The following is a 1,153,433-nucleotide window of genomic DNA, read 5'->3' on the forward strand; positions in this document are numbered from 1 at the left end:
ATATATCTAAACTTATAGTACAGTGTGGGAGTAGATTTCTCTTTGGGTGGGGATTTAAAGTAAATTTAATAAATCTTTTTTTAAGTACTGGATTTGTGAAAAAGTTGAGTCCCCATCCTACTCTCCATAGAGTACATAATCTTGTACTTCTTTTATTGTTATGTAGCAAATATTATCACAAGTAAACAAAGTTTTTGTTGGTTCGTAAGTGTCCAAAGAAATGCAAATGTACCTTGATCATTAGTCAGCATTGTCAGATGATCTCTATGCACGGTTAAAAGTAATTATCTATCTATCTATCAAATGAATTTATGGAGATTATAGATTAGATTAAAAATGCCATCCGTATAAAGTGAAGAGAAAGTATAAAGTGAAGGGAGAATATGAAATTAAGCTGTAACTGCATGGTAAACCATTGAACTGACAGCTCCCAGAGTGATTAGCATCCCATTGGTAAAATGCAGTGAAAGAAGTAATTAATAGAATGTAAAAAATAAAGAACAATATCATGTATAGATGAAGAAAGTGACTACTGTTCTGGGATATTTGTTGTCCCAAATTCAGGTGGCTCCAACAAAGATCAGTGTGTGTGTCAGGGGGAAAAGAAAGACAAGACATATGGCCATCTATCTCTTCTCAGAAAATTTACTCCTTAGAGACTGATGAAATTGTCATGCATAGTTGTTGAGATTCCAGCACTATATATATTTTATTTTTTTAAATAAAGTCATTTTAAAAAGAACATAATCTAAGAAATTGAAAACAATCTAAGAATAACATTTTAAGGTAAATTGGAGTGCATGGTAGACTTGATGTTCAAAAATGGAGCAAGATGTCATATGTTTGTGATATTTGTCACATAGAATGTCTTTTGGTACCAAGATTGCCCCAGGAAAAAAATGCATCAAGCTTAGGATGTTGTATCTTGATTTATCTGGCAACAAAATTGACCATAAAATACCTTTTACAATGCTCATGAGAGCAAGGCATATAGCTGTCATGCTGAATAGTAACATCAGAATAATATCAAGGTCTTCGGTCATCTCATAGATTTCACATGGGTGAAACCAGCTATAAAACACTTGATACCAGAGAAATAGGAGATTTTATGTGGATGGTTAATACTTAGAAAAATTAATGATGTCTCTGCCTGAAAAGATAAGACCTGAGTCACAAGAAATAGGGGGTCTGGAGAGAGAGCCAACTACATGCATTTAGTTGTTTTAGTGCTGCCCAAAGTACCATTCACATTAGGTAGAACTTGTATGTGATACAGCCCTTAAAAAAGTGACAGTGTTCCATCAAAAGGAACACTGCTGAATTTTCTGCTGCCTGAAGGATGCTGCTAAATGACAGTACTTCATGAGAAAAGCACACTAATTATGAAGTTTATTTTTTTGCAGTCCATTTTTTTTAAATTGTCCTGTGAGTTAAGAACAAGGTTCTAGCAGCCAGACACTATTAGTTGTTTATAAATGTCAGAAGTACATGTACTGATGTACATTAATGCCTTGCTTTCAGATAGAATCTGATTTGCGGGGCTTGGAAAGGATGGCAGTCAAATTGATATTTTATTGAATTAGGTTCTTATTATGGGACAAACAATATTGGCTCATACTTTTACCTGCTCATGCTTTGACCAGGATGCTGGATGTAAGCAGATAGCAAGATATGGAATGCAAGTAACCATGACAGCAAGTGGTTATATAAGTCTGAAGCACATGTACCAACAATGATAAATCTGGGCTCAATTTTTCAAAAATTCCTCCATTTTTCAAAAATGGTGCCTCCATTTTTTGAGTGCCCAACATGAGAATTTCAGAGGTGTTGAGTACCGACAACACCCATTAATAACATTTGGAGTAATGGGTGCTCAGTACTACTGAAAAACAAGTCCTGTGTATTTCAAAACGGACACTAAAACACTGAGGCAACCCAAAACACTGGCTGTATTTGGAAATTTGGGGATTCTAGTTAGGGAATTTGGAGGGAGCCCAGACACTGAGATAGAGGTGGGGGGCAAGCTCTGTCATTGATATGCAGCTAAATCAGAATAAAATGGCCAGAAGTTTTGTAGAAAGATATCTTAAAGGAAGACGGTAAATTTGCCAACTCTCAGATTTATGTGGGAATTGGGTTTCTCGATTTGTCCTTCCTCCTCTTCTCCCTCCTCTTCTCCTTCCTTCTACGTTTTCTCTCAACCACTTTACATGGAAAAAATTACAATACTTTCTCCTTGTCTTCAAAGCTCTGTGCTGCTCTGCCCCACCTAAGCTCCCCTAATGTTTTCACCTAAACTCCCCTCATGCCCTTGGTCCCCAATTCAGCAAAGCACTCAAACAGATGCTCACCTTTAAGCATATACTTGAATCCTGTAGAAGTCAAAGTTGAGCACATGCTTAAGTGCTTTGTAGAATGGGGATGGACCAAAGTACGTACTTACAGTTAAACACCTGTTTAAGTACTTTGCTGCATTGGGGGCCTACATTGTACAGCATAGCCTGACTTAGGCAAAGGCTAACTATGCAGTTAACTTCACTGCAAATGTAGGTGGCCTTCATTTGCCAGAAAATGCTCATGGAATTTAGCTGACATCCAAGTAATACATGGTACACTATAAGATGCTCTCTGTGTCTAAATCCTATGCTGGTGTAACTTTACTGAAGTCAGTCAATTTTGAATGTTAAATGCTATAATTTTTAAAATCTCTGGGTTAAATTCTGTGCCCCTCAGAGAGAGAGAGAGAGAGTGTACAGAAAGTGCAACACAAAAAGGCAAATGTTGCTTCAGACCATGTTCAGGCCTTCTTGATTTTGGGTGTCTGTGGTGGCTGAAACACTTCCCAATGTAAGTTAGAGCATCTCCATACCTTCCTTCTTCCCTACAGACAACACACTTTGCATGCCAATGGCTTGGAGGAGTGCCAGCACAGGGCTGCTTATAACAGCCCTATTTAGCTGCTAAATGGGGCATTTTCCATCCTACTCCCCTATGCAGCTCCGAGGAGAGCAGCATAAGGGGCCAGTATGAGGTCCAGAATCAGCCTCTCTTTGTTTTTTTTAAAAGACAATTTCAGTTTTCTTTTAAAAGTTAAAGGGTAGTAAAGGAATTGCATAATCTGGAATTACTTGGCTAGACACCAAAAGAAAACTCTCTCCTGTACACCTCACAGGTGTGCAGAAGGATAGATGTCTCCTGCGAACCATAGCAGTTGTGGATTCTGGATTCTGTCTGGATTCTGTCTTGTCTGGATTCTGAACCCTTAAAACCTACTAAAGAAGATCCTGCAGATGTTCTAAGGAGCATGGAATCAGAGCTTCACCTCTGTATACTGAGCAGATCTGTAATGTGGAGTCTCTTGGTCACCAGATGGAATTGATGAGAGGCCTCTGTGAGGCAAGAGGGATTTTGAGGGGAGAGAGGAAGTTGCCTGCCGCACATGTGTACACCCCCTCACCAAAATTCTAATGTAGAGTGCATTTTCCCTTAGCCTTTTTGTCATAAATGACTAAATCAGTTTTGATCAAATGAAAACAAACAAACAAACAAACAAAAGGCCTTGATGCAGACATGGTCAAGACATGGAAAATATTATCCCTATACTTGAAAGGTTCTGAAAATTAAAAGCAACAGACAACAGGGTTAGATTGGAAACACTTACGCATCCTTACATATAGCAGTCAGTACCACTTTCACTACAATAATAGTAGTAATAATAAATAATTAGCATTTTTACTATCACAGAAATTGTTACAAAGATTGAGCTTCCTTATTATGCTCTAGTTGCATTGACTCCTGCAGAAAGGGAATTGGTTAAATGCTCCAACATTTGGAGTCTTAATACCTCATTACTTTTTATGGGTTTATGGTTATGTTTTTACATTGTTTTATGGTATTTATGTTTTGTACATACTCATATTAGCAAATTTATAATACACAGTAGTACTCAACATTTAACAAAGAGGCTTCTTGAGAACAGTATGTAACCAGTAGCCCAAAGCCATTTTCATAAAAATTATAATAAATGGGTAAAGAAAAGTCATGCGTTGCACGGATGACAAATCGCACTGGAGTGTGAGAACAGGCAAATAATGCAAATTCAGAAGCACCCTTGTAGGCTTCAATTGATTTCTTTTTGTAAAGTAAACTTTTTTAAAAGCCACAAAACATTGCCACTGATGAATTTTGGATCCAGTTTAATTTCAAAAAATTATTTTAAAACAAATAATTTCTCACTACTGGTTGATTAAATTGCAGGACCACAAAATATGAAGAAAACATCTCCCTTGTGCCTTACATCATAAGGATGTATCAGATTGTTTTAATTATTTTTCTAAGGGATACAGGGGAGAACAATAATACTAAAATATATATGTACATATTAGGGCTATCAATTAATCGCAGTTAACTCATGTGATTAACTCAAAAAATGAATTGTGATTAATCGCAGTTTTAATCGCACTGTTAAACAATAGAATGCCAATTGAAATGTTTTAATATTTTTGGATGTTTTTCTACATTTTCAAATATATTGTTTCAATTCAACAGAATACAAAGTGTACAGTGCTCACTTTACATTACTTTTGATTACAAATATTTGCACTGTAAAAATGACTAGTTTTCAGTTCACCTTATAATAGTGCTGTAGTGCAATCTCTTTATTGTGAAAGGTTTCAGAGTAACAGCCGTGTTAGTCTGTATTCGCAAAAAGAAAAGGAGTACTTGTGGCACCTTAGAGACTAACCAATTTATTTGAGCATGAGCTTTCGTGATCTACAGCTCACTTCATCGGATGCATACTGTGGAAACTGCAGCAGACATTATATACACACAGAGATCATGAAACAATACCTCCTCCCACCCCACTGTCCTGCTGGTAATAGCTTATCTAAAGTGATCATCAAGTTGGGCCATTTCCAGCACAAATCCAGGTTTTCTCACCCTCCGCCCCCCCCCCCACAAACTCACTCTCCTGCTGGTAATAGCCCATCCAAAGTGACAACTCTCTTCACAATGTGTATGATAATCAAGGTGGGCCATTTCCTGCACAAATCCAGGTTCTCTCTCACCCCCTCAGCCCCCTCCAAAAACCACACACACAAACTCACTCTCCTGCTGGTAATAGCTTATCCAAAGTGACCATTCTCCCTACAATGTGCATGATAATCAAGGTGGGCCATTTCCAGCACAAATCCAGGTTTTCTCACCCCCCACCCCCATACACACACAAACTCACTCTCCTGCTGGTAATAGCTCATCCAAAGTGACCACTCTCCCTACAATGTGCATGGTAATCAAGGTGAGCCATTTCCAGCACAAATCTAGGCTTTCTCACCCCCCCCCCCTTTTTTCCCGGGGACACACACACACACACACACACAAACTCACTCTCCTGCTGGCAATAGCTCATCCAAACTGACCACTCTCCAAGTTTAAATCCAAGTTTAACCAGAACGTCTGTGGGGGGGGTAGGAAAAAACAAGGGGAAATAGGCTACCTTGCATAATGACTTAGCCACTCCCAGTCTCTATTTAAGCCTAAGTTAATTATATCCAATTTGCAAATGAATTCCAATTCAGCAGTTTCTCGCTGGAGTCTGGATTTGAAGTTTTTTTGTTTTAAGATAGCGACCATCATGTCTGTGATTGCGTGACCAGAGAGATTGAAGTGTTCTCCGACTGGTTTATGAATGTTATAATTCTTGACATCTGATTTGTGTCCATTTATTCTTTTACGTAGAGACTGTTCAGTTTGACCAATGTAAATGGCAGAGGGGCATTGCTGGCACATGATGTCATATATCACATTGGTGGATGTGCAGGTGAACGAGCCTCTGATAGTGTGGCTGATGTTATTAGGCCCTGTGATGGTGTCCCCTGAATAGATATGTGGGCACAATTGGCAACGGGCTTTGTTGCAAGGATAAGTTCCTGGGTTAGTGGTTCTGTTCTGTGGTATGTGGTTGTTGGTGAGTATTTGCTTCAGGTTGGGGGGCTGTCTGTAGGCAAGGACTGGCCTGTCTCCCAAGATTTGTGAGAGTGTTGGGTCATCTTTCAGGATAGGTTGTAGATCCTTAATAATGCGTTGGAGGGGTTTTACCACATACCACATACCAACTAACCCAGGAACTTATCCTTGCAACAAAGCCCGTTGCCAACTGTGCCCACATATCTATTCAGGGGAACCATCACAGGGCCTAATAACGTCAGCCACACTATCAGAGGCTCGTTCACCTGCACATCCACCAATGTGATATATGACATCATGTGCCAGCAATGCCCCTCTGCCATTTACATTGGTCAAACTGAACAGTCTCTACGTAAAAGAATAAATGGACACAAATCAGATGTCAAGAATTATAACATTCATAAACCAGTCGGAGAACACTTCAATCTCTCTGGTCACGCAATCACAGACATGGTGGTCGCTATCTTAAAACAAAAAAACTTCAAATCCAGACTCCAGCGAGAAACTGCTGAATTGGAATTCATTTGCAAATTGGATACTATTAATTTAGGCTTAAATAGAGACTGGGCGTGGCTAAGTCATTATGCAAGGTAGCCTATTTCCCCTTGTTTTTTCCTACCCCCCCCCACAGACGTTCTGGTTAAACTTGGATTTAAACTTGGAGAGTGGTCAGTTTGGATGAGCTATTGCCAGCAGGAGAGTGAGTTTGTGTGTGTGTGTGTGTGTCCCCGGGAAAAAAGGGCGGGGGTGAGAAAGCCTAGATTTGTGCTGGAAATGGCTCACCTTGATTACCATGCACATTGTAGGGAGAGTGGTTACTTTGGATGAGCTATTACCAGCAGGAGAATGAGTTTGTGTGTGTATGGGGGTGGGGGGATGAGAAAACCTGGATTTGTGCTGGAAATGGCCCACCTTGATTATCATGCACATTGTAGGGAGAATGGTCACTTTGGATAAGCTATTACCAGCAGGAGAGTGAGTTTGTGTGTGTGGTTTTTGGAGGGGGGTGAGGGGGTGAGAGAACCTGGATTTGTGCAGGAAATGGCCCACCTTGATTATCATACACATTGTGAAGAGAGTTGTCACTTTGGATGGGCTATTACCAGCAGGAGAGTGAGTTTGTGTTGGGGGGGTGGGGGGGGGCGGAGGATGAGAAAACCTGGATTTGTGCTGGAAATGGCCCAACTTGATGATCACTTTAGATAAGCTATTACCAGCAGGACAGTGGGGTGGGAGGAGGTATTGTTTCGTGATCTCTGTGTTTATATAATGTCTGCTGCAGTTTCCACGGTATGCATCCGATGAAGTGAGCTGTAGCTCACGAAAGCTCATGCTCAAATAAATTGGTTAGTCTCTAAGGTGCCACAAGTACTCCTTTTCTTTATTGTGGAAGTGCAACTTACAAATGTAGATTTTTTTCATTATGTAACTGCACTCAAAACCAAAACAATGTAAAACTTTAGAGCCTACAAGTCCACTCAGTCCTACTTCTTGTTCAGCCAATTGCTAAGAGAAACAAGTTTGTTTATATTTACGGGAGATAATGTTGCCCGCTTCTTATTTACAGTGTGACCTGAAAGTGAGAACAGGCGTTCACATGTCACTTTTGTAGCCGGTATTGCAAGGTATTTACATGTCAGATATGCTAAACATTCATATGCCTCTTCGTACTTCGACCACCATTCCAGAAGACATGCTTCCATGATGATGATTCTTGTTAAAAAAAATTAATTAAATTTGTGATTGAACTTCTTGGAGGAGAATTGTATGTCTTCTGCTCGATGATTTTACCCACATTCTGCCTTATATTTTGCGTAATGGTAGTCTTGGATGACAACCCAGCATATGTTGTTTGATTTAAGAACACTTTCACTGCAGATCTGACAAAACACAAAAAAGGTTCCAATATCAGATTTCTGAAGATAGCTACAACAATTGATCCAAGGTTCAAGAATCTGAAGTGCCTTCCAAAATCTGAGAGGGATGAGATGTAGAGCATGCTTTCAGTCTTAAAAGAGCAACACTCCAGTGAGGAAACTACAGGACCCAAACCACCAAAAAAGAAAATCAACCTTCTGTTGGTGACATTTGACTCAGATAATGAAAATAAACATGCATCAGTCCACACTGCTTTTTATCGTTATCAGCATGGATGCATGTCCTCTGGAATGGTGGTTGAAGCATGAAGGGACATATGAATCTTTAGCGCATTTGGCACGTAAATATCATGCGACACTGGCTACAACAATGCCATGCAAATGCCTGTTCTCACTTTCAGGTGACATTGTATACAAGAAACAGGCAGCATTTTCTCTTGCAAATGTAAACAAACTTGTTTGTCTGAGCAATTGGTTGAACAAGAAGTAGGACTTGCTGGCTCTAAAGTTTTACATTGTTTTATTTTTGAATGCAGGTTTTTTTGTACATAATTCTACATTTATAAGTTCAACTTTCATGATAAAGAGTTGCACTACAGTATTTGTATTAGGTGAATTTAAAAAATCCTATTTTTTTTGTTTTTTACAGTGCAAATATTAGTAATTAAAAATAAATATAAAGTGAACACTGTACACTTTGTATTCTGAGTTGTAAGTGAAATCAATATATTTGAAAATGTAGAAAACATCCAAAAATATTTAAATAGATGGTATTCTCTTATTGTTTAACAGCACAATTAATTATGCAATTAATTACGATTAACTCTTTTTTAATCGCTTGACAGCCCTGGTATATATCATTGCCTAAATTTAGACTGAATGGCTATACTAAATTAGACATTTTTTCCTGAATGAGTATACCTAAATAGCATATCTAGATTGGACCCTTTGCTTCACAATGACATGGTGTAACTGTATATTTGTAAGGTGGTTTCTCCATGTTTCTCATATAATAATACCAAATACTCCTGTAAAGGACAAAGTCATTTTTTTGCTAACTAAGGGTTGCAAGCCCAATTCCACCTTGGATTACCTGCAGCCTTCCCTTATACAATTATGTCCCAAGACTTCATTCGTCAGCTATTTTAATCGCCCTGCCCTATCTGGTTATAATGAAAATTCAATCTCCTGATCCCCTCTTGCCTATGCAACTGATATTTTTGCATAAGATATATTCATTACCAGAGGAATGTGGAAGAATTTTATGCCCCAATCCTGTAAAGACTTTAACATTACATATATCGCTGTGAGAGCGAGTTGGTGTTTTTACTGCAGTGACAATGATCAATTATTATTAAAAGGTGCTGTTTGTGTTAATCTAAATATTGTTATCATGTTACAATATGTTGTGGCTCAGATGCTTAAGAACCAAACCTGTGGTCTGTTTTAATTTCCTCAATTTAATTTTACTGTTCCAGAGGCATACTAAACACTATGTGCCCGAATTCAGTTTGTCTCCAGTTTTCCAATAAAAACCTAATGATTAAGGAAGAGGTGCTTGTAATTACACAGTGAGGTGAAATTTCCTAGAACCAGACCATAAAACTGTTAGGAACTGGGAAATAGGCAGTCTGTCCTATGGTCAGAATAGGAGTTAGGTCTTGTGGGCAGAACAGGCATCCAAGTTTGGGAATGGAGTTGAGGGTCAGCATCAGAGTCAACTCCTGATTTGACCCAGAAGTTAAGCCAGAGTCAGAGCCAACAGCCACTTGATGTCAGGAGACATCAAGTGGTGGCCAAGATGCAGTGACTGTCTGGGTTTGAGACCTGGGACATCACATCACCCCCTCCCTGGGGCAGCAATGGGCTGGACTTTTTAGGATGGTTCTCATGCAAGGTTTTTACGAGTTCAGGGACATGGACAATGTCAGCAGGCTCCCAGAAACTCTCCTCAGGACTGTAGACTTCCCAATCAATCAAGCGTCACAGCTTACCCCACTTCCTTTTAAAATCAAGGACTTTGTGGTCCCGAACTTGCACAAGAAGGTTGCAGAAGGGTGGATGTGTCATGTGGGGAAAAGGGTTAGACATATGGCTTCTAGAGGGACGCATGAAATACCAGGTTGATTCTGAGAGAATGAAGGAGGTGGAGTTTGAAAGCAATTGGGTTGATCGGTTGATGGATTTGATACAGGCTGAAGAACTGGTGATCAAGTTGACAGTATGGTCTGTCAGTATAGAGATGCCTCACTGGAAGCCATATTTTCTGCCCTACAGAGAAGTTGGGGCCTTTCTGTCATCCTTGGTCCTCCTACTGCATGTAATCCTGTTTTGCTTCTTCCAGGCAGGTATTTAGCGCCCTCTGGGTATGATGAATCAGTTTTACCCTTTCCAAAGCTGCCAGGTTGGGGCAGGTTGGAGATAATTCAGGGTCGAATCAGGGGTGGTACCCATAGTTGGAGGGGGAAAGGAAGATGAGGGGGCTCTGTTCCATTAAGGAGTGTTTGGCGTTATTATATGCCAACTCCACATAGGATAATCATGACAATCCATCATTCTGATGGTGGCTGATGTAACACTGGAGATAATGCTACAGGATTTGCTTCACCCTTTCCATTTGGCCATTCGTTTGGGGGTGATAAGACCAAGAAAGTTCTGACGTTGGTTATTGTGGCCCCTGTGAATTTAGAAAAACAAGCATTCACATGCAGAGTATTTCTTTAAGAAATTAAATGATTGAGAGAAACTGCTATTGAAAATAGTTCTTGTCAAATTTTTGATGAATATTCCATGTCCCAGGACTCTGGGATCCAGTTGTTTTACAGAGACTGGATATTTTAGTGAATTTTTGATTCAAAGGGCCACATTGTCTGGCTATACCGAAAGAAGGACAGGAGACACTTGATATGGTTTTAATCAGGCCAGAACTTTATTATTAGATGTCTGGGACTACCTGGTAGATAAAAGTATACAGTGCAAGTAACTCCATGATCATTCAATATCTATTTGGGCTTCCACCCCCTCCCTCTTTTTCCTTCCAAGTCCCCCAGCCAACCCATTGCTTCCCCTCCTCCCCGACCCCTGAACAACAGTTAAGGTTAGGGTTGCCAACTTACTACTCGCACAAAACCGAACACCGTAGCCCTGCCCCTTCCCTGAGGCCCCGCCCCCAATCATCACATTCCCCCTCCCTCGGTGGCTTGCTTTCCCACACCCTCACTCACTTACACTGGGCTGGGGCAGGGGGTTGGGGTGTGGGAGGGGATGAGGACTCTAACTGGGAGTGTGGGTGCTGGGGTGGGGCCAGAAATGAGGGATTCAGGGTGTGGGAGGGGGCTTTGGGCTGGGGCAGGGAGTTGGGGTGCGGGAGGGGATACAGGCTCTGGGCTGAGGGTGCTGGCTCTGGGATGGGGCCAGGGATGACGGGTTTGGGGTGCAGGAGGGGGCTCAGAGCTGGGGATTCGGGCTCGGGGTTGGGGTGCGGGCTTACCTCAGGCAACTCCTGGTCAGTGGGGCTAAGGCAGGCCCCCTGCCTCTCCTGGCTCTGCACTGCATCCCGGAAGCAGCCAGCAAGTCTGGCTGCTAGGCAGGGAGGCCAGGACGCTCAGCGCACTGTTCTCGCCTTCAGGCACCGCCCCTCCCAGCCCCCATTGGGCGCAGTTCCCAGCCAATGGGAGTGCAGCGCCAGTGCTCGGGACGGGGCAGTGTGTGGAGCACAGTGCCCCCCCTGCCTAGGAGTCAGACCTACTGGCTGCTTCCTGGGCTCAGTGCGGTGCCAGGACTGGTAAGGACTAGTCCGCCTTAGCCTACAGCACCGCCGACTGGACCTTTAGCAGCCCGGTCGGCCGTGCTGACCAGAGCTGCCAGGGTCCATTTTCGATCAGGCGTTCCAGTCACCTGGCAACCCTAGTTAAGGTGGGCTATATGGAAAGGGGTTGGCTCCCTGCTGTGCCAGTCATAGGAGTCCTGAATCCCCTCCCTCCCATTCTGCTTCTTTAACAAACACCTTCTTTTAAAAAAAGAAAAGGAGGACTTGTGGCACCTTAGAGACTAACAAATTTATTTGAGCATAAGCTTTCGTGAGCTACAGCTTACTTCATTGGATGCATTCAGTGGAAACCTTCTTTTAAGTCCTTTACCAAGCCATTTATCTGGTCACTGTATTATTTCCCAATGGAGTACCTACACTGGACATGTGCCCTATACTTACATGATGAGTTGAAACAGCATAGCCTAACTCCCTTTCCTACTCACTGTAACAGCACCCTCAAATTTGCTATGGGGAAGGGGGGGAAATAAAAAACACCCCATTTTGGCCAGTCTGGTGGTGAGGGAAAAATTCCTTCCCAGTCCTCCTAGAAAGTTGCAGCTAGTACAATATCCACAGCAGGTTCTGACCAAACCTGGTATTTTGCCACCATGTGGGGAGGGAGGATTGGTGCTGCTCCACCTGGTCTGGTGAAAAGGGGCTTCTCCTGATGGGCTTTAGGGGCTCCCTTTTCAACAACTCGGCCCTTCCAGTCCCTGGGGATGAGTCAGCATCACCATGCTGACTGACTCCCTACTTTTGCAGCAGCTTCTGAGCATCTCTCCCACCTCCTGCCCACAAAGCACTATTCACCTTTCTCTGGTGAGCCAGACAATGCCCCCGCAACCCCGCTTAAAGTGTGGTGTGGTCATTCTCAGGATTATTCTAATTGAACAAACTGGAATGGTTTTTGCGCCTTTGATCTAGGATTACCAGATTCCAGAGTACTCCAGCCAACCCCTAGAATATTTGCATAATTTCTACTGTGCCTGGGGGCCGTAGCTGGGTACATTGGCTTTTCACCATCTGGGGATTCCCTATGCAAGGAGAATCCCTAACTATCCTATTAGAGCAGCTCGCCGTCCTTCCCTTTTTGCTACTCCATGGTGCCTAAAGATATGGCTAGGGACTACATAACCAGTCCAACTGTTGCCCAACTTGGTGTAGTCAGAATTTGTTAGTATTTTACAGTTGTTCTGTAAAGTTTTTTTTTTTACAGAACAGTTGTTTTGAAATAAAGTTTTTATTAATTGAATTTCCAGCAGACAAGTGCCTTCGTTTAAAAAAACAAAACAATCTCCCATTCTCTCTCTCACGAGCGCACGCTCACCCAGAGTACTAATTGTCACTTCAAGGAAACTAGTACTGCCACTGTTCATGATTAACTTGGTTTTTGGTTAGAGCAAGATCTTCATTCTGTAGGTCTGTCTTTTATGAAGGCTGAGTTCATTAAAAATATTTAGCTTCTGATGTTTTATTATTAGGTCAATATTAATAGCTCATACACTATCATAAAGATCTTTAATTTTTATAATTTGACATATGGCACACACTTGTTAAGATGAGAGACAGAATAACTTCCTGCTACTCAGTTGTTATATTTCATTTTCAATTGCCAGTATTTTCCATGTTTATGACTCTGCAATAAATAAATCGTACCAGTATATTCAGTGGAACCTTGGTGCAAAGTCAATCTCACAAACAGAAGTAGGAAAATAAATGCACTATCCACAGAGACCACATTCAATGGAAGCTAGAACTGCATAGCTCTCCATAAACTTCAGGCCTAATTTTGAATGATGTGGTGAAATTGGAAATATGGAGCTCTAGGCTTCTGTTAGCATTATATAAAGTTTTTGTATTTTACATTTCTTATATGATTAAAAAGAGGCCCAGATTCAGATATAAAGTATTTTGTAAGAATCATGCAATTATTAAATTGAGCAAAGGTCTCACTGCTGTTTATTGTAAAAGAAACATTCAATTGGAGTCTGTCATACAGACATTTTTGGCATTCTTGATCAGTGTAAAAATTGTTAACCAATTCAAAAACAGGAGATTCCATTGTTAAAGGCAAGAGGTACTTTCTTATATTACTGCTCACCATCAGGGTAATGATGTTTGGTGGAGCAGCAAGAAAAATGTTCTTATCGGGTATAAATGAATGGACATGTAAGGCCTGATTCTGATCTCATTTACATTGGCTTTAATATAAACCTATTTGTCTCCAGAGTGGAAGGAAATGGATACAAGAAAAATGTGTATAGGTGTGTTTATTATTTTGTATTGATCTGCATATTGTGTGTACTACCCAGGTAAAATGTACTGGTGTTAAGGATCCTGTGCAAAGTTCATCTGTGTGTTTGTTGACTGTCACTATTGCATACCCCTGAAGAGGTAAACTGTAAACCAGAAGATTCACACCTGAAGAGGACTTTTGAGGCCTGAGCAAGGGTGCTGGAGAGGCATGGAGGGAAAAGTCCTCACTTACCAAAACAGGTGTCAGACATGAGGTTTTTGCACCTGGAGTGGATGCCTAGGAGATCAATCAAGAACAGTGCCTACGCTGTGCCCAGCCCAAGAATTCTAAGGGTATGTGGGATTCAGGATTTGGAACCCCTCACAGCAGTGTGGCAAGTGTCCAGCAGTGAGAGTTTGACCATCTATGACATCCCACATATCTCACAAATTTAATAGCATCATCTGTATTGCCACAGTATTTTATAGGTAGTGTGTGACAAATAAAGCACCAAGGCACGGGGCTCACATAGAAGATGCATTCCAGATTGAATCACAGTATGGGTTTTTGTTCTGTTTTAAACAGTCTTATTCTGGAGCTGTGGTGCAGGCTAGGAGGTCACTCCTTTTTTTGCAGTAGTGTCAGCAAAGGCTACATTCTGAGCAGCCCGGTTGACATTCTCCATACAGAATTAAGTACTTCTAACTTTGAAAAGTTTTCCTTCCACTGCACAGATCAAGGCAATTGCAATCAGGACATAATGTCTAGTCTGTGAATGAAATATTGGACCAGAAGTGAGATAAACATGGTATACTTTCTGGCTGTATTTCACGCAGTCTGACTGATACAGGGTTGACAATTCTTGTGAGTCTGTCACAAATGTTGCAATATATATTTTAAAGTCTCTGCTGCTGGAGACATGTGAGGACATGAAAATCTTAACTTTCATAATTAAAATAAAAGAGTTGTTCATGCTAGGTGTTTGGAAAAAAGCTCAAATCCATAAATGCTAAAGGCTGAAAAACCAAAACAGAAAAATAATACAAATATTTTAAAAATCACATTATTTTACAACCAAACACCAGATTTTTGAACACTTGGGAGTTAATAATACTGCTGGCAGAAGTTTTGGGTATGCTGGGTAAACTTTATCTTTACCACTTCTGTGATACACCCCTACCCCTCTTGGCTAGTGCAGGCTGGGGTAGAACTTGTCATTATCATTCTCATGGCTAATGAGACAAAAAGCCTCACATCTAATGAAAGTCATCTTAAGGATTTTCCTCAAGAAACCCTTTCTTGCCATTAGCAAGTTCACCAAGTTTATTTGTACAGCAGATTTATCACATTCCCTTCTGATGAGATAGGATCACTCAGCTGATTCATCATAGAACTTTAATGTTTGTCTGTGATTGATCAGATGACCAAAGCCATTATCTTGGCAGTATCTTTACTATACTTAGTCAGTAGTCCCGTCTTCCAGAGCATTTCATTTTAGTAACTTCAGAACATCTCGTTTTCTTAATAGTTAGCTCTCCATAAAACTATGCAGTAGAAAATATCAAAAGTACGTATTTTAATATCTAATTTGCTTTCACTAGGCTGAAAGGATTGTAACTGTTGGGGGTTTTTTCCCTCATTATTGTAGCTGAATGTTGGTGGCCTTGCTCAGATCTTTGAACAACAAGAAAGCTTTGAATTTTGCTTTAACCAGCAGGAATATTCATGCAGTCCCAAGGCAAATGGATAGCTGATTGCTTTTAATCTAAGAGTCATGCCAGGACTGAGTTGTGATTTTAAATCAGTTTAGTGAAGCCAGTGTAAAAGTTTTTGTGAACAATTTCCTACCCCCCAATCTAAAGTAGGTTTATTTCAATTTACTCTACATTGATTCTTATTCTATTAAGCAAAATGAAAATCAGTATTAGCACAGGGATTTGTATTCGTTTGACAAAATCAGTTTAATTCACACCTGGTGTAATTTTCCTATGCAGACAAAGCCTTACATTTAGAGCTGATCAACAGTTGCAGTTTTTGGTTCATCGGAGAATTTGACATTTTGAAATTTCTTTTCACTCTGAGCTGGACCAACCACAAATATTTGCAAAATTTCCCACAAAATGGAATTTCTGAAACAGTTTTCTAATTAGGAAAATGTTCATTCCAGAATGCTGAAATTTCTTTTCAAATTCCATTTAGTTGCATTATTTCTTTTTTAAAAAAATGTATTTTTTTCATGTGTCAGTAGTGCAGATTTTGCACTGATGTCATATGACATAATTGTTGGAATATTATATGTTTATTGTGTTTTGATATTAATCACTAAGGACAGCTGCTATTTAGTGTTGATTGAAAAATCGAAACAGTGCTAAACTGTTTCATTCTTGATCTAAAAAAGAAGATAAAATGTTTCAGTTGGTACTAAATAGTAGATGCCCTTAATGATTTTTAAAATAAAATAAAAATACATTTCAACAATTATATTCATTACATTATGACATGTCAGTAGTAGTACTACTGACTTGTTATGAAATAATGTAAAAATAATTTTAAAATGTAAAAGTACAGAAAAATAAGATTCAAAATGAAATTTCAGAATCCCAAAATGAAATTTTAGGATTCTGAAAGGAAAATTTACCTAAACAAAACAAAGAAAAGTTCAGAATATTTTATCTGTGAGAGTGTTTGTAGAAATTGACACTTTTTAGAAATGTTTCAATTTTACAAAAATGGTATTTTCTGTCAAACTTTTTAATGAAAAATATTTGACCAGCTCTAGTTACATTATCATTTTAATGTGGTAAGACTGCAGTTCTTTCACAGAGGCATGGAAAGGAGCATCTGTAGATGCTCTATCAGTAACATTCTCCCCATTTCAAATAGTTCTGCCTTATGTTCTGTAAGCTATCTCATGTCCCTATTCACAGTGTTCTCAAAGGATTGCAGAAAGAGAAGCAGTTGAAGAAAGAGCTAGGTTCTAGCCTATTGAGGCCTAGAAGATGAAGGCCAGGAGTTTGAAGCTGATCTGGAGCTGGATCACTACTGTTATATAGTCTTGTTAATTTGACTTACAAGATGCAACAACCCATCTCTTATCAGCTGAATTTTCTGTATGATCTTCATGATGAGTCTAACCTACAAGTGAGAACAAAGTGAATTAATGGCTAGGGCTGTCTTTCCACGGTGGTACTTAGATGTTTTGGATGAGCTCAGTAAGACTCCAAGACAAGGGACTATACTGACAACTGAAAAGTAGATAAGATAGGATAACACGTGTGGTCACAAATTTGCATCAATTGCACACAGTTCCTTTCTTACCAGCATTGCACTAGGGTTAACCATTTCACATCTAGGGACTCATTTCTTAAGGGATTGTGTCAATTGAATATTGGGAATTGATATAAGGATAACTTTCTAATAAATAATTTGGACAGACCAAGATGATATTTACACTGATTTGGCTGGGCTTTGGTCTAGTTTTGACATGTGTTCCCTTTGTGACCTTGTTATTAAATAAACACACTTATAGTTGCTGCTGTATAGGACAAAAGGGTTATTTTGACTACAGGGTGTGTTAAATTGTAGGACAACAGATACACTAAATGTGCTACCTAGAAACAATTAGAGAAAAACAGGAAAAAGTCCCCAATATTGGGCAAAGGATAAAGTGACTTGGTCAAGTATGCATGATTAGTATGTGATCAATGATAATAAATATGAATAATATGAAAATAGTGTAGACAGCAAAAGTTCTGCAAACTGAAACGTACGCATGCTTGATGTGTAAGTTGCATAAGACATGTAATGTTCATAATACTGAATGTTGATTGGAAGACAACTAATGAATATGTAATTTGGATGGGCTCAAAGACATCTCTCTTAAAATGTAAAAGATTAGTCTGAATGTGAAAGGAAAAATCCACCATGACCCCAGAAGAAAGTAACTGATCACTATCTGTTCCTGTATGTCTGTCGTTTCTTAATTTCATAGTAATTGTAATCATACAGTATGCTTCTAGTTCAAATAAAGGTTTGAATTAATAAACCTGAGTGTCTCAGATCAAGTGTGTGTCATTCTCACCCAGCATGAGTGATGTCTAACTCCTTCTGGAAGTTGAGGAAATTCAGAATCTTGCAAGAGGAGTTCAGTATCTTGGAGGACCAGGTAACTGATGAGAAAGAGTTATATAGCTGAGTATCATCTGAATAATGATAACACTTAAGCATAAGAGCCTTGTGATATCCCGTAGTGGCCTGACACAGATGATAAATAGGAGGGAACATAAGGGAATATTGTTAGATTACAAGAAAGATACAGCAGCTTGGCATTTCTATTCTTTGGGATCTAAGAGAAGAATGAGCAAAAGTATCCTATTGTGACTGTCAGTCATAATTAGAGAGACGAAGTGGGTGAGGTGATATCTTTTATTGGACCAATTTCTGTTGGTGAAAGAGAGAAGCTTTCACGCTACACAGAGCTCTTTCTCCAACAGTAATCTCATAAAATATATTATCTCACCCACTTCGTGTCTCTGATATCCTCAAACCAACACAGCGACAACACTGCAAACAGTCATGATTAACAAAAAGAAAAGGAGTACTTCTGGCACCTTAGACACGAAGGTGCCACAAGTACTCCTTTTCTTTTTGCGAATACAGACTAACACGGCTGCTACTCTGAAACCAGTCATGATTAGGTCTTTTTAGTTGGCCCAAATGCTGTATGACATATGTCTGATTGTAAAGGGGTTCACACACTGCAGGAACATCTCCTTGTGGCCAGGAATGCCATAGTAGCTGTCTTCCCATTTGGTGCCCCTTGCCGATGATCGCTTCATCACTGCAGTAGTCTCTCTTTCTGCAACTTGGCTCTCCAGGCAGGTTATGCTTTAGATCACCAGTTTCAGGGTAACAGAGAGACCAGACCAGCTTTAGGCCTCACAGCAAGTCTTCCATCTGTCTCTGAGCTCTGTGGTCCTTATAGCCCTTATCTCAGAGGGTTGCAACCCTTCTTCCTCAGTGGCTGGTAGGGGAACCCTCTACTCTGCGTTACAGCCCAGGGACCTTATGGCTGGCAGCCTAGTTCTACTTCCTCTGACTCCTTGCTGCTTCCCTGGACCACATCCTACCTCTTCGATTCCCCCAGAGGGTGACTGCAAACTATCTCCCTGCAGTCCCTTTTTACTGCACACTTCCTGACATTTTAATTGCCCTTCCGCAGCTGGGCTTCATTATCAATTATGGCTGTAGTCAGGTGCTGCCAGATATATTTATTGGCTGCTTAGGCCCACATTAACCCCTTCAGGGCCTGTGTGGGGGTACATACTCCATCACACTGACATATTTTCTAATATTTACTGTTGCATGAAGAGTTTCAAAATGCAGATTTGTTAATGGGAGACTTTCTTCCCTACTGTGAGTATAATCGCAAAATATTACCAATGCAATGAAAAAAGGATGAAAACATACCAGTTAGCAGATGAATAATCAAGTGAATAATTCATATTTGCTTTTATATTCCTAGCTAATTATTATCAAAAAGGTGTCACCAAAAATGCTTTATTTCAAGTCCTAAGTGAAATAAAAAAAGGAATTCCAATGCTTTTCTAAAAAGCTAACTCAGTACGTAAGTTTATAAAAAAGAGGGGAGAAATGCAGAATCCTGGTTTGTTTGGGTTTTTTTTTTTAATACTTAATTTGTTTTCATTCAGAGTAACAGCCGTGTTAGTCTGAATTCGCAAAAAGAAAAGGAGTACTTGTGGCACCTTAGAGACTAACCAATTTATTTGAGCATAAGCTTTCGTGAGCTACAGCTCACTTCATTGGAGCTGTAGCTCACGAAAGCTTATGCTCAAATAAATTGGTTAGTCTCTAAAGTGCCACAAGTACTCCTTTTCAATTTGTTTTCTGTGATTTATAGATAATTGTTTTGAATCTGATTTTACCAGGTGTATTTTTCAGGTGAAGAGTTTATCTTCTGATAGGGAAATTAAATTTGAAACACTGTCTGTTTACTAATGAAGCAGAATTGACTTTACCTTTTACCCCATGGTGAGTATATTTTGGCAGAGGCATGACTAAGTGCCAATAAACCCAGTTCTTGATTTCAGCAAATTAATTATTGAATTAAACATTAAACATTGCTGAGCTAAGAATCTTTATTAAAAAAAAAGGGTATTAAAATTTATTTCAAATTCTAATCACACTAAATATTCTGGAAAATTTGCCAGAAATAAGTATTGAAACACTGGTTTCATAACATATTTAATAGTTATCTAGTACAGTACTAACCAAAGATTTTTATTTTTGTGATATTTTTGTAATTGTCATAAATATAAAGGGAAGGGTAAACCCCTTTGAAATCCCTCCTGGCCAGGGGAAAGCTCCTCTCACCTGTAAAGGGTTAAGAAGCTAAAGGTAACCTCGCTGGCACCTGACCAAAATGACCAATGAGGGGACAAGATACTTTCAAAAGCTGGGAGGAGGGAGAGAAACAAAGGATCTGTGTCTGTCTAATTGCTGGTTTCTGCCGGGGATAGACCAGGAATGGAGTCTTAGAACTTTTAGTAAGTAATCTAGCTAGGTATGTGTTAGATTATGATTTCTTTAAATGGCTGAGAAAAGAATTGTGCTGAATAGAATAACTATTTCTGTCTGTGTATCTTTTTTGTAACTTAAGGTTTTGCCTAGAGGGGTTCTCTATGTTTTTGAATCTAATTACCCTTTAAGATATCTACCATCCTGATTTTACAGGGGGGATTTCTTTATTTCTATTTACTTCTATTTTTATTAAAAGTCTTCTTGTAAGAAACTGAATGCTTTTTCATTGTTCTCAGATCCAAGGGTTTGGGTCTGTGGTCACCTATGCAAATTGGTGAGGCTTTTTATCCAACATTTCCCAGGAAAGGGGGGGGGTGCAAGTGTTGGGAGGATTGTTCATTGTTCTTAAGATCCAAGGCTCTGGGTCTGTAGTCACCTAGGTAAATTGGTGAGGCTTTTTACCAAACCTTGTCCAGGAAGTGCAAGGTTTTGGGAAGTATTTTGGGGGGAAGGACGCGTCCAAACAGCTCTTCCCCAGTAACCAGTATTAGTTTGGTGGTGGTAGCGGCCAGTCCAAGGACAACGGGTGGAATATTTTGTACCTTGGGGAAGTTTTGACCTAAGCTGGTAAAAATAAGCTTAGGAGGTTTTTCATGCAGGTCCCCACATCTGTACCCTAGAGTTCAGAGTGGGGGAGGAACCTTGACAGTAATAAAACTGATTTATTATTCATAATTAATCATGTGATCTCCTTCTATTATTTCTGTTTCTCCTTTAATTCTTTAGCTTTATGATAGGCATCTCTGTGGGAGAACAAATTAATGGCATTATGGTCACTGGTATTAATTTTTATTTAAGTCTCTGCCACATTCTCATGTTAAAGAAGGAAGTGTAAACCTACAGGTGATAGCACTACCTTTCTTTCTCAAAAAGAACACAATGGCATTTGCTATCAGAAAGAAGCTAACTGTGCTCCCACTAGACTACTGAACCTTTGTTTCCTTTCCCATAGAGCAAGGTGATGGTTCAGCCAGCTGAGGGAGGTAGAACAATAACAGACAGCTAATAACCTGAGGAGTTTCTGTTCCTTAAGGAAAATGTGCAATTGTTACAAACAATGTATTTTTAATGTACAGATTTTATTTTCACACACTGTTATAAATTTTTAAAACATAAAGTGCTGGAGGGAACAAAGCCGCAAAAATGGCAAAATATATTAATATTAAAGCTCTGCTGTAAATACCAAGGAATTCCTCATATTATGCCCTTCAGGCTACTCTTAAACTCTTAGGGCTGTACTGCATAGTTACTCTGGTGGATAGAGTGGTCACAAGAGGCTCCTCTCGCATACCCATGCAAGAGGCAGCCAAGAATCTAGACCTCATGCTTCCTTGAGGCTCCCATATCTGGTAGCAGCTATTACCTTAAAAGGGATGACCAGTTCTCTTTCACCTGCTGGAGGTTGGTAACAGGCACTAGGGGTAGCACACTCTTATTTTCAAAGGACCAAAAGGGAGCAAGGGGATCATATTGCTACAATTTCTCCCTGAAGCATTCTGCTTCTATCTGACTTGCACAGGGAGAAAACATTAGGGTGCCACAGTTCCCATGAGGAGTCTTTCTCTTGAGATACCACAGGGTTCAACACTGTCACCCTTCTTATTGGGTGTGTATGTGAGGCCATTTAAAGTGTTACTGACAAGATGTCAGTATGGTAATGACACTCCTACTGAATATCCTGTCTTATCCAGCCTGAGACCTGTGGCTGAGTGTTTTTCTCAGTATCTGGATTAGACTGGGGAATGGATGAGAAGTATCTTGGTAAGACTTAAAGGGGATAATGCAATGTGGTTGGTTGAGGGAACAAGTGGAGGATTTGATGGAAAGTATATACGCTCCTATGACTGAGGAAATATGTCTATCATTTGTTTCCAAATTTTGCAGATAGTGTGTCCAGTTAGATTCCCAGCTTCTTCTTTTTTTTAATGGTCAAATAGCAGTTGTGACTAAGGCTACTCAACTTTTTTCTGAATTTGAAAGAGAGCTTACCTCAAATAAAATCCTCCTTATCAACTCTCAAACCACCCAACATCCTCAGGGACAGCTGAGACAATAGATAGGTCGGAATATCAATAGAATTAGTCTGTTAGTCAATTAATGTTAGTCATAATGACCTCTCAATAAAAATGGGCTATCAGCCTTTTTTTCTTTCTCCCCATCAGTCCCTGTTTAATGTCCGTTTCTATTCAATGTGTTGTTGTGTAGGGAATTCTTTCCCTTTGAATTGTCATCAAAAGCAATGTAGGGATTTTTCTTATTTGAGATAATTGACTATTAAATTTCACAGTAATGTGTGTTCTGTGTTGGCCTATTGGTATCCACCTTGACATTTTCCTGCACTGAGGAATCTGGAGGAGAAGGAGTTATGTCTGAAAGCAAACCGGGGTCCAGCCAGCTTGCAATGTATCTTGAGATTTGGGAAACATCATAATGAAGTGGGTTACACCCCACAAAAGCTTATGCCCAAATAAATTTGTTAGTCTCTAAGGTGCCACAAGGACTCCTCGTTGTTTTTGCTGATAGACTAACATGGCTACCCCTCTGAAACCTATCATAATGAATGACATTATGAAACTTTGGTTAAAATAAACCAATTTGTTTTTCAGAGTTTATTCCAAAGGAAAGAATAATTCAACTATAATAATTGTTGTTTAAGACCAGACTGATCATATGTAAGTCTATTAGAAACTTCGGTAGATTTCTATCTTATGACTAAGCTTTCTGTTCCTTGGGAATTCTAACTGCCTTTATGGTAGTATCAGCAACACCAGCCATGTTCACCATAACTTTTCTGAACATTTCAAAGCAGACACAGTAGATATGCTTCAGAATTAAAACAGACAATATTGGGTCCAGTCCCCACTTGTCTTGCCTCTAATGTGTGCATTACAAGCAAAAGTGCTTGGCTTGGTTTCTTGCAGGAGGACTTGCCAGCTGTAATTAGCATAATTTGCAGGATAACTAACTTGACTCTGAATTATGGAGTTGTATCATCAAATTTTAATCAAGCTTTTGCCTTTCTGCTATTAAAAGAAACAAAGTTAGTAACAACTGACCTTTCTTCTTAGTCCACTTTTTAAGCTTGTTTAAAGTCAAAATTAATGGGGGAAAAAGTTCTCTATTACTGACTTACTTTTATTTGAAATGTTTCAATGAGTCTTTTGAAAACACAGAACAGAGATGATGATGTTAATGGCACTGTTAAGAATGTGCTAATTGATTCTAATGTATGTGTTTCATCACTGTTGATGACATCATTTGGTACAGTGTTTTGGTTGACAATGATTTATTTAGGCCAGTATAACTCTCCCTATATAATATATAATTTTAATAGTTATACCCCTCTGGTGTTGGTTTTAGGTCCTTTGATATTTTTCTGTTTGCATCCTCCTTACTCTCATTATACAGAGAAATGAGTTTGCAGTACAGATGACACCCAGCTATTTATTACTTTAATATTAAAAATGAATAACATTTACCTGGAGCTTTACCAAATATAGGTAAGAGATGCTCTCTTTCCTGAAGAGTCAAATTGTTACTATTTGTGTATGATATTAAGGATGGATGTCACATAATCTCAAGAAACGAAACTGTAATAGAGCTGCAATTTTATTGAAAGGTATTATACTTGTGGGAGATGTAGTACTTTAACTACCTCATTTAATGATGTACATAAGTTGACTTTATTTAAAGACCTACCTATGAATTATACTTCTGGAATTGCATTTTAAAAGAAAAAGAGAAGGGAAAAAGCATGCTTAAAACAACCTTTATGTCTTTCCCACTGGGTAATGCAAACTTTGTTTAAAGACAAATAATAGCTTGTGTTATGCTCATGAGTATCACACGGCTGCGACACTTTTTCTGAATATGCACAAATATTTGTGTGCGTGTGTTAGAATGCTGCATTCATGCGACAAAGGGACGTCTGTCGCTAAAAAAATATTGGTGTTGCCCAGACAATGGACAGTGTTGAATACCACTTTGCAAATGTGTTATTTATTGAATTACTATTTAATGGAAAGAATTACCCCAGTAAAGCTCAGCAGCCAGCCTTCTAAATAAAGTGTGAAAATCACGCCCCCTCAAAAAGTTGCATTCACATGATTTTACCCTTGAGAAAATAGTTGAGCCAAAAATATGCTGCTTATTGAACTTTGTGTTAAAAGTTGTATCACTTTCAGCTGCAGATCATTTTAACAACATTCTAATAACTGAAATACTAATTTAATATTTTGAATATATAACTCCCAAGCAAAAAGGAAAAAACACAACTACAGATCAGTCTGCCAATACCATTAGTAGCATTTATTTTAATGGATACAGAGAGGTCACAAGGTTTTCATTTTGCAATTCTTATGTTTAGGACTGTTGGATGCTTTAACTTAAGATGCATGTGAGATATCGATGTAGGTCATGATTCCTCCCATGGCAGCTTCACCACTCTTTTGGTAGGCTGTATCATGCGCTCCCCTCTATAGCAGATCAACCATGCTCAGCTGGTGCATAGCTGGTGCATATGTGGAAGGATGCTGCCACGCTGATGTATCTCTCTTGGCTCCATTCAAGTAGCCAGCATTACTAGTTAGCAGCTGTACCTCTGCGCCCTCCTTTCTGTTTCCCCGCACCAGGCTGGATCCAGTAGTCCTTTTGATTTTAAAATTTTTGACTTTTCAGAACTTTAAAGGTGCAGCTGCAGCAGACATCTTGAAGTTACTCCGTGTTCCATACTAGCAAGTATTTAGGCTCTGATCCTGCAAAGATATATGCATATTAGAAATCCCACTGCACTCAGTGAGGACTACTCATGTGCATAAAGTTAATAATTACTTACTAATTATTTTGTGGCAGCACCTAGGAGCCCCAGTCATGGACCAGGAGTCCATTATGCTAGATGCTGTACAAAAACAGGAAAAAATGGTCACTGCCCCCAAAACCTTATAATCTAAATAACTGTGTGTATAAGTCTTCATAGCAGCATGACCTTGTTACCCGCAGTTCCTTAAACTCAAAGCTCTCAGTAACTTTACTCTCTGTAAGGCAGGATCAGGAAATAAACCAAGGGAGATACAGCACCTCTGTTTGCTATATGGCTGGCATAAATCACACAAAATCAAGTGCTTTTACTTAAAGCCTTCACTTTATGAGTCTCCAGCACTCGCACCAGAATGCCCTTAGTCAAAGTCTCTGCTTTATTTAGTCTCAAGCACATACAAATACAATAGGTTTTAGAGCACCCCCAAACAAGAGTTATCTATGGTCTGGAGGAGTCTTGAGTGGTCAAACGACAAAGTTCAAGTAGCCAGCTATCTGTCTGTCACCAGGGATTCCAAAAGATGTCCCGAAGGTCAAATCCAAATTCCTCAGACCTGTCTACTCCTTTTATGTAACTGCTACAATTACATCAACATGTCAATCAAAGAAAAATCATTAAGCAAGCACTTTTAAGCCATTAGTTATACAGATGTGTTTTTACAGTTTGCAGTCTCATGGGTCCCGACACACACACGCCAGAAGTCAAATATAGATAGACTTCCTGGTTTTCATAGACACTTACCTCAGCAGATCAGGGAGGATGCAGTCAGATTCACTCCTTGTGATTGCCCTTCCCTTCCAACTTTGCATTAGTTATGCTAAGGCTGGTACAAAGGCCTTACAGATTCTACTCTTGGCAATAAGCAAAATAATCGATATTCCATTCCAGTAGTGGGCAGTGATGTGGGTACTCAGCTGGTTGCTAAAAATGCCCCTCATTGACCTTCGTTTGTTCTGAGTTGTTGCTACTAATCGATATTTAAAAGTAGATTTATGAGCTAGAAATTTGCAAATACATTTGGTTGTTCTAAATTACATTTTCTCTTAGCTTATGCTCAGTGGTCTGTGTGTGTGTGTGTGGGTGTGTGTGCACACATTCTATATGTTCAATTTTGCTTTTATTGTTTTCAGTGGGTCTAGTGCTGCCTCCAGTCTTATAGTGTCCTCTCTGGCCAGGATCATACAGTGAGAGTATTTAAATAAAGCTAGTTGTTGAAGCCTTTGCTTAATTTGTTCCCTAGCAGCCTGTGCACTCAGATGAAAATAATGGAACGATGACTCAAGGCCCCACCATGGAAGGTTTTTTTGTGGGAATCTAGACTCATAAAATTCCAATGATTGCTCATAAACCTCACAGAATTATCTGCCAGACAGAAAACTATCTTCATTTTCCTAATTTTGATATGATTATGGTTTGGATCCAATATTCATTTCCCTGTAATTTAGGGAAAATATATTTTTGGGCTTATCCATATTAAAATACAAACACCAAGCAGATAGCTCCAGTATTTTCATCCTAAGGATGCTAATAACATCCTTTCCTATTATACTGATGTGAGGATGAAGGAGAGGAGAGGATGAAGTAAAAGCCAAATTCTATATGTCTCCCACCTTTTTTGAAGTTTTGGCATCATTAGGGGCCTAGAAACTTTAATGCTGGCCCTGGTGCTTATTTTTTATTATTGTGTACTACAAAGACAGCAAATATTTGCAATCATTTCTAAAATAATAATAGGTAGCATTTCAACTATGAGGCTGGTTTTGACTTTGACCTATTTATGGCAGATGCAGCTCATTAAAACACCCTACATAAACAAGAGGTAGGAGCAGCCACTCTCATTAGAGGAATCCGGGTTTGTAGCTGAGCAGTCATTAGAGAGGAAGAACAAAGCCTGGGGAGAATGTTTGAGCTGCAATTTATTGATCAACCGGTGTCAATTTTGTACAATCATCATAGGTAAAATACAGCCCCATATGTGATGTATAAATGGATCACATGATTTTGTGCTTTTAAAGTATGTTTTAACTTATTTTTATTATTGTTGTTAGTAGTTCATGTAGCTGCCAAAGGGGGTAAACATCTGAACAGTGTATCCATGGAGATTTTCAAATACTAGTTGTTAAATGAATCTTTGAGCTATATGCATTTGTTTCATAAGCCAAAATCATATTTTGTTGTGCTTTTTTGTTGTTTGCTTCTTACTTTTTTGAGGGGGGATGTTTTTGTTTTTAATGAAAGACTAGACAATATCATTATAAATATTTATTTATTTTAGAATCAAGGACAGCATACAGGAGAATAAATGTGATATGGGCATAAAACAGGATGGGGAATAATAAGAAAGTTCTTGTTCAAGGAAGACTAGATTTGAAGAGTGAAAGATGTAAAGTTAATAAAATATGATGCTCTATGATGTATTTCTAAGCTTTGATGCTGGGTATGTTTGGTTTAAATGAAAATTTATCCTAATGTTATTTTTAAGGGATGGTCACTTGTAATAATCTGATTCCCTCTGTTTCCCCAAACTTCTCAGATTGTGCCTTCATGCAAAATGTAAAATATTCAGACCACACTGTTCAAAAATGGATTGTAAAACAAAAGTGTAATGATAGAGATAGATCAAAACTGGAGCTAGTCATTTGAATTTTACAGTTATTTGCAGTCCAGATAAGATGGGATCCAGCCTAAAACTGCAAAATCAGAACCATTTCTGAATTTGCACATCTCTGTTTATAATAGATAGAACCATTTTCCAGTACACCACACATCCCTTCCACACACAAATTTTGGAGGATGAGGGTCAGAGATAATCCAATTTGACTCTTCAAAACCACACTAAAACCAGAAAGATTTAGCAAAATTACCTTAATTTTAATCCAGGTCTACTTAAAAGGAGGTTTAAATTTAGCCCTTATTCCATATTGTGTTGGGTTCCAGATCACCTTTACTAGAGAAATTGATGTTCCATGTGCTTTCTTCTCATCACCTGTGTTCTGCACAGAAAAGTAGCTAACTTTCCAATTCTTTCTAGACACAAGCATGGAATTAAGGCACTAGATAACTTGTCTATGGATTGGAAAAGAAGAAGGTGGAGCATTAATAATGTATTCAAATATATAGATGGACGGGGTAAGAGATTAATTTAGATTTAACATTATTCTGCGTATATTCTATCTTGGCCGTGGTTACTGTTTTGTGCAGAGATGTTATTTCTGAAACGAACAGTGGGAGTTAAACGTAGTGAATTAAAACCATTGTTATGTTTTTATAAACTAACCTTTTCCATATCTGTTTTACTTCTCCCAGTACATCCCCAGTGAATGTAAAAAAGTGAAAATTAGTTTGGAGTAGAGAGAGAAATAGTGTTGAAAGGATGAAATGTCCATGTCGCATAGACTAGTGAAGAGGAATATTCCTAATGTTTGTAGTAGAAATGTAGTGGCCATGACTTACTGCTCTTCATTTGTTTGTTGGTAGTTTTTGCCCCCTGAATTTAAATCATTGTTCTCTCCAAGTGGAAATTTGCATTCATATTTTTTCCCCTGATTGCTAAACATAGTAGTATCCCTCTTGACCTTAATTTGGAAGAGTTACTGATTATGACAGAAGTTTTAATACTTGGCTGTGCATTACATTGATGTATTTCGATGAGTTGTTGTAATGGTAAAGCATCAGTGAGCATTACCTTGATAGAATATTTATTTGTTACAGAAAAGTACTTTGGGACAGAATAGAAATTGTGGCTTTAAAATATTGTTATAGTTTACTGCATCATATATATCTTTGTTAACCAAGGTATTTGTTAACAAATAATGATATTTGGTTTTATGTACTGCTGAGCCAGAGACAAATTAGAATACTTTTTTACAAAAGTTCTTTCACATTTTCATTTTTGAGAAATCTGCATTTTCTAGTGAAAAATCATTTTGCTGAAAACATTCCTGACCAGCTGTAATCTGCTCATTGAATAGGGTAATATTTGGGTTCAGATAACACATATTCAGATTCTGAAAAACTAACGATGGAAATAGCAGGAGCAGAATGTGAACTATGACTGACAAGGGCACGAGAACTGTAACAGAACAGGCTTTGTGGAATGGCAATGATTTATAAGGTCTTTGTTCAGTAAGATACTATCATAATGGGAATCTCCTATGTGCACCATAGCAGTCAGTGCCATTAAAAGGACAGATGACCTGTACTTTAGTATTTTCTGGATGTCCTTGACTAGCTGTAGACACAGTCCTCCGATTAAACAAATTAAACATTCCCTCCTCTATTGAAGGTGTGCAGTTTGCCTTATGGGCATTAGGGAAGACAGTAGCACAGTACAGCAACAACCAGCAACAGCTAGGCCATTGTGTAGGGCACAGCTTGGCAATGGCAGCAAGAATTCTGTAAGTAACTGTACATGCTTTACACAGATGAATCAGAGTTGTTACAGACTGATGGCAGTACAGATTCAGTCTGAAAGATCAGTCAAAAGCAGCAGAAGCAGACTCTTGGAGCAGAGCACATGGTCAAGCACTGAACCCGCTAGGTGTAATCAGGTCACTTTGACAGTCATTGATACAGTGTGGCAGGCAGGCAGGCCAGGCTGACAGCATCACAGGCTCAGACCGAGAGAAGAACTGCTTTAAAAAATATAACAAAGGCATTTGTGGCAGCAGTAACAAGAGAGAGATATCTAAACTCAAAAGTGGGAAATTGATACCTGTTGCTGGATAGACTCTCTTCCTAGCCTAGAAGAGCAAAAGTAGAGCACAACACTGCACATCTCCTACTCTCTTCTTTACAGTTATAGTTGCATGGATAATTTTATTTTGGGTCAGAGTTATTTCCAAAGAAGCCAAAATAACTTTATGCTGCCTTTCAACATGCTTCACCCTCCAGCATCACCACAGCAGGTGCAGGACAACAGACAATTTTCTTGTCACCAGAAGAAAGTGCTATTTCCATATAAATGCCAATAAAAAAAAGCAAAAAGAAAAGGAGTACTTGTGGCACCTTAGAGACTAACCAATTTATTTGAGCATAAGCTTTCATGAGCTACAGCTCACTTCATCGGATGCATACTGTGGAAAGTATAGAAGATCTTTTTATACGCACAAAGCATGAAAAAATGGGTGTTTACCACTACAAAAGGTTTTCTCTCCCCCCACCCCACTCTCCTGCTGGTAATACAGTGATCACTTTAGATAAGCTATTACCAGCAGGAGAGTGGGGTGGGGGGAGAGAAAACCTTTTGTAGTGGTAAACACCCATTTTTTCATGCTTTGTGCGTATAAAAAGATCTTCTATACTTTCCACAGTATGCATCCAATGAAGTGAGCTGTAGCTCATGAAAGCTTATGTTCAAATAAATTGGTTAGTCTCTAAGGTGCCACAAGTACTCCTTTTCTTTTTGCGAATACAAACTAACACGGCTGTTGCTCTGAAAAAAAAAGCAAGTGCTTTTTAGCACAAATGCCACCAGAGTTGCCTTATAAATGGAGAAAAGTGATGTAATTACTGCTCCTTGTGCCCTGTGCCTGTTACTACAATTAGAGCCACTTCTTGCGGATGCTTTAACTATTGATTGCTCCCAATGCGTCTAGTGGTTGTATCATCATTTATGTATCTGATTCCATTGTCCTTGATATTCTAATTGCTTTGCCCAATGAAATGAGAGGTGTGGGGGGGGGTCGGACAAGTTATAACGGAAAATATAACTATTGTATTGTACAAAGTTGTAACCCTTCTCCAACATACAATGTAGAGTTTCAGACTATGATAGGAACTAATAGTGAGCTAGGAAGTGACAAGCACAGGTGCAGCAGTGTCTTTGTTTTTTTAACATTACTACAGAGGAGGTAGCTATGCCAGCAGCAAAACATAGGAAGAGGTGTAAGAGGCTTCTGAAGGATTAAAAGCAAATAGATTAGGTTGGAAAGGAAGGGTTCCTTATTAGACTTTGGATACTCTGAGGTACAGGCTTTCTTCCTATACACTTGGACAGCGCTTAACACATTGTGGGCCCTACTAGAATACAAATAATAATCAATAATGGATTGTTTCATTTAAAACACTAAGCAATCCACTCTTCAGCTTTGTTCTGCAAAAGATGAATAGAACTGTGGAACTTTATTTTACACAGAATATGAAAGCAGACACAAACAATAATATGATGCAAAAGGCTCAGTATATCAGTCAGATGCCACTATATGGTTGTGTATTGAAAATTAGTACCAAGATGTGGGAGCATTTGAGTTTCATACGTTCTGTGCCACACAGTCTGCATGAGCTACCTGAAACTTGTTGATAACCTGCATACCTATCTGTATCCCAGAACAAATGATCACTTGGAAAGCAAAATAAACAAAATCAGGCTGCAGAGTCTAGTAAAACTTCAGCCACTGTAACTCTAGGTCAGTACATAATCTGAAACAAGCTGAGAGAAGAGGGGGATGTTGTGACAGACCACCTTACTTTCTCAACCATCTCTTCCCCCTCATCTGTGTCTGTGCTTTGACACTGATAGTGTTGTCCCTTTGTCTTCAGTAGATATAGCAGTATCTTTCTATGAGCTCAAATCTCCTGTGTATTTTTGTCTCGCCACTCTGTCACATTTCTAAGGTGCCTATCATTATATTACTAGAAATATTGTTACTTATTACTGCACCTGTTTCTGTTTTATTTCTGAAATACAAAGTTTTATCATGATTTTTTTTTCTTCAATAAAGTTAAACTTTGGTGTTAAGAGGAAAATGTTCATATAGCGTTTCTGTGAATTTGTTCACTGTGAGTAGAATATCCTAAAAATGATTTTAATTTATGAATATCTTCAAACTTAAGTTTAGGTTGTGATTTGTTATATTGCAGTAACTTGACCTTAAAATGCAGCATAATTTTGGTGAGGGTTTAACAACTTGTCAAAATTTCTCTCTGATTAAATCTTTCTGGTTTGATTTATATCATATGATTAGACATGGATGTGGATTCTTGATACAGATAATACTAGTATTATACATTTTTAAATCGTATGTCATTGAGAGTTCTTTTAAAACAAAATCAGTAGTACTGCTCTGTGTTCAATTGTAGTAAATTATGACCCCAAAACGTTAGGTCAAATGGGAAAGTTATCCCCTAATTGCACATTTCTGCTAACATGTTCTAGTAAATCATTTTAATGTAGGTCATTAGCATTGTTAAATAACTACCAAATTAATGGTGTTAGATGTTAGGAAACTAATTACATCCATTTGGTGATAATGCCTTTTATGCTTAAGAATAAATACTTTTAGATATAGAACAGCCATTAGTATTGATTAAACAATGCATATGCAAATCATTGCTCATGTTGTTCAACCCCTGAAAGCATTATTTGGTGTTTTCAAATAATGTTCAACAGCAACTAAACTGAAAGATTAATGAAAATGGATTGAACTTTAAAAGCAGGCAAGAAAACTATGGGTGGATGTTGTTTCTTTATCTTCTCACAGTGGGCTGTAGTTGTAAGGTTGGCTTATTATTTATTTAAAGTTTGGTTTTAAAAACCCTCAGATTTGTTAATAGCTTATTGGTGCTGTAATTTCTGCTACTTTAGCCACGTTTTGTAGTCATTAAGCAGCAGTAGCTCACTAGGAGTATTCTGACTGTATTTAACAGTCAGTACTAGTTATTTCTCATTGGTGTAATTGGAGACCACTCACTCACAATGTGAAACAAAAGGGATGATAAGTCTGAGAACTGGTGTGAAAATCTGGATCCTATTTAAGTCAATGTGGTTTTGCCATTGGCAACAAGTGGAGCCTTTCGTCATCCCTGAAGTGCACCAAAACACAGTAAATTTGACTGAATAACTGAAGATATGAATATATACATTTATGGTCATACTCCCTTAATTCCTAATTAATAATGAAGAATTCAGTAAATATACATTTGATTTTGACTAACTTTCTTAAGCTTTTTTGAACAAAACAAACTCTATTTGTTCTGTAATATTTTTCACCTGGATCTGAATGTATAAATATACTGCAAAATATATAGGAACATTAGAATGGTCATACTGGGTCTGACCAATGGTCTATCTAGCTCCATATCCTGTCTTACAACATTGGGCAGTGCCAGATGCTTCAGAGGGAATGAACAGAACAGGGCAATTATCAAGTGATCCATCCCCTGTCATCCAGTCTCAGCTTCTGGCAGTCAGAGGCGTAGGGATGACCAGAGGATGGGGTTGCATCCCCGATCATCTTGGCTAATAGCCACTGAAAGACCTATCTTCCACGAACTTATCTAATTCTTTTTCAAAGCCAGTTGTACTTGTGGCCTTCAGAACATCACCTGGCAGTGAATTCCATGGGTTGACTGTGTGTTGTGTGAAGAAGTGCTTCCTTATATTTTTTTAAAACCTGCTGGCTATTAATTTCATTTGGTGACCCCTGGTTCTTGTGTTAAGTGAAGGGGTAAATAACCTTATTCACTTTCTCCACAGTATTTCATGGTTTTATAGACATCTATCATATCTCCCCTTAATCATCTCTTTTCTAAGATGAACAGTTCGTCTTTTTAATCTCTCCTCAGACAGAAGCTGTTGTCCTATATCCTTAATAATTTTTGTTAACCTTCTCTGTCCTTTTTCCAATTTTGATACCCATTTTGAGAGGGGGTGAACAGAACTACACACAGTATTCGAGATGTAGGCTTACAATGGATTTATATAGTGGCACTACAATATTTTCTGTCTTATTATCTCTTCCTTTCGTAATGGTTCCTAACATTGTGTTAGGTTTTTTTTTACTTCTGCTGCACAGTTAACAGATGTGTTCAGAGAACTATCCATGATGACTCCAGTATCTCTTTCTTGACAGGATGACAGATGATAGGATAGCCAATTTAGACCCCATCATTTTGTATGTATAGTTGATATGTTTTCCAATGTGCATTGCTTTGCATTTATGAACATTGAACTTCATCTGCCATTCTGTTGCCCAGTCACCCAGTTTTGTGAGAAGCCTTCGTAATTTTTCAGTCAGCTTTGGACTTAACTATCTTGAATAATTTTGCATCATTTGCAAACTTTGTCACCTCACGATTTACCCCCTTTTCCAGATCATTTATGAATATATTGAGCAGCACAGATCCCAGTACAGATCCTTGTGGGACCCCTCTTTTTACCTCTCTCCATTATGAAAACTGTCTCCTTTTTTTTAACCAGTTACTGATCCATTTGATGACCTTCCCTCTTAACCCATGAATGCTTACTTTGCTTAAGAGACTTTAGTGTGGGACCTTATGGAAGGCTTTCTGAAAGTCCAAGTATATTGTATTGACTGGATCACCCTTGTCCACATGCTTGTTGACACCGTTTAAGAATTTTAATTTGTAATTAAGACATGATTTCCCATTACAAAAGCTGTGTTGACTCTTCCTAATATATTGTGTTCATCTTTTGTGTCCAATAATTCTTTTAATTACCAATGTTTCAATCAGTTTGCCTGGTACTGAAGTTAGGTTTACCGGCCTGTAATTGCCAGGATCATCTCTAGAGTCTTCTTAAAAATTGGTGTTACGTTAAGCTATTTGCCAGTCATCTGGTATAGAGGGTGATTTAGGTGATAGGTTACATACCACAGTTAGTAGTTCTGCATTTTCATATTTGATTTCCTTCAGAATTCCTGGGTGAATACCATCTGGTCCTGGTGACTTATTACTTTTCAGTTTATCAGTTTGTTCCAAAACCTCCTCTATTGACACTTCAATAAGGGTCAGTTTCTCAGATTTGTCACCTACAAAGAATGGCTCAGGTGTGCGACTCTCCCTCACATCCTCTGCAGTGAAAACTGATGTAAAGAATTGATTTAGCTTCTCCGCAACAGCCTAATCTTCCTTGAGTGCTCCTGAATTGTGCAGTGGCTGCACTGATTGTTTAGCAGGCTGCCTACTTCTGTTGTACTTTTTTTTTTTTTGCGCTATTAGTTTTTGTCTTTTGCTAGTTGTTCTTCCAATTATTTTCTGGCCTGCCTAATTAAACTTGGCTTGCCAGAGTTTATGCTTTTTTCTGTTTTACTCAGGGGGATTTGACTTCCAATTTTTAAAGGACGCATGTTTGCCTCTACCTGCTTCTTTCACTCTGTTGTTTAGCCATGGTGGCATGTTTTTTGGTCCTCTTACTGTTGTTGTTGTTTGTTTGTTTTTTGGGCGGGGAAGGTAGGAGTATACATTTAGTTTGAGCCTCTATTATGGTGTTTTTGAATAGTTTCCATGCAGTCTGCAGGCTTTTCACCCTTGTGACTGTTCCATATAATTTCCATTTAACTAGTTTCTTCAGTTTTGTGTAGTTCCCATTTCTATTGTGGTGGGTTTCTTTGGTATTCCCCCACCCCCCACAAGGATTTTAAATTTAATTACTTTATGGTCACTATTACCTAGAGCAGGGGTAGGGAACCTTTTTTGTATCAGGGGCCATTGACCCACCGAAAAAAATCAATGGTGGGCCACGCACGTTCAATTCACTTGCTTAAGGGGGTGCTAAAGCCCCGAGCCTCTGCACCCTGCGCCCCCCAGCAGGTTGAGTTGAACATGTGTGGCCCATGGGATGGATGAAAATGAGCAAGGGGCCAGATCCAGCCCGAGGCCATAGGTTCTCCGCTCCCTCCCTAGCTACGCTACTGTAAAGAACAGATTCTGACACATAGATGAACACGATTTGTTGGGGAAGAGTCAATGTGGTTTTTGTAAAGGGAAATCATGCCTCACCAATGTATTAGAATTCTCTGAGGATGTCAATAAGCATGTGGACAAGGGGGATCCAGTGGATGTAGTGTACTTAGATTTTCAGAAAGGTTTTGACAAGGCCCCCCACCAAAGGCTCTTAAGCAAATTAAGCAATCACAGGATAAGAGGGAAGGTCCTCTCATGGATCAGTAGCTAGCTAAAAGATAGGAAACAAAGGGTAGGAATAAATGGTGAGTTTTCAGAATGGAGAGAGGTAAATAGCGGTGTTCCCCAGGGGTCTGTACGGGGACCAGTTCTGTTCAACATATACATTTAGTCAGGTGGCAAACTTTGCAGATGATTCAAAACTACTCAAGACAGTTAAGTCCAAAGCAGCCTGTGAAGAGTTACAAAGGGATCTCAGAAAACTGGGTGACTGGGCAACAAAATGGCAGATGAAATTCGGTGTTGTTAAATGTAAAGTAATGCACATTGGAAAATATCCAAACTATACATATAAAGAGATGGGGTCTAAATTAGCTGTTATGACTCAAGAAAGAGATCTTGGAGTCATTGTAGATAGTTCTCTGTAAATATCCACTCAATGTGCAGCAGCTGTCAAAAAAGCCAGCAGAATGTTGGGAATCCATTAAGAAAGGGATATATAATAAGACAGAAAATTTCATGTTGCCTCTATATATATAAATCCATGGTAAGCCCACATCTTGAATACTGCATGCAGATGTGGTTGCCCCATCTCAAAAAAGATATATTGGAAAAGGTACAGAAAGGGGCTACACAAATTTTTAGGTGTATAGAACAGGTTCCATAGGAGGAGAGATTAATAAGACTGGGACTTTTCAGCTTGGAAAATTGACAGCTAAGGGAAGATATAATTGAGGTCTATAAAGTCATGACTGGTGTGGAGAAAGTAAATAAAGAAGTGTTATTTACTCCTTCTCATAACACAATAACTAGGGGTCACCAAATGAAATGAATAGGCAGCAGATCTAAAACAAACAAAAGGAAGTATTTCTTCACACAACATGCAGTCAACTTTGATTTTTGGCTTATTGTGAAAGTTGGGGTGCTTATTTACCACGTGAAAGTTGGCAACTGTCCTTCTGTCCTCTCCTCTTTACTGGGATATATAGTATCCTGTTTAATAGATCCTCCCCTAAGGGATGTCTCTATGAGAACCACATGCTTCTCTGCACCTGTTACCGATATGAAAGCGTACACTGACAAACATATGCTGCCATAGATTGAAGGTACAGCAGGTATCTGACGTCATATTCATATACTGGATAATAAGGACTCTAATGGATTGCTTACTTACATAGACTGCAAAAAGGAAGAAAAGGCCATTTTAAAACATAGAAATGGACAGCCAATTGCAGCTGTTAGTTCTAATTATCTGAATTTTTGACATCTTTGAACTTGTGTAAAAGAGGATTGAGAATGGAATTCTAAACCCCCTTCTTGATTGTAAAAAAACAAACAAACAAAAAGTGATTAATTGGAGGCCAATAAGATGAAGATGAAGATATGATATGCATGAAGATATCTTTAATGATGTGAAAATAAAAAAGGAATCCTACAGAAAGTGGAAACATGGACAAATGGCTAAGGATGAGTACAAAAGAAAAGCACAGGTGTTTAGGGACAAAATCAGAAAGGCTAAGGTGCAAAAATGTGTTACACCTGACAAGGGACAAAAAGGCAATAAAAGAGAGTTCTGTAAATACATTAGGAGCAAGCGAAAGATGAAGAAATGTGTAGGTCCTCCACTTAGCAGGGAAGGAGAGCTTATAACAGATGACACCAAGAAGGCTGAGATATTGAATACCCATTTTGCTTCAGTAGTCACTACAAAAATTAATTTAACACAATTAATATTAACAATAAAGGGGAAGGAACACAATCCAAAATGAGAAAAGAACAGGTTAAAAAAGAGTTAGATGTAATCAAGTCAGCAGCGCCTGACAAAATTCACTCTAGTGTACTTAAGGATCTAACTGAAGCAGTCTCAGAACCATTAGCAATTATCTTTGTGAACTAATGAAGGACAGGTGAGGTCCCAGAAGACTGGAGACTTTGGTAGGCCAGAAGGGGAAAACACTGAGTGACCTGGCTGGAGAACCAAGCCACAAAGAGAGAGCACTCTAAGTTGCAGAGAGAGACAGAGAGAGAGGTGGCAGGGCCTGTGAATGGGCAGCAGAAGAAGGCATCAGACCTGGAAGGAGAAAATCCCCAGAGCAGCCCAGAGGAGGTGCCCTAACAATGAGTGTACCCTGTTGCAGGGTCCTGCAGGGGTCTATCTTGAGGCTGGCACTATTCAGTATTTTAATTCATGACTTGGATATTTGGGGTGAAGATTATGCTTATAAATTTGTGGATGACACAAAGTAGGGAGAGGTTACAAGTATTTTGGAGACCTGGAATAGAATTCAAAATGACCTTGAGAAATTGGATAACTTGTAAATAAATAAGATGAAATTCAATAAAGATAAGTGCAAAGTACTACACTTAAGAAGAACAAATCAAATGCACAAATACAAAATGAGTTCTAAATCCTCTTCACATCTCCACCAAACTATCCCATATCTCTTGAGATGTCTGGAATAACTTATGATCTATGAATGATGTAAGGATGGTTTGATTACCTTAACCCTGATTAGCCATTTTGTCTCTTAAATCATAGGAACAGATTCCTCCCATATTATGCAGAGAGCTCTAATTTCCTTTTCTGTGTCATCTGATCTATTTTCAGCCTAGTTGGATTCCACCCATATATGGTAGCTGATGTACCTGCTGCCACTCAACCATGGGCTTTCTGCCAGTAGAGTCCAGATTTAGAATGTAGAAGGAGACCCCAGAAGACTTGGGAAGTGTTTAAATAGAGTGGTTGGCTCATGCAATCCCCCAATCAGCCCACTCACTCTTTCCAGACCAGCCAATGGGAGCCAGAGGACCCAAAGAGGAGGAGGGGTCAAGCTAGTGCCTAGCCATGCAAGTGCTCTTACCTCACCCTTCTCTTATGGGCACTGAGTTTCATCTGTTCCAGCCTGACCCACAACCCATCCCATTGAAACAGTAGGCAAGGGCATTAATATAAAGAACAGGTCTGAATAAGGGTTAGCAAATATTATCTGAGACTTCATCTCTTGATAGTAATTACCTCTTTATTACAGTATTATGACTCAGTGGTGAAACACTAATTTTACTTTAAAGATGCTTGTGTGAAGAAGATATTTATCATGGGTGAAATAGTACTAATAGTACTTGAGAAAGGTAGTAGTTGAAAGCCCATTATGTCATAACTATTAAATTGTATTAGTTAAATGTGTTCAATGTTTTTGCTAGCTCTAAAACACTTGCTGTGTAAAGAGGCTTATCCTGCATATTTTTGCAAAGCTCAAAATGACCTGTGTCCATTGCAAGTCCAATGGATCAATAAATTGTTATGGTTAAATGAATTGTTATGGTTAAAACTGTCATAGTGCCTGGCAGCTAATTAAGTATAATCAATTGGGAGGTTGCTTAAGGTTCACATATCCCATAATTCTTCACTATCTTACCCATACAGACATTTGCTCTGGAGAATATCGAAAATTTTATGGTGTTTCCCCTCTAAAGAGTCAGCCGCTGCAAGTGAGTTATGTGCTTATTTCTTCAGAGGAGAATGAACAACATTAATGTGACTTTCAATGGCAGTTTCATTTTCAGAATGATGATGATGCATCCTTATCTTTTTGAAGTTCCTTCTGTGCAAATTTGAAGCAGATGAGAAATCATTCAAATTGCATTTTATAATTTAACTTTGTTGAAGCAAATTTTGTCTGTAACAGGTATCTGCATTTTAACATTATAATGGGCATCTGTTCTATTTATTCTGTATCCTGGTGCCATAACCTTTTTCTTCTGCACGGTTCTGCACAGGGTTCTTGTAACATCTTATTGTTGGATTGTATTGATAAGGTGCACTCCACTGTATGCATAGTAGGAAATAGGTTCATAAAAGGTGTAGGCAAAGGCACTGGGGAGGAAACTTTCTTTGACTCCTCAACCTAATGTGATGGTGATGCCTTTTACCTGTAGGTCATTGATTTGAATCTGATCCAGATCAGAACTGTCTATAAAAATATAATGGCTCTTGGGTGATATATATAAAATGAATGTATGATCTCAATCCATTTCCTAATTGTACAGTGGTCCAGTGACAAGGCCAATGCCATTAACATTTTGAGGGAGAGGGGTGGAAGGTTGTTTCGTGAGAACAGTCTTGAATTGTAAAGGTTACAACTGACTGTTCTTACGAAACAACCTTCCATCAGCTTACACACCCCCACACATTGTAAACATTTTGCAAGATTATAAAGGATTATTGGAAAATCATAGTTTTCTGACACAATAACTATGTATACAGGAAATGACTCTTCTGATGGAAAATATATAAACATTTTGTTTTGGGGAGTGTCTGGGAGAGAAAGTAAATTTTAAAATTCAGGTTAGATTTTTCTGTGGAAACATGCACAGTGTGATGACTCTGATTCAAATGAAAATTTAAATTCTGGTCTCTGTAAATTTAGTGATTCTTATAGAATCATAAAAAGAAAAGGAGGACTTGTGGCACCTTAGAGACTAACCAATTTATTTGAGCATAAGCTTTCGTGAGCTACAGCTCACTTCATCGGATGCATACTGTGGCTGTAGCTCACGAAAGCTCATGCTCAAATAAATTGGTTAGTCTCTAAGGTGCCACAAGTACTCCTTTTCTTTTTGCGAATACAGACTAACAAGGCTGTTACTCTGAAACCTGTCATTATACAATCATAGAATATCAGGGTTGGAAGGGACCTCAGGAGATTATCTAGTCCAACCCCCTCCTCAAAGCAGGACCAATCCCCAATTTTTGCCCCACATCCCTAAATGGCCCCCTCAAGGATTGAACTCACAACCCTGGGTTTAGCAGGCCAAAGCTCAAACCACTGAGCTATCCCTCCCTCCTCACTGAGCTATCCAATGAAGTGAGTTGTAGCTCACGAAAGCTTATGCTCAGATAAATTTGTTAGTCTCTAAGGTGCCACAAGTACTCCTTTTCTTTTTGTGGATACAGACTAACACGGCTGCTACTCTGAAACTAATCAACTTAGAGTGACCTCTGTTCAGTTAACAATGGAAAAGGGACCTGCTTATCCTAGGGCTAATATATCTGCCTTCCAGCACTCTCATGTAGCCCTCTGGCCTGACCCTGTCACATCTTGTATTCATCATGACCCTGGACACCTACTGAAGGGGGCAATGATTGTTATTGGTGAGCGAAAGATTTATTCATGTTTTCCTTCAACAGTGATACATAGAACACCAGCTATACCCTGATGGATCTGAGCAGCCAGACCCAGATGGTCAGTAAGTCAATCACTTGGCTGATCATATACAGTCAGAGGTATTGGCAGTCTAATTTGCAACAAAGCCAGTCTATGTGGATATGTTGTGCTGAGAGCTAGACTTTTTGTCCAGCTGCAAACATTGAGCATTCCTGGTGCTGATGGTCAGTGTATTGCCTGTAGTCCCTCTAGGCATTTTCAAGGTGCATCTCAAGCTCCTCCTCTTCTTTCTGGATCTGCTGTACCCAGTTGGTGGCTTCAGGGTTTATGGAGACAAGACATATGGCTGGATGGAGATAGTGATGGAACCCAAAGTTTGCGTAGAATGGACTCTGCCTGTGGAGACATGGGAGGTGGGGTGGGCAAATTGTGGTTGGAGCAGGAGATTCAACCAGTTATTCTGGTGAGAATTTGTAAAGCACCATATATACTGTTCTAAGACTTGATACACTCTCTCGCTCTGGCCATCAATTTGTGAGTAATAGGTGGAGAACACGCAGACTTGTGTCCCAAGCAGCTGTGAGGTTTTGCACCATAACCGTAACGTATATTGTGGACGTTGGTCAGATGTGACCAATTTGGTGAATCCATGGAGACAGACAATATGTGTGACCAGGATTTGAGCCATGGTGGGGGTAAATTTGGATATTTGTTAACTGGTAAGGATAATGGTATATCTGTCAGACACTGAAAGCTCCACTGTAAAATCTAGGGTGATGGCTGCCCCAGGTCTAGCTAGAGTATCTGCAGGTATCAGAGTGCCCAGGGATCTTGTGCGTGGACTCTTGTTCCAAGCACACTTCTTGCAAGAATCTGTATAGGAGTGCGTTGTTGCTTGCATCCAGGGATACCAGAGGTGCAATCAGGTGAAGGGTCTTGAGTCAAATGAAGAGCCCTGCTAGTTCGGAGTCATGGCTGAATCTCAGGACTTCCAGTTGGGGCTGTCTTGGTGGCATGTATAGGAGACCCTTACCATAGAGTAAGCTATCCTGTATCTGATGTATCCCCTTGCTTCCGACCACAAGTTCTTTGGGAGAGGGCTCCTTCTTTGCTGCTGAAGTCTTGGGAAATTGCAGGGTCAAGAAAATTGCAGGGCTTTCTGATGTGGGGTGGCTTCTTGCAAGAGGTGTCTTGGCTGGTGAGGTACTTCCCTTTTCAGAACAGGGTGTAGACGGCCTTCTTCTAGGTTGCAGGGAGGTAGGTGATCATGATGTTAAAATGTGTGAAGGACAGGGCCCAGCGGATCTGTCTTTGGTTTAACTCCTTAGCCTTGTGAAAATACTCTAGACTTCTATGATCGTATATACCTATATTGGGTGCTGGGTCCCTTCCAGGTAGTGGTGCCACTCTTTGAAGGTGACCCTGATCTCCAGAAGTTCTGTATCTAGTATTCCGTAATTCTGTTCTGTTGGAATAAGCTTCCATAAGTAGTAAGCACAAGGAAGGAGATGCTATTTGGGGCCATATCTTTGGGATAGTATGCCCTAAATGGCTGCTCTGGAGTCATTGGTCTTGACAACAAAGGGCTGTGTCACATCAGGTTGTGCTAGGAGTGATGCACTGATGGAGGCCATCTTGAGCTGGTGAGACACCTGTTGTGCCACTGGAGACTAGGTGAAGTTGTTCTTGCATAAAAGCACTAGCAATGGGGTTATCTGGCTTGAAAATCCAGGAATGAAGCATCTATAAAAGTTAGCAAACCCCAGGAAGTTTTGCAGTTTCTTGATGTTTCAAGGTGCTCCCCAGGTCTGAGCAGTGTCCATTTTGCTGAGGCACACTTTGGGGCACTCGGATGATAAGATGTAGCCCAGAAACTGTATGGAACATTGATTGAAGCTGCAATTTTCAAATTTTGCATATTGACCATGTTGGCAGAGCTGATCTATAACTGATTGGATATGCTGGATGTTCAGGACTCTCAGAGAAGTCAAGTATACCATTGAGATAAACACTCAACATGTGGTCTAAGGCGTCATGGGATACCTCGTTCATGAAATGTTGGAAAGTGGCGGGACCAGAGGTGAAAGTAAGCTGGTATGGTCCACTGCCAGAGCCGTGGGGTAGTGGCAGCAGGGCTCCGGTGGTGATTTTAAGGGCCAGCGGCTCCAGCCGCTGCAGGGAGCTCCAGGCTCTTTAAAGCACTACCTGCTGCCGGAGCCCTGGGGTAGCGGCGGCAGGGCTCCGGCGGTGATTTAAAGGGCCAGGGGCTCAGGCCACTGTGGGGAGCCCCAGGCCCTTTAAATCACCTCTGGAGCCCTGCCACCACTACCTGGGGGCTCCAGCAGCAGGGCTTGGCAGGTGATTTAAAGGGCCCGGGGCTCCGGCTGCTGCGGGAAGCTCTGGGCCCTTTGAAGTGCCGCCCGAGCCCTGCTGCGGAGCCCTGGGGTGGCAGCAGCAGGGCTCCAGTGGTAATTTAAAGGGCCTGGAGCTCAGCTGCAGTAGCAGCAGCCAGAGCCCCGAGCCCTTTAAATCGCCCCTGAGCCCTGGGGCTCCCAGCCGCCTGTGCGGCTGGTAGCTCCGGGGGTGATTTAAAGGCCTCGGGGCTTCCAGCTGCAGCTAGAGCCCCAGGACCTTTAAATTTTGATTTAAAAGGCCTGGGTATTTAAAGGCCCCACCTCTTCCGGTTAACCCTCCCGCCCCGCTCAGGACTCTGGAGTACTGGTAAGTCCTTTAAGTTACTTTCTCCCCTGGGCGGGACCATTTAGAGACTGAAGTACTTTACCAAGTCTTCATAATGGCTATACTGGGTTCAAAAAGCCATCATCTTTTCATCCCCTGCTCTGATCCTTATCAGCTGGTAGGCTGTTTGCAGGATGAGCGTAGTGAGTACATGGGCTGAACACACACAGTCCAGCAACTCTCAAGATGAGTGGAAAAGGATACCGGTTTTTGATGATTATTTGATTGAGTAATCCATATATAGGCACACAGACTCACCTTCCCTTTTGACAAAAAGAACAAGGGCCCCAGCACAGCAGTTTGATAGCTGGATAAACACCTTGCCCAGGTTCTCCAGGAGCTAGGAATGCAGAGCAGCCAGTTCTGATTCTGACATTGCATAAATGTGGCCAAAGGATACCTTCACCCCAGGCTGCAGCTCATTTGGACAGTTATGGTCCTGGAGTGGTTGTAAGACAACCATGTTTTTTTTTTTCTCAAAGATGTCCACGTATAGGTGGTACTTGGCAGGAAGAGAAGGAGTTGATTCTGATGCTGGTCTTACCTGACCTATGGCTAGGGTCTGGGGATTTCTTGGAACTGCGAACCTTGGCCACTGGGAGCTGCAGATGGCCGTGCCTGTGGACGGTAGATGTAAACAAACTCTCTCATGACCCACCAGTGCTCTACAATGTAGGGAGTCACCTTTGGCCGCACTGGGATACTCAAGCCTCATGTGGCATTGGCATCCATGGAGTTGTCACTGAGTGCCAATTGTGAGGGAACTCATTGAGACTCACCTGGGATGTGGAGGTGGACCTGAACTTGGAGGTGTAATGAGGGTTTCAGTAAAGGGAGAAATGGCTCAGGGCCCACCCAGATGGGTCCCGTTTATCAGGCCTGGACTCGGTCATTTCCCAAATTTTGCTGGACTGGGGCCCATGCTGAGCAGCTGGCAAGTGCATGGCCAGGTTCCCCACCATTGAAACTGTGGAGGCAATGACATTCTTTTTCCTTGGAAATCACATGGGGGCGGGCTGCATCAAACTGCATGGGGTCTGGGGCAGGGACAGGTACCATTACCAAGAAATATTGGCAGGGGGCCTCTTCCTTTCTTTGCATCACTTGCACGGTCTGCTGTCGATGGCAATAGCGAGGTCAACAAAGGCATCCAAATGTGTTGGGGTTGCCGTACAACGTAATTCATCTTTAACTTCCTTGCATAATCCCCATTAAAACTGATAATAGCTGGGCCACATTGTTTCACTCGGTTTCAGAGATGAGTCATGTGAAGTGGGCAGCAAAGGAGGCAATCAATCCCTGCGCTATTGGAGTTTTCTCAGGACTGTCTTGGCTGAGTGAATGTGACTGAAAATGTTTTATATATTCCCTTTTTATTTGAACATATCTAATTATGACCATTAATCCTTTCTAAACATAATGGTTGTATTTATCAGTTTCTCTCAAATGTGAGTATTTAACTCCTCACCAATCAGGTAGTGAGTTTTGAAAGGCTACTTACAAACTGAATATACCAGCTGACCAAGAGGAAACAACAGTTATATGCATCAACATCTCATTTTTATGATTCAGGTAATGAAGATTAAGTATTTTTCTGAGTCTTTAACTTCACATGCAGTGTTGTTGGAGCGGTGTCAGGGGTCCTAGGATATTAAAGAGACAAGGTGGGTGAGGTAATAGCTTTTATTGGACCAATATCTTTTGGTGAGAGACAAGCTTTTGAGCTTACACAGAGCAATTCTTCGTCCTTTTAATAAGAACTCTGTGTAAGCCTGAAAGCTTGTCTTGCTCCTCAACAGAGGTTGGTCTAATAAAAAATATTACCTCACCCACCTTGTCTCTTTCATTTCACAATCAGTTTTGTTGGTAAAGCATGAGGCAGAAGGTCTACAAGAGATATGGTATTACTTTTTCTTTCATTACTTTAAATAAAAATGGTTTCAGAGCATAAAATAGCACAATGTCTGCCTTTCAAGCATAAATATGTCAAGTAAAATATTCAAATTAGGAAATATTTGTCTTTCAAGTTCTGTGGGAATTATATTCACTTACGTTTTAATCAGCAATTCTCTGTTGTATGTTAACATTCTAGGTTCAAGAAAGTACTTGCCAAAAATTGGCATAGGAAAGAAGTCTTTATACATCTTATTTCTCACAGGTATCCAAAAGGTCACTTTGCATTAGAACTTAGAAGATTTGTGATCAGTTAGAAGAACAGTTCTTAAAGGAACAGAACTGTTACAAGAATATAGCACCAACTAGTTGTATCTAAAAATGCAACAAAATACGCTCCTTTATAGACTCAGTTGTGAGTCCAACCATAGACTGGGCACATAGTTGTTTGGCTTACTGGAAAGATCTGATTTGAAAGTGAGCAGAGAAGTTAGTTTCCATACTTCGTTCTCTCAGCCAAGTTCACCTACGTTTGTTACATATATTCATGTTGTTCCCTAGCATCATTATCTTTCAGAGATAATTCCTATACCCATGTTCAATTACATTTTCAAAATGGAAGTGTATGTAATATGATTGGAGAAGTGCCTGTGTTATTTTTGAAGGAGAGCAGATGATAATGTTGAGGCTGAAATTTAACTCATACAAAGTCTAATATTAATTGGTTGCACATTTAAAATAGTGTGATAATTACCATTGAAATGCACTAATGTTTTCTACATGATTGCTTTCTATTATTGTTTTTCCTCCCTACTCAAACAAGCATTCAGTTTCTATTATCTGCCACATTTATATTCGTTCTGATTTTTAAAATTCCAATTTTATCATATTCTGTTCTTCCTGAGATTCCTTCTTTATTCACCCTTGTATCTGTTGTCTCCCCCCCCCCCCCCCGACACACACACTTTCTTTTTGGTTGGTTCCCTGCCCATTGTTGGCTGAAGTTTAACACTTAGGCCAAGATACTCAGGTTTATTAATTCAAACCTGTATTTGAACCATACGCATGCCTTGTGGTTACAATTACTATAAAGGCAATGAATAGTGACAGATATACAGAAAAAGATAATGATCAGTTACCTTCTCCTGGGGCATAGACAGGTCATAATGGACTCTCCAACTCCTCTTACATTCTAGCATAGTTATACCTATCCAAATTATATAACCATGACTTTCCTCCAGTCAACATTAGCATTGTGTTTCATATAACTCATAGAATACTCATGCACAACCTTCAGTTTACATAACTGTTGCTGTCCATGCCATTTTTATATTTCTTTTCTAATTGATTTGTTTCTATTGATTATACACTGATCATGCATGCTGACCCGGCCATCTACCCTTAATCCGTGTTGAGACTTTCCTGTTCGTCCTTCATCACCTTCTGGCAGTACATTCTGTATATCCACTGTACTGATGACATTGTCTTATTTATATAATATCCTAGAACTTGGATGCATTTTGTGTCAAAACATCACCATCTATAAGCATCATGGGTAGGTTTGCATAAAGACAAATTAGCAAGGCAACACCCATGCCAAGCAAAGACTAGGTCAAATCCAGCTGGCTTTGCATAAGTATTATCCTGGCCTGTTTTTCAATATCCTTTTTAATGTGTGGACACCAGATTTGGATATATTATTCCAGTAATGGAATCAAAGTAATTAATGATAGAAACAGTGGTGATACCACCTCCTTTCTTCCTCTGAATGCTCCTCTGTTAATACATCAAGGATCACGTTAGCGCTCTTAAGGTGAAATACTCTTATAGGTCTATATAATTGTCAATGAACTGAAAAAGCTGGGTTTACTCAACCTGAATTTTAAAGTTTAAAAAAAAATAAGAGAAGAGCCTCATTTAAAAAAAAAATAACTGGGGCAGAAGTGTAGAAGATTTATATGTTTTGAAAGGAGAGAAAATAAATGATTGTATATGGGTTTTTAGATAAAATAAAATCAAGTACTTAGTAATGCATTTGTAGCCTGACATTTCAAATATTCAGAGCTTAACGTTTCACATTTAAAATGCATGATTACATGTAGTGTTTAATGAGTTTCCATGCTGTTCAATAAGAACAGTGATAATCATAATGTTAATGTGTCTGGACATGTGTGTGTTTGGGTAGTGAATTTAGGTTATTTGATGTGGATGTAGGTGAACTTGAATTAACATCAGAAGTGATGAAGAATCCAGTAAATTAAAACTGTCTTTTTTGTGGTATTTGGGGTGGCAGAACACCCTCCTCACTTAGCATATTTATCTCCATTTCAACTGAGAATTTCACAGCTGTTTGGTAAAAGAAATAATTTATGTAGGTAGACTTTATCTTCATTGGGAGAAAAAAACCACTAGTTCATACAGGAACCCACTCATTCATGGAATATATGTATGTATGTTTGACAATGTCAGGCATTCACTTTGCTTGTAATATGGACAGAATCAGATCCGGTGTTGTCTTTTTGCTGAAAAGTTTGTTTAGAATTTCTTAGAGGAAAGGGACTAGCCTTTCTTTTTCTAGATTCAATTAACAGTGCACACTTTGTTCTCTAACCATGTAACCAATGTTCTAGTTGGTGATCTGTTTCCTAGTGTGAGAATTTTCCTCTCCTGAACCAGTTTACACAGTGAGAATATCCATACAGAGTCTTTATTATGCTGGCTCTTTGCCACTAATGTTAATGTGTATGAGCAAGTCTTTGGACAGCTCCTCAGTTTGGCACTACTGCAAAGGACTGTCTACCATTACCATTTTCCTGCTTGTGGATACAAGCCACATACTGTTGCACTCATCTCCAAGACGATTTGGTCATGCTGCCAGTTATTCATTTTTTTTTCAATATTTTCCTCAACTTCCTTGCCTCCTGTTTTGCGATGTCTCTGTAATTCTCCGTGTTGTACAGAACCACTTTAGAAGATTTCTTGGTATTTTATGAGTTGAAGAATTTATTGTATTCCAGAGATTTCTCTTGAGCTGTTTAATCATGAATAGCAGGAATCTAGTCAATATGGCCTATGTAGAGAATCAAAAGTTACTAACCCGTTAAATCACATTCCCTGAATATATCATTTGGCCAGGGTCCTAATTGCCTGTCCACTTTCTCTTCAGAGTTGGGAGGTAAAATCCTTAATGACTTGCTTTCAGATCATCCAATTGTAAAAAGATATATTTCTGGCATAAATTTGTTCAGAGGTTGTAGGCTCTTTCTTTCTCACTCATCAAGGAACTGAAGTAGAATATTCCAGAAAATGTTGAGACTGTGGATGGGGTGGAGGGTGCGTGTATCTGACAATAATTTATATTTTATGGTAAGGAAAAATTGATATGAGGAAAATTTCATACGGTCTCTCTAGTCAGCTGTGATAGAATCCACGTGTACTCAGCAAGAGGGCATGATCCAACTCTTAGAGCAAATAACAATGGACATACAAGTCACAGGATGGTTAGTGAGGTATGGTTAAAGAAATGGAGTTCAAAGGGACTTTTGAAATTCTGGACTTGGAGACAAGAATTTGGGGAACTACCCAGAGAATGAGGGATCAATAGCTCTTGTATAGATAACAAAGGTTTGTGCATTTCTTTCAGATGGTATTGAGGCACAAACACCCCTTTGGGGAAAATGTTAATGTAACCTCACCCTAATATGACAAGAACCCAAACAACTGGGACTTGATAAGACAGTTGGGTAAGAGACAGAGACATCCATCTCTGAACAGCAGTGTCTAGTTATTACCCTGACCACAGGAGGTCAGGGAAGATACTTGCATTCTAGAGATGTGGAATTTCCATTCTGTTCTGTAATTAAGCTAAGGGAGACCTCTCTGGGCTTTGGCTAAGTATTCAGAGGAGGTATGTTAGGTACATATCTTTTATTTTTTTATCTGATTCTCTCCCTGTTTGTAATAAATCTTCTTCTTAAGAGGAATATTGTTGTGTGGAACTTTAATGCAGACTCCCTCAAAAGAGAATGAAGTCCTTCAACACTAAGGGGAAGCAGAGAGACAAAAGATGTGTTAGCAGCCTCCCCCCGCATCTCTCCAAAATATGGAATAATTGTTTTCCTTATGCTCCAGAGAAGTATCTGAATCTCCCAAAATAAATTGGAGATCAACAACTTAGCCATTTTCTCAACATTGCACTATTGTGATTTTGAACTTCTCTGCAAAACTGCTTCTAATGATAGCAGTGCAGTAGTAAATGATTAATTTGAAATAAAGGGGGAGGAAATGCTTCACAAGAACATGGGCTTATTAAAAAAAACACTGATGCAGCAGGCTTTTTCATTTTTCATTTTTAATTGTTGTGCTTTATTAAGTGCTGAAAATGAAAGGTTCTTTTTTTTCCTGTAAATAATGCAATCAGCTCCTACCCATACATATCCCAAGGACAGCCAATATTTTGCATTCTTCATAAAGGTAGTCTGTCCTTTGTGGTTTTTTGTTAGTTTATATTTTCATGATCATACAAACTATCATGTTCATAGATTATAAGGCCAGAAGAGACTATTGTAACCATGTAGTCTGATCTTCACTATAACACAGGTCATAGGACTTCCCTACATTAATTCCTGTTTGAAACAGGCATCTCCCTCTCTTTTTTTTGTATGTGTGGGGGGAAGGGGGAGGGGAGAATGGGAGGGAGTGGGGCAGAAGGGAAGGAAGGAAGCAACTCCAGTTCGATTTACAAATCTCCAGTTCTTGGTAAGTTTTTCCTGTGGTTCAGTACCCTCACTGTTAAAAATGCTTGCCTTATTTCTAGTCTGAATTTGTTTAGTTTCAACTTCCAGCCATTGGATCTTGTTATATACCTTTGTCTGCTTGATTGAAAAGCTCGTGATCAAATTTTTTGTTCCTTATGTAGGTATTTATGTATTCCTTAAATTTCTCTTTGTTAAACTAAACCGATTGAGCTCTTCAAGTCAATCACTGTAGAACATAGTGTTCTTTTGGTCAAAGAGTTGCATTGGGAGCTCATACATGACCCTCCAGTATTTTTCAGAGTCGCTGTGTCCCAGGATAGAGTCCCCCATACTATAAGTAGAGGCTAAATTCTTTGTTCCTAGACGTTTGACTTTAGATTTGGATGTATTAAAACACACATTGTTTACTTGCACACTGCTTACTAAAAAATCCAGATCTCCCTGTATCAGTGACTTTTTCTCTTCATTATTTATATGTGAAGCACCACAGTATATGGTGTGGGTATATATAAAATCACTTGTACCTGTGCTACCACTAATTATTAGAACTGTGATCAATACTGTCATCTGGCAAAACAAGGTTTAATATAGGATTTCCCTCTGTTGGGTGCAATACTTCTTGAGTTAGGAAATTGTCATCTATGATATTTAGAAATTATATACATATATATTATTCCTGAGGGAATTCTGTGCCAAAATATAAAAAAAAAATTGTGCACAATATTTAAAATTCTGCATATTTTATTTGTCAATAAATAAGTGTGGAGGCTCCAGCATGCCAGTGGCTGCACCAATGTGGGAGATCATCCGGCAGCCTCTCCAGGACATGGACTCAGTGGTGAGGCTGCACCTGATCCTGACATGGCTCAAGGGCCAGGCCTAGGGCTGTCCCTGAAACATCCCAGGGCCATGCCCCTCCATGCCAGGTGTACCAAGATAGTGAGCAAGAGGGACAGTCTAGCATGCACACCCAGCCCTGGCCCCTGATCCAGGTGTGGGGTAAGCAGGCCAGCCTGGCAGGATCCAAGTGTGGAAGGCCTTAGTGTGGGGGAATCCAAGTGTAGATGAGAGGGTTTTGTGGGGAGTAATCTGGGCGCAAGCGGCTTGGTGGGAAGTCCAGGTGTGGGGGGAATCTAGATGCACAGGGGCTCGTTGGAAGGTTCCAGCTGCAGGGGAAATGGGACTCTGCAAGGGGGCAGGTCTGGGAGGCAGGAGGTCTGGGTGTGGGGGGCTTAGTGAGAGAATCTGGATGCTGGCAGAGTGGGGCTTGGTGGGGTGGGGGCTTGTGTGTAGCTGGTTGGGGCTCAGTGGGATGGGGTCCAGGTACAGGGAGGGCTCATCAGGATGGGGGTTTGAGTGTGGGAGCCTCAGTGGGGTGGTCTGGGTGCAGGGGTGGGGGTCTGGATTCAAGAGGGAAGAGTTTGGTGGGGATCCAGACATGTTGGGCTTGGTGGGGAGCTCTGGATGCAGCGGGTGAGGCTCGGTGGGGTGGCAGGTGCAGGGGCATCAGTGGGGCGGGTCTGGTATGTGGGTGGTCTAGATGCATGGGGATTGGGCAGATGAGGGAGTAGCTCACTGTACAGTGACCCCTCTACCCACAGCTGAGGAGTGATGGGAGGAGGCAGTGCGGGGGGAGAGTGCGCAGCTGAGGGTGGTTTCTGGGGATGGGTCTGACCCAGCCCTGGTTCCAGCTGTGCAGGTGAAGAGAAAGTCCTGTCTCCCCCGTCCCCAGCCTAGCCAGGAATAGCAGCTAAGCCAGGTTCAAAGTAGGACTCACGTCCAGGGAGTCCCCAGCCCCACCCCCCACAGTGATTTACCTCTCCACTGGCTGCTCCAGGTTCCTGAAACAATGTGTCCATGTTGCTGGGAAGGGGTATGTGACCGCTCTTGCGGATTCCCTTTGCTTCCCCATCAGAAAGTTATTTATCTGCAGGGGACATGAATTCGGTGCAGAATTCCCCAGGAGTAATGTTATCTATCTATATCTATCTATCTAAACTGGTTTGGCCTTCCTTCTGTTTGCACATTACAAAAGTGATCAAAAAAATTGTCATCTATCATATTTAGAAATTTTGAGGATACTTTAGTGTGGGCAAGATTGCACCTCAAGCATATGTCAGTTTAAAGTCCCCCATGCTAACGCAGCTTTTTCTCCCTACACACTATGGATAGGTTCTTAAGGAACCAGTCCTCCTGTTCCCTAGTGTGGTTTGCTGGTCAATAGCAGGTACAAACTAGTACTCTATCTTGCATGTTATCTATTAGGACATTAATGTGTAAGCATTCAAGATCACTTTCTTCTGAGTTTTCCATTACTCAAAGAGCTAATGTCATTTTTTACATAGAGTGCCATTCCCCTTCCCTTATTGCCCACTCACCCTTTCCTTAAATTGATTTTAACATTCCAATCATTGAATCCTCCCAGTACTTTCACTAATACTAACTAGGTTGAATTTATGCTCATAAATGTGCAATTCCACTTTCTTTTATTTATTATCCAGGCTCCTAGAATTGATATATCAGAAATCTAAGGATTTCTTCTTTTTATGTCATGCAGTTTGTTGAGTCCTTTTGTAATCAACATCTTGATTTTGAGGTAAATGAATGCTCATCTGTTCCTTCTTTTTACCCTCCCCATTTCTTATTCGTTGAATGCTCTTGTGACTAGTCTAGCGAACCTGCCCCCTAGCAGACTGGTTCTCCTCCTACTGAGATCTGAACCACTTAGGTGGTTCAGTGTTCACAAAACCAATGCCACCTTATCATCTTGCCTCTGGTAGTTACAACCTACCAAGCCTTCTCTCTGATTCCTTAATGAACAGATCCTTTCTTGTTTGAATGTGAAATAGTGATGCTTCCCAAGTCTGGTTATCCAAAAACTCTTCAGCTTCTCTGAAACTACATAGTGTCTGTACTTGTCCTTCAGATTTAAGAATCTTTTATGCCACTACAGCCACTGACTTATACTTCATATACAGAAAGTCTCTTCTGGCTTTAGACAGGAAAGAAAACACAGCACATCCATTGTAGGTCACAACCATCGATCCATCACTGGCTATCACGGTATTCAAAACTGAACTGTATCTAGAAACATAGCTTTTCAGACTTCCTCTCTAAATTACCTCCCAAACTCTCCTGTTTGCTGCCCTTGTTCACTGCGTGCAAATTATTGTTTCCAACAGAGTTAACATAGCTGCCAATTAGTATGTCAAGAGGTCACCTTCCCTCCATGAATACAGACTTTTTGTAGGAGATGCAGAAGCAAATATTATGAGGGTTAAAATATATGTTGGATGCTTTTCAGGTTATGTAAGTTATGATGTTGCGCAGTGAGGGCATGATTGAATAAATCACATAAGCACCAGAGTTATTCATCTACTTGAACCAGAGGCCAAAATTGCTAGACAGTACTTGTGGCAGATTATTCCATTGTTATATATGTCTCAATTTATATATATTATCTACTTTATTTATGTTGGTCAAACAAAAATACTACCTTAAAAAAATAAAAATTAATTATCTAGTAGTCTGATTTTTCAGAGTTCTTCAGTACCCCAGTTGTTTTGAAGTAAATTGGAATTGTGGGTTTTCATTGTTGAAAATCAGGCTATAAATTAACATTATGTCAAAAACTGACATCTGCTCCATCATTCTGCTTAGAAAAAGCTTGAGGAAATATATGTAGTTGCTGTATGCCCAGAATGTCAGCGGAACTGGGCTCAGACATTTAATGGAGAGGTTGGCAAATCCAAAGCTAACACTGAGGAACAACCTGTTGCCAATTTAGATAACCCAAGGGAATGTTAACTGAAACATCACACTAGGGACCTCAATGATTTAGGTCCTGGTTTTCTTAGACCTTCTCAGTGGGACCACAGCCCCAGCCTTGCAGTTAATTATTGTATCTGTTTGGTCAGCTGACCTCATGTATTTTATCATTTAGGCTGCCCCCCTAGTCAATGATTTCCTAAAGTCTTTTTATCATGCTGTAACTCCAGCTGACATCCCTGGAAATTCAGGTTTCCAATGGGAGCTAAGTGAAAAATATGCTAAGTTGGGGACCTTTTAATAAAATACTTTCAGATGTGTCTCTCTTATTGCAAGGTATTATTCCTGATACCCAATTATATCACAATTTTTTGGTGAGAACAATTAGTCACTCCATAGTTTGTTTGTTTTTAATGCTATTTGAGTTCAGACAAACCAAATGTCACTTGACTATAAAGACTTCCATGTTGTTGAAGAATGGTTGGTTGAATCACAAGAGAATATAGTTTATCAAAATGAGAGATTAAGATCTTCAGTTTATACGTAAAATTAATCCGTACAGATATTGACGGAAAAAGGATAACAAAGTCAATTGATGCTGCAGCACCGAATTTTGACTGTCAGGTTTTCTCCCATACTTGCCACAATCTGCCTCTTCATGACTTTCTCCTTCCTGCTGAAACTAAAAGTATTTAACAAGAACAAAGCAGATAATGTAAGGTTGATCCTACACTAATCACAAAGAGTGTGAATTCCAGAAAGTCCCATCAAATTGTGCTACCTGTCAGTAAATTAAGGGTCATTTGTGTAATTTTTAAATACCATTCACAGATTGTCTGGCTCACAAGGGGTTGAAAACCCAAGAAAGAAATTTTACTACTGAATTTGCAACATCTTTGTTAGTTCTGTGGCATTTAAGAGGCTAAGCAGATAAAATGTTTCCTGTCAGTATGGGGTTCTCCCAAAGGGTTGGATAACAGATAATCCCTAAATACTAAAGCTATTTATTTCAGCAACAACAGCAATCTAAGTAAAGCTGTGAGCCTGTAAAAATCTGCCTGAAGGGCAAGCTTTCTATAGTTTCTATGGAAGAAATTTTCAAAGGTGCTATAAGGAGATCAATTCACTCTTTTTCTAAACACTGTATGCTGGATGTTGGACCTCTTCTGGTGCTATCAGTCACCGTGTCCTGAGTACAGTTGTCTGAGATGTTAACTTCCTCTTTTATTTATTAGCTGTGTTTTAAAAGAATCAGGCTGGTAGATCTGAGGAATATAAGATGTACTTTCTTACCTGGAAAAAGGGTTGGGCTAACTGGGTCATAGGTAAGGTTGCTAACACTCCCGTATTACAAAATTGCCTGCCCCTTACTAAATCAGTATGGGATGCTTTTTATCCTCTATTTCAACAGAAGGGGGCCAGTACTGATGGGGGCATCTTTCCACTCCTCTCCCAATATTGGCCCTTCAGTGCTGTGCAGAGAAAGCTGATAGGGCTGCGTTAAAGGGCCAGGGTCAGGAGGGGAGTGGAAAGATGCACCCGTCAGTACTGGCCTCTACTGAACAGAGCCCTATGCTGATTCCAACTCTTGACTGCAGCCCTGTCTCCTTTCCCTGTGCAGTCTCTGTCTGGCAGGACAAGTGGACAGGACTGTGTGCCTTGGGGCTACGCTGAGAGGCTGGGGTCGTAAAGGGGCTCTGTCTGGCGGGGGATCCGGTGTGGCCTCCCCGCTTTAGAGTGTCTGCCAATGTCTCCAGCAGAGTAGTATAACTGCTGGTTGGTAGCTGCTGCAACAATGGGGGAGCAAGGCAGTCTGGGAGCCTGGTCCTGGCAGCCGAGACCACCTTCAGCAAGAACAGCAAGAAATAACCCTGGCGAATGTAGGTGTATGCTGCTTATTATTAATAATGATAATACTTAAAGTGAGGATGGATGGGGCAGAGGTGCTAAGAAAACAGTCCCGTATTTTTGAAATACAATGTTGGCAACCTTAATCTTAATCACAGGCCAAGATGATACGCTACAAATGATAGCTGCCGACTCTGTGGGTGCTCTGGAGCACCCACGGAAAAAAAACAGTGTTTCCGCCACAGCTGTTTCCCTCCCCCAGAAAGAGGTGATCAGCTGTTTTGCCGGTGGGGAAGGGCCTAGGAGGGAGGGGGGAGAGCAGCGGGCAGGCGGGGTGGGAAAAGGCAGAGCAAGGAGGGAGGGGGGAGGGAGCGGAGTGGGAGCTGGGCCTCGGGGCAGAGTGGGTCTAGCTGCCCTGTATCTATAATCATCTTCACTGTCTGCTTTCCCCTCATTTAACGTTTATTTTTCCCTCTTTCCCCATCTTTAAAAATCTCTTTTTATTTAGTTGCTGTGAATCTATCTTTGGTTCCCTCCTGCTTCTGTCAGATTTATAGAACTGGGTAAATGCTACATTTTTTTCTGTGACTATTTATTGGTATTTTTAAACTGTTTTATTTCATGTATGTTCCTTTGCATAAATATTCATGTGACTGAATTTTACTAATGCAAGTGTTTACAGAAAGTGAATTTTAAGCTTAAATACTTGCAAAATTGATTTTAAATACGAGTTTAAAAGAGAATTTCTACAGAAAACCTGATGAGTTATGCTAACCCAGTTAAAGGACAGAAAAAATCCCAGGTAACTTATATAGGCAATAATAAGAAAACAATACAGCTCATTTTTTTGGATTTTGAATAGCAATAGAAAACCATAAAGTGATTTGTAATTTGTGGAAAAATTAGACAAATAATTTTGAATACTGAATACATATGAGAAATGTGATCTGTTCCTGGACATTGTGTGATCAGAAAATAAGGGGGGGAAATGTCTCTCCTTGACTCCTTTTCTCCACTAACCTATCATTTCACCCCTTCATAAGAACATAAGAATGGCCATACTGGGTCTGACCAAAGGTCCATCTGTCCTGTCTTCTGACAGTGGCCAATGCCAGGTACTCCAAAGGGAATGAACAGAACAGGTAATCATCAAGTGATCCATTCCCTGTCACCCATTCCCAGGTTCTGGCAAACAGAGGCTCGGGACACCATACCTGCCCATCCTGGCTAATAGCCATTGGTGGACCTATCCTCCATGAATTTATCTAGTTCTTTTTTGATCCTGTTATAGTCTTGGCCTTCACAACATCCTCTGGTAAAGAGTTCCACAGGTTGACTGTGCATTTCTCCTCCCCTCGCCTGCCCCCCCTTGGGGCCATTTGTGTGCCCTTTGCTATCTCTTTACCTTTAACTTCACTTTTGCTGCGGTCCACACTTCTTTGTGTTTCATCCCTCCTGTCTTTATTTGTTTTTATGTTCCTATACCCTCCTTCACTCATCTCTAGTTTCTTTTTGCACATTTATCATATTCTAGGCCATAATGAGCAAGAGATAAAGACATACACACTCTTCACCCCCACTCTCATGGCAGGACAGAAGGAAATGTATATAGGATTGAAGCAGAATGCTACACAAAATGTTCAATGGTTTCCTCCCCTACTTATCCGAGCCAATCAGAGTTGGGGAGAGGATGTGATTTTTTTTTTTTTTTGGTTCCCGCTCAGCAGCTGATTGATTGCAGAGTAATATATTCATTGAAAATTGGGAGGAGGAGGAGCCAACAAACTGGCCACATAACTTTCTCAGCAAAGCATTAAAACAAGTTTAATAACTGCAGATTTCAGGAATGAAATATAAACCAGATTTTGCACAAAATGTGTACATAGAAGGTTATTAATGCTAATTCTCTGGGCTGTGCTTATAAAAGATACACCACTGAAATAATTCACAAAAATTAAAAATATTGTTTTCTTGATGAGGGGCTCAACATGGGCTTGATATTCTGTCTGTAAAGTATAATCTCACCCACCAGGTGCTCTAACCAGGCTGCTGAAAACTATATTTGGACACTTAAGTCCTTTTAACAATAATGATCTATTTGCAGAGTATATGGGGATAATGACTGAGGCTGCAACTGGGCTCAAATTCCATGTGGGATGTGGGGTTTACAATTGTAAACTATTCATGTGTGCGTATTGTGACAAAGTCAGACCTGACAGCTGTAAGAGAGTGGAGGAAGGCTGGTATATCAGCCCTAGAATGGTGAAGGCCCTTTTCCCTATGAACTGAAAAGAGGTTACCTCAGGTTAACTAGAGACACTGGACTCCAATTAAGGGCTGCTGGTGACCTTTAAAAAACCTGCTTCTGGTAAGAGAGGGTGAGGAGAGACAAGTTGCAGCAGGGCTAGGGAAGTGACAAGGCTTTTCCTGGGTGGAAGATTGCTTTCCTCCCTGTAGGGGAAAAAGCCAAGTTAGCTGCTGTTTGGAGAAAGACTGGCCACCCAGAAGCTAGCATAATAAGGTAATAGCCTGGAGAGGAGCCAGGGGGCAGGTATTTTCTTTTTTTGTGTTTGTATTTTTTTTGTTTCAGAGAACTACTTAGGCCTACCTTGAGCCCCCTCTTATAAATACTGAAAACTAAACCAGTGTGAAAAACTAAAAACCTCAGGAGTAGGATTGATTTCCTTCAGACTCTCCCACTACTAGAGGGAGAAACACTGAGGCTGATCAGGTGAAGGAGGTGCCTTGCCATAGTATATAATTAATTTTAAAAAATTGGTGAAGAGATTAGATTTGAGTTATTTTTGTTGCTGCTGTTCTTTTTGTTTGTTTGTTTTGGGTATCCTGTTTGGTGAATGTAACATCAGCAAGGAGCATTTTTGCAGAACTAACTTCAAGACAGGTGAGAGTATTTTATTTCTTTCTTCCATCATTTTGAAAATTGGTAGTTAAGAAGCTGTTTGAGACTGGCCAGTTTGTTTAAAAAACAAACACCTGGAACAAAATATTATAGGCTGGGAGCAAACCTGACATTTTTGTATTTTAAATGAGCCCATAGGCAGGTAAAACATTTTTTTAATTACTTTGTCCTGTGCATTTGAAACTTGATGTGTTTCTATTCAAAGATAGTTTGAGGAAAATGAGAAAACTATTGCAAGAAATTCTGCCTGCACATAAGTTTTGATATGAACAAATGGATTTGTTTTATAAATTCTTTGGCCCTTTCTAGTCCATTTTGTATTTAATATTATAAGACACAATTCTGGAAAATATTCTTATTAGGAAAACATCTAAGCACATGCTTAAGCACTTTCCTAAATACCTTCAATACCATCATTGCTGATATGATGTTTGTACTGCAAACTTAGGTACCTAATCATGCAAGACCTCTGTGGGAGGAACTCACATTAAAGTTGCCGGGAATACTCAGAAAGTTTCCTTGTAGGACTAGAATATATTATCTTTAAATTTTCATGGAGCAGGGGTTCTCAATCGGAATAGAGAATATAGAGCTTATTGACCACCTCAATTCCCATTTACAATCATGCAGACCTCCTCCTTTTCCATTTGCTGTTACATTAATTGCTTACAGGGAACATAGTATTAAAAATATTTTTTTCTCTTTTAATGCCATCTGGCAGCTGGGAAAAAATGTGTGTGATCACCATGTGTGATCAGATACTTCTCCTTGGGATACTGGCAAGAGCTCTACAGGCCACCAGTGGATGCCTCTATGTACTTGCACAGGGGCCATGTCAGGGTGTGGAGGGCTGGGCAGGGGGCTGGCTGGAGCATGATGAGCTCTGGCAGTTCATAGTGCCTATTATTTCTAGGGAACCATTCCTAGCAGGCGTAGTTTGGAGTAGCCCCAAAGCTAACCTGAAATGCATGCCAGGCCAGAATGAGAATCAGGGAAGCATAACTAGCTCCCTGACAGCCTGCACACACCCTCTTCTTTACCCATTTGAAAGTAGCAGAGTCTGAGAATTGTAAGACTCACCTTAAATATAAAATTCACTGTCCCAGAAGAAGTCCAGGAACTGTGACCCAGATGGTCAGTTATTTTCCTGGTTTCCCCCCTTGCTCTCAGGGGCAGGTAGGTATAAGTAATCTGCTGTACCAGTAGAAGGTTTCTCCCCCCGCCCCCATCCATGTTCCAGTGTGTTGAGTGGGCAGAGCCAAAGCTCCACCCATTCCCCATCACACAAAACATATTTCTACCCCTTCAGACACACAAGACACAGACCAGTAATGCTGTGCAGAGGAATAAGAGCTGCTGTGTGAGGCAAGTCACACTCTTGCAAAAATTGTAAGTATAAATACTAATAAGGATCTCACTTTGATGAAAGTTTTTCTACTAATAGTAAAGTAAAACTTGTCTTAAGCAATCTCTGAAACCAGAAGTGATCTCCTAATAAAATTGGAGCATAATTGTACTCCATATTGGGAATTCTTTGGGGCCATTTCATTAGTCAAATGGTTGCCCTAAAAGAGTTTTACACAGTCTTTGCTGTATTTTATTTCATACTGCTATTTCCTCAAACAAACACCAGGAATGAGATCAGATATTTGACCGAATTGTACCTTGTTTAAACATAATCATTTAAACAGTTCACCCATTTCTGTTGGATACACTTTGGAATGTTTTCATATATGCATGGAAAATAATCTTAAAGACTTGCAAACATTACGTGACTGAAATAAATGCAAGGAACAATTGGCAATTAAATATAAAATGAATAGGTTTTTAAGGGATTTAAAAGTTGTAGCAGCTCAACAGTTCTTAAATCCTTTTTTCTAGATTTTATGGCATCACAGAATATCAAGGAGGCTTTAATAGACAACACATGACATACTATCCTTATTTCTGACTGGATACTGTTTTTCCAACATGCTTGTTGTTTTGCATCATAGATGTCCATCCATTGAAAACACCATAGTATGGTAAAAAGAAAAGGAGTACTTGTGGCACCTTAGAGACTAACCAATTTATTTGAGCATGAGCTTTCGTGAGCTACAGCTCACTTCATCAGATGCATACCGTGGAAACTGCAGCAGACTTTATATATACACAGAGAATATGAAACAATACCTCCTCCCACCCCACTGTCCTGCTGGTAATAGCTTATCTAAAAGCCATTTCCAGCACAAATCCAGGTTTTCTCACCCTCCACCCCCCCACACAAATTCACTCTCTTGCTGGTGATAGCCCATCCAAAGTGACAACTCTTTACACAATGTGCATGATAATGAAGTTAGGCCATTTCCTGCACAAATCCAGGTTCTCTCACTCCCTCACCCCCCTCCAAAAACCCACCCCCATACACACACAAACTCACTCTCCTGCTGGTAATAGCTCATCCAAACTGACCACTCTCCAAGTTTAAATCCAAGTTAAACCAGAACATCGGGGGGGGGGGGGGTAGGAAAAAACAAGAGGAAATAGGCTACCTTGCATAATGACTTAGCCACTCCCAGTCTCTATTTAAGCCTAAATTAATAGTATCCAATTTGCAAATGAATTCCAATTCAGCAGTTTCTCGCTGGAGTCTGGATTTGAAGTTTTTTTGTTTTAAGATAGCGACCTTCATGTCTGTGATTGCGTGACCAGAGAGATTGAAGTGTTCTCCGACTGGTTTATGAATGTTATAATTCTTGACATCTGATTTGTGTCCATTTATTCTTTTACGTAGAGACTGTCCAGTTTGACCAATGTACATGGCAGAGGGGCATTGCTGGCACATGATGGCATAAATCACATTGGTGGATGTGCAGGTGAACGAGCCTCTGATAGTGTGGCTGATGTTATTAGGCCCTGTGATGGTGTCCCCTGAATAGATATGTGGGCACAATTGGCAACGGGCTTTGTTGCAAGGATAAGTTCCTGGGTTAGTGGTTCTGTTGTGTGGTATGTGGTTGTTGGTGAGTATTTGCTTCAGGTTGCGGGGCTGTCTGTAGGCAAGGACTGGCCTGTCTCCCAAGATTTGTGAGTGTTGGGTCATCCTTTAGGATAGGTTGTAGATCCTTAATAATGCGTTGGAGGGGTTTTAGTTGGGGGCTGAAGTCCATCTAACATGAAAAGATTTGATAGCTTGGTCAACCTTGCTGATTTTTTGGAGTGTGAATATTTTCAGATTCCACTGGATAAAGCTGTTATCTGAAGATGTTTTCAAACTTGTGTTCTTGGATACAAATATGATTCATTACCATCTTATTTAGAGAATAAATTATTTAATACTACAGTTTGCATGCGTTTGAATGCATCCTGTGTTCAGGTCACAGAAGCTGTTCTGATGAGAAATGGAAAGAATCATGCAGAAATTAAGGTTCTCTGGACATTTTGAGTATATAATAACTGAGAATTTTCATTAAAAAATATGTACTCTTTTTTTATAGAAGATCATAATATTAAATAATACTTTTCTTGACACATACGGATTCATTACGTAACTTTCCATCAAAATAATTCCATGAGTTTTTCTTCATCTATGTAATAAATTGAACATCCATCAAACGGAACAGTAGATTAACTTAATTCCGGTGCTGTATTTTTATATGAAGCGGTCAGACTGGGTTAACAAAGAGCTATAATTTATTAATCATCTTTGACTTTGACCCAATGAAAACAGGATGGAAAAGATTTCCCCCTCCCCCGCAGAAGATGGAAAACATGATGGCTGGATGACATCAACATACACCTGTCATGCTCAGTCCTTCTATTCTGTAATGTGCCAGATTTGGCTCAGGACAGAACACTATGGGGGTACGTAAGGCATTTGGTTGTCTCTGTGCTGTCCAAACGACAGCATGAGAACTAACATAACATATTAAACATTTTATAACCAGGCAGCCACTAATTCATTCCAAATTACAATAGGATCCATAAAAATAACTATACAAAGTCTAGCTACATAAGTATTAAAACCAGTGTGCTTACAATGATTTATAAAATAATAAAGGGATTGTCCTTTGCATCTTGCCCTAACAAGAAACAACACTTGATTTGATTCAAGAATTGAACGATAAAATAGTAATTTCATGTTTTGTAATCCTAGACATAGGATGAGTACGCAATTTTGTTTTATAGCGTCCCTTTCAAAACCTCTTCTGACCAGAAAATTGAATATGTTTAATTCAGAGCCAGATATTCTGAGATTATGTGCCCAGTGAGCCCAAACACCAGTTATGAGGAAGAAGACTAAAAGTGTGCCCACTGCAACCTAAAAAGCCATGAGACTTTGTCAGATTGGAAGGGAGAAAAGAGTTGGTGGCTTCTTTAAGATTCCATTCCACCGCATTTGGGTTTAGAGAGAAGAGCAAAAGGTGGGGGCTGGTTACCTGAACCAAAGAGCAGCCGGAAGAGGCTGGCTCAGGTGGGGGCATAGACCACCATGTGCACCGTGGGATAGGAAGGATATTTAAGTCTTACTACTTCCCGCAATAGCACACTCTTACCATGGAAAAGCAACACTTACCCTTGGGATCAGAGTAGGACCAGGTTTCCTTATCTGCTGTGGGCACTGTGCTAGTCGTCTGTTTCTTTTGGGGTTGGGAATGAATTTTTTTGTCACTGCCAGCATGGGGTAGGTTTTTTGCCCTTCCCACAGCAGATCATGGACCCAGTGGGCTAAGTAAGGAGTTTATGTCAATTTGTCACAATTTAGCAGGTGGCAGATACGCAGTACAAGTATTCTGTAGAGGGGCCAGTTCCCTGATGAACCAAAGTTGAAAGTGGATTTAGGGAAAGCCTGAATAAACTGGGAAATGGGGGTTGGTGCTCCTAACATCTGGTACAATAGCGAGACAACCCTCCTTTTTACCAGTATTCCCTTAACCCTCTGACCTGAGGCTCCTTCTAGAGACTTCACATAACATAGTTCCGAAATTGTCGTCATGCCCTAAGAAAATAATTTTGTGTTGTAACTGAGCTAGAACATTATATTTCTTTTATTTAGGAGGTGATGTGTGGTACATGAGAATAAGAAAGTAAAATTGATTTTAAACACTTCAGAGGATATTGTGTGAAAAGTTTTGGCATCTTATGTCTCTCACTTAAAATAGTGGTGATTCAGAAAAGGGTGGAAAATGTGTAAGTGGAACTGAAGCTAACAGACCTTGGTTTGGTATTTTTTATTATTTATTTTTTCAGTGGCAGGGTGTGAATGGCAGACTAGAGTTTAGCATACTGTATAAGAGAAACAATTATTATTTGTAAAATATCAAACCTTGAGACAGTCTTCAATTTGCTTGGTGTTGCTGACTCAGAGAAATGTTTTTGACAATATTGACTCAATTTGGGAAAAGCAAATTCTTTCTGTTTCGAAGTTCAGAAAAAGTCATATTTTTCTGCTATTTTGTTAGTTTTGGTTGCTGCCATTAGTCTTCACAATAATTTATTAAATGTTATGTCAATCAATTCACACAGCTGCTGTGTAAAAGTCTTGATTCTGTCGTTGCCAAGAATTTTTCTGAAACTAATGATTATTGCACAATTTTTGGAAAAACACAGAAAGACAAACATGAATAATATTTGTGATTTGTAGCATTTAAAAGCATTTTGGCAAACAGAACACTGTACCATTGCATAAGCAAAACACACACACACAATGCTAAAATAATAAAAAAGAAAATTTATATTCTTGTTAATCTGAAATCCTAAAACCAATAAGGAAGAGTCATAGTTATAATTTTGTATTGAAGAAAAAAATTGATAAATCATTTGCTATTAAACTGACATTTGGCCCTGATAAATATTTGGCAATAAAACTAAAAGATTAGTGAACAAAAAATGCATTAGTAAAGCAATTATACATTCTACTATTGTGGTTACTATGATGAAGTCTTAACACTAAAGACTAAAATGTAATTCTTTGCAAGATCCTAGAAATCACCTGGATAGTTCCTTTTGAAGTGAATGGGACTATTCATATGCTTGAAGTAAAGCACATGTTTAAGTGCTTTGTTGTATTGGGGCCATAATGCAGTCTGATGGGTTGGAAATTCATACAGGTATGTGTTCATCATTTTACATAAAATAAACATGCATAAAATATAAGCATGCTATGAAAATGGATTGATCCAGAGCCAATGTCAACATGGGTTACAGAAACAGTTATTCACTTCTTCAGACCTGAGATTGTATGGTGTAGCAAAGACTGAATAATATTATTGCTATCTGAAATTAAGTTTTAGAAGTGTCAGAGACGTAGGATTGGAAAAGTAATGGTGTTCCAAATCAGTTTTGTGGTACTGAAATGTCTATTTGCAGAGTTGCTGTATATGAAACAATTCACATTCCCTCTATAAATGTTTGATTTTTAGTGTTGTCTAAAATTTTCAAAAACACCTGTCCCAGTAAAAGTCAAAGCTCCATTGTTTCCAGTATATCACTAACAAACGCTAAAATTTTACTAAAACCTAGCAAAAACAAACAAGCCTGATTCTCATTTACTGTAATCTCCCCTTATACCATTTTTGCAGCAAAGGGGCCCTAAAGTCAGTGCAACCACAATTATGTCCATTTTAAGGCCCTTTTCATTGTCAGAATAATGCAAAAGGTACATTTCAGGCCCAATTTTCACAGTAAGGCAAGTCACAAACAAGCAGGTATACAGCTTTAAATATCCAAACACTCTCCTAAACTGAGCATTGTAGGTTGCACGCAATATCCGGTCTTTTGTTTTTGCTGAGTTCAGGTAGAAAGGGCATGTACTGCCTATATGATCTGCACGGAGAATTAAGGTTGACATCACTTAATAATCTCTTTTAGGTTGCAGTAGTACATGGACCACAATGGGCATGAGAGAACTTGCTTCAAAATATGTCCTTCCTTCATTGTTCATAGTAAAAAAAAATTTGAGAATCTAGAATCATCTGTACGACCTCCAATAATATCAATGGGAGTTCCATTGAGAGTAGTATGTGTGGCCTTGAAGATGGTCCACCATTTTCTTTTAAATATACTTTCTTAAAATTGTACATTTTTTGCCTTTTGAAAATCAAAGAGAATACAGGGGGGTTTTTTTGTTTGTTTTTTAACTACAATATAAAACAGAAATGTGTCTTCTGATTTCAATACCTTTTTGATGATTGAAACACTAAACCGCTGGATGGGTTGGCTGTTTGAGCAGTCCAAAAATGATTGATTGGTTGGCCAGTCAAATATTGTCAAATATGGTCAAATTAGTACTTTAAAAAACAGTAGTAACCTGGGAGGAGGGAGAGTAAGACTTTATGGACTCCAACAGCTTAGCCTTCGATACTTATACCTAATACCAAAGAAATTAATAAGCAAAAAACAAACAAAAAACCTTCTGAGTTATTTGAACTCAAAAAATACAAAACACAATGAAATTAAGTTCTGAAAAGTGAAAGAATGGCACCATAATGCAATCCAGAAATTAGGCTACCACCTACATCAGGGCATTCTTGGTGTCGCATTTGACCATATTTAACCATGGTCAAATAATAGGTGGTCAGTTAACCAGCTTGCTAAACCTACTATGGACACACATTCCTGGAACCACAAGCTTATGAATCATTTGAAGTTTTTTGCTTCATGTTTCAACCAGAATGTTTCTATATAAATCTGAATGTACAGCACAGACACAGTGCATATCAGCAATGGGTAACCTCAAAAGCTATGGAGCTTTTGTTCAGTTAAAATGTTTCCAAAAGTGTGGATATCTATGTATTCAAATTTATCTGAAACTCTCCAAGATAGGGGTCAGGATGGAAATTTCATGATTGGAGAAATAAATGTAGATGACAGAAACTTGCCTGAAGCTCAATCCGTTTAAGTCAGAAATGATGATAGGTGTTCGGAGAAACAATCTCAAACTACAATGGAGATTGTGTGAAAATAACTGTGCCCGCTTGCTATTTGGTGCTGAAGTTCACAAGCTGGGCTGTCTTGTTCAAACAACAACTGTTGGTATGACCCAGAGGCAGCTGTAGCCCCGACTGTTTTGTTCCAGCTATCTTTGTCCAAGATCCCAAATCTTTTCCTGTCTGATGCAAATCTTGCAACTGGCATCCATTCCTTTATCTGATGAAGATTAGGTGCAATACACTATGTTGGGCTTTTTGAAAGCTGAAGCTGGTGCAGAATGCAAGTATCCCCTTGGGCTGGAATTTTCAAAATGTCTTGGTTCCCAACTCCCATTGAATTTGAATGAAAGTTGGGCCCCTGAGTCTCTTGCTTCTTTAAAGCTCCCAACCCTGGTGAGTAAGGGCATACTGAAAGCATATGGCAACCAATGCAGACCATGGAGGTATTAGTTGGCTTTCATGAACAATTTAGGATGTTGGTTGAGTTGAAGCTCTCTCAGTTAAAGAAAGAAGTGGCTGCCCATAGAGCATTATTGAGTGAGGGCTCCTTGACTTTGGAATTCACACAGTCCTTGCCAGGGGTGAAAGTAAATCGAGTGACTTACCGGTACTCTGGGGCCAGCTCTGGCCCCTGGAAGGGGCAGGGCCTAGGGCGGAAGGGGCAGGGTTGAGGGGGTCAGAGCCAGCCCCAACCTACCCTATAAGGTAAGTGCCCCCCGACCAGGGTAGCAGCAGCAGCCTGGGGCTCCGGGGGCTATTTAAAGGGCCCGGGGCTCCCCTCTTCTACCGCCCTGGACCTTTAAATAGCCGCAGGAGCCCTGGGGAAGCAGCGGGGCTCCAGGGGCTATTTAAAGGACCGGGGTGGCAGAGGCAGCTAGAGCCCCAGCCCTTTAAATAGCCCCTGGAGGCCCTGCTACCCCAGGGCTCTGGGGGCTATTTAAAGGGCCCGGGCAGTAGAAGCAGGGGAGCCCCAGGCCCTTTAAATAGCTGCTGGAGCCCTGCAGCCACTATCCCAGGGCTCCAGCAGCGGGGCTCTGGAGGCAATTTAAAGGGCCTGGGGCTCTGGCCACTGCAAGGCCCTTTAAATTGCCCCCTGGGGAAGCCAGGCTGCTCCAGTACGGTGCACCGGCTCTTGCCAGTACGCCGTACCGGGGCGTACCGGCTTACTTTCGCCTCTGGTCCTTGCACTGAAATAGCTGAACTATCTGAGGTTTAGGACGCTTTGCATGACTCATCCATTTCTCAGATACTTGGGTTATGGTCTGAGGTGGAATTGAATAATGGTTTGTTTCTGTCATCTGATCACCCTGAAATTTAGGGGGTGAGGCTGACTAGTGTGTCTTATGTTGCATTATTTGAATGGTTTTTTTTTTTTTTTTTTTTTTTTTTTTGCTAAGCATCTTTCTTTTTTTTAAAAAAGAGAGAGAATATGTATTCCATTATTTTGAAGTAGGAGGTAAGTATTTTGTAGCATTCTGTACCAGACCACAGGTCCTTGGGTACATGCTCACATATCAATGTGTCTGTTATGGCCCTGTAATTTTAAAGCTGGGAGCCGTAATTTCAGTGCACTTAACTGGGAGTAAGCACATTACCTCTAGGAAACCAGATCTCAGGCAAGGTCAGGAGAGGCCCAGGGTCAAGAAGGGGTAAATCCTAGTGTGGGTCTTCCAATAGTAGCCAGACAGAGGACTGATGGATTACAGAGCCCAGAGCAGACTCTTCTGCAGACAGTAGGCAAAGAGCTGCAGAGAACCATGAACCAGAGTATTTGAGGCTGAGTTAATAGAGTTCTGACAGATTATAGAGCCCACACCAAGTTGTGAGACCCTTGTCCCAGGGAGACGGACTAATCCCAAAGAAGCATAAGGGATGTAGTATTTGAACTCCATGCTGCCCAACAGTAAAATCTGCATATACTTATTTGCTTGTGTGTGTACAGTATAACAAACCACACCCCAAACACTGGATTTTATTTCAACCATATGAGTGAGTGTATATCAGAGAGTCAAGATGGGGAAACTGAAGCAACACACTCATGACCTGACAGGGTAAGATAACATTAGTTCACATGCCTGCCATTGAAACAGAACTATAAAATGTTTATTACACTTGAGTGACATACTACCTTATAGCTAACAAACACCTAAAAATTGTAGTGATCAATAACTTAAAACAAGAGAAATAGATTTGAGGGATAGGCACATTTATAGATAAGACACTGTATGACATGTCCTTTGCTTCACTAAGAAATATGCCATGAAATACTGCAACCTCTTTTCAACTTTTATGTGAACAACCTCTATTTCCCTTTTTTCATGTGATGTTCTAAAACAGTTAAGTTAAACTGAAGAATATTATCATTCCATATTATATCTGACACAGACTACAAAATTACATTTATGAAATGTATTTCATATTATTATCTATTCATTGGCTTATGGTCCCCAAGTTCTCCAGGGTATGTGACAAATCAAAAAGAAAATTGAGCATTATGGGGCATTATATTTTCCTGATTTAGCAGAAAGATATGTAAAAACTCCATGTAGCCTATTGGCAGAAGAGACTTGCAAGTTAAACCAGGTTCTGGATAAAATATCTTAATCATACTGTTTAAATTGCTTGCAGACTCCCCCTGTATAGATATTAGGTACTGTTTAGTGTAAAATAAATTCTTTTGCTGAAAACATGTCTTTCCTCATACATGAGGATGAACAGTTTTTAGAATGGGGAAGAATAAGCAAGGATTGAAATGTTAGCAACAAGGATTTTATCAGACCCTGGAATTACTATTTTCAGAGATGGCACCTCTGACAAAACAAGGTTTATAGTTTTTAGTGTAAAAGTAACCAGTTTCTTGCAGAAAAGTAGAAGACTTCTTTCTGTCTAGCTCTGTCTGTTTCTATACGATCCGGGTACGGGTGGCTCATCTGGGTGATCCAGGTATGGGGGGAGTGGAGCTCATGGGGGGGGGGAGAGGTCTGACTATGGGGGATGGTGCTTGGCGGGAGGGTCTGGGTATGAGGGGGTCTAGATGCACAGGGGTTGGGAGGATGGGGGAACAGCTCCCAGTATAGGAGTCCCTCCCCCTGCAGCTGAGAAGCGATGGAAGCGGGGGATGGAAGAAGTTTGCAGAGCTTCCTGCAGCTGGGGGAGAAATCTGGAGGTGAGTCTGACCCGGCCCTGGATAATGTGCAGGGGAAGAGGAAGTTCTGTTCTCCCCAGCCCAGCTGTGACTAACAGCTGAGCCCGGCGCAGGGTAGGAGTCACCTAGCTGGGTCTTTGCCAGTCCCGCCTCCTGCCCCACAATGATCTACCTCTCTGCCGGCTGCCCTGGGCACCCAAAACATACTGCCGAGGAGGTTTGCATGACCGCTTTTATGGCTTCCATTTGCTTTCCCATCAGAAAGTCATTTTTCTGTGAGCAAAGAAATCTGTGAGGGACATAAATTCTGCACATGCTCAGTAGCACAGAATTCCCCCAGGAGTATTTCCATTTTACGGATGGAGAAAGTATGGCAAATAGGTTAAGTAACTGGTCCAAGGTCACAGCAGAATAGTGCCAAAATGGGAATTAAAATTCCAGAGATCCTAGCTTGTAGTCCTCTGCTCAGTCAACTAGATTACACTTTTGGATGCCCAATTTTCATTAACTTTAATTGGACATCTGGATTCCTTAATGGCTTGGATAATTTTAATTTACTTTTTTTTTAACAAATAGCTTGAAAAATATTTGAGTCAGTTATTTTGGTTGAGAGAGGAACGATACTGGCTGGGGGGGCGGGAATGTGAAAATCTAAGATGAGACACTCTAGGAAGATATTTTTTTATACTCAGATCATTTTTAAAAATGTCTTTGCTTTAAATCCTGAAAATGAGATCAGATCACTAGTTGCCTTGGTCCGTTTGAAATATTGTTGAAGATACGTGGCCTTTTTATTTAAAAAAAAAAAAAAAAAAAAAAAGCACAGGGTCGCAATATTGACAATATGCTCCAAAATTTACTAGTAACTGGATAAGTCTCCTTCATTTATCAAAATCAAGATTGGAACCAAAGTTTCTAGAAGCGAAAGGTTAGTACATCAAGCCAGGGTGCTACTTAACAAAATGCTTATTCTTAAAAGAAACTCAGTCTGATATACACTTGAGTTTTGTATGTATGCAGTAAAAAAAGTTCCTTTTGAATTAGTTTCTTCATTTCCTGTTTGTTCAAGATATTCTCCACAAATGACCATATTTATGGTACAGTGTAATTTCTATTTCCTATATTTAGCATAGAATATAAAGTGGAGTTGGTTCTGTGTGATGCTTTCTCAAAGACTGAAATTATGACCCATCCGACAAGAATAGTTTTTAATATGTCGAAAAAATAAGGCTAGGTCATGAACTTCTGATAATAGCAAGCAGCTACTCCCACAAGCAGTCCTGTTTAAGTAAATAGGACTCCTTGTGTGAGTAGGTGCTCACCAACATGAGTAAGGGGTTCACAATCTGGCCCAAAGTTTACAGTACCAGCAGGGAATTTCTATGAGGGAATAACAAACAACAAGTCATCTCATTTTAATTATAATGGATTCAAAGACTGAACTTTGAATCTAAAAGTCTGATTCAGAGTTAACTGGAAAGATGCTACAAATGATTCATTAGCTGGAAATAACGCACTTTTGGTCACAGGATATCTTCTGAGCTGAATTTGTAAAACAACAAGCAGAAGTCTGAAGGGAACAGAAATCAGTCATAAAAAAATCCCACACCAAACCCACTGTTTCCATTTTTACACCATATTAGGCTTGTCCACAAAGACCCTCATTTGGAATACATTAAATTAAATATCTTTACTAAGCAGCAAACTATTATTTGAAAAGATGAGTCCTAAACTATAATTCAGTATAGATTGATCATTAAAAGACTTATTGAAATGTAATATTAAGATATTAATCTAGTTGCCTTTACTGTGTTTAATTTGAAATTTCTTCAGCAATAAATACATAATTATATTCTTAGTAAGGCCTCTCACTTGCTGAGGAATATTTAGTCAGTTAATATTTAACAATCATACAGCAAATCAATTAGATTACTTTTAAAATGTTGCTTATATTTTGTATTCTAATTAATCTACACAGAAAATTCTAATGTATGATGATGTATTCATTCACATTTTATCATGCTATTTAATTTTGATTTACTTAGAAGATATCTCTCTGAGGACACTTACCATCATGTTTCTTTAAAAAAACAATTGAAATATATCATTCTGCTATTTACATTTATTTTAATTTCATTTCTAGCTTAATTTTCCAAGACTAAATCAACCTATAGTGTTGATGTTCATTAAGTATCCAGAACTGTGTGGGCTTTTAGATAAATGAATGCAAGTTGAACTAAATTGAAGTTGTTCTGAAATCAGAATGTGTCACTTTTTTGTATTTGTTTGTTACTTACATTTTTTTGCTCCCCTTGTTTGCTTCTTTTCCTTAATGGTCCGTTTCCTTCCTTATGCTGTGTCAGGTACCTGAATGTATCAGTTCTTGCTTGCTTAGTTCTGAGTTTCTACCTTAATGTGAGTTCGACCTCTGCTGATTTCCTCACCATTCCAGTACTAATTTTCATCTCTCTTTAAAAGCTGTTAACATTCCTCTCAGCTGGAGGTGAGCTAGAAAGTAGACACTAAAGCAGCACCCTATGGAGCTGCAGTTACTTAAAGTCATTTATTAGTCAGCAGGAGTTGCTGTAGTATCATGTTGGCTGTTAGGTACATCACCACTGAGGGTCAAATCCTCAGTTGGTGTAAATTGGTGTGATTCCAGTAATTTTGGTGCAGCTCAGCTGTTTATACCAGCTCAAGTTCTGGCCCTGAATGACCACAGTTCTCTCCCAGGCTCTGGAGCTCTTACAGTTGCACAGTACTAGCCTAGAACTTTTCTAACTCCATGATTCATTCCAGTTGTGTAAAACAGTACATGAGATCAAATGTCATTACTTTGAAAGGCAGTATACATACAGGTTCCGAATGTTCAAATTTTGGAATATCACCTGTATACTGTGACCAGCTGCTTGGTGGGTAAATTTCTGGGTGCTTATGCTAGCTCTTTTGAGGCTTGCCTCTGCCAATATCTATTAGTGGGAATCCCCCATCTTTAAGCTTGAATCTCAGTTAACCCAAGTTCACTTCCAGTTACCAGAAACAGCATGATTTGAATCCATTCTCTGTTTATCAACTCTCATATATTCCTCTATCACTTTCATTAGTTGACGATAGTTTGTAATGTAATATAAAAATAACAATAACGTTGATGGTAGTTAGAAGTTCTGAGCCATTCCTTTGATTTGGACTGTTCAAATCGGCACCACTATGTTTCAGAGAGTCCTTTCAGAGCTAGTAAGTAATTTTTAGAACAGTTCCTTTAGATATAGTTCCAAGTTATCTGTACACTAGTTCTTATTCACTTCATCTTTGCATAGGTCCTGGAACTAGGGGTACAGTAGCACCCCCTTACTTGAAGTGGCTTCCATCATATACAGCATTTACAGTTGGGTTCAGTGACTCTCAGCACCCCCACTATGCAAATAGTTCCAGCACCTCTGCACCATTGTGTGGTTCAGTGGTGAACACCAGACACCCCCCCCCCCAAAAAAAAAAAAAAGAAATCCAGTGTCAAAAGGTGTAAATCCTGATACACCAACACACTGAAATTTTTGTGGCATTTGAGAGAAAGGAACTCTCCAATGGGGTGCTCAGTTTGCAGTGGCTTTACTCTGCAGGCCTGATTGGAATAGAAGAGGGATGGTTTTGAGATCAGCTGTCCAAAATTGTCAGGTTGTTAAATACCATGAAGGCAGCAATCCCCTTCTGGTTCAGGTCTATCCCATAGCTAAAGAATAGGAAAAGGTTAAAAACAAACCCCAGGGTGTTGGCTCCAAAATACCATCAAATCTGCAGCTGACTAGAAAGTCAAGGCACATGGATCTGTGTGTGGGGAATCCGTCTTTAGCAAATCCTCAGTTATGCTTTCTGCTAGCCTCAAAACAGAAAAACATGGCAGGTATTTCCGAACACACTCTGAATACGAGGGTCCAACTCTGACTCATAAAGACTGAGCTCCACACGTTCAGGTGTACCTTTTGGAATTAAGAATTGAAGGTGAAGCTGCCTCATTTATCTACCTTCAGTGTTGAAGGTCATGTGTTGCAATCAATATGACTGTAGACTCCTGACAGCAACCTCTTATCAGTCATCTTGGAGCAGTGGGAATATCTTCCGTTGATTCTACTGCTTCAGTCAGATTGGGATGATCCTGAACTCTGCCCACTCGCTTCCATAGACAGAAATGCAGTGGCACATGGGATCAGGCTTGAGACAAGCTGCATTGGAAAATCAGTCTGCATCCTTCAGTCTCCCCTCTGACTACATCACTGGTGGGGAAATGGAATTATTTTGCAGGCCACCTGAATCACAGATAATATAACTCATAGGAGTGTTCTCTGGACACTTCAGGAGAGAGAACATTTTCAGTAACATGTTCAGTGTTGATCTTTTCTATATAGTCGTTACAAAATGCCCTCTGTGCTCTATACAAGGGCCAGAAGAAACCCATGATACCTGACGATTCCTTTATAGATTGGGTTTATTTGTACTTTCCCACTAACTTCTGTGGTTTTCAGAAGGCTGAAATGAGATCAGGACCATGCCATCCTCATGGCCCTGACATGGGCCTATCACTTATAGCTCTTGGATCTCCAATTGTTTGTTCCTATTCCACTAACTCAATTCTAACCCTGACTCATCCTCTTTCTTCCTTAGGTGAAATATTCTATATTTACATTCTGGGTAGATAATTTTTGTGACAGTTATTGCAATTTTCTGGTTGTGGAATCAAGTACTCCAAAATTTGAGAAATTACTACAATGAAAATGTCTGCAGCATTAACTCTACCCCATACAATATATGTAGTGTATCTGTTCCTGTTTTACTGGTTAACTACATGCTTTAAAGTACCATTGTTTGTTCATAATACACTGGCTCTGTGATGCATACAAGGCAGAATGCAGTAGAAAACAACTTTTGGAATTTGACACTTTCTTTATTTCTGAGCTTTAATATTGCATTAATGCTAATGTCTGCATTCAAGATGCAATCCACCCTGAGTTAGCCCAGATTAATTTTATGTAAATCTGCAAAGTATATCTGCAATATACTTTATAAAAAGTAATGAAACAAGGTAGATGAGGTAATCTTTTATTGGACCAAATTCTGTTGGTGAGAGAGAAAAGCTCTTGAGCTTTCACAGACCTGAAGAAGAGCTGTTTGTAAGCTCAAAAGCTTGTCTCTATCACCAACAGAAATTGGTCCAATAAAAGATATTGCTTCACCTACCTTGTGTCTCTCATATCCTGGGATCAACATGGCTACAGCAACATATAAAAGTCAAACATGTTCCATCTGCCCTCTGTAGGTGAACAGTAGGTTAATGTCTGAAGCTTCCAGTTCTAAAGACCTGAGTTTAAATTTTGAAAAAGAAAACCCAATTAAAATTAGACTGTTTTTCCCCTGCCCCAAATAAATAGAAGGAAACATCCATGAAACAGTTATCGGTAACTTCACTATCTCATTAAAACTGTAAAAGTAAAACCTGTAGAGAGACCAGGTGGGTGAGGTAATATCTTTTATTGGACCAACGTCTGTTGGTGAGTGGGAGAGACCGACCAGAACAAATGCTCGATCTCTATTCACAGATGCAGAACTTGTACATGAAAACAGGTGTCTGTGCAGATTCTGCCCATTTACAATAGGCTAGCTGAACATTTGGCCATAGGTAATGTACCCTATATCCAGCATGTAAAAGATAATTCAAAGAGATAATAGCTTCATAACTATGACTCTTTAATGTTCTCATGTTGTGTATTCATACCTTTTATGAAAGGTTATAGCACATCTTGTTTTTTTTCCTCTACTACATTGTATGTTTATGCTTGTTCTTCACAAACAATAAAATATTTGTCTATTTTCTTTTGTGAATGGGATGTAGAAGTGTAAGACTCTCAAATGTAAGACTGAAAAAAGAGAAACGGAAATGAAGAAAAAATGTCCTTTGTAAAACAGACTAAACTTTACTCTGTATTACGGTTACAGTACTGTTGTCAGGAGGAACAGAGACTAATAGTCATTTAAGAATAACTAACTATAAGACACAATTGGTCATGAAGGAAGGGGATAAGAATAAAAACATATGGGAAATGTCACAACTACTAGCTAGTAACCATACCTCAAGCAAAAATGATTTTCAGATAATACCAGAAGAGCAGTATCAGGGATACCAACCTCTCCTCTCTACTTCCTACATCCCTTTGCCAGCACTGGGCCTGGATCATCCCCTCCCTCAGTAACCTTACAGGAGGATGCTCAAGGAGGAAATCTCTGTGAGGATATATCCTCATAGGATTCCTCACCTATTTCATTCTGCGGCTGGGCTAAAAGAAGGATGGGCCAACCCCAAACCTGATAAATTCCTAGCAGGTTAGTCTCTTCTACTTTCTGAGGCTGGGCACCTTGATTCTTCCTGGCTATGATCTCCCAGGATACTCTTTAGAAAATAGAAACTGTCCAACATATTCCATGAAATTTCCATGTGGGCAATCACTTCCTCCTTCTCTTTTTGGATCTCCAGCCTGGCAAAAATACTCTGCAGGGTAAGGGGGAATGATGATTCAGGCCTTGCATTCCCAACAGTATGGATTTAGGCGACTAGTGTAGGCCCCTGATAGGTAGGTGATCTGGGGTCCTAGGATCCAGTGGCTTCTTTCCCCATCAGCCACATGGAGGAGGTGCTCCACTAATTGTGTCTCAGGGAGGGTCTATAAAAGTTTCTTTCCCACAGGAGGATTGCAGCATGGGGTCGGCTTTTGCAATCCAAATAGCCTCTGACAGCTGACAAACTCAGATAACTGTTCAATAGCTGATGTGATTAGAAATTATTTCAACGGGGCTCACTTTTGTCTTGACCTGACCACTATTATTTCTGCAGACACAAGGCAGGGAGAGTAGGAAAAGGAGGAAGTAGCTGTCAGGAAGGAATGGGGAGAAGGATTAGGGGACTCACAATGATTACATTTGGAAAAAAAAAGTGCTCAAAACTGTTAAAAGGGTATTAATAAAAACAGAGTTACAATAGAAGTGTAGGGTTAAGCATAACCAAATGGTAATATTCCAAATTAAGTATTAATCAAAACAGGCTAGGCTTAAAATGAAACAATTCCACACAACTCCTTTGCAAAGTTGTAAACAACAAAATAAAGATGATACAAAAAGATTTAAGAAAAGAAATAGATGGGGGGGCACCAGACTGTAGGGGAACAACTAAGCGGGTGCGTGTCACACAAAGAGTAGATGACTATGGGCAACAAGCATATTGGGATTAGGGGCACAGGTACCAGTGATTAGCTCTCTGGATATAAGAACCCTGGGAGAAACAGGAACATGGGAAGCTATGAGGGAAATCTGGAGAAAGGTCAAAGGAGCTTGAAGGATTGGGGGCTGGGGGGAAATGACTGGGCAAGTGGCAGTCTGGGGAAGACCTAATGAGAGGTTTGGTTGTGAGGTGAGTTTGGGAAAAGGCAGAGGAAAGGTTTGAGGAGAGGATTCTTGAGGAGAGGAGAAGAGCTGAACATTTGGTAGAAGGTGAGTTTTGTGAGAGGGATGAGACATGGGAGGAGTTTGTGGGCAATAGGAAAGTAGTTTATTCTAGTCTTGTAGAAAGAATGACCATAATGAAGGTTGTGTCATAATTTTCTGTTTTACAGGCTCGGTACCTCAGTGCCTTACCTTTTTTATAAATGTACCACAGAATTTGAACCAAATTTCAGCTAATAACTAATGTGTGGAATGATCGCCAATATGTATTTTGTGTTTGCATATTGTTGGTCTTTTGGGGAAATTTTAAGAAACTGCAACACTGGAAATTGGAAAAGCCTGACTTTTTCCACACGGTTCACATTTGCTGCAATCCCTGCTGCTACCTGAGCGGTAACATTGTGACATCAGGGATAAGAAGCCAGTCATCACTCTGTCCCCCCAGTTCCATTTGCATAGTTAGGGTGAGTCACTAGTGCCCTGGTTGTCATGGTAATGTCTGCCTTTGATGATTGATTTCCATCAGAGTACTGAGACATCCTTCCAGAGAAGGGTCACAGGAGGAGCTGTAATGAAAGCAGATTGTGTTTTGGTAAGCTCCTGCTGTGCTTTTTTGGGTTTGTGTTGTGGTAAATTACACAATTTCTTATCAAAGGGAAATTATTTACTTTGCTCAAAAGGGTTACATTAAAATATAAAATTACAGCTCATTTTCATCTTCTTACAAATTGAGGGCTATGAGTTTCCGAATATTTATCTTCTATAAAAAGCAAGAAATTATAGTTGAGTCCTAGCTATGGGTTTTCTGTTACACAATTAAAAAAAAAATTAGAACTTGTAATAAAACTGAAATTGCATAAAAATGTTTTGTTTGAATACTGATTACTTTCGGTATATTGATCAGCATGGCACTGAGTGGTGAAATACAGAACTGTGCAAAGACCATGTGTATTTTATTGCCATTAATGATAAATATGTAAAGTTCTTTATTATTCTAAGAGTCCATACAACCTTAATTTGTTCCCCTTGTCATTCTGTATATGCACAGTTTTTAATTTCATGATTCCGTGTTATATTTTACACAGGATCCTTGGTTCATTCAGTGCACAGGACAGAACTGCTCTGAGATGAACCTGGGTTGTATAGTGAAAGGAGTCTGTCTGAAGGACCCCTGCCTCATTCGTTGCAATAATATTGACAGGAAAAAATCTCTCTCTCTCTCTCTCTCTCTCTCATATATTTGGGTTAGTGGGTGGGGGAATCCTCTGTTAGTAATAGTTCAGTGGTTCATTTGGTGTCAATAGTGGGAGTGCTAGTGTAAACAGGCTACCGCAGTTGTTGCATTTTTTACACCATGTTAGTTAGACCTCCTATGAGCAGGGTTAGCTGATGAGCATTCAGTATGCCAGTGATAGTGGAAATTTTGTCTGCTTTAGCACTCTCACCATTGGTACCACCAATGCGGCTGCACTAGCATTAAGTTTTACTCAGTTTGAGTGTCCATAAAATTATTCATGCATTGGAGCCTGGGGGCGGGGGGAGAGAACAGAGAAAGAAACACAGAAGACTTATTGAAACTAAAGGATTAAGTCTAAAGGAACTCTTGGGGGAATTAATTCTGTTGCCCACAAAGTTAGATGATTTCTGAGAACATCTAATATGTTGTAAGTGAAGGCCTTGTCAAATTAACCTGCTGAGTATTTGTTGGAGTAGAAATGCTTTTGCTGTCCTATCACTTATTTCACTGATGGATATTTGACTTTTATTAAAGATAGTTTATGGTTAACTGTTTTAATATCTGTACTTACAGAATAATAATTGGCTTGAAAAGTCATATTGAACATTTCCAAAACTTTGTAGTGTCTGCTTCACAAAGTTTTTTTTTTTATATATAGAAAAAGCAGAGGGGTATTTAGAAAAGGTGAAAGCTGTTTTTGATATAAGATTGCCAAATCTTAGAACCTGTGATTCAAGGAAAGTTGGGGAAGGGTAGCTTGTTTATCTTATCAGTCAAAGTTGTATTTGAAAAGGATTGATGAAATCATGAAAGTTTCCCAGGAGCTTAATAGACAGATGGAGTGAACTTTGCCTTTTATAAATATATGTTGATAATGAAGCTTTCCTAATCTTTTCTTTCTGTTGGCTCATTTCTGAAACTCCTTTATCTCATATGGGACTCAAACATCACCAAGTTGTCAACATTGGGTTAGGACATTAATTCTGGTGGGTCTTGTCCACATGCTCAGTGTCTAACTGATTGCCATATTTGGGATCAGAAAGGAATTTTCCCCCAAGTTAGACTGGCAGAGACCCTAGGGGTTTTCATCTTCCTTTGCAGCATGGGGCACTTGCAGGTTTAAACTAGTGTAAATGGTGAATTATCTGTAACTTGAAGTCTTCTTTTTAAAACTGTGGTTTGAGGACTTCAGTAACTCAGCCAGAGGTTAGGGATCTATTTCAGGGGTGGGTGCGTGAAGTTCTATGGCCTGCCATGTGCAGGAGCTCAGACTAGATGATCACAATGGTCCCTTCTGACCTTCAAGTCTGAGTCTCTTTCAATTACAACTAGCTTCACCTTCAATGGGATTTGAGTGCACTCAGCACCTGTGTGAATTTGGCCTTATGTGGGTCCCTCTTCCAATTCACAAGAAAATTTACTTTATTTGCAGTGAACTGGGAAATCAGAAGGTTTTCACACACATTTAAATTCTGTAACACTAATACTTTTGGCTATGAGTTTCACAGAGCAGGGAACTCACCCAGATGAAACATAGTCTGGGTGAACTCCTGTTGTGTACATCCTTTATGCTGATAATTAGTGACTTGGATTCCTAATTAGCAAAGTCTTTCCAAGAATATATAAACTCTGTTAATGAACATCCCAGGCTTCATTTCAGTGGGTTGTTTTTTTTTCTTATTGGAAGCTGCCTCTATGTGCAATAAAATAAACAGGTTTCAGAGTAACAGCCGTGTTAGTCTGTATTCGCAAAAAGAAAAGGAGTACTTGTGGCACCTTAGAGACTAACCAATCTCTAAGATGCCACAAGTACTCCTTTTCTTTTAATAAAATAAACAGAACACCAAGTGCTATGTTCTCCACAGTGTCTTTGAAAGGGCAAAACCCTAATTTAATGAAGTGTGAATGTCTGCTTATAATCCACACACACACTCTCTCTCTCTCACTAAATGGTGTATATAAAATGTAAGCAGCATGTCTAAACCATGTATTTCCTGTTGCCCAGGTCCTCCAAACTCTGAGGCAAATAATGATCAACAGCTTTTCTTTCAATATGAATATGCTTTAAGCAATGCTACATCACAAAGTATGCTATCAAAGAAAGCAGCTGAATAACTCTCCAGAAGAAAAGTGATTTTAAGGAAATGTGGTTAGTTTTCTTGTCATTGTCTGCTTTGTATACCTTAAATTCCCCCTTTTTTTTTCTGGTTGAACACGAAGGGTAACAGGATAAATTATTTTGTATATTTGTTTGTTTTTTTGCGATTTATACATTGCACATGGTTACATTGGGAGTAATGCTTTCATGATATACTGCTTTGACTGCTGAAGGCAATGCTCTTTAAAGATTAACTTTTTTTTTAAAAAAAAAGGCACAGGGAGTAATACACAGTCTATTCATAGGGACCTCTTTGCAGGGTGTACAGTGCATACCTCAGAGCATTAATGAGTGAATTGATGGTTCAGATCACAAGAAGGAAGTCAGCTCAGCAAGCTGAATTTCTCCTATTTGATAGATGGCTGCTTTTCGCTGGAAATAAATTTCACAGCCTGAGTTGTCCCTCTTTCCTCAAGTTGTCAACTTTTTAAAATAGAGGATTGGCTTGAGACAAACAGTTGCTGTGTGGGAGAACTTGGAATTATTTCAGGTTCTTCCTTCACAGCTGCCTGCATTGCAAGTTGGAAGTTGGGGGTGCTGAAAAATTGAGTGAATGAGTAGTTACTTTACATCTTCTTAAGGAAAATGCAGCTGAAGCATAAATGAAATCTAAGAAGAGTGCTAGCAATCTTTATTTAAAAAACAAAACAAAAAAACTTTTACTCATTGCAGCTGTCCTGGCAGCTGTCCTAGAATGACATGAATTAGACCTTGTTGTTTTTGTTTAGCTTGGCAGTACTTCCATAAAAGCTATTTAAAGTAAAACCCCTAATAAACACTTCAGTGCGGCTGTAATTCTGCCACTTATGCGTTAACTGGTCAAGAGAGGTAAAAAGCTACATGACCACTTCAGTTGTCAGTTTGAGCAAACACCTGAGTTAGTCTTATTTTTCTTGTTACTAGTTTTGCTTCTCATAGAACCTTAATGAATGATTTTCCCTGCTTCGTCTAAGTCTTCAAGGGCCTATGTTGTGCTGACTTTCCATAGTAAAAGAGTTGGTGGGGACGGGGAACTGCTTTCACAGACTGTCAGTTCACTTATTTCAATGAATTGAAGCTCTCTGTTTCATAACAGAATGAATGTGTTGCTTCCTCAGTGCTTCCATACTGTGTTAGGCCAGGAAATGGAAGTTTGGGCTGGGATATCAAATGTAGGTGCTATATGAGATAGTCTGAATTGTATGTGCTGCTATTTTGTTATGTTTATAGCTGCTCTCCTGCCTGATTTGCAGTTATCTTAACAAAAGAAATACTTCTCAATTTAATTCACAAGTTAACTATGTATAATTTATTCCATTAGGTCAAGTGGTATAGCCCTGGGCTTTTGGTACAGAAAGTGTCAGGTTGAATCCACACTGATGACCTATGGTAATGGTTGCTCCATGAATTTATAGGCAAGGGCTGTAAAGAATGAAGAGGCCATAGTATGCTCTTGATTGCTCAAACCAGTAAGCAAACATGCTTCTGCATTCTGACCAATGTGCAATTGACAGAGGCTTTGCTGTAAGCCATGCTAAAAGGGAATTAAAGTAATCCAGCTTCCTGGGCATTTTCAAAAGTAAAGTCATGACTCTAGTAAACACCTCCATTCAGAGCCTTCCTTTTTTAGCAATGCTTTATTGTTCATTGCTACTCTAGCAAGGCTTTGGATAGTTACAGTTGTGACGGGTTCGGTCACAGAGACCCCCTTGGGACCTGTCTCCTGACGTGCTGGAGTCACTTCTGAGCCTGTTTTCCCTGCCAGTCTGGGACTCCAGAATCGTGTCTTGTTGAGCCAGACACACTAGCCTGCTGCAACGCAGACCCAGATTTGGTCCATGCCCCCAAAGCTGCAGACTTTAACCAGGTTTCAGAGTAACAGCCGTGTTAGTCTGTATTCGCAAAAAGAAAAGGAGTACTTGTGGCACCTTAGAGACTAACCAATTTATTTGAGCATAAGCTTTCGTGAGCTACAGCTCACTTGATCGGATGCATACTGTGGAAAGTGTAGAAGATCTTTTATACACACAAAGCATGAAAAAATACCTCCCCCCACCCCACTCTCCTGCTGGCAATAGCTTATCTAAAGTGATCACTCTCTTTACAATGTGTATGATGATCAGGGTGGGCCATTTCCAGCACAAATCCAGGTTTTCTCATCCTCCGCCCCTCCCCCCCCCCCGACACAAACTCACTCTCCTGCTGGTAATAGCCCATCCAAAGTGACCACTCTCTTTACAATATGTATGATAATCAAGGTGGGCCATTTCCAGCACAAATCCAGGTTTTTCTCACCCCCCCTCTGCCCCCCCCACAAACCCACTCTCCTGCTGGTAATAGCTTTGTGTGTATAAAAGATATTCTACACTTTCCACAGTATGCATCTGATGAAGTGAGCTGTAGCTCACGAAAGCTTATGCTCAAATAAATTGGTTAGTCTCTAAGCTGCCACAAGTACTCCTTTTCTTTTTGCGAACGCAGACTAACACGGCTGTTACTCGAAAACCTGTCATTATGCAAGGCACTGCATTTAGCCGTATGGAGTGGAAATCTATCAACTGCGTGAAAAAACTTGTACAGATACAGACAGACATCATCTTCCTTTCCAAATGTAAACAGATGGACATCATACCAAAAGGACTGAAGGTAAAAAATCCATTACAATCTACATACCACACAGACTATGCTGACAGCTTGTGCCACACGCTCTCAAAGAAACTGCAGAATCACCTGATCAACATCCTCTACAGCAAACAGGGAAAGATAAAGAATGAGCTCTCAAAAATGGATACTCTCATAAAAAACCAACCTTCCACACAAACTTCCTCGTGGCTGGACTTTACTAAAACTAGACAAGCCATTTACAACACACACTTTGCTTCTCTACAAAAGAAAAAGGACACTAAACTTTCTAAACTACTGCATGCCACAAAGGGCCACAGCAATGGTTCCTTCAACCCACCCAGCAATATTGTTAACCTATCCAACTATACTCTCAGCCTAGCAGAAGAAGCTTTCCTATCTCGGGGCCTCTCCTTCTGCCCCTCCACCCCCACGAACATGATAAAGTTCTGTAGTGACCTAGAATCCTATTTTTGACGTCTCCGAGTCAAGGAATATTTCCAACATACCTCTGAACAACATACTAATCCACAGAGACCTCCCTACCAACACTACAGAAAGAAGGATTCTAGGTGGACTCCTCCTGAAGGTCGAAACAGCAGACTGGACTTCTACATAGAGTGCTTCCGCCGACGTGCACAGGCTGAAATTGTGGAAAAGCAGCATCACTTGCCCCATAACCTCAGCCATGCGGAACACAATGCCATCCACAGCCTCAGAAACAACTCTGACATCATAATCAAAAAGGCTGACAAAGGAGGTGCTGTTGTCATCATGAATAGGTCGAAATATGAACAAGAGGCTGCTCGGCAGCTCTCCAACACTACTTTCTACAAGCCATTACCCTCTGATCCCACTGAGGGTTACCAAAAGAAACTACAGCATTTGCTCAAGAAACTCCCTGAAAAAGCACAATATCAAATCCGCACAGACACACCCCTGGAACCCCGACCTGGGATATTCTGTCTACTACCCAAGATCCATAAACCTGGAAATCCTGGGCGCCCCATCATCTCAGGCATTGGCACCCTGACAGCAGGATTGTCTGGCTATGTAGACTCCCTCCTCAGGCCCAACGCTACCAGCACTCCCAGGTACCTTCGAGACACCACTGACTTCCTGAGGAAACTACAATCCATCGGTGATCTTCCTGATAACACCATCCTGGCCACTATGGATGTAGAAGCCCTCTACACCAACATTCCACACAAAGATGGACTACAAGCCGTCAAGAACACTATCCCTGATAATGTCACAGCTAACCTGATGGCTGAACTTTGTGACTTTGTCCTTACCCATAACTATTTTACATTTGGGGACAATGTATACCTTCAGATCAGTGGCACTGCTATGGGTACCCTCATGGCCCCACAGTATGCCAACATTTTTTATGGCTGACTTAGAACAACGCTTCCTCAGCTCTCGTCCCCTAACGCTCCTACTCTACTTGCGCTATATTGATGACATCTTCATCATCTGGGCCCATGGAAAAGAAGCCCTTGAGGAATTCCACCATGATTTCAACAATTTCCATCCCACCATCAACCTCATCCTGGTCCAGTCCACACAAGAGATCCACTTCTTGGACACTACAGTGCTAATAAACAATGGTCACATAAACACCACCCTATACCGGAAACCTACTGACCGCTATTCCTACCTACATGCCTCCAGCTTCCACCCTGACCACACCACACGATCCATCGTCTACAGCCAAGCTCTGCGATACAACCGCATTTACTCCAACCCCTCAGACGGAGACAAACACCTACAAGATCTCTATCAAGCATTCTTACAACTACAGTACCCACCTGCGGAAGTGAAGAAACAGATTGATAGAGCCAGAAGAGTTCCCAGAAGTCACCTACTGTAGGACAGGCCTAAACAAGGAAAATAACAGAACACCACTAGCCGTCACCTTCAGCCCCCAACTAAAACCCCTCCAACGCATTATTAAGGATCTACAACCTATCCTGAAGGATGACCCAACACTCTCACAAATCTTGGGAGACAGGCCAGTCCTTGCCTACAGACAGCCCCCCAACCTGAAGCAAATACTCACCAGCAACCACATACCACACAACAGAACCACTAACCCAGGAACCTATCCTTGCAACAAAGCCCGTTGCCAACTGTGCCCACATATCTATTCAGGGGACACCATCACAGGGCCTAATCACATCAGCCACACTATCAGAGGCTCATTCACCTGCACATCCACCAATGTGATATATGCCATCATGTGCCAGCAATGCCCCTCTGCTATGTACATTGGTCAAACTGGACAGTCTCTACGTAAAAGAATAAATGGACACAAATCAGATGTGAAGAATTATAACATTCATAAACGATTCGGAGAACACTTCAATCTCTCTGGTCACACGATTACAGACCTGAAAGTTGCAATTCTTCAACAAAAATCTTCAAATCCAGACTCCAGCGAGAAACTGTTGAATTGGAATTCATTTGCAAATTGGATACAATTAACTGAGGTTACATTGCATAATGACTTAGCCACTCCCAGTCTCTATTCAAGCCTATTTCCCCTTGTTTTTTCCTACCCGCCCCCGCTCCTCAGACATTCTTGTTAAACCCTAGATTTGTGCTGGAAATGGCCCACCTTGATTATCATACACATTGTAAGGAGAGTGATCACTTTAGATAAGCTATTGCCAGCAGGAGAGTGGGGTGGGGGGAGGTATTTTTTCATGCTTTGTGTGTATAAAAAGATCTTCTACACTTTCCACAGTATGCATCCGATGAAGTGAGCTGTAGCTCACGAAAGCCTATGCTCAAATAAATTGGTTAGTCTCTAAGGTGCCACAAGTACTCCTAGACTTTAACCAAAAACTGCTCAGCAGGTAACTTGTCTTCAGTACCCAGACACCCAGTTCCCAATGGGATCCAAACCCCAAATAAATTCATTTTACTCTGTATAAAGCTTATACAGGGTAAACTCATGAATTGTCCACCCTCTATACCACTGATAAGAGAGATATGGACAGCTGTTTGCTCCCCCAAGTATTAATCACTTACTCTGTGTTTGCTAATAAACAAAAGTGATTTTATTAAGTATAAAAAGTAGGATTTAAGTGGTTTCAAGTAGTAACAGACGGACCAAAGTAAGTTACCAAGCAAAATAAAAGAAAACACGCAAGTCTAAGCCTAACACATTAAGAAACTGAATACAGGTAAATCTCACCTTCAGAGGTGTTCCAATATGCTTTTTTCACAGATGACTCCATCCTAGTCTGTGCCCAATCCTTTCCCCTAGTACAGTCCTTGTTAGTCCCAGCTGCCATCTTAGGTGAAAAGCAGGGGCTTTCTCATGACTGGGACCCCCCCTTTGTTCTCTTCCACACCCTTGGCACAAGGTGGGAATCTTTGTCTCGCTGGATCCCCACCCTTCCTTCTAAATGGAAAAGCACCATGTTTAAGATGGATCCCAGTATCCTGTGACATGGTCTTCATTCTTCCAGGGCTGGCCGGCAGGTGGGCAGGGAGGTTTGCAGGTAAACCGATATTTACAACCAATTGTCCTAGTGAATGGGAGCCATCAAAATTCTAAACCATCATCAGTGGCCCACACTTTGCATAATTACAGTAGTACCTCAGAGTTATACTTTATATGTCTAGCTTCAGATACAAGAATGATACATACATACAAATAGGATGAACACGCTCAGTAAATTATAAGCTTTGTAATGATACCTTACAAGAGTTTTTGCATAAAACTTATTCCAATTACATGATATTCACACTCATTAGCATATTTCCATAAAACCTGTGGAATGCAACGTCACAACAGTCTTTCCAAATAAATTACTGTTTACAAACATGAAAAAGTAAGAATGATAGGATTTTTTCTGTACTTTAAATATTAATATAGGGTGTGAGTGTGCACTGTAAAAATAGATCCTGTGATATTTATAAATTGAGAAAAGTAGAAGAGGAAATCCAGAACCAGGTCCAGCTAAGAAGTAACACAGGTCATTGTCAGAATAGTTATCCTGAAGACACTTCTAAAAGATTTTTGCAAAGGTATTCATTGTACACACTTTTCTGTACTGGTTTAATGTCCAATTTGCTCCAATGGAAACAGGAAGAAATTATGGAGGGAGAGGAATTGGATAGTTTGGGTGATAGAATAATAAGCATCTTGGTCAATGTTTTGAATCTGAGTCCGCTTAACCAAAATTGCTATTAGATAGCTATTAGTTAGTCCCTCTGAAATGTGTGGGTGTTCAGTCTATTTTCTTGTGACGTTAGATTTTTAGTGCATTAAAGTGATGCAGTCAGGGGTCATATTAGCTGGGTAGCACAAAGAACCATGTATTGCTGCACCTTATGTAGTAGCATGAATTGCTTGTGGAAATAGCAAGTTTCCAACAAACATATTATCCTTCAAAACAGAAAAGGAGGAGGGGTGTTCATGAAAATTGAAATTTTTCTCAAGAAAATATATATATATATTTTAATTCTTGATGGGAAGTTTCAAAATGATTTTTTTTTTTTTGGGGAGGGTAGCTTTGAATTAAAATGTTCATTTAATTTGTTTTCAAAAGCAAAACATCAGATTTTTGTTTTCACACATCCTCCACTTCCTGTCTCATGCAATGATGGGTGATATTTAAGAGTAGTTTTTCTTCATTTTTCCTTATTATTCCTTTTGTTACTCTGTAACATTGCCAAAGTTGTAGAAGCTTTAAAATTACAGAATGGAAAGAGGGAAAAAATTAAACAGGAAGTGTGTGTGTGTGTGGATAAGGCAGGTATCATTCATTCTGTTACATTCAGGAGGAAAAGGTAGAGAAGCAGATAATTCAAAATTCCAATTTAATTTGAAAATGTTTTTGAAAATCAAAATGTAGCAAATTATATTGCCTAAAATGGAAATTTCACTTGAAATTCAAAATTGTACTTGGATTGAAATTAAATATTTTGTTTCATTTCAATATTTCTCTTTCTTCCCCTCCTAAAATGACAAATTTTAAATTTATTTTCACATGAAATTTTTCATGGAGGGAAAAATGTGGGTTTTTCAACTAGTTCAAATCACTTCAGCTTCTGGTGCTGTCCATCTTCTCCCTTTTTATGAACATTAAAATATCTGTTTTCATTGTCATTTACTTTTTAAATACATCATTTACACAGGGATTCCTATACAGGATAAGAACTGTGGTCCATCTAGTCAGGAATCATGTCTCTAACTGCGTCTGGTACAAGATTCTTCAGATAAAGGTACAAGAAACCCTCCTCCTCCCACCCCCCAGTAGGTAGGTAGATAGCTATGGGACCTAACCTGTCCCCATCTTTATCTCTAAAAATCACAGATTGGCTTAGATCTTGCTGTTTTGTATCAAGACTGGGAGCTTCTGTTCTCCTGATCTACGTTCTCTAGACTAATAATAATTTTATATTGTTTTCATGTCCTATTTATTCACCACCTTTCTGTGGTAAACAATTTCAGTCTTTTCAGTCTCTTCATATGAGAGCTTTTCCATGTCTTATTTTTCTAGTCATAGTGAACGCCCTCTAATTCTGCAATATGCTTTTTGAGATGAAGTGACCAGTATTGGAGAGGGACATACTATTGATTTATATAAAGGCATTATAATATTATCTGTATTATTCTCCATCCCATTCCTCATGCTCTCCAGTATCTTGTTTGCTTTTTTGACCCAGCTGTCTTTACTAAGCTTCATTGATTATACAAGGGGGGTGAAGTAATATCTTGTTGGACCAATTTCTGTTTGTGAAAGAGACAAGAATTTGTGCTTATACAGAGCTCTTCTTCTGGTCTTTGAAATTGATTGGTATTTGTGATCTTAGAGGAGTTTTGCTGGCTGCATATTCTCCTGAATATATGTCTTGTAATGGCATCATTTTAACACAGACTTAGCAGGCACAATCTCTATGTTCCTTACTTGCATACAGAGGTTGTTCAGAGGTACATGGAGCTGAGGTATATAATTCTAGAATGAAAGTGTACCCTGTGAAAATAAAATAACAAATTGGAAAGAAAAGATTATTTTTAAGCAACATTAAATTAATTTATGCAACTCACTGTCAGATTAATTTACATGAAGCAAAGACTGATTTTTTTTTAAAAAAAAGATTACATATTAATCTGAATAAAAATACCATGTGTAGTTCTATTGACTAACATTATAAAAAATTATCAGAACTTGTAATTTTTCTGCTTCTGATGATTGGGTCACAAGTCAATTTCCTTACATAATACTGTGCTATTAGGTGCATTTAAAGGTCTTAAATGCTCCCTTTTGAGGCGTGCAGTACTGACGACTGTAGGAGACCCGATACCAGATGAGGAGGACTATCTCACTGTCTAATTATTTAGCCAGATACTATGGTGATGAGTATTGTGTATCTCACTGTAGTAATTTTGTTTGTCCTCCTGCACTCAGAAGGGGAGGGTTAGTGTTTCTGGGAGGTATGTAATGTATTTTCACTTTTAATACCTCATTGTTTTAGTGAATGACAGCTGGGATATGTTTCCAGTTTTCCCTTACAGAGTCATCCCTTTATATCAATGGTGTCATGCCAAGGTGTTAAGGAAAGGTTCTCCAGGGTTTAATCATCCAGAGATGTAAAGGGTGTTCAAAGACTACTGAAGATGCTTTGCAATAGTGATCTACTTATCTGAAGTACTTACTACAGCAGTGAGAGCCATATATCTTAAATGTATTTGTCCTCACAGTACTCTGGGAGATGGGAAGTGCAATTATTCCCATTTTACAGATGGGGAAAACTGAAGCACAGAGAAACAAAATTACTCTGAACAGCACTGGGAGTTTAATCCGGGTCTTCAGAGTCTGAAACTACACCCTAACTACTGGCCATCCTTCTTCTTTTCTGACGTTATTACAATACTAAATCTTTTCTGTATGTTGATGTTTACAGTTTTAAAAAAATATTTTGTCTTTAACAAGTTTGCTATCATGTCTAGTTCAGACTGGAATTCTGTCACTGTTGTATTTCTGTAATTACTATTTTCTTGGACACCTTAAACAGCTTCCACATCTTAAAAGCAGAACAGTTCTGACAATAATAAATAACATAAGCACTGACCTTTTGGTCCTGAGGAGAGTGTCTACTTAAGAACATTCAGTTTTCTGCCTCAGTGCAGATTGACATTTGCAAGCTTGGTAAATTACTTATTTAGATGTAAATCAACATAGAGGAAAAATAGTGTCACCTTGACCAATCGTCAATGCAGTGTCCACATAATACCCCTTTTAAAATGATAGATGTATCTGGTGAATCAAGAATAAAAATTCCATCACTGTTGCATAATTAAAATGTGAGTTGCTTTTATGTATCGCCATGGTAGGAGAGCATGAAAAGAGACAGTAAAAATACTGAAGGATCTGCCAGATGTCAGTTAAAATTGTTCTGATGAGTTTGCTTACCACATTTTAAAATATAGTAGTGCAAAGAGTAAGAGAGTGCCTCTGTTTGTTTGTGCTAGGGTGCAGGATGGGGAATGATGGGGTTCTTTAAAAGTATGTGTATTTCTAAACAAGTCTGTGAGTGACTAGAGAGAAGTGAATACCAGGATCATATATCCTCTCCACCCACCAAACTTCGGGGTTTCAGATAAAGTGTGACCTGGATCTGAACCGCTAGGATTTAATTTTGGTTTTTCCATGTGGCCTAGATCAAAACCATTCCCACTATATTCTGTGCATAAAAATATGTTTTTCTCTACCAACACATTAAACTGTGAGAACTTTTCTTAATGTAGATAACTTAATGCCTCCTGGGGTTATCTTCCTTTAAAATCTACAGTGTACATTAAAGCTCTGATTCTGCAATTCATCATGTTTCCGTGTGAGCCTTATTAACAGAATACAGTACTTCAAACAGCATATTTCTGTGTTAGTACCAAAAATAAAAAGCGCAGTTAGTTGGTGGGCAATGTCAATCAAGCTGATAGTGACTGAGAAGCATTACATTGAGCCATTTCATAATCTCTTTGCTAGGGTGACCACCCATCCTGAATTGGGCAGGACAGCCCCAAAATGCAGAGTTTAAGTTCTGGTCCTGGGCTGAATGATGCCAAGACAGCATTTGTCCCTGTTTCCCTGCAGCACTGCGAGGCACAGGAGCAGTGCCAGCCTCTTCCCGGTGGTGGGAGATTGAGATGGATCTTAGTACCCTCTTTGCCACAAGGTCCTGCCCCTGCTTCTCTTCTCCCCCACAAGGCCATGACCCCTGGCCAGGCCATAAGCCAGAGCGGGGCAGTAGTAAGAGCCCCAGACCCTTCATCTGACTTGGGTGGAGCACCCCATTGGGTTGGGACACAGACTAGGTTTTGTTCTTGGGCACCCTGCCCAAGTCAGGTGGAGAGTCTGGGGCTCCCCACAGAGGCCTGGGTTCCTTGGGTGACTGGGGTGGGGCCTCGGGTGAAGGGGAGGAGCAAGGGCAGGGCAATGGATGAGGTAGGCAAGGCTCCTGCATGTGTCCTGCTTTTGCCTGCTTTTTGAAAAGGTGGTCAACCCTGTTGTTAGCTGGTAATTTCAACACATTTTTGTTTGTGTAGAATGTTCCAGAATAAGCCTCATGTCCTGATTGGGACTCCTTTACTACAAATTATTTTTAAGATTTTGGGTATTTTTTGAAGTGTGGCACTCCGGTTAAGAATGGGTAATACTGTCTTTTGGGTCTTACCTAGGTTTATTCATTTTTTAACAAAGCTTTCTGTTTGGGCACTACAATATCATATACAATTAGGGAGTTGGGATGAGGAGATGGAATTAAGTGATGTATTGATAGATGGGGCTATTCTAAGGGTGGAAGTGACAGTGCTGATCAAACAGTAGTTTTCTTTAAAATGTGGGCAGGGGAAAGCTTAATCTGAATCTTATTAAAATATACATAGTGCATGCTTTAAATATGCACTTTATTTCTATGGAGCAGCAATGATTGTAGATAGTTCATCACGAGTATGTCATCTGTTGGAAACTAGCAAGTAACATGCTAGTTTCCTTTTTCAAAATAAAGTAGCACTCTGAATTTAAAGATATCTTCAAATTGTAGTAACTTCACCCTTTACATGGAAAAGTCCGTATTCACAGATAAGCTATTAAATAATCTCAATGGTGAAAATGGAAGATAGCTATTAATAAAAAAATCGTAAGTTGATGGAGACAGCCTGCTATTCTTATTTCTTCTTGATTCTATCACCAATACTCCTATCAGCACTGGAATAGTTATTCTGAAACCTAGAATAAGTGCTCCACTGAAACAAACATCTGGTTATAATATACTTTTCAGATACCACTAGGAAGGTTACCTAGATACTTAGGCTCTGTTTGTCAGAGGGTGGAGATGGATGGCAGGAGAGAGATCACTAGATCATTACCTGTTAGGTTCACTCTCTCTGGGGCACCTGGCATTGGCCACTGTTGGCAGACAGGATACTGGGCTGGATGGACCTTTGGTTGACCCAGTATGGCCTTTCTTATATTCTTAAGGTTATAAAAACAAGGTATCACAAATTCTTTATTTTCCAAAATCGTGGTGGTTTGATATATTTGCATTGTTGAGTCATGGCTTAATAGTGCACAGCTGTACGCTGGTAATTTGATCTATGCTGATCTTTCATTAAATGTTTTACTTTGAATTTGGTATTTCATTCACAAAAGTGCTGTATACAATAATGCATGATATATGTGAAGGCACTGCAACATCATCAACTCTAGAGTTGGGATGTTGCCATTAACTGGGTCATATCCTGAAGAGACTGGAACAGGTTGTTAAATGCATTTCTACATCAGTCTCTAGGCATGATTTCTAGCCAGTACAATAAATTCCTGTCATCTCTAAATACAGAAAAAGCCACAGTCATTATGTACCATGGTAATCTCAGTAACCATCCAGACTTGTTGAAAGCACACAATTTTCTGCCTCCGCCATTTCCAGTAAACATAGAGTCAAGGCAGAGTTCTAGCACATGGGTCCACTGACCTCTTACTATGAGACACAGAAGATGATGGTCAAAGTTGTCAAATGGTGATCAGGTTCCTCCACTCCCCAGCCACATTGCGGGGTGGGACGCTCTTCCTGGGCAACATCCACAGCTCCCTCACCCGTGCCCCCAGCCAGAGTCCTCACCCCCTCCCACACCCCTGCCACAGCCCAGAGCCTCCTCTCATACCCTGAATCCCTCATTTCTGGCCCCACCCTGGAGCCATCACCCTCTCCTGCACCCCAATTCCCTGCCCCAGCCTGGCGAAAATGAGCAAGTAAGGGTGGGGGAGAGTGAGCAACGGAGGGAGGGAGGGAGGATGGAGTGGGTGGGCCTCCGAAGGGGCAGGGCCTTGGGGAAGGGACAGGGCAAGGGTGTTCGGGTTTTCTGCTATTAGACAATGGGCGACCCTACAGGCATCCAGCTGGTTGGAAGCTGTGAGTGAGCCAACATCCCACTCTGGGGAAGCTCTAGCTTCCCTGGATTTAGAATCAATAAACTGTGGTTTATTCAGTAAATTATTTCCCCCCTTTTTCAGTAGTGTCAGTGATTTAGAACCAAATACCACTTTCTGAAAGGCACAAAAGCCTGCTGGCAGTGAGTCAGAAAAAAGAGTATACAGGAAAATGTTTTAATTTTATACCTTCAGAGATATTGAAAAGTAAAAATATGGATAGAAGAATCTTTCAAGCACCCACTGATAAATATTCACTGTATTGTCATTCATTTGATAGAATATAGTTAACTATTTATTTATTTTCAAATGTATGCGCAAAATGAAGCATCCTTAATTCAGCGTTTAGTTATCATGACTGCAGTGGGCTTGATTTTCCTCTGCCTTGTACCTTTATGTAGTCATTTACACTGGTGTGTAAAATGCTTCCATATTGGAATACCATACTGCTGACTTTGCACAAATGTAAAGGTCTTCATGACGTACAAAACAGAAGAGAACCAGCACTAATGCCCTTCCAATAACATGAATTACCTCCTGTAATCTTCAGGTTTCTCCCACACTTCAGAATGAAGAAAGGTAGAACCAAAAAGGGAAAAAGACAATGTACTAGCACAAATTGTATTTACAATATGGGCTAATTTATTACTGAAAAAAATATTCTGTATTATCTCAGTGAGAAGGAATGAGAAAGCGGTATAAAACATTTGACTTGATGTCAGCCATTCTACACACACACACACACACACACACACACTTTTAGTTGAACATGAATTAACTTTTGTTTATCTGGACAATTGCAAACACTCAGAGGGCTCTTTAGGTGTGTTTCATGTTTGAATAATGTTCCATAGAGAAGATAATAGGAGACAAGTTGTCATAAATATAAAGGGAAGGGTAAACCCCTTTGAAATCCCTCCTGGCCAGGGGAAAGCTCCTCTCACCTGTAAAGGGTTAAGAAGCTAAAGGTAACCTCGCTGGCACCTGACCAAAATGACCAATGAGGAGACAAGATACTTTCAAAAGCTGGGAGGAGGGAGAGAAACAAAGGGTCTGGATCTGTCTGTAGTCGTCTTGGCCGGGGATAGACCAGGAATGGAGTCTTAGAACTTTTAGTAAGTAATCTAGCTAGGTATGTGTTAGATTATGATTTCTTTAAATGGCTGAGAAAAGAATTGTGCTGAATAGAATAACTATTTCTGTCTGTGTATCTTTTTTGTAACTTAAGGTTTTGCCTAGAGGGGTTCTCTATGTTTTTGAATCTAATTACCCTGTAAGATATCTACCATCGTGATTTTACAGGGGGGATTTCTTTATTTCTATTTACTTCTATTTTTTATGAAAAGTCTTCTTGTAAAAAACTGAATGCTTTTTCATTGTTCTCAGATCCAAGGGTTTGGGTCTGTGGTCACCTATGCAAATTGGTGAGGCTTTTTATCCAACATTTCCCAGGAAAGGGGGGGTGCAAGTGTTGGGAGGATTGTTCATTGTTCTTAAGATCCAAGGGTCTGGGTCTGTAGTCACCTAGGCAAATTGGTGAGGCTTTTTACCAAACCTTGTCCAGGAAGTGGGGTGCAAGGTTTTGGGAAGTATTTTGGGGGCAAGGACGCGTCCAAACAGCTCTTCCCCAGTAACCAGTATTAGTTTGGTGGTGGTAGCGGCCAGTCCAAGGACAACGGGGGGAATATCCTGTACCTTGGGGAAGTTTTGACCTAAGCTGGTAAAGATAAGCTTAGGAGGTTTTTCATGCAGGTCCCCACATCTGTACCCTAGAGTTCAGAGTGGGGGAGGAACCTTGACACAAGTCCATGGCACATCTTGTTATACGGAGGGTCAATAAAAGACACTTTCTTTTTAGAAGCTGTGTTTTAGCTGAGCTCTGTGAACTAGTTAGAAAAATAAAACAAAAGTGATGTCATTTTAGCCCATGGTATAATTAATCGCTCTCAAAAAGATCACTGTTTGCATAGTTTGGGAGGGAGTGGAAGAAGGCAGGAAAATTGTCACTTATTTGTTTAGATTCTGGCAAAAAAAATCCCCAAACATCTCGTTCTAAGGTGAAGTACTTAACTTCATTTTTGCCATAAAAATGGAGTAAGCCCTGCCCATGCAAAAATGATGCACTTGTATTAACTTTTATTATCACTAGAGCCCAGCCATGAAATACGTGTCACGGACCATAAATTTGGTAGGCCCTAATTATTACCATAGTCACACGTTTTGTTATATTCAGCTGTTCTGTGTATATGAAATAATGCTTCCAAGTTGAAAGCTAATGGCTGCTGTATATGTCTAGTAGTGACCTCAAAATTAAGATGAAAACAAGTTGTTGCTCATGTGAATATTTTACTAACAGTCCAACAACAATGAATTAAGCCCTCAATCAATCCTTACAACCTACAGTCATGTTTTAGCCTTCTCAGAATTACTTGACACACAACCAGCCATGATAAGACAAATGCCTTTTCTCACCTCCTCCAACAGAGTGGGGTGGGTAGGAATGGATGTTTCAAATAGTTTTCAGAGTAACAGCCGTGTTAGTCTGTATTCGCAAAAAGAAAAGGAGTACTTGTGGCACCTTAGAGACTAACCAATTTATTTGAGCATGAGCTTTCGTGAGCTACAGCTCACTTCATCAGATGCATACCGTGGAAACTGCAGCAGACTTTATATATACACAGAGAATATGAAACAATACCTCCTCCCACCCCACTGTCCTGCTGGTAATAGCTTATCTAAAGTAATCATCAGGTTAGGCCAATAGTTTTGAATGTGGAATGCGTGTTGCTTTGGAACAGATGGTCCAGGCTAGTGTGTACAATGAAGATGTTTAGTCAGTAACTACATTGAAGTGTAGCATGTTGGTTAATGGAGGGAAAAAATAACAATTAAAATTACTAATTTAGTCAAATTTCTTATTGTTTTTTTCTTTTTAAATGTAACCTTTAATGCACTAGTGTTCATGTTATTTAACAGATATGCTACAACATTTGAGATTTATTACTGCCTCAGCTAACCAATCTTCACATTACAGTTAGCTTTTCATGTAAGAAAACAAGCACTCAGAAGTCAGGAAATCCCCACAGTTGATGTTTCTACATCAGTATTAACTCAGACAGTTACACATCCAGTATACATTAGCACCACAATTATACAGCCCTGCAGCTCAAGCCCCGCTGGCATGAGTCAGCTGGCATAGACCAGTCACACATTTTTAATTGCAGTGCAGACATACCCTTACAGCCTCCAAGAAGAAAGGAAGCTTATGGATTTTGTTGTTGCTGCCGCTGCTGCTATTGCCATTCCTGGCAGAGTTTTCTATTTAACAAAGACTGCAGCTCTGTGTTACATAGAAAACACACTGTGGCTATTCAGGTCATTAACAAATAGGTGTTACTGGTGGTGTTTTGAGGGGGAGAGATGCAATAAGGATACTGAAACACATTTAAACCAGAATGCCTAGCCTCACCACTTACTTAAAACAATGTAAATGGAGAGAAAGCTCTGCCTGCTTCCTGCAGCAGCTCTGATTGGCTGCTCTTCCCCAGAAAGTGAGCAAGTGGGGAAAGCAGCTAAGAAGAGTGAGTTTTGCCGCAAGCGGTACTAAAACGTGTGCCCCTCAGCAACCTGGCTCACTTTCTAGAAATTTTATTTTCTGTGTCTTTGACTTGTCACACTCCAAGCACTGAGAAAAAGAGTTTTTTTTAAAGGCATAAAAAGGAGATACAGTGACTACTGTGCTAGGGTATGGTATAAGGGATACCACGTGGGGAGAACCCTTGTATCAATCCACATCTCAAATGTATTTCTAGCAAAGAATCAGATGGAACCACTGAATTAAGGTCGTCACCAAAATGACCACCTTAAAAAGACAGGCTTATAAATCAACAGTGTGTGTGCAGTGTAGCTGTAGCCAGGTTAGTCCCAGGATGTTAGGGAGACAAGGTGGGTGAGGTAACATCTTTTATTGGAACAACTTCTGTTGGAGAGAGAGACAAACTTTTGAAAGGTATTCCCAGTGTCAGAGCAAGGTGGAATAGATTGTTTGTTTAGCATAAATAGTTAGCACATAATGTAAGGGACCATTGAAGGTAGAGTGGCCTGTTAACACCTCTGCAGTCCTAGGACAAAAAGAGGGGCTTAGTGGTAGATGTTCCATCTCAGACTGCAGGCCGAGTTCAGGGACCCTCCCACCTCACAGGCTTCTACAGCCCGGGCTCCAGCTGAAGTGTACAACAAATTAAACAGCCCCTTAGCCTGTTCCTCATGATCCAGAGTCAGCTGGCGCAAGCCAACCACAGATTTTTTTAATTGCAGCATAGACCTAATCTAAGAGCATGTAACGGAGTTTGAAAAGTGGTGGTACTGACTGAGAGGAAGCATAGCTATACTAGTGAAGGGATTAATTCACTTGCTGTATCCCTTGCCTGTTGGGCTTATACCTGGGTGCAACTTTCCCAAGGAAAGATGGCAATGGAAAAAAACTTAAGATTTGTGGTAGCATTCACTGGTGCAAGGAAGTAGAAATCACACATTCCTGGCAAGAGCGGTGAGCTGTATGGGCCCATGGTGCCCGTGCTCTTATATTTTCATCAAAATGAAAATCTTTGTATTAATTCTGTAATGAATTTCATCACAGCATTTGGGTTACTCCAAAGGGAGCAAACTTTAAGCAGAACATTTCTTTAAGGCAGTGGTTCCCAAACTTGTTCTGCCGCTTGTGCAGGGAAAGCCCCTGGCGGGCCGGGCCGCTTTGTTTACCTGCTGCGTCCGGAGGTTCGGCTGATCGTATTGGCCTAGAGCAGCGAACTGCAGCCACTGGGAGCCATGATCAGCCGAACCTGTGGATGAGGCAGGTAAACAAACCGGCCCGGCCTGCCAAGGGCTTTTCCCGCACAAGCGGCGGAACAAGTTTGGGAACCACTGCTTTAAGGTGTTCAAGTTCCCTTAGTTAGTATTCAATTGCATGATTATTTTCCATGGGGAAGGGAGGGCAGGTTATGCAATTATCTCTACAGCCTTATGGCCACTGTTCTTTAATCTGCCAGTAGGGAGGCACTTTAACATTTGCTAACCAGTTCACTTATTTTACTGTATTCCCAAGGTAAGTAATAACCCATCTGTAAGTCTTTGGTAAGCAAGGATGTTGTAGAAGTTACACAATAGCACAGACATTCTCAATCAGTTCCATACAATGACTCCCTTTTCCATACAGGGACTACCCTGGGACCCCACACCTACTTAGCAGCGTGGGAAGGGCAGAATGGTTGTGACCCCATGTTCATGACCTACTGATACAGAACCTGGGAACTAGCAAGTTAATAGTGCTGTACTCCTTGTAGGAAGATAATGTATCTGTCACTTGGCTTTTGTTTGTGCATACACACACTTATTATGAATATGATGGTGGTGATTCAGTCAAGGTTGCATTGAGTTTTCCTACTGAAAGCAAAGGCTCAGCTTCTTTAGTTTGTATAAAGATACTGTATATTATCTTCCATACATTTAGAACACCCAATATGTGGGTTAAGATTGAATTGTCTGAGAATTTTCAAGTAAATGTTAATTACTTGGCATTAAATTAATTAAAATGGTCCTTTCTTGTGACACACACCCGCCTTTTATTCCCCAGATATCACTGGCTAACAAATAGCTAACCCTTTGAACTTTCCACGTAGTTAAAGCTCACTGGAAAACCTGTACATTTGAGGAACTTAGGTTGAAATTCATCAGATGTTGTAACAATTGTTGTACAGAAGTTTTGACTTTATTGCCTTTCTGCCCTTGTAAGTTACAATGGAATTGAAGCTTTGAGTTGGCATCAGCAATGCCTTACAGACCTGGCTCTCCTCTCTCATTGGTCCCCATGGGACTGAAACCTGATTGCTCTCAGGGAAGGTGTTCATCCCCTGTGCTCTATGGCTAGAAAACCACACAGGAAGTGTGGGGATATGGGGTGCAGGAAGTTGCACCTCTACAGGGTTTCCCCACTACCCTCAGTTTGGCTTGCTGGCAGAATTTCCAAACTTAACAAGTTTTGCCTGGTTCTACCAGCTTCTACAGCCCCCTTGAGTCCATGTCTCCTACACCACTTCCTTCAATGATCCAGTGCTAGTATGGTGGATACGGAGGAGTAAAAGAATATTTTACAGTAATTGCTTTCTCCTCTTTGAAGGAGAGAGAGAGGGGCATGTCTCAAAGTGTTTGGAAAAAGGGACTTAGGGTTAATCTGTCTGAAGAGCACTTGTGTGCAAGTGAGAAAAGAGTACAAAGACTGTGTGAGCCTGGTAAAATAAGATCAACTTAATGTAGAATGGAAATGCTGTTCAATTCTTGAGAAGAGTGGTACATAATTAGTGTGTTGTATCTTTAAAGAAAAAAAATACTGCTTCTGAAAGGTCTCATACTGATAGCACTGTTGAGCTAAGCCAGTTGTTGTGATGACACCTGTCCATCAGGAACTGAATTGAGCCCACCAATGTATTTTATATAGGTCACAGAATATCTGTACTATCTTGGGCTGATTTGACTCAGTGTGGTACAATTTAAAGGCATTGCATCAGTTTATTATAGTATTTATTTTACAATGTTATGAAAAATCCAGAATAAAAACATACGGGTTCCTGTAAAGACTTAATCCTTAGATAATTCTGGCCCAGTGCCTCCTTACCACATACCTGACTCTGACCATTCCCTCTCTTTTTAAAGCAGCTTTCTTGGCTTTTTTTCTCATCTTTCCCACTCCTCCTCTCCATTTACTCTCATCCTGAACCTCTCACCACTTTACATTCTGACCTCATCTGTCCCCCAAGAAGGAAGAGAGAAGGCCACAACTGGGAGCCTGTACCAGGTGTGACTCTCTCCTTTGTGGAGGATGAGATTCTTTGCTCTCAGGAGACAGAAGAGGAGATGAAGTCTTTATGTTTAGTGAGTAAAACAGGATGTTAGTGTCACAACTTCTCCATGTTGACCGGGGGGAGAGTAAAGTTTCCCTGGGGAGCAGCCTCAAGGGAGGAGGGAGCCACACCCACAGAGGCTTGCAGCTGTATCAGTTTCAGTTAGGCAGGCAGGCAGCTCTCAATGTGTGCATGAAACAATGGTGTAGGGAAGAGGGGTTTAGGTTTATTACAAACTAGGGAACCTTTTGGGATAGGAGGAGATTGTACAGAAAGGATGGGCTCCACCTAAACCAAAACAGAACCAGATTGCTGGCATGTACATTTGAAAAAAGTAATAAAGGGGTTTTTAAAATAAGGGTTTGGGGAAAGCTAAAAGTGTGGAGGAGCACATAGGTTCAGAGATTCTTTAGGAGAGGTTCTATTAATGGGGATTCTCTATATCCTAGTAAGCAGGAGAGCACAGAAGTTGATTAAACTACAAATAGAAATTGAAGTGAAACAGTGAAATGAAAAAGTCCCAGTCAATCCTATCACATAGGATCATAGAATATTAGGGTTGGAAGAGCCCTCAGGAGGTCATCTAGTCCAATCCCATGCTCAGAGCAGGACCAACACCAACTAAATCATCCGAGCTTTATGCTTTGTCAAGCCAGGCCTTAAAAACCTCTAAGGATGGAGATTCCACCACCTCCCTAGGTAACCCATTCCAGTGCTTCACCACCCTCCTAGTGAAATAGTGTTCCCGAATATCCAACATAGACCTCCCCCACTGCAACTTGAGACCGTTGTTCTGTCATCTGCCAACGTTGAGAATGGCTGAGCTCTATCCTCTTTGGAACCCCCCCTTCAGGTAATTGAAGGCTGCTATCAAATCCCCAAGCACTCTTTCTCTTCTGCAGACTAAATAACCCCAGTTCCCTCCGCCTCTCCTTGTAAGTCATGTGCCCCAGCCCCCTAATCATTTATTTGCCCTCCGTTGGACTCTCTCCACATCCCTTCTGTAGTGGGGGGACCAAAACTGGATGCAATACTCCAGGTGTGGCCTCACCAGTGCCAAATAGAGGGAAATAATCACTTCCCTCAATCTGCTGGCAATGCTTCTACTGATACAGCCAATATGCCATTGGCCTTCTTGGCAACAAGAGATACACTGCTGACTCATATCCAGATTCTCATCCACTATAATCCTCAGGTCTTTTTCTGCAGAACTGCTGCTTAGCCAGTCAGTCCCCAGCCTGTAGCATTGCATGGGATTCTTCCTTCCTAAGTGCAGAACTCTGCACTTGTCCTTGTTGAACCTCATCAGATTTATTTTGGCCCAATCCTCCAACTTGTCTAGGTCTCTCTGGACCCTATCCCTTCCCTCCAGCGTATCCACCATTCCCCCCCAGTTCAGTGTCCTCTGTGAACTTGCTGAGGGTGCAATTAATCCCATCATCCAGATCAATAAAGACCCCCGGGGCACTCCGCTTGATACTGGCTGCCAATTAGACATCGAGCCGTTGATCACTACCCGTTGAGCCTGATGATCTAGCCAGTTTCTATCCACTTTATGGTCCAGTCATCCAATCCATACTTTTTTAACTTGCTGGCAAAAATACTGTGGGAGATCGTATCAAACGCTTTGCTGAAGTCAAGATATATCACATCCACCACTTTCCCCATATTCACAGAGCCAATTCTCTCATCATAGAAGGCAATCAGGTTGGTCAGGTATGACTTGTCCTTGGTGAATCCATGTTGACTGTTCCTGATCACCTTCCTCTCCTCCAAGTGCTTCAAAATGGGCAGACAGCTAAAAAGACATAATGGGCAGACATAAGGGCAAACAGCTAAAAAGTGTCAAATTTTATAAGTGCCTGTATACAAATACTAGAAGTCTAAATACTAAGATGGGTGAATTTGAGTTGCCCAGTCTTAAATGAGGGTATTGATATAATAGGCATCCCAGAAATTTGATGGAATGCTGATACTCAATTGGACATAGTAATACCAGGGTTAAAAATATATAGGAATGATAGAGTAGGTTGTGCTGGTGTGGGAGTGGCACTGTATATGAAAGAAAGCATAGAGTCAAATATAGTAAAAATCTTAAGTAAATCAAACTGTATTATAGATGGAATCCCTTTGGATAGAAATGCCATGCTTGAATAATATGCATATATCAATAGAAATTTACTAGGATGCGGGTGATGGTTGTGAAATTCTCAGGGAAATTGGAGAGGCTAGAAAAATAGAAAATTCAGTAATAACAGGGGATTTCAGCTATCCTCATATTGACTAGACACTCAGGACGGGATGCAGAGCTAAAGTTTCCTGACATCCTAAATTATTGCTTCTTGGAGCAGCTGTTCCTGGAACCCACAACAGGAGAGGCAATTCTTGCTTTACTCTTAACTGGAGCACAGGATCTGGTCCAAGATCTGAATATAGTTGAACCACTCAGTAACAGACGATAATATAATTAAATTTAACATCCTTGGGGTGGGGGAAGGTTAAGTTAACTTCAGAAAGGGGAACTATATGAAAATAAGGATGCTAGTTAAACAGAAATTAAAAGGAAAAGTCACAAGTCACAGTAGATTTGATATATCTTGACTTTAATAAGGGTTTTCATACTGTCTCACATGATCTTCTCATAATCAAACTAGGGAAATACAACCTAGATGGAACTACTATAATGTGGATGCATAATTGGTTGAAAAACTGTTCCCAGAGAGTAGTTTCTCTGTGGTTTACAGTCAAGCTGGAAGGGCATATCACGTGGGGTCCTGTAGGGATCAATTCTGGGTCTGGTTCTGTTTAATATTTTCATCAATGATTTAGATCAGTGTTTCTCAAACTGGGGTCCATAGACCCCTGTGGGTCCACGAGAGTACTCCAGAGGGTCTGTGGGCCCTGCTGATCAACTCCTCATGCTCCCTTCCAGTGCCTCCTCCCTGCTGGGGAAGGCTCAAGGAGGAAGGGGGAGAAGCAGGGGCAGGGTGCGGGAGAGGGGGCAGAAAGAGGTGGGGCAGGAGTGGAGTGGGGTCAGGAAGGGGTGGAATGGGGGCAGGGACTGAGGCTGAGTGGGAGGTTTGGAGGTCAACGAAAATTTTTAAATCCAAATGGGGGTCCTCAGATTGCTAAAGTTTGAGAACCACTGATTTAGATAATGGCATAGGCGGTATGCTTATAAAGTTTGCAGATGAGACGAAGCTGGGAGGGTTTGCAAGTGCTTTGGAGGATAGGATTAAAACTCCAAATGATCTGGCAAAATGGTTTTAGGTAAATAAGATGAAATTCAATAAGGAAAAATGCAAAGTGTTGCTTCCTAAGTGGACTAATCAGTTGCGCACACACACAAAATGAGAAATGACTGTCTATGAAGGAATACTGCTGTCATAAATATAAAGGGAAGGGTAACCACCTTTCTGTATACAAAACTATAAAATCCCTCCTGGGCAGAGGCAAAACCCTTTCACCTGTAAAGGGTTAAGAAGCTAAGATAACCTCGCAGGCACCTGACCAAAATGACCAATGAGGAGACAAGTTACTTTCAAAGCTGGAGGGGGGGAACAAAGGGTCTGTCTGTCTGTGTGATGCTTTTGCTGGGACCAGGACAGGAATGCTCTTCAGAACTTCTGTTAAGTTAGTAAGTAATCTAGCTAGAAATGCGTTAGATTTCCTTTTGTTTAAATGGCTGGTAAATAAGCTGTGCGGAATGGAATGTATATTCCTGTTTTTGTGTCTTTTTGTAACTTAAGGTTTTGCCTAGAGGGATTCTCTGTTTTGAATCTGATTATCCTGTAAGGTATTTACCATCCTGATTTTACAGAGGTGATTCTTTTACTTTTTCTTTAATTAAAATTCTTCTTTTAAGATCCTGATGCTTTTTCATTGTTCTTAAGATCCAAGGGTTGGGGTCTGTGTTCACCTTTGCAAATTGGTGAGTATTTTTATCAAGCCTTCCCCAGGAAAGGGGGTGTAGGCTTGGGGAGATATTTTGAGGGGAAGACGTCTCCAAGTGGGCTCTTTCCCTGTTCTTTGTTTAACACACTTGGCAGTGGCAGCATAGGGTTCAAGGACAAGGCAAAGTTTGTACCTGGAGGAAGTTTTTAACTTAAGCTGGTAAGAATAAGCTTGGGGGGTCTTTCATGCAGGTCCCCACATCTGTACCCTAGAGTTCAGAGTTGGGAAGGAACCTTGACAACTGCGGACAGGGATCTGGTGGTCATAGTGGATCACAAGCTTAATGTGAGTCAACAGTGTAATACTGTTGCAAAAAAAGCAAATGTCATTCTGGGATGTATTAGCAGGACTGTTGTAAGCAAGACACAAAATAATTCTTCCTCTCTACTCTGTGCTAATTAGGCTTCAGCTGGAGTATTGTGTCCAGTGCTAGGCACCATATTTTAGGAAAGACATGGACAAATTGGAGAAAGTCAAGAAAAGAGCAACAAAAATTATTAAAGGTCTAGAAAACATGACCTATAAGGGAAGACTGAAAAAATTTGGTTTGTTTATTCTGGAGAAGAGAAGACTGAGGGAGGACATACCTTTTCATATACATAAAAGGTTCTTACAAAGAGGAGGGAGGTAAATTGTTCTCGTTAACCTCTGAGGATAGAACAAGAAGCAATGTGCTTAAATTACATCAAGAGTGTTTTAGATGGGACATTCAGAAAAACTTCCTGTCAGGTAGTTAAGCACTCTAATACATTTGCTTAGGGAGGTTTTGGAATCTCCATTACTGGAGATTTTAATGGGCAGGTTAGACAAACACCTACCAGGGATGGTCTAGATCAGGGATTCTCAAACTTCATTGCACCGCGTCCCCCTTCTGACAACCAAAATTACTACACGACCCCAGGAGGGGGACCAAAGCCTGAGCCCACCCAAGCTCAGCCACCCCGGACACGGGGGGTCCAAAGCCTGAGCCCCACTGCTCCTTGCAGGGGTGGGCCAAAGCCAAAAAGCTTCAGCCCCAGGCAGAGGGCCTGTACACTTGAGCCCCACTGCCCAGGGCTTCTGCTTTGGGCCCAGGCGGTAGGCCTCAGGCTTGGGCTTTGGCTTTAGCCCCGGGCCCCAGCAAGTCTAAGCCAACCCTGGTGACTCCATTAAAAAGGAGTTGTGAACCACTTTGGAGTCCCAACCCACAGTTTGAGAACCCCTGGTCTAGATAATAGTTCTGCCTTGAGTGCAGGACTGGACTAGAAGACTTCTTGTGGTCCCTTGCAGTCCTATGATTCTAAAACACCATAATAGAGACTCAAATTAAATGTACACCCCAAATTAAAAAACATAGTAAGAGGACTAAAAAAGGTGCCACTATGGCTAAACAACAAAATAAACGAACCTGGTTAGAGGCAAAAAGGCATTCTCTAAAAATTGGAAGTCAAATACTACTGAAGAAAATTGAAAACAGAATAAACTCTGGCAAGTCAAGTGTAAAAGTATAATTAGGCAGGCCAAAAAAGAATTTGAAGAGCAACTACCAAAAGACACACACCACTTTTAAGTACATCACAAACAAGAAGCCTGACAAAAAATCCGTGAGGCCACTGGATGATCAAACTGCTAAAGGAGCAGTCACAGAAGATAAGGCTGTTGTGGAGAAGCTAAATGATTTCTCTGCATCAGTCTTCACTGCAGAGGATGAGGGAGATTCTCACACCTGAGCTCTTCTCTTTAGCTGACAAATCTGAGGAACTGTTCCAGATTCCGGTGTCAGTAGAGGGAACAAATTGATAAATTAAACAGTAATAAGTCACCAGGAGCAGATGGTATTCACTCGAGTTCTGAAAGAATTCAAAGATGAAATTGCAGACTTCAAAGTGTGGTGCATAACCTATCATTTAAATCAGCTTCTGTACCAAGTGACTGGAGATCAGCTGATGTGATATCAGTTTTTTTAAAAGGCTTCAGAGGGGATCCTGGCAATTGCAGACTCTTAACCATAACTTCAGTACCAGGCAAATTGGTTGAAACTAAAGAACAGAATTGTTGTGTTCATTTATGTATCTGATTTGTTGGGGAAGAGTCAACACGGCTTTTGTAAAGAGAAATCCTGCCTCACCAATCTATTAGAATTCTTTGAGGGGATCAACAAATGTGTGGACAAGGGTAATCCCAGTGCCCATATAATGTACTGGATTTTCAGAAAGCCTTTGATTAGGTCCCTCACCAAAGGCTCTTAAGCAAAGTAAGTAGTCATGGAATAAGAGGGGAGGTCCTTTCATGGATCAGTAACTAGTTAAAAGACAGGAATCAAAGGATAGGAATAAATGTTCACTTTTCCTAAGGGGGAAGAAGTAAATAGTGGTACCAACCAGGGATGTGTACTTAGACCAGTTCTGTTCAACATCTTCATAAATAATCTGGAAAAAGGAGTAAAAACAGTAAGGTGGCAAAATTTGCAAATGATACAGAATTACTCAGGATAATTAAGTTCCTTCAGTGTGTCACGTGATCTATGACTTCTTTCTCCCAAATCAGAGAAATGAAGTGCTTGTGGTTGTTCATTTTTCATCATCTGTCCTGGAAGCCAATGTGAGGGGAAATGTCTTGCCAAACACTACATGTTTACTGGGCAATGGAGTCACAGCTAGGACTGCTTCCAGCAGCTTAGGTTAGGGGCATAGGGAATAATATGAATGTTAACAAAACATTTGACCATGTTTAGTTGGTTGAATAGGGACAATATTTGTAAGGTTCAGGGCATTAATAATATTTGCCAAACCCTACAGAATGCATCATTCTGTGACATCACAGCAAACTCAACTGGAGTATGAAGAGACCCTCAGCAGTTTGGTAAGTCTCAGTTTTTAACATAGGCAGAAAAAGAAGTTGAAAAATATGTCATTCACATAAAGGGCTGGTATAAAGAAGACATTGTAAGAATAAGGAAATTCGTACATCAGAAAACACCAAGTTAAGATAATGTAAGATGAGAATGGGGGAAGAGGGGAGAACAACTGAATTGACAATCAAGGTTTACCAAAAACAAGGGTCAGAGCCTCTGCTGCTGTAACTTTTCATTGTTCCTTCGACATTAGGGGAACACCAGCTGAAGATTTGCCCCAATATATCCTCCAGTATTTGGGAATAATGGCCATCTTTTATTAATTACAGTGCTTTAGGTGCTTTGTTTTGTTCTCCCTAATGCTGATCTCTAGGTACTAGTGTTTTTAATTCTAAAATTTATATTGAATTGTATTTTATTTTGTGGCAATATTAATCCTTAATATTTTCTTTTTTCATTTATGGACCTGTACTACATTCCAAAAGATGTACGATACTTTAGCTAAGGGGAGACAGATCTTCTGCCCACAGTTCTTGCACAGCTAAACCTATATTTTTGGGGTTGTACAACGTTTAGCCACAATACCCCCACAAAAATTATTTAGATATAGTGTGAAGTCATACAACAGTATAATTTTGTCCTGTTGGTTAATTTTGTCCCGTAGATTAACGTTATTATTGTGTGATATATTACAAGTTGCACTGTATATTTTTGTTTGCTTTTGTGCCAGCTTGTTGTGCAAACTACTCAGTAACTGTAATACACATTTATGCTTTAATAGCTGAAAACCCTTGCTGTCACACAGGTATGGCAGTTGGGCCAAGTAAACCTGCTGTGTGTGCAGGCTCCCTCATGTAACCAGTGACATTGTTGCATGCAAATTAGTTGTAGAATAAGGGTGGTAAATGGTTGAGTTACCTTTGAAATCATAATAGTCTTGGACTCTTGGCATGGCATAGTTATCTTACGGTATGAGATTATATAAGAAGAGAATGTACACTATGTTTTTTTTTTATATTACTTTATAACTTGTGTATAATGTTTGCATCTTTTTCTGGTATTCTATTTTCTTTTATTCACTGCCCTCTAGAGGTCTTACAAAAGAAATTAGATTAAGAGAAAATGAGTCTGCTACAATGACTGTCTGTCAATTGTTGCTGTGAATTGCCCAATCTGCTATATTTTAAAACAAATCCATAGATTCACCACCAACTGAATGGAACCTGCCACCTGTCTGAAAAAGAAACAAAGAGATTGAGTAAAAAGTCTATTTTTCAATGCATTGAAAGAAAAGGTACATGTCTCAGATCTTATATTAAGAGTACAAGATAAAAACTATGTGACATTATACTGTAAGAAAAGTATATGCAGTACTCTTATCAATAAGAGTTATAGCATAGTCTTACTCATGTATCAGATATTTGTCTATCTCGTTTTTTCCCCCCCCAGGTGTTTTCAGTTACAGGTATTGTATGGTAAATAGATCATCTTTATAGCTGAACAGCAAAGTTATACTAAATCTTTCAAACTGGCTGTTAAGAGTCCAAAAGAAAGCAAGGCGCATCCCTTTTGTTTAAAATATTAACACCTATTCTAACAAACATTTCCTCCAAGGACCTGAGAAATTTGAGCTGTGATCTTCGTGGTTTTGCTGCCGCAGAATTACAGCAATAGTAGGAAATAAAATTTTAGAAGAAATGGTTCTTTCAAACTTTTGCTTAGGGTCTGTCACTCTGACAGAGACAATAGCAAATCTCGTTTCTTAGGATGTTAAGGAGATGGTAATTTGTCTATCTTTAATGCTAATTGCACTTTTTAAATGGCTGTCTACTTCTGGGCTTCTACAAACAGTTTTGAACGGTTTTAAAAACATTTCATTTCACCTTTAAAGTAAAACAAACAAAGATGATTGAAGCATTTGCAACATTGTCTTATGCTTTGATTGTAAGCTCTTTGAGACTGGGATCATCTTTTTGTTGTGTTTGTACAGTGCCTAACACAAAGGGGTCCTAATCCATGACTGGATCTCCTAGGCATTACCACTATACTATGAAATAATAATAAGCATTTTTTGTAATTTGTTCTGATGATACAAACTGTGCGACAACCTTCAGAGCATTAGTATTTCATTCTTAAATAGGCAGGCAAAGATCACTTTTTGTCACTGATATTAAATTATCTAGTCTCTCTAGGTTTTCATATTATATACATCCCATGGAATGGCTGCAATGTACATACATTAGTTTATTTGTTCAAAGTAAAATTCAAACTAAAGATCCTTCAGTCTTAGGGCTTGTCTACACTGGTAAGTTTTGTCACCAAAAACTACCTTTGGTAACAAAACAGCAAGAGGGTACACACTACAATGGGACACTACAAAACGCCCAGTTTTGGTGACAAAAAACTTCCACCTCTACTTTTCCCCTCCCTTTACTGTCGACAAAGAGCCAATGTAGACACTGCTCATTGTGTTGCCCACAGAACTGACTTCCGCCAGTATCCCACAATGCCTGCCCTGGTTGCTCTGCTCAGTGTTTTGACCTCTGCTGCCCTGCAGGCATGCGCCCCTCCCCTTTCAAAGCTCCAGGAAGTATCTGTGGGCTGCTCCCTTTGGGGAACAAACAAAGAGCAAATCATTGGAATGCTCCTGTTCTTCCCTGCGCTAGGAACACAGCAGCAGGCAGACGGCTGCTGCAAGGGGAGGGGGACAGACTGCTGGGCTGCTTTGCCAGTCCTCAGCACAGAGAGCTCACAGAGCTCCTCATGATGCTGCTCTCGGCAGCTGAGGGGGCTGTGGAAGAACTCAGAGAGAACCCCAAGATACTCATCGATCATCTCTTCCTTCCCACAACACTGCACTGGGGGATATCACCCTGTCAGTGATGGTGTCCCCAATGTGGACATGATCTGTCGACAGAGGGAGCAAGTGTGAACACACTTTGGCGATTCCTGTTTTGTCGACTTTTGGGTGTCGATCTAAGTTTTGTCAAAAAAACTTGGTAGTGTAGACAAGACCTTATATTAATGAAATGTTTTGGGTTGTTGAAGTGTTAAAAAATGTAAACCTATATCTCAAACTTTAGCAAATTCTTCCCCAAAGCCAGTTTTAAAACTGAATTATATCTCCCCAAAGAGAGAGATTATTTAAAAATGCTGACAGATTATGTACTGCCTTGAGTGGGGTCACTATGATGATGAAATAGAACAACATTTTTATGCGTGTTCACTCTTGGGTGCCTACTTTCGCTGACTTTTCAGTTACTGAGGTTCCATAGCTCCCATCAATGGGCGCCCAATATTAATGACCCACCCCCTTCCCCCTGGAAAACTTGTCTGTAAATGATGAATACAGAAAACTGATTTATATATGCCATAACCTTTGGGCCAGAATGTTCTTAATGTCTAATTATTTGGGATTGCTGAATCACGGAGGAATTCAAATCTCCTTGTATCAAAGAGTTAAAGAGGAAATCATCCATTGCAAACTATAATTTACAGCAGAGCACTTTACTAACCATGAGATGTTCAAGAGTGAAGCAAGAAAGAGGTCTAAAGCACTTGCTTTCCTGAATCTGCTCATTATGTATTACGCTAGAGGAATGTAAAAGGTGGTAGAAAGTACCTAGAGAGCATTACTTAGAAAAAACACACTTAATAGAAATATATACAAAGACCATGTGAATTAATTCAGGAGATGGGTAAGTGCAAGAGGGAGGTAAGCCACTAAACTAGTTGTAGTCTCCTAGGGAGAAGTGGGAAGTGAGAACAGTGCAGTTTCCCCTCCTTTCTTTAATTTCTTCCAACACCTCAGTTCATTCCTCTAAACACCACTGCTGAAGGAAGCTGTACTGCTCTATTATCCTTTCCACTTCTCTGCTGCTCCTTTGTCCAACCTCACACACACACACACACAGAAAGTGGCAGTATCAAAGAGGATTTTTGAATTTTGAGTCTGCTTTGTAGCACCTACTGCAAGCCAGCACTGTACTCATAGGCTTTCCCTTCTCTGCTAGAAACTCACTGTAGTCTTCCAATAGTCTGTTTCAGAGAGAAGCATCCTGATTTTTATGGATGCAAAGCATGGCCAGCTCCTTCATGGGAAATTGCGTAAGATGATAGTTTTGCGCTATGACAGTGTAAGTCAAACAGAATCTATGCATATTGCAGCAATATTTTGAGATTTAGCAAGCTTAAAGCTGGTAATGTCTGTGACTTGTCCACTAGTTTTTCAAATCGGAACTAAAACCTGTAGTCAGTAGTTTTTTAAGCACCAATTTTATTTTATTTTTGCTAGATGTTACCTGATAACTCTCACACTATAGAGATAAGTGATCTCTCTCACACCCATGTATTCTTCTTAACATTAGTCACAAACACATTCTGCATACTGTTTTAACTGTCTGCGTATTCCTATACAAAAATAGGATAGTGTGATTTCTAACGTTTTCATGAAACGTATGCACAAAAACATGCTGAAAACATTCAATAAACAAAAAAAGTATGCTGAAAATGTTTATTATCTGGTGGATATTTGGCCTGCGAATTATGGCCTGTTATGGTCAAATAAATTGGAGTTTGTAGCCTATGTCCTAACAGCAAGGTATCTATATATATAAAATCACTGCTGCAGTTGGAACTAATTGATGCCTTTTCCGACATTCTCAGCACTGTTAATTTGTGCATAATTATATAGGTTTATGCAGTGGAGAGAAATAACACTAGTTTGTATACCTGTTGTAATATTTTTCAGACCTTAGCTGTCATCTCCTAGTTAGCTTAGAAATACTTAGATGGGATGATGTATCTTCTGTAGATATCTCCTGCTGGATTTCATACTTGCTAATCTAGAATTTTGCACTGAAGGAAAAGTCTTCAAACATTTTATTTATTCAAAGTATAATAATTTTATTTCAGAAAAGGTAAAGATTTTCTTTTGAATATTGAATAGAGCTGGTTGAAATTTTTCAACTGAAAAATATTCCTAGTGAAATATGGTTTTTTTTCAAAATCCTCGTGGGAAAATGTCAATTTCAACACAATTTTTTAACAGGAAAATTCAAAATGAAACGTTTAATTTAGGATGGACATTTCAGACTGAAATATTGTGTTTCAACTGAAAACGTTAGATTTTTTGTTTTGACATTATGTACTCAAAATGTTTGGTTTTCTGAAAATTTTTTATATTTTCCCTCTATACCCATTTTGTTATAGAAACATAGGCATTTCATGCAAGATGGAAATGTCATTTTCTGAACAGCTCTTATTTTTAACCAAATTGCATACCCTTGTTAAGTGAGAATTGTTTTTCCTCTCAATCCATGGTCAAAATGCCTCAGGAGCTGAGAAACAGCCACATGAAATGAAGTTCAAACCAGGTGCTGCAACAATATATTGTGCTCCTAACCTCTATGCCCTGGTACTTTTGACTTATGGAAATTTTGTTCATAATATAGGATAGCGTTTTTGCGGGGCAAGGAACGCCTTCTGCACTGACACTTCATTATTATAGTAATTTTTTACTTAATGTTCTGACTTATTAAACATCTAATTTCTCACACTATTGCACATTATTTAGAACTACTTTTCCTGACTACACAAATTAATCTGTAGACAAGAACAGCAATATTTTGTGTTAAATGATCTAACCCAAGTTTTGAGAACTGAAGATACCCTTATGCACTTAGATGACTTCATGGGAGGAACATCTGGTAGGAGTGGAAAGGATTCTAAAGCTTTTTAAGGAGTCAAGGTTTAAATGTGCAGGAAACAAATGTCAGTTTGAAATAAATTACATCATCTTCCTAGAACAGAGGTCTTCAATCTGTGGGGTGTGTCCCCTTAAGGAGGCATGGAGTAAGGTTTGGGGGGCATTGCTGGGACCCGCAGCAGCCCCAATAGGGGGTGGGAAGGGAGCACTGCTGAGCTCCGCTGCTGGTCCTGTGCCCAGGGATCCACTCCTGGCCCTGGCTGCCGGCCCTGCGCCCACCGGCTGAGGGTCTGCTCCCACCCCCAGCCTCGGCCGCCTTACCCCTGTCTGCATCCCTCCTCCTGGAGCTGCATCCCCACTCCGGAGCCGCATCCCTGCTCCCAGCTCCACGGAGGTGGGGCGTTGCAGACAGAGGTAAGGCCTAGGACCCCCAGAACCGCAGCCTCGGTTAGAAGACCCAGGTCCCTGACACCAAAGTCTCCACCTACAAGGCACGGGATAGCTCAGTCACGACGCCGATCCCCATACCCACGGTTCGATCAAGTCTCACAGCGCAGATCACCATCACTTAGGCGGTCTCCCAAGCATCAGTCCCCCCTGGTGTGGGATCATTCCCAGTTGCAGCACTGATCTCCATCTCCCCGGTACCACTCCTCGGCCAGGCACCAATCCTCGCCCTCTCCTTACGAGTTGCCAACAAGGGTCAGTCAGCAGACTGCAGCATCTACAGCTCCATCCTGGTCACTGGAAGGGCAATGGTCTGAGTCAGAAGGAGAGTTCAGCCCCTCCCCTATAAATGGCAGATCGCCACCAGCCCGTGAGACCGATGCAGCTCCTGCGGCAGTGGCGTGGAGGAAGGGACAGTGGCCCGCTCAGTGGCAGTACTCGAATCCATGGGGTGTACCTGTTATGCCTGCTATGCCTCATACTCCTGCCGTTCCTCCCAGGCCGCATCGGACAAACTGCCCCAGGCACAGCAGGCACCGGAGTCTGAGCACGGTGCTGGGGGTGACACAGCAGGCCTCAATGCCCAAGGACTCATCCCCAGATGAGCAAGGAGAAGCTGCCCCTCCCCCTGCGGTGCAGTTGTCTTCATCATCTCTGGACGAAGCAGTGGCAGTCCCCTCGCAAACAAGCAGACCCCCAATGACTTCAAGGAGAATCAGGCCCTTCTCAAAAGAGTGGTTGCCAACCTGAACTTGGAGGTAGAGGTACTAGCAGAGGAGTCCGACCTCTTTAATGTTATACCCTCCTCCACCCTGGACCAGGTTGCATTGCCTGTCCACCCAGGGGTCCTAAAAATTGCTAAGTCTGTGTGGCAGATCCCCTCTTCCATTCTGCCTAAAGTGGAAAAGAAGTAGTATGCCTGGCAAAGGGATTTGAGTACCTGTATACCCACCCTCCAGTGGGGTCCCTGGTCATCCACCATCAACGAAAGGGACAGGCAACCAGCACACCGAAAAATAAAGACACCAAGAGGCTGGACTTGTTTGGCAGGAAAATTTATTGGACAGCCAGCCTGCAATTTTGGGTGTCTAACCATCAGGCCCTGCTAGGCAGATATAGCTTGAACCTGTGGGACTCCATCAGTAAGCTCAAGGAGGGCCTTCCACAGGACCAAGCCCAGGAGTTTGCCACCTTGGTGGAAGAGGGCAAAGTGGTGGCAAGAGGCGCCCTCCAGTTGGCCTGGGACGCCACGGATTCAGTGGCCAGGGTAGTCGCCACTGTGTTGGTCATGAGGCACAGCTCCTGTTTAGTCCTCCAGGCTGTCCTAGGAGATGCAGGCTGCCCTTCAGGACTTCCCATTTGAGGGAGCAGGGCTCTTTTCGGAGCTGACAGATGCATGGCTCCTTAAAGACTCCTGTGCCATCCTCCATTCCTTGGGCCTGTGCATCCCTCAGCAGGCTAGAAAGCTGTTCCATCTCCCACCTCCTCCACCTCTGTCAAGGTCCTGCAGTGTCCCCCCTCGGTCTACCTCCTGCAGGAGGAAGGACAGAGACAAAGGATTTAAATGGCATCACCCTTTGTCTTCCCATTCTTCTGCCCAGCCTGGTTCTTCCAGAGGCTAAGGAAGCCAGAAGCAGGCATTTTGAGAATGTGCCCGAGGATGGCGTCCCAGTCACTTCCCAGGATCCACCCCCCTGCTCTTTCCTCAACTGCCTGTGCCCCTTCCGGTTTGCCTGGTCACGGCTGACCACAGACCATTGGGTGCTCGACACATCTTTGGGCTACACCCTGCAGTTCATGGCTGACCCGCCCTCCCACTCCCACCTTTCCCCAAGCGATTCCTCATTCAAGCGGTCGAGAGCCTCCTATGCCTGGGGGCAGTAGAGTAGCTGCCTCCAGACTTGAAGGGGAAAGAATTCTGCTGCCGCTATTTCTCAATCCCAGAAGCAAAAGGGGGCCTCAGACCCATAGTGGACCTGCACCACCTCCACAAGTCTCACAAGAAGTTGAACTTTCACATGGTCTCTCTGGCCTCCATTATTCCCTCCCTGGACCCAGGAGAGTGGTATGCCACTGAGGTAAAGGAAGGGTAGCTCCCTTTTATGGACACCCAACCAGCCAGTAGCTATAAAATCCCACTTAGTAGCTGTTCTCTAATTGCTCTACCTGTAAAGGGTTAAGAAGTCTCACTGCTATGCATCGGTAAAAGGAAGTGAGTGGGCACCTGGCCAAAAGAGCCAATGGGAATGCTAGAACTTCTAAAATTACGAAAAAACTCCCCTTTTGTCTGTCTGTCTGTCTGTTCTCCCAGGGAGAGGCGGACAGGGCAGCAGCTGTGCTATAAGAAGCGTGGGCCAGGTATGAAAAAATCATCAGTATCATACTTAGAAGCTACTAATTTAAAACTCCAGATATGTAAACAGATCAGGAAATGTCGAGGAAGACGCAATCAGGTTTATCCCTTTTTGTTGCTTTATGGCTTGTGGACTCCTCTGTGCTAACCCCAGGTGCTTTTGTTTTGCTGGTAACCTTTAAACTGGACCTCAAGAAAGCAATTCTTGGTGCTTAATCCTTGTAGCTGCTCTTTTAAAATCTAGCAATAGCCTGAGTTCCCAGCTGCAATTTCTTTAAATAAAATTTACCTTTTTTTTCTTTTTTTTAAGAACAGAATTGGATTTGTGTGTCTTAAGAGATTTGTGCATATGTTTAATTAGCTGGTAGCAACGGCAGATTTCTTTTTCTTTTCTTTTTTTTTTCTTAGCCCTTCCCTGGAGGGGCATGAAAGGGCTTGAGGGTATCCCACGGGAAGGAATTCCCAAGTGTGCCTTCCTGAGCTCTCAAAGGGATTTTGCACTTGGGTGGTAGCAGCGTCTACGCATCCAAGGTCAGAGAAATGCTGTAACCTTGGGACTTTAATACAAGCCTGGAGTGGCCAGTATTCATTTTTAGAATCCTTGTGGGCCCCCACCTTCTGCACTCGAGGTGCCAGAGTGGGGAATTAGCCTTGACAGCCACCCTCAATTTAAAGGACATATTTCCATTTTTCCAGGGCACAGGCGTTTCCTCTGCTTTGTATTGGGCCACCAACATTTTCAATTCACGGCACTGCCCTTCGGTCTCTTGTCAGCCCCGAGAGTATTTACAAAGTGCATAGCACCAGTGGCCGTTTACCTGAGGAGCATAGGAGTGCAAATATATCCATACCTTGATGACTGGTTAATAAAGGGCCGATCCTGGGATCAGGTGCGGCATAATCTCAGCCTGGTTTGCTCCACCTGTCGCAACCTGGGGCTATTAATATGCAAGAAAAAGTCTACCTTATTTTCAGTGCAACGCATAGAATTCATTGGAGGAGTTCTCGACTATACTCAGGCCAGGCCTTCCTCCCCAAGGCTCAGTTCAAAGCCATGGCGGACCTGATCTCGTGCATGCACACCCATCCTCTCACCACCACTCACAAGTGCCTGCAATTGTTGGGCCACATAGTGGCCTTCACTTATGTCATCCAGCACGCATGGCTCCACCTCAAGTCCCTGGAGGCTTGGCCGGTGTTAGTCTACATCCCCATCAGACACAGTGTGGACCGTGTGGTCGGAGTCTCAGACCACGTACTGTCATCACTCACATGGTGGCAGAATCCTGCATTGGTGTTGGAGGGAGTTCCCTTTGTGGCTCCATCCCTGTCGGTGTCCCTCATCTCCGATGCTTCGAGCTTGGGGTTGGGAGCCCACCTGGGCAATCTCAGCACGCAAGGTTGTTGCTCGAGTCATGATTGCTCCCTACACATCAAGATCATGGAGCTCAAAGTGGTTCTCCTGGCCTGCCAAGCCTTCCTACGTCACACAAAAAGCAGCATGGTCCAGGTCCTGACGGACAATACAGCGGCTGTGTTCTATATCAACAGCAAGGCAGAGCCAGATCATCTGCCCTTTGCCAGGAAGCCCTCAAGCTCTGGGGCTTTGGTGTACAACATGACATCCATCTTGTAGCTGCACACCTCCCTGGGGCCAGGAACAATTTGGCAGATTGCCTCAGGAGGACCTTCTCATCTCACCACAAGTGTTCCTTCCATATGGAAGTGGTCAGCTTCATCTTCCAGAGATGGGGAACTCCCCAGGTGGACCTGTTTGCATTCTGGCAGACCATGAAATGACACATTTTCAGCTTGATTTGGAGGATTGACAGAGGCTCCCTGTCGGACACTTTTCTGCTCCTGTGGTCGCGGGCTCTGTTTTACACCTTCCTCGCAGTGCTGCTAATTTAGAGTCCTCATGATGATCAAACAGGACAGGGTGAAGGTGATCCTCATAGTGCCGGTTTGGCCGCGCCAGTGCTGGTTCAGAACACTGCCGGACCTCTCGGTGGCTGCTCCATTACAGTTGTCATTCAGATTGGCCTGCTGTCCTAAAAGCACGGTGGTCTTCTGCATCCAAATCAGGCAGCCTTGCACCTGATGGCTTGGCTGCTGCATGGTTAAATGCAGTGGAGCAGGAGTGCTCGGCCGCTGTCCAGCAGGTCCTGTTGGACAGCAGAAAGCCCTCCACCAGAGCAACCTACCTGGCCAAATGGAAGCAGTTTGTTTGTTGGACCTCGGATAAAGGCATTCAGCCTGAGCGGGCCTTGCTGCAGTTAATCCTGGACTACCTTCTGCATCTCAAGCTCCAAGGCCTTTAATCTTTGCCGCTTGGGGGTAGCTCGGTTTTTGCCCAGGATATGACAGGTTTCCAAAGGGCCTTGAGCACCTCTACCTGCACCTCAGGGACCCTGTTCTGCCATGGGACCTGAATCTTGTGCTGTCACAGCTCAGAGGACCCCCTTCAAAACTCTGGCTTCCTGCTCTCTCTTTCTTTCCTGGAAGGTCGTGTACCTGGTTGCATTAACATCTTGCTGGATCTCTGAGATTAGGGTGCTTACCTCGGAACTGCCTTATATATTTTACACTGACAAGATCCAGCTGCAGTTGCATCCGGCTTTCCTGCCCAAGTTAGTCTGTTTCATACAGGCGAGGACATGTATTTACCTGTCTTTTTCCCCCCCCCCAAAGCCGCATACGTCAGAGGAGGAGCAAAGATTGCATTTCCTAGATGTCAAGAGGGCACTAGCCTTCTACATTGAAATGATCAAGCCATTCCGCAAGTCGACCCAATTGTTTGCCACAGTGGCCGACAGGATGAAAGTCCAGTGTCTGCTCAAAAATTTTCTGCTTTTGATCACTGCCTGCATTCACTGCTGTTACAATCAGGCAAAGGGGCCCCCTCCAGCGATTGTAACCACCCACTCAACTAGGGTGCAGGCCTCTTTGGCCTCTTTGACAGCTTTCCTAGTTCAGGTGCCTATCCAGGACATCTGTAGGGCAGCCACCTGGTCATCCATCCACAGGTTTGATTCTCATTACGCCCTTACCCAGCAGGCCTGGGACAATGCTGGCTTTGGTAGAGCAGTGCTGTAAGCTGCTTGACTGTGAAATCCAAGCCCACCTCCAAGAATACTGCTTGTGAGTCACCTAGAATTGAATCGACATGAGCAAGTACTCAAAGAAGCGGTTACCTACCTTCTCGTAACTGTTGTTCTTCGAGATGTGTTGCTTGTGTCCATTCCATTACCTGCCTTACTACCTCTCCATTGGAGTTGCCAGCAAGAAGGAACTGAGAGGGTGTAGGGTTTGTGTCCATCTCTCATTCCATTCTCTTATTTTATTATTTTTAATTTTTTTGTGTGCAAATTTAGCTTTCATCATGAAATATATTTGCCTGGCAGTTCTGTAGATTGAAGTACACTATCCATAGAACAGGTACTGCACAGATACAGGCATGTTAGGGTGTGATTTTTTTTTTTTCAAAGGCATTCAGAGTTGGCCTAACTGCTTAGATTGAAATCTATGGGAGTTTTACCATCGACTTTGATGGGAACAGTTAAGCCATTGAAAACCTTTTGCTTAAGCTTCCTTACTAAGCACATACCTTTGTACCTGACCTTAAGTAACTGTGCAAAGTTAGATGATTTCTCTGTCCATTTATTATTTCAATGCTTGGTTTCTCCGCTGAGACTGCCAATGAATTGGCAAAGATGAGTACAAAAGAATACCCCAAACACTGTAAGGGGGAAATCAGACAGGCTAACGCACAACGTGAGTTACACCTATAAAAAGACATAAAAGGCAATAAGAAGAGATTCTGTAAATATATTAGGAGGAAGAGAAAGATGAGGGCAAGTATATGTCCACTACTTTGCTGGGAAGGAGAGCTAATAATGGATGACACCAAAAAAACTGAGGTGTTGCATATTTATTTTTCTGCAGTATTCACTGAACAGTTAAATTGTGATGAGATGCTTAACACAATTAATATTAACAACAAGAGATAAGGAAAACAAGTCAGAAAAGGGAAAGAACAGGTTAAAGAATATTTAGATAAGTTAGATGTGTTCAAGTCAGCAGGACCTGATAAAGTTCATCCTAGGATACTTAATGAACTACCTGAAACCATCTCAGAACATTGAAAATGATCAGCAAATCACTTTTGCAAATAGGGCATTTTGTCCAAAAAAATTCTGATTTTAAAAACGCTGACCAACTCTACAGTGTAGTAGACTGTAGTAACACAGGGCAGCCTGCAGGTGGGAGCATAAATTTGGAAACAGTGCAGAAATGTCGAAATATAATACAATTTGCTAATAGGTATATTGCAAGAATATTTCATGACCCAGGGGGACCCAACAACTGGAAGACTCTATGTAGGTGGTCTACAGAAATGCCCATCAGTAAGAAGTGTATTATTGAGAGATGCATCAACAGCACTAAATATTTTGGTACACTGTGTTCCCAAGAGCACATAATTTCAATATTTAAATTCATTATCATAGTGTCAAAAGTGTTTGTAGTACTATACTGATGTATGAAAACAGGGACCTCTGTCTCCTCATCATTAATTTGTAACTAAATTATACTACCTTGTCTGCAGTTGAACTCTCTGAGAGGTATTTACTAGTATTGGAGGAGTTCATTAGGCTAGGTGCAGACCTACTTTAAGTCACAGTGACCAGTGGTAGATATGCATCCCATTCCATCTGTAGAGCCTCTTCTAATATAGTCCTTAGTATATTGCCTATTTGACACTGAAGAAGTAGACAACCAAAGGATGTAGAAGATATGAGGGCAGGTTGCAGATATTAAATGAATGATCAGGTGGCATTAAACCTAACTTGTTAGCTCTCTCCCTAGTGAGGGGGAAGTGGGAAGAAACATTTCTTTGGACAGATATTGTGGTGTGATCAGGCTGTGTAGCCTTATCTAAGCAGATGAGAAGGTATGTTGCATGAAGACTTGTGTGACATTGCCAACACAGACCTACTGGGATCTCTCCCTTGACAATAATGTATACAATACAGCTTTGAACCATAAAAAGACACAGAATCATGTCAGCAGTTTGGTACTAAGACAAATTAGAGAGCAGGCCTGAATGGTGATCTGGTTCTATTTGCTGAGGCAACAGCTCAGTAGTAGTTGCTGGTCAAAGTTAGCCAAAGGGTGATGCGAAGATCCTAGACAATCACCAGGAAAACTTTTTAATGTTGTTGTGTGGCAGAGGAAAAAGACCCCAAAAATACAGCACCAGAGAAAGCCTAGTGTATAATCAGAGGCAGATAAAGATTTACTGGGGCCCTGGGCACAAAAAAACATTTGGGCCCCGTACATGCCAGGGGCACTGGAACTGTATGGGCAGGACCCCCCCCCCACTATTAAAAGTAGGAAGGCCATGCCCACCCACAATTTATCATGAGAGTAGTAGCTTTGGGCAGGCATGGAGCAACAGTGGCAGGGGCTGCGCTTCATGGTGGGGGAGGTGATAAGCTCCTCTGCTGTGAACTGCAGCGCCTGCTATAGTGGCATCAGCCTCTTCCCGGTTGGGGACTGAGGTGGGCCTTAGCCCCCACCTTGCCACAGGGCTCTACCTCTGGGGAGTGGGGACACAGACTGGAGGCTGCTCTTGGGCACCGCGGCACCCTCCAGGGTAGGTTGAGGGTCTAGTGCTCTCCACCGCAGCCCAGACTCCCTGAGTGGCTCTAACCACAGTCCAGCTCTGGCTTCTGGCCTAGCCATTGGGCGGGGCCTCACGGAAGAGAGGAACAGGGGTGGGGCCACAATACTGGCACTGGTGGCCCCACAACAGGTTCTGGCACTCCTGTGGGGGCTCCCAAATTGACTATGGGGCCTGGGTACAGGCCTCACGGGCCAATGAATTAACCCACCATTGTGTATAATCACTCAGAGTCGAAACACATGTTGAGAAACTCTCTCAGCACACCCTGTTTCGCTTTGTGAAGGGAAGTCATGACTCCTAGGGTATATATGTTGCAAAAGAAGATGTGTTCTTAACTTGGTGTAGCTGAACTGTGGTAGCAAACTTGGGTTAAAATAGCAGCAAACGCTCAGCAGCTCAGCTTTTAACTTGGGTTAGGAGATCAATTTAGAGCCTGGGGTTGAATACAAACTGCTAACATGAGTTAAAAGTCAAATTGTATGTTGGCAGGAGAAGCTGTCCTGCTGAGATAGTACTGTGCACACTACCACCTACGCTGGCGAAACTTCCATTGCTATGGGGTGTGGTTTTTTCTTACCCCTAAGCGACATATGTTTTGCCCACATAAGTAGTAGTGTAGACATGGCCTTAGTCTTCTCTGCAACTTAAACCTGATTTAGCTAATGTGAGTTAGCTAACCCAAGTTAAGAATGTACCCTTTTTTTGCAATGTAGATATACTCTTAGAGTCTGTTCCCAGCTTTGGGGAAAGGAGCTGGATCTGCTTGTTAGAACAAGGAGAGTGGGTTAGCCCTCAGTTTACAGGAGGATTGCTAGTTCATATACTTGGAGAGTCGTCTTCTCAGCAGTAGACTGCACTCCCATTCCTTCCTGCAAGTCTGGAATAGTGTGTGTTGGGAAACCTGGGTAGCATGAAGTATTGAAGGAGAGAGTACCAAAAGGGCTTTATTGAATCTCTGTTGATAAACTTCCTTCAATATTCACCAGCTCCAAAGGAGAAGCACATTGTAGCTCCTTTTACTCCTGAAATGAACAAAGCATTCTGTCCTACAAGCTGTCTCAATTCCTGAGAATCAATCATTGAGGCACGATGAAGGTTGGTTTTTTTTGTCATCCTCCCCTCAGTTCCCCTGCTGTGCACTAAGGTAATTCAGACAAAAGGAGTCCTTTACTACCTTTTTTTATCTTAAGGGTATTGGATTCCTCAGCATAAGTGGGAGGTTGTGAAAATTGCTTTTACAGGAAAAGTAAAAATAAATAAATAAAAAAATAACTAGGGCCAAATGCAGAGCCAATGTATAAGTTACACTCCATTAAATTCAGGTTTCTTTAGGTCTACTTACACCTACTTGCAATGTGTAAATGAGAATAAAGGAATTAATGTTGGTGTAACTTATACACTGAGGAGTAGTAAGAGTGTCTAAATTAAATCAGAAGACCACTTAATTATTAATACCATCTTATATCCTTTTGTTAGTAACTTTTCTATACTCTTACTCTGGCCTCTTGGCATACATGTTACACCAATTTACTGTACTTTCCTAAACACTTAAATACAATAGAACTTCAGAGTTATGAACACCTTGAAAATGGAGGTTGCTCGTAACTCTGAAATGTTCGTAACTCTGAACAAAACGTTATGGTTCTTTCAAAAGTTTACAACTGAACATTGGCTTGATACAGCTTTGGAACTTTATTATGCAGAAGAGAGATGCTGCTTTTAACCATCTTTATTTAAATGAAACAACACAGTTTCCTTACCTTGTCAAATCTTTTTTTTAAACTTTCCCTTTATTTTTTTAGGTTTCAGAGTAGCAGCTGTGTTAGTCTGTATTCGCAAAAAGAAAAGGAGTACTTGTGGCACCTTAGAGACTATCCAATTTATTTGAGCATAAGCTTTCGTGAGCTACAGCTCCCTTCATCACTGAATGCATCCAATGAAGTGAGCTGTAGCTCACGAAAGCTTATGCTCAAATAAATTTGTTAGTCTCTAAGGTGCCACAAGTACTCCTTTTCTTTTCTTTTTTTAGTAGTTTACATTTAACACAGCACTGTGCAGTACAGTATTTGTTGGAGGGGGGGTTGTTTTTGCTTTTGTCTCTGCAGCCTGATTGTGTACATCTGGTTCCAAATGAGGTGTGTGGTTGACCGGTCAGTTCATAACTTTGGTGTTTGTAACTCTGAGGTTCTACTGTACTTTCAGCCAAATTAAGAGGCACTGTGTAAGATAAACATCAGTATTACTAAGTGGGTATACATCTGAGGGATCCAAAAATATTTTAAGTTGATGTAACCTGCACTTTTGGGGGGAAGGAGAGTCTGGAAGTCAGTGAAGGTTTCATCAGGTCAGATGACCTAAATCCAATTGGTCTGTCCTTTGAACTCAGTCAAATGCTCTGTCTTAAAAATCTTATTTACATTTCAAAAATCCAGTTGGTGGATGCAGGATGCTTATACATCTAATAAATAGATGCAGAGCAAAAGCAACCAAGTGCTTACATTTGGCAAGGTCATGCAGTTTTGAGGCTGCCTAATCCTATTTTCTTTAATAATTTCAATAGAGTTTATTTTTGCATATTTTAGTCATAAAAATTCCTTGAGTGCTTTATGATCAACTATTGTTTATACAAGAAAATATTTTTTCTCTCTATTTCATTTATCTCTAAGATCTGCCTGTTTTCACAAAATATGTTAAAGTTTAGTTCAAGACCTATAACTTTTAAAATGATATTTTCTAGAGGCTTAGTATTTGAGTGGATGGTTGATGAGGAAAGAGTATACCTGCTCACAAATTATTTCTTAAATTACATCGCTATTGTTTTTAACCAAAATAACTTTTAAGAAGTGTCAATTGGATTAAGTTTCACAGGTGATTATGAATGGGATGGGCTTTAGAGACAGTTGCATCACGTGTATGGAGCATTGTACTGAGACTCAGGAGACCTGGTTCAGTTCCTTGCTCTGCCACCACTGGCCTGTTAGATGATTTTGGACAAGTCACTTCACTTCTCTGTACCTCAGTTTCGCCATCTGTAAAATGGGGAAAAACACTTGACCTCCTTTGTAAATGGTTTGAGATCTACAGATGAAAAATGCTATATACGATCTAGGTATCGTTATTTTTATCTGCTGTAGGTTTCTAGTTAAAATACAGTCCAGTTAATGATTAGCCAAACATTTTCAATATTTGATGGGCTGTATGAAAAGAGTTGGTGATGCCAAGTCCACTTCCTAATAACTGTGACGTGGACTTATAGTAATCACCTTTGTTGACAGTTTCAGTAATTACTAAATGACCATGGAAACTAAATCACCTTTTTACTCTGGAGGTCAGAGCAGAGACGTGTTGGCATGACAATGTGAGGAAGTTTACTCTACTCTGCACATGTTGCATATGTTCTGTAGCTAAATATTTTAACTTCAGTCCCCAGGGTTATTAATGCAAGCAGAGTGTCAGGAACCAAGGCATGGGTGGTCATGTCCAGTGGTGAGAGCCACAGGCAGTCAGGCCCGAGTGCTCAAGACAGAGATGGTAACCAAGGTGCCGAGCCAAGGCTCACATCAAGGTCTGGAGCATAGGATGGGAGATAGAGTTAATAGCCACGAACCAGAGAGCAGGGTGAGGAGGCAGGAACCCGGAATAAGTGAGGATCTGTCTCAACTGCAGATCAGAAACCTACTTTGTTGTACAGACAACTTTCTAGTACTCCCACCAGGTCTGAAATAATAGGTCTGGGCCAATCAGAGGTCGTGGGATGGGCTGCCAGTCCTCTCTGCTGAGGCCAGCATGTCCTGCAGGGACTGGTCTCCTAGGTTTTATGCAGCCTTGGTGGTGGTGTGAAAATGCTGCTTCCCTGCAGCCCCGGGTTGAACTCCCCAAGTCCTCACACAGAGGAGGTGGATCCCCTATAGCAGTGTTTCCCAAACTTGGGACGCCCCTTGTTCAGGGAAAGCCCCTGGCGGGCCGGGCCGGTTTGTTTACATGCCGCATCCGCAGGTTCGGCCAATCGCGGCTCCCACTGGCTGCGGGTTCGCCGCTCCAGGCCAATGGGGGCTGCGGGAAGCAGCGGCCGGTTAGTCCCTTGGCAGGTAAACAAACCGGCCCGGCCCGCCAGGGGCTTTCCCTGAACAAGTGGCTTCCCAAGTTTGGGAAACGCTGCCCTATAGCCCTCTGCTCCCTACTCATGATTTAGTTTGTTTGCTCCTTCCCCCCAACAACTTTCACTAAATTCACTACATTACTCTATCTGAGAACTCCTTCCAAGACAAACCCAAAATTAAAGGCCTCCAACAGAAAACTGTTTTGGTTTGTATGATCATTTCATTCTCACTGTTTGTGTAATTAATAAGACTTTGCATATCATAGCTTCAATTACTTTACCATATAGTTTTTAAAATAACAAAAAAGCTCCTTGAACTTACGATAGCCAACTGTAATGTTTCAATAAATCAAGAAAATTGTTTCCTGATGTAATTCTTTACTAGAAATTATAATCAATTTTCTGTTTGCTAGTGCTAATTTGCCCAATTTATGATTTGAGAGTGTTTATTTTAACTTTTTGTCTTTCATACTGTATCCCTTGGACCTTCAAAAGCATAATATAAAGATTAAATGGTTCTAGTATTCAGTTTCAGATTTAAAGGTTCTCTTTCATTCAGTCTGGATCTTTAGAAGCTTCAATATTTGGTGAAATCATGAAGCAAATAAGGTGAAAATCAGTCCGCAGCACTAGAAACCCAGAATTTTGACAAGTCACTGTTTACATTGTTGTTGTTTATCACTTATGTTCAATTAGTACTGAAAAGGCTCAGTCAGGATTGGGGTGTAGGGTTGCCAATGGTCCTGGTATCATCGGGAGTCTCCTGGAATTGGGCTTTATCTCCCGGAGGCTACTGAAGCAGAACTGGGAGAGTTTAGGTCGCTAAAAGTCCAGTGGGGCTAAGGCAGGCTTCCTGCCTGTCCTGGCCCCACACTGCTCCCGGAAGTGGCTGCCACATCCCTGTGGCCCCTGGGCGGGGGCAGGGGTCTCTGCACGCTATCCTTGTCCCGAGCACCAACCCTGCAGCTCCCATTGTCTGGAAACTATGGCCAATGGGAGCTGCGGATGCGATGCCTGCAGGAAGAGGCAGCATGCGGAGCCCCCTACCCATCCTCCTAAGGGCTGCAGGGACATGCTGGCCGCTTCTGGGAGCGGCATGCGGAGCCCCTGGCACCACTTACCTTGGGCGTCTCCTGGTTGGTGGTGCAGCGGGGTAAGGTAGGCTCTGCCCCCCAGCTCCCATTGGCCGCAGTTCCCAGCCAATGGGAGCTGCAGAGTCTGCATTCGGGGTGAGGACAGCGCATGGAGACCCTGTTCCTCCCCCCTGCGGGGGCTGCAGGAATGTTCCAGCCACTTCCTGGAGTGGCACAAGGCCAGGGCAGGCAGGTAGCCTGCCTTAGCCCCACTTCACCGCCGACCAAGAGCCATCTGAAGTGTAAATGCTGCCCAGCCGGAGCCTGCACACCTCACCCGCTACTGCACTTCCAACCCCCTGATGCAGCCCTGAGCCGCCTCCTGCACCCAAACTCCCTCCCAGAGTCTGCACCCCTCCTTCACCCCAGTCACCTGCCTGAGCCCCCTCCCGGAGCCTGCGCACCCCACATACCGTCCCACATCTCCAACTCCCTGCCCAGCCCTGAGCCTCCTCCAGCACCCAAACCCTCACCCAGAGCTTGCACCCCTCCTGCACCCCAATCACCTACTCCAGCCCTGAGCCCCATCCCAGAGCCTGCACCCCACATCCCCTTCCCAGCCCTGAGCACCCCCCCACATCCAAACACCCCCCCACATCCACCCAGAGCCTGTGCCCTGCAATCCTTCCTGCACCCCAACCCTCTGCCCCAGCCCTGAGCCCCCTCCAGCATTCAAACTCCCTCCCAGAGCTTGCACTCTGCACCCCAATCTTCTGCCCCAGGCTCAGTCCAAAGCCCCTGCCCACACTCTGAGCGCCTCGGTCCCAGCCCAGAGCCTGCACCCCAACATCCTGCCCCGGTGAATGTGGGGGAGAGTGAGCAATGGAGATAGGGGGAATAGAGAGAACGGGTTGGGGCCTCAGCGAAGGGTGGGGAAGGGTGTTTGGGTTTGTGTGATTAGACAGTTGCCAACCCTATTGGGTGCCATTGTGTTATGTGCTGTATTAACACACAAGGTAATACAAACCTTGCTCCAAATCATTTACAGTGTAAACAGGCAAAAGGTGAGAGAAGGGAACAGCATACCAGCAATCAGATGAAGGGGGTAGCTAGACTTGACAGGGAGTCTGGCTGTGTGTGTGTGTGTGTGTGTTGTGTTGTGTTGTGTAGATGTGCTCTGAGAAGAGTTAAGCAACTTGGTGCTAAAAAGATACAGCAGCCTGGAGCCTTGTTTAGACTAGGTTTTCAGACATTGCTATCACCAGAAACAGTAAGGGCGGGAACCATAATGGAACCAGTGGTAGTAATGGTGGGAAATGTTAGGGAAAAAAAATCATACTGTAGACAAGGCCTTATACAGAAAAATGCAGAAGTATCACATACCTAAGTATTGCTGATCATGTCCCTGTACAGTAAGACTTTGTTGGGTGCTCTCCAGTACACCATAGTCTGTTACAGACATAGCTACTGCTGTGGGTTTGTATTGTTTTTCCAGCAGTGGAACAGCTTTTAGATGTATTTGCCTTACCTCTTTCTACTCTCTTGTTGTAGAGGTAGTTGAAATCCATTGTGGCTTGGGGCTAGACACAGTTGTGCCTATCCCCCATAGGTTGTTGAAGATCAGCCTGGTGTAGCACAAGTTAATAATTTAATAGCTCTCTAGTTACAGGCTATGGTCTAGTAAGCATAAAGTGTATGCCTTTAAAAACGTACCAGTTTTCCATTTAATAACTACTATGAGATTACCTCAGTATCTGAAGTGTTGTATAAACTTCCTTCTAGCTAAACCAGGGAACTGTAAGTAGAAATAGTTATGTATGGCAAATGGCAGGTTTAAAGAGATCAGTGTATCTGCTTCTTTTATTGGTTTGATCTCCATAACCAGATCCAGTGCTGACTTTGTAGTGCCTTCATTTGAAGATGTTAGGTAGACTGCAGTTAGAAATTTTGACTTTTACAGTGAATGCAAAGACCTTTTTAATGGGGTCTACAAACCCTGTACTGAGCATAGACAGAGTGGGTAGGAGACTCTCTCCTGATTACAAGCAAGTAGCTTGATTACAACCCCATGCAGCTGCCAGAGCTACCAATCATGGATGCAGACACCCACAGGTGCAGCTGTAACCCGGACAGACCCTGGTCATCAGCAGGTGGGATCGAACCTGGGACCGCTGGAGCTTATAGTGCATGAGCTTCTACTGCATGAGCTAAAAGCCAACTGGCCGTTAGCTAAGGCTTGGAGCAGACTCATAAATCTCTCTGTGTCTGTCTGTCTGTCTCTCTCTCTAAAGTCTGGTCTACACTACGAGGTAAGGTTGATTTTATAAGCAATGCTGCTACACAACCAACCCCGTTCTGATCTAAAGGGCTTTTAAAATCTACTTCTGTGCTCCTCCCCAGTGAGGGGAGTAGCGCTAAAAGCAACCTTCCTGGGACAAATTTGGGGTAGTGTAGACACAGTGCTGTCCAATTCAATGGTATTGGCCTCCAGGAGCAATCCCAGAGTGCTCCAATGTGACCGCTCTGGACAGCACTTTGAACTCCAATGCACTAGCCAGGTATACAGGAAAAGCCCTGGGAACTTTTGAATTTCATTTCCTGTTTGGTCAGCGTGGCAGGCGCAGCAGAACAGGTGACCATGTAGTCCCAGAATCGCAAACGAGCTCCAGCATGGAGTGAATGGGAGACACTGGATCTGATTGCTGTGGGGGGAGAAGAATCTGTGCAGGCAGAACTCTGAACCAGCAGCAGAAATGCTGATATATATGCTAAAATTGCACAGGGCATGGTGGAGAGAGGCTACACCAGGGACGCACAGCAGTGCCGCATGAAAGTTAAGGAGCTCAGGCAAGCCTACCAAAAGACAAAGGAGGCAAATGGTCGCTCCGGGTCAGAGCCCCATACACACCACTTCTATGATCAGCTGCATGCCATTCTAGGGGGGGACCGTACCACTACCCCACCACTGTCCGTGGACACCTGCAAGGGGGGAGTCTCACGCAGCACTGAGGAGGATTTTGTGGATGAGGAAGAGGAGGAGAATGCACAGCAGGCAAGTGGAGAATCCATTCTCCCCAGCAGCCAGGACCTTTTCATCACCCTGGAGCCAATTCCATCCCAAGGCAGGATCCCCGACCCTGAAGGTGGAGAAGACACCTCTGGTGAGTGCACATTTGTAACTATGCTACAGGGGTTAAAAGCAATTGTGTTTAGTGTTTGATTTGCTCTGAAGAATTGGGATGCATTCGCGGCCAGTACAGCTACCGGAAAACTTGGCTAACATGTCTGGGGATGGAACAGGAATCCTCCAGGGAGATCTCCATGAAGCTCTCCTTAAGGTACTCTGAAAGCCTTTGCAGAAGGTTTCTGGGGAGGGCTGCCTTATTTTGTCCTCCACAGCTGGACACTTTACCACGCCAAGCCAGTAGCAAGTAGTCTGGAATCATTGCAGCACAAAGCATGGCAGCGAATGGTCCTGGGGTTTGGTTGTATTCATGCAACATTCGGTCTTTATCTTTCTGTGTCAGCCTCAGGAGAGTGATATTATTCATGGTCACCTGGTTGAAATAGGGGAATTTTTGTAAGGGAACAGTAAAAGGACCCTGTTCATGCTGGGCTGTTTGCACTTGGCTAAAAGGGATCGTCCCAGAGAATAGCCATGTGGTAGGGGGAGGGGCATGCTGCACATCCACCACAAAACCACAGCCCCTCCTTTTAAACAGCAAACCCAACCGGCATTGCTTGCTATGGGAAAGGAGGGTGCTGCAGTTTGAAACCATTCCCACATGTTATGAAGGCGGCAGAAGCCAACCCTTTGGCTTACCATGGCTGCCTGGAAACTGAATTCTGTTGCTCAGCCATGTGCGATGTGTCACCATACCGCCAGGCGCTCAATATAAAAGGCAAAATGTGACCTTGTACCTAAAACACATGTGCTGTCTGTCTGCTGTCTGCTGTGAATTGCTTGATTCATTGTGAAAGAGTCTCCCTTTTGTTCTCAGAAAGGTATCTTCTTAAATTGTACTCTTCCTTTTTATCCCCCCTGCAGGTGCAAATGTTTCTATGCTTCCCATATCAACTCTGTCCCTGAGGTTATCGCAGATTAGAAGGTGAAAAAAATGCACTCGTGATGACATGTTTTCAGGGCTTATGCAGTCCTCCTGCTCTGATAGGGCACAGCTGAATGCATGGAGGCATTCAGTGGCAGAGGCCAGGAAAGCATACAGTGAGCATGATCAGAACACACAGGAGGCGATGCTGAGGCTAATGGGGGAGCAAACGGACATGATCAGGGGTCTGATGGAGCTGCATCCATTGTATAATAGCCTGCCCTCCTCACCCAGACACCCAAGAATGCGGGGAGGGAAAGGCTCCGGGCACGCATCCACTCAACTCCGGAGGGAGGCCCAAGCAACAGAAGATTGTCATTCAAACAGCTTTGATTTATAGTGTGGCTACAATAAGCAATGTGGCCTTGTCCTTCCCTTCTCCCCCACCCCACCCCACCCGGGCTACCTTGTCAGTGATCTCAATTTTTTTTTTTTTTTTAATAAATAAAGAATGGATGGATTCAAAACAATAGGAACTTGATTTCCTTTGCCAGCTGTGGTCGAAGGGAGGAGAGGGATTGGCTTACAGGGAAGTACATTCAACAAAGGAGGTGGTTTTGCATCAAGGACAAACACACACAACTGTCACACCATAGCCTGGTCAATCATGAAACTGTTTTTCAAAGCCCCTCTGATGTGTAGCGCGCCTAGCTGTGCTCTTCTGATTGCCCTCGTGTCTGGGTGTTCAAAATTGGTTGCCAGGCTATTTGCCTCGACCTCCCACCCTGCCATAAACATCTCCCACTTACACTCACAGATATTGTGGAGCACACAGCAAGCAGCTATAACAATGGTATTGGTTGTGCTGAGGTCTAACCTACTCAGCAAACAGCGCCAGTGCCCTTTTAAATGTCCAAAGGAACATTCTACCACCATTCTGCACTTGTTCAGCCTATAGTTGAACTGCTCCTTACTACTGTCCAGGCTGCCTGTGTATGGCTTCATGAGCCATAGCATAAAGAGGTAGGCTGCGTCCCCAAGGATAACTATTGGCATTTCAACCTCCTCAACGGTAATTTTCTGGTCTGGGAAGAAAGTCCCTTCTTGCAGCTTTTCAAACAGCCTGGTGTTCCTAAAGATGCAAGTGTCATGCACCTTTCCCGACCATCCAATGTTGATGTCAGTGAAATGGCCCTTGTGATCCACCAGTGCTTGCAACACCATTGAGAAGTACCCCTTGTGGTTTATGTACTGTTTGGCAAGGTGGTCCGGTGCCAAGATAGACATGTGTGTTCCATTTGTCGCCCCACCATAGTTAGGGAACCCCATTGCAGCAAAGCCATCCGCTATGACCTGCACATTTCCCAGAGTCGCTACCCTTGTTAGCAGAAAGTTATTGATTGCCTTGCCTATTTGGATTACAGCAGCCCCCACGGTAGATTTGCCCATTCCGAATTGATTCCTGACTGAGCGGTAGCAGTCAGACATTGCAAGCTTCCACAGGGCTATCACCACTCGCTTCTCAACTGGCAGGGCAGCTCTCATCTTGGTATTCCTGTGCTTCAGGGTGGGGGAGATTCACAAAGTTCCATGAAAGTGGCCTTCCACATGCGGTAGTTCCGTAGCTACTGGGAATCATCCCATAGCCGCAACACTATGCGGTCCCACCAGTCTGTGCTTGTTTGCTGGGCCCAGAATTGGCGTTCCACTGTATCAACCTGCCCCACTGCCACCATGATGTCCCAGCTGCCACATCCCATGCTTTCAGGAACGTCTGTGTTTCTGTCCTCCTATCATCCTCGTGCTGGTGGCTCCTAGTGAGGCTCTGCACGTACTGCGGGATAATGTGTGAGGTGTTTATAATGCTCACAACAGCAGTGCTCAGCTGAGCAGGCTCCATGCTTGCCTTGCTATGGTGTCTGCAGGGATAACCCAGGAAAAAAGGCACTAAACGATTGTTTGCTGTTGCTTTCAACGAGGGAGGGAAGGAGGGGAGACTTGACGACATGTACCCAAAAACCACCTGCGACAATGTTTTTGCCCCATCAGGCATTTGGAGCTTCACCCAGAATTCCAGTGGGCAGCGGGGACTGTGGGATAGCTACCCACAGTGCACCACTCCATGAATCAATGCTAGCCACGATATTGAGGCTGCACTCCACCAACCTACTGCGCTTAGTGGGGACATACACGAACTACTGAATAAAATTGCTTTCTAAAGATAGACTTCTACAAAATTGACCTAATTTCATAGTGTAGCCATGTCCTTAGAGGTCTGGTGCCACTAGATGGGACAACACCACACCTAGGAAGTGTGTGGGTTACATATCCAATAGAGGACACAAGGCCTGCTATAAAGGGAAGAGTACAGCAAAGGGAAGGGAGGCAGAAAGGCTGAGGATAGCAAGGTGGTGACAGCCCTCCTCCAGCCTCCCTCCAAGAAATCAACTAGGAAACTGAAAGATTGCAAACCAAAAAGTGAAAGGCTGATAGGCTTGAAGGTGAGGGTCCAGGAACTGACCTGACTGAGAGCAACTCAGTCAGGAGAAGCTGAGGCCCCTTAAGAGACCACCCCAAGAGGCAATGACACCTAATCTGAACCACAAGAATGATTAAAGTATTAGAAAACATGCCTTTTCATGATAGACTTCAAGAGCTTTGATTAAAAAAGAAAAGGTTAAGGGGTGACTTGATTATAGTCTATAAGTATCTCCAGGGGAAATAACACAACCACAATGGCTGGAAGTTGAAGCTAAATAAATTCAGATTGGAAATAAGGTGTACATTTTTAACAGTGAAAATAAATGATCACTGGAACAATTTATGAGGGTCATGGTAGATTTTTCATCCCTGACCATTTTTAAATCAAGATTGTATCTTTTTCTAAACATTTGCTCTAGTAATTATTTTGGGGAAGTTCAATGGCCTCTGTTATTCAGGTCAGATTGGATGATCACAATGGTCGCTTCTGGCCTTGGAGTCTACATGAATCCAGAAAGGACTGATAATAACCATAAGATATTGATCACATTACCGAACCTTACTGAACAAATAAAGACCACTGTATCCGTTGGTTTATGCCATAATTTTGTTTTGTAAATTTTCGTTTAAAAAAAAATTGTTTCAGTTGTTGACAGTTGTGTTTTGAGATTCTTTTGCTTACGTAACAGTCTTCTGTCTATCGTATGAGGACAGTTAGTCAATCAATAAGAAACCTGTGCTTAGGGTTCTTCTGATTCAGTGGATATTTTTTTTATATCGCATATGTAGTTCTCTTATATTTAGAGACTTGTCACAGATTCCCTTCCTGCTAATACTTTCCCATTTATGAATGCTGATGAGTGGATAAGCTTCAGCGTGTGAAATGGAATGTTGGCAAAGGGAATTTCCCATTTGATTTTTAGACATCGAAAATGGGAGAAAGTGATTGTCCCCTCTTTTTCTCACAGAAAACCCTTTAAATCTTTTTACCATTTTTATTTTGCATGCAAAATGTTTATTAGCTCTTATGTTCTTTCATGTGCAATTCAGCTTTTATACTGTTCAGTAGTGATGAGCTTCTCTCTTTAAGTAAAGGTTTGTCAGCAAGCAAGTATTTTCTACTGAGGCCAAGTTGTTAATTTCACTTGCATAGAGTTGTTATTTTTCTTATATAATCAAAGTCAAAGGGGACATGACAGAATTTTCTCTCCTATAGAGGCAAAGAGAATAAATAATTCATTTTTGAAGCGTTAGTCAAAGCAATTCACTTTGGAAATGGGTTGAAAGAACAGAAGAGGAATGGGATTCATCTTTAAATTAAAATCTATGTTCTTGATTTTTGGAATAACTAGAAAGGTATTTTTAAAACATTTGCAGTTTCATTTTCTTGTATTTTGCAACTGATTTACCTTAGTCAAATTTCTTCATCTTTTGAATTTGTTTTCCTGCAATGGAAAATTAAGTAGATTAACAAGCGATAAAACACCAAGACCTTTTCTCCAGTATACACATACACAAATACACATGAATAAAGGCAATTGTAAGAAGTTTGAGAATATATTGAAAAATCCTTAATCAACCTAGAGACCTTTACTATACACCAAAGAAAAGGAAGTACTGTATCAGGAAGAGCCTACTTACTTTACATTTTTGAAGGCTTGGCAGTTTTGTTCTAGTATTTATAGAAGTCTAAGGTAATTCCTAGTACAGGAATGATTGGTGAAACAAGCTTTCTACTTTCTGTATTGTCTCCTATATGTACTGAGAGAAGTAGCAATATCATTTCCTATTGATCTACATAGACCAATATGTAATGCAGTTCAAAAGTCTTCGCTTTTATTTGGAATTAAAATAAGTCATTTAACTGGTGAACTGTATTAAATATCAATTCCATACAAATACATGTAATATGCCTAGTTTTTTTTAATGAAATTGTACAAGAAAAGTAATACTTAGCATTTAAATAGCACTTTGTTTGACCGATCTTAACAACTACTCATAACCTAATAAGTTTGTAACTTTTTCAGATTTAAGATAAGAATTTTTAACAGCAAAAAGTGTAACCATTATGGCTGTGAATACAAGCTTCTCAAATATGAATTGATTTTTAATTACTGTCATCCTGAATTTTAATGTTTATATAGGCAGTGTTATCGTTATAGCTGTGTCAGTACCAGGATATTAGAGAGACGAGGTGAGTGAGGTAATATCTTTTATGAGACCAATTATTGGTGAGAGGAACAAGATTTTGAGCTACACAGAGCTCTTTTTCAGCTCTGAGAAAGGTACTCAAAGTGGCACAGCTAAATGCAAGATCAAACAGACAGTTTAGCATAAGTAGTTAGCACATATTCTAAGGGACCATTCTAGGTGTAGTGGCTCTTTAACAAACATCACAGCCACCACAATCTCTCCACAGCGGAGAGGACAGTAATAGGGTCTCTCAGATCTAACCACCAGATAGTGATCAAACTGGCAGACACTCTGGCCATGTCTATATTACCAAGCTTACAGCTTCACAGTTGTACACATGAAGCTCTGCCACTGTAAGATCGCTTGTGTAGCCTCTCTGTGGCATCGGGAGAGAGCTCTCCTGTCAACTTAATTAAACCACCTCCAACAAGTGGCATTAGCTATGTCCTCAGGAGAGAATCTCCCACCGACATAGTGCTGTCAACACCAGCACTTTGGTTGGTGTAATTTATGTCGTTCAGAGGGGTGTGTTTTCTTTTCACACCCCTGAGCGACATAATTTATATTGACAAAAGTGCTAGTCTAGACAGCCTAACAATCATGGTCTTAATAAAAAAAAAAAACCACTAGATTTATGGTTTATTACTGCAATCTGTAATCCACTAAATCCGTTTTTTGTCCTATGACTACAGGGGTGTTAACAGGCCACTTCTCCTTGAATGTTCCCTTAATTTAGCCTTAGTTAGCACATATTCTATCTGTTTGATCTTGTCTTTAGTTGTGATACTCTCTGTCAGAGTATCAGACCTGAAGAAGAGCTCTGTATGGCTTGAAATCTTTTGTCCAATAAAGGTATTACCTCACCCACTTTGACTATGTTTTTATATAGTAATTTTCATCTAAAGGTCTCTGAGTGCTAGAGCCTAAAATGATGAAAGTATGAATTCTGACCATTCACCTCAGTAGGATGTTAACTCTGAAAACACTTTCATTCTATTACGTGGATGTGTCTACGCTAGGGTTTCCTTCCCCCAGCTTCCTGCTCTTGCTAGGCCTAGTTCAACTCCTCTAGTGATATCAGTGATTGGAATACTAGTACAGACACAACTCCAGGCACCTGTCAGCATTTTAAGTACTTATTAGCTTATCCTGCCCTTAGCAGGACTATGCTAGCATTAACAAGCAGCTGTTTACACTCAGTGTCCTCTGTATATCAGCACTCCCACCATTGTTCCTGCTTCATTTCTGTTCAGGAATACAAACTCAACCAACTGAATTTTGGAGGAACTTTTGCTCCATCCACTCTGAAGACAAGTTGCATCTTCTGAAAGCAGCATTGTTGAGAGCAGGCATTTTCCCCATTTCTGCTGTATCACACCCATTTTGTTAGATTCACCCTCCGACACGAGACTCTTCAGCTCAATCACAAATTTTACCTGGGTGGCGGGAAAGGAGCAATCTGTGGGCTAGGGGAGTATTATGAATAATGGTTTCTGCATGCTGCTGGCATCTGTGCTGTTCCCCCGTGGAAGCATTCTGCAACTGGTACTTAAACAGGAATATGTACAAATATTTATAACAAGTTTGCCATAATGAAAGTTTGCTTTGTTTATGACTATATAAAAAACTGTGTAATTCAGGTAAAGCAATATTAATCACAAAGCTCTAAAACATGCCCTTGTCTTGCCTCCCTAAGTATCTTGTCTGCCTCCCTTTTGACTACTCTGTTTACCAGTAATTCTGACCCTGGTTCGTCATGCCTCATCAAAAATAATGAAGCCTGACAAATGCAGCTTTAAATCCTACAGCTTTCCTCCCACAGTATTTGTACACCAGCCTTTTCTCCGGGTCCATTTTTTGGACTTCTGGACATAAAAACAAATAATTTTGTCAGACTTCTTTTTTCAGAAGGGTAAATCATTTGGGAGTTGCTGTTTTAAGCAGTTTTATCTGATTTTTTTGAAAGTGCCGCTTCACCAGATCATGATTTTATAGCAATGCCACAATCCTTATCAGGCTAGGCAGGTTTTGGTTTTTGTTTTGACTGTATCTGATTTTTTTAATAGGAAAACAATAACATTTTATCAAACTGAATGCCATAAACAGGGCCAAACATTTACTACATAGAACAAATCAGATACAGTGTTTATATAGAACTAATCAAATATCTGACTGAGAAACCATAACAATTTTATTCTGTTAAGACTGTGGTATTAGAGCAGTGATAAATGCATTTGAAATGACACACATACATTTTGAAATCCATTCCATGGGATATCCATAAGGACATAGGTAAATATTATAAAGAATTTACACAGTTTGATTTGGATGGGTAGGGAGAAAACTTTGAGTAGGAACTTGAAGTATTTATTGCATTGGGTGGAAATTCCAGACATGTCTGGTCTTTGTACTCCCTTTTTTTTTTATTTTTTATTTTTTTTAATTTGCAGTTTCCATGAAGCTCTTGCCCAGGTTGCCTGGGAGAGGATATTTCTGGTCATGTTAAAGAGCTGACAGAAAATATGATTGACTGCTATGCAAGTGATTATTTACCAATGCCATAATCTATTTATCTAGTATGTTACATATACATGCAACTTGTGGCTCCCTTTCTGAATTTAAAATCAATTTCCAAAAACTTAATAATTTTAATGCAAAAATAGCAACTGGACTTATATACTAATTTCCTATTTAAGAGGGATCATTTCTATTTTAAGCAAAATATTGATAATTTTTCTACCAGTTTTGTGAATTCTTACTTACTATTTGTACAGTGCTAATAGTGTTCCAAGAGTTCGATAGATAACTACAGCGTTATGTCTGGTGTACTTCATAGTCTTTGAAATGGGTGATGTTTACTTCTTAATGAGACAATAGAATGCACTTTACATCTATTTTGAGGAGAGGACCAGAATGGTGCAGATAGTAGTAAGAAGCTGGGTATAAAAAGCAAACAGATATTCAGGGTTTGCTATGTTAGTCTATTTTTCAGCATTTGCGCAGCTGCCCCAGTGCTAGCAAAGGTGTATGCTCTAGTTTAAACTGTGAAAATGTGTTCTTACCGCCGTGTTATTTCAGAACAGAATTAGATGAGATGAAGACTTTGGCTCCATCCATTCCGGAGCTTGCTGAAAGATTGGTAGCATCAACACAGCTGTGCCATTTCTGATAAAGTGGGTAAGAAATTATGTAGTGTGGATGCATCCTAGGAAAGGCAGCCCCAGACGATGCATTATATTAAGGTTCGTTTTTATGGAAGAAATTGAGGATTATAATGGCACCATAAAGGAAAATAGGAAGTAACCTCTTCACGGCCTTACTTACAGAAAGGTAAGAGATCAGTGAGAGAGATGGGAACTCACTACTGAATAATGCAGAATGGTGATCTGCTTTAGCCTGTCTTGTATAGTTTATTTTTGCTTTCAAATTACTCAAATGCAGTGTATTATGGATACATTATTATGATAGAAGCACTTATAGGTGCCAGAAGCCACATTTAATGTGATAAGAAGGAGGCTTAGGAACTTGTCTTCTATCCAGGTTATCTGTGGGACATATTCAGGGCCAGATAATGCAAAACAGAGTACAAACCTACATGTGTGTTTAAGGAGTGGTGCGAAGCAGCAAAAAGGTGACTGATTGTAGGACAATGGGAACAATTTTCTCGACCGCTTTATACAAAAGTTGGATGGGTTACATCTGTAAAAACAAGACTGCAGAAAGAACAGTGTTCTGAGGAGGGGTTTAAAGTATGTTTCTAGGGACAGAGGCAAATATACAGAGAGAGTAGAAAGGAAGTAAGATATGTGTATGGATGAGAAGGACAAATATAAAAGGGTTGTATTCATTGTAATGGAAATGAGCTATTACAAACTTGATTTGGGTTTTATGAATGTTAATTTAGAAGGAAATATGAGATGTAAATAAATGTGAGATAAGTGTGTACAAATCTAAGAATTTTAGCAAAGAAAATAGGATACCTAGAGGCATATTGATATAAGAGAAATTTTGATAGTATGAATACACTGTAATTAAAACCTGGCTAGAATATAATAAGGCGGTGATAGCAATAGCTCTATATTCTTTACCCCATGGGCTGCAATCCTGCTCCTACTGAACTCAGTGGAGCTTTGCCCAGAACTACAGGGGGAGCAGTGGCAGGCCCTCTCTATTTGTATAAGATAAAGGGGTATGGGGGAAAATTTTTTCTAAAAACAGATGGAAATGTAATAGAAGAAAGAGAGAGAGTATCAGTGTAGTTCTGAAATGGGGCATATGAGAAACTTGGAACGCAGTTGTTAGGGGGCTTATTCCTTCACCCACTTACTTCCCTGGTCCTTCTCGCATGAACAGAGAGCAACAATACCCGAAGTCCAAAGGTGCAAACAATTCGATGTTTATTGGGGTGAACTTCCAGCAAGCATGATTCCAGTTTCCTTCCTTAGTATCCTCCTTCCCAGCTCTGACACCACAGAGCCTTACACCTGTGTCCCTGTTCCCATTCCTGCCCTTAGCCAAACATTATTCCAATTTCCTTGCCCCCATTCCCTGTTCCCATTTCCCCCTTTAGCAAAACATGATTCCAATTTCCTTACCCCCATTCCCTGTTCCCATCCCTCTCCCCAACCCACCCTTCCACCCACACCCAGTCACTTCCTCATTGACTACAGATTATATAGTAAAACTTGAGTTCTGCTTAGCTATACCTTAATCAATCATTTTCCTGAAATTTAACTAACCAATCCTAACATATTGTAACACGATTATGTAACCAATTATATCCCACCACCTTAATTAGTTTACACCCAGTAAAATTAATTATACAGCAGACAGGAACAATCACAGAACCAGACAGAGATTATACAGACAAACAATAGCAAAGTGGGAACTATAATGCCAAAACAATACAGAAGTGAGGATTTCACATCCCAGCTATTGATAAGTGAGTTCTTGCCAGACAGGATGCTATCAAACTAAGTTTCCTTTTACATTTTCTAGGCACTTCCCTTTCTCTGGAGGTGATAGGAACTATCAGGACAGGATTGTATTCCTAACAGCCGAATAGCACCTTATTTCAGTGTGACTAGTCTGGAATGTGAGGATGTGACCGTTCGCTTCCTAGCTTATGGCTGCCTCTGCTGCTTAGCCAAAGGCCTTAGGCTAAGAATAGGGCCTCAGACTGTCACAGTAAGAGAAGGCCCTTACACCAGCAGACAGTGATTTTGATTCTTTGTTTTATACCTCTATAATTAGCCAAGTGATAAGAATACACCTATATTCTTAGAGTATAGGCCTTTACAGACAGACCTGAATATCTTTATCCTAACAGCAGTTTCTGAAAAATATGTTGTAATAAGTTGTAAAAATACCATAAAAATGTTATGCTATACAAAGCACACGGGATCTTTTATAAGAGAGAAGGAAAATATGCCATATTTATTGAAAATACAACAGTTAGCATATGCTTTTCAGCCACACACACATACACATCATGCGCACAGTCCTGCCAGTTGATGTTTTTATAGTTACCAGTCTGGAGTCTGGATCAAGCTAGTGGCCAGCCAGATTGGTCACAGAGGGGAGCTGGGCTTCGTCGGTTGCGATCCGATGCTCCTGGAGTAGTGGCAAGATGAACCTTAAATCCCATGGCAAAGCACCCTATTCTTATAGTTCCTTTTCTCTGTTGAAGTCTGTGGATTTTGCTGTCTCAGTTTGTGACAGGTTACTTCTTAATTGGTGTCATCTTCTGATGTAAACATTCAAATACACCCCCGAGAGGGTTATCCTGTCCTGGTTCGGATTCAGTCAATTGTCCTGTCTTTAGGGGTGCCAGCCTTCACCTCAGGGTAGTTAATTTGTCCTTCCTTCATTATGGATGTGCGTTGATGATTTTCTGGTGTCTCTTTACTCCTTTTTCCTTGACCATCTGTCTATAACAATGGCCTTCACACCTTATCTTTTCCTGATGCATACATTCCTCATTCACACAGTCTTTTTACAGAGACCTTTGAGAATACAAACAATGTCAGTTTATTTTGAATCTCCTTAACATACACACAATACAAGATCCTGTCTTTTACTTACTAAACCTTAAAACAAAGAAATGTCTATTTAACTAGAGTGCCTAATTTGTAATACATATAGGAAACCATAGTAGACATTATAACTTATCCTAAAACAAAAGGGTGACCATAATCAGTCATAAGGATTGTTCTGGTCTGTTCCTGCCTTAACATCAGTACAGACACTGGCAGTCTGTTAGATGCATTCCTACCAATGTCCCAGAGGGTCATTCCTTTCTGCTATTCAAAAAGGGTGGCTGGTAAAATAAAATCAAGACATACATTGGTACTTCTATTCTTATAGTACAATTATAAAATCCTGCTCCTACAAAGTGTTTGGCCAAAGAGAACAACCAAATTATTAAATAATTGGAGCAAATAAATACCTTGGAAAAAAAGTGAACTGATTTAAAGGGGAAATTTTGACATAGACTAGAGCACACCTTGAGGAGGAAATGTAATAGTAGTACACTGTACTAGCATAGTTTATACTAGGGTTGTTTTTTTAAAATTGCATGAGTCAATCAGTTAATAAGTAAGAGAGCAACACTAGATATTAAGTATAATTGAAAAAATAATTTCAGATATAAAAAGGGGAAGTTTAGAAAGCAGAAGCAGGACAACTGAATTAGGAATGTAGTTGTCACAAATATAAAGGGAAGGGTAAACACCTTTAAATCCCTCCTGGCCAGAGGAAAAACCCTTTCACCTGTAAAGGGTTAAGAAGCTAGGATAACCTCGCTGGCACCTGACCAAAATGACCAATGAAGAGACAAGATACTTTCAAAGCTGGGGGGGGGGTGGGAAAACAAAGGGTCTGTCTGTCTGTGTGATGCTTTTGCCGGGACCAGAGCAGGAATGCAGGTCAGAACTCCTGTAAAGAGTTAGTAAGCAATCTAGTTAGATATGCGCTAGATTCTGTTTTGTTTAAATGGCTGATAAAATAAGTTGTGCTGAATGGAATGTATATTCCTGTTTTTGTAACTTAAGGTTTTGCCTAGAGGGATTCTCTATGTTTTGAATCTGATTACCCTGTAAGGTATTTACCATCCTGATTTTACAGAGGTGATTCTTTTACTTTTTCTTCAATTAAAATTCTTCTTTTAAGAACCTGATTGCTTTTTTCATTGTTCTTAAGATCCAAGGGTTTGGGTCTGTGTTCACCTATGCAAATTGGTGAGGATTTTTATCAAGCCTTCCCCAGGAAAGGGGGGATTTTGGGGAGGAGACGTTTCCACGTGGTCACTTCCCCTGTTTTTGTATAACACTTTGGTGATGGCAGCGTTTAACCTAAGCTGGTAAGAATAAGCTAAAGGAGTCTTTCATGCAGGTCCCCACGGTCCCCACATCTCTACCCTAGAGTTCAGAGTGGGGAAGGAACCTTGACAGTAGTGACAGCTGAAAAAGGGGAAATAATGGAGCATTACTCATAAGGCCAGAATTTGGGGGGTGCAATGTGTCTTAAAGCCATAGGCGTAATTTGACTGCTATATTTGGGAGGGCAATGCGTATACATGAATGTGTGCACACGCTGAAGCCAGCTGTTTTGGTTCACTGGATCTCACCATCCATTTGGAGTGGTACTTGCGTTGCGGGTGCTGGGAGGTGGAGTTGGGATGGCTAAATGGGGGAGCCCCAGCTGCTGCTGCTGTTGTGCTCTGTGGCAACCTGAACGTTGGCACTGAGGCCACTCTGGCACCAGCTACTGCAGCAATGCCGCCAGTCTGGTGCCTCCCAGTGCTGCTGCGGCTGCCTTCCTGCCCCATCCCCTCCATTTTCCTCTTCCCACGTCTCCTGCCCTTATCCCCTCCCCCAACCCCTCCATCCCCTTGCCCCATTCCTCTGTCTACTTCTCTTCCCCCGCCCTATCCTATCCCCTTTCTTTCCCTACTGCCTCTTTGCCCCTTCCCCCATTTCCACCGCCCCACTCCACCCCAGCCCCCTCAATAGGCACTCACGGTTGTACAGGAAACAGGACGGTGGCCATACAGGGCCCCCAGCACACACAGAAGACAATGATGGGTGCTAGGACTCAGGAGGTACTTTTACAGCGTGGCACTTGAAGAAATCTGGGGCAGTGGCATGTGACCTCATGTGCCCCCTCCCCCATGCCTTGTCTCTGTTTGGGGGGACAGTGCCATTCTAAACTGTGCCCATGCAAAACCACCCCTGCCCTCCCCTCTTTTTCTGAGCTAAGCACAGGAAAGTACAGAGAATGTGGCCTTTGAGGTTTTGCACTGTACTGCATGCAAATGTTTAAAGATTAGGTAGAGTTCTACTGTCCTGTGGCATCTGTCTAGACCAGTGGTGGGCAACCTGTGGCCCATCAGGGTAATCCGCTGGTGGACCACCAGAGAGTTTGTTTACATTTGCATGGCTGCCCATAGCTCCCAGTGGCTGCTGTTCACTGTTCCCAGCCAATGGGAGCTGCAGGAAGCATGGCCAGCATGTCCCTTTGGCCCACGCCACTTCCCCCAGCTCCCATTGGCCGGGAACGGTGAACGGCAGCCATTAGGAGCTACGGGCGGCCAAGCAAATGTAAACAAACTATCTGGCGACCTGCCAACAGATTACCGTGACATGCCTCAGGTTGCCCACCACTGGTCTAGACCAAAAACAAGGAAATGACAAACTCCCATAAGTCATTGAATCAGGCTTCAGGCTCAAGCTCTGACCTGTGAACAAATACATTTTAAAAGCCCAAATGGGAGGTCTTCATGAACATATTTGATACATATGTTTTTATTAAATCCAATAGATTGCTGGTATACACTCATAGTTAGGCTTTCCTTGAACTTGATCTGGAGGCTGTAATGGGCAAAATCACATAGCTTGCTTGCTTTTCCTGCGAGGATGTCTACAGTAGACTTTTTGCGCACGCGCGCGCACACACACACACACACACACAAATTCCCGTAGTTGAAACTGCTGTTTCAGCTTCTCTGGTGGTAGCACAAGTGGAGCCTGAGTGTAGACATGAGTTCAGGAAGCAACCAGCATTTTAAGCATCCTAGGTGAAGTCCTGCCTCCATTGATGTCCATGGCAAAATTCCAATTAACTGAATGGGGCTAGGCATTACCCCATGTCCCCTACATGTCAATACAGAGAAGATTATGGCACAAGGCCTAAGTCTTTGCCCAGAAGTTACCACTGGTCAGGGTGGGTTGGCTCTCACCCTTGTGGATTGTCATTACACTTAATATATTAGAGAGATGAGCACGTGGTCAGCACTAAAATTATTATAAAATTGTAATAATAAAGATAACAAATACTGGGAAATAGAGGATAGGAGGTGAAACATTGCAAGAGGAAAATATTTGACACTATACAACAAACTTCAGCATGAATAAAGCATAATATAGAGGAAAGCTATTCTAATGGATTAGAAATTCTTGGGCAAGGAAAATAGTATAAGAACTGATCACTCTGAAGTAGAGATACATAGCAAGCAAAGTGCTAAGATGATATAGGACTTCTTTTGATTAACTGGGAGAGATTTAACACTGGTACAACTCCCTTACTTTACTAGGAATGAGTCTGGCTCTGTGTATTGAAGGGACTTTGTGTCATGAACAATTTCAGAGTAACTACACTTTTTGCTGACATTCAATTGACTGGGGAACAAATAAAAAGTAAGAGAGCAAATACATTCAAAATGATTCCGATAATGTAGGCTTATGGCCAAAGTGATTTTGTTTTTCAGTGTAAGGGATTTAATCATCAGAAAGCTGATGATATAAGAGAATGCTATAGAATATAGATCAAAAGAAAAAAAACACATGGGATGATGTGGCGGGGCTGAACCAGGCCAGAGAGGCTGTGCAGACCTGCAGCAGCCAATCAGAGAAGGCCTGGGGAGAGCCAATCAGGGTGGGGGGAGAAGTAGCCAATCAGGGCTGGCCTAACCCCAAGAAAAGGCTGCCTAGCAGGGCTAGCAGAGCAGTTTCTCCCTGGTGGTCAAGGGAGGAGGACTGGTTCCTGAGATGAAAGGTAGCACCTTGGACAGAGCAGTGCTGGGGAAAGGCAGAAGGAGCTGGGGAGCTCCGCCCAAGGAAAACCCCAAGCTGCTGGCCTAGCTACTAAGGGCAGGGCAGGTGCATAGGGCTGAAGGGGAAGCGGCCCAGGGACAATAGCAGGGAAAAGGGAGAGAAAGGAGGGCAGAGAGGCTGTCGCTAGTGGGTCCCTGGGTCCGGACACAGAGTAGTTGGTGGGCCTGGGTCCCCCCCTTTCCCCTTATGCTACACCTGGCTGAAGAGGATGGCCTGATCCAGGCTGTGGCTGGCCCCTGCGACGAAGGGGCTAGACTCTGAGGCTGTAGCCGGCCACTTCAGGAGGTGCAGATGGTGGACTGCTGATAACACCAACCCCCCAGAAGGGGGCTAGACCAGGGCAGTGGGAACTGCTGGAGGGCAATGTCCTGAAGAGGACTCCGCCGAGCGAAGAGCATCATGGGTCCAGATGCCAGTAGGGCAAGAGACGGATGGGACACCACGGGCGGAGGAAGCTCCAAATGGACTGAGCTAATTCCCGGAGTCACCAGCGCGAGGCGCTGCAGTGGTGAGTCCCAACCCCGTCACAGATGATCACTGAGAAAGATACTAAAATCATCTGTGCAGTGTGCTTTATTGTAGCAGTGATAAAGCAAACAATATCTTAGGTGTGTACTTAGAAAATTAAGGGAAGAAATCAGGAGATATTCTGGTACTATATAACACACTTTGACCACACTTGAATGGCGTACAGATTTGGTCATTATGTTTTGGGAAGGGCACTGCAGAGGTTAAAAAAGGTACCACAAAGGTGAAACAAATTGAGTCAGGGTTTTTGTGTGTTTAATTATGAAGTAATTCCAGCAACATTTGACCTACATATTTTTTTTAAATAGTGCAACAGTATAGTAGAGATCTTCTTCATTGAAATGATACAGCAGCGCAGCATGCAGCTGTGCCGATGCAGTGTTTCTTCAATCGTGTGAGTTAACTGTAATTAATCAACAGTCTGAATTGATATTAATGAACCCTTGTTCCCACCCTTTTACTGTCTTGTCTATTTTGATTGCAAACTCTCTGAAACACGCATTGACTCTTACTAGTTATATGTACAGCATCTGGCACCATGGATCTCAGACTAGGCACTACCATAATACAAATAATAATTCATACTACTAATAATAATGAAACCAAGTAATCTATGTTAATTATAGAAGCAAAACATAACTAATCATTTACAAAAATGAAAATTTTGCAGAGGAACGATAGTCCAGTCAGTAGGCAGTAGCCTGGGACTTGAGACCTAGTTCAATTTTCTGACACACAACAGACTTCCAGTGTGACCTTGGGCAAGTTATTTAGGAACTCTGTGCCTCCGAATCCCATCTGTAAAATGGGGATAATAGTACTTCTGTACCTCACAGGCATGTTATAAGGATAAATACACTTAAGATTGTTAGGTGCTCAATACTATAGTAATGGAGGCTATAAAAGTACCAAAGATAGATGAACCCCATAAACCTGTCACATTAATAGCTTTCTTATCTGCAATTCACAAAAGTTTGACCTCTGGTTAAGCTCCAAGTATTATGGGTTATTCTTTTGGGATTGCTCTAACAAGACAAATGTAGGGGTGTATTTATGGGAAGAGTTCACTTCAGGGTTTAGGCTTCCCTATGTGGGGACAATTGGTCATATAATGTGGAAAAAAAATGAAATAATAGAAGGGGTAGGGCACATTGTGAGAAAAAAGATTTGTACAGGAAATAAACACTAACAGAGTAGCTGGCCATTCAGTCGTTTTACCAGTGAAGAACCTACAGGTTTCTCTCTGGGCCTTTGTACCTAAGAAGGCAACTGGTGAGTATCCATCACCTGTCATACTTCCACGGTAGTTCAGTTAATATGATAGGCCCTGAATTATGTTCAGTTTGCTGTTCTTCCTTCAGTAAGGCTGTGTGCCTGATTAGGTCCTGTGGCCCCAGGGAGCTGTTGGCAAAATGTGACATTGTCATCTTTTCGATTACTGCCAGTGCATCCTTCCAATTTTAACTTTTTGGGTTTCTGTTTTGAAGGGTTAGTTTTATCTCACTTCCAATGGAATTATCCATCTCCTGCTTAGTGTTTGAAAAAATTCATTACCATGCTGGAATAGGCAGTAGCAGGGGAGTCTGGTTTATGCTATTTAGATGACTTCTTGTTTGCGGGACAGGGCAGGTTCTGAGGAGTGTTCCAGCCTACTGCCCATATTCCAGGCCCTGGCTGATAGATGTGTGTGGGGGTTACTTTGATTGGGAACAAAAGAAGAGCTGTACATGAAACTGACTTATCTGAGGATTGAGTTTGTCATAAATATAAAGGGAAGGGTAAACCCCTTTGAAATCCCTCCTGGCCAGGGGAAAGCTCCTCTCACCTGTAAAGGGTTAAGAAGCTAAAGGTAACCTCGCTGGCACCTGACCAAAATGACCAATGAGGAGACAAGATACTTTCAAAAGCTGGGAGGAGGGAGAGAAACAAAGGGTCTGTGTCTGTCTGTATGCTGGTCTTGGCCGGGGATAGACCAGGAATGGAGTCTTAGAACTTTAGGCACCTGATCAAAATGACCAATGAGGAGACAAGATACTTTCAAAAGCTGGGAGGAGGGAGAGAAACAAAGGGTCTGTGTCTGTCTATATGCTGGTTTCTGCAGGGGATAGACCAGGAATGGAGTCTTAGAACTTTTAGTAAGTAATCTAGCTAGGTATGTGTTAGATTATGATTTCTTTAAATGGCTGAGAAGAATTGTGCTGAATAGAATAACTATTTCTGTCTGTGTATCTTTTTTGTAACTTAAGGTTTTGCCTAGAGGGGTTCTCTATGTTTTTGAATCTAATTACCCTGTAAGACATCTACCATCCTGATTTTGCAGGGGGGATTTCTTCATTTCTATTTACTTCTATTTTTATTAAAAGTCTTCTTGTAAGAAACTGAATGCTTTTTCATTGTTCTCAGATCCAAGGGTTTGGGTCTGTGCTCACCTATGCAAATTGGTGAGGCTTTTTATCCAACATTTCCCAGGAAAGGGGGGGTGCAAGTGTTGGGAGGATTGTGCATTGTTCTTAAGATCCAAGGGTCTGGGTCTGTAGTCACCTAGGTAAATTTGTGAGGCTTTTTACCAAACTTGTCCAGGAAGTGGGGTGCAGGGTTTTGGGAAGTATTTTGGGGGGAAGGACGCGTCCAAATAGCTCTTCCCCAGTAACCAGTATTAGTTTGGTGGTGGTAGTGGCCAGTCCAAGGACAACGGGTGGAATATTTTGTACCTTGGGGAAGTTTTGACCTAAGCTGGTAAAGATAAGCTTAGGAGGTTTTTCATGCAGGTCCCCACATCTGTACCCTAGAGTTCAGAGTGGGGGAGGAACCTTGACAGAGTTAGATGAGGGAGAAATAATAATATGGGACTTGAACAGGGGGTGGTAATAATCTAATATACATGGGCTGCTTCTGTGTATTGGAAGCATCCCCACTTTTTTTTTTAAGAAGCATTTTCAGATTAGTTTTTCTGGAAAAATGCCTTTTCAGCGTTTGACTTTGCTTGTGAAACACTCTGAATGTAAACACTTACATTTGAATGTGATTTAGCACTTGTCTTTTTAAAAGCTTAGGTAATACTTCAGTTTTGTCTTTGTTGGGTTTTTTTAGGATTCAGAGTTCACAGTAGTGTGTGTGGTGTGTATGGTTTTTTAAGAATTATTTAATGATACGTACACACTCTGCCAGTTTCTGATCACTTTTTTCCTAAATATTTATAAACCTGAATGTAGAGTTGACAGAGTTGATAAGTTAATGAACAGTTTGAGTAGGCAGCTTTTCCTACTTTAGAAGTAGGAAAATAGCTTTTTTTTCAATATCTTTTGAAGACTTATGTTTGCCCAAATGTTCCATATTAATTTAATGCACTCTACACATGAAGTTATACTTAAGACCAGGTTCTGATACCCTTACCGTGAGTTGGACCTTAATCCACAAGTGGCCCCACTGAGGTTAATTAGATACTTCAACATGAGTAAGAGTACCACAATTTTAGTTGTTTATGTTTCTCTTTTGACTAATACTTCCTTTGTTCTCAGATCTTTGTTAATTGAGAAATGGTATCAATAAAATTCTTTCCCTTAATGTCTGGACATTGTATTTATGGCTTTAAACCTCAGCATCTGCTAACTTTACAGCTTTTTTTGTTGACTGACTTTCAATTTCTTATGAAATACAGACTTTACACCTAGAAAGGTACAAACCTTAACTTTGCTTTTACAACAGGATATAAGAGGTGTTGGTAAATGGATATGGCATCTATTGTAATTTATGGCTTCAAATCAGTGTTAGTGATAATGACAAGAAGTTATCCTTCTACAGTTGTTCACTTGCCTAGGCAAAATGAGATGTGATTGTTCTTAATCCAGTGTCTAATGGATATTCTGTAACATCACAGTTAGCAATCATGCTAATAGTCACAGTTGAGAGTCCAAGGGCTGAATGGACATGGAAAATACTGCAGTCGAGTTGAGAGAACTCCTCCATAACACATTTTCAAGGACATTGTGAGCACTAAGGCCAGGTCTATAATAAAAATTTACATCAGTATAACGACGTCCCTCAGGAGTGAGGAAAAATCCACACCCTTGAGTGACACAGTTATGTCAACCTAAACCACAGTGTAAACAGTGCTGCGCTGACAGGAGAGGTTCTCCTGTTCACATAGCTACGATCACTCATGGAGGTGGATTAATTATGCCGATAGGGGGAGCTATCCTGTCACCATAGTAGCGTCTTCACTAAAACTGCAGCTTTTTAAGTGCAGACTTGCCCTATTTTTGCTACACATGTTGAGGTGAGAGGAGTTTACTTTCATTTGTACTTTTATGAACACTGGCTTACTGGAAAAAGAAGCGGGGAGTGTGTTTGCTTTCAAACAAATTTTGGAAAGTCTCTCCAAGAGAGAGAGCAGGATACAAAAGAGGAGCTCAGGGCTCACCTGCCCTTTGTAACCTCCTTTCTGCCTCTTTCCAGGCAGGTAGACCATGTCTCCTGTGTGTGTGCATGTTATGGGGCAGGCTTGCATCCTGTCACAATGGGTGAGTCTTTTTTTTTTTTTTTTAATTAAAGAGCTGCACAAAGGGAGATTATTTCCAGTACACAACAGCAAGTTTTATTGATTCTACAAAGGCCAGAAACTATATTCTGGCACTTTATCTATTACCTGTATATGTATACATTTACAGAGTACTCTCATATTAAGCTTTGGGTATCTCCTCCCCAACCTGCAAAGTATTTGACAGGTTCATGAGTTGCAGCATAATCTTACTGGCTCCCTCTACCACACAGCAGGGATATTTAGGGGTCTCCTAGGCAGAGAGATTAGTGTTTGACACCCTCTTGATGATCACCTTTTTCTCCCTTTACATAGGTACTTCCCTAGAATGCCAGGTGCTTTTTGGGTCTGGAAAATATTTTTTTTTTACATACAGTAAAACTGACAAACTGGATTTTTTTCACCTTTTCCAAGAGGATTGGTTTTGGGGGGGGGTGTCTCTGATTTAACTGACACAATTTGTGGTGGGTTCCCAGTATGGATTGCAAGTTAATAAAGACTTATTCTGGGACACTTAGCCCTCATTAGGCACTACTTAGACTTTGGACCTGACCATTTGCATGGCAGGGTGGGTCTGTAAGCCTCATTATCTTGTGCAGCTTTGAATTCTCTCATCTTAACACTCTCATCTCACATGAGGAAGGAGGCAGGGACTTCAGCTGATTTACCTGTGGTGAAAGAGGGTGGATAGGACCCCTTCCCCAGCTTATGAATGCTATCACATCTTAGGCCACTGTAATTAGCTTGAAACTTGTCTTTGAATTGTCCTGCCAGCTAGTTGTTGGGGTGCTGTTTAACTTAAGGTAAGTTGTTGGCTAATCTATTATAGAGAGAGAAAAGAAGGAAGTTTGAAATGAGATGTAGTCAGTGCTCATGACTAGCTAAGAGTTGTGTGCTGCTATTTTTGTTACCTCAATACCCCCACTTCCCTCCCCACATGCTCACCCTCTTGTTTGTCGCATCTACTTGTTATGTCTTTGTCTTTTAGTCTGTAAATTCTTTGAAGCAGGGACAGTTATTTGCTATATATTTGCATACAATGGAGCCAGCCACATTGGTGTCTAGCCAAAAATTTCATATGGTTTTTTGTCTGATCCTCTTTTCTAGAAGGCATAATTGAATAAAAGCAGGCATGAATTGTCAGTTGATGGGGTTGGAAAGAAATGACAGTGTAGTGATAAGAGAACAGACTTAACACTAAAAGAAGAGTAAAGTGTTTCCCAGTGCAAGCTTTACATTTACTCTAAGATTTGAACTGATTAGTGATTGGTGCCTTAAGCAGTGCAACTACCTTTAATTAAATTTATGGGTTATTTGGCTATATGGAAGGCTGTTTTAGTAATAGGTACCTTTAGTAAAGGTCATGGACAGGTCACAGGCAGTAAACAAAAATTCATGGCCCATGACCTGTCCATGACGTGTACTATATACCCCTAACTAAAACTTGAGCCATGGGGTGGGAATGGGAGGGGGGTTGCTCTGGGAGGGCTGGATGGGGGTGCACCATGGGTGCTCTGGGAGGAGTGGGCCAGGACTCTCGCTGGGCAGGTGGATGGCCGCGCACAGCCCAGGACTCCCGCTGGTGCTGGGCAGAGGAGGGTTGACTGGGCTGGCAGGCTCTCTACCTGGCTCTGCGTGCCTTCCTGGAAGCTGCCGGCATGTCCCTTCAGCTCCTAAGGGGAGGAGAGCCCAGGGGGGCGCTCTGTGTGTCGCCCCCGACATGAGTGCCAGCTCTGCAGTGGCCAATGGGAGCTGTGGGGGTGGTGCTTGCAGGTAGGGACAGCGCAAAGAGCCCCCTGGCCCCGCTGCTTAGGAGCTGCAGGGATATGCTGACCGCCTCCGAGGAGGCCCCCCAGAAGTAAGTGCTGCCCTGTACCCTAACTTCTGCTGCAGATCTGAGCCCCCTCCCACACCCAAACTACTGCTGGGGTGGGAGGGTGCGGTGGCCCAAAACTGCCCCAGCAGCAGTTGGAGCAGAAGTCATGGAGGTCTCAAAGTCACAGAATCCATGACCTCCGTGACAGACACACAGTCTTGGCTATATGTCACTGAATATCCCCTATTTCAAAGGACTAGACACATTAATTTATTTCATTTTTGTCTAATCAATATGCTATACTCATAAACAAGAAAACTGTAAAAGAACAAAAATTGTACTCTGAGCCTTGACTGAAGGTTCAGAAAGTAGAAACATCTTTTCACAATAACTTCCCGTATAGATGAGGTGTCAATGTTGGTTATTTAACCTGACTGTGGAAACTCGCAATAACTACTAAACCAGCCTGAAAATACAGGCATGACTACCATATCGTTAGCTTTTATTTGATCTAATACTTAACTTAAAGGGGAAAATGAAATTAAATCAGTCCACATAGCTTTCTCATAAAATCTAATTTACTAAGACATTGACCTAAATGGCGCACATTCAATTCCACGGTAATAGCTTATTTTTATGCAAAAACTATATTGGATTATGTGGAGTTGAAAAGAAAAATCTGTCAGTACTACCATTCTAATTACCTAAAAATACCTTATATAATCAAAACAATAGTTTTTTTTTTTCTTTCCTATGTTATGTTTGTGTACTTTTTTGCTAGAAGCTATATAATTCTTAGAGGACTGTCAGATTAACAGCAGGATGGCTACTCTTATATAAGAGTAGTGGTTGTAACTGTATGATGTGTATGACAGCTTTTCTCAGACTGATATTTTAGTAAGTAGAAAAGAAAACAACATTTTAAAACAAACAAGTCTACTTACTGTGTATAATAGCAAATATGTAGCATTATAAACCTGAATGAAAAGTGTTTGTTTTCAGCATAAACATATAAAAAACCAAAAGTGAGTCTGCCATAACTCCCTTACCTCAGTGCAAATGTGCCTAAATATTTCCTATTGCTTACGTTCTGCAAGAATGTCCCAAACGCTGGTTGATGCTCTACTATAAAATGGGTTGATTCTTTATTTTGCCAACCACCTGGAAGACCGACACTGAGTGTCTTGGGACCTGATTCTGCCACTTTTACTCATGTTAAATAGTACCTTTCTCCAAGAGTAATCCCATTAGCCTGCAGAATAAGCCACTACTCAGCATGACAGGATTCAGAGTAGCAGCTTTGTTAGTCTGTATTCGCAAAAAGAAAAGGAGGACTTGTGGCACCTTAGAGACTAACAAATTTATTGGAGCATAAGCTTTCGTAAGCTAAAGCTCATTTCATCAGATGCATTCAGTGGAAAATACAGTGGGGAGATTTATATACATAGAGAACATGAAACAATGGGTGTTACAGTGTGTATGGTAACGAGAGTGATCACTTAAGGTGAGCTATTATCAGCAGGAGACTGGGGAGGGGGGGAACTTTTGTAATGATGATCAAGGTGGGCCATTTCCAGCAGTTGACAAGAACGTCTGAGAAACGGGGGGAATAAACATGGGGGAATAGTTTACGTTGTGTAATGACCCATCCACTCCGAGTCTCTATTCAAGCCTAAGTTAATTGTATCCAGTTTGCAAATTAATTCCAATTCAGCAGTCTCTCGTTGGACTCTGTTTTTGAGGTTTTATTGTTGAATTGCAACTTTTAGGCCTGTAATCGAGTGACCAAAGAGATTGAAGTGTTCTCCGACTGGTTTTTGAATGTTATAATTCTTGACGTTTGATTTGTGTCCATTTATTCTTTTATGTAGAGACTGTCCAGTTTGACCAATGTGCATGGCAGAGGAGCATTGCTGGCACATGACCGCATATATCACATTGGTAGATGTGCAGGTGAACGAGCCTCTGATAGTGTGGCTGATGTGATGGTGTCCCCTGAATAGATATGTGGACACAGTTGGCAATGGGCTTTGTTGCAAGGATAGGTTCCCAGGTTAGTGGTTCTGTTGTGTGGTGTGTGGTTGCTGGTGAGTATTTGCTTCAGGTTGGGGGGCTGTCTGTAAGCAAGGACTGGCCTGGCTCCCAAGATCTGTGAGAGTGATGGGTCGTCCTTCAGGATAGGTTGTCGATCCTTGATGATGCGTTGGAGAGGTTTTAGTTGGGGGCTGAAGGTGATGGCTAGTGGTGTTCTGTTATTGTCTTTGTTGGGCCTGTCCTGTAGTAGGTGATTTCTGGGTACTCTTCTGGCTCTGTCAATCTGTTTCTTCACTTCAGCAGGTGGGTATTGTAGTTGTAAGAATGCTTGACAGAGATCTTGTAGGTGTTTGCCTCTGTCTGAGGGTTGGAGCAAATGTGGCTATATTGTAGAGCTTGGCTGTACACAATGGATTGTGTGGTGTGGTCTGGATGAAAGCTGGAAGCATGTAGGTAGGCATAGCGGTCAGTAGGTTTCCGGTATAGGATGGTGTTTATGTGACCATCGCTTATTAGTACTGTAGTGTCCAGGAAGTGGATCTATTGTGTGGACTGGTCCAGGCTGAGGTTGATGGTGGGATGGAAATTATTGAAATCATGGTGGAATTCCTCAAGGGCCTGATGATGACATCATCATCATCAATGTAGCACAAGTAGAGTAGGGGCATTAGGGGACGAGAGCTGAGACAGTGTTCTAAGTCAGCCATCAAAATGTTGGCATATTGTGGGGCCCCGCAGGTATCCATAGCAGTGCCGCTGATTTGAAGGTATACATTGTCCCCAAATCTAAAATAGTTATGGGTGAGGACAAAGTCAAAGTTCAGCCACTAGGTTTGCCGTGACATTATCGGGGATCCTGTTCCTGATGGCTTGTAGTCCATCTTTGTGTGGAACATTGGTGTAGAGGGCTTCTACATAGTGGCCAGGATGGTGTTTTCAGGAAGATCGCCAATGGACTGTAGCTTCCTCAGGAAGTCAGTGGTGTCTCGAAGATAGCTGAGAGTACTGGTAGCGCAGGGCCTGAGGAGGGAGTCTACATAGCCAGACAATCCTGCTGTCAGGGTGCCAATGCTTGAGATGATGGGGCGTCCAGGATTTCCAGGTTTATGGATCTTGGGTAGCAGATAGAATGCCCCAGGTCGGGGTTCCAGGGTTGTCTGTCTGTGCGGATTTGATCTTGTGCTTTTTCAGGGAGTTTCTTGAGCAAATGCTGTAGTTTCTTTTGGTAACCCTCAGTGGGATCAGAGGGTAATGGCTTGTAGAAAGTGGTGTTGGAGAGCTGCCGTGCAGTCTCTTGTTCATATTCCGACCTATTGATGATGACAACAGCACCTTTGTCAGCCTCTTCGATTATGATGTCAGAGTTGTTTCTGAGGCTGTGGATGGCATTGTGTTCTGCACGGCTGAGGTTATGGGGCAAGTGATACTGCTTTTCCACAATTTCAGCCCGTGCACGTCGGCGGAAGCACTCTATGTAGAAGTCCAGTCTGTTGTTTTGACCTTCAGGAGGAGTCCACCCAGAAGTGGATGGGTCATTACACAAAGTAAAACTATTTCCCCATGTTTATTCCCCCCTCCCTCACCCACCACTGTTCCTCAGATGTTCTTGTCAACTGCTGGAAATGGCCCACCTTGATTATCACTAGAAAGATTCCCTGCCCCCCCCCCCCGCTCTCCTGTTGGTAATAGCTCACCTTAAGTGATCACTCTCGTTACAGTGTGTATGGTAACACCCATTGTTTCATGTTCTCTATGTATATAAATCTCCCCACTGTATTTTCCACTGAATGCATCCGATGAAGTGAGCTGTAGCTCATGAAAACTTATGCTCCAATAAATTTGTTAATCTCTAAGGTGCCACAAGTACTCCTTCTCTTTTTACTCAGCATGAGTAAGCGTGGGTGGAACTCTCTTTAGCTAGATCTTGATTTAGGAAAACATCCTTCTTCAGGACAGCACTTAAGCACATACTTAACTTTAAGTGTTGAAGTGCTCAAAGTTAAGGATGTGCTTAAACAGGTATCATGAATGAAGATGATTTGAGCACATACTAAAGTGCCTTGCTGAACCAGTGCCCTAATCCACAGGGTCCCTTATCTAGTATCTGCTAGACTTGCTCTATGACTAATGCACCTACGTGTTATGCATACACTGTTTTCAAACCATTTCCGGAAAGACACACTCACAAAATGTATCCCAACTTTAGAGGGATATTGAAAAATATGCTTTTATATTTCCACTTCATAAATTTGAGATGGGTTCAGAACCCATGGTGATGGGCACCATCTAATAGCATACATACATAGAACTTACATGTTCAGTTTTTCATTTGCAAAATTTCCTGAGGCTGGTGAGTAGAGGGGTGTGTGTGTGTATATGTGTAATTAGCTTTTGTCTGGTTAATTTTATGTGTAGATTATTATACAGGAAAGTCCAGTTGTTCCCTAACTACTGCAGAACTACAGCACTTCTATTTTTCTTGAAAATACATGCCAACTTAAGCAAAGGAAAAGTAAGCAGACCTTGCAGGCTTACGCTTTTGTCTTATTACATCACTCAGGTCATAAGAAAAAAATAAGCCATTAAAACATGAAAGTTAGAATCATCTATTTTTTCCATAGATGCCACAAATCACCATAAACACATTTTATTATGCTAAATGTTTAGTTCCCAGTCAACTCCAGATACAGTGTTTCAGCTGAAATGTTAATATTATGACCTGGAGGTCTGTCAGCATTAGGCTGACTTAATTGTTAGGGTTACACATTAATATATGATGTGCTTCTGTTTGTCTCACAGTCCGTGTACCTTAAAGCATGATGTCAATTATTTTCATTTACAAGCTGTCAGCTGGCAGGGTAACTCTACTTGTGCAGTCTTCCCTGAGGTATATGAAACCAAATGATGCACAAATAAGGAAAGACATATTTTACTGAGAGTGATTATTTTTAGGTGTTTTCTATATGAAAATTATTCTCAAAGGAGGTATATGGTTGGAATTGCTTATTAAAATATGTGAAATGAAGCTTTCTTTTCTGATGGAATAATTAGTGTTCCAGTTAATTTTGGTATTTGTTTCATGAGGTTTTCATTGTGTTCCTTGGTTTCATAGCGTTTGTTTCCTGTGTGTGTTTGTGTTTTTAATGGTTTTTTTACTTCCTTCTCCTTGCTTCTGGCTGCTACACAGCACTGTTTCCCCAGCTGTGCTGCAAGAGGAAATACATGCTGATAAACACCTGGGACTCACTGGCAGTCATACTGTCTTCCCTTTTAGTAGTCTTTGTAGTAAGACAATATTACTTTATCTAAAAGTAATTTCATTCATTTTCACTCATTCTGGCTCCTTTTAAGACCAGCATATGCTGTACAAACTGTGGCTATTTGGGGAATCTATGTACAACTTATGAATTCCAGGCTGGTTTTATGAACTGCTTGTATCCTCATGTCCTATGACTGTCTTGTTCGATGTTCTGCCTCATATCCTTTTGTGCTAAGGAGACGGGAGTGCCGCTTGTATGTGTGTTTAAAGATAGTTTTAACCTATCAGCACAGCACCTGAATAAGTCTCTTGCCCAGGAGTGAACAAAGGAGTAATTGCATCTTAGAGATAAAACCAATTTTTTCCAACTTTTCTTCTGGGTAGGGTGACGAGATGAAACGGACACAATATCGGGACACATGAGCGGAGTTGCTGAAGCGCCCCCCTCCCCCCCCCCCCAAAAAAAAAAAAGGTGGCTGGAGCGGTTGCCGAAGCCGCAGTATAGGGACAAATGGCATCCTGATTGTGCATTGGTTGAGATGCGGGACAAAGAACTAAAAATCAGGACAGTCCTGATTTTATTGGGACATCTTGTCACCCTACTTCTGGAGAGGCTGGAGTTTCAGGGAATGGAATTTTGCCAGAGGCTGGACAAAGAAAAACTCAGAGGGACTCATAAAGACAAAGGAGCATGCTTCTGTAGCAAAGAGGACCTCTTTTGAATGAGGCTGTCTATACTGACATGCGTATTCAAGTACTGGACCATGTACATTCTCGCTCATGCTACCCATACCTGTGCTGAGTGCCCACGTTATGCTGTGCTGTGGGACACACATATAACACTGTGTACATGCATGTACCCATATCCACACTACTGCTGCTGTTACCCAATGTTAGCACTACCATTTGGTGTGGTGTCCCAGGATTCTGTGCAGACAGACACTCTAGGAACTGCTTTGGTGTGTGTAGTTTGTACTATCCCCGAGCATCACGAATGTGCCAATGGCAATTTTGTCTGCCCCTCTCCAGCTGGGGAAAGACATGGCACAATGGGATGATGGTCTGGTTCTGTTCCTGCTTCTTCGTGCAGGACAAATGGTTATTCAGTAGAGTAGTCAATTGGTGAGATGCTGGATGAAATTTGGGCAGAACTTTGATACATTGAAGACTACTGACCTTGAGGGTCAATGACCATTCATTCAGCTCAGATGGCACGGATAGAGTGAATGCCAGTATTGCCATGGGTATGCCCTTGGGTGGACCATCACTACTGGTGCAGGAGAACCAGCATGGTGCAGTGAGATCACATCATTTTGGAAATCTGGCTTGACTGGAATTGGCTTCAGAAGTTCTGAAAGAGGAAACAGACCTTCATGGAGCTGTGTGAGGAGCTTGCACCAGTTCAGTTCAGGGAAGTCCTAACAGTTCAAAAGCAGGTTGCTATTGCCCTGTGGAAGCTGGCTATGCTGAACAACTATAGGTTCATTGAAAACCCTTTTGAGTTTGGAAAGTCCACTGTTGTGGTCATGGTTGTGCAGGTTTTATTAGGTAAATGGATGGATGCCATAAGAAAAGTTCCAGAAATAATTGCTGGATTTCAGAAGATGAAGTTTCTGAACTGTGCAGGGGCCACTGATGGGACCTACATCCCCATATTTTGTCCACTACAAGGGGCAAGTGAGTATGTGAACTGAAAAGGTTACTATTCACTCATTCAGCAAGATTTAGTAGACCACAGAGACAGATTCATGAAGACAAATGTGGGAAACACTGGAAAGGATATCAATATCAGGGTGATAACATCAGGATTGTACTTGAAGGAGGAAGAAAAGACTTTATTCCCCAGAAGAGGTATTGTTCTATATAATGTCTGTGCCAACTGTTACTTTGGGGAACTCTGCATAATTGCTTTGGCTCATGAAACTGTATGCTGATATCAGTGCATAAAACGGAATTCCTTTACAAGCTCAGTAGCTGCAGAATGGTCCCAGAGTGCATGTTTGATAGAGTGAAATCTCTGTGGTGCTGCCTAAGCACCTGTCTGGATACCAATATGGCAAACACTGTTTCTGTAATTGTCACCTGCTGTGCACTCCATAGTGTTTCTGAGGGTAAAGGGGAGTGCTTCCACCCAAAGTGGGCTCAGGACCAGACTGGTTTACAAACTCTGTACAGGCAGCTGAATCCTACCCATGCGCACACTTGTGCTGGTTCCCAGCAGGCAAGAGAAATCAGGAATGCCATTTGTGTACACAATTTGGCACAGCAGGAAGGCAGAGAATGACATCTGTCTGGGCTGAGGGACGCCACCACACCTTGTACAGCTGCTGGAAATGCACATGAGGGAGCACTGGTATGAACTTATGTGGCTACATAGCTTTGTGAGGCTTTTGTTCCCCGGTAGCCAAATCATTAGTGATTCGTTTGTTACATTGCACACATTTAAATACAATTATAACAGGGCACCTCCACTGAGTTACCATCTTAGGGTTGGGTTTGCACTGTGGAGGGTGGTGGCTAAGTTGTAATGTGGTCACTGTGTAATGTTTGTCTTCGCTATTCACGCTTGTTTACAAACCTCCATTTTTGGGAACACTCAGTCTCTTAACAGCATTATGAAGATTTACTTGGAGTATGTAACTCTTTTTTTTGCTGCCCTTGGCAGCTGTTATAGAACAATAATCCCAACTACAACTGAAAGTGGGTAAGGTTTTGCAGAGGAAGGAGTGTCTGTTTACTCATAGGGTAGTGGTAGATCTCATTGCTACTGAATTTGTTATTGTTGGTGATGGTTTGAATTTGTCATTGTTACTGAAATTCTTTTTATTGCTTAGTTCACATGCAGAAAATAAAGATGTTCACATATTCCTTTTCTGTGTTTTAGACGTCTGCTCTGTTGAAAAGTAGTAGCGCTTTCTTTTGCGAGCACTTAAATACTAAGTTCACTTTTGCGAGCATTTAAATACTAAGTTCACTTTCCCCATCCCTCTCATGTATCCTTGGGGCTTCGGTTATTTCTGAACCTGGAAGTGGGAGAAGAGATCGACAGAAAGGTGCCTACAGCATCCTGAAACCAGACAGTTATACACCATTCAATTTCATGTGCTTGAATCCTGGCCCAATCCCAAACCTGAAAACATCTTCAGATTATCAGATTTTTGGAAAGAAGGGCCACACACAAGCCAAGGAAGTATAGTATTAAAAGTACTAGATGAAAAACACAATTGAAATATTTTTAAAAAGTAAGGTCAGCCACAACTGTAAAAAAAACTTAGGGAATGCAACTGCAAACACTGTCCAAATGTTATATCTCTGCACCTGTATCCTTGGTCTCCTCCTGACAAGACCCCAAGAATGACAGGAGAAAATGACTTGTAGAAAACCAGGGATGTCTCCTGTGAGGCGTTATGGAGGGTGGGCACTTGGTGGAGTTCTGGGGCATACACCAGCTTATCATTCCCCTCCTGGTCACTCAGGGAGCATCCCTCTGTGAGGGGTTTCATGTATCAATGGAGGCTGATGTCCTGAGAGTTCTTCAGGCTCCATGTTCTTCTTCAGGTCACTTACTGGGATACCTTGAAAGTGGATTTTCTGACTCATGAGCACCCGGAGAAGGAAGAGGTAGTGGTTCATGGACTGGTTCAGTGGTCTTGGCAGCAGGTGAACCTCAAACTCATTTGGCCACCAGTTCCATTGTCCTCTCCTTTAGAAAATGGTCACATTTCCTATGGTGTGTCTCCTGCTGAACAAAATGATTATTAGTGTCTTTTCCTAATATCGTGCCCGATCATCCCATTACTTCTATAGAATTCAAACTGCTCCTGGTTTCTCCTGTCCGTCCCTATGAACAGATCTTCCAGGGTCCTTCTTTATCTACCTCTGTCTTTGAGGTGCTACTCCATTCCTCCTAGCAGAATTGTTCCGCTCTGGGGAGCTGGAATTCAAAGAGAAGGTAGCACATAGATAGATCTTTTCCTTTGGAAAAAGCTGAGAAATCCCTCCAAATATTTTTGCTGTTGAAGGCCACAATTTTGATACTTTACAGCATTCCAGTAGTGTGACTATTAGACTAGCCTTTGGTTCTCAGGCAATTGTTGCATCCCATGAGGAAGAAGCACAGTCTAGTATGACCAAATACAGTATTCACACCATTGTAATAATCATTGTACAAAATATGCCTTGTAAGGTATCATTTGAAAACTAATAACTTGCTGGTCAATAATATCATGGTGAAATGTATGTTGCAACATTATATGTAATGTTATGAAATAAGCTGAAATAATGATTGAAGTGTGTTTACCAGGCAAGTGTGGGGAGTGGGTAAATTTGTTTTTCAAGGACAAGTTGATGCCTCTATCCAGGTATGGTCAATACTGATGAATAATCACCTGTCAAGGGGCCATTCTTTGGCAAGGAAGGGGTGTGGGACCAAACAGATCTGCATCTTAACAAACAGCATGGAACCTCATTCACCACCACTCTTTGTATCCGTGAAATACAAAAGTGAGGAGCAAAAACACCCCAAGTTAATTCTCCCTATTCATCACGATCTTTATTTTTCCTCCTAAGGAGGCAAAAGAAACAGTCTGTGGGCTTTGGGAACAGATCCTGACCTAAAACTTGGTCTGCCCTGCTACCGGGAGCATGTGATAAGAATTTCATCTTGAACCAAGAAAAGCGTAGCCATATAAAGTGTTTTTATCTTTTTCTCTTGTGACCATTTCTATATTTCATGCCTGATACTTTTATTCTAAGAACCTTGCAGATCCATGGATACCTGCGGATCATTTTTGCAGATCTCTGATGATGTGGATCCAAATTTTATATCTAAAGCCCTGCAAATCTGCGGATCAGATGTGGATACAAAATCCAGCTTACATTTCTCATGTCCATGGTGTATCTATTCTGTGGATGAACCAAAACCTTTAGTTTTAAATGGCCCTTAGGACAGCACCTTTTTTTTTTCTAAACCCTGGTCTACACCACAAACTTATGTCAGTATAAGTACATCGCTCGCCTCTGATGTAGTGATGTAGCTATAGCGACCTAAGTCCCGGTGTAGACAGTATTCTGTTGACAGGAGGGCTTGTCCCGTCAACATAGCTACCACCTCTTGGGGAGATGAGCACTTGCACGTCTTCATAAGTGATACACCAGTGGAGCTGTGCCGCTAAGTGTAGACAAGCCCTAAACTGACTAAAATTCCACTATAAAAAGAAGCATTGTGAACCTTGATTGCTAAGTTACTGGAGACTGTCTATAGGGTGCAATGGAAATTTAATTTTCTTTAAGTTAGGGTTTCCAATACTTACGTTAACAGAAGCTATGGGCTTAGGGGCTGGCTGAAGTTCAGGCTATACAACACTGAAGTAGCATTGGTAAGGTTGGGGAAAGCATGCAGAGATGTAGTTTAAAATTATGTCCATGCCTGTTTTTGAGGGGACGCAGTTGCTATTTGTAATGCGGGTTTTTAATTCATGGGGTTTGCTGTTAAATCCTTGTCTATGCCTTGTTTGTTCTTGGATAGTCAGTTAGTAATTGTGGCCAAAGATTTTTTTTTTTTAAAATCTGTGTGGGAAGGCAGGCACAACCATTTCTTTTAGATGTGGCCCTTGTTAGAGTTGTCCATGTGTCTGTCACCTCAAACCTAGTATGCTACAATACATTTAACATAGGCTAGTTATATTTAGAAGCTAATGCAGAATGCATTTGCCCAATTAAAAAGTGGAGTTTCATGCTGACAGCAGAAATACAAATGCTTCATGCTCTTCATTGTCTGCTTGTTAATTTCCAAGCAAAGCTCAAGGTGTTGAGTTTGGCCTCGGAAGACATAAATGGTTTAAGTGAATATAACAACATGAGAGACTGACCTTTCCTTGTTTAGTAGTGCTGTAGTTGAGATCTGTAGAAGCATTCAAGCTAGAGCGCCTTTGTTTTAAATAGGAGCACGGTTATGGTTAAGGCATTTTCTGTGGTTTCCTTGACTCTGGGAATCTTCCTCCAGTGCGCCACAAAACTTTGGATTTATTAATTTACCTGCCATACTGCAAAACTTATTTCCTCCTATATGTTGAAGGAATGAATGGTTTGAGAATTAAGAGTGGTTAGGCAGAGATTTGGTTTGTGGGTTTTTTGTTTGTGTGTATTTTGGAGGCAAATGTGCATATTTTCAATTTTATCTTGTATTTTTGCCTTTGTTTGTAAAGCATCTATAATTAAGGACATACTCTGAATACAAATCGAAATAAATATATGTATATATATTTTTTTAAAATCATTGCCTGAGATGCTAAATAATTACCTGTATGACTGCTGTACTCGTTATAAGAAAGAAAATGGACTAATGAAAACACAACTTTAGTTATTTAAGGCAGAATTGTAAAGATTTTCAGAACAATAGTAATTACATTAAATACTGCAGCACTTAAAATAGATATTTTGAAAAAGAAAACATATGTACACTAGAAGATAAACATAGATGTGTAGCAAAGGTGTATAGTGTATGTAGTAAAAGTAATGTACATACATAATTGACAGGTTTCAGAGTAGCAGCCGTGTTAGTCTGTATCCACAAAAAGAAAAAGAACACTTGTGGCACCTTAGAGACTAACATAATTGAGTGTTTTGTTCCCACCTTGTATTTGAAATTGACATGGAAATATTAAAATGTTTAGACTTCCAGGTTAAAATAAGGCTTTGGTATGTGTTTGAAACCAAATCCCTTGGTCTTTCATTGGGAATTATTTTAGAAAAATTTATTTTAGAAAGCTTCAATGGGCATTGATTCAGCAAAGTAGTGAGGTACCAAACAATCATGTCCCAAATTCCATGTGTAAGTGGCGATTTAACAGGTAAGAGATAAGGAGGGAATGTGCTGAAACCTATAATTAATTAGATTTTACTAAATTAAACAGCAAGTATTTGTGTATGGAGAGAGTCTATTTTTCTGCCAAGAATAAATTAGTTTTAAGTAAGGAGAATAATCCTCTGCTGAGGTGTAAGAATTGTTTATGGAAAAGTTTCTCATTTACATATAATTGATTTATTTAGTGGTTGTTCCAGTATGAGATTTTTAACCCTACTCAGAGTACTTCATCAGAAAAAAAAAAACCCAAACGGTGAAAAGTTGCTTATTTGTAACTCTGGTAATGGAGAAGTTTAAAAAAAAAAAGTGAATAATTTACCAAAAAAGCTAATCTCTTCTTCTGTCTGTGAATTGTGTATGTGAAGATCCCAGACTACTCATACTTATTGATTATTCAAAATAACTGTGAATTTTTGCCATAGATAGTTCTTTACTTTTATGTAATATGTTCAGATATTAATATGACAATTGAATCAACTATAATTCACAATTTGTGCTATAGCTTAAATTATATGTACCCAAACTAAGCAACACAATGTAAATTTCAAGTGCCTATTTGATTTTAATACTCACAATGTGCACTGTTAGTTGCATAAGCCATCCAGTCAGGGAAGGGAACAGTACCATATGAATTATGTAGCAAACAAACCCTAAATTACAATGTTTATGGTATATCATACCATTCAAAATATGCCTTCGGCAAATATTCAAGCTAAAAATTCACTTTTAACATGTAAAACGAAAAGCCCAAATTGTTAAATGTTAACAATCTCCCCCTCCCGTCGCACACCAAAAAAACCAGGAAATAGTCGTAAAAATGGATTTTGATTTGATTGTTTGTGAAAAGAAATATCCAGCAGAAACCAGTCATAGCAGGGTTTCAAAATAGCAAGATATATTGGAATTGGAAAGGTTCAGAAAACAGCAACAAAAATTATTAGGAGTACAGAACGGCTTCCATATGAGGACAGATGAATAAGACTGGGACTTTTCAGGTTGGAAAAGAGATGGTTAAGGGGAGTTATAATTGAGGTCTATAAAATGACTGGTGTAGAGAAGTAGTTAAGGAAGTGTTGTTTACGACTTCTCATAACACAAGAACTAGGGGTCACCAAATGAAATTAATAGGCAGCAAGTTTAAAACAAACAAAAGGAAGTATTTCTTCACACAACACACAGTCAACCTGTTGAACTTCTTGCCAGAGGATGTTGTGAAGGCCAAGACCGTAACAGGGTTAAAAAAAGAACAAGATAAGTTCATGTTAGCTCAGTCTATCAATGGCTATTAGCCAGGATGGGCAGGAATGGTGTCCCTAGCCTCTGTTTGCCAGAAGCTGGGAACGAGCGACAGGGGATGGATCACTTGATGATTACCTGTTCTGTTCATTCCCTCTGGGGCACCTGGTACTAGCCACTGTCGGAAGACAGGATACTGGGCTAGGTGGACCTTTCGTCTGACCCAGTAAGGCAGTTATGTTTCTTTCCTCAAGAATTCTAAAACTCGGGACTTCAGGATGTGCTGCGCAGCATGGAGGAACAAATTCCTTGACTTCCAAAGCCATCCACTAATATCCGTTGCTATCCAGAATCCAGGGCCTCCAGAAGACATCCGCCCCCACCAATAAAACAGGTGCCCCAAAATCTCTGAAATGTCAGCAGGCAAAGATTTGTCTGCTTTTGGGGGGTCTGCAAGTGGATAAAAGACAAAAAATAGAGATGTCCTAGTGGCTGAACAAGATTGTTGATGGGGCCACTGTGTTTGTGTTAGCTCTGCTGGAGAAAGTTTGCTGCAGACACGTTATATATGCACAGGACTGAACTAGATTTTTTTCAAGGTCCCTTCCGGACCTACGATTCTGTAATTCTAGATCAAGCCCACAATACAACTGACTGTTATCTTGATTGACTCCTCTCTGAAAGTACACTGACAGGATAGGTGAAGGGAGCATGAGGGAGAATATCCTCCTTGGAAGTTCAGGTACACAGGCTCTGCTTATCTTATATAAAAAAAATAGGAGACCTCAAGGGAAGGTCATGCTGCAATCATTTGAGAATTATAGTAGGACCTGAAGGAGCAGAGAAAGGCAGACCCCTAAAATGTGCTCCCTAAGCTCTTTATAGTGGTGCTCAGCCTGCCAGATTATTTTAAATTTCATTTAGAAAACACATAGGTTCTTACTCCTAAGCCAACCTCAAATGCCAAACCTAGTCCATATCTGAGAAATGTGACAGTGAAAGGGGAAAAAATGCAGCTAGCTTGTGAAACAAACACAAAGAACATACAGCCCCAACCACTCCAAACCCACTGTTTTTGAGGAGGCCACAAAATAAGATAATTTTTCAAGATTGCAAAAGATGTGTGAGGGAGTCTGAGTAGTTTAAGGCTTACTCATCACTATGCCCTTCCCAGATGTCCTCACTTGGGCCAGATGGAGGAGATAATTGGTTCAGGACGGGATGATGAATCACTTTGTTAATTATTTAAGCTCATCTTCTGGGAATCGTTAAAAGGGACAGGAAGAGCAAGGGGAAGGCTGGAATGAAGGGCTGGAAAAGGTCAGGATCTCAGGAAGATGAGATTCTCTCTCCCTCTAGTCTGTTCTTCCTCCTTTTTCCTCCTCCTCTTACCTGGTATCTGGGGAGAAGGTTTTTAAAAAAAAAAAAAAAAAAAAGCCATATGTTGTGAGGAACAAGCACCTATCTAGCACATTGTAAGTAAGGCACACAGTATTAAACCTATATAGGAGTGAATGAGGACTATTTGCAGCCAGGAATACAGCGTGAGGGAATCCTCTCCTGTGACAATATAGTTAACAGACAGCCTTTAGAAAAGCTAGAGACCTCAAGCAGCGAGAGCTCAGATGTTTTATCGAGTTTCCAGGTCAGTGTTATATCAAGGTTGGTGAAGTGCATCTGTTCCAAAAGTCACAAGAAGCAGTTGGGTTTTTATTATTTTTTAATAACTGCAGTGAACTGAGTACCTGTTTGTTTTACTGCAAGTTTATTTCCCAGTTGTTATGTCAGCCTTAAACTTGCACATATGAACATATCCAGTGACTGACTAACATACTTACTTGGGTTATCTCTTCAGTTCCAAGCGTATGCTTCATTATCTTTTGGGACATGTTAGCAATTCTCATCAAAAGGGTGAATGTGAAGTGCCTCAGCAGGGGCGTTAAGGGATCACCTCCCTCCAGATCTCATAAGAGTGGACTGACTGTGGAAAGGATTTATTTAAATTGAGTATTAACAATCTGTAATACCTTTTTGTGCCTGTATTTGTGTTGGGGGATTAGTGAAATATTTGATAACATCCCTGAGTGGACAAAGCAATATGAGCCATTTGTTTATGATTATACAAGGCTTGGATGTCAGCTTGGCACGACTTATGCCAAAGAGATCATTGGGGGAGGTGCAGCTCCCTGTTCCTCTGTGGGACTTAATTTAGGACTCAAATTCCATTTTTAAAAATAGTTGCCAGTGAGAGACCCTGCTGTGGCATAATGTCTCACCACTGGGATTCTTCAAAGCCCTGCAGCATGGCATATCATGTTGAAAGTGCAAGAGATGTCTCTCTCCTTCCTGCAGAGTCCCTGGAAAGGTACACAGGATCTGAGAGATGTGGCTTTACCCCGGTGGGTAAACAGAGGTGTGGAGAGGACCACGATAGGTTGCTGAGCTGTACGGAGCAGTGATTTCTGCCCACCCTATCACCTCCTCCTTCTTTGCCTTTCACCCTGCTCCTGCTTGGCCCTTTCTCATCTCCTCTGCAATCCTTTCACCCCATCCTCTCCCCTTACTCCTTCCTATGCTTCCCTACTCTCTTTCCCTCCTTCCTCTTCCCTTTGTATGCCACTCTCTCAACTTCTTCAGCCTGTTTGAACACCCTCTAGAAGCTCAGACCCTGAGTACATGAACATGGAGTATGAAATTTGTTTAGAGAAGTTACTTGCAGAATTGGATTGTTTGTGCTCTTTGGTGCAGAAATTTATCATTTGTGGGAGCAGTATGATTTCTCTCCTGTCAGTTATATGCCCGTGTAATATGGAGAAGAAAACTGTAAACCAAAAGGAGGCAGGCATTTGGCCCAGAGAAAATTAATCCTCAAACATACAATGTCTCACTTGGGGCATCACACTGCATTACCAGTACTTTAGTGTTCAGTTTGCCAAACTGAACACTATTACAATTAGGGGATAATATACAGGCATATCCTTAACATACTAGGTTAAGAAATATTAAATTTGCTGATTGTATGCTCCCTTTCTATCTCTTTGTGATGTACTTCTTTGTAATATGGGAAATATAAGGAATATTAAAATATAATTTAAATAGTGGGTATCAGCAGAACACTCAGCAAGGATGATGCATCTTTCTGGTCCAACCCCTCCAGAACTTATGATTGATTTTTTTTGTTTATAGTGTTAAGTGTCTGACACACGCTACTGTTTTTTTAAAAGAAAAGGAGTACTTGTGGCACCTTAGCGACTAACCAATTTATTTGAGCATAAGCTTTCGTGAGCTACAGCTCACTTCATTGTGATTCCCTTTTTGAATAGGGAGATACCTTGGGTTAGTCTGCTTGAAAGCAGCCAGTCAAGCTTGGCACTAAGTCAAGGGTTTATGTATTTTTGTTTTTCCTTTAACCTTCCTTTGTGCTCTCCTTGCCCTCTCCTACAATTCTTTATCACCCCCTACCGTTCCCTACTCTTCCCACCTGCCTCTAGACCAGCCACACTCACAAAAATTACACACACATGATTGTGATGTGCCTCAAGCAGGTGGCTGTAACTAATGCTGATGTAACACCAACAGAACCTGGTGGTCAGCGGACAGGATTGAACCGGGGACCTCTGGATCTTAGTGCATGAGCCAAAAGACAATTTCCTGTTAGGTATGACTAGATCACTCATTTTATCTCTCTTTAAGTGGCCTCAGTGCCAGGAGGTGCGACAGAACACCACATGCAGAAGGTGTGTAGGTTACACTGACCCCTGCCCCCAAGTCTCCTGCACCTATGCTATTCCCTGGAAGTCTAATGAATATCTGGCAAGGTAATCCAAAATCTGTGGAACCAAGTGTCTGAGGCATTTAATCCATACACTCCCCCCCTTCTCCTGTGATTCTGAGTGGGGAGTACAGTGAAATGCAAAATAATAAATGGCACAAAAATTCCATCACCTTTGTTTATAAGATCACATGACAAATCTTTAACATAGCCAAATGGCTATGAATTTGTTTTATTTCTTAGAATGTAAAGGGACTCAACACTTCACTAAGAAGAAAACAAAAAAAAAAATCCCACCACAACTCATTACTGAACAGAGGAAAGGCAGATGTAGTGCTTCTGCAGGAGACACACTTGACCACAGATGAGACTGCTAAATTTGAATGTGATTAGGCAGGAAAAGCGGTGCCCTGCTACCTCTTACCTAATCTAGAGTTAGCCATATTCTTCCATCAAGTACTGGAAGTAACTGAGTCAATTTCAGACTATCAGAGCAGATTTTTCACCCTTAAATTCACCACAAATGGATTTGAAGGAATCATTGCTAGCCTTAATTCTATCATGGGGGGGGTGGTGGTTTGGGGTGTGTTTTGTTTTTAAACTAAATTATATGGTGAACCCCATATTTCTATTCTTTAAAATCCACAGAAATTAGAAGTGTTTGATCCTTTTGTGGGCAAAGCTCACCCTGAGAGTCATAAACCAACCAAAACCAGAATGGCTCTGGAATTGCACATTAAAATCCTAGGACTATGGCATATCTGGTGGCTCATACATCCAACGAGTAAGGACTATGCATATTTTTCCGTGGTACTTTGGTCCTGTTCCAACATAGATTTCTTTTTGACCTACAAGCATTTGGTTAATTTTTTAATTCTTCCATTGATACAATTGTTTGTTCTATCTGATCATGCCATTATAACTCTTTGCATAGCAACAGATCTGGGTGTAAGCAGAGTCAGGATGAGCTCTACCCAGACATCTGGTGGTGAGTCGTGGTGAGCTGTGGAAAAGAACTTCAGGGGCTGATCTCATTTGCATAGGCACACCCACCCTGCCTAGATGGTCACTTTGGCTGCTGTAGGAGCCCCAGTTTCTCTGTTATTGGGGCAGGAATCAACTGTTATTATCCTGATTATGTGAATCAAGGACAGTGGAACTGTACTTTGCCTTTTGTTATGATGGAGGGACTCACCATCAATTAAGCAGCACTCGCTAGGCGAGGGTCATGGGTTCCAAAACCCAGTGAAGGGAGAGAGGCTGGGGACAGGTATTAATACTTGGTGGTATGGGCCCCCTGGTGAAGGCCTTACATGCTAATTGCACTTCCTTCTCTCTCCACTGTGGAATATCAGAGCTAATTTTGATTCTATTAGGAGTCTAGTTACAGGCTGCTGAGCTGAATTCACTTTGGGCTAATGGTGCACCAGCACTGAGGCTCCCCTACTACAAGCTGAAATCACAAAAGAGCTAAGTTTACTAAGAGCTGAAATCACTGAGTGTTGTGTTAAGTAGTGGGGGAGCTTGAAGATATATTGCGGAGCAGTTTGTGGGACGGCTGGTGGAGCGGAGCAGGTTGCAGGACAGCTGGAGCAGCTCATGGGGGGGGCAGCTGGCAGAGCGGAGCCCCATGGAGAGGTGGGGTAATCAGCTTTGGACCATGTAAGGTGCCCCTTAACCCCTCCCTCCCAATCTCCACCCAGGTTGGGAAGTAAAACTCTGCAGATAAACTTTTGAACTCTGGGGCTGCCCTGACCAGGGACAGAGACTTTTGTGTCACTGGACTTTTGGGACTTTGGGTGATTTAGGGTTGCTGGACTCAAGAACCAAAGGGAAAGGACACACCCCTATTTGCTTGGGGTGGGTTTTTTGCTCATGGGTTGTGTTATGAATCCTGTTGGTGGTGGTTCCCCAACATAATGCCACATTGTTTCTCTCTGTTAAAAGGCTTTTTGCTACACTCAGACTATGTGCTTGTGAGAGGTGAAGTATTGCCTCTTGGAGGAGCCCAGCGGGGGTGGTATATATTTATCCCAGGTCACTGGGTGGAGGCTCGAGCCGGTTTTGCATTGTGTTATTGGAATGGAACCTCTAGATATTGAACCCAGCCCTTGTTGCTGCCAACTCTGACGGGCAGAAGGGTTACACAGGTAAGAAGCAGCTATGTAGATGGAGATTTAATTCTTTCTTTTGTTTAAATCCCCACTTCAAAATTTTTGTTAAAACAGAAATTGTCTTGGTCTTGGAGATAAGCACACCCTCAGCATCTCCTAGAAGACTATTGTGGGAGATTTTGAAGGCCTGTTTGAGTAATAGAATTATTAGTTTGGCCTCTATCTAATAGGGAGGAACATGAAGAAAATATAATAGCCCTTGATATTATTTACCAGCTAACGTGGGTTTAACTCTTCCACAAAGACTTTCATTTGTGAGGCTGTAGTGATCATCAAGTATATGATTTTACAAAAATGGAAGTGTAGCCTTATGCACAGTATATAGCAGTGGTATTCTGATATGTCCAAGTTAGCAACCAAAGAACAAATAGGTTATCACCAGAGAATGCAATTAAACGAAACTGAATCAATTTTTATCCCATTTCTAGATAGATGTTGGTGAAAAATGTTGAAAAAATGCAAGACATCCATTCAATGTAACCATTCCTCTTTTTCCTTCCCTACCACATGTCCCCTTCTTCCCTCTTCTCCCTATTCTGGCACGTTTTCTCCTATATTACTGTTAACCCTCCCTAACATGTTAGACCTGTAGTATTGTCTGGCATTGTATTGTCTGATTTTGGAGCTCTGAGAAGTTGTAAAATTGAATAATTCTATTGAAGGTCCCCTGAAACATGCTCTATCTGGAAACATGTAAAAGGTCATATACCATTTTTTGTACTTTTCATTGTATGAAAATCAATCCAAAAAGTGTTCTAAAGCTCATAATTTTCTTTTTTGAATTTTAAGTTTTGGTGAATACTTGGGAATGTGGAATTTAGTCTATTGACCAATGACTTGATCTAGCTCTCGTTAAAATTGATGGTAACACTCCCATTGAATACAATTTCTCCTCTGAGGAAGTACTGAGTTACTCTGGTTGAAGTGAACAGCTGTATTCATCCAAGAGCAGAATGTAGCCCTGTATCCAGTAGGCACAGAAGCATAGCTCGTGTTAATAGCCTCCTTAAGGCCAGTTAAATTAATACAATGGTTATCAATGGTTTTCTGGTTTCTAGTGACCTGCTTGGAATCCAAAGCAAATGTAATGTATTCGAAATCACAATTTTTTTCCCCAACGTATTTTTATAGTTTGTTTTTTGTTTTGTTTGTTCTTAATTTGTTTTATTGGAATATTGGTTCCAAATTAAACCAGAAACAGACTTGAGAAAACATTTAAGGTATTAAATACATTTAAAATAAAAATAAAATATGCATGTCATTCAAACTAGTTCCTTCTTCCACCATCATAAGAACAGCCATACTGGGTCAGACCAGTGGTCCATCTAGCTCAGTACCCTGTCTGCGGACAGTGGCCAATCCCAGGAGATTCAGAGGGAATGAATAGAACAGGTAATCATCAAGTGATCCATCCCTTGTTGCCCATTCCCAGCTTCTTGTAAACAGAGGCCATGGACACTTCAGACCATGGTTTGTATCACACTAGTGTTTGTGTATAATTTAGGAATTATGCTTATCCAGCTGGCATCAGTCCTTAATCCTTTCTTACTAGGGGAGGATTTTCAAGCCATCAAATTGGATGGTCTAGGATACAAACACTGCTGTTGACTCATGATCATTCTAGTCTTGTCTTTGCCAAAGACTGCCCTAATTATAGGGTGAGTTCCAGAGCCAAAGTACATTGGTTACAAAGTTGGATCTGCCATCTTAACTGCTGTATGGTAATTGACTGCTGAGAAACTCCAACTCCCAGTAGAAAATCATCCAAGCTAATATTGGGATAACTTTATTTGAATCAGTTGGAGATTACAGACATATAATTACTCTAGCTCCTATGCATTCATTTGGTTGGGAATCTGGAAAATGGCAGTTATAAAGTAATCAGATACTTTAAGGCTGCATATAAAAAAACCTATGGAGGTATGATAAATAGATGGCAACCACTGAAATTAAAGTTTTTGGTTTAGGTTTGAAAAGTTACTATTCAAACATTTTATTTCTTTTAATGATTCACTTATAGCAACCCCGCACACCTACAACCATAATTGGAGAAATAGTGAAAAGCCGAATCATTCCTCCATTAGACAGTTTTGTGAACATTGTCAGGTGATACTTTCCACTTGTGATACATGTAGAAAAATCAGATTTAAAAAGCAAATGTCTAGTTGCACCTCTAGGAAATTTTTTTTAAAACGAAGGCTTCTCTTTATCCATTAACAGGTACTAAATGCTAATAATTGTTTAAAGTATGCTCCTTGCCCCACCCTTCTCTCCCTCTCTCATATTAAAAGAAGGTTGAGGCCAAGCTTAGATCAGTAACAGGAGACATTAGCAAATGAGTTGATACACTAGATCTGTGGAAAGGTTTTCTGTTACTGCAGTATTCTGCAGCAATGTAAGGCACTGTGAGGTGCAGTAAGGAAATGTATTATAAAATACAGATAAAAATTATGCACTGTAAAGAAACCTTTTAGTAATCCGTACCCTATATGTGGTTTGCAGTGTTTTAGGATCTGTATTGGGGCTTCTGAAACCATTTACAAGAGAGACAAGGATTTAATTGTGCATTTCAGGCATGGGCTGTATATCATAGGCTTGGGGAGGCTATGCCTCCCCAAACAGCCTGGCGCAGCTCCTTCCTACTTGCCCTTCTCTCTTCACCCTGCCCCCCCATGGCCCCAGCCCAGGCAGGCTGTTTGCTAGTTTTCAGGAAAACTGTTTGTTTGGCTGTGGCCAGCCTGCGGCCAAGACTTTGGATGGTTGGCGTTGCCTCGCTCTGGGGGCCCATGGGCGGTGGGAGAGGGGCTGGTGGCTGGGGCCGTGCACCCCCTGCCCGTTGCTCATGGGGCTGCGTGCCACCTGCCCGTGCATCACGCTGGGGGTCGGTGGCCACAGGAGGAGAGTGTTCTGGGCTCCGGTGGGCCACTGGGCAAGGGCTAGCCTCCCCAAGCCAGTGCCCATGATTTCAAGTGTAAAATGCAAGAGATAAAACAGGCCTGTCTGATTCCTGTAATCTGTAAATCTGTGTATGAAATGAATGCTTGTTGCTGTGTTTTATACCACAGTATTTTACTAAATCATCAGATTGTGAAATTACATCATGATCTCTGTATTGTACTTACAGGGTGTAATGTGAATCCTGCTAACAATATTGAGTGTTAGAATATGATAAAAATCTTTCAGATACTGCTGCCCGGTGAATAATGTAGTATAATATGTTACCTCTGGAATGTCTGTCTTGGACAGGCTTTGCTTGGACTCTAATTGATACCAATATAATATTGGACCTTGCATTAGATTTCTTCTTTAATGGTGATGTGCTCAGAAGAAGGCAGTATTCAAATGGCATTCTTATCATTCAAATTCAAGAAGTTTTTTATTAATGTTGTGACAAAGTTGTTAACTGCATGTTATGAATCACGTAACCCTTCTGACCATCAGAGTTGGCAACAACAAGAGTCAAGTTCAGTATCTAGGGGTTCCATTTCACTAACACATTGCAAAACCGGCTCAAGCCCCAACCCAGTGACCTGGGACAATTACATACCACTCCCACTGGGCGCCTCTAAGAGGCAATACTTCCCCTCTCGAAAGCACAGAGTCTGAGTGTAGCAAAAGCCTTTTAATAAAGGAGGGAAACAGTGCAGCATTATGTTGAGGAAACACCAAAAACAGGATTCGTAACACAAACCATGAGCAAAAGACCCACCCCTGGGTTTACCAGCCTGCAGAGTTTACCAGCCTGGGTGGAAGTGTGAGGATGTCTAAGGGGCGTCTTACGTGCTCAGCTGCTCAGGTTGATGGCCACTTGCCCCACCTCTCCAAGGGGTTCTGCTGCAGTCTTCACCGCCAGCTGCACCTCTCCACCAGCCGCCCTGCTGGCCGCTCCGCTCGCCATACCTCTCCGCTAGCTGCACACCAACTTGTCTTCAGCCCCCCCAGCACAGCTCTTAGTAACTCCAGCTTTTTAGTGACTTCAGCTCTCAGTGATTTTAGCTGGTAGTAGGGGAGCCTCAGTGCTGGTGCACCACTAGTTATCAGTGATTTCAGCTCTGCAGCATGTAACAAGACTCCGAATAGAGTCAAAATTAGCTCTGTTATTACACAGTGGAGAAAGGAGGGGTCAAAGCATTGTTCAGGGCCCACACTCCCAGGTACAAATTCCTGTCCCCAGTGCCTCTCAATCCACTGGGTTTTGGAACCCATGTCCCTTGCCTAATGAGTGCTACTTAGTTGAGGGCGAGTCCCTCCATCATAAAATGCCAAGTACAGTTCTACTGTCCTTGAGTCACATAACGAGGATAACAACCCTTTATTACTCCTGCCCCAATAGCAAAGAGACTGGGGATCCTGCAGCAGCCAAAGCGACTATTTGGGCAAGCAGTCCATCATGCAATCCAACTGTTAGGTCAGTCTAATGAGAGAAATCAATTAACAGCAATGTGGTATATGCTATCATGTGCCAGCAATGCCACTCTGTCATGTACATTGGCCAAACCGGACAGTCTCTATGCAAAAGAATAAATGGACACAAATCTGACATCAGAAATCATAACATTCAAAAACAAGTAGGAGAACACTTCAATCTATCTGGTCACTCAATAATAGACCTAAAAGTGGCAATTCTTCAACAACAAAAACTTCAAAAACAGACTCCAACATGATGCTGCAGAACTGGAATTAATTTGCAAACTAGATACCATCAGATTAGGCCTGAAAAAGACTGGGAGTGGTTGGGTCATTACAAAACCTAAACTTAATTTCCCCAATATTAATTTCTCCCTACTGTTACTCACACCTTCTTGTCAACTTTCTGTAATGGGCCAGTCTCTTACCACTTCAAAAGTTATTTCTCCTCCCTTGGTATCCTGCTGTTAATTGATTTATCTCATTAGCCTGACCTAACACTTGGTAAAGCAACCCACATCTTTCATGTATTTATACCTGCTCCTGTATCTTTTACTTCATACATCTGATGAAGTGGGTTCTAGGCACAAAAGCTTATGCCCAAATAAATGTTAGTCTCTAAGGTGCCACAAGGATTCCTCGGGTTTTTTTTTTCCTTTTTTAACGTTACTTAGGGCAAAGGGAAAGAATAACTTGGATCAGAGATGCTGTTTTAACATGTGATCATCTAACGTTTGTAAACAAATTTGATTTTTGTGTGTGTCTTTTAAATAGTGGCCTATTTGCATCAGAGCATTGCTTTCTAGCATAGGATCACAAAGCCTAGATCGGGGTTCTCAAACTTCATTGCACCCCTTTTGACAAGAAAAAATTACTACAGGACCCCAAGAGGGGGGAATGAATCCAGAGCCCACCCAAGCCCTACTACCGTGGGTGGGTGGGAGCAAAGCCAAAGCCCAAGGGCTTCACCCCCAGGCAGGGGACCTGTAACCTGAGCCTTGCAGCCCAGGGCTGAAACTTTCGGACTTTGGCCCCAGGCCCCAGCAAGTCTAAGCCAGCCCTGGCAACCCTATTAAGAGGGTCACAACCCACTTTGGAGTCCTGACCCACAGTCTGAGAACCGCTGGCCTAGATCAGTGAAGAACAGGAAAGGTCAGAGAAGGATAGGGCTGATAAGCTTAACCTCTGTGGAAAGGAGTTTAGCACGCACTCCATATTGGCACTTGCTTACTGACCCAGTTATCTTTGAAGAAAGTATCTGCCTTCCCGGCCTCACAATATCTGATCCACTGCATACAGTGGTTTTGCTATGTTGCACAAGCTCACTTGGGGAGACACAGGAATTTGGGAGCCCATTTTCTCAAATATTTGCAGCCAATGCTCCCCAAAGTTTGAGCTCTATTACTGAGGGACCTTAACCAGCCCCCTAACCAACTTACACACCTGCTGTGAGACACAGCACATGCTAACTAGATGAATACACTGTTCCTTTTTCAAGTGCATCTAGTCATGCAGACAAAGCCTTTTTGTGTCATGTTTGTGATCTCTTGTCTTGCTTCAGCTTTTATGCTTCAAATGTGATAAAGTTCTCTTTTGATCAGCATCATTTTATTTTGTGAAGAAAGGAAATATCAAATCCTTGAAGAAAAAAATTATCCTCCCTGAAAAATCAACTTTCATTCTTCACTATGACTATGGAATCTTTGATTTGTGAAATGCAGTGGTCCATAAAATAGCACAGTAGAAGAAAATGTGATGGGTTCCAGGAAGTGAACAGCAAAGCTATATGCAAGTTAACCTGTGGTAAGTAATATAAATCATGCGGTCAGAACAGCCAATCATGGAAGTTTCTGTTTATACCAGTGAGGGCTCATCTCATTGATAACAAGGCTGATTGCTCTTGCAAGGAAGGCAAAACACACCGTCGTTTTTGATGGGTTTTTTATCCTGCAGTAATTTTAGAGGTAGCAAATACTGCAAATGAGCACAATTACTTTTGTGAGCAAGTGATTCTCCCTCACTTGAAATATGTACTTTAGGATTCAGTGGTTATTAAAGCAAGAAGAAGAAGAATGCCATGCCATGTCACACTTCTGAATCAGAATGTAGGACTTCATGAAGGAAAATGGAACTTGATTGATGGTTAAAGTAATAGATTACACAACTGGAGTCAGTGTTATGTGGGAGCAGGAGTGTCAAGGTTGCATCAAGAATTTCAGTGCTTCTTTTCTTAAAATTAACCTTTTGGGTTGAATGTTTTTACACCTCATTTTAGCCCAGCGGTGAATTTTTCTAAACATTTTGAGCAAAATCTGTCAGCTGTTTTCAGTTATGGAAAACTGAAAATAATATACTTTTTCAGTTTAAATAAATGTCTCTCCCACACTACTCAAACAGCTGAACTTTCAAATTTTCAGGTTGGCTTGTTCTCACCAAGGATAGGCCCTTTCAACACTTCCCAAATTAAAAAAATAAAATAAAAATCTTATGTTATAAGCATTATAAATATGTGCTCTGATCCTTCAAGGACCTGCGATTATGCTGAACTTTATGCAGGATCATGTCCTAATTTCCTAACAGCAACGTTAAATTAATAATCTTGTGATTTGATTAAAGTAAGTTTATTGACAGCAAATGCACCATGTAAAATATGCCTAAAGTTTTAGTGTACTGTGCAAACTGGTATATTATCCAAATAGTAGTGACTGAGTATAGTCATAATGTGTATACTGGCACATAATAATTTCATGTGGGAAAACTTGTTTAGATACTGATCGTTGAATTTGAGTGGTAAATTTGTCTCTGTTCCAATAATATAGTTGTGAGATTTTAGTCAAAAGTAGTAGGAATAAGATTTTTTTTAATAAGTTTATTTGCCATCAATGTTATTGACTAAGAAAGCTTTCAGTGCATTCGTATCCACTTAATAGTACTATAAAACTGAAGAAAAATTGAGATTTTTTGTAAAGTAGCTGCTGTCTTATGTGAAGATTACCTATCTGATTTTCAAAGTTGGCTATAGTCATTAATGAGAGTGCTAACTAATTCAAGAGCTCTGGAATTGGTTTCAAGGGAGGTTGTATAATCCCTATCATTGAAGGCTTTTAAGAACAGACTGGACAAATACCTGTCCCAGGTGGTCTTGGTGTAAGTGGTCCTGCCTCAGTGCAGATGACCGCTCAAGATCCCTTCTCTCACTCTTTGCTGAGCCTGACAAAAGGTGAGCGTAGAAGAATTCTCCATACCTGTTAAGGCTGATTCCCCACTCTGGCACTTCGAGTGCAGAGGGTGGGGGCCCACAAGGATTCTAAAAATTAATAATGGCTACTCGACTTGTATTAAACGCCCAAGGTTACAGCTTTTCTCTGACCATGGATGGGTAGATGCTGCCACAACCCAAGTGCAAAAACCCCTTTGAAAACCCAGGAAGGCACACTTAGGAATTCCTTCCTGTGGGGTACCCTCAAGCCTTTTCATCCCCCCCCGTCCAGGGAAGAGCTGAGAAAGAAACCAGGAAATCAGCTGTTGCCACCAGCTAATTAAACAACATATGCACAAACCTCTTAAGGACACACACATTCAATCCTGTTTTTAAAAGGTAAATTTTATTAAAAACAAAAAGAAAGAAAATACATCTGGAACTTAGGCTTTTTGATAGGTTTAAAAAAAATTACAAGGATTAAGCATCAAGATAGCATCTTGAGGTCCAGCTTAAAGGTTACAAGCAAAACAAAATTACCTCGGGTTAGCACAGAGGAGTCCACAAACCATAATGAAATAAGAAAGAAACCTAATCGTGTCTTCCTAGACTTTTCCTGATTTACTTACATATCTGGGGTTTCAAATGAGTAATTTCTAGGTATGATCTGATGGATTTTCATACCTGGTCCCAAGCTTCTTACAGCATAGCTCCAGCCCTGTCTCTGCTCTCCTGGAGAACAGCACAGATAGTCAAAAGGGAAGTTTCCCCCCAATTTTAAAGTTCTGGCCTTTCATTGGCTCTTTTGGTCAGATGCCCACTCCTTTCCTTCCTTTTTACCTACAGACTTTTTAACCCTTTACAGTTAAAGCAAGTAGAGAACAGCTACTAACGGGGTTTATAGCTAACTGGCTGGCTGGGTGCCCATAAAAGGGAGCTATCCCTCCTTCAGTTATCACAATACCCTAGGAGTATGGCTGCTGCTAGTGGCTTTTTGTTCCAGCCCATTGCTACTATTGTGTTCCAAGTAAACAATAAGCACAGTTTGTTCTCGTGGAAGGAAGGGAATATTCTGGAATGGAGGCAAAACAACTCTGGGATGGTGTAGGGACACAGAAAGAGAAATGGACATTCTCTGGTGAAATCCCAGTTTATTCTAATGTGGCTATTATGTATACCTTATCTGATTAAAATGAAAGAAAAATTGGTTCCCAGGTTGCCTGTGTCCCTTCTTAATTAAACCTTTTTTTTTCTTAGTTCCTGTGAGAGCTGAATCAACATAAAAATGAACTTGGAGATAGGTAGAGGTATATTTGATCTTATCTATATTCTTCCTTATATACTTTAAAGATGTTTCCATTAACTTTCACACTACGGTATTACATCCCTTCTGAGGCTTGAGTGCTTCTTGACCTTTGGACAAATAGTCAATAACTGTAATAAGGCATAGTCATAGAAATTATTCCAATATTTTAAATAAGACCATTAAGTGATTAAAAGTTTCCTGCCACAAGAGGGCAAGACATTCTGAGAGAAATTTTATATAGTATTTAAAACTATATGTACAATCAAGTATTTTCATCGGAAGTTAAAACCAGCTATGCATAATAATTTAAGAAATAGAGATTGCTGATGACCTTAGAAAATGACAACATAAAGTGGAAATTCCGAGTTCTCTTGTTGGCTATAGTGTGAGTGAGTAGAACAACTTGTATCCTTTCTGCTTTTCTTAGCTCCTCTCAGGCTGCTTCAGCCACGTGCAGAATAAGCTCTTCTGGGCCAGGAAAATAAATTGGTTTCTGTACTCATTCAGTGTACAGATCTTTGTGTGGTAAGGAATGGTAGTGCTGCATGGTGTGCTGAACTGATGGTAATATTTCTGTAGTAGCCTCATCCCTTCTTTAGAACAACATTTTCAGAGCTGTAGAAATATCAACTCTTAGGTGAGTCTTTTTGGATTCCAGCATAAATGTTGCTGTTTGCGCATAGGAGAGAGAAAACTAAAGCAAAATAAACACATTGATCTAAAGATAGAATCAGAATTGCAGCCACAAGGCTATTTCATTCCCTTCATTTATTTTGGCAGGGGTGAAAAATCTAGAGTGAAACCTGCACAACTAGGCCAAAATCTGCTAGAGAAGGTTTGAGGCAATGCAGACCATTATCTTCCTTCTGAAACTGTGAAATAGTATGTTTAGTGGCACCTTAGAGACTAACCAATTTATCTGAGCATAAGCTTTCGTGAGCTACAGCTCACTTCATCGGATGCATACTGTGGCAAGTGTAGAAGATCTTTTTATACACATAAAGCATGAAAAAATACCTCCTCCCACCCCACTCTCCTGCTGGTAATAGCTTATCTAAAGTGACCACTCTCCTTACAATGTGTATGATGATCAAGTTGGGCCATTTCCAGCACAAATCCAGGTTTTAACGAGAACGTCTTGGGGGGAGGGGGTGGGGGTAGGAAAAAACAAGGGGAAATAGGTTACCTTGCATAATGACTTAGCCACTCCCAGTCTCTATTCAAGCCTAAGTTAATTGTATCCAATTTGCAGATGAATTCCAGTTCAACAGTTTCTCGCTGGAGTCTGGATTTGAAGTTTTTTTGTTGTAATATCACAACTTTCATGTCTGTAATCGCGTGACCAGAGAGATTGAAGTGTTCTCCGAATGGTTTATGAATGTTATAATTCTTGACATCTGATTTGTGTCCATTTATTCTTTTACGTAGACACTGTCCAGTTTGACCTATGTACATGCAGAGGGGCATTGCTGGCACATGATGCCATATATCACATTGGTGGATGTGCAGGTGAACGAGCCTCTGATAGTGTGGCTGATGTTATTAGGCCCTGTGATGGTGTCCCCTGAATAGATATGTGGGCACAGTTGGCAACAGCCTTTGTTGCAAGGATAGGTTCCTGGGTTAGTGGTTCTGTTGTGTGGTATGTGGTTGCTGGTGAGTATTTGCTTCAGGTTGGGGGGGCTGTCTGTAGGCAAGGACTGGCCTGTCTCCCAAGATCTGTGAGAGTGTTGGGTCATCCTTCAGGATAGGTTGTAGATCCTTAATAATGCGTTGGGGGGGGTGGGGGGGGGGTTAGTTGGGGGCTGAAGGTGACGGCTAGTGGTGTTCTGTTATTTTCTTTGTTAGGCCTGTCCTGTAGTAGGTGACTTCTGGGAACTCTTCTGGCTCTATCAATCTGTTTCTTCACTTTCGCAGGTGGGTATTGTAGTTGTAAGACTGCTTGATAGAGATCTTGTAGGTGTTTGTCTCTGTCTGAGGGGTTGGAGCAAATGTGATTGTATCGCAGAGCTTGGCTATAGACGATGGATCGTGTGGTGTGGTCAGGGTGAAAGCTGGAGTCATGTAAGTAGGCATAGCGGTCAGTAGGTTTCCGGTATAGGGTGGTGTTTATGTGACCATTGTTTATTAGCACTGTAGTGTCCAGGAAGTGGATCTCTTGTGTGGACTGGACCAGGCTGAGGTTGATGGTGGGATGGAAATTGTTGAAATCATGGTGGAATTCCTCAAGGGCTTCTTTTCCATGGGGCAAGATGATGAAGATGTCATCAATATAGCGCAAGTAAAGTAGGGGCGTTAGGGGACGAGAGCTAAGGAAGTGTTGTTCTAAGTCAGCCATAAAAATGTTGGCATACTGTGGGGCCATGCGGGTACCCATAGCAGTGCCGTTGATCTGAAGGTATACATTGTCCCCAAATGTAAAATAGTTATGGGTAAGGACAAAGTCACAAAGTTCAGCCACCAGGTTTTCTCACGACATTATCGGGGATACTGTTCCTGACGGCTTGTAGTCCATCTTTGTGTGGATTGTTGGTGTAGAGGGCTTCTACTTCCATAGTGGCCAGGATGGTGTTATCAGGAAGATCACCGATGGATTGTAGTTTCCTCAGGAAGTCAGTGGTGTCTCGAAGATAGCTAGGAGTGCTGGTAGCGTAGGGCCTAAGGAGGGAATCTACATAGCCAGACAATCCTGCTGTCAGGGTGCCAATGCCTGAGATGATGGGGCACCCAGGATTTCCAGGTTTATGGATCTTGGGTAGTAGATAGAATATCCCAGGTCAGGGTTCCAGGGGTGTGTCTGTGCGGATTTGATCTTGTGCTTTTTCAGGGAGTTTCTTGAGCAAAAGCTATTACCGGCAGGAGAGTGCGTTTATGCGGGGGGGGAACCTGGATTTGTGCTTGAAATGGCCCAACTTGATTATCATACACATTGTAAGGAGAGTGATCACTTTAGATAAGCTATTACCAGCAGGAGAGTGGGGTGGGAGGAGGTATTTTTTCATGCTTTGTGTATAAAAAGATCTTCTTCTACACTTTTCACAGTATGCATCCGATGAAGTGAGCTGTAGCTCACGAAAGCTTATGCTCAAATAAATTGGTTAGTCTCTAAGGTGCCACAAGTACTTCTTTTCTTTTTGCGAATACAGACTAACACGGCTGTTACTCTGAAACCTATGTTTAGTGGGTTTGGGGGCAGAGATGGAGTACACGAGTGGGCAGAGCTTGGGAAAGGTTGTTTCTGTGGCATCTCTCTACCAGAAATTGTCAAGATTAATTTACCTGCTCCATGCCTTCAAAACAGTTGGGTGGGGGTGGAGTGCATAATAGAATAGCTCTTAAGACAGCAGGACATGGAGGGGCAGAGAATAGTAGAGAGGACGTGGGCATCCATACAGATGCCCTTGCCTCCAGTTTACTCACAGTCCTTGGAAATGCAGCTTCATTCTGTCTAACCTATGAATCAGAAGGGTACCTTCCTTGCTGTTCCTTGAGTGACTAAATCCAGCCCTCTCGCCACACGATGAAGAGTTAATTTTTTTTAATCTGGATTTTTCAGTTTATCTTTGGCCATTGTACATTGAGAGTGATTAGAATCATATGTTCAGCTGTCAATGAGATTGTTGCAAAGTGGAAAAAATTGTTTTTAAATTGTAAATTTTTATTTAACAATGGTTGGGTAAGGACTGAATTAACTGAAGGAAGCACAAAGTCATATATTGATACTAGGCATCAGAAAAACGAGTTCACAATCCAAGATTGGCAACAAAGTATTGTCTTATTTTACTCTTCTATTTTAGATGCTGGTGGAAATGGTGTACGGGCTGAACTGTTGTCTAAAAAGATTAAATAAATTGTTAGTAGAGAAGACAGATGCTTTTGTTAGGAGACAGGCTTTAGGATCCAGGGGAATGTAAGGATTTCCTCCTTTAATCTTCTGTGGGATTTGGCTTTGACTAACAGGGGACGAGCATGCATTTGACTTTGAGCTTTCTGCTAATTTACTTATATATGGAAAATGGGGCTGCCAAATTAATGCCCTTCTTCTACATATTGGAATTTATACCAGGATCCACCCTGAAGTACCATGGCATGAGATTGCCATTCTTTCCTGTGGAAAATTTAATCCAGGTTGGACAAAACATTATATAGTTTTCTTTTAATCTTCAATATATAGGGATTATTAAGCAGGTGTTGTTTTTTATTTAACAATGCAAACAGAAATGATAACTCCACTTGTACAGCAGAGTTTGCTAAAAGTAATTTCATGGGATGTTTTGCTGTGCAACAAGCATTATGTAAGATTACATTATGGTATTCAAGTCAGGTGCTCAAACTACATCTCTGAAGTGAGCCTTTCATGGTTCAAAGCTTTCAATCAGTGTATTAATGAATGGTCCATAGATATATAAATATCCAGTAAAATATATTTGAAGAGTAAATCTTTAGGCTGTGAAGAGTAGATAATTAACTAAATACATAAAGAGTGCAACAGTTAGAAATGGTGGGTGAAAGTGAAGAAAGGAAGTGAGAAATTTAAAATAAAGTTTTCAGGAGTTAAAATACTTTGTTACATTATCAGTAGAGAAGTAAGTCAGTGGACATTTGCCTGATGTACAGGCTCACTTTATCAACAATAGTCAGCAGAGGAGACAAATCTGAGATGTGGGACTGTTCACATGGGTAAAATACTGTACATATAAAATACTCCCTCTTACTAAAGAATATTTGTGGGAGTATCAATGTCACCTTCACTTTTCTTTATCCTTTTGATGCTCAAGGATTAATAAATCATTTAGGCAGTGTGTGTGGCTGGCTGACTAATGTTACTAGGATAGCATATTCTTTCTTATGTACCTCATCACCAGTTCAAATTCTAACCATGGTAGCAGTGAGCAGAATCATTAGTTTTATAGTTTTGTGTTTGTGAAACGAGTTGATGGTTTCAGTGCTGTTTCTAAGTAAACAGTTGTTCACCTCGCAAAACTATCATTATAATTGATATGATTTCGCACGCTCTTTGCCAATGAGATAGATAGGGCCACAGACTAAACAAAGGATATGGAGTCTAAACTGTACTCCACTTCAGAAGTGTTCTCTAGGCCAAGGTAGAGGCATGTTGGCTTGGCAGTGCACTTTCAGTGTTCTGTGGCTAACTAGAGCACTAGATCCATCCCTTATTGGTGCTTCAAAAAATAAAGTCTACCCAACTCCCCCATTGTCACCTACCAGTTGAGGTCCTGGCCACATCCTAAACATCTGGCTAGCTGGGATTATGGAGATTCCTCACAGGCTTTAGCTTGATCAGTTAAACACCTGTTAAAGGCAGACAGCCTGGTCAATACTAGGCTTAACACATGTGTTAGCTAACACCTTTCAACTCCTACTTTAGAGAAGGCTGAGGGTCTAGGTCCATAAAGAAATGGAGTAGCAACACTGAGCATTGCTATGCCTAACATTTAAGTACCTTAAAAATCACTAGACTGCACAAACCCTGTGTTAGGTGTCTAGGTTACCTATACAATGCCTGGGAAAAGATAAGCTCCTGACAATGGGATCCACAAAAGCCAGCATTCAAGGTGGGGAGCCACCTAAGCTAGCCCATAGCAGATGCTGACAAGAGGGTTGTGCCCAATTGTCCCCCACCCCCACAGAGTTTTTAAATGGCATAGGCACCTGCCTAACTCCATGCAAAAGGGTTAGGAGTTGAGGGAGTAGACTGCCTCCCTTATAGCTTTTAGCGGAGTAGTTAGGGTGCTCATCTAGAATGTGGGAGATGGCCACTCAATTCCTTCCTCCACCTGATTAGAAGATACTTGAACAGGAGTTCCCACTGCTCTCATGAGTGCCGTAGCCACATGACTATAGAGGCATTAATACTCCCTCTGACTCAATGCTTATTTAAGTATTCATAAAAATTAAACCAGCTTCAATGGGGGTGAGGAAGAAACCTCTAGCAGAATACTGATAGCGCAATGGTTAGGCCACTTACCAGAGGAATGGGGAAGGCCTGTACATATTCCTCCTTCTCCTCAGGCTGGAGGGTGGGTGGCTATTGAAGCAGGGCCTCCCACATTCTGGCAGAGTACCTAACCACTAGGCTAAAGGTTATAAGGGAAGCAGCTTCCTCCACCCCAGACATTGTGTGGTATTTAGGAGTGCACAGAGCACTCATACTGTATGAGGCCATGCAAGGAGTAAAACTTAAGGTGCCTTGGGGACTTTTGCAGCCAAAATTTAGGTGCTGTGTGAGTTTAGGTGCCTCCAGGGTTAGACAGCAGCTGAGTGGGGTTTCTGTGAATTGCAGTAGCACCTAAATCTGTGATTTAGGTGCCTTTATGGATCTGGGCTGAAATGTTTTATCTGTGCCCCTTACCAGCTCCTATGAAGGTGCTCTAAGGCACTGTGATAGAGGCTTCTTGTACCCCAAACACAATACACTTGGCCAACCCAAGGCAGGATTGTTCTGAGAATGTTGCCGCTGCAGTAAAGTATTTCAAGTTATACGGTCAATGGAGGACCTATGTGTTAGATGAGCAGTTAAAGGACTGTTTCCACGTATTTAAACCTCGTAGTTCTTTGACTAGAGTCTAAAGGTTCCAAAATTAGAGTTTAAAAAAAAAAAACTGTCATGTCCTTGACCAGCTTTTCTCACTCAATTCATCCCAGCAAAGATGAACTGGCATGAATATAAACGTTTGTGGCAATCTTCACAGCTGTAATTGGAATGTAGCTCACTGTTTGTATACAGTTAGAGTACTACACATTTGTAATTCATTGCTCTATAAAGTGTATGAGATGCACTTTTCAGAAAAAATGTTACATAAATGCCAATAAAATTAGCTTTATGATTTTATTTTAGAGTAACAGATCTATTCTAAGAGATCTAATCTACTCTAATAAAAACTGGATGAAAAATCACAAGAAGCTGCTATTCTGCATTCCAAGCAATATTTATATAGATCCAAAGAATAAGTAAACTGTTGAAGGGGGGAAAAATCTGAAATATGCAGCACGAACTTGCCTTGATGCCAATTTGAGATAAAACTGTAAACACAACAAACTTCAATTTGTTTAATAACCAATTACTACTGTTCCTGGATTTGTGAATATGAAAGCTCAATGGGGTTTAATTTAATCCCTCACTGTGAACAGATGGACAGATTGCAGGCCTCTATGTAGCAGATCTCAGAGCTCACTACTTCTTCCAATCTGAATTACAATCAGGTTTCCTTACACCCTGCCTGTTGGCAGCAATAACAACGAAAAGTGCCAGCAGAATCAGATCAGATGTGGGTCATTGTGACATGTCTTTATGCAAATGTGGTTACTTTTTATCACATTATACTTAAAAATTCACTTCAACTGGAGTTGGTCACAAAGAGTTTTTTTTGTTGAAGTACACTTTAATGAGCCTACTAGTATTACTACAGTTAAGAGTCTGTCAGCATTTTATTATAAACTCCTATTTTCAGGGATTTATAACTCGGCCAAAACCTTTACTCCAGGAGCAAACCAACTACATTGAAAATACAAGATCAAAGCCAGGAGCAATTTTTAATCTGCCCCTCTCCCCCCCCCATCACTTTAGTTACAATGACTAAGTTGCTCTTCTCTAAAAGTGAGAAAATAAATTTCATTTCAGCAAGATAGTCAAAATGTTTAATCAGATTACGTGTAAAATGATCCAGCATTTTGTCCCAGTGCAATTAAACCAGCCAATTTAGGCTTTAGCCCTGGAAACACTTAGGCACATGCATAAAATGTACTGATGAAAGTGGTATCATTGACTTCAATGGGACTACTCACATAGTTAAAGTCAGGCATGTTTGTAAGGATTTGCAGGCTTAGGGCCTTAGCTATTAACAGGAAATAGGTCCCAGTGTCATTAAGACTCCATCCAACCTTCAGCACATCCAGTTTTTTTTCTCATTTTCTCTTCCCCAGACGTACTGTTTTAATATAGTAACTACTCAGTAATGAGACAACTTGTCCCTTAGTTATAATATATGAAATGGTTCTTCAAATTATATAAAATACTTAAATTGACTCAAAAGACAAAAATGAAAAATATCATTATACAAGTATATAAAAACACTAAACAAAGTAGACTGTAATATTGCACTATAGTAGATGGATTGTGGACATGCATTGTGTTCACCTAGGCACTTTGGCCCAAATCCACAAAGCCGACTGCAATGCAACTTTTAGGTACCTAGGCATCCAGTGGGATCAACAAAGCCTGAGTAGATGCATAAGAACACAAGAACAGCCATACTGGGTCAGACCTATAGTCCATCTATCCCAGTATCCTGTCTTCAGACAGTGGCCACTGCCAGGTGCTTCAGAGGGAATGAACAGGACAAGCAATCATCAAGTGATTAATCATATTATCCACTCCCAGCTTCTGGCAAACAGAGACTAGGGACACTCAGAGCATGGTGTTGCATCCCACAGTATCCCCTGGCAATGAGTTCCACAGGTTGACTGTGTGTTGTGTGAAGAAATACTTCCTTCTGTTTTTAAACCTGCTGCCTATTAATTTTATTGGATGACCCCTAGTTCTTGTGTTATGTGAAGGAGAAGATAAGATGTCCTTATTCACTTTCTCCACATCAGTCAAGATTTTATAGACTTCTATAATATCCCCTCTTAGTTGTCTCTTTTGCATGCTGAAAGGTCCCAGTCTGAGCTTCCTATACAGTGCCTGGCAAAAGATAGGCACCTAAGAATGGGATTCACAAAAGCCAGGATGCCAAGCAGTGAGCAACCTAAATCAGCCAATAGCAGATGCCATGGAGCGGAATGTGTCCTAAGCCCTGCCCGTTACCCATTTAGGTGCCTAAGCCTGAGCTGAAGGCAGGCACCTATCCACTTAGGATCCGTATCTGGGAACCCTTCCTAGAGTCAGGTGCCTCAGCTTTTTCTTGCCAGAAAGGCAGTGGCACACCTTACTGCTGGGGTAGTGGAGGCCTCCTTTATAAAGCCAGTAGCTAAATAGTTAAGGTACGCATGGGGTGTGGGCAGAGGCTGATTAGGGATTTGTGGGGCCACTCCTTCCATAGTTAATAAACACAGAGTTAGGACAGGGTATGAATTAAATATGAACGCTATGTATTAATGTACTTTTTTGAGTAATTTTAATTTAATTCAGATTTAATTTAATTCTGATTTTTTTTAAAAAAAGTAGATTATATTTGAGATGGATCTTTGACAGCCCTAGAAATTGCTATTGTCGCTTAAACAAAGAACAGGTAAAGCATAATCAGGAAATGAGCTGTTGTAGTGTACAAACACATTGTTTTCATAAAATCTGTGTAACTTTGAATAAACCATCCTAGAGTGCTGATCACTCGCTTCTCTCTGTATCTTGGTGGAGGCATGACACAACCCTGCTAATTTAGGGTAGATGGATTCACAAACATATAGGCTTTCCATGACACAGTTGTTTCATGAAGCAATTTTATAAAATCATTCATAGTTCAGAATTGGTACAAACAGAATCCTCAATTTCTCACAGCCCCATATTCCATTGCAGATGTCCAAGATACCCAGTCCCCATCACTGCAGTTTGTCTTTTTGCTGTCGATTGTGCAGTTACTTTTCATCAAGAAATGCTAAAAGCCTGACTTGTTTGCACTCGGGCGTCATTGTTTAAAGATGAGTACAAATTCTTGCAACATGCAGTTCCCATTTAGTCAGTTACGGACACAGCCTCTAGAAAGGGTAGTGCCCTTTGTAGAAACCCACCTGCTCTTACTGAACATTCACATCTTAATAAGATTGATTTGTTTCTGTGCAGTCTTACATTATTTCCACTTTAAAAGACTGTATTCTATACTTTTTGCAGAAAGAGAGAATTTTAACAAATGGCTTTTGTAATTTAATGAAGATGAATAAAAGAATAAGGGAACTGGAAAAAAAAATCTTTTACTTTTCTTTCTACCCAGTGATTTGGTTGACTTTATTTAGGGTAATGTAGATTTAACTAGCTGTAATGCCTGTGGTGAGAAGGGCTTTAAAGAGATTACGTCTTTCTTGTCAAATGATATTGTAAATGAATGTAAGCTGCTGGGCTCCTTTGCCACTGAGGTAGAAAAAGCAAACAGAGCCACTAGAAAAAGCTGATTGGACACAATGCATTAAAGAGGCTAGCACTGATTATTAGTGGGACATCAGTTTGTCTTTTGGGCTGGAGTAGCTGCTCCTAATTGGTGTGAAGAGCATAGTGGTCACTGTATGTTTTAGTCCTCTCCACTGTTTGCTGTGAGAGCAGGACAACTAATTGCTATTGCTTCAGTGCTAGTGAATCAATATGCCAAACTAATAGCTGCAGATAGAGGGCAGACAAAATCCTGCTAGGAACGTGTGGCTAGTTGCTTGTGATAACTATAGCAGTTGGAATGCATAGCAGAACATGGAGAATGATTGTGTGCTTTCTGGTCTAATACAAGGTATTTTTGTTGTTACTATTTTTTTATATTCTGCTGAATGTTTGTTTCAAAATTTACAGTAATTATGTTTTATGTTCATCTTGAAACTAGATAGTGAAAATTGGGTGTTCTGAAGATGCTCAGTAAACAGGCTTGGCAGAAAAAACTTGCAGTATAACCCTATGCTGTCTAAGCATGAAACTTTAAACTGCTAAGTAAGTTATTTTTTATTTAAATTGAAGTTTAAATTAAACTACCTGGAAAGGTAATCATTGTGGCATGTAATGATGGCCACATTAAATCATCTTTCAGATTTATAGCTGGAAAAAATGACAATGAGATGGTAAAAACAAAATATTTTGGTGAAGGTAAAATACTCTTCTTCCTAAAACTCAGTCTTCTGCCTTTCATGTGAATATCATTCCCTCCCCAAAGATGAATGTTTTTGCATTTTAACTCTTTTTTATGCTTTGCTCTTAATATTTCTTTCTCATCAATTCATAGTTGTACTGTGAACTAATGTTTATTTTCCTTATTGTATTACAAGGCTTTTACGTCAATATTGATTTTGATGTTTTATGTAAAGGAAATAGTTAATAAGGAGATTACCAAGAAACATGAGACTGCATTTTGTTTCTTCTTTCTGTTTTCAGAGGTACTATTTGATTAAGCTAATTGCATGGATCTACATAGACAGTTTGAAGTGATATCTTTAATCTCTGTACTATACAATAATTATTGTGTTGAATTTAATACAAAGTAGTTGAAGTAATTTTCTTAGAATATTTTACTTGTAGGACATTATTTTGAAAACAATACTGGTATGTTTATATGTAAAGTTTCACCTTTATGATATAAGAGGGTTGATATAGGGTGTTAACAAATACATCTACTAGAATAAGATCTGATTATGGAATTAAATCCAATTTGGTAAATTTGAATATAGTGATTTGCTGATAAAATGTCTTTACTCTTAATTTAATATACACTGCAAATCTAAATGCTGCTGTTACAAGAGGATAATATGTTCAGCTTGTGTAAGATTAACTCTAAATCCATATTTCATTGCTGCTTTTAAAGTCAGCTAATTTTCAAATATGGTAAGCTAATATGGAAGGGGGTGGAGTTGATACTTTCTATGACAAAAGAACAAATAACTTAGCAGCAGTGGTATATTGTAAGAATTAACTATGATGTGAAGTACTGCAAGCCTGACACTAGAGAGTTTCAGATATATATAATTTCAACTACTCTGAGCTGAATTAAACTTGTGTTTTTATATATATATATAAGGAGACTGGAGGACAGTTGGCAGTGTTATTTGATGCGTGCATCTATTGTGCTAGTCCTCAGGTTTCAGCAATATAATCCACCTGGCTTTGGAGTCACAGCCCTATCAAATAAGAATGCAATTAAATAAGAGCAGTGTTCTACTTAATGATGAAGTGCTCCTCTCTCAGCTGTTGTAATGATGTGCCAAGGCTAGAACATTAGCCCTAATCGGTGTTTCAAAAGTTTCCTTTGAATGTGAATGTGCAGGCTGTAGCAAACTTTGGAGCTTGATACCTGCTTTATAGCTATCTATTTGTGTTAAATCACTGGTTGGAATAATTGTATTGCCACCTCATATCATCTTTGCTCAGGTGTGATAGCTTTGCCAGAAAGGTAGACTCCTGTAAAACTGTGGTGTAAAAGATTTTTAATATTCTTTGGAAAGCTTTTTTAAGCTTTGTTTTTTGTATTCATGTATTGATTTACTGGTGTATGGCATTCTTTGACAATCCTCTCTGCTGGAAGCATTAGGAAGATGTGAAATGATTTAGTTGGAGTTGGTCCTGCTTTGAGGACGGGGGTGGATTGGATGACCTCCGAGGTCTCTTCCAGCCCCAATCTTCTTTGATTCTATGAAATCGTCATCACAAACAGAGAATATGTTTAAACAACATGAAGGCTCTGATCTTAAGCAAGGAAGTTTAAGTTAAGGATGGAGTCTAGTGTGGGAGTTTTTCCTTATCTTTGTTCTGTTGTGTCTAAGTGTCACAAGAGACTGAGTTCATTGTGAATAGGCACCATGTGTGCTGTCATACACACCTGGAAACTGGTGTCAGAGCCTCCCTATTCGGTTTCCCACAAGGATAAAGTTTACCTTCACCCTTACCCTAAGTTCTTGACAAAGGTGATCTCCAGTTTTCAAGTTAATCAGGCAATTTATTTACTGACTTGCTTTCAGAAACTTCATACTCAGAGATGGAGAAACCTCATTTGTCAGATGTGAAACCAGCTTTAGATTTCTACCTGGACTGTACTAACAACTAAACACAGTTGTTTGTTGTGACGGCTAAGAGAGTGATGGTCCAGTCAGTTTGTACTCGGATGATTTCATCCTGTATTTCTTTGTGCATATGTTTGTGCTACCAGTTGGCTAATACGACTTCACCAACTATGGTGTTGGCCCATTTGATTAGGGTGTATGCATCATCATCAGACTTTCTCGCTCAAGTACCTATTCTGGACACTTGCAAAGTGGCAACTTGGTTGTCAGTGTAGACATTTAGTTTTCATTATGTTATAGCCCATCAGTCCAGGAGTAATGCTGCTTTTGGATGTGCTTTTCTCCAATCTCTTAGTAGAGTCCAAGTCTACCTCTAGGCTATTCTGCTTGTGAGTCACCTACAGTGGAGTGGACATTTGCAATCACTCAAAGAAGAAACAGTTACCTCCATTTTCATACCATTATTCTTTAAGATGCGTTGCACATGTCCATTCTATAACCTGCTCTCCTTCCCCTCTCTGTAGGAATCGATCCGGTCAGAAGGAACTGCAGGGAGGCTGGGGTGACTCCAACTTCGTACATCTGCATGTAGTGGCATAGAATGGCAGAGGGCACTCAAGCTGCTTTGAGGGGTACTGCTCAGGGGAAAAAGTTCTCTGACAACTGGGCATACATGCACCTACGGTGGAATGAATGAACATGTGTAACATCCCTGAGAACAAGTTACAGAAAGATAGCTATCTGTTTCTTATAGTTAACCTAACAGGCAGCACTAGCATGTACCATGTGGTTAAACTCAATTACTAACTAAATAGCTAATGGTGTTTAATCCCTGTCAGTGGCTTCAGCTGGTATATTGTTGCTTTCATGAACTTCTTCTTTTTGCAGTGTGCATAAAGACTAACACAGCCCAGTTTGACTGGCTTAGCTTTGTCCTAACTATGAGTGATAGCACATCCCTTTATGCATTGCCTCACTTGCTGATACCACTCTATAGAAGATGGTCATAACAGGGTGCCAAGGCTCTTCTAATGATCTAACCTCTCAGTAAATTAAGAGTCCTGCATAAAGTTCCTTAATTTTTGTTGGCTCAGTGTAACAAGTTTAGTTCGCACCCACCTTTGAACATCCATGGTGGTATTAACAAACCAAAGAATACGGGATTTGTAACCTTTATGTTGAAATGTTACCAATTAATACTAGTTGCTTAAAATAAGGGTGCAATAAAACTCAGCTTAGTTTTCAGTTTGAACCTCTAGGTCAGTTACAGAAAATGTATTTAGTGGAGGACTCTGAATGGTAAAACCCCCTCTTCAGTCAAAAGAAAAATGACTAGTTAAGCAAACAAGCATGCAATTACTGTACAATATTAGTTATACTTTCAGTAAAAGATGAAATAGTGTATCAATGGGCGATCAGTCCACTGACAACACAGGCTAAGTACAGACTTATAATCCTGGAACCTAACAGTACCCTTTTGATATTAATCAGAGCTCATGCCAATATTAACAAAACTGCTCCTTTTATAACCCATTATAATACTAATTAACATTAAACCCACCTATTACCATAGTCATGTGTCTGCCACCTCCTCACTGGTTGTTGACATTACACATTATTTAAATTCACATCTGCACCAATGTCCTTTCCATACTATCTATGTAGATTGACTTTTATTAAAATGTTATGTCCTTGCAAACTTCAATTTTCCCATCTTACTATTGCCAACTTTTCTCACACTGACAGGTTTCAGAGGGATACCCATGTTAGTCTGTATCAGCAAAAACAATGTGGAATCCGTGTGGCACCTTAGAGCTTATGCCCAAATAAATTTGTTACTCTCTAAGGTGCCACAAGGACTCCTCATTGTTTTTTCTCACACTAGCAACCACTATTTCCCATACTCTTCTACAATAGCTCAAGTTTCACTGGGATAGCTCAGTGGTTTGAGCATTGGCCTGCTAAACCCGGGGTTGTGAGTTCAATCCTTGAGGGGGCCATTGAGGGATCTGGGGCAAAAATTGGGGATTGGTCCTGCTTTGAGCAGGGGGTTGGACTAGATGACCTCCTGAGGTCCCTTCCAACCCAAATATTCTATGATTCTATTCTATGTTAGTTATGGACTGTAACTTAGGATAAAGCCTAATTTCTGCTTAGCAGAAGCTAGAGTTATCTGGAGGGAGTCAAACTGAAGGAGTAAATTTAGGCTCAGGTTAATTTTTTGTATTGGTTTTTGATTAACACTAAAGCCAAATACCATGAATGTAGGTTTGGGCACTAGCTGAGAATCTGTGTACTCTGCTCAAGACTGTAGAGCATCTGCTTAAGCAGGGAATCAGTGATGGGTTGCAGAGCCAGTCTAATTATGTATAGGTGCACATGTGGTTGAAATTTGATGTGATTGGTTCTGGATGTCTTATGAGAAATTAATTTGGTTTCCCAGTCAATTTCCTAATAGGTGGATATATCTAACACAGTTAACACTCTTGCACTCTTTTTAAAATGAAACCTTAGCAGGGAGGGTTCTGACTAAATGATCATGATCAAGTAAACTGTTCTGCTTGCATTTGGATGGGATATGTCCAGATCAGAGTTGTAGCAGAGTTGTAACTGCAGTAGGCTAGAATAGGAAGTCTTTATTGTGGTTGTCTGTGCTGTATCTATTCTGTACGTTCAGTGCCTTTCACATAGTGCTACAAGCACTAAATCCACTAAACCAGAAATTAAAATAAATGTATACTAACTGATGCTTAAGGTCTGACTGAGTGTTCGCTGTTTTGCATCTGGTTTAGTATTTAAACCTCCGAAAGTTGGTGTGAAACATTTATTATTGTGACTTAGAATAATTTACACTTGCTTTGCACTCACTTGGCTCATGTGTAAATGACTAAATAAGATGTTAGGCAGTGGAAAATCAACTGCTTCATTTTTATGTAGGACAAAGTTTAATAATAATTGTCCCCTGAAAAATGCAACTTGAGGTAATTTAAATTAAATAAAGGCAGCGGTGACACTGCCTTAACGATAGCATCATCAATGTCTGGGTTATAAGTAAAAGGGAATGGCAGGAGTAGTTTCAAGATAAAGGAAAACAAGACAACCATTTACTTCTGGTATAAAAATTGAAGGATTGCATAATTCATCTATAGTGTTTGCTTCTTACTACACAACTTACAGAATCATAATGAAATGATAAACCGATTAGAGAGAGGATTTTTTTTCCTCTGCCATTAACATGCAAATGTTTTCTGGCTGTGCCAGATGTTTAGCTTCCATAATTTGGAAGTTTCCTTCATTTTGAATTTAGTGAAAGGGAAGCTTGAACATGTCCAGCAGAATTAAAAACAGTTTCCTGTATAAACTAAGACAGCCGCTTACTTAATGAAGTGCATCATTCTAACAGCAAGTCTAGCTAATAAATGCTTTCCCTGTTGTTTTAGACAGGTGTCCGAGTGACACTTTTCTGATTCTGGATCACTGAATCCGTAAGGAAATGCAAATTGTTTGTCTGAGAAAAAGCTTCCTTTAATTTTGTTTTAACATTCAGAAGGCAAGTTTATTCCATACTCTACATTTCGCAGTTGGGCTCCTGTGAAAGGTACTGAATTTGTAGGTATAATTATTTGATATTGCATTCAAAACTTGATAAGATTAGATCTACTGAGAGTTCAAATGGGGCAAGACATTTTTTACTAAAAGTTTCAAAGTAACAACTCTCAAATTCATTGTTATGCAATCGCTATGGAGTGTATACTGAATGTGCTTAATGTGACAAGTAGATACCAAAACAATTATTATAATGTCTGCAATATGCATATTATAACCTTGCTTTACAGTTTCAGTGGGTTATGAATTAGTGTTATCCCAATTATAACGCTTTATAACCCAACTGATTTTAAAATACATGCATGATACTGGCTAATGTCCACTGGTTTTCTTATCAGTGCTCTAATAACTTATAAAATTAGAATTAAAATACAATTAATTTAAACATTAATTATAAAAGCATAGCAAAGGCTGTAAACAGATCAGCTTTATAGTTATATTGATTTATAGGCTTATGTTGTAAACAGTATGCACAGTATCTTACCCCACACATGGAAGGTATGTTTTGTTTTGTTTTTTTTCCTGTGTGAAATTAGCAAAAGGTGCTAAAGCATTCATTCGTACCTTTCTGTTGCTGAAATGTGATAGTGCTTCACTTTTCCAGGCTATTATGGGCATTAAGTAAAGCCTTATTTAGTAGCATGTGATCATTCCTTTCCACAGAGCGATCATCTGCTTTACTGTATCTGACTGCGTATGCAACAACTTTCTCATTGTAATGTCTGATGTGGTGGAGTCTATTGGCCCTTCTCTGTTTTCTGCTGGAGTCATTGGTGCCTTGACACTCCCCTGCTCACGCCTGTCTATCAATCAGATTTAGTCCTGCAGAGGCTTAGAATGGCCAGGAGGAAACACTGACCAATCAGGAGCCAGCAGGCCAATTAAGAAGGCTTGCCTTGCCTGCACCTTTTTTTTCCGTGATAGAGCTGGTGAGACTACGACAGAGGGAGAGGAGCTCTTCATTGCTAGCTAGCACATTGCCTTAAAGGACTGCAGCTAAGCGCTTGCCTCTGCAGTTCTTTTATTTAAGGAGCATACAGCCAACATATGAGTTTATTTTCATTTAACTGTATAGAAACTGAGCCTGAGCTTATGGCACAGGCTACCCAGCTCCAAGTAGCCAGCCAAAACTTGTGGGCTAAGGCAGGGACCACCAGGAGTACCACGTGTTGCCTCAGGAGGTGCTTTAGGGCAATCCATCCTGAACGACATTCTGCTCTTGCACGACTGCAAAAAATATTTAGGAGTTTCTTTTCAATAGGATTACATCCAAGTGCATGCACACTTTCTCTTTCTGTTTTGGGAGAAAATATCTAATTTCATATAACATGGCTTACTTTAGATTGGAATACTATAGTATTTAAAAACAGTTCTGTGTCTTGTTTCTTGAGGGGTCACATCCCTTTTACATTCTAAATGGTTGAATGCCACCCCTGAGTGTATGTACAGTAATTCTGCTGATTAAAAATTGGAGCGCTATTCTTAACGAAGAAATACGTTGACTGCTCTTTTTGACTGAGCCCAGAGCCCGTGAAGACTTTTCACTCAACTCAGTGGCATTTCAGTGTCTGGCTCTGTGTAATGTATCCACATCCAAATGATTGATTCTAAAATTTCAGGGAATGCTCTAAGTTCAATGGCCAGAACCCTACTGATTTTGGGGAATAAGAATAGTACTATACTATAAGAATAGTAAGCGGGGGAAGGAAGGGAATGAGGGTGTGCAACCATCCTTACTATGTTGGGTGTGTGTAGAATCAGGAACCATGGTGGAAGGGAAAAGGGAATAAGAGGGCACACAGAACCCCTGCTGCAGGGCCAGGCGGGAAAAATAAGGGGACCTGATATACGGGGGGAAGACTGGGATGGAATGTGAACAGAACCCCTGCATCGGGGGAAATTGAGGGACCCCGGGTATGGGGGGAGGAGGAATGGGGTGGGGTCCTAGAGAGCCCCTGCTATGGGGAATAAGGGAAATGGAGGGCAGCGGGGTGGGGGGGGAAGGGAGTGGGAATATGGATGCACACAGAGCTGCTGCTATGCAGGTAGAGATTGAGTGGGGAAAAAAAGTGGCACATTGCAACCAGCAGTGCAGGAGGAGAACTGTTCAGGCTATTTAAATACTGGCCTGGTGGCAGCCCTAGGCACAAACCTGGTCAGGGTGCCCCTTTAATTGAGAGCCTTGTGCAACTGTACCGAGGGCACACTTGTTAATCTGGGACTGCATAATATACACACCTACTGGCTGTTGGTGGCAGTCGCTCCTGCCCCCATTAGGTCTGCTGTTGGCACAAACAACTTTTCCCCATCAAATACAGAGTGAACCATCTTGACAATGTATTTGCTTATGCCTTTTAAAAATGGTGCTTTCCAAACCTCTGAAGTCTGAGCCCTGCTTCAGGGAAGTGGCAATCCGTGGTCTCGCTGCCCCACTTCCTTGCAACCGTACCACATTCTAAAAGTCTCCACAGTTTACTGCATCTTTTTTTTTCCCTGTGCTCCCGCCTACTCACATAAACTTGAGGAAATACTGATGTGGATCTCCATAACATTCTTCCTCTCATTTCTTGGATGTTTGATACTATACGTTGTTTGTTTTTTGTTTTTAATCCTCTGAAGCTTTTGAAATGCAAGGAAATGGTCCACTTTGGAAAGGAGTCGGAACACCTCGATATTCATCTGTTCTTGAGCTTAGGAATTCCTTTTCTGGACATAGAGGCTAGATTTTTTTTTCAGTTGCTCTATGGGGTATTTTATACATCTCCAGTATTTGAGTGATCCTTTGTAAGGCAACTATAGCATCAGATGAATTTATGGAATCATTCCAAGTCTGATAAGTAAACAGCCTGAAGTTACAGGCATGCATGATGGAAAAACAAAGAAATCAGAGAAGAACATCCTTTTCTTTACCAGTTTCACAAGCAGTGCTAACAGCAGACTTCTGTAGAAATGTTTTATGATTTTGCCTGCTATCTTCTGTCTATGAAAATAAGATTATGAATATTCTCACCTTGGCTTTCGAGTGGAATATACAGTCTTCCTGGGCATTACAGTGCTAATAAGCGATGGTCACATAAACACCACCCTATACCGGAAACCTACTGACCGCTATTCCTACTTACATGCCTCCAGCTTTCATCCAGACCAATCCATTGTCTACAGCCAAGCTCTAAGATACAACCACATTTGCTGCAACCCCTCAGACAAACACAAACACCTACAAAATCTCTATCAAGTGTTCTTACAACTACAATACCCACTTGCTGAAGTGAAGAAACAGATTTGACAGAGCAAGAAGAGTACCCAGAAGTCACCTACTACAGGACAGGCCCAACAAAGAAAGTAACAGAACACCACTAGCCATCACCTTCAGCCCCCAACTAAAACCTCTCCAGTGAATCATCAGAGTTCTACAACCTATCCTGAAGGACAATCCCTCACTCTCACAGATCTTGGGAGACGGGCCAGTCCTTGCTTACGGACAGCTCCCCAACCTGAAGCAAATACTCACCAACAACCATGCAACAAAAACACTAACCCAGGAACCTATCCTTGCAACAAAGCCCGTTGCCAACTGTGTCCACATATCTATTCAGGGGACACCATCACAGGGCCTAGTCACATCAGCCACACTGTCAGAGGCTCATTCACCTGCACATCTATGTGATATATGCCATCATGTGCCAGCAATGCCCCTCTGCCATGTACATTGGCCAAACCGGACAGTCTCTACACAAAAGAATAAATGGACACAAATCAGATGTCAAGAATTATAACATTCATAAACCAGTCGGCAAACACTTCAACCACCCTGGACACTCAATTACAGACCTAAAAGTCACAATTATTCAACAAAAAAACCTCAAAAACAGACTCCAATGAGAAACAGCAGAACTGGAATTAATCTGCAAAGTAGACACCATTAAATTAGGTTTGAATAAAGACTGGGAGTGGATGAGTCATTACACTAACTAAAAACTATTTCTGCATGCTAATTTTCCCCCTATTGTTACTCACACTATCTTGTGAACTGTTTCAAAATGGGCCATCCTGATTATTGCTACAAACATGTTTGTTTTTCCTGCTGATAATAGCCCACCTTAATTGATTGGTCTTGTTAAGAGTTGGTATGGCAACCTGCACGTTTTCATTGTGTGTGTGTGTTTGTGTGTGTATGTGTATGTACGTGTGTATATATATAATATAAAAATTGTCTTCCTACTTCATTTTCCACTGCATGCATCTGATGAAGTGGGCTTTAGCCCATGAAAGCTTCTGATCAGATAAATTGGTTAGTCTCTCAGGTGACACAAGTACTCCTGTTCTTTCTGCTGATACAGACTAACACAGCTACCACTCTGAAAACAGTCTGTTGGCTGCTCTTGCTGTCCTTTCTTGAGGTCTCTGTTTCTGCTAAAGCTGCCAAGGTTTAGGAGTGTCTAAGAGGGTAACTGGGTAACTTGGGAAGGAGCTGAAGACAACTGTTCTGGGGGGTGAGAGTGTATGGAGGAAGATGGGGGCATCAGGGATGGTAACTGAGGGCTGGGTGGAAATTGGAACCAGTTGGGGGACAGGACTTGCTGGGGATCAGTACTACGCACCCGCCCAACCTTTTGCCCCGGCCTCCTCTTTGTCTCCTTTGCTGCTTGCCTGCTCTTTCCCCAGCTGAGAACTAGCAGGAGGAGCAGCAACACAGAAATCAGTCGGCTGCCAAACTCACCAGGATCTCTAATGGCCACGTGCCACAACTGCAGGCCATTCTTGCAATTCCAGTGAATGTCTGATGTGGACTGAGAAAAGGTAGAGCTGGTCAAAACCAGATTTTCCATTTCACAGGAAATTCTGCAATTTCAAAAACACTCTTCATACCAAATTGGAATAAAGCATGGAATTTTAAAAAATCCTGGAAAACAATTTTTTTCTAAAAATAAACAAATTTTCAGGTCAATTAAGTGTTTTGTTTCAATAAACCAAAATGTTGCACTTCAGGTTTGACTTCATATTTTCTAAATTAAATTGAACAAAAAGCTGTTTCAGAGCAAAAAATAAAAATGAAGCATTCATTTCTGATGTTCACTTCCATGTTTTTTAAATCAACATTTACACAGAATATTTCAATTGCAATGAATCGGCATTTTCCACAAGAAAAATGTTCAGTTAGAAAAATTTTGGCCCACAGGTCTGTGTCCCTCAAAATTGCACGACCATTTTGCAATGTCTTCTCTTCACCTTTATAAATAAGTGATTAGTCTTAACTCTCAACACACAGTTTCCTGCTGTGATCCCTCTTGAAAAGTATCTTATCTATCTTTCTTATACTTCCATTTTAAGCCCCCCATTTTAGGGAGAGATTTGCAATCCTATTCCAAACATGCATTGTTTTGAAAATTTAATAAGGGAATAAACAATGAGTATAAGATTTAACAAATACATATTAGAGAATATTTTGTCTGTGAAAATAAATGTATCCGTCCTTTTAAATTAGGAGATCAGAAATCAACTTATTTTCTAGTTCTATGCTTCTCCGTCTCATATGCAGCTTCCTCTCCCTCCTTCTGTGGAAGAGGAGAGGAGAAGAAAAAGGCAGTTTATTATTCCATAGTGTGAACCTCTGCTTTTGTGTAAATAGCTTAATTTTTTTGTTAGGAAAAACAGTTGGCATGCACTGTAAGTTTTAAAATCTCCGAAGGATGCTCAATATATTGAGCATCTGTGGTGCACACCACCAGAATTCAGTAATTAAATACCTTTCAATTGTCTTATTGGTAACAGGAAGATGTAAACTGCTATCAAGAGTTTTTCTGGGTCCTACTTCCACTACTGAAGACAAGATGGCTAGCTGTTCCTCAGATCCTAATTCTTTAGTATAGCAGCCAACGAGAAACTCATTCTGGAGTCTTTCAGCTAGCCTAGTGCTGCTGGCGTCACCGTACTCTTCCATTTTCTGGCTCACTAAAACTTGCTCTTTCTTTACAGTTTGTTGTTGGGGGTTTTTTGTCCTGCACTCTTCCCTGCTCCCCCACCCACCAGTTTTGCTCAGAGTAGAAGAGGAAGAGAGAGGCAAAAAGGGAACCATTTGTGTGACTCTGTTTATCTCAAGTTGATAAACTAGCTCCCTGTGCTCTCTGGTGGTGCAGCCCAAGGTCCACCATCAGAGTTTCTGGACAAAGCAACGCCTTCCACTTCCTAAATTTCCTTGCCTCAACACACCTTACTGTGCCTGGGGCGCTCCAACTAATGCAGTATAAAGTAGAAACATAGTCATAGCAAAGTGATTTTTGCACAGAGCTATTTCAGTATAATTGGAATTGGAATTTTCCCACTGAAACAATGCAGAACTTCCATTTTATTTAGTATATTGAGTTTGTTTCATTTGATTTAGTATATTGAGTTTGTTTCATTTGAACGTACTGTAAGCAGCCTCCACTGTGTATGGTCACTTCCTTTTACTGATTCCCTAAAACAGGACTTAGGTACAGCATGTTAAATTCAGAATAGCATTTAAACCACAACTCCTGAAATGCCTTCCTTTTGTTAGCCTAAACCAGATTTTAGGTTGTACACGTGTGTGTTTGTTTTTTTAAATTTCCCATAGTGAGACTCATAAGCAGAGTATATCAAAATTTCTAATCACATCCTATGGCTGCAATTATTGTGAATCCTGCCATTGGATTAAGTTACACTACTTTTTTCCCCTAATTGCTATTGGTATTCAAAAAATACCACAAGAAGCTATGATTCCCCAATGCCTTGTACTGCACATTAGGGTCACAAAAGCAAGTTTGCCTCCCTGTGTGCACCTAAAAGAAAATGGATTTTGCATTTTAAAAAACCTTCACTATACAATGATTTTTTTCTAATGTGAAGTAAAACTTAAATGACACATCTAGAATTTTGCCAGCTAATTGGGCAACAGTCTGAAAACACACAAATTCTAGAGATTAGGTTTGAAGTATTAGTACTACATTTTGACATTAAACTTTGCATATCAGAATGTTAAATGAAAATGACTCTCTCTACATTCTGAAAATTTTGTCTGGTAGCAATACCTTGTAGAATTGACAAAATTGATAAATAATTCCATAAAGCCTGTCAGTAATTTTTCAAGTTACAGGAATGGAGCCATGTATTTAAATGTGAAGCCTCTCTCAGATAACTGTTCCTGTTCATTTAAAAACTAGCACCTTTCAGGGGGATATTTTTCAAAAACACAAATGGAAGCTGAGAACCTAACTACCTTTTGAAAATCTCCCCTTTAATACTTAAAAAAAAAAAAAAACACCTGGCAGACAGGAACTCCTGAGTTATACTAGCCGCCTGCCTCAGTTTCCCCAGCTACAAAATTGGAATAAATTTTACCGACCTCACATGGGATTAGAAAGGAAGTTCTTCAGCTGGCCTTTCCATGTTCCCATGTATGATTTTAAGGTACTTGCCATTGGAACCACTTATTCCTGCCTATCTGCTTTCTCTGAAGATATGAAAAAGGGAGTGACCCCAATTTATGTTCAGTTCCTCTAACCGCTGAACATAACGCAAGCCTGGCTTGCCCTCAGTTTTACAGGTTACTGATTTTTTTCATTTGTTCTGCCCTACAGAGGCTATCTTTGTTTTGTAGTTATTTAAATTGTCAGTCAACTTTCTTAAAGAAAAAAAGGTTGTCCATATGGTGTAAGATATCATATAGGCCTGCAAAAACGTGAGGGCTCTTGAAAACAGGGGCGGCTCTTCAAATATAGTAAACTAAATCTCACGATGTTTAAGTCCAGCATCAGACTGTGGAATTCTACTCTGCACATTTGAAAACAACTACAGTTATTGGTTAAGTAACCTTAGTATATTGTCTGTAAAGCATATTGAAGATGAAAAGATATATATGTGATGAATGTTAGTGGTAGTGATAACAGTAGTAGCAGTGATATTGCCTTTGTAAAATAAATATTGGTTTTGGGCACCAGTTTCCCATCATTTATGATGGTGGTACAAATTACATCTCAGAATTTCCTAACTTAATCCAATGCTTGTCCAAACATTACTTTTGTGATAAACCCTACCATCTGACTTTTTTTTTTTTTTTTTTAAATAAGGATCCCTCAACAAACCTCAAGTGATCACTGACCAGTAGGTGGTGGTCTGCAGTCACAGTCAGATTCAGAAAGACTGATTCTCTGCTAGAATGCTTGTTTAATCGGATGCTTTTAAAGAAAAGGGAGAGTGGAGAAAATTTAACCACCATGGGAATGCAGTTGAGAAGCTGAACAAAAGAAAAATCTGAGCTATTATTTACTCAGTCTGTTTCATTGATACCGAGGAACATACACCTTAGTATCCTATACGATTAGCTACAGAACATACATGTTTGAGAGAAACCTCAAATTGCAGACTTTTCTTGGAAAATGTTTTATTTAAATGGTTAGTAACTCTACATATGTAATCACTTAATCAGTTCAGCTTCTTCCATAAATTAATGAGGACTTAGAATTCCACTTTCTAAATTACGTCTGAAATATTAAACATCTACAATTTAGTAGGTTTGCTTCTCATATTTATAGACTCGGCCAATTAACTTCTTCATATATAAGCCTGACAGGCTTTTTGGGAATTGGGAAAAACATCCCCCTCAAGGAATTGGCTACAAGTGTAACCAGAATTAGCCACAAATGTAACCTGAATTAGTAACCCAAGATTATTTTGATATCATTTTTATGTATTTGGTTGGTGTGTTTACAATCCGTTTTGGTTCTTGCTCACAATGCAAAGAGAAATATTGCAACATCTCTGAAGGGGACAGAGAGGTGTGTCTTGCCTCCCAGGTAAATGGCCTGTGGAGTGTAAGAACAGCCGGGAGTAGATAGAATCTTCTGCAGAAGATTCTGAGTCCGGAGGAAACAAACACGATTGATTTAATGAACTTGGGTTAAATAGTTCTACTAGCAGAAATAAAATGAGCCCCAGCAGAAAAGGGCCTGGAAACCAATGACTGGAAAGTGTTCTTTGGTGTACAGGCTGGTGAGATAATCCACTGGTTTACAAACATCCTATTACCTGGCTTCATTCAAGTGTGACATAGCAATGCTTCAGGAAATGCACCTTCTTCCGGATGGTGAAGAAAGAACACTTTGGTGGGTTCTGCTTATTATTCAGGTTATTAGTATTAAACATTCATAAAGAAGTTGGTAATAATAATTCTCCTATTTAGAAGGAATTTAAGAATAATGTCCTCATAGGTAACAGCAACGTGTCTGCTCAATCATGGCGAATGTTCAAAATTTGGAGGTGTAACACCAACAGACCCCAGTCGTCGGCAGGTGGGATCAAACGTGAGGTCTTTGTAGCTTAATACATGAGACTCTACTGCATGAGCTGAAAGCCACCTGGCTGTTAGCTAAGGCTGTAGAGCAGACTCATTTTATCTCTCTCTTTTAAGTGGTCTTGGTGCCACTAGAGGGGATAGAACACCAGACCCAGAAGGTGTGTGGATTACAGAAGCACTGACTTACATGTTCTCCAGTGAAAAATGGTGAGTTCGTCTATATATTACTTGAGCTTTTGGAAACATTATTGCCATGAAAAAGGGAGTGTTCATCTAGGTTCAGTACCATCAGACAGTTAATTAAATATTGTTTTAATTCCATACTTAAGGGAAAGGAGGCATTTTCAGCTCTAGTAAAATTTGGATTGGCTGATGTGGAGACTGATTCAGTCTAGCAATGAGGGACTACATGTTTTCTTCTCTAACAAACCAACTAATGCAGTGTAATTTTTTTGTTAGTTACAAGGTGTCATGCTAGCTGGAGTGGTATGCAAACCTCAGGGAAGGCTGTCAAAAAGCAGCGTAAACACCCCCGAACTGGTGGCACATTCCATAATTAGATTTCACCAACCCAGTAACAAATGTGAACTGCTGAAGCTCTATACCAGTGTTACCATGAAGTCACAGACAGTCCTGTTGGACGCCCCAGTCTATCTTGCCACCCAGGAGAGCTGGACTTAGAGATAAATGATTGCTGTACTCCAAAGTTCAGAAAATATTCAGGTCACTCCCAGTCCCAAGAAACCAGTCACTTACCCCAGGTCAATTTGTACCTTGGATCTCATATCGAAGACAACGTCTGTAGCCAATCTTGTAATAAACTAAAGGTTTATTAACTGGGGAAAAGAAATGAGACTTATTCATAGGGTAATGCAGGCAACATATATTCCAAATGAGTTACAGCCTATGGTCCCAAAAGGTAACAGAGATGGAGTAATCTGTCAGCACTTAATTTATTTTAAGGCTAACCCCGGTTGATCCTGGGGATTTCTACTTTTGTTTCCTAGCTCCAGTCCTGTGAGAGTTCAGACTGCAAAGAAATGAAAAATCTTCATGACATCTATCTTTTCCCCTCTTCTAGAATTTAAACTGATTGGACAAGACCTTCTGCACATTGCTAATTACCCCTGCACAGGCTAAGTTTTTTTTATTGTGATGTCTTACAATGGCCCACTTACTTTTGATAGTCCTTGATGATGATGTCTCAGTTTACAAGTTCAGAGCAGGCATTTTTGTAATGATAAAGCAAAACTTTCATTTTACCTTGTAGCATGGGTTACGGACATTACAAGTAAGATTAATTCATGCAACAACTTAAAAGCCTTTTATAGAGTCTAAACACATCCTTACAAGTCTAACACCTATCTTGAACAATAGCGACCTGTACTAACAATACAGGCGAGCTTGTCAGGTTTCCAGTTATGAATTTGTCAATGCTCAGCTGGCCCCTTGTCTACCAGTGTCTCACATGTGTTTTACATTTTAAGAACATAAATTACTGTTGTTGGTCTTCTAGAATGAAAATCCAAAAATCATGAGTCTCTTAAAATCCTACTTGTTTTTAAAACCCATTTTGTTTTTTTTATTTGCCTCTTGGTTTCTGAGCCACAGAGGTGCACTTGCTTCATGTTTCCAACCTGTTCTGCACACTCTTGAGTGATAGAAATCTTATAAAATAAATAAAAATAGATTCTGAATATTGATTCAGCTTGATAAGTTTTCCAGTCTCTGTTGTAATACAAGAAGAGTTCCTTTTGTAATTTTCCACTATGTGAAAATATGTGAAATGACTAAATCTTACTTTATTCTATGATGTTAAAGGAAATAATTGCATTTTTAAAGGCTTAGTGTACTTCCCTTTGTTGTAGAAAATGGACAGCTAACTAAAGAAGAGAGAGTGCAATTTGAATATGGGAAAATTTATCGACATTCTTGAGCAATGAAAATGCGATTTACAGTATCTCCCAGAGTAGCACTGAGGACCACAATCTGTTTAACTTTGCACCAGGCATAAAATTGCTATCATGACTTTATTAACTCCTAATTTAATAAATTTATTTACAACTTTGTCAGAATGGTCTTGATGAAATTTAGGTAAGTAATGATGCAGTCATAATTACACTGGCCTTAATGGCATGTGTGTGACTTTTTTTTTGTTTTCTTCTTGTCTGAATGTGCAATTTTAAATCTCAGACTACCATAGCTACTAACAAGGTGCCTGAAATCCTATTTTTAGAGGCAGTAGTTGCATGACTTACACTGAATATGTTCCTGATTATATTCAGATAAAAATTCAATGTTACCTTGCAAAATGTCTCTAGGAAATCTGAATTGTCTGTGGTGAGAGTTGCTATTGCAGACTAATCCACATTGTCTGCATTGAGTTCCGTAAGCACTTGTGTTAAGGAGCTGCTGTTAAACCTTACTCAAAGATGTAAGTGGGGAATTTATCTACTAGGGGGAGACATCTGTTCCTTCACACGTGTGTGTGTGTGTGTGTGTGTGTGTGCGCGCACACGCGTATATATAATATTTCAGTGTATTGTTGGCTACAGCAGAAATGGAATGAGATGTACATTTGAAAAACATTGTTCTCATTGGCAGTTTGATATTTTACCTATTCCTTTTACCCTACACAATTCTTCATATTTTTCTTTACTGAACTGATCTGTTCTTTAAGAAGTTCAAAGTCCTAGTTGAATCTCCCTTTTCCAATAAAAGAGAAAGGAAAACTTAGATTAAATCTGTTAGAATGGTTGAAAAAATTCTGCACAAAAAATATTTTTTTAAGTTTAGATTTGACTCTTCCTTTAGAAGCTTAGAATTCACAAACACCTTCAGACTTTCCTGAGAAAGTTTAACTTCTTTTCCAAGATCTCCATTTTTTTTAACTGAAGTTCTACAGAATGGTGAGTAAAGACTCTGATGTAAGAAAACTGGCCTTACTGTGTCCATCTACTTATCTTTACAGTTTGATTGCTAGAATTATGTTTTAGCCAAAATCACACTGTCCTCCTAATAATAAAAACTAGAACCATTTATCTGCAATTTAATTTGTGAGAGTGTAAAAAACATTTTTAAAAGTTACACATCCTGCTGGGATGGGGGGAGTCTTGTTCACTTATTTATTAGCTATATCATCCATTATAAAGTTTATAGGTGAGAGAGAGACTTGCTGTTTAAACGTATGGAAATAGCTAGAAGTTACTTTTCATTGGATCACACTGATGGCACCTTTGTCTTCAGTTCCCTTACATTATACAAGGTTGGTGTTGCTACGCATTTCAAGAGCATGTCTATCTAGCAAGGGAATGTGATATTCCCAAGCAGAATTGTCTGGATTAATTAATCATTCATAGCTGGAAAAGAGCATATGTATAGGAGCAAATTTTTATTAAACTAAGTATCTCAAAGAGCTTTTAATAAAATAATCTTGACAACTTCGATGTGAGGTAGATAACTATTAGTATGAAAATTTTACATGTTGGTAAACTGAAGCCCAAAGAGGCTAACTGATTTGCCTTCAGTTACACAGTAAATCAGTGGCAGAGCTGGGAACATGTTATCCTTTGTGACCAAAGATGACACTGACAACGATATTACCTCTTGTGATTATGGTTGTGGCTAAAAAGGCCAATGTGTGAGTGGCAGTCCTTTCTGCATTGAGTGCATATGTAGCATGTTACTGAGGGGAAGGGATCATAGTCTGAGCCTGCTGAATCTGCTGCTGTTTACAGCTCAACCTCTGTGCCTAAAGCTCCATATAGCGATTAATCTTGAACTGAGAAACCCCATCATTGACTGCTGCTTGCCAGCATGATATATCTGTTGCTGACGAATCGACTGCCAGCTGTTGACGTCTAGGAACATAACTTATTCCAGACTCCCACTACCTTGATGAATTTCGTGTTTGTGTGTATATATATACATATATCATGAACTTCTCTGACATTCCATGAGCAGAAAAAGTCCTATTAATCAAGTACATAATTTTGGCTCAAGTTTGATTAAAAAGTAATAGAGGCTTCAATCATGCAAACGCTTAGACATGTGTAACACTTTGCACATGAAGAGTCTGACTTCGTGGGACTACTAACGTGTTTGCAAAATAGGGAGCATGGGATGTTATCTGAGGAAGGCTGTTAATTTGTACTACAGTTGTCAATTGACAAGTACTTGGTTTTCAAACCAATACAAAATTAATAGACTAATAAGAGAGGATGGTGTAATGGGTAAAAAAACTGGACTGGAACTGAGGCCATCTAGACTTAGTTCCTTGTTCAGCCACAGATTTCCTGTGTGGTACTGGGCAATTCATCTAGACCCTGCAAGTGGCAATTTTTATGCATATATATATAATTTTCTGTGACCTCATAACCTAAAGTAATTAACAATTTTTAGTAATTTTCCCTAACATTTCTGGAAGTCGGTTGAAATATTTTAAATACATAGGAATGTATAACCATATGCTGTGTTCAAGATCTGCATGCAGAGGGAACCTTCGCATGTGGATCTCCTTATTAGCTGAGTGAGAACCAGCCATTTCTGAAGTAGTATCTTCTCTTACGTTTTTACAGTCTTGTGGAGGACACTTCACAAGTTGGGAGATCATACAGGGCAGGGGAGAGAAAACTATGGTGGCTGGGAGAACACAGGAGGTAGCCCTGCAATGAATAGGGCAAGGTGGGTGATTCGTATTGTCTAACCCACTAGTGCTGTGAAAATCGCTGAGGTGCGGGCTGTTTCTTTTATGGAGATCCCCTACCTGGGTTTCAGAGTAACAGCCATGTTAGTCTGTATTCGCAAAAAGAAAAGGAGTACTTGTGGCTTCTTAGAGACTAACCAATTTATTTGAGTGTAGCTCACGAAAGCTTATGCTCAAATAAATTTGGTTAGTCTCTAAGGTGCCACAAGTACTCCTACCTGGGTTGTATACCACTGTTTAAAGGGGATCTCTACGGGGAGTCACTCTGCCAGGGAGCCCGGTGGTGGTGGTGGTGTTGTGCCAGAGGCAGAGACGCTCCACTCAGATGGACCTGGTCTCCTGCAAATTATGGAAAACGTAATCTTAAAAACTCAAACACTTTTCAGATAATTATGAGAAATGGAGAAGGGTGGGGTTTATAATGAATTTCATAATGAAAAGTTGTAATGCCTGCTTTCCTAGTAAATGCTGTAATTAATTATACACACTAGATTGTAATGGACTGCTGTGTGTGCGCGCATTATATCAGTTCCTACAATGGAGAGTATTTAAAAAAGAAAAAAGCCTCCTTCCAATTGGCTAGTAAATATTTCCAAATGGGTAGAAGTGAGTGAACTTTGGCTAATATTTAACATAACTACACATTTGTAGGCCTTTTTTAGCTCTTTTGTCATGTCTTGAATTGAATGCCCATGAAAGTAGAAAACATGAAGAAAATATCAGACTTTTTTTACCTTCATTCCCCCCCCCCGCCCAAAGTTGAATCACAACAGACTTTGGGAGTGTGTGATGTCTGTGTCACCGTTTCAGGGCAACAGCAACTGTTTTCCCCCCACCACCCCCTTTGTGGCCTACCAAGGGCACCCACTTAAAAGTTTCCAGCTCCCAACCGTCTACTCTCCTGGGCAGAGACCCACATCTCACTCCTTTCTTATTAGGTTTTTAAGGCTGCACAGCTCCCTGATTTACAGTCTGATATCCCCAGAAAACCAGAATGCCTAAACAAGGTAGTGTACTTTGCTTTCTCTCTGAAGGTTATGACCAGTTATAAGTTACCACACAACTTCTTCTAAGCCATAATTTTTATTCTTCAGGTAAAAGCATTACAGAGAACACATATTAAAACAAAAGTTCCTACACATATGTTAAAAAGGTCATGCCCACTCTGGGAGGTTTTAGTTCTTCAAACCCAACTAACGGGTTTTCCCTGTTACAAGTTCATCTCTCTTAGGTTTAGAACCAGGTCTAGACAGATCAGTCATTTCTTTAAGCAGCTTGTGACTTTGATCTTGGCCTTCTGTAACGGATAATCAACAGACAATAACAGTCTTCCCAAAGCATAGCTTAAAAGTATGGTGTATTTTTGCACAACCAAAGTTGCAGAAATTGCATTAATCCATAAGGATTCCCCAGAAAATCCATTTTCAGGATAGTCTTTTTGAACTCCCAGTTTTTACATCGGTCACATCTCCTCTCTACACAAGTTACATGTGATCCTGGCCCATAATAATACATACACTTATTGTATTACGGCTTTTTAAAGGATATTGCAGGACATTGCTATATTTGTCACAGACTATAGATGCTGTTTGGAAAATGCAATAGTCCGCAAGAAGCTTCTGAAATTTACAGTAGTTCTAATAGCATTGCTGCTCCTGCTGTTCTATTTGATTTCTCTTCCCAAGGAAATGGATGTTTTATCTCCCATAACAAGTAAGGGACTTAAATAATTACCATTTTAAAATGCTGGCTGTCAGCTGATTGACTTAAGTGCTTTTCAGAAGGTGTTTATATACTTTGTTCCATTAGACTTTGAAAGTCTGCAGTGTTTTGAAGTATAAAAATAAAATAAAACAATATCAGAAGACTAGGAATATTCAACCGGCTAAGCACTAGAGCAGGTCAAGTTTCCAGTGGAACAGTTTTCTACTGGAAAATGCAGTTTTGTTGAAATCAAAATATTTTGAGGAAACACCTTTATTGTAATGGACATTTTTGATAGGGAAAAGCCAGCGTTCTTGTTTCAACAAAATAAAACTTCAGTTTCAACTTCAAAATTTTATTTTGATTTTTACAGTATATTAGAATATTAACTTTAATATCAAATATAATACTTACTATGTTTCACCATATCAGAGTGAAGTGTGTTGATTAAAAAATCATTCTTCAATTCATTGTTTGTGTATTTTACTCTAGGTGAATGTGCACCCTGCACTTGGAGATTTTTAGCTTGCAATGTCTGTTCAGTTCATGCATGCAGCCTGAACACGCCTGTACGCCATACGAGTGGATGAAGGGCAGAGCTTGTCCAGCCATCACTTCAGTTCCTTCTCAACACCGTTGGCTTGAGACTGAGTGCTTAGTGTGCATATCCCTTTTTAGCTAGGGTGATTTCTATAAACTTGTAAATTAGTTTCATAGTTTTTAATTGTTAAAGTAGTTACTAGTTGGCATCCTTTTATAAAATGCAATTTGTGGTAGCTCAAAACCATTACTAATAAGGGTCCTAAGTTTTGGCCTGTTTATGAAGGTATTATCTGTACTGGCAGCTCAGTTAAGAAGACTGTGATATATCTGTATCCCCATACTAAGATATCTGGCTATTCAAAGAGAGAAATTGGTTAGGAAGTGAACTATACCATCCAGACCACTTCTCATCTCTACAGTCCTGGTTTTAAGCTGAATATGTAAGGTCTATTTTGTACCAGATCAACAAGACAGAGTTGATAGGACCTCTTCTGGATTCAAAAACAGCAAGAGCCTGCCTACCTCCATCCAGATTCCAAACAGTTTCCAGCCTGACCATACAACTTCAGTCAGTACCTCAGATAACAGCAAGAACTTGTCTCACCTTGTTCGGCCATAAAGCCTCTGGTATCTTTGTAGTGTTGCATGTCAGACTCTACCGTGCTGCATGTAGTATTGAATTACATACCAAACAAAGACAAATTGATCTCACAAGAGGTTCTACTCTTGCTCCTTCAATAGATAGGCCCAGGCAGGGTTGCCAAAAACATACCCATTTCCCCACTTTTTCTAACAAAAACAATAGTTTCAGATGCTTCACTGCTGGGTTGGAGAGCCCACTTTGAAATGTCATTTAGTGCAAGGCAAAATGGATAACCGAAGAGTTGTGGTTCCATATTACTATTCTGGAACTCAGACTAGTCCAAAATGCTTGCAAAGAGTTCCTGTTGCACTCACAGGGTTGTTCCTTTCATATCATGATTGACAATACAACTGTGATAGTTTACAAAAGACAGGTGATGGAGGGGCTTGATTTTTTTTTCCTCCCTGTAGGCAAAGCAGCAGTATAGCTAAGAGAACTGGTGCATCCACCATTGCATTACGCTTTGGCAGTCAGTTTACCAGGGCAGCAGAACACATTGGCAGACAGATATGAGCAGTGACTTATAGACAGATCACAAATGGGAGATAAAGGATTATTGATTTATTCCATCTTCAGGAGGTGGGTTCTTCCCTCAATAGACTTGTTTGCAATTCACACAAATAAGAACTATTGGTTTTGCATCTGTAAACTTCAAATTTATGTGGTTTCCAACCTATAGCTTGTCCATAGTTAGGGCAACTGTACCTGTATTCCCTCTCTGTGCTCCACCAGGAGCTTCCAGCTGTCCTTTTGGGCGGAGACATGCATCTCAATCCCTCCTGTCTAGTTTCCAGGCTGCAGAGTTCCCTGCCTGCACTGTGAATTCCCAGCAAGGCAGACTGCCTCAGCAGGCCTGCATTTCTTTTTCTCGTCAGACTATAAACTGCTTAATTGCCCACAGTTATAAGGTAATGCACAGCTCTTCATAAGCAAGCCTATTTATTCTTAAGGTGAATACATTCTTGAGAAAACATGTTAAAACAATGAAAGAAGCTATATGTATGTTAATAAGTTTAGCAGTGATCACCCCAGTTCCAACAAGGTCTCTGGTATGAGTCAGTCCGTAAAAACCCCACAAGGGTTTTAATATGGTCACAAGTTCATAACAGCTCAGAACAAGCCCCCCCCCCCCCCGCCCCATGAATCAGTGAGTCACCCCTTTATACCGTCTGAACCTCTGATCTTGTCCTCATGTAACAGGTGATCAGCAGACAAAGGAACCAAGCTTCAAATGGCTACATTCTTGCATAACTAGAGGGAGTATGTTTGCAAACACCTTCACATAGAGATTTCCTGGGAAATGCACTTAACTTGAAAAAGTTCATTTTTGTCTTGCACGTTGTTTCAAATAGTTCTTTTGAAGTTCATAACGCTTCCCAGGGTTTACATGAGTCCTATGTCCTCCCTAGAGACATTACCTACAATCCCACAATAATACATAAGCATTTACATTTTAATACAATGAACTACGTACTTAAAATGTAATTCAAATAGGTTTGTCCAGGGTAGTACAGAAAACTTATGTATGTCACAGCGAACCATTGATTTTGAAATTCAGTTTCAAAATTCTCCATCCATTCTCTGCTTGTGACAAAAAGTGCTTTTAAAAAGACTGTCCTCTAATCAGATATATTGTTTTTTGTCTGAGTTTGTAAACATATGCTGTAAAGAAGCAACACTATGTGAACTGGATGTTAATTTTTCCTGGCGCTCTTACAAAAGCCTAATTAGTTTCTGTGAGGATTAAAATAATTGGCCTAAAACATCTTTAAATACTCTGTTGCTTCAATCAGTGTTTGCTGTTTGTCTTTGTGTTAGAGTAATATATTAAAATTAAAAACAATATGTCTATATGGTATGTTGCCTTTGAATTATACATTAAAAATAATTGAATCAGCTACTTTAACCTCACAAAGAGATATGATAAAATAATAATAGCAATACAGCACATTGTGTATCAGTGTCAGTTAGAATACATTTTCATATCTTCTTTCCTGGGAAAATTAATTTCCGTTCTAGCAGACACAGAATTAAGATAAAATTATTATTCTCGATTGAAATCCTGTGGTTTTTTGTTTTGTTTTTTAAAGCACATTTGTAACAACACAACATATTTCTTAATATTAAAGAAAATAAATTTGGTGTTTCACCTTATAGGTGCAGTACAAAGTATACTGGAATGTGAGAATTTGGAAAATTGCTAAATTCTTACTCATCTGTTTGCAAGTGTATATAAACTTTAGGGTAACTTACATTTAAGAGCTTGAGCTTTAGAGGAAGCTACAACTCCAAGTGGGTTGAGTACTTATCAAAGAAAACCATATAATACTGGGAATGGAAGTTGTCAAGGTTCCTTCCCCACTCTGAACTCTAGGGTACAGATGTGGGGACCTGCATGAAAGACCCCCTACGCTTATTCTTACCAGCTTAGGTTAAAACTTCCCCATGGTATAAACTTTTACCTTTTGTCCTTTGACCTTATGCTGCCACCACCAAAGTGTTACACACAGAACAGAGAAAGAACCCATTTGGAAACGCTTTCCCCCCTCGAAGCCCTACACCCCTTTTCCTGGGGAAGGCTTGATTAAAAATCCTCACCAATTTGCATAGGTGAACACAGACCCAAACCCTTGGATATTAAGAACAATGAAAAAGCAATCAGGTTCTTAAAAGAAGAATTTTAATTAAAGAAAAAGTAAAAGAATCACCTCTGTAAACTCAGGGTGGTAAATACCTTACAGGGTAATCAGATTCAAAACATAGAGAATCCCTCTAGGCTAAACCTTAAGTTCCTGTTTTTGTGTCTTTTTGTAATATACATTCCATTCAGCACAGCTATTTTACCAGCCATTTAAACAAAACAGAAACCTAATGCGTGTCTAGCTAGATTACTTACTAAGTTCTAAGACTCCCTTCCTTTTCTGTCCCCGGCAAAAGCATCACACAGACCGACCAACCCTTTGTTTCTTCCTCCGCCCCCGCCCCCAGCTTTGAAAGTAACTTGTCTTCTCATTCGTCATTTTGGTCAGGTGCCAGCGAGGTTATCCTAGCTTCTTAACCCTTTACAGGTGAAAGGGTTTTGCCTCTGGCCAGGAGGGATTTTATATTTCTGTATACAGAAAGGTGGTAACCCTTCCCTGTATATTTATGACGGAAGGCCTCTAACCATAGAAAGAGGCATAGCACTCCCCTTATAATGAATCCAAAATTTTGCTTTTCATGCTTGCTTAGAATTTATCAATACTACAGAAAAATCCACTATCTTTACAATATCTTGGTGACTGCAGTACTTTTCTATGCTGGATTGAATCTTACCTGGAGTTGCTCATTTTTAATTTCTATAATTTTTATATTCCTCTACAGTATTTTTTCATTTTTCTATAAAATACTTTCTTCCACCAAATTTTCATTGCTTTATGCCCAAAATGGAAACGTTTTCTCTGTGAATAACTCCCACGTGTTCATCTGTCTCAACACTTTCTGATTCCTTCATCTCCCATCCAGGTATTTGTGACACTTGTTACCGCTTTGTTATACAGTCACTTCCTATTTTTGTTTACTTTAAAGGCTGACCGCCTCTGTCACAGATTTGTAATTTCATTATCATTTATCCTTAATTTAGGCCTTTCTTGTCAAGGCCAAAAATCTTGAAATTATCTTTCACTTCCAAGATTCTTTTTCCTAACTGTATGTCAGTCTTGTCTGTACCTGCCAATCTCTGGAATATTGCAAGAAGTCATACTTCTCTTTCCAAGTCCATTGCTGAAGTCTTTATTCCTTACTCTTTTGGCTTTTCCCAAACACTACACTATAAATGACTAAACATAGTCAAAAATAAACTTATTTTTCATTAGAATTTTTTTAAATTTCCATTTGAAAAATAAATGGATCCTTTTTATTTTAATTTTGTGATTTTTTTTTTTTTGGTATAGCACTTTTTAAAAAAAATCTGTTTAAAACATTTTATTGAAACATTTTTTGAGCACTGTCACTTATTGGAAAATTCAGGTTTTTACCAGGAAAGCCACAACATTTAAAAAATTCTCTCAATGATTTTTCACATGAAAATTTAAGAAATGTCGTTTTGACACACACATTAGTTTTTAAAAGTGTCAACCAGCTGTAATATTGACCCTTCCCTATGCTCTCCTGTGTGTGTCGTAAATTATTGTATTTCAGGTACTTATGGTATTCTTGTGTCCAAAAATGTATTCATTGTAATTTTTGTATGCTTTTGAGGTGTGGCTATAATTAGAAAAATAACTCTGTAAAACAGAGCTTTTACTCCATATATCTGTTTTTTCTGTTGTCAGGTCTTATTTTCTCACTTTTCTAGCATCTATTTCTAGTCTTAGCCCTGCATGTATACTCTCTTATGAAAAGATGACTAACTGCCAAACAATTAATTGGAGAAGTTTAAAGCATATCCTGAGGCAGTCATTATCCTCTGCTATAGAGATTTCTTGGTTGTTTTTTTTTTCATATACATACAAAACAATCCCTTACACTTAAATCAACACTTGCCCACAATCACACTATGATATGCATTAGCCACAGGCATTCTAAGACAATATGTAAATGTGCAAGTATAAGCAAACAGAGGCCAAACAAATACTTCTGAATACTACTGTCTGACTTAATTTGCTGTGTGTGTATAGAGGAGTATTATTAATGAGTATGTACACATGCGTGCTCAGATGCAAACCTTTTTTTATAACTTCCATTTAAAAAAAAACTGTTTCAGGCTTTTTACGACTGCACAATTACTATCACATTATTTATTTCAGTGTTGTTAGTGTGGGTGTATATATGTATTAAAAATGACTGCTCAATAAGAGTATATAAGAGGCTCTTTCAGTATCTGTTAACCTATGAGTTTGGACAATCGAGGACTCGGAATGGGGACATTTGTATTATGGTGCAGTACTTGGATATTTTCTGAAAAATGAATATGATTTTTACATAATGTCCATATGTGTGAAGGATGCCAGTAGCACACAAAGTGGGACAGACTAGTTTTTTGTATAAAGGCTTGAGATCTCTGATCTCTGCTCGCCATGAGGAAATGAAGCAGATGGTAAGTTCATGTATACAAGGTTCACATGAATCCATTTCCAACATGTACAGTATCAGCAACTGCTTATTGTATTTTCCTTTTATATCAAGATACATTGCATCAATTATTGCTCATGTGAGTATGGAAAGATTTAGCCCTTTATCATATTCACTCAACAAATCCATTTCTCAAGTGTGTTTTGTTCTTGTTTTTGTTTTGTTTTTACAGGTCAGATTCAGTTTGAATAAGCACCCAAAATTCAGATATTTATCTGAACTCCTAAAGTTTGCAAAAACTGGTAGGAATCTCATGAGCATAGGTGCTGACTCTGTGGGTGCGCAGGGGCTGGAGCACCCACGGAAGAAAAATAGTGGATGCTTAGCATCCACTAGCTACCCACCCATTAGCTGTTTGATGGGCCCTTCCCATCAGCTGCTCAGTGGGAGGCACTTGTTGGGCTTGATGCAGGAATCACGGGGTGAAATTCCATAGCCTATATTATGCAGGAAGTGAGACAACCCTCGTGGTCCTGTTGGCCTTAATCTATGAAACTTAGAATTCTATCTGGTTAAATGTTCACTTTGGTAGACCAAGGAATCTTCCTGCCTGCACTGTCTACAAGGCAGCCATAATTTGGCTGCTGTGCTTGGAAGTAGGAGTTGGGTGGCTGATGCTGCCAGCATTAGTTAATGGCCCAATACTGGATAGCACTGTCAGGGGAGTACTAGAGGAAACCACCTGTGCACCTAATTTTGTATGCAGTTTAACTGACATTGTTGATTTTTAAATTTTATATACGCCATTTTATCTACTACCTTTTGTCATTTACTCATTTTTAAAGATACAACATACAGATGGGGGTAAAACCATATTGTTATGCCTTTCTAAATGTGCACAACATACAGATGGGGGTAAAACCATATTGTTATGCCTTTCTAAATGTGCACTAAGTGCCACTGTCTACCTTATTTCTCCCTAGTACAGCGAAGGACATTTGTGTATGACTTTTATAGTCTTAGTGCTCCCTACAATCAATCCTCCAGTGCTCGAAACGGTCATAATTTAACCAATTGCCCAGCATCTGTCAAATATATTTAATTCTTCTTAGAATAATTGCACATCCATCCCACTGTAGGTGTGTGCGCGCCTCATTCACAGTTATTTTTCCTCTGCAGTACCCGTCAGGGCAGCATGAGTGCCTTCTGGTGCCTTGCACCACTGCATGCGTGTATAAAGGGCCATTCTGCCCCGACACCCCTCAGATCTTCATAGAATGACAGAATATCAGGGTTGGAAGGGACCCCAGGAGGTCATCTAGTCCAACCCCCTGCTCAAAGCAGGACAAATCCCCAAGTAAATCATCCCAGCCAGGGCTTTGTCAAGCCTGACCTTAAAAACTCCAAAGGAAGGAGATTCCACCACCTCCCTTCATTCCAGTGCTTCACCACCCTCCTTGTAAAAAAGTTTTTTCCAATATCCAGCCTAAACCTCCCCCACTGCAACTTGAGACGATTACTCCTTGTTCTGTCATTTGCTACAACTGAGAACAGTCTAGATGCATCCTCTTTGGAACCCCCTTTCAGGTAGTTGAAAGCAGCTATCAAATCCCCCCTCATTCTTCTCTTCTGCAGACTAAACAATCCCAGTTCCCTTAGCCTCTTCTCATAAGTCATGTGTTCCAGTCCCCTAATCATTTTTGTTGCCCTCCGCTGGACTCTCTCCAATTTTTCCACATCCTTCTTGTAGTGTGGGGCCCAAAACTGGACACAGTACTCCAGATGAGGCCTCACCAATGTCGAATAGAGGGGAACGATCACGTTCCTCGATCTGTTGGCAATGCCCCTACTTAGACATCCCAAAATGTCATTGGCTTTCTTGGCAACAAGGGCACACTGACTCATATCCAGCTTCTCATCCTCTGTAACCCCTAGGTCCTTTTAGAACTGCTGCCTAGCCATTCAGTCCCTAGTCTGTCTCAGTGCATGGGATTCTTCCATCCTACGTGCAGGACTCTGCACTTATCTGATGAGGTTCAACAAGGACTTCTTTTGGCCCCATCCTCTAATTTGTCTAGGTCTCTCTGTATCCTATCCCTACCATCCAGCGTATCTACCTCTCCTCCCAGTTGTTGAAGTTCCAATCTTTATATCTACAAGTCTTTCCTCTTTTAGTGTACCTAGTACCTATAGACTTCGGTTTTGGTCTAATGTAGTGGTTTTGTACATACTTAGATATAAGAATAAGTTTAGGATAGTAATAGTTGGGTACCAGGCTCAGTATTGGACTAATACTGCTCCAGGCCAGTGGGGGCTCTGGGAAGCGGCATGGGCCGAGGGATGTGCTGGCCGCCCTTCCTGCAGCCCCCATTGGCCTACATCGCTGAACCGCGGCCAGTGGGAGATGCGATCGGCTGAACCCACACACGCGGCAGGTAAACAAACCAGCCTGGCCCACCAGGGGCTTTCCCTGAACAAACGGTGGCCCTAGTTTGAGAACCACTGCTCTAAACAATCATTGGGGGCTGTTTGGCTGAGAGCAGTCTACCACTTACTAGAGTGCCATCTTTTCCCAACCCAAGTTTTGCCAACTGCCTAGCCCCCTTCCTAAGTGCTCAGACCCGCATCACCACAGATCCGTAGGTCTTAAGCATGGTGGAACTAGGAATCCTTCAATTTTTCTATTTCCCCCCTTCAAACCACCTTTTCCCCATCCCTTTTCAGGGACCATTCTCACAATAGCATGCTAGTTCAGGAGGTCTTTTCTCTGAATGACTTGGGAATTTCATGTATGGTCCACGCAAGGAGAGATAAGGGATTTTATTCCCATTACTTCCTAAATCTGAGGGCAAAGGTGGGGGGCGGGGGAGGTGGGAAGATTGCAAGCCTCTTTTATATCTAAAGCAGCTAAACAAGCTCCTAAAGAAAACAAAATTCTAGATGGTTACTGTAGCATCTATTATCCTTTCCTTAGATCCCAGGGACTAGTATGCTGCTTTTGATTTAAAGGACATTTCTTCTCACAGGCAACTCACCATAGCCATAGAAAGTTTCTTAAATTGGTGGTCAGCAGACTTCTGCTACCAGTTCGTAGAACTTTTGGCCTGTCAGCAGCCTTTTGTGTATTTACAAAACGCATGGCTATAGTAGCCGCATTCCTCCAACAATGCATAAGGCATTCACACGCCTACAATGGAATAGATATATGCAACACATCTCAAAGAGCAACTGTTATTCCAGAGTAGGTAACTGTTTGTTTTTCCTACACTTCCTGTCTTTTACCTGTACTTCTGTCTCAAGCCATTTCCCTAGTCAGCAATTCCCTACTTCCAGGGGCCAGAGAACTCTGAGTTGCAATCCTGCCTCCTCAGAATGTCACCCTTCACTGAGCAGGGATCCTCCGTTTTTAAAGACCCAACCCATCTCTAGGCTTGACAGACCTCACAGGTGCACTGGGTTAAAGGTTGATTTTGCCCAAAGGAGCTCTTTAACCCTTTCATGACTGAGGTGGGGCTGTGCGCTTCCAGAAGATAATACTCTGTCACAAGAAACAAAGTATTTTACTTTAAACGTTGATGATTTAAATTAAATAGTGAATTTTTGAAACCCTGATACTGCAATCACATCAGCCAATTCCCTCAGCACCCTCGGATGCATTGCTTTTGGCCCCATGGACTTGTGCATGTCCAGCTTTTCTAAATAGTCCTTAACCTGTTATTTCACCACTGAGGACTGCTCACCTCCTCCCCATACTGTGCTGCCTGGTGCAGCAGTCTGGGAGCTGACCTTGTGTGTGAAGACCGAGGCAAAAAAAGCATTGAGTACTTCAGTTTTTTCCACATCATCTGTCACTAGGTTGCCTCTCCCATTCGGTAAGGGTCCCACACTTTCCCTGACCATCATCTTGTTGCTAACATACCTGTGGAAACCCTTCTGGTTACTCTTCACATCTCTTGCTAGCTGTAACTCTAGTTGTGATTTGGCCTTCCTGATTATACCCCTTCATGCTCGAGCAATATTTTTATACTTTTCCTTAGTCATCTGTCCAAGTTTCCACTTCTTGTAAGCTTCCTTTTTGTGTTTAAGCTTACTGAAGATTTCTCTGTTAAGCCAAGCTGGTCACCTGCCATAGTTGCTATTCTTTCTACACATCGGGATGGTTTGTTCCTGCACCCTCAATAAGGCTTCTTTTAAAATACAGCCAGCTCTCCTGGACTCCTTTCCCCCCTCATATTAGCCTCCCAGGGGATCCTGCCCATCAGTTCCCTGAGAGAGTCAAAGTCTGCTTTTCTGAAGTCAGGGTCCGTATTCTGTTGCTCTCCTTTCTTCCTTTTGTCAGGATCCTGAACTCAACCATCTCATGGTCACTGTTGCCCAGGTTGCCACCCACTTCTACTTCCCCTACGAATTCTTCCCTGTTCGTGAGCAGTAGGTCAAGAGGAGCACAGCCCCTAATTTGTTCCTCCAGCACTTGAACCAGGAAGTTGTCTCCCAACACTCTCCAAGAACTTCCTGGATTGTCTGTGCACTGTGTATTGCTCGCCCAGCAGATGTCAGAATAATTGAAGTCCCCCCATGAGAACCAGGGCCTGTGATCTGGAAACTTCTGTTCGTTGTCTGATGGAAGTCTCATCTACCTCATCCTCCTGGTCTGGTAACCTATAGCAGACTCCCACCCTTGTTCCTCTTGCCTCTAACCTTAAGCTTGTTGAGAGTCTTTGGGTTTTCTCCAGGTTCATATCGGAGCTCTGAGCAGTCAGACTGATCTCTTACATAAGTTAGGGTTGCCAGATGTCCCGATATGATGATGATTTTAACCCATTTGTCCCATGTCCTGACCACACATCGGTCGGGACGCCCTTTGTCCCGATATTGGGGACGGACCGCTCACCATCACCACCAAAGTTCCGGGGCTGGCATGGCGGCGCTTCCTGGGGCAGCTCCCGGTGGCGCGCCTGCCCATCAGCAGGAGCCTGCAGTGTGGGCGGCCCCTGGGCACAGAGGTGGAGGGGGTCTCTGTGTGCTGCACCAGCTCCCTCCTGACCAATTAGAGCTGTGGGGCGGGGCTTTCAGGTGCCAGCAGCTGGCAGAGAGCCCTCCACCCCATCCCACCTGACCGTAGGAGCCAGAGGGACCTCCGGATGCTTCCTGGCGGGCCGCCCCAGGTAAGCACTGCCAGGACTCCCCACCTTGCCCCCCAGGAGGTCCCTTTGGCTCTTAGGGTCGTGGGGAAGGCAGGGGGCTCTCTGCACGCTGCCGGCGCCTGCAAGCCCTGCACCACGGCTCCGGCAGCTCCGATAGGCACTTTTCCTGGCCAATGGGAGCCATGGAGCTTGTGGTGGGCACAGCACGTGGGGAGTCTGGAGACCCCCCTCGCTGCTCTGACCCTAGGAGCCAGAGACCTCCCAGCAGGGCTGATGAGTGCGGCCAGGGAAGGGGGTGATGGAGTGAGTATCTGGGAGGTGTGTGTGTGTGTGGGGGGTGGGGGGTGCTGGGCTGTGAGGGTGCTGGGCAGTGGGGGAGGTTTGTGTGTTTTGGGGTGCTAGGCAGTGGCGACCTGTTAGGGGGTGTTGGGGAGTGGGGGAGATTTGTGTGTTGGGGCAGTGGGGGTCTGTGGGGCATTGTTTAGTTGTGGTGGTGGGGCTGTGGGGAAGGGTACTGGAAGGGAGGAGAAACCCGTGCCCCTGGCCCCGTGGCTTCTGCTGGAGCTGGGGCCATGAGTCCTTGAGTCCTTGCCCTGTGGCTTGTTGTGCGGGCTGCAGCAGGGGCCGTATACCCCTCTTGCAGCTTCCTAGAGGTGTGCAGTCCCTCTCATGGCTCCAGTCGGGGCTGTGCACCTGTGGCTCTCTTTCTCCCTCTCCCAGCGCCCCCAGCCCCGCTCACCCAATGTGTCCTGGTATTTCACTCTTGCGATCTGGTCACCCTACATACAGTGCAACTCCTCCACCTTTTCTCCCCCACCTGTCCTTCCTGAACAGTTTATACCCATCCATGACGGTGCTCCAGTCATGTGAGTTACCCCACCATATCTCTGCATCTCCAAGATGTTTTGGCATGGAACATATCACAGTCCTGTTGGACTCTCAGCTTTGTTTGTTTTTAGGGAACAAGAGCCAGGCAATTTCAGTTTGCCCCACAGGCTGGATTAATATACGGATGAAATTCAGTTCAGGAAATTGTCACATCTCCCACTATTCAGTTTTATCACTTTTTGATAATTCTGTTCAGTGCATACACAAAATGTGAGCCACCATGTATTACATTGGCATCTTATCAGAACCTGCAAGGCTGCACCGAATCTACGTTCACTTTTAATAAAAAATATAAATGGACACAAAATGTGTTTGTACTTGTATCTTCCTTGTTAAATTATTAGAATTTTTTGTTTGAGTGCACGAGTAACAAATACTGCAGCTATGTCCTTACTTTGTCTTTTCAGGGCAAAGGGGCCAACGGATTTTAGGTGTCTGTTAGGGCACCACTAGCATAGCTTCTGATTATATTGTCTGATATACCAGTGAGTTGTGAAGCTTGGCAGAATAACTCTCTCAATAAAATACAACCCAGCTTTTATTAATCTGCCTGGTAATTAGCATTGTAAAGGGTTTTTTTGTTGCAAACAGTCACACTGTCTGTGGTTTTGTGGTATCAAAATAAAAGGGAAAATCTGCATGGCCATATATGAAATTCTGAAGGCCTGCTTTTTCTTTTCACTTATACTGGAATGAATCTTTGACGGCCGTGAGGTTACAACAGTGTAAAACTGGTTTATGGGAGAATCAGGGCCTCTAGATTTTTGCCCAACCAAAATCTCTCTGATATACAGGTATGCATATGTAAAATACATAATGTAGGATATTTATCAAACTATTGGGCACAATTGAATATCTAAGGTCAAAACATCTGGGAAAAAAATGAAGCTTGAGGGTTTGGGAATTTGTGTATATTTAAACCTGGCCTGCTAGCACTTACATATAAAGACATATCTCTCAGAATCTTTGACAGTAATCTTTTTTTAGAGTAACAGCCGTGTTAGTCTGTATTCGCAAAAAGAAAAGGAGTACTTGTGGCACCTTAGAGACTAACCAATTTATTTGAGCATGAGCTTTCGTGAGCTACAGCTCACTTCATCAGATGTATACCATACATCTGATGAAGTGAGCTGTAGCTCACGAAAGCTCATGCTCAAATAAATTGGTTAGTCTCTAAGGTGCCACAAGTACTCCTTTTCTTTTTAATCTTTTTTTCTGTGTGTTAAAGAGGACCAATCAGTGAGGGGAAAAATGTTAATATTTTTAATAAAAAGATGAGACAGAAGCCTTTTAACTAGACATTGGTAACACATACAGCCCAATAATGAGGCCACAGAATGATACCCTCCTGTGCTTATTACTTATACTTGTTACAACTGGCTACAAGATTTCATTTCTCTTTGTTTAGATCAGTGGTTCTCAACCAAAGGTAGGTGTACCCCTGGGGTTACGCAGAGGTCTTCCAGGGGGTACATGAACTCCTCTAGATATTTACCTAGTTTTACATCGGGCTACAGAAAAAGCACTAGTGAAGTCTGTACAAACTAAAATTTCATATGACTTGTTTATACTGTTTTATTAACTGTAATGTAAGTACAGTATTTATATTCTGATTTATAACTATATGGTAAAATAAGAAATTAAGCACTTTTTCAGTAATAGTGTGCACAGTCATGGATGGGTATAAACTGTTCAGGAAGGACAGGTTGGGGAGAAAAGGTGGAGGAGTTGCACTGTATGTAGGGTGACCAGATCACAAGAGAGAAATATCAGGACACATTGAGTGAGTGGGGCCGGGGGAGAGGGAGAAAAAGAGCCACAGGTGCACAGCCCCGACTGGAGCCATGAGAGGGACTGTACACCCCTAGGAAGCTGCAAAAATAAAACACTTGTATTTTTATGTTTGATTTTGTAAGTAAATAGTTTAAGTGAGGTAATACTTGGGGGTACGCAAGACAAATCAGACTCCTGAAAGGGGTAGAGTAGTCTGGAAAAGGCTGAGAGCCACTGGTTTAGATCCCATGTTGACCTATGGCAGCCAATTCAGAGTAAAATGAGAAGTGTTTGTCACTGACAGTGTCATTTGATATAGGAACTTTCTCACTGAAAGTAGTTTTCCTTGCATGTTGCCACTTCTCCTTTGATTTATTGTTGAGCGTTCTAAAGTGCTGTCTGTGACACGGTTTTTAATTTCTGTTATTGTGATTGATAATACTTTGTGAGCTATGTTGTTTGTGTACTACAGTGAGACACAAATTAAAGAGAGGTTTTCTTAGCTCAAAAGAGTGGAGAGTGTGGGGGGAGGGGAAGGGGGAGGTCGGTCCTTATTCCTGTATTAATTAAAAATCAAAGTGTACTGGCTATTTCAAAATGACATCTGTAGAGCTTACTGAGCCTTGTTCTGCACCCTTCCAAATCTGAATGCACTTCTGGCTGCAGTTTGAAATTCTGAGTCAGTAGACTAGTTCAAATATAAAATTAAATTGCATCTTTTTTTGCAAAATAGATAAATAGCCCAGAATACCCTCTCATTTTTGGTGCATCAAGGCACTAACATCACCTCAGCCAAAATTCTTCTTAGAGTTTACTACTTTTATTAAGATCACACAACTTTTTTAAATTATGTCAACTAAAGTAATGTTGTCATTAGTGAGGGGAAAATTACTATTCTAAGAAAGGACATTCCTTTAGGTCTTCTAGTTGTCTGATTTATGTTGTCTGTGTATGGGCTGTATTGTTCTCAGGCAGAAATTGTGTCCCCTTCTGTTTTGTATAGCCCTGAGCACATCATTGTAATTTAATGATAAATACTTTTTTTTCCCTCCTACCACTTTTCACTGATTGAGCTGGTTTGGTACATTGGATTATTAGGCATTCTATAGTTTTACTGCATGTCATTGTGACACCGACTTTGAAATAACTATGTACATATTGCAGCTGGAAGTATAATAAGATACCTTTAGAAATAACCTCTCATGCGAAGCAATTCTAAAAACTATAGGAATTCTTCTTCTACCATTGAAATCTACATAATGTTTAAAGAACACCAAAATACTATATAGTAAATTAGGGCAGGCTATCATGAATAAGGCTCTGTGTTTGTCATGGAGGTCATGGTAGTAACAGATTCTATGCCTTTCCGTGACTTCTGCAGTGGCCCGTGCAGCTGGCCCGGGAGCTGCCTGAAGCTCAGGCAGCCCCTGGGCCAGCTGCACTGGCTGCTGCTGGGGCATTCTCAACTCTCCCCTCCCCACCCCACCCCCCCAACAGCAGGAGTTTGGTGTGTGTGTCGGGGATGGGGGGTAGCTCCAGGCTGGGGATTGGGGTGCGGGGTGGTGCTTACCTAGGTGGGGCTCCCAGAAGGGTGACAGGAGCTCCCCTCCCTCAGCTCCTAGCTCCATGTGCTGACTCTGCCCGCGGGCACCGCCCCCGCAGCTCCCAGCCAATGGGAACCTTAGAACCGGGGCTTGGGGTGGAGCAGAGGCAGCATGTGGAGCTACGAGCTGGAGGTCGTCACTTCCCAGGAGCTGGGGAGGGAACCTGCCCCAACTCCCCCACCCCCGAACCTGGGCCCCTCATAAACACCTGTGCTACTGTGGCTAACTGCTGTTTATACTTGCACTATTTTCATTAGAACATGTATATGCAAGCAGAAGGATCACACCCCTAGCTCATACTGTAGACACAGCCAAAAAGATCAGGCCTAGTGCCTTACAGGCCAAATTTAAATGGCCCCTAACTACCTGTCTCTAAAATAGAGTAACTTTCCTCAAATTCATGATTATCTTATGAACTCTCTTAAATTGTTCAGTTTTTCCTTAGTCAGGTGTGGTACACCTATCATCACATCAATAATTGATTTCCAAGTGTCCCTCTTTTTTTGGGTAGTCAACAGGACTCCTAGGTGCTCTTGCCACCTGTTGACATGTTCCTAATGAGTGCAGCTTCCCAGAACATGCTATAAAAAATCCATGGGCATGGTTCTATCAAAATTGTCAGAGCCTTCAAACTGAAAAGCCAGCAAGTTACAATCTTTAGTATCAACAAGAATTAAATGAGTGCAGATATACTCTTGCACTTTTTTAACAATGCCCTTCAGTCTTTTACCTTAATTATGCCTACTGTGGCTTCAAATGAGGGATAACAAACCAAGCCTAAATGTGAATTAATACTTTCATTCACCAAGGAGTCTCTGTGGTAAAATTAATGAATTAGCCAATACTCTCTTTTAGCACTTCTAAGTTGTTGCCTGCAGGGTGAATAGGATAGTAAATCCATCATTGATAATTTCAAAAGAGACCTAATGATTTTAGGTGCTACTTTTGCTGAGTTTTGTTTGTTTGTTCATCTCTTGATGATTTACCTGTTCTGTTCATTCTCTCTGAAGCACCTGGCATTGGGCACTGTCAGAAGACAGATACTGGGCTAGATGGATGATTGGTCTGACGCAGTATGACCATTCTTATGATCTTACGTTCTAATCCTTTAATTGGCTTTGTTTTCTTCTATCAAAAACTGTCAGTTTCCCTCCCTCCCCCCATAAATAAGACCTATCAGTATTGTTGGGATTATCCCATTACAGGGTTATTGATTCGTACTAATAATTTAATTGGAGATTGGTCTTTTTTTCTGGAACCACAATTTGTCCCCTCTCCCACAGGGGGGGTGGGCTTCTGTTGACCATCTCATTTTGTGAGGTTTTTTCCTTTACCCCCATTACATATGTGGGCACCATGCTGGCCCCCACACTTCTTACAGGCTTGAATTCAGAAGAGGAATGAAAGCACTCGAGTTCCTTAGATGGTAAAGAAATCTTGAAACCTATGGCTTCCTAACAGGAAACTTGCTCTCTGTGAACATGTACATGGTGGTTTGGTGAGGTGTTATGCATTCCAGCCTGTCTTTCTGATTCCACAGTCAATTCAGATCATCCACTGTCCCAAAACTAGAAAAGTGACTTGCCATATATCACATAGTAGGTTAGTCAGTAGGTTAGTCAGCGGCAGAGTCAGGATGAGTATGCAGGCCTAAAAGTAGTTGGAAAGCAAATCTTATGATTATATGAATAAACAATTGGAAAGCAAGGCTACTACCTAAATGCTGAAAATTTCCCTAAGATTAGTCCTATGTTAATGAAATCTCTTAAACTGCTTTTCTTGGACCTTACACAGTAACACTATTGTGAAGCACTAACTATGACATAATTCCAATAAGAGAATACTGTTACTACCTCTTCCATTCATTAACAGCAATAATACAAATAAATTGCACAGAAAATTATAACCCTCAAAGTCTTTAAATATAGCTGATGCCTGGCTCTGACAGTCTGTCTGCCAAGCAGCGATTTAGTAATGAAACAGCTAATAATGCTGTAATGTATTGCTGTTGCAGAACTCCATTACTGAAAAGAGGAATTTTTCTTCCAGTACTTTACTCTTCTATAATGATGAAATCCTCATTCTGTTATTAAATTAAACCCGATGATTAATTTTGGAACGAACGTTATAAATCACACCATTTTCTTGTATAAAATTGATTTTTCAGAGATGTTTATAGTCAATAGCTATCCTTTTTATTATTAACTTATCAAATGTTTCATTTACCAGCATTATTAAAAAGTGCCTTCTGCTCTTGTGTTGTGAAGTGTGGTGGCCTGAGAGCTATTTACCAATAATTGGTGTACTAAGACAGTAAACATTACCAGCAACTAACTATTCTGTTTGAAATGCTATGATATTTCAACAGCACAGATGAATTTCCCCCCCTTTTTTTGGTGCAATATGTCTGTGATGCAGAACTTTGCATTTGATTTATGAAGTTTGGTTCTCTTGTATTAAAAGACAATGGAAAAAATCTCATGGGGTGTGTGTGTGTATGTTAGAAAAGTGAGTTAATGGGAGAAATCATAGTGTGGAAAATGGGTAATTTTCAAAAGGGTTGCTTAGAATGGAAGCAAAATGGGGTCAGAGGAAGAAAAATCAGTTGGTGGATCAAAGGCTAAGAAGGCAAGTCTGGAAATAATGCAGTGAATATTTTGATACAGGATAAGAATAAAAATAGATTAGTCATATGCAACTGAGAGAATGGAATGAGCAAAAAGGAAGATAAGGAAAGTATGAAAAAAGTAAACGTAGAGTTGAAACTTGACAGAAATGAAGTCTTTTGAAGATAAACTCTTATTAGTGAGAGAGACTCTCATTTTAGTTGTACTGTACTATGCCTATTCTAAAAAACACTGATGGAACAAGTCATAACCAAATTATGGATGTGCAAATAAATGTGAGAATTTCTGTTTATAAATATGTAAAGTGTGTAATAATTATCTTCTGAGAACTTCAAATCCCGTTTTCTGTAACTACAAAAAAGTTGCAATGGTTAGAAAAGCAACCAACCAATCAGTCTGTGTTCTTTATATATTTTACATAACTAGCTATAAAGTGTTCATGATGCACATTTAAATTTCCCTTTTTCTGAATACTAGTATCTTACTTTTATACATTTGAGATAGTGGAAAATTCTATTTAAAAAAAACCCACAAAAACTTAAATGCTTGCTTAAGGTTGGGAAAATGACCCATAGAAGTTATATGCCTTTTCTGAGGTTCACTATGTTCAAGAGTAGGTCAAGAAATCAAAATCATAATCCTGTTTCTGACATTGACCAGCTCTGTGATATTGTTTAATTAACTTAACTGCTCTGAGCCTGTATTTCCCCCACCTGTAAAATGGGGATAATTATATGTACACTCTTCATAACTAAGCAATGTTTATAAAATATCACAATAAGTGCCAAGTATTAAGGTAGATCAGTGGCAGAGGTGGATTAAATGCTTGTAGAATGCTGCATGTACTGATCTCACTTATAATGTCTGTATCCTGTGGTATAAAGTTTCATTGAGTGTTTGCAGTATAAACCTCTAACTGTGTAACTCACCAGATAGGAAAGAAACACTAATTAATGTAAAGTGCTGGTTCTGCACGCAAGAAGGCCCACTGAAACCAAATGAGCCATTGTGAAACATCAAAGGACACAGACTTTGTTGATTTGCCCCACACAGACCCAGGAAGAGAAAACAGGCACAAAAACTTGCCCTATCGGTTTGAACTCTAGGGGAAGGGACTAAAAATCCCTGACCAAAAGGAACTATGTCACTATGCTGCTTAAATTTTGAAGAGGGAAATATTTCTAAGCATAAGCAACAGATCCCCAAGCTGCTTGGCTTGCGTTAGCTCTAAAGAACAGAGACAGTTTGCATGTCTCGGCAATTTTTTAGTACTTTTTGCAACCTCAGACTGTAACTCACTTGAATGTGTACATTTACCTGTTTTAACCTTGTAAATAACTTTTACTTAAAAAAAAAAAAACAAAAAACTTCAGTTCATTATAAGATTGGCTACAAGTTTGTCTTTGGTGTGAGGTTGAAGGTGCAATTGTCCTGGGGTAAATGGTCTTGTGGGGCTGGGAGTAACTTGAATATTGTGATTTTTTTTTTTTTTGGAAGACGGGACCATCTGTCACAAAAGCAAATTTGCCTGGATGGCAAAGACTGGAATTCCAAGGGGACTGTTTGTGATTCATGGTTAATTTGCAATAGTGCTTGAGGAGTTCACACCTGTTACTTGGTGAAATCTAAATGTAGAACTCCTAGCCAATTGCATCCTGCTTCTTGGCAGGCTGCTCTGAGACTAGCACTCAGATCTAGATGTGATCTAGTCCAGACAGCTTAACTACCAATTTAAGAATGTGGATAATGCTGCCTATCCTACTGTCAACTTCATATTATGTTACAACCCATGGTCTTCATAGAAATGTGGTTATGATATGAATATGGCATAACTAAGATACACTTTATGCAAGATGGCCCATGTAAGATATCCTTGGAAATGTTATGATTTACTGAATGTGATTTATCAAATTTGTATGCATGTATCATTTTGGTATCTGAAGTTAGGAATATTGACTATGTAACCATTACAACTCTGTGTGTACTTGGGGAAACACCCACCAGACAGTAAGCAATCAGCCTTAATGGGCCACTAGAAAAAGACAGTGAGTCTTTGAAGATGTGGATCTCCCATCTGCCCGGAGTTCCTTCCTGTGGACATTGCAAATAAATCTGGTTTCATAGTTGCTTTGACACTGCAAGGTCAGGTGAGAAGATCACTTGATACAAAATACCACCTTGGACACTGCTAATACTTTTTCCTCTGTAGGGGGATGGGGATCAAACAAAGGTTTCCCTCCATAGGTAAATCTTTTTTAAGGCTGGGGAAGGAGTTAATCTTGACCCTCCTCCATTGCCTACCCAAGAAGAAAGACTGACGAAAGAATCTGAGAGGAAAGGCAGGGGTGAGTCCAGACTGAGACAGGGGTGCAATCTGTAAGAAGTAGTAACTGGAACTCTAAGCTACAGAAACTCTGCAACTTGCCTAAAATAACATTTAGGGTGAGATTACTACTTGAAACCAGTCTCTTTTAGATCTTAAGTTTAGTATGCATGTTTTGTTTTATTTACTCAGTAATCTGCTTTGTTCTGTTTGCTATCCCTTATCACTAAAAACCTGCCTTTTATAGTTAATACATTTGTTTTGTTATTATTGAACCCAGTTTGTGCAATTTCTAACTGGGGAAACAAGAAATTGTGCATGTCTTTCTTTACACTGAGGGACAGGACAAATTTTTATGAGCTTGCACTGTGCAGATCTTTCTATACAGTGCACGACAGTATTATTTTGGGATTATTCCCCAAAAGGGGTGTGCATGTGAGTGCTGGGTGAATCCTTTCACGGAGCTGACTTCAGTATGTGTCTGCAGCTGGGTGTGGCCCTACCTGTGTGTGTGTGTGTGTGTGTGTGTGTGTATTGTGACAAAGCTCTGTCCTTGCCCCCATGGGTCCCGCATTTCCTGGCAGATTTCGCTAGCCTCAGAGGTTCACTGTGACCCTCCACATAACCCTTCTTTCTCTAGAGACAAGGGTCACAGTCTACTGAGCCATTTTTCATCATAAGCCAGCGAGGGAGGTGAGGAGAAGTTATCCTTCCTTGCACAGTCTCTGTTGTCTCCCAGCCTCAGTGATTAATCAAGGGGCAAATGTGGGGGGGGGGGGAGCCCGGGCCCACCATTTACTCCGGGCTCCAGTCCAGGGTCCCTAATCCTATCGGCTATGGTAGCTGACTTTTTAGAAACATGACCTGTACAATTCCCTGGGCTACTTCCCCCACAGCAGCCCTGACTTCCCTAAGCTCCACTTCACCCTGACCTCAGGGCCTCCCTCTTTGTGCCTGATATGGTGTGTACTACTCAGCCTCTCCAACAGCGCAACTTCCTCCCACAGCTCCTGACATGCACACCCACCTGACTGACTGGGAGGCTTTTAACTAGTTTCAGCCAGCCCCTGATTGGCTTCAGGTGTCCCAATCAACATAGCATTCTCCCTGCCTTCTGGAAAGTTCTTAATTGGCCCCAGGTGTCTTAATTGACCTGGAGCAGCTTCCATTTCACTTAACCTGGTACCAGGGATTTGTTTAGCCTGGAGCTAATATATCTATCTCCCACTACTTTTCTATAGCCATCTGGCCTTGCCCCATCACTCTGTGTGTGTGTGTGTGTGTGTGTGTGTATATATATATATATATATACGCGCTGCCAGAGGCTGGAGAGCCTAATTCAGCGAAACAGGGAGAGGGAATCCAGGCTGGTGGAGCAGGAGGGGATCAGTGAAACTGCAATACATCAGGTGGCATCCCAGAATGGGGGTCTAATCCGTCACACACATTGTAACATTACATTTCAGTTTTTAGTGTAGGTGATTGACTTGTATTTCAGATACTTTATTGTTTCAGCTGTGTTGTTGTCCATTCAATATCCTTTGCTTTGAAGGTACTGTTGTTGTACTTTGTTTGTTTTAGTGTTTGTTTTAATGCTCTGACTAGCTCTATTTTAATGGTAATTCACAGATTTCCTTGAAGTCTCAAGCAGTTTTCAATCTCATACTTTCTTTAATGTACTTATTGCTGTTTTTCCCTCATCTGCTGCAGTGAAGATTATGAGTACAGAGCTCCTTTGATTTCTATTCCCAGTTCTTTTCTCCCCTTGGGCTACAGCATTTAGCAGCTTAGATATTGGTTTTGTGCCATCATGTTGACCATGTTGTGATTGAACTCATATCTACTAACACTGTTCAGTTATAAATTTCTGGATTTAACTAGTGGGATTCCTCTGTTAAACACACTACTTCAATGATTTGGGAAACTGCAGAACAATGCCTTGTATTTGCCCTCAATCTTGAAAATGCAATACTTTAAAATTTGCTATATTTTTAGAGCCACAAAAACTCTTTCCCAGAGACTTTGTACTCCATTGAAAATGTCTATATAGGCTTTTTTGATAAATACTCGGTGTGGTTTTCAACCTTTTTTCATTTACGGACCTCTGAAAAATGTTGAGTGCAGGTGCGGACTGCTTTAGAAATCTTAGACCTATTCTACAGACCCCCAGGAGTCCACGGACCACAGGTTAAAAACCACTGCTCTAAATCTCTGATTTATTCTTATTTTTATTTATCTGACTTATTTATGATGTAAGAGAGGGGCTTGATAGTTACACTCTACAAAAAAAAAAAAAAAAAAAATCCCTGAGTTTGATAAGAGAACAAGTTTGCATTGACCTTTTTAACTGAAAAAAAAAATTACAGAACAGCATTTGTTAAATACTATAGATACAGATTTTCTTTCTTTAATATTTATTACTATTAATATTTTACAGCACCTTTAAAGAAGGGTCTCAAACAGTTGTACAAAAAATGACTAATCCTTCCAACACCTCTGTGTTGGATGGTTTTGTTTTCTGTAACTAGCACACGGCAATACTAAACAAGAATACAGTACTGATATTAAAAGTATCATAGTACCTATAAAGGCCAAATATTTGATTTGTCTTATCTGAAAATGGCACTTCCAACTGCAAATACTACCCTGTATCATAATATGGCATTGATTCATAACTGATTTCAAAGATCATCACATCTACTGTCTCATCAACGCCACTCCTTGGCTCCTACTGTATGTGTCCTATAGGGCCCAAATCTAACCCCACTGACTTCAGTGGTAGTGGATTGGACCTTGGAGACTTCTCATCCAAAGAACAGTTTGTACCCAAATCTCTTGAGCATGTGAGATTGCAAAAGATCTCATTGAAATATAGTGTGGATACTTGCTCGTTTTAGTAGTGGAAGTACATGTTTAAATAAGGATATATTAAAAATGTCAAATTATTGTTACATTAAGATCATATTTGAAATCCAACACCTGATTGTAAAAGTTTGGAAAAACATTAATTTGTAGCATTATTGGAAAGAGTTCATATCTATCCATCCATCCATCCAAACTTCAGAATCCCCAAACCTTGTAATATGTTTATTGCATCTGCCTAAGAAAGTGAGCACACTCCAAGCAATTTTTATAAATGGATTGAATGATTTTCAGTTTTATTAATGCATATCTTCTGAACATTTTTATTTTGCTGAATGAAATGCTATTTTGTAACTTCCAACAGCAGCGTTGCTCAGTGAATCACAGCATATATTTTACTGTGTCTCCTACAACACTGTGTGGTGGGGTCAGGACTGACCACCGCTGGCGCCTCCCGCTGGTTGCTCCAAGAATTAGCTCTTATCAGCTGCGGAGTGCCCTGGGTGCATGGTGTTTTGTCTGTGGTCTGCTCTGCTGCCTTGGGACCTGTGTTGCTCCCCGCTCAGTGGTGTCCTCTTCAGGACACTGCCCTTCGGCAGTGCCCACTACTCCAGTCTCAGCCCCCTCTGGGGGTTGTAGGATGTTTAACAGAGGTCTTTCTGCTTGCACCTGCCTCAGTGAGCAACCCCAACCCGAAAGTCTAGCCCCTTACTTCAGGAGCAGGTTATACTCTGTCTTGGCCCCACTCTTCTGTGGCCAAGTGCAGTGTAAGGGAGGAAGGGGGGGGACTCAGGCCCACCCGCTACTCTGGGTCCCGACCCAGGGACCCTCTAGCGGCAGCCTCTCTCTGCCCTCCTTCTCTCCCCTCTTGTCTGACTGTTTCCTGGGCCACTTCCCCTTTGGCCCTGTGCACCTTCTTGACCCTTCTGAGCAGGGCCGCAGCCTGGCAGGTAACCAGGCTGGAGCTCTCCTCTGCTCCCTGGAGCCTGCCCAGCACTGCTCTGTCTAAGGTGCTAGCTCCTTCCCTCAGGAGCCAGTCGTTCTCCCTTACCACCCAAGGAGAGACTGCCTTCTCCCTTGCTAGGCAGCCCTTATATAGGGCCCGGCCCTCATTGGCTCTCCACAGGCCTTTGCTGATTGGCTGCTGGACTGCCCAGCGTCTCTGGCCTGTTCCAGCCCTTTCTCATGGAGTGGGGCAGCTGCCCCACTAAAAACACAAATAGATAAGGGAGAACTATCTGTCGTCGTCGTCTTCTCTAGTAGCTATTTTATTATTTAAAAAAAGTAAAATCTCTTCTGTCTTCTCTAAAAGTAAACAAAACTTACCAAAGGAGGATCCCTGGAACTCTTTGACTATGAGTGCTCCTGAGAAGAGAAAGAAGTAGAAAATAAGAATGTATGTTTTGGCATTACAATATTAAGAGAAAGTTGAACCAGATGAGTGTATGGTTGGAAGACTCAGAAAATTGATGATCGAACATAAAGCCTTTTTACCTCTAGATTATCCCTTACCATTCATTCAAGGCAATGACCGAAAATCTCTGCTTAGACTCGTACGATTTTTGGGATAGAAATTGTATTTTTAGGTGTACAGTGGTGAGCCTCAATCTTGGTTGAGGCCTTTCGGCACTTTTATAAGGCTACTTTTAATGAATAATAACAACAACATGGATGACTATGCTATCTCCAAAGCAGGGTGAGATACATTGCTAAGTGAGTGTGGAGTAGCTCCAACTGTGTGTGTGTTGTTTTTTGTTTTTGCAGATCTAAAGAGGTCTTGAGGCTTCAGGACTGTCAGTCTGGTATTCCTTGTGTATTATATTTTACTTACTTAAAAGTGGCTACTGGTTATTTGATGTTAGGTGTCTAGTTAGTATAGTTTAATGTAGTTAGTATTGTTTATATCTACTCACATTGGCAACTATTAAATAAAAGGCCCCAGTAGATTAGAGGATATCCCTGGTATCCAGACCCTAGCTGAAACTAAGTCCCCAGATTTACCCATCTTGTGAGGCTGCTCTCGTGTTCAGAAATGGATGTTGTAAGTGCCTTTGTCTGTTGACAAGGTGCACATCCCTGACTTATGCTTGATGTGGTGTTTCTTCTCCAAGAGGACACAGAAGGTGAGAGCGGCCCACATCAAGCTCTGTCTACTGGAGTGATTAGTGATTGCCTTTCTCAGAGCTTGAGGAAAAAAGATCCAACCAAACCTTCACAGTTGTTTCTGCTCATGTCATAATTCATAGAGAAGCCTGCACTAGATCAAAGAGATGAACTCAAGTCACTGTTGTCTGAAGGGTTGTTAGTGGCCCAAACATCTCTTCAGGCTGCTATAGACTCCTCTGATAAGGCAGTACCCTCAATAGCCAGTAGGGAAGAGTATGGTCATCTCTGTTCTGCCAAGAAGCCATTTGTCTTTTGGACTGGTGCTCTGTCATCAAATCACACTAATGGCTCTGCATCTTCCTAGTTTGAAAAATGCCCTGGCAGATCCAATCAGCAGGCAATTCGCAGACAACCAGGAGTGGATTGCAGAAGACTATTTTGCAGAGCATTTTTCATGAACGAGGTATTTTCTACACAGTGGGGCAAAGTATACTATAGGGGTGTGATTTCTAACACTCACACCTTGTGCATTGTGATCTGTGTAGACCTTGTTGGTGCACACTAAATGTTTGTGAACTTTAATGTGAAAAAATACGTTAATGTTTAGTGCACACAGTACTAGGAAACTTTAGTGTGTATCAGCTGGGTCCACATGGACCAATTAGTGTCAATGCAATAATGCGCTTTAGAAATCATACCCCTCTAATGTGTATTACCCCACTATGTGGACATGCCTTCCTGGTTTCCAACAATAGCCTTTTTTTGACATAGATCAGACCAAGAAATATCCTGTATTCTGACCAAAGGGGGTTTGAGCCCAGGCTCCCTGTTGGATGTCTTCCTCATCTCAGGGACTTCAGGACTCATGTAAACCTATCTTCCAATCCCGTTAATGTCTAGGATCATAAGGGAATTCAGACAAGATTCAGACTCAGTGATCATGATAGCCCAGAAAAGTTCTGATATTTGGGTCTGGTGAACCTGTCAACTCAGACTTTGATCATACTACGTATTCTACCCGAAGTGGTTTCACAAAACAGATCAGATTGTACACCAGGATCCAGTATCATTGCACCTGATCATCCTGGATGCTGGCTGGTTACTTGTTACTAAGAAACTGTTCTGTCAACATCCAGAACATATTAGTACATGCCAGCAAAAAACTTCTAAGTTAATTTATGAAGGAAAATGGGCAGCACATGAACTGTGTCCCTTGAAAACAGAAACCGGGGTTAATTACAGATTTTCTGCTAGCCCTAAAACATTTGTGACTGTCCATCCGCTCCATAAAAGTACACTTACCCCGTAATATCTACACATCATACTCCAGTTCAAGGCTATACCATATTTTCCCACCCTACGATTGCTGGATTCCTCAAAGGTCTCATTCATGTGTTTCCTCCAGTCTGGTAGACCCTCCTTCCTGGGACCATATCACAGTGGCTTAATGGGACCCCCTTTTGAGTCCCTAGTAACCAGCTCTTCTTAATATCTGTCCAGGAAGACATTCATTGACAGGAGAAAACCATTATGAAACTGAAACAGACCTATCCTATTTGTGGCTTTTACAGGGACAGAGAATGCAAGAACAGGCATTATCCTCACGGATTATCAAAGTGTGTCTCCCAGCATAAGAACATGCTACGAGTTAGCCAGGTTAGATACACCTAGCCTACATAAGAGCTCATTCAGCTAGAGCTCAAGTAGTCTTTGCTGCCTCTTTGAGGAACATTCCTATTTCTGAAATCTGTAGGGCTCATTCTACACATTCGCAAGATACTATTCTTTGGCAGATTTTTCTAGATTGGATGCCTGCTTTGGTAGGGCTGTCCTGCAGTTATAATTTAAGCCTGACTCTTATTATTCCCTCTCTTCCCAAGCAAACAGACAACTGCTTGTTAGCAAGAGTGGTATCCTTGTGGGTAATCAATCCAAAGGTTAAAGAACAGTTACATACCTTGCAGTAACTGTAGTTTTTTGAGAGGTGTTGACCATAGGGACTCCACGACCTATCCTTTTTCCTCACTAGTAAAGAATCCTACATGTATGGGATTCTGTATTGTTGAAGTAATTAATGGCTTGCTGGGCCCTCTCTGCCTTTAAGATCCAAGGTTTGGAGTGTGTGTGAAGACACCTAGGATGCAAGCATGGCCCAAAAGTCACTGCTGGCTGAAAGAAACCAATCTTGTGTGCATGGGATACACATCCCTAAGAATCACAGTTACTGCAAGGTAAATAGCTGTTCTTAAATATTTTTTTATGAATTGGGAAAACTGGTAATGGCATGTTGCTGGAATGTTGATCTTTGTGACAGTCATAAAATTAGTAAATTTGTCCAGTAATTACTGAGGCCCTCAAGTGAATCATAACACACTTTTTAATATCCATTCCATGCTAAAATACTGTGATGCAATTATGTAAGGTTTGCTCTGGTATTTTTCTGATTGTTAAAACATAATGACACACTCTGAATTGAGTTGGTAATGCTGATTTTTGTATATGAATGTTTGAAAGGTTTTTTTAGTGAATTTTAATTGGGGCCTGGGCTTGGTGTTTTGGATATTTAAATCTGAAGAGAATATTTGAAATTTCCTCATTTAATCAGAATCTGCCTCTCTTGGTTTATATTCTCTCTTAATAGAAGCACACAAAATGTTGCCTCCAAAATTAACAAGATGTTATGGGCTGCTCAAATTTGGATTAATGTAAATTGAATAGATTTTTTTTTCCACGTAGTATGAACAAGCGAGAGATGTATGTATACAGTGTAAGTGACAGCAGAAGACTTTCTAAAGCATTCTCTTTCAGATGCAATAACAATTGAAATGATTGATATGGGGTTTTTATCCAAAGTTTCATATATTGAACAGGGGAGGGTAACTGGGGAGATGATGGTAATGATCCAGCACAATAGAATTATTTACAGATCAGTCATTTTATTAAATATTCCAGAAGATCAGTAAATCCCTGAGTTGATATAACTAATCCAATGTATGCCTTTTCATTCTTGAGGGAGGAATTGAGCTCCTGCTCTCCCGTCTTTGACATTTTGTTAAAACAACTCATTACATCAAAATGTGCAGTAAAGCCTACAAATGATACCTTCTAAAGCATTAAAGAGCCTACACTTTTGGTTATAAGCTACAATATTTGAAAAAGGTATACTGTTGCATCCCAAATATACTGTCATGGTAACTGGGTGAGCTGAGCTTTAGACCCATTTTTGTCCCCATCAAGTGTGCTCCTCTGTTGACATGCCTGACTTCCTGCACACGGCTCTGGGTGGAATCACGTGCTCCAAACATTGTTAGACTGAATCTCGGGAAGGGAGTTTGGCATCTGTAAGCCCTTTAACTCTGGGCACCTGTGATGGCAGCTGGATAAAGTAACTCAAAAACTGCTTCTTCAAAGCAAAGCATTCTTTATCCTTTCATCCAAAGATGCATAGCTTGCACAGCAAATGGGTTAAAACAATAAAGTTCTATATCCTTATTTCCCTTTTCCTGCACATACGTTTTTCTTCACTATCATTTGTAAGTTTCCCCTCAGCCTAGATAATGTCCATCTCTGGCTGAACGGTCCTTCTCCCAGCATGCTCCTTTGTATCTTAGTGTCTCAGTCACTCTGGGTGTCAGCCTCAGTCTGTTGACAACCCACTCTCTCCACAATCATCTTTAAGGTTTAGGATCCCCTTTGAGCCTAGGCTTTCAGTCTTGGGAAAAGTAAACAATGTCAAACTGATGGGAGCCTATCAAGTCTATTCCCCAATGAGTATCTCTTTATCCTCTCCCCCAGTCCCACTGTTTCCTTAAATAGCTTTAGTTTTGCCATTGTTTCATTTCCTGTTTTTCTTTTCCTTTAACGTTTTTTGACTAAAACTGCCTGGCTGTCAAGAGTTAATATCAAACAGATAACCTGAGAGGCATATGCTATTTCAAAAAATATACAACACATAACTCTTTCTCCTCATACATATTAATAATAATAGTTCAAAACATTTTCTTTTTCTTGGCAACAGCTGTCCTGATGACATCACTGGGTTTGAATTAATCTGCTACTTCAATTAGTGCTCTCATTTTCTGTGAGGGTTCATCTCATTATCCCTCTCACACTCATGTCTTTCAGTTCCCAACAGGATGTTGTTTTTGTTTTATTTTTGCTATTTAAAGGAAATGCAAATCCCAGGAGAAGACCAAATGGCCCATCCAAATTGATTTATAAGGGCTCAACGGTCAGACTACATGCTTTGCTCACAGTGGACATTCGTTCCCTTCATTTTCAAATATTCCATAATCTTCACTTTTAAAACTGATGTCTACCACTCAATACTATGGTTGACTTTGCAGCTGATTCCTATTTGCTAAACACCCCAGCCATCTGCCCTGTGTTTCAACAAAACAAAACAAAAACACTTGAACTACGTAAACATTAGTCTCCTTTTCAACTTCAGTTCCTGACATTTTCTTTGAATTGATTATCTGAAATAATGTTCCTCCTTGAACCAGGAGAATTCCTTGTTGTCGGTCATTAACTCTTAATAAAGCCCAGGAGCACTGAAGAGTTACTTTTCAAAAGTAAACAGAAAAGTTTTATTAAATAAACTATAAAGATTTATAACGAACACACTACTGATAGCGTACTTTAGAGATGCATGCAGCAGAATAATATAGATGCATGTAGCAGAGCAATAGTACCATAGTACTATAGTACCATAGTAGCACCTTGGAAGTCAAGAAAACAGGGAAAAATTCTGGCAGCCTGTTTAGAAAGGAACATTTGGCTAGTCTCCCTGTTATTCACCGTTAGGTCACACTGCCCTGTGTCTGGAGGCTGTTATGTTGACTTTGGCTGTCAGGCCACACTGCTCTCAATGCAAAAGGCAACCCTACTGACTCTAACTGCTAGGCCATACAGCCCTACCACACTGGGAAATCATACTGACTCCAGCCAGTAGACCATGCAGCCCCCACAGAGGGGGCCACTATACTGACTCCAGCCAGTAGGCCACAAAGGCCTGAAAAAGGGCAGCCCTACTGACTCTGACCACTAGGCCCCGTGGCCCCGAGAGAAGGCGACCCTATTGACTCTACCCATTGGGCCACACAGCTCTGAGACCAGCTCTGAGAGAGGACAGCCCTAATGATTCGTGCCCCTAGGCCATACTGCCTAGGTGAACTAGGTGGCCACACTGATTCTGAATACTTGGCGATTGTACCCTGGCTGAACAGGAAAGCCATTTTGATTCAGGCCATTGGGCCCCACTGTCCTGTGGGAAGGGGCTGTCTCCCTGATTCTGGCCTCACCACCCCAAGACAGAGGGTGGTCATAAGAATGCTACCGCGGGGAAGTAATTACCCTGCTCCCACCACAAGAGGGAATGGGGCGCACTTGCCCCACGACAATTAACAATAAAAGAACACACACACATGCCAATAAGTTTACCAGAGAGCACCCTAACATGAATTCTGGCAGGAGCAGTCCTTTAACACCCCACCCAATGAGATTCCTTGTGGTTACCACAGCTTCAGCTCAGAACAAGCCCTCAGTCTTATGGGGCCTCAGTAGGCCTAGTCCTTCCAACCCTACCATAAGAAGCGGGACCCCCATGTGGACCTATTTGTTTGCTGAATCAGGAAGAAGACCACGAGCTAGTTTAAAACGGGTCTGTTCATCCAAAAAACATTTCTTTGTCTGTTGGTCCCTGGAGAATCCAGTCTGAACTAGTATATGTGGAGCTCTCCAGGAGGATGGCTTCAAAGGGCTGGTAATGGAGGAATTATATTAGCATCCCCCTCCCTACTAGAGAAGTTACACACAATTGATATAATCAGACAGATACAATTGCATTTTATTATAATGTACCCCAAAGGTATTAACCTTAAACTTTACTGGATTTAGTTAAGCCTTATTGAGTTATCTTAAATCTATAAGGTTTGTTCAGGATATCATTAGTCTGTCACACTATTTATATCTTGTTTGTCATTCTTTTACTGGTGCGTATAGAGCTGATGGTTTTAAGGCAATGGGTAATAACCATCCCAATTCACTTTGCTTGGTCTGTTTTTGTGTTTTGTTTTGTTTTTTTTTTACAGTTTAATGCATTATTACTTCATCATCTCTAAAACGTTCTGCATGAACCACTTTTCAGCTCATAATACTGAGACATTTATTCATACCAATTTGAAATTTTATAGTCTGTTCTATTATGTGCTGCAATCATTAGCAAATTTGGTAATTTCTAAAATTATATTGTTCCCCAGATGACTTATAGTACTTCCAAGGTATGTGTACAAAAATGTTAAATGATGTCTCAAAATCAGAAAGATTGAAAGCTTTTGTCAAACACTGTCTGGTAGTTGATGCAAAAATGTCTTATTGGAGATAATACATGCCTTCTGTCTACCACCTAACAGTTATTGAACTTCTCCTTTGGAGTAGAGTACAGGCTTTGGTCTTTGGAGCTTAAGAAGAGTGGGTTTTGTTCTCTCCAGCTTCCAGGAAGTGTTACAACAGGGCAGCCAATGAAAATATAATACTGTCCCTTTCTAACAGGACATATTGCAACTCTGTTAAGAGAATAAAAGTGCTGCCATTCTTCTGCAATCTTAACTTCTATTAAAAAAAACAAACCCGAATAATGAAGGCAGTTTTGGCACAGTGGGTCAGAATTACAAGACTTACATTTTAGTATTCTTTCTCAAATGTCTCGCAGATGCTATAGTGATTGGCCTGATATAGGAATTTATTTAAATAAATCTAGTTTATAGTATCAAGGTTTTCAGCTCTAGTAAATTTAAAAACCACTAGTTGTTCTGAAAATAAGATATCCTTAAATCATTGTCAACGTTTAAATCATTGTCAATGTTTAGATCTTTCAAAGCAGGTACTCTGTAAAGTTCATGACATTCTTATGATTTGGTACAGTATTTGTAAGATACATTTTTTTATTATACTGCATAGAGATTTATTCTCTAGTATGGTGCCAGTTCAGTTGGCCAGAGATAACACCAACACACAGTTGTATTTACGATCCCAACCACATGCCAGCTGGTACTGGTGCTATGATCTTTGACCTTCTTTAGCAAACTAATGAACTAATATTATTGAGCACTGGTGAGTAGCCTAAAGAGTTATCCTAATGTGGGACCTTTTCAGGCCAAATGTAAATAAAATAAGTAGCATGTTTCTTCTGAGGATTTCAGTGTACATTAAAAACATTTAAAGCCTCATATCATCCTTTTGCAATAAGTGTTGGTACTCCCATTTTATAGACATGCAAAGTGAGTCACAAAAATCTTTAAATGATTTATCCAATCTTTAGCATTAAGTGCTGCACCAAAGAGGAATACAGTTGATCTTGAGGGATTCCTATGTTTTCAGACAGAAAAAACCTAGCACAGAATTTGTTTAAATTGGGGCACTAAATGACTAAGGCCAGTATTCTGTAGCATCTAAATGAAGGGCTGAGGCAATTGAGAGTGGGATTTTTATTCTGAGTGATAAGAAGTTCAGATGTGTTAGGTTGTGGGGAATGTTACTTTTTGGGATTACTTATGTTTTATAGTGTTTATGGTATTTTGTTTTTAAATGTATGTCACGGTTGCCCAGAATTTTGGATTGACACTCTTTTTGGTACTGAGATATTTAAGATTGAAATACAAATAATGTGGACAAACTAGATTATTCTGCAGAGTAACCCAATTTAGAAAGTCACAAAATGAATGTTCTTGACAAGATTGTATGTTCTTATCAACAAAAGGCAATAATTTGTCTGTTCTCGTTTCTATTACACCCACTGGCTAAATACATTGTGTCTATATTTTATTTTCAGTTCTCTAAAATAGACTAAGCTTCTAGTGATGTTAGCACAATAGGAACCGGAAATGTTGTGCACCTTAAATATCCTTTTATCATTCATCGTAAATACATAGAGGTGTTCATTGTACTGTACTACAATCTGATTTCCCTCACAATATGTGTCACGGTGCACAGTAACAAATGACAGGTTTCAGAGTAACAGCCGTGTTAGTCTGTATTCGCAAAAAGAAAAGGAGTACTTGTGGCACCTTAGAGACTAACCAATTTATTTGAGCATAAGCTTTCGTGAAGTGAGCTGTAGCTCACGAAAGCTTATGCTCAAATAAATTGGTTAATCTCTAAGGTGCCACAAGTACTCCTTTTCTAGTAACAAATGAGAATTTTAGAATAAGTATTTTTGTTTCTCAGTAAGACCAGCATCTAAAAACCCTAACAAAATATACCTGTTACCAGCACAGACTTCATTAGCCTAGATTTGAATGTGCTTCTTGTTGCTGCAGATTTTTCTTCTCCATCAGAGTAAATCCGTTTAACTACTTGTAGGTAATAATAGCTTCATCAGTTTGCTCCAGAGGATTGAGTAGTAAATTCAGGCATTTGGGCAGGATAGTATGTTTATCTGCTTGAAGACAGGGAAGGCTAGAAACACTTAGAACAAGAAAAAGTATTTGCGAGAATAAATGTTGTTTTATTCACAAGAGGGGGTGCACCAATACACATTAGAGGAGGTGGTGGGGAAAGATATGACCTACTGGGTTTAAAACTTTTTTGCCAAGAGTTACAACTCAAGCACAGGATATTTTTAAAATAGACATGCTTCTACATGCTCAGTGTTTCTATGATTTTTGGTTAGCAGTGGGGGGAAAAACTGTCAGTTTACATCACTTTAATAAAAAATATCACAAAGTCTGGTATGAAATTAGTTTTCTCTTCTCACCAGTTTTTTCATTTCTAAGGCAGCACCTCACCCTAGGGAATAACCGAACCCATCTATTTTATGTGTATTGTTAATAAACAGAGATGTGGGAATCATAGAAGAATAGGGTTGGAAGAAACCTCAGGAGGTCATCTAGTCCAGCCCCCTGCTCAAAGCAGGACCAACACCAAATAAATCATCCCAGCCAGGGCTTTGTCAAGCTGGGCCTTAAAACCCTCTAAGGATGGAGATTCTACCACCTCGCTCGGTAACCCATTCCAGTGCTTCACCACCCTCCCAGTGAAATAGTGTTTCCTAATATCCAACCTAGACCTCCCCCACTGCAACTTGAGACCATTGCTTCTTGTTCTGTCATCTGCCACCATTGAGAACAGCTGAGCTCCATCCTCTTTGGAACCCCCTTTCAGGTAGTTGAAGGCTGCTCTCAAATCCCCCCTCACACTTCTCTTCTGCAGACTAAATAACCCCAGTTTCCTCAGCCTCTCCTCGTAAGTCACGTGCCCCAGCCCCTTGATCATTTTCATTGTCCTCCGCTGTACTCTCTCCAATTGTCCACATCCTTTTTGTAGTGGGGGGCCCAAAACTGGATGCAATATTCCAGGTGTGGCCTCACCGGTGCCAAATAGAGGGGACTAATCCCTTCTCTCAATCTGCTGGCAATGCTCCTACTAATGCAGCCCAATATGCTGTTAGACTTCTTGGCAACAAGGGCACACTGCTGACTCATATCCAGCTTCTCATCCACTGTAATCCCCAGGTCCTTTTCTGCAGAACTACTGTTTAGCCAGTCGGTCCCCAGCCTGTAGCAGTGCAAGGGATTCATCCATCCTAAGTTCAGGTCTCTGCACTTGTCCTTGTTGAACCTCATCAGATTCCTTTTGGCCTAATCCTCCAATTTGTCTAGGTCACTCTGGACCCTATCCCTACCCTCCAGCATATCTACCTTCCCCCCAGCTTAGTGTCATCTGCAAACTTGCTGAGGGTGCAATCCATTCCATTATCCAGACACACATTAGAGGAGGTGTTAACAAAGATGTTGAACAAAACTGGCCCCAGGACCGACCCCGGGGTACTCCGCTTGATACCGGCTGCCAGCTGGACATCGAGCTGTTAATCACTACCTATTGAGTCTGACAATTCATAATATACATGTCTTTTTCACCAGTTTTTGCACTTAAATGGGTAGCTAAAGTGGCTGGCCTAACCTTGAGTCTTTTATGACTAATGGGAATTAGCTGTTGGCAAATATGATTGAACACTCAGACCTTGGGGAGAGGGAGCCATGAACACTTGGGGGAACAGAAATAGCTTGGGCCCTGTATTCTACTAATGAACAGGAATAAGGACTTTACGATCAACATATCGCTAATATAATACCTGTGTATGCCTTAACACTGCACAATACCAGCATTGTGTAGTACTAGAAATAATGGACATGGAATTTGAAGGCTGTCAATAATTATTTCTATGAAGCTAGGACAATAAAAATGGTGTCTAGTATGGGTTAGCAAAGGGAAGGTGAAGACTTCAACTGATTTTAAATAAAGCCTGTGACCACGTCTGATATAGGAAACATATTTTAATCAAATTGTGTTCAAGGCCTTCTCATCCTCCTCAAAATATAACACGGACTTTTTTTTTTTTGAGAATGTACAGGTGCATCCAAAGTTTGAGTTAGAATGAATAAAAAGTATGTCTTTAGGAAATGTAGCATGCAGTGTCAGACCATTTAAGTCCCTAATTATCTCAGTGATGAAACAAGGCTTCAAACTTCCTGCATGGTTAAAACTCACTGCAATCTTGTGAGCAGGATATATTTGAAGATTTTTAAAGAACAATTATTGGCCATTACTTGCCATTTCTTCTGCAGCAGGATCTGACAAATAGTGACATCATGAGGAGGGAAAAACAAAAATCTAATGTGTCTTCAAAACTCAGTTCAGTCTATTGTGTGATCAAAAACACGAGTATGAACTAATCATAATTGTACAGTTATTACTTGGTCTTGTATAGGCTGCAGTTAAAGTTGTTTGTAGGCCTTAAATGTGAATTTTCATAGCTTAATATATATGGTTTTCTTTTAAAATTCACATTTGCTCTGAATATGCTGAGTTTATAATGCTTGGTTTTGAGATAATGAGAATGTCCCTGCACTGTATCAGACCCTAAATAACTAATATATATGTATACTTAACTTTTCTTCCATTTTAATATAGATTAGAATGTGGTAAAACTTGCCATATTGGGGTTATTGTCCAGTAAGGATGAGATTTACCTCACTAGAAGTGGTTCAGAGCCCACAACAGAGGATCTTTCCATATTATGAAACACAAATAAGGACTTAAGAACACACATGGTAAACAGAGAATAATGTTCATTCTAAGTATATGTCTACAGTGAAGCTGGGAGCGTGCCTCCCATGTTGGGGAGATAGGCTCACACTAACTTTGTTTGAACTATCAGACAAAAAAAAAACAGTAGCATGAATGTTGCAGCATGGGTGGTGGCATAGGCTAGCTGCTGAAGCTTGGACCCAGGGTGTTGTACAGGCTTGGACTTGGGTGGCTAGCCCACACTGCCATCCATGCTGCATCCACACTGCTTTTTTTGCCTGCTAGCTTGAAGTTAGTGTGAATCTGTCTACCAGAGCTGGGTAGCACGCTAATGAAGTTTCAATATAGACTTTTTTACATGTGGCTTTCCAGCCCCAGAAATAGTCAATTTGGCATGTGAGATGCTGTTGAATTTATAGGATTTTAAAGGTTTCAGAGTAGCAGCTGTGTAAGTCCTTGTGCATCACTCAGATATATTTACACACAAACACACACACCATTTGTGATTGTATAAGTGTCTAAGAAGATGGAGAAAATGAGAGAGAGGCAGAAACCTAGAGAACTCATGTATAAAAATTCATACAGAATGGCTTGTTCAATTTTGAGACCACTGGCATTATAAATGAGAAAGCAGGGAATAATTCTACAGTGTTGTGGGATGAGGATTTTGAAGCCCTTTTAGTACATGAAATTCAAAAGGATGTACTCGTAATTTCATTTTTTTCCCCCAAAGTTGAGTCTTATCTAAAGAATTACAATTGAGGTTACTGGGTCTGCATGATGGGATTCACAGATACATGAAATTTATACTTATAAGAAACACACAGGATCTTAATAGGGAAGAAGGCAGCACACCGCATTTATTGAGAATACCACAGTTAGCATATGCTTTTCACACACACACACAATCCTGCCAGCTGATGTTTATAGTTACCAGTCCAGAGTCTGGATCAATCTAGTGGCCAGCCAGATTGGTCGCAGAGGGGAGCAGGGCTCTGTCGGTCGCGATCCAATGCTCCTGGAGTGTGGCAAGACAAACCCAAAGTACCTGGAAAAGCACCCTGTTCTTATAGTCCTTTTTCTCTGTTGAAGTCTACAGATTTTGCTGTGTCAGTTTCTGACTGGTCCTTGATTGGTGTTAACATTTCAAAACACCTCTGAGAGGGTCATCCTGTCCTGGTTTCGATTTAATCAATTGTCTTTAGGGGTGCCAGCCTTCACCTCAGGGTTGTCAATTTGCCCTTCCTCAATCATGGATATGCGTTGATGGTTCTTTGGCGTCCACAAATCTTGATAAGTGTCTTCGCTCCTCTTTCTTGACCATCTGGTTAACAATGGCCTTCACACCTTATTTTTTCCTGATGCATACATTCCTCATTCACACAAGCAGTCTCTTACAGAGACCAAACAGTCTTTTACAGAGACTTTGAGAATACAAACAGTAGTATTTTATATCGATCAAAAAGGCATTGCAAATTAAACCTTCCTAAGTTTTACAATCAATAACCAAGACAATTTACATTGAGACCCAGGCCTTCAATGTTCCTCTAATCTACTTAACACAGACACAATACAGAATCCTGTCTCTTACTAACTAAACGTTGAAACAAAGAACTAAAGAGGGCCCAATCTGTAATGCATATGGGAAAACAGAATCTCATAGTCCCAGAAAGTCATTCCTCTCTGCTATTCAAATAGGGTGGCTATCAGGATGAAATCAAATTATACATTAATTCTTATAGTGCAATTCTAAAATCCTGCCCCTACAAGATGATGATTTAATCAAGACATAATGTGCCCGGCTCATCCTGGGATAAGACTATTAAAATCAATGAGTGCTATTTATGATTGTGTACGTCATGTATGAGGGTAGATTTCCTCATATTACAAGTGGCCTATATTTAGATCCTTATAGCTTTGTTTACAGTGTACAATTTATAGTGTTACAATATTTTTTTCTTTAAAGATGTAACCTCAAAAATAAGGTTCCTAGCATTTTAGGGGCCAAATGTCTTAGCATTGTGTTTGTTTATACTGGAAAATCTGCATCTTAAATAGGCTGTAATTTCTGCAAGTTTAAAGCAAGCTATGGCCTTCAAGTGGAATTCATAAGGGTAAGAGTGCATTGTAATAAATGACACAAATCCTGCTTTATAGTAATTTATCATTCTTGATGTTTTAAATATCAATGTCCTGTACTACAGCCCTGCAATCTAAGGTTGACTATATCCTCAGGATAATACCTGGTGCCTGTGGATCTCCGTATTGCTTTGAGGCAATATAAGTATATAGTGTTGCTTGTAGCTGATGGCTGCCTCAAAGACACGACTCCTTATCACTGAAAGGATATTATTCAATCTCCAAGGAGAAATTTCCAATTTTCTATCTTAAGGAAGAATCCCTTACAGTACAGTTGTGTGCAAATTAGGAGCTGTCTCTAGGGAAAAGTTCTTGTCATTACAATGATTTATCTGTAGCTTCTGAGCAAAATATGTAACTTCATAATCAAATAAGCACTACCAGCAAAGCAGAAATCCCACCCTTATTGGGTTGCATTTCTGCATGGAGGGCAGTCTTTGTCTTGGGTAGTGAATTTGTAATGTTGTATCTATGTGACTGCTACCACCCAAAGAAGGATTACCAATATTATCTCTAGAGCTATTTGTAAATCGTGCAGTGGGAGGACAAGTGCTAAACTGGGTGGGTATGAATAGAAGATAGGTCTCCTCTGATAAAAGCTTTCCTGAAATGTGTTGTTTTTTAAAATGTTACAAACATTGCTATTGAAATGTGAAGTCTCCTCCAGTACAGGTAGTGAGACTTAGCACTGGAGACTAGGGCAGAAATTGCAGTGGTGATTCTCATGCCCTCAAGGCATCCTTTTGCTTTAGACGCAGAGGGTAATGTTAGGAAGTCTACCACAAAGACAAGAGTTTCAAAATGGCACTGTGAGGAATCCCCTTTGGAAAGAGCTCTACAACAGCAAACAGAGAAAATCTACCCCAGAGAATGATGACAGGTAAAACCTTCATTTTGTTAATACCAGGACCTACCCCAAAGAGAAAACAACATTGTGTTGAGTGTGGAGACAGCACATCACCCCACGGGAACTCGGGTATGCTGCCCAGGAGGTGATCGCAAAAAGAAAAGGAGTACTTGTGGCACCTTAGAGACTAACCAATTTATTTGAGTATAAGCTTTCGTGAGCTACAGCTCACTTCATCGGATGCATACTGTGGAAAGTGTAGAAGATCTTTTTATATACACACAAAGCATGAAAAAATACCTCCTCCCACCCCACTCTCCTGCTGGTAATAGCTTATCTAAAGTGATCACTCTCCTTACAATGTGTATGATAATCAAGGTGGGCCATTTTCAGCGCACATCCAGGGTTTAACAAGAATGTCTGGGGGGGGGGTAGGAAAAAACAAGGGGAAATAGGTTACCTTGCATAATGACTTAGCCACTCCCAGTCTCTATTCAAGCCTAAGTTAATTGTATCAAATTTGCAAATGAATTCCAATTCAACAGTTTCTTGCTGGAGTCTGGATTTGAAGTTTTTTTGTTGTAATATCACAACTTTCATGTCTGTAATCGCGTGACCAGAGAGATTGAAGTGTTCTCCGACTGGTTTATGAATGTTATAATTCTTGACATCTGATTTGTGTCCATTTATTCTTTTACGTAGAGACTGTCCAGTTTGACCAATGTACATGGCAGAGGGGCATTGCTGGCAGATGATGGCATATATCACATTGGTGGATGTGCAGGTGAACGAGCCTCTGATAGTGTGGCTGATGTTATTAGACCTTGTGATGGTGTCCCCTGAATAGATATGTGGGCACAGTTGGCAACGGGCTTTGTTGCAAGGATAGGTTCCTGGGTTAGTGGTTCTGTTGTGTGGTATGTGGTTGCTGGTGAGTATTTGCTTCAGGTTGGGGGGCTGTCTGTAGGCAAGGACTGGCCTGTCTCCCAAGATTTGTGAGAGTGTTGGGTCATCTTTCAGGATAGGTTGTAGATCCTTAATAATGCGTTGGAGGGGTTTTAGTTGGGGGCTGAAGGTGATGGCTAGTGGCGTTCTGTTATTTTCTTTGTTAGGCCTGTCCTGTAGTAGGAGACTTCTGGGAGGTAGATGTACACCACTGCAATAGAATGGCTTGTGCCTGGAAGCAGCACCCCCTCTCCCCCACCGTGCTACTGCTGCAGACCTTTTATCTCTCTAATTTCTCATTATCCTTTGATAATAGAGTTGTGCAGGTTTAGAAATGTTTTCTTTCAGTAAGTTACTGTCATCTTTTGTAGGGATAAAACTTAATTAGAACATACAGTAGTACTGGAGTTCCATCTTAAATGTAGACCACAAACCTATATAATTCAATAACAGGAAAGAGTGAATTTAAAATAAGATTTGACTAGTTGATAACTGACTAGTCAGTTTGTTTCACTTTTGAGTCTTATGCAATAGCCCAGTACTGCAAAGTTTCTTCTTCAAACGTTGCATGGAAAAGTTTAAAACCATGAAGTGAACAAATGGACTAATCAAATTATGTGTGTGTGTGTGTGTGTATTTAAAATTTCTAATATGTTTGACAGTTCTAGTTTTACTTTAGAGAAATCAGGTTGGTTTGACCCAAGGAGATACCTTACCCAACTATTGTACTATTCTATCCTTAATTACCACTTAAACAGATTCTCTGGAACTAATGTAAGATGATCTAGCTTGCTAGTTTGCCTAGCGCAGCAATCTAGCTGTCATCCTCTAATAAAAAAAATTAAAATGAACTGCAATGTTGGATCATTTCTAATTCCTACTGACAATTTAATTTAAAATGTGAAGTTCCCTGATATCTAGTAAAAGATGGACTCTTTTTGTTAGTTTAGTTTTTTTTTTTTTTTAAGGGACAGTATGAGTGATTCTGGCAACCAGAACCCTTTAATTTGATCTCAGTGTTGAACATCATCTCAAATATGATACCCAGGTTCTTGCTGTCATCCCTCATGTGTCATTTTCCTTGCACACTTTATTGTGCTGGACACCATGGGAAGAAAGACAAGATACCAGGAATATGGTTTAATTAGGCCACAAAACTATTAAATAATAAATCTGAAAACTATCCAGCAATAACTCATCCAGTGCATGTCATCCTTCCTTTGTAATCCATACCACCTGGTAGAGGACTGCCTTCAGCCCCTTACCCCATTATTCTGGTCCCAGCACCATTTCTGGAACCCCACCACCCTCCCCTCCTATAAAGATTAAGGAGATCGGTAGTTGTTCCTCACTGTACAGGAAATTAGGCACCTGACCACATTCCTCATCTTTAGGAAATTTCTTCTTCTGTGGCAGGAGAGACTGAAGTACACTGGAGAATCTTTGGGAGGGTTACTATAATCACTGACTGACTGAAAACAAGAAAGATCAGGCTTATTTGGAGGGTAGAAGAAGCATTTGCGCTATAGGAAGCTCTTAGCAATTGAAATGATCAACTGTTTATCACGGTTGCACAGCACAGGTAGACTCTAATTTTCTTGAAGGGACAGCGGTACAGGCCCAGAGCTTTTTGGAGGTGTGAGAATGGAAGAGTAAAGAGAGACAAAAGTTAAGAGGAGTAGAAGGTAAAAGATTATGGTGGGGAGAGATTTTCAAAGGTGGTACAGGCAGGCAGAGGTTTGAGGACTGAGAGGCAAAGTGACTGCAAAGCTTGCATGAAGAGAGACTGGAAGATTATTATTAAAAACATTTACAAATAGCTGAAAACTTGCTAACATTTTATAAACATAGACCTATGACCTTTCACCCATAGCCTACAGCTAAGAGAGGCAAATCGAACAATAAACAACAAATAAATAATCTTGGCTGAGCATGCTGGGAGTGCTTAACAAACAGTAAGTAATAATCGGAGGAGGGACTGAGTGATTTGCAATAACATTTTAAGGAGAGAGACTGTGTTTGGAAGAGATGCAGGAAACTCTTGAAGGTGTACAAAGCCATATGAAAGAAGGTATGAAGCCATGATAAGGAAGAGTGTGCAGAGCAGGCAGACAGTAAAAGAAAATGGCAACAGAGGTGGGGTAAGGTTGTGTAGGTTCCTATGCGAAAGCAAAAAGCTGCATTTGATATACTAAAACAGGAAGCTAATGATCAAAGTGACTCGAGGAAGAAGATAGTATGGCTAAATTGGAGGAGGAGAGAGACCACTTTGGTAGCTGGATTTCAGTTAAATAGGAAGGGAGAGAGTTGAAAGGCAGGATAGCTAAACAAGATAAGGTAAGAGTAACCATGGTGACAGATAACAGCATATGGACAAGCATGATAGTACTGCGTTTGTGAGGAAAGACAGATTTGGTGATATTAAAGAGGATGAAGTGATAAAATTGACACAGGAGACTGAGTTTCGTAGAAGGAGAGGAAGAGAACAGAGGAAAAAAAGATCATTTGTTGCCTAGAAGGAGTTCTGGGAATTGATGGAAAAGAGGAATTGTGAAGAGGGAAAGGGGGATTTTTTAGACAAAAAGGATTGTTACAGGCCCTGTCAAGAAAGGGCTGGCTAATTGGATTCCTACATCCTCATATTGCTGTTATGGGATACAAGTCTTTATATGGCCCCTTTAGGAGATCCAGTCCTGTTGATACCAGAATTGGTTTAGAGTTGCTTCAGGAATGCAATCCCAGCTGGCAGCTTCTTAGGTACAGCTGGTTCTAGTTAAGCGTAGCACCTTAAAGTGGGATGAGGTTACTCCCTGAAGGGGAACAGAGATTTTACTATCCAGAAATCAGGTCATTTAGCTCTAAGGGAAGATAAGGTCTGGGCAGTATTTATATTTAATTATGCTTTTGGTCCTTGTCTACATTGGGCATACGAACAATTCAATTATTAAAATTACTTTAAAATCCGCCAGTTAAAAATATAAAAGCCACTTTAGACAAATACTTTTCAAAACCACCTGCCTGTATCGACACTTGCAGCACCATGTAGAGTACAAGCACTATAGATCTATAGCGTGTATATAGATGGTGATACTTGACTGTAGTCATTATTTATTTTTTGTTACAATGTGGTGTGGAAGAGCCAGGAAAAATGTGTTTTCCATTGGGTATTTTAGCACATCTTTGATAAGTGCTGACCGTGTTCTAACAAGCACTTGGGAACAATCATTTTCTATAAAGATAAATTCTGCTATGACAAGTTTGATTTTTACAAGTGTAACCAGATTTTGTCAGATTTAAGAAGCAACAGGGGTGGCATTTATCAGTTAGAGGAAGGTCATACTGCATACACATGAATCCTACTTTATTTGAGAGGCTGCAACTTGATTTCCGGTGTCGATGTTGTGGGAGCTTCCATCAAAGTAAAGGTACCAAGCTTCAATACCTTGATGTACTGAGAAAATTAGTGGTTTTGCATAAAAGCAATCAAAATGGTTCTGAAAGTTAGTTAAGTGTCAAAGGTGTGTTCTTGGGAAGTCTTCAGTGATGGTAGTGTTGCTTTTATCACTAAGACCTACCACTATTTAGGAAGTGGATATAAAAATGTAAAGGGCATAGCTTTGTGCATTTGAATTGTTTGAATTTATACTCAAAAGTGGTGAGAATGTGAAGGTTTTTATTTAGATTCTAGAAGATGGATATCTATCTAGACAAGGCAGTTTGATTCCATTGTTTCCTGTACAAATGGTTAGAGTAACCATTTAACTACAAGGTTTTCTTAGGTACCTTATGGTGCAAAAGTGACATTTAATGGACTTAAAACAATCACTATTTCTTTGATACTGTCCTAGCTAATGTATTTTAGAATAGTTAATAATGTTAGTCAAGGGTATTTGAAATAGATATTTAAACTCTCATTTTAGAAAACAAAAGCCCTTGTTTAGTGCTCATATTCAATTGCTATATTAAGGCTTTATTCAGAAAAGTAGCTGATGCTTTTATCAGTATTGGAATGGAGAGTATACGTTTTCAACAATTGCAACAAAACCAATTGTGATTCAGGAGCTAAACATTTCTCCATGCTGTTCCTGTAGATCTTGGACCCTGAGTTTAAACCAAGAAATCAAATATCGTGTCTGTCCTTCCATCCCCATGTATAGAAGGTGAGGTGGCAAACACTGACTTTTTCCCCCCTTCACTGGTGTTTCAGAATACTGAATACAGGCATCAGGATAACTGGTGACAAAATACTTATGCAAATATTTCAAGATATTGGGGATGATCCTGCAACTGGCTCTGTATGCGGGCAAACTCCTGGCATCCATGTAAAGTCCCATTGAAGTTGGTGGGGGGCAACCCTGTGGGTGCAGGGGTCTGTCTGTAAGGGACCATTTTCAGGATTGGGGCCTTAGGATTTTTTTGTCTTATTGTAGCCATAGTTTAACAAAATTAAACAGATTTAACTCTGCATGCTCAGAAAGAACAATGGCGGGCATACGACGGACATTAGCTGCCTGTAGTAGGACACTAAAAACCCTAAGATTTTTCCTTTTAGCTCAGATGTTACTCCCACTTTCCCACTCCCTATCCCCCAACAGCTGTCTCTGTGACATCTGGGATGGGTTTGAGGGAGGAGAGTAGACAGAAGCTGGACAACAGTTGTATGGAAAAACTCCAGAATTATCTTTTTGCCGCCTGCCTGGGTTTGTGACTGTGACAGCACCAAAAGTTGTGACCAATCGGAGACGACCCCCTGGAACAGTATTGGAGTCTATATTTTCAATATGCGTTAGTTTATCAAAGAACTTACCTTTTGTATTGCATACATTTTCACAACATAAGGCAGATTGATGGTTTTCTAGGTGTCCACTACTGTATACCTTGTGTCACAACAAAAGAAGACGAATAAAATCAGTGTTTACTTCATACTCCATTTTATTTCAGTATATCCCTTGTTAACCAATACAAATTGCCTTTTGTATTGTAATATTTTTTTAAAAAAATCTTCTTTTAGTGTTTACATGTATATATGTAATAAAAAATTGAAGAGTTATTTTAAACATTTTTAAATAAAATATTTGTATGTGGAAGCATTAAGGAAACGACATAAACAATAGCCCACCTGCTAATGTTTCTTTTTGTTTTTGTTTTGTTTTTTTGTTTTTAAATAATGAAGTTTTATGATGCTAGTGACTCAGTGACATAATTTTGGAAGATTTTTTTTCCTGCAAAAAAAAATGAAAAATGCTCATGTTTTCCAATGTTATGCAAACTAACCATAGGAACTCAACTTGGTTTTGGCCTAGTAATTAGTGGTAGATTTCGTTTACAAGTGGGAATTATGTCATTTTAAATGGACATGCGCATAGGCAGTTAAAAGACCATCTATGTGTTCAAGGTGTGTTAAAGAGCTGGATTTATAGATACGAATAAACTATATTGAGTTTACTCACCTACAGTTGAAGGGATATGCTATTGTAAATCTAGCTGTGAGCTGGTTTACCTTTTAAAATACATACATAAATAAATAACCCAAGTGATTTTTAGAAAGATGAAAAATGCACTGCGTGGAGTGTTTAGGGGAGGAGGCATCATAATACAGTCCATTCTATTTGTCTCTGACAAAATGACCTTAAAAAGCTTTTGTAGTGTGACTAATCTTTTTCTGAATATGATCAGTGTTTAGAAACCTTTCCCCTTTTTCTTTTGTAAGAAATGCACAACATCAGGTATTAATAGTCCATTTATAGTACACTTCACCAGGCAGAAGAGGTTTTTAAACTGCTCTTGAGATGCCACATATAGCACATTACACTATATACACTTCAACCAAGACACTTTTTGTTATAAAGAATAAATGAAAAAAGTTAAGCATGAATGAAACATAGTCATAAAAGAAAATCTTTGAATCAATTTTTATTTAAACAAAATGAAAGCTTACCAAACAAACTGGTCCCTACAAATACATCTTTAATTAAAGATAATTCAGTATGAAACTGTTTGGTTGTTCAGGGCACAATTTACCGTGGCCATGTACCTGTTATATCCACTTTACACAGGCATAAGTGGCTAGAAATGCTACCATTCTGATGGTAAAGTTTTACACCATCAGTGAGAATCATTGATGAGAATCCTTGTACTAAGTGCATGGCAACCACCGCCTGCGCTCTCAGTGTGTTCCTCCTCAACTAAGCGTGCCTCTTGAAATGCTTTGCAGTAAAAATGACCACACATCACATGTACCAGCCTTCTGTGCATATAAAAGTGATGATTTCTGAAAGGCACAGGAAAGAATGATAGATTTCAGGGTGGAGCTAGGAAATTCTGAGCTTTCACAATAATATGGAAAAGGATAAAATATATGAAGGTGCACAAGCAATTTCTTAGCATACTATAGTTACCTAACAACTTTTATTTGTGAATTACTTTTAGATGTTCAATTTTTTTAAATCATATGTACTTTCATGTTTTTAATTCTTCAAATTATGATGCAGCCACTTTTTCAGCTATTAAGTGTACTACACTCTCTAATAATGTCAATTGAAACAAGTACCTCTGAAGGCTGTGTCAAGGTAAATGCTACAAAACAAGTATTTGCAAATATTTCTGTGTTAAATAAAAATTCTACAAATTCACTGAGATATTAGCTACCCTTTTAAATAGTTGTGTGAATATTTTTTATGATTAGGGTTTTTTTCCTTTACAAATGTGTTCATGGAAAGTGAGAAACTTGTGAGAATTTGTTTGCACAAAGGTTTACCCTCTGTTTACATGACCTTCAAATCTTTTGATTTCTTTCTCCTCTGCTTACTAAAATATTCTCATCTGAGCCGGGGAAAGTAACGAGATATTAAGAGTAACAAGAAGGGTTTCTTCAACTATGTTAGCAACAAGAAGAAAGTCAAGGAAAGTGTGGGCCCCTTACTGAATGAGGGAGGCAACCTAGTGACAGAGGATGTGGTAAAAGCTAATGTACTCAATGCTTTTTTTGCCTCTGTCTTCACGAACAAGGTCAGCTCCCAGACTACTGCACTGGGCAGCACAGCATGGGGAGAAGGTGGCCAGCCCTCTGTGGAGAAGGAAGTGGTTCAGGACTATTTAGAAAAGCTGGACGAGCACAAGTCCATGGGGCCGGATGCGTTGCATCCGAGAGTGCTAAAGGAGTTGGCAGATGTGATTGCAGAGCCATTGGCCATTATCTTTGAAAACTCATGGCGATCGGGGGAGGTCCCAGATGACTGGAAAAAGGCTAATGTAGTGCCCATCTTTAAAAAAGGGAAGGAGGAGGATCCTGGGAACTACAGGCCAGTCAGCCTCACCTCAGTCCCTGGAAAAATCATGGAGCAGGTCCTCAAGGAATCAGTTCTGAAGCACTTAGAAGAGAGGAAAGTGATCAGGAACAGTCAGCATGGATTCACCAAGGGCAAGTCATGCCTGACTAATCGAATTGCCTTCAAAGACGAGATAACTGGCTCTGTGGATGAAGGGAAAGCAGTGGACATGTTGTTCCTTGACTTTATCAAAGCTTTTGACACGGTCTCCCACAGTATTCTTGCCAGCAAGTTAAAGAAGTATGGGCTGGATGAATGGACAATTAGGTGGATAGAAAGCTGGCTAGATTGTCGGGCTCAACGGGTAGTGATCAATGGCATAATGAATAATGCAACTGAAGTCGACGTAGTTAGACCCACTTATCACAGTGGCTACACTGCGGTGTGTTGACGGGAAAGCGTCTCCTTTCAACTTCCTTTATGCTTCTCGGGGAGGTGGAGTATACAAATCGATGGGATTGTTTATCCCATTGATTTAGCGTGTCTTCACCAGACCTACTAAATTGACACTCGCTGCATCGATTGCAGGAGTGTCGATCTACTGGTAAGTGTAGACATGCCCTAAGAATCCTCACCGATACAAGCAAGAGTACCTGCTGCTGCTCTTTGAGGCGTGTCCCTGTGGGTGCTCCACTTTAGGGATGCATGCACCCCTGCGCCTTTGATCTGAGATTTTTGTTAGCACTACCTGTTCAGCACATGCATGCACCCTACAAGGCTATACAGGACTGAGTGGGCACCTTCAGTTCCTTTTCAACTGTTTTTGGCCAAAAACAAAGTCTAGTATGTGCCTGTTTGTTATGCGCCTGTTACCTCTCTCTCTCTCCCCCTCTCTTTTTTTTTTTGGGAGGGGGTAGCATTTTAGCTTGATAATTAGTTCTCAGTAGTAGTAGGTTTCGTACTGTATAGTTGTTACAACTTTTGTTCCGTGGGTGGGTGGGTGGGAAGGGTTTTTTTTTGCTTTAAAACCCTGTCCCCCCATTTTTTTGGGGGGTGGGGTTCTTTTTCTTTGATTGCGTGGCTTGAACAAATTGTCTTCTGTAGTGGATGCTAGGCTGCCTGGGCTTTAAAAAGTGCTTTTCTTGCTGAGAGACACTTCCTGTTAGAGACAGGCACTTCTAGTATATTCATTGTTTGGGAACCTCTCACATTCCCAGCAATTGTAAGATCTGCTCTTCTTTTAAGGGAAGATCCCATAAAATAGGGAAATTAAGTATAGATATTAATGATGGAGTAAGTTTAAGACCGGCTTTGGACCCAGGTACAGAGAACCCCCTTGTATAGGGACCTTCCACTTCTATCAGTGCTCTGTCATCTTCAAGATCACAATCACCATGTGCTTCCAAAGGGAAGACAGCATGGAAACACCAATCTCCAACACTTTCTAGAAGTGAGGTATCGATAATTGTGCCACTGGTACTGCAGGCTCCCCTCTCAAAGGGATAAGAGAATCAGAACAGAGAGTTCCTCATTAAAGAAGATCCTGTCACAGGAGACCACAACCCTCAGAGGAGTGCTAGTGAGGCTCTGGGTACCATGAAGCACACTACTGAAAGATCAATGCTGCTGCAGTTGATGCAGCGGGTGTTAATTTAGCAGGTCTTCGCTAGACCCAATAAATCAATGGCAGAGCGCTCTCCGGTTGACTCTGGTACTCTAGCTCCCTGAGAAGAGTAAGGTAAGTTGACTAGAGAGCGTCTCTCATCGACGCAGTGCAATGAAGACACCGTGATAAGTCAACCTAAGCTACATCGACTTCAGCTATGCTATTCACGTAACTGGAGTAGCGTAACTCAAGTCAGCTTACCCTGGTATTGTAGACAAGGTCTAAGATGTCAACTAAAATGGTTGATATGCCTCAGTGGTAAAGGGCTAGGTACTAAAAACTAGAGCTACCAAGAAACAGGCTTCAATGGAATCCTTGACCCCCTCAAACCTATGTCAGTGCTGCGTACAACAGCACTTGCAACATCATCAGTGCCTGTACCAAGTTCTGTTGTGCTTCTGGTACCGTAGGAATTCTGGGACGCAAAAGAACTTATAGTATTCAATGAGCCTCAGCCTTGTGACCTCCAGATATTTCTCAGTATTGAGCCTGGCTGGGTCAGTCCTTATGAGCAGTCATTTTTCCTTTTCGAGGACTGTTTCCATGAGGACCTCAGCTCAGTTCCACAGGGAAGACAGAAGACCTTGTTCCCCAGTTCCATCCATTCCTCCTGCTCTGAGCCAGTGGAGACCTTGAGGAGCAAGATGCAAGGACAGACAAACATTTTGTCATCATCACCTGATGAGATAATCACGCCACCACTGTCATCATTAGTTAATAACTTTAGGCAATTCCAGGACCGGATAAAGCAGGTCACTGACACTGCAAATTCCCCAGGAAGAAGTCCAGGATTGCTGACACAAGTTCCTGGACATACTGTACAACTCAACCTCAGCACAGGTGCCACTGCCAATTAAAGAAGCTCTTTTTGAGCCAGCCAAGTCTATCTGGCAAAGGCTAGCAGCAGGCCCCTGCACCTGGAAGAGGGCTGTTTTTTTAAAAACAAAAACAAAACCAAAAAACCCTACATCCCAGGCAGGGATTCTGAGTTTTTATTTTCCCATCCAGCACCAAATTGTCTAGTCATGGACACAGTCAATGAAAGGTGCAAGCAACATACCCAAAAAGCCCCTCCAATAATAAGAATGAGAAATAGCTGTACCTTTTTGGTTGTAAGAACTATTTGTTAGCAACACTTCGATTCATGATAGCTAACTACCACGAACTAATGTCAAAATATGACTACCTGAACTACGAGAAGATTAATGTTTTATTGACCATTTCATTGAATATTAGGGTTGGAAGCAACCTCAGGAGGTCATCCAGTCCAATCCCCTGCTCAGTGCAGGACCAACTAAATCATCCCAGCCAAGGCTTTGTCAAGCTGGGCCTTAAAAACCTCTAAGAATTGAGATTCCACCACCTCCCTAGGTAACTCATTCCAGTGCTTCACCACCCTCCTATCATTTACCACACGAACATTGAGAACCATGTTCAGTGCCATAATTAAGGAGGTTGGCTCTTAGTAAAAACTTCACTGCAGGCTTTATTTGATGTGGTGGATACTGCAGTGATGTCTGTTTTCACTGCATTAGTTGATGAGGCAAGCTTCCTAGTGTCAGTTGTTTGGGTTTCTGTGGGAGGTACAATAAACTATGGAATATATACCATTCAATGGCCAAAAGCTTTTCACAGATTCCACAGACAACTTGCTTAATAATCTAAAGGACTCCAGAGCAACACTTAGGTTATTAGGGATATAAACACGTGCAAATAAAATAAAGTTTAGTGCAGGTCTCATCAATACAAACATCCTGCCCTGTTCAATTTTCTACCTTCTGTAGGCCACCAGAACCACCAGTTAAGAGACTGAGGTTTTCAAAGAAAAAGGTGCAACTATCTAGACTGCTTCATCCCAGCCTTCAACATTGTCCAAACGTCAGTTTTGATGGTTTGGTTGAGAAGTCAGAACACCCAGTGACAAGGTTTTATCATCTGCATGAGACAGCCCCTCTCTATCTCAACAAGTATGAGAGGCTATAACATCAGACATATGGCTATTGGAGACCATTACTTTGGGTTATATTATCCAATTTACCTCTACCCTGCCCTTCCAACCTCTTTCCTCATCCCTCTTCAGGGACCCTTCTCATGATCAACTGCTGCCACAGGAGATCTTATTGCTCCAAAGTCCAGAAACCATAGAACCAGTTCTCCTCCAACACAGGGGAAAAGGGTTCTGTTCAAGATATTTTCTGATACCCAAGAAAAACAGGGATTGGAGGCCTCAGAAAATTGAGCGAGCATGTCAGATCTATGACATTCAGGATGGTGTCCCTAGCAGCTATAATTCCCTTCCTGGAATTAGGGGACTGGTTTGTGACCCTTGACCTCAAAGATGCCTACTTCTACATTGTGATTTATCCTTCTTATAGATTTCTTCATTTCATATTCAATCATAATCATTACCAGTCCCAGTCCCTACACTTCAGCCTGTCATCCTCCTGAAGGATTTTCTCAGAAATCATGGCAGTCAGAGCTTCCTACCTTTGTCATGTAGGAATAAAGGGTGTGTCTCTACCTTAATAACTGGCTTCTCAACAGTCAGTCATAGCAGGAGGAATGGTTGGCAGTTCAAATAACTTAATTATTCTGAAGTCTAGGCCTTCAGATAAAGCTTGAGAAATTGACCTTGACCTCCTATGCAATAAATTCTTTCTAGGAGCATTCCTGGTTTCAGCAACAGGCAGAATTTTTTTCCCTATCAACAGGTTCTTTGCTTTGAAGGACCTTGTTCAAAGACTGCAACTCAGCCCTCAAGTTCCAGCAAGGATATGTCTGTAATTGCTGGGCACATGATGGCTTGCATTTTTGTCAACACGAGGTTGTATCTTCAATTTCACCAGGAATGGCTCAGGACAGATTATGTTCCAAACAAACATAATCTGAACAAGCAGGTCCTACACTCACTCAGCTAATGGATGAATCCTTCTAAGCTTTGTGCAGGAATCCTGCTCAATCAGAATCCTCCTACAGCCATGTTAATATCAGATGATACTCTGTTGGCATGAGGAGCACATTCGGGTCCTCACAGAATCCAAGGCAAATGGTCACAACAGGAAGAGTGCTTGTACATCAATTGGTTGGAAATGTTGCCTCCATTTTCTTCCCTTACTCAAAAAACAACTCCATCAAAATCATGATGGACCACACAGAGTACATGTATTCCATCAGTTGTTGGGACAGGGCACACTCTCCCTCACTCTACACCAAAGCAATAAAACTTTGAATCTGGTGCATAGCCCATCAGATAGTCATCATAACTTCTTCCCTGCTGGGTATATAAAACACTGTGACAGATAACATCGGCAGACATTTCTCCCTAAATTATGAATAGGAGTTGAACTCTCAAGTCCTCAACAAAATATTCCTAGCTTGGGTGTAACTGGTACCATCTTTCTCCTGTCCAGTCGTCTCTTTCCTCAATCTTGGATTATCTGTTGGAATTGAAAAAAATCAGTCTCTTTGTGCATTCCGTCAAGGTTCATTTAGCAGCAATAATGTCTTTCCATGTGCCACTAGAAGTTTTCCATTTGCATTCATCCAGCCACAGTGAGATTCCTAAAAAGACTTTTTCTGCAGATTAGAGCCACTACATCGCTTTGGGATCTCAGCCTTGTTCTTAACAGTCTAATGAAACAGCCCTTTGAGCCAGTAACTGTTCTCACTACTACATCTGTCTTTGAAGATGGTCTTTTTGGTGGTCATCACTGCTGCTCGAAGGATTGGGGATATGGGGGCTCTAACAACAGGCCCTCCTTTTAATTTGTTCTCTGAGGAGAAGGTATCTTTATGAACCCATCCAAAGTTTTTACATTAGATGTCTTCTGAATTTCACATTACACAAAGTATTCACCACCTTCATTTTTTTTCCCCTAATCCTCAGCAATCTACACAGGAGTTGTCATCTTGTACACTAGATGTTGAGATGGTGTTAACCTTTTTTGGGGATGGAAGTAAGCTATTCATGAACACCCCTTAGGCTCTTTTTTTTTTCTATTATAGACAGGTTTAAGGGAGCACCTATCTCCACTCAAAGGCTTTCTAAATATATTTTTGGATGCTTTATTGCCTGTTATGAATTCATTGAGGTTACACCTCCCTTAAGAGTGAGTGCATACTCTTCTAGATCAGTCTGTCTGTAGCCCTACTCGAAGATGTTTCAGTTGCTGAAATCTGCAAGGCTGCAACTTGGTCCTCAGTGCATATGTTTGCTGCCCATTATAGCTTGGTGCACGCTACAAGGTCAGATGCAACAGTAATCTGTGCAGTTTTCTTCAGTCATGGACACTGATCTGAACTCCCACCTTCTTAAAGGGATGCAGTTGGGGAGTCGCCTAAAGTGGAGCACCCACAGGGACACCAGTCAAAGAAGGAGAAGTTGCACATCTTATGCAGTAACTGGAGTTCTTCAAGATGTGTGTTCCTTGGGTACTCTGCTACCTCCCCTCCTCCCCTCTGCTTTGGAGCTGCCTCTATGAGCTCTGCAGTAGAGTAGAAACTGAGGGTGGTTCACTCATGAAGTCCTATATAGCCTCTGTATGGGAGATAAGGACGTGGTGGGGGCATGTGCATGCTGAACAGGCACTGCTACCAAAAGTGTCAAAGGTGCAGGAGCACAGGTGCACCCCACAGGGGGACACATCTTGAGGAACTCCAGTTACTGCAAAGTTAAGTAACCTGTCCTTTTGGAGACTCCAGTTAGAATTAGCATTGTGCAACAGCTGAAGGATGTCCATGATCCCAGGAGGCCCTGATTTGGGGCTCAGTGGAATCTGATGCATTGAGGTGGGATGAATGGGAAAGAGAAATGCAGGGAATCAGGGTATCATGGAATAAATACAAGGTCATGAGTGCCCTCAATTTTTCTTGGAGAAAACGGGTGGTGAAGATAATTAGCATCTTTCTAGAGCCAACCCTCACTGGATTATGGAACAGCACCCTAGAGTTAGACATGGTCCCTGTCAGGCTTAGTGACACCACTCTAAATTAGGGATGGGGTTTTAAACATCGAGTTTTTCCTAAATTTCGTGATTTTAAATCCTACTTCTGAGGTGTTTTCTTCTATTTATGAGCGAACATAGGTCTGATTTAACGTTTTGTTGTTGAATGTGCCCAAAATTTACATAAAGCACTACAATTATTTGAAATGTTGTCATTCCAATGTCAGGAATGGAAGTGCTTTGCTCCAGGTATCTAATGTTTGAACAGATTTTAATTTAAAAAAAAAACCTTCAACATTAAAAGAGTAAGAGTTTTGCATAGTAAAAAACTTTGATATGGTATCCTATGACAGAATATATCCATTAAATATTATTTAAAAGTAGATTTACTGTTCATTTTCAGTTTTTATTGCAACTCTAATAAACTCACAGAGAAAAAAGAACAAATTAAAGTATATAAGTTATGATCCTTGAAGATGTTCTGCTTGGTTGAATAAATAAATACTTTATATGAAAATGGGTATTTAGACAGTTTTAAAAACCTGTATTATTTATTCAACCATAGCAGTTCCAAAGGACCTATTATATTCTCTCATGTAAACAAATATTTTCTATTTAAAATATTTACATGTAAGCTATTGAATAAATCCATATTTACCTATTTTTAATGCATGCACATTTCGTTTACACATTCTAATGACTACTTTGAAGCATTTTCATAATCTTTGGTAAAGTATCTTCAAATTTGCTGCTACAGGGTAGCAATCGATTTTAGGAAGGTATTAATATATGGCTGTGTTTATAAAATAAGGCATTTTAAGTGTATAGTTAATATTAATATTAGAGATGTACCCAAGCCACACACTGCTGAATCTACCTCTCATGAGGTCAATGGCAAAACTCACACTGTTTTACCTGGTGCAAAATTGGATATAGATCCATATCTATATTTCTCCAAATATTTTGGATTGCTGAGATTCAGTGTTGTTGTTCAGTCTAGGCCCTAGCTGTAGATTAAATATTTACTGGGGGCCAGGACAAGATTTCTTGTGTTAGTTCCATGGTTTTCAACCAGGGGTCTGTGGTCCCCTCTGGGCCCATGGACTATATCTAAGGGGTCCAAAGAAGGTTGTCAATACAACAGAAGAGTGGTTAATAAGCTGTGGTTCTCGGATCATTGGGGGTCTTCAGGTTATGGTTAAGATTTCCAAAGGGCACCTCCATTTGAAATTTTTTAGGGGTCTGCAAATGAAAAAAAGATAAAAAAAAAACCCCACTGTTTTAGCTCATGCCCATCTCTATTTCCTGGGTTAATTTCACTATTCTGTTTAACCCTGGGTTGTATGGTGCCATTTATTTATTTATTTTTAGTATGTGAAGGACTTATGGGAGGGAGCTAGTATGAAAAACATCTAGTCCAAATAAGGCAATAACATTTCAATCCTAAAAACAAAACCATTTTTGTTTTTATTGAAGCAGAAAGGAATAGTTTCTTCCTGTTTAAGTCTGAGAAATACAATCACAAATACTTTGAAAATTTAGGAACAAATTTTAAAACTTGATGGAAGCACCTATCCCAAGTTCCACACAAATCAAAGTTTAAAGCTACTAGACCACTTCCCTCCCTGGTAAAAATCCGCTGAATTCAACAAAACTACACCAGGTATGAATCTGGCTGATGCTCTTTTTCACCTGTTTTAGGTCCTGATCCTACAAAGGGATTACTCACGTGTGTGATACTATGCCCCATATTCTTCATAGAAATATTGTTTTAATATGATTATAGCATATCTAAGATATTCTTTATGCAAGATGGATCTTATGAGATATTATTGAAAAGATTATCATTTACTAAATATGATTATCCTATTTGTATGCATGTATCATTTTTGTACCTGAAGTTAGGAATTGATTGTAAAAATTACAAGTGTGTTTACACCTGACCAACGTCTACCAGACAGAATGCAATCAGTCTGGATGGGCCTTTAGGGAGAACAATAAGACTTTGAAAATGCTGAACTCCCAGTTTCCTGGGATGCTACAAACAACCTTTGACTCATGGCAGCTTTGACACTGCAGGATCATGTGATTAAGTCATAGGGTACTGGATTCCGTGATAGAATACCAGTATTTTTCCACTGGAGGGAGGAGGAACTGCACTGGCAAACAAAGGGTTCCTGCCATATGTAAAACCTATTTAAGACAGGGAAGTGACTTAATCAGTATTAATTCCTTCACTGAATCCCCGCCCAGGATGGCTGCTGGAAACAGACAAAAGTGGGGCCAGGAGGGGGAGAAGAGCTGAGCCCAGACTGGAAAAGGTGTCTGGCCTGTGAAAGAAATGCCTAAAACAGCATTTAGGGTGAGAAATTACTACTTGTAACCAGTCTCTTTTCTGTCTTAAGCTTACATTGAGGTTTTTGTTTTATTTGCTAGGTAATCTGCTTTGATCTATTTGCTACCCTTATAATCACTTAAAATCTACCTTTTGTAGATAATAAACTAGTTTGTGTAATCCATAACTGGCAGGGTGGGGAAAACCTGTGTATATCTTCCTGCACATTGAGGGAGGGGACAAATTTCATTAGCTTACGCTGTGTAGTTCTCTGTACAATTTTGGGTTTGCACCCTAGAGGGGGTGCAATTCCCAAGCTGAGTCTTCCCATGCAGAACTGATTTCAGTGTCTGTCTTTCTGCGGCTGGGTGTGTCCCTACCTGTGTGTGTACTGAAGGAGGCTTCAGGGCCTGGCTCAGCAGGACAGTGTAAGGGAGCTCAGGCTGGTGGAATAGGCAGGCTCAGTGGAACGCCAATAGAGCAGGTGACATCCCGGAATAGGGGGTAACCCACCACAATGTGATTAAAGTTTAGGACATGTGAAAATATTTGCAGGATTGAGACTTTTTAGGATTTTACATTGACAGTATTGTTAGAATCATAGAATCATAGAATATCAGGGTTGGAAGGGACCCCAGAAGGTCATCTAGTCCAACCCCCTGCTCAAAGCAGGACCAATTCCCAGTTAAATCATCCCAGTCAGGCCTTTGTCAAGCCTGACCTTAAAAACCTCTAAGGAAGGAGATTCTACCACCTCCCTAGGTAACGCATTCCAGTGTTTCACCACCCTCATAGTGAAAAAGTTTTTCCTAATATCCAATCTAAACCTCCCCCACTGCAACTTGAGACCATTACTCCTCATTCTGTCATCTGCTACCATTGAGAACAGTCTAGAGCCATCCTCTTTGGAACCCCCTTTCAGGTAGTTGAAAGCAGCTATCAAATCCCCCCTCATTCTTCTCTTCTGCAGACTAAACAATCCCAGCTCCCTCAGCCTCTCCTCATAAGTCATGTGTTCCAGACCCCTAATCATTTTTGTTGCCCTTCGCTGGACTCTCTCCAATTTATCCACATCCTTCTTGTAGTGTGGGGCCCAAAACTGGACACAGTACTCCAGATGAGGCCTCACCAATGTCGAAGAGAGGGGAACGATCACGTCCCTCGATCTGCTCGCTATGCCCCTACTTATACATCCCAAAATGCCATTGGCCTTCTTGGCAACAAGGGCACACTGCTGACTCATATCCAGCTTCTCATCCACTGTCACCCCTAGGTCCTTTTCCGCAGAACTGTTGCCTAGCCATTCGGTCCCTAGTCTGTAGCGGTGCATTGGATTCTTCCATCCTAAGTGCAGGACCCTGCACTTATCCTTATTGAACCTCATCAGATTTCTTTTGGCCCAATCCTCCAATTTGTCTAGGTCCTTCTGTATCCTATCCCTCCCCTCCAGCATATCTACCACTCCTCCCAGTTTAGTATCATCCGCAGATTTGCTGAGAGTGCAATCTACACCATCCTCCAGATCATTTATGAAGATATTGAACAAAACCAGCCCCAGGACCGACCCCTGGGGCACTCCACTTGACACCGGCTGCCAACTAGACATGGAGCCATTGATCATTACCCGTTGAGCCCGACAATCTAGCCAGCTTTCTACCCACCTTATAGTGCATTCATCCAGCCCATACTTCCTTAACTTGCTGACAAGAATACTGTGGGAGACCGTGTCAAAAGCTTTGCTAAAGTCAAGAAACAATACATCCACTGCTTTCCCTTCATCCACAGAACCAGTAATCTCATCATAAAAGGCGATTAGATTAGTCAGGCATGACCTTCCCTTGGTGAATCCATGCTGGCTGTTCCTGATCACTTTCCTCTCATGCAAGTGCTTCTTGATTCTTTGAGGACCTGCTCCATGATTTTTCCAGGGACTGAGGTGAGGCTGACTGGCCTGTAGTTCACAGGATCCTCCTTCTTCCCTTTTTTAAAGATGGGCACTACATTAGCCTTTTTCCAGTCATCCGGGACTTCCCCCGTTCACCACGAGTTTTCAAAGATAATGGCCAATGGCTCTGCAATCACAGCCGCCAATTCCTTCAGCACTCTCGGATGCAACTCGTCCGGCCCCATGGACTTGTGCACGTCCAGCTTTTCTAAATAGTCCCTAACCACCTCCATCTCCACAGAGGGCTGGCCATCTCTTCCCCATTGTGTGATGCCCAGCGCAGCAGTCTGGGAGCTGACCTTGTTAGTGAAGTCAGAGGCAAAAAAAGCATTGAGTACATTAGCTTTTTCCACATCCTCTGTCACTAGGTTGCCTCCCTCATTCAGTAAGGGGCTCACACTTTCCTTGGCTTTCTTCTTGTTGCCAACATACCTGAAGAAACCCTTCTTGTTACTCTTGACATCTCTTGCTAGCTGCAGCTCCAGGTGCGATTTGGCCCTCCTGATATCATTCCTACATGCCCGAGCAATATTTTTATACTCTTCCCTGGTCATATGTCCAACCTTCCACTTCTTGTAAGCTTCTTTTTTATGTTTAAGATCCGCTAGGATTTCACCATTAAGCCAAGCTGGTCGCCTGCCATATTTACTATTCTTTCGACTCATCGGGATGGTTTGTCCCTGTAACCTCAACAGGGATTCCTTGAAATACAGCCAGCTCTCCTGGACTCCTTTCCCCTTCATGTTAGTCCCCCAGGGGATCCTGGCCATCCGTTCCCTGAGGGAGTCGAAGTCTGCTTTCCTGAAGTCGAGGGTCCGTATCCTGCTGCTTACCTTTCTTCCCTGCGTCAGGATCCTGAACTCAACCAACTCATGGTCACTGCCTCCCAGATTCCCATCCACTGATACATCTGCAAATTGACAATTTTTTCAAACCAGTGAAATTTACGAGAACAGATATTTAAATATGTCAGCAATGATTCTTAAGAGGTTTTTAGTTTTGTGTAATTAAAATGTTTGGAACTAGATAAACATGGTAAGATCCTAAGGGTGGCTGCATCTGAATCATCAGTCCAATTTCAACAGTCAGTAGCATTAATACGTTGTAGGGCTGTCAAATACTTTAAAAAAAGTTGTAATTAATCACAATTTTAATTGCACTGTTAATAATAGAATACTAATTTAAATTTATTATAACAAAATGTACAGTGCTCAATTTATATTTTATTACAAATATTTGCTTTGTAAAAAAAGAAAGTATTTTTCAATTCACCTCATACAAGTACTGTAGTGCAAACTCTTTATTGTAAAAGTACAACTTAAAAATGTAGAATTATTTTTCACATAACTGCACTCAAAACCAAAACAATATAAAACTTTAGAGCCTACAAGTTGAAGCATGAAGGGACATATGAATGTTTAGTATACCTAGCACATTAATACCTTGTAACGCCGGCTACAACAGTGCTATCTGAATGCCTGGTCTGACTTTCAGGTGACACTGTAAATAAAAAGCAGGCAGCATTATCTCCTTTAAATGTAAACAAACTTGTTTGTCTTAGTGATTGGCTGAACAAAAAGTAGGACTGAGTGGACTTTTATGAGGTAAATTGAAAAATACTATTTATTTTTTTACAGTTCCAAATACTTGTAATCACAAATAATAATATAAAGTGAACACTGTGCACTTTGTATTCTGTGTTGTAATTAAAATCAAAATATTTGAAAATGTAGAAAAACATCCAAAAATATTTATAAGGAATTTAAATTGGTATTCCATTATTGTTTAACCGAGAGATTAAAGCTGTGATTAATTGTGACTTTTTAAAATCTAGTTAATTTGTTTTGCGTTAATTGCATGCATTAACTGTGATAGCTAGCCCTAGTACATTGTACAATATATACTTGACTTGAAAGGATTCCGTCGATTCTAAGGCCAGAGGGGACCATTGTGATCATTTCCACAGTTTGAGTCCTATTACTATACAGAGAACAGTGCTACCACTGACTTTATTATTAAACTTATTTTTCTTTTTAACCAGATTGTAGTTTCACTGGAACAAATAGCAACATTGCTATTCGTTTGTCTGACTCCAGTTTTGGTCCTTCAGCTGTAAGTGAATTCAGTATTTCAATACTATGTAATGCTGTAGGATATAAAACTCAAATTGTATTGAAGTTGCTTAGATGGCATCATTTTATTTTCTATCATTTGCAATTTCTTGCTGTATTTTATTGTTGTCCTAAATTTTGCCAGATGCTTCAGATAAAAATGTCTGCTATATTTATACTTGGTGTTTAGTTGACTGGTAGCTATCCTAGAAAATAGAAACTGGACAGAGAGCCATGTTTGTTCGCAGTGTACAATTTATTGTTTGTTCCAGTCTACTTGTCAGTGTCTTAAATGATGGGCCTTCCATCACTCCCTTTGGGCCTGTTATATACCACTTTATTTTCCCCTTAAATGTTACACAGTCAAATATATCACACTCCTAGGAATACTGATTATCAGAAATTTCCTGATTCTGAACCTGCATTTTTCCTCTCTTAATTTCATCCTATTACTCCTAGTTAAAGTCTATCCTCTCAGCTATATAATTTCCCATCTTGTAAATTACTCTTTGAACTCTTTCTTTGTTTTACAGAAAGATCCAAAGTTCAGGTACCATATCATGTAGAAATTCTATACTTTTCTACTCCAGTAATCATATTAGATTTTTTTATTCTCTATTACGTTGCAAATTTAAAACTTGAGCCTGCATCTCTTTCTCACGTGAGTAATCAATCCTCAGCTGTCTCATTTGAGGTCTTCAAACTTTTTTGTGCTGTTCGTGACCTCTTTTGGCATCTGAAAATTCTGTTTACTTCCTATTTGGTAAGGATGCTTGTGTTTACTAAATTTCTCATTCCAGTTTCTGTTACAGTGGCCCACAGGATTACTGAGTGAAAGGCTCAATCTTTTATTCTGCTCTATTTACAGTTTCAGCTAGAGACACTTACTCTTAGAACAACTCCATTTCCATCCTTATGGTTTGCTTGACATTTCATCTCAATCAAAAATAAATCTGCCAAGATGTCTGAGTCCTAAAACCTCTCTGGAGTAGTCCCACCACACTGGATGTCAGTTGAAGACTCAATAACTATCTTTCTAAAATTAAACATTTTTGTTGGAGAACTGGTCATTTTTAGTATAAAAATCATTGGGGAAGTGTATATGCCCATTCCTCTTCAGGACTATCACAAATAGGTGCACTTGTCTTCTCTGTATGCATGTTCTCCCACTGATCTATGAATAATCTAATTAAATATTTTAAAATGAACTCATTCTGTTTACTGCAGATCTGTAGTCATAGATGGTTTGCCTAGCATTTCTGAATTATAAAAACTTGGAAGCATTTGACAACTGGTAATATCTAAAATAATTTTGTTAGTATTTAAACCTTTATTTTACTAGTGTGTTAGAAGACTGGAAAACTGTAAAGCATATAATGCATTTAGGAATCCTTGCTCACTCATTGGGAAGATCTATGAATAAATTTATTCTGAGATTCTCACATATCCTCAAAAGCCAATTAAGGATGCTCGTGATTATACCAAATTGATTTGATATCAATAAATCATACTGTGAAGTGGGTATGCTTTATATAGTGATAACATTTTAACAATAACAATATAACAATAACAATATTAACCAGTTAAGAAAAAAATAATCATCATACATTTATTTACTTACTTTAAAAGTTGTGTTTTAAACCACAAGTAACTTTAAAGTAACTTCATATTGTCTGAAGCTGGTAAACTAGCAATTTAAATGAAAGTAATCAGAAAGTAGCACTTGAATAAACTTTAGAAGGTAACAAGAACAAGCCATACCTGAATTACTGAAGGAAAAATAACATTGTAACACTGACAAATTTTGCGTGGTCTTGAGTAGAAGGTCTGTTGCTCCTTTTTATTTTATTTTATTTTTTTCCCTATGAAGGAGTCACAGGCTCCTGCCCTACATCAGAGAAACCTCCTTTTGGTCTAGGACCTTCCTCTTCATCACTCTGTTGAAGGCTAATTTTGGCCTACCCTGAAGAAATAGGAAGCAATTTAGGGATTTAAACACACACTTTGCCATGAATGTGAGGACTGTGCATACCTCCACAATCTCCAAAATGCTCCATCCTCTTCTGTTCTCTAAGGTGCTAGGGTGGGGGCTTCAACAAATCCAGCCATTTCTTTGGAGAGGAAATTATTGTTGGTTCATTCAACAATAATTTCTACACAGATTTCCAGTTAAGTCTGCTCGGTCTCCTCTGTACAACCTTATCAGTGGAGGTCTGAGGCAAGGCCCAGACAGCAGATGAGGAGTTTAGCTGGCCCTGTCATGTAATTTACTGGGGATGAGGGAAATGGCGGTGGAAGCAACCGAGAGAGATGAAGCTCAGAAGCTGGATCAGTCTCTGGAAGTTGTCGGACACTGTTCCCAGTGCTTTGTTTTTGTTTGGAATAGTTTGTTTATGAATCAGTAAAAGAAAGCCCCGAAGAAAAGGATTGAAACTGCTGCTCTTAAGAGCATTATTCATCTTCCTTCACTGGAGGTTCTGCTTACTATCCTATGTGCCCTTACCACACACAAGGGCTTCCCTGGTTTCTTGGAATTGATCTTCTTCCCCCGAAGCTGAAGATTATGATCTCAGTCTTATATTTCCACCAGCATACCCACAGGTAGGGACACATCCAACTGCAGTTACATGCAGGGACTCTGACTAGCCACTACATGAATCAACAGTAGAAAGGCTAAAGCTCCCCAGGCATGCACCCCCTCTGGAGCATAAATCCAAAATTATACTGGCTTGTGCTGCACAGGGAACTGTACAGCGTAAGCTCATAGGGTTCATCCCTCCCCCTCCCAATGTGGAGTGGAGAGAAATATGTAACAGCCTCTCTGAGCAAATTCCATGCACTTCACTCCACACTCATTGGTTAGATTAAAATAAATGTATTAACTACAAAAGATAGATTTTAAGTGATAGCAAACAGATCAAAGTGGAGCAAATAAACAAAAATGCAAACTAAGCTTAATATACTAGATACACTGGATCTGAACAGCAGATTCTCACCCTAACTGACGGTACAGGCAGACTTGTAGATTCTTAAGGCACAAGCTGCATTAGCTTTACAGCTTGGGTTTCTCAGGTCTTCATACAAAGGCTAGAAATTCCTCTAGACTATAACCAGCACTTCCACTAGTTCAGTTTTTTCCCCCTCAGGTGTTTCCAGGAGTCTTCTTGTGTGGGGAGTGAAGAACAGATGTTGTCACTCCCTGCCTTATATAGCTTTAGCATATGGCAGCAACCCTTTGTTTCAAAACTTGATTCCGAGAACGGTTTGTGGAAAAATACTGACTTCTCAAGATGGAGTCCAGAATTATGTGGCCTGGTCACACATCTTTGTACTGGGAAAACAAGAATAAAACAAAGTTTTGTAGATGTACGTGCCTCTTCCAGTACTTAAGAGCTGTCATTTATTTCTTTTAAAGGAAACCTTGCTTTCTCTTGGTTGCAATAAATATAACTTAGTGTGAGTTATTTAGAAGAAAGCTTTAATGTCCTAATATGATACTATTGTTTGTGATGTAAATAAATGCCTAAGATGAAACTATACAGATGCAGATATAGGAAAAGTTCAATCTCTTGAAGGAAAATGATAACAGTGACTTTAATAATTTCTTGTTGGTAGCAGATCAGATTGCTTTGATGCTGAAGGCCGTTAAATGGCGGGGAGTGGAGATGGCAATTGTTTGATTTAATGAAAATATAGCTTATATGACCATAATACAAAAATACTAGCAGAAAGTGGTAAGGAAAACCAGTGGGCTAAGTGCTTTACATGAGTAAAATGACAGTATTTATATACTTTTTAGACAACAGCTTTGTTTTACTATCCAGGTCTCTTTCATTTTCATGGTTCTTGTTGCTTCCATTTGATATTTCATTGTTGTTCTGATATTTTCATATAAAAATGTTCAGAATAATGTGATTTTTTTTTTCAACCCTGAATTTTGGGAGTTCCTTTTTTATCAGAATAAGAGAATAGAGCACTGTGTAACTTTAAAAATGCTACTCTTTTTTTATAAACTTTTGTTCACCTGATTGCCTTGTTCTATGGGTTGTGCTGCATTGGCAGTGGACCTATCCCAGATGTTATTAGAAGCCTGGGTGTGCTCAGTGGGTCTAAACACTGTGGGACATCTCCCAGCCAACCCCAGCAGTTGGGCATCAGCTTTAAGGACTGGCACATCTGTTTTATATAATCACTTTTCAGAAAAGCAGTGCACTTTTAATGGTGAAGCTGAAGGAAGGAGAATAACATATATTTCTTTGCTTGATACCTTTGTTGGGTGAGAAACAAGATCCACTCCAGTCTAGACTTAAACAGGTTTGGGTTTTGGGTTTTTTTTTTTAGCTTTTGTTTTATACATTTTAAGACAGGGTCATTATTACATATGAATTACATATACATGTAAAAACAGATGTCAAGAAAAGTAAATGATCAAGTTACTTTCCTTGGGGACAGGGTGACTCTTTTCAAATCTCTGGTTTCTGCTATGTATCTGATGAAGTGAGCTGTAGCTCACAAAAGCTTATGCTCAAATAAATTGGTTAGTCTCTAAGGTGCCACAAGTACTCCTTTTCTTTTTGCTATGCTTGACTAGTCTTCCCCTATATTTTCTCCAGTCCCTTATTGTTAAATTTTTAATTTTCTTTTTGTAACTTTGTGCAGACTCAGTTTATAGAGCTACTTCATTTGTCTTTATTTATATACATTACATTCTAACCCCGTAATTAAAACATTCTCATGCATACATTACAATAATTAACCTCAATTAATACATTTTTGAATATTCTGCTGATACTGACTTCTATTTGTTTGTTTTCCAACACATCTATTTTTTTTGGTCCCACTCCCACTGGCTTCATCCAGGTGGTTTTATTTTACAGTAGTTGTTGTTCATTTCACTGGTTGGTTTTTTGTGGTGTTAGGTTTTTACTTGTTAGCTTGTCTCGTTGAGGGGAGGAGGGGCGTACAACTGATTTTCTGAAAAGCTAATCGATTCCTCTTGACTTTTTTGCTTTACCTTGTTGTTTGCTTAGGCCAAATATTTTACAAATAACACAAACCAGTTTTCTGATTTGCAAACTCTTGCAGCAAAATATAAAGTGCTATCTCAGCAAAAATGTACAGAAAGCAAACATTGTTATATTTTTTATCATGATATATATATTAATTTCTCTAACATTTAATATATGTTTGACTAACACAAAACATTACACAGTGCTCTAACACCGTGATTGATGTAGAAAGAGCAATAACATAAAGCAAAACAAAACTGTCCTGTTATGGAGATTGGACATGCTTGCTGATAGATACAGATCATTTAGTAATATTGCTTAGGGACCCATACTACAAGGGATTAACCATGAAGTCATTATAACCTCTGTGCATTGACAGATGCATTTACCTTAACTGATTGATGAATATGTCAAATCTTTCTTTTTATTTCAGATCTGCCTTGAGTGAAGTTCAATAAAAAATGTTACAGCAGTTCTGTCTGTGGGAATGGATGGCTGTAGGAATTGCGATTGCTACTGTCTTCACCAATTGTTTGGCCCAGAATGATGATGGTAGTTTTTTTTATTATTATTATTTTACATGTTCCATAAAGATACTATAGTATATGGAAAAAATGTTTACCCAGATGATTTGGTATTTAATGGAATGAGCTATTAACATATGCTGCTTTAAGACAAGAAGTTACAAATGAAAGGATAACTCTATATAGCCCTGTATGCTTAGCTGTCACAATTGCAACCACTCGGAATCCATTAAAGAGAATGTATTCAAAAGCCTGTGGATTATAACCAAAGTCAAGAAACACACAAGTAAAATTAAAAACATAATTTAAATATACACTTATTTCTAGCATTGAGATCTGAACACATTTTAATTATTATATGCTTGCAAGTATGCTCCTCAGCACATTTTATTTGGAAATATACCATTTATAGCACCCAAATGGTAACTTTTAAAGAGAAGAAGAAATTTACTCAGCAGCTATATTTACATACACCTCAACCAGCCAAAACTTCAGTGCAGGGAAAAGATCCAAAATGAGGAACTCAAGAGAAAGAGTAGTGCAGGAATTGTAAAATGATGTGACAATAGACCATATTCATCCCTGGTGTAGCTTCATTTAATTTAATGGAGATATGCGAGGGATGCATTTGACTCAGTATTTGTAATCAAATTGCAAATGTATATACCATTTGTTTCTTAAACCAACATTTTAAACATAATAAATATAAAGAAGAGAGAAGGGTCTGTTTGTGTGGGATTGGTCAAGTGAAAGTAAAATGAACAACTATTAAGAGGCACATATGAAGATGCAGTATGTTTTTCTTTAATGAAATTATTAGTTTTGGTATAGGATGCTTATGTAATATTCATGTTAGTTATGATTTTTGTAGTTAGGTTTCCTTTTTTAAATTTAGAAAACTGTATGTTGGTAAAAAGTTGTACATCTTTATGAATTAGAGCACTATTTGTTTTATTATGGACATCTCTCCAGTGCACGTGTTTTGTTTGTCTTTCATTGTATGTTGAAATAGGATGCTTTCCAAAACGACTATTTTTTTTTTATTTCAACATTTCCTATTCTAACAGTAATTTCCGCTCTGAATGTTTTCTTTTTAGTTTCGTATGTTATCCATGGTATGTAAGCAAATTATTTTCCCCCCCTCATTACTTCCTTGTGTAACATCACTATGATTTTCACCATCAATACATGTTGTTATCTAGTTGCTCTCAGAGGCCGTGAAGAATATGAATTGCTCTTGTGCTTTTCTTGGCTTAGCTGACTTAGATACTTTTAACCTATTTTTGATGAGGATTATTTTATTATGGTAGCCTAAAGTCTTCAATCATGATTGAGGTATTGTACAAACACACAGTAAAAGACATTCCCTGCCTTAAAGATCTTGGAATATATTTAATATAAGATATAATCAGTGGGTTGTACAATCTGAAGAAACTTGGGAGGGAGGATGATGGAAATAGTAATAAAAATATGCATTTGCATAGGCCAGGTTTATACACAACTAGAGTTAAAAAATACAATATTGGACACTCCTAAAGGCCATCTGACGATCCATTATCAGTTGGCTTTTTCTGGTAGTCATTATTGTAGAAGTGAATCTTAAAGAGAGGTTTGAAAGACGGTATTGTTTTTCCAGACTAGTTTAAGGAGAGTGGTCCATGCATATGGTCAGAAGGATTATTTTAGTAGTAGCTTTTGATTGGACCTGGGAATCCGATTGGATATCAGAAAGGCCGGAGAGGAAAAGGCTGCAATTGTTACGATGAGAAATAATAAGGGCCTAGACAAGGCCTTTAGTAGTGGAACAGAGAGGAAAGGCCAGATGTCTGAAGGAAGTGATGGAGGAAGGAAGAAGGGGGAACACATGGACACTGCCTAGACATGTAGATCTAGATAGATGATACTCAAAGATGTTATCCGGGTAGAGGCTCTGAAATTTGACCATAAAAGTGTCATTAAAGACCATGGAGACAAAAGTTTCAGTGGCATGGAGACCAAATTGGAGGGTACAAAGACAGAGTTGGAGGAGAGAGCCTTAATAAAACAGTTGTGTGTGACACTTTCACTGAGTTTAGAGGTGAAGGGAGATGGGATAGCAGTTGGAGTAAGAATCAGGGTAAATGTTGGAGGGATATAAGGATAGAGAAATCATAGCATATTCATACTCTGAAGGAAAGGAACTACAAAGGGTGAGAAGCTAAGGGTTGAAGAAGGTGGTGAGAGTGTAAGGACAAGGTAGGTCATGAGGAAGAAGGAGAAGGCATTGCTTGGCCAAGTGGAAGAGTTAAGAGGAAAACAGATGAGGAACCTGGTTGTTTTTGAAAGTGAGGAAGGAGGCAAGAATGGGATGAGAGAAGATTGTGAAAGGAAGGAAGAAAGGATGCCATGCTGAATCTTCTCTTTGAAGAGATTACACCTTCCAAGAGTAGGTCTTCTCTTGGACAGGTTCCTAGTAATGATTCCTGTTTTAGTGTTTCAGAGATAACTGAAAAGGTTTATAGATAGACAAAATAATTTTGTGAAGGATAAGTGAGTCCTATTTCGTTTATCATGGATAACCTAAACAGTTTAAAAATGGGCAAATATGAGGTATCTGGGGGCCCTGGAACATTCCAGAGTGAAGTCTGGAGGGATTTGGAGGAAGCTATCAGCATCCACCCGCATCTGCCACCAGGCACCCACTTTTCCACTCCACGAGCCAAAAGTCACACACTGGAAAAGCAAAGTAGGATAGCCAGAAGAAATTACATCACAACAACATGGGCCCCTTAAAATATTATTGTGTGGCTTTGGGTTGGTGGGGATTTTTCTGGGAGAGGGGTGTTGTATTTGGTTGGTTTGTTTTTAGAATGAAGCTAGCTCTCCTACCTCTGACATATGTTAAATGTACACAATCTGATTTGGCTGTTAACCTGATTCTCCCCTTTCATGGAGGTAATGGAATTTGGCTTTTCCTCAAGCCATTTCCCTTACCTATAATACTTAAAACCAAAACAATACCCTATTTCAATACTTTTACTCACAAGCCCAATAACAATTATTTTTTAAAAATAATACAGGAGGAAACTGAATCTCCAGTAAATTGTATTGAAGAAGGAACAGCACAGTGTACCACTGACATTTGAATTAGTAGTAGTACATGTAAGGCATATTTGTCACTGACAGATCTTTAATTCAAAATCATCAGTCATGTCTTTTCTCCTCCAAATTCAAAACCTGCTACAAATAGCAACAGTACCAGTAAGAGTACTTTTAGAGGGCAAAGATTTTACATTTTATAATTCTGGATGGTAAAGAGCATTAGTTTTTTTGTTACTATCTAATTTACCATGTAGATGAGGAAAATCTAACTCGAGTGGAAATGTGGTCTAATAGAAATGTAGTGTAGAATATACCACATTTCATCCATAAGCTAATGAAGAACTCTAAAGAGCTTAACAGATTAATTTCATTTACAAAAATGCAGACTTGTCTGAGATGGAATATAGTAATTATTTAACAGTGCACAATAGTTTAGGACTGGAAGTGAAGAATGTGGTATCTAGTTGAAACTGTTGGAGAACATAGATTGTCATGTATTGGAATTGCCTTTGTTGTCATTTGGTGACAACAGTGGTAACATCCCTACTTTTGTGTAAAGTGCCATGGGATCCTGACTCAGTACAGATGGTGGGAACATTGATTTTTATCTTCTCAGCCAAAAGACAGTACCTTTAACAGCACAGTGTCTGATAGCACTAAGCTCACACACTTTTCATTACAGACTCAAATGGAGGAGTCTACCTTCAGAATTGCCAAAACTACTGCCTAGTTAACTTGTGAAGTTTGAAAAGGTTATACCTTTTTTGTGTTGTATAGAGAGAATTTTGTGCCATATGTAGGGGACTACATTGCTTTTAGTGGGACATCAGCATTTATGGTTGTTGCCACAATGCTGCATTGAATCTGCAGCAGAATCCTTCAGTGAAGGAGTTAGAAATAATCCCATATATACTATTGTCATAAATATAAAGGGAAGGGTAAACCCCTTTGAAATCCCTCCTGGCCAGGGGAAAGCTCCTCTCACCTGTAAAGGGTTAAGAAGCTAAAGGTAACCTCGCTGGCACCTGACCAAAATGACCAATGAGGAGACAAGATACTTTCAAAAGCTGGGAGGAGGGAGAGAAACAAAGGGTCTGTGGGTCTGTCTATAGTCTGTCTTTGTCGGGGATAGACCAGGAATGGAGTCTTAGAACTTTTAGTAAGTAATCTAGCTAGGTATGTGTTAGATTATGATTTCTTTAAATGGCTGAGAAAAGAATTGTGCTGAATAGAATAACTATTTCTGTCTGTGTATCTTTTTTGTAACTTAAGGTTTTGCCTAGAGGGGTTCTCTATGTTTTTGAATCTAATTACCCTGTAAGATATCTACCATCCTGATTTTACAGGGGGGATTTCTTTATTTCTATTTACTTCTATTTTTATTAAAAGTCTTCTTGTAAAAAACTGAATGCTTTTTCATTGTTCTGAGATCCAAGGGTTTGGGTCTGTGGTCACCTATGCAAATTGGTGAGGCTTTTTATCCAACATTTCCCAGGAAAGGGGGGGTGCAAGTGTTGGGAGGATTGTTCATTGTTCTTAAGATCCAAGGGTCTGGGTCTGTAGTCACCTAGGCAAATTGGTGAGGCTTTTTACCAAACCTTGTCCAGGAAGTGGGGTGCAAGGTTTTGGGAAGTATTTTAGGGGGAAGGACGCGTCCAAACAGCTCTTCCCCAGTAACCAGTATTAGTTTGGTGGTGGTAGCGGCCAATCCAAGGACGACGGGTGGAATATTTTGTACCTTGGGGAAGTTTTGACCTAAGCTGGTAAAGATAAGCTTAGGAGGTTTTTCATGCAGGTCCCCACATCTGTACCGTAGAGTTCAGAGTGGGGGAGGAACCTTGACAACTATACTACTGTAATTAAGTCAATCCACATCCTCAAGCCAAAAGAGGGCAATGATTGCCACAGACAGTGGTGCTAAAATATGTGATTTAGTAGATAGTGGCTTTACAAGTATCCCATTCATTATATATAGTCAGGGCCCCTTGAAGTCGATGCAATAACTGACTGACAAATCACTTCCTTGCTCTTTGGATCAGACTTCTAGTATTGTCATGAATATAAGTAGAATAGCGGGGAGGAAATGTCCAAAGTTATGTACATGAAGAGAAATATGTTATATTTGGGGGAATATATTTTTAGATTTTATAATGGCCAATAAACAGCCCTAATTTATTCAAAATGCAGTTACTGGATGAACATGTTCTCTTGGCTGAGCAAATGAAACAAGACATGACATTTGAACATATTAGAAGATCATTTTCATAGATGGACTTTATATGAGGAAGTTAAGTGACTTATTCAAGTAGTGAATTTCAATACACTCCCAAGAAACTGCAATGAATTGGATATCATGATTGAGCCATATCTCACTATACAATTATTGCTACATATAATGGAAGAAAACCTTGCCATGAAAATCTCTATAGTGACCATTGCTTAATAATCCAGCAGGTCACTAGTCAAATGATGTATTATACTTGCAACCAGTGATCAAAGGACATGCAGGGTTTGGAGGAGAGGCAATGGCTTACTCCTTCCCTACTCTCTTCCTGAGAAGCTGCTGATCTGCTCACAAGCACTGCAGAGATGAAGGCTGAGCTTGTGAGGTGAAAATAAACGTCTCTTGCACAGTTGCCCACAAAAAATGTTAGTTGTCATGCAAATTTTTCCAGGATTGGTTTGAAACATGTTAAAACATTAGCGATAAAGTTCACTGGTGTTATGAATTTTATTTGTTTCTTTTAAAAAAATCTGTATTAAGAGCTCTTTAGCAAAAAATGAATCTGAAATAAATGAATGATCTGTGCTAGCCCATTTTTTTCAGGAGTTGTTTCTCAATAACTGTAACTCAGTCCTCTGTATCCTTATCCCAAGACAAGGAATATATGGATGCAGCTTATAAAGGAACAAAGTGGAATTTTTCTGAGGAAAAACATGACCATAAAAAACATTATTATAATCTGTCGATCAGTAGATTCTATCATAAATGTATACTGTTCCATAAAAAACACCCCAAGGCTCTCTCATTTACTGCCCAATGCGTTGGATCCCCTTCCATTAGTTTGCTATCTTAAACAATACTGCGTTCAGCAGAAAATATAGGCTCACTCAGCAAAATGTAGATAAATATAGGCTCTAAAATCATTTTAAAAGGTCACTTCAAAAAGAATTAATTTTTCTAAAAGTTAATCTAAATTGCTCAATTAATGATAGCAAATTAATTCAAGAAAATTCCAAATTGAATACTCCGAGCAAGTTTATCATCATTGCTGGTGGAATGATACACTGTACATACACAGTGAGAGAGGAAACATAAACAGGTGCTTGCCTTCAGGCTGTTTAGAAAACATGTAGTGTTTGGATGAGAAATTTTGTTGTGTGTGTCGTCCCGCCCCCGGGTTTCTTTGTGAGTTGCGCTAGTCTGGAATCAGGAGGGATCCTTAAAATAAGCCACATCCATATGTGTTTTTTACTGTTAAGTTTGCTCTTGTACAGTGTGTTTTGTTTGTTGAGTTTAAATTGTAAGCACTGCTGCTGTTAGGGTGATATTCTGAGGTTCTTGTAAAATCTACTGGAGATGAGACCTCTAAAGCCAGCATGTGGGGTATCAAGGCTATTTACCTAGGTGGAGGCACCACATATTCTAAAATCTAGTGCTGGACCTCTCCACCCAAGGGGTCTATGTAAATCCATACCTCCTGCTGAAAGTCTGACAACTGCTGCTCAGAGGCAAGAGGGTGGCTCCCTATGAGGAGGGAATTAACATGAACATGTAATCAAATGAACTTTTCCTATAGTGATATTGCAGTTTTGTTGAACAAATCACACCTGTTGTCTTTGAATTCAATATTTATAACCAACAGAGTACTTCATGTATGTACAATAGTAATCTCTCTGTGTATCCATACGGCAGTGTCACTAGCTTCAGTGTGGAAAATTTTATTGTTGCTCTGTTGTATCTTTTTAAGTCTTATGTTTAGAAGTAACAGAGTCCTCTCTTCTAAGGCTGCATAGTAGTATCCCTGTTTAGGCTTGGCCTACACTAGGCATTTAGGTAGGTATAACTATGTCGCTCAGGAGTGTGAAAAATCCACACCTCTGAGAGATGCAGTTAAGCCAACCTAGGTTGATGGGAGAATTCTGCATTGACCTAGTTACTGCCTCTTGGGGAAATGGATTACCTATGCTTCCCATTACCATAGGTAGCATCTTCATTGAAGCGCTGCAGCAGTAGACAAGTCCTGAGTCATGGTTTCTAGGTCAACTAATATGTAAATGTTTTTTTATGATAACTAGGAAAATAAAATAAGAATGGGCCAGATTTTGCAGCACACAGAAATGTGGAATAGAAGTTCAACGAGAATGCTATTCACCATGTGTAAAGGGGAAGAAATCTACCCTTAAAAAAAGTAATAAACAAAATAGCTGTTGGGAGGCTTTTGTTCATTTTGTTTCTAATAATCTGTTGTTCAGTTTACTTTTAGATTAGTCACTCTATAACACCTTTAGGAAGCAAAGACTAAAACCAATAACATTTCAGGGAAAAGAGAATTAAGGAAAATCATGAATATGCCTAAAAGCCAGTATCTATAGATCCAATCGCCAAAGTATGAGATTTTCCATTTATTGGAGTTTAAAATTTGATTTAGAAGTATTTATTCAAAGAAGTGGTCAGTTTTGGTTAATATTCCATTACAATGCAAATCTTTCTAGATTTAAAATAAGTAAATACATTGGTATTATCTCATCATGGAAACTAATGAGTCTCCAAAATGACACCAGAGTTCTTTGTGAATGAAACTAGTAGCTGAACGCCCGTGCTGCTGCACAGGTGTAATTGATAAGGTTATGTGTTTAAAAAAAAAAAAAAGCCAAAAATGCTTCAGAACTTAAAAAAGAAAAAAAGGTAACAGACCACAAATCACAGTGATGATTGAACATAATGATATTCTAAACAAAAAAAGCTCTCAACGATATTTGTAGCCATTCCTCTCACTTTCCACTGACTCAACAGACATTCTAGGCTTCTGATTGATGTTTGGGGTTATTGTATATACTGGTTGGTTGTTGTGTGGGTGGTTGTGAAGAAACTGTTGGAGGTGGTGATATCATTAAAGCAGATGAAGCCTCTGGGTTTTTTGGGTCAAGGTGAAAATTGAAGAGTGGATGTCGAGAGAGAGAAATCTGAAAACTATGACAGGGCAGTCACAAGGAAAAGGGAGTCTGAAGGTCAGACAGAAGGTCTGGCCAGGCTTGCTTGGAGAGGAGGACTAACTTAAGAAGGGTTAGTAGATCTCTGAGAGGGGGAAAAAGAGCTCAACTTGGTGTCCCTAGTCACGGAAGATCCCCACATAGGTAGTTCCTGTTGGGTTCTGGAGGGGAGACAGTCCTCAGAAAAAGTGAGAGCCTCCCAAGGCCATCCCAGTAACCCAGCAGCAAGAGCTGGTGTTGAGAGGTGACATCAGACACGGACAGGTCACAACACAATATAAATGTATATTTATAAATAATTAAGATGCTCAAGAAAGATTTACATAGACAGGGTTAGATGAGCAGTTTCTATGTATAAAACTATTTTAATGCTTCCAGTTCCACGTTAGGTGTTATTTATTCTTAGCATAATAAATAAGATTGGTTATTTTCACTAACTGTAATACTAAGCTTGCTACGGGCTACTAATTTATTTAGACATGTAACTATAACTTTTTGGAGTAATGCGACATAATATTTACCACATGCACATCTGTATTTTGTGGGTTCCTTAATGGTAAAAGACTTGTATGAATTTGTGTGGTGATAAGTGGGGGTGTGTTTGGGGTAATTGTGTATACTGGCTGTGTTGATTTATCTGTATGGGAGGTTGTGCTGGGAGATTTGTGTTAAATTGTGTGGGTGGCAAATGCGGGATGTGTGCTGCGGTGAGAAGCTATGTGTGTTTGGAGTTATTAGATGTGCTGGGAATGGTATCGTGCATGGTTTATGTTGTTCAGGGGGAGTTGTGTGGGTGGCAAATGGGGGTGGGAGTTGTGGTGAGGAGTTGTGTGTTTGCATTTATGTAGGTGTGTGTTGATTGAGTCTAGGGGGTTGTGCTGGGAAATTTTGTGTTGATTTGTGCAGGTGGCAGTTGGGCACATGTGTGGCAGTGGGTCCAAGTAATCTACCATCTGTGCAGTCTCCCTCATACAACTGCTAAAGAGTTGCATGCAAATTAGCTGTAGTGCAAAGGTAGTGATTGGTTGTTACCTCTGATATCAAAATATTTTAGGGTTCTTGGCATCGCAAAGATACATGTGTTACTGTGTAGCTTGCACTTTTGTGTAGCTGTACACCTTACAGGCATAAGTCATAAAATCAAAATGACTGAGAACTTAGAAACTGGATAGTAAACAGACTGCAAATCCTATAGATGATTCAACCTGGTGATATTGTGAACAAAAAAAGCTTTTAACTATACTGGTAGCTGTTCCATCACTTCCTGATGACTCTAGAGATATTTTTAGGCTTCAGAATGAGACTGTGTGACATTCCTAGAATTGTATATTGATGATAGTGTTTGGGATTTGTTTGTGGTATTTTTAGTACAGTTTTAATAATCATGAATAATACTACAGAATATTTTGGTTTCTCACTGCAAGCCAATCTAAAGTTGAGAATTTAGTGAAAGCACATTATCAACACTTGTTTCAGTGCTAAAAATAACATTAAATAGTAAATGGTACCAGTTCTCTTTGTCAGTCATTCTCACTTCTATTGTTGCATCTGAAAAAGTGGGGTTTTTACCCATGAAAACCTATGCTCAAATAAATCGATTAGTCTTTAAGGTGCCACCGGACTCGTTGCTGTTTTTGTGGGTACAGACTAACATGGCTACCCCCTGATACTTCGTATCACTTCTGCTGACTCTTTCAGTGTAGGATTTACAAGTGCACTGGGGACTTCAATAACTACAAGTGGTCAGAACCTTACTTTACACCTCATCTGAAAAAATATGTCCCAGGACCAGAGTTCCCCTAACAGTACTTTAGAACGTTGGTTCAATGCTGACTTGGAAAGAAAACTGCCACTAACTGAATTAACACCATCACTTCTTGCTGTACTTGGATTTTCAAACTCACAATTGTGAGTTTTAATGAGAGTGCTTGAGGGGTTGTGGCTATTGAATAGGCTGTTATTTTTTATAGTTCCAATGGGAAGAATAAAGAGGCACCTTTATTAAGTACCTTGTCAAAATGCCCTACTTTCTAAATTCCTAAAATAGCTAACATTTATTTACTTTTACCTGAAAAGAAAATTTCATTTTTACAAAAAAGCTTATTTATTATCACAATAAAATGTTAATCTGCTGTATATGTTAACATATATCTCCTTTCTTTAATTGATGTAGTTAGATTGTACTTAACAGCTTTTTACATTTCAGAAACATACACTGAACTCTTTTTATGACTAAATACTGTATTTCCATTCTGTATATGCTATATTATGATACCAAAGCAATTAAAAAGTAAACATTTTAATTTATATTAAAAATCCATGCATCGGGAGGATTGGTTCTTTTTAGATTGCTGCATCAGATTGTTTCATGGTCACATACATACCAAGTCAATGTCCAGACTCCTCCACATCACAAAGCCACCATTTTAATTACAACTAATATCAACCAGTTCCCCTTTGACAGACTGAGTTGAGAGGTCAGATTGAAACAGCATAGAGAAATAGCATGGTTTTTATATGGGAGGGTCTTTTCTCTAACTCTGGGATGAAGTAAAGTTGAAATAGTAGAATCATAGAATATCAGGGTTGGAAGGGACCTCAGGAGGTCATTTAGTCCAACGCCCTGCTCAAAGCAGGACCAATCCCCGACTAAATCGTCCCTGCCAGGGCTTTGTCAAGCCTGACCTTAATATACTATTGGAGCACTGTAACGAAGATTCCACTGACACTGGTCTTACTGGGGACATTCTGTGGTTGAATGAATAAAGAACTTCAGTCCTCAGGATTCTCAATCTAACAGTTTTCTCACACACACACACAAATACACACAAATTCAACTTTTTTCTGTATTTTTGTAAACGTGACATTTCCACCCTAGTCTAAACATACACTTTGGGCTCGGCATAACTCCAGTGACTGACCCATTACGTTTATTCCATCCACTTCCTGGGCATTGGCTTTTAGTCACAAAGGTCTCAGTATTGTGACTATCTATGGACATGTTTAAATTTACTATTGCAAGAAGTCCCTACTTATAGTAGAAACGTTAAGCACATGCATAAGTGTTTGCAGCATTGGAGTCTGATCTAACAACTTCACAAAAAAATGTCAGTCTCAGCCTTTTATATTTTCCCTGTGATTTTTTAGGATCTGTGCCCACAGAGCTATTTCCTCCTCCCTTATAAATATGATGGAGTAAACAAACTGCATCTGTGTTAATGACTCAGCAAATCAGTTTTCTATATACCTGTAGAATTCTAACTACTACTAAAAAGCAGCGGCAACAGAAGATTTCTGAATTCCTGTTACATTGCTTTTTACTCAGTATAATTAAAAGGAAAATACAAACTTTTTCAATTTAGTATATACTTTAAAAATGGAAAGCTGACACTGACTCAACTCATTTCTTCCCTAGGAGCCCTTTTAAAAAGACTTAAAATAGCTCCCTTCTTCATTCGTAACTTGTGTGGTAGGTACTTCTGCTGCTACAAAGGAAATTTCTCAACATGTGTATATGATTTTGAAGAAACAATTCTAAATATTTTTATTAACTATTGACTTGCATAGACAGCTGACAAAATACATTTTTATCGTCTCAATTATAGGAAATTAAATTAGTCTATTATCAAAACAGACTACAGGGTTGGATGCTTTGTAGCTTCTATCAGCATAACTTATTGCGCACACCAGGGCTCCTTGCAGTCCTCTATTTTACCCCACAAGCTCCTTGTGTGTCACCCTCACATCTGTCTCTATTTTAGGGACTTCTTGGAACTCCTCCCAGGCTCCTTGGCAGGGTTTCTGTGTGTCCCCCATTCTCCCCTGATCCCATACCAAAGTTTCCTATTCCCCCCCATGCCCACAGTTCTCTGTGCACCCCATTGTCCCACTTCCCCCATTCCCTTCATTCCCCCTTTACTCCCATGATAGGAGCTCTGTGCCCCCATTTTTCCCTTCCCCGCTTTTCTCATCGTAGGATCGTCCTGTTAACCCTATCAGGGGTTCTGTATGTCCCCCTTCCTCTGATGCGAATTCCAGGGTTACCCAGTCTTCCCTCTATACCAGGGGCTCTATGTGTGGCTCCATTCCCCTCTCCCTCCCCATAGGAGGATTCCCCCAGTCTCCTCCCATTAGAGGTTCTCTGTGCCCCTTCCTTCCCCCCTCTCTTATTCTCCTTGGAGCAGTGGATCTGTGTTCATTCTCATTTTCTCTTCCCCATTTGAGGGAGTCCTCCATCTTTGCCCCATGCCAGGGTCTTTGTGTGTACTCCCATCTTCCTCTTCCCCCATGCTCCCATTCCATCCTTCCCCCCCCCCCCCGTACCAGGTTTCTCCATTCACCCCATCATGTGGCAGGGACTTTGTACAGACTCCTGTTTTCTTCTTCCCCTCCCCACCATTCTTATTTCTCTGAGGGATAAGTCTGTCAGTGTATCATCATACATTAAACTCTATTGAGAGGATGTGCAGAGATGATATAGGTGCTTCAGAGGTGCTTCAAGCTGTGACTGTGCTAAACTTCTGGCAGGGGCTCTGTGTAACCCCCCACCCCATTTTTCCTGTTTCAGTTTTCCCATTTTCCCCAAAATCAGTGGAGTTCTGGCAATTGATGCGGACAACATTGCCTGAAATTTTGAAATTGATCAGATGTAGTGTTCAAAAGTTCTTATGTTAAAGATAGACAAACATAGTGAAATGCCATCCAGTTGAGGGTAAGGCCTTCATAAGCATAGTGGGAGCTTGAGTAGGGGCTGGGAGTGCAGTGTGATGGCATCATAGTCACAGCTGGTTGTGTCTGGCTTCTTCCTCCGCAGCCCATTCCCCCTCTCTTCTCTCGGTCTCGCTCCTTCCCTCCCTCCTTCCCGGGCATCATTCCTGGCTCTGCTTGCAGGCACTAGGGAGAGACTGACTTGTCACTGCTGTTCCAGGGATGCGGCTGGCTCACTGGGCACTAGCCACACTTGGAATGGACTCTGCCTGCAGCACCAAGCCATGGATTCTTGGACTCCCCACTCTGCTTGTTGCTGGGCTCTAGGGACTCTTCCTGCTCATCTGCTGCTTGGCAGCCAGGTGGCTCAGTGCCAATCTGGCCCTGGAATGACCAGCAGCAGAGCTGGGCAGTACACACAGGTGGCTGGTCCGATTGCAGTGGAATTTATAATTAATTGATCACAGTCAGTTACAGATTTTTGTTCTTTCTCCACTCCCACTGCCTCACTTGACTAGTCTTTTAGGGGGGAGGGATAGGTCAGTGGTTTGAGCATTGGCCTGCTAAACCCAGGCTTGTGAGTTCAATCCTTGAGGGGGCCATTTAGGGATCTGGGGCAAAAATTGGGGAATGGTCCTGCTTTGAGCAGGAGGTTGGACTAGATGACCTCCTGAGGTCCCTTCCAACCCTGATATTCTATGATTCTATGGTGGCTCAGATTTGTGGGGCTAGTACTAGCCACCCAGCTCCCTATGCTGCCCCCAAGCCCCCAGTCAGTTAAAGGGGAAGACCACCCTGTTACACCAGTATTTCCAAAATCCCTATTAATGATCATCTAAATGAAATAATTAACTGAAAAAGATAGTTTTGGTGTTTGGTACAAAAAAACGTTCAAATATTGTTTACTTCAGACATGTGAACTCTGCCATTTAAAATGCCAGAAACCGATTTGTTCTGTTTTGCTTGTTAAAAGTGCAATGAGTGTTGGGGAATGTCCAAAGAAATTTGGTTCTATTCTTATTTAATTTAGGCCATTTTAGATATTTAATCATTACTATCGTGAAAGTATGAGCATGACCTTTTTTCTTGCTGTTCTAGTGCAAGAGGTGATATTTTCTACTGCGGGCCTAATCAATTAGTCTCTGTTCTCTGATAATGAGTAAAACGTGGACACAGACTCTAGGGATGAAATCTTGGCCCTATCGAAATCAGTAGTAGAACTCTCTTTGACAATGAGGTCAAGATTTCACTCAGACAGTACTTCACCAAGAAATATAGTTTGTTTTCTTAATAATAAGGTAGGCTTCTTTTTTGGGAGATGGCTACTTAGAGTTTCTCACTCACATCTTGTATTAAATATTATATATATAATTATAATACTTTACAAACTGTGTGGTTTTACATGAGTCTAATGACAAGTGAAACATTCCTTTCTTGGGGCAAAATTCAGTCTTTACTTCCGTGAAAGTGATTCTTAATGAGAGTTATGTGGAATTTGCCCTTATTGATTTTTTCAGTTACTAATTTTCAAACATCATAACTCAAATTATATGACAAATTTTGCAACACTTGTGATATAAACATGAACTTTTTTTGTAAAATCACTTTTTTCCCTTGTCAAATAATATCATATCCCCGAGCATCAGTGACTCATCAGTCAGTACCAGAGTTGGAATATTTTACTGCATCATATTTATTTGCATTTCTTTGCAAAGTCTATGTGCATGACTAGCTTGTCCACAGATTATACAGATTTCACAGTATGTAAAACCTAGAGTTTTAACCTTTTATATAATCTCTGTTTTACTCCATCAGTTGAGGTTTGGAAAGGTATCTAAGAAATATCTGATATACCAGGGATGAAAGATGAAGTGTATCCAAAATAAACCCCCCATTGTGCTCAGTAATGGGTAGGTATTTTATCTTAACCACGGATGAAAAGTTCGACTCTCTTATTTCAATATTTCTGCCTTTGTGCTGTCAGGTGGGATGGTAGACAACAGAACTCACCACTTGTTGCATCTGGCTCCCCCATCATTAAGGATCTTCTAAATGCAACAGAATCACTATAGCTATGGGCACTGGTGAGTCAGCCTTATAAGAACAGGCCATTGGTGGGATGCAGAGGAGTAGCTCTTTTTGGCAGTGTTCATCTCAACAGCAGCATGGAACCACTATGGAAAAATGCAAATTTCATTCCTATTACATTCTCTAGGTTTTCTCCCTTTAGATGTCGTGACAAGCTGGGCAGGAACATGGGATCAGCCACTATGCAGATCCACAAACCTATGTCTCAAGTACAGGTTTTTTGTAGGACTCTTAAATGCCACTGTGACTGCTGGCTGGACTGATACCTACAGAGAAGCTGCTTTCCCACTCTGTTCCAAGTCACTATGGTTCAGATCCTCCCTGTACAGTGCCCGAGTAAATGTGATTTGTGGGGGAAGAGAGAGTCTTAAGTCCACTTGTCAGTACACTATAAAGTGGAGGTTCCCAAACTTTTCTTGTTGCATACCCCTTTCCAGATCAACTAGTTGCCCATGTACCCCTAGACTTCTCATCACGGACACATTTTTTGTTCTTTTAATGCTACCTGTTTTAGCCATCTGGCCATACTTCACTGTTACATACAGATAGTTATAGTGTGACATATACAACCAAAAAAAAAAAAAAAAGTTCTGAGCTCAGTTAGTCTGGACAGTAACTGAACCCCTGCTATACAGTGATTGGAGGTGAGGGCTCTGTACGTCCGCATCTGTTTATCTGTTCTCATTGGTACATCCTGAAATAAATTAATTTACTGCATTTTATATAACAAATGCTCACAGTTTTAAAGCTTTGTCTGAATAGCCTATTATGAAAATACAATACATAAAATAATTTAATAAATATAATCCACCATTACACAATTTCTTCCATGTATCCCCTCACAGATGTTTTGCATACCCGAAGGTACAGTTTGAGAACCCCTGCTATAAAGGATATCAGTGAGCTTGACCATGGCTAAGAATCCAAAAACTTGTTGTCTTTCAAACTCTGCAACAGTCTCTCTGTGGTATTTACAAATCACTTAACCTTTTTGTGCCTCATTTAGTCCATCTGTAAAACTGGGATAGTAAACAAAATTACATTTTATTTGTATTGTGGTACTGCCTAAAATGTGCTAATCCTTGTGTAGATATACAATGGAGTTCCTGCCCCAAAAAATTTGAAAGAAGGCCCACAACTGTCAGGATTGTTATAAACCCATTGGACTCTGGCAGTTCTACAACAAAATCTGTGATAACCCCATCTAGGCCATGGGAAGCTTTCAGGGGTTGAGGGAGGCCAAAGGGTTTACTGTGTGATGTCTTGGCACAAGTGCACATTTTATGGGAAGCAACAAATGACTGTGTTGTAGAAGACATTTGGGGACCTTAGAAGAAACAGGATACCAAACACTGGGTTTTGAAGTGCCCCAGATATTCTGCTAACAGGAAGCCATGGCATTCTTGTTGTGTCCCCATGCTTTGGGGACAGGGTGACATAGATGCATCCCTTCACGAACATACCTCTTCACTGAGTGTTGTTGCTCTTTGTTTAGTGGGGCTAACTCATCGGAAGGTATTCTGAAGCAGAGACAGAACAGATTAAAGAAAATAAATTCTGTTACATGGCAGCTTTCAGGAAATTATGGGGTGTAAGTATATGAGATGGTTCTTGGCTTGGCTCTTTTGATCAGTGTAATATTCTCCTTTCCAGAGAATATTAAATGGCATCTTTGCCATTTCTAATTCTGGGATTGTAGGAGATAATGAAGTTGAACTGTGAAAAGAACAAGGCCCTGTGATAGGGTGGACTAGACCTGGAAGCCCCTGTTGGAGGCCTTAGGACACTGCTATACCCATCCCAGGAAAGGAGAATTTGGAGCTAAGTCCTCCGAGCAGCCCAGAGAGACTGATGAGGAAGCATCCAATCAGGGGGAGACTGCAAAGGGCTAACCAATCAGAGAGACTGCAGTGAGCAGCCAACCAGGGCCCAGGAAGGACACATAAAGGGAATGCAGAGCCAGAGACAATTCCTTGCTGGAGCCAGAGGAGTGCAGGTGGTGCTCCTGGCTGGGTAAAGAGAACTGTTGCACCATGAACAGTTCAGTGCTGGCCAGGACTGGAGGAGCAAGAAAGAGCACCTAGCTGGCTGTGGGGACTGAACTCAGAAGAGCCTTGAGGTAAAGGTGAAGCATTTGGTGAAGGCTGGGTCTACAGGTATGTGGTCCAGGGAACTTAAAACATTTTAGTTAAAGGGCTGGGACTAGTAGTAGTGGGTGGGCCTGGGTTACCACCATAGGCCACGGAGGGAGTGGCTTGCAACTGGATGGCAATAAACCCCCAGAAGGGAATCTGAACTGTTAAAGGGCCCAGCTGGAGAGCTGGGACCAGAAGGGCCCAGAAAGCGTGAAACCATTGCCTACAGGGAGGAAGCCCTAGGAGTACAGTCTGATACCATGGCCGGGACTATTAAAGACTTCAGACACACCCAACAAGAAGGGGCACTTATGAAACCCCTTACAGGCCCAGTGAAGTCACTGATTCAATGCTCTAACCTTGCACAGATATTTTAAATTTCTACGATCAATAAAAACCTGGACTGGATGCTGGGTTTCCTTGAGGTAATGATGCCATTCCTTGAAGGCTGTTTTGGTGGGGGTTCATAGTTCTACTATGCGGGGGTGAGTTTGTGGGAGTAATAGGCACAGGGATGTAAAATTTGGTTGGCCTCCCCATTGCTTTGCAAGAAAACCACTTTAATCGCCACACCAGAAGCACAGGCTTCTACAACAAAAGCTTGTATCGCATATGGATGAGTTGGGTACTAGCCAGTGGCACTGGAACAATTTTCATAGTGTGAGTGCTGAGAGCCATTGAACCAAATTGTAGTCTCTGTATTTAATGGAAACCACTTTGAGGCAGGAGGTGTGGCAGTTCCAGCACCTATGGTGGAAGCAGTGGTTAAGGCTAGCTTTAATTGCCCCAAAGCTATTTGGGCTTTAGGACACCAATGGAACTAAACATTCTTGCATAGTAGGTCCATGACAGGTGTGATCTGCTTTGAGAAATTTGACATGAACTAACATTAAAAGTTGAAAAGCCTAGAAACCATTGCAGGTCATGGACATTTCAAGGTGCAGCCCAGTCACAAATAGCCTGGACCTTGAGTGGATCCATTTTAATTCCTTTAGGAGACAGCTAAAACCCAGGACCTCTATAGTCATTAGATCAAAAGCACATTTTTCTAACCTAGCAAAAAGGCCATGTTGTGACATAGTATCTCTAGGACCATCTTTATGTGGAAATTATGCTGCTCTGAGTATATCATCAAGATAGACTAAAATTATTTGTGTAAAATCATATAACACATCATTGAGGAAATGTTGGAAAGTGACCAGGACATTCATTAGGCCAAATGTCATTACTAAATACATGAAGTGGCCATAACGAGTCCTAAACTCCATTTTCCATTCATCACCCACTCTGATAGGCACAGATAATGTGGGTCATGCCTGAGGTGTTGTGTTCTCAAGGTGCAGTTGTCTCTCCTGCTTCCGGAACAATTGGTTCTCAGTAGTCAATTGTGAAAGTTGAGTCCACAGAGCTTGGTTGTTCATCTGGAGGCAGGCAGCCCACTTGGGCAAATCTGATTCTTCTCAGAGCTCAGGTTAACAGATTGGCTTCATCCTTGTTCCTTTCCTGGGCCACATCTGTGGGTACTGGTCTTCACAAACAGTTGGGGCCAGGATATAGGTGGTCAGGTCTAGTGGTTGGATCAAGAGTTGGGATCTGTGCCAAGGATCAGAGCTGGAATCAGAGTCAGGAGTTGAGCCAAAGGTTGGAATCAGAGTTGGAGATCAGGGTTAAGAATCAGTAACAAGGTAGGAAGGCTGGAATCAGGAGCAGGTCAGGAAAGCAGGAACCAAGAGCAAGGCAGGGAACCAGAACTCAGGCATCAGGCAAGAAGGCAGGGTCCAATGTAGCAGCCAGGTACAGCCCAAGTGTGGCCTCTCTTGTGTTTAAATAGGAAGCCCTGACCAATCAGAGGTCCCAGTGTTCCTCCAATCAGGGTCCAGGAGGGGAGGTAGCTTCAGGTTTCATGGTTTCGTCACTTGGTCGGTTAGTAATGAGCTGCTGAGAGGGAACAGGGAGGTGACACTTAACTAGCAACTCCGCAGACTCAGGTTCAAGACTGTGGGGTCCTGATGCTCATGGTGTATAGCTACAATGGTAAAGCTATTACAAGAGGAATGGCTTTTACAAATAGGTCACATAAGACAGAAATTGATTCACTTACGTCAGACATCAGATGAAAATAGCAGGAAGTAATTGCATGTGGTGCATCCAGCTAAATCTGGGCACTTAAAATGATGATGCACTTAAGGAGGTGGAAAAAATGGGATTTCTCTCCACAAATAGAAGCTCAACAGGTACTTAACCGTGTATCTAACTTTAACATTGGCTCCAGCAGAACTACTTACATGCTTTCTAGTTTGGCATAGGGTAAAGCACCTTCCTGAATCAAGACCAATGTAGGTACCTTTCATATTAGAATAGGGCTGTCAAGCGATTAAAAAACTGAATTCTGATTAATCGCACTGTTAATAATATGGAATTTATTTAAATATTTTTGGATGTTTTCTATATTTTAAAATATATTGATTTCAATTACAACACAGAATACAAAGTGTACAATGCTCACTTTATATTTATTTTGATTACACCTATTTGCACTGTAAAAAAAATAGTATTTTTCAACTCACCTAATACAAGTACTGTACTGCAATATCTTTATCATGAAAATTGAACTTACAAATGTAGAATTATGTACAAAAAATAACTGCATTCAAAAACAAAACAATGTAAAACTTCAGAGCCTATAAGTCCACTCAGTTCTACATTTTGTTCTGCTAATCACTCAGGGAAACAAGTCTGTTTACATTTGCCCGCTTTTTGTTTACAATGTCACCTGAAAGTGAGAACAGGCATTCGCATGGCACTGTTGTAGCCGGCATCGCAAGATATATATGTGCCAGATGCGCTAAAGATTCATATGTCCCTTCATCGGGGTGAAAGTAAGTCTAGGGACTTACCGGTATGGGCCCCCGGAAGGGGTGGGGCCTCGGACAGAAGGGGCGGGGCTGGCGGAGGTCAGAGCCAGCCCCAGCCCACCCTGTACCGGCAAGTGCCTCCTTCCCCCTCCCCATGGTAACAGCGGCAGCCGGGGGCTCTGGCAGCAGTTTAAAGGGCCCTGGGCGGTAGCGGCGTCCAGAGCCCTGGGCCCTTTAAATCGTCCCCGGAGCCGCGCTGCCGCTTCCCCAGGGCTCCGGCAGCAGGACTCCAGGGACGGGGCTCCTGCCGCCACTACCACCCCAGGCCCTTTAAATCGTCCCTGGAGCCTGCCGGAGCCCTGGGGAAGCGGCGGCGGGGCTCTGGGAACAATTCAAAGGGCCCAGGGCTCGGCCGCTGCTACAGCCCCTGGCCCTTTAAATCGCCACCCCAGCCCCGCCACCACTACCCCAGGGCTCTGGCAACGGGGCTCTGGCAGCAATTTAAATGGCTGGGGGCTCCAGCTTCTGCTGGCAGCCGCAGGCCCTTTAAATTGCGCCTGGGGAAGCCGATCCACCCCAGTATGGCGCACCGGCTCGTACCGGCTCACTTTCACCTCTGCTCTTCATGCTTCAACAACCATTCCAGAGGACACTGGCTGTTTGGGCTTTGAGGGTCTCGAACATGGGTCTGTGGGGTTTCCAGTTGACTTTCACCTCCCTGCTAATAAAGGAATTAATCTTTATTTTTATGAAGACAGGCATATCGTTCTAGCATTAAGAATTTCAATGTACAAGAATTTTGATATCAAAAGTTAGAGCTATCCTAGCATATGCTTGGGCAGTTTTGGAGAAAAATATGAAGTACCTTCCAGATTGTTCCTGATATTTTTAACCCATTTTTCCATACATTCAATATTGTCACAAGCACACAGTACCTTCCCCCTCTTCTGCGACCCACAGCCCTCAAACATCTGTTACTATATAGCATTTATTTTATCAACTTCCCTGCATTTACATTCAATATCATTACCAACTGTAACATATAACCTTAAACCATATATTTCAAACATTCTATTTTTCATTTTACTTCATAATGTATTTTCTGATATACTTAATATCTGCAAAGTTTCCTAGCATTAACTCCTGTCCCGTTATTTGTTTAAAACTATTACTTAACAATATTCCTAATAAACTTAATATACAAATTGTTCTGATGATTTTGCCACTTAAGCTCTATTTTCCTTATCAAGTATAACAATTGTACTTTGTTACATTCAAAAGTCATTCTGATTTCCCTTTCTGATACTTACAGAGCCCTTGATTAAATTGTATGCAACTTGAATATTATTAGTCCCCATCTCAACTTGGTCTCCTGTGCTTGGTTCCAGGATTCAGTTCAGGAACCTTTACGCTTTCCTTGGTGTATAAAAAGTGTGAGTTTGACCCACCTGATATTCTTTCAGGATGCTGAGGTAAAATATGCAAACTAAAGCTCTTTCCTATGGAGCTGTTTGTGAAGGCCTGTAAATTCATCCCTTTTCCTCCATGCATCTGTATAATAGTTTTGATAGAAAGAGACTCAGTTGCCCTCCACTCCTAGCTCTTTCAACTTCCTGGCTGGGTCAAGAATCAAGACCTGGTCCCTGCCAAATTATGACAGGATGTGGTCTAGTCAAATTTCTGTTATGCGCTGGCATCCCCCATTCCACTGCACCCTTTCAAAGTTAATTTTATCTGATTTGATCGGCCGATTCAAAGCTTTTGAAATCCATGCTTCAAAGTATTTTATCGGGTATTTTCTGTTGGTCCCCTCTGGCAGCCCTAGAATCCTAATATTTTTCCTATGACCCCTGTTTTCCAAATCTTCCCCTTTTTCAGCCAGCATTTTGACCCTGCATGTCCTTCTTAGTACTGGCAATCCTAGAGTCCATGTCTGTAATGGCTACTACTAGTTTGTTTATTTGATTATTCATTGTGTTCATTTTGTCCTTTTATTTTTTCTTCAGACTTGATAAAATGGGTTTCCAGCACCACAGTTAAACCTGTGTCTTCTGACTCCAGCCCCTTGGTTTGCATATTATTTTATTTTCTTTCCCTCCTCTTTCCCTATGTGTGTTTTTCATCCAGAGTTGCCAAACACTGCCCACGTTTCTGGAATGGACATATTAACTGTGAGGCCACTTGCTGTTACCCCTCTGCCCTGTCCACTGTATTCTGGCACGGCTCTGTGACCATCCAAAGGGGTAGATGGTAATTCCAGTCACCCCACTTTTCATATTTCTGAGAGAAAGGTGTACCTCTTGCTGCTACAGTACCACTGAGTTTTGGGGTGGGGAGGGAGAGGGAAGACGATACAGCAACTCCTTGCAGTCCTCTGGGGGCAGGAAGTTTGGGCCACCTGTTCATTTATCTTTTTTGTCTTCCCAGAAAATAAAGAGAACTTATCTCCTGCTACCACTTTTTCAGGGAATTCAGGGAAGGAGGGAGGCAGATGGGCCTCTCACTCACCTCCAGCAATGCTGACAGTCTTCCTCCAATAGGTGGTGTGGAGGAGAGGCTGCCTGCTTTAATCTTCTCTGCTCTGCATCTTCTGCTCTATTCTCACCTTTCCCCTGCTCTCCTGGACTCCTCCAGGCCTAATGAAAGGTATAGGGCCTTACTGGAGGGCTCTGCTGAAAAAGTTCCTGAAAACTAAGAAAGGGGTGAGTGGGAGCTCCCAGAGTCTGCTTACTCACTGTGCCATGACAATGATGTGACTCCCCTGTCTCTAGACTGTTAGTGAAGTGTTGCAAGTTTTTCTTTCTGCCTTTGATATTCCGAATTTAATATTTGAGTTCTGGGATTGATGATATTATATTGTTCAGCATCCCTTCTTTTCTATCACTATCCTCATCTCTGCATATGAGAATTCTGTAAAGCAAAGTTCCTGACTGCATGTAGTCAAAGATCACGGGGCTGTTTCACAAAAAGAGACGTATTGCTGCTGGTCAAATTCAAATTTGGTATTCTTAAATTTCTTAAATTTCCTCTGTGATGTCAGTTTCTATTCCAAAATACTGTTAAACCATTGCTGTGTTTCATCTCAGGAATGGTTGCATATATGTTTTAACTGAAATGTCCTGAAGCTAACTTAATATTTATTAAATATGTTGACGTCCTCAGTGATGTATAAGTGCAAAATATATTTCTTTTAATTACACTATGATTTGCTTGTTACCAGAGCACTAATCATTAAGACCTTTATGATAGCCTGTCATTTATTTTTGCTCCCAGTAAGTTTTTCTATTGATTACTCTTTGTCTGCAATGTACATACAGTAATGGATATGTGATTTATTTGTTGCCTTTAAACTTAGGTCAACTACAGTGTTGTAATGCAATCTGATAAAAAAAAAAAAAAAAAAACAGGGCTCAAATCATTACTTTTTAAAGCCACAGTCTCTTTCCCATTAGAAGCAGCTGAGTGTGTATTTTTAAAGTAAAGCTTGATATAGTTTTGATTATTATATTGTGTTTTGGAAAAGTCATTGGCTTTATCAATTACACATTGTACTGTTACTGCCATGTATTTCTCTGACTGCCTAATGATGGTGAAATTAATCAATTGACCATACCTGCTTTTCAGCTCATGAATGATGCATAATTGCACAAGTTTTTATAAATGTTTTTAAGACAATAAAGGTAGGAACAAAATAGGGATTAGCTACAAGCATGAAGTAATGAAAAGTTTCATCTGAACAAAAGATGGTAGAAATTTAATGTATGAAATCTCCTATTGCCTTATGTCACCCCTGTGCTAAGGGAATTTAGGATTACATTCGTGCTTGATGGCCAATTTTTGAGGCTTTTTCAAAGTGGTAGTTGCCTTTGTAGAAAAACATTATAGTAGTGCTGTTTCTCTTTTTTATGTAAAATTTTGTATCCTTTAAAAGTCATTCATTTCTCTGTAGGTCAAGATCACTAGCAAGTTAAATAGAATATTAGAAAACTATATAAATATGAACAGATTACCAGAGTCTATGGCCATCCAAAATGTATGCTGATAAATTCTTTATACACCATGTCACCCTGTCTTATAATATTTTTATGTACCAAGAACAACTGTAGGCAATTTTAGTGGTATTTTCAATGCATTATTAGTTTTAATTTCTCTCTCCTTGATATTTGAACAGTTATAGTTCATATAACTTTAAAAAAGTAATCAAATATTTCTTAAATAGGTTTGCTGCGCAATATACAGAATGCATGGTGGTGTTTTATGATATACACATTTTATTGTAATGAGTTTATAATTATATTCACACTTTCTCCTGTAATAGTAGATAATATTGATTTTTTTTAAAAAGTGCATGCTTCTTTGTAAATAACTTCCTGTCCTCCAGTAATATTGCAAAAGAGATATGAGTGCTGTGCAAATAAGTGAAAAGCATCATATAATTTTCACTTTTTTAAAACAATTTTATTTGTATAGTATATAGCTAAAGTAGCTGAAAATAGCAGGTCTGTTGCCACCATTAAGATTACTGCCTCTACATTTGCCTCAGGTTGTTTGGGATTTACCAGGACTAGGCAATATGACATGTTAGTCTGAGCTTCCTTTTTACTAACATCAGTGAGACATAAATGTGATTCATTTTGGTTTGTCAGTGTTTTATGAAACTGTTGACATAAGCTGACAGTTCCTCATGAAGCCTAAGCAATTTAGCCGCAAAGATGGCTTGGTTTTGCACTCTGATGGTCAGGTATGATGTGTGATGTGGCATTTCTGAAAATCCAGTGAGGCTGAAGGCTTTGAGTTCCTATTATAGAAGACCAACACCCGGATTGACCACAGTAACTATTGTCATAGTTCAGGCCAACTGTACCTTTATTTCCCCTCAGTGGTCCAGCAATGGTGGCCACTCAGGTTTTCTGCTCCCCAGCTCTTGGGTGGAGACCTGCATCTCACTCTCTTCTGACCAAGATATGTCCTGCCTTCACTGTGTACTGAGCAGTAGGGTTGCCAACTTTCTAATTGCACAAAACCAAACACCTTTGCCTGGCCCCTTCTCCAAGGACCCATGCCCGCTCACTCCATCCCTCCCTCCGTTGCTTGCTCACCCCCACTCTCCCTCACTTTCACCTGGCTGGAGCAGATGATTGGTGTGCAGGAGGGGGTATGGGCTCTGGCTGAAGGTGTGGGCTCGGGCGTGGGGCTATAAATTAGGGGTTCAGGATTTGGGAGGGGCTCTGGGCTGGGGCAGGGGTGGGGCCAGGGATGAGGCGTTCAGGGTGTGGCAGGGGTGTGGGAGGGGGTGAGGGGTGAGGCTCTGGGAGGGAGTTATGATGCAGGAAGAGATTCTGACTTGGGGCAGGATTTTGGGGTGCGGCGGGGGGAGGGGTTCAGAGTGCAGGCTCCAGGCGGGTGGTGCTTACCTCAGGCAGCTCCTGGAAGTGTCTGGCATGTCCAGTCCTAGGCAGAGGGGCAAGGAGGCTCTGCACACACACACACTGCCCGCAGACGCTGCCCACCTGCAGGTGCTGCCCCTGCAGCTCCCAATGGCTGTGTTTCCTGGCCAATGGGAGCTGCGGAGCCACCACTCGGGGAGGGACAGCATGCGGAGCCCCCATGGCTACTCCTGCACATAGGAGCTTGTCATAAATATAAAGGGAAGGGTAAACCCCTTTAAAATCCCTCCTGGCCAGAGGAAAAATCCTCTCACCTGTAAAGGGTTAAGAAGCTAAAGGTAACCTCGCTGGCACCTGACCAAAATGACCAATGAGGAGACAAGATACTTTCAAAAGCTGGGAGGAGGGAGAGAAACAAAGGGTCTGTGTCTGTCTGTATGCTGGGTCTTGGCCAGGGATAGACCAGGAATGGAGTCTTAGAACTTTTAGTAAGTAATCTAGCTACGTATGTGTTAGATTATGATTTCTTTAAATGGCTGAGAAAAGAATTGTGCTGAATAGAATAACTATTTCTGTCTGTGTATCTTTTTTGTAACTTAAGGTTTTGCCTAGAGGGGTTCTCTATGTTTTTGAATCTAATTACCCTGTAAGATATCTACCATCCTGATTTTACAGGGGGGATTTCTTTATTTCTATTTACTTCTATTTTTTATTAAAAGTCTTCTTGTAAAAAACTGAATGCTTTTTCATTGTTCTCAGATCCAAGGGTTTGGGTCTGTGATCACCTATGCAAATTAGTGAGGCTTTTTATCCAACATTTCCCAGGAAAGGGGGGGTGCAAGTGTTGGGAGGATTGTTCATTGTTCTTAAGATCCAAGGGTCTGGGTCTGTAGTCACCTAGGCAAATTGGTGAGGCTGTTTACCAAACCTTGTCCAGGAAGTGGGGTGCAAGGTTTTGGGAAGTATTTTGGGGGGAAGGACGCGTCCAAACAGCTCTTCCCCAGTAACCAGTATTAGTTTGGTGGTGGTAGCGGCCAGTCCAAGGACAACGGGTGGAATATTTTGTACCTTGGGGAAGTTTTGACCTAAGCTGGTAAAGATAAGCTTAGAAGGTTTTCATGCAGGTCCCCACATCTGTACCCTAGAGTTCAGAGTGGGGGAGGAACCTTGACAGAGCTGGACATGCAGGCTGCTTCTGATAGCCATGCAGAGCTCAGGGTGACAGGAAGCCTGCCTTAGCCCTGCTGCACTGCCAATTGGACTTTTAGCGGCCTGGTCAGTACTGCTGACTGGAGTTGCCAGAGTCCCTTTTCAACCAGGTGTTCCAGTTGAACACTAAACACCTGGCAACCCTACTGCCCAGCTAAGACAGTCTGCCTAAAAAGACCTGCTTGCTTTCTCTTCAGAGAATGATTGCTAACAGAATGATTGCTATAGATATAAATTCCCCCGCAGTTCTTTTTAAGCAAGACTACTTTATTCTTAAAGTAAAGTACAAAGAACTTATGAAAAACAAATTATACACATGATGATAAGCTTACTGGATATCACCCCACCCTAGGAGTTTCTTTGCAGTTACAAGTTCATCAGCTTCCATCAGAACCAGCACACAGTCTTAGTAGGCCTCATAGCCCAAGTCCTTACAATCCTCCCCTAAGGATTGGAGCCCGCTGTGGACAACTGGTCCTGTCTGGATTAGGAAGGAAGGAGTAAATTTAAGATTCAGGCTTTTATTCAAAAATCTTTTTTTTTTTTTTTTTTGGTCTCTTGGTCTCTAGTTCAAACTAGATTCTCCAGTGTATACATATTTCCCCAAGGGGATGGCTGCAAAGGCTGATAATGGAAGAAGTTCATTAGCAGCCCACTCCCATTAAAACAGGTACATATAATACAATTGTGTATGTGTTGCTATGACATTTTAAAATCAATGTACCCCAAAGGTATTAACCCTAATTCAGTAAGTTTTATCTTAATTCTATAAAGTTTGTTCAGGATAATACAGAATGTTGGTCACAACAATTAGTAATAGTGGTAATAATCTTATAAGATCCACGGTGTAGTCAGTGCTTTATAGCTAGGCTTGGAAGGGTTAGATTTTGATCAGTAAATGTTAGTAAACATCAGTTTCAGCATACGCACAAACCAATGAAAAAAAATATTTCTATTGGTGATAATTGAAATTTACAGATAGGCAAAGTAAGAAAAATGATGCTTGAGAACTTACTCAAGTTTGATTTAAGGATATTTCAATTTTGATGTGATGACAGTTTGTATTTTAACACTTATAAGGCTTTAACTTTTTGAATCGGTCTCTACTATCATTAAATAATTGTTTGACACTTCCCCCATAATTTCCCACAACTGTGAACATTTAAATTGATAAAAAATAGACAAAAAGCTTTAAAAAAATCAATATCTGTCAAAATTTATATATATAAAATTGTGTTTTGCAAAGCCTGTTTATAGCATTGTAAAACCATAGACCAAAATCTTCAAATTTGGCTTCTAAATCCATACTTAGGATCCTAAGTACTTTCAGAGGTGTTAATCATCTGCTACTGCCAGAGAAAGCCAAGCCATTTTATTTAGGACCCTAACATTAGGCACCCATATTTGAAAATATTTTCTTTCTTGCTTTCTCTCTCTTGCTAGAGATGAATAGACAGAGATATAGATAGTACTTTTACTGTACTGCATTTTATTGGCTTTACTGCATAGTTATGGCATGTTGGTTCTGAAAGTCCTGGATACTATCATCTGATACGGGGCGGCCCTAGACTAGCTGCCAGCAACTGGTGCCCTAGGCGAACCATGCAATCGGCGCCCCCCATCCCCAAACCCCAAGGGCAGATCTAGGTTGAGGTTTTTGATAAACTGGGAAACATTTTGCCCCTTTTTTCCCCTTAATGTTTTTTAAGTTTTTTGGTTTTTTTTTTTTTAAACAGAGGCTTAATTATTCAGTTTGTCTGTCTGTCCAACCAATGTTTCTGAGATCAGATAAAATAGAGACATGAAATTTTCGGAATAGATTTCTGCACAACAGCTAAAAGATATTTCAGTCAGATTTCAAATAAAAATGCATTAAAAATGTTAATTAAAATTTTTATTATTACAAATCCAAAATCATCCATTATGCTATCCTGCTTTAACTGCCATTACCACCACATCCAATATAGAAAGAAATTAAGAAAACTCTTCAAAGAAATTTAACCTGTATTTACAAAACACTCCAAATAAAAAACACTCTGTGCTCTTAAAACATGATTTTTCTTGCTTTAAGTTTTGAAAATTCAGTCACTAGTTCTTTTAGATCCAGTTTTCCAGCTAGTTCATGCTCTATTGACATTGTGGCAAGTCCAACAAGTCTCTCTTGCACCATTGTTGAACGCAGATGTTTTTATCAATTTTAACTTTGAGAAGCTATGTTCCCCACTAGCTACAGAAACTGGCAAAGTTAAAAGAATGAGTAGAGCTATAAAAAACTGTCTGAGTTTATTTTCACAAACAAACTTCAGTACTACTTCAGGAGTGGAATGTTTCTTAAGTCGTCTTGAAAAAGCCTGAAGCTCACTACACAAATCTGTAGCATAAATGTCTTCTATTGTTCATGAGTCAACGCCGACTCCAGTTTTATACAAAATTCTCTTATCTGTTTTGCTGTTTTCTTTTGCAAGTTGTGGATATCATATAGAAAGCCAAATACTGACTCTCGCTGCTGCATCTGTTGAAATCTTTTGTCAACTGAGTGAATAGCAGTATCAAGGACTGCGAAGTAAAAATTCACTTTGAACCTTTGTTTTGGGTTCTGAATGGGTGTGTCATCCTTCATACGAAAACTGCTATTTCTTTTGCTGAATGCGAACTGGCTCTGGTTCAGATTCTGTCAGAAGCTCTATTTCTTCAGCAAGCTCAAGAGAATCTACCAGTGTTCTTTTGCCCCCTTCATCACTTCTGAATTCCTCCAGAATATTTTTAGTTTGCTGCAGTTTTTGTATAGCAGAATGTATGTTCAAATTCTTTTCCTGGAGCTGCTTACTAGTGAGATTAATCTCGAAAAGGGTATTATACCACAAAATGAGTGAAGTCACAAATTTGAACTTGGAAAGGGGATTTGCAAGAGCTTCTGCATCTGAATGTGTCATATTGTCCGATGACCCAGTAAAGGTAGTATCATCAGGAATTTCAATTAGAGCATCATAAATGTTTCCAAGTTCATAGTGAAGAGGTATCCAAGCATCAATGCAACTCTCCCATCTTGTCTAAGTGGTTTCACAGTTAGAGAATTCACATGGCGAGTCAGAATCTCCCAACAGCATGTTCAACCTGAGAAAAACACATAAACACGTTGCAGCAGGTCAAAGAAACTGCTTGCGTCCAAACAGCATCTAGCAGCATCATTGACAACCAAATGCAGTGAATGCGCAGTGCAAGGAACCAAAAAGGTCCTAGGATTGATTTCTATCATTCTCCTTTTCACACCATTGTCTTTACCCTTCATATTACTCCCATTACCATAGCCTTGGCCACGTAAGTTTTCAACAGATAATGACATTGTTTCAAGCTCTTGTAGAATACAAGTTTCAGTCATAAATGCTCCAGTTGTCTCTGTCAGTGGTACAAAACCCAAAAAAGTTCCTTTATGAGCACTTCAACCTTATCTTCATCTGCAGACTTTTCAATATCCACAAAATGAATGATCGTCGTCATCTTTTCAACATGACTCACATCTGGTGTACAGTCCAGTATTATTGAAAAGTATTTTGCAGAATGGGAAGTTTCTACAGTTTTCTTAATGGCATTTGCTAGAATTTGAATCAGTTCATTCTGAATATTTTTTCCTAAGTAATGAACCTATGTTTCATGATCAGTTGTTTTACATAGATGCTCCTTCATAACTGGATGAAACAAAGCTAGGTATTCAACAAATTTTAAAACTTTCCATTACTTGGAGTGTATAATTTTTCATTTCTACCGCAGCTGCGGAATGCTAAATTTTTCCCACCGAGAACTCTCGCTAAAGCAATCAGATGCTCTAATATTTGTTGCTAATATTCTTTTTCCTTGATCACACGTAAATTTTCTTCATCGATAGTTTTTGCTTTTTTCAATCATAATTCAAGTTTTCCAATTTTGAAAAAACATTCCAAATGTTCTGTACTACTTTCATGTGAAGAGAGAATTGAAGATATGTTTTTCCAGTCCTTCGAACCATTTTCAGTAACTGATGTACCAACTGTTTGATTTCTAAACAACTTGCAGCAAAAGCAAAACACAGAGTTCGACACTGAATATTGTAATCAGTTTTGACAAATTTCTTCCCCATTAATGAGTTTCCTCTTGTAATGATGAGCAGAGAATTTTCTTTTATTTCTATCCTTAGGGAAGGGACAGTCATGAACTTGTTCGTGTCCATGTTCCATGAGAATTTGCTGCACACTGTCATTACATCTGAGTCATGAAGCTGGGTCCCCTTTCTGTAACTTGTTTGTAACTTCCTCATTCTTTCTTCCTTCTACTTCGTTTACTTCAATTTCTGTGTCTCTGAAGGTGAGCAGATTTTTCTCCACTTCCATATCAGTGTGATGCTGTGAGCTGCCTTCATCTAGAAGTAAGTTTCCATCATCTTGAGTTTCCAACCTGCTTTTTTGTGGATGTGAGCTACCCTCATCGTGAAGGAATATACCTTCATCTTGATGTAAGTGGGGGAATAGTCCCGCTATTTTGGGGAACTTTCCTGGCTTCTGTACTACCCCGGTGAAGTGGGCTAGTGAAAGGATCTGAGTCCTCGCTCCCACTTCCTTTACTCAGTGGCCTCTCTGCCCTTGAGGACTCCCCTTCCACTCTCCTGTCTGGCAGGGTCCTTGTAACCCCAACAAGGCTGGGCCCAGGATTCCTGGGAGGCTCGACCCCCAACCCTGCTGTGGTCACCTAGGACCATGGGATGGTGTTCCATGAAGGAGGAGTGCTGGGCAGAGACGGGCTCCATCTTACGAAGAGAGGGAAGAGCATCTTTGCCAGCAGGCTGGCTAACCTAGTGAGGAGGGCTTTAAACTATGTTCACCGGGGGAAGGAGACCAAAGCCCTGAGGTAAGTGGGAAAGAGGGATACCGGGAGGAAGCACAGGCAGAAATGTCTGTGAGGGGAGGGCTCCTGCCTCATACTGGGAATGAGGGGCGATCAACAGGTTATCTCAAGTGCTTATATACGAATGCACAAAGCCTTGGAAACAAGCAGGGAGAACTGGAGGTCCTGGTAATGTCAAGGAACTATGATGTGATTGGAATCACAGAGACTTGGTGGGATAACTCACATGACTGGAGTACTGTCATGGATGGTTATAAACTGTTCAGGAAGGACAGGCAGGGCAGAAAAGGTGGGGGAGTAGCACTGTATGTAAGGGAGCAGTATGACTGCTCAGAGCTCCGGTACGAAACTGTAGAAAAACCTGAGTGTCTCTGGATTAAGTTTAGAAGTGTGTGCAACAAGAGTGATGTAGTGGTGGGAGTCTGCTATAGACCACCGGACCAGGGGGATGAGGTAGATGAGGCTTTCTTCTGGCAGCTCACGGAAGCTACTAGATCGCATGCCCTGATTCTCATGGGTGACTTTAATTTTCCTGATATCTGCTGGGAGAGCAATACTGCGGTGCATAGACAATCCAGGAAGTTTTTGGAAAGCGTAGGGGACAATTTCCTGGTGCAAGTGCTAGAGGAGCCAACTAGGGGGGGTGCTTTTCTTGACCTGCTGCTCACAAACCAGGTAGAATTAGTGGGGGAAGCAAAAGTGGATGGGAATCTGGGAGGCAGTGACCATGAGTTGGTTGAGTTCAGGATCCTGACGCAGGGAAGAAAGGTAAGCAGCAGGATACGGACCCTGGACTTCAGGAAAGCAGACTTCGACTCCCTCAGGGAACGGATGGCCAGGATCCCCTGGGGGACTAACTTGAAGGGGAAAGGAGTCCAGGAGAGCTGGCTGTATTTCAAGGAATCCCTGTTGAGGTTACAGGGACAAACCATCCCGATGAGTCGAAAGAATAGTAAATATGGCAGGCGACCGGCTTGGCTTAACGGTGAAATCCTAGCGGATCTTAAACATAAAAAAGAAGCTTACAAGAAGTGGAAGGTTGGACATATGACCAGGGAAGAGTATAAAAATATTGCTCGGGCATGTAGGAATGAAATCAGGAGGGCCAAATCGCACCTGGAGCTGCAGCTAGCGAGAGATGTCAAGAGTAACAAGAAGGGTTTCTTCAGGTATGTTGGCAACAAGAAGAAAGCCAAGGAAAGTGTGGGACCCTTACTGAATGAGGGAGGCAACCTAGTGACAGAGGATGTGGAAAAAGCTAATGTACTCAATGCTTTTTTTGCCTCTGTTTTCACTAACAAGGTCAGCTCCCAGACTGCTACGCTGGGCATCACAAAATGGGGAAGAGATGGCCAGCCCTCTGTGGAGATAGAGGTGGTTAGGGACTATTTAGAAAAGCTGGACGTGCACAAGTCCATGGGGCCGGACGAGTTGGATCCGAGAGTGCTGAAGGAATTGGCGGCTGTGATTGCAGAGCCATTGGCCATTATCTTTGAAAACTCGTGGCGAACCGGGGAAGTCCCGGATGACTGGAAAAAGGCTAATGTAGTGCCAATCTTTAAAAAAGGGAAGAAGGAGGATCCTGGGAACTACAGGCCAGTCAGCCTCACCTCAGTCCCTGGAAAAATCATGGAGCAGGTCCTCAAAGAATCAATCTTGAAGTACTTGCATGAAAGGAAAGTGATCAGGAACAGCCAGCATGGATTCACCAAGGGAAGGTCATGCCTGACTAATCTAATCGCCTTTTATCATGAGATTACTGGTTCTGTGGATGAAGGGAAAGCAGTGGATGTATTGTTTCTTGACTTTAGCAAAGCTTTTGACACGGTCTCCCACAGTATTCTTGTCAGCAAGTTAAGGAAGTATGGGCTGGATGAATGCACTATAGGGTGGGTAGAAAGCTGGCTAGATTGTCGGGCTCAACGGGTAGTGATCAATGGCTCCATGTCTAGTTGGCAGCCGGTGTCAAGTGGAGTGCCCCAGGGGTCGGTCCTGGGGCCGGTTTTGTTCAATATCTTCATAAATGATCTGGAGGATGGTGTGGATTGCACTCTCAGCAAATTTGCGGACGATACTAAACTGGGAGGAGTGGTAGATACGCTGGAGGGGAGGGATAGGATACAGAAGGACCTAGACAAATTGGAGGATTGGGCCAAAAGAAATCTGATGAGGTTCAATAAGGATAAGTGCAGGGTCCTGCACTTAGGACGGAAGAATCCAATGCACCGCTACAGACTAGGGACCGAATGGCTAGGCAGCAGTTCTGCGGAAAAGGACCTAGGGGTGACAGTGGACGAGAAGCTGGATATGAGTCAGCAGTGTGCCCTTGTTGCCAAGAAGGCCAATGGCATTTTGGGATGTATACGTAGGGGCATAGCGAGCAGATCGAGGGACGTGATCGTCCCCCTCTATTCGACATTGGTGAGGCCTCATCTGGAGTACTGTGTCCAGTTTTGGGCCCCACACTACAAGAAGGATGTGGATAAATTGGAGAGAGTCCAGCGAAGGGCAACAAAAATGATTAGGGGTCTAGAACACATGACTTATGAGGAGAGGCTGAGGGAGCTGGGATTGTTTAGCCTGCAGAAGAGAAGAATGAGGGGGGATTTGATAGCTGCTTTCAACTACCTGAAAGGGGGTTCCAAAGAGGATGGCTCTAGACTGTTCTCAATGGTAGCAGATGACAGAACGAGGAGTAATGGCCTCAAGTTGCAGTGGGGGAGGTTTAGATTGGATATTAGGAAAAACTTTTTCACTAAGAGGGTGGTGAAACACTGGAATGCGTTGCCTAGGGAGGTGGTGGAATCTCCTTCCTTGGAAGTTTTTAAGGTCAGGCTTGACAAAGCCCTGGCTGGGATGATTTAACTGGGAATTGGTCCTGCTTCGAGCAGGGGGTTGGACTAGATGACCTTCAGGGGTCCCTTCCAACCCTGATATTCTATGATTCTATGATTCTATGACAGGGGCTAGGGTGTCCCCATTCCAGGGTACTCCCTCTGCACCGGACACTTCTCTGACCCACTGACCATTACATACAAGTTAAAGCAAATGCAAGTTATTTAATCAACAATTAATTTTAAAAAGAATAAGGAAAAATGGGAAAGTTTAAAGGAAACACATCAACCTACTCTGTGGCAGGGAACATCACAGACAGTGTCTCTGGAATGTCAGGGCAGTTCACAGTCTGTTCCTTGTAAGTCCCAGGCCGCCTTCTCAGGCACTGGCTTTGCTGCAGGGATGCTGTGGGTTGGACACTTGCTCTGGTGGTGGCCACACACTCTAAGTGGTAGGACCCTTCTTCCCAGTGTCGCCCCCGCCCTGTCGGGGTTACGATACAAGCCTGGCCTGCAGAGCCTCTTTGCTGAGGCATCTCCCTGTGCTGGGCCTGCTGCCCAGGCTCCCCCTCGCTCTCCCCAGCTGCTCACCACACCCAGCTCCAGACTGTTCCAGCCCCAGCTCCACCACTCTGTCTCAGTGCTGCTGCTCTGCCTCCAGCTCCCTGGGCTGCTTCTTTGGCTCCTCTGGCTCTGGTTGCTACAGCTCTGCTCCCAGGACAGGTCTGCTCTGCAGGCTGCTTCTGTGACTCTGCTCCCAGCACTGACCTGCTTCCTGGGCTGCTTTTCTGGCCCCTCTGGCTCTGGTTGCTGCAGTTCTGCTCCCAGGGCAAGTCTGCTCTGTCTGGGCTGTGCCTCTGGCTTTGGGGCTGCAGCTGTCATCCCAGGGCAAGTCTGCTCTCTCTGGGCTGTGCATCTAGCTTTTGGGCTGCAGCTCTGCTCCCAGGACAGGGTCTGCTCTCTCTGGGCTGCTTTTCGGGTCCCTCTGGATCTGGCACAGCTCTGCTCCCCAGCTCAGCTCGGGCCCCTGCTTTCTCCCTAGCTTGGCCCCACTCTGTCTGACCCAGGCAAATCCCGCTCACATGGAAGACGGGACCTCCCTGGCCTCCTGACATTCAGGCTGACCTGGAGCATTGGCCTTTCCCCATTGTTCCTGGGGACTATCAGTCTCAGGGTCCTGGTTTCCTATAGACCCTTCCCCTTTTAGTACTAGGAGCTAGCCAACCAAAACACCCCCACTGAATGTTAGTAAGGGAGCAACAGTCCCCTTACATTGATGTTCCAAACTGCTTCTATACAGATGTGAGCTAACCTCCTCTCCAAGTAAAATTCCTTCATCTGGATGTTGTGAACTGTTTCCATCTTTATTTGGATTAAAGAGAAGATATTTCAGGAAGGATCCCTGGTGTTTTGCTTGGTCCTTTTCCATCCCAGCCTTCCGTTTACAATACTCAGCTCCTCAGGGTTTTCTTTCTTTCATGGGGCATTTGAATATTGTTATGTACTAACTGTGCTCCCGACTGCAAGCATGATAGCGTTAAGGATGACTGACACACCACATGGTTGGTGATTTAAATCACATTGCAGCCATCCCAACATGTCTTTTTACTGCTTAAAGGTTCAGTGGTTGGTAACATACACTCACTTACCTAATAAAACAGTTAATTACAGCCTTTATGTGGAAACAAAATGACCTTTTTAGAGTTATAACCTGATACTGGTTGTTTGGAAAGTAATCCCCTTCCTCACGGTTACCTGCTTAGAGTGTGATATCATCATTTTCGTAGTCTATTAGGCGCTAATGCTGTTACTTTTCTTTTATGGATGTTATTTATTACATGTGAGCCAGTTATAACAAGGAAAAGTTCATAATTATACAGCCCGATAATAATGCTACGGTTTAATAACCCTTAAAGATACTCACATTTTGGATTTATAATGCTGAAAGACGTTAATCTTTATTCTTTGGCATCAAGAAACACAATTTTCCATAGTATTCACTCGATTCTTAACCATCTACCTGCTATGTGTCTTAAAATGACCATTTGACATGTACAAACTTGCGATATCTCCGGTCTACATGAATTTCCAGTTATACGACCTTGATGTATATTTGAGTTAGGTGTCACTAGCATTGCAGCTCTTGCCACTGGCGGATGTGTTTCATTGTAGCTGAGTTATTGCTTATAAAAATTGCAGAGTGGGTCATCTTGACTCTACGTCGCAAACTGAAAAAAATTTGCTAAATATTATTTATTTTTGCAGTAAATAAAAGATCTGATATATTAATTCTCTGAGATGTAGAGAAATTATAATTCATATTCCCTCCGTACGCGCACAGGAATTGAAATAATGACATCTTCGTTATTTTATGTGTATTTTTTCATCTTTTTCACTTTCTTTTTTTAAAATTTGATTTTTTTACCCTCGAATTTGATGCCCCATTTAAGTTCGCACCCTAGGCGACTGCCTAGTTTGCCTATGTGGAGGGGCTGCCCCTGAACTGATGATCTGGTTTGCCAGGGATTTAACATTTTTGGAAGCTATTTCTAAACACTTTAAATGGAAGAATCTATCAGTATGTACAGAATATTCTGGTCAGAGACTTCATATTGAATCCTGTGGTGCTTCCCTTTTGTAATCCATTTTAAGGCTCATACTCAAGCTAGAAATTATTGGCTTTCAAGCTTGGCAACAATGCAAGGCTTACTAAGCATATATAATTGTAATTTAAGTGGGAAATATGAGAGAGGAGTTAGACAAAAGCCAGTGTTCAGAAATTAGTTTGTTTGCATGCAGTACACACAGACTGTTGTAAGTGCTGTCATTTGGTAAGAATTTCTGTTTGTGTGGGAGGGATGACCTTAAATTGTCTACATCTGTATATACAATTGCTGAGCTGTGTATTCCATTGCATATGGTTTTCCAAATAGTTGGCTCTTTTTCCTAAATATTAAATACATTTTTCGGGGAAGGAAAAAAACTAATTTGTTTGGGTTTTTTTTACACAATCTTTAGGCAGAAACATAATATAATCATATGATCTTACATAACAAATGCAACCATTGCAGCAGTGTATTCTCTAGATGTTAATAGCCTTAAATTTCTTCCAGTAGCAGACATTAATCAGTCAGGGATGGGTTATTTTATGTTCTTTAATGGCCTTTCTTGATAGATGGAAATTTTGTTTACAGATTATTCTTCATTGAACTGCCACACGCTGCTAGCTATGATTCTTAAGAGATGCTCTCAAAATACAAATTGTGCTGGTAAGAAATCTGTTCACTGTTAAATTAAATTAGAAGGCAACATTCATTGCTAAGCATAGGTAATGGAGCAGTATGCTAAGAATACCCTTTCATGTGTCATATATAGGGAAAGCAGTATTAACTCTACAAGTTGTTTGTACATTTTATAACAACTTAATGACCTTTTTTTCTTGTCATTTCTGAACAGCATCATAATCATTTCTGCACAGTTCACATGGTTTCTTTCTATTCATTTAATTTCTGATAGTCAATTACTACTTTTGTCTTCTTACAGGTAATATCAATCTTCAGTTAGAAAACTTATGAAACAAGCATAGCTTTTAAATGCTTTGAGTGAATTAATCATCCTGAATCGTTAGGGAGAGTTCAGCAGTGTGACTTTTTTTTTTTAAACTTGTCATGGGAAATGGTTCATTTCATAAAGACATTTTATTTATTGTACATTTCAGTACAGCATTAGTCAAAGGCTTATATAAAAGATTAATAATTCATCTAGGTTTTAATGATGTTTTGCATTCATAAATCTTACGGATGTATTATATATAGGCGGTGGTGTGTTTGTTTTAATTCTAAATTAATAGTCTTATCCAAAAAAAGTGGATGGATGAATGGTTAAAATGTTTGTTTAGGGTATCTCTGTTCTGTGATGTTTTATTTTTATTATCTTTGATTTTGTCTACAGCCAATGGAAACTGTTAATAGTTCAAAGGAAAATCAGAAGATAACTGTTGCTTGAATTATATGAAAGTGGAAATGTTTGCAGTAAATTCAATTCAGAGATAGAATAAGACTTCATTTACTAGATTTTTCAAGGGAAATGAACTGGAGAAATGGTCTGAATTAAAAAGGATGGAAATTCAATAAGAAAAAATGCAAAGAACTACAATTCAGAAGGAATAATCAGTTGCACTAATTCAAAATGGGAAGTGATTGCCTAGGAAGGAGTACTGCAAAAAAAGGTCGGAGGTATAGTGGATCACAAACTTAAGTATGAGTCAGTAATATAATAGCATTGCAAAAAAAAAATCCTCATTCTGGAATACATTAGCAGGAGTGTTGTAAGCAAGACACAAAGTAATTCTTCCATGCTACTCACCACTGATAAGGCTTCAACTGGAGTATTGTGTCCAACTGGACACCACACTTGTGGTCAAATTGTAAAAAGTCCAGAAGAGAACAACAAAAATGATTATAGGGCTAGAAAACATGACCTTTGAGGAAGGACTGAAAAAATTGGGTTTGTTTTGTTTGGAGAAGAAAAGATTGAGGGGGGAATATAACATTCTTCAAGTATTTGAAAGTTTGTTATAAAGAGGAGGGGGATACATTGTTATCCTTAACCACTGAGGACAGGACAAGAGGCAATGGGCTTAAATTGCAGCAAGGAAGATTTAGGTTAGACATTAGGAAAAACTTCTCAACTGTAAGGGTAGTTGAGCACTGGAACGAATTACCCAGGAATGTTGTAGAATCTCTGTCACTAGAGGTTTTTAACAGGTTAGACAAAACTGTCAGGATTGGTCTAAGTAATACTTAATTCTGCCCTAGGTCATCTAGTCAAGTCCTCTGCACTATTGGGGTCATTTCTATCATCAGAGTAACTACTGTTTAAGTTCAGATTGTGTGTGTGTAAAATCTAAACTTAAAAAGTAGTTGCTCTGATCAGTTCACTTCTATTGAAAACATGTTATGTTTGTTTTTTTCAATTTTTAAAAGAAAGTTAAATGTGGTATCTTAATATCTAATTAATCATTTATTGGCTGGTAAATACTCTTCCAGGATTTGATGATCTAATATCTATCTCTGTCTCTTACTATTATGAGTCAATAATCAAATTCATTTGCCCTTTCTCTAGCTGCTGCTTAACTATAAATAGAACTACAGGGAAACAAAAAGGATGAATTTTAAACAAAATAGCCACGTGCGTTTTGTGCAGCCTTAATCTACTACATTTTAAAATATTTTACTTAACAAGACAGAGGATCTGAAGACCATAATAACTTGTTTGACAGGATTTAAAATCAGCTTATTTTATGCTAGGCAAAATACAAGATGATTTGAAAATGATGTACTTTATGTATTCAACATATTTTCTAAGGGTATACAGCCGCTTTCCTCTCCTAATTTGACTTGACTTCTTCTTTGATGATATTCTGGTCAGACAGAAAATGGGCATAAAATAGTCCCCAGCCCTGATCAAATAGTTGTATTTGAATATGTGTGACTTGCATTATGCCTTTAAGCGTGTATAGAGTATTATATAAAGTGAGGTGACTTTCAGTCATACTGAATTAAAGTAGAGCATAAACTGATTATAATAATACAATGACAACTGGACACCAATTATTCCCAACACATTTTATTTCTTGTTTTAAAAAGTTATGATTGATCACTTATGCTAAAACACAGTGAACTATTTTAAGCTAATCTTAAAATAGTGTTTTTGTTTTTCTGTTCTGAGGCATGTGGTTAGATAATCTAGAAAACCTTGTGTGGCAGCAAAGTCTACTAGACGGACTATTTCTTTCACTGTATTTGTGCATATAAAATCCAAGAATTATGTTCAGAAAAAGACAGACTTGTCTGAGATATACTTTTTGATGAATTCAAGCATATTTTCTCTCTCTCTCAGGTATAATACTACATTTTTAATATATGTGCTAAGATAATGAATCCCTTCTCAGCCACAGAAATTAAAGCACTTTACATTTATTGATTAAGTTCCCAACAATCTGGGGGTGTTGATATTTTACTTATTTATAGGAGCGATAAACTGAGATACGGGCAAGTAAATGATAAAGAATAGTTCTCTTCAACCAGAAGCACAGATTTGTAACAGTGTGCTTTTCATTTAAATCAATTTGATCAACTCGTTTTTGCATTCATTGTGTAGTCACATAAGACAAGATGCTGCACATAGATAGTATGATATTGCCTTGCAATATTTGAGAAATGATATATGGTCAAGTACATATTCAAAGGGGAAAGGAGGGTTGCATATGCAATCTTACTACTGCTAAAACATTATAGAGAAATGTATATATTCAAATATTTTATAAATGTTACTAATTAACTAAATTATCATAGTATGATTGTGAGGTGGGTCAGTGGGCATGATAATTGCTATTTTTACAGATGGTGAAACAGAGGGATGAAGTTAAGTGACTAGCCCAAGGTGACACAGTGTGGCAATGGCACAAGTACATATCTCCCAATTCTTGGTTTTATACTTATTTGATAGACCACACTGACTTTATTAATGATACAATTTAACTTTGTAATTTCCTGACTTTTGAATGCTGAACTGTGTATCTTTAACATTTCCCTTAACATCGTGTTTTGTGTGACATTTCTCACATAAGTTGTTGAAAGGAAAATGATAGGAAAAAAAGCTTCAGTCTCTAGGATTTCTGGCTTGAAAATGTTGGTACTGATGTGAGTAAATTCCATAATCTGGAACCATTTGTTTAAACTCCCTCAAAAAGCCATGTTCTATACTCCTAAGAAAGTCCATGGGGAAAAATCATTCTTCCTATAATATTGAGTTTTGCGTCTTGCAAAACTGAAAAGGTATAGAGTGAAGCTCCCTCCTGCTCACATGGGTTGAGGGAGTGGTTTCTGCATACTTTCTAGGGTCTGTAGAGGATGAAGGAAAAGCATAAAAGATATCTCCTATTACAGTGGATCTCAACAAGGGGTATGTGAGGTTGAGGAGAAGAGCACATCTTACTGTGCATCTGTTAAGGAGAACTACAGAGAAGGTTGTTTTACCTTACAAGATGTGCAGTGCTTCCTTACAAGATGTGCAGAGATAATGCTCTACACGTCACCTGCAGGGAAATTGGGAGAATGAGCTATTTAATTTTGCTTTACTTGATTAAGAAGTCAGTTGTACAGAATATTTTCTTTTGTTTTTAGAGGGCTTATCATAGCTCCTATTAGCTGCAAATAGGAAAATAGCATACCCATTGCTCTCCATCCCCAGCAGCCTCAAGAAGGACTGTTCCTTCATTACAAATCTCCCTCTTCTAGAGTCTCTGCCACCACGAGGAGCAGTTCTGTCAAGTTGGAAAGGATTGAAAACAGGGACTGGCCATTTGTTAGTCTAGCCTAATCCATTCTCAACTCCTGATTTGCCCTCCTTCTCCCCTATTAAAAAAATCTGCACGGTGAGCAATCAGGAGCTGGATGACAGGATCCTTTCTCTTTCCTGCTGTCTTCTGCCTTCAAGTGAAATTGGAAAGAGAAAGGCAGAATGGAGGAAATGTTCGGTCAAGAAAAATCTGGCAGACATAAAGGCAGAAAATAAGAGTAAAATAAATGAAAAGGAAGAACGAAAACCACAGATAAAATAGATGCATGCTTTATAGGAAGTTTGATATCAAAATGTAACTATGGAATGAACATGAATGTTTGATTATATACATCAGGAGACATCCATGAGATGTTATTCTGCAGGAGTAGGGGACTTGAGAGGCCTGGTTGTGACTGGGAGATGGCTAAGGAACCCTTTTTTTCCTGAGGAATAAGGGGAGGAGTTTGGTTAATTGCATAGCATTACATTGCTGATATTGGCACTATGCGTTATTAGCATACGTTCTAATATGTATATCTGCTGGACATCTGAGTGCATTTGGAGACTATGGTTTTAGAACATATTTGTTGTTAAATGTACTAACTTGCCAGTGGAAAGTTAATCTAATACAGATAAATACAGAGGAGGATTTTAAAATAATTTTTGGCATACAATCTGGGCTTTCTGAAATGCAGCTAATTGTATTAGATATTTTAGAAGTTTGCATGGGAGGGACTACCAAGCTTCGGCTTTCAACTTATTTTGTATCAATTAACACTTTTTGGCGTTGAACTTGAAAAGTCTACATGACGGTATATGCATGTTGGATTGAAGAACGTTAAAAACAAACAAAAGGAAGTATTTCTTCACACAACACAATCAACCTGTGGAACTCTTTGCCAGAGGATGCTGTGAAGGCCAAGACTATAACAGAGTTCAAAAATGAACTAGATAAGTTTATGGAGGATAGGTCCATCAGTGGCTATTAGCCAGGATATGCAGGGATGGTGTTCCTAGCCTCTGTTTGCCAGAAGCTGGGAATGAGCAACAGGAAATGGATCAGTTGCTTACCTGTTCTATTCATTCTCTCTGGAGCACTTGGCATTGGCCACTGTTGGAGGACAGGATACTGGGCTAGATGGACCTTTGGTCTGACCCAGTATGGCCGTTCTGTGCAGATTATTTTGCTTGACTAGCTATGAGCCTGCTTGGGGGGAGAAACTGGTTTCAGATCATTTAATTTTCTGGTCTGGTTGTATCCCATCACTCCAAGATGATGCAACATATTTTGTGTGTGTGTGTGTAAATATAATGTGACATTGAAGTCTGATATGCCAAGTGCCAAAATTGCAGAGTGCCTCTCTTATTTTGATCTGCTGTAACTGCAGCATCAAGCTGATTTGGCAGTGCCTTCAAGGTATACAGGTAGTGCCCAGTTTTCAAATCTCAAGTGCACAACCTGAAGGAAAGCAATATTATTTTTCATGTAATGAGTTTTAATACATGAACAATGAAGAAAACATAACTGAATGAAGCTAATCAGCAAGATGCAGGAGCTTGCCTCCAGGACTCTGCTGAAGTCAACTGTGCCTTTTATCGACAGTTTTATCTGTTACGCTAATAGCACCCATGGGTATAGTGGCACAGAGTAGTAATTACACAACTCTGGGGCCCAATTTTTTTTGTAAATGTTTGAGGCTTAAAACAAAGGCAGTCTTTTAATTCTGTTAGAAGCAGTTATGATTGGCAGTTGGTGGGGATATTTGCTTGGCCTATAATTTTCAGGGCACTCAAAAAAAAAAAACAACTAGGAACTTGAGGCAGAATATAATATTGTAATGGTCTTCAATTCTGTTGTTATATATTACTTCCAACACAGACTGACATTAATGAGTTCAATCCTTAAAGAGCTCCATTCATGCCCTGCGTTCCGCCTTCAGAGAGCCTATTGTAGGATGGGAATCTTAGTCATGGAGATCACATTTTACCACGCAAGGTGAATTGAGAACCGGTTCAGATAAAATAATAACCACTCTGAAACTTCCTCAGAAACTTGATTCACATTGAGCCCAGATATTTTCTGATATTTAAAAGCAATTATTCTTGGGGAGAACGCAATATCCTTCTCACAGCCTAGTCTCGTGGGGTCGCCTTGCTCCCCTTTGCTTTCCTGGACATAAAAAGAGTAAGACAGGATTAGAAAAACTGGCTCAGGCAGTAAGCGGCCTCTCCTCTCCCACCTCCTATGAGGGTAGTGAAGCCAGGACAGCATTCTGGATGTAAGATCCTGCCTAAATCGCTAGAGCTTGCACCAGAAGACTTGCCTCTTACTGGAACTCAGCTGCTTCCTCTCCTGGAGCTATGAATAGGGGGTAACAGATACACCACTAAAAGAAAAGGAGTACTTGTGGCACCCTAGAGACTAACCAATTTATTTGAGCATAAGCTTTCGTGAGCTAAAGCTCACTTCATCAGATCCATCCGATGAAGTGAGCTGTAGCTCATGAAATTTTATCCTCAAATAAATTGGTTAGTCTCTAAGGTGTCACAAGTACTCCTTTTCTTTTTGAGAATACAGACTAACACGGCTGTTACTCTGAAACCTGTCAGATACGCCACTGACACCTGCCAAGACTAGAGTGCAGTAAGCCACCTTACGGTCCAGCTTCTTCCTTGAACTCCGGGACAGTACCTTTTCTTAGATATGTAGAGTGGGCCGATGTTGGGGAGAAAAAAGCTGGAACAAATTTAGAACTTTAGATGTTTCAGACAAATTCCCAAAGGAGATATGCCTTCACATTCCCATTTTACCAACCCACGGACAATTCTTCCATTTTGCATATGGATTACACCTTTTTTCTTTTGCTTTTTTCCAACTTTGATCACTACCATTTGATCTGACAAGTGCTCATGTCTTCCCAAACAATTTTTCTGATCATGGATCTGTAACTGAGAAAGCTAAAGCAAGAAACCAACACATAGCGTGATCTGGTTTCTGAAGGATCTTGGGTTTATATTAAACATTAACATGAGTGCAGGGGACTAGACTAGATGACCTCTTGAGGACCCTTCCAATCCTACGATTCTATGTGGTGCCCTGGAAATCCATCATGGACTGGGCTGAGGATGAATATTTCATCTCAGAAGGATGTTAGCAGCAGTTGAAGATGACTGTGAAAGAAAACAAATGGTGTCATAGAAACAGAAATCCAATTCTTATTGAAGTCTATTGGGAATGCTGATCTCCTACTCAGACATAGTTCAGTAAACCAGAGTTTATATTAAATCTGTCCAGTAATTCCTGTTCTCCCCTCCTCCTCTCGCCTACAGAGACCAAGATTTGATTGTATAGTCCCTTGTGTCTCAACTGGTCAGGGCAGAGAATCAAACCTTTTGACATGTCCTCCCATTAGTTATCCAGGCAGAAAGATCCTTCTGTCAGATGCCAACTGGGGATAATAGAAAGGTCCCAAATCAATGCAGGGAATAGTACCAGAAAAAGAGGGGAGAGGACAGCAGTTAATATTTGGAACACAATGATTAGCTGAGATCTCGGAGCACATTTTCTCGCATTGGTAACAGACCTGTTCTGGTTATGACAGTCAATATGCCTGACGGGGTTTTCATAAATAAACTAGGAGGAACACAATTACCCTGACCGCAGAACAAAAAAACAACTTCTGTCATTGGTGGAGCAAAGTTTCCTGTCTCTCTATGTGCACTGACCACCATGGGAAAGTGAACACCAAAACTTGCTTGGCATAATTTCTACAGCTAATCAATTCGAAAATATTTCAGGAAATATTCTAGGCATCAGTGGGAGGAACACGGCTGATTTGCTGAAAATCATAAAATGAGAAGGGAGAAGTGGGAGACAGACAGATCCACTGGCATCTAGTTAGCCGATTCCAGCAGCTTCATCCAGGTCTGTAATTGTCTGTAGTTAAATGTAGATAACTAGGTCCTAGTATTAACACCTTCAAGAATTACAATACTCTCCCCTGTCTCAGATTTGCTCATCATCCAAATAGAGTTTAAAAAGTTGACACTGTGATTGACTTTTCTTCCATCCAGAGAGTAAAGAAATAACAGTGGTGAGAGGAGTGGGAGGTCGGGGGGACATCGGACCTAGAGTGTGGTGAAAGTAGGAAGAGGGGGCACACAGAGCCCCCTGGTCTGAGGATGAGGATCATGGGATCTGTACTCCACATGCTGATTTGGCAACCAAAGTGGTAACTGCCTGCCTCTCTCATTAGCAGCCCCACAGCAGCTGTGAGGATAAAAGGGCTATAAGGTAGGATGGAATGTTTACCAGAGAGGTAGAGGGACTGTGGAGAGAAGTGCTTGCCAACAAATGCGTGAGAAGCTGCCAGAGAAGCCAACACACCAGAGAGAGAGAACAAGAGGCTGGGAAGCCTATAGAACTGGAAACAGCTCAGGGAACAGTAAGGGACTTGGGAAGGTTAGCTCTGGGGCTCTGAACAACTGAACCCAATGGAGCAGGTGGGCCTGGGTTCCCCTACCACCTCCTCAGACTAAGAAGGGAGCGGGAAAATTGTTAAGGATTACATGTGTGAGACAGTCTCTCCTCTGTGGGACTGCTAGACTCAGACATTAAGGTCAGAAGGGACCATTATGATCATCTACTTTGACCTCAATGCAGGCCACAGAATCTCACCCATCCACTCCTGCAATAAACCTCTCACGTATGTCTGAGCTATTGAAGTCCTCAAATCATGGTTTAAAGACTTCAAGGTGCAGAGAATCCTCCAGCAAGTGACCCATGCTCCATGCTACAGAGGAAGGCAAAAAAACCCCAGGGACTCTTCCAGTCTGCCCTGGAGGAAAATTCCTTCCCGACCCCAAATATGGCGATCAGCTGAACCCTGAGCACGTGGGCAAGATTCACCAGCCAGATACCCAGGAAAGAATTCTCTGTAGTAACTCAGATCCCACCCCATCTAACATCTACCATGAATAGTTAAAGATCAATTAATTGCCAAAGTCATGTTATCCCATCATACCATCTCCTTCATAAACTTATCTAGTTTAATCTTGAAGCCAGATAGGTCTTTTGCCCCCACTGTTTCCCTTGGAAGGCTATTCCAGAACTTCACTCCTCTGATGGTTAGAAACCTTCGTCTCATTTCAAGTCTAAACTTCCCAATGGCCAGTTTATATCCATTTGTTCTTGTGTCCACATTGGTACTGAGCTTAAATAATTCCTCTCCCTCCCTGGTATTTATCCCTCTGATATAGCAATCATATCTCACCTCAACCTTCTTTTGGTTAGGCTAAACAAGCCAAGCTCCTTGAGTCTCCTTTCATAAGACAAGTTTTTCATTCCTCGGATCATTCTAGTAGCCCTTCTCTTTACCTGTTCCAGTTTGAATTCATCCTTCTTAAAGATGGGAGACCAGAACTGCACACAGTATTCCAGATGAGGTCTCACCACTGCCTTGTATAACGGTACTAACACCTCCTTATCTCTACTGGAAATACCTTGCCTGATGCATCCCAAGACCGCATTAGCTTTTTTTCACGGCCATATCACACTGGTGGCTCATAGTCATCCTGTGGTCAACCAACACTCCAAGGTCCTTCTCCTCCTCCGTTACTTCTAATTGATGCATCCCCAGCTTATAACTAAAATTCTTATTAATCCCTAAATGCATGACCTTCCACTTCTCACTATTAAATTTCATCATATTACTATTACTCCAGTTTAGAAGGTCATCCAGATCCTCCTGTGATATCCCGCTCCTTCTCTAAATTGGCAATACCTCCCAGCTTTGTATCATCCGCAAACTTTATTAGCACACTCCCACTGTTTGTGCTGAGGTCAGTAATAAAAATATTAAATAAGATTGGTCCCAAACCGATCCCTGAAGAACTCCACTGGTAACCTCCCTCCAGTCTGACAGTTCATCTTTTAATATGACCCTCTGTAGTCTCCCTTTTAACCAATTCCTTATCCACCTTTCAATTTTCATATTGATCCCTATTTTTTCCAATTTAACTAATAATATCCCATGTGGCACCATATCACATGAATTACTGAAATCTAGGTAAATTAGATCCACTGCATTTCCTTTGTCTAAAAAATCTGTTACTTTCTCAAAGAAGGAGATCAGGTTGGTTTGGCATGATTTACCTTTTGTAAAACCATGTTGTATTTTCTCCCAGTTACCATTGACCTCAATGTCCTTAACTACTTTCTCCTTCAAAATTTTTTCCAAGACCTTGCATACTGCAGATGTCAAACTAACAGGCCTGTAGTTACCCAGATCACTTTCTTAAAAATAGGAACTATGTTAGCAATTCTCCAGTCATATGGTACAGCCCCTGAGTTTACAGATTCATTAAAAATTCTTGCTATTGGGCTTGCAATTTCATGTGCCAATTCCTTTAATATTCTTGGATAAGATTATCTGGGCTCCCCGATTTAGTCCTATTAAATTGTTCAAGTTTTGCTTCTACCTCAGATATGGTAATATCTACCTCCATATCCACATTCCCATTTGTCATGCTACCATTATCCCTAAGATCCTGATTAGCCTTATTAAAGACTGAGGCAAAGTATTTGTTTAGATATTGGGCCATGCCTAGATTATCCTTAACCTCCACTCCATCCTCAGTGTTTAGCTGTCCCACTTCTTCTTTCTTTGTTTTCTTCTTATTTATATGGCTATAGAACCTGTTACTATTGGTTTTAATTCCCTTTGCAAGGTCCAACTCTACTTGACTTTTAGCCTTTCTCACTTTATCCCTACATGTTCTGACCTCAATAAGGTAGCTTTCCTTGCTGATCCTTCCCATCTTCCACTTCTTGTATGCTTTCTGCTTTTTCTTAATCACCTCTCTGAGATGCTTGCTCATCCAGCTTGGTCTACAAGTCCTGCCTATGAATTTTTTTCCCCTTTCTTGGGATGCAGGCTTCCGATAGCTTCTGCAGCTTTGACTTGAAGTAATCCCAGGCCGCCTCTGCCCTTAGATCCATAAATTCTTCAGTTCAATCCACTTCCCTAACTAATTTCCTAAATTTTTGAGTCAGCCCTTTTGAAATCAAAAACCCTAGTTGCAGATTTATTTTTGTTTATCCTTCCATTCAGTTTGAACTGACTGAGCTCATGATCACTTGAACTAAGGTTGTCCCCTACAACCATTTCTTCTGTGACATCCTCGCTACCCATTAAACCAAATCTAAAATGGCATCCCGTCTAGTCGGTTCAGCAACTACTTGATGAAGGAATCCATCAGCTATCGCATCTAGGAAAATCTGAGCCCTATTATTATTACTAGCACTTGTCCTCCAGTCTATATCTGGGAAGTTAGACTTTGGGTTCCTTAGTTTTGGATTTTTCTGTTAACCATGAAAGGGAATAGACTGAACAGTGACTTAGTGGGAGAGCTAGGCTAAATAAGACAACAGACTGTGTTTTGCATCCTTCAACCCTTTTGTTTTTCTGTTCCAAGGCATACAGTTAGATAATCTAGAAAACCTTGTGTGGCAGCAAAGTCTACTAGACAGACTATTTCTTTCACTGCATGTGTGCATATAAAACCCAAGGATTATGTTCAGAAAAAGACTTATGAGGTATACTTTTTGATGAACTCAAGCATATTTTCTTCTCTCTCTCTCTCTAAGGTATAATACTACATTTTTAATATATATGCTAAGATAACGAATCCTTGTATAGATAAAACAATAACAATACTGATCTTTCTGCAAGTAAGCACATTTACTAAATTCTGGGAAGTAATGTCAATGGGAAACTAACATGTTTCTAATGCCATGTTTTTAACAGTATTTCTGATATTGGGTAGAACGTAACTTTGCAGTAAAAAAAATTTACTGCTTTGCTGCTATATCTCCACTCCACCTGATGTGCTGCAATATTTGATTGATGCTCCATTTACTATCAGGACAAACAGTTGTTTCTAAAAGTACTGCAAATGTGTTTTTGAAGACCTATTTGGTACATTAGGCATGTGCCAACCTGTTCATCAGAGTAAATAATAGTGTTTTTCATAATTAAGAGGTAGTTACACAGAGATCTGAAAATGCAAGATTAGTGGATAAAGATCATTCTGCAATAACCATCCCAGACCCAGAAGCTGAAACATATTACTGCAGTGTTGTGAGACATTAGTGGAGAATACTGTATTATATATTATAGGCCATTCAGAAAACTTGTTAAAATACCCATCTCTCTTGCACAATTGTGTTTGCCAGCTCCCCCTTCCCTGTCCTACGTAATCACATTTGTCCATGTCTCCTTATGCTGCATATAAAATCAAACTCTCTCTGCTGTGTATCTTTTGTGATGTTTTGGAACGTAACATTCTATAAAACAATAAGAAATAACGTATTGTCTGCCTTTTTTTTTGTTCTGTTCTTTTTCAACTTTCTTTTAACTCTGGTTGACTTTTTCCCCTTCATTTAATTTTTCTCTCATTTCTCAGTTCCAACCACCCCATCTCTCCTATCCTTCCTTTATTTCCATTCTTTGCTCCCTTTCCCTACAAGTCTTCCCCTTCTTTTCCCTTATCCACTGATCTTTTATTAACTTTGCGAGTACACCACTAACTACAACTCTGCAAGGCTTCTTGCTTAGGCCATCTTATTCACTCAGGGCATATTCAGAAGATTAGCACAGCTATTAGCACTGCCGTCTTTCTCACTGGTCTCCAAACTCCCTTACTTCTTCACCCCTTTCTTCTTCAGATGTCTGTCTGTCCACTCTATACTCCTAATACTGCCCAGTTATTCCACCCTGAACATATGTCTGGGGCTGAACTAACTTCCTGCATTGTCTTGCACAGACAGTAGTATTAAAAGTGGAGCCACACCAACAAAGTTGCACTGACGGTATTGTCAATCCTTACAGTATTCAATACTGATTTTAAAGCCTCAGCTCCCGGAGTCAAGTAATTGTGAAAATCTCAGTTGGGTGGATTGGTTTTTTAAAGCATATTTCTAGCCCCCATGGGTCTAAAGAAAAGTCTGAAAACATGACCAGAGCATAACTTAAAGAATCAAAAACCATAAGTCAAACAAAAAAGACCCTCTTCTGCTTTTGTACTTTAAATCTCATGATTTTTAATCCAGATGCATGTTTTGAGACGATTGATTTATGAGTTTTGAAAGCGTGAGCTTATTAATGATGCATTTGTAGTACAGAAGCACCTTTGTTTCCTACTCTCTTTCTTTATTTCTCTTCTGAACTAATGAAATTTAGAGCTTGACTGTATTTGTACAATGTGATTAAAGAAATGACTGTGTTCTCTGTAACGTCAGCATTTTTGTCTCAATGTTTTGCAATTAAGAATTTAAGTAGAAAAGCAGAGCAAAAGTTTTTGTTGATATAGTGTTATACACTTTAAGATACTGTGGGGATAACAAACATGAGTCTTTTCTTCAGTGAAGCAGAAATTTGGTGTCTGTCTTCTGTCTGTTTTCATTTATTTTAATTGTAGTATGATTTTATGGATTTGAGACAACAGATATACTGTGCCTTGACTATCCCTCCTTGGTTAAAGTGTAATTTAAAATATACATCCCTACCTAAAATGTGTAGATTTCTGAAGGATAGTTATAGTTTGAACTGAGAAAGTCAACCCCCCTGGTACAAGTGGCGTATTATAATCAGTTGCTTGATACTCAGTAAAACCATTTGCAATTTATTCATAGAAACATTATGTATGTTTAGTTTTGTCTTGGTTTTAACGGAGAAAGAACAACTTTTGGCTGGTTTGATGGATTGAAAAGCCACAACTTAGTTCATGCCAAATGCTTGAAGCAAACATCCCAGAGTACCTTAGAAGAGACTGCTAGCTTTGCATTTAAACTTAGTTGTTCCTTTTCCTTCCTTAGGCAAACTATGCATAGAATTGCCAAGAACTCTGTGAATTTACTTGTAAATGTATTAAGAACATCCAATGGGACCAGAAACAACAAGGCATCTTAAACCACAGTTGCCATTGTAGGTGCTGAGAAATTAAAATTAAAAGATGCAAATAGTGCTTTGCATTGTGGACATGATGATTTCTATTGCAGCCAAGTGTACACCATCTAACCTAGTGGAAAACAATATAAGTAAACTTTAAAACTATTCTGAATTTTTTAAAAAAAACTTTGCAGCTAGGGACAAATCTGCCCAGCATGTAGTCCAAGGAACTTGGCTGAGCTCCACTGATCTCTGCGGAGACCCAATCAGGAGCCATCCTTGTCTCACATTGTAGAGCACTAGCAGAGCTACTTCACAACTTCTCCAGCCTTAAGGTTGCAATAGACTCCATGACCCTTCCCTCCATTAAATATAAGGATTATATTCTTGACTTCCCCCCACTATTCTAAAAACTACAGATTCACAGTCCATACAGGCCTATTGTGTATACCTCTCCTTGTTAATTGACTGTGCAGAGATCTCTTTAAGAGACCCTTTGGGGGAAGGAGGAGTGAGTTGTGCCTGGGTCATTGTTGCTAGGCAGATTAAGCGCTACACCTCCAGAAGCTTCTGGAATTCAGTGTGATAGTTTTGGGTACGATCCAATAGGTTCCCTGTTTCCGGGATCAGACTCCATGAGGGCAAGCAGTCAGGATAGCTGCTTTACATAGGGCAATATGCCCTCTGCGAGTTGGGAGAAGCTGAACCAAGGAGCAGAAAGCCAGCTGTTGTCCCTAACTCTGAAGCATTTTGCAGCAGGGTTTTTTTTAAATCTATACACTTAACTGAGTGATTGGTTAAGCAGTTAGCTGACTGGCTACCAGTGATTACAGGAGAGGAAGAGCCTGCATGGATTCCAACTGAAGATCCCTACAAGCAAGTGGAGGGAAGATCTTTTAGACTCAGCAGACTCGATAGATTAGATCAAAGACTCTAACTGAGACGTAACTAAGCTTTTGGGAACGTTCAGTTTCTTCTCACTGTATTTCTGTGGGGACTGAACTGTTCAGTTTTTAATTTGGTTTCTTTGTTTATGTTTATAACTGTGCAGGTAATGTCTGTGGATTATAAAATAGCCATGTCATGCTGTAAAAAATAGATTATTTGTTTGTTTATCATAAGATTTTATAAAGTTATTTAATTAAATTCATTTATTTAGTTCCTTTTGGGACTTAAATTGTGGGAAGGTTGACCCAGTGCAATCCTTGTTGAAAATCCTTAGAGACTGAACTCTGGGTCTCCAGCTACTTTCTGTGGGAGTGTTTTTTTTTTTTGTTTGGTTTTTTTTAAAGGCACTGGAGATGGGAAATGACGTGAACTCTAGCCCACCCAATGGTTACACCTATACCTTTTCAGTATCCCAGGGATTATCTGTCCTTTAGCGTTCTGATTAACCACACATGTTGACATACCCCTGCTGGAGTTTGCGGGCATTTGTACTATTATGTTCAATGATGAGCTTTGAGAATTACACACGTTCTGCAAGCCAATTTATAATGTCAGCTGAGGGCTAAATTATCACTATGCAAGGAAAAACCCACAGAAGGGCCAGCAAACTCCACAAGTTTCAATTATTCAGTTATCAGGCCATAGTTTATTAAATAGATCTTTTTAATATTGATTGTGTGCCATGTTCTGTATTTTAGTGTCTTTTTTGCAGCTCTGCCTGATAGGTCACTGTATAAGAGCTCTTGTCCCACTGGGATTAATTCATTTTCTGTCTATCATGCTGCAAGCGAAGTCCACTGCTCAAAGCATGTGGTACTTTCCCAGTTTCAGAGCAGTATGTAAAACCAAAATAAATACTTCAATTCTAAATCTGGCTATTGTGCTGAGGGAAGTGGAGGTTTAATTTGACTAAGATACAACAACCAAATGTCTTCTAATATGAGTAGCTGCATATCTCCTTCACAAAGTTATTTCAGACCTAACAATTCAGCTTGTAGATAGTAGCTAAAATTCTTTAAACTCTAGCAATAAGGTGGTAAAAGGAGACTCTATATTGTCATCAAATGAAATTTTACTTAAGGAAACTTTTCATTCTTGTCAACATATTTTTTTACTTATAACTGTGTAAAAAGTTTCCCCGTATTGCTGGGAGTTATTTTCAAGAGGTCTGTAATTTGTTGTAAGATTAACATATTGTCATAATGCACACAACATAGTTCAGATAAGAATTGCCTTCACTACTTTTTTTACAAAATGGTTAACCCTCTTTCTTCATGAATCTTATTAGCACCTGATGATTTAAAAATGAGAGAGATGTTAAGAAATTCATGCATCCAATAAGAGTTAGTGTCGTAAATCCAATAAGACAGTGTCAATTTCACATATTAATGAAAGTATGAAATGAATCTTGATTTCTAAAAACTGGTAGTACATATGTGGCTTTGTGAAACTGATGATAAATCAATTTCACGAAACCTTTCATATAATACAGTAGAACTTCAGAGTTATGAACACCAGAGTTACAAACTGACCAGTCAACCACACACCTCATTTGGAACCACAAGTACACAGTCAGGCAGCAGCAGAGTCCCTTCCCACCCACCCCACTCCCCCATCCCCTCAAAAGATCAAATACAGAACAGTGCTGTGTTAATGTAAACTATTTCTAAAAAAAAAAAAGGAAAGCAGCATTTTTCTTCTTCATAGCAAAGTATCAAAGCTGTATTAAGTCAATGCTCTGTTGTAAACTTTTGAAAGAACATCCTTTCACCTTTTGTTCAGAGTTACAAACATTTCAGAGTTACGAACAGCTCCATTCCTGTTCTGTATTTGGCTTTTTTTTTTGTCTCTGTCACTGCCTGATTGTGTATTTCCAGTTCCAAATGAGGTGTGTAGTTGACTGGTCAGTTCATAATGCTGGTGTTCATAACTCTGAGGTTCTACTATATGTATCAATTATAGTCTGAAAACGATGGTGTTCAATTACACGTCAAACATGGTTGCATATCACCAGAAAACAAGATCCACGCATCACTGAATGAGAGAGATGTGGTCCCTTAGTACAGGAACTAGGAGTTTGGTGTTAGGACTCAGATTCCTGTTTTCACACTACCCTTTCACTGCCTTCATTGTGGGATAGATCTTAACTGGACAACAGGAAAGGAGAGAAGCCCAGAATGAATGTGTGGAAGGATGGTGACTGCCCCACCATCATTCCCATCTTCTTCAGTCATCTGCTTAGCTTATTGCCTGGTCAAGGGTGGATGGAGTCAGCTGATTGGCTGCTGGGTGCCCGCTCCCCCTAGCTATGTAAGCAATCCCTTCATAAACTTTTACTCGCCAGTTAACTGCACTGCCCTTCCCATCCTCTTGTTTGTAGTTTAGGTGCTGTGCCTCTTATAATACTGCAGATCTGATTGACGACCATTGTTTTAGGAATCAGGAAATAATTTTTCTAGTGGGACCAAATTGGCTTGAGATCTGGTGGGTTTTTTCATTTTCTTCACAGCCTCCTAGAGGCATAGTTGGGTTGAGAATAATAGAACTCAAAAATTGATATAAAGCTGATAAAATTACTGACTTGTCAAAACTGGACTGGCATCCAATGCAGATAAAGGCTAAAAGGGACAGCTCCCAGAATTAAATGAGATTTGGGATCTGAAGCCTTGGTGGACTAGGACCTGAAGTCTTGGTGGACTGATGTCCCACCTCAGCCTTGTGCCTCTATCACCCCACCCCTCTTTTGCAGGAGGAGAGGTTTCACTCCAGACCTGAGCTTGTGGGTTAGGTCGGGGAGGGTCTACCCAGAGTTATTTTGTTTGTGGTTACAGCCTTGTAACCCTCACAGGAGCTAATTAAATGTCTGGTATATGCTGGACCGGCTCTACAGTTTTTGCCACCCCAAGCAGTGAAAAAAAACTGCTGCCATGCATGGCAATAGGCAGCTGCCGAATTGCTGCCGTGGCTGGCAGAACAGAGGGGCTGCCACCGAATTGCTGCCGCGGCGGAAACGCTGCCGCCCCTTTCTAACTGCCGCCCCAAGCACCTGCTTGGAACGCTGGTGCCTGAAGCTGGCCCTGGGTATATGAGGGCAGACATGGTGGTGTCCCTCTTCAGTGTACAATTAATAAAGTAGCTGCCTGGTGATTAAACACATTCCACATCTGTCATTAATTTGCCTGCATTTCATGATCAGTGACTCTGTCCGTTTGTTGACTTGAGCAAGTGGCTTAATCTGTCATTCAAATTCCCCACCCTGTAATGGTCATACTAGCCTACATCACAGGGATTTAATAGGAATGAATTACTTAATGTTTGAAATATGTTTTGAAGATGAAAACTACTTTCCAAGTATGATGATAAATCACATTTTGGCAATGAGAAAATATGGGAAAGAATATAATAGTTTTCCTGTGAAAAATATATTTTCAGTTTTGCCTGAGGATGCTGATGAGAAGAAAAACATTAATAAAGTTGGAAATACAGGTAATAAAAGCTAATAAAAGTTAAGGCTTAAAAATCACCATGAGAGTTCTGATTATTGTAACAGCCTCACTTTAAAAGATCTGATCCCAAATATGCTGGGGACTTAGCCTGCAATGGAAACATGCAAATTAGTATACTTTTGTGATATTTGCTGAATAATGAATTTACGAATTCAGTTATTTTTACCCATATGTGCTATTCGGGCCATTTTTGTGGGTTTGGAAATGTGATAACGTTAAGTATCATGCTATTCACTGAATACAAAAAAGGCTATTACACATTATAATACAATGCTATTGTTAAGGCTCTGTCTGGTTTCTTCTGATATGACTTCTGGGTACTTAACTACAGTTCCTAATTTTACTTAATTTAATAATCACTCCTGCCCTTTACAATGTGCACCCTGCCTATAACATGCAGAATTACTAACTCTGAACAACAACTTTGTTCAGAAGCTGTCATTTATTGTGAAGATATTATAATTAAATATGCTTGTATTTTATAATGTGGTAGCAGTACTCCTAAATAAATTATTGGAAAAAAATCTTTTTTTTTCCAGTAGATTTAATATGTGTATCCTCTTCAGGTTTGTAGGTGTTTTCCATTTCATATTATATTCTTTAGTTTCTGTGTGTTGTATTTCATCTTTTTTGCTATTATTGTATATCGGGGATTTGTTAGAATGGTAGAATTTACTTGGAAAGTAGAAAGTAACTTCAGAAGGGGTCTGAGGCAAACCCACTGTCTGACCAGGGCTGCTCACTCAGCTGTCACGACTCTCCCTTCCAACCGCACCTGCAGTCACTCAGCCCTCAGGCTTGCTGTAGCAGCCTATTCCAGGGCTGGGATCAGATGACCGCCCTCCACCCACCACAGGTATTTCACTGTCCATCGCAGAGCTGCAAGTTAGTCTGTGCAATAGCACTACTTGGCCAAGAATCCTCCTGCTGCCTTATGGTGTTACAGACTCTTCAGGCTTCTAGCTTGCCTTTTCTCTGGTTCCTGCTCCTGCCCAGCCTTGCCTGAGCCTGTTCAAGCCCACTTCAGCCTTGTCCATGCCATACTCTGACCTTGCTCCATCAGGCCTGGCCGCCTAGAACCCAAATGTGATGTATGTGTGCAGGTGGTTGGGATTGGGCCATTAAGCATAATTAGCTTAACATCAAAATGACTCGAAGTAGGTCAGAATTAGATGGGTACTCACGCTGGTATGGTTTTCCACACAAGCCTCATTTTATTCTTTCTTACAGAGAGTACTCTGCAAACCCTTAGAGAATGTAAATCTGAATAGAATTGTACAATAATTATTATTATTATATTGCACTAGCACCTAGAAGCCATAAGCAAGAATAGGGCCTTGTTGCGAAGTCATAGTAAATGATGGTCTTTGCTAGCATGGCCAGGTGCCCGGTCTGGTTGAAAAGGGGACCTGACATTGTCTGGTCAGATCTACTGACTGGACACCCAAAGTCCAGTTACTGCAAGCGAGGGAGTTGGGGAGGCGTCATCCACTCTGGGACCACCTCCTACCTTTGTCAGGCAGCTGCCGCTCCTAGCTCCGGCTCTGCAGGCAAGTCCCTCCTAACCTGGACGGGGAAGGGAAGCAAAAAGCAGCGAGGGAGGAGGAGGAGGATTGTACGGGGTGAGACCTCAGGGCAGAGGTGGGGCAGGGAGCTCAGGGGAAGAGGTAGGACGGGGCAGGACTTTGGGGGGAATAGGTGGGGCAGGGGTGGGGCCTTGGGGTGAAGAGGCGGGGCAGGGAGGGGGTAGAAAGAGATGGGGCGGGGATGGAGCAGGGTGAGAAGAGGTGGGGCGGGGTGGGGCCTTGGGGGAAAGGATGGAGTGGGGGAGGGAAAAGGTGGGGTGGGACCTTGGGGGAAGAGGTGGAATGGAGGCATGGCTGGGGGCAAATGGGGAGGTCAGGCACCCCAGGTAGAGAGGAAGTTGGAACCTATGCCTGCTGGAGTGTCTGTTTTTTAAATATTACTAAGTTGGCAACCTTAGGGCAGGTTTACCCTAGAGCAGGGATCGATGCTCTGAGATCGATTCAGCAGTGATCTATTTAGCGGGTCTAGTAAAGACCAGCCAAATCGACTGCAGATCGCTTTCCAGTTGACACGTGTACTCTACTGCTGATGAGAAGAGTAAGGTAAGTAGATGGAAGATTTTCTCCTGTCGACCCCCTGCGGTGTAGACCCTGTGGTAACTTGATCTAAGGTATGTTGACTCCAGCTACGTTATTCACGTAGCTGCAGTTACATGGCGTAAGTCAGCTTACTGCGGTAGTGTAGACATAGCCTTAATCTTTGCCCCAAAGAGTTTTCAAGTCTAAGTTGAGACCAAACACAGCAAATGAGTGTGACAACCATTAGGAGGGAAGTGGGCAGGGAAGGGTAACCGAAGAAAAAAGACTGGTGACATTCTGGCAAGACTGGTGACTTTCTAGATACATTTGGCGAGAAATTTCTTTGTTTGAGGGATGTCATGGAAGAAGTTGAGAAGATTATAAGTTTATGGAGGAGAGGGCATGATGTTGCTTAAAATGGCATATGCCTGTTGGTGACTGCTTGTAGCAAATATCTCCAATAGCCAATGGGACTATAGATGGGGAGGGTTCTTAAGAGAATTCTTAATACAGAGAATTCTTTGGCAGGTGTCTGGCAGGTGGGTCTCCCCCACATGCTCAGGTTTTAACTGATCACCATATCTGGGGTCAGGAAGGAGCTTTCCTCCAGGTGAGATTGGCAGAGACTCTGGGTATTTTTTCACCTTCCTCTACAACATGGAGCATGTGTCACTTGCTAGGCTGAATTAAAGTAAGTGGTGTATTCTGTGTAATTATAAGTCTTTAAATCATATGTCAGACTAGATCACCATGATGGGCCCTTGTGGCCTTAAAGTCTATGAGATGGTTGTAGGGGAAGCTGGCATCTTTAGTGGATTGTATGCAGTAGGAAGGGTGACACAGAAAAAGATGAGTGGAGAAGTAGAGAGCTGAAAAGGGCCTTACAAGTAACGACAAAAATCTTGAACATGATGTGGTGAGGGCCAAGGAGAATCACGCTAGCATTTACATTTGGTGATGCGTGTACTGTGATTTGAGTGTTAGTTAAGAATGTGTTACAGGTTTGCTTGTGCTTTTTGTTGCATTATGTATGATGGTGAGGAAGGGAATGCAGTTTGTTTGAATGATGACATCTTGTTCTAAATTACTGAAAAGCTGAAACTATAATTTACAGTTTGCGCAAAATTGCTAGAAAAGGCAAATAACTTTATGCAGTTATAGGAAAAAGGTACTCATGTAGAGCTTAGGAGCTGAAGTCCAGGTATCTATGAAATCCATTCCTCCTTTCTTGTATTGACAATTTTGTCATAGAAATTTGTTTGGCCCGTTGTAAGGGGCCACCCTTCTGGACTAACCTTATCAGTCCTGTTCCACTAGAGGAAATGTCTCATTTTCCAGACACTCTTACAGCTTCACCCCAGCTCATCCTCTTCAAATGTCTATTCAACAATCTTGCTGGCAAAATCTCTGTATTGTGTAAGAAGAGAAGTAGTGTTAATAATTGCATCCATTTTGAGTAAAACAGAAGATACAGGGGAAAAAAACAAAGCTTGAAATATGAAAATCACATGACTTCAATAATTGTATCTTCACCCTAAAGGGAGAATATATATATATATATATATATATATATATAAAATATGCAGAGATCACATATCACTTCAAATAAAATAGATTCTGTACCATTTCAGACATATGTGAGTGGAGGAAGCTCTTTACTATTGCTGGGGAGAAAGAGGAAATTATTTCCGCAACTATTTTTTAAAGGTCTTCCTGGTATTGGCCAGACAAACTGACATAAACAAGTGACAGCATGTCCTCCTAAAAATGTTCACTTTGGTATACCTTTACTTCAAAGTAAGCCCAGGGTTAGTAGAACTCCAGTTAGCAGACTCTGGTTTGGTTAACCTAACGCTTATTTGTAACCTCAGGTTAAGAAATGTTGAACCCTGGGTCCCAACCTGGGGCTCCAGCATGTATTCTGCATTATGTGGGCCCAAGTCCAACCACCATATCCTAAACTTCCAAGCATCCTCCCAAAATGTGGCCACTCTAGCCCTTTGTTTGTGGTTCAGAGTGGGAAAACACTTGACTGTCCAGAAGTCAAAGAAAGTCAGCCCCTGGTATTGTGGGATACTTTTAGCAGACTCCCAGACCATGAGTCCAGTGGGGCTATGTCTACACTGCAGAGCAATAGAGCTTGAATCCCTGATCTTGGTTTGACTCAGGCTTGGACCCTTCACCCATATGGGGTCCTGGGACCCTGGGACCAAGCCCTGGATTTATGAGATTTGTGTGTAGATAGAAGGGGATTAGTTTTGAACCTGAGTTTGAACCCTGGGCTTACATTTCAGTGTAGACATAACCTTTAGGGTCTAATCCAGGGGTCGGCAACCTTTCAGAAGTGGTGTGCCAAGTCTTCATTTATTCACTCTAATTTAAGGTTTCACGTGCTAGTAATACATTTTAATGTTTTTAGAAGGTCTCTCTGTATAAGTCTATAATATATAACTAAACTATTGTATTGTATGTAAAGTAAATAAGGTTCTTAAAATGTGTAAGAAGCTTCATTTAAAATGCAGAGGACCCGGGCAGTGTGCGTGCCACTGAAAATCAGCTTGTGTGCCGCCTTTGGCACGCATGCCATAGGTTGCCTACCCCTGGTCTAATCTGTGGGGGCTGGGGAGGGATGGGATGGAACCTCTGTATTGTATTCTCAGCACCCCTTCTCTCAATTTTTAAGTTCTATGACCAGACTCTGGTTTGGTTAACCTAACGCTTATTTGTAACCTCAGGTTAAGAAATGTTGAATTTTAATGTGTTATAAGATGTTTCAAAGTGCATGCAGTGAATGGTTTAGAGGAGGAGGACTTCTATCTTTAAAAAAAAAAAAATCCATATCCTTTTGTTCATTTATGAGAAGCACACAACATAGCAGGATATTACTTTGCAACATAATACTGGAACTTCTCCCTTACCTTCTGTCAGTTGTTACTTGATGTCTTGATTAAATTACATGAAGATGTTGATCAGTGTTGAGTTCCTTATAGATGCCACAAGAAACATTTATATTTATAGGAACAATATGTAAATGTTCATGCAATTGTTAGTTAATTCTCTGAAGCATAAAGAATCCCACAACAGGCAAGCTAATTTGTGCAGCCTTTTTTCTGTGAAGATAAGCTTTGGATTAGTTACTTTAGTTACAGCACGTATGGTATAAATATTTTACAGACGCTATTGCTTCTGAATTGTTGGGGTTGCTTAATATTGCAAGGCAACAACTATTTGTTCTTAGAGATCTGACAGTTCAGCTTTTGTTTGGCTTAATAGGATCCATATATTGCAAATGTTTGGGATGGAGAGAAAAAAAGACTTTCTTTGCCACAAACTTGAAAGTTATGCTTAAGAACTTAATTCCCCTTGGATAGCTGTAAATTTCTGGTGTTGGTTCTAAAATCTTGTATTTTAAAGAAAAACAAGTATAAATTGAGTGGATAATATAGCACCCATTTTAAGAAAATAATTAAACACTATTTGCAAATTATATATTAACATAAAATTCTAAAATAGTTACTACCTCTCTGAATTAAAGTATGCATCTAACACTTACAACTAATGAAGAATCTAAATTGTATTCTGTCTTTCTGTATTTAGTCATAAACTCAGATACCTCCTTTTTCCCTACAAATACAACCACTTCTAATTTTGTTCCAACTAAACCAGACTAGTTCTGTAGAGGGCATAAACTTACTAGACATCTGAGATACGTAAGATGTTGCTCCGACTGATGAGGCAGCTGTTCTCTGTTCACCAGATCTTTGGATTTTCTAATGTGAAACCAATAAATAAATCTCATTTCTTTTTACTGAACCTAAAAATAATTTGGCCAAAAAGTGTTCTCTTATCTGAGGGAGGCAGGAGAGTGGATTGCAAATGTATACCTAGTTTATATACAAGCATTTACAAAAAATCAGCCAATATAGATATGATGATTGTGTTATGAAGATTAGTTGGTAGCATTGAAACATTGTTACAGGAATTATCCTTTAAATACATTTCCTGAAGTGCCTAGACACAACCAAAATTTTAACTCTGTGTGTTTATGTCTAGAGTCAGTACAATCCCAAATATTGGACATAATGTTTTTACAATTTGGAAAAATCTCTGTTAACGCACACCATGGGAATAATACTAGAATTACAGAAGCTGAAAAGAAAAGGAGTACTCCTTTTCTTTTTGCGAATACAGACTAACACGGCTGTTACTCTGAAACCTGTCATTCTAGAAGATGAAAAAACTCTACAAACTTTTAAGAGCGCCCACTGTATGATAAAGTAAATGTGAATCTCAAATATAGTCAGTTTAAAGAAAAAGTTGAAGTAGTTTAAGGTACTACACCTTTTCTTCAGTTATCTTGTACATTTTCCTGTTTGTTCTTGTAGTCTGTTCAGTCTCTTTCAGTCGCATCAATTTTAGGTGTTTCTTGAAACAGTATATCAAAAATTTTAGATACATGATTTTTTTAAGTTGTTAGTATCTCTTTAATAGCTTGCAAAATGCACAATTGCTTCAATCAAGAACAATGTTACCCTGTAGAGAAAAAGACAGATGGCATTGCATTATCCTCAAAAGAGTAAAAGGGCAAAATAGTAATGCTTAGCACTCATATAGCAATTTGCATATTCAAAGCACTTTACAAACATATATCATTAATTATCTTTAAAAAGTTTTATAGAAAGCTGAAGAATGGAGAAACATTGTTCAAAATAAACTAGTTTAGTTTGCCTCTCGGGCTATGCTTTCTGAATGAACTTAGGTTTGCTAATGAAATGTGAACAAGAGCTTTGAATTGTGCGCTTACTTGCTTTATGTGCCCTTAATATTTGTCAGACCACCAGACCTCACCTTTTCCTTATTTAAAAACAAAAAACAAAAAGCAAAGCCAATGTCCAGCATTTACATTTACCCAGCCTGTTGAAGGAATCTGTGACGTTTTGGCTTCTGGATCTCTGAACTACAAATTATGAAGAATTGCTTAGTTGACCAGTTAATTTACAATCTGAATCATAGCTCAGAAATCTAGTGTAGTTTACAAGTGTATTTGATGAACTCAAACTAATGTTCATTGTTGTTTTTTCTGGGCTTTTACAATTGGATATCTGTTGCAGGAAAAGCTAGAAATAGACTGTGAAAACTTTCTTTTATGTTATTTTCAATATAGAAGAATTGTAGTACAAGTCTGCTAATGTAAAGGTAACACCAAGGTTATCGTAATTTGCACAGCTGTAGTTCTGAATTCACTAACTCAAGAAACAACCCAGGGCATTCCCCCTTTAATTGGGTTGATTAGTTACTCAAACAATTTAAAAATATGGTTCTGTGTAGTTCTTTATTAGGAATTCCTTCTGTAACATGTTGCATTTAGTGGGAGTCTTTTACAGGATATTTTTAACGTTTGATTTCACTTCAAGTTTTTTCTGTTGAATAAACTTTGTGAAAGTACAAAATTCACTATTAAATATAAAATCCTTTCAAGGGGATGCCTGGTTTCGTGAGGATTTAACTTAAGTGCTTGTATGCTTTTTAAAAAATAATATTGACAGACCTGGCTGAATCATAGAATATTAGGGTTGGAAGAGACCTCAGGAGGTCGTCTAGTCCAGCCCCCTGCTCAAAGCAGGACCAACACCAAATAAATCATCCCAGCCAGGGCTTTGTCAAGCCGGGCCTTAAAATCTTCTAAGGATGGAGATTCCACCACCTCCCTAGGTAATCCATTCCAGTGCTTTGCCACCACCCTCCCAGTGAAATAGTGTTTCCTAATATCCAACCTAGACCTCCCTCACTGCATCTTGAGACCATTAGTCCTTGTTCTGTCATCTGCTACCACTGAGAACAGCCAAGCTCCATCCTCTTTGGAACCCCCCTTCAAGTAGTTGAAGGCTGCTATCAAATCCCCCCTCACTCTTCTCTTCCGCAGACTAAATAACCCCAGTTTCCTCAGCCTCTCCTCGTAAGTCGTGCTCCAACCCCCTAATCATTTTTGTTGCCCTCCGCTGGACTCTTTCCAATTTGTCCACATCCCTTCCATAGTGGGGGGACCAAAACTGGATGCAATATTCCAGGTGTGGCCTCGCCAGTGCCAAATAGAGGGGAATAATCACTTCCCTTGATCTGCTGGCAGTGCTCCTACTAATACAGCCCAATATGCTGTTGGCCTTCTTGGCAACGAGGACACACTGCTGACTCATATCCAGCTTCTCGTCCACTGTAATTCCGAGGTCCTTTTCTGCAGAGCTGCTGCTTAGCCAATTGGTCCCCAGCCTGTAGCGGTTCATGGAATTCTTCCTTCCTAAGTGCAGGACTCTGCACTTGTCCTTGTTGAACCTCATCAGATTTCTTTTGGCCCAATCCTCCAATTTGTCTAGGTCACTCTGGACCCTATCCCTACCCTCCAGCGAATCTACCTCTCCCCCCAGTTTAGTGTCATCTGAAAATTTGCTGAGGGTGCAATTAATCCGATCATCCAGATCCTTAATAAAGATGTTGAACAAAACCGGCCCCAGGACTGATCCCTGGGGCACTCCACTTTATACTGGCTGCCATCTAGACATCGAGTCATTGATCACTACCCATTGAGCCTGATAATCTAGCCAGCTTTGTATCCATCTTATAGTCCATTCATCCAATCCATACTTTTTTAACTTGCTGGCAAGAATACTGTGGGAGACCATATCAAAAGCTTTGCTAAAGTCAAGATATATTTTAACTTGCTGGCAAGTTAAATTCTCTATTTAATAAATTAGAGTTTGATGTCTCTATATAATAAATTTGGATGTAAGTGGAGATATTCAAAGCCACATAAATTTGGAGGTCCAGTTCCTGTTCATTTTGGGCATCAGAATCCCCTTGGTATTTTGGAAAATCTCAGCCATAATTTTTACCACCTTTAACGAAACCATTCCCCCAAATCATGGGAAGTTTACACATCAGTTGACCAAATTTAGAAAAGTGACTAGAGCACGTGTTTCATTCCTTTCATATCAGAAACTTCCAAGAGCTTCAGTAAGATGTTCTTGTGCAAAAAATCTATTGGATTTCTGGAATTGAAAGGCCGCATATTCCCTCTGTGCCCTTAGCCCTCCAGTCCCACTGACTAAGATTTCTTAGAATGAATCTCCATGCTATTTCTAACCATCCCAGTGACTCAAAATCTGTCTCTGCAGCTGTGCACACACTCTCTCTTGCAGTATTACGCTGTAAAGAAATGAATGCCATTTTACTCGCCTTGATCCATATTGCAGCTCCATATGCACATACCTCTTCAGTTTTTCTCCAGACAGGGCCACCAATCAGAAGTCACTTTTAAATATTTGTTTCCTCATTTCTCCCCCCAGCATTCGTTAAAACAGTGTTGTCACGCTCATGATTTCCCATCTCTATTAAGATTTGTGCCTCAAAGTTCTGACTGCTCCCCCATGGATACCATAATTTTTAGTTTAGTTTGATATAGCCTCAACAGTTGAACAATATGAAGCAGCAACAATACATCACTTTAGATACCATAAGCCAGGTAAAACAATTTGCTGACCAAAAAACTCCTTGGTTAGCAGATAGTTATTTTAATTACGTATTCCTATGTATAATTTTAATTACGTATTCCTATGTATAATGGCATACAACTTCAATGTATAAATAGAAAGGAAGTTGTGACTTGCTGTTTTTACTTTAAATTATCCATGATTTGAAAAGCTGCTTTCTGAAATGGTGTTCGTATGTCAGTGAAGTAGTGGCATGGCAGAAATAGGTTAATAGTGCTTTAGTCCTATTCCAAGGGTGGCCCATCTGATTAACTGAGTAATATATGGCATGGATTGATTTAGTGATATTGCACTTTTTTGTGTTGTGTTGCTCTTGGCTTTAGCTCAATATACATTTACAGCCATTAAATCACTAAACAACCTTTGTTATCTTAGATTTGATTAAATAATATTAGTGTATGTGCTGGACGGAGCAAGGGGTGGTTTTCTTGAAGCCTACATTAAAGGTGTCCGGAGGCATTTTGATACGGAAAGAAATAAGCCATTCTTTCCTTGCTCAGCTTTCCTTTATGATTTACGCTTTTTCTGCTTTTCATACCTTAGAACAGAGATTTCCAAACTTCTTTTGCCGTGTCCCCCTTTGGAGGTCCACATCCCATGTTCACCTGCCTCTTATTAAGAAATAATATTTCTCTGTCTGGGGTCTGGGACCCCATCCTGGCTGGTCACTCTGCTGCCCTCCTGCCAGGGACATGCTCCAGGTGCGCAACCCCAGCAGCACACAGCCAGCCAGCCAGCACCCCTCTCTTCATGCCAAGCCGCTAGAACTCCCCAGAATCACTCACAGGCTTCAGGTTCCTCTGGCCATGGCACAATCCCCAGCATGCTCAAACAAGAATCTGTAGAGGCAGGAAGGAACCACATCCCAGGAGGGTGCACGTGTATCAACCTCTTGGAAATTCCAGCTCACTTGCTTCTCACCTCCTGAACAGTGAGAGGCTACGTGCCTTCAGTCCTCCTCCCTCATCACCTTGTTCTTCCAACTCAATAGCAGTGCCATGAGCTGAAGCGAGAGATTCAGCTAGTGAGATGAATTCTTATTTTATTAACAATATTTTAAAGAAACAAGAAAAAATTCTTAATCAGTTATGTCTTTATACCTCCCTGAAACATCCTAATCATTCTCAGTCAGGATAGTGCGCCACATGGTTGGAAAACCAGTGACTTAGGATAAGTTAAATGATCTCTCTCTAACAATCCTCCATCTCCTAACAGCATTTCCTGTGTGTGACGAGAGGCACTCTGTCCTATCAAATAGATTTTCAGTCTCTTATCTCAATCTGTATCTTAGAAATTTCTTTCTGTTTTCTGTCATCATCTGCTCAATTTTCTTCTGTTTGCCCTATTTTTTCAGTCTTCCAGCTGACTCTGGCCTCTTCCTCCCCTTGTACTTTGTCATTCTTCTTTCCAACATCCCACTTGTTTCAGATGTATGTGTCTGTCTTGTCTCTTTCACAAGCCCTTTCTTCTGTGTTTTGGGGTCAATACAGCGATTCCTCTTGCTAATTGTCAGGCGAGAAGTTCAGTTGAGATGATTCAGTGGAACAGTCAGTCTGTTATAGCTGTAACAGCTGCTCAATTACATTTTTATAGGGGTGTGAGAGTCCTGTATCTTTCCCTGTCCCATGCTCCATTGCATGTCTAGTGGGTGGTTATACTAGAACAATGACCTTGGGGATGGACTGTTCCACAATATCAGGACACTTTTCTACCTACAGGGAAATGGACCCAATAGAAGCCCATTACTGGGCACAAATCTATTTTTTTTTTTTTGGTCACCTTCTGTCCATGAGTTGACGTGGTCCTACCTTTAATATTTAACTGATGCTGTTTGAGCACTTAGCATTGAATAAATGTATAACCCTTCTGCCAGGTGGAGCCAGCAGCAACTAGGACTCGGTTCAATATTGAGGGGTTCCTTTTCAACAATACAACATAGAATTGGCTTGAGCCCCCACCGTATAACCTGGGAAAATTAAACACTACCTCTGGGCACCTCTCAGAGGCAATACTTCCCCACTCGCAAGCATAGAGTGTGAGTGTAGAGAAGAAACTTTTAATGAAAGGAAAGAAGTCACCCAACATTAATTAGGGAAAATGCCACAAGCAGGATTCATAAATATAAAACTGTGAGCAGGATGCCCACCTCAGAGTGCTTGGTGCAGTGCCTTCTGCCTCATGTTTTTGAGTTCTACAACCAAAAGATCCTTTACTGTGACCCCCCCTCTGCTCTTTCACTGTACCCTACTCACAGTTGTTGTTCTTGCTCAGGGAGGATCCAGGGTTCAGAGTTGCATCTGTGTGAGTTCACCTCCCACCTGGGGAAGAAGGATCCTGGCTTGCTCTGCCATCTCAACACTTGCTCTGGCTGGCTGCCCCGCCAGCTGCTATTCCTTGCTGCCTCCTGCCAGCTGACTGCTCCCTGCCTTCTGCCGGTCCCTCCTACCGGCCACCTTTTGCTGCGACCTGCCTCTCTGCTGTGACCTCTGTAGGTCAGTCCCTTAGTGAGTGTCAGCTCTTAGTGATTTTTAGCTCTCAGCAGGCTGGGCAGAAAAACTGTCCCACCACAAATGATTTCAGCACTTAAAATAACAAAAGGCTCCTAATGAAGCCTGTTTAGCTCTATATTTGAACAGTGTGTAGGAACAGGTTAAACCACACTGGGGACCATTACAGAGAGTCCACACCTCCTGGCTGGGACACCTGTCCCCACCCCTCTCTGCTTTCACAGGGGTCTGGCATTTAAGCCTCTGGCTTATCGAGATCCTTTCAGCTGATCGTGACCTCCTCATTTGGGACACAGTTCTGCTCCCCTTCACTCAGACAATAAAGACAACGTTGATGATTTCATTTCACTACGCCTGCATTCAGTACTAAAGTGATTTGTAACCCAGCACCAGCCAAAGTTGATGACTTGGACCTACACAGCTCCTGTCTGCTAGATGCCTACATAGAGTAGGTGTGTGCATGTAAATACAGTTTGCTCCTGAAGTCTCTCTCCCACCCCAATTAGCTGTCAGGTGAGAGTTCATTCAGACCCTGTTTACAAATGTATAAGATGTGGTCCCTTTTTGAAGGAAACAATAGGCTAATACAAACTGTTTTGAGGATTGGATAGCTTTTTTTTAGGACGTTAAAGTAAGTTAAGCTATTTATTACTTCACTCATTGCTAGAACATTAACAATAATTTGGTGTTGGGTTTTGTTACCAGGGCCTCTGTTTTGCTTGTTCTTGTACAGCACCCAACAAGAAATTATTTTAAATGTTTATTAAACATACAAAAAAGGAATTAAAAAAAGTAATTTTAAACGTAAGGCTTCATTTTCACAAACTCTTATTCCCCTTTCCTCTCTCTTTTTTCAAATTGCACAAAATTGTATGGGAGGGGTTTACTTAGAAAAGTATTTTAAATTACACTGAATGTTTTACTGGGTGAGAAAAAATATTTGGGTGCTATAACTCTCAGGTTCTCATGCTAAAATCCAATCCTCTTTCTTCTTAAGATAAAACAATGCAGGGAAAAAGAATAGAAAGAATATAGGAAATGCAGTTTTTGGCTCTGATCCTTGCAGCTCAGTTCAGGTTGCTGGAAGACTACAACAAAGGGTCAACAACCTAATTACCCACTCCTGTACCCTGGTTTCATGACACTGGCTCTGGAAAATGTTTGGATAATTTTGCTGTTATATGCTGTTTGTGGAAGCAAATGATTTCTGTTTCTTTTGGACTGAGGTTGATCTTTTCAGGAATTGCTGTTTGTTTACTAATCTGGTCACAGCGGAGGGTTGCAATGTTGTTGTCCTGGCTGGCTGAGCCAAATTCTACAGAAACCAAAAAGAGAGATTGCAGAGGAAAAACAGATCTTATTGGGAGACAGCAAATTTTGTCCATGCCCCCTCCTTGTCTGGTCTGATAAGAGCATGTTTTGAGGATCAGAAAATGGAAACCCTTATTAGTGTGATGGTAAATCCCTGGGATCCAGAATGCAGTGGCCGTACAAATTGATGAATGTGGTGATGGTGGTGGTGCTCAGTCTACCCCCAAAGTTCAAGAGCTGCCAAGTGCTCTCCAGAACTATCCAAAAAAAGATAGCAACCTTGTCTCATCAAAAGTGTCCAATCAAAATAAATTTCTGATGGCCATAAATGCAAATTTTCCTCTTGTTTCCGCTTGCTGTAATAATTTATTAATCTCACCAGCAGCCTTGAAAAGTCCTAGTTAATTATTTCAGTTGAAACAAACTGAGTTCATGCCATTTATTGATCTCTATTTTTCTTTGTTCTTCAATAGTAAATTTTTCATATATAAGTTAAAATAACATCCTGCTTTGGACCAGGTAAAATTTCAAGCCTGTTAGGGTCTAACTCAATAAGAGATACCCACTTCAGTTAACATTATAATTTCCATCATAAACTCCTGCAATTTTTTAAACAATTCACTTTTGGAGGTGAAAAGTCCAAGTTTTGTACCCAAAGATGATTTTCCACCACTAATTCTGGAAAGTTTGAGCACAAACCCTTTTGCTAATTTTGAGCCATGGGAATGGGGAAAAACATACTTCTTTTTGTTAAAACCACGTAGGTAAGTAATCCCCCTTGGAAAGCAAAAGACAGACGAAGTCCAGGATTTGAAACATCACATGGACATATATCTTATTGAGATATAGTATTTTCACCTGTTTTGAGAGAATGGTAATAAAAACTAGTACCAATTGCAAGCATCTTGAGTTTCGTTAAATAACAAACCAGTGGATGAGAAAGGAATAAAACTTTAATAAAACAAACTGGAGAGCTTCTGTAGTAAGCTGCTGCACACAGTCATGTGATGTTCCCAACCCCTGCCTTCAGGTCTCCCAAATTCTATGTTCATAATACCTTATGAGAGAGTCTCTCTAAATTATAATCTTCTCCAAATTTATCTCTACATCTTCCCTTAAAAACACAAATTAACGCTTATATGCATATATATTAACAGCTGACAACTGTCTATTAACACATGCATTAAATTCTCAACCCATGCAGTACATTTCTATAAACTGCATGTGACAACTACCTAGAGAGGAGAAGTTTACCAGCACATCACTCTCGAGTGAGTCTTTACCACTCACTTTCCTCAAATCCCCTTTCTCCAGGCAGGTTAGCAAGTCTCTGAGTCTTTCCGGACATTTAATCTCCTTCTCTGATCTTCTCAGTATTAGCCTTTCATTAGAGTCTGAGTTGTTTGCTTGTTCCTTGACAGTTTCTCCTTGTGCGTTGACAGGGAAATGCCAGAGTCCATATCTACTGTCAGTGTTTTCAAACTTTCTGGGATTATTACTAGATCTTTTGATTATGTCTAATGTGTTCTCCTGATCTGTCTTGACTACATAAGACCTTGGATGCAGCTGTTCTTTAATTGTACCTCTTTGGCACCAACTATTAGAGGTATGATTCCTCAGGCACACTCTATCACCTGGTTTAAGAGATGGGAGATCACAGGCCTTTTTGTCAAAATAATACGTCTAATTCCACTTCTGGTTTTCTTTCATTTTCTGTGTGGTTTCATTGTTATGAGATTTCAGCAAGTTATCAGTAACTGGTAAATTTAGATCTGATACTTCTTGCCATTAACAGCTGAGATGGAGAAAAGCCATTCTCCACGGGTCTACTTCGGTAAACCAAACCAGTAATGCTTTATATAAATCACCCACAGTGTCAAAAGTCTTTTTTCATAAGGTTCTTTACTTGCCATGTAGACCTTTCCACAAGTCCATTTGATTGGTGGTAATTTGGACTTGATGTTTGGGGATGAAAATCCCAATGTACGGCAAATTGCCTAAAATCTGCACTGGAATATTGCAGCCCCTTATTGCTGAAGACTTCATCTGAATTCCACGTCTGGAGAAGATTCCTTTCATGCCGGCTATCACTGACTTGCTACTAGTACTGTGCAGTGTGCAAATTTCTGGATACAGAGAATAATAATCTGTGACTATTAAATAATCCTTTGATTGCCAGGAAAATAAATCAGTGCCAACCTTCTCATAAAGCCTTTGTGGAACTGGAGTTCTCAGTGGCTCTGCTTGTTGGCATGGTTTATATTTCAAGCAGGAAAAGCAGTTTCCTATCCTGTTGGTGTTGTGATTGATCTGCAGCCAATACAGCACCTCATGTGCTCATTGTTTCCATTTCTCAATTTCTAAATGACCCTCATGGATCTTCCATAGCATTTCTTTTCAGAGACTCATTAGAATTACAACCTAACTGCCTTGAAAATCACTCTATCACAGTAAATTCATGTCTGCGGTTCCAATAATCTCGTAAAGTTGAATAGCAATTGCTTATTTCTTCAGGCCACCCTTTAATTATCACTTCTTTAAGGATTCCCAATGATTCATCTTTCTCTATTTCTTTTATTTGTTGCAGTTTCCTGTTAGCTATGGGAATTGATGTTACAATCCGATCTACACAGGCTTGCATCTCTAAAATCTTCTCTTGTTTTGTTGCAGCCACTGCTGTGGAAAGTGCATAGGCAGTGAACATGAATTTACCGGGTATGCAGGTCACAACCAAATCATACTTTTGCAGCTTTATCATCATTTTTTGAATCCTTAAGGTACAGTCATCTAGCATTTTGCTAAATAATGTAATCAGGGGCTTGTGGTCCATTTCAACTTCCACTGTCTGTCCATAAATATACCGATTGAATCTCTCACATGCAAACAATATTTCTTAAAGCTCATTTTCAATCTGTGGGTATCTGCTTTCTGCCTCAGTGATTTGGATGCTTATGCCAGTGGTTGCCAACAAACCCTGTGTTTATGTAAAATCAGACTGTGAAGCATCTGCTGAAATTTTAATAGGCCTTCCTGGTGCATAGAACTTCAACACTAATTCTTTTTGTTTTAAACTTTCCCATGATTCCCCCTGTTCTGCACCCCAATACCATTCATTTTTATTCTTTGGGGACTTTCTCAAAGCCACTGCTTGGATAGATATATTAGGTATGCATTTTCCAAGATAATTAACCAGGAACCATTGGACATCTTTGACTGAGGATGTGGCATCATTTCAATGGCTGAAATCTTCCTCTTTATCAGGTTTTACACCTTTCTTGGAAATAATGCCCTCAACAAAAGTCAGTTCTTAACCCCTAAAACACATATCTCCCTATTTAGTTTGAGGTTTTCAGCTCCAGTTGCATCCACGACTTCCTGAAGTTTACAGTCATGCTCTTCTTTCATTCAGCCCCAGATGATGTAATCAACTGAGGTTTCAACACCATTAATATGTTCATAGATCATATGTATGGTTTTGTGGTACACTTCTAGTTCTGAAGCTATGCCAAAGGGTAAGCGTAAGAATCTGTATCTTCCAAATGGTGTATTAAATGTGCACATTTTGAGCTTTCCTCAATTAATTTTAGCTGCCAAAAACCATAGGCTGCATCCAATTTACTGAAATATTGAGCATTTGCAAATTGAGATATAATCTCTTCTCTGCCTGGTAGTTTGAAATGTTCTCTTTTTATAGCCCTGTTGAGGTCTCTGGTATCTAAACATTTGTATGGCTAGCCATTAGTTTTCTCCACAATGACAACGGAACTCACCCATTCTGTTGGCTCCTCAATTATTTGTGTTACTTGCATTGCTTCCATTCTTGCAAGCTCGGCCTTGAGTTTATCATGGAGTGCAAATGGCCTTTCTGTATGGATGGATAACTGGAGGGACCTGCTTGTTTATCTGGATTATATGTTAATCCTGTAAGCAACCCAACCCTTGAAATAGTCCCGAAAGAGTGCCTGATAGCCAGGTTCAGTATGATCTTGTAGTGAGAGCACCCATTTCACCAGATTGAGTTTCTCACATATAGCCTGGCCTATAGTTACTGTCACCTCCTTTGGCAACACAATGAATGGGAGCCTGTACGTGTTATTTTTTGGATTGATGCTAACAATGCATCTCCCTTTCACTGGTATATTGGTTCCAGAATAACTGTTATACTAATAAAATAATACCAATAGGATCTTATAAGAGGGATAAGGCAAAATGCCATGTGCATTGTAAATACAACAGTTAGCATATGCTTTTCAGTCTCACACATACACACACACATACCCCATGCACACAGTCCTGCCAGTTGGTGTTTATAGTTACCAGTCCAGAGTCTGGATCAATCTAGTGGCCAGCCAGATTGGTCGCAGAGGGGAGCAGGGCACTGTTGGTCGCGATCCGATGCTCTTGGAGTGTGGCAAGACGAACCCAAAGTCTGATGGCCAAGCACGCTGTTTTTATAGTCTTTTTTTCTCTGTTGAAGTCTATGGATTTTGCTGTGTCAGTTTCTGACTGGTTACTCCTTGATTGGTGTTAACATTTCAAAACACCTCAGAGGGTCATCCTGTCCTGGTTTCGATTTAATCAATTGTCTTTAGGGGGGCCAGCCTTCCCCTCAGGGTCATCAATCTGCCCTTCCTTCATTATAGATGCGCATTGATGATTTTCTGGTGTCCTTAAGTCTCTTCACTCCTCCTTCCTTGACCATCTGGCTATAACAATGGGCTTCACACCTTATCTTCTCCTGATGCATGCATTTCTCATTCACACAGTCTCTCACAGAGAAGACAGAAATTAAACTTCACTAAATCTTGTGGTCAAAAACAGTTTACATTGTGCTCAGGCCTTCAATATTCCTTTAATCTATTTAACATAGACACAATACAAAATCCTGTCTCTTATTAACTAAACTTTATAACAGATCCTAATTGTAATGCATATGGAAAAACAGAATCTCATAGTCCCAGAGGGTCATTCCTTTCTGCTATTCAAATGGGGAGGGCTAGCAGGATGAAATCAAGACATACATTAATTCTTATAGTACAAATATAAAATCCTGCTCCTACATAACCAGTTACTTTTATTTATGTTGGTCCCAGTTTTGGTCTTCTTTGCAGTCTTTCATAATCTTTTCTTCAGACAGAACAGTGAGCTCCTGTGTCGAAGTTTGGTGGAATAATGTTTTTATTCACTATTCAAGGCAGTATCCAGTCCCTCTCATCAGGCTTCCAAGATCCCAGTCTGTCTATGAAAAACTCCTCAACTAGATTGTCTTTAACTAAATAGACTTGACTTGTCTGCATTTTTGGATCTTGCAGTGTTTTGCAAAATGATTACTTTCCCCACATTAATGACACAGTTCTCCAAAGGCGGCACACTGTTTGGGGCGATGCTATGATCCACACCTTCCACATGACCATCTGTACCCAGTCTTTCCCCAGCAGTAGTTTTCATAGTGAGGGGTTCCACTCTTTGATTTGATCAATTCTGGCTATATTCTTTTGTACTTAGTAATTGGATAACCTCTTCTGATGAATTCAGCTTTTTGGCTTGTGCTTTCACAATTTCTGCTGCCCTGCATATTTGGAGACTTTTTTCTAAAGTTAAATCTCTTTCATAGAGCAGTCTCTTTCTTAACACGTTGTCTTTAATGCCACAAATGATTCTATCTCTGATCTAGAGACTGTCAGCTCACTCTGTGTATATATAAAGTCTGCTGCAGTTTCCACGGTATGCATCTGATGAAGTGAGCTGTAGCTCACGAAAGCTCATGCTCAAACAAATTGGTTAGTCTCTAAGGTGCCACAAGTACTCCTTTTCTTTTTGCGAATACAGACTAACACGGCTGTTACTCTGAAACCAGGTTTTACTGAGTTTCCTTAATTCTGTGCCATATTGCTCTATGGTGTCATCAATTTTTTTTTCCATGCATGTAAAAAAAAAAAATCTCTCTCACAAATGTTTCCTTCCTTTTTTGGCATGCAACGTTCCTCAAATTTAGTCAGTATTTTACTTAACTTCTTGCTTTCACCTTCTTCAAACTTAAAGTTGTTATAAATATCCAATGCCTCCTCCCCAACAACATGCAAAAGAATTGATAATTTCACCTTATCATTTTTCTCCTCTGACTCAGTCTGCTAAACACAATTCAAATCTCTGTCTGAATATTTTCCAGTTCTCTGCAACATTGCCTGACAATTGCTGACTGAGTGGAGGTTGTAACACATCCATTTTTGGCTTTTTCCCCTTTCTTAAGCTAGTCAGGCTATTATTGTGCTCACCAAATACACGCAAAAGCATGTGCCTGATTCTCCACATGCTTCTCTGGTGCCTCCCTTTGTCTTTGATTTCAGTTGCAAACACAGGAGTTAACTTCAAATGACTACAGTTTCTTTTTTTATTCAGCACTTCTGACACCATGTAATGATCTTGGGGTTCATGAAATAAAAAAAAGTGAATGAGAAAGGAATACAACATGTAATAAAACAAACTGGAGAACTTCTGTTGTGAGCTGCTGCACATAGTCATGAGGTGTTCTCAAACCCTGCCTTCAGGACACATCTCCCTATTCCTGTGTTCCTAATACTGTCCCTTATGAGGGAGCGTCTCTAAACTATAGTATTATACAAACAGATCTCTACACTAATGAAAAGTTACCCATTAAGAATGCTCAGAAGTTTGTATCTGCAAAGATTTTAGCATAGCCCTAACTGAAGCCCTATCTTGTGTATGATTTAACTTCACAGTGAGAGGGAAAGGAGTGAAGAGGGAACATTGGGAGAGGTAAAGATGGATGAATTGCCCAGGTCCTTGAATTGAGCATGAGAAGCTTGAACTTGATGTAGAAAGAAATGTGAAATCAACAATGACAGGATTAAGAACAGGAAGTGACATTGGCAGAATGACAAATGGAAGGTGATGTTACCAACAGCATTCTGAGTGAGCTGAAGAAAGTGTGCTGAAGGTTGCAGTATTTGACATCTGGAATTTGGTTTAACAGTAGAGCTGAAGAACACAGGATGGAATTTAGAGAAGCAGAGTAATAACTAACAAAATGTGTCAATATTTGACAAAAATTTTGGGGGAAAGAGGAATTGAAGACAACAAAACGACAATGGGTATGGGTGATGGGGAGAACTGTGGTGGTGTTTTTTGTGAGGGAGGTAGATGGAAAGATTCCCCTCTCTCAAGGTCCTGGACATTTCCAACCTGGCCTACATCTCAGATCTCATTTATCTCAGTATTGTGTATGATTCTGTATACAGAGTTTAAGGTTAAAAGTATTTATTTTAGATTCATATAGAGATGTATGAATTGTAGGATTGCAATGAGATACCATAACTCATTACTTGCAGTGACAGCTCCAGTAATGATTCATCATAAACAGTTGTAGTCTGGATATTTGAGTTTTTAATTAATTCATGTGATTATGGTTTCATTATAAAGATTAGCTTGCCAAATACTAAATGTTTTTTCTTGTGTATGGAGTCTTTTTCCCCCTTCTTGAAGTCTTTCCTTTTTACTCTCAGCTATATCTTCAGATTGAGTTAGAGTGCTTGTTAGAGCAGGATTCTTATCTGCAGTGGAAAAACAAGCACCTCTGCCTCTTGCTGGGGCATAAAATTTTTCAATCAAACAGGTGTTTTTAGAGCACATTAGATATGTAGAATTGTAATACCTTTATAAAGAGAGAAAATCTCATAAGTATGCTACCTCATTCTGCATTTCACAAAGCTGCTGTGTTCCATATGAATTGGACATTTCTAGAACTTCTACAGAGCAGCCTTGTTTATAATGACTTCTTTATTTAATTTTCTTAAGACATTATAGAGCATAAATTATATTATAATCTGAATCTTAAATTGTAGTATAGCCAGAATATCATGAAGACTTCATAAGACTCTTCAGCAAAGTGAAATGACCCATAATATTAAGGGAGATACCACAGTATGTGACCCAAAAGATTCAAGACGGCAACTTTAGCCTCCTTAAAATTACAATGTGAACTTGCACCTTACCTAACCTGCTCATCAGATGCAGTCCACAGACTCTGTAAATTCTAAACTCCTCCTTTTCCTGGGATTTGGTGCATACTCACACACAAAAATAGTAATGAGGTAACACAAAGATCATCTGAAATTTTCTCCCCAGTCTTGGCTGCTGCTTCCTTGGGATGGTTTAGCCCACAACTGGTGTTTGTATGCAATGTTTAAAATTTTCTATAATCAAGTGGCTTTTTAAGTGTTGGGTATATGTCTTCTGTGTACAGGGATTTTAGCAGAACTTTCAAATGTGTGTAAAACTTGTCTTTCTATCTCTGTTCTGAGAGCTGTGATAAATTACAGTAAATGTTTTATGAAATAATTAGGGTATATTTAAATGATCTTTGATTTCCTGACTACCCGGCTAAGTGATAGAGTATTTGTGCTGGTCATTTACTTGCCAGACAGAGTCAAAATGAATCATTGGGTTGCAGATGTTGCTTTACGTGTTTCAACCTTGGGCTATTCTGCTGCCTCTTTATCAGGAATAGCTTGTCATAGCAAGATATGCAGAAGGTTAAAATCAAATGAACAGTATATTTACTGTTGCATTCTTTTAAATGGAATATGTGGGCTAAAGGTGTTAACATAACCCAATCTCTGTTCAATAGTAAACAGTGTTAAACAATGTCTAGGGTTTGGCACACATAGACCTGAGCCTTCTTTGTACCAGGGCAAACACATAATTAAACATCTTTTTTGGCCTTCTATTAAAGATAGAGAAAAGAAGGAAAAATAATTAAACCATATGAAATGTAAAGTATTAAGTAAGGCTTGCAGTTTAACAACATCTTTTGTTCCTTTTCCTTTGGTGGAGAAGTTTTTAAAAGGAAACTCCTCTACACCTCTGATTTGACAATCTTTTAGATGGTATCAAAGATGCTGGTAATGATCCTTTTGGAGAAAAGAAAAGAAGTTAGTTGAGATGGGCTGGAGCTGCTGTTGCTGCTGTTAAAGTCCAATGCTGATTCATCTCAGGCGGTGGCTGGGATTCAGCTAGAGCTGGTAGAGGTGGAGGCAATGTCATCTGGGTCCCTCATTCTGGTCCAGTCTGGCCAGCAGCTACAGTCCCAGGGCAGCAGGAGGAGGATATTGGGGAGCACTGCAGCTGCCCACACCATGGCACCAGCCAGTGCAGCAGCCACCCCTCACTGCCCAGCTCCAGGTTCGGCCTGGCCACGGGGCAAGGCCTCGGGGAGGAAGAGAAGGAGGAGGCAGGGCAGGCAATTACCTGAGGAGGAGCAGGGGGTGTGGCAACAGAGAGGGATGGGGCCTCATGGAGCGGGGTGTGTGCAGCCCCTCCAATTTTCTATCTAGCCCACCTCAGCCTTCACAATGTGAAGAGGCTGGCGCTGCCCTTGACCAGGAGCAAGGCAGAGAAGCAGGACTTGGGAATCAGGCGAGAAGGCAGGATCCAATGTAGCAGCCAGGTAGAGCCCAACTATGCAGACAACTTCCTGTGCCTCTGAGTTTAAATAGGAAGCTCTGGTCAGGACCAGGGAATCCCTCCCTGATGTAACTTCAGGTTTCATAATCCCTCCTGTTTAGTTCATTAGTAGTGAGCCTTTGGATGGGAGCAGGGAACAGTTAACTGTAGATCCATGTTCAAGACCTGTGCAGATATGACAATCAATTAAACTGACTTTAGGGCCCCCACTGTGGTGCCAAAGTACAAATAGAGACTTGGACCTTATATTGTGTTTTGAGTATATTGAAAATTAGGGGTCTTTATGTTTTATGTTCATAAGACTATTTAATCTTTGTCCACCCTCCTCATTTACCAATCGTTTGTATAATACTGACACCTAATAAGGTACATTTGTTTGGTGGATTGATGCCTATTGTATATATTGTTTCTGTGCTAAGACTAGGTAACTCGTATTCTTTAATATAGATCCACTTTTGTTGCTGTGGATTGGATGCACTTCCTTGTGCCTGGCTTTCATTCTTAGGGTAATCTGTTTACTATTTTTATGTTTATTATGGCTTTAAAATTACCTGAATTATCTGAAAGCCTATGTTGCTGGTTCTGAGAGAAAATTCACTGGTATCAGACTGTTTTCTTAATCAGATTTACAGTTAAACTGTTTAATGATGGCCACTGGTTATGACAGTCCACAATTGTGGAATTCCTGCATGATTCTTTTTTGTTGGTGGTGTTTTTCCCTCCAAGATATTGTTCTTATACTCTCTTAGTGGAGTAAGTATGAGCATATTTGTTTATACAACTTGTATAGCGTTTTCTGACATTTCTTCTGAAGGATGAGTCAGTTCTCATATCTCCAGACTAGATGGTAGTAATTGTGTTCTTGGTTTAAAAATAAAATATGCAGTTGGTAATAAACTTATTCAAATACAGTATTTTCTCTTTTTATATAATTTACACATAAAAAGGCATAGTTAAAGAAGTATGGGCTGGATGAATGCACTATAAGGTGGGTAGAAAGTTGGCTAGATTGTCGGGCTCAACGGGTAGTGATCAATGGCTCCATGTCTAGTTAGCAGCCGGTGTCAAGTGGAGTGCCCCAGGGGTTGGTCCTGGGGCCGGTTTTGTTCAATATCTTCATATATGATCTGGAGGATGGTGTGGATTGCACTCTCAGCAAATTTGCGGATGATACTAAACTGGGAGGAGTGGTAGATACGCTGGAGGGCAGGGATAGGATACAGAGGGACCTAGACAAATTGGAGGATTGGGCCAAAAGAAATCTGATGAGGTTCAATAAGGATAAGTGCAGGGTCCTGCACTTAGGACGGAGGAACCCAATGCACAGCTACAGACTAGGGACTGAATGGCTAGGCAGCAGTTCTGCGGAAAAGGACCTAGGGGTGACAGTGGATGAGAAGCTGGATATGAGTCAGCAGTGTGCCCTTGTTGCCAAGAAGGCCAATGGCATTTTGGCATGTATAAGTAGGGGCATAGCAAGCAGATCGAGGGACGTGATCGTTCCCCTCTATTCGGCATTGGTGAGGCCTCATCTGGAGTACTGTGTCCAGTTTTGGGCCCCACACTACAAGAAGGATGTGGATAAATTGGAGAGAGTCCAGCGAAGGGCAACAAAAATGATTAGGGGTCTGGAACACATGACTTATGAGGAGAGGCTGAGGGAACTGGGATTGTTTAGTCTGCAGAAGAGAAGAATGAGGGGGGATTTGATAACTGCTTTCAACTACCTGAGAGGTGGTTCCAGAGAGGATGGTTCTAGACTATTCTCAGTGGTAGAAGAGGACAGGACAAGGAGTAATGGTCTCAAGTTGCAGTGGGGGAGGTTTAGGTTGGATATTAGGAAAAACGTTTTCACTAGGAGGGTGGTGAAACACTGGAATGTGTTACCTAGGGGGGTGGTAGAATCTCCTTCCTTAGAAGTTTTTAAGGTCAGGCTTGACAAAGCCCTGGCTGGGATGATTTAGTTGGGGATTGGTCCTGCTTTGAGCAGGGGGTTGGATTAGATGACCTCCTGAGGTCCCTTCCAACCCTGATATTCTATGATTCTATGATAAAGTCTATAAAAGTGTTTCCGTATAAACAGTCTCAGTTCAGATGAAGTATTGTGTTACTAAAACGTTTGGTTTGGTTTGGTTTTTAAGTGGAACAATGTATATTCTTAACAAGTCTCATTATACATATCTTAACACCAGTTAAATATACTATTAAGAAGAACAGGAGTACTTGAGGCACCTTAGAGACTAACAAGTTTATTTGATCATAAGCTTTCGTGGGCTACAGCCCACTTCATCAGATGCATGCAGTGGAAAATACAGTAGGACAATTTTGTATACACAGAGAACATGAAACAATGGGTGTTATAATACACACTATAACGAGAGTGATAAGTTAAGGCGAATTATTACCAGCAGGAGAGAGGAAAAAAAAACAAACCTTTTGTAGTGATAATCAAGATGGGCCATTTCCAGCAGTTGACAAGAACATGTGAGGAACAGTGTGTGTGGGGGGGAATAAAGATGAGGAAATGGTTTTACTTTGCGTAATGACATATCCACTCCCAGGCTTTATTCAAGCCTAAGTTAATGGTGTCTAGTTTGCAAATTAATTCCAATTCAGCAGTCTCTTGTTGGAGTCATTATTTGAAGTTTTTTGTTGTAATATTGCGACTTTTACAACAAAAAAACTTCAGAAACAGACTCCAACTAGACACCATTAAATTAGGCTTGAATAAATACAATTTCAGGTTTCAGATTATAAATTCCCCCTTGTGTCTCGAAGTCTGGGTATGACATCAGATATTAGGGGACTTATTTTCTGGTTCAGAGGTGCTGAAATTATGCAAGTACAACTGACCTTGCAAGAGTTTACTCATTCTGGCCCTCTGTATCAAACTGTCTTCTGAAGAGGACAAAGTCATTAGTCTAAATGATGAATCCTTATAAGGTGGTCTATCAAATACAGCTTTACCAGTGTCCACGAAATGTGGACTATGGAAGGTTTTCAACTGTGAAACATTTAGCATTATTTCTGTCATATGCAGTTTTCTAATTTTTTACTTTAAAAATGTTTTACTTTGCAGAATTTGAACCCCTGGTTGCCATTTTGAATTTAACCTAAATTGACTTAAAGGGTGTTTACTTTGTGAAATGCTCCATTGGGTTAGGTGAAACTGTGACAGCCAAGTATGCTTATGGCACTCAATTAATAATAATACATCTAGAGTGTTACTTGTAATTTGTCTCTTGAGTTACCGGGAATCTTTTCATGATGAAAAAACATGGCTAACTGTTTGATACCTTATTCTTTATTTTGCCAGGCAAAGATTTTGTCCTTTGAATGAAACCTTAGGAGAGAGCTACAATAATTCTCTTTGCGTATGATGCATATCACGGTTAAAAAATCATTTTTCCATCACTGATTTTCCTAGGTGCTAATCAACTAATATTGATTTTCCTAGGTGCTAATCAACTAATATTGATTAATACATAATGTAAGCTTTAGAACTTCATCATTAGAACCAAGATGTCTGTAGTTTAAATACATAGTAATCATCCACAACAATTTTCTGATTGGCACAGTCGCAGTCCTTATGTCACTGATAATGGAGTGGTTTTATAACCAAAGAAAATAAATGAGCCTTGTAAAACTATTATAGAAATTTAGCAGCTTAGGCACAAACATCTACTCATTCACCATTCTGCTACAATCAATATGAGGTTAAGTGACAGAGTAGCTACTTCCCCATGTCTAGGTAATTGTTTGATCAGAAACAGTTGGGATAAGAGGCTAAAGCCCAGCAAGAGAGGCTGAGCACTGCCTTGTATCAGCAGCCAACTAGCAGGAAGCTGCCCAAGGAGCAGGACCCAAAATTCCCTGAGTACTATTGTGGGGATTCCCACCAGCCTAAATAGATTTCCCTTCTCTTGCACTCCACAAGCTAGAGAGAGAGTGGACTCCCTAGATTACTGCTATGAATATGGAGCAATATGACATAAGGAGTTGTGGATGATGGTAGCTGAGCTGAATAGCTAAGAGAGAAAGCACATAAGGGTCAGTGTACATTCAAGGGACCCAAAGATGGGGAGAGGGCTGAGCCCCATCACAGATGGTGATAGTGATGAACAAAAAATTTCATATTTCACTGACCCATCAACAAAAAATTGCTCACTCTAGCATAGTGGATGAATAGAATTTTAAGAGCTGAATGAAATGCTTCAAAACAAAACAAAAATGTTTCAAATCCTTTGTTTTTTGGCTGGACTGCCATTAAGAATTGAGAGACTTCTGGCTCCTCTCCACTCTGATTGCTAGTGGCATTCCTCATATAATGTATTGTAGTCATGGGATATATTTGTAGAAGTCTCCTCTTAGGTAGAACAAGATTGCTAGTTAGCACTTTGTTTCATCCTTGGTTTTTAATTTCCTCAGTCCTTAAATGGCTGATTAATTATGATCTCCTCTGCAGTTCTTTACTTACCAGAATAATGTCCACAGTATGGTTCTGACAATTTTCTATGGTTCTGTCAATTTTGTTCTCTGCAGGGCAGCTCTAACTTTTTTTCAATTTAAGACTTTTTTTCAACCCTGACATTAGGAATAATAGGTCTGGATGATTGGAAAAAGTCTTTTGTCCCATTTATTTTTAATGGCTCCTAGATCTTTCTGTTGGTTAAAATGACTCGAGGCCTTGAGCATCTTGCTCTCTGTGGGGAAAGTCCACCTTTCATGAGAATCTCACACACGGGCACATATTCTCTAATTGTAGTCCTGTTGATTTTTTTATTGGCTTTCCATTTTAATTTCAGGACTCAGATTTATTTTTGTGGTGGCTTTGTTGATGACAGTTATAAAAACATGATTATCTAATTAAAAAATAGTTGGATAGCTAGTCTTTAAGGTTATTTTCTGTGACCATGCCCGGGTTTATATTTGAGTTTTCTGACATTTATCTCTTCACTTTGTAAATATTGTATTACATTTAACAGGTTTGACTGGATTGTTTACAGCTATAATTTAATGATTAATGCACAGCTTTGCACAGTTTTCCTGACTAATTCAAATGCTGTATTTTGCTTGATATTAGAAAATCCCCCCCCCTTTTTTATTAAGGAACATGGGAAGGAAAAGAAAAGCAGATCAGAAGATTTAGAAAGAATAGCTGGATTTTGAGTTTTGAAGATAATTATATTGTACTAGAAAGGCTTTTTTAGGCAACTGTGCATAGTTCTTGTAACAGCTGAAGACTTTAATTATTTTGTATAACTTTACATATAGTTCTTCCCCACAAATTCCCCATAAATCATGGGAAATTTTAGGAATTATATTAGGGCTGTCGATTAATCGCAGTTAACTCACACGATTAGTTCAAAAAATTAATCATGATTATTCGCAGTTTTAATTGTACTGTTAAACAGTAGAATACCAATTGAAATTTATTAACTATTTGGGATGTTTTTCTATATTTTCAAATATATTTATTTCAATTACAACACAGAATGCAAAGTGTACAGTCATCATGAGAAGATTATATATCACACAAGCAGACAAAAAAGCTAATATCCAGAGAGACACACACCATCAAATATGAAGAAGGCTATCTGCATAGAGGTTTCTGGTATAGTAGATGGTATCCAATATTTCAGCCACAATATTTATATTCATTGGATTAACCACTTGGGGACCACTCCTGCCACATCCTTGATGGCAGTGGACAGCCCTAGTTCTGATTCACATGAGAGCAGCATTCATGGAGCCTGCCACAGAGCTCAGTTCTTAAGAACTTCCTGTCTTAAGCCTTGTCTACACTGCCACTTTACAGCGCTGAAATGTTCTCGCTCAAGGGTATGGAAAAACACCCCCGCTGAGCGCTGCAAGTTTCAGTGCTGTAAAGTGGCAGTGTAGACAGTGCACCAGTGCTGGGAGCCGCGCTTCCAGCACTGGTAGCTACTCTCTTCATGGGGTGGTTTGGTTTTTTTTTACAGTGCTAGGAGAGCTCTCTCCCGGCACTGGTGCCGCAACTACACAGCCCCGTTAAGTGCTGCGGCGGAAGTGCTTTAACATTACTGGTGAAGACGTACTCTTAGATCTATTCCTTGCAGTAACTCATGTTGTGTTCTGGGCCTTTGGGTATTTTCCCATTATTTGGGATAAATGACCCCACAACTGAAGCTGCATTTTAACTAAACCGGAGAATATTTTTCCTCATCTTACTTGATGGTTTGTTTTTGTTTACTGTACCTTTGACGCGGTTAAAATTGAGAGCTCTCTTTTCTAAATGGCTTTTCTGAGCAACATGACTGTGGATGGGAAGCGAATTTGAATGGGCAATGGCAGAATGAAAACAGACTTATTAAGCAGCTGTTTGCAGTATACACTAACAGATAGTTGTGTGTATGTTTCAGCTTCTAATATTTGACCTTGTTGAATATCTTAGCTAGAGCAATAGTTGAGGATTTCCTGAGCTATCTCATTAAGAATAATTAGAAATTAAAATAATGAAAATTAGCAATCAGAAACTAAATGGATCTAAGCTATGTAATTCCTTTCATAAAGCCTCTGTTAAATAGCTTTTCACTGTCTCTCAAAGAAACAGACCCTTTATTTCATTGTTCTTTATTATCTATGCTTTACAATTATATGATCAATTAGATGAAATTCTGGAGTAAATAAGATCAAATAAGCCTTTCAGAAAGATTTTAGCACATAGCCACAAAGATCTTTTCGCCTGTTTTGTTTGCAAAAGATTTTTATATTATTTGCCTTATGATTAAACATCAAAAATGTTTCTTCTCTGAGTTGCAACAGTAAATAATTTCAACATCAGTTATACTGTGTGGAGACATTTACCAGAGCAGTCCTTTACATGATTGCATTGTGAAAAATATACCACAGATCTAATGAAACTGACCCAAATTTTAAATTGTTGGAATTTTTTGCAAATATCAAGAGATGGACCTCTGTGTTAAAGCTCTTGTACTTTGGGGACCAACTCTTGAATGGGACTTCTAATCTGGCATACCTTATTTTTATTGCTAGTTTTGTTTCATTCATTCTGAAAGTCTGCCGGTGGTACGATAAAAATAGCCCCTAGAAGTGGAAAAAAAGACAGCTTTGAAAGTTGTAGGGTTTCCTTAGCTACAGCCATAGGCCTCAAATAAATAACTAAGAATCTCAGTTTACTGTGCAGGGTGCAGACAGTCTTCTGGGGTACTTGTGAGATTTAGATCCCAGTAAGCCAAATGTAGCATTGGAGTTAGTGTTGCTGCTGCAGGATAGTGGAATGTTGAAACAGAAACTTTTTCCAAGCCTGTGTGCGTGTGTAGGGGTTGAGGGTGGGGTTATCTATTCTAGGCAGAAAACGGAAGTGATCATCTAGTGCCAGTGTCAGGACAGAAAGTAACTTTGCCTCCAAGAACATGCACCTGGGGAAGTGCACTTCAGAATAGCAGACTCCGAGCAACACAGAGACATCTGCTTATACAAGGGTATCTGAAGAGCAGCCCACCTCCTCCAAATCTGAAAATTAGCTGACTCCAAATTCAGAAACCTTTTTTGCTTTCCCCGAGGAGAAACATAAGTTCTTCTTTGAGCGATTGTCCGCATAGATTCCACTTCTGGTGGACATGCACCCCAGGCACATGAGATTGGATTCTTTAGAACAGCAGTATTGGCTGGGGATACATCTGTACTGTAGATGCCCTTGTGCCCCTGCACCCAAGAGTATGAAGCGTGAAATAGGCCTAACTGTTCCTCAGTTGCATGGGGCAGTGAGACAGAACCCCTGCAGTGTCCTCTCCTCTGGGCATTGTGCAATCTGTGATTCTATCTAGTTGTTTTAGTACCTGTTGTTAGTGCAGCTATTTGTATAATGTAATTTGGGGTAGTGTAGTTCTAACACCTGTCAGCCACAAGAACCCCAAACCATTAAACGTAAACTTTAGGGAAGTTGTTCCAGTACCAGAACTGCCATGCAATGGAGGAATCAAGGTTTCTGGGATCCTGTCCCTTTTTGCAAGGGCGCTTTTGCTATCAGTGATGGACCCTCTAAATGCATGAAACACGGATTCTGGATAAGTGATTGATATGTTGTTGTTTTTCTAAGAGGACACAATAAGTGAGGAAATCTTGCCTTAAAATTTCCTTTTTGGAATGCTCCATGAGGGTCTCTTATGAAGTTGAGGGAAAGAAGACTGCCAAACTAGATCAGATTTCTTTGTGAGTGCTCTGGAAAGCCACATTTCTGCCTCAAGCTCCAGGACTCACTCTTTCTTACCAAAGCCACATTCTTTAACTGTGGAGTCAAGAAGAGCATCCAAGCTGTCCTGTCCACTCTTTGGAAGAAAGGAGGGAAAAAGAGCACCTCTCTCAAGGTGTCCACAGACATATCTTAGCATGCTACCATGTATCTGTTCTAGCTCATGTTTCTGAGGCAGGTTGAGGCCCAGATCGGGCGTTGCTGATGCCTTCGCACTCGCTGGTCACCAAACAGCCCTGGTACACTCTGCCTGTCCATGCATCTACCAGTATTGAATCATCAGCACTAAACACTCTGCACTGTAGCACTTGGTACTGAAGCACTCCATACTGTCATCTGCAGTACCCATCTCTCTTACTACTGATGTGATGGAGATTCTTCCATCACCGACCTTTTCAGTATCGAAGAGATTCACAGTACTTAACAACAGCCACAGTTGTCATTGCTTCCTTTATGAAGTTCCAAGCCTTGATACCACCTGTGGTTGTAACCTTGGAAGATGTTTTAAAGATTGCCAGAGCAGCTGAAAGGGATAGTTTCACCCCTGGGGGACATATAGGCCTCCTCCACATTTGCCTTTGCACAAAACAGTGATATGTTGCCAATCTATTACCACATTTTCTTCCCTATAAGCCAAATTGGTCTGTCAGGAATCAAGGGGACATTTCTATAAATGAAGACAAAAGGAATATTGAAGCTAGCAGATTTCCTGGTTCTGTGCTCCATGGCCTGCAGTCCCATATCTATGTAATGTGCAGTCAGGCCATTCTGGTTTCCCTAGAACGTGGATCACAGTAGGAAGACTTCTTCCATTGCTCCTGCCTCTGTAGTGAGGTCTTGCTCTCTTCAAAGACCATCTTAAGAGGGTCAGCTGGTACAATACACAGCATCAGGAGTTACTGAGCAGGAATAACTACAAGAAACGGAGGATCAGTCCATCCCAATTATGATATTTTCCACTTTTCCCAGTGAAATGGTCACCCCAGCAGCTCCAGTCCAGTCTGGTGACTACCTCATATTCCAGGAGTTGTTATGGTGAATGGCCAATACACTGGAAATCTTGGTAGAGAGAGTGCAGGAGAAGTCATGCAAATTATTAGACCATTCTACATTCCTCTCATATATTGGCATTGCCAATCTGCCAGGAATAGTGTTTTTTAGAGCTAGCTGAAGATCTTTGGCAAACCATGGCTTCAGTGCACCCACATAAAACAAAGTGGGCAGATGCTACCAGGTTACCTCAAAGTGATTTTAATATTTCTACAATCACTTGATCCTAGGATCTTTGGTGATTGTGGTGGTGCATAGGAGGGTTAGGCAGGGATTATCCAAAATGACACTGCAGCACAAGAATCCAAAAAATGGTTGACCTCTTTGGCTGAAAGGTCTATTCCTCTGCAGTTTGCAGATGCACACATCAAATTAGTAGGCACACCTGACTAAATCTCTCTACATAGATTGTAGAATAACTCCTGCAAGGAAACAGAGGAGCTGAAGTATTCAGTGGTAGTGGGGCAGCTAGTGGTCTGTACCTCAATGCAGGCTGCATTGGATGCTTCAGACTCCACACTTCATTCCCTGGTGACTTCAGTCACAATTGACAGGGCTTCATGATTGCAGTGTTTGAGAATACGAAAATAAGTGTAAATGACCATCAAAGACCCCCTCTTTGAAGGTAGTGGTCTCTTTAACAATCACACAGAAGATGTCCTGCACACTTTAAATTACCTGAGCCATTCTGCACTCTTTGGGGGGGTTATATACTTTGACCCAAGGAGAAGGCAATATAGTCTTTAAAACTACCCTAGAGAAAGGCAGCCTTCCTCCTGTTGTTATAGCCAACAGATATAATCAGACCCTTCAAGGAAGACCCTCTGCCCCATACATCAGCAGGCTTGACACCATGGTGGAAAGTTGTATAGATCAACTTGAACTACCTTCCCATTCCCATCCTTTTGACAGCTGTCATCTTTTGGTGTTCGGAGGTTGGGACTAATAGCCTTGGACAAGAGGGTCCTGGAGATTGTAGACAAGACGTATTCTATCCAGTTCCATCTTTCTCTTCCCCGCCACCTTCTTGTCCCTCTTCAGGGACCCCTCTTATGAGACATTACTAAGAAAGGAGGTAGAGTTCCTCCTTCAACTTGGAGAGAGAGAGAGAGAGAGGTGGAAGGGTCTATTTCAGATGTGCATCAGAGTACACTTTTCACCATATCTACCTACCAAGATGGTGATGACAGACACCTCCGCTCCCAAATGTGGAGCTCATATGATCAACTTCTAGGGTTGCCTACTTTCTGATTATAGAAAATTGAACACACTTGCCCCACCCCTGCCCTGCCCCTTCCCTGGGCCCCACCCCTTCTCTGAGGCCCTGCCCTTCACTCACTCATACAATAAATATAGAATATCAGGGTTGGAAGGGACCTTAGGAGGTCATCTCGTCCAACCCCCTGCTCAAAGCAGGACCAATCCCCAACTAAATCATCCCAGCCAGGGCTTTGTCAAGCCTGATCTTAAAAACCTCAAAGGAAGAAGATTCCATTACCTCCCCCAGTAACACATTCCAGTGTTTCACCACCCTCCTAATTAAAATTTTTTTCCTAATATCCAACCTAAACCTCCCCCACTGCAACTTGAGACCGTTACTCCTCGTTCTGTCATCAGCTACCGCTGAGAACAGTCTAGATTCATCCTCTTTGGAACCCCCTTTCAGGTAGTTGAAAGCAGCTATCAAATCCCCCCTCATTCTTCTCTTCTGCAGACTAAATAATCCCAGTTCCCTCAGCCTCTCCTCATAAGTCATGTGTTCCAGTCCCCTAATCATTTTTGTTGCCCTCTGCTGGATGCTTTCCAATTTTTGCAGATCCTTCTTGTAATGTGGGGCCCGAAACTTGACACAGTACTCTAGATGAGGCCTCACCAATGTCAAATAGAAGGGAATGATCATGTCCCTCGATCTGCTGGCAATGCTCCTACTTATACAGTCCCAAATGCCGTTAGCCTTCTTGGTAACAAGGGCACACTGTTGACTCTTATCCAGCTTCTCGTTCACTGTAACCCTAGGTCCTTTTCTGCAGAACTGCTGCTTAGCCATTCGGTCCCTAGTCTGTAGCGGTGCACTTCTGTCCTAAGTGCAGGACTCTGCATTTGTCCTTGTTGAACCTCATCAGATTTCTTTTGGCCCAATCTTCTAATTTGTCTAGGTCCCTCTGTGTCCTATTCCTACCCTCCAGTGTATCTACCACTCCTCCCAGTTTAGTGTCATCTGCAGACTTGCTGAGGGTGCAGTCGACGCCATCCTCCAAATCATTAGTGAAGATATTGAACAAAACCAGCCCCAGGACCGACTGTACTATCCAATTAACTTATATAATCCAAATAACAGCAACACTAAACCTCTATAAAAATATGGCATAGCTTTTACAGTAAAATCTGATCATAAATCCTATTTTAGTCTGGTAATATAAACAGTAAATTGTATGAATGAAGAGAAAATACATATTTGCAAAGTTTTTTCATTTATGTAGTTAAGTTTCTGCCTTCCCTTAATGTGTTCTCATTAGGTTTACATTACTTGACTTTCATAACTGCTCCATTATGCCTGGGAGTTTCAAGGTCAACTTGTTTTTTGTTAGAGAGAAGACATCCAATATGATCACACTTCAGAATCTCATTCCTTTGTGAGCTTTCATCAAAGTGAATGTCTAAAATCAACAACAACAAAAAAACTTGAATAGACTCCAGATATGAAATGATCTAATGTAGTGTTTGTCCTTTCTGGTATTTAAAGAGACGAAGGGCTCTCTCTTTTTAAAAAAAAGTACATGATGAAAAGAAATTGTCCCATATTAGCAATTCTTCCATTTTTTATTAAAAACATCTTTGTTGGATAGGCAAATCTTACAGCTTTCTGCCAGTAATTTTCAGCAACAAAGCAGAATCTGTCAAAGTAACATTTAAAGAGGAACAATTTTATTAAGAACAGAAACTCTGACACAGGTTTCTTTTCTCTAATGTTGAAGCCAAATACTGAATTGCAGTGGCAACATTGTAAAGGTCATCAAAGAAGATAGAACTTGACAACCATATTTAAGATGGATTTCAGAGTAACAGCTGTGTTAGTCTGTATTCGCCAAAAGGAAAGGAGTACTTGTGGCACCTTAGAGACTAACCAATTTATTTGAGCATAAGCTTTCATGAGCTACAGCTCACTTCATCGGATGCTGTAGCTCACGAAAGCTTATGCTCAAATAAATTGGTTAGTCTCTAAGGTGCCACAAGTACTCCTTTTCTTTTTATATTTAAGATGCATATTTTGCACCTCCCGTGAAATATTCTTTAAAAAGATTCTTAATACAATTGAACATTACCACTGCAGCTAGACATGATTACCACTACATCATTTTCATTGTCTAGAAAATCTTTCACTGTTGAAGCTCTTTCTAATTGAAGCTCTTTCTTTTGTAATAAAAGAATAAAAAATAAAAGGGAAGGTTATATTACAACACATCCATTTTATTAAAGGTTTTGGTCACACAAAAAAGTGTCCTAGCTGCTTGATTGGCTATTTGAAGAATACTGGAACTGTATGGTAATTTGTGCAATGTGTGCTGATGAATGTTATGCTAAACAAAACCACATCATTACTCTTTTTTTTCATGGGGGAGAGACCTAGAGATGTCTCAGGATGCAATCTGAGCTTTAACTGGGACTGTCATGAGTGAAATTAAATATATTAAGGAAGTCCTTACCTGTCCAATAAAAGCGTGAGCCTCCTCAGAAAACATGTTTTCTGTGGAACACGAGGATCATCCATAGTCTAGACTTTCATTGGGCATCCTATTCACCCTAATTCTCCCCATCCTTAAAAGTGGATTCTGGCTACAACCCTAAAGTAACTTTTTTTTCTATTTGTAATAACTTTTTCTACAAATCTCTGACTAAGCATACCCTTGATATAACACTGTTTTCTTCTACCTTTTGTAATAGTCTTTATAAGCTCACTCTTAATAATTTTTTTCACTATAATTTACAAAATCCTTGGCTGTCTTTAAACAGAAAATGCACCACAATTATGTAAGATTGTTTGTTTGTATTCCTTACTTATACAGTATACTAAAGAAGACATGAGGAGAAAAAAACCAAAAAGCTATTTGAGTTCAATTGAAGATGAGGTACAACAAAGGGAAAGACATGATCATGAAATAATAGTTAATGAAACGGAAAAGAATAGGAAATCTGTTTAATTTTAAGAAAATGTGTGTGTTTAATAAGACGTGTAATTCCTGGAAGTGTAAATGGCCTCACTTTAAATTTAGTAGTCGATTAGTTGCTTATCATACAAACCTATTTTTGACAAATGGTTGCTGAACCACTGGTTCATCATTCAATGATTTGGTTGCCACTCAGCAATGAGAAGACACAAACTAGTAGTGAAAGTACCTTGGAGAGACCTTCATTGTACCAAACAGGTGCGGAGTTTTTGTTTTTATTTTTATGTTCGTTTAGTTAGCCTAGCTGTAAACCTCTTGACAAGAATTACAGTCAACTTCTAGCAATGATTAGAGTTGCATCAGTTACATTAATGGAATTTTTATAACATGCTGTGAGAAGAGAAAATCAGAACAAGAAGATTTCACATCTCTAGTGAACATGCAATCACTAATTGTTTCCCCACAGCTGTGCTCCTAATGGAGAAAAATGTGTTGGGAGGACAGCTGTGCTTTTCAGATGCATCTACTTTTCCCTCTTAGACCCTTTTTAATATGTGAGTTAGTTTTTCAGTGCTCACTGACATGTAAAATCTAATTCATGAAAGAACATTTTGGAATGTCCAATATAACTTGAAATCACTTTGGGAAAGAAAGCTATTAGAGGTTCTCCTGATATAATGCTTGGGGTGTGCTACAAACCACCAGATCCAATCTGGATATGGATAAAGACCTCTTTAATATTTTAATTAAATAAATATTATTGGGAATTGCGTGATTATGGGAGACTTTAACTTCCCAGATATAGATTGGAGGACAAGTACTACTAATAATAGTAGGGCCCAGATTTTCCTGGATGTGATAGCTGACAGATTTCTTCACTAAATAGTTGCTGAGCTATTAAGAGGTTTCCATTTTAGATTGGTATTGGTGAGGACCTCATAGAAGAACTGGTTGTAGAGAACAACCTTGGTTCTAGTGATCATCAGCTAATTCAATTTAAACTAAATGGAAGGATAAACAAAATAGATCTGCATCAAGGGTCCTTCTTTTCAAAAGAGTTAACTTTAAAAAAAATTAAGGGAATTGCTTAGGGAGTGGACTAGCCTGAAGAAATCAAGGATCTGAATGTGAAGGAGGCTTGGAATTACTTTAGATCAAAGTTGCAGAAGCTCTCTGAACCCTGCATCCCCAGGAAGGGGAAAAAAAATATAGGGAAGGGTTGCAGACCAAACTGGGTGAACAAGCATCTCAAACAGGTGATTAAGAGAAAGCAGAAAGCCTACAAGGAATGGAAGATGGGAGGTATCAGCAAGGAAAGGTACCTCTTGGAGGTCAAAAAGTGTAAGGATAAAGTTAAAACTGTCAAAACGCAAGCAGAGCTGGACCTTGCAAAGGGAATTAAAACCCAAAGTAAAAGGTTCTATAGCCATATCAATAAAAAGAAAACAAGGAGAGAAGTGGGACTGCTAAGAACTGAGGATGGGATGGAGATTAAAGATTATCTAGATATGGTCCAACAACAAAACAAATACTTTGCGTCAGTTTTTAATGAGGCTAATAAAGAGCTTGAGTGTAGTGGCCGGATGGCTAATGGCAACAAGAGGATATGAAGGTAGACATTACCACATCCAAGGTGGAAGTCAAACTTAAACAGATTAATGGGACTAAATCAGGGGAGCTGGATAATCTGCATCCAAGAATATTAAAGGAACTGGCAGATGAAATTGCAAGCCCAATAGCAAGGATTTTTGATGAATCTGTAAACTCGGGGGTCATACCCTATGACTGGAGAATTGCTAATATAGTTCCCATTTTTAAGTAAGGGAAAAAAGTGATCCAGGAAACTACAAGCCTGTTTGACTTCAGTTGTATGCATGGTCTTGTAACAAATTTTGAAAGAGAAAGTAGTTATGGACAGAGGTGCATGGTAATTGGGATAAAATACAACATGTTTTTCCAAAGGGTAAATTGTGCCAAACCAAGCTGATCTTTTAGAAGATAACTGATTTTTTAGCAAAGGAAATGCAGTAGATCTAATCTACCTGGATTTCAGTAAGGCATTTGATACAGTTCCACATGGGAAACTCTGAGTTAAATTGGAGAAGATGGGAATTGATATGAGAATTGAAAGGTGGCTAAAGAACTGGTTAAAGGGGAAAGTACAATGGGTCATACTGAAAAGTAAACTGTCCGGCTAGAGGGAGGTTACTAGTGGAGCTCCTCAGGGATCAGACTTGGGACAAATCTTATTTAACATTTTTATTACTGACCGTGGCACAAAAATTGAAAGTATGTTAACAAAATTTGCAGATGACACAAAGTTGAGAGGTATAGCCAATACGGAGGACAACTGCAATATCGTAAGAAGAAGATCTGGATGACGTTGTAAACTAAAGAAATAGAAATGGGATATAATTTAATAGTGCAAAGTGCAAGATCATGCATTTAGGAACTAACAACAAGAAGTTTTGCTATAAAATGAGGACTTTTCAGTTGGAAGCCACAGAGGAGAAGAAAGACCTGAGTGTATTGACGGTCCTAGGATGCATCAGACAAAGTATTTCCAGTAGAGACCGGGAAATGTTAGTACCAGTATACAAGGCACTTGTGAGACCTCACCTGGAATACTGTGTGCAATTATGGTCTCTGATTAAGAAAGATGAATTTGAACTGGAACAGGTGCAGAGAATTGCTACTAGGATGATCCTAGGAATGGAAAACATACCTTATGAGCGGACTTGGTTCCTTTAGGCTGACCAAAAGGAGACTGAGGGGAGATATGATTGCTCTCTATAAATACATCAGAGGGATAAATACCAGGCAGGGAGAGGAGTTATTTAAATTAAGCGCCAGTGTGGACATAAGAACAAATGGATATAAACTGGCCATCAATAAGTTTAGGTTTGAAATTAGGAAAAGGTTTCTAACCATCAGAGGAGTGGAGTGCTGAACCAGCAGCCTTCCAAGGGGAACAGAGGGGGCAAAAAACCTAACTATCTTCATGACTGAGCTTGATAAGTTTACGGAGAGGCTGGAATGATGAGACTGCCTACTATGGAACACAGCCCATCAGCGGCTGCCAGTAGCAAAAATCCCCAGTGGGTGGAGACGGGACACTAGATTGGGTGGGCTCTGAGTTACCTGGGAAAGAATTCTCTGTAGTATCTGCCTCGTGGGTCTAGCCCACATTCTGAGGGTCTAACTGATTGCCATATTTGGGGTCAGAAAGGAATTCCCCTGGGTCAGATTGGCAGAGACCCGGGGGAGTTTTTCGCCTTCCTTGGCAGTATGGGTCACGGGTCACTTGCAGATTTAAATTAATGTAAATGGTTAATTCTCTGTAACTTGACATCTATAAACAATGATTTGAGGACTTCAGTAACTTAGCCAGAGGTTAGGGGTCTATTTAAGGGGTGGGTGGGTGGGTGGGTGAAGTTCTGTGGCTTGCAATGTGCAAGCTGTCAGACTAGATGATTGTGGTGATCCCTTCTGACCTTAAAGTCTGAGTCTATGAGAACCTGTAATGAGTCACCATGTAGCTGCACTGAGGGTAGCAAAAGTAAAATCCCTACTGTAAATTGGAAAAAGGCATTTATATCACTGTTTTTTGTCACTGACTGTGACTCGGATTAGACCATTTGATGGTTAGAAACACTTGAGTTCTGTGTGCTCTCTGGAATCCACCTCTGCTGTACAGGTCCTGATTTTCCTATATGAAGACGCATCCTTAAAAAGTCCTCTCTCTGGCCTGGGACAAGTTGCTTAGGTCCAAATTTTTAAATGTGGTTGTGGTGCCGTGTTGGTCCCAGGATATATGAGAAACAAAGTGGGCGAGATTTTTTTATTTGACCAACTTCTGTTGGTGAAAGAGAGAAAATTTTGAGCTTTCCTGAAGAAGACCTCTGTGGAGCTCGAAAGTGTGTCTCTTTCAGCAACAGAAGTTGATCGAATACAAGATATTACCTCAGTCCCCCTTGTCTCTCAGATATTTAAAGGTATTGCTTTGCTCACTATTGCAAGGCCTTAGTGATTTAGACAGGTAAGTCCCATTTTCAAAAGTAACTTATGTATTTAGGCACCTAAGTTCCATTGACTTTCAATGAGTCTTAGGTTCCTAGGAGACTAAATTACTTTTGGAAGTGACATTAAAGGCAAGTCTATATGGAGAGTTAATGTGCAGCAAGCTGGTGTGTGAACCTACAGAGCACCAGCCTGCTGCACTGTACAGAACTTCTAGCGCACGGCAGCAGTGTCCACATGACCACTTAGCGTGTGGCAGGGTAGAGCAGATTTACAGATGTAGATTTACACACCAGCGTGCTGCCCACTGTCTCTCCATAAAGCCAAGCCCTTAGCCATTTAAGTCATTTAGACCTTGCAATGTTTAGCAGAGTTCTTCCTAAATATCTTTAAAAATCTGTGAAATGGGAATGGTAAGATTTACCAATTCACCTACCCATTTCAGTGGTATTGTGAGTGTCTTGGAAGATGAAAAGTGTTTAGTATTGTAAACTAACAGCATTTCTCCAATGTATGGTTTAAAGGAGTAAACAAGACTTTTGTCCTGTTCAGTTTATATAGCTGAGCAGCTTCTAACACACACATCAAATTTTGTATACAATGATTTCATCTATTAACTTAATAAACTACACATTTGTATTTAGTAGCTCTCAGTGTACTGCTTTGTATGTCTTAAAATCTATCTTTAAACAACTACAACAAAATCTCTTACTTATTTTCTTTCATTATTCTGCTCTGCTTCCATTGATGACTCTAAACTTTTGACTCCAGACTGGCAATATGAGGGTAAGATGGCAAAATGTAACTTCCTGAACATTGCTTGTCTGTTTTTTTTCATTCTCTTTAGAACATTGTTAAAATTCTGTTCACTCTATTTAATTAAATCTTTTTGTTGCAACTAAATTCCAATCATATTTGTTTCTGTTGTGAAACTTTAATTACAATTTATCCCTTTTAATCATTCCTTCATGTTCTTTGGGTTAAATTACCATTACATTATTTCTGTCCTGAAGGACTTCTGCTTCACAGCGGTCCCTACTGGTATATTTAGAGAAACATGAATGTGGGTTTATGGTGTAGCAACTGAATTGTAATGTGTTGTGATGTGGCAAAGACTTAGTGTGTGTATTCATGACATTGAAAGTAAGTGTCATAACAAATAGAAACTAGTACAACAATTCATAATGAGAGCAGGTTGTGAAATTTTCATTTTCATGGTGGGCCAGATCCTGAGGTTCTAATTCAGTACTTTCTCAGGAAAACTCAAATTTACTTCAATTAGAGTTTGAATAAAGATTAAATAAAAGCCTTGAGTTTGGGCCCTTTATACCAGTAACTAGCTAACAATTATCTTGGCCTTATCTTGCTTCAATGACCACTATCTCAATATGATTGTTTTATAGAATACAATATATAGAACCTACTGTGGAATTAGAAATAACTTCTGTTTTCATGTTTATAGACTGCAAGTTGGCCAGGGCAGGTCCTCCAGCCACAATAGTTCCCATTGATGAAGAAAGCCGAAATGGTGAGTGCGCTGCTTTTTTCTAAAAGATAATTACCTGGGCTATTATCTGCTTTACTCTCTGATCTATAGTGATCACTGTTAAGAAATCAACGCTGGTGGAATATACTCACTTTGCAATGATGACCACAGTAATAGGATTAAAATACTAGGCTCTGGGAATATCATGAATAATGTTTTCCATGTGTAGTTTTAAAACATCAGAATAAAAGTAATGGAATAAATAGGAATTTTTGATTATTTCCTTAAATTATGCATCTTGATAACTTGTTTCTTGGTACTAAATAGGCCATGTGATAATGTGTTTGGTATTAAAAAGAGTGTCTATACCATAACCGTTTAGGATTCATCACAGAGTAAGTACACCTGCTCGGTTGCTAATATCCAAATAATGTACCAAGTAGCTGAGTTTTATGTTATATGGTCAGTCCTTGCCACATATGCAATAGCAACATATATACATAAATTATGTTTTATATCAGTGTGTTTTCATTTTTGCCAATCTACAGATATTTGATAATCTGTTCCATGTTGGTTAATCAAATTTACAAATAAATAACCTGCCAGTTTGTTCTGCGAGATTAAAGGGTTAAATGTGGCAATCCTAAATGCCCAGTATCTTTGACTTGTTGTGTTAGTATTGATTTTTTTCATTATCAAAATAAATGAGAGAGAATGCTTGATATAATATATAGTACAATAGTTGAAAATTCTTTTCAGCGATCATAAACGTCTTTCCCTCAAGCAAAATTAAACCAGTCCTTTAATTGACAATACAAAAAGAGAAGTGGGTCTGCAACTGGATAGGTGTCATTGTGCTTGCTATTCCTTTTTATTCTCCAGTATGGTAATTATTTGGGTTACACTCTAATAACTTTGACATATAATATGATGGAACAATGAGTATTATATTTTAAAACTGCAGTAAGCAAAGAGGAAGTATAATGAGAGGTAAAATTTTCAAAATGCCTGAGTGACTTGGGAACCATGTTTCATTGACTTTGAAAATGGAACTTAGGTTCCTTGGGCACTTGAAAATTTTATCTGAGCTCAGAGTTGTATGCATTTTCTAAACATCTTGGCCAAGATTTTCAAAAGGGAATGGATATTTTGATTGCTTCAGCTTCTGACTGCTCAGCTTGAGACACCTTACCGTGGCTTGATTATTCTGTGTTGAGAACCCAAAATTACTAGTTAGTCTTAAAAATCTTGGCTCTAGAGCACATTGAGCTGTGTTTAAAACAGAACTGAATGACATTTGAAAACCATTGGAGCCCTTTTCTCCCTTTAACAATTTTAATGAATGTTCTGAATAATTCTGTGGTGGTTAGGGAAGGAATCCAGTTGTGCTTCCTGTGCAATTTGATAGGAGTAATAACATTGTTATCTTCTGAGATGTCCATTCAGGAATTCAGTGGAACAATGATAGTGATTTCTAAAAATTGCTTTGTTTTCCTTTTCCATGTTGTTTGTTGTATTACCTTATGCATCCGTCAGAGCCAGTGGTGCTGCTTGCTAATGCTCATGAAATTTTGTAAAAGAAAACAATAGTCTGTCTTCACTTTATTGTTCAAAATCCCTCCTGGAAGAGCCATAGGATTATTCTGTTGACTATTTAATGTCTGCATTAAATTTATGCAACAGAACATAACACTTAGAAATGCACACTTGAGCAGTAAGTAATAAGAGTTATACTAAGTATACACAGTGTGCATCACTAGTGGTTTCTAAGAAGTTGTTACTTTCAGCTTTTGGTTTGCAGATTTGTGGGCAAAGAGTTGAGGATAGCCGAGGACAGTGTGTGATTTATATTTTTTTGGTGTATATGAGAAGAATGTAGTGCAGTACAATGCAATACAAAACCAAGGGTTCTGTCTACAGGACCACCTTTGCTCCTCCTTGCTTGCCTGCCTGAAAACTGTTTCTGTGAACTCACAGAATCAGAGTGAAGTACTGTTTAGAATGGTAGAAGCTTATGTCCTTCCAGGACTATACAAATTCTTCTGCTGGTACAGCTGCCTATTTAATGTTCTTTTGCACTGAGAAAAAGAGCATCTGTTACTGCTAATATTCTATGGATTCATGTTGCTCCCATACTGCTAATATTTCTATTCTATATAATGTGAAATGTTGTTAAAGACTCTAAGAGAATGGATTTTAGCAGTTGGTTATTTTTCCCTCTCCATGTGTTAACTTCCTTGTGGTCGCGTCCATTGAAGCTCTGAAAGACTGGTCTGAGGAAAATTGCAGTAGTAATTGTATCTACCTATACAGTAGGGGCAACGGTTGCAATTTCTGTGAGTGGAGCCTGGAGACTCAAAGAAGGTATATTATGCCTTTTTTCCTTGCATTTTTGAACACCAGCAAAAATAACTAACCAATGCAATATTAGTATTGTTTCAGTAGATAGCATTATCATATTTCTATCATTCAAAACAAAACTATACATTGAATTATTTGCTTTTTATTTCATGATATTTATGCAAAATTAACTTAATGATATACCTTAACATTCTTATGTAGGCAGAAGATTGTATACATCTATATTTCAGTTTCAATTTTCTGTTACACCTAAGAATATTTAAATATTCCAAAGCACATGGTATCTCTTTTAGATTGTTTAGGTATACTAAAAAGCAATAATTTTGTACAATTGTTTTTTGCTTTTATATCAATCTGTTGAGAAAGAAAAAGTGTTTATTGTATTATTCTTTGGTTAATTCATGGGATGAAGAGCTCTATTAAGATTCGGCTGTTAACCAGAATACACATTTCACGTAGATAAGTTATCAAGCGCACTAGATTGCAAATAAGGAACAGTAAATGCTGTCATGATTTATCCCCCTTTTTTATCTGTGTGAAATCAAGGCTTAATTAAATACCTAAAGCGTGGTGATTTAAAATTAAAAGTGTAATAAGCAGAATAAGCAAAGTCAGTCAACAGATATATTCATTTAAAATACTGAAAGAGTAGCACAAAACTCCAAGGGTGTCCTAATTACATTTTACAGTAAGTTTATATCTGCACTTTTTCACTGCTTGATACAATATTTACCAATAACTTGGGTAGAATTTAAATATTTATATGTAACTGCCCCTGCAAGAAATGTGCATACACAGTGTATGGTGAGAAATTGTTTTCTCCATTGTTTCAACTGTGCATTTATACCCTATATCTGCAACGCTTAGCTTTGTTCTTCCTTGTGTCATTAAACGGAGTTATAAATCATCAGTTGTTCAGTAAATATAGCATATTACAAGCATAAATTACAATTCACATAGAAATTTATGAAAAGAAGACATCTAGTCCATAAATATAAGACATGCTGTTTCAATGCATCTCCTGGGTATTCTCCCATTGGTTTGAGTCTTTCCTCAGGCATCTTGCTGATCCAGGAGGTTGCAAACTGTACATCCCTGCATAATGGGTATGAATCATCAAATGCGGAGAGCTTAAATGACCTGCCCATTCCTTTACAGAGTGTCAGGACATGGGCAGTAGGGGCGTGGGTTGAGGCTAGGTCCAAGTTCAGCCTAGAGGGTCAAGGTCAAAAGCAGCAGTCCATTCCAGTATCACACCAAGTCAGAGTTTATGTTGATGAGCTGCACAGGGTCAGAATCAAGTGAACTGGGAGGAGAGGTAGATAAGCTGGAGGGTAGGGATAGGATACAGAGGGACCTAAACAAGTTAGAGGATTGGGCCAAAAGAAATCTGAGGTTCAACAAGGACAAGTGCAGAGTCCTGCACTTAGGACGGAAGAATCCCATGCACGCTACAGACTAGGTATTGAATGGCTAGGCAGTAGGTCTGCAGCAAAGGACCTAGGGGTTACAGTGAACGAGAAGCTGGGTATGAGTCAACAGTGTGCCCTTGTTGCCAAGAAGACCAATGGCATTCTGGGATGTATAAGTAGGGACATTGCCAGCAGATCGAGGGACGTGATCGTTCCCCTCTATTTGACATCAGTGAGGCCTCATCTGGAGTACTGTGTCCAGTTTTGGGCCCCACGCTACAAGAAGGATGTGGAAAAATTGGAAAGAGTCCAGCGGAGGGCAACGAAAATGATTAGGGGACTGGAACACATGACTTATGAGGAGAGGCTGAGGGAACTGGGATTGTTTAGTCTGCGGAAGAGAAGGACGAGGGGGGATTTGTTAGCTGCTTTCAACTACCTGAAAGGGGGTTCCAAAAAGGATGGATCTAGACTGTTCTCAGTGGTAGCAGATGACAGAACAAGGAGTAATTGTCTCAAGTTGCAGTGGGGAGGTTTCGGTTGGATATTAGGAAAAACTTTTTCAGTAGGAGCGTGATGAAACACTGGAATGTGTTATCTAGGGAGGTGGTGGAATCTCCTTCCTTAGAAGTTTTTAAGGTCAGGCTTGACAAAGCCCTGGCTGGGATGATTTAGTTGGGGATTGGTCCTGCTTTGAGCAGGGGTTTGGACTAGATGACCTCCTGGGGTCCCTTCCAACCCTGATATCTATGATTCTATGAATCAGCTGAAGTAGGGTTAGCAGAACAGACGCAAGGTGAGGTGTCATGAATGGAGCAGGGGACCAGGAACTGAAGCAGAGTGAGGAATTAGGAGCAAGATAAGGTATCAGGAGTGTGCAGCAGTGTCTGTTTTCGGCAGCAAGCCAGGGATCCCGAGCTAGTTACACAGACAGCGTTCAGCTATTTTCCCTAGGCATTAAATAGCATGCCTGGGCCAATCAGGATATGCAGTAGGTTCTTCCAATCAGGACCTCTGTGGGTGGGGCATCCACTAGTGCTTGAAACTGTAGGGCTCATAGGCTGTTGTTCCCCGCATCACCAAAGCTGTTGGTTGGCAGTGCGGACATGGCAGTCACCCAGCAGCTGGCAGACCTAGGTTCCAGATCCATGGATCCTCACACAGTGAGTCAGTGGTACAGAGAGTACTAATTCATGACTCTTACATTCATGTTAATCAATAATGTTGCTTCTCAACACAGTGATACCATCTTCTTGCACTTGGCTATGGTGAAGCTGAATGATGGACACAAATAGATCCAGTGCAATTCAATGAATTTTCACCCTATTCGCTCCCTGGGAGATATGGGAAGTAGCAACAATGAGACAGTGCACTTCTCATCTCTGTCTGGGACTCAAATAGATGTTATAACAGGGAGCAGTACTGCCCTCCTACATTACTTGAGATGTACAAAATCAGGCAGCAGAATGACCTTGCCTTGCTCTTTTCCTAGATCTTAGCGCATTTGAGCAGTAAATAAGAGCACCACTAGCATGCTGCTTCTCATGCACTTTTAGTGCTCCCTGGGTGTCAAAGACAGCAGCATAAAGTGGATACCCTTATTCCTCTTACACCTACAGGGGAATTAAAGACCAGAGCCACAAAAAAAACCTCTGGCTATAATGTTTGTGGCCATATATTCCGCACACCCCTCGTTCCCACCATACGCACACACAGGCACAGATGTCACTGGATTCAGTGGAATTGTTATCTTTGACAGGTAAGGTGTAGAAAAAATTGGAATCATGGCAAGTGATAGGCATCGCTGTGTGCTATGGGGCTCTGTTTTGTGAGGACTCCATGGGACCATGGGATCTCCCAAGAGGTTTACAGAAGGAATGGACAGATAAGAGCAGGGGTCAGAGCTGATGGATCCATTAGCTGGGCTGCAATAACATTAATGCAGTGGCTCCAGTACCACCATGCAGTCTTTGGGAAGCTGCCTACCCCTCCATCCCTGCTGTGGAGATGCCCAGGAGAAACAGCCTGGCAACCAGCCATGCCCCTGGGGAAGGATTTGCTTAGTAATATTTTATTTATGTTAGTGGAAAAAATAATTTCATTTTAAGCTGTATATAAAAATTAAATTAAAAATACATAGCGGCAAAATGTCATAAAAATAGTACAAACAACAACAAAACTATGGAAAGCCTTATGAAGGAAACAAGCATAAAGAAAATTAAAGGCTGAGGGTCAGTTGGAACTGTACTCTTGGGCAGTAGGAAAATCTTTTTTTTTTTTTTTTAAAGAATACAGTTGGTAGTGGCACACACAGGTTTTTTAGACGAATATTTTACTTTCCATTACAACGCATGTAGAATTGACAAAAAGAAATATGGCGAATTTTGATATATGAATCTGCAATACAATGTATCTGTAGCAAGAGTCATTTGTTCAGTCAGGAGGCCTAGTGGTCGGGGCCTGCGACTCCAGTCCTTTCAGTTCAGTGTGTTCTGAACCCCTGGGTGGGGTTCAGCTCCATCGACTTCCTTGCTGGTAACCCCTCATCCTGCCCATCTCAGGGCTAGGCAAAGGGGAATCTGGGATGGGTAAGGGGACCTGGGCCCTTCTGCTCTATCAGGCCCTGGCCCAGGTCCCCCTACCCAGAGAGTGTGATAGCATGTCCCGCCTCCTGATCACCTTCCCATGATCCACTTCTTACCATACCTGCTCCCTCAATTTGTGGCTTGGTTGTTGTTGGGTTACAGTCCTTTGTTTCAAAACGCAAAGTCTTGGGGCTGATGCAGGTGGCCCTCTAGTACTCTTGCACATGGTTCTCCCTACCTCTTGAGTAATGTCTAAAAGGTTTGTGTGTGTCTGGGGGTGGGGCGGGGCGGGGGGGAGAAGAGCCACAGCTGGACCTCTTCAATCAGAGTTTCTTCTATTGTTGCAGGGAAGCCCTCCTCCAGGAAATAGCCTCTTTCCTCCCTTTTCCCACCTTGCCTGGGTGGCTGAAACTCTCTCTATATTGGTCCTTTCCCAGGCATCTTCGACAGTGCCTGAGAGATGGAACTTTTCTGGCCCAGTATTGCTCCAGCCCTGCCTATGCCCTCTGTGTTAGTGTGGGGTGTGTAAACCACTTCACAGTATCCAATACCTTTCAGTGCCCATATGAATTTGCTAGGGTAACAATTCTTACAGTAATAGCAATATACTTGCCATTTGATTCCAAAATTGACATTGTTCAGTAGTTCAATATGCTATGGAAACTGCAAAAGTGATACTGAATCTTTGATAGTGGAAGGCATTTGGACTATATGCAATTTCTAAGATGCAGAGTTGTACAACATACATTTCCAATGGCAAATTATATTATTTCACCAAGGAAAATCAGTGCTCTTATAAGTGCATTGTATTTGTTACCATACAATCAAGTGTGGATGGATGAGTCTTAGAGGATGGTCAGTGGTAAAGGCCAGAAAAAGAAGTAAGCTTTTAGGAGGAACTTGGAAGACAGCCAGGAGGCATGGCACACTGAATCAGGGAGAGAATTCCAGGTAGAGGTTTGCAAGGAAAAAGGCACAAATGCAAGTGACAGGAGGCAAGAGCATGGTAAGGTGTGAAGCATTGAGAGAACATACAAAAGACCAATCCTGGAATGAATTAATCCTGGAATCCCACAGAGCAGAAATTCTCAGAGAATGAGGAGGTTCATCATGCTAAAAGCAGTGAAGAGGTGAAATAAAAAGGAAAGGGGAGGAGAGGAGGCTCTTGTACAGTGGTCCAAGTTCTCTTTTCTGCATGCTTTAGTTCCCCTTGGACTTGTATGTAAGGTCTGTCAGGAGAAGGCTCATCTACGACTACTACCTCTAGAATGGAAATATTTCATTGTGCAACTGCTGCTCCTCCTCCTCTTCATAAGTTAGAAAATCATCATTTCCCAGGCACTTATGTCTGTAGCGTCTAGCCATTATTTCATATATTAAAACATACACCAATTGTCCTAGGTGATTAGGTGTCAGGGTTTTTTACAATTGTTTACAACTTCCTGTGTGTGCCTTTTGGAGAAATTTGGTGGTTTTGGATGGGCGTCTCAATGAGCAGAAATCAAATTCACAGAACCGCCTTTTTAATGGCAAGTAGGCCATCCAGGTCATATTACCCTCCCACATTGGGAGTGCACATGTGAGTTATTACAATCTTACACAGGTATTTAGGAGAGGGATTGGTCCAGGATAAGGAACTGTGGAGAGTAGAAAATAAGACCCGCCATATACCTAATAAAGTCTCTTCTCTTCTCTTAAGCTGCTCTGCAATTCTGCATTATGGAAGACTGTAGTTTTGGGGGCATCCTATGTAGCACCCCTGCTGCCGGACCACTGTTCACAATGTTTTGCAATTAGTGTGACTTGAAGGGCTGTGGATACACTTTACTTATGTTTTATTTGAGGAACTAAAAGGAAAGGAAAGTAATTTTACAGATAGTTGAATGGAAGCCTCCTTCAAAATCCTGAGGTCATGGACAGTTGTTAATGAAGTTACTTGGGTTTATTTATTGTAATCCTCAATAGGTTTTGAGCAATAATGATATTTGGTATGGTAATATACGCAAACTACACAGGGTATTTTTAAATCTAATCTATATATATTTAACAAGTTGAAGTATAATGTACCTTTTCAGAGTCCTGCTAATGATGTTGGGAATGCAAACCTTTAAAACATACTAAAATGGAACTGAATTAAAAACTGGGGATTTGTGTGCCCTAATATGTAAAACATGCATATATACATTTAACTTTCACACAAGGCACATACTTATCAACTCATAGAAGTAGTTAACTAACTGGGAACATTTTCAAGTAGCAAAACATGTTTTATTTAATCATGCTGAATGTTGCTTCTTCAGTAGAGGAAATAACATACTGTACAGCGCTAGGTCATTTCCAGATCAGTTAATTTCTGGAAAACAGCAAAACTGTTCCAAATCACTGATGTCCAAAGAAAAATATGTATTCCTTGGTTTCACTTTAAGCCACATTACTACCTATTGGTCTATTAAATATCTGGTAAGTGATTATCCTATATATTATACATTTCATAATTGCTTACTACTAGGCAGTATCTTTATATATGTAATTGAATTGCAGCTCTAATAAATAACCCCATCAACCTGTAAGATTGGTTTTAAAATACAGTGCTATAAGAAAATGTAATCATTTTGTAACAGCTGACTGTTTTCTTTTCAAGAAAACTGAATGTTTGGTGCATAATGTATATTTAACTCTGACACTATAACTTCATGGTTAACATGATTTGCTTAGGTTGCTCAATATCTTTATCCACTGACAAGTTTAGTTATTCAGTCCTTTATTTTCTACTTTGAAGTAGCTTGTCAAACAAAACCTTAGAGACAATCCAAAAAAAGACACCTATGCAATATTTTTCAGGCATTTTTTCTTCAGTAAAGAATTGTTCATCTGAAAAATAAGACCTCAAAGTCTCGCTGGCAATAGACAGACAAATACAAATAAGTGAGATGATAAAGCATAACAAGAACTGTTCAGTTTTAATGCAACTCTGGGGAAGTCTGTCAACAATCCTGGGTACCGTCAGCATTAGATTTTAAATTAGTGAATAGGCTTCTTTAACAACAACAACAACAAAAGGTTTTGATACCTAATGCTGCTGTTAATATTACTGACCATACCACTAATGACAGGAAATTTAGCCTCCAGGAGACCTACTGTCTTCAGTGAATCTATTAATAACCATTTTCTTTAGTTCTATGTGTAAGATGTTACTGCTCAACTTGTGAGACTATTTATACCCTAACACGTAGCAGCGTGTATACTTAAAGTTGCCACAGAATTTCAGTTGGAGAATAAAACCCATTTAAAACATATTTTTCAACAAGTTTAAATTTCCTGGGAAAAATCTCTCTGAAGGTGTCCTGCAGAGGGTTGACTATATTATTAGCATATGTAAAAAAAGTAGCCTGCTTGGATTACTTTACTATAATTGAAGCACCCACAATTGGTTGTGGTTTGAAAGTACTTAGTGGGCACATCAAATATTCCCCTACATTTTAATCTTTCAGCAGTGAAATTCAAGTAAATATATATTAATATGAAGCAACTAAGAAGTAAGGCCTGTGGGGTCTTGATGCATTAGGATCCAATTTAATTACATTATCACAATATATACAAGAGAGAGGCATGGCCTAGTGGCCTCAATAGTGATCTGAGAATGCAAGCATGAAATCCCTGTGTTCTATGCCTGTTTCTTAAATGCACTCCTCTGTGGTTTTGATTCAGTAACTTATTCTCTCTGTTTATCCATCTGTAAAATAAAATACTGGTGGATTCAACTAGCATGGAACTACTGTGGGATTGGTTCTTTTTCCCCTAAGCATTGGACTTTCCATTTCCATCCGCTCTCTGCATCCCTCTTACCTTCCCGCTCTCTTACCCTGCTCAAGGAAATGTTCAGTAAAGTTTACTGACATGTGTGCAATAAAGTTAAATAAGTGTGGAAGTGTTTTCAGGGTCAAGGCCTTAATGTGGATCTACCAGGCATATACTCCCTAGTTTTTTTGGGGTGGGTTTTTTCCCCCAGACATTGAAGTAGCAAACAATATGACAAGGGAAGTGTTCTGCATTCTAGTACGTCTTCATCCATGTACAACAGAAATGTATTATTAATTTGTATTTATTTTTGACAAATATACCAGGAACCATGTGAAAGGGCCTGATCTGAGATGATATCAAGACAAAAAAAAAGATTCTGATAAATTTAATAAAAGCACTTTTTAGATATTCATCTGAATTGACTTGCCAGTACTCTTAAGCTTCTGCCATCAGTATTAAAAAATAAGGAGGGAAAATTTTGTGAGTAAGTTTAGCTTTTGAGCATTGAGAGGCAATAGATTTTTTTTCATATTTCTACACATTCTTTGGGTTTTACAAAACATTTTTTTCTTTAGCGGCTGTACGTTTAGTGCACTTTGTTTTCACAGCGTTAAAGTTTGAGGTTTCTAAATAAAATATATTGCGTTATAGTAAATTACAGTTCACATTACAAAATTTTATCTGAGCCCATTGCACTTTTATGATAAATAAAGCTAATGAATATTTAATTTGTGAGAATATTGTGTTCATGTCTCATGAATGTATTCATTTAAATCGAGGCAAACTTGTACTGTTTCTAATCAAAAGGATGTGTCTCAAAACTAACCTGATGCAAGTGTATCCCCTGTTGGTGTTGGGGAAGAGGGCATTTACAGGTTTCCCTGTAAGGATATGAAATGTTACAGCCCCCAGCTACGGAACTTTGTCCTATAGTTCTGTTGCCGCACAGGCTTTTCGCTCTGGAGGTCCCCTGTTCAGTCCCCTGTGTGTCAGCCAAGATGTCAGCCTTCACCCAAGCGCTGATAATAGTCATTAACTTCAGCACACTCCAAGTATGCGGAGCAGGTTTGAACTGATCTCCCTCTCATTTTATTTGTGTTTTTATTAACAAAGCCATACCCTAGTAAAGGGTTGAGGGTGTGGTCATTCAGTGTTTTTTGTTTTGTTTTTTCAATGTTTTACACTAAGTATAGTGTTCAAACTTTGTATTAGATCCAGTTGGGAAAGGCACCTGCTTTCAGCCCAATGTAATTGTTCTTGGGGTCTGTGATGCGGTATCTGCCCCATACTGGCAGAAAAGGGGTTAAAAGCAGCCCTAGGGAGGCTGCCAATCACAGAAGGGCTTATAGGAACAGCCAATCAGGGCCAAGCTGTCCCATATAAGAAGGGCTGCAGAAAAGAACAGGGGTAGTCACTCCCTGGATCTGAAGAAGGGAGGAGGATTGGCTGCCTTGCAGGCAGAGGGAGCTAATGCCCTGGACAGAGCAGTGCTGCAGGCAGAGACTCAGAGAGCTAAAGGCTGCCCCGATAGGCTGCGGGGATCTGCAGACTGAGGCTCTGATGCAAGGGCAAAGAGAGTGCTGGAGCCACATGGGAAGTGGTTAGGCTGTGGACTGCAGTTTGTCCCTGAAGGGAGTGGTGGACAGTAGACTGCAGGTCCCCCCGGAACTGGGGGAACAAAGAGTGTGGCACAGCTGGTGGGTAGTCTCATTGAAAAGGATGCCGTGGTCCTGGGAGTGACGTGGGTCCAGGAACAGAGGTGACAGCAGGCGAGACACCACCAGAAGAGGGCGCAGTGCTAATTCCTCAGACAGACAGCAGGCGGCACCACAGTGGTGAGTCACACCCCATCACGGGGTCCAAGATCTCTTCAGCTCAGAGCACCCCTGGGGATAAGATAAAACACTGATGGCCTTCTATAGTATTTTGGTCAAGCAGCCACATTTTACATGTACTGACTTTCATGCTACTTGAAACTTACTCACAAATGACTTACTCTGTCATAGCTAGAATACTGAAAATGTATTAGAGTATTCTTATAGTGGCACCAGATGCAAACATAGCTAATTTGTGTGTGTGTGTAGGCGGGGGGAGAGGGAGATTATGCACTTACTTATAACTGGTGTAATTTGCAAGTAACACCATATAGAGTATGGTGGAGTTATTCCAGATTTACACTGGCATAAATAAGAGCAGCATCTGGCTGTTGAATCATATCTTCATAAACAAAAAGCTGCAGGTCTTATGTACATAATGTAGTTGTTCCTCCCCCCTCCCCCACAAGCTCAGTAAATAAACATGTTTTCTTTTTCCTGCCTACCTTTCATCTTGTTACTTTTTCATGTTTCTCTTTTTCTTATTTTATGCTATCATAATGGTGTTGCATGCTAATTAAATAATAATTGGCCCTTCTTCATATATCAAATTTTTCCAGGCCCTTCTCACACAGATTTAACATTGCTATAGCTCCACTTATTTTATTGGAGTTATTCCAGATTTATATTGATATAGGCGAGAGCAGGGTCAGGCCTCTGATTTCCAAACTGCGCTTCTGGGCATATTTCAGTATCTGTGCATCTCTTGCTGTCCTTGCAGTGGTGTTACTTTGGTTATTTTAATCTTGAATGACTGTAGTGTTGGTGAAAGGTGCCAGATTACAAAATCTTGAGTTGTGGAGTGGCAGTGCAAATTTCTCCACCGCACTAATGTGTTTTAACTTTGTTATGCAGTGACAAAGCTACTGTGTTTGCCATAATAGATGTTCTGTTACTCTTGTACTGCATCTTCGTTGCTTTGTACAGATCTGATGAACATAATAGTAAAAAAAGTATTTGTCAAAATATTGTTTACAGATTTTTTTTAATTTACACATTTTTGTCAGCTCTAAACACTTCACATATGAGCTTTTGTGGTTTCAGTAACAAAGGCATGGAGTCAGGTCAGAGGTGTGGTGTTCTCTTTCCTGCCAAAGGAGTGCATACCCTCTGTCAGAGAATTGGGGACCAAGGGTTATGCAGTAGTGACAGCACAGGCTTCCTCGTAAGTGGCAATGGCTCAGTCAAAGATAGGACCCAGACCCATCTGGTTACCATGGGGTCTCCATCCTCCAGCTTAGAACTTTCCCCTCTTCCGCCTTATTTGGTTTCTTCAAGAGTGCGACAAGGGCATTGGCATCTCAGAGAACAATTTCTGGTATCTCTACCAAGCAGCCTTCTCTACCACAAAAAATATAGCAGCCACTACCTCACTATCCTGTTGCATCCTCTTCCTCATGACCAGACAAGGCTATGGAGGTGACAAGCAACTCACCATTGCCAGAGGACCACAGGGATCATCAAGATCTTGTGAGAAGGGTGGCCTCCTGTCATAAATATAAAGGGAAGGGTAAACCCCTTTGAAATCCCTCCTGGCCAGGGGAAAGCTCCTCTCACCTGTAAAGGGTTAAGAAGCTAAAGGTAACCTCGCTGGCACCTGACCAAAATGTCCAATGAGGAGACAAGATACTTTCAAAAGCTGGGAGGAGGGAGAGAAACAAAGGGTCTGTGTCTGTCTGTATGCTGCTTTTGCCAGGGACAGAACAGGAATGGAGTCTTAGAACTTTTAGTAAGTAATCTAGCTAGGTATGTGTTAGATTATGATTTCTTTAAATGGCTGAGAAAAGAATTGTGCTGAATAGAATAACTATTTCTGTCTGTGTATCTTTTTTGTAACTTAAGGTTTTGCCTAGAGGGGTTCTCTATGTTTTTTAATCTAATTACCCTGTAAGATATCTACCATCCTGATTTTACAGGGGGGATTTCTTTATTTCTATTTACTTCTATTTTCTATTAAAAGTTTTCTTGTAAAAAACTGAATGCTTTTTCATTGTTCTCAGATCCAAGGGTTTGGGTCTGTGGTCACCTATGCAAATTGGTGAGGCTTTTTATCCAACATTTCCCAGGAAAGGGGGGGTGCAAGTGTTGGGAGGATTGTTCATTGTTCTTAAGATCCAAGGGTCTGGGTCTGTAGTCACCTAGGTAAATTGGTGAGGCTTTTTACCAAACCTTGTCCAGGAAGTGGGGTGCAGGGTTTTGGGAAGTATTTTGGGGGGAAAGACGCGTCCAAACAGCTCTTCCCCAGTAACCAGTATTAGTTTGGTGGTGGTAGCGGCCATTCCAAGGACCACGGGTGGAATACTTTGTACCTTGGGGAAGTTTTGACTTAAGCTGGTAAAGATAAGCTTAGGAGGTTTTTCATGCAGGTCCCCACATCTGTACCCTAGAGTTCAGAGTGGGGGAGGAACCTTGACATGGTGGCATAGTGGTGGGATTAACCTGAAATCATTTTGAGATCCAGTTGAGATTTTTTGAACTAGAAATACAGATTTTAAAAAGGAATTTTTTTTTTTTCCTTTGGAAAGCAGTTGAAACTGAAAGCAGATTGTTTTTCTCTGCTTTGTGGCCAAGCAGAGACAAAAGGGGATTATCTTGTGAATTGCAGGTTTTCTTTGCCTGGAGGCAGGGTACTTAACTCCTGCAGGGAAATTCACAGTCTTCCAACCCAGAGGTTTTTTTTTTTTTTTTTCCTTCCTAAAAGTAAATAGGGGGTGTGTGCTCTACCCATTTGCCTGGAGACAAAAGTGGCAGGGTTTTTTTTTTTTTGGATTTTGATTTTTTTGTTTTACAAGGAGCACAGGTTTGAAAGGGAATTTTTTTTTTTCTTTGGGCTGGGTAAGCAGGTTTCCAAGTAGCTGGAGGTTTTTTGCTTTAAGTTGGGCCCAGAGCAGAGACAAGGGAATTGTCTTTTTCTGTAGGCTGACAATCACTATCAGAGAATAGGTATTCTATTCCAGCACAGCAAAATTTTACAGCCAAGTTTTGTTTGTTTATTTCTAAACCTCGGGTGTAAAGTTAGTTAAAAACAGAGAGGTTAGAATGACCAAATCCTCAGCTCGACTACAGCTGGAATTAGCCAAATTTCAGGCTGAGGAAAGACAAAGGGAACATGAAAGACAGATAGAACTCATGCGGCTGAAGAAGGAACAAGAAAGGGAGGCAGCGAGAGAAGCAGAACACCACCAAGCGGCTGCTCACAGGAGAGCTATGGAAGCGAGGGACAAAGAACTGGAGGAGAAGGAAAAAGAGAGGAAGTATGTGGAGGAGATGGAGAAGATAAAGGCTCAGCAGAATATCCCAACAAACCCTAGTAATCCTTCTCCAAGTACCACTTCCCATCCCAGAAAGTTCCCCACCTACAAGGCAGGCGATGATACTGAGGCCTTCCTAGAAAACTTCGAAAGGGCCTGCCTTGGGTACAACATCTCTACTGACCAATACATGGTAGAGCTGAGGCCGCAGCTCAGTGGACCCTTAGCTGAGGTGGCAGCTGAAATGCCTAAAGAACACATGAACAAGTATGAACTGTTTAAATCCAAGGCGAGAGTCAGAATGGGGATAACACCCGAGCAGTCTCGTCGGAGGTTCAGAGCCCTAAGGTGGAAACCAGACATGTCATTTACCCGACATGCCTACCACATTGTGAAACATTGGGATGCCTGGATATCAGGAGCAAGTGTTGAATCTCCAGTAAATTTGCCCTTCCTAATGCAAATGGAACAATTCTTAGAGGGTGTTCCTGAGGAAATAGAAAGATACATCCTAGATGGGAAACCCAAAACTGTAATCGAGGCAGGAGAGATTGGAGCCAGATGGGTGGAGGTGGCAGAGAAGAAGAAAACTGGTCGCAGTTGGAGCGGAGACCAGAAGGGACCACCCCAGACCACACCCTATTACCGGGGGCCGCCCAAGGCCCCACCTACCTCCCAAAGAACCCTCCAGACCCCTTATCGTCCTGCCACCCCGTTCTCCAGCAACCCTCCTCGCCCCAGTGACCCGTCAGCTGGACGATGTTTTAAATGTAACGAGCTGGGGCATGTAAAGGCCAACTGCCCCAAGAACCCCAACAGATTACAGTTCATTGCACCGGAATCACACCAGAGGTCCACAGGCCCAGATACCTCCCAGATACCCTTGGAGCGGAGGGAAACTGTGAGTGTGGGCGGGAAGAAGGTCACCGTGTGGAGGGACACCGGAGCACAAGTGTCAGCTATCCATGCTTCCTTAGTGGACCCCAATTTAATCAACCCAGAGATCCAAGTGACGATTCAACCCTTCAAGTCCAACTCTTTCAATTTGCCTACAGCCAAGTTGCCTGTCCAGTACAAGGGCTGGTCAGGAATGTGGACTTTTGCAGTCTATGATGATTATCCCATCCCCATGCTGTTGGGGGAAGACTTGGCCAATCATGTGAAGCAGGCCAAGAGGGTGGGAATGGTCACCCGCAGCCAGGCTAAACAAGCCGTGAGGCCTAGCTCTGTTCCGGAAACTTCTATCAGGACCCAGTCAGAGGTGATGGACCCGGACCCCAGGCCAATGTCTGCAACAGCAGTAGTGGATCCAGTCCCAGAGACCCAGACGGAACCAGTCCCAGAACCGGAACCAGCCGAACAACCAACACCAGACCCCGTGCCAGCACTGAATCCAGTACTTGCAACCTCAACACCAGAGGGCCCCACCGAACCTGAACTGGCAGCAGCCGATAACCCTACACAAGAGGCTCAGCCGGAGCCTGAATCCCAACCTAGTGCACCAGCGGAGAGCGGTTCACAGTCAACAGAAACAGCTCCATCCCCTATATCGCTTCCAGAGGGACCAAGCCTAGGTCCACAATCCAATGAGGAACTGATGTCCCCAGCATCAAGGGAACAGTTCCAGACCGAACAGGAAGCAGATGAAAGCCTCCAGAGAGCTTGGACGGCGGCACGGAGCAACCCACCGCCTCTCAACTCTTCTAATCGATCCAGGTTTGTTGTAGAAAGAGGACTTTTATACAAGGAAACTCTTTCTGGTGGACACCAGGAAGACTGGCATCCTCAGAGACAGTTGGTAGTTCCAACTAAATACCGGGCCAAGCTCTTGAGCTTAGCCCACGATCACCCTAGTGGCCATGCTGGGGTGAACAGGACCAAAGACCGTTTGGGGGGGTCATTCCACTGGGAGGGAATGGGCAAGGATGTTTCTACCTATGTCCAGTCTTGTGAGGTGTGCCAAAGAGTGGGAAAACCCCAAGACCAGGTCAAAGCCCCTCTACAACCACTCCCCATCATTGAAGTTCCATTTCAGCGAGTAGCTGTGGATATTCTGGGTCCTTTTCCGAAAAAGACAGCCAGAGGAAAGCAGTACATACTGACTTTCATGGATTTTGCCACCCGATGGCCGGAAGCAGTAGCTCTAAGCAACACCAGGGCTAAAAGTGTATGCCAGGCACTAGCAGACATTTTTGCCAGGGTAGGTTGGCCCTCCGACATCCTCACAGATGCAGGGACTAATTTCCTGGCAGGAACTATGAAAAACCTTTGGGAAGCTCATGGGGTAAATTACTTGGTTGCCACTCCTTACCACCATCAAACAAATGGCATGGTGGAGAAGTTTAATGGAACTTTGGGGGTCATGATACGTAAATTCGTAAATGAGCACTCCAATGATTGGGACCTAGTGTTGCAGCAGTTGCTCTTTGCCTACAGAGCTGTACCACATCCCAGTTTAGGGTTTTCCCCATTTGAACTTGTATATGGCCGTGAGGTTAAGGGGCCATTGCAGTTGGTGAAGCAGCAATGGGAGGGATTTACACCTTCTCCAGGAACTAACATTCTGGACTTTGTAACCAACCTACAAAACACCCTCCGAACCTCTTTAGCCCTTGCTAAAGAAAACTTACAGGATGCTCAAAAAGAGCAAAAAGCCTGGTATGATAAACATGCCAGAGAGCGTTCCTTCAAAGTAGGAGACCAGGTCATGGTCTTAAGGGCGCTCCAGGCCCATAAAATGGAAGCATCGTGGGAAGGGCCATTCATGGTCCAGGAGCGCCTGGGAGCTGTTAATTATCTCATAGCATTCCCCACCTCCAACCGAAAGCCTAAGGTGTACCATATTAATTCTCTAAAGCCCTTTTATTCCAGAGAATTAAAGGTTTGTCAGTTTACAGCCCAGGGAGAAGATGATGCTGAGTGGCCTGAAGGTGTCTACTACGAAGGGAAATGTGCTGGTGGTGTGGAAGAGGTGAACCTCTCCATGACCCTTGGGCGTATGCAGCGACAGCAGATCCAGGAGCTGTGCACTAGCTACGCGCCAACGTTCTCAGCCACCCCAGGACTGACTGAACGGGCATACCACTCCATTGACACAGGTAATGCTCACCCAATTAGGGTCCACCCTTACCGGGTGTCTCCTCAAGCCAAAACTGCTATAGAATGGGAGATCCAGGATATGTTACAGATGGGTGTAATCCGCCCCTCTGAAAGTGCATGGGCATCTCCAGTGGTTCTAGTTCCCAAACCAGATGGGGAGATACGTTTTTGCGTGGACTACCGTAAGCTAAATGCTGTAACTCGTCCAGACAACTATCCAATGCCACGCACAGATGAGCTATTAGAGAAACTGGGACGGGCCCAGTTCATCTCTACCTTGGACTTAACCAAGGGGTACTGGCAGGTACCGCTAGATGAATCTGCCAAGGAAAGGTCAGCCTTCATCACACATCTCGGGCTGTATGAATTTAATGTACTCCCTTTCGGGCTGCGAAATACACCCGCCACTTTCCAAAGACTTGTAGATGGTCTCCTAGCGGGATTAGGAGAATATGCAGTCGCCTACCTTGACGATGTGGCCATATTTTCGGATTCCTGGGCAGACCACCTGGAACATCTACACAAAGTCCTTGAGCGCATAAGGGAGGCAGGACTAACTGTTAAGGCTAAGAAGTGTCAAATAGGCCTAAACAGAGTGACTTACCTTGGACACCAGGTGGGTCAAGGAACTATCAGCCCCCTACAGGCCAAAGTGGATGCTATCCAAAAGTGGCCTGTCCCAAAGTCAAAGAAACAGGTTCAATCCTTCTTAGGCTTGGCTGGTTATTACAGACGATTTGTACCGCACTACAGCCAAATCGCTGCCCCACTGACGGACCTAACCAAAAAGAAACAGCCAAATGCTGTTCAGTGGACCGGAAAGTGTCAGAAGGCCTTTAACAAGCTTAAAGCGACACTCATGTCTGACCCTGTACTAAGGGCCCCAGACTTTGACAAACCGTTCCTAGTAACCACAGATGCATCCGAGCGTGGTGTGGGAGCAGTTTTAATGCAGAAAGGACCTGATCAAGAATTCCACCCTGTAGTGTTTCTCAGCAAAAAACTGTCTGAGAGGGAAAGCAACTGGTCAGTCACTGAAAAAGAATGTTATGCCATTGTCTACGCTCTGGAAAAGCTACGCCCATATGTTTGGGGACGGCGTTTCCACCTGCAAACCGACCATGCTGCACTGAAGTGGCTTCACACCGTCAAAGAAACTAACAAAAAACTTCTTCGGTGGAGTTTAGCTCTCCAAGATTTTGATTTCGACATCCAACACATCTCAGGAGCTTCTAACAAAGTGGCTGATGCACTCTCCCGTGAAAGTTTCCCAGAATCAACTGGTTAAAATCGTCCTTAAGATGTGGAAAATATTGTTAGTCTTTATGTACTTGGTAGTATATTTAGAGATGCATGTGTCTTATTAACTCTGTTTTTCCTAGAGCTCCAGGAAGAAATCCCAGCCAGTGTTTCACCCTAGCTGAGATTTGGGGGGCGTGTCATAAATATAAAGGGAAGGGTAAACCCCTTTGAAATCCCTCCTGGCCAGGGGAAAGCTCCTCTCACCTGTAAAGGGTTAAGAAGCTAAAGGTAACCTCGCTGGCACCTGACCAAAATGTCCAATGAGGAGACAAGATACTTTCAAAAGCTGGGAGGAGGGAGAGAAACAAAGGGTCTGTGTCTGTCTGTATGCTGCTTTTGCCAGGGACAGAACAGGAATGGAGTCTTAGAACTTTTAGTAAGTAATCTAGCTAGGTATGTGTTAGATTATGATTTCTTTAAATGGCTGAGAAAAGAATTGTGCTGAATAGAATAACTATTTCTGTCTGTGTATCTTTTTTGTAACTTAAGGTTTTGCCTAGAGGGGTTCTCTATGTTTTTTAATCTAATTACCCTGTAAGATATCTACCATCCTGATTTTACAGGGGGGATTTCTTTATTTCTATTTACTTCTATTTTCTATTAAAAGTTTTCTTGTAAAAAACTGAATGCTTTTTCATTGTTCTCAGATCCAAGGGTTTGGGTCTGTGGTCACCTATGCAAATTGGTGAGGCTTTTTATCCAACATTTCCCAGGAAAGGGGGGGTGCAAGTGTTGGGAGGATTGTTCATTGTTCTTAAGATCCAAGGGTCTGGGTCTGTAGTCACCTAGGTAAATTGGTGAGGCTTTTTACCAAACCTTGTCCAGGAAGTGGGGTGCAGGGTTTTGGGAAGTATTTTGGGGGGAAAGACGCGTCCAAACAGCTCTTCCCCAGTAACCAGTATTAGTTTGGTGGTGGTAGCGGCCATTCCAAGGACCACGGGTGGAATACTTTGTACCTTGGGGAAGTTTTGACTTAAGCTGGTAAAGATAAGCTTAGGAGGTTTTTCATGCAGGTCCCCACATCTGTACCCTAGAGTTCAGAGTGGGGGAGGAACCTTGACACCTCCATTCTTGACATTCAGGTGGAGTAGGTCCATGAGAGCTCTCACAAGTTGGTGGACTTTCTGGTATCAGTGGGTCCTTCTAAAATGGAGTGGGTCAGAATGACTCCTACCACCCCAGTGGTTTATGTAAGGAGAGTGAGCACAGAGAAAGCACAGAGAAAGGCAGTTGGTGTAATATAGATCAGCCTTTAGGCTGCTGTAATTCATTCTGGGGGACTGGACTGGTGCAAAGCAGCTTAAAGACACTTTTGCACAAACCCTGACACCCTGTGCTCTGTTTTTTGCTCATTGCCTGCAGCAGCGCGTTGGAATACTGATCATCTTCTTGTTCCAAGATATGGATAATGAAACTCAACGTTAAATTTCCATTACCCATCCTCCCAAATAAACATCATAAAACAAAACAAATGAAAATATTGTTGGAGTACAACAAACACATATTTTAAACAAGAAAAAATGGCCTAAAAGAAAATGGTATTGTTTTCAGTGTCAGTTAGTAACCTTTTGAGCTAAATATGTGTAAGGGATTGTTAATAATCAGTTTAGTTTGAGAGAAATTTAACCATGGTGCAGAGGACCACCTTAGACCAGCTAGACAAAGGGTAAAGAAAAAGTCCTATACATTCAAGCTATCTTCTGCCCCCAGCTTTTCAAAGACTTTTTAAAAGATGAGGTAAAGGAGACTTTGTATAGCTTGTTTTTCTTTTCAACAAATTATTCTCTTTTTCTACTGTTCACACAAACAGTTGTCCCTTACTTCCCCTCTTACCCCGTATATCATGCTTCTTGATATATATACCAAACTGGAAAAAGACTTATCACATATATAATATAAACTTCATCAATATTATATCACTTTTTAATTTACTGTGTATGAAAATCTATGGGATTAAGAGTATGAAATCAGAACAGAGCAACCAATATATAGTGACCAATATAGTGTTTGTTTTATTAATGCCCATTTATTCATTTTCATCCAGAAGTTTACTTTTGTAGGGATTGGCATCAATGATTTAATTGAAACTTCACCAATTTATCTGGTGTTGAATGCTCTTCTTCAATCATAGATTTAAATCACAATGTGTTTTTGGCTAAGGGCAAATGTATGAAGATTGAAGAATCCATAGAAGGAAAGAATTTTTTTTCTTTTCCATTTTTATTCATAAACCGACATTAAAATTAGTAATATTTGGTTATCTCAAGGTCAGGTTGAAAGAATCTGGGTAACAGAGAAGCTACATTGCTTGTGTTGACTAGCTGAACTACTTCTAACAATTCTTCCCCTCTGTTCCCTGTTCACGCCGTTTGGGGCAAATTCCCATTTCAGTTACGTTAGTGTAAATTCAGAATAAGTCCACTCAAGAAAATGGAACTACATCAGATTTATGCTATTGTATTTGTGAATCCGGCCCATTGTTTTCTTCTGTCTTTTTGCTCAAATACATGCCTTTTGTAGAAAGAGAGTGATTTCTCAACAAAATAATTCTGAAGACACTTGATTCCAGACAGGTCTACTATGATTGGACTAGATGATCTCCTGAGGTCTCGTCCAACCCTAATCTTCTATGATTCTGTGAATGGTCTCTTATAATATGTGTTTACTTATCCTAAATCATCCATACCAAATTATATTTAGTTTTTCAAGGCTAGAATAGGAGTTTTGTGTTTTGTGCCTTGACTCTTTCACTATCAGAAATTGGTCCAATAAAAGATATTACCTCACCAGCCTTATCTCTCTAATATCCTGGAACCAATATAGCTACAAAAACACTGCAAACTACTCTCCTACAATCAATTAATGTAAGGTGTTAAATTTCAACTGCTGTTGAATGTTAAAATGTTGGATGTTAAAAATGGTGAAGATTTTTTGGAATTAAAAACACCGTTATATAGAGCAATATGTTCACTATCAGGGATGACCTCCTTTGTGGGTGCAGAGTTCAGCCTTGCTATGTTAGGTTGTAAACTGTGCACCTTCCTGGTTATCAGTTATTATTGAAGTGCTGAGGTCACTGTAAAACTTGCCTGTCTATGATGTGGGAGCTGTATAATCATGATGAGTAAGGTTGAGTAGATATGTTATGTTCAGTCCATTTTCTAATGACCAAGAAACTATTATAATCGACTTTCTTCTGGAAGTTGAAAGAGTGCTGTTTTCGTTGATGTTATAATTTATTGCAGCAATGAATGGCCCAGCGATATAAATTGTAAACATTGTGTAAAATGATTAATTGCATTATTAGCATCCTTCCCTCAACAAGAACCTCATACACAAGAATCAAAATGGCACACATCTCAGTTTTAAAGTTTTTTTCCCCAAAAATTAAAGCATAAATACTGAAAAGGTGAGATTTTGTGGGTTTTTTTTTGTTTTGGACAGTAGGAAAGCTATTAAGGAAATGATAAGCTAAGCACCAACTAAAATTCACTCAGTTTAAAGTTTAATTGTAAAGTGAGGATTAAAGCTGTTTTAAAAGCAGTATTTATTTCACTTTATTCTTAGCTCATTAGGTAGTGAAGCCAGGTAATATTTTCAAAATCTCCTAAGTGATTTAGGACCTCAAATCCCATTTTCAGAAGTGACTAAGGCTCTTAGGGCGCGATTTCAATGGTATTGAGGAGCCTGAAATTGCAGATAGTAGGATTTTTAAGATGCCTAAATTGCTTACATGCCTAAGTCATGTTGAAATCAGTGTGGGCTGTTCATGCCCACCCAAAACTATGAATAAGTACTTGCATTCCCATCTTGTGCTGAAGCCTGCTGCACTCCATCTTCACTGTTATTTTTAATCATGCTAACTAGATTAAAGCTAGTGTGGGTATGCCTACACACGCTGCAATCACACCTCCAACTGCAGTTTAGATATACCCTGAGCCGCCTCTCTAAGTCAGTTTTCAAAATGGGAGTTAGGTGATTTGAAAAATTTATCCTCAATCCAGGGAAATCTCAACTGGATTTTAGTGCAAGATAAAATTCTTCTGTCTTCGCCATTATAATAGTGCAAGATGGGGGAAGGCTCTTCATCATTCATTCTGCAATAAGCAATTGGAAGGAATGCTGGAAGTTGACAGCCCAGAGATAAGAGTACATGAGAGTAAAGTGCCATATGTCATACTTTTGTAAACATTACCTTCATATTATTCAGTCTTTAGATACTAAAGGTAAGGTCCAGGTTTCCTTCAATTACAGTTATCCTGTTTGCACTATAAAAGTAACAGCTGACATTGGCCACAGTTGGAAGACCAGATACTGGGCTAGATGGGCCATTGGTCTGACCCCGCTGCGTCCATTCTTATGTTTTTATTTCTCTTTTGCTGTAGGAAAAGGCAAGGGACTGCAGGTTGGAGTTCAGAGGTTTTTTTTTCTCCTGTAAGTGATCCCTGTGCTCAGAATATCTGTGCTTCAAGAGTAGCTTACTAAACATACACCACTTGGTTCAGTTTTATTTCAGTTTTAGAACACTAATACACAAAACACTTAACACTTAAGGTATTGGTTTTAACAAAGGAGCACTTTTAGCCACTAAGACACCACATTAAATGAAGGACTGTGCTACTTAACTTTGCTCAACCATAAATTACATTTTTATTTGTCTTATGTACTCCATATGGAAGCTTGCTATATCCTTTTAGTGTTTCCAAGTCATGTTAATCAAGTCAAATGTTATCTTTCATAGCCCTGCTTTGTTTTCCTCTGCCAACATATATTTTTCATTATTAGCATGTGATGTCCTACATTTTATCCTACTGACAAAACCGTTTAGAAAAATAGTCTGATTAAAACATATCATCAGGCACTGACCGTCTGGATATCTGCTTGTAATTTAAATTATTAGCATGTTATTTCTGGGGGGTTTTCTTTTCCCCTTTTTATCTTTTCTTCCTTCTCCTCCCAAAAGCCTTGAAGTGCATAGCATGCCCTGAATAGGTGAGTCGATAATACAGGTTCACTGAGAGTGTGGTGAGGTCTATTTCAAGTCACATGACAGTAAATATATTACATTTGTGTTTTCAACTTGAGCCTTCATTGCCTTGTGACCTCCTAAGAGTGTTGCTGACTCAGATTTTCTCTATGACTATGCAGTGATCCACTGCTGTGTGTGTAAACCTGCCTTTTTGTTATTGCTTGTCATCCAGCAATGGAAGTGCTGTATCTGTGAAAGTGAATGCATGCTGAATAAAAATTACATTGAACTGCCTCCACAAAGTACTTGGGCTGTTAAGCATAAATTCCTTCCTAGCTTTAATTATTTTACACCTAGTCCTAAATCAACATAAATGTGTATTAGTACTTTTCAGAACAATAATTATACACTGCTGCTGCCAGGCATTAACTTTTATTTTTTCAGGATAGTTTATGAGACTGATGAAAAATCTGGCATATATTGCTTCTGAAATGCACTACTGAGCATTTGTGTTTGGTCCTATTATTTTGTCACTGTCATAACAGGGTGCAGTTGGAAGAGCAATTCTGTGATAAACCATCTCCTGCACAACAGATTAATAATTTTTTAAAGGGTGTCAGTGAGAAACCTGCCATCTGCAAGAACCAGCCAACTTGTCTAAGTGCACGCACATACATGTTTGTATATTTAATTCAATAGGTCTTTTTTTGTTTTTTGGGGTTTTTTTGGTTTTTTATCATACTCATTGTATTCAACTCTCTCGTTCCATTGACCATCCAACTTACTCACTGTTCCTCTTCAAGGGGTGTGCTATGGCTCTGGCTGCTTTGCTTTCCAGGAGTTTAAGGGAATCTAAATTCCCTACACATCTGCATGGTTATGTAAACCTTGCCCAGATTATAGCTGTGGCATGGAGAAAGCAATGCCTATGATCTGTGCAATTGTGAGTGATATATCCCAGTTCCTTGCTGGAGCCAGAGGAGTGCAAGTGGTGCTCCTGGCTGGCCAAAGGGAACTGCAGCACCATGGACAGCTCAGTGCTAGTAGGGAGCAGAGGAATGAGAAAGAGCTCCTGGCTGGCTGCTGGGCCTGAACTTGAAAGAGCTCTGAGTTAAGGGTGAAGCTTTTGTGAAGGCTAGGGCCATGGGGAAGTGGCCTAAGGAACGGAAAGTAGTTTAGTTAAAAGGCTCAGTGGCACATGGCTGCTATTCTTAGGGACCCTGGAATGGGACCCAGAGTAGTAGGGGCAGGACTGGTATCCCCTCATAGCTTACTGGAGCAGTGGCCTATAATCAGCCATGGATACACCTCCGGAAGAGGAAATGAACTGTTGAGGTCCAGCTGGAGGGCTGGGGCTGGAACAGACCAAGAGCCCCCAGGAGGAAGCCCTGGGGTTATGGCTTGATACCAGGGCTGGGACTGTTGAAAGACCACAGACACACCAAACCAGAAAGGGTGCTGATAAGAGGTGGGTGCCATGCCATTACACCACCAATACAATTGTCCCAATAGAGTAACTTCTCACTTAAAGTCGTCCCGGTTAACATTGTTTCGTTGTTACATTGCTGATCAGTTAGGGAACATGCTTGTTTAAAGTTGCACAATGCTCCCCTATAAAGTCATTTGGCAGCCACCTGCTTTGTCCACTGCTGGCAGGAAGAGCAGCCCATTGCAGCTAGCTGGTGGGGGCTTGGAACCAGGGCGGACCGGCAGCCTCCCATCAGCTCCCTGTTTCCTTAAGTTCCCTGTGCGGCAGCTGTTCAGCTGTCCCTCCCCCCACTGCCATGTGCTGCTCCTTCCCTCTGCCTTGGAGCTGTTCCTGGGAGCCTCCTGCTTGCTGTGGAGGGTTAAGGGGGGCTAATATCAGGGTACCTCTCTCCCCCCGCTCCTGCACCCCACTTACCCCATTTACATAGTGCGGGGGGTGGAATGTGACACAACAGGGCTCAGGACGGAGGGAGCTTGCAGGCAGAAGCTTCTGTCTCAACTTCCTGTACTTAAAGGGGCAATGTCTCTCTCTCTCTCTCTCTCTCTCTCTCTCACATGTGCACACACATGGGGTGTGTGTCTGTCTGCCATGCTGTCTTCCCTCCCTCCATTCATGCTGCCTTGTAGAGTGTGCAGCTACATTAACAACAATGTGTTAATCCTTGAGGGCTCAGCCGAATGCTAGTTCATCATTTAGCAGTAAGGCATTCCCTGGGAAATATCCCACCCTCTGACTCCACCACATCAACCAAGCTTCACAATCATCATTGCTGTGTACAGTATTAAATTGTTTGTTTAAAACTTATAGCGTGTGTGTGTGTGTATATATATGTATATATAATATAGTGTGTGTGTGTATATATATATATAGTATATACACACACACACATATATATATAGTCTTTCGTCTGGTGAAAAAAATTTCCCTGGAACCTAACCCCCACATTTACATTAATTCTTAAGTGGAAATTGAATTTGCTTAACATCATTTCACTTAATTTTTCAGGAACATAACTACAAAGTTAAGTGAGGAGTTACTGTACCATCATCCCAATACAAAGTCGGGAGTATCAGAATGTTATACAGAAAGAACTGGATGTCTTTGAGAACTATAATATAACTGGGATGAAATTTAATGTACAAAGACAAGATCATGCACTTAGGGACTAGTAAGAATTTCCCCTAAAAGATGGGGGCTCATTAGTTGGAAATGACACAGGAGGAGAAAAACATAGGTGTTTATATTAGTTGATCACAGGATGACTATGAGCCACCAATATGATGTTGCCGTCAAAAAGGCAAATGCAATCCTAAGATGTATGAGGTAAGGTGTTTCCAGTAGCAATAGGCAAGAATTGATGTCATGTATTAATGTACAAGGTACTGATAAGACCTCTTTTGAAACATTGTGTACAATTCTAGCTACGTGTTTAAGAAAGATAAATTCGAACTGGAACCAGTGCAGAGACGGGTCAGTAGGATGATCGGGGAATAGAGAGCCTGCCTTAGGAAAGTCGACTAAAAGAGCTTGTCATGTCTAGCATAGCAAAATGAAGGCTGAGAGGGTATGTTTTCTCTTAGTAAATATCTGAGGGGGTAAAGCACCAGAAAGGGAGAAGAAGAACTGGTTAAATCAATGGACTGTGGTGATGCCAGAACAAATGGGTATAAACTGGTCATGAATAAATTTAGGCTGGAAATTAGAAAGTTTCTGTCATAAACAGACAGCTAAGGGTAGCATAAAATCCCTCCTTTACCTGTAAGGGGTTAAGAAGCTCAAATAACCTGGTTGGCATCTGACCAAAAGGACCAATAAGGGAAAAAGATCCTTTCAAATTTGTGGGGGGAGGTTTTTGTTTGTGCTCTTTGTTGTTCTCTCTGACAGAGAGGGACCAGGGCAGGAAAATCCATCTGCTAAAACCCTACCTGAAATAAGCATCTAAGATTACAAAAATTGTAAGTAAAGGCAAGGAAACGCATTAGATTATCTTTTGTTTTAGCTTATGAATTTTCCCTATGCTAAGAGGGAGGTTTATTCCTGTTTTTGTAACTTTGAAGTTAAGCCTAAAGGGGAATCCTCTGTGTTTTAAATCCCTTTATTACCCTGTAAAATTACCTTCCGTCCTGATTTTACAGAGGTGCTTCTTTTACTTTTTTCTTTATAATAAAGTTCTTCTTTTAAGAACCTGATTGATTTTAGTGTCCTAAAGAAAGGGTCTGGTCTGTACTGTTATTAAAGGCAATTGGTTGGTATATTATTCTCAAGCCTCCCCAGGAAAGGGGGTGAAGGGGTTTGGGGGGATATTTTGGGGAAATAGGAACTCCAAATGGTCCTTTTCCTGAATCTGTCTAAATCACTTGGTGGTGGCAGCAGTATCCATCCAAGGACAAGGAAAGGATTTGTGCCTTGTGGAAGTTTTTAACCTAAGCTAGTAGAAATAAGCCTCGGGTGTTTTTCATGTGGGTCCCCACATCTGTACCCCAGAGTTCAAAGTGGGGAGGAAACCCTGACAGCTTCTAACCATCAGAGGAGTGAGGTTCTGGAAAAGACTTCCAAGAGGTGAATGTTGGGGGCAAACAACCAAACTAGATTTAAGATGCAGCATGATAAGTTTGTGAACAAGATTATATGACTTGGTGGCCTGTGATAGAGGAATGGGCTCTAGTGACTCAGTACGTCCCTTCCAGTCCTTTGTCCTGTGTTTCTTTGTGAATTGCAGTGAACTACTGAGCTGGAAGTAAAGGCAAGATGGAGTTGAGGATGAGGGCAGTGAATGGACAGGATTAAAAAGAAGAGTGGTTTTACTGAATTCATACTTCTCATTAAAGACCACTGAAGCTCTAGGGCTCATCTTACTTGTGGAAAGTGTTATGACATTGGATGTCCTTGCTTCTCAAACATTACCTTGCACTAAGTTTGGATTTCTTGAAATTGCCGCTTGCTTTGTTACTGTTTTTATTGGTAAGACTGTGCATTTGTCTGGGAACAGGGAAGGCTCTATGGTGGCCCATCATGTTGTCAGTTTGACACTTTGAGTTGAAATAAGTAATATGCAACAGACCTTTTTTAACTTTACACAGTACCTTGGACTAGATTAGCTACTGATGGTATGATTTGTATGACTTTCCGAACTTCTGATTTATATTTCATTATCCTTACCTAGACTTAAATTACATCTCTAGGAAATAAAATTGGAGAATATGTGAGCAAAAATTGCTAAAATGATTGCTAGCAAATCTTTAGAAACATAATGAAATTTCAACCATAGCTACCCATGGAAGGTCTGTCTCAAATGTCAACCAAAATAAAGTAAATCTAATATCTCTGGTGTTTTTATTTTTAATATGTTTTCTTTTTCATTTAAAAACTTAGTTATATTTTTGTTTATGGAAAGAAGATACCAACATAGTAATAATTTTGAAGCTTCAAGTTAGGAGCAATGCAAAAAGACAGCATTCTCCTTTTTGCCCAGTGTTTATTTTCACCTTTAACACCTGGACTTTCTGAAGGATGTAAAACTGAGTTCATTTTCTGTTCTGTGGGCCCAACTGTTGTGCAGGAAAACATTAGGGGGAATTATCAGGAATGTGCGTGTGTATGCACATTTTGCCATTATTTGTTTGAGATAATTGAGTGGTATATCTTAGCATAGTTACAACAGTACAGTAGACCTCTGGTTTGTGCCTAATGTCTCATCTGAATTTGTCTAGTTTCATCTTCCAGCTATTGGATCTTGCTATGTCTTTGTCAGCTAAATTAAAAGAGCCCTCAGCGATCAAATATCTTGCTCATGTTGGCACTTACATACTGTGATTGTCACCTTTAACCTTTTCTTGAATGAATTAAATACATTGAGCTTTTTTGATTTTTCACTTTAAGGCAGATTTTCCAGACTTTGAATATTTCTTATTGCTGTTTTCTGAACCTTTTCCAGTCTGTCGTCATCCTTTCTGAAGTGTGGACAACAGAACTAGATGTAGTATTCCAGTCATTGTCCCACTAACACCATATGAACTGATTATAACACACCTCCCTATTTTTACTTGATATTGCACTGATTCTACATCCAAGGATCACATTTGTTTTTTCAGTCACCACATCACATTGTGAGCTCATGTTCATATGATGTTCTATGGTTACATCTGCCGGTGGCCTGGATCACTGCCTTAGACTTTTGGCGCTCAGGCTGCGGGGTTAAAAATTTCTGTGCAAACAATCAGGCTCAGGTTGGAGCCTGAACTCTGGGACCCTCCACCCTCTCAGGGTCCCAGAGTTCAGGCTCCAGCCAGAGCCCAAACATCTACGTAGCAGTTTTTCAGCTCCATGAGCCTGAGTCAGCTGACCAGGGCGAGCTGCAGGTTTTTTATCCCTGTATAGATGTATCTTGTGACCCCCTTTTCAGAGCAGTTCCATTACAGGACATTGTCTCCTATCTTGTAAGTGTGATTTTAATCAGCAATTATTTTTCTCCATATCTTAGATAAAATATTGAATAACATTTGAGCCAAGGATTGATCCCTGTGTGACTCCACCAGAAACAATCCCATTGAATCTTGATTCCTCATTTACAGATATGTTTTGATATTGATCAGTTAGCCAGTTTTTAATCTATTTAATATGTTCTACATTGATTTTTGCATAGTGATAATTTTGAAATTAGAATGTCTCAGTTCCAAGTTTTAACTATACTATTTCAGCACAGCTACCTTTATCAGCAAAACTTGTATGAGAGAACATTTGTAACTTGATTTTAACCTTTTTCACGTAGAAGTTAATTTTGTAAACAAAAGTAAATACAAACAGTTTGGAACAGAATCTGCAAAACTTGAAACAGATTTTGTTCAGACTCATACCAGCCACTTCTTGTAAAGTATTAAGAAGCATTCCTGAGCTTTGTAAAGGTTCCTTCCCCACTCTGAATTCTAGGGTACAGATGAGGGGACCTGCACGAAAAATCCCCTAAGCTTATTTTTACCAGCTTAGGTTAAAACTTCCCCAAGGTACAAACTATTTTACCTTTTGTGCCTGGACTTTATTGCCGCCACCACCAAGCATCTAACAAATATAACCGGGAAAGAGCCCACTTGGAAACGTCTTTCCCCCCAAAATCCCCCCAAGTCCTACACCCCCTTTCCTGGGGAAGGCTTGATAAAAATCCTCACCAATTTGCATAGGTGAACACAGACCCAAACCCTTGGATCTTAAGAACAATGATAAAGCAATCAGGTTCTTAAAAGAAGAATTTTAATTAAAGAAAAGTAAAAGAATCATCTCTGTAAAATCAGGATGGTAAATACCTTACAGGGTAATCAGATTCAAAACATAGAGAATCCCTCTAGGCTAAACCTTAAGTTACAAAAAGACACAAAAACAGGAATACACATTCCATTCAGCACAACTTATTTTATCAGCCATTTAAAAAAAACAGAATCTAACACATATCTAACTAGATTGCTTATTAACCCTTTACAGGAGTTCTGACCTGCATTCTTGCTCTGGTCCTGGCAAAAGGCAACATACACAGAGAACCCTTTGTTCCCCCCCTCCAGCTTTGAAAGTATCTTGTCTCCTCATTGGTCATTTTGATCAGGTGCCAGCGAGGTTGTCTTAGCTTCTTAACCCCTTACAGGTGAAAGGGTTTTTTCTTTGGCCAGGAGGGATTTAAAGGTGTTTACTCTTCCCTTTATATTTATGACAAGCTTCAAATGATGTTCAATGGCAGCTGAAGCCTACAGAATTTCATGCATTATTTATAATAGTCAGTGAAGATTTTGACTATTTATATTATTGATAGCAGTAAAAGCATGAGAGGGTAAATACTTCCTGAGCAGCAACAACTGCCTATGCTTGAGGAGCAGTAGAAGAAGCTTTTTTATCATAATTCAAGACTGTGATGTTTCTACTGTATTGAGCAGCAGTCTATCAACATGAGGAGGCTGAGCTATAAATTAATAGTGTTGAATATTTTTCTGCTTAGTTTTTCCAATGCAGGTTTTAAAGACATATGCTTGTAAAATGTTTGATATGTGATTAAGGAATTAAGATTAACTTCTGTTGGCCTTACAGTTCATTCAATGTTAGACTGCTGTGTTTTCATGAAATTAAAGGCTTTACACAGCTTTTATTCTTCACAAGTTGTAGCTCTTCAATTTCAATATACTCAGTTAAATTATTTATAATATGGCATTAAGGTATGCATATCAGGATTTACTTTTAGATTGCCTATTATTGGATAGCATCATAAAACATGTTACATCTATTCAGAGTAAATTGTTCCAGAAAGGAAACTATTATTTATAAGTTTCAGCAACTTCAATAGAAGAATTAGCTTTTGGCAGAGAGGGTTGTTTGTAAATAGGGCTCCTTGCTTCAGCTGCAGGCTGCCCTGTTTTATACAGGAAGAGGAAGCTGAGTAGGCCTGGGGTGAAGACTAGAAACTGAACAACTAGCAAGGGATGATGATCTCTAGTTCAGCTCCCTGAGGATTGGTCTGATCAGTCCCCTGATGGTTTGTTTTAGGACTTTTAATTTTGTAAAATTCCAAACTTGGGCTCTGAGGTAACAGCCTTTAAATCGTTGTTCAAGAGATTATTTTGTTCATTAGAGTGTTTGCCTTCTCCTTGCCTGGGCTATTAAAGTGAAGCCACTACTGCCCCGTCAATGGGGAAATTGAGGCAGGCTTCAGTGAAGTCACACTTGACAGAAGGTGACACTATAAGGTAGGCACCCTTTTTACAGGCTGATAGAAGACAACACTGAAGTTGTAGGTGCTTAAAGGGAAAGATGTATGCTGATAGTGCTCACCAGGGCTTCCGTATATATGCATTTCTAGGCAATGGATCAGAATTATGCCCCATATATAGAAACTGTATCCTTTTACAGATTGTGACCAAGATCTTAGTGACTGATATTTTTGTGTTGGTACCCTCTTCTTTGGTATCTATAACAAGAGTAAATGTGAAATTAGAGATCTTATGAAGAAAAAATTGACAGATTATCAAATGTACATATACAGCATATGCATATTGGGGATTTATGTATAAGCATACCTATGTGCAAAACCACAGTCCTGACTTGCGCTCATCAATTGTGCATTGTTCTGGAGCATTATTGAAAATGTGGGCTAGCAAAGTCTGGTTTCTTGCCAATGCCCTTCATTAAAATGACTCAAACTGCAGATTAGGCAGTCAGAGTGATGATTGTTTGCTCATTTGTCCAGTAAGTAAAGATCCTGTGTTTTTACTTTCCTCATGGCTCCTTAGTGGCAAAGCTGGTATGGTTCCATGTTTTCCCATGAATTTTCCCTCACAGTTTTTTTGTGACCAGTAATCATATCATTAAACTTCACAGGTTTCTAAAATAATATTGTGGTGATTCTCCAGGTGCACAGGACTGGGAATCACAGTCCTTACCCTGTCTCAATGAGGGAGAGACTTGTTGGTGCTTAACGGGATATAAGCTTCCTGGCTCCACCAGTCTGTTAGACACCCCAACAATCTCCTCAGAGCTCTGCCAGTCCTTACTTTCTTTTACAGCACTCCTATCCCTGAGTCTCTCTGAAAGCATCCTCCTGTAATATTCAGTGAATATCACTGGATATTCAATTACAAGGTTTGCTGTTCCCAAGGGAATAAACTGAATCCTTGATTGGTAAGTCACAGGATCAGGTCCTTTGTAACACCAGAGCACAGAGATGTATTTATAATGAAACAGTTTATTATATAAGATTTAAGAGATACCAAGTAAGAATAAGGGGGAAAAAAGGATTATGTATAGAACAAAAAGTATAACACTCTTCTTAATGCCTTCACTTAACATTAATAGGCTAAAATCCTTGTTTAAAGACATCTCTCATATAAAACACTGTCCCAGCATCACCAGCCCACATGGGTGGAATCTGCTGTTCGTGGATGCAAAAAGTGCTGTTCTTTTTGCTCCCTCAGACATTGATAACAGGGTGCTGTCCCTGTTCCCCAGTAATAGTCCAATTAAACCTTTTGAAGTGTGCCTCTACACAAAGCTGTTTTCTCCCTATTCTACTCTTCCTGTTGACTTCCCATCCCTTTTTTGCTTCATATGTAAACAGGGCTTCCATTGTTTTGGCTTACTAGACTTACTCTACATTTGATATGATAGAGTTCAATATTCTAAGGAATGGTAGGAGGCAAAACAGCAAAATAAAGATAATGGACTTCAAGAAGGCAGGCTTTAGCAAACACGGAGGATTGTTAGGTAAGATCCCATGGGAAGTAAGTCTAAGGGGAAAAACGTAGTTCTGGAGAGTTGTCAGATTTAAAAAAAAATGATCATCAAGGGCAGAAATTAACCATCCCAAGGGATAAGAAATACAGTGAGAGGCCACTCTGACTTAACCAGGAGATCTTCAACAACCTCAAATTTAAGAGTCGTACAAAATATGGACACTAGCTCAAATTATGAAGGATGAATATATATTATACAGTATATATAAAACAACACCACAAGCATATAAGGACAAAATTAGAAAGGCCAAGGTACAAAAGGAGATTAAACTAGCTAGGAGCATAAAGGATAACAAGAAAATATTTTACAAATACAGTAATAGCCCAGGACAGAGGCCTATTACTCAATGAGAAGGGAAAGAAAATATAGCAATGGCCAAAGTATTAAATGTCTTTTTTGTTTCTTTCTTCACCAAAAAAGATTAGCGATGATGGGATGACTAACATAGTGAATGTTAGTGTAAATGGGGTAGGATTGGAGGCTAAAATAGGGGAAGAACAATTTAATAATTGCTTAGACAAGTTAAGAGGTTTTCATGTCAGCAGGGCCTAAGGATATACATCGTAGACGACTTAATGAACTGGCTGAAGAGATCTATAAGCCATTAGCAATTTTCTTTGAGAAATCATGGAGGATTGGAGAGATCCCAAAGGACAGGAAAAGGGCAAACATAGTATCTATCTATAAAAAGGAGAATAATGATATTCTATGGAATTATAGATCAAACAGTTTACCTTTGGTACCTAGAAAGGTAATGGAGCCAATCAATCAATCAGTTTGTAAGTACCTAGAAGATAATTAGGTGATAAGTAACCTCATGGATTTGGTCAAGAATAAATCATGTCAAACCAGCTTAATATCGTTTTTTGACAGGGTAACAAGCCTTACAGATGGCGGGGGCGGGAAGAACAGCAGACGCAATATCTCATCTTTTGTAAGGCCTTTGACACTGTCTCGCATAATCTTCTCATAAGCAAACTAGGGAAATGTAGTCTAAACAAACCTACAATAAGGTGGGTGCACAGCTGGTTGGAAAACCATACTCAGAGTAGTTATGAAAGGTTCACAGTCGAGCTGGAAGAGCTTAGTGAGGTGGGTCCCGCAGAGATCTGAGTCCAGTTTTAGTCAATATCTTCCTAAATGATTTGGATACCGGCAAAGAAAGTAAATTTATAAAATTTGAAGATGATTCCAAGATTGGAGGGGTTGGACGTGCTTTGGTGGACGGGTTTAGAATTCATAGTGGTCTTTCTTGACAAACTAGACAATTGATCTGAAATAAATAGGAGAAAATTCATGAAGACAAATGTGAAGTACTACACTTAGGAAGGCATAGTCAAATGCACAAATATAAAATGGGAAATGACTGCCTAGAAAAGAATCTGTAGGTTATAGGGGGTCACAAACTAAAAAGCAGACATTGTGAGATGAATTAGCAGGAGTGTTGGAATCAAGACATGAGAAATAATTCTTCTACTCTACTCTGAACTGAAATGGCTTCAACTGAAGTCTTGTGCCCATTCTGGGCACCACACTTCATGAAGGACATGGAGAAAGTCCAGAGGAAAGCAACAAAAATGATTACAGGTCTAGAAAACATTACCTCTGAATAATGACAGGTTTCAGAGTAGCAGCTGTGTTAGTCTGTATTCGCAAAAAGAAAAGGAGTACTTGTGGCACCTTAGAGACTAACAAATTTATTTGAGCATAAGCTTTCGTGAGCTACAGCTCACTTCATCACTGAATGCATCCGATGAAGTGAGCTGTAGCTCATGAAAGCTTATGCTCAAATAAATTGGTTAGTCTCTAAGGTGCCACAAGTCCTCCTTTTCTTATTACCTCTGAAAGATTTAAAAAATGGGTTTGTTTAGTCTGGAAAAGAGAAGACTGAGAGGGGACTTGATAACAGTCTTCAATACGTAAAAGTTTATTATAAACAGGAAGATGATAAATTGTTCTCCTTAACCACTGAGGACAGGACAAGAAGCAATGGCCTTAAACTGCAGCAAGGGAGAGTTAGGTTACACATTAGGAAAAAATTCCTAACTTTCAGGGTAGTTAAGCACTGGAACAAATTACCTAGGGAGTTTGTGGTGTCTCTGCCATTTGAAGTTTTTAAGAACATTTTAGACAAACATCTATCAGTCTTGGTCTGGATAATACTTAGTTCTGCCTCCATGCAGGAGATAGGACTAGATGACCTATTGAGGCCCCTTATAGTCCTACATTTCTGTGAATCTAGGAACCTAGACAGACTGATTAGTATGTATGTGTATGTATGTATGTATGTCCCTTTGTCTGGCAAAACCAGTTTTTCACCTCTGCTGAAGGTAATACCTTGCTGCAAACTATGAGGACATAGTTTCAGTATGTATGCATAACTTTTTCAATATTATCCATCCATACATTTCACAATTATATTAATGACCAGCACAATCCTGACTTTCATTTAAAATCTCACTCAACATTCTTTATAGATGATTACTGCATCAGCAATGCGTTGGATGTAGTGAGTTAGTCACGCCTTCAGGGGCTACTATTATAGAACAGTGAACCCTTTGGCAGTTGGCACTGAGGAGTTCTTAGAGGTATGGTCATCTGCAATAAAGACTGTTTTGACATCTTCAAATGTACATGGATGACAGTCGTGCCTACTTTCCCCTATGTAACCTCATTTATAGTTCTTTCTCCGGATCAAACATCTTGTTGTCACCTACACTGTTTTTCATAATTCTGCTTATCCTTGTAATAGTAATCACTGGACTCAGTGACAGTAGCATGAACTTGTACTCTGATGCATTTCAGAAGATAGGAGTCCAGGAAATAAAGATCCATATCAGCACTACTGTGTGTCACTCCATGGCACTCTCCACTTCTCTGACATGGAGGAAATTTTCAGACAGATGAAATGTTCAGACAGATGTGCAGCTAAGCATGTAACTGCAGATACAATGGGAGGTATTCATGCATCCGATGAAGTGAGCTGTAGCTCACGAAAGCTCATGCTCAAATAAATTGGTTAGTCTCTAAGGTGCCACAAGTACTCCTTTTCTTAATGGGAGGTAGTTGCCTAACTGTCTTTGAAAATCTATCCCTTTGTCATTACAGCAGCTTGTGATCATTACACTGCAACAGCACTCTGGGCACACCTCTAGTACAGACAGCCCTGCTACAGGGAGCTGTTTTTGCTTATTGATATTTCACTGATGTGAATACAGTTTGCTACAAACACAGATGCAGCGGGAACATATTATTGTCTCATTTGTAAAGCAGAATGAGAGCTTTCATAACTTATGGAACCTTTGTCCACATAGTGAGCTGGGAGCTGCTATTTGCTTTTTCAAGGGCAACCTAATGAAAATGTTGATAACTCTTAGAAAGTTATAGTTTCATAACCTTAGAAATATTGAGTTTATACTTAGGTGAAAAAGAGCAGTTCAATAATATTGAAATATTTTTAATTCAAGATGGAATTTTAACTTTTTAAAACTGAAATTCAGTACTAAGCAAGCAAACTTAGAACCCCTGTATAATTTGCTTACTAAATGTGTGTATGTGTGAGAGAGATAGAGAGGATGGAAATCCCACTGAAGTTCCAATAAAGCTGTTTGTGCGTGTACATAGCTCTCATGGGACTTCAGTGGGATTTCTATGCTGCATGCATATACATGTTTAGCAAGCAAACATTTAACTTCTGTATAACTTATTTATATATTTTTATAAGTCATACAGAGGTTCAAAGTTGGCTTGTTAAGTGTATATATGTATGTAACATGGGAATATCACAAACATATTAATTGGCCTAAGACTTAACAGTTAAATAAATGTAGGGTTTTTTTCCCCCATATGGTTACTACATTTTTATCACATTTGAAGAGCTGACAGTAATTTAGGTAAAGTGTATAATGGTATTTAGAATAATGTGATAAAGTATTTTGTAATAATTAAGACAAATGTAATGTAGGCAGGTTTGAGCTGAGTTACAATACATGTAAATATTCAGAACTCAGTACCCAGTACTATGAGATATCTTGTAATCATTAATTATTTTTTAATTATTTGTATTACTGTTTCCAGGGGCTTTTTGTAGTTCCTAGGGGCCCATTATAAAATAAATGGTACTTCAAACTAAGAAAGGCTGTATCCTATCAAATTGAAAATGAGGAAATAGCTGTTTAAAATTATGGCTTGACTGTCTAAATAGTTTGACAACTAGATGAAATGTCTCATTTAAACAACTGAAGTTGAGAAAAGATCAGTGCAAATTCTGTTTCATTTTCTCCAATCAGAAGAAAATACTTATTTTAACTAGATCAAATGTGAATCTAAGTGTGTGTGGAAAGAGTGAGAACATATTGCACATTTGATTTAAACATGATACATCGATAAAATCCGGAAGTACTTTATTTTAATATTTAGAAGACACAAAATAGGAGCCTTCAAAATAATCACGATCATGTTTGCTTCATCAAAGGGAACATCAATATATGTGTTTTCAAACTAATAGCCTTGACGATTTCATGTTCCATTGCTACACAATTCAAAATAGATCTGCATACTGTTCATTGCACTAGGCAGCCATTATTATACTTACAATTATTAATTGTATGAATGACTGTTGGCTTAAAACTGGCAAAAGTATGAAAATACGCTTGTACCATATAGACTTGTAATTCACTAAATTAAAAACAAATATCATTATTAAAAGTATTCTGAGTTACCCAATTTAGTTCAAGGGGGTAAGGGCAGCTCAGAGAAAATGCCAGGGTTTTATATATTATTATTATTTATTATTTATTTGCACATGAAAAAGTAAAAAACGCCACCCTACAATATGCTTGCTACCAGCGCTATTTGGAGCTATTGACCAGGCAGCAGATCCTGAGCTGGGAAACCTGGGTTCCATTACTAGCTCTGTCAGTGACTTGCTGTATGACTTAGGCAAGATATTGAACCTCTCTGTGCCTCAATTTGTCTCCTCTGAAAAATGGTTTAATGGTGCTCAGGTGAAGTTCTTAGAAATCTGCAGCTGGAAAGTGCTAAGCATTGGCACTCTCATATCACAGGCATGGGACAGTATAAGAACCTAAACGGAACAGAAAGTTACTGTGAATAGAACAACTGCGGAACTATCTTACTTCAAAGTTTAACTCAATATTTGAGTTCTAAGATTTACAATGTGAAATTTGAAGCCATTCTGAAAGCACACAACCTCCCTGCTCAAAAGACTCCAGACTCCTGCGGCCTGGTGGTCCCTCTGTATGGTTCACCAAATTATTTAGACGTTATAGGCCACTAAAGTAGCTCTTTGAAAACCAATGTTCTTATCAAGTTTATAGAATAGAAACAAGGACCTAACTATGCATCCCTTATTGTCCGACTATACCGAAAGAAGGACAGGAGACATCTGATATGGTTTTAAGCAGACTGCAACTTTATTATTAGATGTATGGGACTACCCAGCAGAGAAAAGTATACAGCACAAGTAACCCCATGTTCATTTGGTAATTACCATGGGGACTTCTGCCAGTTCCTCCTCCCCCCACACACACTTTTTCCATATAGGTCCAACAGCCAATCCATTGCTGGGACCTTAGCATCCACCCAGAGGAGGAGGGTTAAAGTGGGCTATAAGAAAAGCGGGTTGCCTCCCTGCTGTATCAGTCATAGGAGCCCCAACCCCCTCCACCCATCCCCCATTCCATTCCCTTAACAAACACCTGCTCTTGAAGTCCTTTTCCAAGCCATTTATCTGGCAGCTAGCACAATGCGCACAGCCTGTCTTGACCAAACTTGGTATTTCACCACCTAAAGGGGAGGAGTGTGGGTGCTGCCTCAGCCTGTTCCCATATAAAAGGGGGTTTCATGCACAGGGCTGCCCTTTTAAACTCTTCTGCCTATCCAGTTCCCAGGGGATGAGTCAGTGTCACCATGCGGGCCCCTTGTCTCCTTTTGCATCACCCCCCAGCCAGCCAAATTCCCCCCTCTTCTTAAAGGTGTGGTGCAGTCATTCACATGAGTAAGGGCTAAAGGGTTGTGCATTTTATTTCTATTTGATGTCAATAGTTACTTCTGTAAGTAGAGATGACTCATATGACTAATAGTGGTAGGGACACTTCAAAAGAGAAGAAAAAAATACTAACTAGGCAATGTTAGAATGAAGAGAATTGTCATAATTGGTGCATGCCCATGATCTATAAAAATATGTATTTGAAATTGTCATATAATGTGTATATAAGACCTAATACCCAGTGACCTCTTAGTTACTTTAATTAAAGCAATTACTCACTGAACTGCAGATGTTAAGGAAAGAACTGATTTTAAATGAAATGTTCAATATTTAAGGGATTTCGAAGTCATTTACCCTTACTTCAACTTCCCAATAATAGACTTTTTTGTTATTAATCTAATTCCATTCAAATTCCATTACCACAAAATTTTTTCTAACACTTTATAAAGTAGAAAGACATGGCTATTGTAGGACAGGAAGAAAATCCTAAGTTTGTAGTTTAGAATTAATGAGTTGGCTCCTTACTCACACTAAGGCACCGAATCTGGTGGCACAAAATGGCCATGGTGATGCCTTAATTAGGCAACTCAGGATGCCCCAAATGATAGCAGCATGTCAGGGTTGTGCCAGGAGAAGGGGCAAGATCAAAATACTGCTATACTGCAGTGATCTCTGACCTTTAGAGATGATTATTAGCTGGTGTAGTTTTGGAGCAGCCTTAAATCTGCTCTAACTTTTGTTAGGCACCAAACTAGCTCCTGACAGCAATGAGAATTCAGGAAGCCCCAAAAGTGACATGCAGCCATCATTTCAGTTCCCCTCTCAAGTCCCGTACAGATTGTAGGACAAATTTCTGTAGCCATAGACCGTTGCTTCCCTCCTATATTGGTATCAAATTGATTAGATCCTGTATTTCACCTCTTGAATTAAATAATGACATTAATGTATTGCTGAATTCAGTGGTGCAATAGAATAATAAAGGAATTTGCAATGGTCAGGTTATGGGTATTTCTGGCAGTGTAGTGACATTTTGATTCATAGAGTAAATTCCACCCTGGCCGTTAATAGCTGCAACTTCCATTGAAGGCAATAAGAGTTATGCATAATTTACATCACAACTGAATTTGGCTTCAGAAATTTTGGGGATTGTGCACATAAAGAGAAGTATGAGTAGGCAAGGATGTTTTGCGTCCTCCTGTTAGCTGCTTTTTCCTACTAGTCCACAACTTCGCTCTTTTCGGTTTCTAAAATTACTTTTCTTTTACATACCCACTGCATGACAAAATGGTAAAGTTACAATATACTGCAACTTCTGTCTACTTAATTATGTTTATGCCCCACTTTACACCCAGATTTTATGTCACCACTAAATATGACTTTGAAATTTCCCTCACAGTTGCACTGACTTAATTTAGGCTGAATTTCACCCACGGTGCAAGTGCTATATTGGGTTAAATTAACAGAACTGTTGGGAAACAATCAGGAAGGGGAAACAATAGGTCAAGATAACCCACTCTCCAGTAAAAACTTCAGGGTTGTTATGAGACAATGCCTGAGCTATTAATTGTGAAGATTCTACCCCCAGCCAAGGTATTACACTTACTTTGCCATTCAGGACAGAGACTGGGAACCAGAAGATCAAAATAATTATAGCTGGGTAAAAAAGGAGAGGCAGTTGTTGGGGAGCCACTTGGATTGACACAGGCGCCCACTGGTGTGTCTGAAGAAGCTAAACTTGCAGAGGCTATTATTGGGGGATGGTAAGCCTGTGTGTAAAATAGGCATACGTATAGATGGTTGGTTGTTTTAAAATCCTTCTTCTCTTAAAATCTTTGTTCTGACTGTTGAAATTAAACAATATTTTTTTAAGAAGGCTGTCTGGTTACTATATTCACAATTGGTTACAGATGCCTGAAGGGGTGAACCACAAGTGTTGAACTCAGTCATATCTTCTGGATCAGCATGGTTGATACATAGGGTTCTATAGCCCAGTGTCAAGTCTAAGAGTGGGAGAAATATGGAAATATATTCTAGAAGAGGTGGCAGCATGGGACATGACACCTGTGCCGCTGTACTTAGAGACCAGAGAGGGGACAGAGGTGCAGCAAGCCCTGCAATCATGACAGTCCTCACAAGTGAAGAGAATCCTGAATTAATGAGAATACACATCCAGCAAGCTACTCTCCCTTAGGAAGATCAGGGTCCTGCTTAAATCACCATCTGTTCAGACACACCTATTCTATAACACACTGCCAAAGTTTTACCCAGTACTCTCTCAAGTAAGGGACACTTCTGTTCAGTGTGGAACCATCAATGAAAACACTCAGTAACAAGACCCAGTTGTCATTGTGGACAACAGAATGAAAACAGGTGTTTAATGCACAGTGACTATCAAAAGAGCAAACAAAATAATAGCATATATAAAGAATGGGATAAATAATACTGAGAATATTATGTCATAGTATAAATTGAGTGTGCTTCCCACGTATGCAAAACATGGTTCACATCTGGTCAACCAATATAAGAAAAGGTGACAGAAATTATTAGAGGTATGAAATAATGTCCATCAGAAGAAAGATTTAAAAGCCTGGGACTGTTTAGAACAGAGAAGACATGCTAGAGACATACAAAATAATGTTGGCTGTAGAGAAGATAAATCAAGTACTTCAGTTTACCCTTTCTTTATACAGGAACAAAGTGTCATTCAATTGAATTGAAAGATTTATTTAAAAAAAACCCAGAAACCACAAGGTATGACTGAATCCAAGAGCTTAATAGGAATCAAAAACAGACATTTACAGTAAATGGATAGTGACACCATTAAATAGGGTTTAAAAATATAAGGGATATAAATGCTTATGCTTATGGACATAGAGTAATAAACCAGACTACTTTTTTGGGGTTAAGAAGAAATCTATAGCTGGGTTGTTCCACAATTGTTCATTTGCGTAATGTTGAACCTTCTTTTGAAGCAGGTGTTACTTGCAACTGTCAGAGACAACATACTGGACTAGTTGGACCACTGCCTGAGTCAGAATCTCAAGGCTTATATCTTTAATTTTGGGAAAATAATTTCAAGTAAAACTTAAGAAAACACCACATGAGAACTAATTTCCAGTTTGAGTGATTTGAATCTTCTCATTTTGGATTGTTTTGTTTTTGAAGGGTTTGCAGTTGCAAGTGTCCAGAACAGAAACAATATCATCAACACCAGAAAGGGAAAGTCAAAGGAAACAAAATGCAATGCACTCTATGTAAAGAAGAAGGTAATTCACAGGCAAACATAATGAGGGACTAAATTAAAACAAATAAAAGATTTATATGAATTGATTGAAAATGAAAGGGAAAAACCTGCACACAAATGCAGAATTGAATACAAAAATAATAGATTAAAATAAATGCATATACTGCAATATTGGTTTCAGTTGTTTAAACACATTTGAGGTTGAATAACTCAAGAGCTGTATTTTTAAACCCAAAGTTGGCAAGTAATTGACAAATTAATACACCAGTGTGATGGCGTATACCTGGCCTTTCATGTGCCCCTGGTGGATGGCCTGTGCTCCAACTACACCCCACCCCACAAAGAAGCAGCAAAGGTGGGTCCTCCAGACCTGACTAGAAAGGCCTCATTGAAGCAGCCCATCAGAGACAAGCAGGCTCATCTAAAAGAAGATGCAGGGTCTGAGCAGTTCATTTCCTCAGTGGGACCAGAGGGGTGCTCCACTCTGGCCACAGGAACTTGATGGGTTGCATTTACTGGATGTGGGAGCGAGAGGACCTGAGAACTTTAACCCTGAAGTAACAGGTGAAAGGAAAGGGACCAGGTTGGAACAGTCCCAGTGAATGCAGCAGCAACTACTTAAGGAGAGCAATACATGGTTGCTGTTATAGAATCTCTGTGTCATAAACAAGAATAGTGGGTGGGCCTGGGTTCCTCCACCAGCCACTGGGAAGGTGGCCTAAGCCCTAAGAAGGGGACAAGGCTTGTTTAGAGCCTGAGTGAAGAGTGAGATTTAAAGGGCCCAGAGATGGAGCTGAAGATGCAGTTGAGGGCTGACAGTTTGTTGAACACTTTGCTTCTTTGGAAGGGGCCATCCTTTTGATTGTGTGACTTGGCCAGAGAGCTGAGCCATTGAAGACCAAGGTCAACAAGCTACAGGGGGTGCCAGGAGCGGGAAAAGTTCAGCAGTGCTACACCCAGCCACTAAGATGCACTCAGGAGGTGAGTGTCCCTGTCACAACCAGTATTTAAATTACTGTTAGACTAAACAGAACCTTTTTCTAGTGAATCTTTTTCTTTTTTTTTTGTTCTTGGATACATACCAGAAGGCCAGCCATCCTCGAATACCCCCTTATGCTTGCTGGAATAAGATCAGGAGTTTCCAATCATTCATTAAATAATTTAGTAAATTTGATGGATTTGGGTTAATATAAATGAAAATAATTTCCTGTGAAGAAATCCAGAACTCATGAGAAATAGCCATGCAGAAATATGCCTGGTTGGCAGTTGGCCAACTGAAATAATTTGCATGTCTGATTTGAATCACGTATAAAGGATTGTTCCTGGTAGGAGTATGGAGAAGTTTGAGGGAAGACATCTTCCTTCTGTTGCAATACTTCTGTGTGATTTAAAAGTATGGTGGTGAAGATAATATCTTATAAGATGGCAGTTATAGTCCTTGAACAATGACCAAACTCCTTCCATAAGGGACTGTACTTAGCCAAAAACATTGCAAGGCTAGAGAGCAGCTACAGGCTTCATGAAGTGTGAAAGAATGCATGCCATTTAAAACCATTAGTGAAAGGTAGCTCCATTTCATGATTAGCTTTTGATTTACAGGCTTCTTTCCTAACCCATCAGTCCTTAATATTAAGGAAAACATTGTGGTCTAGGTTCATATTTCAGAGTCTCTATCTAGCTATGTGATCTACATATCATTATGACCTGAAACAGAAGTATAAAGTCTTTTATATGAAGTTGTGATGTGTTTAAGATTTCTTGGGTATTTCTTTTATTTACAAAAAAAAAAAAGATCCTTGGGTGCAGAGTCTGACGAGAATGAATTAGGTGTTTGTGTTCTTTAAAAGTAATGTATGACAATTAGTAGTCATAAATCTTGGGATATGTATGCATTTCATCACTACCAGATTGGGAAAACATGCTGGTTGAACATGTTATGTTATGGTCCCCGCAATAAGCACAATTAGCAGTCATTCTTCAGTGCAGTCAGTCACTCTCTAGCCTTGTTTCAAGTAACAAATTAACCCATTTCTGATAACAGTTGTCCGCAAAGAGTACAACTGGAGTACAGTGCTGAGACCTGAATGGTGACAGGTCTGAATCAGACAAAAATGTGTTTTGGCACAGGTTTTCAAACAGTGGTTAAGCATTGCAAAGAGGCAGCTGTGGGTCAGTTTACAAGACTACATAGAGGAGAAATTTAAATATATAGGGATGTTGCTGATATTTAAAACACAATAGGGTAGTTCTTCCGTGCAACTAAACAATAGTCTAGTATAAAGTACTACTACAAAAGCAAACAACAGTGACTGACTGCTCCAAAATGACAGATGGGTCGAAAACATCCCTGGAAATATTGAGGTAAAGTGGAGCTTGTGGTATAGCAGAATACCACAATGGTTGTCACTATGTGATATCAAACACTGTTCAGAATGAAAATAAATACATTTACTTTTTTATATATGAAACCAATTTTTATTGCTAAGTTAATACCTAGACAAATAGCTACATTTAAACTTCAGAAATAAAGAGCAAGGTTCTAAGTCCTCCTTTTTCTTGCCCACACTTTTATCCAGGGGTTTTCCTAAACTAATGGGAATGCTGAAGTACTGTAATCAGTTGTACGACAGCCCCTTTGCAGACCTTGGCATAGGGGCAGGGTCTGGATTGCAGGTAGGAAAAGTAGGCTTTGCTAAAATGCTGTTACACTTCAGCAGTCTCAAGCTGCCTACCTAATAGCCAGGGGGTGGTATCACTATCTTTCCACCACCCAAATCACTGAGCTACACAGAGCATGGTATTCATGTAACTGAGAATCTGACCGGTACAGTCAGTTTTCTTAAGAGCTTTATGGAGGAATAAGATTGGCAGATACATGTTCATTCACTTATCGCATACTTCTTGAGGTGGTGAGGGGCAGACACTAAACATGCTAACATTCTATTAACTCCTCTTCATGAAAGGAAGGGAGAATTGATGACGTTTCCTATTGCCTAAGGGCTGCTCTATATTCTATTGGCTTGTAAACCCCCTTTATGTAGCTGTTTAACCAGCTAGGAGTCACTGAAACACAGTGAGCTCCAGCCATAGCCTGCAGTTGCCAATGAGCCTGGCAGCTGGTGGTGCAGAGCTGTCTGCACTAATTCTATGCCAGCTAGGGATTCTTTTGCACAGGAGAAATTCTCAGCTGCATGTTTGGTGCAGCTTTAACTCCTCTTTGTGCCACCAGACAAATATATTAGGAATCTTCACATGAAACATGATGAGGCCTTTCATTTTTATAGGGTGTTCTTTATATGGCAGTGTCATAAAATGTTACAGCTAACAGCCTAAAAGAGAGAAACACAGCACTGGATAAAGTAACTTTTTTACAGGCAGAAAATGGAAATGATCAAAGATGGGGGTGGGGGAGAATAAAACAGTTAAAAGTAGTAAACTGTCAAATAATCTTAAACACTCACTGAAGTGAGGAAAGATTACAAGGATGCAGTAAATGGAGAATAGTGAGGGCGGATCAGTACTCTAACTGTACAGTTGGCCACACTGAAATGGAGATTTAAAACAAGGTATGAAGGGAGGGAGATTGTTGAGAAATGAAACACAAGCAAAAGCATGACCTCAGTGAGAAGAGTCAAGGCAAAGTGCTGCCTCTCCTCCACCAAGATTGGAATGACAGAGGAGTGGGTGGATATAAACTCAGAGAAATAGTGTGGTGTCATACTGATTCAATGTATGTACAGTATATATGTGTTCAAAATGAATTGAAAATTTTGGCACAGATTTTTTTATTTTAATAACAAGGATAACCTAAAGAACCATTCCTACCATTGTCAGGACACAATTAATCCAAGAACAGATGAATCTGACATTGTTGACTGATGTCCTCTCCTACTCCCTCTGCCCAAGAACCGCCTACTACTACTTATTTACACTACAGTAAGATTGATTGCTTCTGGCAAACTTCATTTTTCCATCATAAGTAGGACTAAAACAAAACACCCTTCCACTAACACAGCTGGACACTTGTGGTTAAACACTGAATTGATAACTGGCAAGTGGCTGCCTGGCTGTTAAATATATTACCCTTCATTTTTTTGGATTCTAGATTTCAAAATAAGCAAAAATGTGCATAGCTGTTAATAATAACCAAATCATTCATGTGAATTAATTAACTTTCCACATTCTTCATTGTCTAGGAGGTCCCCAACTATAAAAAATTACTAGTACTTTCTAGATATTGTTCCATTCTGTAATTAGGACAGAGAAACAGCACTATATAGCTAACTGTTTCTTAATTCTAGGAATTTACAAGCAACTAGGTCTGCTCTGCATGTTCTAGCACCATATGACTCCTAAAACTCACATCACCATATAATTTCCCTTCCGCAACATGAGTACAGTACATGTATATTTACATAATTCTATTTCTGTTCAAGTAACAACTCTTAAACTAAATTAAACTTTACAGGTTCAAAGTTGTACATGTAGTTATAAATTGTTAACTGTACATAAGATTTATTGTAAACTTGTTTCATATGAATTTGCTCTCCTTCCCTACACATGTATGTGTGTAAATTCAGGAGACCAGACACTATTTGCATTAGATGTAAAAATGCTAGATACCATGTTGATGAGTGCATTGAAGATGCCTATTACAGAAATTGTTAAATGGATTTCTGATTAAATTTTTAAAAAGCTGAATGTCGAGGTGTTGGCATGTGGGAATAATGGCCCTCAAAAGCCACATTATCAAGTGGATCAAGTACAAAACTAGGAGCTAGGAGATCTGTATTTCTGTTCCAATCTTGTGCTACTGAGTGGCCATAATTATACTTAGCAGTTCATTCCAAGTAATTGATTGCTTCCTTCAAGTAATTCATCAAATGGAATGTACAGGTTCTCTATGCTGTGCACTTGTATAGAACCTTCCCTCTAAAGATTAAAAACACACATTACAAACGTTAATTTTAACAACATTCCTTTGAAGTAGGTAAGTTTTACTATTATATTGTTAAAGAAACTGAAACTGCGAGGCATGATTTGTCCAAGAACACCCTGAGCAAGAAAGAAGAACCTAACCCTTTTGTTTCCTAGACTTATGGTTCAAATGCTAGACAATATTGCCATAGAAACAAAGCCATGTGATTTATGTGATCAATTTCAACCACATATAGCTCAGATGCTGAGTAGCAAGCTACATAGTAAAAATCACAGGAAAAAAATTGACTAACTTTTAATAGCTAACTCGTTCATAAAAATATGAATTTCCTCAGGGAAATTCAGTGACCAGAAAAGAAAGTGAAGACCACCCGATATTCTTTTTTAATTTTTCACCTCTAGCATTACCAAAACTTGGTTCTTAGTATCTGGGAGGTCATTCATATTAACAGTAAGAATTTGTTCATAAAAGTGTTAAAACCAGGTTGTAAAGAACAATATTGACTCAGCAGAGATGGACAGAAATGCAAAAAGAGGTATAAGTGGGAGAATAGCTATTCTTTCCAAAACATCACGCACTGTAACTGGGACGTAGCACTAGCTAAATAATACATTTACTGTTCCAGGAACTTTAATCTACCACAAGGACTGCATGTCATAATATTAGTGGTGTATATCTACACTAGAACTGGAGGTATAAGATCCCGCACTAATTGAGTGAAAGCATTAAAAATATAGCGTAACTGTGGCAGTGTGAGTGGCAGATGGTCCACCTGCCTGAGGACATACCTAGAGTTTCAGATGGAATCATACTCAGGGTGGCTAGCCCATCCCCCTGCTCACATTGCAACACATAATTTTTTAGCATGCCAGCTCTGTGGTCATTAGCAAATGGGGAAGTGGTGTCCAAAATAATCTGTCAATCAAGATGTAGTACAACTGAAAAAGCAGAGAATCCCACAACAGGTCATTTCTGTAACAGAATATTTGCTAGTGCAGGTATGTCTGCCCAAAGCTAAAAATTACACCTCCAGTTCCCGTGTAGACAGAGTGTTTCAGTGCCATCTAATTAACACCAAAGTAACTTGCTTCAGTGCAAGCATCAGAAACAAATATTCTGTTCCTTTCTTAGAAATTATGTTTAAACCCATGTAACACAGTAGTGTCCAGATAAGACCTGTTGAGGGGTTTTGGTTTTTGGTTGGTTGGTTTTTAGTTACTCTTTGTAACATACAAACAGCAGAAAAATAAATGAAATTGTAAAGTAGCCATACTTTTCTCTCTGATGTTTCCGAGCTAGTTCCCCTCCATATTTCGACCAACCATGATCCAGCGGCATTGCTTCTCTGGTCATTTTTTTAACTTCTCTTCTGAATAGGGGTCTCCCTTAGAATTCTGCTTTACGTTCTAGGGTGAGTTCCTCACACCCACTCCAGCTCCTTTATACCAAATAAAGAACTGGAACAGCATAAAGGGGCTATAAAAGACTCAGATCTGGCTAAGGGAGGATTCCCTCAGCTCAGGAACAGAGGAAAACATCCATAAGGCTGTCTTCCCAAGATCCTCTTACAACTTTTGGAATGGGGTGTGTTTTGGGCAGGGTAGGCATGTCCGGGATGGGGTAATAATATGCAGCACTGGAGATTCTGGGCAGTACTCAGGCCCATAGATGGCTGGTAAGACTGCTGTAATTCAGACCTTCAGAGTTTCCTAAATTACACCAAAGGATGGAGAGCAGTTCTGAATTGGGAGTGTACAGAGGTGGCTTAAAGGCATCTCAGTCCTTTCTCCCCCAAGCTGTGAATTCGGTGCTGCTCCTCTTAGAGGTTCAGCAAGACTCTTACCCCAGGAGGAGATATTTTGTACCATATGTGAACAGTTGTTTGATTTGTTCCTTAATTATTTATATTTGGGTTGGATAATGTGGAATGCATAGTAGAACTACGATTTATTTCAGTAAGATAAAATAAATGGCTGGAACCAGTTAGCTTGTCTGGACTTGTTTTTTATGGTTTAATTGTTAGGAAGCACCTTCATTGTGTGAAAACACTTGTTTCTAAAGGCTCTTGGTTCTTTCATCTATCAATGAAAAGCGTAACAAGAACCAATGACTGGAAGCTGAAGTCAGACAAACTCAAATTGGAAACAAGGCTCAATTTGTTTTGAACCGTCAGGGGGATTAACTGTGGAACAAATTACCAACAGAAGTGGTGGATTCTCCATCCTTTGAAGTCTTCAAATCAAGGCATCCAGTCCTTTCTGCAAGATGTACTTTAGTTAATACAAGTAACTGGGCTCAATACAAGGGTAACTGGGTGAAATGTAATGACCTGTGATATAAGAGGTCAGATTAGATGATCTAATGGACCCTTTTGGCCTTTAATCTGTAGGCATGTCAATAGGAGGAGCTGGGGGAGTGATTCCTTAGCTTGTGTAGACATACTCACGCTAGTTCTCATTGAGCTAGCATGCTAAAAATAGAAGTGTAATTGCGGCAGCACTGGCGGTGAAGTGACATGCAGGCTGGCTGTGCCAAGTACAAACATACCTTAACTCCCTGGGTGTGTACTTGGCACAGCTACACCATGCTGCTGCTTGCCACTCCCCGTGGTACACCAGCTACACTCCTATTTTGAATAGGCTAGCTTGATGAGAGCTAACACGAGTATGGCTACACAAGCTAGAGAATCACCTCCCTGCTCCACACTGAGTATAGACATAGCTTTAATAAATCTATGAATAAATATTGACAGTTCGTTATCTGAATTCAAGATAGCATCAGGGAAAGCAACATAAAGTCTCTCCTTTCCATCCCCATGTGCTCAGCAGAGTGAATGCTTGGTTCACAAAAGTTGAACTATAATATATTAGAAAACTTAATTTTGCCACTTGTCCAGTCCCTTCTGTTTCCATGATGCATTGCACTAATAACAAAATGTTACCTTTTATCTATATGGATTTAGAAATAATAGATCAGATTTAGATCTCACACTGATGTAAACTCAGAAAAATTCCATTGAGGTCAGTGTTGTTACTCAGGATTGTAAACTGTTGCAACCGGGATGAGAGTCTTTTCTAGAGTTTCTAGATGTCTTCTTTTTTAAACAGCTGAAAATAGTCTGATCTAGCTAACATACATGCCAACACAGGCTAGAATGGCAGGCTGACATCACTTATGCACATCATCTAACACTGTGGTCTCCAACCTCTTTACACTCAAGATCACTTTTTGAATTTAAGGGCAACCCAAGATCTATCCTACCCCTTCCCCGAGTCCCTGCCCCTTCCCCAAAGTCCTGTCCCACTCACTCCATCCCCCCCCCATCACTCGCTCTCCCCCACCCTCACTCACTTTCACTGTGCTGGGAGTTGGGGTTTGGGAGGGGATGCAGACTCTGGGCGGGAGCTCTAGGCTGAGCCTGGAGCAGGAGGTTGGGGTGCTGGAGGGGGTGAGGGATGCAAGCTCTGGGAGGGAGTTTGGGTGCAGGAGAGGGCTCCAGGCTGGGGCAGAGTGCAGGGGGGATATGGAGTGCTGGCTCCGGGAGGGGGCTGGGGGTTGGGGTGCGGCCTCCTGATGGGCAGTACTTACCTCAGGTGGCTCCTGGTTGGCAGCGCAGCATGCTGCTAAGGCAGGCTCTCTGCCTATCCTGTCCCCACGCTGCTCTCAGAAGGAGCCGACTTGCCCCTGCGGCCCCTGGGAGGGTGGCACGTGGCTCTGCGCGCTGCCCCTCTCTGCAGGCACCACAGCTCCCCATTTCCGGCCAATGGGATCTGGAGCAGTGCGTGAAGGGAGACCCGTTCCCCGGGGCCGCAGGGCGTACTGGCCACTTCTGGGAGCAGTGTGGGGCTGGGGCAGACAGGAAGCCTGTCTTAGTGGTAGCCCCGCTGTGCTGTCTAGGATCAACCAGTCGATCGCAATCAACCTGTTGGTGACCACTGATTTAACACAATCTTGTTCTATCATCCCATTCGAAAATCTGTGGAGCAAATCAATTCAAAATTTGAACAGTATAATCAGTTTCAAGAATGGCACTATTTCTGTATACAAGGGCTGGACTAGACAGCTAAGGGAGAATAGTGATAGCAGTCATGGAAATGAAAGTCTCGGACTGAGGCCAGAAATTGTGCAATTCTCATCATGGATGTTTTGGATGCACGCTGGAAGTTGATACAAATACTGCTTTCCTGTGGCCATCTTCATTGGTTGCTTGGCAAACATAATGGTTATAAATCTTGGCTTTCTGCAGAAGGCATTCTGGCTTTTTGTTCCTTTGCAATTACTAGTTGGACTTTGGGTGGAGCACGCGCGCGTGTGTGTATGTGTGTGTTTGTTTCTTGCTCTTCAGGGATACTCTTGATTTTTTTTGTCTCCCTTTTCTATAGAGGCTTAATAAACACAACACTTTTTCCAGTTTGGCAGAACCATTCTCTCACAAGCTGTCAAGGTTCCTCCCCCACTCTGAACTCTAGGGTACAGATGTGGGGACCTGCATGAAAAACCTCCTAAGCTTATTTTTACCAGCTTAGGTCAAAACTTCCCCAAGGTACAAAGTATTCCACCCGTGGTCCTTGGAATGGCCGCTACCACCACCAAACTAATACTGGTTACTGGGGAAGAGCTGTTTGGACGCGTCTTTCCCCCCAAAATACTTCCCAAAACCCTGCACCCCACTTCCTGGACAAGGTTTGGTAAAAAGCCTCACCAATTTGCCTAGGTGACTACAGACCCAGACCCTTGGATCTTAAGAACAATGAACAATCCTCCCAACACTTGCACCCCCCCTTTCCTGGGAAATGTTGGATAAAAAGCCTCACCAATTTGCATAGGTGACCACAGACCCAAACCCTTGGATCTGAGAACAATGAAAAAGCATTCAGTCTTTTACAAGAAGACTTTTAATAGAAAATAGAAGTAAATAGAAATGAAGAAATCCCCCCTGTAAAATCAGGATGGTAGATATCTTACAGGGTAATTAGATTAGAAAACATAGAGAACCCCTCTAGGCAAAACCTTAAGTTACAAAAAAGATACACAGACAGAAATAGTTATTCTATTCAGCACAATTCTTTTCTCAGCCATTTAAAGAAATCATAATCTAACACATACCTAGCTAGATTACTTACTAAAAGTTCTAAGACTCCATTCCTGTTCTGTCCCTGGCAAAAGCAGCATACAGACAGACACAGACCCTTTGTTTCTCTCCCTCCTCCCAGCTTTTGAAAGTATCTTGTCTCCTCATTGGTCATTTTGGTCAGGTGCCAGCGAGGTTACCTTTAGCTTCTTAACCCTTTACAGGTGAGAGGAGCTTTCCCCTGGCCAGGAGGAATTTCAAAGGGGTTTACCCTTCCCCTTATATTTATGACACGCCCCCCAAATCTCAGCTAGGGTGAAACACTGGCTGGGATTTCTTCCTGGAGCTCTAGGAAAAACAGAGTTAATAAGACACATGCATCTCTAAATATACTACCAAGTACATAAAGACTAACAATATTTTCCACATCTTAAGGACGATTTTAACCAGTTGATTCTGGGAAACTTTCACGGGAGAGTGCATCAGCCACTTTGTTAGGAGCTCCTGAGATGTGTTGGATGTCGAAATCAAAATCTTGGAGAGCTAAACTCCACCGAAGAAGTTTTTTGTTAGTTTCTTTGACGGTGTGAAGCCACTTCAGTGCAGCATGGTCGGTTTGCAGGTGGAAACGCCGTCCCCAAACATATGGGCGTAGCTTTTCCAGAGCGTAGACAATGGCATAACATTCTTTTTCAGTGACTGACCAGTTGCTTTCCCTCTCAGACAGTTTTTTGCTGAGAAACACTACAGGGTGGAATTCTTGATCAGGTCCTTTCTGCATTAAAACTGCTCCCACACCACGCTCGGATGCATCTGTGGTTACTAGGAACGGTTTGTCAAAGTCTGGGGCCCTTAGTACAGGGTCAGACATGAGTGTCGCTTTAAGCTTGTTAAAGGCCTTCTGACACTTTCCGGTCCACTGAACAGCATTTGGCTGTTTCTTTTTGGTTAGGTCTGTCAGTGGGGCAGCGATTTGGCTGTAGTGCGGTACAAATCGTCTGTAATAACCAGCCAAGCCTAAGAAGGATTGAACCTGTTTCTTTGACTTTGGGACAGGCCACTTTTGGATAGCATCCACTTTGGCCTGTAGGGGGCTGATAGTTCCTTGACCCACCTGGTGTCCAAGGTAAGTCACTCTGTTTAGGCCTATTTGACACTTCTTAGCCTTAACAGTTAGTCCTGCCTCCCTTATGCGCTCAAGGACTTTTTGTAGATGTTCCAGGTGGTCTGCCCAGGAATCCGAAAATATGGCCACATCATCAAGGTAGGCGACTGCATATTCTCCTAATCCCGCTAGGAGACCATCTACAAGTCTTTGGAAAGTGGCGGGTGCATTTCGCAGCCCGAAAGGGAGTACATTAAATTCATACAGCCCGAGATGTGTGATGAAGGCTGACCTTTCCTTGGCAGATTCATCTAGCGGTACCTGCCAGTACCCCTTTGTTAAGTCCAAGGTAGAGATGAACTGGGCCCGTCCCAGTTTCTCTAACAGTTCATCTGTGCGTGGCATTGGATAGTTGTCTGGGCGAGTTACAGCATTTAGCTTACGGTAGTCCACGCAAAAACGTATTTCCCCATCTGGTTTGGGAACTAGAACCACTGGAGATGCCCATGCACTTTCAGAGGGGCGGATTACACCCATCTGTAACATATCCTGGATCTCCCGTTCTATAGCAGTTTTAGCTTGAGGAGACACCCGGTAAGGTTGGACCCTAATTGGGTGAGCATTACCTGTGTCAATGGAGTGGTATGCCCGTTCAGTCAGTCCTGGGGTGGCTGAGAACGTTGGCGCGTAGCTAGTGCACAGCTCCTGGATCTGCTGTCGCTGCATACGCCCAAGGGTCATGGAGAGGTTCACCTCTTCCACACCACCAGCACATTTCCCTTCGTAGTAGACACCTTCAGGCCACTCAGCATCATCTTCTCCCTGGGCTGTAAACTGACAAACCTTTAATTCTCTGGAATAAAAGGGCTTTAGAGAATTAATATGGTACACCTTAGGCTTTCGGTTGGAGGTGGGGAATGCTATGAGATAATTAACAGCTCCCAGGCGCTCCTGGACCGTGAATGGCCCTTCCCACGATGCTTCCATTTTATGGGCCTGGAGCGCCCTTAAGACCATGACCTGGTCTCCTACTTTGAAGGAACGCTCTCTGGCATGTTTATCATACCAGGCTTTTTGCTCTTTTTGAGCATCCTGTAAGTTTTCTTTAGCAAGGGCTAAAGAGGTTCGGAGGGTGTTTTGTAGGTTGGTTACAAAGTCCAGAATGTTAGTTCCTGGAGAAGGTGTAAATCCCTCCCATTGCTGCTTCACCAACTGCAATGGCCCCTTAACCTCACGGCCATATACAAGTTCAAATGGGGAAAACCCTAAACTGGGATGTGGTACAGCTCTGTAGGCAAAGAGCAACTGCTGCAACACTAGGTCCCAATCATTGGAGTGCTCATTTACGAATTTACGTATCATGGCCCCCAAAGTTCCATTAAACTTCTCCACCATGCCATTTGTTTGATGGTGGTAAGGAGTGGCAACCAAGTGATTTACCCCATGAGCTTCCCAAAGGTTTTTCATAGTTCCTGCCAGGAAATTAGTCCCTGCATCTGTGAGGATGTCGGAGGGCCAACCTACCCTGGCAAAAATGTCTGCTAGTGCCTGGCATACACTTTTAGCCCTGGTGTTGCTTAGAGCTACTGCTTCCGGCCATCGGGTGGCAAAATCCATGAAAGTCAGTATGTACTGCTTTCCTCTGGCTGTCTTTTTCGGAAAAGGACCCAGAATATCCACAGCTACTCGCTGAAATGGAACTTCAATGATGGGGAGTGGTTGTAGAGGGGCTTTGACCTGGTCTTGGGGTTTCCCCACTCTTTGGCACACCTCACAAGACTGGACATAGGTAGAAACATCCTTGCCCATTCCCTCCCAGTGGAATGACCCCCCCAAACGGTCTTTGGTCCTGTTCACCCCAGCATGGCCACTAGGGTGATCGTGGGCTAAGCTCAAGAGCTTGGCCCGGTATTTAGTTGGAACTACCAACTGTCTCTGAGGATGCCAGTCTTCCTGGTGTCCACCAGAAAGAGTTTCCTTGTATAAAAGTCCTCTTTCTACAACAAACCTGGATCGATTAGAAGAGCTGAGAGGCGGTGGGTTGCTCCGTGCCGCTGTCCAAGCTCTCTGGAGGCTTTCATCTGCTTCCTGTTCGGTCTGGAACTGTTCCCTTGATGCTGGAGACATCAGTCCCTCATTGGATTGTGGACCTAGGCTTGGTCCCTCTGGAAGCAATATAGGGGATGGAGCTGTTTCTGTTGACTGTGAACCGCTCTCCGCTGGTGCACTATGTTGGGATTCAGGCTCCGGCTGAGCCTCTTGTGTAGGGTTATCGACTGCTGCCAGTTCAGGTTCAGTGGGGCCCTCTGGTGTTGAGGTTGCAAGTACTGGATTCAGTGCTGACACAGGGTCTGGTGTTGGTTGTTCGGCTGGTTCCGGTTCTGGGACTGGTTCCGTCTGGGTCTCTGGGACTGGATCCACTACTGCTGTTGCAGACATTGGCCTAAGGTCCAGGTCCATCACCTCTGACTGGGTCCTGATAGCAGTTTCCGGAACAGAGCTAGGCCTCACGGCTTGTTTAGCCTGGCTGCGGGTGACCGTTCCCACCCTCTTGGCCTGCTTCACATGATTGGCCAAGTCTTCCCCCAACAGCATGGGGATGGGATAATCATCATAGACTGCAAAAGTCCACATTCCTGACCAGCCCTTGTACTGGACAGGCAACTTGGCTGTAGGCAAATTGAAAGAGTTGGACTTGAAGGGTTGAATCGTCACTTGGATCTCTGGGTTGATTAAATTGGGGTCCACTAAGGAAGCATGGATAGCTGACACTTGTGCTCCGGTGTCCCTCCACGCGGTGACCTTCTTCCCGCCCACACTCACAGTTTCCCTCCGCTCCAAGGGTATCTGGGAGGTATCTGGGCCTGTGGACCTCTGGTGTGATTCCGGTGCAATGAACTGTAATCTGTTGGGGTTCTTGGGGCAGTTGGCCTTTACATGCCCCAGCTCGTTACATTTAAAACATCGTCCAGCTGACGGGTCACTGGGGCGAGGAGGGTTGCTGGAGAACGGGGTGGCAGGACGATAAGGGGTCTGGAGGGTTCTTTGGGAGGTAGGTGGGGCCTTGGGCGGCCCCCGGTAATAGGGTGTGGTCTGGGGTGGTCCCTTCTGGTCTCCGCTCCAACTGCGACCAGTTTTCTTCTTCTCTGCCACCTCCACCCATCTGGCTCCAATCTCTCCTGCCTCGATTACAGTTTTGGGTTTCCTATCTAGGATGTATCTTTCTATTTCCTCAGGAACACCCTCTAAGAACTGTTCCATTTGCATTAGGAAGGGCAAATTTACTGGAGATTCAACACTTGCTCCTGATATCCAGGCATCCCAATGTTTCACAATGTGGTAGGCATGTCGGGTAAATGACATGTCTGGTTTCCACCTTAGGGCTCTGAACCTCCGACGAGACTGCTCGGGTGTTATCCCCATTCTGACTCTCGCCTTGGATTTAAACAGTTCATACTTGTTCATGTGTTCTTTAGGCATTTCAGCTGCCACCTCAGCTAAGGGTCCACTGAGCTGCGGCCTCAGCTCTACCATGTACTGGTCAGTAGAGAGGTTGTATCCAAGGCAGGCCCTTTCGAAGTTTTCTAGGAAGGCCTCAGTATCATCGCCTGCCTTGTAGGTGGGGAACTTTCTGGGATGGGAAGTGGTACTTGGAGAAGGATTACTAGGGTTTGTTGGGATATTCTGCTGAGCCTTTATCTTCTCCATCTCCTCCACATACTTCCTCTCTTTTTCCTTCTCCTCCAGTTCTTTGTCCCTCGCTTCCATAGCTCTCCTGTGAGCAGCCGCTTGGTGTTGTTCTGCCTCCCTTTCTTGTTCCTTCTTCAGCCGCATGAGTTCTATCTGTCTTTCATGTTCCCTTTGTCTTTCCTCAGCCTGAAATTTGGCTAATTCCAGCTGTAGTCGAGCTGAGGATTTGGTCATTCTAACCTCTCTGTTTTTAACTAACTTTACACCCGAGGTTTAGAAATAAACAAACAAAACTTGGCTGTAAAATTTTGCTGTGCTGGAATAGAATACCTATTCTCTGATAGTGATTGTCAGCCTACAGAAAAAGACAATTCCCTTGTCTCTGTTCTGGGCCCAACTTAAAGCAAAAAACCTCCAAACTACTTGGAAACCTGCTTACCCAGCCCAAAGAAAAAGCAAATGGGTAGAACACACACCCCCTATTTACTTTTAGGAAGAAAAGAAAAAAAAAAACCTCTGGGTTGGAAGACTGTGAATTTCCCTGCAGGAGTTAAGTACCCTGCCTCCAGGCAAAGAAAACCTGCAATTCACAAGATAATCCCCTTTTGTCTCTGCTTGGCCACAAAGCAGGGAAAACCCAAGATGCTTTCAGTTTCAAAGCTGCTTCAAAGCCACAGGAAAAAAAAATTCCTTTTTAAAATCTGTATTTCTAGTTCAAAAAATCTCAACTGGATCTCAAAATGATTTCAGGTTAATCCCACCACTATGCCACCATGTCAAGGTTCCTCCCCCACTCTGAACTCTAGGGTACAGATGTGGGGACCTGCATGAAAAACCTCCTAAGCTTATTTTTACCAGCTTAGGTCAAAACTTCCCCAAGGTACAAAGTATTCCACCCGTGGTCCTTGGAATGGCCGCTACCACCACCAAACTAATACTGGTTACTGGGGAAGAGCTGTTTGGACGCGTCTTTCCCCCCAAAATACTTCCCAAAACCCTGCACCCCACTTCCTGGACAAGGTTTGGTAAAAAGCCTCACCAATTTGCCTAGGTGACTACAGACCCAGACCCTTGGATCTTAAGAACAATGAACAATCCTCCCAACACTTGCACCCCCCCTTTCCTGGGAAATGTTGGATAAAAAGCCTCACCAATTTGCATAGGTGACCACAGACCCAAACCCTTGGATCTGAGAACAATGAAAAAGCATTCAGTCTTTTACAAGAAGACTTTTAATAGAAAATAGAAGTAAATAGAAATGAAGAAATCCCCCCTGTAAAATCAGGATGGTAGATATCTTACAGGGTAATTAGATTAGAAAACATAGAGAACCCCTCTAGGCAAAACCTTAAGTTACAAAAAAGATACACAGACAGAAATAGTTATTCTATTCAGCACAATTCTTTTCTCAGCCATTTAAAGAAATCATAATCTAACACATACCTAGCTAGATTACTTACTAAAAGTTCTAAGACTCCATTCCTGTTCTGTCCCTGGCAAAAGCAGCATACAGACAGACACAGACCCTTTGTTTCTCTCCCTCCTCCCAGCTTTTGAAAGTATCTTGTCTCCTCATTGGTCATTTTGGTCAGGTGCCAGCGAGGTTACCTTTAGCTTCTTAACCCTTTACAGGTGAGAGGAGCTTTCCCCTGGCCAGGAGGAATTTCAAAGGGGTTTACCCTTCCCCTTATATTTATGACACAAGCAAATGTATGTAAATACAATCAAAATGCTGCATGCAGTAACTGCACAACATGTAGACAGGATACAGAGTATATAAGCAGTACACATCTAAGGTTTATTATTTTTCAAACCACTGAAATTGTAACCTCATTGGGTCAAAACTAACTTGTTTACAAACTTAGAGCCAGATTCTTAGCTGCATTGAATGTAAAATTAGTGCAGCTGAGGAGATGAGCGAAGCAAAGATATTTCTAAAGGTTATGTCCTGCAGTGAGTTATTTATACCCAAGTTGTTATTCTTGGGTTAGCCTAGCTTGAGTGAGAGCAGCCACACTACAAAGTAACACTCAAGCTGCTGTGTTCACACTAGTTGCTGTGCTCACTTATGTGTAGCACTAAGACTTTGGGGACATATCCCATAGTTCTTTGCGCTGCAATAAACTGAGCTGCCCTATTATTTGTTTCCCCGTAAATTGTAAGAGAACTTGTCTGTCCTTCTGGGCATGTGAGGGGAATTTTGGGAAGGCATCAGTGGCCCTCTGTTGTCTGGTGTCTGTGCCTTGTCATGGTGGGACAGCTTGCATGCTCTAACGATCTCCAGAGTCTGTGTCGGCGGTGGCTTTTTGCTCCTAGTATGTTCAACCATGCCAGAGGGAGTGGCCAGACAAAACAGACACCCTGGTCCTCCACGTTGGGGGTGAGGCACAGGGCTAACAACCCTGTCCCGTTTATAGTGCAGAATGCTGGGGAATGAGAAAGTATGACATGTCCAAACTGTCTTCATTCCATACAACCTGTCTCAGAAAAATCCTCCGTATCTTTTCATACTGAACAATCTCAAACCAAGATCTATTGACACAGTGCAGCCAAGATGATCTGAGCACCATCATTGCCAGGAGGCGTTGGAGAGGGATCGGTCATATGCTTTGGATGGAAACTGATTCCATCACCAAAGTAGCAATAAGATGGACACGCGAAGGCAAGCAAAAACGAGGCCACCCGAAAACAACATGGCAAAGAGCTGTGGAAGCCAAGCTGAAAAACTTGGGGCACAGCTGGGGAACCATTGGAAGACGTGACAGAAACAGACAGGAGTGGAGGAGCTTCATCACTGCCCTAAACGCCAGAGGCATAATAGGAACATGATGATAATGATGATCAGTGGCCCTCCAGTAGAGCTAGCCAGTGTCCATGCTGCAGATTGGTCATGTTAGCACTACTTGTCAGTGGCTAACTCAAGCTTCAGCCTATACTCCCTGACAGGCCAGGCAACTTGAGTTAAAAGCACCGCTATACTTGGGTTTTTGTGTGTGGACAGGACTTGAGTTAGGGACAGTACTTGAATTATAACTCAAAATAACTTTGCAGTGAAGACAAGCCCTCTGACAGTTTTCTGCTCTCCTGATCCTGGGAGAGTTGGGGGTCCATTTCAGCCCCCAGTACAGTATTTCCAGCCCCAAGTGTTCAAAAATCACGAGTCAGACTCCCCAGAATTCTGAGATTTTAAAAAACAATAAATTTGAGTCTCATTTTTTTTCCTCTGGTTTTTTATCCTGTAATGATAGTCATATTTTCAAGCTTTTTCCCCTCAATAATGAGGGCTGGATCCAACAGGGATCAAGATGGGAGTACTTTATGTTCCATGCTAAGTGCTACCTACATGAAGGTGGATGAAGAGAAAACCATGTAGAGCTGGCTATGACATCTTTTTTTGGGGAATCCTTGGCTACCCCCTTAAGGATTTTCCACCTGTTTTACCTCTGCTCAGCATCGCAAAAGCAGGTGGGGTTAAGGCTGAGAATCTGACCCTTAAGGTTTATAAAGTGGGCTGCTACAGCATGGTTCCCAAATTTAGAGCCTGATTCTGTGAGGTGCAGAGCTCCTTCTCTAATCCCATGTCATGGGAATAGATAGCCTCACTTTGAGGCACTGCATACCATTCAGAATTTGACTCATAAAGCCTGACCCTGAAGTCCTAATGCAAGTAAAAGTCCTATTGACTATAATGGGAATTTTATCTGCGTGAGAGTGAAAATTAGTCATGTGTTGTTCCTCCTTTCTCTCTCATATTATTTTTCGGTGTTTATCTCCTAACGAAAATGCTTTTTTAAAATGAGGTACTGAACTGAAGGACTTTTATTGGAAGAACAGAAACTGCATTTGTGCGGTAAATTTTAATATTATGGGAAAAGCAGCCTCTTCTAACCTTTCTTGCTGGGTCATTATTATATTAGACTAAACAAACTAGGAGCCATCAATTAAGCATTTAGTATTCATCACTGAATATTCAATATTGGGTTCTCATTTTGGCAAGTCCTTAGCACAAAAAAAGAAGAAAGCAGCACACATTTTTTAATCTCATTTTTCCTAAGCTTCCTTGTGCTTCCCCTTGAAGAGGTCAGGACTTCCCCAGGGAAGCCAGCCTTACAGTTTGAGAAACACTGAAATAGATCCGTGCATAGACATGTAGATGATTTTAGAGGCAATATTTCATGCACTCGTTTCTCAACCATGTTTTATTTTCTTAACAAACTCATTGTGGAGGAGCAGTGATTCCCGGTGCATTTTATACATCCACTCACACTCTCTCTCTCATATCATGGCTCCCTTTCTCCCATGTGGCATATTTACATATTGAAGCAGATAATCTGAATTCTTCAGTGTATTTTAATAAAAATGCTGGCTGTAATGATCATATTCTTCCCTGTTGGAAGTTGCATAACTGCTGTTAGCATTAAGAGAAGCTGTGCACATAAACGTTGGGTAGGAACAATACATCTACTAGTATTTTACTGCGCCTACCAGCTATGAAGTTACTCCAGAAAAAATAAATATAGATGCAAACAGAAAAAATTGGTAAATGAAGGAATTGAAACAAGCAACACTTCTTCATCCTGGTGAAAGAAAAGTAAAAGTGGTGTGGGCTTAGTTTAAAGTATTTATTTTTAATATAAATTTTATGAAGTCAGTAAATTTAAAATATACCAAATATGTAATATTGCTTAAGAAAATATCTATCCTTCAGCGCAGAGTGCTGTGAAAGGTGGAGAGGAAAACTAGTCAAGGACATCAAAATATGAGAATATTTTTTCGGACAAACATTGACCAGGAAAGTTTTTAAATGTTTTGCAGGTTGATATTACTGAATAACTAGATTGCCATTTTATTTCAAGTCATATAGAATCATAGGACTGTAAGGGATCTCGAGGGGTCATCTAGTACAGTTCCCTGCACTCATAGCAGGACTAAGTGTTATCTAGACCAGGGTGGGCAAACTTTTTGGCCTGAGGGCCACATCTGGGAATAGAAATTGTATGGTGGGCCATGAATGCTCACAAAATTGGGATTGGGGGCGGGGTGAGAGCTCTGGTTGGGGGTGCGGGCTCTGGGGTGGGGCTGGGGATGAGCAGTTTGGGGTGCAGGAGGGTGCTTCAGGCTGAGACTGAGGGGGTTGGAGGGCGGGAGGGGGATCAGGGCTGGAGCAGGGGGTTGGGGCATGGGGGGAGGCTCAGGGGTGCAGGCTCCGGGTGGTGCTTACCTCAAGTGGCTCCCAGAATCAGCTACATGTACCTTCTCCAACTCCTACATGGAGGCATAGCCAGGCAGCTCTGCATGTTGCCCTGGCACCGCCCCTGTAGCTGCCATTGGCTGCGGTTCCCAGCCAATGGGAGCTGCAGGGCATGCTTGGGGCGGGATCAGCATGCGAGAGAGGAGTCCCCTGGCTGCCCCTACATGCCCCTACATGTAGGAGCCAGATGGGGGTTATACTGCAGCTTCTGGGAGCTGCATGGAGCAGTCCCCAACCCTGCTCCCTGTCTGGAGTGCCAGAGCGGGGCAAGCTCTAGACACCATTCCCCAGCGGGAGCTCGAGGGCTGGATTAAAATGGCTGGTGGGCCGGATGCAGGCCACTGGCCATAGTTTGCCCACCACAATCTACACCATCCCTGACAAGTGTTTGTCTAACCTGCTCTTAAAAATTTCCAGTGGTGGAGATTCCACAACCTCCCTAGGCAATTTATTCCAGTGCTTAACCACCATGACAATTAGGAAGTTTTTCCTAATGTCCAACCTAAACCTCCCTTGGTGCAATTTAAGCCCATTGCTTCTTGTCCTATCCTCAGAAGTTAAGAAGAAAAAAAATTCTCCCTCCTTCTTTTAACAACCTTTTATGTACTTGAAAACGGTTATCATGTCCCTCTGTCTTCTCTTTTCCAGACTAAACAAACCCAGTTTTTTCAATCTTCTTTCATAGGTCATGTTTTCTAGACCTTTACTCATTTCTGTTGCTCTTCTCTGGACTTTCTCCAGTTTGTCCACATCTTTCCTGAAATGTGGTGTCCAAAACTGGATATAATACTCCAGCTGAGGCCTAATCAGCGTGGAGTCGAGCGGAAGAATTACTTCTTAAGTCTTGCTTACAACACTCCTGCTAATACATCCCAGAATTGTGTTTGCTTTTTTTGCAACAGTGTTACTCATATTTAGCTTGTGGTCCACTCGGACCCCCAGATCCCTTTCCTCAGTACTCCTTCTTAGGCACCCCGTTTAGTATGTGTGCAACTGATTGTTCCTAAGTGGAGTACTTTGCATTTGTCCTTATTGAATTTCATCCTGTTTACTTCAGACCATTTCTCCAGTTTGTCCAGATAATTTTGAATTTTAATGCTATCCTTTAAAGCACTTGCAAACCCTCCCAGGTTGGTATCATCCGCAAACTTTATAAGCATACTCTCTATGCCATTATCTAAATCATTGATGAAGGTATTGAACAGAACCAGACTAAGAACTGATCGGTGTGGGACCCCACTCATTATGCCCTTCCGGCATAACTGTGAATCACTGATGATTACTCTCTGGGAATGGTTTTCCAACCTGTTATGCACGCATCTTATAGTAGCTCCATCTAGATTGCATTTCCCTAGTTTGCATTTCCCTAGCACATCTACTGCTTCCCCCCTATCCACCAGGATTGTTACTCTGTCAAAGAAAGCTTATCAGGTTGATTTGACATGATTTGTTCTTGACAAATCCATGCTGACTGTTACTTATCACCTTATCATCTTCTAGATATTTGGAAATTGATTGCTTAATTATTTGCTCCATTATCTTTCTGGGTACAGAAGTTAAGCTGACTGCTCTGTAATTCCAAGGGTTGTCCTTATTTCCCTGTCTATAGTTTGGCCTTTTCCAGTCTTCTGGAATCTCTCCCATCTTCCATGACTTTTCAAAGATAATCACTAATGGCTCAGATACCTTCTCAGTCAGCTCCTTGAATATTCTAGGATGCATATCATAGAATATTAGGGTTGGAAGTGACCTCAGAAGGTCACCTAGTCCAATCCCCTGCTCCAAGTAGGACCAACACCAATTAAATCATCCCAGCCAGGGCTTTGTCAAGCCGGCCCTTAAAAACTTCTAAGGATGGAGATTCCACCACCTCCCTAGGTAACCCATTCCAGTGCTTCGCCACCCTTCTAGTGAAATATCGTTTTCTAATATCCAAGCTAGACCTCCCATAATGCAACTTGAGACCATTGCTGCTGCTTCTGTCATCTGCCACCACGGAGAACAGCCTAGCTCCATCCTCTATGGAACCCCCCTTCAAGTAGTTGAAGGCTGCTATCAAATCCCCCCTCACTCTTCTCTTCTGCAGACTAAATAACCCCAGTTTCCTCAGCCTCTCCTCGTAAGTCATGTGCTCCAACCCCCTAATCATTTTCATTGCCCTCTGCTGGACTCTTTCCAATTTGTCCACATCCCTTCTGTAGTGGGGGGACAAAAACTGGATGCAATATTCCAGATATGGCCTCACCAGTGCCAAATAGAGGGGAATAATCACTTCCCTGGATCTGCTGGCGGTGCTCCTACCAATACGGCCCAATATGCTGTTGGCCTTCTTGGCAACGAGGACACACTGCTGACTCATATCCAGCTTCTTGTCCACTGTAATCCCAAGGTCCTTTTCTGCAGAACTGCTGCTTAGCCAGTTGGTCCCCAGCCTGTAGCAGTGCATGGGATTCTTCCTTCCTAAGTGTAAGACTCTTCACTTGTCCTTGTTGAACCTCATCAAATTTCTTTTGGTTCAATCCTGCAATTTGTCTAGGTCACTCTGGACCCTATCCCTATCCTCCAGCATACCTACCTATCCCCCAGTTTAGTGTCATCTGCAAACTTGCTGAGGGTGCAATTAATCCCATCATCCAGATCATTAATAAAGATGTTGACTGACTCCTGGGGCACTCCGCTTGATACCAGCTGCCAACTAAACATCGAGCTGCATATGTTTCGGAAGGGCATGCCGTCTAAAAGTGGTCTTTATGTTTCAAAATTCAGTGATGCTGCAGAGTAGCAAACAGACCTGCTCAGGCTTCCCAGTCAAATTTAGAGAGAGTTTTCATCCTGCTGGGGGACTCGTTACTGGCATAGCATCAGTAACAGCAAATTGGTGACTCAACATTGATTTATTCTTTACAAAAATGAATTAAAACTTTCAGTTACTACATATCAGAATATAATGAACTGCTGAATTAATCAAATGGGTTGTGTTTTAACAGAGTGGGTTTTTGTTTTGTTTTGGGGTTTTTTTGGTAATCTGTAGATATGCAGAATGTATATCTTTTGTAGATGTGAAGAGCATATCTTTTTCTGTAGAATATATTTTGTTGTAAGTCTAGCAATTTTAAACACTGTCTGGTTTATTTTCTTATAGGGAACCTGTTAATTACTTCAATTTGGATATCTTTTATGATCTGTTTGTGGATTAAATTTACTATTGACCATCTCAGTCTTTGTATGTAGATAGGCAAGTGCACAGCTTCACATTTTATGCCATCACCTGAGTTAAGTCTGAACAATGAAGGGAAGGAATGTTATATTTATCTGGCATGAAATGTATGATACTTAGTGTCTTAAAAAAATTAGTCAGATCAAAGGGATTTCAATATCAGGCACAGAAAAGCAGCAGGGTGGTGTTAGTACAGTGACTGCTACCAATAATGAAAGGATAAGATGGCAATTTGCAGTTCAGAGCTGCCCAGTAAGTTAGACAAAGCTGCTAAAAGGATTGTTTAGTCTCTTCTTTTCTTTTCCCCTAACATTTTGAAAGTTGCTTCCGACTCAAGAAAGAGGAGAGGAAGAGACAGGCAGTTTATTTTAATTTTATTTTTTTATGCAACAGCAGTTGTCCATACAGTAATAACAGAAGATGACAAAGTCATGTAATGATACTGCATATTATGCTGGCCATTGTAGCTACAGTACATTTGGAGGGAAAAGGCATTAAAGAATGGAGTCCAAACCTCTGAGTTATATGCCGCCTCTAGTGGCCAACATAGGGGCTCTCTCTTTGCAAGGAAAGCTCTGACAGCTCCCGTTGCATTTAATGATTCAAGGGATTGGTCTGTCTGGTGCGAGAACCATTCATAAAGTGATTCACAGGGCAAAAGCTGGCACCTTTCCAGATCTTCCCTGTGCACCTGGACTGTCTTGGTTTGTGGTGTTGCAGGATCACATGCTTTTCACTGGATTACATAGGTGCATTTGGTCTCACCAGGATGTTGCCAATTAATGTATTGATGCAGTTATGCAACGGTTCGGTCTAGGATCCAAGCATAACATTAAGCTCAAGCACCATCCCTGTGAATTAGGCTTCAATTCCCCTTCAAGGATTTGCAAGGATTTCAGAGCACTTTTTCTAGGTTTGGTGGTTGTGAGGAAACCCGTTGCCAGACCAGGGCTGCTAACTCAATAGGTACCATGACTCACCCCTACAACAGAGCCTGCAGTGACTCATAGCTCTGGCATATTGCAGCAACTCAGCTGCACTGATGCATTCCATAAGCAGAGCTTGCAGTGACTCAGCCCTCAGGCATGCTGTAGCAGCCTCCCCTACCCCGTTCAGGTCTGCATCAGATGACCTCAGCCACAGGTATTTCACTGACCCTGCCAGAACTGCAACACTGTGCAACACTTATTACTCAGTCAGAGCCCTCCTCCTGCCTTGCTGTGTTCGAATCCCTACACTTCCAGCCCTAGCCTTGCCTGTTCCAGCCCACTTCAGCCATATCCATGTCCTGCTCGAGCACTGTTAGTGACCCACACCAACCCTGTACCCACCTCCTGACTCACAGCCCTCAGACTTACTCCAACCTGGCTTTGACCTTTGGCCTGCACCCAGACTCCAACTAAATTCCTAATTTGACTTGCCTACAAACTCGGGCCTTGGTTCTGACCCACAGCCTGTCTCCGGACCCCGGTGTCAATGCTGCCTTTGGCCCAGTCTAACTCTACAGCTGGCTTCAATCCTTGGCACCTGTTCACAACCACAGCTCCAACCACCAGGAGCCTAGAACCCAGAGCCTCATAGTGGTATTCTATGGGTATGTACCTAGGTTATAGGATCAGTATAGGGCTTGAAGTAAGCTGGACTCTCAGGGGCATTTCAGTGAATCAGTTAAACCCTGAAGAATTGGAGAGCTGTTGGATTTGAATCTATATGCAGGAGGGCTGGTGATGCTGTCAGGTGTTACCCACCATCCTCCCTGTTCGCTACTCTCCTTATAGGTTTCCCTTTAGAATCTATCCAATTTAGGTTACTCTGCCCAATAAATAAAATTTGTGGCTACTTGGCCAAAATTCCAGATGTCTGTCTCTTGACTGGATGACAGGGGATGGATCACTCGATAAAATGCCCAGCTCTGTTAATTTCTAATGAGGCAGCTGTTACTAGCCACTGTTGGAAGACAGGAAACTGGGCTCAACAGGCTATTGGTCTGACCCAGTATGACCATTCTTATGTTCTCCTTGGGCCCTTGCCATGTGCAAAGCAGTGGTTCATTTATACAGCACTTTTCCTATCTGGACAAAGAGCTAATATATAACAACAGTGTAACATATCAATGATTTGTGAGTAAATTTGGGAGTGTATTCTCAGTTTAATGTTGTCATGGTTTGTGCTGCCATTCACAATCAGCTTTGAAATCCACTTCCATGCACTGAAAGTCACATAATATTAAATACCACTGGAAGAAAGACTGGTACTAAGCCATTCAAACAGGCAATTCACTACCTCAAAGCTGTTCCATGTGTGAGCTGCTTGTTCCAGGGGCATGGCTACACTTGTGAGGTAGAGCATATTAAAGCACCCCAGTACACTCTAACTCACGATGCGTCCACACTGGCAAGGCATGTAGAGTGCTCTGACTCCATGGCTAGAGCGCTCCTGGTCCTCCACCTCGGCGAGTGGAATAACATTTGGTGCGCCCGTGCTGGATCGCCACGGCGCCAGTGTGGACACCCGGTCTGTTAATGCGCTCCAATCGGCCTCCAGAAGTGTCCCACAATGCCTGTTCTAGCCACTCTGGTCATCACTCTGAACACTACTGCCCTGCCTGCAGGTGACCAACTGTCAGACCCACCCTTTAAATTCTCTTGGAATTTTGAAAATCCCCTTCCTGTTTGCTCAGCCAGATGTGGAGTGCTCTCAGCGAATCTTTCCAGGTGACCATGCCTCCATGCGCCAGGCGATCCCCAGTATGGAGCAATGGCAAGGTGCTGGACCTCATCAATGTTTGGGGGGAGGACGTGTCCAGTCCCAGCTGCGCTCCAGCTGTAGGAATTACGATACCTTCGGGCAGATCTCAAGGGACGTGATGGAAAGGGGCCATGACTGGGACACACTGCAGTGCAGGATTAAAGTGAAGGAGCTGCGGAATGCCTACCACAAAGCCCGCGAGGCAAACAGTCGCTCCGGTGCTGCCCCTGCGACCTGCCGTTTTTACAAAAAGCTGGACGCGATACTTTGGGGTGACCCACCTCCACTCTGAGTACCACCATGGATACTTCAGAGCATAGTCCAACAAGGCAGGAGGAGGAGCAAAGCGGGAGTGAGGGTGCTGAGGAGGAGGAAGACACTGCAGCATCACTAGATGCATGCAGCCAGGAGCTGTTCTCAAGCCAGGAGAAGGTAGCCAGTCGCGGCAGTCGGTGCTTGGGGAAGGACAAATGCCAGAGGAGGTTCCCGGTAAGCAGCTTTTATTTTGGGAAGGAAGTTATTAGGTGCGGGCTCTTGGGGCAAGGAGGGTTAGGGCTGCATGCATGCCTAGATGTGGATTAGGGCGTTAATGTGCTCTCTCACACTGCAGTAATCAGGTCAGTGATCTCTTCAAAGGTAAAAAGAAAAGGAGTACTTGTGGCACCATAGAGACTAACCAATTTATTTGAGCATAAGCTTTCGTGAGCTACAGCTCACTTCATCGGATATATCCAATGTACCCGATGAAGTGAGCTGTAGCTCACGAAAGCTTATGCTCAAATAAAATGGTTAGTCTCTATGGTGCCACAAGTACTCCTTTTCTTTTTGCGAATACAGACTAACACAGCTGTTACTCTGAAACTCTTCAAAGGTCTCATCCAGAACTTGTGCAACGCACTTGTGCAGGTTTTGTGGGAGAACCACTGTGGTCCTTGTCCCAGTCAGGCTAGCATGTCCGCGCCACTGTGCCGTGAGGGGCGGGGGGACCATTGCTGCACACAGGCAACCTGCATATGGGCCAGGGCAGAAGCCACACTGTAGTAGATGACCCTCCCTTGCTTCCCAGGTCACCCTCAGCAGCGAGATACCTTCCAAGATGAACTCCTGTGGAAAATGTGGGGACAGTGTTCAGTATAGGGGGCCCCTGCAGCTGTTGGCTCTCCCCAAGGCACAGAAACCCAGAGGACAGTACAGCCATGAAAGAATCAGTCCCCCTTGACCCTATGCTTACTCACCATTTTGGGGCTCCTGGAGGCTATGTGCACTCGCTTTGGAATGGACAAATTCTGCTATTGTGTAGACTGTGCTTGCCCTCCTTAAGTACGGGGGAATCATTGCTCTGTCTGGTGTGAACAATGCTGCCTCTGTTAAGTATTGCATTTTGCCTTTACAGATACAACCTCGAGATCTCAACCGTCCGTTATCACCAGCCGAGAAACTGCAAAGAATCAGGAAGAGGCCACATAGAAGCAAAGAGGACATGCTGCATGAAGTCATGCAGCACTCCCTTAATGAAAATCAAAAAGTGCAGGAGTGGCAGGAGAGTGAAAGGAGGTTCCGCCAGCAGAATGCGGATCACCAGGACCAAAACACAGAGAGGCTGATAAGCATCATGGAGCGCCAAGCCGGCTCGATCCAGGCTCTCGTAGCCATGCAGGCAGAGCACTCCTGCGCCCGCCCCCCACTCCAGCCCTTGTCCCAAAACTCTTTCCCTTGTGCCCCCATGTCACCTCCAACCCACTTGCCCCAACATCCGGGTTCTTATTGCCACCAGCTGCCTCCAACACCTGTAACTTCACCACCCAGCCCTGAAAATTACGACCCTTACCCACTGCACTCAATCCCCATCACCATGCAGTATCGCCATCCTGAAGTGCAGCACTCATTGCACAGCACTCCAAACAGTAAGGCTGAGTATGATAACAGGACATATGCGAACCTGTGATTGTACCATTCCCCACCCCACCCCCTTGCCCGTTTGTTTCCCAAGCAGTTGTGTTTCTTTTCAATAAATGCATTTTCTTTTCATTAAATGGATATTTTTTCTTTCTTTATTATAGCATAACATAAAAGATACCTCAGCTCAGGAAAGCAATAGGCACTGTAAGTCAGTGTATCATACGTAGCAAACACAGATTCCTACTAACATTCGAACCACTGCACTTCACTCCCGTGCAGGGCACCAGACATTACTGGCGGCTTTCAGCCTCAAATTGCTCCCTCAAGGCATCCCTAATCCTTGCAGCTCCGCGCTGGGCCCCTCTAATAGCCCTGCTCTCTGACTGTTCAAATTCAGTCTCCAGGTGTTGAACCTCCGAGTTCCATGCCTGAGTGAATCTTTCACCCTTCCCTTCAGAAATGTTATGGAGGGTACAGCACGCGGATATAACCGGGGGGATGCTGTTATCGGCCAGGTCCAGCTTCCCATACAGAGAGTGCCAGCGGCCCTTTAAATGGCCAAAAGTGCACTCCACAGTCATTCTGCACCGGCTCAGCCTGTTGTTGAACCGCTCTTTGTTGCTGTCAAGGCTCCCTGTGTAGGGTTTCCATGAGCCATGGCATTAAAGGGTAAGTAGGGTCTCCAAGGATCACAAAGGGCATTTCAACTTCCCCTACGGTGATCTTTTGGTCTGGGAAAAAATTTCCAGCTTGCAGCTTCCTGAACAGGCCAGTGTTCCGAAAGATGCGTGCATCATGCACCTTTCCGGGCTAGCCTGCGTTAATGTCAGCGAAACGCCCACGGTGATCCGCAAGCGCCTGGAGAACCATGGAGAAATAGCCCTTCCTATTAACATACTCAGAGGCTAGCTGGTGCCAGAATTGGAATATGCGTCCCATCTGTCGCCGCTCTGCAGTTAAGGAAACCCATTTGTGCAAAGCCAGCCACAATGTCATGCACGTTACCCAGAGGCACGGTTCTTCTGAGCAGGATGCGATTAATGGCCCTGCAAACTTGCATCAACACGATTCAAACTGTCGACTTCCCCCTCCAAACTGGTTAGTGACCGATCGGTAGCTGTCTGGAGTTGCCAGCTTCTAGACTGCAATAGCCACCCGCTTCTCCACTGTCAGGGCAGCTTTCAATCTTGTATCCTTGCGCCACAGGGTGGGGACGAGCTCCTCTCACAGTCCCATGAAAGTGGCTTTTCTCATCCGAAAGTTCTGCAGCCACTACTCGTCATCCCAGACTTGCATGACAATGTGATCCCACCACTCAGTGCTTGTTTCCCGAGCCCAAAAGCACTGTTCCACGGTGGTGAGCATGTCCACGAATGCCACAAGCAATCTCCTGTCGTATGCTTTACTCGCGTTGATATAATCATCGGAGTCCTCACTCTCACTTTGGATCTTAAGGAATAACTCAACTGCCAAATGTGACATGCTGGCGAGACTCATCAGCATATTCCTCAGCAGTTTGGGCTTCATTCTTGCAGACCGAAAGGGAAGACAGAGCACGCAATGCAAAAAATGTTGAAAGATGACGCCAGTTGTGGACGGAAGCAGAGGGATTGCTGGGATGCAAACTGATGCGTCACGGGGCATTGGGACAGAACCCAGAATGCCCTGCCCCCTTCCCTCAAGCCACAGTGCCAGAATGAGAAGAGGTGATCCGTGGGATAGCTGCCCACAATGCACCACTCCCAAATCCGCTGCAAGTGCTGCAAATGTGGACACGCCAGTGTGCTTGCAGCTGTCAGTGTGGACAGACTGCAGTGCTTTCCCTACTGTGCTCTACAAAGGCTGGTTTAACTCAAAGTTCTCTACATTTGCAAATGTGTACTTTATTAGAGAGAAAGTGGGTAGTAAATGTATCATTTTAAGTAGATCACTGATGTCTTTCAGGAGGCATAGGAAACTCTTAAGTGTGTTAAGAAAACACAAACAAAAGCACAAATCTTCAGATAAATTAGAGGTGTAGGTTGGAAAACATTAAAAACTAAAAGAATTGAGGAAGTTCATGAATAAGTTTCAAATCAAAGGTCTTCTTTTGTAAGACTTTAAATATTAATGGATTTTTAAAGGACTTTCATAGCAGTCAAGCCAATAGGAGTGGAATAACTCACACCAGATGGTTGATATATATAATATGACTTGACTTATTCAATTTTCAAAGTTACCTGCTGTTAATCATTGCCTTACTATATTGTCCCTTATGGTTTACTTTTCGATTTTTGTTTCATGATGAACAAAATGCCTTGTTAGACTAACAAACTACATGTGATAGCAGCATGTGATAAAGGTTTTCTGATGTGCAGATCACTGATGAGTTCCTATCAGTGAGTATGGCATCTTATTTGTGCCTCAGAAGGGTGAGGACTATTGAGTGAAAAGAAGGAACAGGGACTGTTAGTTTTTTTTTGTAAAAGCTGTAAAATGGCAAAACTGAGAAATACAGATGATTTTCTTCTGTTTAATTCACTTGCATTTCTTGTGACAAAATAAAAGTATGTGGGACAGGAGTTCATTCATGAAAAGTCATTTTTAAGTATAAAAAGAATGAAAAGATGTATTTTAGAAAACTAAGTCTTCAATGGTATTGTAATTCAGGATGTACCAATCTTCACAATACTATTCTATAGGCCAAGTCCTATTTCCAATCAATATCCATGCTGCAAAGCTTCAGGCACTACCTTCCCCAATTTGTTGTATTCCAGTACATGTGCTTATCTGGATTCTGAGGTATATATCTGACAGCTAGTTATGTCTGCTCAACTCTCCCACTTTCCAGAGTCAGTCCCCCTTAAGAAAAATGAGTATTCATTGTTTGGCAGCTGAGCTAAACAAATTCAGATAGGGAAATAAGGCATAATTTTTTGACAGTGAGGGTAATTAACCATTGGAACACTTTACTAAGGGTCCATGGTGGATTCTTCATCAAGGACAAATGATGAAGATTGGGTGTTTTTCTAAAATATATATTCTTTGAATTATTTTAGGGAACTTCTATGGCCTGTGCTATGCAGGTCATTCAAGATTATCATGTTGGTCCCTTCTGGCTTTAGAATCTATGAATTACTAATAATTTACCCATAATAACCACACACGGAAGCATTTGCAATACCAGGATATTTTCCTATGGTTTTGGTACAGAATAACCTCGGTATATCAGACACCACTGTCTGGTAAATGTCAGACCCTTTAATGTCAGTCATTGCACATGGCAATTAGGACTTATCTGAAGCTTATCAAAATCAACTGGAGTCTCACTATTGACTTCCGTGAGCATTGGGTAGAGCCTCAGGCATGGGGGATGAAATCAAGGGAAGCACAGAGCCTATACAGTTGCTTACAGATATCCCAGCTGAGAACAGGGTGACCATAAAAAGGGCCCCAAGGCCCAAAATAGGATCTTTTAGCCAATAGCTCCAAAGCTGAGCTATGAGCCAAATTGAGAAGGTAAAGTCTATCAAGTCTGAAATGGTCTCTCCCCATCAAATGAGATAGGGACATGCCCGATGACTCCCCACTCCATTCACAGGTAGTCAGTATTTAGGAATTTCTGATTTTATGTTTTTAAACTTAGTTCTCAGTTCAGATTCAATGTCTCTCCCAAATCTTTGATGCACATTCCTTGGTGAACTTATTTGAGGGTTTACCTATAGCCCTAACAGGGTTCAGGATGAGGAATAAAATGGGGTCAGGATTCCCAGCTGTTCAAGTTGAGGAGGGTGGTTGGTTTCTGTATGCTTCCACTACCTAATGTGCCATCAAGGATATGGCTCATGGACTCTAAACGCTTATTTTTGTAATTTCAAGGCAGTCAAAACTAGTAACTATTTCTAATGCTCTTCATCATTACCAGATTCAACAGCTACTAAGTCCCAGTTTACTACTGAACATTTTCCAGTCTTGAGAAGTATTCATGTTTTGCTGAGCACTTACTCCTATGTCTCTCTCTAAACTTGGAGCAATTCTCAGTGCCAAATTTCATGTTGGGAATGAAAAAAATAGGCATTATAGATAGTGAAGTCTTCAATTAATTCCTAATGCGTGTGACCAAGTACAGAGCTAGACTGAAAGGGAGATAATTTCTTAGGTTTAAATTACAATTTATTAGTATCCTTGGTTGCATGTAAACAAAAATGTAATCCATGTAAGAATGGAGTCTGCAAAGGTAATATATCAATAATGCCCTAAATATTCTTTGTTGCACATAATGAAATACACACTATATTCATTTTCATGGTGTTGTATGTTAAAGCTTCCTGCATTTGATGCCCTGTGTCCTATGATCAGATTTAGCTTTGACATCCATTATATTTTCATTAAATTATAATTTCTATATCTAACTTTCATAAATTACTCTGTTTCTTCCGTTAATGGGGAGTCCAAATGCTGTTCCTACCTGCAGAGTCAATGCAGATAGTAAGCCCTACAGAGAGACTCCGAGAGAAACCCACCTACTATAACTTTTCCCATTTTCACCCCTGCACTTATAGGTATCTCCTATACATGGAAAGATTAGCAGAGCTATAGTGATATATATTTTTTTATCTGAGCATAACTACAAACATCATAGTAGGTCAGATATATTAATCCTTTCTTAGGTCCTTAGCAATTGACTATTATCCACCCATAAATCTACTAATTAGATGGGTATGAAATACCCTGCATAGTCTTTTCACACTTATGCCAATTACTTTATTTAAAGAAAAGTAATAACCAAGCTTTTGGATCTGTCTCCATAATATATGTAGGATTTCTATGCATATGTCCAAGCAGTCATAGATCAGAGTTACCCTTATATAGAATCCCTTGGGCATTAGTAGGTGAGTAGACCTTAATAGGTATCTTCATCTATGATTGGCTATAATCTGCAATAAAGATCTGCTGGATTGAAAGCTAACAAATAGAATAGTTTAGAGATTGTCAAAATAAAAGGAATTTTATTTTTCTACCCATCTTTCCATAGGGTGTGTATAACTAGAAAAAGTGAAGGAAGGAAGGGCCTAGAAAAATAAACAAATATCAGTTTAAGTAAATTGTTTACTTCTAGTCATGTAGATTAGTAACTTTGTATGGATATAGTGCCAGAAACTATATAGATCACCATTTGGGATATATCTTATGAATGTCTTAGGATTTTAAGCATAATTGTATATATTTAAAAAGTCAGATTGAGCCCACGGTGGTATTATCTGTAGGTGTCTCATAAACCTTATATCATTAGTTGATCACAATCAGTTGTACCATGGTCAAAAACTGAGACTAAAAGCATCCCTACAAAGATTCATATTCTTTTCCTTTGGAAAAAAAAATACTAACTGTAGAATTACCTCGTATGCCTCTCATCAGTCAGACTATTAATTTGTGATTTTTTATAATAAGGAAAAAATGCAAAAAAGGTATTGCATCTGTTTGTCACTTCAGTGAGATAACTTCAGTCACTTTGGCGAGTGCGTTTATTTATTTATTTATTTACTTATTTAAACAGCCTTTCAGCATTTGAACATTCATTGAATTTTTGCACCTTGATAGCTTGAACAGATTTAAAATTCAGGACATTATCTCAGTATGAAGTCCTTGTATGTGATAGCCTTCTCTCATTAAAGCTCTGAACTGTCAAAATAAGTAAAACTGATGTAGAACGATTCACTTTTTCTGTGTGTGTTTTTAACTCCAAAAATATAATTTCAGTAAGCATTCTCAAGATTAGCTTTAGACTTTTTTTTTATAATGCTCCCTTATAAAAAGCAAGAGCTAGTGTTACTGGCTCTATACTAAACCTCATTACAGATTTATCAGGCAATACCATTTGAAGATCTGCTGCTAGCAGTTAAAAGCAAACTGGAACTTCTTTGAGTAATTAATGTATTCAGGATAGAATAAATCTTAAATAAAATCATCTAGTGTCAGTTGTCTTTGTCTACTTAGCCACAAGCTTGTTAATTTCTCTTATAACTTTAAGGCCAAATATTGCTCCTCATCACAGACCTGAAACACAGCAGAATTACCACTCTTCCATTCTATAAGAAGAGCAGGTTGTGGAGAGGCTGCTGCGAGAAATTCTTGCATTCCCTGTGTACTGAGAGGAGGTGCTCCACAGTGGCTTTTTCAGGGGTATTCAAACCTTCTGAAAAAATTCCTTTTGGGGCTGTTTCCATGCTGTCTCGGAGACCACAAGAGACTTGATTTTGATGATTTGGGGAGGCGGGGAAATAACTATTTTAAAGTGAGAGTAGGAAGGGGATAGGTGGAAAAGAGAGTAGATATAGAGTTGTACAGTTATGTTAAGATCAGAGCTATGTGTTCTTGAGTGTGATGAGAAACACAGCTTTTGACCCACCTTACCCATTAATACCTCTTTTCTACCTATTACCCAGTTTCAGGAGTCTCCTTTATTTTATCCCCTCCTCCTTCTCCCCACCTTCTGGTCCTCAAACAGGAGACCTTAATCTAAATTCAGCCTTTCCATAACTGAGCACAGACTACTTGGGTGAAATCATGACTCCATTGTAGTCAATGACAAGGATCCCATCGATTTTAGTGCGGCCAGGATTTCACCCATAGTTTATTTGTTTGTGTAATGGGGTTGCAACTACTTACATCAGAGATTAAATTAGCCCCTGGGCTTGCTTATTATATTATGCAAAGAAGAATAAAAAGAAGTGGCTGATCGGAAAATAGCTTTCCAACATTTGTTCTATATTATGGGACTATCTTCCAAGATGTGGTGCTCTGACTTCTCCTCTGGTGACTCAAAGAATCCTCTCACTAATTCTTCTGAAGCTCTCAAACCAGCCTTCTCTTAGTAATGTAATCACTTTTTTAAAGAGGTGGCTGCAAAATATTTGTTCACATGCCTTCCCAAAAATATATAAACTGGCTCTGATTGCTACATGTATTTAGAGTAGGCCAGAAAGGGTTGATATTAATAAAAGCTTAAATGATAAACCAAAGACCCTTTTCTTATTATATTTATAGAAGCCATAAGCTTGTGCAAAATATGTAGTTGCATGTTGGTCCCCTTTTTCACTGACATTTGGAAATCCTCATTAATCTGTGTTCCAGCAGGATAATATATGGTGGATAGGATCCCATATGACAGACCACAACTACTTCAATTCCCTCCCCCCAGAGTTAGAGGGCACCTTCCTAGGCTGCTCCATTCCCTTGCTCAGCATATTTGTGTCATGTTGTGCATAGGCAGCATGGAAGGAAAAACTAGCTGGCATTCCTTTCCTCCATAGAACCATCCAGGAAGAGAGAGAGAAATGGAAAATTGGAAGGAAATAGAGCCAAAGGAAGGAAATTAGAAATAGGGCTAGAGAAAAGGAAATTGGGACCGGTATGGTGAGGAAAAGGGAGCTGAAGAAAAAATGAGCATGAAAGAGAGCTAGTGGGGAACGAGAGAGAGAATAAAACAAAAAGAACCGAAGGAAAAGGGATATATGGGAAAGCAGAAGAAACTGCAGCGTCACATGGGAGGGCAGGGAAATAGATCAATGGGAAAGAGACAAAATAAGTGAAGGATATATATAAAACCTGGTTTAGAGACTCACAAAACCAAGAATCCAAAGAGGAGTATTTCAAGAAGAAAGGGGGAAAACAGAGGAAGAATAAGTGCAACCCCCTGTGACATTGCACCCCATAATGCTTCATAGAAATATGCTTATGAATGTAAATATGACATAACTAGAATATGTTTTATGCTACATATGCCATGTAACATATCTCTGCAAAAGTTATGATCTACTGGATATATTCATCCTATTTGTATGCATGTATCATCTTTGTATTTGAAGTTATGAATATTGGCTATGTACTTGTTTGATTTTAAGTAGCCTCAGTGAAGCGTTTGGTCAGCTTCTTGACAAAAGACTATTCTCAGTAAATGCCCAAATAAAGAAACACTTAAACTGACAATGAACTTTGAGAGACGCCAGTCCACATCTGAGCTTTCCTGGGAATGTGGCATCAGCCTGTAAAGAACTGAGTCATGCATGGACATGTGACTTGCCCATGTGACTCCAAAACTCCATCTTGTAGCCTGATTCTGCGTAGGAGGGGAGAAGGGGTTTCCACCCACAAGAAAGATACTATATAAGCCCCTGGGGAAACCCCTCCAGTTGGTCTTCAGCTGGCACAAAAGATAGCCTCTTACCCCAAGGATATGCCTGAAAGATACTGGAACAAAGGACAGTAAATACAGAGGTGGGAGTGATTCCTGGACCCAGACTTGGAGGAAGTCTACTCTGTAAAAGAGGCTTATTGGAACATCTTTGAGGGTGAGATTTACCTGCATTTAGTTTTTTACTGTATTAGGTTTAGACTTGTGTGTTTTATTTTATTTTGCTTGGTAATTCACTTTGTTCTGTCTGTTATTAGTTGGAACCATTTAAATCTACTTTTTATATTTAATAAAATCACTTATTAATTAACCCAGAGTAAGTATTAATACCTGGGGGTGTGGGGGTGGGGAACAGCTGTGCATATCTCTCTATCGGTGTTATAGAGGGTGAACAATTTATGAGTTTACCCTGTATAGGCTTTATACAGGGTAAAACGGATTTATTTGGGGTTTGGACCCCATTGGGAGCTGTGTACGTGAGTGCTGGAGACAGGAGCACTTCTTAACCTGTTTTCGGTTAAGTCTGCAGCTTGTGGGGGACATGGTTCAGACTTGGATCTGTGTTTGCAGCAGGCAAGCATGTCTGGCTCGAACAAGGCAAGGTACTGAAGTCCCGAGCTGGCAGGGAAAACAGGCTCAGAAGTAGTCTAGGCACATCAGGTGGCAGTCCCAAAGGGGTTTCTGTGATCCAACCCGTCACCCCCCCTCCCCCCCCCCACAAACACACCATAACTTTTTTTAAGTTATTGGGTTATGTATTATTTATTTATCATTCTACATTCTACATTTTATTGTCTCACTTTGACAGATGTCCCACAGCTTTATAAATTTTGAGGAAAGTAGATGGCAGTGGATAGTTTTCCCTGCGGGATTCCACTCATTGTAAGAAATCTTCCTTGGCAGGTAACTACTTTCCTTGTTTTGGACAGGTGGGGAGATTTCAGCCTCCTGAAGATGATTAAGTGCTAGGAACAGATAGATGAGAATAATTGGTCCCAATTTGCCTGTAGTTGGGTTCAACAAAGGTTGACTGCTCTTTCGGTAATAGGAATGCTAGCAGTCCAGAAATCAGTCACTCAGCAAGACATCCACATTTTAGAAAGGTCAGGGCAAAGAAATAGTCTTTGATGGACTTTTTTGTCATTTTGGACATTAACTATATATCTCTGTTAATTTAATATTAATTATACTCTGGAAATTGGTTAAATATTTGGGGTTAACTTGATTGCTAGATAGTTATTGATTTCTGGCTTTTTATTCCTTTTCATCCTTTGGGGATTTTGATGTTCCCAGAGTGGATATTTTGTACCTTTAGCTGGTGTAAGAAAACCTTTCTTTTCAAAGAGCACAGTTTCATTTTCCTTGTTTTTCATCTATTTGTCAGGACACACATATACGACCTGTCTCCTTGTTTAGGAAACTTCCTTGTTGTGCTAAAATCTAGATCTACAATCAATATAGTCATACAATTTACTTTTTAAAAAAGTTTATGTAATATATGCATGGCAAGTGTTAATTTTTTTCTTTGTTCAACTCTACAAACTGTACTATTTTGCACTTTTAAAATAAATATTTTGCAGGCAATTCTCTGTCTCCCTTTTTAATAAGGGATTAACCTAGCATCTGAAAGCATTCCCTTAGGCCTGATCCATGGCCATTCTGTAGTTTCATAACAGTTCATTTCAAAGCAGATTACTTTTTTCTAGATGCTTTCCAGCTCTTACCATGTATATACACACATTATATATATATATTAGGAACTAGAAAGCAACTAGAAAAAAGTAATCTGCTTTGAAGGGCTGTCAAGCAATTAAAAAAACGTATTGTGCGATTAATCGCATTGTTAAACAACAATAGAATGCCATTTATTTTAAATATTTTTGGATGGTTTTTCTACATTTTCAAATATATTATTTCAGTTACAACACAGAATACAAAGTGTACAGTGCTTACTTTATTTATATTTTATTACAAATATTTGCACTTTAAAAACAAAAAAATGTATTTTTCAATTCATCTCATACAAGTACTGTAGTGCAATCTCTTTATCATGAAAGTTGAACTTACAAATGTAGAATTATGTACAAAAAAACTGCATTCAAAAATAAAACAACGTAAAACTTTAGAGTATACAAGTCCACTCACTCCTACTTCTTGTTCAGCCAATCACTCAGACAAACAAGGTTGGGTACAATTTGCAGGAGATAATGCTGCCTGCTTCTTGTTTACAGTGTCACCTGAGGTGAATTGAAAAATACGATTTCTTTTGTTTATCATTTTTACAGTACATATATTTGTAATAAAAAATAATAATATAAAGTGAGCACTTTGTATTCGGTGTTGTAATTGAAATCAATATTGAAAATGTAGAAAAAAATCCAAAATATTTGATAAATTTCAATGGATAGTCTGTTATAAGTGCGATTAATCGCAGTTAATTTTTTGAGTTAATTGCGTGAGTTAACTGTGATTAATTGGCAGCCCTAATATATTTAAATTGCTTAAACTTTTGCTATCATGTATGTTATTGAAGCTGACTGTTTTTTTTTTTTTAATGCCCTCGTACAAGATACTGGTTTATAAATTATAAAAAAAATTGGTTGTTCTGATAAAGGCTAATTTCACATTTATCAACAATGCATATGTTCCAATTGTGTTTAAAGATAAAAATCAAATGAGTTTATATAAATCACTTATTTATTTTATGTATAGGCTTTGTAGTCCGCATGACAGACTCTGATTGCCCCTTGAGTATTTGTTTTTTATCATAAAATAGAAATTGAAAATTTGTTTCCAGCCGCCAGTGTCTTCTAAAGCTCTTTCTGAAGTAGAAACATAGGATTTTCCTTTTTAGAATGGACTTTACAAAAAAATTTTTGTGTGACTATGATTTTATTGAAGTTTCTCATTATCTGTTATTTCTATTTCTATGAAGAATATGGTAAAAAGAAACAAGGAGTGTCTCATGACAAATCTTAGTTACACCAATTCAGTGCGTATAGCAATGTAGATATAAAATGGGCATCCATGTCTGCTGATGTGCATTCCACTTATTTGATCTTAAACATGAATTTTTCAAACTTCAAATATTTATTTAAATTTTAAATAGATGAAGTTCAATGATCATTCTTATCAAATGGGTCAGTGGATTTATCCTAACCATCTTCTGGATTCTTTGTATCGTAGTGATAAAATGTAGTGTTTTACAGATGCACTAATCCCTCTGTGATTTAAAAAACCAAACAAGATAGCCTCTTATATTTCTGCCTGACACACAATGTCCCTGAAAATATATTGTATTCTGGAAACAATATAGAAACTAGACTGTTGTATTTTAAACAAAGTCAATTTAGTGACAGATCTTTCATTTTGACAGATCTATCCATGTATCTTCATCCTTACCATTCTCATAATCATACAGTATCTAATTACTATAGATGTTTTCCTATATGTGCTCTTACCTTTGGTTTCCTTAGACAAAAAGGGTGAATCAGGAGAGTTTGGTGTTTTTTGGGTTTTTTTAATTCCTGATTCTTCTAAGTTTTTCAGACGTGACTGACGTGGAAAACAAGACATTTAGAGAACAGCTTGGCTGATTTTTAAGCTGCTTGCATGTGGAGTTATGAGTAGATGAACAGAAAATCCTTAATTTGGTCTTTTCCTATAACTTCAATCATCTTTGTCAGTTTTCTCCTTTCACTTTCTTTTGTTTGGTCTCATCTCCATGATACCCATAATAGCATTCAGAGGTATCTATGGGTAATACTATTATCAATGTCCCCACTCACAGTGATCAAGTGGTGCAAACTCCCTTTTTTTGTCTTTTTTCCACATTTTTTCCCTTTATCGCTGACGTCCCTTTTCTTATAAACTCAACCACTAGCACAATACAGAAACAACACTGCAGGGTTTTTGACAATGGAGCCCTGCAGAGTCAACTATTATACAGCAACTGGAGTCCGAGTTGAACTAAGTAAGTTGTCAGGCTTATTATCTTCTTTTCTGCGTCTCAGTGGATCAGTCACTTTCACAAGTGACTCCATTGTCTTTGTCCTAAATAGGCTGCTGGCCAAAACTGATTTCAGATCTGACAAACGGAAACAGTCTAACCTATACTGTTGAAAGCTTTTACTCCGTGTAGTAAATCATACCTATGTCAGCTGAAACACTGATCTGGAGGAAACAAAATACTTTACTTCCATAATTGTTTGGCATTGAATAGATATTACTTCAGTATTTATTTGTAGTACTGGATATTCTAAGCCTCATTCAGATAGTTCCATGTCTGGCTGTTTGTGTATCAATGTTTTTCAGCAGATGATTGCTTTTGAACATTCTCTTGTAGAGATTTGTATTGAGAACAGGCTGAATGAAGATAGAATGCTAAAAAGACTAAAAAGCTTTAGTGAGTTTTCAAGATTTGAAGTATAATTAATGATAACATTTTTCTTGGCACAATCAAAGGTGCATAAACATAGCAAATTTTAGTGTATAATGCATCCGTGTGATGGGGTGTATAAATCCCAGACTGGTTAATCATGGGTTAACAGGAGCCTGACACCAGTTAACACACTGGGGACACATGGGTGGGTCTTAGACATCATTGGAGGTCAAATCCAGCTGGAGAGGAGCTTGGCCTTCATAAAGGAAGGTGCACAAGGCAGTGAAGGAAGTCCAGGGAGGAAACCCTGGTGAGAGGTAGCTGAGAGTTTCCTAGGGCTTAAAGCTGAGAGAAGTTTGGGAAGTCTGAAATCAGAACTGGAGGGTCCTGAGCCAGGCAGAAGCTTGGGAGGCTGGAGGCAGTGAAGCCTGGGGTCATAGATGATTTGTCATGAAGCAGGAGGCAGTTAATCCCAAGAGGTAGTGACTGTGAAGTCTAATAGGCTTTTGGACTGCAGTTTGAGGGGCTGCAGAGAGACAGGCAAGAAATCAGCAGTCTTTCTCTGGGCACTAGAAAATGAAGATATCTGGAACACACAGGATTGGAACAAGTTCCTGTGGCTGACCCTGAAACAATGTTAGGAACCAGAGTTCAAGGGAGAAGCTCTGGGAGGTGTTGCTTATTACAAAGAGCCCAGGAAGGGGCTGGAGACCTGACACAAGTCTTTGAATTGTTTGTTGGACCCCTGGAAGGGGTGGGACTGAAGTATGACCTGGCTGGAGGGCTGAGTAATGAGAAGAGGCCACTACAGGGCCAGAGCACCTATTGGCAGTGGGTGTTACATGAGGAGAGAATGCTAGGCCACTCCCAGCCACGGGAGAGTGCTCGATCATTAAATTAAAACTCCTATAGTTTCTTTGTGTGAGTGGTCCAAAATACAAAGTAATTTAGATACTAGTGCCACAGTGGCTGAATAGGGAAATGTAGCACTATGCATTCAGTAGTATTTCTCACATAACCCTAGGTTGCATAGTCCAGAAAAGTGTTTGCCATGGCTTAGGAGTGAGGGTGCAAAAATGACCTTCAGCCATTATTACAGAGTTGGTCTCCCTCACCCGGCTGCAGTTTAAAACAGCATACTCTAAATTACACTGGTTACCCAGTGGCTGTTCCAGCAGCTGTATATTGCTATAGCATAAGGACATTCTGGACATGTTTCATCTTCACTAGCTGCTAGCATGGCTGGGGATGGGAGGAAGGAGTGTAGTAGATGCTGTGTCATTTCTGTTTGATCGAAGGATTCAAATTCATGCCTACAAATGGGCTAAGAAACATAAAAACCCTAATTTTGTCTGGTCTGGTTTTCCCAACCCTACTTGTAATCTAAGGCCAGATATGACCGCAAAACTTCTAGTGTGAAAAGCAGTGTTGCCGTTCACTGCCTACAGACATCTCAGAAGTCTATAAACTAATTCCAAAATAAATGAAATAAGTTATTTATTAAACATTTATTATAGTAGCTCCTAGGGACCAACCACGATCACTGTACAATACAGCAGTAGATAGCCCCTGCTGTGAAGAACTTGCAACTTAAATAGACAAGACAAAAGAAAGGTAGGGAACAGCAGAGCGATATTTGTGGTGACAGCAATTGTCATTTTAACACTATGATTTTTGTTTTGAGAGTTTGTGCTTTAGTTAGGATGAATAAGCTAAATGAAAAGACAAGTGAAGGGGGAGAGTGAGAGGACAGAGCCAGTGAGCTCTGAAGCCAAAAGGCGAGTACGAGATTTTGATGGAAGTAGTGCCTGAGTCTGTGTGGACGTTTATTTGTAAAACCACAATTTTCCAGATCATATCTTTCTGTCATATTAATACGTTTTACTCCCTTTAAAGTTACCCACCAAAAACTACATTAAAAGAGTACTGTTAAGGTTGCAAAGTCAAGTACTCAAAAATTTGGAAATGCCAGAATTAAGATTGCCTCTCCAACATTAATTCAGCCCCTTCACACACATGCTTTATGATAGATTCTTCTATTAAATGCTCAGATACTATTTTTTTTCCAGAGGACCCCTGCCTCATTCAAAGTACATAATGGCTGGTGATTACTCAATTATTTATTCAATATGTCGTTTGGCATGCGGCCATAGGCCTTATTTACTGCACACTGTGCAAACCTTGCTCTGAAGTTAGAATTAATACTTACCTCAAAGGTTTTTTCTGAGGTGCTTGTTTCTACAGTATCTCAGTGCTTCACAAACACTATTGGATTTATCTTCAATAAACCCCGTGAGGTGAGGAGGCTTTATTTCCCCCCATTTACGGATGGGGAACTGAGACACAGAATTTAGTCAAAATTATCCACTAATACTAGTGCCTAATTTGAGATGACTAGGATGTGCTTTTTCAGAGTACTTAGCATTGCATAGCACTTCATATATTTTAAGGAGAGCTTCCACTGACTTCACTTGCATTTGTGAGTGCTCAGCACTTCTGCAAAGCAGACCCCAGTGTCTCCAGCTGGGTTTCCAAGAAACATAGAATATACAATTAGTGACCACCTCAGGAAAAAAAATTATTTAAGTGACTTTGACTAGTGTCACAGAGGCTGGGCTACAATCCAGTTTTCCAGGGCACCATTTATCTGCCTTAACTGTGGTGACAGTTATCTTTGTCTTCCTGCCTCATTCACGACACACCTTTCAATTTTTTCAGCAAATGAATCAGGAACCTACAGACAACAGTCTCTGACACAAAACAGCCCTAATCAGAATGCAGAACAGGTCCATCCTGGGCGCTGCACAAGATGGGTACTGGAGAAAAATAGTATGCGATCATGTAATTAAAGACCGTATCACAATGAATATCCACAAAGGGGGCAAATTAAGATTGCACAGGAAACATTAATTCTGGCATTACTTAACTTTTTGGTGCTTGATTTTGCAATTTAATTATGTTCTTTTAAACTTATTTTTGTGTGTGTGTAATTTCCTAGGTTTAAAAAGCAAACAAATTAAAAAAAACAGATATTCCATCATATGGTATCATATTGACACCCACGTGGTTCATCGTTAGGGTTGAGATCTTTAGATCCACTACACAGGCCTCTGCCCACAGACTGATAAGAGTAGTAGTTTCTCATTTTCTGTGTGAATGAGCCCTAGAGAGGGATGAGATATACACTTTGCGAGTGGATTGCACAGGTATTTGTTGACAGCAGAGGCGGTGAGACTCAAGAATCTTGGGTTTCATTCCAGTATCTGGAAAGGAGTGCTCCAGACTCTTCTGCCTATTCCCTTCCTCCTGCCCAGCTTGGCCCCACTTGCCCTGTCCTCTCCAACATGTCCCTGTCCCAGTGCTGCTTGTTCTCCACCCCTGTATCTTGTTCCTGTCACGTTTTCTTTACCTCTTCTCTCCCAGTACGGTATTACAACTGTTAGAAAATAACATTGTCTTTTGATGGTATTGTTGGGCAGGAGTTTTGGTGCATTGTTGTTGTTGAATAAAGGACAGTTCTAAATCAATAGTTATTGCTGTTGTTTGGCAGTACCCTTTTTAGTTCTAAAGCTGAAAATCACTTCTGCTTTCCCTCTGCATGATGTTGTCTTGTCAGATGAAGAATAAATTCAGTAATCAGTAGAAACAAATGAAAACAATGCAATGGCAACTGAAATAAGAATGAAATTGTTGTGTTAGTATATTTAGATGCAAGTCCTCTGATATCATTGGGAACATGGTTCCTTTATGAAATGCAGGTCATTTTGCTTGCAGTTCCGAGACATAATGCACGTGGTCACAGAAATTGTGTTCTCAAATTGAGAGCTCAAATTGTGTATGTATTTAGCGCATGTGCAGTTATGAAAATCAGGCATTTTAAAAGAATGTGAAAAAAATTCATTTTAGCTAGAGAAGAACATGGCTTCCTCCTAGACTTTAACTCAACCAGTTTAGAACATTAAGGGCAGCGTGCCTTGTCTACGCTAGATTCTTAAAACATGTTAGCACACCTTTAAATACTCGTCTAGACTAGGCCTAGAGAGCAAGAATATTTAAGAAGCTGTCAGTTAAAGTAGAGAACAGGCTTCTTTAATTGGCATCAGTTTGTACACTCTTACTAATAGCTTTGTTTGTCCATGTTCCCCTTTCCTGACCTCCTTCTCTTGATCCTTTGATATATAAATTACACCATCTTTGATAGCCTTATACTCAGTTATACTCAGCAGACCAATTGCAAAAGTGATGTATAAGGAGTCAGGTATAAATGTACATTTGAACATTACACCACAGAAAGAAAGACAAAACACCAGGAATGTTGTGTAGGCCACCGCTTTATGAAGTAATACGTCTGGGAACCATTTGGTAATAACTTGTCCAGGTCAGGTCATCCTTCATTTGTCATCTGTACCACCTAGTGAAAAACTGCCACTAGCTCCCTCCCACTACTCACCAGATTAACCTCACCCCACCATTGCTGGGACCCCTACCACTCTCCCCTCATATGAGGTTTAGGGGTTGGGAAGAGGATGTTATCTCCTCACTGTACCAGACATTAGGAGTCCTTATCCATTTCCCATTTTCTTCAGGAGATCACCTTCTCTGAATCTGCTTATCAGGAAACCAGAACCCCCTATTGAATGAATACCTGCACTGGGCACCTGCCAAGTAGTGACAAAATTAATTTACAGCCCAGCCTAATCACTGGGCCTCTGGGTTATGACGGGGAGATGGGCAAAAAGAACCCCACCCTGGCAAAGTGAGGAAAAAAGCACCTAGCATAATTCCCATGGCAAGGTCCCAAAATTTGGTTCTACTTTAATCCCAAAGAGACTAGCTTTGCTTCCAGGCACAGAATGGTGCCCCAGGCAAGATGAAGGGCCTATGAACTTCCCCTTTTATGTGCCAAAGCCAATAGCCTTATGCTCGACCAATCAGGCATGGAGCTCCACTCCTCCATTTCTCAAGTCCCCAAGGAGGTTCAGTGCTGATGAAGAGATGGGGGGCTGGGTGGGGAGGAGGGTATAATCCATAAAGCCATAAAGGAGCCAAAGCTTTTCTTTCACCTGCTGGCCCAGACAAAGCCTCCCTGCCTCTTAGGGTATGGAGGAGTGGGGGTATTCATTAAGTGAATGATGACCTCAGGAAGTGTAGATGGAATCTAAAAATACATTTTAGAGATGTGGAAGAAAGTGTCAATTGCACCAAATTACACTTAAACTTCCTTACACTCAGACTTACTGCTGAAATGGCCCATAACATTTGTAAAACTCACTATTTCAATATCTGTCTTGCATTCCCCGACTTTTATCAACCACTCACACTAGTTTCCTCTCTTCAAGAAAATTTGAAGGGGAGCATTTCCAGTTTTTTTTGTGTATTTTAAATGAAAATTAAGAGTCTGACTAGATGCTGCTCCTCAAAGTGCAGCAGAATACACATGGAATGTGTCAGAATTTTGTTTTTAAGTAAGGAAATTTGGAAAGGCCCAATCACAATAAGTGTCCAATAATCTTGCTTTCTGAAATGAAGAAATCATAACATGGTGTCGGTTATCATTGCTAAAAAAAAAAAAAAAAAATCTGCGAAGGTGTTTATTTTCTGAGCTTCTTACAGATTCTAATGTGCTCCACTCACACCATTTTCATTTCTTAGATAAGGACACTTATTCTTTCACCTTTTTTGTAGTACACAAAATTTGGGTTTTCTCTATATTTATAACCCTTATTTTCTCTGCAACGAAACATTTTAAATGATATTTCCCCTTCATCTGCTGACCATCATAGTAAAAGCAGAGGTACAATCACCTTCATGCCTTTGTTTCTCACCCCACTGTCCACCCAACGGTCGCAGAAACTTCAAGGAAGCTTCTGGTGCTAAAAGTATTTCTCTTCTTATTTTTTCCATGTTTGAAATTGCCTGACTGATAAAAAGACTGTTAATCAGAGTGGGCTATGTTGTATCTCTTTCACCTAGTCTTGTTGTAGCTGTGTAATGTGATGTTTTCGAATTTAAATCACCTTCATGAATTGTTTATTGCAAAGATCTTACTGGAAATGAGTCAAGTAACAATATGTTAGAATAGCCTGAAGACTTTTATCTTACTGGTGATGCCAGATTGTGAATTTTATTGTCTCTGTAATGAAAATGAATATCTTCACTTTTAAAATTTCTAACCTTTTCTGACTGTATCTGTTTGATAGCCACCCTACTGTTTTTGTGATTTATTTAAAATAACAATTTTATTTTGGAACATTGTAGATAACTGAAATTGCCTGTAGTTTTTCTGTGTATTTCTGAGTCTTTGTACATGTGTACTAATATTAGAGCCCCAACTGAGTCCCAATTTTGGACTGTATTATGGAGAATTGACAGAGCCTCCATAGATGAGTCTGAGACCTTCTTTCTATTAGAAGCCTGCTTTTGGCCCCTTTGGTAAAATCCTCCTCAAAAAGCTATTTGAACTGTAGATTTTGCATTTCTTATCCATGGTCCTAGATAACTTTTACCCAAATTTGAGGTGATTTAGATAAACGATTTTGAGATATAGGACTCTGAAAAAGAGGTGGTTGATTATTTTCATGATTCTTCTGATTAGAGCTTGCTGGAAACTGGATTTCCAATTCCCTGGCTCCTAGAGGCTCCTAGAGCACAGGAAGACCACCAAGAAGCGTGGGAAGCTATGGCTCCCAGGGTTTCCAGACTACTGAGGATCCTTAGAAGCCTGAGAGCCCTGGCTGTAGGACAGTTTACTAGGTGAACTGCCCTGGGAACCCCAGCTCTGGGGCAGTCTGCCTGGGGGAGGTCGGGCTTCTCCTGGAGCTAAGGACTCATTGAGCCCGGGCTGCTGAGATAGAATGAGCATGGAAGTCTGGAAGTGTGGAAGGCAGGCTGCCAAGGAGCCAGGCAGAGACTTGGTAGGAAACCTAGAAGGCAGGGTTCTGTTGGAAGCCCACTTGGTTTCCATTGTAATTTGTCCAAAATGGACATGTTCCCATGTTTCAGTTTTGACAAATTGGCATTTCTGACTGAAAAACATTCATTTAAAGTGAGTCAGAAATTTTCCATCGCTGATTACTTTTTGCTATGAATGTCAAAAATGGATTGTTCTAAAGACTCATAATTGAGCACATTGAAAAGGTTTTGATGAAATCTAGTAAAAGGGATAGTTTTTAAATGGGATACCACACATATATTTTGGATGTTATTGACTTGGTGTCAGAGGAAGATCAACATGGTCTCTTGAGCTTGGTAGACTGTGCAACTATACACAATGACTCTTGAGGATGTAAACAAACAAAAAAAGGTAAGTAATTTTTTCTTGATAGGAAAGCCTTCAAAATATAAACTAATCACAAAGGGGTTTGTCACAGTGACTTACTGAGGAAGGAAAATCACAGGTTCCAAGCCTTCTTACATGCTACATTTTTGCCCCAAGCCTCCAGACAGCAGTCCTAACTCACTTACTTGCTCCTGATGTCTTGCCAAAGGTAACAGGAACCAATGGTATCTTCATGCCCCATTCACTAGTAGCTTCAGGGTCTGTCCTTCTCAACAGTGCCAAGAAGAAAAATTGTTAGTTCCACTCCCCTCATACCTGAGCCAACTCAGCTCCTTCCCTCCCTTTCCCACTCCCCCCCAGTTACCACTGGGGAACTGAAATGTCACTGAGAAGGATTTCTCCTAAAGGCATTCCTGGGTGTTAAAGACAACAGTAAATAAGACTCATGTTTTGTGAGGTGAGGGGCACCAGGCCTTATCTCTCCACAGCATGCTTGTCTTAAAGTTATTTTTCATTTCTGTATAGGAATAATTCTTACACTTTGATCCATCAGCAATTCCAGGCTGTCCACACCATTTCACAATGGTGAAGCAGCTCTTAGTTGTCAAGTAGTGATCATTGCAGACATCTTAGTGAAGACCTGTACTAAATGTGCAGCTGCAGTAAAAAGTAAAAAAAAGATGTTTCCTAAAGAATAGTATTGGGAATAATCCTTAAAATATTATCTCTTTATATAAATCAGTAGGCCAATCCTCATCTAGAATGCTGTATCCACAGTACTGGTCATTCCATCTTATTAAAAGATATTGCAGAATTAGAGGGGATTCTGAAAAAAAGTAACAAATGATTAGGAGCATGGGAAAAATCTCAGAGGTTGAAAAGATTGGGACTATTCTCCTTAGAAAGGACATGACTAAGGAGTATGAGATAAAAACTAACATAAAGAAGAGAGACTGAGAGCTTCTGTTTTCCCTGTCTCACGAAACGTGGGCATTTTATGAAACTGAAAGATCGCAAATTCAGAATGGATAAAAGGAAATGCTTTTTCACTGAACACATAATTAGACTGTGGTACACGTTGCCACACAATTCCATTGAAGCCAAGAATTTAGGAAGTGGCAAAGAATGATTGGATGTTTATATGGATAACAATATCCAGAGTTGTAATGATTAACACAAAATTATTTTTGGAATGGATAAAAACTTCGGACTTGGGACAATCACTGACTATTGGGGTTAGCATGAAATTTTTATGGGTTGGCAGATTATCCCGCATCTGCCTACTGTGAGTTTGTTACACCTGCCTTTTAAGCATCTGTTATAGGCTGTAGTTTTATTTTAAAATTGTGTTGGAATTGTAGACTGTCACTTTAGTTTATAAGGGATTTCCTGGCTCTCCTTGCAGGCTAGGAAAGTGTGTGATCCATGTCAGTCTGGAAGGAATCAGCTTCAAGCAAGTGGAGGGAGTTGTGCCTCTGTCTTAGGGAGCAAGCCCCTTTTCTCTCTCTCATGTGTTACAGTTCAGAATTTTAAGAAATAAAGTAATTTTACACTGCAGCCTTCCAGCAAGAATATCTATGCTTTTATCTAACTTCTCTGTGTGCATGCTGTGAACATAACACAGGCCACAGTCAGAGACAGAATGCTGGGCAAGGTGGACCATGGTCTGATCCAGTTTGGCAATTCCTGTCATCCTATTTTGCTAAAATATTTTTAAATGCTGGAGAAGTTTGTTTTTATTTTACAATCTATAAACCAACCTCAAGTATACAATGAGCCAGGCTTCCTGACTTCACTCCTGAGTGGGACAGTGGTCTCATTTAGGGGACAGAAGTTAAAAGAACAAAAGTTAGAGAGAATGTGAGGTTAGTGATGGAAAAGGGCTGTAACTGGGAAGTGAAGTAGAAGGCTAATGATAAAAAAGGGAGTGTCATGAACTAGCTACAAATAGAAGAGGAGATGAAATGATGGAGGGGCCTAAAATAAGGGGATCCTTCTTCTTAATTCCTTTCCTGCCCCAGACCTATGCTGGGTGACCACTAAACCTGGCCATGAGAGGGAAGTACAAGAAGCAGCAAGGTTGGCCATGGGACAGATACCGGGAGGAGAGAGCTGCACCTTCTCTCAATTTAGGAATACTAGTACATTCAGTTACTCTATTCCCACTATTTAAGTTATCTATCTTAATGATTGGGAAAAGGCAAATATAGTGCCCATCTTTAAAAAAGGGAAGAAGGAGAACCCTGGAAACTACAGACAGGTCAGCCTCACCTCAGTCCCTGGAAAAATGATGGAGGAGGTCCTCAAGGAAACCATTTTAAAGCACTTGGAGGAGAGGAAGGTGATCAGGAACAGTCAACATGGATTCTTGCTTGACCAACCTGATTGCCTTCTATGGTGAGATAACTGGCTATGGGGACATTATGTATCTTGACTTTAGCACAGCTTTTGGTACAACGTTCCACAGTATTCTTGTCAGCAAGTTAAAAAAGTATGGATTGGATGAATGGACTATAAGGTGGATAGAAAGCTGGCTAGATTGTTGGGCTCAACGGGTAGTGATCAATGGCTTGATGTCTGGTTGGCAGCAGGTATCAAGTGGAGTGCCCCAGAGGTTGGTCCTGGGGCCGGTTTTGTTCAACATCTTTATTAATTATCTGGATGATGAGATGGATTGCACCCTCAGCAAGTTCGCAGATGACACTAAACTGGGGGGAGAGGTAGATATACTGGAGGATAAGGATAGGGTGCAGAGTGACCTAGACAAATTGGAGGATTGGGCCAAAAGAAATCTAATGAGGTTCAACGACAACAAGTGCAGAGTCCTGCACTAAGGACGGAAGAATCTCATGCACCGCTACAGGCTGGGGACCGACTGGCTAAGCAGCAGCTCCGCAGAAAAGGACCTGGGAATTACAGTGGGCAAGAAGCTGGATATGAGTCAGCAGTGTGCCCTTGTTGCCAAGAAGGCTAATGGCATATTGGGCTGCATTAGTAGGAGCATTGCCAGCAGATCGAGGGAAGTGATTATTCCCCTCTATTCAGAAACTGGTGAGAGAGAGTCCAGCAGATGGCAACAAAAATGATCAGGGGGCTGGGCCACATGACTTACAAGGAGAGGCTGAGGGAACTGGACTTCTTTAGCCTGCAGAAGAGAAAGGTGAGGGGGGATTTCATAGCAGCCTTCAACTACCCGAAGCGGGGTTCCAAAGAGGATGGAGCTCGGCTTCTCTCAGTGGTGGCAGATGACAGAACAAGGAGTAATGGTCTCAAGTTGCAGTGGGGGAGGTCTAGGTTGGATATTAGGAAACACCATTTCACTAGAAGGGTGGTGAAGCACTGGAATGGGTTACCTAGGGAGTTGATGGAATCTCCGTCCTTAGAGGTTTTTAGGCCTGGCTGGGATGATTTAGTAGGTATTGGTCCTGCTTTGAGCAAGGGTTTGGACTAGATGACCTCCTGAGGTCTCTTCCTATCCTATTCTTCTATGATTCTATGATCCTTTTTTTTAAAAAAGGAACTCTTCATAACAGAGTGTAGTCTATTGCACTACTCTAGAGAACTACATGACAGTTATGAAATTTGAAGTTAATCTTTGGATATGACTGTGAGGGTTTTGTTGAGATTTGGAGAAATATAATAATTGTATGAAAGTTTGACAGCTCCTGTCACTTTCCACGGAGAGAGACATATTACTAGAGCCTTGAAAATCTGTGGATATCCACAGATGTGAATATCCATGGACCATGTTTGCAAATTTTGTATCTGTGTAGGGCTCTACATATTGCACCACTAAGCCCCCTCTGGCAGGGATTCTCCCAATTTATGGCTCCACCAGATACTGCTCCTCCCCCCTTGAAATGTGTGCTTCAATAGAGATAGGCCCTGCAGGAAAATTAATATTGCCCTGACTTTGGATGATCCATAAAGGTAGCGTAGCATCCCATGGGGGCTGTGTATTTCTGTGTTTTGCTTCTGGAGGTGCACCACAGAATCTCAGTGCTAGACTTCTGAACAGCCCAAGGTCAAAACAAGACCCCCTCAATTCTGAGTTGTAAATATGCATACACCTTTTTTTTTCATTTAACTTAGTCCTATCCCTTTCTGTAAAGGCTTGAGGTGCCCAATTTCTTCTGAAGCCTCCTTCCTTTTTGGTACAGTAAGAAGTCAAGGCTGCTGAACATATTTAACTTTAAAGAGGTGCAAAATATAATGAAAGGACAACATCTAGGTGGCTCAGCTTGGGGTAAGATATTGTTATATATTGCTTTTGTGTTGCCACCTCCACTTTTGGAGATGTGCATGGCAACTATCTAAGGTACTGTACTCTTAATTCTTGTGTGGAGAATATAGTAGTTCAATATCTGTCTTTATAGTGCTGTATTTTCTTTCTTATATGAATATCTGTTATCTTGTGCTTAAGTAAAGGCAGAACAGAGTTGACAATACACTTTCTGTAAATAGGTTTTTCATTTCCCATTGATTTTCAACTTATTTCTATTCAGTTCACCCTGCATTACTGAAATATATCTTCAGATGTGGAGATATAGAGTATATGATGCAGGGTTAGCTGTGAAAACTATACAGAATATCAAAGTAAGCAACTAACAGGTCAGTTAATCCGCTTACTACTATTTTTAAAAGAAAAATCCCTGTTTTCAAATCATTTTGTGATCAATGGAACTCAGAATAAATTTAAGGCAGTTCGTATGTGTATTTGCTCTTTTTTAGTGGAAAACAGGAGCATTGCTGCTTGTTGTGTAAACACTGCTCAGAGCTTATTGAAATGATGAAGTTTGCCACAGGAGGAGCTGGAATCATGCCAGGTGCAACTCATATTCTGTAGCTAATGCTAATATTCTGTACAAATGGAAACCGGAACTACTTCAATAGATGGCAGAATGCCATTCCAAGAGCTTCCTCTACATTTTTTTCCTCTTCTCTATCCTGGTCAGTAGTGGATACATTTAGGAAGAGCACTGGGAAGCAGGTCCTCCCTTCTGTGAACAGCAGACAGAGATGTCACAGCTTTGCGTGTTTCTGATCTACAAGAGCAATGCTCCATTAGAGCTGCACCATTTCACTGCCAGCAGATCATTTATCCCGTCCTCTGTCACCAAATAGGAGGTGAATTTTTATTTTAATGAACATGGCATCTGTATCATACCTAGGCTTCCTCATAGGTGGGAGGGTTTACTCTGCTAAAATCTGATTGGAGTAACATAAACAGAGATGAATCTGGGCTTTCCTGAATTATCTCTTCAGACTTCAGTTTGCCTAGTAAAATGAGTGGATATTGCTAGTTCCAGGTTTCAGAGTAGCAGCTGTGTTAGTCTGTATTCGCAAAAAGAAAAGGAGTACTTGTGGCACCTTAGAGACTAACCAATTTATTTGAGCATAAGCTTTCGTGAGCTACAGCTCACTTCATCAGATGCATAAAAGTGGAAAATGCAGTGGGGATATTTTTATACACACAGACCATGAAAAAATGAGAGTTTATCACTTCAAAAGGTTTTCTCTCCCCTACCCCGCTCTCCTGCTGGTAATAGCTTATCTAAAGTGATCACTCTCCTTACAATATGTATGATAATCAAGGTGGGCCCTTTCCAGCATAAATTCAGGGTTTAACAAGAACGTCTGAACATATTGCTAGTGTGCGGTCTTAGTTGATTGGGTTCATACTCGGTGGTGTTGCTACTTGTAAGCTCTTGGTTTGTTGAGACTGAGTAGCTTTCTGTCAGAGTCATGATGATGGAGAAGGGTGAATTATTGTAGTTGATTTAAAAAATGTACTCAATATAAAATAATATGCCTTCTTGTAAAATTAAGTTTTTGATGATGGGTGGTGGTTGTTTTTCAGTGAAATTCAGACTTGAGTTTAGGTAGAAGGGTATATATTTTAAACGTAGGACTTCCTCACTTTACATGACTTAAGAACATGATGCAGAAGATTTCTGCTGACTTCACTCACTGGGCTTTGACTCATTCTAACATAAATGCAAAAAAGAAAGTGAATGCTCTTCAATGCTCAGAACAAGAAATGTTGTATTAGAGGCTCATACATATAGCCCGGGGGTTGGCAACCTTTCAGAAGTGGTGTGCCGAGTCTTTATTTATTCATTCTAATTTAAGGTTTCGCGTGCTAGTCATACATTTTAACGTTTTTAGAAGTCTCTTTCTATAAGTCTATAATATATAACTAAACTGTTGTATGTAAAGTAAGTAAGATTTTTAAAATGTTTAAGAAGCTTCATTTAAAATTAAATTAAAATACAGAGCCCCTCGGAGCGGTGGCCAGGATCCAGGCATTGTGAGTGCCACTGAAAATCAGCTTGCATGCCACTTTTGGCATGTATGCCATAGATTGCCTACCCCTGATATAGCCCATACTGATTCATTGAAATTCGCTCTGCAGTTTCAATTATACATTCTTCCTCACTTTTTGCTACAAACTCCTTTATAGTGTTGCTATGAAGTGTTAAACATCTCAAAGGTGCCTATATTTTACTTACATGATCCTATCTAGTACTTAAGCCGTGATCTTGCCCCAAGAGCTATACAAGTGGCCTTCAGCTGTGTAGCTCTTAGCAGAGGATAGGTGCTATAGCTTGTGTGATATACCAGTTTCTATACCAAAGTGGGTTGCTTTGAGATGATACTGTATAAATAATACAGATAATGTATACCTAAATATTATCATCTGTTTATCAAGTGTATTTATCGAGAGCCGTGCAGTGTACCAGTCATGTCATAGTGGAGCAGATCCTCTGCTGGTATAATATGTCATAGCTCCATTGACTTCAGTTCATTCACACCAGCTAAGGATCTGCCCCATTGACTTCTAGAATTTTCATCACTAGCCCCCGGACTATCTTCATTTTTAATTATAAATTTTAAGATCTTGTGGTGGTTAATGTACAAAAGATGAATCAAGGCATTATCTTTAAATTACATAAAAATAACTATCAATGACCTCATAATGAATCTGAATGCAAAATGTCTATTTCCCCCCATTTTAAATGTCTTATGCATTAGCTTCCTAAGGTCAATAGGAGATTTGCTTCTGTGTTTATGGTAGATTCATGGAAAAAAGTTGGTTTCATGGAATCATATATAGCATTTGCATAAAATCATCACGCACTCTACCTTTCTCACTAATAGTCATTCCTTCTCTAGCTGATCCATTCTAGCGTCAAACTGCTGGCTGTCAGTGGCAGGGCTTCCTTACTCAGTATCCCATTATATTAATTTTGCAAGTTACAAAGCCAGTTTTTCTTTCTTAGCCCTCTTCTTAAACGATGGAAGTGCAGTGTTACATGTACAATGTTCTCAGCTTACTTCCAAAGTTGTTGCTTTGTCAAGGTGGGTGACGTAATATTTTTTTATTGGACCTACATCAGTTGGTGATAGAGACAAGCTTGCACAAAGCTTTTCCTCAGGCCTCTGTGTAAGCTCAAAAGCTTGTCTCTCCCTCCAGCAGAAGTTGGTCCAATAAAAGACATTAGAGACACTTCAATCTCCCTGGACACTCAATAACAGACCGAAAAGTGGCCATTCTTCAACAAAAAAAACTTCAAAAATAGACTTAAATGAGAAACTGCAGAACTGGAATTAATTTGCAAACTTAACACTATCAAATTAGGCCTGAATAAAGACTGGGAGTGGCTGGGTCACTACAACAGATAATTTTCCCTCTGTTGATACTCTCAACTTCTTGTCAACTGTTGGGAATGGGCCACATCCACCATGATTGAATTGGCCTCATTAGCACTGACCCCCCACTAGGTAAGGCAACTCCCATCTTTTCATGTGCTGTATATTTATACCTGCTTACTGTATTTTTCACTCCATGCATCTGATGAAGTGGGTTATAGCCCACAAAAGCTTATGCCCAAATAAATTTGTTAGCCTCTAAGGTGCCACAAGGACTCCTCCTTGTTTTTGCATATTTCCTGCTACCTTTTCCTTAAGCCATACCTAGGCTAAATGAAATAGGTTTTGGCTTTGAATGCATAAAAAATTGCTTAAATGCCGTAACTTTTGGCTGTGGCAATGACAGTAACTCAGTTGTGTCTACATATACTCTTTATAATAATAAAGAATGTTGAATTTTCATTTCCAAAAGATCATAATCTAACTGAAACTTTGATTGTGTTCTAGCCATTTACATCTACTCAGACTTCTTTGTGCATGTCACATTTTTAGTGTCTTGTTTCATATACAGATAACTCTAGTCATACCCTGGATGCCCAGTTTACTTTTGTAGACCAATGCAGTGTAGCAGGAAATATTAATCCACAATAAGGACTGACAGACTTCGGAGTCATCATTATAATATTAAGTGAAGGTTTGCTGGTTCATACAGTCACCAATGATAAGGACACAGAATTCAAGTTTCTAATTATACTTACCATAGTCAACTTCTTACATCATATCAACATTGTCATTTGCAACTCATTTTTCCAAAGACTTTTATTTTTTTCTGGCACTATATCATATACTCATTTCTGTGAATATGTATGTAAACTCAGTCATATGCCACTTAATTACTTCCCAATCTGTCATAATTCTCATCTATTGATGTCTAATTCAACAGATAATTATTTTACATTTCATTTGATAAGAATAAATGCCTATAACACAACTGGGCTTTAAATATTGTTAGATGTATACTTCATTGTAAGCTAGAAGTTGATTAGATTCAATAACATACATATCCCAATAAAAGAAACATGAATGCCATATAACCCCACAGCCATAACTATGTATGTGATTGCAAACCAACAGTAATGGTATGTTAGAACATATCAGTATATTAGAAATGAAAAGTACATCAGCAGGGCAATATAAATGCCCTGACACAATGTATATCCCAGACAAAGCTTCGCAAAACTTGGTGTAATTTGGTTTCTAGAAATTTGTGCCAAACCTTTTCCCCCTGGCTTTGCTTCATGTATAGCATTTCCCATTAAAGTTTATCTGATAGATTAGGGTTTAAGAGAATCCTCAAAAAGTGAAAAGGCAAGTCAGCTGAAACAACTGAGTTTCAGTTGACTTCTACTGAATCACTGGCACATTTGCTATCCTCAGCAAACCCCGCCAGAGATGCAGAAATGTCCTAAAGGTTTCAATATGACTGATTGTAAAATAATAGTTCACAGGCAGAGCTGCTTTGACTTCATTTGGCTTTGGTTTAGGTCCAACAAAACCTTTCTTATGCTTGAACTCATTCATAACAATTTTGCAGTTATGTCATATGGAAGTTTATTTTTGCTTCAATGTTTCCTTTGCATATTCCCACTAATAAAAACCTGCTAACCTAAAATTATGGTAGTTCAGGTGTATTGCTATACAGAAATACAAACATTAAAGAAATAATAAATTAAGTCAACATTCACGTCTGACACAATACCATTCTACAAGCAGTAGCCTACTACCATCACAACACTCAACCACATTAATACTGTTTCCCATACATTCCCTGTCATGGTAATTCGACTGATTGCACCTGTTTCCTTTGTGTGCCCCCCTCTGGTGTTAAGCCTTGTGCCCTCCGTCCCACTCTTGGAGTGGAACTACGCAATTCTCCTACTCTTAGACTGGGATCAGAGTTCAATATCCCATCTTTGCCAACCACTTATTATTGTGCAAGTCTGACTCCACACCTGTTTTCTTCATTTTGGAACATGTGACCAGTGAGATACATTAATGAACAGCCTTCTTAAAACAAGTAGATTTATCAGCAAATAGAACCACACGAGAGAAAAAAATTTTAAAACAACAAACATCACACATGCATATTAGACTCATCTAATCTTATGCTTTGATATAAGCTAAGTTATTTGTCTTCCCTGTTGAGTTACAGGAACAGAACATATCCAATTTACATAATTGTAGCAAGCTCAGGAGCTATTGAGATCCAGAGAATGTTTCCCCCTCTTAGAAGAAACTTCCTTTTCTCAAAGCCCCATCTCCCTCTGAATGCATGACCCCATTTACCTAATATGTTAATGGCTTTTGTTTCTAGGGTGTAGGTTAAAAGTCTTCCTTTTGTCTCAATCTTTTTCTTTTGCGGTCAGTCAGCCAAGCCATTCAAGTGAAAAGGTCCATCTGGTTGCGCCATTGTTTGGCAGCTAGCTCTATTGAGGCTTCATGACTTGTAATCACAGGTCTTGTGACTGTAGTAGAGTGTTTTGAAGTTGTCTGGTCCCACAGTGTTCCGACTTTGTCATAGAAATCCCGTACCTCAGACACCTTTGGGGTACAGAACAATAATAATTATGAAACTCCATGACATTTGTCACCTTCCCACTTTCATACCACCACTTTCAGGGCACATGCTAAAGCACTAAAATCACACACACAAATCTAATTACAGCCTTCTAGCACTATATTTTTAATTTAATGATTTTTAAATTCCAGTCTTACCCACTCTTGTGGATGGTATGTGGAGATGGTAAGTTCCATAGAAATCAGTGGACTATTCTGATTTATTGAAATACTAGTTGGTTTTAAATTTGAGCATTGCAGTGTTTTTTGGTTCTGTTTTTTTGATGTGCACAAAAAAAAACCCCACAACACCTTAGACTAATCATGTAAGCTACTTGCAAACTAGTGCATTCTGGGTATTTGGAAATATTTCTGCCTCTCTACTTCCACTTATAGAGACGAAGCATAGAAACTGTCATTTCATATTGTATCAAAATCTTTTCTGTGCCTTTAGATTATTGTCAGTAGGTTATCTACTTGGCATTTTAGTCTAAGGACAAAAGCAGGCTGTGTGCACCTAAAATGATCAAACATTTTAAGGAACAGAAATTAAATGTTAGAATCTTAATAAGATACAAAAATAATACTATAATGATAAATATTAAAAGGCTTGTTTTCAAATGTTTATAATTCAGCAAGAAATCTCAAATGCCTTTATTGTGGATTTATATAAAAATGCAAAATTAAAGTTTGTTTTAAGAATATAGGAATTGCCATAATAGAACATGCCAAAGACCAAACAGCTCCAATAGTGGGCAATGCCGGGTGCCTTAAAAAAAATTATGTGGTTTTAAAAGAACGTTTTATCTAGCAGACAAATGTATAACAAGATCCAGCAACGTCAAACTGGAAGTAAAATGCAAATATTTAACAGTTGTCATCATTATTATCTCCTTTATTAAAAGCCAAGGTTGGATAGGGCTGATGTCTATAGATTTCTTGGCGTAGGCAAATACATGGACTGCCAGCCACCTCAAGTGTAAAATTTTCATTAGTGAGGGCAGTTAATCTTTGTAACTGTTAATCAAATGGAGTAAATTCTCCATCACCTGGAGTCTTTTAATTAAGTAATGCACACTAGCTGCTAACTAGGTAGAACTATTAGGCAATAATTTAACCAAAAGAGAAGAGAAAGTGGGGGGAGAAGAGTGAAAACCTATAGTCTGTATTAGACTAATGTATGATACTAATTGAATGCCCCAGAAATGCCACATCATAGAGGGGGAAATTGCAGTGCTTTTATTTTGTAGAGTCTAGTTTTTTATTTCTTTATGCTACAATTTGTTTTTCTCTTATAGAGCTACACAAAAAATGAAATCTTTCCATAGATATTGTATATACGTTTACACTGCAGTGAAGTCCAGGGTTGGAACTCGTGGTCAAGCCTAACCTCTCATCCTTCTGTCTCTATTCACATTGTTCTAACCCAGGGCTCAGACCCAGAGCCCCAGCACCCTATGGGGATGGAGGGCCCAAGCCTAAGTCAAGCTGACACCCAGGTTTCAAATGCTTTTCCTTTGCAGTGTGGGTGCAGCCCCACTGGACTTATCCTCTGGGAGTCTGCCAAAAGTATCCCCCAATCCCGTGGGCCAACTTACTTTGTCTTCTGGACAGTCAAATTTGGTCGACAGTCAAGTTTTCCCACATTACGCTGTGAACAAAAGGTTAGAATGGTGACATTTTGGGAGGGCACTAGGAAGTCTGGAATATGGGTGGTTGGACTCAGGCTCTCTTAATGCAGTGTAGATGCTGGAGCCCCAGGAGTCTGTAAGAGTCCGTCCTACCTGGGGTTACAAATGAATGTAAACACTCAAACCGTAGGTTAGCAAACCCAGGGTCTGCTAACTCAAGCTCTACTAACCCTGGGCTTACATTGCAGTGTAGATATACCATCCATTACTACTGTTACATTTTATTTCCTTTTCTTTTTCTTCTTCTATTTTCTGATGCACTCTTTATATCAGAAGCCTTAGTCACTGAATTGAAATATTAGTCTCTGTTACAGTATTTTCCTTTGTTCGTGATAATGTTGGATGATAAGATGACTGGGGGATGGGGGAATCATGAGGTTAACAGAAAATAAAAATCTAGATAATGGGTCTAATAACCAAGGTAAAACTTGCAGTGTTTTGTATAAAGAGTTCATTCCAGAGGTCCCTGGAATAGTTTATACCATAGCTAGACAAAATAGGCCTTTTGAGGTGGAATATTCTTTTTTTAATACCATTAAAACCCACAAAAAAAAAAAGAATTAGAATGAAAGTGAATTATTCAAATGCACTGAAATTTGCTGTATAGTACACACATATGAACCTATTCTCTCTCTCTCTCTCTCTCTCTCTCTCTTTTTTTTTTTCTTGCAGGCACTATCCTAGTGGACAGTATGCTAATAAAAGGGACAGCAGGAGGGACTGACCCCACTATTGAACTATCACTGAAGGACAACATCGATTACTGGGTGATTCTGGATCCTATCAGCCAGAGGCTGTACCTAAACAGTACTGGACGACATCTGGACAGAGATGTTAGTTTGTTTATTTTCCAGACTCCCCCCACCCCCTAAATCTTCGACCAGGAAGCAAGCATTTAATAGTTAGAAATAGAAAGTTTTTTAAGAGTGACTAGAAAAAAAATAGGTAAAGTAGTAACTGGATCCAGGAAACATTCTGACTCGCTGTTTTATAGACACACCATGGGTATTCCTTCATGTTGTTGGACAGAAGACATCTCTGCATCTATTTTAAATTAATGGTATTTCATGACATAATCAATAGATTCAACAGCATGGGAAGTTCACATTTACAAGTTGTACCTACGTAGTTATATACATTCAGTAACAAGTTAATAGTGCCATGTATTGTTGCATACTCCCTTATTAATGTTTTTTTTGTTTTTAATGTTCAAGATTTATCATAAACATAATAATTTCAAGGAGATGAAAAATTCATCTAGTTCTCTTTCTAGAAGATATAGAAAGGATGCCTGGGCAAGTTAACTTGATTCCTGATGTTAACTTGTCAGCTGCTACAGATACCTGTCAAGGTACATGCCTAAAAGTTTGTACAACAAACAAGTTGAGACTGCAGTACAGTAGAGATGTGTGAGCTGGTGAAAATAAAGTAATAACTGACCTAAACTCAACTTTAAAAAAAAAAGTAGGTAGATTTTTTTTTACTCCCCTCTACATTTTTATTTTTGTTTTCACATAACTTTGCTTTCTGATTCTGGATGGAAGCAGAAGTGTTGAAATACCTCCTCATGAGAATCCTCTCCTGGAGCACTAGTCCAGCCAGAAGCAACGAGTAAAAAAAAAAAAATTGTGAGAATCTAGACTTGTGAGACTTAGAGCCCAATTATGTAGACATAAGAGGACCTCAGAGGATTCAAATAAGCATGTTGTGTTCTTACTCAGAACACCAGTTTATACCTTGTGTTGTTTCTTTTATTTAGTCCTCACAAATCTTAAAGGAGCATTATCATATCAAATCTGGGTTCTATAAAAACAAACCTTTGCAAAATCTAAGGGCAACAGGAATGTTTTCATTGATGTATATTTCATTCAGTAGAAATACTCCTAAAAACAAATCAGTATCCTTCCTACATGTTTGCTCACCAGTCATTGTAGCAGTGTGTTAATACAAGGAACCTGAATGTAAAATCGACTCAAAACTGACTATAGACAGAAGTGAAAGGGCCTGATCTGAAACCTGCTAAAGTCCATAGGAATCTTTCTGTTGTCTGCAGTGGGCATAGATTAGGTCCCAAATGACTAGTTTATTTTCATTGTGTATAGTGAAATAAATGCATTAAGTAAACAAAGAGTAATAATGAAATTAGTTTTATTTAAATTATCCCTGATTTAATTTACATATATATATTTGCCTAATTGAATGCAATTTTCCTTATTTCGTATTTTTTTTTCATTTGCAAAGTGTATCCATCACATTCTCTAAATATCTGTACATAATTAGCAAAGTCACATAGAGAAACGCACAGCAGAATGGGCACAGGAAACTCTACCAACTTCCCAACAAAGAAACTCAATCCCCTCTTAAATAATCTCTTTGGACAAAGACATGTGTAGCATCCCCTGTGCTTCATCTGAGCTCCGGTTTTGGACAGAATATAAGGAGAGAGACTGTAGTAGAACCTGACATCCTAGGACCCAGCATAGACATGCAGAACTATTCTTCCAAACTCACTGCACTAAGTGAGTTCTTTTAGCTCTAACTAGGGCCAGGGAGAAACCGTAGGAATAAGACAAACTCAGAAGCACACTTAAATTTTATTTTTTGTTTCTGTTTAAGTGAACAATAACTACCTATGCCGGAAAGTGGGTGAATTTGGACACTAAGAACAGCACACAAACATTAAATTAAAGGAGGGTGGAGTCTCTTAAATAGCCAAGATCTAAACCTCATAGGCTTTTATAGATCAAAACCAACCACTATAATTTTTCTTCACTGTGTCCCTTTTAAAACACATTGTTCAATGCAGACTTATATATTTGAACTTTGTCATCTGGTGCAATGACTTGATTTTATAAAGAAACAGATTTATTTTAAAAATCTAATTGTTTTTAGTCTCTTCTCTCTTCCTTCTGATTATTTTAAAATTTCACATTCTGCAAGAAAGTACTTTTTTTGAGCCAGGTCCTCTGCTTCGTTGAAATCAAAGTTGCTGTGCCAGTTTACACCATCTTAAGATCTCTGTTCATGTGGATATTGAAAACTGAGAAAGATGCCTTGATTCAACCTTTATACGTAGCATAGCTCTGTTGGCGCTATATTGAGATTTAGACTGTTTATTTATAACCGTTCTGCTTCCAGATTGTGCTAATGTAACTGTGTTTACAGAATTATAAAAGTTGTGTTCTGAAAAGGACTGCTTCACTGTCAGGGATACACAGTAGCTGAAAGAAAAGGAGTCCTTGTGGCACCTTAGAGACTAACCAATTTATTTGAGCATGAGCTTTCGTGAGCTACAGCTCTGAGCTGTAGCTCACGAAAGCTCATGCTCAAATAAATTGGTTAGTCTCTAAGGTGCCACAAGGACTCCTTTTCTTTTTGCGAATACAGACTAACACGGCTGTTACTCTGAAACCTGACAGTAGCTGAAGTGGAGGTGACTATATTTAGACTATTCTAGACCGATAACATGCCTTTCAAAATGTAATGTGAATACCTGTACCTTCCATATGCCATACACTATCTAGTCAGAGAACTTGCTGACCTGATTGCTGTTCTGTATTGGTTAACAGTGGCTTGATTGCAGCTGAAAGTGGTTTATAGTGCTATGAATTTATGTTAATGCTCCACCATGGCAGCATTCTCAAGAAAGAGAAACAAATAGGTCACTACATGGGAAATGGATGTACATTTATTTTAGGCTTTTTATGCATTATTGTATTGGTAATATTTCCAGCATATTCTACTGTTATGATTTTGGTGCCATCCATTGCTTGTTTTACAGTTAATTAATTATATAATATTAGTAATGGACAAATACAAAAGGGTGAGTGTGGAGTGAAATTCTGCATGTTTGCCTCACAAATTTCTTTGATTGTGAACAGAAATATTTTGAGAATACATGTGGCCTCAGTCAAAAAATAAAAAAAATGTAAAAATCCCAGTGGAAAAACGTAGGTAAGGGTCCCCTCATGTCTTCAAGATCCTTGCCTCCCTCAAATGCCCTGCTACACAGCTCCTCTTCAGAAACAGGAATACCTGTGGGATCTGTGGAATTCTGAAGAGACTCTGGCTGCATTTATTTAATGTAAAAATACTTATGTTTATTTCATGAGCTCATTAGATTTTCTTAAACATTCAAAACTGGAGTTATGCAAACCCTTCATATCAAAGCCTGAAACCATACAAAATCTAGAAAAACATTAGATCTTTGGCAATGTTCCATTTGAAAACTGTATGAAACTTGATAGTTTGATGGAGTTTTAACTTTCAATTTTTGGGGTTTATTTGAACTTGAAAATCAAATTAGTATAGGAGACTTGGGTATCCAGCAGAAATTGAAGTCCCACTGTACTCGAAAAGTACAGTTTTATTCTTGCAGTAAATTAATGTAATCCTCCTGAAGTCCCTTCCGATTTTTCCATCTCCCATCTGGCCCTTCCATGTCAATTTACTACTCTTTGTGATCCAGATGAAATCAGTTGTTAGATTTTCACCTGGCCTGAACCTGGAAACACCCATTCTCCTTTTCTCTCCTTTGTTTTACCTGTCTCTTTGACCAACACACAAATGAATATTCAGTGAAACTTACTCTGAGATCAAACATTATGGAAATTTATACTGTGTATCTTGCATATTACCACAACTGAGATACTAATTTTTCAGGTCCTTAGACAGCACATCTACTAAGTGAGCCAAAAGAGATCCTTCCCTCTTGCCAAACACACAGGAACTGTGCTAAACCTCCCTAAACTGACAACCACTCCATATCTTAAACTTTCTTTAAACCTCACAAGCTCTCAAGCACATAGTAAGTTTTGGGGTACCTCTCATCTGATGGAGCCCTCGCACATGTCGGTTTGTAACACGAGCAATAACTGGTGTGTTTAATTTATTTTTTTTAAACAAATGAAGCTTTAAAAAGTTTGGGTTTAGCTTGTTTCCAAGGTTGTTTGTTTGTTTTACTATTTTGAGGAAGGAGGAGCCGATCTTATTCGATTCAATTGATTGAATTTGTGAGTACGAACAGTGTACTTTTTCTGAACAGTCCAAGCCACTGGTTCTCAACCTATTTACCATCGTAGGCCGCGTGGGCAACTCTCTGTGTTATGTGGGCCTCATCCACACATATATACTGCCTGTATGGCTCTGAGGATATCACTGTGCGCTTATTGGGCCACTTATTTGTTTTTAAAGTTCAGTTTTTGTTTGCAGACGCACCAACAACAAACTGAGTGCTTGTGTAAAATGGGGGTGGGGGAAGAATGCACTAAATATCAATACCCACATAAACAGACTCACCCGGAGTCTATAGGTATAATCCTAAAATCATCTGCAACCTTAAGCAAAATATATGGGCCTTATCTAATATGCAAAAGATAAATATTTATCTGAGATAAATATTGGCTCAGTCAGAGCAATGGGGACAGCAAATTTCAGAGTCAAGAGTCATGCAAACACCTTGGGAATGGAGGTTGTTTGTAACTCTGAACAAAACTTTGTGGTTGTTCTTTCAAAAGTTTACAACTGAACATTGACTTAATACAGCTTTGAAACTTTATCATGCAGAAGAAAATGCTGCTTTTAACTGTCTTAATTTAAATGAAACAAGTCCAGGAACAGTTTCCTTACCTTGTCAAATATTTTTTTTAAATCCCTCTCTTTATTTTTTTAGTAGTTTACATTTAACACAGTGCTGTACTGTATTTGATGCGGGGGGTGGGGGGGGCTGTCTTTTTTATATATATATATGCTGCCTGATCGTTTACTTCCAGTTCCAACTGAGGTGTGTGGTTGACCAGTCAGTTCATAACTCTGAGGTTCTACTCTATCTAGAAACTGTCAATTAGAGGTCCTCACTTGGCCACAGCTGCTGTCACAGAAAATAATACAGAATGAAAAAAAAGCTGTCTCTTGAGTATCCTGAGAACTAGCCACATGGGAATGGTAGGAATACAGAGATGAGATTTAACAGAAAGACATCACCCCTTGTTTACTTAAGGCCCATTTTTTCATTATTTTTCATTTCACAAAGAGAAGAGTCATAGTTTCACGAATCATTTTTATGGAATTAGATTTTTTTGGATTTTTTCGAGTATATGAATAAATATGTTGACATTGTAACACAGCTTTAGTAACCATTTAATTTTATCAAGTAAATTATGCATTTCTTAAAGACCGTCCCTGAATATGCTTGCCATATAAGAAACAGCTGTACCTTGAGCTCTGAATGACTTGTAAAAATATAATGTAAAAATTGGTTATATTGCTGAATAGATCCAGTATGCCCATACTTTGTTGTTAAATTGTGGGTATTTAATATAGAAGAAAAACAAATGCTTGTGTTTTGTATATGTTAGCATTGGTAACTAATGAAACATTTGGTAAAATGGATCATTATTGTACTTACTTGAGTGAACCTATTTAAGAAAATATATTAAATTAAATTAGCCTGACTGACTTACAGATTTAGTTCTGACACACAATCCCTGTTTTTTTCAAGCACATTCATAAACATTTTTCAGTCCCTAAACTCTCACTAATCTACTAAGCATGCTTGCTGCTGACATATTTACGACCTTCCTATACAATAGAATGTAATCCATTTGAATGTAAGATTACAATGTATGTTATATTAGCCACAGGAAGTTCTTATCTAGAGCAGTTATCCATTACGTCTAGAATGTATTGCTGGCTAAATTCTGTCAGTGCTCCTTACAGCTGTAGAAGGAACTGGACTCTGGCATGCCTACCCTTACAGGTGACCTGGCTGTTTTTAAATTATGAATACTTGGCAACTGTAAGTGATGTGTTAGTGCACTTGATGCTGTTTCCAAGAACTCTGTGACCTTTCAATTCAAACACTACTACTCAAAATGGGATTAGAAATTGTAATGGAAAGACATATATTTCATCAGTCTCTTTTGCAATATTTTGAATATTCATACAAAGATATGTCATTTTATTGTCCTCTGAATGTGTCAATTGATAATAAATTTTTAAAAATCACTATCTTTACTTTGAAATATGCAGCAACATGCTAGTAGAACTGACAAGCTGCAAGAGAAGCTATATGAGAGGCATGTGTTAGTTCTACCTAACTTTTCTTTTAAACATGTTGCAAAAATAGGTCTAGGTTGTTTTGTTCAGGGCACTGTCCCTGAGAAACTTTCTAATCCAGAAATGTAAAATAACAGTAAATAGAATGATATAGAAAACATAGTTGTCTATAGTAAACATAGGCAATATTGACTGTAGTGAGGAAGTTCGGTCTATGCCTCACCTTTCTGTGTATTATAAATATGTGTTTTCTCATTTACAGCCACCAATGTCGATTCAATCCATTGTTGTTCAAGTCCAGTGCATTAACAAAAAAGTTGGCACCGTTATCTACCACGAAGTACGGATTGTGGTGAGGGACAGGAATGATAACTCACCTCGTTTTCAGAAGCAGCGGTACTATGTGGCAGTAAATGAGGTCAGCTTCACTTTATCTTTTTTTTCCTTTTCTCCATTTCCTTGGTGTAGATTACAGTTGGAAAATGCTTCTTCCCATCCTCTTTCTTGTTTTCATATTAAAAAAAACCCTTCAATTGTAAGAATCCTTTTTGTTTCTAGATAATATTCTTTCTAGAAGATGTGGCATGGTTATTATATTGGAGTTTTTAATATGTAAGCTGTTAATCTGCAAATACAGCAGAAAGTTTGGCACAGTTCTCAGCAGAGTGCTTGTATAGTTTTAGCTTGTAAGCATTAGAGAGCCATTTGCTGAAGAAACCAGATCCTTACACTGGATCACAATGAATAAAAGCATCAGTTTAAGTGCAATAAAAATAATTGAATATATAAATATATCAACAGAATTGAACGGTGTCATAAGATAATGCTTTCCTATTACTACATAAATGCAGGGGCACAACTAAGGAACTTGTGGAAAACAAATGCCAAGTCAGGAGTCATTTTTTTAAAGAAAGAAACAATAATCCTTTGACAAAGTTGTATTCCAGTGTAAATGTTTAATTTACTTCTATTCTGTACATTAAGTGGCCTCACAAATGGAATTATTTTGACTTATCTTGTTTATGTGTCAGGGAATGATTGGAACTGCAAACTAACTCAGTAAACAAGAGATCTGAGATTTTGGGAACTGAGGGATGGATTTTGCTATATTTGTGAAAACTAAGTTATTCTGTTTACTTTCTCTCCTCTGCCTGTCTCACTTTACTTGATTCCTTTTTATTTTTATATATTAACATTATATTGGATAACAATGGTAGCCAGCACAGAGAGTAAGAGTTCCTGGCAACTCAGCTTGGTGGGTGTGACAATCAAGGTCCAGACACCCCAATGGGAGAGCAGAAGGTTTCAACGCCAAAAACAAGCAGTTAAAACAACTGATTGCATACTATGTGATTGTGCTATAAAACCATATTGAGTATGGCTTTTTGTGAAAGCTTGTAATAGTCTGAACTCGATGGTCTTTATGAGATTTGTACAGACCATGGTTAAGAATATATATATATATATATATATATATATATATATGTAGATATATGTAGAAAATGGCAACTGTGGTGCAACTTTAGCATTACCTCACAGTAGGCTGGTGGAGTGATCAGGCAGAGAGGGGCTACCTCCCACCCCATTTGTTTACACAAAACTGACTTCAAGTACCCATCCATTGTACAACCCAGGGAAAAACTGGGGTGGGTGACATTAAAGTCAATGGGAAGACACTGAGACATCTTGACTACTGACCCCAGATAATTTCCCCCATTCTGAATAAACCATGAGTTGTCATGCCAGAAGTGGGTGAGGGGAAAAAAGCCATTTAATAAATAAACTTGAATCTGAGGTGTTCATCCAAAACTTCTGCCAAGCCCAATAAAAGTGTATATGCAGATAACAGGTGTGGTTTTGTGCTGGGCCTTTCAGTACACAGGAGGGAAGTAAAAGTAGCTTTATACCTCTCCTGTATTCTGGGCTGCTCCAGTGGTTAGGGTGGTTCAGCATTACAGCAATTGTGAGGCCCTGCTATTACAGCAAGAGCTATGGGGACTGGGAAGGTGGTATCATAAGGCCAGGCAGACCAGCCAGCCCTCCTCTACTCCTGCCCTAGAGGAATTTCCTTGTAGCCCTTTCCCACTGCTACAGTCCCTGTATGTCACTAATGTACCAGAAAGGGGTTGTGGTTGAAATGAGAATCTAGCCCAAAATGTATATTTTCCAGACACTTAGGTATTTTAATTAAAAGAAACTGAATATTTATAAGTCTAAACTCAAGTCTGAGAACCCACGTGCAAAAGAAAACATGCTGAGTGTGACAGTACAAGGCACAAGTGGTTTCTTAGACTTCTGACCAGAAAGTTCTTTGAGACTATCTTCTTCATGCAAGTGAGTAAAATGTAGGGGTAGAAGTTTACTACTACTTCGACTGCTTACACATGTCCATTCCAGTGTAGGTATGCTTGTGCCCCTTCTGTATCGTCTTGCTGCTCGCAGTTGGCAGGGCCCTTTATACCAGTGTTATGAGCATGCGACAACAGAGGGTGCCGGACCTGACTCAACGGATACTACTAAGAGAAAAAAAAATTTGGCAGCTGTGCTCAGGGTGCGTGCACATCTACATTGGAATGGACATGTGCAATACAGCTCGAAGATCATTACTACAGAAAGGTTAGTAGCAGTTTTTTGTTTTGTTTGTTTTTGCTTCAAGAAAAAAGGAGGATTAAGTATGTGTGATCAAGAGACAAATAAAATAAACGTAGTATGATAGGCAGCACTGGTAGCATTAAGATTACCTAAAACTTCTATTATAAGACTCTGTTTTCAGTTACAACTTTAATCATTTGGGCTGAAATTTCCCATGCCAGCTCTCTGCCTCAGGCTACCTTCTTTGATCATTGTTGCTGAAACATTCTTTCTCCTATGCTATCAATGCCCCCTTATAATAACCTTACATCCGCAAGCACGGAGGGAGCAGGAGGAAGCACCCTTACATGGATACAAAGGGATGGGTAAGAGAAAAATTGGTATACTGAGAGTGATGGGAGGGGGGCACTAAGAACCCGGGGGACAGATAGGTAAAAACTGAGGGGGAAGGGACATGGCCAGAAGCTGGTGGAAGGGGGGGAAATAGGAGCAACATGGGATGTGGCAGGAGCCAAAGGACGAGTACAGCAATAGGAGCATGTGGAGGACAGTGAAGGGTCTCTGACTGGAGAACATTCCCATGCAGAACCTGCAACTGAACCCTGGATTCTTGAGTGTCACCATTCTTCTGCTGTAAGCAAATATTTGTGAAACCTACTGGCAAAGTACATTTTTCCATATAGAAGATAGCAACCTACTACTACTACTTGTTACTGTAATAGCTCAAGTGAATACGTGAATTCTGTTTGCTCTGATTCTAGAGGTTCTAACCTACTAATGACCTTTGTGGAGGGCAATATAGTTCCACATTGTAGAACATTTGTGGGGTTTCAGTTTCCTTTTTGTAAAACTTAAGAAATTACATTAAAAGCCACCTCACTATTAAAAGAACATTAGGAATGCAAAGTAAAACACTCCAAAATTAGGAGGAGTCATACTTATGTTTGCTGTACAATCTTAGTTCAGTCGCTTTGTTTTCATGTATTGTTGCCATCTTTAATTACATAAATAAAACTAACCAGTGTGGATTAAATAACTAACAGGTGTAGATGATTTTGGAGAAAGCCAAGTTTTATGTCCTAAAACTAAGTATTTTTGAAATTCTAATTACACAAAAGGACTTAGCCACACTGTGAATAATCTAAACATATTACATATCAGTTGCTTTCAACTGTGAAACTGTTAGAGTAATTTCCTTCTACCTTTGCACAAGAAGTGGGGGGGGGCATGAAAACTGTTATGGCTGGACTATAACCTTGAAATGGTTCTGGGTGATGGGTATCTGGCTGGTGAATCTTGCCCATATGCTCAGGGTTTAGCTGATCGCCATATTTGGGGTCGGGAAGGAATTTTCCTCCAGGGCAGATTGGAAGAGGCCCTGGAGGTTTTTCGCCTTCCTCTGTAGCATGGGGCACAGGTCACTTTCTGGAGGATTCTCTGCTCCTTGAAGTCTTTAAACCACGATTTGAGGACTTCAATAGCTCAGACATAGGTGAGAGGTTTCTCGCAGGAATGGGTGGTTGAGATTCTGTGGCCTGTGTTGTGCAGGAGGTTGGACTAGATGATCATAATGGTCCCTTCTGACCTTAGTATCTATGAATCTATGGTGTTTTCCCTGGCAAAATTAAAGGGAATCAAAACAGGATTTAGAACAGGACCCTGGTAGCAAACATAAGAATAAACATTGTTAGCTTGTGCAAGTAAGGAGCAGACTCTAAGACTTACACTTTAATGCATTATTCTTAGAAATCAAAATTTTACATGAGTATTCATCTCTGCATCCCCGCTGGCAAATACAGGGGGTTTTGGATGCCTGGAATAGCATTTTTGCTGAGGCAGCTTCTCAAACCCTAAAAAGTGTGCCAGAAACTTGTGGGGAACAGCACATTTCATGTGCACAGTACATTTACTCTTTTAAGTATTTGTACAAAGTGGAAAGTTTGACTAGAATTATCTGTCCGCACACACCAAATAGCTTTCCTTTTTGTGAATCCATTTGGAGGTCACAAAATACTGTTTGTATGAGACTGATAAGGACCTTCTTAGGATGAAACATTGTTTTGAAATCTGTCTCTATATGGTAATGGTGGATTCTACCTTTACAGTGCTAGCTGACCAGAAAACCTGTTCTAGAAGCATTTTTTGCCCCACATCAAGGAAATACACACAACAATCTCAAGTGCCCATATGCACTATGATGTGAGCCACCAAAGGGTTTCTAATAATTTCTTACAGTAAAACAAGAGACAAGTGATGTTTCTGGCATTGTCATACTACAAACAACTGTAAAGCAGCAACAGTTTATTCTTATCAGCTGACCTAAAATCCAGAGAGAAAAACGTATCAAATAATAATACAGAGTTTTAGCAAGATGATACAACTATCTTATGGTCACTCATTTGTACCATCACTGGGCAAAGATGCAGTGTTCTTGTTACCAGTTGGAATCCTGGTTTAATAAGATACTTTATTTTTCTTAATCATTGTTATGCTTATATCTTCTGACATGGCATCCCCATGCCTTTCGGCAGTACTCTTTGAGTTAATGTTCTTATTAATTAAAAAAGTATGTTCCTGAAATTTGATAGGTTTTTTTTTTCTTGATGGTTTTAGAGAGTAATTTTAAAAAGTTATTGAGAGTCAATTACCAGCAGAATACAACATTTTTCCAGTTTAAACTACAAGAGTGTAGTAAACTGTTTCTGAATTATCTATGGCCTTTCTATTTCCCTTTTTGGTTTACATGTGAGGTATAATGAAAATATTTGTGTTGTGTAATTAATATTAAGACACTAAAAAATAATGTTGTGTGTATGACCTCTAAACTTTGACAGAAAGAAATCTATTTATAATGGAGATTATCCTAGATATTCACACATGCATTTTATAATTATAGACAGTATAATTACAAGAAAACTATTTGTGGTCAAAGTTTAATTTATTAGATATTGTCAGAAACATCAAGGGGGAAATCATTTTAATAAATTGAATTCCTCATATTTTAAGTCTTTTTTATGTTTAAATTGTCCTTAAATCATCATAAGGAATATTTAAAAAAAAAAGTAGAGAGCTCTATTTTAATTTTAATATAATTCCCAATCTTGCTAATCTGCTCTTCTGTCATGTTAAAATTATAAATTTCAAATCAACCCCATACTTTAGTAGAAAGCCCTGGACGAACTGGACCCAATAGATCTTGCATGTTTTTACTTGTTTTGTATCGTTGTGTGTAGGCTTTCATTTTCATTCACAACTAGAAGACCTCAAGTGTTACAGAAAGAGAAGATAAACATTTGCATGGTCAAATGTATCTGAATTTCAGAGTCTCCTTTAAATTCAGAAATGGGCAGCAGTCTCTTTCCATACATCCCTTCTAATATCTGGAAACTTATAATGTTTTTGTAAGAGCCTGTGGGAGTAGAATCTGGGAATATAGTGGTGCTAGGCTGCTGATGCTTCTGTATCACCACTGGAAGCTCTCAAGGTTCCTTCCCCACTCTGAACTCTACGGTACAGATGTGGGGACCTACATGAAAGACCCCCTAAACTTGTTCTTATTCTTAAAGATTTCCCCAAGGTAGAAACTTTGTCTTGTCCTTGAACAGAATGCTGCCACCACCAAGCGATTTAAACAAAGAACAGGGAAAGAGACCACTTGGAGCCGTCTTCCCCCAAAATATCCCCCAAGCTCTACACCCCATTTCCTGGGGAAGGCTTGATAATAATATCCTCACCAATTGGTACAGGTGAACAAAGACCCAAACCCTTGGATCTTAAGAACAATGAAAAATCAATCAGATTCTTCAAAGAAGAATTTTATTTAAAGAAAAAGTAAAAGAATCACCTCTGTAAAATCAGGATGGTAAATACCTTACAGGGTAATCAGATTCAAAACATAGAGAATCCCTCTAGGCAAAACATTGAGTTACAAAAAGACACAAAAACAGGAATACACATTCCCTCCAGCACAGCTAATTTTACAAGCCATTAAACAAAAGAAAATCGAACGCATTTTCTAGCTAGATTACTTACTAACTTTACAGGAGTTGAAAGGCTACATTCCTGATCTGTTCCCAGCAAAGGTATCACACAGACAGACAAAACCCTTCCCCCCCCCCCCAAGATTTGAAAGTATCTTGTTCCCTTATTGGTCCTTTGGGTCAGGTGCCAGCCAGGTTAGCTGAGCTTCTTAACCCTTTACAGGTAACAGGATGTTGCCTCTGGCCAGGAGGGATTTTATAGCACTGTATACAGAAAGGTGGTTACCCTTCCATTTAAATTTGTGACAAGAGCTTAGGTTGGGGTTCAGCTGAAGGCCCTGTGAAGCTAGGCTCTGCAGGAAGTACTGCCCAGCAGGTCCTGGGTGGCAGTCCCTCACCGCCTACTGATTGGCTCATGCTGGTTTATCAACCAGGAAGCCATCATAGGGAGCTGTCTGAGCAACAATGCGGACTGCCTGTTTGCTTCTGCTTCGGAGCTTGTTTTGCTGTGTACCCTAGATTCTGGCTTTCAACCCTGGTTTGTCCCAGACTCTATTTGCTTGCTGTCTGTAACCTGGTGCCTCTCCCTGACCTCCTGATATCCTGACCCAGCTTGACCTCAATTCTATTTGCCTGCCACCTGCAACTTGGTGCCTGACCATGACTTCCTGGTATCCTGACCTGGTTTGATCCTGTTTCTGCTACTCGTCTCCTGACTGCAACTTAGTAGACTAGTGCACACAGGCTGCCCTCAGCCCAGCCCTGACAGTTATGATATACAGAAGACACTTTTTCTGAGAGACCCTCTGAAAGACCTAATTTTTTCAATTTCCCACTCATTTCTCCCCTCACCAAGTTCCTCCCAAAATAACAGTACATAGGAAGAATAAAACTTCAAAATGGCCCACTTCAAAATGAGTGCATTTACTAACCAATGCAAACATACAGCTTTACTTGTGTAAGACTTGTCTTTTCTTCCCTCTACTCTTCAAGTGTTTCATAGCCCTTTTTGATCATATCTTCTCTAAGGCACTGATCCAGCAATCTGATCTGAGCAGTCAGATCTCTGAAACCAGTGGATTCCACATGTACACAGAGGTCTGCCTGTGTGGACCAGATACCCTATCAGGATCTTGGACAATTAACTTTTTATAGGTTGGATGTTGGCTTTTATTTGTCTGCAATCACCATACAAATTATGGCACTGAATAAATGAATATAAGAGAAAATTGAGAGATTTGCCATTAACTTTTCCAAAATGAAAATCTGGAAGAAGTAGGGTTAGAAGATTTAACATATTTTGTCAAGTTATTTTTTTATATTACAATAGCTCCCAGAGGTGTCGGCTGTGATTGTGGCATATTTGTGCTCGGCACTGCAAAACAAAAAGTTTCTGCCACAATATTGGATAGAAGCAGTAACCTTTTTTCCACGTCACAGTTCAGAATAGGTCATTAAAAGACTCTGAGCAAGTAGATATGATTTGGATCTGTCATGTGCACATAAGGAAATCATGGTTAGAGAAATTAAGTATTTCTCTCTCATACTCACACATATATCTAAGAAAGTATGACCCACAATGAAAGTGGTGTGTGGAGAAGATACATTGGATTATTCTTGGTTTGAAAAAAATGTCTTTAGATGAAGAAAACATCTAACTGCAGAAATGTACATTAAATGTTTGTCAAGGCAATAGTTTATAGTGGCTTACCTTAAATATTCCATTGAATTTTTTGTGGGGGTTATGTTGGTTGCAACAATATTAGTCTGATGTGGTATCTGTGAAGGTTGATGTAGCCATTAATGGAACATGGTCATAAGTGCAGACCAATATCTAGCCATGATTTATCATAGTGCAGACTCCAGTGAGGCATGTTTTATAAATTTCACTGCAACTTTAAAAAAGCCTACTGTAATGTCTTATGAAATATGTCACCAGATTTACTAATTTTCAGTTTTGAATGAACAATATTATTAATACATTGTTCTCTTTACAAGATTATTACCATGGCACCAGAATCATGTTCATGTTTTAGCAATGTTTATATACCAAGATGTAGGTTCCAGAGTAGACAGCTCTCACAATGGTATCATGTGTTTAATGATATTTGGTGTTTTTCTTAAAGCCTCAAACTGAAGTCAAATTAATATTTGAGAATCTCAGCTTTCTCTTTATAGAACAAAAAAGGCTATGGGGAGATTTCTAGCTCTTGGAGTTGCAGAGAAAAGTCTGAAAACATGCCCTGTACCCTGAAGGCTCAGAAGGCAAGAAAAAACTCCCAAATTATTATTATAATTTAATTTTATTTATTTTGTTTCATTATTATAATTAATAATGAGATCTGACTCATGATTTTTGAAAGCATGGGATTGGGAATACCTAGGTTCATAATTGATGGAGGCACTGGTCATGACTGCATAGTTAAAGTTGAGTTCAGTTTTTCACTTCAGTCAGGAATTCAGCCTCTTTGTTTTATGTGAATAACACAAAATTTCCTTTCCCAAACTTTACAGTACTTACTCTTTGAGTATAGAATACATTTTATGAGGATCTAAATCTTTTTGAGTTAAAATTAAAAATTGGGTTCATCAAAAATGTAGCTTCCATGTCAGTCTTTCTTGGCCTAGGTGACTGCAATAAGGAATAATGCAGACATTTCAAACTATCCATCTAGTCAAAATTCATTGGAATCTTCTTCTATGTTATATTTGAGGAAATTAGGTTGTAATTAAGCTATTAATGATTGTTGATCTCATGATTTGTATATGGTACAAACAGCCTTAATAAACAACTCAGGTAACTTTTAAGAGGAAGAATTGACAGCTAAGGTGACAAGTTTCAGAGTAACAGCCGTTTTAGTCTGTATTCGCAAAAAGAAAAGGAGTACTTGTGGCACCTTAGAGACTAACCAATTTATTTGAGCATGAGCTTTCGTGAGCTACAGCTCACTTCATTGGATGCATACTGTGGAAACTGCAGAAGACATTATATACACAGAGACCATGAAACAATACCTCCTCCCACCCCACTCTCCTGCTAAGATGAATAATCCAATTACCAACTTTCCTCTACAACTAATTTACATGCAACAATTCTGTTGATTGTAATGACTCTTTGATATGAGGGAGCTTAGACATGTGTCAGGAGTTCTCATATGTAGAATCCTTGGCCCCACTGTCGCTGCTCTTTAAAGATTTTGGGGCTGCATGATAGCTTCGACATCAGTGCTTGCAAGGCTCCCCATGGCACCACTGTACTGGCTCCACTGTGCATTGAGGAAGCACTGCCCGTGTAACCGAGCCAGAAGTGTAGGGGGACCTCTTAAAGAACTGAAACATTGGCTCTCGGGGAATTATGTTCTTCCTGCCCCCTATCCCTATATCACCATTCTTACTAACACTGACCTCTAAATCAGTAAGCCAATGGCAAATTAAGGGACTGAATTACCAGACTATTTTAGCTGTTCCCCTCCCCGCCTTTGGTGTACTAGTGAATCTCCCCTTCAAAGAAAAAAAATAAAATAAAAAATTTAAGGTTCATACTCATTTTCAGAATAATTGGAAATATCTTCAGTTTCTTCTTCAGTACGTGCAGAAACATTTTAATAGTAAGAAAAAGGAAAGCCCCAGACAAAAACTACATTAAATTACTAATATATATTATCAACCTTACCTCCATGTGAAAGGCTAAAAACATTACAGATGCTGTAATTATCCTAAAATCAAGTACTCTATACCCAGGAAGTTTGGATTTAAGATTGAATTTAAAAGCAATCCAAATGTGTTAGGTTAAGAAATGCATAGCTAACTCATACAGCATCCTAAACACTACCCTGTACTTGTGCCAGGAGGGGGAAAATATGAAAAAGTAATGTATCTTTAAAATCAGTTTAACCTTGGACCACAGACACTAAATTTCCTTAAAATCATATAGTTATTGCATGGCATCACTACAGGGCACAGTTAGTTAGTTTTATTCAGTTACAGGTTCTTATACCATGCTGATCACCATAGTATCTGAGCACATTCTCATAGTGCATTAAGCATCTGCCATGTGGTGTTTGTTCTCTCATCCTCTCCCTAGGAGAGAAGCATATGCAGTGGAGTTTCTTGATATTTTGGTTTTGTTCTATTTTATATTTTGGGGGAAATGTTTAGTTTTTAAATATACATGTTGCTATGTATCTGTTAGAGAAAGTACGGTCAAAGGAACGTGCCTTCCACTTTACGTGGAAGGTGGTGAGGTTTGTGATAATTCTTAGTTTCTGAGGGAGTTTGTTCCACATCTCATACTGGCCCCTGAGAAAGTTCGGTCTCCTGTACAGACAAGCTTTACCATTATTGTAGAGAATTCTGTTGTGCCAGAATGTAGTTTTCCACCAAGATGTTCATCCCCAAGTTTTAGATATCCTGGGCTCAGGTCATGCAGCCTTCTGAAAATAAGGACCAAGGCGTTGAACTTAATTTGAAATTCTATGGAAGCCAGCACTGAGAGTGGAGGACAGGTTTGATGTGCTTGCAGAAACCTATGTTGCTGAGGAAAGACACTGCAGCATTCTGGACTAGTTCGAATTTCCTAATTGCTGAAGGCTTTATGCTCCAGAGTATCTCATTGTTATAGACCAGCTGAGAAATGAACAACTGAAGTCACGTCATCATCCACCAGGATGAAATGTAGTTCCCTAGCTAATCGGAGATGATAGAAAGCATTACTCATGGATGCTGCTATGTGAGAGCTTACCATCAGCAAGGAATACAAGAATACTCCTAAACTACAGACTGAATTAACCAATTGTGGTTAACGTAAAAAGATTAGAATGACCATGCTGGGTCATCCATCCACCCCAGTATCCTGTCTACTGACAGTGGCCAATGCCAGGTACCCCAGAGGGAGTGAACCTAGCAGGTAATGATCAAGTGACAAACAGAGGCTAGGGACACCATTCCTTACCCATCCTGGCTAATAGCCATTAATGGACTTAACCTCCATGAATTTATCCAGTTCCCTTTTAAACCCTGTTATAGTCCTAGCCTTCACAACCTCCTCAGGCAAGGAGTTCCACAGGTTGACTGTGCGTGGTGTGAAGAAGAACTTCCTTTTATTTGTTTTAAACCTGCTGCCCATTAATTTCATGTGGTGACCCCGAGTTCTTATATTATGAGAACAAGTAAATAACTTTTCCTTATTCACTTTCTCCACACCACTCATGATTTTATATACCTCTATCATATCCCCCCTTAGTCTCCTCTTTTCCAAGCTGAAAAGTCCTAGCCTCTTTAATCTCTCCTCATATGGGACCCTTTCCAAACCCCTAATCATTTTAGTTGCCCTTCTTTGAACCTTTTCTAATGCCAGTATATCTTTTTTGAGATGAGGAGACCACATCTGTACGCAGTATTCAAGATGTGGGTGTACCATGGATTTATATAAGGGCAATAAGATATTCTCCATCTTATTCTCTATCCCTTTTTTAATGATCCCTAACATCCTCTTTGCTTTTTTCACTGCTGCTGCACACTGCATGGACATCTTCAGAGAACTATCCACGATGACTCCAAGATCTTTCTGCTGATTAGTTGTAGCTAAATTAGCCCCCATCATATTGTATGTATAGTTGGGGTTATTTTTTCCAATGTGCATTACTTTACATTTATCCACATAAAATTTCATTTGCCATTTTGTTGCCCAAGCACTTAGTTTTGTGAGATCTTCACAGTCTGCTTTGGTCTTAACTACCTTGAGCAGTTTAGTATCATCTGCAGACTTTGCCATCTCACTGTTTACCCCTTTCTCCAGATCATTTGTTGTGTACCTTCCATCAATGGTGACTGCACTATGGCTGCCAACTCTTCAGAATGTTTTCCTTTGCCTGCCAGCATCACTTCTGTCTTAACTCAAGTTCAGCTTCAACTTTGTGTTTTTCATCCATGACCTGATAGTGTCAAAGTACTTGGTCATATTGGTGGTAGTGGTGTTGTCTTATGTGATGCAATGTAGAGCTATGTCATCTGAATATTGCTGGCTTTTTGAGCCAGCTCACCTACAGGCTTTATGTAAATGTTGAAAAGGACCAGCGAGAGAATTGATCATTGTGGGACTCCACAAATGAGGGGTCTAGTGATAGGAAACTATCATTATCAGTGGGGGGAGGGATAGCTCAGTGGTTTGAGCATTGGTCTGCTAAACCCAGGGTTGTGAGTTCAATCCTTGAGGGGGCCATTTAGGGATCTGGGGCAAAAATTGGGGCTTGGTCCTGCTTTGAGCAGGGGGTTGGACTAGATGATCTCCTCTGATCCCTTCCAACCCTGATATTCTATGATTACTCATTAGCTATGTCCCTTGAGGACATTTTAGTGCATTACCTTGGACCCCTGCCCCATCTCTCCAGGTGGGATGGCAGGATATCATGATTAACCACGTCAAATGCTGCAGAGAGTTCTAGGAGTGTGAAAATGGATGTCTGTCCTCTGTCCATTGATGGGAGAACATCAAAGTCACCCAAGCAGTTGTTTGGGTGCCTTAATTGTTCATTTCTTACCTTAACATGTTTGTATTTCTTTTAAGTGTCACCTTAACTCTGGATATCTGGATTTATATTGCCTGGGTTTGAGAGAATCTCAGCAGCCCTGTAATGTGTTTCATCCTTACATTGCTGTTACAAATGCTCAACCTTTAATGTAGTTTTGGTTTAGAATATAAAAGGAGTGAATTCATTATTGGCTAATACAATTTAAAAACCAGGTTAACTGCTTTATAATAAGGATAGAATAGTGCCTTGTAATTAATGAAGATTTTTTTTCTTCTTGGAAACCAAAAATTTGTGGTTAGTGTTCAAGGCTATGTATGTCATTTGAATTCTTCTCTTGCAGAGAAAGCAGCATTTATGCAGTACTGTTTCTTGAACTCTGATTGAAAGTGAATTTTCTTCACTTTCCATATAATTACTCAAGTCTTTTTCCATATGGTATTGAAGTAATTAATCTCTGCTGGTATACATCATCAAAAGTGCATTAGCTCACAATGATTACTTGTAAATCTTATTTTGTTCTGCTATATGACACACTGTGCCAAATTCTTCTCTTTTTCTAACTTTGATAGTAAGCAATAACAAGAGAATTTATTCTCAGTGTTTCCTATGAAGGTGATGAATATATCCATCAGAATGTATCTTTCTAGTACAAATAAATAATTTCAGCAAGTTTATTTATGTTTAAAGTTTCCTGTGTAACTTTCACCTATGGAAATAGGAGGCTTACCGTAAGTATTTCCTCTTTGCTTAATCACATTCTTAATTCCAAGATATGTTTTCTTTCTATTTCTTACTTGATTTGTTTCCTATAATTGCTATTGTTTACAATACATTGCCTTTTCCACAAGGACAGATAATCTCAGCCTTGTTGCTAGTAGTGATAATAGACTTCCTTTACAAATGTTTATAGTTTACCCAATGTAAGATCAGGCATCCACAATGGCCATCAGTAATCCGTTTGGAATACTATTTTGATGTCTGACTTTTTTGGAAAATTTTAATGCCTTCCCAGCGGCTCAAATATCTAGAAACCAAATTTGCTTCTTTTTTTTTTTTTATAACTGCAAGATATTACAGGTAGAGAATAAGCATGTCTGATGGTTAGAACAGAGGTTTGTGAGTCAGGTCCAATGGTTTCTACTCCCAGTTCTGTGTCTGATTTGTATCACCATAGGGAAGTCAGTTAACTTTTCTGTTCTTCACTTTACCTTCCTGTACAGAGCTGTTGTGAGGTTTAGCTCATATTGTAAAATGTTTCAAGTGTAGAGCAGTGTGCTAGGATCCCCAAGATGCAACCTGGAAATGGGGTACTGCTGTGCCCCCTTAACTCTCCACCCGGGGCAGTCTCTCTCAATGCTTTGCTAGTGACAAGCAGCAAACCCAGCCAGATGCTGTTATCCCTCAGCCCAAGAGCAGGTAGAGCCCACACCGAGCTGTATTGCATGAAGGCACCCAAAGCCTCTCGTGAATCACATGGAGAAAGGCACCAGCCAATTCCCCCCCAGCTCCCCAGCCTTACACCCCAAAGTTGTACCATCTTACCCTGGTCAGAAGCCTGGCCAGTGTAAGTTTATTAACCAGTCCAGCCCTCCCTCAGTGTGGAGAGGACATGCACCTGCCTTGTAAACTGAGCTGAGTTTTCCCAAACACTTCAAGCAAAATACAATGTTTAGGTAAAATATAAAACAGATGTATTAACTATGGAAAGATAGATTGTAAGTAACTAAATGGTAGGCTTAAGAAGGTCAGAAATAGTCACCAAAGAAAATAAAATATAAATGCCAATCTAAATCTTAAACTTTATTACACTATGTGGTATTTAGATCAGCAATTTTTTCACCCCACTGGATGTTACAGTTCATAATACACAGGTTTCCCTCTTAAACCTAGACCAGTCTCCTCAGGTGAAGTTGTCATCTTCTCAGCATTCACCTGCCCTGTTGCTACCAGCATAAGTGGTGGAGGAGAAAGGCCAAGATAGAATGCCACAGTCCCTCATTTTATATTCTGTCCAAGTGCCAAGAAGACACTCGCCCAGACATGTCCTGGTGAGCTTTGCTGAGTCACAGTTATCAAGTAAACCCCCATTGTGTGGACTTGTGCAACTGAGCTATTGAGTTGATTAATGGTTGGTTAACAGCCATCTGGCAGCAGAGATTCTCAACTTACAACATATTTCAGTAATAACCATACAGAAAAATCTCATAACTTCAAACACACATTAATGATATACACATTTGGACAGAACAACTTGTTTCAGCAGATCATTACCTTTCATGTGATATCTTACATGGCATGCTTTGCATGAAACCTCACAACCATATATTAATGATGAATATGGGGGTTACAGGGTGCCATTTCGAGCGACAGTGTGTCACAAGCAGCATTATTTGTCTTTGCTGAAAAGATCTAAAGTCACTTTTTTCACTATAAGTCAATGGAAAAACTCCCATTGGCTTCATTGTGAGGTGAACAGGGTCTCTTCTTACACTGTTCTGGTGGAGATTTTTGTATTAACTATCGTATATATTTTAAAATGATTATACTTAAAAAAAAATCTATAGATAGGTTCATAAATCTGTTTGGGAGATGTTTTATTACACTCTTATCACTGGACTGGTCGGGGAATAGGCCACCCCTAGGATCCTTATTGGGCAGGTATGCGCACTATCTGTCCAAAGAGCCCTTTCCTTTCTCCCCACCAGGACATATTTGGAGATTGTGATATGGCTGGGGCTGGGCAGAGTGTAACAGTGTTTCAGTTATCCTAGCCACTCTAACCCCACATGGCCAAAGGGGGTGGGAATATGTTTGAGAGCGCTGATGGGCTCCAGTGAATAGCACTCCATTTGTTTAAGAATTTCTAATCTCAAAGCAACCATTCTTTGGGCTGAAAGCTACTCCACCTCATCTGACCTGTTAGCCTGTGGAGCAAGAAAACTGTAGCTTTTACCTCAATATAATTAGATGAGGTAAACCCCAACTGGAGAGTATTAGGATTGACCTTGACTAAGTACATTCAGATAAAAACTAGCTTTGCCTCGTGTCTACTAAAACTTCATCAGGAAATCAGGAAAGCTATCTTCAGTTAACAGTGTCATTCCAGAAACACACCTCTTTTTGCAGTGAAAACTTGAACTTTTCTCTCATCTGTACCCTCACTCCTCTTCCCAGGGAAGAGTGAAGGGATTCACAATTTGGCTGAATCTGAAATTGAATAGTGGAGGTTTGGCTAAGCTAGTGTCTCTAAGGGAGTGTCTCCCTCTCTGATTGTTTTAGAGAGTTTTTTAAAAGTCTAGTTTATTGCAATGCAGAATGAAAGCAAATGTTAAAACCTCATTTTTGGCAAAGGAAAACTTTTGTTTAATGGCCAGCTCTAATGGCCTCACTCTCTTGTGTGTCCTGATCAAGGGGGGTTAGCATGAGTTTGAGGTGATGTCGTCCTATTGCAGTGGTCACTTTAGAAAGGCTTCAGGGAAGAAATTTTTGGAGAGAGAGAGGTTTGCCCACCAGAAGTGAGGCCAAAAGGAAGAAGACATTCAAATAACAGTGAGAAAATGCAAGCAGAAAGAAGGAAAGTTTGAAATAAATGATGGATGAGGCATGGAGAAGGATGAACTGAGAGCAGAGATGTGAGCAGGCTGATTTTGCAGAGGCCTGTATCAAATGTCTTTGAGGCAAACTTAAATACACAGTGTTTTACATAAAAATGGTGTGGTTGATTTTGTGCTCAAAATAATAAAGGATCTGTTATTCTTTAGAGACTGAGCATCCATCTTCCAACACATTAATTCAGCTGTCAATCTGAAAAAAATTAACATATACAGTCACATTTTATGTACTACACTGAGCTTCCAGGGTTTTTTTTTTTTTCTGCCGAAGTAATAAGTAGAAGGAGTTGGTAGTTTTTAGAACCAGCTTTCCCTAATATTCTCTACCCTAGGGAAAGGCCAGTAGTTCACAAGCTATTTTACAGTATACTGTCTGAAGGAAATTGGTATGAAAGCAATTTTTTATGACAAAAGAGGTCATAAGAACATCCCATATATCATCTCTGGACTGATTACCAAAACACATATTGGTTGCCTATTATCATGATATAGCATTGCCATTTGCTATACAAAATCCATTACTGTTTGTTAAGCAGTAAGCATGTGGCTGTGAATTTCTGGAGGAAAGATTTTTTCCCTAGTTTCTGCAGTATATGTTTAGAATAGAATATATTTCCACATAACCACCTACTGTTATATCAAATTGCTATTTTGGCGCTCTTTACAGGAAAGTTGCTCTCTGGAATTGTTTCTGTATTTCAGGGTCTGATGTGACATATCCTCTTAATAAAACATTATCTATTTGGTTTCTTCTTTGGGTATTACTTTGTAACATATGGACACCAGAAAACCAAATTTAAAGATCTTTATCTTGAAGATAGAATTGTCTAATTAGGAATCAGATACTCTGTAATGTCTCCTTTAATGAGAGGTGCAGTAAGTATTCCTATGTAATTTTGCCTGTTTGTTAGGTCAAAAGTGAGATCTATTCAATAAATAAGAATACCTTAATATATGTACTCTTCCTACAAGGTTTTCCCTGAATGAAGTATCATTCATGCCCAGTTCCAGCTTCCCCGTGGGAGTTGGATCAGCCCTCAAAGCACCCTTTAAAAACTGAACTGTGGCTGAGGCAGCTCATCTTTATACTGAAGAGATCAAATGATTGTTGTGATCGCAGTCTAGTCCCTTCACCATAAAACTCAATAAAAATGGTAGTGCCTACTTATAATACCTTACTGCATTTCAGATCTGTCTGTAAAAAGCTGGTACAACTTTTGTCTATACTGTGCTAGTCTCTAATGGACTATATTAATTTCTCCTCTTCATCAAGTTCATTCGTGCAGTGCACATGAGACTTGTAGTTCAGATCTTAATGTAAATTGATCCAAAGTCTGAAGAAATTTTGACGAGGGGTTTGGGGCAGTCCTAAAGTTTGAATCCATATTGAAATTTTCCTAAAGTTCAGAGGGTGTTCAAATGCAGGATTTTGGTTCAATCTCCTTTCTAATTTATTCATATTGTATAGAACAAAATGCAGAGAAAAGGAAGAGAAAAAGAATAAATATACTCTAAGGCCAGAAGTGAGGAGATGTCCAATAGCACCTTTTGAATCAAAAATATCAAGCTGGCAGACTAATGGAATGCACATTGCTAAATTCATGAAGGTCAGCAAATCTGTACTGATTTAATGCGTTATATCTAGAATAAATCAGGGCTGCAGGCTTTGACCTTTGCAGTTATAACATGCAACTGTAATTCATTTTATAGTACCAAATCATTCCTTTTGGAAAGTGGGTTCCTTTTACATTTTCCATTTACACAACTATGTCAGTTTGAGTATAACTCAACAATGTGGTTTAAACTGATAGAATCCTTCATCTTATTCTGTGAATTTTTATTCTCTTCACCCTTCCACCTTAAGTCCAAAATGGATTTTTATTTAATACTATAAGAACAAGGAGAGAGAATTGAATTCGCTGTGATCACCATTAAAATCTTCAGAATTTTACCTTTTGCCTGATTAATGGTACTTCTTATAGGGAATCTGATGGGGATGTTAATGACCTGCAAATGACAAGTTTAAAAAGTGTGATGGTGACTGTATTGCCAATTTTTTTTTAATAACTTTTGTATGACTTTCTTGAAAGAAACACCCACAAGGAAAATGAAATGCACTACTTGTTTGAAAGTTAGCATTGTCAATGACGTTTGTTTTTCAGGGGCCAGAGAATTCAGAGATGTAACAAGCCTATCTAAATAATAGGCTTAAGAAATACAAAATGTCACATCATCTCCCCTTAATACACTGACAACTTGCACTCACAGAACTACAAACATAGTAAAATAAATGATGAGATAGGTACAGATTTTAAGACCATTTCCAATGTGTAAAGCAGTGACCACAAAGCTTTGTCTAAGTGAGGGCTTCATTAGCAACTAAACAAATAACAGCCACCACTACTGATTAATATTGGTATGTTCTATAGAGGCTACAGGATCCAGCATAAGATTCCGCTTTGTGACTTAAAAACATGGAGCGTTGCATGCTGGAATGGCAGTTTCTTTCGGTTGCATGTCTGTGGTTCAAGATAAATGATCTGGGATCACATTGTAGAAGTCTGTTATGTAATTGATAAATTACGCAGTAATAAGTCACCAGGACCAGATGGTATTCATTCAAGAGTTCTGAAGGAACTCAAATATGAAATTGCAGAATTACTGTGTTACGTAACCTATTGCTTAAATCAACCTCTGCACTAGGTGACTGAAGGATAACTAATGTAATACAATTTTTAAATGGCTCCAGAGGCGATCCTGGCAATTGTAGGCCATAAGCCTATTTTCAGTACCAAGCAAACTGGTGGACTACAGTAAAGAACAGAATTCTCAGACACATAAACAAAAATAATACGCTGGGGAAGAGTCAACATGGCTGTTGTAAAGGGAAGTCATGCCTCACCAATCTATTAGAATTCTTCGAGGGGTTCAACAAGCATGTGGACAAGGGTGATCCAGTGGATACAGTGTACTTGGAGTTTGAGAGTCTTTGACAAGGTCCCTCACCAAAGACTCTTAAGCAAAGTAAGCAGTCATGGGATAGGAGAGAAGGTCCTCTCAGGGATCAGTAACTGGTTAAAAGACAGAAAACAAAGGGTAGGAGTAAATGGTCAGTTTTCACAAGGGAGAGAGATAAATAGTGGAATCCCCCAAGGATCTGTACTGGGACCAGGACTGTTCAATATATTCATACATGATCTAGAAAAGGGGGATAAACAGTGAGGTGACAAAGTTTGCAAACAATACAATGACTTTGGAAAATATAGTCCCAACTAAACATGCAAAATACAAAATGTTTGGGTCTAAATTAGCTGTTACCACTTGAGAGAGAGTTTGGAAACATCATGCATAGTTCTCTGAAAACATCCACTGCATGTGCAGTAGCAGTCAAAAAGCTAACATATTAGGCATCATTAGGAAAAGGATAGAAAATAAGACAGAAGATATTGCAGTGCCACTGTATTAAATCAATGGTATTACCACACCGTGCATACAGTATGCAGTTCCGGTCTCCCCATCTCAAAAAAGATGAATTAGAACTGTAAAGAGAAAGGGGGGGAAATGTTTAGGAAGATGGAACAGCTTCCAAATGAGAAGTTAAACATGGAATGTTGTGAAGGCCAAAAGTATAACTGAGTTCAAAAAATAGTTGGAGCTATCCTCCATGAACTTATCTATCAATGGCTATTAGCTAGGATGGTCAGAGACACAACCTAATGATCTGAGTGTCCCTAAACCTCTGGGCAAGTCTACACTAGTGCGCTAGGCTCAGCTGCAGCACGTCTGATGAAGACACGCTATGCTGATGGGAGAGTGCTCTCTAGTCATCAAAATTACTCCACTTCCATGAGAGGTGGAAGCTATGTCAGCGGGAGAACATCTCCAAATATCATAGTGCTGGTGTGGACAGCGCTTAAGTCGATGTAACTTATGCCGTTCAGTGGGGTCTCCTTTTCACACCCCAAGCAATGTAAATTACATCAAGTTAAGTGGTAGTGTAGACCGGCCCTCTGTCAGAAACTGGGATGGATCACTTGATATTGCCTTGTTCAGTTCATTCCCTCTGAAATGTCTGGCAAGGCCATTGTGGGAAGACAGAATAGTGGGCTAGATGGACTGTTTGTCTGACCCAGTATGGGTATTTTTGTATTCTAACATGGGTAGAGGTCCAACCTAACTGCAAAAAAACCCTACAACTCTGAAGAAAAAATGTCACCCTTTCTGATGCCTCATTTTGGAATCAATGTTGTTAATAAAGTAACACTGTATGAACCATACCCTTGTCCTTAGGCTTAGCTGCTCGTAGCTCCTCATCTAGAGGACTATCCCAATCTCCCTTGTATTCAGAGTAGAGTTAAATGATCTATACTTTCTTAATTGACTGCCAGATTTTTAAAAGTATGTAGGCACCTAAAGATGCAGATAGCCTCCTAGATGCCTAGCTCCCACTATATGCATGTAGGACTTTTGAAAATCCAGTTTGGTGCCTATTTGCATCTTTAAGCACCTAAATACATTTAAAAATCTGGCCTTGAATCAGCTTTAAAAGGAAAGAAAGAAAAACTGAGATTCTTGTGTAAACTCTTGACTCCAGGAGCTAGAATCCTAGCCCCTCGGTTGATCTGAATCAGAATCTTTCCACTCTTTTACAATATGGTCTGCACTTATTTACAAGTTCTGCCTTAGTTACCTTTTGCTTGCTGACTCTTTTCTTTCCAATTTTATGTTCTTGTTCTCACACAATTGAAGGGGGTGGCTTTGGACAGCTATTGTTTGTTTTCCAACTAGTAATTGTTTCCCTCTGCTGAGTGTGTCTGGCTCTTGAAGTCAAGTCCAGATCTGAGAAAGTCGCTCTCTTATAGAGTACCATGAAATTATTTACCTCATCATAGCTGTCCCAGCTCAGTGCTATGCTGACAAATCCTGCATTTTATTCGAGTGCTTAACCCTCTCCTTGCTAGCCCTTTATGGGCATATACATCTCATCATCGGTGTCATTTCCTCCTCTTTTTTCCAGGGAGCTCTGCAGCTTTTTACCATTGTGACTGTGTGTAGATAAGTAAGAGAGCATTCTCCATCATACAGTGACTCTCAGACCAACACTAGAATGAACATCTCCTTGAAACAATACATCTAACTTATTGTGAAAATCAAATATCTTTTCAATGACTGATCTCAAATATTTTATTTTAATAAATAAAGTCACATTTCACCATAAAATATCTGAAGTCTTTTGATTATTTTTCTCTATTTCTTTATAGCCTGTTTAACAAAATAGGCAAGAATCCTGAAAAATACTGTTCTTAATAGTAAAACAGTAAAATATCCAACTTGGTTTAGGCATTTACCTCTAATTTTATACAACTTCATCCAAGTTTCTGGGACAATTGTTTCCCTAATTTTTTTTAAGTTTGCTCTTGTAACAGAGATTTAAGGCAATGAGTCTTGGGTGCAAAGCATAAGGTAATGAACTCCATGGAGAATGATGTAAGAAAGCAATTAATAGGAACTGAGGGGGAAGTCAGCTCTTTTATTCACAACTTCTGTAGCATGAGGTTGTATTGGCATTGTATACTAGCATGGGTAGTATTTTTACAGCCTAGGACACTGGCAGGCAAATCAAGTTGGTAGCAAAAAAATATATAGTTATGGTTTAAGTATATATAATGCAGATTGGCATTAAGAAAAATATACAGTACACACTGTTCTCCGAAACAAGACTTTACAAGGAAATGGGTTTTATTCCAGAGCTTAATTGTTAGCTCTGAAAACACTGATTACAGAAATCTAAACTTCCTAAACAACAAGTTTTAAAAATCAAACCAAGGATACAGGAGAAAACAATGCAAGTTGGAAGATATTAATTATTGTTGTGTGGTGTTAACTATGTAATGTGGCTATTATATTCTGCATTTATTACAGAAATGTTTATTTTTTAATAAACTCTGTGGGACAAATCCTTTCCTCTTTTTGCTTGCGCGCAAAGTCTTAAAAGCAATAAAACTGTCATTGTGTTGGGCCCTATGTTCCGAGGAGAATTACTTTCTGGCCCCTCAGCTTTGTCTTAACAGCAGCATGGCTGGGGAGTTTGGGGGGAAAGCAGTGACTAAAACTCCATCTAATGAGCGTGTTGGGGCAGTCGCTACTACTACAGCTAATGGTGAGCTAGAGTGCTGCTCTGATGCTCTCTTTCCTGAATGGGGGATTCTGTTCCCCTGACTCCAGGTGGTATGTACGGGACATATCCTGTTTTCTAGAGTTTTGCAAGAGAGCAGGAATTGGTCCAATAATGCAGTTAGTGGTGATTAATTTCTAATCAGAAATAATATTCTGTTTCTATTTACAGCCCAAATTAGGGGTTGGGTTTATTTATTTTGGTTTTGTTTCTAGTATGTCTAACTCCGAACATTAAGGATGACATTCTGACTCCACTGAACTCAACGGGAGTTCTGCAATTGACTTCAACAGGGCCAGGAATTCACCCTAACTGCTCAACTCCGCTAGGATAGTTTGGAAAACAGTATTTTCAAAACTAATGTATGGGGTATAAAATTGTTCCTAGCAAAACATGGTGAAACATTGTCATTGCTTTTGTACCACAGTAGCAAGAACTCTGTTGAGTTTCAGAATATCTGTTTAGAGTATTAAAATCTTTTTTCTTATATATGTTTATTAAAGCTATAAATATTCTGTTTTACGTGCATATATATCATTTATCTTGCATTGTACTTTCAACATTTTCATGAAATGCATTGTACAACAAATGGATATTTAATTTTTTTAATTGACATCTTTGTTTACACTTCCCCAATCTGAAGAGGGAGGCAATTGTTTATTTTCTCTTTTGCCCTCTCTTATCCTTTCTTCTTTTCTCTTTCTTTCCAAAGCTTGTTGGCCCTTAACTCAAAAGTATGTCAACAAAGAGATTACTGTCTTGATGCATGGAAGTTATCTAAGTCAACCCCATCTATGGTTTTAATCCTCTTTCAGGGAAATAACATGATCTAAACCAGAGACTGAAAGTATTGGGCCTATAACTTATCCCCATATTTTCTTTGAACTTTTAGGCACAAAATGTTGTGAGAGAGGGAATAGCAGCCTCTCTCTCATTTTTTTCTGTAGTTTCCAAGTGTTTTTGAAGTATGTATATTCTTTTTGTTTTTGTTGTAGTTAACACCAGTTGGAACCACAATCTTCACAGGATTCTCTGGGAACAGTGGTGCCATGGACATAGATGATGGTCCCAATGGCCAGATAGAGTATGTCATCCAGTACAATCCTAATGACCCGGTAAGTGAAGTTCTTCTTTTCAGCACACGCACACTGTACAAAACTAGCATGTATGTTTTTTTTTTAAAAAAAGAGAGCTTAGTTTACCTTTCCTGCTATCTGTCTCTTACAGTAGAGACCATTAATAATTTTTCTTATTTTGGGTCATTTAGTTAGTAACCCTCCCTGGCAGTTGCTTAACTCACAGTGATCACTCTTATTTGTCATGCATTTTCAATCCACAATGAGTAATTTAATTCATCTATCTATTGATAGATGAATATATAAATAATAAAATTGTGACAAAGCTCTGTCCTTGTCTCTGTGGGTCCCACATTTCCTGGTGGATTTCGCTAGCCTCAGAGGCTCGCTGTGACCCTCCACGTAGCCCTTCTCTCTCTAGAGTCAAGGGTCACAGCCTACTGAGCCATTTTCATCATAAGTCAGCGAGGGAGGCGAGGAGAAGCTATCCTCCCTTGCCGTCTCCGTTGTCTCCTAGTCTCAGTGATTCATCGGGGGTAAAGGGAGAAGCCCGGGCCCACCCTCTACTCCAGGCACCAGCCCAGGGACCCTAATAGTATCAGCTATGGTAGCTGAATTTTTAGGAACAGGACACATACAATTCCTTGGGCTACTTCCCTACAGCAGTCCCCACTTCCTCAGGCTCCACTTCACCCTTACCTCAGGGCCTCCTTCCTTGTGGCTGATATGGTGTATACTGCTCAGCCCCTCTAACAGCATAACTTCTTCCCACAGTTCCTGACATGCACACCCACCTGCCTAACTGGGAGGCTTTCAACTAATTTCAGCCAGCCCCTGCTTGGATTCAGGTGTCCCAATCAACCTAGCTCTCCTCCCTGCCTTCTGGAAAGATCTTAATTGGCCCCAGGTGTTTTAATTGACCTGGAGCAGCTGCCATTTGCTTATTCTGGTAACAGGGATTTGTTTAGCCTGTGGCTACTATTTCTGTCTCCCATTACTTTACTATAGTCCTCTCATTTGGAGGGAGGTGGGAGGCTGCTGTTGCTGGTGGTGCTGCTAGGCCCTAGGCTCTCAGCGCTGCTCCTGCTCCAGCTACTCCCCTGGCTGGGCCAGACAACCCCCCTGCTACCTGGATGCTGGAGCATCCCCCCTCCCAGTTGTTGCTGTTCCTGCTGCAGCCCCTTGAGGGGAGCAGCTGGCCCACTCCGCAGAGGAGGGGAGTGAGGGGCTGCTGCTGCTGTGGACTCCACCACCATCTGTGAGGAGTCCTTCCTGCCTGGCCACCAGACTGCCTGCTGGAGCTCCTGTTGCTGCCTGGGAGCTGCTGGAGCCTCGAGGAGGAGGAAGAAGGGGACCATTTTCTGCTGGGGGAGCATGCAGAGCCTCTGCAGACCACTGTGGCGGGGGCCTTCAAGGACTGAGTAACTTTCAAACTGTGCTCTTGTGGTGGTGGTCTTGACTATGTTTGTGGGAACACAGGGGGTGTGGTGTGGAGCCTGCCCCTGGTCCATCTGTGTCCCCCCATAGTCCCCACCACCACCATTGCTGCCCCCTCCGTCACCCCCACTGGCTGCTTACCATCTGCCTCAGCTCCTGCCTCAAGGAGTCAGCTGCTTGCTTGGCTTGCCACGCCCTGTTTCCACTATTTGGACCTGAAGCAGCAGCCAGCAACCATTGACTTGTTTTGCAAGCACACGTGGGCTCAAGTGCCTCCCCACTTGGACTGACACCCCCCTTTCCCTGCAGCAGTTTCTCCCTTTCCCTTTGCAGCCCTTTGCCCCCCTCTTTAGCCCCAGCCCCTCAGCAGCTTCAGTTTGTTTCCGTGCCCCGCACTTTTCCCTCTGCAGTGTTGTTTGTCCCACTCAGCCTCTGAAGCTAGCCCCTTGGTTTCCTTGTCCTACCTCCAGCCTGGTTGTCCCCCCCGCCCCCTGCTGGGGTCCCCTGCCCTGATGAGCCCCTTGTTTCATGCGCCCATGCCCCCTTCCCATGCGCTTGTGCCCCTCCCCTTTTTTGTTTGAACCCCTGTGTCACTGCACTCCTCCAATGCTATTATAACCTCCCCCTCCCCTAGTGTAGCTAGAGGAGCCAGAATCCCATCCTGTGTCGGTGACTGAACCCCCCCCCAAGTCCTTGATAGCCCCACCATCCAGCCCTCCCCTCCCGGTGCCCTCCTCCCCTGCCTGCAGCCTAGCGGGGAGGAGTGGTCACCCTGTTTTCCCCTTCGATACCCTCCCTCCGGTGTTTGTCCTCCATCTGCACTTGTTATGGTGGGGGATAAGGTGGGTGGGAACCCTCAAGCAGCCCCCACTGCCCCCCTCCACCTGCCCCCCGTCGTCCCCTGTGGCTCCCACATCGACCGCCGCTGCCAAACCACCTACTACCGCCCCCGCTGTGGCACCGGCAGTGGTGGGTACAGAGATAGACTCCGTTGCCCCATCCGACTCTGGGGGGGCCCCCCAGCCAGCGGGAAAGGCCAGGGAAAAAAGAATGGTAAGGACCCTTCCAAAAAGGCAAAGCCCTCCACAGTAGGTGCTGCCCCCTCTGCTGCAGCCCCACCAGCGGCTGTGGCATCCCTCCCCTTTGCTCCCTCCACCAGCTCTGCAGGTGCCCCTCTCTCGCCCCCCAGGTGGCAGTGATGCCCCCCCCACCCGCCGCTATGTCACCTCCCTTGGTGACCACCTCCGCTTCCATCTTTGGTGGCCGGGCCCCCTTCCCTACCTTGACCAGAAATCACGGTGTCCGTTGCCTCCTGGTGCCCGCCTCGTCCCACATAGAGACCTACGTGCGGGCGTTGGTGAGGGTGGTGGGGCCCATGGCCATCGTGGTGGCCTCCAAAATGTACAGGAAGGTAGTTGTCTTCCTGGCGCTGGAGGCCGTCGCCCAGAAGGCGGTAGTAAAGGGCTTGGTGGGGAGGGGGGGTGTTCATCCCCTTGGAGCTGCTGGAAGATCTGGGCATCTGACTGGTCCTGACCTCTGTCCCTCCCTTCCTTCCCAGTGCTGCCCTGGTACCCGCCCTCTCTACCCTGGGGAAACCCCTCTCTGTTGTTAGCCCTCTCCCGCTGGGCTACAAAGACCCCTTCTACCAGGACCTCCTCCGGACCTGGAAACTGGTTTCGGCTGCCGAGAAGGTGGATCTCCTCGTGGAGCCCCTGCTACACAACCTCCAGCTCCATGTGCAGGTGGCGGAGTCCCCCTCGGTGCGCCAGAGGTTGATCCTGGCAGAAGTCACCAGAGTCGGAGACCTCCTGGACTACGACTTGGGAGACTAGCTGGATCCCCTGAAGCACTCACTCAGCGCATGGGGCTCTCCAGGCCTCATACGCCCTAGTGCGTACTTCAGGAGGTCAGGGCCGCTTTACTGCCCACTACTCGCGTTTTCCTCGATTGGGTCCTACGAGAGGGCATGCCCCGTCCACCCACACCCCAGGCCCTCCAGACCTTTTCATCGGGCCCCTGTCCCGTGGACCTACCTGGCTATCCCACCTGTTAGGGGGCTTATTCCTTCACCCACTTACTTCCCTGGTCCTTCTCGCATGAACAGAGAGCAACAATACCCGAAGTCCAAAGGTGCAAACAATTCAATGTTTATTGGGGTGAACTTCCAGTTTCCTTCCTTAGTGTCCCCCTTCCCAGCTCTGACACCACAGAGCCTTACCTGTGTCCCTGTTCCCATTTCCTGCCCTTAGCCAAACATGGTTCCAATTTCCTTACCCTCATTCCTTGTTCCCATTTCCCCCTTTAGCAAAACATGATTCCAATTTCCTTACCCCCATTCCCTGTTCCCATTTCCCCACCCACACACCCACCCCCTTCCTGATTGACTGCAGACTATATAGTAAAACTTGAGTTCTGCTTAGCTATACCTTAGCCAATCATTTTCCTGAAATTTAACTAATCAATCCTAACGTATTGTAACATGATTATGTAACCAATTATATCCCACCACCTTAATTAGTTTACACCCAGCAAAATTAATTATACAGCAGACAGGAACAATCACAGAACCAGACAGAGATTATACAGACAAACAATAGCAAAGTGGGAACTATAATGACAAAACAATACAGAAGTGAGGATTTCACATCCCAGCTATTGATAAGTGAGTTCTTGCCAGACAGGATGCTATCAAACTAAGTTTCCTTTTACATTTTCTAGGCACTTCCCTTTCTCTGGAGGTGATAGGCACTATCAGGACAGGACTGTATTCCTAAGAGCCCAATAGCACCTTATTTCAATGTGACTAGTTTGGAATGTGAGGATGTGACCGGTCGCTTCCCAGCTTATGGCTGCCTCTGCTGCTTATCCAAAGGCCTTAGCCTAAGAACAGGGCCTTAGACAGTCACAGTAAGAGAAGAACCTTACACCAGCAGACAGTAATTTTGATTTTCTTTTATATCTCTATAACTAGCCAAGTGATAAGAATACACCTAAATTCTTCGAGTACGGGCCTTTACCGACAGGCCTGAATATCTATATCCCAACACCACCCCTTTACCGTGAACTGGCTGCACGACTTGCAGCTGGTTCAGTTCCAGACCGCACCAAGAAAACATCTGTGCACACTTGTGCTCCACACTCTTCATGCCCTCACCCTCGCGTCCACCCCGACACAAAGTGTCGGGACCTCTTGCCACCTCTGGAGGGTGAGGAGCCCCGTTGGGCCAGCCTATGTTCCATCCTGGTCCTGAGGCCCGCCAGGGACATCAGCTGGTGGCTCCTTCACGGAGCCGTGAGCATGGGCATGTATTTGGCATGGTTCACTCCCCTCTTGGACACCTACCCCTTTTGTGGCATGAGGTAGACCCTGGCTCACATGTACCTGGAGTGCGCCAGTTTGCAGCCCCTGTTCCGGCTCCTTTTAGATCTGTTCTTACTTTTTGGTTGCACTTTTCCCCTCACCTGTTCATATACGCACTCCATATCCATGGCCCCACAAAGTCACGGTACGTCCTTGTCAACCTCCTCCTAGCCCTGGCCAAAATGGTCATCTACAAAACCAGGGAGAGGAGGTTGGCCGATGGAGTTTCCTGCAACTCTGGGGCCTATTTCCACTCCTCAGTCCATTCATGCATCCGGGCAGAGTTCCTCTGGGCAACATCCGCTGGGTCCTTCGACACCTTGGAGGGCAGTGAGCGCTGTCCAGGGTTCTCTGCTCCGTGTCCCCGTCTGGTTCCCTTTGTTTAGTCCCGTGATCTCACTCCAGTTCCTGTTTTATCATTAGTTTCCCCCCTGTACTTATTTGGAATCCCGGACCTGTGGATCATCTCCTTAGGCTGTGGGGAGGTCCTTCAGTAGTGGGCAGGCAGAAGCCTGCTCACCTCCTGGATCCCAACAGGATTACTTCACTGTAGCCATCTGGCCTTGCCCCGTCACACATAAACCTAAATATAATTGTGTTGATAGAAAAAAATATTAGGGTGTACTGTAAGTAATTTTATCAATTTTCTTTTTAAAGACGCCTCCCCAGAATTAATTTATTCTGGTGGGGAATAAAAAAAGAACATTTAAAATTGTTTCTTAGTTGTGAATCAAAGTATTAGTCCTGATAATCCAATTTTAGTCTGCTACCCCACACTGTGAGATGATGGCAGATAATCTTAATGAATACAGCCTGCAGTCCATTTGAGAGCATGCGTTCATGATTTAATGCTCTACTTCGATGTTTCAAATTCTCAGAAGAAAATTATTTTTGTTTCCTTTTGCAACTTCATTTTAAACACCCTGATGCAGTTCTGCTCTGTTACACTAGTATCAAGGTAGAGCAAGTCCATTGATTTACAGCAAACTGGATCTTAAAAGTAGTTGTATTTGTGCTATTATCAAATACTACTAAGCTCTTTTTCCCTTTCCCCTGTTTACTTAAAGCATAGTGTCTCTTCCATTATCAGCCCCATGATTCCTATAACTATGTGCTTTAAGTGTAATTTTTGTTCTTCCTTACAAAGGGTTTGTAAAAGTGCATTAAACAGACATGAGGATTCGACTGGTGTGAGAGCTAGCTGGCATAGAGCCAGCCTAGACAGCTCTGAGCACGGCAAGTTCTGGGGGTTGGGGGTAGGACAATGTCCATTCATCATCTTTCAGGAAATGCTAAATTAATGTACCAGCATTTGTTTGCTTTGATGTGGAGGGTGGGGAAGGCCAGAAAGATTTTTCACTGTGGGTGGCAAAATGACTAGGACCATCTTCTGGCTCTTTGTTATAAAGAGATTGCCTCACTGCACTCCAATTTCCAACTGGCATAATATTTTTAGGGGGTGTTACATCACAGCTGTAATTTAGAGCACTCCTTACCCCTTTGCATCTATTGAAGCCATGCAAAGGGGCCATATCTAGGATCAGGATCTGGTCCTCTTCTTTCAGTAAAAGCTGATCTGGAGTATTCTGATATTTGCAAATCCCTTTCTCTAACTTCTTCATATTGTTTAAATTTGGGCTCTCAATTAATCACAGTTAATGCATGCGATTAATACAAAACAAATTAAATTTTTAAAAAGGCATGATTAATCACAGTTTTAATCACACTGTTAATAATAGAATACCAATTTAAATTTATTATAAATATTTTTGGACGTTTTTCTACATTTTCAAATATTGATTTCATTTACAACACAGAATACAAAGTATACAGTGCTCACTTTATATTATTATTTTTATTACAAATATTTGCACTATCAAAAAGATAAATAAAAGAAGTGGTGTTTTTCAATTCACCTCATAAAAGTCCACTCAGCCCCACTTCTTGTTCTGCCAATTACTAAGACAAACAAGTTTGTTTACATTTACAGGAGATAATGCTGCCTGTGTCTTATTTATAATGTCACCTGAAAGTGAGAACATGTGTTCACATGGCATGGTTGTAGCCAGCATTACACGGTATTTATGTGCAGGATATGCTAAACATTCGTGCCCCTTCATGCTTCGACTTGTAAGCTCTAACGTTTTACATTGTTTTGTTTCTGAGTGCAATTATGTAAAAAATAATTATTCTACATTTGTAAGTTGCACTTTCAAGATAACGATATTGCACTACAGTACTTCTATGGGAATATGTTTTTTTTTCCTTCAAGAAAATGGTGCAAAATTATCCCACTGAAAATATTAATAAATTAAGTGATTTTTACACATGGTAAACATTTTCATCTACTTCCCCCATGGTGATCATTATTTTACCTTGAAGGAAAAAATAATAAAAGGAGAAAGTTGCTGTTATAGCACATTAGTACATTGTACGAATTATTGCTGAAAGGTCTTTCTGTCACGTGAGGGCTTGTTTTTCCAATGCCTTGCACTTTTTGCATTGAGTCACTGTGTAAGAAGTTACTTTAAAAACAAAATTGTTGTTATACGTGTCTCCTGGAATATAATACACCACAGTAATATGGGGAAGGATGCTTTGTGTTTAAGATTTTAGAAGATCTTTCTCCATATGACTCCATTTTACCTGCAATGTATTTTAGTTTCTTTGATCGTATGTGTACTCTGTTTGGAAGGATCCCACAACAATGTGGCCAAAATCTAATAAGTATAACTCAGAGCTGTCAGCTGTCCATTGTATTGCAATTAATCAATCATCTTGAAAAAAAATCTGCCATTGGGTATAGTTCAGTGAAGATGTCTGCTCAACATACTGCTACTATTTGGTGACTGAAAGCTCGATGATTGTATTGTAAAAGAAACCTGCTCTGCCTGATTTGCAGCAAAGACTTGAACCTGGGTCTCCTACATCCCAGGCAAGTGCGCTAACCACCAGGACCCAGAATCTACCTCTGGCCCAGTGAATACTCATTGAATAAATATGTAATTATTTATACAAACTGGAACAGCTCCAACAGGAGAGAGTGAGAAAGAGACACACTGACTTTGTAGCCTAATTTTAGGGTACTTGTCTCGGTGTGGGAGACCCAGGTTCAAGTCCTTGCTTCAAATCAGGCAGAGCAGGTACATGATTGTGGATCTTCCATATTCCAGGCAAATACCTAAACAATTGGGGTAGACAGCAAGACCCACACCACATTCTTTCCTGACAAAATCTCCTGCAAAAAGTTTGTTTTGACAAATAGGCATTTTCTTGCCAAAGAACAATTAGAAAATTCCTGACTAGCAATGTTACTCAGTGTATTTAGTAAGGAGCCATCATCTTGCACAAACTTAGGTTGCATGGTAGATCTCTAAATATTATTTTAGTCTAAAAGTAGATCACCATGGAGGAAAAGGTTGGAGAATTCTGTTTCAGGGAAAAATCTGCTATCATAATCACAGTTACTGGACTAACTCCACGTTAGTTTCTTCCCTCTCTCAGGCCTCAAGCCAGTGTCTCCCTCAGAATGGAATCACATGATTCTACCACTCTCAAATTGGATCTTGGATTGTAGTCCTCAAGTGTTAACCATAATTACCTCAGCAGGCCTAACTTAGGTTCAATACCTGCAGTTTTGTTCCCTCCAAGAGCTATGATTAGAGATACTCTACTTGATGACTTTCTGATGGGTATTGTTTGGTTCTAAATAAAGAATTTCAAACAAAACAGATCTTAAGACAATAGAGTGTCTATATGCATGTTTATCTTTCCCTGGGACATACAGTCCCTGGAAACTAGGGAAAGCTGCAATTACTTTCAGGCACTCCCTCAGGATCTGTCTTTCTCTTCCTTGTCAGGATCTGTCCTTCTCTTTCCTTCCTGCATCAGACTGTTCTTTGTAGGAACAGTTCACTTGCGCCTCTCCTCTCTTGCTCTCCAGAGACTGTTTTTAACTGTTTAGTTTCTATTTGATCTTTGTGTTCCCAGATTTTGCAAAATCACTATTTAACTTTAGGCAGGAACCTGGAAGTCCTCTTCACTGCTGATAACTCAGCCATTGTCTTGGAATTGCCCCCCAAGTTTCCTGGGAGACTGCTTATCTAGAGCCTTTGTGTTGCTACAGTGACCCAGCTAGGCTAGGCACTGCTAACTGTGAGGAGAGGCAGAGGCAATACAAGAAAAATGGGATAATTTTAAATTTTTAGAACATTATGAGGAAAAATATCTAAAAATTATACCCTGGAGGATAAATAATGTAGAATCTACCAAGTACTTAATACCTATAGTAATAAACTATAAGTTACCAACGTATTAACTTTTGTTAGCTTGTACATGCTACTCTTCCTTGCTCTGTACAGATAATACCAAATGCATTGTTAAAAGAACAAGAGATTACTCAACAGTATACCATGTCACTTTAGGAAGAAAGAGTGTAAGGCCCGCTCCACTGTTGCTGTCCTGTTCTTTGCTTCTCTTTGGCTTGAATTACTCCTCGGATTTGATATTTCTCTGGCTGTACCTCTTTTTACAGAGTTTATCCATGTAACAATCTTGGGGTTCATTAAATAACAAACCAGTGAATGAGAAAGTAATAAAACAAACTGAAGAGCATTTCTGAACTGTTGCACACAGCCATGCAGTGTTCCCAACCACTCCAGGGCACATTTCCCAATTCCTATGTTCATAATATTGTCCCTTATGAGGGAGTGTCTCTAAATTATAATCTTCTACAAACATCTCTCTGCATCTTCCCTCTTAAAGCAAAACAAATTAACTCTTTTATAGATGTATATAAACAGCTAACAACTATCTAATAACACATGCATTAAATTTTCAACCCATGTAGTATATTTCCATAAACCCAATGTGTCAACTGCCTGGAGAGGAAAGGTTACCAGCACATCACTCTCGAGTGAGTCTTTACCACTCATTTTCCTCAAATCCCTCTTCTCCAGGCAGGTTAGCAAGTCTCTATGAGTCTTTCAGGATGTTTAATCTCCTGCTCTGATTTTCTCAGTATCAGCTTTTCATTAGAGTCTGAGTTGTTCTCTTGTTCCTTGGCACTTTCTCTTTTTTATGTTGATGAAAGATCAGTCCAAAATGCCAGAGTCCACATCTACTATCACTGTGTTCAAACTTTCTGGGATTATTCATAGATCCCTTTTATTACATCTAACTGTGTCCCCATGGTTTGTCTGGTCTATGTAAAACCTTGGATTCAGATGTTCTTTAATAGTAGCCCTTTGGCCCCAAGTCTTAGAGGTGTGATTCCTCGAGCACACTATCACCTGGATTAAGAGATGGGAGATCATGGTCCCTTTAGTCAAAATAATATTTCGGTGTCCACTTTTGATTGTATTTTATCTTCCATATGGTTTCATTGTTCAGCAAGTTATCAGTAACTGGAAAATTAGATGTGATCCTTCTTCCTATTAACAGCCATTCTTCAGGGGTGTACTTTGGTAAATCAGTAACACTTTATACAAATCACTCCCACTGTCAAAAGTTTTTTTCATAAGGTTCTTTACTGTCTGTATAGACCTTTCCACAAGTCCGTTTGATTGGCAGTAATTTGGACTTAATGTTTTGTGATGAAAATTGAAATCTATGGCATATTGACTAAAATCTTCACTAGAAAATTGCAGCCCATTATGGCTAAAACCTTCATCTGGAATTCCATGCCTGGAGAAGATTCCCTTCATGCCAGGTATCACTGACTTACTATTAGTACTGTGCAGTGTGCAGTTTTCTGGATACAGAGAATAATAGTCCTTTGATTACCAGGTAAATAAATCAATGCCTGCCTTCTCATAAGGCTTTTATAGAACTGGATGAGATCTTAGTGGTTCTGCCTGTTGTTATGGCTTGTATTTCAACCATGAAAAGCAGTTTTACCACATTAGTAATGTTGTAATGCAGGGGTGGGCAAACTTTTTGGCCCCGAGGGCCACATCAGGGGGCAAAACTGTATGGAGGGCCAGGTAGGGAAGGCTGAGCCTCCCCAAACAGCCTGGACCCCGCCCCCTATCTGCCCCCTCCCACTTCCCAGCCCCTGACTCCCCCCTCAGAACCTCTGACCCATCCAACCCCCCCCCCGCGTCTTGTCCCCTGACCACCCCCTCCTGGGACCCCCCACTACTAACTGCCACCCTGGGACCCCACCCCCTAACTAACCCTCCCGCTCACTGACTCCCCGCCCGACCCCTAGCCACACCTCAACCCCCTGATGGGCCCCCAGGACCCCAGTCAACCCTCCCCAACCCCTATCCACGTCCCTGCCCCCTGACAGGCCCCCCCCGGGACTCCCATGCCTATCCAACTGCTCCCTGTCCCCTAACTGCCCCCTCCCAGGACCCACTCCCCCTTATCCATCTCCCATCCTCACCCCCTTACCATGCAGCTCTGAGTAGAGGGAGCTCGCAGCCCCGCCGCAGCCAGCCACACTTCCCTCCCCGGCCGGGAGCTCAAGGACCAGGCAGGACAGTCCCGCGGGCCATAGTTTGCCCACTTCTGTTGTAATTGATCCATGGCCAATACAGCACCTCTCATGATCGTTGTTTGTACTTCACAATTCCTAAATGATCCTTGTGGCTCTTCTATTACTTTTTTTTTTTGAAGGCTCATTGGAATTACAGTCTTATCTCCTTTGAAAATCACCCCATCTATCACAGTAAATTCATGTCTCAAGTTCCAGTAGCCTCTTATAGTTGAACAATGACTGCTCATTTCTTTAGGAAACCCTTTAATTATCACTTCATTAAAGATTCCCAATGATTCATCTTTCTCCATTTCCTCTCTTATTTGTTGCAGTTTCCTGTTAGCGATGGGAATTGCCTTTACAATAATAGGCATAGGCTTGCATCTCTGTCTCTAAAGTCTTCTATGGTTTTGTGGCAGCCACTGCTCTAAAAAATGCATAGGCAGTGAACATGAATTTTATTGGTGTGTAGATCACAATCAAAACATACTTTTGCAGCTTTATCATTATTGTTTGAATCGTGAAGGCACAATCATTTAGCAATTTGCTAAAAAACGTCATCAGGGCCTGGTGGTCCGTTTCAGCTTCCACTGTCTGTCCATAAATATACTGATTGAATCTCTCACAGGCAAACAATATTCCTAAAATCTCCTTCTCAATCTGTGCGTACCTGCTTTCTGCCTCAGTCAATTATTTGGATGCATATGCCAGTAGTTGCCAATAGTCCTCATGCTTCTGTAAAATCACTGCACCTAACTCAGATGGTAAAGCATCTGCTGAAATTTTAATTGTTTTTCCTGGTGCATAGAACTTCAACACTAGTTCTTATATCTGTAATTTTAAACCTTCCCAGGATTCCTCCTGTTCTGCATCCCGATACCATTCATTTTTATTCTCTAGGTGTTTTCTCAAAGCCACTGCTTGGGTAGGTAGATTAGGTATGCATTTTTCAAGATAATTAACAATTCCCAGGAACCATTGGACATCTTTCTTTGACTGGGGATGTGGCATCATTTCAGTGGCTGAAATCTTCCTCTTATCAGGTTTTATGCCTTTGTTGGAAATAATGTCCCAATAAAAGTCAGTTCTGTAACCCCTAAAACCCATTTCTCCCTATTTAGCTGAGTTTTTCATCTCTAATTGTGTCCAGGACTTCCTGAATTCTACAATCATGCTTCCCTTTTGTTGAGCCCAAGATGATGAAGTCATCCATTGAGGTATCAACACTATTAATATGTTCATATGTATGGTTTTGTGGTACACTTCTAGTGTGAAGCTATGCTGAAGGGTAAGCATAAGAATCTGTATCTTCCAAATGGGGTATTAAAAGTACACATTTTTGAACTTTCTTCAATTAATTTAAGCTGCCAAAAACCATAAACTGTATCCAATTTACTGTAATATTGAGCCATTTTCAAGTTGAGACATCGCTTCTCTGGTTGGTAGTTTGAAATGTTCTCTTTTTATAGCCTTGTTGAGGTCTCTGGGATCTAAGCATATGTGTAGCTAGCCATTACTTTTCTCCACAATGACAAGGGAGCTCACTCAATTTTTTGCATTACTTGCATTGCTTCCATCCTTGCAAGCTCAGCCTTGAGTTTATCATGAAGTGCAAATGGCCTTTCTGTATGGACAGATAACTAGAGGGACTTGCTTGTTTATCCAGATTATATGTGCACCCTGCAAGCAACCCAACCCTTGAAACAGGTAATGATGTTCCCGAAAGAGTGCCTCATAGCCAGGTTCAATATGATCTTGTAGTGAGGGCACCCGTTTTATCAGATTGACTTTTTCACATGCAGCCAGGCCTCCAACTGGTGTCACCTCCTTTGGCACTACAGTGAAAGCGAGCTGTACACAGTGTTTTTATGGTTGTTGCTAGCAATGCACCTCCCCTTCACTGGTATATTTGTTCCAGAATATCCAGTTACTTTTATTGATGTTGGTCCCAGTTTGGGTCTTATTTTTAGTCTTTCATAATCTTTTTTTTTCTTCAGACAGAATAGTAACCTGAGCTCCTGTGTCCAGTTTCAGTGGAATAATTTTTCCATTCACTGTCATAGGCAGTATCCAGTCCCTCTTATCAAACTTGCTTGTTCCCAGTATGTCAATGAAAAACTCCTCAATCAGGTTGTGTTTAACTGAATACACTTGACTTTTCTGCATTTGGGATCTGCAGCATTTTGTAAAATGATTATTTTTCCCACATCTATGACAGAGTTTTCCAAAGGCAACACACTGTTTGGGGCCATGCTGTGATCCACAGCTTCCACATGACCGTACCCCGTCTTTACCCAGCCATGGTTTTAATAGTGAGTGGTTCCACTCTTTGATTTGATCAATTCTGGCTATATTCTTTTGTACTTAGTACTTACATAACCCATTCTGATTAATTCAGCTCTTTGCCTTATGCTTTCACAGTTTCTGCTGCCTTGCATATTTAGAGACCTTTTTTCTAAAGTTAAATCTCCTTCACAGAGCAGTCTCTCTCTTAATACATTCTTTAATGCCACAAATGATTCTTTCTCTGACCAGAGACTCTATCAGTTCACCGAAGTCACAGGTTTTACTGACTTTCCTTAATTCTGAGACATATTGCTCTATGGTGTCATCAGTTTTTTTGCATGCAGGTAAAATCTCTCTCTCAAAGGTTTCATTCCTTTTTGGCATGCAATGCTCCTCAAATTTAGTCCGTATTTTATTTCATGCTTTCACCTTCTTCAAACTTAAAGTTGTTGTAAATATTCAGTGCTTCCTTCCCAACAACATGGAAAAAAAATAATGATTTCACTTTATCATTTTTCTCCTTTCCTCTGAGGTTGCTAAATACAATTTAAATCTCTGTCTGAATGTTTTCCAGTTCTCTGCGACATTGCCTGACAATTTCAGACTGGATGGAGGTTGCAACACATCCGTTCCTGTTTTTTCCCCCCCTTCTTTAGCTAGTCAAGCTACTGTTGTGCTCACCAAATACACGCAAAAGCAGCTGTGCCTGACGCTCCACACGCTTCTCTGGTGCCTCCCTTTGTCTCTGCTTTCAGTTGCAAACACAGGAGTTAACTTCAAAATGACTGCAGTTTCCTTCTCATTCAGCACTTCTGACACAATGTAATGATCTTGGGGTTCATTACACACAAACCAGTGAATGAGAAAGGAATAAAACTTTATTAAAAACAAACTGGAGAGCTTCTCTGGTGAACTGCTTCACACAACCGTGCAGTGTTTCCAACCCCCGCCTCCAGGACACATCTCCCAATTCCTGTCTTCATAATACTATCCCTTATGAGGAAGTGTCTCTTAATTATAATCTTCTACAAACATATCTCTGCAATCCACAAATGGTTGTTTGTTTGTTTTTAACCTAGTGGTCCTCACTTGTCCATTAGGCACCTTTGAATTGTATTGTGTCAGTAGGTGTTCAAATACACATTTTCTCTCTTTTCACTTACTGTAGGTCCTTTGTGTTTGAGCTTCTTGTTTACTACTCTTAGGATCTGTTTTAATCTAACAGTTTTTTGATTAATTCTCTTTTTCACCAGTTATATTTTTTTCCTTGATTCATATTCTCTCTCTCTCTCTCTCTGTCTCTCTGCTACATCTGGAGATTTTATTTCCCTCTACTTCCTTTCTGTAATAGTGTTTGCTCGCATACCCAGTTCTATTTTTTTCTGCTTCTCCTGATCTGAAACCTTTCCTCCTTGTCCCTTCCCAGTCTCCTGCTTTTTGTCTCCTCTTCTTTAATTTTATCCTCTCACCTCCTACCCTTGCTCCAATTCATCCACTAGCTCAGCATCTAGATCCTTCTCCTTCCCTCCTCATTCTCTAAGAGCTTTTTCCAGCTGCCCCCCGTGGGTGGATTATGAGCTTCTTCCTCATCTTGAGCTGCCCTCTTCGTGGCTGTCTCTCACCCCAGGACAGCATTCTATGCTTGTGCATCACAGCTGCAGCAGGTGCTAGTACCAGGGTCAGGGTTACTACCTTCCTCTCCACTTCGTCTTTCCACTTGTATTTTTCAAAAACCCCATACTTATCTAGACCAGTACATTTATGCAGGAAAGACTAATAATTCAATAACTAACAACTCATTTGGTATATAGTTCTCACTGGCCAGGTCATAAAATTATTTCAGATCAATATTCTTAGATTTTTACATAGCAGCTTCTTATCCACCAGTCATGTGATGGGAATAAGAAAATAATCCACCCTGTGCCAACACCAACACTGCACAACTGGTTAGGTTCACCATCCCCTGAAGTAGCCCATGTTGATCATTGTTGAAGGAGAAGTATTAATTAGAGATAACAATAGTCTGCTCTACTAGACACACTGCTCTGTCATTAGTAAAGTCAGTGTGATAATGTATGTGGATATTCCATAGATGCCCTCCTGCTCTGTAAAAATATAGATGTTAATTTATATTTTCTGTATTGTAAATGCTATAACCTGATGAAAAGCATGTCTGCTCATTTGTTCTTTACAGCAGTCTCAAAGGTGGACTAAGGATGCAATGTGTGGTTTCCATTAGCTTCTACTTCAGCTCAAAAAGATGGTGAAAAGATTAAAGCAGCATTCATGGGATGCTGATTTCTAGAGTGGAGTTCAGTAGGCCACAGCAATTTTGAAGCATTTGCCCACAGGCAGGCTCTATTCATTTTGTAATATATTAGAATCCCTATAATTTTTTAGAGAATAGAAATAGGAAAAATGGGTAATAATTTCTCTGAAAAATACATCTTATGTCTGATTTTTGTGTCAAGAACATTAATTGTGGACAGTATACAAAAACAAAACACACAGGAAAGCACCAACGTCTGTCGCTTTCAGACTGTTGAAGCCATTTATCTGTAAGTATTATGCTACATTTTAGACCCCATGAAAAACCTTCCAATTCAACTGCAGACCATTAAATTTTGAGTTCTGAAAGTAACAGCAAAAATAAATGCATATTCCAAGTGAAAAAACCCTGAGAATTACATAGTTAGTATTAAAACTTTGTTGTTTGTTTTTTCTTTTACCTTGATTCTTTCTAATAAAGTTCTGTTTCTTTTAGAATCTGATTGTGTTCTTTTTTTAGTGTCCTAAAAAAAGCCAAGGTTGGTCTATGCTCATCTTGTTTATTCTCAAGCCTCCCCAGGAAAGGGGGAGTGCGGACTTGGGGGGATATAAGCAGGGAGTAGGAACTCCAAGTGGTCCTCTCCCTGAGTTTGTCTAAATCACTTGATGGTGGCAGCGTTACCTAATCCAAAGTACAAGGGAGAATTTGTGCCTTAGGGAGTTTTTAACCTAAACTGGTAGAAATAAGCTTAGGGGGTCTTTCATGTGGGTCTCCACGTCTGAACTCTAGAGTTCAGAGTGGGGAGGGAACCCTGACATGGTGGCAGAGTGGTGGGGTCATTTTGAACCAGAAGCACAAACCTGAGGAGTTTTTTTTCTTCTTTTAGCTGCTTAGGGAAAGCAAGGGCTGAGAACAGCTGGAGTTTTTTGGTTTTATTTTTTTTCCTTTACTCTCTCTTTGCCTGGAGGCAAAGGTGTTAGGGTTTATTTTTTTTTTTAACAAAGGTGTTAGCTACAGCCAGGAAATTCACAAGCAGTTTTTTTTCTTTTTCTTTTTCTCTCTCGGGTAAGCTAGGATGGCAAAAAACACGGTCCAACAGAAACTAGAATTAGCTAATTTTGAAGCTGAAGAGAGACAAAAAGAACATGACAGATAGCCTTAAAATACTTGGAGTTGGAAGCAGAGGAAAGAGTCAAAACGCTTGGAGGTGGAGACGGAGAAGCACCGCTTGGAGACGGAGTTAGCGCTGAAGCGCTTAGAACTGGAAAAGGCTAAGCTGAATTTACCAGCTAACCCTACCAATCCTTCTCTGGGTACCGCCTCCCACTCAAGGAAATTTCCCACCTACAAGGTAGGCGATGATACAAAGTCCTTCTCAGAAAATTTTGAAAGAGCCTGCCTTGGGTACAGCATCTCTACAGATCAGTATATGGTGGAGCTGAGGCCGCAGCTCAGTGGACCCTTAGCAGAGGTGGCAGCTGAAATGCCTAAGGCATCCATGCACAGCTACAAACTTTTTAAAGACAGGGCCAGGATTCAAATGGAGCTAACACCCGAGCAGGCCTGTCAGTGGTTCAGAGCCCTAAGGTGAAAACTAGACATGTCATTTACCCAACACACCTACCACATTGTGAAAAATTGGGATGCTTGGATATCAGGAGCCAAGTGTTAAATCTCTCAAAGAGTTGCCCTTCCCAATGCAAATGGAGTAGTTCTTAGAGGGTGTTCCTGAGGAAATAGAAAGGTACATCCTAGATGGGAAGCCCAAAACTGTAATGGAGGCAGGGGAGATTGGAGCCAAATTTCTGGAGGTGGCAGAAAAGAAAAAAAAAACTGGTAGCAGTTGGAGTGAATATCAGAAGGGGCAACACGAAAAAAAATCCTATCACCGGAGGCCACCCAAGGCTCCACCTACATCCCAAGGAAAACTCCACACACCTTATCGCCCCGCCACACCAGTCTCCAACAACCAATCTCACCTCTGTGACCAGTCAGCTGGGTGATGTTTTAAATGTAATGAGGTGGGGCATGTAAAGGTCCACTGCCCCAAGAACCCCAGCAGATTGCAGTTCATTACACCACAATCACATCAAAGGTCCCCAGGCCCAGATGTCTCCCAGATACGCTCAGAGCAAAGGGAAACCATGAGTGTGGGCGGAAAGAAGGTTGTTGTGTGAAGGGACACTGGAGCACAAGTATCAGCTATCCACCAGTCCTTAGTGGACCCCAAATTCATCAACCCAGAGGCCCAATTGGCAATTCAACCCTTCATGTCAAACTCTTTAAACTTGCCCACAGCCAAGTTGCCTGTCCAGTACAAGGGCTGGTCAGGAATGTGGACTTTTGCAGTCTTTGGTGATTATCCCGTTCCCATGCTGCTGGAGGAAGACTTGGCCAACCACATGAAACTAGCCAAGAGGGTGGGGATGGTCACCCGCAGCCAGGCTGAGCAAATCTTCACAACTAGCTCCATTTCTGAGCCTTCTACAAGGGCCCAGTCTGTGTTACCAGAGACTCAGACTGAGGTGGTGGAACTGGACCCCATGCCAACGTCTGTGACAGCAGTAGTGGATCCAGTCACAGAAACCCAGACAGAGCCATTCCCAGAACTGGAACCAGCGGAGCAACCAGCACCATAACCATTGCCAGCACTGAATCCAGCATTTGCAACCCCAACACCAGGCGGCACCACTGAGCCCACACTGGCAACAGCAGCTAAACCTGTGCAAGAGGCTCAACTGGAGCCTGAGACTCAACATAGTGCACCAGCGGAGAGTGGTTCACAGTCAATAGAAACAGCCCCATCCCCTACATTGCTTCCAGAGGGACCAAGCCCGAGTCCACAATCTAATGAGGAACTGATGTCTCCAGCATCAAGGGAACAGTTCCAGGCCGAACATGAAGCAGATGAAACCCTCCAGAGAGCTTGGACAGCGGCACGGAGCAACCCACCACCTCTCAGCTCTTCTAATTGATCCAGGTTTGTTGTAGAAAGAGGACTTTTATACAAGGAAACTCTTTCTGGTGGACACCAGGAAGACTGGGATCTTCAAAGACAGTTGGTAGTTCCAACTAAGTACCGGGTAATGCTCTTGAGCTTAGCCCACAATCATCCTAGTGGCCATGCTGGGGTGAACAGAACCAAAGACCATTTGGGGAAGTCCTTCCACTGGGACGGAATGGGCAAGGATGTTTCTGCCTATGTCCGGTCTTGTGAGGTATGCCAAAGAGTGGGAAAACCTCAAGACCAGGTCAAAGTCCCTCTCCAGCAACTCCCCATAATTCAGGTTCCATTTCAGCGAGTAGCTGTGGATATTCTGGGTCCTTTTCCGAAAAAGCCACCCAGAGGAAAGCAGTACATACTGACTTTCATGGATTTTGCCACGCAGTGACCGGAAGCAATAGCTCTAAGCAATACCAGGGCTAAAAGTGTGTGCCAGGCACTAGCAGACATTTTTGCCAGGGTAGGTTGGCACGCTGACATTCTGACAGATTCGGGAACTAATTTCCTGTCAGGAACCATGGAAAGCGTTTGGAAAGCTCATGGGGTGAATCACTTGGTTGCAGCCCCTTACCACTATCAAGTGAATGGCCTGGTGGAGAAGTTTAATGGAACTTTGGGGACCATGATACGTAAATTCATAAATGAGCACTCCAGTGGTTGGGACCTAGTGTTGCAGCAGTTGCTGTTTGCCTACAGAGCTGTACCACATCCCAGTTCAGGGTTTTTACCATTTGAACTTGTGTATGGCCATGAGGTTAAGGGGCCATTATAGTTGGTGAAGCAGCAATGGGAGGGATTTACACCTTCATCAGGAACTAACATTCTGGACTTTGTAACCAACCTACAAAACACCCTATGAACCTCTTTAGCCCTTGCTAGAGAAAACCTAAAAGATGCTCAGGAAGAACAAAAAGCCTGGTATGATAAACATGCCAGAGAGCATTCCTTCAAAGTAGAGGACCAGGTCATGGTCTTGAAGGCGCTCCAGGCCCATTAGATGGAAGCATCATGGGAAGGGCCATTCATGGTCCAAGAGCACCTGGGAGCTGTTAACTATCTCATAGCATCCCCCACCTCAAACCTAAAGCCTAAGGTGTACCATGTTAATTCTCTAAAGCCCTTTTATTCCAGAGAATTAAAGGTTTGTCAGTTTACAGCACAGGGAGGAGATGACTCTGAGTGGCCTGAAGGTGTCTACTACGAAGGAAAAAGTGACGGTGGCATGGAAGAGGTGAACCTCTCCATGACCCTTGGGCGTATGCAGTGACAGCGGATCAAGGAGCTGTGAGCCAGCTTCATGCCGATGTTTTCAGCCACCCCAGGATGGACCGAACGGGCATACCACTCCATTGACACAGGTAATGCTCGCCCAATTAGAGCCCAACCTTACCGGGTGTGTTCTCAAGCCAAAATTGCTATAGAACGGGAGATCCAGGACATGCTACAGATGGGTGTAATCCGCTCCTCTGACAGTGCATGGGCATCTCCAGTGGTTCTAGTTCCCAAACCAGATGGGGAAAGACACTTTTGTGTGGACTACCGTAAGCTAAATGCTGTGACTCACCCAGACAACTATCTAATGCCATGCACAGATGAGCTATTGGAGAAACTGGGACGTGCCCAGTTCATCTCTACCTTAGACTTAACCAAGGGGTACTGGGAAGTACCGCTGGATGAATCCACCAAGGAAAGGTCAGCCTTCATCACCCATGTAGGGCTGTATGAATACAATATGCTCCCTTTCGGGCTGCGAAATGCACATGCCACCTTCCAAAAACTTGTAGATGGTCTCCTAGCAGGATTGGGAGAATATGCAGTCGCCTACCTTGACGATGTGGCCATCTTTTCTGATTCATGGGCAGACCACCTGGAGCATCTATAAAAAGTCTTTGAGTGCATAAGGGAGGCAGGACTAACTATTAAGGCTAAAAAGTGTCAAATAGGCCTAAACAGAGTGACTTACCTTGACACTAGGTGGGTCAAGGAACTATCAACCACTACAGGCCAAAGTGGATGCTATCCAAAAGTGGCCTGTCCCAAAATCAGAAAAACAGGTCCAATCCTTCTTAGGCCTGGCCAGATATTACAGGCAATTTGTACAGCAATACAGCCAAATCGTCGCCCCACTGACAGACCTAACCAAAAAGAAACAGCCAAATGCAGTCCAGTGGACTGAAAAGTGTCAGAAGGCCTTTAATCAGCTTAAAGCGACACTCATGTCTGACCTTGTCCTAAGAGCCCCAGACTTTAACAAACCGTTCCTAGTAACCACAGATGTATCCGAGCGAGGTGTGGGAGCAGTTTTAATGCAAGAAGGACCAGATCAAAAATTCCATCCTGTTGTGTTTCTCAGCAAGAAACTGTCTGAGAGAGAAAGCCACTGGTCAATCAGCAAAAAGGAATACTATGCCATTGTGTACACACTGGGAAAGCTACGACCATGCTGCGCTGAAGTGGCTTCATACCATCAAGGACAATAACAAAAAACTTCTTCCGTGGAGTTTAGTTCTCCAAGATTTTGATTTTGAAATTCAGCACGTTTCAGGAGCTTCTAACAAGGCGGCTGATGCACTCTCAATCAACTGGTTAAAATCATCCATGAAAAGTGGAAAATATTGTTAGTTTTATTGTAGTCAGTAGTATATCTAAATGTACATGTGTCTTATTAACTCTGTTTTCTCCTAGAGCTCCAGGAAGAAATCACAGCCAGTGTGGAACCAGCTGTCCAACACTATCTGAGATTTGGGGGGCGTGTCATAAATATAAAGGGAAGGGTAACAACCTTCCTGTATACAGTACTATAAAATCCCTCCTGGCCAGAGGCACAAAATCCTTTTACCTGTGAAGGGTTAAGAAGCTCAGGTAACCTGGCTGGCACCTGGGCTGGAGTGGGGGGAGGAGGAGAAGGTTTTGGTCTGTCTGTTCTGTGTGCTTGCCAGATACAGATCAAGGAAGCAAGCAATCCAACTCCATTAGAATTAGTAAGTACTAGCAAGGGAATGCGTCAGCTTATTTTTGTTTTGGCTTGTGATTTTCTCTGTGCTGAGAGGAAGGTGTATTCCTGGTTTTCTTTTTGTAACTTTAAAGTTTGGCCCAGAGGGAAATCCTCAGTGTTTTTGAATCCGATTGCCCTGTAAGATTATCTTCCATTCTAATTTTACAGAGGTGCTTCTTTTACCTTTTTTCTTTTTAATAAAGTTCTGTTTCTTTTAGAATCTGATTGGGTTCTTTTTTAGTATCCTAAAAAAAAGCCAAGGTTGGTCCGTGCTCATCTTGTTTATTCTCAGGCCTCCCCAGGAAAGGTGGTGTGGGGCTTGGGGAGATATTAGCGGAGAGTAGGAACTCCAAGTGGTCCTCTCTCTGAGTTTTTCTAAATCACTTGGTGGTGGCAGCATTACCTAATCCAAGGTACAAGGGAGAATTTGTGCTTTGGAGAGTTTTTAACCTAAACTGGTAGAAATAAGCTTAGGGGGTCTTTCATGAGGGTCCCCACATCTGTACCCGAGAGTTCAGAATGGGGAGGGAACCCTGACAGTATGCAAGCAAAATGATCAGGGTGCTGACTGACACATCTCTTGTTAGTTCCATTTATCATTATTATTAGTAGTAGTAGCACTACTATTAGGCTGAATCATGGCTTTGCCCCGAGCCTCAAGCAAGTATACTGCTGTACTATCCCAAGGCAGCTGAAAGTTACAATCTCCCTCCAAGTTCCCTTGCTGCTTCAGGGGGACAGTACTGCATTGGGTCTAGCCAAAGCTTCAACCGGTTGGCTCCTTCTGTCCCATTCCCTTTCATCCTCTGCAGTGGGAATGGAACGTCGTGACTTTGTCAAGCCTGCTTATCTTCCAGGGCTGCTACTTGTGATACAGATAGCCAGTCCAAGGGCATAAAGAGGTAGCTTGGACTCCTCTTGTTACCACATCATGCCTTGCTAGCTGGACCAGAGTTTGGCCTATTGCTTGTCATATTTTTAAACAATATAATAATAATACTCTATTACAATAATATCATCAACTTCCCCTATAACCAGCCACTGTTAGTGCCTTTTTTAATTACACACTTTTCGTTCAGCGTCAGTGTACATGAACTATCCTAACTAACTGCTCTAGCCATCCATCTGTCCCAATTGCTAACCCAGGGTGTTTCACCATTGCTTGTCTCTTTACCTTCCAACTCCCTAAACGCCTACCCTGCCCCCCCCTTAAGATCTTTGGCTAGAAAAATAGAGGGGGAAATCCAAAGAAGCTGACAAGAATTGCCCAAATCTAAACATCAAAGTCTGCAAAGGTGACAAAGATTTCTCTTTCTGCCCTCCCTTGTGGCCATCTACAAACTTCACCTGCACCTCATCTACTTCCCCACCTCCCAAAACCATATTGGTTTCCCTGCTATTCAAGGGGCTGGTCTTCCTGCATGGCTCACTCCCTCTCCAAAACTCACCCCCCAAAAACACAAGAGAGAGTTTCTCAAATTGGGGGTCCTGACCCAAAAGGGAGTTGCAGGGGGGTCATCAGAGTATTTTAAGGGAGTCGTGGAATTGCCACCCTTCTGCGCTGCCTTTAGAGCTGGGCAGCTGGAGAGCAGCAGCTGTTAGCTGGGCGCCTGGCTCTGAAGGCAGCCTCCCACCAGCAGTAGCGGAGAAGTAAGGGTAGCAACACAATAGCACACCACCCTTACTGCTGTGCTGCTGCCTTCAGAGCTGGGCAGCCAGAGGGTGGCAGCTGCTGACTGAGGGCCCGGCTCTGCAGACAGCAGCACAGAAATAAGAGTGGCAATACCACACCAGCAGCCGCCATTGTCCAGCTACCCAGCTCTGAAGGCAGTGCAGCAGCAGCGCAGAAGTAAGGGTAGCAGTACCACAAGCCCCCCTGCAGCAACCTTGCAACCCCCACTGCAACTCCTTTTTGGGTCAGGACCCCCTACAATTACAACACTGTGAAATTTCAGATGTAAATAGCTGAAATCATGAAATTTATGATTTCTTAAAATCCTATGACTATGAAATTGACCAAAATGGACCATGAATTTGGTAGGGCCCTACCAACAACCAAAGGCGTGGAATTTTCAAAAGTGCTTATGTGATTTAGGAACACAAATTACACTAACTTTCAAAGTCACTTTACGCATTTTCAATAATCCCACTCTGGAATTCTCTGAAATTGGAGTTCAAAAGTGGAGCTGTTGTTGTACTAATCTGAGGCTCATTTGAATGATTTTTTGACTTTTGAAAATCCTGCTACAGGTATTATCTGGTGGATTAGAATACTTGTATTCTAATCACCATAACATCTGTGCTGAGTTTGTGTAACTATAATTAAAGAAATGTTGGGGATAGTCCAAATATGTTATCCTGCTTCTGCAGTTAACACACACGCAACTCACATCAACCTCAGGGGATTAAATAATTACTTCTGTAAATGTAACTTTTTCACAATAAAATGTAGTATTTCTCTGACAGTTTCCAATATTGTTATAATTCTACAAAGTTTACTTGAAAATTGAATAATATATGTAATATACATTTTGTGCAAAGTGCTGTGTCAGGCAATTAACAAGAGTATATAGGGGTCTGTGATGGCAGAGCCAATGCAGAAGTGGGGACTTATAGGTATATTTCAACATATATAAAACTACTCATTTACATCCAGGTCCTGATTTCCTGATACAAAAATCACTATAGACTATTTAGATACTCCTGGTCTTTCATTACACAACAATTTATGTCAATTTTGTCCACTTTATGTCTGCAGTTCAAAACATACTATAGAGGCTGATACTGATTAGATTCAACTGAAAAGTAAATTAAACATGGGGCTAATAGTCCTAGGAAAACTGCCATAGAAATGTAACAGTTTAATTGGAAAGGTCTACACAATAACATCTTCCCCTGAATGTGTCTCAAAAGGAATAAAAAGGGCCTTCTGGTGGTAAGTAGCCTTCTATGCACATCTGTAATAAAGTCTGCAATTATTTCATAAATAATCTCCAGACATTGCAAGTAAACTGTGTATTGAGTCAACTTCCCAATTACTCTCCTCTATCTTTTAAACTTGCTCCCCGGGAACTTTGCTTGACTTTAATAAGGATTTTGTATCGATATTGTAGTTGTGATTTGAGGTTTAAGAATGATGTATGTTTTGGATCTATTTTCTGCTTGGCTGCCAAAGAAGTGCGTACCTCTCATGGCACCAATAATTTAGGAATAGTGATTTGATATTAATCAAGCTTCATTGATTTCTTTTCTGAAGAAACCTTCCTCAACAACTGTGGATGAATCTAATTTTTGTTTGGGTTCTAATTTGTTTTTATTCTTAAGTGATTGTAGAAGTCATGTAATTAAAGTGCAAAATTCTTTATCAATTTGGCTTACATTAAACATTCCAGTCAGGTTGTAGGGCTCACCACGGCAGAGAAATTTTTTTGGTCAAGTGGGATAGTGATTTATAGATTTCTGCCATTTCAAATTTTTTATCACTTTTAGTTTTGTTAGATCCTTCAGTAGCATTCCACGCTATTGAATATGATGTTCTTTTGTCAATCTATTGTTGGATTGTCGGATCCTACTTTGTCTTGGTTGGAGTCCTATTTAAAGTGTTGGTCAACAACTGTTACCATGTGTGCCCGCAAGGGCTGCGGGGGAGATACCAGCGAAAGGAGGACACTCAGGCCTAAGAATAGTAAACTATGCTTTATTGAAGGAAGGAAGAACTTATGCTCCAATCTGCGCGGGGAGCCCCTAGGACGCGTGGAGGGGCTGCAGGGGACTCTGGCCTTTTGGGACAGCTGACCAGGCAGGACTCCACCGGGCATGGGGGGGGGAGTCCCCTGCAGCGCTATATTCTCCGTGCTTATCTCGGGGTTACATGGGGTCAACAGCTGGTTACATTCTTATATATATATATAATTTATGCTTAATACATAAACTGACTCGTTTACAGGGAAAAATATGCTGAGCTATGCTACAATATCTTTTGGCAGGGTCTGTCGGACAAAGTTCATTGAAACTGCCTGCATCCTCCGCTTACATCCAGTCACATACTCAGTCTACCACTTAGCTCCTCGCCAATCTTCCGCAACCTTGCCCCTACACCATGGATCAATTTAACTCTTTACTTACCTGTTTGTCCTGTGTTGTGCCTCCTGGATGTATATTAGGATAGTTTTATTGCATTCATATGACTAATAGCTGATAATTTTTAGGGAGCATGCTATATGTTTTCACTGTTATTTGGATGATATCCAGTAAATCCAAGGAATTCTATCAAGTTATCAGGGCAGACATTTCTACTTTAACTGCTTATTCAATATCAGGTTATGGATGTTGGTTAATTTTATTAAATTAAACCCAGCTAACCCAGAAACTTTGCTGGTTGATTCCAGCTGTTGCGTATGTGCTAGAGAATGTTATGCTGGTTGCATGCCAGTTGCCAAGTGAATTTACAGCAGTGGTTCTCAAACTTTTGTACTGGTGACCCCTTTCAAATAGCAAGCCTCTTAAGTGAGACCACCCTTATGAATTAAAAAACGCTTTTAAATATATTTAACACCGTTATAAATGCTGGAGGCAAAGCAGGGTTTGCGGTGGAGGCTCACAGCTCGCAATCCCCCATGTAATAACCTTGCGACCCCTGACGGGTCCCGACCCACAGTTTGAGAACCCCTGACTTACAGGATGCATACTCTAGAAGACTTCCTGGTGAATGTGTTGCTTGGAGTGGAAGGAAAGCTCAGCTAGTAACTGAGCTGGGGGCTTTGATAAAATTATTTGTTTTTCCGTCAGGAAGTGTTTGGTTGCACATTTGCATCTCTGATTCTAATAACACCCAACTTCACCTAAGGAGTGAACAGTACAGTTTAGCAGGAAATGTATAAAGAAGGCCTCAGATCATCCTTGTGCCTATTCATTCCTGGGCAGGCTGTGTGCTAGTCGAGTCCTCTAGCATGATTTAGGCCAGCTTAGAAGCTGATGCAAGTTGTACCAACTCCTAGCAGCTCCAAGATGCTCATAAGTCAGCTGAAGATTTCTGAGGTGCAGAGAATCTGAGGCCCTATCCTTCCTCCATCTCTATGCCATCAGAGTTTTAGGGTCTGTGTCCATGGTAAGCCATGTAAAATAGTCCAAGCATAGGGGAGAATCTGGGCCAGAGTGAAGGTAAAATAAACTGATTACATGGGCCTGATTTTCAGCCCCTAGCCTCCAGTTGTGTGAATAAATATTATGCATGAAATCACCGGTGCTTGTTCAGTAGATATTAAAATTAGTAAGACAAATAGTTGAAAAACAAAACAATTTACACTTTTTGTGAAATTCTCATAGTTTAGATTGGAAAAAATATTAGGCAAATAATTTTATTTAAAAGTGGCCTTACATTTGTTGAATGAATAACTTACCACATATTATTTAACCAGCTCTTCTGTAAACTCTTCATGCAGATGTTGGTGCTGGAAACATGTACAAGTAGGTGTGTGCGTGTGGCAACCACAGTGAAAATCGTGCGTGTGGCAGCCGCAGTTTTTATATAAGAACATGATTATCCTTGTTAAATAAACATTTTTGTTGGTTCTTTTTTTAATATAGCTTCTTACTTTTTTAACTCTAATTTAATTTTTCTTTTCTATTTTGGGGTATTTTCTATATAGCCCTTTCTTGGTGTGAGACTTTGTAAATATTTTTTTCCTGTGGTTTTATCCCTTTTCATGGAGATTGCTATAATTTAACTAATGATAGTAACATACAAAAAATGGGGAATATAATCTAACATATTTTTTCACTCTTGAGGCCTGCTGTTTAATGATAAAGGCTGAGACAGTTTTCAAACTGTGGTACACAAGCTGATATTCCATCCACTCACTTCACAACATTTTTTTTAAGAGGGTGGTACATGAACCAGTAAAGTTTGGGAACCACTGGGCTATATCATCACCAGCACTATGCAGCCACAAAAGTGAGTATGGAGGAGTAAGGCCACCCCCTTTACACTCTTTCATGGGCAACCTGTAACCTCAGGTTGCAGCACAGGAGCAAAAGCAGGCTCTGCAAAGCCACTGCTTTCTTGTGACCTCCACACAGATGAGAGGGAGGGATTAGATTGAGCTTTGGTTCTCCTCCCAGCAAGTGCAGCATCCATGTAGCTGCACCAAGTGACATGCTACAAACAGCTATGTGTTTCCCCTTGCTTAGGATAGATTGTGAATGAAGATGTCCAAAATACTCAAGGCAGATGTCTGCAGTCTTGGTAAAGTTGCATACCAAAAATAAGCACAAATTTGGTGGCAATGAAAAACTAATAGGTAGGTAGCTATTAACCTCTACTGAAAAGATTCACAAATGTGCATTGTCTGCCTGTCTAATTAAACATCAAGAGTTGTCACACATTTCTACTCTAACTGCTTATTCAATATCAGGTTATTCTCATTAAACAAAGCTCCAATGTTTAGATACTTCTGATAACTTCTTAAGACCTTCTTTTTGTATAGAGTCAGGGGTTATATCCATTAGATTTGTCAATATTCGTACTGTCACCTTTTGTAACTAGAACATCTTTCTACCCAAAGGATGGGATTGGGTAGAAGCTTCAGCTCTGGGGCCCTCCCACCTTGCAGGGTCCTAGAGCCTGGTCTCCAGCCAATGTCTGGAAGTCTGTACAGCAATGAAAAAGCCCCACAGACTGATCCCGGCAAGCCTGGGTTGTCTGGCATGGGTCAATCATGGGTTTTTCTTTGCTGTGTAGACATACACTAAGGCCCAGTAACCCCTAGAGGCCCAGAACTATCAGCACAGGGCAGCAGCAGCTATGAACCCATATGACTCTCGTCTGCTTTGGGGTTCAGAGCATCCCTAGCCTAATATTAGACAGTTCCTCAGGAAAGTCTGTCCCCAGCTTTCTTTGTGCAGTAGTATTGCCAGAATCTCTGCAGTGCTGCATGCTGCAGACCCCCTGAGGCACCCCTGTCCCCAGACCTAGCACATCCTTTATCCCAGGACTTGCCAGGGGTTCCTTGAAGCCTGGATGTCTTCCTCAGTTCCTGTTTTCACCCATCTGAATCTGGTTCTATTAGGGTCCCTTTATGCTGCTCTGGCACTTTATCTCTCAGGTAAAGGGTCCAGAGCCATCATGGAAATCTCACTCATGGATTAGAAGTGGCATATGCATTTACATTATGATACTGTACAGTAATCACAAATGCTTGCAGTTATTTACTTAATTTACAACATCTCTGCCATATATTAGCAAATTCCTTTTAAAAAAATATTGAGGCAAAAACTGCTGGCTCTCTGTACTGAGTGGAAAACTGCCAGACAGCAGAAACCAAAAGGACAGCACTTACCACACATCTAAATGTTGCGACATGCTGCTCCTACTGCTAAAGTGGAGAACTAATTTCCAGTGACTTTCTTGCATTGCTGCGCAGAGTGAAGAAAATTAGAGTGTGTGATCATGGGCAAAACTGGAGAGGTTAATGCTACAATTGCCTTCAACCAGCATTGGGCTTCAGAGATATGGTGTGCAAAATGGCCTTAGAAATGGTTGTTCAAAGTTGAACTTCAGAGCAACTTACCTACCACTCATGATTTTAAGAGTTTCTCCAATTAACTTTCCTCCTTCTTTTCAGTCCATACACATAGCCTTGAACCCTTCCTAACTCGTGATTGGACTCCTTGTCCCTTTTAGCTGTTTAATATCCCATTCCAACCCACCAGCCACCAGTCCCTTCTTGGTTCTGACCCATTTACCTAGGTGCTGTACAACTCTCACCCATCTGTGTATTACTGGTCCATTAGTGGAGCTATGCCAATAAACACCAGCTACCCCCTCATTCAAGCAGTACTATGTTTAAATTGGTTCTCACCCTGTATAATCTACTTCATAATCAATACATAGAATCATAGAATCATAGAATATCAGGGTTGGAAGGGACCCCTGAAGGTCATCTAGTCCAACCCCCTGCTCGAAGCAGGACCAATTCCCAGTTAAATCATCCCAGCCAGGGCTTTGTCAAGCCTGACCTTAAAAACTTCCAAGGAAGGAGATTCCACCACCTCCCTAGGCAACGCATTCCAGTGTTTCACCACCCTCTTAGTGAAAAAGTTTTTCCTAATATCCAATCTAAACCTCCCCCACTGCAACTTGAAGCCATTACTCCTCGTTCTGTCATCTGCTACCATTGAGAACAGTCTAGAGCCATCCTCTTTGGAACCCCCTTTCAGGTAGTTGAAAGCAGCTATCAAATCCCCCCTCATTCTTCTCTTCTGCAGGCTAAACAATCCCAGCTCCCTCAGCCTCTCCTCATAAGTCATGTGTTCTAGACCCCTAATCATTTTTGTTGCCCTTCGCTGGACTCTCTCCAATTTATCCACATCCTTCTTGTAGTGTGGGGCCCAAAACTGGACACAGTACTCCAGATGAGGCCTCACCAATGTCGAATAGAGGGGGACGATCACGTCCCTCGATCTGCTCGCTATGCCCCTACGTATACATCCCAAAATGCCATTGGCCTTCTTGGCAACAAGGGCACACTGCTGACTCATATCCAGCTTCTCGTCCACTGTCACCCCTAGGTCCTTTTCCGCAGAACTGCTGCCTAGCCATTCGGTCCCTAGTCTGTAGCGGTGCATTGGATTCTTCCGTCCTAAGTGCAGGACCCTGCACTTATCCTTATTGAACCTCATCAGATTTCTTTTGGCCCAATCCTCCAATTTGTCTAGGTCCTTCTGTATCCTATCCCTCCCCTCCAGCGTATCTACCACTCCTCCCAGTTTAGTATCGTCCGCAAATTTGCTGAGAGTGCAATCCACACCATCCTCCAGATCATTTATGAAGATATTGAACAAAACCGGCCCCAGGACCGACCCCTGGGGCACTCCACTTGACACCGGCTGCCAACTAGACATGGAGCCATTGATCACTACCCGTTGAGCCCGACAATCTAGCCAGCTTTCTACCCACCCTATAGTGCATTCATCCAGCCCATACTTCCTTAACTTGCTGACAAGAATACTGTGGGAGACCGTGTCAAAAGCTTTGCTAAAGTCAAGAAACAATACATCCACTACATTGTATTAGCAATACATTTGCACTTGCTTGTCAACTCCCTTTGTACTTCTATTTGCTCCCCTCCCAGCCTCCATTCTGACTGGCAACTACCTCCCAGACTTTTCAGAACTCCTGTCCCCTCTCCTCCTAACTCCATCAGCCACATCAGGTTTCTCCCTTTCCCACTCCCATTATCACCAATGGCTGATGCCAGTTCAACCTGGCAGCCTGCCCATCCTCACAACTGCTGAACATTCCCCTAAACAGTCTCTTACATTGGGGCCATATCATCATCTGGTGTAAAATGTTGTAGATCCATTTACTACAATGGAGTGATACTGATTTACACCGACTAAGAATCTGGTGGTTTTTTCCCTATTGCACTCTGCATGCACATTAGCACTCCTGATCCAACCCTTTCATCTCTCTGCACTCGTCCCACCCCCAACCCCTACTCTGATTGGTCTCCCATACTACTTCATCCTTACAACATTCCATTCCACAGCAGCAAATGGTAGCAGGACCTCACCCATCTATGGCAGAACTATAGGCCCATCTCATGTTTTCTGAATAGAGATCCATACATGAAATCAGTCCACATCTCCCCTCCTGTGCTCGGTCAATTCACAGAAAATATTTTACCAAAACTCATTTAACTAAAATGTTTTTCATATATTAGTGCACAAAACTCTATGTTGTATCTGAGTTAAGGTTCCTCTATACATAACGTACCTAACACAAAAGCAAGAAAGTGATAAATTAAGGCATCTGACATGGCATACCTTTTACTCCTCAACACAGAGATGCACACCTCACCAGTAAGAAAACCATCATGCCCCAAACCACCTATAACCCAACACCTCTACTGCCTCCCATGATTCCTCCCATGACATTGCATCACTCTATTAGTATTACATTTTGGCTAAATTTGTGTGACTTTTTTTTAAGTGTGCATGAATATGAATGGGCCTCCAGGAACTCTGTCTGGGTTACTTTTTTTTTCCCATGGCTTCTAATATTTGCCATTCAGAATCTTTGTTTTGTCAATTAATATTTTATTTGTTTAAAATAAACGCAGCATTGCATTATGGCACATTACTGCACAAGCATCATTGCATTATTATTAAATGCTAAAGCAATCATTCACAACGTGGTGTCATACAGCAATGTGCTTGCTTTGTATTGTTGTTTTTTTAAATGCTGTAGTTTTAGGTTTATATTAGAGTACGTATTATGAAAACCCAGTAGCCTATTTCTTAGTGCTGGGTAGAGAACACATAGCCATGATAGTTTTTAACCTAAAGTGGATTTTTTTTTTACACTGAAACACCTGAAGTGCAAAAAAAAAAAAAAAAAAAGCTTTCACTCAAAATCTACACCTGCCTTCAATCTGAAAAGACACTGCTGAGGTTGGTAAGACTAAATTTTAACTTTCTATGACAGTTTTACCATTTTAAAGTTCTTCTTGCCTTGAGGGATATTTTAAATTATTCTCCTTTGCTCTTGCTATCTCACTAGCTCTAGTTTAGTTTTTCTTCTGCTTCCATATGAAATGTTTGCATTTTAGTAGATTTTTTTCAGTGTGTCTCTCCAGTGCTGACTGTGCTTATTTTTGTCCAAAAAGACATAACTGTCAAATAAAAGTAAACAGAACAGCAAACAACTGCTATTGCTAACATGGCCCACTTGTAATATGGACCACTTGTGTACTGAAAAATCAGTCACAATTTAAACAAACATTTTCAACTCTGAATTATTCATCATTAGGGAAAAAAGCTTGCCATAATAGTCTGTTTAAGGAAAGAAAATACTTTGTTCTTCTACAAAGCCTTTCACTGATGGATCTTAGAATATTTTATAAACATTATCTCCACAACTTACCTGTAAATTAAATAAATATCTCAATTTTACAGATGGGAAAACTGAGGCACAAAAAGATTCTTAATGTTACAGATTTCAGAGTAGCAGCCGTGTTAGTCTGTATTCGCAAAAAGAAAAGGAGTACTTGTGGCACCTTACAGACTAACAAATTTACTTGAGCATAAGCTTCTGTGAGCTACAGCTCACTTCATCGGATGCATTCAGTGGAAAATACAGTGGGGAGATTTAGATACATAGAGAACATGAAACAATGGGTGTTACCATACACACTGTAAGGAGAGTGATCACTTAAGATGAGCTATTACCAGCAGGAGAGCGGGGGGGGGGGGGGTGGGGGGTGGGGAAGAAAACCTTTTGTAGTGATAATCAAGGTTGGCCATTTCCAGCAGTTGACAAGAACATCTGAGGAACAGTGGGGGGAAATAAACATGGGGAAATAGTTTTACTTTGTGTAATGAGCCATCCACTCCCAGTCTCTATTCAAGCCTAAGTTAATTGTATCCAGTTTGCAAATTAATTCCAATTCAGCAGTCTCTTGTTGGAGTCTGTTTCTGAAGTCTTTTTGTTGAAGAATTGCCACTTTTAGGTCTGTAATCGAGTGACCAGAGAGATTGAAGTGTTCTCCGACTGGTTTTCGAATGTTATAGTTCTTGGCGTCTGATTTGTGTCCATTTATTCTGTTACGTAGAGACTGTTCAGTTTGACCAATGTACATGGCAGAGGGGCGTTGCTGGCAGATGACGGCATATATCACATTGGTAGATGTGCAGGTGAATAAGCCTCTGATAGTGTGGCTGATGTGATTAGGCCTATGATGGTGTCCCCTGAATAGATATGTGGGCACAGTTGGCAACGGGCTTTGTTGCAAGGATAGGTTCCTGGATTAGTGTTTTTGTTGTGTGGTGTGTGGTTGCTGGTGAGTGTTTGCTTCAGGTTGGGGGGCTGTCTGTAAGCAAGGACTGGCCTGGCTCCCAAGATCTGTGAGAGTGATGGGTCGTCCTTCAGGGTAGGTTGTAGATCCTTGATGATGTGTTGGAGAGGTTTTAGCTGGGGACTGAAGGTGACAGCTAGTGGCGTCCTGTTATTTTCTTTGTTGGGCCTGTCCTGTAGTAGGTGACTTCTGGGTACTCTTCTGGCTCTGTCAATCTGTTTCTTCACTTCAGCAGGTGGGTATTGTAGTTTTAAGAATGCTTGATAGAGACCTTGTAGGCGTTTGTCTCTGTCTGAGGGGTTGGAGCAAATGCGGTTGTATTGTAGAGTTTGGCTGTAGACAATGAATCGTGTGGTGTGGTCTGGGTGAAAGCTGGAGGCATGTAGGTAGGAATAGCGGTCAGTAGGTTTCCGGTATAGGGTGGTGTTTATGTGACCATCACTTATTAGCACCATAGTGTCCAGGAAGTGGATCTATTGTGTGGACTGCTCCAGGCTGAGGTTGATGGTGGGATGGAAATTGTTGAATGTTACAGAGACAGTCGTTGACAGAACTGAGAACATGGTCTTGATCAACTGTCTCTAAATTCTGTGTTTCAACTTCTAGATTATCTTCTTTCAAAATGGGCTGTCAAAGAAAATCAGTTTTAGTCTTATGCAACATGGTAGTTTCAGTACTGTAAAATGAAATCGGTCTATTTAAGTAAGTGGAAATATAGTGGAAATAGAATTTCACCTTTGATTCAATAAGATGCAAAATAAGTAAGGCACTGCTTAACTTTAATCATATAAATAACTCCATCTCTATCCAGCAAAAAGACCCAGTTGGATTTAAGCATGTGCTTAAATATGTTGCTGAACTGAGGTCTAAATGGGAGTCTCTACTTTACCCTTCTTCTTTTTTAACTTTTTTCATCTCCCCACAAAATTGGAAAATGCAGGGGAGGGTAGTTTTTCTCCTTCCTCTGTAGCATGGGTCACTTGCTGATGTAAACTAGAGTAAATGGTGAATTCTCTTTAACTTGAAGTCTTTAAATCATGATCTGAGGACTTCAGTAACTCTGCCAAAATTATGGGTCTATTACAGGAGTGGATGGGTAAGATTCTGTGTCCTGTGATGTGAAGAAGGTCAGACTAGGTGATCATGATTGTCCTTAAAGTCAATGAGGCTACTTTTTTTTTGTTGTTGTTGTTGTTTTTTTAAGATTCTGATAATTGAAAGTACTTTCTCAGCAGCAGGAGATCTTCCTTGAATATAGGAAAGGACAACAGGAAGAAATCAAAGAACATGAATATGTTTTGATAAACAGAAAAAGTTGTTTTGGACTCTCCTATCTGCAGTGTCCATCAATGATACAATACTCTGAAAAGAAAATATAAGAAAGACTAGTGCTCCCAAGTCTCTGCTAACAAGTAGCCCATGACATTTTATGAATGGAAATAATAATACATGAAAAAGATTGTGGTGCTAAGTTACCTACAGAATCTTTATTATGGGTTTTATATGAAACACACTTTATCAAATAAAAATGTACAAAGAACTGATCAGACAAATTAATCAGAACACTATCCTAATAGATCCTTGATTACCATACAATATATCTATCCATTGTAAGCCGTCTGCATTAGTTAACATTAAAATACAGCATATGAATTCTTATTTTTTTTTGTTTTGTCTTTTGCAGACATCCAACAGGACCTTTGACATTCCTCTCACTTTGTCTGGAGCAGTAGTTTTACGGGAGAGACTAAATTATGAAGAAAAGACACGTTATTTTGTTATTGTTCAAGCAAATGTAAGTATGGATTCCAAAATGGTTATTTCTGTCATCAGTTCTTCAGGAGCAGGGGATAGGGTGTGAAGAAGTCTTTTCTACATGCTCTTTTTCTTAAGTCACCAGTGTTGAGATGTTGCCTAATATCTCTTTAGTCCTTATCATCTTTTAACACAGTTTGGCATATTGCTGGTTAGAACAAAGATATTCATGTTGTGAAATAAGACATTCTTTTGGCATGAGGAATAGATTGTATATTTTAAGTATAGTGCATGTAGAAAAGTACATTCTAGTGTCAGAGTTTTTTCTGACATATCTAGCTATACTAATGTGATCTGAAATTAGTTTAATGGATACAGTTTAACTGTATCCCTGAGCTTTGAAATGCAGCCCTCTAAAACCAGGCAATTTTTCTTTCAATTCACACTGTATTTGTGTTAAGTGTTTTTTACAGCATGACTAGCAGTGGATAATGCATGCTGAGAATAAAAGTGACATTTAAACTGTATCTAATATAGCTGTCATTGGGAGAAGACTTTAGGTGTCTTGGAAGACAATGAAAGTTATTTTTCCTGTTCTTTTTACAATAAAATTTGTATTTATAATAAGTGGATGAACGGATTCTATTCCATTCCTATGCAGCAGTTATAAATTCCACACAAATGGTGTAGTGGTTGAACAGGATGCTCTCAAATAACCTTAGAAGCGTTTGCTCCTGAAAATATCTATTTGCATTTGTACTGCCTTGTTCAATGTTGTGCCAAAGAAAGGAAAGAATCCACTGAAAATTCACCCTCTTCTTTAATAAATATCTCAGGCTTTTTGTATTAATCCAGATTAAAACAAATTTTAGACCTCAGAATTTGCAAAGAGGACCACAGTGACCTTTGTTCTTTTCTGGGAGCACCACATGGGACAGAAACCAGACTGGGCTTCCCCTCTCCCAAATCCAACACTGTGTCTCAATGGCCCATCCCCACCTCACCTCCGGGGACTTCACCTAGGGCTGGAACTCATGCAACAAGTTTGGGGAAGAAAGAGAGCCAGGGCTGGCTCTCCCCAACATCTAGTTTTGGTGGCTCATTCTTCCACTTTAGGGACACTAGATGGGATAAGAGCTCCTCTCGGCTCCTGAGCTGGAAAGAGAGAGCGAGCTTGACTGGGTGGGGCTCCTCCATCACTGACAAGCCACAGGATCTGGTCCCAACAGTCCATCCGTGCTGGGGGATAACAAACTTCCGTTGCTGCTGCTACCTGATAGAGTTAGTTATATAGCCTAAGTGGTAGTAATCTGTACTGTATTGCTGAGTAATCTTTACTGTATTGCTGAAGGGTCAGAGTTCAAACCCTGCTGATCATATGTGATGGAGGAGTTGTTATAGCTGCACAGAATAGTATTTGCTTTTTCTAGTCGTTTTTAATAATGAAGAAAAAGGCAAGTTACATACGAAAATAGGTTAAAATAATGTTATTTAGGTTGCAAAGTTAACTATGAAAAAAGTTAGGAAATGGTAGCGTTATCGTTGCCTCCGCTCTCATTGTGCGTATGCATTGTGATACTGTCTTTAATTACATACTGTTATTTCTACTGCCCATCTGCCCCCTTCAGTGCACAGGATGGATGCACAGGGGAGCTGAATTAAGGTTGCATGGGCAACTATAAATCTGGCATTTCATAGCTTTCAAGTGTTGGACTTGGCAATGTAAATAGCATGCTCTTAAAGTAATATATTTGGAATAGAATATATGGAATATAAATTGATCATTTTGGGTGAAAAGTGCTACATAAAAGTAAAATAGTTGCTGCTAGTATTGATTATTATTATTTATTATTATATGAGAATACAAAAGGGAAACTGAGGACTTTTGTGTGTTCCCACTTGTGGAATTGCATCTCCTGGCAGTGATCATGTAGATTCCTCGGTCAAAGCAGTATCCCTTTTGGGGAGGGGGTGCATGAATGCCTTTGCATGGCTTCTTATATCAGATGCCTTACAATATATAAAGCAATACAGCACCTCTACTCCAAGTGCCTCAGTTCCATTTTAACTTTCCCAGATTTCTTCAGATCCATCCAGGGTCACACCAGTACCAGGAAATGCACATCATGCTCTGTTTCGGTTACAAAATTGGAGACACATATTTGCTGCCTAGTATCCATATGCAAGCAACACTCTCCCACACAGTGTGTGATGTGCAGGGCTTTCACACCCTGGACTCACTGGTACTAGAAGCTCAGACTTCAGGCTCATCCAGATTTTGAATGGCATTAGCTTTTCAGCATTAGCCTTGGCCTCTACCAAAGGTTAAAGCCCCAGACTCCTCTACCTAACACCAGGGACTCTTCTATCTCCCACAGTCCCTCAGCACCTATGGCACCTATTAAAGCTCTAATGCAGCGGTGGGCAAACATTTTGGCCTGAGGGCCACATCTGGGTGGGGAAATTGCATGCAGGGCCATGAATGTAGGGCTGGGGGTTGGGGTGCGGGAGGGAGTGCGGGGTGTGGGAGGGGGTGCAGTGTGCAGGAAGGGGCTCAGGACAAGGGGTTGGGGCACAGGAGGGGTGCGGGCTGTACGAGGGGACTCAGGGCAGGGGGTTGGGCTGCAGGAGGGTGCGGGGTGTGGTAGGGGGTTTAGGTGTAGGAGGGGTGCTGCAGGGGGCATAAAGCAGGGGGGCTGGGTGCAGGAGGGGTGTGGCGGGGGTTAGGGTGCGGGGTGCAGGAGGGGTTTGGGATACGGGCTCGGGCCCAGCACCACTTACCTGAAGCAGCTCTGGGATGGCAGCAGCGTGCAGCAGGGCTCAGGCAGGCTGCCTGCCTACCTGCCCGGCCCCGCACTGCTCCTGGACGCAGCAGGCACCATGTCCCTGCGACCCCTGGGGGAAGGGGGGCAGAGGGCTCCATGCGCTAGCCTCGCCTGTGGGTACCTCCCCCAAAGCTCCCACTGGCCGCGGTTCCCCGTTCCCGGCCAATGGGAGCTGCGGGGGGCGGTGCCTGCAGGAGAGGGCAGCGCGTGGAGTCTACTGCCCCCCTTCCCCAGGGGCCACAGGGACGTGGTGCTGGCCACTTCCGGGAGTGGCACGCGGCCCATGGCACCATGGTAGGGAGGGCAATCCCGGGGGACTGGTTCCAAATCCCTGACAGGCCGGATCCTGCCCATGGGCCGTAGTTTGCCTACCCCTGCTCTAATACCTAAGCCATCTTTAACTGGCTTTCCAGGACCAAGTAAATTGATATCTACTCCTACCTGAACCCCTGGGCTTCTCCTTGACTACCATGGCATCAACCGTACCTCTGGAACCCAGCACTGACACAGTACTGGCTCACGTGTCCAAAAACTCTTCTTTCCAAATGGAAGGAAAAGTCCAAGCACCCCACCACTTAAAACTTCAAAAAACAAAAATTGGATGAAGCACCACTCTGTCTTCCCTTGGCTCAGGGCAGGAGCTCTTAGTGCTACACTCACCAGTGCAGTGTCTTCTGTTGCTTGCATTGAAAATGCAGGCGCTAACCTCTGAAAATATTTCCCTACTAAGAATTCCTCGAACCCCATCTATCTTTTCATGTATGGACACTGGGCCCCCAGCAACAGTCCTGGCCTCTGCCTTCCTGACTCTATTCCAGGTCAGATCACTCTCCTAGGCTCCTATCCGGATTCATCCCATTCTGGGGAGTGGTTTGGGCAGCCCTTGGTGCCATCTGAGGCAAATTTTGGGGGTCTCTCCATCTTCTTTTTGGAACCAGAACAGGTGTCTGACTCCTAGAAGAAGTCCGATTCACGAAGAACTTTTCACCCATCTTCCACCTAAGTAACACTGCTCACTGGTCTCTCAGAAATGAGAATGCGTAAAGTCTCCCAAACAAAAAAGAAAGGTTACTTACCAGCAGGGGTGAAAGTAACTTAAAGCACTTACCGGTACTCCAGAGTCCTGAGCAGGGGGGGCGTGGCCTCAACCTTTAAATACCCAGGCCCTTTAAAACACCCCTGGAACTACCAGCTGCAGAGGCGGCTGGGAGCCCCGGGACTCAGGGGCAATCTAAAGGGCCCGGGGCTCCAGCTGCCGCTACTGCAGCGGAGCCCCGGGCCCTTTAAATCTCTGCCCAAGCCCTGCTGCCGGAGCCCCGGGGTAGCAGCAGCAGGGCGCCAGTGGTGATTTAAAGGGCCTGGGGCTCCCTGCAGCAGCCGGAGCCCCGGGCCTTTTAAATCACCACCGGAGCCCGCCACTGCTACCCCAGGGCTCTGACAGTGGGGCTCAGGAGGCAATTTAAAGGGCCTGGGGCTCTGGCTGCTGCAGGGAGCCCCGAGCCTTTTAAATCGCCAGCTTGGGGAAGCCAGTCCGGTCCAGCATGGCATACTGGCTCTTGCCGGTACACCATACCGAACCAGACCGGCTTACTTTCACCTCTGCTTAACAGTAACTAGTTCTTCTTTGGGCATTGATACTTCCTGTCTGCCGTCCCTTCTATCTGAGTTCTAAATGCCATGGGATTCTGTGATTCAGTGGAGAAGGCAGTGAAACAGTTGGGATGGGAGAGGAAGAAGGTTGGCTCTCCTGTATGTAAACTTAGGGTGTTGGCTCCCAATGTTTATTGGTTCACATACTAAATAATTTTAAAAATGTGAAGTGAATGGATGAAACATCAAATTCACATACAGCTAGTGATAGATGTACCACAACTTAGGAACTCCTGGACTTTGGTGAGTGACATCTTTTTTTGAACTCTGGTCACTGCTACAAATATAAGCCCTGAATCTGCAAAGGCTTGCATACTTAACTGTAAGTCCTATTAGTTTTATTGAATTCAGCAGGATTATTCATGTGCTTCAAGTTAAGCACAAGTGTAAATCTTTGGAGGATTAGTATCATAGTGACCCATCCCATACAATTTCCATAATAAAGCTACTTATATGAATGAGAACTACTTGAGTGAGTAAAGGTTGCATGTTTAGGCCAGAATACCCATTATTTCAATCACTGCATACTCAAATTTGGTACTGTAATCAAATGGGAATTGATTTCAATGAAGTTTTGAGTGCTCAGGTGTTGTAGAAGTGATCTCAGAGAATAGTTTATTTACCAAAAAATGCAGTTTTCATCAACTCAAAACTATTCGCACATTTGCAGAATTTTTTTAGCCACATTTTCTTTCAGGCTGGATTCACAAGGGGACTTAGGTGCCATTAACAAAATGGTCAGAGGAGGTAGTGGTTGTGGTGCTCCCCTTATGCCTAATATCCCAGTGGTTAGCATCTTCTCTGGGGCTGTGGAAGACTGAATTCAAATTCCCTTTCTGGAGCAGGGAATTCAATGCATGCCTTCCTCCCCCAGGTAAGTACTCTTACCACCACACTATAGAGTATTCTGGGGTAGGTCTTTGTGTCTATTGAAGTTGTTCCACTTTGTATAATAAATAGTCATTGGACCAGAGAAAGTGAGGATAATTTTATAGTCTAGTGGTTAGAGCTCTCACCTGGGAGTAGGGAGACCAAGTAGAAGTTCCTACTCCTGTTACTATTTCATTATTTATGCATATTATCTTGAAAGAGAAAGTGGAGTGTTAGGTGAAGATCAGACCAAGTATCTAATTTATCCAGTCTAATGCTTTTCATTCCAGAGGATCAAAAAGTACTTAAATTGCTGTGTTAAAAAGGCACCATATCATCCTCAATTGAAATGCAACTACTCCTGGGGTGAAGCACAGAAGCTGTTTCTGTTCAACAATGTACAGCAAAATTAGTCATCGTTTTAAGACAGAAGAATATCATAGTCATTTGAAACAAAAGGAAAGTTTTGCAAGTTTTCACTAGGATTTTCTCCAGTTAATATATTTTTGCTTAATTCTGCTTTTAATCAAGATGTAGCATCAATTACAAAATATTCTGTATAATAAACTAAAAAAGATGGCATGGCCCCCAATTTGACGAGATTACAAGTTTGGTTGATAAAGGTATCTGTGTTGATATAATACTTAACTTCTGTAAGGCATATCACACTATGATTTAAAAAAAACATAACAGGACATTTTGATTAAAAATAATTGCACTACACAAAATCACTGTAGCCCATATTACAGGGATAAAAATTGATTAACTGATAGAACTCAAAAGTACTTGTAAATGGGGAATCATAATTCATAAGGGGTATTTCTAGTGGGATACTGCAGGGATCTGTTCTTGGCAATTCAGTATCTTTATCAATGATCTGAAAGAAAATATAAAAGACATTTCTGGCAAAATTTGCAGATAACACCAATATTGGTGGTGTGGTAAATAATTATGCGAACAGGTCAGTTGTACAAACCAATCTGAATCACTTGATAAGGTGATCTCATTTGAACAGCAGGTTTTTAATATAGCTGAACACCAGGTCATACATGTAGAAATGAGCAATGTAAGTCGTACTTATAAAGTGAGAGGAAGGTTCCTGAAATGCAATGGCAATGAAAAGGACCTAGTGTTAATGTTTATACAATCACTAATTATGAGCTCATGGTGTGGTGTAGCAAAGATGGCAATCCCAATCCTGGGTTGCCTAAGTAAGGAAATATCAAGTAGGATTAGGGAGGCAGTATTACCCCTGTGTACAACATTAGCGAGACCATTACTGAAAGATTGTGTCCAGTTCTGGAGTTCACACTCCAAAAAGGTTGCTGACCAATTGGAAAGGGTTCAGAAAAGAGCAACAAGAATATGATTCAAGGTCTGGAAAACATGTCTTATAGGATATGTCTACACTGCAAGTGAAGGGACATTTGTAGGACAGGTCAGCATACCCATACTAACGTATGGGTAGCTTACGTAGCTTAGCTAGTACAGGTAACAACAGTAGCAGAGTTGGTAGCATGGGCTTCAGCACAAGCTCGCGATATGAGTAAAATACAGGATCCCCAGTGTGCTTGTGCTGGGGTAGCCTGCCTATGCTGAAGCTTATTCCTCCTCATCTGCATTATTATTGTCACCTTTGCAGGTAGATGAAATCTAACACATGTTCTACAATCATACCTTCACTGGCCATGTAGAAATACCTACATAGTCATGGTGATACATTTAAGAAGCTCAATCTTGATTTAAAAGTGCCTACATAAGGAAAACATTTCTGATACTATACATATCATTAATCTTCCAGAGAAAAAAAATAACAAGAGCCAGTGGGTTGCAAGCTAGGCTAGAGAAATTCAGGCTAGAAATAGGATGAATATTTTTAAACATTGGAACAATTTACCTAGGGCTGTGGTAGATTTTACATAATGTGAACTCTTTACATCAAGACTGGATATCTTTCTAAAAGATATTCTGAAGATCAAACAGACGTTATGGGTTTGATGCAGAAATTACTGGATGAAGTCTTATGACCAGTGTTATGTAGAAGGTCAGACCAGAAGATTATAATGGTCCCTTCTGGCCTTAACATCTATGAATTAAGGAGAGCACTTTAGCTCAAACTTAGGTCCATCACTATTCAGAAAAACATATTTTTAAATGGTTAACACCCACTGATGTAGCTCAATGCTTTGTGGAATAGGGGCAGATTTAAGCATGTGCTGAATCAAGATCATGCTGAAAAGGTAACAAATTAAGATGGGATCATGAATTAGTAGTAGTAATAGTATTTTCTAAGGTGTCCTTCTGAAGAGTACGTTGGTGTATTCAGTGCTTGGGATTTGGGCCTACTAGTTTAAGTGTCCTCAATTTAGCAGCAAGTAAGCAAGATTAGAATCTGGATATTACCTGAATATTACCAGGGAAATAACAAGGAGTTATTTTTGAGGAACACAAAAGAAATATTTCTCAAAGGGAGTGGGGGAAACTGAAAGGAAGAAGCTATTGCATGGGTAATATGTTTTGGTGGAGCTATGCCCCATTTAGTCACCCTCTAAAAATAATAGTAAGGAAGTTATAAACTCTCAATAAATTACACAATATAAGTATTGTGACAAAGTTCCTCCTCTACCTTGGTGGGTCTTGTGCTTATTGGAGGATTTACTTGCCTCAGAGATTCAGTTTGGCTGTTTTCATGAACCCACAGTCCAGGTCAACTCCTGTGTCTGATCAGGAGTTAGGAGGTTTGGGAGGAACCCGGGCCCGCCCTCTACTCCGAGTTCCAGCCCAGGGCCCTGTGGAATGCAGCTGGCTAGAGTGCCCCTGGAACAGCTGTGCAACAGCTACAACTCCCTGGGCTACTTCCCCATGGCCTCCTCCCAACACCTTCTTTATCCTCACTATAGGACCTTCCTCCTGGTGTCTGATAATGCTTGTACTCCTCAGTTCTCCAGCAGTACACCTTCTCACTCTCAGTTCCTAGTGCCTCTTGCTCCCAGCTGCTCACACACACACCACAAACTGAAGTGAGCTCCCTTTTAAACCCAGGTGCCCTGATTAGCCTGCCTTAACTGATTCTAGCAGCTTCTTGATTGGCTGCAGGTGTTCTAATCAGCCTGTCTGCCTTAATTGTTTCCAGAAAGTTCATGATTGTTCTGGAACCTTCCCTGTTACCTTACCCAGGGAAAGGGACCTACTTAACCTGGGGCTAATATATCTGCCTCCTATCACTCTCTTGTAGCCATCTGGCATGACCCTGTCACAGTATTTTGTGAAAAAGAAAATTTGATATAGTTTTCAGGCAGTACATGGTGTAGATTATGACAAAAATATACAGTGACTATACAGTTAGTTGTGCTGAGATTTTCAGACGTAAGGGATTACATCCCTTTGTTATGTATGGAAAATAATCTATATCAGCATCAAATATAAATTATGTACTCTTACAGGAAAGATTTGACTTGAGGTAAGGCTAGGAATAAATCTGTGTACCAGTTTAGGAGTAAGAAGCAGTAAAAGTAACTCCATTTTGAAATTTAGATCTATTGTCTCACCTTCTTTTTGGCTCCTTCTAGCTAAAATAGGATTGAAGTAACACCTCAAACTTTAGTTATGTAGAACTCAAGACTAATCTCTGATTTAGGCTGTTTACATAAATAATAAATAAAGTGATTATTGGTCTTCATAACTGCTTTATGGCATTGGAAGCCAAGGGTAAACAGCAACTGACATTTGCTAAAATATGATTGCGGCATAACCTCGGCTCATTCTCCAAACTGATGCTCACCTTGCTTCACCAGCCCCTGTTCCATGCATGGCCTTAGCAAGCTATGCACCCTTACTCCCTTTATGTGTCTCTTGACAAGTGATACTGCAGACTCCCAAGGTTTTGTTCCAAGTTTTTTGGGCCAGGAATTTATCTGGTGAACCTTCTGGTAGATCTGTAGGATGGGGGACCCTTACCTCTAGGTTACCAGTTTGAACCTGCCCTGCTTAGCAGGGCTTAAATGCTATTCCCTATCTAATAGTAGTTTGGTAGCTCTTATGTGAGATGAGGCTGAATCTTAGTTCTAGTTCTCATGTCACAAGCTCACCATTGTGCTTTGCCATAGATCAGAAGGTCTTCAGGGCAAGGATTGTCTCTTACCATGTGTTTTGTTCCCTGCCTAGTACAAAGGGGGTGCAGTCTTAGTTGGGTTCCCTAGCAAGGGTTCATACAGTGAGAGACAAAAATCTCTTTATTCACTATGAATTTGCAAGAACTGGCAGAACTGTCATTGTCTCACACACACACTGAAGATGGGCCAAAGGAGTTAAATGAACAATTAGAAGATTTTGATTTAATCTTTTTAAAAAAAGAACCCATGACTTTTTTGTCTCATATTTTCTTTAACTTTGGAGGAGAGCAGATTTGACATTGGAAGAGAATGTGGTGTTGTGGCATTCATAATCAGCATGTGGATTTGTATGGTTGTGAAGATAGGGAGCATGGAGGTGACGGCAAAGTTAATGCTTCTGTAACTTGTAATTTCCCAGATTTTTCATGATTGTTTTGGTAGGATACGTTCATGATCAATCTTAACTTTAAGTTAAAAAACGTTTTTGTGTGGACCATGTTCTAAATTCTCTAAATCATATTTATAGAAATACCCTTTTCCTCCATAGGACCGGGCTCAAAATCTTAATGAACGAAGAACAAGTACAACCACCCTCACAGTTGATGTGCTTGATGGGGATGATCTTGGACCAATGTTTCTCCCTTGTGTCTTAGTGAATAACACTCGGGACTGTAGGCCACTCACCTACCAAGCCAGCTTACCAGAGTTCACTGATCCTGTAAGTACTCAATGAACACTCTTTCTTGGGTTCTTAATTTCTCCCTCACTCTTTCCTAAATAAATATTGTGTTTTTCTACAGACAAAATGGGAAACTATCATACATTTTTTTTTTTTAGTTATTGTGTTCCTAATTAGAATAAGTGCTTCCATTTGCAGGCATGAAATACACTTCTAGGATTGAGTGAGGTTCTAGTGGGGTGAGCCACCTCAGCACTCAACTTGAAGTTTGCAGATGGAATTGAGAGACAGGGACAAGCTGAAGTCGCTGGGAACAAAGAGGGAACAGGAGCAGAGGGACAGGTGCAGAGGGACAGGTTTGATGGGACAGGTTCAGAAGAGGGCAAGTTGGGGGGGAACAGGAGCAGAAAGGTCTTAAAGTACTAGAATATGCTGTCCTCCAGAATCTGGAATAGAATCAAGTATTCCTGACATAAAAAATTCTTCTACTGCCTGGCAAAGAGCTGTGAAACCACTGACGCATTCCACTCTCAGGCCTGATCTACATAGAGGATAGCAGCCCACTTCTAGTACCTGTTGGTCTGTTAACTCAAGTGGTAGAGGCATGTGCTTTGGATCTAAAGATTCCAACTCAGGGTTATGATTTTAGGCCTAGGTATGTGATGGTCTGGAGGGAGCACCTACATGATTTAACATCTAGTCTCCATGCCTATGCTTTGCTTGGCCTCACTGTGGAGAAGGCCAAGAGGCTGATCATTAGCTGTAATGTCTATACACTAGTGACTAGGACTGAGTCTGCTATTTCATGTCACAACTGAATAGCTGTTAATAGAAGATAATAAATAGTAGTCCCTGTTGACTTGTGTCAGATTTTATCCAGTCTCCTACAGATATTTGACTTCATATCCCATTACTAGGAGCACTATTTATGGAAGAAAGGACATTTCAGATATCCTCTATTTGGGTTTTTTTATGTAACTTATGCTATATCAAACAGTCAAAGCTTTTCTTTCGTTGAAAAAAAACCAAAACCTTTTTTGTGAAAATAGCTTTTTGAAGGTACAATGAAGTTGATGAAAGCTATTACTCTTATCACAATCCATTTATATAGTGTTGATTGTCCTATTCCCTGCATTTCAAGTATAGAATCTAAGGCCCCAGTCCTTCATGCACTTATGCATATAACTTCACTGACAGAAGAAGTATTGACTTCAATGGGACTACTCACACAACTTATTCCCATGAGTAAATATTTGCAGGATCAGGAGGACCTAAATTAATGAGGTGAACTTCAAACTTCGCTGGAAATAATATTCTCAAACATAGCAATCTAAGAAACAAGTGGGGGCCAGGCACTTACATTGGATCAGATTTACGTGTTTGTAAATATAGTGATTTCATTGGAATTGCATCTGGGATCAGTGTGGCTTATCAGCTTTCAGAAGTACTTCTCTTTGCTTTGCTCATATGGACTCTATATTCAAACCAGGATTTTTGCCACTTCTGGCAAAACTGCAGGATTTCATATCCGATACTTTATCCCTGCTATTCACAGTTGGCTAAATAGGACATGATGATTCTAACTGTATAAAAGCAGAACTTTTCCTCCACTAAACCTTCAAAATCCTAAACTAATTCTTTTATCTTTTCAACTTCTATCTGACACTTCTTAACCTTCTGGGAGAGTTGGAAATTCTTTGCTAGTTACCACTGTGGTTTTCATTGACTTCAGAGGCCACTCCCAAGCTATTGGCAAAGCTTGAAGCCTTTTTTGCAGTGCAGACCGAGTTAGAAGCAAGTTAACAGTCCACTAAAATAATGAAATAGCAGAACTAGGTTATGGGAAAAAATGCACTTCAAAAAGGTGCATATCTATTACACAAGTTTAAAGATTTATAAAAAGCACAGTATGGTTTAACTTCTTCCTTCCAGAGCAAAATAAAACTAGCTGTTCATAGAAGAAGCTAAGAGAAGATTCTGTAGTAGATAACCTGCAACAGCACTGTTGTTATGGAGAACTCTTATATTATAAAAGGATTAATTGGTTCCACCACAAACAATTTCAGTAAAGAAGCTAAGGACTGAATGGACCATGGAAACTGAAATACCTTTTCACATCACTTTTTCAACAGTTGAGGAACATAAGCAGGGTGTTAGAGAAATTTGTTCTCCCATCCAGTCACGCATAAGTAAGTAAGGAATCCTAATGGCTTCAATAGGACCACTCATTTACTTAAAGTTAAGCATCTGTTTAAATGTTTTGCTGGAAAAGGGCCATGCATTTGCTGGAAAAGGGCGATACGTAAGGCCCATCATTTTCAGTATTTACTGATTTTTCCTGAAAAATTCCTAGGTCTTGAAAAAACCAGTATTCATGGTTTTATGAATTATCACCCAAATGTTGGCTCTTTGGGGACCGGGTGTCCCCTTGCAGAGTCCCAACCAGACTTCAGTGTGGTCTTCAGGGAGCAGAAAGCTGCACTTCATGAGTACTGGTCCCCCTGCTGGTCAGATCCCCCTCCTGGGCAGGGGAAGTGGACAGGTCTGCTCTGCTGGTGTCAGGAGGGGGCTTTGTCTGGCAAAAGGGCTGGCAGTCATGGGATGCAGCCTTCTGCTCTCCTCAACCCCAGCCCTTCAATGCAGCCCAGGTCACTTTCCCTGCCAGATAGAGCCCCGTCCTGACACCAGCCCTTCAGTGTGGTCCCATCCCTGCAGCCCCAGGGTACAGAGCCCCATCCGCTTCCCCTGCTGACTGGAGCCAGCACAGGCGGAGTAGCCAGGGCTATGCTGAACAGTTGGGACCAGAAGGGGGCCTGTCTGGTGGGTGACCAGTACTCATTGCATGCAATCTTCCACTCCCCTCCTGATCCTGGCCCTTCCGCATGGCCTCGTCCATTTCCTATGCACAATAGATGTGCAATATATGTCCTGTTTTTATTTCAGCATTGTTGCGTGGGGGTGGGGGTGGGGTGTTACTTTTTTTTACAGTGAATAATACAGGAAATAATAATGAATCCCAAACAATGAAGTTTTAAGCTTAAATTATGTAGATACAGCTGCTTGGATGAAGATGTTTCATTTAAAAGATAAAATACTCCACTGCATTTACCCTAAAATAAAGCATTTATAAGCACAGTATTAAATGTGGTTGTAATAATAAATTTTTTTTCAGTCTTCTAAGATTAATTATCTTTAGCTGGCTTCTGTCAAAGCTTTCTCTGATGTAAAATGCAGATTATTTTTCTAATGTAATTATTTTCTTTAGTGGATCTAGAGCAGCTTGTTACATTGGCAACATGGAAGGAATCCACATAGGGTGTACTTTGTTTACTGTCTATGGCTGGAATGATAGAAGAGGCAGGCACAATTAATGGGCTGCTTTGTTACCAGAGAACTGATTTATTTATACCCCAAACAATGTCAGGGTTTATATTATGCCTTTTGGGATTGATTCAAGCCAGTATTATTAACCATGTTAAAACTGCTGCAAGCTGTAGTTAGGGCTATATAATTAGTATGTATAGACCTGTAGAAATATGTTTTAGGTTCTTGCTCCTTGCAAGGGATAAATACCAACTGCCCCAAAACTGCCAGTCTCTCAAGCAGACCAACAAAGGGTATCAGAGGCCTCCCCCCCGCCCATATTTGCTCGTTCTGAGTAAAATTAAATATTGATAATAACAATACTGCCCTTTCAGTCTGTAAGGTACTGCTGTTAACCACTCAGTTTTGGCAGTATTTAGGACTCAAGGTGAAACAAATTCTCGAACAACTGGTAATGGATTGTCATTTCTGCAGCACCACCACCAATGTTTTACCTCAGTAAATAATTATAACTAACTTTTAACACTATGGTCTGAGTTTAAGGTAGTGTGAACATCATTATTAATAACGTCAAGCTGCTGTGATGTTGTGTGACAACTCTGTAAAAAGGCCAGAGCATTAGATGCTTTGGCAGCAAACTCGTAGCTGAAAACAAAACAAAACAAAAAACTATGGGTTTGATCCAATGACCAGAAGTCCTTCCATTGACTTCAGGGGGCTTTGCTTGGGGTCCTAAAGGGGAGAGCAACCTTTAAAAAAGCAAAGCAATGATAAAAATCATACAAGGTGACACTTAACCTGGGAAACAGAACATTCTAAGCCAGTGGTTCTCAAACTTTTTTTTCATGGACCACTTGAAAATTGGTGAGGGTCTCGGCGGACCACTTAATGATCTTTCCAAATGTTGTTTGTACCGTTAGCTAACTATTGTAAAACGCTTTGGATAAAAGCTCTATATTAAATAAACATTAATAATAATTAATGTTTTTTGTTCTACAAATTAAACCACACAACTCATATTTTAATATCAGTAGTCTTACCTTTCTAATGCGATGGATATGCCCTCTCTCCCCTGCTGCAGCAGCCCCTGAGCTGGGGCTGGGAAGGAGAGGGGTCTCTCCCTGGCAGGTTCAGCCCTGGGGAAAGTCGCCTCTTTCTCTGGCTGCTGCAGCCCTGCATATCCCAAATTCCCCCCACCCCCTCTTCTCACACCACTGCCCTCTCCCACCTACTCCCTATTCTCCCCAAGGCCACCACCACACGTTACATGTGCATCTTCTCCAGGGTCCAGGCACCTAATTAGTGGAGCCATGCCTGCACGGCTCCACTAATAAGGTGGGTGGCCCTTCATTTTCTTGTGTGCGGCCACCCAGGCGCGCACCTTAGAGGGAACTATCCGTGGACCACCTGAATGAAGCTCGCGGATGACTACTGGTCCGCGGACTACAATTTAAGAACCTCTGTTCTAAGCTAATCAATAGTAGAGTGAGCAACACATTCTGTTCTCAATTTCATTTATACAAAGCCTTTATTTTCAAGTGAAAGCAGAATTGGGCCCAATTTTTTTAACCAGATAAAAAGAGTCTATAAAATTAAACATGAATGACACAGTCAAGATTTTATTAGGACTGTGGATACATTTTTTTTTGGCTACATATAAATCCAATAGCTACATCAGTGCCTAATGAAAATTGGAGTCCTTAAAGAGCTCATGGAATGGGACCAGAAAAGGCAGTCAGTTCTTTCCTCCCTTAATTCTCAAAAGTCCCAGATACCTTAACCTAGGAGAAGATTTCAAATGGATTCATGGGTTCATTGACACCCACAGATATCATGAAACTAAGAATGAAAAACCTGAGTGATGCTGTGATCCCATACACCAGGTTTCAATGCCCAGAATGGGGAACTGGGCTCAGCCCTGTAAGATAGGAGACACAGCTGTGGAGTAAGTGCAACTCAAGTTCGCTTTCCAGGGCCCCCCTTCCTCATCCTGTGGCTTTGCGTTCTCATCAGGTCAGGATTAGGGGTGCAGTGCTGGGGTGGAGGCTACTACTGCGGGTTGTCAATTCCACCCTTGACTACAACTCAAAATCATGGGAAAGAAGTATTTAGTATAGTGTACCCATTGAATCGGGAGGCTATTTGTGCCCCAGCCTTAGACTCAGAGTAGCATTCTTCATTCCCCTAAATCTAGTCTCTAGTTTTGCTGTATTTGGTCCCTTGACAACCTTGAGTACTCCATTCTGTCCAAGCTTATATGGCGAAAACTGAAGGATGACTTTGAGAACTTCCGGAAAGAAAAGCTCCTCAAAACAGCTGAATCACACAAGAACCTCAGGACATGCAAGTGGGAACTGACACAGTATAGACTGAGTATAACAGCATTGAAGAACAAGGACGGAGAGACAGTAATTGACAGAGCAGGGATGGAGGAGATCTGCAAGGACTTCTATACAGAACTGTTCAAATCTAGAATCAACGTCCCTCTCCCAATGCTCCAAGAGTCAGAAGAATGCGTCCCCACAGTAATAGTCAGCAAAGTCGAAAGCACACTACGCCAGATGAAGAAGGGAAAAGCTCCAGGCAAAGATGGAATAACATCAGAAATGATTTCTGCAGGAAGCGAAAAACTTTGGAAGGCCCTCGCTTTAAGATTTAGTCGATATCTTGAAGAAGAAAAATACCATCAAGCTGCTGGAAGGAGTCAAATACCATCTTGCTGCACAAGAAGGGCGATTGAGAAAATCTTAAGAACTACTGCCCTATATGCCTGCTCTCTCACATCTACAAGCTCTTCACAAAGGTGATAATGAACTGACTCTCGCAGAGTCTGGATGAACAAGAGCTGAGAGAACAGGCAGGATTTGGAAGAAATTTCAGCACGATAGACCATATATTTACCCTTAGCCAGCTCCTAGAAAGAGTGAGGGAATACAAACTCCTGCTGTGCATTGCTTTCGTCGACTATGAAAAGGCCTTTGATAGCGTCAAGTTTAACGCAATATTAAAGGCACTCGCAGGACAGGGCATTAACACACAGTACATCAATTTGTTGAAGGAAGTGAATACTGGATGTACAAGAGACCTTACTCACCTTGAAACTCCCCTCTGCATCCCAATCAAGAAAGGAGTAAAGCAAGGAGATACGATTTCTCCGAAACTATTCACCGCCTGCCTCGAAATGGTTATGAACAAGATTAACTGGAGGAGTGGTGTCAACATAAATGAAAAACGATTATCCCATCTCAGATTTGCAGATGTCATCGTACTAATTGCCGAAAGCACCAAACAACTGCAGAGCATGCTACGCAGACTCGACAAGAAAAGCAGTCAGGTTGGCCTGAAAATGAACCTCTGCAAAACGAAATACATACAGTCAGATGTCTTATGAAAAGCCCAAATAATGGTAACAGGAGAAGAAATCGAAGAACTGGAACAGTGCATATATTTGGCCAAGAAGTTAATATGGGCCAAGACCTGAATGGACAACTCTCGCGAAGGATTCAGGCAGGATGGTGTGCATTTTTTCCATCAAGGATGTCCTCAAAGGAAAAATCGACAAGACCACACATACAAATATCTTCAATTCAACAGTGCTGCCAGTCATGCTATATGGCAGTGAAACGTGGGCACTGAAAAAGAGAGATGAACAGTGGCTGTTGGTAGCTGAAAGGGCAATGGAACAAGATATGTTGGGAATTTCCCTTCTGGATCGCATCCCAAATGAAATGATCAGAGAATGCAGTGGTGTGAAAGATATTGTCGTGAAAAGCAGACATAACAAGATGTGATGGGCGGGCCATACAGCACGGCTCACAAGCAATAGGTGGACCGCAATCATTGCTGAGTGGTACCCGTGAGAACAGAAAAGACCACCTGGTCGGCCTCCAAGAAGATGGGAGGATGACCTTGTTAAACTTTTCAGATGAACATGGAGAAGAAAGGCAAGAAAGCGAGAAGAATGGCGGACGTGTTGTGATCGTCGCAGTCTTATTGACAGCTGAAGACCAATTGATCCAGGTGGTCCCTTGTACTTAATCTGGCCAGATTATTATATTTCTTCAGAAGAAAACTATAATGGTTTTTATTTCATCTTGAGTAGAAATCTTCTTTATTTTAATCATTACTTTAGCTCTGTATAGTCTTATTATTACACATGACCAGTCCTCTCTAAATCCTGATAAATTCTTGGCCTCTATGATATCTTGTGGCAATGAGTTCCACAGGTCAATGATGTATTGTCTGAAAAGTATTTACTGTGGATGAATGATATATTCTAGATCCAGATTAACCAAGTTCACTAAAGGATCTAATTGCTTTGCACAGATTTCAAATTGTCACTCTTGCATCCTCTCCTGGAATGTTTACACTCTTGCTATGAATTGAGTTTGAGTTCCTAGAGAAAACTATGTGGTTCATGCTGGGTATATTTTATTTTTATTGTTTCTTTATCTGATCAGGTTTGAGTAAAGTAAAATATGTTTCAAGATTGTTGAGGAATAATTCAGCAGGTGAACAATCAGTAACAGTATATGAAGTTCATTAGACCTTGAGTAAAAAGTTTACAAGGCAAGATTATAAAGTTAATCTCATTTTCTCCTAAATAGCACTTTTTGTAAGGTCCTGAACTTGTATTACTGTATTTCCCCTAGAGATGGAATGGTAAATAAGTAATAGAGTATGTTTAATCTGGTTCAGTAAATTGCTGGAATTCTTTTGAATAAAATTGTTTCACTATCAAGTTCCTTTTTCCTCAAGGTGTTCATCCATCCATATAAAATATTAACACTCCATGGTGCCCTTATTGACTTTTTTTTTGCCCATTCAAATTAGGACTTCCAACTTTGTTTGACTGTAAGACACTAGAAGGGGTTATTGCTTCTGAATGCACCACCATGGTAATGTTGATTATTTCCCCAGATATAGAGGTTCTTTTTTCTGTACCTTTATATTAACTATTGTACATTCTGTTCATTATCTTTGTGTCTGTGTCACAAAGTGGGATGGGCCTTTAAAGAAGGTGGGTTTAGCTACACCCATGATTAATTAGATGATATATCCCAGATGATGGGTCTGAGGCCAGAGATATCTGCAGGCCATCTGGTCCTTAGATAAAAGGCCAACAAGCAGTTTCTGGTGAAAGGTAGGCTCCTTTAGAAGGAAGGGGCTGAGGAAAGGACCTGGCTTATCTGTCTGACTTAGGTTGATTTTTTTCAAAATAAAACTCTGCAGAACAGGGACAGAAATCAGGTTAGTTTTGTGAGTACTATCTGATAACGTGGCCAATGAGTTGGATTACCAGTTTACAGTTTACCTCCAGAAATAGCTTCTCAACAAGACATTCATACAATGCAATCCAGAGCTTGAAGCATAGAAATATTATCATCTGGAGTTTGCTAAGTAAACATATTTGTTCTATTGAGTATTCTTCCTTAACTACAATATAAATTAAGGGTTACAAAGTTTCCTTGGCCGCAAAGTTGGTCACATTCATAGTGTACTTTTATACTTAAGGCAAGGCAGAGATTTTCCAAGTCAGTTTTTTCAGAGAAAAGATAGGTTATCACTACTTATGTAGCAAGAGAAAAACTCATGCTTACCACATGAAGTTCAGCAGATAAAACCATCAAGATTAGCATTTTCTGCCAATTTACCATATTTTGAAACTACATGACAAATAAGATTAATACTAATCGTTGAATTCTCAATGCATTTCAGTGACGGTATGGCTGATTTGGAACTTAGAATACCATCAATGGTTTATGTGAATTTTGTTTGAGAGAGATATTTGTAGAATGTTCACATTTGAGACCCTTTTTCCATTTTTGTGTATTTTTATTCATTGCTCGTTGAAGTTCTAAGGACAAAGGCAATGGTTTCTCTTTGCCATCTTCATGTAGTGTCATAGCTCAACGTCATATGGGGAGGCACTTCAGCAATGTGGACTAAATTATGATGTGATACACCAGTGAATATCTAATGTATCACATGATCACTCTTTTCATTCATTAAAAGAGCTTTTCCAGAGCTGGTCCATTTCTATTAAGTAATGTATTTTAAAGTTTTCTAAAAATTAACCCAACTAATATAACAAATCTAAAATTGATTAGAGTTCAGAAATATTTTTCAGTTCTGGTTCCTAGATTTATGACTGCAATATATTTTTAGAATTTAGGTGCAATCCTTTATCATCTATGGCATGCGCTCCATTCTAGGCTGACTTGGGTTTTGGTGATGGGCCCACACAAGCCTGATTGATTACAGGGAGGGAGGGGGGAAATCAGGAGGCCTACACTAGCCTAATGGTTTGATGGAGATGGAACTCATGCAAGCTTGGGTCATTGACAGGGGACAGGGTCAGGGCATACAAATCTAATTGAAGGGAAAGGTAGATGGGCACATTCAGGCCTGATTGTCAGTCGAGGTATGTTTGGACCCATGCAAACTTGACTTTAGTAGTAGATGGGTCCACACAAACCTGAGTGATGATGGACGCTGGGTACATGTAAAACCTTCTCCATCGTGAGCTACACTTTTCCATCAGATTTTGTTCTACAACAGAAAAGTGTGTCTACATAGCTGTTGATAGATAAAATATTCTCCATTCACTGCAGTTCTGTCCCCAACAGGTCTGCTTACCACCTCTAAATCTCAATAAACCATTATAAAATACACAGAAAATGAATATGCAAAATACTTTGGGAGAAATTAGGTTTGATACAAACAACATACCTAAACAGAATCAAGGAAAAGAGTTCAGTCATCTAACAGTACATTTCCTTTCCTCCATCCATAGGCATACACCTTACTCCTCTTCTTCAACTGCTTGTACCTATGGGAACTCCACCTTAGGTGTACATACGTTCCATGCACCTTTGATGAGAGATTTTGCCAGCGGGTTTTCTATGATCTGCACATGCGTCCTAACTATCCTTATTCCCTGTACCAAGTTTATATAAGGCAGTTTGGGACCTGCTGCCACTCATTTCCTTCTAACCATCCTCAGGCTTGATATGTAGTTCTGCGGTGTCTGCATAGTTTACATACCTTTACATAAACTTTGATAGTTTTAGCTAGTTTTAGAGTAGTTTTAGCATTCAAGTTTAATAATAGTTTCTTTGTAGTGTAAATAGTTGAACTGAGGGATTTCAGGCCTTACTTGTTCCCCTTATTTTGACCTCTTCCTCCCTGCATTCTTCTCTTGGAGGGGGATGTTTTGGGGATGACATGTTTTTTCTTTATTTGAACTTTGGGGGAATGGCTGAATCCCCTGGAAGTCTTGTGCCATTTTAAGGGAGGTTAGCCTTGTGAGCAATGATAACTCCAGTTTATTTTGTTTAGGGGAAGCCCATATTCCTTCACATTGTAGCATTTGCAGTCTTTTTAAACAGAATACTAAAAATGATCACAGAAACAAATGTGAGGATTTCTCTCATGGAGTCGTTAATAAGACCTTGTCAGATCTAGGCTTTTCTGACCCAACCTGTACATGCAGAGTCAAGTACTAAGGGTGCCCCACTGAAGTCAGAACCCTCCATCATCTGGTGGGTCTCGGGGCAACATTTGGAGACTGGGACAAGGACTATTTCCTGGCATGAGAGTCCTAGATGATCTTCTGCAGAAGTTGAGAAACAAAAGTGGCCAAAATCTTGAAATCTCAGGTCCGGTCCAAGTGCAGTGTTGTTGGTACCATCCTGGGTACACCGTGCAGGATGGTACTGGTGTCGGACTGGTTCAAGTGCTGTGATAGGGACTAAAGCTGTTAAGAAGAGCAAGTCATCTTCTTCAAGGCATACAGTACTGGTTGCAGCCAAGACCATAAGGATAACAGTCCTGATCTTGATGACTGTCCTACAGCATCCGCTAGCCATTAGGCACTGAACTCTTGCTCGGTAGCAACTAGACTTCAGGTACTGATCTGTTCAGACTTGACCCTGCTGCAGGGAATGTTTATGCTCCGTAAGGACCTTATGGCTACTGAAGAACCAGAATCTCCCTTGTTGGCAGGTGAAGTGCAGATATCCCAGGTACCAATTGTATCTAGATGATTGCCCCATACAACTTCATCTTCTATAGCACCTCCATTTGCATCTGAGGAGTGTTCTTAATCAGACTCTCAGTCCAGCAAGCAGGGCTCTCCAACCTATTCCCCAAAAGCCCCTTCTTCAGGATCCAGATCTGAAGTGGGGTCAGTAATATCTAAACAGGGCAGAGAGTCATAATATCATCTGCCTATGTTTTAGAATGAACCACTTTGGGTATCCCCATCTTTTTCATATGACCTACACAGTGTCCATACTGGAACCAATGGGATTTATATAGGGAGCAATATTTGAGCTTCTAGTCATCCAGAGATAGTGGATTAGAGGAAACAACCTGCTCTTCCATAGAACATTTCACATCCGTCCCTGCAATACATTTAGAGACATCTGAAGATCAAGATCATCAGGAGGATAAAGATATTGTACCTCAAATAAATAAATCACCATCTTCCCCTGATGAGGCAGTAATGCCCTCTCTCTCCCCATGCAGATGCTTTTAAACAATTTCAGGAAGAAATGAAAAAGATGGCTGAAACTTTGCAGATACAGGAAGAAGCCCTTCATAAATTCTACACTCTTGTTTCAGGTTGCATAGTCCCACCTATTAATGACACTTTACTAGAGCCAGCCAAATTTGTTAGGCAAACTTTTGCCACAGCAACACCTACCTGCAAAAGGGCTGATAGAAAGTACTACGTGCTGTCTAAAGCTTCTGAGTACCTTTACTCCTACCCCATTTCTCATTCTTTGGTGGTCAATGCAGCCAATGAAAGGAATAGACCACATCACTGAAAATCAGGATCCCATGGCAAAAATCGGAAGCATCTCTGCCTCTTTGGGTGCAAGTTATAGAAAGTGGCTTGAAAATGCCAAGCAGAACATCAGGATGGAGGAAACACAAACCTTTTCTTCATTAGCTACTACACTAAACACAGAGGAATAGACATCCTTATAAATCTTAATGCAGTAGTTCGGGAAACTTAGCAACCATGCCCTGGGTGAAATTCCCATATTCCTTAAAGTAGACTTTTTGGAGGAATCAACTTTCTTTTAAGGGTTTTAAGTAGGGCTTCTGGTTTTAGGTTTTAACTGATAAACACTGATTAAAACTCTGATACCAAAAAAAAAAAAAGTGTGGGGGGGGGGGAGAATGAGAATAGTGTTTATCCATTAAACAGCAGAAAAAAACACCAGAAATGGTTACTGGTATGTAAGCACTTGTCTGCATGCAGCAGTAGTGCAAACTACAGGGGTGTAGTTTCTAAAGCGCACTAACATGTTGTGCATTAATTGGTCCATGTAGATTGTGCTGGTGTGCCCTAAAAGTTTCCTAGTACTCTTTAAAACAGTACTTTTTTAACTTTGCATGTAACTTTGGCAGTACTTTGCCAAACTAGGCAACATTACAAAGAGGTTATTTATTACCGTATATACAAAGAGTTTTTGGACATCTACATAAAACTCAAAAATTGCTAAAAATACCCCCCCAGATCAATTATTCCCCCAAAAGAGAAGCCTTATGCATGAGGTATCTATATTGATGTCCTATGTTTAGTACAGGACAGCTGCACCCAGAGTCTTTGGGGGTATGTGGATTGTTTGTGTACACTGGGTTATGGGGCTGGCATTATTCTAGGGGTGCTGATCAACTGCTTTTTCCCATCCTGCCATCAAAGATCTTTATAGATTTATGTAGTCCAGTGCATATACTTAATAGAATCAATAAATATCGTAAAATAGATGAACGTTATACCCTTGAAGATGGAGAGAGGGGCAATGCCAGACCCAAATGTAGCGTAGGCATGCTTCAGCCCCCTTGAAAATTGTAAAGGTAAGATTTGTAGGCAGTTCTGAGATCTGATGGGATGTAAGGAAAGTCGGAGCTGAAGTGCAAATGCTTTTCTTTAGAGGAAAGTATTCTATATAACCTGAATCTTCAAGTAAAAAAAATATTTCTACAATCTCCAAACCAACTGCTAACTCCTGTAAATGGAACCCTGTGAAAACCACCCATCTGTAGCCATATGGGTTTAAACTATAAGGATAATTCATAGGGACAATATCCATGTCAAATCTAGTCAGTTTTTAAAATATATATTTCAAAGTAGTTCTGGCCAGTACACCTGTTTCAATGTTTGTTGTTTTTAAACCATATTTTCCTGTTTTATTCAATATTTTTTCTCCTTTTACTGTATGAAACAAAAACAGATGGCAACTGCCTATATAGGGGGAAAAGTGAAAATGGTTACAGCATTTTATATATAAAATACACAAAGTAACCCAAGAGAAGAATAAAGATTTTTTTTTTCAGTTATAATAGCCTTAGATGCTACTTTTAATAATAGAAGGTTAAAAATATCAGATGTGTGATTTTTTTTAGGTTACATGTCCCTCTGAGAATATTAGGTGTATATTTATTATTAAAAAGGAAATGAATAGTGACCATGACTAAGATATACAACACTTTGAAGGGAAAAGAAAAGGTGGATGCTACAAAACTGTTCCAGAGGATAAAAGATTCTAAAACAAGAGGGCGTAAATTGAAACTACAGAAGGAACATGTACTAAGTACACAGAATCTACCTAGAAGTTATATGTGGCATAAAATACCAAAGATTACAATAAAAATAAATTCTACACCCTGAACATATTCAAAGAAGGGTTAAGAATTAAAACTCTAAGAAGGTAAAGCATTACATGGTGTAAACTTTTGAATGAAAACTTGGACAATGGAATAATCTCACAAGGAAGTACTTAAAACAGAATAAATGTAAGTGTGCTTAGAAGAAAAAAAGTCCATTGTAGCTGTTTAGCTAGTTTACATTTAATTATGTTTTTAAAAGTAGCATAAATCCTAAAAAGCCAGGTACTTACAAAAACCATGTTCTGGACTTCAGTAACAGCTTTTAATGGCTATAAATGTTATATTCTATTGATACAGGTCAATTAATTGATATGAATAAATCCTATAGATAATCACAAACTGAGCAATTTTTCACATCAGTGATTCTTATATTAGAAACAGTTGCTCCAAATAGCCACCAAGTTTGGGGTTCAATGTCCTTTTAAACATCACATTGATCTCAGTTTTTAATTGACGAAATTGCAGACTTTAATTACTGCTGTCACTTTTCTGTTCCTTGTAATCCATTTTATTAAAGATCATTTGTAATCCCTTCTTATGGTTTTATTGTTTGGCATTTCATTACTTTATATCTGTGTATGCCCTTTCTCTCCTGAGGTCTCAGACATCATATTCCTCCTACACACAAAGTAAGACCAAAGCCTTGCAGTTTTTAACCATTTTTTCCAATTACTATGGCAACTCAGTGATGGGTGCAGTGAGATTTGTAATATCGTCTGCTTCAGTGTGCGGCAACTGCTGAACTTTTTGTTTTTAACAGGTTCTTTGTAAAGACAGACTTTTGTAAGGTTTTGTTTTCCAATTTCACAGTGAGGCTTTTGTTCATTTTATCATTGCAGGAGGCATCAAGCATATGTGTAAGTTCTCAAAAGCCTCGGATCCCTGTGTGTTCTTGGATGGAACACAGCAAGGTGCATGAGGTTTAGTTTTCCACCCTGAAAACTAGTAAATTTGAAGCCCTTTGTGTGAACATGCTTATATTACTCACTATTGTGCAGGGTAAAGAGGAGCAGTGCCTTGGTGGAGATTAGGTGTGCCTGAGGAGACATGGATTTAAACAATCCTCATCAAGCTAAGGCTGTATTTATCTACCATACATCTTCCCAATTATTGGGCAGGAATAACTTGGTATCCACACAGAAACTCATTTTTTACTCATCACTTTTGACCATTTGCTAATATGTACAATACAGACTTAGGACTGTGTCTTTAATGGCATAAAGTTAAGTGTTTTTAAAATCTGGTGAAAATTTTGACATACATCGTACCAACTAACATGTCTTTCCTCCAAGCTCTCAGAACATGTTAAGCATCACAGCATATATGTAAGTATATTATTTTTCAAAAGCTTGAGTTACCTGAGACACACAGGTTCAGTGCCTGATTTTTGTAAAGATGTTCAGAGCCTGAATCCCCCATTTACTTTGACTAGTGTGCCAATTGACATCTCCAAGATATACAAAGTAAAAGATTGTCAGAGTTTGGAATAGAACCCAAGAATCTTGATGCCCACTTCATTGCTCTGAGCACTTAATACTTCTTCTATACTAACCATATTAATGTGTCTTATTGGTTATTATATTGTCATTCTTGAATATATTAATAGTAGCCATCAGTCACACACCTGGCAAAAGCTGATGGATGTACTAAGCACCATTGATTCAAGCTAAATGAGGGAGTAATGTAGTGACCCTTTGTGTAGTGATAGCTGAAATAATGGAAGCTAACACCTATGGTCAGACTGGCAAGGCTTCAGCAAAAGCTAATGAATTTCCTTTGAAATTAATTGCAAATGCAGCAGCTGGAGCATTAATTGGTTGCAGAGGTGAGTGAATGAGAGAGAGAGGAACCAAAAAGAAAAGAGAGAGCCAGCAGAAAAGGAGAGATGTGTTGGTGCGTGGCCCTGGGAAGATAGAGAGAGAGAGCGCTTCCGTGAGCAGAGAACTTGCTGAAAAGACAGAAGTGAAGTTCTGATAAAGAAAACTTCCTGTTGCTGCTGTTTGTTTTATTTCTACTGTGTTCAGGAAAACAGGACTTTAAAACGCAAAACAAAACAAAACAAAAAGCTGAATTGCACCAAAGAAATACTTAACTCCTATCATCAGTTTTGCCTCCTAATGGAAACAACCCAGCACAGCCCTGAATATTGGTTTACCAGTGAGGTCAAAGGACAGCAACAAAAAAGAAAAGAATTTCAGCCAATCATAGTCCAGAAAAATTGAAGGTGATCCCAAATCAGTGGCTCTCAAGCAAATTACTTACAAGTTATATATGAGACTTTAAAACTGATAATGTTTCATGAATAAATAAATAAACCATTAATTTCAGAAGCAATGCTATCTAAACATTGTGCCTTTTCACTTTGACTTGTTCTTTGCTTATCAAATTGATTAGCAGGAAAAGGGAGATTGTTGGTGCAGGGAATCCTCCTTTTAGATGCCTGGTTGCTGTGTCTTGCTCACCTGATTGGGGTCATACTGATTATCTGCACTGGCCCCACATTTAGAGCACAACTGGGGCTTTAGCCACAAAGTAAAGAATAGGGTGTGGTTTAGAAAACAGAAAACAGTGAAGGCTTTTGGCACTAGGGAATGATTGCATTTTTTCCCCTTCCTCCTTATGCTTTTGCAAAGGTGGGTGGTGACCTGGAATTTGGGTGGCTTGAACTCCTTACACATTTATTCCATTAATCATCAATAGCAACCAGATTCCTCCCTGTATTCCACCTCGGTGTCTACTGCAGCCAACAAGGGGTAACCACATTAGCTGGATATTTCTGTTAAAATGATTGGTAATGATTAAGGCTGCGAGTCTGTCATGGAGGTCACAGAAGTCACGGATTTTGTGACTTTCCGTGATCTCTATGACTTCCGCAGCAGCAGCAGTTTGGGTGTGTGGGATGGGGCTCAGGGCTATGGGGCAGAGTTTTAGGGGGGTGTTTACCTAGCGTGGGACCCCCCCGTAGCTCCTAGGCGGTGAAGGGGCAGGGGGTCCTCCATGCTGCCAGTGCCTAAAGGCCCTGCCTCCGCAGCTCCCATTGGCTGTGGTTCCTGGCTAGTGGGAGCTGCGGCCCCCAGCACCTGTGGCGAGAGCAGTGGAGGAACCCCTGCCCTGGCCCCTCTGCCACCTAGGAGCTGCAGGGACAGAGCCAGTAGGAAGCCCCTGCCAGCCCCACCACTCCCCCAATACCAGTGGGGATCCTGGCCATGCATCGTGGCCCAGCCCCCCTCTTCCCCAGCGCCAGTGGGGGTCCTGGGTCACCAACCCAGGATCCCCGCCCCCACAGAGTTCCCCCACACCCTTGCCCAAGTTTTAGTCATGGCAGGTATTTTTAGTAAAAGTCATGGACAAGTCATGGGCCCGTACATTTTTGTTTATGGCCCGTGACCTTTCCATGACTAAAAATACAGGTGACTAGAACGTAGCCTTAGTAATGATAGCTCACAGATGTGAGAATTAAATTGGCAGCATTAGATTTCCATATTAAAACCTCATTGAGAAGAATGAGGTAGTCACTTCTAACAACTATTATTATAGAGAATTTGCAAATTCATGATGATAACATAAATGGGTTTAAGTTAATGAACATTTTTAAAAAATGAAAGCTTATATTCTGATGAACAATTCTGCAGCTGAGGGTGAATTCTGTAGCAAATTTCACAGCTATAGAACCACAAACAACATAATGTTCTGCTCACCCCAACCTGATATGCTCTTCTTTTGTTTTTCATGTCTAACATGCCCTAGTAACTTTTTTAAAGGTACTTTAAATATATTTTGAAACAAAGCTTGGTGTTTCCTTTAATGTCAGTTTGTTGGTATGAAAGAACCTCCACTATAGTTTTCATTTTAGTACAGTTCCCATATTGTCCATACTTCTGTCTGAAACCTTTCTAGAACTTTTTCTTAAGAATTCTGCTGTTTCTGTAATATACATTATATGTGTCCAAGCAAAGAGCATAGGAGAGATTTCTGTTCACTACCTGAAGATTTTTAGTCATGTAACTGAAAAACATGATTTAGAAAACCTCACAGTTCTTAATGTTAATTAGATTAGAATCATTTATGCAAGGCAACATGCTGTCAAATATTAAATTATAATACAAATGCTGCATACTTACTAGCCAGAAATCAGGGGGTAGGCAGCACATTGTCAGTTATAAACTACTTCAGCCATGCTGTATGAAATAACAAAAGAAATGCATTAACAGTGGAATTGTCCTTAACCTTCTTTGATTGTTTGTTTATTTACAGAAAGAAAAGGAGTACTTGTGGCACCTTAGAGACTAATAAATTTATTTGAGCATAAGCTTTCGTGAGCTACAGCTCACTTCATTGGATGCATTCAGTGGAAAATACAGTGAGGAGATTTATATACACACAGAACATGAAAAAATGGGTGTTATCATACACACTGTAAGGAGAGTGATCACTTAAGATGTCAAGAATTATAACATTCATAAACCAGTCAGAGAACACTTCAGTCTCTCTGGTCACTCGATTACAGACCTAAAAGTGGCAATACTTCAACAAAAAAACTTCAAGAACAGACTCCAACGAGAGACTGCTGAATTGGAATTAATTTGCAAACTGGATACAATTAACTTAGGCTTGACTAGAGACTGGGAGTGGATGGGTCATTACACAAAGTAAAACTATTTCCCCATGTTTATTCCCCCCGCCCCGCCCCCCACTGTTCCTCAGACGTTCCTATTAACTGCTGGAAATGGCCCACCTTGATTATCACTACAAAAGGTTTTCTTCCCCCTCCCCGCTCTCCTGCTGGTAATAGCTCATCTTAAGTGATCACTCTCCTTACAGTGTGTATGATAACACCCATTTTTTATGTTCTGTGTGTATATAAATCTCCTCACTGTATTTTCCACTGAATGCATCCAATGAAGTGAGCTGTAGCTCACGGAAGCTTATGCTCAAATAAATTGGTTAGTCTCTAAGGTGCCACAAGTACTCCTTTTTGCAAATACAGACTAACATGGCTGCTACTGTGAAACCTGTTTATTTACAGTAATTCAGAAATGAACACTTCTGTCTCCTACTGGAGGCCTTTAAACAATCCCATTGCCACTGGCTCAAAAGCAAGCAATTTGACTTTTAAAGTGAATGGCAACGTTATAGGTTTTTAGGTGGGATCTGAGGCCATCAGACTGGAAAAGGGTTAAATTAAGATTGACCAATATGTACCTGTCACGGAAATACATGTATTTTTATTATTATTTAAAACAGCAATTTATTTGTTATATCCAAATAATTTGCTATCTAGCTAGCGAACAGATAGCAATTTTGCTAATTAATTATAAACAGAGATGCCTGACAAACTGATATTCATTCTTAGATTGCTTTGGAAACTGGAAAGTTATTCAGAATTATGAGACTATCATCTCTCTCGGCCAAATCATTCCCTTGTAATCTTGTAGATAAAAACAAAACAAAAACCAAGTTTCTTTTGTATTTGTTGATGGCATGACCCTTGCATATCAGCAGGACAGAGGATCACAGAGTAATGTTAAATACAACGTGAAGGGGAGTCTTAAAGCTTCAACAGATTTATAGCAGAATTGCTAGATAGTAGATGTTATAACTTAACAAAAACAGTTATTTTGCATTTGCAGCATTTTAATGGGATGCCTCTTTCAGCAATGTCAAAACAGAAGGCTTTGATAAGCTGTTGATTGTCAGCTAGTGCAGGTTTAAGGCTTCATAAAAAGAGCTTTGTTCTGTGTTCTATTTTTCTGTCCTTTCTTTTTTTGATAAATTGCCTGTCCGCCATGTGCAATCTCCTGATAAGTATGTGTTTAGCAAATGTCACTGAAAACAAGTGAAGCATAAAAAGGTTAAAATTATAAAGATGTGAGTTTACAGGTAATTAATTTTTATATATCTGAGGCTGCACCAAGAATGGCAGGGCTAATTAAAAAAAATTACCACTTGTTTTAATATAGAAATATGTGAGACTGGGGGAGGATCTTTGCATTGTTTCTCACCAGATGGGCAAGCAGTTATGTTACCTGAAATGTTAATTAGGTGTGGAAGTGACTATTGTATATCAAAGTTTCACCTGTGGTTAGGATTTAGGACAGATTAAGTGTGAATTAATATGGTCATGCTGCTCATCAGAGCATAAGCTAATCAGGGCTTTTAACTTTTTTAAAATAATGAAGATTAAATAACTTGTGCTTCAGTTACCTTTAAGAAACATACTTATCATCTCACTTCTGAGAGCCAGAACATACTCAGGTTTGAAGAACAAGTGAATAAATTTTGAGAGCGGCTTTACTGACATCAGGGTTTGAAACCATACTTGAACTGTTTTCAGACATGGCTAAAACCAAACAAGATTGTTGCACATTTTGTATGTACATTTCACACACTGTTTTCACCTATTCAGAATTAGTGGTAGGTTTCTGCTTAGGGGATAGTGTCTGTTGTTATCCTCAAATGGTTGTCAAGCATGTTTGTTGTACATAGGGAAGAGCTGTTTGTTGTCCAAAAGCCGGAATGTGGTGACATTAAAAACCTATCGCAAAGTTAGCCCGTCATCTCAGTAAAATTTCCTATCTATATTGCTTTCCTGTTAATTTTTGGAATTACAAACTATTTTATAAGCACTTCAATGATAACTGTATCATATCACTAAAAGTTAATTGGTTGATTGTAACACATTGTATTTTGTAATATATAGAGAGCTAATTGGTGGAAAAAACTGTCTAAAAATTTTTTTTACAGATTTTTTTTTCCCACCACGTGGCTGCTTTCCATGGCAATTTTTGACTTGTAGATGAAAAACGAAGCACCTGAAAACTAAAATTGAAAAGCTATGGAGAAAATCAGTTTTTTGCTTTTGATTTTCAGGAAGAACATCCCATAATCCATAATTTATAAGACCTTTACTTTCAGACATAAGAAACTTCACTTCCATTATAAAAGGCTTAAACTTTGGTTTGACAGGTCAGACAAAGAAATAGTGCAGTCTGTACAATGTTTGAGAGAGTTTGCTAAATACGATTCCTGAATGACTTTGATATGTACAGTAATAAGGACTTACATGATTATTATAGTCTATGCGTGAACATAAGACCATAAGAACAGCCATACTGGGTCAGACCAAAGGTCCATCTACTCCACTATCCTGTCTCTCGACTGTAGCCAATGCCAAGTGCCCCAGAGGGGATGGATGGAGCAGGTAATCATCAAGTGATCCATTCCGTGTTGCTCATTCCCATCTTCTGGCAAATGGAGGCTAAGGATACCATCCCTGCCCATCCTAGCTAATAGCTATTGATGGACCTATTCTCCATGAATTTATCTAGTTCTTTCTGGAACCCTGTTATAGTCTTGGCCTTCACAACATCCTCTAGCAAAGAATTCCACAGGTTGTGCTTTGTGTGAAGAAATACTTCCTTTTATTTGTTTTAAACCTGCTGCCTATTAATTTCATTTGGTGACTCCTAGTTCTTGTGTTATGAGAAGGAGTAAATAACACTTCCTTATTTACTTTCTCCACACCAGTCATGATTTTGTATACCTCAATCATATCCCCACTTAGTCGTTTCTTTTCCAAGCTGAAAAGTCACAGTCTTATTAATCTCTCCTCATACGGAAGCCATTCCGTACCCCTAATCATTTTTGTTGCCCTTTTCTGAAGCTTTTCCAATTCCAATATATCTTTTTTGAGATGGGGTGACCACATCTGCACACAGTATTCAAGATGTTGTGTCACAATATAATGCCCGCCCCCAGCCTTGAACCCATTGTTGATGCCATTGCCCACGACTGTGGGACTCCCGAGTCTGCAGTTGTACTCTTTTGTTTCCTGAACATGTTGTCACAATTTGTTAGTACAACTTCTAAGATCTTTTCAGTTACTTGAAATTTCACGCTGCCCACACCAGCACTGGGGCTTACAATGTTCACCCCCCGGGGCCAGAGTGAGGGATGCTAAGCCTCCCTCCATGTTACTTGGTCTCCTACCACCGAGGGGCCATACATCAAATACAAAACCCTTCCTGGGCAGCACGAGAAACCTTAAGTTCTCCTCTTATGCTCAGGCATGCTACGGCTGAGGGTGTATGCACCGAGGATTTTATTTTTCTCTTTTGCTTGGAGTGAGGATCTCTAAGTCCTCCTCCTATTGCCCGGCACTTCTATGGCCAGGAGTATACCAACCTGCAACCATTTCCCCTGCCGACCAAGGTGGAGAGAAGAATGCTAAACCTCTTTTCGTTTCTCAGTCATGCTATGACTGAGGGTGGGCACACCATTAATTATAAAATCCTCAACATGAAATACCAACAGTGCCGGGCAGAGCAAACCTGAAATACCAAGGGCAGAACACTTGGTGTGCTCCACAGGGCCACCCTCTCTGCAGTTCTCCACCAAAACTGTGACAGATTTATATTACCAATCTGCCTGGGGCATTAGGTGATCAGGCTGAGCCACAGGATCTTTAGGGGAGGAGATGAAGGAGTACAGCAAGTGACTAAGTTTTAAAGCTTTATTAATAAAATAACAGTGATGCGTGCTGGGTTCTCCCCACATCACTCAAAGAAAGGGTAAATGCCCAAGCCTTCACGCACTTTCATACTCACACATGCATAACCCAAGGCTGGCCAAGCCTGGGTGTAATGTAAGAAGAAGAGGGGGAAGGGTGGACGAGAGTTCTGTCCTGTGCACTGGCCATCCGCTGTTGATCTCCAACTTGCTTTGGCTCTTGGGAGGATTTTTAAGCCCTGGGTTCTTCTGAGGGCATTTCGTTCAGGGAACTTTGTTCTTGGGGGGCTCTTTGTACCAGTCCAAACCAGCTTTCCATGGCTTCCTCACATCCCTGAAGCTGGTGTGCTTTGGGAAAGCTGAGACTGTTGTTTTCCCCACTTGCTGACGTTCGCCGTCTTAACAGGTTTTGTGGCCCCTGCAGTTCTGCTCAGCTCAATTCTCCTTTCTCATGGCTGGTCAGGGTTAGAATTCAGGCTCCCGTCTCTCTTGGCAGACAGTTGAGAATCTGTTGTGTGCAATGGCCTTGGGCCGGAGTCAGTTTTTTATCTTCGGACTTGGCTGGAGCGTCAAGTTAACCTGTTCCCTTTTCCCTTCCTCCCCCTTTGGCCTCTCGTAACCTGCAAAGGAACCTTTCACTCCCCACTCACACCTTTAACCACAGAGTGCCACTCCACAATCATCCAAAACTACATATACTAAACTGCTGCCCAGGGGTTTCCTTGGGGAAGGGGGGCGGGAGGGGTCTTATATTGTGACAGTGGGTGTATCAAGGATTTATATAGAGGCAGTATGATATTTTCAGTCTTATTATCTATACCTTTCTTAATAATGCCCAACATTCTGTTCGCTTTTTTGACTGCCGCTGTGCATTGAGTGGAAGTTTTCAGAGAAGTATCCACAATGATTCAAAGATCTTTCTTGAGTGGTAACAGCTAATTTAGACCCTATCATTTTATATGTTTATTTGGGATTATGTTTTCCAATGTGCATTACTTTGCATTTATCAACATTGAATTTCATCTGCCATTTTGTTGCCCGTCACCTAGTTTTGAGAGATCCTTTTGTAGCTCCTCACAGTCTGCCTGGGACTTAACTATCTAGAGTAGTTCTGTATCATCTGCACATTTTGCCACCTCACTCTTCACCCCCTTTTCCAGATCATTTATGAATATGTTAAATCAGAATGGTCCCAGTACAGACCCCTGGGGGATACCATTATTTACCTCTCTCCATTCTGAAAACTGACAGTTTATTCCTACCCTTAGTTTCCTATCTTTTAACCAGTTACCAATCCATGAAAGGATATTCTGTTTTATCCCATGATCGCTTACTTTGCTTAAGAGCCTTTGGTGAGGGACCTTGTCAAAGGCTTTCTGAAAATTTAAGTACACTATATCCACTGGATCCCCCTTGTCCACATGGTTGTTGACTCCCTCAAAGAATTATAGTAGGTTTGTAAGGCATGATTTCCCTCTACAAAAACCATGTTGACTTTTACCCAACAAATTATGTTAATCTATGTGTCTGACAAATTTGTTCTTTACTATAATTTCAACCAGTTTGCCTGGTACTGAAGTCAGGCTTACCGGCCTGTAATTGCTGGGATGACCTCTGGCGCCCTTTTGAAAAATTGGCATCACATTAGCTATCTTCCAGTCTTTCGGTACAGAGGCTGATTTAAATGATTGGTTACAGACCACAGTTAGTAATTCTGCAGTTTCGTATTTGAATTCCTTTAGAACTCTTGGGTGAATACCATCTCATCCTGATGACTTATTACTGTTCAGTTTATCAGTTTGTTCCAAAACCTCCTTTAATGACATCTCAACCTGGGACAGTTCCTCAGATTTGTCACCTAAAAAGAATTGCTCAGGTTTGGGAATCTCCCTCACATCCTCAGCTGTGAAGACCAATGCAAAGAATTCATTTAGTTTCTCCACAATGGCCTTATCATTCTTGAGTGCTCCTTTAGCATATCAATTGTCCAGTGGCCCTACTGGTTGTTTAGCAGGCTTCCTGCTTCTGATGTACTTAAACATTATTTTGCTATTACTTTTTGAGTCTTTCGCTGTCTGTTCTTCAAATTCATTTTTGGCCTTCCTAATTATATTTTCATATTTCATTTGCCACAGTTTATGCTCCTTTCTATTTTCCTCACTAGGATTTATCTTTTTGCTGCCACTGCTTCTTTTACTTTGTTGATTAGCCACGTGGCACTTTTTTGGTTCTCTTACTATGCTTTTTAATTTGGGATATATATTTAAGTTAAGCAAGTTTAAAAAATGAAGAAGCAAATTTAAAAAATACTGTGGATTATATCATAGAATCATAGTTTCCAAGACCTGAAGCAATCATTTTGATCATGTAGTCAGACCTCCTGTATAATACAGGCCATCAAACTTCCACAAAATAATTCCTAGAGCATATCTTTTAGAAAATCATCCAATGTTGATATAAAAATTATCAGTAAAAGAGAATCCATCATGATCCTGGGTATATCATTAATTACTCCCACTGTTCAAATTGTATGTCTTATTTCCAATCTGAATTTGTCTAGCTTCAACTCCCAGTCACTGAAGCATGTTATACCTTTCCCTTGAAACCATTATTAAATGTTTTGTTCCCCATGTAGGTACTTGAAATGAATTCATCTCATAACCTTCTCTTTTTTACGCTAAATAGATTGCGTTCCATGAGTCGATCGCGGTAAAGCATGTTATTCTAACCCTTTAATCACTCTTGTGGATCTTCTCTGAACTCTCTTCAATTTATTAATGGCCTTCTTGAACTGTGGACTCCAGAACTGAACATAGTGTTCCAGAAGTGGTCACACCAGTGCCAAATACAGAGGTAAAATAACCCATCTACTCCTATTCAAGATCCCCCCATTTATATATCCAAGGATAGCATTCGCCCTTTTGGGCAGAGCATCACACTGGGAGTTCATGTTCAGCTGATTATCCACTATGACCCCCAAATCTTTTTCAGAGTCACTGTTTCCAGGATAGAGTCCCCCATCCTGTAAGTGTGGCCTGCATTTTTTGTTCTAGATGTATATATTTAAAAGTGTCTCTTGTAGTCTCTTCATACCATTTGATCCTTACAAACTAACTCTAATTGCAAGGGTCTTGATGTGTCATGGTGTCATAGACAGCTTTATTTTTTTCAATATGTGTTTGAAAGATAAATCACTGGGAGACCCCTTCATCTCCACCACCAACCCAGCAAGAATGCTTATAGCCATTTTTGTACCAGAGATTTGGAAAGAGGGCACAATGAACCTCCCTCTCCCTTTGACCACTGCACAAGGGTCAAGCACAATCAGAACACTATAAGAACTGTGATCCCTCATTGTACGCTCAGGATGCAAGATAGCCGAAGGGGTGAGGTGAGCTCTGGTCCTCCTTTACTCCAGCAATGGAACTACTCAGACACACAGAGAACATGCACAGTACTGGCTGAGTGCTGCCTCACCCTGCACGTCTCTCTCTCTCTCACACACACACACACACACTGCGCGTCTCTCTCTCTCTCTCTCTCACACACACACACACTGCGCGTCTCTCTCTCTCTCTCACACACACACACACTCTCACACACACACACTCTCTCTCTCTCACACACACACCCACACCTCTTACTTACTTACTTACTTACTTCCAGGAACCATAATCCCTGAGGTCATGCTACCTCTACACAATCCCCAGTAGAGAGCTGTGCCTTGAAGGTACAATTGATTGCTTGTGTATTTTGATTCGTTTCTTGGATATATACCATGACATAAAGGCTAATCACATGACATGCTTCTATTTTCTGTTTCATAAAACAGACAAATAAAAAGTGGCGTGTTTGAGAGATGGAGAACAGGAAATGAATGTATTCATTTATTTGATCCTTAAATGTCATTTAGGACCCCTTAAAGATTTTTAAATGATGACATTTAGACAAAATAGTTTCACGGTGATGCCTTATCAGTGAATTTTACTTCAGAAACATTTCTCATCTTTGTCATAGTGCCACTTCTCATAGAGATAATTATAATTTCAATTGCCAGGCTGTCCTGTTAAACCAGACACTGGCTGTTTGTTATAAGTTGTGAAAGGATACCGTCTTGCCTTCATGTTGTTGTCACAGTATCGAGAGCTCAGAATGTTATATCCATTGTTCAATTAGTCAAATACTAATCCATCCAGTTCAGGCTTTGCCAACATTAGGCTTAATGCACACATCTACATAACTATAAATGCATTTTCAGACATTCCCCTCCCCACCTTTAGGGCCACAAATGCTGATTCTGTAAAACTAAAAGACACACCCTACATGATGCTGTTTGTTTCGTTACTACTAGAATCATAGGTTTCAGAGTAACAGCTGTGTTAGTCTGTATTCGCAAAAAGAAAAGGAGTACTTGTGGCACCTTAGAGACTAACCAATTTATTTGAGCATGAGCTTTCGTGATTTCATAGTATGCATCCGATGAAGTGAGCTGTAGCTCACGAAAGCTCATGCTCAAATAAATTGGTTAGTCTCTAAGGTGCCACAAGTACTCCTTCTTTTTACTAGAATCATAGAATCATAGAATATCAGGGTTGGAAGGGAACTCAGGAGGTCATCTAGTCCAACCCCTGCTCAAAGCAGGACCAATCCCCAACTAAATCATCCCATACTTACTAGATGGAGGTCTCTTTTGTCATGGAAATAAGAACAGAGCTATCTGGCATCAAGTGTGATCATCAAATTGTACCCTGGGCACCTGCTGGAGTAAAGCATTTATACCTATATAGCTATACCTATTAGAACAAACTTACATAGAGTTCTTGTCTGAAATTGTTCTTTGTTCTTGTCTTGTTTAGTGAGGCTCTCCATGTCAATTACTATTAAAGTTCTTCCAATTCCCTTTGAAGGGACAAATATCATACAAATGTAGATGGACTTTGTACTGGAAAAGTACACAGATTTGATAGAAGTAGTATACTGTCAGGACAGAATTTCATAGCACTTCAAGAAATAAATATTATTGAACAGTTCAAGAAATAGAGATTCACTCTGCCATATATAGAAACATAATATGTCAACACAAATATTCTTGTAAAATTTCAGGTGAAGCCATTGTGTGTTAAATCATTCATTTTCATATGTCATCTTGTAGTTCTGCATTTGGATGTGTCTCCATATTTTGGGCCATTTTGTTGAGGTCATTTGAAATTTAAGTCCAAAGAGTCTTTAATACTGCTGGTCAAATGTATAATTTTTCCTATTATGGTTAGCCGGAAATTGCTAAAGCAATTTAAGAAAGCAGTCATTTGTACATGTGCACATTGAGGAAAATATGATATGATGATAAGTAGTTTGTAATAGAGCTACAAGGACAAAAACAGATCATGTCTGAAATTCTTTCTTTGACAGGGTAACAAGATTAATGAATAAAAAAACCCCAGAAGGTGACATAGTATGGCTTGACTTAAGTAGGCTCTTGTGTACTTATGAGAATATCATGTGAATCAGTAACAACAGAACTGTAGATTAGATATAATTACAATAAAATGGATACATGACTGGCTAAAATAATAAAGAAACAATTGATGTTTCATTATCAAGTGTAGAATAATGGTATTTCTGAGTGGTGTGTGTTAATCTAAAATTATCAAGTATTTTTATTGGCTTGGAGGAGATGGCTGTGCTAAGCATTTTAACTGAACTAGTTGATCATATACCAAGCCACAGGAAATCTCAATTTCTTTGGAAAGAAGATTTAACTAGAGTAAAATGTTAACAGAGTAGATAAATGGGTAGGCATCGATACATTACAACAAATTATAAATGATTCATGTAGGCAGGAACAATCTCAAGTGCACACATGAAATATGGGAACATTGGAGAGACAGCGGTAGAGAAAGGAATGGGGAATTATAGTGGGTGATAAACACAATGGGTCAGATTCATGTTTGTGTTCCTTATACATTGCTTTAACATGGCAACCAGGTTACCTGAAGTGGCTAGTGTAAATTGTCCCTATATTAATTAGTAATTATTAAAGTTTAACAGATAGCTAATGACGTTTGGGGGCTAACTCCTGACAATCACCTGTTTATTATTTCCATTGTGCCATTCTGCATTGTTAATAATGCACTTCAATCCCTTTTCACTTTGTTGTTTGATATTTTAGTTAATCCCTTCATGTTACTGATGGACATGAATTATTTCTGTATACCTCAAATATCATACAAAACATAATCCACCTTCTTTAAAAGAACATTATTAACATTGCAAAGTCACACACTCAGAAACTAGGAAATGCCAGTATTAAGGATGCTGGTGCAACATTAATTTAGCCCTCTTATGCCTATGGTTTATGATACAGTCTTTAATTATTTATTTTTCCACATGACCCCTACCTCATTCATTGTCCAGAATGGGCAATACTCACTTAATAAGCAACTATTCAGTATTATTTTCTCCTCGTTCTCTGTGTGGCTCCATACTTCATTTACTGCACACGAGTCAAACCCTGATGTCAGGAGAAAATTATTAATTTCCTTGTGGGCTTTTCTATGGTGCTCATTGCTATAACACCCAAGTGTTTCACAAACATTAACTAATCTTCAGAACACCCAAGCAATGTAAGAGTGTGCGGTTATCCTGAGCTGAGGCATAGAGTGATTAAGGTTAAAAAAAAACTGCACTAATTTTGGGTGCCTAATTTGAGATGCCTTGGACCTAACTTTTCAGAAAACTTAGCATTATATATATAGCACTTCCTATCTTCAAAGCACAACTCTCATTTAATTCAGTTGCAGCTGTGAGCACTCATCCCTTCTGCAAATCAGACTAAGGGTATGTCTACATTGCAATTACACAGCTGCGATTGGCCCATGCCAACTGACTTGGGCTAATGGCGCTCAGGCTAAGAGGCTGTTTAACTGTGGTGTAGATTCATAGATATTTAGGTCAGAAGGGACCATTATGCTCATCTAGTCTGACCTCCTGCACAACGTAGGCCACAGAATTTCACCCACCACTCCTACAAAAAAAAAACAACCCTCACACCTATATCTGTGCTATTGAAGTCCTCAAATCGTGGTTTAAAGACTTCAAGGAGCAGAGAATCCTCCAGCAAGTGACCCGTGCCCCATGCTACAGAGGAAGGCGAAAAACCTCCAGGGCCTCTTCCAATCTGCCCTGGAGGAAAATTCCTTCCCGACCCCAAATATGGTGATCAGCTAAACGCTGAGCATATGGGCAAGATTCATCAGCCAGATACTACAGAAAATTCTTTCCTGGGTAACTCGGATCTCACCCCATCTAATAGCTCATCACAGGCCATTGGGCCTATTTACCATGAATATTTAATTACCAAAACCATGTTATCCCATCATACCATCGCCTCCATAAACTTATCGAGTTTAATCTTAAAGCCAGATAGATCTTTTGCCCCCACTGATTCCCTTGGAAGGCTGTTCCAAAATTTCACTCCTCTGATGGTTAAAAACCTTCGTCTAATTTCTAGTCTAAATTTCCTGGTGGCCAGTTTATATCCATTTGTTCTTGTGTCCACATTGGTACTGAGCTTAAATAATTCCTCTCCCTCTCCGGTATTTATCCCTCTGATATATTTATAGAGAGCAATCATATCTCCCCTCAACCTTCTTTTAGTTAGGCTTAAACAAGCCAAGCTCCCTGAGTCTCCTTTCATAAGACAAGTTTTCCATTCCTCGGATCATCTTAGTAGCCCTTCTCTGTACCTGTTCCAGTTTGAATTCATCCTTCTTAAACATGGGAGACCAGAACTGCACACAGTATTCCAGGTGAGGTCTCACCAGTGCCTTGTTTGGGCTCAGGCTGCAGTCTGAGCTCTGGGACCTTCCCACCTCACAGGGTCCTAGATCCTGGGCTCCAGCCCAAGCCTGAACATGTACACTGCAATTTAAAAGCCCCTTAATTGCCTGAGCCCCATAAGCTCCAGTCAGCTGGCATGGACCACACACGTGTCTAATTACAAGTGTAGACATGCCCTCAGAGTCTGAAATCACATACCCCTAAAATGAGGAAAACAATATTCATGACCATGTGTGAAAAGTTTGGTTTAAATGACTTGCCCAACATCACATAAGAACTCTGTGGCCAAAGCAAGAGCCTTAACCATGAGCCTGTACTGCTTTTCCTATAATTCCACGTGTCGAGGAATACACATAATACAACTTCTTCAACAAATGAGGCAGGGAGTCCTACAGACAATAGCTTCCTTTACTACTCAACCCTAATTCATCCCCAGAACAGGTCCAGCCTGTACACTGAATGAGGCAGGGGTACTGTGGAAAAATAGTATGTAACTGAAGTCTGTATCAGAATGCATAGGCACAAGGGGGCCAAATTAAGGTTGCCTTAATTCTGGTATTTGGTAATTTTTGAATATTCTGCTTTGCAACCTGAATAATGTTCATTTAACATGTTTTTGAATGTAATTTCCAATGTATTTTAAAAAAGAAAAATGAAAAACAGAAATTCCATCTGGTGACATCATATTGACACCCACATGGCTAATCTGTAGGGTAGGGACCACAGACCTCTGCCACTTGAGATAACATAAAGAAAAGGAGTCCTTGTGGCACCTTAGAGACTAACCAATTTATTTGAGCATGAGCTTTCGTGAGCTACAGCTCACTTCATCAGATGCATACCGTGGAAACTGCAGCAGACTTTATATATACACAGAGAATATGAAACAATACCTCCTCCCACCCCACTGTCCTGCTGGTAATAGCTTATCTAAAGTGAGCATCAGGTTAGGCCATTTCCAGCACAAATCCAGGTTTTCTCACCCTCCCCCCCACACAAATTCACTCTCCTGCTGGTGATAGCCCATCCAAAGTGACAACTCTTTACACAATGTGCATGATAATGAAGTTAGGCCATTTACTGCACAAATCCAGGTTCTCTCACTCCCTCACCTCCCTCCAAAAACCCACCCCCATACACACACAGACTCACTCTCCTGCTGGTAATAGCTCATCCAAACTGACCACCCTCCTTACAATGTGTATGATAATCAAGGTGGGCCATTTCCAGCATAAATGCAAGTTTAACCAGAACGTCTGGGGGGTGGGGAGTAGGAAAAAACAAGAGGAAATAGGCTACCTTGCATAATGACTTAGCCACTCCCAGTCTCTATTTAAGCTTAAATTAATAGTATCCAATTTGCAAATGAATTCCAATTCAGCAGTTTCTCGCTGGAGTCTGGATTTGAAGTTTCTTTGTTTTAAGATAGCGACTTTCATGTCTGTGATTGCGTGACCAGAGAGATTGAAGTGTTCTCCGACTGGTTTATGAATGTTATAATTCTTGACATCTGATTTGTGTCCATTTATTCTTTTACGTAGAGACTGTCCAGTTTGACCAATGTACATGGCAGAGGGGCATTGCTGGCACATGATGGCATAAATCACATTGGTGGATGTGCAGGTGAACAAGCCTCTGATAGTGTGGCTGATGTTATTAGGCCCTGTGATGGTGTCCCCTGAATAGATATGTGGGCGCAATTGGCAACGGGCTTTGTTGCAAGGATAAGTTCCTGGGTTAGTGGTTCTGTTGTGTGGTATGTGGTTGTTGGTGAGTATTTGCTTCAGGTTGCGGGGCTGTCTGTAGGCAAGGACTGGCCTGTCTCCCAAGATTTGTGAGAGTGTTGGGTCATCCTTTAGGATAGGTTGTAGATCCTTAATAATGTGTTGGAGGGGTTTTAGTTGGGGGCTGAAGGTGACGGCTAGTGGAGTTCTGTCCCCATTCAGTCCCCTAAGCTTGGCCTCTTCTTTCTCATCCCTTCAAACCTGCCCTAGTTCTGTTTGTTCCCTGCTGTGGATCCTTGTCCCCGTCCCATTCTCCTTGCCTGACTAGTCGCAGTGTCCACTACTCAGGCTTCTCCTCCCAGGCTGTCTCTCTTTGCCCAGCTAGTACAAATCTCCTTCTCTGGGCTTGCTGCCAAGTACTAGCCACTCTTCTCTCCACACCCTGGTTCCAGGCTCCTTACCCAGCCAGGCCCAGTTCCTCACTCCTGCCATCTCATCTAATCTGTGCTTCCTCTCCTCCCACTCCCACTGGCTCCCAATTCTAGTCTCCCTTGCTGAGCTCCTCGTGCAATCTGTCTCCCGCCCCCCCAAATTCTTTCCTTAGCTCCTTGCTCCAATCTCCCCTTTTCCTGACCCAGTTTCTTTGTCCATCCAGGCCCACTTCTCTCCCCATATTACAGCTTTCTTGTCATATGTGCCTCCCCTTCCTCCCTGCCCCTGTTCCCCTCTACAGACACACTGGGTCCTAATCCCAGTCTACTTGATCAGATAGTCCCAGTCTTACCCCTCCCCGCAGCTCTTTGGCTATCAGACAGGATGGGCAGGGATGGTGTCCCTAGCCTCTGTTTGCCAGAAGCTGGGAATGGGCGACAGGGGATGGATCACTGTTCTGTTCATTCCTTCTGGGGCACATGGCATTGGCTGCTGTCGGAAGACAGGATACTGGGCTAGATGGACCTTTGGTTTGATCCAGTATGGTTGTTCTTATGTATTTACGCCCCACAAGCCATCTTGCTCCTAATCCCTCCTGTTTCCCTCATTGGCTCCCAATCCCAGTATCCTTTTTCAACCAGTTCCCAATTCCCCTCCCTGCTTTCCAACTTTCAGTCCCAGATTCCTTGTCCCAATCCACTCCTCTCCCTCAGCCCAGTCCAGCTTCTGCCTCTTCTGCATTCCAATTAGATGGCTTCCTCTTCCACACACTTAGGTTCCAGCTGGGGTAGTCACTGAGAGCACAAGAGAGAGAGACTCCCTGCTCTCACTTCCAGTGATTAAGAGAGGCTTGAATAGAGACTGGGAGTGGCTAAGTCATTATGCGAGGTAACCTATTTCCCCTTGTTTTTTCCTCCCCAGACGTTTCCCCAGACGTTCTTGTTAAACCCTGGATTTGTGCTGGAAATGGCCCACCTTGATTATCATACACATTGTAAGGAGAGTGATCACTTTAGATAAGCTATTACCAACAGGAGAGTGGGTTTGTGTGTGTGGGGGGGGGGAGAAAACCTGGTTTTGTGCTGGAAATGGCCCAACTTGATTATCATACACATTGTAAGGAGAGTGATCACTTTAGATAAGCTATTACCAGCAGGAGAGTGGGGTGTGGGGAGAGAAAACCTTTTGTAGTGGTAAACACCCATTTTTTCATGGTTTGTGTGTATAAAAAGATCTTCTATACTTTCCACAGTATACATCCGTGGTAAACACCCATTTTTTCATGGTTTGTGTGTATAAAAAGATCTTCTATACTTTCCACAGTATACATCCGATGAAGTGAGCTGTAGCTCACGAAAGCTTATGGTCAAATAAATTGGTTAGTCTCTAAGGTGCCACAAGTACTCCTTTTCTTTTTGCGAACCACATAGTAGTGAAGCTATTGAAAACATTTTTTTTCCCTTTCTGCAATTAACATGCATTTTCAGGACAAAAGTCAAGATAAATGTTTCATAGATTTTACTGTGAATAGCGATTAATATCCCACATCAGCAACATCAATGCTATGACCTTTTATTGGAAATGGTTTTGAATTAGGGCAAAAGATTGTAATGATTATACGCCTGAAATATGTATACAAAGGACAAAGTGTTTGGTTTTAGATTTAGCGATACTGAGTCTCAGTGTTCGTGAGTATTTTTCAATTTTACAAAAATAAATTTTTCTTTGTTATTCTATAGCCACATTTTATGTTTTATTTTAAATTTCATCATCAAAAAAAATCCAAAGTATGTGGATTCCACCATTGACAAGTGAGAAAACAGCCAAGGAAACTGCACTATGCTGCTTTATACACAAAAAATGAAATGACAGACAGGAAATGTTTATAGTTCTTTAATCACAATCGTCAAATTGTAACAAACAGAACCTTCAAATTGAATTCCCACTTTTGCCTGAATTGCATATGAGATTATACCTGCATACCAAGTGAAGAACAATATTTCATAATCCATTTCATTTGACTTTCAACACAGGTGCTCTGCTGGAGACATTTTCTATAAAGCTTGTCACATATCGGAAAAGCAATTTAATAAACACTATGATCAAATATTGATGGAATTCTATTCTTCTTTGGAGCCACAGCTCCTGGAGGACATCATTGCTAAACAAGATTCTATATTTTCCCCTTCATTCTGATTCATTAAGCCACCTTTATTGTCCTTTGCAAAGTTGTTTTGATACTCGTTAGTAAAGCTATCAATTTCTTTTAAAGGTGAATCACTTTTATTAAATAGAGGACGTGTGCTGTTTGATAACACTATCTGTTAAGAACACATATCAGTTTGTGTTCTGTCATGTCCTACAAAGTTTACAATTCTCATTTGTGTACAAGCAATAAATGTTGATATATGGCTCTTAATACAACTCCAAACATGCAGCACAGCTTCAACTGAGTGAGTTCAACAGCTCAATAAAATGTACTAAACCCCACTTTAACGTGTTTATGGTGCTGTGTTTAGAAAGTGTGGTGTCTCAAAGAAGTCATTCAGCAAACAGCCTCATTTAGTCAGAGCCAGCTACAAGAAGGCTACCCTCACTTCTAACCTCCAGAAAAGCAGCATAGTGACACTCAAAATAGAGATTTTATGTGTGGGCTTCATGCATTTTCACACAACTCTTGCAACCGGCAGTTAAGAGAAACTGAAGAATTTTAAGACATTTTAACTGAATAGAATAGTATTATTTATTTTAAACAACTAAACATTTTCTGCAGAATACACTTCATTTTTCTCTCACACACTTGTATATAGGCACAAATGAAATTGTTCAATTCTGAATATCTCCACTCCACAATATCTGTTTTGATATATATTGTTACTCAATTTGTGTTTGTTTCCTTTGGTCTCATTGTTTTACATAATACCTGTTTTACTAGTGATATATCAGTGAAGGAAGCAATTTTAAGAGGTTGGGCGAAAGTTCACGATAGCAAATCTGAGCTCCATCACTGTTCACATCTGATCTGTTGATATTCATGTTACTTCTGAACATCACATAACTTTATTCTTGGAAACTACATTATCATGTGGCACAGCCAATGAAAAAAAGGGTTATTTTAATTTAAAGCCTAAGCCTTAAGACATGCAGTGCTGAAAATAAGAAATACATAAGCCCTCTTTTCCTTGGTGTGCACAGCCAATCCTTAGAGGCTGTGATTAGTTCCGTTGGACTAGATTTGGGAAGTTCAGGTTTTGAAGGAACTGGCTTTCCATGTACACATGCCTGTATTTCATCCTGTTTTGGAGAGCAATTTTTGAAGCTTCTTCTTGATGTAACCCTTAAAGATTCTTTTTGACTTTAGCAGCAGTCTTGATCAAAACCATTTGTTGCAGAGTATTTATTCAGCTTTCTCTACTTCGGTTTCACAGTGTGTCTCTGTTAAATCTATACCTGCCATTTTTCGTTAGTGTTGGCTTTAAGTTTAGAAACTGCTGGAACTATCTCTGCTGACTTCATAAAGGAAACTAGTGGTCTGGGGTAATTTGTACTCCAATCTCATTTAAACTAGCTTGTTCTCAGACTGACACAGTATCTTTTTCCATGTCTTTTTGGGGAGCATTTCTCTATCGAAGTAAAGAATGTTAAAATCCCTCTTTACATTCAGTGTGAAATGTGACATTTTTATTAAATCAATAGTATTCCCCAGAACACCACAAATGTTAGTTTGTAGCCCACATCTTGTTTAAGGTGCTGTCAGTAGAACACTTTTCCTTGTATTAATAATAATAATAATTAATAATAGTAAATATTTATTTGTATTGTGTGAGCAGGGAAAGACCTCATCATGCAAAGCATTCTACAAATATTTTAGACACTGTCCCTTCCCCAAAATTTACAATGTAACTAAATCAAAACTCTACAAGTGAGCATATCAGTCAAAGATGAGGGCAGAGCACAGGATGAATGAGGATAACAAAAAAACAAACAAACATGTTTACATAAGCTAGCTATGGGCATTGGTTGATGGTTCTGAATCCTGTTGAACATTTTGGGGTTTGATAGATAAATATGAGCAGTATCCTATATCAAAATGGAACTGTTTGAATGTTCTTTCTTCAGCAAAATTCTTACTTACTGGACTGGCTTCACTTTAGTCTACTTTTATACATTCTGTTGAAATATATGCTGTATATTTATGAAGATTTTCTTGACTGAATTGTTGAGAAGTGGCATTTAATTAAAAATTTGCCACATACATGGTTGTCAAAGCTGATTACCTGAAAGAGCGGCATGGAACAATGTCAGAATAGCTTGTTACAGTGTTTATATACTTTTTATATTCAATACTTGTATCCAGATAAGTCCATATGTGGCTCATAAATGTTATTGTTAAAGGAATAGTCAGATTTTAGCCCATAAATTTACCTGATATAAAAAAGTACATTCATGATAGCATTTAAGCTTTTTCTAGTTAAGAAATTATAATCGAAACAGTCTTTGGGTTTTTTTTAAACATATCCATGCAGTGCCTGCAACTCCAACGTGAAATGTTGCTGCATTCTGCTTGTTCAGGAGAACTCGAACATTAAATTGACTAGTCATTTTTTATTGTCCAAACTGAGTGAAATGCAAAAAGTAAACTGCACAAAAGCTGACTCTTCAGGTTTTCCCAGTGCAATGCTGCTACACAGAGGTGTAAGAGCAAGTACTATTTTCTCCCTCCCCACTCCTTGTGTACCCAGAAAGCAGGCACCATCTGACCCTAATTTCTGTAAAATAAAGTTAAAATAAATAAATAAAAACATGTTCTGTAACAGTTTAAAAGAAATCTAATGATTTACAACACTATGAAAGTGATTGGACAATCCATAATTTGCTAACACATTGAAATAAATTCACTGATTGGTGGTTTGTGTACTGGCTGTATTGTCCTAATATCTTTGTATTCTTCTGTTTTGGAATTTTTTAAAGAGATTTCATAATTCAGGAACTGTTGAAAACATGCTGCTTTCTTGACTAAAGGAATTAAATACTTATTTTAGCTTTAAAAATTGAACTTCCTTCTAGACTATTCTAAGAATTACTTCTAAGTGGATTCATTAACTCATTTGCTTTGAACATTCAAAATATTCAGAGCAATTCTAAACCTAAAGTTACCACCAGATATTCTACTCTGTTACCTTATAACATGTTTCCAGAGTGGAAATTTTTAGTTACCCTTCATAATTTATCTCTCTGTTATATAACCAGAAAGGCATACAAGGCCAGGTATCAGTTTCTAAATGGTCCATTTTTGAGTTTATAATTCACTTTGTAAACTAAACTTTATAGCTGTAAGAACGTTGTGCCATTGCAATAAGTAGTTCTCCTGCACCAAAAAATAATGAGCAACATTTTCTTTTTTTTACTCTGGTTTCAGTCCCACTTAGAAATTTTGCAATACCTTCTGCTAGAAGTACAGCATCAGGGTGACAATGATGTATGTATGTTTGAACATTGTGACTACAGCTTAACTAGCTTCTGATTTAGAAGTTGTTTTTTAGCCTCAGATATATCTCCCAAGAATGCATAAGTGGAAGAAATATATTAACTGTAAGAAGGCATATTTGGTTTTGGCAGTTCAGTACTGTAGTATTCCTTATGAGAGCTATGGCAAATCTTCACAATTTTCAACATAGGTTTCATGTAGATTTTTCTGCTAATGTGGTCTCCCTGCAAGGTATATCTTCATAAGTGCTTGTAAGGGGAAATGTATTTTTAGGTTTTCTTGACCAACAGATTTATCAGATGAACTATAAAATATGCTGTGTATTCAATGCATTGTATTTTATGTTGGTCTGTTGTAGGTTAATACGCCATCCTAAGCAGGAAGATTGTATAAATAGTATATGCTAGGATTTAAAATGCAGCCCTGAAATATCTATTAACTTATTAAAATAACATATCTGTACTCTACCTTGGTAAGAGTAGATAATACCTATTTTTAGCTCCTTAGATTCAACCGTGGCACAAAATCAATTTCTGGCAGTGTATCTTATGAGAAAAACCCAAGACACACTATTAATTTAATATAATTAAATAAGAGACCCATATTCTCTTCTCTTTACATGTTCCGTTGTGATAATCAAGATTTATAGATTTGGTTGGCAGGTGTTTTAAAATGCAAAACCTCTTATAACATCAAATTCCCTAGTACTCACTGATCAAGGTTTCTCTTGAAGTCAGTGACTAAAAAAAATTATCAGGATCACATTATAGGTGTTATCCAAAAGAGGATTCTAAAAACAAGCCCAGCAATGTTGTCTAGTCGATAGGCTTTCACAGTTCTTGACAATGAAGCATGCAAGCATGTATTGGACAGCATCAGAAAAGGGAATGGTGTCCTTCCACTGAGATTGTCAATTAATCGCAGTTAATGGCTGTGATGAATAGAGAGCAAAATTAATGCATTAATTTTTAACACATTAATCGCATAATGTGGGTGGGGCAGGAGGCATTGGCAGGGGGGCTGAATATTTGAAATATATTTGAAAATATAGTAAATCTCCAAAAATATTTAAATCAATGGTATTCAGATATTGTTTAACAGTGTGATTAAACCTGTGATTAATCACAATTATTTTTTTTAATTGTTTGACAGCCCGACTTTCCTTTGCTTTCATTCAGTCTCAAAAGTTGCTTCTGCATTGCATATGTTACCACCAACAACTCCCCATTTTTGTCAAAGCAGTTGGAACTAGTCATTGGCTAAGGCACCAAGCGCCCTAAATGAACCAGTAGTCTAATTTGATTTGTCAGTTTCTATTGTAAGTAAGTAGGATTCAGATTCCCTTGGCATATTTTAACCCAGCAATAGTATAGGTGTGATATGCTACTATTTTATTGCTCTTGAGAATTAATAAGCATTTTATATAATCAGGATTCTACCCTTTTGCTACATGGACTATAAAACATCTCAACATGATGTTCACTTGCCTCAAACTTATTTATTTAAAATCACTTCACAATGCAAACAAACAAACAAAAGCAAAACAGTACCTCTCCCATCCACAGATACACAGAAATTAATCCCTAGAATAGCTCCCACAACAATGCCAAACCACACTCACCTCAACCTGTCTCAAATACTTCCTCATGCTAGATGGACTGCAGCATGCCTGCCAGTGAAGAGTTTCAGTCCAGTTTGGATCATGAAGCGGTATCAATTCCAAAACCAGGGCAACCTGCCCGCGTACACTGAGGGTGTTCAGAATCTAGCATCTCTACTGATTTCAGCTCAAGGAACAGCCTATGGGGATAGAGATGATCTCTCAAATTGGCAGGTCCCAGGATGTTAGAGCTTTATATTTCAAAAACAACACTCTAAACGGTACCTGCTGTTTCAGATAACTGCTGTAGATTCTTGAGCATTTGTATTATTTGCTTTTGTTGAGATAAAAGGATGGCTACTTATAAGTGCGTAGTCCCATGCCGCGTGAGACAGCAGTTTATTTCCTGTTGGCTGGAAGCCAGCCGAAGGAGATGTGAGAAAGAAATAGGAGAGGCAGTGACCCCTGGTAGTTGGGAGAATGAACTGCAGAGACACCTTTATTCAGTCACAGTTGTTTGTGTAGGATTCCAACATGATTGTGCGGTTATGCGATTGGGAGTACAGATGGTCATTTTGTGATTATCACCTCCATTGTGACATCTCGATTTGAAGACTAAGAGAAAAGAAGCCTACACACAATATGGTAAATGATCTATTTTTATTGTAGACAGTGAACAGATCATCTATTTAATATTATCTGCATTCCAGAATTAGAAATAACTCCTGTTTTTCCTTTGTCTGTTCCACTGATACAGATGCAAATGTGTCTCCTTGCTTCTTTTGGTAAGAAAAATGATGCCCTTACCATTGTCATAGAAGACACTTTGGGAAATATTCCAGCCTTTCCAATTCCAGCAATTTTAGTAAATTCCTTGCAGAATATGTTTAATCACTCAGCATTTAGCCCTTCTTATCATAAGTGCTGTAGATAATGTTCATAACCGCCTCTGGGACAACTAAATATGTTTTCAGTGCATATTACAGATTTTGGGATTGTTTCTACAGTTCTTAAAGTTGCAGGGAGCTTTAATGACTTTTTTTAAAAAATAAATCCCTGGTCCAGGCTATATTTTCAGAATAGTTGATTTTTTTCTCTCTTTTTTGAAAAAGAAAGCCAAGGAAGCTCAAAAGCAAGATAATATATATTTTTCAGGCACATATAGTAAGGGTCGGTTAACACAAGGCTATCAACCTTGCAATTGTAGAGTGTTCCCTAGGAGCTGGGAGCCCTAACCCACCTGGACAGGCTATAATACTAATGTAAGTAAACATTTGTGCACTAGTGGTTCATTGTCAAAGTGTTGTTCTAAATCCTGCTCCTCCAGTACAGCTAGCATTGAGTAACACACACACCCTTTGGCTTTATTTTATTTTACGTATTTGTTATCACTCTTTATTGACTTAGTCTTCCATAACAACTAATATACAGAACATGCTTGAAATTTTTTTGCTATAAAAGTAAAGTTATTAATTTTAACTTCATCATTTTTACCTGTGTGGGCTTGTCACCTACAGAGAATTTATGTAAGGCACCTATGAAGCTTAAAATGCGGTCCACTAAGATACTTGTAAATGTTAATATTATATGACAAGTAAAGAGTAGGTCATAATAGTCCCTTTATATATATATCAGTGGTGCTCAACATATTTACCATTGTGGGCCAAATATGCAGCTCTCTATGTGTTATGAGGGCCACATCCACATGATGTATATGCTACCTGTATGGCCCTGAGGATGTCACATGGTCCACATCTGTGTGCTGATTGGGCCATGGGTTGAGAACCATTAATATATATTTGTATGTATCTATATAGATAGATATGAGAGAGAGAGAGATTTTGAAAATTTTATTTTTTCATTTTTTTGTCTTTATTGTCCAACTATCTCTAATGATAGATCATATTATGACTGCTTAGGTTATTAATCATCTCATAGGGTTAGATTGTTGGGAATATACTTTCATTTGTATGTAAGGGCTATACATAATCGTCCCACCCAAAGAGGAAGTGCAGAAAGGCATTGTGACTCAAAGGCACCCTTCTGAGTCACGGCCCTTCTGGAGTTCCTTTTTTGCCGATGGGAAAGGAATATGAGGGTCTGCCAGCTGGTAAATAGTTGGGCACAGAGTCTTGGCTTTGTATACTCTTCTTCAACTTGCTCATGAAGGGGGTGTGGCAACCACATGGAACCTGCCCTCCTCTTCCCTTTTCCTCTCTCCCCTCTCCACCAGTACAAGTAGGGTCTTCATTGCCACATAGGAACAATCAACAATTTAGGTCATAATGAATGTTCTGCATGCTAACAATTATATAATCCATTTTATTCATGCAAAAATTAATGTTTATATATTTTTAATTCACCAGCTAACTTTCTCAAAGATAGGAAAAGGCACTAGTCCTCAACAAGGCCAACAGAAAAAAAATGAATTTCCTAGACTAAGATATTTTAGAGATATTGTATAAGACAAAAAAGTATTAGAAAAATAAAGATCAGGAAATAATCAGATCACAATACCTTCAAAACTGTCTAATTTTCCCCAAAAAACTTACCAGAAAAAAAAGTTCCCTGCAAATAAATGTGGCATATGACAGTTCTGAAAAATGGGTTTCTTTTTGAGGAGATGATGGAGGTTGAAAATATTGCTGATAATTGCGAGCTGTCTTCAGCCGTAACTATAGAGCAGTTACTATCCATCCATAGTATTATCTACAGATTTCAGACTTGCAATTCAGAGCAAATACTGATCAACACATTTTTCATTTTTCATGATAATACCTATGAATAAGTAAAGTATGGAATTAATTAGAGTAATTTGACTAAGCTGTAACCGAAAGGGCAGCAGCTGGATGCTTGAAAACAGATGGTATTTCTGATCTGAATAGATTTGATCTTGACTAATTTTCAAAGCTAAGAAGCACTGGGAGTGGTTATTGCAGTACTTTGTGTGGGTGATCATAAGCATATGTAGGCCAAAATTCACTCCTGGTGTTAGCAGGTGCAATAAGATTTAAGTTCATGGAGTTATGCTCATTCTGTCTCTTATAATGCTTATCACTGTGGTAACTGAATTTGTCCTTTAGTGTTGTTGGCTTCTCTGTATTAGCAACTGTAATGACTGTATATATACAGGTATATATGCAGTATTGGGTTACATTCCTCCTCCTGTTATCTCTCTATGGGCTTCAGCAAAACGGAAAGTGAAAAAAAATTATTAGCCAGGAACTATGTAGACATTGGCTTTAATGCTGTTGTAAACTAAGCAAAATAGAGCCTTGTCAATAATTCTCATATAGCATTCCCCTAGCTGGAAAAGGTAGCTCCATGGGCTGAAATCCTGCCCTCCTCCCCCTCCAGATATAGAGGGTAGGACTTTTTGATGTAGCACGCATTCTGCAGTTAGACTGCTCTGTTTTGAGGGGGCAAGGAATTTTTATCTAAGGAAGGGAGGAACCAGATTTGAGGGAGTGGTAGTTGAGGGAGATTCTAATCTAGGGTTCAAAGCAAAGTTAAGGGGTAGTTTGACTTGTGGGGGAAGGATGTAACAGGGGTGAGGGTGAAGAGGAACAAAGGTTCTGAACTGGGAGGAGGACAGGTTGGATTGGGAGGCTTGAGTACAGGAGGAATGTAGTCAGGTGGTGAGTGAGGATATGAGTGAATTGGGGGCGTGTGGTATAGTAGAGCTAGATTGGAAGGGAAGGGGTTGGGACTAGGCGAGAACAATGAAAGATCATAGAGAGCTAGACTCTGTTTTCTCCCACTTTGCCTTTTCAGTAAAGATCCATTTTTACCATTCTGGGGGCACCCCGTTTTCTTTACACTTCTCACCAACTCCCCTTATCCTCCCACGAAACACTTCTCTCTGATGCCTCCAACAATGTTTCTTTTTGAATATATAATCGATCTGCTGGGGAGGAGATTGCAACCTGCAGCCTCCCCAGTTATTTGGGGTCCTATCTGCCTCTGAATTTTGGTTTAATTAAAAAGATAAAAAACATAGCCGGGAAAGTGTGTTGGATAATCCATATTGTATTTTCCTTCTGTCTTTCTCCTTATACATTCACCCCTTGCTATTTTATTTCTGAGGTGATTGAGATATGGCCCTTCCTTCTGTGTATGTCAGGATTTCGAGCTTTGGGCTGGGCCTAAATCATTATTTGCCAACTTCATAAAATTTAAAAGACCTAAATAACTAAACTAAAGTAAACCATATTTTCATCAAACACTGTGATGAACGTTCTCGGGCAACAGACCTCTATGAAACTTTGCTGGGCTTGGTTTGTGATAGCATTAGTGAATCAAACGCCACAGTTCATTCTGCAGCTGTTGGAAGTGAACCAACCTCTGCTGGTTTGCTTGTATGTTTCAGATTTAGAAACTGTAACTTCTAAAGGGAACATGGCCCCTTCCTTCCCAGCAAGATGCTCTCTTCCTATCTATCCAGCCCCTTGACCCTAGAAACCTCTCCAAACCTAAAGATAAAATGGAGATTCCTGAGAGGATTGTTGGGAAAAGACAAAGTATTGATGAAGTAAACAAGTTAGTTAGCTGGAGAGGATGTTTATGTAGGGGTCATGGTTAATACTGCATGAATATTCTTCTATTATGTTTATAGAACATATTAGACCTCAATCTTAGGCCATGTTTGAGTGTGTTTGAGGGCTGTAGCAAATATTTTGCACACCTCTAACCCACGGTAATCAGATAATGTGGTGAGGAGTACAGTATAAGGGCACAGATAGACTCAACAGGCACTGTGTAGTTTCTTATCTACCTATTTTCAGATGTCATGAGCCTCCGCTTCCGTGTTTTCTGTCCCAGATTAATCTTTCTTTGGGGTTTTATGGACTGAATACAGAACGCCCAATTATTCTGTAAATTTTCACTTTTCAGTCTCTGGCATGCAGAATTCCCAACAGTCACAAAAGGAGAAAGAAAAAGGTTATTAGGTAGGGGAAGAGAGTAGAAAGAGTGTGAAATAATAGTTCATACCTTTCAGGGGAAATGCGTGTTGTTAATTTTTCTTTCTTTCTGTTAGCAAATGCAGTTTGGTTTATAGAAACAAACACGAAACAGGCTGTGCAGTTTAAAAAGCCTTTGGGAACTTGGAGCTTTCTTAGTCTGATACGAGATGAGAATGTGTGATTTCCACTAACAATGCCTTGTTCTCTTCCTTTCATTCAATATAACTTTGTATGTGATACAGACAGTCTAGCAGACTTTAAATAGCCATTAAATCACTGGGCAGTGCTACTGTCAGATACTGGTGAATAAGTTTTTGTTGTTTGATTTTTTAAAAACATAATTTATCAAGTAGCAAATAGGCAATGCATAGAGTGATAGATTCTGAGATAAGTTAGGATACTGAATTTACATACTGGAGGCTTGGGAGATTTTAAAGTCATATAATGGCTGCTATTAACATATTTCCTACTTTGGTAATGCATAAAATTACTGTATTCTGGGGAAATGACTGGAGTAAGGTTTTATATATATACACAGCACAATTATCCTTTCATTTACCGCATAATCGTTTCATTCCATTGACTTTAGATGATGTACCCCTGATATACACTGCTGGAAGTAAGGATATGGCTACACTAGAGCTGGGCAAATAACTAATTTTTCAGTTGGTGGAAGTTCTGAAAAATAGGAGAGGGAAATCAGTTCATCTTGAACTTAATCTGAAATTGGAAATTTTAATGCATAAAAAAAGGGAGGATTCAAACCTGAGTCTCACACATTCTAAGGGAGTGCCCTAATCACTTGGCTAAAGGCTATGAAGGCATGAAAAGTGGCAGCAACATCACCCTTCCTTGTCCTCCTTTCTGTTTTGTGAATGGCTGAAATTATTTATGTTAAATTTGGAGATAGCTTCAGGTCAGTCAAAACTGCATTTTTCATCAAATAAACCAGAAAAAGCTGTGGCTGGTTTAGCCTACCCAAGCTCACTTGAATCCAACTAGTGCAGGTAACAATAGCAGTGAAAACAGCTCAGTGTGGGCTTCGGAGCAGGCTAATGAGGCGATAAGGGACCAAGGGTCCATGCTATGTTTACACTACCCATGCTGATGCCTCGCTTGGGTAGGCTAGCCTGTGCATAGCTTTTACTGTGTAGACATGACCTAAGAGGAGAATCAAGTCTAAAATTGGCATGTGAAGGAAGGAGCTCATTTCTGGTATGAAGCTACTTAAGATTGGACAGAGCTGTTTTTATCTTGCTTCTCCATGTCTAGTTATTCTCAGCAGAAATCACAGTTTTATCAGCTGTTTTTTTTTCCTGACTATTCTCAAAACACACACACTGACACTGAGGGAGTCTTTTCCTTGAGATTTGAGCTCAAAGTCACTGTTCCTAATATCTTATGAAGTTCCATGAAGGACTGCTACCAACGAAAGAGAAAAAAAATGCAAAAATTCCTAAGGTTTGAAGGCAACTTCAGATGTGGAACATGAGATAGGATATACTTAGCATCTTTTGATGAGAATAACCAGTAAGGGGGAGTTTAGAGCTGAAAATATTGTCCATTTAAATAAGTAAGCATAAGCATATTTTCCACTCCATGCCTCTGATGAATTGGGTTTTAGCCCACGGAAGCTTAAGCCCAAATAAATTTGTTAGTATCTAAGGTGCCACAAGGAGTCCTCTTTGTTTTTGCATAAACTAAGTGTAAATCATGATGACTACAATAATAATAAAGGACAAGTAACTCAGTTTTACTTTCAGTTTTTAATTAAATAAGCTTTACTTTTTAAATTAGGGATTTTTAATAGATTATAATATTTTAAATAATAAATGTATAGACTCTAAGGCCAGAAGGGACAATTGTGATTATCTACTGACCTCCCATATAACACAGGCCATAGAACTTCCCCAAAATAATTCCTGGAGCATATCTTTTATAAAAACATCCAATCTAGATTTTAAAAATGGTCAGGGATGGAGAATCTACCATAACACTTGGTAAATTGCTTCAATGGTTAATTCCTCTTACAATTAAAAATGTATGCCTTAATTCCAGTTTGTCTTTATTACGACAAACCTAGTCTCCAGGTGCATGTTCAAAATGTTTAAGTACAAAGTTTTTTTAAAAAACTGACATACATGACACCTATACACACTCCAATTATAAAAATAATTTTACCTTTTATTATGGAATTTTTAATTATGTTCAACAATGCAAAATTTTGCTGACTGTGAGTTTCACACATGCAGTCCTTTTCAAATGTTGAATATTGTATTCAATTAGGGTTGTGTCAATCAAAAAGTAAATACTGCTTTAAGTTTGAAAAAAATTAGGTTAACCTTTGCCATTCATTATTATTTTCAGGCATATATACTTTTCAGCTTCTCATCCAAGCCAGAATATAGAATGAATATATATCAGAATATAGAATGAATATATATATATATATATATATATATATATATATATATATATATATATATTCATTCTATATTCTGATATATATTGTTAGGATATAGATATTCAGGCCTGTCTGTAAAGGCCTGTACTCTAAGAATTTAGGTATATTCTTATCACTTAGCTAGTTATAGAGGTTGTCATAAATATAAAGGGAAGGGTAAACACCTTTAAAATCCTCTCCTGGCCAGAGGAAAAACACTTTCACCTGTAAAGGGTTAAGAAGCTAAGATAACCTTGCTGGCACCTGACCAAAATGACCAATGAGGAGACAAGATACTTTCAAAAGCTGGGGGGAGGGAGGAACAAAGCCTCTCTCTCTGTCTGTGTGATGCTTTTGCCAGGGACAGAACAGGAATGGAGTCTTGGAACTTAGTAAGTAATCTAGCTAGATATGCGTTAGATTCTGTTTTCTTTAAATGGCTGAGAAAGTAAGCTGTGCTGAATGGAATGTAGATTCCTGTTTTTGTGTCTTTTTGTAACTTAAGGTTTTGCCTAGAGGGATTCTCTATGTTTTGAATCTGATTACCCTGTAAGGTATTTACCATCCTGATTTTACAGAGGTGATTTTTTTTACTTTTTCTTCTATTAAAATTCTTCTTTTAAGAATCTGATTCTTTCATTGTTCTTAAGATCCAAGGGTTTGGGTCTGTGGTCACCTATGCAAATTGGTGATGATTTTTATCAAACCTTCGCCAGGAAAGGGGGTGTAGGATTTGGGAGGATTTTGGGGGGAAAGACATTTCCAAACGGGCTCTTTCCCAGTTACATATCTCTTAGACGTTTGGTGGTGGCAGCAATAAAGTACAAGGGCAAAAGGTAAAATAGTTTGTACCTTGAGGAAATTTTAACCTAAGCTGGTAAAAATAAGCTTAGCAGGTTTTCATGCAGGTCCCCACATCTGTACCCTAGAGTTCAGAGTGGGGAAGGAACCTTGACAGGTATAAAAGAAAGAAACAAAATTGCTGTCTGCCGGTGTAAGGTCCTTCTCTTACTGTGACAGTCTGAGGCCCTGTGCTTAGGCTAAGATCTTTGGCTAAGCAGCAGAGGCAGCCATAAGCTGGGAAGCGACCGGTCACATCCTCGCATTCCAAACTAGTCACATTGAAATAAGGTGCTATTGGGCTGTTAAGAATACAATCCTGTCCTGATAATGCCTATCGCCTCCAGAGAAGGGGAAGTGCCTAGAAAATGTAAAAGGAAACTTAGTTTGATAGCATCCAGTCTGGCAAGAACTCACTTATCAATAGCTGGGATGTGAAATCCTCACTTCTGTATTGTTTTGTCATTATAGTTCCCACTTTGCTATTGTTTATTTGCATGGTCTCTGTCTGGTTCTGTGATTGTTTCTGTCTGCTGTATAATTAATTTTGCTGGGTGTAAACTAATTAAGGTGGTGGGATATAATCGGGTAAATAATCATGTTACAATATGTTAGGATTGGTTAGTTAAAGTTCAGTAAAATGATTGATTAAGGTATAGCTAAGCAGAACTCAAGTTTTACTATATAGTCTGCAGTCAATCAGGAAGTGAGTGGGTGTGCGGGGGGGGGAATGGGAACAGGGTATGGGGGTGGGGAAATTGGAATCATGTTTAGCTAACGGCAGAAATGGGAACAGGGGCACAGGTAAGGCTCTGTGGTGTCAGAGCTGGGAAGGGGGACACTAAGGAAGGAAACTGGAATCCTGCTTGCTGGAAGTTCACCCCAATAAACATTGAATTGTTTGCACCTTTGGACTTCGGGTATTGTTGCTCTCTGTTCATGCGAGACGGACCAGGGGCGTAAGTGGGTGAAGGAATAAGCCCCAAAACATATATATATTTATATATTCATTCTATATTCTGGCTTGGATGAGAAGCTGAAATGCTAAAATGTCTTCATGCTGCCAATTTATCCTGTCTTCCCTTCCTCATCTGCCTGCCTTCTAAACCACGCCTGTATCCTTCACCTTCTTTCTCTTGTCCAGGGATTGCTAAAGAACACTGCACCTGCATCAGGGGAATCCTCAGTGGACATGTTTGGACAGTCTGACCTTGCAGTGCAGGAGAAGAACAAAGGGGACAGAACAATGGGCCAGGATCTGGCCCATTGTGTGGGAGGCTTTTCTTCTAGTATTTACAGCTGATCTGAAAACACGAACTAGCAAAAATCTTGCAGAAATAACTATCTGAAACCTATTTTTGTTTTATTTCCAAACCAATTATGTAGACTTGAGGTATTAGCTTAGGTTTGAATAAGTATTTTTGTGTGTGTTTGATTAACTAGAACTCTTAACCTTGTGAGTTTAAACTACCACTATAGCTACATGTTAAGTCATATTAAGCTACATGTGAAGTCATATTGCCCCAGAGAGAGTTTATGAAGGGTTCTGTACCTATTTGATTCACAATCCCTTCCAGATTCTCTTATGCACACAGGGAAGTATGGAAGCCTTCTCTAAGGGTGAGCTCAGCCTACTGTTTCCTTCCTCACCATTTTGGGATGATGTGAGCCCTTATGGGTTCAGGGATGGATCAGTCTCTGTGCTTCTTTTTCCTGCTTACTCTGTCTTTTGTTTCACAGTCTCTTTATTTTTTCATATAACAGCCTTGAAAGAAACTTATTCTCTGTAAACAAGTAGCCATAGATTGCAAATTTGCATTGTATAGTATAGCTTTTAATAAAACACTGTCTCTGCCAGCCAGACTGCATGCATAATAAACAGAGGACCGTAAAGCTAATGTCCATCATTTTGTGACTTGTTAACTCTCCTTTTCATTCACAATAAGAATTTTAAGGAAACCCACATTTCACTTAAATCTTACATAGTACAGCAAAGCTTGAAAGAAGTCAGCTAGCTTTCATTTTTTTTTTAGGATACATACCCTTTATTGTTTAGAAAATTAAGTGTAATTGTTTTGACACTGATAAACAACTTACCCTTTATTGAGTGTGCTTGTTTTCTTTAAGGCTGTGTATTTAATGAGTTTGTATGAAAATTCTGTATATTGGCAAACAGCACAGGAAAAGATTCCTAGTGTCCGTCCTTGTAGTTAGCAAACTATTAGGACTTCCCTTGAAAGGATGACCTTTTTGGGTGACTACCTCTGAAGAGTAATTGATTAAAAGGGTTTCTTTAAGTGAAAGCAATGTATTTTTTTAAGAACTGAATTTCAACAACAAAAACACGAAAAACTTCAAATAGTTTATTCAGGCTGTGACCCCGAATGTTTCACAAGTTGTTTAAGGTTTGGCAGGATCTTGTAAAACTTTCTTGGAATTCTAGATTATTTGTAGCATGATGCTTTGGGGTTATATAAATAATTAGAGCAAAGAACAGATGCTGCATAAAAAGAAGAAAATTAGAAATTATGTAAATGCAGGCCAAGGATTTCTATTAAAATAATGTTAACTATCTAAAATAAGATGTCATTCTAACCATCACAAATGTAGTATGCATAGGTAATGCACCATGAGAGCTCAACACTAACTTACCTGACCTGTATGAGGAAGTCTTTATGTACTGAAGACCTTATGTGTATACAATATGGGAAAAAATCTAAAAGACTATTTAAAAATAGTTTCATTCTCTCCAGCGGCAACAGCAATGTTAAAATCAGGATCATACTTGGTTAAAAAAGTCCCTTATATTGTGCATATTGCCCTCAGTGTTTTGACTTTGTGCATCATACCAGAATTTCAGAACATATTCACTTCCCTCCCAACCACCCCAGTACTGTTGCCCTAAAATCAACAAGTGTATATTCATACATACAAAAAGCTACATTAAAATAGCATCAAGGTTCAGAAGTCATGCACTCAGAAATTAGGAATTGCCAGAATTAAGGTTGCTTAATAACCTTTGAGTGTGTGCTTTATTGTATAGTCTTTAGTTGCATGATCACATTTTTTTACCCAGGACCCTGCCTTACTGAGTTCACAGGATGAGTCTGGGATCTGTAGTTAATGTGGCTGTTGTCTATAGGATCCCCTGCCTCATTTGTTGCAGAAGATGGAAGATGTATAATGAATGAGGCAGGGGATTGCAGGAGAAGAATGGTCTTGTGGTTTAAATAGTTGAGTGCTGTCCTGGAGAATTGGCTTCTATCCCTACTCGATCCAGAAGTTAGTGTATGGTTCTTTAACTTGTCTTATGCTGGATGTTCAACTAGATGATCCTAATGGTCCCTTTTGGCCTTAAAATCTATGAATCTCAGAAACAATGGGAAGATTTATTTAACAAGGGGAAAACAACGTAATTGTTTTCCCTACCCTTGTTCTCAGAATTGACCAGATTATGTTTTGCTGATTGATTTTTTCCAAAAAATTCAGCCTGAGTGCCCAGGCATAGAAAATTTCACACTGCATGGTTAAAATTTGGCAAAGTCCGAGGCAACTGAAAACAGTGTCTTATAATGGAAACTGTCAGGCAACCTTAACTATATTACTGAACTATCTCTGTAATGATATCTTAAATGGTTATAGAGCCTTCATCTTGATGAATTTCAAAGTGCTTTATTATGATCTTATTTATACAGGCAGAGTGGTCCTTACCATCTTTTTGAGACTAAGAGACAGCTATAGAACCTGTCAATTTAATGTCAGAGCAACCAGTAAGTAATTTATAATGACAGTAAATAGAATAAGAGGGAACCATATGCAACTTAACTATTATGTGTCACAGTCTTAAAACCATCTTTGTACAGTATTCCCAGTTCTTTTCTACAGCTGGAATGCTATGCTCAACAAAGATACACAGCAGGTTAACACAGGAAATTAAGAATATTGTATTCAGTTGAAATTCAGTGGGAATTTAGGTTGGAGAAAAGTTAGTGCACGTACAGTCCAATATGTCACCGAAACATATCCATTCCGGTTTTCTTTGCTTCCCACGGGAATAATGACTTCTGATTTTTAATTGAAACAAGCTAACAGCATAACTTAGGGCTTGATCCTGCAAACACTTAAGCAAATGATTAGTTCCATTGAAATCAATGGGATTGCTCACGTCCTTATTCATGACTGAGTTACATTAGCCTTAAGAGGTCTATCTCTAGCCAAGATGTGAGTTCTGTTTCCCCAAAAAAGTTAGCTACACGCCCCTCTCTTTCACTGTCCCCCACCATATCTGCTGTTGCTATTGCTGTCAAATGGCCTGAAAAAGAGTGTCAGGTGAGGATGCGGGGGAGTTAGTCATAATCTGGGATCAGTGTAGTTGTAGTTGTGTTGGTCCCAGGTTATTAGAGAGACAAGGTGGGTGAGGAAATATCTTTTATTGGACCAACTTCTGTTGGTGAGATAGACAAGCTTTTGAGCCACATAGACCTGCTCTTCAAGTCTGGGAAAGAAATTCCAAGCATTACAGCAAAATGCAACTGCTAGCAGCAAATATCTGATCTGCAAATGCTAGCAGCAAATATCTCTAATGGCTGGTGATCGAACAGTAGATGGGGGGGCTCTGAGTTACTACAGAAAATTCTTTCCTGGATGTCTGGATGGTAGGTCTTTCCCACATGCTCAGAGTATAACTGATCACCATATTTGGGGTTGGGAAGGAATTTTTCTCTGTATCAGATTGGCAGAGACTCTTGATTTTTTTGTTGTTGTTGTTTTGCCTTCCTCTGCATCATGGAGTATGGGTCACTTACTGGTTTAAACCAGTGCAAATGGTGGATTATCTGTAACTTGAAGTCTTTAAGCCATGATTTGAGGACTTCAGTAACTCAGCCAGAGTTAAGGGTCTGTTACAGGAGTGAGTCAGTGAAGTTCTGTGGCCTGCAGCTTGGAGGTCAGATGCTAGATGATCACAATGGTCCCTTCTGATCTTAAAGTCTATGAGTGTATGCAAGGTGGAAAAGATTGTTTAGCATAAGTAGTTAGCACATATTGTAAGGGACCATTCAAGATAGAGTGGCCTGTTAACGTCTCTGGAGGCAAAGGACAAAAATATGGGGGTAGTGGGTTATAGGTTGTTGTAACAAGCTGTAAATCCAGTGTCTCTGTTCAGTCCATGGTTTTTGGTGCCTAGGAGAGTAATGAATTCAAGATCCCAGGCTCATCTTTTGAGAGTGTTGTTTAGGATTTCCTTTGAGGATGAGGATTGAGAAGTCAGATACAGAGTGATCACGTTGTGAAAAGTGTTCTCCCACAGGTGATGTGGTGTTTTTGTCTTTTATCATTTTCCTGTGTGAGTTCATTTGAGAGCATAGTGATTGTCTAGTTTCATCCACATAGTTGTTATTAAGGCATTTAATGCACTGGATGAGGTACATCACATGTGATTGGCATGTGTAGGATCCCTGGATCTTAAAAAATATGTATTGAACATTGGGGGTGTTGAACATTGTTGCAGTGGAGATATGTCTGCACGTTTTGTATCTGTTGTTTTTGCAGCGTCCGGTGACACTTTAAGTTGGTGTGCTGGTCTGTGGGGAGCTTGCTTCTGATGATGTGCTTGGAAGGGTTGGGGGTTTATTTGAAGGGCAGAAATGGTGATTAAGGAAAGATTTCTTTCAGGATGGGGTCCCCATTTAATATGTCTTGTAGTTGTTTGATAATATCTTTTATGGGTTCCAGTGTGAGTGGTAGGTAATAATTATGGGTGTGCGGTCAGAGGGGGTTTTATTTCTGAATTGAGGAAGGTTCTCTTGGGATGTTTGGGTGGCCCATTACATGATGCGATCTACTTCTCTGGTGGAATGTCCTTGTTTGGTAAAGGTGGTTTTAAATGTGTTAAGGTGTATATCCTTTCTCCTTGGAACGCATTCTGTGCTATCTGAGTGCCTCGCTGTAGATAAGATTTCTTGGTGTGTTTGGGGTGCATGGGATCTATGAATGTAGGTGTAGTGATCCATGGGTTTCTTGTATGTGGTTTTCTGTAGAGTTCTATTGTTGAAGCTGATTGTGATATCCAGGAAGTTGAGAGAAGTAGCTTGCATGATGGAACAGGTGCTTAAAGTGGTTCCTCAATGACCCACCTAGATTTTTACTTGTATTATGGTTTTTGCCATTTTAAGCACTGAAGTCTTTAGCTAATCTTGAGAATAATTCTCTGGTATAACTAAATATTACTGTTCAGATTTTACAGATGAGGAAAGAGAGTCAAAGAAGGTTGAATAACACGTTGTTGTCAGACCCAGAAATGGAACTCAGGAGTGCCTGCATTCCACTCCTGTGGTCAGTTCGCTAGGCCACTGTGTGACTGGATAATATAAACGACTTTATTACAATGGAATATCTGTCAGAAATATTTCAAATGGATCCATCATGGTACCTAAGAATTGATTTTTAATTTTGTTTGGGGCACATGTATTATTCGTATTGTTGGCATTTGAATTCATAATAATTCACAAAATGATTGCCTGCATATTTTGGAGTATTAATGTATTCCCAAAATACATTGGTAAAATAGAAAATAAATAAACAGCAATAATTTAGAAGCTAATTAATATCTGACATGATATTGATGAAGGTATTCTTTTTGACTTTGGTCCTGCAAACACTTACACATGTGCTTAACTGGATTGCTGTGGGTAATCCCACAACAGTGGGACCACTCCCAGTAGTAAAGTTAAGTACATATTTGCAGGACTGGGGTCTTTATCAGGATATATTATTTTTAGGATAATATGTTTCTTTAAAGAAAAACACAATAGAGACATATGTTCTGTGTTCCAAATTTTTCCCCCTTGAAGTTTTAGTTTTGCATAGTTAATTTTACATTTTACAAAAGATGTGTCCTTATTATTGCATTATATATTTACATGCGCACACGTTATTTCTTTGGCATTCAAGTAAATGTCCAATGTAGCAAAATGTATTTTTACTAAATCTGAAGAACTGCAAACAGCCTTTGTAATTTATCAGCTCTAATTTCCCTAATTTTCATTTCAGACACGAGTGAACCCCATCAATGTCACTCCACCAATAGAAGCTATAGATCAGGACAAAAACATCCAGCCTCCTTCTGATCGACCACGCATCCTCTATTCCATCCTACTTGGTTGGTATCTGCTAATCTCGCTATCATTCATAGTCCATCACTGTATTAGGATCAGGCAGAGAAAGACTAAGTGGGAAAGCTGAAACATAATACAAGATTCATGTTGTAGTTGGTAGGGTTCGATATCGTTGTTTTACTCAGCAACATTTTTATTGCAGTTTTGGTATTTTATTCCATTTTAGGTTATTAACTATATTGTTATTTATTTAGATTAGATTCAGAATCTTTTGCTTCATCCAGTGAAAATAAGGACACAGTCAAGGAAAGAAAATATGGAAGATGCTTATCCACACTCTCAGTTGGACTGTGTTCCAATTCTGCTGAGAAATAGCTAGGGAAGATAATAATAATAATCCTTGGCTCTTATTCACAGGCACAAACACAAACTAAGCCTTTGTCTACATTGCAAATGCTTTGCTGGTACAGATATACTGACAGAGTCCCTTATTGTTGATGTAGCTTATTCCAAAAGGAGTTTTGTCAGCATAATAACACTGCCTCCTTGAATGACACTAGGTAGGCCCACAAAAGCACTTTGATTTCTGCATAACTGTGTCCACACTGGGGAATAGGTGCTGGAACTAGGGGTACGGGGGGTGCTGCCGCACCTCCTGACTGGAAGTGGTTTCCATCATATACAGGGATTACAGTTTGGTTCAATGGCTCTCAGCACCTCCACTATACAAATTGTTCCAGCACTCCTGCACTGGGGGTTTTGCCAGCATAACTGTATCAGATAGGGGGAATGGTTGACAAAACTTTGTAGTGTAGTGTAATAATTGTCAGGGGATGGCAACTAGGGTGAGTTTCCTTCTAAAAGCCAAATTTGAACTTTTCTGCCCGGAGAAATTTGGTGCCGTCTTGGTGTCATCCACCTACTCTTTATTTTCTTGTGTTTAAGGTTGTAACCTGCCCATTCTCCTCCCTTGCATTAGATTGTCTTCATTGTCCATGGTCTCTTTTGGCCCTGGATGAATACAGTTCAAGAAGGGATTCATGGAGACCTCCCCCTTTCTTTATTGTGGGGGACTTACACTGTATCATTTAACACTCTCCCTCTCCCTCTTGGACAGATAGGAACAAGTTTCCCCAATTCTTCTATGAGCTGATAGGAAAAAGACCTAAAACACTGATTGACCATCACCCAGCCAAACCTCCGCTCCCCACATCATACAAAGTCCAAGGATATACTCCCCTCTGTGATATTCCTCTGATCCACCATCCTGGGAACTGAGAGATTATAGGGTTCACAGAAACATACGTGTCCCATGCAAGTTGTTTTTATAACCATCAGGTGACTGGGTTTCTTTTGGGGAAGAGAGAAGGGTGGGGGTGGTGCAGTTTTAAAATTCAAACTTATAATGGGAAGATACTTACACTGGAACATAATAAAGCGCGCACAAGTAGACCCTACTTTGAGTCTCTAGGGAGAAAAAAATAAAACAGTAATTTTAGTACTAGTCTTTATTTCTGTTTTTGTCTTAAAAAAGGAACCTTCTGAGGTCTTAAATATGCTTATTCTTCTGCCGGTATGCACTACTTTAGAGCTTTAAAACTCTACTACTGGGCATTGTAGATAACTTCAAAAGAAGTATAATGACATACACTGGTGAATTTGAGAGCCTTCATCTGGAAAGGAGTGGAAGTGCATTATTCAGTGAATTTAGTAAAATATACGAGAATGCAGGCTGATATGCTAAATTTTTGGAGCAGTATTTCAAACATACAATTGAAATGAATTATCTGTTGGTCCTTCCTTTCAGCTGTTTCTCATCACATGGGATTTCCCCCATTGTAAACCAAAATGTACATCTCCCACACAGACATTGTAAGATTTCACTTGACTGTTATAAATTACTTAAACTAGAAGTGCTGAACCACAAAGTGAGAGAATATGCTATTTTTTACTAATTAGATAATAACTGAACATTTTATAAGTTTCTTACATTTTTGTGGCCTTTTGAGTTACAGTTCTACATTTGCACCATAACAGGTTGAGTTACAGTATGTAGTTAGCAAAAAGAAAAGGAGTACTTGTGGCACCTTAGAGACTAACCAATTTATTTGAGCATAAGCTTTCGTGAGCTACAGCTCACTTCATCGGATGCATACTGTGGAAACTGCAGAAGACATTATATACACAGAGACCATGAAACAATACCTCCTCCCACCCCACTCTCCTGCTGGTAATAGCTTATCTAAAGTGATCACTCTCCTTACAATGTGTATGATAATCAAGTTGGGCCATTTCCAGCACAAATCCAGGTTTTCTCACCCCCCATCCCCAAACACACACACACAAACTCACTCTCCTGCTGGTAATAGCTTATCCAAAGTGACCACTCTCCCTACAATATGCATGATAATCAAGGTGGGCCATTTCCAGCACAAATCCAGGTTTTCTCACCCCCCACCTATCTATTCAGGGGACACCATCACAGGGCCTATTAACATCAGCCACACTATCAGAGGCTCATTCACCTGCACATCCACCAATGTGATATATGCCATCATGTGCCAGCAATGCCCCTCTGCCATGTACATTGGTCAAACTGGACAGTCTCTACGTAAAAGAATAAATGGACACAAATCAGATGTCAAGAATTATAACATTCATAAACCAGTTGGAGAACACTTCAATCTCTCTGGTCACGCAATTACAGACATGAAGATCGCTATCTTACAACAAAAAAACTTCAAATCCAGACTCCAGCGAGAAACTGCTGAATTGGAATTCATTTGCAAATTGGATACTATTAATTTAGGCTTAAATAGAGACTGGGAGTGGCTAAGTCATTATGCAAGGTAGCCTATTTCCCCTTGTTTTTTCTTACTCCCCACCCCCCAGACGTTCTGGTTAAACTTGCATTTATGCTGGAAATGGCCCACCTTGATTATCATACACATTGTAAGGAGGGTGGTCAGTTTGGATGAGCTATTACCAGCAGGAGAGTGAGTTTGTGTGTGTATGGGGGTGGGGGATGAGAAAACCTGGATTTGTGCTGGAAATGGCCCACCTTGATTATCATGCACATTGTAGGGAGAGTGATCACTTTAGATAAGCTATTACCAGCAGGAGAGTGAGGTGGGAGGAGGTATTGTTTCATGGTCTCTGTGTATATAATGTCTTCTGCAGTTTCCACAGTATGCATCCGATGAAGTGAGCTGTAGCTCACGAAAGCTTATGCTCAAATAAATTGGTTAGTCTCTAAGGTGCCACAAGTACTCCTTTTCTTTTTGCAAATACAGACTAACATGGCTGTTACTCTGAAACCTGTCAGTATGTAGTTAGGTTACGCTGGTCATTATCCAAGTTACTGTGTTCAAATAAAAATTCACCTAAGTTTCCAGTTAGAACTAAAAGTTATTAGGAGATAATTTTTCTCTCAGAGAAGCATGTGATTCTTAAGTCCTCTTCCTTTAGGGTATGTTTTCACTGCAGATTTAACCTGGGCTATTACTTGGGTGTTGCTCCCAAATCTCCTCTCAGTCTCACACACAAGCTTTTGACCAGAATTTAAGGGTGCTTTCAGATCAAACTAGCTGACCCACCCTAGGGTAGAGGCTAAAGTCTACAGAACTAAACTCCACAGTATAGCACTATAATACTTGATTTCTGATTGCATAGCGTCTGGTATCCTGACATTTGAAAACCTGACACTTGGAAACATTTTTCATACATTAACTTTTACATTCATCGACTTTCAGGAATTGAACCATATTTCAGTAGAGATGACAGGTCTACATATACCCACTGACCCAAACTGTGTGTAGCTAAGGAATAATCTTACTCCTGCCTAATGCATTTTTTTCAATCTGGCCTATCATTAAGAAGATAAATGAATAAATTATATGGTGAGCTGGTTTCCAGTATATCAGGGATGGCAAAACTGTAGCTTGTGAGCCACATGCAGCTCTTGTACTGTTAAAGTGCTGCTCACAGATCCTCCCATGTTCCCACTTTCTCCGCCTACCAGATTTGGCGGGGGGGTGGGGGGGTTAGTTTGGGACCTCTGCCTTGTAGCGGGGTGGTGTGGTATGGGCTTCTGCCAAGCAGGGAGGGGGTTTTGGGGGCTTTAGCCCCCTGGGGCACATCTACTGGGGCTCCAGCCCTTAGTCTGGGCAGGCACCTCCCGCTGGGCTGAGGCCCTGAGCCCCAGTAGGCACCTCGCATGGAGCTTAAGCCCCGAGCCCCATCAGGTGCTCCTCAGCTCTCAAACTTCTGAAGAATGTTGTATGTGGCTCAGAGGGTCAGTAAGTTTGGCCACCCCTGTAATATACAGTATTGCACATTGGCAGCATCATAAATGATTACATAATTTAAACTATTATTGAAGAATTCTTAGTTTCTCTATATACCTAGAAGTACCACATGACATTCTAACTGCACATTCATACATGTCAATAAGGAAAACATTTTTGAAGTATTCATGTAGTATAGAAGAATTTCAAATAAAGTCTATGTAGGATTTTGATGGGGGTAGTCAGTCCTCTTAAGCCTAGTAGTGCCTAGGGGTCAGCAAACCTTGTCCCATGGTGTGGTCCCTTTAAGATTTTTGGGAGGTTTGATGTATACAAGGACCTAGGAACTAGGAGACTGAAGACTAGAGAGGAAGGGGTTCTAGGAATAAGCAGTGTTTTGGGGAGAAAATATTACTGTTTCTTTAACGACCCAGGACCTGGAGCCTTGCGGAGTATGTGGGACAAGGCTCCCCTCTCTCCCAGCCAATTGGGATGAGCTTTGGGAATGGGACTACCATATATGCTTCCTTCTTCCTCATAGCAGATAAATACCACCAGGAGGAGGTCGGACTGCTGAAGCCTCCCAAGTATAAAGTAAAGAGACTGACTGCGGGAGAGGGGCCAGCAGGAGGAGAAGCTGTTTGAGTCCCTGGAGCTGACCTAATGTACAATCCAGCTCCATGAGAGCTGGAAGGCTCCTGGGTTAAAGTGAGTCAGAGTGACTGTTTAAAGTACAAGCTAGGTCCAGGAGAGCTGGGGGAGAGGGAGCAGAAGGGCAGCAAACCAACAGGACATGAGGGGATGCTCAAGGGCAATGCCCCATAGTCAGGTTAAACACTACTTTCGTGCCCATCAAAAAGGGCCAATAATTTACATGCATCATAAATGAAAATTAATATCTGTACAGTCTGTCTTCACCTAGAGAAACATATACATTATAATAAATCTCCACTATACAATCAGATTATCCTCACTTACACAACCTTTATACCAAGATAGCTCCCCTGTCTATACTACTGTTACTCCAGTATAAATGAGAGGAGAACCAAGATCATAGGTATTGCTTCCCCAATGATAATTTTATAAACATGTATTTTATAAGCATTTTATAAAATTGTAGACTCTTCTTTCAGTATTGCCAAACCCAAGCATTCTAATATGAATCAAGCCCTAAAAAAAGTCATAACACTGGCTTTAAAATCATAATTTATTTATTTTTTGAATGAGGGGTTTTTTTCTCTCTTCTGGTTTCTGAGCCATTATGGTGCACTTGCTTCTTGATTTTAAGCTTTCCTCCCCAATCATGGGCTCTAGAAACCTGCTTTTTTATTTATTTATTTATTTTTAAAGGAAGAGCTGAGATTTTCATGCAGTCTGTTCTTTCCAGTTGATGGAGTTTTAAGAAAAGCACAACAAATATCACAATCCTTACAATAGAATCTCAAAATCTGGCAAAAGCTCTTCTTTCTCCTTCTCCATATAGATCGTTGCTCTCTAAGTCCTTCCTTGCTTCTTCCTGTTTAATTCCTCCAAAATTCACCCTCTCTTTACTGTTCCCACTGCAGCAACCACCGCAGAAACCATGTTATCTCACATTTTGATTACTGTAATCTTCTGTTGTATGACCTCACTGCATCTCTTATCCCTTCCTCCTCCGGTCTGTCCAAAATATCTCTATCAGAGTCCTCTTCCACCAATCTGTCCATATCTCTCTGTCTCCATTGGCTTCTGTATATTGCTGCATCAAGTTCAAGCTCCTCATCCTTACTTACCATGTCCAACTTAATTTTCTTCCCATTCTATCTGATATCTTTGGTCTTGTTTTCCCTCAGGGACACGTGTGTGTCCTGCATTCAATCCCTTTGCTTCCTCCATTCATCTTCTTTCCTCAGTCTGAGCTTCAAACCTAACATTCTGCCTCCTATGCCTAGAGCAACCTATCAGTTATTATCTGCTGAACACCCAGACCTGCTGGAGGTTCAGCACTTCAGGCTACTATTTGTAGACGTTTAAATATCAGTATAGGAGCTTAACTTTAGGCATTCTTTTTAATCCAGAAAATGACTTAGGTTTATAAACTTGACCTTTATACAAGGCTTGTGTGACAAATTGGAAATATTTGTATTTTTTTTTAATATGGTGTGTGTAAGGGAGGGGGGGTGATTGGTTGCTTGATATCAAAAGGGTTCTAAAGGAACCAAGCAGGAAAAGCAAAATAGTCACAGAAGATAAGATCAGACTCCTTGAGGAAACAATGAGAGAGCTGTTTATTGAGGGATACACCTTACTTGGCTCCCCTCCAGCTGAGAATGATATACTCTTCCCAAGGTTAAGCCTAGGATCAAAGGAGGATCCTAAACTAGAACAAGACCCCAGTCCTAGAAAAGAGAGGGGATTAAGTGTGAGTGGACAGAGCATAACTGGGTACTGTCAGGGAAGCAGGAAGACCCACAGAGGCACAGGGAGCATGCTGCTATCAGGACAGTGCTTCTCCCAGCACAGGGACGGAGGTAATTAGACTATATGACATGTATCAAAGCATGCAAAGAAAATGTAAGGGTTTGGTAAGAGGAAATATTCATATATTCAAAACATAAGCCTTTATTATTTTTACCCTTTGCTCCAGGTGCTTTATAATGTTGGGTGAATGAATAACTAATAGTTTGTTTTGAAGGTGCTGTTTCTGTGTCCAAAGGGAAACTTACAGGTGCCAAACTCAGTCAAGTCTGTTGCATTGACATGGTTGGGTTATGGGGGCTGCCACCCAGAGATCCAGTCCCCAAGAGGTTGAAATGTGTGTTTCCACTCAGAGAGGGTTGAAAATATATCCTCCTGTGTGTCTGTGAGCCTCTCTGTTTCTCTCTTCCAATTTGGTTCTTTCTCATGTGTATGGATGACCTGAATTCTCCTGTTGTAAAGGGTTTGGGGCTGCGCTGGAGACTGGGCTAGTGCCCTTAAGGCTGGCTCTGATATTCTGGCAGTCTTTGCTCTCCAGACACACCTCTAGGATGAAATATCCATTTCCATATATTGTACAGAAATACCATACTAGTGACAAATACATATACAGTGATAACAATTATTAAAGAGTACCCCCACATCTTTCACAGAGTGATTCAGTAAATAATCCATTTATGAATACTTTAAATAGAAATATTTTAGACACTTAAAATTATATATATACGCTATCAAGTAACTGATATATGTAGTATTTACAACATACAATGCATGATAGTGTGGTGTGAAGTTTTTATCACCACTTGTTTAAAATGACCAGTATAAGGTACACCACTCTTGAGTACTATGGCCATCTCAAGCTAATAAAATCTTTTCGACATATTATATCAGTACTTGTTTTGTTTATGGGTGAGTGTGTATATATATATGTACACACAGGTATGTGTGCAATATTTTACATATATTATCTCCATCTCCTGTGAATTAAACATTTAACTCTTATGTACACCTGTTTTCCATTCCATGGTTTTTGCAGTTTTATTACCAGCATTGGGAGCAACTGATTTTCTGGATACTTCTATAAAGTAGAATACAGCATTCCTGCTATTCATTCTCTCTCTCTCTCTCTTTTTGACCAAGATGAAAGTGCCTATTCAGTACAAGATATTGCTTTTTCAATATGCTAACAAAGATGATCAGGGTAGATTTTAGCTCACACATTGAGTTTCCTTTAGACACTGTCAGAGTTGATAGCTTTCACTCCCTGTGGCAAGGCTCTTAAAAGGGTAGAATTTCCATAATGGAGCCTAGGGCTCCTGCAAAATTCTAGTTCTGCCATAAGTTTTAACTTTTGGAGAAACATAATTTCCCTTACAGTAAAGCCTGTAGATCACAACTGTGTATGGGTCTGTACAGTGCCGCTTAACAGAGGCAAACATTACCAATAATTTTGTTGTTAATCACTTCAGCAATATATGCAGTACTCCCATAATAAACCTTTCTGGAGCACTTGGTAATCTGCGGTAAAAAGTGCTGTCTTTGTATTCTGCCAAAGCTGTTATTCAAGTACTACCTTTTGTACCTCACCCTTTTCACCTATGCATACCTCTTCTCTTTTCTTTCTAAATCTTAAAAGTGAAAACTCTGTAAGTAAGTAGAAAATGTCTCTATTATATTGTCTTTGCACAGATTTACAGACCAGCATATGGTTACATTTATGCACTTTGAGTAGTCCCATTGAAGTTAATGGGACTTCTTACAGTGCATACACTTAAGTACATGTGTAAATCTTTGTACAGTGGGCCTAACCTGTCACTTAGCAGTTGTTTACTGAGGCCAGCAGTGAGATATTTTCTGCTTTTGTTTATCTGATCCTACCATTCTAAAATACTTTTAAAAAAAAGGAAAATCATACTTTCGAGTCTCCCTTCCTCTGTTTTGCACAGTATTAAATATATTGATATATTAAGGGAACAGAAGGAATGTTCAAGGTCATAAGTGCTGATGTTTTAGTGACATGTTTAGTGACATGAACACGGACTATAAATCCTCAAATTTATTTAAAAATTGTGAAAACAGCTGTTTTTAAACTTTTGAAAGTTACAAAAGAAATTATTACATCTGTTCTTTCTTTCTCACATACTGCATAATTTTTTTACCCCTGTACTAATTGAATTTGATTTTATTCCTTTGTTGGTTAATGAGTGAAGTAAATGTACGGTTTAAATAAAGCTGTTACGCACAGTACTTATTCCTCTCAATTATGTTTTCAAACCTCAATATCTTTTTTGCAGGGACTCCTGAGGATTATCCACAGTACTTCTGTATGAATCTCACAACAGCTGTACTCAGTCTCGTAAAGCCAATAAACAGGGATTTGCACCAGAAATTTGATTTGGTTATTAAGGTAATTTCAGCTGAATTCTCATTTCCATACGCTTGCGAAACTGCTTAACAATAAAATCTCTGGAGAAAATTGTGGATATGTTCTACTTTTTTTTTTTTTTTTTTTTTTTTGGTAGAGAGGCAGTTAATAAACAAATCACTTCTAGTAAAACGGGTAAGGTGCACTTTTGAAAAGGAACTATTTAGGGTTCATGATCCTTTATAAATATTTACTATTAATTTTTGTTATAGTATAAGTTAAAAAAAATGTAACTTGTATGTTTGTTTTTTATCAATATAGTAGAAACAAAATTATGCATTTTATATTTCACATTTTCCCACTTCATTTAAACTTTGTAAGTATATCTAATATGTATACTTAGGAATATGAATTATAAAGATAATATTCATAATACTGAATACAGAGTCAGAAAAAAACAATGTACACATATCATAGGAGAATTCAACATTTAGAGATGAAGGAAAACAGAGAAGCTGAGATCCAGATCCATGACTTTGGTTATAAGGTGGGATTTTCAAAGGAACTCAGTGTTGGCCTAACTGTGTTCCCAGTGAAGTAAATGGGAGCAGAGTCAACACTGAGTTCTTTCGAACATCCCACTCATAACGTATGGGTTCAGCCCCTCTCTGTGTTTCTGTCCTTAATTTCAAAATAAGTTAGGATAACACTCTATAACTCAAATTAATTAGTTGATGTGGAACTAAATGCATAACTCTGAAAACAAGATGGGGGTAGCTACTGCAGTATCTTTGAATAGTATTGTTATCTACAGTACTGAATTCCATTTTAGAAAACATGGGAAGATGGGTCTCAGAGTTACTTTCTTTCACCATTTGAAACTTAGAAATAAGGGAATAGGTAGTATTGAGGTTTATATATTCTAATATCTGCATGAAACCTCATAGATTAGTTTTACTTTGGGTGTACCCTAAAAGATTTATGTTTTGCTTAAGGTTATAGTGATAGGGTGCAACAAAAATCATTTGCTTAAGAGATGTGATTTTGTAAGAAAGAAAAATTGTATTCTGTACATTTGGGATAATCCCTTAGGAGGTTGCATAATGATGCAGAAAGTTGTAGAGGTTTTGCTGCATTTATTAGTAGGTATAGAAGCAAATAATAGGTTATGGAATGTAACAAATTGCAGATGTTTACTTTAATTTGTATGCTGAATCAGAGAGAATATTGTAGTGTCTGAGCCCAAGTTTAATACTGTAGCATTCTGGAAAAGGGTTGGCTGCCTCCTGCGCACCCCCTCATGGCCAGAGGTCACTCTCTCTCTAGTATACTGCTAACAATTTCTCAGGGCCCCTTAACTCTCAGGCCACAGGTAATAAATGGGACCCTGGGGGAAAATGTTTTGAGTCCTTAGATACTGGCCCTCCATGCCATAACTCCAGTTAAGTCACACTCTCCCTTTAAGTAGAGAGCCTGCAGCACTTTTCCCCAGAGCTAGGTCCCAATTCAAAGCCTCTCTGGTTTTACCTGTCTGGAGCTCAGCCTTCTGGCTTCCAGGCTCCAAACCCTTCTCCGAGTTAAGATCTCTAGTAGGAACTTGGCCCAGTACTCTTAGGATTTACCTGGCTGACACTCAGCCTTGCTCAGCGTTCTGGTTCTGGCTTCCAGGCACAAATCTTTCTCTCAGTCAGGGTCTCTAGCAGAAGCATCCTGCTCACTACAGTGTCTCCCTTTCACAGCTCCCTTGACCTTCGAGTCTTTCCTGCAGGAGCTTCCCTAAGTTTCCCTGGTCCCTTGCTAGTCTCCTCCTGTTCTTTATAGGGCAATCACCCTGGTCTCTCCCAGGTGTGGATCATTCTGTAATCTTAGCCCTGGTCTACACTACAGGGTTAGGTCGAATTTAGCTGCATTAGGTCGATTTTATAATGAATGCGTCTACACAAGCAACCCTATTCCGTTGACGTAAAGGGCTCTTAAAATCGACTTCTGTGCTCCGCCCCGGCGAGGGGAGTAGCGCTCAAATTGACCTTGCTGGGATGCAAATCGATGTTGTTGGCCTCCGGGAGCTATCCCAGAGTGCTCCAATGTGACCGCTCTGGACAGCACTTTGAACTCCGATGCACTAGCCAGGTACACAGGAAAAACCCCAGGAACCTTTTAATTTAATTTCTTATTTGGTCAGTGTGGCAAGCTCAGCAGCACAGGTGACCATGCAGTCCCCCCAGAATCGCAAACGAGCTCCAGCATGGAGCGAACGGGAGACACTGGATCTGATTGCTGCGGGGGGAGAAGAATCCTCCTTCCCCAAGTCCTAGTCCCTCTTTGTTTTTTTTGGTATTTTTTGTTTTTTTTTTTTGCCTTCCGTTGAACTAATAATGTGTTTTTTGGTTTTGTCTGTTTGTTTTGAACCTTTGGTGCCAAAGATGTATGTTGGAAAGTATGTTACCACATGCTGTAAATATGCACCATGTTCAGCTCCATTGGCATTATTATATATTTCTACGGCAGGAAAGCAACAATGTTCAGGGAAACCTAAAAATATGGATGCTTATGGAAATCTTATCCAGACCTTTTGATATTTCCCTTCTATGCATCCTGTCCTTCCTTCTGTCTCCTGTCAACACAGTTAGATATTTCTCACCTGTCCCCATTTCCTGTCCTTGTCCTCTCTGCTTTTGACTGGGCTGACCCAAGAGTGCCACCACACAGCACCCCGCCTTTACCATATACTCTGAGCACATGTTTCCGGGTCTGGTCCTATTCTGAAAATCCCTTGCTTCATGACCCCAAACACAGTCGTAGTGGAAAGAGGAAGGAGGCCAGCTATGAAAAGCCCAACTTCCTTCTTTTGCTGAAGGACAGTCTCTGGATTCACTGATGCTTAGAAATGTGTAGGGCTCCCATTAAGCTATTTCCTTGCCCAGCAATGTTGGGATTTCCTACGAGATTTTTTCCACTCTGTTTATCCAGAGAACCTTGTTCAGTTTTGGGAGAGCACTTTATCCAGTTCTCTGGGATCCCAAAAACCTCAGTTTGACTCCAGATTTAATCACTTGGGTTCTTTATTTGGCACACAGCAAACGTATGCTAAGTTGATTAGACTCAAGTGTAGGAGGTGGGTATAGGGCATACCACATCTGAAGTTGCAAAGAAACCCTCTCCTTTCATATGAATTTACACATCTCTTTGCATTTACTATACATTGTATCACACTTCTTGGGGGTTGGCTTCTCAAAGAGAAACAGATCAGTGTTCTGTTCCCTTTGCCTAAGAGCTGAGTGCAATCCAGTACCTCCATTGATTATGGCTGCTTGCTAGTTGTAGTACTTCTTCCCAGAGGATACCAGCACATTCAGTATTCTCCATCACTATCTTCTGCAAGTTCTTGCTTGGCCTTTCTTGCTTTTTCTTTCCTTCCTTGGGTACCCAATTCAAAGTTTGCTTAGTATGTCTCCCATCTTCTGTACAATATACTTGTTGCAACCACCTGCGCCTTCTTTCTTTGATGATATTTTCTAACATGTCCTGCTCTGTTAGATTCCTTAGTTTTGCATTTATTTTGTTTTTCCATGAATTGTATCGCATCTCCCTCAGCCATCTATATTGGGCAGCCTCCAATCTCTGTCTTTTCTCCATACGCTAGTGTGCTTAGTACAACTGTATGGTATAATCTGATATTTAGTTTAGTATGGAGATCTCTGTTTGACCAAATGCTGTTCAAACAGGGGCAATTTTTCACTCAGTCAACTGCGAATGGGGAGGAATGGTTGTAGATACCTCTAGGTCTGTCTCTCCTCTCCTTCCCCAGGAGGGGAAAAGTGTGTAAGTGCTGTGTATCAGAAGAGACTAAGGAGATATTCTCTCCCTAGCACTGTCTCTACTCTACATGCACACAAAACGAAGTATGCTGTTTGATAGATAAGCCTGAGGTTAAAAGGAGAGGACAGGGATTGAGGTGCAGCTGACAGTCAACAGTGAACACAGTCTGAATGCTGGCTGACAGATAAAGAAGAGCGATTGTGGAGGGTTTGGGTTTGAATGAAAGGAGAAAACGTTATGCATGTAAAAAAGGTGGGGGAAGCTCCGTATAGTGGAAAAAAGGGAAGGAAAGAAGCGAGAAAGGAAGAATTGGAAAGACGTGTCTTAAAGAAAGAAGGGAGAGTGAAAAGTTTGAAGAGAGAAAAGAAAGGAAGAGGAAAGGAATAAAACCCAGGGAAAACTTCAGCAAAAATGTAATTGTATATAAAATGTGTTGGCAATTGTTACAAGTATATTCATTAATAAATATGTAATTATATGTGTTTGCATTATATACGTAGTCTAACACTGGTTACATTATACTGTTATCACATTCTGAGGTGCAGTCCAGACTAGAGAGGGCTTATGTCACGACCTGCCCCGCAACCTTGGATGCCGCACAATGCTTTGCTGCTGTAGCTCCCAACATGGGCCCCTCACAAACAGCATGGAGGTCACAACCTGAGTATCTGAGTATAGTTGCAGCCTGCCAGCAACACTCCAGTCACTCTCTGGCTTCAACTTGCAAGGTGACTTCAACACACTCCCAGTCCTGGATTTTCCCCAAAATGTGTGTTCTGCACTGTCCAGCCATCTCCTGGACAGCTCAGGTATTATAGGTCCCTTGCCTGTAAGGTTTGCTACTTCAATTGGAGTTACCAAACAATTAAATTTAAACACAGCACTGGATTAGTTTGTATTAAAGAATAAAACAAGTTTATTTGAATACGAAGAGAGTGATTCGAAGTCAGTATGAGTATAAGGCATTGAAGTCAGAAATGGTTACTAGAGAAATAAAGATAAAACTCTTTCTAGTAACTAAGACTTAACAAGCTAGGTTCAAGGTAAAATTCTTACTCTATGTTGCCAGCACAGGGCTGACCAAATTCTCAGATCAGAACCCATCCCAAAGTCTGGTTCCTTTGTCTTCTTGAGTGAGAGAGATAGACAGTGATCCACTTGCCCCTCACTTTACATAGTCCTGTTGTCCTTTGAAGTGGATTCTTCTGAGAATTACCCTTCAAAGGAAAGTTTATTCAAAGAAAGTGATGCAGAGTCTGAGGTGAAGGTGCCCCCGTACTCTTTCTTCTCTCCGTGTATGCTGAAATGCAGATTTGCTTTGTCTCCCTCTTGCTGTCGCAAGGACTCTGTGTACTACTTATATGTAAATTGAGGTAAACACACATTCCTTTCTTTAAGATAGACACTTTTGGCGGGGAGAGAGAGCTCAGTGGTTTGAGCATTGGCCTGCTCAAGCCAGGTTTGTGAGTTCAATCCTTGAGGGGGCCATTTAGGGGTCTGGGGCAAAAATTGGGGATTGGTCCTGCTTTGAGTAGGAGGTTGGACTAGATGACCTCCTGATGTCCCTTCCCATGCTGATATTCTCTGATTCTATGAACAGACTAGGCCTCCTCAGACCACAAAGAGAGTTTGAATATCTGAAAACGGCAGCTAGCCAAAAACATATTGCTGAGACCCCAAGATGTCATGTAACTAACAGGAACAGATCTCTTAAAACTATCTTTGGACATTTATGAAACACAACAAAGTCATGATTCAGGATCCCAAGCCCTCACTTGGATAGAGACAGGCCCAATTTCTTGGAGAGGTTGATGATGAATATACCAGATGCCCAGCATTCTTTCCTGGTTGTTCTGAGGAACAAAGTATTTGCAGTGTTGTAGCTGTGTTGGTCCCAGGACATTACAGAGACAAGCTGAGTGAGGTAATGTCTTGTATTGGACCAATCTCTGTTGGTCCAATACAGGATATTACCTCACCCAGTTTGTCTCCGAGAACAAGGGATTACAGTGCTACAAGGGTGGGAAACACAATTGCAAATCCACTGCTTGTTGGTATTTTGAATGATCCAGCACCTGTTTTTACTTTCTTCCCATATTGGAAAGTGCAGTAATCTAAATGCAATTGAAGCTATTACAGTTTTAGAATGAAATAAAATTTCCATTTATAATCCATGTAATCCATTTCGATACTAGGTTGTCTTCAGTTTTTTTAATCTATCAGAGCATAGCTGTCATTTGGATGTATAAAACACAAGTGGATTAATGGCTAAACAAAAATGCATGTGCAGTTATGGTTCAAACCTGCCACAGTAAAACTCTGACTTTGTTTTGTTTTGTTTTGATTTTGTTGTACAAATCCAGTGACACTAGCGCAGCCAAACATGTACATACACGACATCAATTAAAAAAAATCAGTAACACAAATCTAGTGATACATGTTTTGTACCTTAATAACAAGCTGTATTATGAAAGGAAATTTTTACAGGTATTGTTAGATTCAAATTGATGTGTTTTTTGTTCAGTCAAGGAGATAATAAGCAAACATAATATTCTGACTGCTTGAATAATAGTAGTTTAATACAGTACTACTCAGGGATCCACTGAGTTGGTACAATGTGGGAGTTTTGCTCCATATCTAGTTTTTTAAGTATTTCTCATTTAATATTACTAGGTTTATGTTTTTCATTGTGCTTGAGTTGATGTTGAATTTAATCTCATTTTATTTGGAAGGGGAAAATGTGTAATTCAGAAAAACATTTGTGTTTAAGCTTCAAATTTACCAGTTCAAAAGTCGCAATAGGTGTAACACCTAGAATATGTCTCTGCCTCTGATATCAGATCAGTATGTTGCCCAAAAGACCATATAAAAGTGAAACAGGGAAAACAAGTTTTACTAAAACATAAATATTACACCATATGAGGACTAATTTGACAACAGTCAGGATTGTAGAATATCTGAGAAAAGACATACTTAGAAACATGTAACCATAGGAATGTTCTAACTTTCAAGAATTTGTTTCCCCCCCAATGTTCTATTTGTTCCCTTTTTAGATATTGTTTTTGAAATGCCCAAAGTGTACCTGACACTTTTTGTATGTGAAGTCAATCCATGCTTTTAAAACAGTCATTTAATATTTGTGCAGTTTGAAGATTAATACATGCAAGACAGAAGGGCCGTATTTGTCACAAATGCAAACTCTGATTGACTATAGAGTTGGAAACTCTTCTGACAGATTCAATGAACACGAGCTTGGTTAGTAGATTCTATAGGACAATAAAGGAAGGACAAGCAAATCTAATCAAAGAAAGATGGAAAAGCGATGCAAAAATAATATCTGCAAAAGAGTGGTCCCAAGCCATGCAGAATGTATAAAACTATTCCATGTAATTGGAACAAGCACTGTTTTTATTGTTTTTTTGGGAGTGATGTTTTTTGTTTCACACAAAAGTTGTATTTCCTTCAAATTACATAATAAGCCACCAGAACAACGGGGACAAATGTAAAAGGGAATTGCATTGGAGTTGCATGTATTCTAAATGTCTTGTAATACAGAAGTACTAGAAAAGATGTGTAGTATTTTGTCTGGTATATACCATATTTACATAAATTGCTTGTTCAAAGTTTGTGTTTTCTTTCAATAGATTGATTGAGATTCATTTGACTTAAATTCATAGATTACTGTGTGTGTCTATTAGTAATAATAAAAAGACCATGCTTAAAAAACTGACAATAGTGACAGCTTCTACTATATTAGATTACACAAAAAATTTACAAAGCTATCTAACCATGTAGCTAATTACTTTTTATCTTAAAAAGAGCATGGGAACTTCTAAAGAAAAATGAGCTTTGATGTTAGATTATATAGCTATGTGTATGAACATATATTCATAATATAATTATTATAAAACTATAATCAAGCAATTTTTTCTTTATAATATTAGTGCATGTACCTCTTAATATTTTAATTGATCTTTATAATGCTAGGAGAAATTCAGATCATGGAAGAAAAATTTTTTGCACTGAAATACAAATTGAGCAGCAAAAGTGTAAGGGTGCATCTAAACTGGAGTCCTGATCTTGGCAATTGCTGGGCATCTACTAAGTGCCCCCAAATTCCCATTGATATCAATCAGAGTTACAAGGGCTCATCATCTCTTGGGAGGAAACCATTGCCATTCTTTTCATAAAATGATTTTGTCACTTGTTCCTGCAATTGCTCAGCTCATCTACACAGCACCACTGTTTCTGACACAAGCAAGTTAGTGCATACACACTCAGCCTGCCTTACAATCATGGCTATTTAAGTACATTTTGAGTTTTCCAAAAGCACCAATTTTCTAAGTTAACAGCTGCTGGGGCAAGAAGTCATTGGGTAGTTTCCAGAATGGCTACTTCAATCACAAAAGCATTGTGATGGTTGAAAGGCATTCTAGCCATGCTGATATAAACCTCAGAAGAGACCACATCATAAAATGGCAGTGGCAGAGCCAACTCTGCAGTAGCATTCGATTTCATAAGACTTTAGATGGGAACACTGTCCAAACTACATTGGATAGAATTCAGCAGATCAAATTTCAAAGTTGCAAGTAAATTACTTTGGGATCCTGCCCCACAACAAGTAGTGTGTCAAGCAACTTAAGAGTTAGCCCAATATTCAAGTCCACCCAGATGAGAGCTCCAATTCCAATGGACAGAAAATGGTAATATGATATGGAACTTAGCTACAGTTGTAGAGTCCAGCACACTGGAACATGTTTAATGTGGGCAAACCTGTGGAGAGGAGACATTATTAAAGTCATTTTAGGATGTGTCATTGCCCACAAGACCAGTCCTCAAGTAACGAAATGTTTTAAATTAATTTGTTCATTCCTTGCCCATCGCAAGAAACAGTATGTTAGCCAGAAAGGCAGTATACCATTGTGATGCAGGCATGCTGGATCAGAGAGGCATATTCCTGGGCATGTTCCTTTATTTTTACATCAGCAGGCTTTGCAAAGGGCACGATTTTCACAAACTCTAGCTTGCAGGGAAAATGACAGTGTCATTCTTCCACTGCTTTCAGTAGAAATTATTTGGGTTCTCTGTTCCTTTTGTGATTCTCATTGAAATACCTATCCATTATTCCCTTGGCTACTGAAATTTTACCCAGATTACATCAAAAGATTCAAGCACTGATACTTGCTGATATGGTTGTTGAATCAAAATATGGTTAAATGTGCCTTTGGAAAGCAGAAGGTGAGGTGGACATAGCTTCTAAAGTGCAGTGACTCATCCCCAATATTATTGTGGTAGGCTGTGCTTTGCATAATATTAGTTGAACCAAGAGGAAGGGGTTTTTTGCCTGGTGAGAATTGAATTAGAGCAGAAAGAACTCTTGCGGATGTGGAGTACAGCATTTCTGAGAGTATCAGGAAGGAGAAAATGATAAGAGATGCCCACTGTTCATTACTGTAGCAACCAGGGGGAGGAAAGCATTAATAGACATTCAGTGCCAATAGCAGTTACAGTCAACAGCAAATTACAAAGAGTATTAAGAGATTTTTCAACACCTGTTTCCTGATTATGTACAAAGTTTGCTTACTTCATCATGTTTTGATATGGAACAGCTGGGCAATGACAGTATAATTATCAAATATTTTAATTTAGTTCTCTCACACTTATTAAAACCTTTCATCTACATTAGTTTCCTCTACTATATCACTGATGAAGAGACAAATTTAATTGCAAAACTTCTAAAACATTAAGTAGTCACAAAGCTGAAACCAGTAGGATTCAGCATAGGAAATATTATAAGTGTGTATATTGGGGATCTGTAATATCTAAAAAGTAACTGTAAAATATATTAAATATTATGGTTTACCAGAGAGGGGTAGAAAAAAGATACAAAGGATGGTAGTTTGAATGACGGCATTTTGGCTGATGTGAGGACATACACTTAGGTTACTGCTTGGAGTGATGGTGGTGAACTAACAAAGAGAGAGGGGGGCCGGAAAAGAGCATACAAAAAATGCCTTGCTGTTTGTCTTGCTAGTTGTGTCAAAGTTGAAAATATTGTTCCTATAGTTTCATCATATAACTAATATAGTGGTCACCTCTAAAAAGTTGTTCTGTACCCACAGTTGCCACACACATGTATCTGAGATTCCAAAGAATCCTTTTCTGAATATAGGGAAAAACTGCTTAGATAGGATCACAGAATGTTCAGTTTTTCTTTATACTCAGAACATTAATAGCATTGGTATCCTAGTTACTGCTGCTTGGTAACTGTGCTTTAAGACTGACTTTTTATTTCTATACCATACAGCACAGCACAACAGAGAGGCCAGATTCTCATTTTATGTAAATCAATTTTCTTCCATTTACAGGATTATCAGCTTTGCCTCTCTGCACTAATTTTAAATTATGTACATCATTCAGAATATGCTATAGTGATTGCACAGTCCGTATTTTTCTTCACTCAAAGTAAAGAGGAGAGAAAGAGATTTTATTATTTTTAATAATAATTGTGGACAGTCACAAGGTATATTTTTCACTGCACTACAACATCATAAACCTTACTAATACAGAAGTCCCTTATCCATACCAGAGTAAAGAAGATTTTTGTTTGTTTCGGGGGGGTTTAAACCTGTCAAGACATATTATGTGCCAAGATCATTTCACTGCAACATCATGAGCTTCAGTGATGGAAACGTCAAAAATCTTGTCTATCTTGAAGTTACCCTCTGTTTCTTTTCCCTAAGCCAATTTTAATCCATTTCAGCAGTTCTCCCCCTATACTGTATTCTGTGGCTTTGTAAATTAATATACAATCTAATGCTTTCCCTAAATCTAGAGAACTTGTCCCCAGTTTCATCTTTATCTCCTGCTTCAGTAATGCACTTGAAAATTCAAGCAATTTTGTCAGACCCGACCTTCTTTCTATGAATCTATGCTGTGTTGTTTTATTTTATTTCTTTCTAATTATAGAAGTTGAATTGTTGTATATTGTTTCTGATCTCTTCCTCTCAGCTGAAGTCAAGCTTATGTGTCTGAAGTATCCTGGCCCTTTCCTTGTTCTTTTATTAAAAAGGAGACCTCCATTAGCCAGCCCATTCTCTAGAACGACACCATTTTTAGAAAGATATCAAATATAGTTGCCAGGGGCTTTTCCTTATTTCCAGTTCCGTATGTCATAACTAATGACAGAAAGCATAGAGGACATTTTTGGACTCAGAAAAAGGAGCTGACAGCAGTATTGGGACTTGTTGCAGCACCTGAAGTTGTTGCATTTACAATTTTCACTAGGGTACATATGAAAAAAATAGTAGACCAACTAGCCCAGGATATGACCTATCTAAATTACATGATACACAACAATAGTTGTCAACTACAGAATATCTTCCCATTAGAAAACTGAATAAAGCAGTAGCCATTATAAAACTGATGCTGATAATGCTTCAAATTTTAGCATATTTCCTTTCTGGCAAGAAATGAAATCAATTTACCATACTAAAGCCACTTGCGACTTTATTTTAAAAGGGTGGCTGCAATATCAAACTTTACTTTTCAGAAAAGCAAAGGTCTTGGGAAGCAACAGAAAGCCCTTAGCTGCAAGTTTTCTTTAAATTTCTATTCCAATGTTTGAGTGATCTATCTTTGGCCGTGCTCAAGGTCATTTTGTGTTCAGTTTACATGTTAATTTGAATGTTTGAAATTTACTGGAAGGGTTGTTTACATAAATCTGTTTTTGAAATTTCATGTGTGAGTATTTGCAAACTACAAATTTTAAATGTGTATGTTGAGGTAATTGTACCACAACCATCCATCAGAAAAGAAAAAATATATATAATGTGATATATGTGATCGTTCCCAGATAAGCAACACAGTTTGAATTTTGAATACTCATGATCAATCCATAGATTAAAAAAGTTCAAAAAGATTTGTTCTGTCAATTCAAGGAATATTCCATGAGCTGAAAAAAGATCAAATTCAAATAAATAGTTTATTGTAAATTCTTTGCTCAGTTCTGTTTCCCAGGGGAAACAGAAGCAATGATGTGGTGTTTGCATTTCTACAAAATGCCCTATCCAGTAGGTATAGTGGCATTCTAAAACGCATTTAGAAGCACAAAGAAAACATTGCCTAAAAATCTGAATTGGCTGTTGGGAGAATTAAAATATTCAGGGTTACTGCCCTAAGAAACAAAAAGGGGTTTGATTTATGCAAAAAATGAGAAATCCTTATGATGATTAGAATGTTTTTTGTTCTGAAGAAGAAGAGATGGTAGTGGCCACACTCGTTCCAGCAAATCTTTTTGTTGGATAGTCCAATAAAGAAGTTATTTTTGAGAGGCTAAGTCGCCAACATGAGACCTGAGCATATCCATCAAAACAGACATTCCAAGACCACACATTTGATTGCATGAGAGTTAAATTATTATGATATTTGAATAACTCTTTAATCTTATATTTCATATTTTTATATTCTTAAATTAGTAGGGCTAATTACATGATAACTAATAACCTGCTTTGGATATTTGTTCTTATAAAGGACTATATGTAAGATATAGATATTCACTGTTTTCCTCATTGTGTTTATTGCTCACAGAGCTCTGTATTAATAATGAGACAAATCTTGAGGTCATTGCTGATTTTTACTTATAGATTCCATGGATTCTTTAGTTACTTATAGGTCCTTGCTGAGTTCTGATTTATTTATAGATTTCTAGGCTTTAAGATCAGAAGGAACTGTAATGATTTTCTTGTCAGACCTCCTACATAACACAGGCCATAGAATTTCACCCAACTTCTTACAGTCTTCTTTCCCAATCTTCACTTAAGCACATTTCCACTGAGGATAGTGGAAGTTGTTTTTTTTCTTAGTAAACACTGCGTAAAAATTCATCAAGGATCTCATGAGTTTTCACAATGACAATTTATCTTCCTGTTAAATAATTTGAAACTCTGTGCAATATACGTTTCCCCTAATGGTTGACTCTAAGCTTGTTTAGTTCTCTGGCAGTTATCGCAATGGAATGGTAATAGGTTCTGGATTTAATCTTTCTTCTCTCCTATTCCATTTGGGATTAGACAAAGACATAGTTACTGCATCAATGATCACTAAGGAGGCCCAGGTAGGTTTTTATATTCTGCTTTTCATTCCACCCACTCCTTTACCACAGCCTGATCCCAATGGACAGAAGAAAGCCAATATACTAAAGAACATTCAAATGTGTTGCAATACTGTTAGATGTTATTTCCAGATTCTCTTTTCCAGTATGTTTGACCAATTCCTTTTGTCACAGATTGCATGTGATAATTTTATTTAAACTGAAAATCAATATACAAACTTTAAAATAAAGAAAGTAAAAAAGTGTGTGAAGTAGTGCGTCAGTGCCCCTTTAGCCAAGCGTGGCACAGCCCCTGGGCTCACTTAGCCTAGTGGGGCTGTCAGGATACTCCTGGTGCCCAGAGCTGAAAAACACTTTCTTCACTTCCAAGTTTGTCAGGTTTCAGAGTAGCAGCCAAGTTAGTCTGTATTCGCAAAAAGAAAAGGAGTACTTGTGGCACCTTAGAGACTAACCAATTTATTTGAGCATAAGCTTTCATGAGCTACAGCTCACTTCATCGGCTGCATACTGTGGAAAATACAGAAGATGTTTGTTTTTATAAACACAAATCATGAAAAAATGGGTGTTTATCACTACAAAAGGTTTTCTCTCCCCCCACCCCACTCTGCTGCTGGTAATAGCTTATGTAAAGTGATCACTCTCCTTACAATGTGTATGATAATCAAGGTGTGCCATTTCCAGCACAAATCCAGGTTTTCTCCCCCCACCCCAACCCTACCCCCAAAGAAACCCACTCTCCTGTTGGTAACAGCTTATCTAAAGTGATCACTCTCCTAACAATGTGTATAATAATCAAGATGGGCCATTTCCAGCACAAATCCAGGGTTTAACAAGAACGTCTGAGGAAGGCGGCGGGGGGGGGGGGGTTAGGAAAACAAGGGGAAATAGGTTACTTTGCATAATGACTTAGCCACTCCCAGTCTCTATTCAAGCCTAAGTTAATTGTACCCAGTTTGCAAATGAATTCCAATTCAGCAGTCTCTCGCTGGAGTCTGGATTTGAAGTTTTTCTGTTGTAATATCGCAACTTTCATGTCTGTAATCTTGTGACCAGAGAGACTGAAGTGTTCGCCGACTGGTTTATGAATGTTATAATTCTTGACATCTGATTTGGGTCCATTTATTCTTTTACGTAGAGACTGTCCAGTTTGACCAATGTACATGACAGAGGGGCATTGCTGGCACATGATGGCATGTCAGGGGCTTTCTTCGCTCCCAAGTTGGTAGGGGAACCCAGACCTGTCCAGTCCAATGGGTTCCAGCTCAGGGCCCTAGAGCTAAATAAGCAGGATCAGGATTCTTTGACTCTGACAATGGCCTGAGCTTCTTCCAGGGGAAGGTAGGATTTCTGCAGGCTCTCCAGTCTATCAATCAGGTATCCAATCTAATCAATCAGGTATCCAAAGAGAAGAGGTATCCAAAGAGAAGAGCAAGCAAGCAGAAACACTTTGGATCCAGAAACAAAGGAGTCAAGAGTTTTGTTGGTGTTTTTTTTAAAAGGAGGCATGAAGATAATTAACTTGTTTTCAGCTTTCCTTTTACTAGCAGAAATGAATGTCTGAAACAAATGCATGTTTTATGTAACTGCATCTTTTTAAATGAAAGAATGAAACCTGAGAAGCTACATGGATACCTCCAAAGAAATTGAGTATGGCATTGTAGACTAAATATATAAACAGTATAAACTAATGCTGGTCAAACTGTTACAGATAAATAATTGATTCTGTGAATGTATCCCTTTTCTCATATTGAAATAAAAACTACAAACTAACCATAATTTTCCAGATTTTTTTTATTTGTAATTCTTTCTCAAATCATTTTATTCAAACAAATTACAGCCTTTGGATCTATCTCCAGAGCATTTTGATTATTCATTATTCTTTGTGTAATTGGATATCTAAGTCATATAGTATTTCTCTTTCTTGCTTAGATAACTGAATTTTTTTAAACATGGGAATAACTTAGTAATAGTGAATAATAAATAATTATTTTCATAAATGAATATCTTTGTTCACAAGCAAATATATTTCACAAATCTATGTGAACAGAAACAATCCATATGTTCATGGTAAAAAAAGGCCTAAACACAGCTAAAACTGAGTCATGAATCAGAATTGTTTTAAAACATAAATCTGGAAACTTCTTATAATCTTACTATATTACATCTTTATCTCTGATTCAATTTCCTGAGGCAAATGTTTGAGATAAAGGCCAGATTCACCCAGGAAACAAGTGTACAAAACCTGTTTTTTGGTCTGCTAGCATAGATTTAGAGCTGAATGAATTCATAATGATTAATTTATTTTCTTTTTTTCTTCTTTTGGAATAACCAGTAGCATATCATGATTCTTTGGATGTATTTTTATTAAAATTATTCAAGACTTTTTCCAAGCATTTTAAAGACTTGAATTGGTCACAAACAGTGCTCTATGAGGAGTCAGTATTTAGTTTCCATGAGCACTCAAGCATATCACGTAAAAAGTCTATTTCTGCAAACATTACTTCCTCTTTAACTTAAGCACTCAGATATACACAGAGTGCCTACAAAAAGAGGTGCTAAGTGAACTGAAATAAATTGATTAAAAAAACTATTTGAAGAAATTACTTCTTAAAATATGTTGTATTTTGCTAATTACTGAAATAATATTATATATTCAGAACGTTTCAAAATATTGGTTTGTCTAAACATGCAGGTATATATTTGTGTCTGAATGTATATGCAAATACTTGTAATTTATTGGCAGTTCTAATCCTGTATGTAAATTGAATGTCCAATTTATAATGATAGAATATAGTAATAATACTTTGAGAGTGCTATTAATTTAAATATTATAAATATGAGAAAATAATTCCACTAAGTATATTACAAATAATACATATTAATATGTCCGTGAGCTTCTGTAGCTAGTGTTTTACTTATATGTTAACTTTTAATTCCATTTGATTATTTGAATTAAAAAGTAACTATCATCAAACAAGGCTCCTCAGACTCCTTTATTGACTTTTCATGAGTAAAACCTTAAAGAAGGAAAACAACAAGTACTCATGCTGTTCCTGGAATATAACCAGAAACCAAAAGTCTAAATTAAGTTCCCTTTGCATCTCTTTTCCTTAGTCCCCTCCTGGTTACATTCAGTTTGCATTTTTATTTGAAGATTTCTCATTAAATACAGGACTTCTCTTCAGATTCTCAACACTCTTTCTGCTTAAGCAGCATATGTTAATGTAAGGGAGTTTTGCAGTGCTTGTAAGGAAGTAATCACTGGTGTATTTATGATTAAACTCCTACTTCCATGAGACTTCTCATGGATATTAGGGGAGAAATTGGGAGGAGGGGAAAATACTCCTCATCCTCAAGCGAGATATAAGTGTTGGTGTCTCATCTCATTTCTGAGCTTACTCTGAGTCCTAACACAAAATGTCACATGTTTTGCATGCATACAATACACAGTTGTCTATATTTGGTAAAATCCTGAAAGGCAGGAAAGTGGAGATTAAAATATTTCCCTCACTTTATTCATGCTAAACCAAATTCAGTGAGGTTATATGGTATGTAAGATAGGGAAAAATGTATTTTATTCTTTTTTACCTTAAGAACTGTAAAAGGTATCCTATACCATGTAGGGAAATTTCAGTCAAGTTCCCTTCCCCCTTTCAGCTAAATCTCTTGAAAGGTAGAGAGGGTTTATATTATAATTCCTCATTTATTACGAGTATTAGGTCCATTCCTAGTAATGCATAAATATATAGTGTAGGGATCAGTAGAAAATAGGTTTTTTTCTCTCTTTCCATTTTAAATATTTTTTTTATTTTACTATTCCAAAGGATTCTAAATTATACAAAAATCTGTGTCAATCAAAACTAGTACTGTGTAAAACTACTCTGCAGTGAGTTTTAACCTCTGGGCCACATATATAAGATATTGGATCTGAAAAGCAATAACGTGTGCAAATTTGACAGGTTTCAGAGTAACAGCCGTGTTAGTCTGTATTTGCAAAAAGAAAAGGAGTACTTGTGGCACCTTAGTGACTAACCAATTTATTTGAGCATAAGCTTTCGTGAGCTACAGCTCACTTCATCGGATGCATACTGTGGAAAATACAGAAGATTTTTTATACACACAGACCATGAAAAAATGGGTGTTTATCACTACCCATTTTTTCTTGGTCGAGAGAAAATACAAGGCGTTTCTAGCTGCAGCTTAGTGCGTTCCTGATTTTCTTTTAAAAGGGGGGGGTTTCTGTCAAGTATTCGGAGCCTTTTGCCATAAACATCTAAATAATAGGAGCTTTGCTTCCTAACGTCTTCCACTGTCCCAAATGAAGATTTTACCTGAGTAGGAACTACGGGTTTTTGGCTAGTGTCTTTTTGTTAAGTTTGTTGCTCCTCAATTAAAGCAAAATATAACTGATTTGTCAAATTTGAAATCTGTAATATAGTAAGAATATTAACTATATAGAAATCACATGGGATATTTTCCAATACTGTATATTATACAATTCCAGTTAATACGATATGGAATGTACATATAGGATGAAATTCTGGCCCTGTTGAAATCAGTGGCATAATTCCCACTGACTTCAGTAGAGCCAGGATTTTTCCTATTATGTTTAACTGCTGCTCTATCAAATGGTATTCAGTACACTTACTTGAAAGATTCTAGACTCATATAATCATAATAATTACGGTCCCAGTCCTACAATTTACAATACATGGGCTGACTGCTGTGCCCAAACTGAGTCCTTTTAAAGTCAATGGGGTTCCAAGAAAAAGCATCAGCCCTCCTCCTGCATGTTGTAAATTGGGGCCTGATTTACTTCAATTTTTATTATTTTCTCTGTTATATTTTGTTTTAATTAAGATGAATATGATGCTGCGCCTGCCTGACACTGGTCTCTAAGAGGCTAATAGAGCCCTAGGGAGGCTGTATGGGAGGCAGCCAATCAGAGAAGGGCTGTGAGAGCAGCCAACCAGGGCTGGGCAGGCCCATATAAGAAGGGCTGCAGAGCAGCTTCACTCCCTAAAGCTTGAGGAGGGAGAAGGACTGGCTGCTTCGCAGGCTGAAGGCAGCAAGCACCCTGGAAAAAGCAGTACTACAAGCGGAGACCCAGGAAGTGAAAGGCAGCTCTTAGTGGGCTGCAGGGATCTGCCCTGAGGCAACAGCAAAGAGGGTGCTGGGGCTGCGTGGAAGTGGCCCAGCGACATCTATAGAGGAGTCAGAGAGGACGCAGCAAGTTGCAGCCATCTACAGAGTCCCTGGGCTGGGACCCAGAATAGGGGGCAGGCCTGGGTTCCTCCCCTCCACCATCACCACTGAGGAAGTGGCCAGACGTTGGGCTGCAGTTGCCACTGAGGGAAGTGGCTGGACTGTGGTACATTCCCCCGGAAGGGGGTGCACAGAGTGTGGCACAGAGGGAGGGCTGTGTCATGAAGAGGACGCTGTGGTCCTTGGAGTGACATGGGTCCCTGGAGCAGAAGTGACGGTGCATGAGACACCACCAGAAGAGGGCGCAGAGTTAATTCCCAAGACAGCCCACAAGAGGCGTCACACCCTGTCACAATGAATTAAAGGTTGTTAACAAAAAATAAGTTATAGTGATTTCCAGTATCCCATAGGCATGGAAGAACAACAATAGATAAAAATTATGGCTCTGATCCTGCAGTTTGGTGAAATCCTGGGTCCAGTGAAGATGTTAGCAAATTTCCAATTGATTTCTGTGAGGCCTGGATGACAGCTGTTTGTGCAAAGCCCTGCATCCAAACAGACCCATATTAATTTCAGGCATAGAGTTCTGCCGGCCTGGATCCAGTTGCAAGATCTGCCTCTATATCTGAGTTAAAAAATAGTCAAACAAAAGTAGATACAGTTTTAAGTATTTTTTTAAATGTATCCTGATGTCACTATTTCTATCTCCTCACTTAACAGTTGACATATGCAGAGTGGAAGATTTTTCCAAGTAACTTTGTGCTCTGAATGTGTTTTTTATGAATTTTTGAACAAGTGTCATCATTCGTTTTGGACAAAATAACAACCATGATAGTATCTACACTTAATTTTTCTCTTCACTCCAAACACTTTTCTTCACCCTGAATGCTCTACTGTTTGTACCTGATATAGCATTCATGGTCTGCCATACAATTTCCATACCCAGATGTGGCCCTCGGGCAAAAAAGTTTGCCCACCCCTAGTCTAGGTGGTAATTATATTGTCCAATGAATATATTTATGCAGAGATTTGTGGCTTCTCTCATCTTCATTGCAAGAGATTTTTCATAACAATGATGTTTATTAATACTGTACATGTCTTGAGTTTCTCTCTAGTTATTAAAATCAGTGGGCAACATGATTAAACCTATAGTATCTGCTTTGCTAGTTAATTCTTTGGTTAGTATATATGTCTTTTCTCAGATGTGAAAATATCCAGAGAAATGTCAAATCCAAAATGTCAAAATAACCAGAGAAATACTAAATATTAGTTATCTGTGTGAAAGTATTGTTACCCTTGAAAGTAAAGCAGTAGTAATTATTGACTATTCATAGTTGTACTTAAGCTGAGTCAATTATATACTCTATAAAGAGGTTAATAAATTATATAAAAACAGTCCATAGCCAATCAGATTTATGTCTTTTTAGGCAGAACAAGACAATGGTCATCCACTTCCTGCCTTTGCCAATTTACATATTGAAGTCCTGGATGAGAACAATCAGAAGCCTTACTTCACAGAATCTCTATACGAGGGGTTTATTCTGGAGTCCTCCCCAGTGGGCACAACCATCTCTGACAACCAGAATTCGACTTCTCCACTACAAATCATAGCTTTGGACAATGATGTAGAAGAGGTGTGTTTCTCTTTCTTTTTATTGGACCATCCTTATGTGTCTTTAAAGTTTGTATATATGCTTAGAAATGTCCATTTTTAAACACTTAAAATATTGTGACTGAAGCCTTTGAAATAAGGTAAATTATCATTTATATACAGTACACCATATACAGTCAAACAGTTTGTTTTTATTTATTCACTTATTTATAATGTAGTAAGTAATTTAATCAATGAATTTGAATTATCCACAAGTAGTTAATAAAAAAGTTTGGTCGCTATTTGAAATTATTTGCTGAATCATTTCTGCAGATAATCTTGATCAGTAGTTTTTTCATGAGTACTTCATTGTGAGTAGTCAATATTTGAAATTTCAGCTGTGGTGATTCATTTTGATTCTGCCTGCGTAGAGGTTTATACAATGATTTACTGGTTACATGGTATCATTTATGTTTCTTAGCTGTCTGAATGTTTCCAGATTTCCAATGAAAGTACTTTTCTGAGTTCAAAACTGACTTTGGTTACTATCCTATAATACTTGCTTAAAATTTGCTATCATCATGAACATTCCGATCAGTGAATTTATTTGCATGTAGAATTACATAAAGTGAACACAGAAGTGGGTTTTTATTCAAACAAATGTTCAGGAAATTATTTAATATATTCCCCATCTCTGAAAACCACAGGCGTAATTCAGCACTGAGCTATCCATTCTTGTGTCAGTTTGACTCCACTGACTGGGTAATGCAGTGGTGATTCAGGTCCTATATGTCTCAGAGAGATTAATTCTTCAGGCCAAATTCAGCTCTAATCAAAGGGGTTGCAACTTCCAGTGAAGCAAAAGCTTGCATACATTCGTCTTCTCTTCTATAAATATAGGTATGAAGTGCTAAATTCAACCCCTGGGCCTTAAATGGGTGTTGCATCTGCTTACACCAGGGTTGAATTTGGTCTGAAGCATTTATGTATTTGAACTATATGGCATTACAGCTAAGGTTATCTGTGTACTTGGGTCAAAAGAACTTGGCAGAAGTTAAAGTTTCACAAACCCGTTAGAATATTTTTGGATTTAAAGGTTTAAACTTTTTAAAGTTTTTTATTTTAAATCACTGTTAATTTAAATGATTGTTCTTCAAGGATAATCTAATTTTTAAAGCATGTTGTTCTGACTGAGCAGAAGCCTATACTATGTAAAACGTTCTATTCTAATGCAGCCTTGTCCTGTTTGTGACCATTAACAGTATTTTATTAATTTCATTTTGTATTGTTTTTAAAGGGGGGAAATGTAACAGTACAGAATTTGTTTTTCCAGAGTCAAAACTGAACTTGAACATCAAATGTACCAAGTTTGGAATTAGTTTAGAACTCATGATATTTTCAGGAAGAAAGAAGGCATAACATTGGGAATGAGCAAAGAAAAGACAGGGAGTGAAGCTGAATTAAACAGGCCAAGTCTTTAAGGTGAAGAGAAATTTGACGATTAAGTGAGAGAAGGGGGGAAGCCAGTGTGGAGGCTGCAAATGTGGGGAGACAAGGTCAGTGTGTAGGGAAGTAGATATAGGTTTGGCGATAGCATTTTAGACAGACCAGAGAGGAATAGGAGAGTTGGAGGCTTGAGAACCTGAAGTTCTATCTATTCATTCATCCAAGTTTTGTTTTTTTGTTTTTTTTTTTTATAATGGCACGCATCACTGTACTATCTGACCACTTCCCAAAGAGTAATAATCAAAACTGCTCAAGTTAGATATTTTTTAAAAATCCACAACTTGGTAATTCATCATGTGCAGTGTTTACGGCAAAACTAATAATTTATTGCTGAGTCCTTGTCTACATTAACATTTCAAACTCTATTAGCACCTTTCCATTAACAGATGAGGTATGTGTACAATTGAAATTTTAGTCATATTTTAATATGTTAATTAATGCATGTTAACTCACATGACAGTAAATTCTAATGTAGAGACCACACAAATGTTTGTTGCCAGTCATGGCTAACTGGCCGCTTCACCTCGAATGATTCCTTGAAATACATTAACTACTTATGCTAAACAATCTGTTCCACCTTGTATTTAGCTGTGACTCTGAGTACATTTCCTAGACCTGAAGAAGAGTTCTGTGTAAGCTTGAAAGCTTGTCTATCTCACCAACAGAAGTTGGTCCAATAAAAGATATTACCTCACCCATCGCATCTCTCATGTTTAACTGTAGACTACTGGGGACTAATGACTAGCAACTAAAATTTGTGCTCTTTCTACAGTAGACATTTCATTTGTGTTATTTAATGAGTGTTAATGAACTGTTGTTAAAACACAAATAAATTCAAGTTGGGACATATTCATGAGTCTTGTGACAAACTGTTAATGCAGTTTCAAATGTCAGTGCAGATAGAGCTTTATGCTTCTATGATTTTGGTATCCATGGGAGTTGTATGTTTGATGTGCTGAAAATGTATTTTTCTAAGAATCCCAATTGTTAGTTTAATTAACTTAATGGAGTTGATGAATTTTTTATCATAGCATAAATATTCATAATACTAATCATAGCCTCCTAGACTTTAAGATCAGCAGGGCCATCATGATCATCTGGTCTGACCTTCTGCACATCTCAGGCCACAGAATCTCACCCACCCGCTCTTGTAATAGACCCCTAATCCCTGGGTGAGTTACTGAAGTCCTCAAAATATGATTTAAAGACTTCAAGTTACAGAGTCACCATTTACACTAGTTTAAACTTGGAAATGACCCATGCTCCATAGAAAGGCAAAGATTTCCCCCAGGGTTTCTTAAATGAATCAATTGTATTTAGCTGTGACTGGAGTCAATTTCACCCATATTATTCAAAGTGATGAAATATTTCCAAAAAGTATTCCACTCCAGAAATAGTTTTGATGGAAAATTTTTGTCCAGTTCTACATCTCCAACAGAGCTACATAACTTTACAAGGATTGAAGTCAATGGACATATGCCAATACCCACCAACCAGGCTTTAAGACCCAAAACATCAGGTGGAGAATAAGCAATAGAAACACATTAATGCTTTTGCATTTAGAAAATTTTGTTTTCATGCAAATTTACAAGGAATAAAAAATGAAGAAAGAAGTAAATAAAATAAAATTAAATATTCTATAACATTCTACATGCATCCGATGAAGTGGGTATTTACCCACGAAAGCTTATGATCCAATACATCTGTTAGTCTATAAGGTGCCACAGGACTCCTTGCCACTTATTCTATAACAATTGTTTCTATATAGTGTTGAAATATTTTTCTTTTCATCCAGTGGTCTTTAAGATACTGTAAATCAGTGTTTTGCAGAGACGTCCAAAACTGATTGTGGACGGTGTATGGCCTAACTGATCACAGAAATTCTCCAAAAAGATATTGGCATTAATAACTAAATGTACATTAATGTATTTTAGTCAACTAATACTATAATGTGACTTTTTTCTGAAAAAAGCTGGTTCGTACTTCATTAAACAGACAGACATAAATGACAACAAACGAAATGGGGGAATCGGGTGGAAGTACAATAGATTTTCTGTATTATATCTTGTGTGGTTTCAGCCCTGTGAACTAATGAAGGAACTCTGCTCGCTCAAGTCAGTCGGTTCTCATTTACATATTGCCCATAATTTTCTAAAGCAAGACTAAACACAGCGCATAATTTCATCATGCACCTTAAGTTAAAAATGAAAATAAAAGATCCATTGCAAAATTAACATGATGGACAAACCCCTGGGGTGCAGTAATTTGCTTTATGCATCTGTGAATTTGAAAACTTGGGAAAATTAATGAACGCTTTTCCCTCTCTCATAATATAAAGCTAAGAGTTACTGTTAATAATAGCTTCCAGTTCACAATCTCAGACATGGAACTTGAGTATGATATTAAGTATTCATTATGTAGGTGCCTTCAGCATTAGTACTTTGAAGCCAAGGATTAATTTTCAGAGGCAGAGTGGCTAGATCACCCACTTCCATGGAGATACTCAGAACAGAACTGCATGATGATTTCCTCATATCATTTCCTAGGGATTGTCCCCTCATGGGTGATGGATTCAAAGGACGGCAGGAGGATGGGGAGGGTATAGATCTGCAGGGAAAGATCACAGTAAGCCTGAAAAGATAGGAGTCATCTGCAAGAGCACCTCCTGTCTGTGCTCATCTGTGAGATCTTGTAGTAAACACTTGTAGTAAACTCCTGCTATGCTGCCTGTAGTGCTCCCTTGCTCTCCAGTGGGGAGGGGGGCCACTCTGCCTCGTTGTCTTGGGGTTTAGTCCTTGGCCTCGGGTTGCACCAGTGGGACTGAGCCATAAGCAGTCTAGACCTCTGGGCCCATCCGACAGGGGCAAACACACAACAACGGTCTGGGCCCCTTGTCCCAGCCCCTGTGTGGGACAGCGCCTAGCGTAGTTTCTAGCTCGCAGCCCCGCAATAGGGCTGACAGCAAGTAACAGTCTAGGGCTTTAGCCCTCAGACAAGGCTGGGCTGGTAGCAGGCTGTAGAGTAAACTTGCCAGCATAGTCGAGTCAATAAGCTCTAGTCCTTTGGGCGGGGCAGAGCAGGGAGCAGGCTTTAGCCTCAGCTTGAAGCACAGACAGCCAGCAAACACACACAGTCTTGGGGTTCAGGTAAGGGGAGAGTGTCCACACAGTCTAGGGGCTCTGAAAGGGGTTTGCACACCCGACAGGCAGTCTGTGGTGCTAACAGGGGGGGTTCACGGAGCACAGGCCTCCTCGCCTATGGTTAGGAGTCAGCCACACAGGGGCTGGAGTGGCAGGGGGACGCAGGCCCACCTTACTCCACCGCATCCCAGACCAGGGCACTAAGAGTGGTCTCCCACTAGGTCAGTGGGGATCCAGTTGCAACATGCCGACTGAGATGAGGTAAGTCCTGTAGACGGCCAGCCGTCGGCTGCCCCTGGACTACTTCCTACCTCCCTGGGGTTTGGTACCTCTGGTCTCCACAGGTCTGCAGGCTCCTTGAGGTATACAGTCGATGGTAGTTCCGGCAACTCCTCATCTGCATTCATCTCCTCTGGGGGCAAGGCATGACAGTGCGCAGGTTCCTCTCCTGGGTGCCACAGCAAGGCAGAGGTGTCCATCTCCTCCACTGGTTGTGGCCAGACTTAGCTGCAGAACCTTCCTTTTATACTTCTGGACCCGCTCTGGTAGTTCTGGCAAGGGGGGCAGGGTGGGTTTGGCTCTGCCCACCAAGGGGAGTGTAGTGCTTCCTCACTCTCCAGTCTGGAGGGAGGCCACTCTGCCTCACTACACAGCCATTGGCTGGGTCATCCTGCACTTGTTCAGTGGGAGTTGTAGAGGGGAGGTCCAAGGGAATACAGCTGAACTGTATTACTCCTGCTTGGATTTCCCTATTGAAATCTGTTGGAAAAACAAACTCTTACTCAAGATCACTCTGCAGAACTCCCATAGAGTCACTTCTGTGTGAGCACATGCAGAGGCAATGCACCAAGTCCCAGATGGGGTGAATAATGATGCAGAGATGGCACCCAAGAACACAGAAATAAACCTTCAGATGATCCCCTGGTGTGGGTACACCCATGACATACTTTCAGGGCCCGGATATTTTTATGGCCTCACTTAATGCATGTGCTTTTCACTTCTTTATCACCAAGTTTATATCTGAGTAACTGTCTTAACTTCAGTGAAATTGCACCAGTCTAAAAGTAGTTTAAGAGAATATAGAATCAGGGACTACATGTTTATATACTAATGCATATGTCAAAGTTATTTCATGTAAAGCTTACTCTATTGTACATACTGGAGGTCTGCTCAACTGAATATGAGACTTCCATGCTGGTGGGAGGCCAGTAAGTAGGTGTAGTTTATACAGATAGTTTTAAAAATTAACAAGACATGTCAGATCTGACTTGATCACAGCACAAGGTGAAAGAGCTGCAGATTTTATTTTAGGTTTGTAAATTAAATTAAAAATTAAATCAAACATTATTGGTCATTAAAAAGACAACATTTGTCCACTGTGTGGTATGTAAATGTTGGTTTTTAATGGGGACCAGTGTGATGTTGTCCATAATAATACTTTGTATTTGCTCTTCTCACTTAAAATCCACACATTAATTTAAATAATATTTTGTATTATTCTTCATTTACCTGCCCAAAGTTGTCTTCACTCCTGAACCACCTAACCTAAATTCCAACCCTCGTTGAGTTAGAAATCTTTCAAAAACTGACTGTGTATAAATGGGATTGTTGGCAGACCTGTAACTATATCAGCACTATCCAATGCTGTTATAATTAAGTAGGCTGTTTAAATGGCATAAATTTAATTAAGCCACATAAATACCTTGGGAACCAAGTAAACTGAAGTGGGGAGGTGTTTCCAGGGCCTTTTATAGCTTCTGCCATGTGGAGGGAATCCTATTGTTCTTACTGGGGAAAATTACAGTAACAAGATGGTGTTTCGAGTCACATGGACAAGTCACATGTCCGTGCATGATTTTGCCTAGTCACAGCAGGAAAGTCTGTTAAGAGTAGATAGGCATCTTCCATTGTAAGTTAAGTGCTCCTTGATGAGCCACTTAATTTGAATAGTCCCTCCAAGATGTGCTGGCTAACTACCTTGTGGGTGTTACCTCAGGAGCAAACATTTGAAATACAGGTATACAGCCAACTTCAAATACAAAAATGATACATGCATACAAATAGCACAATCATATTCAGTGAGTCATAACCTTTCCATAGACATCTTACATGCCACATTTTGTACATTGGTTGCAACAATGATCTATATGGTCATATTTTAATCAGATAACGTAACAGCCCCTCCTTCTATTTCCCACATGTATCCCTTTTGGTTTTTAGATAGCTAAAAAGCTCCTTATGAAGACACATTGGTCTCCTGTGGCTCTTATCTTTCTTCTGCATCAGAGTAGCTTGATGTTGAGCCTCTAGTGTTACATCTTTTAGGAACTGCCAGCCCCCTTTCAACTCCTTTTCTTCCTAACTGGTTTTTCCCCTGGGACTGTGCCTAATATGTCCCTGAGTTGGTTGAAATCTGCCTTTTTGAAGTCCAGTGTCCTTGTTTTGCTGTTCTCATGTCCTCCTTTCCTTAAGATTTTGAATTCTATCAGATCATAGAATCATAGAATATCAGGGTTGGAAGGGACCCCAGAAGGCCATCCAGTTCAACCCCCCGCTCGAAGCAGGACCAATTCCCAGTTAAATCATCCCAGCCAGGGCTTTGTCAAGCCTGACCTTAAAAACCTCTAAGGAAGGAGATTCTACCACCTCCCTAGGTAACGCATTCCAGTGTTTCACCACCCTCATAGTGAAAAAGTTTTTCCTAATATCCAATCTAAACCTCCCCCACTGCAACTTGAGACCATTACTCCTCATTCTGTCATCTGCTACCATTGAGAACAGTCTAGAGCCATCCTCTTTGGAACCCCCTTTCAGGTAGTTGAAGGCAGCTATCAAATCCCCCCTCATTCTTCTCTTCTGCAGACTAAACAATCCCAGCTCCCTCAGCCTCTCCTCATAAGTCATGTGTTCTAGACTCCTAATCATTTTTGTTGCCCTTCGCTGGACTCTCTCCAATTTATCCACATCCTTCTTGTAGTGTGGGGCCCAAAACTGGACACAGTACTCCAGATGAGGCCTCACCAATGTCGAATAGAGGGGAACAATCACGTCCCTCGATCTGCTCGCTATGCCCCTACTTATACATCCCAAAATGCCATTGGTCTTCTTGGCAACAAGGGCACACTGCTGACTCATATCCAGCTTCTCATCCACTGTCACCCCTAAGTCCTTTTCCGCAGAACTGCTGCCTAGCCATTCGGCCCCTAGTCTGTAGCGGAGCATTGGATTCTTCCGTCCTAAGTGCAGGACCCTGCACTTATCCTTATTGAACCTCATCAGATTTCTTTTGGCCCAATCCTCCAATTTGTCTAGGTCCTCCAATTTGTCTAGGTCAATTTGTCATGATCACTTCCTCCCAAGTTCCCAACCACCTTTGTGTTTAAAACGAATTCATCCCTGCTGGTCAAAACCAGATCCAAAATGCATGACCCTTTAGTTGTTTCCTCAACTTTCTGAATCAGAAAGTTGTCTGCCACATGTGCTAAGAACTTGCAGGATGTATTATGTTTTACTGTATTGTATTAGTCTTCCAACAGATATCAGAGAAGTTAAAATCCCCCATTAATACTAGTTCATGTGTGTTAGTTAATCTTGTTACTGCTTGGAGAATGCCTCAGCTACTTCCTCCTCTTGATTTGATGGTCTATAATAGAGCCCCTGCCGTAACATCACCACTATTCTTTTCCCTCTTTATCCTCACTTGCATACTCTCAATAGGTCTGCTGCTCACTTCTTCTTGAATCTTGGAGCAAGTGTATATATTTTTGACATACAGCGCAATGTTCTACATCACACTGAAACCTTATGGAATACCTTATCACTAGGGATCAGGTGGGTCCCTTGCTTTGTTCTGCTCTATTGTGGTTCCTATACCACTCTCATCATAGTATCAGAACACCTTCCAGAAGTACATATTGGCCTTATGTAGTCCCCTCACCTAAAGAAGTCAGACCCTAAGAGTAGGGTCCCCAAAAAACAGCCAAGAAATAGTCTCCTTTCTGATCTCCATCATCTAAGGAGATAGTTATTAGTTATCTTTTATTCATTGTTTGTTCCTTCATTGCTTTGTCATCTTGGCATCTTTGTACTGTATTCTTTGTCCAAGGGATTATTTGCAGAAGGAGAAGACTCTGAGACTTTCAATAAGCTAATAAGACATTTTCCATCTGCACTGTGGGTTCTTCCTCCTTTGCTTTCCTGAAGATTATATTTTTCAAAGAACTGCAGGGCTATCTGGTTGATGTGGTCTATGAGTCATTGATATCCTGTAGGCTAATCAGCCTAGTTGTGTGGGCTATTCCCATCAACACCGTTAAAAATAGCACTCTGTGCTAATTCTTATTGAAGAGGAGTGTATAAAACAAGCTAGGGGGGAAAAGATGAAAAGACACATTTTGTGACGTTTCAATAATGTAAAAAAAAGAAAAAAAATCCTCTCTTTCACTTATATTCTGATCTCCTTTTTCTTGGGCTTAGGACAATTCCACAAACTTTCCTTATGCTATCTTCATTAGAAGTGATGGTGACATATGCCACTCCCATCCCATCCACCCTTTCTGTTCTGTCACATGGCAGGATTTTTTACTTGACAGTTGCCTTGGAGTGCTGAATGGCAACTTCCCTGACCCCAAGCAGGTTATCTGGGGTATGACAGTATGGGTCACTGCCTTAATCCATCAAGAGTGTTTTAGGGGATGAGATGCAGCTCTACGGCATGCAAGGGATTTGGGTTGTCTCTTAGTCCTGGTACAGCCAGAGTTTAGTTGCAGATGCAGCCTCTTTGCTGCTTCCTGCTACACAATATGGGTAGAGGAATCCTTTATGGGATTGGGAAATGACCTATATGGGGCTCTTTCCCTGAAGAGGACCACTCATTTCCTTCTGACGTCTTGGAAGGAAGCTAATTGGCTTCAAGATGGGGCAGGAAGTGTGTGGACATGCCACCAGAGGCACTCTTTGGGTATTGAGGCTTGTTCTGGGAACTTACAGGAAAGTCCTCTAGAAATTTATAGAGAATTATATCCCTTCTATCAAGTTTTACAGGGTGGTTCAAAAACCTGTAGAACAGATATCATTTTCTATTGATTCTGTCAGTGTTAAGAGTAATTTCTGTAGAAGCTATTGATTTTATCCTTATTAAATTCTATAGGACTTTTTTTTTGTAAAGAAAATGAACTTCAGTAGGAGGGAACCGGGTTGTGTGAACTGAAAGTGACCCTCTGCCCAGATTTGCAAATTTTCATGAACTGATTTGAGATTGGGAAGTAGAACAAACTCTAACCTAGGCTCAGTATAAATGGGTTCAGTGCGCATTGTGAATGCTTTTTGCAGCTCAGTTAATTGTTTCAGATTTGTAACTGTTGTTGTTTCCATTTTCATAAGGTACATAATTGCTTTATATGTGTTTTTGTTTGTATTTATTCATTTTATATCATGTTTGTTTTGTTTTGTAGCTTTTACCAGATGCCATTCCTGTAGGTACTGGGTGTTGAGTGTGTGAAACTATATTTTGGTTGGAATTGTGTGCTTTGGTTTCTCTTTCCTTCATTTTTATTTCAGTAAAGCTGGGAAACTTTGCAACTATTGGTTATTTAGAGAAGTCTGCCTGTAACACTTTAAATACAGTGAGCCATGTTCATTTCTGCTGTAAGCCCACTTAAATCAATGGGGTTTTAACAGGGATATGTTACAACTGTTTTATATATTCAGCAGATAAATATATATCCTGCTACAAAATAAATTGTCATTGCTACAGAAAATTACATTGATTACTTATCAGCTGGGTAAATAAATAGTCTAAATAGTGCCAAGATAAAACATATGAGGTTTGTTCTGCATGCTTGAAGTGGTTCTTAGCTGCATGTTGTTAGTTTACACTATTACGTGTGGTTTCTGATTGCTGGTTCTATCTGATCTGCTCAGACCTTTGCAGACAATTTGGCAGAGAGAACCTCAAATACGCACTGTAGTAGTCAAGAATGATAGTGCTTATGTTCAATCCTTATTTTAAAAAATATGATTATATTTATAATCGTGATCACAAAAGTGACATATAGTGTTCCGTTAGTTAGTCTCAGTGTCTCCCATATCAAATCTGCTCAATTTGCAAGTCAGAGATTTTTTTCCTGACATTAAGCCTAAACTGCAATCAGAATTTACCTGGCAGTTTTTGTTAATGATGGATGAGATTGAAGAGAATGGTAACTTGCATTATTATAGCTTTGTGGAGGAGTATGTCTCTTTCACCGTATCAGTCCTATCACAACCATCTTCCCAATATTCCATTCTAGATACTCACCAAGTATTCACTTGCTTTGAGATGACAGTTCTAATGTCTGCGATGAATAAAGAAGTGTCTTTAGCATAGAAAAAAGCATCCATATTCCATTGATGGACCTCAAAGAAAGTAATAGAACACATAGATGGTCAAAAGCAAAGGGTTATAATGGAACCCAACATGATTATATGTTTGAAACAAAAGTCATCCAGAAAGTGAAATTAATCTTGTCCAAAACTGTGTGAAAGCAGGAACCGTATAAGACTGATTTGGCTTGAAGGTCACACAGTCTTGAGGAATCACTTGTGTGATTTTAAATGAAGTGGAAAGGTTCAAAGAACTAAATTAGAATGAACATTCTTAGAGTTATAAACAAATCCTTTAGTTGAACCGAGCCTGTGCTGACTCAGTACCATATAGGGATAGGGTGACCAAATGCCCCAATTTTATAGGGATGGTCCTGCTATTTGGGGCTTTTTTTTTATATGGGCTCCTATTACCCCGCACCTTCTGCCCTGATTTTTCCATACTTGCTATCTGGTCACCCTAGATCTAAAAAATAATGGCTTTGAATTTTCTGAAAATACAGTTTTGTGTTTAACTTTATAGCTTCTACAAGTAAACAGTCATTGCCACCACTTCTCCTGGAAAAAACATAATGGACACCCCTTTTTCTTTCTTTGGACTGTTAATAGCGAAAAGAGTTTTAATTTTACTGACAGTTGTCGTGGTTACAGCGAATCTTTAAGTGACAGGAAACCACTCATTTGTAACACTTCTTGCACTTAGTTTTTAGCAACTGAAGTGTTTTTCTAGCTCTAGGACTTAAATAGTGTAATCTTTGTCTTCCAAAACCTGTGCTTCGTTGTCCTAGAGTACTTTGGACTGCAAAATTAAATATTTTTTTTCATCTTTTTGCCCTATTCTGTGTTTGCAACTGTTTACTATAGTATTATATTTTTAGTTCTTTTGTTTCAGGTTGTTGAAATGTTTCAGTTATGCCTGCTAGGCCATGAGAATCTTAAGGTTTTTCACTTGAAGTACCTTTTCAATTCCTAAATCTTTCTGCATAGTTGATTAGCTAGGAGTAGAAGGAAATAACTGATCTTTAGGAAAGTTGTTTATGATACAGTTTGAATAAATGCTCTTAGAACAAGAACAGTGCTCTCAGAAAAATAATATTACACCTTTTGACACTGTGTTTTAGTGTTCATAACCGTGTGGCTATATATTTGTCTGGTTTTGTCTGTAGAATTCTTTTGTGAGATGAGAATCTAAAAGCCATAACAAGTTGAAGCTTCAGATTTCAGTTAGTGGCACTGACATATAAATGTAGAGTATGTCCATTTCCTCCTTAGGTGCTAAAAAATAGTGAAATGAAGATCTTATTTTGAAGTATTTCACTTTGATATGTGTGCGTGGGTGTAGGAAAAGGACCTCAAAATGCATTTTTTTTTAAGACAAATAGGCGTTTTGCAACCACTGGATTTGGTGAAGATGGTAATAGCTGTAATATTTGATCAATAATATTGCTTTGACCTTCTTTCCCTTGGTCTGTACCATTTTAGACAATTTCTGTGTGACTAATTTTCTAACTTAACATCCATTTTCTATTCTGATCAATCACATAGCAGCCCTTGCCATAATCTCTCCTATCTACTTCAAGAAATGAACTCAGGTAACTAGTAGCCATGCTGAAAAATAGCAGAGGTAGTGTGTCCCAAATTTAAAAAGCACTTAGTAGGTTCCAGTCAGATTATATAAAAATCAAAGGGGCATTTATTTTCAAAAAATCGGAGAGAAAATAAAATTAAAGTGTTTAAAAAGTTAACTGCAATACATAGTAACCGCAAAAGATCCAGTAAAATCAGTGTAGCAGGTTAGATACATAGTTAAACAAAAGGTGCCCATTCCTCTGGTTTTGTGTCATTGCAACAGCAAAAAATGCATAGAAAGATAGCTTAACTAACCAATTAGGGGTTCCTCTGGTCTAGGGGAATCTGCAACTGACATAGATTGGGCATGATTGTGTTGTTCGCTGCTCCAAAGTAGGGCTGTCTCCATGGCCAGAGTTTTGGTGCCCTCCTAAGGTTGCACTAAATTGTTCCTCAAGACAGACCTGTCATCTAGCAGCCTGAGGATCAGGGATCCACAATGTACTTAAAGCCCCTTTTGCAGCTTCCTATAGACCCCCCACTCTCAAGCTACGCTGGTTGCTAAAGAGCTAATCCACAGGTTCTGGCCATTAAACATCACATCTCTTGAGTAACTTTTGATAAGGAATATGGCCCTTTCTGACGCTCTCTCATGGCAGTTCTAGTCTGTCCCTTTTTCAGACAGTCGGTGTCCTGTCTGTTCCAAAGTGCAGTCTGACGGCCTCTTCTCTGGAAAGGGTTGTTGTTGCTTTTCCCCACACCATTGAAATAACCATTATCTACTCAAGCTATGTAAAGGAATACAAACTAGGGTGAGTTCCAGGTCAGTCGTTTAGTATGTCTTTTAAACCTACTCATACCTTTTGGCACATTCAAGTTAAATTGCATCTGCACAGCTGCTAAACTTCATAGGATGGGGAATTCAAAGCATGGGAATTTTCCCTACTAGACTGTTTAGAGAAGTCTTGAGCTGCCAAAATATATCATGTACGTTTCCTAAAAATGTTATTTCAAAATCAAAATGAATATTAAACTATAGTGTTTCTAGATTCTGAGGTTTATTTTCATTTATGGTCAAAGTAATTATCCTTATTTTTATCTGTGTATAAATGTTTTTTTTCTTCTGATATACAAGGATATGCCTGAATGTTTTGTACTACAGAGTTTCTGCAACAACCAGATACTAATCTTCAGCATGTGGTAGACATTGTTTATCTGAACATTTTATTGCTGCACTAAGCAAATGGGAAGATTTCTCAAGATATGCTATGAGGACAAATGCTATGAATCAGAGATTAGAATCTTTATCTTGATAAAGTAAAATGCAGTTTTAAGAATTATCTGTTTAAAAGTCAAAATGTTATCACCCTATTTTATTAGGGTTTTTTTGTGTTTTTTTTAAATGTTTTTTGGGGGGAGGTTCCCTAAATTTTTTAAATTTATTTTCAAATATTTTTTCAGAATATTACATTTTAAAAGCGGGCTAATGAAAGCAATTTAGGGTGTTTTGCTGTTTTAGAGACTCTATCAGTAATGGTACTGTGGATTGTAAACTCTTTCAGGCAGGGACCATCTTTTGGTTTGTACAGCACCTAGCACAAAGGCTCAGAGGCACCACAGTAATACAAATAAATAATAATAATAATAATTCTGCTCATTTACACTATAATTAATGCTTGCGTGATTTTTGAATATTTACATATATATTACATATTAATAAATATTTATTTCTTTCTCTTTGAAGACAAAGGATCCACAGCTCCGTCTTTTCCTAAATGATTATAATACATTTTTCACTGTGACTCAGACTGGTATAACCCGTTACCTCACCTTACTCCAACCAGTTGATAGAGAGCTCCAGCAGCTATACACCTTCTCGGTAAGCAATATTATTTCAAAAACACACCAGGAACTGCTCAGGTATTATAGCATTTTAATGTTGAAAAAGCCAATATGGTATTTACAAACAGAATGTTTTGATATGACAGAGAAAAAATAAAACAGAACATATGCTTTTGAATAGGCTGTCCTCTGCTCTCTCTCATACACAAATTAATGCTCACTTGGAGGATAGGAATCATTTAGGGCTAGATCGTTACTTTATAATTTGTCTTGAATAAGATGTAGTGTGTAGCTGTAGCACCCAAGGAACAGACCAAGGAATGAATTCTGATTCAGAGTTGCTCTCTTCCTTGTTCCTCCCTGGATCTAGGTGAAGGAGGAGTAAGTTAGTTCATCCTTTTTAATAAAATAGCTTACTTCTCCCATTTACCTAGGCATCTATCTGGTAGGTAAAGAGGGCTGAAAGTAGGACTATTCCCACTTCCCACTACTCGCTGCAACCTCCCTGCTCTCTTGCTGACATTGAGGAGGCATAAATGTGTGAGCGGTTCAGAGAAATTTAGGAAATTCTAGTGTGTATGTTCAACCAAATCCTGCAAGATACCAAGTGCCTTTTGGAAGGTGCCAAATTACTTCAATTCCCATTGATTTCAACGGGAGCTAAAGGTATGGGTCCAAAGTGAGATTATTTTCAAATGCTGGTTTCCTTTCCACATCTTGCTCATATTGACAACATTGCTAGTTTGATGGTTTAATTATTAATAATATCATTAATTTTGATCAATAAACACATGCTCATAGTATCCATTTGATGAAAAAATCCTCCCCTACACAGTTCTGGGCTATAGAAATTCATTTAGCTTCAAACCAGTACTGGTTTGGTGTAAGTATAGAGAACCAGAAACTATTTAAAATTCCCTGCAATTACAAGATTGAGGGAGAATATATACATTTTTCCAGAGTTTCTGAGACAGCAGCCCAGTCACTTACACTATATACTTCGCCTCTGAGCTTTATTAGGAAACTTGGGACAAAACCAAGGCTTCAACAATCATTCCTTTCCTATTGCCTGATACATTGAGGTATTTTGTGCCAGGTGTTGTGGAAGAGCAATATAGGAACTGGCTCTAAAACCACTGGGGTGCTCCTCAGATCACATGAATCCCCAGCAGGGGAGTTACAGTGAATGTCTGGTCCCTTTGGATTGTCTGAGCAATGCAAAGCGAGCACAGAAAGAGTGAGAATCTGCCCCTCTAACTAGTAAAGAACACAGGATGGGAAAGTAATTAAGGCACTGGGCTGGGACTTGGTAGGTGTGAGTTCAGTTCCTGGCTTTACCATGGACTTTTTATTTGACTTTGGGAAATCACTTCTATCTTTGTGCCTCAATTCTGCCTCTGTAAAATAATTTTTCCTTTTCCTTATCCTTTGTCTTGTCTATTCAGATTTTTTTTTTGAGGCATGGATTGTCTAACTCAGTGGTTCTCAACCAGGGGTATGCATTCCCTTGCGGGTACACAGAGGTTTGCCAGGGAATACATCAGCTCATCTAGATATTTGCATAGTTTTACAGCAGGCTACATAAAAAGCACTAGCAAAGTCAGTACAAACAAAAATTTCATACAGACAATGACTTGTTTATACTGCTCTATATACTATACATTGAAATGTAAGTATAATATTTGTATTCCAATTGAGTTATTTTATAATTATATGGTAAAAATGAGAAAGTAGCCAATTTTGCAGTAACAGTGTGCTCTGACGCTTTTGTATTTTTAGGTCTGATTTTGTAAGCAAGTGTTTTTTAAGTGAGGTAAACTTGGGAGTATGTGGGACAAATCAGACTCCTGAAAGGGGTACAGTAGTCTGGAAAGGTTGACAGCCACTGGTCTAACTTGTAGCTGCACTGTGCGTAGCACAATGTAGACCAGTCTCAGGGCCTCATGGCACAATAGTAATACAAATAGGAAATACAAATAGGAAATACAAATAGGAAACCACCATCTTATTTAGGATTATTTCATACAGTTTGGGGCCATTGTCAGGAGAGAGGCAAAGTATTGAATAGACGCTGAGACTGAACTAACCTCTCACTACCAGAGGATGGTTCATCCAGGTCAAGATAAAAAACAGTACCAGGGTAATGTGAAAAGGCAATGTCCCATTGCCTGAGATGTACTTGTTCTGGGGGGAAGGAGGAAATGGGCTGAAAGTAGGATTCTTCCCTCTACTCTCTGCCACCTTCCTGTGCTCTTGCTGACATTGAGAAAGCATACATGTATGGGAGATTCAATGAAAGTTAGTGTGTATGTATAACCCAATCCTGCAAGATCCCAAGTGCCTCTTGGAAGGTGCTGAATTCCTTCAAACCCCATTGATCTCAGTGGGAGATAATGGTACTGAGCTTGTTGCAGGTTTGGGCTAAAGTGAGATTATTTGAAAATGCTGGATTAATAGAGGTCTCACATTGCAGGTCCTCTGGCATTGTACTGCATATATTTACACTCTCTTTTCTGTTTCATTATTCAGTACATTATTGCTTCTTTTCAGCTAAATTCCCATGGTATCATCATATGGGTAGTCTAGTAAGAAAAGTATACAGATTTTTCTGGTAGGTGCCAAAACATGCCAGATTGAACATAAAAAGACAAATGGATTTTACTTGCAAGAGTTCGTTTTATTCTTAGTTGCATTTGTCTTAATTCTACCCCATTAAAGTGCTTTTCTGTATTCTTTTTTCCTTTGAAGATGACAGCTTCTGATGGTGTACAGGAGAGTACCGCAGTTATAGTCAATATCCTGGTGATTGATGCAAATGATAACTCACCAACCTTCTCCAACATATCATACAATGTCAAGATTTATACAGACATGAGGCCTGGGGAAAACATTATACAGGTAACCTCATGCCTTTTATCTAGCTGCGTTTAACAATTCTTTGCTAGCAATATGCAGTTTTGAAGTTAATATTAATTGTAAGTGTACTGAAAACAGGTAGAAATGAAAACAACAAGGAGTATGGTGGCACCTTAAAGACTAACAGATTTATTTGAGCATAAGCTTTTGTGGGTAAAAGCCCCACTTCTTCAGATGCATGGAGAGAGAGGTAGAAATGAAGTGTATGTGTCTTCCCCCATTTAAATAATGATATATGTCATTAAAAAATTAACAATTGTGAACCTCAAAAACTTCGTAGCTTAGTATGTTTTGAATAATATGCCAAAAATTCAGCTGCTTATCTGCCACTTAATCAAAATTTTGGAGTTAGAAATCTTGCACAAATAGATATTCTCCTAAACTTTACAGCTTCTGATGAGATGTGAACTGTCACAAAAGCAATTATTCTCCTGCATGTTGACAACTCCACATATAGTCCCAAATAAAACCTGTATGTGGATAGGCACATTATTATGAATTATCCAGAAATATTTCTAACTTGCCTTTTAATGAGAGTCAGATGTACAATGGTCATTCATTTTTCAGTCCATGCCAATGACTGCATTATTCGTATTGTAGGGCACTGTTAGACCTGAGAAATGTTGTTTATAGTAGAAGAAAAGAGGAGAAAGTATTGTTTATTGTTTAACATTTGTATAAAGCACGTTAAATAGTGAGTAAAACATTGAGTGAAATCCTGGCCTTATTGAAATCAATGGCAAAACTCCAGCTGATGACAGTGGGGCCAAAATTTATCCATGGTCTTTGCCCCTAAATACTTACAGTTTAAATTGATCACAACAAGACAAAAAGGTGCTTAGTAAAGATCAATAGGCAAGGGGAATGGAGAGGGTGGTAAAAAAAAACCTTTTTAGTAAATATAATTGATGGTTGAATTCATGAGGGAGGGAATGTGGTTTAAGAAATGGAGTAGATGTCAAGTCTCTCAGAATGTATTCCTTGATCTGCATTGACTTGCTATATATACATGGGAAAGTCATCTGGCCTCGCTCTGCATTAGTTTTCCCATCTGTAAAATATCTACCTCACAAGGTTCTGTGAGGCTTAAAGAGCAGGTCTGGTCTGTAAAGTGACTGGAAAGTGAAAAGTGACACTGTGGATTTCCATGTTAATTGTCAACCTCAATGATTTCTGTATCAAATATGCTCGGTTAAAGTTCTAGATTTTTTTTTCAAAGCAAGTTCTGCAAACTTACTCTAGGATCTTAGAATCAAGCTTAGTTGTTTCATGTTCACAATAACGGTTCTACAGGACAAATGAGTCAAGGATTTCACCTTCAGTGTTCAACACCCATCCACAAGCATTTTTGTTTTGAATTATGCTGTCAGTGACTTTTTTCCAATCTCATTGCCTTTAGTGAGTTTGTACAAATTCAACTGAATGGAACTTAAGGATTGTCTACATTAGGGAAATGTGTACCAATGTAAACCCCTAATGTAGATGCATTGCACCAGTGCAACACAGCTGTTTAAACTTATGCTGGTGCTCTTTCTTCTGCTGTCCTTTTTCTCTGCTCCTTTATGGGGTTTGTAAGAATGAGAGAATCAGCACAACCAAATACAGTATACTTCCGATTATCCAAATAACATGCGGGGCACAGATTTTGTTTGGATAATAGAGATGGCAGGAGCCATTCAGCAGCAGGGTGGCTTCCCTGTGGCTAGGGGCTCATCCTCCTCTCAGTCTTGGCCTGGAGTCTCTGCTCAATTATCTGAACTTCCACATTATCTGAATCCTTTCCTTGTCTCCCAGCATGCAATACATGCTACAGAGGGGCTGTATCCTGTGCTGGGAGACAAGGAAGGCATTTGGATAATGCAGAGGTTTGGATAACAGGGTTTCAGAAAAACGGGAGTATACTGTGGTGCCTGCAAAATTCTTGTCAAAGCCACATTGCAGAGTTCAGTTTTGCTATTTTGCTCACTGTATGTATAAGCAGTGAGACTGATGATTTCCTGCAATATCTTGACTGAACTTTATTGAATTAAGTTAAACCTTATTGAATTAGGGTTAATGCCTTTGGTGGTATATTGTATTAAAAATGCAGCTATGTATGTACTATTGTGGCATTGTGTGTATCTTCTCTAGTACGGAGGGGGGAATGCTAATGTACTATCTTTCTTAACAACCCTTTGAAGCAATCCTTCTGGAAAGGTATGCATATAGTAGTTCAAACTGCATTCTCCAAGGAGTGGTGCCTTTCCTGGACCACTGAAGGGACATACAGGTGCAGTTGCCCTGAACTGTAACCCAAGTAATCTGTGCGCTACAAAAGGAACATTTGTCCTAAATATCTTGCAAACTTAGTACAAATTACAGATCACTTTAATAAGAAACATGTATGTATTGGTATTGTTAGGGGCTTATTCCTTCACCCGCTTACTTCCCTGGTCCTTCTCGCATGAACGGAAAGCAAGAATACCTGAAGTCCAAAGGTGCAAACAATTTGATGTTTATTAGGGTGAACTTCCAGCAAGCATGATTCCAGTTTCCTTCCTTAGTGTCCCCCTTCCCAGCTCTGACACCACAGAGCCTTACACCTGTGTCCCTGTTCCCATTTCCCCCCCTTAGCAAAACATGATTCCAATTTCCCCACCCCCATTCCCTGTTCCCATTCGCGCCCCCCCCCCCCCCCGCACACCCACTCACTTCCTGATTGACTGCAGACTATATAGTAAAACTTGAGTTCTGCTTAGCTATACCTTAATCAATCATTTTACTGAACTTTAACTAACCAATCCTAACATATTGTAACATGATTATGTAACCAATTGTATCCCACCACCTTAATTAGTTTACACCCAGAAAAATTAATTATACAGCAGACAGAAACAATCACAGAACCAGACAGAGATTTAGCAAAGTGGGAACTATAATGACAAAACAACACAGAAATGAGGATTTCACATCCCAGCTATTGATAAGTGAGTTCTTGCCAGACAGGATGCTATCAAACTAAGTTTCCTTTTACATTTTCTAGGCACTTCCCTTTCTCTGGAGGTGATAGGACAGGATTGTATTTCTAACAGCCCAATAGCACCTTATTTCAATGTGCCTAGTTTGGAATGTGAGGATGTGACCCTTCGCTTCCCAGCTTATGGCTGCCTCTGCTGCTGAGCCAAAGGCCTTAGCCTAAGAACAGGGCCTCAGACTGTCACAGTGAGAAAAGGCCTTATACAGTCAGACAGTGATTTTGATTCTCTCTTTTATACCTCTAGAACTAGCTAAGTGATAAGAATACACCTACATTCTTTGAGTATAGGCCTTTACAGACAGTCCTGAATATCTATATCCTAACAGGTATGATAAAACACAACGTCATTTTTTGAAAGACCAGCGCTGATGTGTATAGGGATATACCTCGTACCTAACCATGGAATATAAAGCTTAACTTTGGAAATTTGGCAGGTCATTCTCTGTCTCAGTTTCGTAATCTAGATACTGGCACATTAGGAAGATGTTAAAAATCCTGCAAGGGATCCACTGGGATAAAATCCCCTGAAATTCAGAGAACTGGCTGTAACCGTGCCTCAGTGGGTCACAACTGAGGATGCCAAATTCAGGACGAACTGCTGAGATATAGGGCAGATAAACCCCAAAACTGGTGGCTAATTCCCATTGGCTATATCAAACCAGCAACAAAAGTAAACTTCTGTTTCACCACACTAGCTAACAAGAAGTCATTAAAGCAGTTTCCTTGGGCATCCCAATACTATTACCACCAAAAGCACTGGATTTAAAGGTGAGTGGTTCTTTACAATGATACCAAAGGACCACCCACACACCCAGGTCAATATATAACTCAGATCTTACCCAGAAATCATGCTGATGCCAATCCTTTAGTATCTAAAATCAAAAGGTTTATTTATAGAAAGAAAGAAAGACAGTAATGGCAAAGTTCTTGGTTTAGGCTTGTTGTAATGATGGAATAAATTGCTGGTTTAAATCAAGTCGCTGGCTGCTTCCAAATCATTGGAAGGACCTCAGTCCCTTGGTTAGAATGCTTCCATTAGTATAGTCCATAATCCAGAGGTTTGGGCACGATAGAGGCTAGAGCAGGATAGAGGCAAAATGGAGGGGTTTCCAGGACCATTTATATCCTCTGCCATGTGGAGGGAAACCCATGGCACAGGTGACCAGATAGTGTTTGGAGTCACATTGGCAAGTCACATGTTCAAGCCCAATTTCACTCAGTCACTGCAGGAAGCCATTACCTATATTCCAGACAGAAAGTTTATAGGACAGTCCACTCAGTGTAGATGGGCGTCTCCCATCGGCTATTATGACTTAAGTGTACTTTTGATGGGCCACTCAGTTTGAATAGTCCCTCCAAGATGGGCTGGCTAACTATTTCATGGGCGTTACTCCAGGAGCAAACATTTAAAATCCAAGTATAGAGCCAATATTCATAACTTGAAATACAAAAATGATATGTGCATACCGATAGCATAATCATAACCAGCCATTCATAAACTTTTTATAGATATCTTTCATGCCACATTTTGTACAAGATTTGTTGCAAATATATAATAGTGATTGCAACAATGATCTATATAGTTACAGTTTATCAGATGATGTCACACTGGCCGTAACTAATTCTGCAATTTTCTAATTTGTACCATATCTATGTCAAAAGATAAAATGTTATACTTTATAAGGTAAGGAAACAAAGCTTCTTAAAACATGCTAATACATTGTCACTATGAAAGACAGACAGTACTATTCCTTTTCTTTGAAAACAATAAGTAAAAACAAGGCTGTGTGGGAAAGTGGTCTTCCCTGTGCTGTCTTGCTCTTTCTATTTTCTGCCGGTGATGAAAAACAAGAGCAGGAAGGGTGTTTGAAATGATATTTTTTAAAAAATCAACCAAAGTGATTTATTTTCATTACTCTATCACAAGTTTTATTTTGGGTTTAGAAAATAACTTTACAGCTATATTTCCATGCATTGACATATCTTTCAGGGTTATTTTCCTTGCTTAATATTTTTCTTGATATTTTCCCCGAAGCAATAGATTGTTTAATGCTTGTTTAGCTCTGTCATCTGTATGTAAATATAAAGTTGCAAACTGGGATTTTCAAAGAAACCAAATGGTGTTAGGAATGCAACCTCCTTTGAATTTCAGTGGGATTTAGGCACCTGTCTTCTTTAGGATCTTTTGAAAAATCCTAGTCTAACTTTCTTATTTAAATGTGGCAATTCAAAACTGGATTAAAGTATCAGTTACATGCTGTTTGGTACCTTCTTTTCATCACTAAAGTAAAACACAAGATTTAGGTATCATAAAAGTGAAATCTTCTACTTTTGTTTAATGTAAACTATAGGTGTATTTATGAATGCAATAGCAGGATAAAAATTAGTGTATACACTTATTTTCTTGTATTATTTATTAAATTTGATGAAAGTTAAGTAATTGTGTAAAAAAGCTTTGTGCGTATTATCGGAGGGTTTTTTTTATTATATGCATTGGAATGTGACCTCAGAAGTATGTTCTTATAGTACAAGAGGGTCATCTTGGGAGTTCTTGGGGAAACAAAAAGCTCCCATAATTTATATATGATATGAAACTCCCATACTATAAGATAAACTTGCTTTTACAGAGTTAATTATTATAAGGACCTGAAGGACTAGAACCCAGGTCTGCAGTTCCTAGGACAGCTATCTGACATTCCTATATCACCACTGGGAGGTTATGCAGAGTCACCTCCAAGGAGAACTGTGGAGGTTAGGTGTCATAGGAAGTACCACCCAAAGGGGCCAGAGCAACAGCACCCTGCTGCCCTCTGATTGGCCCATCCTTACTATTTAACCCTAAAGGGTGCCCCAGAAAGTTGTCTGGGCAACCATATAGCAGTCTGGTTTATTGCAGCTCCAGGTCTTGCATCACTTCTGATTTCCAGTCTCTGATCCCATCATAATTGGTTCTGAACTTTGATTTTGATGGAAATAATTACCCTGTGTACTCATCTGTATGTACATAATTAAACTGTTTGTACTTATTTGCATGTACATGTGACAAAGCATTTCATTCCATAGCACCACCTCCTAATTGCTTTAGAATATTTTAAGATACTTATCTCCTTTGAGATGATGCTCAGCTATGATTCAAAAGGAAAATGACCCAGGTTGAATTTGTTTAGTCAGTGAAACCACTTACTCCAGTCAGAGAAAGTAGGTCTGAAAAGGCAGCACTGACCTCACTGAGTCTGTGTAATTGGATAGTAATTTACACATAAGCAAAGGATGTCTATGTTCCCTAATTCGATTGCATTAGAGAGATAATTAATAAAAGGATTAATCTATAAAACACTTAGTCCTTCTACAAAAATGCTAATTCCTTCTCCAATGTATTAGTTTGGTTTCATATAATGACTAGTTTGCTTTTAAAGTTTGAAAGCCAAAAGAGTGTTGTTGTACTATGATTAAACAAATAAGTAAAATCTGGGCTGCATTTGTGGCCCTTGCTAAGGTCAGCTTTGTGCCAAAGGGATCTTAGACCAGCCCTAAATGTGTAACTTGCCACTTCCCTAGGGTGGTGAGGATTCCCAGCACAGGGAAATTCTGCTTTCTCCCCTACTTCCTCCCATGCTAGAGATCGGACTGGGACACCTACAGCTCTGCCATACTCTCTGTCAGTGGAAGAGTCCCTATAGGACTGGTTCTGCCAGTGCAGTTTTATAGTGGCTCAAGCTGCACCAAGTGTAAGTTCACCAAAGCCTGGGATATGGAACATTGAATATCCAAAAAATAAAGAGAAACTGAGGTTTCTGCACAAAAAAAAAATGTGATTTTTTTTGTATTTGTAAATACCATAGACTGAAATTAAAAATACTTGAAAGCACATTTCTACTTGTGAATTTGCTATTTTGTTGGGAAATCATTTTGATTTTAATACTGATAAGTATGTGGGTAGTTAATTTAATGAATTTCATATTTGCTACCCCACTTGCATCCTTAAAAAAATGCAGGGCACTGTTCTGCCCTACTGAAGGGTAACTGCATCGGAGAGAATACATTCATTACAAGTTAAACTCATAGATTTACTTCTGTGGGAGGTGGAAGGGGAGGAAGCAGTGGGTTTTCCATACCCCTGTGGAAGAAGCCATGATGCATGCTCAAGAACTAGATGGATTTCTGGGGATCCACAAGAGCCACAGGGTCATCCTCACAGAAACCCTATACCTCTGAACCAGCTCTGATGCCCCCTGCTCAATGTCCCTTAATTCAATTGGAGGGGCAACTCACTGGAAATGAATAGTCTCTGGTTATAGTGACTTCTGCTGGCTTTCTCAGTGGGCTTGGTGGAGGGAGTAATTTGGCTCCTACACTGTAACCTGACCTGTCTGGCTTTGTGGATCCCCTCCAGCATAGCTTCTACAGAATTGCTAGAAAAGAAGAGTACTGCAGCGGAGGAACTTGCCGCTTTCATAAATCCGGTTCCCATCTGCCTGCAGATAGGAAGAGGGGAAGAGCATTCAAAACAAAGAATTAAGAACTATCTCTTCAATAGAGATGGGTGTGGTAGTGTTTGCCTTACTCCCAAGTCAGAATTTCTTTTATTTCGGATGTCTGTCCTAAGAGTTGTAATCTTAAAACTGTTTTGTAGGATTGATGCTATTCTCTTCCAGTTGAGGGTCGGGTATTTTGAATAGTTATCATTTTGGTATTTTTTTTAATAATTATTTGTGCTGTATGAGATAGATTTAATGTCCTGTCCGTCTTGAGAATTTATTTTTATCAGACCATTCTGTCTGGTTTTCTAGGAACTGTACAACATTCCACAGCTGAGAAATTAGCAATTAAATACATCTATTGTTTTGATTTTAATATTGATAGCTATGTGGGTAGTTAAAAATGAAGCATGATTATTATTTTGACTTAACTTCACAAAATAGCCTAAATGTATACTGGTTAACTTTGGTGGGCGGGGTTAATTTTCTTGTAGGTTTTTCTGTTCTATCTGCCATCATTACCATTGCTATTAGTAATGTTTGTCTATCATAACTCAGATGATTAAATGAGTTGCATATTAATAAATGGAGTGTGTAGTTGTGTGATAAAATTATACTTTAAAAGATCATGTAAATGATTCACACCATGTCATTATTTAATTAGACATATCTTTATTTTTATATATAACATATATTGGAAATAAAATGAAGCAAATGTACAGGAAAGAAATCAGCAAGGAACAGAGAACAGTAACCAAGAAAATGACAGAGCTGAGGAACAAAAATGCTAGATCTCTGTATAAATTTGCCTTCGGGGGCCAAAAACTTTTTTGGCCTTTGAAAGCCACAAAAGGGATCTTTATTGTATTTTTGTATTGTATTTTTATTCTGTTTACAGAATAACTCCTGAGCTACCCTTGAAAAGTATGCTCTGCTTTTCTTGTCTGAAACTGTATTTTAAATGTATGAAACAAAAGTAACCAATTTTATTTTTTCTGTTTATGTTAATTTCTCCCTATTTTTTATTAGAGGACTGTATCATTCTGATATGTCCATGTTCAGAAGACTTTACAGTACATTGTCATAATAACAGTTAAATGTGTCTATGGGTAAAAAGAAAAGGAGGATAAGTAGGGGAGTGGATTAATGCACTGGTTCTCAACCAGGGATACATGTACCTCTGGGGGTACTCAGAGGTCTTGCAGGAGGTACATCAGCTCATCTAGATATTTGCCTAGTTTTGGAACAGGTTACATAAAAAGCACTAGCGAAGTTAGTACAAACTAAAAGTCCATACAGACAATGAATTGTTTATACTTCTCTATACACTGAAATGTAAGTACAATATTTATATTCCAATTGCTTTATAAGAATATGGTAAAATGAGACAGCAAACAGTTTTTCAGTAATAGTGTGCTTTGACACTTTTGTATTTTTATGTCTGATTTTGTAAGCAAGTAGTTTTTAAGTGAGGTGAAACTTGGGGGTATGCAAGATGAATCAGACTCCTGAAAGGGGTACAGTAGTCTGGAAAGATTGAGAACCACTGGATTAGTGCATTAGTTGTTCACCTCTGGAGACATTAAATAATCCTGCTTCAGGTGAGAATTGAAAATGTTTTTAGAGGTCCAGTCCTAGCTCCTGCTTGTCATGTGGCACAAAAACACCACACTCCTTGCCATACATGGTCATGGTGGCCAGACATGTTACTGAAGATCAGGAATGGTAGCACATTAATAGATCTGCATGTGGAAACATCTGCATTGCAGGTCTCTTGCTTGCAGTTTAAATGGTCATAAAGAGTATTATTAGTTCTATGACAGCTAATTTTATTTACAAAATTAATAAAATTAACTCTTTTATATCTCTTCATGAATTGTCTTGTCATCATCTTAGGCTATGTCTACACTACCGTGGTAAGTCGACCTACGCTACGCAACTCCAGCTATGTGAATAACATAGCTGGAAGCGACGTACTTAAGTCAAGTTACCGCAGGGTCTACACCCCGGGGGGTCAACGGGAGAAAATCTCCTGTCGACTTACCTTACTCTTCTCGTCGGGGTAGAATACAGGGGTTGACTGGAGAGCGATCGGCAGGTCTTTACTAGACCCGCTAAATCAACCGCTGGTGGATCGATCTCAATGCATCGATCCCTGCTGTAGTGTAGACCTGCCCTAAAATGTGACATGCTTGAGATTTAACTCCCTATCTTCTAAACAATCAGCATTTTTTCATTTAGCACACATATCTCAGACAATATGTAAAGTAGGATTTTGCAATCCAGTGCACACTAAGTACTGACAATTTAAGAATCTTTTTTAAAGACCAAATTTTCATATCCTGTATTGTAAATTATACATTTTTGTATTTGCAATGTGCCATGTCTTTGTTCCTGTTGATTTCTTAAACTTACATCTTGCAATGAATCCTGTGAGCATTTGCAGCTAAATTTCCATAAAATATCCTGTAAAAATGCACCTAGAGTTTTCTGCCTGTACTTGTTTAAAGACACCTGTGTGTGGCATTCCTGCAGAATAGTTTCTAAGCACAAGGTAGATAAGCTGTTAAATGCAAACAATTGAGAGAATCAGAAGCTAGATATAAGGTAAGAGAAAATTTGGTCCCCAAAGCACATTTCAAATGTTTTATTTCAAGTACAGATAAACCCTGAATATATGAATGTCCACATTAAATAAAATTCATATCTGGTCCCAGGTCTGAATTTTTATTAAAGTCAAAATTAATTTTTATGACACTTTGATTTTAAAATGTATTGCATACTCTTTGAAACCTTTGTAAAATCAGGTTTCTCTGCATACATCAAGAAATGCAGTAGTATGTAAACTTGAGCTAAGGTTCAAAGTGATTGGTTGGAATGGAAAGGGGTTACGTGAAATCGTGTGTCTAAGACCAGGGCTTTAATTGTAGTTTGTTCTGCTCTAATTAGTATTACATTTGATTAGTCCAAATCAATAACTTGATGGAGTATATAATGGATTATATGCACTTTTTTTTGCAGAAGCAATTGCTAAATTACATGGGGGAGCCCAAGAAAAGATGAAAAATGTGCATAGTTGCTGTCTGAGCTTTGACAGCCCAGTCATGGCAGTCCTCAGTGGCATATTGCTCCAAATGACTCAGCTGTACTGTTTACATGCTCATTTTCATAAAATTACCCATAATGCTAAAATAAATTTGTACTAATTAAATATGACTTTGAAGAATCAGACTTGTTTGACTGGAACAATCATTCCAAATATGGATGTTGGGAGACAAACCAGTTTGGCAGATAATATCTGTACAATTCAATTTAGGTCAGCAGGATCTAATCATGTATGGCATTTGGGATTCAGACCAACTTGACTGAAAGTTAGTTCATGACAGATGCGGGATCAATAGAAGTGTTGATGATCATATGTTTATTAGCTTCATAACTGGTTCCCTGAAACTGTCACTTCTAAAGGGACCTGGGTCAAATGGAATAGTCCAGTTCCTCCCTTTAAGTTTAAAGTGATTGAGATTGATCAGAGTTTTTATACTCATCACGTATATGGCTTTATAAGATGTGATGTTAATAATGTTTCTTATTATAGTTTTCCGTTTGCCTGTTACCAAACTAGCTGTTGCTGGGTTGAGTAGCTGCAGAATACATGTCATTTTTATTATTAAAATTATTAATCTTCTTACATTTTGAAGGTAATAAAATTACTGTTACTGTATGCAAGAGACATTTTGAGGAAGCAGAATAAATCCTATTTAGTCTGTTACTTTTTCTACGTATTTTGACTTTAAAATATTTCCCAAATCATGTTAATTATGAAGCCCTATCACCTGTCATTTGAATTTCCAAAATTATAAACTATGATAGCAGTTCTTGGACTTCAGTTCTACTTTTCAGATATCTTTTTGCCCTAAAAGTTTTATTCAGATTACTTAAATTTTCAAAGCCTCTTTTTTGTAAATTTAATTAACCTTACTAATCTATGTATTTAACTGATTTCTCTTTTCATGCTGTCACAGTAAAAACTGGTCCTGCCTCAACTGCTGAAGTTAAATACTTAGGACCTTGGATTTTTTTTTCCTTTTTTTGTGTGTGTGTTTTTATTGTTGGTGTTCAGTGCGGAAGGGTATTGTAACACTTTGACTATGCCATCAAGTTTTTATAGTAAGTTTTCTTTGGAAGGCTAATGAGTATGAGCAATTGCATAGGGTAAATGTAGAATATTTGATTACAGGAATATGCAGTTCGAGAGATGTTTAAGATGTAAAAAACTCTGGCACATCCGTGCTTTTTCACTGGAGGTGCTTCTGCAAACCCTAAGGGAGTATAAAAAGTGGATTTTATGTGATGCAGTTTGATGTGTTGTCTTTATCTAAGCATCACAGGGTATTATGTTGAAACACCAAAGGCACCATCATATGGAATGTAGAGCAGTTATGAAACTACACAGTTTATAGGATGTCCTATGCAGAATTTGGCAAGAAAGCACAGAATTAGAGAAGTGTGTTCCAAGGACAGTGTGTGACACTTTGATTTGTTTAATGACTTTCTAACATGAGTTGCTCACTATTTTGAAAACAATTGAAGGGTTTCATTATTAAAAAACATTTCAAACATTCAACCTGAGTATGATACCATGCTGCCTCTCAAAAAAGCTGTGGAGAGCTTTGACTGTTCAAATGAAGTATGTATCACAAAGATAGTTCAAAATAAACTTTAAATGAGCTGAATATGATAGAACTTTAATTTTTAAAAAAACTTTAACATACCTTTGTTCACTTAGAAATGCACCTTATATGGCTATACTGTATGTGAAGACAATAATGCACTTTAATTTCAGAGTCAGCGCATCTTACCTAGGGTACAGTTAATTATAACTATCTTATTTAATCCATTGTTGCTTCTTGAGAAAGGGTTGATTCTATAAAGAGCATAGTGTGCAACAGCAGTAACAGCCTCTGTCACCTGCTGCATGCTGAATCCATAATTTGAATGTTGGATCTACCAATACATCCAGATCATTTCCTCTTATCATATTAACTAATTCAGTGCATGTATACTATACTGAACTTGGGTATTGTTTTTGACTAAGTGCCTCTGTCTGCACATTACAATTGATATTCCACTGAGCCTATTTGTGTACTCTATCAATATTCTGAAAAAAAGCTACATCCCTTAGTGTTTTATTCACTCCCTGTAGCTTAGAATCATATGTAAATGTAATTATCATGCACGCTACATCTTTGGTTGTACTCTCCCTGCTTGCTCTAGTGGCAGGATACTGTGTGTGTTTTCCTTTTTCTTGTCTCCCTTTCACCAAGGGTCTTGGGAGCAGATAGCGCTAAGGTTGTAAATAATATTCTCTGAACTGCAGTGGCATGACCAGGGCTGGCAGTGTAATAATATGTTGATTAATAGGTTACATTATATTCTAATCCAGGAGAGGATTTGAGTGACAGGCTGGCAAGAGGCCACCTCCACATATGCTTCTGCCAGCCTACTGAGTGTTGCAGGGGCAAAGAAGAGGATTTCTGGCTCCCAGACAGTTACCTGAACCTGTCTCCATGTTTGCTGACTCTGTGGCTGCATTAGGGGCTGTGGGAGCAAGAAAGCAGGAAGGCAGACGGGCCAGCAGGAATCTTTAGAGGAAGTAAAGTCAGAGGAACTTTAAGTAAGAGCTGCTTAGTGTGGGTTCTTACAGTTTTCCATATCTCCTGCTGTTCTTTTCCTGTACAAACTGATGCCTATTATGCTTCATACCTTCTGCTGCCCAACACCAAACATGAGCAACAGGGGATCGAGATGTGAAATTGTTTTTTTGTCACTTTCATTTCATCGCTTTTCACTCAGGAAGGTGAGCTGATGGACATGTTCTGTGGCTGGCAGCCAAAGAGACATGAGACTTTCAGAGAACTTCCTACAGTTTTACTGAAGTTTCTCTGCACTGTGCTGATTGACTGTTTGCTCCACCTCTCCCCTTTCCCCTCCCTCACGGTCTCTTCACCTCCTCAGCTTAACTCCATGCTTGCCCCTCTTAGTCTTCCCCCAGCCCTGTTCCCCCCACCTCTCTTTTGTTCAGTGTCCCTTCTCCCTTCACTTTTCTTTACATTGAACTGATCCATTCCTAACTACACGTCCCTCCTCAACCCCTCACCTCCCAAAACCATGGGACTAATGCGAGGTTTGCTGCCATTACATTATTCACTCTGCTTGTGTGCTATATCCCTTTCCCCCACCCTGTGTCTGTCTTGTCTATTAGATTGTAAACTTTTTGGAACAGGGACTGTCTGCCACTCTTTGTACAGTGCCTAGCACAAAGGGACCCCATTCCTGATTGGTCCTTAAGCACTAACCTAATAAACCTGCTTAATAATGATACTTCAACTATTTTCTCCACATCTGAGTGTAGCAGAATGCAATACCTCTTTTTTCATTTTGTTGATGTGGTGTTATTTAAGATGGCTGTTCTAAATGTCTGATATAAAGTTCAAGGGATGAGCACCACCACTGATTTATTTATAAATATTTATGTACTTTTTATGGTATAATCTGTTCATTCTGCATATGGAAAGAGAAATGCTAAAATGTGCATACTTTTGATCTGTTCTCAAGAAATATAGTCTTCCTGAATCACAAGCAACTGAAGTGAAAACATCGCCTACTTGTTCTATATATGTCTGTTGTGTGAATATAGTGCATTGACGATGATAATGATGTCTATTCAATACAGGATATGCCTGTAGTTCCAAATCATCTTAGTGCACTTGGTAAAAAACACACATTCCCTATATCTCATATCAGAGACTGTGTATATCATATACTGGTAATACACTAGGAGTAAGAAGCAAGAGCTGCTGTGTATCTCATTACAAAGATAGGAATCTACCATTTCCAATGGCATAAACTCCTATTTCTAGCCCTAATGGATCATAAGATATCTGACCTTAAACTTGCACATCCTGGGTATCGGAGCTTTACAGTTTTGTGGTGAAAATGTCAAAAACAGAGTTGCAATAAATGGTTTTGGATTTCCTGTGCATAGCATCTCTCTCTCTCTTTTGGTGATATATGTGTGAATGTGCACCTTTATCATTTCACTTGGACTCAGTTATCTAATCAGTCTGTGGTACACCTCCTAGTCCCACTGCCCATAAATGATAATGCCATTGTTCCCCACCTTAACATGAACAGGTTTTTATGCACGACTTGACTATCATAATTTTGGCAGCAACAGCACTATCCCAATACAGTTTTAAGGAAGACAGAGGCAGGGAACCTTTCCATGAATAAACTTCAGACCCCCAGTTCAAACATTTATTTTGTTCTTGTAAATAACATGTTTGGTTGGGATATTTTTAGGAAGTGGTGGAAATTCCTATCAATAAAGAATAACATCAGTGTTGTATTAATTAGCCTTTCATTAATACTTAGATTTCATGTAGCTTACTCGCAGTCCTAAATTCAGGACTGGTTGTTTTGGATTTTTTTTTCCTGATGCAAGATTTTCTTTTACTTATTTTATGATGTTCTAATTTTAAATTACATTTTCCTATGACAATATTTGTAGTGAGTAGATGCAGAGTGTTTCTTCTTCCTTTGAAAACTTTCTTCTCCAAAGCAAGATCCCTTGTTGAGAGAAAATAAAATAGAATGGAATTGATTCTTAAGTATTTACATTCTGATTTTCAATTGCAGCTCAGTGCCATAGATGCAGACCAAGGGCCAAATGGGCAGATCATATACGGAATTCTGGCTGGGGACCAGGGAGACTTCATCATTAATGATCGAACAGGCCTTATCACCATCGCTCCAGGAGTTGTATTGTCAGTAGGGAGGTCCTATGCTCTCACTGTCAAAGCATCTGACAGTGCTCCTCCTGCACAGAGAAGGTAATTAATTATATAATAAAAGTATTTTTCAACCTATGTCTATCCCAGCAATTAAATTTAAGAAGCACAGAGTATTCTTATTCGTAAAAATCTGCGGTGCATCGGGCATTCAGAGGGATATGGCTTCCATTTACTCTATTTTGTGTGTTGATCCCACTTCAACTTTTTTTTTGATAAGTACTATGTTAGAAATTAGTCTAAGTCTTGCATTTTCATGGCTTATTTGCATATTCTCTGCAGCTCACAACTTTCACAATTCAAGGAGAATGAAATAGTCTCCTTTTAAAAATTAAATTATTACCTGTTGAATTTTATCTGTCCTTGTTTGTATGAAAAATTAAAAGTGAAAGAAAGGAAGATAGATGTTGTTTTTTTCCGGACTTCGCTTGCTGTAATGCAGAAATGGTTAATAATAGTATCTTCAGAATGATCCCTCAGCTGGCAACTGCCTTCTGCCTAGGTGACAAGGTATTATAGTATTCATGTTCATCTGGACTTCGCTTATTTTGTCACATAAATTGCAAGCTGTGCAAATAATGAAGTACACACCACTAAAACCTAAATTCACACCAGCAAAGTCATTTAATGTCTAATCTCAGACTACTGTCAGATCAGAGCAGTTTGTGTGTTGTCTGTGGTTGGCTCAGGATTGTTGTGTCCCCCAATAAAGCTATCCAGTCCCACTTTCCTGCTTCTTTTGTTCTTGAATTCTGTGTACTGAAAATAAGCAAAAATGTTGGCACTTCACTATTGTGTAGAGAAATACATAACAATGGTTGAGATGACATGTTCTGGGCCCAATGCCAGTAAGGCGTCGTTGTGCTGAATATGTGACAAGTCCGTTCTCCAATTAAGGGGACTGGGAGAAGCCTTGTGTAACTGCACCTCTCAGATGTTTCTCACATTCACAAATGGGGCAGTCAATGTAAGAGAAAGATATCGTCATGTAAGTTTACCCAGATGCCTCTCCCCTGCCCCCCAAGACCAACTTCTGCTGTTAAGTCTGCAAGCAATCAGCACACTATGATGGCTAGATTGAGCTGGATGTTATTTGTTTATTCCAAATTACTGTATATTTCCAAATTCTTGGACTATGCTCATCCATTAGACTATTTACAAACTAAGCTCTGTAAACATGTGATCTTATTGTTCTTACATTTTGTTTCCCCTTCCTCTTATCATGTGTTACATTCTTCTGTTGCACCATGTTTCAATTGAGACTGTAAGCTCTTTGATGCAGACACTATGTAGTCTTATATATTTGTATAGTGCGTAGGACTCTGGGTCCCTGATTAGTTGGCTCTGAAATACAAATAATACTTATGCCATTCCAAGTAGGTATTGAAGTTCATTCTCAGATGTTTCTCCCTTGACCACTAGCATTGAACAGGAAGATCTTTAAGGTTGTTGTTAAAATATTTAAAGCATTTGACTCAAAGGCTAGCTCTCTTAGTATTCATGGTGTCCATTACACCTTGGTCCAAGGTAGACTTTTCATTCTTTACAGCACATTTTCATGAGTAATAAACCCTTTACCAAATCTTTAAAGAATTATTAACACGTGCCCTAAGATCTATATTTTAATGGTATCCTGCTGGGGGATGAATTCCTTACGTCTATTAGAAAGGCTACTTATTACAATATTCGCCGAAAGCAAGTTAAGATCTCACTTCTTGTAGTTCCATTGATCTATTTTGTTATAGACTTATGACATATTTTTTTCAAAAAAGACTAGTGATTTGGGATGCCTCAGTTTTTGAGTGTCCAACATGAGCTGCATGCAAGGAACCTGACTTCCAGAGAGTGGATGTTCAGAACTTGCAGTAAATCAGGACTCTCTCAGGCATCTTAAGTGAATCACCCAAAACTACTAGACAGAGATTAGACAAGGTTTATCGAAGACAGACAGATGGCAACAGAAGAAAAAGTCTGGTAATTACTCACTTGGCTTTAAAGTTAAGTAATGCACACAGGCTTATTTTATTTCAATCAGAGAAATAGAATCTTTTAATAAATGTCTTAATTCATATTAAGGGTGTAACTCCTCTATTCTCAGATCCCATACCCTGATACCAGAGCAATTGTTTGAATAAATAGCAATGGATTTTGCTTGTTCGTTTATTAAAGAATCAAGCAAGAGTGGAACACACATACAATCTTATTGGAGGATTGCTAACGTTCAGAAGAAGATTTCTCCAGTTGTTATATTTCAATAAATATTTCAATTCACTCACTCAAAAATTCATTTGCCTACTTACCATGTTTCCTTTTTAAAGTATAGGGAAATACTGAAGTTTTTTCATGTAACACTGTGTAGTAATTGAGGTCAAATATTAACTTTTTAATGGTGACTACTATATACTGAGTATTTTATAGAATCAAGTTTATTAGTGGTTTTAGACTAATCTACAGCTGATGGCATTTCATGGCTAAAGGCTACATAATTGACTTCGTTTGTTCAGGATGTCGTCCTAGGGATATAGAAGTTTGTTTAGTTGAAGAGTGATCTAATTCAATAAAGTACAATGGTTCTACTTATAAAGTTTCTTCCTTGGAAGACTTTGTGAGAGAAATTTCTTATATACTTAGAATAGGGGAATACAGCTCTCAAATGTGACCATTATTCCTGGGAAAAAATAAGAAAGTTTAATGGGGTTTAGTAAGAGTCCAATAAGAAGTAAAGAAACATGAAATAGTAATTTAGAGGAGAAAAAAATCTCATTGTCAAACAAAGTAATAAATGACTGGGTTCTGCTTTGTGAATCCAAATTTAAAATTAGCTGAATTCTATGTCTTATTTTTGATTAACACTTCAAATTAATGGTTTATAATTCATTATAGCCATATGGTAAGATACTGTACTCAATCAATATTGATTGAATATCAATATTCTTCAGATATCCATTATTAGCTAGACTTAGTAACATGGTATAAGTGTACTAAATTATATTTAATTACATTAATCAAGGACAAATGTTTCATGTTTAATTCTATCAGCTTTTCACTATTTATGTCATAGTTAAGGAGCCATTCATGGGCAATTTCCAGTGTACTGACAAAAAGGAAAGGCATTTGTCATATGTGAGCAATTATAGAGCAGATTTTAAGGTTTTCTGTCCTCTTCCAGTTCCTCTTAGACTGCAGGATCATTACAGTTAATGATGAAAACAATCCACCAGATCAGGTCCATCCACCTGCCCATCTATATCATAACATTCTTGGAAAAAACATACTGAATGTAAATGTGTTTTCTCTTTGAAGGCTGTCTACAGTGATGCAATATGTCCTCAGAAATGAGATTCCACTAATATGCATACAAATCTCCTTGTATTTGTACATACATGCTAACATACTTTAAAACAGTGCTGATGAGCAGTTGGTGTACACTGGCCCGGATACTGATCAATTTCTGTGTAGCCAGGGAGTCCTAAATGAGAAGGAGCCCCTCCCCCTTTGTGTAACTACTGAGGGTCCCCTCTCACCTGTGTTGCCTGAACTGAGGACTCCACAAGGGGATGAAGAGAGAAGACAGAAAATGAATCCAATCTCTCCAATGCCACTTTGGGAATGGTGTGGCTTTTCATAGCCCCCTATATGGGCAACGTGGCGTTCAGTAACCACTCTGGGCCAAAGGAGCTTGGAAGAGAACCTCTTTATTCAGTGACCAGTTCCATCTTTCTCTGCAGTTCCCCTCCCCCAGACCTCCTGTCTGGGAACCTATGCTGTTTAAAGGCACAGTTTCCAAAACCACATAATCTTTTCACAGCTAGAATCAAATAATAGTTAACAAACAACATTTATGTAACACAATTTTAAATACATGTAACCAACCTAGTTACAAACAATGGTCAATTAATCCCTCAGGTCTCTTGTACTGTCACTTGAACTTGCAGATCACCCTTGAAACATTAGAAACAACTGTTGTCAGGAAGCAGTAAGTCCATTTGTTCTGGCAGAATAATGTCCTGGGGCTTGGTTGTCTTTATCTATTGTGGTTGTTGCCTAACTGAGACATTCTCAGGCAAAGCAACCAAACCTGATGCCTCTTATATCCCTTCCTAGTGGAAGTAATAGAAGGCATCATCTATTCCACCGCAGTAAATGTTCAGCTGGGATGACGATCTTATATGATATCTATGTTGTTTGCAACCATTGACTATTATCATAGATGTACACTATGTGATGTTCGTGAAGTGATTGCTGCTCTCAGGACTCCAAATCATGCTGCTCTTTTTGTTTAGCTTTATCTGCCTCTTTATACTTCTGCAAATCCCCGTTCCTCTGAGATCAGCATCTAACATTACAGTATTCTAGTTCTCAGAGATCTGTTAAAATGAATGAACACAAGTGACAAACCATGTTTTGCTGGTGCCCTCCTGTAGTTTAACAGTACTAAGTACATATGAGACTCTGCAGCCTTCTTCAATAGCTGCTTTATTATTTTAACATCACTTTCCATCATCCCATTGGATTGGAGATAATGGGGACTAGTAGTTACATGTCTAAACCCAATGTAATGAAGCAGAGAAACCACCTACCAGCACGGAAGGGGTTAAAGAGAGTCTTCAGGCTCAGCTAGCCCTGTCCTGTTATAGCTGCAGCTAATGTGAGCCCTGTAGAGGGGAAGAGGAGGAGATAACCCAGCTCAGTTCATGGCTGACTGGTGAAGAGGCAGGAGCTGGCTGCCTCCCTACCTGAGGAGAAGGATCACTAAACTGCCAGCTGAGTAAGTCATAAGGATGCAAGAACTGTCTTCCTGGCCAAAGGAGGCTGAGGAAGAGTCCTGAGAGCACCCTGTCTATGAGGAGCTCAGGTGACCAAAACATGGAGACCTTTTGGGGATTCCGAGCCCACCAAACTTACAGCTGCCTCACCCAGAAAAATCTGGGACCACAACAGGATGCCACCCAGGGTCTATGCGGGCACTACTAGAGAAAAGCCACCACAGCAACTTGGACTATAGGGGCCTGTGACGGGGCATGACTCACCTAGGAATTAGCTCTTTGCCCTCTTCTGGAGGTGTCTCGCCCACCCTCACCTCTGCTCCTGGACCCACATCTCTCCCAGGACAATGGCGTCTTCTTCATGACAGTGCCCTCCAGCTGTGCCACACTCCATGTTCTCCCCTCCTGGGGGACCTGCAATCTCTACCCAGTCACTTCCCTCAGTGGCAACTGTAGTCCATTGTCCCAGGGCCGCTTCCCATGCAGCTCCAGCACCCTCTTCTGCCCTTACCTCAGGGTCTCAGCCTGCAGGCCCTAGCAGCCATCCAGAAGCTCTCTCTAGCTCCCCAGGCCCTGTTCGCAGTACTGAATTGTCCCAGGTGCTGGGGCTTCTTCACCCTGCTAGAAGCCTGGTCTTCTCCCCTCGAATTCCAGTCAGCTACTGACCTCTGTGCTGCCCTGCAGCCCTTTTTATATGAGCCTGCTGGGCCATGATTAGCTACTCCTCTCAGCCACTTTCTAATTGGCTGCCTCCGGCGCAACCTCCCTAGGGTTGCTTTTAACCTCTGTTCTGCCAGTGAGGGGCAGCCACCCCATCACAGGGCCATTTCCCAAACTGAAGGGACAGCAGTAGGAAGTAGTTCAGGGCAGTGGACGTAGACTCCCTGATGGGAGATCACCTACTTGGGTGTTGACTTACACAGGATCCTGGGCTGGGACCTGCTTCAGTTCCCCCTTTTGGCACTAGTAATAAGTGATTCATGGCCTCCCATAAAGATAGACATTAAACTTTTTACACCCATGGACTTAAGCGACAGCCTCCTCCTCTATTTCAGCATATATCGACACTCCATTTTTGGTAGTGCCGGTGACACACAAACTACTGGTCTTCAGTTTTGACCATACTGCTGTAGGGGGAATGTGCTAATACCCTTCTTGGAGGCATCCATGATCCACTTAGTTTTACTCTTACTGTCATGGTACCTCAGGACTAGGGCCTCTTTAGCTAACTCCTTCAGTTTTTCAAACGCTTTATTAAGATTTGCATCCCAAGATCATTAGACAATTTGCACAGTGGTGCTCTCAGGTTGCTGGTTTGGACAGCTACATTAGGCATGAATTTCCCCAGTTCACCATTCTAAGGGATCTTTGTTTACCTTCCTTATCTGTTGAGGCAGGCATGCTGGATATGGCCTCTGCCTTACTGTGCTCTCCCTGCGTGTCTTGCGATGTTAAGTTCTCCCACGGGTATATTTTCCATTACATGGAATTTACATTTGTGTTTGTTTGGCTTTAACGCAGCACCTCTTGCTCTTTCCAGATTTGCCCAAAACCTCTGGTCATGCTCTTCTACTTCTTTTCCCCTGATCAAAACATCATCTGCATAAACGTTAGTACCCTCTATACTGTCAAAAATTGTTGTTTTCCTATGAAATATCTCAGGTGGTGAACAGACCCCAAACTGTGTGTCTAATGTGGCAGAACATGTGCACAGTTTTTCTGCAGCGCATCTGCCAGAACTCTGCTGACACATCCAGAATTGAAAAATATTTGGCATCAGCCATATCTCTCAACCTTTCTCCCCTGGTGGGTAGTAGGAAATGTTTCCTTTTTATGTATTAATTAAAGTCAGTAGGTTTTGTCTTTTTCCCCCCTCAATGATCAGTTAGTGTACCCACTCAGTTGGTTCTTGTACTCACTCTGATTCCCAGACCAATGACCCTATCTAGCTCCTCTTTTAGCCTCTCCATTAGGGCAAAGGAAACTTTCCTAGAGGCATGAATTGTGGGACAGTTGGTCTCCTTCAACTTTATTCTATACTCTGAGTACATCCCTATCCCACCCTGAAACTCTTCCTCGATGGTTTTGTTCCCCTGCTTCTCTGATGATTACACCTTCTTGATCAGACCAAGGGCTTGACACAGTTTTAACCCAATAATGGGTCATCTTTTCCCTGGTACTATTACAAATGTTATCTTTTCTACACGTTTGTTATTGATCCATATATCTAGTTTGCATAATCTTTTAGTGGGGATAAGTCCACCACTATAAGCCCTGACTTTTACCTGCTTACTTTTTGCTATCTGTGACTTTTCTTTTAGTGCTAAAAACACTGTTTCTGGCAATACTTAGTTTGTATATAATGTCCAGTTTAAAATGAATAAATGTCCCATTTGATTTCAGGTTGACAATCCATCTTCTGCTGGAAATGGTGCCCATTACTCCTATGAAAAACGCCACTGAGATGGTGTTGCTGTCACCATCCTCTTTGTCCATGCTGTGCATACTCTGTTGGTGCTTCTAAACTATTGCAAAGTGATGTAATCTGTTGCATTTCTTGCTCTTTTCTCATATGTCAGGTCATGACCTAGCTTGTGCTTGTCATCACAGCACATGCAGCTCCTTGTGCTGTTCTTGCTTGACTCTATGAGCACCATGTGCCTTTCTGTCTCAGGTCTCTTTTCTTGTGATAGTTTGGATTCTCAATCAAGACAACAGTGTCAGAGTACTGTCTACCCTCAATAAGGTTCTGTCTGGGCTGGGTGGCTTCCACTGTTTGGCAAATTCTAATTGCCTTGTCAAGAGTTAGTTCTGGGTCTGCCCAGTTGTCTCTGAGTTTTTTGCTCTGGATTCTAATCACAATCTGATCTCTGAGTAGCGATTTGGTAGTCCTCAAAAATTGCAGGATTGTCTCTTTAGCCTTAGACTATGTCTACACCACTGGCAGCAGCATGTAGTGTCTGTAGCAACATGCTGCAGTGAAAAGCGAGCTATGTCCCCCCTGCAGTGTGTAGCTACATGTTGGTGAAAGACTGGCAACAGGAAAAGGCTTCAGCAGTGGGGAGGCAGCAGGGAACCCCTTTCTCCCCTCTCTCCCCCCCCCGCTGCCCACCAGACCTTTTTCCTGATGCAAGAGTCTTTTCCTTTGGCGAGGGAAGGCTCCAGCAGCGGGGAGCTAGTGGATCCTTTCCCCACTGCCTCCCCACTCCCTGAGTCTTTCCCTGCAGTGGGAAGCTGCTCAAGCCTTTCTCCACTGCTGGAGTCTTCCTGTGGTGGGGAAAGGTTCCAGCAGCAGAGAGACAGTGGGATGCTACGCTGGTAAAAGTAGTAGGATTGACAGGGAGGCACAGGTTGGGTGAACAGAGTAGGTACTTGTGTGCATACCCGTGCCCTTCATGCAAGCCTTTACTTAACTCATTTGAGTTGTGCCTTGCCGGCTACACTGCTATTTATACCTGTGCTGGGGGCTGCGTGTGTGTATGCTACATGCCCCCAAAGGTTCTTGAAAGAGACCTGCTTTATTCAGTCTCCAGTTCCAACTGCATCTGCACAACAGAACATGGCCTTCTGCAGTGTCCCTCCCATAGCCTTCCTGTCTGGAAAGCTATACCCCTTAAAGGTACTACAATTCCCAATATCACTGGTGGAACTGCAGCATGAAAGTTACAATTCAACCGTATACATGTATGTGAACTGAAAACATTTGATCTGGAAATTTCAGTATATTTGGTATTTTCAGTTTCAGATCCAAAATTTGATGAAGTTTAGGTCTTAGTTCTGATCTCTGTTCTGAAGTGGTTTCCCAGGTCAAAAAAATCACATTTTCATCTTTCCACGTAGCGTATAGTACATCCATCATGTTTAAAGTGTGGGAGAGTCTCAGGTCTGTATCTTTTCACTTTATATACTATAATACTTTTCTCCCAACAGCTTATATGGCCTTTATGTAGTCTTATAAACAAAATGGCTACAAGTGGAGAGCATTTATATCCATTGTGTCAATAATCTGCAGATTAGAGCTTCTGAAACATTCATGAAGATGATAGACTGTAACCACTCAGTGATTTATGGGTTGTAGGTATATACCATGCACTCTAATGGAGATTTTGTATTTGTGTTTAAATTGTGATTGATGCTTAATTTGCTTTGTTTTCAGACTATTACACTGAAATCACTAGACTTTCATCTCTTTAGGTTATTGGCAGCTACTCCCTAGAGAACATTTTTCCATGTTGCTAAACAATCACACTTGGCTATACTTCCAAGTTAGAGTGCATTAAAGCAGCTCCAGGTGCCCTAACTCACAACCCGTCCACACTGGCAAGGCACTTAGAACCCTTGAGCTCTGCAGCTGGAGCGCTCCTGGTAATCCACCTCCACGAGAAGCATAACACTTGGTGCGCCTGGGCTGAAATGCCCCAGCATCAGTGTGAACAAGGTGTTGCATTACTGTGTTCTGATTGGCCTCCGGAAATGTCCCATAATCTCCTGAAGTCAAGTGGCCACTCTTGTCATTGCTTTGGAATCGGCTGCAGGAATGCAGATATGCCCTTTCAAAGCTTCGTTTCTGACAGCCGGATGCTTATCTGCTCCGGGACAAAGCAACCATTAGTGTGGAATGTTGCTTGCTGTGAGTGTGTGAGAGAGAGGTGGGAGGAGGAAGGTCTGCTGCTGTCTGAACTTACAAGACAGCATGCTGAAATGCTCGCAGCCCCCCAAAACCCACTCTCTCTCCCCCCACATACACACAACACACTCCCTGTCGCACTCCACCCCCTCTCTCCCATTTTTGAAAAGCAAGTTGCAGCCACTTGCATCTGGGGATAGCTACCACAAAGCACTGCTCTCTGTGGCATTGCAAGAGCTGCTAATGTGGCCACGCCAGTGCACTTGAATCTGACAATGTGGACATACTGCAGCACTTTCCCTACTGTGCTCTGTGAGGGCTGGTTTAACTCACAGCGCTCTACATCTGCAAGTGTAGCCATGCCCTCAGTGTGGATAGTGACTGCTCAGGTACCGAAGGATGATATGCATTGGGAGAACTATGCAGGGAGAGTGTGGAACATTTCACTAACGTCTGGCATGATATAAGCAATGTTCGTCCCTCATTTTTATCAACATTAACATTTTCTAACTTTACACCTAAAAATAAATTAGTGTCTGTAATATAGCAAGAACAAGCATGTACTATATCAGAATCCTGTACAGCTAATTAACCGAAGTATTGATTAGTGATTTCAAATTCATATCCCTGTGTACCTTTTAGTAGATTTTTTAGCTATTCATATTTTATATCGTCTGGAAAACGTACATGTTCAGATTTCTTCCCAGCAGTTTTGGACATATTTGTTTGTCAAATCACGATTTCTTTTACTTCAGCCCTAAAGAAAATGGGAGATTTAAAGACTGTTAATTAGTTTATGCAGAGGAAAATGTGATACTGGTCCATGACTGGGGCTCCTAGGCACTACAGTAATATAAAAACTAAATAATAATAACCTGCTGTATAATGATTGCTTACAAGGTGACATGTTTCCAGATAACGAGGCACTGCTTTATGGTTCTGGAGATATTGCAGATGTTGGTAGTATAGTAAAGTGTGTAGTCTAGATCTTCAGTTGCACTGAGATGTAAGAGAAAGGTGCCTCTAAGACAGTTTTCCCATTCTCTCTATCCTGGAGTCGCTGTGGGGTATTTTGGCACACAATGTTAATTTAGAGGAGCATAACCTAGAGTGCTGTGTGTTCCAGCCCTGTCCCCTCTTCAACCATCCCCGTCTTCTATCCCCAAAGAAACATAGCTGGCTTTCATCAGTCAAGGATTTCCCCCAATGGGGGAGCATGCATTGGTGTATCAGAATTTGACACCATCAGAAAAGACATAATGCAGCTCAGGGGTTTGGGGGCTCATTTTTGCAAAGCACACACCAAGTTAGTTCCTTTTAAAACTATTTAAGATGTTGATAGGTTGAGATGGGAGTCTGGGTCATTTCTGAGACAATGCAGGAAGAGGTGTGACTTGAAGAAGGATTTTAAACAGAAGAGAGAGGTTGTGTGACCTACAGGATTAGGGAGGACAGTCCATAGATACAGGAATTGTAGGTTACATTGCCATTCTGCTTTAAATTGATTTTGACCTGGATTTGGTTCTTTTTCTGTCGTTGCAGGAGCTCCATCACTACTGTTTACATTGAGGTACTTCCTCCAAACAATCAGAGCCCTCCCCGCTTTCCCCAGCAGATGTACAGTCTTGAAATCAGTGAGGCCATGAGAATTGGTGCCATTTTGTTAAACCTGCAGGTACAGAATACTTCAGTGTAAGCCTTTACACAGCTACTTCCGCTTATACGTGTGACACTCAGGGTCCTGTCCTCCTCTTGTAGAGGTGAAAGAGAGTCTGTGTGGATTAAAATCTATTCTGTAACAAAGATATAGCGCATAAGAAAATGCTGACTTGACATTTCTGTAACATTTCAGATTTCCATCATACCAAAATATTTTCATGCATAGCTTTTAACCAGCCTTCTGCTCAGAAGTGTGATAAAGAATAATAGATGATATTTAAACGTTTCATTGAATTTAATAATTGTGTGGGTTGTCAGCATGAAAGCCCTGGATATTGAAGGGCTTGTATTTATCCACCAGGCAGTTAACAGTGGGGGCAGTGGTTATGCAAACTTCCCTATAATGATTCATTAGTCTCAACACTTCTAAAAGTGAGAGAAAAATTCAGTTTCTGTGTCCACTGATTCTTTAGCCTCTCTGCTGATACTGCCAAAAAGGAGGCTAGTTGTGTTTATTGAATCTGCCCACTATGAAGTTCACTGACACTAACAGCTCATTGTTTCACATGTATTATGGCTATTCAGTTGTGTAATTACTTTCAGTCATTGCTGACGGGAGCTTGATATGAGCCAGTGACCCAGAGGCAAAATGTCCAATGTCCCAGTTAGATCCTCTGATGTCCAATAACTCAGGACATACTATGGCCAGAATCAACAAGCTTTTGCAGATAGGAAGCTGAGAATCTTTTCTCTTTCTAGTGGTTTAAAATTCCTATTTCTGATCCTGAGCGGTCGTGTTATTGGACCACTGAACCTGTCAGTGGAAAAGGGCTTTATCTCTGAGGCACGTGATTTTGGGAGGTAATTCCAAATTTAGGGAAGGAAGAAGGAAACGTGTGTGTGTGTGTATGTTTTAAATTTCTGCTATTTGAAGGTGCTCAGAAGTTAGGAATGGAGTAGATAGATTAGTGGGCAGGGTGCAGTTGAGATGGTCCAAGATATATGTAAAATGCAATTTCATGTGGTCCTGAAGTTCCTTACATGACTTCAAAAGTTGTTACATGGTTGTGTCACTACATATAGGCTATGGCTACACGATGAGCTATGGGTGTGATTCCCAGCTTGCGTACACATATGCTACCTCAGTGACACCGAGCGCAAATGATAGTCGTGTAGCCACTAAATGGCACAGGCAGAGGAAGCAGCAGCATGGCTTCGCTGTGCTGAGTGCAAACCGGCCTCAAACCAGCGGGCATGCGTACGTGTATGTGAGCTGGGAATCACACCTCTAGCTCATAGCGTGGATGTAGCTATATATTGTGTGTAGATAGAATACACTATGTGAAATCGTATTACATACTCACTTTGAGCCTGGTTCTCTACTCAGTTTGCTATTTTTAGGCTATTGTAGAATCAAGCCTTTGTAATAAATGCAGCACAAAACCATGAGTTTTTCAGTAAATCTGGGCTGGAGTTTTAAAAGAAGCCTAAAAGAGAGATGCATCCATAGCCCAATTGGATTTAGGCAACTAATTCTCTTAAGCTCATTTAAAAAACCTAGCCTGATTGTATTTATCCCAAATGGAGTTTGTGCTAACTGTTGTCATTTAGGGCTGTCAGACTATTAAAAAAATTGCAATTAATCACGAGATTAAAAAAATTGTTATGATTAATTGCAGTTTTAATCACACTGTTAAACAACAATAGAATACGAATTTAAATTTATTATAAATATTTCTGATTTTTTTCTACATTTTTGAAATATATTGATTTCAATTACAACACAAAATACAATATATACAGTGCTCATTTTCACACAAGTACTGTAGTACAATCTCTTTATCATGAAAGTGCAACTTTCAAATGTAGAATTATTAATATTTTACATAACTGCACTCAAAAACAAAACAAAGTAAAATTTAAGTGCCTACAAGTCGAACTATGAAGGGGCATAAGAATGTTTTCAGATCTGACTTGTATATACCTTTCAACCCCAGCTACAGCAATGCCATGCGAACACCTGTTCTTACTTTCAGATGACATAAATAAAAAGTGGGCAGCATTATCTCCCATAAATATAAACAAACTTTTTTGCCTTACCAATTGGCTGAAAAAGAAGTAGAACTGAGTGGACTTGTATGAGGTGAATTGAAAAATACTGAGTTGTAATAGAAATCAATATATTTGAAAATGTAGAAAAAACATTCAAAAATATTTATAATACATTTTAATTGTTATTCTGTTATTTAAAGTGTGATGAAATCTGTGATTAATCACAACTATTATTTTAATCAAGTTAATTTGTTTTGCGTTAATCGCATGCCTTAACTGCAATTAATTGACAGTCCTATTTGCATTGCTCGGACAATTTTGACCCAAGAACTCAGTCTGTAGTGAATGAGGCCCTCATACCATAGTCTGGTTACCTCAGCGGAATGCAGATAATCAAAGGAATAGAATCAGAGATAGTGGACTAGATCATCAACTGGTATAAATAGCATAATCCAATAGAACTCCACTGAGTGAAGCTAATCAATGAAGTCAGTGCCAGAGCTACGATAGTCATCAGAGGATATGGCTCTGTATGTTTTCCATTTTCAGTAAATTTACTGAAAATAGATTATCTAAACCAGAATGAAATAGAGGAATTTTAACTGAGTCTAATTAATGCACATGCATGGGGAAACTTTCTATTAAACAGTGTGCTGAACCACTGACAAAAGATTAGCATAATTAGAGGTGGTTAAACAGACACAAACACCCACACTGAGAGAGGACAAATAATTTAGCCCAACACTGAAAGTTATCTTTTGGCACTTTTTTACTGCCTGTAGTGAGTTTTAGAATTACACAGCCCAACTCTTCTGGATAATTTTCATAGCCAATCATAAGCTAGTTGTCTCTGAAAGCATTAAAATAAGGGAGCCAGCAGCAGGCTGAATCAGGAATAGGCAATAAACTGGCAGCTGCTCTACTGCTGGAATATGCAATCCTTGAGACTCAGGTTATCTTGTAGGTAGCAAAGCCTTAGTTAGTTTTAGGATATTGGATAATGCAAACACAGTTTTGGAAAAGTAAATAAAGTGTTGAAATGAGCATTGTACTTTTCCCAAAGTTTCCAAATTAATTTTCAATATTTGTTTGTAAATGTTGCATTGTAATATCAGGTTTTGTACTCAGAAATTTAAAAGAAGTCTTTATTTAATCTAGTTAAAATTGTCTTTAGGAAAACATGTCAGGCCTAAATTACATTTATGGAGATGGGGTGTTATTAGCCATGTCAAAGGGGACATGAAAGAGTCATGGTCCTTGAATCCCTTCTCACTGACCTGGTCAGCTCTGGAGGGGAGCATTTAGATGGGGTAGCTAGCCATCGCCACTTTCCTATTACGTACCAGAGATCCCCAGATATTATCATTAAGAATATTTTGAAAAGAGCATAAAACATTCCAATTATTAAAGAACAATGCTTTGAAAAGTAAAAAAACCCACCTTATTATAATATACACAAATTATAACTTTGTATTGTATATCCTGCCACACAGTATGGCATATGTGTAATATATTATTTTATATATTGAATTCAAATAAGATATTGCAATATTTAAGCAAAATATTTAATTGTTAAATCACACGTATATCTAATAAAATTTGTCTGAAGTCTGTTAGTCTTGAACATGTGTCATTTCCATTGAGATCAAGGAGACTGCTTGTGATTTTAAAGGTTAAGCACATGCATAATTGTTTGTAGGATTGAGACCTTGTTTTGTTTGGTAGAATGGAAGTGAAAAGTATTGGAAACAAAAAAACTCATTTTAAATCCTTGTTCATTTAATTCACTTTTGTTGATTTTTGACACAAGAGTATGATGACAATAACCAGGAAAGACCAGCTTCTTTTGAGAGCAAGTTCTTAATTTTTTTCCTGAACTCTGTGACTCCTAAGGCCTTGCAATGTATTTCAACCCATCATAAGTAATCCTCGATATTTGAGATATACCCAATAGCTACATACACTTAAAAATTCCAATTTGTTGGAAATTCTAATTGTCAGTTCCTTCTATTAACACACAGATGAAGGAAGTTCCAATTTATTTTTGCATGCTAATTCCACATATTTTAAAATGTACCCAGTTGATTACAACTGGTATTTTAATAGCAACTATCAAGATTACCTTAAGTAAAGTAGCAATAAATAATCCCCACTGTGTTATTTGGTAAATAAGACTGTGTTTATTGCATGCCTAGAAGCTGTTTATTACTTCATATTCTGCCAGCCATTGTTGATTAAAGCTTAAGTATGCAAATGTTCTCGTTTTCTTGAGATTTCGATAAACAGGAATAGAGCAATTACCATGTTCCTGAGGTGTGCTTTACAACCAGGCAGTAATTCTCTAGGGGTGGCAAAATGGGTGCATTTAATTGATCTTGAAATATACAGGTGTCAAAATACAATTTTATTTAATCAGCTGATCCAAATTTAGAGAGAGATGATTTTTATTTGGTTGTGAGTCTTCAGTTTTCTTTGTGTTTTTACACGATGCACTTATTTGAATTTAATTGATTAAGATCATACATAATTTATTTTGCTATTACCTGTGCATTTTAATGAAGCACATATGAACCTACCAAATCAGTGATAAATGCATTTCCAAGTTATTGGGGAGAGGGGGAGTGTCTTTGTTTTGCTTTGTTTTGTGAGAGTCTGGATTCAGGAAGAGAAGGAAAAGAAGCTGCCAATGTTGCAAATTTGATTGACAATCATGATAGTGAATTTGTCAACCATGATGGAGAAAGTGAGAGGGAAATATAAAGGTTCTGAAAAGTAACAGAAAAACAGTGACAGTTAAGAGATGTGACCCCAGACAGAGGGAAAGATGTTAGGTGTGTGTAGAGAGAGATTTAAGACTCATCAGTATAGAGACCATGGAAATGAATTGAATATTAGAGTGTCTTAAAAATGTGGGGTTTTCCGCAACAATTTTTGTCAAATAATTTTTTCCCATTTTTTGTTTAAAAAAATGAAATTTTATTGTCCAGCTCTAGACATGGAGATGAGTGTAGAGGAGACAAAGGATAGACCTCTGAGAACACCAAATGAAGTGAAAGAGAATGAAGTGGATCCACCAGAACTAAGGTTGAAGAAGCAGTCAGCAACACAGGCAAAGAACCTGCTTCTCATCCTGATCTTCCGCGAACCTGAAAGAAAAGTCAGAGAGGTTGTGATTCAGGGGTGAGAGTCAGTAAGAGGAACATCAGCAAAACAATTGAGAAAGATGGCAAACAAAACAATCAGAAAGTAAAGTATCTGGATGAGAAGAATAGGGGAAAGGTCATGTCCTGAGGGTTGTCAAGGAAATGTCAGGATTTGGTCCAATCAGAATATATTTGCACAGCCCTTAAAAATAATAGAAAACATAAGTACTTGAATACATCATACATTTCATGTGCTACTTGTTCATACTGGTGGTGGTAATTTGAAAGTGTATATTTAAAATAAAATATTTTTGTATGTGTTCAGAATATTGACATGATGCAACTGCATAGTAAATACCGCACATACAGCCATAGCTGATAAAATGGAAACAGTGAGCACTGATTCCTCTTGAAAAGATACTTAATACTTCAATGGGTTAATTTTGAAGGTTAATTTTACAGCATATAGATTGAACAGCACTAACCAGCTTTTTTATCATCTATGACTATAACATATTATTTTGATTGTTTTTCTGAAGGCCACGGATCGAGAGGGTGACCCAATAAGATACCGCATCCAAAATGGAGATCCTCAACATGTTTTTAATCTCTCTGAAACGTAAGTGGAAAAACCATTAGAACTGAATTTTTAATACTTCTGTCAAATGAACATATAGATTGTGAGCAAGAGAAAGGACTCCTAATCAGAGGTGTTCAGCTGTTTGTTGTTCAGCTCTTAGCTGTTAATGAGAGCTCTCTCAATGGTACTGAGCTCTGAAATTTTACACAGGGGACTATTTATTTATTTTAAACATTTTACTAGCTAAAACCCATTGAGGTGGAAATGTTCCATTTACAAGAGTGACCTGGGATTAATTAGATGCCTTTAAAGTTGTCAGCTTTTTCCTAATGAAAGGGATATTTTTACTTACTTTCTTGCTTTGAAAAATACTACTCTGTAATGAAAAAGAAGATTTTTTGAGCTATTATTTTAAAACTAGATATTTCAGACACCAGCAAAATGGGAAACATTTAGCTTTTCCTAAGGTTGAAAACCTCCTTAATTTCAGTAAGAAGAGGATATATTATTAGATACAAGCACCAGATAGGGCCCCACATTCTTTCAAGTGGCTGCAATTTACATCCTATCATTCCACCAAATGTCATTCCTATTCAAAGGGAAAGGAAGGGTAAGCTGACTTCCCCCTTGTAGAGAATGGGAAGAGGTGGGGTGGGAGGCAAAGAGGAAGCTTTCGTTAGGAGCTTATATGTTAATCTCATTTAATAGGGTTTAAGGAATAAGTGAGGAATTGCAGAGACTCCCTTAGATCAATGTGAATATACCAAAATAGAAGATGATAGATTCATAAAAGTTCAACCCCTTATGTTTGGATGGGATCAGCTAATCTAAATTTAATGTATTTTTATGGGCCCTTTACCTTGGTATCTAAGCACTGATAAAATTATGTAAAAAGATGATTGGTAATGGGCTCCCTGATTGGCTACACCACCTGACTTCAACTCTGACCCTGGGCTCTTCCATTTTGCTCCCAACTTTGGTTCTGACCCTGGGTTTGGATTCCTGGCTATCAACTCTTGTACTAACCATGAGGCCTGACTCCTGCTCCAACTGCTAGGCATGTCTGTCTTGATTCCAGTCACTGACATCCTCCAAAGAGGGCGTTGGTTCTCAGAAGAAATGCCTACAAGGCTGTAACCTCTGGGAGCGGGCCTACATTGTTTTTGAAATAAACCCCTTAGGTGTGGCCATTAACTAACTTCATCTTCCGCTACCATGGTTTCAATGTACATATGTGTGAGGGTAGTCATTGCTGGGACAAGCGTTTATCAAAAATATCGGCTTTTATTATGACTGTAGTCTAAACTCTACTGGCAGACAGTTCCAAAGTTGGTGTCACTTGCTGCACAACACTCGGTCCTCAGTACCTAAGGGTTTGTCTCCACTGCAATAAAAGACCCATGGACGTGGTCACAGCCGGCCTGGGTCAGTTGACTTAGGCTCACAGGGCTCAGGGTGTGGGGCTATAAAATAGCAGTGTAGATGTTTGGGCTCTAAGACCCCCTCAATGGGAATGGGTCTCAGAGGGTGGGCTCTAGTCCGAGCCCGAATATCTACACTGTTGTTTTTAGCCCTGCAGCCTGAACACCGCTAACCTGAGTCAGCTGACCCAGGCTCTGAGATTTGGTGCCACAGGTTTTTTATTGCAGGTACCCTAAGAGTCATATTCTGTGTGTCTTCAGCTGCATTGTCCCTGTTGGACACAAATCGATTTAAGATATTCATGACATCAATTCACTGAAGATTTTTTGCATTAAGACCAAGACTAAGATTTTGAATTCAGTCAGGAAATAAATTAGGAGACAGTGGAATTCATGGAAAAGTAGTGTGTTGTGCTCTCATCATCATCAATCATCATCATTAGCATCTTATTATTATTATTGTTTCTCAATATTACTCATAGGGATATTTTGTTTTGTTTTAAACAAATACTCTTAATGACATACAAGATATTTAAGCATAAAAAGGGAAAAGCTACTGTTTAACATTTATCCCCAATAAATCCTGACCACAAATCAACTCTGTAGGTTTGGGTACTCAGGTATTTTGTTTAAACCTCTGCAGAATTCCAGCATTTTAGTTGTTCGAATGCACTTGTTTTCCTTTGACTTTCCTTAACATTTTTGCTCTGCCTGAGAGCGCTGTCTTCTGGAGGTCACTGATTGTGATGTCTTGCACTCCTGTCGTGTTCTTAAGATCTCATTCGTACTCTTAAGGTTCACATCAAGTGTTCCAATAATCACTGGGATCATCTTTGTTCTAGTTTTCATAATAGTTTCACTTTCATAATTCACTATCTTCTCTTCTTTTTTCATTTTTATGTTTCTGTCTGCTGATATGGCACCTCAATTCATATGGTGGTGTTTGTCTTCTTTCTACAACAACTATCTGTCCCATTTGCCTGCAATGTGACAATTGCCAGATGCCATAGAATCTTAACCTCCTCAAGCATGCTTTCAATTTGGTGTTTGTAATACTGCATGGTTCTTTTAAATGCATACTTGCCACAGAGGCTCCAGTGTAGAAACTTGGTAGCCTCATTTTGTCTGTTCATATAGTCTCTCCAAGCTGGCTCCTACAGGCACCCAACACTTCAGTTTCTAGTATTTTATTTTATTTTATTTCATTTTATTGTATTTTATTTTATTACCATAGCACTTAGGAGCCCCAGTTATGGACTAGGACTCATTGCGCTAGGCATTGTACAAATATAGGATAAAAAGATACAAATATAGGACAAAAAGGCAGTCCATGCTCCAGACAGCTTAGTTGCTTGGGTGATTGGCTGTGCATCCCACACAAGCAACAACTTCTGTACCAGTTATATAGAGTCTCTCGTACAATGATAAAAGTGGCTGGGTCCTTAGAGAGGAAAAGATGTGCTTTCCTAGCCATCTTAAGATAGAAGGCAATCCACACAACTGTAACCATCTGTGTACAAGAATAGTGAGAAGAAAAGGAATACTTGTGGCACCTTAGAGACTAACAAATTTATTTGAGCATAAGCTTTCATGAGCTACAGCTCACTTCATCAGATGCATTCAGTGGAAAATACAGTGTCCAGGAAGTGGATCTCTTGTGTGGACTGGTCCAGGCTGAGGTTGACACTACCATGCTAATAAGCGATGGTCACATAAACACCTACTGAACAGAAACAGAAACCTACTGACTGCTATTCCTACCTACATGCCTCCAGCTTTCATCCAGACCACACCACACGATCCATTGTCTACAGCCAAGCTCTACGATGCAACCACATTTGCTCCAACCCTTCAGACAGAGACAAACACCTACAAGATCTCTGTCAAGCGTTCTTACAACTACAATACCCACCTGCTGAAGTGAAGAAACAAATTGACAGAGCCAGAAGAGTACCCAGAAGTCACCTACTACAGGACAGGCCCAACAAAGAAAATAACAGAACGCCACTCGCCATCACCTTCAGCCCCCAACTAAAACCTCTCCAACGCATCATCAAGGATCTACAACCTATCCTGAAGGATGACCCATCACTCTCACAGTTCTTGGGAGACAGGCCAGTCCTTGCTTACAGACAGCCCCTCAACCTGAAGCAAATACTCACCAGCAACCACACACCACACAACAGAACCACTAACCCAGGAACCTATCCTTGCAACAAAGCCCGTTGCCAACTGTGTCCACATATCTATTCAGGGGACACCATCATAGGGCCTAATCACATCAGTCACACTATCAGAGGCTCGTTCACCTGCACATCTACCAATGTGATATATGTCATCATGTGCCAGCAATACCCCTCTGCCATGTACATTGGTCAAACTGGACAGTCTCTACATAAAAGAATAAATGGACACAAATCAGACGTCAAGAATTATAACATTCAAAAACCAGTCAGAGAACACTTCAATCTCTTTGGTCACTTGATTACAGACCTAAAAGTGGCAATTCTTCAACAAAAAGACTTCAAAAACAGACTCCAACGAGAGACTGCTGAATTGGAATTAATTTGCAAACTGGATACAATTAACTTAGGCTTGACTAGAGACTGGGAGTGGATGGGTCATTACACAAAGTAAAAGTATTTCCTCATGTTTATTCCCCTACCCCACCCACACTGTTCCTCAGACATTCTTGTCAACTGCTGGAAACGGCCCACCTTGATTATCACTACAAAAGGTTCTTCCATTCCCTCCCCCACCCCCCGCTCTCCTGCTGGTAATAGCTCACCTTAAGTGATCACTCTCATTAGAGTGTGTATGGTAACACCCATTGTTTCGTGTTCTCTGTGTATATAAATCTCCCCACTGTATTTTCCACTGCATGCATCCGATGAAGTGAGCTATAGCTCACGAAAGCTTATGCTCAAATAAATTTGTTAGTCTCTAAGGTGCCACAAGTACTCCTTTTCTTTTTGCGAATACAGACTAACACGGCTGCTACTCTGAAAAGAAAAGTGAGGACTCCAGTATGGCCACTACGTTTTTCCGTCTTTCATGGTGTGTGGACTGTTGTTAGAGTATTGTCAAGTTTCTTGAAGAATATCCGCCTTTGTACCATCATCACTTCTGACTTTTCTGGACTGAGTATGCTAAATTCTCTTTGTCGATCCACTGATTTTTTCTAGGCATTGAGACATCTTGTTCAGAAAATGGATTGGTGGTGAGGAAACATATAGTTAGTGTTATCTACATGTTCTTGGCATAGGAGTGGCATCTCACAGCCTCTTATAGATATTCATAGATTTTAAGGCCAGAATCATTATCATCCAGTCTGACCTCCTTCATAACATAGGCCACATCACCCACTAATTCAGTGAAACCAGATTGATTGATATAGAATCTATCTTTTAGAAAGGACATCCAATCTTGATTTGTTCTGCCAAGTCAAATGCTATTTGATTGTAGTGGAGTACGAGCACAATATAGGACTAGCACCATGTCCTTGCGATTGTTCCAATAATCTTTTTATTTTTCCAGGAATTTACATTAGATACTTTTCTTAAGAACCCAGATGCACTTAGGGCCCAAGCCAAAGACCATTGAAATTACTTGAAAGACTCCAATTTATTTTAATTGGAGAAGGATGAGGCCCTTAAATAGGAAGCTTTTTCATATGTTTCAATTTACGTAATTGTGTGGAAGCTTGAAAGCTTGTTTCTCACACCAACAGAAGTTGGTCCAGTAAAAGACATTACCTCACCCCGTTTGTCTCTCTAATCTAGGTAATTATTACAGAGTGTGAGTAGCCTAAGACTGACTCACCACTATGTGCCCTTTGGAAGAATCCCCACATGGGGTAACTTGATGAGGTAATAGTTTAAGTACTAAGTGATCGGCTAATTAATTGGATGATTCTGCTTATTAACTGGAAACAGTTGAAAGAGAGACAGTGTGAGACAGAGGGAGTGAAGAAAGCTGGAAAGAAGGGTTAGGGTACGTCTACACTGGCAAAGTTACAGCACCGGCAGTTAAAGCGCCATTCAGAGAGCGCAGAAGGAAAACTGCTGTTGTGTGTTCACACTGACAGCTGCCTGTGCAATAATGAGTCCACACTTGCAGCACTTGCAGAGCTATTCAAATTAGTGCACTCTGGGCAGCTATCCCACAGAGCACCTCTTTCTCTTTTGTCTCTAAGATTTGTGGGAAGGCGGAGGGGGTCGCAGGGCATCCTGTGTCCAATCCCAATTCCCCATGATGCATTGCTTTGCATCGCTTTGCATCCCAGCAATCCCTGTGCTTCCATCCACATTTGGCGCCATCTTTCAACGGTTTGTGTACTGCGTGCCCTGCCTCTTTCGGGCTGCAGGAATGGATCCCGAACTGTGGACCAGTATGCTGCTCACTCTGACCAAAACGTCACGAGTGGCAGTGGAGTTATTCCTTACACTGCAAAGGCAAAAGGAGTGCGACATTGATCTCACCACAAGTAGTAGCTACGACACAAGATTGCTTGTGGCATTCACGGAGGTGCTGACCACAGTGGAACGCAGCTTTTGTCCTCAGGAAACAAGCATTGAGTGGTGGGATCACATCTGGGATGATGAGCAGTGGCTGCAGAACTTTCACATGAGGAAAACCACATTCATGATGAGCTCACCCCAGCCCTGTGGCACAAGGACATGAGAATGAGAACTGCCCTGTCGCTGGAGAAGTGTGTGACAATTGCACTGTGGAAGCTGGTTACTCCAGACTGCTACCAATCTGTAGCTAACCAGTTAGGAGTGGGAAAGTTGACTGCTGGAGTTGTGTTGATGGAAGTGTGCTGGACCATTAATCACATCCTGCTCCGAGAGACCATGACTCTGGGCAATGTGCATGACATTTTGGATGGCTTTGTACTCATGGGCTTCCCTAACTGCGGAGGAGCGATAGCTGGCACACACATTCAGATTCTGGCACCAGACCACATAGTCAAAGAGTACATTATTCGCAAGGCGTATTTCTCAATGGTTCTCCAGGCACTTGTGGATCACCGTGGGTGTTTCACAGACATTAACACAGGCTGGTCTGGAAAGGTGCATGACACACACATCTTTCAGAACACTGGCTTGTTCAAGAAGCTGCAAGCAGGGACTTTCTTCCCAGACCAGAAGGTCACCATTGGGGAAGTCGAAATGCCCATTGTGATCCTGGGAGACCTCGCCTACCCCATGAAGCCATACATGGGGCAACTTGACCGCAGCAGGGAGTGGTTCAACAACAAGCTGAGCAAGTGCAGAATGACTGTTGAGTGTGCATTTGCGGTTTAAAAGCCCGCTGGTGATGCCTGTATGGGAAGCTACACATGGCCGATGATAATATTCCTATGCTTATAGCCGCTGGCTGTACACTCCATAATATTTGTGAAGGGAAGGGTGAAAGCTTCACTCAGGGCTGGACTGCAGAAGCTCAGTGGCTGGAGGCTGAGTTTGAACAGCCAGAGACCAGGGCTATTAGAGGGGTGCAGCACAGGGCCATAAGGAACAGGGATGCCTTGAGGCAGCAATTTGAAGCTGAAAGCCACTAATATTTGTTGCTAGGCTTGGGAGTGCAGTGCTTGTAATACTAGGAGGTGATTGGTGCACATGATGCAAGAAGGGGCCTTAACATAATTGTATGTTGCTTTGCAGTGCTCTTTTTGCTTTCACTTAATAGAACTAAAGAATGCTTTCAAACAAACACAATTCTTTTATTAAAACACAACAACTGGAGGAGACAGTCAAACAAACAAATTCATCAGCAGGGTGGGGGTTGGGGGATGGGGGAAGGGAAGGTCTCAAGAGGAGGAGGTGTCCCGAGACGGCTTCAGATGTGTGTGTGTCCAGAGATCATACCCAACCTTCTCCTTTGGAGTACGATGCAGCGGGTGCTGTACTTCAGTGGGTCCAAACTGAAGAGGGATGGGTGTTGAGTGCAGTGGGTAGTGGAGTCCACACTGCTGGACTGGGAGGAGGGAGGAATGGAATGCTGCAGGTAGAAAGTGGAGCCAGGAGGTGGATAACAATGTGCTGGCAATGTGGAGGGGGCAGGCGTGGCACATGGGAAAGAGTTTTGTGACAGTGGCTGCAGGGGAGGGGCGGGTGCGGAGCTGCTCAGTTTGAAGAGCTAGTATCACCTGGAGCTTGTCCACTTGGCACTCCATAACATTTAAGAGCCACTCCGTGGCTTCTTTCTGGTGTGCCACGTTCTCCTTTCGGTCCCTCTTCTCACTGTCCCACCACTCCTTCAATTCCTGTTTCTTGGCGGTGGAGTGCATCATAACCTCAAGGAGAAAGTCCTCCTTAGTTGTCCTTGGCCGCTTTCTATTTCTGGGCAGCCTTTCTGCCACTGATAACAAAGAGGGAGGCTGGGCTCCCAAGGTCATCTCTCTGAAGTTTAAATGCAACATTTTACAGAAGCAGTATTGTTTGCAACACAGACAACACTGATTCAGTGCTTTAAAACACAGTACTCACACACCTGTCACTAACTGGCTGATCCCAGGCAAGGACACATGAGCCACAAGATCCCCAAAATGGTGAGTAGCCGCAGGGTAAATCACTGTTCCCAGACCCTGATGTACACTGGGCATGTGGCTCTTGGGTAGAGCCAGCACTGTAGCAGGGCCTGATAATCATTCCTGTCCTCACACTTTCCACAGGAGGTGATCATTATGGAACATATCTTGCTGCTGAGGGTGAGCAGGGAATCAAGGGAGGGTCTTCTCCAAACCTGCAGCTTCCGCCCTGGCCTCTATGCGGCTCACCTGTGTGCAGCAGTGGTGCTCTCCCCCACCCCCCTTAATGGCAAAGTGGTAAGGGAAAATTACCATTAATGGGGCAAGAAACAAAGCAGCTCTGCCGAGGAACCTGAGGCAGCAGATTGCCCAGTATCTTCTTGAGAGTTTCCTGGAGATCTCAGAAGGAGATTCCCATGAAGTGAGGGAGTCTATCAACAGCCTGTTCTGCCACTCAGACTAGGCAAGCAGTGGGAGACAAGCCTGCTTTCTCCAACCCTCCTGCCCCCAACAACTCGCTTCAGCAATTCCCAAAATCAGATCCACTTACCAGGGGCCTCCACTCCTGTTTGTGCTTCACCAAGATCCGACAGCTGTGACTGGCTAGGCTCTTCTGGGGTAGAAAAGAACTCCTGACTGCGTGCATCGCTGGCCTATGAGTCATCCTCTGCCTCTGAGTCCCCCTGCCCCTCTTCATCCACGCCTCTATGCCTTTTGACTGGGTGTTTTTTTTAGAGCACTACAACTGCACAGTTTCTAAACACTAAGTGGCTTGGCAGTGCGTACACCTCGGGAGTTACAGCACAGAAAGCTGCTGCACTGCGCAGAAATTTGCCAGTGTAGGCAGGGCCTTAGAGAAGCCCAGGATCTCACAGAGGAGTGATCTTTTCTCTTCTGTTCTGCATGTTTGCAATAGGTAAAGATTTGGGGGAAATATCTAGTTATGTTGGGGGGAAAAATATTTATAAAGCACATTATAAATAAAACACCTAGTGTTGAACTTGCAACTGGAATACATAAGGATTGTTTGCAGTGAGAATCCAGGGTGAGGGAACCCCATTCTGTGACTCCAGAAGTGGTCGAGTCCCTTAGTGCTATATCAATTAACCCTTTTTTAACTGTGTACAGTATATCTCCTTTAGCATTCACATCACTAACTAGATAATGCCTCGTTCTGAAGACTGACATAGTAGCCTTTTTAATTAAGCTTCAGTTCTGTCTCCTCTGACAAAATCTGAATCTTATCTGAGGTAATTAGGAACTTCATTAGCTCCCCATGAAAAGTGATGAATATTTGACTAAAGCCCAAGGAATGATAATGGAATACATGAAACAGAAATGCATACAGTCCATTTGACCCTGAGTACAACACAATATCTCATAATTAAACCATTCTTCAAGTATGTTCAGTTATCTACATAGCTTATCTAGAAAAGACTTATTACAAATGTTACAGGGATAAGAAGACACTGCTTGGAATAGGTTTCAGAGTAGCAGCCGTGTTAGTCTATATCCGCAAAAAGAACAGGAGTACATGGGGCACCTTAGAGACTAACAAATTTATTTGAGTATAAGCTTTCGTGGGCTACAGCCCACTTCATCGGATACATGCAGTGGAAAATACAGTAGGATGATTTTATATACACAGAGAACATGAAATAATGGGTGTTATCATAGACACTATAACGAGAGTGATCAGTTAAGGTGAGCTATTACCAGCAGGAGAGAGAAAAAAAAGACTTTTGTAGTGATAATCAAGATGGGCCATTTCCAGCAGTTGACAAGAACATGGGAGGAACAGTGGGGGGCATAAACACGGGGAAATAGGTTTACTTTGTGTAATGACCATCCACTCCCAGTCTTTATTCAAGCCTAATTTAATGGTGTCTAGTTTGCAAATTATTTCCAATTTAGCAGTCTCTCATTGGAGTCTGTTTTTAGGTTTTTTTGTTGTAATATTGTGACTCTTAGGTGTGTAATCGAGTGACCAGAGAGATTGAAGTGTTCTCCGACTGGTTTTTGAATGTTATAATTCTTGACGTCTGATTTGTGTCCATTTATTCTTTTACGTAGAGACTGTCTGGTTTGGCCAATGTACATGGCAGAGGGCTGTAGCCCACGAAAGCTTATGCTCAAATAAATTTGTTAATCTCTAAGGTGCCACAAGTACTCCTGTTCTTTTTACTTGGAATAGGACAGTATGGTGCACACAGGAATTGAAAAAAGCAAAACAGCATATGTTTTCCTGTTCATCTTAAGTCTAAAATTCACAGGTGATAAATGAGCCTGCAGCTGCAGTGTACTGTTATTGGAGCACTATTTCTTGTGGAGATTTTATCTGTAACAAGTATACTTTTCCTTCAGAGCCCAATCATGAAATGTATTATAACAGGTTACCTGTACTAACATTTTATCACAATAAAAACACAAATTTCTTAATAGGAAGCATTCATGTTGAACATGAGCAGAACATGCAAATCCAGTTTCCTTCTCTTTAGATTTTATTCGAGTGTTCTTAAACCTTTATTTTAAACTTTTTATTACATTGAGATGATTGCTAATTCATTAAAAGGGGCAGTTGGGGATATGTGTACTATTTAAAAGCAGGGAGTGGTTTTCTCTTTTGTGCCTATTAATAGACATCTGACCTTTTTAAAATATTGGAAGGGGGCAAATTGCCATCCCGGGATATTCACTGCTATTTCCACTTTTCTGATGTATCAAATATTGAAATAAAAATTTTAGGTTAAAAGTTAAATGGTCTTTAATAAGATTAATGTAATTACTAATTGAGTTCCCTGGTATAGTGGCCCCATGCAGAGAACAGTGCATGAGATTAGAGAAGTGGAAGTAAGATATAGAGTATTAATGCATGTTCCCCCTAGTTGTTTAGTAAAATTCTGGAAATAAGTTATTGCTGAGTCAATCTGATTTGATGTTCTTTCCGTCTCTGAAAGATGCTACTAGAGACATTCATGCACCTTAGCATTTTGGGGGGTTTTTTGTAGCCATGAGTGACATGATTTAACACCTTTCTCAGATTCCCCCTATCATAATGATTGAGACTGGATATTATCTTAGAGGCAAGTCACTTGATCTTAGGAAAGAGCTCCTAATACTTCCCACTTATTCTTATTCCACTGAACCATATTAGTATTCACTTAAAAGTGTGTGCTTGCTCTACCCGGCTGACCAAAGATAGAGCACTGGCATAACAGACTTTAGTGTTCACCACCAAAGATGTTGGGGAGCTTCCTACCCTGACCTGCTCCTTTCTGATAATAAAGAGAAGTCTTGAAGAATGAAATGTCAGAAGAAGAGTTGCTGGAGCAAATTTATAATATAAAAACCCAGATTATGTAAATCCAAGAGGTCTGTTGGAGTTTAACTATGAACTGGCTGAGCAACTAATAAAAATGTACAATATCTCTTTAAAAACAATAAACAGGGGATTACGGGTAGCAAATGTTATACCCGTATTTTCAATAGGCTCTAAGAATGATACAGTTAATTATATAATATGAGCCTTACATCTGTACCTAGCAAACTGGTTGAAATGATCAATAAAAACAGAATAACAAAACACTTGGAGGATCACAATATGATAGGGTCTAACCAGCATAGCTTCTGAAAAGGAAAACTAATCTCTCGTAATTATCAAATGTGCCAAAAAAAATAGTGGATAAAGAAGACCTGGTAGACATTTATTTAGATTCCAAAAGGCCTCTGACAAGTTCCTGCACAAGAGATACTCAAGAAGCTAACTAGTCATAAGGTGAGAGGCAAAATATTGTCATGGATCAAAAACAGGCTTGGAGATAGAAAACAAAGAATAGGAGTAATGGTCAATTTTCATAATAGAAAATGGTTAACAGTGGGGTTCCTGAAAGTTGTTTAATATATTTATTAATTATCAGGAAAGTGGAAGGGGGTGGGAGGGTTGTAGTGAGGTAGCAAAATTTGCAGATAACACAAAATTATTTAAGTTAGGACAGGAGAGGACTGAGGGATTCAGAGAGATTTAGACAACCTCGGTGAATGGGCAACATGATGGTGAAGGCAATGCATGATGGAAGGGAAAAACAAAACAAAACTACTAGTTAATCTTACAGGGTTCTAAATTAGCTCTTCCAACTCAGGAAAGGGACCTGGGTGTCATTACAGATAGCTTAATGAAGACTTCTGCTCGCTGTGGTCAAAAAAGCTAACAAGATATTAAGTTGCATAAGGACTGGGATGATTAATATTTATTACCACCTTTATATAAATCAATGTGGTGGCCTCATCTGGAATGCTATGTGCAATACTGTTCACCTCATCTTAAAATTGATATTGCTATATTAGGAGGAGTTCAAAGAAGGGTGATGAGAATGATCAAAGACATGGAATAACTTGCATATGGAGACAGAGCCTGGGATTGTTTACCTTAGAAATAAATGAATAAAAGGGGACATGATAAACATCTATACAAGTATGTATGGAACAGGGAAGGTAGATGCGGAATGTCTGTCTCTTCTCCCTGTTTCATAAGAGAAGAACCAGGGGACATTCAATGAAGTTAAAAGGTGGGAAATTCAAAACTGATAAAAGGAAATACTTGTTCACACAATATGTAATTAAATTGTGGAATACACTGGCACATTCTCACTGAGACCAAGAATTTACCAAGATTCAGGAAGGGATTAGATCTTTATATGGTTAGCAAGGGTATCCAGAGTCGTCGTCATTAAATATGACAAAAAATTGTGGAAGGGATATTAAACATGATGCTTCAGAGTTTAAGACAGTTTCTATCGATTAAATATCAATCTGAAACCAAATGTGGGGGACAGATTACTACACATCTGCCTTCTGTGGTGCTCTTACCTACGTCTAAAACACTGGGTGCTAGCCACTGTCAGAGGCAGGATACTGGACTAGATTTATCTTAGGTCGGATCCTTTATGGCAGTTCATACAGACTGTGGGAAAGCTAGGAGAAAAATTCAGAGTTCCTTGGGGAAACTCCAGCTGTATCACCAAGGTGAAATAGAAATGAGCCTTCCTACAAAATGAGGATCATCACTACTAGATAAAGACCAATAATAACTGCTAATTTTGTGATTATTATGAATGTTAGTCCACAGTGAGAATCTGTTTTTGTTCCTCGACACCACAAAGCAGTTCAAGAAGTTAGTCAGACTCCTGACCATGGAGATCTGGGACAAATCCTACTCTGCTTTATTTGTCTTTGCTATTTACGTCAATTTTTATTTTGTATTGTTTTGGAACAGCACGAGTTCTTTCATGGCCTAAAGACAGTAGGTTGATTTATTCTCCTTTACACACCACCTACACTGGTGATAATCTTTTATTACTAGGGAATACAGTACCCATACTGGTGAGCACTGAAAAAGAATTGACTCTGTGCACACTCATTCAGTACACTTATGCAATGAATGGAAAAGTAGACTTTTCTGTAAAATGTTCAAGGGACATGAATCTTTGTAAGAGACATTCCCTAGTTTAATACAAATACTGTAATCTAAATGCTTTTCTGTCAGGGCTATCAGAAATCTGCTGTGATGAATATAAGGCATGAAATTCTCTCTTGTGGTTTATGACAGCAGTACAAACCCCTTGAATGAATGACAGTCTTGCATTCAGTCTGGGACTATCTATTGTATAATCCTGTACATCATCAGGTCACTACTTTAGTCATAAATTATACATGTATGAAACCATAAAGCATTCGAAATAGGCTCATTGTTTTACAAGTATTTACCCATCCAAAGCCTTCATGCAGTTATGATATATCCTAAAAGCTTATATAATTTAATGTTTTGTTTTATTACTAGTTCTGGACTTCTTGCCTTAGGAAAGCCCTTGGACAGAGAAAGCACTGATCGCTACATTTTGATTGTTACAGCCTCGGATGGCAGACCAGATGGGGTGAGTTTCTATTGAAAGTTTAAGAAAGTGTTTAGTTATCATCCCAGGAGTGTTGGGAGCTGGGAGTAATACAACCATAGAATCTTTTATCTGGGTCTTGAATGAATAGATCTATGACTTGCAGCAATTTCCCTGTATGCAAGAAAGGTTTGTGCAGGTATCTCCCATGCACCACCTTGAAAACGTACCACTTTTAGACACTAAAACAAAAATGATTGTGCCAGCTCACTTTTGACCTTTCTTTGTTCTGCAATATCAAGAATAAATACAATAAATGCAACTGTTTGAGACATCCAGCTGTGTGGGATCTTGTGACCATTCAATTTCCCTGATACTTAGAGTCCAGTCTCCCTGCCTGCCTCCTTCTGCACACCATTTTGGAAGAGGTCCCTTTTATTGTGTGCACCCATATTCTGTGTCATTTTCTCTGTCCTATTAAATGTATTACTCAATCTTAGTTCAGAATTTGCACATGGCAAATGCTGTCCTGGTTCAATTTTTGTAAGTATTTATGGAAATCAATTTGCACAAGTATTTGCCAATCTTTTTATGAACTGTAACAGGCATTTTTCTTTTACTTGGAAGTGTAGCAGGAAATTTGCAACTTATCCATTAGGAGTTTTGGCTTCTTTTTCTGTGTGTTCTGCCAGAGGCAGTTTGACACTTGACATTGTGTCGAGAAGTTAGATTAATCTATCTCTCATTACTTTCTAATGATTTTTTTAAATTACCTATTGTTATTCCTCTTCCCTTAAGCTCTGTCCGCTTGTGTATTCTTAGCTTCTGCGGTCTTCAGAGTGAGGATCATCCATCTTTAGTGTTTGGAAAGCACCTTGCACATAGTTCAGTCTATAATAAATAAATAATTTTGTTGAATTACAGGCTGTTCATTTTGGGTTTCTGAACCACTTTTTTCAGAACCTTAACTGAAGAACTAGAAGAAAATCATTTTACCTCTCTTAAAATGAATTTGAAGCAGTTCATCTAGTATATTTTGGTACATTTAATGAAACTGTAATATGGTTCTTAAATAATAATATTACCCACACAAAAGCTTCATTAACTCAGAGTACATCTACAATGCTCACTTCACTGTTACCCCGTCTCTCTCCCAGCATGGGTATCAATAGGAGTGTAGACAGTGAGGCACTGCGTAAGTGAGTAAAGATATGCCTGAATCCTTAGGGTATGTACCTACATGGCTCTCTACTTGGCCAAGCAATGTTTTCCCATCTACACTGCTAAAAATAGCAGTGTAGTGTTCTTCTGCCAATGTCAGAGCCTTTCACTGCCATGTGCAGCTACACACCATAGTGTACATATACCTAGCGTTGCACTGTGGTGTATAGCAATACGTACCCCACATGCTGCTGCAAATGGTGTGAAGTGTAGACGTAAATTCAGAGTGAAGGTCCATCAAGTACAGTTCCTGACAATAAGACAAATATTAAAAAAGGAGGAAATCATATGATAAAGTAACACTCACACCTAACACAAGTCTCTGAGCATTAGCCCACTCTAATTGTGAACCCACACCAACACACAGTAACACCACATTCTCTTTTAGTTGAACAATCTGGTTACCTTCAATGTGTATATCAAAGAGCTGAACATCACATTTTATATTTATACAGATACCTGTATCTAAAATTTGCTTATTCTTATAAGTAGAAAACTGGATGAGGTCGTAGTGGGTGTAGAGATATTAGTTGGCACTGAAGGGGCACCCATCAAAGAAAGGTCAGAAGACAAAGGTCATTCTTAAAGTCTGCAGCAAACTCAAGATGAAACTTTCCCATGCTACAGTCTTAAGAGATGCACAAGAGTGGAATAATTCTTTTGCAGATCTTTCATGATAGAAAGAGAAAAATGGAAGAGAAATGATTAAAAGTACCTTGGCTGAGAGGGTTTTTTTTCTGCACCTGCTAGAAATGCAGCACAGAATGGCTCATCCTTGCGGGAGGAGAGGCAAAATATGACTTAGTCATTTTTGCACCCTCCCCATTCTGTACACCTCTAGGAACCAGTGAAATTCCCAGAGTGAAGTAGAGCAACCAAGGGCTGCTCTACATTATGGCACCCCACCCTCGAGACTGACTATGGGCTGGTTCTCAGCAGTAAAAAAAATCCCTGTAATGCTGAGTGCTATTAGGATCCTCCTGCTTTCAGCTGCTGGCACATCTCCTATGTTGGAGCTTACAGCCCTTTCATATAGTCGAATCCCGTGGCTGTCCTACACAGTTTTCTGCTTGGGGTGAATTCTCCCCAGTGTAGTTAGTTTTTACAGCACCATAGCAATATACAGAAGCCATAACAAGACCCAGCATCTCAGCGCTTCTCTTAATAGTCTACATAAAATAGTCTTAAAGTAAGTATTGTCTTAATACTTTAATTTTCTTGACACTTTGAACCCTCCTCCATCCTTTAATCTCTATGAGCTCAGTTGCTTTTCCAGTGGTCATTTTCATCTCTTACTTTCTATAGAAAAAACTAAATCTGGAGAGTTACAGAACTCCTATTATAGTTTTGGTTATAAAAGACTATAGTGTGCTGCTGGAATAATATCCAGGCCTCATAATGATAGTTGAAAATATTTTCCTCCTTTTTTTCACCTTAAAACCTATCCCTCCTTGCCTTTTGCCCACCCAGACATCTCTTAATTCAACTTTTAAAGTAAAATCTCATGTTATAGCAGCCCAGCCACTTCTGAAGTGCTGCTGAGTATAGCAGCTGGGCTGGAGTTAAATGAAATGTGACTTTTTTCCCCTTTGAAGTTAAATTGCCTAAAGTGCTGCAAAGGAACCATTTTATATATCCCCCAGCCCTGCCTCCAAGCTCTACAGGCATCTGGGCTGATGTATAGCTTCTCTTTCACATGAAAAGTAACTGACTTTCCTTTATGTGTGAAACTTCATCGATGCCCAGTTATCTATGCAGCTTGATGGCCAGGTGGGCAGTTTCCTTCCGAGAACAGGTGCCATTATGTCATATGTGAAGAAACTTCACTGTCATGAAATGATCTAGTGATAAAACTGGTGATGACATTCCTGTGTGGTGTGGGGTTCTATACAAAGGGAAAACATCACCCAAAGTCCCAGCTGGGCCGTCAAATACTTGGTGTTCATAGACCTGTTCTAATGTCAACCAAAAATATTCAGCGGTCCTTTGCTGTTGGGTCAGATATTTTAAATGCAAGGTGGAGTGGGGAGTCCACAAGTGAAAACTCATTGACTCACATGGTGGTGTCCTTTTTCTCATATTGACTGTTAGAGGTAGGAAACCAGTAGTTCCTTTTTATGAATGAGGATTACCGCAGTTTTTCTTCTAACTGTTCCACCTTAGACTTTGTTACAGTGGTATATTCTTTTTTGGAAAAACACTGGTGTGGTGTTACTTATGAAGAGGAACAATATAGTGGGAGGAAGGCTTGTTGCAAGTCCCTAAACATAGTTTAAAGAATAAAACTACTGATTACATATTTTAACAACATTAGCAGGCATAATAATCTGATTTGTTTCCATCCAGCAATATGCTACTTGAAATTAAATGAATTAAGTAGATTCAAATATACACGGAAAAGCTTAGCTTTTACATTTAATGCAAAATGTGCTTTAAGATTTAACATACAGAGGAAGGAAAATTACTTTTGTTTTCCATAAAAAAAATTCTTCTCCTTAACTTGTAACATGGATATTTGGCTTTGGGACATTTTGCACTCCCATTGTTCAGAGTAAGTATTAGGAACAATGGTTGAATAATCACTTTAAAATTTAAGTCATATTATTCCATTCAGGGTTTCCAAGAAAAGAACACAGGCATTTGGGAAATACGTGAGAACTCCTATTCAGAGTAGAACAAACAAAGACTTTTATATTTTCTTTCATTTATACATATGTTGGCAGTTTCAAAGTTGATTGAATTCAGTGTGGCTTCAACAACTGAATGCACTGGACAGTGTTCTGTACCATGCCCTAGTTACTTCAGTTTGACTGACATTTTCAGCTTAACTGTCTTGTGAATGAGAACTTCAACTGCTGTTAGTCAGTTTTTAAGAACTTTGACTTCTTCTCGTCCAGTTTCTATATAATGTATAAAATAGTTGCCTTCATAAAATTACACTTTGTATACAGGTGCTCTCCGTTTACTGGGAGTTGTTTGAAAAGATAGCCTAAGTAATATTGCTTGTTGAGTTTACAGATATATAAAGTGGACTGTAAAACAGTTCAATTTAAGAGTTTTTCAAGTTCTATAGAGTTGCTTGCATTTCAGAAATACAATTTAATCAATGAGTAATGGGAGTAAACATAGATAGAAAACTCTTATATCGTTGTTTTTAACGTATTCACCCAGTGTAATATGTCATAAGCTGTAGAATCATTTTAAACACTACTACTAGAATACCGTAGTATTCATGGAAATTGATCAGCAGTGCATAGGTTTTCAACTGACTTCTGATAACTTCAGAAAGCAATACTGCTTTCCATTTTGCTGCACAGCATGTGTGACATCATTTTATCACTTGGGTCCTTCTTATACTTTAAAATGCTCTTGATTGTTTGAAATACTCAGGCATGCTTCCCAAGCTATATTCATTCTGGTTTACAGTACTAGAGTTTAGTTGGCGCATGGTTTTTATGCTGGCCTTGAAATAACATAACCCATCACCTGTCCCTGAAATGCCACAATACAAAGAGTTGAAAATGTGTACAGGACTTATAGCCAGTTATTGCTTCCCCAGTTATGAGGCTTAGACAGAACAATGACAGAACAATAACAAGTGAAAGGAAAAATCTGTCAAGTTCAAGTTACATTGACAAACTTTGATATTTTCAGGTAAGATTGCCATTAGGTGCCAGTAGGATTTAGAGAGTGACCACCTTCAAGCAGGGTGGCTTTTGTCCAGCTGACTGAATTAAGGGAGCGGTGCCTTACTGGGGTGGAGGGGGAGGGGAGGAAGAGGGAGAGAGCAGAAACTATTGCAAAAGGAGAGGAGTCAGTGTGGTTGCTGACTCATCCCCTGGAGAACCAGAACTGCAAAAGGCAACCTTGGGCAGTGAAGCCCCCATTTTACATGGACTAAGCTGAGGCAGCACCCAACCTCCCTCCCCTTTAGGTTGTGAAAGGCCAGGTTTGGTCAAGACCTGCTTTGGGCATTGCACTAGCTGCCCCTTTTCGGGGGGGCTGGGAAAGAATTTTTCCATCACCACCAGACTGGCCTAGGTAGCATAGGTTGGTTTTTTTCAACCTTCCCAACAGGAGGTTCGGGGAGGGCTTTGTAGATGTGTGGCATAGGCGCCGACCTCCTCTCTACCCCTCCGACCCAGGCCCTGCCCTCATTCCACCTCTTCCCCCAAACCCCCACCCCACCTATTCCCGCCCTCTCTCTGCCCCCAGCCCTGCCCCCACTCCATCCCTTCCGCTAAGGCTGCACCAAGACCCCGCCTCTTTCTGTCCCCTCTGGGAGGCACTGGGAGGGAGGGGGATAAGTTGATCAGCGGGCTGCCAGCGGGAGGGAGACTCTGAAGAGTGGTTGGGGGAGAGTGTGGCTGTCGGTGGGTGGTAAGCACCCACTATTTTTTTCCCATGGGTGCTCCAGGGCTGAAGGGATGGTAAGGTTCCAGCAATAGATTGGCTGGGGGACCTGGATAGAAAAGTGGTGTGGAGTGGTGGGTGAGATCCTGTGGCCTGCGTTGTGCAGGAGGTCAGACTAGATGATCATAATGGTCCCTTCTGACCTAAATATCTATGAATCTATGAAAAAAGAGGAGGAGCTGGTGGAAGCCCCAGGTAATTATTGAATGAACATGGGGTTACCTCCATTGTACACTTTTATATACTGGGTAGTCCCAGACATTTAATAATAAAGTTGCAGCCTGATTAAAACCATATCAAGTATCTCCTGTCCTTCTTTCGGTATAGCTGGACAAGCAAAGTACGCTGAATTTTTGTAAGAAGAAAGCAATTCTATTCTGTGCTATTTAAGAACTTAAAACAACAATGTGTGTATGTGTCTTCATTTGTGTGTGAGACTGGACTATGTAGTGTACTGCAGGATCATTTACTGCTCTTTGTATTTAAGAAACATAGAAAGGTGAAGGTGTTTGTTGTGGTTTTGGAAGTAACTTACAGAAGACATAAAGCAATAATTAATACAAAATTTAGGAGTGGAAAGTGGAAATTAGGTGCTGTACTCTTGACTACAGAGCACAAGAAAATGGTGGTGGTAGAAGGTCCTGTCTATTTTTCACAGCAGTGTCCTTCTAGAACGTCCAGTGTCTTAAAATCAATATCTGTTCATCTTACAATACCGTTGAAGGGCTGTCACAAACTGTTAATGAAAACTGTAAAATACTGTGATGTGAAATGGAATGTTTTGCAGTACATTCCATTCTTGCATTTAGTTCTAGCCAAACATGAGGCAGAGGCAGAACTGGATAATAAAGTAATCTCTCTGTCCACAAGGCCATGAGATGCGCAGGTGAGCATAGTGTATCTTTGCGGTATACTTCTCTTTCTTAATGCATCTTATCCTTGGCCGAAACAAATCAACACCACTTTTAGTGCAGAAAAAAAATTCAGCCCCTGGACTATATATGATAAATTACATTATCCAAATTATGCTTCAGTGTTTGACTTCGTAGAAAAGTCTATTATTAATTTCAACTATTTATCTACTAACATATTTAAATTAATATTATCCATATATGGCAATAATTAGGTGCTAGTAGATTTGTGTAATTTAGACTTGTGTTTGACTTCCTAGAAAAGTCTATTAATTTCAACTATTTATCTACTAACATATTTAAACTAATATTATACATATATGGCAATAACTAGGTGCTAGTAGATTTGTGTAATTTAGACACTTAAGGATTTTCTTCCTTCTTTAATATGCTTGGGAGGAAGTCAGTGTTTAACAAAATTACAATAACAATATAATTTCTATTAATTCTATAAGCATTATCTGCATCACTCGATAATATATGAGATCCCTAGAGTTACTTTAATGTACTTGTTTATCTTTCAGTGGATATAAAATTGAGACATTTTACACATAGTATAGCTTATATCTGTTCAGAAATATGTAACCAGCTTTTTTAAAATCAGTTAAATATGATCAAAATATTTTGGGTTTCTGTGGAATTGTGTTTGGCTTTTAGGACCTCAATAATGTTATCCTTTATAAATTAATGACATTCCTATGATTGTATTTCCCCAATATTTCATTATTCAGTAATGTTCTTCTAAGGGTCATCAAAAGAGTTAATGTTGTAATTTAATTTGATAACCATATATTCGAGCATACTGTCATCATTACTCTACATTGTTATACTTCATCTGTATATTTTTTTCTTATAAAAATTACTTACATGTCTTCTGTCTGGCCTATTCAAAAGGAGCAAGAGACAATATTTTGAGGAAAGTTTTAGAAAAAATGTGATATCTGAGAAATAGAATATGACCATTTTTATGCACAAGAGTACAGAATTAAAATTTAGTTAACATTGGCTTTTCCTGACTTTTGAATACAGCTTGAAGTTTGCATTTACCTAGTTTTTTGTTTTTGATCAATCAGTACAGTGGAAATGTGTTTGGTTAAACGTATTAAAGGTAAATTTATAGGCAGACAAATAATTCTGTACTTTCTCAATACAAAGAACTCAAAAAGTTTTATTTTTACCAATAGGACCCAATTAAGGAAAGCAAATGTGGCCTGTAATTTTTCTATTGTGCAGCATATGGGAAAGTCCTTGACATTTCCTATTGTGATTGTATAGAAAAAGCACCTGTGAACGTCAGTTTGCATCTGTAGAATCCTTTAAAAATCAGAATTTTTTACTGAAACCAAGAACGTTTATCCATGCTTGTGAAACTCATTGTCTCCTGGGACTGACAAGGATAATCCAGTATTTACAAAAAGAACAAGCAGTCCTTGTGGCATCTTAGAGACTAACAAATTTATTTGGGCATAAGCTTTCTTGGGCTAAAACCCACTTCATCAGATGCATGGAGTAGAAAATACAGTTGGAAGATATATATATATAGAGAACATGAAAAGATGGGGGTTGCCTTACCAACTCTAACAAGACAAATCAATTAAAGTGGGCTCTTATCAGCAGAAGGAAAAATCACTTTTATAGTGGTAATTAAAATTTAAAATGTACTGCATGATAGCATAACACATAATAAAAGTTTCAGAGGGTTTATGTTCTTCATGGAAGTTTTGATTTTGATTGTCAAAGAAAAATACGATGGTTTATGTAAGTCATTTTTTAAAAAAATTGACTGACTGAAATTGAACGTACACTGTTATATTCATTTTTTTAAATGTATTTGGAAAGACATCTGTTGGGCTAATGTTAAGGTGGGAAAATGTTCTGCATCCAGTAACATTTTTGTAACTCAAAAATACCTTTATTTCACTAAAATAGTGTTTGCAAACTGTTAACAAAAACTGCCATGTATTTTATATCTCTCATGAGTCCCAGGTGGGCCTGGAAAAGAAAAGCTGGTTTCATGTTTTGCTGCCACAAGTTTCTCTGTGGTTTAATAGTTTAGGGCTAGAACCACCTCTTTGGTATATGCTCCTATAATGTTTCTCTTTAGTCAAGCATGCCTTCCAGGTTAGATCTTGCTGACTATCAGTAACCCTCTGTATATTTATAACCGGTGCACATTCACTGGTTCTAAACAAACAGAAGGTGTTTTCATCTAGCTCATAGTAAATTGGTGATAGAAGGGGGCTCTCCACTGTTCCTGCTCCTGAATATAGGTGTAAACTGCATCTTTAAAAGCATTTAGGGTAAGGGCACATGGTGTGAGAATACATGAAGCCTGCAGCAGCACTGATGGGGACACCAACAAGATAGTAAAATGTTAGTGAGAAAGGATACACTCCCCACTCTTCTCCCCAGGTTTATACCTATGCTCTGCTAGTCACCCTTCACTGTGAGTTATACCATTTTGGCATAAACACATGCATCAGGAACCAAGATCCATGTACCACAGCCCTTTTCCCTGTTAACACACCAGTTTCTGAGCCTACAATACCTATAAAGATATTAGATTCTCATTAGCAATGAATTGTATTATTGTGTAAATGTGAGTCTGCAAGGACTTACCCTCCTGGAGTAACTAACTTATACTAATGTAACAATTTCCATTCCATTTTACCCCATTAATAAATATTCTATATTGGTGCTTATCACTTTGCTCACCTTAATATATGAGCACCTGAATTTGTCCCAACTGATTAAAAATAGCTATTATTTTGTATATTTAAGCCACAACATAAATATAGTTTTCTTAAGTTTAATATAGAAAAATCCTGCCATGTAGAGCATAAACATTTTTTACAGATTCTTTTTCAATCAAATAAGGCCCTGGACTTTTTGTTCATATCTTATTACTCACCAACTCATTTGTATTTTAGGATGATCGTCTTTGTCTTAGAGTTTGTCTAAATTAATAAACTTGTTTGACATTGTCAAGGTTCCTCTCCCACTCTGAACTCTAGGGTACAGATGTGGGGACCTGCATGAAAACCTCCTAAGCTTACTTTTACCAGCTTAGGTTAAAACTTCCCCAAGGTACAAATTAATTTTATCCTTTGTCCTTGGTATAACCACTGCCACCACCAAACTCTAACTGGGTTTACTGGGAAACGTAGTTTGGACACGTCTTTCCCCCGAAAATCCTCCCAACCCTTACACCCCACTTCCTGGGAAAGGTTTGGTAAAAATCCTCACCAATTTGCATAGGTGATCACAGACCCAAACCCTTGGATCTGAGAACAATGAAAAAGCATTCAGTTTTCTTACAAGAAGACTTTTAATAGAAATAGAAGTAAATAGGAGTAAAGGAATCACCCCTGTAAAATCAGGATGGTAGATACCTTACAGGGTAATTAGATTCAAAACATGGAGAATCCCTCTAGGCAAAACCTTAAGTTACAAAAAAGACACACAGACAGAAATAGTCATTCTATTCAGCACAATTCTTTTCTCAGCCATTTAAAGAAATCATAATCTAACACATACCTAGCTAGATTACTTACTAAAAGTTCTAAGACTCCATTCCTGTTCTATCCCCGGCAAAGCAGCATACCAACAGACAGAGACCCTTTGTTTCTCTCCCTCCTCCCAGCTTTTGAAAGTATCTTGTCTCCTCATTGGTCATTTTGGTCAGGAGCCAGTGAGGTTACCTTTAGCTTCTTAACCCTTTACAGGTGAGAGGATTTTTCCTCTGGCCAGGAGGGATTTTAAAGGGGTTTACCCTTTCCTTTACATTTATGACAGACATCAAAGCTAAGAATATTCACTTTCCTATGGCAAACAATACGCTCATCAGTTCCCAGTTTCTAATTAAATGGCAGGGTACAAATAAACTAAGTGACATTTTCTTTGTATTTATCTTCTATTCTTTAACATTTATGAGAGCCTTGCACACTTAGAGCAAAAGATATTTGAGGAGTCTATTTAAATATTGTGTTTATTGCTTAGAGGTGAATTATGGATATAAGAACTATTTCAGTTGGCTTAATAAAGCTATAAATTGCAGATGTTCATCTTTTATTAAACTTATATTTATTATATGTGTGAAGAACCCATTGATTGCTTCAGCAACAAGATGGAAGTGCCCAATCCTTTTGAGAAGTCACACTATTGCTGGCTTTTCATGTTACACATTCCAATGATAACTTTAACTCTGACCTACAAAACATTTAAAAAAAATCAGTGTTGGTATTTACATAGACATTATGAAAAGTTGAAAAACTTACATGCAGATATCATAGCATGGGATCTGCATTACTCACATTACTCACATCATAGCATGGGATCTGCATTACTCACATCCTCCTAACATAGTCACCTAACACCGCTGTAGAAAATGCATCAGGACATACATTGAAATAATAGTAAATTGTATTTTCTTCCCCTGTATCTCTAATCCTGATTCAGTAAAGTGCTTAAATAGGTGTGTAAATCCATAGGAAACCCACTTAAGCATATGCTTATGTGTCCCTTTGACTTCAACGGTAATTAAGCACACACTTTATGTTAAGCACAGGCTTAAATGCCTTTTTTAATTGGAGTCTCTGCTTCCATAGAGACTCCTGCTTTAGTGGTGAACAGTGCTACTTTTTTGCATTTTGTTTTTTTAAATACCCCATGCACAAGATAGTGGCTTGTACTCTTTCCCTATCAAATGATAAAATGTAACTTTTTTGGATTATGAACAGAGAGGAATGCACAAAACATTGCAGGTTCTGATGATATTTCTGAGTCTTGAATTGATGTGCTTCAGACTTTGCATGAAAATTCTCATTCATTCTGAGTATTAACTCTAAATGTTGGGAAGCACATAGATTAGGCTTGATTTTGATCAGTTATTAGGAGGTTCAAATGAGGCCTTCAAATGAAACTCTAATTGCAATCTTACTGAAGGGTGAGTAAGCAAGTGAGTAAGCAAGTGAGAACATGACTCTGTTCCTGATTCATGAGGCTCTGAGACGTATGATTCAGCAATTTTTTTCACTAACAAGACAAGAAAGACTGCCATAAAAGAGTAAACAGGCATCTACTCCTAATTGGCTACACTGAATCCATGTGTTTCTTTCAGTATTGATTTTGTTCCTTTTGTTTTATAAGACAAGAATAACTCTCACAGTTCTCATATTCACCAGAATTTTCTCTGATGAAGGTGGCAGAATAGAAGAGTGTTTAAAGAATCTCCATCACTGTGCCTGTGTAGTAGAGGCTTCTTTGTTAGAAGAATGTCCTCATTATGCAAAAAGTGAATCATGGCTTACCTGACTTTCAGAGCAATCACAGCACTAGACATCAGTGATGTGAAATATGATGGAGCTGAATGACCATACATGAAACTGAGCTGCATGCAACTGGCAGTAAAAAGGAAGGTTTCTCTCACAGTGTACGCATTTACCCTCTTCCCACCCACCAAAAAAGTGTACCCTAAAATGTGGGCCTTCCCTCATATTAACTGTTGTGCCAGGTGATTACTCGTGTGGCTGTTGCAAGGTCATATGACCCACAGTTTACTTGCTGGCTCTATTTTCTTCTCCATTGATAGGCTAAAAATAGGCACCGTAATTCACCCTATTTGCTTACTGAAGGATATTTTAGGATATATACCTGTCACACTTTTGCTGTGGGTGCTAGTCATGACACTGTTGTTCTGGACCCCCTTATTGGAATACACACACACTACACTTTTATTAAACAATCGTTTGAGTGTGGCAGTTACCAAGGTGAACTAATGGTAGAATCATCAATGGATGTTACACGCATCCCAGAGGAGACCAATATAGTTAACTGAGTTGCAGACCATCTACAGGGTTCACATCATGTCCTTATTGGGGTGAAAAATAGCACCTATTTAACTCTGTATGTCCATTATTAGTATTGCAAAAACGATAATGCAATCGGATGAAGTTGATAGAGGTTTGTGAGTCTAGAGGAGAAAACTAGAGAATTCCAAAGGGTTCTTTTGTCGTGCATCAGAAATGCTAGAGAAGTTGACAGCAAAACGGGGGGACGGGGGACAAACAAATGCCTCTTGGATATGTATTTTTTATAGTATCTCTGGTTGCACCACTCAGTGAATTAATTTACTTCTAATGGTTCACTAAGTTGTGACTACTGTAGAAATTATGATAGCTCTATTTAAAAATGTTAGTACTGGCTCATTTGAGCACCATGGAAGTTTTAAATAAGACAAACAAAAAAAGTTTGTGCTTTTTTGTAAATTTTGGATTAATTTTGATTAGCTAATTAGGGCCTCAAAATCAATACAATGTTCAGGCTATTTTAAAAGATCATGTTTTCTCCTCCCAGAGCAAGATGAATGTTGAACAGTATCGTGCGTCTATGACAGGATGATTTATTATGACGTTGATGCAAATACAGGAACATAGGAATTGACAGACTGGATCAGAGTCAAGGTTCATGTAGTTCAGTATCCTGTCTCCAACCGTGGCCAATACCAGATACTTCAGAGAGAAATGCAATTATCAGTTGAGGAGTCATTTACAACCCATATTAGGTCTCATTCTCATCTCTAATACCAATTGAGGCTTAATGACCTTTCCACAACATTTAATTACCTTAATATGAGGCTTAATGACCTTTCCACAACATTTTTATTACCTGTGTATTCTATATGTCCATATAAATGTCCAAATTGTTTTAGAATCTTAAGTTCTTGGTCTCAATGACTTCCTGTGGCAGTGACTTCACAGTCCAGTTATGCATAGTTTGGAAAAAAGTATTTCCTTTTATTGTTTTAGAATTTCCCTCCTTTTAATTTCATTGACTGTCCCCTTGTTCTTGTCTTATGAGACTGCGAGGACGGGTGCTTCCAATCTACCTTCCCGATAGTATTCAATATTATATATACCTTTATCTTGTCCCGTCTTATTCATCTTCTTTCTAAGGTAAATAATCCTAATCTTTTCCATTTCTCTTCCTATGAGTATTGTTCCATGTGCATGATCATTCTCATCCTTCTCTTAACCTCCTGTAGTTCAGCAATATCACATATATAATTACATAATAACTTGCCAAAAACAGCATCAGCCCTGCAATAATATGTATAGCAAGGCACACTCAAGGTGAAAATGAAAGCAATGATGGGAAGTTAAGATGTAGGTTCTAAAATGAGCCCTGTCTGATCTTATGATGATCCAGTAGCCCTTGGTCTCTTTGCCAGTTATCTCTAAGGTGAAGAGGTCAGGTTCCCAGTAAACCTCTTCAGATATCTCGGAGGTGGCAGTAAACTCATTCCCTTCCCCCATATTACCATACAGATTGAGGGAAGGTCTGCTTTACCCTGTTGTATTTTGTTGGGCATCTTGTCCCTTTCTCACTCACAAGTTTCTCTTTTTTCTTGCTTTTCACTGATAATTGCCCATTTCCCTCTCGGGTATGTCTCCTCCCTTCCTCTTTATTCCCAACCCTCACCCCCGAGGCTAATCCCTGCACTGTAAGAATTCCTGAGATTTATTGCAAGTTCCCCTCACATCAAAATTGAACTTGGATTGAAGAATGACACAAAATTCCACCCCTCCCTTGAGTGGCTGAATGCTGAAGGAAAGTGTTTTGTTCCCTCATGTGCCTTTCTAGAATTATACCAGCATTCAGATGGATCTGTAAGCAAATCAAAACAACAGTTTTACTTTCATAAACTTGATTCGAAAGCAATTAGACAAAATGTGTTTTGGCTGCTGAGTAACAAATCTAAATGTTCTAAATGATGCACTAGGTTGACTCACTATTGACAGCATCATGAAAGCAACAAGTACATTGTAGAAACATTCCATTAAAGTTTCTTTGTAACAGAAAAAAAATCTCTCAAACTGACAGCTGTTTATTTTCTGGTGTCTATGATTTCCATGTCATGTTTTCTCAGTTTACTAAATCCAAGAGATTGTATTTCTCTTCATTGTGCAGAATCAGATTAGCTTATTAAAATCCATTAGAATTCAGTATGCTTTGTGTATCATCTACAGCAAATGTTCTGGAGCCTTCTTACTGTTGACAATGATTTTGTACATATTTAAAAAAAGAGCTTGAGCTTCCTAAAATAAGTTAAATATAGGAATGACAAGTTTCAGAAATAAATAGTAATCAACTGAGCAAAAAGCAAGTACAAGAAGCTAGTTAATTGCACCATTGTTTTTCATATATTTTTAAAAATACTTCATATGTTTATAAGTATGTAGTATATTGTGTCAAAATATGACAAATTTATGACTGAGTATTGATTACTTGTTAAAGCAACATAAATATAACAAGATCTGAATAATAAACTCCATCAACAAAGCCAACACTGGAGTTTCAGCCTCACCCTGCTCTCAACCCAGACCCCTATTGGACAAATTAAAAAGATGACCTTTGCAGCCTGACCTAAAGGTTAACAAACCTGGGAGAACTGATTTCCAAAGGAATAGGATCCTAGTGGAGACTGTGCCCACGTCTCATGAGGAAAGTGGTTGTCTGTTGGCTTGTCTACATAGTGAGTTATTGGGTCTCAAGCCAGGGTGTAAATCTATAGTGCACAAGGTTTGACACAGTAACTTGCCATGTGGACGCTGCTACTGTAAAGTGAAAGTCTTGCAGTGCAGCATGACGTAGCAGTGACCACGTGGGAATTGACTGCATGGCAGATTTGTGCACGGTAAATTCACACGTTGACATGAATAAAGCTCAGTAACTCAGTGTGTAGATAAGTGTAAAGCCAACAGAGCCCAGTCGGCGGCGGGCAGGGTTGAACCAGGGACCTCTGGAGCTTAGTGCATGAGCCTCTTCCGCATGAGCTAAAAGCCAACTGCCTGTTAACTAGGGCTGTAGAGCAGACTCATTTTTATCTCTCTCTTAAAGTGGTCTCAGTGCCACTAGATGGGACAGAACACCACATCCAGAAGGTGTGTGGGTTACACAAGCAGTTAGACAGGGTAGGTCACAGGTGAACTTATATTAATGATTACATTTTTAAAGATTAAAATTTTCTGTGGCCTGCTGAGTATGTAACAAGTCTTTGAACAGATTACAGTTAAACTAAATTCTATGTCCTGGAATTCGTACATGAAACAGAACAATTAGTTTTATGGGTTTTAACAAGAATTTGGTCAAGGGTCAAAACTAGCTATTTCTGCCAGAAAACATGGTGTTTCATGATGAAATACAAGGAAGGAAGAAAATCACAAATGTTCATGTTTCCTAAAGGTACATGAAATGGATCCATAGTCTTTGCTTTCACACACCCTCCATTCCCCCAAAAGCTGACAAACAAAAGGCAAAACTGACTAATGTTTGACTTGTCACAGACAAGGGAAAGAGTGGTATTTTTAATCTGTTTCGCTGACAGTGTTTAGTGCTTTTTCATAGCACAGCTCTAATCATACATAGCAGAATGACATCATGTAAAGTGCAAATATTTGGCTCACTATTTTGTCTTTCCCTGCAGACCTCAACTGCCACGGTTAATGTGGTGGTGACTGATGTAAATGACAATGGACCAGTCTTTGATCCCTTTCTACCTAAAAATCTATCTGTACACGAAGAGGAAGTGAATGCTTTTGTCGGGCAAGTGAGGGTAAGTTAATCACGGTGTGCTTGAAGATCACAGTAAAAATGTGAATTATTTTAGTTTAGAAAGAGGCCGGTTGAAAGAACAATCTTATTAAATTACAAGGTTTTCATCCATCAATTATAAGACTGTCCACAAGGGTGAAAATACAGTAGTTAAATAGTCTGCAGTATAAATATACTGTGTTTTTTGTCTTTAAGTAGAAAAGCTTACAAATTTTGCTTTACTTGTTTTAATTTAGTTTACTTTATTTTTGATTCTGCTATGAGCTGAAGGGAATTATTTATTTATACAGCATTTAAAATAAATTTGTATATTTTCAGAAACATCTCTTAGTAATGTCTCTTCATGATGCACTTACATATCATGCCATACTGTATACTTTTTCATACTTATTTCTTTAATTTTAATGTTAATATTTGTATAATTCATTATGAATAGTTAATCAGCATTAGCCCCAAAGTCTTATTGAAAATGTGGTGACACATTTCCACTGAGAAGGTATGGAGTAAATTTTTTTATTAAATGATAACTTTGGAGCTTCCAATTCAGTTCTGTAGTGAAACGAGAAGCAAGAGCAACTTGAAACTAACCAGGCTACCACTGTTAACGAGAAATCTTTGTTAATGGAATTGAATATCGTCGCAAAACCTCAGTCTGCTGCTGCTACAATAGTTAATTTCTATTCTACCAAATGATTGATGTTTCATGTTCACAAATTGCTAAGATTAGTGAGTGGGGGGGGAAGCAATTAGAAATATTTTAATTTGATCTAAATAAATTGTGTTGATGTTGTAAAATTAGTTTGAGTCCTGGCTTACATTTGGAATCTTTAGTAGTAGTAATTTGAAGCTGTTTATTTTTTTTATAATATTTTGTTACTCATTGGTACATGCTGCCAAATGAAGAATTTGTCACTCAAAATATTTTGTTATTTTGTGTTGTTTTCTTGGCAGTGCCCCAAGTGTCAGCAAGCTGGGGTATGTGGGTCAGGCCTTTGAACTAATGGACAGGATTTAACACAACATAAAAAATAAAATAAAAAAGTCATGTTTTACTTTTACTTTTCCATCACTTCTTCTAAAACAATACCCAGCAAAATGCCTCTGCCTTTATATGTCTTTGTTTTGGACAGTACATATACCTGTGTTTTAGGTGAAGGCTGCGATTGTTTGTTGTCTGGGTATACTGCAAGAAGGACAGGAGACTTGTTATGAGTTTTAATCAGGCTGCAACTTTATTATATAGGTGTTGGGGACTACCCGTCAGATAAAGTGTACAATGCAGGCAAATCAATCCTTATTCAAATCAATTCTCCAGGGCTTTCACCAGCCCACCTTTGTTTCCATCCAGGTCCCCCAGCCAACCTATGGCTTGGACCTTACCATCCACCAGCCTAGTAAGAGGGTTAAGGAGGGCTATGGGAACAGAGGGGGTTGGCTCCCCACCGTACCAATCATAGGAGTCTTCAAACCCCCTCCCCCATTCTGTTCCTTTATCCAGTACCTCCTTTTAAGTCCTTTACCAGGCCATATATCTGGTCACTGGCTGCCCTCCCTATGGAGAACCTGCACTGAACATCTGCCCAATATTACAAAATAAGTTGTGACATATGGCCTACCACCTTTTCTATTCACCAGAAAAGTTCCATCCTCACACCCGCTCTGAGGAAGGCAAAAAAACCACACTCAACCAAACCCAATTCTGGTGGTGTGGGAAAAATTCCTTTCCAGCCCCCCTTTAAAAGGGGCAACTAGCCTAATGCCCACAGCAGATCCTAACTCAGCCTGCCATTCCCCTCCACAAGGGGAGGGAGGGTGGATGCCGGCTTCCTCGCTTCTTGGACATAGAGTCTTGCCCCACTGAGGTTTCATACTTTTATGCACATTCCTGGGAGGCGAGGGGGTGAGTCATTGCTGCAAAACACCTTTTGCAGCAGTTTCTGACCCTCCTCCACTCCCCCTCTCCACCCCAACCACAAAGCAGAGCTGCCCTTCTTTGGGTAAGCCCAGACAAATTCTGCCCCACCTTTAGTTGTGGTGCAGTCATTTTCTGGTTCCACAAAAGAGCATAATAGTTTCTTACAGCTATCTTAAATGAAGGGCAGTACTTCCGCCCACTAGTTTCAATGATGTTTCACACAATCCACAATACTATTTATTTTTCTACATCCTGATAAGGAAGTAATTTTAAAGCTCCCAACCAGAACTGAACTTCATTTTGATATTATGACTGGTTGCCAAGAAAATGAGATTCATATGATCGCAGACTTTTTTTTTTCTTTTTAATTATCTTAATCCTGCAAATAAACCAACACCTTTTCCCCCCCATAGGAGATGAAAGGATTTTTAGTGAAAGCTCCTTCCCAAGTTTATAACTAACTGATGCATCATTTCTAAGAAAAATCTGACAATGTTAAAATTATAATGAGACTATAAAATGTTGCTACCTCCCCTGATTACAGTACGATTCTAATTCATTTTAATCTTGATCTCAAAGCCCTCACTTCTGAGATAAGGTTCTAATAAATTTTACTTTGTTTCAACCAACCCACAGATAAGGGATATCAGCAGGCCTGGGGAGAAATAACAGCCATCACAAGAAAGGGGCAGAGGGGGAGAAGGAAAGAAAATACCAAATGAGGGATAGAGGAGAGGGAATAGAACACAAAATGCAAGATGGAAGAACAGAATGACGCCTCAGTAGAGAGCTAAATAAAGTTTTCTGGAATGCTAGGGTAGAGCTAGTGAGCCAGGATACTGCTGGTCTTCATGCTGCATTGTTGTGGGTTTGACTAGTTGACTAGTTGTGATTCTTGTCAGATAGCTTCTGTTCTGCATGTGTGAGAAAGGAAGAGGGTTGGCTTTTATCTGTACCACTATGATTTTGTGTATACCATGAAAATTTGCTCCCTACAATTAGTAATGAAGGTGGGGCCAGCCCTTGCAAATAAGGTTACCATATTTCAGGTTCCCCACAAGAGTACACTGCGGGGAGGGGGGGTGAGGGAGAAGGGGGAGCTGAAGGAAGGGTCCAACTGGGGAGGTTGGAGGGGGTATCTGCAGTGGGGGTACTCACTGGAGATAGGGGGCAGTGTTACTCCATGTCACAGTGGCATGGTGGTCGGCACAAGCCGGTCGTCAGTCAGCGCCTCTCTGTGGGACCCCTCTCCCCAGGGCTAGAAGCCGGAGCCTGCGTGGGTGTGATCCATCAGCTGTGGCTTCAGGGGAATGGACCCATTGGCTGCCAATGGAGAGGGAACCAATTAGGAAGTGGACCAATCGGGGCTCTCTGAGCTGCAGCATCTTTGAAAAAATCCCAGACATTGGCTGTTGTTTGAAAAATCTGCCTGGACAGAGGATGGAGGCTCAAAAAGAGGCAATGTCCAGCTGTACGGTAGCCATACTTGACATAAGAACAGGAGGACTTGTGGCACCTTAGAGACTAACAACTTTATCGATCCGATGAAGTGAGCTGTAGCTCACGAAAGCTTATGCTCTAATAAAGTTGTTAGTCTCTAAGGTGCCACAAGTACTCCTTTTCTTTTTGCGGATACAGACTAACACGGCTGCTACTCTGATACTTGAAATAGGCTCTCAAAAGAGAGAAAGTGTTATGAAGAATGTATTCCTGATTTAAAAAATAAAGCTTAGCAAAGCTTCTGGTGGCTGATTAGCGGAGAGCTCATATTTATTTTATTTATTTATTCAAGGAGCTACATCATGGCTACAAAGTTAAATCAAATCTTGGTTGCAGTGGTACACAAGGGTATTCCCTGTGTCTCTTTTTTCATATGCATACAAACCAACCAGTAGATGGGAAACTAAACTTACTTAGGGCTTGTCTACACAAACAATTTGTTTGCAGCAAGCTGGGGTGTGAATCTATCGTGCACTAGCCTGCAAAGGACTAACTGTCCATCTGGACCCTGCTGATGCTCATTGACAGTAAGTTAATGTGCTTTCATCTAATAGTCTTTCAAGAAGGAACAGAGCAAAGTGTATTAACAAACTGTTAATGCACATCAGGAGCATCCATGTGGACATTGAGTCCTTGGCAAGCTAGCATGGTGTAGATTCACACCACAGCTTACTGAGAACTGTTCATTGTTCAGGTAGACAAGACCTTAGATTGTAAACTGTGGCAGATTCTTCAACTTAATCCTCCTATTTAGGAGCCACCTGTACCCTCCATCCCCATGCCCCATATGAGTCTGCAGCCACTCACTATTTCCATCTTATTTTAAAAAACAAAACACAAAAAACCAACCTTACTGACACTACTTCTAATTTAGGCCCTGGACAGAGCATCCCAGGTGATAGGCACCACAGGCAGGTGCAGTCACATATCCCTCTATCCTTTTACTCTATCCTGTTTGTCCTTTTGCTCTGACCACCTCACCTTCTCACTTTCCCTTCATATTAAACAATTTCTTTTTAACATAGCTTTTAAAACTTTTTTTTTCCGGAAGTGAGATGTCTGTTTCTTCTTGACATTAACCATAATGCTCAGAACACTGATAACTAGAGCAGGGATTTTTTGTCAGGTTGATTTTCTGATGGAAAATGCAGTTTCTGGAAAACTGAAAATTTCTGCAGGAAAATACTGATTTTTGCAAAAAAGAGAAAAAAAGATTTTCCATTGAGCAAATCAAAATGAAATTTTCAGTTTGACCCAAATCAGAATATTATGTTTTCGTGAAGTGACCCAAAATGTTTCATCTGGAATTAGTTCAATGAAGTATTAAACTGCATTGCCATATCAACTTATTGCAGTATAGGAGTTGTGGTTCAGGCCCCCGTGCTTTCTTCTATGCTGAACTCCCTGGAGGACTACATTTCCCATAATGCAATGCACAGCATTGCATGTCGTGTGAGTGGCATCACTCTGGTTGCATTATGGGATATAAAGTTTGGCTTGGGAGACTGGCCCCCCAGAATGAATGAGAACATCAGACTCCTGAACTATCCTCACATATGGCAATGAGCCACAGTGGGAGAATGCAGCTTAATGTTGAAATGACGCAAAAGAAACCATTTCACATCATTTCAACTTACAGAAACAAAATATTTCAATTTGTGGAATGTTCATCAAAAATATTAAAACAATACATTTCAAGATTTTCAAATATATATTTGTAATTTCTGTTCTGTAAAAAAATGTCAGCTTCTCATCCCAAACTGGAATAGTAACAAATGTTGAAATGATGGAATGTCCCACGCAATGTAAATTCTGAATTTCACTCAGTTGCACTGGAAATGCTTCCCTACTGATCCTGTGGTCCCATATTGTTACACTATCATTGGTCCATAATTCTCTCCCCACTCTGGAGCATGATGCATCCATGATGGAAAGTGCAGAGAGAGGAACTGATGGGCCAGTATGACATCATAATAGCACTAGAGGAACATTATCAATAGAAGTGAGCATAGTGGCATCTGAGGAATAATACATGTGCTTTTAGCATCACTGTTGATATCAGAGGGAGTCTTGGGGGCTCATAGTGTGCCTAAGGTCTACCTAAAAGTTTGCTAACGAGGCCTGAAGCATTTAGGTCCAGATTTTTTAAGGTATTTAGCCATTGCTCTGTTCAGTGTTACAAGGCCTAAGTCTCATTTTCAAACTGTAAGCACTTTTGAAAATGAGATTTAGACTCCCACGTCATGTAGGCCTTGCAATGCTGAGTGGAGCAACACCTAAATACCTTTAGAAAACCTGGGATTTATTGCCTAGGGACCCTTAGAATTTTCCTTTATTTTCCATTCTCACTTCTCAGTGGTCTGGCAGACAAGTCAATTACACATTTAATTTAATTTTAGTGGGATATATCAAGGAAGAGAATACCAACCATAAAAATGCTATTTGTTGAGGATTAACAAATCTATAAGGTTGTGACAAGGTATATAGGTCCTCCTTAAATTCCAACATAAAGAGATTACAAATAGAACCAAGTTCCCTGCCCATTATATAAGTGATCTGGGGTTGGATAGAAAAGAAAAGCTGTTGTAAGGACGTTTCCTAAAGAGAAAAGGATGTGCCCTCTCCTTTCCCAGCTTGCAGAAAGCTGGAAAGGCCTCTGTTGGCTATGACCAAGTCTTCTGTGTTACTTTTATTCTGGTTTGGAATTTACTTTGTTAATCAATCTGGCCCTGAGGAAGGGGAGTTGAACTGGACTTGGGCTTTTATCTTCGTAGCTGGTGGATCTGCCCATTGGCTTACAAAGGTGTGTATGCATATATCCTACCCATTTATTATATTTTAGTAAGCATGATGTTAATAATACAGTACATTAAGAACTTTATAAGTGGACTTCAGATTATTTTACTGCAGGGTGTTTTTAAAAGGAGGGAAGATGTAGGGAAACCTCAGAGAAGGAAGGTACAATGGGAGTTGGGAGAGATACCAGTGAGTTAGAGGTAAACTTTGTTTTCTCTTTAGTTAGTTTTTATGGTTTTGTTATGAAACACATGACACAAATAATACTGAAAACTACAATATATTATTTGTTATTCTTGTGAATCACAAGAAGGGACTGTGCTGATGGATGATATTTGGGGATAAACTCAGAGCGGAGAGGCATTTTGGATAAAAACAAAAAATATATAATGTTTGTCTGCATATATTTGGGTGATTAAATTCATCTTGTTCTTTAGCATGATTTCTGTACTGTTTGCACTGACTGAGTCAGAAATATCAGGAGAATAGTATTTTATATTGTATTTCTGCTTTCAGTGCTAGCCAAACCCAGGAAGTGCAGAACAAGGGGTAAAACATAAATATAGTATATAATATTATCCTTTTCCTATTTAGAATCTCAGCCTGAATTCAGGTTTGGTTTGGTTAGAGCTTTTAGTTGTATCTTACTTTATCTGAACTTGTTCATTATTTCCTAATAAGAAAAAGTATACTAGTAGAACATATTTTGAATCTAGCAGGAAAATATGAAATCCAGAGCAAATTTTGCTTGACTATACCTTGCACTGTTTATTGTTAATTTTTCCTTAAACCTGATAGGAAGAATCTCATCAGTCATAAGTCAGTGATGGAGTTTCAGTGACACTGAAAATATGCACAGTAGAGAATTCAAAGAGCATTTAAGACATCTTAGATAAACGGGAGAGATAAGAAATAAGAAAAATCCACTGCATGTCACCTCCAATGTCAGTTCAGATCCATCCTTTATAATCATGTACCCAGCAGCAACACAGTCACAAGACAATAGAATAGTAGAACTATTAAGACAGGACTGTATTAACCAAAAGACCTGCAAGACAAGGAAGATAAAGGAAAGGAGAGTGGAGGGAAACATGAGCTCTTCACCCTGCCCCTAGTTCATGAAGTATGGATTATTCAGTGAAAAGTATATTCATCATTGGGTCTTTTTTTTTAAGTGAGTTTGACCATAGTTATTTAGGATTTCTTTATCTTAAGAAAACAAAATTGATATTATCCAATAGAAAAACTGCTTCTTTGGATTAGATTTCTCTTCACCTCCAATTATATTACTTATTCAAGAAGTCTGATTTAATGCAAATTGCACTTCAGGTTGTGTAGACTGCTTCAGCAAAGTTTTATTTAGGGCTATATGGGCACAAAAAGTACATGAATATACACTAATCGCTGTGGGAACTGGGTTCTTCAGAGGTAGCTGCCACACTGCTCTGCTGCAAAAGTGCTCAAGCCGAGATGCAGTTCCTTAGAAAAATAACTCAGTGAGCTTTTGTCAGCACTGTCATAGGTTAAATTTGTCACACTGAAGCAAAAGATCGGTGATTTCAAGGGCTCCTTGAAGACCCCTTCCTCTTTCACTTCAATGTGACAAATTTACAAAATATTGCTGTGATAAATGAAATGGGAGAAAGGGGGATCGATCCCTTTGATGGACACCCAGCCAGCCAGTTAGCAGTAAAATCCCTCTTGGTAGCTGTTCTCTACTTGCTTTACCTGTAAAGGGTTAAAAAGTCCTGCAGGTTAAAAAAAAAGAAAAAGAAAAAGAAAGAAAAAAAGTGGGCACCTGACCAAAAGAGCCAATGGGAAGGTAGAACTTTTTAAAAATTGGGAAAGAAACTTTTCCTTTGTCTCTTGTTCTTCAGAGAAGGAGACACACAGCAGCAGTGCTATAAGCAGGAATGCTGTGTAAGGCTTGAACCGGGTATAAAAATTCATCTTTTTGGTATCTAGAAGAAATCATTGGACGGGGCATGTTTAAATAGATGTGATTAGGTTTATTTCTTTATTTTGACTTGTGGATTTCCTCAGTGCTAACCCCAGATGCTTTTGTTTTGCTTGTAACCTTTAAGCTGAGCCTCAAGAGAGCTATCTTGATGCTTAAGTTTTGTAATTGTCTCTTTTAAGATCTAGCAAAAAGCCAAAGTTCCAAATTATTTCCTTTCTTTTTGTTTTTAATAAATTTTACCTTTTTTTAGGAACAGGATTGGATTTTTGGTGTCCGAAGAGGTTTGTGAATGTTGTTTGATAAGCTGGTAGCAACAGCTAATTTCCTTTGTTTTCTTTCTCAGCTATTCCCTGGAGGTGGGGGTGAAAGGGCTTGAGGGTACCCCACAGAGAGGAATTCCCAAGTGCTCCTTCCTGGGTCCAAGGGGTTTTTTTTGCATTTGGGTGGTGGCAGCGTTTACCAAGCCAAGGTCAGAGAAAAGCTGTAATCTTGGGAGTTTAACTGGAGTGGCAAGTTTTGGGAGTTTAATAAGCCTGGAGTAGCAAGTATTAATTTTTAAAATCTTTGCAGGCCTCCCCCTTCTGTACTCAAAGTGACAGAATGGGGATTCAGCCTTGACCATTGCTTTTAGTTTTTTTTCAATAAATACACTTACATCGTTGCTGTTTTTTTGGGGTTTTTTTGTTTTTTTCATCTTAAACTATGGATGTGACATTTCAAAGCAGTAATAAGTATCTTTAAAATCCATGTTGTGTTTTTTTCAGGTGCCTTTAAGGTTCTATAATCTCCTCAAATAATAAAATCAGTTCACTTTTACCTTAGATAAAACTATAAGATGGAACATGTCATCGCAACAGCCGCTCCCTATCTTATCAATTAGTGTAATTTCTAAAATATAGAATCTGAAATATTCAAAAAAGCCTTTTGATAGCTTATTCCTATGGGCTGCATGATAGAACCAATTGTTATCAGATATTGTCATGTTTATCACCAGCCCTATCTCCTGCTATCAGGCTGTATAAAGCAGTCTCAAAATTGCAGATGTTGGGTGCATATTCTGATATCCATATTCATAAATGTGAATAGGTGAGATGAAAAGGGGTGGAGTTGATATTCAAAATTGTTTTGTTTTTAAGAATCCTTGAAAGCATCACAATAGTCATGATGCTTACCACCTAGAACCATAGGGTTGGAAGGAATTGCAAGGGTCATTTTATCTAACCCCCTGCCTAAACCATCCAAGACTGATAGATATCAACCTCTTTCAATGGAAGTTAGGTACCTAACTGGTATCTGTGCCTTTAAAAAATCTTTCACACTGTATTTAAAACACAAAAACTAAAATTCACCAGAATGTGTATGCAACCCTTTGGTAACAGAGGATGAATTTTGAAACCAACTTTGTAGGAATTACTGATGTGATTCCCATTAAGTTAATCACTTTTAATATTTCCCCACATATTTTGCATGGGAAGATCTTTACTGCAGAAGAAAATGTTTTAGCATGTTTAGCTTGTAGTTTAACTTATTTCCTGTGATGCTGAAACAATCCAGAAAAGTAGCCTGTCAGTTAAAATTCTAAACTAAATACTGTACAGTTTTATTAGTATACCTCAACTACAAGGATTATTTTTAAAATCTTTACAACTACCATTTACAATCAACTAATATTACCATGGCATTCTTGGAAATATATTGCAGCAATGTTAACTAGGAGAAAGGCAAAACTGTACTAGATTTTGATGGTAACCATTGTATAGTATTAATATTCCTAACAAAATATGGAGAGTAGTAAGAAATGAATATCTGTCTCTTTTACTCAGATTTTCTTTCATAATTTTCCACATGATGCTCTCTGCTGTCCTGAGATTTCTAGCACTGACGTTTCCTCAGCAATCACAAATTCACTCTGCTAAAGCATATGGTAAAATACATTCAGAATCTCTCATTTATCTGACATAAAAGAATTTAGAATTCTTGCTAACATTTTGCTTTTGAATAGAAAGTTAGGGCTAAAAAATGGAATCCCATAAGCGCTATGGTTACACTATAGTCCTTACTTCCCAGGAAAACGCTAGGCACTGTAAATTAAAAGAATTTCTATTAGAGATGGGTGCCTGCTATGTACCTGTAACAAGTACTAACATTCTGTGAAGTAACAGAACTCACAGCAGCTCTGATCCTAGGCTCTTCCTCTGTCAGCTGGCACTCTTGTAGGCCGTGGCATAGTGGTACCACCTGTGGGGTTGGAGGAGCATACTGAAGATTAAAAGAACAAAAGTTAAAAAGGATAAAGCTGAAAGTGTAATGGATGTATTTCAAATCCCTTTAATTGTACCCAGTGCTGTCTAAATTGGGACAACTGGAGGTGTACTAGGTTCCCTGCTGTTGGCATCCCCCAACAAGTCAAGAGACGGAATGCTGAATGAAGTTCTTTTCTTTGTAAAAGGCCGATATGAATCAAAAGGGTTTTCAAGAGTTCAAATGCACAAAATGGACAATGAAATTCAGTCTATTTCAAGCCAAATTCCTTATGTCCATTAAAATCTCTTATGTGTGAGATTAACTAGAGTCTACTGAAGAAATGACATCCCAAATGACCTGCGATATGATGTAAATACTTAGCAATATAAACTCATTTTCTGAATTTTCAAGAGCCTCAGACAGTGTTGGTTACATGTATCCGCAATTCCTCAGCTACATGAGAGGTGGAGAGGAAATAGTTTAGTTTTATATCTATGCATTGGTTGCAAAATGTGCAAAAGGTCTGAATTCTGATGCTGCTGGATGATGGAAGGACCATGATTGTTGTTTGATGCCGAGCTTTAATAAATAGTTAATTGTTTACTATGAGGCCACAGAACTGAGGGCCAGATGAAGAAATAAATTAATAACAGGCAGAAGACTTAATTCTTTTTTTATATATTGGCTCCATTTCCCCCATTTCTCTCTCCATCTCACATTAATTTTGTGGACATTGTTATCAGCTTCACTAACAATTAATGAAAATCTTCAAACTGAGCAAAGCTATTGAATGAAAGAGGGAAGAATATGAAAGAAAGGGAAGAGAGAAATAAAGCAGAGGAAAGGGAAATATGGAAAAAGGACATGAATTATTTTTTAATTTCATGATTAATAATCATTGCATCTGTTACATAAACCAATCCATGATAGGACACAGTCACTGGATTGTAATATAATTGTAGGTGCTCTATTTGCCATAAAAAGGAAATATTGTAAATAAGGCCCAGTTTATGAAAAGCAGCTCTATACTTAGACCTTACATATGCCTCCATCTATTAATTGTCACTTTTAACAGGAATCACTTTGAAGGTACTTTTTCTTATATTATAGGAATAGAAAATTTGAAATGAAGTAATGACTGTGATGTATGGTGCTGTTCCACCAGTTTTGGAATGGGCATTGAGAAAGGAAACACAAGTAGATGGAGAGGAGGTGGGAAACTGGCAGGACATGGAAATGAAAGAGAGATGTAGCAGATAGGAAAGAGAGAGCAGCTGATTGAGGATGACACAGTGGATGGGAGAACAGGACTTGGGGGACGGTAGCACGGAGGGCACAAATAAATGTAGAATATTTTATCCATGTTAAACTTTAAAAGTTTAAAATATAGCTCTGTTAAAAGTATGTTTCTGTGATGTCCAGTTAATGACTCCAAACAATGTTACATTCCACTTGGCTTGACTGGGGAAAAAATAAGTGGTGATCTCTCCCAAATGCCACCCACTTGCACCACCAAAATGGGGTCATTCATAGTAAATTGTGCAGTTCTGTGATACTCTACTTTAATACTGTTGACATCTAAATTATTATTACGTGGCATCTGAGTTAACATTTCACTGAGATGAACTGTGCTGTTCACATGTCTCAGAGCTATTTTCCAGACTGCAGAATCGCATAAATATTTCTCTATCACTTCCACTTGGTTCTCATTTATGAGGTTAGTTGCCACGACCATAGCAACTAGAGATTTTTCCTGTTTGGTGGTGGTGGTTTTTTGTTTTATTTTTTAAATGAAAGCTGTGATTTTGGACAAGGTAGTGGCTGCAGAGGAGTACCAATATGGCATAAGGGCACATACTGGCTATTTCAGAGCCCTGAACCTGACTTGACATACACTGCCCACCCACCCTTAATATTGTTCCATACAAAATTGCACAAATTTGTGCAAAGGACAAAATTGCAATAGACTAGGAAATTGTAAAATCCCATCTCCAATGTAGACTAGAATACTGTAGTATTACGGACTACGCCATTGTGTGTGTGTCAGAAGTAACTCCGTTGAAGTCAATGGAGTTATGCTGTAGTAAATTCAGTACAAGTAAAAGAATGCTCACAATTTTAGTTGTCATGTAATATAATTAAAATGCAAACTTACAAAGGGTATTTAAATTTACATCAACCATATAATAAACACATTCCATAGCATCAAACATCAATAATTCATAAAAAAAATATCCTTCATCACCAACACATCACACTATGAGGAAACTTACAGAACTCTGCCATAACTAAATGTACCCTGGGGCTATTTCCTTTCATGTTCATTTAATAAACTCAATATAAAATCAACAGTGTATACTCAATGGTATATTTAAATTACAGAACCAAACAGGAGGCCAAAATGTAGAATAGGTGGTGTCAAGGTTCCTTCCTCACTCTGAACTCTAGGGTACAGATGTGGGGACCTCCATGAAAAACCCCCTAAGCTTATTTTTACCAGCTTAGGTTAAAACTTCCCCAAGGTACAAACTGTTTTACCTTTTGCCCTTGGACTTTATTGCTGCCACCACCAAGCATCTAACAAATATATAACAGGGAAAGAGCCCGCTTGGAAACGTCTTTCCCCCCAAAATCCTCCCAAACGCGAACCCCCTTTCCTGGGGAAGGCTTGATAAAAATCCTCACCTATTTGCATAGGTGAACACAGACCCAAACCCTTGGACCTTAAGAACAATGAAAAAGCAATCAGGTTCTTAAAAGAAGAATTTTAATTGAAGAAAAAGTAAAAGAATCACCTCTGTAAAATCAGGATGGTAAATACCTTACAGGGTAATCAGATTCAAAACATAGAGAATCCCTCTAGGCAAAACCTTAAGTTACAAAAAGACACAAAACAGGAATATACATTCCATTCAGCACAGCTTATTTTATCAGCCATTTAAACAAAACAGAATCTAACGCATATCTAGCTAGATTACTTACTAAATTCTAAGACTCCATTCCTTTTCTGTTCCTGGCAAAAACAACACACAGACAGAGAGAACCTTTGTTTCTCCCCCACTCCAGTTTTGAAAGTATCTTGTCTCCTCATTGGTCATTTTGTTCAGGTGCCAGCGAGATTATCCTAGCTTCTTAACCCTTTACAGGTGAAAGGGTTTTTCCTCTGGCCAGGAGGGATTTTAAAGGTGTTTACCCTTCCCTTTATATTTATGACAGGTGGGTAGTATAAAGATGGAGAGTATGGCTATGGGGTCCCTTAACTGTTCATTTTCAGATATTATAACATTTAGCTTTTGTTTTAAGGTGTAGAATATTTGTAAATATTTGTAAAGAAAATGAAACGTTATTTCTGGGTGATAACTGGATGCTACCGAAACACACTTGCAATATTAGCTCTTTCTTAACAAGATTACAAGGTATTTATATTTTGAATATTATGAATTGCCATCCACTTCTGAACTTTATCTCCATTGATAGGGTGGAAACCCCTAAAGTTTAATAATTTGGAGTTTAGTCTAATGTCCACTGAAGTCTATTGCGGGCATTGAAAGGAGCCTGTTGTGTCCAGTCCAAAAGAGATATGGTGACTGTAGAAGCTTTGTATATCAAATAATGTTCTCTAACATCAAGAGAGGTCTGCTGCTTTGTGTAAATATAATGATGAATAGTTTTGCTGAATGAGGCTCTTTGAACAAAATATGATTAAATATTTTAGCTTTAGTTATTGCCATATGCAATACAGTAGTAACTTTATACAAGGGACCTCACTGTTTTAGACTTTGCTGTGTTAGTGAAAAGAGCAGAGCTGAAACTTATTAATATTCTTTACAATTGTGGGTGGGGGCGTTAATAATGTATTATAAAACAAGTAGAATACATAGTTTGATCATTTGGTTGGTTAGAAATATGATGCTTCAAAATTAGTGTGTCTTACATTTATCATGTAGAAATATTTTGCAACCACCAGGATCTTTTCTTAGTCAGTATTCATAAGTTCTAGTTCTAAAAACCTAGCTGCCTAGTGTTGTTTCTGATTAATCTTAGAGGCAAAGTAAAACTGTTTTGTTGAATAATTAAGTACCAAATCAACAGTCATAATGGATTCACATTAGGTGTTTTAAAAATATTTTGAAGAGGTCATAATTCTACTTGTATTATATTCTGTACTGTGCTTGACTGAGGAATGCATCCAATCAAAGGCACCTGTGGATATGATAGGTGACTGCAGTAGTGCTAAGGCCTAAGGATCTCTCCAGCTAAAAAGCCTCTTGTAAAATAGACAGTTAGTCACTCTTGATAACTGTCCTATACACTTTTTCCTCAGAGAGTTGGAAATTAACTGCTGAAATTAAAGTTGTTAATATGAAACCAATCTTTTAAATTACATCATAAACATTAGCTGAATGATTAAAAGATGAAACATATTCCCCAAAGTTCCCTCAAATGAAACTGTCCTTCCTAATCAGGGCTCTTCTTGTTCCTTAGGTATATAATCTCCTCTTCTTACACCACAGAGTCCCACTAGTATCAGAGTAGGAGTTCTGCATGCATACAGACTTGACAGTCAACTTGAGTGAGAAGCAATTAACTTCTTAACACATTACTCATTATGATGAGGTTTGAAATATTACCCATTTTGAAGATACTGAATCAAAAGATACAGTATTAAATGTTTCATTCCCTGTTTTGACATGTGGGTGTTTTAGAACTGTCAGATCTTTTTCTAGTGTATTTGCTCCCCTATATGGATGCATCATTAGTTTAATTTTCAGAAGAAATCAAATGTAATTAGCCATAACATAACTGTTCACAATTTTGCTTAGTTTAAAATTAAAGCTGGTGCTGTTTTGTGTAAAAATTGTTGCACATCTTTCCCTCCCCAACAACTGGACTAGAAGGGATCTTGCTCCTTGAGTTTCGGGACTGGCAATGTCATGTGAAACTAAGGCTGGAGAATCACAGGATGAATGGTCTAGCACACCCAGAGGAGATTAAGATACTTTCTTTGACCTTTGCTTTCAGTTGCCTGTTGTGCGTGTGTGGGAGGGTGTGTGTGTGCATTTGTATCTGTATAGTTATATATAGATAGGAGAGAGAGACAAAAAGTCTGTGTAACTATGAGATCTTGCTTTGCAGGTGGAAAACTTTACAAACTAGTCTCCTATCATTATTATTGTTATTTATTTATTTATTTATTTATTAATGGGCATTCATTTGGGCTGACTTCCAAAATGCATTTGTGGTTTTGCCACTCATGAGTAATGGAGTCATTCTAAACCCATGCTGATTAAAATTTTATAGTAAACGTTCCTTTCTTTCTTGTGTGCAACTGAACTCTCCCTTGTAGTTAAATGAATTTTCATTCTTTGCTTAACAAAAATAAATCTATGTCCCCAAACCTTTGGCTTTCAATAAAGAAACAAAAAATTTTGTCTTTATGTCTGTGGTGGAAAGGGACCACCAAATTTTAGATACAAGTTTGTGTGCACATGTCCCTGCCCCCCCCCCCCAAATATACTTGAGTAGTTTAAATAACTGTACTAATTGAAATATATTAATTTTAAATTTAACAAAAGATAATTAAAATAATTAAACTGCAAATAATTAGCTAAACTCTAATCTGGAGGAAGCAGCTTCAAGGGCAGATAAAGTTTTGCTGTTATTTTTATTGGCTACTTAACACTGCAATTTTAATGAAGGGGAAACTGTCGGACATCTAAAACAATCAGGCATCTAAAAAAGAGACACAGGCAAGATTTTCAAAGGCACAAATAGGCATTAGGTGGTCAACTACCCTTGAAAGTCATTGCCTAACTCCCTTTGTTTCTGTGAAACCTCCCCTTTCAGATATTTCAGCTCATTTGCTATCTAATGTATTAACAGTCTGAGAGTATCACTATTTTTCTGAATGCTATAGACATAGATTTTGACTGCAAATAGTGTGTGTGTATACCTGTATAGTGCACACTCCTACCAACTTAACTAAATAAATTCTAGCAAAAATACTTTAATTTCCTTATACAAGGGTAGATTTGTTATTTTTAATATAATTAAATAATAAATAATAATAATAAAACAATGTATATCTGCTTTATGATCTGGGCAGACTGTGCGTGTCTGAAGATAGGCTTTTGAAGAAGGAACTGAACAGTTAATTTTATTTTTGATTTTTACAATGCATTACAACATTTCTATTTCTGTCTTTATGGTGTGGCATATTCAATATGTATAAATAACCCTTACTGCTGCTAATAAGGGTTGCATCCCTACTGTACTATGAGAAGAGATTAGTAAATATCTCTTGCTTGAGGCTGAGGGATTTGGAGTTTGGGAGGGAGTTGCGGTTTGAGGCAGAGGATTGGGGTGCAGGAGGGGGTACTGGCTCTGGGATGGGGGTGCGGGTTCTGGGGCCATGAAAGAGGGGTTTGGGGTGCAGGAGGGGGAGCTCTGGGTTTGGGTGGTCTCAGGGTTGGAGCAGGGGCTCAGATTTGGGGTATAGGGTTACCTTGGGCAGCTCCCGGTCAGCTGTGCAGCGATCGAAGGAAGGCTCCCGGCCTGTCCTGGAACCACACTGTGCCCCGGAAGCAACCAGCAGGTCCAGCTCTTAGGCCGTGGTTCCTGGCCAATGGGAGTGCGGATGGTGCAAGGTCAGGTAGGGACTAGCCTACCTTAGCCCTGCAGCACCACCGACCAGACTTTTAATGTCCTGTCAGTGATGCTGACTGGAGCCGCCAGAGTCCCTTTTTGACCGGGTGTTCTGGTCGAAAACCGGATACCTTGCAACCCTACAAGGACATTCAAGACATTGGTTTTGCATTTCTTCAGCCTTAAGGAAACATCACTGCATTGGTTCACATTTACATTTATCTTCACAGTCATAAAATTAAGATTTCTTTTTAATTGGAAGTTTGAATTCTTCAGCAGTTGGTGGCTTAGCACTCAATTCATAATGGTATGGGGTTTTGTTTGTTTTTGTTATGTTTTGCTTTTCTTTTTAAACCCTAAGCTATTATTTTGCATATTTTCTCCAGTGAAAACAATTAACACTTGGGAAACACGTTTGCACTCAGAATAGATTTTATTCCCACAATAATGCATCATCATCCCTCCATTTTGTTTCCAAACTTACTGTTAATGCACTCATTGTTACCTTAAAACAGAAGATAAATACATACTATATATAAACATAAGTTAAGTTTCAATATTAATAATAAAGGGAAATATTTATTCATGGGTTGATCTTTAGCTGGCTTTATATAAGGTGGTATATGTAGTTGCTCAATGAAATAATTATACTGTGAGGCTTCATCTTTCATAAACCTTAGGAAATTAATTTATGCCATCTCTAAGTCTCTTTAGTCACAATACGAGGAAGCTGTATGACTCAGGAGTTAATTTTTCACAAAGAATGAAATATATAATAAATATATTTTCAAGGAGAAAATCCACAATACTACTTTGAGTAGTATCTGTGTGGGTTATCCACTTCAGGCACACGTGTGCCCCAAGTGCCTGTGATCAAAGACTTTTGGTAATAGTGCTTGTTTGATCTGCACGTGCCCTAGCTTTCTTCCTGCCCTTTACCAAGAATATGTAGGACCATATCAGATGAGACACCGTCAGTTCCTTTTCAATCTCCTTGGCCTTAGATGGAATGTCTTGCAGTGCTTGCTTCATAGTTAGCTTCTCCTTAGGGAATAGCTTTTAGATATTAGTTTGTTGTTTAGGTCTTAGTTAGCCCATTTTCATGTTTACTAGTTACAATAGCTTTACTAATTTTTGTTCAGGGAACTTCAAGAGACTCTTTGACTGCCCCCACACCTCCTCAATGGCCTTTCCTTCTTTGAAGGATTTTATCCGAGGGTTGTGCCTAAATCTCCTAGATTTAACCATTGACTAACTTGCCAGGAGTTTCTCCCAGTTAGTGAAGGTCACTCTCACTGTATCCACTGTTTAGCGAACACCTCTGTCCCCTGTAAGTGTAACATTTGTTCAGAGTTTAAGAGACGGTCTAGAAAAAAACAGGGAGCTTTGGTTTAGGCTTCTCATGATGGAGTCCTCCCTTCAACCTGCCTCAGACACAGGCCTTGATGACCCTGTCTCCCTGTACAGTGATCATCCAGTGAGTAACAGCAGCACGTCAACCTCCGCAGCCCATTCGACTACTAGACCTTCATGGGAGAGAACCTTGGGGGATAGCACAGAGACTTCCAGAAAAAGAAGTTCCAGATCCCCTCAAGGAGATGTCCATGCGAAGAAACCTCGATGAACACAGAAACATGCTGTTTTGCATTGCATCCCAGAAAGGCTACTGCTGAGGCTCCAAGTTTTCCTGGTACCAGCAGCCCCTCAGCTAAGGCTTCAGGCGCCTCAAAGTTCCATGGTACCCAGCATCATTCAGTATCGAAGGCAGGCAGGATACTGATGCAAAGATTCTAAGGATTCTGTGTTGAAGAGGTCGGTTGCAAGCTGCTTGATCTGTGACATCAAAGCCAAGGTCTTCCTTGGCATCACCATCTTGCACTGCAGAGTCTGACTATGATTCTACACAGGTTCACCCAGAACTGCATGAGTTTAGATTCTCCAGGTACTTGTTTATCTCAGATGAATTGGACCTTTCTAGTAATGGGTGTAGAAAGGCTCTCAGTATGAGAGCCTCATTTATGACTGGTACTGCACCATTCTCTGGTACTACCTAGCTCCACAGTACCCACTAAAAGAGACAGGCAATCTATCTGCTCCTCCTTTGGACTATGAGGAAGATAGTTCTGGAGGAAATCTGAGAATTGGGGAACTTTCTCATTTACCATCCCGGAGCTTGCTCTTTGGATACCTTTTCTGAGAGAGAAGCTTAAAGACACATGCAGAACCATGTCATTCCTCATTCCTCCTAGTATGATCAATCCTGGATGCCCACTTTTTTTCCTTATGGCTCCCCTCAATGTCCCTATAGGGACCTGTGGGCTGCCTATGGACAGTAATTCTCCAGAGCACCCCATTACACCCATGGGAAAATCAGAGACACCAACCACCTACTCGTCCTGTCTCTCCACATCAATTTTCACCTCAGGAGGAATCTTTCAAGGAACAGGAGAAATGAACTGATAAGGAAGCTACTCCTCAGACTAACAGCTTTTCCTTCTTACCTGATCAGGTGGTGATGTCTCTCCACACCCCATACACAGATTATATTAAATAATTCCAAGAACTCATGATGAACATTGCTGACTCCCTCCAAATCCGCTTAGAGGAGGTTCATGAGACTCAGCACAACTCTTGGACATTCTCCATACTGCCACTTCTGGTCAGTTAGCCTGACCTGTAAATGAAGCCTTGCTTGAATCTGCCACAACTATTTGGCAAACCCCAGCTACTATTCCTTCCATTTATAATAAAGCAAATAAAATATATTTTATTCCTGGTGAAGGTTCTGAGTTTTTGTTCATGCACCCAGCCCCCAATTCCTTGGTGGAGGATGCTGTGAAGGAACGAAATAGATAGCACCTTTCAAAAACTAGTCTGTATGATAAGGACACAAATGCTTAGATCTTTGGCCTAAAAGTTACTCTTCTGCTTTGTTGAGTAGCAGTAGCTATCAAGCCCTGATTGTGAAATATAACACAGCAGGTATGGAAAATGTAATTATTTTATTGATCATCTGCCTCAAGAACAATGACAGAAATCTCAGCAGTCATCTTGGAAGGTCATTAATTAGCCAGGAGTTGTTAAAGGCCTCTCCAGATGTGACCGACATGGTGGCCTGCTCGACATCTACAGTGATTTTCATGCACCATGCCAACTGGCTGCAATCCTCAGGAATTTCAGGAGGAAATTCAGGATGGTGACATTTGCAGCTATAATACCATCTCTAGATCAAGGGAATTGGTTCACAACCTACAGGATGGATATTTTCATATTGTGATGCATCCTTCTCACAAGAGTTTTCAGTGCTGTGTGGTCAGCCAGGAACACTTCCAATGTCTAAGGCTCACTTTTGGACTGCCTACTGCTCCCAGAGTCTTGAAAAAGGTACTAGTGGTGGTAGCCATTCAACTATGACAGTGAGGAGTAATTATCTTTTCTTATCTTGACAACTGGCTCCTCGAAGGCCCCTCACACACCTAAGTTCTTTTGGCAGTGAGGAAAGCTATGGTAGTATTTGATGAGCTCGGACAACTCAACAAAGTAAAAGTCCACTTTGATAACTATACAGCAAGTAAAGGTTTTAGGAGCCTCCTTAGATGCAACATCATCTAGAGTTTTCTTGATGACAGATAGGTTTATAATAAAATAATAATAATAATAATTAATCTGATTTGCTGGTCCAATTGTGCCCACAAACAACAGCCAGAATTTGTCTGCAGCTCCATGTGAGCCTTCACCTTTGTCGCACTTTATGCCAAGTTGCATATACGCTGCTTTCAAGGGTTGAGAACTGTTTATATCCCCAGCAAACACAGTCTGAATAAACTAATATCAGTCCTTCATGAGACTCTAGAGTTACTGAAAAGATCCAGGCAATTTCTGTGCTGGAGAAATTCACTCTGCTTCCCTACCATAGCATCAGATGCAGCTCTTGTAAAATGAGAAGCTCATCTTTGAACAAGAGTCCACTCTCCAAATCAACCTCCTGGAACTCAGAGTGGTCAGATTTGCCTGCAGACACTTCATTCCCACGATAAAGGGCCAATCTGTGAAGATAATGACAGACAGCATTTACTCTATAATCTCCAAGGAGGTGCAAGATCCCCTTCCCTTTGTGCAGAAACAATAAAATTATGGAACTGGTGCATAGCCCATCACATTTTCATCTTGTCCTCATTCTTACTGGGTATTCAGATCACCATAGCTGATGGTTTGAGCAGATACTTTTGCTTGGACTATGAGTGGGAATTCAACAACCTGATTCTCAACTGTATATTTCTTACTTGGGGTTTCCTGGAAATAGACCTCTTTGCCACCACCATCAATGGCAAGTGATGAATGTTCTGCTCAGGGGTGGGGGGTATCATTTTCTGAAAGATGCCTTCCTCATCTTCTGGTTGAGGAATCTCCTCTATGCCTATCCTCTGATGATGATGCTCCTCAGAGTCTTAAACAAAATCGATAAGGACAGAGCCAAGGTCATCCTAATTGCACTGACTTATCCAAGGCAAATTTAGTTCCCCTGCTTGATACATCTCACATCTTGTCTGGCACTATACCTATCAACCATTCCTGACCTGCTAACTCAAGATTCAGCATTTGTTCTTGACCCCATTTTGAACACAATGTGTCTCAAGGTTTGGTTTCTAGATGGTTCTCTGGAAAGTACCTGTGGCAGAAATATGCTAAGGTGCCACATGGACTCCAGCCTGCACCTTTTCAGAACACTGTGCCTTTGTACATGCCTATAGGGCGGACGTTGCTTTTGGCTCTTCAGTTTTGCAAACAGTATTAGACCAGGCTCCAAAGCACCCATCTTCTTTAGGGAGTACTGCTTGGGAATCACTTAAAGTGGAGCACTTTAGGGACATTACTCAAAGAAGGAGAAGATACTTACCCTATATGGTAAATGGAGTTCTTTGAGATGTTTGTTCCTATGGGTGCTCCACTCCCCACCTTCCTTGCCTTCTGCTTTGGAGTCTGGCCTTGATAGGACTTTGTGAAAGAAAAGGAACTAAGAGTAATTCTTCGGACACTGCTGTACATACCCTCAGTATGGGGCACAAGGATAGTTAGGGTACATGTGCAGACTGAATGTCACTGCTACCAAAAGTCTCATGGGGGCAAGCACACCTGAAATGTAGCACCCATAGGGACAAAGATCTCCAAGAGATCCAGCTTCTGCACAGGGTAAGTAATCTTTTTTTCAGTATATTTTGAGAGTGTTTGAATCTAGGGCTTTGGTTTTGACCATTTAAAATATAGAAGTAGCCTTGAAGTTTCAAGTTAGATCTGAAATTCTCCATAATCTGGATTATTTAGGATCAGGGATTTTGATTTTGACCCACATGTACTAGAAACAAAAAGCTAATTTAGATCAGCCTTACCTGATTAGATAAGAGATTTCCCTAAAAAAGTGAATGGCAGATTAATGAATTATCATGTGCTACTTCAATGGCCTGTTTTATTTCATGTATTTTAGAACCTATAACCAACTCATTAAGTGCACTGTAATAATTCTGTATAATTAAAGCATCTGATTTCTGCTGCAGTTTGGCATTGAATTCCGTGACATGCTGGAAATTCTCTAGCACAGGCAAATTAAAATATTGATTAAATATGAAAAAGAATATAAAATACATTATTCCTTTATTTGCTCAAATTATTATTTGTCCTTTGTATATTTTACAGTCCTATAATCAATCCTGTAATCCTATAATAAAAGGTGGTCAGAAATTACAGATGTTTTCTCCATTACATAATTCAGAAGAATCAAATTTAGGCCCTGATCCTGTGATCAACTCCTCATAGATGGACGCTTGCATTTAGATAGGTCCTGTATGAGTAAAGTATTTTCAGCAGCATGTTAGACTTTACCTCAGAATCTGTATGCCTTATCCTATCCCACTGAATTCAATGGGCACAAATTGAAGCCTGATATAATTAGTCACCACAACAAAACCACCATAGGTGTTAGCATGATGTGGAGGTTTCTGATAAAATAATTAACAATGCTGAAATTTCAATTATCATCACTATGTTTCAGAGTTAACATCCTGTTAAGATGAATTGCACTGTTCATACATCTCAGAGCTGTCTTCAGGCTGTTTGAAAACTCAGGAAGATACTTCTTTGGTTTACAGTTGATTAACATTCATAAGGCTTTCTTTACAAACATTAAAGACTAGAATCTTGAAACATTATATTTGAAAACTCATGGCAATCGGGGGAGGTCCCGGACAACTGGAAAAAGGCTAATGTAGTGCCCGTCTTTAAAAAAGGGAACAAGGAGGATCCTGGGAACTACAGGCCAGTCAGCATCACCTCAGTCCCTGGAGAAATCATGGATCAGGTCCTCAAGGAATCAATTCTGAAGCACTTAGAGGAGAGGAAAGTGATCAGGAACAGTCAGCATGGATTCACCAAGGGCAAGTCATGCCTGACTAATCGAATTGCCTTCTATGATGAGATAACTGGCTCTGTGGATGAGGGGAAAGCAGTGGACATGTTGTTCCTTGGCTATAGCAAAGCTTTTGACACAGTTTCCCACAGTATTCTTGCCAGTAAGTTAAAAGAAGTATGGGCTGGATGAATGGACTCTTAGGTGGATAGAAAGCTGGCTAGATTGTCAGGCTCAATGAGTAGTGATCAATGGCTCCATGTCTAGTTGGCAGCCGGTATCAAGTGGAGTGCCCCCAAGGGTCGGTCCTCGGGCTGGTTTTGTTCAATATCTTCATTAATGATCTGGAGGATGGTGTGGATTGCACCCTCAGCAAGTTTGCAGACGACACTAAACTGGGAGGAGAGGTAGATACGCTGGAGGGTAGGGATAGGATACGGAGGGACCTAGACAAATTGGAGGATTGGGCCAAAAGAAATCTGATGAGGTTCAACAAAGACAAGTGCAGAGTCCTGCACTTAGCACGGAAGAATCCCATGCATTGCTACAGACTAGGGACGGAGTGGCTAGGCAGCAGTTCTGCAGTAAAGGACCTAGGGGTTACAGTGGACAAGAAGTTGGATATGAGTCAACAGTGTGCCCTTGTTGCCAAGAAGGGAAATGGCATTTTTGGATGTATAAGTAGGGGCATTGCCAGCAGATCAAGCGACATGATCATTCTCCTCTATTCAACATTGGTGTGGCCTCATCTGGAGTACCGTGTCCAGTTTTGGGCCCCAAACTACAAGAAGGATGTGGAAAAATTGGAAAACATCCAGCGGAGGGCAACAAAAATGATTAGGGGACTGGAACACATGACTTATGAGGAGAGGCTGAGGGAACTGGGATTGTTTATTCTGTGGAAGAGAAGAATGAGGGGGGATTTCATAGCTGCTTTCAACTACCTGAAAGGGGGTTCCAAAGAGGATGGATCTAGACTGTTCTCAGTGGTAGCAGATGACAGAACAAAGAGTAATGGTCTCAAGTTGCAGCAGGGTTTAGGTTGGATATTAGGAAAAACTTTTTCACTAGGAGGGTGGTGAAACATTGGAATAGGTTACCTAGGGAGGTGGTAGAATCTCTTTCTGTAGAAGTTTTTAAGGTCAGGCTTGTCAAAGCCCTGGTTGGGATGATTTAGTTGGGGATTGGTCCTGCTTTGAGCAGGGGGTAGAACTAGATGACCTCCTGAGGTCCCTTCCAACCCTGATATTCTATGATTCTATGAACATAGTTGAAACATAAATGAAAGGTTGGATTCTAGAGCAGAATCCTGTTACAGTAGATGGAGTCAAGAATCATAGAATGCACATAGCATTGGATATATTTTTTGTAAGTAAGCTGAAAGAAGTGGTATGATTTTAGTCCTAGGCCTTTTGCAAGTTTTTTTTAAATCATATACTACTTTATAAGCATAGCATCTGTATCTGAGTTACCTTCACTGTGTAAGACACAAATGAGAGTGGTCACATGGATCAGAAAATAGCAGCTACCACGGAGTCTTCAAAATAACTTACTTATTATACTTCTCAATGAACATAATTAGATTAGAGAGCCAGCAGCATATGTATCATCTCTCTGTGTCCCTTGTCACAGTGATTGATGAGATGAAGCTGTTCAGCAAGGGATCATTTATTTAATATTTTTAAAGTCTAATTTATATTCATGCAGATGTTCTGGCTTTAAAGAAAAATTAATTCAGGCCTGCATATAACATTGCCCTTTACACAGAAAAAATCCCTTCATGTTAGGCCACAGATAGACTTAGCAGTATTTATCTGCTCTTCAGTTTTGTAAGTTCATGTGTGGATATTTTACATTTGCTTAATACATTGACCTTTAACTACTATGAATAAGAATATGAGAAGGGAGAGTTAAATTCTATAGAGACAAAACTCAGAGTGATGTAGAGCAGTGGTGCTCAGTATTTCTTTCACCCGAGCCTGCAGAATCCACCCATAGTTTCTTCTCAGTATCCACCAAAATCTCAAAGGTCATTTATGGTCACCACGGACTTTGGGAGAGGTTTGAGTAGTGGTGTGTTAGGTGCTGAGTACAGGGACTCCAGTGATCCTGAATGGGAAGGCTTTGTAGGTGGGGGCACTTGATCTTCGTTCCCCCATCCCCTGAAATAGTGTAACACCGACAGACCCTGCTTGTCAGTATGTGGAATTGAACCTGGGACCTCTGTTAGCTAAGGCTGAAGAGCAGATCTCTCTCTCTCATTCTCTCTCGCTTCCCCTCCCCTTGCAATACCTATAGCTATGTCCTAATTGTCCTACTTGTCACATTCTTTCTTACTTTCTTATCCTAAAGTTGGTACTAGTGGAACATAAAGGAAAAACTTCACTGTGAAGATTATGCGGTATGGCATAGACAGAACATTCTGTATTTAAAATTCGTGTTTTCCCTGGATCTCTGCTAGATACGATGACATTTCCTAAATTCTACCTTCAAAAACACCTAGTAAAAAAAGAATAAAGAATTTGCTATTAATGTTAGAATAGTTCATTGTATCTGATTCTCATTCAGTATTATAATATGTTGGTGACAACCAGCTAGACATAGTGTTTCCAAAAGGTTTCACCTTTAATAACAATGAATCAAATAGATGAAATATTGTATTTAGGAATTTAGGGTTAGACTTAACAGATAAATGTAAATATTCACACGGAAAGTAAAGAGCATAGGCTAAATGGATTCATAGATAAAATGCTGGCCTTACTTCCCTGAGATGACTCTTCCTGCCTAACCTAATTACCTAATAAAGATCTCTTCACAACTAGTAACTGAATACTGAGAATAATATGGCTAAGCATTTGGAAATAGTTAATCCTATTAAACATATTGTGACCAAACTAGTAGGAATTTGCAAGACAATGGCATATGCCAGCAGGACTAACTCAACTTACAGAAGGGTTTTTCAAACTTTTTTTTATAGACTGGGACCACATGTTAATAGAGAAATTGTTTTATAAACTAATTCCCTGCTTCCTGTTTGTGACTGTGTGCACTCCCTCACCCCCACCCTTTTGTGATAATAAAACTCCTTGTGGTAACTAAACAAGTATATATGTGAAATTAGGGGAAATATTAATGATTTCTTATCCATCTTAGTGTGATGTAAGAGCTGCAAACAAGAACAGCCAGTACCATGTCACCATCGAGTGCTTCACAGACTAGAGTTCTGGAACTGCTTTTCTACAGATTATAATGCCCTTAACTGTTCTTAGACTCTGTTGGAAACAATTTTCATATAAAAATAGTATATTGTATATGCCAAAAATATGTGCTTCTTTGAGAAAATTGGTGAAACTTCATTTTATCTTTAAAAATGGTTAATTATCTCTGTAGTTACAAATTGTTAACTAAATAAGACCAAATTAATCTGCTAAATTTATATTTTGCTACAGCTTTTTTATGTCAAAACCAATTTTGATTGTCTGAAATGTAATATCACATAACGATACTTCTGTATGCTAAATTGTATTTACTATGGAAAGTATTCTGTTAGGTTAGTTATTTTCTTTCATAAGACTGATTCTCATAACTCATACTTGACTTTAGCCCTCAAAATGTTAAGCTATGACTATAAAAGTTTATATATAAAAGTTTGTAAATAAAGGATGACTGGAGTATCTCATAGTGTGAATTCAAATATATATTTGTTTAGAAATCTATATCTCAATAGATCATGTCAGCTCTTGTCCCCTTCTCTATCTGCTTTAGGGTCACTCCAGCAGTGCAAAGTAGCAGGAAAACCAGTGGATCCATTTCACTGCAGATACACATCTGGAAACATTCCAGGCTGCCACAGTAGATCATGCAATACCCCTGCCAAAATCATGACTCAAGCTCCAAAAATCACGAGAATGATTTAAAATCATGACCTTGCATGGTGACAGGTTTCAGTGGTAGCCGTGTTAGTCTGTGTCAGCAAAAAAAACAAGGAGTCCTTGTGGCACCTTAGAGACTAACACCTCCTTAACAAATTTGTTAGTCTCTAAGGTGCCACAAGGACTCATCATTTTTTTTTAAATCATGAGACTTTTAAAAAATAATCATTTGGAATTCTTTTGGTTTGTCTTCTGATTTCTAAGACTTTAAAGTACACTCTAGTCACATTTTTAGGCTATTTGCTGCAACCATGAGAGAGAAAATTTTGCATCTTTTTAAAAGAAAGCTGAGATTCTCACGATCTCTTGACTCCAAAAGTTATGAGAGTTAACAATAATGAGATTTGGATTTGTGGTCCTACTTTAACTAGAGTTAATTCCTTGCCAGTGAACATAGTTACTAACACAGTTGTAAATGGTGGTCCGGATACTCCACAAATGTTTGTTTCAGTAGACAAATGTTTTTGCGATTTACCTCAGGACTTAGCATTAGCAATTAATAATTGGCTGACTTCTGGGGTAAACCAGACTGAAACAAGTGTGTCTAGAGTAGCATTTACAATTGTGCTAGTTAAGTTAATTGCCAATCATTTAGTTCAGGTTAAAACAGGACCAACAAACTCCTGTAAAGGCTGGAACCCTAAGTACCCCTGTATTCATGCCCTACACACTACTGCAATAATATCTAGCATAATATTATAATAGTATAAAATATTCCTTATGAGGTATCATATGAAAGCTTATAACATACTGGTTCCTAATATCATTGTAAGATGCATGTGTTAACATTATATGTGAAGTTATGAATTCCCTCTCTATGATATTATTAGAACTTGGTAAAGACCAGACAGCCCACCTCAGGTAAAGGTGATAAACAGGTCTTTCCTAGACAAAGGAATGTGGGTTTATTTCAGTTTACATAGTAGTAAACAAAGCCATCAGGGTAAACCAGCAGTGGTTATCCTGATGCTGAACGTGAGAGACAATATTAACAAGGCTCCTGCACCTCAGAGAGAGACAGGAGATTGAATCCCCAAGAGGCCTTCCTGATTTATAGGACTAAAGCAACCCCTTTGTGGATCTAAGGAACAGAGAGAGACTCCATCTTTTATCCTTCACCTTAGGAGACAAAGAAAGTAAGTAATTTGACATCTGTGCCGGGTCCCAGACAGACTGGTCTGTAGAAGCTGGAAAGGAGATTGTGGGTGAGAGAAAAATTATCTTGAACTAAGACTGTATCTTGCTAGATTAAGTTGTAGGGTTTAGATTAATATTTGCACTTTTATTTGCTTTTGTAACCATCTTTGCCTTTTTCTTTTACTTGGTGTCATAAATATAAAGGGAAGGCTAACCACCTTTAAATCCCTCATGGCCAGAGGAAAAAACCCTTTCACCTGTAAAGGGTTAAGAAGCTAAAGATAACCTCGCTGGCACCTGACCAAAATGACCAATGAGGAGACAAAATACTTTCAAAGCTGGAGGGGGAGGGGGAACAAAGGGTTCTCTCTGTCTGTGTGGTTCTTCTTTTGCCGGGACCAGAGCTGGAATGCAGGTCAGAACTCCTGTAAAAAATCAGTAAGCAATCTAGTTAGATATGCGTTAGATTCTGTTTTGTTTAAATGGCTGATAAAATAAGTTGTGCTGAATGGAATGTATATTCCTGTTTTTGTGTCTTTTTGTAACTTAAGGTTTTGCCTAGAGGGATTCTCTATGTTTTGAATCTGATTACCCTGTAAGGTATTTACCATCCTGATTTTACAGAGGTGATTCTTTTACTTTTTCTTCTATTAAAATTCTTCTTTTAAGAACCTGATTGCTTTTTCACTGTTCTTAAGATCCAAGGGTTTGGGTCTTTGTTCACCTATGCAAATTGTTGAGGATTTTTATTAAGCCTTCCCCAGGAAAGGGGGTGTAGGGCTTGAGGGGATTTTGGGGGGAAAGACATTTTCAAGTGCGTTCTTTCCCGGTTATATTTCGTTAGATGCTTGGTGGTGGTAGCAATAAAGTCAAGGGACAAAAGGTAAAATAGTTTGTACCTTGGGGAATTTTTAACCTAAGCTGGTAAAAATAAGCTTAGGGGGTCTTTCATGCAGGTCCCCACACCTGTACCCTAGAGTTCAGAGTGGGGAAGGAACCTTGACACTTGGTATCACTTAACCCATGATCTTTTGTTATTAAACTTGCTCTGCATTCATTATAAATCACAGTGCTGTGTGAGTTCAATACAGTGTGTGCTTCTAGAAAGCTAACAGGCTGAAGTGTTTTACTGTTTCTGTAAAGGTCCAGTGAGAGAGACTGGTCCCTTCAGTAGGACGATTTGGGGATGAGTTCGGGGCTGGAAGGGTACTAGGTCAGCCTGCAAGGAGTAACCAGATTGGGCAAAGTCAGTGTGAGGCTTGTGAGCAGCTAGCAGGTTGTTGGGGTCAAAGCTCTGAATCAAAGCTGCACAGCCACAAGACATCCAGGGTTACAAGGCAGATTAAACATACTGTGTCCAGTCTCAGGAAGGTTTCCTTCTAGTGATACCATTGTGGCAAGGTGTGACAGACATCAAGGAAATGCTAAAAGATCTGTGAACCCTGGCACATTATCCTATTGTTGTTTTAATTGTTAGCCTCACCCACCCGTACATCCTAAAGTCTATAGGACCAGACCCTCAGCTGATGTAAATTAGAACTATGACAATTTACAGCAGGTATGGATCTGGTGTATAACGTTTAGATAGTGTCACAGTTCCTTCCCCACTCTGAACTCTGGGGTACAGATGTGAGGACCCACATGAAAGACCCCCTAAGCTTATTCTTACCAGCTTAGGTTAAAACTTCCCCAAGGCACAGATTCCCTTCTTGCCTTGGGATCACTGCCACCACCAAGTGATTTAACAATCAGGGAAAGAACTACTTGGAGTCCTATTCCCCCAAAATATTCCCCCAAGCCTATACACCCCCTTTCCTGGGGATGCTTGAGAATAATATCCTCACCAATTGGCTAAAAAGGAACTACAGACCCAAACCCCTGGGTCTTAGAACAATGGAAAAATCAATCAGGTTCTTTAAAAGAAGGATTTTATTTAAAGAGAAAAAGGTAAAAGTATCACCTCTGTAAACTTAGGCTGGTAGTTAACCTTACAGAGTAGCAGAAAATTCAAAGAGCACAGAGGAACCCCCTCTAGCCTTAGTTTCAAAGTTACAACAAGACAGGGATAAACCTCCCTGTAGCAAAGGGAAAATTCACAAGTTGAGAAAACACAGGTAAACTAATATGCTTTGCGTGGCTGTTACTTACAAGTTTGAAACAGGAGAGACTTGTTCAGGAAGATTTGGAGAACATGGATTGATGTCCGGTCCCTCTTAGTCCTAAGAGCGAATGGCACAGAAAAACAAAGAACCCAAAACAAAACCTCTCCCCACACCCAGATTTGAAAGTATCTTTTGTTCCCATTGGTTCCTTTGGTCAGGTGCCAACCTGGTTACCTGAGCTTCTTAACCCCTTACAGGTAAGGAGGAATTTAGGCTACCCCTATGGTTATGACAGACAGGTATCCTAGTTACTTGCTTAAACTTGGTTTATCATTGCTTAGTATCAGTTTGTCAAACCATTTGTCTGAGGGCTGTTATCACAGATAAATAGCTTCAGTATTTTCTTATTTTTCTATTTATGAGATTATAATGCTCCTTTCTCAATGATCAATGGTGTATATTTGTACATAAATGTGTTAGCAAATATTTTTATACACCAAATAATGTAACTGATGTCTCACTAAATGCATAGTATATTATAAATTAGGGTCCTAAATACAACATGGATATTACAAGGCATTTAATTAATTAATTAACTAATTAAAAAGAGAGAAGAAACAGAGGAGGGATTCTCCTTCCCACTACAACTCTTGTACACTGATATAAAACCTCTTAACTGTCCAGGGGAGAATTTCCCTAGCACGGGCACTCCATAAGACAGGAACTGTTGCAAACTCCAGTGTAGGGGACAGGGCCATGGGGCATGAGGTTATGACCATTCTGAGGACCTCCAGTTTGCAGTTCTACCTATAGGCAGCCCAGGAAGAGGAACTGTAATTTAGAAGAGCTTTGAGCTACTTTTATTTATGCACCAGCCCAGAATCCCAGGACTCTTCCCTTTCTCTCTCCAGGGCTCCACCTGTGTGTGCTGCTCCTCCAAGAACAGCAGCACATAATCCCTTCCCAGTTATTGGATAATATTTAGAATAGAGCAGCAGTGTTGATGGTCTGTATTTATCCCTGGCTTACGTCTCTTGACTTCAGTCAGTGAATTTTGGATGAAGGTGGTTTTGTGTCTTTTACATGGATAATAATACAAGCTATAGGGTGGGAATTTTACTAGACAAAGTATATGTAATTTTTATTAAGGGAACTATTTCAGGGTTTCATTAGAATATTCTTTTTAACCTTGGACTCCTGTCCTGTAGAAATACTGAACTAGTATGTAGCTGTCAAGGTTCCTCCCCCACTCTGAACTCTAGGGTACAGATGTGGGGACCTGCATGAAAAAACCTCCTAAGCTTATCTTTACCAGCTTAGGTCAAAAACTTCCCCAAGGTACAAAATATTCCCCCCCGTTGTCCTTGGACTTGCCGCTACCACCACCAAACTAATACTGGTTACTGGGGAAGAGCTGTTTGGACGCGTCTTTCCCCCCAAAATACTTCCCAAAACCTTGCACCCCACTTCCTGGACAAGATTTGGTAAACAGCCTCACCAATTTGCCTAGGTGACGACAGACCCAGACCCTTGGACCTTAAGAACAATGAATAATCCTCCCAACACTTGCACCCCCCCTTTCCTGGGAAATGTTGGATAAAAAGCCTCACCAATTTGCATAGGTGAGCACAGACCCAAACCCTTGGATCTGAGAACAATGAAAAAGCATTCAGTTTTTTACAAGAAGACTTTTAATAGAAAATAGAAGTAAATAGAAATAAAGAAATCCCCCCTGTAAAATCAGGATGGTAGATATCTTACAGGGTAATTAGATTAAAAAACATAGAGAACCCCCCTAGGCAAAACCTTAAGTTACAAAAAAGATGCACAGACAGAAATAGTTATTCTATTCAGCACAATTCTTTTCTCAGCCATTTAAAGAAATCATAATCTAACACATACCTAGCTAGATTACTTACTAAAAGTTCTAAGACTCCATTCCTGGTCTATCCCTGGCCAAGACCCAGCATACAGACAGACCCAGACCCCTTTGTTTCTCTCCCTCCTCCCAGCTTTTGAAAGTATCTTGTCTCCTGTCATAAATATAAAGGGAAGGGTAAACCCCTTTGAAATCCCTCCTGGCCAGGGGAAAGCTCCTCTCACCTGTAAAGGGTTAAGAAGCTAAAGGTAACCTCGCTGGCACCTGACCAAAATGACCAATGAGGGGACAAGATACTTTCAAAAGCTGGGAGGAGGGAGAGAAACAAAGGGTCTGTGTCTGTCTGTATGCTGTGCTTGGCCAGGGATAGACCAGGAATGGAGTCTTAGAACTTTTAGTAAGTAATCTAGCTAGGTATGTGTTAGATTATGATTTCTTTAAATGGCTGAGAAAAGAATTGTGCTGAATAGAATAACTATTTCTGTCTGTGTATCTTTTTTGTAACTTAAGGTTTTGCCTAGAGGGGTTCTCTATGTTTTTGAATCTAATTACCCTGTAAGATATCTACCATCCTGATTTTACAGGGGGGATTTCTTCATTTCTATTTACTTCTATTTTCTATTAAAAGTCTTCTTGTAAAAACTGAATGTTTTTTCATTGTTCTCAGATCCAAGGGTTTGGGTCTGTGGTCACCTATGCAAATTGGTGAGGCTTTTTATCCAACATTTCCCAGGAAAGGGGGGGTGCAAGTGTTGGGAGGATTGTTCATTGTTCTTAAGATCCAAGGGTCTGGGTCTGTAGTCACCTAGGCAAATTGGTGAGGCTTTTTACCAAACCTTGTCCAGGAAGTGGGGTGCAGGGTTTTGGGAAGTATTTTGGGGGGAAAGACGCGTCCAAACAGCTCTTCCCCAGTAACCAGTATTAGTTTGGTGGTGGTAGCGGCCATTCCAAGGACCACAGCTGGAATACTTTGTACCTTGGGGAAGTTTTGACCTAAGCTGGTAAAGATAAGCTTAGGAGGTTTTTCATGCAGGTCCCCACATCTGTACCCTAGACTTCAGAGTGGGGGAGGAACCTTGACATCTCCTCATTGGTCATTTTGGTCAGGTGCCAGCGAGGTTACCTTTAGCTTCTTAACCCTTTACAGGTGAGAGGAGCTTTCCCCTGGCCAGGAGGGATTTCAAAGGGATTTACCCTTCCCGTTATATTTATGACAGTAGCAATGCACAGAGGGACTATAATAAATTAATACTGGGCCTGATTTTGATCTTTCACCAATTTTACATAGGTGCAACTGCATTGACTTCATTCACAGAACATCTGATTATTTGCATGCTGCTATAAATGAGATAAGAATCAGGACCAAGCATTGATATTCCTGTGAAACTTGTAAAATAAGTGTATGTCCAGAAACATAAACAACTGATTTTACAAAATGAGCATTCATGGCTTTCAGGAAACAAGGTCCAAATGTTAAGGTTTTGGGCTGTCATTTAAAGTGAGCACCATTAAAAATATAGTAATCTTTTGAAAATTTTATTTTCTTGTTAGAGAGAGAAATAAACTTTACACCGTTTAATTTAGTAGTTTAATTTTCTACAGCAATAAATCTTTTCCCAGATCACAATTGTTATCTTAAAGAGGGCTGATTGTAATCCAGCTAGCAGCTGTTTAATTGTTATCATGTGGCTCTGGCTTAAACTGAAGTCATTTAAACATATACCTCAGCCTCATACACGTCTGACATGGATTAAGACTGTGGAAGTGCAGCTTGCTGCTCCTATCTCAGCTAAAATCCCAATACCATACTCTGTATTTCCTCTATGCTTACTTATCCCCAAACAGATTTTTTTTATTTATTTTGCTTTTCCAAGTTTTAGTTTTCTCATCAACTAGCTGATGTCATCACCTTTTCTGGTAATTCTCCAGTGTCTCATCCACTGAGATCTTTCTTCACAAAACCAAACTACGTACATGGGAGTAGAAGCACTTGCAAACTAAGCAGGCACAGATCAGATGCAGGTTGTAAGATGCTGATTACAAAGATGTGTTAACTATAGATAGATCATTATAAAGTTGCAGCCACTACTGCTTATTGAATTGATGTAGTATAAGGGGGAAAGAGTATGCTATTTCTTGTTAACCATTTTAATTAACTTTTAATTGATTTCTAGGAAGATAAATTGTTTCATTATAGTGTCTCACACCGAACACTTTGGTAGGATATTAAACATTCATGAAAACTTCCTGATAGTAGTGCTGATAATCAGAGATTTTTGTTTTGTTATTTTCCTGAACTTCTGGAGGCTCATTTATAAATGTAAGCAAATGAAGCTACCTTGCTCACAAAATACACTTAACTTAAATGACATTATTCATGACTTCATTTAATTAACAAAGAGGAAAGAGAACAGGCCAACACTCAAACTATGTTAAGACTGTAGTAGTTAATATGAGATGATTATCTGAATTGCATGCCCTCTACTAAAAAATAAAATGGATACCACTTATATGTAGGCAAGTTTATTTTGCTAATATTTAGACTATCCTATGTATGGGTTGGATACACTAGTATGCGTAAAATAATGTTACCCAAAACTTGAACTAAACCAAATAATCACAAAAGTTGGAATACTATTTTTAAAGTATTTTTTTTCTTATGTATGTTCACTTCTTTCCGTGCTAAGGTGGAAGTGGAAGTGGAAAGTATAAAAAGAGAAGCCCAAGTCTGTCTCAGGGAATAGTGTTACAGGCCTGTTTGGAACTAAAAATGTCCAATTCTGTGTTGCATTCCACGCCAGGGCAATTTTTCAGACTGGAGTAGTTTAGATAAAGTTTGAAATATCTGGAATTTTTGGTGCTTATCTGGACTAAGTCGCTAAATTCTTTTAATTTCATGCATTGATAATCGTTTGTTCTGTAGCTTTCTCCTGAAGATTCATCTATATCTCTTGTATAGTGCGCTGAAGTTCTGAACTTAGAACAATTTATCTAGCAAAGTTTGCAGACCCAACATTTAAAAACTGGAGCAATTCTTTTGTTTTCTCTAGATTTCAGTTTACCATGTGAATGAAAATTATTCACATTCTTCAGTGTAACTGTAAGAACTATTTTGTGTGTTAAAATCAGTAACCTAGCACACTAGGGATTTTATGGTCTGAGTCATCCTACATCCTGTTTTAAATTACCTCAAAGATGTTTACACATTTGTGACATGATGCCAAGGAAATGCACAAAAACATGCTTGCAAATAATGTTATCAGCAAATATAGAATAAACCTTTCATGACATGGTTACTGTCTTGGTCATGTAAATACCAATAAAGTTTAAAGAACATAACCAGTAAATAAACTATAAAAATGATATGAAACTTCAAGGAGAAAGTGTGTAAAATTACTAAAATAGTAAGAGTTGTAATAATAAATTAAAACACATAAGTTACCTCACTGAACACACCATTATTAATTTCTTGTATGCAGCCTGTATTCTGTGACACTTGAAATTAAATTGGAGTTTTCCTACTGATATTTAGTAGGAGCAGAAATGGGTTCTTGAAGACTTTTCTTCAGATTCAGCATCTCATAAGACATAGACCCAGATTCTTAGTTGTACTATTGGGCATTGCTGAGGCAGGAAAATCTCAGAGGCTCTGATCCAGAGGTCAGTTTTCCACTGGCCCAGTACTTGGTACAGTTTCGAGCACTCAGTACTCTCTCAGCTATTTCCATTAAGAGCAGTTTATGTCCATCAGAGATCATGACAACACAGCAGTATGCTGCTATGTCTCTACACTTGGTGCTTGAAGATGGGTTGCGTAGGATGTGGCTATTCCAGTTCTACATCAAATTGGAACTCCCCAATATTGGAGCAATTTTCAGCTGGGAAAATACGAAGGCATTATGGCCCCATTGCTCCAGTGGACTGCTTCAAGGGCTTGCAAGCATGGGGGAAGAGTCTGGCTGATATGCTCTTTCCTCAATTTGAGCATATGAATTCCCTTAACAGTAACTGAAATCAGAGACTTGCAATACAATGCACACATTCTCTTGTGGTTGCAGCAACATCTAAGTAAAGAGGGGCTGAATTAAGGGCATTATGGCAACTTAGGTACGCCCTTTCACTTGCTTTTGATTCATGCTACAACTTAAATGCATTTTGTGTGTTTAATTATACTGTACCATGGTCAACCATATCATCAATATTGTCTGCTACAACAAGTTAATAGAATTTTTGCCAAGGCTGGTAAATGCCATGATTTTGCAAAGCTGCAACTAAGGAATAATAATCAAAAATAATTATTTTTCAACACTAACATTTTTTGCTCAGAAGTAGGTTGAAGAGAACAAGAGGTGCTAAATTTAGATCTTTATGTAATATGTTGAAAGTGTTGTTTGTAAATAACTCATTGTGACTAATGAAACAAGGCCTGTTACGTGTGTTGTTCAAAAGAATTAAGAAGTCAGCAGACCCAATTAACAAAGTTTATTAACAATCACAAGGTTTGATGTAATATACATAGGCAAATCTAAGCTGTCCCGCTTTCCAAGATAATCCCTTCCATACTTATTCCAACAGTTTTCACAAACTAAATTCATACTGTATGTCAGGTGCAAGTGGAAACTTGAAGCCTCATCCACAAAACACTGAAGTCAATGGAAAGATTTCCATTGACTTCTATGTCCTTTGGATTCTTTTATATTAGAAAGTAGAATTAAAGACTCATTGATCATGTCTGAATCTAATCCACATACCTTTCAAATGTATTTTAAAACAATATGGCCTTTTCTTTTATTTTAGGCTACAGACCCAGATGCTGCAGTAAATGGCCAAGTACATTACAGCTTGGTAAACTTCAACAACATTTTCCGCATCACATCAAATGGTAGCATTTACACAGCAGTTAAACTGAACAGAGAAACAAGGGACTATTATGAACTTACTGTTGAAGCAACAGATGGAGCTGTGGACCCCCGCCGTTCAACATTAACTCTGGCAATCAGAGTTCTGGATATTGATGACAACAGCCCTATGTTCACTAATGCCTCCTACACTGTCTGTGTTCCAGAAACTCTACCACCTGGCACAGTCTTCCTGCGAATAGAGGTAAGGCACTCTGGAGCAAAGAAAATGTTTTGTTAATATTATTTTGTGAGGCTGTTCTCATCTAACTGGTTGCCATTAAAACCAAAATAAGAGATTAAAAATGTGGGGGGAGACGTGATACCCAAACCTCCTTAAAGCCTTTTTCTCTTTGTGAAAATGTGATATTTGACATAGGACAGGCAAGTGAAAAATATTAGAAGCATAGAGCTCACACTTCTACTAAATAATAAAAGCAATGATGGAAAATAAAAACATAAGTAGAGTACTGTTGAAATACTTTACAATGTGAGATTTTTTAAAATGTCAACTACATTTCTAAAATACATTTGCATTCTCCAGTGAGGCTCTACTATATTGATATTGCCAGTTTACTTTAGCCCCGAAGAGCTCAAATGTCCTTCCAAATTTTTTATCCAAGTCTCTTAATTAGGCAAGTAGAACATATCTTAATAGCAGCATCTGTTGACTCTCAGAGTTGGTTTTGAAAAAACGTTGGTTTCCTCAAGCCCACTGGAAATATATTTTGTTAAAATTAACAATTAAAATTATGAAAAAATATGAATTGCACCAAAGAAAGCAAATGTTCTTACTAATATCAGATAAATCAAATATATGTCCTGTAAAAATTGCGAACTGGTGTTTTCCTTGTGATGCTGCAGTTTTAGTTTTAAAGTAAATTCTCTTTTGCTGTAGGCAAAGGATGTTGACCTTGGTTCAAATGTTACCTATCGGATACGAACCCAGGAAGCACTGCCGTTTTTTTCATTGAACAAGTTTACAGGAGAATTATCACTTTTAAAATCCTTGGATTATGAGTCATTCTCTGGCACTGAGGCAACCTTCACCTTTCTAGTGGAAGCCTTTGATAGTGGAGGAACTATGCCTCCAGGACTTGCTACTGTCACTGTGAGAGTAAAGGTAAGAGTAAAACTTTGCAGTTGATAACATCATTTTCTCTGTTATACAATACCTCAGTAACTTTTAGAGGTCTTCCAACAGGATGCAGGAGCACAACAGTAATATCGTTGTTTTCTTTGTAGTTTGTCTTAACCCTCACTTTCAATTTATGTAGAGCTGTTGCCTTTTTATAGCAGTAACTTGTTCCCATTTAAAATGTACAGTGTATCACTATTGTAATTGCTTTGCAATTGCATTCAGTTATGTGCTTGCTCATAGATTTATTACTTACAGGAATAGATCTGAGAATACTTCATAAATGAGTAAACATTTAATTCTTTATCATCCCCAAAAGGCTGGAATAAATACTTAATGGAATGGTTTGAAAAAGTGACACCATCACATTTCAATTTAAGGTCATATAAATTGTAATTTCATTAACATTCTTATGCATTAAGTGCTGATGCTGCACACTACTTATATTTCAATTTCTGCTGCATGAAGGCACAGCCTTACAAAAGAAAATAGCTTATTTTGTGCTTCTTTTACAATATTTAGTCCTTATTCTGCCAGTGACTTGCTGGCTGTGTGAACTTGAGCATTTAACTTTACCTCATCTCTCGGTGTCTTTCTTTTCCCATTTGTCAAATGGCAATAATGATCTTCCTATTTGTAAAGTGCTTAAAGATCCACTGATGAAGTATTATAGGAGAGCTTCTTAATAAGAGCTGCTATTTATTTTGTTACTAGTCATGATTTGTCTGATGCAAGGGCAGTGGGGACCCGGGTGAGAGCAGGGGCAAATCTGAGACTAACAGTGGAGGCGTTTGTAGTCAGGTTTCAGGCTCTGGGTCAGGAGGCAAAGTCCAGTTTAAGCCAAGGTTGAAGCCAGGAGTTCAGGAGCAGGGAAAAGAAATGGACATGGCAGCTACAGAAGATCCACGCTGTTGCATGGACACTTCTTGGAATGCCTCTTACATTTGTATAGGGTGTGAAGGTGATCAGGAGCCACAAGGTTGCTGCCTGTCAGCCCCTTTGAGGTCGGACTTACCATGGTCTGTGTCCACATGGTTCACAAACTAGTCACAGCTGTTGCTGGTTGACAGTATGGAACTGTCAGCAGCCTGGCAGTTCTGCAGGACTGGGTTCTAGGTTTGTGGGGTCTTACATTTTCTGAGAAGGCATTTTGGATTCTTTTATCAAGTGTCTTCTTCCTTGAGTTTTCATGACTGTGAATGAGCTGATTTTTGTGACAAAAGTACCTTCTTCCTTCATTTTGTGTCATTTGGGTAGGAAGGTATGCAGGTAGATCATCAGTGTTTTAGTTCAGGAATGGAAGTTTGCAGGTGAGAACCACATTGCAGAGTCATAAACTTTCAAGTCTGGAGATGTGAGTTCAGATTTGTCCTCCTTTGTCTGACTTGTCCTCATCCATCCCTTCACGAATGCAAGTCGATGCCACACCATTCTGTTTTGTTGCAAGCACGTTCTTTCCATTTCTGGCCAGAGTTTTGTCATGGGATCAGTCCACCTCATTTTCGGCCTGCCCGGTGGTCGCTTGTGGTCTCTGGGTATCCAGTCACTGATGTGGGTTGTCCACCTATTGCAGTGGTGGGCAACCTGCAGCCTATCAGGGTAATCCACTGGTGGGCTGCTAGACACTTTGCTTACATTTGCATATGCAGTTCGCCGTTCCCGGCCAATGGGAGCTGTGGGAAGTGGTGCAGGCCAAAGGGACATGCTAGTCGCCATTTCCTGCAGCTCCCATTAGCCAGGAACGGCAAACCGTGGCCACTGGAAGCCGTGGGCAGGCGTGCAAATGTAAACAAACTGTCTGGCGGCCCACCAGCGGGTTACCCTGCCGGACTGCAGGTTGCCCACCACTGACCTATTCTCTTGCCTGCGAACTACGTGACCCACCCATCTCCACTTTGCATCATACTTCACCTGAGTACATCGCTCACCTCTTTATGCCATCTGATCTCCTCACTTGTTATGTGACACAGAGCGATATCTTACACATTTGCCTTTCCGTTGCTCTCTGGATGACTTTCTGGGTGCCAGAGAGTTCAGATTTAATTGTGGCCTTATATGAAATCTGTATGTTGGTTTTAACCTACTGTTTGGTTGATATTTATCCACACTGCAAATTGCTACGTGGGTTTGAATAATTTAACTTGATTGTCAGTTTATCTTCTGTTCTACTCAGAGCAAAGAAATGAGCATCATGCACCTTCCCTGGCCAGCCCACAGTGATCTCAGTGAAGCACCTCTGGTGATCCACAGTCCTGCTTGTATAACCATAGAAAAGTAGCCTGTTCCGTTGATGTACTCTGTGGTAAGGTGGGCTGGTGCCAAACCAGGGATATGTGTGTGCTGTCTATCGCCCCACCTGCATAGCTGCACTTCCATCCAGCGTGTCCTGCATACTTCCATAGCTGCACTTCCATCCACTGTATCCTGCCTGCTGCGCTCCTGGGGGAATTCTGCACCACTGCACATGTGCAGAATTTATGTCCCCTGCAGATCTCTTTGTTTCCCTGTAGAAAAATGACTTTCTGATGGGGAAGCAAAGGGTAGTCACAAGGGTAGTCATGCAACCCTTCCCAGAAGTATGTTTTGTTTGTCCAGGGCAGCAAACAGAGAGGTAAATCACTCTGGGTCAGGGGGCAGGACTGCGGAAGACCCAGCTGGTGGCTCCTACCCTGTGCCGGGCTCAGCTGCTAGTCCGGGCTGGGCTGGGGAGAACAGGATTTCCTTTTCCCCTGCATGGCATCTGGGGCCGGGTCAGACCCACCCCCAGATTTCTCCCCTGGCTTCAGGAAGCTCTGCAAATACCCCTGCACACACACTTCCTGTGCCCATCGCTCCTCAGCTGCACAGGGAAGGATTGATGTACAGGGAGCTGCTCCCCACATCTGCCCAAACCCCATGCATCCAGACCCCCTCATACCCAGACCCTCCTGCCAAGCCTCAACCCCCCGCACTCGGAATCTCTCCGATGAGCCCCAGCACCTGGACTGCCCCGATGAACCACCCACACCCAGATCTTCACCCACCCAGCCCCAACCAGTTGCACCTGGATCCCCACCCCACTGAGCCCCACTCCCCCAGTATTTGGACTCACCATTGAGTCCCCCACACCCAGACCCCCACTGCCAAGCTCTATCCCCCATGCTGAGATCCAACCACCTCACCTGGACCCCCTGCAGAGTCCCATTACTATGGCACTGAGAACCCTCCAACAAGCCCCTCTGCACCCAGATCTCCACTGAGCCGCCTTCACCCAACTTGCCCCACACAGAACCCTCTCAACCCACTCTTGGATCCTCCCTTGCTGAGCCTATCTGGTGTAGCTGGCATGGAGGGGCAGGGCTCTGGGTTGTTTCTGGGGCAGGCCCATCCTTGCACTGTATCAGGGTTGGGTGCAGCCTCACCGCTGAGTCCATATCCTGAGCGGGGGGCTGCACAGTGAGCTCCCACCTCTGTACAGCCAGTGGCCTGTGCTCCCCAATGCCATGCTGGAGCCTCCACATTTATTTGACAAATACAATTTGCAGAATTTTAAAATATTGTGCGCAGAATTTTAATTTTTTGGCACAGAATTTTTAGGCGCAAAATGCCCTCAAGAGTAATACTGCCAAGAGTAACAGTGATGTGTGGTAGGAGACAATTAATGACGCTTCAACAGCCCCTAGTATGGATTTTCCAGCTCCAAAATGATTTCCCATTGACCAGTAGCAATCTGGCATTCCAGAATGTGATCACCACTTGTTTTTCCACTGTCAATGCAGTTCTCATTAGGATGTCCCTGAGCTGGAGGGCTGGTGTGAACTCAGCACACAGATCCAGAAATGTGGCCTTTCACATCCAAAAGTTATGCAGCCACTGCTCATCACCCCATTCCGAGACAATCCCACCAGCCAGTGCCCATTTCTTCGGGCCAGAAGCAGTGCTCCCCTTCTGCAGTTGCTCCATGAACACCAGCAACCTTGAATCATTTTTTGCTATGTCCCGTTGCAAACTGTCTTTGAAGAAATTGTCATGTCCCCATTGTTATAGTACTTCCGGTGTGTCTGCAAATACAGGAGAATCATTCATCCAGTATTTGAAACGTTCATGAGGGAAGTGCAGAGTTTCTCTCAGAGATGGTGGGCACGAAAAAATGCCATGCAGATTTGTGGGATTTTCAAAAAATGGCACAAAATTATGGTATATGTGTAGCAGTATGGGATGGAGAAAGCTGCATACTGGAAACTTGAGTCCAAAGATCAAATAAAGTAAGATCAAGTAAAGGAAACCAAGATCCCTGGGCAAGTCATTTCTATTTTTCAGAATACGTAGCAAAAATTTCCCAAAAGACATTGTGCCGGATGGCAGTGCATGGCACATTGAGTTATCTACCTGTGGTGCACCGCACTTTGCATTGACATGCAAGCAGTCAAATGCTGCTTGAGAACTCATTAGAGTTTAATTAAAGGATATTTATTTTCTGTATTTGGCATCTGATGTTGACAATATGAGTTTAAATGGTTATAAAGCTTTAACTTTTTGAAGCTCAATGGCTGCTGCCATTAAATAATTGTTTGACTCCTCCCCCCATAATTTTGCACAACTAGGAAAATTTAAATAGTTTTAAAAAAACGCTTAAAAATAAATCTGTTGTTCAATTAAATTATTTTGAAAGATAAAGGGGAAAAAAAAGACTGCTAAGCCTAACTATACTGTTCTGCCTACAAGGTAGTGAGCCCCTTTTGCACCTACTGTTTGACTTAATTAGGAGTTGATGGTTTTCACCCCTTCTCCGGAGTCATTTCAGTATCTTGTGCTAATGGAGCTATGGTTTCTAAGTTTCTGAAGTAACAATTTATTGAAACACATTTTTTATTTTTTGTTCTTTCTCATACTTCCAAAGGATAATTTTCTTCCCAGAGCCTAATGATTCTGTTAAATATTTGTATAAATAGCATTTCTAGGCATAGGTTTGGGGTGTCCAAAACAACAGAAGATCTGGTATAAATAACAAGTTTTAGCTAGCTGCAATTCACATATTTTAATGCTTTATATCTGTGCAGGGGGGAAATTGCATAGAGTTACTGAAGAATTATTGTAATGTGTGTTGGTTTTGGTGGTGTACAAAGCCCCATGATTTAGACCAATTTAAAGAAAAAATTGCAAAACATTTTGCACTGTTGGATATTTTGTCTCGTCTCCATATTTCCACTATGTCTACCGATTTATTTCTTCTTGCATATTTATTTTCTTTTCACAAATATAATTGGCATAGTAGCAATGGAAACTATAAAGTTATAATCAAAATCGTTGTTTGCTACATTGTACACATGCAAGTGTTATTCTAAGTGGCCTTTTTTTTCCAATTACTTACAGGAATTACTCCTCTGCTTACATATTTACATTAAACGTAAGTTTAAATGGTCCTGATTTTCCTCTCATTAAAGAGGTATAAAGTGGCTCCATTGAAATCCTTGGAATTACACTTGTGCAAAACAAGTGTGAATGAAAGTAGAAACCATTTCAATTACTTTAGCAACACATTTATATTAACATAAAATATATGGATCACTGAACATCAAACATAGTTGAAAAACTGGAACATTTAGCTCCAATAGAAATCCCCATTATGCACAACCTCTCCAAAGTCAATGTGAAATTAAGCAATTCTTGCTGTTTAAAGACAAATTCCAAAGTCTCAGTTCTACTTATTAGTTTGGGGCACCATCATGATAGCAGTGGTATTTTACAAAGGTCCTGAATCCCACTGAACTAAAGTTATTCACCCTATATAGTTTCCTGCCTCACCACATAAATCCTCTAACCCCAAGCCATGCAGATGAGTTAACATAGCTAATATGTAAACATAAAACTGATTTTCAGACACCTCTTTAACAGCTAGACATGATTTTCAACTAAGGGCCAGATTCACCATTGCATTACTCCAGTTTTATACTGAAGTAACTCCATTTTCTTCAGTTAAATTACATCACTGTAGAACTGGAATAATACAATCATGAAACATGCCCAAAGATTTTAGAGAAGAATTTAAATGATCCTTGGAAGCTTTGCTACAAGTTATGAATTGTACTGCAGGATCATTGATGTCATTCCTGAACCTAAAATGGGAACATCTTAAAGATGTTCTTAAAGATGTGTATCCTAAAGAGATACACTACCACTAAACAGCTAATTTCAGTAAAGGAATTTCGATAGGTATTACACTTATACTTCGTATTGAGGTATAAGGAAAAACTATAAGCCAGAGAGTGCTTGTGATGTTTCTGACTCTCACCAGAAACAGGAAGTAGGGGGAATTTCATAAATACCATGCACAGTTATGGTGTTATATAAACATTTAATAATAAAAATGTAGCCCTGAGGAAGTTCAGGTATCTGACAGGCACGCATCAGTGCAATGCCAGAATTTCAAATGATCAGATCTAAACGAGAAGACCTATGTCTTCTACTGTAAATCAAATTTATATGCAAGTGTACTGAAAATGAATTAATAATTATTTAACAGTGCCAGCTGTTTTATCATGCAGACTTCAGTGTATAGTCCGAGTGGCTTTGCTTATTCAAATCAAACTGTGCTTTTTTAGAAAAGTGCCTGCAAAGTAGCAACCACTTACCAAAGTATAAAGCGAGTCTTTCCCAGAGAGTCTCATTATAGAAAGCATGAAATGATTATTCCATTTTATGATTCCGACCATTTCCTACAGTACTGTACGTACAAGCAGAGATTTTAGGTGAAGTTCTGACCCTGCTGAAGTCCATGGAAGTTTTGGCATTGACTCAGTGGGGAGAGGATTCCACACGTTGTATATACAATGGTGACGCGTGGGGACAACTGCTGCAGGGGAGAGATTGACCCCTTGGAAAGAGCAGCAACTTTACTGCTACCTCCTTTCCCTGGGGTTTCATCAGGAAAAGGCAGCTTTGAATTCCAGCTTAGGTTCCATATAAGACCTATCAATGACAGTTAGCTGGAAGATATGTGAAATAGGTCATCTCCCACCCAGCTCTGACTATTTTGGGGGGAATGATGGTTGGCTACATGCCTCTGGTGGCATGAGAGTTATGGGCTGCTAATGCTATTGGGCCCCTGCTTCAGACACACATACAGTTTTGCTGGCACATAGGAAACAAGGGCAGTAAATGCATACTTCTTCTGGTGCTAATGGGAAACTAAACTTAATGTGCAAACATTGGGTGGTACTTTCTGCCTTTGGCATTCACTCCCTTCCTTGGTCCCTAATAGAAAGTGTTTGGTCATTGAGTCCTTTTTTCCGGCTCTCTGGCTTGTGAAGAGTCGGAGGCTTGTGAAGTTGGATAATGTGGGGGGTGAGCAGGGACTCTGATGAGTTTGAAATTCTTGGGGAGTTTAGGGGATTTTATATTTTTGCTAAGGTTGATGTACTGTGTTCTTGAAGCAGTGAGAGGAGTCTGTTTATTGTGAATGGTGGTGCATCAAGCATACCCAGAGCTTTAGATGGACACTCTTAGTTTTTGTATAAATTGAAATAAATAAATATCATAGCAGATTTTTCCTTAAAGGCTTCTATAAATGCACTTGGCTTCTGTGTACTTGACTACTGACTATTCAGCTACTGTACTATTGCATAATATTGAGAAAATCATTTTTAAAGACAAGCATCAGTAAGCAGTGCAAGCCATACTGATAACTCATTTCATATACTAAAGGTAGTATAAATTGTTCTGCCAGCATATATATTGGTTTCAAATACAGAAATTGATTGCTAAAATGAAAACAGGAATTACAAAGGAAATAAAACATTAGAAACTCCCTCTAAATAATTCTTAACTCGCTCATATGATTTGTGGCCAAATTCTGCTCTGTTACACTTGTCTAACCTCTTTGCGGTCAGTGGAAAGGCTGGATATAACTCAGATTAGAATGTGGTCCTCTGCAGTACTATGTAATTTATACTTTATTGCTGCAGTAAGCCACTCCACAGAACTGTGAAGCGACTGGTGGTTTAGGCTAGTAATACTTCTCATATAGCTAAAAGGTTAAAGTGAGCTTGTTTGAAAGCTGAAAATCCTGGTTATTGTGTCAGTAGCAGGGACTTCTCCAGATGTTAACAGTAGTCCATTTGGAAATGTTTGTGATGGAAATATTGGTACTCTTCATGGCCCGGCACAATGTGGTAGTGTTCACCTCTTTTTAGTCTTGGAAAATTGTGCTTGCTAAATGAAGGAAAATATACAGTTGTTAAGCTTATAAGAAGCACACGGGATCTTTTTCAGGGAAGAAGGCAATATGCTGCATTTATTGAGAATACAGCAGTTAGCGTATGCTTTTCAGTTACACACACACACACAGTACTGCCAGTTGATGTTTATACTTACCAGTCCAGAGTCTGGATCAATCTAGTGGCCAGCCAGATTGGTCACAGAGGGGAGTCAGGCTCTGTCGGTCACAATCCGATGCTCCTGGAATTGTGGCAAGATGAACCCAAAGTCTCCTGGCCAAGCACCCTGTTCTTATAGTCTTTTTTTCTCTATGGATTGTTGTGTCAGTTTGTGACCAGTTACTCCTTAATTGGTGTTATCTTTTGATGTTAACATTCCAAAACACCTCACAGAGGGTCATCCTGTCCTGGTGTTGATTTAATCAATTGTCTTGTCTTTAGGGGTGCCAGCCTCCACCTCAGGGTCATCAATCTGCCCTTCCTCACTTATGGATGCGCGTTGATGGTTCTCTGGTGTCGTTAAGTTTCTTCACTCCTCCTTCCTTGACCATCTGACTTTAGCAATGGCCTTCACACCTTCTCTTTTCCTGATGCATGCATTCCTCATTCACATAAACAGTCTTTTACAGAGACCTTCAAAGGTATATAGCAGTGTTTATGTTGAGCAAAAAAGGCATTGTAAATTAAATCTTACTAAATCTTGTAATCAAAACATTTCACATTGTGGCCCGGGCCTTCAACATTCCTCTAATCTCCCTAATATAGACACTATACAAGATCCTGTCTCTTACTTACTAAACCTTAAAACAAAGAAATATATACATATAGGAAACCCTAGTAGACATTATAACTTATCCTAAAACAAAAGGGTGACCATAATCAGTCATAAGGATTGTTCTGGTCTGTCCCTGCCTTAATATCAGTACAGACACTGACAGTCTGTCAGATGCGTTTCTACCAGGGCCCCAGAGGGTCATTCCTTTCTACTATTCAAAAAGGGTGGCTGGCAGGATGATCAAATCATACATTAATTCTAAAAGTACAAATATAAAATCCTGCTCCTACACAGTTGCCAACAAAAGTTTATAGATATTTGGAAATGAAAATATGCCATTGTATCTTCTTATTGCTGTGTACCATGACATGCTAGATACTTACATGACAGAAAAAAGAAATAAGGTTATCCCATCATTGAGAGCCAAATCAAAATAATATCTTGGTTTTAATTAGGCATTTCTCAGTGCCTTACCTTGTCAATTTTTTTAAACTTTCCCTTTATTTTTTAGTAGTTTGTTTAACACAGTACTGTCATGTACTGTATTTTCTTTCCCCCACCCCATCTGCTGCTGTCTGATTGCTTACTTCGGGTTCCAAATGAAATGTGTGGTTGACTAGTCAGTTCATAATTCTGGTATTTGTAATTCTGAGGTTCTAACGTAATTAAATGTTGCATTGCGTGGGCTTAATTGTGGGTTTGCCAGAAGCTCTCAGTAATGGTCAGCACATAGTTGCTCTGCCTCAACAGAAGAGCAAGGATGAGATTGTGAGTCACAGTCTCATCCCTGGCTCCCGCATTGCCCAAGAGGGAAGAAATTTGGGTCAGCCCTAAACCTTATGCAGCTTCTTCATCCTCACAAGCTCCACCCATTACCCACCAGAAAGCATAGTAGGGGAAGTAGCAAGTGCCCAAATGCTGTTCTCCCCACCCTGCGCTGTGACGTACAATAAAAGTAGGCCATGGAGGAGAGAAAGAGGTCACCCTAGGTTCCCCTTATTCCCCCCTGGAAGCACATGTATAATTATGCCCTAAAAAGGGTGGTCATCTTTATTATTTGTGATGACTCATTAAATGGTCAAATAAGGTCCTATGACAGAAATTGACATTCCATATGGTTTCTACCCACTTAAGTACATTTTAATGGAAACTGCTCATTTAAGTATTCCCTTTTTAAGTATATTCATTTTTGAGCAGGCAGTTAGGGAGACATGGAGAGTGAATCTTACATTCTCAACTAAAGGGATTCCCATTGTGTTTTATTTAGCAACAGCTGATTGGGGTCAAAAATATTCTGTATAATAAAGTGTTAAGGCACATCATCCTTTGGTTTGAGGATGTCGGGAAATATTAATTTTACAAAATCTCAAAAGCATAATAAAAAAACAAAGCCCTCTTTCTATAGAAGAAGGTTCCTGAGGAGCATTACTGGAGATGTGTCAAACTGGCATTTGGAAGTTAGGATAGACCTGAACAGTAGTGGGTTATCAGACAATTGCCTGTGACAGAGATGGCAAGCCACCAGCTCTGTTGATGTGCAAATACCTTGAACTGAAAGATGTATAAAACAAAATCATTGCAGGAAATTAAATGCATGCAGGGTTTTTTTTAATTAAAAGTGTTTTTTAGACTTGAGAATTTGGCACATAAATGACTTTTTGGTGAAAGCAACTTTTCCTTCTGCCCATCTTTTGTGGCATTCTATATAGTTTGGGATTAATGGAAGGACTTCACTAGCATTTGAATACACATTTTCCTGTTTATTTCATGCATGATAAAAAGATAGCAAGTTGTAAAAGAAGTTGTAAATCCCTATCAAGGTTCCCTCCCCACTCTGAACTCTAGGGTACAGATGTGGGGACCTGCATGAAAGACCCCCTAAGCTTATTCTTACCAGCTTAGGTTAAAAACTTCCCCAAGGTACAAACTTTTCCTTGTCCTTGAACAGTATGCTGCCACCACCAAGCGTTTTAAACAAAGAACAGGGAAAGAGCCCACTTGGAGATGTCTCCCCCAAAATATCCCCCCAAGCCCTACACCCCCTTTCCTGGGGATGGCTTGATAAGAATCCTCACCAATTTGTACAGGTGAACACAGACCCAAACCCTTGGATCTTAAGAACAATGAAAAAGCAATCAGGTTCTTAAAAGAAGAATTTTAATTAAAGAAAAGGTAAAAGAATCACCTCTGTAAAATCAGGATGGTAAACACTTTACAGGATAATCAGATTCAAAACATAGAGAATCCCTCGAGGCAAAACCTTAAGTTACAAAAAGATACAAAAACAGGAATTTACATTCCATCCAGCACAGCTTACTTTACCAGCCATTAAACAAAAGGAAATCTAATGCATTTCTAGCTAGATTACTTACTAACTTAACAGGAGTTGTAAGTCTGCATTCCTGATCTGTTCCCGGCAAAAGCATCACACAGACAGACAAAGCCTTTGTCCCACTCCCCTCCAGATTTGAAAGTATCTTGTCCCCTTATTGGTCATTTTGGGTCAGGTGCCAGCGAGGTTATCTTAGCTTCTTAACTCTTTACAGGTGAAAGGGTTTTGCCTCTGGCCAGTAGGGATTTTATAGCACTGTATACAGAATTGTGGTTACCCTTCCCTTTAGTTTTATGACAATCCCTAATGCACATTTACTAGCTCAGTTGTTGTTCAGTCTTGTTGTTTTATAGTGAGGCCCCAATGATTTCCCATTTGATATAGTTGACCGGAAACTTTCATAGCAACAGATAATCTCCTAGTACACTGTCCTAAAGTGGTAGGGAAAAACTCTAGAAATATGTTTACAAGCTCTTTTTTAAAATTTTGATTTCATCCTTTAAAAACCATGAGTGTATAATATTTCCAAAGCCATTCCTACTTAGTTTAACGAACAATATTGCCAGCAGATCAGACCCAGAAGAGTAAAGCACAACTTCGTAGCCTTTTAATTACATTGGGACAAGTACTTTTTCTTTGCAATAAAAAGGAGATCCTTGCAGAACTGCATTTGATATAGACTTCCCAGCTAGACAGCTCTGAAAATGTCAACCATAGCAAAAGACTTCTCAACAGCGCAATTCATTTAACAGTCTAGCTAAATCAATAGAACCCTTAATGATTATGTTGTATTTTATTTACAGGAATTCCTCCCTTTTGAATTATTTATTAGATTTATTGATACCAGATTTTACTGCCTTTTATTGCAGCTACTTTCAAAAATAATGAGTGCTTTTTGGTAATAAGTCAGATAATACAAAGCCTGAAACTGAAATACTGTGGTTACAGTCATGGTATAAAAATTAAGATTTATAAACTTTCTTTTAAAATAATGGGTAATCATGTTTCAATAAGCTAAAAAATTGTGATTACTGGAAATGGTGTTTGCTTTTGTGTAGTGTTGGGGAGGGAAGGCTAATACTGATTTTTATCACACAGCACCTTTAATCTGACTTCACAGGAGTATCTTCTGGATTGAGGGGCAAATGCCAAATGGTTTTGGTGTGTGCAAGTCGAATAGCATAGTTGTACTTGTTGGTTAAAATAGCACTTTTACAAAGGAGCTTTATGTTATTACTGAAGTGTCATCTTGAGTCACTGTTGTTTGTATTAAATCCTTAAAAATTAATAAATGTTGTAGCAAAACATGCTAGATCAAATTCTCTTTGGTTAGCAACAGTTAGAACACAAAAGAGTTCAGGGTATTTTACATCTTAGCAATAAAGAAAAAGCATGTTTACAGTCATGAACTATATCACTGGTTTGCTGGGGTAGGGAGGAAAAAGGGAATATATATCTATGGCCAGACTTCATTCCCCACTATGACTGCTTTGCATCCATCTAGTAATGGAAAGCAGCTGTAATGCTGGCTTAACTAGAAGACCAAGGACACCCCCTTTATCATCCCTTACTTCTCCCAAGATTCCATGGGGCTGGCATGCTCCCTCCCAATCACTAGCACAGGGGGTATAGCTATAAGAGGGAAGAGAGGGATGGCTTTTTGTTCTACCTTAAGCCTTGGCTCTCTAGTAATTGAAACAGCCCCTTAGGATGCCAGGAATAAATTGGGGAAACTCTGAGGCTGCTCTAATTTATGACAGGGACTAATCCAATCCCCAGTTGCTACAGGATCCAGAAGCTGCAAAGATGGCAGGCCTCATAACTATCTTTAACCCGCACCTCACTCTGTTGTGCTGAGGACAATTTAGATGCAGCTCAGGATGGAGATCTAATACTTTGAATTCTAATTATTTACTTCCCCCAGTTTGAGGGAGGGGAAAGAGGAGGTTATTCTACCTATCTAAATATTATCCATTTATATTGCTGAAGTTATGTTGGAGGCAGACATAAAGGGTGTCTTGGCATCACCCTTGTTAAAATATTCATTAATATCTCTGGAAATACAGTTAGGTTTTCAGACTCATTTTCTTCTGGTATCCCCTAACTCAAATATTTCTATCCTGCACTAGTCTTTTTCTTCCCCTCAATTGACCACCAGATGTCTATGAGTACCTTATTGACCATTAGTGTATTTTACTTACCTTTTTCCATCTTTTTTTTTTAAACTGATTTTCAGTTCTGGTGCTCTTTCTCTCCAGTGCTTCCGTTCTCCTCATCCCCACTCCAAGATGATTGTCCTGGTTTACTTACCATTGTGTTTAGCATTTTCTCTTTTCTTTCCAGCAATGTCAATATTAGTTTTTAGAGAGTGGTTTATAGAAAAGACTCCTTTAATCCTTGTAAACATGACTTTATGGCTTTAAGGGATTGATTGGGGGGGAGGGCTAACAGATCATGCTAGAGCTGAGATGACAGCTGGGTTAGCAATTGAGATGGCTTCAAGAAATCTGTGGATCAGTCCTCATTTTTGTTATGTGGAATAGTTTCAAGGGTAGCTACTATACATTATGCTAAATAAGAGTATATGAACTTTCTCCTGTACTGCACTCTGAGCATAATTTTTTACCCTTTGCCCAGGGAAACTATGGGAAATACATGTCCTTTCCTGCTCCTTTCATATTCTGCCGAATGCAAGCAATGTGAAATGAAACAAGAAACCAAACATAAAATGGAGCTATGATAAGGAGAAAACCTTGTTTCTTGATTATGCTTTGATTTTACTTTGGTTGTGCAATATTTGTGAAGAATCCTATAACTTGCTTTGCCCACCTTATTCACACATAGCCATTAAATGGGTCAATATGAAAAAGCTTTGTAGAAGGATTATGCACCTTAGGAGTTTTTCTGGTGATAGACTCCCCCACAGCCAGAGCTTAACTGCCTCAAGTTTACCTTCCTCAAATCTATGACAAGCCTCATTAACAAGCTACAGAATCAGTCACATACCTCAGTGACTCTCCCCAGGCACATGGCCTCATGTAGATTTGTCATGCAGCGTGCTAACCTTCACTTATGTTGTATGCAAGTCTGTCTGAAGTTGGTGTATGTACCAAATGGACACCATATCAAGTCAGTGCTAGTTCTCCTCAATGTCCTTCCCTTCGTAAATTGGTGGAACGATTCCAGTCATGTGTGCAAGGTTGGTTTGTTCTTCCCACCAAACTCCTTGTGATTGATGCATCCCTCATATGACTGGGGAGCTTATCTAAACCGCCCTCAAGTTCAGTGCTGGTGGACCCACAGGAAAAGAGGTTGCATATAAGCCTACTAGAACTCAGGGCAGTTCATTGAGCCTGACCCATCTTCCTCCCAATGATTCAAGGACTTGCAGTTCAAATTATGACAGACAACATGACAGCTATGTTTTATATAAACACATGAGTAAGAGTTTGTTCATACCTCCTGTACTAGCAGGATATTTGGGTTAGGAATTGCTGTATCCACCAGCAAGTCTCACTGGTCGGGACAAAAAGTCATTCATAGTGCATGCACAGCTGGCCAAAAGATTCTGATCTTGGGTGCATGCGCACCACCAGTGGAATACATCGGGGCAACACATCTTGAAGAACCACCATTATTTTAAGGTAAGTAATTTCATAAACAGCTCTTTCACCTCCTTCCCCACGGCCCCAGGTGAAGGGGCATGCTGGGGCAGTTGTGGGGTGTGTCTGGAGTATGCTTCATTCCAGCTATCCCTACCTGGCTTATGCTCCCTTGAAGCCATGATTCCTTGAGAGCTTCTGCATGCTCAGCCCTTTTGAAAATCAGGCCACTTCATTTATGTGCCTAAATCTGGAGTCAAGAGTGTAAGTTAAGCACCTAGTCTTTGAAGGTCTTGGCCCAGATTTGCAGTGTTAGAAATGAAGACTATGCTCAACTCCCATGTTTAAACAAAAATCAGAGGCAGACTGCATTAAACATATTGACATTTTTCACCAGAAATAATAATAATAATAAAAAAAAACAATGCTTTTTCTTTACAACATCATTGATGCTTTTTAGTGTTTATAAATGCAAAGGACAAATAGTATTAACTATACCAAGTTATAATGTAGGGAGAGACTGAAGTTTTACGATACATCACTGTCAATACAGACAAAGAAACTGTGAAAATAATAAATTGCTGTAAAGAGTCAGTTTCTTCTGAAAAGGAACCTTATTAGAATAAGAAAAACAGTATTATCACTAAAGCTGCTTCTCTCTCTCCTTCACATGAAGAGTTTCTGCCTAGAACTTCTGCCAACTACTTCCTGCCTTGATTTGTGCCACAAATTTAAAGAAAAGTACACATACTCTCACACCCATTGTTCCACTTCTGGACCTTTCTTGAGTACACACTGTCAATTATGCTGAATGATAAGAAACACTATAGTGATTTTTATGTGGCTATCAATTATTTTTTATTTTACCCTAAACTCCAAACTGGAAGCCTGGTGTCTAATGTAAAATGAGCAGGCAGATTTGGCAGTTGAAAAGTGTGGGGGAGAGGGATAACCCTTTTTCTTATCTGTCCATAAATCACCAAAATATCTTGCTGCCAAGTGGGGGAGGACATTTTATTCAGCACAAACATGTGAGATTTACTAGGAAAAGTTCTTGTTTAAAGTTTGTCTTGGTGGAAAGGCAGTTTTAGGACAAAGTCCCTCTGCCTTACTATTGACTTTATATGCATATTTGTTTGGTACTGATTCAAATACCTTAGAAAAATAAATATATAAATATGGTTTCCTTTTCTTTTCCCATAGCAGTGGTTGTTCTGTATCATCCTTAAACAGGATTTCTCTTTCTGACATTTCTATTTTAAGTCTCTGATTTTCAGTCACTAAGGACACATAAGAACATACAGAAGATGACAAAAACTTTCAGAGAATGCTGAACTTGTCATGTATTATCTGAAAACAAAGAGATGTTTTAAAGCAACATTGTTATTATGGTTGACAGATCCAGATATGATTTTCCAAACTAAAAAAAGTCTTCTCTTACGTGTGTAGCTTACCTTAAATATTCCATAAATATACCCAAAAGATTATTAGGCCTCTGAAACAAAGCCCGTCTTCCAGTGAAAGGGTAGAATCCTTCCCTGTGCTGCAAAGGAGCAGTTGATGTGTTTGTGTGGAGCAGAACACAGTATAGGGAGTGTCTTTTCCTCCCTACTCTCTAACCAACACAAACAGCAGGGTAAAATCTATGCCTACCGCTCCACAGAGCACTAGGTAAAGAGGATGAGCTACCATGCCAGCCAGCATGCCATGTTTTAGAAGCCAGCTGGATATGTATTACTCAGGGCCTATGCTGCTAGTTCTCTTTTAACCCTTAACATTTTACATTCAGATATACTTGTTCGCAGCATTCCGCACTGCCTGCAATCTCAAAGGTAGGAGGAAGGGGTATTTTTCTGGACTAGAGAATTGGCTTTTTTAAGAGTACCCCATCCCTCTGGACCTGGGAGAAGGGGATGACTCACCTGAGCTGGTGCATGGGCTAGTGCTGCTCAGTTAAGCTGCTGACCTCCTGCTCATCCTCCCTCGTCCAGAATCTCTGTTAACCACAAAAAAAGTGATATATATTCAACTAACAATCAAATCTGTCACATAGGCAAGTTTTACGAGAAGACTGGGGATTAACCTTTGCTCTCTGAGGGACTAAATATAACAATCACATAGCGTCACCAAAAAGAATGGTTAAAATCTGTACTACTTAAAGGGTTGGGCAAAATCTCAGAATTTTGTAGCATGAGGAATGCACCTACAGGAGTCAGTAACAGCTATATATGGCAGTGTATTGTAAAGTATCTACTGAAGGAATAAGTTTATTCAGTCAAGAGTCTGGACTCACTTTGTTTCAGGGTCTGCTCTGACTCATCTGCTGATGGTCTTTGAAAGAAACAAGACTATAAATTATTTTACTGGTATTTGCAAAGACAAGAACTTCTGAACAACGACCACTGTGGAATTCTGTTCTGGATTCCATCAACTACAATGCAATCCAGATATAATCCAAATTCGTAGCAGGTGGTCCTCAAAAATATAAGAGATTTACTGAGGAGGCAGATGTGCCAAGTTCTTATTCAAACTAATTAAGGCTGTGAATTTTGCAAGGATGCACTTTCTAAACTAATGAGGTTTGCAGTCCTGCGGGCATCTAGAACCAGATACACTGGGAAAGCAGTTTTATTGACACTTTGGCACCCCTGCTTCTGGTATTGGTGAAATGTGAATGTGCAGATGCATGTGAAAATGTAAAATAAGGTTGAAAGCTGAACTTTCACCTGCTGAATTAAAAAAATAATCAGGCTGGGTTTTGTTTGGGAGATGGTTTGGGTTTGGTTTTATTTTATGTGAAATGGGGTTTACTTGTCTCTCGTCCATGTCTCTGGTAAGTTTCAAAGAGGAAGCAGGAGTGGGGGACGCCGAAATGTCTATGCCTCTATGTCACACTCACAGATCTTGGGAGACAGGCCAGTCCTTGCTTACAGACAGCCCCCCAACCTGAAGCAAATACTCACCAGCAACCACACAACAGAAACACTAACCCAGGAATCTATCCTTGCAACAAAGCCCGTTGCCAACTGCGTCCATATATCTATTCAGGGGACACCATTATAGGGCCTAATCACATCAGCCAAACTATCAGAGGCTCGTTCACCTGCACATCTACCAATGTGATATATGCCATCATGTGCCAGCAATGCCCCTCTGCCAAGTACATTGGCCAGACTGGACAGTCTCTACGTAAAAGAATAAATGGACACAAATCAGACGTCAAGAATTATAACATTCAAAAACCAGTCGGAGAACATTTCAGTCTCTCACTCGATTACAGACCTAAAAGTGGCAATACTTCAACAAAAAAACTTCAAGAACAGACTCCAACGAGAGACTGCTGAATTGGAATTAATTTGCAAACTGGATACAATTAACTTAGGCTTGAATAAAGACTGGGAGTGGATGGGTCATTACACAAAGTAAAACTATTTCCCCATGTTTATCCCCCCCACCCCCCACTGTTCCTCAGACTTTCTTGTCAACCGCTGGAAATGGCCCACCTTGATTATCACTACAAAAGGTTCCCCACTCTCACCCCCCCAGCTCTGCTGCTGGTAATAGCTCACCTTAAGTGATCACTCTGGTTACAGTGTGTATGGTAACACCCATTGTTTCATGTTCTCTGTGTATATAAATCTCCCCATTGTATTTTCCACTGAATGCATCCGATGAAGTGAGCTGTAGCTCATGAAAGCTTATGCTCAAATAAATTTGTTGGTCTCTAAGGTGCCACAAGTACTCCTTTTTCTTTTTGCGAATACAGACTAAGATGGCTGCTACTCTGAAACATGTCAAATATAGTCTTTCAAATATACAATAGATCCAGTTTTCTTCTGCTCTATGGCCCCTTTGTTGCAATTCAGTGTAAAGGGGTCATTAAAGAAGTAGAAATGGCTGCTGGACAATATACCCACAGAGGTGCTGCCATGGAGTTACTCTAACTTACACCAAAGTCCAAACCAGGAATAAGGATATTGCAAAGGTGGTCTAAAGCTCCCTTCTACAGTTCCTAAATGAAGCACAGGAATAGGATAACAGAGGATAAGGTTTAATATATTCACCACAACAATTAAAGGAATATGGACAGGAAATGGTTACTGTAATCCATAACCAGATTCATAAATAACATTGCTCAGACTTAAATAATTGGGACATGACTCCAAATAGCAACAAAAGAACCTCAGTAGGTTCAGATAAGCACAAAAAAGCTTGGATGCTCACTGGAATAAAAACAACTTTTTCCTCAGATTTCTAGTACGGTGATATTGTGAGATTCCAGGGTTGCAGCTGAGAGACCACCATGTAACAAATACGAGCAGATTTTGGAAAAATCACAAGATCTATTCAAGTAGCATCAGTAGTAATGAAAATGCCATCAGATTGAACTGAGTTTTTTTAAAAAAATATTTAACCACTGATCTATCTAATCAGATAGAGGGGGATTTGAACTGCAGTCCCAATATGAGAAAAAGTTATTTAACTATGTGTGAGAGGCCCATTTGGCCATCCTGTACTTCAACCTTTATAAATGCAAGTAGTAGATTCTAATTTCATTGGAGAGCTCATGATGAAGGTTCCTGTCAAAGTATTGAAAAAGTTGTACTTTTCTTTCTTTAAAGAGATACTTTACGTGTAGTTTAGACCTTCTCATCCCCATTGGCATGTGTAGTCTCATTCATATTCACTAATCAAGAGTCAAATACACAATGAATGCAGAAGTCAGCTTTGTTTGCATTCAGTGGATGACTGTCTTAATCTCTTTGTGAAGTAGGAGTTTACATTCACTTAATTCATGCTTCTTCGGTTTGCATTGTCCATGAACGTGATTGTTTGCCAGCAAACACTGAGAACATTAAGTAAACTGTGTAGGTTAAAAACAGTGAAAGAAAAGGAGTAACAAATAAAACCAGGAAAGGAAAAATTGCAAATGACTTTTTGCTGTATTGTATTATTTAATAATTATTGCAGTTAGAACCCTTCAGGAGATGATTTTTAAAAATCACCAAAGTGAAGTACAAATCCAGAACTGTTTTGGCATGAAAAATCTGTCCCTTCTGACATTTTTCCACTTAAAAGAAAATGTATTATTGGCATCAGAACTACCCTGCGAGCACAAAGGAAAATATGTGCAGTTTCAGATAAATCCTGCCCTTAGGGAGGTGATTTGCAGGTCTGTGTAAGTGTCCAAGAGCCTTGACTCCAAATCCATAGAAAGTGTTTCCTCTTTGTTTTGCTTTCTGTGTGTGTATATGTCTCTCTCCCAAACATGGCATCATACCTCTCCCAAGCCAATGACAGTACAGAAGCATTAACTTTTAAAACTACAGTTTGTCCTTGACTTAAATAATGTGAGGCAAAGTTAAAGCCATATAATTATAAATAGATAACAATAATTATTAGTAAAAAACCCTACCCAAACCTACGTTACTATTATGTTAAGGTTGCAAGTTTAAATCTAATGAATGTCAAATATGAAAATTAAAAGATGAAGTCTTTCAAAAACAGGACATCAAACTAGGTTTGTACATCCTGATCTAGCCTCTCAAATAAGTAGGTTGGTTTTCAAAACTGCTGAACACCCAGCGGCTCCCACTGAAGTCATTAAGAATGTAGAGGTTAAGGAGCTTAACTGGAGGATACTATTTTTTGAAAACTTTGACCAAGATTTTCATAGTATCATTAACATTTCCACAATGCAAATGCTATATTTACTTACACATCTAATAGCTAATACTTATGCATCTAATGGATTAATAGACTTCTGTGTTCGGATATTTAAACGTATTGATAAATTAGTGCAGCGTTGTTGATGTTGGGTGGGATGTGGGTGGGGTTTTTTGGGGTTTTTTTTTACATTTTGAAAATGTCAGTTCCCTGTTCCATGTGTGACGGATGTTCCATGTGTGACCACCCCTGCCTTTGGAGAGGCTAGCGCCACGGCCCCACCCCTTCCGCACGAGGCCCTGCCCACCGCAGGTGGAGCCCCCAGCCCCCCGCCCCCCTGTGACCAGAGAATCCCCTGACTGGCTGGAACCCCAAGCCACTCTTCTGCTCCCCTCCCCCCACCATCACCTCCAGAGGAGCCCCAGGCTGACCCCAGACAGCCGACCGACCCAAGCCCTGTCCGGAGTAGCTCCAGCCAGCCGACTGATCCAAGCCCCGGCCAGAACAGCCCCAGTCGTGCCGGCAGGCCCGGGGCCACAGCATCACCAGCCCAGTGTCCCATGGCAACAGCTGCAGCCAGGGAAGGCAGAGCCTTCCCTGACCTACTATACCCACCCCTCATTCCCTTTTCCTAACAATAGGAGGCAAAATTTAGATAAAATTAGAAGAGCTGTATTTAAGATTTGTTTAGCCATTATTTTCCTGGACTTGTGCAACATGGGTATATCCCCAGGACATGCATATGATCTCCATTGTTAATTGGATTTTTCTCCAGCATGATTGGTACTGGGAGTCCTCATCTGGGGTGGGAGGCAGATGGTCACAAGGTCATGACCTGCCCTTCCCTTATTGCTAAATAGGAGGGTTGTTCCAGCAGGAATCCTACTATGGAAGTTGAGCCCCACTGGTATAGACAGTCTTAAACCTGAACTATAAAATTTCTATGGAGCACATAATAGCTGGTACCTAAATCTGTACTTGGGTTAGTTTTAATTTAGACTCTCTGACTGTTCTGGTGCCTCCACCTGTATATGCGATCAGATCACTTCTCTAGCTGAATCCAGCATCTTTTCCCCATGTTTGGGGCAGGAACCATCTTTTTATTCTCTTCTAGATCTTAACGGTTTTTTTTCATAGATATTAAGGTCAGAAGGGACCATTATGATCATCTAGTCTGACCTCCTGCACAACGCAGGCCACAGAATCTCACCCACCCACTCCTGTGAAAAACCTCTCACCTATGTCTGAGCTATTGAAGTCCTCAAATTGTGATGTAAAGACTTCAAGGAGCAGAGAATCCTCCAGCAAGTGACCTGTGCCCCATGCTACAGAGGAAGGCGAAAAACCTCCAGGGCCTCTTCCAATCTGCCCTGGAGGAAAATTCCTTCCTGACCCCAAATATGGCGATCAGCTGAACCCTGAGCATATGGGCAAGATTCACCAGCCAGATGCTCAGGAAAGAATTCTCTGTAGTAACTCAGATCCCACCCCATCTAACATCCCATCCCATTATGGTTCTACAAGTAATAAATAGTAATAATGGAAAACGGAGTGTGGATGAACTCCTAGAGTCTGAGATTGCTGTGTGATGCTTCAAAACTCTTTCTGTGTATACATACACATGTGTGCACACGCACACACAACAATACAAAGATTCAACCATGAGTCTTTTGGGGCAAGGTAAAGCAGAGCCTTAATTTTTGGCAAACTTGGGATCACTTTGAAGTATTTAGAAAAATGTGATTTGTTTGTGTGAATTAGTCCTCCATTTTACATTGTCAGATGAAGTAAAATGCCCAGCTGCAAAAGGTCAGCAAATTTGAAGGCACCCATTTCTATCTCCATAACCCAATGTAAAGAATTCTGATCTGTTTTAATTTGCAAAATTCAACCCCCAACAGCCTCAAGGTGAGGAGGGGTTTGTCTGGTCAAGCAACAAGAAAGAGGGTGTGGCTCTTTTAATGGTTTCCCCTCCTTTTGGTGGCAAGGGGGGGAAAAAAGGGAGTTAGGCATCACCTGATCTGGGGACTGGCTAGACGGGCTCTTGAAAGCCATTGGGCCCCATGTGGACCAGCAGGGAGACTTTATATATCTATTTATGCCCTGACTGCCAATAGAGATCTATTTCGCATTTGGCCCACAGGCAGGTGGCCAGTTCCCCCTGGAAGTTCACAGCTGGGCCTCATCATTGAGGCTACTCTGAGTTGATATGGATGATGGGGTGTTATATGAGGAGCAAGGGAAGAGTCAATGTTTGGAGCTACGGGCCCATAGGTGGGCAGCCAGTTCCCCTAGAGGTTTGCAGCTGGGCCTTTGGTGCTGAGGCACACCTGAGTTGTCTTGGTAAGAGGAGCATTCAAGAAATGGCCAGCTGAAATGATTACTGTACACCAGGGTGAAAATTATTTGGAATTTTGTAAGGGGCAGGAGGACTTAATCATCAAGGCACAGAGAGATTTAGAGCAGATCCAGGACCTTTTCCTTGGGCAGACTGTAAACTGGTTTGAAATACTACAGTGGACAGTGTGGTGGGATTCCATCAGGCCTCTGTAGGTTTACAAAGCTGAATTTATCATCAGGAGAGGGAAGTTGATAATTGCACACCAAAATTTTCATAAATTGGTGCCTAAGTTATTCAGGGATGATGGAGTACAGCTCCCAGATCAAGGAGCAGATATATTTTTGTTTTGGGAGGGAATTATTAAGTATTTGGGAACCTGGTGGGCAGTGAGGAGTGGCAGCCAAACTAGTGACAGGTGTCCAGTGCAGGTATTTGTTCTTTAGGGGTCTGGCTCCCTGAAAAACTGGAACTGGAAGTGCACTCTGGGGGAAGGCATCCCCTAAAGCAGCTGGGGAATAGGACCAAAGCTCCTAACAATCCCCTTTTTTCAGCCCCTGAGCCCTTATGTGAGGGGAGGGTAGTGGATTTGTGGGGGGACTGATGGCCACCTTCCACAAGTAGCTGGAAATGAGTGAGGAGGGAATGATGAGCTGCACTGTACAAGTTATTGCCATTAATTCCGAAACGAGTTAATAAAGTTGCAGACTAATTAAAACCATGTCCTTCACACGTTGGCATTTTTCCTATGCATTTGAGACAATGTGCTCATCTCCATGCTCTCCCTCTTTGATTCTGGTCATTTAAAAAGTTGCACATGTATTTTTTAATGAGTTTAACTCATCTGTTTTCTCTGCAAGTGTAAAAATATATAAAGCTGTTACTAATATATTCAAATTATGAAAATAGATTTAAAGCAGAAAACAGAAGTTAAATGAAAAATAAAAACGGTGGTTTAAAGTTGCACTTGTTTAGTTTTATTTAATTTTTTTTAATTAAATTTAGTGGGCCTTGATCCTGATTGTGTTGTTTATGTAGTACATATTTCAGGATAAATCACACAATCAAGGTAAATGATTGTTCCTATTAACAAATTACAGAATTGCTGGAGAGAAGCTTTGAAATGTATTTGGCTCCTGATAGGGCAGTTATTAATGGTCCTTCAGCTGAGCATGGTTGAACTTTGTTTTATATTTTTATTTTCTTTTTACTGCCTTCCTCAATATAATGTACCTTTGCTTGAAAAAAAAAAAACCCAAAGAGTCTAACATAAATTTTTCCTTCACGATACATAGGTCACTATGAAAATCATAATTTAGGCTCTCATAAAGTATTTATAGTAAGCTGGTCCTGTATTTTCTTGTCATTCTGTCACATGTAGTGTAAAAAGCACTTTCAGAAAGAGCAAGCTCATCCAGTTTAGAAAATTAACAAAGACATATTGTGGGACATTGCTTGAAATGTCATAAGAATCTCTGCAGTCCCTGGAAGCTTTATTTACTTGGGTGACAGACTGTTTTCTGAAGTAGAATTACTTTACGTTGATCCCTCACACAATAATATTATATTGAAAATTTGGCATCTTCCTCTTGGGTGCCAGGCTTGTGTGATAGTAATAGAATTGAGAGTATGGAAAGGCTGACAGTGGCAAATGGGTTCTCTAATGGGAAGGGAGTGAATGGGTATAGTTTGAAAGAACAATTGTGGATAGGTCCATAGTCTAGTTTCAACTTGAGAACTAAACTCTTAATTATATTTTGCAGGATATGAATGATTACTCCCCAGTATTTAGCAAAGTTCTCTACAGGGGACTGGTTGCTCCCGATGCAATCAAGGGCACTGTAATCACTACAGTTTCAGCTGAAGATCAGGATCCTCCGGTAAGCAAATGATTTTGTTAATACACTTCACCCAAGAGGGAAAAATCTTTAACCCTCATATGTGACCTAAACCTCTGAGCAACAAAGGAGATTATTATGAGTCTCGCACAGCAGTAGCTTGCATAAATTTTTTATCCCAGCCTGTCCTTTGTCATCATGGACATAGGCTGCATTTCAAATGATTTTTCCCAGGGCTGACAAATCAACGATACAGCTTCTTTTTGATGGGAAGTTATCCGGCTTCATGGCACAGATGATAAAAAGAATAGGCAGGAAGCAAACCCATGACTGCCTGCATTTGGAACAGCTCTGTGGCTTAAAAAGAAAACAAAACACAACTTTGCAAGCTTGTCATTTCCTTGATTTGCAGTCATTGTGAGTTTCCAGTCTATGTGACATACTAGTGTTCAACAAAACAGCACAGTTCATCAATAGCCCTTTTTGGAAATGTAGTATTTGAACTGAGCTTGGTTGATCTGGGGATAAAGTTTATTTCTGCCACTGGTTTCTTATCACTGTTCCCTGGTGAAGCTCTTGATTGACAGAACCATGCACATTTTTGACTTGTTATCTTTTCTGATGGGTAATATCTATTTGTGTAATCAAGGAGGTTCATGAACACTGGTGACCAAATGATACACTGAGGACAACAAAAGCCAAAGATAGTCTGTCAGAAGGGTTTAATTTTGATTGTTAATGTTTAGAATATTAAGGAGAAGAAGAAACACTCCAAATGCTCGAGGAGTGGTGTTCTAGAGAGTGTTTGCAATGCACATTAAAAGCTAATGCTAATATTTTGACAGAGTTCCACATAAATCGGTTATAATTAAATACAGTACATAGTTTTTTTTAACACTGAGAAGCGCTGAAATACTAAGGCTATACTTATATAAGTCATATTTAATATGTACTGACTGTGTTATCCCTTTGCAAAAAATCCAGACACAAAATGGAAAATTGATGTTAATCAGTCTAGCTCCTTTGAAGTTAATTGAGTTGGGATAATTTATACCAGCTGAGGATCTGGCCCATTGTATGTTTAAGATCTGTAAAGAGAGTACTATAAAAATTCAGGTTAATAGTATCAATATTTATTTATTATTACTATGTATTATTTCATTAATGTCATTTCTGTGTTGAACTCTATACAGAACACAGAGAAAGACACAGTCTGTCTCCTAAGGATCTTACAACATCAGGGAAAGATTTGAGGTTGCATGGAAAGGCTGAAGAGGTGCTAAATACTGGCAGCCATTCTCAGACCCATTGTGCCTTAGCCAGGTGCAATGCCTCCTCTAACATAGGGGAGCATAGATCTTAGCAGCTTTTGCTATGCCCTTTCACAGAGGTCAGTGTGCATTTCCCTTTGCCGGCCTAACTCTGGTAGCCATTGTGGATGGGGATTAGGGCAATAGCCCCACCCTCTTATTTCCCGTATAGCTTTCTTTGGTGGTGTCCCAAATGGGGCTAGTGGTTGGAGCAGGAGTCGGGAGCTAGGGACTGGAGTCAAGGATCAGAGTTGGGGTCAGGACCCAGGTGTTGAGCCCAGGGTTGGAGCCAGAGGCAGGAGGAAGCAAGGCTGGAGTGGACTGGAACAGGACAAGAATAAAGCTGGATGGCAAGGCTGGAAACAAGGCAGGGGTATGAGTAATTGCAGCTGCTGCTGAGCTTAAAAACAGTCCTGCTGGCTTCTTCAGACAATCAGGCTGGCCAGCCAATTGGGTGGTCCTAACGTAACACAGTTTAGCTCATTAATCTGTCTGGAGGATGGGCTGGCTAGTCCTCATGCTCAACTGAAGGAGCACACTCAAGACGGTGGAGACTAATACTGCTGTCCAAGATGGATTTCTCCAGTTTGTGTGCCTGGGAACACAATGGCTGGTCAGTGTCCGTTCTCTGCCCTGGGGGAGTAAGACTATGCACATTCTAGCCCTAATCAGACATCCAGTGATTTGAGGAGGAATTAATCCTGATTGCTCACACCCCCATCATTTGTTTTCAAGTCATTTTGAAAATTCTACTAAGATGGTATTCTGAAACTTTAATTATTTTAGTGTTCTAAGATTTCCAGCTGAGGTCGATATTGCTTGAAGCTTTGTTGTCATCAGGTATCTCTTTGGTATTCTGTGTATTTGGTATTAAGGACATTAGTGAGGTGTGTGGTTCAGGTGTTCACATTACAAAGGATGTTATTGTAACTTACAAAGTTTGGCAGTTTCAGTAGAAGGTTAGGAGGAATATGAGGCACACACAGTATTTCAAGGAGCTCAGTGAGCAACGCTGGGTGAAACTTGAACAGCGATGGCTCCATTTTGTCCCCTCAGGAATTCCCTGTCACTTAAGGAACTCAGCAAATTGTCTCAGTTCAAGAGACGGTATCCTCAAAGTAACCTGCAAATTCCTCACATGTAAAATCTCTACTCGATTTACAATTAGTCGTCTCGCATTAACCAAATTATCCACCACTGGGAGCAGTTCCACTGTGTATGACTTGTGTATGCTATGAGAAAGGCTAAGATTATGTCATGAAGGTGTAACAATGCTGGTTCTGGTGGGACCCAACAGAGAGTGCCAATTCAGGACAAACTGCTTAAAGCAGGGCAGTTACAGCCCAAGGCTGGGGTTTCTATGCACACCAAGGCAAACCAAACCAGCCAGACAGAGGACTTTGGTTTTACCCCATTGGCTAACCACAAGTCACACAAGCAATTCCCTTAGACACTCCAGTTTCTCAGTATCACCACCAGTGCCACTTGTTATGGGGACGAATGGTTATGAAAACCAATACCCCAGTAAAAGAAAAAAGGTTCTCCTATCCCAAAGCACCAAGCCCCAGACCAGGTCAATATACAAATCAGGTCTTACCCACAAATCAAGCTGTTGGCAATCCTTTAGAGTCTAAAATCTAAAGGTTTATTCGTAAAAGGAAAAAGATATAGATGAGAGTTAGAACTGGTTAAATGGAATCAATTCCCTACAGTAATGGCAAAGTTCTTGGTTCAGGCTTGCAGCAGTGATAGAATAAACTGCAAGTTCAGATCAAGTCTCTGAAGAACATCCACAGCTGGGATGGGTCTTTCAGTCCTTGGTTCAAAGCTTCAGTTTAGCAGAGGTATGAAGCAGGATTGAAGACAAGATGGAGGAGCTGCAGCAGCTTTTTATATTCTCTTACCATGTGATCTTTCTTTCTTTGTCCCAAAGACAAGCTGTCCATCCCATGGCCTGGAAAAACCTCAGAGTTCTATCCGTAGGCATGAATCACAAGGCATGTCTGCTTTCTCTCAGTGGGTCAGTTGTATAGCTGATGGTCCTTAATGGGCCATCAAGCAGGCTAGGTGGACACCTGCTTGTCTGGGGTGTCACCCAGTAGTATAGCGTAAATTTGAAATACAGACAGTATAGAGCCAATATTCATAACTTTAACTACAAAACTTTAACTACAAAAATGATAGCACACATAACCATAACCAGCAAACCATAACCTGTCTTATTTGATCCCCTTTATACAAGATTTGGTGCCACTACAGGAACTTGGTTGCAACCATGTTCTATATGGTCCCAGTTCAAGTCAATAACGTGACAGTAAGGCTAATATTATATCATGAAGGTCATGAATATCACAGAATCCGTGACTTCCAGAGACTTCTATGACATTTCTGCTTCATCCCTGGGGCGGCAGGGCTGGAGCTGTCAGTTGGCAGGGCCCCAGCAACTCCCAGTTACTGCAGGGGCTTCTGCAGCTCCCAGCTGCTGCCAGGGTACCTGAAGCTCCCAGCCAACAGGGGCATCAGGGTGGACCCCGTAGCTCCCAGCCCGCAATCCCTTTGAGCCACCATGCATGGTGGGGGTAGGGCGGCAGCTCTCTCAGCCACTGTGGATGGTGAGGGGGATGCCAGAGTCCCAGCAGGAGTGGGTGCTGGACCCAGGGAGGAGTCATGGGCTTCCATGATTTTTTGTTTATTCCCTGTGACCTGTCTGTGATTTTTACGAAAGACAGCCATGACAAAATCTTAGCTTTATCTATGAGGGATGTTACAATTATTTTCTTTGCCTCCTGCACAGCCATAGCTCAAATCTTGATCAATTCCTTAGGTCATAGTCCATGGGCCCTGGATCAGGACTCCTCCACCAGTATGTTAGCCATATTCCCTTCTTGTTTTATTCATTTCAAGTTATCTGTAAATCCAGTGAACTATGTGGACAAGGCCAGGAGAGAGGATATTTTGGAGCCACTGTATCAATAGTAGACCTGGATGAAAAATGGATTTTCTGTCCTATGGTAAATTCTGATACTTCAAAATTTGACTTTGTCCCAAATTTTGATGAAAAGGCAATATATCTCTGAGTTTTTTCACAAAAAGGAATATTCCAAAATATTTCATTTTGATCTTATTGAATCATTTTGTTTCAACTTTATCATTTTGACTGTTACAATAGCATAGAATAGAATAATATAAATATTTAACTGTCATTATCATAATGAGAAGTTTTGATAATTTCCCATGAAAATTTAGATGAAATTGGTACATTCCAGGAAAAGGTTTTGATTTTTGCAAATCTGCTTTTCCTATGGAAACGTAGACTGTCCATAGAAAATTTTTGACCAGCTCTAATGAATAGACATGTACAAAAGAATTCTGTAATATATCACCAGACCATAGATAAAGTGGTGATTTGGCAAGGTAGTTCACTCCCTCCGAAGGTCCTGAAACCAATTCCAACAGCTACTGTTGTCAATGTTTTGAGTATTGAAAATGTCATTGTATGAGTTTTAGAGAGACAAGATGGGTGAGGTAATAATCTTTCATTGGACCAACTTCTGTTGGCAAGAGACAGAGCTGTTCAGCATAGTTAGAATTGTATGGAGTGGTCAGAAGGTAATAGATGGTGAGACCTTTGGGGATAATGTTTTGTTTCTTGCATTTGCTCAGGAAGTAGAAAAGAAATGAAATATTATCCTCACCAGTTTCACCATCTATAACCCTCTGACCACTACATACAACTCCAAATATGCTGAATGGCTCTGTCTCTCTCACAGAAGTTGGTCTGTGATGAGGTGGTCAGGAGATCCCCTGCTGAAAGCCTCAGGGTCCTGCCACATTCATCCCAGGAAAGGAGCAGTGGAGCTAAGTCCTCTGAGCAGCCAAGAGAGGCTACAAAGGGCTAGATAATCAGAGAGGCTGCAAGGATTAGCCAATCAGTGCCCAAGAGGGCCATATAAAAAGAAGATGCAGAACAAGAGACAGTTCCTTGCTCGCACCAGAGGAGTGCAGATGGTGTTCCTGGCTGGCCAAAGGGAACTGCAGTACCATGGACAGCTCAGTGCTGGCAGGGACCAGAGAAGTGAGAAAGAGCTTCTTGCTGGCTGCTGGGCCTTAAATATAGGAGAGCCCTGACGTAAGGGTGAAGCATCAGTGAAGGCTGGGGCCTCAGGGAAGTGGCCCAGGGAACTGAAAGCAGTTTCATTAAAGTAACACGGTGGCACATGGCTGCTATTCTTAGGGTCCCTGGGCTGGGACCTGGAGTAGTAGCCAGACTTGGTCCCCCCTATATGCCACTAGGGAAATGTCCTACAACTGGACAGCGATAACTTTGAGAAAGGGATCTGAGCTGTTCAGAGGCCCAGCGAGAGATCTGGGGATAGAACAGACCAAGAGGGCACTGCCTCCTGGGAAGAATACCTGGGGTACTGCCCAATACCAGGGCCAGAACTGTTTAAAGACGGCAGACACACCCAACCACCATTACATAGTCCAATAAAAGATATTACCTCACCCACCTTGTCTCTCTAATATCCTGTGGCCAACACAGCAACTACACTTCATACATCATGTGAGTTTATATGACATTTAGCACAATGGAGTCCAGATCTTGACTGTGACCTCTAAAAAGGTCTGTGATAATATAATATAAAACGTCCAACAAAAATTTTCCCCAGTACGCCTTCCTTACAATGCTTTCTCTAATATTTATTTAAATGTCCTCTCTGCTCTGGGGGTGGGGAGTTGCCCACTAAATTCCAAAGTGTGTGTGTGTGTGTGTGTGTGTGTGTGAGAGAGAGAGAGAGAGAGAGCAAAATCACTGGGTAGAATCACATAGGATTCAACTTAAATCCGTATATATGGATTCCATTCCATATATAGCTGGCCCCTGTATGTATGCATATATATAAATATGTGGAAATTTAAACTAAGCTTCAAAAGGGCGAAAATGAATCAAAAAATTTAGCCAAAATCTGAAGACCATTTTTTTTCTTTACTTATTAAGGGAAAGTAATTTAATAGCATTTTTAAAAGTTAATGTGGTACCAATATATATACAGTAATACATACACGTTATTTAGATGTGTGTATATATGATGTGTATACATATATGTATATTTCTATTACAACCTCTCTCTCTCTCTGAGTGCATGCATATAGGTTGTTATGAAAATAAATAGAATTCTATGCACAATTATTTTAATTAATCTAGAACAGAAAAAAAAGAGACTAGAACAGAAAATAAAGTTACCATTAATGGATTTTGCAATTTACTGTTGTTTTATAAAAAAGCTGAAGATTAAGCTTAATGCTCAGAAAAAAAGAAAAGAAAAAGTCCATAAAGGTTTGCTAAAGTCTAAAGAGGAATTCTTTCTCCTTACTTATTAAAAATAAAACAATTTAATACATTTTGGATAGTTGATATTTTACTTCCAACTAATGACTAACAATACTAAGCCACTTCCTGACTTAGAAAATCAGAGAAAATTGAAAAGAACAAATTGGCTTTTATTTTTTCTATTGAATTAAAGTTGCTTAGCTGTTTTATCCTCCACATTAGTATTTTGGGGCCTGCTTTGACATTAAGAGATGTCACAAGACAGATGGGTAATGAATGAACGACTATCATAGAAAAAATACAACAAATAACCTTTTCTCTGCTATTACAAAGAATCTTTCTTTAAACTTGTCTTAGGGGGATAAAGATTTCACTGTGACCTTCATCAATTTTTTGGTATTTTTTTCATCTAATTGGATCTTAATTGGGCAATACAAATCAGTCTGTTTTATCACTTCAGGAAAAAACACTTAAGCTGCAGTTTTACTGTGAAAAGTGACTCTAAACTGTCAGGGTGGGATTCCATGTTTGTATTGTAACCAATGCCATATTAAATGTGATTCTGTGTGAATTGCAGATAATTAATATAATTGAATAGCAGGAAAAAAAATTGGATATAGGACATATCTAATTTAAGGTATCCAAGCTTTAAAATATTGCTATTTTACAAGTTAAGAAAGAAAGAAAGAAGTATTTCCTAACTGTCAGCCTGGGGTGAAAATCAAGCTGGATTTTTTTCCTCCTTACATATCACTCATAATAAAAGTTTTGCAGATCAAATCAGGTCCTTAGTTACTCCCCATTATCTTCATGAGATCCCCTCATTGCATTCAGGTATTATAGTGATGAGGGTGATATAATAAAGTTATTCACAGGGTTACTGGCCCCTTTAAGGGGAGTCCAAGCTCAAGTTTACACGTGACAAGCTAATTTAAGGTGAACTAGACAGTTAATTGAATAATGAGCACCTGAGCCATCTGATAAAAGGCTATCTCTGTTCAGTTGCCAGGAGGTGCTCAGAAAGAGAGAAGCTCTTCTGTGGGAGGGGAGCTCTACAGACACTACTATCTCCAAGAAGGAGGGCTGTGCAATCCGTGAGCCAATGAGAGATATTACATGCTAGAGAGATTACAAATCAGAATCACTGGCCCCAGGGAGAAGGGTTGTGCAACCTTCTGAGCCCAAGGAAAGAGACTTTATTTCAAGTATGGTTTGGAAAATAACTGGCACATCTGATCTTTGAACTATTACAGTATCTGGTTTTGGAATTATTATTTATTATTTTATAATGCCAAAAGTATGCGTGGCATCTCACTATACTAATAAAACTTGGCCCTTGCCTGAAAAGCTTACAATCTAATTTCATAAATAATGCAACAAAAAGGATATCAGAAGAGTAGGAAGAGCTAAATAGGCGAAGGACAGACAACAAGAATGATGGCAATAAGATTTTGTGGTTACTCACCAAAGACTTATGTTAAGCATCCATTATTTCTAATTTTTAATACAAGTAAATAAATTTAACTAAATACAAAAGTCTTTAATTCTTTTTTTTTTTTTTTGAAGGAATTGTAATAGACCTGAGTCTTAGGTAGGTATTTGAGACTCCAATCCAGGAAAGAAATTATGCCCATGCTTAAATTTAAGCAGATGTATACATACATTGAAGGAGGAAGTTCATATATTTTTTGTTGGATCAGGCCCTGAATGAGGAGAGGACAATGGCCTGGTAGACCAACTCAGGAATGGTATTCCATGCACTGGAAAAGCAGTCAAATGTGAGGCATCATAGGCTGAGCAAAACAGGCAGAAGGCAATGCAGTAAGAGACAAGGGTGGTTAAGTAGGAAGGAGTGTCTGCTAGGATCTGGAAAGTGAAGACAAGGAACCTGATTTTCCACTATGTTACACCAGTTTTATATCAGCAGAGCTCCGTTGGGGGTATAATGGTGTAAAACTGGAGTAATACAGTGGCGAATCAGGGCCCAATTGAGAAATGGAAAGGAATACTGTCAGATTGGCATGTTTTGTTTAGTTGTGTTTCGAGTGGATTGGTGTGGGGCAATGTGGACATCCAGGAGGCTGGAATAGCAGTAGTTGCAGTAGTTAAGGTGGAATGTGATAATATCCTGCATGAAAGTGTTTACCTTTTGGACAGAAAGAAAAGGTCAGATCTCATAAATGTCAAGCAAGAAAAGCCTCAGGTTTTGCTCACAATCTGGATGAAGGACATGGAAGTGTCAAAAATGATCCCTCAGGGTATAGGCCAAAGTGACAAAACATTGTAGCCTTGTCAACAGAGACAGATAAAGGGGAAAGGGAAGAAATTTTCAGAGGAAAAATAAGGAGTTCAGTGTAAGCCGTGTTAAGTTTAAGCTATTGGCAACCCATCCAGGTGGAAATTTCGGAAGCATGCTGAAATGTGGAATTGGTTGTGGGAAACAGAGCAGAAGATTTGTGACTCAGTGTAAGATGATAGGTGAAGCCATGTGAGTGGATGATATATGATGTAAAAGGAAAAGAGGAGGAGGGCAAGGATAAAAGGCCTCTGGGACCCTTACCAGAAGAGGGAGAGGGACAATGAAAAAAAAAAAAAACTTCAGAGGCAAGATTGGGACCAGAAGCATCCAACACTGCAAGACAATAGTCAAACAATAGTAGAATGGAATATTGATCCTGGCCAAGAAGTGTGAAAGAGAGAAAAATGTTTTGCAAGCAATCCCCATGAGCAGATGCATAAAGTACCGTGTGCATGTATTGCAGAAGTGAGAGACTACATAATGTCATCCACAGTCATGATTTGTAAATCATATTAGACCCAATCCTGATGTTTTTATTTATTCTTTACCACAGCCTCCTTAGGGGAGGATTTATTAATGGAGGTTCTCTGTGTCCTCGTAAGAAGGAAAGGATGGAAAATGATAAAATACAGGTAGGATCTAATGAGAAACAGTCAAATGAAAAAGAGTCCCATTCAATTACATCATGTAATGGCAGACAGCTAAAAAGTAACAAGTTTTTAAAGTGCTTATATACAAATGCTAGAAGTCTCAGTAATAAAATGGGTGAACTAGTATGCCTTGTATTAAATGAGGATATTGATATAATGTGAATCATAGAAGCTTGGTGGAATGAGCATAATCAATGGGACACAGTAATACCAGGATACAATATATATCAGAAGGACAAAACAAGTGGTGCTGGTAGGTGCAGTCTATGTGAAAGAAAGCATAGAATCAAATGAAGTAAAAATCTTAAATGAACTATACCAGAGAATCTCTAAGGATTGTAATCCCATGCGCTAATAAAAAGAATATAACAGTAGGGATATAATTACTGACCACCTGACCAGGATGGTGATAGTGACTGTGAAATGCTCAGGGAGATTAGAAAGGCTATAAAAATAGAAAACTCAGTAATAAAAGGGGATTTCATGTATCCCCATATTGACTGGGTACATGTCACCTCAGGATGGGATACAGAGATAAAGTTTCTTGACACCTTAAATGACTGCTTCTTGGAGTAAATAGTCTTGGAACCCGCAAGAGGAGAGGCAATTCTTGATTTAGTCCTAAATGTAGCACAAGATATGACCCAAGAGGTGAATATCGCTGGACCCACTTAGTAATAGTGACCATAATATAATTAAATTTAACATCCTTGTGGTGGGAAAAACACCACAGCAGCCCAACACTGTAGCATTTAATTTCAGAAAGGGGACTACACAAAAATGAGGAGGTTAGTTTACCAGAAATTAAAAGGTACGGCGCCAAAAGTGAAATCCCTGCAAGCTGCATGTAAACTTTTTAAAGACACCATACTAGAGGCTCAACTTAAATGTATTCCCCAAATTAAAAAACATAGTAAGAGAACCGAAAAACTGCCACCATGCCTAAACAACAAAGTAAAAGAAGCAGTGAGATACAAAAAGTCATCCTTTAAAAAGTGGAAGTTAAATCCTAATGAGGAAAATAGAAAGGAGCATAAACTCTGGCAAACGAAGTGTAAAAATATAACTAGGAAGGCCAAAAAATTAGCTGTTACAACTCAAGAAAGAGATCTTGGCATCACTGTGGGTAGTTCTCTGAAAACATCCACTCAATGTGCAGCGCAGCAGCAGCAGTCAAAAAAACAAACAGAATGTTGGGCATCATTAAGAAAAGGATAGATAACAAGACAGAAAATTTCATATTGCCTCTGTATAAATCCATGGTAAGCCCGCATCTTGAATACAGCATACAGATGTGGCCTCCCCATCTCAAGAAAGATATTGTGGACTTGGAAAAGGTTCAGAAAAGGGCAACAAAAATGATTAGGGGTATGGAACGGCTTCTGTATGGGGAGAGATAAAAATGACTGGGACTTTTCAGCTTGGAAAAGAGATGACTAAGGGGGGGATATGGTAGAGGCCTATAAAGTCATGACTGGTGTGGAGAAAGTAAATAAGAAAGTTATTTACTCCTTCTTATAACACAAGAACTAGGGGTCACCAAATGAAATTAATAGGCAGCAGGTTTAAAACCAACAAAAGGAAGTATTTTTTCACACAACGCATAGTTAACCTGTGGAACTCTTTGCCAGAGGATGTTGTGAAGGCCAAGTCTATAACAGGGTTCCAAAAAGAACTAGATAAATTCATGTTAGATCAGTACATCAATGGCTATTAGCCAAGATGGGCAGGGATGGTGTCCCTAGCCTCTGTTTGACAGAAGCCGGGAATGGGCGACAGGAGATGGATCACTTGATGATTATCTGTTCTGTTCATTCTCTCTGGGGCACCTGGCATTGGCCATTGTTGGAAGACCCGATATGGCCATTCTTATGGCCAAACCATATACTAAATGAGAAAAACCCACTGCATGGCCAAGAAAGTAGGCATAGCAAGCCCTTCTTTCCTGTCTCCGCTAGTAAGATAAAGGGATCTGTACTCAAAAGATATTGTGGGAGTAGAGGGATGGAATGTGACAGGACCATGGAACAGACAGTCCTAGTACCTCAAACAGAGAGCCCCACAGCCTCAAAAATTGCAGTGATCAAAACTCACTTAGGTGCTTTTGCTGACTCTTAGGAGAGGGGAGATTCTGCTCATCAGGACTAGCATTGAATCTGATCTCTTTAATGCGATTCACAAATGTTTGCCAAATCATGTATTTTAAAAGAGTTAATTGAGAGTGTGGTGGGGTGTGAACAGAGGTTGCTAAGAGTTTTCTTAGTACTTTGTGATTGACAAAGTGAAAATGTTTAGTATGTCTGCACAGATGGCTTTACACACATCTTAATTATTCAAGGACACCTTTGTTCCTCTCTGGAGAGGGAAAAAAGGCTTATTTCTTTCTTATTTAATGCCGATAACTCATGTTTTATTTAAGTGGCATAATGCCACTCAAGGATGCCGGATAATTATGGCCATCTTCTCAAAATGCGTAAGCCTCCAAATAGTGATTCAGTAACAATTTATTAGCAGGGGGTGTAATTGAACCATTAGAATTTTGATAAATCTCAAACATAATTTGCTTGCTTTATTTATAAGTAAATATTCATGAGGCTGACATATTATGGGGTGCTGTTTTTCCCCTTTGATAAGCATGCCTGTTCTATACAGGTTATCACTGCAGTAGCTGTAATGATCCATTTCTACACTCTCCCGTTATCCCCTCTCTTTTTTTTTTAGTTATACTGTATTGATGGGGTGCATTACCGGAAAGGGAGATTGAACACTAATTTTAAAGATCAGATTGCTTCCTTATCTTGGGTATGAAATCATTTATGGATTTATCTGGTGAAGCAGTACATTGAGAACTTTTTCCTCAGTTCAAGCTCTTAATGAAATCATCAGTTATCATTCTTACAGTTCTTGACAATCAGTGGAAATTAAAATGTTTATGAATATTTAATTGGGGTGAAAACCTATGAAACAGTCAGTTCTTGATCTTTGAAAACACATTGGATTGCTATTAGATTTGATAGTGTAAGTGGAAAGTTTGTTTGAAGGAAATATACTATATACGTAAGTACCTCCTTAAGTAATTTTATCTCATGGATTTACGAGTTTGTATAATTTTAATTCTTTAAATTGCACTGTTAGAATAATTATGGGAGCAATCCTGAAAACTCTTTATCATGTGAACCAAAGTTTTCAGGATCAGACTCTATGCTGCTGAACTGTATGCTCATAAGTAAAATAGCTCAAGTGATAGATCTGAAAAATGCCTTGCAGTAAAGGGCGAAATCGTGACATGTCCTTATGTGACTCCTAGAGAGGAAGAGAGCACACAAGAAGCCTCCTTCCCCACCATTGAAGGTTATCTACATAGGACTTGTCACAGCTGCAGCTGAGTGCCCACATGGCTCCCTTGGTGTGGCAGTGGAGACATCCAATACTCCAAAGGGGCAGCATAAGATTAAGAGGTGGGGGCATGACCCCACCTTCCTCTGCACTCTTCTGCAGAGTTAACCAGCCACAAAGAGAGGAGTAGACTGGACCATTCTAAAGGATGGTGCAGTCTGCACAGTTCTCCTGCAGAAATTGTGCCTTCCCAAGTCCTCCAGTAGGGTCTGTGACCCTAAGAACTCCTAAATGCCAACTGGCAAAGGGTTCCCTGTTCTGGAACAGCCACTCGTATCAAGTCTGACAAACTCATGACACCTAATACACTGCTTTCACCGTATTTACCCATAAATGATCATGTAAGATGTCTAATGGAAGCTTATGTCATACTGATCCTCTTAATCATTGCATGATACATGTATGGGTAATATTTTAGAAGCTGTATGTATGTAGGCGGGATTGGCAAGGTGTTTTTGCCAGACAAAGGGATGTGGAATCACCTGCCTCAGTTCATGTGTAAACTCAGCATTGTAAAGCTAACGCAAAGACATCCCTATTTACATGTGAAAGTCAACAGGAAAAACAATTTGGGGGGCAGGGAAAGATGTGAAACAAACAGGAATATGGGAGACACTTTGGAGCTAGCACTCTCGAAAGGACGCCACAGGGAGTCATTCTGATGTGGAGACCAAATCAAGAGAGTGTGGGGATAAGAGGAAGGCAACAGGACACCTCTTTTATCCACCACTTGAGGGGGTAACTGGGCAATATGGTTATGCCCATGAGAAAACAGGATCTCAACCACCCTCGGTTGAAATGTTGCAAGAAAGGTCATAAGTAAAAAATTGCTTTAGACATGATTAGCTTGTTATAGTTAAGTCTTGGTTTAGGAGAAGCATTTTATACTTTATTTTATTTGTAACTAGTTATTATCATTTCTCACAATCTTTTTAATAAACTTATACTAGTTTTCACTATAAATAGATTACTGTGTTATGTTGCTATTATTAGAGTTGGTACTCAATTCAATCAAACAAGCTGATGTGTGTATGCTCTTTCCTGGCAAGTAGCAAAACTTGTAATTACTGTGAGTGTTCAGTGAAGGGGCTGGACTCCACAGGGGGATGCTTCTGAGGTGTTCAGGGACTGGGGTACACCAAGTGTTAATTTGTAAAGCAAATTGGGGACTGGCAGAGGCCAGAGAAGAGTGCTTGAGTGGCTGAAGAGCTGGCAGTGTCAGGGAGCTGACATCCAGCTACCACATGAGAGACTCCTTCTCACTGGAGGCTGGAGAATAGCAGTGACCCACAGTCCTGGACACCCCAAAAAACTGTCACAAGATCATGTGGCTCTGCACTATCTCTTGTCCAGGCCAGCGTCTATATTATCGTTCACGTTTATTACAGTTATGCCTAAGGGCCAACCAAGAATTGGGGCCCAATTGTGCTGGGCAGTGTGTGGACACAGTAGTAGAAGGTTCCTACCCTGAAGAGGAAGTGTTGCAATCTAAACAGACAGGTGTGGAGTGAAGCTCTGCATGGAGTGGGAGAAAGGAGGCACCACCTGGATCCTAGTGATCCCAGGAAGGAGTTCTCTCCTGCAGAATTCTGGGTCCAGGAGGATGCTGGTGGAAGGGGTGGCCCTGCCTGGGCCCCATTTTACTCCTCTCTCCTAGTGCATCAATCCTTGCTTTGGCTGCTTCTGTTCCTACTGGCTGCATCTCTGGCTGACTCCTCTCTGCAGTTTGTCCTTTCTTTTGCCCATTTTACCGATTTAATACACACATTCAGAGGCTCTGAGTTTCCAGGGGGCACTTGACCCCTACTCTGTCCCAGGCCCCACCCGCACTTCACCCCTTTCCCCAACTCCCTCCCTGTCTCTTCCCACCCCCGACCCTTCCCTCCCCCATTTCTCCCCCTCTCCTCCAGTGCCTCCTGCCCGCCACTGAACAGATGATCACGGTGGGCGGGAGGAGCAGGAGATGATCAGCAGGGCCCACCGGCAGGCGGTAGGGCTGGATGGAGAGAGGGGGAAGAGTTCATCTGCAAAGCTACCCCAGAGCACCCATGGAGTCGATGTGTATGCACACATCCGGTCACTGAATGACTAATGAACATATTCTTTCTCATTTTAAATAGCGAATATTAGTTTTGCAAAATTTCACTAAAATGTTCGCTACTTAATTCTGGGCCATTTTCCTATCAAAAACTTTGTCAAGTTGAATTTTATTTCAAAACATGAAATTTTGCGGTTTTCGTGTTCCAGTGCAGAAATTCATTTTCAGATTTTTTAAATTTGATTACCGCCCCCCCTCCAAAATAGGACTTTTGAATGAAAGTAGGTGGAACTCCATAAAATTTCAAATTCTGTGATGCTTCACAGGATGTAATTCATGGCAGATTTTGGCCCAGCATCTATAGATGCAGATAATTCATTAAGCTACTATTGTTGTTGTTTATTTCTCATTTTGCATATAGTGTCATAAACGTGCACAGTACTTCACATGTGAATTCTGGTCTGAAAATATAACTTAGTAAAACAGGATTCTGTTAGCAAGTCAATTCATTCCCTGTGCCATTATCCATGTTATTTCCCAGGAATAAAATCCATTCCATCCCTATAGACCTGGGGTTTTCCAGTTCTTTATGGGTGAACTATAGTGGAGCTTGAAAGATGAAACCCAGTGACCTCCTGTGTGACCTGGGCAAGTCACTCCAGCTTTCTATGTCTCAGTTTCTCATCTGTAAAATGAGGGTAATGATATTTTTCTTCCTTTGTAAAGTACTCAATAGCACAGATATAGGTGTGAGGTTTTTTTTGTAGGAGTGGTGGGTGAAATTCTGTGGCCTGCGTTGTGCAGGAGGTCAGACTAGATGATCATAATGGTCCCTTCTGACCTAAATATCTATGAATCTAAATATCTATGAATCTACTCGTTCCAGATCAAATATCCAAAACTCTGAGTAAACTAGAGAATGGGCATGGGGCTTGAGCTGTCAACCCTGTGCATGGCGAGGCTTGGGATGTCAACCCTCCCAGGAGCTGACAGTAGGAACCCCACCATGAGCAGGGCTCACAGCCTGAGCCCCACCGCTGTTAGCTCCAGGTGGCTGGTTGTTAGATTAATATGGAGAACCAGAAAATGGAGTCTTGGATAAATGAGGTTCTACTGTATATATATGAAAAACATTATCTAAGAGATTAATGTTATTTTATTGCCATCATCAACATCCCATGGCCATTTGAAAGGTACACAGGCTGCTCTGCCCCTGGCCTCCCTCCACAGCCTCCTTGCATGGTTTAAGTGGTGTGGAATTTGGTACAACCAGCTCAGTCCTGCATGCCTTTCTCAAACAATGTTCTTACTGAGGGCAGTAGGAGTTTTGGCTGTGTAAAAAAAAGACAACCGCCCCACCCCCCATCCCAAAACTGGGTTATGCCATCTTTTAGAAATGGTGCATGCTATGGATGGCCCAAATGCTCGTAAGTGCTTACTTTTAATGTGGTACCTAACGCAGTTGTAGTGAGAGGAAAACTGAAAAATGGTGTTTTGTGTTGCTCTTGCCATGCATATTGCTTACTCAGTGGCTTCATGAACAGTTTTACCTAGCAGGTGTTGGGGCATGTCTACACTGCTGTTAAACACTTGTGGCTGTCCTGTGTCGGCTGACTTGGCTTTGCAGGGCTTGGGCTGCAGGGCTGTAAAATTGAAATTGTAGATGTTTGGGCTTGGGCTGGAGCCTGAGCTCTGGGACTCATGGAGGCTTCATAGCAATTTTAAAGCCCAGTTGCTAGGGCCGTGTAAGCTTGAGTCAGCTGACATGGACAAGCCATGGATGTTTAATTACAGTGTAGACATATTCTGTGAGTCCCATTATAATATAGGCTTGCATCCAAAATTATTTAAAATACAGGCAAAAGATTAACTGTTAAAGAATAATAAAACTAGCATAAATAACCCACAGTGTTATATCTAGAGCTGAGTGAATAATGCATTTTTCAGTTCCCTGGCAACTCCAATAATAAAAAGTTTCAGATCAAAACAAAAAACATTTTTTTCCCAAAATTTTCAGCCAATTGAAAAACAATAACAAAAAATGTTTCAGGATAAATGAATCATTTGGTTCAACCTAAAAGAACATGTTTCGTTTCTATTCCAAGCCGGTTTTAGCCTTTTTTGAATTATTAAGGGCCATTTCAAAGCAAAAAGTTATTTTGAATTGAAAAATCAAAACTTTTAGTTTCAAAAATGTTGAAATGAAACATTTATCTTTTTTCAGAATGTTTTTGATTTTTTTTCTTGACTGAAATCGGTGAAACCAGTACAGATTTGTGAAATGTTTCCATGTTGCCAAATCTGCATTGTTTGCCAAAAAAAGTTGCAGTTGAAAAACTTTATGCAATTCTAGCCAAATCATCCTTTGGTGATTTTGTCAATTATATTGTGGCCTATCTCTGTATCTATATATCATCATCCTGATTTTGTTGCTTTCAGAAATTATGACATAAAAACAAAGTTGGTAGCTGCATCAGAATCTGTAGTCACATGCCAGCTTTCTGTATTTAATTATCTAGTGTGTGGATCATTAATGATAATAATAGGTTTTGGTCTTCCAGACATAAGGTGATTGTCATTCTGAACAAAATCATGTGGATTTGAGTAAGTAATGTCTTGCTAATCATATCTTGAAGAAAAATTACTAAATTGGGTTTCCTCCTGACATTGAATGTATAATCACCTTGGTACACTATGACCTCTGAAATTCTTCATGTTTGCAAGGATCTGAACATCTTTAAAATTATATCCAATTAAATACTTTAATAGTTAAGCATGTTCTTTCTTAAAATACACTATTAAGGTCCCATTAGACATAGCCCCCCTGAGTTAGATGTGCAGTTCTTCACTGTCCCAACTCCACAGTGTGCAGGAGGAGTGTCCCCACTATGAAGCCCTTTTATTGTGTATGCTTTCCCTTATATGCCAGTCCTGTTCTTCAGGCCACTACAAAGTGGGGATTAAGTCCATCACCCTACTTTCTCTTCACCCACGTCAGGGTGCCATGTACCACCCGGGGACTAGGGACTACTGAGCAGACTGGTTTGTCTACAGATTGCACAACAGATGGATAAAGGTCCTTCTGCCCTAGCCCCACTGTGCACCCTGGTAAGAATCAGGAAGGATTAAGCTCTAAACTTCTTATACTGTGGTGACAGATAAGCTTTTTTTAATCATATGTAAAACTGGGACCACCAGTTTGCAACTGGAATTAAAGGTTTACGTGCAATATGTGATTTTAGTCCAAATAAATAGAGCCAAATTCTGCTACATTACCCACATTGAGTAGTTCCTTACTCCTCGATGAGTCCTATCGATTTCAGATATACTATTCACCATGAGTAAAATCTGGCAGCTATGCATTTCTGCAGTGTTCATTACCATAGTATCAGTGGAACTATCTTACATAGTTTCAATAGAAATAAATTTGTGTTCTCAATGCCTCTTGTTTATCATCAACAGAATATATTCGAGTAGGATAAAAAAGTTCTTTCTTTTAGTAAAACTATATTTTCTTCTCCACCTGGTTTTGATGCAGTTTGCGCTGCAAGTTCACTGTTGTACTTATTGATAATTTGTTGACATGCTGCGTAGAATGCATGATCAATAACAGCAAAGCTATTTTGTATCATATTAGTAAATGCAATTGAAAGTTACCAATCATATTTCATTAAACTTTCAGAGAAAATTGGCTTTTGATAATTTGCCTGATTAGGTACAATGCAGGTATTCAAATGCTATCTGCATGTATTTAGAAAATCAGTCAACATTTCTGGTTTCTGAATGTGAAACTGGGTCATGCAGAGTCTGATTCATCCAAAAATATCTGAAAATTTCAGGGCAATATAAGCTTTATTCCTATTTTTTTCTGATATCTTTTTTGCACCCTGCTGTTGGTTGTTTTTCCTCATAGAGCCCCTCAACATGTAATTTATATTCACAGAGATTGAACTGTTTTACTGTATGAAATGATGTAACTGTACATCATTTCATACAGTAGCTGCATGGCTCTGATAGAGGAAGGTGCAGTCACTGAATGTCTAGTCCAACACTCCAACTAGAAATTCAAAGGAGGTGAACTTTCTGAAATTTTCTTTGTCAGATACTGGTATAAAAGATGAAACATGTTTAGTTTTAATAATTAAACAGAACAAAGTTGATAAATGCTATAGTGCAGTGCCCCACTAACTCAACTCACTTGAGGCAATGCTGCTTTAACAGGTCTGAAGGGGATCTCACGATGGTTGTTTGGTTGGCAGTTGATTTCATACAGAACATTTGTCATGATGGGAAACCATCATTTCAGCTGCTAGTGTTTCTGTTTAGTTTTGTGCCCCTCCACAGAATAAATTGGTTTGCTTAGATGTGAACATGTTTCATGATATATTGCTGAAAGTACATTTGGTATTCACCTCCCTGATGCACTAAGCTCCTCTCTGAAGCCCTGAGCCAGCTCATCCTGTAATATAGGCTGGGGGAAAGTATATGTTTTGGAAGTTTGCATCTTGTGTTGATCGTACAATTGTTGTTGCAATAGTAGTTACAGTGCCTGGAGGCCCCAAACAAGATTGGTGCCTCATTGTGCTAGGTATTGAACAAGAGTAGGAGCTCCTGTCTCAAAGACCTTACTATATCAGTACACAAGGTAGGCAAAGAGTGAGGGAAAGAAAGTAAGTTTACAGATTTTACAGATGGGAAAGCAGTCTGAAAAGGAATTGCCAGTTGTCTAAGAGAAATCTTGTCTCTGATTGGAAAGAGCACAGCTGGTTCCTAGTGACAAAGAAGGAAAGTAATGAGGATAATAATTGGGTAGACTGATAATAACAAGAATAATAAATGATTTTATATTAACCAATATAAGCAAGCAAAAATCTCAGTTTGGAAAAACAAATAAAAATACCTTTCTTAAATTCAGAGACAGCCCTGATTAATAGGAAATACTTTATGTAAAATAAAAGTATAAGTTTTATATAGACTAATTAAGCTCCAAGGAGACTCCAGACTCTGCAAAGCCTTGAAGAGCTCTACAGCAGCTACCCTTTCATCAAACAGCCTCAGTTTTTTTGGTATCACCATCAGCATTTCGCCCAGCTGGCTAACAGCTGTAACTTTCTAAGCATCCCAGGGATATATACTTCTGTACTTTGTTTAACATACCACTTGATAGATCATAAGGATCGACACAAACTGTAAAGCAAGGGTTCTCAACCTTTTTCTTTCTGAGGCCCCTGCAACAAGCTATAAAAACCTCCAAAGCCCACCTGTGCCACCACAACTGTTTTTCTGCATACAAAAGCCAGGGCCACCATTAGGCAGTAGCAAGTAATGCAGTTGCCTGGGGTCCCATGCCACAGGGGCCCCCGCGAAGCTAAGTTGTTCAGGCTTCAGCTTCAGCCCCAAGTGGCAGGGCTCAGGGCCTTGGGCTTCAGTCCCATGCGGTGGGGCTTCGACTTTCTGCCCTGGGCCCCAGCAAGTCTAATGTCGGCGCTGCTTGGCGGCCCCCTGAAACCTGCTCGCAGCCCCCTACGGAGGGCCCAGACCCGTGGTTGAGAATCACTGCTGCAAAGGACCCATCCATTCATTTAATTTGGGACCAGCAATTGTTTAAACAGTGCCTAAGGACTTGGTCTTGATACTTAAAGGTTGTTCCTTAGAGGTTCCTAGAGGGAGATTAATGGAATGATAATCAGAAGGTAATGGATACATTAGTTCAGGAGTTCACAAACATTTTTCCCTGAGGCCCACCTGTGCAGCTGCAGTTGGTACTGCGGCCCACTATTAACACTTCTTGAGGAAAATTATTTATTTTAATTATTACATACATGTAAATGATAACACCGTAAATAAACAATGTACATGTTTCCTTTTCATTTTAATGTAAACAATTGTAATAATAGAAATTCCTAGCAATGTGCACTCGAAGAAATGCTTCAGGAACAGTTTTAGTACACTACACTTTAAAAAATGTTGAGAGCAAAATGTGGTGTTCAAACAGGGAAAACACAATGTATAAAAGTACAATGTATAAAACTGAACAATAAGCAACACAAAAATGTTAACAAAATTGTTAAAAGAACACATTGGGTTATTTGTTGGTTTTAAAACAATAGTTGTCCAGTTTTGAAGACTATATTGTGGTTTTTTATTTGTTTAATGTTAAAATCTGAATTTCTGTGCTGTGTAAGGGAAAGACCCAGCCCTACTCTCTACTAATTAGAAAAGAATAAAATATTATAAATAAAAATATAAAATAACAATTATACTTTTACACACTGAGGCAACAGGTACTCATCCGATCCAGTAAAGAAGAATTCAGTCTTCAAGTATGTCTCATATTTTCTTCTCACTTCCTTTATATTTTTGGCTGACTCATTTTGTGTAGCCGTAGATGGTCTGGGACTTTCATTATCTTCACCACCAGTGCACCCTTCTCATTTTTGAAAAATAAATCGACCCATGTCAGATTGAAATACTGCTTGGCATTTTCTATACTTGTAAATGGCGGACTCCGTGTATGTAACTAGGTTACCTTGCAGTGAAATGCACCGTCGTACGTGTGAGAATTAGGGCTGTCAAGCAATTACAAAAATTAATCATGATTAATCACATGATTAAAAAATTAATCATGATTAATCACACGATTAATTGCACTGTTAAACAATAATAGAATATAATTTACTTAAATGTTTTTGTATGTTTTCAACATTTTCAAATATATTGATTTCAATTACAGCACAGAATACAAAGTGTACAGTGCTCACTTTATATTTATTTTTATTACAAGTATTTGCACGGTAAACAAAAAATATTATTTTTCAATTCACTTAATACAACTAGTGTAGTGCAATCTCTGTCGTGAAAGCTGAACTTACAAATGTAGAATTATGTGCAAAAAAAGGCATTCAAAAATAAAAAATGTAAAATTTTAGAGCTTGCAAGTGTCACTCAGTCCTACTTCTTGTTCAGCCAATTGCTCAGACAAACAAGTTTGTTTACATTTGCAGGAGAAGATGCTTCCTGCTTCTTGTTTACAGTATCACCTGAAAGTGAGAACAGGCATTCTCATGGCACTGTTGTAGACGGCGTCACAATATCTTTACGTGCCAGATGCACTAAAGATTCATTTTTTCCCTTGTGCTTCAACCACCATTCCAGGGGACATGCTGATGATGGGTTCTGCTCAATAGCAGTCTAAAGCACTGTGGACTGACACATGTTCATTTTCATTATCTGAGTCAGATGCCACCCGCAGAAGGTTGATTTTCTTTTTTGGTGGTTCGGGTTCTGTAGATTCCACATCGGAATGTTGCTCTTTTAAGACTTCTGAAAGCGTGCTCCACGCCTCGTCCCTCTCAGATTTTGGAAGGCACTTCAGATTCTTAAATCTTGGGTTGAGTGCTGTAGCTATCTTTAGAAATCTGACATTGATACCTTCTTTGAGTTTTGTCAAATCTGCAGTGAAAGTGTTCTTAAAATGAACAACATGTGCTGGGTCATCAACTGAGACAGCTATAACATGAAATATATGACAGAATGCAGGTAAAACAGAGCAGGGGACATACAATTCTTCCCCAAGGAGTTCAGTCACAAATTTAATTAACACATTAGTTTTATAACGAACATTATCAGCATGAAAGCATGTCCTCTGGAATGGTGGCCAAAGCATGAAGGGGCATACGAAAGTTTAGCATATCTGGCATGTAAATACCTTGCAATGCCAGCTACAAAAGTGCCATGCAAATGCCTGTCCTCACTTTCTGGTGACATTGTAAATAAGATGAGGGCAGCATTATCTCCCATAAATGTAAACAAATGTTTTTGTCTTAGCGATTGGCTGAACAAGAAGTAGGACGGAGTGGACTTGTAGGCTCTGAAGTTTTACATTGCTTTGTTTTTGAGTGCAGTTATATAACCAAAAAAAAAATAAATCTACAGTTGTAAATTGCACTTTCACGAGAAAGAGATTGTACTACAGTACTTGTACAAAGTGAATTGAAAAATACTGTTTATTTTGTTTACCTTTTTATAGTGCAAATATTTGTAATAAAAATAATATACACTTTGGTTTCAATTACAACACAGGAAACAATATATATGAAAATGTGGAAAAACATCCAAAATATTTAATAAATTTCTATTGGTATTCTATTGTTCAGTGTGATTAAAACTGCGATTAATCGCAATTAATTTTTTGAGTTACTCGCATGAGTTAACTGTGATTAATTGACAGCCCTAGCGAGAATTAAACTTGACATTGTGCAGATTGATTTTTAAAAAAATAAAGTTTTTTCAATACTCTGTCCAAAATATGCAGCTTTTATTTACATTACATGAGTCACATGGAGTTAAAAATTTGCTGGACTGGAGAATGCACTTGTGCTGGCAGACCAACCAGGACTGAATTGTAGCTCACAGTTTGTGACCCCCTGCATTAGTTAATTGCATCATTTTAAAGGAAATGTTTTTATTTAAGATATTAGTATTAATAGAGATGAAATCAGTTAAATTAACCTCTATTAGAAAATGCTGTTTATTTAGTTTGTTAATATTAATATGTCATCGTGTCAGGTTACAGTAGCTGCAAAATTAATTTGTTATAACCGCCCAGTATTGATTCTTACTTTCCTTTGCCTTTCCTCTGCTTCCCCTTTTAATTTGTTTTTCTGGTAGTGAATGTGTCTGCGATCTGTGTGAGACATGCACGGATAGATGTAGGCTTTCTGTAATAAATCCCTTTCCTTGGATGGGGGCTCAGTATATAATTGTTAATTACAGTAGCTACTTAAAATCAAATGGATACATTGTGTTTTCTAACAGCACTAGTAAGCAAGCCTTGACAGCTGATGAAGAGTACATCCTTCTTTTTGTTTTCTGATTCTGTATGTAAAACAAAATCCAATATCTAACAGTTCAGCAGTGCTTTTAAAGCACAGCTGCACATTGAGTGGCAGAATTCCCTGCCAGGCAAGGGGAGGGCAGCAGGTGCATCCTCTACAGGAGTGCAGCATATGCTTACTTGAGCACCTGCACATGGCATCCCCCATCTTGTTCCTCTTGGGGTGACTTATGCCTCCAGAATACCTGGATCAACTAGTAAAGTGCTTGAGGAGCAGTAGGACTGCTACTCCACTGGTGTGCACAGGCACCCGGGGGTGCATATGTCCTTCTCAGCTCCTGTTGCACACCTGTGGACTAACTGATCCTAATTATTTAATTACATGCAGAGGTGGATCTGCTTGAGAAACTGAAAAACAAAATGTATGTCTATATGGTGTGTTGGAAATTATACTCTAATTAAAATGTTGCTGAAAGCTACATTAGAGGGTAGACAACCTTAAGCAATGCCTCTGTTCCTTACTCTGCCAGCTAAAAATCTCAAAAATCATAGATCCCAATAATGCTCTCAATTACAACTATGAAACTCCATCAAATTGAATGGAATCAGAGGAGTAACAGCAGCATTTGGCTCAAAGCATATAATTATTAAAGTAACAATGCCATTAGAAATTGGTGGACGTTCAGTTAGAAATTTGACCAGTGGTCTGTCTGGTCCAGTGTCTTGTCACTGACAGTGGCCAATACCAGATACTTCTTAGTAGGCTACAAGAAACTCCAAAATGGACACTTATAGAGTAACTTGCCCATAGACGTAGTTTTTTTCTAAACCTCATCAATCAGTTTTTGGTTTGTTCCCTGGTGTATGAGGGCTTATATCTAAAAAACGCATGAAATTCTTTTTATTTTAATAGTTTTTGTTCTATTTTGGGGTATATCTTGTTAATTTATTTATCCGTTCCCCTCCCCGCAACCCAGGGGGTTGGCTCCTGCCCCCGGGAGGTGGGAGGCCCTGGTTGGGTAGCACAGAATGAGCATGTCCCACACTCACTTTGCAGAGGTGGCTCCTGTCCCATTGAGCTGAGCCTGGCTCCCCATTCCGTGTATTGCGACCTGGCACACTGGGTCACAATGTCACTCACTCCAATTTGGCCTGAGAGGTGCTCATGTGCTGGGTCACAACTCTGGGAACAGGGAACTGGTCCCAGTCTTATAGGACAGGAACCATAGGAGCCACCACTGTGGGAGTGAGTATTTTTGTTTTATTTCATTTTCATTGTTTTTCATGTTTTTTTGTGTTTCACATTTGTGAAACACATGGAGCTCTACATATATGCATTCTAGTGTTTGTCTTAGCTAAAGTAACTGTTGATCTTCTTATTGGTGTAAAAACACACATAGTTAAGGTTGCACAAACATTCCTATTCTAAGAAGTAATTTTCAGGCTCTGTTTGGAGCTGGTCAGGACTAGAGCTGGGCAAAATGCTGTAACCAATGAGTTATTCCCTGAAAAATACAGGTTTGGGTTGACCCAAATTATTAATGTGTTTGGCACAAATTCACCAAGTCGTTTGGACGAAAAAAATTGCTGGGAGCTAAATTCATAAGGGGACTTAGGCACCATTCCCAGAGGACAAGAAGGGGACTCGTGATGCTGCTGTCAATGACAGCCTTATGCCCAATAGCCCATTTGTTAGGACATTCACCTGGGATGTGGTGGATCCAACTTCAAGTTCCTGCTCTAGTGATCTTTCAATTATTTATACAAAGTGGAACAGCTTCAACTTGTAACTTGAAATTTGATGGAGCGTCCCCATGCCACAAAGGTGTCTTTTAGTGGTCTGGTGAAAATTGGTTGAGTATGTCAAAGCTATAACAGTGGTTTAAAACTATATTTGCATACGCACACAATTTTGTAATGCAGTCTCTTAACAGTCTGCTAATGTTATTTATTCTCTGTGCAAATGGATGTAGTTTAGAAAAGCTCATAGGCAGTGCTATGCCTTTTTCAGTGATGGCTGAGGAAGGAGGCAAGTGTCCTAAGGTTGTGTAAAACTCTTTCCTTTTATCCGTTTTATCAGTTTGTTGTTTTTCAGTTTCAGTGAATGTCCCCTTGTTCTTGTATTATGAGATTTACCTTTTCTGTTCTATTAATGATTTTGTAAACCCTCCCCCCTTGTTTATATCCTCACCCCTTGTTTATATCCTCTTTAAACTAAACAGTCCCGTCTTTTCAATCTTTCTTCATAAGGAAATCTTTCCAAACCTCTAATAATTTTCATCACTCATCTCTGGACCTCTTCAATGGCAGCTGTATCTTTTTTGGGAGAATCCCTTAGAAATGAACATAGTTTTCCCAATGGGGATAGGCCATCAGTCTATGTTATAATATTTTCCAGTGTTGTTTTCTGTCCCATTCTTTGTACATCTCCTTATTTTGTGCAAAACTAAGAAAGTATTTCAATATTTGTGTTGAATTCTTCCAATTGTAAATATACATTTGCTTTACAGGGTACACCAGCAAGTCGTGTAAGGTACAAAGTAGATGTCATCCAGTTCCCTTACAGTGCCAGCATTTTTGATGTAGAGGAAAATTCAGGACGTGTAGTAACTCGAGTAAATCTTAACGAAGAGCCCAGTACAATATTTAAGGTATGAATATCAGCAGGCATATGCATATACATGAATAAAAATATGAAATATGACAAATGTTATTTCATTTATACCTTTGGTTTTATATTATGTATTATTTCAAATTTAACCAGTTTTCATTTGTGATTGAAGAAAATATAGTTTGAATTAAAACCTTGTTTCCTCTTTTCTAAGTTTTCGGACTTACTGTTCTGGAGATATTATTTTTGGTTTTGTTTCTTTAAGTAAAACTATATCCATAATTAGTACAAAATTTATCCTCAGGGCCACAAGTGGCCCACTAGCAGTATATTTTCCTGTTATATAGGAGAGAGAGACTCCAAGCCCTCATTGTTTACTTTCAGATTAGCAAAAGCTATGAGAGCTGTGAAATAATCTGTGCAGTTTCTGGAGGAAAAAATTAAGAATTATCTCTCTCAGGTCTGTTAATGAGCAGTGTTGCTATGCAGTAGCTAGATGCCGACAGACAGGCAAAGCCTCCTCCGGTCAGGCACTATGATAGTGCGTGTGACATGGTAGTTTTGAACAGATGGAAGAATGGATCTTCAAGGCAAATAAGAACCACCTAAATTCTCCCCTACCATACACTCTATGCAAACCCATTGACTTCAGTAGAGTCATACAGAGTGCAAGTCAGGGCAAAGTTTGATTCCAGATATGTCTAAGATTCTCTTAAAAGAGCAGGGTGGAGAAGAGAAGCCGTCTCTCTGAAAGTTATATAAGAGGTAGTACTGGGTATCTGTCTACGTATTTGTCTTGTATAAAGCCTATCAAAAAGTGTAATTAGAATGAAATGCTGTTTCTATTAATTGTCTGATGGTGGTAAGAAATTCAGCATAAAGTTTTGATGAAACTTTGATGGAATTTTCAGTTTATTAAAGCCATACTCTAAAAAAAATAAATTGATGGCAAAGAATAATTTGACTAAGAATTAATTTTTTTTGTGGTATTGTTTTCATTGTACCTGAAGGCTGAGGCTCAAATGTAGAACAATTAGTGGTTTTCATTTGATTTGTTGGGTTGTAATAGCTCTTTTTTAATCACACTTTTTCCTAGCTGAAAATGACAAAATGTCAATGGGAGAAAAATGTATAAATGTATCTTGTAATGATTGGGGTTTTTTAATGTCTAATTTCCTGATGTGGAAAATACCATCTGTCAAAATATCCTTAAGTCATCCCTTCCTTTTGTTTATATATTTTTGAAACTAGGATAGAAGAGATGTTTGTTTATTTTTAAATGTAATGACATAAACCTGTTCAGTCACTGTTTCACATTTCTGCTTGAATAATGTTGCATTCTGTGGATTAATCTGACAACATGAAAAGTTTCTGATTTGCTTTTGAGTCAATACATGGATAAAATTTTCCAGAGGAGGAATTATTTTGTGCTCACATTAGTATTAATATAATACAGGCTTTCTATCACCCCTCTATGCTTCCCATGAATTCTCCAATAAGCGGTCAAATTCTGAAGCCCAGTTACACAGCTATAGGAGACATGGCAGCTACATTCCTACATATGTTGTCTCTGCACTGACCCTACTGATTCTGCGAAGAGATGGGCCTCATGCAGAAGGGGGATAGAAGGGTTGTGCTGGAGTGAGATGCAGAGTAAGTCAAGAGTGGTGAATTCTTGAAATAAAACTGACCTTAGGGGCAGAGGTATTGGGGTGGAGGCTGTCCTATCATTTTCCGTCTCAGTAGCCTGGTTGTTCTCCTCTTACTAGTTGACAGCTGTGCTTCAAACCTCTCAGCATAGAGTGAGAATAAATGATCTTATTTACAAGCAACCTGGTTTGTCTCAGCTGAGGGATCTAGGATTGAATAGGCATGGACACCAAATAAGCAATAAAACGTGAACAGAAACAAGAATAAGAGAAGTACCCTTACTATCTAAGGAGATCTTTCTAATTTATTTTTCTAGCACAGTAGTGGTCTGGGGTGACAGGGCTCACCTTGCTGTCTGTACTGCATTACTTGTTCTTTGGATATAGGACTTCAGTTTTGAATTCTGTCTCCTTTCAGCTGCACTGAATTCACAGTTTTGTTGAAAATTTGGAAATCTGATCTTTCTCAATCTGAAAAGCTTTTTTGAGGGAATTATTTAATGTTAAAAAACACTATGGTACGGCAGGTGAAGTCATCATGTTCAGATTGCAGGTAGATGGCAATCTATAATCAGAGAAAACAGAAAATCCTTATTACAAAATAGCATTAAAATGTATATAGGTTCCCAAAGTCATGCTGGCATGCCAACATTTAATGTGCCATTTTGAATCATGAGACAGCCTTGCTCTTGGGGGATAACGTCCATAAGTTGGGGAGCTGTAAAAAGGGACAACATGTGATAGCCTATTATCAGCCACAGGGATGCAGAATCTCCAAAATAAGGATTTGTAAAAGTGGGATTTACCTGTTATGGTAGAAGAGCTGAAATGGTTTCAACCATATCTTTGGTTTGATCAAATACTATATTAAGGAAATCCACTAGATAGTTTAAAGAATGTACTTTGGGCTGTCACTGTATTTTGGAGCTGGTATTTTGTATAAGAGAATGGAGACTTGAATTCAAGTTTGCAGCATACGTGCGTTTAAAGATTTCCTGAACTCTGCATGATCAGTTAAGCCTATAGCTGGTTATCGTTGCCTTTTTTGCCTGTATATTATGTCCCTATGTTATTTTATGATAGCATCTGATTTGCATTTTTAAAAAATGATATCCGGTTTGTGAACTCCTGAAAATGTAAGGGTCCCCTGGATAGAAATTGACATAAAATATTTCTATCCATGTTAAATGAGTGATTTTTGTTTTGTTTATAGCTAGTGGTCATTGCATATGATGATGGTGATCCTGTGAAGTTCAATACCACCACTGTAGAAATTGCTGTATTGCAACCCTCAGTAATTCCACGATTTACCCAGGATGAATACAGGTATAGTGTTTTGTTTCCATCACTAGTACGTCTTTTGATACATTTAAAACAGCTGCTCTTTGAACTCCTATCTTACATATGCTGGTGATTATTACCGTGTGCTGCTAATGCCACTCTGTGATGCTTCCTGCACAGTCTTAAATTTATTATCACTGTAAATTATCACAAAAATGTACTAATTTGTAATGATACAAGAGGCTAACAATGTACTCGTTTCATTTTCAGTCTCATGTTATTGAATGTTATGCCTCTTGACAATTGGTTGGACCCAGGCATAGAAAGACTGACCATATTTACTGATTATGCTGGTGTACTGAAAGCTTTTATGACATCAGTGTAGCAGTTCAGACCAGTTTTTTTAAAAGTGACTAATTATTTGTGGCTCCTCAATTTTTGTGTGCACAAGATGAGACACATTAAAGGGCACTGATTTTCAGAAAGTGTTGATGACTATGAGGAGAAGAAACTAATTTGGCTGGAGTTACACAAAGGGGAGAATACCACCTCTGCCTGAACATATCCACCTCTCCATGAATGCATGGCCAAGAAGATGGGGGGAAATGTCACAGTGGAAGTCTGTGCCTAAGTCAGTGCTAGTAGAAGCATCATTAACTGTGGCATTGTTAACCTGCAACTCCTTGGGAAAGGGGATAGAGGGTGGAGGGGTATGCGTGCACATATACAAGTGTGGGAGGACTGGGAGGGAAGTAGGCTCCAGGAGCTGCACTGACATCACCATACATAAGTTCTGGATATGGATCTCTTTATCTGTAGATCCTGGAGATACATAAGTTTAGGAGGCTGTGTGGCATGCCTTCTTCACAGACCTCCAAATCCTTCCCACTGGGAGGAACAGTTTGAAGGAATTTTCTTGAGGTGAACCTCTCAGAGTTCCCTGGCTCCCTTTAATCCTCTTTCCTGTATAAATCTGCAGGAGGGTATAATTTAGCATAGAATTTCCAAATTCCATTGTCTGGCTCATTAGAGCAGATGTGCAAAGAATAAAAGGTGTCTGACTGGAGAAGTATAGTTCTGTTACTCCATTGCTCAACCCTGTATTTTACCTTGGGGTAATCAGTTTGGAGAACAGGATGCTGTCTTGTTTCACTCTGCTATCCTGGTTGTTGAGGTAGGAGAAGCAGTCCTGCTCCTATCTATTCCCATGGCCATAGCAACCACAAAATGGAACTCTCTTACTAAAAATTGGTTGCATCATACTCTTATTAGTTCCATATGTGGTGCATACCTCTAAACACAGAGATCCCATCTTCTGCATTGATGTGGGACTCAGCTGCTACTGTAGCACAGAGCCCCCAAGGTCTGTAGTCAGTGCTGAGGGAGGTTATGGGAACTGGGAAGGCCACAGTGAAGAGTTGACTTGCCTGGGAGGGATGTAAGTTTCCCTCTTCTGTCCCATACCTGTACCTGTGCTATACTACCTTCCCTGTATTGCCACAGCCAGGGCCACTACAGACGTGAGAATTATGTCTCAACATGGCTCCAATAGAGTCACACTGTGAGGGATCCATGGTGAGGGGAAAGATTCTCTGAACCAGAGTCACTGTGGAATTACAAGGGGGAATCCTTGTGAAGATTTAAAAACAAACTAACTTCCCCACAACTTTTAACCCAGGCGGGGATAATTTAGCCCCAAACTATGAAAAGTTTAAAATAAAACATAGAAACAAGAATTGGAGCAAAAACAAACAAAAAGGCAATGATATTTGGTGATAAATCTAACTGTGCTTCAGGCACCAAAAATTCATATTGACCGATGGAGGGACCAGCCAACTGTCACATCAACAAATAATATGCAAATGTTTATCTTTTTCCAGTCTGATCTAGACAGGATAGCAAAACATTCTGCAAGCCACTTCTCTAGATTAGCCAGGCTATTATTGGTCAGCACAATCTTGTCCCAGCCTCCATTTTGACTTATAAAACCTCTCCACAGCTCCTGGGTATTAGCAGGCACTAGCCACTGGAAAAGTTCATGGGTTGAAAATGGCACAGTTAAAACAGTGATTGTTTGGAAGTTTTGTTCCCATTAAGAGCACAGTTCCCATGATTTGCCTAGCGTGAAGGATAGTTTGTGTAAAGCTTAGTCTTAACCCCTTTTTGAAAATGTTGATGTTGTAGGTATAATCGAAGTCTCCATGTATACAAACCTTAGCTGTACTCTAATCTGGATAATTTTCATCCAGCCGATATACACCATTCACATTGCACTATTGAGTCCCAATCCCGACTGAGGCCTTTTGAGTGTTTCCATAATACAAATAATAATCGTCAAAAGGGTGACAGGTAAGCAAACTTTATTTTACACTCTAACAATTTGATAAAGATCAAACCAATTTTCTTGAAAATTAGTAAACAACAATACTTGTGCCTTTGGACTGCTTAATTTGCAACATTTGAATATGGAACAAATATTTACAGCTGGTTTATACCTCCTTGAAAATGAGAGATTCATGTTTACAGAAAACTGCATTATGAGCCCTATATTTCTAGAAATTTATAACCTAGCTGTAAATATTTGCTCCAAAATGAAATGTAGCAAACTACTCAGTCTGAGGTCATTGGTATTTATTGTTTACTAATTTCAGGTTTTATTAAGTTGTTAGAGTATACAATGAAGTATGCTAGTCTGTGAACCTTTAGATTATTACTACTATTATTATTGTTTGTTTGTATTATGGTAATGCCCAAAACATAGAAATGATCCAGGTTACAAGGTAGTTTAAATCAGTGTAGTAGTATTAATTTCAGTTCAGCTATACTGAAGTACACGAGTTTAAAAATTGTAACTAGGTTAGGCAAATAACAATAATGAGCATTTTATTACCATAGCTAAAAATTGAATCAATATTTCTGAAACCAATAGCTTTCTTGAAGCAAAGTAATAAGCTACAAAATAAATTTGCAAAAATCTGACAGAAGGGGGTGATGAGGAAAGCTTACATTTTGAGGATTTATATTTTAAAACAGCAATATGAAATTCAAAGGAATAGTATGAAATTTCAAACTGGTGGTTTAAGAAGAGAGTTTTCATTTTGGAGATCTTATTTCTGCTGTCTTTGGTATTTTTTCATTTAAGAAAACATCTCACTAAATTTACAAAGTGTAGTCAGATGGAATATAAACTGTAACAGAAGCTAGATCTTTGTGTAAAATTGGTACTATTTTAATTCTTTCATGTAACTTTCAAATGGATGGATATTTGTGCAGAATCTAAAAAACCTCTACAGTAGGGGTAAGCATATTTTATTACTTACCTTTATGATGTAAAGGATAGGTTATGGAGAAAATCTTCTGATGAAGTGCTGTCGTAGAACCTAAGAAGGGTATATAAAAGCAAGTGTCTCATCAGTGCCCACTGGCTCTGAAGCTTAATGATAATTATATTGTGAGCATTGCTAACTGTTTCACAGATTATCATTTTAATACGAACATTCAATGATTATGGAACGATTATGGGATTGTGGGCAGACCTCGGTTAGTTTCCCATCACCTTTCTCCAGTCCTTGATTAATCCAGCATGCTGTTTTGTTTATAAATTTACATTTTAGGAGAGCAATGCAAACCTTTGCCACTGAAACCTAAAACAGAATAATTCAATATGAAAATGAAACTAGTATTCTTAGGAGGCTAGCCTGAGATTTTCCTTTGTCTGAAAACCAAGTTGATCTGGGGCTGCTGCTCCCCACAACATTTCCCCCTGCATTCTTCAGGTGTCAGTCCTTCCTGACCATACGGGGAAAGCATCCAGGACCTTGTCCATCAGTAAGGGAGACAGATACCATTCCAAGTCCCCAGCAACCACCCAATTCAATAAAACCAACTCATCTCAAAAGCACTGAAAATACATGTCACCCCCACCAGTGGTTTTAGGTAACAATTTAAGGTACATCTACACTGCACACCTCTGGTGGTGGTGTGTAGAGTATGTGTACTCCTCAGTGAAAAGCCGGCTGCATCCACCCTGTGGTGTGTAGCTACAGAAAGCAGCAAAAGGATCCAGAAATGGCAAGGCAGAGGGTAAAGGCTCCAGGAGCAGCGAGGCAGTGGACACTATGCTAGTAAAAGAGCAGTGTAGATGGGAGAACCACTACTCGGCATGTAGAGGGCTGTGTAGGGCAGGGATTCTCAACCTTTTTCTTTCTGAGGCCCCCCTGATATGCCATAAAAACTCCATGGCCCACCTGTGCCACTACAGCGTCTTTTCTGCATGTAAAAGCCAGGGGTGGCATTAGGGGGTAGCAAGCAGGAGAATTGGCAGGGGCCCCACACCACAGGGGGCACTGTGAAGCTACGTTGCTCAGGCTTCTGTTTCAGTCCTGGGTTGTGGGGCTCAGGATCCCCCCTGGGCTTCATTCCCATGTGGTGGGGCTTTGGCTTTCTGCCCTGGGCCCCAGCAAGTCTAACACTGGTCCTGCTTCGCAGACCCCCTAAAATCTGCTCACGGATCCTCAAGGGGTTGAGAACCACTGGTGTAGGGTATATGCCTTAAGGGTTCAGGTGTGTCTTCATTCACTAAGCAGTGCCTCACCATCTACCCTGCTATTTATACCCTGGCTAGGGATGCGTGCAGGTTAGCTCTTCTACATGCCACCATAAAGAGTGTTAGCAACCGTGTTAGTCTGTATTCGCAAAAAGAAAAGGAGTACTTGTGGCACCTTAGAGACTAACCAATTTATTTGAGCATAAGCTTTCGTGAGCTACAGCTCACTTGTAGCTCACTGTAGCTCTCAAAAGCGTATGCTCAAATAAATTGGTTAGTCTCTAAGGTGCCACAAGTACTCCTTTTCTTTTTACCATAAAGTGCTCAGTGTAGATGTGCCTTTAGAATCTAGGCTGCTTGAGGAGCTAGGTATGGTGTCTGTCCCCACTTTCCAAATGGGTTTGCTGCGGGCATATTCTTTTCTCGTTCCAATCCGGGCCAGCTCTAGGTACCAGCTTTCCAAGCAGGTGCTTGGGGCAGCATTTAGAATGGGGCGTCAGTCCGTGTCCCGCGGCGGCTTTCGGCGGCAGCTCCGCCGCTGTTGCGGAGGCGGCAATTCGGCGGCAACTGCTTGTGTCGGCAAAATCAGTAGAGCCGCCCCTGGTTCCAGTGTTGTTTCTCCTGACCTGCATGATTCTTTTCCTCCAACTTTTTTTCCCCCATGTTGCAGCTTTTCCCTTCAAATCTGCCACTCCAGGCTTTGCTGTCCTAGGGAACAGAGTCTGGACAAGGCCATTGCTCTGGCTGCTGCATATGTGCCAATTATTGGAGTGTAGTACTTGAACTGACTGTGAATTGCTTAGCTTTGGGGCTCTGTTCCCTTGCCTCTGCATATCTCCATGACTGCTTTTTAGGGAGCTGTGCATAACTCATTTTCTCTACCTTTTCTTTCCTTGTCTCTTCCCAAAAATAACAAACTTTCCCTTTTGCTTTACCTTTGCAAATGTTTGTTTTTACTGCTGTTTGTCACTTGCTGCAAATTCCCACTGTAACAGTTTGAATCCCACCACAACTGCCACCATTGTCATGGCTACAAGGTAAACTATTATCTTATACCCCTTTTAGTCTATCTCATGTGCACCCCTCAGGTGACAGGTTTGGTTTCCTGCACCTCGCTCTGGGTGAAAACAGGTGTCCACCCACTCTTAGACTCACGACTGGCTCTAGGCACCAGCAAACCAAGCATGTGCTTGGGGCGGCGCAATTCCAGGGGAGGCATTCTGGGTGTCTGGGTTTTTTGTGTTTTGTTTTTTGCTTTTGTAGTTGTGCTCTCAGAGGTGTTTTGTGGGGTTTTTTTATGCTTGGGGCTGCAAAAACCCTAGAGCCAGCCCTGTTTAGACTGGATCTCTGGGCTGCAGCCCCAGGCTTCTGAACCATGTTAACACAGGTCCAACTCTGTGTTGGCACCTGTAAGACTTGCCCTATGGACACCATACATTTTCAGTGACACAGAAACACTGTCTTCAAAACAAAGCATTATTTATTCACTCCTAAAGTACAAAATGCATAGAGCAAAGAGGAAAAACAATAAAAAGCCTTCACACATGAGTATTATCAGTCTCTGGCAGGAAGAAACAGACCATCCCTGCTGTAGTTTCTCCCTCTCTGTGTGTTTTCCAGCTTGTCAGCTTTTCGTTGACACCCCAGGCAGTCTCTGGCCCCGGCTTAACCCTCATCCTTTATAGGCCACAAAGTCCTCTAGTATTATTGGGTACATCTACAAAACAAAAACACCGCAGCAGTGAGTTTCAGAGCCTCGGTCAACTGACTTGAGCTTGCACTACGGAGCTAAAAATAGCAGTGTAGATGCTCCCACTCGGATTGGAGCCTGGGTTCTGAGACCCAGCAAGGGAAAAGGATCTCAGAGCTCGGGATCCAGCCCAAGTGGGAACATCTTCGCTGCTATTTTTAGCCCTGTTAGCACAAACCACGTGAGTCAAAGTGAGTTGACCTGAGCTCTGAGATTCGCTGCCACAAGGGGTTTTCTGCAGTGTAGATATACCCTTAGTGTTAATAGATTCATAGATTCCAAGACCAGAAGGGACTATTGTGATCACCTGACCTGACATCCTGTATATAATATAGGATATAGAATTTCCCCAAAATAATTTCTACACCATCTCTCTTAGAAAAACATCCAATCTTGTTTTAAAAATTGCCAGTGATGGAGAATCCATCACAACTCTTGGTAAATGGTTAATTACCTTCACTGTTAAAAATGTACACCTTATTTCGAATCTGAATTTGTCTAACTTCAATTTCCATCCATTGGATCATGTTATACCTTTCTCTGCTACAGAGAAGAGCCCATTATTAAATATTTGTTCCCCCTGTAGGTACTTAAAGGCTTTAATCAAGTCACCTTTAACCTTCTCTAGTTAAATTAAATAAATTGAGCTCCTATCACTATAAGGCATGTTTTCTAATCCTTTCATCATTCCCATGGCACTTCTCTGAACCCTCTCCTATTTATCAATATCCTTTTTGAACTACAGACACCATAACTGGACACAGTATGTCAGCAATAGTTGCACCAGTGCCAAATACAGAGGTCACATAACCTCTCCACTCCATACTCAAGATTCCTTGGTTTATGCATCCAAAGATCACATTAGCCCTTTTGGTCACTGTATCACACTAAGAGCCCATGTTCAGCTGAGTATCCACCACACTAAATCTTTTTCAGAGTCACTGCTTCCTAGGATAGAGTCCCCCCCGTCCTGTAAGTATGACCTACATTCTTTGTTCCTAGATGTATACATTTACATTTAGCTATATTAAAATGGATATTGTTTGACTGCACCCAGTTTATCAGCCAATTCAGATTGTTCTCTCTCAGTGACCTGTCCTCTTCATTATTTACTGTTCCCCTAATTTTTGTCTCATCTGCAAACTTTATCAGTGATGATTTTATGTTTTCTTCAAAGTCATTTATAAAAATCTTAAATAGTGTTGGGACAAGAACCGACCCTGTGGGACCCCAGTAGAAACACGTCTGCTCTATGATGAGTTTCCATTTCCATTTTGAGGCCTCTCAGTTAGCCAGCTATTAATCCATTTAATGTGTATCATGTTAGTATTATGAGGTTCTAGTTTTTTAATCAAAATGTGTGGTTCCAAATCAAATGCGTTACAGAAGTCTAAGTATATTACATCAACACAATTACCTTTATCAAACTTGTACTCTCATCCAAAAGAGAGATCAAGTTAGTTTGACAGGATCTATTTTTCATAAAGTCATGTTGATTGGCATTAATTATATTACCCTCCTTTAATTCTTCATGAGTGAAATCATGTATCAGCAGTTCCATCTTGCCTGAGATCAGTGTCATACTGTAAGGCTTATAATTACCCAGACCATTCTGTTTACCCTTTTAAAATATTGACACAATACCTAGGCCATTGTTTTACCTTTCTGTGCTTAGTTCCTCAAACAATCTGTTATGGTCTACCTCCATAGAAGTAACCGATCATAAGAACACACACACAGAGACATGCACCATACTCTCTAAAAATAGATATTTCCCAGTTTATAACAAGTATATGAATTTCTTTGATTCTGACATATTCTGAAAGACTCCTCTAGCTATATAGAACTGCATATATATCTCACTGAACTTTGAAAGCAACATAAACTTTCAATCCCCCTAAAACAAGGAATAGAAAATTTATAGTGTCTTAATTAATGGATCACAGTTAGCATCACAAAATTGTGAAGTCCAGATGTGAAATGAGCCTCAGTCAGAGATAGTTAAATTAGTTTGGTATTTTCTATCTTCCTATCTTCTGTGATTACTTATATTTTTTAGAAGATGAAACTTCAAAGTATTTTGGATTGTGTGTTAATTAATAAATACCAGGTCCTCCTCACAACTAGAATATCATAGCTAATAGTTCTTATAGCAGAAAATAAAATGCTAACTGAAAGCAGCAGTTTTTGGCTCCCAGTTATTGCCTTTGGTCACATTAAACAGGTTGTTCAGACTTTTCATAGCTTAAAAAAAAAAGGAAAATACTAGAATCGTTTGGTCTGCTTTAGAGTCATAGAATATCTCATTTTTAAATAGGGGTCCACTTGTGAGAAATGTGAAGTTTGGTTCCAGTTTATCACGGATTTTTTTTTTTCTGACAAGATATATGAAGATCAGAATTTCAGGCTGTTGAAAGTATATAGATGTAGCATGGCATGTTTTCCCTGGACTAGTAATAATACTGTTCAGTGTGAAAATTTCTACTGTATAAAAATGATATTTCATGACAGGCAGGATTTTCTTTCTTCTTTTCTTTGCCATTAACAGGTATAATGTTTTCCATTTGGCTCGATATGTCAACACCATAGGCAGATCTAATCTGACCAAACTGCTGTGTATTCTAAGATTTCACTGAATATGCAGGCACAAAACAAAATTATGGAAATATATCAAAAAGTCACGTGACAGTACTGTTGTAGCATTTTTCAAAACACAGGAGTTCACTGCTGCTAATGCACATGAGTTTTTACTTTGTCTCACTGAGGAGCTGATGTGCAGCTCTCCTCAGGGGAGTATTTTTTTTCAAAACATGACTGACAATGGGGAAAAACAGAAAAATATAACAGGATTGTTACCAATTGCTCTGTCATAGTGGCCAGACGGAGAAGATTCTGTGTTCTTGTGATACATGGGTTCAGCAAGACCCAGGCAGCTACAAAATCCTGTGATGCATGTATCCTTCCACTTCTTACAAATGTGCAGGCTCTCCATAAACTTCTCCAGAGTCAGCAAAAGTAAAATTTTACATGTTGACTTTTTCCAGCTCCATTGCCACCATGATGGGAGTCCTAAGTGACCTTAGACATCCCTGCTTTAATTCTGTTTTTAGGATCCAGACCTCAACAAGGATTTCAGAGAAGCCAGTCTTTGCAGCCACTGTGTGAACCCTCTTCTACAGGGGTCAATCTCCTGTTAAACATATGAGCAAGAACCATTTCTGCCCATCAAGGAAGTGCCCTTCTCTTGTGCTAAGAAACCTGACAGGCCTTTCTCTTCTGACATGCCCTGAAAGGTGAAAAGGAAATTGAAGCATATTCTCTCTAAGGTTTTGTAACTCGAGTAGGCATCATCTGTCTTTTTCAAAGTCAATTACTGAACCCGAGGACACCAGCCTGAGGGAGTTTAGCACAGAGGACACAGGGCATTTAATCATAGCAGTGCTCATGATCTTAACTTTCTCTGAGAATTCTATATTTCCAACTATCATAAAAAAGAGGGGTTGGTTTTTTTCTGACTCTCAGCAAAAATAAAAAAAGTGTCCAGGTGTTTCCAGTTTTAAAGAAAGGACATTTAGGAGAAGACCTGATAGTAAATATTTCTTCATTTGTACTGAATACAATATATAAATTCCTTAAAAAGAAAAAGAATATCTGGGATCCTTATTCTTATCCATTCCATTATTGCAGAATACACTAATAAACTTAATTTCCTCAAAAGGTGTGGGTTTTTATTATTAAACCAAGAAAATGGAAACAATCTTAAAGATGGTGTTTGATAGAGAGGCCAGGGGGTGGCAGTATCTTTACATATATCTTTTTTTCATCAGAATATTTATTATTTAGTTGAGAAGGCTTCTCTTCACATAAGATAATTTCAGAACAGATTCAAGAGAAACTGGATTGTGACATTCTAGCCAATTCTACTTTGGGCATTTTCAAGATTTGTCTATACATAAAAATGGGCAGTCAAGTGGTGGCACACAAAACACCGTCTATTGCTATTGTCTGGGTGCCACTAATGTTCAGAAAACAAGGCTTCTCTCCTCACCATTCTGGGAGACAGGTGATAAAGCAATAGATTTTTCTGCCTGAAGTGTATATTTTACCCCCTAGTATAGATATGTTCCCAAACTCCATCCCATTCAGCTCAATTTTCCTGGCCCAGGATGCTGTAATCAATGTCACGAAGGCAGAGATGACATTCAGGATGTCTCCACCCCAATAAATCAGATTCTGACTTCTTTCGCTTGCCCCTCCAATTCATTCTTTTGAGGAAGGAAGAGAATTAACCATTTTATCAGAATGAGAAAACATAATATCAGACAAATTGAGTCTGTCTATAGGTTCAAATGGTGGTTAGAATTTGCTTCATTTCCCTCAAACTCAAAAATGTTTTCACCTATTTCTTGGCTCTCTAAATAAAAATGTTGTAAACTGTATCAAACACCCTTGTATATTTGTGCTACCCTTCCTGTCCCTACAGATTGGCCAGACAAAGGGTTTTTCTCTGTTGTTTGTTTCTAGAGCTGAAGTAATCAGGAGTCTTCATTCTTAGATCACAAATGATTAAACTTCTTTCTAGAGTACAAGAAGTTAAAAATGTAATCTGTTCTCTCTTTAATATCAGCTGTACAGCAGGAAGAATATTTAGCTTCCATGTATCTACAAGATGCGTTTCACCATATACCTATTGCAGTTCTCTTCAGAAATACTTAAGTTTCGAGACCAACAACCAATCCTTACAATATACAGCCCTCTTTTTCAGGCTTATGGATATTTTAAGGATTCCGAGTCTCTTTGATTGCCCATCACTAAGAAGAGGTTACTCTTCTGACTTATTTAGATGACTGGCTAGTGAAAGCTGAATCTCTTCAGAAGGCCTATCAGATTCTCCAGTGTGCGTTGGAACACTGTTAGGCTCTGAGAGCTCACTTCATAACTCAGGAGGACTGCATGCATTTGCTTTAAGAAAGGCTTCAGAAAATACTCTCTAACAACCAGCTCTCAGCCTAGTCTATCTGCCATGTAAGTCCCTTTTTGCTCTTTGGGTTAATAACTTTCTTCAATATAGTGCCTAGAGTTTGCTGTACAACAGATACAACACCTCTCCTCTCTATTTATGCAATGGGACAGAAAGCTTCACTTTCTAAATAAAATCTGAGGAAATGTCTGGTCTCATGTACTCAATCCATTTCCCTCCTTAGGTGAATTATACTATCAGATCCTGATTAGACTATTACACTGACGGAAACCAGACTCTTCAGATGTGGAAGCGATGTGACCTAGATGTCTGCGCAGGACAAGTGGTTCTACAGAAAGAATCATCTTCGTAGTAAAATAGACTGGAAATCTAAACTGTTCACCTAGATTTCTACCATTCAAACCTTGTATTTTGCCAAATCCCATTCTAGTCCATTCAGCCATTCCTCAAAAGTAATTTATCTCAACATTCAGTGGGAGACAAGTGTCCAGTGAACAGTAACTATCCTAAAATTAACCTTAAACCATTAAAGCAAATCAGCATAACCAGGGAATTCATGATGACAGCAGATCAGCTCAACTGTTCCACCATATATCATCAAAATAAATCTTCAGCGTACAAGTATTTATTTAGATTTGCAGAATGTTCAAAAGCAGACTCCCTCCCCACCTCCCAATCCACAACTTCAAAGTACCTCATTTGTGCAGCAAATAGAGGGACAGATACATTCTCTATTCTTTGAAATCACAATCTTTTGAAAAACTCCATCTTTTCCTCCTTATTCCCCAGAAAATGAAGATACAAGATTAAACTGATTTTTCTATAGCTTCACCTTCATTGCAGAGGAATTGTTTTGTGGACTTTGACTGTAACTGAACCCTGGCCCCTTCCTTGCACAGACATCCTATTATTTCAGAAATCAAGTCACCATGACCATCTCAGCAACCTGTCCCTGCCTCCTATCGCTCCTGTTTGGCCTGAGGGTACTTGACTCAGTCATCACCACTGTTTTCAAGTCATGAAAACAAGTCATTAAATAGTTTTGATAACCTACTGGAAGAGTGTTAAACAAAAGCTTAGCAGCTGTGGAACACTTTGATGGTGTCTAATTTTTGTCCCAAATTCTACTTTTCTTAAATATATCCAGCGCATCATAAAGTAAATTTTGTCTTTTAGTATATTCAAGGGTGAGGCAACTGTATTTAGGATCTCTTCCTTTAGTGATGCAGTTTCTGAAAGCTGTCAAGCTAATAAAGGCCAATTTTCATTAATTCTGTTTCATCACAGAAGCTCATTATGGTATTCTAAAGAATGTGGCTGCCTTCTTTCGAACCCATAGCTACTATTCCTCTAGCTTTTCTCATGTGCAGCTTGGTACTTTGTGGTTACCTCCGCCAGAAGGAGAGGAGAAATCACAGACTTTGCTAGATCTTTCAGCCTGGAAAATTGGTTCTGACAATTGTGAACAGATTCATTCATAATACATTTCTACCTTTTTACTAATCAAGAGGTATCCTTTCTTGCCTTCTGTCCCAACCAAAAATGGGACAAGGATAGTATCTTGCACTCATTTTAGTTGCTGTGAGTCTTCAATTTTTATCTGAAAAGAAAAAAAAATCCCACTGGCCATTTCCGCATTTGTTTTGGAGCAACAGATGAAGGCTTCCAAAGCATCCATCTCTGACTTGATTTGCTCTGCTATCTTTGAAACATACCTTCGAGAAGTGGTCCCTGATCCCTTGCAGTAGAAGCCCATGATATAGGGGATGATTCCTGAACAGGAAATAATGTCAAAGTGGCCACTCAAAAGTCCATTCACTGTTCTACATTAAAAGTTAAACACTACTGCCTCAAGGGGCAGCTTTTGGCAGATATTGCCTATAGGCTGTAATTCAGTAAACCAATTTTTTTGTAAAGTCAAGGGTATGTTTTTCACCTCTCTAATTCTATTCCCTGGTACTGCTATTTAGACTGTATTACTGCTACACCAGAGAGTCATTTTCTCCTACTTGTAAAATGAGAGAGTAGCTCCAGTTATCCATACACCCACCCAGTTAGTCTTGTTCTGTGTTACTGATATTTGATATTAACAAGGTCTATTAGTGTTAATCCTGTGTGCACTAGTAGCAGTGACCTCCTTTGAGACAAAAGGTTCTTCTTCTACTTGTTGGACTGTCACCACCTATGGACAAAGGAGGATCTATTAGTATGGACTAATGAAGCTACTTTTATAGAAACCCATTTTACAGATAGTGAAGAAAGTGCACAGTTGCTGCAGCAGCTATTAATATCACACACATTTGTACCGGAAGAGTATTAAACAAAAGCTTAGCAGCTGTGGAACACTTCATTCCTTCACTCATTTTCTTGAGTGCCTGAATCTTAATCACAAGAGAAAATATCACAAAATATAAATGAGATTCATGAACTGTAATTAACTTCCTGCAGAGCATCAAAGCTGGCTAGTTAAGTGCCATTTACCACATTTTCCAAGGGAGGACAGCCTCTCCCTGCCAGAAAAAACAAATCCCATTACTATTCCCATTTATAGGGGCAACCCTACATTTCTTACGCAGATTGAACCAACATTGACTTCAGTGGGAGTTTGGCTAGAGGAAGGCATGCAGATCAGGCCCTTGCAGTTAGAACCATTAACACTTTGAACTGTTGGCTATTGTTTAGTTACTGGAAAATGAGAATGTGTTTATTTTATTTTTATTTCCAAAAGCATCAAACAAAAATGCAGTGTGTTACCAGCCAATGATAAATACCACATTGTAGATTTTAATGTGTACTGGAAATAGAGCCGTTGCAGCAAGTATGAAGCTCTGATGTTGGTAGCGGATAATTAGACAGTTAACTGGGCTAGAAGAGAAGAGCAGCGTAATAGTTGAAGTGTGTTTGTTCGCTCACTTCTCACTTGTTTAATAATGCTATGTCTTTGTTTTGTTTGTTTAACCATTTCAAACGTCTCTGTTTTGTTTTCTTTGCTAATTAAAATGGTTTCCCATGAAATACTATGGTGAAACGATTTACCTACATTTTGTATCAGCTAAATCATAAGTGATTCTGACTCCAGTCTGACCCTGGAGACATACGTTACTGTCTTTGGCAGAAGGGTAGGCTGGAGATCATAGTTGAATTGCCACTTACCTTTGATAGGTAGACCTTAGGGGGTTTTAACATAGTTTTATAGTCCATGATGGAATTTTACAGCTAAGTTTAAACTTGGAAAATAGGGATGTGTAATAGTAACACGAACACGAGGTTTATAGTTGAGCACGTTGTGCCACTGCAGGGTCAGATTCTGTCAGCTTTCAGTGACCTACTATAAGGGAGCAAAATCACTCCATTATCCTTGATTTCACAAGAAGAAATGATGGCAGGATTTAGTCTGCACAGAAGATCTGAGGAATTATAATACATGAGAAAATCCAACAATGTTATAATAGCTAACCTTTCAGAAGTTACTTAGGAAAATGTATTTTCCCCTTCTTTTCTTTGGTGGTATTCCTGACAAAAAGATCAAAGTCCTAAGTAATAATGTCAGCGCTTAGCTTTGATTTAGAAATGTTGCTGGAATTACACAAACTCATTGTGCCCGATGACATAGAGTTCATCAGAATGAAGTTTGACATTTATCTTAAAAGATAATGGGCCAAGGAGGTGGTTCCCTGTAACAATGCCTAAACTCCCTTGTCATCTGGTTTAGAGATAAATACCATGAAAAAGGTCAAAACATTCTGAACTGATCTGAGAACCAAGGCAGAGTGAATGGATATTTATAGCAGAGAACACTTACTGAACAGACTTTGAATATAATATTGCATGGAAAAGAGACCGTTCTAATTGAGGAGAAAGTATTCATTTCAGGAAAAACCCTGTGGCTTTTTGGTAAGTGATGTCATTTCAAACTCTCACCGTTGAGCTAAAAGCAAACAGCAGCATTTGTGGGAGTTTGGCCTGAAAGGAGAGTGGTGGTTTTGTGTTCTAGAGGTGCAAATCTTGATTTTCCAGGGATTTGTTCCAGGTGTGCAGCTTGATCTGGTGCTTGCTAATATCCCTTAATGAGAGAATAGTGCTGATTTCACTTAGCTAGGTTTAAAAGCCAGTCAGTAGTGAATGTTGGAGCAGTGAATACTTAGCAGCTAACAGCAGAATTTCTGTGGGAGTTTGTGGTTGGGAGTTTGTGGGGATTTATGTCCTTTCTTTTTCTCTAGGAGTAGGGACTCAGAAGACAAGATAATGATGGCTACTAAGGCAGCACTAGAAGTGAACCGACAAGGAGAGGAGACAAAGAAGATGGTTGGATGCAGAAGCTGCAGGATGTGCATTATCCTTGATGGAAGCTACTTATGCATGAAATGTCACCTCATAGAACTCATGGCAGAGAAGATCCAAGATTAGAGATGCAGCTGGAGACAGTGATGGAATTCAGATGGGGATTTGATGGTATAATGCAGGAGAAGAGGAGGAGGGGGTGGTACAGACAACTCAATATTAGCAGCTACCTGCCAAACAAAAGGCTCTGAGGAGAAAAGTGCTGTAAGAGGAAGGTGATGCATGGAAGAACATGACCACAGGAACAAGAGAGTAAGACCAGCTACTGGTGATGAAATTGAGTTGAGTAACAAGTTTGCTGTACTGGGGAATAAGGAGAAGAAACAAACAAAAGATGTGGTGGCAAGGAAGAAAATAATGGAAACCAGCCCCTGAAGAAGAGAGGAAAAGATGATGGTGATAGCCAGGTACTAGAGCCCAAAGAAGAATGACAGTGATGTACTTGAAGACAGAGAGAGCATAAGACAGATTCATATTGACACCCAGAAGAGGCAGGTCTATGTGACTGGGAAATCCATACTAAGAAGAGTCAACAGGCCTGGCACCAGACCAGATCCAGAGAACAGAAGAGTATGCTGTCCGCCAAGAGGAAGGATATGAGATGTGGACGTGAGGTTGAAAAGGATCCTGATAGGGTTGGGGAAAAATCCACCGACTGTGTTGCATGTTGGGATTAAGGATACTGCTAGATTCCCACTGGAATGGATCAAGGATAATTTTGTGAGACTGGTAAGTTACTTAAAGAAGAGGAAGGAACATTTCTGGTCCCTGAAGAAGGAGGGGCCAAAGCAAGACAATATAATGAAGATCAACAGATGGCTCAAGGACTGGTGCTATAAGGAAGGTTTTGGAATAACAAAGTATTGGGGAAAAAGAAAAGGAGTACTTGTGGCACCTTACAGACTAACAAATTTATTTGAGCATAAGCTTTCGTGAGCTACAGCTCACTTCATCAGATGCATGAAGTGATCTGTAGCTCACAAAAACTTATGCTCAAATAAATTGGTTAGTCTCTAAGGTGCCACAAGTCCTCCTTTTCTTTTTGCGGATACAGACTAACACGACTGCTACTCTGAAGACTATTGGGAGGCATTCACAGAAAGAAGACTCTTCTCAACAGATGGACTCTATTTGCATATTATCCTTCTAAGATCAAGACTGGCATGATAGATAAAAAGGGCTTTAAACCAGGAAATGAGGGGAGAAGAGTGACAGAGACTCAGATAATCGCCACATTCTGCTTCAATACAAAGAAGGAGGAAAAACAGTTAAATGAAGATATAGTACGGGATAATGGAACACCAGAAGGTGAAAGTATGGATGGCAACCAAGAGAGAAAGTAAAAATATTGACTGAAGTAGTAGTCAGGAAGATTTTACAGTTGGTCCAAGAGCTATATCTAATCTGGCTTCATAGAAAACTGGATGAAGTCTGAAGGAAATTGTGATGCTTGTATATGAATGCAAGGAGTCTGGGAAATAAAAGGGGGAAACTGGAACTATTGGTGAAGGAGAGCAAACTGGACATTGTAGGGATTACAGGATCATGGTGGAAGAGCAGTCATGATTGGTATACAGGTATTAAAGGGTATGTAGTGTTTAGGAGAGACAGAATAAGAAAGTAAGGTGGCTGGGTAGCATTGTTCTTCAGTGATGCAATAAATTGTAAAGTAATAAGAACTGATGGTATGGACAAAACAAAAACTATTTGGTTCTAAATCACTCTGGGGAAGCATTATAAAATAGGTTCTACTGGGATAGTGTTAGGGGTCTGCTGTAGACTCTCAGAGTAGAACTTAGATATGATAAAGATATTTTTAAATATTATTAGTAATATTGTGCCATAATGTGAGACTATAACTTCCCATCTATAGATTGGAGAATAAATGCTACTAATATTGTTAGGACCCGGTTCTTCCTGGATGAGATAGACTACAGTTTTATTCACCAGATCATCACTGAACCAACAAAGAGACAATACAATTTTGATAGGTTTCAGAGCAGCAGCCTTTTTAGTCTGTATCCGCAAAAAGAACAGGAGTACTTGTAGCACCTTAGAGACTTACAAATTTATTTGAGCATAAGCTTTCGTGGGCTACAGCTCACTTCATCGGATGCATGCAGTGGAAAATACAGTAGGACAATTTTATATACACAGAGAACATGAAACAATGGGTGTAATCATACACGCTATAACGAGAGTGATCAGTTAAGGTGAGCTATTACCAGCAGGAGAGAAAAAACAAAACCTTTTGTAGTGATAATCAAGATGGGCCATTTCCAGCAGTTGACAAGAACGTGTGAGGAACAGTAGGGGGGAAAAATAAACATGGGGAAATAGTTTTACTTTGTGTAATGACACATCCACTCCCAGTCTTTATTCAAGCCTAATTTAATGGTGTCCAATTTGCAAATTAATTCCAATTCAGCAGTCTCTCGTTGGAGTCTGTTTCTGAAGTTTTTTAGTTGTAATATTGTGACTTTTAAGTGTGTAATCAAGTGACCAGAGAGATTGAAGTGTTCTCCAACTGGTTTTTGAATATTATAATTATTGACGTCTGATTTGTGTCCATTGATTCTTTTATGTAGAGACTGTCCAGTTTGGCCAATGTACATGGCAGAGAGGCATTGCTGGCACATGATGGCATATATCACATTGGTAGATGTGCAGATGAACGAGCCTCTGATAGCATGGCTGATTTGATTAGGCCCTATGATCGTGTCCCCTGAATAGATATGTGGACACAGTTGGCAACGGGCTTTGTTGCAAGGATAGGTTCCTGGGTTAGTGTTTTTGTTGTGTGGTTGCTGGTGAGTATTTGCTTCAGGTTGGGGGGCTGTCTGTAACATTCAAAAAGCAGTCGGAGAACACTTCAGTCTCTCTGGTCACTCGATTACAGACCTAAAAGTCACAATATTACAACAAAAAACCTTGAGAAACAGACTCCAATGAGAGATTGCTGAATTGGAATTAATTTGCAAACTGGATACAATTAACTTAGGCTTGAATAAAGACTGGGAGTGGATGTGTCATTACACAAAGTAAAACTATTTCCCCATGTTTATTTTTCCCCCTATTGTTCCCCACACGTTCTTGTCAACTGCTGGAAATGGCCCATCTTGATGTTCACTATAGAAGGTTTTTTTTTTTCTCCTGCTGGTAATAGCTCACCTTAACTGATCGCTCTTGTTATATTGGGCATTGTAACACCCATTATTTCATGTTCTCTGTGTATATAAAATTGTCCTACTGTATTTTCCACTGCATGCATCCGATGAAGTGGGCTGTAGCCCACAAAAGCTTATGGTCAAATAAATTTGTTAGTCTCTAAGGTGCCACAATTACTCCTGTTCTTTTTACAATTTTAGACTTAGTTTTGGTAAATAGTGAGGACACCATGGTCATAGGAGATAGCCCTGGATTAAGCAATCTGTAATTGTTTCAGTTTAAATTAAATGGAAGGATAATCCAAACCAATTTGTCAGCTATGTTTATTATCATTTCAAAAGATCAGACTTTGGGAAGTTAAGGGAATTAATTAAAGAAGTCAACTGAACTGAAGAGTTTTGACTTAAACGTGGGGAAACTTGGAATTTCTTAAATCAACTATACAAAAATCTATTTGTTTTGTGTATTCCAAGCAAGGGGAAACAATGTGTAGGGGATGGTTCCGAATGCAACTGGATGAATAAATGATTATTAAGAGTAAGCAGAGAGCCTGTAGAGATGGGAAAAGGGATTCATCAGCAAGAAAACTGAATATTGTAGATTACAAAATATAGGAATAAAGTGAGGATTGCCAAAAATCAAGCTGGATTAACTCTTGGCAAAAAAATTAAAATAACCAGAATTTTTTTAGTAATATAAATAAAAAGAGAATAAGGAAGGTTGTGCTGAAAGGTGAACTCTAAGAGTGAAGGGTGGTTACTAGTGGAGTTCCTCAAGGATCTGTCTTGGGACCAATCATTCATTATTTTTATTAATAATCATGGCATAAAAAGTAGAAATGAAATGAAATTTGCTGATCATACAAAGTTGGGAGCCATCATCAATACAGAAGAGGATTGGCATATTGCACAGGAAGATCAGGATAATGTTGAAGACTTGAATAACAGAAATAGGATGAAATTCAATAGTACAAATTGGGAGATCATGCACGTAGGGTCTAATGATGAGAATTTCAGCTACAAGCTGGGAGCTCATCAACTGGAAGTGTTAGAGAAGAGATATTTGGGAGTTTTGGTTGATCACAGGCTGACAATTAATGTCATTGCACGAGGCATTGGTAAGAATTGTATACAATTCTGGTCATTCATGTTCAAGAAAGTTAAATTCAAACTGGAAAAGGTACAGAACAGAGCTACTATGACTGAGTAATGAAGAGCCTTTGTTATGTGATCAGCTTGGCTTATTTAGCTTATCAAAAAGAAGGCTGAGAAGGGATGATTGCTTTCTATAAATACATAAGGGAGGTAAACACCAGGGAAGGTGAAGTGTTATTTAATCTAAAGGTCAACGTTGGCACAAGAACAAAGTATATAAATTTGCCATGAACAAATTCAGGATGGAAATTAGAAGAATGTTGCTAACCATCAGAGGAGTGAGGTTCTGGAACAGCCTCCCAATAGGAGTTGTGGGACAAACAATTTAATTGGTTTTAAGAGAGAAGTGGAGTGGGATTATATGACAGGATTGCTTGTGATGATATGGGGCAGGTTTCAGAAACTGTGAGAGTCTCCATAAGTTTTTCTTACGTTGCTGAAGCCCTGAAGCATGAGATTTCAGTCAGTGACTGCAGCGGTCAGGAAGTGTGTATATGAGGTCTTCCAACATATTCTGGCTCAAGGGTGGTTTTGGTCTACTTCCTCTGAAGCATCAGAGATGGCCATGGCTGGAGATGGGACACTGGACAGATTTGGCCAGTGCTCTGAGGTGGCACCAAGCATTCTTTCTCTCACATGCCTACCTGGATGGTTATTGCTCACATGCTCAGGGTTTAACTGACCCCAAGTGTGGGGTCAGGAAGGAGATTTCCCAAAAAGCAGATTGGCACTGACCTTTGTGGAGGTTTGCCTTCCTCTGCAGTATAGCGTCCCGGTCAGTTCCCAGGATTATCTGGGTATATCTCACTTAGTCAGTTCCCTGCCATTGCAGGGGCCTCAGGCATTAGTGCATCTTGGTCCCTCCTGTTCTCTGCCTGTGGCACATAATAGTTTAGGCTGCTGCTTCTCAACCTTTTTGCAGTCTAAGGCACACTCCAATAAAAGATTTGTGTGGTGCACCCTCACCTCTGGACACCAAAATTACATCTTGTGATCTCATGCATGTACACATGATGAGCCACAGCAAAAAATGGAATTTGGTTCTGACACTAATTTAAATAAATGAGCTGCTTTTTTTTCTTCACAAGTGATTTTTTCAAAATTCCTGATGGCACACCGATTCATGCCTGATGGCATGCTGGTTGGGAAACACTGATTTTAGGCTCCTGAGAGTTGTAATACTTTGGTCTAATTTCAGTAGTGGGAATTCGTGAGTAGTTGCTGGGTGGTGGGGGGGGTGGCCTGTGATATATGGGAGGTCATGTTATATGATCTGTTGGTCACTTCTGGCCTTAAACTCTGAGTTGCATGTGCTGGAAGGTGAAAGCTTAAAAACTTGATATAATTTTTCTCTAAAATTTAATTATAATCCCCTTCTTTTTTTTCTTCTTCTTTTTTTCAATTAACAAAGTTATGTCTGCAGAACTGAGTGAGCAGTCTAAATGTAGATGGAAGGAAGCTAAACAGCAACAATTACTACTTTTACTGCCTGACTTTTATTTATTTCTCTTTTACTACTGCAGTCAGAATATATAAAACCTTCTGCAGCTTTTGCAGATTTTAAAAATCCAAATGCACAGTCAGGAAGTTCACTGTTTGTGTTTGGAAACCTTTTTTCCAGCTGACAATTAAAAAATATATATATTTTGCTTAAGACGATACATTGTGGGTTGGCTTATCTTAGTTGAGGCACTGTGATGGTTTGTACAGAATGGATCTTCCAACAGAAGACTACATTAATGCAAGACAGTTTATGTTTTAAATAATCTCTTCCATGAAAGCATTATAAAACAATTTTCTGTGAAAGCAGAATAGACAAGATGTTTTGTAGAGATGGGCACAATACATGAAAGCATGAAGCGCATATTGCATATAAAGAGGGAGTAATATAAACTAAAATATAGCTGACTGTTAAAAGTAGCAATGGAAGAAAATGTAGGATCCTTCTGAGAGTGATAGGAATGGGACAGGTTAACTTTCTGTTAAAGACATTTTAAACTGGTCAGGCTAAAGATGTTACCTTCATTATGTAGGAGTGATTTAAAAAACTCTGTAAATTTAAATGTTTATTTCTGAGATAGATAATTAGACATTTTTAAACCAACACAAAACAACAAAGTACAGAAGGCTAAAAATCCATTTGTACAATACAAAATATGCACACAGCTTATTATTGCACTTTAGCGTTATGCGTAATTTTCAATTTATTTTTGGTTCTGCTGCTCTTCCGCTTAATCCTTGATCAAATCTTATGCCCATGCTCTTCTGGATAGAAGAATTTCATGGTAAATTCTCAGTGCATTAGGTGGCAGACAAATTGAAAAACAGGCCTAGTGTCCTCCTAGACAATCTACCACAGAGAAAGAGAGAGAAGGCAAAATACGGGATTGAGGAAAATGGGGGCTGCGGGAAGGGCGGCCAGCACGTTGCTTGGCCCGCACCGCTTCCTGCAGCCCCCATTGGCCTGGAGCGGCGAACCACCGCCAGTGGGAGCTGCGATCAGCCGAACCTGCAGACGCGGCAGGTAAACAAACTGGTCCAGTGTGCTAGGGGCTTTCCCTGAACAAGCGGCGGACCGGCTTTGAGAACCACTGCCCTGGGAGACTATCTTTGCCAATGAGGCAAGCTTCTCTTTGTGATAGATTGTCCTTTACACCAAAAATCACAGCAATATTCAGGTTACTCTTAGTCCCAAAGGGCCGGTGACTTACCCCATGTCAACTGTATTGCAGAACTCAAACCAAAGACAACACTTGTAGCCAATCTATAACAAATTATCTAAAGATTTATTAACTAGGAAAAATAAATTGGAGTTGTTTACAAGGCTAAAGCAGGTAAACATACACACACAAATGAGATTGTCTTAGGTTCCAAAAGATGATAGTACTGCTATAATGTGCGAGCTTTATATGTCTGTTAGAGATAACCCAGACAAAACAGCTGGGGGTCTTTTGCTTATGCTTAGTGATTCTTGTTGCTTTAGAGTCCAAGTAGGGGAAATACCCTAGTTTCTCCTCGTCAGGGATTTTTATGCCCTTCTTCCCAGAGTCCAAGCTTATGGAATGAGTTCAGGCACAGGTCTCCTCTTCCTGGAGGCAGTGAGGAATGCAATTAACCATGGGAGGTGGGTTGCATAGGGTGGGGGTGGCTGTGCCTCCCCAAACAGCCAGCCATGGCCCCACCTCCTGCTTAGCACTGCTCTCTGCGTGCAGCTCCGAGGCCAGTCCTCCAGCTCTTTGGTTGGGCCTGCAAAGCCTGGGGCCATGCGCCACCCACCTTCCCAGCACTCCGGAGCTGGAAGGCTGTGACCGCCCATCCTCCTGTGCTCCGGGGCTGGGCGGGCTGCGGCCTCCCATGCTCCGTAGCTGGGGAGGCTGGGGCCATGCACTGCCCACCTTCCCACGCTGCAGGGCTGTAGGGGCAGAAGGGGCAGGGGCGGGTCTGGAGGCTAGCCTCCTCCAGCTGGCAATTCACAGGCCACCCATGCAATTAACAAAGTTTCTGTTCTTTGATGTCTCACAATGATTCATTTGGTCTCAAAGGCCTTCTCCTTTGGCAAGACCTAACATCTTCTGTAGGTAGCCAGCATTTGCATTAGAGAAGGCTTTTCTCCTGTTTGATAAGTTCCACAGTTGCAGAGGTTTACAATGTAAACACTTAATATAACAGGTTTTGGAGTAGCAACCGTGTTAGTCTGTATTCGCAAAAAGAAAAAAGAACAGGAGTACTTGTGGCACCTGAGAGACTAACTAACAAATTTATTTGAGCATAAGCTTTCGTGAGCTATTGCATCCGATGAAGTGAGCTGTAGCTCACGAAAGCTTATGCTCAAATAAATTTGTTAGTCTCTAAGGTGCCACAAGTACTCCTTTTCTTTTTACTTAATATAACATCTGTAGCCCTGATGTAAAGTTATAAGTGAGATCATTGCATGCAGCATCATACAAACATTTCATCAGGTCTAAATACTAAAGATATTTCTACCAACTTACCATCTACTTTAGCAATGCTAACACATGGGTAAACCAAATTGCCTGGTTGTTGGTGTTCACTGAGGATTAGGGGCCTTGCCATAAACTGGCACCTGGTCTGGCACCATCACAAACTATATCATTGACCATACACTATCAGTGGAATTCCTCCACTTCCCTGGGAAGGGAAGGATTTCCCAAGTAGAAATCTGTACTTGCCAATTAAACTGGCTTTTAAGGTTGCTTTGTGATATAGAGTGGCTCTGAAGGGGTATAGTAACCCACACTGGCCAGGAAGGGTTAGTGAGCTACTGTGGGCTCTACCAGCTTCGCCCTGCTAAACTGACAACAGGTGCCAGACTTGGAGGGAGGTGTTAAAAAGGGGTGAGCACAGCTCATTTGGGCTGACTAGGAAGGAGATCAGGTCTTCATTTCTCTGGCTGAGAGAGAGAGGAATGGCTTGAGATCCAGCTGCCTGCCAGAGCTTCCCCAAAGGAAGGTAGGCCTGATGCGGGACTATAGTGTAATTTGTCACCAGTAACTTCATAGAATATCAGGGTTGGAAGGGACTTAAGTCCAACCCCCTGCTTAAAGCAGGACTAATCCCCAATTTTTGCCCCAGATCCATAAATGGCCCCCTCTAGGACTGAACTCACAACCCTGGGTTTAGCAGGCCACTGCTCAAACCACTGAGCTATCCCTCTGCCGCCTGCCTTATCTGCTGGTGCTGAGTAACTCTGCTGCAGGTGTTATCCAGCCTAAGGGGATGGCAACTTAGTAATAGACCTTTTGTTTCTTTACACCTGAGTGAGGACCTGGTAGAGAGTTGTCCTGAGCCCAGAAGTGACCCAGTCACAGTGGCACAAAACATTTTAACTGTGTAAAAGATCTAGCTTCATGAATACAGCTACACAGACTTTGGAGGTAGAGAAGCATTATAACTAATACTATATTACCCAGTTTGCACCTCAGAAGAGGGTAATTTTCAGGAAAAATTCTGTTTACTGTGAATGAAGCAGATTTTTGTTTTGCCTTATTTAAATGGCAGTTGTTCAAAGCAGTCTGAGTGTTTTATATTGTCAGAATAAATCACAGAAAGAAGTATTGGTGGCACTTAGAAAGATTAGATTGCAGGTAAAGTGGCTGACGTATGTGATAAACGCAGTTATACTAAAACTCTTATGGTATATAAGGAGTTTATCACTAAGTTTATGACTTATGTTTATGACTATAACCATTACATGTGTCGTTCTTTGTGTGTATCTGGATATATGGGTACGTAACACTAGGAGACAGTGGAATATTTCAAATAATGTATTTAGGAAAATGATATATAGATATATAGTATATACCAGTAGATGCCCTTTCTGAGGGACAGGGTTGAGAGACAGGTGCTTTAGAATTCTCATGTTGTTGTTGGCAATGCCATACGTGTTGTGTAGATGAACAAAGAACTTAATTCTCTTAATTTAGAATAATTTTTGACCACTCAATTCAAATTTAGGGGGGAAAAACCCCTGAGTTTGTTTGTTTATACTTTATATGCATACAGCCCTTTGCACTTACGTAGTCCATTCCCGCCAAGTATCTCAAAGCACTTTACAAATATTAATGTGATGGATGAAGACAAACAACATTGTTGGTAGGTAGGTAGGTAAGGTTTTCATTTGCAGATGGAAAACCTGAGGCACAGAGACATGAAGGCCCATATCCTCAAAGCCATTTAATCTGAATCTTCATCATGTGCTTTAGCCACATGACTGTTCTTCCCCTTCTAATATTGTATTTGTATTGTAAATTGCAGACCAGGTGGGTTAGACAGGATCATGAAACATAACTACTGTTGTGTCTTAACTTGCAAATACATAATTGTCCCTTTTTCTCTAAATAATTTTAAACTAGTGAATAAAGATGCCTCTCCCTACTGCCAAATTAATTTCACACTGAATTTATTTCCCAAGTGAAAACAATGCTTCTGCTGTACATTTTAATCTTAAAAATGGAAAACAATGTATTTATCTCTAAAGACGGGGTATTATAGCTGAAGTACAGGGCAAAGAACAGTATTTTATCATCTGAGTTCTTCTGTCCTTTACCAATTCACTTATCCGTAGTTCAGCAGAAGGTTCTTAAGAGACCCACTGTATGTTCTAATTGAACTGATGTATTGCTCTTTGCACCTGATCGCCTTAGTTAAATCAGGGAAATGAAATCAATGAGGTGCAATTACTGGAAGGTTACAAAGAACGTGAATTCCCGTGGTTCTATCTCCACTTCCTTCAAATTCTTTCATATTGAAAACAAAAGCAGCTTCCTAATTGGTATTGATTTGTCAATCCATTGAATTCAGCAATGTCAGAATGGAAGTTACGAGATTGTGTCTCTCTTGTTCTTTCTTGGGAGGAGGGGCCAGGGGTGGTGGTTAAAGTACTAAAACCGAGTTGGGACCAAGTGTAAGTTTTTTAGATAAGAAATCTTGTATTTTTCACAGATTTCAATTGTGTGCATTTTGAAGAAAGAGTATTGCCAAGGAGTCTAATGTAACATAAAATAGATTTTAATTTCATCACTATCCTACACTGATGAACACAATAAATAAACTGAATTTTAAACTGCATGAAAATTGGTTTGATTGTCTTTTTCCATGTCACTAAGACCAATCTAAAAATGTACATTCATAATAATTGTGCAGATCTAGCTTTAGTGGTTTAGTAAAACAGATAGTTATAATGACTTTAATTTCTATAGTGGATAGCACACTTCCTGTAGAAGGACTGGAACCATGTTCTGTGTGTATGTGTCTTTGTAATTCTAGCAAACATCCCATCTTATATGAAAAATGCATACCGTAAGTCAGAAGCCCAGGTTAAATTGTTGGCATCCCAGTATATAATTGTTAAGTGATGGTCAGGTTTCAGTAGTTAAGGTTGCAAACAGGGATGCAATTAAAGAATGCAATTTTCAATCCTTCTATAGCTTTGAATAGAAAACGTGGTGTGGGCTAAAACTTCTAAGATGATTCTGAAAACAGAATTTTTGAAAAAATATCATCTGAAATTAGTGTTGTAGTAATTGTAGACCACAGCCAGAATTTTCAAACCTGGGTCCCTAAAGTTAGGCTTCTAAATAAAGGCATCCTAATTTTCAGAGGTGCTGAGCATCTACAGATCCCAGTGAAATGTTGCTGAATGTCCACTTTTATTTATGTGCCTAACTTTAAATAGCCAAGTTCAAATTTTATTTGTCTATATCACATGAGTAGAATAAAAAGTGTGAGACTAGAAAGGAAAATATTTTTATTAAAGATCCAAATATCAAAACTTGTGGATGAATGCAAAAATCTGCTGCTGCCTGTCCTGTGGCCAGTGGCCCTTCAGGAGAGATCAGGGCCTAACTGACCCATGATGACCCTGTGGGGAATACCTGGGGGCAATCAGGTGCTCCAGGTTGCATGCTTTAGCTAATTAGAAATGGAGCAGCTGAGTTGAAAAAAAAAAAACAGCTAGAACAGTATAAAAAAGAAGTTGCCAGAGGGTGGGGAGGAAGGAAGGAGTCTCTAGAGAAGCCTTGTGGTAGTTGGAGGAAACTACAGGATGTGGAATATGCCCTGAATGAGGGCTTGAAATTGACAGTAAAAACCCCAAAAGAACTGTCAGGGTCCCTGCAGAAGGGAAACAGTGGGGAGCTCCTGTCAGTAAGGTACAGGAAGAGAGCTAGTGTCTTCTTCTTGGCTAGATAGGAGCCAGGCTCAAGCCATAGGCCTAGAAAGGGAGTAGGAAGATGAAGAGTGTTAATTTAATTTAATTTAATTTAATGGGGGCTCGGGGCTCTCAGCCCCACAGAGCTGACAGCTTGCAAGCCCCATGTAACCACCCTACAACCCCCAGTTTGAGAACCCCTGGTAGCAGAACAGAAGACTGAACCCTAGTGTGGATGGGGTGGAGCAGCTAAATCTGTGAGGCAGGAGGGGCTGCTGGTGATTTACTGATGAGAGGACGCTAGAAGAAGAATACAGCTCTGGTGAGGAGGAAGCTGAAGCCTGGGACTATCTCTGTATTGGTTATTAATGAATAAAGTCTGTTGGTAACAAAAAAATAATGAAAAAGGAGTTATGGAAGGTAGAGTCTGACCCAGGACTAATTTATATAGCCAAAAGGGGAAACTGAGGCACATGTCCCGAGACCTGGGCTTGTGACACTGACACTTTATTTGCTCGTATTCAGCGTGAATATTACCTCGTCTTTTGCTGAAAGTTCCTGTTGAGTTTACTTCCAATATCTCACTAAATTTATTGAAAGGAAGCTGTTTAAATTACATTAGCACTGATTCCGTAGTTAAAAGTGAAGGATAGCTCCGCACTACTTCCTCCTTTACTTTTACTGGGGAAGGAAGCTCTGTGGCACTTATCAGCTGTTCTCCAAATGTTCCTGTAATTCTTGTGATTGGGTGAGGAGGGTTCTGCTGTAGATTATATAGTCATGTTGTTTTTCGTAAAAGTGTCACTCATGACACTCTTTTTATAGCGATAATGTACTAAATGTCCTAAAATTTGGACAGGGAGGTGTCTGAGGGTGGAATTTTATTTACTGTGTATCAGGAGGCAGCTAGTTAATTACATATAGTAAAATGAGCAGTTTAGATATGAGATATAATTACATATAATAAAATGAGCTGTCTAGATATAAGATACTAAGTGTTTCAAGGCCACAAAAACAAGGACAGGTGCCTGTTGGTGGAATATCATTTACAAAACAAAAGAATAATTAAACTTACATACAGATGAATGCCCAGAGAGATGTTCAAAGTGTAAGCTTCTCCTTTATTCTCAGCCGGCTAACTGATAGGTCTCAAAATGTATCCGTAAACAGGGAATCATCATGAATTAGGGGTATTTCCAATGGGTTCCCACAGGGATCAATTCTTCCCCTATGCTATTTAACATTTTTGTCAGTGACTGGAAAGAAAACATAAAATGATCACCTATAAAGTTTGCACATGACAAACAAATTAGGGGTGTAGTAGATAATGAAGAGCACAGATCATTTATTCAGAGTGATCAAGATCACCTAGTAAACTGGGTGCAAGCAAACAATATGTGTTTTAATATGGCTAAATATAAATGTATATGCCTATGAACAATGAATGTAGGGCATACTTATAGGATGGTGGACTCTATCCTGGGAAGCAGAGACTCTGAGAAAGATTTTGGGGGGCAGAGGTGAATAGTCAGCTAAATATAGGCTCAAATGTGACGTTGTGGCCAAAAGAGGTAATTTGATACTGGGATGCGTAAACATGGGAATCTTGAGTAGGAGTAGAGAGGTTATTTTAGCTCTGTATTTGGCAGTGGTCTGACTGCTGGTGGAATACTATGTCCAGATCTGGTGCCCTCGGTTCAAGAAGGATGTTGATAAATTGGAGAGGGTTCAGAGAAGAGCCACAAGAATGATTAAAGGATTAGACATCATGCCTTATAGTGATAAACTAAATAGATTTATCTCATTTAATCTAACAAAGAGAAGGTTAAGTGGTTACTTGATCATACTATATAAGTATCTATGTGAGGAACATATATGTAGTTATGAGCTCTTCTATCTAGCAAAGAAAGGTATAACACAATCCAATGTCTGGAAGTTGAAACTAGACAAATTCAGACTGGAAATAAAGTCTAAAACTTTAACTGTGAGGGTAATTAACCATTGGAATAACTTACTAAGGGATGTTGTGGTCTCTCCATCATTGACAATTTTTAAATCAAGATAGGATATTTTTCTAAAAGAATTTCTCTAGTAATTATTTTGAGGATGTTCTATGGCCTGTGTTATATAGGAGGTCAGATTATGGGATCACAATGGTCCTTTCTTGCCTTGGAATCTATGAATTTGTGGATGTGGAAGGGGAGATAGTTTTCACATGTATAACTTTAATTGTGTGACCTTTTCCACTGACTTCACTAGGATTACTCATGAGCTTATGTGCATGCTTAAATGCTTTGCTGAATTGAGGTCTAAATGCAGGAAGCAGTGGATTTCCTGAAAAGCATCTTGGTTTTTATAAAGTTACTAATATAGGAACCTTTCCCCACATGTATTTCTAGCAGGGGTCATTTTCATTTAGCAGAGCATCTCTCTATAAAGTGCCTTTTTTGGTGATAACTATTGGTTGATTTCTTCCAGGTGGTGAGTATTATTAGCTCCTGCTATCTTTATCCCCTATTTTTCTCTTTGTTATACCTTGAGGATGTGTTATATCCTCACATTGTCATATTTCATATGTTAGCTATCTTAATTTCCAGTGGACAGTCAATACTGCTGCAAGGATTACACTCTGCCATGTTAATCAGGTCCTCAATTGTCATCCTGCTGTGGCAACCTAATAGTTGGGGAGAAATGCTAATATAGAGAATAAATGTGTCAATCCGATTCTGCAGACCCCCGCCAGTGAGTGAAGGTGCACCCAAAGGAACTCTGATTGCTGTCGTAACTGCTGCTGCCTTGAATCAGACTATTGTATATTCAATTGTTTCAGGAAATGAAGATGGTAAGTAAGAGTATCTCAATAAAGTTGCAGATTATGCTGTATGGTACATTCATTAAATGTAAACAATTTCAGGAAGTGGTGTGTATATATAAATAAAACAGCCAGTGCTAAATCCTGCCTCACCCAAGCCAAGCCCAAGTAGGAGCTCCTGCTGCCATTACCCTGCTTTCATAAACCTGCTGCACCCTGCCTATGCAGCAGAACTGAATTGATGCCCTTTAGGGCTGAGGAAAGGGAAGCAGAGTTTGCTCCTTAAAATGTAAGAGAGATTTTCTATAGCTCAGTAAGAGTAAGTACTCTAGCTAAAATGTCAGAAGTTGTTTGTATGGAGAACCAAACAAACATACATGCCAATTGATATTAGATTCTTCAGTTGTGTCATTAAAATATATATAATGTGCTTTTGAGTGTGCTTTAAATGGAATCAGCCTAAATCTATCCTTTGTATAATTGGGATGCTCACTACCCCTGCAATGTGATTTGTATTGATTATCGTATATTGTATCATGAACACTTGAAAAATATCATAGAGCCACATAATAATCCCCTTCATGAAGAAATCTCACTTGAAAAATCTCCGTGCAGTATTTTCAAGGCATCGTCCCCCTAGGTAAATGGGCTTGTGGCTGAACAGAAGGTACAGGAAGGAATAGTGTAAGTTCATTGATGATCCTAAATTCACAACAAAATCCAGTTGCAATACTACTATCTTTTGGTTGTCCATGAAAACGGCTAGTCTACCAAACTGGTTCCTGCTGTATGCAGTGTAGTTGTGGCCATCACTGGATATTAGAGAGACAAGGTGGGTGGGGTAATATTTTCATATTACCTTGTCTCTCTAAACTGCTCTCTGGCACCCCTGTTCATCCTGCCAGTATGTCTCACTGTTGGTCATTCTGCCACAGGTGACCTGGCTGTGGCTTCATACTGTGCTTCCTCTCCTGGGAGCAGATGTAAGACATTGAATGGGATTTAATGTTAGTGACCCTCAAGTATTCACATACAGTGGATTTTCTGACAGGTAATCTTGAGGTCTGCCACATAGAGCAGCTGGTCCTCAGAACTATCTTCTGGCCAGCTCTGCCAATAAAATGGTGCAGAACCCCAACTGCACAGTGTTCAAATAGAATTGCTTCTGACCTATCTCATGGCTGGGATGAAAGTGTATATATAGTGTAGTGTTGTAGTCATGTCATGATCATGGTTGGAATGGAAGTGATGATGGGAGATTTATATGCCCCTGAGGAAGTTCAGCCCTCTTCTTGCACACTGATAAAACCTCTCTGTCAGGGATAACATATCCCTGCCTTATCACCCAGCATTCCATATCACCAGCACCCCACTGCTGAAAAAGGAACACACTTGATCAACTCAACTAGGATATATTTTCATGTAATGAAATATTAGACTTGTGTTACTTGGCTGCAGTAGAGAAGCTTGCAAAAAGATTTTCCATAACTTGAGTCAGTTCCAGTTTCTTTCAGATTAGCCAGATGACTGCTTCACTTCTTGTTGTGGACAAAGGCGGATTTGGGGTTTGTCAGGCCCTGGGCCAGAACAAGTGAGGGTCCCTCCCCACCACTTCTGCCTGCACTCCCTATCCCCGCGCTCCTGCCGAGGAAATGGAATTGGGGCGTGGAAGCTTGCATTCCTCCCCCCTGGCTCATCTCGCCCGGCACTCCTGCCAGGAAGCAGGGTCAGCTCATGGGAGCTTTGCCCACTCCCCAGCAGGAGCTCCAGGCAGGCGGAGTGCAGCAAGCCCCCATGACCTGACCCTGTTCCTCAGCAGGAGTGCTGCATGGGCACCCATTTTTCCGAGGCCCCCCAATTGGCCATGGCCCCTGGGGACGGGCCCCGCTGGCCCAGCTGGCCCAGCAGCTAATCTGTCACTTGTGGACTATTCCCTTGCCATAGCTGAATCCACTTCTCTTCTTCTAACTTGCCAATGATCTACAAACAAAAATTACATGCCGACTTAAATGCACATGTTAAGACCTTTTCTATTTCCATTCTGTGCCCTGGGCCTTCTAGAGTGACAACTATGAATGTCAAGTCTGCAAGTCATGGCTATCAACAGAGCTGTAGGATGAATTGGTGGTACCGATACTGAGCTACTTACAGAGAAGTCTGATTTGTTTTAATATACTGTAGACTGGCTTAACCTTCTCCCAGCTGTGGGAATAGTTTATATATCCAGGTAGTTTTTTCAGCTTGCCCTGAAGTTTGTTGTTCCAGAACCAGATTCCAGTACCCACAGCAGCAGTTTGCCCTTTTCATGAGAACAATAACAAATAAAGCTGGGGAGATGGACTATGGAGGCCTTAGGGTGGTGAAGGCTTCGATCCCTCAACACCATGTAGTAGGAGACAGGAATGAATAATGTCTTTACAAGAATGGAAACACGTAATCTTAAAGATTTTGAGGAAACATCCTATTAGTATCTACAGGTTTTAGAAAGTTACTTGTTTGTTTGTTTTTTGCTGGATTCCAGATGTGTTTGACATTAATAACAGAACGGGTGTTATCTTCATTAAAAAGCCTCTTGACTATGAAAGTGTGAAAAGCTATGAACTTCGGGTACAAGCAGACTCACTACAAGTGGTTCGATCCAATCTACGTGTCCCTTCCAAAAGTAAGTTGTATTTCATGTATTTTCAAAAATATAAATATATTTAATTTAATAAAACTACGTTTTGAGAATAAATAATGTTACTGTGTAACTTCATCTTGCAGGGTATTGATAACCAATCACTCTAACTAGTTATATAATAATTTTGTGTTGCTTTATTTTCACGATGTATGTAGATAGTGATACCAAGTAAATAATAAAATATGTACTAAAGACTCCCTAGTAGTGTCTTTTCCTAGGAATGGGATCCATGGAAGAGATAATAATGCCTAATTACTCATTATATCCATGATATACATTTGTAACTTTCATTATCCACAGGAAAACAGGCCTCCGAGAGTTGTAATTATACTGAATATTAATTCAGTTTCTCCTTTTAATTGAAACATAAAACCCATCAAAACCTCTCTAAAGCAAAGTTTAAGAATATTTTTTTCAGATAAAATATACAACCCAAATACACACAACTCACCATTTCTGCAGGGCAGATACTTGTTTTCAGAGGAGATTGGTGGGTTCTAAAGTTCTCTGATGCAACTTGTAAACTTATCTCTAGGTGAAACTTCAAAGTGGAGCCAATTTTTTAATATCAATCAGGTAAAAAAAATTAACACCAATAATATTATTTTTACTCCAAAAATATGAATCATAATCTATCCAAAACGACATGTCTCCTACTGGAAATGCTAAATATAACTGGTAAGCAACACCCAATAATCAGTTAGCAAATTTCATGGTCCCTTTTTTTTTTTTTTAATAGCACCTATTCTGTACACCAATTGAGAACACCCTTACAGTATGCTCTTTATTTTGGTAGGGTTTTGAGAAATATAGTTCTGAAAAATAAGAACTTTGCTAGGAACTTCTAAATGCTCATAATAATAACATTGCATAAGAGAAGTTGTGTTAACTGGTAAATGATTTAAATGATTAAAGCTTATGATAGTTTAACTTGTCACATTCTTCTTACTTCACCACAATTAACTAAACTTAATGGGCAAAAACAATAGAATAGTTTGCTGGACTTTCCACTATTATTAGGAGGCAGGGAATGTGTGCTGTGTACAGGCTCTGTTTTTCTTTATGGCTGAGAAAAACCTTTGCAAATATTTGGGATGTTCTCTTTTCTTTTCATGCTACTTTCTGAACATGTCAACGTGATGATTTAAATGGGCAAACATACCAAGTAATACTTGTAGTTTAATGTGGCACAGATATTTATGCCCTTGCACACACACACACATTCATATGTACAATGAAAAATGTGCAAACTATGCCAGTACTAGACAGCTTCCTGTCTTAAGAGATCATCCAAAGTATATTTGAAGTGTCCTCAAAGATATTGGGCCTGATTCTCCATTGCCTGACACCTTGCATAGTCATTTAAATTGATACAAAGTGAATACAAAGTTGAGGTACAATGCTACTAAATCAAAATGAAAGCAGTTTACATCCATTTTGTGCTAAAGTAAATAGCTATGCAAGGCACGGGGCTACAGGAAATCAGCTCACTGAGAGCAGTCCTGCTATGGCTTTGTTAGAAGACTACTTACCGGAAGGAACTGATTTATTTCAGTTCCCTAGTTACTCATAATAGGCAAGTTTCACTGTGTAATATGTTCTGCTGTCATGTCTGAAGTGAACCTTGGCTCCAGGGCATGGTCCGCTGTGGATGTGGTTATGTTATACCAATATAACAGTTATTCTGTGATTTTTATTTCTGGACTTTCCTCTTGGCTTAGAGCTGGCCTTAAAAATCCATTGTGATCCCTTGATCCTGTGACTGCTCTGCACCTGGCTAGCCCTTAGCACAGTTTAGAACACCAAGGTCTGTTATGGTAGGTGGGAATCACTGAGGTATGGGGCACCTTCCTTTTCCCCAGCCATGCCCCCTGCCCAAACCACAGGAAGGATGGTGACATAGGAGGCACTATCATGCTTCTACACTAGGAAGATCTTCCTATAGCTAGGTAAGCCAGTGATTCAGTTCACACTAGCCATAATGCAGAGGGGAAATCTAGCCTTCCATCTTTTTAGGATCAAAATTGACACTTGATCTGAAAAATCATGACAGGTAGTATTTTCTACACAAAAGTGCTGGCCTTAAAAAAAAAAAAAAAAAAGTTGGCAAGTGTTATAGGTTATCCTCAAGATGTGATCAAACTTACTGAAATGATTGTACATTGTTTTGTGTTTTAAGTAAATGTTAATGTTAATTTGTTCAACTTTGTATTCATATTATAAAATTGAAATTACACATCAAACACATTTCAATGTAGAAGAATATATAAATCTTTGCCTATCTAAAGTGCTGTAATCGTGGGCCAGACCATAAGGGATTTTAAAAGGCCTTGTGAAAATAACAAAGGATATACCATTGGGTAATAACCTTGTAAATAAGAATAAATTGATGAGACAAGGTTGGTGAGGTAATATCTTTTATTGGACCGATTTCTGTTGGTGAGAGAGACAAGCTTTCAAGCTTATACAGAGCTCGTCTTCAGTTCTGGGAAACCAACTCAAAGCTCATCATCAGAAGCAAGCTCTCCACAGATCACGACACACCAACTCAAAGCAGCACGAGACCCTGCCAGAACAACAGATGCAAAACCAGCAGACATGTCTCCTCTGCTACAGTGATCACCACCCCCCACAATACACCTTTCAAGATCCATGGGCCTACACATGCCTATCACAACATGTGGTGTACCTCATCCAGTGTACTAAATGCCCCACTAGCAACTATGTGGGTGAAACCAGATAATCACTACACTCTAATAAAAGATAAAAACACGACATCATCTGTTGGTGAACACTTTTCACAAAGCAATTACTCTATGTCTGACCAATCAGTCTTCATCCTCAAAGGAAACCAGCACAACATCTTCAAAAGATGAGCCTGAGAGATTAAATTCATAACTTTGCTAGACACTAAAAATCATGGATTGAATAGAGACACTGTTTTTACGGCTTGTTAAAACAATCTGTAATCCACTAACAACCCCCTCTCAAGATGCTTACCTGTTGTCCTTTCTTTTCTCCCTGTGACTGGAAGGGTGTCAATGGGTCACTTGACCTTGAATGGTCCATTGAAATAGGTGTTAGCCACTTAAGCTAAACAATCTGTTCAAATCTTGTGTTTCGCAGTGACACTTTGAGCTAGTTTCCCAGACTTGGAAAAGAGCTCTGTGCAAGCTTGAAAGCTTCTACCTCCCACCAACAGAAGATGGTCCAATAAAAGATATTACAGCTCTTCTGCCAGAAACTGTGCCCAAGGTTAATCAGACCAAGCATGTTTCTATTTACAATTAACATTGTTGCAAATAACACTCATGTATAGTTACCCGTATCTTATGCAAGAAAGTTGCTGTGATGTTGCATGAGGGCCCCTAAAATACCATAATCAGTAAAAAGAACGAGAAGTACTTGTGGCACCTTAGAGACTAACAAATTTATTTGGGCATAAGCTTTCGTGGACTAAAACCCACTTCATCAGATTCATGGAGTGGAAAATACAGTAGGAAGATAGATATAGTATATATATATCTATATACTATATAAGGTAATGCCATCTTTTCATGCTCTCTGAATACATATATTCATGAAAAGATGGGGGTTGCCTTAGCAACTCTAATGAGACAAATCAATTACAGTGGGCTATTATCACCAGAGGAAAAATCACTTTTATAGTGGTAATCAGGATGTCCCATTTCAAACAGTTGACAAGAAGGTGTGAGTAACAGTAGGGGGAAAGATTAGCATGGGGAAACAGTTTTTAGTTTGTGTAATGACCCATCCACTCCCGGTCTTTATTCAGGCCTAATTTGATGGTGTCCAGTTTGCAAATTAATTCCAGTTCTGCAGTTTCTCATTGGAGTCTGTTTTTGAAGTCTTTTTGTTGAAGAATTGCCACTTTTAGGTCTGTAGCTGAGTGTCCAGGGATGTTGAAGTTTTCTCCATCTGGGTTTTGAATGTTATAATTCTTAACATCTGATTTGTGTCCATTCATTCTTTTGCATAGAGACTGTCCAGTTTGGCTAATGTACATGGCAGAGGGGCATTGCTGGCACATGATGGCATATATCACATTGGTAGATGTGCAGGGGAACGAGCCCCTGATGGTGTGGCTGATGTGATTAGGTCCTATGATGGTGTCCCCTGAATAGATATGTGGACACAGTTGGCAACCTTCCTACTGTATTTTCCACTCCATGATGAAGTGGGTTTTAGCCCATGAAAGATGATGCCCAAATAAATTTGTTACTCTCTAAGGTGCCACAAGTACTCCTAGTTCTTTTTGCTGATACAGACTAACACGGCTACCACTCTGAAAACAATCAGTAAGTAACTTATGACACTCGGGGCTGAGGCTTTTGGTACCACTCACTGCAGGTTATAATTCTGTTGCTTTTTTTAAAAAATGCTTGATTATTTCTGCCCCACCACCCGACAAAAAAAACCCCACCAAAACATGGAAGTGGGTGGAAAAGGGCATAGGTTCAGCGTAGAGTTCAAGGAACCCTATAAAAAGAGGTAAAACTGTTCTATATTTAAACTGAGTTGTATTCCAACGTGTATGTAATAATTTAGCATAAGAAATCCCTACTGTGTAAAACACCTTTAACCTGATTTTATTGCACTCAGATCAACTTGGAATTTATGTAATACACGTTTGAATCAAAATGCATTCTATGCTAGGGCTGTTGCTAGTTAGATCTACAGAAATGAATGATTCTACATTTAGCGGTGTCATATAACGTATGAAAATTACAGTGTATAGCTCCTAGGAAAGCCTTTACAAATATTAATTGATACAGTGTGTACCAGAAGATTAGCTTTATGGATACTAAAATGGAAGATACAAAGAATTCAACAAAAATAACTAGTAAATAGTGTTTCAGAGTAGCAGCCATGTTAATCTGAATCCGCAAAAAGAAAAGGAGTACTTGTTGCTGTAGCTCACGAAAACTTACACTTAAATAAATTTTAGTCTCTAAAATGCCACAAGTCCTCCTTTTCTTTTTTAGTAAATAGTGGTCACGCAGGCTCAGTCCTTCACTTCTGAGCACTAATACATGTTGCATCAATCTCCAGCACACTCTCTGGCTTATGCTGCAAGCAGCAGTGACTGATTCTGGAAGAAGCCTGGTCAGTCCCTGAATGTAGGATTGTTGCAGTGAGGAGCCTTTCTGAGGGAGAAACAAGAATAGAAGATTTATTTGAAGCCTATGAAATAGATCTTTTCCCCCATTCCAAAGTTTGTGTATTTCAAGTCATTTTCATATCAAGAGATTCCAATGTATAGCCACTAGGAAAGCCTGAGGGGAAGAATTTGAAAGTGAAGCACATATTGATTATCATGGAAGCCTCGTCTTCCTTAAATAATCATCCTATAAGTACAGATTTGTTAACAATTTTGTATATACATTTTAAATAATATCAAATTATATTGACAGTAGAAGAAAATACATGCCATTGGGAGTGGTAATGAGCCCAAGTGATTGGCTCTTGCCTGGTGGAGCTAAAGAAGGAGGCATGTGGCTACCAGGACCTGAGCCACCCAACTCCAATGGGGCTTCTTTCCCTTGGTGGAGGCTGAGTTGGGGGCAAGGTTGGCTCCCTATGCCACTGGGGAAGGGAAGCCCTAGGGCCATGATTCCTGGTGCTGAACATCTCAGGCCTTGGTTGCTTGGATGGTGTGGGGACTGGTGGGCCTCTCAGCAGCTGCAGCCAGACTCAGGACCTGAGGGACTGGGCCATGCCTGTCCCCAGCACACTGCTGGGCTTCTAGCTACTGCTTCAGCCTCTGCTGTCTCTGGCTATGGGGGGGTTGGGTTCCCCCTCCTTGTTGCACCTCTGCTTTAAATTGTTCTACCAAATATTCAGAAACACTGCTGTAGATTTCCAAATGAAGTACAGAGACAATTTGATAATTATGTATAACAATTTCTGCTTATATTGAAGGAGCTCCCCTTATCAAACTTCTCTCAGACTCAACAGGAAAACCCAGAAATATTTTTGCCACCAAATAGTTTCTGCATTGCAGTAAGTTTTCTAAACCCAAAGTCTTTCAGACTCAATCAACATTGTACTGGTGAATTTTCCTTGGAATTGTAAAATTTTAAAATGAGCCTGAAAAGCTCTGAGTTCCTTAAAGTAACTTGAATTTTCTCTTCCCTGCCCTCCCCCATTATATTAAGGAACTGTGTGATTTTTTCCAAGCCTTTATAGTTTAATGTATTTAATAATGTTGTTTCTCCTGCTAACATGATTGTTCTTTGGCTGTGGATAATATAGGAGAATAGTATGCAAATTCAAAATGTGATGTTTAACTAACCCTCTTGGTGAACTGGTCTGCACTTCTATGATCTTTGGTTCTGACCTAAAAAAGCTCTGTTCTTCAAGACATAGTAGGGCAGTGCAGATATCACAGCCTCTTATCAAAAAAACAGAGTGAAAGTTAAACTCAAAGTGAAGTTTGCAGAAGTGTACTAAATAGGGTAATAACTTTTTTAAGGCTGCTGAACTAAGCTTCAGTTTGTAGCATGGCATTTCCAAAGGGTCATGCAGACAAAACAGGGCTGGCATACAGTAAAAAGTAATTAAACACTACAGTGTCCATCCATCTGGGAAATGATTAACACAGCTAGAATAGGGCATGATTTTTTTTCTACTTCTGATTATTGAAAAAAAGAAACCCCAGAAGGGAGAAATATTGAAGCAAATTAAATCCATTGTGCTTAATCAATCTGTGATGAATCATTTCATCATATAATATCATACTGAATCGCAATAAAATATTACGCAACAGTGAAAGTATCACACAATCTATTTAAACTGTTAAACCTGAGATATATATGGGAAATTTTAGGTGCCATTAGCTTTGAATATTAGCATGGCTGTGCAATGATACATTAACTTAGAGCACAAGTAATAAATCTAATAGAAACTAATTCCATTACAACTAAGCAAAATAAATACATATTTTTAAAAATCTTGTAACAATCTTATATAGAAAGGATGGTCTAATGTCACTTAAATTACTTAATCTTGTGCCTCAGGTCCCCATCTATAAAATGAGGATAATACTTCCCTAACTTACAGGGTGTTGGGAGGAGAAAATCCACTAATGATTGTGAAGTGCTCAGATACTACAATGATTAGGGCCATAAAAGTAGATAGAAGGAATAAGAAGCTTCCCCCAGAGGTGATTATGAATGGGCAGAGTCCCTACCTTGTGCACTCAACACATTATACAAAAATACTGAGTTAATGCCCAAAACTACCTTTCTTCCTGGGTCTTAAAGTTATGTTTGTACCTGCACCACTGATCGATTGGAAAAGATCAAACTCCAGTATCTAATCCATTGTCACCATGTTTGACATATGTTCCAAATTGTATTGGTATATCTAAACAATACGCAACATTTTTTCAAGAGTATTTTCCCCCTTCATCTTAGCTAAAATATACACGGCTGAATTTCAAGCAGCAATTATTTTTCACCACTCTAGGAACACATTCCTTCTTGGGTTGCAATTCTGGCTTTTGGAAACTCGCACTGACTTAACTGGAGCCAGGATTTTCACGTCTCATGTTTGTTTTCTTTTCCAGAATTCCTTTCTCGCTGCTCACCCATTTCCCTTGTAGTACTCACAGGATAACAATTGCAGTATATTCTTTAGGCCATAGTTTCTTTGTAATCTTTGTTTAAAATATTGGCTAATTTGTGGGTTAACTAACTTACTGAGCTGACATTATTCCTGCACATCTATGTATTGCATTTGTGTTTTTCCCCAAACTCCATTCTGTACAAGTGATATCATGAGGTTGGATTGCATGAAGTCATATTAACAGAGAGCTTTATATAGTTTCTCACAATCATCTCTGCAGCTAGCAAATGATGCAGCAGTAATGTTACTCTACCTGTGTGGTTTTACTTTTTGCAACGTCCCAAAACCCTATCACACTGACTCAGAACCATTCTCAACTTTACCAGTCTGTACACTTGAGGTCCCCTTGGTTCCATTAAGAATTATCTGTAATGTACACATACCTAAGTCCATGTTGTCATTTGCTGAAGGATTTTTATGATCATTGTCTTCCTTTCTTCTGTTTCCTTTGTAATTTACAGGTGAGTTTTTCCCCAGGGGACGCTGTGTGTCCCTTGAGCACTAGCTCTTCTACCTATGTTATATTTACTTCGACATCTGCTCCAGTTTAAGAATCAGTCCTCATTTTGGTAGCGAAATCTTCACTTGCATAGTTATTTTTCACGAGAGTCTGTCCTTTTTTGCAAAGGTAACATATAGGCAACGTGTCATTTAATTAGGTATAATATGCACCCTCATGTAGCATACGCAGTAAAAATTCAGTAACTGACCCTCTTGTGCACTATTTACCATGGTATTCTATAGAGAAAGCATTGTATAATGTCACAGAATTTTAGAAATGGTAAATGAAAATGCCAATTAGATTATGTAGTCCGTCCTCTGACAAATGCAATATTGTTCTCTGTGGTATATTTTCCAATATTTTGAACAGCCTAGCCATAAAAATAAATAAAGAAGAGGGTAGGGACGCCACAACCCAAAATCCTTTGTAGAAAGGTCACAGATAATAAATGTGTGGGACAATAGGCTCTTTTTAAAATAAAGACCACTACAAATATGTACGTGTGCGTACACGTGTTAGAGAGAGAGAAAATGTGTGTAAAAATTTATAATACATACCATATGATATAGTTGTTGCATTGCATTCTTGATGGATAGGTAACTGTAGTGGAAAGTGCTGAATAGATAAATAATGTAGTGGATAGATACTTTCAGTACATGCTAAAAATATCAAGGTAATCATGCTCCAATAAGTTACATACTTCCCTGTAATGGAGAGTCCTTGACGTCTAAATTTGATTTCTATACTTACCTGTTGTATATCTTTCTATTTTCTGGTCATCGTGTTCTTTCTTGATGAGTTTTAATTAGATTATATGCTACTCTAGAGTTCCAGGGCATTGAATTGATGAACCACTGTGGAACTAGATGACACTGAAATGATGAACCACTGTGGAGATAGGTGACTTTGAATGAACCATTCTGTGACATGGAATTAATGTACCATTCAGATTTTAGATGATGCTGAATTGATGTAAGTTCCCTTGTTAGATACCACGAAATTGATGAACCATTTTGGAGTTTGGTGACAGTGAATTGATGAGCCACTCTGAAGCCAGAATGGCACAGGAAGAATGAACCATCCTGGAGTTAGATAACACTAAATTGATGAACTGTTCTGCCATTAAATGATACTGCATCTTGAAAAATTCAGAAGTCAAATACTGAGTTCTCAACTGTGTGGTAATCTAGTTGTTGATTGAACTAGACACAACAAGAGTGTGAATTTACATCATATCATTAGGCAAAAATTAAAATGTAAACATAACTATACATGTAAACATTACTAAAATTTGCCCATAGAGTGAGTGGCACAAATTGATGGCCTAATAATCTTCAAACAAACAAACAAAAACCAGCAATAAACTAATGAGGAAAGAAAATGATATATTGCTTTGGAGTAAGATAACATTATAAACAGTGAGTTAAATTGAGTTATTTTAAAAATATTATGTTAATTAATGTAAAATTCTTCTCTTGGGTTCAGTTCAAAACTCCTATAGTTACTCTTCCAGTTGCAGTAACTCCTATAACTATAAGAGTCCAATGACATGATATTGCACATTTCAAATTAGAAGTCATTATAGTGTCAGATGATAGTGAATTTGAAAGCTTAGAGATGCAAGGCTGAGGAGTCAGCAGATTGAGATGTTGAATCATGGATGATTTGAAGTTTTATTTACTTAGATTGTAATCTCTTTGGGGCAGGGTCTTTTTATTATGTGTTTGTACAATGTTTAGCATAGTGGAACCCTGATTCATGACTCGGGCCACTGCAGTACAAATAAATAAGAACAATTAATAGCTTCCTTATGGAGTCCTGTGAATTCTCCCTTATTGTTAGACAGGGACAGAAAAAGATGATGATGAGATACAGAAAGAAGAGGCACGTATGGAAAACTAGAGAGGGGAATAAAAAAGAGAGATTGCTGTGTAAGGATGGAAGACCAAAGAAAAATTGAATTAAGAAGATGAAGGAGAGAGGGGTGATATATCTCCAAATTAAACTGTCCCAGTTTTAAAAATCAAAGTATTTGTATGTCTGTCTCTTCCCCAATATGTGGTTAATCGATCCTCTACTGAGGAAACACTGGTATGTCACTTTGCTAAGGAGAGGCTAACAACAGAGCCAGAACTTATGGCTTCACCTTATGATAGCATTTAATGCTATGGATTACAAGGACATTATGAATTCCATAGAGTACAAAGGTAGACTGAGGGATTAGTCTAATTTCTTCCAGTATTCACAGTTTCTAGCATTTGACATTAGGATTGTTTTTTTTTTTCCAATTCAGTTCACATGACTCCTCGAGTCATGCTGAAGATCTGCTTACTGTACAGCTCCTGACAATAGTTGTCATTCTTTATCTTATCTTGAGCTATCACTACTGTACATGTGGTGCCCAAGTTTAACAGTCCTCTGTGGCTGATTCAGCGGAGGTAGCCTTAAGGCTGTTCTGGTGTATATCTTAAAATGGTCATGGATGCAAACAGATGGTTTAAAAATAAAACCTTCATGGACAGAGTTGTTACAGTTGGCAGACAATGCCTCGTGGAAGTTTCATCCTCGTTAAACGTTATGTTTGATATGTCTCATTGCTCCTGTTTTGTCAGCTGTTGACAACTACCTAAGTTATTTTTAGCTGTAGGTTGGTCTTATACAGAATGTAGTCTAACATATTTTAGAAGTTCTTATCACTTCAAAAAGCAATACTATGCCAATGTCCTCAGCTACTAAAATGATGAGTATTATGCAGAAACCAGATTGATAGCATGCTAACCAGTGTTTTCACGTTAATAATAGGCTTCAGTTTTTCCTGGTCTTCTCTCTCTCTCTCTCAGAACATTGCTTCCACTTCCCAGCACAGGTGAATGCCCTAACCACCAGGCTATCAAGTGAGTCTCACTTTTTCTAGCCCAATGACTATTCAAGTAAAAGTGAAAAGAAAAAGAGTACTTGTGGCACCTTAGAGACTAACCAATTTATTTGAGCATAAGCTTTCGTGAGCTACAGCTCACTTCATCGGACGCATACTGTGGAAAGTGTAGAAGATCTTTTTATATACACACAAATCATGAAAAAATACCTCCTCCCACCCCACTCTCCTGCTGCTAATAGCAAAGTGATCACTCTCCTTACAATGTGTATGATAATCAAGTTGGGCCATTTCCAGCACAAATCCAGGTTTTCTCCCCCCCCACACACAAACCCACTCTCCTGCTGGTAATAGCTTATCTAAGGTGACCACTCTCCTTACAATGTGTATGATAATCAAGGTGGGCCATTTCCAGCACAAATCCAGAATTTAACAATAACATCTGAGGGCGGGGGGGTAGGAAAAAACAAGGGGAAATAGGTTACCTTCCAAATTTGATACAATTAACTTAGGCTTGAATAGAGACTGGGAGTGGCTAAGTCATTATGCAAGGTAACCTATTTCCCCTTGTTTTTTCCTAAACCCCCCCCCCCCCAAGACGTTCTTGTTAAACCCTGGATTTGTGCTGGAAATGGCCCACCTTGATTATCATACACATTGTAAGGAGAGTGGTCACTTTAGATAAGCTATTACCAGCAGGAGAGTGGGTTTGTGTGTGTGTGTGGGGGGGGTGTCAGAAAACCTGGATTTGTGCTGGAAATGGCCCAACTTGATTATCATACACATTATAAGGAGAGTGATCACTTTAGATAAGCTATTAGCAGCAGGAGAGTGGGGTGGAGGAGGTATTTTTTCATGCTTTGTGTGTATATAAAAAGATCTTCTACACTTTCCACAGTAGGCATCCGATGAAGTGAGCTGTAGCTCACGAAACCTTATGCTCAGATAAATTGGTTAGTCTCTAAGGTGCCACAAGTACTCCTTTTATTTTGTATAGACTCTGTGTTTCTCATGCTATTAAGTAAAGAATAAAGAGTTTTAGAATTCTGTGCAAAGTTGGCTTTCACTATCATGTGCCCCTGTAAGCCAGAAGGCTCACGCTTCTTTTGGGATTCTTGGGAATGTACAAGAGCTGCTGGGAAGGATTGGGGAAGATGGCACTAGTTACAAGGCCTACGCAATTGGATTGAGGGTCCCCATTGCCAAGGGAGTGTCAAATATGAGTCTGCATCTGAGCATGTGCCTCAAGGCCCAAAGCCAGGAACCATGCCTAAACTGTGCCCACCTCCAGCAAGTTAAGTGCATGTGTAATTCAGAAGCTGGGTCCCTCCCAGCAGTGTGGTAGGTGATCAACAGGGGGACTTCAACTAGGTCAGTGACAGGTGCCTAAAGAGGCAGTGGGGTACCCGAGTCCTAGGTATGTGATTCTAGCCCATAGAAGTTTGCCTCAAAATGCCCTTGGAATATGCTCTGTTGATTTTTATTTGGGGTTGCCAAATCTGTTAATACAAAGATTGAGCTCAGTTGTAGATATTTATTTAACTTGCCAAAGCACAAAGTTTTTTTAGAAGATTATTAAAATCACAGTAAAGCAAACTATTATTGATGCCTGTCCAATTATAATTCTCATTCAGTTTGATTAAAAAGAAGAGCCTGCTGTTATTCGCTTCAGAGATGAACACACATTCTTAACCAAATTCTAGACTTCCAGAGTTGGAATTACTGTTGTGTGAGGGACATAGTGTATTGTAAAATACAAACATAATATAATTACTAGTAAAAGCATGATGTAAAAAGGATCTTGTAATGCACAAGTCATAACTTAATAACATCCTCCTAATACCACAATGCTAGGTAAACACTTCAACATCACTTTAGTTCAAATTCATTTTCCTTGTCAATCAAGATGCTGCAGTATTAGTATCGACCACACAAATTTACAACATTTAGATAAGCATTTTAATGTGGATCAGCAGGGTAAATCGGAGTTTACTGGAAGCATGTTGGTCACTAGGGGGCCAAAGAGATCATGAAAATGTCAGAAAACAGGCTGAAAAAGAGAGCGCAAATGGGTGGATATTCCCATCAAAAGTCAGGGAAATTTTATGGAGTTAGTATAATCTTTTCATATGGGCCTTTTGGGGTATTCTGAGAGACTATCATGCAAAGACAGCCATTCAGACTTTTAAACATGTTTTAAAAATTCTGTTTAATCACTCCTTTCCATTGTAATGTATTTAAAGGGAAAAAATGTGTGTCTGACGTATCATGATCTCTCACTTTTAGGTGTGCATCGTTGTGTCCTAATGACAACTGCCTTTTACCATACATTTTGCCAACATCTACATGTCTTTCTGCAGAGCTTCTTTATTCCATAAACTAGAAGCATTAATCATGCCCTTCTAAACTGTCACATTTTGCAGTGGGAAAGGAGAAGTGTGCACAACTGTAATTCTTTTCTCTTGCATTATATATTTCCAGTTTGATGGGGTTTTTGACAAAACACATATTATAAATAAATGTACTCTAGCAGAGTTTACCTTTTCCTTGTTTTGGAGGGACTATAATCAAAGGACTTTCTATTTTGAAAAGAAGTACTTGCTTTTTCAAACAATAAAGTGACAGTACACAGGTACCTAAGACTGCTCCAGGATAATTGAGAATTTAGAAATCCGTGCAGGTGAGGGAGGAGAGAAGTAAGTATGGCTCCAAATCATCCTCTTTGAGCTGTTTGGAGGCTGAACCAGCCTCCATCAAGCTTTTACTTGCCTCCCAGGAAGAATCACTGCACTTTAGCATGCTCTGGCTGGCTATTCTACTACACACATTGTGGGGGAGGAGGAAACTTCTTAATTAGAACTGGTTATGCCAAATTTATGCCATCCAGTGATTCACCTACATCGAGGGAATTTCCAGTTGTCCCTTAGAACAGCTTTTGAGATCCTTTTCGAGCAACTCCAAGGAATGGAATGGGGCTGAAGATCTGGCCTAGAAGCTTGATACTGAGATTGCTTTATCTGAGCCAAAGCTATATGAATTGTGTCTTATATTTGGCACTTTTGAATTGAAAATGAATTATGAGCCACTGCTCTCATGTTGCATGAACAGTCACAGTTATAAGTTGTTTGCCCCCCCAGAAAATTATCTCTTTCTCAGTCCTTTGTCTCCTCCCATTTTGTGCAACAGCTCTTTGCAGTACACCTCACTGAGAGAGGACATCTTTGTTCCTATATTTAAGACTGAGTGTGGGGTTAGGTTCCAAAAGCTCCTATTGTCACCTGAGAGGCTGAAGGACCTTGATGTCTTTTGAGACAATCTGTGTGAAAACCCCACAATCCGCTATTTTTCTTTAAAATGAGATTATTAAAAATAAAGAGAAACTCAGATTAAAAGAAACTGGTTGGATAACGTATCTCCTCTGAATACTTAGCCAAAGCCCAGATAGGTAGGTTCCTCTTATCTTAATTGCCTTGAACACAGGAAACTATCAGTTGAAAACAATTTCCTTCTGTGATTTTCAACTTCATGCTGTTTTGTCCAGAGACCAATGTTTCCCTCCCTTAACTGACATGCTTATTAAGTCCTTTGATCCAGGGCAGTATCCCTCCATTTTCCAAAACAGTTCTCTGAAGGTAAACACAGAACTCGGGCTGGGAAGCACACAAGATCTTTTATAGGGGAGAAGGCAAAACGCCGCATTTATTGAGAATACAGCAGTTAGCATATGCTTTTCAGTCACACACACATGCCATGCACACAGTCCCGCCAGTCGATGTTTATAGTTACCAGTCCAGAGTCTGGATCAATCTAGTGGCCAGCCAGATTGGTGACAGAGGGGAGCCGGGCTCTGTCGGTCACGGTCCGATGCTCCTGGAGTAGTGGCAAGATGAACCCAAAGTCCCATGGCAAAGCAACCCTGTTCTTATAGTCTTTTTTCTCCGTTGAAGTCTATGGATTTTGCTGTGTCAGTCTGTGACTGGTTATTCCTTAATCAGTGTTATCTTCTGATGTTAACATTCCAAAGCACCTCTGAGAGGGCCATCTTGTCCTTTTGATTTCATCAATTGTCTTCTCTTTAGGGGTGCCAGCCTCCACCTCAGGGTCGTCAATCTGCCTTCCCTCAGTCTTGGATGAGCAGTGATGGTTCTCTGGCATCAATAAGTCTGTTAAATTTATTCATTTCTTCACTCCTCCTCCCTTGACCATCTGGCTCCGACAATGGCCTTCACAACTTCTCTTTTCCTGATGCATGCACTGCTCATTCACACAAACAGTCTTTTACAGAGACCTTCAAAAGTATACAGACAGCAGTGTTTTATATTGAGCAAAAGACATTGTAAATTAAGCCTTGCTAAATCTTATAATTAGAACATTTCACACTGTGGCTTGGGCCTTCAGCATTTCTCTAATTTAATTAACGTAGACACAATACAGGATCCTGTCTCTTACTAACTAAACCTTAAAACAAAGAACGAAAAGGGCCCAATTTGTAATACATATGGGAAACAGAATCCCATAGTCCCAGAGGGTCATTCCTTTCTGCTATTCAAAAAGGGTGGCTGGCAGGATGAAATCAAATCATACATTAATTCTCATAGTACAATTATAAACTCCTGCTCGTACAGGTCCACTGAGGAGAAAATGGCCCTTTAGCAGTGATTAATAGCTATCCTTCAGATTCCTCACTGCTACTTAACTGTACTCAAGTATAGCCCTCCACAGATCCTTTTGTCTAACTGACACAGTTTATCCAAGTCTCCCTTTAAAACCTTCTCTCTCAATTTCCCCTTCCTATGAAATAAATAAGTAGTTAGACTCTATTCACGTGTTATCTCATTCAGAGTAAGCACTTCAGTTTTAATTATATGGAAAAGTGGATTCCAAACCTAGAATCATTAAGAATAAAGTTATTACTGAGGCATTACACCTAGTGGAGCATGAAACATTTGCTTTCAAAAGAGGGCAGTAAATATTGTACCTTTATAAGAGTTTTAACTGCAAGAGTATATTCTAGTTTGTGTATTATATTCTAGTACATATTATACTATGGACCAGACAGTACTTGGTTCTTCACTGGTGTGCAAGAGCAGAGAGGCAACAAAGTGCCTTCCCCCTGCCTTATGTCCCTATGCAAACATCAGACACAATCCCATTCTTTGTGCTTTCTGAGGACAGGAAGTATCTGATGCTGTAATTAGACTAACCATAGAGGGAAGGGCTACGGTGGGGCCGTGGCCCCACCTCCCTTTACACCAGCCCCTCCTCCCCCGCACCCTCCGCACACGCACGCACACACACACACACACAGTTGAGGTGCTGCAGGAGGAAAATGCACACCATGCATTCTAATAATAAGAGTCTATGAATTCTCACCTCCAGTGCAGGCTATTGCTGAACAGCCACGGTATAGATCTGTGTGCAGTGAATACTACTGATGAAGAATTTTAATGTGTGCTGCTTTAGGCTGTCTCTATTTTAGGACAAAGGAATGTGTGTAGTTTGGTTGGTAGTCCTTTTGTTGCCCTCAGCTGCAGACTGAAAGCTGATAAAAAGGAGGAGTTAAATAATAAGCAATTCACAGATGCTGTGTTTTCCTAAGTCTGTCAGAGCCAATGAGATATAAGCTGTGCATAAAAATGAGGCAATGAGCTGAAATGAAGGTGTTAGTGAAATTAAACGTGAGTGAAGTGTAAAGCTGCAGCAACAGTATATATGTAAATAATATTTAATTATTGAAGAACGTTAGGGTTCTAAATAGCTGGAATTGGTAGACACACTAATAATAGCCCTTTGCTTTTATATAGTGACCTTTATATGAAGTTTTCAGAGCACTTTACTGATGTTGAATACATCAACATTCATGCTGTGCAGAGAACTAAAAAAAAAAAAAGAGTTTTCTAGCAAAATACAGACCAAACTTTTCCAAATCATGGTTTGGTTTATATGTCTGTCAATGGCAAGCATTAGAGAAAAGATTGTTCATTTGCATTACAAATAACTCATATAGGTTACAGTGCTGCAGTATTACTAGCAATGAGCTTGACACAATTAGAGTTTTCCCTACAGCAGTAGTCTACCAATGCCAGCCATTGATTTAACTGTTTATACTCAGTAGGTCAAGGTCCCTTACACACATTACCTGTAATCTTGCTTAAATCTTTCTTCCCTGAGGGGGAACAGCAATGAAGACACTGCCTGAGAATCTCATTATTCTTGACAGGGCTGCAGTTTCTGAGTAAACTACAGTGGGTAATACTAAAAACCAAGTATGCTGTCAGTGTAACAAGAGGTATATTTTTATCCTTTATAGAAGGCTGATATTGGCCCTTCATTTGTAATTTGATGTAATAAATAATGCAATAGTCAAAACAGGAAACAGTCTAATAAAATGTAGATTTGGATCAGATACCGTCCATTGTTGTATGCAGTGCTGTTGTAGCCATGTTAGTCCCAGGATATTAGAGAGACACGGTGGGTGACGTAATGTCTTTTATTGACAGGTTTCAGAGTAGCAGCCGTGTTAGTCTGTATTCACAGAAAGAAAAGGAGTACTTGTGGCATCTTAGAGACTAACAAATTTATTTGAGCATAAGCTTTCGTGAGCTACAGCTCACTACATCGGATGTCTTTTATTGTCTCTCTCACCAACAGAAGTTGGCCAGGTAAAATATATTACCTCGCCCACCTTCTCTGTTTAGACACTGTTCCAACATATAACAAAGTTACCTGTCAAAGTACAGCTCCTTTTTTTATACATTGAAGGGTGATAGCTTGTTATGAAACAGTTTTCCCATGGAATGACAGCACCTACAGCTTGTTCATTTTTATCTGTACAGATCAATGTGGAAAGGGAATAACTGATTATTCTGTTGCTGGAATGCCATTTCCTCATACATTTTAAATCTGCTGTACTTTGAACATTTTTCTTTGACTTCAGTTGTTTTTATGACATCGTCATGTTTTCTAATGTCTAGGCCTTCAGTTAAACATATCTCCGGTGTCTTTGCCAAAGCAGGAAGTGGTCTATTATCTATTAAAGACACACTACTGCACTCTTTTCAATATGCCTTGTCAATCTGATTTAAACACAATGGCAACGGCTATGAAGTAAGCATGTTGCACAACACTCAAAATAACCACTGATTACTACCAAGTAGGAGCACCAACTTGAAATGAAGTGATTTGTCAATGGAAAATGCAGTCTTTCTCAACAAACTGGCTATCAGCATTTTCAACAGTGATTCCTTTCTGGAGTATGGAAAGAGACAAAGTTACATTTGTGTAGATCACTGCACAAGTTAATCTTTGTTCCAGATGGGATGGTACATTTTGCCAGAAGATTTTTGTTTTTCTTGTGAAGAAAGGAGATTATTTGTAGTAATTATTGTTCATTGAGGCAACTGAGATTAGTTTGAAAAAACATAATTTAAGGGTTAATCTTGCCCTCAGATGTGCCAGAAGGGAGCATAGGGACCCTGTTCACCATGTAAGCAGCCAGGTGGACTACATCCTTGATACACAAGTATGCACTTGTGCACTCACTCACCTAACACAATAAATGAAATAGGCATTGAGAATTCTTAGCAACTTGCAGGAGCAAGTCCATCAGCTGTATATTCTGTATGTCAGCAAGCAGGTGTATCAGAGGATGTATAAAGAGCACCCCACAGTATATTGCATTGGCCTGCAATGTAGAATGCTGCTATGAGCTGGCAGAATGCCTTATATAGAAAAGTAGAAAACCTGGATTTGTGCTGGAAATGGCCCACCTTGATTATCATGCACATTGTAGGGAGAGTGGTCACTTTGGATGAACTATTACCAGTAGGAGAGTGAGTTTGTGTGTGTATGGGGGTGGGGGGTGAGAAAACCTGGATTTGTGCTGGAAATGGCCCACCTTGATTTTCATACACATTGTAAGGAGAGTGGTCACTTTGGATGGGCTATTACCAGCAGGAGAGTGAGTTTGTGTGAGGAGGGGGGGGGCGGAGGGTGAGAGAACCTGGATTTGTGCTGGAAATGGCCTAACTTGATTATCATACACATTGTAAGGAGAGTGATCACTTTGCTATTAGCAGCAGGAGAGTGGGGTGGGAGGAGGTATTTTTTCATGGTCTCTGTGTATATAATGTCTTCTGCAGTTTCCACGGTATGCATCCGATGAAGTGAGCTGTAGCTCACGAAAGCTTATGCTCAAATAAATTGGTTAGTCTCTAAGGTGCCACAAGTACCTCTTTTCTTATATAGAAAATGCTCCTGTCAGCACTGTTGCACATACTCCTTGTGTTGGTTTGCTGGTCCGACATCAGAATTCAGTAATAAGTGTTTAATTAGTTATTAATAATTAAAATTTTAAAAGAAAGTTGTGTGCAAATTAGAAAAACAGTTGATTTTTATAATCAAGGCTTGACTACTCGTGTACATAATATATTTTTGCTAAACCTCAACAAATGTGTTTATTATTCCTTTAACATATAACTACTGTGTAATGTATATTTTATCACTATTAAAGGGAAAATGTGAATATTGATAAGGGAGCAAATTTCAGCTCCAAGCTTCCAAGAGTATATCATAAGTAGTGATAAAATACTGATGTTTAAATAATGTAAAATACCATAACTGTATCTTTTTAAAATGTATGTAATGGCTCTGATTTATGTCCAAATTGTGTTTCTCTTACTCCCTACTTTCAGTGTTAATTTAGTTGGAGTAAGAGGAGGATTTGGCCATTAAAAATTTACCTTTTAACATGCAAGAATAACATAAAAAACCTAACTGTGCAATTATCTTACCTAGGGGGGTTTATTTGTTTTTACAATGTTATCAGTGTATTTGTTTTGGTTGATCTATTCTTTAATGGTAGAGCATGAGCCATTCAACATTTATTCTCAAAAGACCCACATGTATTTCTTCTTCTTTTTTTTAAAAAGGTAACACAGCCAAGGTGTTTATTGAAGTGCAGGATGAAAATGACCATGCTCCTGTTTTTACCAAAAAACTCTACATTGGAGGAGTGTCTGAAGATGCTAAAATGTTTTCTTCTGTGCTGAAAGTTAAGGTGGGAGTCAAGCTATTTAAGTACAGTTCACAGGCTAAGGAAAAGTATATACTCACTGGTTTGAATTTCCACAGGAGGTTACAGTAGATGCATCTGCAAACTATTTGAGCTCCTGCTACATTAACAAAAATTCACACTTGACTTGTGCACAAAAACCAGTAAAGTAGGTGCAGATTGGCTGATTATCTGTCTAAAATCCTGTTCATGCATAGAAATTTGGAGTTTTGCAAGTATATTGGCCCAATAATCCAATATTTCCTGAAGCAAAACTCCTTTTGAGGTCAATAGCATTTTGCCTAAGTAAGGATACAGGATTAGTTTCTTTGTTTAGCTTTGGATATTTTTATGTAAAGATTTGTAGCCATTATTTTTTTGAATATGTCAACATATGGCCATTTCCAACATGCCTTCATAGCAGTTTCTGACTAAAAGTCTTCTGAAGTAGTTCTTCTGCAGCACATGTTAATGCTTTGGTAATGAAATAAGTCAGCCTCTGTTTCAGTTCAGGAAAGCAATTTCACATCTGTTTGCTGTATGTCATACATTTGGCTGTGGTTAAAACAAAGTGTATAGGGTAAATATTTTTTTTAATACATTCTATTTAGCAGAAAAATAACATTTACTTAATAAATTAGCTTTAAACAAAGAATGTTAAAACTGGAAGTGTCTAATTTCTATAAAATACTGTATGGCCATAATCTTTAGTGTTCTACAAGACTCTGTTTACCCAGGCCTGTTGAAGTTAGCTTTTCTCCCCCTCTTTTCCTTCTGCATTTTGTATCACTTTAAACTGTTGTGGAAAAGCCTGAAAGTTGCTGATTCTAGTTTTTTCACAAAAGGTCACAGAAGGTTGGCCTGCCAGGAATATTCCCTTATTTTAACCTAGTGATTTGTTTGGAACACCAGAAATCTAATAGAGAATGACAGAAGCTTATTAAATCTGTCCGTTATTTACCTCAGGGTGGTCCTTCATCAAGTTAGCTCAGAGATATTAAAAAAAATACTGGAAGGCAGGTAAGCACTGAATATTAGGAAGGATCTCTTGGTCTTCAGATTTGCCTTCCTTGCCTATTGGTGCATAATATTATTGCTTGTTTTATTTATTTTTTTCCCTTTTGATTTCATTCAGATCGTCATCCCCCAGGAGGCTGTTTCAGTGGCACACAGCAACCTTAAATCTGTTCTAAGAGCATAGCTGGGAGTTTTTCTAAGTGGTGTAGGGCAATCCCTTCAGTGCATCAAACTGATATAACCTGCTCCATACCACTCTTTCCTACCTTCCCTCCATCATAGGGGATGTGCTGTGGGCCATAGTGGGTGTGGCCAAACTGTGCTTCCTTCCAGTGATATCCAGTTACTATAACAGCTTTTAGGAGGCCATTGCAGGCTGCAAAAAGTTAGCCCTGAGAACAAACTTGCACCTGGTTGTCCCCAAAATTAAGGTAGCACAAAAATGACTTCTAGCCACTTTTGTCCTCCCCCACCTTCCCCACCCCCAGATGTGATGTTCTGGCACAGCTGAGGATGCAGATAATTAGGCATTTTTAAATGTTTGGTGGTACAGAGACTGGTTTAGAACATGTGGGAAATGTCTAAGAATAGGATCAGATTCAGTGATTGTAATGGAATGATAAACCACAGTATACTATTCAGCCATTAGGTGGTGAAGTATGTAACATTTCTTATTTAAGCTAGCCTCAGCCATGCAGGGAGAACATTAAAGGGTCTTATACTGAACACATCTGGTGTGTCTCTTGCTCAGAAGGAAGCCCTGTAGCCTGTCCATATCTGGTACAGGAGCATGACAGTGATTGCTATTAAATCAGTGCTTGCATGTGCAAAATATGTAGTTAGATATAATTGGATGCCTGTATATCTGATTCATCTGATAAGTTCACTTTGGACTTATAAATTAAAGGTTTGGCATACTCAAAAATGTAGACATGGAAAATTGTGTTAAATACTTGAACTTTAGAAAAGCTTATGATACCATTCTGTACAAGAGATGAGTAAGGTATTTGAGGAGATAAAGCAGTCTGAGCTATCAAAGCCATAAAGATTTAAGAGTATTTGTGAGTGGAAGCATATGAAACTTAAGGAATTACTATAAACTTGTATTATGAAATAGGTCAGTCAAAATTTTCTGCACAGTGGAGTCGTTCTCCTGTCTCTTCAAAGAGGCTCCTGGTTTTCTATCATTGAATTCCAGGCACAAACAACAACAATCCTCAATGAGGTGGGTCAGAAATATGTGAAATAGGGACAAACTTCCAAGGGAGGGTTGAGTTGAGGTATTTGCCTTCACCCATGGCTAGGTACATGAGATAATATTTTTTATGGGACCAACTTCTGTTGGTGAAACAGGGAAGCTTTCGAGCTACCTTAGTTCTGTGTAGCTCAAAAGCTTGTCTCTTTCACCACCAGAAGTTGGTCCCATAAAAAAATATTATCTCAACCACCTTGTCTCTGTAATATTCTGGGACCAAAAAGGTTACAACAACGCTTCACCCATGGCAATCAGTTGATATTATCTGAAGGAAATTAGTGGATATCCAAGCAAAGCAAGAAATGTGTACACTTTAATGACTGTATCCTTCTCCCATCAAAGTCAGTGGCAAAGCTCCTTTTGACTTCAATAAGAGGAGGCCCGTAGTGAAATGGAAACTCAACAGTACTTTACAAGGTATAAGAGACTGAAAGTTGTTAGTTAAAAATAAAAAAATACAACCCATTACATTAAGGTTTCTTTATTTAAAATGAAACAGGAAAATAAACATGCATGTTCGGTGTAGTAAAGCAAACCCACGAATTGGATCAGTGTGACTTATTGTTGGATTTAACCTAACCCTAAGTGCCAATTTTCTGAAAACCACTACTAATTAACTCATTTCACTGTGTCTTCACTTGTATCTATTTAGACAAAAAGGAATCCTTTTTTTTTTTTTGTTAAATTCAATACAAAAATAAGGCATAACTAAGTACTAATTAAATGAATTAGATAATGTCATGTCTAATCTCAGTAGGTATTACATGCAGAATCATTGTGAGTAGAATTTAATGAATATTTCTTCCAATTTCAATTTTTAAGAACCTTAGAAAAGTACCCATATAGCTTGTGTTGTAGAGATTATTTAAATTTCAGTTCCACCAAGAAACTACTTTAAGATTTTTAACACATTTTCTTGCATTATTAGTTTATTAATTATTGTGAAATTTCTTAAATTTGTGTGCCTGTGAAAAGAAACTGATAAATATTAAAGTATGCTTTTTCTCAAAATATTCCCATTCTTTCCCCTGCTGCTAACAGCTTTTAGGGATCTTAAAATATGTTTTTGTATATCAGAGAAATTTTTATAAATAAGATATAAAGATCTTCAGTTCTGAAATGAAAGTTACAGAGCACAACAGCCCACAGCCCAAGAGTGCCTAATTCTGAAATGAGAATAATCTTATCTGTCAGTCCAGTTCAGGGGTTGCCATTACAAATCAGTATTTACAGCAGCTACACACATAGCGAGATTCACTATTGCCACTTCCACTCCATCCCACCACCTTAGAGTATAAGATAGCAATGGTAGAGATGGCCCAGAACTCGAGATTTCTGGTTCTTGAGAAATTTCAGTATTTTGATATTTGGTTTCATTTTGAAATGCAACGAAACCAAAGTTACAGAGCACAACAGCCCACAGCCCAAGAGTGCCTAATTCTGAAATGAGAATAATCTTATCTGTCAGTCCAGTTCAGGGGTTGCCATTACAAATCAGTATTTACAGCAGCTACACACATAGCGAGATTCACTATTGCCCTTCCACTCCATCCCACCACCTTAGAGTATAAGATAGCAATGGTAGAGATGGCCCAGAACTCGAGATTTCTGGTTCTTGAGAAATTTCAGTATTTTGATATTTGGTTTCATTTTGAAATGCAACGAAACCAAATATTTTGTAATTTCTTATGAACCAGAAATTCAAGACACTCTTCATTTCACTGACACATGGTGTTTCAAAAATGTTACATATTCCCGAGGACCAGCAGCAGCTGACTAAAATTGACATTCTTGTAACCAGTAGTGGTAAAACTGACAAGAATGTCAATTTTACTCAGCTGCTGCTGGCTCTCTGAGGATCTGCAACTCTGGAGCAGCCTAGTCCTGGGATCCCCCAGGGTTTCCAGGCTCACAGGTCCATGGCAGGGAGACTGGAAATCCGGAGAGCCCAGCCCTCACTTGAATCAAGGTTCTCAGGGTTTCCAGACTCCTTTGTGTGGACCCAGCAGCACAGAACCTGAAAACCCTATTTAAAACCACGTATCTCAGGACTTTCTGGACTAACAGGCTCCTGGATTATTGCATGGAGCCTGGAAACTCTGGCAATCTTGGCATGGTGGGGCTGGCCAGAGCCTGGAACCCTCTGGGTCCCCAGCCCTAGAATAGTATGTAAGGTGGGGCTCCTCTAGAGACGTGGACCTGGAAGACCAATCTATCCAGCATAAGCTTTCATGGGCTAGAAACCGCTTCATCAAATGCATGGAGTGGAAAATACAGGAGCAGTATAAATACATGAAAAGATGGGAGTTGCCTTACCAAGTGTGAGGTCAGTCTAATGAGACAATTCAATTAACAGTAGGATACCAAGGGAGGAAAAATAACTTTTGTAGTGGTAATGAGAGTGGCCCATTTCAAACAGTTGACAAGAAGGTGTGAGTAACTCTAGGGGGAAATTCGTATGGGGGAAATTAGGTTTAGGTTTTGTAATGACCTAAATGAATGACCACTCCCAGTCTTTATTTAGGCCTAATGTGATGGTGTCCAGTTTGCAAATTAATTCCAGTTCTGCAGTTTCACATTGGAGTCTGTTTTTGAGGTTTTTTTGTTGAAGAATTGCCACTTTTAGGTCTGTTATTGAGTGACCAGGGAGACTGAAGTGTTCTCTGTCTGGTTTTTGAATGTTATAATTCCTAATGTCAGATTTGTGTCCATTTATTCTTTTGTGTAGAGACTGTCCGGTTTGACCAGTGTATATGGCAGAGGGGCATTACTGGCACATGATGGCATATATCACATTGGTAGATGTGCAGGTGAACGAGCCCCTGATGGTGTGGCTGATGTGGTTAGGTCCTATGATGGTGTCCCTTGAATAGATATGTGGACAGAGTTGTCACCGGGGTTTGTAGCAGGGTTTGGTTCCTAGGTTGGTGTTTTTGTTGTGTGGTGTGTAGTTGCTTCTGAGTATTTGTTTTAGGTTGGGGGGTTGTCTGTAAGCGAGGACTGGCCTATCTCCCAAAGTCTCTTAAAGTGTGGGATTGTCCTTCAGGATAGGTTGTAGATCCTTGATGATGCGCTGGAGAGGTTTTAGTAGGTAACGGCTAGTGGCATAGTGTTACTTTCTTTGTTGGGCCTGTGACTTCCCCTTAGTAGGTGACTTCTGGGTACCCTTCTGGCTCTGTCAATCTGTTTGTTCACTTCAGCAGATGGGTATTGTAGTTTTAAGAACGCTTAATAGAGATCCTGTAGGTGTTTCTCTCTGTCTGAGGGATCAGCGCAAATGCGGTTGTATCTTAGAGCTTGGCTGTAGACAACGGATCATGTGATGTTGTCTGCATGAAAGATGGAGGCAGGTAGGTAAGTATAGCAGTCAGTAGGTTTCCGGTATAGGGCGGTGTTTATGTGACCATCACTTATTAGAACTGTAGTGTCGAGGAAGTGGACCTCTTGGGTGGACTGGTCCAGGGTGAGGTTGATGGTGGGATGGAAATTGTTGAAATCCTGGTGGAATTCCTCAAGGGCCTCCTTCCCATGGGTTCAGATGATGAAACTGTCATCAATGTAGCGCAAGTAGAGTAGGGGCGTTAAGGAGAGCTGAGGAAGCGTTGTTCTAAGTCAGCCATAAAAATGTTGGCATAGTATGGGGCCATGCGGGTACCCATAGCAGTCCCGCTGACTTGAAGGTATAAATTGTTCCCAAATCTGAAATAGTTGTGGGTGAGGACAAAGTCACAAAGTTCAGCCACCAGGTTTGCTGTGATAGTATCGGGGATGCTATTTCTGATGGCTTGTAGTCCATCTTTGTGTGGAATGTTCGTGTAGAGAGCTTCTACATCTATAGGTTTCAGAGTAGCAGCCGTGTTAGTCTGTATCCACAAAAAGAAAAGGAGGACTTGTGGCACCTTAGAGACTAACAAATTTATTTGAGCATAAGCTTTCGTGAGCTACAGCTCCGATGAAGTGAGCTGTAGCTCACGAAAGCTTATGCTCAGGTAAATTTGTTAGTCTCTAAGGTGCCACAAGTACTCCTTTTCTTTCTACATCCATAGTGGCTAGGATGGTGTTTTCTGGAAGATCACCAAAGGATTGTAGTTTCCTCAGGCTGACAAAGGAGGTGCAATAGTCATCATGAATAGGTAGGAATATGAATGAGAGTCTGCTAGACAACTCTCTGACACGACATTCTACAGGCCATTACCCTCTGACCCCACTGAGGATTACCAAAAGAAAATACACCATCTGCTCAAGAAACTTCTTAAAGAAGCACAGGAACAAATCTACACTGACACACCCCTAGAGCCCCGACCGGGGGTATTCTATCTGCTACCCAAAATCCATAAACCTGGGAATCCTGGACACACCATCATCTCAGGCATTGGCACCCTGACAGCAGGATTGTCTGGCTATGTGGACTCTCTCCTCTGGCCCTAAGCTACCAGCCCTCCAGTTATCTTCGAGACATCACTGACTTCCTGAGGAAACTACAATCCTTTGGTGATCTTCCAGAACTCTCATTGCAGATTTTGCACCGCTAAAATCTTCATACAGTACTGCTAGAAAATGCAAATTTCATCAAGGGTTTAGTGGAATTTAGAATCTGTATATACGATTGTGTCATCAATGTCTATACACTTGGTCAGACTTCTTTTAAAAAAGATTTATATCGTGTTTACACTCCCTTGATAGAGGGAGACATTTCAGATGTTCATTAAAAGTCTGTAGTGAAGTCTAAATGGGGTAGGAGTGGGGAAGCAAATGTTTGATCTGACTGGCCGGTGTAAAGCAACCCCTGGATTCTGAGAGGAGGAGGGGAACATGGAGGTGGTTTAGCTGCTCAGGGAACTTCTCCCCCAGCCCTTCTTCAGAATGCACTGGAGGATGGGGGAAGGAAGGAGAAGGGAGGCAGAAGAGGAGCAGAGAATTCACTACCCCTCTCTACTGTCACTGGGTAGGCTGTGTATGTGCATTGCCCTTCCTGTATGTAAAACCATCTTGATGCAGTTGTGGTCCTGCCCTATAATGGAGTTATAGTTTCAGTTGCATTTCCAAGATGCTGTAGGCCTGACGATTGTCAGATTTTGGAGTCTGGCAGGAATTTTTCCTTCAGAGCAGGATTCACAAAGGGATCTGGTGCATTTTTGCACCTTACTTGCAGCATGCCGGATGATAGTTTTAAGTAAATAATGCATAAGTGCCATTTAAAAGTTGTAAGTGAGTTTGTAATTTAGTTGCAATTTGTTGCTGGCATCCAGTGCAGGTGAGAGCCTCAAAGAGACCAGCTCCCAGAGGTAAATATGAGACCAGAGAGTACTGGTAGACCCTATTAGACTGGAGTAAGGAGGGAGAGACTGAACTCTTCTCATGCTGAGGTACCTATCATGTGCATCCTCATTTCCCTCTCGCGGGAGGAGAGTAAGAGGATTCAGAGGCGGCCTGAATTGTAGGGGGTTGACTGAAGAGGGTCAGTCCTGAATATTGGTTAGTTGGCCTGAAGAAAGGATGGCTGGAAAACAAGAATTTCATTTTGGGGAAAAACTGAGATTTCAACATTTGATCCCATTCTCATGCAGAACAAACCCAAGACCTTTTCCACCAAACAATGAGAGTCAGAGTACCCCGGAAATACCCAATAGCTGAGTGGTTAGTGAACTCACTTAGGATGTGGGAGACCCAAATTCTAGACCCTATTCTGCCTGAGTCGGAATGCCCTAACCAGCTCTGTCTCTCTCTCTCAGCCCCTTCTGTTACAGCTGTTCCACATTGAATAAATAGTTAAATATTCATTGAGAGAGAGATTGACCTAGCCTGGTGGTCAGAGTACTCACATGGGATGTGGAAGACCCAGGCTCAAGCTCCTGCTCCAATCAGGCAGAATATCCCTTCCTTGAGAAGATTTCTCAAGTCCAGACAGGAATTGCTGCTCAAAACCAAAGAGACCCACCACAGAATTACTTAATAGGCCAGTGCTTATGGCCCATAGCCTAGCATGTGGAAGAGCCCAGGTTCAAGACTGTAATCTGAATTGACTAGGGACTTGAACCTACATCTCCCACATCAGAGGTGAGTGCCTTAGTGACTGGGCTATTGGCTATTCTGGGGGTGATCCCTTCCTCCTCCTCACTGAGAAATTTAATGAAAACCAATACCGTTCTTTTTGGTTTTGACAAATCTGCATTTTCTGACCAAAACCAAAACATAACAGAAAGTTCCCAACCAGCTCTAGCATGAAGATCCCTTACCACAGCACTGGACCCAAATAAATGACTGTTACTTTCTGGGGCTGGGAGGTGGGGAAGGACATAGCACTCCTACCCCTAAAAAAAAAAAATTCATAAAGATGCAGCCTTCCACTTTAAAATGCATCCCTGTGTCTGTGTCTCATTTTCCTATGTGTCCTGATCATTAGCTTTAGGAAACACAGGAAATGCCAGACTAGATCAGACTAGCAGTCTATCTAGTCCAGTATCTTGCTTCCAAGAGTGACTTCTAGTAATTGCTTCAGAGATAGAAGCCTTATAGCAGGTAGTTTGGAGACAGATTATACCATGAAGAAATTTCTTCCTATCCCCAATAGTTAGAAGTTGGCTTATGCCCTGAATTTGAAGGTGTGTGTGGTGATTGTTTTTGTTTTTAATATATTTATTATAATTTCGGGCTGTCTTGTTATCCATATACCTGTCTGATTCTTTTAAAAATCATGGCAAGTTATTGGCCACTATGATACTTTGTGACAATGAGTTCCACAGTCTAATTGTGTTGTATACCATTTGTTGTTTTGTATATTTTTATCATGGCATCTTTTGTTCGTCTCCTTTCTGAGGTATACGGCCCTTATTTTGTTTTCCAGTAGCACTTCACATGAGTGTTTTTCTATGTCCCAATGATTGTGATCAATCTCTATTTCTGCTATGTTCTTAAGTTGGGAAGATCAAAACTGAGCATAGTTTTCTAAATGAAGTCATACCATTGATTACTATGACATTTATTGTACTTTATTATACTGCCACTGTAAAGTCAATTGACAATGATTTTGGTTGCTGTAAAAGGGATAGGAATTTTGGGGAAGCAGAAGTTCTATAAAGGAGAGAGAAAATAAAGGCAGAAAATGAAATTTGTATTGAAAGCAATGAAAGGGGTGAGTTCTCCCCCTGCTAAGTTTCAGGAAAACAGTGCTTTTTCCAGCAGCATAATGAAAAGAATTGTACCATTGCTCTGATATATAGAACCAATAATAAGCTAACATTTGCCAGTTTCACTTTACACAGAACTGATGAAGAAAACTGATGTATGTTCACGTACAAATTAAGTTTGACTAAAGTTTACCAGGTTACATAGATTTCTCTCCCATGTTGCAGTGGGGAAATTTTTCAGCAAATACAGAAGCAGAATATGCGGGATGATTGTTTTTTTTTTTTAAAAAGTATGTATAATTCAGTTGTACTTCATGAACATGGCAGAAGGAAGATTTACAATTTATTACAAAACCATGCCTATGCATTACATTTTTACAAAACAAGTAGCAATTACTTCAGCTCTTGTTGAAATTGAAATATTGTATCACAAATGCATTTACTGAATTGTATATATAATTCATGAGAAGAATTATAGAATCATAGAATAACAGAGTTGGAAGGGACCTCTGGAGGCCATCTAGTCCAACCCCCTGCCCAGAGCAGGACCAATCCCAACTAAATCGCTCGGGGGTCGCATAACTAGAAGAAGAAGGGGCTTTAAATGTTCACTATCCTTCTGTATGATCTTGTAATTTCTTTAATGATACATGCTCAAAAATAGTGGGAAAATATATTCTATTAAGTGGTATGAGTGTTGAATCTGTAGCTGAAACACATTCTTAAAATAAAACTATTCATTACAATTCATCTTGAACTAGTCTGTGTAAGGATTGAAGGAGTAGGCATTGTTTGAGTCCAAGATTTCAAAACTTCAGTAGGAAAAAAATTATCTACAAAAAACTTCCTCCTGAAAGTACTCATTAAAGTGTAGCATTCTATAAAACTCCACATAACACAGGATACAAAGTATGTGGGTAATTTTGATAGTTACAAACCTTTCTTTTGTCTCAAAACCTCAAATTTTCACAGCAAAACCAATATCAATAATAGAAGGCGTATAGTGGAAAATTGGCTAAGTTGTACGTCCCCCCAACTTCTGAGTACCATTTTAACCTGAACTGCTTCATTTTGGGTTATAAAGTTATATATCCCAATACTTATTATGTAGCTAATGTAGAATATTTGTGTCAAGACCGCTAGATGGAATTCATTCACACACACACACAAAAACATTTTGTTGAGAGGTGGTGCTGAGAACTACATGAATATATATTTTTAATAAATGTATCAGGTAGGCATTTATTTATTAGTCAATGTGCAGAAACATTCCTATTAATGTTAATGGGAGTTATGTGTGTGCCCTGACAGACTCCTTAAATTGGAGAAAAGAAAGAACAGAACATTTAAAAGTGAAAACTACAGATTAAATAAAGCCATTCAAAACATAGCAATCTGCTGCATCAATTTGTAACCAGGCCAATTTATTCCTTCTGTTGTACAGGATAACATTAAATGTTTACATTTGGGAAATAGTACCAGAAAAACAATAATTACAGCTAAAATATGCTGCAAGCTTTTATGTGGATAAAATATATAGTTTAAATAGACAGTTTGAGAAGTGGCATAGTCTTTATATCACAAATAGTCATATAGAGTTGAAAAAGTGTTTTAAAGTTCAGATGTACAGATTGTAATAAAGGCTTCTAAATTTCACATTTTGTATAATTTTATATCTTGTTAGACAAAGACATGACTAAGTATAAAAGTAAGGTTTCAGATATATTCTAGGTGTATCCCTGAGGTGTACATCACTAATGTTAGCATGAATGGCAGCAGAAAAAGAGTTCATTTTAGAGCACAATCATAGCAAGTTTGAAAGATATAAAAAACACTTGTCATTTTATTGTAGCGGGGGAAATACTAACACTTTAAAGAGAGGAGTTACTTCACTTTTATTCAAGATACTTTTTTATGCTGAGAGAGATTCTGAATCATTGCTGAAGTATAGATATTCCTTCTTAACATTATTCCCATAAGTTTCCTGGCAGTAAAACAGCAGGTTATTGAGAGTGATAAATACTGAATAAAATCTGAGAACAACCAATTAAAAAACAGGTTGTATTAAAAACATTTTGACACTGCAGTTTTTACTATGAGAAATGGAAGGTGTGGAAGTTTTATTTTTACTTAATTGAAGACCACCCATTGAGCATATTTACAAAAATACCTCTACAGAAATGGTAGCCTGGATGCTTCATGGAAACATATTTTAGTCAAGAGCAATGATACAATGCATTTCCTTTGAAATGGCTGCTGCTGAACTAGGTAAGCTATTCTCCAAACTCGAGGAAAATTACAATTTTGTTTCAGTGTCAGTCTAAAAATCTGTGCTATGTTAATAACATGTAAAAATATGAATTGTCTTTCATAAGAGAAAGCAGCTTTCCCAGCCTGCAAAAAGTTGCAAGTTCAGCACATATTCTTTAACATCTTGCTGACCCAAGTGGCTACCAGGAATCTATCCTTGCAACAAAGCCCGTTGCCAACTGTGTCCACATATCTATTCAGGGGACACCATCATAGGGCCTAATCACATCAGCCACAATATCAGGGGCTCGTTCCCCTGCACATCTACCAATGTGATATATGCCATCATGTGCCAGCAATGCCCCTCGGCCATGTACATTGGTCAAACTGGACAGTCTCTATGTAAAAGAATAAATGGACCCAAATCAGACGTTCAAACTTTCAAAAAACAGTCGGAGAACACTTCAGTCTCTCTGGTCACTCGATTACAGACCTAAAAGTGGCAATACTTCAACAAAAAAACTTCAGAAACAGACTTCAATGAGAGACTGCTGAATTGGAATTAATTTGCAAACTGGATACAATTAACTTAGGCTTGAATAGAGACTGGGAGTGGATGGGTCATTACACAAAGTAAAACTATTTCCCCATGTTTATCCACCCCCACCCCCCACTGTTCCTCAGACGTTCTTGTCAACTGCTGGAAATGGCCCACCTTGATTATCACTACAGAAAGCTCCCCCCCCCACCCCCGCTCTCCTGCTGGTAATAGCTCATCTTAAGTGATCACTCTGGTTACAATGTGTATGGTAACAATCATTGTTTCATGTTCTCTATGTATATAAATCTCCCCACTGTATTTTCCACTGAATGCATCCGATGAAGTGAGCTGTAGCTCACAAAAGCTTATGCTCAAATAAATTCGTTAGTCTCTAAGGTGCCGCAAGTCCTCCTTTTCTTTTTGCGAATACAGACTAACACGGCTGCTGCTCTGAAACCTGTCATTATGCAAGGCACTGAATTTAGCCGTATGGAGTGAAAATCTATCAACTTCATGAAAAAACTCATACAGATACAAACAGACATCATCTTCCTTTCCAAATGCAAACAGATGGACATCATACCAAAACGTAAAAAATCCATCACAATCTACATACCACACAGACTATGCTGACAGCTTGTGCCACATGCTCTGAAAGAAACTGCAGAACCACCTGATCAACATCCTCTACAGCAAACAGGGAAAGATTAAGAATGAGCTCTCAAAACTGCATATTCTCATAAAAAAACAACCTTCCACACAAACTTCCTGGTGGCTGGACTTTACAAAAACTAGACAAGCCATTTACAACACACACTTTGCTTCTCTACAAAAGAAAAAGGACACTAAACTATCTAAACTACTACATGCCACAAGGGGCCACAACAGTGGTCCCCTTAACCCACCCAACAATATTGTTAATCTATCCAACTATACACTTAGCCCAGCAGAAGAATCTGTCCTATCTCAGGGCCTCTCCTTCTGTCCCTCCACCCCCATGAACATGATTCAGTTCTGTGGTGACCTAGAATCCTATTTTCGACGCCTCCGACTCAAGGAATATTTCCAACACACCTCTGAACAACATACTAACCCACAGAGAGTTTCCTACGAAGACTACAAAAAGAAGGATTCTGGGTGGACGCCTCCTGAACGTCGAAACAACAGACTGGACTTCTACATAGAGTGCTTCCACCGACATGCACGGGCTGAAATTGCGGTAAAGCAGCATCACTTGCCCCATAACCTCAGCCGTGCAGAACACAATGCCATCCACAGCCTCAGAAACAACTCTGACATCATAATCAAAAAGGCTGACAAAGGAGGTACTGTCGTCATCATGAATAGGTCGGAATATGAACAAGAGGCTGCTCGGCAGCTCTCCAGCACCACTTTCTACAAGCCATTACCTTCTGATCCCACTGAGGGTTACCAAAAGAAACTACAGCATTTGCTCAAGAAACTCCCTGAAAAAGGACAAGAACAAATCTGCACAGACAGACACCCCTGGAACCCCGACCTAGGGTATTCTATCTGCTACCCAAGATCCATAAACCTGGAAATCCTGGATGCCCCATCATCTCAGGCATTGGCACCCTGACAGCAGGATTGTCTGGCTATGTAGACTTCCTCCTCAGGCCCTACGCTACCAGCACTCCCAGCTATCTTTGAGACACCACTGACTTCCTGAGGAAACTACAATCCATTGGTGATCTTCCTGAAAACAACATCCTGGCCACTATGGAAGTAGAAGCCCTCTACACCAACATTCCACACAAAGATGGACTACAAGCCATCAGGAACAGTATCCCCGATAATGTCATGGCAAAACCTGGTGGCTGAACTTTGTGACTTTGTCCTCACCCATAACTATTTCACATGTGGGGACAATGTATACCTTCAAATCAGCAGCACTACTATGGGTACCCGCATGTGTTATACCAATAAAATAAAAGCCAGCAGGATCTTATTAAAGGGGAAAAGGCAAAATGCCACATTTATTGTGAATACAGAAAGAATTATAGTAAGCAGTTAGTTATAGCTATAACATTCCATTCAATTTCATATTTATTCACACATTCATTCATACAAACACAGGTTCTGCAAGGTTGTTATCATAGTTACCAGCCTTAGAGTTGCTCATGCCAAGCCACTGGCCAGGTGGCCTGGACATGAGGAGGGAGCAGGGCCTTGTCAGATGTTCATCTGATGCTCCTGGAAGTTGGTTTGCAGAATCAGACCCCAAAGTTCTCACTTTCTAGAGTCCATTTTTATAGGAATTTCTTCCTATGCCAGTCTATGGGAATTGCTTCATCATGCTGTTGCTGAATCAATCAGCAGATGGCACATTCCTGACGGCTCCGTGCTGCCAGATGTTATCTTGTTCTTTGGTTCTCCCATTCTTGAGGCTGTTGGGTGGATTCCAGTCTGACCTCTGGGGGGTCCTCTGGTTATTTCCACTTGACACCTTCTTCAGCCGATGGACACTGGATTCTTAGGCTGGCACCTCCCTGATCATTCAGTTATTATCCACACCAAACATCCATCCACATACATCCTCTATCTCTATTTTAATCACAATTGTTAACAAAGCGAGATGAATACAACAAAAGGGCGGGGAGTCTCTGGGTGCTGTTTCTGTTGTTACAGAGTATTGCTTTGAGTCTCTCTCTGAGTGAGTAGTTGTTGTTAAAAAGAATTGCTTTGAGAACAGACTCTGTCTCAGAATGTACTAACACAATTAGCAGCTTGCAAGTTTCACACATAGAGGGAGAGAAACAGTACCAAAAACCAAGAGACCTCTTAATTAGTAATACCCTGGAATTTAAACTATGGGGAATCAAACTCATTTGTGATTTTAATACAGAACTTCTTTAATATGATCCAACACATGGCCCCACGGTATGCCAACATTTTTATGGCTGACTTAGAACAACGTTTCCTCAGCTCTCGTCCCCTAATGCCCCTACTCCACTTGTGCTACATTGATGACATCTTCATCATCTGGACCCATGGAAAAGAAGCCCTTGAGGAATTCCACCATGATTTCAACAATTTCCATCCCACCATCAACCTCACCCTGGACCAGTCCACACAAGAGATCCACTTCCTGGACACTATGGTGCTAATAAGAGATGGTCACATAAACACCACCCTATACCAGAAACCTACTGACTGCTATTCCTACCTACATGCCTCCAGCTTTCATCCAGACCACACCACACGATCCATTGTCGACAGCCAAGCTCTACGATACAACCGCATTTGCTCCAACCCCTCAGACAGAGACAAACACCTACAAGATCTCTATCAAGCATTCTTACAACTACAATACCCACCTGCTGAAGTGAAGAAACAGATTGATAGAGCCAGAAGAGTTCCCAGAAGTCACCTACTACAGGACAGGCCCAACAAAGAAAATAACAGAAAGCCACTAGCCATGACCTTCAGCCCCCAACTAAAACCTCTCCAGCGCATCATCAAGGATCTACAACCTATCCTGAAGGACAACCCATCACTCACAGATCTTGCGAGACAGGCCAGTCCTTGCTTACAGACAGCCCCCCAACCTGAAGCAAACACTCACCAGCAACCACACACCACACAACAGAACCACTAACCCAGGAACCTATCCTTGCAACAAAGCCCGTTGCCAACTGTGTCCACATATTTATTCAGGGGACACCATCATAGGGCCTAATCACATCAGCCACGCTATCAGAGACTCATTCACCTGCATATCTACCAATGTGATATATGCCATCATGTGCCAGCAATACCCCTCTGCCATGTACATTGGTCAAACTGGACAGTCTCTATATAAAAGAATCAATGGACACAAATCAGACGTCAAGAATTATAACATTCAAAAACCAGTTGGAGAACACTTCAATCTCTCTGGTCACTCGATTACAGACCTAAAAGTGGCAATACTTCAACAAAAAAACTTCAAAAACAGACTTCAACGAGAGACTGCTGAATTGGAATTTAATTTGCAAACTGGATACAATTAACTTAGGCTTGAATAGAGACTGGGAGTGGATGGGTTATTACACAAAGTAAAACTTTTTCCCCATGTTTATCCCCTCACCCCCCACTGTTCCTCAGACGTTCTTGTCAACTGCTGGAAATGGCCCACCTTGATTATCACTACAAAAGGTTCTCCCCCCTCCCTCCACTCCCCCCGCTCTCCTGCTGGTAATAGCTCACATTACCTGATCACTCTCTTTACAGTGTGTATGGTAACACCCATTGTTTCATGTTCTCTATGTATATAAATCTCCCCACTGTATTTTCCACTGAATGCATCCGATGAAGTGAGCTGTAGCTCACAAAAGCTTATGCTCAAATAAATTTGTTAGTCTCTAAGGTGCTGCAAGTCCTCCTTTTCTTTTTGCGAATACAGACTAACATGGCTGCTACTCTGAAACTAGTCAAAGTTAGGCATCCTTTTCCAGTTGGGAGAAGAAACTGAAATCTGTTCTTTTCTTTGATGCAATCTTATTTACAAGTAATGGACAAGATCCTGCTGTTGCAAATTCAGGAGAAACCAGAAACAAAATAAATTTACCTAACAGCCCCAAGCTTCTTTAGCCAACACCAGACCAAAAAGTGCTCTTTCTAGCTTTTTTTTTTTTCTTTTTTCTCCCCCCCTCCCCCCCAGGATCATACACTGCGCATAGACGGCTGCTTGGATTTCCTGCTTTGCCTCTGGCTCTCTGTTTCTGTGTCTGCACCCTAGTTTGTCTTTTTCACACAGAGACACAAACACCTACCTGGTCAGAAAAATACTCAGTGGAAGCCTTTGCCCATATGGTGCTAGTTACCAGGCAGACTCTATTATGCTTTGTCTTAGGTGTGTCTGCTGCTGACAGCCATTTCAGACTCTGTGCTGGTCTGCTTCTTGTGACTCAGCCCTCTGGACAAGTCACATAAAGCCCTATTCCTGGGGTAAACCAGTCGTCCAACAAGTACTAGTCCTTCAACTTCAGGTTGGACTCCTTGTCTGAGTCTGGACTCACTAGTCATTACCCCTGGTATCAGAGCATTTCAGTAGTCCTAGTCCTTGGTGGGGGCAGGGTAGGGGCAGATTCCACTCCACGTTCCTTGGTTGGGCGGTAGGGGAATCCAGGCCCTCCCTTTCCACTGGGTTCCCATCCAGGGAAGCTTGTATAGGCAGTCAAGGCCTGACTATGCACACCATTTGTTATCTCCCTGGTCCACTTCCTACCTTACCTTGTCTTGGGCCCTGGCCTCAGCCTCTTCCTGGGCTCCGGGTATATCAGCTCCTCTCCATCCAAGCTTCTTCCCCTGGCTCACTGAAGAGCTTCTTAGCACTTTCTGTCACCCTACTGTTTCTGCTGCAGGAGAGTTTTCTCAGTTCCCTTGCAGGGTAATGTTCCTGCTCTTTGAATTCCACAGAGTACTAGAGTCTGGGCTCCAGCCCAAGCCTGGAAGTCTACACAACAATGAAACAGCCCCGCAGCCCAAGCTCCGCGAGCCTGAGTTGGCTGGCATGGGCCAGCTGTGGTTTCTTCTTTGCTAGAAGAAGACACAGCATAGACATACCCATACAGAAGCCTTTCCATTCCCTTCATAGTCTTTGTTGCCCTTCTCTGAATCTCTTCCAGTTCCATTGTATCCTTTTTGAGATTGGGTGACCAGAGCTGGACACGGTATTCAAGGTGTGGGTGCACTATGGATTTATACAGTGATGATACGATATGTTCTGTCTTATCTATCCCTTTCCTAATATTTCCTAACATTCAGTTAGCCTTTTGTAACCCTGCTGCACATTGAGCTGAAGTTTTCAGAGCGCTATCCACAGTGACTCCAAGATCTTTCTTTCTACTCACTTAGCATTCAGAAAGGTTGCAGATGTAGTTGTCTTCAATAGGATTGTACAATTGTAACTGTAGCTGGCTTCATGGAACTTGGAGGAAGTAGCGTATGTTGCAAGAGAGAAGTGTTAGGAGAAGGCACTAGGAAGCCAGTCTGTCTGCTCATGGTTTGATTGCAAGCTGCAGTTGCAGCATCTCTGTAAGTAGTTGTTTTTTTTTTAAAGAGAGAGAGAGTTTAGGGAGTTCTCTCATGTTATTGCCCAGCACATGGTACATAAAACAGTAATTGAGAGGGTAATACATTCTGCATATTCAGTGGCCCAAATAAGCTTTCTATAGATGATGAGTAGACAAAAAGTGTCATCTCATAAGTGTAGCTATCCAGGTCTTACAAGACTAATAAAATAAAATATCGAGTAAAATTATTTTTATGCTTGGAGTAAGCACACTGTAGCAGGAAACAATGAATATACAGAGAGCAGATCTGCTGAGTAAGAAAGTGCCATTTTTACTTGCAGTTTTCAAGTAGAATTGTACTTTAAGGACTCAGAAAAAAATTAAGGGCAGCAAAAAAGCAAAATGAGATCATGCTAGCCAAAAATGTAAAGCAAATACAAAATGCTTTTACAAGTGTATCAGGAGAAAAAAAGTAATAAAGAAAAAGTATAACGACAGGTTTCAGAGTAACAGCCGTGTTAGTCTTTATTCGCAAAAAGAAAAGGAGTACTTGTGGCAAATTGGATACTATTAATTTAGGCTTAAATAGAGACTGGGAGTGGCTAAGTCATTATGCAAGATAGCCTATTTCCCCTTGTTTTTTCCTATCCCTCCCCGCCCCCGACGTTCTGGTTAAGCTTGGATTTATGCTGGAAATGGCCCACCTTGATTATCATACACATTGTAAGGAGAGTGGTCAGTTTGGATGAGCTATTACCAGCAGGAGAGTGAGTTTGTGGGGGGCGGGGGGCGAGAAAACCTGGATTTATGCTGGAAATGGCTCACCTTGATTTTCATACACACTGTAAGGAGAGTGGTCACTTTGGATAAGCTATTACCAGCAGGAGAGTGAGTTTGTGTGTGTGGTTTTTGGGGGGGAAAAAGGGGGGGGGTGAAAAAACCTGGATTTGTGCTGGAAATGGCCCACCTTGATTATCATACACATTGTGAAGAGAGTGGTCACTTTGGATGGGCTATTACCAGCAGGAGAGTGAGTTTGTGTGTTGGGGGGGGGGGGGTGGAGGGTGAAAAACCCTGGATTTGTGCTGGAAATGGCCCAACTTGATTATCATACACATTGTGAGGAGAGTGATCACTTTAGATAAGCTATTACCAGCAGGAGAGTGGGGTGGGAGGAGGTATTGTTTCATGGTCTCTGTGTATATAATGTCTTCTGCAGTTTCCACGGTATGCATCCGATGAAGTGAGCTGTAGCTCACGAAAGCTTATGCTCAAATAAATTGGTTAGTCTCTAAGGTGCCACAAGTACTCCTTTTCTTTTTAAAGAAAAAGTAGTCATTAATCAATGAAGACATGGAAATGAAATGAGCAGTGACTCAAATATAGACAATATACTACCCCACCAACACAGCAAAGTGGATGGAGAAGAGGGCTTCTACAACCCCAGCATAAGATTCTTTATGTGGAGGCCCCACTACTGCCACCACCATTCCACCCAATCAGAGATCTCTAATGATTGCTTTGCAAGTGCCCCCAGGTGTTGTAGAATCCGCCATCTTCCACAACCCTATGCTTGGTGGGATGATGTCAGCAGCCCCCCACCACCACCACACCCTCAGTAAAGAGCCCTAAATTAGGGTTGCAGAGAGAGGTCCGACCGCTGGTGGCTTTCACATTAGCTGGGGTCTCCTCCTCCAGTCCCTTGTTCCATGGTTTGGTATACATTGGGGTACAGCCCAAGAAGAGAAGGTACCTCAACCCTTCTGCAACTCCAGAGGATTTTTTTGGTGGGCAGTCCTGTAGCCACTCCAGCAGAGAGTATATGATGAGAGGCCAGCATCAATTGATTTATTTGAGGGGCTTAAGAGCATCTGTCCAGCATTAATTCATTGGGAATGGGAGAAGAGAACAGGCACAAGTTGTTTTATTTTTAAGGGGGTGAGGGGGCAGAGGAGAAGATCAGGGGTGGCATTAATTGAAAGGTCTGAGTTCAGCCAGTGGCGGACAGAGGTCTGTGGGCCTAAGAGACTGGATATAGCTTGGGAGAGGGCATGGCTCAGAGCATTACTTGGCAAGTAGGCTTCCTTCTAGAGGTAGAAGGTGCTCAGTAAATTTTCAATATCTGTGTAAGAGTAATGGGTTGAAATTAAGAAAGAGAAAATATAGACTGAATGAACAACCATCTCTGACTTCTATGAACCTATAATATAGAAATGTTGTCAGGCCTTGAGCCTCCTTTTTATCATTATTATTATTCTCCCACTTACATGAGAATGCTACCTATGCTAAGGATAAAATCAGTGTTATAATCTATGATATGTGACTTAAACTAATGGTAACTGAATATAAAACCCAGAGCCATATTCAGCCTTGGAGTAAACAGTTGTAATTCCATTGACTTCAGTGCAGTTGCAGCAAAGCTGAATTCTGCATGTATCAGAAAAATATGAAAGTGTGTCAACTTGGAGAACTGTACACCATTTAATGACAGCTATTATTAATGAAGACCCACATAAATCTGAATAAACTATAAGCATCCACACCTAGGCTTTGAGTGCCCTTCAATTTTTTATTATTATTCATCCTTAATTTTGACAATTGTGATTGACTATAACATAACAGGTCATAGCTGATGAGTAGGAATCGACAGTATTTTATGTCATGCTATAATTCAACTAACTTGAGGTTGAAGGATAGTTTCATTTTAGGGAGCTGGTCTTTGCTAGCTTAGTTATCCTGAAAGAAAGAAATATTATTGATTTAACAAACTGTTATTAAGTATATTATGAATTTTGGGTGTGGTGTCACAGTGATTTACTGCTCTCTTGCCTTTTACCTTTCAAGATGTGTGTTGAGATTTAGCCCTAAGATACAAGTGGAAATTGAACGTGTGGTCTCTTTCCATTATCATTTATCCATATCTCAATTAGGGATAGGTGAACTGCCTTGGAAAAAATAAAGAACTGTCTTGTAGGAAGTATGGCAAGAGACCACCCTGGCTTAACCAGGAGATTTTCAATGGTCTGAAACTCAAAAAAGAGTCCCCACAAAAAGTGGAAACTAGGTCAAATTACAAAGGATAAATATAAACAAATAATGCAAGTATGTAGGGACAAAATTAGAAAGGCTAAGGCACGAAACAAGATTAAACTAACTCGAGACGTAAAAGGTAACAAGAAAACATTTTACAAATATTTTAGAAGCAAGAAGACGACCAAGGACAGGGTAGGCCCATTACTCAATGAGTGTGTGTGGGGAAATAGAAAATGTGAAAATGGCAGAAGTGCTAAATGACTTTTTTGTTTCAGTTTTCACCAAAAAGGTTAGTAGCAATTGGACATCTAACATGGTGAATGCCAGTAAAAATGAGGGAGGATCAGAGACTAAAATAGGGAAAGAATAAGTTAAAAGTTACTTAGACAAGTTAGATGTCTTCAACACACCAGAGCCTGATGAAATACATCCTAGAATAATCAAGGAGCTGACTGTTGAGATATCTGAACCATGAGCGATTATCTTTGAAAGAGATTCCAGAAGACTGGAAAAGGGCAAATATAGTGCCAATCTGTAAAAAAGGAAATAAGAGAACCAACTCTTTTAGTAAGAGAACCAAAAAAGAGCCACCGTGGCTAAACAACAAAGTAAAAGAAGCAGCGAGAGGCAAAAAGGCATCCTTTAAAAAGTGGAAGTTAAATCCTAGTGAGGAAAATAGAGAGGAGCATAAACACTGGCAAATTAAATGTAAAAATACAATTAGGAAGGCCAAAAAATAATTTGAGGAACAGTTAGCCAAAGACTCAAAAAGTAATAGCAAATGTTTTTTTTAGGTACATCAGAAGCAGGAAGCCTGCTAAACAACCAGTGGGACAACTGGACTATCGAGGTGCTAAAGGAGCACCCAAGGACAAAAAGGCCATTGCAGAGAAACTAAATTAATTCTTTGCATTGGTCTTCATGGCTGAGGATATGAGGGTGATTCCCAAACCTGAGCCATTCTTTTTCGGTGACAGATCTGAGGAACTGTCTCAAATTGACGTATCATTAGAGGTGGTTTTGGAACAAACTGATAAATTAAACAGCCATAAGTCATCAGGATCAGATGGTATTCACCCAAGAGTTCTGAAGGAACTCAAATGTGAAAATGCAGAACAACTAGCTATAACCTATCATTTAAATCAGCTTCTGTACCAGTTGACTGGAGGATAGCTAATGTGACACCAGTTTTTAAAAAGGGCTCCAGAGGTGATCCCGGCAATAACAGGCCTGTAAGCCTGACGTCAGTACTGGGCAAACTGGTTGAAACGATAATAAAGAACAATATTATCAGACATATAGATGCACATAATTTGTTGAGAAAGAGTCAACATGGTTTTAGTAAGGGGAAATCATGCCTCAACAATCTACTAGAATTTTTTCAGGGGGTCAACAAGCATGTGGACCAAGGGGATCCAGTGGATATAGTGTCCTTAGATTTTCAGAATGCCTTTGACAAGGTCACTCACCAAAGGCTCTTACACAAAGTAAGCTGCCACAGGATAAGAGGGAAGGTGCTCTCATGGATTGGTAACTGGTTAAAAGATAGGAAACAAAGGGTAGGTATAAATCGTCAGTTTTCAAAATGGAGAGGTTGATAGTGGTGTCCCCCAGGAGTCTGTTCTGGGACCAGTCCTATTCAACATATTCAGAAATGATCTGGAAAAAGGCGTAAACAGTGAGGTGGCAAAATTTGCAGCTGATACAAAATTACTAAAGATAGTTAAGATTCAGGCAGACTGCGAAGAGCTACAACAGGATCTCTCAAAACTGGATGATTGGGCAACAAAATGGCAGATGAAATTGAATGTTGATAAATGCAAAGTAATGCACTTTGGAAAGCATAATCCCAACTATTCATATTCAATGATGGTGTCTAAGGCTTGGTCTACACTGGGGGGGGGGATCGATATAAGATACGTAATTTCAGCTATGAGAATAGCGTAGCTGAACTTGATATATCTTAGATCGACTTAGAATTACTTACTTGGTGTCCTTGCGATGCTGGATTGATGGCCACCACTCCCCCGTCAACTCTGCTTCCACCTCTCACCGTGGTGGAGTTCCGGAGTCGACGGCAGAGCGATTGGGGATCGATCACTACCTGATGATCCAGTGGGTAGTGTAGACGTGGCCTAAATTAGCTGTTACCACTCAAGAAAGAGATCTTGGAGTCATTGGGGGTAGTTCTCTGAAAACATTCACTCAGTGTGCAGTGGCAGTCAAAAAAGCAAACAGAATGCTGGGAATAATTAAGAAGGAGATAGAAAATAGGACAGAAAATATCATGTTGCCTCTATATAAATCTATGGTACTCCCACATATTGAATAGTGTGTGCACACAGGGCCAGTACAACCACTAGGCGAGCTAGGTGGTCACCTAGGGTGCCAAGTGGTTGTGGGCGACGATGGAGCAGAGGTGAGCTGGGGCAGGGGGGTGCGGGGAGGGCTGCATGCAGCAAGTAATGGGGGGCGGGGCGGTGCACCAAATGAAATTAATAGGCAGCTGGTTTAAAACAAATAAAAGGAAGTATTTCTTCACACAACACACAGTCAACCTGTGGAACTCCTTGCTAGAGGATGTTGTGAAGGCCAAGATCACAACAGGGTTAAAAAAAACTAGATATATTCATGGAGGATAGGTCCATCAATGGCTATTAGCCAGGATGGGCAGGAATGGTGTCCCTAGCCCCTGTTTGCCAGAAGCTGGGAATGAGCAACAGGGGATGGATTACTTGATGATTACCTGTTCTGTTCATTCCCTTTGGGGCACCTGGCACTGGCCACTGTCAGAAGACAGGATACTGGGCTAGATGGACCTTTGGTCTGACCCAGTAGGGCCATTCTTATGTTCTTAAGGACAACTGGGAATTACCGGCCATTCATCTTAACTTCAGTAACCGGAAAGATAATAGAGTAAATAATTAAGCAATCCATTTTCAAACACCCAGAAGATAATGTGATAAGTAAGAGTCAGCATGGATTTGTCAAGAACAAATTGTGTCAAAGCAACCTAATAGCTTTCCTTGACAGAGTAACTAGCCTTGTGGATGGGGGGAAGCGGGAGATGTGGTATATCTTGAATTTAGCAAGGCTATTGATCACTGTCTCACATGACCTACTTATACACTAAAGAAATACACTCTAGATGGAGCTACTATAATGTGGGTGCATAACTGGTTGGAAAACCATTCCCAGAGAGTAGTTATCCATGGTTCACAGTCAAGCTGGAAGGGCATAATAAGTGGGGTCCCACGGGGATAAGTTCTGGGTCTGGTTCTGTTCATGATCTTCATCAATGATTTAGATAATGGCAGAGAGAGTACACTTACAAAGTTTGCAGATAATACCAAGATGGGAGGGGTTGGAAGTGCTTTGGAGGATAGGATTAAAATTCAAAATGAGCTGGACAAACTGGAGAAATAGGATGAAGTAAATAGGATGAAATTCAATAAGGACAAATGCAAAGTACTCCACTTACGAAGCAACAATCAGTTGCACACATACAAAATGGGAAATGACTGCCTTGGAAGGAGTACTGCAGAAAGGGATCTGGGGGTCATAGTGGATCACAAACTAAATACAAGTGAACAATACAACACTATTGCATAAAAAAAGCAAACATCATTCTGGGATGCATCAGCAGGAGTGTTGTAAGCAAGACATGAGAAGCAAGACAGTGTTGTAAGTGAGACAGTGCTCTCCTCCGCACTGATTAGGATTCAAATGGAGTATTGTGTTCAGTTCTGGGCACCACATTTCAGGAAGGATGTGGAGAAATAGGAGAAAGTCCAGAGAAGAGAAACAAAAATGATTAAAGAAAAGGAGTACTTGTGGCACTTTAGAGACTAACCAATCTATTTGAGCATAAGCTTTCGTGAGCTACAGCTCACTTCATCGGATGCATCCAATGAAGTGAGCTGTAGCTCACGAAAGCTTATGCTCAAATAAATTGGTTAGTCTCTAAGGTGCCACAAGTACTCCTTTTCTTTTTGCGAATACAGACTAACACGGCTGTTACTCTGAAAAATGATTAAAGGTCTAGAAAACATGACTAATGAGAGAAGATTGAAAAAATGTTGTTTAGTCTGGAGAAGACTGAGGAGGGGACATAACAGTTTTCAAGTACATAAAAGATTGTTACAAAGAGAGGGGGGGAAATTCTCTCCTTAACCTTTGAGGATAAGTCAAGAAGTAATGGGCTTAAATTGCAGCAAGGGAAGTTTAGGTTGGACATTAGGGAAAACTTCCTAACTGTCAGGGTGGTTAAACACTGGAATAAATTGCCTTGGGAGGTTGTGGAATCTCCATCACTGGAGATTTTTAAGAATAGGTTGGACAAATACGTGTCAGGGTTTGTCTAGATATTACTTAGTCCTGCCATGAGTGCATGACTAGATGACCTCTTGAGATCCCTTCCAGTCCTACAATTCTATGATTCCGTCTTTCTGTTTTTTTTTTAATCCACACCAAATCAGAAGTGTTTCTGTGATTTGCAAAAGGTTTGGTTATATTCCCTGTACTCCTCACCACATATATATTTCTTTGTGCTGTGTTTGAATCTATCCTGCTGTGGGGCTCCTAAACGCAGCAATAAATTCTTGAGCAAAGCTTCAGAGCACAGGACCTTGCAAAAACAATGAGGAGTCTGGTGGCACCTTAAAGACAAACAAATTTATTTGAGCATAAGCTTTCATGCCACCGGACTCTTCATTGTTTTTGTGGCTAGAGACTAACATGGCTACCTCTCTGCTACTTGAGACCTTGCAGAGAGGCTTGCTTCATCCTACCACTTTCAGCCATATCTGCTAGTGAGGACAGATGGGGGAAAGCAAATATTCACAAATTGATTGGAATCATCTAGAAATGATGATGCTTTTTATATTGTAATTGGTTCCTGCTGACAAATAATACTTTCTGATTAAATTTTTTGGCATGTACAGTCCTGCAGACAATCTTTTATGTATTACATATTGGTATTTGTTTGTTTTTTAACACTGTACCTAAATTAGCTACATGCATACATTAGAAGATACCTGTCATAAAATGGCAAATATTAGCTGGGAAATGTTGATTTTTAAATGGCTTCTACTGAGCTAACTTTTGGGTTCTAAAATAGATTTTCAGTATTTTTTTATGATCCTGATAGAGATAAAATGTCTTTGTTTTAGCTTTGTGAATTACGTCAAGCCTTAGCAAGCAAGGGAGCAATAATATTTCTGAAATGTTAAAAATCAGTGTCTATTTAAGTATTTCCAACTTTTTAAAAAGAAAATACATTCATAGTATGTCAGAATAACATTAGCTTTAATTACCAAGGGCGATTTAAATCAGAGGGTAGAGTTAATGTTTAGGTGGAGGTGTCAAATGTTATGCAGTGGTCCTACAGTCACTCCGGCTCCTCTTAGATCCCAGCCTGTCCTTGACTAGTATTCCCCTCTAGCCTCAACTTCTAAGAAGTTGTTTGCTGGGTCTCTTTCACTGAATTTGTATATCACAGTTACATATCTGTCATTATACAATACTATTAAAATGTAAAAAAGGTATCTTGGACTTATTTGTGCTGAGTGCATTGCACGTGCTGACATATGCCATTTATTTAAAACCAGGCAGACAAGCTTTTTTAGCCCTTGCACAAGATACACCAGTCAAGTTAGTAAGTACAATTTTCAGTACAATTAGTGTCACTTTAACAGTACTGAACAATTTTGTTATTGTAGTCATTAATTTTCAGTCCAAGGTTTATGCATATCGCATTTAGGGAAATTTATAACAAATACGCCACTCCTAAATGTTTATGACTTGAACTCCAGTTGCTCTGGTCATAAATACCATTGTCTGTTACAAGTTCAAGAGAAAAAAAAACTTCTTATTCTATGGCTTGAATAAAAATTCTAATGCTTCTTATGAAAGCACAATTCATGTCCTTTGCTTGAGTACTCACTCATGTCTTCCTAATAATTATGAGTTATGGAGCCAAACTTGCTAGAAAGACAGATGGTACCCACTGAAGATACCCATTGTTAAGACAGTTAATTTTAATTACTAGTCCAGTGATCAGCTGATGCCTTCTGTATATTATTCTTAAATTCATCTGTTGTTAAATATAATGAAGTTTTTTGGAATAAAAAATAAAATAAAAGCTGTCATACAGACACATTAAAAAGGTGTGGGGAGAGGGAGAAAAATCTAGACTTGAGAATAAATTAGCACTGGATCCACATTTAAATGGGAGAGAAGGACAATAAAACTGATTGGTAGTGGAAAATGTTCCATTCATTAGAAGCCCATTTACAGCAGATAAAGCAATATGCTATTGCAGATTTTTTAGGAAGATGGTTATTAGTAGATGAAAAGCCAATAAAAGACCACTCTTTAAAATTCTTCCACCTTTTCTCAGGAAATGGAATCAGAAAGAAGATCTTAAATATATGTTAGCATATTAAAAGCCATTGTTAAGACAGTTAATTTTAATTACTAGTCCAGTGATCAGCTGATATAAAACATGGAGACCTTTGCTACAGCCATACCAATTATTCAACATGTATATGGTTGGTATAAGGTCAGTACCCCATGAAAGGAGAGACAAAAGGTCCAAAAAGCAGGTTTCAAATGGTCCTGTAACTTGTTGCCTCTATTTAAAATATCTTAACTGAGATTTTTCTCCCATATACTAATTAACAAGTAGCATTAATATCAAAATTGGCTCTTTTATAAACTGAGATCACAACATGTGAAGAAAAGTGGCTAAAATAAAATGTTGATTTTACTACTCTTATCATCAACCTTTGGTTCCTTTTAAATCTATATAGTATCAGATTCAACAAGGAGGCATGTTTATAGACAGGGAAAGATCTATAGGGACACTTTGTGTAACATGGGGTATGTGTACATTGCAGCTAGGAACATGCTTCCCAGCTAGAAAGACATGCTAGCTCTGCTCCAACTGGCACACTAAAAATATCAGTGTAACCAGGAGTCAAAACCACCCATACTCCCTGATACTTACTCGGGTGGGTAGCCTAAGCCACTGCCTATCCTACCTACTGGCAACACTGTAAAAATATTTTTAGTGTGCTCGCTCGAGCAGAGCTAGTGTGTATTTGGCTGCCTGGGCTGGGAAGCACAGTTCCCAGCTGTAGTGTAGATGTACCCTAAACTTTAGTCCCTACATTTTAAAGTTCGTGTATCTGTTGATGATACCAAGTGAGAAACTGCAGAACTGTGTGATAAATTCAATTTCACCTGCTCATATGGCCAAGGCTACTTCTAATTTTCCAAATCTGCAAACAGTTTCACACAGACACACATTTTTGATAAATCAGCCTTCACAAAATCATTTCCTCCTTTTTCCAAAATGTTTCCCAAAGTGCATTTGTATTAACTCTATTATCCATTAGAAAAGGCTTTAAAGAAATCTTTCAATCAGCACTAAATCACAAAAGAATTCTCCAAAGATAATACCATGTGGTGGCCCAGATCCTTAAGGTTACCCATATGCATTGGTGTAGTACCAGAGGGGTTGGACAAAGATGGCTTTAAGCCGTCTTTGCACTCCTCAGAACCTTGGAGTAGCTGGAAGCTAATTTGACCCTTACCAAAAGTTAGAGCAGTTTGACGGCTGCTTTAATTTATACGGGCACTGCTATCCCCCTGTTAATGGCCCAGTGCCATCAGTCCAAGATTGTTAGAACAAATACGGTATTGACCACAAACTCCACATGTTCCCAGTGATTTGGAAAAGTATTGAAGGAGGTCACATAAGGCTGGCTAGGCCACTTGTGGATTCCTTGGTGAAAAATAATCCCCACCTACCTTCTCAGGGCAGTTTTCCATCACATTTGTGCCACCGGAGTAGCACAAAGGGGCTGGAGCAAGGGTTAAGGATCTGGTCTGGTGTAGGGGAGACTTTGCATTTTCTAGGGGAGAACTACTAGATGCTGATGTCTCTTCATTTTGGAATCACAATAACAAATAAAATTAAACCACTTCCTCAAAAAATAAATGTGATCTATTAAATTGTCCCCTCCAGAAATTATGTCAATTGGGGAGGCATGGTGGTGAAACAAGTGGAGTGGCTGTTGGTTACTGTTAGGAGGAAGCCCTAGCAATTTGGGCTTCCCTTTCATCCTGGAAACATTGCACCTAGGACTGCAGTGGTGAAACAGCTGGAACAGCAGTCTGGACAATTGCTTTTATTACTGTTCTAATTGTTTTTGTTACGTTTGTACCCAGAACAAAATTTTAAGGGCTAAACCAGAACAGGTTGCTGCTTGGAATTATAGAAACCCCTTCACAACCCCTTCTTTCATTGTGTCCCTTCTACGCAATTCTGTGTCTTCAGGAATTCTAACAGTCATAGCTGTTCATTCTCTGCTGTCATTCCCATGGTCAAATGTTATGACTGTGTGAATTAAAAATAAACATGTACTAATCATAGCTATTAATCTATGCATTTTGCATTCTGAGATTTGTTTTTCATTTCATTTTAGATTATTGTAAGTTATTTTGCATATCAATTGGGTTTTTCATACACCTTTTTCTTTTCACCTAATTATAAGAACCTGACTTCATTCTACACAATACACTCAACCTACTTTACAAAGAATAAGTGACACACATTACTTTTGGGGGATTAACGGAGGAAATTGACTTTTCACCATAATGGTGTCTTATTGGCACATTTTCTCAAACATTTTGCATTCCCAATTTTAATCTCTCTGATTTTAAAATATGACTTATTTTTCCTCAATATTTTCTTTACTTTGATAATTTAATGTCTGAAGTGATGGGTAAATGAAAAGTTTAAATATGTACCTCAAATTGTTCTTTTCCATGTCACTACAGCAATGTCCTAGTAGGTGGTAAGATACCACAATGATGGGCATAGTATAAGAACCTGAATAGAACAGACAGGTGAACATTTCTTAAAGCCTTTGTTCATTAATCATTATCTGAGAAGGCTAAAAGTGTAAGGTTAACTTTAGAACTGTTAAATAACTTTAGTGGACTGTGATAAAACTATGGCTAAAATTGTTCCAGTTATTCTCTTTTCTCCATCCATTTGACTGATTTAGGCAGCAAGTGACAAAAAAGAAAAGAAAGAAAGAAGAGAAAATAATCCAGCTGTTAAAAAATTAATAAATTTAGATTATTCACCTATTTTCTAGACCCTATTATTTAATAGTTCACTTTTATCTTAATACTTTTCCCCAAACTCTCTATTCCTAAGAAGTGTTTTTAAAATAGAAAAACTGATACATTGATAAATATTCCCCTAAATCTAAACCTCCAGTTTTTAAAGAATTGATTACATCCACCATATGGTGCAACACAAAAGGCCACAGTCATTAATTCTGGCTTTTACGCTTTTAAGATGCTTGTAGAAGTTTTCTTTTCCTTTCCAGAGGATTTAATTGGATACAGTTTGAGGCCTGATGCCACTAATCCATACTCATATGAGTATGCTTGTTTTCATGAGCAGTCTTATTGATTACATTGGGAATACCAGGATTACCATGTGAATCAGACTAGATGATCACAATATTCCCTTTTGGCTTTATAATCTACAAATTAAGGAATCAGCTTCAAATTATTCATTGTGACCATTTTGAACTTTGCCCTTTTTCTTTTTTTTAATGAACTTTGTGCAAACAAATCACAATTTTTATTTATTTGTTTGTTATTCAAAATTGTTCAGCAAATAGTTTGTGCAAATAATTGTACCCTATAGTTTGGTTATGAACTGGTCGTATTTGTTATTCGCTACTTGTGGTGTGTGTTGGTCACTTAAGTCACATTCATATTGTTTCTGTTCCTTGATTTGACCACTTAACCTTTATGAACTTTATGAAAAATAATCTTTGTTTTATGTAGGCAGATTATAAACAAACATTCTTGTTTGACAAATCCATTCTATATATAATAGAGCTTTCCAAAATGGCGGTGAAAACTCTTCCAGTGTCAATTGTCTCCCAAATACATTTGTGGTGGTTTATGCAAGTGTTTTGATTTCTGCTACTCATGTGTCTAACACTTTGCTTGCCCAAGTGCATTCAAATAAGCAAATAAAATTCCAGCTAATTATATGGACAGGTTTTGTGCTGAATTCACCAGAATTTGTAAGGCCTATTTGTCTGGGTAAGAATTTAGAAGTTTGGGCCATAAAGGTGAAAACATGTTTCCAGAAAAGGTAGTTTGCCAGACTAAATATCAGTGAATTAAAATCTCTGGAAGTGGCTGATCTACATTTGTTATTAATGACTCTATCACGAAACCAACAGAACAGTTTGATGGTGATAGACCTAATGAAGTCTGTAATGCATTTGTATCTCCTCTAGTTAACCTTATTCTTACATTGTGGCTGACAGAATTTTCATTTCAGACCATTTCTAATTTGTGAGTGCGTGCTTAGTAATGTTATCTAACCTAACATTCCTTTATTACTGTTATGTGATTATTTTTGAGTAAGGCATGATGAAGTAAAGCATCATACATTAATTCCAGTAAAATCACCATGTCCTTTTACAATATCATCATAATTTTAATCACAGTTCAGGTATTTCCCTACCAATTAATCAAATTTATATTCTTATAGAAAAGAAATTGTTTTATGATATAGCTTTTTGTGTGATGAAGTGCAGGGGGTTGGGGATTATTTTTTTTACTTACATTCCTTGCAAAGATTAGATTGATGTTAACTATCACATAATGTAGCCATCTAAATCCATCAGTAAATTAATGTATAAAACCCTGTGCGTAAGTGTGCAGTAAGAGTAGTGCATGCATATAGAAAACTGGACTCTTTTTTATTTTTCTCCAAATTAAATCTCATTTTGTTATTTTCTGTCCGTATTTCTAATTGTTTTAACCACTTTTGTATGGTTTCTCTTTCCTACAACTGCAAATGATGACCTGACCATGATATTGATGGAAGAGTGTCATTGAGCCTGCATCACAGATGCTTTGAAAAATGTTTTCCTTTAGAAATTTAGTTTTATCTTTTCCATTTATACTTTTGTATATAGAAGAGGACATATGGTGAGAGCACTTTGCCCGTCACAGTCTTTTATTAGTTAAAATGCCATTTAAAAGTGGCAAAATAATCTCTAGGAAGAAAAGAACATGTTAAGCAAAGGTAGTGTGAAAATCCACTTTGAAAAGTATTAGCCATGACAGCAGTGCACACGCACATCTGCTATGACATTTGGCCTCTGACAGGAAGCTGCTTGATGTCCTAAGAATAATACTATGGTAACTTCAAACTCAAAGATAATTTCTTTCTAGGAACATATCTCTAGATAATATGTCAGTGCTCTAAAACTTTAACTAAAGAACATAATTTTGTTTTTCTTTTGTGTAGTTCTTTGTTCTTCAATTATATTTTATTTAAAATTTTGGTGTGTAGAATATAATAATAATTTATGTTAACATTTTCAAACCTGGGTATCTAAAGTAAGATTTCTAAACCAGTATTTAGACACCGGAACTGAAGTTCAGGCCTGATTTGAAAGGTGCTGACCACCTGTATTTTTCATTGACTTCAGTGGAAGCTCAGATAGATTTGCAAAGATACAGATCTGCAATATTTCTACTAGATTTCGATCATTTTCTTTTAATACAGAACATTTGTAAGAACAATTTAACAAACAAAGCCAGATTAATGTGGCCTTCATGAAAGGTGCTGTTTTGACATCTCTAAAGCTTGAATGCCTCTAAAGAGAACAGCCACAGCTCAGGCAGTATCAGCACGGCAGGCTTCCCCACACCATTCTGTTAAAGTACTTCTAACCTGACCTGGAGGAGAGTGATACAGAGCTCAATCTACGACAAAATCTGTGACCTTTTTACTGAAACTACCAGTGGGGATGACAGTTGTGTTGGTGCCTTGTTTATGATGGTCACTAGAGACTCCACTGAAACCATTAATTCATAAGTTACTAAATCAGCCATCAGACGATAACAACTTTTATCACTGCCAACGTGAGCTAGATTCAAACTAGCAACCTAGAGTTGGAAATCCATTATCAGTCCCATGTGCATTCCAGATTCCCTAGCAAGGTTACCCTTAATCATGAGTCAGAATATGCTAAAGGGGCTCATAAAATGAATGAACTCCTTTTCTTTTCTTTTCTTTTCTTTTCTTTTCTTTTCTTTTCTTTTCTTTTCTTTTCTTTTCTTTTCTTTTCTTTCTTGTTTAGTGGCACTAAGCAGATGGCATATTCAAATGTTGTTGGCACATAAAATATCATTTTTGCGTGCAATATCATTTGTGCCTGCAGGAATATTCAGCTTAGTGAGTATTTGCAATTCTAAAAGCTAGCCCACATCTGCTAGTCCACTGCTTTTGAAGCACCAGCTTTTATGCTTTGTTTTTTACAGTTTTTCATTGCAGTCAGTTTGTTCTAACCATTGGTTTATTCTGTATTTTGTCCCGGTTTTTTGGTCTTTTCTCTTTGTCCCTGGAATTAGTGTTACTTTTCCAATGGACTGCTTTTTTACCCTAGAGTCTCAGAATTTTCTGACTGCCTCCTACTATACTGATCTCCATATGCAGCATTCTATCCATACATCTCCAATCTTCTGTGGATTCTTGGGCTCGCTTTGGGAGCAGCTACAGTGTAAGGTTCACACACAGAGCCAGAAAGAAAAATGTGCAAAAACATATTGTAACTTGCTATATCTATAGAAACACCACCAGAAGGATCTATGTTAATTAGTCCAATACCATATACTTCTCTCCCCATGCATCCTTGTGCATCTTCTCTCCTACTCTGAACTCCTGTTTCATCTCCTGTCCTCCAAATCCCATCTTGATCAACAGTGAGTCCCAGACATTTCCAGACTTTATCTTACATCTTTCAGAGTAGCAGCCGTGTTAAGTCTGTATTCGCAAAAAGAAAAGGAGTACTTGTGGCACCTTAGAGACTAACCAAATAAATTGGTTAGTCTCTAAGGTGCCACAAGTACTCCTTATTTTACAGCTGTCCTCCCCATCAGTTCTCCTAGAAACTCTATCACTATTATAACAATTTATAATCAAAAAATTCAGAAAGTGCTATTTTGTTTCTGTGTTTTAAAGAAAAATGTCAGGACCTGATTTGTGTTATGTCAACAGCCGTATAGTTATACTTTGTATCCTGCTGAGTTTGCCATACTGGGCTTTAGAGTAGGGTGTGGGATTTTGAAAGTAGGAACAGGCAAAACTGCAGCTTACCATTCCCTCTCGGAAGATAAAGTAGCCTTTTGGAAACCCAATGTTGGTTCTGTTTTCATTTCTAGCAGCCAATGAAATGTCAGGTATTTCAATTTTGTTAGTGATTTGCTGTATGTTTGAACTAGCAATATTTATTTATTATCATTCCCAATTCTTATTTGTTGTTTCAAGAGAAAACTGCCAAAGAAGTTATGAAATGTAACATTAATGACAAAGTTTTAAATACTCTTAATATCAAGGCCTAAAGTACATAACAATGTTTGACCATCATAAAAATGTGACTAGTTTATAAAAAGAAAAAACATGGCTCAAGCTAACCATTCACACAGCTAGAGTAATGCCCAGTTACATCATGATTAAATTTAGCCCAATAATTCTAAGGACATAAATATTTATCAGTAATCATTTGTAACAGAATTCAGGAGACATCAGCATATTTATTTCTGCCAGACAAGCAAAAGAAAGATATACTGCCATAATATTAAGATTAACTTGAGCTCTTTCTCTTCTTTGACAGTTATATCACAACCCTTGAGACATCATATATCTCTCCCAATGAAGTGACAAAAATATTTACCTTCATGACAAATTATAGGAATAGCAAACGTACCTACCTTGTGTTAAAAAGACTTTAGCATGTTACATGAATGACAGCTCACAGGCTCTCTCTGGTGATTCGGTAAAGTTGAACATGACACTAAGTTTCATTATGTTTTAGCAAAGTATAATTAAAGCTGCAAAGGAAAATTGGAAATTAAGGACAGTTGAAATCAGGCTATAAAGAATCTGCTGGCTTACTTGGAATGATTTGCACTTGGCAACTTTCATCCAAAGAGTTCCATGTGCTCTATATCCCTGGGATTCTCGGTTCTTGGCGTATCTGAAAATGAATCCAATTTTATTTCATGGGCTATGTATGGATTTAGAAGCTTAAATTTAGGCACCCATTGTGGTCATAAGTTTCACAACCCCCCTGTTGGTAAAGTATTATTATCCCCATTATACAGGTGGGTAAACCAAGGTACATGGGGTGAAATCCTGGCCCCACTGTTCTCAATGGCAAAATTCTCATTGATATCAAGGACAGCATTTCACCCATAGAGACAAAGGACAAAATTTCAAATGCATACATTATTTTTGGAAGGAAAGGTGGCTTAGTGTTGGGGCTTGAGTTTGGCACATCTGATGATTAGGGCCAATGTTTTAAAGTATGATGCACAGAACAATTCTTCTGTTCCTTGTTTTAACCATCTGTTTGCATTTCACTTACTGTGTCAAGACCTCTGGTCCAGGACATTTGGTCTGGTGATGTATTTATCAGTGTAAGAACTCTGGATCATAATTCTTTAGAGGATGTGCACCTAAGATCTGGAATTATTTGTCTTGACACAGTTTTGGCCATTAAATCCAGGTTCAACATCTACCACATTCCTCATCAATTGAACTATTAATTTTAGAGGTTTTAAATAAGTGCCTTGGAATTTATCATAAAATTATTAAAACTATTTTATTTGATTGTTCAGTATCTGTAGCCTGGATGTCATGCAATTTTTCAGCCATACCCTTCTTTACAAGTGAAACAGTTTTTGTGAAGAATTCTCATTTTCCCTTAACACACATGGTGTGGATCAGAATTTGTAGTTTGTCCGTAAAACACTGAGAGGAAATGTGGTTTGTGTTTGGCTTCAAAAGTTATTTTAAGGCTATCTCCTTCTATTGAATTTTACATAAAATTCTGATCTACTTCAGTGGACATTACATATATGGAAAAATGATAAGTTATAGCCCTATCACACCTAAAACCTATACACAGAGCTCCAGATACCATGGAACATTTGAGTAAGCCAGTCTATTGAATCAGCTTTAATAATAATATTTGCTGTTTATTGGAAGGGTTAAATTATGTCCCTTATAAGGCAAATCCATACTGGGGAGGGGAGAAAAGGCCATCAGCATAAGACCATTATTATTATTTATTATTATTATTATATTTGTATTATTTTATTACAGCACCTAGGAGCCCTAGTTATGGAACAAAACCCCACTGTGCCAGATGCTATACAAACCCAGGACAAAAAGATGGTCTCTGCCCCAGAAAGCTTACAAAGTATAATACAAGAGACAACAGCTGGATACAGAGAGAAAGACAGGGAGGTCAAGGAAATGATGAGGCTGTATTTTTCAGCATGGTAGGCAGTAGTCTTAGCACATCACCAGCTTAATCATTGTCAAGTGTTTTGTAGGCATTGCAGGAAAGGAGAGTTGTGAGGACAGTTATATAAAGGATAATGAGCTAGTTTTGCAGATGTTTATGAAGAGCTCCTCCTAAGCATGAAGGGCAGCATAGGAGAAAGCATGAAGTTGCTTGCTTGTTTCCATTGTCAGAAGGCATTATGTTGTTGTAAGACATCATTTCTTCCGGGTTCTAAAGGAATCATGCTGAGAAGTCGTACTTGGCGTAACAAAAATGTCTAGCCAGACCTCTCTTGCTGGTGTGCAGAGGTGGCAGAGCCATGGCCTTACCTCCCATTTTTATAGACAAAATTTTCTGGAGCCATGGAAAATACAAACCAGTACCCTCTTTGTGCTCCACAGCTCCATTGCCAAATTCTAGATGCCTTCTTCATGTGCATTCTTGGTGGAAGAGGTTTAATGCCCTTCCTTATTCTAGAGAACAGGGGCAGTCAGAATTTATATAAAAGCTAACAAGGAACAAATAAACAAAGAGTGTGGCTTGATCAAGCTATCTTGTGTAAATAGTTTGACAACAAACTCTTGCTATATAAAATAAATTGAATCTATATGTTTTCAGTATAGAGACTACAGGATGTCTGGATTGTACTGCCTGTAATTTAAATGAAATTTTGCTTGGGATTATTTTTGGGCTTCAGAAAGTGCAAACAAATTTGTGGTTTTAAATGTCTTATTGGTGTTTGTCTACATCCTCACAAGTTTAAAACTGAGGTCTGATACATGACAATTAATGGCCAGGATGTTGACAAGGGCACAGAGCTACTTTATTTGTTAAAAAATAGCTCAGATGTTAAGGTTTAAAAAGTAGTTACTGTGCATGAACATGATTTTTTCCATATACTATTTCATTCCTATTTATTGTACAGTAAATATGTAGTCTTCTGTGAGGACTTTACAGAGTGTTACTTTTAAATATAGAGGCTTCCATTGTTACTCTGGATGGAGGCTTTCTAATCTCATTTGTGAATAAGTGGAGGATTTAAAGCTCCCTGAGAACACACAGAGAAGATGGATCTTAATAGAACTGAAAGGAGCCTTTCTAATCTGTCCACAATCCACAGTTTAGATGTTGTCATTGAGGTTTTATTTCTGTGTGTTATCAACTATCATTCAATTTTTAAACAAGTATAATTAATACTAGATGAGATAAAGGAAGAAGGAGGCACGCCTTGGGGCCCTATTTCACCCCAGGGTGTTTGCTACTTCCCACCACCCAACACAGATGTAATGAGGTTAAGTGGTGTCTGCATAAAATAAGTAAGAACTACTAATTATTTCTCAAGAAAGCCTTTTAATTATTTTTGACTATAATAACAGCATAGACAAAACAAGAAATGGAAAACCAAAGACCAGCACTGAATAAGAATTAATACAAAAGGCAGATTATATTGAAGACAAGCGCAAGTACATGTAATATTGTGGACCATTTGCGAGTTTCTGAACAGTGACTATACATATGCTGGTCCTGGCAGGTCATAATAAAAGCCCCGAAGACAAGCATAATTAAAGCTATTATTCACCAGCTCTATATTCCTGGTGACAAACTATTTCAAAGGCAACATAAAGCTGATAAACGACAGCACTACATGCATCCTCTTGGACTACTTAAAAGACAAGCACAAATACATGCAAAGCTATTATACATCAGCCACCTACTATTGATTTTATGCTACAGTATCGATACAACTGTGATCAATTCAGCTCGAGCGACCAGACTTCTTTTACTCCGTAGATTTACCCTGCATTTGTCCAAAAATACATTACTCTTCAGTCAGCCGCTTTCTGCATTGGCCAGGTACAGACAGTCAAGAAGTGCACGTCCCTTCGGTTCAGGGGTGTGTGGGAACCGAAAACACACACACATAGTCCCGTTCCTTCGTTCTTTTTATCTGATTTGACGGCCATGATTTAGAACAGACCAACCAATCAGGGTGGGCCACATTGTTTATGTGGTTGTCCTAGTTGTATAATTGATGCATATTTAATTTTTATGTCCAATTGTTAGTTGTTTGTATAATTTAGGCCTATTTATTTTCTGTAGCCAATTAGATCTTGAATGTGGGTAATTTGGGGTTGATAAGTACATAGGAGTCAGCATAAATTGTTATCTGGTTGGAGCGCATCCTGGCCACAAGCTTAAGCTTTGTTTTTGCAAGGCTTACATTTTGAAGTATACGGAAGTTTGAGGCCTAACAGTTGCAACACTTCTATTTCGTTCAAGCTTGACAAGACAGTTCAATTTATTCACACTAGAAAATATGTTAAATCTCATACTTGTAATTTTTGGTTCGCACCTTGTACTCAATTTAGCTCACAGTACATGGAGTAGAATGTTTAACATAATAAATTAAGCTCAAAATATAAAAGAGTAAATTATGGTTTGAAGTGGGATCCTTATGAAAGGTCACTGAAATCAGTAGCGTTACCCTAAGGACAAATCTGACCTGTTTTTGTGAGTTAGTTAGACATTTATGCATTGATTTTCAAAAGAGGCTCACTTGAACTCAGTGTTGGGCTCATATTTTAGCCCCACAAATAACTGGGACCTTTTTACAGGGGCACAGCTGGGAAACCATTTAAAAATTTGCCAGAAACAGACAGGAGTGGAGGAGCTTTGTCGCTGCCCTAAACATCAGAAGCGTAATGGGAACATGATGATGATGATTTTATTGGATTTAAACATCTACCTGACTTGTAGACAGTCAGAAAGGTAGATGTCTGAATTTTAAGAAATGCACTCAGAATTAATTGTTCCTGCAACAATGTACTGATCCAAAATGCAAGCAATGCTCTACTGTGTGATTGTGACCAATACCGCTACCATCTGTCCTCTCCTCCTCAGTCTTTTGTCATGTGTTTATCCAACAGGCTGTGGTGGACACATTGCATTGGGAGAGAACACCATTGTCTTTACCCCAGGTGGAGACTGAGAAGGACATGTAGGTTCCAGAAACTCTTTACCCTTCACCACCTTTCTTAAAGGAAATCAGTGTGAAATTGCCCATGCAGCAATAATCTTAATAAAAATAACATTAAAAATAGATAGAAAATGGAATTATACATAAGAAATAGTTTGCTTAACATATCTAAATTTACACTTCTCACAGCTCAACTAGATAAGGCATTCTCTGCTTAGTTACTGAGAAGAAAAAAAATAAGTGAACTGTTCATGTTCCTTGAAAGCAACCCCTTTCTCTTTGCCCACTGGTTCACCAGTGCTGTGGATTCCAGGCATCACTGCAGTGCCAAGAAGCTGCCTTCATTTAGGCCCCCAGAGCTGTCTAAATTACGCCAGGAGCCTCACCGCAGAGCTGCTCATGATTAGGAGGTACAAAGCTGACTTAAAGCCACCTTTGTATCCCCTTCCCCCACTTGGGCTGTGAGATCTGTGCTGCAGAATTTCACTGAAGATTTATTTTCATATTATTTTTAATCTGAAAATAAACTTGTTAAATCAGGAAGGTAGCAGAATGCCTATAAGGAGACAGAAGAAATCCTTAGGTGGATACATGGTTGTTAGGGGAAGATTCTAGGTTCATATGGTTTTCCTGCTGCTCCCTTTTACATTAATAGTTGGAAAAATTACCTCTGCCACATTCTTGAGGTCATAATTAAAATGCCCTTACCTGTCCAATATGTTTTAAATCTGAAAAGTACATTTGTAGCTTTCATTTCTTTTGGAGCAGTTTGCCAACAAAGGAGAAGGAACTTGCCAGAAAATCAAAGACTGTTTTCAGCAGAGTTAAATGGACCATTTAGTAACGATATCCACTATCGGACTTAGATCATACATTCACGAGTGGTAAAGGTCCACTAGACCAGTTTCCAGCTATATTTAAAGGACAATGCTAATGACTCTTTGTGCACATATTTTACCTAATTCATTTCTGCTTATTTGATTTTTCCTACTAGGCTGATGATAAAGACACTGGAAATTACAGTGCCATGCAGTACAGACTCATCATACCCCCAATCAAGGATGGCAAAGAAGGTTTTGTGATCGAAGCCTATGAAGGGCTTATAAAAACTGCCATGCTGTTCAAAAATATGAGAAGGTCCTATTTCAAGTTTCAGGTCATTGCAACTGACAATTATGGGAAAGGACTGAGCAGCAAATCAGAAGTACTTGTAAGTATATGAACCTGTCAATATCTTCTTGAAATTATTCCTGATACGCTAGAGGACATTTTAACCCTAGATAAAGTTTCAGTTCCAAAGAGATCGAAGGGATGGGCATGAACTTTGTGAGTATGATCTTTTCAAGACACTGAAGTTATTTTTCCCCAAAACAAAAGCTTTCTGAATCCCTGAAAAAACAGATGTATGTACTATAGCAATATGTCTATATGTCCTATTTACTCAAAGATAACACAGCATGCTAGACATCCACAGAATATATCCTATCATACTCAATATCTACCAGGATTTGAATTACAGCTTTCAGAGTAGCAGCCGTGTTAGTCTGTATCCACAAAAAGAAAAAGGAGTACTTGTGGCACCTTAGAGACTAACAAATTTATTTGAGCATAAGCTTTCATGAGCTCACTTCATCAGATGCTGTAGCTCACGAAAGCTTATGCTCAAAGGTTAAGGGGTGATTTGATTACAGTCTATAAGTACCAACATGGGGAACAAATATTTGATAAAGGGCTTTTCCATCTAGTCAAGAAAGGTATAAGCTTATCCAAAGGCTGGAAGTTGAAGCTAGACAAATTCAAACAGGAAATAAGATGCAAATTTTAAACAGTAAGGGTAATAATCCATTGAAACAATTTATCGAAGGATGTGGTAGTTTCTCCTTCACTGGCTATTTTCAAAATGTTTTTCAAAAGATATTCTCTAAGAATTATTTTGGGGAATTTCCATGGATGATGGTGTACAGAAAGTCAAACTAGATGATCACAATGGTCCCTTCTGACATTGGAATCTATTAATCGAGTTGGATGCTCAAAATTAGTGGATAATTGAGTGTTTTGGCTTTAATCACTTGGTGTCTGAGATCCCCATCTGTAAAATGGGGATATTTCCCTACCTTGCAGGGTTGTTGTGAAGATAATTCATTGTTTGTGAACCACTAACTGTGGAATGTAAATGGTGTGCAGTAAATAAGACATGAGAACACACACTGAATGATGAAGATAAAAACGAATAGCTATCTTGTGGTTTAGGATTTTGTATTACTGCCCATCATTATTGTATCAGAGAACCTTCCATGTAGACTGGCACTCACAAGGACTTTAGTGTACTTCATGGAGCAGGCTATTCAGTAAGTATTATCCATTCTGTGCACTGAATAAGGCAGGGATATGGTAGAAAAAATAGTATTTGATTGTGTGTAATTAAAAAACTGTATTATAACGAAGAGGCACATGGGGGTTGAATTAAGTTTCCACAGACAGCTACACTCCTGGCATTTCCTAGTCTTCGAGTGCTTGACTTTTCCATCTCAATATTCTTTTAACATAGTTTAAAAAAAACAATGGAATTGTTAATATAGTGCCCAAAAGTGTGCTAGGTACTGTACGGGAAACATAGAAAGACAGGCTTCCTGTCCCCAATGATCTTATCGTCTAAACGTGTCACAACAAGTGAAAATATGTAACCACAGGGTAGAGGAGGATGAGGAAGCACAAAGGTTACAATGATGAGATCACATTGTTGTTCAGTTATGGTGTGTGCACACTGATGATTTTACTAAAGTAAAAATGTTTGTTTACATGATCTAATTATTTGGTGGCTTCTTCAGTGATTTCCACACTCTCCACTCCCTTTTCAGAAGGTTCACACTGCAGATAGGACATCTGAATAAATTTCAGATTGAATTTACTCAAGAAGTCCCTTCAGGGTTGGTTGAGGAGGGAAAATGGTGCTTCAGTCCCCACTGATGGAGCTTGGTCCCTTGGGACACTGCCTAGGAAAGTCTCCTCCGCTTTGGGTGAAAAAGGACTAGTGTGGCCCGTTCATTTTCCATTCATGCATACCCTGGTCCCCTGCAAGATTTTCCTCTCTCTTCTGGTGGAAGTGGAGGCAATGATTTGTCCCAATAGCAATAGGTGAGCATTTACCCATATGTACCTCCTGCCCATATTTAGGCCTACATTTAATAATTTAGTGATGGAAATCTTGATATGCATGGGGGGCATGCTAATGTTACTGTGGGAATCTTAACTTTTTGGTCCCCTGATCTGGCTTTGGATATTTACATTTGTTACAGTACTATGGCCTGAATAGCTTTTGTATCATTCATATGTAAATACAATAATAATAACTTATGACCCATAGAGAACTTATGGTAAAGTGGTTGCTCCTTTTTTAAGAACTATATTTATGCAGTACTCATTAAATATTTAGGGAGTAACTGCTTTAACTGACTAAGGCAATTAATTCTATTAAGCTGTTCATTGCTTTAGAGTTCCATTTACTGAATTGATCCTGAAATTTATGGTGAGTTCTTTAAATTAATTTTTTTCTTATACAGGAGTTTGCATATGTAGATCAGTGCACCTGATGACATTTCAAGAACATTTAAATATTTTAATTTGAATTAAACTTCAAAACTGGCAGATAATATTTGATGTGAAATGATATTCAAGCATGTCTGCCAAAGTGCTTACATGGCTCAAACTTCATTTGTGAAAATCAAGGTGTCTCTTTATTCTTTGAGAACAAAATTGGCTAAGTCTTATTTTTAAATTCCTTATGCTTACTGTTGTCTTACTTTTCAAATCTTGGCTGGCTACGGAATCCTTCACGGAGAGGTGATGGAGTGCACAGTAGTTGCTGTAATCTCCTTATGGACATTCTCCAACTTTCAATAAAGATTTCAGATTTTACTTTCTCTGTAAAGACTGGGAGCAACTGCTCTTTTTATAATCAAAGAGAATAGTATGTTTTTCAAACGTCCTTAAGATTCAAACTTCTTGTTTGCCAGCTCAGTGACTTAATGATTTGTTAGTCTCTAAGGTGCCACAAGTCCTCCTTTTCCTTTTGCGGATACAGACTAACACGGCTGCTACTCTGAAACCTGTATTATTCTGGGAGCTCCAGAGAACTTTCAGTCCTGGTGCTTCTGGTTTGGTTAAAACTCTGTTTAGGAGAAGAAAGCTGATTTCCCAATCTCAATTTACCCTTATAGATTTCATTCTTCCTTCTTAGTGATGAGGAGACTGGCGGTTCTTGAAATGAAAAGGATAGAGCCAATGCAGATAGAATGCAAAAGAGAGAGGAGAGCATGAAATCATGCTTCAAGAAATTTCAAGTAGGAAGAGATGTAATAGTCTTTTCCGCAATATCAGTCTGAAAAGAACTTGAGGAAACTGGATCGGAATGGATGCAAAAAAAGTTAGCCTTTTTAGTGTGCTCACTTGGTGCACATAGGTGGTGCTGTGTACCTGATGGCTCTTTAAAATGGCACCTGCGTACAGGCGGGATGTATGTTTGGTTTTTTTTTCTGGATTTCTGTGCTATCCAGGGAAATTCATTCTGCAGGATAAGTAGTTTGGAAATGGAATCCTGGTCCCATTCAAGTCAATGAGAGTTTTGCCATTGGCATCAATACGGGGCCAGGATTTCACCCACATTTACTAATTTGTTATAAAGATTTTTTTTAAAAGGTTGACAGTACACATTATTTTCTGACCTGTGTATTAAGAGAGAGGAGGTCAGATACGCAAGATAAGGGAATATAAGCTGTGTGGTACTTATATTTTCAGACTCCTTTGGAAGAAACTAACAAAATAGAACTAAACTTGAAAATAAAAACTTTTATTGGCAACTTTATCTACAATGATGCAATCAGAATTGTGACAAGCTGTTGTAGTTTAGTAACAAAGTATGGTTAATTTATTTGAATTAATCTAAAATCTGCATAATGACAGGTTTCAGAGTAACAGCCGTGTTAGTCTGTATTCGCAAAAAGAAAAGGAGTACTTGTGGCACCTTAGAGACTAACCAATTTATTTGAGCATGAGCTTTCGTGAGCTGCAGCTCACGAAAGCTCATGCTCAAATAAATTGGTTAGTCTCTAAGGTGCCACAAGTACTCCTTTTCTTTTTTCTAAAATCTGCATTGTTATTAAAGAAATTTAAACAATATGGCAGTTGAGGTACCCATAATGCATTAAACTGGAAATAAAACCAGCTTAAAATCCCCTCAAAATCAACAATTCTCATACAGTGCTACATTTCACTTGTAGTTAAATCCTTGCCCTACTTTTTGCCTACTAAGCGAAGCAAGGCTTCCCAATTCACTTATTCTTGAGTTGAAATGTGAAATCATTACAACAGGACATGGCTTTGAAGACAGGAAAACAATTATCCTGTTGTTTTTGTATTGGGAGAATGTTATTCATGAAAAGACCAACTATATTACATTCCTGTGTTTTCAGGTCTCTGTGGTCAATCAGTTGGATATGCAAGTCATCGTTTCTAATGTTCCTCCCACTCTTGTGGAACAAAACAAAGATCAACTTATAGGGTAATGAATTTATTTATTATATAAAGACCGTATGTGCAGTTCACTGTTTTGTTTTCAGGTTCAGCAAGTGCTAGTCACTATACACTGAAGTTGCACAAAGGTTTTATTGAATGAGAGTAAGGAAAGAAGTATTTGGAAAGAGAGTAGTACGAAAGATCTAACACTGAATATTTGAAGGCACATCTATGTAATTCCAAAAAGCAGAGGGTTAAAAAGAAAGAACTGTGTCTTATAACATTTTCCTCTCATTTATATCTGAGCAACCCCATTGACATCAAAATTGACTTTGGTTGGGTTGCATGGGTGCAACTCAGGGTAGAATTTTGGCCCACAATTTTTTGTCATGTGGTCAATATTCGACTTGCATTATTATGAAAATTTTCATACAATGATAAATACATTGTTAATGGTAAGTGATTTTTTATTTTATTTACAAGGTATCATGCAAAGACATTAGCTGTATATAGTGGAGAAAAAGATAATAATTGAAACTCTTAATGCTTTGTGACAAAATTGAAGATTTTTGCTATATTGGAAACTGTCCAAAATCATTTTTGTAAGATATATGTTAATATACTTCATATTCTAAACATACAGTAATTCCCAGAAGTGTCAGGATTTCATGGTTAGTTTCTCTTTTAAGTCGAGAAGAAATTGCTTCACTCTGTCTCTTCAGCAATGCAATCATAAATTAATCTAAATAGGAGAGAAAATATTTGAACTTCCAGTTTCATTTCTCTCATGAGATCAGGGAAGAAATTTGTTTGGCTTATTTATAACAGAAATTGCTAAAGGAGATATTCACTTTTTTAGCTTTTGCTCTTCTATCAGTTCTTTAAGGCAGTGAGGCAGGATATTCAGCAGATTGCAGAAGTTCCATTCTATCTTGGCTGTCATTGTAATCTTACTCCCCTTGAAGAATGAGATGCAATGGGAGTAATGATGTGCTTATCCACTGAAAAGGAAGTGCATCATCCCCATAATACCTCTTGTCTCCTCTGTCCTGGAAAAAAAAGGGATTACTCATGAGGATGTGGGGTTTTTCCCCTTTCCCCATTCTATTTTGAACCGGGTATAGTTCAGCTGCTAGATTCTGATGCCAAAAACACTACTTAAGTTGTCTAGGCAATGATCTATACTCACAGTGACTCTATCTCCTAGACCTATGAATAACAGAAATAGACATCTGCTTGCCTAACAGTAGGAACTTTCCTTCAAAAAAAGTGGTAGTTTTTGGCATTGTCCACAAAGATAAAGAACCTATCATTCAATTACCCTTCAGTTATAGGTATGGGTAATATTTGTCTCTCTTTTGCTAAGGTTTCAAGTTGACTTTATCAGGGTGTGCCATGCAGTAATATCTTCTTTTTACAAGATTAATAATGTATAGAATCCCTGGGCTTCAGCTTGACTCAGAGGGGATGATGAAGATTTTGAGGATGAAACGTGAGATTTTGTGCTGTGTCTCTAAGAATTTACAGCCCAAAGGAATGGGTCAGGCCAAACTGGCTTTAAGCCATCTTTGAGCCGTGCCAAATCTGGACTGTTCCAGACATCATGGCAGTTGTCAGTATAATTTACACAGCTCTGGGTGGCTGCCTAAGTTATAGGAACGTTCCCACAGCTGTCTATGGGTGGCAGCAATGCTTAAAACCTCAACAATGCTACGTGCTGCAGCCTCACCCCAAACATTCTCCTCCGAATCCCAGGGGCAAGACTTGTGAGAAGGTCATTGGAAGACTGTTTTGGCCATCTTCATCAGTTCCGTGGCTGAGGTGATTCTTCCCCAGCCTGATCTGGGATATTCATAGCTCCTTTGTTGTTCCACTCCTTTTATGTGGCATGAAGGGTTTGGAGCATACGTGTGACTCTCACCCAAAGAGTCCAGATTGTACTGTAATTGAGTCTTTTTTGAATATATGTAATGATAAAATATGGAGCCAGGTTCTGAATTCTTAAAATGAACTCAGATGAGCTTTTACCTTCAGTAATAACATCTGCCAGAAAATGAGTGTACTGCAAATGTAACAGTCCTGTCCTTAATGATAAACCTTATAAACTGCCTTCATTAAGACACATTGTCCGTTTATATTAGAATTGCATGAATTCTGGAAAAAGATGATATGGACAACTTGTTCAAATAAAACTGTTAATTTGTTTCAGCAGCATTCACAAGTAAACTCTTTCTGTCCATGTTCTAAATATGTCTCTAGATTTGACTGTTTTAGTTAGGAAAAATATTTGCAGAAACTTGAAGTCTCAAGATTACTCATACAAATATATATTGGTCTGAAAGTTTCAGCTGGAAATATATTTGCATGGTCTTCTTGAAATTCCTTTGATTTTCCTCCTGCTGTTTATAAAAGCTTTAATCATTCAATCAGGGTGTAAAAGCTAAATGTGATTTATATGACCCATCAAATGCCATACACAACAAATAATGAATAATCAAAGAATAGTGAATGCAAATAGTTTGTGAACCACCCATAAGTTGAAATATTTTTGCCTGAAGTGTTTTCTGAACAATTTCAATAATGAACAAATTCATAAAAATAAAGCATTGATATATAATTCATGAACATAAAAAAGAGCTACCGGTACATTAATCAAATAAATTATGTTCTACAGAGGATTTGCCCAGCTCTTGTTTGCATTAAAGTTACATTAAATAAAATTGTTAAAACTGAAAGATCCAAAAATCTAACCTCTGATGACAACTGTAACTATTTAGTGATTGGGAAAGTTGGATATTTAGTAACTTTGACAATGGTAGAGATTGTCACAGTAAAGTAATATTTCAAGTGCCTACAACCTATTAAGGAATATATGTTGTTGTTCTTTCAAATGAGAACAGTAACTCAGCCAAACCTCAGATGTACCTTATATGGATGGTCAGTGGCTGGAATAAAAGAATATTCTATACATAGAAAGAATTAAAATTTCTGTTCTATGCTCATTTTGCTTTAAAATATTGGCTTATTAGAAGGAGTTAAGCAAAGTACCTCTCGCTGACATTTCAGATAGTGCCATGATCCTGTAAAGTCATTCAATAAACACTACAGACTTCCCCTGACTACTTCAATTTCATCAACCAGCTGTCAATGTCCCATATTCTACCCATCAATGTCAAACTCCCCACTTCATTCACCCACTTCAATTAAGTCTGTTTGGGGTAGGTCCAGCTAAGTCTGCTACAGCTGCAGTAGTGCTGACAGATTAAAAAATGGGTTTTGCCTGATTGGAGAAATTGATGTGTGCTCCCTTCTTCAGAATAAATCTCTTTTTGGAGGCAGGGAGCAGAATTAGGAACTGTTTTCATATTTATTTCAAATATGCAGTATGTGTCTTTATGAATAGGGTACAGTCTATAAAGGAATGTGAGACTCATGTGGCCCGGTTTTAGCTAAAAACACTTGAGGGAGGCTGATCTTGTGCTACTTGCAGCTAGAATGTACCATAAATGTCATGTGAAAGCAAATTCTCATGAGACTTGCACCCCAATTTTACAATCCCTAAGTGATGTTACCCAAGACAAAATAATGTGTGGAGTGGTTAAAAATTAAAACTTCTTAAAATATTAGTAACGATTTCTATTTGCCAAAAAGTGCCTGCTTTGAACTCATCAAAAGTTTGCAAAATTGGAGCAGTATTTCAACTTTTTTAGAATTATGTTATGTTTTGAGTTACATTTTTATCATACACATTTGAATAACAATCTGAGTTTAAGTGCAACTCATTATATAATATTTATTCTAGTTTCCTGTGATGGGGTGTCCACCCCACACAAGGCTTGAGCAAGTTAAAGGAGGCCTGTTAACCGTCTAGGCTGCACCTGGAGGAGAGCCAGGGGTAGATAAAGCCCAACTGCAGATGAAGCCCAGCTGGGCAGGGGTAGGCTGGGCTTGTATAAAGTCAAGAAATTGAGAGCAAGAGGAGGCTGGCTCACTGAGCTGGTGGCTTGGGGTGGCTGCTGGCTGGAATGCAGGCTGGGAGAGGCTGAGAGCTGCAGTTTATAACTCAGAACTCGGGGAGCGGCTTGGGTTGGTGGCTGGTTGGCTGACTAAAGAAAACTAGAAAATGAGGGAAAAGAAGCAAGGAATGAGGAATGGCTTCAGATTAGGAAGAAGAAAACAAGAATGGAAATATCTGTAGCTGAACAAAAGGTAGCTGACTTGCATGGAAAAAAGAGTAAGGAGAAGAATCAACATCTTATAATCAGATCACTAGATAAAGATGTAAAGATAGGAGATGCTAATCGCTTGAATACGGTGGAATGGGTTAGACGAAGTATCGGAGATACATGAAGAGCTAAAAGGATGCAAGATGGAGATGTATTAGTACAATGTACACATCAGAAACAGGCTGAGAAATTTCTTAATACTTCAGTTTTAGGGGAAATAAAAGTGATTTGCTAGCGACCTACATTTCTGAAAGATGGGTAACGTTGGGGTTCCTCTAGGTAAGACTGAGGATGAAATTAAAAGGGATATAAGTGACCAAGTGCTATTTGTTAAATGACTAATTAGCAGGGGAGGAGTAGAACACAAACCATTTACTGCAGTCTGAGTAACATTTAAAGGTACAATGCTACATGTTAGGGTAAAAGGGAAATAGGTTTCAGAGTGGCAGCCGTGTTAGTCTGTACCGCAAAAAGAAAAGGAGGACTTATGGCACCTTAGAGACTAACAAATTTATTTGAGCAAAAGCATTCGTGAGCTACAGCTCACATCATCGGATGCATTCAGTGGAAAATACAGTGGGGAGATTTATATACACAGAGAACATGAAACAATGGGTGTCACCATACACACTGTAAAGAGAGTGATCAGGTAAGGTGAGCTATTACCAGCGGGAGAGCGGAAGGGGGGAGTGGGGGAAGGGGGAGAACCTTTTGTAGTGATAATCAAGGTGGGCCATTTCAAGCAGTTGACAAGAACGTCTGAGGAACAGCGGGGGTGGGGGACGGAAATAAACATGGGGAAAATAGTTTTACTTTGTGTAATGACACATCCACTCCCAGGCTTTATTCAAGCCTAAATTAATTGTATCCAGTTTGCAAATTAATTCCAATTCAGCAATCTCTCATTGGAGTCTGTTTCTCAAGGTTTTTTGTTGAAGAATTGCCACCTTTAGGTCTGTAAACGAGTGATCAAAGAGATTGAAGTGTTCTCCGAATGGTGTTTGAATGTTATAATTCTTGACGTCTGATTTGTGTCCATTGATTCTTTTATGTAGAGACTGTCCAGTTTGGCCAATGTACATGGCAGAAGGGCATTGCTGGCACTTGATGGCATATATCACATTGGCAGATGTGCAGGTGAACGAGCCTCTGATAGTGTGGCTGATGTGATTAGGCCCTATGATGGTGTCCCCTGAATAGATATGTGGACACGGTTGGCAGCGGCCTTTGTTGCAAGGATCAGTTCCTGGGTTAGTGTTTCTGTTGTGTGGTTGCTGGTGAGTATTTGCTTCAGGTTGGGGGGCTGTCTGTAAGCAAGCACTGGCCTGTCTCCCAAGATGTGTGAGAGTGATGGGTCGTCCTTCAGGATAGGTTGCAGATCCTTGATGATGCGTTGGAGAGATTTTAGTTGTGGGCTGAAGGTCATGGCTAGTGGGCTAGTGGGCCCAACAAAGAAAATAACAGAATGCCACTAGTCATCAGCCCCTCTTTTACCAACTTCTATTGGTAAAAGAGACAAACTTTTGAGGTCACCTGAAGTAGCGCTCTATATAGCTCGAAAGCTTGTCTCTTTTACCAACAGAAGTTGGTTCAGTAAAAGATATTATCTCGCCCACCTTGTGTTTCTCCTATCTTGGGATCAACAGGGCTTCAACAACGGGGCAAACACAAATGAAAAGAGGCTTTTAAGTGCTAATTCTGTTTTCTGTACTAAAGGATCTCAGTACTAAAATCAACAAGTGGGAATTAGGTGTTATAAACTATTACAGGATTAGAGCATGTAAGATTATGTCTGTCGTGTGCTCGGAAGTGGCCAGAGCAATTCAGGGATTAAAAAATGTCATACTTAAAACATCTAATGAAATATAAAAGTGAACAAGCATTTTTTATTATAAACTCCGTGAGTAAAAACATGCGTCTGGTTCTCCAAAATATATTGAGCCTGCAATTAAGATACAGAACTTCAGTATTTTAACCATGGTAGTCAGTATGACATTTAAAGCTGACTCCCACCTTTTCTCATAGGACTGTCTGTCCGGCTTTGTTGCGGAGAAAATCTGATCCCCATATAAGAAATGCCACATTCTTGGTGACACCTTTCCTTCTCAGTATCCTACAGCACACCATGGATATTGAAATATAGGTCAAATCTTTTCCCTTTTCGTACTTTTGTAAACAACTGCAACTTCCTCCTGAATGATACCTGAGCTATAAAACACTGGAGCTATATCACTGAAATGTTTCAGAAATTAAATGTTTTTCCTTTTGATATTTATTGCTGGTAAAGATATGGTAACCTTATTGTGGAGGTCACCAGGTGTCATGTAAAAGGGACAACTGACAGGAATGCATGACAAACAAAACTGTAACAATGCTTGTGACTTTTATTTTATCTGTGTCCCTGTGCCTAACAATTCTTTCTTATAATGTTCTTCTATTTTTAACTGGAAAAAAGAGTTAATATCTTTGAAATCCTACCCCTTTATCAAAATGATACATATACATTAGCTACCATGGGGGTTCCAAAATCCTTGGTGTCTTGCTGAAAATCTTACAGCAAATTCTGACATACATTATTTCACTGAGCCTGCTTAAAGAAACTTATCAAGAAATACCAATTCTCATTGCCAAGAACACCTTTTAGCCCTCCTCTGCAAGGCTTTGTTTTCTTTTCATGAATCTGTGGAAAGTGGACTGTTTTTTTTGGAAAGTGGACTGGTTTTTTTGTATTGGTTTCATTTGTTGTGCAGCTGCTTTTTGTACAGCTCTCTAACATCATTTAAACTCATCAGTTTCTTAACAGGGATACTCTTCTGTCCTAGTTGTTGATAGGATAGATGATCGTTTTCCATTATTACTAAATTAGGACTATGATCCACTGGACTATCTGCAGAAATTATTCTTCCCGAGCCCACCATTAACCACTATTATCAGTTAGCACAGCATTAACAACTACTCAACTTGACTTCTTTACCAGCGCTCCAGATCACCAGGTGTCTCAGTGGAACAATCAAATGGTTAGCTACCTCTGCCTCTCCAGTTATTTTTTCTCTACCAGGTAATAAACATGAATTCTTCAGTCTCCCACCTTTTCTCAGGTTCTGTGTCCTACCTCAAATAAGCCTTCATTCATCAAACTTATCATCTACTTACTGAATAGTCTTACAAGTAATATGTTATACAAACAGTATGGCATATCCTCTATAGCTGAATAAGCTATCTATCAGCTGAGCTCACTAATTACCATATTCCTTTAATCTCTGCACACCCTCAGCAGTTATATGAAGAGAAAGGAAAAATAAAATCTTAATTTGCTGTGCTCTTATTCCTTCCTTCTATCCATTTTAAGCAGTATTTTATGTTGTCCTTACATCCTACTTTCCGGGCTGCCTTTTTCTTCCTTCGCTTTCATAAGCAACTCCTACCTGGATAGTAATGGTCTACCTACGTTTTGTCCTCCGCTAGGGGCTCCTAGATCTAAAAATAATAGAGGGAGTCATTATGTGAATATGTTTTCCCCTCAGCTCCTTGGGGAAAAAATAGCATTATACAATGTAGTCCTGTTGTGCCTTTTCAGATAGAGCTATAAACTGCTTGAGCTACATTTTTAAACTGCTTACAACAGCAGTAAAAGAAGACTTTCCTGCTGAGATCTAGGATAGGCCTGTTTGGCTGAAGTAGAGATGTACGTGTATTGCTCTCTGGGTAAATGCAACATAATGCTTCTTCCTTGGCTTCAGAAATAACTTATTACAATAAAAAAGGTAGCAAAGACAGCATAATAGTGCACCTCTTAGAAAGCAGGAGCACAAAGAGAAAAAAAGAAACTTCAGTCAAATACAAGGAAGGCTAATTTACTTAATTTTATATAAACAGTCTCCGAATGATTGGCATTCCCCTATATAAAGTATTATATTCTACCATTTGGTCTTTAACAAAATCTCTATAAAGTATTTATAAATATGCATAGTAAATTGATTCAATGCAACTTTTTTGCATAGATACATTATTGTATGTGTTATAACAATAATCTTTTTGTACAGAACAATTATTTTGAGAGGGGGAATACCTCCCTTGGATAAGCAAAGCAAGAGCGTACATTATTGACATTTGATATAAGTAATTAATTTAGCCAGTTTATACTGTCTTACTTTCCTTTATCAGACAGCTTCCCTTGAAAATCAGATTACAAAAAATGTGCATTATATCCTAAGAATAGAACATAGCCCCAAGTCTGCCTTCTTTGCTATGTGTAGGCTGCCCAAAGCAGGCAGAAAGCTGACTTCACTGGCTGGTGAAGGATTTCCCTGGCATTGTAGGACCAACAAAAACAGCTCTGTACCATTTTGGAAAATCTCCAGGTAGCAAAGAGCCAACATAACCAACTCTGTGCCACTCAAACACCCTGATCCTGTTATAAGGGGCATGGTGTGGGAGTATGTAGTCAGAGTGCAGAAACAGCTGGTATAACTACGTGTCAGGGCTGTAACTAGTCAATTAAACTTTTTTAGAACAGCTCTGAGGCTACTTTAAGATACACTCAGCCTAGAATCAGAATGTACAGCCATCTTTGCTGCCATAGCTGAGGATCTGTTTCCTGGTTTAATGGACATTTAGCAACATCACAAAACAGCTGGAGTTTGCCTGCTTAACCACAGTTGGGAAGGTATACTCAGGAATGATTGATTGGAAAAGCAGGGAACTTTTAAAATCAGTATTGAGATCTCTATTCACAGAGCTGCTTGGAAAATCTTATATGATGTTTGGAAGTGTCAGTACTACAGTTTGCTAATTTGAATAATCACTAAATTCATCCACAATTTTTTAAAATCAAGAGTCAAAATTGGGCACCTAAAGTTATGCATCTACATAAATGCCCTGGTTTTCAGAGGTACTCAGCTCCTGCAGCTCACATTATATAGTAATGTAGTTATTTCAGAGTGCTGTGAAATAGATGGCATTTCATAAATCACTTTCTGTGTGCTCCAGTGATTCCACATAGTAAGCTATAAAAACATTAGAGAAAGAAAAAAACGCTTTTCCCTTAGGACTTTTTCATTTTGAAAGTTTTGAAGTGTTTAGGTATAGGTACTGGTCAAAACCAGAATGTTCTCTAGATTGAACTGTGTTTACATTTTTTCTTTATCACCTATTGTTTGTACAGGTCTTTTACACGGCAACAGGGAAAAGACATACATTTTAGAAAATAAGAGATTGTGATTGTAAAACCACAAAATTGTCAAGAAGACTTAGTGATATTTATACTATCTGATGTTCATTTTAATTCATTTCATTTTTTCTTTTTAAATTGGCAAGCTTTCAAGTTGACAGTATCCCCGTAAAGTGAAGTTATTCTCTGATAAGTAACAATGTAAGAATGGCATCACAGGGTTCTATTATTCATTGTGTGTTAGTTATTTTTATGTCAAATATGCTCAGTGTCTGAGTCAAAATGAATTTTTCCCCTAATTGTCAGCCCTGAAAACTTACTCTGGTCTGTGAGATTTAAGGAGGGATCTTCCCTTTCTGCATACTTATAATAATATTTTTCAGGCCAAATTATGCCCTCAATGGCACAAGTACAAATCTCTGGTCTTCATTTCATTTTCACAAGTATAATTGATTGGAATTTGGTAAACAATTCTGATGAAGATGCACAAGAAGGAAGAGAATCCAGCTCACTGTTCTCTTGACTGTGCAGAGCTGTAAGAGTTAAGGTAGTAAAAACTATTTTTTTCACTTAATCTGTAGATATGAATCTAAACACATGCAGGGGGCAGATCTGTTGAGAAGAAGGTGCTAATGCTGCATAGTCAATTATCAAATTAGAACTTCACTTTAAATTAATGTTGACTAATAAATTACCTCTAATTACAAACTTTTTTATTGTTTGCTAAATGTGCCTTTTAGTGTTTGTTTCTAAAATACTGTGAAAGAAGAGGATCCTTTGTGCTGAAAATAAGCTGCCAAGTGGTAGTTTACTGCAGTGTTTTCGTACCAAATGTAAACTTGAATTGCTTTTGAAGTTACTCTCCAGAGATTTGCACACCTTTTAGTAGTATTTTCTTTAAATGCTACTTTGCAATCTTTAATGTGTTTTTTTTTGTTTTTCATTGAATCATCATAATGTTCCATTTTGTATATATAATAAATTGCCTTTATCCTAAAAGTATAATTATTATTGTAATTCACATGTACTGTGTTTCTTGCAACATCAATCAAAGTCAGTTGTATGTAGTGTAAGTATTTGTCATAGTCAAACACTATTATGTTGTTTATTCTTCAATTCAAATAATGTTTTAAACAGCTACTCTGTAATAGGATTGAGAATCTGGGTAACTTTGAACAGCTGCCATGAATACTTGAGAATAATGTATAGTATTATCAAGTTCTGGTAATACTAACCATTGCAACCTTCACAGGGATGTCAAAAACATAATCCATGGTTTTATTCAATCCTCTGTCTTTCTATCTTGGCTAGGAAAATTAAGTGCTGGTAAATGTAACTGCCTATGAGAAACTAGTTTGATTTTTAGCACTGATGAGATCAGGATTCATGAGATCCATAAGGAAAATATGTATGAACATTTCTAGATCTTTTTGAGCTGGGTAGTAAAATCATTGGTCCATGCAAGAAAGAAAACCTTGGGGCAATATTTTAAAGAAAATTGGGGTTTCTTTTAGTCACTTGTAGTCATGTGATATTTTGAATGTTTTTATAGTTACCTGTGGGTTTTAGTCTTTCACTGTCACAATCTTCACTGACCAAAATTGCCCTAAAGGAGCATTAATTAGCTGTGTGCGGCAGGGTTGCAGCTCCAGCTGCCAAGTAGTGTGTCATAGGTAGGAACAAAGCAGATTTAATACTCACAGTCAATGAGTGCTTGTTTATTTGAAGCCAATCAGTTGCCAGTGTACTTAACAGGCGGGAGCTTCCAATCCATACCTGCTATTTTTTTGGTTGATTTTGGACTCTGCATTGTGTCTGGCCAGATTTGGCAGCTCAGAGCATACCCATGCTGCTCGATTAGAAACTATATCTTGCAGGGTTTTGCTTTTCAGAAACTTACAACAACACTATAGCTCAGGGGCATTTTCACAAAGAGAAGGGTAGAGGAGTTTTAGAAATTAATGGAAGTCAATAATCTTTTTTAAAATTGTGATTTAGCAATATTGCTCTGTCATAAATATAAAGGGAAGGGTAAACCCCTTTGAAATCCCTCCTGGCCAGGGGAAAGCTCCTCTCACCTGTAAAGGGTTAAGAAGCTAAAGGTAACCTCGCTGGCACCTGACCAAAATGACCAATGAGGAGACAAGATACTTTCAAAAGCTAGGAGGAGGGAGAGAAACAAAGGGTCTGTGTCTGTCTTATGCTGGTCTTGGCCGGGGATAGACCAGGAATGGAGTCTTAGAACTTTTAGTAAGTAATCTAGCTAGGTATGTGTTAGATTATGATTTCTTTAAATGGCTGAGAAAAGAATTGTGCTGAATAGAATAACTATTTCTGTCTGTGTATCTTTTTTGTAACTTAAGGTTTTGCCTAGAGGGGTTCTCTATGTTTTTGAATCTAATTACCCTGTAAGATATCTACCATCCTGATTTTACAGGGGGGATTTCTTTATTTCTATTTACTTCTATTTTTTATTAAAAGTCTTCTTGTAAAAAACTGAATGCTTTTTCATTGTTCTCAGATCCAAGGGTTTGGGTCTGTGGTCACCTATGCAAATTGGTGAGGCTTTTTATCCAACATTTCCCAGGAAAGGGGGGGTGCAAGTGTTGGGAGGATTGTTCATTGTTCTTAAGATCCAAGGGTCTGGGTCTGTAGTCACCTAGGCAAATTGGTGAGGCTTTTTACCAAACCTTGTCCAGGAAGTGGGGTGCAAGGGTTTGGGAAGTATTTTGGGGGGAAGGACGCGTCCAAACAGCTCTTCCCCAGTAACCAGTATTAGTTTGGCGGTGGTAGCGGCCAGTCCAAGGACAACGGGTGGAATATTTTGTACCTTGGGGAAGTTTTGACCTAAGCTGGTAAAGATAAGCTTAGGAGGTTTTTCATGCAGGTCCCCACATCTGTACCCTAGAGTTCAGAGTGGGGGAGGAACCTTGACATGCTCTTTCAGCATTTTTCTTTGCTGAATACACGTGGTAATGATTTATCAGGGAAAAACAGGAGCAGAAGGTTTCCAGTTATTTGAACCAATGAAAGTGTTTATCATGACACAGGTTTTATCAGTCCTAAGTGCCCTAGACAAGTTCTAGTACTATATTAGCTATTTTGTTTGGCGAAACTTTTCCATTTTTGTATTTCCAGGCCATCTATTGCACAACGCCACATATTGTCCTGAATGTGTTTTTAAAGTGAAGGATTTCAGTCACTCATAGTCCATATTTTTATTTTTCTCTGATCAATGTATATGAATCCCTTAAAGTTGTTGGGGCCTGTTCACTTTGTAGACCTGCTCCAAAATTCACCTGGAGAACACTTCTCATGTGGTATCACCAGGAAGGCTTAAAGAGAGCCAGGGCACCACATGCAACTGTACAAAGGAAGAAAACAATATTTTTTCTTAATGCATATATTAAGATTCGTATTGTTTGCATGGGAATATAAGCATCATTCCCTAACTCCTATGTGAAGACCCTTCAGTCTGACTCCATGTACACATTATGGTTCACTCTTGCATTCCTTGGAAGAATTGGCCTTAGAGTATACTTCACTTGTATGGCTTTTGTAGCTATGTTGTGCCTCAGCTTTGCTCATTTGGGCAATTTTACAAGCCCATATATTGCTTCATTATACTTCATTCCCATTAAAATGATTCTTTAAATAAAGTATAATGCACTAGCTACATGAAATTAACATTTTTTATGTAGTATTTGCATTCAAAAGTCAGTGTTAATGCAAATATCTCCGTTATGCAGCTAAGCATATAAACATAAGGGAATGCAAAGTTAAGACTGCAATTGTGTTATAGACTTGAGTTACACGATCAAATAGAATAATATTATAATATCACTTATTCAGATTTCAGAGTAACAGCCGTGTTAGTCTGTATTCGCAAAAAGAAAAGGAGGACTTGTGGCACCTTAGAGACTAACCAATTTAAGGTGCCACAAGTACTCCTTTTCTTTTTACTTATTCAGATAAGATTGAGAGGGTTGTTCCTGTTCTTGGAATTTGTGGATGTTTTCATTCCTCCCTTGCCAACATCATGAATCAAAGAAGAATTCTTATACCTTGCCATTATGATTAGTACTCTACCTGGATTCTTGACCAGAATATCTGTTCACTACATATACATTATTTGCTGTAACTACTTTAAATACCATTTTTATCAGCTGCACAGTACAACACACATCTGGAGAGATGCAGTTTTGACTACCTAAACTGATACGAAAAATTTATATTTTTTGCTTGTCAATTCTTCTAACAGGTCAGCAACTTTAACGGGAAAGGTACATACCATATACTGGCTAAGTTGGAGCACAATACTTTCACTTGTATACTGATCTTATCCTTTCTAAGGCTTGTTCTATGCTTCTTGTAGGGATAGGATAAATCCATATAAATTCCTATGCCATGATACTCATTATGTCAACATCATGTGTATTTGTTATTTTTACATTCGTTTTATTTTATTTTATTTTTATTTAATTTCTTGGAGAGGTTATTCTCTTCCTCCTCCTTTTACTGTGTCCTACAGCAATGCCTTAGGTATTTCTGCTCAGGGTAGGTATGAGCTCTGCTTCTTTCTTGTTTCAGGGGAAACTCTACAAACCTTCTAAATATGTTTTTCATGAGTACTTAGGAGTAACAACAAATATTTTGAGATCTTTCCCATAAATAGATAATTTTATGTAGAAAACTTCAGAAAAATATGACAAAATAAAGTTGTTTGTTTTCTCAGTACATGATTCTAAAACGCTTGCTCACATCCAGTAATCCTTACTGATTCAAGTAGTCCCACTGAAGTCAGTTATTGATAATGCCAATGGGATTCCTTGCATAAGTAAGTATTATTCTGTGTGAGAACTTCTGCAAAAATTAATTTGCAACTTACCAAGACCTACATTCAATAACACTCAAAAAACCAAATGTATTAAGTATTAAAATTAGTGAAAGAGTCACCATCAAGAATCAGTAAAATGGTCAGTAAATGTTATCTTCTGTAGTCAAGTGCATTTTTTAGGCATCTTATTTTTCTTGCCTATTGACACATTGATATTGAAGCTGATATTTCATTGAGTGTACTACCATATACTATATACAGCATTGATTGCTTCTTTTCTGGAAGTAAAATAAAGTAGATCTGCTGCAGTTTATTGTTATTATGCCCCTGAGATCTTGAACTTAGGTTAAGTGATTTAGAGACAGCTATCCGTCATCCTTTGTCACTTTCTGTATTACTTTTGCAATTTGTTTACAGATAATTTTTATTTTCTGGTCGTAAACCTGTCAGACCAATTCTCCAACCTCTCCCATGGTTGTAAAGCTTATTTACGCCTTTAGGAGTTGCAGGTATACTGGTACCTGGTATGTTATGTCATGCTGTATGTCCAGATAATATACCCCACTGAAAATGGTTGAGGATATTATTTGTGTGTGTGAGAGAATTTACTACCCCTCAAGTGTAAAGGTGGAACTAAAGAGTTCTGAAACCATATAATTCCACAAAAGCTTGACAGTTTTATTTGTAAAATACAGTTGCAATTTCCCATGAGTCATTTAAAACTCAAATTATATCATAAATACAAAGCACTAGACTTAAGGAAACAGTGTGCAATGACCTCCTCTAACATTGCTAAGTTTTTCCTAGGAGCTGAGTATTTAAGAGGTTATGTTGGAATGGGGATTTTATGAAAAGGGTTCATAGGGTTAGCAGTTTACAAGCCAATGTTTTGGTATCTTAGATTACAGTTCAGGTTTTTGTTAGTCTTTGTTAGAATGAATAAATCACTGTAACTTTCTGACTCTATTTCATTTTCAGGATTTTGGAACGCTATGTTCAAGATCAGATTCCTGGTGCAAAGGTTGTGGTAGAGTCCATTGGGGCCCGCAGATTTGGAGATGGCTTTTCAGAAGAGGATTACTCCAAATCTGACTTGATGGTCTATGCAATTGACCCTCAAACAAACCGAGCTATAATGAGGAATGAACTTTTTAAGTAAGTATCTAAAATCATTTGTCACTGATGTCTGTACTCTTGATGCCTGTTTTGCAGCCCACTAGCTTTATTTTCCTTCAGTGCCTTGGACTTCTGCTGATTCATAACCTTAAATTCCATTCTTCCCAAGAGTCTTACAGATCTCTGGAAAAATGTGGTGTTTGTGGGTGCCTACTGCTGCTCATCCCACAAACACAAACCCTGCACCTTCAATGGATTGATGGAGGAGCTCATTATGGAGTGGATTCTCATGGAGCTTTTCTACTCTAGTGAAACCAGTGGTCACCTTTATGTGGGAGGGGGCGATCCAAGACTGGATTAATAGTGGCTGAAAGTCATTACCATATAACAGTTGTTCGTTGCCACATATTAAGTGGCAAGACATTTATATGTGTAGTGAGAATATGCACAGTCTAGGATAGGATCTACATAGAATTAAAAAAATTATAGGGGTTATAAACCTTCGTGCTTCAGGGCTGAAGCCAACCACTAACTAATGGGGTTAGGAAAGAACTTCCCCTCTGGGTAGTTTGTGCCATTGCTCACTATAGGGTTGATGCGCCTTCCTTTAAAGGTGGTACTGGCTGCTGTTGTAGACAAAATATGGCAGTAAATCTACTAGTCTAATCCACTGTGGCAAGTCCTTCACATTCTTAAGTCATTTCTAAGTGGGTGAACATTTGCAAAACCATCACAAAAACCACCACAACTATTGATTTATCTTTGGTAGTCTCAGAAGCCAAGGACCGAATGGCATGGAAACTAAATTAGCTTCTCACTTCTAGACATGGTATCTCTAGGTAATAGCTGAGGGTAGTTTATGGGATGAAATGAATTAAATGGGGCCCACAGTTTAGGCCCCCCCAAACTCTTTATTGCTGCTGTCCCTTGACTCTTTCAGCTCAGAGGACCACATTTGACGGTGAAGTTGTTGGGAGTCTTGGGAAGTTAGAGAATGGCTCTGCCACGTGCAAACCAGTCTGAACATACTTCCTGTAGATAGTGTGTCTGTAGATAGTCTACAGAGATGTCCGTCTGTCATTTTTTGTAAGCACTGTGTTAATCAAAATGTATATATGAATAAATAAATTCCTTTTCTGCCACCTGCAGAAATCACCCTCTTAGACCTATTACTTTTATCTTCGTTTCCAAACGTATTTCCATGAGCCCAGTATTTGTATGAAAGCAAGGAAAAGGCTTACCTAGTCTTTCCAGATCAACTGTTGTTTGCTGCTTCTTCATACATTTTGTCTGAGTGTTTGCTTCTTCCCCAGTGAGAGTTAGACCAGAGTATTCAGAGTTGGCATAAGGCAGTCTGTGTCCGTCACAGGTCTAAAAAGCAAATGGCCGTAATCTTTCTTCTGGATCATGATTGAAAAGGGGCTTGTTCTCCGGTGTTCTAAACTTAGTACAGATTAATTACAGTGTGAGGTACCTAGGTCCATACAGGCAAAAATTATAAGGCCAAAAGACACCAGTATGATCATCTAGTCTGATCTTCTGTATAGCAGAGGCTAGAGCACTTTCCAAAATTAATTCTTGTTTGAACTAGAGTGTGTCTTTTAGAAAAACATCTAGTCTTGCTTTTAAAATTTCCAGTGCAGAATCCTCATGCCCCTTGGTAAATTGTACCAATAGTTATTTACCCTGACTGTTAAAATGATGTCTCTTATTTCTAGTATAATTTGTCAAGCTTCAGCTTCCAGCCATTGGATTTTGCTAGACTGAAGAACTCTATTATCCAATTTCTGTTCCCAGTGTAAATATAGAGGTGATCAAATCACCCCTTAATCTTCTCTTTGATAATTTCCTTGGGACTTTAACTGTAAGGCATGTTTCCCAGGCCTTTAATCATTCTTCTCTGAACCCTCTCCAGTTTTTAAACGTCAGACACCAGAACAGGGTACAATATTCTGATAGTAGATGTAACAATACCAACTCCAGAAGTAACTTAATCTCTATACTGCTACTTGATATTCCCTTGTTTAAGCATCCAAGTATCTTGTTAGCCCTTTTAGCATCATACTGGGAGCTCATAGTCAGCTGATCTTTCACCACAACTCCAAAATCTCTTTCAGAGTCTGCTTCCCAAGATTGAGCCTCCCATCATCAAACTATAACCTGCTTTCTTTCTTCCTAGATTTATGACTTTACGTTTAGTCATACTGAAACTAGTATTGTTTCCTTGCACCCAGTTAAGCAAGGAATCCAGATTTGTTCTGTATTTGTGACCTGTCCTCTTCTTTCTTTAACATTCCCCCAATTTTTTTGTCATCTGCAAACAGTATCAGTGATGATTTTATGTTTTGTTCCATATCATTGATAAAAGTGTTAAATAACACAAAGCCAAGAATCAATCCCCCCAGGACCCTACAAGAGCCACAACAATGATGATTTCCCATTTACAATTACATTTGGGAGACCTATCAACCAGTTTTAAATCCATTTAACGTGTGCCATAGAGGCAAATGGATGATAGAACAGACAGAGTGAAGCAAATAGTTGCATGATGGATAGATACAGGGATTAGATACAGTACCTGAATTAGACTGACCCCCTTGATAATCAGTGGGTGCTTGTTACAGGTCCACTGAGGAAGTACAGAAGTGATCTGTTGCTGTACCCATAAAATGAGTGCTTGTCAAATCCCCCGAGAAGAACCCAGGGCCCAATTACCTCATCAGTTGCACTCAACTCTCAGCAAAGCCAATGGGAGTTGTGTTCACAACTGGTGGGATAATCTGGCCCCTTCGTTATGGATAGAGAGGTATTTGCATGTGGGATTCATTCAAATTAAATGGGGCCCACAGTTTACCCCAACTCTTTATTGCCACTGTCCCTTGACTCTTTCATCCCAGAGGACCACATTTGACGGTGAAGTTGTTGGGGGTCTTGGGAAGTTAGAGAATGGCTCTGCCACGTGCAAACCAGTCTGAACATACTTCCTGTAGTTAGTGTGTGCTCCAGCTATCATGATGATTGTGACAACCTTTGTAGATCCTTGCAGCCCAGTGTTCCCAAATTCAGACTTGGATTCCAAATGTGGTAATGCAAGATCCTGTCTTAATCTTCCTACATACAAAGTGAGCCAATGCACGTGCATGTGGGTAGTTACCGGTTTTGTGCACACCGTGTGGATTGTTGCTGATACAGTGCCCTTGTGTGGGCAGAAAATTTGGCCATATTTATGTCAGGGTCCATTGAAAGTACAGAAATGTATTTTGTAGTCCAGACTTGGATATACAGTACTGTATATCCAAGAGGTTAAAATGCAAATTTTCAAGCATATAAAAAGCATTAGCTTTCCCAGTTTGTACTGCGACAGGATAATACTAGCTGTGGAAGGAACCTAGTTAAAATGCTTCATGTGCCTCCATAGTCAGTGTATTTTTTTTTTCTTTTAAAGCTTTAAAAAATGTAAATCAGCAAAATCCTGGAGAATGCTTTCCTGCCCTTGGGGTAGAGGTGAATGAGTACCATCTTAGTAAAGTAAAGGAGAGGAATGAAGTGAGAGTTACATTACCTGAAATCTGAAGCATTACCATGTTTTAATTAGTGGTAGGTGAATCTCAACAGGTTTGGTTCAGATAAGCTCAGATGCTTATTCAAATCTAAAGAGAAACTCCCTCCCTAATACCGCAGCCTTCCTACCTGTAGTTGGGCTTTTAACAGGGGGTTCAGTGATTCTTCCCCACCATGCAGTGGGATGTCTTCAGAGGCAATATTAGTGGTCCTTCTCCCACTGGAAAGAGATTGCCAGGTTTTATAACTACCTCATGCCCTCCAACTAAGAATGATCTTCACAGGGAGTTCAGGATCCTACCAGAAGAAGGATTCATGGTGGCAGGGAACCCTGTGTAATAAACAGCAGATGCCAGGGGGTAATACTCAGAAATAGAGAAACACGTCAAGTCACTATTTAAATGCAGAGATGGAGGTGGCCAATGGTAGGAGTTATGGGATGGTACTGGGGATGGGTCTGCCTAACCCAGTATTTCCCAAATCTTGGAAGAGGTTCATATTTTAATATAGGAGGCAGGGAGAACATTCAGAACAGTTCCTATTTAGCCCATGAGTTTGCCCATAGATAGTTTTAGCATTCATACAAAATTATTATTTGAGTATGGGAAAATGCTTTCATATGTCCTTCAGTGATCCTTTACTAAACATTAACTTACAATACATATAGTGTAATTCTGTATATGTTCTATAATTGGATCACTGGCTTTAATCTACATTTTGAGCTTTAATAGAAGGCTCTCGCCTTTACCTGTCAATTTCAGAAAAGAATCTTTAATTGGGTCTATTAATGAATATTGGGATATGACCCTGGCCTTTGTGTCAGCAGATCTGGTACCCTAAAGATTCCCCATATGTGATGAATTTTCAGGTGACTTAGAGCCACAATAGAAATTCCTATACTATCCCCCTGCCACAAGGAGCATGACTTGTACAAGAGGGAAGTGGCTGAGGTATCCTGTCATCTCTTGCTGCCAAAATGGATCTAAGGACTATTGGGAGCTAGACACAAGTTAGGGCAGCATCAAGGCTGTCTAACTTACACTACTGCTCTAGTCTCCAGCTAGTCTCAAAGTTAGACTGGGGGGACGAATACCTAAAGGTACCTAAAGCCACTATTGTACTCACCTCCTGAACTGCACCAAGCACAGCTTGAATGCTGTTCAGCATCTCAGGCATTGGCTAGAGCAGATGTGGTATCACCGTAGTAATTTTTCAGGTTGCATTTAATCATTCACACTCAAATAATTCTGTTCAAATAACATATAAGATCAGACTTGCAGAAACAAAAGCCAGTAAAATCTGAAATTTGTGAAAAATTTAAACTTTAACCTATGCTGCTTATTGCCAATTGGGCACAGTAAGAATTTCTCAGACCAATGGGTAATTTTTACATATGCTAATCATTGTAATACTTATGCATAATGAGGACTGCACAATCTTCTTCAGAACTCTTGTGATCAATAAGGGTTAAATATAGGATCTGTCTTGGCCTATGTGCTGTCTTGGGAATGCACAGTAAGTACAGAAAATCTATTTGAGGTTATTCTAAAGTATAGCAGCAACTGAATCAAATTATTTCCTCCACAAATGACTAAAAAACAATGAAACCATTTAAACTATTCGGACTGAAAATACCAGCATATTTTAATTACAGGCTTTTTAGATTTATTAGTGCACTAAAAGCATTGTAATCTATCGAAAATTCTCTTATATCTGTGACAAAGTTCCTCCTCTGCCTTGGTGGGTCCTGTGCTTATTGGTGGATTTTCTCACCTCAGAGGTTCACGGCAGCCCTCAGTTTGGCCACTTTCGTGGCTCAAATCTGCTGTTCACTGGCCAGCATGGGGAAAGGAAAAAGAACAATCCCCGCAGTCTCTGTTGATCCACGTAGTGGAACGGGGAACAGGCCAAACACCTTCCCCTCTGGTGGAACCTATAGTCCAATTCAACTCTTCTGGTATCAAGTAGTGAGTTGGGGGGATGGAGGGATGGGGGGAAACTCGGGCCCGCCCTCTACTTTGGGTTTCAGCCAAGGGCCCTGTGGATTGTAGCTGTCTAGAGCGCCTCCTGGAACAGCTGCGTGACAGCTACAACTCCCTGGGCTACTTCCCCATGGCCTCCTCCCAACACCTTCTTCATTCTCACTCCAGGACCTTCCTCCTGGTGTCTGATAATACTTGTATTTCTCAGTCTTCTAGTAGTACGCCTTCTCACTCTCAGCTTCTTGCGCCTCCTGCTCCCAGCTCCTCGCACGCGCACCACAAACTGAAGTGAGCTCCTTTTTAAAGCCAGGTGCACTGATTAGCCTGCCTTAATTGATTCTAGCAGCTTCTTGATTGGCTGCAGGTGTTCTAATCAGCCTGTCTGCCTTAATTGTTTCCAGAAAGTTCCTGATTGTTCTGGAACCTTCCCTGTTACCTTACCCAGGGAACAGGGACCTACTTAACCTGGGGCTAATACATCTGCCTTTTATCATGTACTGGACTTACATATTTCTGTACATAAAAAATAAAATCTAAAACTGTGGGGGAAAAAATCACTCTCCTGTAGCCATCTGGCCCAATCCTGTCACATATCTATTCACCTTACAAATATCCTGCATTTAAAAAATCCACCCATCTGAGCCCTTGTGCAGTATGCCATGTAATCAATGTGTATGGCTGAGTTATGAACCCCTTAAAATAAGGGTTTGTAAAGAAAATGTTAACACAATCTTAACTGAGACAGTGTTAAAGGTTTCCCACTGGCAAAGTTGAATACTTGCATATTCTTCATCAACACAGGGGACGTCTACCATACACCAGTGACATCTAGTGTGCAAATGAAGAATTAGAGCTCGGGTCTCCAATATGCTTGCATTTTCAACATTCATATTGTAGATTCTGTTTAGGTAAGGGTAAATTATTTTTGCTAAATTACTAAAAACAAACACATTATCTGAAAATGGGCCAAAGGCTTTGTTATGAATTTTAGTAAAGTATAGTAATAAAAAAGGACAAAGTATTCTTTCTTAAAGAAAATGTTATTCTAAAGACCTCTGGTGGAACTTTAGAAGGAGTTAATGGATCAATGAATGATTAATCATTATTCCATTACCAAGGTAGTTCATGCTTAGCTGAACATTGTACATAAGCAAGGATTCAACCACTTTGTTGTATATGAAGAAAACAGCATATCCTCTCAAAAATTATAGCACTTTTTGATTTTTTTAGAATGAATATTCTGAGATTTTGCAGGTAAAAGTTAACTAGTTTCAGTTAAAATTAATTTTAAAAATTGGTCCTTTAAGAAATTTAGTGCCCAGTAGCAGGTTGTTTCTGTATCTCAGATGATCTTAATAATGTAATAACACAGACACTTCAAACTTTCTTTAGAGTTTAAACTAAATGGGATTCATATGCATAGATTGCATATGAAGGTATTTTTGATTAATGGTACTACTTTGTATTACTGTTCATAACTTCAGCAGGACCCCTGAGGAATAATTTTCTATTACACTGAAGACCATGTGCAACTGTTCTCTGTCAAAATGGCTGCCAACGCCCATTGTTGTCAATGGGAGTTTGGTCAGAACCTGACCATGATTAGATGGCCATTTGAGTTTTAGGCCAAAATATTTTGATTTAAAAATTATTTTTTTCTGTGAAAAGCAGATATTCTTTGTGACCATTTTAATTTGTAGTTTAATCAAAACCACAATTTTTCATTGAAAAACAATTAACATGGAAAATTTTTGAACAGCCCTATTCCTGTACAGTAAGTGGAGAATTAATTGTGACTTTCACAATTCCCTGGTGCGCTCTTTGAATAGCATAGCCATATGCTGCCCCTTACTCAGATCAGCTTACAAAACTACGACCTGGCCCCTAAACTAAACAGTGCCATTTCTTGTTTCAGCAACATTTATTTTGCTTTTTTCAGTGTATCAGAATACATCAGTTTGTTAACTTTGGTCCAAAATTATACTTTTACCCAATTATACATCTGTAGTTACTGTACATTTCGAGTAATGATAGTAGAATGTAGTCCCTGATAATTAACTCTAATTTCCAGTAATGTCTAAACTTATCCTAGCAAACTCCTTTGTCTATTTTTGTACCTGTGTTATTATAGTTTTCTACTAATAGTCAGAAGCCAATAGTCCAGAATTTATAATGTCAGTCAATGTTGGTTGTGATCAAATTGTACTGTCATCTGATGGCTGTCTTGATGAAATATGTAAAATGAGCTAAAAAGATGTAGCCAGTGTGTAGTGGACAAGGTTATCTCAATTGCTTTCTTGGTGAAAATCTCAGCAGAAAGAGACAGGCTTTTGAGCCACACAGAACTCTTCTTTGAAAGCTTGTCTCTCTCACCAATAGAACTTCATCTAGTAAAAGATATTACCTCATCCATGTTGTCTCTCTAACATGGTGGGTGGGACCAACATGGCTACGACTACATTGCATGCATTATACTACAGTAGTTGTACTTCTTCCAGAAGAGGGTTGAAAATATGTTGTGGCATGATGTCGATTTTACACCGATTTTTGTACTGTACATTCTCTGAATAAATAGAGCACTCAGTTTACACTGATGTCAGACTGGCAACTTTCATGAGTCCCAAACTAACTTTAAAAATGTATCATAGTGCTCTACTTAATGTAGATAAAGTATTTTAAAGATTGTGGGCATTTATTTCCCCCCCATTCCAGCCCCTTTGCAAGGCACTCAGGAATCTGGACACAACTGCTCAGCTAAGAATTCCCTTGACAGAGCAGGTACTATCAACTAGCTTGAACAGGTTCCTGAATCAGCCATCCCCCACCTGAGCATATAGGGCGTTTCCCTAGTTTTCTCTAAGTTACACAGTCACTGGAGCAGGTGTGGTTTGATAATTGTGGCTTGCCGATTTCCCCCCAGCACCAAACAGATCTTGGCACAGGAAAGAATCTGGCCCAGTACATGCTATGCTTTGTTGGATAAATACCAAATACTTAGAGGCTAAATGATCAACCTTCTTATGCAGAGCAGATGTAAGAATGAGATCAAAACTTATTGATAGGCAATTTAGTGGCATATTCTCCATGGAATCCCATTCCTTTTAATATGAGGGAAGTGAGGTCAGTCGGGATATGTTTAAACATTTCGGAGTGAGCCTCCTAGCCCAGGTCAAAAGATGCAAGCTAGTGGGCTTGTGCTGTAAAAATAGCTGTATAGCACTTTGAAGTTGCGGCTCGGGGTGGAGTTTGGGCCCTGAAGCCTAGAGTGTGGGGTAGACTTCTGCTGTGATTTGATATTCACCTGGTGGTTTGTTGTTCTTTAAGCTTTCTATGGCTATTTTAAGTTCATCCAGAGTAATATCCTCACAGCAAACATCGAGTTCTGCCATCTTCCCTGCAAACAATGGCGGGGGTGGGGGGGCAGAATTCCTAACTGTAAGAAGAGTAGGACAATGATACAGGTTGCCTAGGGAGGTTGTGGAAGTTCCTTTGCTGCAGGTTTTCAAAAGCAGGCTGGATGGTCATCTCTATTGTATGGTTTAGACACAACAAATCCTGTATCTTCGCAGGGGGTTAAACTAGATGACCCTTGCAGTCCCTTCTAGCCTTATGATTCTATGGTTATCAAAGTTAAATGTTATTTCTGGTGAGAGTCTGTTAAGGATGTCATGGGAAGTGTTCTGTCCATCTTTTCATTTGCTGGTCTAAGGTTTTCCCTTGTTTATCTTTCATTGGACCTTCCCCGCTGTGGCTAAAGTCTCCAGCAAGTCATATAGTGGTTTGATAAAGTGTTCTCATGTGTTCCTCCATTGCTGCCATTTCTGTTTCCAGTGCCTATCTATTGATCTTTTTCTGGCTGATCTTTTTTTTACTTCTTTATCTCTATATTCCTCTTTTCATTGTTTACCTTACTTTGGCCTTAAGGAAGTAGATTTAACTTAGCTTGTTTTCTTTATGCAGTAACATCCCACATGGCCTTAATGGTCCACTCTTCCTTCCTACCTTTGCTAGATTCAAGATGGTCTCTGCTAATGCTAATGGCTTCCCATGACATTTCTTTATCATTTTAAATACTGTTTCTGCCATATTTGAAAACTTTGTTTGAACGCTGTAATTCAGAAACTTTCCTTATTTGTTCATCCCCAAGCTTAATTATGTTAATCTTTCTTGCAATTTTCTTTACTCGTAGTTTACTCAATTTCATTTTCATGGTGGCAATCCATGGTTGATGATCACTGCCTACATATGCCCCGTTGAATATGCAGACATGTTGAAGTGATGATTAGAATGTTGTATGTACAAAAATGATCTATTTTATTTTTAGTAATGCTGTCAGGTGAGGTCCATGTTGTCTTCTGGTTCTCTTTATGAGGAAAGCGTGTCCCTCTAATAATAAAAAGAAAAGGAGGACTTGTGGCACCTCCTTTTTGCGGACACAGACTAACACGGCTGCTACTCTGAAACCTCTAATAATAAAGCGATTCAACTGACATAATTCAAGAACACACTTGCCACCATTTTGATGGAAGCCAGTTCCATGTGTGCCATTATGCCATGATTGTCTTTCCCCACCGTAGCATTCATATTGCCAAAAACAATGAGAATATCATGTTACGGGACTGTGCTGATGAAGTCCTGCAGAATATTATAACAAGTAGCCTGATCATCCTTGTCATATTCATTCATTAGAGTATAACATTGAATGACAGTGTCTGAAATCTTGCCTGTATAATTTTGCCATTAACTGATTACCAGTCTAAAATTGCTCTTTGTGAATCAAAATTCAAGATCAACGCAACCCCTTCTCTTCCTCCATCTGGATTTCATGGGTAAAATCAGTTTTAATTGTTGTTTTTCATTTTCATAGAATCATAGAACTGGAAGGAACCTTGAGAGGTCATCTAGTCCAGTCCTCTGCACTCAAGACAGGACTAAGTATTATCTAGACCATCCCTGACAGGTGTTTGTCCAATCTGCTCTTAAAAATCCCAATGATGGAGATTCCACCACCTCCCTAAATTTATTCCAGTGCTTAACCACTCTGACAGTTAGGACTTTTTTCCTAAAGTCCAACCTAAACCTCCCTTGCTGCAATTTAAGCCCATTGCTTCTTGTCCTATCCTCAGAAGTTAAGAAGAACAATTTTTCTCCCTCCTCCTTGTAAAAACCTTTTATGTACTTGAAAACTGTTATCATGTCCCCTTCTTAGTCTTCTCTCCTCCAGACTAAACAAACCCAATTTTTTCAATCTTCCCTCATAGGTCATGTTTTCTAGACCTTTAATCATTTTTGTTGCTCTTCTTTGGACTTTCTCCAGTTTGTCCACATCTTTCCTGAAATGTGGTGCCCAGAACTGAACATAATACTCCAGTTGAGGTCTAATCAGCGTGGAGTAGAGCGGAAGAATTACCTCTTGTGTCTTGCTTACAATGCTTCTGCTAATACATCCCAGAATGATGTTTGCTTTTTTTGCAACAGCATTACACTGTTAACTCATATTTAGCTTGTGATCCACTATGACCCCCAGATCCCTTTCAGCAGTACTCCTTCCTAGGCAGTCATTTTGATTATATCTGCTTCTGGCCACCTGCGTTCATTAATACGAAGAATGTCTGTGTTATAATTTTCCATTTCTTTGATAATTTGGGCTGACTTTCTGATGGTAACATAGTCCTCACATTCCAAAAGCCCACCCAAAGTTAGGAACGAGCCTGGAACAGTCAGTTCTTCAGGGCAATAGTGTCCTTTCATAGCTGTTTTTTGCTGATATCCATCATGCTGTCTATTTGAGGGCTATTTACTGATCCAAGGATCTGTATTTGGCATTTTATTTGTTCTACTGTTTCCATAACAAAAGTATTGTATGGGATTAAGTCAACTTCATGCCCAACCAGGAGAACCAGAAGACTGATTCTATTTTTTTTTTTTGGCCTGGTCTCTGCCCTTCAATCTGTCATGTTTGTTTAACCCTAACGCCCATTGAAGTAACTCTTGGGGTCATGGAGACATACAGGTGACCCCCAACACATCAAGGTATCAGTCTCTAGGGGAGATTAATATTAAATGATCAATGATAATACTGAAAAAGGGATTCTGAAGGAATAGTAACATTCATCAGTACATAAAGATGAGGTATATACTATAGCAGTATATATTGAACATATAGTTATTAACTCAGTGGACTAGTAGTCGGAACAGAATTAACTAGAGCTACTGTAATAGTTTTGTTTTGTAATATTTAAGGTTCTTGGATGGAAAACTGCTGGATATCAATAAAGAATTTCAGCCATACCTTGGGCAAGGAGGACGTATTCTGGAAATCCGCACCCCAGATGTGGTGGCCAATGTTAAGAAGCAGGCACAAGCTGTAGGCTACACAGAAGGGGCATTGCTTGCTTTGGCTGTCATAATCATCCTTTGCTGCATGCCTGCTATTTTAATAGTTATGGTCAGCTACAGACAGTAAGTACTCCAAATTTCTTTGTAATTGAAAATTCTTTCTTGTAATCTATTCACTTACTACAAGGGGAACTACAGTTGGTAGCCCTGAACACTGGTCTGCTTTGAAAGCTGTCCCACATATTCAATCTACAGTCTGGTTATTTTTAATGTCCTCCTCCTCCTCATGTCTTTATTTATATATATATATATTTTCTATTTATTATATATAAATGATGGAGTAATTATTTCAGATTATAGATGAAGTGAAACCAAAATCCCGAATCCAAATATCTAACATGTGAACACGGATTGCAGTCTGAATTTCATATCTAGATTTCTCTTTATCATGCTTCAGCCAGAACTCTGGGTCCGTATATGCACAAACTGTTGGTAGCTCAGTATATGAATCGAGATTCAACTTTTATGTTGCAGAGAAAATTAGATGACCCAAAATTTTATTGTGGCTCTAAAATATGAGGCAATTATTATTTTTGATTTTTTCAGACCTGTGAACTACTTGGTTCCAGCTGGGACTAAAGTTCAAGCATCAAAACATACTGTAGAAAGATTGCTCTTGTTGTATTCTAGCTCTTTTTGAATAGGCAGAAATCTCATGAGAACCTATTTGCTTTAGATTTCTTGTTACATTTAATAGATGCAAGAATTTTAAACAGTTTGGCTAACAAATGGATAAACATCTCAACTTTTGGGTCGTCATCTGACCCAACAGTTTGAGGTTCTCTCATTAATACATCTACTCAGTTGGAAATTGAGACCAGATATAACATTTCCTTTTTCCTTTCAATAAAAAAAATTAAAAGTGTCAATATACAATCTCTGAGCATCCTTCCAATTATTTAAAATTACAAAAACAAAGTGCAATTCAGTCAGCTCACACCTTCCACCAGACAGTAGTTGATAATCAAATATGAACACCCCCATACATCAGCCTATACCTCAATCCCTCTCCCTCTCTTCAAAGGCCAGGTAAAGCAAATGGGCCCTGCAGCATGCCCTATTATGCAGCAAATCTCAGCTACTTAGAACCAAGTGTGGGAGGGCTTTCCAGAGCTCTGAAGTTCTTACAGAGGATGCCCCGCTATCAGATCTCTGTCTGTTATATTGGGGCAATTAAGTACCAGTGCCTTTGCAGACTGCAACTTGAGGCAGTGTATCACTGGGTGAAAGAATATAAAGAAACCAATGCACGTGTATTATAATAGATCACTGGAATATGAATATTATTGCAGGTCTACAATATGGTGTAATTTACCAGGTGAGATTTTAGGCTTACCAGTTGTGCTGTTCCTTCCTACATGGTAACTGGAATAGAACACAGTACTGTTTGTCAATGCCCTGTCATAAGCAACTGCAACGACAGTGACATACATTGAGTTGTACTTATGATCGGGCTAAATTTGCCTATATCTTTGTCTGTATCCATTATATATTGTATGTGGATACCACTTTGGGCTCTAGATGATAAAATCAAAGGCAGTCTTATGTTTTACAAGTGTAAGTTGAGTAACAATTCTCTTTAAACTTGTAGTCCTTTTAATTTGGCATTTTTAATAGCTGAGTTAGAGTATTTCCTAGAGATAGGAATGATCAACATTCTGGTGGTTTGTGTTATAAATCAAATTTACTTAATCTTTTAAGGAGACATCACTGCATGAAAGAACAGTAGTATGCCTGAAGGCATGCTTAATAGTCACATAAGAAGAGTAACTGTGTTTTATAGCTATTTTTAAATGGCTGATATTTGTTTGCATAACATTTATATCTGAATGTTACCAGGTTTTTTTAGAGAATAAATCCTCCAAAAGGAGTCTGAAAGGCCATCGGTTTAATCAGCTCCTGCACTAGCCAGGGGCTCTACCTGGGGAGGATAACCCTAAAATACCTCAGGCAATCCAGACTGGAGCCCTTCTTTCAGGATTGAATGGGGAGTATGTGCTGAATAAACACATCTTCCAGGTTTCCTATCCACACTCCTCTCCCCAAGCAGTGTTTAACCATTCCCTTTCCAGGCAAAATATACCATTGAGAGCCCTGCACCTCAGAATATGCTTCCAGAAAATATATCCCTGTGTTGGATCATGTTTCTTGAGTCATACTGTGTTTAAAATTTTCATGCAGTAAATTTTTATTGAACAAAGATTCAAACTCTCATTAGTTTGCAATGTGGTTTTTATGTGATTTCTTTCCAGGAAGGAAAAGCAAATTGCAAAATTCCCCTTGATATCTATAGGAACAGAATCAAGTCCCAAATACATCAGGCTGTTTTAAGTAATCTATTTAGCTGTCGTCTATCTAAAATCACAATTTTGTTGTCTACAGGTATCATGTACAGTTGGACTTTATATCAAACCACCACAAATAAATTATTAGTATTATGAAAAATAAATCAATAAAATTCATTTAGACTGAAGACAATATAAATGATTTCCATCTTAATATAAACCTTATACTCTATTGAATTGTTTAGAAAACAAGTTTATTGTTGTCTTACTCCTTAGCTCCCCTTTTCCAAAGCTGCTTTAACATAATCTCCCGATCAACAATTCTGGCAAACAAGCTGCTCAATTTTGCCATTTAGTACAAAGATTATAGATGAATAAATGTAACTGTCAGTCAGTGCACATATAATGGAAACATTAAGACTTGCTTGATATTAGAACTCTTTTGTGTGTAGTAGGTAGCTTTTCAATACTTTCCAGCTCAATGATCAGCTAACATCCAAAGAATTAATTTTACTTATTACCTTTTTTAAAAAATAAAGGTTAAACTAAATGAGTTTTACATTGCTTACTTTTAATGTGAAATTATCACTATTAAAGCACAGCTCACTGACTGCATGTATTGCTTATAAATATTGTAATACATTATCATTATTATTTTCTTTTAAGTGATGCTTTGAAATGCACTGTCTAGGACAAACCAAAAAGCCAATTATGAAAACTATAGTATGAATTAATCACAGCAAGGGTGGCATATTCCACATAGAAGCCAGAATGTAATTGTGCTTTACTATGAAGGACTGTTTCTTTAATATTTGCCATGTTAAAATGAGGAGGCAATTATAAAACTTACATCATCTTTAATATTCCACTTTTAAAAATCCTAATTCATACTTCGATATCCACATCTTTAATGAATGTTTTTTTCAGATTCTGTGTAGCCCATAACTGATTTGTCCCCCAGTAATTCATGTTTATGGATGATAGTTTTATAACCGTCTCACAATCACAAAAGGAACTAAATGATTTTCAGTTACTTAAACATAATGGTTCTTAAATATGTCATTAATTTTGCAATTTAATATGTAAAATTATTGTCACTCTTAGTTTATTATTAATATAAGGTTCACTGTTTCAGATAATTGTTGTTGTGAATGGAACACTTCTAACATACCTTTCCCCCCACCCCCTCTCTCTCTCATGACAACAGATTTAAAGAGTAAGTATTTACTTTTAGATTTGCTTCTTACACCTTGTTTAAGAATAATGATTGCTGATCAGTATCTGCTTTTTATCATTGTACAAGAACAAAGGCCATTTGAAATTTAAGAGAAGCAAATGTATTGCCAGTGAAAGGAAATGCTTCCTATAGTCAAACTGTAGAATGCATTGCTACCTGAGATCTTTTTGTGGCTGGATTTAAAAAGAAACTTGTCAGTTTTATGACCATTTAATAAAACATTCAGTTATGTGCTAAGAGAAGGCAATCACATTTCATGCTGTTTGCCTGCAGAGAGAAGAAAGGATTTTTTCCCCATTGTACAGCATTATATAATTAACTAGGTACATTTTATGCCTAGGTTTAAAGATAGAATGCCATCTTATAAAAGATCAGGTGTTTGCCAGTGTCATAGACAAGATAGCAGGTTTAGTAAATCAGTGATATGCTCTGAGTGTCTGCTTCACTAAAGCACATGGAGGGGGTCTGAGGCCTATGGTGAAGGTGAAATAATGCTTCCACAACAACAATCTCTCTTTTTCTCTGTGAAGAATTTTCTGTTGGGGCTGTGTGGGACATGGAGGCATGACAACGTCCCCTATTTAAGTCATGACTCTAGTGAAGGTTAATTCTGGTGAGAATCAATTCCATGAGTGCTCCTAAGAAGTCACAGTATGTTTACGCCAGCTGTCCCTTCTACTCCAGGAGCCAAATTGCCAGGAAGGGGAAGCCAGTAAGATGGTGCCTGCCTCTGTTCATATAAGAGGTCCTTTTCCTTTTGATCCTGAAAATTATGATACCAGAGGGACTTACTCTTGCCAGCTCACAGGCTGCCATCCCTCCCCGTTGATGGGATGCTTCAAAAAACTTAGAATTAAATGTTCTCTTAACTTTTTCACAGGCTCTGCCAAGCTAGGGAATCCAAGTAATAGGGTTAAGCGCTAAAATACCTTGTATATGACACATACATACTAAATAAATAATAGTTTGATATTACATATAGTTTATATTAAACTGAAAACACCCCCACATATCTGTCTATATATGTGTATTCTCCAATAAGCTTGATTTTTTTTCTATGTTAATTGAACCACTTACTTTTTACATCATTTATTTTATTACCTTAATTTGAATTTGGAAATGTGGACAGACATGCTGAAGAAAACACTATAAAATGTGAAGGCTTTGCTTATGTAACCACACACTTCCTGGGTGTGGTATTCTATCCCATCTAGTGGCATTGAGACCACTTAGAGAGAGATTAATGAGTCTGCTCTAGAGCCTTGGCTAAGAGCCATATGGCTTTTAGTTCATGCAGTAAAGACTCATGCATTTAGCTCCAGAGCTCCCAGGTTCAATTCTGCCCACCAACAACTGGCTATGTCGGTGGTACACGTATATAGAGCACAGTATAGAGCAGAAGGATCCTGTCCTTTGTGCTGTTTACATTTCTGTCTCGTTGTGTAATTTTGTAATCATTGGGTGATTGTTCTTTACCAAGATTTTGAAGTAGTATAGCCTTAAAATAGGATTATAGTACAGAATCCATGGGTTCCGTGGCTGCGTGTGGCCTTTTAATGTTTATGAGATGTCATTAGCAGATATTGACTTCTGTTGAAGTGAACATCATGATTTATTGACCCAGGAGATAAATGTTCCTTGAAACATGAAGTCAGTAGGCCAAATTCATCGCTGGAGTAACTCAATTCAATTAAATACAATTACATCCGGGCTAATTTAGCCCACTATCAGTAATGGTTTTATACTATGAATAGTGGATATCCCAGAAATACTTGTTTATGAATATCATTATTTTAAACTAGCATTCTAAAGGGAAAATGAAGGTAGCTGTTCAGAAGAAACAATTATTGGATAATGCCAGAGCAGTTCAGGTCTGAGGGTCTGAGAATTTCAGAATTCAGTATTGTTAATTTGGGGGGTAAGAGCTTGGTAACTCTAGTTACCATCCAAATCTTTTCAGCCAAATATGAGAGGATTTTTTTAAATGTAACAATGCTGAATATAGATAGATAGATATGAAACAATAAAATTTTCTAATGAACCAGTTTTACTTCTCTATTTTTAAATTATTTTAGAACTCCAGTAAATGACATCTTAGCTCCAGGCACTACCATAATCTAAATGTGAAGAATAATAATCATGATTTCTTTTGAAAATCAAGGTAGAGTCTGTTGTACTCTATTCTGAATTAAATTTCTCTCAATCCTGTTACCAGTTACATGGTAATTATTTGTTCTTTCTGACCCTTATCAATGAACTAGAGGGCTTGAATTTATGGTCTTCATGTTGACTAGAGCTGGCCAAAAAAAGGAAGTCCCTTCCTGTGAAAAATTTCATGGGTTTTTTTCCTAAAAAATGCAAATATTTTTGCAGAAAGAGATTTCCTGAAACATTTGGTTTCAGGACATCCAAAATGGAATTTTCAGGCTTGTCAGCTGCCGACCTAAAAGACTCCTGTCAATTTAATTTTCTGCCTTGGTTCTCTGCCTCCCTGGAGCTCAGCCTCCTTGCCTCACCTCCAACCCAGAGCCAGGGTTCTCAGTCTCTTGTTACTTTTACTTTCTGCCTGCAGAGCAGGTTCCAGGTGGCCATCATTTCAATTTTCCTGATAGACAATCAAAATTTTTCAACAAAACTGACATTTTCATGCAGAAAATTTTGATTTTACAAAAAGGGCATTCGGAAAAATCATTCAAATGGGAAATTGTGGACCAGCTCTTATGCTGATAAAGGTGTTACAAGTCATAAAAATTAAACTTTGAGGGAGACTTTACAAATGTTTAAATTTAAATGTGACATTAATAAATGTCAATAAATGAAGGACTTTGCCAAAGCAGCCAGTTCACCACATACCACTTGATGAAAACCAGTATTGTTAAAGCTTAATTGTCCTCTTACTCAATTAAATGTAATTGCTAATAAATGTCTTATTATTTCATGATGATCATGTGGTTTGGCAATTATATAAAAGTGGATGGTCATATTTAGATACATTTTGGAGCTCTGGAAATCCATAATGAAAGAGCAAGCGATAGAGTGATACAAAGCTAAAACAAATTGCTCACATGATTACCTTTCTTTGAATACAAAACAAGTAATGTTTGAGGAACTACCATCTGACTATATGTCAGCCCATGTAAACTATAGAATATTTCTAACACACATTTTTTTCCCTCCCTGCACAACTTACCAAAGGCGGCAAGCTGAATGTGCAAAGACAGCAAGAATCCAGATGGCCTTACCAGCTGGCAAACCATCAAGTAGCGCTGCCAATAATCTCTATGAAGAACTCGGTGACAGCACCATGTAAGTATTCATTGTGATTCATCACTAAAATTGTTAGTGAACCAAGGCATAGGTCATGTTTCTGAAATGTCTTTTATTACAACATAATTGAATAGATTTTTCTTGATGAGGGTATGTTCCACAAATGACTTGAGCTTCTTAAAAATCAAGAAAATAAATAAGAGGGCTGGAGACTCAGCTGTGCTGCAATGGCACAAAAGGGACAGAGTAGTCAGCTGGGATCTCTCCTTGTACGGGGAATCTCCAGGGGAAGTAGTATAAAGTGTAAAGCTGCTCATTAGGCATTGCTAGAGCATGCTGCACTTCAGTGTTTTTGGGCCAGCACAACAACCCATAGGTGCTATAGCAAGTTAAAATAGTCCTGAGGCTGCTCTAATTTGCATCAAGGTTAGGGGGCTTGAAAGGTGGCAGAAAGTCTTTACTTCTCAGAGGTACTGAATGCAGCTCTGGCACACCTGAGAACTTCGCCCAAAATGTTATTTCTTCCAAGCTGCCTGCTGAATATACTTTTAAAACTCAATCAGAAAACCCATTTGATAGACTTCTCAGTATGAAATATTCCATTGGCTAAAGTTTTTTCTTTGTAAATCTGAAGTAATTTAAATGTTGAAATTAAACACAATGGGGCAATAAAATAGATTGTAAAAAATAGTAGTTAAAGGAAAGCATCTTTTTGCCATTATATGTCGGTAACATATTTCTAGCTGGAATGTGTCTTGGGTCTTCTTTTCTAACAGGATGATATGACCAAAGTCATTGTTCTATTAAGACAATAAATTACTAAGAAAGGGTCACCTGTACTCATGCACTGATGTAACTTAATTGTAGTCAAGGGACTCCAAGCAGAAATCAACACAGTATGAACAGATCATAATAGCACAGTACAGGGAAATATTTACACATACAATATTTTTGCTTATACGCTGTCAGAAAATATTTATTACTTTTGTATTATTTTAAAAGAATAACATTGAGATGACAACACTGAAAAGAATAGACTTCATAAAGTATTTGGGAGCGGGGGTGCTGGCGCTATCAAGTGTTGGCTGATTTTTGTTCTATTTTGAAGTCACTTTTTCCCCCTTGATCAGAGAGTTCATATATATATATTTGAGTTTATAAAAATGTTACTATAGCAGGGTGAAGAGTATCATTGCTTTAGTATGTTTTAAATTTTGATTATTTAAAGACAGGGTCTGATTTCCAAGTGTTTTGGGTTGAATTTCTCTTTATGAATAGAGAACCTTTACATTACTCATTGAAGCAGGAATAGCTTCTCTTCCAAAATTAACCACTGAGTTTTTTCCCTCTTGGCATTTTATGCCTGTGAATTGTTACGGTTTGGGTAGCTGGAAGAAAGAAGTATGTTTCACAGAAATACAACACACATAGAATTTAAAAGGTTATTGTATGTGAATTCTAGGTCTTGATCTAGGTGGGACTACTCACATCTTTATAATTACACCCATGCTGACGTACTTTGCTGGATCAAGACCCTGGTTCCTTAAAGTCTAACCCAATTCCTGTGAAAGTAAAAGGATGACTGCAATTCACTTTACTAGAAGTTGGATTGGACTGGTTACAAATGGGCATTGGAAGCTTTATGAGTCTGAATTCTCCAATCTAATTGATGTGCTTTCAGCCAGGCTATGAGCAAGCTTTGTGTTTGTGGACAAAATTTGCACCTGCAAAGTTTTGCATAGGTAAAATGAGTTGCAGATGCAAATCTGAATACTTGCATCTCTGATTTAGAGACACACTTACTCAGATTTGTCACAACACTTCAACTAAAAGTATAAATTTAGCAAATACAGATTTTTCCCTGTAGAAGGGACACCATCTATGGAATATATATATAAATAACCCATTGTAAAAATGACAAGTAAATATTTCCACAGCATTGAGATATTGATCAAGGAATCTCTACCAGAAAATAGAGATATGGAAAAATAATGTAAATCAATGCACTTAATAATTTTAAAGAGAGAATGTTTTTCAATAACATTTAAATAAAAGTTTATCAAAAATCTGTGAAGTTTAACTGAATCCAATATTTGGTCCAAAGGCAACAATCTACCTCAGAAAATCAATCTTCAGGGGAAAAAAATTATAGTAGAAATTGTAAACTCATTTTCAACTTGCAGGTGAATTGCAATATTACATTTAAATTGCTATAGTATATTATAATCTCATGCATAACTTTATTTATTCTTATCAACTATTTCTCGAATCTCCAACAATTTTCTTAAATACCAAAGAATGGAAATTTAAGAAAATTGAAAAACTTACTTGTCTTTATTTTTCATGCCTTTCCATAATTGTCCTTTGTCAAACATTTTCTTTCTGTAGTGCTGCCTTACGTCTTATTTTCTTAATTTGTTTTTGGGTTTTTTTGGAAAGTTAAGTGGAACTAAAAAATTTTTTTTTGTTTTAAATTCATCTTATGTCTCATGACTTCCATTCTTTCTCCATCTTTGGATACATAGGCATCAGTAAGTAAACTTACTTCACCATGCATAATGTTTGTAGCCAATAGAAACAGTAGTTGATTCTTCTATGGTTAGTTTATGTTAAAACTGTAATTAATTGCCATTGAGTATCAGCCTTTATTTTACAATGGTGTACTACATGGAAGACATTTACTTTTAAGTGGAAAGATTTGTGTATCTCCTTTCATTTTCCTTAACTTTTTGTACCAAGTAGTGATTAAATACAGAACTGTAATTGCTGAACTTGAATAGTATTATTTCTAAGGACCTCTAGTCTCAGCACCTACACTCTTTGGTGATTGGTGCTCTCCAGATACCTAAAACAGATTGATAGGTAAGCAGGTTTCTCAAGCTTGCATTCAGTCAGAACCTTTTCATCCTTTACCTATAATTTCTTTTTAGGCTGCCATCACTGCTCTAGTTTGCAGAAATATGACTTCAAACCAATCTGATGCAGTTCCTTGTTAGAACAAAGAGACAAAATAATGTTCTACAAATATTAAGGTTTCATCATAAAATCATATAAAATATAAAAATAGTCTAGCAATCAAGCACCTTTTCAAATAATCCATTCTCATACATATCAAGGGTATATCAGTTTGTATGTACTTTATATTTGGAAGCAAAGTGGATCTTCATTTAACTTCAGGAATCATTGATTTTTCCAGTCTCTACATTTGAATATCCATGTGATCCACTAAGATGGCTGAGGAAGCTTGTTCAATATGTGTCAAGGCATATTGTTTAAAAATAAGTTAATGATGTAAAATAACATATCAAATCCCCATGATCAAATACTCATTAAGTACTCACAAAAAGAAAAGGAGTACTTGCGGCACCTTAGAGACTAACAAATTTATTTGAGCATAAGCTTTCGTGAGCTACAGCTCACTTCAGCGGATGCACTGAATGCTCACGAAAGCTTATGCTCAAATAAATTTGTTAGTCTCTAAGGTGCCACAAGTGCTCCTTTTCTTTATTTGTGTGGCTTCTTATTTTACTCTCATTCAGTACTGTTTAAATGTCTTTTCCTCTGTTCTTGAGTGATTGCTCACCTTGGAATGTTTAACCATGCCACAGTAAATTTCCCTTAGCCTAATTTTCATGAAATTTCTTGAGTTTGGGGGGCGGGAGCAGGGGGAGAAAGACATTCCAGAATATAGAACTAAGCACTCTTAGAACCGTGTCCTGCCATTTGCACTAAACATTGTACAATACTGGGGCTTGTCTAGACAAATACTTAGTGTGCTTCAAGCTGGGGTTTGAAGCTACAGCACACTGGCAAGTTGTGCACTAATTTTCTGTGCAGACTCTACAGTCACATGCTAGAAGGTTGGGTTGTTTTTTTTTAAACTATTCTTTTTGATTAAAAACACCTGACCCAGTTTTTCTTAAAGTTAAAAAAAAAAAAATCAACTTTGGGTAGCGACCAAGCCTGGAAAATTTCGACTGGAAAGCTGAAAATATTAGACATTTATGAGTTACTGAAAACGGGGAAGAGAAAGGAACTCATAGGCAACTTTAGTTTATCATGTAGTTGTCATTACTACTCTAGCTGTACTATAGCTGTAATTGATATACATATAGAACTATAAAGTGGTAGATTTAGAATAATTTAGCTATCATATCCCATTACACATGCGTATTCTGAACATGTCATTTGTGTTCTAGAAAAACTATTTTAGAAACATATATTTTTTTTAATTAGGACTATTTTTTGTATGACTTCACCTGTAAAGGTACATCCATTAGTTTCAATTGGTTCATCTATATCAGACATACAGGGAAACATAAAAGCTCTACTAAAGTTACAATTTTAAAATTCAATATGTCATAATTTTCAGGTCTAAAAGACAGTGCTGGGTCTTATTGGTGGAAAATTGGGAATCATCCCTTTACAGGGATTAAGCTCCATTTCTAACCAAATCCAAAATTGACAGAAACTTGTCACTAGCCCAGGAAAATTTTTGTAAGTTCCAGGCCTCAGGCAGCTGCAATTTGGGAGAGGCCAGGTGAAGGATGCTTGAAACAGTTTGACAATTCTTTTAAGAGTTTGGAATATTAGAAGTAGTCCAAGCGACATTATATTTTCCCATGTTAGGTTCAATAAATGTGTAGTATAACTGTTACTAACAAACTATGTGGAAAAATGTGTCAAGTCTTTGTTTAGATCACTGTATCAGGGGAAATAATAATTGAAAAGGAAAGTGTCATTGTTTCCAAGGATAGAAAGGCGATGTGGTTAAGGTTAGAACTCATTTATGTAGGTCAAAGCTTGTTTTCTTTCTCTTTTCTTCATATCCTTTTCCTCTGGAGAAGATGTAAAAGTAAATGTCTTGCCTCAGTAGACTTTTGTAAATATCTATTTTGAATAACAATATGTTAGAAGTAATGCTATGGCATTCATTTACATCATAAATTCATTTTTTTCTCATGAAAATTTATGTACATGCATGTTTCCTTACATGTGATTATCTTCTTTTCTTTCAAGTCTTTTTCTTCTCTACCATTTCCAACAAAGCAGGGGAAAAAAGTCAGTCTTAGAAGAAGGAGACCGTCAAAGAGTAATAAGCAGCTTTGCTTCACGTGCTATTGAGGCTCACAAGCAGTCTAATATCAATGGATCGTTGAACAATAATCTCCCCAAATCTGCAAGTAACATTACATTTTTATCTGATGAGAACCCACTAACAACTCAGAACCCTTTGTATATAGAAGGTGTTGTTCAAGGTTCACCCAGCTCTTCATTGCTCCTGAAGAGGAAAGATGTTTTAGACAGTCTTTCACCTAGAAGATTAGCCTTGAAAGATGCCCTTTTGGGGTGCCCTTTGGGAGGTATTCACCGTGCATGGACATTACCAATTCGTATTACTAGGAAGCATGTGTCTGATGCTCTAAGTAGGCCAATTATCATGGATCCAGTTCAGTGGCAACAGGAAAGACTCAAAGCAGAGAAGGAAAGAACTGACAATCAGCACAGCAGGGTTGATATTAGCAGTCCAATATTTAAAAAAATTATTGGCACTAAGTTAACTGTAAAAGAGAAGGCAAGACAGTTTGAGCAACAGGCTTTGCAGGAAATGAAACAAGTGAAATCCTATGATATGAAATGTTCACATTCACCAACACACAGCAACTGCCACGAAGAAGGAGAAAATACTCTAGAGTTGTCTCCTGAATGTCTGCTTGCTTCTCCATGCCATCGCTCTCCTCCTTTCTCCTCTTTGACACCTTCTACTGAAGTAGTTGAATTTCAATCACTTGCAGTTCCTTCAGTAATCATCACTCATCATGACTGTCCTGAAGAACTTTCTCCTCCACCAACTCACAAACCACCAACTCCTTCTTTTAGGATAAAGAGCCCAGTTCACCAGAGTTTTCTGGCTGCTCAAACCAAAGTGGAAGTAACAGAAAGCATTCCAGATCCACCCAAAACTCCCCCTCCTCCACCACCCCTGCTGCCACCTCCTCCTCCAACTCCTCCTCCATTGCCACCACAACCTCCATCTCTTCCTACCATTTCTCTAGCCCTCTCCTCCTCATCTAGTCTAAGTACCCAGCACCCTTCCCCTGTAAAGCATACTAAGTCCCCTGCCAAACAGCTACCAGTGTCATCACAGGCCACAGCACCTGAGCCACCACCTCACAGGGAGTTGAAAGGGATTCTCAAAAATATTCACAACTTAGCAGATATTGAAAAATCTGTGGCTAACATGTACAGTCAAATAGACAAAAACCACATTCTACCCAAGCACATATCCAAGCTTAAACCAATTGCAGCATCCGAACTGCCAACTACAGAAACTGTTGCTGAGCACAGCCAGCAGAATGGCAACTTGAGCTGTATAGTTGAGGAACTTGAAAAGCGATTCCCATCCCAGTCCACTGCATTATAAATTGCAGTTGAATTTTTTCTGGTGTATATTTTGCATGACATGGCTATCATAGTACATGTTATCTGCCTCATATGTTCCATAGCTAAAGTACTTCAACACTGATGAAAGAATTCAGACTTTTTTCCTCTTTGCTGTATATTGCTATTTGTTTGTTCCTGATGCTAAACCTCCAGTCCATTTTCTTTGCCTGATCACTTCTAACTTTGTAATGTATAATATTTTTAAAGGTAGTTCTGTGCACTCTGCATTTTACTGTTTTATTATGCTGATTTATTTTCTTTGTATGCTTGCAAAAGATTCATGAGGAAAAGTGTCCCTTTAAAACCAATGAACTATATGTAGCAGATATATGTTGACACTCCTTTATTCTAAACACTCTACATTGTTTTGTCACGAGGGTACTCTAATGTTGTAGGTTATGTCAATAAGCAAGGCAATTATGCTGAAATACTGAAGGCATCTCTTGCTTTACCCATAAAGTGTACATCATGGGAGAACTCTTACTTTTACTGGAAAATGTTGGATGTCACAGAAATGCAAATGATGCTAGAAAACAAACTCCGCAATAACAAGACAAAGTTGTTACAACAATGTATCATGTCATTCTATAGGAGATTGTATAGCATTCTGCTCTGGTGACATGCTTTCATCTCACTGTTGTCCTTGTAGGTTTGATCATGGTTTTTCTGTTTATTTGTCAGTCAACCTTATTGTCCTCCTTTTTGTTATCTACATTATGCCTCCCATTGCTTCCTTTATTCTGAAACTTCATATTGTGGGTCTTCACTTTTGTAAACCATTTAATGTAAAAAGTGATTGTGAATTTTGCTTGTTCATATTAATTAGGTATCTCTTTAATCATATTTTGTGCTAACTTGCTAAATATTGGTAGTTATTTCCACCAATAACATTTTTGCGAAGCTTTGAATGTAATAATCATTCTGATCAGTGTCATAAAGAAAAGGTTTTATAAGTGTCTGTAAAAGATGTATATAGTATGAGTAGCATTAATTTAAATTAAACCCACACTTAAATATTTCGGTTATATTAAATTAGCTTGTCCTTTGAAACAAATAGTAAGTAAAAAGAGGTTTGGCATAAAAAAATGAATGTAAGTTTAGCTCGGTGCTCAGTTTTATTTTTCCTCTTTTGCCAAAATCCTAGATAATCATGTTAAAACTGACACTTTTAATAGAATTAAATGCAGTCGGGTGAGGAGCTGGTACGTAAAGGAAGCTACAATAAAAACTTAAAACCTGTCCATGAGAAAATGTTATCTGTTCTAAGCAGAAAGGTAATTATAAGGGTACTTAGCTAACTGCCTTGAAATAGCCAGCTTTTCCACGGTATGTGGTTTTCTTTTCTTTTCACTACAGATGGGACAAGTATGGATGTTTCAATCAGAAATTGCTGAAGATAGTTTCTCTTCTTTGTCCCAGAGCCAAACTCTGTGAACCTCATCACATAAATTCAGCTGATATATTCTAAATACTCTATGCCTAATATAGTCTCCTTGCATAGTGGGTGAGATTTTAGCTCCAGTGCATGTAATGAATAGCAATAATAGCCAAATATGTAGGGAACATGATAATCGATCCATTTTTTGCTGTAACATAAGTTTAATATTTTATAGGAGTCAAGCGTTTTTAATAATTGCATATGGTGCTAAATTCTCAGTGAGTAGTACAACTGCAGCACCAACAGCAAGTTTCCACTCACAGGAAATCAGACAATAAGTCTGTAAGGCTTAAATCGAAACTAGACGTATACCAGTAATTCAGGATATGTCGCTGGAATAATCCACAACGCTAGGGTGGCCACTGACATATCTCCAGCATATCAGACATTCCAGTCCTACTAGGAATGGCAGGGGAACACCCCTACCTGTGTGGCCCTGCCCTGACAGTGTGTGCAAGGTCACACCAGCAGGGTGGAGCGGTGTGCTCTTCTGAATTGTATCTACTGTGCATGATCCTGGATGAAACCACATCTGGCTTTCCATCAGGACCGGACAGGACAAACCAAACAAAAGCAGGACTGTCCAGCTTAAAACTGGATTAGTGGCCTGCCTGTACAACATTACAATGCTTTGCATTTGGTCAGATGTGAACGCCGTACTGCAGTAGTGTACCAAGTAGATTTTATAAGCCCTGATTTAGCAAAGACTTATTCAAGTGCTTAACTTTATACACTGAACAATACAAGTGAAGTCAATGGAACTAGTCGCAGTGCACAAGGTTAAGCCCACATGTGAGTCTTGGCAGGATCAGGGCTATAATTCACTTCTGTGACGTAGATTGTATAGCTAGATATGGCCTGATTTGCAGAAGTCACCCATACATCCCACAGAAGTCAATGGGAGCTACAGCTGCTCAGCATTTTTAAAAGTCTGGCTAATAGTGAATTTCTTCAAAGTTTATTCAACTATAACGTTGTGTGACCTTCCTTAATCTGAATGGTCACCTAACACAGTAGCCTCCTTCTTTTAGTTCAATCAGGTCAGGCTCAAAAGAATCTGTAGGGAAAATGATACCACATTAACTAGTGCTTCACTCACTTGTTGCACTTCCTTCGTCATTATGGAGAACTAATCCTTAATACTAATAAAAGTTTTAATGTTTGGCGTTTTTTAAATTTGTTTTCATTTTCATTAGAGTTAATATCCATGGGCAGCCTTGGTTGGCCAGCCAAGATTTTTGGTAGTAGCTGGCAATATACACCAGTGACTTTGTTACAGTTCCAAAACTGTGCAATGATAAAGTGGCAATCTGGAGCAGTAGGAAGTACAAGTTCCTCTCTGTCCCCTCCCATCCTTTTGCCTGTGTTTTCTTATTAGATTATAAAGTCTTTGGGGGCAGGGACTATATCTTACAGTGTGTTTTTACAGCACTTAGTACAAGGGAGGCCCTGTCTGAGTTGAGGCCTCTGTATGCTACTGTAATATACATAGTAATAAATTACTGAAAAGTATCCAAAACAAATTTCAAAGACCTTGAAAATCAAGGTTGTTATTGTTAGTCCCATTAACTTAATTGTCATGCTCCCTGAATTGGTTCTTTAGGATCGACTGTAGACTGGACATGTGGCCTGTATTTGCTATTTTTTGGACCAGCTTGACTGTCTTTAGGATCAATTGAACAAGTGACTTGATTACATAAGTGACTAGCACTTCCTTCACCACCAGATAAAAGACGGTCCACAGTTCATCCAATACTCAAAGCATGGTTTCTGGCTTCTTAACTCTCACCATGATAAATTTCATTTTTTCTTACTTAGAACAAAATCTTAAAACACAGAGTTGTTGTTTTTTTTTAATTTTCAAGTTTTAAGGTAGTTAAATAATAATCAACAGTATGCAATTGGTAGACGATACCAACTGTCTTGCCACTGGCCTTTTGGAGAAAAAAGTGGCTATTTATTATATGTTTAGAAAAATTCTCTCTTGCTAGCTTTGAACTGAGTGAAACTTTTTATTTCAAAAAACAAAAAGTAGATAAAACAATTCTAATATGTATTTACAGTGTTTTGCTGTTGATCTTTCTTTTGCTTTTAATACAAGAATAAATATAAAATATCTTAAAATAAAACATTCAGAAGGATTAAAGTGGATACATAACTGCTGGGAAAGACAATTCAAAAATCCTTCAAATTACATTAGCAATATAGAGCAGTGGAAGGTGTGCCATTTGTGCAAATAACTTCATTTTCACAGTAATCCTTAACTATAAGCACTAGTTATATAAAATAAGTGTTGTGTATGTTTTGGCATTAGCATACATCATCATTCATACTGTTTCCCTTGTTTTTCTTTTTTTACTAAATTGAGGGCATCTGTCAGATTGAAAGCCATGGAAAACAGATGGTACTTTTTATCCAGACATTACTACAGATCCTTCGGGGGAGATTTTTAAAATTATTTAATGGGAATGAAATGTGTAGTTTCACCTTGGACTTTCCTTTTATAATGGAAGCTTATGGTGTAGTGTGAAATACCAAGAGAAATGAAAGCTATTAGAAAGCTTTGCATCTTTTTTGAAAGTGTCAAAGCATTAATAGTAGAGAAACAGTATGAGCACTTCTCAAAAAGCTTGATTATGCAATGTGGGTGCATTCTCAGCAAACTGGATTAAAAAAGTAAATAAGTATTAATTTACTTTCACTACTTGCACTTTTAATCTGCAGTGTGTTGACCATGCAAGAGCAATTAAGTTTAATAGGCTTGCTTATCCTTCTTGCAACTCAAGACCTTCAATTTCTAGAGATTGTTGTAGGCTACAAGAAAATCAAATACAGTGTTGCTCAAGTAGGTGTTGGAAAGTTAAAGATCATATTTTGGTGATAAATCTTCATTTCATTACTTCCTTATCATAGGGACAACTGCAGTAATTTACCCTGATAATCAATAACGTGCTGAATATTAATAGAAAAGCTTTACAGATAGTGTTATTAAAAATTGAGAGTTCATTCTGTTCTTTAGTTTTCTCTCATCTGTAATTAAATGATTTTCCTAGGCTGCTATGTACTAGCTTAAGCTCAACACAATTTTGAGCATTTACCCTCTCTGGATCAAAATATCTTAAACTTTCCTTTTATAGGAACACTGAGATGTAAATGCTGTTCAATATTTTTGCCTAAACCATTTAAGGTTCCTGGAATGAAATGTGAAAGTATAGGAATTGACAGACATAAGAGCATTTTTCCAGTATGAGTGGTTCACTGAATATGAAATAAAAACAGAAAATATTCCAATAAGATCAAAAGCACAAAGCCTGTGGAAAAATAACCATAGATAGTTGAAAGAATATAATGCCCATGTAAACACATTGAGGAAATGTTAGGATAGGTATAATTTTAATAATAATGTTATTAGTGGAAATTAACAATAGAAGTTCATGGTCACAATCTAGCAAGCCCTGCATGGGTTCAGAAAGCCCCAAAGATAAAAGCTTAGTGTCTATCAGCTGCAAGAGAGAGCAAAACCAGGAATTCTGCACCTGCTCTGTGCCACAAGAAAGATCTCTATGGCAGGACTCCACCCTCATGGTGGAAAGAAAGGAAATGGGTGGGCAAGGGATATGGCCAGAGGCACTATGCACAGTGTGTGCTTCCTCTCCCCATCCATATCCTATTCTACCAGTGCACTGACTGTCTGACTTACTGGGACTCTGTATGCAGCTCTAAACAACAAACAGATGCAATACTCTTCCTCAGATATAGTTGTGTAAGTCCAGGCATTTATTTTGTCTCTAAAGGCACACTTATTTTGTATTCTTAGATAAATATTTCTTACCATGTTAGTAACATTTCCAAGGACATTCTTTTTCCACCTCACTTCCATGGACATAGTGAATATGAACTACATCTTTACATACTCGTAGAGATGCGTACTAATGATATGTTTTTCTTTTTCTGAATGTAGGCCAGGATATGCACAGCAAGAGGTAAGGCTACTCCCCACCTATATTATTAAAACAGTGTGATAACAGAGAATGTATAAATTCCTATTTACAGCACTTTTTCTTCAGCTGTTTAAAACGCAGAGAATTGTCTTTTCAAATATGTTTGTTTTATTGAAATCTTAACAATAAATTGAAAATTTGCATTAATATAAATTAATTTTCTTAAAAGGCTGAAGATTGCTGGGGAAAGCTGGGTCAAACCCATTAATGTCAGGGCCTGCAACAGCAGTGTATCCAGCTCCCTATGCGCTGTACCCCCTTTGGCATCTGCAGAATTGCTACCTTGCTATGATTTGCTCCTTCTGCAGGGCTGCATTCATGTGTCTCCTCCGATGGGGTGAATATAGCAAGTAGTAGGACTTTGTTTTTTCAATAAAGGCTTTATTTTGCCAAATAAACTCACGAGTAGCACCTTACTATACAAATAATCCCACTGAATTCAGTGGGACTACTTGCCGAGTAAGATGCTACCATCCTTCCTCAAGAAGAGTAGTATCTGCCCCTAAATTACAATGCAATATGTGACGTGCCTTGTAAATTACAACACTCAAAGTAAGTTATAAATAAGGCCTGTCATTTTCAGTTATTTGTTTCATTTATTTCCTGGGATTTATTTAAAAAAAATGAAAAGGGAAAAATCAGTAATAACTGAAAATAAAGGGCAATGGGCAGGGAGCAGGGGTGCTCAGTACTCACAGTAGCTGGGGCAGCTTTCTGCAGCAGTAAAGAGGATTTCAGCTGCCAGGACCCAGCTCTCTGTGGTCTTGCTCCCACATTGCTCTGAGGAGGTAAACGGGGACACGCTGAAGGGCTGGAGTCAGGAGGAAAGTGGAAGGCTACAACCTGTGAGTACTACCCCCGCCCCAGGCGTGCCGCACTTCTGACCCTGGCTCTTGTGTGTGGCACCATCTGCTTCCTCTGAAAAAAATTCCTGGATCCCAAAAACATGAAAATCAGCAAAACCTGAATACTGGTGTTTTCAAAAATCCAGCAATTTTTTTTTTTTGGGGGGGCGGGGGGGATATCAGTAAATACTGATAAGAAGACAGCAACCACAGAGGAAAATAAAGAGGAAGTGATGATCTTGTGATTAAAACACAGGACTGAAAATCAAGATACCTGAGCTTTCTTATTAGTTCTATCATAGACTTCCTGTGTAACCATGAGAGAGCCTGTGGAAGCCATGTTGGGAGAGGAGTACCGAGTAGTAATGTATAAACCCCTGTACAAAGGCCAGAGGCCACTGCAGGAATCTCAAGATGCCCACAGATTTGCCTTCCACCTACTCTGAAGTTTTTTAACTTGCGCAGTGAATTATCTGGCCTTTGGAAATATGTTTAAGATTCGCAAATAATTCAGAAAATAATTATCACATGACTGGGAATTAGACTGTACATTAGACAAAAGAAATAACAAACTGTAAATTGATTTTACTGCAATATGTACTTACATGGTGCTCTATATACAATGTAACTAAAAAAGTATTCAATGAGTATTGAAGTATTTTGGCCATTCTGAAATTAAAAATACAGATAGAACGATGTTCGGAGGCTCTCCTTCAAACCTTTCAGTTTCAACATAAATTACTTCTCTACTAACTTGCACTGTCTGATTAATCTTTCTATTTCTAATTATCTTTGTCAGCAACAGCAATTGCTGAGACCCTCTCTTCTCAGACCAGAGGTACTGTTTTTCCTCGTCTTACTATTCTGTAACTTTCAAAGCTGCCTTTACAGTATTTTCTGATCTAAATTTCTATTTTCCAGGTAAATTTTTCTTCACCATTGAAGAAAACATGTTTATTTTGTAGAAGAAAAAAAACCCTGAATTTTTTTAACCCATTTATTTAGTTTGATTAAAAATAAGATTTTCTGCCTCAGCACATTTTCCCTTGGAGCTATCCTCCCACTTCTTTCAGTCATTACTGTTGACTTCAGCAACACCAACTGCAAAGTTTACTAGCTTTCTTTTCACATTAATAAACAGAATAATGTCATTGCTATCATATTTTTATCTAGTTTCTCTGGTGCCAGTCAGTTGGTCATTATTACTCCTACAGATGAGGTGAGCAAAAATAATGCCTTCCCAAAAATAATAAGAGTGTGATGTAGGATCTGGATTATATCCTTGATGCTTTAAATTGAAATCACGTAGACATGATATTGCTTCCAGTGTAATCAGCAGAACAACTCCCATTAACTTCAGTAGGAGCAGGAGCAGGTCCTTTGGGTTAGATCCTTGGTCCTGATAAATGTGCTTTGCACTGTACTAGTAAAGTAAAGCTGCCTTAAAGCTGGCCAGTATGGCCAGCTGAAGATTCCTCTGGCATATGGGAACCACTGGTGGAGTAAAGCTAATATAGTTGACATAGGTGCTAGGTGCTTGGGGAAGGAGCGGGGATGGCATGCCATGGAATTCCAACAATCCCTGGCAATCATAGCAACTCCCAGGAGCCACTGAAAAGGAAAAAGGAATCTAGAACAGCTCTGAGGGGGGCTGGACTTTACATAGGGCTGGACTTGCCCCCAGGATCCCTGGTGATCGGGGAGTACAAAGGTAGCAGACAGCCACCTTCCTCCTCTTCATTCCAGTCCAAGTTCTGATGCCTTTGTTTTCAGAAAGACTCTCTTGTCTACCTTGCAAGACAATAATCTTCTCAGTAGCATCCCAAGGACTGTGAAGATTTTTAAAAGGTTCAATGGTATTTTTGTATGATCTAAACAAAATCATTCCTTCTGATTCAGTACTGCCAATAATAATTGTTAGCAAATCATGCAGACTGTATCAACAGGAGACGTGTTCTGAAGTAGAGCCTGACAAATTCTGTAAATAAAATTGTCTTCATCTTAGGCTAGGAGTGCTTCTTTAAGAGTTCTATGGAAAGATATGGGGCAGGAAGGCAAGAAATGAAAATTCTTGAGAAAAATGGCAGTATATTTTTGATGAGTGATTTATGCTGAATAAAGCTATTGTAAAGTATAACTGAAAAAGATGTTTTCCCCCGCAGAAGGATGTGCAACTTTTACACACTAGAGCCTTTGCTAACTGTGAATATTCTAAGGATGTATCATTAAAATAAAGCATTTATTGCACCTGTTGGCCTCAGATTACTGAGGTGCCGACTGTAGTTTCTGACAGTTTTTCTCATCACCACAGAAGCCTTTTGCATTATGATTTCACCATCATCCCAGCTCGGGCATGAGAAAAAAATAACATGGCCACCTGAGAATGTATTATTGAAATGACAAGTGGTAGTGATAAAAGGCACTCACTGTAGTTCTTGTCTTTTTTTTTTCTTGCTTGTACACAATTTGTAATACTCTTTTCTGCATTCCTTATCACCTTCACTATGTGTTTAAGTATTTCCATTCAATCAGTTTTCTCTTTTGGTTTACAGGAGTTGTCTGTGGAATCCGGAATTGATCCAGGCCAAGAATACTATGGGCAAGATTACTACAGTTATGAACATGGGTATGTTTTCAGTTTTCCTATGTAACTTTGCAAATACAGTTTTTCATGCTTAGCATTTTTATTATTTCAGCATTCAGTTTAGAAAATTTCATTTTCTTCAGGATTCTAGAAAAAACTGAGGATTACATTTATCTTCTACCTGCAAGAATTTACACACCATTGAGACATATAGCCTAACCACTTTTCTGCTCCCTATAATAGGTCCTCCCTGAACCCACCATTGGGAAGGTTGAAAAAAACCCATGCTACCTAGGCCAATCTGGTGGTGAGGGAAAAATTCCTTCCCAGGCCCACTAAAAAGGAATGACTAGCACAATGCCCCCTGCAGGTCCTAACCCAACCGGATAGTAGCACCTCGAGGGGAGGGAGGGTGGGTGCTACTGCATGGAGAAAGAGCTTCCAGAACTTTTCGCCCTCACATTCCCAGGTGAGTCAGCACTGCAAAGCTGACCATCACCCACCTTTTTTGCAGCAGTTTGCGACCTCCTTCTACTCTGCCCCCCACCATAAAGCACTAGTTCCTTCCTCCAGCAAGCTTGGACAACGTTCCTTTCCCCCCGCCCTATCCCCCCTGCTTCAGGTGCGGTGCGGTCACTCTCCCAATAAAAACAGGAAACAGAAGTGGGTACCTGGAAGGAGGTACCCAAATATGGGAACCTTCTGATTAATCCAGGATACCTAATAGCTTTGGCCTGATCCAAAATCTTTTGAAATCTATGATAGTCTTTCTGTGGATTTCAGTGGGTTTTAAATTATAGTCTTAATATCAACAATTTCTCATATGTAGAAAAATCAAGAGAACAGGGAAACTTTCACTTTAGGGTGAGTGTGTGTCTGAGAGAGAGGGAGAGAGAATACAGATAAACATAGACACACACATACATAAACACACAGAATATCTGAAGCCAAAGGTTTCTTTTCCAGGTATGAATTGCCTCAATATGGGAGTCGACGCCGATTGTTATCTCCAACTGGAATGTATGATGAGTATGGCGAAGTGGTTGTGGAAAATGATGGCGGCTATTATTACAGCCCACATGGATCAACAACTGAAGGAGAAGTAAGTGTAATATACTCAGTTGATTTCATTTTGTAATAAGGGAGTGTCTTTAAATCTTTCCAGGTTTTCTTTGCATAATTAATTAGTGCATTATTTTGTGCACACACTAGCTAAGCAACTTTGGGCTCTTCAGTCATTGCATTAGGGATCCAATAAAACCTGGTTGAGATTTTCAGTTGTGGTGATTGGTGATATATCAAGAAGAAAGTTGCTTTTCCAAATAGAAAGAAGGTTTTAAGATCATGGTTTTCATGTCATCATCTCCTTTCCTTTTTTAAGAATGACAAAGCTGCTTCTAATTTAAATAGAGCTATTTTCCATTAAATCATGAATTTCTTGTACAGTAAGAAAAATATATAACCTCATATATGATTATATTCCTAAACAATGGTTTATTATATTACTTATATCTGCACTAGTTATACTGAATATAACGGGCTATAATTGATTATCTGCAGATGAACACGACAGTTACTACAATAATTTATCATAATGCTTGGCAATGAGGTGTAAGGAAAATAAATGAAAATGCCCAGTGAATGCTAGAAAAGAATTCATATGAAGTTATATATTTAAATTTAATGTTCAGAAATAGCAGGCCATAGATAGAAAAGAAGCTGTAATGTTTGAGTCAGTCTTTTGTACCACAACTGAGTAAAATCACTGTGAACTAATTGCCCATTCTAGAAGTTAAACTTTTTCTTTCAGTCCCAGAAACTTTGGCAAAAAAACCTATATGATAACAGGTAAGCCGGTTTTGATTCCAGGAAAAATGTTGCATGGTAATATTAACTCTTCATTCCTTCCCACTGAACTATTTTTGGATAGCAAGTTTTCTTTCACATTGTAATTAAGTTCCGTTTTCATAATTGCAGGGGATGAGTCGAGGCAAAGGTCTAAGCCAGAGAGCAGGGCATCAAATAGAAGGTAGAGCTTTAGGTGGTGGGATGGATCTAAGAGATGGTTCTGGAAGAGAACACAGGACCAGCCAGGGGAGAAGGAAACTAAAAGCAGTGATGCAGTTGAGTCGAATAGCCGTAAAAGCCCACAAACGAGAAGGAACAACTGAGTCTGCTCATTCTCCATGGAAGAAAGCAAAGATATTTCCAGTGGTTCTGCATAAAGTAAAAGGCAGTAGCAAAGATTCCAATTATGCCAAGCTGATGTCAGCTCGTCCAGTGGACAGTGAAGACAGCATGATTATCAAAGGAAGTTATTTCCAGAAATCAGCAGATGACAGACCTTCAACAACCAGAAAACTAAGTCATGTGCTAAAACACATTAGTGTTTCCAAAAAATTTCAAAAGCATAGCAAATCTCAGAGCTCTGTTAGCAAAAGTTCAGTATCTGCAAGTGAAAAAGGAGGGGAAGATGCTGAAACTCAGAGGGTGAGTGAATCTGAAAGAGATGAAACAAAATCAGGAATTTCAATTAATATCACAGCAGAAAGTGAGCCAGAGGATAGTAATGTTTCTGATGACTATGATAAGAAGAAAAAAAGAAAATCTGCTGCTTCAGATGATGATGAATCATCAGCAAGGAGTAGTATCTCTGCCTCTCAGGCAGATGATAAAGACTATTTGAAAGTGACACTGGACCAAGATGAAACCAATGAAAGTACTGTGGACTCTGATGAAGAGAAGGAGGAAGGTTTACAGGATTCAGAAGATGATCATTCTATATCCAAATCAGATAATGAACAGGATGAATCAGAAGATGACATATCTGAGCACTCTGAAGAGGAAGAAGATGAGGAAGAGTCAAAAAGTGTCCTTTCTCAAGTCTCTCGTTCTCAGAATAAACTCTCTGACAGTGATGCAGATGACTTCCAGTCAAAGGTATCCCCAAATCAGAGTTCCGATAGCAGATCTGAGTATAGTGATTACAATAGCGGAAGAGTTAGTGAAAGAACTAGTATGTCAAGTAAGGGAAGTAAATCTAGAGGAGGAACGAGGGATTCCAGTCACACGTCAGAAGTGATGAATTCTGACAGTGAAGTTAGCTCTAAGGGATCAGTCAGTGAAAGAAACAAAAGTTCTGGAAAGAGTTCTGGATCCAGCTACAAGAACAAAATGTCCACAGTTGGCAGTGAAATAGAAGACACAATAGAGGAGATATCAGAGGAAGATGAAAAATCAGATTTGGAGCAAGATGATACAAGCCCTGATGAGGCAGGTGACAATATAAGTGATAGGACTATGTCTGAAACATCTTCCATCAGTCAAAAAACTACTTCCAGTAAACAGAGCAAAATAAGAAAATCAGATATTAGTGCTGGAGGTAGCATGGCTGAAAGCACAGAAGAGGTTGATACAGATGCTAAGGATATGGAAGAAACTATCAGTAGGTGTGAATCAAAAAGCCTTGAAAGTGAAAATAGTGTTACTTTCAAAGGCAGCAGAGGGAGAAAGAGATCAGTGAGTGCCACTTTTTCTAGTAAAACAGATGCTTCCCACGAATCAGATTTTCAAAGTTCTGATTCCAGTATGAAAACACAGAATCTAAGAAAAAAGATTTCCTCAAAACACAGCGAACTTCAGTCAGATGAGACTCCTGATACTGCTGCATCAGAGTCAGAGACTGCTGCTGACTCCACATCCTTTTAAAAAGAGAGAACAGTAGGTGTACATTTTTCAGTAAGGAATGGTCTTGTTTGCTGTGCCCTCTGCATGGTCTTTCATGAACACTACTGATCTGATTAAAACATTAGAAACAAAATGACAAAATATCATCCTCTCTACATACTTCAATTACACTGATGTCCATCTTGTTAAGATTAGTAATACAGAAAGCTATGCAGATATCATTTCTCAAGTGAAAATACTCAGATGTAATTCTAAGTGTGTATACATTGATAGAATTTTAATCCAAAACAGGAAGGGATGCACTTTTTCCCCCTCTGTAAATTTTAACCCTATAATAAAAAGGAATTTTATTAGTAGTCCTTTAATTTACCCTTTTTGCACTGTGCAAGTCATGGTGCAAAATATTATTGCATATTACCTTTGCAGGAATGGCTATCTTGTCACAAACTTCTGCATATAGTAGGCAATTCATCTTGTAATATAATTTATATTTTATTTATGGCATTCAGGCAGCTGCCACAATGAGGAATAGGAATTATCATAGTGATAATCAACATTTAGCACTCATATAGCACTTCACTATATGTTCATTCTGTACAAACGTTTACTAATCTTCATAATAATCCCTTGAATGTAGATATTATCATCTCTATTTTACAGATGGGGAAACTGAGTCAGAGGAAAAGAGGCTTACTCTCTGCAATCTTGAGCGTCAGTGGCAGTCAGGACTAGAATTCCTAACCTCTGTGCTCATTCCTGTAAATCCAAGATCATCCTGTGTCTAAACATGGCAAAACTTTGGGGTTTAGAGGGTATCAAATAATTCAGGCAGCACATTTGAAAATGGAATCAGATAAACAAGATGTAGAAATTCACAAAAAAAGTTGTATTATTTTCCCCAAAAGTTACCTGTAAAATGGACATTTTTAATGTGCACATATATGACAGTTGCACTCACAGGTTTCAGTTACTAACTGCATTGTACTACTAACTGCATCTTTAATCATTGTAACAATATGGGTGATATGAAATACTACTTGAGCAATTTCTACAGAAACCAACTTTTTTTTTTTTTTGGCTAATGGCTGTATTTTGTCAGCGTCGACATTTTGTATTGCAGGTAGTGCAAGAAAAGTCCAGTTTACCTCAGTTTACCTTTTTGTCTTGCTCTCTAAAATTCAATGACCTGGAGTATCTGATGCTGTTCAGAAGAGAAATTATAGTTTTAGAGCTTTACAATTTCAGTTCCATTCAGATTTGGCACGATTGTGAAGAAAGGACTCCAGTTTAAAAGCTCAAGTTGCATTTGTTTTCATACACGAAATTACTGCTGCATGATGCTGTGCCCCACAGAGCTCAAACTCATGCAGCCAACACACTGAATGTTAAAAATGTGTATACACACCCAATCTGTAGGCCCGTTCTTTGATCTTATTGTACTAAAGGCTGCACAGCTCTTTCTCAAACAGTGGATTATGCAGGAGGTTAATTTCATTATAAAAAAGTTCACAATCAGTTCCCACCTAAATTAATGTTAGTTTATAGAACCAAATATGAATCACCTCTCTTGATTCAGTATCTGGATTGTTAGCTACAAAGCTAGTAGGCTGACAAATCTAACAGCAGCTGGAAGTCTCACAAAGGCTACAATTCTGTTACTATAGTACAGACTAGGGCCTGAGCAGGTTTCAGGAGGCCACCAACCAGGGCCAGCATAAGACTTGCTGAGGCCCAGGGCAGAAAGCCGAAGCCCCATCGCATGAGGCTGAAGCCCCAGGGCCCTGAGCCCCACCATCAAGGGCTGAAGCCAAAGCCTAAACAACTTAGCTTTGTGGGTCCCTGTGGTCTACCCACTAAAGTGTGCCCTAGCTTTTATATGTAGAAAAACAGTTGTTGTGGCACAAGTGGGCCATGGAGTTTTTATAGCATGTTGCAGGGGTGGGGGGCTCAGAAAACCCATGCCATAGTAGAAAGAGGAAAAGGTTTGATTCTTTAGTATACTTAAACTTGCTATTAAGTTAAACAATTCTCTTTTGTCAAACTTTTTCTTGGCATCTGTGGTAATGGATACTTCATTCACATGAATGGGAAATTAAGTCAGACTTGTGTTTATTAGCTGTGTGAGACAAACATATTTCTTGCCGGTAGCTGTTATATTTGGCAATATGGAGATTGCCATTGACTGAATTTTGAGTGGGCAACGGCCCATTCCTTCAAATAGAGGCTATATCTGGGCATGCTTGTGCTAAAGAGCTACTGTTCTGCAACACTTTTTTTATTTATAGGGTGAGATCCTGACTCCACTGAAGTCAATGGGAATTTATCCTTGATTTCGGTGGAGTCAGTATTGTACCCCTATTTTTTCCATTCTTCTGTGATATGCCATGTCTGACACGTGCAGGCCTCTGTGAGTGGTGAAAAAATGTGAGGAAAACTAGGATCTGCATTATTAAACATCTCCTTAAGAATATGTGACTCCCACAAACCATTGACTCAAGTCTTAATGACTCCCCTGCAGTTGTTGCAAGCTCATTGTCTTTACATATGTCCTTTTTTGCAATTTTTTTTTTGTGAAGATGAATTTGAAAATGTTTTCTTTGTACCATCACTTAAGTGTGCCATGGCACTGTGGAACCAGTAGCAAAAGGTATGGAGACTCTTATCCTTGTAATCAACAAAATATGCCCCAGAGCATGAGCGGACTGTGCTATGACAATTATCTCATATCTATGAAACAAATTGCCGTACACTATGTTCCAATAGAAGCTGTATCTCTATTGTTCACTACTGTGTAAGCTGCACAGTTACCATTAAAACTGACACTGTTGCCATTGACTGTAAAAGGAGGAAGCTTGTGTCCCTATATTTGTAATCTGCAATGCATATAGAATCAGTTATCCCTTTCCTCTTACTCTGTTCTTGGTCCCCAAGTCGTAGCTGCATATATATTGTAGATCTTTTCCTGAAACTAGTCAATTTTTCCATTGACCAAAAGATACATACCAGTATGCAAAAAAAAGATACGTATACGTAAGGAGCCCTGTAAGTAATTTGTGCAAAGTTTAGTTTTTCAAAAGCATGTTAAGTACCATCTATTTGTACGCTGCATGATTTGCTGTTTTTTAAAAATCTCCTTTCCTCTGGAGCGTGTGTGTGTGTGTTGTAGAAGTCAGCCCCAAGTATACTGTATCCGAACACTAGAACTCTGTGAATAAACATGGAGCTTTCACTATTTGTTCAAGAGCGATAATAGCTGGGTTTATTTTATATTAAGGAAGCAGCTTTCTAATGAGATTCATGGTATAAATTAAAATAATGTGAGCAGGTTGTATGTAAACCACAATCAAAACAAAATTACAACTCTGAAATTCAGCTTGTGTGATCACTATGGAAAATATTGCAGGTAGTGTAAAATCTGCAGGGCGGATGCACCACTGTGTACTTCATTTTTTCAGCAGTGTAATTCTGTTGATCTTAGTGGAGTTACTCCAGTTTTGTACCAGTGTAATGGACTGGTCCATCAGGTCCTATATAAAGGAATAAGGTGGCATTCTTTTCTAATCAGTATGATCAACACTTTACCTTTGCCTGAGAAATTAAGACAATTTTGTTCCTGAAATGCCACTGTCATTGTTACTTTATTGTAAAATAGAAATGACAAATGCTATCTCTGAGCTGACATTACAGTGTAGTAGTCAGTATATTTACATGCTCGAAGAAAACTTCCAGTGATTTTCAGAGTATTTACCACTTAGCACTAGCAGTTACCAAGCACAACCATTTCTGCAGAGTTTTACATGAATAAATTCCAATTTCTATTATAAAGTGGTATGATCATGTTGTGGTTTATATTCCTATCTATTGTTACTTTGTGGAAATATGATTTTGGTTTACCTATAACATGATTTACATAACACATTTGTCAAGCATGTTTCTGGAAGGGAAACTCTCCATTGTCCAGCCATATCAGAAGAAGGACAGGAGACACTGGATGTGGTTTAATTAGGCCGCAACTTTATTATTAACTGTCTGAGAGTACCCAGCAGACAAAAGTGTAAAATGCAGGTAAATCCATGATCATTGCAATATTTATTTGGAGGGGCTTCTGTCAACCCTCCCACTTTTTCCATTCTGGTCCCCAGCCAACCCACAGCTGGGACCTCAGTATCTACCCCCACCCCCTTGAATGACGATTAAGGTGGACTATAAAGGTGGCTCTCTGCTGTGCCAGTCATGGGCGCCCTGAATCCGTCCTCATTTCCATTCCTTTAACAAATACTTCCTTTAAATCCTTTACCAATCCATTTATCTGACTACCGTATCCCTTTTATCCCTTTCCTAAGGGGTATCCACCCCACACTTACATAATAAGTTGCAACATCATAGCCTACCTTCAGTTTCATGCTCACCCCAACTATACGCCCCCAAACCCATTGTGAGTATGGTTTAAAAAAAATCCACTCTGCCTTGGCCAATCTGGCAGTGAGGGAATAATTCCTTCCCAGCCCTCCGGAGAAAGGAGCAGCTAGCACACTGCCCACAGTGGATCCTGACCAAACCTGGTATTTTGCCAATTCCAAGGGTGGGTGCTGCTCGGTTGGTCTGGGCGTTTTCTGCCCAGCTTATCCCTATATACTCTCTCCTCCCTTCCAGTCAGGTCACCTTGAGGGATGAATCTTGTGTCCCCAGACTGCCCCACCATGGTTCTCTACCTCTTAAAGAGGTATACGCCTTTTCCTAGCAAGCCAGATAACACCTTCCCCCTTTCACTGCCCCGCCCCATACACACAAACCCCTCCTGCTTAAGGTGCGGTGCAGTCAAGCCACGAAGTCTCCCAAGAATCACTTGATTTTCATGGGCACACAGACTGTCTGATGACAGCTGGATGTGAATTTAGCAAAAACATCATAATGGTTTTCTAATTCTGGAAAACTCTCTCTGAAATATGTCAGACTTTTCTACCTTTACCTGGTATCTAGCTGAAATTTTGTTGAACAGCAGGTATGCAGATTTCTCAGTACTTTTACATCTATTGAGTAGGGGAAATTGTTTAATGTTGCAGCATTTGGCAATAATAGTTAAATGGAAATGATCAATGTACAAATTAAAATTAAAAGTTATAAAATAACTTAATAAAATATGTTAGGTATTTGTCTGAAACACTAGCTAGAATATAAAACCTGAAAAAAATGTAATAAATTATGCTGAGATTTAATAAACTCTCTTTTGTTGTCAAACAGTGGGCCAGAAAGAAAAGGATCAAGTTAGTAGTTGATCCAGAATATGAGACCAGCTCAACTGGAGAAGACAGTGCTCCAGAATGCCAGAGGAATCGTCTTAACAACCCCAATATTCAAAACAATGTAAATGGCAACATCTATATTGCGCATAATGGGTCAGTTGTGAGAACCCGTCGCATTTGTCTCTCCAATAATTTAAAAGTCACATCCCCTGTTAGATTGGGGAAACACTTCAAGAAATTGGACAAGCTAGCAGTGACACATGAGGAGAATGTCCCATTGAACACATTGTCAAAAGGGGCATCTTCTAGTGACAAACTGAACACAAAACCATCTAGTGTCTCCTTTGCCTCCACTGCTAGAGGGGCTGACAACATAGCAACAAAGTCTGGGGGCAACAAAATGAAAAGCACAGAAGAGCAAGAGTCTGTTGTTGATAATGAGGATGTCAGAGAGCCCTTGGAATCACACAGCGATCACACACACTCAGATGAAGAGGAGCTCTGGATGGGCCCTTGGAATAACCTTCACATACCAATGACAAAACTGTGACTTTTTTTAATTTTAATTTTTACTTCAGTTTATAATAAACTACGCTTTTTAATGTCACTGAGGAAAATGTATGGAATTTGTATCATGCACATAAATTGTATACTTTGAATGACATGCTTTAAAGTTAAGAGAGACTTTGCGCTCACATTTGTATCAATTAATTGTTCTCCCAGCAACACTTTTGACAGGCTCTCAGTTCACTAAACAATACTCAGTTAAAAATTACCTTTTTTTGTTGGATCTTGATTTATTGTTTAATAAACAGTGAATTACTAAATGCACAAAAAATTTTGTCGACATTTCAAAAAGTTCTATACTTGCCTAGCTTATTTCACTGTATAGTATGTGTGGTTAGACTGTTTAGATTTGAAAATTGCATTTTTATGATTGAGGGTTTGATCCGCATCTCACACTATAATAAATCAGAAATAAAACCATTGAAGTCAGTGGACCAGATCCTCACTTGATGTACATTGCCACAGCAATATTGAAGTCCATGGAGCTCTGCCAAGTTACACTACTTAAGGATCTAGCCCAATAGAATTATGAAGCCATAAAGCAGATGTGAGACTAAAATCAGGTCTACTGTATCTCTAAATATATTGGCTATATAACAGATCAACATTATTATATGGAAGGTTAATAGATTCCAATGCCAGAAGGGACATGTGATCATTTGGTCTGTCCTCCTGTATAACACAGGCCTAGAACATTCCCAAAATAATTCCTAGAGAATATCTTTTAGAAAAAACATCCAATCTTGAATTTAAAATTGTCAGTGATAGAGAATCCAGCATGACCCTTGGTAAATTGTTCCAGTTGTGATTTACTGTGACTTTTACTAATTTATGCCTTATTTCCAGTCTGAATTTGTCTAGCTTCAGCTTCCAAGCATTGGATTGTCATATATTTCTCTACTAGGTTGAAGAACCCACTATAAAATATTTATTTCCCATGTAGATATATACAGACTATAATCAAGTTACCCTTTAACCTTCTCTTTGTTAAATTAAATAGATTGAGATTTTTGCATCTATCACTATAAGGCATGTTTTCTAAGCGTTTAATCTTTCTCATGGCTCTTCTCTGAACCCTCTCCAATTTATAAACATCCTGCTTGAATTGTAAACACCAGAACTGGACATACTATGCCAGCAGCAGTTGCACCTATGCCAAATATGGAGGTGAAATAACCTCTCTCCTCCTACTTGAGATTTCCCTATTTATGCATCTCAGAATGGTGTGGAGAAAGTGATAAGGAAGCATTATTTACTCCTTCACATTTCACAAGAAACAGGGGTCACCCAATTAAATTAATAGGCATCAGGTTTATAACAAACAGAAGGAAGTACTTCATACACCATATAGTCAACGTGTGGAACTCATTGCCGGGGATGTTGTGAAGGCCAAAACCATAACTGGGTTTAAAAAAAAGAATTAGATTGGTGTATGGAGGATAGGTCCATCAATGGCTGTTAGCCAAGATGGTCAGAGATGCAATCTCATGCTCTGGTGTCCCTAAGCCTCTGACTGCCAGATGCTGGGACTGCACAACAGGGGATGGATCACTCAGAAATTGCCCTGTTTTGTTCACTCCTTCTGACGCATCTAGCATTGGCAGCTATTGGAAGACAGGATACTGGACTAGCTGGTCCATTGGTCTGACCCAGTATGGCCATTATTACATTTGTTTGTCAGCATTAGCTCTTTTGGCCACAGTGTCACACTAGGAGTTCATGTTCTGCTAATTATCGACCATGACCGCCAAACTATTTTCAGAGTCACTGTTTCCCAGGATAGAGTCCCCCATCCTGTAAGTGTGGCCTATGTTCTTTGTTCTTAGATATATTCATTTACATTTAGCTATATTAAAATGAAAATTGTTTGCATGCACCAAGTTTATCAAGCAATCCAAATTTCTCTGAATCACTCTTCATTCTTTTCCACTCCCTCAATTTTTGTGTAATCTGCAGATGTAATCAATGACGATTCTCTTTTTTCCCATGTCATTGATAAAAATGTTAAATAGTGTAGGGCCAGGAACCAATCCCTGTGAGACCTCACTGGAAACATACCCGCTCAACTATGCTTGCCCGTTTACAATTACATTGAGACTTATCAGTCTGTTTTTAATCCATTTAATGTGTGCCATGTTAATTTTATCTTGTTCTAGTTTTTTAATCAAAATGTTGTGTGATAAGTCAAATGCCTTACAGAAGTGTAGGTATATTAGAAAAGTGGAATAGAAGATTAAATATAATAAAAATTGCAAAGGAGGGATGCTCTTGTTTCAATTTACCTGCCTTTAGTTCATTCATTTTCTTTTATAACTTAGTTCATTTCAATTTTCTCTAGTCATTCTTTCATCTTTTCTTGTTAAATTTGTTTTCTACTTGATACAGTTTATCTTCATTTTTATGCTACATCAATAATTGTTATCCTAGGGCTATATTCACCTAAATTAAAATAGGGATGACCCAGAAGCCTGAATGAGAGAAATAGGCATACAAGGTAATTAAGTAGGGATGGAGATTCAACTAGAGTTTGCCATTGGGTTAAATAATTCAGTAAGGATTCCCCACCTCACTACAGAACATAAAGCTGTGGTAAAGACAAATGAATCATACTGAAGCAAATGAATAGTGAATCTTTTTGAACCTAATGTGCATGAAAGAATCTGTCAAGGGCAAAGGGTTTGGGAACACAGGAAATTTGTATTGGGTCAAAAAGTTATAATAAATTTATTGCTTCTAAAATTTATTATATGAAATATTGGCACCCACTTTTTTCTTCATAATTCAAAAGTACTCTATCATTTTATTGCAATATCTGTACAACCTAAAACATGCAGCAGAAAGGTGTCACCCTCTGTATTCATGAACTAATGCTTGGAAGGGGGGGCCTTTATCACTATGAAGAAAAATATTTTTCCCAATGTTATATTAGAAACAGAAAAAATGTTCACTACGACCCATGTCTTGTCATGCCACACACTTATTTTTTTAGGGAATAGGATCAAGCTGCATTTAGTTAAGAGTAATATGGCAACTATAGAACAGTATGCTGAATCAACATCCGCTTCCATGCTAAAACATGCCATGCTGTAAGATAAAATGCAGTAGCACAAAATGTGATTCCATATTGATGACGTAAAGATTCATTACAAAGTTGTGTATATTTATCAACTTATACTTTAGCTGTGCTAGTAAATGCGGAGCTGCTGCTGTTTTGTATTCCCCCCTCACAGATGCACATTATTTTCCAGGAGGTTTCTCTTATACCTGCCTTTACAAACTCTTAGCATGTAAGGAAAGTCTATGTTCTTCAACTTCTGTTGTACTTGAGAAAGATGGCATCATTTTCAACCTGAGATTTCAGATGTCCCTATTTAAGACAAAATATTCTGAAAGACAAACGTTGTCCTTGGAAATGTAAAATGCAGCATAAACTGTCAAACAGAAAAAATAGCTGCAGTGGATTTTTTTTTTCTTAGCCTTTTCATTTTAGCAGGTATGCACTTAGCAGCTAATTGAACATAATTTTTGCAGTTTAGCTATAGCCTAATGCCTACAGGCAAGACTCATGGAAGAAAAGCATTTATTCTTTGAAACAACTAGTAAAAAAATATGTTTTAATCCTGTGCAAAATATTATTTCATTACACCATTTCGCTTGTGAGGCCTGTCCAACAGTTATCTTCATACTGACTTTCTCTGCTGTGTCTCCCCATGTATGTTCTGGTTCCCTTCTCTCCATCACCTCAGGCACTAGTATGTCACACAGCTAGAAGTTTAGCCCAGACCTACTACTATGTCACCTAACGGCCTAACTCTGCAAGGGGCAAGGTCCGGCCCTAAAGGCAGCAATGCTATTGCATGCTTCCTAAAGTAGAAGCCTGCCAATACCTGCTTCTCAGCTCAGCACAATGAGATCGTTAAGAATGCATTAGGTATATAGTTCAATTGTTTATCAATGGGCAGAATTAATATAAAACCTACTTGCCTTGGGCAAAATTTTTAATGATATTAAAAATATCTATTGGTTCAAAGTTTGGTTTGGAGTTTGAGAGGGCTTTTGAAAACTGAATATTTTCCAGTTGTTTGCTCTCTTTGGAAGTAGCAAATCTTATTATGAAATAAAAATGTAAACATATAGAGGATATCAGATCCACTAGCAATAAGTGGTACAGGTTTATAAATGAACAAATCACAACAAAAAAACCTTAGTGTTTTACTTTTTTTAATAGAATTCCCATATTTGATCCCTATCCTGTGAGGAGGAATTCTTCTGAACGTGGCCCTAGAGGATGTAGGAAATGGAAAAGATATAAAATATCTGGATTTTAGTAAATCATTTAATAGTGTTTAACCAATGCCACTTACAAAATTCATTAAAAATGGGTTTGGTATGAGCACTGTCAAGTAGACTGTGAACTGAGTGAGGGATGGCTAACAAGGGTAATAATCCAGCAACGTTTTTGGTTAGTGGGGTATCAAAGGTGAATCTTTGAGAGGGTTTGGTCTTATTTAATAGTATCAATGACACAGAGGATGCTGTAAGCAATGTGGTAATTAAATTGATGGCCACTCCCAAACTAGGAAGAATTACAAATACATGTGGGGACAGGGACATATTGGGCCTGAACCAAAGTCCAATGAAATCAATGTAAAGACTCTCTCTTGACTTCAGTGGGTTTTAGAGCAGCCCCCATTGCGAAAATACCTAGAAAAAATTAGAAATGTGAACAAGAAATGCAATTATATTTTCCAGTAGATCTGGGGGAAAATAATCCAAAATACAGATATTCAGTAGAAGGAAATAACCTGGAAAACAATAGTGCCAAAGAGATCAGCTGTATGATTGGTAAACAGCTATTCTTCCATACTACTTTGACTCTTAGAACAGCTGCCCCAAAAAAGTTTCCCAATCCACATTGCTCACCGCTTTCAAATTTCTTCTTATAATATCTTGTCCAGAAGACCTGGCAGGAAGGAAATAATCATGAAAAAGTAAGTGAATCGCCAAAGATGTGTGTCTGCCTTTGTCAGTAAACACATTATACTATTATTTTCACCCTCTTTCCTTCCTTCTTCTCCATGACCCTCATTTGTCAAATCATGATTAATTTAGCATGTACGCTCTTTGAGGCACCAATCACAGTACTCAAAAAATAACGATGATGATGGTGAACAAAAAAAACTGACAAAGAAGAAAGCAATATCAGGGAAAAAAAAGGCCAATGTGATTTGACATGCATACAGAGAAGCATCATAGGAAAATGAAGATAATTGCCCTTTTCTATCTGATCCTGGTGAGCCCATGTAGTAGTTATTTATACGCACTTTACTACTAGAAAGATATTGACAAATGGTATAATTTCAGAGAAGAGCAACAAAAAATAACTAGGGACCTGGCAGGACTTTTTAAAACGGATTAAGATCATAATCCTGCAGTCCTTTGAATCAATGGAAGATTAGCCTGGAAAAGGACCACACAAGGCTTGTTGGTGTTGTTATGGCATACAGGGTACTGAGCATGCTCCACCATCGTTGATTTTAATCATGGAATCAAGTCACATAAAAGCTAAATATGTACAGCTAGATAGCTTTTGTGATCACTACGAGGCAAAAGGGGTTTAAATCATAATTTACTCTCTTAACAATATGCAATATCTTTTAAAATGCAATAATAGTTTTTCATTCAACTAGCTAAAGTATATAATAGATGGTATCATAACACAATGAGATTTGGCTGCTTCAGTATTGTGCTAACTGGGTTTTTCAACTACCTGCGATTCTAACAAAACTCTGCGAGATCTGGTGTCTTGTAATTTCTTGCTTCTGAGAGTTAAATCAATATTAAATCAGTGCTTGGACTAGAGGGAAAGTGCTGCAATGCCCCTCATGCTTGAAAAACTTTTCCCCAGCCTGTGACTCTAAGCTACTTCAATATTCCTCCACCCACTTGCCAAAGTTGGTTTATATTGGGCTTCCTACTCCTTTCCTTCCCCTCTTTTCGACAAGCCAAGATTAGCCTGAAAAAGGGAAATACAGTAACATGGATTGTAAACAAAAAGGAAATTAAACAAAATGCTAACATCAAAGGTGTGTGTGTTCTTGCATTTCTTTTTCTCGCCAGGCTTTTTATTTCTTCTTTCGTTCCCTTTTTAATTATGCTTTTGCTTTTACTCCTTCCAACTCACATCTACATAGTCATTCCATTTTTCCTTTGTCTTTTTCGTTATGTATATTTGTAATTGTTTGACTCCATTTTTTTCTTTCTCCCCTCCCCTGCATCTGTTCCCCATCTAATTATGTCTCTCTCTTCCCTGATCCAGTTTTCTGCACCACAGTCTGTCTCTCTTTTCTACACACCCTTAATCTTGCACTCCCAATCTCTACCTTGTCATATTCTAGGATTAGCCAATTTCCCACTGAGTTTCCTCTTACCAATACAGCCAGATGCACAAGCAACGTTTCTTTCCACCAGCACCCTCCTGCCCTGCAACACAAAAGTATCCTGTTAACTCAAACTGTACCAGCAATCAGACCATTTGGATTCCCAGCTCTGCCACTGACCTGCTGTGTGATTTTAGGCAAGACCTTTTGCTTCTCTGTGTCTTCACTTCTGCAGTTGTAAAATTAGGATACTGATTCTTGCCCTCCTTTATACAATACTTTGTGACCTGCACATTGAAACCACTATATAATAGCTAAGTACAATTATCCATGACTAGTTGGATGCTTTATGGATGGGGTAGACCCCCACCCCTCCGCAAGCCTTCTGTAGGCGTGACAGGTAAGTACTGCTTTGCACAGCAGCTAGCTGCAAAGGACAAAACTGGTCTTAGTTACAATGGGAAATTTGCTTAAAAGGGTGTAGGGGCAAGGTTGCAGAAGATTGGCAAGGAGCTAAGTGGTGGACTGAGTACGTGACTGGATGTAAGCGGAGGATGCAGGCAGTTTCAATGAACTTTGTCCGAAAGACCCTGCCAAAACATATTGTAGAATAGCTAGGTATATTTTTGCCTGTAAACAAGTTAGTTTATGTAATAAGCATAAATCATACATATAAGAATGTAACCAGCTGTTGACCCCATGTAACCCCGAGATAAGCGCGGAGAATATCGCACCGCAGAGGACTCCCCCCAGCAGAGTCCTGCCTGGTCAGCTGTCTCGAACGGCCAGAGTCCCCTGCAGCCCCTCCGCATGTCCTAGGGGCTCCCTGCACAGATTGGAGCGTAAGTTCTTCCTTCCTTCCTTCCTTCCTTCAATAAAGCGTAGTTTACTATTCTTAGGCCTGAGTGTCCTCCTTTCGCTGGTATCTCCCCCCACCCTCCGGCCCTCGCGGGCGCAACGGAACTCTTTATCTTGCCACCATGAGCATCCTATCAGTAAGGCCATGCACTTGTGAGAGAATATATTTTTAATATTGAAAATATTTCTCCTGAATGGATCTTTTTATGGTTCTAGATTATAAAGATGACTCTCCATGGGCTTCCTTCATAAGGTGACCTGAGCAGTTGTGAAGGTTGCTTCTTCCCTTTATGCCTTTCGTCTTGCCCCATAACTTAGAAATATGAATGGAAATTCAAAACTTTCAAAATAAATACATTTTGTAGTTGGCAGATTGTGACAAATTCTGCTTATCTTGGAAACTTTTAAGACCAAATTTTCAAAAAAGAGTTCACAAAACTTCATGTATGGGTTTCAAGCACTAATTCCTGGATGTACACAGATAGCCAGCTAGACCTAAAATGCCAGGATATCGCTTGAGCTCAGCATGCTGCCAGTTTACTGCCATTGTAAATGTTGCACAGATATTTGCCCGTGCATGCAGGATTTGGTAATTGGTGCATACTAGAGTCACAGAATTTAAAGCCAGAAGGGACCACCACATCATCTATTCCAACCTCCTGCATATCACAGGCAACCAACATCACTCAACCCAACTGCTGAAATTAAACCAAAGAATTATAGCCCACAGGAGACTAGACTATTGTAGCCACAGGCAGAAAATAGGAGGGGACAAGGTGGTACAATGCTTGCAGTCCCCCCACTGGTGGGGGAATTAATGAGAACATAAGAAGAGCCATACTGGGTCAGACCAATGGGCCATCTAGCCCTGCATCCTGTCTCTGACGGGGCCAGTGCTAGGTGCATCAGAGAGAACAGCAGAGGGTATTTTGAGTGATCTATCCCCAGTTTCTGGCACTTGGAGGTTTAGGGACACCCAGAGCATGGGGTTCCATCCCTGACCATCTATCTAGCGGGACCTATCCTCCATAAACTTATCTAATTCTATTTTAAGCCAGTTATAATGTTGGCCTTCACACCATCCCATGGCAATGAGTTCCACTGGTTGACTGTGTGTTATGTGAAGTTCTTACCTATGTTTGTTTTAAATCTCCAGCCTATTAATTTCATCCAGAGAAGTTCTTGTGTTATGTGAAGGGGTAAATAACATTTTCTCTTCATCACTCAAGATTTTATAGACCTCTGTCATATGCCCCCTTAATCATTTCATTTCAAAGATGAACAGTCCCGGCCTTGTTAATCTCTCGTCATATGTAAGCTGTTCAATATCCCTAATCATTTTTGTTTCCCTTCTATGCTCCTTTTCTAACTCTAATATACCTTTTTTGTGATGGGGGCGGCCTGCGGGTCTGAGTGTACCATGGATTTACATAGTGGCATTATCATGGTTTCTGTTGTATTAGCTAGCCCTTTCCTAATGAGTCCTAAAAATCAGTTAGCTTTGTTGTCTGCTGCTGCACATTGAGCAGATATTTCCAGAAAACTACATGTGATGAGTCCAAGATCTCTGTCTTGAGTGGGAACAGCTAACTGAGAGTCTGTCAATTTGTCTACATATTTGGGATTATTTGTTTCCCATGTGCATTACTTTGCACTTATCAACACTGCATTTCAGCTGCCATTTTGTTGCCCAGTAATCCAATTTTGTGATATCTCTTTGTAGCCAGTTTTGGACTTCATGCTCTTGAGTAATTTAGTATTGTCTGCAAACTGCCACCTCACTGTTGGCCCCCCCGTTTTCCAGATCATTTACAAATATGTTGAACTGCTCTTTGGGACACCCTGCTATTTTACATGTTCCATTGTGAAAGGTAACAATTTATTTCTTCCCTTCATTACTGATCCATGAGAGGAGCTTCCTACTTATCCCATGACTGCTTACTTTGCTTAAGAGCCTTTGCTATGGGTTCTTGTCAAAGGCTTGCTGAAAGTCCGAGAACACTAGAGCAATTGGATCATCCTTGCTCACATGCTCAAAGAATTCTAATAGATTGGTGAGGCCAGATTTCCCTTTACAAAAGCTTTGTTTTACTCTTCCCCAACCTATTGTGTTTATCTAAGCACCTGATAATTTTGTTCTTTACATTTCAACTAGTTTGCCTTGTGCTGAAGTTAGGCTTACTAACTGCCAGGATCAGCTCTGGAGCCTTTTTTTAAAAATAGTGTTACATTAGTTATCCTCCAGTTTTCTGACACAGAGTTTTTGTATTTTTTGCTTGTTGCTCTTCAAATTATTTTTTGGCCTGCTTAATTATAGTTTTTTCACTTGACTTGCCAAAGTTTATGCTTCTTTCTATTTTCCTCAGTAGGATTTGACTTAAAATTTTTAAAGGATGCCTTTTTACCTCTAGCTGCCTCTTTTACTCTGCTGGTTAGCCATGGTGGCTTTAAAAAAAAATTATACCTTTTTTGGTCCTCTTGCTATTTTTTTTTTAAATTATTTGGGATATACATTTAGTTTGAGCTTCTACTATAGTGTTTTTAACTAGTCTCCATGTACTTTGCAGGCCTTTCACGCTTGTGATTGTTCCTTTCAATTTCCATTTAGCTAGCTTCCTCATTTTTGAAGTCAAATGCTACTGTGGTGAGTTTCCCCTCCCCCTACAAGGATGTTAAATTTAATTACATTATGGTAGCAGTTCAACTACAGTTACCTCTTGGACCAGTTCCTGTGTTCCACTTAGGCCTAAATCAAGAATGGCATCTCCTCTTGTGAGTTCCAGGACTAGCTGCTCCAAAAAGCAGTCATTTATTGTGTCTAGAATTTGTATCTCTGCATCATGTCCTGAGGTGACATTTACCCAGTCAATATTGAGGATAGTTGAAATCCCCCATTATTGTTGTGTTTTCTGCCTTTGTAGCCTCTTTAGCCTCCTGTGCATTTCAAAATCACTTTCACCACCCTGGTCAGTAGTAATTTCCTAAGGCTGTACTCTCATGGTTCAAGCATGGAATTTCTATCCACAGAGATTCTGTGGTACAATCTGATTCATTTAAGAAGTTTACTTTGTTTGACTCTATGCTGTCTTTCCCATAGAGTGTCATTCACCTACCAGTGAGACCTACTTTGTCATTCTTATATATTTTGTACCCTGGTATTCCCATGTTCCATTTATTATCCTTATTCCACCAAGTTTCTGTGATGCCTATTATGTCAATATCCTCATTTAATGCCAGGCATTTAGTTCACCCATCTTAGTATTTACACTTCTAGCATTTACATCTCAGCACTTGTATATTTTGTCAATATGCAGTTGCTTCCCTTCATGTGTTATGTTTAAATGGGACTCTTATGTTTAACTGTTCCTCACTAGCTTCTATGTGTACTATACCAACTGTTTTCCTATCATCTATACTAGGATATTACAGTTCTCTCTTTAATAAATTCATTTCTAAAGGATGTCTCCTCCTGAACCACGTGCTCCTTCGTACCTGTTGGCTTCCCACCCCCTTCCCTCCCCCTCCAGCCCTTCATTTAAAAAATCCTCTACAATCTTTTTAAGTTTACATGCCAGAAGTCTGCTTCAGTTTTGAATTATGTGGAACCCATCCTTCCTGTATAGGCTCCTCCTTTCCCAAAAGATTTCACAATTCCTAATAAACTTAAAATGCTTATCCCTACACCATTGTCTCATCCATGCATTGAGACCCTGCAGTTCTAGCTGTCTAACTGGCCCTGCATGTAGAAGTGGAAGTATTTCAGACAATGCTACCATGGATCTCCTGGACTTTGATCTCTCACCTAGCAGCCTAAATTTGGACTTCCCTCTTACTTTTCATTAGTGCCTAGGTGTGCCACAACCCCTGGCTCCTCCCCAGTATGCCACATAAATCTATCTAGATGTCTTGTGAGATTGGGGGGAGGGATAGTTCAGTGGTTTGAGCATTGGCCTGCTAAACACAGCATTGTGAGTTCAATCCTTGAGGGGGCCATTTAGGGATCTGGGGCAAAAATTGGGGATTAGTCCTGCTTTGAGCAGGGGGTTGGACTAGATGACCTCCTGAGGTCCCTTCCAACCCTGATATTCTATGATTACTCTATGATCCACAACCTTTGCACCCGGCAGATCAACTATCAATATTTCTAATGATCATATCCACCCTCACTATTATCTGGTTCTTAGTAACTGGTGTTCCCTCCTCAGGAGGGGTATCCTTAGTGTAAGAGGATAACATGATATCTAGAAGGAGGATCCCAACTATTGGGTTTTTTTCCCTCCTCTCCACCTTCATGTTCTCCTTCCCTGAGACTTTCATCCTCCTTAACAGCACAGATGTGGTCAGGCTCGGGGATGGGATAGTTCTATTTTGTCCCTGAAAGTCACTTCTATGTAACTTTCTGTCTCTCTTAGCTCTTTCAGTTAAGCCACTCTGGTCTCAAGAGCGCACATTGTGTCTGTGAGGGCTATGAGCTGCCTACTGTCATGGCATGCGCACTTACATCACCAGCCCACGAGGCAGGTAATTGTACATACTGCAGTCAGTGCAATAAACTGATAGCCCCCACTCTGCTGCTAGATCTCTGCCTTCATTATTTTTACTTTCTTTCTTTTTCTTTTTCAGGGGATGATGGTTATTGGCCTAAGTTTAGAAGTATTGGTTGGTAGGTGTATGTGCCTCTCATACTCCCTCACAAAACTCTGCTATTTGCTAGCTTATCTGGTTGCGTAGGAGTTGGCTTTTTAAACCCCTATATTCCCTCAGTTAGCCTTGCCCCCTGTGAAATATACTCACATAATCCCAACAAGTGGCACATACTCAAAGGCAATAGAGGAAGGCAAGAAAACTCCCGGGTCACTGCCAATCAGACCTGTGAGAAATTTCCTTACTGACCCCACATATGGCAATCAGTTAGACCTTGATCATGTGAGCAAGAACCAGTCAGCCAAGCACCTGAGAGAAAGAGAATGCTCACTACCTCCTCAAAGATCTATCTACATTCACCATGCAAGGGGCCAGTTTTTTATAACCAAAGGAACACTTAGAAACTAATTTAGGTATATGGCCTGAATTTCTCATTTTTTCCCGAAGGTGAATAGGACCTGCGTTATTTAGAAAATATTGATAAATGCTTTTTTTTTTTTTTTTACTAACTGGAAACTGATGCAACTTAACAAGTGGATTGTGATACTGTCTATTTATTAAAAGAATAGTTGATGAATTAAAAATACATTTTCCTTTATTATTATAAGATAGATCGTTTCAGTGGTTTAACCCTCTGAACCTGTAGTGGTGATGCAGTTCATTAAATAATAAATAAGCATTGATCAATATGTCTAACTGCCTTAGGACTAGAATCAGGCAATTCATTTCTATAGTGACGAGCAAAACTTCCTTGATTGCTCAGATTCTGACAACTGTAACACAATGCATTTTTTCTGACACTGATTAATTATTGTACTTTTCTAACATAAGCTACAAATAATTATAATGTTTATTTTTCTGACCCCAGAAATGAGTAGCATATGCCTTTTGGGACATTTACAGGCTATGCAAATGGATAGCCATTGTCTCACAATGCCAGTTTGGCTCGCAGCTTAAACTGTAGCAGCTGAAGGTTTGCTCTAGCTTATGCACAGGTATCTTGGTGCATCCCCTAAGAGTCATTACAGCAGCCAAATTATACACAAACTGCAGCCATTCCCTGAAACAATATAAGGAGACAGAGCACAACACTATAATTGCCACTCAAGGGATGTGTCACAGCTTATTTTGCAGAAACCAACAGGAAAGCTCCTCAGTCATGCCTAATCTTGTTACAACAGTCAATGGTAGTCTTACTGTTGACTTCAGTGGAAGCAGGATGGGGCACTGAGGAAGATTCATGCCAGACAAGTCGCTAGCCCCAAGAGGAGCAAGGCATAAAAGTAATCTTCAGAGGCTACCACAAAAAGGAAAAGCCCATGAGGTCACCCAGCGAATCCAGGGCTAAAATAGGTTCAATTCAGGAGAGCCATTTTAATATTAAAATATATATTCTTACAAGTGCATGGGCAATAACCCTCACAGCTAGGGTAGCATTGCATCTGAGAAATGGAGGCAGTGCCTGGAGCTATGTACAGCACTCCCCGGCTACTTGTTTTTCCTACCTTGTGCTGCCTGTTGGGAGGGAAAAACCAGTCGCCTAGCGAGCACTGGCTGTACAGTCATAAATTTTTACCAATATTTGTCTATTTAAATTATTTTAAGGTGGGGGAACCCCCTAGCAGGAGTGGCTGCCAGTGTGGACTCCTTTGATTTGTTACTAACTGTAGCAAGTTTTGAAGTGCATTTGAAAGTTTGTGTTTCAGTGGGAGGGCACTGCTGCTACAGGTTGGGTCTTACCCCACTTGCAAAAGTCAAAATGGCAATCAACTTTCTTAAAGAGAAAGGACAAGCTTCCATTCTGCCAAGTCCAATTGCTTCTCCATGCTCCAAGAGTCTACTGAATTGCTTAAGGAACAAAAAATAACATTATCATCTAATATGGCAAAAGCAAGCAGAGCACACTTAGCTTTGTGCAGCGCAACCAAGCTAAGGCTTGCTCTCTCCACCAGCAGAGAACATAGGTTTGCCATATATCTAATCAAGATTATCAGGGCACATGAAAAAAAAACAAGCTGAGGAGTTGTCTCTGTTTGTAACGGTAATCAGAAACCTGGTAAGTGCCTGTTCCAGACTATTTCAGCGTCCACAAGAATCAACTGTCAGTTCAGTTATTAGAGGGGTCCAGTGAGAGGTTTACAAAGGATTTTTCAAGCACTGGAGAAAGAGGCTAGAATTCTACATGCAAAGGGAAACTTGCAGCTATTAATTTGCAGCCCAAGCCCCTGTACAGAACAGAACTTTCTGTCCCTTGTTAATGGCTGTTGTTAAAGGGTTTGCACAATACCAAAGAGATATCTACTGGGACTGCGGTTTTGCATGTATTGAGAAATCTTTATATATATATATATATATATATATATATATATATATATGTGCGCCTGTGTGTAAGTAAATAAATAGAACAAAAGGAAAGTAATCATATTTTATAATAATAGCATACACTCATTATGTATAGTATGAAGTATGTACTACTTTTTAATATCACATCAGTGAACTCTAGCTTTGCTCACCTTCATCTATTAGACTAGAGGTGTGTTTTTGTGTGTAGTTTCAACTTGCTATTTCTTATTCCTTTATTAACATTAGTTGTGATAAATTCCTTAGATATTGTAGCTGGGGCACTTAATACTAAGACAAATATAAGCACAAGACATAAAATAGTTAACTGAGGATCATTAAAAAGCAAAACAAACACAAATTATACTTGAAAAAATATTCTAAATTTACCATTGAAGAGATAATGGCTCCCCTCAGAGGCATGCATGAAGCATTGATAGGCCTGGGGAAATGCTTGTTAGCTACTGAGTAAAATATGTTCTCAATATATAATGTTATTGGGAGCTTTGTGCATCCAAGGTCGGGATCTAGCCCTTCACCTGTATTTTGCCTCTGTAATAACTAGGGCCCTGATTCTACCATTCTAACACACTAAGTAGTACTTTAGCAAAGGGCAGATTGTGATACACTTAATGAGTCACATTAAGCAGTACCCTACTACACATGCACTCCCATTGAAACCTATCTAACTCCTCAGGAAAGTAACACACTACTCAGTGTGACTAATAAGAAAAGGAGTACTTTTGGCACCTTAGAGACTAACAAATTTATTTGAGCGTAAGCTTTCGTGAGCTACAGCTCACTTCATCGGATGCATCTGATGTTAGTCTCTAAGGTGCCACAAGTACTCCTTTCCTTTTTGCAAATACAGACTAACACAGCTGCTACTCTGAAACCTGTCATTACACAAAGTGTGACTAATGTAATCAAACCCCATATGAGCAGCTCTGTTGATTTCAATGTGTTGACTTGTGTAGTAAGGAACTTTCCCTGGTGAATAAGGGTGGCAGAATCAGTCCCTATGTTTTTAGCTCTTTCATGGCTAAAATCACTTTATCCAATACGTATTAAATTAATGTTTTGGATTTTACTTAATCTCTGTGCTGAAAGGCAACAGGAAAGTTCAAAGAAATTAGACTTTTGCAAGATTATTTTTAATATCTAATTGAAAATCTACTATACTAGATGATAAAAGCCACCCAGGGCAATTTTATTAAATTCATTATTGAATCGGATTAGTTTTTCACAGGTAAGAATAATATTTTTTATATATTACATTTTAGAAATTAGACCTAGACAATCTCTCTCTCAAAGGCGCTGTAGCCATGCAAGAACTGTTGTTTAATTCTAACTTTTTATTTAACAAGTCCTGATAAACTAAGGGGCTTTTGTAATTAGAAAGTACTGTACATTTTTTTAAATGATTAAATATTAAACTCTCTGGTGTTCCTTCTACTGATTCAGTATGATAGGACATCAGAAACACAGTATGCTATTGCCACGGAGAAGGTTAATAAAGTGTTGGATAATACCATAATTTGATTAATCTCTGCGGTTCAGATTTGTTTTTAAATCATAAGCATTCCGCAATAAGAATGTATTATACACAAAATTTAATATCTTCAAGCTAACTGCAGGTACTAAATACCTATGTCTCTGCTGTGTTTGTTTTATTTTACTGACAAGCACACTTTCTTCCTTTGTAGAGTAGTTGCATTACCCACCCCAAGAAAAATCCAAAATATGTGACCATGCATTCAGTGATGCTGCATAGCGTATAAGTTAATGGAAAAAGGGGCCTGAAGTATTTAAGGGTATGTCTACACTGCAATTAAAAACCCACGGCAGGTCCATGCCAGCTGACTTGGGCTTGTAGTGCTCAGGCTAAAGGGCTGTTTAATTGCAGTGTAGATGTTCTGGCTTGGGCTGGAACCTGGGCTCTAGGACCTGCAAGGTGAGATTTTTAAAAGAAATAACTTCTTTAAAGTCAATGGACCTGCTTACATGCTTAAAGTTAAATCTGTGTTTAAGTGATTTACTGCATTAGGGCCAGATCAGCACCTTGCACGACAGCCTTAGAAGAAATATGGCGAACATCATAATCCCAGAGATCAAGTTTATCCTGTTTACATTATGCTTGGCCTCTGCTGTTCTAGGAATACAAAGTAGCATAAGGTGCAACTAAATAAAACTTTCCAACCATTCAAAGTTAATTGAGCCATTACAAGAAATCTCCTTCGACACATTTGAATAGATATTAACCCAAAAGCCTAGTACACAGATGCTGTTCTATCCTTTTTTAAAAAATACCAAATACCATCATCTTAGTTTTAAGATTAAAATAAACTCTTACTGTCCTGACCAGCATACTAACACTACCTATTTCATTAGACACAAGTGTTACAGATTTTTTTTTTAAAAAAAGCAGATAATAAAGTCTCAAAGAATTCAAAATAAACTAGTTACTTTTAAATGACATTTTGCAATGCAGAGCCATTTGTCCTCTGGGTTCTTCCAACTCCTACTATTTCTCACCATATCAAATGTAGTAAAAGAGACTCTCTGTTATTCCCTGCTATTCCAACTGTGCACACTAGGATGCAGCATTATTGCCAATTCATGCATATTCTATTTAACACTATTAGCTGGACATGCCCCTCTGGAGTCCTACATACAAGACACTTGAACTTATTTATTCGTGCCTTACTTTGTACTTTCTGTCCTGTATTCATATTTTGCCCTTTTTTTTTTTTGTGGGGCTTTGGGAGCCTGTTGTGGCTGATTATTGCCTGGGTGTTGACGTGGCTTTGTTTCAGTTTATTGGCATTCTGTCCTCCTGAACTCTCAGCATTTTCTAGAGCTATAGTTCCTCTACCGGCAGTTCAACTTTTTAGAGTTTTCCCCAGCCTTGCTGGGAGAAGCCAAATGGCTATTAGGTTATCTTTGTCATGCTACTCCACACATTGTGACAGCGAAGGTGCATCCCTCTGGAAGTCTGAGCCATGCCTGCCTTATTATGGACATATGACTCCTCATGGGCAGCAGTTTTTCTGATCCCAACCACCGTTGGTTCAAAAAAAAGGAGCAAAAAACCCTAGGGAAAATTATTTAAAAACCCAAAACCTTAATGAACAGTAGTTTGAGCTCCATGGGATTTTCTTATTGAATCCCAATTACCATCTACTGATCACTTAAAAAGTAGTTGTACTATATGAATTGTTGATAACAGGTGAACAAATGGAAATAGATTTTTAAATGTGTTAAAACTGTACTCTGCAGTGAGATTGTCCTCTGAGATGGCAGTGACACTGCATAGTCATCCATTATGGAAAGAAACTTTCTTATGAAAGGGCCAATTTTCCAAAATCTTAAAGCAGCTGTTGACATTACTGACTGGGAATGTAAATTTTAAGTGGGAAGTGTTAACAAAAAACTGGAAATTGATCAAGGATATCCTACTGGATGCCCCAAAAGCCACAATTCCAAAAATACACACATAAAAGTTACACTGGTTGAAAAGAGATGTGGAAGACACAATTAAACGAACAAAAATCATTTATAAAGAATGCTGGAAAAGGGGAAGTAAATGACAATGAATATAAGTTAAAAATTTAGACAACTGATGAGGGAAGCTAAAGGAATGAATGCAATAGGCCAATAGGGTTTAAAAGGCATTTTTAAACATATTAGGGACAAATAAAAAAACCTAGGCCAGGTATAGGTCCATTGCTAGGTGCAGATGGTTTAAAATAGTGTAAACAAAGCAGAAAACTTATAAATGTTCAATAGATATTTCTGTTCTATTTTTTGGAACAAAGAAGGAGGATCTGTCCCATTAAAAAGAAAATTCACCATCTGCAAATTAAATGTTTTTTTTTTCAAATAAACAGGCTCAAATAATTTGCATCCAAGTGTTTTAAAGAAACTAGCTGAGCCACTAATGTTAATTGTTAGCACGTCATGGAAAACTGGATTAGAGGATTGCCAGTATACTTCCAATATTTAAAAAGTTTAAAAGGGATGATCCAGGATCTATAGACTGAGTAGCCTAATGTTGATTAAAGGCAAAATAATGGAACAGCTAATTCATGATTTTATCAACATAGAATTACATCTAAAAATATAATTAATGCCTGTCAGCATGGTTTCATGGAAGGTAGGTCTTGTCAAACAAATATATTGTCTTTTTTTTTTTTTTTTTTTGCCAAGATTATGCATGTAGCTGGGCAAAAACCCTTTTCCACCAAAAAATGCAAACACAGGTTAATTGACATATTTCACAAAGTTTTGAATTCACTCAATTGTTTTGACTTAAAAAAAAATTGGGAAAAAAAATCAAACATTTTGTTTTAATATTGTTAAATGAAAGGTTTTGATTTTTTTTATTTAAAACACATTTATTTCACAATACTTCAATTTCATTTTAAAAAGTAAAGATAAAAAAATCTCATATAAAATGAAAAATTTATTTCTGGGTTAAACAGAACATTGATTTTGACCCAAAATTAAGTAATTTTTTTTTTACTTTTCAGTTCAACATTTTAAAAAAAAACAACTTGGTTTTGGTTTGACCCAAAACAAAATTTATATTTTGTTTTATCTCATCAAATAAAATAATCAGTTATCTACACATCGCTAATTGCTGGTTTGGCTGACAAATACAACTGTGTTGATATAATATATTTGAATTTTTCCAAGATATTTAACTTAATACCCTATTCTATTTTGATTAAAAAAACTTGCATGACATGAAAGTAACGGACCACTCATTAGATGGATTAAACACTTGCTCACTGACAGATAATGTATTTGTTAATGGGGAGACATCAGTGAGTGTGGCTATTTCTAGCTGGGTCCCTTCCAACTGTGCAGTCTGTGCATCTGTAACTCTACAAATCCCCCTATTCATTCTCTTCCTTCCTGGGCCATGCATAGAACAGAAAACTGTGCATTGCCCACAGTGTGCTCATAACACAGCTCAGCATTAAGAAAAAGACTTTAATCAAATCTAATACTGCAGGGTTTCCACTGGTCACCAACAGGGTTCTGGAAGGATCTTTTTTCGCCTGATACACAATTGGCCAGATGTATTCTGTATTGGCTTTTTTTGTCACCTTCCTCTTAAACATCAGTAATGGCAACAGCTGCAGACAGGATGCCAGACTGGGTGGACCAATGCTTTTAGGTGGTAGAGAGAATCTGCTTGGACACTGTGTCTTGCTCACATGTTTGGGGCAAGCTAATCACCTAATTTGGGGTCAGAAATTTTTTTTTCTTCAGGTCAGCTGGGCACTGACCTTGGGAATTCTTTGCTTTCATCTGCCAAATGAAGCATGGATCACCTGCTAAAATCATCAGGGCATATCTCACCCAGTCAATTCCATGCTGTTTCAGGGGTCTCAGGCATTGGTGGCAATTCTGTCTCTCCTCTTCTTTGCTTGTGGTATACAACAGCTCCATCTCCTGAGGACTGAAATGCATTAGTATAATGCACATGGTTGGACTCAATATGGTGGTGACTGAGTGGAATTTAATGGTCTCTGAGGCAGCATAGGTCAGACTAGATGATCTAATGTTCCCTTGAGTCCTTAAACTCTATGAAACTATAAAACCTCTATTTGCTCTAACATCCATGTAGCCATCCCATCGTCATTATTTTTTAACTTTGTGCCTCAAGACACTGATTTGTTTGGGCTCCTGTCTCAGGCACTCCTATCACAGAACAAAATTCCCAGTGATGTCAATGGGATTTTTGTGCAAGTAAACAACACAGAATATTACTTTCAGCCTATTGGATTATTTTACAGTATATACCACAGTATTAAGAGACAGATTATAATAGTTGAAACTTCTTTTACATATTTCACTTTCCTAGATTCCCCCTATATTTTAATGAGAAAAAGGACACTAGAGGTGTAAAAGTTCTACTATTCAGCCATCTCACTCATGCTCTGCCAACTCAGCAAGCCATATCAAATCCCTGAGCAACACTGAATCTTTTCTCAAACAATTTGTCCCTTTAAAAGTCCCTCCTTGTGAGTCAAATATTTTTATATTTGATACTAGTCCACTGAGGTCAATAACAAAAGTCCCATTGACTTCACTGGCACAGGAGCTGAGTCTAAGTTAACCTTCTGGCATTGGTTTCCACTCTAGACAGTCTTTGCTTCCTCAAATTAACTAGAATATATTAACTGAACAAATGAAAAAGTACTTTGTCTAAAAACCAATTTAACAGAAGAAATAAGATATGGATGTACCTATTGAGCTGTCTCCTTTCTAACAGCCCTTATCCTGCTAATATCCATGAAATACCTGTCTTGTCATCCCCCTATTGTGTTAGGTCCAATTTAAACTGTAAACTCCTTTGAGAAATGATCTGCCTTTTTATCTGTAGTGCACCACATGCTTCTGGTACTATAGAATAATAAAGTCAGATATGCTTTCATAATTATGTGTTTTTTAGCCTTCTGAGCAAAAATTAATAAAAAAAACAGCAACAGACCTATAATTAATTTGAAATTAATTGGAATTTATTAATCTATACTGTGTATTTAAATTACAATATTTACCAAAATACACTATTAGCAAAAACTTGCTTGTTAATTAAACACACCACAGTGAGATCTCTACCATACCATACCCTGATCAGAGGGCTGTTTAATTAGCAAAATTTATGACATAGTTGAAGAGCTACTCAATTGTTTTTTCCCTATTCTGTACTGTATGCACTATTCAGATCCTATGTTTATCCATTTGCATATCTGATTATCATTCCTGTGACTATTATTCTTGTTAAATCCATTTAAAAGTTCTGAATTCTTTCTTATAAAATGTGCACAATAATGGATGATGTGCCTGCTTCATTCTTCAACGGTATTATTATTATTACACCTATTTATAAAATGCCCATCATAATCTGTTCCTTTTACAGTATTTGAACTAGGAACAAATAGTGTTGTCCCAATATAGGCCTTGATCTTGCAAACATTTATGCACAGGACTAAATTGACATGCATGAGTAGTCCCAATGAACTCAGTGGAACTACTCAAGTATGTAAAGTTATTCCTGTGCATAAAGGTTGGCAGGACTGGACCATAGGGAGCTAGATCATACTCAGATTCTACTTATATTAACATTTCTACTAAATTTAAAATTGTGGACTAATTTTTTATTAGCAAACAAATAAAACAGCCAAATTACAAAAACGTCTTATCGGCATCCATTTCCTATATTTCAACACTTGTACAGAATGACAGATGTAGCCTAAATCCCATTTTCAAAAGTGGCAGACACAGGCAGCCAGATTTTCAAAGGTATTTAGGCACATAAAAATGCAGGATTTTCAAAAGTGCCTAACCAGTTTGGACACCAAAGTCCAAGTGATTTCAGTGGGACTTTCAATGAGATTTAGGGCATGTCTACACTTCAAGCTGAGGGTGCTCAAGGAGACACTAGCACTCATTGAGCTAGTGCACTGAAAACGCAGTGTAGCTGCAGCAACACAAGCAGGAGGAAGGACTAGCTCCCGCTAGTATGCCCCTGGTGTCGCTGATGGGTATGTACTGGGATGGCTTGCCCCTCCCACTGATGCAGCTACACTCTATTTTAGAGTTAGCTCAATCAGATCTAGCACAGGTATTTCTTCTTGAGCTGGGAATTACACCCCAGTATCGAATGCAGACATACACTTAGGCTCCTAAATCAAAAATCTGGCTCTAGGTAGACATATAATGAAGTACAGTTGAAAAGGGCTCTAAGATACTACATTGATGATGGCAGTATAAGAACATATATAGAATAGTGATCCTTGAAGTAACCTATTTATATCTCTATATACTATATTGGCAAAGCTATTCTGTCCTCTGTAATTTTGTGTAGCACTTTTCTACTTGAATAAAAGAGACAATGAAAAGACTCAATACATAAAATGACACTTTCCTATAACCATAACCCTCTTCATTTATTATTAAAGCCTGTAAAATAGATATTGGTAATAATATCTGAAATGATAATTTCATATGAACAAATGGCCTTACTTGAATGTCCTTCACTGAAGCTATATAATGTGGAGTCTACCACAAGAGAGGTTCTGTTCTTTTCTGCAATAGGTGGAGGATGCAGGCTTTGCCATTTGTTCACTTACAAATCTGCAGTTTTGGCAACAATAAAAAAATCCTTAGCTCAAGAATTATGATTTTTTTTCATTCAATTCTAAATTGTTCCACTTTTTGAAAAATGTGTTCTTCTTGTAACCTGATATTTCTCATTAAACAAAAGTCAAGTTAGAAAAAGAACAGTTCAACTATATAAAGATACAAGGAGTGAAATCTGTTTCATTACAGGCAAGGGGAGTTTTGCCATTGACTTCATTGGAGCTGGAATTTCACCCACCTAGTATCGTTAACAGCCACTATGTTAGAAAAGAATCTGCTCCTGCTCCCTTAATTCAAGGGGAAAACTCTCATTCACTTAAATGGGAACATCAGATCTTCAATGATCAAGTAAATAAGACAACATTAGTGTTAGCATGATCAACCTCTCCCCAATTCAGATCTCTAGCAAGCTGATGAACCCTGAGACTCCAAATTATCCCTAATTTTCAAACAATAACATTTTTTTCATTTTCTTATATGTACACACACACACACACACACACAGGTGTATAAGGAGCTTTATAAAGCTGTAAATAGCGTGATCAAAGGGTTTCCTTGACATTGAAATATGTGAGGGGGGGAAGAAAAGTTGAAGGAAGTTAGGAAGCGAAGAAAAGAAAAAATTGGTGGTGAGAGGCAGCAAATAGTTCATGGGTAAATTTTTCAAAAGGACTTTAAAAACTTCAGAACCTCAGCCTAGATTTTTAAAGTTATTTAAGCTCTGCTTAGTGCTGCAACATCTGATTGACTTAGGAGCCCAAGACCCATTTTTAAAAGTGACTTGGGCACTTTTAAATTGCCCTTGCATGAATGTTTATGCAACACCTTCTTCCACTATGACAAGAAAGTTCCAGTGGAATAACTTTGCCAGAAAAGATGGAGGTCAGGTTGGGGGAAAGAGGACAGACATTAATGCTGCAAGCTCCTCTCACCCCCTGACTTGCCCACCTCAATAAACTTCTTCCTTCGCCCCACCAACATACAGCGTTAAACCCCTCCCTTTCCCATCCTCACTTCCTCCAAATTTCCTCCTTCTCACCTACCAGTTCCCTTTTCCCAAACATCCTCCCCACGGCTCCCCCAACATGTGCCTCCTTACTTGCTTCTCCCGCAAAGTCACTGGTCTACCTGCATGCCCCAGCCCCAGGAGCCTCCCCATCGTCCCCCTGAGGCAGTGTTCCCACAGTTCCTCCCCCCACCCATACCATACCTGAACCATCTTCCCCCATATTAAATAAGGAGAAAATACAAAAGGAGAAAGAGAGAAGGTGTTGCTAATCTACTAATTTTAATATATTTGTTTATTTTCAACTCCCCCAATTTATTTCCTTTCTCCCTTCAGTTTTATATTTTTAAACATTCCTTGACATGGCAAGAATCCCAGCTGCCATTTCAACAGTAATTTGGCACCCTGTAGCCAATTTTAACTTTTTTCTGTTATGGAAATTAAATGTGAACTATTAAATAGCTCCCAGTACAGCTTTCACACGAGAAAATGAGTTAAATATGGATGAAAGGACCACTGCAGCCTGGCACTTGGGGAAGAAAGTGGAGTTTAAAGTAATCATTATTTTCGCCTGTCAGTCCTGAATTCTAAACAAATATTGCATAGCCACAAACAACAATAACTACATAGCACAATAATGATCAGCGCATATGTGATGCATCCCAATTCCTATATATGCTGTCATTTAGACTTGACCAAGAGAGAATCTGAATCAATAGAATAAATAAATAAAAAAGAAGGATCCAGGAGGCTTTTCTCTCCAAGATGCCCTTGTGTTTTAGAAGATTTTACACACAAACTATACTTCAGTTATCTGTCCTTGATGCCATTCCCCCAGAACAGCGAAGGCGCTGATGGTGAGAGGAAGCCAGTTGTCTTCCTTTAGAAAACAGAGGTGAGACACATCATCTCCCCACAACAGGAGCTGCACTTTATGGTGGAAAGGCTGGGAGAAACTGTAACTCCTCTACCAGGTACCTTCTTCTGCTTCTTGAGGTTTCCCTACCTGGTGAGTCCTCAGCATAGCAGACAAGGAGTAGGGGTGACTAACCTTCCCCCAGGCCAGGGAGAGAAGCTCTGCTTTCCTTCTGCTTCTAGGAGCTGCACTTTGTGCACTCCCTCTTACTTTAATCCTGGAGGAAGACAATTTAAAATAATGTTGGGGGGTGGGTGGAGGAAAGATGTCATTTAAACCATAGTATTACAGTTTAAGACCCAGACCTACCCAATTAGTGCATAAAATTACTGGCCCATGAGAAGCTCACCATTGCCAGGCAATTGTACAGCATAGCTGTTGGAAAGTTATAATGTTATTGTATTACTACAATCCATGAGTGAGATATCTTGGATCCCACATAATATATTGAAGTACCAAAAGAAAAATCAGTGGCTGATTCCACTAATTCAAAAATAAGGTCACAGAAGAGAAAGCAGATTAAACTCAACTAAAATAAATAGTAGTGTCTTTATTGCTTCTCCTTGCTACTGTATAGGTTAGGCTCAATGCTAGGTAGCACTAAACACTGGAAATGTTCTAGATGCACAGTGCTATGTCTCCCAATGTCATATAACTTATGAGTGTCATAGTCCCAGCCTTTCTGAACGTGCAGAGTACTGTGACAAGTGAGATTTCACTGAGCTGGTTCTGTTAACTGATTTCTTTATTTTCACTTCCTTTCGCTCTTCTTCCTCCCATGAAATATTAGTTAAAAACTTGAAGTATAAGTCTTCAACAAAGCACTTAAACGCATGTTTACAGTATGGCATGTGCATACATAGTGTCTTGAATAGGGATAGACATAAACATGAGTTAAGTATTGTCCTGAATAGGGCTGATTTCCTGAATCTCAGCCTCAATGTGATGCTTAGTCTTGCGCCCCTGATTCAGGCACAATTCAAACCATTTCAGGCTTCCCTTGTGGGTTGAATAGCATTCTTTGATCAGATATATTGCTACCAGGAAAAGTGAAGTTATACTTTTATCTATTGCACCTGTGCATGGCTGATAGGGTACCAAAAGACTTCTTAATGACAGATGGTCCGTATTAGTCAGGGCTTTATATTAAGAAAAGGAGTACTTGTGGCACCTTAGAGACTAACAAATTTATTTTTTATATTAGGGGCTTGTTATTTTTTTTAATCTGGGGTTATTTTCATAAAGAAGGGTTTTGTGGCAGGGCATGTAGACCCCACACTGACAAGGAAGTTGCCAGAGAGGACCTGGGGGCAGGGCTAGCTCCATCCTCCGGACCTGTCAATCATGTATGGTAGGGAGGTGGCCTTCTAAGCAGAGAAAAATTCAGTCAGCTGTGGGGGAAGAGCAGTATAGCTGTAAGTGGGAGATTGTTGGAGGGACTCCCAAGAAGGATATCTTCATCCTGACCCTACGGAGAGTGCAGCAAATTCTCAGGGTAAGCTGAACAAACTAAGCCTGACTCAGGAGCCCAGCCAGAAAGATTTCTCAAAGCCTACTACGTAGAAGCTGTATTGTTGGCAGCACTGTGTACTTCCTTCCCTTCCCCCCCCTCCTTTGAGAGATTAGGGCATTTGACTTTCCTTTTGATTCTGTCATCTGGAGAGGCCTGCAAAGGATAGCGTTCCCCTACAAATAGTAAGATACTGGGGATGGAATGGCTGGCTGAATGTGAAGGTCTGGTAATAACCTGTGAGAAACCAAAAAGTATTGACATTTGAGAAAGAGACACTGAAAAGGGTGCAAAAGATTTCCATTTTCTTCCATTAGGATTAGCTACCGGTAGGTTCTCTTCTCACAGCAAACTAATGGTTTGGCTCCCTAAAATGTACAAATGTGCAATCATTAAAATGTTGCTTTTTCCAGCGCAAGAGTTAATAGTTAGTGTGTGTGTGTGTGTCCTATTATGGATTATTGACTGAAACTTAATCTGTGTACTCTGATGGTTCTGCTTTTGTAAAGATCACAGGGATAAAATCCCTGGGTTTAGATTTTCATTTTATTGGTTTGACTGGGGACTGATTCCTCCCATTTCATTCTCAATACTGCAAGTATTATTGACTTGATTTACTTTTTTAAAAACATCTGAGAAGAAAGGAGTAGAGAAGGCTGCTATGCTTTGCAGAGTCTTGTTTAACAGAATATTTCCAAAATCTTTTTATGTGAATCCAAAGATAGTGTTACTTCTTTTCATGAAATATTGATCAAATAAATTTGTGGGGAAAACAAAAAAGTACCTCTAACAGTCACCTATTCCACTCAACTTGAATTGCAATGAAAGCTTGAGAAATCTCTTGTATCAGGATCGCTGCTGTTGTGTAGTCTTTGGCACCAAAACCACTTCTTATATTCTCCTCATAAAAACTTAAGACATTTGGTTTTTAGTAGCATTATCTGTATTAACTTCCTGAATCACCAGCCCTAAAGTCAACACTGGATATACTAGAGCTGCAAAAAGTTTCTACCACAGGAAATCGGGGCTATATGGCAATTCCTTTTCAGTGCTGCATTATACATCAGCTTTCTGTTCATAAACTTGCTCAGGTGTATAAAAGTGATGTGACGTATACTATTTAAGGTTATATGGTATCTTATACAGGTCTTTCTTACTAGTTCTACTTTCAGGATTTTTGGCTTTTCTCCAAATGGCTGCATTATGTACAGATTTGAACAATATCTTTGTCAAACATGCAGTCCTCTCAAAGTCAAATTGTGGTCCTTGACTGACAGTACTGTCAGTCATCAGCTAATGCTCAGAACATACCTGATTCATTTTTAATGTTACAGATTACTACAAAGGGAAAGAAAGCTTCAAGTTGACTTGCCATCATTGGCCCGAAAGAAAAAGAAAAGAAGTGATTCAGTGGTATTGATTATCAGCTTTGTTTATTATGCCAAAAGAGTGTTATGTGGCACTGGTTAAGATGTTTGCTTCCCACCAGAAATCTGCAAATGGTATGCACATAGTTACATAACATCTGTGTTATAACATAATTCATTACAATCCCAAAGTAATGTATTACAAAATCCTTGTTTTCATTTTGGTCTTGATCATTTTTAGGCATCAATGGGGAGCTGAAGGGTACCGACTAGTAGCTGAATCTTTGGACCTGGTTAAACACAATGCTCAGTGGCACTTTACATGCACCACACACTGGATTTGGCAAGGTTGGAGAGAGAGTGCATCAAGCATCAGAAAAAAAATTGAACATGCTTGTAGAAGTGCTAGCTGTGGGTGAGAAGCATGTTGTACCAGGTCCCATGGCATATGTTTTGAGAAGAACACTTGCTTCTTCTGAGGTAAGCCCAAGGGTATCCCAAGAGTGAGACATGGCATAATGAAGCTGATGCTTCACACTGTTCAGTGGAGTTTCTTTGTAGCTCTCATGAGGAGGCAGACACTAAAATTATCTTGCATGCCACAGAGAGGCGCTACTAAATAAGACACAACTGTTCTAGTGCTCTCTGTAACGTTACCCAAGAGTTGTGCAAAGTTCTGTTTTTGTGGCTGCTGCTGCGGAACAGAATCACTGTATATCCCTCAGAGATGGGGTTCCTATCACTGGGACAATTAAAAGTCACTGCACTGTCAGGTTTCCTTGCCCTTTCAGGAGGTGACACTACTGGCACTACTGGAAAAAAACAAATTATTTGACTTGAAGGCATTTGATTCAGCCTCAGACACTCTCCTCACTCGGAAGGTGTTCAGAATGCATGTGACAGTCACTGATGAGGTAATAAATGCAAAGCAGATGTTCATATGCCAAGTTTATCATTTGAAGACTGACATTTGCAGAAGCTATGTTGATGGGTGTTTTCGAAGAAGCAGACAAATGGAGAATCACCGCCACTGACAAGGTTTGCACTTATACCTGCTATCAAGGGGAAATTATCAACCTATGGAATGGCTATGGAATAATAAAGCACATATAAAACTGCTTTCTCCAATCGGGCATGAATGGGTCTTGGAGGTTGGATTGATCACACCACTGGTGGTATTTGTCCCTCCCCCTAGGTCTTTCTAATCTGCCTCAAAACGTCCTTGCATGCTGGTGTTGCAGGTTCTGCATTGCTGGAGATACGCACTCAAATCCTGTTCCTCTTGCATAGTGATAACACACTGTTTAGCAGCATCTGAGATAGGAGAAATCACAGTTTGCTTGTAAAGGCTCTGTAGTCCTTTGAGCATAAAAAGCCCCTATATAAATGCAAAGTACTATTATCACAAAAACAAGGTAAGTTAAGAATTAATAGTTTTTGTTAAAAGCAGAGCTGTGTTTCAGTCCTAATGATTCGACAAGGCCCCAAAGTACCTCAAATCCACATAAGTCAGGAAAAATAGCAAAGAATTTGCAGTAGACAACCAGGGGCTGCATAGAGACAAGTCAGTGGCTGAACATCATCCGCAAACTGGGACATAAACTTTGATTAGTTCTTGCAGATTAACAGCTCGCCTAGTCCAAAGAACCTTAAAGTGTATACATTAAAACCTTATACTGAATTCTGTATATTCAGCTGGAAGACTGGTTTCATTGCACTCTTTTTCTCCTTGAAAATATCTTCACCTGAACAATGGTAGAAGAGTCCCCCTTGTGGCCTTATGCCATATAAACAACATTGTATATAGTCCTACCTGGTGTTATTTCAGACTATGCATTGTTACGTATGTATTGTTCTGTGAGCTCAGTATCATTAGCATATCAGTGTGCCCCCTTTTTACTTCAATGTACACCTAATAAGCACAAATATTCAGTCTAATTTCCCTATGCGTATAACAGTTATTAGATGTTAGTGAATTAAAACCTTGATCATACCTTCCTGTTGGAGAAATTTCTGGGAGGAGGAAAACTATGTGAGGATTGGCTAGCAGAGTTTTCCTCAAGTCATTCCTTTGGAAATGAGGGAGGAGAAAAGGGCAGTGGGCTTTGCTTGTCCACAGAAAGTCCAGCAGTTCTGAAGATCCACAAGGTGTCAGAGCCATTTACAGTGAGTCTTAGGCCCCCAGTCTTCCTATCTGTCTGGTAGCACAGTTCCAATGAAACTGCATGTCAGGGACTTCCACAAACAGCAATGACCACAGAACTGCTTCTTAAGGAGAGTTCTCAGGCCTGGAGGGGGCCATAGAAAACTTAATACTGCCTCAGGCTTTTTTGGTGGTGGTGGTGGTTGTCCTGATTTTTCTTGCAGGGTTTTGTGGGAGATGATGCATGTTCTCTTGGTTTTGCCTCTAACACTCTCCCTCCCACACCATTCCCATCCACTAAAACACTACATATCCTGGAGGATCTTTAAGAGGCCAGGTGGCTAAGCTTCAGATCTCTGAGTATGGGAAAGATTACCACTCTCCTTGTAACTTGGGAGGTCTACCGTTTTCTCTTGTATTTCACGGGCCTGAACTTTACTCCAAATATACTATTCTGAGTCAGGTAAAAGATTAAAAATATACATCAGTCCCCCATCTCTTTACAGAGAACACAACAATCCCTGTTGGCTGAACAATGTGAAAGAGGAAATAGTCCCAGTGGAGAAAGGCTGTTACAGCTTGAGAGGGTTATTTGACTTTATTTGCTAAAGATTTACAAATGATTCAATAAGACTGTCATTAATCTCTGCCTAGGATCCTAAACCCCAAAATTTGGCTCTAGTTTGTGGTGTGTGTGTATATTTGCCAAGCTCTGAGACTAATGTCTATTCTTGTCTAAAAATGTTTGCTTCTGTCTTTTCAGAGGTTTAAGAGGATGTTTTTATAATTCTTTTTAATGTATTCTCATGTATTTATTAGTGTACACCCTTCCAAGCATCTTGGATGTTGGCTTCTAAAATTTAGTTATTTATGAATGATGTTCATATTGAAATGTCATGTCTGCTGTATTGCTTTTCTCTTCTCATTAAAGAGCTATGTTGTATCTATGTTAACAAAAATCTTTCTCCAGTAACGATGGGGGACTTATTACAGCTGTTGTGCTAATGAGATATTCTTGGCTCCTTTTTAAGGAGGTTGTGCCCTCTTGGATTCATAGTCGCCCTTCCCAAGTACTTCAACTGAGGGATGATTTATCACATAACACGTCTGAGTCACTTCCACTGTCATTAGGTTAATGTAAAAGAAGGGAAGCCAAAGTAAGCTTATTTTTTTAAATGTGTGTGAGAGTGTCAGCAATTCATTTTTTAATTTTGCTACCAAACTTGCAGTAGAAGAGCACTAGCCTTTTTTTTCTGTTTGCCCTCCCCTGTTTCCTTTGCTACTTCCCATAGTGTCCATTTCTCATCTCTAGACAGTGATGAAAGAATTCAATATCTCCTTCCTCTGCTTTTAGAAAATTGACAGGTTCCATGTGACCTCCGCACAGTAGACTTTCTTGGGGAGACATATTATACCTGGGCCATTCATGTTTCTGTGTGCTTGCAATCAAAGAATTTAATTTTCAATTGAGAGACCAGTTATATCTTATCAGTTATGTGGGTGTGGATGGATTTTATTGTGTTGGGAAGGAATGGCCCAGTCTTTCTATTTAGATTCTTATTTGCCCTCTGTATGGTAATATCTGACCACCTCACAAAGAATAACAGATCTTATCTGGACAATACCCTCCTGACGTAGGGAAGTATTATCCCCATTTCACAGTTCGGAGAGAGGTGTGAGAGACTAGCTAGATTCTATGTGACCTTGGGCAAGTCATTCAGGGTATATCTACACTGCAGCTGGGAGGTGTGAGTCCCAGGTTGGATAGACTCATCCTAACTCTGCTCAACCTAGTATGCTGAAAATAGCAATGTGGATGGTGTAGTACTGATGTCATCTTGGGCTAGCCACCTGAACCCGGAAACAAGCATTTTGCTGTAGGTGTGGACTGAGGTGGTTTGGGCCCATAGGTCCTTTTCAAGGCCAGTGCACATTACTCAAACAATGCCCACCTTGAAATCCAAGTCTTTTTATTTAATTTCATAAATCTCTGTTGAAATGTTTGAAATGTTTTTTTCTGACAAATAGAGTTTTAAAGTTTTTGTGAAACAAGTTTAGACCTGCATTCCACTATTCAAGCAGTTTAGCAGTGCACAAGGTTACCTAAAAATAATGAGATCTGTAAAGGAATTTGTATGTACACTGCAGTACTTAATGCCACTTTGAAAATTATCATTGACTTTCTTATGTACCATCAAGTCTATTTCCCAGAGAGTATATAGGTTTATTTAATTGACTGAAAAAAGTGCTGAAAGTATTGTGCGTTTGCTTGTTAAGCCCAATGCACACTTCACCTCAGTGTTTGTATTGTTGCACTGCATCATCCATATTGCTGCGATAGACTAGAGCTGAGCATAATTAGTAGCAAAGGCTAAATTCTCAGATGCATCAGCTACTCATGTTAGAATTCTCAAGACACCCACTTAGGGAGCTGAGAGACAAGTACAAAGCCCTGGTCTACACTAGGAGCTGAGGTCGAATTTAGCAGCGTTAAATCGATTTAACCCTGCACCCCTCCACACGACAAAGCCCTTTTTTTCAACTTAAAGGGCTTTTAAAATCGATTTCCTTACTCTACCCCTGACAAGGGGATTAGCTCTGAAATCGGCCTTGCCGGGTCGAATCTGGGGTACTGTGGACGCAATTAGACGGTATTGGCCTCCGGGAGCTATCCCAGAGTGCTCCATTGTGACCACTCTGGACAGCACTGTCAACTCAGATGCACTGGCCAGGTAAACAGGAAAAGGCCCGCGAACTTTCAAATTTCAATTTCCTGTTTGGCCAGCGTGGCAAGCTGCAGGTGACCATGCAGAGCTCATCAGCAGAGGTGACCATGATGGAGTCCCAGAATCTCAAAAGAGCTCCAGCATGGACTGAACGGGAGGTACTGTATCTGATCGCTGTATGGGGAGAGGAATCTGAACTATCAGCTATCAGAACTCCGTTCCAGTTTTCAAAATGCCAAAACATTTGTCAAAATCTCCCAGGGCATGAAGGACAGAGGCCATAACAGGGACCCGAAGCAGTGCCGCGTGAAACTTAAGGAGCTGAGGCAAGCCTACCAGAAAACCAGAGAGACAAACGTCTGCTCTGGGTCAGAGCCCCAAACATGCCGCTTCTATGATGAGCTGCATGCCATTTTAGTGGATTCAGCCACCACTACCCCACCTGTGTTGTTTGACTCCTTCAATGGAGATGGAGGCAACACGGAAGCAGGTTTTGGGGACGAGGAAGATGATGATGATGATGAAGTTGTAGATAGCTCACAGCAAGCAAGCAGAGAAACCAGTTTTCCTGACAGCCAGGAACTGTTTCTCACCCTGGACCTGGAGCCAGTACCCCCGAACCCACCCAAGGCTGCCTCCCAGACCCGCCAGGTGGAGAAGGGACCTCTGGTGAGTATACCTTTTAAAATAGTATACATGGTTTAAAAGCAAGCATGTTTAATGATTAATTTGCCCTGGCATTCGCGGCTCTCCTGGATGTACTTCCAAAGCCTTTGCAAAAGGTTTCTGGGGAGGGCAGCCTTATTCCATCCACCATGGTAGGACACTTTACTAATCCAGGCCAGTAGCACATACTCGGGAATCATTGTAGAACAAAGCATTGCAGTGTATGTTTGCTGGCATTCAAACAACATTAGTTCTTTATCTCTCTGTGTTATCCTCAGGAGAGTGATATCATTCATGGTCACCTGGTTGAAATAGGGTGCTTTTCTTCAGGGGACATTCAGAGGTGCCCGTTCCTGCTGGGCTGTTTGCCTGTGGCTGAACAGAAATGTTCCCCGCTGTTAGCCACAGAGAGGAGGGAGAGGGGGAGGGGCTAGCCACATGGTGCAGGGAGGCAAAATGCGACCTTGGAACGAAAGCACATGTGCTACGTATGTAATGTTAACAGCAAGGTTTACCGTAAAAGAGTGTACCCATTGTTCTATAAAATGTGTCTTTTTAAATACCACTGTCCCTTTTTTTTTCTCCACCAGCTGCATGTGTTTCAAGGATCACAGGATCTTCTCCTTCCCAGAGGCTAGCGAAGATTAGAAGGCGAAAAAAATGCACTCACGATGAAATGTTCTCTGAGCTCATGCTGTCCTCCCACACTGACAGAGCACAGACGAATGCGTGTAGGCAGACAATGTCAGAGTGCAGGAAAGCACAAAATGACTGGGAGGAGAGGTGGTGGACTGAGGAGAGTAAGTGGTGGGCTGAAGAGAGGGCTGAAGCTGAAAGATGGTGGCAGCATGATGAGAGGAGGCAGGATTCAATGCTGAGGCTGCTGGAGGATCAAACTAATATGCTCCAGCATATGGTTGAGCTGCAGCAAAGGCAGCTGGAGCACAGACCGGCGCTACAGACCCTATGTAACCAACCGCCCTCCTCCCCAAGTTCCATAGCCTCCTCATCCAGACGCCCAAGAACGCAGTGGGGGGGCCTCCAGCCACCCAGCCACTCCACCCCAGAGGATTGCCCAAGCAACAGAAGGTTGGCATTCAATACGTTTTAAAGTTTCAAACTTTTAAATTGCCTTGTGGCTTTGTCCTTCCCTCCTCTACCACCCTTCCCAGTGCTTCTCTCCTCCACCACCCCTCCCGGGCTACCTTGGCAGTTATCCCCCTATTTCTGTGATGAATTAATAAAGAATGCATGAATGTGAAGCAACAATGACTTTATTGCCTCTGCAAGCGGTGATCGAAGGGAGGAGGGGAGGGTGGTTAGCTTACAAGGAAGTAGAGTGAACCAAGGGGCTGGGGGTTTCATCAAGGAGAAACAAACAGAACTTTCACACCGTAGCCTGGCCAGTCATGAAACTGGTTTTCAAAGCTTCTCTGATGCGCACCGCGCCCTCCTGTGCTCTTCTAACCGCCCTGGTGTCTGGCTGCGCGTAACCAGCGGCCAGGCGATTTGCCTCAACCTCCCACCCTGCCATAAATCTCTCCCCCTTACTCTCACAGATATTGTGGAGTGCACAGCAAGCAGTAATAACAGTGGGAATATTGGTTTCGCTGAGGTCTAACCGAGTCAGTAAACTGTGCCAGTGTGCTTTTAAATGTCCAAATGCACATTCTACCACCATTCTGCACTTGCTCAGCCTGTAGCTGAACAGCTCCTGACTACTGTCCAGGCTGCCTGTGTATGGCTTCATGAGCCATGGCATTAAGGGGTAGGCTGGGTCCCCAAGGACAACTATAGGCATTTCAATATCCCCAACGGTTATTTTCTGGGCTAAGAATAAAGTCCCTTCCTGCAGCTTTTGAAACAGACCAGAGTTCCTGAAGATGCGAACGTCGTGTACCTTTCCCGGCCATCCCACGCTGATGTTGGTGAAATGTCCCTTGTGATCCACCAGTGTTTGCAGCACTATTGAAAAGTACCCCTTGCGGTTTATGTACTCGCCGGCTTGGTGCTCTGGTGCCAAGATAGGGATATGGGTTCCGTCTATGGCCCCACCACAGTTAGGAAATCCCATTGCAGCAAAGCCATCCACTATGACCTGCACATTTCCTAGGGTCACTACCCTTGATATCAGCAGATCTTTGATTGCGTTGGCTACTTGCATCACAGCAGCCCCCACAGTAGATTTGCCCACTCCAAATTGATTCCCGACTGACGGGTAGCTGTCTGGCATTGCAAGCTTACACAGGGCTATTGCCACTCGCTTCTCAACTGTGAGGGCTGCTCTCATCTTGGATCTTGCATCTCATTCATGCGCTTCAGGGCAGGGGAAAGCAAGTCACAAAGTTCCATGAAAGTGCCCTTATGCATGCGAAAGTTTCGCAGCCACTGGGAATCATCCCAGACCTGCAACACTATGCAGTCCCACCAGTCTGTGCTTGTTTCCCGGGCCCAGAACTGGCGTTCCACCGCACGAACCTGCCCCATTAGCACCACGATGCCCGCATTGCCAGGGCCCGTGCTTTGAGAGAAGTCTGTGTGAGAGAAGTCCTCATCATTCTCGTCACTGCGCTGACGTCACCTACTCGCCCGCTTTTGCTTTGCCAGGTTCTGGTGCTGCATATACTGCTGGATAATGTGTGTGGTGTTTAATGTGCTCCTAATTGCCAAAGTGATCTGAGCGGGCTCCATGCTTGGCGTGGTATGGCGTCTGCACAGAAAAAAGGCGCAGAACGATTGTCTGCCATTGCTCTGATGGAGAGAGGGGAGACTGATGACATGGCTTACAGGGTTGGCTTACAGGGACTTAAAATCAACAAAGGGGGTGGCTTTACATCAAGGAGAAACAAAAACAACTGTCACACAGAATGGCCCTGTCAAGGTTCCTTCCCCACTCTGAACTCTAGGGTACAGATGTGGGGACCTGCATGAAAAACCTCCTAAGCTTATTTTTACCAGCTTAGGTCAAAACTTCCCCAAGGTACAAAATATTCCACGCTTTGTCCTTGGATTGGCCGCTACCACCACCAAACAAATACTGGTTACTGGGGAAGAGCTGTTTGGACACATCTTTCCCCCCAAAATACTTCCCAAAACCTTGCACCCCACTTCCTGGACAAGGTTTGGTAAAAAGCCTCACCAATTTGCCTAGGTGACTACAGACCCAGACCCTTGGATCTTAAGAACAATGAACAATCCTCCCAACACTTGCACCCCCCCTTTCCTGGGAAATGTTGGATAAAAAGCCTCACCAATTTGCATAGGTGACCACAGACCCAAACCCTTGGATCTGAGAACAATGAAAAAGCATTCAGTTTTCTTACGAGCAGACTTTTAATAGAAATAGAAGTAAATAGAAATAAAGAAATCCCCCCTGTAAAATAAGGATGGTAGATACCGTACAGGGTAATTAGATTCAAAACATAGAGAATCCTTCTAGGCAAAACCTTAAGTTACCAAAAGGATACACAGACAGAAATAGTTATTCTATTCAGCACAGTTCTTTTTCTCAGCCATTTAAAGAAATCATAATCTAACACATACCTAGCTAGATTACTTACTAAAAGTTCTAAGACTCCATTCTTGGTCTATCCCCGGCAGAAACAGCATATAGACAGACAGAGACCCTTTGTTTCTCTCCCTCCTCCCAGCTTTTGAAAGTATCTTGTCTCCTCATTGGTCATTTTGGTCAGGTGACAGCGAGGTTACCTTTAGCTTCTTAACCCTTTACAGGTGAGAGGATTTTTCCTCTGGCCAGGAGGGATTTCAAAGGGGTTTACCCTTCCCTTTATATTTATGACAGGCCCCGTCAAGGATTGAACTCAAAACCCTGGGTTTAGCAGGCCAATTTCACGGAGGGAGGAGCAAATGAATAGAAAACAAATCTGGTCTATTTCTTGTTTTGATCCACTCCATCTGTCTTTTACATCTTTGGCTGGCAGGAGACGATGCAGTAGGACTGCAAGCCATCCACATCTCCTGGCTGCTCGGCAGAAGATGGTGCAACAGGACTGCCTGCAGGACTAAAGAGAATGACCTGGTCGAGTCACTCCTAATTTAGTCCCTGCACTCATGTCTGCCCAAACGCTCCTGACCGACCTTACTGAGGCGGCAAGGAGCACCTCAGACACGATGAGGATGGTTTTCAGGCCTATTGCACCGTCTGCTGCCACAAGGCCTTGGGTTGCTGCTGCTGCTGTGTAGCAATGCAGTACCACATCTGCCAGCACCCAGGAGACATACGGTGACAGTGAGCTAGTGGGCTCCATGCTTGCCGTGGTATGGCATCTGCACAGGTAACTCAGGAAAAAAGGCGCGAAACAATTGTCTGCCGTTGCTTTCACAGAGGGAGGGAGAGAGGGAGGGCCTGACGACATGTACCCAGAACCACCCCAACAATGTTTTTTGCCCCATCAGGTATTGGGATCTCAACCCAGAATTCCAGTGGGTAGCGGAGACTGTGGGAACTGTGGGATAGCTACCCACAGTGCAACACTCCGGAAGTCAACGCTATCCTCGGTACTGTGGAAGCACTCCGCCGAGTTAATGCACTTAGAGCATTTTGTGTGGGGACTATATAAAAATGATTTCTAAAAAACTGACATCTATAAATTTGACCTAATTTCATAGTGTGGACATACCCATAGTATGGGCCAGAATCTGACTGATTTGTGTGTGTGTGTGTGTGCCTCTCTTCCTATTCACAAATTGTCCATAAGCAGTTTCTGAATTTTCTCAACTTCGTTCAAAATTATTCACCAAATAGTTTTTGAACAGTTTGTCTGAAGATTGAATGACACATTGAGTATTGCATATCCAAATGTTGTGCTCTGTTAGTTAGTTTTGTTTGGATACAGATCACATTTTGAATAAAATAGTGTTTTGAATAAATGAGTGTAATTCCTAAATACAGGTTTATATTTGAGTTCAAAATTAGCTTTCCACAAATGTTCTGTAATAGTCACCTAAAATTTGCTGTTTCTGCAACCACACTCAGCGGAATGTAGGACTGGAAGGGACCTCCTGGTCAATGAGTCCAGGCTCCTGCTATTGCAGGGAACACTGTCATATAATCCTGTTTATCAAGCTCTTAAAACTAGTTAGGTTGTTTGACCCCTTTCCTCCTATTGATAAGCTGTTCCAGAACCTCACTCCTCTGATGGTTAGAAACTGTGTTGTGATTTCCAACCTTATTTTATTCATGGCCAGTTTATACCTGTTTGTTCTCAACAATGAACTCATTCAGAAATAAGTGTGTACACAAAAGACTTCTGACCACAAGTGAAGCAAATTCAGGGTTTTCTTAAGTGAATATTCATTGAATATTTTTGAGGTATTTGCCCTGCTCTTCTGTAGAGAAGGTCCTAACCGAAAGACTCTCATTTAATTCAATGGGATCTGGAGAAGGACCACAAGCATTACTTTATTTGAAAATATTTGTGTTCCACAGTATAGTCTCAGCTATTGCTTTCTAGAGCACCTGGGCATGAATACATAAAAGGCCAGAATTAGTATGTGATAGTATTATTTCTAATATGGATAGGTTTCAAATTTCATCATACAGTTGAACTTTTTCACTGAACTGAGTGGAACATCTTTATCCTCTGTGGTGAGAAATATATTAAATACAATTTTTAGTTCAAACTCCTTTTTACCAATTTATTCTGTGAATTTATATCTATGTGCTGTAGAGTACACTCATACTTCATTACATTGGCCTCATTCCAAACTTGCAGATGGCCTTTAGTAATAGATATGATTGATAACTGAATGTTGAAATTAAACTGGTTAAGGGAAAGGGGACAATCCTGCTCTTTTATCTCTGAGAGAAATATCTGAATACTTTTTGAAAGATCAAATGCATAGAACTGGTGAGTCCCTAACTCGTTAAAACTCAAAATATAGAAAAAACAACAAGGAGTCCTTGTGGCACGTTAAAAAATAACAAATTTATTTGGGCATAAGCTTTTGTGGGCTAGAGCCCACTTCATCAGATGCATGGAGTGGAAAATACAGTAGCAGGTATATATATACATAGTACATGAAAAGATGGGAGTTGTCTTACCAAGTGGTGGGGGGATGTCAGTCTAACAAGACAATTCAATTAATAGTAGAATGCCAAGGGAGGAAAAATCACTTTTGTAGTGGTAATGAGGGTGGCCCATTTCAGACAGTTGACAAGAAGGTATGAGTAACAGTAGGGGGAAATTAGTATGGTTAAAATCAGTTTTTGTAATGACCCATCCATTAGGTCTTTATTCAGGCCTAATTTGATGGTGTCCAGTTTGCAAATTAATTCCAGTTCAGCAGTTTCACGTTGAAGTCTGTTTTTGACGGTTTTTTTGTTGAAGAATTGCCACTTTTAAGTCTGTTGTTGAGTGATCAGGGAGATTGAAGTGTTCTCCTACTGGTTTTTGAATGTTACAGTTCCTAATGTCAGATTTGTGTCCATTTATTCTTTTGCATAGAGACTGTCTAGTTTGGCCAATGTAAATGGCAGAGGGGCATTGCTAGCACATCATGGCATATCTCACATATGTATATGACATCAGGAATTATAACATTCAAAAACCAGTAGGAGAACACTTCAACCTCCCTGGTCACTCAATAACAGACTTAAAAGTGGCAATGTGTTTGCTGATACAGACTAACATGGCTACCACTCTGAAACCTGTCAAAATATAGAGCAAGAGAATTGTTTTAATTGAGGCTCAATAGTGTTTATGATATAAGGAAAGTAATCCAGTGATTCTAATTCCATTTGCAGTAATTCATAGCTTTCTGTTACTTTTTTTTTTTTCTGAAATTTTCTAGGTTTGATTTCTGCTTAAAGTTGAAGCATAAATGACTATTGTTTTTGAATAAGGAAAGACTGAAAAATTACACTTTTTTCATTACAAAAACATTCCTAGTTCCCTACTTTTAAGCTTGGAATAACCCCCTTCGTGGAGGAGAATAGCAGTGTTTGGGCTGGAGGAAATTGGTTTTGATTTGACTAAGTTATCAGAGTTTTTTAGAAAATCATACATTGAGAGAAAGTTGTTTGGTTTGTTTCTTTGTTTGTTTTTAAAGTAAGTTTATTTACTAAGTGCCTATCTTAGGGTCTGATCTACCTGACATTAAAGTCAAGGGAAGTTGAATCAGCCACTTAGCATCTCAGTACACTGATTATTCACCTAAATTGCTTCAAATTACTAGAATGATCTGGATGGAGAAGAGGGCTCATGCAGATGCTGTAAATGTGTGTAAAGGTTGTTTGTAAAGCTGCAGGGTATCTTGCTTCAGTCTCTGTTTCCTTGCTAAGATTGTCATGAGTCCTTGCCATAGGACCTGTAGACCTTAGAAATTCTGCAGCTGCGAAAGAGAGGTGCAATTAACCTCTGCTCAGACTGTCAATCTACTATATTAGTTGATAGTTACCTTTTGGAGGGCTGTGGCTTTTAATGTTGTAACATTATTTGGATGTATTTTAACTGAGGAGTGACTTTTGATCCATACATCATTTTTTATCCATAAATATGCAATTAGCCGCCTAACAACATTATTTTTAAATATAGGGGGGTGGGGAAGAAGTAATTAACCCTTAAAACACTGGTAGACAGGTTATAATAAAAATTGTACTGGATTGGCACTATGGCATAAGATCAATTTTCTTATGTCCGTTTTTTATTCCCACTGGTATTCTAATAACTGCCTGTGACCACATTTACGACTGCAACATTGCCTCTTAGATGGCATCATGCAGCACTGAGCAATGTAAGTTTTAAGCACCAGTTTGATAAGCATTATCTTTACTTAAAATCAAATAAATAGAACCAATGTCCTCAGATGACCTTCCTGTTTCTCTACCTGGAAGGCCGCATGCCCAGTGTAGCTGATTCATGGAAGAAATTAATTTAAGCTGTATAGTTATCCTTAATGTGATTTTTAGAGACATTTAGACTGGTCGAAATCTCATTCAAAGCAACTATTGAACTTGTTGTGACCTCTGATGGAAAGGTCGGATTTCACATTTGATATTTTTCTATATTCAGCAGCACACCGTAAGTGAAAGTATCAAATTTCAAAATTCTAACTCCCTAAGAACAGGCAAATTAATGGCATTTGTCAGTGTGTGGGTCTCCTATTGTAAGTCTGTATATGTTTGATGCTAGATACCAGGTGAGAGAAAAATATTCATGCACAAATGGGATTCGGCTAAAAGAATGATACAATGGAGAAAGTAATAGCAAAACTGTATTGAAAGAAATAGCAAGAAGTTGTGTGAAAAGAAATAAATTTTAGTGTACTTGGAAATTAATATATTCTAGAGAATATAAGAATCATACGGGTTTGTAAAAGGAATATGCAATTGAATTTTGTTTATTGACAAGGATGATTAAAATCAAATGCTAATACCTTTCATATCTTCTTGTAAGGATATTGCCACAGATCAAAACACATTTTTTTTTATTTACAGCTAAGGAGTCTGCTAGCACATAGACATAAGCTTTCTCCCAAAGATTATTACAACTTTATACTTTATTTCTGACAGGTTTTGGAAGCACTGCTTTTTTACAGCGCTATAAGGTAATTTTGGGTTATTTTTGTTATCCTGGGGGTTCAGGAGAGTTATTTTAGCATAGTCCCTAAACATATATTCCAGGGTGGGGAGCTTTGTCTGCTCCTGAGGGTCATTTTGTACATTAATAAAGAAGCAGTTGTTGAGACCAGACCTAGTGTGTTGCGCTCCCTGCATATGCTGGGCGGCGGCAACATATTGGTGATGAAATACACCAACTCATCCATGCAAAGCACTGTATGTGGCTGCAGTGCTCTCAGAGGCTGAGGTGCTCCTGAGGAGCTGTTTGTTGGGCGTGGCTGTCTTTTGGAGTGCGGAGTAGGGACCTAGTCACCCTGAAAAGCCTGAGTGAATACCCAGGAAGGCATGGAGGTGCAGACTCTGAGTTCTTCAGCCACTCAAGGAAATGGCACACAATGGCAGGATGGATCAACTTGAGCCTCAAAAGGAAACACGGACATGCTATAGAGAACGCGTCTGCTGTTACCTATTGGTTAATGATGTAATGAAGGAGACAAAACAAAAGCTTATTATCCTTGATGTTGTGGGTTATGAGACGTATGGACTGATTCATGATCTCCTGGAGCTAAGAAGTCCTGAAATGGTGACTAGATAAAGTCCTACAAAGGTCAAGAGCTCAAAGTGTGTTTTCATGGCCAAAGAGATTTTTAGAACCTCGTGTTTCGGGAAAAGAACTATAACCACTAGAGAAGTTTAAGGCCATCAAAGAAGCTCCAGTTGTGAAAAGGCATACCTTGGCCTCTTAAAATATTATGGACTATTCCTAGCAAATCTGTCAAGGTGACTTCCCCCCCTCCTTCATGCAATCTTCACAAAAGGAGCAAAGTGGTATGGGGAAGGATCAGGAGATTGCTTTCAAAGAAACCAAAGAGCTTCTGAAATCAACCAAACACCTGGTGCATTTTAACCCCAACTGCGCCCTGTTGCTTACTTGTTCCCACACTAGTGAAGTGTCACAGTACTTTTGCATAGAATGGAAGGTAGGACTGACATGCCAGTTTGCTATGCCTCATGCTTGTTATCGGCAGACCAGTTAGATGAGGAAAGCTTGGCTATTGTCTTTGCTGTCAGGAGGTTCCATCAATATCTTCATGGGTTACAATTCATTATAACAACTGACTATACGTTACTTTTAGAACTCTCGGGGTAGACCAAAGGCAATCCCTCTTTGGCTTCTGCATGCTGGAACGTTGGGCATTATTGCTAACAGCCAGCCTACTGATATCACCTGATCTATAAGCCTGGACCAATTATTGCTAACACGGATGGACTCAGTCAGCTGCCAGTGGGTAAAACACCAGAAGTCACTCCTGTACCTCAAGAAATGGTCCTAGCTTTAGCCTGAGTAGACGACACTCCACTAACAGCTAAGCTGATCATTCAATGGACTAACAGAAATCTTGTTCTGTCCCAGGTGTCTCCAAGCCTGGATGGCCCCAGTTGACAGTATCTTCGGACATATGTCCTTAATTTCACAGGTCTTTTGGAACTAAATCTGTGAAGTGGAGTTCTGCACTCATAATCAGCGTTCCCTCTAATTTTTCCCATGCATGTGCGGAATGAATTTTGTTATGTGTGACACATCACCTTCATATTGGTGCACATAACAAAATCCATGTGGTGGGGGTGGGTCTGAGGGGTTCGGAGTGTGTGGGGGCTCAGAACTGGGGCAGAGAGTTGGGCTGTGGGGGGTGATGGCTCTGGTTGGGGGTGTGGGCTCTGGGGTGGGCTAGGGCTGAAGGGTTTGGGGTGCAGGCTGCCCTGGGGCTACGGCCGGGAGAGAGGACTCCCCCCAGCCCTCTCTCGCCTCAGCAGCACCTGGGCTGTGGGGCAGAGGCGCCTCTCCTCACTGCAGCAGCATCTGGGCTGGGGCCACAGTATAGGCACCTCTCCCCCGGCTGCGGCGGGTCCAGGCCAGGGCTGGGTTGGGGCTGGCGGGGAGAGGCACCTCTCCCACGCAGCTGCAGCAGGTCCGGGGCTGCGGGAGAAGCATCTCTCCCCACCACAGCACTCTCCCCACCACAGCACCACAGCACCTGCGCAGCACTTAATAGGCTGCTGCACGGCCATGCAGCTTAGAGGGAACGTAGGTCATGATACTTAACATTGGAGGAACTGAACAGAACAAATCCTGGGTCACCAAAATGAAAACTCTGGCCTGAAGTTACGTCAGGTTGCCACATGCCAACAGCTGAGAAAGTTTGTCTCCAGTATTGGACTTATCGCCATGCAAATTGTCAGGAAAGTCTTGGATCAGACTGCACATCAATAATGCTGGTCCCTTCCTTTAGTCAATGTTTCCTATATGGATGCACATTCTAAGTGTATGAAAGTCATTCCTGCCAAAGTAGTTATCTCATCTATAATTACTGAGGAGCATAGTTTCTCCTTCAGCACACATGGACTGTCTGAGATTGTTGTCTCTGACAATCCTTGTGTCTTTACCAGTGAGAAATTCCAGGCCCTCTTGAGAGCTAGTGGGCTGAAACATATAACATCTGCTCCCTACCACCAATCCATGAAAAGGCTAGTAGAGAGGGCTGTTCAATCCTTTAAGAAGGGACCCAAGAAGGATACTGAGGGATCGCTGCAGATGAGGCTGTCTCCGTTCTTGTGTAATTAAAGAACAACTCCTCATGCCATAACAGGGGTATCACCTGTGGAACTACTGATGAAGCAGCAAACTGTGATAGATCCAGGTCAGTTGGCTACAGCAGAGTAGTCCTTATTGGGAACCAGGAAGTGGGTGGGCGAAGCCCGCCCACTGCTAAAGGACCCCCCCCCAGCCTAAGGGGGGGATCCACAGGACCTGGAAAACTAAATAATTACGGGGGACAACTAATGAACAACAGGGACGGGAGTTTGGTCAAAGGGTCAAACGAAGGGAACCGGACGGGGACACCGAGCAGAGAACCCCGGACAGCGCCCACTGCTCCTCGAAGGCATCAAGGGAGTCAGTGGATGCCGCCCAGAGGAACTCTGCCCGGAGGCGTGAGCGGACAGAGGATCGGAAATAGGCCGCGCAGTCGCAGGAGACTCCATCGGCCAACCTGCTCACCCTGGTTTTATAGATGGCCACTTTAGCCAGGGCCAGGAGGAGGTTGACTAGGAGGTCCCGCGACTTAGTGGGGCCATGGACAGGGAGTGTATAGATAAGGAGGTGAGGAGAAAAGTGCAACCAAAACCTTAACAAAATATTTGTGAGGAGCCGGAATAGGGGCTGCAACCTGGCGCACGCCAAATAGATGTGCGCCAGGGTTTCCCTCATGCCGCAAAAGGGGCAGGTGTCCAGGATTGGAATGAACCGTGCCAAGTACACGCCCGTGCTCACGGCCCCATGAAGGAGCCGCCAACTGATATCCCCGGCGGGCCTCGGGACTAAGGTGGAATAGAGGCTGGCCCACCGGGGCTCCTCACCCTCTAGAGGTGGCAGGAAGTCCCGCCACTTTGTGTCAGGGCGGGACGCGAGGGTGAGGACATGGAGGGTGTGGAGCACGAGCGTGTAGAGATGTTGCAACAGCAGAGTAGTAGAAGGCAGAAATACTGGCCACTGGATAAGCAGTTTTCTGTTCCCTGGCTGACCAGAGCAGGGGCTGCTCCAGGCTAGAGTGGACACATGACCCCAATTAGTCTGCAAAGAGTCAGTTGAAGCTGTTAGGCAAATGAGAGCACCTGACTCCAATTAACCTGCAAAGAGTCAGGTGAGGCTGTTAAGCTAATGTGAACACCTGACTCTAATTAAGGCCCCTCTGATACTATAAAAAGGCTCTCTCCAGTCAGGCTGAGGAGAGCCAGGGAGCCAGAGGAGGGAAGTGTAGCGGAAGGGCTGTGTCAAGGTTCCTCCCCCACTCTGAACTCTAGGGTACAGATGTGGGGACCTGCATGAAAACCTCCTAAGCTTACTTTTACCAGCTTAGGTTAAAACTTCCCCAAGGTACAAATTAATTTTATCCTTTGTCCTTGGAATATCCACTGCCACCACCAAACTCTAAGTGGGTTTACTGGGAAACGTAGTTTGGACACGTCTTTCCTCCCAAAATCCTCCCAACCCTTGCACCCCACTTCCTGGGAAAGGTTTGGTAAAAATCCTCACCAATTTGCATAGGTGACAACAGACTCAAACCCTGATCTGAGAACAATGAAAAAGCATTCAGTTTTCTTACAAGAAGACTTTTAATAGAAATAGAAGTAAAGGAATCACCCCTGTAAAATCAGGATGGTAGACACCTTACAGGGTAATTAGATTCAAAACATAAAGAATCCCTCTAGGCAAAACCTTAAGTTACAAAAAAGACACACAGACAGAAATAGTCATTCTATTCAGCACAATTCTTTTCTCAGCCATTTAAAGAAATCATAATCTAACACATACCTAGCTAGATTACTTACTAAAAGTTCTAAGACTCCATTCCTGGTCTATCCCCGGCAAAAGCAGCATACCGACAGACACAGACCCTTTGTTTCTCTCCCTCCTCCCAGCTTTTGAAAGTATCTTGTCTCCTCATTGGTCATTTTGGTCAGGTGCCAGCGAGGTTACCTTTAGCTCCTTAACCCTTTACAGGTGAGAGGATTTTTCCTCTGGCCAGGAGGGATTTTAAAGGGGTTTACCCTTCCCTTTATATTTATGACAGGCTGGCTAGTGAAGACACCCTCAAGCTACAGGAAAGGGAGCCCGAAGGTAAAGGTGAAGAAGGTGTTAAGAGAGAGAAGTGGGAGAGCTGTGGGGAAGTGGCCCAGGGAAATGTAGCAACTCTGGCAGTGAAAGGTTGGCTGCCAACAGCTGCTGCCATTAGGGTCCCTGGGCTGGAACCTGGAATAGAGGGCAGGCCCGGGTTCCCCCCCGCAACCCACTACTACAGAAACACCTCCTGGGAGGGGAAGACAGGCCCCTCTCAGGACAGGAGGCTAAACTGTTCTGGAACAAGCCCGTAGGGACAACAGACACTGTGGGAGTTCTCTCACCAACCTGATGAAAAAGGCTCAGTAGACTGTAATCCTGGCCCTAGAGAGAGAAGGGCTACATGGAGGGTCACAGTTAGCCTCTGAGGCTATCATAAACCACCAGGAAGCGTGGGACTCAAGGGGACAAGGTCGGAGCTCTGCCACAATACCCATTTGTGTTTCTTGAAACATTGTCTGAAGAAACAAGTGTGTCAACATCAAGAAAATATGGAAAACAATCATGACCATCAACAGGACACTCACTTTTTGGCTGCCTGGCAAGATTGTAAAAGCTACAGGACTATTTTCTTATTACATTGCTGTAGTAGATTCCCTCATGAGACAGCATGTAGATCGACAGCATGTAGATCATCTTCTTGCCCAAGGAAGAGGTGAGGAACCTGAGTCAGATCCAAAGTACTCATCTTTGACTGGTGATGGTGGATCAGCAGATGCTACTCTTCCTCTGATTCACCCAAGTTCAGAGTCAGTCAAGAGAAGCAGAGTCTTCTCCTGCTGGTACTCCAGTAGACCTCTCAAGGAACTTGCCTGGGGGATTTCTGCCTCTTCTGGCTATGTCGGGGAAATCTACTCTGGTCTGTCACTGCTCCACAAGACATCATAAACTCCCTGTCCACTTGAACCCAGACATAGTGTGTGGGACTGACGTGGGGCAGAATCATCCTCTTTTTTTAACACATAAGGTCTACCCTGTACCTCTAGTTCCAGTTACTATAGTAAGTTTGATTTTCCTATCCAGGAACCTTTGTTGGACTTTGACAGGGAGGGATGTTGTATCCTTTGGTTATTTTTGTTGTTTCCTGGTCGTTCAGGATAGTTATTTTAGGATAGTCCTAAAACGTATTCTGGGGTATGGATTTTGCCTCATATTTGGGGGCCATTTTGTAAGTTAATAAAGAAGCAGTTGTTGTGACCAGACCCAGTGTGTTGTGCTCTCTACATATCCTGAGTGGCTGTAGCAATTTTATACGATGGAGACAGCCCAAAGCTTTTGGGCAGAATTCATTTCGGCATTGTCATGGTACAAGCCATCCCTGCATGCCCCCTTGTAGTCCGGCGTGGTGCCTCATATGATTCTTGCCTTAATTTCCTCTCACCCAGGGTATAAACAAGTCCAAGCCAGCCTTCAGTTACTAAAGAACATTCCCTTTGGTGGATCTTATTTACTAATGATAAACAACACAAAGTAGAAGTGAGGCCTTCACACAGTCACTCTATGGGAAAACCACATCTCTGGGTTAGTAAGCCTGACATCTTGGCCCTTTAGCCATGGAGCACTCTTACACTGAATTCTTTGTCTGGAGTCAGGCAAAGAGCATTCTGACGTTGTCGGCCGAAGAGTGGCAAGCATGTCCCTCTTTGATGGGTAAGGCCTTAGTAGCTATCGAGATCCCTTACCCAATTCCTTCTGCTGAGCTGCTCTTGCACTCTTCCATGGGAGCACCTTCTCTCCGGAATTGCTTTCTCCCGATAATCCCATTCTTTCTAGAAGCACCTTCTCCCTAGGAGTATCAACCCTAACTGAGCTTGAATAACCTTTTTATTTTGTCCAGGTGCTTCACAGGCAGACTGGGCCCAGACTCCCCTGAAAGGGGCCAGTCACCCCATGAGAGGCATGTATGGACTTACAAATTTTCTTCATCTTCATTTTTGCTTCTGTTTTGTCAAGTTCCAGTCAATATTGCTTGAATATTCCCTACTCATGAACGAATAACCATAATTTGGGCTGAAAAATTAGGCTGAAAGCCTGAATGGTTACAGGGAAATAAACTCTGAGGCTTATTAGTCCAGGATACAGTTAACTTTGAGTTAATCGGGTTACTCTAACTTTATTACTGTGCTGAAATGTCTGCTCGCTCACTCTCTCGCTCTCTCTCTCTCTCCTCTCACCCCAATGTGCTCCTTTGGCTACTCTTGTCCTCACAGCTCCCCACCCATATGTGCGCACATAACATGGCTGCCTCAATTTATGACCTTCAATTAAGACCAGCTTTTTCAGAATCTCCCTTCTTTTTTCAGTATCTCCAGTCTCTTCTTTTTGCTCCTAAAGGAGTATTTGCCTTCTACATGTTCACCACAACCTGACTAAGAATAACTTTTAAATAAATGCTATTGAATAGCTGGGGTTGGTGGGATGACTGAAGTAGAGGTAGCCATGTTTGTTGTGGGCATGTCTAGGGGGAGTTCTGAGGGCAGGAGCCAATCAGAATGGAGGGATTTATAGCAGTCAGAGTAGAAATTTGCATAATCCCAGTGTAATAAGGCAGCCCCTCCCCACGCACCCACCCATGGCAGGCCAGAGCATACACCTAGCCTCAGTTTTCCTTTCTGTCCCTCCACAAAAGGAACACCAACACCACTGGCCAGAGAAAGGGAACATAGCTAGAACTGCCTTGTGCCATAGTACACGCCAGCTGCTTGTAATGGCCACTTGGGGATGCTGTAATTGTAATTGTAAATTGTAATTGTAAATTAGACTGTTGTAACTTATGTTGAGAGACCAGCCTCGTCCACAAGATTGGGGAGTAAAAAGGTGGCATAGGCCACCTTTACAAACACCCCATTGCCAAAGTGTGCTGTGTGCACCTTTTGCTATAGCCAAAGTTCTAGCCCTGGTTGTGTTTGAATATTTGAGTTCTTGGATGCTGAGACTTGCATTATTTTGGCCAAATAGGCAGCTCCCTGCACAAAAAACTAACACCAGGGGAATTTTTGTGTAAGTGGGCTCACTTAAAAAACAAAATTTGGGGTTTCTGCAGAACTCCTATGGAAATAACCTCTATGAGTACCACAATACATAGAGTTTGCAGTCCCAGTTGCTCCCAGAAGGTGTCACCACAGGACAACAAAAACATTTTATCTAATAAAGGCTATGTAAATACTTTAAAAATAAATGTAATGTGACCATGTGCATAGAATAACCATAAACAACCTTTGTTGCTATTCTTGGTTTTATATTTAGAAACTCAAGTTTTCAGTTATTAGACTAACATTAAAACTGTTGTATTTATGGTGAGACAAAAACCAAGAGAACACAGAACCAGTTGCAATGTTTGCTGTCTGAGATTGTTTTTCAGTAGTGAATTGACTTCTGGAATAGATTTTTACAACTGACTTATTAAACAAAACCTGAAGAATGTTTGTTTGTTTTTGTTCAGTCCTGGGAAAAGCGTGATTTTTATCCATAAAAGGACTGGTCAGCTGGTCAATTGAGTAGACTTTATAAAAACAGTATCATTTTTTTTTGGCATTTCCATTTGTATGTTCCCTGGTCCTTCCTCTGTCCAAGCATAACCAATACTTCATTCTGATTCAAAGGTAAAAGGTCAGGCACTTATTTACATAAGTATTACACAGATAAATAAACTAGTTTTAATGGTTTTTATTCTGCAAAATCAGCATCTAAAAATGATACAGATAACCTAATCCATGACTGCTAAAGCACTCAATTTGGGAATAAATGGAGTATCCAAGTAAAGTTAATCAAGATCTTCAGCTGTGCATGACAGATGAATTTCAAGTATATGTACTCACCTTTTGAGTACCCTCTCAATAAGTAGTGACTTCAGACCCTAACACCTATTGTAGGCCAAAGGTTTGTAGTAATTGCTCTTTATGTAGTTTGTAGCTTATACTAGCTATTGGCCACCCTTTGTGTATGCACACTCCCCATATCCTCAATATTTTATAACACATTACAGCTCTCAACCCAAACACTTGAGGAGGAAATCTCAACTGTAGTTATAAACATTCACAGATTTTGTAGAACTAAGTACCTTAGAAAAAATGTGTAATGTATAAGCATCCTATTTCCCTTTCTTTTTATGCTTTTGCCCAGTGCCTAACACAATGGGATCCTTGTCCATGCCTGGGGCTTCTGTGTGCTACTGCAATAAATATAATATATGTTAATTATATGATATAAAAACTTATACTAAAATCATTACAGTAATATTATAGCTAGGGTAGAAGAGGCACCTTCAGGGGTAGAGTAAGATGTTTCTGGGCCCAGATCCATCAGAACTTTGTCACCCTTCTTCCCCTACCTTCCAGATGGTCAGTAGAACAATGTGTGTTGTACATACTGTCTGAGTTGGACTCTCTCAATTCCCAGCTGCTGGCAGTTTTCCGCATCCCATTTCCTTGGGTCACCTCCTTTCCCTGAATTCATTGTGACATGGCCTCAGTTCCATGTATTCCCTTTGATCATGTTATTTAGGGTAAACATACCCCAATGGGCAATAGTCTCTGTAAGACTGCTCAGAAATGACTTTCTCTGACAGTTACAAAATCTGCATGCATCACATTGTCCTTCAGGTTCCAATTTCACATAGGCTAGGTGAGAGGACAATTATTAAATGACTTCTCTCACTCTGTCGAGGGGGATCTGATTTTTTGGTCATCTGACACTTCCCATCATAAAAAGTGCGCTCGCTCTCTCTCTCGCTCTCTCTCTCTCTCTTTCTCTCTCTCTCTCTATATATATATTTTGGAGAGGCTTCAACATCACCGTTACTTACAACAGATTTGAAATCTGGGAGGAAGCCCTAGGGGCAGGAAGTTCTTTTTCTTTATTCCATGGAATTGTGTTCTAGGTTTAGCTGAGATATAAACCTTGAAAATAACTTTCCATTCTGTCACTTGCATTGTCAGCTAAGTTTTGAGACCATGCCAAAATAACTGAATATGCATTTATTAATTAAGAATGCTCATGCCACCTCCAAAGCAACCACACTAGGAACTTTGAGAGCAGGCAGCCTCTCCAGGAGACTAGAAACAGAACTTGGCCAGGCTGCTCCAATAGCTCCACTCTGGACTCAGTATCCTGCCCCAGTGGCTGTCCTCTCATGTGGAGGATACCACATGGGGAAGTAGTTCCACCACTCTTCTTTGGATTGGGGGTGGGGGAAGAGCAAGAGAGAGAGCAAGTTGGGCTGGACTCTCTCTAGTTACCCCACCAGAACTAGCAAGGGACCTCAGTAGCCTATTCTCTTTCCCTCCTCCCACTGACCTGGATAATAGCCATATTGTGTCACTAGCTTAAGGTATATCTTCCAGTATCTCATGTTGTGCAGAAGATTTAGGGTTCAAACCCTTCCAATTTTGCATTCTGTAGGAATTGTTGCAGTTGCACATCATAAGATTTCTTTATATCCTTTTCCTTCTAACAAAGCCTAATAAATTGCATTACAAAACTAAGTTAAAAGAATGTTATTCAGATTGCAAAGTCAAGAACTTGAAAGTTAGGAAATGCCTGAACCTATGTTTCCCATGCAACCTTAGTGCTGCCCCTTGTGCCATAAGCATTATGCTACAATCTTTAATTACATGGTCATATCCTATTTTTTCCACAAGACCCCTGCTTCATTCAGTGCAGAGGATGGACCTGTTAAAAGGGCATATGGAAAAAGTGAAAGTGTGATAGAGTAGAGGTTGTGGTGTGTGGGCTGTGATTTATGGTTCTTGTAAGGGTCAAGTGTGTGTCTGTGGGTGGAAGAATAGAGGGTGTGTAATGTTTGGTGGCTGAACTTTTAATTGCCTTGGTGTATTTGTGTCAGGTATGTAGAGTATGTAGGAGCCCTAAAACATATTACACACAAATATTGTCCGGGACATGGTTTGCTAATGGGTTTTTTTTAGTGCTTAATTGGAGGTTGAAGATTCTGCGTTGGCAAGGAGGAGAGAACCTATGAGAAGGCTTAAGTGCAGCTGCTGACAGAGAATATTTTATTCATTAGCAGCTGTGCATGAACTCCTATGTTCCAGCAGCGGCAAATGAACCTCTAGGTATCCTTTTTTGTTGTAGGATAAAATCTGCCAGAAAAGCATAGCTCCTGATGGAGAAGGTTTTTATGGATACCTGGCTTACATCCATCTGACCTGCATGTGCCTGGTTTCAGGTTTGTGTGAAAGCTCATATACTTCCAGTTATAATGTGAATAACAACTAACAATGACCCTAACCTCAATATTAAAAAAGTTTGACCCAGATGGATGAACCTTTCTGACAATTTTTTATAAATGGGGAATGTTTTTAAGAAATATCAGTAAACAATTAAATAGGACTGCCAAGGAAAAAATTCAGCAAGAGTCTAAATTCAAAGACTTCTATTAAAAACGTACTAAGTAAAAACAAAAATACATAAAAAATTAACAGGCATGACAACTATCATTATGTAAAATTTCATACTTTTAGCGAAAAACAGGAATTTTAGGTCCCCACTTTAAGCACAACCCTAACGGTGGAGTCACTACTCTGACAGGAAAACAAACCATAAATTGTTACAAGAATGTTAAGATAGCAAAGTCAACTGCTCAAAAGTCAGGAAACAACAGAAATAAGATTATCTTTTTAATTTGTTCTGCTTTATGTGAAACCCCCATCCTGAGCTCAGAGACAGCTCCTTTTCTATCTCCTCTCTCACTCAGCAGCACCCACAGAACCAGTGACACAGGAAACAGCAGACACAGAGCCAAATGGAAGGTGACAAGCAACTGTGGCAGCTGAAGTGTGGGCAAGGGAAACAGCAATAAGTGGAAACAAACATGGCAGTAATTGGAAAGAGGACAGGGGAATACGCCAAATACCAATGAAGACACACAAATCGAAAGACAAAGCAAAAACAAAGTGACCTACAAAGATAACAACAGTATATTATTAACTGGCTTAGACTGAAATGTAATTAAAAGACAAGAAGAAAACACAGGCAGGGAAGGAGGAAACCTAAATAAAATCAGCTGAACACCTAACCAGGTAAGAATTATCAGTGGGATCAGACAACAGGACGTAGATAAGGATCCCAGACAGCTTTAGGGATTCTAGAGTAAAACTTGAATTTGTGCCCCTTTCTAGTAAGAACTGAAATTAACTCCATCTTCCTCTCCTAAGATATTACCCTTCTGCAAAAGCCTGATGGAAATAAGTAAAACAAAAATAAAACCTGAGTTCAGTCCCCCTGTTCATATCCATTATGATAAAGTCTTTAACTACCTGATCACATATTATTTTTTGAAAAACTCATTTTCCTCTTTCTTACTCTCTTAGCAGTAGAACTGGATGAAATTTTTCAGTGAAAAATGCAGATTTGGCAAAACTGAAATGTTTTTAAATTCATATTGGTTTCACCAAATTATGTTGATAGATAAAAAATCCTTAAACATTCAGGCTGTCTTCACCCCAATGATTTTTCTAGGTGCCAAAGTCAGAGTCCCTTTGTGAATCTAGTCCACGGTATATAGAACATGAAGACTTTTCTCTCTCTTCCTCCCTCTCTCTCCTCTCCAAAGTACCCATTCCTATATATCCAGATTGAAATCTACAGCATTCAGTTGGATAGCAAAATCTATAACCCTGAAGGGTAAACAATGATGCATGAATGCTTGAGTCATATCAGTACCTTAGCTTGAAGCACACATTATAACTCTCACTGAAGAAGACTCATGTGGACTTTTGGAAAAATGGCAGTTAAACCACTACCTCCATGACCATGTTGACCCCCGGCCCCAATAGCATTTGTCTTTGGTTAGGAACAAAGCATACTCTGAATCTTTTGACAAAAATTAATAATTAATCATTTGGACCTGTGATCGATGTCCATATTTCTTGGAGCAACTGAGGAATAATTAAAATGTACTTCAGGGAACGTATACAATGTAATACCAAGACAGATAATATGTATTTAAGGCAGAATTAAAAGGACCGTATTAGGATTACAAAAAGCAGTGGGATAAAGGAAGTGACCTTTCAATTTCACCTCACTGTTTCAGACTGCAAGCCTTAGGATGGAAGAACCCAATGCACCGCTACAGACTAGGGACCGAATGGCTAGGCAGCAGTTCTGCGGAAAAGGACCTAGGGGTGACAGTGGACGAGAAGCTGGATATGAGTCAGCAGTGTGCCCTTGTTGCCAAGAAGGCCAATGGCATTTTGGGATGTATAAGTAGGGGCATAGCGAGCAGATCGAGGGACGTGATCATTCCCCTCTATTCGACATTGGTGAGGCCTCATCTGGAGTACTGTGTCCAGTTTTGGGCCCCACACTACAAGAATGATGTGGATAAATTGGAGAGAGTCCAGCGAAGGGCAACAAAGATGATTAGGGGTCTAGAACACATGACTTATGAGGAGAGGCTGAGGGAGCTGGGATTGTTTAGCCTGCAGAAGAGAAGAATGAGGGGGGATTTGATAGCTGCTTTCAACTACCTGAAAGGGGGTTCCAAAGAGGATGGCTCTAGACTGTTCTCAATGGTAGCAGATGACAGAACGAGGAGTAATGGTCTCAAGTTGCAGTGGGGGAGGTTTAGATTGGATATTAGGAAAAACTTTTTCACTAAGAGGGTGGTGAAACACTGGAATGCGTTACCTAGGGAGGTGGTAGAATCTCCTTCCTTAGAGGTTTTTAAGGTCAGGCTTGACAAAGCCCTGGCTGGGATGATTTAACTGGGAATTGGTCCTGCTTCGACCAGGGGGTTGGACTAGATGACCTTCAGGGGTCCCTTCCAACCCTGATATTCTATGATTCTATGATTCTATGATGATTAGAGTACTCACCCAGAATGTGGAGATCCAGGATGCAGTTCCTCTGGTCCAGTGATGCTGTAGTTATTTCTCCAAAGTGGAACTGCTTCAACAGGAGAGATTGAGGGACCCCCGCATCAGAATATCCCATAACCCAGTGGATAGGGCACTTACCTGAGAGGTAGCAGATCCCTGTTCAAAGCCCCTCTCCTCCTCAGGTAGAAGGCAGGGACTTAAACTGGGACTTTCCCACATCGCAGGTGAGTACCCTAAACTGTTGGGCTAGAAGTTATGAGGAAGATGGTCATCCCACACGCTACCCCCCTCCCCAGCTTCTTGCAAGAAACACTTTAGGCATCTAGAGAGAGTTCACAGCTCAGAATCCCACGCAGAGAGATGCTCCCCTCTCTCCAGCCCAGAGTTAGGTGCTGAACTGCCTGAGAGGGGCCACACCTAGGACCCATCCCTCCTCTTGTCATCTCCAGTTATCTAGTTTAGGCAGGGACCAACCTACTGTGCTGGCTTTTGTGAATCCCAGTCCTAGATGGCTATCACACTCCATTCTTGTGTAAAAAGCCCGAACTCAGGCTTTGTGAATCCCGGTGATTTTTCTAGGTGCCTAAGTCTCTTTGTGAATCTGGCCCTATATCTACATTCCCTTTGTTTATGTCAGCCCTTCATGATATTACTGCCATTCAATTAAATGCTTTCTTGGAAGTTTTAAAATGTTTAACTTGCAGTGTGTGCATATACTGCCAGTTAGATGCATTTCGTCCCTCACAGAGAGCAGGTATATATTGCTGCCTATATGTCAGGCTTGCAGACAGCAAGTACCATTTCAATTGTCATTTATCAATTTTTTTTCCTTTGTTTTGCATCCAGGATTCTTCTGCTCCAAGAAATGGCTTATTGTTTATTTTCCTTTACATAAATACACTTACTATATTTTGGAAAATAAATCATTGGCCAGTAATGTAATTTTTACTATAGTAAACACACCACATACTGTGGCACCATTCCATAGATTGAAGGTCTCAACTTTTTTAATGGAGAGATTTTCCTAGAGCACTTTCCCTTTCATTCACAATTGCATAACATTATTGTGGCAACTCTAGCAATTGTTTACAGTGAAAAGTAATAATTGAATACAATTTTAGCTGTCTGTTAGTGAAATTCAGCAGCTGGAAACAGAGAGGTGATCATGTGTCTGGTCATCTCTCCAGGGAAAACTGGCAAGGCAAGTGTTCTGTGGGGCAAAGGTCATGGAGTGTGATGAGTTATCCCTGAGTCTGAGGGTTCTGAGCCTAATCAGGATCAGGGTGATTAGGCTCAGAACCTTCAGATTCAGGGATGACTCATCAAGCTCAGAACACTCATCACACAGAGCCCGATTTGAAAATCACTGCCATAGGTCATGAGTCCAGGACATTCTATATAGCTAAACAAAGCAGAACTATATCTTTTTCTGATAGCAGAATACCATCAAATTATAATTTAAAGACCATATATGCTGCTCTCCGTCCAGGGTAAAATTTTCTTACATATCAGTGGGAGTTGCATACATAACAAGGGGGTTATGCTGTCCTAAATTAAATGATTTTAAGCTACTGAAATATTTAGCTTGAGATCTGTTCAGACATCTGTGGGAAAGGAATTTGGATTTAAGAAAGTAAAAAGAACTGAGATATAAGTCTTTTTCAGCTTGTTTGATGTTTGCTAAAGAGACTGTATGTTACACTGGAAATGTTATAATAATGTTTAATAATGTTTAATAACAAATAATGTTATAATAATGTTTGAAAAACTTTTCGTTCTCCTATAATTCCTAATATGTAGTTCTGTGATCAATTTGCTGAACACCTACCTTTCCTTTTGGCTTATTTGTGCAAATTTATAATTTAACAAGCCTTTTCCATAGTCCTGGGGGCTAGTGTGTATAGGAGAAAGACTTACCTACAATCTCCACAAATACATTGAAGTCTTAAAGGGTTTAATTTAAAAACAAAACAAAAAAAATCTTATGGTATATTTAAGTATCTTGATTGTTTTGCATATTCTTAAATTATACAAATGCATGTAGAACAAATCACAATCCTTCTATCAAAGGGATACTTACCACATCATAATGTAGACATTATTCCAAAGGGACACAAACAGCCAGATTCTGAACTCTGATTTTGCACTAGGGTAATGAAGATCAGAATCTGGCACAGAGTCTGCTTTTGAGCTCAGTGGCAAAATGCTTATTGACTTCAGTGTGAAAAGCATGAGGCCCTTAATCTCTCTTTCTAAATATTCTTTTCATTTTAATCTGAGGTATGAATAGTGGCTGGTAAATCTTAATATGTTTAACCCATTTACTTGAGCATAAGCTTTCGTGAGCTACAGCTCACTTCATCGGATGCATAAAGTGGAAAGTACAGTGAGCAGATTTTATATATACACACAGGCCATGAAAAAATATACATTGTAAGGAGAGTGATCACTTAAGATGAGCTATTACCAGCAGGAGAGTGGGGTGGGGGGGAGAGAAAACCTTTTGAAGTGATAATCAAGGTGGGCCATTTCCAGGAGTTAACAAGAAAGTCTGAGGCACAGTGTGGGGGGGCCAGGGGAGGAATAACAGGCTGTTACTCTGAAACCTGTCAAGGGGAAATAGTTTCACTTAGTATAATGACTCAACCACTCCCAGTCTCTATTCTATTCTACATATTAGTTAATTGTATCCAATTTGCAAATTAATTCCAATTCAGCAGTCTCTCGTTGGAGTCTGTTTTCAAAGTTTTTTTTGTTGAAGGATAGCCACTTTGAGGTCAGAAATCAAGTGACCAGAGAGATTGAAGTGTTCTCCAACTGTTTTATGAATGTTATAATTCTTGACATCTGATTTGGGTCCATTTATTCTTTTACGTACAGACTGTCCAGTTTGACCAATGTACATGGCAGAGGGGCATTGCTGGCACATGATGGCATATATCACATTGGTAGATGTGCAGGTGAACGAGCCTCTGATAGTGTGGCTGATGTGATTAGGTCCTATGATGGTGTCCCCTGAATAGATATGTGGACACAGTTGGCAACGGGCTTTGTTGCAAGGATAGGTTCCTGGGTTAGTGGTTCTGTTTTGTGGTGTGTGGTTGCTGGTGAGTATTTGCTTCAGGTTGAGGGGGCTGTCTGTAGGCAAGGACTGGCCTGTCTCCCAAGATTTGTGAGAGTGTTGGGTCATCCTTCAGGATAGGTTGTAGATCCTTAATAATGCGTTGGAGGGGTTTTAGTTGGGGGCTGAAGGTGACGGCTAGTGGCGTTCTGTTATTTTCTTTGTTAGGCCTGTCCTGTAGTAGGTGACTTCTGGGAACTCTTCTGGCTGTGTCAATCTGTTTCTTCACTTCAGCAGGCGGGTACTGTAGTTGTAAGAATGCTTGATAGAGATCTTGTAGGTGTTTGTCTCTGTCTGAGGAGTTGGAGCAAATGTGGTTGTATCGTAGAGCTTGGCTGTAGATAATGGATCCTGTGGTGTGGTCTGGGTGAAAGCTGGAGGCATGTAGGTAGGAATAGCGGTGAGCAGATTTCCAGTATAGGGTGGTGTTTATGTGACCATCGCTCATTAGCACTGTAGTGTCCAGGAAGTGGATCTCTTGTGTGGACTGGTCCAGGCTGAAGTTGATGGGATGGAAATTGTTGAAATCATGGTGGAATTCCTCAAGGGCTTCTTTTCCATGGGTCCAGATAATGAAGATGTCATCAATATAGCGCAAGTAGAGTAGGGGCACTAGGGGACGAGAGCTGAGGAAGTGTTGTTCTAAGTCAGCCATAAAAATGTTGGCATACTGTGGGGCCATGCGGGTGCCCATAGCAATGCCGCTGATTTGAAGGTATACATTGTCCCCAAATGTGAAATAGTTATGGGTGAGGACAAAGTCACAAAGTTCAGCCACCAGGTTTGCCGTGACATTATCGCGGATAGTGTTCCTGACGGCTTGTAGTCCATCTTTGTGTGGAATGTTGGTGTAGAGGGCTTCTACATCCATAGTGGCCAGGATGGTGTTTTTAAGAAGATCACCAATGGATTGTAGTTTCCTCAGGAAGTCAGTGGTGTCTCAAAGATAGCTGGGAGTGCTGGTAGCGTAGGGCCTGAGGAGGGAGTCTACATAGCCAGACAATCCTGCTGTCAGGGTGCCAATGCCTGAGATGATGGGGCACCCAGGATTTCCAGGTTTATGGATCTTGGGTAGCAGATAGAATGCCCCAGGTTGGGGTTCCAGGGGTGTGTCTGTGCGGATTTGTTCTTGTGCTTTTTCAGGGAGTTTCTTGAGCAAATGCTGTAGTTTCTTTTGGTAACCCTCAGTGGGATCAGAGGGTAATGGCTTGTAGAAAGTGGTGTTGGAGAGCTGTGCTGGAAATGGCCCACCTTGATTATCACTTCAAAAGGTTTTCTCTCCCCCCACCCCCACTCTCCTGCTGGTAATAACTCATCTTAAATTATCACTCTCCTTACAATGTATATTTTTTCATGGTCTGTGTCAATATATAAAATCTGCTCATTGTACTTTCCACTTTATGCATCTGATGAAGTGAGCTGTAGCTCACGGAAGCTTATGCTCAAATAAATGGGTTAGTCTCTAAGGTGCCACAAGTACTCCTTTTCTTTTTGAAAATATAGACTAATATGGCTGCTACTCTGAAACTTAATATGTTTGTAGGTTTTCCTTTTGGTACAGTATACAAAAAGTTCAATGCTCCTCCAGGATTTATCCAAGGCCTGAACATTTTGAGCACAACCTTCCTGTGACCATCTGGATTTTCTCTCTCTTGATATAGTTTCTCAATAATAATGGCCTACTTTCCCTGACAGAATGTCATCTTCAGTGCCCATACGATTTTAGATGAACATGGGTACTCTAGGATGTGTTTACTGGGAAATCCCCTTATTGCTGCTCATACAGGAATATAGCAGCAGGAGCTGGTGTTAAGAAAACTGGATCATACTGCATGACTAATGCCCTTAAAGGGGGATAGAGGAAGTCTTCCCTTCCATGTCCTCCTGTGGTGAGGGGGGGAAATGAGCTTCCATGCTACCCCACAAAGATCAAGGCAAATGTACTGCAGTAGTGGGTATGGTCAGTAAGTGAGAGGAATTGGGGGCTGAGATGAATGAAGATTCAGGACTGTTCTTATTTTATCTGAAATGTTTCTGCCACTGATGTAATTAGCCCTTCCAACACATAATCCTTCTTTGTAAACCATCATTTTCTGCCTTTGGGATAAGACTTTGCAAAGTTGGAGGCATGTTTATAGAAGTGGTGAATGCTTTCTGGGTGCATGCTTCTACTTAGTAGTTTGTGGTTCTTTCTTCTGGTGGGCTATACAGACACACATTAGTTTGGTAGTAAGAGCGATCCTTCATAATCTCAATATAATTACAGTTGGTGTATAGTGCATATAAACTACAGAAAGAGTCTTCTCTCTTAACAGTTAATAATTCCAGATACTGTATGAACACTGAAGGAATTCCCAAAGATACTGACACATATAGCACATTATTGCATAATCTGTTGAATGCCATGTAGTTTGTTTTACAGCACTTGAGTAACCTAGTCATGACCTTTCATGAGACAAGCTTGGCAGTTATACGACCCAGATGCCAAGCCTGGGAATTCATTTTCTCACTAGTAGCAATTGGGTGTTTGCTAGTCTGGCTCCACTGCTGGCTCTTGTGATTTCTGTGAGTCTGGGAGGAGTTGGGACTGTGGTTGCTAATCTGAACCGTGTTTTCCAAAGATAGGTTTACATATGTGAGGAATGTTCTCACTGTTTGTTTGTTTGGAAATAAAATTTTCTTGAAATTAGATCCTTACTTGTGTGTGTGTGTGCGTGCGAAGAGACTAGTTGTTTCCCCTTAGATAAGGTTGAAGTGAATTTCCTGTTATACTTCAGATTTTTGGTCCCTCCTCTAACTTCACCACTCTTTAAAGCAAGCCATTTTAAATTGTACATGGCATGTCTATCAATGTTAGATTTGTTCATTTGTTTTTAAAGTTTTGGTTGAAATTGGACAAGCATTTTGAAGACATGGGGACTCAAAGCTTTCAGTTTCCAATATCCTGCTAACTTTTTAAAGCCTAATGAAGTCAATGGGAATCTTTATATTAATTTCAGATGAACTTTTGATTCTGACCCAAATTTTTTTATTTGATTATCTACAAACTACAGATTTATTCTGCTTTGTTGTCCTCCTTGAGGAGAGGTGCCTTTTTTAAATTTTATTTTATGTTTGGCTTAATGTGGAAATTAAAAAGATGCATAGAGCTATTAGTTTTACAATCAGAAATATATTTATATTAAAAATGTTTATAATGTAATCTGCCCTGTGTTTGGCTCCAGGCTTTGCTTCTGCTACTGTTCGTCTGAAGTAGATTTTTACTTTCCCATGTTCACTAATTTTAAACTGATCCAATCAAAATTTGACACAGCATGTCTTATCCACTTTTTATAGCACTTTTTGGAAACTTTGGTACAAATTGGAGAACAATCTTTTACATAAGAGTTCAAAAATAGGTTTGGAATCTGTAAAACTCTAGTCTCCAACTATGTTTTATTTTATACCCAAGAGTATTAAAATTGGTTGAGGAACAGTTTGAACCATTAATGTTGATGTTTAACAAATCTTAGAACACTAGAGAAGTTCCAGAGAACTGTCAAAAAGCTAATATTTAAAAAATATTTATCAGAGTAAACAGAAACCAGTGAGACAAATACTGATCCAGAGATAAATCATGGAAAGGTTGACATATGATGGAATCAGTAAAAAATTAAAGAATTGTAGCATAGTTAATGTCTATCAAGATATTTTTGGAAAAGTGAAAAACAGGTCTTGTCAAATCAAGAAGTCTGGTTCATAAAAACTAACTTTTGACATAGTACACCTAGACTTCTGTAAGGCATTTGTCTTAGTCCCACATGAGATGGTAATAAATAATCATGATCTAAAATCAACTTAGCCCATATTAAATGGATTAAAATTGATAGATATCAAAAAGTAATTATAAATGGGGAATCACAGTAGATGGCACTTTAATCAGCAGAAGGCATAACAAAATTTAACAGTTGGAAGCTGAAGCTAGACAAATTCAGACTAGAAATAAGGTGCACGTTTTTAACAGTGAGTGTAATTAACCATTAGAATAACTTAATTCAGGATGTGGTGGACTCTCCATCACTTGAGGTCTTTCAGCCAAGAATTGGTGTCTTTCTAAAAGCTATGCAAAACCTCAGATAGGAGCTAGCATTGATGCAGAAATTACTGAGTGAAGTCCTATGGCCTACATTATGTGGGTTGTCAGACTAGATAATCACAGTGGTCTCTTCTGCCCGTAAAATTTGTGACACTTGCTGGAGAGCAGCATCTAGGAGTTTTTTGGTTTGGTTTGGTTTGGTTTTTATTTCAGAGTGTTAGTTGGGAAATAGAAATGTAGCAGTGTTGCCATCCCTGCGTATTCAGAAATCATGAGTCAGGTTCCAAACAATTTGAGAGTTTTAAAAATAACAAATGTTGAGTACTTAGTATTTGCCTTCTGGTTTTTGAACCTTTAGCGTTCATATTTTCAAGTTTTTCTCCTCAGCCATAAGGACTAGAAACTTACTTTTTGTTTTAATTAAATATGAAATTCTCACAAAATGGTAACACTCCAGCAGCTGGCGTTTGAAGAAAAACCCCAAATATCATAAGCCTGAAGAAAAAATCATGAGAGTTGGCAACACAGATTAATAGAAACAGCTGTTTTCAAGTGTACAAAGAGCTCCATGTGGCTGATGCAGTGCAATTTTACCTCAATATATACATTCATAATAAAAATGTATACATTATAAACACTTAAGGCCTGATTCACTCCTGTATTAGTCGAGTGCTATCTCAGTGTAACTTCAGAGTGATAAAGGCAAGGAAGTGAAAAAGGAACTCTCTCCCCTAGAAGTAAAGAGAGGAGGGAGCCTCTCCCACTGCAACTCTGGAGCTTCCCTCAGTAATTCCATTCTGAGGGGAGGAGAGGGTTCCAATCTCAATCATTCTAACTCCTGGCTCAAACTGCAGCTGCCTGGTTCTCTTCTACGATGCAAACCCTAAATTATGACTGGGGGCTTATAAGAGACAGTGTACCCAGGAGAATTAGTATCATGGGAAACTGAGGGTACTCAGGAGCTGTGGAACCAGGCTCTCCTAATTCTATTCCATTCTATTCTATTCAGGGTTTTCTATTGAACCTATCACCATGGTATCTAAACACCTTCCTGAAGTGCACTATGCAATGTGACTACACATCTGTTTGTTTTCTCATCTTCTACCCAGGTGGAGAAGTGTGTGCAGTGGAATATCTTATTTTGTTTTTGTTTTTTGAGAGAGGAGTGTCTTGTTTTGTTTCAATGTAAATATACCTGTTGCTATGTGATTGTTAGAGAATGCAAAGTCAAAGAAATGTGCATTTGGAGCAGAAAATTGTGAGGTTTTATGATGATCCTTAGTTCTTGGGTGATTTCATTCCACAGTCTTGGACCACCCCCATAGAAAGATCTGTCTCCCACATAGATAAACTCTAGTCCTTTTGCTGAGAATTTCATTGTGCTAGAGGACCAAAGTTGTCAACCACCATCTTCATCCCAGAGCTATAGGCGGTCTTTTAGATACTTTAGGCCCTGGCCAGGGAGCACTTAGAAAATAAGGAGTGAGACATTGAACTTGAGTCCAAATACTGTGGGAAGCTATTGTAGAGAATCGAGGACAGGTTTGATATGTTTGTGGTAGCCTGTGTGGCTGAGGAGATGCACTGCAGTGTTCTGAATTAGTTGGAGTTTCTGCTGAAGGCTTCATACCCAGATATATTGCATTGCTGTAATCTAGCCAAGAAGTGATTGTGAGTGTGTCTCTTCAACCAACGGAGACAGCAACAGTGATTGCAAGCTCTTCAAAATATTTTCCTCTGGATTGTTGTAAATTCAGCAGATACACCGATAATATCTACTAACAAAGCAACACTGCTTGTGTGTGCTGGAATTGAATTCATTTCAGTATGTGTACAGTTTGTTCCTGGGGACAAATTATTATTAAGTTGTAGAGGGGTATTGTTTCACACAATGGGGAGCAAGTTTTAACCTTGAGCAAAATGTAGTAATTATTAAGTTTTACTAGATGTTGCTGCAAATCAGGTTTATCACAGCTCTTACAAGATGCTCATTCCCTTGAATAAGCATAATGGTTTGGCCTTCTCATATGAGCACCCTTTCTTATTCAGCTGAAATTCATTATGTTGTATGTTCCCACTGAGGTATGCTCATAGGGTGACCAGATATCCTGATTTTATAGGGACAGTCCCGATTTTGGGGTCTTTTTCTTATATAGGCTCCTATTACCCCCCTCCCCCACCCCCGTCCTGATTTTTCACACTTGCTGTCTGGTCACCCTACATGCTCACAACACTACAACTGTAATTAAGGTCACAAATTGCAGCATGTGAGTTAGTCCCCAGGGCTCTGAGAAAGCACCTATCCTTCCTACTTAGCTAGCAACAGTGTAACCTCATAATATGCGTGTTTGCAAGTGTTGTGTAATAATAGTGTAAAAAAAGCATTTGAGGTACAGGGGATGTTAACTGCAAGATAATTTAGCTGATTAACTGCCACACTGCAGACAGCATTAATTTAACTGGAAAATCAACCTAGATTTTCAGTAATAGGAAAAATATAATTGTTAGAGCTGAATGTTATCTGTCCACTCTAGAAACTTGGGGCTCAGTTGTAACATTAAATTGCGGTTCCTACTTTGATAGTTGTGCACTGGAGCATATGATTAAAAAAAAATGCTGTCTGTGTGTTCTGCATCTACTTAATCCGGGTTATTATTGTAAGTGTATGATTAATAATAATTTGATGAGACTAGCATCATAACATCATGCTGTGCAAGAGACTTGTGAAGTAGAATATAATGATTTATAGGGAATCATCAGAGGATCAACTGTTCTAGGTTTATTTCATAGTTGATACTCTCTTAGGACCTCCACTGAGCTGCACGGTACAATAATTAGCAATGCAGTAATTCTCACTGTTGTCTTGCTGTCAATTTGTACAATCTGTAGCTGGGGCAACTGTGATGGGATGTCCGTCCCAGAGGGGACTGGAAGGGGATAGCCCGGTAGGCCTATTAACTCCACAGGCTGCTCCTGGAGGAAGAGCCAGGGAGCAGGGAATTGATTCCAAGCTGGTTCAGCTGTGCAGGAATAGGCGGAGCCTATAAAGCTAGGAAGCTGGCAGCAGGCTGAGGCAGCAGTCACTCTCTGGGAAGAGAGAGGAGGGTTTAGTGCTGGTACTCCCAGAGAAAGCGGGAAGAACCAGGAGAGGTAGGAAGCAGTCCAGGCAGGGCCGGCTCTGGGCACCAGCTCAGGAAGCTGGTGCCTGGGGCGGCAAATCAGAAGGGGAGGCACTTTGGCTGTTCTTGGGCAACACTCTGGCATTTTTGCCCCCCCCCCCCTTCCTTGGCGGCACTTTGGCGGCAGCTTTTTTATTTTTTCTTCTTCGGTGGGCGTTTTTGTTTTTTGGGGTTTTTTTTGCTTCGCTGCTTGGGGCCGCAATAAAGGTAGAGCCGGCCCTGAGTCCAGGAAAGGAGCAGTGAGGGCTGGGAGAGTAAAGCCCACAACTGCTGTGTTGAGAGTCCCTGGCTTGGAACCTGGAGTAGAGGGTGAGTGCAGGTTCCCCTGCCAGCCAGGGAAGGAGTGGCACCTGAGCAGAGAATGGGAAGACTGCCTGGGATTGCTGAAGGATATAACCAGGAAAGGGGGGGACACTGAGTGACCTTGCCGGAAGGCTGAATCATGAAGAGGACGCTGTGATTCCTGGGATGAGAGAGGAGCTACAGACCCGAGAGAAAAGGAGTACTTGTGGCACTTTAGAGACTAACCAATTTATTTGAGCATGAGCTTTCGTGAGCTACAGCTCACCCGAGAGAGAGAGAGTGTGATGGCGTGGGAGCATGAGAAAGCCTCAAGAGCTAATCCCCAGAGTGACCAGGAGGAGGCACCAGACAAGCAGTGAGTGGAGCTCCCCATGGCAGCAACCTTAGATTAGCAGCTACTCTGATAAATAATTGAAAATTTCTGTCATAGTTTACACCACAAGATAAAACTCAGTCACAGCATAAAGAAACAAATAAGAATAACATGCATAATTATTATAAAGCAAATAGATTAATTGCCAATTAAAATACATTTGGAAGGAACAGATGTAACCAAGCCACAGTTGCTTATCCTTCCTGGAAGACAGTCACTATGGCTGATGTAACTTGGAAAGTGACCTAACATGAGGAAATGGGGTAAATTTTGCACCCTTTTGACATAATTTGATCTATAATTTATAAATATTACAGTGATTGGCAGAAAAAATGCTTATCAAGAACTACATAGTTTTCAGAAGTATTTATAGTAATTTTATTCTGGCAGAACATTTTGTATTTCAATTAGAGATGGACAAATCCAGGACTGATTTATATTTTGCAAAAATTCTTCTGCAAGAATGGCTCAAATCAGGGTCCTATTGAATTTGAATCCCCAAAAAGTTCAAGTGATAACTGGCTCCAGGTTTGGCTTATCTCTGATTTCAAATGTGGGAAGTAGAATAAGTGCTTTTCCCCAAAATATCTTAATTAACAAAATAAAAATCAAATCTGTTAACAATTTGCATAGCATTGTCACTTAGGTCCTTAATGATAATAAAAGCTAATAAATAAACCCTCTTTCTTACATCAATAACTGTTTGCATTCATGCTTCTGGGATATGGTACCTATATACAGTCCCAGTTGAGGGCAACTGCAGCTGTATTTCCCCTCAATGGTCCTGCAAGGACACCCACTCTCAGGCTTCCAGCTTCACAGCTCTCTGAAACAGAGACCTGCATCTCTCCATTTTGTCTAGCATATGTCCTAGCTGCACGGTTCCCTGCCTCCCAGCAAAGATCGTCAGCCTAAACAGACCTGCTTGTTTTCTCTTCAGAGACTGATAAAAGAGAGATTGCCACATATATAAGTGACCACACAGTTCTCTCTCAGCAAATCTATTTTATTCTTAAGGTAAAAGAAACATTCTAGAGAAAACATTAAAATTAATAAAAGAACCTAATGCTAATACATGCTAATAAGCTTACCAGAGTTCATCCTAACATGGATTCTGGAAGGCCCATTCCTTCCAGTCCTAAGGATCAGGAGTCTGTTGTATGAATGTAGCCGGAATATATGGGCCAAAGGTGTTCAACAAGAGTTAGTGTTTGGTTTTGAGACATTGGCTTGCTTAATACCATGGCAAGTACACCACTGAAATCCTTTCAACCTTTTATTAAAGATATAAAAAACAAGTAAAAACAGTTAAAGCACTTGAAATGTAAAGTATTAAATAAGAATTTCATTTTAACAACATCCCTTGTTCTCTTTCCCTTTAGTTAAAGAGTTTTAGAAAGAGGAGGAGGGAACCTTGTTTGACAGCCTCTTAGATGATCTCAAGTTTGGTAATAACTGCCCTTTTGGGTAAAAGGGAAGTAGTTAGTTGAGATGGGCTGGAACTGCTGTTGCTGCTGCTATTATTAAAGTTCAATATCACTTTATCTCAGGTAATGTTGGGGATTCAGCTAGAGCTGGTGAGGGTAGTAACTGTCCTCTGGATCCCTCTCTGTGGACCAGCCTGGTCAGGATATCTCTTAGGATCAGGATGATGAGGCCCAGGGGTGGCAGCCATGATGGTGAAGCTCACTCTTTTAGCTCCATCTGTTCTTCTGTTTGCTATTTTTTTATTCCCCCCGCAGTCTACCACTTAGGCCTAATATCTGACACAATTTTGATTCATTAATTTCTGGTTCCACATCTTCTGTTTTTACCAAGCATGATTTCAACATAGTCCTTGAATTGTATCAATGTGCCCTTTTTTTGTTTAGTCTAATTTAGTCTCTGTCTGCTTCATTTGCATCTGTTTATAACATTCATTATTGAAAACAATTTGACCTTCTTTCCAACAACATTTGTTATAGGTTACTGTGACATGAACTTTCACATACTTTTTACAATTAAGCTTTCAGTTAGGGTAAATTTGTAGATTAAGTTATTACAACAGATCCTGTCCATTTGCTGGATCAGGAAGAAGGCTGTGAACCCAGATTTATCCCAAAATCTTTTTGTTGTCTGTTGGCCTCTGGATAATCCAGTTTGAATTAGTATGTGCTTATCTCTCAAGGAGGGGGGAATCACTTCAAACACATACACAACTGCATTTTCAATGTACCTGAAAAATATTAACCCTAATTCACAATTCAGTAAAGTTTATCTTAATTCCATAAACTTTGTTCAGGATACAACAAAATATTGTCAATCTGTCACATGGCACCCGTGGTGACAAGCTGTGGAACTGCATTGAAAGTCATATGTGTTGTGGGGTACGTGCAAGTTCTTCTGCAAGGGTGATGTCATCAAAGTACTCTATATAAGAGAGTGTATCCCTCCAATCATCTCAGTTTCTTCTCCCAAACCAGATTGCCCCAATGTTACATGGAACTCTGAGGTGGCGGGGACGGTGAGCAGGTAATATGAATACGCAGAGGAGACTGTCAACTATTCCTTCTTTGAGGGCCTCTGTGCATTCTCACTTGTGGGAGATTAGCAAGCAGTGCTCCACCAGGTGGAAGGTGATTGAGTAATTCTTGGTTAAATGTGGACTATTGCACCACTTTCCCAAACTGGGCATTAGAGCAAGGTGTTTAGATGAGATTTCCCTGGGTGGGAGTGAGGTCTCTGGAAGAACACAAGGAGGAAAATGCATAGAAAAAGTTCCACTAAGATACCACTTAGACTTGAAGTTGGAAGGTTCTGGTGACTTTGCCCTTGTGGACTACACTCTAAAATGGAGTGGTCATCGAAGCTCTGAATTCACTTTCCCTCTTGGCAGACATAATCACTTTAAGGAAGGCCATTTTTATTGATAAATGTTGAGAGAGAGAGAGAGAAAGAGAGAGAGGCTTGAGCAAGAGGCTCATAAGGAGCTCCCATCAGCTTAGTATCTCTTTCTCAGAAGAGGCATGAAGTAAGACACATTGTCCCTGACTTTATCCTGTGCTGCAGACACCATTTTGGAGTTGTCTAGAGGATGTTGCAGTAGGAATTGGTGTCCTTTAGCTGACACAGGATACAGACAGATTGCTCCTTTGAATACAAGTGAGGTTGAAAAGGGAGACAGTCAGATATGCTTGACCAGGTTAAGAAGGCCTGAGGTAAGATGCAGAGCATCTCTAATATGTCATACAGGGGATTGGATGTCCACATTGTCATCACCTTTGTTTGCAGCTGGAGAGTATTTGCCATTCTTCCCAGTGGCTCTCAAAATTCTCTCTGTTGATCAGGAAGGGAAACAGATGAAACATCAATTTGATCTTTGGGCATCTCTGTGGTCTTCCATAGAATGATCATATGGTTCCTCTGAAGGAGTCTCCCCATTCCTCGGATATCCAGATACTCCTGCAAATCTCTGGGATCTGTTGCTGGTATCAGTGCTGGAAAGGAAGGTTGCATTGGCACCTGGTGAGGACTAGGCACTGGTGAAAGCATCAATGCCAGGGAGGGTATGGTGATAGAAGGGGTATTAATGCTGGTGCCAAGGTGGGTGCCAGATCTTGTCTTGCAGATTCCAAAAAGGCATTCATGGTATCCTGTATGAAGGGTCACATGAGCAATTTATGGCTGTTCTGCATGATATCCTTCCACAATGTCTGGATTTGAGGCAAGGGGGGAGGTTTGGTGTCCTGGGGTTCAGTTGAGGGATTCTGCAGATTTTTCTGTGAAGGAGTCAAAGGTACTCTGAAGTAGCTGTGAATTGCTACTGGAAGAGTAGGTACCAGTGCAGAGTCAGGTAGCAGAAATGCATGTTTATGAGTGACTAGTAACCTCAGTGGGAAACCCCCACTCAGACGTGGAAAGTTCAACAGTATTATTGGAATCTGAAGTAGTAAGGAGTCTGAATTAGTCAGTGTGGAAATTTCTGGCTCTGGAGACGTGCAGAGAGGAGGCGACGGTGCTATCTGAAAACCTTCAAAGCACATGTGAGTGAGGAGGAAAAAAATGATGCTTTTTCTGCTGTTCACACCCCTTCTAAGGGGAAACATTTCCTCTTTTCCATACTTTTTATCCAATTGAGCATCTGATTGCTCATGAGGTGCAGTGATAGAGGTCTTGCTGCCAGAGGACAAGTCTCAAATTGGTGCGGAGGGCAATGGTGTCAGAGAGGAGTAGGCAGTGAGGTGATTACTTCCTGCATCAACAATGGGCCTATTGAGACTTAATGGACCATGCAAGTTTGGCTTTTGGTGATGCTTTAGATTCAACCACATGGTGCTGGTGAAGGATTCTTTTCTAGTATAGGACCAGAAAGACTCTGGTCTTGAGCCTGTGATAGAAGGCGGTGCTGGAGGAATAAAGTACATATTGGGTCTATGTAAAAGGACTTTGGCCTAGAGACTGGTCTTAGAGACACCAGTGGGCCCACTGAAGTATGAGGCTGTGGGCTTTGGGAAGCCAGACAAACCTGGAGCCACAAGTGTATGTCCCTTCTGATGTGTGGAGTGAAGACAGGGCAAACTGCACATTGGGTTACAGCATGTGTTACTGCATGATATTGCAGGCACTAGACATGGATGGTGATCTCCAGGATAATCACTAGGCAATAGATGCACTTCCTGAGCCTTTATGGGCTCTCAAGGCCTGACATAGTCCCAGTAAAAGCCAAGGGTTTCCTGCTTGGTGAGGGCTATTTACACTAAACTGTCTGGTATAAGATAGCTATGTACAGCAAAGTCTAAAACTAGGCTTATGGGAAAGTCTAGTGCTGAGGACATGGAGGAGAGTTCTGTTCACTTTCTGTGATTGTGGAGAGGGAACTGAAGCAGCTCAGGGGTACACTTCCCTATATATGACATTACCCTCATGAGAGAACTATCGTGCATCTCCCAGAGAACACTGCTTTCCAAGGCAGTTCCACAATTTGATGGCTAGTTTCCATATCTGGAAAGTGGGAATATACAGAACCCTTGAAGAAGAATGCCAAATTTTCTTCCATAGTAAGTTACTGCAGTTTGCTGCGTCTTGTCTGACAATGTTAGTATTTCTTGTTTAGAAAGGAAGATTGCATTTAAGACTTCAGCAGTGAAGGGGTTAAGCTGTGGTAATGGTAATCAGTGAACACATTTTTAATGACACACTCAGCACAGAATTCTAGGTATCATAAATGAAGCCTCTGGTGAAAGCCTACTTCAGAGTGCCTTGTGGTTGATTGAGAACCGTGAAAAGGGGATCTAGCTGATTCTTCTTTAAGGCAGCAGATCAGCATGAAATGTGTGTCTATATATATCAGCCAACTGTGCTGTTTTTATTGGTGGTTGTTCTGTCATCGTATTTTTTCATTTCTTTAAATATAAAATCCCAGAGTAAGTTTTTAGCACAGAAAAGATTATTATGAGTAGGAGGCTCTTTAGCCACTTTCTTTATTTCCTTATATTTTTTGCTTTTCAAGACTCAAGTTCTCAAACTTGACTGGATCACCAATGGTCTATAGAATAAATTACTTTGAGAATCAAGCAGTGGAAATTGGGGGCACGGGGGTAAGTGGAGGTGATTGGCAAGAAAATTGATTACAAAGTGGTGCAGAGAATAAAAAGGTTGGAGGAAAATCAAATTCTGAACAGTACAAAATGCCAAATTCTCTGTTATGAGAATTAGATGTTAAAATCCTCAGACTAGTTTATGTAAATTTAGCTTATGATTTTTCTGAGTTTTTAATATATGGAATTTGTTAATGATTTTTTTTAAACTATGTCTTGTTTTGAATGGCACTTAACCTAAAATATAACAGTTCTTTTTGGTTTTGTTTTTTTGGGAGACTAATACTCCCACAATGCTACTACTCCCTTTTCCTCTCCAAATAAATAAATATAAATAAAAGGCATCTCTTCTCAGCAAGGTCAAGAAAAGAGTTTTTAGGTCAAGCCATTTGGGAAATATAAAGGTACCAAAAATATTAGGAAATTTGTCAAAACCATAAGATAAGACAGTTTTGAAAAAACACCATGAGCAGGATCCTCAGCTAGTGTAGATTGGCGTAGCTCCATTAACTTCACCAGGACTATACTGGCTTATACCAATTAGGATCTGGCCCCATATTTTAAATCTACTATGTGGTTAATTTCAAAACTTCCCAGAAAAATTCTACCCTGAAATGAGATATAGCATCTGAAATTCCAGTAGGAATATTTTAGTATGGGGAAAGTTAGAAATGGGTGACAACTGGGCTTACAAAAGATAATGGCAGCCATAAGTATGAAGGAACTACTGTTGAGTAATTCAGTTAAAACTCATACGTACCAGACCTACAGCCTAAGGAAGCATGCACCCCACTGGGCAAGTTCCCAGTTGCTCACAGCCCCATCTGGCCAGAGTTTAGGAAGATTTCAGTAGTTTTTTGAGATGAAGTGTGATGTGCTTTAACTATTATGCATCATATCATCATCCATGCTCATAACATCGCTTCAAAGAAGCAGTCATGTCTAGATGAGAAGATAAATTCCTTCCCATCATTTATTAAAGGAGGTTTTGTTCGTTAGTATGACCCTTTTGTTGCTTCGAAGTGCCAGTCTGCCTGGTTAAAACAATAAATTGTTGAAATAATAATCAGCATTATAGTCTTAAAGCTTAAGTCTGGCCAGACTGGAGTCAACTGAATGACCAACAATCCCATTTAACTAGCTGACTAGCAGTTTGTTCTGTCTTTTAATTCTAGACATTATAGGATGAGTTAATTTATAAATTTTGCATTTTAAAAAAGATTGTTTTAGCTCTGAGAAAATGAACCATGTTAAAACTGCAAAAAGTTGAACTTGAGAATGGTGATATTAATTAAAAAGGTTAATAAATTTGGTCTGTTGCTAGAAATGCTAGTCAAGGATAAACAGAGGTGTTGTGAGGATAAATTCATTAATGTTTGTGAAGCACTCGGATTGTATGGTGACGTGGGAGCTATATAATTACTTGGAGAGGAATATAGGCTTCTCTTGAAAAAGACTTTCTTGAGAGCTCTATTTGGGGCCAAGTAAATCTCCGTTTACATCCCCTCATCACAGGGTCTCAGGAGGCTCTAAAAGAAGTATTATGTGTGTTTTTAACCCATTAATTTGACTTCTGATCCCAGATATCAGCCAATGGTATATGAATTTTTTCCCACCATTTTCAAATCCCTTACTAGCCAGAAGAGTTAACCATTGGCTATAGATCTTGGTGCTTTCTCCTTATTACTTGTCCTATTTCTGTAAAGCTCAGTTTTTGATTCCTCCAAAAGCCGTGAACTTGAAATGCTTGTCTTGGGCTGAACTCTCAATAGACAAAAAATTTGAAATGTTCAAATAAAGAAATGATCCTACTTGATGTGGGTGGGGGAGTAAATCTAAGCCTTAATGGTTCTAGTGAAACTGGCTGTCCCTGTGGTGAGTCCTTGAGAACTGTTGTTTGGAATAGCAAAATTAAACTAACATTAAAAATTTTGTTTACTGCAGACACTAGTTCATAATGTTAGGGATCTGTTGCCTTGTTGGTAGAGGGGGCAGTTGATTTATGATTGAGGTATTTGTATTGACTTTAAAAGGATGGTGATCTTCTTGCTGGAAAGACCATCATTTTGCTCATATAATACTGCACTTGATTTGAACAGAGGAGTTCAGGCTGGTACTTCCTAGACCTAAAAGAAAGAGGACTGCTGACTGTGTGTTCTCTACCCAAAATATCTTGAATTTGTGCAAATTCCATCTCAGTGTTTGTGGGGGGAGAGATGCATAAAAGTTGGTGTTACTGGAATGCAGGATACTTTATGATATATTTTAATGGGTTTTTTGTTTAGGTTTGTGATTATGTATGTGTGGATTAGTAGCTGGAGTTAATTGTTACTTGGTTTTATGGGTTTGTTGAAGTTTGTTAAAAGCATTTACACTTGAAATAGGCATTTTTATCTACTGTATACATCTAACTGTTGATCTAATGCTTGAAATTCTGTACACTGCTACTACTAAACATAATAAAATATTAATAAATTTAAAAACAAAGATTAGCTACTAGTAACTGTACCCAGAATGCATATTTTGAATATGGTGCTGGAGAAGGCAAAGATGTCCAAGCTATTGACCTGATCCTGCAATTGGATCTGCGTGGGTGGATCCCTGCGCCAAGGCTGAGCCCCACTGAGGTCAGTGTGAATTTTCACACAAGATGGGGTCCACAATATTTAGAGAACATACGTGAAACGTTGCAGTTCGGGCAATTCTCACGTCTCAAGAAAATAAACTCTCTGCCCTGCAGCTAAATACCCCAAGGTGGAATGGAATCTGAGCCCTTTAGGGCAGTTTGTGCCTGCTTATTATACAAAAAATATTTTAAAAAAAATTTTAGGACACTGTATCTCTGTTAGGGACAAAATTGCTGTCTCTAGTATACCGGTACTATTCGCTGAAATAGTTGCCATATACAGGGGGCCCATGTTGCTCTGCATTGGTGTAACTGAGAACAAGTTTTGGCCTAGTGCTTGAAATTAGGGGTGGAAAAGTTAATAATTCCAACCACAAACTGGAATTTATAAACTAGTAGGTCTAAAAGGATGTGCATTACACCTTTGCATTGTGACATTTTCTGAGGAACTGAAACACTGTTTTAATCTCATAAATCCATGAAGACTACCTTTGACTGGAGAGGAACATTTGATTTTGTTTAGCACCATACAAAATCTCCTAAAATTATCTGTAAAACAATACTGAAACTCTTGCGATTTCCATATTAACAAGCATTTTCAAAGATCACCCTTTCTTGCATAATTTGAGATGTGTGGAAAAAGAATACTCCTCAATTATTTTTAGCTTCATAAATTTATTTAATAGACTCAAACAATACTAACTAGAATCAACATCTACTTCATGCAAATTTAACTAACCCTGTTATGCAATAATACAAGGAAACATTTATATGTCTATACATGACAACTTAGATATAGTTCAAATGGTCTGCTTCACTGACACATACTAAAGATCTTACTTAAATGTCTTGGAAACTCCTACTTCTAGCCCTTTTATGGGCTTTGTAAAACTGCTTTATTAGATGCCAAATGTCTGCGGCTATTAAGTCATTTTCCCATTGTGTAAACGAAGTGGTACGGTAACAATTTTGGCTTTGCTAAATGAATAAAAACCCTAGAAGAGAATCTTTGGGAAAAGTTTGAAATAACATGAAGGGTAGGGTCAAGAGTTAACAGTCTGGTACTCATCTGAGTTCAGTAGTGGATCCAAAGAATCTGAGCTGACATTAGCAAGGTCAAAAAAGGCAGGACACCCTGACGAGAGGTCTTGGTAAATTTCAATTAACCCATGGTAAAACAAGAATTATTGCAACTAATGCCTTCTCCATTCTGTCTGCAACTGTAGACTAAATCTTGGATTCTATGAGCCTTTGTGAGGTGAAAGAATATTTTATCTTTGCAGTTATGTGCAGTTTATTAGACCTGAACACTGTAGACAGGAATGCCTAAAGTCCATGATAACTTAAAGAAAAATGAAACACTTCAACATGATTTGAACAGATGGAAACCTTTCATGCAAAACTTGTGCTCTTGGAGCCACGGTTCCTTGCACAGTCTGCATGATATTCTCATGTTCCTATTTTGAAGACGGAAGAGTAAGGAAATTTAACCTCTAGACCTAGTTCTGATTCTCTTTTTTGCTTTGCCAAAAATGTTCTATTTTAGTTGTCATCCCTGTAATACAACCTGCTAGGGCACATCTTTCTGTGCTAATGCAAAGTTGATTTAACAGATTCTAAGGCCAGAAGGAACCACTGTGATCCAGTCTGATCTCAGAGCACAAAGCCATACAACTTCCCTAAAATAATTCCTAGTGCATCTTTTAGAAAAACATCCAATTTTGACTTAAAAATTGTCAGTGATGGAGAATCCATCACGATCCTTGTTCCAATGGTTAATTTCTCACACCATTAAAAATTTGTCCTATTTCCAGTGTGAATTTGTCTGGCTTCAACTTTCAGCCATTTCAGTGGAACTGTGCACAGATGCATTCCAGCATATCACATTATAGACTTGGGACCAAAATTAAAGAAGCCAAAGAAAAGCAAATACCAGATGCAAAAGAAAAAAAGATTTTTTCAAAGTGGGACACACTATCTACTATGGGTGTGGTTCTATCTAGAGCATACTGTATATTTGAACGTCTATATATAGATTATTCTCCCATTTAAATTGCACCTTTGAGATACCTCTGAAGAAAGGAGAGGGGGGAAGAAACTCTGAATCAACATAGAGCTTAAAAAAAAAAAAAGCTTCAGCAAATATGATTCTTCCGGGATTGTTCAGCATACATTCTTCCCCCATAAACAAGTTTAAAGATGGATGTACGTTTCTTGACCTAATTTCAGATCTACTTGAGCTGCCATTGTTTATACAAGATATTTGGAAAGGCTAAGTATGTGCATTTTATTGAAGAAAAATGTAAGCATATGATTTCAGAATCAGAAGGGTCATGTATAAAATTGTTGTATGTAGTATTGTAGCTGTGGTTGGTCTTAAGATATTAGAGGCAAGATGGGTGAGGTAGTATCTTCTATTGGACCAATTTCTGTTGGTGAGACACAAGGTTTCAAGCTTACACAGAGCTCTTTTGTAGATTATCCAACAGATCTAATTTTCACCTCTAAACATTTGACACCCCACTCTCCTGCTGGTAATAGCTTATCTAAAGTGAAAAGGAGTACTTGTGGCACCTTAGAGACTAACCAATTTATTTGAGCATGAGCTTTCGTGAGCTACAGCTCACTTCATCGGATGCATACCGTGGAAGTGAGCTGTAGCTCACAAAAGCTCATGCTCAAATAAATTGGTTAGTCTCTAAGGTGCCACAAGTACTCCTTTTCTTTTTGCAAATACAGACTAACACGGCTGTTACTCTGAAACTTATCTAAAGTGATCACTCTCCTTACAATGTGTATGATAATCAAGTTGGGCCATTTCCAGCACAAATCCAGGTTTTCTCCCTCCCCTCCCCACACAAACCCACTCTCCTGCTGGTAATAGCTTATGTAACGTGATTACTCTCCTTACAATGTGTATGATAATCAAGGTGGGCCATTTCCAGCACAAATCCAGGGTTTAACAAGAACGTCTGCGGGGGGGGGGAGGTAGGAAAAAACAAGGGGAAATAGGTTACCTTGCATAATGACTTAGCCACTCCCAGTCTCTATTCAAGCCTAAGTTAATTGTATCCAATTTGCAAATGAATTCCAATTCAACAGTCTCTCCCTGGAGTCTGGTTTTGAAGTTTTTTTGTTGTAATGTCGCAACTTTCATGTCTGTAATCGCGTGACCAGAGAGATTGAAGTGTTCTCCGACTGGTTTATGAATGTTATAATTCTTGACATCTGATTTGTGTCCATTTATTCTTTTACGTAGAGACTGGTCATGCGATTACAGACATGAAAGTTGCGATATTACAACAAAAAAACTTCAAAACCAGACTCCAGCGAGAGACTGTTGAATTGGAATTCATTTGCAAATTGGATACAATTAACTTAGGCTTGAATAGAGATTCGGAGTGGCTAAGTCATTATGCAAGGTAACCTATTTCCCCTTGTTTTTTCCTAAACCCCTCCCCCGCAGACGTTCTTGTTAAACCCTGGATTTGTGCTGGAAATGGCCCACCTTGATTATCATACACATTGTAAGGAGAGTAATCACGTTACATAAGCTATTACCAGCAGGAGAGTGGGGTGGGGGGAGAGGTATTTTTTCATGCTTTGTGTGTATAAAAAGATCTTCTACACTTTCAACAGTATGCATCTGATGAAGTGAGCTGTAGCTCACAAAAGCTTATGCTCAAATAAATTGGTTAGTCTCTAAGGTGCCACAAGTACTCCTTTTCTTAATGGGGTTTATATGTACTCAGGTGGTTCGGAGACAATGGAGTTCCGCTGCGCCTCTCTGACCAGAAGATGCCTCCTCCCCACCCTCTGCAGCCCAAGAGAAAGCTGAACTCCTATGGGGAAGGGGAACTCCTTAAAGGGCCCATAGCCCTCTTTCCTCAACTGATCTAGCCAAAGCTCCTTTGTCTAAACCAGCAGGGTGTGTATTTTGACAGATTTACCATTCATCATGACTTGGTAAATGAAGTGGCTTTTTCACTACCTGAAAATATTTACACACCTGAAGCTCATGGGACTACTCACAGAGAATACAGTTAAGCAAATATGTAAGTCTTTGCATGATAAGAGCCTTAGTTTTGTCAGGATCAAATTAAGATTTTCATATGATCCAGGTAAATAAAATTTTCTCCAAAGTTTCCAGTAGATTTCTCCCAGATAGAGAAAAGGAAAAAATTGTAAAAGGCTCCTTACTTGTTCAGAGAAGGAAAAATATGAATGGCAGTTCAGTTATTAGGAGTACTTATATTTCCCTCACCTACAGTGGCATTTCTAAAAGTAGGCAGTAGAGGGTGCTCATGAAGTTTCTCTGAGTTCTGTTGGTATTTCTGTTCAAATAAATGAGATCTTTTTAGGGGGTCTTTTTTAGGATTTTTTTTGGTGGGGGGAGGAGAGGAGATAATTTTAAACATTCTTTTGTTTATTTTTTTCTCTCCCTGACACATCCTGCTGCTTTTATTAGAAGCATAACAATATACCTTAAGATGCAAGCTCAGACCTGATCCAGAAAATAATCCCACTAATTTCACGAAAGATATGCACATGCCTAAGTGTTTTGCTGAATTGGGGCCTTAGTAAATTGACTTCCTTTGAACTTAATACAAGGGTTAGCCATAGCAGGAGTTGGTGCATAAATTCGATCTGGGAGAATATGACAGGATGTGTAGCTGCCACAAGGTATCTAAACTCCCTGGGTGCATAGTGACTAACCGCAGGACAAGTGCCTCCAGTGACAGACATGTAGCTCTCTCAAACATAATGCTGTGTGGAGTAACTGCACTTAGAAAAGTAAAATAAACTTTTTTAATGAAGCAAGTATAAGAAGATCTGAGTAGTGTGGTTGTTTTCCTATTGTTACACGGCTTGAGATCTCTCAGTCCTGTCTTGTTTTCTAAGATGATTTATTCAGTCCTTAGAGTTGTCATTATAATGTTTGAGGAGATAGTCTCCCACATTCATATGCATTCAGACATAGCAGTGGAGTTTCCACTGCCAACCTACTGTATCTAGGTCAGTGTTTTCCAAACTTTTGAAAGCTGTGCCTCACTTCAGGTAAATGGTATCTTCATGCTCACACCTGCAACCCCACCATGTTTTATGAAAGGTTTATGCATCTTAATTAATACATCTTCCATGCCACACAAAGCTAGATCTCTTACCCCCTTCACTCTGAGAAGCGCTAATGTAGATCTTCATGCTGTGACACTTCCTCTGCTTTCTTACATTCTTTCAGGAGCAGTGAAGTAGTTCACAATGTTGCTCTTTACAAGGACCAGTTCTCACCTCAGATCTATTGTTTCAGGTTTTCAACAAACTCAGATCTCTCTGCATCAGTTATATTAGCCACATTTTCAAGGTTCTTAGCAACCATAAGAACTTGAAATTCTCTCTTTTTTATTTTTTAAGAAAAAGAAAGCTGACACCTTGGAGAACAAATGAGAAATCTGTTGTCACTCCTTTTCCAGCAAGGCATGCCCCACATTTTGGGAAACACTGTCTGACGTAATGTTCATGAAATCACAGCCATGGTGTAATTAAGGTAATAGAATTAAACCTGAAAGAGTAATACCAAGGCCAGATCCTGCCTTCATCCTGCATGAGGAATTTCCATGCAAGTCAGTGACATTTGCCTGTACAGCAATGGCAGGACCATGATTCTTAGTTTTCAATTTAAAGGTAGAATTGTGCTGCTTCTTTTCCAGTAAGTCCTCACAAAACATTATCTATATATGGTTTTACAAATCATCACAGGTCTTTCTGTCACTTCCAAAAAAATTTCACTCAACCATTAACAGTATCTATGAACAAGACAATTGTAGGATCAATCATCTTATTTTTAAATGTTTCTCCAAAATTAACAGCTTTCTTGTTGTTGCTATGCTAGTCAATAAACTTATTGTTGGCATCCTGGTCTGACATGTCAACATTTTCATTCTGGCATGACTGCAAACACTAGATCAGATAACTTACTAATACTGCCGCCTGGAAGAGACTAGTTACTGGAAATACCATTCTCGTGATTAAGAAACACGAGGTCATACAGTTGTACTAACCACATCCTGCTATTACAGTTGGGGACCAATGGAAGAAAATAAGTTCCTGCTTGAAGCAAGAGCAAATAAACTAAAAGATCTTTAAGATGTCCATGGCAGCCTTATATTTACATTAAAAAATATGCCATACTGTTCCTCCTTCCTCTTAGGAATAGTTATTAGAAGCTACAGTGGTAATAGTCTTTTGTGGTTTGTATTGAATGTTAAATTACTAATACTGCATTAAACTGAGGATATATTTTTAACCAATGGTTATCCAAACCTTTTTTAAAAAAAGGAATAGAGGGCTAATTACTGGTTCTATTACAGTATAACTGCTTCTGTTTGGGGATACTGTAACATTTCCATTTTTACTAGCAAATTAAATTCAATTGGTGTTTATCGCTGACTTCAGCAGTAGTAGCCCTAAGTAGTGGCTATTTTAACTACACATTACATTATACTTTATTAATCCCACATAGCCTATCTATAAAGGCTCTAATAATCTTCTTTGAATGGCAGCCAATGTATTTTCTGTAATACCACATCAAACTACCTATTGCAGGACTAGAAGACAAGGTGGGCCAAATTAATCACCAATGTAAGTAATTCCTTTTAATTCAACAATTTACAGCCAATTTACAACAGTTATGGATCTAGCCCTTTGTGAGTTGGCAGGGTTTTTGGGGGGATGGTGTGGGGAGGGGAAGAATATGTTTTTTGATCTGGCGGTGGTGTTTTTCTGTGCACTTAAATACTACAGTTTTGATCTTAGAAAATGCAGCATTCACATTTTGAAACACTGAATACACAGATGACTTTTTAAATGTTTCCTACAAACAATTTGCAAGCAACACAAGTATTACAGTATAAAGTACCAAAAATGATGCACCTTTTACAATTATGGACCACAATTTAATACTTCACTGATTGACAAACCATATATTAATTATGTTTCAGAATAAGCTCTACCAACCATTTCTCTACCCTGCCCTGCGCTGGTATGTGAAGAACAAGGAAACTGGCAAATTTTGAAAGCCTCACAAAGTGACTATGTTACTAAAATGCTAAAAAAAATGGCAAGTGTGAACTTGCTAGATGTGCAGATGGTAAACAAGTTTGTGTTTAGCTAACTTTATTATTAAAAAACTGTGTGCAGTTCTGGTCACCTCATCTCAAAAAAGGTATATGAGAAATGGAAAAGGTACAGAGAAGGGCAACAAAAATTAAGCGTATGGAACAGCTTCCATATGAGGAGAGATTAAAGAGGCTGGGACTGTTCAGCTTGGAAAAGAGACTGTTAAGGGGGAATATGATAGAGGTCTATAAAATCATTAATGGCATGGAGAAAAAGTGTTATTTACCTTTTCACATAACACAATAATCAGGTGTCACCTAATGAAATTAATAGGCAGCTAGTTTAACACAAGCAGAAGGAAGTACTTCACACAATGCACAGTCAACCTGTGGAACTCACTGCCAGGGGATATTGTGAAGGCCAAAAGTATAACTGAGTTCCAAAAAGAATTAGGTAAGTTCATGGTGGATAGGTCCATCGATGGCTGTTTGCCAAGATGGTCAGGTATTCAACCCCATGCTCTGGGTATCCCTAAGCCTCTGAGTGCCAGACGCTGGGACTGGACAACAGGGAATGGATCACCTGATTGCCCTATTCATTCCCTTTGAAGCATCTGTCACTGGCCACTGTCAGAAGACAGGATACAAGGCTAGATGGAGGATTGGTTTGACCCAGTATAGCCATTCTTTTGTTCTTAAGAAGTGAATAAGAAAAATTTTGCCTAAAATATCCTGTCTCAACAAATATGTAAACATATCTGTAGTGCAACTGTCAACTAGGAAAAAAAGTGAAAAAACAAATATTGTAAAAGGTATAAGTTGCCTATACCAACAATTAAGTGGCACCTGAAAGTAGCTTAACAGTAGGTTCTCCTTCAGGTCACTGTCTGGAGCACTGAATCATGGGAGCTAATTTGGCAGCAATCTTATAAGCAGACTACTATTATGAGTGTATCTGAAATAAATCAAAATTCTTTATCTATTGAAAATATGCATTTATGAAGAGCTAATATTAGTGATGGACAAACCTCAAACTAGTTTGTAGATTTGTGAGATTTTAAAGCACAAATTACTAACGTTTAAACTTTTAAGCAGACATAAGAAAGAACAACTGACACAGAGGCTTTGAAAAGTTGAATACATATAAACACTGAATTTGTTCAGAGCCAATAATTGAAATACCTGGAACACATACCTGAAGAGCTGTTTTAACTCATGGGAAACACTTTCTGTTACTGTCCAGTCTATTTCATTAACCTTTTCTGTTTTTTCTTAGGAAAGGCTGTACACTTGAGAAATGTTGTGAGAAAGCAGCTGAAGAGACAGATAAATGTTTATTATACGATGTAGAATATAGATTTTTAAGTTAAAAATAATAAAAATGAAGAAAGTTTAGAACCACAAGAGCATGTAATTTGTTGGGTCAAAAATAAGCTTGGAGAACGAGATGCTCAAATGAGAAATAAGAATTGGAGAATGCATGCTCAAATGATGAATGACCAAGGATAAAAAGATATGTTTAAAATTACAAGAAAAAAATAGGACAATGCAAAAAGAACATATTTATCCAGAAGAAAATTATTTTTGAACCTTTCAGTACAGCAAGATTTTTATTTTTCTTCCTTAAAGTAAAAATTAGACTGATATATCAAATTATCCAGCAGAAAAAAAGACAAACTCAACCTTCATATGAAATTAGTTAGTAAAGGAAATAAGCTACAAATTCATGAATCCAGTGCCAAGTCTATTCTATGCTCAGCAGCAGGTTTAGAATCAGTTGTTAGAAAGCAAACCACAGATTCTTCTATTTCTATGAAGCCTGACTTCAGTACTGGGCAAACTTAGTAAAGAACAAAATTGTCAGACACATAGATGAACATAATTTGTTGGGGAAGAGTCAACATGGTTTTTGTAAAGGGAAATCATGCCTCACTAATCTACTAGAATTCTTTGAGGGGGTCAACAAGCATGTGAACAAGGGGGACCCAGTGGATATACTGTGCTTAGATTTTTCAGAAAGCCTTTCACAAGGTCCCTCACCAAAGGCTCTTAAGTGGGGTAAACTGTCATGCGGTAACAAGGAAGGTCCTCTTATGGATTGATAACTGGCTAAAAGATAGGAAACAAAAGGGTAGGAATAAACAGTCAGCTTTCAGAATGGAGATGTAAATAGTGGTATTCCCCAGGGGTCTGTACTGGGCCCAGTCCAATTTAACATTTATAAATGAACTGGAAAAAGGGGTAAACAGTGAGGTGGCAAAATTTGCAGGTGATACAAGACTACTCAAGATCGTTAAGTCCCAGCCAGACTGCGAAGAGCTACAAAAGGATCTCTCAAAACTGGGTGACTGGACAACAAAATGGCAGATGAAATTCAATATTGATAAATGCAAAGTAATGCACATTGCAAAACATAATCCCAACTATACATATTCAATGATGGGGTCTAAATTAGCTGTTACCACTCAAGAAAGATCTTGGAGTCATTGTGGATAGTTTTCTGAAAACATCCACCCAATGTGCAGCAGCAGTCAAAAAAGCAAGCAGATTGTTGGGCATCATTAAGAAAAAGATAGATAATGAGACAGAAAATATTGTATTGCCCATTTATTAATCCATGGTACACCCACATCTTGAATACTGCGTGCAGATGTGGTCACCCCATCTCAAAAGAGATATATTGGAAAAGGTTCAGAAAAAGGCAACAAAAATGATTAGGGGTATGGAACATCTGCCATATGAGGAGAGATAATTAAGACTGGAACTTTTTAGCATGGAAAAGAGTCGACTAAAGGGGGATACAATAGAGGTCTATAAAATCATGACTGGTTTGGAGAAAGTAAATAAGGAAGTGTTATTTACTCCTTCTCATAATAGAAGAACAAATGAAATTAATAGACAGCAGATTTAAAACAAACAAAAGGAAGTATTTTTTCACACAACGCACAGTCAACCTGTGGAACTCCTTGACAGAGGATGTTGTGAAGGCCAAGACTATAACAGGGTTCAAAAAAGAACTAGGTAAATCATGGAAGATAGCCAGTGATGGACCTATCATTGCAAAATTAAGAATCATTGCATCTAGGAAAGTGACAAACTTCTCTATTAAGTACAATTCATATAATTCAGTACAAACTGTATTGTCTTATTTTTTAGGGTTAAATTTTCAAAGCATTGCATGGGGTATTAAGCTACATGGTTATCATTTACATTCAGGGGAGAGGCATAGGCAAATCCCCATGCATTGCTTTGATAATTTACCGTTTAGATGCTAGTATTGTCAAGTAAGACGACCTATTTAAAATTTCTCATAGCTTTACACATGGTATAACTTGCTTGCAATTCCTAGTAAACTTGAGGTGCTAATTCTGCAACCAATTATGTCAAAAGATATAGCCACATTCAGTAGCAGGAAGTTTTGGATCTCTCTATTAGGCAAATAAAGATGAGGAAAGCAAATGTTTCAAACAGGGACTAGAAAAAGAATAATATTATACTCTATCATAATAAACATTTTCTCCACTTTGCAGCATAAACAAGGACATGTTGCAGATAAAAGTGGCAATAAATAAGAAAATATTTAATTCATATAAAATTCCTATGTCCAAACAGCTTGCAGGAGAAATACATAAAATAGTCTGGGCCAAACTCAAATCAGGTGCTTTCATGGAGTTAATGAATGTGTCCTGCTGTAGTTTGCTGAATCAGAGTTCTAGTCTTGTGGAAATATTGAGTTCAAATTCCATAATATGAATCAACATGCAATGGAATTTGAACTCATTTCCACAAAAGGCATATTTTCTATTAAAAATGCTACAGATTCAACAAATAACTCTTATAAACAGCCACCAACCTGCTCTGTTTCATTCTTAACATCTTTTCTGGATAACTTTAAATATAAGGTAAAAAGAAAAGGAGTACTTGTGGCACCTTAGAGACTAACCAATTTATTTGAGCATGAGCTTTCGTGAGCTACAGCTCACTTCATCAGATGCATCTGTAGCTCACGAAAGCTCATGCTCAAATAAATTGGTTAGTCTCTAAGGTGCCACAAGTACTCCTTTTCTTTTTGTGAATACAGACTAACACGGCTGTTACTCTGAAACCTTTAAATATAAGGTGTTGCTGAACTCTGACAAATATCAGCATACATTTTTATACACACCCACACACCTATAATAATTGTTTGAACTTAATCTTAATTATTTAAATTGAAGTTGCTTGTATAAAGTTCAGCAACAAAACCTTGCAGATGATTAGGACTTCCCCCCTCATCCTGCACTTACAGGGCAAAGCCAGCTGTGGGCTACATTTTAGAACCAGAGGATGTTGGGAAGGACAAGACTATAACAGGGTTCAAAAAAGAACTAGATAAATTATGGAGGATAGGTCCATCAATGGCTATTAGCCAGGATGGGCAGGGTTGGTGTCGCTAGCCTCTGTTTGCCAGAAGCTGGGAATGAGTGACAGGGAATCATAGAATATAAGGGTTGGGAGGGACCTCAGGAGGTCATCTAGTCCAACCTCCTGCTCAAAGCAGGACCAATCCCCAACTAAATTATCCCAGCCAGGGCTTTGTCCAGCCTGACCTTAAAAACCTCAAAGGAAGGAGATTCCACCACCTCCCTAGGTCAGTGGTCTCCAAAGTGGGGTGCACAAGATGATCCATTGGGGGGCGCGGCAGGAGGAGTGCCACCGGAGCAAAAGGGTGGCATGGCAGGAGGAGCGATGGCGGGGGGGGGGGGAGAAAAAAAGGGCGGTGCGGCAGGAGGAGCGCTGCTGGAAGGGGAGGGGGAAAAAAAGTGGGGGAGCGGAGGAGCGTCGCCCTAAGATTGGCCAGAACACCGCCCCTTACAGTGTGCCGCCCCAGGCACATGCTTCCTATGCGGGTGCCTGGAGCCAGCCCTGCGAGATATCCTGAGGGAAGAGTGGGAGTTCCACAACATGGAGGGGTTGACAGTGGAGACCTCACTCGTTCGTTCACTTTCAGCATATTGCGACGTATTGCAGTTTACATGTGCCCGGTTAAGTGGATTTACGGATTATATTAACTAGTTTTAACTAAACTAACCCTCACAAAATGGACAAGTGGCTTAAAAAGATTCCTGAGAAGAAACTGTGGATTGAAGATAATACTAATAAAGCGAGCACAAGCGAACAACAAGAAAATGGCAGAGCTGACAGTTCTCCTACTCCTAGTACGAGCTCTTTGACAGCCACATTACGAGGTAAAAACAATGACAATCTAATCAGATTGGACAAGAAGTTGGCAAAAAGAGTAGAAATTATCAAGAAGACTATTTGAAATATGGATTTACATCCACTATCATTAACGATGAACCTCGCCCTAAGTGTATATTGTGCCTTGAGATATTAGCTAATGATAGTATGAAGCCATCACGATTAGCAAGACATTTAAAAACTAAGCATTTAGAACATGAAGACAAACCTCTAAAATTTTTTCAGCGATGTTTAAAGTCATGAGATACTCAATCCAGTACTTTACAAAATTTCACTAAACTTAATGATAAATGTTTAGAAGCCTCCTTTGAGGTTTCTTACTTAATAGCGAAAGACAAAAAGCCACGTACCATTGGGGAAACACTTGTTCTTCCTGCCACGGTAAAAATGGATGAAATAATACATGGAAAACAATATGGTGACAAACTAAAATGCATTCCTTTGTCAGCAAATACTGTTGGAAGATGCATAGAAAACATTGCTGAAGATTTGAAGAAACAAGTATTAGAACAAATTACGCAGTGTGGGAGATTTGCAATACAGTTAGATGAAAGTACAGATGTTTCTAACGTGGCTCAGCTTCTGGTATTTGCTAGATTCTGTTTCAATAATGAAATACATGAAGAACTACTTTTTTGTGAGTCACAAAATATGTACCGGAGAAGAGATATTCTCAACAGTAAATGACTTCTTTAATAAAAACAATGTTTTATGGAAAAACTGTGTACCGGAGAAGAGATATCCTCAACAGTAAATGACTTCTTTAATAAAAACAATGTTTTATGGAAAAACTGTGTAAGTGTAACCACTGATGGAGCGGCTGCTTTGACTGGAATAAAGAAAGGTTTCCGGGGTAAGGTTACAGAGATAGCACCACACGTGAAATTCATTCACTGCATCATTCATAGGCAAGCTATTGCAGCAAAGAAGTTGGAGCCAGAAGTGCACAAAGTGCTACAGGATGTCATCTATGTGGTTAATTTTATAAAAACAAGACCTTTAAATAATAGAATCTTTACAATACTTTGTAATGAGATGGGGAGTGACCATGAAAATCTTTTGTACCACACAAAGGTCAGCTGGTTATCTTGTGGCGAAGTGCTTAAAAGAGTTGTCGAACTTAAAGATGAGTTACGCATTTTTCTTTTACAAAAAGACAGGTGTTCCAAATTTGCTGACCTTTTCTGTGATGACAAGTGGCTGTCAGTAGTATGCTACCTAGCAGATATTTTCGAAAAAATAAACACACTTAATCTGTCCCTTCAAGGTAAAGGTGACGTTTTAACAATGAGTGAGAAAGTAACTGCTTTTCAAAAGAAACTCGTGCTATGGAGAGAGCATTTTGAAAATGGATGTTTGGAAACGTTTCTATCGTCATGTGATTTTGTTGCCGAAAACAATGTAAGTGTGTCACCTATAAAAACTCGGAAACAGAATTTTCTAACCTGTTTAAAAATCTTCCAAATGAAGAGGTTCAGTGGGTTTTGAACCTATTTGTTAAAAATATAAAAATGCAACACCTTCCGATTAGTTTGCAAGAACAGCTGAGTGACATCAGGGAAGATGGAAATTTACTAGCCGAATTTCAACAAAAACCTTTGCATAATTGGTGGATGGGATTGAAAAATGAGTATCATGATTTAGTAAGCGCAGCCAACGATGCACTTCTTCCCTTTGGATCTACGTATCTTTGTGAGGCATCTTTTTCAGCTATGACAGCCATTAAAACCAAGGTGCGAAATAAACTGAACTTAGAACCAGACCTTCGAATCGATGTATCACAAAGTGTTAAACCAAGATTTTCAAAAATAATGAAGCATATTCAATCATATTGCTCTCACTAAAAATTATTAATAATTTTTTTAGTGAGAGCAAAAAGGTTTTTTGTACCATTAATAAATAAAAAACATTTTAAAAATATTGTTTATTTTATCTTTATCTCATCCTTTTTAATTTCTATTTTTTGTGTATGTTGTATAATGTACATAATATATTAGTACAGTAGCACATGTACATAATTTATACATAAATAAATATACATATATTGGGGGGGCGTGCTCAAAAATTTTTTACTGATAGGGGTGCACGATCAAAAACGTTTGGAGACCACTGCCCTAGGTAACGCATTCCAGTGCTTCACCACACTCCTAGTGAAAAAGTTTTTCCTAATATCCAACCTAAACCAACCCCACTGAAACTTGAGACCATTACTCCTCGTTCTGTCATCTGCTACCACTGAGAACAGTCTAGATCCATCCTCTTTGGAACCCCCTTTCAGGTAGTTGAAAGCAGCTATCAAATCCCCCCTCATTCTTCTCTTTTGCAGACTAAACAATCCCAGTTCCCTCAGCCTCTTCTCATAAGTCATGTGTTTCAGTCCCCTAATAATTTTTGTTGCTCTCTGATGGATGCTCTCCAATTTTTCCACATCCTTCTTGTAGTGTGGGGCCCAAAACTGGACACTGTACTCTAGATGAGGCCTCACCCATGTCGAATAGAGGGGAATGGATCACTTGATTATTACCTGTTCTGTTCATTCCCTCTGGGGCATCTGGCATTGGCCACTGTCGGAAGACAGGATACTGGGCTAGATGGCTGTTTGGTCTGACACAGTATGGCCGTTCTTATCTGGCATTTGGGCTGCTCTTTGGACACTTCTGTTGTGCTCATAGAATCTACTCTCCACTTGATGTGGAAGTAATTTCTATTAATGTTAACAGGAAGTCAGCATGCCCACCTGGGCACAACAGAATTTCAGGTAACACATATTGCCTCAAAAAGACAGATGTGTTGGAATGCAAATGCAGAAGTCTGGATGTAGAACAGAACATTAAAATATTAATACATCATTTACATGATAAAGTGCATATCTTGATTCCTCATAGAATGTTTTAATAATTCTAGATGCTTCATAATTAACAATACAAGAATGCCCTTGTGTCACCTTAGGAAAGGAATGACTCAAAGACATGTTACAGTTGATATGGAAATTAGGTTTTGCATTGTTTACACAGGGGAAATAGATGCTAAGGACTAAGTTTAAAATCATATGGCTGTATATAAGTAACTGAGGATTGGAGGGGGAAGTTTGAGACAATTTACACAAACTCCTAAAGATAACAGGAAAAGTGGGAATTTGGCAAAAGATTTACCCAACTTTATTATCATTATTGATTCACTTGTACAATTCCCAGTACCTCAAATTGAAGAACTGACCTCAAAGGACTGCAGTACTCACTTGTTCCTAGTGGTTCATATGAAAGATATTATAAGCACATAAATCAAACGTAGTAGTGATATCCATGAACTAAATTTCATTTATCAGGTAACTGATTACCCCAGTCTGCGTTCTGCCCACAAACCCATCTCCACTAATCATTTCCAGCATTCCAACCCCCTGAGCATGATTATGTAACTGTTGGTTTGGGGCATGACTGGCCTTAGGGACAGAAGATCAGGATGGTTGTTCTGGGCACTAATTTTGGGGGGCAGGAGGGGCACCACATGACTCTGCTGGTCTGCTTTTTTTTTTTTTTTTTAATAAAGACATCAAAGATAGATCTTTCCTTTTTATCCCAAATACTCTGTTCTGAGGTACAATGTGGACACTATTCAGCCCCACACAAGTGATATTTAAAGTCTGTTAGCTCGAGACCCAAAGCACTAGTTTTTTCACCACTGGAAAGGGGAGATTCCCAGCATGTGTTCTTACCCCTAATAGACCCTAAAATATCAGGCCCTAAAAGTATCTCTTTATTTTGAATAGAAAACCCATTTTTGTTAGAATTTTCCTCTCCCTCAGAGGCCTAGATATCTGGATTTATGATAAATAAGGCAGCCTGCCTTTGGAGGCAGAGACATGAAAAACAGCAGCAATAACTATTTTAAAAATCTCCATAAAATATTTCAGAGAACCTCAACTTGTCTGACTCAGAATACTTATGGCAAAAGGAAGCAGAGATCTCATCCAATCAGCTCTGTAGCTCCCCATTATAGAGCTTCAGTTTTTTCATGTCCTTGGCAGACAGAACTTTTCCCTGGATGTAAGTCAGCTTGTCCTTGAGTCAGCATCTTTGGCTTTGAATAGCTTGGAAGGCTGTGGCTAATTTGTGTGGGATCTGGCCCTCATGTACATCATATACAACCAAGATACTCTAAGTTAAACAGTCTTTCATAAAGAGAGTTAGTTTTACTCTAAATTTCTCAAGACCAGGAGGGTGGAAATAAATGCTGGCCTATAAAACACAGTACATTGTAACACGCAGTGAAGGAATTTAACTATTTTGTTCCAGGTTTCATAAGTGAGCATTTATTGTTTCCTTGGCATTTATACAGTTGGATTTTACATTCTGTTTACTCAAACAGAAAATTAAGTCTCATGCACTTTCACTTTTACTATATTCTTTGTGTAAGTTAGAGAGTTTTGAATTCCTTTATCAATGCTATTAATTTTATTAAATGTAAAATTATAGATTTGTGCCTGTGTCAAATGTGCTATGCTGGGATATCCACCCCAAACACATTGCCAAACTCATTCATTTTATCCTTACCTACAATAACTTCACATTTAACAAACAAACACTTTGTCCAAACCATGGGAACAGCCAGTGTTACTAGGATGGTTCCCCAATATGCCAACCTCTTCATGGGCCACCTCAAAGAAGAATTTCTGGCAAAATGAAACACAAAACAATATACCCGAGATAGACCAAGGACATTTTCATACTCTGGAGACATATCCTAAACTCCCTCAGATTTCTACCACAACACTATTTATCCATCCGAATTCTCTCTAGAATACTCCCACATCAACATCTGAAACACCACAATCAGCTTGAACAATGGAATCCTAAAAACAAGTAGATACAAGAAACTCACAGATCACCACACCTCCACAGATCCAGCAACAACTCAAGATACGCCAAGAAATCGGTTATCTACAGCCAGGCACTCAGATACCACAGAATACGCTCTAAAGAGAAAGTCTGGGATGCACACTCAAATAAAATTAAAGCCACCTTCACTAAGCAAGGCCACCCAAATACCATGGACCAGGTGTGCATAAGTGGGAACCTGCCATGGGTCTATGGAAAAAATATCACTGATATCAACTCATCTAGATATTTGCCTAGTTTTACAACAGGCCACATAAAAAGCACTAGTAAAGTCAGTACAAACTAAAATTTCATGGACAGTGATTTTATGCTGCTCTAGATACTGTACAAGGAAATGTAAGTACACTTCTTATATTCCAGTTCATTTATTTTATAGTATGGTAAAAATGAGAAAGTAAGCATTAACACATTAATAGTGTGCTATGCCAACTCTGTATTTTGATGCCTGATTTTGTAAGTTTTCAAGAGAATTGACACTTGGGGGGTATAGTAGTCTGGAAAGGTCGAGAGCCACTGACCTACCCCTGGATCTGCAGGTGCTGAAGGCTCTAAGCATAGCAGAATTCTATTGCACAGAATGGGCAGATTAGGGAGTGACCATACAGAAGGATTTGCCACTTTCTCTGTATTACACAGTAATGGCTCCCTGGTAACTCTTTCCACAGAAGTATGAAGGAAAGATGGTAGGCTCAAAGGAGTAAAGTTCCTCTTGTACCCTAGTCTCTAATATCCACAGGCTGTACACGGACAGATGAGACACTAAACCAGATTACGTTGTGTAAATTAAGTTTCTTCATGCGTTATTAAGAGCTACTGCTGATACGGGCTCTCTCTTTGGGATGCTGAAATTCTTCAGTGGACCTAATTTCAAAGTACTAAAAGTGTACACTATAGCTTAATGGTCATTTGCTTAAACTGACCTCAGCAGCATAACTATTTTAATACAAAACAGATGCATTATCTTGCATTGAAGTATTACACACAGTTCATTGAACAGACTACTGATAGCAGAAATTTTTTGAAGTCTCAGGAATACTGTAACTAAAAAGCTGCTACAAGTGGTTTTCTTTGGGGATTGCACTAGGTCTACCCTTTTCTCTTAACCAGCTAGCTCAGCTTCTTAGAATTTGTATTTGAAGTACCCCTCATACATTTAAACCCCCTTGAAAGTATGCTGTATGAAGCAGGATAATGTATTTAAAACATATGATAATGTGTTCAGATTCTATTTTTTTAAACTAGTTACGCTTGTTAAAGGGTAAGGGCACTAATTAAAAAAAATATTACAAAAAACAGGATCATCCATAATATCCATCCAGAAAGTTTACCAAAGAGAAGCATCTATGACACCACCAACAACACCTTTTTTCAGTAGCATTCATTTGACCTAAACACAGAGGGATAAAAGACCTTTCCATCATCCAGTGGATGAGTTTTTTCCAGGATAAAGGCCTGTACTCTACTGTACATTATTCATGCTACAGTAATGTCCTACAAAACCTCACCTCAAATTTCAACACAAACTAAATTCTCAATACTTGGCCATTCATGTTTAGGGGTTTAACCCAATCTCTAGCTATCAGGGATGGATGAGAATGTGGAGGGGCAGAGTATCCCTCATCTGCCTGGTTGTTACACACTCCTCTGTAGGGTCTGCCACTGGCAGAAATAGGATACCGGACGAGATGGATTGGTGCCTGGTCCAATATGACAGTGCCTACATTCTCTTCATGGGACAATGTACTAAAAGGATAGCCAAGAGGGTCGAATAGGCTTGTGGTACCTTTGGGGTCTGGTGATCCAGAAGAAAAAAAAAGTGTTTGGGGCAGGACTCCCTGGTCTACCAAGTCATTGGTATGACAGGAATGAGGAGACAAAGTAAGCAGAGATCAGCTTCCAGGAAAATATCATGTGGTATATTTACTGGCTGTCTCAGACACCTTGCTTGATACCTCCCTTTCAAAGACCATGGAACCAGGAACCAGCAACCTGGCCCTCAGTATCATCCAGACCAGTCCAACACCAGTTCCCAACAAAATTAACATCTTTCACAATAATCTCATAAAAGGCATTCAACCTGGTCTGCATAACTGAGACCAAGTTGCATAACTCGGCCAGCCTAATGTTAGCTCCGCTCATTCCAATAGGCCTCTCAGTGCAGCACAAGCCCAGAAAGGGTAGAAGAGGTATAATGGTCACATAACCGCCTTGCTGAGTAATGATGTCATTGGGGGTAGGGGATGTAGTGGGTGACTTGGAGGGAGGCCTGGTATGTGTCACTTAGTGAATATGATTTGGAGTGAGTTGAGGGGGATGACTGAGGGTGACGAGGTTAGTGGGGGATGGCTGTGACGGGGTGAGGGGGAAGATGAGTAAAAGGAGGACTAGATTATGAGAGGACAATGTGTGAAAGGTGCTGTGTATCATTTTTCTTTACCAGCATATGCAATAGACACCGCTGCTCTTCCTGCCTCAGTTGCCAGATGCCATGCTTGCAGTGCAATCTTTATCCCAATCAACTCACCTGGCAAGTTAAAAAAAGAAGAAGAATATATGCTGTAATTAAAAAGGAATTATTTTGCAGAAGTTCTATGGCTTCCATTACACAGGAAGTCAGATTAGCTTACAACAGTCCCTTCTGGCCTTGGAATCTATGACTAGGAATACAGATCAAGAACCAGAAATACACACTTGTTACAGAACTACTGGGAATTTGTAAAAAAAACAAAAAAACAATACACCAAAGTGGAAACCCCATGATTAAACAAGTTGGTAGCAAAGTTGGGAAGAACAGACAGAGGGGAAACAGCAGAAGGAGAAGCTCAGCTAAAAACCAAAAGTGGGTGGTGGCACTTCTACATTTTGTCCCAGTCTATTTAAATCCTGACACACAGAGTGAGGAACGTTTGCAGGATTGGGCCCATGCACGCACACATGTGCATTCTCTCTCTCAACTATAAAAAGCTTTTTTCATTACCAGGTTAAGCTTTTCATCAAAAGTTTTGGAAATTGCTCTTTACTTTTACAGCAGTCTCTGAACATTCTACAGAATTAAATTCCTTTATCCCTAAAAAGATATTGTTTCACAGATTAACTATCCTGAATGGCCAACTGTCTATTCACTAGCTCCCTGAGCATTGTGAACCAGGTAAATTTAACAGACTGCTTATGGTTTTTATGTATTTTTACATTCTTTGGGAAACTTTATGCTTGTTTGCTAGCGGTATATACACAGGGAAAGCAGTGTTTTAGAGAGAGAAAAAGAGACTTCATAGAAACTGGTTGGGAATTTTATGACAAAACGAAAAAGTGTTCATTAATCAAACCTAAAATGTTTTGGAGAAATGTATCAGGTTTGATGAATCTCTGGAAGGTTCTTGCATGGTCTCCTGCCAGCCAGCAAGCCCGGGGTTCCAGGGTAGCATTGCCATGCTATTCAGTGGTGGGCAGCAGTGAAACCAATAGGAACCATGCCGATTTCAGTCGGCAGCTGCTGGGACCCTGGTAAGAATATTGTGTTTCAGAAACACCAGGTATGGGTGATTCTAAAACAAAATTTTACAGAAATTCTGTTTCATGGGAAATTTTAGGAAGAGATATGTTTGGGTTTGAACTGGAATGAAACCAACACTGCAAAAGGTTGAAATTTCCTTTCAAATAGAGATTCCACGTTAGGTCCTGCTCCACTGCTGAGGCTACAAGTCTTTGAAAGGCCATTACAAAAAGTTCTCTTACTATTACATTTAGCAGATATTTATGTACAAAACAAAGTATGATGGAGTCTATTCTGAGTAGGTTCTCTCTCATTTCCTAATATTCTGGGGTATATTTTCACACTTGCATATGTTGTGGTTATAGAACGAGGTGAAAGCCTGTACAAGTTCAATTACCTGAAAAAATGCAATAAAGCTCTAGGAAAGCATTGGTTATTTTGTCATTGCTTTTCTGAAATGGAAATCTGGAAATAATAAAGCATACAGGTCTTAGTCACGGTTCTGCAAATAAGTATTGACTCAAGTTCTGTATGACACCATTGACAACCAATCAGAAAGATTCTTCCTGTTAAGCATTCTTAAGTCATTTCATAATTTGGTGAACTGAATGGGGAAAAAAATCTTGATGGAAGCTTGTATTTAAAAATATCTGTTCAACTTTCCAGTCAGTTTTGTAATAGTACAATGAAAGCATTAAGGAAACATGTAAAGACATATTAATATTGGTGTAATTACTTGTGTGCTATTGTTTACAATATCTTTCTGTTTCAAAAGTATTCGTTCTGAATAAGATGATAATCCTGTAATAGATCGTATCCACAGTACACTGGAATCTGACAGACCGACTGTTTATTGAAATAATGCAATTTGTAACCTTTATGAATTTACCCCAGCGGTATTTCAAATATAGAATAAGAAAGTAGTAAAATGTAGTCAGACTAAGTAGTACTTAAAATTATTTTCTTTGGTTTCATACTGCAGGTTTAGGTTCTAATGTGTACATGAACAGAACTGCAGTCTATTTATCACAATCATCTCACCATTTTTGTTGTTAAGCTTATTTTATTGTGGCATTAAATTCAGAGGATTGCAGAAGAAAATATTCTCAACACACAATCATAATTTTAAAACAGGATTTTTTCCCCCTAACAGAAAAAGCTATTAAAAAAAGACAAAAAACAGTTCTTTGCTCCATCACACTATTCACTGGTAATTACATTATCTTATTGACATAGCCTTTGTTATTTTATCTCGCCTCCCCCTCCCCGCCCCGTGTCCTTGCTACTGTTTTGTTACTTGTGTCATGTCAAAAATTCATTTGTAATCTCTGCAAAGCAAATATATTGTTTCATCTGTTTTAGGAGTTGCTTTCACAGTTTTGGGTGATGTCAAAAGGAAATTTCTATGAAGAAAATAAAATATAAAAAAACCTCTTAATGTCTTTAAAAATCACTTCCATCTAATCTGGGACCAGAAGCACTAAAATTCATTAATCACCACATGGTTTTTGTACGGCATAATAACAGTGCACAGTTGAAGTTGTTTGGGTGCCTTACCTGTACATTTACATATCATGACAGGTTTGGAATTTTCTCAAGTTTAACCTGAGGTCTGAATTTCTACTGCTTGTTTGGAGGATAATTACAACATCTCTGTAATATTAGTAATTTAAAAATGATAAACATGTACGCTCACCTTTCACTTCATTTTAGCATAGTTTTTTGCCTGGGAATGAATCTAGTAAATCAGTATTGGGATGTACAGTATAACAACACAAATTGATAAACTCCATTCTCCTAGAATGTTACATAGTAGCATTTTTGAACAGATACCAGAATTGTCTTTGGAAGAAAAAACACACATGGTTATTATCTATTATAGAAATATTACATTTGCTTGCAGGCTGTCGTCTCCCAAAAACATCACTTTGGCTACATGTAAGATAGTAGAAGAAATTGGCTGGCTGAGAGTTGTTAGCTAACTATTTCTAAAGGATTTCTAGGTAGTGGAAAACGATAGCTTGAAGGAGGTATGGAGGGAGAAAGCTGGTCACAGCAATGTCAGACCTCTTTCAGCAGGAATATATTTTAAACATATACTAATACAGTAAATAAAATAAATTTCTATCTTGGTACCACCAATTGGTAGTCCAGTGCTATTAATTTGTTCTAGCCCCTGTCATTTTCATGTAGAGGAATAATTTATCCAATTTCTTTTTATAACATTTGAATCAAAATTTGCTAGTTCTGTGGGCTAGGGAACCTTCTGATAAGGTTCTGAGGCAGGTGTGGCCAAAATATGGCTCGCAAGCCACATGCGGCTCTTTTACCATTAAAGTGCAGTTCTCAACGCCCTCTGCTCCCCATTTACCAGACTGGGTGGGGAGAGGAGAGCTCAGGATCTCTGCCTTGCAGCAGGATGGTTCGATAGAGGCTTCTGGCCAGCGAGCAGGATGGTCTCGGTGCTTCAGGCCTGCGGGGCACATCTGCCGGGGTTCCAGCAAGCGTGGGGCTGACGCCTTGAGCCCCGACTCCTGGCAGGTGTGCTGCGGTTCTTGAGCTTCTGAAGATTATCATATGTGGCTCAGAGGGCCAGTAAGTTTGGCCACCACTGTTCTGAGGTCCTATGTGTAGTCTTTGTTCATTCACCATTAGAGGATTGTCAGAAAGAAGAACCCGCATTGACCAGATAAATAGAAGTAGATTAATTAATAGATGTGAATTGTTTAGAAGCAGTATTGAAGTAGTGCTGTATAAAGGTCTTATATCTGGACAATTCTTCAGGAGGCCCTGATGGAGAATAGAATGAAGTTTGAATAGAAGACATTCTATTTTTTTTTTCTGTAGTGGGATGGTATATTGCCAGTTCTTGTCACAGGGACAAAATTGAGTCAGTAGAGTAACAAGCCCTGGAAGATGCTCCAATGCAGTGGCCAACTACTTTCTCTTGCTACGCTACCTCTCATCATCTCCGCATTCTGGTGCTTTTCTTTCATGCTGTACATCACTGTATACAAAACAATGTAGTGAAGAAAAGAGCAGCCAGATCAGCAAAATAAATAATCTGTGGTTGACCCAAGGCATCAGAAGAAGTCCCCCTGACACATACACATGCTAGTGTTACCATTTTCAATAGAGAAAGGAGGACCGAGCCAGACACACATTGGCTAGAGGAAGTGAAACACACATACACTCATACAACTGGCCAGTTGATTTTCTTGCTAGGTCAATTGGCTTTATGTTGTGAAATGTGCTAAGACATTCACTCTAGATGATTACCGTTAGTGTGACACTTCCTGGGGGGCTGACCAGGGTTGTGAGGCACCTTGCTACTACCTGTCCTTATCGTGAGGAAACCTGGTCTGTGCCTGCCGGGGGTCAGTTCCCCAACTCTGCAGGCACAAAACATGCTCTCCCCTTTGGGCCTCACAGAGCCTGAGGTTAATCTACAGGTTAGCGAGAGGCATACTGCAACCCTCCAAGCATCTCCCTGGAGTGTCCAGCCCCTGCTCCACTGGACACACAATATTTACAGATTTTCTGCTTCCAAAGAAATAGTATACCTCAGATTACCTGTCCACTTAACACACTGCACTTAATTATGTTTATAGTGAATAGCATACATTTATTTAACAAAGAATAGAGATTGCAGTGATAGCAAGTAGAAGTACTGGAAACAAAGGGTTACACATGAAATAAAATCATAACATGCTTCTAGAACCTAGATTTAATTAACTGATATTCTCTTGTCTTGCATAGTTTGTCTGAAATCCTTATGTAACCCACAAACCTCCTGGGTGTGGTATTCTGTCTCCCCTAGTGGCACTGAGATGATTTAGAGATTAATGAGTCTGCTACAGCCTCAGCTAAAAGCTATTGCGCGCCCCTAAGCTTAGGCAGTAGAGGCTCATGCATAAACTCCAGAGGTTCCCAGGTTTGAGCCTGCCCGCCAACGACTGGGGTCTGTCGGTGTTACACTTGCAGCACTTTACAGCAAGGTTCGGCCGTGTTTCTCCTTTCATGAGACAGACATGTCATCAGCTTGACTCCTAGGTCAAGGATTTCGTATTTTTTTTCACTCCAACATATACCAGTCACATCCTTTGTCTTTATTCATAAACAGGATACCCACTGCTATTTGTTTAATCTTGAAGGTTTCACAGTCTTTCATTCACTACTGGTTTCATATGCAAAAAGGTATACAGTGTGAGGCATACCATACACAATATCCGAACGACTAGACAGAGAAATAGATTACTTCCTCCCTCAGAGGAACATTGCTGAGGTATGTTACCTTCTGGTGACCTGCCTTAACTTCAGTACCTTAAGAACATAATTTTTAGTATGGATACATAATTCCTTAAATATTGTCTGTACATACATTTTGCAGTCAGCTCTTGGCAGAGACCTTGCATCCCTTCAGTGAACTATTATGCATATATCTGACTCAGGGTATCACTATAAAACCCTATACAGGGCCGTGCCCTATGACAATTGGCACCATGGGGCCCATACCATGGGGCCCATAGTCACAATCAGGAATCCATTTGCCCCCTTTTTGATTCTCGCTAATGGCTTTAATTGTACATTTTGGCATGTACCTGAAACCCTATGGTCTGAGTATGTATGTGGAGTGTTTGTCACCTCCAGGGTGCCAAATTCCTAAAACAAAATAGGTGTTGGTGCTCCATTTTAAGTGAATAACATCTTTTCTATATGATATGCCAAAATTAAAGACTGGCTTGTTCTGATGCCATGATTGAACCTTGACAGATATGCTTGCTGCTCTGATTGAGTGCTTTATTGTACCTTTAGGCACCCTTAAAGTAGACAGATCCAATTTTAACTTACATGTACGTTATAGCAGATTTTCGCAGCTGGACATGTTCAAACTATACCCCTATTTTTTAGAAATCACACCTTTCTCAGTCTTTCTACCAGTCCCTTACACTGACTCTGATGTAAATCCTTTTACACTCACTCCTTCTGTGTTACACACTTCTCCAGCTGCTTAGTTACTTTTTTCATTTCCTGTCACAGGTACAGATGATGACGTTCCATGCACTACCAGCTCTGAATTTAGCTCCTAATGTCTATTGACAGCATAAGAGAGTGTTTGTAGGGGTGTGCACATAAACAGTTCATTGACTGATTTGGCTTTCTAACCATTTTAAAAAATGTGACTGATTACCATTGAGCATAAAATTGGTTTTCTATTCCTGACACTTGGGGCTAATTTGAAATGCTAGATAGGTCCAGTTTCAAGGCAGATCCGCTGAAGCCCTTTGTGGCCAACAGTTTCAAATGATGATACCTTCCTGAAGATTCCTGGCAGTAAAGTCTGGATATATTGACGCCTTGAAAAAGCAAGTGACCTGGAGCTATTGTCTAAGCAAATTTCAGAGCTGGTATAAACACCATCAGCTCATTAGCTTCATTATCTTCAACCCTAACCCTAACCCAGCTACTTCAGCCAGCTTTATACAAGGTCCTTTGTGTATATAATAGCTGCTTACAGTCTTTTTCCCTTGATGTACAATTCATTTAGACTTTAGCTCCTTATTTCTATGATTTCTAATTCTATAGATGAATGAAATAATGTATTGCTTATTCTAGGTACTTCGATTTCTGGCAAAGCAAGTGCCCAGATGATTTTGACAAAGGGGGAGAGAGAGAGAATGGGATTAACACTTGTCTGTTGTAAGCATGTTGATAAACGTGCTATGTGAGTGCAACTACTAGTAGTTTAGTTTAGTAGCAGTAGATGAGCTATTACCAGCAGGAGAGTGAGTTTGTGTGTGTGTTCTTTGGAGGGGGGTGAGGGGGTGAGAGAACCTGGATTTGTGCAGGAAATGGCCCAACTTGATTATCATGCACATTGTGTAGAGAGTTGTCACTTTGGATGGGCTATCACCAGCAGGAGAGTGAATTTGTGTGGGGGGGTGGAGGGTGAGAAAACCTGGATTTGTGCTGGAAATGGCCCAACTTGATGATCACTTTAGATAAGCTATTACCAGCAGGACAGTGGGGTGGGAGGAGGTTTTGTTTCATGGTCTCTGTGTGTATAAAGTCTGCTGCAGTTTCCACAGTATGCATCCGATGAAGTGAGCTGTAGCTCACGAAAGCTCATGCTCCAATAAATTGGTTAGTCTCTAAGGTGCCACAAGTACTCCTTTTCTTTTAGTAGTTTACAGGTAGTTGAGGTAAATTGCAAAACAATGGTTAACAACACTTCACAATGGTTAGCAGCTGTTGTGATATGACCATTCCCTAACATGCTGACCAGTGTAGTCTCATTGATTCCTTGTGGTCCCTGATGACTGTCTATATTGACTTGTTTTCTCGTGTCTTATCCAGACTGTAAACTCTTTGGAGGGGAAGAGACTGTTGTTTGGTTCTGGTTTTGGTTAGTGCCTAACACAATAGTGTCCTGGTCCATGACTGGGCCTCTTAGATTCTACTGCTGTACAAATTATTAATAATTATAAAACAGTAATCCAACAGTACCAGAGCAGCTCTCTCAAATCTTGTCTGGGAGCACACAGTCTCCTGTCTATTGACTATGGAGCACTCACTACATCAGGGCTTCTGTAGCCTCCTGCAGTTGCTGAATTCTTCTCGGCATATAATAGATGCTGTATAGCTATATAGTGAAAAATCCGGTCACTCCTCCACTTGTACAAACATCCCTGCAAACCTGGGTTCTGTGGTGAAGAAAGTATTAACATCCCAGCCCATCGAAGGCAACTGAGACATTCCCACTGAAACCTGGTTCCCTTTGCAGTGAAAAGAGTGTCTGTCTGTCTGTCTCTTTCCCTCGCTGTTTCAGACTCTCCTATCCAGCTTCCCAAGAGCTAGGATCACAAAGGTTGAACACTAGCTCTGCTGCTGCACCACTCAAAGCCATGATGCAACTCCCATTGTGAAAGCCCCACACCCGCACACAGAGAGTGTGGGGGCATTCTATCCTCAACACAAGCTATAGGACTCTACGCCCTGAGGTCCGATAGGAAGCGATGGTGAAATTATGGGGGTCTCAGCTAGGTTGCTCCATAGAGAGTGTAAAGACTGAGTGTTTGTGGGTAAAATATTTCACCCCATTTCTGTTTAAATCTTCTTGTTCCCTCAGAAGACTCAGCTACAACAGGATTCCTACAGAGTCTAACAGACCAGCGTGGAGTCTGTATAAAGAGGAGCTGGTTATAGAAGTCTTAGAATTAATAGATGTTTTGTATATTCAGTGTTGTCACTTAAATAAATAAATAAAGTACCTTCAACCATTTCAGATGTGCAACATGAGGCTTAGGTTTCAACCTAAGCGAAATTTCAACCTGGGTTTTAGCGAGGGTTCTAGGCTGTTGCATGCCTTAAAAACCTTCTTACAGAATATAATGAGCTTTTGACCAGTTTAGATAAGAGTAGGGTGTGACTGTTTTTTCTGTTAATGCCAACAGTCACTGTTGGATCTATTGATCACAATGCAGGATGCATCCGATGAAGTGAGCTGTAGCTCACGAAAGCTTATGCTCAAATAAATTGGTTAGTCTTTAAGGTGCCACAAGTACTCCTTTTCTTTTTGCGAATACACACTAACACGGCTGTTACTCTGAAACCTGTCATTATGCAAGGCACTGCATTTAGCCGTATGGAGTGGAAATCTAACAACTGCATGAAAAAACTTGTACAGATACAGACAGACATCATCTTCCTTTCCAAATGCAAACAGATGGACATCGTACCAAAAGGACTGAAGGTAAAAAATCCATTACAATCTACATACCACACAGACTGTGCTGACAGCTTGTGCCACACGCTCTCAAAGAAACTGCGGAATCACCTGATCAACATCCTCTACAGCAAACAGGGAAAGATTAAGAATGAGCTCTCAGAACTGGCAGTATGCATCCGATGAAGTGAGCTGTAGCTCACGAAAGCTTACGCTCAAATAAATTGGTTAGTCTCTAAGGTGCCACAAGTACTCCTTTTCTTTTTGCGAATACAGACTAACACGGCTGTTACTCTGAAACCAATGTTTTGATTGATCACCTTGAGAGGTCTTTGGTAATGTGGAAGCTTAAAAACCTTATGTCAGTGAACACTTCTTTCATTGGTTAATTCTGGTACATATCGTTAAGCATAGGTCACAAGTTTTGTCCTTTTTTTGTTATACCATAAGCATCATCTGGGTTTTCAGTACTATTATAGCACACTTAGTAATCTTTCTGATTATAGGTTGCAAAATCATACATTTTTCAAAGAATAAATGTCCTTCCCTCTCTTAACACCTTGTTATTAAAAATGAAAAAAGTAAAAATCCTATTAACTTTTCATCATTGTTACCGGTTTTGCATTTCAACTGATGAATCAGGGTTTCAAGCCATTTTTCCTTTCTCATTTCATACCCTAGCACATTATTACAGTGTTCGAACTGCCAACACTTCAATGGAAAATTGTAAAATCCAACAAAAAACTCTTCTTTGGATTAAAAAAATATATTTCTTAGGAATTGATCCATTTAAAATTACATTATCTGAAGAAATACTTGATATTCAACAAAGAAAATACCGATTACATTAAAAACTAAGCAAAATCATTGCCTTGAATTGCAACTAACAAGCTCATTGCATCAAATTTCTTTATGAAGTTTCATGATGCTCATCTCCATATTTTGAGAGAACTGGGAGTTATTTCAGGTTTAGCAATTTCACAAATCTTTTTCCGTGTGTGTTTCTTATGATGGATTACATGTAAGTAAGCATTGTATCCTGTTGACCATATAAAATAATTGGTTCAGTGTTGCCTGGTTTGTTGTTAAGTGCAAGGTTTTGACTTGTGCCTTTTGAGACTTCTTTTAATTGTACGTTATGCATAATTTAACCTTGTAAAGTAGAATTCTGACTTGTTGCTTAATTAGTGTCATAATCTACTTTAAAAGGGCACAACTCAGACTGCTTCCCCTCACTATAGTTACAAAATAATCATCTTCTATACGTTTTATATTTCCTGAGACTTGTTTTCTTCCTCTTGCTTTTTCCTGAATGAGGAAGTGATTATAAGATCACCTCTTAAATTACATTTTTAAGGCCTTCCAGACTGTAGTAAAGGAAGAGACAGAGTCAGCACTCGTTTCATCAAGTATCAGTAAAGGAATTAATAGTACCCTGATTTTATTTTTCTCTTAGCAAGAAGCTGAAATGATTCACATAAATTTAGGAGGAGGCATAAATTCATTCTAGAGAACATGGTTGTAAAATGTTAAAATAAGATTAATTAAAGTCAAATGAAATTGTCTGCAGTCCAGAGCAATAGTTTCTACAATAGAGAGAAATATTCCTGTGATTGGAGTGGTCAACTTTTTGGGTACTTTTCATGGAATCTGGCAGCTTTGAAAGTGAATTATTATTATTTTTATCTTAATTTTCATTTTTTTAAAAATACTGTGATGTGATGTACCTGGTCCTTCATGGCCCCCTGCTGGACACCCTGTAGTCCTACTACATCCTGCCCCAGGAAGGAGCAGTGGAGGTGAGCCCTCCAGGCCTGCCTAGAAAGGCCTCATGGAAGCAGCCAATCCGAGCCCAGCAGACTCAGATAAAAGAAGCTGCAAGGGCTTATCAGGGTAGTTCTTAGTTGGAATCAGAGGGGTGAGGAAGGGTGCTTTTGTCTGACCAAAGGTGCTTGACTGGCTGGATTTACTGGATGTGGGAGAGAGAAGAACTGAAAACTTTAACCCTAAGATAATGGTTAAAGGTAAAGAGACCAGGTAGGAAGAGGCCCAGGGAATGCAGTAGTGACAACTTAAAGGAAGCAGTTATGTGGCTGCTGTTTTATAATGGCCCTGGGTTGGAACCTGGAGTAGTGGGTGGGCTGGGTTCCCCCACCAGCCACTGGGAAAGTGGCCTAAGTCCTGAGAAGGGGACAAGGCTTTTTAAATGCAACCCTTTGCTTTGGCTTCTAAAGGGTGCTGAGACAGGGCTGAAGGCGCTGTTGAGGGCAGACAGTTTGCTGAACTTTGTTACCCTGGAAGGGGTCCATTTTTTACTGTGACTCTGGAGGAGAGTGGAGCCACTAAGGGCCTGCCTAGCAAGGACAGCAACATACAGCCAGGAGTGGGGGGAAAAGATTGCAGTACCACACCCAGCTGCTAGGAGGCACTAGAGATGAGTGCCTCCCATCACATGCATACCAGGAGTGCTCTTCACATACCCTCTTAGTATCCCTTTCAATATTTAAAACTGCACAATAGTTATACTGGAACTGTTACTGACCACCCATATGTACATCATATAATCCTATCATACCACAACTAGGGCTCAACCGTGCAATATGCTGTGCACTGTTACTTCATTGCACTATTCTCAAAGTTAAGCAAATGCTTAAGTGCTTTGCAAGATTAAGGATGGAGTGTTCCACCTGCCATAGGACTGACCCTTGAGCAACCTTTGCTCCCACCTCTCCCTTATTCCATCATCTCCCACATATCTGCCTCTTGCAATGTGTCCAGAATATTTAGACATTCAGATTAGGATGGACTGGGGAAGAGGGTGAATACTCGATGTTGAAATATGACATCTAGGATCAAGGAATAAATGTACTATTTAGTATTAATCTTGTGCTAAATACAGGATACACAACAATAAAGACATATTTTAAAACAGATTTTTACAATCACTTGTGATTGTATTACATTGAACAACATAACCACATTATTTATGGCAAGAATAGTATGAGTGACCGAGAATGGCTAGAATTGAGCCTGAGCACTGTGGGGTTACTCTCACTTCTGGAAGTACTCCCTGAAAGGGTTGTATTTTAGGAAATTTTCACAGCTTCTCCCTCCAACAGCGCTTATGAGGTGGCAGCATGCAGCAGAAGCAGAAATTATCAGAAACACAGCTGTTTGAAAAGCTCAGGTTTATCAGAAATACCATTCACCTGCACTGGGTGGGGGAACCTGATGGGGTTAGTGGTGAAAGGAGGACAGTGCCAATAGCAAAAGGGAGAGACATTTGCCAAGGGACAATAAGTAGCTCCTTCTCCTGGGAATTTCTGGCACCCATTGGCCAGCAGGGGGAGAGGGATGCTGATTGGCCAGCATTCCCCAGTTCCCAGTATTTAGCCCACCACAGGGGTCCAGTGGAGTTTCTTTTGGCTTTGTTTCAGCAGCTCACCTGAACTTGGAATGGAAACCCAACCTGACAGATGCTGCAGGTCTAGCTGGTCACCTGTTTAGGAAGTTAGGAAGGATTTTTTTTCTCTCATGGGCCAGTTGGACCAGGAAGGTTTTGGTTTTTTGTTTTGTTTTACTTCCTTGCATGCTTTCAAGCCGCAGTGGGTTAAGTAGGAATGTGCTTAGTACCAAACTGGGGGGAGGTCGGGGGTGTTTGTTGCAACTTGTAGCCAGTGCCATTAATTACAGTGCCATTAATAGAGTAAAAAGAATGGTTCCCAGAGGTAAGACCTGGGATTTGAGTGATGGTGCTTAGGCTAATGTGATAGGATCAGACCTTGTAGCCTTTGCAGGCTGAGGTCAGACCTTGTAGCCCTCGTGGGCTGAGGTCTTCATGCTGCTGCACCTTCTGCCCCCCCTCCGAGGATTGGGGGTGTGGGAGAGTGTGCTAGGCTTCAGAGAGAGCTGAGTCCTGGAGGCTAGGTTGAGGAGTGCTTATCCCATTTTATGGGTTATATGGTAAGAAGCCCTGTAATCTCTGCACTGGAACCGTGTAAATACTTGGTGTGTATATAGGGGTAGGGGTGATGGGTAGGTAGTGCCCTTCCCCCGTGTTAAAGTTTTAAAAAGTTGCGGCCTGCCATTTAATTCCATGCATGTCTGTCTACCTTTTGCCTCTGTGTCCACCTCAACAGCTAGCCTACCTGCAGACCTATCCCTTCTCTCCTCCCCCACTCACACCTTATTGGAAAAGGTACAGTTGGCCAATCACTAATGTACAGGGTGACCAGATGTCCCGATTTTATAGGGACAGTCCCGATTTTTGGGTCTTTCTTATATAGGCTCCTATTACCCCCTCACCCCCGTCCCGATTTTTCACATTTGTTGTCTGGTCACCCTACTAATGTAATGATGCCTTCCTTAAAATGTTGAGTCCATTTGTATCACACCAAGAAAATAATATATACTATAGTATATTTGTAGTTGACTTGGTCTGGAAGTTATGCGTGGGTGTAAACAAACTGCTAAAAGTGAAGGCCTGCTCCTAATTTATGCCCCTGTCTGCTTGAACATTCCACACACAATTCTATGGTTAATTCAGTTTCAGGGGGAAAAAGTTGAAGGCTCCCTTCAATTCTAGCTCTGAATCTTACATCATTCTAATTATTGCTGTTGTATTTGCATAGCTCTTTTCAAATCAAGGTTTTAAATTGCTTTAAAAACATTGTACAAATAAACCAGCATGAAACCACTAAAATGTATGCATCTCTGGAGTGGCATGTGATTGCCGTTATATACCTTATGACAGCTTCCATTTATTGTTCAGTTTTCTTGTTTGTAATCTAAGAGAGGGATCTCCTAGACTTCATGTAAATATCCTGAGGTTAAAATCAAAGCCAAATGTAAATGGGGAAACAAGCTTTAATCACCCTTACAATGTGGCTGTGGACACTGATTGTCGAAAGTGACATTCTGATTGGCTAGCAGTGCCTTTGTGAAGACATCACTTGCATTTATCGGCTCCAGTTGGCACACTTGGGTTTATCACTGGAAAAACCAATTCTGACTTCTGTTGTGTTAAATGAATGGTGTTGTCTGGTAAAAGGGATTTGATTTTTTTCTTTCCCACTTTTTCCATTTTATCTCATACTTTCAAAACAAATGACGAGATTAGGGTTGGAGCAAAAAAGTGAGCTTCCAGGGCCTTGTAATCCCCACTCCCAAAATGCAAGTTGTGGCAGTTTTGGGAGCTCCAGCCAATTTAAACTCACTTTCTGTTGTACTTAATAGGTCTATCTTGTGAATTGTTCCACCACGTCAGTCCATTGACTCCTGTGTGGATGTGCAAAGCAGAAGGGGGGCATACATTGTGAAATATGCCAACTGAATGTTTGCAATGCAAAGGGAATTAAAGATGTGTGTTTGAACATGAACAGCTACTACTGAGATGCCTTTGAGGGCACTGGGGACAGAAGAGAGATTTAGGGGGCCTGAATCTAAAGGGAGACTTACATTTATTCTTTTTTTAATCTGAAACTGAAGGACAAACGGTTTTGTAATTCCCCTCTCCCACCTGCTATGTTTTATAATATACTTTTCCAAGGAGCTACTTTCCATAGAGGAAGGATACAATAAATAGATGGATCTTTCTTGAGTAGAATAAGTGCCTCAGTAAGTTTTTAAGCCATACTATATATATTGACCCCATGTTTTCATCAGTATGACCCCTGTGACAGGTTTCAATAAAGTCATGCTTTCTCAGTTACAGTATTGAGACCAAGTTTTCAAAATCCTGATTTAAACCTGCCAACATCATGAGATTGACTTACAAATTATAAGATTTTAAATTTGTAAAAACAAAATTTGCCTTTTAGTTTTTGAGGCTTTAAGGTTCATGTTTTCAAGCATTTCCCCACATGAGAGGGGGAAACCAAGGTTTGTATTGTCCTGGTAGTATTTCCTGGTGAGTTAGACACAAAAGTAGTAAGCCTTGAGTAATAAGTGGTGACTGGGTACCAGCAGTTACTTCAAACCTTTTCTGTCCCCTTCCTGCTGTGAAATTATTTAGGATAGGAGGGGGGGGGGGGAGTTGTGATGAAAGATATCAGTAAAACAACTCCTCCTCTCCCCTAACATCACTGCTACTGTTCATGAAATAACTTCTGCATAAAATCACAGTTTGGTATAATGTACAACTGTCCAGACATATGAAGAGGGCTAATAATTGTGGGGCCAATTTTGCTCTCACTTGTTGCACTTTTTAGCCCTAAGAGCCAAGAAAATCCACAAAAAGTTGGTTGGCATAAAGAAGGGAAATGCTGTCTCTGCCCCAGCACTCTAATTCCTCTGATTCCACTCCCAATCTGTTTGTTTAGGCTCTGATATTGTGCCCATTACTATGGTATCTGAGCACATCCACTCTTATAGTGTAAGACCATGTTGTAGGTTAGGCCTAGCTTCATAGAGTAGCTTGCCTTCTATAGGGCAGCAACATATTACCACATATGGATGGCAGATTGGATGGGGAGGAAGGAAAACGGTGATCATGTTGAGCATGTGCCTCTTTTGATAGTAGGTTGAAATATGACTATCTTTTTACTTACACTTCCTCAAGAGGAAAGCTAGGGTTTGCTGAGGTATGTTTTAAGGAAGGGGTTACTGTGCTGAAGGATACACAAAAGCTAAAGATACTAGGAGCTTTGGTCTGAACAGTTGTTCATGACTTTCCAATAGTTTCCAAAGTTATATAATCCAAGGCTGTTAAAATGCTTCTATCTCAGACTTTTTTATCCCCAAATGGAGCAATTTAACCTTATTTATCTTTGTTAATAGATAGGAGATTTTTACTTCAACTCCAAAAAGTAGCTGAGAGACTCTAATGCATTATCTCATTCTACTATACTAGGACCATTTAGTATATTTTAATGTTGCAAATCTTATAAAAGTTTATGGTAGGGAGCCATGTTCTGTGTGTGTGCATGTACATGGATATCTAGAAAATACCTTTTACCTGTTTGTTTTTCAATTATCTGGGTTAGCAATCAGTTTATCATTCGATCCTATCTAATCATTTCAGTAGGATGTTTGAAAGCTTTAGTTAAAATAACCCAAGTTAAAGGGTGCTTTTGTCACATCTGTGATACAGAAAGCTCTCACTTAAACATTGCCAATAAAGCTCAGCTGTAAAAGGGATGCTGTCAACTACCAAAGGCCTAAGTTCTTTTTACATTAAATTGAAACAATTACATAGTATCTAGAAACCAGTCATTGCTGACACACTCAATTCAAGTCCCCACACACCTACAATAGGAAACCTATAGACATCTCAGTTTCTCCAGGCTGCCTTTCAATAAACACTATTGAAAAAAATAGCTTTTCTGTCTAATTACAGAATGTGTGATTATATAAAGCATTATATCTATAGGCCCCATTTACAACAATAGCAATTAAAGCCTACTGCTTTAAGTCCTACTGCTAACTTATTCCTCATCTAGTTCTCTATAAAATAGCTAAGAGCTAATAAACCATGGTTTTTATGTGCCTTTGTAACCAGTTGGAATTTGTTTTGTGTTCTGCTAAATCATAAAATCTCAGTTTTGCCATTTGTTGTTTCATATTTGATAACAGTAACATGAGAACTTTTTTTCTCTGATTGTTAGAAGTATGCATACTCATGTAGTGTTCTAGAAGCCTCAACTACACTTTTGCAGCAATATACCTTTTAATTATTTCTATATAATTTTTCAACAAAAGACCCTACCTGTATGGCATTGATGGAGTCATGCATGGGATTGATGGCTTCACATAAGAATAATTCATTTCAGTTGTGGGCATAATTGTTTTGGATTGATGTCAGTAATCATGGCTTCAGTCATGTTGGAATATTTGCTGATAAACAGTCTTGTCATTTCTTTTGAGCCAAACGTTTTGTGTTATGAAGACAGCAACAGGTTTAAAAATGTAACATAAATGAGGCCTTGCTTAGATAACACTCAGGGTTTAAATTCAAAAGGAGGTGGAGGACAAACAGGCACAGATTGTCCACTGATTCTTATTGGGAGGTAGAAAAGTTCTTCAGCCTAATTTACCCCTTGAGAAATCCCACCTTCCCCCACCACACACACCTCTCATGCTTTCAGAGCAATGCATGTGGCTTTAACTGTGTGATTCAGCATACAGCAACCAAAATCTCTGAGAGAGCTATATATTTAGCAGTCATTAATCCAGTAGAACTGCCAATGAAGTAAATGAGACTTTTTTGTTCAGTTAAGGAATATAGGATTTGAACTGGATGAGAATTATAGTAAGGATGCTCACAGGGAAACTGATTCTTGAGAGACATACAAAGTTTTTGTTTTTCTGTGGAATGAAAATAGAGTTACAGATGCACGACGCGACATACACTAATACTTAACTGTGCGTAGTCTAGCAGCCTTCAGGCTGAGGAGGCATGAGACTCTGGATAAAGGAGAAAAAAGGGCAGGGATTCCTTGTGTGTCTACTCTGTTACTAAGATCGAGAAGGCTATCTTGTTGTGGCTCCCAGTTCTTTGAGGATTGCCTGTGAGATGCTCCCCCTTATACCAGGAGCAAAGGGGCAGAGTAGGTGGAGAAGGGGCAGAGCCATGGAATCCTAACATATACATTAATGTGGGGATGTACATTCTACCACTTACCAGGGTGTAGCAGACACCTGTTTAAGGGGGAAGTCCTGGGAGAAATTATGAATTATGCCTCAGAGAGATGTCTACTACAGAGATGACACTACCTTAGCTACACTGGCATAGCTGTGCCAGCATAACTCCGTAATCTAGAATAGATTCAGCCTAGGCTGAAGGAAGGGGTTTTTCCATATTGGCAGTCTGTCTGGAGTGGCTCACAACAATGAGCGTCAACCTCAGGGCAGACTACTACAAACCAGAGCACAAACCTCAAATTGGTTGTGTGTTCTGTAATTAGATTTCACCAACTGAGTATCAAGTGTGAACTCCTTAAGCACTAGAACAGCCTTGACATAGAGTGAGTCACCCCTATCTATTTTGCCGCCCAGGCAAGCCTGCCTTTGCGATAGGTGGTCCCTTATGCCAAAAATCACAATATTTAGGTTACTCTCAAAGGACCAATCATTGACCCCCACACCATTTTTACCTTAGATCGGTCACCAAAGTCAACACATGTAGCCAATCCAGAAGTAAACTATCTAAAGATTTATTAACTAGGAGAAAGAAATCTTTTCAAGGTTAAAGCAGGTAAATGTACATATGCAAATGAGTTGGTCTTAGGTTTCAAACAGTAATAGAAGCTGCTGTAATATACAAGTTCTCTGTCCTTTAGGGCTAGCCCAAGCTAAGCAGCTTGGGGTTCCCGTGGTTAAGCTTAGAAATAGTGCCCTCTCCAAATTCCAAGCAGCATAGTGATACAGTTCCTTCTGGTTAGGGAGTTCTATTCCCTTCCCCCAGAGTTCAAACAGTGAGGGCATGAGGGTTTGTGCATGTCCCCTCTTCATGGGCATGGCAGAGAGCAATCAACAGTCTTTTGTCCACTGATGTTCCAGAACAGTTCATCTGGTTCTGTAGGCCTGCTTTTGTTGGGCAGGAGATGACCCTTCTTGTGATAAACTAATATTTCACACTGGGTAATATTTCTCTCCTGACTGGCTGTTTCCAGTTTCATAGCAAATGCTTTTGTAACTACAAAAGCAAACACATAAATATTACCTTTATGACATGGGAAAGATCTTTTGAGTAAGATTAATGCACGCAGCAACTCACAAGCATATCATAAAGTCCAAACACTGAACACATTCTTACAAACTTAACATCTATTTTAATGATGCTAACCTACAGGTGAGTCAGACTGGTTTCTAGCTATGCATTTGTCAGTGTTCAGTGAGGCCTACGGGCATTGGCATTGGCCTCCCATAATCCCTTCTAAAACAGTGTGCCTCAATAAACCTCCCTATGCTAATATTCAAAGCTGTGCCTAGAGACCCAATGTATTGTATGAACACATAGTATTGCTAATGATATTAAATCCCAGTTTAAAGTCTACCTTTGTATCATAAGCAACTGTAGTATCTGTTGCTAAAAGGAAAATTATTTTCTCTTTTTCTGCATTCCAGAGAAATAAGATGAAAAGTAATTTCCTCTCAGCTGACATTTCTTTTCACTCTTCTGGTCTGTGCCCTTCCCCTCCCCCCTGGTTCTTGGTGAAGTATTTATCTATTACTGCAGGACCCCGAACTCAAAATTTTGCAGATACATTAATTAGGGGGACCCATTTAATTTTTGTATGTAATTATTCACTTGCCGTTTTCATTGTCCAATACTGTAAGCGCTTTGAGGATGGAATTTTTATTTAAGTCACTTAAAGTTTCTCACGCAGAGTAATGACAGAATCACTAACAAGTTATAGACCTGGCTTGTTAAAATTACACACTTTAATTTTAACTTTTTTAAAAGTTTAGATTTGTGAGGAGATTTCTGATCTAATGTTTGAATATTTTGTTTTACTGAATACTTTAGTCATTAACCTTAATACAGTGCAAGGTATGCAGTTGTTTGCCTAAAATATTATAAAGCAGATGAATTGGGCACTGTGTACCTACTAAGTTGGCACTGCAGCTGTGAGTGAGTTGGTGATGTATGGAAATACTTATAGCTGCATGCAGAATAATGTACAATTGGAAATAATGCTTTATATCCTGGAACAGACAGCAACGTTCACAATATTGAATTCATATAGGTTTATTCTATGATGTTACATTGTATTAATGCTAAAGAGGAAGCAAAGGGAACCAGTAGTAATATTTATCTAAGGACTATTAGGTAAAAATATTCCTAAATGTTAACCAGTCATAGCAATGTCTTTGCTTCCCAAGTGCACATATTAGAATTGGTACCCAAGTTTTTTATAGCAAGTTATACTACATTATACTATAAGTTCCTTCACACCTTAATAATCACTTTGGAATTTAACCACTGCTGAGATAAGGAGGTAAAGGAAAATGGGAACTTTTCTTCTGGCCTCTGACGGTCAAAGTGTATATAACATGAGAGAATCCTTAACTATTTCAACCTTTTCCAGTTCCAGCCCAATCTGAAAAGCAGAAGTTAAAAGGATATAATGAATTTGGAACTTTGAAAAAATTTGGCTTGTCTAAATATTGGTGAAGGTTGTAGGGAAGTGTGAGATCTAATTTAATTCAGCTCTTGCTTAGACTATACCTATTTTACTTTAGTCCCCCTTTTTATCTCCACCAATCCACAATTCAGATTAATTGGGGAACCGACTTTTCTAAAATTCTGGGCCCAGTTCTGTCACTTTTTTTTTAAACTTCTTTTGAACAGCACTTTACTAAAAAGTTGCCCTATTGATTTTATTGAGAATATTGAGTTAAATACTGCTCATTGTGACTAGGGTTGGTAGAGTTATAAGCAAAGAGGATATATGAATAGCTAAAGCTGTAACTGTCAACCAGACAGCTTTGAAAAGCTGACATCCTGTGCTTGGTGACAGCAGAATAAATCAGTTAAACATGCTACTATGCGTGTCATGGATATTCACTTTCTATCCTTGTGACAGTGTCAAGTCTTATGCTCTTGCTCCACACAACCACACATCACTGTCAGAGGCATGTTTTTAATCTTCAAAGCGGCTCTTCGTAAACTGGCATCCAGACTCCTCCGCTCCGCCCTCCCCAGCAAGAAGAGACCTGGTGCCTCCTTCAGATATTATTAACCAGAGTAGAAACACAAATCACGTAGTGACAGATGTGTTTTGTGGTGTAAGCATGTTGTTGTCTCCATGGGTATTAGTACAAATAAATTGCCTGGAGCAGGACAGAGCAGCATGCTGCCTGGCAGTACACATACAGGAAGCTCAGAGCACAATGGGTTGGATGTATTTTGCACTAGGGAGGGACATGCTGTAAGACAATTTCAATGTGGTTAAATAACTAAAAACAATTTATCAGCTCAGGAATTGTCACATCTGCTCATGTAAATAATTCAGTGAATAGTTGTGCAATGAAGAGACTAGTGGAAAGTATCCTTTCCTACTTTGCAGTCTGCATTTTTTAAAAAACATTTTTTATTAAAATACAGGGAACAAAGATAATTTAATACAAGAAATACTGTATTCTACTAATGCTATGTAAGAGTCTGATCCTGGATTCCTTCAGTCGCCTTGTCTTCACTAAGACTAATGACTAAGTAAAGGTTGCTTATGTAAGTTTGTGGGGTTGGTTCCCAAATTTGTAAAACTAGTTTGTACAGGGCATGATAAAGTTCTAACTTTTCAAATAATTATGTTTTAATCTAGCAAAGGGCATCTTCATATTAACAAGTCTTTGTGATCAAAGAAAATATCCAGTATATGATGAAGCTAAAAAAATAGACAAAAGTTAGAATTTTCATTGACTTTCATTTGAAATGTAGGGTATATCTACACCTAAAATGCTACAGTGTAGACATTACCTATGCCAACAGGATGGGTTTTCCCATCTAGATAGCTACTGTCTCTTGGGGAGGTGGATTACCTCAGTCAGTGGAAGAATTTGCACTGTCACTAGCATAGCTTGTTCTGTGTTCGGACAGGAGTGTGGCCTTATTATGCTAATACAAAGCATAGCTTTGCTGGTATAGCTGGGTCCACAGTAGGAATGCTTTGCTGGGATAGTGTATCAGTATTGCTACACAAGTAAAGCACTCCTTGTGTAGACAGAGCCTGAGGGTACATCTACTAGAAATGATACAATGGCACAGTTGCAGCACTGCAGTATATACACTACAGCAATGGAAAGGGTTCTTCTGTCACTGTAATAAGTCCATCTCTGAGAAACAGTAGCTAGGTTAACGGAAGAATTATTCTGTGGACCTCACGGTGGCTAGGGCTTAGGTCCACTTAATTACGTCCCACAGGGCATGACATTTTTCATAGCCATGAGCAATTTAGTTAAGCCAAGCTAATTTTGTAATGTAGACCTACCCTGAGTCTCTGAAAATTTTCAGATATTTTTACCCCAAACCACTAAGCAGTTAAATAATTATCAGCCATCTTTTTTGTTGTTTAAATACACTCCCCATTTAGAGTGGTCCTATCCTGCTAGGTTGAAACATATCTAGAACACTAGTTTTATTGCAGTTTAAACAGAAATTATTATAAAGAATATAGGGTGATTTGAACAAATCACTTTGGTTATCTTCTTGTTTTAAGCCCAACAAATACAACAACAGAAACTCTCATTTTGTGAATGAGCTGATGATTATAAAGACTCTTAACATGAATGGGAGGTGCATACAAAATGCCTGAATGTTCAAGCATCAGTAAACAATGCAATTTGATTCACTGAAGGGATCTTGTGATGTTTCTCTTTCACCATTGTTTAAGCTAAGTATATTCAGCATGAAGCTGTCTGAAATAGCAAGTGCTAGACATGCATTATAAGTAAGAAAATTGTAAGTGTCAGGGTTGTCTATAGCACGAGGAGTACTTGTGGCACCTTAGAGACACATTTATTTGGGCATAAGCTTTCATGGGCTAAAACCCACTTCATCAGATGTATTTTCCACTGCATGCAGTAGGAAGATACATACACACATACAGAGAACATGGAAAAAATGGGGATTGCCATACCAACCCTAATAAGACTAATCAATTAAGGTGGGCTATTATCAGCAAGAGAAAAAAAACGTTTGTAGTAATAATCAGGATGGCCCATTTCAACCAGTTGACAAGAAGGTGTGAGTAACAGTAGGGGAAAAATTAGCATGGGGAAATAGTTTTTAGTTTGTGTAATGACTCATCCACTCCCAGTCTTTATTCAAGCCTAATTTAATGGTGTCTAGTTTGCAAGTTAACTCCAGTTCTGCAGTTTCTCATTGGAGTCTGTTTTCAAAGTTTGTTTTGTTGAAGAATTGTGACTTTTAGGTCTGTAATTGAGTATCGAGGGAGATTGAAGTGTTCTTTGACTGGTTTTTGAATGTTATAATTCTTGACGTCTGATTTGTGTCCTTTTATTCTTTTGCATAGAGATTGTCCGGTTTGGCCAATGTACATGGCAGAGTGGCATTGTTGGCACATGATGGCATATATCACATTGGTAGACGTGCAGGTGAATGAGCCCCTGATGGTGTGGCTGATGTGATTAGGTCCTATGATGGTGACCCTTGAATAGATATGTGGACAGAGTTGGCAATGGGCTTTGTTGCAAGGATAGGTTCCTGGGTTAGTGGTGGTCTGTGGTTGCTGGTGAGTATTTTGCTTCAGGTTGCGGGGCTATCTGTAAGCAAGGACTGATCATCTCCCAAGATCTGTGAGTAAGGGATCGTCCTTCGGGATAGGTTGTAGATCCTTGATGATGTGCTGGAGAGGTTTTGGTTGGGGGCTGAAGGTGACAGCTAGTGTTTATGTATCTCTAATCTGTATATGCAATACACACTTGCTGGATTGCAGTGAAATGAATAGAGCTAAACTGAAATATCCCAATTATTAATGTATTTGTTTAATATGGTAAGTGTAGTCAGCTCTGTACAATACATAGCATGACGGGAGAATGCTGTGGTTCGCAATCCCTTGATTATAAAATGCACCCTTGGGGACCATTGCAAGTAAGCAGCTGCTAGGGCAATCCTGGAAATCAGGAGTACAAAATTGGACTTAAAGCCTGGACTACACAACCCAAATAACATTTTTTGAGTATGGGATTGTTTTTGGTATGTGACATGATGTTTCAGAGTAGCAGCCAGGTTAGTCTGTATCCGCAAAAAGAAAAGGAGTACTTGTGGCACCTTAGAGACTAATAATAAATTTTATAATTAATAAATGTGTTAGTCTCTAAGGTGCCACAAGTACTCCTTTTTCTTTTAACATGATTATAGTGGCTGGGGTGCTACATTTCTTTCCTGAACCACCTTTCAGAAAAGTATCCTTGCAAGCTGAGCTGTGCTCTCTCTACCTCAGCTCTGCAGTCTGCCATGGAGTGTAAATAGGGGGAATAAATGACTTGTGTGAATTGGGAAATAAATGACTACAGTAGGATGGGAAGGTTTGTGGCCTGCAATGTTCAGGAAGTCACACTAAATGATCACAACAGTCCCTTCTGGCCTTGAAGTGAATGAGTCTAATATGAGGGATCAGGAAAATAAGTGAGTAAGGTGTGAGGGGTCAAGAAAATAAGTGAGAAACTGGTGGTGGGGGAGGGAGAAGAGGAAGAAAAAGGAGCGAATGAATGACCTAAGTAGGTAAAATTAATGGGGTTGAGGGAGTATTCAGTAGAGAAGAGGCAGGATAGGGAAAAAACTTTGAGGAGAGAGATGAGTAAAACTGTTCTTAGTGAAAGAAAACTAACTGTTTGTAAAATAAATGCGAGCACTGTTATAGCCATGTTGGTCCCAGGATATTAGAGATAAAAGGAGGGTGAGGTGGTAATAAAATATTTATCAACCTTTGGGCCAATGCAGGCAGATGCACAAGATTGATACTCCAACTTTGCTATGGATTCGCAGTCCAGACATGTTATGTTCCTAGAGGGATTAGCAGGAACATCTCATGAGCAGAGACTTCCAGCCTCATTTGAAATTGTATAATGTGAGCAAATGAAATCTGGGATGAGAACTCTACATAGATTTTCTCCTCTGATTCAAGTAGAATTAGAAGTTGGGTCCAGAGATGAAACCAGGTCACTGACCCATTGCACCACTTCAGAAACCTCATCTTTTTATTTTAATTGTGTGATGATGTATTTCCAAAGATGGGTATCTGTAAATACATGATTCTGGGTGCGAAATGACCATGTGTATTTGTACACTTGGCCTATGGTTACACTAGAGCGCTTACAGCAGCACACCTTATCTGCTCTAAGCCAAAGGGAGAGAGCTCTCCTGTCGATTTATTTAATGCACTTCCAATGAGTGGTGGCAGCTATGTTGGTAGGAGATGCTCTACCACCAACATCATGCTGTCCACACTGGTGCTTAGGTCTGTGTAACTTATGATGTTCAGGGGGTGGCTTATTCACACCCCTGAGCAACACAAATTATACCAACATAAGTGGTAGCATAGACCTAGCCTTGGTCAGTCGTTCCTTGAAGGAAAGGTGTAGCACGCTTATCTTTATTTTCTTGCTCAGTCATCTGATTTAAGTCAGGATTACAAAAAGTTTATACCCCTCTCTCATGCCAGAGGTCTGTATTTACTGTTTCCAGTGATTACTGTCACATCTTTGTTTTTTGGGTTCTTTTTTTGAAAATTAAATATTAGCAAACTCTGTTACAAATTAATACAGAAAATTGATAAAACAAAGCAACAGGCACTTCAGGTCATCTATGTTGACCTCCATCCATCCCAGAACTCCCTAACAGATCTACCTTTCATTGGACATCTGTCAATGACTGATTTGTGAACCTCCATGATTTTCAAATCTTATGGCCACTTATTGTTCTGAAAATACCTGACCTCTGTGGTGAATCAGTTTAATAAACGTGAAACACAAGGTAATACAGCAGATTGGTATAGGATGCTGGGAATAATATAACAGTGCATTTCAAAATGAGTTCACTTTGTGCTCTCCACATGGCACACACTTTGCTTAGCTGAACATAATTTGTTGTCCTTTTTGTATCTGCTGCTTGTGATTACATTGCATTGCAAGCTGGCCAGATGTGCATGCAAACACTGTGGGTGTGCACTAGCCTCTGAAAATCTGTCCCTCTGTGGCCAGTTTCTTTAGTGCCACATACACAATAGATGTAGGGCACTCAATGGGTTAAATAGCTGTCCTTCAAATATAACCAGCAGGTAAGATTTATAATCAGACTTCTTGTTTGTATTAAAAATCCCCTTTAGTAAATGTTAGGTTCAAGGGCTGCCAATCTAACACCTTTCTTGTGAACACCACCTTAACAAAAACAAAAATATTCTATTTTGAACACGAGTACATAATAAAGCTCTTGATTAAAAGAGGAACAATCCTAATTTCAGGTCTTCTGTGAAACATGGAATCTTTATCTGAATTCCTTTGACAAAAGAAAATTGAGGGTTTTTGTTTTGCTGCATTTTTTGACTTGGTCTCCACTAATTAAGGAGCAATTTAAGTTACTTACACTTTGAAGTTTCATTCATTACCTGTCCTGTGTTAAGTCAACAAAAGGCTACATCTAAGGCAGCAAGTCTTGGGCCATCACTTTTTCTGGCTGCCTAATTAAATATAATTACTTTATTTTGTGCCAAGGTTCATACTTGTAACATTGCCTTGTAATAAATTGAATGCATGCTGCAGGGGGACTGTTTGACGCCAGAGAGGAGACGTTCCTGCTGTCCCTCCCTGCCATAGCATCTAAGTCAAAAGTACAGAGATGTCATTCTGCTACCTGTTTGTTAGCTGCTCTACGGATGAAACTCACCAGTAGGGCTCTCTTTCTTTAAATAGGCTGGATGTATACTGACCCAATCCTATTCCTAAAAATAGCCTGAATTCTGAATATACTCTAATTAGCCATAGAGTGAGCTCTAGAGTTTTAAGACTTGAGGAAAGGGTATAATTTATTTGCGTGACCTTTCCATGGCACACCAACTTTGCATCAGTGTTCCTTTACTTCACAATATTATGACAAAGATCAAAAACATTGTTTCCGCTCATTCTCTCTTGAAGGATTTGAAGAATGACTGTCACTGAACATTAAAACAAAATACCTCTGCCATACCCTGAGATACTGGCCACAACAATACCAAATAGAAAACATCACCCGCATTTTATTTTTAGTGCAAATCAGGAAAAGTTTATTGTGGAAAGACTAAATTACAAGCCCAAAGTGCTTAATGAGCTCTGGAAAAACTCTGACCCACAAAGTAGGTGCGAGCCAGTCTGAATTTTGACTCAGACTTCAGTGATTAATCATATGGTAAATCTGGTCTCACTAGCACTAATAACAGGGCTTGCCTTTGGCTCTTTGTTGGCCAGTGAAACAAGAACATCTTCATGCAGTGTCAGAACCTTCCCCTTTTGTTTTAATGGTGCCAGCAGGTCTACAATGCAAGCAGTTAAAGCTAATGTGAGATCTTAAGTCTCTCTCTCTCTCTCAAATTGCATTCAAGTTTAAATACCACGCACACCCCCCCAAAAAATAAAAACTAACCTTCTGTGTACAGATAACTTGGGCAGTGTTTGGAAGAACATCACAAAAATACAAATTAAAGGACAGATGAGACTGTTTCCGAGGAATGATAACTACTTACAGGTATAAACTGGAAGCAGAAGGTTCTCTCATTCGGTTCATTATAAAATGTTTGAGACAAAAATTGCCCTAGATTTTTGTTTTTTACAGCTTCATGCATTAGCGAAGGATAGTAACAAAGAAATCAAACATGCACACCCTCAGTGGCCTTTCTTTTGTTTTATGAACAACTTTTTACACTGGTTTTAAATTTGATTTCACATTGAAGTTTTCACCATACATATTTGCATATAAACACCTTTGGAGATCCAAGTGCAAATTGGACAAATCCTCTTATCTGGCTAACCTTAGTTGCAGAGTCCAGCCCATAATATTTATAATGCTTATATGCATAAAGCATATGTAGCTCTCAGAAAATAATTAATGTGTCTGGAAAGCTTGCAGTAGCAGTCTGTCACAATAAGTCACTCTAAATCTATATGTATGAGAGAGAGAAAATCCCTTTCTAGGGCTTGAGCCTCATTTACCCTTATGGCCCTGTTCTACACTGGGAGTGTAAAGGGTCTATAAAGTGAATATAAATTTCTGCATTAAAAGCATTCCAGTGTTGCCTTTGTAAGTAGGTAACATTACCATAATATTACCTAAAGGTTCTTTTATTTAAATTACATTTACACCTACTTCAAGGCCCTTTTACCTTCTTGTAGTGGCAAAGTGTATCCAGTCCTATCAGACTTTGCTTGGTTTTAGACTTATGAATCTCACTAATTTTCTTCCCATCAAGAAATAACCCAAATCAGTCCCCATGTAATTGAATAGGAACAGTTAATTGTAACTTTCTAATTTAGTGCTACACAGTGCTCCCTGTAAAATTTTTTACATTGACTGAGGTGACTAAACGTTTTTCAATATTCCTTAAATTAAGGAAAGTTTTGGTAAGACTGTGATAACATTACTTATAAAGGCAAACTGTTTCTAAAGCTGTCCTGAATCTGATGCTTTTTGCATCCTGATACCAGATGTTATACACAAGTAGAGGTCCGTTTGTTCTAGAGTAAAGAGGTCTTGCTAACACGCATTTAGATATCTAGAAAACACTACAGATCAGATATTGCCTTTTTGCACTACTCTGGTAGTCAAGGTGGATTTAAAGCTTCCCTAAAGGAGCTGCTGAGGAGTAGAGCTAGCCCTACACCACCTCCTACTAGCCCCTTCTTCTCTGCACAGGGGCCATACTCGAGAGCAGGACAGAATACAGAGCCACGACAAATCTTGATAAGTTAGAGCAGCCTGGAAGCTGCTGTAAAATGCTTCATGTGCTGAACATCCTCTGGCTCTCCACAAGATCGAAAGGGACTGGAGAGATGGTGTAATGTGATCGTTGCCCTCTCCCACACACAGGACTAGCAGTAGACCTGAGAGTAGTCAAGACCATGCTTGGGTGCTCTCAGTTCTATTACACTCCCAACTCTTCATTCTGTTAGGCTTCAGAGCAGCCTAATCAGTGCCTAGGTGGTGTCTATTCTGCCAGAGAAACACCCTTTAAGAATAAGCTGAACATAATATACTATAAATAAAATTAGACTCTACAGTTTTATTTGAATTGGTGCTAATTATGGGCCAGTTTTCTTCTATTTCTGTAAAAGGGACTGTAACCATGCCTTTGTGCGTCACAACTGAATATACCAAATTCATGATCTGCTGAGAAGTAGGGCAGATAACCTCCAGTTTTGGGGTGTATTCTCCCATGAGATATACCAAACCTGCAACAAAAGTAAACTTCTGTTTCACCACATGGGCTAACAAGAAGTCATAAAAACAGTTTCCTTAGGTATTCCAGTCCTTGTATTACCCCCAAAAACACTAGATTTAAAGATGAGTGGTTCTTTGCAACCAGTCTCATAAAATAAAAGCTGCTTCTGATCCAAAAGAACCAATCACACACCCCCAGATCAATTTATAACTCAGATCTTACCCAAATATCTCACTGATGCCAATCCTTTAGTATCTAAAATCTGAACGTTTGTTTATAAAAAGAAAGGTGAGTTAAAATTGGTTAAAGGAATTAAATACATACAATAAATGCAAAGTTCTTGGTTCAGGCTTGTAGCAGTGATGGAATAAACTGCTGGCTTCAGTCAAGTTTCTGGCTGCTTCCAAATCATTGGAAGGACCTCAGTCCCTTGGTTAGAATGCTCCCATTAGCATAAGTCCATAGTCCAGAAGTTTGAGCAGGAAAGAGACAAAATGGAGGTGTTTCCAGGGCCTTTTATAGCTTCTGCCATGTGGAGGGAAACCCATTGTTTCCAACAGTCCTCAGCACAGCTAGTGGAAAATTACAGGTAAAAGATGGGAGTTTAGAGTCTCATGGGCAAGTCACATGTCCATGCCCCATTTCGCCTAGTCATTGCAGGAAACTATTACCTATACTTCAGGTGGAACGTCCAAAGGAAAGTCCATTCAGTTTAGATGGGCGTCTCCCATGTTCCATTGTGAGTTAAGTATCCCTTTGATGGGCCACTCAATTTGAATAGTCCCACCAAGATGTTCTGGCTAACTACCTTGTGGGCGTTACTCCAGGAGCAAACACTTGAAATACAGGTATAGCGCCAATGATCATAACTTCAAATACAAAAATGATACATGCATACAAATAGCATAACCTAACCTTTTCATAGACCTCTTACATGTCACGTTTTTGTACAAGATTTGTTGCAAATAGATCAGTGGTTGCAACAATGATCTATACGGTCATATTTTAATCCGATAATGTCAGAGGAACAAATAGAAAAAGTTATACCAATATTTTTTAAAATTAAAATGCTAAATGAACAATTGCATGTACTTTACTGTGGCCCAGGTTGACACATCAGTCCAGGAGCTGTACAAAAGAAGCAACTTCAGTGGCTTCAATTACAGTGAAATTCTAGATATCTTCATTAATTAAAATTTCCCAACACTCCCCAAATAAATAGTGTCTTTAACTTATCTTATTCTCGTGCTCCAGTCACCACCAGTTCTCGTGGTCTTAAAAGGCCTGGTACAGTCCCCCCCAGGCACTAATGGTGCTAGCAATGCTTCGTTGCCATGTTGTTATACTTCGAAGCAGTGCATGTGCCTGCTTCAAATGGATCTTAAGTGGCCTATGCCACCAGCCTCCTAACTTTTTTTCCTGAGTCATTCTTTGCTTCCGCCTCTTGATTTCTTGACATACCTGTGGCTATCTCTGCCTTGAAGAGATGCCCTGCTCCTAACACACAGTTATGTTCCTGGCTGCTTACAGTTTGATTGTCTATACACTAATCTTATAGTAGTATAGGGGGTTTTTTTCTTAGTTTTTTTTATACCAGTCTTGTCACCCTCTTTCCTCAAGGCTTCAGTCCATCCAAATTGCTGTTTCCAAAATCCTCATTCTTATCCATCACTTCAGTTGTTCCATCCTCACTTGCTTTGAGCTTCTTACTTTGCCTTTCATCTGCTTCTCACACTGGCATGTATGTATTTACTGACCCATATGTTCAGAACATCTTCTCCAAAAATGGTTGCCAAGCTGCCTCTCTTGTTTCATTCAATTATCCACCAACTTCAATGAAACTACTGATCTATGCTAGCTGAAGATCTGGCCTATTTTTTTATTGAGCTCCTAATAGCACATGGTAAGATCTTTTCTAAGGAATAATTTTGCAGCAAAGATCTATTTCCTGATGACCATTTGGTTTGGAGGAGTTGGAAGAGTTGGAGGTATTAGAGGTGATAGACCAGAAAGTTTGATATCCATCATGGCTCATTTCAGAACAATTTGACCATAGATTATCAGTTTTCATGTAATTTTCTCATTCTAGCCAATATTGCTTTCCTCAAGAGCATTTCAGCAATGGTGCCTTCAGATATACACTTCATCTTCCTTGGTTAATTGTTGTTGTGCAGCATAAATAATTAGTATTTATTTCTAGCATAAAATTCCAAACCGTTACCATGCTTGGTAATATCAATAGCTGGCTTGGGACAGTTACTGATTGTTAATATTTTTCTGGGGGTTTTGTATATACGTGGGAATGTTTGGGGGTGGGGTATTCTAGTAAAAATAGCTGACCTCCCATTCTTTTGCTTCTTGACCTATTTTATGTCTTGCCAGATGCAGACTCCTTAAAGACTTTCATAATCCTCCTCTGTCTCTTCAAATACTTCTTCCTTCTCCCTCTACAACTTTTCCATTTGACCTTCTGCTAATTCCTTCAGAATATTGCAGTAGTCCATGCGTCCTAGCCAATTAAAGATATGTAAATGGCACAGTAGAAGCAACTACCTAACAACCCTCTATATTCCCTGAGATGACTGAGGCCAAAACCCCATTTATCCAGTTTGGCCCATCTTAAATCCCAAATTTCCATAAGATAGCAGCTAAACTTGCCTATCATTGATTTCAGAACTTCAGTGTTTGTTGTTTTTTCTCCTTTTAGTTCAGACAATAGTAGTAGTAGACTATGCTTCCAGATTTAGAAAAACTAATTTTTAGAGTTCAGATATTTATACTTAAGGGTCAAGGTTTATGTTTACTTCATAAAAACCACTTTATATAATCAGCAATCAAAGAATGCAAGATTATCACTTTTGCAAACTTTCCTTTGCCTATGATAATTAAACCAACAAATTAGCTAAAGGCTCCAATGTGGAAGAAGATTGGTAGACTGTGGTCAAGACACATTTATGGATTTTCCCTTAAGCTGCTTTTCTTGAGGAAGCTTTGATAAAGAACATGTGATATCAATTATCATTAGTTTTGTGTGGTTTCTGTGTTTGGAACTCTGACTTTAGAAGGCAGAGTTTCTATGCTAAATCTTTTAATGTATAGCTTATATTTATGCTGCCAGCCCACTCTCATTTTGAATTTGTCATCTAACATTGAAAGACCTAGATTTAGGTCAATTTATACATATAGACTGCAGGCAGCAGCCTTGTGCTCAGTGATATTTCTTCCTCCAAGTAGGTTTGACAAGCTATCATAACAGCTATAAGAATATATTCTAAACAGTACACTATTAATGTACTATTTTATTATATCATCCTTTTTATTAACTCTGTAAAACTGAAGCGCTTTCTAAAATGGGGAGATGTGATACTGAAAACAAAGATTTTTACTTACAAATTAAATCCTCTGCAAAAAGCTCAGGGAACAAGGCAATTCTTCAGCATCAGTCTCCCTTATTTGCTCACTGTCTTCTATAGTACATCGATGTGAGCTGGCCTTTATAGACTATCATAATTCAGACAGACATGATTCATTCTTGAGATCTTTAAGTATGTGGATGAGTCACTGATAAGTGTGTATAAATTGTTATGCTGACCAGATTTAGAGCATCAGCGCCAGAACTGAAAATTTCAGGATGCAGTTGGGAGTAGAGGAGGAAGAGCCGAAAATTTCTTACAACTTTAGAAGCCCATCTGACAATTCTTAGCAAGATTGGACAATTCCTTTCTCTGGGGAAAAAAAATGAACTATATAATTTATTTTTACTTTATCGAGGATGGTGTTAGAGGTGATTTCAGCCTGACTTTTCACAGCTTTTATTTATTTCCACTGAGTTATTGATTCTCAATACCTCTGAAAATGAGGTTCAAGATTTCTGAATTCCTTTGTTCAGAACAATGCAAAACCTCCAGGTGATACAGGAATGTTGGTATATTCAGGACCCTGACTTTTACAGGGTGCGGGTCAAGGCCAGGGCCCTCATTGGAGAGGACTTGATCCAAGTACAGTTGAGAGGGTCGAAGTCAGGAGTAGCAGTCTGTCTACTTTCCTGCTGTAGGATTAGGTTGAAGTTGAGGTCAATGAGCCCCACCAGGGCAGAGCCAAGTGCATCAGTGAAACTAAGGTTTGTGGGACAGAGTCAGGGCCAAGAGTCAGAAGTGTAGCAGGGGACCAGGAACTGAGGCAGGGTGAGAAGTTGGGAGCAGAGGACCAGGAACCAAGAGAGGCTAGACATCAGGAGTAAGTTATCATGAGATTTCTGTAGCATATTTAAACTCTTGGAGCTCAGGGTGTGCATCAGGGTCTGTTTGTAGGAGAAAGCCAGGGACCCACCCTGTTGCACAGACAGCCTCTAGATGTTTTCCCTAGGCCTTAAATACCATGCTTGGGTCAGTCATGGAATTCAGTAGGCTCTACCAGTCAGAACCTCTGTTGGCAAGACAACTCATGGTGCTTGAGCCCCTAGGCTGCTCTTCTCCACTTCATCAGAGCTGTCAAGTAATGCCGTATGCTCTTTTACAACAAGAGTTGTAAAAACTGTACTGTACGACACTAAGCTGGGGGGAGAGGTAGATACGCTGGAGGGTAGGGATAGGGTCCAGAATGACCTAGACAAATTGGAGGATTGGGCCAAAATAAATCTGAGATTCAACAAGGACAACTGCAGAGTCCTGCATTTAGGAAGGAAGAATCCCATGCACCACTACAGGCTGGGGACCAACTAGCTAGGCAGCAGTTCTGCAGAAAAGGACCTGGGGATTACAGTGGACAAGAAGCTGGATATGAGTCAGCAGTGTGCCCTCATTGCCAAGAAGGCCAATGGCATATTGGGCTGTATTAGTGGGAGCATTGCCAGCAGATCGAGGGAAGTGATTCCCCTCCATTCGGCACTGATGAGGCCACACCTGGAGTATTGCATCCAGTTTTGGTCCCTCCCTCCCCACTACAGAAGGGATGTGGACAAATTGGAGAGTCCAGCAGAGGGCAATGAAAATGATAAGGGGACTGGGACACATGATTTACAAGGAGAGGCTGAGGGAACTGGGGTTATTTAGTCTGCAGAAAAGAGTGAGGGGGGGATTTAATAGCAGCCTTTAACTACCTGAAGGGGATTCCAGAGGATGGAGCTTGGGGTAAAGCTACCTGAGATGGCCTGTCCATTCATGAGTTATGACCCTCCAAGATGGCTGTACTGCACAGCCATGCTGCAAACAAGCCTGGCCTAAATTAAACATATGTGCGAGAGGCAAATTATTTTTGGTGGGAGGACCCCAAATGTGGAACTAACTTCCAGACAACATTAAACTGACCCTGAGCATGTTAATGTAAAGGGAGTGTTGTCCCCTTACTAACATTCAGTGGGGGTATTTTAGTTGCTAGCTCCCAGTACTCAAAGGGGAAGGATCGATGGGGAATCAGGACCCTGAGACTGACAGACCCCAGGAACGATGGGGAGAGGCCAATGCTCCAGGTCAGCCTGCATGACAGGCCAGGGAGGTCCCGTCCATGTGAGCTGGAATTGCCTGGGTCAGACAGAGTGGGGCTGAGTTAAGGAGAAAGCAGGGTCCCAAGCTGAGCTGGGGAGCAGAGCTGTGCCAGATCCAGAGAGAGCAGACCCTGTCCTGGGAGCACAGTTGCAGTCCCAAATCCAGAGGCACAGCCCAGAGAGAGCAGACTTGCCCTGGGAGGAATCATAGAATATCAGGGTTGGAAGGGAACTCAGGAGGTCATCTAGTTCAACCCCCTGCTCAAAGCAGGACCAATCCCGAACTAAATCATCCCAGCCAGGGCTTTGTCAAGCCTGACCTTAAAAATATCTAAGGAAGGAGATTCTACCACCTCCCTAGGTTACCTCCCCCACTGCAACTTGAGACCATTACTCTAGACCACTGAACAGTCTAGATCCATCCTCTTTGGAACCCCCTTTCAGGTAGTTGAAAGCAGCTATCAAATCCCCCCTCATTCTTCTCTTCTGCAGACTAAACAATCCCAGTTCCCTCAGCCTCTCCTCATAAGTCATGTGTTCCAGTCCCCTAATCATTTTTGTTGCCCTCTGCTGGACTTTTTCCACATCCTTCTTGTAGTGTGGGGTCCAAAACTGGACACAGTACTCCAGATGAGGCTTCACCAATGTCGAATAGAGGAGAACGATCACGTCCCTCAATCTGCTGGCAATGCCCCTACATATACAGCCCAAAATGCCATTTGCCTTATTGGCAACAAGGGCACACTGTTGACTCATATCCAGGTTCTCGTCCACTGTAACCCCTAGGTCTTTTTCTGCAGAACTGCTGTTGAGCCATTTGGTCCCTAGTCTGTAGCGGTGCATGGGATTCTTGGGGTGCCTTCAGGACTCTGCACTTGTCCTTGTTGAACCTCATCAGATTTCTTTTGGCCCAATCCTCTAATTTGTCTAGGGCCCTCTGTATCCTATGCCTACCCTCCAGCGTATCTACCTCTCCTCCCAGTTTAGTGTCATCTGCAAACTTGCTGAGGGTGCAATCCACACCATCCTCCAGCAACCAGATCCAGAGGGGCCAGAAAAGCAGCCTATGAAGCAGGTCAGTGCTGTGGCCACCACCAGAGAGAGTGTCCAACCCACAGCATCCCTGCAGCACAGCCAGGGCCTGAGGAGAAGGCCTGGGACTTACAAGGAACAGTCTGTGAACTGCCCTGACATTCCAGAGACACTGTTTGTGATGTTCCCTGCCACAGAGTGGGTTGATGTGTTTCCTTTAACCTTTCCCATTTCCCCTTATTTTTTTTTAAATTAATTGTTGACTAAATAACTTGCGTTTGCTTCAAATTGTATGTAATAATCAGTGGGTCAGAGAAGTGCCCAGTGCAGAGAGAGTACCCCTCTCTGTCTGAGGGGTCTCTGTCTGAGGGGTTGGAGCAAATGTGGTTGTATCGCAGAGCTTGGCTGTAGACAAACACCTACAAGATCTCTATCAAGCATTCTTACAACTACAAAACCCAACTGCGGAAGTGAAGAAACAGATTGATAGAGCCAGAAGAGTTCCCAGAAGTCACCTACTACACGACAGGCCTAACGAAGAAAACAACAGAACACCACTAGCCATCACCTTCAGCCCCCAACTAAAACCTCTCCAACGCATTATTAAGGATCTACAACCTATCCTGAAGGATGACCCAACACTCTCACAAATCTTGAGAGACAGGCCAGTCCTTGCCTACAGACAGCCCCCCAACCTGAAGCAAATACTCACCAGCAACCACATACCACACCACAGAACCACTAACCCAGGAACCTATCCTTGCAACAAAGCCCGTTGCCAACTGTGCCCATGTATCTATTCAGGGGACACCATCACAGGGCCTAATAACATCAGCCACACTATCAGAAGCTCGTTCACCTGCACGTCCACCAATGTGATATATGCCATCATGTGCCAGCAATGCCCCTCTGCCATGTACATTGGTCAAATTGGACAGTCTCTACGTAAAAGAATAAATGGACACAAATCAGATGTCAAGAATTAGAACATTCATAAACCAGTTGGAGAACACTTCAATCTCTCTGGTCACGCGATTACAGACATGAAAGTTGCAATATTACAACAAAAAAACTTCAAATCCAGACTCCAGCGAGAGACTGCTGAATTGGAATTCATTTGCAAATTGGATATAATTAACTTAGGCTTGAATAGAAACTGGGAGTGGCTAAGTCATTATGCAAGGTAACCTATTTCCCCTTTCTTCCTGCCCCCCACCCCTTCCTCAGACGTTCTTGTTAAACCCTGGATTTGTGCTGGAAATGGCCCACCTTGATTATCATACACACTGTAAAGAGAGTGGTCACTTTAGATAAGCTATTACCAGCAGGAGAGTGGGGTGGGGGGAGGTATTTTTTCAAGCTTTGTGTGTATAAAAAGATCTTCTACACTTTCCACAGTATGCATCCGATGAAGTGAGCTGTAGCTCACGGAAGCTTATGCTCAAATTAGTTAGTCTCTAAGGTGCCACAAGTACTCCTTTTTCTTTTTGCGAATACAGACTAACACGGCTGTTACTCTGAAACCTGTCATATTTGACTAGTGTCATTTAGGACACATTCAGTGTTACCTTAATTATTGTTTGACCATGATACTATAGTGACAGGCACCTTAGAAAAACCTAAAATAACCTAGATGGGAGCTTCCAACGGTAATTTAAAATTTTTAAGACCTAACATTTGTTAAGTTGACAGTTTCAAGAGAAACTCTCAAGAGATGCAGAGTCTGGGAATGCTATATGTTGTCTGCCTGAACACTCCATAAATAAGGCTTGGCCTGTGGCTTAAAATGAGCAATCTTAGGAAACTTTCTGAAGAACAGGGTCTTCACTCAATGCTCTTGGAAGAACTTGAGGTCTCTGATATGTGAAGGTTTTGTGTCAATGTTTTATTGGGCACCAGAAAGAAAACAATTCAATCAATCCATTAAAATAATAGTAATAACTAATGCTACTGATTGTTTTTAAAGATACTGAAAAAAGCTTACATTTACAGAAATAAAATTTGTTCGGGATATTTAAACAGACTAATACTTCCTTCCCATATAGTAGCAGGTTGATATAAGACTCCTTAGTCTGGCATCACTAGCTAGATTAATTTTTACCTTCACTAAATAGTTCTGTATACTTATTGTCACAAAAGCATTTTCAGGAGGTTTTCTTTGGTGGTTTTTGAGATATATGCTATCTTTGTTAATCCTCAGTAATATGTACCATGATTAAATTTACTTATTCTTTGTCTAGATTTTTTACTATAACTTTATTACATGGAGCACTCTTCAATCCTAATGTAATCCTTCTGCCAGGTGGAGCCAGGAGCAACAAGGGCCAGGTTTAGTAATGTATTGGTGAAAAAGGAACCCCTAAACACAAAACCAGCTTGAGTGACCTGGGACAATTACACACCTTCCGCTGGGTGCCTCTAAGAGGCAATACTTCCCCTCTCACAAGCACAGAGTCTTAGTGTAGCAAAATTTTTAATAAAAGGCGGGAAGTAACTCCACATTAATTTGGGAAAATACCACAACTAAGGTTCATAAACCTAAACCATGAGCAAAAGACCCACCCCAAAGTAAGTTGGGCAGTGTCCTTTCCCCTCAAGTTTAAGTCCCTTTAAGGTACCCATCCCTTCTCTGCACCCCACTCACAGTTGCTATCCTTGGCCAGGGCAACCCCAAACTTCAGAGGCTCATCCACAGAGTTCACTTTCCACCCTGGGTGGAAGGAGGGGTACGGAGGCACCTTTACATGCTCCCCTGCTTGGGTACTTGTTAGCCAGCCACTTGCCACGCCTCTCTGTGGGGCTCTGCTCTGGCCCTCTCCACCAGCCACACTGCTGGCCGCTCACCAAGATGTCTTCAGGGCCCACCACTTGACACAGCTCTCAGTGATTTCAGCTCTTAGTGCGGGAGCCTCACTGTTGTTGCACAATGGGCAGTCTCTTGCAATAGAGACTGTCCCAAAGTAGGTCTAATACTTAGACCTAGGCATCAGTGATTTCAGCTCTGCAGCATGTAACAAGACTCTGAATTGAGTCTAAATAAGCTCTTTTATTATACTGTGGAGAGAGGAAAGGTAAGATGGTGTCTAAGACCCTTAAACAGGGCCCACACCACCAAGAACCAGTTCCCACCCTCTCTCAACTCATTGGGCCTAGCAAGTGCCATTCAGTTCAGAGTCCCTCCATCAAGGTAGGCCAGGTACAGTTCTGCTGCCCTCTGTTCACACAACAAGGATAACAGCCCTTTATTACTCCTGCCCCAATAACAAGGAGACTGGGGATCCAACAGCAGTCACAAGTGATCATTTGGGCAAGCAATTCCATCATGCTGAGCACCTAGGCAGGGTGGGTGTGCCCAGGAAAACGAGATCAGCTCCTGAAGTCCTTATCCACAGCTCTCCACTAGATGTCAGAGAGCTCATTCAGACTTTACTTACATCCTCCCCGAAGCTGAGAATTTGTCAGCCCGACAAATCACACTCCATATTATACCAAATTCATTAGTTCCCCCCAAAGGACCTCAGGAAACCAACCATGGCTTCCTCAAGCCTATGAACTAAGTGTATTGGTTCTTCACTTGCCACTCCAGGTGTATCATAAGTTAACCAGCTTACTGACCTTATAACCCTGTCCCTATTGAGAGGGGGTGATGCAGGGGCAGGGGGGGACAGCTTCTTGGGCAAGTGATAGTGAGGGTTCCTTTGAGGATCCCTCGGCTATGGGCATAGGCCCCTGCATCTCTGATTGTAATAGTGGAAGGTCCAAGGCATCCAGGACCCCTTCCACCTGTAGGTCTCCACTGTCCAAGATGTCATCGCAGGGTGATGTCATTGGCAGCACGGGTGTGCCAGCAATTGGCCTAAATACTTCCACCAGGGGGTTTGGGGCTGAAGAAGTGGTGCTCTCCCTTGTTTCTGCTGATCGAGAATGAAATCTTGTCTCCATTCTAGGATACACCATGGTAGTGTCTTCCTCCTCAGACTCACTCTCAGATGTGCTGAGTAGGGGTAGGTTTAAAGCTTACAAAACAGGATTCTGTATCAGGTGGATTTATTCAAGTGAAAATCAAATAGGTTACAGAAACTGAGTTTGACCTCACTACCTCCACCCCTTCAACTCAAACTGGGCAGAATCTACTGGAATGTACCCTCTGCTCCAGTTTCAGATTCATATAAAACAGCAATTACACAGCCCCAAAAGCTGCTCTTTTTTTTTTTAAATTAATCCCATTCTGAAATTGGATTAGCATAATGGCATTCTATGACCTATAGGTGGAGAGTAAAAGTGAAAATAAGATGCTGTTTTACATGTTGCTGTGTTTGAAAAACTTGCCCCATCAAACATATTTGGAGCACAGAAGCTGCCTACTTGTATGCCTATATATTAGGATGATGCAGTGACAGCCTACATGGTGATCGTATTCTTGTGGTTGGGAAGAGATTAATTGGCATAGCACTGCAACCTCTGCAAGTACCCAAGCAGATTGTGTTGGAACGTACATTTCTAAAACCTTAACACTGAACATAAAAAGTGCTGTATTTGAGTCCTCAAGGAGTGACTGTATCACAAATAGGGTATCATTTAACCAAAACAGTTAAACTGGAAGACAAAGCAACCAGTAGATGGAGTGACCAAATTAAAAATGCAATCAAACTAAATTAAGCTACTTTGTTGTGACGCATTACAGTTAAAATATTTCACAAAAACAAATTCAGTATGAATAATAGAACCGAATATCTTAACTAGGATCACATTTTACTTAACTTTGCGTAGATGAAATAGGCACAATCACATTTCCACACAACAGGGAAAGAAGTCATTTGAATAGCCAGTTCCACTCAAAATACAGTTTTATTAAAAACAAGGATTAAGAATTGTGTATTTTTCTTTCAGATGTTAACATGATATGATTGGCATAACTCAGTTTTATTGTATTTCACTGTAGTGTATGGTACATCACATCATATTGGTACTCTGCTAACTGCATTTGTTCCCCATTCAAATTCAGATCTTCAAAGCCCATGATAGGCATGAGCCTAAATATATGGAGGACCATTTCTCTTTCTGGACCATCCAGAGATTATTATGATGAGAGAGGCTGAGAACAAATGTAATCAGAGCTGGTGACAGAGACACATGGAGATAGGGTACCCATCTGTGGAACTCATTGCTACTATCAGGTTCAACTTTCATCCTTCCCTCAGTAATGGTGACTCTTACCTCTATCCCAATAGAAAAACACACACAACCTATGTATCTCTAAGCAGGATGATATTGAAGCTTAAAGACTCCTGTATTGATGCATCAAAATGTTAATTTGGTAGAAGTAGAATACTTATGCTTTGTGCATAGATTTACTTTGTTGTTAAAAAAATTTCTCAGGATATATTTTGAATCCCACGGGTCAAGATTTAGGTGTTGCATATCCTGTAAAATGGCATAGCATTCCAAAGCCTCACCACAGGACACTATGTCACTGCTGAAGGAGATGGAAGAGTATTAAAATCTGTTCTGTTTTTAATATGAAAACTGGCACATTCAAATTCTATTGAAGAATGTTGTTGGGAATTCAACAATAGGTGGTGCTGCTGGGATTGAAAACTGAAGAAAATAATATGAAATTACTCTGATGAAGAATTGCAGAGATGTAATTTAAATATGCTTATGAATCATTCTATAATTATCAAATTATTATTTCTTAATGCTATGGAATGCCAGAAGGCTAACTAGGAAATGAAAATAAATAAATGAAATAAAGCAGCCTTTTACCAAGTGTGCTGGCCCACTCTTAGAGACATAGGGGGAAGTTGCTGCTAGAGTGCAATTTAGGGCAGCTTAGAGGGTTGATCTATGCAGGGCAGGGGCTAAACCACCCCCCAGGATTGTAGAGATGCAAACTGCTTACCTTTTTTAGTCTCCGTAGTTCTCAGGGGTGTATTCCTGCATCAAGTTAATCAATACAGATTCCCAACTGTTCCGAATGATGTGAGGCATTGCCTTCCTCACAAGTTGGCTCAAACAGCAAATGAATGGATTCTACTGTAATGTACCTGTACCACCTCCTGCTACTTTAAGCAGCTCCCACAAGCACCAACCCAGAAACAGTAGAGAAGAAAAATGGCAGAGTAACATGTTTGCCTGCCATACTGAGCTGGGAACTGATAAGGACCACAAAGGTCTTCCATACCTGGAGGCAGGGCTGGTGTAACAACTAGGCGGCCGCCTAGGGTGCCAAGATTTGGGGACGCCAAAAAGCAGTGCCCCAAATTTTTTTTTTTACACTATTGCTGGAAAATGAATGAATAAAGAAAAGAGAAACGTCCTTGAACTTGCATTTTAACTTGTTCTCTCGTACATTACAGCTATAGCCTACTCCAGCTCTGCGTGCGGGCACAAGCGTACTGCTTCACTACGGTACAAAGTGGCAATGACGTCATTTTTCTCGTTGTGAGCAGCTGTTACCCATTCTGACAGGCTGTTTATCATGCTAAGTTTACTAGTTTTCGGAGGTTGTCGACCGAGGCTAACTATTTTTGTTGAGTTGTTTCAGATCTAAGACTCTGGCAGTTGCTGCTGCATCATTTCGCTAATATTTTGTGTCAATTGTGTGTGTATGTTAAGTATTTGAGTGTATACGTTTATCATGTGCAAATATGTGTTTGTAGGTTGTTCAAATTTATCATATTGATATTGTCAGTTGTTGTTGTTAGAGAATCCGCCATTCTAATTTTATAAATATTAATAACAATAATTGGATATTCTAAAGGTAGAATAAAATGTAGTAGATTTTGATATGAAAGAAGGAAGTATACATGACTGAAAAGGGTGTATTCCGATTACAATCAACATTGCTTAATTTTAAGGAAAAGTCATCTTGATCTCTTAATCAATGTTTACATCAAACGGTTGATGAAATTCAAATAGTGACTCATAGTAAGTGACATGCATTCTCTATCCTTTACTTTTAATAGTGAACAAGGAAAAAAAAACTGATAGGAATAAAATTTCATCTGTGTTGCAACAAAGATTTGTTGGGTTATCTACCTTGTCAATAGAACATGACATTGCTCTCAGCATTGACTTGGAGGAACTTGTTTCTAAATTTGCTAAACTGAAAGCGCGGAAAAATAAATTCTAAATTATAATGTGGTACTCTGTGACAATGTTATGTATGTGATTTTATTTTAAGATCCATGCTATGTTGTGCAAAGTGAAAACAATAACAATGTCAACACTGTCAGGTTATTCATTTATTTTCATTAAATATGTAGACTAAATAATGAACTTAATAAATTTTCAAGCCAAAGGTGTATTAATTCTAATGAATAATGCCACATTATGCAGTATTCATTTTTGAAAGTTTATAATAAGCGATGCTCCTGGGGGAGAGGTGGTGGAGGGGGGGCGCAAGGTGGAAGTTTTGCCTAGGATGCAAAATATCCTTGCACCAGCCCTGCCTGGAGGCTGTGATAACCAGGCAAAAGAGGAGAAGTAGTTACTGGTGTTGGAGCCTGACACATCAGGGTAACCAATTTCTAGCATGCCTGCATGTGGCTGGGACTGTCAAGATATGTATATGGAGTTTGGACAGTCTGATTGTTCAGCGGAAGGGACTTAGCTACAGGTGATTGGTTTCCACCTTCAGGAGCAGATGCAACTCCCCCTGCAGTGCTCTGTAACAGAAGAAGCAAAAAACTCAGGGCCCATTGGTCTGAGAAGGGTAGAATAAGTGGAATCTACCACTCCTGGGGATCAGGGATGCTCCTGAAAGGTATTACGTACCCATCTGTAGAAATAGGAATGACACACGCTTGCTTTCTTCACATGGGTACCGGCAGGATTAATAAGTATGAAACTTGACAGTGCAGTGTTACATTAAGTACTGACGGGTTTCAGAGTAGCAGCCGTGTTAGTTTGTATTCGCAAAAAGAAAAGGAGTACTTGTGACACCTTCGAGACTAACAAATTTATTTGAGCATAAGCCTTCGTTAGTCTCTAAGGTGCCACAAGTACCCCTTTTCATTAAGTGCTGAGTATTACTATGCATGACTTCAGTTGTTCCTACATGTGAAATCTATATTTAAAAAAACCCAAATCTATTGCTAATGTTGAAAATTAGAAAAATTACACCAAGACAAAAGTGAATGCTTGCCTTGTTACATATATTTGATGAAAAAGCAGAATCTTTGTCCACAAAATATTGATTTAAATGCACAGCTCTAGTAGTTGGAAAAATAGTTAGTATAGCTGGGTGTAAGCACTCCAGCATCAATTCTACATCTGGATCTACTCAAATCTATGTGTTTAGAAGTATTCAGCTTATCACAGATTCGACAGAGATGGCTTCTTTAATTTTGAAATTTAGACAATCATTGTTAGGGTTAGGGTTTTTTTAGGAGTCAGATTTAATATAAAACTCTACAGCTGATCCTTAGATATTGCATATATTCTCAGTTCTAAATAATAGACGATTGTATCTTACTTTAGAACGCTTTTTTACATTTAGAATGTAATTGTCCCCATCTATAAAAAAAAAATCAAATGTTCAGTTTTTTGTGTAATTGTTTGTTTCTTGGTTTCTTTTAAAATATAAACAGTTCTGAGAGTTCTCCAAGCTTTATGGTTTAAAAAAAAGTATAAATTTCCTCAGAAGTATTCTTAAAGATATTTGTTTCTGCAATAATTATGATAGAAGTCTACATGCTGTGTTCTTACAGATAGGAGGAAGCATACCCTTTGGCCCTATTACCAAGCTTCAGTCTCCTAAAAGCTAAATGTGTTTATTTTAAGTTACCATTCTGAAAATGGCCAGGTGTGGAAACCTAAGGGAGTGTAGAGGAATTATAGTAACTGCCTGAGAAAATATTTGGCAGGGAATTGAATCATATTAAAAAGCAGTAAGGTGTGTCAGAAAATATGTTCATCCCCTACTGTGTTACCATTGAAGGCTTACTTTGTTCATAACTTTTAAATACTTGTAAGAAAGTAGCCCTTTTTCAGGTGAACTTTAAAGTTTTATAAACTTTATAACCATAGCACACAGCTAACCAAAGACAGGCAATGTAATGTCTGGGGAAAATAAGAGATTTCTAAGTTTAGAAGACTGACTGAAGTGAACATTATTGGAGGACTACTTCATGGCAGGAGGTAGGTCTGGATCCAGTGTATGTATCAGACATTTTGTGGTATGGATAGAGAGAACTCATATGGTGAATGTTGGGGTTTTAACAACCATATTTTGGGCCTATAAAATAACCAACTATAAGTTAATTTTAACCCACACACCCAAATTGCTTGTTGGTAGTGCAACTTCAGTCCCCTAAACCCTTTATACAAACACACAGTGCCACCACCAAACAAGTAAAAAGAGGAGGATATTCTTGGGGGTAGCAATGGAAATAAAAACTAGCAGCAGATGACTGATTATGCCTTCCAGGATTACAGAGAGAAAATAGTTCACAGAAAGTACTGCCTGACCTCAACTATCTTTTACCTCCTTGCCCTTTTTTCTTTGTTTTTTCCAGTTCTCTGTTTATCTTCTCTCATATCCTGTTGCAGCCCAGAGTAGAACCAACAGAAATGAAGGGTATTGGCAACTAAAGTCATTGTAATCCTTTTCAAAACGGCTCATGTTTATAGGCAGGAAATATAGAAGATAGTTAATTATCACACCTTACTGAAGTATTAAAATATGTAATTTGCTATCTCGTGATCATCTAGTAGTAAGTAATTCATAACAATACAACAATGATAAATTAATAAGAAAAGAAAGGCAAATGTCTAGAGCAGCATAGAAACAATGCAATAACAAACTATATGAATTTATATCCAGTAGCTCATGTCATACAAATTAAATATCTCCTTTAATCTTTCCATTTAGTGGGAGTACATAACTGGGCTTATCTTTGATGGTATTTCTATTTCAAATTCCTAAATATGTAGGTTGAGGTTTTCAAAGCTGTGTAAAGGATTTGGATGCCCAATTAGAATTTAATGGGAATTGAGCAACCGCATCCCCTTATATGGCTTTGAAATCCTACTGTTAATTTCTAAAGTTTACTGAGACTTGCTCTCTGTTTGGTATGTATCTTGGCTACTGAAAATGAATGTAAGTTGTATGTCCATGTTGTATGGGTAGGTTTGTGTAAAACCTGAATTATGTAACATATTGAGAGGACATGAGAGTCTACATATATCTGAAGAACATTAACTCCAATGAGAGAAATTATTTGCTGTGTTACATGGACTCTTGTATATCCTGAAGTAAAATTTAAAAAAGGAAAATGTAGATCAAGTATCAGGAAACACTTCCTGAGCATGAGAGATTGGAGTGTGGAATAAGTCTCAAAAAGGAAATGCTCGGAGCCCTACTAAAGTGACTTCTAACTAGGCAAAGCACTAGAAATTTAAAAACTATACAGACAAATCTTGCATTTAATGATCTGAAATGTCTTTTCCATTACTTATGTTACCCCCATAAATTTAAAGCTCTCTCCTCCCCCCTCTGGGGCAATTACCTCTATAGGTTAACGGGACCTTTACACAGTGAATGTCCTTAATGTATGTTTAGCAATTAACAGAATATACACACCAAACACCTAATGCTCACCACTCCCAATAAAGCAGACTGAAATCTTCTGACAGCCAGTCAGGATTGGATTTTGTCTGGGGCTCCGGCTGCTGCCTGGTATGGTTGTGCTGGGTACAAGAGTTCTGGCAGCTTTGGTCTTGAGCTGTGTTCCAGAGTTAGGTTCCAATGGGCCTCTCTTTTTTTGACGCTCGTTATATAGTTAAAATGAGAGTCCTTATTTATACCTTAATCAATTATTTTACTTAAAGCATGACTATACAATAAATCTAATCCCCCAATAATAATCCCCCAAATAGGCTAAAACAATTTCTCTAGCAACAGAAAAACCTTATAATTTCTACTTATCAACAAAAGCAACTTTTAACAAAAATTCACACAGTCAACCAGTAAGAAAATTGCAGAAACTTAAGTTTAGCTTGTCCATATTCCTTTCTATTCCAATGAAGCTGTGATTTTACTGAATCTATCCCTGTTAGTAATGCTGCAACTAGCAGGCCGCAGCAGCCACGAGGCACATGGGTGTCCAGGGAGGCTCAGCGCACTGCCCCTGCACCCACAGGTGCTGCACCACAAGCTGCCATTGGTCATGGTTCCTGGCCAATGCAAGCTGCGGAGCCATCATTAGGGGCAGGGACAGTGTGTGGAGCCTCCCTGGCCACCCTTGTGCCTAGGGGCTGCAGGACCTGGTGGCCGCTTCCAGGAGCCTCGCAGAGCCAGGGCAGGCAGGAAGCCTGCCTTAGCCCCTGCTCCCCATCCTTCTCCCCCCACAAGCCCCCCCCCCCCCCCCCCCCCGCACCACTAACTGGACTTTTAATGGCCCAGTCAGCAGTGCCAACCTGAGCTGCCAGAGTCCCTTTTTGACCTGGCGTTCCAGTTGAAGACTGGATGCCTGGCGACCCTAATCTTTTGTCTACATCTAACACTGTACATAATTTTTAAAAAGCTGTTCTCGCAATTCAGTTCACATGCTGTATAATGACCTTCATCCTTCCAGCTAAATCAGTCTGGAACTCAATGTAAAGGCTACTAACAAAATTTCTTAATTGTCTGGAGGGGTTGCTTTTGAGCAATATCAGGCACTCCCCCAAATTGATTTCATAACATTATTCCAGTTTCTTCTGGCTTAAACAAGTCTAGTGTAATTTCAGCTCTGTTTCCTCATGGGCTACCTGGACCTTGGGTGTGAGCATGCATACCAACAATTCCCGTATCCCAGAGCAAGCAGGTATAGAGTAGGTGGGACCTTGGCTCCACACCCTCTACCTTCCAATGCACCAGCCAGCACAGCTGAATCCATACAGGGAAGTGATAATTTGCTACTAATAAAGTCTGGTAGCAATTTACTACCCCTCCCCCCGAGCAAGGAAAAAGAAGCCCATAGCGAGAACTAGGAATCCAATCAGTTTCTGCATGGCACTTGACTGAGCCACACTTTTCAGTGTTAAGAACAAGCTGATTTCTCATAGCAGCCTCCATATTTTGTACACTATTCCCAATTCATGCTATTGAAGTACATCTACTTCCAATCCAGGTAGTTCTCTTGTCTCCACTGAGAAGAAGAATTTAGGTTCAGTGTTGAAGTGCTGGGTAAACTGCAAAGCAACACTGGATTGCTCCAAGTATGATACGTTTCTCACTGCTAGCTCTTCTGTGTGATGGGCTGAAACAATGTAACTGGATATGGAACCTCTGGCAATCTTTTTATGTATGTGGCATCTTTAATACAAAATGTATCACAGGAGCTATTGCTGCTGTTGAATTAGGGTTTGAATGAGATTTACATGGAAATAAGTTTCCCTATTTTCTTCTCAATGTTGGCTTTGCTATGCCCATTTCTATTTCTAGGTACAAGTCATTTTGCCAGCAAAAACTGCTGCTCTACTACAGAAACTTCAAGAAATTACAACTAAGCTGCAAGTAACTCTACATGCCTTGTGAAACTGTCCCAACAGGCAACTTTCACTGGTTTCATAAATTCTGTTCTTTGGATGAGTGCGTGCAATTCCCGCTACAGTTAATGAGTAGAATGTGTGTGTTTCTAAATATATATGACCCATTTTTCACATAGTTCTGGTTTTAACATAAAGTTTATGGCCTACTTGGGATAAAAAAGAATACACTAAGTGGTATATTCATATCTTGGTATACGAAGGCTTGGTGCCACAAATGCCCATGGCACTTTACAAACGTACAGAAATCAACATTCCTCCCCCAGCCTATAATTTTGCACCTACATCAAATTGCTGAATCCAAATTGCATGCATAATTCAGAAGTGAGGCTGAAATCCTTTTTAAAATGTGAATCAGACCCTATAAAACAATGACTTAAGTGAGAATTGTGCTCTAACACCCAGCGCATGAAAATCTGAATGTACCCTACACTTATTACACAATATAATCTATTTGTGGTTTCTTTGGGGTTTGGGAGCTATGTCCAGCCACTTTAAGAACTGAAATATTATCATCTGAGGTTTAGAACTCTTCCCTTTTGAAATGTGATCTATAGCAGACTTGTTTTCTCTTTAAATATGCAACAGCACTCTTGAACTAACTGTTTACACCATTGTGGAAAATAGGCAATTTCTGCTGTTTAACTCTCAGCTTGAATCAATAGTTTTGCATTTCATAGTCTTGGTTTGGGGCTAGTTTTCTTGTGGCTTCACTTTTCAAAGATTTTATTTCTGATCAAAGCAACACACAAACAGCCACACTGAATTTATCCAGTATATCACCAATAAAACTAGTTTCCACATAACTCATTTTGTTTTTCCCCTTAAATCAAATTACAATGGTTAACCTTATTGTGTGGTTTGCATGGTTGCAGGAGGCCTAAAAGCAAACTTCATCACCCAATGAAATCAAGAAACTCCAATCACAAATGTACTGCACTAAAACCAGCTAGAGAATGTTGAGCACGGGAGGCTGGTTGTATTTTAACGGAACACAGCTGGCAGCCTTAGTTTAATGATTCATCTTAACAATTACCATGGAAAATTAAAAGATTTGGTTTGAATATAAAAGGAGCCTTCACAGCATTTGATGTTTCCTTCTAAAGCAATACCAATTAATACAGTGACGTGAAATTTCAACCACAGTGAGAACCACTAAAATACTGGCTCAGGTCAGGGACCGGTAATGTGAACTGAGCAAAATTAAAATCTGTGGTGTTTGTTAGGCCTAATGAGAAGGAAGCACTAGCTTCAGAGTTTTTGATAATGGTGTGTATTCTTCTTCTTCTAGTGATACACTTTCATCCCAAATGTGGGAAACTAATTTAGACTTCAAGAACTTATTTCTGCTGTTAGCTATGCTGGTGTAAATCCAATAAGTCATTTTGCAGATCAGTGCAACGTCACTAATATCAGCAGAGTTATTATGAGTAACAGAGCAGAATTTGGCATAAAATTGTCTTTTTTTTCTCTCTCTGTAAACTCTGATTTTTGTCTACAGAAATGACGTATGCAAATACCAATTTGCCCATCCTTTTACAGGCATAAAAACTTCCTCAAATATTGCCCTTAAAAATGTGTATTGATGTGATTTAAGGCAAGTTGAAAACTTGCCCCCCTTTTTTTAGAAATGGGGTTGGGGGGTTGTGGAACTAATTTGGACTGAAACAGGTCTCATTGTAAATTGCTTCCAATTTTAGAGATAATCTAGCAAGGAAGTTTTGATGGAGCCACTGAATCTGGCTTTTAGTTGCTGTTCTTTAAACAAATGTGGACAGATACTGTGATATCTTACCCAAAAAGTGATAACTAGGTATTCAGTATTTGAAATTGCTTCCGAATTAATGGCTCTAGGTGGTTCTGGAGGGTGAGCAAGTGTGGTATCCATTTTAATGTTGATAAATATATCCCTTTTATCAGTCTGTTCTGCAGCATGAAAGAAAACCCATTTCAGTGTAATGATACATCTTCCCATCTTTAACACAAGGCCTCAACTATCTGCTGCTAATTCCCCCAAAGCACTAAGGCATGTTTCTGAGCCAAAATCCCTAGGTTCTATGAGGAGTTATTAATAATCATGGGGGGGGGGTCAGAAAAATTGGCTAACATGGACAAAATTACTTGCTTTTTCAAACATCATTCTTGGAAATGGCTTCATTGGTTTTGCTAACACATTTTTCAAAAGGGAGAAAAAGGGTATAGCTGCCTGAAGCAAAGACCAGGTAAGGAAAATTTCAGTCAGAACCATAAAGATTGGCAAAGTTTCATAAGTAATTATAAACAAGGGGCTATAAAGGGAAGTGTTCGGCGACTTTTACTGGCTGAGCAAATTTGAGGCCCTGCAGTCAACTCAATGTGATTTATCTGTCTGTCCATTTGTAATATGTCAGCTTTTGAACACCACATCCAATCCACTCCAAAATGTCAGGGAATGTTCTAGGTATCAGTAGACAGAACCCTGTTAATTTTGGTGGAAATTGGAAAACCAGGAAAGCCTGATTTCCCCTAATAAGACCTACAGAGTGGCCATTTGGGACTGCAGGCAGAGGCATCTCTTGCATCCCCTGATGCTGCATACACATCAGAGGCAACAGCTTAATATGCTGTTCTCTCACTGGGTATACAGTTTGGCCTACATAAACACTGAAGTGTATGCATCCAACTCTCTAGGAAAGGAGCTGCTACCAGAGAGAGAGAGAGAGAGTGAGTGTGTGTGTGTGAGAGAGAGAGAGAGAGATGAGTGCAATAAAACGAACATTTTGGACTTTGCCCAATATCTAGACACTTCAGAACTTTCAAAACTAAAATCACTAAGGAAAAAAATTCCCTTTTTATAGCCTACAGTCTAGCTGAAAGTGATTTATATAATGTGTGCCCACCCAGTCACAGAGCAAATGCAGACTGTGTCTTGAAATAACTACAGTACTGTGCTATTTTCAATAATGTTTAGCTCAAGATGTAGTTAAGGAAGCCCACTAAGCACAGCAGGCAGATATAGAAAGAAATACTCTTTTTGCATTTTGTGTCTGTGTGGCTTTTTTACTCCTTTCTCTATTTGCACGACTGCCTGCCAAGGAAATAAATCCCCTGTTCTGGAAAGAACTTAAGCAAATGCTTAAGTCCAGCCCCATTCCCAACAACTATTCATCCGATGGATAACTTTAAGCCTGTGAGTACTTCCATTGCCTTAAATAGATATAAGCATGCACTTTAAGGTGAAATCAAGTTACTTTTATTTCGTGTAGCTAGTGGCTAAACTACTTTCTGAACTCACTGACTTCAGTCATAAAGAGAGAATTATTGTGGATCTTTTTTCAAATTGCATAATTTGATGGTTAGTTCATTATGAATACAGGAAATGTCCTTACTTTTTGGATGAATACAAGGAAGTGATTTTTGTCCTGACAGGATGATAATCCAGAAATTTATGGAGGAGATGGTATGATGGGATAACATGATTTTGGTAATTAACTGATCTTTAAATATTCATGATAAATAGGCCTAACGGCCTGTGATGGGATGTTAGATGGGGTGGGATCTGAGTTACCCAGGAAAGAATTTTCTGTAGTATCTGGCTGGTGAATCTTGCCCATATGCTCAGGGTTTAGCTGACTGCCATATTTGGGGTCGGGAAGGAATTTTCCTCCAGGGCAGATTGGAAGAGGCCCTGGAGGTTTTTCGCCTTCCTCTGTAGCATGGGGCACGGGTCACTTGCTGGAGGATTCTCTGCTCCTTGAAGTCTTTAAACTACGATTTGAGGACTTCAATAGCACAGATATAGGTGTGAGGGGTTTTTTGTAGGAGTGGTGGGTGAAATTCTGTGGCCTGCGTTGTGCAGGAGGTCAGACTAGATGATCATAATGGTCCCTTCTGACCTTAGTATCTATGAATCTATAAATGAGTATCGGAGTATAATTTGATAGTATCTTGACTTTTATTTTAAATGGGGTTTTTTGAGCTTCAATTTTTGATTGGGTTCACCCTGGCCTCCCCTAGCTGCAGATAGTGAGTGCTATTGCCTCCCCTTTGGGCAATGGCTCACCTATGTTAGGGTCCAGTTTTACACACCTTACTCATGCAGGAAGTGCATTACTCACGTGAATGATTCCATTGATGTCAATGGAACTTCTTGCATGAATAAATGTTACAGGATCGAGGGGAATGGCTATGTTTTTAGTTTAACTAGCAGTCTGATCAGGTAATTTGTTTGGATACTCAAACTATTTAGCAACGTTTTTACATACAGTATACATCTAGTTGCTCAGATGTTTATTCAGTGGGATTTTGGGGACACCTGTGTGTGACTGGCATTTCAACCTGCTATATCTTTTAAATACGACTCTCACAAATTCAAATACTATCTATTTATGCAAATTAAATTTAAAATCTTACTCACTTCCCTCAGACAAATTTGTTCAGTTTCACTCCTTTCTCCAATTTGCCTGTCATGTATTGCTTTTCTGTTAACCTGACTAAGCTGTGTGATCAAGTTAATACTAAAACTGATCTGTCCATGATGCAAGATGATCAAGAAACCTTATAATGTATCTCTTCTAGTTCAAAATGCCATAAGAATGGTTTCCCCTCTTGGTGTTCCCTAGCTGTAAACATGTGGTTTTCTTCTTGTGGTTTACTTCGCAGATTCAAACCATGTGGTTGTAGTGGGAAATGCCATGAGAAGTACTTTTCTCATAATATTCTATCAAAAAAGTGAGAGAGTAGGATCAGTATTAAGCAAGTGGATCTCAAACAGATTCTCTTTATGATTTGCTTACTTCACTGTTGCATCTGAGGAGAATGGGTCACTTTCAACAATAAATCAATTTTAAGGATTTGGGCCTCAATCCTTCATTTTCCTCCAAGCAAGCATATTGCTGTATCTGTGCACAATTTCATTGAAATCTGTCCAGGATGATGATACAGGATCAGGACTTTAGACTTTTTTTTTTTAAGGGAGATTTTTTTTTTCAATATGAAAGATGTATCATTTTCCTCAAGCGTGTGGTCTCTTCATTAGTCAAATTCTAATGTACACTAAATATATTGTTTATTTCCTGGGTATATATCTGTTGGCTAGAAACTGTGTGTGAATGTTTCATTTGCAACCGGGTACAATTTTCATAAATATCTAAACTGATTGAAGATAGGAATAAGAATCTTAAAAGACATGTAGGAGCTTAAGTCTCAGAGACTTTTTATGTCACTTGGGTGCTTAGTAGCCTATGCAACTCTTGAAAACTTTACACTGAGCCTCTTACAGCAACAAAAAAGAATGACAAGCGTGTGTTCCATCATGCCAGGGACAGACGCATAATCAGAAATAATGGTTCTTTATCGAAACCATTAAATATGAGTTTGCAGACTTTTTTTTGTGCAATGCTACTTTGTCAGTTACTCATGCTACATCTTCTGTATATTTATTTTTTCTTTCTTTTCCTATTGTCCCTCAGTAATTCAAGGGAGACTTCCACCCAGGATTTTTTTCATGGCTTGATAATCTTGGAATATGTTTACTTCAATATATACATACTATCTATGCACCACTCTGTGGCCCAGATATTTCAAGATATTTAGGCTTTGCTTGATCAGCATTGCAATGCCTAACTGATTTAGGAGAATACATCTCATTTTCAAATTGCGGCACTTAGGAGCCAAAATCCTTTGGGATTTTAGCTCCTAAATGCCTACATCCCTTTTGAAAATGAGCTTGAGGTTCCTAAATCAGTTAGGTGTTGCAATGCTGAGCACAGGCTGTGTCTAACACAAGTGATTTACAATATACCATGGGGGAAGAGTCATCAGTGTCTTTTGAGTGCTAGGCTTTTAACTCTTTGATCAAGAAAAGCCCACAAATGAATTAGCATAGAGATTGTTTGTTTTCCTTTTCTTACTCCTTGCATTTGTCAGTCTGCCACTTGATCTTTCAGATTGTTTGTTTGCTGCTTCTGAGTTGTAAATTGGTGGATACAAGGCAAAGAAAATAATGGGCTAGCATTGTCCAGCCTTAAGAGAATGAACACTCTCATAGCACAACTATGCTTCATTAATCCAACTAGGAAATGAGTTTTATTCACACTGATTGCAAAACAAAGGGTTGCTGCTACACTTTGAAGTTTGTGAGCATGGGAACTGTATCTGTCTTCATTGCTAGAGGGGGTAGTGTGTATCAGTTGTTCTCAACCAGGGGTACACATACCTCTTGGGGTACACCCAAGTCTTCCAGGGGGTACATCAACTCATCTAGATATTTGCCTAGTTTTACAACAGGATACATAAAAAGCACTAGTGAATTCAGTACAAACTAAATTTTCATACAGACAACAACTTGTTTATACTGCTCTATATACTATACACCAGGGGTTCTCAAACTGCGTGTCGGGACCCCTCAGGGGGGTCACGAGGTTATTACATTGGGGGTTGTGAGCTGTCAGCCTCCACCCCAAACCCCATTTTGCCTCCAGCATTTATAATGGTGTTAAATATGTAAAGAAGCCTTTTTAATTTAAAAGGGAAGGGGGGGTCACACACACAGAGGCTTGCTATGTGAAAGGGGTCACCAGCACAACCGTCTGAGAACCACTGCTATACACTGAAAGTACAATATTTATATTCCAATTGATTTATTTTACAATTACTTTCTCATTTTTACCATATAAGCAATTTTTCAGTAATAGTGTGCTCTGACACTTTTGTTTTTTATGTCTGATTTTGTAAGTAAGTAGTTTTTAAGTGAGGGGTAACTTGGGGGTATGCAAGACAAATCAGACTCCTGAAAAGGGGTACCATAGTTTGGAAAGGTTGAGAGCCACTGGTGTATACCATGAGATAATAATACAAACTATTGGTGAGGCAGCATGGGGAAACGTAAACAGCCTATATATGCATCCGATGAAGTGAGCTGTAGCTCTCGAAAGCTTACGCTCAAATAAATTGGTTAATCTCTAAGGTGCCACAAGTACTCCTTTTCTTTTTGCGAATACAGACTAACACTGCTGCTACTCTGAAGCCTATATATTTGTAACTCATGTGCCTAATATCTCTTTAAGAGACCCACTGGCGGGAGGTAGGAGTGAGTTGTGTCTGGTTCATTGTTGCTAGGCTGATTAAGCGCTACACCTCCAGAAGCTTCTGAAATTGGGTGTGGTAGTTTTGGATATGTTTCAATAGGTTCCCTGTTGCTGGGGTCAGCCTCCATAAGGGTAGCTGCTTTACAAAGGGCCATTTGCCCTGTGTGAGTTGGGAGAAGCTGAGCCCAGGAGCAGAAAGCCGGCTGTTGTCCTTAACTCTGAAGCATTTTGCAGCAGGGTTTTCTTTAAATCTATATGCTTAACTGAGTGATTGGTTAATCAGTTAGCTGACTGGCTAGCAGTGATGTCAGCAGAGGAAGAGTCTGCATGGATTCCAACTGCAGATTCCTACAAGCAAGTGGAGGGAAGACGTTGTTTTAGACTCAGCAGACTGTCTAGATTTGGTGACCAAAGACTGTAACTGAGACTTAGGTGAACAAAACCTAAGCTTTTGGGAACTGTTTCTGTGGGGACTGAACAGTTCAGATTTTATAAAGTTATTTAATTAAATTCATTTCTTTAGTTCCTTTTGGGACTTGAATGTGGGAAGGTTGACCCTGTGCAATCCTTGCCGAAAATCAACTCTGGGTCTTTCTATGGGAGTTGGGTTTTTTTTCAGGCACCGGAGAAGGGCAATGAAATGAACTCTAGCCCACCCAAATGTTACATGTAAAGCACAATCTTACCAGCATGACCCTATACTGATTTGCTTGCTTATTAGCAGGAAATCTGTAGAGTTTATGCTCTACTTTGTTCTTTCAAGGTAGTCCAGAAGAGAAACATTTTTCATCCTCACCATCATTCTCGGGTGTTTCTGTTGTATCTCTTGTCTGCCATTTTGTCTTAAATGGAAAGAACAGCTAAAGGGCCACTGTAAAACTGATTCCAATGGTGATCTGTCAATCCGCAACAGAAAGGCTCGACATGCTACAGGGCACACCAGAACACTTACTCATATGTTGAACACATTGCATTTAAAAAGACTCGGGGCCAGAGAATGCTTCTCTTGAATTTGGCAGGAATTTTACTCTTGACTTCAACAAAAGCAGGATTGAGCCCTTAGTTTTATTTAATGTGCCAGTTACTTTTTGCATAGTGTATCAGTGGCTCTCCTAGGATATACTACACATGTTTAATATAATGCTAATTGAACCCATCACATGACAGATAAAAGCACGGCTTTTTATTGTGCACAGTCTTTTATTGTCAAGTTAGTATTTGTATGTTTAAAAAAAAAGAATCTGCAGCCATAAAATTCAAGAACCTTTACATTGTAAGTGAGTGACCGGCACATTTGTTAATATTTATACTATTGCATGATCATTTCCGGATCATGACATCATCAGCAGGTTTTATGTATTATTTCCCCCTTTGTTCTTCGCAAGTTGAAATGCATTCACATCCCCAGACAGCAAGTTGTATTCTGAATATTTCAAGAGTTATGTGCAAAGTGACTTTCATATTGCCATTTTATATAATTTTGTCCTTTTACACAGAGTTTGGGTAGAGTTTTCAGAGTAGCAGCCGTGTTAGTCTGTATTCGCAAAAAGAAAAGGAGTACTTGTGGCACCTTAGAGACTAACCAATTTATTTGAGCATAAGCTTTCGTGAGCTACAGATGCATCTGATGAAGTGAGCTGTAGCTCATGAAAGCTTATGCTCAAATAGATTTGTTAGTCTCTAAGGTGCCACAAGTACTTCTTTTCTTTTTGGGTACAGTGAAAGCTAAAGGATAATTTTGCCCAGGAATCCATCCTTGCCAATATTTTATGCTACAGATTTGTAAATTCCAAATATAATATGTATTCTCTTTTCATATATTTAAATTCTGAAGCTTATTACAAAAGTATAAAATTGGTATTGTTGAAAGCACCAAGTAATATAATTATTTTAATTGGAACCTTTTATTAAGCTTCTTTTTATATTGTACCCTCAATGTTACTTGCCAGACATGGCCTCCACTTCTTGTTCTTTCTGCTCTATTCTTTATAAAGAGGGTTTTAAAATATATGTAGTTAATTATTACTATAACTACTTAAACCAAAAACAAATTAAGGATAAAAATGTACCGTACCTTAGATTCAGTATATTTCTTTTTAGGTTTATAAATTATTATATCATTTATATAGTTCCATAAGTCATCTTGGTGGTCTACAGTAGAGTTCAGTGCCAACTAGCTCTCACAGAAGTCAGTTTTATGAACTTCGGTGGGAGCAGCTTAAGTTCAGACCCTGAATGTACTGCCTTCATAGCGTCAGACTGTAGGAGCTGCAAGCCTATGTATGTAATCACAGAACCTTTTTGAGCAACAGATATCACTGAGGGGCATATACATGTCCCTTGAACGCCACATTCTACAGACTGAGTGTATAACTGATTTAACACCAGAAGCCTTATATGGCACTCAGCTCCAAAGTAGAGGGAAGGAGGATGGTTCAATACGGCCAGCTGTAAGGCTGCAGAGCCACGGGACGGTCACCCTAATCTAAGGGGATCCTGTGGCAGCATACTGTCAATATAGCACTTCATATGCCCACCTGTGACCAGCATAGAGGGTGTAGTTGGTGGGGGAAGGGTGTGGTTTGGGCTCCCTACCCCATGGATCCCTGCCTGCCATAATGGGACCATAGGGCCATAGGCAACTGGTCTAAATTAGAGCTTCAGGCTACTGTTACTTACACCAGGGAACTGACCTAATGCACAGAAGGATTCAAACCATATTTGTATCCCCATGTCCTATGATGCACTCTGTTGTCCTTGGCCATAGCCAGGTGTTGTGGCCAACAAATCTAAAAATGCATACATAGAAATGTGCTAAACAGGGAGAATTATTTTGAAATGCTAAAAGTTAAGTTACTGCTTCTAAGAACAGTAATTATACATGTGTTTCTGTTTTAAAGTGAAATACAAGAGTGATTCCAGAAATTCAGATTGCACATATGAAGCCATATTGTGAGGTCCGTTACACTGAGGTATATTCTTAGGGCTAAATTAACAAAGGCATTTAGGCATTGCAATGCCAAGAGGCACCAGTGCTAACTTTTAGGCATTTGGAAAATCACTGGAATTCACAACGTCTGGGGCTAGGTGATCAGGCTCCCTATACAATGAATGCTTGTGGCACCTTAGAGACTAACGAATTTATTTGAGCATGAGCTTTCGTGAGCTACAGCTCACTTTACTGAATGCATCCGATGAAATGAGCTGTAGCTCACAAAAGCTTATGCTCAAATAAATTGGTTGGTCTCTAAGGTGCCACAAGTACTCCTTTTCTTTTTGGGAGTACAGACTAACATGGCTGCTACTCTGAAACCTATACAATGAATGGTGAGAGATAGATGCCTAAGAATGGGATTCACAAAAGCCAGCCATGTGAGTGGGCAGCCACCTAAGCTAGCTAGTGGGAGATGCGCAGAAGAGGGGTGGGTCCTAAGGCCCACCCCATTCACGAAGTTTGGTGCCTATATCTGCATGGCATTCTGAGCTCTGAACCCTCTCTTAGAGTCAGGCTTCTAAGGCGCTCCTTGCAAGACACTGAGGGGGAAGGAGGAGGCCCTCCCTCAAAAGTTTTAGCCCAGTGGGTAGGCCACTCTCCTGGGATGTGGGAAACCCTCAGTTCAAATGCCCCCTCTGCTTAATAAGGAGAAGAGATTTGAATAGGGGTCTGTCACATGTCAGGTAAGTGCCCTAACCATTGGGATATGGGCTAGTCTGATGTGGGGATCCCTTGATCACTCTTGTTGAAGCTGTTCCCCTTTGGATAAATAACTAACACATCATTAGAGCAGAATACTGGACCTCCACATCCTGGGTTGGTGTGTTAACCACTGGGCTACAGAGTCATTCTCATGCATGCGTTCTCTCTTTGACTTATAATTTATCATAAGTGAAACAGCTTCAATAAAAGAGGATTGAGGGAGACCCAACTTGGAATATTGCACACCCCAGTGGTTAGGGTACTTTCCTGAGAGATGGTAGAGCCCTGTTCAAATCCCATCTACTCCTCAGAGCCCGCTTAGTGGATTGGGCCTGGCAGGCCAGTTAGGTAGAAGAATGCTTATCTTTCTCTGGTTTATGAACTGCACTGGGGCTTAAGCATCTGGATGCCTAGAGGCAGAAACATAGGTGCCTAAGGAACTTTACTGCGAAAGCTTAGGTGCCGTGTGAATTTAGATGCCTACAGAGTTAGGCAGCAGCTGAGGGGATGGGAGTTGTGAATACTAGTGATTCCTGATTCTGGGATTTAGGCACCTAAGTGGCGGAAAGTCACTGAAGTCCCTTTGTAAATCTAGGCCTTAATGACTCCATTGGTTACACTGAAGTTATGCCAGATTTATAGGAAACTGAGATCAGAATCTGGCTTGTTGCATTTTAATTATGAAGCATGGTGAACACTTCAGATTAAACACATGCCTCTATAATATAAATGAGTGTTAAAATTTTGTTTGTAATATGCAAATTAAATTAAAGAAATGCATAGATTTCATGACATCTGCAGGGAGCTGTCCGGGCATGTGTTTAATTATTTTATATCCTGCACACTTCACTTCCTTTTTCCTCAAGGCTGTCTCCTCCAGAGAATTGATAATTATAGTTCAGTAAATAATTCTATGGTAGTTACAGCAATTACAGGTATTATAGCTGCCATTAAGTTGCTTTAACATAAGCATGTGTCTTATAAGGGATACATAAATAGTACTTAATGTCAAAATTACATGTCATATTATGAAGCTAGTATGTTAAATGCATGTATATATTTTGAATGAGCAAAAAAGGAACCTTTAAAATCCTGTCTCTATAATTCATAAATTTTACAACCAAAGACATTGATAAGCTATCAGTTCATGTGCTAGCGATCTCTTCTTTATCTGTGTTTCACAGTGTCTGACCAATATAAGAATGTGAACTGGCTTAGGTTCAATGGAAGTGTCACTGAAAGACAGAAATTCCTCTGGATATTTTCGTTATCACCATGACACACCTTCTCTTAGAGGTTTCAGAGTAGCAGTCGTGTTAGTCTGTATTCGCAAAAAGAATAAATTGGTTAGTCTCTAAGGTGCCACAAGTACTCCTTTTCTCTTAGAGGTGTTTGTCCAAACCTTGCAAGTCTAATTTGTGGTCTTAGGCTCTTATTCAATCCAGTGCTGCTGCTGTATTTCCGGGTGGCAAAGCTGGCACCTAGTACTCTCTTTTCATCTTTCCCCTCTAATGCAGATCTTGACACAATCTCTGTTTTGAAATCTAAAGGCTATGTTACTGCAATGTGCTCTGCTTGGGGCTAGCTTTGAAAAGCACCTAAGAAGCTTCAGCTAATACAGAAAGTAATGGGTCACCACATGAATGAACGGCAAAAAGTCCTGTGGCACCTTATAGACTAACAGACGTATTGGAGCATAAGCTTTCATGGGTGAATACCCACTTCGTCGGATGCATGTAGTGAGCTCCTGTTTTCTACACTAGCTACCTGTCTGTTTCCAAATGCAGTTCAAGGTGCTGGCTACAACCTATAAAGTCCTAAGTGGTATGTGATCCAGCTATCAGAAGGTTCTCTCTCTCACATCCATCTCAGTGGTTAGGGTTCGCTAGATCATTCTTCTTCCTGTTAGTTCATGGGATGGAATATTCCAGGATCAGCTCCTGGGTATTTGCTTAGAGCATATTCTCTCTGGCTGGCTGTCCAGATGTGTTGTGCTTCCCAAGCAGAGTAAGATTCATCTGCTTCACTAGATCTTTACTTAGCTGGTGAGACCGCGACTGCAGAGGGCAAGGAAGATGTTATTAGTTTTTGTAAATGTTGTGTTTGATTTAATCACTGTAACATTCCCAGTTCCTGAGATTATGGGTGTCATCTGTAAATCTTTAAATGCATATAAAATGTAAACAATACACATTGTTTTTTAACTTTTTATCTGCTCCATATTTAACATTTGATTTGCAGTTGCATTGAATGCATTACAATTAGCAACTTCTTCCACTAAGAGAGAGCTGAAACAGAAGTGCTTCATGCCAGGACTGAAGTGTGTTCACATACAGCTCTGCCTTAACTTTCACAGCATCTGCTTGCGCTACATGTGGTTAGAACTATTAAAATGAGGTCTAAATTTCAGAAGCACAGAATTCACTCGTATCTTTTTAAATATGTAAAAAAATCAAGAATAAGATCAAATGAACTCTATCCTAGTGTATCACCTCAGCATCTCCTGCCCTTGAAAATCCTTCTTTTCTACTGGCTGTTAGTCTTATCTGCAGTTTGAATTAAGCATACCTTTCACAGAAGACTTCCTCCCCCACTCCCCTTCAAGATCTCTCCCCATGATAAGGGGATGTTCATATATGAGATTTGGAGAAAATGGCTATTGGAAAAAGTACTGATTAAGAAAGGAAGTGAGCTGTAGCTCATGAAAGCTCATGCTTTCATAAATTGGTTAGTCTCTAAGGTGCCACAAGTACTCCTTTTCTTTTTTCCAATATGTACTGTAACTACTGGTATATGTCTGGTTGTGAAGTTTTATTCCAAGTCCCCCATATTTATTTGTAAGAAGTGATGTCTCAGTTTGGAATGCTAGGCATTTTGTAGTTTTAGTGGTTAACGGATATGTAAACCTTTTGGATTTTTATCTGATAGCATCATGAGTTCATCAATACTTCCTTATGCCATATTACATTTATGTTACCTGTTACTTTTTTATCTTTATGAAAGAACTTGGCATGCATACTACATACTAGTTTAAAATGGCATAAAATTCATTCTTCCTGAATTCTTCAAAGGAAATATGAGAAACTGAACAGGGTAGCATAGAAGCAGCCTATGTTGTCAATTGCTCCTCAGATGGTGTGGTCCAGAAAGCAAAACAAGATTATCCCTTAAGATTACATAATTCCCTATGAAAGGCAAACATGTAAGATTAGCAGGCTTCAGTCATGACTGAAAGTATCATTGTACTACTGAGGTGAGGTAATCATTAGCGGTATTCATGGTTTTGTTTGTTCAAATGACTATTGCCAGGGCAATCTGTAAATCACAAAAGCATTTTTTTTCTTTTTTATGTAAGAAATAACCAGTATCTCGCATCCTTTCCTGAAACTAGCTGCTCAACAAGCAGACCCTTAGTCACATGAGCAGTCCTTACTTACCCAAATAGTCCAGTATTAATGGAAGGGCTCACATAAGTCAAGGTTTGCAGGATGTATGCTATCTCTGCCATTTTCACTAGAATTTTTTTCTAAACCTTGGGTCTGGGTCTGTGACCCAGTTTGTAAGAGCAAAAGCACCTAATAAAGCACCTTTCCCCATAATGTGTGTGAACAAGGAAGCTTGTTTTTTCAGAATAGAATATTTTGATTCTTTGGGATCACAGGACTTGCAAGTGGCAAGTTAAAATGTGTACATATTAACTACCAATTAGAGTTATGTGAATATCTGATTTTTCAGTTCAGTGGCAATTACAAAAATGTTTCAGGATGACTCGCAAATCTAAATTTAATGATTTTTTTTGGTGAATTGAAAAGTTGAAGAAAAATTGACACATACTGCTTTGTTTTGATTTTAAGCATTTTTTAACATTTAATTTAAAAAAATGAAGGAAACTTTGTACAAAGTCACTTTGAATTGAAATTAAAAATGTCAAAACAAAGCATTTTGACCTTTTTCAAAAAAAAATTGCTTTTTAAAAAAATATGATTAGTTTGGCAAAACTGACATGAATTTGTGAAATGTTTCAGTTGTAGCAAATCTTCATACTTTTGCCATAAATAAGTTTTGGCCAAAAAGTGTCACCTAGCTCTATTACCAATACAATAATGGCAATTTCTGGACTTGACATTTGCATACTGCGCTTGTATTCAGGTTTGGGCTTCCTAACAGGAATTCAAGAAACCTGTTTTTTGGGGGAAAAAAATGTCATCAGCATAAATAAAAGAAAACTTTAAATATCTCCAACAATCCATAAAGACAAAACAATGGTGAGGTCGACAGGTAAGTTTTCTTTTTCTCTTTGTGGTTTTATATATGTTCTTTAGAGGAACAAAATAAGGGCACATGGTTGTCATGGATTGCAAAGAACATGGCAACAAGCAGGTGATCACTTAAAAAAAAATGAACCACCACCTATTCCCCCAAGAGGATAAATGTTCATCCACCTCTTGCTCTCCTGATAATGTAAGGAGGGTTTTAGAAGCTGTCGTGTACTTCGTGTTGGCAGCAATACCATTCATACTTCAATTAGCATGGATCACTCAAATTTTTTGCTGAAGTGCATATGTATTCTATGTTGTTTTCTAAATATTTTTAAAAGACCAGTCCATCTTCCCCTCTAAGTCATTCTTGGTGATCTCAGAGGAACTCAGAGGCCATGTCCCCCAAAAGTCACTTTTCAACACAGTTGTGTTACTGTCATAAGACCAGAACAAAGCCCAAAACCCCAACGATCTCCACTTAGTATTCCCTAAGGATATTCATCTCAAGTTAGCAACAACTCCAGTGTGTCTTTGATTAAAGCATTGCAATTTGTTTCCCATATATCTTAACAGCAGCTTAGTGCAAAGATCAATCCACAGGTTTTGAACTAAACCCCTTGAACCTGGTGACTTTCTCTTTTTCAAAATTATATGATAGCCACAGGTGGAAAATATTCAGTGTGAGAGCTAAGCTAGAAAGCAATGTGTCTATAATAACATGTTAGAAGAACAGTGTTTCTCAAGGTATTTTACCAATAAGCAAAGTAGTATTTTTTTCAACTGACATTGAACACTTTGGGCATCGATAGGCATGAAAATATTCTTTACAGTTTTTAGTATCAGATATACAATTAGTGTTATTAAAATAATGAATGGAAAACTATTGGCATCTCAGTTCACTGATGATATAATTAAGAATATGGTCCAAATTCTTCATTCAGGAACACAGCTGTATTTCTGAAGTCATTTTGTTGGAGTCAGTAGAGTCACTCCAGATTTACACTGGAGAACAGAATTTGGCATATAGTGTAAAGTTAGGGAGGAGAGCCCTAGCCAAAATCTTTCTTATAATTGTTATTTAAGGGGTGTGTGTGTGTGTGTGTGTTAATTAACTGAATGCCAAATATTGCATGTTAGAAGACGATGATGGCTCTGGTTCTTTCCTGTATTAGAGCCACATTGTGCTCTCCTCTCGTACAAAGCAGCATAGCCAGCCATAGAAATATTACCCTTACCTGAGTGAATTCCCCTGCTTCTCCTTTTCCTGTGTACCCCAAAACTTACAAATGCCACAGTCGGGACTTAAATTATTTGCAGTCATATAACACATCACACATTTAGATCTGAATAAAACTGGTATATCTCCAATGATTTCAACAGAATTGTCCCCATTTGATCCATCTCTGAATTTAGCTCCTCATGCCTAAGGTATTAACATGTTTATACTGTGCTATAATTAGTTTAGGTTGCAAAGAAACCAATGCTTTGTCAAAAATGAGAATTGCCTTCCAGGAAATGATCTGAGCAACTGATTACACTGAGACTCCACAACTTAAAAGACGATGAGGTGATTAGTGGTGAACCCTGCAGAATGTTTTAATTCTATTTTGTGGCCTTTGCCTTTATGAACTTTCAGAGTTATCTTGAGGAACTTACTTGTCTTGCTGCTAGAATACTTATCATTTATTGATTGTGTCCCCTAGATTAAAGGAGTTTCTACTAAGCAGAAGAATGCATTCTTGCCCAGTTCCATATGGAATCACTTCTGCAGATTGTCCCATTTTCTGCATCTCTCCTCTGACTTTGGCAGGCGTAGGTTATTTGAGTTGCACCCACGGTGAATATCTTATCCACAGATAAGTACTTGGAACCAGGAAATAATGTTATGGATTATAGATCTCCACCAGGGTAGCCTTTAATAAGCTAATTTGTTGTCCTCAAACTGCTATTAAAAGTTAGTCTTTTTCTTTTTTTGATGACCAGAATTTTTTTTGGACCAGTTGCTTCAGTTAATAAAAGGGGAGAACTGATTAAATATTTAGACAATGGAGAGATCATAAATAAATATATTAACAATAGATTTTAAGCTCTATTACACTAATAAAGTTTTGCATGAATCTGTGTAGCACACCTTACTACATGTGAAGATATAAAAATACTATTAAAAGTTGAACCAGAAATAAGATCAAACAGTCGTGATATCATTTTAAATTCAAGCCTGTCACATTCATTGTCTTTTTCCCCTATATTAGTCTCCAAGTGCCATGGAGTATCAAATTCCCTTCCCATCTCTTTTGGACAGGAAAACATGTTATAATGTGTGTGGGCTAGAACAAATCCCTGTCATACTAGGGAAATTTTGGACTTGGATCCAAATTGTGTACTCTAGACTCATCTTATTACTATCAGCTTCAGTTGAAAAGCTTTGATCCTTGGCTGTGGCTGAGCAGCCCACAGAAAGTGCTTTGAATCACCTTTGATCTATTTCAAAATTATATGGTAAAAATGAGAAAGTAACCAATTTTTCAGTAGTAGTGTGCTGTGACACTCTTGTATTTTCGTGTCTGATTTTGTAAGCAAGTAGTTTTTAAGTGAGGTGAAACTTGGGGGTATGCAAGACAAATCAGACTCCTGAAAGGGCTACAGTAGCCTAAGGGGCCATTATAGCAGCCAGTGATTGCTGTGGTGGAAGAGAGACCTGGCCATGTCCTGTTTCCCCTTAACCCTGATCCCCTAAGTCTCTATTACGTTTAATGAATAGGAGCGTCATCCATTGAAATGTAGAAAATGAAAGATATGTACTCTGTCTTGCTGGGAGGAGTCCAGCTTGCTGCTGGTTGAAGACATAATGGGGAACTTATCCTGACTCTATAATTCTACCGTGTTTTAACTACCTAGTGTAAACTCAGTAAGGAAAAGTATTTGCTTCTTAATAAAAGTAATTTTCAAAGACTGTGGCCACAGACCTGGGCTCGGGATGAGCTGCACTTGGTGATTGTTACATAAGGGGGGAATATGGCTGTATGCCAGATTTGTCACTTTATATATAACTGCAATTTACACCCATTTTAAGGTCCCTTTATGAGAGGGGACAGGTAGATAGACACTTGCTAGCTCACTCTCTTAAGCTAGCCTGCTAAAAATAGCAGTGTGGACATTGTGGCATGTCCCCCACCCCGCCGGGTTGGAATTTGGTTGACTAGCCCAAGCCACCACATGTACCACAAGGTCCAGGCTGCTGCTGAGACTATCCACACTGAGCATCATGCCTCCCAGGGTAGATAAACCCTCTACACAGAGCTGCAGCGTGAACGAGAGGCGTGTGAATTGTAGAGTGCTCTAACATGTTGCACTGTAACTGAGCAGTGCACCCCCTGCTGGTGTGAACCAAAAAGTCTCTAGTGCACACAGCACACACTAGGTATCTTTTAGTTCATGCCAATGTGGGACAGGCAGAGCAGAACACATTAGAGTATGCCACTAGTTTGTAGATAAGCCCTTGTGTAAATGAGAACCAGGGCCTTAGTCTTTATCTAAGCAGCTATTGTATTGGGGTTCTTTCCTTTTTCAGGATGTCCAGGTCGTCATAGAGATGTGTCAGGAAAGGAGACCATATTTTCTTAGTCTTTTGTTTAGTTATTGTCACATATCCACAAGATCAGTGCTATGCCCCCAACGTTGGAAGTCTCTTGCAGGCACCATTCAATGTGCCAGACCCCTCAGTCGTGTCACTCTTCCTTCAGGGAAGGCACATGGCCACGCTGCCTCCTGTGACGGCACTCTGGGTTCAGCCCCGCTGCTTCACACTGTGATCTCTGTTCAGTGAATCAAGTTGAAAGAGACTTCTGGTAGAGACTTCTACGCTGGCATTTACTCGTCAATTGGAACAGAGCATCGGAAGTCCTTAAGGTAGCGTAGTGAACCATAAGTTAAAGCACAGTCCATTCTGATCATTCCAGAACAATCACCAGAGCAATCTGTAGTGAACTCCATTTCAGGCGCTCTCTCACTTCCTTCCTTAGTCAGTTCCCAGAAGAAATCCTAGACTCCTTCCAAAAGCCAACCATTTATTCCCCCACCTCACACCTCTTAACTATTCTCAAGCTGGGGTCTCTGCTCAGCTTCCCTGCTGAGAGGCAGGGACATCCATGAGTCATTGGAGCTTACATTGTCTCTCTGGCCCCCTTGTTGGGCTGGGTTGGTTTCAACTACTTCCTTATGGACTTTTTATTCCACTCAATAAAGATAGGTGACCTGCTCACCCATGTGTCTTAGTCTTTCCTGAGAGCAAAGTTAATCTTTCCCCCCACTGGGTAGCAATGTAACATATAGGGGAAACTGAGGCACACATAGGTCTCATAAAATACTACAGAAAAGTCTAATTTCACAGTTATTTAACCACTAAACAAAATGTGTACAGGTATAATGATGCACGGTAGCTTGTGGATGTTATTTGAGTTTCTGTGTTCACTAGTGCCATGCATCTCTGGATGTCATGTATCAAAAACAGATGTTCTTTGTATCAGTAAGGCTTGTAGCAATGTCTATTTAAAGTTAAACTGAGACCAACTGAAGCCAGAAAGGCATGCTTTGATTTAAATAAATCAAAGCACATCACAGCCGTAGTAATTAATAATCCAAGCCTAGAGAAAACATGAACAGTAGAAGTCTTTTCAGAAAAGATTTTTAAATACTGTATCAGGGCACACAGAATCTATTGGTATTAAGAGCCCAAGATCTGCCAGAGTGAGCAAACAGAATATATCAATGAAGAATGGGGATTTCGTGTATAATGAGTCTTATTTATGACAGCTATTGGAAAGCAATTCTTCACTTGAAGTATAGTGGGCATCAGATGCAAAAGCTCTGGCTAATGATATGAGACTAGGTCTTGAGATGTAATTATGTTACTTGCATCATGTATCAAGCAGAAGTATTAATGAACTTAGGCTCAAATAATTACAACTAGTAGAGGAAAGAACATTGGTTTAAAAGTCTGACTTAAAATTATACTGAAAAAGGAAAGACATTGCCTGATAGTTTTTCCGTTGAAGTTAATGGGAGCTTTACCTTTGCCTTCAGTTGAAGTAGATCTTACTCCCTTTCAGAGCTGCATCAGATCAGGGCACAGTTTTGACATAGATAAGACTAATAGTATGAGTAGAGTATTAATAATACACTAATAGTACATTAGTAGAGCACATTATCTTAACGCTATTGTTCCAAAGATGTAGTACCAGATTGCCAGTGGGGCTCGATTTTCATAGTTGTATCTTCTTGTGAAGATGATGAAAGTCTGTGTACCCTTATGAGATTCTGGTGACTAGTGAGGCACTGGTGAACAAAGTCAACAAGGAAATGGAAAACTGCCAAAAATATTCACCTTTAGATACCTGATTGCATGGGAAAGTCTTACTAAACTTTTCACCTCCTTCTATTTGGAAGTCTACACAGCAATATTGTAAAACATCAAATTTCCAATGAAAAGACAATGTGGCTTAAAAAAAATCATCCTGAAAGTGTGTCTTTTGTGGTAAACCTAAAATATTTAGTTTTACCTAAAACCTAAAAAGTATTTAGTTCTGTAAAATATTTCTGTGGGGATAATTATTAAACATTTTCATAGTTATATATGTACTGGGGAGGTGGAAGAACTACAGAGACACAATTGACATAAGAGTAACAGGAGAGTTGGATTCTAGGTTACAAAAGGCATTATCCACTTAAGGCAAAATGCTTGTCGCTGCTGTAGGAATACAAGAAAGAGAGAAGAGGGTGCCAGTAGCATCTTCTTTGAGCAGCAGGCAGGATTCCAAACCTAATACTCAGGAGCACTAGGGAAGGGTCAGTTACTGGCTACAGTTCCAATAACCCAGCCCTAGCCCTCTTGCATGTTGCAGTTTGCAGCAAGTGTTAAAAGAAAGAGGTGACATTCTGTTCCTACGCAGAGTAGCAGTGACGTCCACTCCAGCTGTCTTGAGCCATTTTGCCCTGTGACATAGATGAGAAAATAGATCTTGTAGCTCAGACAAGAAGAAAGTGAAATGCTTCCACATCATTTCAGTTTGAAAATGGAAATATGTAAATTACTTTTCCTAGTGAACATATGGTGTGCACATGCTCATTCTTTAATTGTCAAATTTCAGCGAGAATTTAGTCAGTTTAGCCAAATTCACATATGATCCCTTGCAATTTTGTAATTTTTATTGTTTTATGACCCTTGTTTTATCTCTCTCCTGCACTGTTTTTTTCTTTTTACCCTTGTTTTGTTAATTTATTACCCTCATCTCTGAATTTAAGCCCTCGCCCTGCAGTGAGCTCCAAGAGGGCAGGCCCTTGTGCCTAGATGGTAATCTCTTCTGCTAAGGGACCACTTCCATATTTATATCTATAAAACACCTTGACACTTTTAACCACTTAAAAATAACAAATGATAACGGCCAAATCATCCCTGCCTGCATGAAAAGCTGCAAGAGGGACCTTTCTAATATGGAACTCTCCGTGAGTTTAAGGAGTATTTGGCTTCTGTGGTAAAGGCCCGGGGCTCAGCCTCAAACCTGGTGGATCTGCTGCCTTCAGCTTTGAACCCCAGCAGCACTGCACTGCTTCATTCCTTGGCAGTGCCAGTCCCACTAGATCAGAGGAGGTAGTTTTGAAACAGTTACGTTCACTGCTTCATGCCCATTTTATATTCCATGGTATATTTTCATTTCTTTGTGTGCCTCTCTCAGTTCCCCCTGCCCCAGCCTAACAAACCGGGAATAGGGAAGTGTTTGTGTGGTTCAGTTATGAGGTCCCAGGTGCGCATTGTAGAGTGCTGGCACACAGCTGTGACATAGTCATAACCATAATATCAAAAGCTGTGTTACCATCACATAGCTGTGACAATATTGAACTAGCTAATAAAATTTGCAGTACCTACACATCTGTAAACAGTCTGCACATTGAATGGCAAAGTTGAGTTCACTTATACCTGACTGACTGAACTCCTCTAGTTGGTCCTTCGAGCTTTCTCAGAATTGCAGAGTACCTGCTGCTCCTATTGAATTCAATGAGAGCTGCAAGTTCTCAGCACTCTCAAAATCAGGCCGTAAGTGGCTGGAAATGCAAATGCTGGCAAGCAGTTATTGTTTACATAATTATAGAGCATTCTCAATAATGCAGTGGGAGCTGCTTGTCAAAAATATAATAAGCCAAATTCATTTTCAGCAGGAAAAATTACCTGTAGTTTACTGCCAAAATAGCCCAGTTTTTCAGCTAGCAGACAGCCATTTGCTTTCTGTGCAGAGAAGCAATGGTATGTTAGCTCACATGCAACTATTCTTGCCTGTGCTGTGATCCTGTCAGAGTCCATAAGGTAAGTGGGGTCCTACTAGTCTTGAGACCTCAAGAAATCTAGCTGTTCCTGGAAGTGAAGTTGGTGGCTTAGTAGGTGGTACTTTGCTCTTTGAGTCAGTATTCAACCAATATTCCAGTAGTGCTTGAATTGGGCAGAACCAGGAGTAGGGGTTATGCCATAGCTCCATTTCTTGCTGTTGCCTAAAAATAGTTCAACTTTTCCCTCCTATATTGTTACTTTTTCTGAGGCATGCAATCCCTTTTTCCTTCTCTACTGTTCTGCCGCATGGCATAGAGTGTGTGTGTGTGATTGTGTGTGTGTGTGTGTGTGAGAGAGAGAGAGAGAGAATGAATGTGCTGCTGGAGGTGACATCTTTTGGATGAGACATTAAACCAGAGACTTGAACACTTGTTCTCATAAAAAGTACCATCAGGTCTTTCATAAGTGTAGAGGGTCCTGTCCATATTCTTTCTCAAATAATTACATCATCGTATGTCTGCTTAAATCCCTGACACTTCAGTTAAACATGGTACCACAAAATCTCATGCCTTTGTAGTGTCTGCAGCCAAAACATCAGTCAGCTGCATGCTTAAAAGTGAAACTGACTGCATCGATTTTCATTGTCCATGGTGAGAGAAATACACCAAGTAAGGCCCTGATCTTCATGGAATCTGCTAGTGAGGACCCTACTGAGATCACTAATGCAGAGGATTGTGCTAGCACATCCCAGTACAGACCTGGGGCCAAATAGCATGATCCTGTTGACTGCAGTGGTGCGGATCAGGCCCAAAATGAGCAGAATAAAGCGTGAAAATTAAAATGAATGTATGAATACTTTCATTGTTTAATAATCTACGGTGTCAGTAAATGTGTTGTAGGCAAGGGATTTGCTTGTTTAAACTGTAATAAGTTGACACGTCCAAGGAATAAAGTAGAAAATAAAATATTCCATAGACACTTAAGTTTCAATATAAAATTTCAATACTTGTCTTCAGTATCTAGTATTTAATAGTCTTTGAATTTCGTTTTAATTAGGCTTAGGAAGGCACATTTGAAACATTTATATGGTACTTATTACTATCCAGAATGCAGCCTCAATTGAAGTAGCAATAACTACTAGTCTACACAACTTGTATGAATAGTTTCAGCCATACAGGAGCCATTGCTATGATGTTATGTCTCTTGTCACTAGCATGTGCCATTATAAGTCTCAACTGCTGCATATGGTCTGTCTGCTTCCCAACAATAGCAGAAGCACCCTAGGGAATGGGGAAGCAGACAGCAGTTTTTTCTCTTCTTTTCAACAAACACTTAGAGGTCTGTTACTTATTATCTTTTGAAGAAAGGGCACAGGTTTCCACAAGCAACTTGAGCTTGTATCAGCACTGAGATCGCAGCAGATGATGTAGCCACGTCAGTTCAGAAAGACAAATTGGTTAGAAGACGAAAACTAAGTTAATGCTCTGATATTTGGCTGAATTAGTTTCTGCCTCCATCAACAGAATCATTTCTAGTGTCAATATTTGGTTCACTAGACAATGTTTGGGATGTACAACGTGAAGAATAGTTTTAGTAACTTGAAAAAGAAAGGGGGAAGGCTTCCCCAGCTTTCACAGTCCCACCTATTACCAAAACATGATAAAACTATATGTAAAAACTAAATCCATCCAAATAAAACCTTGAGATTCATAAATGTCTCAAGGACATAAGAGCAAACTAGAGCTCGTTGGAAAATTTTCTGATGGAATAGTTTTTTCCATCTGAAAATGCTGATTTGACAGAATCTAAACATTCTGCAAGAATGCATTGATTCTGTCAAAACTTTCGAAGTCCAATTGGAAGGTTTCCTGCAAGCCTTCCAGGCTCCCCCCATACCCTGTTTTCTTGCAGCCTGCCTGGTGGGCTGCCAGGCTGGTTAGTTGGCTCCTCAGGCAGTCCAGTTCCACTGCCAACTTACTGGGCAGCATGGTGGCACGGGGAGTCTGTGAAGCTGGAAGAATATTTCATTCTGGTATTTCTGAAAGAAAAGATGACAATTTTCAGCCTTGCAAAAAAACCCCAGTTTTTTCCTTTTCCTTTTTTTTTATCTCGCTCTAGAGTCTTGACATTACACCATGATTTAGACATGGTTAGGTTTTTCTTATGGCTTCATGAAAACTTGCCACACATCTCATTGACAAGAGACCAAATTTGTTGGTAACCCAAAACTATTGCGAAAGGAGTCACTTTATGGAAAGTGACTTTACTTAAAAACAGTCCTGACAAATCTAAAAACTAAAATATGCCAGTTATTTAAAAGCTCATTAAAGCTACAATAATGCATGTCCAAACTGAAGGAATGGTTACCGAAGAAAAGCAGGTTCTGATTCAGTCCTTTGATTTTTCTGAAACAACTCACCATATATACAGATACAATTTTGCAAAGATGTTATATAGAATAATTTCACAGTATGTTTTAAATTCTTTCCGAATCATTATAGACCACTGACTCAAAAATCATAAGGATTTTCTCCAACATTAACATTTTTTAAAAAATTTACAATTAAAAAAAATACTTTATATGTTAGACAATAGGATGTAAACACAAGTCTCAATATGCACTGGAAAAGCCTGGCATCATCCCAGATGCTGTGCTGTTGTGTCCGTGTCACAAATCACACTTCTTCTTATCCTTTTAAAATTGCTACCTGTGTTTGGTTCCCATGGCTCTCATTAAAGTCAGTGGATCTCTAAGGCGGGACTCATGAGGCTGGAACACTCTGCCGTTTTTGTAAATGTACCCTAGGAAGTCTAACTCCAGTTATGCAAAACAGAATATACGTCCATCTAGTTAGGAGTAAGTCTTCAGAAATCTGGGAGATCATACACTATTCAGCGTGAGGTGATTGTGCACCATGGCAGTTGGTGGGAGCTTTACCACTGATTTCAAAGAGCAGGGGATCAAAAAATTGATCCTCAGCTGTGTCAGTGATCAGCTGAAGGAATGTGCAGTGGGGGTCGCGGGGGAGGAGGAAAACCGGCATTAGGAGACTGAACTCGGGCTCCGGCCACACTACGGCGCTTACAGGGGCTGCACTGCTGTAGTGCTGCTCGTGCAGACTCTAAGCCGACGGGAGAGAACTCTCCCATGACGCCAGCCCACGCAAGCGGCGGTAGCTGTGTCAGCGGGAGAAGCTCTCCCACCGACAGAGCACCATCCACGCCGGCACGTAGGTTGGTATAACTTACGTCGCTTAGGGGGGTGGCTTATTCATACCCCTCAGCAACCGAAGCTGCAGTGTGTACATAGCCCGCGTAAAAGGAATGTAAGAATCCTAGCAGCAAAGCTGGCTGAATGATGGCCCACGCTCTGTTAAATGTGGCCCATATACCAGAGGGGGAATAAGTGCAATATAATACTCCGATAGCTATTTCACTGCTGCAATAACATACAAAAAAATGTAGTCACATAAATTCATTTCCTTCCTCTTTTCTTGCACGTATACATCGATGACAAGACAATTTTGAATGGGTATGTCTCACCAATAGAGAAAATAAATATCCTCAGCTGAACATTTTGTATCACTGCCTCCAGTAGTGAAATACATATGTCAGTGATCTGAATTTGAAAGGTATGTGTCAGCAGCCAGAGCAAGGACATAAATATGTACAGTTAACTTTTGTCACTTATCACAGTACTGACCTACTCTTGTGATATTTCAAAGAATCCATGCCAGAGAACATGCACAGAACAATGTATGCATTAGAGAATCTGTACTAAATAGTTTACAAATTGGAATCTGCAGAAGACTGTTCATATGTTGGGTAATGTGCAGAGAACAAGTTACATCAGTGTCTCCGACAGTGAAACATTTATGACAGCTAATTGATGACCATTCTAAAATGTCAGTATGTGCAATGGACAATTAATTCTGCATCACTGACAAAACAACAAATAAGCTATCACTAGGATGATGCATTGAAAGTCTACTACTGATTTAATGACCAGTGCACTATGTGTGTGTTATACAGCAGTAAACATTAACTGAAATTATCCGTTTAGACTGAACTTCATTCTTCAAAATCCTTAAAAAATAAACACATTAACATTAATGTGTCCTGGTTTCATACAGCTGTAAAATGTTACAGTTAAAAATAGACTGGCAACAGTTTGATTGTTTATAAATATTAACTCTTATTTCTACCTAAAAAAATAAATAAATCTCCAAATGGAAATTTTACTTTTGAAAAAATTAAATAGAGTCAAATTCAGACTCATTGTAGTTGGACCCCAAATCTAGTGAAGCCAATGGTGTTTGACCTACTTATACTGTCTGAATTTGAAGCACTGGGCCCAGTTGTGCCTACTCTATTCAGCAGCATCTCCAATTGGTCTCAGTGGGAACTGCACCTGTGTTATGGGGGTAGGAATTGGCTTTAAGATTGTATTCTCCATCTTGTATCACATACAATATTATTTCACAGTAACAGAGGCTAAAAACATCTAAAGCACATGGGGGAAGGGAATTCAATTGAGGTTCTGATGCTGTTCCCTCTACCATGGTATCTGAGCACCTTCTTGAGTCAGAAAATTAAATAAGGAAATTTAATATCTGACGTTTAATGTTTGACTTATGGTCGGGAGGGGGAATGGAGAGGAAATAGAGGTTTCCTTCCCATCCCCTCCACCAGACTAGGAGGAAAAAATAATGTTCACAGAACACCTTTGTAGTTTGTGTGTCAAACAAGAGTTTGTGTTCTTTACATCCAGTTAGTCATACACAGAAAAGGCAACCTTATCACCTTGGATATGCATTGTGTGATGTCCGTTTGCTAAAGAAGAGCACAGCAAACATAAGGGTTGTAATACAAAATACTTAAGCATGGACACCAAAATAACAATCTATAAAACATTTTCGAAGAAAAAAATTCATTGGTTATTATGGGGAGAGTACACTTACCTAACTGGGTGTGTGAATTAGGGATAGGTACCTCCATTAGTCTGACACAGGATGCTCATCCTAGCATGTTGAGCTGATACTCTGTCCTACCCAACCCCATTTCAGCTACTTTGTTCTCTGGGTTGGAGAAAGGGTGAGTGCTTGCCATGCCCTCAAGAGTGCAGAGAGCCAGGGCCCTATGTTGTGTATGACATTGAGCGTCTGTGCTGTGAGGAAAGAGATCACTTCTGTAAAAACAGTACGTATTTTGCCCCATAAATATGAGTAATCCCACAAAATCTGAGGTTGAAACGCCAACCTTAACTCCCCTATTATGTTGTAATGTTATCTAATATCCCTTATTCTTTGAAGACACTGCCAGTACTTACAAACATTAAGGGTGGAAAACAGATGGTGTTTCATCCTGAACTCTGCATGTGTGTGTATGCTTGTCATGCTACTGATAGGATTGTAATATAGACCTTTAGGGCTAGATCCACAAAAAGACTTAGGCTGTGTCTACACTGCCAATTTCAGCGCTAAAACTTTAGTCATTCAGGGGTGTGAAAAAACACACCCCCGAGCAACAGAACTTTTAGCACTGAAATGCGCCAATATAGACAGGGCTTTATTCCTGGGAGCCGCACTCCTGGCAATAAAGCTACCACCCCTTGTTCGGGGCGGTTATTTTTTACCGCTGGAATAGCTCTCCCCTGGCAATAAACCATGACTACACTGCCCATGCCACTGCCCACCCCACATGGGCAGTGTAGACATACCCCACTGACTAGTGGGGGTTACTCACCTAAGGGTATGTCTCCTTCAGTCTCTCCTGTGGAAGCTGTCCCACTGTGTATAAATTAATTAAATATTCATTGGAGCCTGACTCTCCCACCTCTGATGTGAGTGCCCTCACCACGGGGCAACAGAGTCACTTTCACACTGTCTCTGACTCAATGAATTATTAATTATTTATACAAAGTGAAACAGTTGCAGCAGGCGAGCATGAGTGAGATATAGCCCAGTGGTTAGGGCACTCTCCTGGAAGGGGGAGATATAAATTCAAATACCTGCTCTACAGCAGGCAGGGGGAATTGAACTGGGGTCTCACACAATCCCAGATGAGTGCGCTAACCACTGGGCTAAAAGTTATGGGTGGGGGACCACCACCTCATGCAGTGGAAGCACTTCTTAGAGGAAAAAACCCCTGCCTAAAATGACTAATTCCAGGAGGGGATTCACAGCAGAGAGTCCCAAACACAGATAGGTGCCTCCCTCTGGCCTGAATTTAGGCACTTAAGCCCCACCCTTCAAAGGGAGTTAGGTCACACTCCTCTCCTTGTTATTTCCTATTGGCTAACTTAGGCACCTCCCCATTCAGTGTGCTGGCTTTTGTGGATCACAGTCTTAGGCACCTAACTCTTCCCATGCATTGTACAGGGAAACTGGGTGCTTAACTTGAAGCTGTGGATTCTGCTTGGAAGGCAGAAGGACCCTAAAAGTTAAGCATTGTAACACCTAAGTCTCTTTGTGATCTAGCCTTTCGTGATTTTAATATATCTACCAGCCTTAGGTAGTGTGGGGAGGGGTTTATATGTTATAGGTTTCCCTAGGAATATCCATAAATTTTGCAAGATTTTTAGGAAACTTAGCTAATGAAAGAAATTCCACTGCAGACAATAAGTCCATTATATCAACTAGTGTGATGGTTAAAGCTGCTTGGACAAAGGAAATGAAATTATGAAAGAAAAAATCCTTTTCCTTGAGCACATCTGTTTGTAGTCATATTATTTTATAGTATATGTCAGTGGTATTGCAAAATTACATATTATTCCAAGTGTTACAAGCTAAAAACAAACAAAAACCCCACACTGAATTGTCACATACAATTCCTTTCTTACTTAATTTCTATCTGGAGTTCTAGCTGGAGTGTACAGTACAAAATATGTGTTTAATTATGTATGCGCTCTTAAGCTGTATGGAATTTTTCCTTTACCAAACACATAAGGATCTATTGTGCTACTTAAGCAAGGGTTATTTTATCATTATTTACAATAATATCCCCATCTATTGCTAAAGAAATGGACTAGAGTAACAAGCTATTTACACATATTGTATGATCTGCATTGAACATGCCAGGAAATGGTATATATCATATCCTTCCCATAGCTTATTATTACAAGATTTTGGAACAGTTCCCACTCCCTTCTGATGCATATTAAGAAATAGCCAACAAAAATCCACTGATGTCTGAGTGTTGGGGAAATGGGACATTGTCCTTCCACACTCTTCATTTTAAAAAAGTACACTCAAATTCCTTTCTAATGGTTTTCAGCCTTCCAAACACTTTGCCTCCAGTATTTACAAAGCTTTTTATTAAATCATCGCCAAAGGAAGAAAACAACATTTTAAAAAATCTGTTGTTTTTTAAACAATTAGGCTTTAAAGTGCTGTTTTTCCACTTAAAATGGTCATTTTTCCCATCACCACCCACTCCATTCTAATGAAGCTGTCATGGTTTTCAAGTCTAAGACAGTTAAATCACTAAATTATAAAATGTAAGTTAACCTTACATCTAAGGGGTATTAGCTTTATGTTGCATCTAAAATTCAAGCTGGATGCATGTCTCTTTTTCACCTTGGGGATTTTATTCCATGTGTTGCATTTATTTTTTCCTTGCACTTGTCCCATCATTCTCTAAGCATCAGTGCTGCTTTAATGGTCAAAGATAAATGAGATTTACTTAGATTGTTTTATTTAGTTTGTTTTATGTTGTATCCAGAAAGCTTATTTTCTTGTAAACCACTGATAATTTCTCTTTCAACTCTCTTTCCTTACATTACTACATTACGCACACCGTAATACTTACCCTCCTCTGTGAAACATATCGTGATTTGTCTCCTCCTCCATCAGATGGTGAAGCACAGCAGTTTCAGGAGGACACTGAAGGACCAATTCCTTCCTTCGTCTACAATAAATCCTTTGCTCTGTAATAAAAATACCACATTGCACAACTGAATTCTTGAACTATCATTCAGTCTTAGGGCTGTGGCTCATTCAAGACCAATACAAGGGTTTATATTAATATAAAATCAATGTTGAGGTTATGGCACATTCTACAAAATCCTACATTTGTAGGTAAGGATGAGAACTTCTCTCTAACTTGATACCATTGTCTACACTATAATATTGCAGGTCATATACTGTTTGTGACATCACTCACTAATGTGAAATCATTGCACTATATATAAGCACAAGTGGAAAAGATAAACTTTAGCTTTTTGTTTTTTGTTTTTTGTTTTTTTTGGCTTGCATTGCAATCGTAAAGTTGCTTGCCATAATTTAAAAAGAGAACTAACCCTTAGAAATGTATGAGATTGGTGAATTACCTTGGGCATTATTGTGCAGCATATAAATGCACGTTTAAGAACCTTTCAGTGATTGGATTATGAATGGTTGCACTTAAGGATCTTTAAAAATTCCCATACTACAATGGAGTGTCTGCTCTATTAGGGTCTATTTACATATCTTGTACTCTGGGATTTTTATATGGAGATTAACTCAAATGTTTTAAGTAAATTCAAAGTTAATAGACTTTAAAACTGCATACTATTTGCAGTAACTTTTCCCTAAAAATCACTTGCTAAACATTAAACTGTTTGCCACATCCGCTAATAGCAGCATGCTCAATAATACATTTCAGTTAATCACTTTCACCATAAAATTCTGTGAAAGTTGTCCTCCTAACGCTGATTACTTGACTTCTAGATAAATTAAATGTATTAAAAATGGAGGGTGGGATTTTAAAAAAACTCAGCATCTGCTAACTCTGCTCCTACAGATGCCAGTGATAAAATTCCCATTGATTTCCATGGGAGCAGATTAGTTAAACCAACACTGAGTTTTTGAAAAATCCATTTACAGTTAAGAGAATTCCTGAATGGGAGCCTCTGGCACAAACACAAGAGGCATAAGGGTTGCACAGCACAAGGAAATGGAGATTCATTGTTAAAGGCAGGAGCAAGAGACATGCAGTGAAGCTGCATGAAACTGTCATAACGCAACCCAAAACTGGGTCAAAATCACCTAGTTTCAGCCTTTGCAAATTGTTCAAGTGAACCTGAATGAGAATTGCATTGATGTAGGCCAAATTTCAAGCAAGCTTCTTACTATCCACAGATGGGAGAGATTTATGGTTTAAGCTTAAACTCAACATTCTTTGAACCTGAAACTCAAAGGGGGCACTAACCCACTTGGACCAAAACAACACAAGTTCTCTGAACTCCTGGGAACTGAAACCACAGTTACATACAGCTCTTGCTGGCAGTGTTCCAAACAGAGGGAATGGCATATCAAAAGGATGAAACTTTCAGTGGCAATACACAATCCTAAAGAGACCCAGTCTCTGGCTGGAGGTAAGGTTGTAGGCTGGGTTACATCAGGCTTTTGAAAAGGCAATAAAAGACATTTAGGAAATGAAGTCCCAAGTGTGCTGACTGCTTACTGCAAGGTGAGAGGGATAATGGGAAGGAAGAGATCCTTCAGACTCCCAGCTGACTGACTGAACACTGCCTTTAAATCAATCATCCACCAAAATGCTTCCAACCGGATGTTCCTTGATACTGCTGCTTAATGAGACTGATGTGTATTTTTAATGTGACTCATCTTCTTGCTTTGGCAGTTGTACAGATACAAAGGGGAAGGCTGGGGGACTACAAAAGAATTAAATCAATACTGTGAAGTGCTAAAGCAGGCTTCATATTGAAAATTGCTCTCTGCCACATGGACCAAGACATTGTAAATAAACACTTCCAGGAAACTATCTTCTTAAATCACACCAACACAGTGTGTCCAACTGTGAATTTGGGATTTGTGGTAGAAAACCATAAATATGAAGGGCTGTATTATCTTTCTCTGATGAATATATTGTGTAAGACGTACAGGTAATATATGCATGCCTGCCAGAGTAATTATTAACTTACTCTACCCCTGTGTACAACACACTGGACAGATCCTCCAAGGACTAATGTAAAAGGGCACATTTATTAAAAGTGGAATGCATTATCTGCACAGCAATGAAAAACAGTTGTTCCTACCTTCCTGATAGGTCTATTGAGAACTGCGCTGATGGAATTAAGATGGAAATGAACTGAGCTAGGCTTTCCAAAGGCTTTCCAAATTAGTTGCAAGGAGCAGCAGAATCATCTCTTCCCCTCCCCCCGTCACCCTCCCGCCACACACACACACTTTAATGAGATACCAAAATTGTACTGAAACAATAAGGTTCTCAGGGAAACCCTAGAAATTTCAGGAATAGATCTTTATATGCCATCTTATTGGCTTTATTCTCTGAACCCCTGAACAGATACAACTGCTGCTGTACCCAGAATATGTAATAAAGGCTTTTCAGGAAAATGAAGTAACACGTAGAAAAGCATTTGTAAACCAGGGACAATATTATACGCTGCATGTTGGACAGAGCCTCTTTGCTGCTGGATCTCCCTGTAGGAAATCTGTCTGGCTCATCCAGAATTCCTCTTGTGGGGTATCTAGACCAGTGCTAGTTCCCGAGCCTTGAAGCGGATGCTGCATGTTCTCCTGATCTGAGTCCATGTCCCCTAATAAAGTTGTGACCTACAGGAATGCTGGTAAGAGATGAAACTGAATTGAAACATAACTTTTAAATAATTTAATCTACCCCCTTAAATCCCTGTGCAGACTACAGTAAGGATTGGCCCACTATTGTACAATTGCAATATGGATTTTTGTTTGTTTCCTTTCTCTGAGGCTGCTATCAGAGGAATATAATCAGAATGGAAGGATTGAAGGTCTGGTCTAATGTGACACCTCATATTCAAGACTAAAATAACTTTTTCAGACTTCTCAATAGTTTATTTTTCTTTCACATGTACGAAAAGTACAATATTAACTGCAAATGACTCCAACCCTTTCATTTAAGGTGCCGGTTCAAGTTTGTCCTCCTTGTTTTCAGCAACATCTGTGCATTTGCTTCTGCCTGTTCTGTGCTGAAACTGTTGTTTCAGTTGCTCCTCTTCACTTTCTGTGCTTACTCTCACAGTGGTTTTCTCTGTCCTCCACAATCTTGCCACTGGTAGTGCAAACTGCTCAGCTGGTGTCCCTGTAAGATGGAACTATTTCCATGTATCTCTGTCTCTCTGGCCTTCCATCTGAAATGTACTTATTTTGCCTGTCATGCCACAGACACTTTGGAAAAGGAGCCCTGGTTCTTTGCAATCCTCTCTCACTTGAGACCTAACAAATTTGCTCCACCAAACATCTCTTACAGGATATATAGCCAGAAAGAGTAACATGTAAGGTATCTACAGAAAGCTTGTAACTTGTCAAGATTCATAACCACTGCAAGATGTACATATATGTAATATTTAAGGAATAATGTATTTGAATTGAAAGTAAGCTTTATGAACCTGCAGTAAAATCAGTCACTGTGGGGGTTATGTATCTCCTTGATGATCCATTCAAGGAAGAGAGAGTTGTTACCCTCTCTCAGCTGGTGAGGTAAGGCAAAGTTCTGGTGTCTACCCTTCCCACATGCCATAAAAATCAATGGAAAACTATCAAAGACCATTGCAAAGTAGCAATACCCCTTGGAAGTAAAAGAAACACTAAAGCTGACAGGAGATCACCTTGGCTATGAATAAAGACTGTTTCAGTAACAGAGTATAGGGAAAGGTACTCTGGATTCACTTACTGAGGAACCCCCTTAATGAGTGGGGGGGGGGGAGACCCTTTCTTGTCCTTGAGAAACCTGTCAGCTCTGAAACAGACTGAACTTCAGAGAGTGTGGGGGCAACCTAATATAGGAAAGGTAACTACTGATAAGTGTAGACCCAAGTTCACGGTTTATGGTTTTGTTCTGTGCTGTAACCATTTGCTTCCATCACTTTCTCCCATCTTTAGTTAAACCTTTATTCTTTCCTAAAAAAAACCCCTACTTTTGTTTTATCAGAAGTGCTCACAAGTGCTGTCAGATTTACAGGAGGGGTGGTTTCAGGTAAAACTAGTAAAATGGGTTACACTGCACTTTGGGTGCAGAGGATCTGGAATTTCTGTGAGCTGTCAGGGGCTGGATCTCACAGGGGAACAATTCAGAGGGACTCATGGATTGGGGTGCATCTATTGTTAACCAGCAAGGCAAAGTTAGGGCAGGCACAGACCGGAGGAGAGTGCGTAAGTGGCTGTAAGGCTGGTGGTGGTACGGAGATGACACCCAGCTAACCCAAGAAAGACAATCTCTCGCTGGTTGCAGCAGGTAACAAGATGACTTTCAGTGCTGGGTGCCCTGGGAACTGTCATACCTATATCTCATAATTACTCGCCTCCAGTGCTACTGTTTGTTGTTTAATCATTCAATTGTATAATTTACAGCAGTTCTGGAAAGCATAGGAAAGGTAATGTTAAAAATAAGGGTATGTTTTAATGGATGTAAATTAAGTACTTAGGTAATACAGTATATGTCTTTCTTCGATCCAAATAAATACTCTCGCATGCTAATCATTTGTTTTTATGGCTCTCAGCACAAAGGGGTCTAACCTGGTTACAGGTTTATGTGCTGCTCTAATATAAATGTTAAATATTTGAAATATTACACAGGTACTGGCGGACTCAGATGTCAGTGGCATTACATGTTTCTGAAAGATTAAAAAAAAGTTTGAGACTGATACCTTCCCTGAAGGCAAAGGGCAGTATGTACAGTCAAAGGACTTATTTGTATTTTCATCGTTAGCTTTGTGGGGCAGGGGCTGTCTTTGTTCTTTCTTTGTACAATGCCTACCACAATGGGAGTCCATGACTGTGCCTCCAAGGCACTGTGGTAATACTATTAATAATATCTTTGCATTTTTATTGATCTGTTTTGCGTTTTGGACTATAGACTTTCTCTCCCATTATCAGGAACACTATCCATTGGAGAGAAATCAAGGTCTGAGGTTTATCAGATGGGACGTGGGATAAGCTTCTTAGCGGTAGGTTCTGAGTGTCCCAGCAATAGAATCCTTTGAGGGGTGGACTGAGCCCCCTCTCTCCCGCACTGGATAAAAGTGGTATTTAAGGGTTCAGGAGATTTCAGTTTATGGGGTCTTTCCTCCCCCTTCCTCATCAATATGTAGTCTACAGGTGAAAGGGCCATACACCTGAGGTGAAATTCTGGCCCCATTGAAGTAAATGACAAAATTCCGATTCATTTTAGTGGGATCATGACTTCCCCTCCAAGTTGTTTCCTCCTGTCTTAGCAGCAGACACTGTGTCCCTCTGGCTTCTGTCCCAGTGGGAGATGTCAGCCAGCTCTGCTTCCAAGCTGCAGACATAAAGGCTAGCTGGCTCCTCTCTCAGCAGCAGACATGAGGACCGGCTCCAAGCCCCAGAGCCCCTTAAGGTCACAGACTCCATCCTTGTGTTATGAGATTTGCTGGGGAATTTTTTTGAAGGTTCATAAATGTGATTCCAGTCTTGTATACAGCTACATATTCTATTGCAGTAACAACCACGTGGAGAAACTGAAGAAAAAGTTATACAAATTGAGCTGCTTTTCTTCCTGAGGCATCTGACTCTCTACTGAAATGTTTTCCAGTACCCTGTACTGACTATTATATTTTCATCGCTTTAGTTGAAATATATTTAACCATTTTTAGAGGAGAAGCTTTCTTAAAACAAGCTGCCTCCCACTCCCACGCATTCCAGGGAGTTTATTTCCTTGATTATTTTTATTGTTGTTTTTTCCCTGCCATTTACAAATGTGGATTTTTCTTTTCCTTTGTGTACCCACTGCCACTCCTAGCCTATTCAGATAGCATCTTTTCTTCTCTCATACACTCCATGCCAAGAATATTCATTATCCTCAATACCGAATGCCTTGCAATCCACTTCAGCGAAGAACAACCATTCATTCATCCATCCTCCTGCCCGTTGTAGCTTATTTTGTTCCTCAGTCTTTTCTTTCCCATTCTTTAGTTGTCTAATGTGCTTACCGATATTTTGTAGCCTCACAGCATTTACAGCTGCACTGGTCCTGGCCGGTGCTTCTTAGCTGCCTGACTAAATCTGCTCCCTGTTGTTCCCATATTATGACTTATCTGTTTCCATTATTGCTAATTTGTGGGTATGCACAGTTAGCTGGAAACCATTCTTGAGCATTAATTTATTTTCTTGAGCAGTATTAGAACTTCCATAGCACTAGCTGAACAAATTCCCTCACTGATTTCCCCTTCCCAATTCGTTTCATGCTCTGCTTTCTAATTTCTAGTTTGACTCAATCTTCATTTCTTTCCTGCTCATTATAGCTCCTCACAGCTAGCATTTTATATTCCTGACTTTAAAAGTTTCTTTCCTTTCCTTTCCTTTGCTTTCCTTTCCTTTCCTGAGCTCACTAAATCTCCTTGTGTCCATTTTCTTTTCCATTTATTCAACTGCTTGCCCCACTGAGAGCTTAGTTGTCCTAATAAGGTTTGTGTTTTCTCATTTTTTTCAGACTTTGAAATTTTTAAGTGATGCTCCTGTTCCTGACTTTATTTGATTATTGAATGAAATAATTGCTATTGTCAAGACCATATTCTGCTCCACACTGCTTGATCTGAATTCCTCTGATATTTCAGTTCCAAAAGGTAAATGAGAATAGCGAGGAAATAATCCCAGCCCAGACTCTAAGGGATTTATTCAGGGAAAACATATCTGAATTATTCCCACCAGATAATGTACCAATAGAATATCGTGGTTTCCTATACAAAGGTTAGCATGCATTTGCAACATCTGTGATGGCACACAGCTCAGTGGAATTAGGAGCACTCTGTTGAGCCATCACTTAAAAATCAATTCATGGTGGTCTCGGGCTATGTTTTTGTTCTGGCACATTAAACAGAATGAAGACATATGTCTGAATTTAAGACATCCTTTTGGTTCCCTATACATATGAGCCAGCCGAGAAATTTGAACTATTTCAAAGCACTAAAAAAGAAATTGTAGGCACATCCTTTGTTTAGGCATATATTTTTAATTATCCTGCCTTTTAATACTCTTCTCCATTTGAGTATAATCAGACAAAATAGATCCTGCTGGGCATTGTCATGCTTAATATAAGTAAGACTGAACATCTGCAAATTTGGCGACACTGTGGCGCATATGATGCACCCGTGGCTGAGCTACATTCTTATAGAATTATAACACCACATGCAGCTGTAATAATGTAATTCTCTGTTTACATTAGTTCTACCACTTATGCTAAACTTGCCTGGGCTGAGGGCTAAGCATTTACCTTGTCTGTAGTGAAGAAAACTAAGAGAAAACAGGAGGGACAGAAAATATCCAGCCAATATTATATTTTGTTTTACTGTACATCCAGACATTTCAAGCATATACTGTAGGGCGTGATTTTGATCACACTTACTCCATTTCAAATCAGGAGTAGCACTGTTGAAGTCAGTGGCATTATACGAGTGTGAAACAAGAGCGAATGAGATTAAAAATTAGGCTCATAATCTCTTTCCCTTCTGTTCTTTTGGTACTACAGACGCCCCAAACAATGTCAGCCTCCAATCCTGGAATGATTTGTGCATGTGCTTAACCTTACGCCCTGTGAGTAGCTCCATTGACTTCCATGGAACAAGTCACCGTGCGTAAAGTTAAACATGCGCCTCATCCTTTGCAAGATTGGAGCAAACTGGATTCTCCCTTATCCCACATAAACCTGACCAGGACATATATCAAAGGCAAGGACTAAAAGTGTGATCTGAAATGTGTGTGTAATGGGGAAAGGTCTTTTTCTTCTGGCCTACCGTTTTCCCCTTTAATTCCAGTCACTATCAACCAAGCAATCTCTCACTGGGTCAAATCTTGCATCATCAGCCAAGCCTCAGAGGCTTGTCAGAGGTACAGAATAAGAAAGAGCTAAATGTAGCTCTATTAGGCAAATAAACTGCCATGTGGCTTTTAAAATTCATTCTCTTTTACCTCCAGAAACTTGGTTCATATCAGGTTGTTTTAAATCCAAGTGATTTTGGCATCTGAATAATTTTTATGTCCAAATTCCATAGTTTTCTCGTGCAGCATGGAAGCTGGCTCCTTTATCTTGACAGCAATTCACTTGACAAAAGACAAGTTGTGTATTACACAGTCTACTTAAGACACAGGAAACATGCATTTACCTCTGACTCAGCAAGTGTGCAATAAATGAAGAAAAAGATTTTGACATTATGAAACCCTAATGTTCTTGTTCACACATGGTGATATAGGAAAAATGGAATTGCCATATTAGATACACATGAGCAATATCAACTATAAAAATCCCTAAAGTTAGCCCCAAGTCATTGTGGTTTGTAAAAAAGTTAAACTGTTGGCTTTGATAAAAGTTCCTTTAACTTTATTTTCCATTTATAAATAAGAAATGACTAGGACGGGTACATTTTTTCTAGTGTTAAACAGCTATTTTCTATGCTGTTTGGGGACTATGGTTTTTCTCTGTTTGCAAAGTACCCAGCACACTTTGGGCACTACCGAAATATAAATACATAATTGAATTAATCATAAATAGCGAGGGTAAAGGAAGTTGCACTCCGATCTTCAAATCCGTTTATGATAAAAAAAATCCATTGTATCATTACAAATATATTTTAAAAAATATTAGAAACAATGTACAACCCCCACCATCCCAAAACAAGATTTGGAGCCTGCTTTCTGTTTGGATAAGCATCCCAAAATGTATACCTTAATCCAAAGCTTATCTAAACTAGCCAGTTTGCAAAATGTAAGTAGAAATTTCATGACGATAGTTGTGATTGTGTGATTACATTAATCCTTTGTTCTCAAACCTGCTCTGGAGGGGGTTGATTTTAGGTGTCGAGTGGTGGGTTTTTTGTGGGTTTTTTTGTTTGTTTTTTGTATTGGGGAACAGAAAATCAATGTGTTTGACCCATACTGTAAGTGACTTGATGCCCCACTTTCCCAGGACAGTTCTGAGTTTCAGTGGTCCATTACAGAAATTTGGAGCATGAAAATGACACCTGAATGACCCATTTTACTCTCCGAATCTCCCCTCACGCCTCCTCTGCAGCAAGAGGGCCTAGGCTGTGGTCTCGGGGAAACCTTTCTCCCCAGCCTACTGGGACAGTGGCAAGAGTGAGCAGCCGGCCGCAGCAATACCACGGGAACTCAAGCAGCTATGCCAGCACTAGTGCAACAGCAATACAAGGCCTGCATGTGTAAGGCTCAGCGAGCAGAGAGAGCAGCATTAGCCGCCCTAGGAGGCAAGTGGAGGGAATAAGTCTGAGGAATGGATTCCCCGCTGGGGTGGAGAACGCTATTAGGCTCCCCACAAGAGGAGGAGGTGAAAATGACCCACACTGACTGAAGACGGGGGAGAGGAGAGGCTCCAGGGCCCCACTGGAGAACCTGCCCCCCAACTAGGAAAGAGGTGTTGAATCTGATTTGTTGTCATGCATGCATTATTCCAAGACAAATTTAAGTGGATCCTAATATAACTCTTTACTTGACATAGAAATAAAATTCCTTGCCACCTAGTAGTCCCATCTTCTTAAAGATGAAGCAATACATTTTGAGTACTTATTAATCTTAACAGATGGTTAATATCTATTCCATTTGATGCTGGTATGAGCTGGGTGAAACCTTGTGATGGGTTTAGTTAAAATCTCATTGAGATTGACAGCTATGAATTCACACTTCAGTTAACACAACTGGAAGGTTAAGCCCCCCCACCTAAGACAAAAGGAGTATGTGAACTTTTGCTGAGTCTTGTTTTTGGATGTGGAGGATGGGGGGCGCGGACAATGGAATAGACAAAGTGGAGGAAACGGTGAGAGAGAGCATGAAGGAGCAGCTGAAAGTATGGTGGCTAACCCTGGAAAAAGCGTTTGGGTGAGGGGTGCCAGCTGAAAAGAGTTCTTGGTGCTATAAGCAAAAGAAGCTGTTTCCTGCTATTTATTTGATTCCGTCTGTGTTCAGGGATATATTACTTTATACGTTCTTTGTCAATAAACAAAACTGCATCAAAGAAATACCTGACTGTGCCAATTTCTCCTTCTAACTGGAACAACCAACTAGACTCTACATTTTTGGCTAGCTTCTCAATTCAAAGGCAGTATCATGCTTAGGAGTATTTGACAGCTACAGTACAATTATCTTGATTGCCCAAAACTTAAAAAGAAGAATGTTGTTGGGATTTGTATGCCTCTGTGCCAAGAAATATCCAAATACAGGGAAGGGTCTTTGATGTTATGCTTGGTATAGTTACTGAGATTATTTCAAACATTGTAGGAGTTCATAATTCATTGTATTCATTACCTAGATTTATGGTGGGGTGAAAAAATTAGAACAGTGGAATTGTTTACTTTTGTATTTGTTAGGAATAGATGTGAAGTTTTATACTTGTATGATAATATAAATATAGGAAAATATTAACAATTTAACTTTTCCATGCAGCAATTCAAGGGCTAGATCCAAATCTGTAATGAGCAGAATTTGAGGCTGCTCTAAATTACACCTGGCTGCAACAACCCCACAAAGGACTGTTCTGCAGGCAGGAATTGCCAGAGGAACTTTATCCTGCCCACTTTGCAAGCCTCTCCCATTGTACCCCTTATGCTAGGGATGACATAGCGATTATATTAGACACAGCCCCGTACTACCTGGAAATTCCATATCCTAGGAGAATCCCCCCAAACTGGGTTAAGATGGCATTCTTCCACTGCCTTTATGCTGAATAAATGTGAGGCATATAGGGGCTGCTCCAGCTATAGGCAAACT

The 1,153,433-nt window shown here is 40.0% G+C and overlaps 2 protein-coding genes and 1 long non-coding RNA gene across 3 annotated transcripts; 2 read left to right on the plus strand and 1 right to left on the minus strand.

Annotated features, from left to right (window-relative positions):
• Positions 1-279,609: 279,609 nt before the first annotated feature.
• Positions 279,610-952,525, plus strand: PCDH15 (protocadherin related 15). Its single transcript, XM_077821312.1, has 32 exons — positions 279,610-279,700; positions 377,708-377,773; positions 481,776-481,936; positions 488,422-488,577; positions 512,043-512,162; positions 547,496-547,606; positions 557,571-557,741; positions 612,601-612,709; positions 621,703-621,815; positions 641,337-641,543; positions 655,823-655,957; positions 658,669-658,818; positions 674,029-674,222; positions 685,116-685,248; positions 690,967-691,046; positions 704,800-704,893; positions 720,881-721,009; positions 758,316-758,621; positions 759,315-759,539; positions 784,227-784,343; positions 810,673-810,813; positions 813,636-813,748; positions 844,045-844,154; positions 846,646-846,786; positions 866,762-866,889; positions 907,505-907,720; positions 911,979-912,067; positions 927,233-927,409; positions 939,157-939,375; positions 942,805-942,813; positions 946,030-946,140; positions 951,121-952,525. The coding sequence occupies exons 1-32, from the start codon at positions 279,610-279,612 to the stop codon at positions 952,523-952,525; spliced, it is 5,727 nt and encodes a 1,908-aa protein (XP_077677438.1).
• Positions 952,526-956,717: 4,192 nt separating this feature from the next.
• On the plus strand, positions 956,718-970,893 carry LOC144268199 (uncharacterized). The gene is made up of 7 exons (XM_077822852.1): positions 956,718-956,828; positions 959,629-959,667; positions 961,382-961,455; positions 962,380-962,458; positions 964,246-964,274; positions 964,444-964,447; positions 970,342-970,893. The coding sequence occupies exons 1-7, from the start codon at positions 956,718-956,720 to the stop codon at positions 970,891-970,893; spliced, it is 888 nt and encodes a 295-aa protein (XP_077678978.1).
• A 162,448-nt stretch (positions 970,894-1,133,341) lies between these two features.
• Positions 1,133,342-1,142,581, minus strand: LOC144267339 (uncharacterized). The gene is made up of 3 exons (XR_013346583.1): positions 1,142,515-1,142,581; positions 1,136,684-1,136,743; positions 1,133,342-1,133,378 (listed from the first exon to the last, which is right to left on the minus strand). It is a non-coding gene; the product is annotated as an uncharacterized LOC144267339 (long non-coding RNA).
• Between the last annotated feature and the right edge of the window lie 10,852 nt (positions 1,142,582-1,153,433).

This window comes from Eretmochelys imbricata, chromosome 7 (genome assembly GCF_965152235.1).
Source record: "Eretmochelys imbricata isolate rEreImb1 chromosome 7, rEreImb1.hap1, whole genome shotgun sequence".
Classification (NCBI taxonomy): Eukaryota; Metazoa; Chordata; order Testudines; family Cheloniidae; genus Eretmochelys; species Eretmochelys imbricata.

Coding starts and splice junctions, on each gene's coding strand:
- LOC144268199 (XM_077822852.1), top strand. CDS start 956,718: ATGCAAGAGCAATTAAGTTTAATAGGCTTGCTTATCCTTCTTGCAACT. Junction 959,668..961,381: donor CCTCTCTTCTCAGACCAGAG/GTACTGTTTTTC, acceptor TTTGGTTTACAG/GAGTTGTCTGTGGAATCCGG. Junction 961,456..962,379: donor TACTACAGTTATGAACATGG/GTATGTTTTCAG, acceptor TTTCTTTTCCAG/GTATGAATTGCCTCAATATG.
- PCDH15 (XM_077821312.1), top strand. CDS start 279,610: ATGTTACAGCAGTTCTGTCTGTGGGAATGGATGGCTGTAGGAATTGCG. Junction 547,607..557,570: donor TTGTTATTGTTCAAGCAAAT/GTAAGTATGGAT, acceptor TTTCCTCCATAG/GACCGGGCTCAAAATCTTAA. Junction 759,540..784,226: donor CTGTCACTGTGAGAGTAAAG/GTAAGAGTAAAA, acceptor TATATTTTGCAG/GATATGAATGATTACTCCCC.